The 925811-nt window shown below is 40.5% G+C and overlaps 3 protein-coding genes across 8 annotated transcripts; all 3 read right to left on the bottom strand.

Moving 5' to 3' along the window:
- Positions 1-19614: 19614 nt before the first annotated feature.
- C1H3orf14 (chromosome 1 C3orf14 homolog) lies at positions 19615-34921 on the bottom strand. 4 transcript variants are annotated; one of them, XM_010357828.1, is made up of 6 exons: positions 34839-34921; positions 34067-34178; positions 33375-33439; positions 31851-31974; positions 21862-21936; positions 19615-20006 (listed from the first exon to the last, which is right to left on the bottom strand). In XM_010357828.1, exons 3-6 carry the CDS (start codon positions 33425-33427, stop codon positions 19872-19874), a joined length of 387 nt encoding a protein of 128 aa, XP_010356130.1. In that variant the 5' UTR covers positions 33428-33439; positions 34067-34178; positions 34839-34921; the 3' UTR covers positions 19615-19871. The 4 variants fall into 4 exon arrangements, with proteins under 4 accessions (XP_010356130.1, XP_010356131.1, XP_010356132.1 ...); XM_010357829.2 differs by having other exon boundaries at positions 34664-34872; XM_010357830.2 differs by lacking the exon at positions 34067-34178 and having other exon boundaries at positions 34839-34872.
- A 5611-nt stretch (positions 34922-40532) lies between these two features.
- On the bottom strand, positions 40533-40941 carry LOC104657958 (60S ribosomal protein L36a). The gene has a single exon (XM_010357827.2). It carries the CDS (start codon positions 40909-40911, stop codon positions 40591-40593), a length of 321 nt encoding a protein of 106 aa, XP_010356129.1. The 5' UTR covers positions 40912-40941; the 3' UTR covers positions 40533-40590.
- A 15525-nt stretch (positions 40942-56466) lies between these two features.
- On the bottom strand, positions 56467-800752 carry PTPRG (protein tyrosine phosphatase receptor type G). 3 transcript variants are annotated; one of them, XM_010357825.2, is made up of 30 exons: positions 799948-800752; positions 612811-612915; positions 364169-364348; positions 349821-349969; positions 272517-272612; positions 219118-219184; positions 194648-194805; positions 183782-183974; positions 161913-162097; positions 158705-158813; positions 152644-152693; positions 150285-151062; positions 135330-135462; positions 123039-123125; positions 110490-110581; positions 99019-99110; positions 91319-91415; positions 86699-86781; positions 86373-86507; positions 85080-85214; positions 82703-82875; positions 81177-81312; positions 80415-80561; positions 77984-78077; positions 76923-76999; positions 76311-76439; positions 72279-72425; positions 71150-71292; positions 61514-61649; positions 56467-60966 (listed from the first exon to the last, which is right to left on the bottom strand). In XM_010357825.2, exons 1-30 carry the CDS (start codon positions 800030-800032, stop codon positions 60820-60822), a joined length of 4338 nt encoding a protein of 1445 aa, XP_010356127.2. In that variant the 5' UTR covers positions 800033-800752; the 3' UTR covers positions 56467-60819. The 3 variants fall into 3 exon arrangements, with proteins under 3 accessions (XP_010356127.2, XP_030783021.1, XP_010356128.2); XM_030927161.1 differs by lacking the exon at positions 799948-800752 and adding an exon at positions 640645-640696; XM_010357826.2 differs by lacking the exon at positions 123039-123125 and having other exon boundaries at positions 60115-60966; positions 799948-800412.
- Between the last annotated feature and the right edge of the window lie 125059 nt (positions 800753-925811).

Genomic DNA, 925811 nt, shown 5'->3' with positions numbered 1-925811 from the left:
ATCTTTTGTTAGTCACAAATGCCCCAAAAGCCAAATAATTTCTAAATCCTGCTCCAGAATTTGCTTCTGTTCAGCAGTTAGACTGATCAATTTTCAGAAATTGTAGGAGAAAAAAATAAATTCTGCCTCCAAATGATGTTTATAATCTCATATCTAAATTAAAACATGTCGATTCCACAGCAATAGTCACTATGGAAATAGAAACATATAGGCCTCGATTCTAAATCAAGAGAGTGTTTAGCTGGGTGGTATATATTTTCCATCATGTTTTTAAAAAATCTGTTACAGTGTATGCATTTTCAAAGGTCTGGATTTGATAAGCTTTTAAGAAATAGTACATGTATGGGTCAGATTAGAATTAAATGTACTGTGTGCGGTTTCAAATGTGGTTTATAATGTCCTGCCACATTAATGAAAATCCTATTGAATTATTAAACTTTTTTATGGGATTTTTAAAAATAAAGCAAAAGCCTTTTGAAATAAATCCATGGAAGCCTCCATAAGCAGGCAGATATGCCTAAACATTATCTCCTTTCAAATTCTTCTAAAATTCAAATGTTCTATTAAGAATACTGACAAGTATAGAATGGATTTTTAAAGAGTTTAAATAGAATTGCCACTCACATCTCAATTTACACCTAATTATCAAGCTTAATTTAGTTTTAGAAACTGTTTAAAAATATATTTGCTAGTTTTAAAAATTGTCAGCTTAAAAAAAACTCAAAGGTAATAATAGAAATAATTCATTCTAAAGTTATATCATGCAAAAAAAAGACTTTAAACTTATTTAGAAGTTTTAGAAGTTAAAAAAGGCTTTTCCTCCCTATTCAGATGAATAAACAACGTATTTTTATCCTTTTAAACTTTTTTTCTGGCAATTACTTAACAAATATTCCTTCAACTAATATCTGTGTGCCTACTATGTGCCAGCCAATGTTCTAAAATTGAATGTCACTTCCCAAATCATATAAAACAAACATATGCTGTGATCATTTTGCTTTAAATATCATAAGCCAAGCATATAACTCTTTTACATAAAATATATAATTATTCTCATTTTAAAATTACATAGTTCCTTTCTTTCAAGGAGCTCAAGATGTTTCTAGAGTCAAAACACATTATCTTCACATTATCCCCCTGAAAATGGAAACCAAGTCCTACCTACCTTTTCTTCCACCAGGCATGCTTTTCTAAAAATTAGAAATGGAAAGGAGTAATTATACAGTCCTTGGTGAAGACAGAGTGATACAGCAATTCTGCTAGTTCTTTGCCCAGTAATTGCTCATCAGTTGCAGAATGAGAGTGGCCTAGTCTCTCCTTTACCATAAAAAGATCTGTTGTCAATATTCAATTTTCTTTTTATCCTGTCTCTCCAGGCATTAGAACAGCATCTCTCTCTGCTGATACTTAAGTTCAGAAATTGCCTATTTATACATACTGTGCAGTACCATGTAATGAAATATGTAGGTCAACCCATCTTGTGTATGTGTTCAGAACTTTAAGCATTTGGACATCCTTTTAAGAGTATAGCTTGTCTCATAATCGGCCAGAATGCTAAGCTCTTTCTCAGTAGTAGCTGACAATCTTATAGACATGCCTTCAAATGCACTGAGGATAATGAAGAGTGAAATTCAGATGTGTGAGGGTTTCTTTCCCTCCCCCTTGTTCTAATAGGGTTAACTTAGTCATCATTCTACTTGTCTATCTTTTTTGCTCTTTCTATTCACTTCATTTGCCAAAGTACCCCTAAACTTTTCAGAGACCTGTAGCATTATGATCTTTCCTTGATACTTTATCAACTCATACAGTTATTTGTTTGTTTTTGAGATGGAGTCTCCCTGTGTCTCCCAGGCTGGAGTGCAATGGCGCAATCTCAGCTCACTGCAACCTCCACCTCCCAGGTTCAAGCTATTCTCCTACCTCAGCCTCCCCTCTAGCTGAGACTACAGGCACGGACTACTGCACCTGGCTGATTTTTGCATTTTTAGTAGAGACAGGGTTTCACCATGTTGGTCAGGCTGGTCTCGAACTCCTGGCCTCAAGTGATCCGCCCACCTCAGCCTCCTAAAGTGCTGGGATTACAGGAGGAAGCCACCATGCCCCGCCATTTTTTGGTTTTAAATTGAAATGACCAGCTGTTTGGGAGTTACACAGATCCACTCTCTGTTTAATATCACAAATTGCTTAACAAATAATGGATTCGAAGTTTTGCCTGAAATTCTACAAAGTGAATGTATCATTTAGAACTCTTAGCTGCAAGTAACATGCAAGTGGCTTAACAATAAGGAAACTGACCGTTTCATGTTACAAGAAACCCAGAAGTAGGGCCTCAACTCTGTTTCTGTGTTCTATTAGACTGGCCATCCTCTGTGTGGGGTTTTCCTCGAGGCTGATAGAAAGACACTGCAGGAGTTCTGGCCTCGTGTATAGCTCTGAGAAAGTCCAGGTGAATAAAATATTCTTTTTTTGGAGCAAGAAAACGTTTTCCAGAAACTCTCTTTGACAACTTACTCTTCTGTTTCATTGGCCAGAATTTTATCACACGTTTAGTCCTAAATCAATCAATGGCAAGGAGAAGGGGATTAGCATGACTGGTTTACACCAGTTGGTGTGCAGCCCCTGTAACTATCAATTAGGATGGAGCAGCTTCCCTGGAGCACTCAATGTCTTGGAAAAAAGATGACATGTAAATAACATTTAGTTGCAGTTAAGTAAGGGGAAGTTGAGTAGTATGGATGTTAGATAACCAGCCAATGGTTTCTGCTACATAGGGTTTTAGGAAAGAGGGCGAGAAAGGTAGTCACAAAATCAGAGTGACATTTTAGAACCAATGGACATGTTTCCCCCATTAGCAAAAGAAAGGTAGAGGGTGATATATTTATTTTTTGAACTAGAGGGCTCTTTTTAAAATCTAAATCTCAGCACAATAAAAACACTGGGTATAGATAGATTGATTTAATGTTGGAAATTCCCACTTAGTGTAAAAATAGAATTTGCCTTTTAAAAAATTTTGGGTTATACAGTTAACTTGCTTTGTAAATTAGCAACTATAAGTAACAACAGAAATAAAGCATTTAACAACCTTTGTGTCCAAAGTTCAAAATATTATCAATGGGGAGAATTAATTAGCTGAAGTAATCTACATACATTTTGTAATTTGTTTTCCTCTAAATTTAATTTGACATTTAGATTAAACTCAGATTTTGAAAAAAAAAAAAGTCTTTGATGCTGCTTGGCATATCTTTGTACTACATTATGTGTTGCTGCAGAATTTACAAGATCAACATTTAGATGTCACCAGAGAGACATACATCCTTGTACTGTGATAGACATTATCAGGCACTCCCAAAGTAGCAGCAGCTATTTACATTGAACTTAAATAGACAACTATGGAAATGTCAAGAAGCATTACATTTTTGGAAGTTGGAAACAGAATTAGGCTTTCTGTTTTGAATTTGCATTCAAGTGACCAAAAAGTGTCTTTTGTGTTACAGTGATTTTGTATGAGCAGAGCAGAGACAGAGGTAGCTAGCATCTCAAACCTTACATCACAAGGCTTTAGTGCATCATGAAATCAACCTGGGCTCATTATTAACATTTTTTTCTTCTATTATTTAGTTTAAAAAGAAACATAAATTATCAGAGGGCATTGTACATAGAGTAGGTTCATTTCATTTGAACTTAATTTTATTTATTTATTTTTGATTTTTTGAGAAGGAGTTTTGCTCTTGTTACCCAGGCTGGAGTGCAATGGCGAGATCTTGGCTAACTGCAACCTCCACCTCCCGGGTTCAAGTGATTCTCCTGCCTCAGCCTCCTAAGTAGCTAAGATTACAGACAGGCACCACCACGCCTGGCTGATTTTGTATTTTTAACAGAGGTGCGGTTTCACCATGTTGGCCAGGCTGGTCACAAACTCCTGACCTAATGTGATTTCACCTGCCTCGGTCTCCCAAAGTGCTGGTATTACAGGCATGAGCCACCATGCCCGGCTGTGAACTTAATTTTTTTTTTTTTTTTTGAGACAGGATCTCGCTCCGTCACCCAGGCTGGAGTGCGGTGGCATGTTCTCAGCTCACTGCGAGCTCCGCCTTCCGGGTTGAAGCGATTCTCCCACCTCAGCCTCCCAAGTAGCTGGGATTACAGGCACACCCCACCACACTCGGTTAATTTTTTGTATTTTTAGTAGAGATGGGGTTTCCGCATGTTGGCCAGGCTGGTCTTGAACTCCTGGGCCTCAAGTGATCCACCTACCTAAGCCTCCCAAAGTGCTGGGATTACAAGTGTGAGCCACCAAACCCGGCCGAACTTAATTTTATATTATAAAAATTTCAAGCATATACAAAATTAGAGAGAATAGTTTAATGAACTCCCACGTATCCATTGCCCAGATCAAATAACTAAATTTTTCCCACATTAGCTTTTTCACATTAGCTTGTTATTTTTTCTTTTATGAAATATATTTTAAAGGCAATCCCAAGTATGAAATCATTTTTCACCATAGACTTTGTATGTATCTTTAAAAAGTATAAACATTTAAAAAAAAATAACCACAGTAATGATTATGATCACTAGTGAAAATAATAGACCAGGTGTGCAGTGGCTCACACCTGTAATCCCAGCACTTTGGGAGGATTGCTTGAGGCCAGGAGTCGGAGGCCACCCTGGGCAACATAGTGAGACCCTGTCTCTACAAAAAGATTTTAAAAATTCACAGGCTTGGTGCCACATGCCTGGAGTCCCGGCTCTCAGGAGGCTGAGGCAGGAGGATTGCGTGAGCCCAGGAGTTTGAGATTGCAGTGAGCCATGATCCTCCCACTGCACTCTAGCCTGGGCAACAGAGCGAGACCCCATTTTTAAAAATTAACAATTATTATTTGATTTAATGTAATATCTAATCTGTATTCCACTTTCCCAAATTGACTCTTCTTAAAAATCTTTTTACAGGTTTTTGTTTTGTTTTATTCTGTTTGTTTGTTTTTGTTTTTGAGATGGAGTCTTGATGCAGTGGTGCGATCTTGGCTTACTGAAACCTCCACCTCCCAGGTTCATGCTATTCTCCCACCTCAGCTTCCCGAGTAGTTGGGATTATAGGTGCATGCCACCATGCCCGCAAAATTTTTGTATTTTTAGTAGAGGCGAGGTTTCACCATGTAGGCCAGGATGGTCACGAAATCCTGAGCTCCGGTGATCTGCCTGCCTCAGCCTTCCAAAGTGCTAGGATTACAAAGTGCTGGGATTACAGGCGTGAGCCACCATGCCTGGCCCAGTTGTTCTATTTGAAAGACAAAACTTGTTTGATTTATTTATCTTTCTATATGTCTGTTTGTGGCAAGTCACAGTTAAAATAGATTTCTTAATGTGGGTTGCAGTCAAAAACATTTTAGGAAGTCATTGCTGAAGGCATTGACAAATTTTGGTTCAGGAGCTGGGAACAAACTTTTCCTCTTGTAGATACACAGCTTCTACTGATGTCAAAAAAGATACAATAAGGTATGAATTTCAGCAATCAACTGCTTGTTTCTTTTATGTGGGGCTAAAGAAATGCTTTGACATTTTTTTAATTAGAATTTTCTTATGTTGTGAATACACAGCTCTTCTTTCTTAGTGCCTACTAATTTGACTATTTTGGTACTTTATTAAGTGACTAAAGACTAGGCACTCTAAGAGAAGATGCAGTCTCAATTTTAAGAATGTCATCTTCAAACAGAATGGATTTAGAGATTTGTCTGCCACTAAAATAGCATTATGTGGGGCAAAATGTCAAGGTCAAGTGTTCAGGTATGTGCTCGATTTATATTCTTTCCATCTTCCTCCAGGTCAATAAATTAGAGAACAGCAAGAAATTTTAAAAAGTTTTTTTTTAGGAACTGCGTTTTGTTCTGTTTTCTGAGATGGAGTCTCACTCTATCACCTCAGTGGTGCAGTTTTGTCTCACTGCAACCTCCACCTCCCAGGCTCAAGCAATTCTCCTGCCTCAGCCTCCCAAGTAACTGGGATTACAGGCACCCACCACCACACCCAGCTAATTTTTGTGATTTTAGTAGAGACGGGGTTTCACCATGTTGGCCAGGCTAGTCTCCAACTCCTGACCTCAGGTGATTTGCTGGCTTAGGCCTCCCAAAGTGAGGGAATCACAGCCATGAGCCCTGTGCCTGGCCTAGAAACTGTGTTTTTAAGGGTCTATTAACATATCAGCATTGTGCATTTTCAGCCACAGGACCTTTGCATACGCTTTTCCACCTGTCAATAATTAACTTCCTTACCCACTGCCACTTCTCTAAGTTTTTCCTTTTCTTCCTTTAAACCTCAATCGCCCCTTCCCCAGCAAAACTTTCCCTAACCTCCCTAAGTCATATTCCTCCATTATGTGCTTCAGCCAGCATGGGCCACTCCTTCATAAAACTTATTGGTGTTGCATTTTTACATTTCTCTGTTGCAGTAATTCAACTAATATCTATTTCCCTTACATTGTAAGCTCCATGAGAGTGGGGATTGTCTTTTCTTATCATCCAGCCTCGGCACCTAACACAGTAACTCAACAAATATTTGATGAATTAATGAGGTGCTGACTAGTGGACTGAATGCTGTCACTTGTAAAGCAGTTAAATATGCAGGTTGACAATATCTTTTTCTTTTTCTTTTCTTCTTTCTTTTTCGGGACCAAGTCAGTACTCTGTCACCCAGGCTGGAGTACAGTGGCCAATCTCTGCTCACTGCAACCTCCACCTCCTGGCCTCAAACAATTCTCCTGCCTCAGCCTCCCAAGTAGCTGGGACTACAGGTGTATGCCACCACACTTGGCTACTTTTTGTATGTTTTAGTAGACAGGGTTTCACCATGTTGTTCAGGCTGGTCTTGAGCTCCTGACCTCAAGTGATCTGCCCACCTTGGCCTCCCAAAGTGCTGGGATTACAGGAGTGAGTGAGCCACCATGCCTTGCCTGACAATATTTTTATTTATTTATTTTATTTGTTTATTTATTTTGAGGCAGAGTCTTGCTCTGTCTGTTGCCCAGGCTGGAGTGCAATGGCAAAATTTCTGCTCACTGCAAGCTCCACCTCCCAGGCTCAAACAATTCCCCTGCCTCAGCCTCCTGAGGAGCTGGATTACAGGCTCCCACCACCACGCCCAGCTAATTTTTGTATTTTTAGTAGAGATATGGTTTCACCATGTTGGCCAGGCTGGTCCCAAACTCCTGACCTCAAATGATCCGCCCACCTTGGCCTCCCAAAGTGCTGGGATTACAGGCGTGAGCCACTGATCCCGGTGACAGTATCTTTATAATTAACCATCAGTCTTTCTTTCCACTTAATTTTTTAATCCCAAGATTCCAAAGAAGTAGATCATGAGTAATTTATCACATATGATAGTCTGTTGTTTTTTATGATGTTTAAAATAATATGGCTTTAGTGGGGCAAGTTTTATAAATTGTGAATGGGACTTATAAATAATGACTGTTTTGCAAGGCTACAAGAGAACTCAATGGTTTAAGATGTATTTTAGGCCAGGAGCAGTGGCTCACACCTGTAATCCCAGCACTTTGGGTGGCTGAGGCGGTGGATCACTTGAGGCCAGGAGTTTGGGACCAGCCTGGCCAAAATGGTGAAACCTTGTCTCTACTAAAAATACAAAAAATTAGCCAGGCATGTTGGCTTGTGTCTGTAGTCCCAGCTACTTGGGAGGCTGAGGCACAAGAATCACTTGAATGTGGGAGGCAGAGGTTGCAGTGAGCTGAGATCGCACCACTGCATTCCAGCCTGGGTGACTGAGCGAGACTCTCTCAAACAAACAAAACAAACAAACAAACAAAGATGTATTTTTAAAAATGGGTAAGCTACTGAGAAACTTCTCATCATTCTCAGAGCTGTGATTTATATTAGAGACATGGACGAATGGTGTGGAATCATTGGATAAAGTCCATAAGCCTTAGGCTGGCACACAAGGCCATCCACAGTCTGGCTCAGACAGCCTCTCCAGTCTCAATTTCTGCCACTCCTTACTTCAATTTTTATGCTCCAACAATATAGACCTATTTGTTCTTTGCACATGCTGAACTATTTCGTGGTTTCTTGCTGTTAGCTCTGTTCCAAAGACCAACCCTATTCCAATTTTCTCAGTTAATTTCCTTATACTAAAAAAAAATACACACATATATTCATGTGTTACCTGTGAAAGAGTTAAGTGTTACAGAGAAAGGTGAGGTCTCCTTTGACAATCCACCTCCTTTTGTACTCTCTAACATAAAAATAGATTATCTCTTTGGAAGACAAATGGTCATACTGTGCATATATATTTTTAATAGAAATAATATATTGAATCATTCTGCAAATTGCCTGTTTTACTTAAAAGTATGTCTTGGAAAGACATATGTCTTGGTAATATGGAGGTCCATATTACCATGTATAGATGTACTTTATGCCTTATAACTACTACACACTGTTCCATTGTATGGCTAGACAATGGGTTTTCACATTTTTTAAGTTTATTCTTATTTTTTAGTTCTTTACACATTCAGAGAAACTTCTCCAGAAATGACCTATAGAAATGATCCCTTTGACTCAATAGGCCAGATTTTAAAAAAGAAATGATCAATGAAAGTATATTCTTGATAATGGGGATTTTATTCATTTCTGTGCTGAGGATATTCATTTCTAATTTTTTAAATTAGAAATTTAAATTTAAATGCTTACCGAAGCATTCTTATATATGCATCATTGTCCAACTGTGTTAATGTTTCTCTAGCATATAAATGAAAATATTGGGTTATTGGGGGTGCATTTTCAGGTTTTGTAGACACTGCAAAATCGCCCTTCAAAGTGGCTCTACCTAGTTACACTCATACCAGCATCATACGAAAGGACATTTTCTTCCATCTTTAGCAACAGTTAATACTATCAAACTTTGTTAATTTTTCCAATGTGATGAGTGAGAAATGGTATGTTGGGCAAATTCACATTTCTCCATTTACATTTGAGATTTAGCACCTTTTCTTGCCTTTATTGGCTGTTGTCATTCCTTTTCTATGAATTCTTTGCTTCTGGCCACCCTCTCTGACTGCTTCTTGTTTAGGCTATGGCTACTGTGGCTTCTCTGCTCTCACTGTTTCTGGCTCTTTGATGTTTCTTTTCCTGTTTTTAAACAGGGTTATATAGGTATTTACTTCTTTTTCTTTTAATTTATTCAAAATGTATTCATAGAGTGCCTTGTAGGTGCCAGACACTGTGATGGGGCTGATGATATGGTGGTGACAAGACAGTTTCTGTCATCATGGAGCTTACATTTCAGTAGCAGACATATACAACATATTAATAAATGGGTACATGATACAATGTCATTGTATCATTGTATTAGTTCATTCTTGCATTGTTATAAAGAACTATCTGAGACTGCGTAATTTATAAAGAAAAGAGGTTTAGTTGACTTAGAGTTCCACATGCTGTACAAGAAGCATGACTGGGGAGGCCTCCGGAAACTTACAATCATGGTGGAAGGCAAAGGGGAAGCAGTCACATCTTACATGTCCGGAGAAGGAGGAAGAGAGTGCAGGGGAAGGTGCTACACACTTTTAAACAACCAAATATCATGAGAACTCACTCAGTATCATGAGAACAGCAATAGGGAAGTCTGCACCCATGATCCAATCACCTCCCACCAGGCCTCTCCTCCAACATTGGAGATTACAATTTGACATGAGATTTGGGCAGGGACACAAATCCAAACCATATCAATCATGAAGATAAAGTAGGTCAGATGATAGAAATTTATGGGGCATGTGGAGATGGTATCTTATGTTAGAGACGGTGGTCAGGGAAGGTCTCTACCAAGAGGTGAGATTTTGAGCAGAGACCTGAATGAAATGAGAGAGAGAAGAACCTTCCAAGCAGACGCATGAGCAAGTGCAAAAGCATGGAGGTAGGGGTAAGGGATGGGCAGAAAGTCAGTATGGTTGGAGCTCAGAGGTCAGGTGTAGAATGGTAGGAAAGAATGTTGCAAACATAGTCAGGATCCAGGTCATGTAGGATTTTCTAGGCCATGATAAAGAGTGTATTTTATTTCAAGGATAACGGGAAGCCTTCGAGGTTTGTGGGCAGGACAGTGTCATTTAGATTACTCTGTGTGAAAAGAGAGGCAAGTGTGGAGAAGGGTCAGGTGGATACTGCAGTGATCCAAGCAAGGGTGTCCAGGATATTGGGGATCAGGGTGGTGAGGAATAGTCAGATTTGGGACATATTTTGAAGGTGGCACCAACACGATTTGCTGATGGATCATAAGTATGGTGGGAGGGGAAAAAGGAAGAGTTGAGGATTCCAAGCTTTTGATCTGAGCTTCTGGAGGGGTAATGACAGCATTTGCCAAGAGGGAGAAGCCTGTGGGAGGAGTAGGTTTGAGGGGAGAAATCTAGAGCTGTTTTGGACATGTTAAATCTGAGATGCTTATTAGATACCCAAGTGTCAAGTGTTGATTCAGTTCAAGGGAAAAATCAGAGCTGAAAATATTTACTTGGGAGTTGTCCCCTTAGTGGGTATATTTAACACCATAGATGGGTAAATATCACTGAGGGAATACCTAGAAAGGGGAAGAGGGTCAAAGACTGAGCTGTGAGGTATTCCAATATTTAGGAGACAGTGAATAGGGAAAGGAGCCAGTAGACTGAGGAGCTGTTAGTGCTGGGGAACACAAATAAAGAATCAATTCAAGAAGGAGGGAGTGCTGGGTGAGGTGGTTCACATCTGTCATCCCAATACTTTGGGAGGCTAAGGCAGGAGGATCACTTGAGCTCAGGATTTCCAGACCAGCCTAGGCAATATAGGGAGAACCCATGTCTACAAAAAAATAAAATAAAAAAAAAATTGGCCCGGTGTGGTGGCACACAACTGTGGTCCCAGCTACTTGGGAGGTTGAGGCAATTTGAGCCTAGAAATTTGAGGCTGCTGTTAGCTATGATTGCACCACTGCACTCAAGCTTGGGCAACAGAGAGAAACTCTGCCTTAAAAAAAAAAAAAAAGAAAAAAAGGGTGAAAAATTGTGTCAAATGCTGCCAAGGGATTTAGAAAGGTGAGTGCTTAGGACAAACACTGGATTTAGTAAGATCAAAGGTACTAAAGACCTCAAACTAGAGTAGAGTCAGTGGAGAGTTAGGGAGAAAATCAGAGGTGAGAAAGTGGACATGTCCCTCATGTATAAGGGTTGCAGAGGGGGATATGTTAGTATTGCTTACTTGCCATGTTGATGCCGGAAGTCTCTTGGCTAGTTTCTGTAGTACAGGTTTCTTCTCTTTCCCTCCCAGCTCCCTTACCTCCCCAACCCGTTCCTCTCCATTCCCCAGGCCGTGTTAGAAGCCCGACCTTGGTCTTTCTATAATACTCTACTTTTTCTGTATATCCAGCTGATTCTCCAGAGACAAAAAGTTCCGAGTAGGCACATTGTTGACTCCACTTGTAATTTCTAGTCCACTCTGGGTCTAAGTAATAAATATTTGTTCAGTTGAACTTCATTTCTGGTTCAATTTAAAAAGGGAGAATGTGGTAAAAAGAAGCTTTTCAGGGGTTCCTGAAATTGACAAACATGTAAGGAAGTCAATAAAGAAAAAGTCTGTTAGATGAGCAAGTAATCGCCTAATTGCAAAAACAGCACCATTTCTCAGGTTATTGGTGTTGCTAATGGCAGCATGTCAGGGCACTTTGAGGACCTGGTGTATCTGTGAAAACACAAAAGACAACAACAACAAAAAAAACCAAAAACGGCAATTTTGATTGAAGGTTAATACATACAAAGGTCTTTGCTCAGAGTCTTCAACTAGTTAGTGACAATGATGTTAATTCCATTTTGGACTCTCAGTCTGTTAAGTTTATAAAGTTAAAATACATGCTTTGTGAAACCAGTGTTTCCTTTCAACCTAATTTTAACTGGTAATTGCTTCTCTATGGTTCCTCTGGAGAACCTGTCAGTGTGGTAGTGGGAATAGGGGAGAAGGAAAAACTAAGAATGCTGAGACCCCAGGTATAAGAGGCGAATCCCTAGTGTGACTTTGACAGTCATTTAATGTCATACTGCTTCCATTTCACCATCTATAATTTGATGATTAATAGTATTCATCTATAATGTACTTTTCCTATAAAAGATGCTTCGTTATCACCGAGTATTAACATTACTTCCAGTGATTATCAAGGTCCTCCGAGCAAAGACAAACCTTTGCTTTCAGTATTTAACTTCTTTTTATGTTGTACCATATGAAAACCAATGCCAAATTATTTTCTCTGGCTTGCAGCCTCATGCTGTTTCATCTTTAATAAATGTTCTCATCAAATGTACTTTAATTAAGAGTCTGGTCAAAATGCAAATCCTGGTTTTAATATTCACCGAAAATACTTTTTTTTTTTTTTTGTTGAGACGGAGTCTCGCTCTGTTGCCCAGGCTGGAGTGCAGTGGCGCGATCTCGGCTCACTGCAAGCTCCGCCTCCCGGGTTCACACCATTCTTCTGCCTCAGTCTCCCGAGTAGCTGGGACTACAGGCACCCGCCACCACGCCCGGCTAATTTTTTGTATTTTCAGTAGAGACAGGATTTCACCGTGTTAGCCAGGATGGTCTCCATCTCCTGACCTCGTGATCCGCTTGCCTCGGCCTCCCAAAGTGCTGGGATTACGGGCGTGAGCCACCACGCCCGGCCAACCCAAAATACTTCTTGAGCATTTAACGTCTTCTAGGCTTTCCACTTGGACTTGGGATTCTAAAAATAAGCACACATTCGAATATAACTGAGAACAAAATGACACTCTGCTTTTTAAGTAATAATAATAATAATAATAACAGAGATGAGATTTTGCTCTATTGACCACGGTGGTATTGAACTCCTGGGCTCAAGTAATCCTCCTGCTTTGGCCTCCCAAAGTGCTGGGATTACAAGTGTGAGCCACCATGCTCGTGTTACTCTGGCTTTATAAACTTTCATTTACCTTCATTCTTCTTTTACATTCTGTTGGAAGCATACAAATATTAATTAAATATTTAACCTTAAGTTTTCCCCCAAATTCAGCAATTATGGGCTTCTAGTCAAATATTAGGATGCTTTTAAAAAAATGCTTATAAAGATATTGACTCAGGCCAGGTGCACTCATGCCTGTAATCCCAGAACTTTGGGAGGCTGAGGCAGGTGAATCACCTGAGGTCAGGAGTTCGAGACCAGCCTGGCCAACATGGTGAAACTTCATCTGTGCTAAAAATACAAAATTAGCCAGGTGTGGTGGTGCACGCCTGTAGTCCCAGCTACTCAGGAGGCTGAGGCAGGAGAATCGCTTGAACCTGGGAGGTGGAGGATGCAGTGAGCTGAGATTGTGCCATTGTACTCCAGCCTGGGTGACAGGGTGAGACTCTGTCTCAAACAAAACAAAACAAAACAACCAAAAACCAAACACACAAAAAAGATATTGACTCAGAGAATTGCAAGGACTCTTCGGAATTGTCTAGTTTAATGCTGTTCAAGAAAATATAAAATAAGTTACATACGTAAGATTCAATTTTCTAGTAGCTACTTCATAAAAAGAAACAGGTAAAATTAATTTTAATAATATGTCTTTGTTTATTGTCTGTGTTAGTCAATTCTCATGCTGCTAATAAAGATATACCCAAGACTGGGTAATTTATAAAGGAAAGTGGTTTAATTGACTCACAGTTCACCATGACTGAGAGGCCTCAGGGAACTTACAATGATGCGAAAAGGGGAAGCAAACACATCCTTCTTCACATGGCAGCAGGGAGAAGAATGAGAATCAAGTGAAGGGGGAAGCCCCTTATAAAACCATCAGATCTTGTGAGGACTTACTATCACCCGAATAGCATGGGGGAAACCGCTCCCATGATTCAGTTACCTCCCACTGGGTCCCTCCCATGACACATGGGGATTATGGGAACGACAATTCAAGATAAGATTTGGATGGAGACACAGCCAAACTGTATCACTCTTTGAAATCCAGTGTGTATTTTGCACTTACAGCATACCTCCATTTGGGATGCTAAATTTTCATTGGAAATACTTGATCTCTTTTGAGATTTTATAAAATTTAAAGTTGAAAAAGTAGATTCACATGCCCAAGTTGTTCCAAGCATACTTAAAATTTTTCCAATAATTGAAATTAAATAAAATTTAAAATTTTCAGTTGCACTGGCTCCATCTCAAGTGCTTAATAGCCACCTTTGGGTAGTGGCTGCCATATTGGACAGCACAGATATAGAACATTTCCGCCACTGCAGAAAATTCTGTTAGACAATTGAGATCCAATTCAATTCACTGAAGAAACTGAGCAGCAATTAATGGCAGAACCAGGACTAGAAGCTTGTTTGTAAGGAGTTTCATAGACAAAACAAAAACAAACCAACCAAAAACTCAGAACACCAACCTTTCTAAAGGCAGACATTCAACTGAATTTGAAAACATGGAGGACAATGTTTATAGAAGTTTTCTAGAAGGAATTAACTTTGCTTGTATGTGTGCTTATATATGATCACAAATAAGATTTAAATCAAATAGCTTACAATATGGAAGTTTTCAGGTTATGTTTAGTTTAGTGAGGGACTTCTTTATCATGGTAAAATACACAGAATATAAAAAATTTTAACCCTTTTAAAGCATATAGTTCACTGGCATTAAGGATATTCACATTGCTCTACAACCATTACCACCATCCATCTCTGGATATTTTTCATATTCCCAAACTGAAACTGTATGCCCATTAAATGCTAACTCCCTGTTCTTCCTCCCTGCCCAGCCTCTAGCAACTACCACTCTATGAATTTGATTATTCTAGGTACTTCGTATCAGTGAAATTATACAATATTTGCCCTTTGGTGTCTGGCTTATTTCACTTAGCATATGTCTTCAAAGTTCATCCATGTTGTAGCATGTGTCAGAATTCTCTTCCTTTAAAAGGATGAATAATGTCCCGTCATATATATAGGCACCACATTTTATCCATTCATCCATCAGTGGACATTTGGGTTGTTTGTACCTTTTGGCTATTGTGAATAATGCTGCTATGAACGTTTGTGTATAAATATCTGTTGGAAGTACTGAGAATTTTTTTTATCCTTTATCATAAACCTATTCATTAAGCTTGCACAACTTACAAATAAGAAGCAGTGGAAATGCTGCTTCACTGGAAAACCCCAACTCAAGATCCTTGAATAGGAAAAGAGACTCTCAGTTCTATCATATTACTGAAAAATTACAAAGTCTGCTTTATTTTCTTGTACTAAGACATTTTAGATGTTCATACTATATTAGCCCTTCTCACCATCTGATATACCACATACTACTTTTCTGTTGTTTATGTCTGCCTTTAGCCCCATCTACTTGCTGCCTCTACCAGAATGTAAATTCTATGAAGACACAGATTTTTTTTTTTTGCTTTGTTTTCTTCATTGCTGTATTCTTGGTGCTTAGAACTGTGCCTGCTACACAGAAAGCAGTCAATAAGATCTGTTAATGAATGAATGAATGAATGAATGAATGAATGAATGAATGAATGAATCGATGGTGTCCAAGTGTTCTCTACCTCTGTGTTTACTGGGTATCATTTTAAAGGGCTCTAGATTTGGCTTCTTTTGAACATCTTAGTATTGTTTTTACTAGGCCAGAGTATTCTAGTACAAGGAATGCTTGTAAGTTCTACAGACCTTAAAAATGTCTGGAACAAGGTATGAAAAACAATTAAGTGGTACTGGGAGATGAAAGAAGCTAGAGATGTTCTAGACAAAATATATGAAAGGAATTTTTTCTCCCTCTAATTTGACTGCATTGGTCCCAAAGTGGTATTGTATAAAACATCAAAAAAATTTCTACTTTGATAACCTAGATTTGGGGAGAAATAACAAAAAATCCTTTGATTTTTACAGTGAAGTCTGCATGACCAGTTACATAAAAAAGAAACTAAGTCATCACTTTCTAAAGTGAGAACATTTCATTGTTTCCTCTCAGTGCAACTATTTATTGGTTTTTACTGTAGTCAATCTAGATACTACTTTGCAGACTCTCAGTCTCTTTGTTAAGGCATGAATTTCAGTTTTTAAAATAGCAAGAACTTTAAAACATTACTATAACTTAGGGGACCAGCTCCCTTTTCTTTGTAAGCAGGGAAACTGGACTCTGTGAGGTAAAGTGATGTCTGGAAGCATTTTGAGCCTCTGGTTTTGTTGGAGTCATTTTCCTTTTCTTGGATTTTAGTAAGGATATAATCTCAGATCCAGTTAGAAAGGGAGATCACAATGCCAGGTGTCAAATCCACAAATCAATCCTCTTCTTAATTGTCAAAGTTTGACACATCCCCATGTTTGTCCCAGAAAACTCTAAATGCCCTTTTATTAACAATGGGGAATTAAATTTCCCATATAGACAAATTAACTTCTAAATTATAAGAGAAACATATGTTTAGAAACACATGGGGTAGGATGGGGATGGGAGGGACCCTTGTTCCAACTTGAAGGTTTCCCAAAGTACTCTCTTCTCTTCTCTTTCTCCTACATATTTTCCACATACTTGTTTTTTTCTGCTTCAACTCATCACCTGGTTATTACCTTCTCTGAAGAATCGGTTTTGGACAGCAACTCTTTAAAAAAGATATCTCTTTATACTAATTACAGTGGAATAGGCTTAAAAAAAATAGGTGACTATTGAAATGTATAGTGTTTAAAACCATGTAGCTATTAACTTTATGTTTGGGCGGCGCGTGAAAAGGAGGTGGGGAACTCCTTAGCGGGACTGAAAACTTTATTGTGTTTTAAATAAAAGACTAGCTTAAAAAGATGTGAATTGGCTTAGAGTAAAAAAGATAAATTAATACACTAATGAAAGGAGAGGGAAGACTATATTTTGTAGATAAGCCAAATTTATGGCCTTGTGCATTAACTTTACACACTAAAAACCTACTTCCCAGTGTGTTTAGAGCTTAATATCTTCCTCTTGAATTGGTGATAGCAATCCTTGGTTTCTCTGTCTTTCTCTCTCTCACACGCACACATGCACACACTGTGTGTCTCCAATTATCTCAGAAGTGACAAAGTAATCTCAAAATAAGTTTAATATTGATTCAAAATAAATATGCACACATATTCACTTTTTTTATGGAAAAAGGGGATAATGCAAAATAGCAAAAATTGTAAACAGAGTTAGAGATTATCTTCATCTAAACCTTAAGCTGACAATTTAAAACACCTTGTGCATAATGCAGAAAAAAACTGTCCGTTTGCTTCACTTTCATTCACACTGCTCCCTACGCATGAGAAAGACCAGATGTCTGGTTTCCAGAGTATTAGGCTTTTTCTTTAGTACTTAAATTTTATTTTTTTTCAAGCTTAAAGAAAAACTGTAGCTCCTTCTGATCTTTAGCATTTTACAGTTTAATAATTTCATATAGCAGAAGTGTTTCTGCAGAAAATGAGCTTTGAATATTTATGCATTTGCAACAGTCCACGAATGGCTTTGGAAAAAATTATTTGACTTTCACTTTGAAAACTCCATTTTTCTAAAAAAACCATAAATTCATAGTTTTCATGGAGAAGAGTGGTGGAGTACAATGGAGCATATGGAAAGAACACTGAATTTGGAGAGAAAGGTATGAGTAGATGACATTTCCTTTTCCTTGTCTGATTCCTACTAATTGTAGAAAAAATATACATTATATATGGTATTCCTCCCTTCTTAACAGAAAACAATGTTTGGAAATTCCTGTGTAAAGCTAATTTGCCATGACGAATATAAAGCCCATTAATGGGATATCCAGGTCCCTATGGGAATTTTTTTTTTTTAAACAGACACCATGTGGTGCAATCTGTTACAGTCTACAAGGTGGGGGTGGGGAGGGGAGTTCTGGAGGGGCCAGGAATAAAGTCATCTCTGGGAGTTTTTGAGGTATTAACAAAAATAGGAAAAACACTACAGCAGGAGCCTTGGAAATGCCTTTCCTTCTGCCCTCGATCGTAACCCAGGGTGTATTATGTTTATGCTTTTCAAAAATTATTTAGCAAGTCCTCAATTTTGGGGAGAAAAAAACCTGAACCTCTTTTGAGATGGTTAGATTGCCATTTGTTTTGTATTTTAATCTAACCTACTGGTGATTTAATTTACAGATCTCAAAGGAAGTGTACGCTCAAATATTTGAGGATGTTAATGTATCAACCACTGTGTAATTTTGGAATGTGCCTACTCGCTTGACACAATATTTTACCATCTAACAAATGTTTAGCCTTTTTTTCACTTGACTAAAGAGAAATAAGTTTCACATTGCTTCATTCACCTTCTTATGTGCATATGCTGGGAAAGATTGGATGTTAAAAAAAAAAAACTTCCTCATGTTCCTTTCTACTACATCTAAATCTGTTTACCAATTCAAAGCTGCTAAAAAAACCTGCATTCTCCTGCTAAATCAACTGGATGGCTAGAAACCAAACTGTAATGTAAGAGAAAAAAATTATCAATTTATTTTCATGACAGAACATTCTTGAGAAGGTATAAAATTGTTCTGGTTGCTATGCCAGTTTTCTTTTTTCTTCCTTCCTCTGTCTTCTTTTTTCAAAGGCTTTTAGCTTTTAAGCTGATACTTTTTATAGTTATATAACAGTTCTAATATTTTGTGACATTTTGTATTGTGACACTATAGATGAAATTGTCATCGGACTGACACCCTGTGCTGTTTATTCCTTAATTACAACTGTTAACACTGTAGAGAAGCGTGCTAATCTGCCAGCACATATTATGAAAACAACATTATTGTTACCCACACCAACACCCACTCAACAGGATATTTCCAAGATGGTAGTTTAAAGGAACTTATCGGCACAATGGACATTTCAATATAGTTGTTGTTGCTGCTGTGTATTTAGCTTTCCCTATTGTCTTCTTTTAAAGACACAAACCAGTTTGAAATTTAAAACAAACATTTCATTGTAATATAGCATAGGTACCCTTTACTAGCAGAGGCTGCCTCTACAGTTGGAAAGTTATAATTTTTTTTTTTTTTTTTTTGGTGATCAAGCAGTGGTGGACTGAGGAATCTCAAAGCTGTTTAGGGTTGTGACCCAACGCTTTCTGACTGACAGTTTTTTCAGGAATAATGAAAATAGAAGGAAGCGGGAAGGGAAAGTTTAAAGATGAAAAGACAAGAGTGGGGTTATGTGCATTCACAAGGTTGGCAATCCTTAAATAACCAAGTCAAAATCCAATAACCATTCCCAGCTCTAAAAGGCATCCTTTTTCAAACCAAGTCTGAGTCTTCCTGAAACTGGCTACTTATTGACTGTTTTATAGTTCAGTTCTTTCTGTCTCCAGAACTTTTAGAAGTTTGGTTATCTGTGAGGGACAAAATCCTATGAATTTATTTTCTCATACATTATTTTACTAAAGCAGTTTATTTTAGGTGTCACTGTCTTTTAATTTGTTAAAAGAAACAATAATGGTTAAAAAAAAAAAAAAAAGAACTATGTTGATCCTATACGTTGTCCCTAAAAAGTAAGGATTCTAAAAAACTTAAAACCAGAGCCAAGATACCTGCTTAGAGGAGAATGATTGTAAATTGTTTTTTTTTTTTTTTTTTTAAAACAACACACACACAACACTGACAATAATTTAATTAACAGAGTCCACTTTTTAATATTAGTGTTTAACACGTCTATGGGTTTGGAGGAAAGCAAATTCATGACCTTGAAATAGTAGTAGGTGATAACATGAGACTTGCCAGTAAATTCTCATATCTTCACTGTCACTTAGGAGATAATGGAAGAATATGAACATATTTAATTCCTAAAGTTCCTGCAATAACCTACATAGACCTTAACATTCAGCTTTATTAAACAGGCTTTTTGAAATAGCACGTGAAGAAGTCATCGCCATGCCTCATTTTGAATGGTATTTTCTGCTTCATTTTGATTTTCAACAGCAAAAGGATATGGTGCTCTTCCTAAAAGAAACTGTTCCCATTTGGGAATATATTCTTCTACTGATGCCCAGTAACGAGTCTGGAAAAAAAAATTCAAAAGTAAAAAAGCATATCAAGCAATTGAACTTGGCTCTTCATAATAGTCTAAATGTTTATTCACTTAAGTGTGTGTGTGCGTGTATACACACACACACACACACACACACACACATATACGTAGAATGCATTTCCTCTACAGAATATTTTATGTTAATTTTAGAAAAAAATCTGGCTACTTACTAGTGTTAATTTTCAAATTTCTCAGTAAAACCAGAGCCTGGCAGAATTACAGGTTTTAGAATTTTATTGTGATTTTACACGCCCTCTTGTGGCCAACTTCATGATTATTGCCAATAGTATCATTTATGGTGATATAATCATTAAATGTTTTTGTTTAGTATTCCAAATCCCATACCAAATGATTACCCCATACTGAAATTATTACAATGAAATTATTAAACATAAATTATGCTTCAGGATTAACATCAAAAGATTTGACCTGGGATGAGATCAGGAACTGAAATATAACTAGTGTGTTATAGCACAGGAATCAGATACATTGGACCCTTGTGTAGGAAATATATATCCACTATAATTTTTCCCCATTTTTATGATAACAAAATGTCAATATAATTTAATCATTTTTAATACAAATAGCTTGGAAGTTGAGATGTTGTATTATTGGTCTGACTGTAGAAGTCTATAGGCTTTAGAAGCTCATGCAACACTGCATGTTGTGTCTAGCTTTGATTTCTTGGGTGACTGCCCTAAGGAGGTCAAAGAGAACTAAACTGCCCAAAGCCCTGTGTCATAGGAGGGCAACTGATATTAGATCATCACTAGCAATCTCATTTTTGGAAATTCAGCCAATGAGTTAGCACTAGAAACACAAAAATATTCACTCCAAACATTAAATACAGCAGTTCTGCAAGTTGAAAATGGTGAGGGATTCTATATGTCTATATATCTATGCATGTGGTCTGAGAAACAGCCTGACATACTTAAAGTAAAGGTCATCCTGCTGTGCAAGACTAGTTAAGAAAAATACCATCTGAGGCCCGTCGTTGGGAGTTTCCCTGACATTCGCAGTTGGGGTAACTCCCATTGTGTGGGTCCTGTATAGGCCAGAGTAAGGTATTGGAGAATCAGACAAAGAAAAAGACATGTCCAAGATACAACTTTGTACCAGAGTTTTTTGTATCCTTGATCACTGCCTTGTTTTGTTACCCTAGATGACACAGAAAATTGAGGGGAAAATTCTCAGCCTCTAATTTTGAGTCTATTAATCCCCAGGTGTGGAGAAAGCAAAACCTGTATTTGAGAAAGGTCATTAAAAATACAAAATGAAACTATTCTATATGTAGTAAATTCCCATTCATCACAAACATATTCATATACCAAATATAGTTTATTTTTGCCAACCATCTTCCCAATCTGTTCTTGAACTGAACAAAATAAAACAGACAAAAGCCATACTATATTGTATGATAATATGCATTTAATTAGCTCTGGTTAAATTTTTGGTGAAGGGACTAAACTGCTACTTCTAACATCAGCAAGCAGCAAAAGCATTTGAGTTAGGTGTGTTGTCATCTCATGATTTAGTGCACATTGTCTGTTACGGTTTAACAGGATAGTTGTTTCTAAGTGACAAGGTGAAAAGATCCCCATCTTTATAAAATTTCCAATTGCTAAACTTTTAAAATCAAGATACTTCTCAGTTACCTCCTATGTATAAAGCACAGTACTGTGGACATAAAAAGATCAAACAGGCATATCTTCTTTAATTTACTGAATAAATATATCCGGAAAATACATATAACCATTGTTTAACTTGTAGTGTGCTACTGATAGATAGAGTCTCTCTTTTTACGTTTGTTCCTTAAGATGCTCACCTCAAGAGAAACCACCTCAGGTCGTGGAAGTGAGTGAATCCTGGTCTGTAGTGACTTTTCTGCTGCTTCTATATCCTGTAACAGGTATCGGCATTTTATATTCAAGTGGATTTACATAAAACAAATGGCACCTGTACAAACAATATCTATATCCCGAATCTCTCACCTCCACTCTTCTCTGGATATAGTTTGAATGGATGGAGGCACACCACGGTAGGAAAACTGATCATTGTTCAATTAATCCATTTCAGATAAAGAATACAGCATTTCTTATTTGGAAATAGAGGTGGGGGAGGTGGTACTTCTAAGTTCTGCCTTTTCACTTTTGAATAGCTAGTAAATGTCAGTAATTCATGCAAAAAGAGTGTCTTATAATAGTGTTCAGCACGTTAATGTAGCTCTTACATCACTAAAAGCAGCCAGAAGGATAAAATAATAAAATATTCAGATACAAAAACAGTCAGATACTCAGACCCACCCTGTACTAATCTTAAAAGTGAAGAGTTCTAGTCTCTCCAGAAGATGTAAATAGTGTATCAATGGCACACATTTCATTTGTTCAATGTTCAATTAAAACAGTTATATGTATGCAAATATTCCATATATTTAATGGAAGCTCAGTGAGGTACCTCAGTACTTAATGACAAGAACCTTTTCATTATACTATCTAGATTTTTTTAGTACTAACTTTCTAAGCTAATTTCAATGGCAAGTTTTATTGCTAGCTAGTATGTCATTCAGCTGAAAGTATTCAAGCACCATGCTTTAATGTGTAGTTTTACTTGTAGATAATGTGTATTTTTCTCTTACAGTTGTAAAAACACTAAGGTAACTAAACTTAATTCATACCCTGGTAAATATTCTTATTTTTATATATACATGAAGTAAATGCCCAGAAATGCAGGATTCCACAAATTTTTAGTGAAACACTTGAGCATTGTCTAATAAATGCTCCCAAAATCAGCACCCATGTTGTCTTGTGCCCACTTATGTCTGTCAAGTTCACAGTGGCCTTGGTCACAGGCCATATAAATTTTGTCTCTCTGTTGAGCTTAGTGAGTTGATAGAAAAGAGAAAGTTATCTGATTCCTGTACAAGCATTGGAGCAGTCTAAGTAGAGGGCTGTTGGACAGACGGAGAGAGATGGAAAAGGGCGTGGGAGTGGGGTGTGAAGAAGCCAATGCTGAACAGGAGAAAAGAGATAGCAGATGGTAGCGGCGGGAGCAAGGAATGGGTGTGAAATGTAAAAGGGAAAAACAGGAAATTCCCTAAAGGGACTCCCCAAAGTTGCACAACCATTAATGCACCTGCTGTCTGGAGGAAGGTGATTTGAAGGAAAAAAGCCATGAATTTAGGGAAAAAAGCTGATTTTTAGCATGTCTATCCCACACTAGAAATTTTTAGCTAAGATGCATGCTAAAGAGGTTTTGATGCTGATGCTGTGACAGATACAGAAGCCTAATAACTTTTGTGTGATTACATTGAGATGTTACAAGGTCCTGGAAAAATGTTTTTTACCTTTATAAATCAAATAAACACAAATAAAATAATCACAAGTCCAATTATGGTCATTACTCGAAGAAGTTATAAGATTATTGTTAGTGGCAGATCTTGGTGCCACTAGCATTGTAGACAATATTATAAACATTTTTCTTGAAGACCAGAAAATAAGGATATTTAATATCTCTTATAGGAGAGCAGATTTGTAAATGGGAAAGCAGATACAAGTAGGAGACATATGGCCTGGTAAAGCAGGCCTATGGTTAAACACTTGACTGTTATCTCTGCAGTATTCTGACTATAAATTATCAGGCCTCTGAAAAACTTATTCCTTAGCTTAAGAGATATTTGCTTTCTTAGAAGACATGCTCACCTCTGATTCCTACTTTTCTTTCCCTTTGGCCGTCTAATTTTTCTCCCCTTATTCCTAAGGGTGAGCTTTCTTAAGATCTGTGGCAGCTGTTCTCATATTTTTTTTTACCTTCTCTCTCTCAAGACTGTGTCCTATCTAGCTTCAGTAACTTTTACTGTAGAGGCATGGCTAACCTTTCTTCCTAGCCCTTATTTCTCAACCAAATGAAACTAAGCTCATCTTATTCCTACAGGATATAATGAATGAAAAATAGTAGGAATTCTCTTCCCTCACATACCTATGCTCTATACTCTATCTTTAACTCTTCTTATACCTGCCATTTAAATTTTCAAAAGTCTATAAATTGTTCTTTCAGGATATCTCTCCTAGCCTTTCCATTTCATTCCCAATGCTATGGCCTTATTATTACACTTATTCATTCAACAAATACTTGAGGAGTACTTACTGTATGATGCATGCCTACAGTATGTCTTGTTTTACTTCCATCCATACCTAAGAGGGGATCAATTCATTTTTCTAAAGAACTACTTTGCATATGTCTTTCCCTAGACTTAAAAAATCATCAGTACCGGCCGGGCGCGGTGGCTCAAGCCTGTAATCCCAGCACTTTGGGAGGCCGAGACGGGCGGATCACAAGGTCAGGAGATCAAGACCATCCTGGCTAACACGGTGAAACCCTGTCTCTACTAAAAACTACAAAAAACTAGCCGGGCGAGGTGGCAGGCGCCTGTAGTCCCAGCTACTCGGGAGGCTGAGGCAGGAGAATGGCGTGAGCCCGGGAAGCGGAGCTTGCAGTGAGCTGAGATCCGGCCACTGCACTCCAGCCTGGGCGACAGAGCGAGACTCCGTCACCAAAAAAAAAAAAAAAAAATCATCAGTACCCACTACATAGAGGATGAAGTGTACCCACTCTATGTACCCAGTACATAGAGGATGAACTACATAGAGGATGAATTCCTTAGCCTGACCGAAAACAAACAAACAACTTTGCAATTTGATCCTAGCCTTCTGTAGCCAGTTATACCCTAATACTTCCACATAAGAACCTTTCCTTTGATTATATACTACCAGAAGGTAAGGACTGTGTCCCATACAACCTTTATGCATCTGAGTATCTCACAAAGTGCAGGGCATGTGCTAGGGATTAAATATTCATTAAATGAATATATAAGATGTAAACGTTTCCTGATTATAAACCAAAACTTTTTTTAAAAAAAGGTACCTGAGGCAGGCAGAGGGAAAGGAAAAAGGGGGGTGAAAAGGGAGGCGACACTTACTTGACTATACATTGTTACCTTGTCTTATAGACTTGCCACTAGAACATTTAAAATTTTATATAGTTGTAGGACAAATAAAAAAGCAATTCCCTCCAAATTGGAAACTAAATGTGACAAATCTAACTATTATGTAGTTTGTGGTATAACCACACAGAGAAGAGCTACATCAAGTATTCTCAGAACACAGTATTGACTGGACACCCTTTGTGGGGGTATACCCTGGGGACAAAAGAAATTGTAAAAGTTATCTTACTGAAAACCATTCTCAGTAATCATATTATTGGTGATAGCCATGTCTGTATCATAGAATAATTCTTTGGAAACAGATTTTCGGTGTTAGAAAAAGAAGGCAGATGCATAAGATCAGCGATTTTAAGTTAAATCTTCAATCGTGTAATTGAATTGGAGATACTGTTATGAGCTCTTGATGTATTTTATTTTAAACAATAACAACAAAACAAGTTGCAATAAGCATTCTTAGTACCCAGATTGAGGGCTCTAAATATATTTCCTGCCAGAAGGAACCAGGGTTTCTTGGAGCAATGGCCAATTCCAGGTCTGGGCAGCAAAAGCACCTAATGAGCCTGGAATAACTCATTACATCATAAAGAAAGGAAACTATCAAAGACTGTTAGGATAATGTCAAAGACATTCAGGAATTAACTTGAAGAGGCTTCAAGTAAACTTCATAGTAAAAATGGGACACATAAGGCATAAATAAGAATAAAAATTGCAAGGGATCGAAAACATTTCAAATCCCAGATAAACTAAAAACAAAATACCACCTTATTCGTCACCATTAGAGGATGCCAGAGAACCAAACTATGATTTTGAAAGCTATAGAGAAAGTGTCCAGAAGTCATCATACCTTTTCCTACAGGAACTGTACTTCAGTGTAACCACATAAATGATGAGAGGAAGATTCTCTTCCATATAAATAACAAGCAATTGAAAGAGAAGGAATAAAAGAATTTGAATATTCTTTTTTCAACCTCTAATGAATATATCTAGGCAATGATCATCAATGACTGCCAACATTCCAAAATGAGAGACAGCCAGGAATTATGGAAATGTTCTTCCCCCAAACAATGAACCTGAATCTGATCCAGCCTCTAGAACTTCACTCCTCATATGATAGCCATTAGCCTCATGTGGCTATTGAGCACTTAAAATGTGGTAAGTCCAAATTAAGATGTGCTGTAAGTGCAAAACATATACTGAATTCGGAAGGCTTGATAAGAAAAAGAATATGGGATATTTAATTACATTTGGTAGAAACATTTGAAATAATATTTTGTATATACCTCATGAAAATGTTATTAACATTAATTTCATCTGTTTTGACTTTGTTAAAAGTGATTACTAGAAAATTTTAATTACATACGTGCTCACAGTATACTTTTTTTTTTTTTTGAGATGGAGTCTTGCTCTGTCACCCGGGCTGGAGTGCAGTGGCCGGATCTCAGCTCACCGCAAGTTCCGCCTCCCGGGTTTACGCCATTCTCCTGCCTCAGCCTCCGGAGTAGCTGGGACTACAGGCGCCCGCCACCTCGCCTGGCTAGTTTTTTTTTGGTATTTTTAGTAGAGACGGGGTTTCACCGTGTTAGCCAGGATGGTCTCGATCTCCTGACCTCGTGATCCGCCCGTCTCGGCCTCCCAACACAGTATACTTCTGTTGGACAGCACAGCTCTAGATCAATTTATAGGAATTACAGAGAATACAGGAACATGCAAAATGATACGTCAGAAATGTAAGTAGCAATATCCAAACTGAGAAACGCATAGGACAAATGACCTAATTCCTTTAACACATAAATTAAAAGTGGATGAAAAGGTCAGGGGGTACTTTTAGAGACGTATCAATCAATTACAATGTTGGATTTTATTTGGATTCTCATCCAAACAAATGTAAACATGCCTACAGATTTATCAGAGAAATGTGAACTCTGAATATTTGAGGAATTAGTGGTAATTTCTTATTGATAATAGTATTGTGATTTTGCTTAAAATAGTAAAATAGTCCTTATCATTTAATGATATACACTGAAAAAATACAGATATATTCAGAAATAGCTAAAGGTGAAACAGTATGATTTCTGGAGAATACCTTCAAAATAATCTCAGTGGTTGGGGAAGGGGATGAGGTATATAGATGAAGCAAGATTGGCCATGTTTCGATAATTATTGAATCTGGGTAATAAGTACATGTAAGTACATTCTTCCATTCCCTTTTCTATATAGGCTTGAAACTCTTTTAACAACTAAAAAACAAGTTCCCAGTGTGGATGATGGTATAAATGTTACTCTATGGCAGAACTGAGAAGGCTATGTTTAAATGAGTTGATTCATGATTAGGAAAGGTAAAATATGAGCACAGAAAGTCACATGCTGAGATCTCTTTCTCTCCCTATCCCTATACATGCCACTTCCTCCAAAACTTGAAATCTAATACCTCACTATAAATATATACAGTGAACCCAGCTATGGCCAGGCTGGTTTTAATCTTTTAAGCTGCTGGAGGGCCAATTTCTGGGATATGAAAAATAAGATACTAAAGCACGAGATACAGGGTCATTGGTACAGGAACATGCAAGCATTTATTAAACATATTCTTCAAGGAATTGGAGGTGAGAAATGTAAGAAGGAAAGAAGAGAGATAGGGTCCTGTAAGTCACCGACCATCTTGGGTGGCAGTTTGTTGAAGTCCCTGTTTAACTGCCAACTGCCCCATGAAGGCTTCCAGGGTGTTCTTCAGTGGAAGCATTCTCTCACCGGCTGCAGCACTTTCTCATTCTTTCTCACCCTGGAGTGTTTGTCCAGCTTACTCATGAGCTTACTCTTGAGATGATGTTGACTTACAGAATTGCCTTTTTTTTTTTTCTTTGAGATGGAGTCTCACTCTGTCATCAGGCTGGAGTGCAGTGGCACGATCTCGCTCACGGCAACCCCCCAGCTTCCCGGGTTCAAGCAATTCTCCTGCCTCAGCTTCCTGAGTAGCTGGGACTACAGGCATACACCACCACACCCAGCTAATTTTTTGTATTTTTAGTAGAGACGGGGTTTCACCATGTTGGCCAGGATGGTCTTGATCTCGTGATCCGCCTGCCTCAGCCTCCCAAAGTGCTGGGATTACAGGCGTGAGCCACCGCATCTGGCCCAACTTATAGAATAGCCTTTCTAGATAAAACTAAATTTTATGGTAGGTACATGGGGAGAGATGTCAGCTTACATTGTGGCAGTATTTATAGAAACACAATTTTCTCTTTCTCTTCCAAATCTATACCAATTCTGTTATGTTCTTAAAAGGCAGATAAATTCCATTTTACTAATACTAACAGGGAAAAATCACCCACCCTGTGTTTTCAAAGTTCACTATCTTTTATGATAGTTACTGACTGAAGCCTATTCTTCACTACCTACATTCATATCTATTCATTTACTAATGTGTGCAAATATTTGATGGAATTGGTTTCTTCCTCACTGCTCCTTTATAAAATACATTCTTTGATATTTTATATTCCTGCTATTTTCCAAAGGAATTTACAGACATTGAGTTCAAGGTGAATTCTGTTGGAACTTACTTAAGTCTAAAAATAATTTTGTGTTTTTTAATTTTATGTGTAATTTTTACAAAGACTCAATTCAGAGGGTATGTGTAACAGCTGACTTTAAACAAACAATAGTTTCTCTAGTCAGGATTAAGGCACATGTTTCCCTGTAAGTTTTCTTTGTAAATCTTCCATTTCAGAGTAATAACTGTCTTTACACCAATCACGCAAACCCCTTGTTAAGATCATTCCCAAGTATTTTAGAATTCTTTGCTAATGTGAATGTAATTTCTTATATTTTCCAGTTGTGTACCTAGAATTACTATTGATTTTTGTATCTTTTATCCATCAGTTTCATTTAACTCATATTATACAACTTTCAGAACAAATTTGGCTTTTTAAAGTATATAACCATATCATTCCAAAATGCTAGTGTTATACTGTCCTTTTCAAAAGTGAAAGCTCATTCCTTTTTAATGTTCATTATATTGGTCAGAAGATCTAAATAAGGTCAAGTAATGGATGTTAATAGAGGTCATCCATATTTTGTACTCTTAGTACAGAAATGCTTTCAAGTTTTATTGGAACCATTTTTAAAGTGTAGCTGTACTTCTGAAGTACCTATCCTAGATGTAACTTAACCTGTCCTGAACAAGTGGTATCAGGAGTAATTGCCCTATGGTTTCCTCATCTTTAAATTAAGGAATTAGCCCAGATCAGTGGTTTTTCACAGTTCTTTAAAGCCACAGCTGGGCAGTCAAGGAAAGACTGAACAGGTGGGGCTTTGACCCAAAGCAGGTCCACTTCTATCTATTTTAACATGAAAACAAGTTTTAATGCTAAAAAAATTAAATACCTTTAGATGAGAATCGAATCTAATATACATATTTTTAAAGTGTCTACCAACTCAAAATTCTGAAATCAAGTCTTATTTATTTATTTTTCCCCAGACAGAGTCTCACTCTGTCACTCAGGCTGCAAGTACAGTGACTACGGTGCATGGTCATAGCTCACTGTAACCTTGAATTCCTGGGCTCCAGGGAACCTCCTGCCACAGCCTCCCAAGCAGCTGGGACTACAGGCATGCACCACCATGTCCAGCTAATTTTTAAACTCTTTTTTAGAGACAGGGTCTTGCTGTGTTGCTCAGGCTGGACCTGAACTCCTGGGCTCAAGTGATCCTCCTGCCTTGGCCTCCCCAAGTATAATCCAAAGATTATAGGCATGAGCCACTGTGCCTGGCGAAGTCTCATTTATTTTACTTTCATAATGACTTCTATGGTAGAGCCACTAAAATTCTTTCAAAAGTTTAAAAACATATGAGGGAAAGTAGGATTTGAAAAATTGCATATGCAATAACTCAAGGAATGCAAAAAAAGAGAAGAGGCAGCATCTCTAGCAGCAAGCACTGTGTTTGTGATATAATAGGTACTCAACAAATGTTTACTGAAGTACTCAAAGAAAATATACAAAAATATATTAATTTTAGATCAGCGGGACGATATGGAAGGTATGCTATTTCGTCTTCTTTACCCTTTAATTTTTTTTTCTTTTACAGTGGGAATATTTCACTTTGATAATCAGGGGAAAAATATCATACCAAATTGAAGTTTCTCATAACTGTGAAACCAGGCTCATTATGTTCCTTATATATGTATGACTATGATTTCTTAGCTGCCCTTCTGAACTCTATTCTCTCCATTTTTGAAATCATCTTGCATCTAAACAGCAAATGAATCTTCCTTAAATACCCACTCATTTATTTCTTATGTAAGTCTATATTTTTCTTTTGCGTAGTCATTTTCAGTACTGAATTATGTCTATACATCAAGTCTCAACTTCTTTGGTCCGATAACACATATCCAACCTTGTTTCCTGTGAATTTCTAAGCTAGTTAGTCACACTCCCAGGATCATTAACAGGGTCATTCAGTCTTCTGGTCTTGGCTCTTTTGTAAGAATCCAACAGTATGCCTTGCCTTCTGCCTATTCAAATACAGGCTAGGCTTAGCTTCTTCTCTGAGACCTTTTTGAATATTCTAGCTCTCAAAATTTTTTTAAATTCTTATTTCTGTAGTCCTGACTCTATTCTATGTAATTTAATGTTTGATCACACAAAGTCTCTGGGTTCTTGATATCAAGAGCTCTGATATATACTTACTTTGTTGTCCCTACTTTCTGCCCAGAACTAGCTCAACAGTAAGGACCCTCTAAGCATTCATCAAATACTTGCTCATTAAAAGGAAAATGCTTGAAAACTAAATATCATATCACGTGCTGCAGGTAGGTAGCAATTAAGCCTTCTAATTTAGTTTTTCTAACTTTTCAGAGCAAATTCCAGATTATCCTATATATTTCCATTTAAAAATAAATATTGCTAACACCATTGGGCAAGTAAGACATATGGCAATATAGAATGCTTTGGTAGCACTATGGCTGTGACTTAAATTACTGTGGATCAAACTGCCAGAAGCTGAGAAGATAACTGAATTTTCCTCTTCCTTTATCCTCTAGTGAGGACAGAAGATAACTATATCATGCCTATCGATGAAAATATTTAACAATAAAAAACTGAAAACACTGCTTTATAACTTAAATAATATAGTCTTACTACCAAATGTTTTAGTCATAGGATCTCTTGGAAGCTTGAATGGAAGCAAACTTTAGGGTTTTAATTATGGATGAAGCCATACAATTCTGGAAGCAAAGTATAACAAGCAGCCAAAAATGTTACACATATGATTCTACTCCAAATGGGCACATTGGCCAAATGGTGAGGCCCCGCACAATCATACACTTTGACCACTCCTCCATATCCATCAAGAGGGAGCTGGGAAATCTGTTATCATAGATATGAATTCTGTGTGTTTGCCTAGTCAGGCAAAATCAAATTGTTCTTGTTTTTATGATGTTTGATAGTTGTGAGTTGGCTCTCAATAGCTTATAGGTACTTTACAGCCTTTCAGGATTTCCTTTCAAATAAAAGAAGATGAAAGATGGCAAGGTACATCTTCCATTTCTTACTTCTTGCAAAAGGGTGACCTTACAATTCCTTCTGTAGTCATTGATTTTCTAGTTGATTGCAAACAAAGTTAAATTTTTTTTAATTAAAAAAAATGAGGATACATATGTTACTTATCTAACTGACATGGGCTTTAAAAAAAGATGCTGCTTTAGTAATTCTACTTATTACTCAGAACCAATAAATTATATAAATCAATATTATGAAACTTACCTAAAAGATTTTTGAGAAGGTGGGATAAATCTCTGTATTCAAGTCATGGAAACTTACCTTTAAAAGACTAAGGTTCCTTTTAAAAGCAGTCTCAACTCTTTGGAGTTGAGATGCCTTTTCTGTATGTTGATCACCCAATTTATTCTCCATTTGTTGAAGTAACATTAATCTTTGTGATACTCTAGAAGAAAATGAAGATTATATAGAGTTAAAAAATTAAAAGCAAACATTTTACTACTTGACCAATATAAAAAATTCATTTCTTAATAACACCTCACTTCAACTCTAACCTATTCTGAAAGTAAATCACTATGTCAACTAATAAGACAGTGAAAAATTTGAGGTAGTTCAATAAGTCTTAAGTCAATCTGGTTAAAATCATTTTTCTTTTCATTAACATATTCTTTATATATGCCATAAGTACATACTTCTGTTTTTTTAGCCTCTCTGGTCTTTTGAAATTATTTTAGAATGTTGAAGATATGTTTTAATTTTTGGTGAAAATGCAAACTGTAATACATATCCCTTTGTACACATAGTTATATATACCTCCCGACACACATACATTGATATAACTTGCTATATGAAACCTTCTGCTTAACACTTCAGTACCCCTGAATCTCATGTTACACATTTAGAATTGTGCTAAACTTCCATATGTTTGAAGAAGCAATAAAAATATTTTTTCCCTCTTTTTCCAAGAGAAAGATGATGGTTTGATATATGAGTGAGAGGCTGTGTGTATGTATGCATACTCACAACAAGGTAAAACAGTAATTGAAGAAAGATGTAAAAAATTACAAGTAAATATCTTCAAACTACTTTGTTACATATAATATACTTTAAAAGTTTCTTGCTGGTCAAATGCTTATTTTATACATTTTTGTTCTTTTTAAGACAATATGTAAGATGATTAAAAGATACATAAGTTGGTATACACAACAGTCAAACTGTTTCCCAAATAGTTGTGGAGGTTCTCAAGAAACACTGTGTTTCATCAGGCTGTCTTAAAGGTGGAATTAAAATCCCAAGTCTATGAATAGTCAATTTTTTGGTAAGGAAAGTATCTTAGGAGCCAAGGAAAGAACGTCTGGTAATTAAAGAAAAGGAAAACCTGAAAGCTCACAGAGAGAGGAGGAAAAGAGTGAATAGTACATAACAAAGAGCAGGACTGGCTACACAATTTGAGGGTCCAGTTCAAAATGATACAAGACAATGGCACGAGAGCATTAAACAAAATGCAGGACCTGTGACTGTGTATAAGTCATATACCCATGAGGCCAGTCCTGGGTAAAAGGTTTAGAGAAGCCCATTAAATACCAATGTGGAGCCTAGAAGGGGTGGGAGGAGGGGCAAATTTATCTATATATTACTTACAAAGAGTAAAAATACATAGAACATACCTTTTAATCTTGCTTATTCATAAGAAACAAGGACATTTCCTAACACTAAAACCTCTTAAGTGTCAGAAAATTAAAATGACATGCTTTCAAATTTTTAAGTCATCCTGTACATACAATATTTCACTAACAAAGCTAGTTCAATTTCTATATCTGAATCATCCTTTTAAAAAAAACTTACATTTCTTCATGTCTTTTAGAAAGGCGAATTTCTTGAGCAAACAAGGAAGTCATCTTTAATCAAAGCTGTCATAAAGAATAAAAACATTTAAAGTTACTTCTACCACATGTCCTCAGCTTTGCAACATTTGATTATTTTAGTAGCTTAATCCATCGGTTCTCTCAGAAGAGAAAACTTAAGATGTAATAATGTATAAAATGAAAGGACGCAATTAAACACATTTTTATTCAGCATGCCAGATACATCTAAGTACACTGTGAATTAGGTAAACCCAACATATTTCGTATTGTCTCCTCTTTTCTTTCTAGACTCTAACCTTAATCAGAATTAAAAACAAACAAGCAGCTGGTACTAAGACTAGTAAACGTTTTATTGCATCAACAGAAAAAAAATCCGCTCTGTAAAATTCAACACAGGAACACCATCGCTTATGCATGTGCAAACACACATAGACAGAAAGGCAGGCAAACAAGTATGAGAACCAACTGGAAATTCAAGGTCTTTCCTTTATTGGAAGAGTGCCCAGTTCTACCATCTCTCTTCTAAATAGGAAATTACTTTTCATGCGTAACTGTGAGGAAAAGCACAATTAGATAGATACCTTCCCCTTCCCCTGGCTGCTCAGCACTCTCATTTGTGGAGTGTAGGAAAGCCCATTTTCATGGCACACTTTACACAACGAGCAAGCTCACCTTGGCTAAAGATATTGGACCGATACAGACAGAGGTCTAGTGAAATGCTTTGAAGGCCTCCAAAACTGCAGACAACTCATCTGGTTGGGCTTATAAGCTGAAAGTGCTTGCCCTAAGGGATAAAAAGAGGAATAAAATTCCTTCCTGAAATGAAGCTTTCCTAAATTTTATGAAATTAAACATCTCTGCACTCTATAAAGATTGTCTAAAGATTGACACACCGCCCGAGTGTCCAGCACCGCTAGAGATCCCACGCCTATTGAGTGTAGGGCGCTGAACCCGGCCAAGGAAAACGGAAACACCGCCCTGCCCTCATTAGGTTTCCTCCTCTAGGCGTGGCGGCCTTTCCTTCAGCACCGCGGACAGCAATCGCTCACAGGCCCGCCCTCCAGGGTCTAATTACAGATATTTTCAGCTAACATCACCGCAGGCCAATCCTCGCCGCCTTCCCCTCGGTTTCCTTTTGCAACGAGGCCAATTAACACAGCGCCAAGGGAATCCCGGAAAGTCGGTTCATGGTAACTTTTCTGTGAGGCCCGCTATCAGCACTTCAGACAAAACCAAATTAAATTCTCCCTTAGAACCGAAGATCCGCACCTTCTCTGAGTCATCTGCTCTCCGGCCGCCCCAATTCCCGCTTATACCCAAAGGACTCATGAACCTTCCTCATCAACCTGGCTCTTTACGTTAACAACATCCTCCCCAGCGGCCCTGCGCCCCTGCGCAACCGTCAGGCAGTCAGGGCACCCACCCACGGTCCGACTCCACTCACCGAGCCCGCCTCCGAGCCCTTCCGGGAAGGCACCAGCTACTGCGCCGACGCCGGGGCCTTAGCGCAGGCCAGGGCGTGGTCACGTTGCCATATTTGCGCACGCGCGGCGCGCGGTGACGTCACCGCATCTTTATAAAGGACCGCCTTGGGGCGCGAAAGGTTCGTGAGGTGTAGTCGCGGCAACCAGAAGGTGGGCGTGTGGCACGCGGCGCGCGCGAGGGTGACTTGAAAGGGTCTTTACGAACCCTAAGGAAAAGCAGTCTGGTAGTAAGTCCATTTCAAGACCTTTTAAAGTGAGACCTGCATATGTTGAAAGAGTTTTAGAGAGTGAAGCTGGGTTCTTAGAAGCTGGAATGTCCTAGCAGAATGTAGAAGTGCGAAAAATTCGGCAAAGTACTCTAAAGTGAGTGGAATTTACAGTCGGTTTATTCAGCGAGTGCATATGAAGCAGCTTCGAGGTGCTTCGTCCTGGGCGTCTCATACTGAGCAGAGCAATGAGAGCCCCTGCCCGCTCATTGTTGGTAGACCCCGCGTTGACAGTAGTATTGCTGGATTACGCCTTGAGGGGTTTCTGAGTGTCAGTCGCCATATTTACATTGGTTATCTCGTTGAGTCCCCGCAACGCCCTGTGAAATGGGCACCATTAGCTTCATTTGACAGCCAAGGAGACAAATTTGGTTGTTAATTTAGCGCTTTTTGTAATAATATCTCGTGGCTGTAAAGTGCGTTTCTTAATTTTTGTTCTTGAAGTAACTGAAGTACGTGGTAGTGTCAGTTCTCTAATATACAGAGGAAGAAAAGGTTCAAGAGAGGTGAAGTTGTTTTCTTTATAAAGGATGCTCTGCTGGTAAAAGACAAAGAGCTAAGGACTCCAAAATCCAAGGTGTATTTTTAATTTTCTCCTTCTAGAATATTTACGTAAAACGTAGCTCTTGCGTCAGGACCTCTGCACTTAATGTTTCCTTTGCTTGGAAAGCCCCTTCTTCAGACATTTATAGATTCGATTCCTTGTATCTTTCAATCTACCTCCTCACAGGACCATTCCTTTAATCTCCAATATAAGAAGATCCCCACATCCTGGCTCCCTATCTTCCACCTGCTTTATTTTTTCCATAACACAGTAACAATCCATATATTGTGTAATCACTCATTTGTTTGTTTGCCAGTGCACCCACCACTAGAATTTGAACATTCTAAGAACAAGTATTTTTGTCTCTGCTTTGCTGATGTGTATCCTCAGCAACCGGAACTGCCTGACATACAGGTGCTCAGTAAATATTTTTGAATGAATGGATGAAATAATTCCTCCCGTTAACATTCATCATAATTTCAGAGTACTCTGTCTTCACTTGATAGGAACTTTGATTTTGCTGTTCCATACCCTTACCACTTAGGAAAGATGAAAAGTAGATCCTTGAGCGGTCCTGTGTTCTAGGAATGAAATAGAGCTTTTGCATGGTTACAAGGAATTCTTGTTTATTTTTTATGTACATTTACAAATAAGGATTTTTCTTAAGTTGGTAATGGGTTGTGTGAAAATAATTACTGTAGGCTCATTATAGCATTTGTTTGTTGCTTGACAAACTGCTAACCTCCCTGCTTGTGTAAGTTTGCATAGTAACACAGTTGGAACAAATCCAGCTCTTTCAACGTTGAGCCCAGCTTTTGTAGGTCACCATCCGCCTTAGCTAAGGAATACCTTGGGAGTTTTCTTGCAGTTTTTAAGAACAGTAATCAGGAATATATCACAGACACTTGGAGGTTATCTAGATAGACTTTGATAATTTGTTTTATAGCATCCAATAAAAGTGGTTACTTTCTACTTAAAGATCTACAGTGATAGCTGCCTTTCTCATCATATTGCCCACAGCTGATCCTTTCTGTGAGTCACCAGGCTGGTGAGGAAGAATCTCTGGCAACAGTGTATCTATTAATATATAGCTTCTGTGTTTATCAGGTAAGTTTGGATACTTTCTGGAGTAATGTATTCACAGCCTGCCATGAAAATTATTGCAACCTGCTAAGTAACAACTGACCCATAATGAGATAGTCTGCAAAGGTGTTGTGAAATTATTGTTTCCTAACCCCTGGACTAGTTCTATGCACCAGCATGCTATGATTATCTCCTCAGCCTCATATAATCTTCTATAATTGCCCCCACCTTCATTATTTATAAAACATTGTATCATTTAGTCATACATTCTATAAAGATGTATGTATTAAACATTTGTAAGATGTAATCTGCCCTCAAGAGCCTAGAATCTGGCTGGGCTTTTAAAGTATACACAAAAAGCTGGAGGATGATGGCTGACAACATAAAAATGGTTTTTATTGAATGCTTATTCTGTACCAGGCACTTTCCATGAATTACCTTATCCTCATAAAAACCCTATGAGCAAGTGTGCCGCAGTCTTACTATCCTCATTTTTATAGCTGAGAAAATTGAGACTTAGAGAAATGATTTACTTAAGATCACACTGCTAGTAAATGAACTCCAAACTGTTTGATGTTAGTATTCTCAATAATTCTGTATGTTATCTTGAGATTATGTAATTAAAAAGTATGCCGATTATGAGGATAAGAAAGGAAAGAGCACCATGAGCTGGAATAGTATAGACAGCATTTTGAAGCACTGAGGTGGACCTTGAAAAATGGGCTGATTTGGAAGTCTTTTTGTGATTGGGTGTATCAGGTGGCAGGAGAGTGTGGTGTGGAGTGTTCTAAGTGAGGGAAGCAACTACATAGAAATGTGTGCATGTGAGTACATCTGGTGTGAGCCATAGTGGAAAGGAAGCATTGGGAAAAATGTTTTCTCCTCATTTTCCTTAATTTTGAAGATTTCATTTCTGATGCCAGATACTTTGAAAATGGAGGTTTGATAGTAACAAAGGAAATTATTGGAGGAGGTAAGACTGTTGAGTAGAGAATAGAAATGAAGACAGAAAAGGAAGGCTTGAGGATGGAAAAGGAAGGACAAGCTTTGAAGAGTAAGAAATAAAAAAATTGCAAAATCCTGACTGTTTCAAATACTCCAAGTTATTAACAGTAAATTCTGTTATAGTTTATATAAAGGCCATCTTTTTAGACCCCCTTTGAGTTTACTCTGGGTAGACAAGTACTAAAAAAATAAAGAGCTCATGACTGACATAGTTAGTTTTTCTTCCTATTTCAGGAAATCCTGGATAAAATTTGGTAAAGTGGGTCCAATTGCCTGTGTACTTTACTTTGAAATAAAATCATCAGAAATTTACCTTGTTCCATAATTGTAGTCTGTTCATTTTATTATGGTAAAATATTCTGTACTCAAAATATATCTGAAATGCTTTAAATTGGCCCTTGATGGATATTGAGTAGAGAGAATTTATAAGCAGATTCTTCTTTAGAGCTTTTGTTAGTGAACCAGGTATCAATTTAGGTTCAATCAGATAAAATGCTGCAATAGAGAAATCATTCTCACAGTTGATGTTTATGTTCTAGACATTCTCTGTAGAAATAACATCTTGCTGATAAAACTATGTTCAATCCTAGAGATTGCCAGTGAGAATTTGCATATGCCTCTTCCTTCCTTGGAAAAACAAAAACCTCAGTAGTTGTAAAATGCACTTGAGAAAACATTAGAAATTTTAAGTTGAAAGCACGCATGATGATTCTTAGGAAGTCATTTGTTTGTTGTATTATAGTGGGAGAGGGAAGGCTTCCCTTCTCTTTGAACCTTTGTGGAAATAACTGACAATAAACAAATTAATAAGAAAAAGGGATATGATATGGTTTGGCTCTGTGTCCCCACCCAAATCTCACCTTGCATTGTAATAATCCCTATGTGTCAAGGGTGAGACCAAGTATAGATAATTGAATCATGGGAGTGGTTCCCCCTATACTGTCCTCGTGATAGTGAGTTCTCAAGAGATCTGATGGTTTTATAAGGGGTTTCCCCCTTGGCTTGTGCACTCATCCTCTTTGCTGCTGCCCTGTCAAGAAGTGCCTTCCACCATGATTGTAAGTTTCCTGAGGCCTCCCCAGCCATGCTGAACTGTGAGTCAATTAAACCTCTTTTCTTTATAAATTACCCAGGTTTGGGTATGTCTTTATTAGCAGTGTGAGAATGGGCTAATACAGAATACAAATATACTTAATGTGCATAAACACAGGAGCCATATAAAATATGAGACTCAAAGAGGAGCCAGATGGTTGAAACTTAAATACTCCAGTGGGGAGAGGGAAATGGTGAAGGGGGTACTGTAGGCAAGTTTTAGAGAGATAATACATGACTTTAGGGAAGATGAATGGACCTGGGAGGTAGAAATACTAGCTTGTAAATGATTTTCTTTGTAATTTGAGCCCAACAGGCAGAACAAAATCCCTTCAGGTATGGTTACATGCCTTAGTCTTCTTTCCTGGTAATAAAATTTCAAGGATAGGATGGAAGGCAATTATGTTCTCTTTGGTGGGCCAGGTCTTAAGGCAGATAAAGGAATATTAGGCGTTAAATTTCACCCTGTTCTAGGGGTGGAGAGAAGGGAGTTCAGGAGAGATTAGAATATCCTTGATTCTGGGATTATAGGTGTGCTGTGGCTCACGGCTATAATCCCAGCACTTTGGGAGGCTGAGGTGGGAGATCGCTTGAGGCCAGGAGTTTGAGACCAGACTGGGTGACAAAGCGAGACTCTGATCTCAAAAGAAAAAAAATAGCAAAGTCCTTGATTCTGAGGTAATTTATAAGGCCTTCCTATTATGGTTCGAAGTGTTCAGCGTGCCAAAGCACCATTCATTTTGCCATGTTGTTTTTTAAGCCCCAATAGTATACACAGTAAATGTGTATGCACATGTTCCTTAATGTATGATGAGGTTACATCCTGATAAACTTATTGTAAGTCAGAAATGCATTTAATACCTTATAAACCCATTGTAAAGTCAAGAAATTATAACTCAAACTGTTGTTAAGTCAGGGACCATCTGTACTTTTTACTTCACAATTTTCAGTAATTTAGAGCTCACACAAATCCTTTGTCTTAAACGGACACTTTTCCAGATGTATGTAATTTATAGAAGGTTTTATTATTATTTTTTCAATCCTGTTTCCCTGATTTTCTGGTGGCTCTCAGTACATTCACTAGTCTCTCTATGACTGTTTAACCCAGGCTTTTCTTGAGGTAGGCATTTTCTCATTCATGGTCTTCAGGCTTGTTTAGTTTTTTTCTCTCTGTTTGTTCCTCTTTGATTCTTATAATCCTGTAATAACTTTATTGGTCCACAATTGAGCAAGCAAATAAGAACCTTCTTAAATGCATACTTGAGTACTGTACGTGATAAGTATTGTAGTCTGCCATTCTCATCTTTTTGTAATGCTCTACAGTTGTATTTATTGAAAACATTCAAGGCTCTTTGCACCAGCCAGTTTTTCATCATCGTTTGCTGTGTGCATCCACTTGAAAACTTGCATATAATTTCCTTTGAAAGAACAAGAGTTGCAGTTTTACTGGATTGCAACTTCTTTGTTTCAGGATCTAATGATGTGTAAAAATATTGTTAGAAAAATCTGTTGTGGTTTAATGCATTTGGGATACTTAATTTTAAAAAGACCTATACCCTTTATTTATATAAGAACAGTAATATTGTACCTAATTTTTGGAGCACTTCATGTGAATACATTTCTTCTGTGCTAGGGCATCAAGTCTTATTTTCTTTCTTTCTTTCTTTTTTTTTTTTGAACATAAACTCAAGATTTTATTGTCTTCATAATAAAAGATGACACTTAGAACTGGATCACTTGGCCCTTTCTCTTCTTATCTCCTCCCAGTTCAAAATGCTTGCATCTTTTAATAGCCAGCATTCTCTTAGATCTGCAGTTGGGCTCAACGCACTCAAGCCTTAGCACAATCTTCTTTGTAGTTTTAGCCTTTTTCCGGAAAATCGGCTTAGTTTGCCCACCATAGCCACTCTGCTTCCTGTCATAGCGCCGCTTTCCCTGGGCATACAGAGAATCCTTGCCCTTCTTGTACTGTGTCACTTTGTGGGGTTGGTGCTTGCCACACTTCTTACAGAAAGTCCGGCGGGTTTTAGGGACGTTAACCATGCTTGCAAGAGCGATATCGACACGGGAAGAAAGCTCAAGTCTTATTTTCAAATCTAATTTTATCTTTCTCTTCAGTATCCCTTTTTAAAATTGATTTTTAATAATGACTTTCTTAAATTGAAAGTTGAGTAATTGTACTGATGGCTTATTCTTACAAACTCCCTGCTGAAATTGGGATTTGAATGTCACTTTTACCATAAGAATAGTAAAAAGTTTAGTTAGTTGAATATGCACTTGGGATTTAGCTAATTTTTCATAATCATATTTTTCATATGTGAAAAAAATGAAGTAACTACTGAGTGTCTTTTTCTTTGGGTCTGCTTTTCTTGGACTCTAAAAAAAAAAAAAAAAACAAAAACAAATTGTAGGCTATGAAATAGACTGTAAATTAGCTTGAAGTTTTCAATGTATTTCCCAAGTCCAAATGTGTATTAGGTTGTTCATTGGCTTGTTTATATAGTCAAAAATAGCGTTTTAACTAGTGTAATTGTAAGTCTCAATTTTTAGCCAACTTTAAATATTTGCTGCGGGTGTAATTGCTAACAGTAGTTTGAAAAATTGGATAAAGTTATCCTTTTACAGTTTTGTTGTCTGATGAATATTTGTTTGATGTGAAATAGAAGTAAAACGTGTATGCCTGTATGCCTAAAATTTTGAAGAGAAGTAGTAGAGGGGAAAAGAAATGGATTCATTTTAACTCTAGATGGCAGTTAAACACAACTAACAAAGACCAACTTTTTTGAAGTAAAGAGAAAAATAGTAAAACAGACACACGTTCTGTTTTACTATCTAGTTAATTATATTCTCAAAATGATGTCTCAGATTGTTGTTACTAAATAGACATGTATAAGATGTAATTACATACAAGTGAAATAAATAATGAAAGCCTGTAATTGCAATAATTTTTTTTTCACCTGGTAATACGGCATACACCCAATGCAATGGTTTATATTGCTAGTATTTTATTTTGTCACTTTTGCTAACATTTAGTTCAGTGTAGTTTCATTTTATGTACAATTATTTACCAGTATCAATTCAAACCATATGCCATTAGGAAAACTATTACACATTTAATGTTTTGAAATGTTTAAGTAGAAGCAAAGCTTATTTTCATGAATTGTGTTCCATAAAAGTAGACTCCAAAATCTGCCATAGATATCCATGCATGTACCTTTGAGATCGCATTTTTCTTTCCTTTGCTGTGCAATAAAAATATATTTTACATCTATTTAATTCACAATTTTAGCTTGTTGGTTTCAGGGGTGCTAAAATTACGTTTCTGATAGTATTTATGAGGGAAAAGAAAAGCTTGTTTGATTATACTTTGTTCTCATCTCCTGGTCTCAGCTCGTTGTGTACTATCATTTCTATAGACTTGTAGAGTGCAACTGTTTCTTGTTTGTGAACACCATACATTGATGTGGTATCTAGCAAATAGTACAAAAATAACTTACAGTATATCTAAGGAGTCTCATCTGACTTGTCAGATAGCTTAAAAAAGGAAGGGATGTGATATGTTTTAAAAATGCTTTATTGTAGATTTTATATGAAATAACATAATCCTTTTGAGAGGACTAGTTGATTTGATTCTCATTTCCTATATATAGCAATTTTTGCTCTGAGTATCTATCTGATTAGTGGATTAGCTCATAGATGGCAGCTGATGCCCTGGGTGAAGGGACTTGCTTGCCACTTTTGTAAACCCTGTGAAGTTGTAAGAAATGTTGCTCTCATGCATAAAGGTGTGGAGGTGCAGGTCACCCTACTGGAAAGTAGGACGTTATTGGACACCTCAGATCTTGGAGTCTAGTGACTTATTGGACACCTCAGATCTAGATTCTAGTGAACATTTACTCCACAATCAACCCCAAAGGCAAATACTTTGGGGTTGGTTGTGGAGTAAATGTTCACTTTGGGGGTTTTTGCCTTTGGGGTTGGTTGTGGAGTAAATGTTCACTAGAATCTCCAAGAGTTCCTGTGCCTTTAGAATTATTTACCTGGACTCCAAACTCTTCATGGCAGTTATTGTTTCCTAATGGGTTCTTCATGGATGCTAGTGGAATATATTTAAGTTGGCAAAAGGATACACACTTTCTTTTCTTTTTAAAGCAACATAAAAAGTCCTGTGTTACTCAAAAAGTAACATAAAAGAATTTATTTTTAGAGAAGCTTCTAGTAGAATTTTATAAGAACAGATAGAGTTGCCCACCTCCAAGATTGTTGCCTTGCAAGAATAAAAGGTGCTGGAGTTGCTGATTTTTTTTTTTTTTTTTTTTTGAGACGGAGCCTTGCACTGTCGCTCAGGCTGGAGTGCAGTGGCGCTATCTCGGCTCACTGCAAGCTCCGCCTCCCGGGTTCACGCCATTCTCCTGCCTCAGCCTCCTGAGTAGCGGGGACTACAGGCGCCCGCCACCTTTCCCGGCTAATTTTTTGGTATTTTTAGTAGAGAGGGGATTTCACCGTGTTAGCCAGGATGGTCTCCATCTCCTGACCTCCTGATCCGCCCTCCTCGGCCTCCCAAAGTGCTGGGATTACAGGCTTGAGCCAACGCGCCCAGCCTGGAGCTGCTGATTTTTGAGGTGAAGACAGAAACCTGGATTTTCATGTGAAAGCATCTTCTCAGTGTTAGCAACTTATTCAAGTAAAAACTACAAAGCAAAAAAGTTAAAACATACCAGCAGACTGAGAGTTTGTAATCTTTAATGTATAGCACTCTCATTTTGTAGCTCATTTAAAAAATAATATATATTGTAAAATTGATTGCTTAAAATCCTTTAGTTATTGGATACAATCCGGTGATTTTTGAGGTTATACTTTAGTTATTTTAAAATCAGATTTTGGAGTCTTTCTAAAAGACTTATATTTCGTATCCACCATCAGTGTCTTGAGTAATATCTTTGGATATCTGATCCTATCCTTTACATTTTTCTTCCTAATTTCATGATCAAAGAATAACCTTAAATTAAGTTTTGAGAGTATGTTGTTATAGGTACTGTGTGCTACCTACCTGGTGTCCAAACATGCAGGTACTAAAGAAACATGATACCTTCATCTTTAGTTTTCTGTATCCTACATTTTGGCTTCTACAGTCTTCTCTATGGTCTTAGTGATTTTTTAAAAACATAAATCGTAATTTGTAACTCTCCTCCTTAAACCCTATAGTGGCTTTCCATTGTCCTTATAATAAAATACACGCATGGCCTCTAAGGCCCTGCTTGATCAGATCCTGGCTTACTTCTCTCAACTCATTGCTTACAAGGTTCCCCTTTCTTCACTCTTATCTTGTTGATGTACACCAAGCTTAGTCCCATTTCAAAGACTTTTTCACCTGATGTTCCCTTTGCCTGGAATATCTTCCACAGAGCTTTATATATTCTTTGCTAGTTACTTCCCGAGTGAGGCTTTCCTGCCTACCCTGCCAAAATTCCTTTCACCATCATTTTCTGTCTTCTTACCTTGCTTTCTTTATTTAAAGTAATACTTAACCTCTGTCTGATACATATTTGCCTACTTGTTTGTCTTTCCTCTCACTAGCATATACATATATTTCGTGAAGACAGGAACCTTGTCTATCTTGCTAATTGCTGTATCCTCAATACCTAGAAGAGAGCCTAGCCCTATTCAGCTGAACAGAAGTGTAAAATAAATGAATAAATAAAGTCTAGGTAACCACAGTGACACTGAATGATAGAAGACAGACCTCAAATTGGAAAGGGCTACAGAAGCAAAACTATGAAGATACTATAAGTATGATGCTGGTACCTCAATACTGTATGTTTGCCATAGTTACCCATCATGTAACCCATCTCACAATAGCTTTTTTCAGTTTTAGAAATTTGACTTTCTATATGATATAATTAAAACCTGGTATTTTAAACCTGCTTTCTAGAACTACATTCACATAAATGACTTACTAAATTCATAAAGTGTGATTTTTACATGTGGACTACTATAATAATGTGAAATATATTAGAAAGTTATCCTTTCTGAATCAACATAGTGTTGACATTTGAAGGTCACAGTAAATCCTAGGGATATGTTTTAAATGATACAGTCATGCACTGCATAACAAAGTTTCTGTCAATGAGATTACTTACAAGAAGATGGTCCCATAAGATTATAACACCATATTTTTACTGTACCTTTTTAATGTTTAGGTATGTTTAGATACACAAACTTACTATTGTGTTACAGTTGTCTACAGTATTCAGTATGGTAACATTTTTTACAGGTTCATAACCCAGAAGCAATAGGCTGTACCATATTGCCTAGGTATATAGTAGGCTGTGCCATCTAGGTTTGTGTAAGTAACTCTGTGATGTTCACATAGTAATGAAATTGCCTAACAATGAATTTCGCAGAACATATTCCCATCATTAATGTAATGCATGACTATACTTTGAATTGCTATCAGATAACTAAGGATTCTGAGAAATAAGATTAAATAATTATTTGTATGGTATTTGCTTTGCTTTATATATCCTTAGTATGAGTAAGTTCTTGGTAGAGAAGTAATTCACAGTAGACACAGCACAGAAAATATGTTATATAGTTAAAGTATTTTAGCATTGCTGAAATATTTTTTTGAATAGTTTTTGTTATTAGTTTGTTTTGCATGTAAACATTTTATCTATGTGTGTGAGAAAATTCTCTACAAAAAATGATTTAGGGGTATGATGATGGAACATTCACTTATTTCATGTGCCCAAACAATTATTTATCTCTCAAAACTATATAACTTTATGGTTCAGATGAATTTCTGACAGCTGTGAATGCTTTCTAATTCCTTTTAAGATCACCACTTTTTACTGATATTTTAAAATACAGTCTGTTGAGACTACTTACGTGACTTTATGGGAAGGTTTGTGGAAAAAAATGATTTATATAAATTTACTTCTCTGCCAACTTTGCTGCATGTAAATATATCCCTCTCAAATTTCTACCTTCATCGGGTAAGAGTAGTGCACCCTTAAACAAAGTATGTACGGGAAAAGAAAGAAAAAAATCGGTAAACTTCATATCCCAGGCATAATAAAAATAACCCAGTTTATGCTGTGAATAGAACTAGGGAGTTTGACTTTTACAACTGAAATGTGCTGAGGCCTTAGACTTATATTTGCTAGAGAGGCAGTGTGTCGAATAGCCATCTTATCGAATGAGAACATGTAGATTCCAGCTCTAGATTTGCTGCTGACAAAAGTGTTTCATCATTGGTAAGAAAGGCAAAAATTACCTTCTTTCTCTACGTTACAGGATACTTGTGAGGGCCAAATGAGATAATGGATATGAAAGTGCTTTTGGAATTGAAAGACACTATAAAGCGTAAGATTTTCATTTTAGAGTGTCATTAACAGTAAACTAGATCTATTTTCTTAGACCGTATCACACAGTCTTCTTACTAAGGTGGTATAAAAACCTTATACATTGTTTAACTTAGTATGTGGATCTATATTGTGGACTGGGTTTTCTTTGATAGCAGGACTGTGGTGTATTTTAGTCCTGATTTATTCTGTGAATTTCCAGCCCTTATCTTTTCAAAGATAATATTTTCTCTCATCTTTGTAATAATGTGAGCTGAAAAGACTGATAAGCTCTAAAGTTTACTTAGCAGGTGAATAAAGGTATTTGTACATTGATTTGACATGCAAATAATTTTTTTTTTACAGTAAATCTTGCAATAGTGTTCTTAACTTTTTAAGTATTTTTTATTCAGCTTTGTTAACTAATTTTCCCATGTCTTTTAGGCTCAAAATTACTGGGTATTCATTTTTCATCCTGGAACTTACACAAATGAATTCTCAAAAGTCATTGACAAGTAAATAATTTAAACTTAATTTTAAAACGTTTTAAACTCACAGAGCAAAGCTTCCCAGAAGAGTAGAATTAACAGATCTGTTGGATTTTGAGGTCTATTTTGAAAGCACAAAATTATAATACTATTTTATCTCCACATGTATGGAACAGAATTTCATTATTTTTTACCTATTGCTTAAAAGAGAGCTGTACTATTTGTATTTAAATTTCATGTTCTTAGGGACACTTTTAAGTAGAGTGACCGTATTTAAAGCTGTACAAGAAGATTCTGATCTTTGAGAAGCAGCGTTTTCAAGGAAAATGTAAAAAAACTGTACTGACTCAAATGGTCTGTTTTATAGTCTTTATTTTTTTAAAATTTTACTTTAGGTTCTGGGATACATGTGCTGAGTGTGCAGGTTTGTTACATAGGTATACGTGTGCCATGGTGGTTTGCTGCACCTGTCAACACATCATCTAGGTTTTAAGCCCTGCATGCATTAGGTATTTGTCCTAATGCTCTCCCTCCTATTTCCTCCCACCCCCCGACACCCCATTGTGTGATGTTCCCCTCCCTATGTCCATGTGTTCTCATTGTTCAGCTCCCACTTATGAATGAGAACGTACGGTGTTTGGTTTTCTGCTCCTGTGTTAGTTTGCTGAGGATGATGGTTTCCAGCTTCATCCATGTCCCTGCAAAGGACATTAACTCATTTTTTATGGCTGCATAGCATTTCATGGTGCGTATGTGCCATGTTTTCTTTATCCAGTCTATCATTGATGGGAATTTGGGTTGGTTCCAAGTCTTTGCTATTGTAAATAGTGCTGCAATAAGCATACGTGTGTATGTCTTTATAGTAGAATGATTTATAATCCTTTGGTCATATACCCAGTAATGGGATTGCTGGGTCAAATGGTATTTCTGGTTCTAGATTCTTGAGGAATCGCCACACTGTCTTCCACAATGGTTGAATTAATTTACACTCCCACCAACAGTGTAAAAGCGTTCCTGTTTCTCCGCATCCTCCAGCATCTGTTGTTTCCAGACTTCTTTTTTTTGTTTGTTTTTTTGAGACGGGGTCTTGCTCTGTCGCCCAGGCTGGAGTGCAGTGGCACGATCTTGGCTCACTGCAAGCCCCGCCTCCCGGGTTCACACCATTCTCCTGCCTCAGCCTCCTAAGTAGCTGAAACTATAGGCAATCCGCCCGTCTTGGTCTCCCAAAGTGCTGGGATTACAGGCGTGAGCCACCGCGCCCGGCGTTTCCGGTATTCTTAATGATCGCATTCTAACTGGCATGAGATGGTATCTTATTGTGGTTTTGATTTGCATTTCTTTAATGACCAGTAACGATGAGCTTTTTTTCATATGTTTGTTGGCCGCATAAATGCCGCCTTTTGAGAAGTGTCTATTCATATCCTTTGCCCAGTTTTTGATGGGGTTGTTTTTTTCTTGTAAATTTGCTTAAGTTCATTGTAGATTCTGGATAGTAAACCTTTGTCAGATGGATAGATTGCAAAAATTTTCTTTCATTCTGTAGGTTGCCTGTTCACTTTGATGATGGTTTCTTTTGCTGTGCAGAAGCTCTTGAGTTTAATTAGACCCCATTCGTCAATTGTGGCTTTTGTTGCCATTGCTTTTGGTGTTTTAGTCATGAAGTCTTTGCCCATGCCTATGTCCTAAATGGTGTTGCCTATGTTTTCTTCTAGGGTTTTTATAGTTTTAGGTTTTAAGTCTTTAATCCATCTTGAGTTGTTTTTTGTGTAAGGTGTAAGGAAGGGATCCAGTTTCTGTTTTCTGCATATGGCTAGCCAGTTTCCCAGCACCATTTATTAAATAGGGAATCCTTTCCCCATTGCTTGTTTTTGTCAGGTTTGTCAAAGATCAAACGGTTGTAGATGTGTGGTGTTATTTCTGAGGCCTCTGTTCTGTTCCATTTGTCTATATATCTGTTTTGGTACCAGTACCCTGCTGTTTTGGTTACTGTAGCCTTGTAAGTATAGTTTGAAGTCAGGTAGCACAATGCTTCCAGCTTTGTTCTTCTTTCTTAGGATTGTCTTGGCTATACAGGCTCTTTTTTGGTTCCATATGAAATTTAAAGTAGTTTCTTCTAGTTCTGTGAAGAAAGTCAGTGGTAGCTTGATGGGAATAACATTGAATCTATAAATTACTCTGGGCACTATGGCCATTTTCACAATACTGATTCTTCCTATCCATGAGCATGAAATTTTTTTTTTTCCATTTGTGTCCTCTCTTATTTCCTTGAGCAGTGGTTTCTAGTTCTCCTTGAAGAGGTCCTTCACATCCCTTGTAAGTTGTATTCCTAGGTATTTTATTTTCTTTGTAACAATTGGGAATGGGAATTCACTCATGATTTGGCTCTCTGCTTGTCTGTTATTGGTGTATAGGAATGCTTGTGATTTTTGCACATTGTGAGACTTTGCTGAAGTTATTTATAGTCTTTCTTTGACAATAACATTATTGATATATCTTCCTTCGTTGTCACCTTCAGGCAAAGTCAAGTCCAAACTCTTTAGGTTGATATTTAAGGCCTTCGATGGTATAAACTTTATCTTGCTTTTCCAACTTCATCTTATTTATTAAGACAAAAAGTTTTGTTTATGCAAGTCTTTCTCCAACATTCAAATGAATAGAATGTCCTTCATTACCTGTTTTTTCACTCAAGATTTATCTGTTTTCTAAGGTCCAGCTGAAGTATCACATCCTTCTTGAAGCTTTACCTCTGAACTCCTGTGGCACTCATCTATGTTAATAATACTAATCTATTTGTAATTTATGTAATACTAATCTATTTGGAACCTAATGATAAATTGTCATGTAGTGTTATTTAACTTTTCAGGTCTGTATATATTTTATGTTATTTATTTTTGAGACAGAGTCTCGATCTGTCACCCAGGCTGGAGTGCGGTGGTGTGATCTCTGTTCATTGCAACCTTCACCTCCTGGGTTCAAGCAAGTCTGATGCCTCAGCCTCCCAAGTAGCTGGGACTACAGGTGTGTGCCACCACACCTGGCTAATTTTTGTATTTTTAGTAGAGATGGGGTTTTGCCATGTTGGCCAGGGTGGTTTCGAATTCCTGGCCTCAAGTAATCTACTCACCTCAGCCTCCCAAAGTGCTGGGATTACAGGCATGAGCCACCACGCCCACCCCAGGTCTGTATACACTTTGTGTGTGTGTGTGTGTGTGTGTGTGTGTGTGTGTGTGTGTGTGTGTGTATGTGTGTATGTTTGTATAGAGACTACATATTATTTAACATTGTTCCTGTCTTCTACAGGGCTTGGAATATGTAGAGATAGGTATATAAAATATGTTCAATAAATGTTAACATGGTTGTAATAGTTACCTTCCCAACTATTGTAGTTCTTGGTTGGAAGACTGCTTTAACATTGAAAGATGGGGTGACCCCAATCCGTTCCTAGAAACTAAGGCATGGACTCTTAGCATAAGATTTCTGTCTCTGAAGAACAGTACTCTTATTTTAGAAAAACTTTGATAAAAGTGTTTACAAGATTATTTAGGAAAGTGAACAATATTTACTCAGAAAGTGAACAATATTTACTTATTATACATTCTCTTTATATAGGTCTCAATTATTGAAGGCCCTCACCTCACATAGTCATAATTGGGAAGTCACCTTCCTTGTCAACTTATAATGTTAAAAGAATACCACCCCATCCCAAGGCTTTTTGGGAGTGTTGGGCATTTTGTCTTTAGTAGTGGTTTCATATCTCATGTCCTTATTCACCCATCACCTTTTGTTTCTCAGAGACAACTCCTGCATAACAAGATGAAGAATAGACTTGGGATAATTTGTCATACCAGGAGTATAAATCCAAGTGGTTCATCTTACTAAAAACAGTTACAGGTTAACAAGTCAGAAATAGTTTCAAGGAGAAGGTCATCATCTGAGCATTGGAGTGAAGGGGATAGCATTTCAAGTGAGGGGTGTGACAGGTAAACACCTCAGTATAGGAATGAAACTGTATGTGAATCAACGAATAGATTGGACTTGGCTAGAAAATGAGTGTGAGTTGAAGACAGGAGGAAATGCAAAGTTGTATAAATGGTAGTAGTAAAGAGAGGAATGATGATATTAAAGAACTATTGAATGCTCTAAGCAGGATTGACACGATTAAATTAGTTTTTAAGGGAGATTAATTAACAGAACTTTATATTTGCATTTAAAAAATGTTTTTCAAATACATCCATTAAACATATTGGCTTTTATCCCTTTTGCTCGATATCTCATGTGGCTTACACATAGCCTGCATGATGCAAACTCCACAATGTACTTTAGTTTCTTCACTCTCTGCCAAAGTGTTTTTTGAAGCACACTGGTTATTCCCTAAAGTGGCTTTAGTCTTGTCTTTTTGATTTGTTTTCCTGCTTCCATAATGTAGATGTGAATCTGAGTGTTTGTTTCTGTCTTCATTTGAGCTTTATTAACAAAACAACATAAGCATTCCTTCTGCTAATTCTAGCTCAGTACATAGGGATTGTGCTGATTGCCCAAGCTTTATCCTAAATAAATACCTTAATGACAACTAATTAGGCTATCATTAAACCATATTTGTGGAACATCACCTTGAGTACAAAAGTATATCTACTCAAGTATTGACTTTCATTTGGAAAACAAAAATAGTCTGTAAGAATATGGCTGTAAATAGAAAACATTTTTACCTGTTCACACAAATCATTTGGAAGAATAACCTCCTATTCACTGGGTATAGTATTCTGAGTTGACAGAATTTAACACAAATATGTCGCTCTGTTGTCTTCTGGCATGCATGCTTTATGACAAGAAGATAAGTTCTTATTTACTTTTAGATAATGTGTTTTTTAAACTCTGGCTGCCTTCAAGATTTTTTTTGTCTTTGGTTTTTACAGTTTGAATATAATATGCCTAGATGTGATTTTTTTAGGGGGTAGGAGGGGTAGTCATCCTGCTTGGTGTTCTCTAATATCCTTGGATCTGTGGCTTGATGTCACGAATACAGGAAAACCTAAGTCATCATTTCCTCAAGTATTTCTTCTGCCTCCTTATCTCTTTCTTCTCCAGTTATACAATATGTACATCATTTGATATTATTCCACAGTGTTTGGATTCTTTACACTGTTTTCATTATTTTCCTCTCTTTTTTTATTTTGGGTTATACATATTGACCTGTCTTCAAGTTCACTGATTCTAATAAGTGTATTACATTGTGGTTTCGTTTTGCATTTACTTAATGACTAAAGATATTGAGTATATTTTTATGTGCTACCTGCCAGCTGTGTATCTTTGATGAAGTATCTGTTCAGCTATTTTTCCTGTGTTAAAAAATTGGGTTGTTTCCTCTTATTACATGGCAGGAACTAAAGATAAGTCAAGGAAGACAGCTAGATTTTTGGTTTGATTACCTGAGTAGATGTTACTACTGTTAGAAGACTAGGGGAAGAACAGGTTAGGGGCAAAATTCCAGTTCTGCTTTTGTTATGTTAAGTTTGGGATGCTGATTAGATATACAAATGGAGATGATAAATGTTCAGCTGGATATAAATCTGGAGTTCAGGGCATAGGTTTGGACAAGATATATACTTTGGGAGTCATTGGCATATAGAAAGTACATAATTCCATGGATCTGGATGGAATTACCTTAAGGTCTACTTCAACAGAAGCTTGGGGCATGCCAGCATTTAGATGTAAATCCAATAATAATGGAGATTTCTAAAGTAGCAAATATTGAGGTAGTGAAAAATCCCATCAAACTTTTTGAGTAATTTTCACTCTGCAAAAGCACCTAAGGGAGTTGCATTTTTTGGACCCCAGGTTGTTCTTAGCATGTTCCTAACCAGTAAGATAAGAGAAACATTAGAGAAACATTACAAGAAAATCTCAGAAAAGTACTGCTAACCATGTTGTAATGTTTTGACACAAAATCCAGTTCACATATTCTTAAGCAATGTGTCTTAAGCAAAAGTTATCTTAATAACAAATATTAATGATAAATTCTGTTTAAGTTCTCATGATTGTCCATCTTTCTATGGAAAATGTTTCATATCTAATAATCTATTATAAGAGCCAATCCCATATAGCTATTTTTAAGTGGTCAATTTTGAAACATTGTCAGGATTCCTGAGTCATGAAAATGTTAAATATTGGCATATATTTTTAAATCTACTGTTTAAACACCAAGTGTTATAAGAAAAATAATCATAACTTATTTAATAAGTCAATAGTGTTGACACAGGGAACAGATAATATTATTTATATAGTGAGATACTTTCACCATATAAATACCAAAACATGAAGTGCCTGTAATTTATGGCCACTTCTTCATAATACAATAATGAATGGCTAATGAGGCCAGGTAAGGCTAGGTTAAGGGATGATGATGGTTGTGATAATGACAGTGATCTACTGAAAGTAGCGAGAGAGGAGATAAAAATTGGCTGAGGAGAAAGGAATTATCATTGTTTGTATTGGCTTATAGAGTTTTGGGGCAGAGAGAGAGCACTGCTGCTAGTGAAGAAAATAGCATTCACCATTTTCATAGTATTGTGCAGTGTTCTGTGCCTGGTCCTTGACATTAACAAATATTATTAAGCCTTCTGTTGCACTTTTCTGAAATTATGGAGCTTTTTTCTTTTTTTGAAAAAAAAAAAACAAAAAAAACAAAAAAAAAACAACAACTTTCCTAGAAGGCACAGAGTGACTTAAATGGTTAGAAGAGAAATATTCAAGCTTTGGGGCATCATGTATATTTATCCATTCCCTGCTTCTGCCACTCTTGTTTCTGGACAGTAGGATGTATGTGTTGCTTTCACTACCTACCTTCAGCCCCATTCACCTCTCTTGGATCTTACTTGGCTTTGTTTTTTTTTGTTTTGAGACAGAGTCTCGCTTTGTCACCAGGGCTGGAGTGCAGTGGCATGATCTTGGCTCACTGCAAACTCCTCCTTCCAGGTTCAAGTGTCTCCTGCCTCAGCCTCCTGAGTAGCTGGGATTATAGGTGTGTGCCACCACGTCCAGCTAATTTTTGTATTTTTAGTAGAGACAGAGTTTCACCATGTTGGCCACGCTGGTCTCAAACTCCTGACCTCAAATGATCTGCCCACCTCGGCCTCCCAAAGTGCTGGGATTACAGGCGTGAGCCACCACGCCCGGCCTTTATTTGACTTTGTGAATTTCTTCATTAGTGACAGAAATTTCTCAGTATTTCTATTTAACTGGGCAAGCTTACGTAGGTTGACTCATTATTGATAAAAGGTCTGCCAAGCAATTAAATAAAGCAGGGTTATGTGATACTTAAAATGGCTAGTATTAATTGAGTACTTACTATCTACTATCCCAAGATCTTTGCATGCATCATCTCATTTACTCCTCAGAGCAGTCTATGAGGTAAACATTAGTTTCTGTATTTTAGATGAAGAAAATGGCACTTAGGAAAGTGAAGTAACTTGCCTCATAAAACCGTAAGTGGCAGAACTGACTGGCACCCTTGGCTTTTTGACCCAGTAATCCTCATCCTTGAACATTTTTTTACTGTATGGAAAAATGTTTTCTGAGTTCTAGTAACTAATATAGAATAAACAGAATTTTGTCAGCATACTATGTAATAGAGAGTGTCTGGGATTACAGGTTTTACTTGTTTGCTCACATTGGTGCACAATAGTCTTTGTTTTATTCTTTCCCTAAAAACCGTCTCTACTATAGTGCCAACTAAATATTTTGGAATAAATTGAAGAACTATTTTTTTAAGACTAAATTATCATCTTTGTCTCATCTAACTTGAAATGCCTCTGCCAACAACTTTACATTCTATATAGAGTATAACTAACATGTGGTCTGTAGTAGACATGCAGGAAATGCTTATGGAATGGATCCTAACATAGTGCTAAAGATGTCTCTGGTTTAGAATGCTCTCGTAAGCTTTGCAAGGCCCACTGGATATTGCTACAGAGCCTGCCTTTACACCCTGCGAGTGTAGGGTGTGGGAAAGGGAAAATAGTTTATAGGCCAGTAACTACAAGACAAATGATTTGAAATTACCACAAATATAGATAAAGTTAATTTCTTCAACTTTTGAGCAACATAATTGTTATATTCTGATAAACTGCTGGTGTAATTATCCTTTTCTGCCAAACTTCATAATCACAAAAGCCAATTTTAACTTGCTAGTAACCAACTTCTGGTTCCCATCTTCTAGAGCCTTTATGCGATTTTACTAACATAGGCAGGAATTTAAAGCCATTGTCTTCAATCCTGTCTCTGAATCCAGGCATGGTCAGTAGTGATTTATTTCTAAATCTCAAAGTTCCACAATTAGCTGTCTAAAAATAAGAGTTTTGGACCAGTAGCTTTTTGTACTGTGGTTTATTTCGGCCATTTATAGTAGCATAAATGAAGCTTCCTCGTCTAGGGTTATGTCCTGGGCAGTAAAAACCATGGAGTAGAAAATTGATTTTTTAAAATGATTTTGAATAGTCGTAACTGCAGCTTAATGGAATCATCTTGGGTGAACTTAGAGGTAGTTAGTAATGTGGGAACCCACTGTGCCACGTGCTGGTTGTCTAGGATTTTCATAATGAAAGACTTAGAGATAGTTCTACTACCACTCTTGGTTGGTGGTTTACTAGCCTGAGATGCAAGATGGTGTCAAAATTCTTATAGGATATCTCAGAGGCAGCTGCTCACAGGATCCAGGCAGGTTAATTAAATGACTGATGATGGCTAGACATAAAGTGATAGGGAGCAATGTAGACTTTGGTGAACTGGAGACCATATATTCCACCTAAATGCGAAAACTGCTGTTCATTTCTATCTTGTTACTGTCATGGGAGAGAGTGAGCCTGTTACAACACCCAAATTTTTTAAAGGAGCTTGAAACCTGAATCTTAATGCAAAAGTTTTCAGTTTTTAAATATTGGTAACTAATACAAATTTTAAAATTATGAGCCAAATACAGTGTATCTGTGGACTGAATGCAATCTACAGGCCATCAATTTGTGGACCTCTGGTGTATCCTATGATATAGGGTAGTAGTTTCCCTATGGGTATAATTTGAGAGAGACTAGGATTATATCCTAAGACATTTCATTCTTTTGTGCTACAGTCATTCTTCCCCATACTCTTCACACACTGTTTCTTAAATTCCTCATGACTTAGCAAGAGTGAAGTATCAGCTCTTACCTCTATGGTAAGAAAAACTGGGGCTTTGGGTAGGAAGAGTTGAGCACCCAATGTGGAGCCACTAAAAGTTAAGACAGAATGGTAGGCCAAAGCTGCCAAGTTTGGGACTTGTATACCTGTTTGGAAATGTCAAAAGTCCTTGTTAAGTAGAAGCAATTGTACTGATCCTACACATATAGATTTTCCAGAAGTCTTACCAGGATATATCCTTCATCCTACATAGTTAAGTATTAAAAGAGCTGTTACAAATCTAGTTGATACACTAGAGAAAACAGTAATTCTGTTCACAACTTAGCAGCAGTCATAAACCAAATAAAGTTTGATTCCTTAGATAAGCAGGTAAAAATGTCATTGTTTACTCTTTAAAGGAAGAACATTGATAAATCAACCTAGCAAAGACCATTCTTTTTGGTTTGCTGCCTGTGTAAAGATGACTACCAATGTTCATTTTACTATCATGAAAACTTGGACCAGAGGGTTGGTGGGTATTAATGTGATCTGTTAAGGGAGACTAGTAACCTGATTTTATTGGATAGAGACTTTTCATAGAAATGCTCAACACTACTGAATACATCAAAAACCATACTTTATTTTATGTATAGCAATACAATTTACATATTAAATAACACTATAATAGAATGATATAGTTTAAACAGAAGAAAAAGGGAAAATTTTCAGGTTACAAAACCCCTCCCCCTGAACAAATGTTTAAAAAAACAAAAAAACAAAAAAACACACTTTTTCCAAATGGGTCAATGTGACGAATGTATTCAGTGACTAATTATGTCTAATTCCTATTGCACAAATGGTCAATGGAATTAAAAAGAAAACCCAACTTTCACAATCACTGCCTCAAAGAAATAACACACGTTGGATTCTTTTGGAATGTAAAGATGGTTTTTGCTACTTCAATACACAGAAAGTTGAATTCACATATCCACCACAAAAAGGAAAAAAAAAAAAACTATGACAGAGGTGAAACTAGAAAAAAATTAGCTTTATATGAAAATATAAAATTCTATGATTATATACCATAGATACAAAGTTCCCAGAAGATGCTTACCCAAGCAACAAAATATTTACAGTTTTAATGATTTTTAGCTATTTCAAAATGAAGTGAAAGAAACATGAGTCAACATGAAGGCAGAATTCTTTAGAAACAATGGCTGCTTGCTAGTTTCAAATGTCCTAACAAAAAAGGAGTCACTACCCCAAATGTTGGAGAGTTGCGACATTTTATAAAATTGACTGTCTCCTTTTCTGGAGATGTTTATTTCTTAAAACTCAAGATATTTTTCTTGAAATTAATTATCCTCTGTAGAAAATGCTTCCCTTTGCAAATATTTAACAAAAATACTAAAAACAGTTTAACAGCTAAGACAAAGTAGAGGCCAAATATCATTATTACAATTCCTTCCTATTTGTAGCATGCCTTCTTTCAAGAGATAAGTAAAGCCAGGATTGTGTGTTAAATGGCAACTAAGGGAAAGCGCAAAGGATTAAGTGAAATTAAATCTGTTAAAAAAAAAAAAAAAAGCAGGCATTTTTCCTTCATATAAAAATTCACTGGCACCATTTGAACATAAACTTTAGAACATAGGAGTTGAAAATGCATTTCCAGTATAACCGTTAAATTCTTAAGACAAAACTACATTTTGATTCTTAAATTATGATGAGTTGGGTTTTTTTTTTTTTAAATTTTTGCTTAGAATTAGTAGTATGTATCTTTGGTAAATTGGTATCTATATTTTAATTTTAAATACAGTATATATGCATTTAAGAAAAATTCATAACAAGGCAGTTGTGCTGTGTCATTATAAAATAATTATTTACTGATTTCAATATGTCACTCTGGGCTAAAAACTCCAGCAACCAGAACTTGAACACCATAACCCTTCTTTGGCCTCGCTGGACTCTTCTACTTGAATAGACTAAAAACTCTAAAGGCATAAAAATTAGGACGACTAATTAGCTAATCTTATTCTTTTTGAAATTCAGAAATTAACTTTTTTCATATTAAAGAAGATATCTTGGCTATCGCATGTAAGAAAGTTCTCCTGATGGCAACAACATGTCTTTTCTTTGATGTCCAGCACAGCCATTTGGTCTGATCATTGCAATTTATTTTTATATGATGTGTGCATTTTGCTTACCTAGAGCTAAATTCATGTACACAAACAGCTTATTTTATAAAGTAGCACACATTAATTTGCAATAGCTATTTCCTTTCCCGAGTGCAAGTGTTAATAACCTTGTTATGTACGTAAGCAATGTGCTTATGTCTCAAAGAAAACCCTGTCTTTGAAACTCTGCCTCTGGAAAGATGCAAGCTATGTTTTTGCCAATAACACATGAATCGTAATAGTGAGGATCTTGCAGGGATGTCTGCAAGGACATCCCTGTCTCTTGCAGGGATGAGGACCTGCTAAATATAATTGTCCTCATTGAAGTGTGTGTGGACCACTTTGGCAAGATGGGCAAGTAGGAATTGCTTATAATTCAGTGGGTCAGGATATGGAGACTTTGGTTCAAGCTTGCTGGAGACACACAGATTGCTCACAGGGAACTTCTAAACTCTTTCTTTTGTTGTTTCTATCCTGTTTACTAGCTGTTTTATCGTGATTCTGAAACCACTGTAAGAGATAGCCACAAAATTGCATTGGAGGGTCTGCCTTTCCATGAATTGAGACCTCTATAAATAGCACAGGAGGGAATACTTGCTATTTGTCTTTGAACCAATGTTTACTTTTATTAAGAAAAAAATCACTGAGAAAGGGACCATGTACCCTAACTTGAACATTATTTTTGAACATCAAGTCCACTTTGCCATCTACTAAAAAGAGTTAACTCCTATCAATACTCTATACAACTAAAATAACCCACTTAATTGACTAAAAAAGAAGTCTAGCTCATTGCTTTCCTGATTCTCCTCAGCATCTGGCAGTTGTACTGTTCCTGTGTTCAAGCTTTACTTGAACTTTACAGAGCTTCCTATGTCACCTCTGGTGGGAGCGGAGGGGCTGTAAAGGTGTCTTGTCATCTATAGCACATGCAACTTAGCATGCTCTCTTGAACATCTTATCTCAAGACTAGCTTACACAGCTCTTGAAAAGCAGAATATTCCATGTTGTTGAATCTGTGTATTGAGAAGATGAGATAAACCCTGTTAAGTTATGTAGTTTACGAAAACGCCATTGACCCAGCCTTTGCATTCAAATTCTTTAACTTGGCCCATAGCTTATTTCTCCTTAGCAATTCTGGTCCTCCAGCACCATTCTGACAAACTTTATGAAAGCCAACTCAAGATAAATAGAACCTCAGTGCTGATCATCATTAATGTTTAATGCCTACCCAGATGGCATGACAGCAGCCAGCGTGGCCTTTTTGTTGAAGTTAATTGACATAAAAAGTAAACAAAACCCTATTCTTCTTAACAGGCCCAGTTCTGGTGATGATTTCACTTTTGACAGAAGCTGTCCCTCAAAAGCAAACATGCAATAGAAGAAACAGATCTCAGTAAGTAGCTTATTTTTCTAACGAACACTACTAAAATTTCTTATTAATGCTCCTAATTTTCCCATTATGCACTGCAGGGTGAATATGGCTCCAGAGGCTGCATTAAATAACTTCCTTAAGCTCTAATGATTATTGGTGTCTTTTACTGATGTGTATCTGTTCTTGACACTGAACTATACAAAAGCATACAAAGCCATCTCCCTCTTTTAAAAACTTGAAAATGTGGGTATTATCTTTAATTAAATATTTTAATTCTCTCTCCAAATCAGATTTATCTATGTGTGGGAGTTTAGACAGTCCCAAGACTTTTGCTAATACAGTATTTCCAATTTAATCTTAAGTAGAAGAATGTATGTAATTCAGAGATTTATTATAAAACAGTTGGCAAAGAAGGAAAGAAAAGAATAGTAACTATGTAGGTAGTTTTTATTAGATTGCTATACGAGTAATAGGGAATTTTTAGAGGACTAGCTTCAAAATTACACACCTGCAGTAGTTTTCATTCTTCTACCTACTGTGAGGTATGGTATTATAAACTAAGAAGCATTAATGGAGAGTAACTAAAGGGTCTCATAACTGAGTTGTATATAATATTGCCATCTTGCTATTGTTAAAGATAGCCCTGATTTTAGGCTGTAGCTATTTTAGAGAGTCAAAATGGAAATAACACACATTGTCCACATAGCTACTGTGAAAGCTGTAATACAGAGTTATCTTTTATTTTGACACATTTTTTAAAAACTGTGAATATAACTTTGTAACTAATAAGGGATGGTCACATGAAGCAGTTCTTAAGCCTTCTAACTTCTTAAGGGATATCTTTTAACCGGCATAAATGGAACTGTTTCAGGGCCATGACATTAACAGACCTTTTTAGCTCCCAATAGCCTGCTAGTCTGTAAAAGAAAACAATGCTATCCACTCCATTAAAATACAGAAGGCATACAGTATTGAACAGTGCCTAAAAAAAAAGGAGAGGAGGACTGAAGAAAAGTACAGCATTGCCTGCTAGTAGAATGCAACTGCTTTAGCAATAATAATAATAATAAAAGCAATATACACTGTCATAACAAAGACCTTCACTGTATCGGACTAAAAAAAAGTAGCATGTACGTTGTGATGGAATGTCACATTAGGGTTTGCTGTTGTGTAAGATTATAGGCAGTAACACTGATCATATAGTGCAAACTAGGTAACTTTGCGTTTCCATGTGTGAAATGAACACAGGTGCAAATGCTCAGTAGGATACCAGTAAGACATAAAATGGCAAAAAATAAATATCAAAACTTTTATCAGTGTAAAAAAGTAACTGGGTTATTGTATAACCTAGAGTCTGGCAAAAAAGGCCTCAAAAAAGTTCTCAGTCTTCAGAAGTTTACAAATTAAGTGCCCTTTCAGAATTCCAGTCACACTAGGGACTCCATGCTCTCGGCAGGGTCTGATTCATCTGCAATAAGAACAGCACCATTTTTGTCCACTGTCATGGGACCATTTCCATTTTCTTTAGTGCTGACCAAGCTGAGCATTGCTTTATAGACGAACTGGTATTGTTCCTGAAAAACAAGAGGAAGACAGTTTGAGCCAAAGAACAGCTTAGTCATTTCATGTAAGGTAGAAATACCAATTAAAATGGTAATTGTGAAAAACATACTAGAGAAACAGCAATATCATAAATGTTATAAGAAACTTTAAAAAAATCATTTGAGATCCATTATAGTCAAGACCTATACCTTCTTCGTGTTCTTTTGATCTCTGTTAGCTTGGAACCAATTCTCAATGTTGATAGTTCATTAAGATAACCAGAGAATACTATCCTCTAAAGCAGGGCTTCTCAACCTGAGCACTACTGACATTTTGGGCCAGATAATTCTATGGTGTTGAGGGCTGTCTTGTGCTCTGTGGTTTGCTTAGCAGCATCTCTGGCCTGTATCCTCTAGATGCCATCCAATTGCAGTTGTGACGAGCAGAAAAGTCTCCAGACATGGCCAAATGTCCCCTGGGTGGGGGAAAATCACCCCCAGTTGAGAACTCCTGCTCTAAACTGTGAGTCTGAGTTTCAACTGATGTAGTACAGGTTTTACAGATAAGCACACTACTTACAATGTCTGTGAATACTCCAGGCCTCATAAGATTGATCATTTTTGCAACCTGGAAAACATCCACAGCGTTTTCATTCTCTAGTTGCTGGGACAGGGTGGTAAGGGCACATAACATTCCTGCTGAAACTGCTCCATATCTGGGGGAGAAAAAAAAGAGATGTGATTTCAGATATATAAAGGGACCAAATATATTTAAATGAAATTACTGTCATGTATTTTCATAGAAACTAAGTAGACTGTTTTGATGTTTATTCTAAAGACACGAATGAATGAAATGCTGGATGGGGGAGGGATTTGGAAGCCAGCATAAAGGTGAGATTTGTTTATGAAGTGGAATATCCCAAATTGGTTCATTAGACATTTAGCCTGATATCTAATAGAAATGAGAGGTTCAAAAGTAGACTTGGGAGAGCTAAAGATGATTTGGTATTGGTGATGAGTTGGGTGGTACAATAGAAAAAACAATAAAGAGAACCTCTTAACTAGAGGTTATTGGACAAGCAGCCAGTGATGAAGGGCTCTGAATTTTTTTTTTTTTTTAACAATTCCAAATAGTTAAATTGAACTTACAGAATATGAAAAATTAAAAAAATGGAAATATATGGCTCCAAACAGACAATTTCCACAATTAATTTCATATGAAGTAATTATTTTTGGCACTGAAGTGGAACTTTCCTAATGAGAGCACTATGAAATCCTTGGAAAGATAAATATGGTTCTCTTTGCTTCACAAAAAAGTCTTAGAAAGGTAGTAAATTTCCATCAGGCCAGGTTGGTAACTCCACTTTTCACAGGAATCTGATGGAACATAGTTTCCACATTAGTGATGAGAAAACAGATGGATTAAATGAATTGTTCAAGATGCTGTTGCTGGCTGGTGGCAGAAATGAGAGTGGAGTTCAGACGCCCTGTGCCCATTGTTTTTTGAAAAACTTAAATATCATTTCTAAATTGTTACATAACATTAAAATATTACATGTTTTACATCTTTAATACAAATAAGACCAAAGTCCCCCTTAGCCACCACCCCCCAACTTTAGAGGTAGCCTCTCCAGAGGTAAAAATTATTACACATGTAGATACAGCCTTCTAGATTTAGGTATATCACTACATTTCAGTTCAACTCATTATTTCATCATTATTTTGTCTGCTACATGCATACCAGGTTTACCTTCTAGATGGACATTTAGCTTGTTTGAATTTGTGCACTTTAGCATAGGTACTGAGTAGAAGGGCTAGGGTCCCAGGTATGCCCATTTTTAGTTTTAAAGATACTGCCGTATTTCTTTCCCAAGTGGTTGTTACCTGTTCATACTATTCCCAGCATGAGCATACTTGCTTCTCCTCATCATTTTAAACTTGAAACACTTTTGCCAATCTGATGAGTGGAAGACTGTATCTTACTAGGATTTTAATTTGCATTTCCTTGATTACCAGGGAGGCTGAATGTCTTTTTATGAATATTGACCAAGTATTATTTCCTCTTCTGAAAGTGCCTAATTAACACTTTTCTACTAAGTTTGCCTCTTTCAAATTGATTTATATAGGAGTTATTTTTACAGTGTCTGTAGTACTTGTGAGTTTTTTTTTCCCCCAATCTATTTCTCTTAACATTGTTTGTGGTCATTTTGTTATACAGAAGCAGAGTTTAGATGTAATCAAGTTGATAAATCTTTTATTTTTGGCTTTTATTGGAATCTTGTTTGAGAATGCTTTCTCTAACCTTTTTTTTAAAGATACTCTCCTACATGTTCTAATTTTACTTTTTTACATTTAATTGTCTAATTCATCTGAGTCTTATTTTTGCTTTGATGTAAGGAAGGGGTCTGATTATAGTTATTTTTCCATTGGATAACCAGTTGTCCCAGCATTTCTTATTTTACATTGTGATCTTTTCTCATTGACATCAGCTTCCTTTTTAGCATGTACTACATTCTTATATATGCAAGCCTATTTCTGAACTCTATTTTGACCTTTTATTCTGTTTGTCTATTTTTTGTACCTCCCCATGTGTATCCCAGTTCCTTAATAAGTCTTGATATCTGATAAAGCAAGTTTCTGTAATAGTCTTGGCTGTCTCTACATTTACTTCATATTGTTTTTAGCGATTCAAACATATAATTTTCATGTTTTACTGGTACACTTATGTCCAAATAACTCTAACCTTCCACCCGACTCCATCCTGTTTCATAGTAATTTTGAAACCAGATTGTTAAGGAACACAAACATTTTTGTTGGGATTTTGATTAGATTTTGATCTGAGGAAATTACCATCTTTTCAATCTTGAGTGTTTCTCTTCATGAACACGATGTCTTTTCTCCATTTATTCAGGCCTTTTATAGCTTTTAACTAGGTTTTATAGTTTTCTTTATAGTCTTTGCCAATTTCATTTTTCGTAAATTTTTAGGTACTTTAGAGTTTGTTACTCCTATTAATGGCCTCCTTTTGTGACAACATTTTCTGTTTAGTTTCACTTCATACATGGGAAAGTTACTGATTTTCACATGGTGAAATTGTATCCGGTCAAACAGAAGAACCCGGCGTTAAGTTTTAATAGTTTGTGGATTCTGTAGGTAGCTGACATCTTTATCTGCCAATAATGCGAGTTTTCCCTGTGTTCAACTTTTATGCTTCTTCTATCTTCTGCTTTTACTGTGTTGGCTAGCACCTACATAGGCTTACATACTAGAACTGAAAGCAAGTATCATGTATCTTAAATGTTCAAGCTTCTAAGTTTTTAATATTAAAACGTTTGCTAATATGCATCTGGTAAATAACAATTATAAAGGTAAAGAGGATGCTTTCTATTTTTACTCTAAGTGGTTTTTTTTGGAGGGGGGTGTCATGAATGGGTGTTGTTTTATTGTACGCTTTTCAGTATCTATTGATTTTTTTTTTTAATGTCTCTAAAAATGTCCTGAATTCACTGATAAACTTTTGGTAATATATCAAAAGCTTAACACCAGCTCTACATTACTAGGGTAAGTTTTTCATGATGTGTAATTAATTCTTTTAATATACTAGGTTTTATTAGACACTTTTTATTGGCATTTTTGCATCGGAGTTCAAATAAGCAAGCTTGGCCTATACATTTCCATTCTGGTGCTAAGCCTTGTTTGTTTAAATCAACGTTGCATTAAATCTTCTGTGTGTTACTGTTCATATGTAGCCTTGGTCAGGACTTGTGGGCCCTAACAGGTGGAAAACTCATTCTTTTATTCAGTTCTTAGTGATCACTAACATGTGTTGTGCTTTATGTGCCATGTTCTCTTATAGGTATTTACATGTACCGACTTAGTCCTCACAGTAACCCTATGGTATGGGTACCAGTATTATCTCCATTTGAGGTTGAATAAATAAGGCACATTTAGGTGAAGTAACTGGCCAAGATTGCATAGTGAGACTAGAGTTTAAAATTGAACTGATACATGTAAATGACTCAGAACAGAGACTGGCACACACCACATATCATGTGTTCACTAAGTGTTATTTTACTATGCTTATTTCTAGGCTTAAACATTTATTAGTATAGAGTTATAAAATCTTAAATGCTTATTTTCTTTTAAAATATGTATTATTTTTGGCTTTTTATTATAGACAATGTTAGACACTAAAGCATAATAGTACAGTAACCTTCATGTAGTCATCATTCAGTTATAATGATCAATAGCTCATGGCCATTCTCATTTCATTTGTTTCTTCCCCAATATATTTTGTAGCAAATCTCAGATGTTTTAGTCATAATTTAGTATCAAACTCTAAAAGATAAGCACTTAAAGAAAACACACTATCGCACCTAAGCAAATTAACAACTTTCGAATGTTTTTGTGTGTGTGTGACGGAGTATCGCCCTGTCGCCCAGGCGGAGTGCAATGGCGTGATCTTGGTTCACTGCAACCTCTGCCTCCTCAGGTTCAAACTATTCTCCTGCCTCAGTCTCCCAAGTAGCTGGGATTACTGGTGCCTGCCACCATGTCCAGCTAATTTTTGTATTTTTAGTAGAGATGGGGTTTCACCATGTTGGCCAGGCTGGTCTCAAACTCCTGACCTGGTAATCTGTCCGCCTTGGCCTCCCAAAGTGCTGGGATTATAGATGTGAGTCACCGTGCCTGGCCAACTCTTGAATGTTTTTAATGTAGCTACAGATAAATGGTAGATTTTTTTCCTTCATCGTATTTCCAAAACTGTATCTCTTATTAGACTATTTATTGCTTAAATTTTACTATCTCCTTCCAGCCCCCATTTTCATTACTATTTGCTTTTAATTCCTTGTACTTTTTGTTGATTTATCTGGTGCTTTCTCTGGCTTGAGCTGAATGCTTGATTTATTTTTAACCTTTGTAATATGTAGAGTTTACACAGACTTTTTTTTTTTTTTTTTTTTTTTTTTTTTTTTTTTTTTTTTAGTACAGTTTGGCTCCATTTCACCAGGTTTTGAAACGCAGTGCCTTCATCATCATTTAGTCTTCATCATCATTTAGTCTTAAGTACTTTGCAATGTCTATTTTGGTTACATCTTCAATCCATGAATTATTTATAAGCAATCCTAGATGTGAAGATTTCAGTTTCTAGTTATAAGGATTTGGGATCTTATTTCACTGTTGGTTTCTAATATAAGTGGGTTGTAATCAATGAATGTGGCGTTGTATGGTATCTGTTGTGGGGGAATGTATTGAAATTCCATTTATGGCTAATGTATATAAATAAACCACTTGTGTTTGAAGAGACTCTAGGTTTCTCTATATAGTCTCTCTTGGGTGCAAACTTCTCTATATCACTATTAGATCAGGCTTGTTAATTGTGGTATTCAAATCTCTCTGAATGCTACCGATCAAATGTATCCTCGTCACTCACTTTAAGAACTTAATACTTTATTCTGTTTTTGGAAATCCTCAGCTGTTATTTCTTCCTCTTTAACCTGTACTTTTATTGCCCCATGGATAACTTTTTAGACATATGTTAGAACTTCTGTATGTGGCTTCCATATTCTAGTTTTATTTCAGTTCTGCACTCCACTAGTGTCCCATCTTTTAAGTTTTTAGTTTCATGAATTATTTTTCTCATTGTTACGCTTAACTTGTTCCTATTTCATAATAAATATTCTTCATTTCATAAAATCTTCCTTTAGATCTCTGAGGATGTATTTTAATACCCTATTAACTCTGATTTATTGTGGTTTTTGGTTTTTGTTCAGCATGTTGTCTTCCCTCAGATTCTAAATTATACTGAGTTGACATCATTTTAGCATGGTATTAAAAAATCATTTGTTCTGATTTTGTTTAGGAAGGAAATAATTTAACATTTGTTTAATCTGTTCTAGTGAAATGGTTACACTTAAGATCCCCCCTTTTTTCTTAGCTCTTTCAAAGCTATCTGTGGCCAGTCAGATAGAAAAGTCAGGTAACATGTATGTTTGTTATGGAGTATGCATGCCCTCCATGTGAGATTACTCTCACCTTTCCATTGGTTGCCTTTCCTGTATTTAGCCATACTTAAATAAGCAGTAAAATGAAGGAAGTATTTATACAATATGGCTTAAATATGACAAGAAACTAGCAAGTCAAATCAATCAAATATACAGATACTTTTAAATATCTTCTGCATACCAAACGTAATGACAGAAGAAAGACAAAAAGTAAGGGCCATTCTCTTTCAGAAGTTTAGGAACTAAGTGGGATTAAAAAATGTTCATCAAGTTTCACGGATTTGCATTTAAAACTACAGGGACTTGGTGCAAAAGTGATATAAGTAATCTGTAACCTAGATAAAATGAGAGTAGTATATAAATTCACTGGCTTTGATATTTTGTTTGCCACTTCCTCTAAGGGCTCCATTAAAAGTAATGCTTATTTAACTAGTGATGTTAAGAAAGAAACCCGATTTTTTTTCATCTTTCCCTGCCTTTACTTCAAAGACATTACAAAAGAAATGAAAGTACTTTAAGTTCCTGATGTACAGTAATGTTTTTTAACTGCTCTGTCTATATTCATTTTAAAACACATTGTGGTTCCTTGTATAGTCAGGATGGTACCTGTGGGCATTTAACCATTTTTCACTATTTCATATATTTACTTATAATTATTGTAGTTTTTAATACTTTGTTTTTAAAATCATAACCAAGATAGAAATCTGGAGTTACAACCCTGACACTGTGAAGACATGGAGCTTCCCTTTGAAATCAGTAGGGCAGAAAGGAAAACAAAAAAATTGAAGCTTGAATAAGTATCAATCTTACGGAAGAATGACAACACGAAAGCCTTCCATAAGGCTCTCAATAAAAGTGAAAATACTGGAATTAATTATGATTTGTGGGTGTCTTTGCAGCCTTTGCTATAGAAAACAGTCCATCTTAGCAGTCTTCAGACTCTTTTATCTCAGGGCCAAATTAAAATAAAAAATTATTGAGGACCTTCAAGGGTTTTATTTGGGCTGTATATGTCAAATATTTACTGTATTAGAAATTAAAACTGAGAAAATGTTAAAATACTGTTAGCCCTAAAAGTGATGTTATCACTTGTCATGTACCTCTGGAAAACTCTTATTTATTGTCCACTCATGACAGAATGGGTGTGAATAAGGCAGACAGTATTTTTATATTATTATGCTATCCAGTAGGGTGATACATGTATCTCCAGAGTGAGTAATTTAAGTATTTGCACAGGGAACTCTTCTTCAGTCTGTGAGTAAATGGAGTAATTTGGGTGAGGTCTGATCTACAGCTGTCTTATGTGAGAACCATGCTTATGTTCTAAACATCTTCTGTGGGAACACAGGCTGTTTTTAAAATCTGATAGTAATGATGCAGATCAGTCTCTGAGCAGAATAATCTTGAACAGTTGACTATAGAATGCTGAGAATGAAGCAGTCTGCTTTTAAGCTGTGCCTGTCCTCAAATAGAAGCAGTTTACTTTTTGGTTAGGAATTTTATTCTTAGCTCACTTATCTAGAAATGTCATCCACCTGGGACACACCTGAGACCGCCACCACCTCCACCACCATCACCCCCACCACCTGCCACCCCCAAAAGTAGGTGTTAAAAAGATCTCTATGAAGACCAAATAGATGTCACAGTGTTTGCACACTAAAAGTTCAACTCTTTGCCTCACATATCAAATGCGTGCAGGCCTTCTCTCCAAGCCTGTTCACTCCTACCTTTGACAGAGGTTAAAAACACTTTGAAAAGAAGAATTTAAGCAGCCAAAATGACTTTCAGCAATAAATGAGACAAAAAGCAAGGCTTTCTGGGGACAATTTGTATAGGGGTACATATGCTTAATAGTTTGTAAGTCATCACAATTTACAACACATACCCATTCATGCAAATACTTATCTAGCACCCACACTGTCCCAGGCATTGGGTTTCATCCTGTGGAGACTGGGATGAATAAATTACCATTGCTGGCCTCAGCAATGTGAGAGTGACAGTCATGTACACAAATAATTGTGACATGATAAGCAGGAATGACATTTAGCTGGTATGCATTGGTAAAGATGTCATGTTAATGATTTCACTTAGCACCTCTGGGATGAGTTAGAGTCTCAGAGAGTGACTTTTGAACTGTGTTGAATGAAAGGGCGCTCGGAGGAAAGAGGATTAGCAGGGGCAAGGTGGTATGCAGGAAGTACTTCAGTGGCAGATTGGGATGATAGCTGGAAATGTAAACTTACACCAGATTGTAAAAGATTTTGAAAAGTCTATTGAAAGAATGGATGGCACCAAGAAAACTTGGTGGTGGCCAATTAGACTTGGAGATGAGGGAGACTCAAAAAGAACTCTGATATGTTTCTGGTCTGTACAACTAAGTTGATTAGGGGCAGGCAGGGAAAATGAGTTTGGTTGTAGCTATGCTGAATTTGAGGTGTTTGTAGGCCATCAGGAAGTGATGTTTAGAGGTACAAAAAGTAGGTAAGGTGGAAACTGAAAAGGAACTGGTGTTCAGAGTATTTCACTAGAGCTAGCAAGTGTTTACAAATTTTGAAGTTTCTCTTCAATAATTTCAATGGAATTAACTTATTCCCTGCAGAGAGTAGATAAATGAATTAATACATTTCTACTGGTGGCTTTTAAGGGATCTCACCTATATGATATTTGCAGATCTACTGGTTTAGGATTAATTTGCTCTTTTTGTATCTAGGCCTAAGAATGAGGCCTGTATACATTTGATTAATTCCGGAGGGGATATATATTCAGCATGTGACATAAAAATCACTGAATAAGACAAAATTACTCAAAAGTTGAATATAGATAAGTGAATCAAACACTTCTGTTTAGTATTTAACTGGTGGTTATTTTTCTTTTCCTCTTTCCTTACCCTAAAATATAAGATTAGGTTCATTACTGACTTCAGGACAAAACACCTCGGAGTACTACCATAACAGCAAAATCAGTCATGTAATTGGGCAGTAACATTAGAATTTGATGACAAGAGATGATAAGAGCTGGTAAAACTCAGGAATTCTAGAAAATGCCCTAACTTTACGCTATAACTGCATACCACAAAGTTTTAGTTCAGTAGCAACTCCCCAGTTATTTTGAGGCTGTCTATGCTATTTAACCACTGTTGATGGTTGTCACATTTCCAGTGATCTTACTTAATGTTTCAACTGTAATGCTTTTCAAATCTTAAGTTTTCATCTTACTAATTAAGGGTCAGGCCAACCTTTTAAAAGACTATAACATTTTTTGGAAGCAGCTAGTACACATTACTTCAAGTAGGAGAGTACTGTGATTTGAGGTGAATGAAGGTGCTGAGCCCTTGTGTACTTCATGTTACAGCATTAGTGCAAGGAAAAAAAGCCTTCACAATAAGCTGCACTTTCAAATTTATTAATACTTTATGCTAGTTGGTAATTTAATGAACATAATGGATGCTGCCGAGAGCTACCTTGGAACTAAAATAAAAATGGGAATGTATAATATTGGCTAAAGGTCTGTGAGATCTGAAATGACCCAATTATACAACCAACTTACAGGCCATGAAGTTTGGCTCCAAATATCCATAAACAATAAGATATATCTATGACCCTTTCCTTCTTATTAAAGTAGAAAGGTGCTGGGCTGCGATACCATTCTGACACTCAGAAGCTCTGAGACCAGGTGCAAGTTATTTTTCTCTTTGAGAATTCATATTCCTTATCTTTAAATCCCAAAAGACAGTACTGTAGACTTTAAAACACATGATGAACTTAAATATTATCATTAATACTAGTAGTTTTATCTCTACTCATCAACTAAGTCATATTTTAAATGGTTATTTCCCTAACAAGTGTTTGAAATTCAGTGTAAGGATTTTAAAAAATTATTTAATTAATGTAAACAGTTATTAATTTACTCATTTGTTACTAACACATAAAACCTCTAAATGCATGCAGGTCTACTTCTGTAGGCTAAGATATAATACCTTCCCCTTTCTCGACCATATACTCTAGAAGAATCTGGGAGTCTTGAAAGAGTTTGACATATTAAAATGTAAACAGAGCAACAACACTTTGTACATGTCCACGTTAGAAATAACGGAGTTGTCACAAGCTGAGGTGATAGATAGGTTTTAAAATTCTGGCTTCCTTTTCTACTGCTTTCAACAAGAACTTAAACAAAAAAAACTGTCTACATTTTAAAATTAAACAGATACATACTCATCATGAACAATGGTGGGACCATCCCTTGTTAAGGCCTCTTCCTTGATGACGTTGATAAGTTCAAAGGTACTACTTATGGGGGCATCTGGGTTAGGCCATTTGGGACACTGAAAGTGACGAACTTCTAAGACATAGTCATCCTGTAACCAATACAACATGAGTCAAATCCCTTCCTTTATTTCACATATCTACAATCTAATGACTAGAACTTGCTCCTGAGAAAGCATGTGTTATAGGTAACTCGCAACAATGTTGTGTTGACCAAACCACAGTTGGAAAGAAGAAAAATACCAGGAAGGTTTGCTTGCTTGCTTTTTTTTTTTTTTTTTTTTTTTAAAAAAGCATGGCTAGGCATAGTGGTTCATGCCTGTAATTCAGTACTTTGGGAGGCCAAGGTGGCCAGGAGTTCAAGACCCACCTGGGCAACACAGGGAGACCTGTCTTTAAAAAGTTAAAATAAAAAAAACTAGTCATGTGACATGTGCCTTAGTCTTTGCTATTCGGGAGGCTGATGTGAAAGGATCACATAAGCCCAGGAGTTTGTGGTTACATTGAGCTTTGATGATGCCACTGAGTGAGACCCTGTCTCAAAACAACCAACCAAGTAGGTCACGCTAGTGAAACAATTTCATTTGGCTTAGTCAAAAATTTCAAGTGACAATAAGACCTTATATGCTACTCTATTTTCTTATTTATAACATTAAAGGAAAACAAGGAAGGGGCTCGTCCTTTAAATTACTAGTATAAGAGCTCCCCCAACCTTATCCCACAAGAAGGCAGCAAAATGTTTACTTAAAAAACTTAGTATTATCATCTCTGCAACACATTGCAAAGCTTACTTTTCTGATGGCAAAGAAAATATTGAGCTCTAGTATATTGTTTTTATAATTAGGTCAACAGACCTATTTGTATGCATGCTGAATCGGAGGAACTGTTACATTTCATCTAGCCAGCTGGAAAAAGCAATTATTTGAAGGAAGAAAAAAGGAAAATGTAAATATTTAAAATTAAGTCTTACTTAAATGCCTGAGCCTGGCTTCAGGGTGGTAAATTGTTTCATTATTACTTAGAATGATGATCCAGGGCCCAGGTATGGCTATTAGTGAGGAACTGAGGTTTAGGTTACCTGTGTAGCTTCAAGGATAAAGTCATGGATGATAATTTGTTCTTCATTAGAGAGGCACAGTCTGTCTTTGCTGATAAGGGTGACGGTAAAGGCCTCACAGTTCATGGATTCTTCTCGACTTGGCCAGTACACAAACTCATCTTCTGCCTTTGGGAAACAAAAACAAACAAGCCTCTGCAGTTCTGTCAAGCATTTGTTTTTTATTTCTTGCATACTGATTTTGTCATTTCCCATGCCTCTCAAGCCATCTTTTAAACTGAATTCATAGAGTTATATGTTCCCATCTAATTATACCAAGTTGAATGGCTATTCTATTGTAAAATATATTTTGATAATCATTTTCTAGCACCTCTCACCTGTTAGTGTAGCAACCTGAAACATTCCCACTATAGGGGACTTACTACAGTTGAAAAGTATTCTGTAATATTGACATAGTAAAAAAGGAAGCAGGATCTAGGTCAATTAATTTTGTTATTTCACAATTGCTTGAGCAATCAAGACATGCTAATTATTTCCTATGGATTATGTTAATAATTCTGTAGTTGAACTGCATTTTGCAAAGGACTTTCATAAACATTGTAAGTTTTCTTGTATATTTTTAGTATGATGTTGGATACATACAGATAGTAAAAAGGTTACTATAGTTAGGAGCAAATTAACATACCCATCATCTCACTTTCGTTTTTGTGGCAGGAACAGCTAAAATGTACTCAATATTGGCATGATTCCCAAATACAGTGCAGTTTTGTTACCTGTAGTCCTCATGTTGGACATGAGATCTCTAAACTTGTTCTTCTTCATCTGTTGTTTTGTATCCTCTTGATTTATTTTACATCTTCCCATTTCCTCCCTACCCCACAATTTCTTTATCCATTTATCTGTTGATGGAAACTTAGGTTGTTTCCATAGCTTGGCAATTGCTAATAAGGCTGCAGTGAACAGGGGAGTGCAAATATCTTTAGAAGGTGTTCATTTCACTTCCTTTGCGTACATGCCCACAAGAAAGACTGCTGGATCTTATGGTAGTTCTATTTTTAACTTGTTTAGAAACCTCCAGACAGTTTTCCATCATGGCTCTACCAATCTACATTCCTATCAACAGTGTGTGAGGGTTTTCTTTTCTTTGTTACCCTCACCAGCATTTGGTATCTTTTGATTTTTTAAATAACTATCCTAGTGGTTGTGAGGTATTTTGATTTGCATTTCCCTGAAAGTTAATGAGGTTGAGCACCTTTTCATATACCAGTTGGAACCATCTTTATGTCTTCTTTGGAGAAATGTCTATTCAGGTCTTTTGCCCATTTTTAAATCAGGTATTTCATGATTCTACTATTGAGTTGTATGAGTTCTGTACAAATTTTGTATATTAGCCCTGAGGAGATTTTTTATCATCTGTCTTTACAGATGAAGACACAAGGCTTTGGGGAGAGGGTCCGTAAATTATCTAAAATCACACTGCTAATAAATGGCAAGGGATAGAACTTTTTTGGAACATTGTGTGTGAGTAAGTAGGTTGGCTGTATGTACAAGGCAGTTTTAAAAGAAAAGTAAATCTGTCAATGTTATATTTCAAGAGGGGATAACACAGAAAGTCTTTCAGCCTTGAATCAGGCAAGCTTTAAATGTTCATCCATTTTAAGATTAAAAATAGATATGCATGCTTGGTACTTGAATTCTATCCCTAAAAACTATGGGTGCCTAAGAGAAAGTTAATTGTTGCATAGGTTGGAGACTGTGAGAAATATGATTATGATGTACACCACGTATCCTAATCAGCTCAAATGGCAAACTGTAGTTTTCCTGTAGTATATAGGTTCCTATGGGGCATTTTCCTGAAGATGTCTAGCTACTATCATTGAAGTCAGAAATAATTCTGAATAATGTTCAAAACAAAGAAGGCTTTGTTTAATCTTACATTGTTGCATTAGAAATGAGCCAACAGTCCAATAAGACTTATCACCCTTTCAAGTTTCAATATAGCTTATTGCCAAGTACATTTTTATTTTTAAAGCTCAGCATAAGGGGAAACAGATTAGCAACTGGGTTTAGTCTATACAAAAGAAGTCTGTAACTGTCGTGGGTTTTAACAGGTTTTGTCCAAGGACACTGATATTAAAGACATAAGGTAATGAACAGGGCATCTAAATGTAACAAATATGCACAGATTAATCACAGGATTTATTAGTGGATGTGATCCTGGGTAAATTAATCTGAACCTTAATTTCCATATCTGGAAAGTGGGAATAAAAACTACTTACCTTAAAGAAACACTATGATAATAACATGAATAGTAAATTAACTAGCCTAAAGGCTACCAAAGGGATTTTGAGTTATGGTAGAAGAAAGGTAGAAAAATGTTTCAACTTGAAAGTCTAAGAAAAATAAATGCTACTTCTTAATTTAGCAGGCACACTGGTCTCATGACTGTTTTGCTTACAACTATATTTATAGGTCAAAGATATCTGGGCATCTTTGTACTTTGTAAGTACTTTGTGAGTTGGAAAGCAGTGACTTTTGGGCTCCTTATAGAATTATGACCTGGTAAAGGTATAGCAGTAATAATACAACAAACAAAAAGAACTCAGAGAGATCAATCTTTAGGAAAAACTGTGCAATGATGAAACTCTCCATCTCAGAACTGAGAGGTCAGTTGTATATGATTCTAATCTAGCCTTCCGAGGCCTCAGAGAGACACTGAGATGGCATGTTCCTATATCCTCAGTGTCTGCAGAACATGTATCCACTTATTTGGTCCAGTCTTCTCCCAGCCTCCCCATACAAATGAGCTGCTGAGTAGATGCTTTATGGTGATTGCCCTCTGTTAAGTGACAATAACAAAATACTGATTCATCCAACAAATGAACGTTTTAACAACCCTAAGTGCCTCCAATTTCCACATGCCAAACAGAATAGACCCTATTGCCAGCTAATTTGAAAATTTACACTCCAGCTTTTAGTTTAAGATTCTCAACTTTGTTGCCATTCCATCATACAGAAGCAGTTTTGGTATCCTGAAGCTGGAGCAAAATGCGACAAAGTGAAGAAGTTCCTACTGACTGGGCACACAGTCAAATGCATGTCACCAAGACTGGGGGTTCAGTCACATGCTGTTCTTCTTTGATTAAAAAACTCATTAATCTGACTATCATAAAGGCAGATCCTCAATGTTTTCTGTTTTTACCTTATGGGTTCACACATAGTAACTTTTGTAGACCCAGCTAATTCTGAAACTTAAGTATCCACAAGATCAAAGCAGAAACATTTAAGTCTGTTTTACAAACTTGCTCACCCTTCTGTATAGTTTACAGACTGAAATAGAGAAGGACTATGGGAGGGGAAAGTGGTAGCAGCTTAGTCTTAAAGACTTTTAAGTTGGAACAAAATAGCCTATCCCTGCAGTACATCTGACTTGCCTATGGAAAGGGAAAAAAAGATACATTAGTGCTTTTGACACAATATTTTGGGGTAGGATATACAGTAAAATGATTATAACCATGGTCTCTGGAGACAGATGACTCAGGTTGAAATCCTGACTCCAGTTACTTGTGTGTGCTCTTGAGCAAGTTTGTTCCCTCAGTTTTCTCAGCTATTATGTGAGATAATAATAGTATGTATGTCTTAAAATTGTTGAGGATTAAACAAGTTAATACATGTAAACACAGTTACATACTCAGTACCTGTAAGCTACAATTATTTACTTTTAAAAGTGACATACAGCAGGTAAGAGGTTAGTGTAGTCATACATTAATGAGGTTACTAAAAACATTTTCAAAACCTTCTACCACGCTGCCACAGACAGTATAATTGAAGGGTGATATCAATAGCATCAGAGAATCAAGTAATGGGATACTGATAGGGACAGCATTGTGAGACTATGAAAGGAATCTCTATAGACTTCAAGATGAGAATTTAAAAATGTTAAATTACCTCCCTAGCATATATGGTTACTATAGCCCTATGGCAAAGTATCAGAGTAATTTATGCTTGTAGCCTCATGGGCTCATTAATATATAGCAGATGTGCTTTACTTACCAAGCTCTGGTTGTCTGGCAGCATGACAATGATCTGTGCGTTATGATCCCAAATCATTCGCCAGAAATCTTTCGTAGTATGTGGCAGAGGATGCTGAGTTATAATAAATTCATTGCTCCTATAATAGCCCTTCAGTTGGGAAGACAAAAAAAAATCAGTGAATATGAATGTTTTATTCTAACTTTGTGGTAGTAAAATATATTCGTGAAATAAGATAGCATTGTTTTGACTACACTAAAATAATTGAGAAAGGCATTCAGTACATTTGGCTAATTTTTAGATGTACTTCTGCTAGCATTGTGCAGACAATTTTCTCTCCATGTGCAGTTCACTTCTAGTTACCCCTGCTGTTTTCACTTAACAGAAATTTCAACATTTATTCAAAGACAAGATGTGTGAAATTAACAATCAAATTAATTCCTGAAGAAGCATAATGCTTAATTTAAGCATTTTTGTACCCCCAAAAAGTTTCCAGATACAGAAATCTCTCTACTTTTCATATTACACATTGAGAAATTATTTCAAAAATGACATCAGTCACACAGGTGGTATCTGCTCTTTAACACCTTTCAGTTTAATTGACTTTATTTATAATTAACTGTTGACTCTCACCATGATATAAGAAGCATTAATGTAATCTGTTCCTTTCATTCCAGGCAATGGTGCAAGACCCACTCGAGCACGCTCAGCTATCATATGGAAAAAACAAAAACACCACATTTGCCTTATTATACACACAGAACCAACAGCTCTTTCTGAGATTTGCTTGATGAATAACATATCCTCCTGGCTTCCCTTTCTAAGACTTATCTATATTTTTAAACAAGCTAAAGTGTTATCAGCTGAGGCAGAATGTAAAATGAAATTTTGCTGCACATACCCAGAAGGACCCAGGCATTGTAGGAATACAGTTTTACTGTGGGAGAGATTTTTACAGCAGATCAACAACAGAATACTTTATATGGACATGACATAGGGTTTTAGATAACTTTTGACTCTAATTTGTTATTCCTACAATTATACCAACATATACTCTGCCCTTTTACCAACCCCTTTCTCCATGTCTTTCTGCCCACGATGTTCATTAGAGATAAATCTCCCCAATGATCACCCATGTCTGTGTCTACAGCACGCAGACAGCATCCTCCGCTATGTCCTTAGTTATTTATACAAAGGTCACCACCAGTCAACAGTGCCTTGATCTCAATAGCCACAGTAACTGAATAATGTGGTTCTAGTTGTACAGATTAATCCAAGATTCTAAGTTTTAAAGGAATATTAATGCCATAGCAATTACAGCTTTATTATTTTTTATGTTATAATATTGTAGAAGTGACCCAATTCTTACATTCCAAGGTGAAATGAAGCTGTATTCTATGTCAGATAGATGCAGCAACTTGCTGACACTGATAGCCACCTCTCCCAGTTTCATTAAACTACCTTAGTTGAATAAGCATAACATTTTCCCTTTTGGTAGTACCAGGTAAGAGGCTGGTATAAAGTCATATATTAATGAGGTTACTAAAAGGACATTTTCAAAACCTTCTACCATATGGCCACGTACAGTACAATTGAAGGGTGCTATCACAATAGCATCAGAGTAGTGGCTGTCTCTGTACATAACATACAATCCAGTATAAAAGATCACTAACAAACTGATTTTAAAGGCTTACATGGCACAACTGAAGAGTTTCTGTTCTTTTCTTTGTTACACTCTTTCTGAGCACTAAAACATTCCACATATTTTGCATTACATTGTGTGACCAACTGAAAAAGAAAAAACATTTTAGTCTTCATTCAGAGATACAATTGATAGCATTTGCTTGATGCTTTGGCAAAAATCCCAATCAGATTACTGATAAAGAAGACCATTTTTGTGCCACAAAGAACCTTTTAAGACACAGGGTCTTGCTTTCTTGCCCAGGCTGGAGTGCAGTGGCATGATCGTAGCTCACTGTAACTGTGATCCTCCCACCTCAGCTTCCTGAGTAGCTAGGACCACAGGTGCATCAGCAGAACCAGCTAATTTTTAAAACTGCTTATAGAATTGGGCTCTTCCTGTGTTGCCCAGGCTGCTCTAGGAGTACAGGTGTAATCTACCATGCCCAGCCCCAGAGAACACTCTTGTGCTTTCCTAGTGGTACTTCTCTCAGTGACCTTGATTTTATCTTTCTTATTTCTACTATCAGGCCCTAAACAGGTACTGTGTGCAATACATATTTATAGAACTATGTGGATTCTTCTGTTATGTGATGTCACTGCTGCTGTGAATTTTTTTCTGTGACTCCTCACTGGCATAAAAGACCCAAGCGAGTCTACATTAAAAAAGATTGCCTAATGCTATTTATTACGAGCTAATCATGTTTCTTGAAGATAAAGAAGTACTTAACCAGTTCTCAGTGCATTTCTGTTGAACTGAACTAACATTGTTCTGAGGCTGTTATAAGTAACCAGCCCAGTAGTTTGGTTATTATTCCTGTTTATGTAGCTTGGTTGAACCATTTTGTCAATCATATTTTTTGGAGGGCTGGCATCCATCTTAATGGAGTACATGAGATCAGTGTTCTCCTCCAGATGCTTTAGTAAAACTCATGGTCCCTGGATATAATATTCATTTTCAAATTTGATTCTTTTCATCTTGAGCTCTAAAATGGTTAGTGCCTGTAAAAGAACCAACTACCTGGTCGCATTTCTTTTTTTTTTTTTTTTTAAGATGGAGTCTCGCTCTGTCGCCCAGGCTGGAGTGCAGTATCGTGATCTTGGCTCACTGCAAGCTCTGCCTACCAGGTTCACGCCATTCTCCTGCCTCAGCCCCCCGAGTAGCTGGGACTACAGGTACCTGCCACCACGCCCAGCTAATTTTTTATATTTTTAGTAGAGACGGGGTTTCACCATGTTAGTCAGGATGGTCTCAATCTCCTGACCTCGTGATCCGCCCACCTCAGCCTCCCAAAGTGCTGGGATTACAGGTGTGAGCCACCACGCCCAGCTGCATTTCTTAAATGAAGTTTTAAAGTATGTATAAAAAAAAATTGAAGAAATGAAAAAGGCAGAATTTAAGAAATGTTGGTACTTAATATTTTGTAAGAATTCATGTTAAACATTTAAAATAATACACTGTGTCCTCATTATTAATTACCTTATGGTTTTATAGTAGTTAGAATGTTAATTGGGAGCTAAAAATTTTAAATTACTTTTATGATTGAACTCAGTGAAATTAAACTATTTTTCATTTCATATCACTTGGTATAATTTGCTTGGCAGTCTCATTTCTTCAGCTGAGATTCAGATGAAAGTTTCAGAGTCTATGGAAAGTTTTACCACGAAAACTAAAACTGTAGATTCATCTCATTCTTTGAATCTTGATACAAAGGAAGAAACTATTTACATACAAAACAATGTGCAAAACAGAATTTAAAAGACAAAGATAAATAGGAAAGCACTTGGTAACTGGAGAGGCAATGTTTCAAAGTTAGAAGCAATTTTGATTTGTTATCAGATGACTGAGCCTTAATTATTTTAATAGTCCTTATAATCTCTCTTTTTCACCTTCACTTCAGTCAATTCCATATAAACCTTAACCGCTTTTAAGCTTCTTCATGTCCCTATCAAAGAAAAAGAACAACCATTTAGGAAAAGTTAACTTTTCTCTAATATTGTTTAGTAATTCTTTTGAAATTTCTAAATTATCTTCTGAAATAGTTTTTGAAATAGGCATATTTTTAGGACAATATGTCTACAAGTAATCATTCTTAATAATTAAGGTAAGATAGATTAGTTCAGAAAAAATACAGAGGATATTTTTTGGACTAAATGAGTGACTCTAAAGTACTATGTCATTATGGCCAGGGGCTGATGTTTACGTTCAGATAAAGTAATAAATTGCTCAGAAGAAAATACAACACTGTATATCTACTTGAACACCAACAATTCATACATGGTCAAAATCGTATTTTCTTTTGCATCACATTGAAGGAGTACAAGGAATACAAACAGTAATCCATTTCAGTGCATAGATTAATGCAAAGAAGACATAACCCCCAAACTCAAGGCATTTAAAACATTTTCTTGCTTTATGCCAAAGAAACTTATTCAAAGCACTACCTTGAATTGCTTTTCCAGTCGTGTCTTTCCTCCTACTCCTGGTATAAGGATGCTGTTAACATAGCTGTGCAGCTGATTTGAAGATACTTCAGTCTCCTTTCCAAGAATGGCTTCCAACAAGGCATCATGGATGAAAATGTACTGCTCCTAAGAGGTACAATACATGGTAGTCACTGAGGGAGAGTTAAGGGTTAGCCAGTCATTCATGAAGTGTACCTTTGGTTTAATTCTGCCCCTAACAGGGACCTCCCAGTGAATTCCTTCAAGCACTTATAGCTAGGTGATTTGCTCCAATACTCACTGTATCAATCCAAACTTACTTTACAGTAGAGACTGTTAAGTTTAGCTCTGTATTCTATACTGTGCCTGGATCACGGTATTCTATACTGTGTTTATTGCTTCAACTCAATAAGCAATCAAGAAATTCTGTTCAATGAAGGGTTTTAGAACCATCCTCTCCTATGTATTTCTCAGGCCAGACAACATGTTTAACTTCCCCTACCGTCTAACACAGCTCTTGAAACAACTGTATCTGTTTCGTAAGTACTTGTGTAGTTATTTAGGAATCCCAACGTTAAGATCCATACAGAAATGGAAAACTATGATCCATAGAATAGTATCATGGTCAGAATGTCTTTTAATACAAACCTGTAAATTACTGCAAGCTCTAAAAGAATGAATCTGTCTCTTCACTAGCATTTAACAAATTTCAGTTACAGCATTTGCCAGAATCTCATGAGGACGTTGGCAGCTACTCCTTACCTCAGTCTGGACGAGGTAGTTACGCTGTGTCCTGATATGCTTCAGGAATCCCAGGACATTAACTGTGCTTTTGTCTTTTATCTGTTGCAGCATGCTGTCTATTACAATATAGGTGCCTGTTCTGCCCACACCAGCGCTGTAAGAAATGAAGACACTCAACTGGCACTTTTGTTTTATCATACTGTTAACTTTGGATTCAAAAAATTACCATCTAAACCCCATTTATTTTATTATTTTTTTTGAGACAGAGTCTCACTCTGTTGCCCAGGCTGGAGTGCAGTGGTGCAATCTCGGTTCACTGCAACCTCCGCCTCCCAGTTCAATTCTTGAGCAATTCTTGAGCCTCAGCCTCCCGAGTAGCTGGGATTACAGATGTGTACCACTACACCCGACTAATTTGTTATCTTTAGTAGAGGTTTCACCATGTTGGCCAGGCTGGTATCGAACGCCTAACCGCAGGTGATCCGCCCACTTTGGCCTCCCAAACTGCTGGGATTACAGGTGTGAGCTACCATGCCCAGCCTAAACTCCACTTAGATAACCTAGTATAGTTGACATGTTATTCACTTAGCATTGCAACATAAATCACGGAACAAGCGACATCTATTTGAGTACCAAAGTTTAAAACAAACAAAAAAGAGGCAAGAATGCATTTGCAAATGAAATAGAATAAAAGTATTTTTAAACAACCAACTAAAGTCATTTAGTGTAGCTGACAGAAAACAAGCTTTATACAAGGATTTCCCAGTGCTTTTTGAAAAGGTATTTTATATGGAACATATAAACTAAAAATTTAAAAATGAAATCTTTTCATATATACTATAAATATTGTTATTTAGAAGAACCTTTCAGAAAAGCCATTTACAAAAACACAATGTCTATTGTAGTGTGGAAAGTTCTTGTGCTTAAGGTAATTATTTTTATTAGGATCAGGCTACAATTTTCCTATAAACAATGGGGATTTTGTAATTTTTTTTTTTTGGGGGGGGGTCAGGGTCTTGCTCTATCACCCAGGCTGGAGTGCAGTTACATGAACACAGCTCACTGCAGCCTTGACCTACTGGGCTCAAGGGATCCTTCTGTCTCAGCCTCCCATGTAGCTGGGACCACAGGCATGTGCCACCATGCTGGCTAATTTTTTTATTTTTACTTTTTGTAAAAATGGGGTCTCACTTTGTTGCCCAGGCTGGTCTCAAATTCCTGGGCTCAAGTGATCCTCCCACCTCAGCCTCCCAAAGTGCTGGAATTACGGGTGTTGGCCTCCATGCCTGGCTGATATTATTAATAAGATGATTTTATAAAAACTAGAGATTGATCTAGTTTTTAAAAAATCACAGAAGCAGCAGATGATTTCTTAATGTTACAGGAATACAGCCTCTTTAAGACTATGGCAGGTCTTATCCATCCCAGTTTCCAGTGGAAGATTCAGCTTCTAAGTGAAAGCAGTAGCAGTCATTGTGGTCCAAGGTCAGTGAGGCCTAAGTCCCCGGCCCCATCTATTTCACATGTTGAATCCCAGGCCCTACCTGCAGTGCACCAACACAGGGCCCATTTCTGGCATCCGAGCTGCTGAGGATCTCCTCACGAAAGTCAGTACTGGAAGGGCATACTCGGGAACTCCCATGTCAGGCCACTGCGTATAGTGATACTGGATCACTACCCTTTCATTCTGACGACCCTTGGGATTTCCCTTCTGACCCTATGAGAAAAGTGAAAAAAGATGTCTTTAAGGTGAGGGGTGGACATTCTGGAAAAAAATAATGTAAGGGTGTCAGGACACATGACCACTGATCACATTCACCCTAATCACTGTTCCCAGGCTAGTTTATTCCCTCTTGTAGCCAACTTTCATGCCATTAAATGGAGACTTTACCAAGCTGGATATGAAGTGTCACTATCACTTAGAAGACTGTTTAAGATTGTACTAAGAATGAACATTTAGTATTTAGTATCAGTTTTTTTTGGATTTGGAACTATCCAAAGCACTTTTAATTTTCCTGCAAGGCCTCCATTTCCTGACTTTCTGCCCCCAAGTTCAGATCTTAGTACTTTGCTTTCATGTCTCTGTGGGCTATGATTTCGATTCCTTCTCCACTGTCCAGGCTGGACATTTAGAAGCCAGAATGCTGATTGCTACTGTAAACTATCCAGGAAGTGATGGGAAGATTTTAAGTGTCAAATACTTCTGTCTTTAGAGTCAGAGGCAATGTCTCCTTTATGTGTCACTTTCATAAATGACTTTTTCAGAGTAGTTTTCCTTTGTCTGAACTTTTTACATTTTAACTACTTTAGATGAAATATTTCCCCAAATAGATTACTTGCTATATGATTTATTATCAATACCTCTATAATTTCTAAATTTTGGATGACTCAGGGTCATTAATCCACACTGAAGCTTGAAGGGTGTCTGGTCCTGTGCTATTGTACAAAGGCCCATGATGGCTTTAATTTAATTCTTCTGTTAACTCTCATTTTTCTACTTTTTCCTGTCAGTTTGTAAAACACCTAAAGTTCCTATTTGACTTCTTCCTCTGACTTAAGCTGTTTCTAAAACAAGAGTAAGTCGGCCCTGTTTAAGTACCTGAAATATTCCCATCAGTTGGGCTTTGTAAGTTTTATGCTGTTATTGATCATCTTGAGCCAGCCAGCAGCTCTATTTCATAATAGAGAATACAGATGTATTGCTATGCTACTGATATTCATGTTATTTCTGCCATTTTGGGAAATAAACATAGAAAGGACTGTTAACCTGGGATCACAGATGGGCTTTGGAGCCACTGAAATTTTATATAAAAATGTGAGTAAGTGTGAATATAAATGGAGCAAGGAGGCTACAGTTTTATCACATTTTCCAAAATGTCCAAGATACCAAGAAAAAAAAAAATTATCCCATTGCTGCAAACAACTGCCATACCTACGTTCTGCAGAATAACTACATTTTTAATGAGCATCTATTTATAGTTCTTAATACAGTAGTTTCTCCTTAGATGCAGTTTCACATTCCTGAGGTCAACCACAGTCCAAAAATATTACAGTATTTTAAGAGAAACAGTATATATTCATATAACTTTTATTACAGAATATTATTGTTCTATTTCAGTATTATTGTTAATCTCTTGCTGTGCCTAATTTATAAATTAAATTTTATCATAGATATGTATGTATAGGAAAATACATTGTATAAATAGGCTTCAGTACTACCTGAGGTTTCAAGCATCCACTGGGGGGTCTTGAAACATACCTTCCACAATTAAGGGGAATTGCTGTACTGCTGTGATGATTGATCTAGGGTATTTGTTGTGACAGTGGATTTTGAAAAAGAAACAGATAACCTGAAAACAGTATTTCCACAAAATGTGATTCTCAGGGTATTAGTAGTTCTATAGAAAAGGGTATTATTGTTAACTCCAGTGCTCTGGTCACTTACGTTCACTGTAAATTTCTAAAATGGTGGGGAGATATATATTATGTAGCATTCATTTCCCATTCTTGAACAGCAGAATCTGCTGTTTACAAGAATCTTATAGGACAAGTATTCCTTGGAACACACTTTGGGAAACAATTCTTTATATCTGTCAGAAAATTGGAATAAAAAAGCTAAATCAAACAGATGCTGCCATATATGCTGAGTATTACCAAAACCTAAGAGGATGATTTTTTTAAAAATGAAGGCTGTTCATGTAGAGATTAAAGAGCTCAATCAGGCCAGTTAAATTCTATTATATGCTTTGCCAATACCTTTCACACCATACACTGATGTCAATCAAAAGAGTTATGAAAAAATGTTTTAAAAATACTTTTTAGAAACAAAGTTGGTTATGAGATTTGGCCTTGGTTGTACAGTAATTTTCATACAAGCATAAAAAGGAGGTGTCCTGGCAGCCTACCCAATTCATTCCATACCTTTTTCACTTTTGTATTTCTGACTGAAAAACGACGAACAGTGTAGCAGGCATGTACTTTTGTGCTCTTCAGCGTGACAATAATGTTTCCATACTCCTCACTATTCTCTGTTGGCCAATACTGATCACATTTTCGCTGCAGAAAGAAAAAAGTTGTAAAGTATAACTGCAATCTGTGTCACAATTCTGTTGATAATGTAATTTCAAATGTCAATGTTAAAACACAGGTGAGATTGCCATTTGACTGAAAAAGGAATACATGAGTTGAACTGCTTAAAGGCAGGTGTGACCTCTGACAAGGCTGATGGCTTGGGATGTGAGAAATGGGCGTAGTATTTATGATCACCTTTCAATATATAATGCATTTTTAAAAAGGACCAAGAAAGAAACCTCTATGACCTGTAAGAAATGTGGGTAGGGTTTGTTATAAAGGGAGCTTAAGTATCATTTGGAAGGCTGGGTTGGATTCATGGAAGGTTCTCTTCTGACTGTGAGACTCTTCTAGTTGTAATTTGGATCACCAAAAATAAAACAGGGACTCCACAACATGAAGCAGTGGTGATTTTGAGCAGGGAACCTGAAGCGTAGCTTCTTTTATTTATTTATTTTTTTGTTTTTAATTTTTAATTTTTAGTTTTGGGGTACATGTGCAAGATTTGCAGGTTTGTTACGTAGGTAATCATGTGCCATAGTGGTTGGCTGCACCTGTCAACCCAGTGTGGTGATTCCTTGAAGTGTAGCTTTTATTCCAGCCTAAATTAGCATCATCTAATGTAAACTCATAATCCAATAAATTCTACAGCATTAATCATTTTTTAAAAAGGTCCTCTTAATGAAGGTCAAACTGTTTAGGCAATTTTTGCTTCTGCCAATCTTAACTATTAGTAGTTCCTTGTTTACACCATGCTTCTTTCAACTTCCCTGCTTACTGTTCTGTCTGTCCCCTGTACTTAGAACACCCTTTCCTTCTCTTTTTAGCCTGTGTAATTCCTCCTAATCATTGTTGAAGTCTCATCTCAAGTATTAGCTCCTTTAAAAAATCTCTGTACAGAGGAATGTACAGAAGATACATTGATAATTTTGCAGCATTCCACTCATCTCTATCATCACATTTACTCTTATAATGCCTTAAGCTCTCTTTCCTACTGAATCATAAGCAAAGTAGAGCAGAAAGAACACTTTTAATTTCCATAGCTCTTTATACCTTGTCAAGTTCCTACCCTAAAGCAAGTATTCCACAAGTATTTTTTGAATGAAGGTGCATTATTAAGGTAGTGAGTCAAGAGGCTCTTACTCTTCCTTTTTCCACAAGGTTCGTAATCATCACAATGATTCCAGTGTTTTGTTCCCAAATCATCCTCCAGAAATCTTCAAATGTAGACTTCAAAGGTCCTTGGGTGGCAATGTAGGCTTTTGCTTTGTTGTAACCCTTCAAAATGACACAGCACAAAGTAAGATGAAAGCTGTATCACAGAGGACCAGTAAATAATTCAAATGCTTTCCATATTGAATGGGCTTTGTTTTCAGTGAAAGCTCTGTACAGTGTTAAAATACATTAAACAGTTTGTGCTGCAGTCTTCAATTTCCAGAAACAGGTTTATAATAACAGTTCTGACTTACATCAACATAGTTTGCATTAATGTAGTCGCTGTGCTTAGAGTCTTTTCCTGGTAAAGGTCTTAACTTCACCCTACTGTGATCATCTATAGAAGATAAGAAAAAAAAAAAGCAGAAATAAAATGTGTAATTCAGAAACTAGCACCATTCTAAAGCACAACACAAGGCAATCAGGAAACATGATATCTCCCAAGGTAGTCTGAGAAAACTTTTGGCAGAACCTAAATAGAGCAAACCCATCCCAAAATATAGAGCCACTCCTACATCTCCTGCTCTTAGGATGCAAACTCATGTAAAACCATTACAAATTGTGGTCCTCCAAAATTTCCTTATTCTGTATTTTAAAGCCAAGTTCAAAGGGCTTTGATTATGCCCTATGCCCGTGTTCCCTCCCCGTTAATACAAATATAAAAGGGTGACTGATCTATCAAATCCAAAACATGTATTAATAGTTTCAGGCAATTCCATTGCTAATTCACTTGGATTCCCTGCTACCGTAACAGAACCTAAGTAATTGAGGAAACCAGAGCTTTTGTTAAGAGTAATCTCATCATAGGAATCTGAAGTTAATATTCAGATTTTAGGATCCACTCAACCTCAGTTAATGAACGAAAGTTGGTAGGGAGGTGATGCATGATATGTGTATCTAGTTGCCCAACACAGTGAGCTTGCTTTTTTTAGGATAGCAAAATAAGTAGAAGGAAGCTGAGGTCATAATTTTATTTTCCCTAGGTAGAAACAGAATGGGCGAAACCCAATTTATGTTTCTGTTTATAGTCATTATCATAAAAGTCTAGTTGAAAAAGAAGTCCAATGAGTGGATCAGCATATGCATTACTGACCTCAGAATATATTAAGCAATTTTTGAGCGCCCTCTATGTTTTTGGAACTGTGAACTGCTTTTGTTGTTCTGACAAACTTTCAGTTTAGAGTTGACATGAAACAGGTATTGCTTGATATAAACAGGCCCCAAAGGAAAAATTTCTCCTAAGGCATCTGGATCCAAACTGTTATGCCTTAGTAGCCATTAACTGTATATTGTTATTTCTTAGACTGACAAATAAGACATTAATAGATCAATTTGGGAGGTGATTTGGTGATATCCACATATACCTTGAAAGTTGTGATGAATCTGAGAGAAGATTTTTCATACATCATGTTTCTGGCTCATTCACAGTCTGATTTTACTTGTTTCTATTATATTTCTATGCTATTCTTAGCTATGTAAAGGCATTAATATAGGGGTAGATGAAGCAGGCAATGTGCCCAGAATCTGAGTGGCCAAGAGAACACCAAAACCTAACAACTCCCTGAATGTTTAAAAATAAAATTACATCTAATTTGAAATTGTGAAAGTAAAATCACAAATGAAGTTGTGGAAGTACAGTTCACATTTAACCGGAGATGATGGTTTTCTAGCAAAACACCATGACCTTTGGGCACATCACACATTAGTTGCTTTGATTTTCTCCTCCTTTTCTGCCACTTTTACCAAGGCAGTAAGAATACTTTTACCAAGGCAGTAAGAATACTTTTACCAAGGCAGTAAGTAACGTTTGCCATTAGAAGTAAAGGATACTGTGGTGGAGAGAATGGTGTGTGTGTGTGTGTGTATGTGTGTGTATATGTATAAGGCACAGATGTGTATATATCCTTGCCTGATTTCTCTGGTTAGAAAGGAGGTATATCTGGATAGACAAATCCTCATAGTCACAGCAGTGGTGAGCCTTGATTGAGTTGGCCAACAAATACTGCCAAAGTCAATCCAAAGACTGGGGAGAGGTTTGACTTTCTTCCTTGTTCTCCCCCTGCCTTTTTAAACCAGTTCATTTTTTCAGAAAAGTAGAACAAACAATCCTATTCAAAAGTAAGCTGTAGTTTTTGTAACATTTTATTTAGAAGTAAAACTACCTTTGTTTATAGAGGACATCGTGTATATAGAAATTCAAGGAATCAACCAAAAATAACTACTAGAAAAGATGGATTCAGCAAGGTTGTAGGATACAACCTACAACTGTATTTATATACACTAGCAATGAGCAATCCAAAAATAAAACTAAGTAAACAATTTCATTTACATTAGCATCAAATGGAATAAAATACTTAGGAATAAATTTAACAAAAGCAGCACAATAGTACAATTCAGAAACAATTGTGGAAAGAATAGCCAAAACAATCTTGAAAAAGAGGAACAGTTTTAGAGAACTCACATTAAGAAAGTGAAAAGACAATGCACAGAATGAGAAAATAGTTGCAAACTGTATATTCAATAAATGATCTGTATCCAGAATATGTAAAGAACTCTTACAACTCAACGAAAGACAAAAGCCAGCCAGTTAAAAAATGGTACAGGATCTGATTAGACATTTCTCCAAACAAGTTATACAAATGACCAATAAGCATGAAAAGATGCTCAACACCACTAATAACTGGGGAGATGCAGATCGAAACTATAATAGGATACCACTTCATACCCGTTAGGAAGGCTATTTTTTTTTTTTTTAATAGTAAAAGTTGGTGAGGATGTGGAAACATTGGACCCTTTATATATTGTTGGTGGGAATGTAAAATGAATAGCCACTTTGGAAAAGAGTTTGATAGTTCCTCAAAATTTTAAACATAGAATTATCATATAATCTAGCAATTGTACTCCTAGGTATACACCAAAAAGAACTGAAAATATCTGTCTACATAAAGACTTGTACATGAATGTTCATAGCAGTATCATTCATACTAGCTGAGAAGTGGAAAAGAAACAAATGTCCATCAAATGATGAATAGACAAAATCCTGTATATCCACACGTTAGAGTATTATTCAGCCATAAAAGGGAATGAAGTACTGATATATGGTACAACATGGATGAATGCTGAAATCATTGTGCTAAATTAAAGAAGCCAGACACAAAAGGTCACATATAGTATGAATCTATTTATATGAAATGTCCAGAATATGCAAAACCACAGAGACAAAAAATAGATACAGGGTTTTTAAGTGCTGGAGAGAAGGAAGAACTGGGAGTGCCTGCTAACAGGTTTCTTGCTGAGGTGCAAAAAATGTTCTAAAATTAGATTGTGGTGATGATCATACAACTCTGTGAATGAATATACTAAAACCTCACTGAGTTGTATTCTTTAGGTAATTTTTTTTGGAGACAAGGTCTTGCTCTGTTCCCCAGGCTGGAGTGCAGTGGCACAGTCTTGGCTCACAGCAACCTCTACCTCCTGGGCTCAAGTGATTCTTGTGTTCTTGTGCCTCTCCAGTAGCTGGGACTACAGGCGCATGCCACCACACCGCATTAAGTTTAGTATTTTTTTTTTTCCAGAGTCTCGCTCTGTCGCCCAGGCTGGAGTGCAGTGATACGATCTTGGCTCACTGCAAGCTCCGCCTCCTGGGTTCACGTCATTCTCCTGCCTCAGCCTCCCGAGCAGCTGGGACTACAGGCGCCTGCCATCACGCCTGGCTAATTTTTTGTATTTTTAGTGGAGACAGGGTTTCACCGTGTTAGCCAGGATGGTCTCGATCTCTTGACCTCGTGATCCGCCTGCCTCGGCCTCCCAAAGTGCTGGGATTACAGGCGTGAGCCACTGTGCCCGGCCAACTTTAGTATTTTTTGTAGAGACAGGGTTTAGCCATGTTGGCCAGGCTGGTGTTGCACTCCTGGCCTCAAGTGGTCCACCTGCCTCGGTTTCCGAAAGTGTTGGGATTAAACAGGCGCGAGCCACTGTGCCCGGCCTTAAATGGGTAAATTTCATATGGTATGTGAATTATATTTCACTAAAACTTTAAGAAAATATTATACAGTAGTGTTCAAATTTTAAGAGGTCCAATTTAAATGCACTGTTATATACAATTCTATGTAATGTAGTCCTTACCATAATTTAACTATAAATATCTATGCCCCTACCCTTAGTATCAAAGCATATATTATATGCCAGTGAGCCAAGCCCCACATGTCTATGAAATGTGGTCTTCTAGCCATAGAAGTAGCTTGTGCTCCTAGGGTATTCCTTGAGGCTCTGTATGAAGAATGTCCATTTGTTTGAGTCCCTAACCTACAGAATATTCCTGACCATGGAAATGTGATAGATAGGGGTAAGCACATGGACCAACAGGCCTGGAGGCTCATCATTTAAGGTACAAACCAATTATGTAGTTTTTGAAAGAATGCTTTGAAATTCAGCTTGCTTGATTCAATTCCCAATATTTTCATTCATATTAAAATATTTGGCCCCTTACTATCACACTGGTCTTTTAAGTGTGTGTGTGTGTGTGGGAAATTTGGCCCTTACAGGTTAAAAACAATGTCAGTATAACCAAGTGACATTCAAATTTTGGCTCCCAACATCTGATATGGCATCACTTCATGTGAAAATAGTGAACCTCCAAACATTTTCTTTCAGTCACCTTATTAAGCTCTCTGAGCTCTGACAGCCTAATGAAAGGCTAAGGGGGAAGAAAATGTCCCTACTTCTACACTGTTGAAGATGGGCTAATGAGAGGTTAGCTTGCAAGTATCATTCTTTCTTGGCATCCTGCTTCTGATTGCTTGGCTTTCCGCTTATACCCAGCATGAAAATTTAATTTCCTCACAGTTGAAGATAGTTTAAAGTTTATTACTCACATGCTAAAATGTTGATGTATCTGTTTTTGTGCTTGTTTTCTGGATGATTGGAATGTTCTGCAGTGATGTTCATATCAGCAGTACAGCGCTGGACCTCCTAGTGAAGAAAACAGCATGATTATAGACACAGGTTAGAAGCAAAGGAACACCATATACATTTAAAGGCATAAAGTGTTTACTTACTCCCTAGCCACAGCCACCATTACCTCCCCAATCCCAACTTTGGATATAATTATTGATATAACAAGTTTATGAAGAATGTGAAGGTATAAAGATTTCATTCTTTACCATTTCATCAATCATCTACTTTATTCTCAATTTTGACCTAGTCCCTGGGATGTTAAACAATATCTCTTTTTGAATACATCACAGTCTGTGGTGAGAAAAATATTCAAAAAAATAGTCAACCATGATGAACAGAAAAGAGGTCTGATAAAGCTCTGATGGGAGCACAGAACAGAGGAAGGCTTTAGATGGGTGAAAAAACTTACCGGAGTCTTAAAAAGGCTTTAGACAGGTGAAAAAATTTACCGGAGTCTTAAAGGAAGAAAGGGAATTTCTAAGAAGTATAATCTCTACCATGATTTGCAATATGCTTAGAGGCCTTACAGCCTCATTTTATCATTGTGAGGGTGCACTGACTTTAAAGACTCAGTGCTGAAATAACCCTAATAATAGCCCAACTAATGGTTATATCTCATATATACAGTTTTGACAAATTATTTGTGAACTCTAATATTTTAAAAGTTATCCTTCTTTGGAAAAATAGCAGTAGCAGAAATAATGCTGTTATCCTACCTTGGCCGTGGATATAAACATCATCTCTTAGCCTAATACAACGTTGCTGAAAAGCCAAATTTTTCTATACTATATGCTTCAAACCCAAGAAAGTACTGGAGCTAACTAGTAAGGGAAGTCATTAGCAGTGCACAGCTGCTACAAGGAGCCTGAGCAAAGTAACACAACATTATCAGGAGAAATGTTTTACACAGAACAGATGTAGCAGAGTTTAGAAGCATGCAGACTTTTTTTCACAAAGGAGTTGCCTAGCAATTCTGGATGTTTTCCATAGTATTTACATTAAACATAATGAAAACAATGAACTGGGTTGTCTTTTATTTTCACAAAGTACGGCCCAGGGAGAAGTACACTTCTTCTCTAGAAGGAGGAAGTTACTGTACTCAAAGAATTTAAGGTATAAAAGCAAAGAGTTTCTATCTGTTGAAAGAAACAGTATTCAATGACTTTCCAATTGTTTGACACTGTAAATTGAAGTTTCCATAATTATAGTCCTTCCCAGCTGTCCATTAAAAAAAAAAAAAAAGCCCACAGGCATTAATTCAATCCACCTTTTGGGGAAAGTGTGCTTCATGACAGTTTCTACCCATTCCTTACTCTTACTAAACTCCAATATTTTCTGTTCTAACATAGTTTATAACCTATGGTTTGGAAAACATTGGTTTAAGGAGCTTTAAGGCCATCCTTTGGCTCTTCCCTAAAATGAGATAATAAAGGGTGATCACAAATCAGTCTACATAAGAACATGAGCAATGCCAGCCAAACTTAGAATATTGGGGGGACCTGCCTTTTGAAACTGCCTTATAAGACCTGAGGCATGCTCTTTTGAAGAGTTTCAAGGGCAGACAACTTTTGAAAATGGATTTGAAACAAGTTATTCTTTTGTTTTCAGGTTTTGAAGGTCACACCTTTGGCATGTACTTCTTCAGGGTTGAGTTGTTCAGCTATCTTATGCTGAGAGATTGTGGCTTTTAGTACCTTAGTCTGAGATTTACTTTGTTTATTGATTTTTTTTTCCTGTTGTATAGATCTGACCACCCTAGGTGTGGACTGAAGTTGGAGCCTCTTTTCTAATATAATGCAATTGACCAAGACTGCTTGGGAGCAGCTGTCAGTATTGTTAAAGCTGCCATTCAATATGGCCAATCAAACTTTTTGTTATCTAAAACCCCTTATCTGATCTGTTGCCTCTATTTCACTTTTCCAATGATATGAATGACAGAAACAAAAAATCGTAATAAATATTGTCAAATCTAATTTTATTAGAACCCATGGGGTTTGCCTGAGGTCTTCTAATTTTGTCATGTAGATAATAATGTCATTTGTAATTCCTTGCAGTACTGCCTGGCTCATTTAGATGCTGATAATGTCATCTGATCCTGGAATGGCTTTTCTCCATCACAACTGCCATTTCAACATTAACATGATTTTAATAGGTGTTAAAAACCCTTTAAAGAGACACTGGCCAATGGAGTAGGCATTGTAAATTTACCTCTTCAGAACTCTGATAGTTTAAGCTTGTTTATATTTTACTCTCTATATAACAAAGCTAGAATTCTCAAAAAGAACAGTTTGAATCTTTACAGGCACATAAGCATAGGAGAAGGCCAACAGAAAACAGGTTTAAAATAAAGCAAAATATCAAAGACTGAACAAACCCTAAAATTTGATATACCGAGAATTTTAGGGAGGTGACGTAGGCTAAATCACTTCCTACCTAGAGTCATTGATGCAAGAGGCTGTTTAAAGAGCACTTAAAGACCTACTGTCCTACTATACTGTGGCTCAATTCAAAAAAATAATGCAATAAAACATCTAGAAATCCTTCAGATTTCTCAGTTCCAAAAAGGTAGCTGAGAATAAATTATTTGGATCTGGTTACCAAGTATTAGACCAAGTAGGGGTAACATTCTTAGTGCCTCAGTTCAGGCAGCCTACAATTGTGGTAAAGAGACTGTTCTACAGAAGACTGATGGGTTTAGGCCATGGTAGTGACCCAGTGCATGTACAGTGTCGGACACAGAACTGGCCTTTGACAGGTGCTGGTTACACTGCAACTTTCAGCCCCTACTCTCTTCTGCTCAGGGTATAAATTGCTGCCAGACTGATTTTCTTCAAACGCTGTGCTGACTTTATTATTCCCTTCCTCAGAAATGTGTGGAGCGATTCCACATTCCCTTAGCCAGGCTTTCAAGGTCCCATCTTATCTTCCCCTCCCTTCCCAATCTCAGACAATATTAACTCCATACCCTCTGAAAAGACCATTTGATTTCCTGCTCTTTGCTTTATTGCCATTTACCTCAGTAAGAATGCCTGTTCTCTTCCTCTATCCAAATCCATGTATCTTTATCTAAAATGACTGCATTTGCCCCCTAGAAAACTAACCCATCTTTCTAGAGTATAACACAGCATTATTATCCTGTAGCTGGTCTCTAACGTAAGAATTACTTTTCATGAAATCTGGCTATCTCCCTTTTATCTCCCTCTTCACCAAAATCTTAAACAAGTGTGAGATCTCATAACTGTTTAAAAATGTTTTTCTTACGATATTTAAGACCCAAACTGGCATTTTTGTCAAAAAGGCTCAGGAAACTAACTTTACAACAAGCTTATCCAACCCATGGCCCATGGGCCACATGTGGCCCAGGATGGCTTTGAAAGCAGCCCAACACAAATTTGTAAACTTTCTTAAAACATTGAGTTTTGTTTGTTGCAATTTTTTTAGCTCATCAGCTGTCATTAGTGTATTTTATGTGTGGCCCAAGACATTTTTTCTTACAATGTGGCCCAGGGAAGCCAAAAGATTGGACAGCCCTGCCTACAGGCTCATTTTCTGACCTCTTGCAGGCAGCAGTGGGTGTAGCATTACACCTCTGACCAGAGACTTCCCTATTATATTTCATCAGCAGCCCTGGACATCTCACTTCATTACCTAAAGTGATTGTGGCCACTGGTCCCTCAGAGCATGGGCTCAGGTGGACAAAGCTTTGTTCTTTTGATTTAAGATGAACCACCAGCCTAAATTTAGCACAACTGGTTAACTGTAATAGAGGCAGTCCCCCAAAGGATCTTGTCAAGAGGCTGTGGACCTTTGGCCTCATCCTGTACTCCTTTAGACTTCTGATTCTCCCGGTCCCTGCCTGTTAATTCTTCCGACTCATGGAGCTTTGGAGTGCCTTCCTTTTGAAACAGTATGCTAGCACTGGTCTTTTGGAAGCCTTCTGCATTATGTTTGTGGGGGCTGAGGAAGGGTCTGTCAATCTTTTAATACTACTCTGGGAAACAACTCCTTGGGAAGGACAGTGAGGTTAAAGTTAGCTCAGGTAGCCAAGGGAATGGTGTCATCCAGCGCTATCATGAGAAAAGGACTGACGTTGTTTCTAGTGACTGCAAATACTGTATGATGCCACTTTTCACGGTCTCTAGAATTTATCTGACAAGAACAAAAAGCTGGCTTACATTACAGCAACACTTCTAGACAAAGAGGCAAAATTACCAGTGAATTGTTTCTCTCATTCGCCAAGCAGTAAAGTTCTGAAACTACGATAGTTATTCACCAAGTTTTTACTTTTGAGATGTTTAAACATGATGGGAGAGAATTTTTGCTGAAATCTCCAATGAAAATACATAGGTGCCTTTCTCCTTTGCACTTCTTCAGAACTTTATGCCTGTACAATAGCACTTATTTTGCTTTGTCCTGTTTCTGTTTTGGTTGCGTACACTCTGGCCTCCCCCAATACCAGACTGAACTCTTTGAGGGCAAGGACTCTAATTCATATTTGTATCTTATATTATGTCCAGAGAATGGTAGATCATCATCAGTCACTGTTAGATGGGTTGTTTTAGCTCCTCTTAATGTCCAGTTGTTAACTTTTCAATTGTATTTCTCATCATTTTAAGACTAATTTTAGGCCTACATGTTGGATAAGATTTTTATAAGTCACACTCTCAGCTATCTTAGAAGGGTTGAGACCATAAAGATCATGTAACGGGCAGCTAATACTCCTGGTTGGGGGGCGGTTCGTAATTTGGCTGCTCTCCCCACCTTTTTGTATTGTTAAGGCGCTGCGGCACGATCAGTGCTAGTCACTTGCAAGCTTGCTTATTTCTCCTTCTGACCTTGGCTCATTACAGGACATTACTTTGGCTTTTTGGTGTTTTTTTTCCTGAGTCAGGGTCTTGCTTTGTCGCTCAGGCTGGGGTGCAGTGGTGCAGTCATAGCTCACTGCAGCCTCAACATCCTGGGCTCAAATGATCCTCCTGCCTCAGCCTCTGAAGAGCTAGGACCACAGTTGTGTGTCACCACACCTGGCTAATTAAAATAATTTTTTTTTTTTTGTAGAGACAGAGTCTTGCTGTGTTGTCCAGGCTGGTTGGGAACTCCTGGTCTCAAGTGATCCTCCCGCCTTGGTCTCCCAAAGTATTGGGATTACAGATGTGAGCCACTGTGGCCCAGGACACTACTTTAATGAGAGTCTGGATGGTGTCAAGGTGAACCATGTCAGTTCAAGTCGGATACCCTGGTCTTAAACCCTGCTGCTGCCATTTCAAAATGCAGCCACCCACAGCCTCAGTTTTCTCATGGGCAGTTCTGTCATCAGTAAAATGGGGACAATAAGATAGCACCTACCTCAGGAAATAGAATGATCCATGCACAGTGCTAACTAGTAAATGCTAGCTATCATTATTCCAGGTAAATGGGTCTGGAAATCTGAGACTGGGATTACCTTAACTCTCTTACCATAATAAAATTTTGTTTTTAATTACACAAAATCTTTTTCTATCCTTTCTTATAAAGCCTGTTACTATCTGATTATAAAATAGTCATAATAGCTTCTTATGTAGCCTATTACCAGTTTTCCCTTTTAGCAGTTACCCAAAAGGAATACTACTCTTAAAATACTTCAAATTTTCACCTAATTATAAGGTTACAGTAATATTGGTGAGCTTTTTCTATTTTCTTATTCTCCCCTTTACGTTGCTGCATTGCTCTTCTTTTTAGAAGAAAGCATTTTCTTCCTATTCTGAACAGCTCTGATTTTAAACCTTTCAAACCTGAACAGATTGTGAAATGACAACAGTCATTTCACCTTCCTGCCTGCCCTCCCCATTCCACTCCCAGAAGTATCAGCTAATACTATTTAAGCTATAAAGTTCAATGTAGGCGATTAAAGCTTTTAGCTGCAGTATATTTTTTTAGGACAGAAATAGGGTACAGATGCCCAGGATTTGTTAAGAAGCATGATTTTGATGCAGCAAAGCCCATTTTAAGTCAGATCAAGTTTACAGAGGTGTAGCTGATTATTTTGAATAATTAAATGGTGTCAAAACCAGCTGTGATGAATAGCACTGGGGTCTCAAATCATAAATAATTGAGAAACTGGAGTTGCATTTGATCATCCTGATCAAATTCGGCTCTCTAGAGGATAAATGTTTGTCCTGAATACCATCAACATTGTTAAATGCCTCAATATTCTTGCTCAGTCATCCAGCCAACAGTCAATTGAACTAAATCACTTTAACACCACACACATTTGCTGTCCTCATGAATACAAAATGTTTGACTTAAACCATGTTCTTTGTAGTTGAATAGGCACCCTTTTTAGTAAGCATCTAATGGCATTAAATACTTGACATGCTTTTGTTGGTTCCATAAAACATATGACTTCACAGAATAAATCAGAGGTTCTTTCTACCACCTTTGTTTTCATTCTGCTCAAAACAACAAAAACTAACGAAAAACTAAGAGAAAGACTTAATTTAAAACAAGTCATCAATATAACTGCCTTTATGATAGCCTTTTGGGATTCCAAATTTGCATAGACAGTGGCTTTTCATCCTGTTTTTATTTCTCATTGTTCATTCAAGGTAACTGCACCTTCCAGCTGTATGATTCCTAGATGATCTTAAAGTGCTTACCTTCCATTACTTCATTTTGCCCTGCAACCAATTTTGTTGAAAGAGATGGGTAGGTTAGCATCATCATTATTATTTCCATTTTAAAGTAGAAATGAGACAGAGAAAGGAACCGACTTACCCACAAAGCTAGAAGACAGCTGAGCTGCCATGAAAACTTGGCCTCTTCGACACAACTCTTGCTGCCAGAGATGTGCCTTAGTTAAGCGCCTCAGTGAAGAAAAGGGCAGTCTGTTTAATAGCTCCTCATTGACACCCTGTCACTGCTGAACTGGCACGGAACCCAGAGTTGGCAGGGTGGTACATGCCTCTCTCTACCTTGTTTCCTACACACCAGTTCTTAAAATCAGAAGGCTGTGTTAACCCAAGTCTTCTCTCCAAGGATTAATAATCATGAAAACAACAACAGTCAACCTTTGCATGGTTCTTAACAATGAATTCAGCACTTTCAAAGATGTTACTCATTTATTTTCTCCAACGACTTTACAATGTAGGTGACATTGGTGCCATTTTTTAAAAATGGGAAAACTGGGAACCCGAGATGAGGTGATTGGCCCGAGGATTATGAAGCTCACTACTGATGAATCCAGCATCCAGTTTCTCAGACACCAAACCTGCTATCGTCACTACACCATGTGCATTGCAGAAAAGACGCGGCATTAGGGAGCCTTGTATTATGATTGCTGTTCCCAGTTAGAATTAGAAGAAGCAAGAACCTGGAAAGCAATCCCTACCAGTTTGCTTTTCTATCACTAAGTTAGTTCTTTTGTAGAAGTGCATGTTCAGGACAGGTACAATCAACTCCCCTTTCACCTAAATTTTATTTGGAAAAGAATGCCTATTAAAATTATAGATGAAAAGAAAAAACTCCACTTTCCACAGTTATTGTTTTGTTATGCTTGGAATGAATTCAGTTCAAGCTTACAAAAATCTGCATAAAGTAAGAGTTAAGTTTCTGGAAGTTAACTTCTAGCTATGAAACATACCTCAAAATCCTCGGAGAACCCATGCTGGTTATTAGAATAGAGCTCACCGATGTGTTTCACAAACTGTTTGACAGGAATGGCTTCCATGTCATCTGGGGGAATAAAATAATATTCAAAATTACATAGAATACTTCCATAAAACAAATTACACTGATAAAGCATCCTTAAGACAAATAGTTGATTTCTGCAAAGCGCAAAATAATTGTATCACACAAAATAGATGTCCTGAAGAAAAGTCTCAGGATTTATTTTACATTAGGATCTCATTATGACTTTAAATGCCGACAAGCCAGGTTAAATACGGTTTTTTAAAAAAAGGTACATAGAGAATTCCCTTTACTTTTTATATTCAAGGCAATTTACATAGTTAAATTACCACAGCATACTCTTAACCAGAAGTGTGAATTTATCAAGGGTACCCATTTGCCAAGAAATTTTATCACACCAGGGGTTTTCTTTGTTTTTTGTTTGTTTGTGTTTTTTTAAATTGCTGTTCAATGGAGTCCAGCTTGAACTTTGAGCGATTAAGTTCTATTTGCAATCTTTTAACTTTTAAGCAATCATTTATACACAATTATAGATAGATGCCATTATACCAGCTGGCTCTGGGTACAATGCCATCTATCTTTAAGTGTTCAAAATTTTAGCTCAAGACAGCTGTGTCTACATGATGCCAAATAATCAGTTTGACTGAATTAACTGGATTTTTTTGGTGTTGACAGACTAGGTATAGATTCAGGAAGACTCCACATTCCCATTTATTTTGTGTTGTCACTTCAAAAGGAGACTTTCAGTTCATAAACCCAAAGTATGTTTTAAGCTTATTTATCATGATACTTGAGTACTGCTATAAAATAGCCACACCCAGCTAACTGGAGCTCCCCAACCTCCTTCTTCCCTTCTCCCTCGACCCTCCCCCACAAATATTTCCTTTTAAAAATACTCTGCTGAATTTGAGATAAACAACAGACATGACATTTACTTTATTCAGAGTGAAAGATCTTTGGCAAACGCACAAACATCTAAACTGCCACAGATGCTTTTCTTAGCAAAGGGTATGAAGATCTGTATGTGTAAATGAGGTCCTACTTTGGCAAGAATTTTATAGATCCAGGCCTGACAATCTGATTTCTCTTCATCTGGTGACAGTTAACATTGACTATGTCATTCCTTCTCTTCTTTCTTTCGAGAGAGCAAAGCTCTAGGGTGGCTTTTTGCATCTATTGACATTTTCAAACTTGAATCATTCTTAAGCAGAAAATAGCATCTCTTATATTTTGTTTTAGGAAGGTGACTTATATGTTCATAATCCAAGTTGCTTAGCATAAAAATGTTACTTATCAAATAGGTGGTGCTCTGTAAGTATAAATTCTTTCTGTGTGAACAATTAAAGTCCTAATCGTGTTAATAGGCAACCTTATGAAAAAAATTGCCAAGTTATTTACAAATATTTCAGAATTGAAGATGTTCATGAATATGCAATCATTTTGCATGCCCAACAAATCTATAGCTCTCATGATGTAACCAGCATTAACAGAGTAAGCGGAGCCAAAATGTTTCTCCAGAATATTTAGCAGAATGCACAGTTCAAGAAAAATTTCCAAAATTATCTGATCACTTCACTTAAAATGTTTAGAAGTAAGCAAATTCTACAATAATGATCAGTGGCAATGAAAATGATCTCAAGTTGACAAAAGGGTTACTATGTACAAAGCTGGAGAGTCTCTAAATGATTAGCCCAAGAATAAACTCATTTTCAAACAAGAGGCAAAATGGGTGAGATGGGACACAACCTAACCGCAGAATCACTCTAGTATATAGACTATAGGACTTTCATTTACTTAGAAATGACAGATACAACACTGTTTTCAAGGGCAGAGTGACATATTTAGTAGAGTAATAGGTAGAAGGCAACATTTATATGATAATGATAGTTTAGAATTTTAGATTCCCGAGAACTTCAGTGCTGTGATTAAGAATACGGACTCTAGTTCAACATAAGAAAAAACATGTCAGCTTTATAACTGTTTTACTCTGTAAGGTAAAAACCACAGCATTTTAAAGGCGTAGCCCACCTCAAATCATTAAAAGAAATTCTTTCAGGTTAACTGCTTATTGTTTTTTCCTGCAAAGTGCTCAACTGTAATATCCAAGCTAATGTCACACACACACATGGCCAGAAATCAGTATGCCTGCTGCCACTGTAGCTACAAGCAGCAAAAATCCAGCAGAGCTCAGTATGATAATCATGGAAATATATGACTCACTAGTCTCTCCAATTTGCATCTTTATCCAAGGATGCCTAACCACACCCTCTGGGTTTTCAGGCACCACCAGATATGTCACAAAAGTACCAGACAGGTGGATATACATACAGATGCATGCCGTACTGACCACTGTCAGCTACCCAGATAATAAAGCATTTGCCCTGCAATCAAGATAAATAGCTGAGGAGTCATAAATCTCTGTTCTTTATATTGAGATGAATATAAGGCTATGACTAATTATTCTAATCATTCTCCTGTCATAATTTTTCTATTACATTCTCTCAACATGAGCCAGACGATTATAAAATCAATGTAACTAGCAGAAGGCCAAGCAATGAGGACAGTATCAGAGGCCTAATCTGCTCAATTTTTATCTGGAAAGGCCCTGTGTGTTTTAAGAAGACATTCATCCAAAACATGTTATCTCCACCTAAATGTCTTCAGTTTCATTCAAGATTGCAGAGCATATTAGCAGCACTAACTAGGCCAGGCACTTTCTGTGTACTTTATATGTAGTAACATGTACTCCAAGAAATGGGTACTCTTTTCATATGCATCTTGCACTTGAAAAAAATTTAGAATGGCAGAAGCAGCTGGCTGCAGACCCTAGATAAAACTGTTCTGACTCAGAGAATGGGAAATCCCTGGATGAAGCCGTTTCTGAGCACCTAGTACTCAGCCAGATATTAGAGAGATGGTTTCTGCTCAAGGACATTTGTGTTGGTGAAGAGATGAACACAAGGGAGCGCAAGAACAGTGTAATTAATGTGGTAAAGACTACAAGTGCCATTAAAAGGATGGGTTTGATGACTTCAGTGAGAATAAATGTCACTAATGTAGTGGTAGTGGTAGGAGAACCATAAAGGAAAAAAGGGGCTGGAATCAAAGTGAAGATGTTTTCACTGACTAAAGATTAAATGGGAGATTATTATGGTATAACAAAAGCAGGATAATGATAAAGTTGGTAGAATGACAGGAAAACCACTATTTATTAAGCCCTTACTGGTTACCAGGGACTGTGCTAAATGTTTTTCACACATTTATCTCTGTAAGAGCCAGATGAAGGGAACATGATTATTCTCACAGTACACATAAGGAAACTGAGGCAACTTGTCCAAAGACTCAGTTAAGTGGCAGAGCTGAGATTTGAACCCAGGTCCACTGAACCCAAAGACTGTATTCCTGTGTACTGCAATATACTGTTTGTCTTCATTCTCAAAGCACTACAAGTTCAAGGAATAACAAATTAAACTTTTTAATTCTTAGTATCTTGGTTAATCTGATAAATATCACTTGATAATTTTGTGTTAATTTTTTTTTTTTTTTTTTTAGACATGGTCTCACTCTGTCACCCAGGCTGGTTGGAGTGCAGTTGCTCAATTGTAGCTCACTGCAGCCTCAAACTCCTGAGCTCAAGTAATCCTCCCACCCCAGCCTCCTAAGTAGCTAGGTATAGTTCCATCCCACCATGCCCGGCTAATTTAAAGAGATGGAGTCTTGCTGTCTTGTCCAGGCTGGTCTTGAACTCCTAGCCTCAAGCAATCCTTCCACCTCAACCTCCTGAGTAGCTAAGACTACAGGCCCATGCTGCCACACCTGGCTTATATTTTTTGTAGAGATGAGGTCTCGCTATGTTCCCCAGGCTAGTCTCAAACTCTGGGCTCGAATGATCCTTCTGCCTCTGCCTCCCAAAGCACTGAGATTATAGGCATGAGCCACTGTACTCAGCTGCTATTTGTACTTACAAAATTTTAAGATACCAAAGGTTTAAACTAGGCAAAAGTGGGACCACTACCATTATCACTAAATCACCCAATTATAAAATGACTGACATAGAGAATCAGTACCTGAAGAGGTGGGCTTATTGTTATTAAATATTATTTACCCTTAAGTTCCCAGATTTTAGCTTTTGGTGGTTAGAATTAAATTATATACATAAGTGGTCTTTTATTTTGTTAAATTCACAACAAAACCTTCTTATGTACTTTTGATGAAGCTTGAAATTAGGTTTGTAGATACCAAAAGCAGAACCTCAGAAGAGAGTGAACTGATGACAGCAACTTCTACTGAGAAGAAAACACGAAAGCTGAGGTAACGCTGACCTCAAATGCAGCACTGTAGGCAATAAAGAACAATGCATTCGAACATACAGCTGTTTCCAAAATCTACGGTTATGTATCTGCTGTACTTGCATCTTCAGAACTGTTAGAGGGAAATCGCCAATACTTTATGCCTCTAATCTACTCATATATGCTAAATTTGCTTTCTCTTAATCTTAAGGAGTAACAGATCAATAAAAAGAGAAACAGCTTTCTTGCCCATAGTTTTTTTTAATTTGATATTAGAAAGGAAAAAGCAGCAGCCAAAGCTGTCCCTGAACATACACCATAGGGAGGAGCTGCACGGAGGGCCCAGCCTGAGTACACTGCTCCTGGTAAGACCATTAGCATGTAACTCAGTAAAACTGAGTATTTGTGATTCTTATCAGCCACCAGTGATGGGATGCTTCCTGTCAATCAGGAAACCAGAGGCAATGGTATCAGTGGAAAAGCCAGAGCCAGACTGCATGACTCCATTTCTCTGATTCCCTTTCCTCATCTGTAAAATGGGAATAACAGTACTTAATTCATAGATTGTTATGAAAAGTAAACAAGATAACACAAGTACTTATAAGAGTGCCTGGCATTTAGTAAACATTTCATAAATCTATGATTTATTGTTAGGTGTTACTTGCTTTACATGCACAACCGTATGTTCTAGGGGCTGTGATTACTCTAATTTTCTTTTCTTTTTTTTTTTTTTGAGACGGAGTCTAGCTCTGTCGCCCAGGCTGGAGTGCAGTGGTGTGATCTTGGCTCATTGCAAGCTCTGCCTCCCGGGTTCACGCCATTCTCCTGCCTCAGCCTCCCGAGTAGCTGGGACTATAGGCACCCGCCACCGCGCCCGGCTAATTTTTTTTTTGTAGTTTTAGTAGAGACGGGGTTTCACTATGGCCTCGTGATCTGCCCACCTCCGCCTCCCAAAGTGTTTGTTGGGATTACAGGCGTGAGCCACTGCGCCTGGCCGATTACTCTAATTTTCTAGGTGAGGAAACCGGCTAAAAGAGACCAAGGAACTTGCCCAAGGCTACTGTCATTATCAAGTAATAGGGCCAGGCTGACTCCAAAGCCTGGGTTCTTCCTTATTATATTACCTCCCTAGAGCTTACATTTAAAAGAAACTTTTCAACAAAAAGGATTGAAATGATATTCTTTGGCTTTGAGGGTAAGCTTCAGTTACCTGGAAAATTCACACTGGTAGACTGGTCACCTTGATGATGACAGGTAGATAAAGTGTTATGGCATTTACCTTCCTGACAAGATAGATGCTTAGCTGCTGCAGTTGATTGACTTAAGGTCTATTCAATATAATATCCCTTCTTGCTTACTCTGGAAGTGTGTGGGTATTTATATAAATACCATTAAGATTCCAGAGGTCCGTAAGTCACCCACTCTATGAGCAATCCCTGTAAAGTTCATTTAACCCTTGGCAGATCTCTCAACCCTATCCCGAATTGCAACCAAATCTCCATGGGCAGAGAAAACATACAGAGCCCTAGCATAGTACTTGGCTCAAATAAGTGCAGCTCAGACCTTACCCACCCCCTTCCCTTCACCCTGCTCCAACAACTGGCCTGTTATCAGGTAGTGTTAACCACACCTCTAGTGGATAGACCTCATTTTCAGGAATTCAGCCCCCTGCCCCTCCTGTATGCCCTCTGTCTCTCAGAGGCCAAGTTCAGGCCTTTCACGGTGTTTGGTAATACCTTTGTGTCAACTTAGGAAGATAAAGCAAATATGAAATAAAAGGACATTATCAAGATTTCCTGAGTTAGGACACAACAAAAAGATTTTTGTCTAAATCACACTCTTAGGATGCATAGAGTGTTGTGGAGGTTGGAACATTTTATTTCCTGCCATAAAAAGAAATCTCTTTTCATTTATGACACAATGCAGTCAATAAAGAAAGGGCTTCATTATAGTCAAAAGACCAATGAATCTCCTTTGGAGATAATCTCTGTATAAATAAAATATGCCAACAAGGTTGGTTTAATCCCAAGGGTTTTAAACATGCAGTTTAAAACCCCTTTATATTCTGGCACCCTGCTGAAGCCAGTGACCTTCAAATTATTAAGATGTATTTTAACTGCTGGAAAGGCATGAATCATTTCTGAATTTCTAAGCTACTGGTTAGCAGCAACATTTTGTTTTGTAATGCTCTTATTAGAAAGTTAGATTTTCTAATTTCCAGAGAAAAGCATTTGTAAGGACATTTGTGTCTGACAGTGCGCGTATTTAGAAAAGCCCTTTCAATATGCTGTATAACAAGTTAATTTCATGAGCTAAGTTCTGATTTTTTAAAGTTTATATATAATGAAAGTCTAAAAGAATAATATAATGTAGTGAATGCTTCATTAATAACTGCAATATTATTCGTTTGTTTTTTTCAAAAGAATATTCCTGAGTCACTAGATTTTTATAAGTACTTGTCAGTGTTAAGAATATTATGGATCTTAAAGACAGCATTTTGTGACCACTTCAGTATTTTAGAAGATGGAAAGCATATGAGGGGACTGACAGCTGGGTTACTGCATTCAATTATGCTTTATCCTCACACCAAAGCAATGGGAAACCAGTAACCAGGGAACATTTTCTTTTGAAAAACACTTAGTGAAATATATTGAGTCTGAGCCCCTTTCATTCTCCTGCAGAAGTCACAGTTTAACTTCTCTCTCCTGCTCCTACTTTTCCCATATGTCATGCATGGAACAGGCACTAACCATTCAAAATCTATCTGATGAAAGAATTGATACTACCTTTATAGTGATTGGAAGCCAACCTCAAAAGCACTTCTTTCAAGCTGGATAAATACTCTTGCATTTTGAGTTCTTTCTAACATGGCTAATTAACCTCAGCCACCATATATATTCAAGTCTCTGTCTAGCATTTCCACATTTTGTGTGTTAGGTGAGACTGGGGGGAAAAAAGTCCTCATTCTTAAAAGACTGTCTTTGCTATACTAAATCAGAAGAATACACTGAATATCCTAAATTCCTGTTAGAATTAGTAAAATTGATCATTCAAAATTCTTCAAAAATTCCTGTTAACTGCTCTCTCAAAGGGACGAGTATCAAAGTGTTAGCAAAGCTTTCCTTAATCATTTACCTATTTTATAATAGTTTCCAAAAGTTAGTATAACTTAATGATTCCATGTATGCTTTGGGATTTAAAGATACAAGCTATTTATTTATGAATTTTAGCCACAGCAGAATCAACCAAAGTTGCTGAGTTAGTGTCTAAATTTGTTCAACATTCAACATGGCTGTGACTTGTTTCCTAAGTCATTTAAATCATACAGACCTGTTTTTGTGCAGGGAATGGATGTTTTGCTGAGTTGAGTCTTTCTCTCAGGAAGGAAAAGAATAAAAATAAGTAGAGAACAGAGATGAGAGGGGAGATTTTTTAATATGGGGAAAATGTCAACCCAAGAATTATGAATTTCTCTCCAGGAGGATAAAAGAGAATCTAATGGAAAACCAAATGGTCAGTGCTAGTGAGAGAAGTTAATGATCAAGAACTCAGAAAAAACTAAAGAGAATATTCACATATATTTGAAAATGCCTGGATTTAATGACACAATATCCAAATGAGGAGTCTGAAGTCTTGAGATACCAAAACTGTCACAGTCATATGCCAAGAGGTGGCAGAGCCATTTATAAGCATCTGTGCTTTGAAGTCACAGAGATAATTCCAGCGTTAGCTCCACTGCTTAGCTCTGTAACCTTGGACAATTAAAAAAAAGTCTCTGAACCTCAGTTTCTTCATCCAGAAAATGGGGCTATCAACCTGTACCTGTCTCTATAGGACCGTAGTGAAAATAAACATAATATACTTTGTTGGTAAATGCTCAATAATTATTAGATAACGATTTTTTAAGAGGCTAACTGTAAAATAAGCTCTGGGAACACAGTGTATTGCATATTCCACAGTGATGACCCTGGGGCTCTATTTTTACAACAGCTTGGTACTTTAATTTTCAGCTTCACCCTGTTGCACATATTTTTAGCTAGTATAATGATTCAGTTTACTAGTTATGTCTGTTGTCTGCAAATATCTTTAAAAAAAATCAATTCTAGATTGTGAAGAGCCCAAGTGGTAAAATAATTTGACAAATCTGGAGCCCAGTATTATTGTTATTTAGGTTTTGAGCAGGGATAAAATACAACTGAGATTGACTGGGTAGAATAAATACTTCATAGGAGCTCTATAAGTCTCATATTATTTTTAGAAATAAGAACAATTAGATAATTTCTAAGATAAATCATTTAAAATGATTCCATGGAGGTTTCCATTAAAGAAAAGTTGTGGTAAAAGCTTTAGTAGGGTGAAAGTAACTCACAAGTTTGTTAAAAATTGAATTGTGTTTTTCTTATATGAGACACAGTTGTACTGCTGTAACTAGAAGAAATCCTAAAGAATAGAACAATGAGTTGTTTAAAAAGTGCTTTGTGAATTAAAATATTTTCCAAATGTAACTATTAAATAGGACTGTGGGGTTTTATTTACCAAGCTAAGAGATTGTGATCAAGCTGAAAGCTCTTTAAGGAAAGGTCATTTAGGGTAACTCTCACTTAAGGGTGAAGTAAGTTCATTTGTTTAGGCATGCTCCTAGTAAGGCTATGTTAGCTATGAAGACCTGAGAAAGCAGAAGATTAGCCTCACTCATCATTTCACTAGGTAAGCCCTTTAACATCACACTGCCTTCCATTTAAAATAATTCATTTTTACAAACGTGTTACAGCTTGTCAAGAATGCCTCGCCTATGCCAAGTGAGGTACAACTGAATACATGGGCTTCTCAGTCAGTGGAGAATGTGAAGCAATCTTCTTTTGATACAGTTATATTTCTAGTGAGTATGAATTAGGAGAAACTCATATTTAAAAGGGAAAAAGACACATTTAAAGAAATGCCCTGGGTTTTGTGTATTTAACTTCTTAATTAAATAGGTAATGGGAATGAAACAGAAAACATTCAAAAGCAATTTCTGGTTTAAGACACCTACTCAAAGGTGTGGCAAGGCATATTCAGAGGATCCTAGTGAATTAAAAGTTCTAAAGCCTATATCAAAGAAGAGTGATTCAAGGTAGAGCACACCTAGTGGATGTAGTTCAGTGTTAGGGACACAATTTTAACGTAAGAGTCATGCAAATGCTCTCTCTCCATGACTGCTGGGATTACCAGTAACATGATTTGGGAAGGAAAGTTGCAACAGCTTACACTTCTGGCTTAATGTATGGTTTCCAAAGTGCTTTTACACATATCATCTACTGTGGTCTTAACAGTTACCTCAAAAGGCAAGGAGAACAGGCATCCTATTTAATTTACGGATTCTGGAAACTAAGGCTCAGAGAGGTTAAGGCACTGAACAAAGATTTCAGGGTGGACCTAGGTTTTCTGGTTCCTAATCCAGTGGTAAAAGAAAATAGAAATGGAAAACCGGCCCAGTAAGTATTTCACCATTTAACTCATTAAAAATGGGTTTCAATTACACAGCTATGAAACAACTGAGTCTGTCAGACAAATCAGGTCAGAGGGGAGAAAGACTGCCAGGAATTTTCCAGTGGTCAACACATACTGTAGGTAAAGCAAGAGGAAAAAGTATATGCACACTATTGTGCAAATCCAGTAGATTCAATGAAACTATTTCATGCTGATGAAGACTGATGATTGCTGTCTGCCTTCTCTACTCTCAAAGGAAAAGTAGTTTCCTTCAGCAAGGATAAAGGGGCAGGGTTAGTGGAGAACACACAGTTAACACAAAACTTATCCCATCTTTATGGGAATTAGTTTAGCAGCCACAAAAGGATCCAACAGGAACTTAATCAGAGACCTTCTGTTAATCTTGTTTCTGTGTGACAAGTTTTAGTGAGAAAACTGACTAGAATGTACAGAACACGGACAATCCCAATAATATCTAATAACTAAGCAATATACAGACACATAACAGGGCAATTCAGTCTACAACCATAACCACACGTAGTGACAATCTGCAAACAATAAAGTATTTCTCCATGGTACCCAAAGAATGACTGTACCTCTGAGTTTCACAGCCAAGACCTTTTAAGAACTTTAAGGAAATTTTTCCAACGTTCATTCATTTCAGTACTTAAAGAATACCTACTGTGTGCCAAGAATTATTTTAGCACTGAGAATATAGCCACGTGCCCTTACAAAGCTCTCATTGTAGTGGGAAGAGAGCAAACAAAAAAGTAAAATAAATATAAATAGCACATTAGTTGGTGGAAAGCGTTATGGAGAATAGGGCAGATCAGCAGGATGGGGGAGCTTCAGGTGTGGAGAATGGGTGGCATTATAATCAAAGTGATGCTTCTGTTTGCAAAAGAGTAATGTCAAGAGGATAGATGTATCTAAAATATCTGAAGATACGTATTTGGAGGCACATAATGAAACCAGGATATAGAAAGTTAAAATCTGGCAAACGAGAAGGGATGCCAAATAGAAATGGTGGGTGAGATCTTCAAATCCCACATCCTATTACACCTAACCCACTGCTGAACTTCTAAATGTCTAAGGCATTTGCTAGGATTCACTACAGTGTACACTCCACCATTCCCTACCCCAATACTAACCAAGTGTTTTATCTTTTTACCAGAGGAAAAGTGAAATATTCACCAGACTAGTAATGTATCCCTCTATTTCCACACAACCACCATAAGAACCAAAACTTTTAACATTAAGATACATGATTTTCAGAGGAGAGAACCTTAGAAAAATATCACCTTTAAAAAAATGTGTCACAAATTGTGATTTTAAAATATAAGCACAAATTGCCTATGCAAATGAAATTTAGTCCAAGTAGATACTAAGAATGTTTTTGTATGGTTTTTCCCTTTTTTCTATTGTACTTCCCTTTCCTGCATATAACTGTATACTACATTAACTCAGTTATTTGTTCCTCTAAAGAGAGTTTTATTACTTTGCAGATATGTAAAGGAGTATTCATTAAATTACTCTTAGTTAAGGATATCTTATACTGGGCAAGCTTTAGAAGGCTGTAAAATAATATTTTGTTGTTTTATCACATAAAACTGAGAAAAGAGAAAAACAATTAGCCCATTGGAAATAAGAGCAGTGTCTTACTTACCGGGAATAGGAATAATAGGAATACTTTCATTAGGGACCACTCGAGGTGAATTGCTGTCTTCCACATAGAAATGAGCAGTCTGAAAACATTTTCTGTGTAGAAAAGAGAAAAACCATGTCAATAATAGGATATGCTTTATCTGAGTTCATCATCTTTTAATTCTTATTTTACACATGTTCCCAGCTTTAAACATCACACAGCACTGAGGGTGAACTCATGTAAAAGTAACAAGATACAAGGACAACATTCAGCCTGTTGGAGGGGCCCCAAATTGCTAAAGAATATCCATTTTTTTTATCAGCACCGCATCCAACCTGATAGTTCAAAGGGAAAGGCTTACTATTTAACTACTCAAATAGGTGAAAACATGGTAGAGAGTAAACCTACCACACAGACTGCTAGGGTTATCTCACAGTATTTCTAAATTTGATATGTTACAGAGGAATAATTTGCTATTCTAAATCCCCAACACCAAGTTCAAAACCACACCTTGTATCCCCTTCCAACATCGTCATCAAACAGCCCAAGTACACAATAGCATCACATTGTTCCTGCTTAGCAGAGACCCCCAAAGCCTCAGACAGTTCTTTAAAGGGGTCAGAGGGCTTCAGGAAGGCAAGCACTCAGAATCAGAGGCCCTTGCCAGATAATATCTGAGACAAGGTCTTGAAGCCCTTAAGTGTCATCTGCTTATTTTTTTTTTTTTTTTTTTTTACCTGTATTTCAAGCAAAGCAGAGAGCACACACTGGTCATCATAGGACAGGCAATGAAGAGAAAAGCCATCAGCAGCTCACTCAGCCTCTGCCTCCGATGCTGGCTGGCCCTCAGCTTTCCTGCATCCACGTCACTGCTCATTGCGGCCCTAATGAGCTGCCGGAAGCACAGGCTGAATATTTAATGAAGCTTCTCAGCGTGAATGGCTATTGTGACCAGAGAAGGGTCCCTGTTCATTTGGCGGAGGGGCTTTACAATAGCTGGCCCTACTGCTGGGTCTTTTAGCCAACCAGGCGGCATCCTTCTGGTGCACAGTGTCACTGGGATCTGTCCTCCTCCTCTGGCGTCGCACACCAAACAACATTTACACACATTAAAACTTTGCTTTTTCTGGGACCCGTATTCCAACTACCAGATAAGTCAACTTCACAGTTGTCTTTGCTCATCTAATCAAAAATATCCTGGGATGATTCCATTGGGCGTACCCTGTTTCTGTGAGGCCGAAGAAGGGGCTAGGGTTGGGAAGGTTAGAGAAAAATCAAGAAACTATAAAAAATAAGATCTCCGTGGGAGTGACGAGACCACATAGTTACAAAGATGTTTCCATCTCAGCTTTTATACAAGCTATTATAACTACACGCAATCAGAAATGTTCACATGTCATAGTATGAAGTGCTGTTCTTTAAGCAGTGCCTATTTTCAAATGGACAGTAGCTAAGCAGTTTCCATTTGGATAGTGCTCTAGAATCAATGTAGTCTGCTGCACCATTCCATTAGGAGATTTTGAACGTCAGTTACTACAACTCTTGATACATGCCTCCCAGGACTACTCTAACAGAGCACTGAAGAAAAATGAGTTTTTTTTTTTTTTTTCCTATGAATTGCTCAGCATTTGTAATATAAATAATAAAACAAGTTTTTCTCACTCTTTGCTTAGCTGCCTTTACCTAAATTTGTGAAGAACATAAGTTAGTCAGACTTAAGCTACGTGGATATGAAATGCACATAATATTACAGGGCTCTAGTGCTAACCAAATCTTCTCAATGTAAAGCAATGGAAATCTAAGTGAAAAAAATTATTTTGATGTTTGAAATAACTTCTCTCTCTCTCTCTAAATTAGTTATTACATTTTCTACTCTTGGATTCCCTCCTTTCCTCCCCGACCTTCCCCAATTTGCACAGATTTCCAGAATGTAACATTAAAGTTAAAACACAGGTTATGGACTTCACAAATGAATGAAAGCCTTAACCATCCAGTATCATAGCTAAGGAAAACCTGCTTTTGTTGAGTTAGAAGACAGCTATTCCACTACTTAATAGCCCAAATAAGTACTCTAAGTCACTAAGATGAATGGGATGCAATTTACTGGGTTAGCCTTTAACTTGAAAAACACAAATACATGCAAGAAATAACTGGTTTTAAGACCATAATTATTATTGTTATTGGACTTCTAAAATGTAAAGCTATTAGTAAATAGAATTGTTACTGGCCAAGTTACTGTTAAAGTGACTTGGAAAAAAGGATATATATACTATATTGTAGATTTTTTTTTTTCCCACAAGACAGGCAGACAGTTCAGCCAGTCTCTCAGTTATATGTGGAACTACAGGTTCCACATTATCGTTGAAAAAAGCAGTGTGTACTGAAGCAAATCACACTCTAGTGCCCCATGTGCTGCTGTTTATAATGGATTTTCCCTGGAGCAAAATAACTCCATGATTGCCAGAGAAAAGCACACGACTGGGGATAAGGATCAGAAACCTGGGAGACAGAGCTCCGCATCTGTATCTTGCTGCACATCACGCACTTGCCTCCCACACAAATATATGGGTGGGCAACTAACTACAGAACTTTGTGGGGGATGTCTTCCCATAGAATAAAGATTTCAATGGATTTGGCAAATGTTTATTCAGCACCCACTGCACAGCATCAAGTATGCAGACAACGCATTCTCTGCCGCTGTCTGCAATCCTTAAAACTACTTCCTTAAGCCTGGCTAAGCACTGGAGTAACCGATAAAGTTTTATATAAGCAACAGATGATTTTTTGCAGAAAAATTAGGCAATAAAAATGAACAAAAAGAAAAGAAATTAAAAACACCCAAAATCTTCCTCCTAGTGATGATCACTATTAATATTTTGAGGTCTATCCCTGTATACTTTTCCTCATTTATTGACTAATTCCTTGATCATCTGCAGTGAGGAGCTGGGAGCACAATGATAAACAAGACACACAAGGTACCTACCCTCTTAGTATTTATGTCTTCATGGGGAAAATCCACAACAAGCAAATGAATTGCTTCAAATAGTCAAGAGCAATGAAGAAAATAAGAATGATGTGGTGGTAAATGAAGTCAGCTGAAGGAAGGGACCTCACTGAGGTGGTGGCATTTGAGCTAAGGCCTGATTAAGGTCTAACCCTGTGAAACGCAGGATGAAGACCATTTTAGGCAGGTCAAGCAGCTAGTTGAGCCTTAGAGCAGAGGGAGCTTGGCGCATTTTAGGAAACTGGAAGGAAGCCAGAGGCAAGGGAAAGGCTGTGGAAAGCAAGGTTGGAGAGGCGGGCCAGAGCCAGATCATGCAGGATCCAGCAGATCACAAAGAACCTTCGTTGGTGTCTAGGAGCAGGGGAAAGTCAATGAAAGGCTTTAATCCATGGAGAGGCACCGTCTGATTTGCTTCTTTCAGAAAGCTCATTTTGGCTGCTACATGATGAATGGATTAGAGGGCAGCAGAAATGGAACAAGGAAATCAATCTGTGGGCTATTATTATAATCTCACCCAAATATAGAAGATGGGCTGTTTTCTGTTATTTATTTATTTATTTATTTATTTATTTATTTTTATTATTATTCTGGGTATAGGGGGAGTATGTATCTTATTTTGAGACGGAGTCTTGCTCTGTCGTCCAGGCTGGAGTGCAGTGGCGCGATCTCAGCTCACTGCAATCTCTGCCTCCCAGGTTTGGGTGATTCTTATGCCTCTCGTGCCTCAGCCTCCTGAGTAGCTGGGACTACATGGGGGGTTTTATTTTTTAAAAATGAAATGAGATCATTCTATATGCATTTCTCCTTGATAACAAATATAGACTGGCATCCTCTTTATTAATGTTTACCTAATCTTCCATTTCATGGAGGCATTACGATGCTGATATTTAATTTATTCCTTTAATAACTATCTATTGGGGGGTCTACTCTGGGCCAGGGACTGATGAAGGTGGTCAGTCTGTTGTCAACTTTTTATGATCCTTAACAATCTGAAGATGGTCCCTCTGCATGTACAAATTCTACACTGTGTTTAATACCAAAGAAAAGCAGCTGCATATCACAAGACATTGTATTTTAACTTGTTCATTTCAGTGAATTCCCATGAAAAAATTGTGCTTCTTGACCTTCAGAGGTATCCAGGAATAAAAAAGCAAAAGCAGGGATTTTGGAGAAAAGGAAAGAAAAACACAAGTTTTAATGCCTCTAAACCTCTGAACTGTGATCTACTTAAGGAGGCAGTATTGTCTCTAATTTTGAGCTCAGGGGAATGGAGATAGAATTTCTCAAAGTGCTGGCCAGGCACAGTGACTCACGCCTGCAATCCCAGCACTTTGGAGGCCGAGGTGGGTGGATCACAAGATCAGGAGTTTGAGACCAGCCTGGCCAAGATGGTGAAACCCCATCTCTACTAAAAATACAAAAAATTAGCTGGGCGTGGTGGGGTGCGCCTGTAGTTCCAGCTACTTGGGAGGCTGAGGCAGAAGAAACGCTGGAACCTGGGAGGTGGAGGTTGCGGTGAGCTGAAATCACACCACTGCACTCCAGCCTGGGCAACAGAGTGAGACTTGGTCTCAAAAAAAAAAAAAAAAAAAATTTCTCAAAGTGCTTACATGTGTCACTGAGCGTGCAATTTCAATTTTCTATCTAGGTCTAATTGTCTTTCGACTAACTTACCCTTACAGACCCTCCCTGAATGAATCAGATTTCTAGGATCACAAAGAGCCATTTTCCAAAATCCTAATTTCTCTATAGTGAACATCTGTATATGAAAGTACCCTAAAAAGGGAAATCAATGAAATAGATCATGTTTGTAATGAAAAAATATATGACCAATTTAACTACAAAATATAATCCAATGATTCCCTGCCATATATTTCATGTTTCTACCTCTGCCCTTTTACTTCCCATCCCCTCCCCAACCCCTGGGTGCTGTCTGTCCCCTTTAAGAAACTGAGGCCAGGTAACATTATTTTCACTGACCCTGACAGGCCTAGTAATGACCCAAATAAGTTATCTCATACTTCCCCCTATTGTACATTTGCAGCATTTATCTTTCTGACACTTTAAGTTCTCTGATTTAGGTATGCCTTGATTTTGGAGGGCCAGGCCTGAACAGTCAGCCAGTCTCTCAGTCTCTCTCTCTCTCTTATCAGTAAAGTATCGTCAAATGGTGGTTATTAATAAGCAGTGCATAGCTCTTTGGCTTAGGGAGCTTTTAGAATACCCAGGCAGGGTGAGCCCCATTCATGATGATTCTAACAGAACAAGTGCAGGGTAGGGTATAGCTCTGTGTATTGTGAAGACTCCCTCTAGGGATTCTGGTATGTACTGTGTCCAATTATGAACCACTCTGAGGAAGGGAAAATGGTTCCTGAGAGTCCACCCTTGTGGACTGCTATACTTGTCTGGTAGGAAAATTAATTTCAGTTTCTATGAAGGCATTGAAATTGTGACTATTTACTTCAATATTAGTAATAAATAATAATGATGCTCTGACATCCTGAATTCCAGGTTTCCTGCCACTTAAACAAACTGGAAAACGACTGTTTTAGATGGCTTTCTAAAGCCCACCCCCATCAACAAGGTACCCAAGATAGAGGGACTTACATGAAACATTCACTGAATGCTCCCAGATGGGTACAAGAAAGAGCTCAGTTTGCACAAGATATTTCCTCAATTTGAACTCAGTGGGTATGTGAGACAGAATGAAAGTGAAATGGGAGATGTAAATCTGTTGGTCCCTAAGTTGGTCCCATTTCTCACATGCCTCTCACAGAGTAAGCATTTTGCCACACCGAATGAGAGTCCCTGTTCAAAAGAATGCACTTTTCTTACAGCATAGCCCTAAATGCTACCTAAGCGCTTCTGGTGCTTGACCAAAGATGATTAACATATTAGATCTATGCATATCTCTATAGAAAGTTCCAAGTAGCAGAGTGGAAGCAAGCTTCCTCTGTTACTCTCCATTCATTCATCCCTTTTTAGAAAACCAAACATGGGGTCATATGTCTTCAAAAGATTTCTAAGAAAGGTTTGATTGGAAGTCCAGAGGGTAATGTGTGATAGTAGCTGATCAAATCTGTATGGAGTCTGGTTAGCAGTTTTCTGGGTCTCAAGCCCACAACCCACACCTGTGGTCCAGATCTGTACAGTGTTTGAAGCCCTGATGGTAGGAGTGTGCGAGTATGCACAGCTTCTTAAAAGCCCACATGGGACACATGAAGCTTATGTTTAGGAATATTTTCTCTTGGACTGAAATTTTTAAAAATAACCTGCCATGCTTTCAAATAAGGGACATATTTTAAGGATAAAGACCTCTTTAAAAATAAAGTCTACTCTTGGGAAAGCAGAGCACACACACCTGCGGAGTACATCTTTTAGTCAGGATGTGAAACACATCGGCCAGTATCAGCTGTCAACGTCAAGTCCCTGAGCTCCCTGCTGAAAAATATACACTGTCAGCACATGACAGGTTCCAGTATGTTTAATTGGCCTTCTTGACTAATGAAACACGCACACACCCAGCTGCTCTGACAGTCCTTTGTACGTATTAATAAAATTCCAGTTATAGAGACTTACTATCCAAACAAAATGTAGCAAAATAACCAAAACAAACAAACAAAAAAACCCTCTAGACTTCTGACCCCCATTTTTACCCAGGAATTTGATACATTCTTGAGGAAGAATACCCAGAATGACCAAATTTCTGCATAAAGGCCTTTTTTTCTGTGGCTTCTGTTCTTCCAGCTACCTGTTTAGATAACCTCTGATATGAGCTAACAATTTTCTTGTCTCTTTCTGCCCTTCTGACAAGAACCTGGAAATAATTTAGTGACCAATATTTTTCAGAAGCAAAGTGCTGAACTTGAGTGCAGAAAGACTGAACATTAGAAATGTCTAGAATTCCACACAATACTGCTGTATTAAAAAACAAACAAACAAAAAACCTTCTTAAAAGGCAGGTCTCCAAATCTGCTTACAGGAAAAAGGGCTTCCTGCCATCTACAGACATCTGGGTCAACATGTGCGCCCACTTTGACAAGCTTGGGATGTCACATTATTCTCATCCAGGGTCCTCCGTTCATTACAACACTGCCCTGAACAACACCATGACTGCTGGACGTGGGCAGGGTGGAGGACCACAATATGGCCTCCAGACTCGTATGAAAACCCAGAATCATGAACTAACCGAATGTCGGTATATAGGAATTAGAAAGCAAGTCACTGTCTTCAAATTAAACTCAATGGTTCTATAATCACATCAGGGTGACAAAGAGATTATTAGCAGTGCGTAGCTCAAAATTCTAATTGCAGACTAGAGAGGGCAGTTAGCTGAGCTGCTGCTGAATATTAATTATATAATCTTAACTGATTTACACACTGCCCTCATTTAAATTTACAGTGGCATACCCGCTAATAATCCCATTTATTTTCATGCTGTCAAGAAAATAAATCACATTAATATTTACTTTTGTAAATGGATCTGTTGTAGTAAACCCTGCATGAATAAAAGCCACTTACAAATAGAAAGTTGAAAATATTCACATGCCTTCAAGGAAGATGATTGAGGGCTGTATTAAAAAGGCATGGATTGATTTATTAGGGCAAAATGTTTCAATAAATTGAAGTGACAAATACAACAATAAAAGAAAAAGGCTGTAGGCGTTGTTGGGCTTTTCCTCAAAGAGATGTGTCTGAAATAACTCTGGGATTCCACTTGGAAAGGAGCCCAATGTAAGTTCTAAGTTGAGATTTTTCATATACAACAACTCACTTGCTGTTAAGTTTCCTTTATGGCATGTTAAGTGATTCAGTTTATAAAACTCAGTTTACACTTGTAGTATCTCTTCCGGAAGAGATCTTCTCAAAAGAAAAACTCAAACCAAAATATGTTTCTGGTGGCCATATTTTCCAAATCATAAAAGGGGGCGTGAGATTTGACAAATGTCAATGTGCTTTGGGGGATAATCAAATGGCAAGTTTCACATGAGGGCTGTGGAAGTCCCAGGGCATATGGCTGTCATACCTTAGATAAGCAGGGCTTAACAGATATGAGGAGAGAGAAAGGGAAAAGGGAAGAGAAAAGAGAACAAAATCATGCAATGATGGATGGGGTGTGAAAGAGCAGACAGACACTAAAACGAGAGAATGTTTCAAAAATATTTTGGATTTCACATGAATAGGAGAGATGGCCTAGTCGACTTTTGGTACAGTTAGAAGTGACAAAAATCTGATTCCCATAGTGAGAATTTTATTGGATGATTCAAACTGCCTGCAATTAATATCTTTAGGAAGGTGGGAGAAAATGATAAATTATAGGCACAAAAGTGGTCTCAAAACTATATTCTCTTAGCTAGGCATTAAGTTTGCCAAGAAATCCTTGCAGATGCCTAGGTCTGACTGAAGTACTGATAATACTTTACAGAAGGTAAGAGAGAAAAGGTCTTTTCAGAAACCACATTTTGATGAGGCCGTGACAGTTCCTATATTATAGCTGGCTTTGAGAAGGTGAGCCCTGGACAGTACTTCCCAAGGCTTCCAGCTATTACCTAGAAAAGAAGGCTTGAAGTCAGGGGCTTTAAGGTGGCTGTCTCACCCTTCAGACCCTAGACTGGAATATTCTGAATATCTGGACTGAGGTTTGAGGGGCTCTCCACCTCATTTGCCACACTTTTAAGGCACTGACACAATATCCCACTGATTTGGGAAGGTCAATGGTGATGTGATAGTCCAACTTACTTTGGGGAGGAGGTAAGAAATGAAATTCACATTTTATTTACTGCACATATTTTTCAGTATTTACAATCTAAAATGTCTGGGTAAAAGCCTTTTGGCAACTCCTTATTTTGTTAATGTACTGATTGACTGTATTTTGCTGTGAGTGATAGTTTAAGGATCTAAGAAGGTATTATATGCCTGTTCACTAAGCCCCAGATTGCAGTATATTTTTTAAATACTTGAGACCATATGGGGAAAAAAGAAGTAGATTCAGACATCACACGATCAACCAGGTTAAATTCCAAATGAATTTACTATTAAAATTTGAAACCATAAAAGTAACTTTAAAAAAGAGTAACCTCAGAATGGAGAGACTTTTAAAAGAAAACTCAAAATCTAGAAAACAAAGCAGAAAATATAGATAAATGTGATTATATAAACATCAAAGAAGAACCATAAATACAATTAAGAAGTAAACTACGAATTGGGAAAAAATATTTGCAACTCGTATTGCTACCAAGGGATGTCTCTCTTCACTAGAAAAAGATCAATAACTGAAAGAAAAAATAAGCAAAAGATAAAAACAGTTTACAGAAACACAGATGGTTCAATCCCACTTATAGTAAGAGACAACACATTAAAACTACACTGAGACACCGTTTCTTTTTCACCTATGAGGTTAGTAAAAAAGCCAAAGTTTGACAATGCAGTGTGCTGGGTTGGCCATAGGGAAACAGGCATGCTCATAGACTGCCGAGAGAAACCCACCTTGGTACCCCATTATGGAGGGCAATTTGGCGCCATACATGCACAATAGCATGTACCCTGAGATACAGCCAATAAATTTTCCTCTGAAAATTTTCCTACAGACATGCTTATCCACTTGCAAAGTGACACATAAACTTATTAATCACACAATTGTTTGTACTAACAAAAGATGGAGAACAATCAAAATGACAGCCACAGGGGACTGGTTAAATCATGACACATCTATACAAAGGAATACCATGCTTCTGTGTAAAAGAATGAGGAAATTATATAGGCATAGGGAAAACCTGTGTTAAGTGAGAATAGCAAGACACATGATCGCATATGTTGTATTCCATCGTGTACAAGGGGATAAAAGGATATTCATTATTTGCTTATATATGTGTAACAATCCCTGGAAGAACAGAAAACGAACTAGCAATAGGGGCTACCTATTTGTGAGGAGGTAGAGAACAGAGTGGGTGAGTGATGGGATGGTAGTTTAGGGGTACATATAATTTTAAACTTTCTGATTTTGAATCATGTCAAGTATTAACTACTCAAAACTTAAATCAGCTTTATTAAGAAATTAAATATACTTGGGTCTGATTTTCAAAGTTTTTTTCCTCTCCTTTCTGGGAGGATAATCACCTCTCACAGCCATTGTCCTGCTTTTAGCAATTCTCTGTGCAACGTGTCTTAGTGGCACAGTCCCCCTTCCTTCCTGCTGTGGGACTGGGAGACGACAGGGGCAGAAGAATAATGCCACATGAAATTAATGTGTAGGGACTCTGTAACAGCTCTTGTAGCTGTTTGGAGGGTTGCAATTTAGGCATCACTGAGGGCTCTTCTCCTGATTCCTGGCCACATTTTGGGTGGAGATACAAGCCAGCAGAGAAAATGAGAGTGGACTGAAAAAGGCAAAGGTGAGAGAGAGCCTGATTCTAGCCTCCTGCAGAACCCTGGCAGAGGAAGGGGGCACCCTGTCTTTCAAAGCCCTTTTATAGAGCAGCAGCAGGATGGACACAGATCAGGAAAGGAGGTGGCAAAAGTGCCTGGGGAGAGAGCATGGGGAAGGAGAGGGGACAGTGGGCCAGAATGAGGAATTGTACAGTATGACAGGGCTGCTAGCATAAGGAAGAGCACAGACATGGCACCCCTTGAGGACAGGATCTATATCTGGCCCATATCGTTTTCATGGAGTACTTAGCATAGCACATGTAGCTGTGAGAAGGGGTACTCCTCAGGAGCACCACACCGCTGCAGTGGATTCCCAAGGCAGCCACTAAGCAGGGTGACCTAGCCAAGTGACAACCTCTCAGAGCCTCAATTTCCTCATCTTCTTGATGGGTTAATATATTTCACACACTAAGCATTTTACATATACTACCCCCATTTAAACTTCACAACAACCTCATGAAAAGTTGTTATCATCAGACTTATTTTCTAGATAAGTAAATGGAGGCCCTATGGGCCCTTCCTAGTCGCAGGGCCAGGAAGTGGCAGAGTTGCAGTTAGAACACATATCTCCCTGAGCCAAAGTTTGTCTTTTAAGCAGCTACACTATTTTAAAAAGTGAATATGATTCACAATCAGACGGATTCTATAAATACCTGTAGTTTCACAAGATGGTTCCCAACTCCTAGACCTGGATGACACTGATTGTGCTTCCCTCACTGAGCAGCAGAGAAGATACCAGAGAGACTGGGGCATCTCTGTTAGGATCTAAAATATATCTATAATGGGCCCACTGACATGTGGGGGTCCAGGTACATAAAAGAAATAGTCTGGCAGGCTACAGCATCACTTCTGGGGAGGACTTGAAATTGGATGTACATTTATCTTTATGATGTTCATAAGGTGATGCTGGCTCTTTAAAGTGTTATAGTCAAAAAAACATTATATTTATAATGGACTGGGTATGACGGCATTTAAGTAACGTCCAGCGTCTTCCTCTCTTAAGATTAATCTTTGACTCCAAAACTATAGAGAAGTTTCTATTTCAGTTTCTATCCTTAACTTTGAAAATGTATTAAAGACATTAATAAGCAAAAAGAGATCACAGAATAATTTAGTTACCAGTGTTAGCAGTTATTGCTTTCCCTATAAGGCCAAAATTGCACAGTACAGTGTAAAAGAAAATAGATCATATACTTCCTCATTAATCTGTCACAACTCCTAGACTATACCATCTCAGATTTCATAGGTTTATCTGATTAAAATAGTTGGATATCTAAAATTTCATCTCAGTAATCTGATTTACCCACAACCAATGGAGATGAATCATTCCATGTAAAAATTCTAACATAAATCCTATAAATTGGTTCATTGAAAGTAAAAAGAGACGGCTCCTGACATAATATGGATTAGTGAATTAGTCTAATTAGCAATTTAATATTAAAAGATCTTAATATTAAATAGAGTTTGCCTAAGACAGGCCTTACAGAAATATTATCAAGAGACTCAAGTGTGGTGATTAAAACTGCACAATCATGAGTTCCAAACATTTATTATAAATCTTTCCAGGACAATAATTTTTCCAAGTATTCAAACTATCCAGAACTCATATGCGTTTCCTTTTAAAAAAAAAAAAAATTCACCATTCTTAAGGAAAAACACATAGTATATCCACATTTGCTCACTTCTGTCTCCCCTTCCTACTCTTCATCCCTAACTTATCTACAAATTTAGGTTTCTAAGAGGTGTTTTTCACATAAAGCTAAATGCATGCATTATATGTTTTTTTAAAAGCTCAAAACCATGCAAATATCTGAAAATTTGTAAAGAAAACGGATGCAACACACATACAGACACACAAACATAGAGCACCCCCAGTACATACAAACCCAGAAACAAGTAACACCCCCAAAACTGCAAAATAAAGCAAAGCAAGCACACACAGGACATACTTTAATTGGTACCAGCTATCCACAAGCTGAATTGACATTTGCAAGTCTTACTTTTGGGAATTCAGGTAAAGCAGGTGAGTTTCAGCACTGTGCCATCTACAAGACTTTAATCCCCATGGCAACAAAACAAAAATTTGGCAAGCCAGTCCCGGCCATCAAGACACCCCCCACTTAAGCTTGACCGCCCCTCACCTGCTCCCCTTCTCTCCTCTCTCCCCAGAAGAAGGCACTTCACGGAAACGTCTGGGAAAGCCCTTGGACTTTATTTTGTTACACCCTCTAAATGGACAAAAAACAAAAGAGAACAGGTGTAGAATACAGTATTTTCAATTGGCCACTAAGAGTTCCACACAAATGCCCTCCCCTCCCGTCTAACACAGACAGACCCCGTCATCAGGCCTCATCTGTGACATTTTCAAAAGAGGATGCTGATGCACAAAGGTGTCTGGACTTTATGAGGAGCTTTTATGCTGAGGTAAGAAATACCCAGTGGGAACTTTACTCTTGTAAGTCATCTTTACATAGTCGCAGCCTCTATTACCCTGGTGTTAATGGAAGGTTAGGATATCACACAGTGATGACCCTTGTCATTCATATACCCACTCTTCCACCTTTGACACACTGCCCTGGCAAACAGAATGGGTTAAAATATCATTGGAGTAAAGTTAACTTGGAGATCATTTGGTCCTCCCTTCTGTGACAAATGTCTCTGAATTTGGTGCCATTAGACACATTTGGGGTTTTGTCTTTTACCCCATGCTTTCATCTCAGAACAAACATTTTCTTAATTCACAATACAGATTGGAGAATAAATAGGAGAGGCACCTCAGCGAGATGGGAACAGCAGTTGGCAAGTTATTACTATATATTAAGTCCTATATTTAGTTTCCCCTTAAAACTTAAATAACTGTAGCATCTGAGACTTGGCTACAGAATTTGAAAGATGCACTTCTGTCACACATGAACACTTGAAAGTATTTATTTAATTATATTTAGTCTCCCAAACCAGCTGGGCTATAAGATTTCACACTGAAATGATTCCTATTCTTTTTCCAAACTCTGTCGATAAAATAGCAATGACAAACTCTGATATATGGAAGTTCTCTTTTTTGGAAGCTCTATTGAGTCCCACAAAGAATTCTGAAGCCAGGTATGTAATTCCAAAGGAATTAACATCTTAACTATTGAGTCCGCTGGTGGTTTTTTACTTCTAGGAATGAACATCCTCTAATTCTTGAGTGTTACATTTTCTTCACCCTTAATACAGGCTTTCAATTATTGTGTTAATTATTAGACTTCATATTAGGTAAAAGTGCTTGGCACAGGAACCAAAACTTGGAGAAGTCAAACTTGGAAATATGATGACAAGGGGGGAGGGACGGCTGTAACACAGAACTTCTTGTCTCCCTCTATTGAGTACATCCTGGAACTACAACAACTGTCCTCCAAACATCATGGATATACTCAGTGTGGCTACGAACATTAATCTGAAGAAATCATGAGTGTGTTGGAATGTTTTTACAAATTCTCATAAAAACTTGAAATTTTCAGCTTCCTAAAATATTTAGACTTTTTCTCAACCCTTAGCCCTACTCTGAATTCTGCCAGATTCACTCTTTCAGGAATTTTGGAGCAGAGCCGGCTATCTCCGCAGTTTTTCCTCACACACAATCACAGGCGCTTAAAACTACCACCCGTAAACTGACAACACTTTTGCTGAGAAGCAAATGCCACACAATCAATAACTAATATCTTGAATAATTGAGATATTTGAGGCTACCTGAGCAAACCAGCAAAACAGACATAATCAACCCTGGGGGGAAAGAGAAGACAGTTAATTCTGAGAAATCCAAAGAAAGATGGTTGTTACCTAGAATAGACTGAACATACAAGGAGTTTCCCTTTCCTGAAAAGTGAGCTTGGTTTAAAAATTTACCCACCCACCGCTTCCCTTACAGAATCAGTCCAGCTTTTTAAGTATCATGGAGCATGTTTAACTGGCAACCTTTAGCAGTGAATCTCTTTCTGCTTTTGTCTAATGACTATGTGTTAGCTTGTTCCAAGAGCTTCCACTGGCATCTCAGGGCCAACTCGACAGCAGGGGGCCGGTTACTATAACAACTGACAGCTCTCGTGAATTCTGAAAGGCCCCTGAGTAGCCATTTGGGAAACAGTTATTGAGCAAAAAGTTGCCTGGGATCGGCAGCATTAGCTGCCATGTGACCCAGATCTCCCAGCACAGGCACATGGAGAAAGAAAAGAGGTGACCACCTCCAGGAACAGTTAGGGACCTCAAAAGACTCCCTTCCCCCATCCCTTTCAGCATCTCAGAGCAAGATAGTTTAACACCACGGTGTCATCAAAAACTCAAACCCTCTGAGGCAAGCCATATTTTGGCACCACAAAATGTGCTTGAGCTCTCCCCAATGGCTTGACACATTGTCAGGCTTTGAAAAGCTGAATTGTAAAAATTATTCCTAATGATTAAAAAGTCTTGAAATATGGCCATAGATATGGTTCCAAAAAGAAAAGAATGGCACACTCACCACTTAAAAAAAAAAAAAAAAAGATGCCAGAATACCTGTGGTCCAGTAAATGGTCTGTTGGTAGAAAAGATGGTGATCACTCAAACCCACCAAAAATAATGACTTGGAAGCTCAGAGTTTTCCAGACTAGACAAAGCTTTATATAAACCTACCTTTTGATTCTCACTCTGTCCCTCAGCATAAGAGGACACTGAGCAACTAGGACTGACCCAGTGCCTTTGTACATGTAGAATCTTTCAGAAAAGAATCTGATTCTACCCATAACAGTGGACTTTGCTTTGCATAAAGGAAGGGCAGTTTAGCAGAGTTTGCCCTAAGAAACAATGAATGTGCCATGATCCAGTGCTTCTGGGTCATCTGCTACACAGTGACCTCTGCCTGGAGCACTTCTCCTTTTACTTTACTTTACTTTTTTTTTTTTTTTTTTTTTTTTGAGATGCAGTTTTGCTCTATTGCCCAGGCTGGAGTGCAGTGGCGTGATCTTGGCTCACTGCATCCTCCGATTTTAAGCAATTCTCTGCTCAGCCTCCCGAGTAGCTGGGATTACAGGTACCCACCACCATGCCCGGCTAATTGTTTTTGTATTTTTAGTAGAGACAGGGTTTCACCATTTTGGCCAGGCTGATCTTGAACTCCTGACCTTGTGATCCACCCGCTTTGGCCTCCCAAAGTGCTGGGATTACCGGCATGAGCCACTGTGACTAGCCTCCTTTTTCTTTGTTTTGTTAAAAATACAGCCCAAACATTCTCTCCTCCGAGAAATCCTTCTTGGCTCCCTCTCCTTCTCACTTAACCCTGGCTGTGGTCAGAATCCCTCCCAGATCAAGTTTCCTTGATCACTATTGCAACCCAGGGGAATGCAAATTTAACCACCCACAGGGGCCAAATAGGCAGGGAACAGTGGGGAGGGCAGAGACTGGCAAACTGGCAAGGGAGAGCCTCTCAAAAATGGCCACCATGGCGCCATCCAGCCACCAACGACACAAAGGAATCTGAGAACAATGTTGCTAAATTGTCCAGTTTATCACAAGAAGCCAGACAACTCGGGTTTTTTGTCACATCCTTCTATTTTCTAAATAATTCAAGATTTTATAAAAACATGTCAGCTAAATAAAACTGGTCTGGAGACCACCAGTTTTCGACTCTATTTGGGATTACCTTAGTTTACCTGCTTCTCTCTTCCTCTAAGGTATGAGTCCCTTAAATGCAGGAACTCTGTTCCCTCAATTGCTTTCCAGTGCCTGGAACTAACTAGATGCTTAAGAAATGTTGAATGAACTAACAAAGGAGTAACTAGGCCAGCCATAAAGGGTCTTAGGTCAACAAAAAACCCAAAATGCTAAGTCTGAGAAATTCAAAAACTTACAAGCTGTATGATCCTGGACAAGTCATTCCCCCTTCTGGAAACTGTTTCCTCTCTTGGGACAAGGATGATGTAATCCCTGATGCCTTGCCTACCACACATGGCTGCTGGAGGATTAAATAACATAAGGTGTTCTTTGTATTCAGCCATTATTGCTGGTTAACAGGGGTGTTTCCCCTTTCCTACGTCTTCACAGTTACCTGCATGGGAGGAGTCATTCTTATGACACCTGTCTCCTTTGTGACTTTGTTGGGGTGAAAAAGGGACAAATACCTATACCAAAATACAGTCATCATCAAGTAGACCTGGAAGTGTTGGCTGCTAGAGCAGATGGGTGAAGAGCACGTGCCTGGGCTCACAGCAGCTCTGGTGTCATTGTTGCTTCTGTGGCAGTACAGGAGGGATCTGCGTTCCAGTGAGGCACATGTGGTCAGTCATCCCTCAAGCAAGAGAGGGGTGTTACCACATGCCACTCTCGACTCTCGCATGCATCTGTTTGTTTGCCTGAGCCTCCATTATGCCAACACAAATCCCCCACACATTTGCGGTTTGCATCCCTTCATATTTATTACACTCTGTCTCCCACTGAACATCCAGGGAAGAAAAAAAATTGCAATGTCAACAAAACTCACTTGTTTTCATGAACAGCATTCTTAATGAGGAGGCACCAACACATGGCAAAATTTCTGAAAATCTAAAGATGGGACTTACAGTAAAAGAGAGACCTTTTCGTATTTGCATATGTGGCTAAATTGGTGTTGACCGATTTACCACAGAATTTATAGATGGCTCGGTCATGTGCTGAAGTGAATCTACCAGATCAGAGTGTGAAATCCTTCTCATACCAAATTTTAACAAACCTGGGTCAGATGTTACAATTCCCACTTAGAGAGTATCCAGTTTTCTGTTCCAGAATCAGAAGTTAGCTCTGCCCTATCTGAATTTGAGAAGTAAAGCTGCTCTATACTTTTGGAAAGTCTTTTTCGAGGCTAGAATTATGGTCAATAAGATATTAAACATTTCATATCAAGAAAACTAGCAATGATCAGCTTGGACTGAGACAGACCAAATAGGTTATATTATTCAACATCAAAATCTTCTCAAATGATGGAGATGTAACTGAGTGAATACCACTAGTCAGCTTCCAGAACACCTGAAAATATAATTGGTTTCTGAAGTTTTCTTCCACATGATTTTGGCAAATCAAAAACAAAGAATGATTTCTGTCTAGCCTTACAAACCCGTTTGCTCCCACCATGTCCAGCAGTGGAGACATCCCCCTTTTTGTGTGTCTTTTTGACACACAAACATGCACTATAACAGTAGGCTGTGGAGGGCAATATATGCCACCAGGCATGCTACTCCTCCTCTGGACAAGATAACGTACTGGTTAACACAGTGGGCTATGAAATCACATTGTCACGGTTCAAATCCATGATCCACCAAAAATTAACACTGTGACTTGGGTATGTCACATGATCTTACTAAGCCTCTGTTTTCTGATCTGCAAAATGAACATAACAATACTAATTATTTCCCAGGATTCGTATACTAATTAGGTGGGGGTGTAATCTGCTGAGCACATGTTTAGTATGGTACATAGTCATAAAAGGTTCTTTGCTTGGCCAGGCGTGGTGGCTCACGCCTGTAATCCCAGCACTTTGGGAGACGGAGGCAGGTGGATCACCTGAGGTCAGGAGTTTGAGACCAGCCTGGCCAACATGGCAAAATCCATCTCTACTAAAAATACAAAAATTGGCTGGGCGTGGTGGTGGGTACCTGTAATCCCAGCTATGCGAGAGGCTGAGGCAGGAGAATCGCTTGAACCCAGGAGGCAGAGGTGCAGTGAGCTGAGATCATGCCATTGCACTACAGCCTGGGTGACAAAAGTGAAACTCCATCTCAAAAAGAAAAAAAGGTTTTTTGCTTAAGAACCTTTAGATATACAAAACCTTTTCAGATACACAAAGCTATTTCAGGGGTGAGATATTGCTCATCAGAGCAATCAGAACTACCTTCTACGCAACACCCCTCGGGATTACAGAAAAAAAAAACCCAAAAATATCTTTGTAATACTCACAATTCTAAGCAGACAGAAATGTCTAGCTTGTAATAGCTATGCCATTCTATAGCACAACTAATAAATAGGTTGTACCCCCAGCACACTGACTGGACACTGGGCACATAGCTCCTCTCCCAGCATTAACCTCAAATTATGTAAATCAAAAAGAAACCTTCCAAAAATTTTCCTCTTCTCTCTGAGTGGCAGCAGCTGTGCTGCTCCAAGTCTTTTCAGGAATGTCAGCACATTAGTGCCATATAAACAGCTTGTCTTGGTAAGGCCAGGGATGCGGAGCTCTTGGAATGCAATATCTGACTGTTGCAATTCAAAAGGTATGTTTTACTACCATCTTAAAGTAGTAAGACCAAAATGGTACACTTCGAAAACTTTTGAATTGATTTCTTTTCCCTTATTTCCAATAGCTCTGAACCACTGCATGGTTGATATGGATTGCAATATTTATAAGGCACACAATAGGGTCCCATTAAAGCTGTAACTGTTAGTTGATTTTATTTTTATTACCCGCCTCACAACCCTGCCCCTTGTCCAAAATCACTTTGCGTACATTTCTTCCTAGTTTTATAGCAACTTCTGTGTTATTACAGATTCTGGTTCCTGCCACTCTTCAAAGCAGACCTTTGCAAGGGACATTCAAGGGAGAACTATAGCATCCTACCTGAAACATCTCAGCTAAAAACATCTTAGAATAAATGTCTCCCCACTGACCCTTGTTGCTGCCTATAAAAACACTGCTCAAATAGTCCCTGATGAGACTGATGTCTGAGGTCTCTCAGACATACAGGTATCTGAGGTTTCTGCTCGTGGTTTTTAGTTTCAGCCAAATTTTAAGTACAGTCTAATGGCTGCTCTCCAAAGTTCTCCCTTTCAGGAAACATACCTAGCTCAATGATGCCAATGGGTTTAAATATTTAAGAATACTGTGGCAGTATTCTTAACAAATACCCATGTGTTCCCCCTACCTCATCTGTGTCCTTGGGGCTGTGTGACCATCTGTGGCCAGTGGTGAATGAAGGAGTGAAGGGTTACACTTCTAGGCCAAGCCGTTGAGAGCTCGGTGCCTCTCAACTTCTATATCCCTGCTACACCAATTTGGGAGATATGTGTTCCAGAAAGAGAAACCACTAGTGGAGGAAGGCTGCTCAACCCTGTCAGACTCATGTGGGTGAGAAATAAACCTTAGTGTGTTATTAAGCCTCTGGGGTGCTGGGGTATGTCTGCTGCAACAGCAATGAAGCTTACTCTAATACAGCCAACCTGGAATTAATGAGGCTGGCCACTGGGCTTCAGAGTCGTTTCCTGGGGTTGGGGGTGGGCATGGGGTCATGTCTTTAACCCAGTTATTTAGGAATGTCCTCCTCTGGAATTGCCTTTAAGGCCTATTAGGAGCATCACCCAAACCAATTTCATTAACATTATAGTCACCCCTTTCCTTTTTTGGCCCAAAGTGGTTCTGCTCAGTTGGTTAACCTACATTTATGCTATATTTAGCTCCAAACAGATGAGTTTTATCTATTTCTAGGATAAATACTTTGCACAACTGAGATCCTTCAAAAGAATGAACTCTAGAAAGAAATTCCAAAAGTTATTTTCAAGCATGTTGTATGCAATGGACATATTGGAAACTGTGTACAGCTATACAATGTGATGACATTTAAAGGACAAAATTCATTTAGATCTGTACATTTGATTTTCTTTATTAAAAAAAAAACAACTTCATTTGGGGCATACCAGGACCCAAGTTATATTTTCCATTTTTCCCTAAAGTCAGATCTGGTATAACACTACAACTAATGCCTGCACATGCACCACGTGCCAGGCACTAGGACAAGCATGTTCCACAGCTTGCACTGAATCCTCACGTGAACTTGTGGCCCATTTCTTAACTACATGTTGCAGATGAGGAAACTGAAGTTGGTGGAGAAGCCTTTGTCTAAGGCAGTGTGTCTCGACCTGTTTTTCATTGGCACCTCCTCTAAGGGGCCCTTTTAGACTCTTTTCCCCCCTAATTGCCCAGTGCCAATTTTAATACCATGAATGCACAATGCTATTTTTATATATGTAAATCTGTGCTTTATACACAAAATAAGTTTATAAAAATCTCCCCAAAACAAATTCACACCTTGAGAGATGATAGCACTGCTGGTATGAACACACGTTCCACAGCTGCACAGATAAGACAGTGTGGTGGAGTGTGGCTCCAAATCCAGGCTACATGACTATAGGCCCATGTTACAGTCTCTAGACACAGTAGTGTTTCTTTATGATCTTGCCCTCCTGCAGTTTTGGCTCCTTAAATACCTTCCCATCATCCTCGGGATATGGCACATCTCCCTTCGATGAGGCCCTCATGGTCTGGCCCTTGCTGTCCCCACACTCTGCTCCAACAACACTGAGCCACATGTATCTGCTTGCAGTAGGCCAGGCTTTTCCTCCCCAGCCTCATTCTTTCACCCTCTTCACCTGGCTGACAGCTGCTTGTGCTTCAAGCTTGGCCCAGGTCCTCCAGGGAGCTTTCCCTGACCTCAACCTCCATTCCAAGTTGGGTTGAAGCCCTTCCTATATGCTGTTATAGCAACTTGGATTTACCCTTCTCCAAATACTCCCCATACTCTATTATATTTATTCGTCTGCCTCTTCCAATAGACTGTGAGGGCCAAGGGACCTCATCTCTAACTCTCTAGGCCCACCAGGATGCATGGCAGGAACTCTGTAAGCATTGCATAAATAACAGGAAGCTGAAAATGGCTCCAGTGCACATGCAATAGAAACAGCTTTATAATTTTTTAAGTAACAGAATACCTAGCTGAACCTTCTACTCACTTTTTTAGGTCTTGATGGTCCTTTGGATAACCATCCCTTGTTCGGCTTCAGTCCAAGGTTTTGATGGCAGTGACACTGATCCTACTTCTAGGCTCCAGCGTTAAATATAAGACCTAGGCCTGACAAGAGTGTTCCATCCTTTTGACCACCAAATGACTCCAGGGTAAGGATAAATGATATAAGTCAATAATAAGAGATGCCATGTTGGGACTTAAGTGGAACTATTAGAGGAGAAATATTCCCTTTCCACTGGGGTGGAGGCATATCAGTCTAACATGGCCAGAGGCTGCTCTGTGGAAACAGGCAGAGGGCCTGCCTAAGCGAGAAGACCACACAGAGAGCAGATCCCAGAGACTGAGGGCAAGGGAAACACACAGACCAAACCAGCCAAGTCCTCATGTTCCATCTTACAAATCCAGCCAGGCCCAATGCTCCTGAACTTCTCAATTCCATGAATCAAACTTTTTTTTTTTTTCTTGAGCTTAAGGCATTTTGAAATGGATTTTTGTCAACTGCAACAGAAAAGGGTTCTGAGCAACACAGTGGGTGATGATATTGTCAACTATTTGGCCCACAGCAGGCTTTCAACAAATGTGAGTTCTCATTCTCTTCCTTGGTCAAAGAATGTGGGTCAAAAAGAAAGGACAGTGATAGTACCTACCATACAGCTCTGTTGTGAGAATCACATGAGATGGTGCCACCCAAGTGCTTGGCACAGTGCCTGGCACTCAAAAAGGACTCACTGAACATTAGCACTAACACCACTGTACAGTGGGAGACTTGGAAGAGACAGAATTCAGAGACCTTGAGTGTAGTTTTCCACTATTTCATGAACCTATTACGTTGTAGTATCAACAACTCGGAGAAAACACACTCAAAAATCAGAATAACTACAAAGGACCAGTCCTTGGTTGTGGTAGAAAATGCTGCCACAGTGAGCAGGTTTGAACCTCCCGGTGCCAGGCCTGCCTCCTGAAGAAATGATCCAGGTGGTTTTGATCTGCCTCAATGCTCTACTTATGACAAGTCTGTTTGCCAATCATCCAGTCTTACTGTGCCTCAAAAGGCAGAAGAGAAGCACTGTTGTTCTAGCTAAAAAGTGCATTGCCAAAGGGAAACAAACGTCTCCTCTGTATTTACCAGTTTTCTATGTGAGCCCCCCAATGCTTCCTTCTTTCGCATTAATAATTTTTAAAAAGTTGGACAGAAAAAAGGTCCTTGTCCCCTCTAGGCTGTATGCTTAGCCAACTCATTCCTCCTAATAATTTAATTTTACTTTCCTTGCTCTGTAAGAATTTTCTTCTTCACACTCATTTTTTGTGCTACTGGGATTAGGAATCTGGTAAAAGCTCAAGTCCAGACTCTGTTGGATGAAGTTTAAAGCTCTGGTTACTTTAAATGAAGCTTTTGAAGAAATATATGCATACATGTATAATAAACATCATAAAAACATTTCAGACAGGAAATATTAAGATATTATTCAATTCATATTTTCCATTTGGACTCACTGAGTTTTTCAGAAGTATAAACAGTTGTCATTCTCTAAAGGGAAAATACATCTTGAATGGAAGGATTTTAAAGCTGTTACTTTAACCCTTCCCTATAAGAAACCTGAAGTAAATACTCATGTTTTGGCCGGCTGGGTATTGATGCCTGTTTGGCCCCATGGCCCTTCTTGGTCGCAGTGATCCATTTAGGGGTGGGTAGAGGATCCAAGGTGGGCCAGTCAGAAACAATCCGGAGGGTTTTGCTAGAATTGCTGGGTACAAGGTGTTTGTTTATGCTGTGGCAGCTGTGGGACTTCTCTGCTCCCCTATGGTGACAGCCTGAGGCTAAAACCAAACAGTGCTGACTGAGCAGAGCCATGAGACAGGCATGCTGACCTTGTTAACCTCACCTGATTAGTTAAACTCACACTAGGAGGCCTCCAATTTACCAATGGGCTTCAAACATATTTGCACAACACTTTTTCCTGGAGAAGGGATGACATGGAGGTGAGTCTGGTGTTCCTATGCTCACCCCAAAATACAACATACTTCATAATCTTGCTGGTCTGCAACACTAAAGGGCTTATGGTTACCGTCAGACGCCTGAGGAAACCTGAGATGACCTCCTTCCTTATTCTTCTGTTCCAGCCAATTAGGAACAGACCCAATCTGCCAGCAGTGTTGCTCCCACCTTCAAATAGATGTCTACACAATGAATTATCACCACCTACACCGCTACCCTCATCTGAGACACAATCGTGTCCTTCTTGAACTAGTCCAGTGGTCTCCCCAATGGTCTCTGTTTCTGCCCCCGCTCCTCTTCAGTCTGTATTCAACACAGCAGCCAAGTAGTCTTGAAGTTAAATCACAACATTCTTCTGTACCAAACCCTACTCATCTTCGAGTGAAAGGCAGTGCATTAACAATGGCCCACAAGACTGTGCAGCATGACCCGATCCTGCTCTACCCTGTTTCTTTCTGATACCCTTTTCTGCCACCTTACCCCTGTACTCGTGTCTCAGCCCCACTGACCTCTGGCTGTTCCTGGTACACACCAGGCATGCCCTTGCCTCAGGGCCTTTGCATGTGCTGTTTCCTCTACTTGGAACTTGCCCCAGGTGGAGCCCATTTGGTTCCCTCCTCCTTTAGGTCCTTGCTCAGGTATCATCTCCTTGACCACTCTAAACACTCCTGCTAGGCCCCCATGGGCCCCTCCCCTTTCCAGATTTAGTTTTCTCCATTATCCAGTTACCACCATCTTAGAAATTCATGTTTTAGTTATTTGCATTGTTTATTGCCTGCCTCCTCCACTAAAATGTAAGCTCCATGATAGTAAGGATTCTTATCTGTTTTGCTCACTTTTTCAGAAATCACTTGTGCCTACAAGACTGGCACACATTATGGGCTCAAAATTGAGTGAATGGAAAGAAGGGAGGGAGAGATGAAAATATGACACTTGTTTCTCACTGGTGAAGCCTGTCAGATAAAGGGCAGAAGCCTTCTACATCAGTCTGAGAGGTGAAGGCACCCAGGCCAACTGAGTGGGCTTGACGGAGTTGCTCAGCTGAACTGGCTGAGATGGTCCGGCTGAAAAAACACAACTTCTAAAGAGAGGCTGCAACCTGGCTTCCCATGGGAAGCAGTGAGAATCCGGTTAGCTTACAATCTGCCATTTTAATCTTAACATGTATTAAATACCACATAATATGCTAAATTTTTCTTATAGCCCAATTTAATTTTCAGTGAAAGACCATGAAAAAAAATTCTAAGGTAAAGAGGAGTTGTGTGACTACAACAAAGTAAAGCATCATCTCAGAAAAACTGCAAATGCTATGACTTGTTAACTCATTTTGCTGGTTCTGAAACTAACATTCAAAGTGGACATGGGATTTGGATCTATCTAGCAAGTAGCAGGCCTGGGATTTGAACTTGGATCTCCTTGGTTCTCAAACAAAAACCTCTTTGGTACTAAATCCCAGAAGCTCACCATAAGTGCCTTGACCTCCAAAGTGGATCTGGCCCTGCCATCGTCTAACAGAGACAAAAGGGTCTCCCAGGTGGCAAGACCAGAAACACTTAAGCTACCTCACCTTCCTGAATGTAGAGGCCGTGGGATTCCCCTCCCATGAGCAAAACCTGGCCAGCATCTGGCCCCCACTATGCTGTAGGTGCTGCCTGGCTTACCTCCAGTAAACGAGCACAGCAATGAGAAGGATGAGGCACACGAAGGTCAAGGCTGATACCACAATCAGAGGGATGATCCACTCCATTCTCCCTGGAGCAGGGCGGCTTATCATTCCAGAGGTGTTTTTTTCCGCTGCCAAGAGAAATCATCCCAGTTAGAGGACAGAGGTTAGTGGATGTGGGAGCCAGAATGTGATGCAGGCTTCTGTTCCAGTTTTGTGTGGTTTCTGGAGAAATGGGCCACTTGCTCTGGGCTGCCCCATGACAGGAGGGGCAATCTGCAGCCCTCACCATCTCCTGCCCCATCCCAACCCACACAGGGCCTCTTCTGTGGGCTGCATTCTGTAATTGGCAGTTATATGGACTTACAGATAGAGTTGAAGGTGTTTTTAGACAGCCGTACAGAAGACACAGACATTCCAGCCTTACCCCAAGAACATGACCGACCCAGAAGAGCCTTTGAATGTGCTGAGGACATGTGCTCAAGTCTCAAAGAAGCAAGGGTGGAATGGCTGTCCAAGAGTCTCTCAGGTTCTCTAGTACAAGGGCAGGAGGGCTGGCATGAGGGGTTTCACTAGGATAACTAGAACTGGCTGTGACTATGACGACCATCTATTCTTTGCTGCTCAGCATCCCTTACTCCTTCCTGTAGGAACAACTACATCCCGATTCTGCTTTGGGAAACCACCTTTCCCTAACAGATATAGTCATGGTGGGACAATCATTGGAGTGTGCGGCTCCCTGCTCTGGTCAACGATGTAGCACTCAAGCCAGGACAATTATGTCTTGCCCTAGAATCTCACCACTGACTCTAAGACTGAACAACAGCACATCCCAGCAGGAGCACCTAGGTGCTTTTGTCCGCGGGCTCCTACCATCCAGATCCCCAGAGATCCTGTTTTTCCTAAAATGCTTCTCTAGTTTGTCCTTTGATCCTGTCATCTACCCCAGATCCTTCCAAAAGCTCCTATTTTCTTTCCTGAAGACAGGAAGCCATACCACACCCTATTCCCAGAGCACGTCTGTAACTAGCAGCCACAATCTAGAGGTTAGCAGGAAAAGCTTGCCAAATAGTTCAGGATTCTCGCTGGTCCGCCAATACCTGTTAACCAGGCAGCTCCTTCCTCCACCTCTCCAGGCCCTGAATATCTTCAGAAGTCCCCGGGAGCCTCAGCAGAAGATCCTATCTTCCCTTCCACTGTGGAGAAGATGCCTGGAACATGCCAGGTGGCCCAAATGAAGCCCCGGTTGGGATGCTGGGGCTGGGAAGAGCACAGGTACACAGAGGCAAGCAGCGAAAAAGCAAAGGTCGTCTGTGACCACAGGGAGAAGCCCCTTAAAAAAATCTAATACTGGCTGCAGGCTGACTCGAGCCAGCAAGGATTTCTCCTGCACTGCAAAAACGAGGCCAGCGTTCAGCCAGCCCGGAGTGTCCCTCTGCAGGATGGACTAAATGCAGAGCTAATCAGGTTGAGTTTCCAGGTGAGAGAAGGTAGGCTGAGTAGGGAAGAAAGAATTGGCTGTGGGAGCAGATTTTTACAGGCGAGACTCCCGAGTCAGGAAGAAGTGTGTTATGATGCGTTTCACTGGATTTCCTCTAATGCATTTTGTGTTGACTACCTCCTTTGTTTCAGGCACAGGCCTGTGACGCAGGTAGGACCTGATGTATCCCCAGCTCACAGGTAGAAGAAGACAGAGTCAAGTAGGTGCAGCACACTCTGATTAAAAACCACCACAGAGCACTTTGCCATTTATAAAGTGCCTTCCTAGCTGTGCCTGTCCATTTTCTTAACCCTCTGCTCCATTTTTTCATTAGATAGGATAGATTCTTACCAAGCCCCTACTATGCACAGGCCTGGTGCAAGAGGATGGGGACACAGCAGTACATCAGACAGTAGCACTGCTGTGCCCATGGGGAAGAATCTTAAATGGGGAGACACGGGCACAACCACAAGTAATAATACAATGAATGTGGCACCAGGGGATGCACAGGGGGCCATAGAGGAATAGCTCTCCAAGCCCAGGTCTCCATGAGTTCCCCAACGAAGGCAAGTGTTGAAGGATGAAGGGGAGTTAGTTAGGCAGAGAGTTGGGGAAGAAGGGTGTTCTGGACGGAGACCATCAAATCAGTGGGAGTACAAGAATGAGAGGGAAGGGGACCTAGATGGGGAATTGGAAGGCAGATGAAGCCAGGGCCTTTTAGGCTAAAATAAAGAAACTGATTTTAGTCCTAAGGGCAGTAGATACTACTGCAGGGTTTTAAGCTGAAGCAGACAAAGATCAGGCATGCCTTCTCTCCATCAACATAATGCTTTTATTGCAAAGCTCTGGTGGCTGGCCAGAGAAACCAGAGTTGCAAATAAGAATTTTGTTGGGCCCCCAGAAGGGGGCAGCCCAGCCAGGTAATTATCTGGCTGGTGGTGGGGGGATCTCAAAGACTTGGAAGTCCTGTTAATGGAAAACAATGTTGGGAGGGTTGACGCTATAGGCCACATGTTCAGTTAAAATCAGTATCCACTCTGGGAAGCCTTTGGGTACACGAGGGACTCTCAGAGTCTTATTCTTCTCCTCGCTCCTTACAGAACAGGATTCTTGCCTATGCTGCTACAAAGAATGAAAACTCCATGTCCTATTCATCCCAAACCACAGAAAGGAACTCTTGGCCAAAATAGTCCCTCACACTTATATCCCTCAACAATCACTGGCAATACCACCTCTGTGGTATTTCTATCATTTTTTTTTTTTTTTCTTTTTTGAAACAGGGTCTCACTCTGTCACCCAGGCTGGAGTGCATGATCTCGGCTCACTGCAACCTCCGCCTCCCAGGCTCAAGCGATCCTCCCACTGTAGCCCTCCAAGTACCTGGAACTACAGGCATGCGCCACCACACCCAGCCAATTTTTGTATTTTTAGTAGAGACAAGGTTTCACCATGTTGCCCAGGCTGCCCTCGAACTCCTGACCTCAAGTGATCCTTCCACCTCAGCCTCCCAAAGTGCTGGGATTATAGGCGTGAGCCACCACGCCTGGCATATTTCAGCCATTCTAAAACCAGTGAAAAGTGACCACTCCAGAATTTCTTGGCCTTGGGAAGGGGTTAGGGAGTGACCATCTGGTTGTGTGGATCAGTGGCATGTTATATAGTCCCTGAAGCCACAGGGGCATCTCTCTCTTGGTGATGTCTGTCCCCCTCTCCTCCTCTACAGGGTGAGTGTTCAGTTTTCACTGGATTCTGAGAGGGGTCCAGGACCCAGAAAAAGTGAGAACCAACAGCATAGAGAATAAAGGTCCAGAAGACAAGGCTCTTGAGTCACAGCCCAGGTCAGAACTGGTCTCAAACTTGATTTCCACAATGGGGTCATTTCTCCCTCTAACATTTCGTGAAAGTGTGTAATAATTGGCCGGGGGACAGGGTTGGAGGGGGGATTCCGGTAGGGGGTTGGAGCCTATCTGAAATCCCACTGTGGACAGTCTCCAAATGGCAGTTTCTATGGAGGAGCTCTCAGGTTGGCAATAACTTGTAGTGTCAGTGAGAGACTTGAGGAAGTTTTTCTGACAAGTTTCACTCTGACCTTGACTAATGGCAAGCAGTTTCATTGGATTGGGTCTTTTACATAAAAACCAAGCAAAAATAAGAGTGTGACTGAATTTCCATGTGGGGCATGATAAAGTTGATTTCATTTTCAAATTCACAGTACTGCTTTGTCTTCCTGGTGCCAGGAACCTAGAATTGGATTCCGTCTCCAGGTGATGAAGTGAAATCTGCTCCTGTCACTTTCCTAAGTAGCCCCTCATGGCCCCCAGGATACCCCTGAGTGGGGAAAGCTAGGCTCTTTAGGAGCAGGGCCTTCCATCCCCAAACCAGCATCATCTCCTGCTGTTCCAGCTACACTCACCCAGTCAGTGACCATGCTGGGCCATGGTCCCACCTCTCTGTCTTTGCCCCTCCCATTCCTACTGTAGGGAGTACCTTTCCTTTCCTGATGCCAGAATTCATCTTATTGATCCTTCGGATCCTGGTTCAAATGCTGCCTTCTCTGTGAGGCTTCCAGAAGCTGCCAGTTTGCACTATCTCTTAAGGGCAGAGCAGAGACTATAGGTTCAAATCCTGGTTCTGCCATTTTCTGTGTAACTTTTAACCAATAACTTAAACCAGTTTGGGCATGGAGTTCTTCATCTATAAAATGGGATAAAAAGAGCCTACTTCATAGGACTGTTGGGGAATTCAATGAGAAGGTACATGTAAGCACCTAGAGGTGTGCCTGGCATCAAGCAAATGCCAAGTACCACCACCACCATCATCATCTTGTGTTACTCTTACTGCACACATCACACTCAATTATAATTGCTCTTTTGTGACTCTAGGTCTCCAAAGGCAGGGCTGATTTCCATCTATGTATGGAAGAACAGTTACAAAGCTCTGCCTCCTACTAGCTTTGCAACTTTGGGCAACTGACCTAACCTCGCTGTGCCTCAGTCTCCTCCTCTGTAAATGGAAGTAATAATGTTGCATACGGCATTGTGGTGGGATGAAGATTGAGTTTTGCATACAAAACACTTAGAATGTTGCCTGGCACCTGTTTAATGTTAACTATTGTGATAATTGTCATCACCACCACCCCAACTTTGGCAACACCATCACCAGCCACCATCCTAGCAGCAGCATCATTATCATCACCACCACTCTCTTCCTCAGCACCCTCACACCATAGCAGGAGATGGTGAATGCACACTGGTGTTTGCTGAATCTGACTCCTGTCTGTAACATCTGAGTGTATAAGTGGCAGTCATACAGAACTTCAGATGTGCTGGGTATCAGCACAAAGGGCTGCCTATGATGAGATTGCTGATAAAGAGCTAGAATCTCAGTTTGCCCTGAGACTAGACTGTATCATACTTCTTTTCTTCCCTTTTTTTTTTGGTAGAGACACTTTCTTGATATGTTGCCCAGGCTGGTCTCAAACTTCTGGGCTCAAGGGATTCTCCTGCCTCAACCCCCACTGAAAGTGCTGGGATTATTGGTATGAGCCACTGTGCATGGCCCCTGTACTTCTTGCTGTGTCCTTCAGAAGAAATACCTGTCCTGCTCCCTGACTCAATTTGTGGCCCTAATAAAACAGCAAGCTGCTAGGACTACTAGAACACATAAAGTGTGGCACTGAGTATACACCCATCTCATAATATGCCCTCAGACACCGACAATCCATGAGGCTAAAATTCCCCAAGCCTAGGCCTCCAGAGACCAGAACATGCCGTAGGCCTTTCAGTACAACCACAGCAGCATGCCGCAAGGTGGCAATTCTGCACCCCAGACTCAGGCAGACCTCAGTACAAATTCTGACTTAGGCCTTTCCAGCTATGTGGCTTTGGGTAAATGACTGCCCATCTCTGAGTGTCTGTTCACTCCTGTATCAAAGGGAGACAAATGATAACACTCACCTCTTGGGAGTCCTGAGGATGAAAAAAGATCGTCTGTGTGAAAACACACTGTGTAAGTTATGGCTACATAACGTATAGGACCAAATGCAAAATGAAATCATGGGGCCCATTCAAAAGTTATTAAAGAGTTTTGAGAAGGTGACAGTAGAGTATGAGAGAGTATGAAGGCAAGCATAGGCCCTTCTGAGCACAGGCTGCCTGCTTATGAAGGTGCTCTGGATCAGTCAGGCACCAAGCACAGTGCCTGACACAGAGGGGGTGCCCAAGAAATGTTCATTCTTTTCTTTCCTTCAATGGAGCCAAGCAACAATGCTGACAGTATAGTAACACTAGACACTCCCATCTGTCAGGAGCAGCACACTTTTATGCAGAGCTTTGCTGGTGATCTAGCTGCCTCCTGAAGGGTCCAGCGGAACTGAGCTGCCCAGCTACTGGGGGTTTGCTTCCCTCCATGATGCCTAAATTGTGACACCAAGATAAGGACAGGACCTCTGGGTTAACAGAGCTCCTCCTCACCTCCATCTCTCGTTCATCCAGATGATGTAGTTTTCCCAGAAGGACTAGCCCTTCGATTCCTACCTGACATGGGTTATGAACTGGCTACTCTGGTTTGACACCCCTTCCCAGTAATTATTTTTTAATTGGAAGGTAGCTACCAACATTTAATAAGCAAAGAAATTCAGATAAAAATCAGCAATGGTAGCTTCCACTGGAAATGTTCAAGGTTGGCAACAAAAGCCTGAATTCCTACATGGCAAACGTCAGTTGGAATCAAGCAGCACACTCCCTTTAGACAGGGTATGTCTCACTGGTTTGCCACAGTTGTCACTACTCCTTAATGTCACACCAGACCAGCTTTCCTCACCCCCAGCTCCCATTGTCAGCTCACTCTGGCCAGCCTAGTTTCAGTTTGCAAGATGGCACTCTGACCCAGTGAGTCTGCAGAACAACACTAACTCAGGTCTTTTTTAAAAAGGCCTCAAAATCAAAAGTAAAAATCATGGTTTAATAAACTTACCACGATCCTGATACCACTAACCTGGCTCAAGAGAAGAGGCTCTTTCTGTACAAAGCAGCTTTTTCCAATTCTGTTTATTTTTGAAGAGATTTTATTTTTAGGCCAATTAGAAACTAACCATGCTGTTGCTCTGCCCATATAACATAGTCCATTCTCAGTGCATTTGGATCTGTGTAGAAGATGACAATGGGGAAAGGAGTATCAACTGATGTCCAGTACTCCCCCAGTGGATGTGATGTGCAGGTGAACAGCTACTCAGAGGGTGATGTGAGGCCAGCTAGAGCCCAGACTCAAAGAATGAGCCTGCTCCCGAAATGTCTTCCCCGTGAAACTTGGAGCAAAATGCTAATGAACCCTCTCTGAGCATATGCAGGAGGAAGGTAAGGTTAACAACCTCCCCACAGCCTTTCTTTCTCTCGGTCTTTATTTCAGCACCCAGCAGAATCTGAGTAAAGTGCCTCCATTCTGCTTTTTAAAAAAAATAAAAAAAAAAAAAAAAAAGAAAAGAAAAACAGTTTTCAGTGGCATATGTCATCACTGAATTAATGCTGTTTGCCTTTTACTGGCTTGGCTCTCATCCCAGTAGAAGCAAATAAAAACGGAGTACAATGTACTATAAATGCTACCGGCAGCAATACATCAGATGGACCCATCTGAAATGCCTCCTACCCTCCAGTAAGGGCTCAACTTCTGCTACAGGACAAGAACCCCTCTGGTGTCAAGACTAAAACTAGCTTGGATCCAAGAGGCCTCTATCAGGAGTAGGGAAGAGCAAGATTCTTTAATTTGCAAGGAAGATAAAGAGAAGGACGATCTGCATACTCATAAATTTATAGCCTGTTTCCATTGTGGGGAATTTCACCATATTTGTTCTGAACCATACCACTCATTAAAAACCTCCCAATATCTGTGAATTAAGGTGGCTGCTTAAAAAAAAAAAGTGGTAAAAAACACATAACACAAAATTTACCATTTATAAGTGTCCCATTCAGTGATGTTGAGTATATTTACACTGTTGTGCAACTGATCTCCAGAACTTTTTCCTCTTGCAAAACAGAAACTCAATATCCATTAAACAACTCCCCATTTCTCCTTTCATCAGCCTCTGGCAACCACCATTCTATTTTGTTTCTTTGAGTTTGACTATGCTAGGTATCTTAGATAGGTGGAATTCGTCTTTTTGTGACTGGCTCATTGCACTTAGCATAATGTCCTCAAGGTTCATCCATGTTGTAGCATGTGACAGGATTTCGTTCCTTTTAAAGGCTGAGTAGTGATTTCACTGTATGTACTCTATGCCACATTTTGTTTCTCCATTCACCCATTGATGAACACTTGGGCTGCTTCCACCTCTTGGCTATTGTCGATGATGTTGCCATGGACATGGGTCTACAAATATCTCTTTGAGATCCTGCTTTCAATCCTTTGGCCACAGAGTTAACCCATCAACAACATAGGTGTTAGGGGTGCTAATCCCTGAATAGTCAGAAATTCATGTATAACTTTTGAGTCTCCAAAAACTTTCCTGCTAATAGCCTACTGTTGACTGGAAGCCTCACTAATAACATAAATAGTCAATTAACACATATTTGTACATTATTTGTATTATATGCTATATTCTTACAATAAAGTAAGCTAGAAAAAAGAAAATGCTATAAAGAAAATTGTAAGGAAGAGAAAATATTTATATTTACTATTCATTAAGTGGAAGTGGGTCATCATAAAGGTCTTCATTCCCATCATCTTCACTTTGAGTAGGCTGATGAGGGGAGAATGAGGAGGGGTTGGTCTTGCTCTCTCAGGAGTGGCAGAGACAGATGAAAACTCATGTATAAGTGGATACAAGCAGTTCAAGACTGTTTTTCAAGGATCAACTGTATATCCAGAAGCAGAATTGCTAAATCATATGATAATTCTGTTTTTACTTTTTTAAGGAACTATCATACTATTTTCCACAGTGGCTGCACATTTTACATTCCCACCAACAGTGCACAAAGGGTTCCCTTCTTTCCACATTTCTGCCAACACTTATTTTCTATATTTTTGATAGAAACCATTCTAACAGGTGTGAAATGATAAGGTGGCTGCTGTTTTTACAGGGCCACAAAATTGGCCTTTTATTTTTCTGGAGCCCTGACGTTACCCAAACCACTGCTGCAGAGAAATGATTGTTCATCAGTTACAAATAAATATGTTCTCCTGCAACAGGACACTGGCTCTGTGTTAACACGTGTGGGCAGGATTAGAGCATCATTCGTTTCCATTTATATCACTGCCAAGAGTTCCTGTGAATAAGTGCTCCCTTACCATTTCACGCAGAGCTTAATTCACCAGACTCAAACAATCAAAATGATGGTCTGTCATCTCTATTTCAATTAGGTGTTGGGAAAGTGGGGAGGCATTTGATAAATCCTAATTTAATTCCAAGCCCCTAAAAGATGGCAAGTCCTATCCTACCAGACCGCCACCACTGACAGTTGGTTGCAAAAGTACGTGGTTTTGAAATCAGTCACAGACAGAAGCTGTACACCAATCTTACACCAACTATGCCACCTGCTGCAACCTGAATTCTTGACTCCAACCTCTCTGGAAATCTAACTGTTCTTGGTGGGGTCTGGTTTTCCATAGCATGAGATTTACCATCTGTCTTAATTCAAAGATTGTTCAGTAGGCAATAGAAACTCCAAGGACCCAGATACTTTCTGAGAAGAAACTAAACCGTACTGGCAGCTGAGTAGCCCCTTCAGCCTACCCTGAGCTCATTCCCGTGGACATGCCAGGAAGATGACAGATCAGGACGGGGGTGGGCAGAATTATAAAGAAAACACTTCTCTAGAAAGAAACCTGATCAGCAAAACTAGCCCTGGCTGAAAACTACTTCTGATAGTCCGTACAAGTGCCGGATACAACTAATTTTAAATAAACCATGCTGTACTGCTCCCAATCCCTAGACAGCTGGGTACTGCAGTCATGGTTTCTGCCCAATCTGCATGAACCTGTACTGGTACTTTGTCTTTAAATTACTACTCTATTTGTCCTCAAATAAACTTCTTCAAAAAGGAAACTTTACATGAATACTATAAATCAGGGGTTCTCGGCCTTGGCATTAATGACATTTTTGACCAGATGGTTCCTTGTTGTGGAGCTGTCCTGTGCACCATATGACGTTTAGCAACAGCCCTGGCCTCTACCCACGAGACACCAAGTAGCACCCCAGTGCCAGTTATGACAACTACAAATGTCTCCAGATGCTCCCAAATATTCCTAGGGAGAAGGACAGAATTGCCTCCGGTTGAGAACCACTGTCACAAATGGAAAGTTGGTCTCTTTTTAAAGGCACACATTAAAATATTCACTTAACAATTAATACTGCATCTGAAATCATCTGGCATTGCTAATTCTGGGAACCGGTGCCAAAGCCAGCACCACGTGGGGAGGATCCCCCAGGATTACAGAGTTAGAGCCCATGTTTGGGCTTTGTCTTGCCACGGGCCGTGTGGTTCTGGGCACGTTCCTTCATCTGAGCCTCCTTCCCTCACCGGCATGACGGCAACAAAGCATGACATTCATGGGAGTACTCTAGGATCAGTGACATACTCAGCTGGCCTTCTGCACAGGCAGAGCTAGCACAAATGTTCACTGGTGATGCTGTTATTATTTCTGTAATTAAAGGTTTTCACATTGGGTTCCTTAGTGCTTGAGAGTTCCAAAGAGGTGCCTCATGGTTTGCCCAAAGGAGCAGAGTGGCTGCAGCTTTGCACCCTCCACTCTGTCTCAAAGCAGAACAGTAGCCCAGAGCCACTGCCCAGCTGTGTCCACTCTTAGCTCATGGGCCATGCAAATGCAGGCCAGGGGATGGATGTGGCCTGCTGGCTGTGGTATGCCGACCCCTGAAGTGGACTGTCCCCTTGGCACCTGACTCAGGGTTGAGCCAGAAGAGGCAGTTAGTAAACCTTCAGCACTGAGTGTTCACACACTGGGGTTCTGAGCAAGATTCAATCTGAAAAAAGGGTTTCCCTAATTTAAGGAAACAAAAATGGAGAATCCCAGCACCAAATGATGAATTTGTAGATGATGCCCACTCTGAAATGTGTTTGTAGGGTATGCTGTACTGCACAGTGCCCCCAAGAACATTTCATTGCATTAACTGGCTTCTGGGTTCAGGCTGCGGCTCCTGAGGGTGGGACCACATGCTGGATTTCCATGTAGCAGACATCCAGCTGAGGGTTTTGCACTAAAGAAACGCTAGGAAAAAGCCTGGTGAGAGGGAGGGAGTACACATAGGCCTTCAAGCCTTCTGAAAGGCTTCCAGGGAAGTTGAAACTCTAGCAATCAACACTCTAGTAGAGGTTGAGCACCAGCGGTTCCTACTTGGCCCAGGGATGGGTTTAGTTTGGCCTACATTTTTAAAAAGGAGAAACTGTTTTAAAAATGTGAGCTTACTTGAAAGTTGGGTGGTTCTGCACAAAAACCTGGATTTCTGGCTCATCAGGCAGTCTCACTGGCAGCAATCTGTGGGAGCTGAGTGAGTTGGCCCTCTTTAGAAAGGTCATGTGCTCTTTAATTTGCTGTAGTCCTTACCACTCCCTAATGTCTAACACCTGGTCCTTGTTTCTCATCAACCAGTATTAACTGGTTTCTGTAGGTGTCTGGGTTTGCCACTTCTTCTATAGAAGGATTCCTTTCTTCTTCCCTGCGAGATAATATATTAAAGCCAGTACTCACAGGACTTAAAAAGATGTTATGAAACACCAAAGGAATTTAAACAAGCCTTTTGGAGACACTCATAAAAATATAACAGTGTGTAACTTTACACATTATCACTCTTTTCAGAGACCAGGTATTGATTAAAGTAATTGTTTTTTCTTAATATGAAGAAAAAATAAATGTGGAACAGATTTAAAGCAAATGTACACACAAAGTCCTTAAAATAAATCACTAACATTGAAATGATGGTGATTTCATTAAAAAATAAATACCATACTGGAGAAGGCAGACAGAACAAAGGACAGGGTGAATGGAAGTGAAGCAAGACCTTAAGGATCATTGACTGACGTGGGGTTTGCTTGTTTTACCCTCAGGTCACTCACATCCTTTACTAATCGACAGGCACATGCATATTTCTGCGTAAACCAGGGATTGGCAAATGACAGATTGTGCACCATATCAGACCAACTGCCTGTTTCTGCAAACAAAGTTTTAATTGAAATACTATCACATCCTCTCAGCTGTGTATTGTCTATGGTGGCTTTTGTGCTACAAGGCAGAATTAAGTAGCCGCAACAGAGACCTGTGGCCTGCAAAACTGAAAAATATTTACTCTCTGGCCCCTAGCTGAAAAAGTTTGCTTATCTCTGCCTTAAACAATCATCACCACCATTTTTAGATTTGAATTGCTTGAAATTCTGAAGGAAGTTTTTTTAGCTTTCAGAAGAAGTGGACCTTCTTACTGAGCTGAAGGTGATAAGGGAAAGCTCTGATTTACCAGTGTTGAGTTTCAGGAGGAGGTCTTTTTTTTTTTTTTTTTTTTTTTTGGAGACAGTCTTGCTCTGTCATACAGGCTGCAGTGCAGTGGCGTGATCCTCTCACTGCATCCTCTGCCTTCCAGGTGGAAGTGATCTCCCACCTCAGCCTCCTAAGTGGCTGGACTACAGGCATAAGCCACTATGCCCTACTAATTGTTGTATTTTTTCTAGAGACGCAGTTTCACCATGTTGCCCAGGCTGATCATGAACTTCTGGACTTAAGCGATCCACCCTCCTTGGCCTCCCAAAGTCCTGGGACTACAGGAGTGAGCCACGGCACCTGGCCATCTGGAGGTCATTTTTAATGGCAGCTACTTGGGGACCAATAGCTTTAATGTCCACAGACGAGAGCAAAGGAAAAGGCTATGGGGGGCCTCCTCACAGTCACCATCATTGTGTGGCAACTGGCCTGCTGACAGCTCCTATTTGTCAGTGACAGCGAGGGGGTCTCCACAGCCACACCACCTTCGGCATTAAGCATGATCATTAGCTCCACTTGGCAAATGAGTACACGGGACTAAGACTCACCTGAGGACCCCGAGTGGATAAGGGACAGAGCCGACTGGGTTGATCTGACTCCCAAAGCCACTCTGCCAAGATTGTAGATGTTCTCAGATTTCTGTAGGGTGGAAGCTGAGGACCAACACACCTCATACCTGGAGTAGGGAGCCCCCAAAGTTTACCATCCGTTTCTTCTCCCCTGTCTCTGGAATCTGGAACCTGACTCCAATGGCAAGAACTCATTTCTACTTACCTGGGGTGGTCCCAGTCCCTGCCTCTCTCCCATCTCTCAAACTGTAAATACTCCCAGCCTAAACTCTCAGCAGCCATATTTTTCAGGAATGTGGTCAAACAAATGTCTAAGAGGAGCAGGCTGAGAATGCTACTTTGCCAGAGTCCATAGTCCAGAGGCTGAACACTCAAGCTTGAAAATCAATTCCAAGTCCACCACCTGTCTTTGTAGAAAACACACTGGTCCAAGCCACCATTACTACTGCCTCCTAAATGGTCTTCTATCATCCATTACTGCCTTCCTATATCATCATGCAGAGGCCTGAGTGGTCTTTCAAAAAATCAATCAAGTAATGCTGCAGCTGAAATCTACCAGTGGTGGCTCATTTCTAGTAGAACGAAATCCTCAGCGTGGTCAATGAGTACCTTTCCAGAGCACCTCCATCAATCTCTAAATCCATCCCCCTTCTCTCCCCCTCTCTCTGGTCTAACCACACTGGCCTGATAGCTCCTCAACTAATCCAAATTAATTCCCCACTGTAAGGTCCCTGGACCTGCTGTTCCTGCAGCTCAGAATTCCCCTCCCTGGATCTTTGCATGGCTAGCTCCTTCCTACCACTTGGATCTCTGCTCAGAGGTCATCCTTGACCACTCAAAGCTACTGTCCCTCCACTCCCCAACCGCAGCAATTAAGGTTACTTAAGGGTATGTATTTGTTTACTGGCATATTCTCAAGCTCCCCTACCAGAACGCAAACCCCAAGAGAAGAAAAGTCTGTGTTGACCTATGTTCTACTCCCAAAGCCTAGCTTGGTGCCTCTTATACAGTGGGCATTCCATACATGTTTCTTCAGTATCTTCAAATGCAAGAAATTCAACTTTTTCAAAGTAATTTCTAGAGGGAATGTCACTGTTCATACAGAAACAGCTTCCCAAGTGGCCCCATATTTCCTTCACTCAGTTCCACAAAAGGCTACTCTGCACCTTTCCCCAAATCACAGCAAAAGGGAGCAATACCCACAGGAGACCTCCACTTCAAAAAATTAGTTCATACTAGCTTTAAGAGGAAAGTAATTCAAAACATGAAAATTTATTCTAAGTTGTATCTTAACATACGAGATCTCAGCTTTAGATGAATTTTAATGTTTACAAGTGCAAAAGCAAATAAATATTTACCAGTTGCTTTTTTTTTTTTGCACTCTTATAACTCCACAACAGCTTAGACGCAAAAAAAATTGTTGCTAAACATCTTGTAGTCTGGCAAAATGAAGAATTTCTTATTAAGAAAAGCCCTCACAACAATAACAACTCCTCATGCTTATGGCTCCCTTGCAGAAACTATCAGGATGGTTCATTAAGATTTGAGCATATGATAGAGCAACAGAATTGCCACCAGGAGGGGTAAGATGAGGATCTCATGCCTTGGCCTCACTGTCTATACACTGGCTCATTCCCACAGCAATGGGAGCTCTGGGGAGAGAGGGCCGTATTTCTTGGGCAAGGACCATGGGCTCTCCCCAAGCTGAAGCCTTTCATTCTGTAGATTTCCATGAACATGTCACTTATCCAGAGTGGCCTTTCTTAGTTAAGGTAGGCCCCTATCCTCTCCGTAATTCTCTTGGACAGCATCCTGTTTATTTCTTCTATTACCATTTCACAGTTGAAAACTTCAGTTAGCTAGCTTTTCCAGGTTGCCAGTTAACCATCTAGCTTGCCGATTAACCACCATCTAGCTTGCTGGCTTTCTAATGTTCCTGTTACCTCACTTCAGGCACGCGCTCCAGCTAGCTGCTGTCATCTGTCTGCCTTCCCCTTTAAACTTTCTAGTCAGGGACCAGGCTCCCCTGGGACAGCACCCTGCCCAGTCCCTGGCAGCAAACTAGCCATTTATAGATACATTATATAATGAATATGGAATGAAATCTTAATAAATAAACGTCTTAAGATCGATGGCTTTTTTAATTCATTTATATCATTGCCTGGTTGAAGTCCCTTGAGTTATTCTGAGGCAAGAAAACAAACATCAAAGAAAGACTTTCTCCAGCATAAGAGAGTAGGCTTTTGGAGTAAATAGGGACACACATTCACACATTCACACATGCGCACCTTTCCTATGATGGACATACATAGTTCTAAGCATATGAAGTACTTTCTGAAGCTTCACCTTCTACTCTCAATTTTGTGAAAAAGGGTATGACTGTTCACAGCAGCAGAAACCCTCAAAGAGGACCTGCGCCACTTACCTGGATTAACAGTGATAAATCTGGTGTCTTCAGAAAATCGGTCCCCGTGGGACACAGGCTTTTTAGATGGCATTTCGGGCCTCTTGGAATCACTCCCTGCATACTGCTCCTCTGTGGCGGTGGGGGGCACTTTGGTGGAGGTGACCGCATCGGGGTCCGGGCCTTGGCCGGCATCCCTCCTTCCGCCTGTCTGGTCTGTGGGGATGGCAGTGTGGTCCTGCTCATGCCCAGGTATAGTATGATGTCTCCCCTCGGCAGTCCTGTTGGGAGACGAGGGTGTGGGGCTGGGCTCCGTCTGGTTCCGCTCCTCGGCAGCGTGGGTCACCCCACTCTTCTCCTTCTTTTCGGAGTCCTTCTCTCCATCCTCCTCGTGCTCCCGCTCCCCATCCTCACTCTCACTTTTCTCATCCTTCTCTCCTTCCTCCGTGCCCTCGCTGTCCTTGGTTGGTGATGAATCACCATCTGGCCCTGGAGAAGCCAAGGCCTCTGTGGTGGCGAGGACTGGCCTAGCCGCCTGCTTGCTGGCTGAGGCGGCTGTCGGGAGGCGTGTGGGCCACACGGTGCTGGGGAAAGAGGAGATGCCACCACCGCTGAACCCCAGGCCGGCGAGGAGCGTGCTGGTGACCACCGAGGCCACTGTGGCCTGGCTGCCACTGGAGGAGGGGCCCATCCCAGTTGCCATGGAAACAAATGAGAATGGGATGCCAGAGGACGTCCAGGTAGAAGACCCCGAGCTGATGGGGGCCATGTCGGCTGAAGAGGCAGGAGACGCGGTAGGCTGGGAAGGATTACCCGGCAAGGGTGGAAAAGAGGCAAAAGAAGAAAAAGCAGAGAAGCATTAGTAATTAACATTGGGAATGAGGCCCTAGTTGTCATCCTCTGAGGATTTTACTCATCTATGCTATGGAGTTTTCCAGTGTATGGCATAAAGTTGACATTAGGTGGTCCATGGGTAATCAACTTTTATTTTAATGGTTTTACAATAATTGTGAACATGTGAAAAAACATAACTAGTGAATCAGACTCAGCTTTTCACTGATACTACCCAAGATGAGGCTGAGTGCCAAAAAAAGTGAGTAGTGTTAAAGCTGACTTACACAACAAAGAAGTCATGAATTGGAAAAATCAGATGGCCATCTGTTCTTGGGGTGACGAGAGGCAGAAGACCTTTGATTTTATGTATATCACCAACACTTGAGGAGATACTCAGCTCTAGGTCTGGAAAAATACTGGGTGATCTAGTCCAACCCCACTGTCTCCCAGTGAGGAAGTGGGTGGACAAGGAGGGAAAGCAGCCTGCCCAGGTCTGCAATGACAGGGTCAGAGGCAGGAGCCATGCTCTGCACTGTATGCTCTGGGCACTGGTTGACATCTCTGCATCTCCATGTTGGGCACTGCAGAGTCACTGTACCTTTCAGCTTCTAAGTTTATCCATGGGAAAATCTGAGCCCATACAGATGACAACATCTACAACAATAACAAGAATTCCAATTAACAAATGCCAACTGTGTGCCAGGGCTTCCCATGCTACTCTGGAGGCAGGCATGATCATCACCTCATTTTGCAGGTTAGGAAACGGAGACACAGAGATGTTAAGAAGGCACAAATGCAGGGTTGCCTGGGTCCAAGACTCGGCTCGTTCTTAGCACCATACTAAATTGGGGCTCAAATCTGGGGGTTTTACTCACATAAGGTATCTCAGGAAAACAAGAAGTGCTGCTCTGAGCTATTAGTCTAATTTTAGCTTGCCCTCTGGGTGATGCTGGACACATTACTTTAACTCACTGAGCCTCGGTTTCCTAATCTGTAAAACAGGAATAACAGTAACACTGACCGTGTGGGCTGCCTGGAGAAGTAAATAAAATAATCCGTGCCTGAAACCCAGGAAGAGTTTAGTGAATTTTAGGCTATTATTATTATCACCACGGCTGTGATTAGTATTTTAATCATTCATTATACGAACCAGAGTTGGGGAAACTAAGATATTAATTCTGGTTCCAGAAATTTTCAGATCCATATAACTTTAGGCAAATGACAACCTCTGAATATGAGTATATGTCAAATGAAAGGGTTGGAACAGATTTAACCCCTTTGTGGTCCTGCATCGTCTGATCCCACAAATCGTAACTAAAAATATGAAAAATTTTTACCTTCACAAAATTATACAATATAACCACCTAACACTGTTGCACAGCTTGTAAGGTATTGAATTATAAAAAGTGAATAATGTAATTTTTTCTCTACCATAACCGCTTTACATCGAGCAGTTTAACAACATTATACTGCCACCTCGTGGTGACAGTTTTAACTGCAAGCAAATTAACAGCCCCGACAAAGCAACTTCCCATTCTCTACTTACCACTCCTGTTTTCACTATTCTGGTCCCTTGGAATATTCGAGTGGTATTAGCTGAGAAATAAAGAAATCACATTTAAGCAATAAAACTTTTTTTTGTGGCTCTAACAAGACATTCCTCATGAACACAAATCTGAATTACATATAATTTTCACATGTAAAATATTATTCTGTAGATTTTTTCCAACCATTTAAAAATGTAAAACCCTTCTTGGCCTATGAGTCATACAAAACCATGCAGAGAGCTAGATTTGGTTTGTGGATAGTAGCATGCTGACTCCTGTCTTAAGCTATTAGTTAAAAAATTATTTTTCAATTTCTATTGTTTTCTGTTTTATTGAGGTAAAAATTTAGTAAAATGCATAAGATAGACGTGTATACTTAAATGAATTTTACATATGTAAACACCTGTGTAACCACTCCCCATAGTAAGATAAAGACATTTGCCAGTGCTTTGCTGGAGAAAAGGTGTACCTGTGTTGGCATCTAGTCAATATCCACCTCTGCCCCCAAAGCTAGCCACTATTTGGACTCTGTCAGTTTTACCTGTATCTGAACTTGATTTAAATTATCGTATTACACCATTGTTCCTCCTCTACTATCTTTCTGGTCATGATTTCTTATCTTTTTTGTGATTCTAATTATCCATCCTTAACTTATTACTGTTTACCTTAAATTGGTACTTTCACCACTTGTTAAAAATGTAAGAACTCTATGATAATTTAATTCTATTTGCCCACCTTACCTTTTGTGTACTGTTATATTTCTATTCCTACTTATATTTTAAAATCCTGTAAGCTATTGCCAATTGTTTTAAATGGTTCAATGATTTTATATTAACCATACATTACCCTTTTTGGTGTTTATTTCTTCCTGTAGTTCTGTTCTCCTACATGTTATTAAACAATATAACTTAGAAAACAATTTTTTAAGATTATGGTAAAATACATGACAGAATTTATCATCTTAAAATTTTTTAAAAATGGCCAGGCACAGTGGCTCAAGAGCCTGTAACCCCAGCACTTTGGGAGGCCGAGGTGGGCAGATCACGAGGTCAGGAGATCGAGACCATCCTGGCCAACATGGTGAAACCTCGTCTCTACTAAAATACAAAAAATTAGCCAGGCGTGGTAGCGCGCACCTATAGTCCCAGCTACTTGGGAGGCTGAGGCAATCGCTTGAACCTGGGAGGCGGAGGTTGCAGTGAGCCAAGATAGCGACACTGCACTCCAGCCTGGCTACAGAGCAAGACTTCATCTCAAAAATAAATAAATGAATAAATAAAAATTAAATTTAAAAAATTACTATCTTAACCATGTTTAAGTGTATGGTTGAGTGGTGTTAAGGTTGTTCGCACAGTTTTACAATCATTACTTCTATCCATCTCCAGAACTTTGTCATCTTGCAAAATAGAAACTCTATCTGCATTAAAGAACCCGTTTCTTCCTTCCCCCAATCCTGGCAACCACCACGGTACTTTCTCTATGAATCTGACTGCTCTGGATACTTCATATAAGTGGAATCATACATATTTGTCTTTTTGTGCCTCACTTATTTTACTCAGCGTAACGTCCTCAAGCTTGATCCACCTTGCAGCATGTGTCAGAATGCCCTTCGTTTTTGAGGGTGAATAATATTCCATTGTATGTATATAGCACGTTTTGTTTATGCCTTCATCAGTCAACGCACACTTGGGTTGCTTTCACCTTTTGGCTACTGCAAATAATGCTAAACAACATGACTTTTAAAAAACCCCGTCAAACTGCTTCTATGTGGTTCTTTCAAAAACCAAAAGTGCTATGTAAACTGAAAAGCTGCTTCCTATATACACTGAGAGATTAGCGAAAATGCTAATTACCAAAATAATAACACTTGTACCTGCATGATATTTACCAAAACCAGAAATGGCAAGTGACCCACATACATTTTTGTTTGGCCTGCAAACTTTTATAAAGACAAAACAAAATAATTTGCCACCAAAATTGTAGATGGTAGCTTTCTCTAAAGCTCTCAATCTCTTGCTTATCTGAAAACTCACAATAATGGCAAAACTAGGCTCATCTTCCAGCAGGGCACCTTTCAGCTGGGACTGAGTGTCTATCACCCCCTTTAGCTGGCCACATGGTCTCTGATTTCCCACTGATGGCACTCCCCTCATGTGTACATGCCCCCTGCCTGGCCCCATGGGCGCTGGAGTTTGCAACCTTGACCTGATGATACATCCATTTTGCATAGTTGGAAAGTTAAATGTGTGTAGAGACAAATGTGAGGAACAGACCCATCTAAATAAAATAACCCTTTAGGTCCCAGGTCAAATAAGGCAGCAAAGAAAGCAAATAACGAGGGTCTCACCCAGCCTAAATATAGACTTCCACGATCACTGAGCTGCTCAAAGATCAATACTGTATGCTTCAGACAGGCGTGCATGCCTCCCCTAGTTGAGACAGGAAAAAAGGTTCCCAGGAGGAACTACTTTACCTGCCCTTTTAAAGGGGCTCTACTTAAGGCCAACAAACTGAACAGCCACTCCATCAGCATGTGGCTTTCCACCGGTCTTGAACAATCTCCACTGGGGTCAATATCCACTGGGGTCAGTGATAGCCCTGGTGACTAGAAGCTTCTACAGGACCTTTCATATCAGGAGTTTAGTTTAACCTAGGGTCCATGGGCCTAACAGGATTTTTCTAAGCTCTCACTGCTAATGGTGCCCTTTTTTCCACTATGCATGTAGGCAGCCAATATCAACTGCATTCACAGGACCTGCAGCTTTGTCTCTGACTGAAATCTCAGATATTTTCATACTACCTTACAGTTGTTGTAGCTATTTTGGAATATCATTGATGTTCATCACTACTCAGAAATCACTGGAGCTAACAGACCAACCACTTGTCATTTAATACCTTATTTTTAAAAAGCACACATATTATTATATCCCGAATGTGTTTAAAATATTTTGACAACTGTATTGAATATAATTGATTCCTTTCCTATGTATTGCACTTATTTATTTAAAACCATTCTGAGAGAGAATCCATGGGCTTTGCCACGGATGGGTCTGTGGCTCAAAGCAGCAGCTTCTAAATCCCCATTTTCCATGACTGTTGAGAACTGCAAAAAGGCTTTGAATATCTAATCAATATTTTCATCCTTTTGTTGAAGACTGTGGGTGTTTGGTAATTTTTACTCTTTGGGGTAGGCCATTGCTGTGTGTTAGTGATTGGGCTTTGCGATAAGAAAACCCAACTCAACTTAGCAGCAGAGATTTTCTGAAGTCACCTGCACCCAAGCCATCATTTTCCTGTTTGTAAAATAACCCCTACTGCACCAGCTGCCATAAAGTGAGGTTCAGATGAAATAACTTATGTAAAAATGCTCTGTCGCTGTGAGCCATTCTACAAATATTGCTTGCTATTATTATTGCTATATCTTCCACAGTAAGGTAAACATATTTATTGTAATGTTACATATAACCTAAATAGTGTTATATTTACTATAATATGGTAAATATTCCATGTGGCTTCCTAATGTTCCCAAGCCAGATTAAATTTATTATTGAGAAACCTAATCTTTCTGAAAAAGGAGGTATCTTTTTTCTTTCCATTTTAAAACTTGCCCCCTTATCAACATAGAGGGATAAACACAAATATATGTAATGAGTAAACTCATGTCCACCTCTGAGCCAAGAAAGACTGTAGACAAGGAGACACTGGCCATTTTCAGCAAGTCATTGTGATCAGACATTTAAACTATTCCATGCTTTGAACTTACTAGCTGACAGGGCCTTTTTGAATTACATTATATTATAAACATTGAATTTTTCAAAGTCCAGGCAGAAGCCAGGGGGCTCTGGGGCCTATTAATCAGGTAGGGCAGTTCTACAGATTCTAGGCTCTTGGAAGGAGCACATGGGAGGCCTAATCATGATTTATGTGTCCAAAGTTCCAGGGCCCCGGCCTCAGCAAGCTCCCGGTCTGGCTTCTTTCTTTCTCCCCTAGGCCAGCACAGACCTGGCCGTAGCCTGCAGTCCTTCCTCAACACAGGGAAAGAGACCAATATGTTCATGGGAAAGGTGGACACAGGGAGCATGATTTATTTATGAAAAAAATGCAGCTATGCTCATTGCCATTAGTTTAAATGGAAGGATGAGATCAATGTGAACATTAGCAAAGAATATTTAAATACTAAATGGAAAATGTTCAAGCCAGAAGGGACCCTTGGAGGAAATCTAGGCTGGAGGGCTTCTAATCCTAGGTTTATTGTTTATTATTTTTATATACTAATACTAAGGGGGAGATTTATACATGGTGCCAGTAACTAGCACTATGTGAATGAGTTAACATACATTACCCCGCATCATTCTACAAAGACCCTGTGAGGTAGGTACTACAGATACTGCCACTTTTTGGATTGAGAAACTATAGGTTCAAGCAGTTAAGAAACATTCTCAAAGTTGCGCAGCTTCTAAGAGGCAGCCAGGACTCAGACCAGAGGTCCTTACTCCAGAACCCCTTACAGTGCCTGCCAGTTCCCAGGGCCATCAGGGCCAACTTGTGAAAGCTCAGATTCCTGGATAATGGCCCCCGCCCCCAGGTAAGATTCTGATGCAGTTGGTCTGGGAGGGGCCCATGAATGTGCACTTCTCAAATGAGGCTTCCAGGAGATCTTGCTGCTGCTGCTCCTGGTCCACAACTCACATGCCTTACTGGGCCCCCACAGTTGTATGCAAAATTCTGGCACTTTGTAGGGAAAATGTCCAAACCTTCATCAGATCCATAACTCAAAAAGGGTTCACCACTGGCCTGGTTAACCTGCTGTGGGTTTCTTATTTGACAGATACCCGAGAAGTCAAGGACATGATTCAAGAGGACCTCAGGCTGGCAGAGCAGAGTCCAGCACCCCGGTCCCTACTTCCATGCTGGTCTTAAGGCCGGTCATCAAACCAAATCAGCAAACTACGGCCCATGGCTATAGCCTGTAGCTGCCTAAATAATACTGGAACCAGGACTGGGATTAGGTTGGGGCAAGTAGGACATAGTGTATCCTATTTATCTCTACTTAAAATTCAGATATTTTATTCATGAGATTTTTACATTAATTTTGCTTTTATTTTTATTTTTGTATTTATTTTATTTTATTTTCATTTTTTTGAGATGGAGTTTTACGCTTGTTGCCCAGCCTGGAGTACAGTGGTGCAATCTTGGCTCACTGCAATCTCCGCCTTCCAGGTTCAAGAGATTCTCCTGCCTCAGTCATCCGAGTAGCTGGGATTATAGGTGCCCACCATCACGTCCAGCTAATTTTTGTTTTTTTAGTAGAGACAGGGTTTTCACCATGTTGGCCAGGCTGGTCTCGAACTCCTGACGTCGTGATCCACCCGCCTCAGCCTCCCAAAGTGCTGGGATAACAGGCATGAGCCACCGCACCTGGCCTATTTTCTTTTAAAAAACATCCCATTAAAATGTTATGTCTCTTGATCACTCAATTTTTTTGGTGCCCCTTAAAATTTTGAGCAAAGGCAAATGTCCCACTTGCTTTACCCTAGTTCTGGCCCTGGACCTTTCTATTAGTCCCTAAATCATCAGGACCATCTATCTAGATCCAGGAATCTCAAGGATCCTGCATGCAGGGGCTTGTTTGTGTGGCTTGCAAGTCAGAAGAGTGAGGCGTAGCTGTTTTGGGCTGCAGTTTTTGAGAGACCAGCTAACTGAATCACGTTAGAAAGACAAAGAGGATATTCAACGGTACAACTTGGAGGTGATTTTGTGATCTGTCACAGCGCTGGACAGTGACTGAGAGAAAGGCCCAAGTACTTGGTTCTCAACAGTTGGAAAATAACAATAAAACAAACAATCAAAAATGCTTTGTTTTTTCTCCCCTCTTCTGCCTATAAAACCTCCAGCCTAAAAGCCTAAATTACTAGGGCTTCCCGCATAGACTTTAAAACCCTACACTGATTCTTTGGCTACACATGTATTCTTCCCCAGCACCTGAGCAGGAAGAAGCAGAAAGCATCGGGAGAGAGTCTCAGGAGCGCCCCAGGCCACAGGAGGGGAAGCCAGCCTTACCTTGAAACAGCATTGTCTGGCTGAAGTCGCTGCGCATGTCGTTCCGACACACGGCCTGGACTCGGAACAGGTAAAGGCTATCGGGTGAGACATGGCTAATAGTGGCTTTCTGTAGGTAAAGAAGGAAAAGGCAGTGAGTTAGTCTGGAAGTCCAGGCATACTTTGCATTCTAAAGCCAAACCTGAGTGCCCTGGCAAAGCCTGACAGACTTGATGCTTCCCTGCTGACCAAAGGCTCACTTTGGAAGGAAAGACCATTTGGACCCTGCCTGGGAATCTTTTTATGAACTTCCTTGGGAACTGTTTTCCACACCGAAATGTGCAGGACACAGGAAAGAGTAACATTATTCTTTTTTTTTTTTTTTTTTGAGATGAAGTCTCGCTCTGTCACCTAGGCTGGAGTTCAATGGTGAAATTTCAGCTCAATGCAACTTCCGCCTCCCAGGTTCAAGTGATTCTCCTGCCTCAGCCTCCCGAGTAGCTGGGATTATAGGAGCCTGCCACCAAGCCCAGCTAATTTTTGTATTTTTAGTAGAGACAGTGTTTCACCATGTTGGCCAGGCTGGTCTCGAACTCCTGACCTCAGATCATCTGCCCGCCTCAGCCTCCCAAAGTGCTGGGATTACAGGCATGAGCCACCCTGCCCGCCCACGTCTGTTTCTTCACAGTATAAAGGCCTCACTGTCTTTGTATTACGCAGAGTACGGGGCATGATGCAAGGAAGAACACCAGGCTAGAAGGCAGAGGACATGGCCTCCTCATACCACTCACAAGCTGTGGGGTTCTGAGCCAGTTCTTTCAGCCTCTGCTATCTTCTATAAAATGGGGAGAGGAAGAGCTACTTCATAGGTGCTTGTGAGAAGTATGGAACATAGGCCCAGCAAACCTTGCTCAGAGGTAGAACACACCAAGCAACAGAAAGAATGCCACCTGGCTAACACAGGGGTGTTGGCAAGCTGTGGCCCACTGTCTGTTTTTATAAATAAAATTTTATTGGCAAACAGCCATGGCCATTTGTTTATGTAGGTCTATGGCTGCCTCCACTCTACAGTGGCAGAGTTGAGTAGTTATGCCAGAGACTGCATGACCTATAAAGCCTCAGATATTTACAATCTGGTCCTTTCCAGAAAAAAAGTTTGCCAACCTCTGGTCAAACATCAGCCAAATCCAGGTCCCTCTTCCTCCCAGTTTCATTCTGGCAACCTTTAAAAATCAGAAAATGTAAACTACCCAAAAAGCGGGCAGTACTTGCTTCCTAAAGAAACAAGAAAAGCAACTGATGTTCAAAGACTCTTCCTAATAGATGAGTTGTTTTATCATCAAAGCATGTATTCTGAGCCAAGTATAGAAGCAGATCTGTGAGCTTAACCACCGAGTGGGAGTGGGTTTTCCCGACGCAGCTACTGAAAACCTCTGAACTGGTATTAACATGTTATTGTGGCCATACCTGCTGATGTTGCCTTGAAAGCAGCTTCCTAGTGAGAGGGGTAGGCTAGGGCCGTGGTATTTAACTTGAAGCCTCATTTATCTCGTTTGGAAAAGGTAGGCAATAACACCTGCCCACAGGTTTGTGGTGAAGACGTGGCAGGCGGATGCCCACTAGAAAATGCTGCTCAAATGATATGCATTACTTTCAGGTTTCTGGGTCACAATAACCATGAGTTGGAGAATAGATTTGTTGCCACTAAGTCAGCACTCTTCACTCGTTGAGGAATTAGAAAAATTAATTTTGTGTATCCCTAAAGAAAATAACCAGCCCTAGAAATTCTTATAAGAAAGAAGTTGCTGTCAATGCATGTTTTTCTCTACATCTCTCTCTTTCTCTGAAACTAATTTATGTTTCATTCTCTAAACCTCTGACCCCATCTTCTGTTCAGAGCGAAATCTTCACTCCATCTATGCAGGGATTTATTAGAATTCACTCCAAGATGGTATCTATTCATCTTTGCATGTTTAATTATTTTCCACTTAGAACAAGAAACTGCATAAGCGCCTAGATGGTTTCTGCTGATTAATGCAAGCCATCCTCACTTCAGAAAGAGAAAAATCCCTTATGGACTTCCAGTTGTGACAAGAGAAAGGTTAAAATACATCATAACCTTGGGTGCCTTTCAATAGATTCCTCTCTGATTTCACGAAGCTCATCATTCCCTAATGTGACCCAGATAACAATGTCTAGTGGGGAAATTGAAAATATAAATGGAAATGAAGTAAAAGAATCTTCATCTAAAGAACTATGAAAAGTATTATTCTATAACTGATTGAGTGGGCCCGGAGGACTCTGTATTGGGAGGAAAAAAGTGATAACAGTCATTAAGAATCCCACTTGGTGCTATTGCATTTTTCATGTGCATGTACAATTACGGGTTTCATTATTCCACAGCCTTCCTTTGGTTAACAATAAACACAAGGCTTTCAAACCAAATATGTCACCCTGAGTTTTTAGGCAAAGACTTAAAGACAGTAGTTGTGGAGAGTCTGCTTTTATAGGGAAGGAGATGGCTTCTGCAAACATCTGTTCTGAAGGGCCTTGTGTGTTGGACACTAAACATTTATGTAAATTTTAAGAGGAGACGTTGAATTAGGCACGTGTAGCTCAAAGTGAGGTCGGATAGTATAGTATTTGAGTATCTGAGAAAAGAGAGAAAATATTACACAGCTGCAGGGGTTTGGCAGGTATTGCAAATGTGTAAGGCAGAACAACTGTGACAAAGGGAAGCGGCAGCAACTGTGGACAGTGGTGGTGGTGACGTGAGGAGCAGTAGCTTTAGTAGGGGAAGAGGAAGAGGAGAATGATTGTAATAAATAATAGCTAATATTGATATAGTTATATAGGACCTGTTGAATACTTGTATAGCTCATTTAGTATTATGATAATCCCATTGATAATCCCATCAGGTGAAATTGAGGCTGTTTGTTAACAATGAAAGGAAAAGCAGTCAAGTTTTAAAGGACCCAATCTAAAGAAATGAACCGGCTCTCCGGGTTGCATAGCTGTTAAGTGTAAGGTCGGGATGGCACCCAGGCAGGCTCCGTCTGCTGTCCTCCCTGGCACTCTCAAGCAGCGCAGCAATGGCAGTGCCCATGTTCACCAGACGGTGTAAGGACAGATGACACAGAGCTGGCACACTGTGCAGTGACTGGCAGGGAGATGCAGCAGGAGTTTCTCTCTGCAGCATGTACCCCAAATCAGAGCAGGGGCTTCATACCAAGTCTTTGTCGCTGTCCTTTGTAAACGTCTTCTCCTTCTCGTCCTCATTCTTGGTCCAGCTGTAGGAGATCATGTAGTTCATGATGGGTGGGTGGTAGATGGTCTCTGGCTGGCTCCAGGACACCTGCAGTGCCGTCTGGTTCAGAGGCTGCACCTTCATGTGGATTGGTGGAGAGCTGCAAACTAAAGATACACAGGGCCCAGCTCAGGGAGCTTTCAGAACAATGTGCCATTCAATCTGTGCCCCTAAGGACTACAGCCTCAAAAAGTTGAAAGAGTAATACAGGAAGCACCCATGCTCCCTTCTCCTGGGTCCTCTTAACACTGTGTGTGTAGAAAGAGGGCAGAACATTGTACACACACACGCACGCATGGGACACAGATGCACACACGTGCACGGAATACAGATGCACGCACGCACACACATGCACGGGACACAGATGCACACACACACGTGCACGGGACACAGATGCACATGCGCACACACACACAGAGCTGTTTTTCTGCTATGTCAGTAAACACTGCAACATTCTGACGCTTGTACCCTAGATACTCTGTCCTGCATTTCCCAAGATTGAGGACACTTTCCTATGTAACCATAATACCAGTTTCATATCAAAGAAACTAAACATGAATTCAATACTATTATCTCGTATATAGTCCATATTCAAATTTCCCCAGCTGTCTCCAAAAGATCCTTAATCAGTGTGTCCCCTTCAGCCTCATGGTCATCAGCCTTTTTTTTCATGATGGCCGTTTTGAAGAAGCCAGGCCGTTGGACTAGTGGAGTGTGCTAACTAAAACTGTAGAAAAAATCTTACTGTAAACAGGTCCGAGTGTAAATAAATAAATTTATAATGAGACTTTAAGTAATTTTAAAGCAAAGTCACATAACACGAGGATGACTTTCTCTGGAACAGCAGAACCCCGTGTAATTATCCTGACGTGGGGTGTAAGGAAAAGTCAGGCTGATTCATCTTATTCCTTGGGGCTGAGAGGTTTAAGGGACACGGTGGATCTAAATCTATTTACAGACAAACCTATGAAAGTGCTGAGACCTTAACAGGTCTAAATGAGTTATACAAATGCTCAACAGGTCCGATCTAGTCAGCTGGAAATGTGTGCTTTCTCAGAGCTGTCCAGGCCCCTGTGGCCGTGTTCCCTGCCTTGATGGAGCTGATGGTCCAGGGCAGGAGTTCTCACCCTCAGCACCCATGACCTCTTGAGCCAGACAATGCCTTACTCGTGGTGGCTGTCCTGTACCCTGTGTAGCAGTATATCTGGCCTCCACCTGCTAGATGCCAGTAGCCCTGCTCCCCATCCTCAACTTGTGACAACCAAAAATGTCTCCAGGTATTGCCAAAGGTTGCTTGCGGGGGCCAATCACCTTCAACTGAGAACCTGCACTGTAAGAGATGGAGGCTCACCAAAAAATCCCACGCGCAGAGCCAATACTGCACTCCAGGAAAAGATGGAGGGAGAGGAGGAAGAGGAAGAGGTGGCTCAGGCTTTGGCACCCAGGGAAGATGTCCTTGCGGAAGGTTCATGTAACTGAGAGCTGAGAGCTTATGGAGGTGAAGGGGGTGGGAGCTGTAAAGGGACCTGGCACGAAGGTCTGAGGGGCTGGAGCAAGGCACAGAGAAGAGAGGCAGGCAGGGCACAGGTGTCGCTGTAGTGAGAAGCCTCGGAGCCAGATTCGAGCTCTGGCCTTTCTCCCACGAGTCCTTGGACACCCCTGGAAAGAACTGAGCCCCAGAATGACGCAATCAGGTTGATGCTTCACAAAGATCCCCTGAGCTTCGGCTGAGTAGAGAAGGCCCCAGAGAAGCCAAGTGTGGAGGAGGGGGCCTGTGAGGGAGGGGCTGCAATGGCCAATTGCTGGAAGACCAGGGAGGAATGGCCGGTTCTAGAGCTTACAGTTAGGAGGTAAAATGCAGAGGCCTAGTGATGTGCCGGGTAAGGAGGGCAGGGGAGAGGGAGAGGTAGTAAGGAGGACCTTCTGGTTTGGGTGCAGGAACCGGGTAAGAAGTAGGTGGGTGTGCTGGCAGAGACAGGCCAGGGGACCGCAGCTTGGTTCTGACCCGCTGGCATCTTCCAAAGACCACCCACGCACATGCCCTGTAGCCCACCAGGAGCCAGAATTTTCTACCCAAGAGCCCCAATCCCAAGGTAGCCCTGGGGAACAGGATGGCTTTCCTGCCAGAGACGCACGGCCCAGCTTTGAGGACCTGGCTGGTGGAGAAAAGTAGATTGGTTTTGACAAGGAGGCCACCTTTTGCTCTTCAACTGCCAAAGGTGAGGTTTGCTTTGTGCAACAGAGACAGGAGGGAGGCAATAAATTAGTGAGGCACTCCCACTGCCCCGCAGAACCCCTGGGAGGCATCAGGCTGTCCGCTGCGCAAATGCCACCAAAGCAGGGACATCAAACAAAGAATCTGAAGGGAGGCTTCCACGGAGACGTGAGGGCGGAGTGACAGAACGTGGGCACTAGGTGGCGCCAACCTACTGTTCTTAAATACTCCAGCTTCTAAGTGGCTTCATAGTTTTTCAAGACAGAACATGGAGGCGGCGGGGGAAAGATCAGGAAATAGCTACACCCCCAGTGTTCCAAATACTAATAACGAACCGAGATGTACATATTGGGAAACTTCTATATCCCATAATGATGACCATGTCAGATTTCCTAACTTCTCTATCTTTTCTCACCTCCCACCATGTTCTTATTTATCTTCCTTATTCTGCAACCATTCATTCCCCTGCTCCAAATAGCAATGAATGCTGTACGGGGAAGCATCCCTCTCTGGCAGTTACATCATACCCCCATAAATAATTCTGTCACCCACATACAGATGCAACCATTCTTCTTATTTTTTGAAATTAAAATAGATGGGTTTTTCTGTGTGCATTAAGATGATTCATGTTAATATTTTTTAAAAAGGAACCCAAGTAGTACAAAAAAGTAAAAAGAAAGTTAAAAGAAAAAAATTCACCCCAAATCTCAGTGCCCAAAGAAAACGACTGTGAACATTCTAGGGCTGCAACATGCAGTTATCGCTTTATATACATGTGAAAGTACATACGCACAATTTGATGGAAATAGAATAGGATGTGGATGGCACTAGAATGGAATGATTGGTTTTGAGCTGGTGTCTCACTCTGTCACCCAGGCTGAAGTGCAGTGGCTGGATCATGGCTCACTGCAGCTTCAACCTCATGAGCTCAAGTGATCCTCCCACCTCAGCCTCCTAAGTAGCTAGGACTACAGGTGCGTACCCCCACACTTGGCTAATTTTAAATTTTTAAAATAGAGACAGGGTCTCACTATGTTGCCCATGCTGGTCTTGAACTTCTGGGCTCAAGTGATCCTCCCACTTTGGCCTCCCAAAGTACTCGAATTACAGACATGAGCCACCATGCCTGGCCCTGGAATTTTTTCTTGTTGTGTTTTACTCAACAACTCATGGATATATTTCCTCATCAATAAGTAGAGCTTAGTGTCATTGTCTTGAATGATGGTACAGAATCTCACTGTCTCAATGTATTAAAAAAATACTGAGTTAAGCTCTCAAAGGAGGTAGATCTGGCCTCACTCTAATGGGATCACCCACCAGGAAGGGAATTCTGTAACTTAACGGCCTCCAAAGATCCATGCTTATCCCTGATCCCACATCAGAGGAGGAGCATGAGGCCAGGGCTTTGCAGGCTGAGGAGCTATAGGAAGAGCAGTCTGATAAGAGGTGTCTCTTCTGCTCTCTACTCCCCATCCTGGGTAGCGGCTTTTTCTAGGTATACTGGGCCAAATTTGGAGGAGGCATTTGCAGAGTACTAGAAGGGCCTAGAATAGAGGATGGCAAACTTTTTTCTGTAAAGGGCCAGATAGTAAATATTTTCGGCTTTGCAGGTCACATGGTCTCTCATAGCCACTACTTATTCTGCCTCTGAAGCACAAAGCAGCACAGGTAATACGTAAACATGAATGAGTGTGGCTGTGCTCCAACAAAACTTTATCTATGGACACAAGTTCAACTTCATAGGATTTTCATGTGTTGCAAAATATTCTTTTGATTTTTTTCCAACTATTTAAAAATGCAGAAACCATTCTTAGCTTATGGCTACACAAAAGATGGTGGGGAGTAAGTTTAGGCCTGTGGATCAGTGCTGATCCTGGACTGAGATGGTAAGGAGAGGTCAAGCCCTTTTTTGAAACACAATTATCATCTGCACTGTATTCTTGGCACTGAATTCTGTCCCTCAGCACAGGCTGACAGGCCTGCTCCTTCACAGAGCTTAGATTCTTCCCAGCACTTACTAGTATGTGGAGTTGTATTATTGACTTCATCGACGATCTGTAATTATCTATCTCCCCCACTAGATGGAAACTCCACAAGGCTGGTGCCTTTTCTGTCTTGTCTGGTTAATTACCTTGCATCTAAGACAGTGCCTGGTACGTAGAGGGCTCTCCATCAATATTTGCTGAATGAACAAAAAGTTGATTGTACATGGAATAACATCCTTAGTCCTTCCCCTGGTCCATAGGTCCTGTGTGACATGATCCCTTCCACATCGTCAACCTCATGGCTTGCCCTCTTCTTCCTCATGGACTCATCTCTGGCCAGCCCCCACCCCAGTCCCCTTAAAGATCCGGCTTCAAGGCCGGGCGTGGTGGCTCACGCCTGTAATCCTAACATTTTGGGAGGCCATGGTGGGTGCATCGCTTGAGGCCAGGAGTTCGAGAGCAACCTGGATAACATGGCGAAACCCCGGCTCTACAAAAAGTAGAAAAATTAGCCAGGTCTGGTGGTGCACACCTATAGTCCCAGCTACTCAGGAGGCTAAGGTGGGAAGATCACTTCAACCCAGGAAGTGGAGGTTGCCGTGAGCTTTGATCATGCCACTCTGCTTCCAGCCTGGGTGACCGAGTAAGACCCTATTTCAAAAAAAAAAAAAAAAGGGAAAAGAAAAAATTCCAGCTTCAACACCCTGCTTCCCCTCTGAGGCTGATGGGCCACCCGTGTCCTCCGGTACTCTCACTGCTTCCCTCCTCACGGTGCCCATCACCCTATGCCCTCACCACCTGCCCGCCTCTGTGTCCCTCTGACTGAGCTGCAAGCATCTCCCGGGCAGGGAACAAGCTCCCTATCACTGGTACCCTTGGCAGGGGCTCGCATTTCTCTGACAGAATGAGGGACGCTGTTTTGAGCGTCCTCCAGTGAAGAGGATTCCATGTACAAAATCAGTGCCACACAATTCATTCCTGAGGTCACTGCCAGAAGCCTCAAATTTGTTGAGGATCTTGTCTCTGGTCTTTAACTCATGCCTTCTGCTAATAAGAAAAGCATTCAGTCTACAGAGGGAACAAAAACCACCGATGCTTGGCGGCTGGAGCAACGATAGAACCAGACACCCATAAAGAACTCAGGCAAGCGAACAGGCAGACACCACTGTGCCTTGTGCTTCCAAAGTTCTGCTTGCTCTTTAGGTGATGGAAACCCTTCTTTCAAACAACACCTCCCTCAAAAGTCCAAATAGGAAACAGGCAAACACAGCCAAAGAGAATTTGACAGATCAGTTTGGAAGAGCTGGTATAATAGAAAGTGTGGGCTTTGGAGCCAGACCTGTACAAATCCTGTGCCCTCATCTGTAAAATGGGTGACTAGGGTCTAGCAATTCTCTTCCTCACAAGGTTGCGGTGAGGATTACAAGGGAACGCTGTGGGTAAACCCAAAGTTGTGGGCCTCAGGCCTAATGGTGAGTATATGGACACACTGTATGTCCCACACAGTGTTAAAAAAATGGTATATTTTACATATAAATATGGGCTTTAAAATTAGGCCTGCATCCATACATGGCAGTGGTGAGCTAGAGCAGGAAAGCAACAATTTCCTTTAGAGGGGGGTGTATACTCAATTTTTTTTTGCCATAGTCCCCAACACTCCCCATTGCCTCTGCTCAGCCCACTTCCCCGGCAGCTCTCTGGCCCGCAAGGTGAGGTGAGTTTTCTACCGGTCTGAAATGAACACCAGGAGCACTCTCGAGGGCACACCACAAATGCCCAACACTTGTACTTTTCTATCTCTTCTCTATGGTCCTTGTAAACTGCACCTAACAAAGGGAGTCTGACAGACTTCTTGATATGTCCTTTTGTACCAAATTGAAGCCTTTTAGTCATGCAGGAGGTGCCACACCCGGATCTCTAAACAAATATCCCCTGTGAGGCCTCCTGACACCAGCCTTTCCCCTCTCAGGGGTCTGATTATGTTCCCACTGGGGTCTGATTGTTTCTCACAGGCATCTATGTGCTGCTCGTCACTAGCTCTGAGAATTTCTGCCTTCACTCTGAACCACCTTTAATTATGATCCCAGGCTTTGTTAAGTAATGAAGAGGCTTCTAGCAGAGCACCCAAGGTCCTCTGATTCTAAATCAATATCAAGGATATTTTCTCAGTGGTTCCACAAGTAAATAGTAGGCTCTCCTCCCCGACCCCATCCTCTTCATTTGGGCCTTTAGATAACCTAATGTGATATGCTCTGTCTGAAAGTCAGCGTCATTTCCAAGTGCCTTAAACTATCTGGAGTTAAAGGTTCCTCCAGGGGCCTTCTCCCAGCACCTGCCCCCTCGGAGTTTCACACCCGAGGCAACTAGCCAAATATTGATCAGGAGTCAAAGAGACAGCACTACTCACAAACAAAGCAATTTGGTGCAGATTCACTATTTCACAGTGCCTGTTAACACAGATGAAACTGCCGCTTCCTGGGTGGGAGGTGTTGCGACATCATATGACACACAGAGGCGGTGTCAGAGGGAACAGCTTGGCTTAAGCCAGCAGAGGACCGTGGGGGAGATGCCTCTTCCTAGGGGACTGCCTGGCCCTGGCGGGGAGAAAGATCAGGAGGCGTTTCCTCTTAACAGCAGGAGGGAACTGGTCAGGTTGAACAGAGCCCAAGCCTTGCCTTAGACTGCTTCAATGCCTGTCATTTCTTTATCACCTTCAAATATGGAATCCTTTAGGGGAAATTTCCAGAGAAATGGCCTCAGGGAGTAACTCTGTTTTTGAAGGGCTGTATCAAAGAGGTCTAGGTAAACACAGAATCCTCCTCGGCAGCCCTCACAGGATGTCAAACCTGGAATCTTGGTGCCTGGGGTTTTGCCTCCCCCATCCCTGCCCAAGAGCTCAAGACGGACAAACCACATGGAGGAAGGAACTGGGAACGACGGAGTCAAAGCAGGACCCCAGCTCCAGTGTAATGTGCATTTCCGTCTGCATCACTTCTAGCTAGAGCTGCGGCTGCCACGCCCATGCCCTGGGACTGGCTCTGTGCATTCATCTCGGATCATCCCCCCGCACATAATGCGTAACTGAATCCAAGAGCTGGGCTCCATTCTCCCCATGAAAGACGAGGACATTGGGCTTCAGAGACACCAAGCTACTGGGCTGGGCCAAGGAACCAGAGTGAGAAGAGAATGGACGACTGAAACCCAATCTGCCCGAATCTGAACCAGAGTTGGCAGGGGACTCCATGGAGCAGTCATGTATGTACTTGCCCCATACCCGTCCCATAACTGTTTTCCTATCTTCAAGATGCTAATAAAGATGTCAGGAGCATTACTCCAAGAGCTTAAAAGGGGAAAGCTGTCCCAGCAGGTAAAAAACTTCCTTCCCGTTTTAACTTGAGTGTCCTTAGGAGATCTGGATAGAATTCACCGAAGTCTGTGAACTTAGGTAGCAAAAAAGTCCACTTTTATTTTCACTAATCTCTAACTAAAATGTAGCATTTCCTTACATTTTAAATGTTGGCAACAAACCACAGTAGTGTTACAAGACTTGTGTGATAATCACCAAAAGAAATCACAAAGCGATTCCTGTCAGATTACAGTGATTACCAATACAGGTGACCCTTGAATAACACAGGTTTGAACCGCATGGGTCAATTTATAAGTGAATTTCCACCCCTGAGACAAGGCAACTAACTCTTCCTCTCCTTTCTCCTCCTCAGTCTACTCAACATGAAGATGACGAGGATGAAGACCTTTGTGATGATCCACTCCCACTTAATGAACAGTAAACACATTTTCTCTTCCTTATAATATTCTTAATAACATTTTCTTTCCTCTAGCCTACTTTATTGTGAGAATATAGCATATAATACATATTACATACAAAATATGTGTTACTCGACTGTGTATGTTACTGGTAAGGCTTTAGTATTAACTTTTCGGAGACTCGAAATTTATACTGGATATTTGATTGTGTGGACACCCCAATCTCCATGGTGTTCAGGACTCAGTTGTATTTCAAAATTTCCTTCATGTTCATCATTATTTCAACATTATGATTTTTAGATCTGCGGCTGGATCTTGTAATTTAATGCCTTCATCAAGAAGCAGATAAATTAGTACAATTTTAAAGATATTTCGAAAATATCTGAGCATAATTGGCTTCCTCTGTAATCTATTATATTTTAAGCATCTAAAACCATCAATATGAGAAGATAAGCTAAAGGAGTCCATGGCACCAAAATGGTTAAACCCATCCAGCACTAAGGAATATATAATTACATGCTTTTTAAGGAAAACGTTTTAGTAGTTACGTATAAAGGTTTAATAAGGAACCCTGACCTAAACTTGGGGAGTTGCTTAGAAAACTTACTGAGCATAGTTTGAACTGAAATCTGAACAATGAGTAGGTGTTTATAGAGGAAAGAGGAAAAAAGGAGGCTTGGGTGTGTCAGAGAGAAAAAAAACCGAGTGTACAAAGGCCCTGTGATGAGAAAACTGGGAAGGAAACTAGTGTGGCTGGTGAGCAGGGAATGAGGAGGATAGTGGCCCAAGACTAGTTCTCAAAGCTAGGAAGCACTGGAGCTGGGGTTCATCCCGGGGTGGATCTGGCTGCCAAGGTCAGAATTTGCTGGCTAGCCCGTCACCTTCTTCTGATGTGGGACCCTGGTGCAGAGTTGTCCCCAGATTCTCCTAAGTGCTAGGACAACTGCGTTCAAGTTTTAAATCCATGGTGTCTCCACTGATGCCACCTGTTACCTGCGGACTTTTCTTCTACACAATACAATGACATCTCCCTTTCCATGAACAAGCCCTGAATTACAATTCAGTTTCTCAGCAAGCAAATGAGTATTAGATGCTCTGTGTTGCAATTACCATGGAAGAAAGCAAATTTGAAAACTTGTTCTTATCCTGTTGGCTGTCTCTGCTGTGCATGTAACACAGCTACATGCTCAGAAAACAGAAACAGGCAGTATCTGGGAAAGCAGAGGCAGAAATTCAATTCTCCAGTTCAAGCATTGGTTTCGACTTCCCACATTATGTTCTCACTGACCTCTCGTACCTCCTTGGATTCTTTTTTCTACATGATATCCCTCTTCCTCTGACAGCTAAAGGCCAAGGGAGGTGTCCACGTCCTGTGCAGGAAAGAGCATTGTTCAGCTCAGCGCTAAGGGAGGTGACAAAGTTCAGGATGATGCATCTTCCCAGCCTCACTTGATAACAGCTGCGTGCATCTTGGACGCTGGGTGGAAGGCTGGATTCCATGTACCCTGCGGTCCTTCCCTCCCTTTCAACCTCATGATGCTGTGATTTCCTACTAAGAGAGCAAAGTGGACCTATCCCATTTTAACTGAGCACAGCATCCTTCCCATGTGGTGCTTCTGACCTTTTACCTTCTCCCCACGTCTTGCCGTAGCCCTAGTGAAGGGTTCCAACTGTGGAGCTAGGATGGTAAATGCCCAGTGTCCTTCCTTTATAACGATGTTTTTCTCCTGTTTCCCACTGCTGAGATAATGTTGTAGTCCCCTTTACTATGAAGAAATGGCTGGATCACCTAAACTAGAGCTCTCAAAGTGCCTTAGCAATGCAAGACTGGTATCCAAACACCATCCAAGATCTAAGATCCCATGAGCCGTTTTTATTAGTGATTCCAACAGCCATGTCAGGAAATCAACCAGTGACCCATACAGATGGCTTTAGCTGGGATTTTATGGAAATAATTGATTCTACATTATTATGATGCAAATGGTTAAGGTGCCCTCATTTGTTTTCCATCTGAGCCTTACAATAATTTCTCTTGGAAACAGGTAATCTGCTAGGCTTGGTACCTACTATGCTTAAAAGTCGTGTCCTGGCTCATGCACGGCATTCACCTGTTAACTCTGGATCTCCGCTACTTCCTGGCCACTTGCTACTCTTACTTGTTCTCTGTTCCGGCTGAGTGTGGGTGGAGTGGTAGGATGAACTCCAATGTTTGGATTCCAACCTCATTTCAATCCCCAGATGTGGCATCTGAACCAACTGGTCATTTGGTAAGGATGGCCCTATCTGGTATGGTTTCAGGGTCTCCCACACCTGGGTACTGCCCTCAGGCCAAGACTTGGTCAAGGGGACCCAAGAAACCAGGGAGCCTGTCAGTTGCATGGAGAGACCAGGTTATGGGCAGGCACTGCCCGAGAGTGGGCCCAAGTGGAATCATCGATTCAGCACATGGCAGGGACTGAGCCACCTGAGTCTCTTGGCTGCCCCTGGCAAATGGGTCCATACGCTCTGAAGAGCTTAGGCTTCGCAGCTGGTGGCTGAAAACCAAGTTTTAAACAGTCAGCACACTCCTCACCAAGAAGGCTCTTCTCTTCTGGCAAGCCTTTCCTGGTGCCAGCCTGGAAGCAAAGAATTGAATAGCTCTGTGCACTTGATAATACCTGACAGCATTTAGTCTCAGACATATAGGCAGTGCCTTCTCAGCACAGGCAGAGATTTGAAATGTGACAGCCAAGATACTCATTTCGGTCCAAGCCAGTGCTTAGGAATCACAAAACCAGTCAAGAGAGCTGCCCAGGAGTGAAGCCAGCAACCGTAACAACTACTGGCTGTGCTGAGAAGGAGTAAGAAAAGCCTGACTCAAGAGGACACCATGCGGGGCTCCCACTTCTGGGTCTTAACAGTTGTTCTTTGATTTTCAGGCTTCAGGGGCAGGGAGATGAGACTGTTTCTTATGCCCTAGGAAAGCAAGGATTCTGTCCATATTCCTGGACAGATACCTGAGGAAAAACAGCTTCAACCAACCCGTGTTTGTTTGAGGAATAATGAGTGGGATGAATGGGGAAGATAAATAGTCTGTCTCCCAGCTAGATACCTCCTATGGCTCCAACGAGAGGCACACCAATGTCTCACAGCCTCATGTTTCACAGGCTGTAAATGCTAGTTAGTGAAGAAGGGGAAGTGTGTTGTTCTGGGAGTAAGGAAGCTGTTGGCCTTTATTAATTTCCAGATTGCTGTTCAGAAGCACCATGGTGCCCACACAAGTAAACCCCACATCAGAGAAGATTTTTCTAGTGAGCAAAGAAAGGCAGAAGACAGAGGAGGTTGCTAAGTTGGACTTGAAGATCAAACTCTGTCTACCTGCCTAGAGATGGAGAGGATTAAGTAATTAGGTAATATTTATAAAGTGTGAAAACACTAGATGGCCCCTGGAGTCTGCTACCAATATCAGCTCAACCGCTCCCAAGCCATAACAGACGATTCTGCCTGAGAACATCCTGACACCAGTGCCTGACACTTTAAGTGGCTCCATTCTCTGCTTTTAGGCTGTTCCTTGAGGCAGACAGAAAAGCCCTCGCTCCATGTTTTGTTGAAATGTATGCTTCCATCCAAGGTGGCTTTTGGTTAGAGTAAAAGGTGGCTTCCCCAATCCCAGGAGCCTCTCTGATTTCAGGAAGTAGCACTGGCATGATATCCTGCTTCAGATGCCTGGCAATGCTCCCCAATAGGAGCACCCAGCCTGGGCTACATCATACATGTCCCAATTGTGCCAACTCTTTTGGTAAGAATTTTTTATTCCTGGCCACCTGGTATGTATGCGTTAGCTTAATCCATCCATGGATCCATCCATCCATCCCTCTATCTTCCCATCCATCCATGGATCCATGCATTTATCCATGCATCCATCCATCCTCCTATCCATCCATGGATCCACATTTCCATCCATCCATCCATCCATCCATCCATCCATCCATCCATCCATCCATCCATCCATCTATCCATCCATCCATCCACCCACCCAACAACATATCCAATCCAGTATTTACTGAGGAGTCAATGGTGACCATAATAAAAACAGAGAAAAGGAAAACAGTCTCAACCCTCATGGAGCTTATGGGGTAGTGAGAGAGCTGGATATTAGGGAAAAAAATCACATATCACATAATCAGATGTAAAATCCAACTGTAGTAAGTACTATAAGGAAAGGTACTGGTGCCCTAAAACAAGTGGCTGGGTCAAGGCAGTCAGGAAACTTCCTTGGGGAAGGGACCCTTGAGCTGTGTTGTGAAGGCTGAGGAGGGGTCAGTTAGGCACTGAGGTGGGACAAGGGCCTTCCAGGTAGAGGGAACAGCCTGCTGGGACTACAGAATGGCTGCTGGACTGAAGTGTAGGATGCCAAGGGAAGGAAAGTACAAGATGGGGCTGGGGAGGGGGACAGGACTTGGTGTGTGGACCACCTTAAGGATTATACATTTCATTAGAAAGGTTTCAACAAATTCAAACAGCCTGGCTTCACATTTCTAACAGGAAGAGGGCATGGCACCCTTATTCCGAAATACATTCTCCAATGATTATGTCACATATAACAGGTTGTCCTGGGCATACAAAGAAGCTACTGCTGACCTACAGATAAGAAGATACAATTATTTGCCGAGTAATTTCCATGTCCAAGATCCCGCACTATCAGTCTCATTTAAAAGGCCACTGGCTGAGGAAGAGAGTGTGTGATTATTGTATTTTATTACTATTATTTTTTGAGACAGGGTCTCACTGTGTCACCCAGGCTGGAGTGCAGTGGGCATGATCACGGCTCACTACAGCCTCAAACCCCCTGGGCTGAAGCGATCTTTCTGCCTTAGCCTCTTGAGTAGCTTAGGGACTACAGGTGTGTGCTACCAAGCCCAGCTAAAAAAAAAAATTAAAAAAAAAAAATTTTTTTTTTTTGTTTTTTTCTTGGTAGAGATGGGGTCTCACTGTTGCCCAAGCTGGTCAGGAACTGCTGGTCTCAAGTGATCCTCCCGCCTTGGCCTCCCAAAGTGTTGGGATTACAGGTGTGAGCCACTGGGCTCTGCCTTATTATCTCTATTTTAGAGGCAAGGAAATAGAAGCTTAGATATTAGCTTGAACAAGGTCACAAACGAGTGAATGGTTTCTAGGATTTGAGTCTAGGTTTGCTTGAATCCCAAGTCTGTATTCTAACACTGCCTTATCCTATCTTATTATTTATTCATTCATTCACTTAGCAATGACTGTGCACCTACTATGTACCAGGTACTATGTTAGGCCCTTCTGATCCAAGAATGCACAAGATCTTTTGCCTATATGGCCCCACGGTGCAGATCAAGTGGGTGCAGGACTCTCAGGACTAACCCTGTGACCAGTAACCTATGCGCTGAGCACCCAAGATAACCTGACAAAATAGATAAAAGCCAAGCAGATAAAGACTGAGCCCAGTGATTACTTTCAGGAAAGTAAGAGCACCCGATTCCCACAAGTATGTTTAGTTTTAAAGTTCCTTCATTCAGGGAAGGAGTAATAAGCTGTGTTGTTCAAGTCACCTGATGACATCCAGAACACAGAGGCACCACTTGCAGGTTCTTGTGGAAGATGGCAGTCCTTGGACGATGGAAAGAACACTGTATGTGGACATAAGAGGATCTTGGCTCACATCTCAGGTCTGCCACTTCCTGGCTGAGAGGCTTTGAATGATTCACTTACCCTCTCTGAACGTTAGACCCCTCACTTGTTAAAGAGAAACAATACTACTACATTTCTCTCTTTGTTCACCCTACCCATCCCTCCATCCAAACTGTTAGTAAATCCCCAAAGTTCTCCTCCAAAGTCCATCCCTAATGATCACTTATACCTTTACTATGATCATCCTCATCCAACCTGTGATATTTCCATCAGTCTCTTGCAGGTCCTGCAGACTCCAGTGCAAGTCCTCTGCAAGCATTATTCACACAACAGCCAGAGTGATAAGTTTATAGACTGTTGTGATTATTCCAGAGTCCTGTTTAAAACCCCGCAGAGGCTTCCCATTGCTGTAAGATCTTAACTCCTAACAATTTAACTCTACCAAAAGAAGTCTTTGTCAGAGTTGCTCTTGCCTACTTCTCCAGCCTCTTCTCTCTGATCTTGCTTCCCCTTTGTTTACCTTGCTCTGGGTTGGATCCCATGCTTCAGGGCCCTTGCAAATGACCTGCTTCTCCAGATCTCTACAGGGCTGGCTCTCTGTCCTCACCTGCCTTATCCCAAGACAGGCTCCTCCCCACGACCTCACCACACGCCACCACTCTTAGCACATGACTTGATTTGATTCCCTTTGGGACAACATTGAAGCCTATCATCAGTGGACGTGTTTATTTATTTCTCCCTTCTAGAATGTACACTCCATGATGAGGGACCAACGCTTGTTCAACTTTACTTCTAGTGCCTAGAACTTGTTTATAGTAGATGGTCAATAAATATTTAATGGATGAAAAGCGAATCCTGGCAGAGGTTGTTTTGAGGATTAAATAAAACAACTATGAATAGAAAACGATAGCACAGCATCTAGCGCACAAAAACCTCTTCCCAGACTTTCTGTTTCTTTTATTTTTAAGAGATGTAGGCTTACTATGTTGCCCAGGCTGGCCTCAAACTCCTGGGCTCAAGTGATCCGCTTGCCTCTACCTCCCAAGAAGCTGGGACTACTGGCGTGTGCCACAGCACCCGGCTCTCTTGCTTGCCTTTCTAACCACGGGTGTTTCAGGCACCACTCTTAGAGTCAATGAGCTTTTCAAAGCTGGACAAAAATGTCTGACATATGAAAAGACATTTACTAGCTATAACAATTGAAACAAAATATTTAATGCTACATTAAAAGTCTATAAAATATCAACATTATGTCAACCAATCAAATGCAACTTAACACCAACTCACATATTTACATAAACTTAAGAGTAATCATGAAATGTCTGAGCATTTAAAAACGTTGGATATAACATGGCAGGACCTTCAAAATATGAGAGTCTAGGATGTTCCAAGGGTCTTGAAACAGACCTGCTTTTTTGGTCTTCTTTCTTAAACACTCAAGGTTAAAAAAGAATGACAATTGAAAATTATTTTTGAAAGAAGGGGGTTAAAAACTCTCCACAGGAGCTGCATGAAAAATGTGTTTTTCTTAACACTTTCCTATGCTAAAAGTTTCTGGCTGTAACAAGATAACTTTCTGGAAGAGTTTCTGGGAGGGCAGCTGCTTGCAAGGGCATTAAGTGTTCATATCGGAGCTTCTTTTAATAAGATAAGTAATTTAAGCTCATTAATCTGGTGAGTAGAAATGATTAACCTGAAAATAGAACAACATTAATATTTTCTCCCAAAATAGCAGAAAACCGTGATTTCACTGTCAAACTCTTTTTTAAAGCAATCATGGATTTACTTCTTTGTTTGCTAATTTGGATAGAAAATGTGACCCTCTTTCTCAATGTACTGATTTTAAATAGGCTAGTTACTCAGGCTTCCTTGCGCCGTGGTGTATGTCCTTTAAAACTGCTTTTAACCAAAACAGGAAGCAATGTTTGCATTGAAAACATAGCTAAAAAAGAGATCCCTCCATCAGCAGAGGCAAAAAAACATTCACCAAAAAAACACGACATTGGCTTAGGAGCCCAGAGGTTAAGTACGCAGTCCGGTGTCCTCTCCATTTCCTTTGCTTTTATTACATTATACAGTGTCATTTTAATTAAGCCATCAAATCAAATTATCAGATCAAGTGGTTTTGATTCCACTGTGGTTTGAACAGGTTTGGTTAAATTAATAAACCATATGTTTCATGTTGTTGGAAGGAAAGTTATTTTTCTCTGTTCACTGTTCCAAAAGTCTTCACAATAGACAGTATTCAGCACTTAATCACTGAATGCTCTCCCATGTGCCCAGGACGTGTTGCAGAATAACTGAAATGACAGCCCATTAAATCCTAAAGTCTGTCCAAGTTATTTACTGACAAAGGGCAGAGAGGCAAATCGCATGTCCCTTGAAGAATCCACCTAGCCTAAATATTGTTTCCATTTACTGGAACTAAAGCTTTATTATTTTTTATCGACGACATCCATATAGCAGTCTTTCTTCAGCAACAATACAATATTAAGATGACTTTCCCCCCATTCCTTTCTTAAGGGGCCCTGCCTCTTGTGCTTGGCACTGAAAGGCTGGATTCTGTATTCTCTATTCCAGGATGTCCAATCATCCTGACAAAATATGAGTGCATGAACACAGGCCCCCACCACTGGCTGCCTCAAGTTCAAAATCATAGCCAGGGGAACAGGGGAGGAGGAGAGCTATATTCAGTCAATTGAGGCTCTGGTTATCCCTCTGATGTGAAAGGTGACCGGGTGTTAAAGTGAATTGGTAAGTGGGCGGTTACCAAGTTAATAAATCTCTGGTTGGTCCTAGGGTCTTTCAGTGGAATGGAAACACAGATCCAACACATTCACAGTATCTTGAAGACAGAAAATATGTATCTTACAACAAGTCTATGATTAACCAGTTTAGGTTTCTCCAACTCAGTTTAAGCTACTCCCTAAAGTGGGGGTTAGTAAACTACAGTCCCAAGGCCAGCTCTGGTCTGCCATCTTTTTTTGTAAATAAAGGTTTACTGCAAGACATTTTCTACACTCATTTACATATCATCTGCAGGTGTCTTCCTGCTATACTGGTAGAATTGAGTACACTCGGCACTTATATCCACGGGTTCTGCATGCGTGGGTTCAACCAACCACAGATCAAAAATATTTGGAAGGAAAAAAAAAACAATAAAAACCAGCAATATAACAATAAAAAACAGTACAAATAAAAACCAGCAAACAACTATTTAAATGGCATTTACATTGCATTAATATTATAAGTACTCTAGAAATATTTTAAAGTATACTGGAGGATGTGTTTAGGTTATGTGCAAATACAACACCATTTTATATAAGGGAGTTGAGCATCCAAGGATATTGGTGTCCGTAGGGGTCCTGGAACCAATGTCCCACAAATACCCAGGATTTAACAGAGACCATATGGCCCACAAAGCCAAAAACATTTACTATCTGGCCCTCAACCAAAAAAGGTAAATGACTCCTGCCTTATGTAATTAATTTATTTTTCCTTCTTCCATGACAACAGCCTGATAAATGCATAAAACATCATAGCTTTCCTGGGCATTGAAAGCTTCCAATAATTATCAGATAGAGAATACCAATTAGGCAGGCTTTGTTGTTTTTGAATTACCTGACGATTACAGAATACCACTCCTTCTCTTTTTAAAACTGTTTTTCACAGAAGAGTAGAGGAAGGAAAAGGACTTGTTCCGTCCTTTGGCTCTTTCCTGCTAACATCTCTAAGGTCAATAATCTAAGTCTTCCAGGCTGTCTGATGATGTGTAGGCCATCTTTTGGCCTATAGTGCTGCTGAGTTACCTGAGTCTTGTTAGGGAAAAAAAAGGAGGAACATTTGGTCATGTGGGCTCTGGTTCCATGACATGTGCATTTAAAAACAAACAGGGACATCATCAGTCATTAGGGAGATGGAAATCAGAACTATAAAGAGATACAACCTCATATTCACTAGGTTGGCGAAAATAAAAGAGATGCACAATAACAAGTGCTGGAGAGGGCATGGAGAAATTGAAACGCTCATACACTGTTGAAGGGAATGTAAACTGATGCCACCACTTTGGAAAATAGTTTGATAGTTCCTCAAAACCGTAAACAGAAAGTTACCATATGACCCAACAATGCTATTCCTAGGTTTACACCTAAAAGACTTGAAAATGTATATTTACACAAAAACTTGGATACGGATGTTCACAAAAGCATTATTCATAACAGCCAACAGGGGGAAGAAACTCAATGTCCATTAATTGATAAATGGATAAACAAAATATGGCACCTCCACATATTATGTGCTATATTACTTGGCCATAAAATAGAATTAAATTCTGATATGTACCCCCCCCCAATACAGATGAACCTTGAAAGTATTAGGCTAAGTGAAAAAAGTCATATATGATCCATTTACATAAAATGTCCAGAATAGACAAATTCATAGAGACAAAAGGTACGTTAGTGGTTGCCTAGCCCTAGAGAGAGGGAGATACAGAGCAGAAGAAGAGAAGGAGAATGGGAGTGGTTGCTATAGATGGAGTTTCTTTTTGGGGTGATGAAAATGTTCCAGAAATAAATGGTAGAAATGGTTGCATGACTTTGTGACTACAGTAAAAACTACTGATGTGTACGCTTTAAAGAATGAATTTCATGGTATGTGAATTCAATCTCAATAAAGCTGTTATTTAAAAAAATAGGGACACTATTCAGCAATACAAAAAAATGACCTACTGATACATGTCAAACCTGGATAAATGTTAAAATCATTACCACCAAGTGAAAGACAAAACCAGACCTGAGGTTGCCTGGGGTTGAGGGCAGGAGAAATAATTGACTGCAAATGGGCAGGAAGGAACTTTCTGTGGTGATGAAAATGTTCTAAAACTGGACTGCAGTGATGGCTGCACAAGTATAAATTTACTAAAATTATCAAATTATACATTTACCATAGCTGTATATTATGGTATGTAAATTATGCCTTTAAAAAATGCTGTAAAAATAGGAAAATTTCCTAAACTGCTGGCAGAAGTGTAAAGTGGTATATACAATCACTTTGGGAAGCCATTTGGCAGTCTCTAACCAAACCTGAAAATATGTGTACTCTAGGATGCTGCCATTTTACTCCTGGGTGTATGCCCAATAGAGATATGTCCACATATTCATTAAAAGGCAGGTTCAAGAATTTTCATAATCACCCAGACTTGAACATAATCTACATATTCATGTATACTGAAATGGATAAATATATTCAGGTATAATCACACAATAGGATTTAGCAATACAGAAGAACAAACTACAAGTACAGGCAACAACAGAGAGGATGCTTAAAATTACTGTAGAGCAACAGAAGCAAGACACAAAAGAGGACATACTGAATGATTCTATCTTTATGAAATTTATTACACAGGCAAAGTGAATTTCTGGAAGAGGTTACCCTTGGGAACAGAGAGTGATTAGGAAGGGGAATGAGCAGGGAGTCCTGAGATCCTAGATGGGAGTGTCTTGATCTGGGTGCTTGTTACTCAGGTGTGCTCAGGTTGTGGAAATTCATCAAGCTGTGCACGTGTTACAGGTACTGCACTTTTCTGTATATGTAGCTCTCCAATAATACGTTAAACACACAAATAGGACTGCAGCTAGATCCCGCTCTCTCTTTGGCTCTAAAAATATCAGAAAACCTTTTAATACTCCCATGTCTTAAAGAGTCAGCGATGAGCATATGATAATTCAAATAAACCTAGTAGAATGACGAATGAATTTGCCATATTTAAGGACGGTTCTGTCGTTGTGGTCAAATTCAGAGAAGGCCTGTTCAGTGGAAGATCCTGCCCACTTCGACAATTTAACACAATGGAAACCATTATCTTCCCTAGCTTTCTTGGATAATAAAGGCCATGCATTTGCTCTGTACAGCTGATATATCATATGCTCCGCCCATTTTTCAGGAAAGAGCTTATCTGTCACCATCTCAGTAGTTCTGAGCTACCAGATCGTGCACTCACTTGTGATATGAATTCCTCACCCCCACAATCCATGTCCTCTGCATATAACTCTCACAAAATCCCCAGGAGACCTGCTTTTCTCAGTCAAGTTCTCTTGGGAGAAAGCTTTCTAGTTGGGTTATTTTCTTTATTTTTTTTAGCTAGGTTAAAAAAAAAAAAAAATTAGTTCATGTGAGGTTTTCCATGGCAGCCCAACCTAAGATATTTCACAGGTTTGTCAGCTTCTTAATTCTCCCATTGTTCCCAGAGAATGATGCCCTCGACAATCTATTGTCCCCAAATTACTTGAATCTCAAGCCTTTCTCAGGGAACCTGGTCTGACTCACTTCTCCTCACTAACCTCAAACAAAATCACACAGACAGGAAGGAAATGCTCCCATTCTTAAACTCCCTCTCCTCTTCTTTTAGCTCCTTTTCAGAAACATAAGCCTAGAAAATGGGCTCATTATTATCATCAAAGTGCATGTCACTGCAGTTACCTGTGGAATAGAATCCCACTCCCCCTGTTCCTACAAAGTCCATATGCCAATAAACTGTTCCCTTTTGTTAGGGGTGGGGGCACTCTTGAAAGAAAACCTTTCCACATAACGTACGACACTAACAATAGCCCAGTCTACTTCCAGTGTTGATAAATGACACAAGCTCTCCCTTTATTGCCCAAGCTCATAATCTTGAAGAAGGATAGCAATGGGTTGGGAAATATCCCTTTTTGCACCAGAAGAAAATTCCTTCTTTTTCCTTCCTCCCTTCCAAGTAATAGGGCTTTGATCAGCCTTGCTCCCCTCAGCATTTCCGGAGCTCTGTAACACAATTATGTGTTACACCTGAGAGGAGAGGTGTGCGGGTAGAACCAGACATTCTAATTTCCTGGGAGAGTAATTCATATTCACTTCACATGAGGAAGTAGAGATGGAAAAGACTGAGATGCCTGAAAATGATAAACTTATGCGTATCAGATATGGGGGTTAAACTGTTGAATAAAGGTTAGAAAAATTTGCAAGTGATTTCCAGTAGGGGGTGAGGCTGGCGTGGGAGTTCTTGCCTGGGGTGGATGGTAGTAAGACTGCTATATACTAGGGTGTTGGGAGCAATTCAAAGGTCCTGATGATATGGACAGGAGACAGAGAAATACTCACCAGAAGAGGGCAGTTCCCCAGCAACAGTCCCACCCTCAAGCCTAGAGACCCTTGGCCCTAAGTGAAAACAGACATTCCTGTTTTCATGACCAAAAGTTGCCTTTTGGCCCACCATACCCCGCTATCCTGTACCCATATAAACCCCAGACCCCAGGCTCCAGAAGCAGACAAGGGGAATGAACAGAAGAGAGAAGAACAGCAGAACGGCATGGTAGGGAGAAGAGAAGGAGCATCTGAATGTCAAGGGACAATCAGAGAGGAGATTGGCCACTAAATGGCCAAACTCCATCATCTTCTCACTCAATACCCCTTCTAGCTCCTGATACATCCTGCTGAGAGCCACCTCCACCACTCAATAAAACCCCCACATTCATTCTTCAAGTCCATGTGCGACCTGATTCTTCCTGGACGCTGGACAAGGACCTGCGTACCAAGAGGTCACTGAGCTGGTTAACACTTAAGCTGTCCACAGACAGCAAGGCTGCAAGAGCCCGCTGTAACACATGCCCACTTGGGCTTCAGGAGTCACAGACAACAACCCTAGTGCCACAGCCCCAAGGAACTCGCCCTGGCTCCTGTACCTGCCCGTCTGTGTGCTCCCCCTCCCATAAGGTGTCTGAGAAGCGAATGGTGACCGAACAGATGAGCCACGTTCCTGTTGCATGTCCTTCAAAGGCCGGGGGGACGGTCAGGGAACTCTCCCGTTTCACTGATATCTGAACTCAGAGATAAACTCCTGATCAACAGGGAAACACGTAAAAAGTAAGACACTTTCAAAAAGCTTTCTCTAGACATTGCTATAAGTTTTGAAGCTACCAGGCAGAAATGCAGACAGAATTATCTATTATTGGTCAAAAGGGCAATTTCTATCATACCTATTTAACAGAAGTTATTCCCACACCTGCTCCTATTTTTCAGCCAGACAAGCTCCCTTTAGCAGAGAAACATATGCACTTAACACCAAGTCTCAATTCCTGCCTGGCTTTGAATTCCTTTTAATTTAAAGTAATTTATGATAAGGAATCTTCCTCTGGGTAAGGCACTTAATCCAAATATACCTTTAGAGGCTTCTGTCCCCAGTGGGTTTTCTAAGAAGTCTGTCATGTCGTGGTTCCAGGCATCACGGACGGCGGACTTGGACACCACCCTGTCATGCAGACGCTGCTGTGGTCGAAAGTTATTTCTCAGATACTCCACCGACTTGACATGGTCTTGCTGCTCCGTGGTGAAGATGGAATAAAAAGCCTCAAGCTGAATGGAGAACCAGAGAGGGGAGGAAAAAACAAAACAAAACAAAACAAAAACCATCAATTAGAAAACCGATTTGGTCCAAAGCAGGTGGAGGTGATAAGAGCACGAAATGGTAGGAAGTGCCCGATACCAGGGTTGCTAAACCCAGCAGGACTTGGGTTGCATTCTGGAAACACTGCCAACAGGCTCATCTGGCTGTGGTTTCTGTCCTGCCAACTAACCAGGAAAACACTTCATTTGAGGGCTGTACCACACTCTGAGTTTGTGCCTCCCATGAGAGAGTCTCAGTCTTCCTGCAGTGCCCTGCTGGAAAGGCCTTTAGCATTCTAGGAAGAAGCATAGGGTCACGGTGATACTGTTATGTCCCGGAGCCAGACGGCCTGGGTATGAATACTAACTCCATCGCCTACCCACTCTGTGACCTGAACAAGCTGCTTAACCTGAGCCACCATTTTTCCTCAATAAAATGGTGATAATCATAACAATATTTACCCAAAAGGATTTTTGTCAACATTAAGTGCTGACAAAATATTTAATCCAAGTACAGTGCTTAAACCAGTTCCTAGCATATCATAAGAGCTTCATAAATATTAGGGATTTAATTCTTGGCATCTTCCGACATACTAGTGATCAAGTTTGGCAAAGTCACCAAGTCACTAAATGTGTGACTTGCAAGTCAAACTGCCTACGTTCAACATTTACCAGATGGGTAATCAGAGACAAACTATTCAAGTTTTCTGTAACTCAAGTATCCACAACTGTAAAACACGTAATAATACTTACCTTATAAAGTTGTTAGAAGTATTAAAATATATGTAAAGTGCTTAGTACACAGTTAAGTCCTCAATTAAGGTTAGCTGCTATCATTATTATTAATATTATTAAGAAACATTACTTACAAGACTGCCAATCTAACTTTTATGGAAAGTAAAAGAAAAATATCAGGGTGCCCAAATCATATTTCTATTATCAAAAGAGATTCTTTGGGCCAAGTGTGGTGACTGATGCCTATAGTTCCAACACTTTGGGAGGCTGAGGTGGAAGATCGCTTGAACCCAGGAGTTCAAGAGTAGCTGGGACAATGAGACCCTGCCTATACAAAAAATACAAGAATCAGCTGGGCATGGTGGTGCATGCCTGCAGTCACAGTTTCTTGGGAGGCTGAGGTGAGAGGGTTGCTTGAGGCTGGGAGTTGCAGGCTGCAGTGCGCTATGATTGCCCCACTGCACTCCAGCCTGGGTGACAGAGTAACACTCTGTCTCAAAAACAGAAAAAACAAAAAAGGGATTTTTGTGTGTGTGTGTGGCCTTCAACATTGTGATCATCAAAAACAGCAATTCTGGCCAGGCCCAGTGGTTCATGCCTGAAATCCCAGCCCTTTGGGAGGCCAAGGTGGATGGATCACTTGAGGTCAGGAGTTCAACACCAGCCTGGCCAACATGGTGAAACCCTGTCTCTACTAAAAATACAAAAATTAGCCAGGCATAATTGTGCATGCCTGTAATTCCAGCTACTCGGGAGGCTGAGGCACAAGAATTGCTTGAACCTGGGAGGTGGAGGCTGCAGTGAGCTGAGATTGTGCCACTGCACTCCAGCCTAGGTGATGGAATGAGACTCTGTCTCAAAAAAATAATAACATTTTTTTAAAAACTAAAAAAGGTAATTCTATTACATATGAGGAATGGAATAGCGACTGAGTGACAAAGACTTGTCCTCAACAGGACACAAAGTTATTCTTGTCACCGAAAAACAAAAACAAAAAACTGTAATTTGAAATATGCAGCCACCAAAAATACTAATAGGAGAAGAAAATAGAATGAAGAGAAAAGCTGAATGAACTGTTTCTGGCCCATCTGGATCCTCCGGTGCCAAATAAGACTGCTTTCTGCAGGAGACATGGCCGAATGGTGCTAGAAAGATGCTCTCCATGCACTGTCTAGGCTTCAGGGAACCAGAAGGCAGTTAACACTAATGTGGAAAATAAGAAAGGGAAATCACTATCTGGGTTTCGGCAAATTCTAGGTGGTCATCCTGAAGCCTGGAACTAACCCCCACTATTTCTCAAACAGCCTCAGAGAATGACACAGAAAATGACCTGCTTCCAGTCTGCCCTCTCTTTGCATGAGAAAGCGATGAACTGAGGTAGTGATATTAGCCATGCAAAAATCATTTAAGTATATGAATTCACCTATCATTCTACCTCCCCTCCAATCCCACAGCTTATGTAAAATGATAGTAAACTATGGAATTTTTTCTGCCTTTTACATAGAACCAGGATGGATTCACGACCAGCCTAAAAGCCAAAGCAGCCTATTACTCTTGTATTACTTCAATTCTCTGTGAGTTACTTTACCTTCTCATAAAAACTCATAGTGTCTCTAGGTAGAATCTGCCTGCCTTCCCATTCTTTCTGCTACTCCTTCTTTATTTACAGCAAAGGAAAGGCAAGACATGACAGAAAAATTAGGAAAATTGGATTGATTACTTTGTCCAAATGTGAGTCACTCAAATGAAGACAACTAAAGATGTTGAAAAATCACCTCCACCTCGTGACATGAACTCTCTTGATAGGACTACCAAAGTCTGAACTGAATGCATCAAATGTGAGAGCAGGTTTCTGATTTTCTCAGAGAAAATAACTTCTTAAAATTATATGAGAAGGTATTAACAAAGACCCTCTGGAGACAGCCCAGAAAAAGACCAATCAAAATGATTAAAAAGATGGAGAATAAATCCTGTGAGGAAAGGTTAAAGGAAGTGGAACTGTTTAGCCTGAAGAAAAGGTGAGTAAGGAGTAATTTCATAAAGCCCCTCATATGTGGAAGAAGTTGACCAGCTCTTCTCCGTGTCCAGAGAAGTCCAAATAAAAGGAAATTGGCTTAAATTAAAGGCTTAGAGACGTGAGTTTAATAGAGAGAGACATTCCTTAACTTTCAGGATGACTTTTTAGAGAAACGGACTGGGCTGCCATACATCGTGAATTAGACCGGAAATTTTCCGGAAGAGACAGCCATCTGTCCCAAAATAGTTTAATCTCTGAGATGCCAGAAAAGAATGGCCTGGAAAACTGTCTCAGCAATACGACTCTGAAGTTTGTTTATTCTATAGAATACTTGCTTCTTTCATAGCCAGCATTAAATTCTCCTAAAAAGTTTATTTCTGAAGCCTCCGGAAAGAACAAGCCACATAACTCTAAAAATGAGGCAGGTTCTGAATTTAACACAAAAATGCTTTCACTTAAATTGCTCTTACAGCTTAATGACATGCTATGGTTTAAAAGCATGGCGGCTTCCTTGTTATTAACTTAACTTGCCCCAAGATTTTGAAGAAAGGATGTGATGGTTCTGGGAGTGAACTGATGACCTGAACGATATTATATTGTCAACTGGATCACAGTTGCTCTTGACAGTCATACAAAAGAGGGAAAGCAGCACAAGCTTAGCACACTGATCAAATGTCCTTCCGTGGGTTGGCGGCATTCACTAAAACCCTGTCATTTTTCTAAGTTAAATGAAATTCGCCAGTGGCCTGTCTCTTTGGTAACTGGCATGCTTGGCCAATGAGTTAAAAACCTCCAGGAGTCTTGGATTGGTGAGAGGAGTCTACATTTCTCACTTTGGCAAGTGGGCTGTGATGAAATCTACTGATACCTCATTACATGGCAACTTCAGTCTGTCTCTGGACCCCAACCCTTGCCTTGGACCTCCACTTTGTTTGATTCCAAAAGGTGCCATAAGCCCACCATGAGAAAGTGTCCCCTAGAGTTGTGCAACATGGAAGTCATGCTGGAGCCATAGAACAAATCATACAGACAATGTTGTGTCTTTCTGGGCCTTTGACTGGTCCATATGTTTGGTGCGTAATTTGTTCTACTTTTCTAGATCTGGTTAACAGCTAAACAGTGATCCTTGAAAAATATATATGAGATCACGTCATGCCTCTGTTCAATACTTTTTGACAGCCTCCCATCCTTAATGGTGGGGCCCTTTTGATCTGGCCTATGCCTAATTCTCCAAATTCAAAACCCTTACCCCTGCTAACCTGGGTACAAAATCCTGTTTTTAAACCCTACTTGCTAAATGTGTGACCTTGGTCAAATTATTTAATCTTTCTGTGCCTCAGTGTCTTTATTTGTACAATGGAGGTAACAGCACTACTTCCTTCTTGTGGTTTTTGTAACTATTCAATGAATTGTGATATCTGAAGTATTTGGAATAATTCGTGGCACACAGCAAGTGCTCGGTAAGTACTATCACTACTATGATTATTATTTTATGAGGACTGTGGTAACTACAACTGTACTCTAAGCTTATGACAACTGTAAAATGCTCTATCAACCTTCCCTTCCTTATCCCCCTTGTATTTATCAAACCTACTACATGCCAGGTACTTCTTTAAGTACTTTACAGACATTATTTTGGTTTCCAACTTCTTTTTAGCTTAAAGTAACGACATTAAAGTAGCATTACAAGAACACTCTTATATCATGAACACTAGCAGGCAATATTTACTGGGTGCTTATTACACGCAAGGCATTGTGCTGAGACTGGTATGTGCTTTCTCTCACTTAATCCACAGAAATCCCATGAGGCTGCTGGTAGTATAACGATTAATAGCAGTATTAGTATTAATGTTACTGACTAGTAAGGAAATTGGGCTTAGAGGCATTGAGTAACTTGCCCAAGGTCACTGATATGGTTTGGATCTGTGTCCCCACCTAAATCTCATGTGGAATTGTAATCCTCAATGCTGGAGGAGGGGCCTGGCGGGAGGTGACTGGATCATGGGGGCGGAATTCCCCCTTGCTGTTCCCGTGACAGTGAGTTAGTTCTCACAAGATCTGGTTATTTAAAATTGTGTAGCACCTCCCCTTTCTCTCTGTTCCTCCTTCTCTAGCCATGTAATGCACGCCTGCTTCCCGTCTGCCACAACTGTAAGTTTCCTGAGGCCTTCCCAGTCATGACTCCTGTACAGCCAATTAAACCTCTTTTCTAATAAATTACCCAGTCTCAGGTAGTTCTTTACAGCAATGTGAAAATGGACTAATGCAGGCACGGGAACCAAGAGGTGAAATGAGGCTTAGAATAGCAGGTCTGTTTGACTCTATTTTGTATGCTCTCAGCTACTTCATGCCACAGGCATAAGAGGCCTTAACATTATCCACTGAGTCACACTGCAGTGGAGAAATGGATGCAGTTTTAGAAGTCCTGAAACAATTCCCTTTAGCTAACCCCAAAGCCAGTTCCACACAGGGCACCCTGCATCAGCAACATAAATCTATCTATCTTCACCCTTTTGCACTCTGAATAGAAACTGCCAATGGCCCAACACAGAAAGAACGGGGAGGCATGAACAAGATAGCAGGCCCAAGGAGAAAATCCTGTCCACCTCCCAAAGCCCTCACTTTTCTTGGCTGATCCTGCCACAGTAGGGTAATAAACACACTTGGAATTATCTCGACTTTAATACAACTAATGAAGTCTTTATCATTTAGTAAAAATAAATGAAAGTTTTTATTTCTATAATATTAAATTGACTCTTAAACTTTTGAAGTGAATGTGTAAAACATTTCTTTCTTTTATCCCTGCTTGGGGATTTGTAATTGCAGTTTAACTGGTGCCGTTTCAAGAACAATTTTAACCTTGAATTGCAAATGTGTTGGCTGGAAGTGTATATAAATCATTTCAACTTAGTTTTTATTATAAAAGTATTACAGAGAATAATTAGTTTTTAATCTGTCGGTTTGAATCAAAGGCAAGTTGAAATCTATTCATGCCATTCTTGTGTAGCAAGAGCTCCTGTCCACAAGACTTGGGCAGGGCATCATTGTGGATGAAAGGGAGAAGTGAGAGAAAACCAAAAGTAATATAATTATGAGCCATTAAAAGGCTGATATGCACAACAGTTTAAGGGATGGGCATATAATGGTAATTAAACAAAACCAGAATTCATTATTAGCACAGTAAGGAAACCAAGGATACTAACTAGGAACTGGAAAAATCTCACCTAAGGTCATGGAGATTATTTTAGCTTCACCATACATTTGAGGTATGACAGGGCAGGTCCTATTTGTTGCCTCGTTATTAAACAAGACAATGATAATGGAATATTAAATTCCCGGTAGCCTGGAGCATCCAAAATTTTACTTACTGAACCACAGCTGCAAACATAAAATCTAAGAACAGCTAGCTAAATGCAGGGCCATGCCCCTCCTGCGGCTACAGTCAGTTTTGCATGAAGGTGATTATAGAAAGGGCTTTATAGAAAGAAAAGGACTTAACCATAATTAACAAAGAAAGCCATCTCTTTTGGATTAATGATGGCATCTTCACCCCATCATTTAAAAACCTCCTTCATTCACATGCACTGCATGTCATGTGTTGAAATAGAAACGTTCTGAATTAAGTGACTCACCAGTTGTCGTGGCCTTAAGATAAACCTTACAGCTGTGACAGCCAGTAGCCACATGTGGCTATTCCATTAGAAATATGGCTAGCCCTACATTTGCAGTGATAATATTTTGGATACATATTCGATTAAATAAACTATACTATTAAAATTAATTTCACTTGTTTCTCTTTACATTTTTTAACATGATCACTACAACATTTTAAATGATGTGGTTTTCCTTCTACCAGACAGTCCTGCTTTAGAGGTTTGGTGATCATTTAATACCGCAACAACAACAACAACAAAGACGCCTAATATCTCCCAAGCACTTCCTGTGATGCCAGGTCCTAGTCTAAGCATTTTATACATATTCCATCATTTAATCTTTATTGTGACTCCATGAGGTGGGGGTTATTATCATCATGTTACAGATGAGAAAACCGAGGCACCAAATAGTAGAGTACTTGAGTAATCTGGCCGAAGAACAAAGTCATAAATGGAACCCAGGCAGTTCGCCTCCAAAGCACACAGTCTTAACTTCAAAGAGCTGCTCTACTCTTTCTGACAGATACCTTTGGTTAAAAAAGGGTCATGCAATTAAACCTTTTCTGTCTATTCCAGTTTACCATCAGGAAAAAAAAAAATCACACATCTAAAGGTAAACAAAGTAGACGCAGTCACACTTACTTATTGCCTTTTTGATAGCACCCCCTACAAGCACTTAAGTAAAATTCATGCTGGGGAAAATCATAGGCAATGCCTTATTTTAACCAACAAGATGCAAATAGTCCTGGAAAGGAAAGGTTGGGCTAGTTGCCTATGGGCAAAGAACCATCATCTGAGAAGCACTATTCTAGAAGAAAACAAATCCTAGTTAACTGCACTGAAAGCTAATCATCTTCTATGACTGATCATGGACACGTTGCCTGCAGCCATCTCCATGTGTTGTCTGGCTCCTCTGACATCCCACACAAGGGCCAAGAGTGCTGCCATTTTGTTGGGGTGACCCATTTTGTTTGGGTGGCATGATTTCGGCCTGATATTTTCAGAAGATGTTTAGAGGGGCCACGTAAGCCATGCTGACTACGTGGGGAATCCCAAGTCAAGGTAAGGTTTGGTTAGCAATGCTGTATTTTAATCTGGATTATTACACAAGCCAGAGGTACAAGTGCGCTGGCTGGCAAGGCTGATTTGAATGCCCAACTAGAATCACAAAAGGGAACAAAAGAGGAAAGATTAGTGTTTGCCTGCATGTGCTCTGAAAGGCTTCAAAGAAATCCACATCATACAAGTCAACACTTTGTGCTAACCATTATATTTTATGGTGAATATCCTCAAATTTTACTCGAGTGCAGGCACCCATGCTGGATGAGAGGGAAGAAAAGAGAGAATACAGAGACTGTAGAGAAGTAGAAGAATGAGGGACTAGGAATGTTTTCTTTCTGTCAGAGGCAGACATGGAATTCCTGACTACTTGGCTTTTCCGAATTGGCTGTTCGCCTTTCTGAAATGAACATTCTGTGCTAACTTCAGAAAGAATGTTGGCAGGGTCAGGGTGGGAAGGTCTGAAGCGATAATACTTGGATGGTGAATGCTTTCTTTTCCAAGGGCTGACACAGCTGTGACCTCCACAAAGCCAGCCAGCAAGGATCCAGTTTGGCCACATGAATATGAGCTGTTTTCCTCCCTTGGGAGAGAGAGAGGGACACATGAAGCAGTGTCTGATAAAAGTAAAGTATTATCTTAAGATGGTTTGTAGTAAAGAACCTGGAAAGCAAATATGATTAATTTCTTTTCTGTTTCCCTGAAACACAATACCTACAGAGAAGTTATATATTGGAAGGCAAACACAGATCTTACATTATTTCTTCTCTTTGAGCGTATGGGTGGCAGAGAGTGGAATAGTGAGCAGATATTTAAAAAGCACTTTCTCAGAGCCCCAGTTACAAAAACGATCAAAATGCTTCTAAAAGACAAATACTTGGCAAAACATCCAAGCCCCAAACTCTGTCTTTTGTTTCAAATCTGGAGCTGTAATGAAACCCAGCATATGTTAATGGTCTTATTTCTCTCCAGCTAATCAGCGACTCTCTGCCTCTCCTTACATGGAATTCTACATGAAAAGTAGCCAAATCAGTATTTCTTAACTTCATTATCTCAAACCTTTCTCTCTCTCTTTTTTTTTTTCTGAGACAGAGTCTCACTCTGTCATCCACACTGGCGCGCAGTGGTGCGATCACAGTTCACTGCAGCCTTGACCTCCTAGACTCAAGTGATCCTCCCACCTCAGCCTCCCAAGCAGCTGGGATCACCAGACATGTGCCACCATGCCTGGATAATTTTTAATTTTTTTTTTTTTGTAGAGATGGGGGTCTTGCCACGTTGCCCAGGCTGGTCTTGAACTGCTGGGCTCAAGGGTTCTTCCTGCTTCACCCTCCCAAAGTGCTGAGATTATAGGCACGAGCCACTGAGCCCAGCTGCAAATCTTTCAATCTTTCAAGACAAAAGTATTTATTAATTGACAAAAAAGGAGCTTGAAAAAAAAGTCCCTTCCGTCAATCCTGCATATATAAATATTTGGGCTGTAACTTTATTATTTTTTTTTAATGAAACAATGTTGGCATCACCATTAGGAAGAAAACTCATTTCTTATTTCATTATCTCCTTAAGGCTGGCAGATCCTGTTCTGAAATCAAATCACCAGTCCTTTCTTTATTGTCAGGGTCAGATTAAAAGGAAAAAATATCTGAAAGTAAAATGATTGCCAAAACAGCAGTGAGGCCAAATAAATTTGTTCAGCCTGGCCTTACACGACCTAACTTGGTTAGGGGAGTAGTGTCTCTATTGCCCTTATCTTCTTCCAGGGAACCTGCCCCATTTACCCACTGAGAGGTAACACTGGATGTTTCAGGATGCTATCTGGCACCTCTGGTGGCTCATTCAAAGATGGACATGTGCCCCAAGGCCAGCCAAGTAGTTGGTTGGTCAACGTCTATTCAGATCCACCTAATGGAATACTTGACCTAAGCCCCAGAAGGTCAACTGGTACTAGAACAATCAGACTGGTGGAGGTGGTCATTTCTATGAAAGACATCCTAAGTACCTTTCAATTTTGGAAAGTCCTGGTTAATGGCTCAAATCCACTTTCTTACAAATCCTATCCATTTTTCCGGGCTCTGTTTTCGGGAATAATACAGAAGAAATTTGACACTTGTGTTAATTCAATCCATGCTGAATTTTGCACAACTAACATGTCCCTTCTAAGAATCATCCTCAACCATACATTCAGACCTCATGAGGTGATTTAAAGACCTCTCATTCCCCGGATGGTTCCCCTACCTCTGACATTGCCTCAATCCTATCTCCAATTCATCAGTTCCTACCCACATTTACTGCTCAGCCTAAATCATGCCTTCCCATGAAATGTGCCCAGGCCACACTCAGAAGGAAGCAATACAGTATAGTGGTCAGAAACATGGGTTTTGGAATCAGGCAAACTCAGGCTTAGTTTTTGGTTTCATCATTCATTAACCATGAATCTTTGGGCATGTTACCCAATCTCTCCATGCCACGATGTTCTATGTGAATACCCATCTCTCTATATTTGTGTTGCCACTGATTAAGTTGACATGTGTAAAGTGCTGAGTAAAGCGCATAGCACACAGAAAGAACTCACTCAATGGTATGTTTTATTTCATTTCTCCATGTCCACAAATCTCTTTCTTTTCAGAACTGTGGGTAGGCTTAGTGGTCAGAGCATGATCTTTGGAATCAGACACCACGGCATGGTTACCAGTTGTGTGATTGTGGGCAAGTAACCTTCTGTGTGGCTCGATCTCCTCTATAAAATGGGGTGTGCACAGCACATTCCTCGTTAAGACTGTAGAATGGGGGTATCAATAGCATCTACCTCACAAGTGTGTTGTTCATGAAGATGAAATTGGTCAACATTTATAAAGAGCTTAGAAGAGTTTCTGGCACAAAAGGTCATCATCAGCGAGGATAGCTATTATTACCTCCTCAAGATTGAATACTTAAACAATACTCAGATTTCCTGCCTGCAATTCTCTTTAGTGAGTTAATTTCATTTGCGGCTAAGAAACCACGTTCCATAGCTTACAGTTCTTGGGTTCAGAAACATGTTTGTGGGAAAGACTGCAGGAATCAATGACGTGCACAAGATCAAGAACAAATTCCTTACTGGTATACTCTAGCCATGCTGGATTGTTAAGTCAATACAAAGCAAGTAAACACAGAAGCCCCACTTGAGGCAGAATATCTACCTGATGGTAAGAGATGGGGACGGGTCTCCGGAAGACTATCCACTCCACTATTTCGCTACACGGTGGTGTGGTCAAGGAACCTGTGTACCGATAATAGCTGCCCAGGGATGCAGGCAGGAGGTCCCGGAGGACGAAAGGATCCAGAAAGGTCTCCTTCTCTGTTAGGGGAAAAAGGGAAAAGAAAAGCACAATGGTAAGTCATGCCATTCCACGCCGCAGACAGTCAACACCCTCGGCATGCTGGTGCCACATCACAAGCCTTATGTTTGTTTATATCCTGAGAAGCACTAGCATTTGGTGGTGGGAGGGCCTCAGTAAACAAAGCAGCATTTCCCAGGGTGTTCTGAGGACACCAGCACCACAGTATATTTCAGTAAAAAACAGGTTCCATGATGAACATGTTTGGGCCACATTAAAGTCCCTCCCCCTTCCCCAGGAAATAGACAAAACACTCTAGCATACTAAAATCTCTGAGAAGTGTTGCAGAAAAGAAATGGGCTTGACTTTGTTTAACCCACCCCTTCCCAATCTTGTTTCATCATAGAACTGTTCTCCAATTATCTATGAACAGATAGATAATCAGTGCAACAAACTTTGGGACACATAGAGAGACTCATTATGAAAAGAAAACTGTAAGCCACCAGTAACGTGCAGTTCCAAAGCTGGCTACATTTCATTACGGTTTCACCCAAGTCCTTTCCAAATCAAAGTGAAGTCCAACCAAGGCACAACGAGAAACTTAAAAAGAATGGCCCCAGGAGCCAGCATTCTTTTTACAAACATGGAGGTGTCTTCCCTTAAACAGAAGAAATGACATTTCAGTTCAGACCCAATAATGAAAATATGATTAATCTATGAGGAAAGCAAGGCATGTAATGGGTTAGTGTCTGCTCAAGGTCACACAGCTCCTAAGAAGCAAAGCCAGGATGTGAATCCAGATGTCTTGACACCAGAGACGCCAAACAACTCTGACTCAGCGAAAGAAGGCACTGAGGTTAGCAATGTGAAAATGCAAGGGTAGGGGCAAACAAGGTGAAGAAAAACATTGTAAGCAGTAGAAACAGCATGAGCAAAGGCTCCGGGACAGGAAGGAACAGTGTCGCAGAGAAGATGAGGAAAATGTCTTGTAATTCTCCCAAGCACACCCAGGAAACTATGTAGCTTCTTTCATGAGTCAGAGAAGGTCCTAGTCTCTACATACATCTCCAGACATGTAGTCTTGAATTTACATCTGGGATTCTTTCCTCTTCCCTGTTAGAGATGCAATAAGACTACTGGAGTTCTGCTCATGAGGTCCCTTAGCTCCTTCATGGCTTCCACCATGGGCCCTGGGAACAGGGTTCCAGGTGACGTCATAGACACACCTGTACCTACAGGAATATTATTCCCAAGCCTCATACCTCCCCTCCTTCCTTCCTCTTCTCAATTTTATGCAGAACAACTAGTGCAGGCATTTGGGCAACCGTGCATCCCCAGACGCGAGAAGTCTGTGTAACTAGGGCATAATGCAAAAACCCAACAGAAATCAGCTATATTATAATTAAAATTGCAACTGCCTTTTGGAAAAGATTAGTTGACAAAGACTTAACATTGATTTAGCTTCACCTATATGCCAGGCACTATTCTGAGTATTTACATGTTGCAAACACTTAAACAGCACTTACTATATGCAACAGGCCCAGTTCTAACAGCTTTATAAGGATACATTTATTTAATGCTTAAAATAACTCCAAGAAGTTAGTCCTATTATCATCCCCAGTTTGCAGAGCTGGGATGCAGAAACAGGTAGCTGGGTTTAGAATCCAGGATTTTATTATTCACATCACTATGCTCTCTCAGTTCACAACTCTATGAAGTATGTGCTTTCTAATACTCGTTTTACAGGTGTGGAAATCAAGGCACAGAGAAGTTAAATAACCAAGCCCAAGCACTAGTGCACAGCGAAGTAACAGCAGTTATTCGTGAGGCTCAGAAACCTTGACTGATTCTCAGAGAGGTGTTCAATTCATGTTTTTCTAAAAGAAAAATTTAGTATTAACCAATAAATGCAAAACTCTTCAAATCATAGGGCTCTATAATCAAAATTACAAAAACAATTTCTGTTGTACAAAAGGCTAGAAATTAACAGAATTGCCCCTCTGCCCACTGGCAAGTCTGGGCTTTAATTTAAACCTGGTTACCAGCAGCCTAATGACAGGGGAAATCTCTGCAAGCATGCTTGGCGGGGACTGGTTTGGCCAGGAGAAGAAAATATTTTGGCCTTTGCTTGCTGCCTCTGAGCTTCCTGGGCTGTGTAAATAGTCAACACAAAGCCCCAAGTGATAGAGGGGTGGGTAGGGCTTGGCACCACCAACTGCAAAACTGCCACCTTCATGTCTCCCTCATGTTGTAGGTGAACCTGGGGTCACACCACAGCACACCAACCTGCCTTAGGATCAAGGGATCCAGGCCGAATAGCTAGAGAATCAGAAGAGTTTTCCCCTCGGGGCCCAATCCAACATTAGGGTTGCAGTTAAGCATGCGGAATGCTGACAGGAAGTGACAAGACAACCCCGGCAAACCCCTGGCAGCCAGGTCCCCATCTAAACACACTCTAGGGAGAGGCCACGGCTTTAAAGAGCATCAAAAGATAAAGCAAAAGCACCTGCCACAGCAACAGGAGGAGATTAGATTTCAAAGAGGGAACACTGGACAGGGCCGAGCTCTTACGTAAGTTCTCTAATGGGCTTATGGATTGAGCAGGCATGATGGAAAGTGCGTGTGACCCCTGCTGCAAACTCAGAAAGGCCTCTCTGTTCTTGACCAACACCAGGGCTTCAGAGGCAAGTTCTGGCTTTTGTTGATCAGCACGTGCAGTCAGATCAGTGGCGAGGTGGGTAGACCCAGTACAAGGGACAGGGGAGGAGGGCCTGGCTTCACTGCTTATTCATTCCACCACGATTGCTGCCATTGAATCTTAGGGCTGTGTGATCTGGAAGGGACTTGGACAGTTCAGCGGCTTAGTTCAGTGGCTTTGGAGGCCAAAGAATGGTCTCTTCAAACAAAATCTTGCCCAAGAGCCCAGCAACTCAAATAGTTAAGTCAGCCCTGGTGGCTGAAGCTGAGTAGGGGACCTAGGGACACTTTGAAAACCATCGATGTAGTCCAATTCTTTGACTTTAGGGCTGGGTAAGTAGAAGACCAGGGTGATGTAACAGACACAAGGTCAAAAACGTGAAGAATACAGAGACTCCCATGGGACTCTTGATTCAGGGAATCTGAAACAGTATGCCTGGAGAGCAGGACACATCATTCAGTGCTGACAACTGAGATCTAACCACTGCCTGCATCAGCACCCCCAGCACTGGTGCATTTCTTCAAGGGTGGCTGAGGAGAGCAGATTTTCAGCCTGCCCAGGTTCAAATCCCAACTCTGCTGTCAGCTGTGTGAGCTTAGGCAAGTTATGAAACCTTCCTAGGCTATAGTAGTGAAGATTATAAATAAGTCAATACAAGAAAGGGGTTCAGAGAGCTCAGAACACAGTAAACATCGCATACGTGATACATATTATTCTTACTCTAATTGTTATTACTTTTACTACTATTATTCCTCTAAGCTACCAATGTTTTGTCATTTACTTTCTTTAATGCTTTGTGCATATCTTTTTTTTTTTTTTTTTTTAACTGGATTACTGCTCGTGCCCTTAAAGGCATACCATGTTAGATATATTGTCCATCAGCATGAGCAGTCTAGCGTGGGCTTTGAATTAACTGACATTTGATGGCTGTGTGACCTTAGGCGAAGGCCTTAACCTCTCTGAGCTATTTCCATCATCTGAAAAATGGGAATAATGAGAATATTTACTCTCAGGGTTGTTGTGACAATTAAGCAAGTTAACAGACAAAAGGGGCTTCGCATAGTTCCTGGCCCACTGTAAGCCCAGATTTAACAAGGCAAGCATGTGGCTGAGCATAAGCCCAGCAGAGGTACAGGCTGGCTCATTTTGGGTTTTAAGCTAGGAATGAGCAACAGTTTTCAGTAAAGTACTAAAGGTAAATATTTTAGGTTTCGCAGGCCAAGAGGTGAATTTGAAGATGTTATGTAGGTACTTAAATAATAAGCAAACTTTCACAACCTTATTAACTGTATTTGAAATGCCATTAATAACTGAGAACAATTTTCAAAATATATGTCTACCTAATGAGAATAATACGATTCCTTTTTAGGGTAATAACATTTCACTTAAGTAGGGATTGAATGTAAAAACCATTCTTAGCTCAGGGGCCATACAAAAACAGAGAGTAGAATGGATTTGGCCTTCGGTCGTATTCTGCCTCCCCCTATTTTAACACAAGCGTTGGGGGTGGGAAAAGATTCCCAAATATTAGAAAGTCATCTTGATACCCATAGCCTGACTTGTGAGGTGGGGGGAATTATGCTATATGTTCAGGTGCCCCCATTACTAAATGACAATGCATTACAGAATTAACACGAACAATACATTACAGAATTCACTCTTTTCTCCCCGTCTCAGTTCAAGTTGAACATCAGTTTGCAGCGATCTTTCTGAAAATTTCATTGCCTGCTCAGTCCCACAGATAGTGCTCTACTGATAAATGGGGTGCTCGCAATGCTTAATTACAAATTAGAATCAATTTTAGAAATGGTAGCTCTGTATTTCTAGTACTGTCCACTGATGCCAGCTTAAGTCATGGGGGCTCAACTGGCCAGACTCAAGACTGGTGGTTCCTGAGTATAGCCACTGGGAAGAAGAAATAAAGCACTTTTCAGCTGAAAACGTAAACTCTTCTATTTATAAAATCTCTTTTTTTCTTTGTATAAATCAGAGACAGATTCTCACTCTGTTGACTAGGCTGTGGTGGTACTGCAGCCTTGAACTCCTGAGCTCAAGCAGTCCTCCCCTCTCAGCTTCCTGAGTAGCTAGGACTACAGGCTTGTACCACCATACCTGCCTAATTAAAAAAACAAAAAACAAAAAACAAAAAACTAGTAGACATGAGGTTCTTGGGCTGTGTTGCCCAAGCTGGTCTCAAACTTCTGGGCTCAAGCAATCTTCCTGCCCCAGCCTCCCAAAGTGCTGAAATTACAGCTGTGAGCCCATACGCCTGGCTAATAAAATCTTAATACATGTAGATATCATAAAATGGGGAGAAGTGCTAGAGCTAGGTCCCCTGGATATGAATCCTAACCAGTCTACTTAAAGGTTTGACTTTAGAAGAGTTATTTAACCTTTGTGTAACTGTTTCCTCATCTGTAAAATGGGATAATAACACGGACATTATAAGGAGGTTCTCAGTATGAATCAAATGAGTTAACATCAGGTGAGGGCTTAGGGGAGCGCTCGACACAGTAAGCATGCATAAGTGCCTGTTAAATAAGTCTTGCTATAAAAGGGCAGTGTGACTCTATGCCCATCCTGATCAGTGCATTCTGCCTTCAACTTTTATCAGAATTAGTCATTTGAATTCAAAACATTCCTGTCCCAGCCACTTACTAGTTGAGAAAAATATTTGAAAAACTATTTATACCACCATTCATTCCATTATACCCTAATAGGCAGGTACTGTGCATTACTAGATAAAAGAATTGAAAAGAAATGAATCTTGTAGTCCACTTTCAAGGATCCCGGGTGCTATATGCAGACAATATTATATTTTAATAATTAATTGTTCATCAAAGAAAAAGATGAGGAACAGAGATGCTAAATTCAAAGTTATTCAAATTGCAAAAATGAATAATGTATGACTTTTATATTAAATACACACTGTATTAAGTAGTCTACATTTCACCCAACCCTTTCTTTCACTTTTAAGTACTCTGAATGACAATATGAATAATCAGTTAGGGGAGGTTTATTTGGAAAAAGAAATAGCTTATTTGAATGCAAAAGGTTTATAGCTGAAGATGATTAAATTTTTCTTATCAATTAGGAAATTCTGTATGAGGGCTTTAAAGTCATGGTCAACCATTAAGCCCAGTGCGGCCCAGTTATCCTTGCAGTTTCCTTTCAACGTTAAATTATATCTGGCTGATTCTGTTCAATTTCTTATTTCTGATAGCAGTGCCAGGAGGCAATTTTTAATTAAAGAAAATCTGAAAGATTCAAACATGTATAATTGGATTAAAAATGTGATCATTAAAACATTAGATGATAATCAGCTGATTGATTGCATTTCTTGGTGTGTTAATAGCCTAATAGTTTCAATGCTTTGGTTATATAGGAAAAAAAGAAAGCTCTTTATAAAATATGATGAACAATCAATGTATAGAAGAGACCTGTGCAGTCATCGGGAACTGTGGAAGTGCACTGAATACCCACTCACACACACCCCAATAAAAATGTATTACACTGGAAGACTGGAAGGTATCTGGACAGGATGTGGTAGTTTCTAGGGGAAGAAAACCTGAAGCATTCCCTAAACAAAGGACCAATTAATTTTAGGAAAGTATATGAAAGCCCAAGCTTCTGTTTTTAGCCCAATGATTATTTGGTTTCTTCAGGGTTTCCCACAACATTTTTTTTTTTGTTTTGTTTTTAGAGGAAAAGCAATTAACTTTTCCTTAAATGCCTAAGATCACTGGGGCAGTGCTAGCCTCTGCTTGGTGTTATGTAAGCAGGGAAGGAAGGAGTGGATAGTGGAAAGAACTGGGCATTAAGTCATTAGAAATGAAAGATGATTTATGACAGTGCCACTCAAACTTCAATGTGCATGCAAATCATCTGGGAAGCTTGTTAAAATGCAGATTCTGATCCAGTAGATCTGGGGTGAGAGCTGAGATTCTATATTTTTAATAAAACAGATGCTGCTGGTCTCAGGACCACACCTGACTAGCCACTTTCTACAAGGACTGTATCAAAGGGTTCCTACATCCTGTGCAGCCTTGTTCACTTCTACTTTCTGATTTTTAGGTATAGCCACACTGGCCTCCTTGCTGTCCCATGAGCGCACTGCCTCGGGGCCTTTGCATGGGCTTTTCACTCTGTCCAGAACATTTCTTCATTACTCCATTCATGGCTGGTTTTGGACCAAATATTCTGCAGCTGTTAGTAACTTGGTCATATTTGAATCACCATTTCTAAATGAGGTCTACCCTGACCACTGTTTTGCAGATAGCAATTTCAAGGGCAGGATCATTGAGAAGGAAACATTTGATTGAAAGCCTGAAGGCAGTGAGGAAGTGAGCGACGTGGCTACATGGGGAGAAGAACACTCCGGGAAGGGAGAAAAGTCAGTGCAGAGGGACTCTGCCTGGTTTATAGAGAAATGGTTGGAGTGAAGTAAGCAGGAGGGAAAACAGAAGGAAAAGATCAACAGTCCAAAACTTCCCAGGTTTGAGGGGGAAAAAAAATCAGCTGTTGGGTAAGTGCAATTGATAATTACACTCAGAACTGTGAAGAGGTGACACAACTGAGTAAAACACTAGACATGGAATCAGCAGCTCTGGGTTAAGTCTAGACCGGCCATGAATGTAGTGTGTAACCTGGGAGGAGTCTTAGGTATGACAGGAGGGCCTGCCAAACACAGGGGTGAGAAATGGCAAGTTGGGAGGAAAAAAAGAGGCTGAGGGTGAGAATCCAGAAGGCAGCAGGGAGGTGAGAAGGTATTAGATTAGAACAAAGACGGCCGGGCGCAGTGGCTCATGCCTGCATTCCCAGTACTTTGCGGGAGGCCAAGGTAGGTGGGTCACCTGAGGTCAGGAGTTTGAGACCACCCTGGCCAACATGGCAAACTCCATCTAAAGATACAAAAATTAGCCAGGTATGGTGGCGTGCTCCTGTAGTCCCAGCTAGTCGGGAGGCTGGGGCAGGAAAATCGCTTGAACCGGGTAGGCGGAGGTTGCAGTGAGCCAAGATCGCACCATTGCACTCCAGCTTGGGTGACAGAGTGTGACTCTGCCTCCAAAAAAAAAAAAAAAAAAAAAAAAAAAAAAAAAAAGATGATAGCAGAGGCCTCCCTAGGGGGAGCCCAGAGGGAGTTAATTTTATGATCCAAATACAAGCAAAAATACTTGCTCTCTATAGCAGGGATTATGGGGCTGTCCTGTTAGCAAAGTAGGGCCATCTGCAAGGCTTCACAGTAAATGATTTTAAGGAATAGGCACAAGACTGAAGTTATGATTGGGTGATGGGGAAATCGAGGTCTCAAAGACACTAGTTTTTCATCTTATACATGAGAGGAAAACAAGGTTTACAAGGAAAGAGGCTGGACCACAGCCGCACCGTGTGTGACATGGGAAGGGTATCTGGATCTCCCCACGCCCATTTTCTACCACCCTCATTCTGGATCCCTGGGCTCTGGGGTCCTCATCTGCAGGATCCAGTGAGGAAATCTCACTGAAGACTAGGCAACTCTTTTAGCTTTTTATTTTACTTTTTGCGGAGACGGAGTCTTGCTCTGTCCCCCAGGCTGGAGCGCAGTGGCATGACCTCAGCTCACTGCCACCTCCACATTCTGAGTTCAAGTGATTGTGTGTCTCAGCCTCCTGAGTAGCTGGGACTACAGGCGAGCCACCACGCCTGGCTAATTTTTTTGTATTTTTAGCAGAGACAGGGTTTCACCATGTTGCCCAGGCTGGTCTCAAACTCCTGAGTCAGCTCAGGCAATCTGTCTGCCTCGGCCTCCCAAAGTGCTAGGATTACAGGCGTGGGTCCCCACACCCAGCCTCTTTTACGTTTTTAAATGTAAAACTAATCCTGACACTGCCCAGCTTAAACTTTTCCAGTGGCTTCTTGCTTCATTTAGAATAAAATCCAAACTCCTCATGGTGGCCATGGGGCCCTACATGACCTGTCTACCTCTGCAGCCTGTATTTTCCTCTCTCTCCCTTGCTGACCACCTACCTGCCTCCTCACCTTGCTGTTCCCTCTGCCTGGAATGCTTCCCCTCCCACCACCCTCCATAGAGATGATTCCTTTTCATCCTTCATGTCTGGGCTCAAATGCCACTGCCTGAGCCCCTCATCTCAGTATGTTTCCTCTGTTATTTATTTATTTATTTTATTTATTTTTGAGACGGAGTCTCGTTCTGTCACCCAGGCTGGAGTGCAGTGGCATGATCTCGGCTCACTGCAACCTCTGCCTCCCGAGTTGAAGCGATTCTCCCGCCTCAGCCTCCCGAGTAGCTGGGACTACAGGTGTGCGCCACCACGCCTGGCTAATTTTTTTGTGCTTTTAGTAGAGACTGGGTTTCACCATGTTAGTCAGGCTGGTCTTGAACTCCTTACCGCAGGCAATCTGCCCGCCTCAGCCTCCCAAAGTGTTAGGATTACAGGTATGAGCCACCACGCCCAGCCTGCTATTAACCTTCTGCATCACACCTTCATTTCCTTTCCAGCATTCCTTTGTTTACTGTCTCCTGCAACAGCTTGATTATTCCACAAGAGCAAAGACCTTGCCTGTACATATATCCAACAGCTAAAACACTTCCCCAGAACACAGTAGGTGCCTAATAATTATGTGAAAAGAGAATGAAGAAACAAATAAGCAAGCACAGTAGCAGTTGATATATTTTAAAAAACCAATAAGTCCTAGATACTGTCTTCCTCATCTCTAAGTCATCTTCAATCGTAAGATGCATCATTATTCCAATACCACTAGTAAAGGTTACATGTTGCTAATTAAACAATGATTTGATATGAACTCAAAGATCCATCCCAATTTTAGAGTTGTTAAAATATGAAGACATGAGAGTCGCAGAATTGATTAACTAAGATACTGACATTATTCCGTAGGACTCACAACAAAGGGCTCCGTCAACTTTCTGAGTCTAGTAGAAGCCAGGTCCAGAGCTTGTTGTTTTATGTGACCACAGTAAAGGTGCGCATAGGGCCAGGTAGCAGCAGCATTGACTCTCATCTGTTTACACTAACTGGGTTCTCTAGCCTCAGTTTACCCTTCACTGGCCTGCAACCCAAGACTCCATTCCACACTGTGGAATTTGCCTCAGTTTGCCTCCTTTTCCCAGTTCACACTTATGGTTCAGAAACTGGGTGCCAGGCCCTGGTGTAGCCTTTCTCTAAGTGAAGCTTCATAACCCTGTGAAGTAGGAATCAACATCCTAGTGAGGGCTGAGAACTTACCCAAGGTCACAGGTTGTTAAGACCTGGGTCTCAGTCTGTGTAATTGGCTAACATAGTCTCTTTGACAGGTTGTAGGCTCTGTTACAGCAAGACCATGCCTCCTGGCCTTATCCCCAGCAGCCAATGCAGCACTTTATAAAGTAGGTCCTTTATACATGGCGAAAAGAAATTGACCAAACTAAGTCACGACGTATCTCCAAGTCAAAAGTGGGCAAACTATGGTACATGGGCCAAATCTGGCCTAGTGTCTACTTTTGTAAATGAAGTTCTGTTGGTACATAGCCATGCTCATTTGTTTATGCATTGTCTATGGCTGCTTTCAGGCTACCACTGCAGAGCTGAGTAGTTACAACAGAGAATATATGGCTGACGAAGCTTAAAATACTTGCTATCAGTCCCCTTACAGAGAAATTTTGCCAACCCCTGCACTCCTATATGAGGGCAGGGTATTTTTTTTAAAAAGCAACAGGCAATACATGTGAGCATGAACAGGGTCAACTCCATGCAGTGGTGGAGGTGTGGAATTTACTTTTGCCTATAAAACACTCTGTATCAGCAGGCAGAGGATTAAATGCATGCCTCATGGTCTTCCCTACAGGCACAGTCCAGAGAAAATCCCAGGGGCCTATACTATGGCATGAATAATTAGTGCTGTGGGGTCTGAACCAGGTGGCCTGGGAGGGAGAGAGCCCACCTTATTAATCAGATCCCTATCTTCAAGCACCCGGAGAAGAGCAATCCAAGGTCATGAAACAGCCACCTCACTGGGTTCAAAGACATCTAGCCTCCTCCAACTTTATTAGAGGTTTCAGTTGACCAAGGGCAGCATTTTGATTTAAGGGTTGATGTTTAAATGAAATGTATGTTGACATTAATATTTCCAAAGAGAAAGCACATAAAGATTGCAGTCTTGTCAACAATTAAGGAAATGAACATGACATTTAAATTATATAGAGTCATACAGTGACAAAAACCCAATATTATCATTGAACAGTTTCATTGATTGCCTTTCTCCCCTACAGGGTTCTGGTGGCCATAACTGACACGACGTGTACATTCTTTTAGTTTCCTTTTGATGCTCAGTCAATGACCTAATTCACAAAGGAAAACCAAGATATACAAGAGTTAAGTGCTTTTGACAATAATCAGAAAGTTAGTCAATGCTTGGACTTAGAAGCTGGCCCAGCAGAGCAGAAAGAAATGTGATTCAGAGTTTAACACAACTGGATTCAAATCACCATTCCATTGCATGGCCAGGATACATTCGCTCGTCTCTCTAAAACCTTACTTTACCTATTTATAAAATGGGATTAAGAATTCTTACCTCACTGTGGTGCCACTGGGATTCAGTAAGATTGTATTTATAGAACGTCCAGGTAGGGTTAGGTACACAGACAGAGGTTAACAGTTACAGAAGCAGAGAGGCTGCTGCTTCTTCCTTTCACCCACTTCCTGGTTCTTTGTCCATTACCTTTTCCCCTGACCCCAAAAGAAACTGGCTACTCCAATCATCATCGTCATCATCATCATCTTCATCATTTTTATTTTGTGTGGCCCAACTAAACTGAGCAATATGCATCCTATTTTACTAGCTGGGTAGTGATGGTGGCAGAACCCAGAACTCTGCAGTCATTTCCTGTCATCACGTGGTTTCCATATTCAAGTCCACAAGTGACAACAATAATAACGATGATGGGCAGGGGGGAGTTGGTGGCAGTGGTGACAGCTATCACTGAGTGCTTACCATATGCCAGGCATAGTTATGTACAGTAAGTCACTGAATCCTCAGGATAAACCAGTAAGACTGGTATTAGTATTACCTCATGATGCAGTTGAGAAAACTGAGCCACAAAGAGGTGAAGTGATTTGTTCAGGTTGTAACACAACTGGATTTCAAACCCACTATGCAATAGTGTCTGTCTCTCCTACACCGAGGTAGCATACATAGAGCATGTGAGCAGGGTAAGAAAATCACACACGGTAGTCGCAAGCACTTTAGCAGGCACTTTTGCAGTAGGCAAATGGAGGTATCTTTTTAAGAGCTCTCTTTGCTCTTCACATCCCACTGAAACAAGCAGGAAAAGGGCATTTCCCTGGATTTCCATAATCCTGTTCAAATGATAAAATATTGACAAACAAGGCAGGCTGAATGAGAACTGGCCTCAAATTCAAACCTAATCTAAAAGGAATCACTTTTGAAGTCTTTTTACATCTTAACATTATCGTTAACAATACTATTAGTGATAAAACAGAAGTCGCACAGCATCCCATTTCCTGGCTAAGAAAAGAAGTGGAAATAGCTTACATCTATGGTGGTGGTTTTGATGCACTGAAATCCAGGAAGTGGTGGAAATGGCTTAAGTGTGCCTGTTTCTAGAAGATTTTGAGATCAAACATGTTCTGATAAGCATCAGTCCTTTCTAGATCCTTAATAGACATGAGCCAATTAGCGAAGATCAGGGCGCTGCATATTTATAGCACATTTCAGGAAAGTTCCATGTAATTAAATGCTGGAAACACAAACTTCAAAGGGGAAACTTTGTCGCATGTTAAGATGTTCAAAATGATCAGTGAGCTATAGATTAAAATACAGCATTCGTTTTCCCATTCAAAAAGAAGAAAATAATTTGGAGGATTTAAGTTAAACATTAAAACAGAACCCTCATTAATTCAGTTGAAATGTGATGATATCAGCAAAATGAAAACTGAAATCTCTGTAAAGCCTAGCAAGTGGTAAGTAATGACCTGAGTGGGTATTTACATTGTCCCAACATAAACAAATTACTGGGTGAAGGCAACACTATTAGTAGAGCTGCTGTAATAGTTACCGTTTAGATGAGGTAGGACTGACAAACATTTTCTTTAAAGGGCCAGAGATTAAATACATAAGGCGGTGCAGGCCAGTGTGTCTGTCATGACTACTCAAGTTTGTCATTGTTGTGCAAAAGTAGCCATAGATGATATGTAAACAAATGAGTGCAGCTGTGTTCCAATGAAACTTTACAGAAACAAGCAGTGGGCTGGATTTGGTCTCCAGATTAGAGCTTGCTGATCACTGATTTAGAGGGCGCTGAACACATACCAGGCATGCCTTCTTCCCCATGTTGTCCCTGTCTGAACGCATTTAGCGATAATACTCATGAGATAAGCACTTTCATTATCCTCACTTTACAAGGCAGAAACTCGGGGACAGAGAGGTTCAGTAATTTGTTCTGGGGTCACACAGCTCCCAAGTTGGAGAGCCAGAATTCAAACCCAGGCCAGCCTGAATTCTGAAGTACTGCTCTAGAAATCTCGTTCAGTTGTGTTCCTAAGAGTCCAACTTCAAGTGAAAAACAACAAAATTCCATTTCTTTAAAAGTATTCCATAATGGAGACTTTTAATAAAGTTCTTTCCAAAGGTTCAACGTGAGATTACTCTGCACACAAGTAACATTAAAAAAAATTCTTCATGAGACTAAAATTTTTCCAAGGACAAGGGAAATCTTGTTCATTTTACCCTCAGCACGTTAGGCAGTCAGTTGATGGAAGGATGGGTGGATGCTATGATTCAGGGAGCTTGGCGGTTCACAAACACAAAAACAGGCAAGAACCCCTCACAGCAACTCAGTTCTGCTCCATTTTCTTGCTACTGGATTATAATGACGTTTCTGCCTCAGGATTCATTTTTCCCAAAAGTCTCTTGTTCTAGCATTTGTCCTCTTCTTCCAAAGTCCACAAAAGATATTTTCAGCAACTTCAGCCACTTGGCCTCAGATGGCTTATTTCGAGCTTTTGGGCCACAGAGATAGTCACAATGGTGTCAGAGTGACAGTGACAGATTATGGTCCTGTTCAGTATGTCTTCACTTGCCCCTTCAACAAAACCCATATGATGAGTTTCAATCAAGATGGAAAAAGGTAGGTGGGGAGCCTCATAGGGATCTGAGCGGGAGAAGACCTGGAGTTAGGAGAGCCAGTCTGAAGTCAGGAAGACCTTGGTTAGACTCTGGGCTGGGTCACTTCTCCTGATGTGACCCTGGGGCAAGTCGCCCAGCCTCTGACACTTTGCTTGCCTTTCTATATGATGGGGACCGCGGTGGTTGTATCTCAGAGGGTTTCTGGAGTATGTAGTGATGCCTGCTGGGCTAAGCAGACAGAGCAAGCATGCCCCGGCACAGCAGCAGTGAGGCACCCTTTGTGTTTAAACTTGTCACTTGACACCCCATCCCCTTTGTTTCTGATTTCCTGTTTCTAATCTCCACAAGGAGATATTTGTTTTCAGAGTCACCTCTTAATGATATAATTCCAAGCAGGCACAGTTCTTTCACTGGCCTGTAATCAATTTGTGGAGAGAACACACAGCCTGTCAGGGGTAGTTATGGTAAAAAGTTTTTTTAAAAAGTGCTGTCACTCTCCTTTGCTTGTTGCGAGGCCGCTTGGAATTCGATGTGTCCCAGAGGAAAGCAATGTCTGAATCTCTTCCTTTCTAATGTTAATCATTGTCTTCTTTGATTGTGAAATATAACACCCATGCAGAAAGGTGTGCAAAACCTCAATGTACTGTTGAAAAATGATCCTGAAGTGAGCCCTGGTGTGTGGGTGTGTGATCAACACTCAGAACACGAGAAGACTTTGCCTCCCCCTACCCGGCCAGCCCCTTGTCACTCTCTCATCCACCCCCAGGAAGTCACCACCATCCTCATTTTGAAATAATCACTTGAGTTTCCTATTAGTTTTAACACCTACACATGCACTCCGAAGCAATAAAGGTTAGGTTTTCTCATGTTTTGAAGTTTATCTTTGGGAACGCACAATGTTTTCTTCAGAATCTTGCTTCCCTTGCTTAACTTTACCAATCTCCGATGCACCCATATTGTTGAGTGGGCCATTCCTTCCCATCGTGGTGAAATGTTCTATTCTATGACCGCACCAGGTCATCTTTACTCAGCCTGCTAATGATGGGCACCTGAGGCATTACCAGGTTTGGGTAATTAGGAGAAACACCACCACACACATTCTTGCCCACATGTCTTCTTCTTTTATTTTTCAGACAGAGTCTTGCTCTGTCACCCAGGCTGGAGTGCAGTGGTGCAAACTTGACTCACTGCAGCCTCGACCTCCAGGGATCAAGCGATTCTCATGCATCAGGCCTCCCAAGTAGCTGGGATTATAGGCCCATACCACCAGACTCAGCTAATTTTTGTATTTTTTTTAGTAGAGGTGGGGTTTCGCCATGTTAGCCAGGCTGGTCTCAAACTCCTGACCTGAAGCAATCCACCCACCTTGCCTGCCCACAGTGTTGGAGTTACAGGCATGAGCCACTGCGGCCAGCCACATGTCTTCTTTTTTTGAAGACCAGGTTTCGCTCTGTCACCCAGACTAGAGTGCAGTGGCACAATCTTGGCTGACTGAACCTCTGCTTCCTGGGCTCAAGTGATCCACCCACCTCAGTCCCCAAAATAGCTGGGACTACAGGTGGGTGCCACCATGCCTGGCTAATTTTGTTTACTTTTTGTAGAGACAAGGTTTCACCATGTTGCCATGGCTGGTCTCAAACTCCTGAGCTCAAGTGATCTGCCTGCCTTGGCTTCCAAAGTGCTGGGATCACAGCTGTGAGACACTGCGCCTGGTCTATACATCTCTTGGGACACATATATGAGTTTCTCTAGGGGACATACATAGAAATGGAATCTCTTAGATTCGTTTTACTAGATACTGCCAAACTATTTTCTGAAGAGTGATCATACTAGTTATCCTCTTATCAACAACATGAGGGTTCCTGCATTCACATCCTTGCCAACACTTGACACTGTCAAGATTTTTAATATTTGACTATTTGGTACATGCTGCTAATTTTTTTAAGCTTTGTGGATGCAATATATTTGGGAAATTAATGTGTAATACATATGGACTATTCTTTAATTTTCAAACAGTCAAATGAAGAAATCTAAGGGGACAGCATGGCAAATTTTTATATTATACCTGTGCAATCATCCTCTAGATAAAGATAGAGAAATATTTCTATCACCCAAGAAAATTTCCTCAGGTTCCTTTTTTTTCAATATATTCCTCCACTCCACTGTTCTTTGAGACTGAGTCTCATTCTTTCACCCAAGCTGGAGTGCAGTGGCGCAATCTTGGCTCACTGCAACCCCCACCTGCGGGGTTCAAGTGATTCTCCTGCCTCAGTCTCCCACTGCAGGTACGTAACACCACACCTGGTTAATTTTTGTATTTTTAGTAGAGACGGGGTTTCACCATGTTGGTCAGGCTGGTCTTGAACTCCTGACCTCAGGCGATCTGCCCGCCTTGGCCTCCCAAAAGTGCTGGGATTACAGGCATGAACCATCGCACCTGGCCCTTCCACCCCACTATTCTGACTTTCATCACCATGGATTAATTTTGTGGATGGACCTGTTCTCACACTTTACATAAATGGAATCATGCATTATGCACTGTTTTGCTTTTGAGTGAATCCATAGTTCATTACCTGTAAGTGCTGCATAATATTCCGTTGTATGAATAGTCTACAACTTCTATATCTGTGTTCCCACTGATAGACATTTAGGCTGTTTCCATTTTGTGGCTATTATGAATAAGGCTTATATGCACAAGTCTTTTGTTGGTATTTTTCTTGGGGATATACTTAAGTGTGGCATTTCTGGCTCAGAGGGCGGGGTGCATGTGTAACATCAGCAGAAACAGGCACACGGTTTTCTGAAGGGGTGGAACCAAGTGCATACCCAGCAGGGGAACAGTGCAGGCAGCACCATACCCTGGGGCTGGTTTCTTTTAAAACAGTGAATGTGCGGCTGGTGATGCAACAGCAATTGTATAAGATAAAGCCGACCCACTGTTCTAGAAGGAATTCAGAGGACTGGTCTGAAGATGACGCTCTGTTACTCTTCATTGCAGAAACCTCAGTCCCAGCAGGTGGAATATGGAAAGATGAACGATGTAGAGTTTCTCAGACAGCTTTCACCACTCTCTGGAAATGCTTGGCAGGGCAGTCAATGCATATTTTCAAATTCACTGTTATTTCTTCCCTTTTTGCTAGAGGCCGGGAATGACAATAGCTATTCCAGGACTTTGTCCTCAGATTTGGTGAGGAGATGATGAGTATCCCAGGGCAGGGACAAAAAGGTGGAAGGAGACCCCCAAAGGTGAGTCGAGTGAACAAACTAGTGACATGAGAAAGCTGGTCTGCAAGGAAAGTTTTAATCTTGTCATAGTCACAACTGCCAGTGCCGTGTTTTGACAGGAAAAGCTTGCAAGAGCCTCATTTTGTGATACTAATAGAAGCGAGTTCTCAGGTGATAATTTATTTGTCCTTTCACTGATAGCTTTCTTGGAAGAGCCAGGGAAGGGAAGACAGAGAGAGAGCAGCTGTCTAGCTCTGACCAGCAGAAGATTTCGTTGTGTCTGTGGCAATTTCTTCTTCTTCTTTTTTTTTTTTTTTTTGGCGGGGGGTTTGGGGTAGGGTGGGGATGGAATCTCCCTCTGTTGCCCAGGCTGGAGTGCAGTGGTGCGATCTCAGTTCACTGGAACCTTCGCCTCCCAGGTTCAAGTGATTCTCCTGCCTCAGACTCCCGAGTAGCTAAGATTATAGGTGCTCGCCACCATGCCTGGCTAATTTTTGTAGTTTTAGTAGAGATGGGGTTTCAACATGTTGACCAGGCTAGTTTTGAACTCCTGACCTCAGGTGATCCCAAAGTTCTTCCTTTGAAAGAAAACGAAGCCTAGGCCGGGTGCAGTGGCTCACGCCTGTAATCCCAGCACTGTGGGAGGCTGAGGTGGGCGGATCACGAGGGCAGGAGATCGAGACCATCCTGGCTAACACAGTGAAATCCCGTCTCTACTAAAAGTACGAAAAATTAGCCAGGCGTGGTGGTGTGCACCTGTAGTCCCAGCTGCTGGGGAGGCTGAGGCAGGAGAATGGCGTGAATCCAGGAGGCGGAGCTTGCAGTGAGCAGAGATCCTGCCACTGCACTCCAGCCTAGGCGACAGAGTGAATCCGTCTCAAACAACAACAAAAAAAAAGAAAACGAAGCCTATTACACCTCACTAAGATGATACATTCTCCAGGAGAGGAAAGTGACAGTGGGGGAGGGGTGGGAAAAGAGGACAAGCAGACAAGGATAAAATACCAAGCAATCACCAGAGGCAAGTTTCCTATTAGGAATACAAAAGTGGTCCGTTTCAGAGGACTGACACAAGAGGATGGTGTTTTGAGGCCTTTTGACAGTATATGCGTATGTACACAAACAGCCTGCTGGATTTTCCTGGGGTGAGTACTATAAAAAGGAAGAGAAATTATGTATTCCAACAACATGAAAAGAAAAAACAGATGTCTTTTAACTGACACAGGACATAATGCACATACACTCGATCTTAGCCGAAAGGACGAGAAGCGACGTATAATGCGCATACTTTTTTTTTTTTTCTGAGACAGTGTTTTGCTCTTGTCACCCAGGCTGGAGTACAATGGCATGGCCTCAGCTAACTGCAACCTCTGCCTCCCGGGTTCAAACGATTCTCCTGCCTCAGCCTCCCAAGTAGCTGGGATTACAGATGCGTGCCACCATGTCTGGCTAAGTTTTGTATTTTTAGTAGAGACGGAATTTCACCATGTTGGCCAGCCTATTCTCAAACTCCTGACCTCAGGTGATCCACCTGCCTCGGCCTCCCAAACTGCTGAGATTATAGGCATGAGCCACCGTGCCGGCCCCACACATATTTCTTAACATGGATCAGTTAGGTAAAACTGTTGATGCAAATAAGTTGATGCAAAAGGAATTGCAGTTTTGTACTGTTCAAATTTGCAACAATGATACTGGAATGCATTCTTCAATAAATATGGTTATGTTATACATCATTTTAATGCACCCATTTCTTGCTTTTTGTTTTTGCTAATGACTTAGTACTTGCTGTTTATTTTATATTTATTTTAGACTATGGAAATGATGTTAGACAAAAAGCAAATTTGAGCAATTTTCTTATTCGAGTTCAAAATGGGCCGTAAAACGGTGGAGATAATTCACAACATCAACAACGCATTTGGCCCAGGAACTGCTAATGAACATACAGTGCAGTAGTAGTCCAAGAAGTTCTGCAGAAGAGACAAGAGCCTTGAAGATGAGAAGCATAAGTTGACAACAACCGATTGAGAGCAATTCATTGAAGCTGATCCTCTCACAACTATAAAGGAAGTTACCAAAGAACTCAGTGTTAACCATTCTATAGTAGTCTGACATTTGAAGCAAATTGGAACAGTAAAAATGCTCGATAAGTGGGTGCCTCATGAGTTGAGCAAAAATTAAAAAAAAAAAAATGTCATTTTGAAGTGTTGTCTTCTCTTATTCTACATAACAACAATGAATCATTTCTCGATCAGACTGTGACATGCGACAAAGAGTGGATTTTATATGACAATGGGCGATGACCAGCTCTGTGGCTGGACTGAGAAGAAGCTCCAAAGCGCTTCCCAAAGCCAAACATGTGCCAAAAAAAAGATCATGGTCACTGTTTGGTGGTCTCCTGCTGGTCTGATCCACTACAGCTTTCTGAATCCTGGCGAAACCACGACAACTGAGAAGTATGCTTAGCAATTTGATGAGATGCGTTGAAAACTGCAGCCAGCTTTGGTCAACAGAAAGGGCCCAATTCTTCTCTACGACCACGCCTGACCACACGTTGCACAACCTAAGGCTTCAAAAGTTGAACAAATTGGGCTGCAAAGTTTTGCCTCATGTGCCATATTCACCTGACCTCATGCCTCGCACTTAGAAGGAAAGACTATATTTTTACATTGATTCACAAACAGGGTTTTTTTGAAAAATGGATTTTAAACCATCAGAACTAGACTAAGTTCTTAGCAACCAGTATTTTTATCTGCAACTGCTGGTTCTTATATACAAAAAGTGCTGCTAATGACTGAACCAATACAGTGAATAGGATTTACAATCTTCCCCTAAGTCTTTCTTCTCCAGTGGATGTTGATAATAGGGCAAATAAAATACTTGATTTAGATACATTTTAGTGCTTCCATCTATCATTCCATGAGTAGATAGATGGGACCAGAATCAATGGCAAATCACCTCACTCCATTCTCTTTATATTTCCTCATGGCTCTTGAGTTTGTAAAAATCAAAATTTGCCTAGAAAAATGAACACATAAGACACAGCACTTCATGTGGTCAAGAGGTTTCTAGGCTGTCTCTCCCTAGAAAAGCATTAGAGAAGCAATGTTACTGTATTAGTCCATTTTCACGCTGCAGATAAAGACATACCCACGACTGGGCAATTTACAAAAAAAAGAGATTTAATGGACTCACAGTTCCACGTGACTGGGGAGGCCTCACAATCATGGTGGAAGGTGAAAGGCACGTCTCACATGGCGGCAGACAAGGGAAGACAGCTTGTGCAGGGAAACTCCCCTTTTTAAAACTATCAGATCTTGTGAGACTTAGTCACTATCACAAGAACAGTGGAGGACAGACCTGCCCCCATGATTCAATTACCTCCCACTGGGTCCCTCCTACAACACGTGGGAATTCAGGATGAGATTTAGGTGGGACACAGTCAAACCATATCAGTCACCATTCTCCAAGCCTCAAAGATACTACATCCTCTCTTACCAACAGACACCTTCATCTATACTGGTCCTGCTTGCATCACCGCTCTGCCTGGACAATCTCCATGCACTCTTTAGGTCTTAATGTTCAGTTGATTTGAGACACTTCCAATAACCAAAGTTTGAGTTTAGCGTGCTGCTTCCCACACTTTAACGTCATTGCATACTTAATTGTACATCTCTACCAAGCATATGCAAATGTGGTGAGGGTAGTAGGTCCATGTCTCAATGCCTAGCTTCATGGTGTACTGAGATTATGTACTCAGTAACTATGGACAAAATGAGCCAGGACTGTTTGTAAGACTCTCTGAGGAAGCACTATGGGAGTGTGATTAGGAAGGTGCCTCTGGAAGGAGATGTGAAGCTCTGTGCCACTCCTAAGCATGCACCCCTGAGATGCCCCTTCCAGAGACAAGCTGTTGTGAGGAGCTTGTTGAGCTGACAGCCTGCAGCAGCTGCACCTCCAGGATCTGCCCAGCGTCTACAATCAGGCTATTCTTGCTGGGAGGCTCCAGCCAATGACAACACATGGTAGGGAATAAGAGCTGGGCCATTCCTGCCAACACGGGACTCCTTTCAGGGGCAGTCTTTGCTCTGGGGCTCTCTGATAGCTTGGCAAAGACTTCCTTAGAGCTGCCTTCAGCCAGTCCTCCTAGCTCACCTCTCTCCTTGCAGAGGTGTCAGACGTGCACCATGCATGGCCCAAATGCTCTCCCCACCAACCCCTGGTCCTTCTCCCTTTGATCCTTCCCAGGCAGTCCTTCCCTGCTAAAAATCTTTCCTGCACTTCAAATTCCACCATGGTGTCTGCTTAACAGAGGACCCTAATGACCAACTGTCAAATACAGTTGGCTGATACGATCAGATTATTCCTTCACATTTCAGCTGAAGAAACACTTAAGATGCTTCTTGTTTAAAAAAATTAATGAGAAATTAACATTCTAATATATGACTCCCAGAGCTGAAGAAATAAAAGTCATTTCTGAACAGCAACAGAAATCCATATTGATTTTTCTCTTTACATATCTCTATCATTGTTCCCAAGCCAGAGACTGTGAAGGACATGATTATTTATGTTCCTTCAAATTAATAGATCATTCAAATCCCTCACAGGACCTTCAAATGAAATGCTTCTAGCTCCAACAAAAGCTTTTTTTGGGGGGAGGGGGAGAGAGTCTCACTCTGTCACCCAGGCTGGAGGCTGGCATGATCAAGGCTCACTACAGCCTCAATCTCCTGGACTCAGGTGATCCTCCCCTCTCAGCCTCCCAAGTAGCTGGGACTACAGGCATGTACCATCATGCCTGGTTAAATTTTGTATTTTTTTTCAGAGAGAAGGTTTTGCCATGTTGCCCAGACTGGTCTTGAACTCCTGGGCTCAAGCAATTCACCCACCTCAGCCTCCCAAAGTGCTGGGTCTACAGGCATGAGCCACTGCACCTGGCCTCCAACAAACGTTATTTTTGTTTTTTTAAAACTATTTCTAATGTCCTCCATTCCCTTTTGGAAGAATGACATACTCCTCTCCTTTTTCTTCCCAATCAAGGCACAACCCACATGGGCTTTAGTTCTTCCTTCCCTTCATCCCATTTTACATTTTGAAATTTTCACTTATTTATTTGTATGCTTACTTGATTCAGTCATTTGGCTAAGATACTGAGTACCTACTATTTGCCAGACACAGCGTGCCACACTAACATGGTTTTCTGCCCTCAGGAAATTGATACCCAAGTATCTGATATATGAGTAAATACACAAACAGTTATTTCAGATACATGTAAGTGCTTTAAAGAAAGAAACCTGGGATGGTGTAATAGAGTGATGGGAGTGGGGTGGGATGAATAATTTGATAGGATACTTAAGAAACAACTTTCTAAGGAGGCAATATGGGAGCTGAGACCTGAAGGCATAAGAAGGAGACACCCTTGGCACAAGCAAAGGAAGAAGTCTCCTGACAGAGGAAACAGCAAATGCATAAGCTGGGAGGGGCTGCATACCAGGCAGGCTGGTGGGAGAGGAAGGCAGCACTTCCCTTCTAGGTCCATGAGAGCTGGCCTGTGTCTGTCTTAATCAGTGTTCCAAATCTGGGTTTGCACAGCGTGGGCATGCAATGTATTTCTGCTGAATGAATAAGTGAACTTCCTTTGTAGGTCAGTGTATTTTGCAGGTCTCGTCTGACTTCCCAGTTAGAGGGTAGGGTTGAAACCACACCCTGGGCATCCTGGCAACCTTCCCAGAGCCAGATATCTTTTTTCCATATGTAACAGCCTCTGCTGTCGCCTGAAGGTTTATGTCCCCTAACCAAATTCCTATGTTGAAATCCTAATCCCCAAGGTTATGAGGTGGAGTCTTTGGGAGGTAAGAGCCCTCAAGAATGGAGGATGGGATTAGTGCCCTTCCAGAAACTGAGAACTGGGAAGAAGCAATGGAAATACATATCTTTTTTTTTTTTTTTTTTTGAGAGCGTCTCTCTCTGTCATCCAGGCGGAAGTGCAATGGCACAATTTTGGCTCACTGCAACCTCCGCCTCGTGGGTTCAAGTGATTCTCCTGCCTCAGCCTCCCGAGTAACTGGGATTACAGGTGCCTCCCACCATGCTCAGCTAATTTTTGTATTTAGTAGAGACAGGGTTTCACCATGTTGACCAGGCTGGTCTCAAACCCCTGACTTCAGGTGATCCACCCACCTCAGCCTCCCAAAGTGCTGGGATTACAGGCATGAGCCACCGCGCCTGGCCCAGAACTATCTTAAAATGAAAGCCTCTATGTGGTATTTTTAGTAACTCTATTTTTCTATATTGAGTAGGTTTATTATTGTTACCTGCTGCATGACTGACCAATTTTGAGAGCAGAACAATTAATCCAAAATCCTACTTGCTCCAATTGACCAGACAACTGGTTTTAGTTTCACGGAAAGAGAGGGGGAACATGTTTGTTAAGCTCTATGGAGTTGGCTAATGTCTAAAGACAATCCTCCCAAAAAGGTGTGAAGATGTTTTATCACAGCTGTGGAGATGAAGGGGAGATTTATTATGGTTACTAATGCTATTTCTGTCAACGTCTCTGGAATTCTAATTAGATTATTAAAACTTTGCAAATCATTACATTACATCTAGACTGCACACCTCACTGTGACAAGGGTACTTTTGAAATTAGAGGATCTTGATGTCATAGGTAATGATGCAGTGCTGATAATAAAGTTGCAGGGAAATTCTTCCAATAAAAACCAGTTGGAAAAGACAGAACCCATTTATCTTACTTTCTCTCCTGGTTTTATGCCTGAGGATAAGAGGTCTGCAGCACAGAACAGTAGCCTGGCCTTTTCCATTCCAGTAGCGGCATGACGCTTGCTCACATGCTGCAAAGTTTAATAACTTGTCTGGCTACTTAAAATGCTTCCCTAGATCTGAGACGCAAACCAAACATTTATAGGTGAAAAGACAACTGAAAGAATATTTTTAGGAGAGATATGAAACAAATGGCAAGTTCAACACATAAGAACAGTACATCTTAGGGTGTTTTGCTTTATAACCTATGCATTCAAACTGGTACCAATTTGTTCAAAAGAAACAAATTGCTTACTGTTAACCCAGACCCATTTGCAGGTAATAAATGGGCGTGCTCTTTACCCATCAAATAATGGCTCTAATGCCCTTCAACATCAGGGGATGAGGAATGGGTGTCACCCTCTGTCCTCTGCAAGATAACCTGGTTCCTTTAGGTAGAGATCTGAGCCCTTCACATCCCAGCAAAAGGAAGTGTATGTGGCATACTTACCATGATGTACAACACCCTTCAACCCATGGATAATAGGATCCAGTGCAGAATTGTCCCTCGGACTGACCTACATGTAAAGGAAACATGATTGGTTAAATCTATTCTGGCATCAGGCACAACAGTCTCAGTTTAATCTTCTAAAGAGAAGGGAGGTGGGAGTAGATGTTATCTAGCAAGCTGCTTAGTTCTCACATACAACATGGCTCTCACCAAATTCAGGAGATTTATGACATCATAAAATCAAGTGAGGAAGTCTAAATCAAAAGAAACTTATCAGAATACATTATAACAGGAGACAAATACTATAGTCCAAGGAAACTCTTAAAAAGCAACTGCAAGATTTTCTTCTTGCCTTGTTTTATTAAAAGTAGGCCCAATCGGCTAAAAGGTCATTGAAAGTCATAAGAGAGCAATCCATCATTGAGGGAAGATTTCAACATTTTCTGGTGATTATGTTTTTCCCTTCTTTTTAGAAAATGAATCTGTTTCCTGCCAGCCTATTCTCCTTCGTAAGGATCCCAGTCCCTTGTGAAAAATCACATATTCTAAAATTTATGGAAAGCAAAAGAAGAGGGGAGAGAAGCTTGAAGAAACAGTGTCTCCCACCCTCATTTCCTCCTGGGGTTTTTAATCCCCCTCAAAAGTCAAGCCTCTTCAGTCTTCCTCCCATCTCTTCTTTCCCTTAACTTTCTAATACTACTCAGCAGAACTCCTCATTCTTGCCCATTCTAGAAGATTAAAATTCTAGCAGCATATCACAATTTTGGCTTTCAAATACTTTCTTTTAGACATATAGAGATTTTTACAAATGAAATGAAATGAAGTCTTGAATTTGTTTCAAGATAATCCAAGAGTGAACAGCAGGGGGAGTGAGTGGGGTATACATGCCACAGGATTGACCTGAATCAATCATTTATGACCTTGGGTGGTAGGTATAGGATGGGTCATTATACAATTTTCTTCACTTTTATGTATATTTAAGTCTTTCCAAAATAAATAGTTTTTCAAAAATCTATTATCTATGGCCAGCATAGCTCCCCCCATCCCTCATTGATAGTATTTATATATAATCCACTTCTCACATAATGAAGTTGAGATATTGATGAAACTTTCACTCTGTAGCACAATCCAATTTGATGCTTTCAGGTCAATTCAGAGGAATCAAGGGCCACCCCTAGAATGAATTTTAAGGTGACCGAAAATTTTCCACATTCCTTTCTACTCTTACAATTTTTCCCTGTTGGGTTGCTGTTCCTCGTGTGTCCTCTCTGACAATAACACACACTCCACACACTTCCAGCTCTCCTAAGCCTCAGCGTCTCCAGAAGAGAGCAGTGGTTCTCAAACGGGGGAGATATTGCCCTACCAGGGGGACATGTGACCATGTCTGGGGACAATTTTGGTTGTCACATAGCAGTGGGAAGGGAATGACAAGGGGAGGGGCTACTGACATCAAGGTAGAGGCCAGGGCTGCTGCTAAACATCCTATAATGCTCAGAATAGCTCTCTACAACATCTTATCTGGCTAAGATGTCAATGGTGCAGAGGGTGACGGTTAGAAGCCCTCATTAGATGCTCTATGAGTTAATAGTGACTACATCTTCATGTCTAGAGCCTAACTTCAGAATACAGGTGCTATTAAATACAGGATTGTGTTTATAGACTAATACAATATGTGGAGTTTGCTACTGCTTTGTAAACACTACAGATACAAAAAAAAAAAAAATTCAGTGAATAGGAACTCAGTGTATCAGATCATAAAGGTGGAATTCTGGGAGTTGGCATAAGTGTGCCTCCAAATTGCCCAAGAAGCTGCTCAAGCCAGGGACTGAAGCATGAAACATTCTTGAAAGGCAACCATGCACAGAATACACCAAATCAAAACTGCATTAGAAGAAACATCGTATTTGTACCATAGCAAGTAATTGATCAAAATTTTAAAACCTGGTCAAAAATGGAATTACAGCTCAGGAATACAAGAGAGGAGAACCTAACCAGTAAATGTGGCCAAGTTTCAAGAGGCCAGAATAGAATAAAATAAGGATCCCAGAGAATGATTCCATATCAAATTCAAGCTATAGACAAAAAGATGGTCCCTTTGATTCAGTATGGAGATGCCAGCTTAACTACCTGTAGTTACTCTAATATCTGTGAGAAATGACAAAATAGCCACAATTTCCCTCTATCCCTGTTACACGCACCTTTATAACTTGACTTTGCCCTCCTCTATGAAAAGTGTACACCAATTACTCCATTATTTGAAATCGGGCTTGTCCATATGTCTTGCTCTAGTGAATGGAAAATTAGTGAACATGATGCAGACACAAGCTCATAAAACACTTGGATTGTTTGGAATCCTGAGATCAACTGAAGAATTCCAAGTTAGCCTATTAAAGGATGAGCGATTACAAGGAGTAGACATAGGTAGTTCTAGCTAACGTTCTTCTAGACTCACCAGCCTACCACCACCAGATAGGTGAGTGAGTCCATTTGAGACCATCCACCCTCGGTGGAACCATCTGCAGTCCACAGAGATGAGCTGAACTGGCCATACCCAGAAGAACTGACCAGCCAACCTACTGACCCATAAAACGATTTGTTTTAACTAACTGGAATCATTTGGTACAGAGCAAAATTTAGCCATTAGAGTTCCTATGAGTTGTATGCAATAATAAAAAATGGGAAATAGGCTATGATATCAACAATTTTTTAAAACAATGTATCTTGCTTATGGTATGTCTTAAAAGTTTCCCAGTAATATTCCACATCACAAGATAAAGCATTTGCTGGCCACCTGATCAACTCATGTGCTCCTCCAAAAAGGTGTTATCCCTTCTCTACCATGGCAACATTCATCAGATACTCTGATCTTGGATCCTGAACGAGAGGGCATATTTTACACTCAGGGGGACCACTATGGTTTGAACGCATCCCCAGCATTTCATGTGCTGGAAACTTAATTCCCAATGCAATAGCGTTGAGAAGCAGAACCTTTAAGAGGTGACCAGGTCATGAGGGTTCTGCCCTCATGAATAGATTATCATCATTACTGCCAGAGGGAATTTGTTATAAAAGTGAGTTTGGCCCCCTTGCAACCCCCTCTTGCTCTCTCACATTCTCTCTCTTGTTCATGTGATACGTGTTGCCATGGTTATGATGTGGCAAGAAAGCCTTGCCAGATGTCAGGGCCATTCTCTTGGACTTCTCAGCCTCCAGAACCATTAACCAAATAAATTTCTGTCCATTATAAATTACCCAGTGTGGTATTCTGTGATAGCAGCACAAAAAAGACTAGGTCAGGAACTTTTTAATGCATTTAGTCTCATCTGATAATATGAAGGCTCAAAGAAAGTGTTTCTAATCTTCCTTGACTGACACACACCAATAATATTTGTAGGCTATGCAAAAGGAAAACAACCAGTCAACCTAGTCCACGTTCAATTTTTGGTCACTTCTGATTACAGCTTCTCTGTGTCTGATACTCAGACCTCACCTCATCTGAGCTCAGGAACCTGACCCCAGATTCTAAACAACTGCATAAATGCCAAGCCTTCGACAACAACCATTCGGCTCCCATTGTCTTCATTGGTGGTTAATATGGCTGGCGTTGAGAAGATGAACGAGGAGAAAAGGAGAGAAAATGAAGATTATTGGCTGGTCAAAGTAACTTACTAACAATACTGAGCTCATCCTCTGATCTATGTCTTGGTTCCAAAACTCAGGGTGGGGAATCCAAAGAGCATGCTAATAAGTGAATTTGTTCCAGTAAGGCATAACCCTAACTGAAATAATCCCTTTCACTCACTGTTTCAATCAATTTCCCAGTTTAAAAAAATTCATGAGCATAAGCTAAGCAATTTTGGCAGTTTTTAAATATGACAACAGTGAAGAGGGCTGTATTAGCAACCTGTGTTTACAATTTATTCTCCGTCTAGGATGGAGGAGGCCAGGCATGGGGAAAATATGGAATTCTGAGTCAGGTATGGATGATTTGAGCTTTAGTGTCCTTGTCTGTGAAATGGGGATACAGTCTTATAATGTTGTCATGAGGATTAAACGTTTAAAGCTTACAGTATAATGCTGGGTACAAATGCCACATCCAATAAAGGACGAATAACACTGGGCAACAAGTTGACCTAAACACTCGAATTTAAATGAATGACAAACAAATGAAATTTATCCCTGAGTTTGTCAATGTGCTTGGCTCTGAAAGTAATACCTCTCTGAGTTCAAATTTCAAAAGATCCAAATTTATGTTTTATTTGACATCCACTCAATTTTGTAATATGCTGTTCCTTTTAAAGCCACATGAGAAGAGATCCTGGCTCTTGAAATTTGCTTCCTTCCACTTTAAGATCAAAGGAGTTATGCAGTAATATGGAGAAGGCAGCAATTGCACAAATGAGCTTAAAATGGACTAGAAGAAACAGACACCCACCCCCTTTCCCTGCAGAGTTCATACTCTGATAGCAAAACTTCGCTCCTGGCACTTCCACTTCAGAGCAGCTTTCGTGGCATTAGTCATCTTCAAAAGGATGGCACACAAACTCGACAAAGGGCTCTGAATTAAAGCTTTTCAGTGTCTTTAGATAGAACCAAAGTATATAGAGACACTGACAATACAGAAAACCATGAAACGTAGGTTTGGGCTAAAGGCCAAATTCATATAAATGCTCATGAAATCTAAACTTCGTAACATTTTCTTTCCAATTAATAGCCCACCATAAGGATCCACGTAATTTTCAAATTAGTAGCCACGCTATCAATAATCTCTAGAGATATGTTTATCTGGAGGCTCTACAGGAGGGCCTGTGTTTACTCTTGCTTGAAGTAAAATGAAAAGGAAGCAGAGAGACCCCATCAGATGACATGTGCCTGCGTTCAGATATGTGCTGCCATTTACTTCTACTGCCCCCATGCCATTTGGCCCTTGACTTGGATCCTAATAATTTTCTCTCTGTCAAGTCCTAGCCATCTGCTAAATAGGATGGTCAAGACAACCTACTTGCCTTGAATCCGATACCACCAGCTGCTCCTTCAGTCCCATAAAAATCACATCCAGACAATATCCTCTTGTGGGAAAAAGGATTTATGCATGCTGAGGGTGAATGGCTACACCATTAACCATGGCGTCAGAGAAAAGTGACAAATGGCAGGACCAGAGACTCCACATGGCCTTCCTAAATTGCAGAGAAGAGGACTCACCCACCCCAGCAGTTAGCAGGTAACTGTGTCTTCAGAAGCTAATTTGCTGTATTAGGACAAGGGCAAGCACTTCTCAGGATGTTTGGTTTCACATCTGAATCTCCCCTCCTTCCGTGGCTCTTACCTAAAAAGCCATGTGGCAAGGATGCTGTAGTTTCTTTCATTCTGACTTCAACATCCTAGTGACCACTAACCAGATTTTTGTTCACGTTGCTGTCACAAAGTATTTATAACTTCGTTATTTTGCATCCCTGCATTTTTGGTTAGCTCTTAACCAGAGAGAGATCACTGCCCGGCTTCCTTTATTAGTAAGTTAAACACTTGGCAATAATTTAGGAAATGTGGCTATGTTCAAGAAGACAATTTTAGCATGAAACCACTAACCACTGAGCTATATTGAAAACACTTTTCTTTTCCTGACTTTTCTTTTTAGTCTTTACAAATACTACTTTCCTTCTTGTATAGCCAATGGTCTTAGTTTCTGATATAGAAATGTAGTTTTTCCCTTTTGACATTCCAACATCATTTTCTAGTGTCTCCTAACTATCGCTGCTGCAATGGGATATTACAAAAAGCAGAATCAGAGGTGTTGGCACATGTGGCATCCCAAACTGCCATGAAATAAGTCGGAGAGGAATACAGAGACACAATTCAGAGTGATGCATGGCAAGGGAAAAAAGAGCTCTGTAAACCTTTAGGACTTTTCATGAAATTCCGATAAAGATAAGTAAACAAGTGTGGATTCCTGGTCTAGAGAATTGCTTTAAATGCAACTACTAAATTCCAGGATCATACATTAAGCCTAATCTAACAGATATGCAAAATATAACCGAGGCTTCTCACAGAAGTGCCCCTGTCCGAAGCGAAAGGTATGGCCCTGTATCATCATCTATTTTCCAGGATTTGACAGGGACAGACTCCTGGGACTGGTTTCCACTGGCAGATGAGAAAACTCCTAATTCCTCAGGCTTGGGAAGGGATTAATATGAAAAGGAAACACAATTATAAATGCTAATAGGATTCACCCTCCCCCCTTCAAATGCAGCTTGAGCACGGCCACGGTTTACTTACTGTTAATTCATAATATTAATGAAAACTAGTTAGTTCACAGGTTATTCATCTCCAGAGAATTGAGATTCGCAGTCAGAGAAGGCCACTTGAGGAAATGAATTTTGTGCTTTTGATCTACTTAAACTGACCATTCTCTGGCCCCCTGACCCTGCCTCCAAAACCCACCAGAGTGTTTACCATCTCATTGTCAGACTTGGCTTGGAAGAGTGCATTACTGGAAAAACCAACCCCCGCAGGGCGACAGCAAGGCTGGTAGCAAATCCGTACAAAATGGCAGATCTTGCCAGGCGCAGTCTTGCAGATTGTCAATACAGGAGATTTCTCATTTTCATGAGGATCAAACTGTCCTGGGGTGGGCATACAATTCCATTTCCTCTAGCTTTGGATTCACCCAACATGCCATTTCAAAGCCAGAGCAGAAAGAGAGGGAGGAAGTGGGATGGCTGGGGTGCCTGGCAAAAGGTACTCCCATAGGGGCTGCATGGTGATTTCTGTCCTTCTGTCTTTTTAATGCATTGTGTTTCAGAGTCAAGAAGGTGTTGGGAAAGGCTTTACAACATTCCAAGCCGGGGTCCCAGAACCTGTCTGTCCTACCCTTTCCAGTCTTCTCAAAGTGCAGGCTGCCCCTGAACTGGAGAGAAGCAAAACAGAAATTCCAGCTTTGCAAAGCATGACCTAGAGTCTTAAGCTACAACGCACACTATTTCACACAGATATTGTCATGACCTTTGAATTTAAAAAAATAAAATAAAATAAAATTTAAAAAAGGTATGAGATCTGGGGAAGCCTGGGACAAAAGCAGCTTATTTCATGTTCAGTGACTTGCCTGCAAGTTTCTCCTGATTCTGTGTGGCAGTGCTGGACAACTTTGACTTTCCCTTGTTAATAATCTCGCCATGCACTGAAAAGCCCCAACAATATCAAAGGCTTAGTGGAGAAGGCAGAGCCGACTGTTTTCACATGTAGCAAGTTACTTCAACCAAAACACATTAGATGTGAACTCTTAACCCTTGTTTTTTCATTCCCTGGAAGCAAAAAGCTGCTCAGGGGTACTCCATTTACAAAAGGCTCGAAATCCAGAAAACATTGAGTGGGGATGCCTTTAATTTCCCATCATGTATGCAGCATGAAAAATATAAGAGACAAGGCACATTGGATTAAAGAGGTTGCCAGGTTGATCCTTCTGTTGAAAAAATGTCCCTCCATAGGAGTAGGAGTAGGTAAGATTATCATTTTGCATTATTAGGAATGGGGGAAGACCATGTAAATATCATGTAGGTATCATATGTAGAATGTTAAAATGACCTAAATGACCTTAAATACTCCTTTATAGTTATGAAAAAGGTGATGGGGGAGACAATGTTATGGGCCCTCAGGCCAAATTATAAGCACTGGCACCTTAAGCGCATTGATTCAACCAATATGTACTGACTGTCTACTGCAGGCTGTGATGGGCTCACTCTAAGATGATCCTCCAAAGACCCCTGACTCCAGGTATTCAGACCCTTATGTAATCACCTTCCCTTGAGGGTGGGCTAGATCCAGTGGCTTAGTTTTATTCGGTAGAATAAGGCAAAAGCAATGTTATGAAAGATTCTGGCCATGTGAAGTGGCTCATGCCTGTAATTCCAGCACTTTGGGAGGCTGAGGCAGGAGGATCATTTGAGGCCAGGAGTTTGAGACCAGCTGGGCAAAACAACATCTCTAGAAAAGAATTTTAAAAATTAGCCAGTGTTTGGTGGTGCACACCTGTAGTTCTAGCTACCCCAGAGGCTGAGATGGGAGGATCGCTTGAGCCCAGGAGTTAGTGGTTACAATGAGCTATGATAATGCCAAATGGAACTGATGGTGGCCTTTGGCCAACAGCGAAGAAGCTCCTCAGTCAAACAGCCCTTGAGGAACTGGGTTCTGCCAACAATCTAAGTAAAATTAGAAGTGAATCATTCGCCAGTTGAACTTTCGGATGAGATCATAGTCCCAGTTGACACCTTGATTGCAGCTTTGTGAGAAACCTTGAATCTGAGGATACACAGAAACCGTGAGATGGTAAATGTGTGTTGTTCTAAGCTGCTGAGTTTGTAGTAATTTGCTCCATCGCAGTAGATAACCATATGCCAAGAACTGAGTAGCAGAATAGAGTATGCCATTGAACAAATCCCAGTGCTCTGCCCTCACAGAGCTGATGATCTAGTTCTAGCTCCCACAGAGGGGTTGGGGGCCCTGGCTTCTGTAAGGAACCCACACATCACCATTTTCCTTACACTGCTGCATCAGCTATCAAAAGGCAGTTTCCCTTCTTCTAGATGAGTTCTTGCCCCTCATGGACCTCAGCTGCTATGTCACTGTTTCTAGAGTTTGAAAAGAAGCAGTTTGTTTAGAATCCAAGTTCCAACCAAGAAAACTTGGCAAAAAGAATGAGCAAACCCCAAATGGAGCAAATAAACATCGATAATCAATTCTGGGATATAGATATAGAATTTTCGGTAGCTTTTATGTTTAAACAAATATAGAAAACCAATTAATTGCAGCACAGAAGCTAAGTGAAAGGTGCCACTGAACAAGGCACAGGGTGTAATGCAGTGGCATGGACAGCTGCTGTTTCATATCCACAGCAATTAAGTGCAAACTAATTACATACCCCAGTGTTTTTTTTTCTTTTAAGACGCGGTAGTTTTACTCTGTGCTTCCTTAGAAGCACTGAATGATTGCTGTCATAATGTAGTCTCTGAAGACTGATTAAGTATCAATTCACTCTCCTAAGCAATACCTCACAGGTCTTTCCCTATTCCAAACCATGGGCTCACGGAAGGGGTTTGCTGCCTGATACTACAAGAGAAACTTAAGCTCCTTGTCATCATCCTCTAGGAAATAAACCTGCTAACTCATCTAAACATTGTACTTAATTCATAGACAAACCAGTGAAAATTGTGTTTAGGGGGCTACTATTAAAGCCGTCAGAGCACGATTTAAGGGTCTCAGTTAAGCTACGTTTTTTCTGGGTGTGGGGTTACAGAGTTTAAGTGGACAAACATCTCAAAATCCACAAATTAGGGAAATTCCTTTCTAGTAATAGGCAGTCTAAACAAAATCCAGCCCCATCTCGAGGTGGACATAGATTAATGCTAACTGAAGAGTTTGGCTTTGTATTTAACATGCACCTGAGTTCAATGGAGGATAAAATTAAACTGCAACAAGGAAAGACAAAATCTTTCCCAGCAGGCCTTGATTGATAGAACGTGCCATTTGTAGCAGAACAAAATGGAAAACCAGAAAGTTTGTTCCCAGCAATCATTGCCTCACTGGGCCAACTCTTTCTCCTCTGAGAAAATAATATGATTTCTTCATAGAGCATGTAGTCTACTTATTTAAGCAACTGTGCTCAGGATCTTTCAATTCTTCCAGCAGTTCGGTTGGAAAAAAATGGTCCCAGTAGGGGAGAGGGTGGTGTAGGTAACATTTAGCCAGGAAGAGGCTTATCTTATGACAACTGCCATTGACAGTAACCTGGGAATAAGTAACTCCATAGAAAACGCGCAGATGGATCCCCTGTAGGTGAACACGATGAGCTCATTTTAAACTGCAAGCTGGGTACGTAAGACAAGTGTAGTGGTTAAGTACAGGGTTTCTGAAACCCAATTCACAGCCCAGCTCTTCTACTTAAGCAGTTGTTTGGGCACAGCAAAGTGAATTACAATCTAGTTGTGCCTCAACTTCCTCATATGTAATGTTGAGATCACCCCCCTAAAAAACCTCATAGGGTTGTTAAGAGGATTAAATGAGTATTTAGCACAGTTCCTAACACATCCAAGATCCTTAAAAACTGTAGCTATAAGCCATTCTTCCCCCCCAAAGAGGCAGGCATGCCCTGCTGGTACCCAACCAGGAACACACAAAGTTCCAAAAATACTCCCACTTCTGGTTACAGACAGATCAATTATTTTGGAGTCCTGAACTAAATTCAGCCAATCACAATCCTCTACCCACACCCCAATCTTTCATCTTCCAATCTTTTGAGACAGAGTCTTGCTGTCACCCAGGCTAGAGTGCAGTGGCACGATCTTGGCTCACTACAACCTCCGCCTGTGGGTTCAAGCAATTCTCCTGCCTCAGCCTCCCCAGTAGCTGGGATTACAGGTGCATGCCACCACACTTGGCTAATTTTTGTATTTTTAGTAGGGACGGGGTTTCGCCATGTTGGCCAGGCGAGTCTCGAACTCCTGACCTCAAGTGATCCACCCGCCTTGGCCTCCCAAAGCACTGGGATTATAGGTGTGAGCCACTGCACCTGGCCTTCAATCTTTTATTTTAATACAATTTTAACATTTTTCCATCCAGCAGACTAAATCCCCAAACCTAGGAATTATTTTGATTCCACTCCTTTCTTGACCCACTCACTTCCTTTCTTGCCATCCAGAGTCTGGAAGATTCTACCTCCTAAACGCATCTTGAATCTGACCACCACTTCTCTGCAGTTCCTCTGGTCTAACCGCATCCTGGATCAACACCATCTTGTACCTAAACCACTTCCAGAAGCCTGACCTAACTGGGTTGCCTGCTTTCTCTGCTGTACCCTCCAATTCTTTCTCTGCCTAATAGACCAGTACTTGTTTTACCCTGGCTGCCCACTGGAATCATCTTCAATCAGTTAAAAAAAAAAAAAAAAAAAAAAAAAAAAAACCCAAAAAACTAAAAACAAAAGTAGACTACAACAATGATGAAACACTATTCTGATTGACCTAAGGGTGTGGCCTGGGCATCTGGATGTTGAAAAGCTCCCTGGATGATTCTGATGTGCAGGTAGGGATGAGAATCACTGAGTCAGAATGAGCTTTTAACAATAAATCTGGCTGGGCACAGTGGCTCACAACTGTAATCCCAGCACTTTGGGAGGCCAAGGTGGGCAGATCACAAGGTCAGGAGATTGAGACCATCCTGGCCAACACGGTGAAACCCCGCCTCTACTAAAATACAAAAAAAAAAAAAAAAAAAAAAATTAGTCGGGCGTGGTGGTGCATGCCTGTAGTCCTAGCTACTCCGGAGGCTGAGGCAGGAGAATTGCTTGAATCGGGAGGCGGAGTTTGCAGTAAGCCAAGATTGTACCACTGCACTGCAGCCTGGGTGACAGCAAGACTCTGTCTCAAAAATAAATAAATAAATAAATAAATAAATAAATAAATAAATAAATAAATAAATTTAAAAAATACACAAAAAATGAAAACAAATAAATCTAATCATAACCCACGATAGCGTAAAAGCTCTCCCAGATCTGGGCCCAGCAGACCTCTAGATTCTTCCAGGATTTCCATGGTTCCCTACAGGACTCCTGGGCTTCCTTCCTCTTCCTCAAAGACTCTGAGCATTTCACTGCCTCCAGGCCTTTGCCCCTGTTGTTCCCACTGGCTACGCTGCTCATTCCTTAGCTCTTTGCAGGGCAACTTCTCAGTCGTCAGAGCTCAGCTCAATGTAGCTCCTACAGGAGGCCTTCCCTAGCTCATTCCAAATGTTTGTTAACTCAGTACTCCGGTTAGTTCCTTCCTGGCACCAGTCTCAGTTTGTCAATTCCTGAAGCTCAGGGTATGGCCCAACTGGTTGCGTCAGCTGAGGAAATCCAGGCTGGAGAGTCCTTGAAGTTTAAGCAGGTCAGAAATCCTCACACCCTCTGGGTATCATGGGAATAACATATCCTTTCTCCAGCATTTCCTACCCTTCATTGTAATTACCTGTTTAGACATCTGCTCCCTTGACTGGACTAGAAGCTCCCTGAGGGCAGGGCTTGCACTTTATTTAGTTTGTTTCATATTCCCAGCTCTATCTTAGTGCCAACAGAGAGCTGATGCTAACAAGATGTTTGCTTCCTAGGAGAATAGGAGGTAGCTATTAAAGAGGTGAAGCAGGGAAAAGACGTAAGGGGGACGAAGCTAAAAGAAGACTTTAACCAGGTATCTAGAGAGTTCAAAGAGTTCTGGGATTTATGTCCAAAAGTTGTGATCCAAGTCTTGGTTGTGTGACCTGAGATAAGTGACTTTAATCAATATGGGCAAGTAGACAATGACGCACACTTCCTGGGTGGTTCTGCAGGGGTAAAATGAAAAGATGCCTGTGACACAGGCATTATTTTTCCACTGTATACAGACCAGGGGATTATCACATTGTGGTGGGATTTGTTTTTATTTTCTTTTAATCCATGACTGAAAAGTGGTATGGAATTAGGAGGAAAAGGCAAAAGCAAGAAACATAAAATTAAAAAAATAATAGTTATCATTATTAACAAGGACTTCTAACGCAGGTTTCTAGCCTTTTTCCTTTTTCTAGATCAGAATTTGCTCGTATCAGTTCTCGGCCTTTTGGCTAAGATCAAGTGCAGAATTTGCTCCTAACTGGTTAAACACACGGTCTTCCAAGTCAGGTTGCCTTGGTTCAAATTACACTTCTGCCACGGATGAGGTATGACAAGGGCCAGCATGCCATGACCAGCAAGGCAAATCCCACCCATAGACTGCATCTGTAAATAAACATTTATTGGAACACAGCCAGGTTCACTCATTTATGTATCATTGGTGGCTGTTTTTGTGTTACAAAACCACAATCAAGCAGTTGGAACAGAGATCTCGTGGCCTGCAAAGCCGAAAATATTACGATCTGGCCCTTTGGCCCTTTATAGAAAAAGTTTGCCAATTCCAGTTTTACACAAACAAATTACTTAACTGTCCTAAGCCTCAGATTCTTCAGTCTGGAACATGGAGATATTAACAATACTTCCCTCTTAGGGCTGTACTTTACTCAGAGGGCTGAGAGAGGTCAATGGGACAATCCACATAAAATAATTCACACAATGCCAGGCACATGGGAAGAATTCAATGATGAAATTACTGAACAGTAAACATTACTGTTAAAATGATCAGTGCTAAACTCCATCCATCCACCTATTCATTAATTCAATCACTAATTCATACATTCAACAAATATTTACTAAGCACCTAATAAGTGCCAACAATTATACTAGGGATGTATTGTCCTGCAAATGTATCTATTAGACAAACAAAAGCACAGACAAAAGAAAATGAATTTTTTCTGCCAATCAGGTGCTCAAACCCTGTGAATTGTGTAATTTTAATATTAGTAGACACAGTACTAATACTATATCAACCAGACTATGAGTTTTGTTTTGTTTGAAGACATACTGCAATAGGAAACCCGATGCCTCTTCCTCAGTAAGCCTTCAAAATATCTTTGCAGAATGACTGATAAATTGATAGTTGTTACCAACCAGAGAGGCTTCCAATGATGAAAAACTGCACAAGTTTTATGGCATAGTAAATGAACCACACCTGTAAACGTCACACGAAAATCTCCTAAAATTTAGAAACAGCTTTTTACAGGTATTGTGTTAATCAGATCTTGGTATCCCTGCAAATGTAATTTAAAAGACTAAGCATGCTCTGAGAAACGTGAGAGTTATTTTAGAATGTTAAATACGCAAAGTTCAACATTTATATAAGGCACAGTGCACTGATTCTGTTGGTAGAGCAAAATACAGATTTAAAGCAGTTTGTGAGCTAACTGGGAAAAGTCCCCTTTAAATTCTCAAACTTTATTCATACATTTTCAGGTGAAACCTTTGTGAAATATATTGCATGCTTCATTGCCTCCTTAAACATAATTTAAGCCTCTATAATGACTAAAGATGGTCCTTCTGAATAACAATTGGGTGACCAGGTTCTAATAAAGCAGAAGTCTCAGGGTACATGTTCTCATGCAAGTGTCACGGAAAGTAAAGACACACAGAACCCTGAAGAGCTCTCTAGTGAATGTAGTATGTGTGTTTTAGTGTATGGATATGGTGACATATAAATTGGTGCCTGTGAACCTTTAAAATTATTTTTAAATTATTGCCTGTGCATTAGCTCCTCAAGACTGTGAGTTAACTGACCCACTTGTAAGCTGCGTGACGTATAAGAAGTCTCATTAGGAAACAATTCTAAAACTCATAGGTCCTTAGTTTAAAATGGTCTTCCCATTAGACATTGAGGTCCCAGATGAAATGCATGTTGTGATTTGCTTATTATCTTAATTTTTCACTGAGGTGTAACGTAAACCAGTAAGCTACACAAATGTTAAGTATATAGTTAGAAGCATTTTCACATCTGTATACACCCATGCAACCTCAGCCAGATGAAGACAAAAATTTCCAGAACTCTAGAAGGCTTCCTTAAGACCCTCCAGTTGATAGCCCCATATTCCATATGTATTAATGGAAACACACACCAGAATCTTGTCTCACCTTCTTTCACTTGTCATTGTATCTGTGAGATTCACCCATGTTTGTCCAAGTAGTAGGAGTTCATTTTTATTACTGTAGAGAATACCATTATGTGAAAATATCCAGATTCATTTATCCAATGATTTGCTGTGTTTATGGTAAATTATTTCTCTTTCTGTTGCATAAAGCATCACCAACTTGATGCAGTTTATGGAAAGAAGATTTTCAGCCAATAAAGCACATCAGAGTAGGGTGTAACATTTCAGGAAAGGAGGCACCACAGCAATCGTGTTGAATTTTAACTTTTTCCAAAGGATACTAAAAGGCCTACCTGATACTAGATGGATTTTCAATCTGTCCTATGACAATGGGAGTCAGCAGAACCTCATCGACAAGTGCAAGGACTTTAAGAGTTGGGCAGACCTTCCGGTTTGGGTTCTTGGCTCTGGCTACCTGGCTGACACTGGGCAAGTAACTTAACCTCCTTGAGACTCAATTCCCCCAACTCTGAAATCAAGACAACACTGACAGTAAACCTCTTACAGCTGTCATGAGAGTTGCTACAATAATTCACTTATCAAATAAACATCCCCAAATCCTGGTTATTACTGTAATTGAAAAAGTTGCTTTCAATATACTGAAACCTTGACTGGCAAATTAAAAACATCATAGTAAACTTATTTTTTGAGCAACCCTTGTAGTTATATTCTTTCCCACTATTAGAATGTGCTTTGGGGCCAGGAGTGGTGGCTCACACCTGTGGCTCACACCTGTAATCCTAGCACTTTGGGAGGCCAAGGCAGGTGGATCCCTTGAGCCCAGGAGTTCAAGACCTGCCTGGGCAAAATGGCAAACCTTTGTCTCTGCAAAAAATACAAAAATTAGTGCCACTGTACTCCCAGCTTAGATGAGAGGGTGAGACCCTGTCTCCAAAAAAAAAAAAAAAAAAAAAAAAAGAATGTGCCTTGGATCAATCTATATGGTGCCTGGCACAGTTATACTCTATAAGTTGAAATTCTGAGATAACAGAAATTAATAATACTAACTTCAAGCAGATATAGAAGTGACATATTAATTTTCTTTGGGTTTGGCTGTCAGTAAAGAGCAAACATGAGTTTCACAGTCTTTTCTCCATTACCAATCACTTTTCACAGAGTGGTAACCTACCTGCTTATATTCCCTAACCCTTGAAAACCTCTTGATATATGTTACGAAAAAAAATTTTAGTTGAGAGTCTGCACCAAAGATAAACACTGTTTAAATAACCCAAGGGAAAGGGATTTTTTCATGTGTGATTTCTAGTCATCTGCATTAATGTTGAGAAGATAAACCAATAGGAAGGTTATCTATGAATTTTAGATACTCTGTACACCACCTTCCATGAAACCTGAGGGAGATGAAAACTCTCTCTGGTTGGTAGTCAGGTCACTCGGGTATGGATCAAGAGGTAGGAAGATAAGAGATGAGAAAAACGTGATGAGGCCCTGAAAATCTCTATTTTTCTGATGACCTGAAAATCTTTAAGCTTTAACTGTGCCTCTGTACAACTGCAACAGTCAGTTGAAGCCCAGTTTAGCAAAACTATGTCAGTAAATACTAGCCCAAGAATGTAAATTACCATATTTGTTTGGGGCTTTAAAAAACAGTTATTAATATTTTTACGGCTGGGTGTGGTGGCTTCTGCCTGTAATCCCAGCACATTGGGAGGCTGAGGTGGGAGGATTGCTTGAGGCCAGGAGTTCAAGACCAGCCTGGACAACATAGTGAGACCCTGTCTCTATAACAAATTACAAATTAGTAGGGCAAGGTGGCATGTACCTGTCCTAGCTGCTCAGGAGGTTGAGATGGGAGGATTGCCTCAGCTCAGAAGTTCGAGGCTGCAGTGACTTATGATTGCACTAATGCACTCCAGCCACAGAGACAGAGCAAGATCCTGTATCAAATAAATAAGTAAACACATTTTAAAAATTATCTTAGTATGTTTAGAGGTTAACATTCTTTACTCTGCTTTTCACTGACTCTGTTACAGAACTCAAACAGCTGAAGTATATGAAGTACTTTGCCTACTACATGTAGGAAAGAGAAAGAATATCATAAAAGCACAAGAAACTTGTGAGTTAAAATAATGACTCCTAAACAACAACAACAAAATGCCCTGTGTTAATGAGAATATGGTCAACTGATTACCTGTATACTTGGTTAAGGGAGTTACATGAACAACAGCCTTTCAAAATTAAAACTGAGTATACTTGTTAAGCAACCAAATCTATGCTTTTTTTTTTTTTTTTTTTTTTTTTTTTTTCCTCTTTTGAGACAAAGTCTCACTCGGTTGCCCAGGCTGGAGTGCAGTGGTGCGATCTCAGCTCACTGCAACCTCTGCCTCGCAAGTTCAAGTGATTCTCCTGCGTCAGCCTCCCAAGTAGCTGATATTATGGGCACATGCCACTACATCCAAGTATTTTTAGTAGAGATGGAGTTTCACCATGTTGGCCAGGCTGGTCTCGAACTCCTGACCTCAGGTGATCTGCCCACCTCGGCCTCCCAAAGTGCTGGCATTATGGGTGTGAGCCACCACACCCAGTCAGAAATCTACTTCTAAGACTTTTAAACAATAATGTGAACAAGTGGATATGGGCATAAACGTATCAATACAACATATCAGTATTGTTTATCAGAGGATGACCATCTGAAGTTATTCTAATAAATCTATGAATAGTTACCTACTTAAAATATGGCATCACCATTTAGTGTCACACTATGAAGTAGTTAAAAAGGTTAAGGAAAATCTATATCTTCTAACATCAAGATATGATTATTACATATGACTAGGGTCAAAATCACTTTATAGTAGTTTCGTTTTATTCAGGTAACATATTTATACGTGTTTTTAAAACTTCTGACAGCAGAAAGGCAAACTTTAGTGGTTCCCTCCACACGGTCGGATCCGTGTTGCTTGACATTTGTACAAGCATGATTATTTTTAGAACCAGAAAAAGTGATCTGCATTTTGAAAACACATTGTATTCAAATGTTGATATATTGCATATCTCAATTCTGATATATTTATATATAATTTGGTATGTGTATTTTATGATTTGGATCTGTGTATATATCAAATTTGGCATATTTTTATCAGATATGTAAATGATTAAATTATAAATAAGGATTTATATATATCACAGTAAGCATTTCAGCAAAGAGCGACCCAGGGTGAGTGGCAGGAACTAGATTCGTGCTGATCAGTTTCCAGCTGGCTGCTGTGTTTCTGACACAGTGTCAGATGCTGTCAGACCACAGCTGGACTCCTCTGTGGCGGGTAACAGGAACAGACCATATTCCCACACAGCTAATCTTTAATCTACTTCTCCTCCCATGTGGAGCTGGATGGGGTCAGGAGATGCCAATATGGAATTTCTCAGCAAACTTCTGGGAGCCTGGTCTCATCCTGACCTGGGTAAGGAGCACAAGAAGATGTTGCACTAAACCTAAGAAGCTGGTTTCCCAAATAGGCCCAAAGTTAAATCAACTCTCAGACGTGAATCATTTTTCCCCCATGAATTGTGATACATACGATTCTCTACAATCAATAGAACTTCAGGTGACACTGTCTGCTCTGAAAGGTGAAAGAGACCTAAAGACATACGCCCCAAAGTGACCTCCAAAGAAAGAGTCACAGAAGAATCAAGCATGGACATCTGACACCAAACTGGAGAAGTCACCTCAGGTTTGAGTTGCTGTTTTTCTTTCCCATTTCTTCAGGACCACTACTCACAGGCATGAATGCACATACATCTCATCTTAGGGACATGGTAATGTTTCCAGGTGTTACCCTAATATCAGTTGTGATCTCTTTCATTTCACCAACAGAACCTCTCAAAACTTAGCAAAAGTGACCGCAGTCCCTGCCTCTAATGCCCAGGTAGGACTCGCAAAGGTCTACCTCAAATGCTAGAAGCAATCTGTTCCTCAAATAATAACAGTTAATACCTACTGGGAGCTTATAAAGGAGCATTCACTATACTAGTGCTTTACATTCATTATTTCTCCTTATCTACAACAACCTTAAGAGTTAGAGCAAACACTCATTCTCATGTAACAGCTCTGGCAATTAAGACTTTGAGAGAACAAATGTTTGCCTAAAGGCATAGCTAGAAAGTGGTAGTAACTGGCAGGGCGGGGTGGCTCAAGCCTGTAATCCCAGCACTTTGGGAGGCTGATGTGGGTGGATTGCTTGAGGTCAGGAGTTTAAGACCAGCCTGGACAACACAGTGAAACCCGCCTCTACTAAAAATACAAAAATTAGCTGGGCATGGTGGTGCACACCTGCAATCCCAGCTACTCAGGAGGCTGAGGCAGGAGAATCACTTGAATCCAGGAGGCAGAGGTTGCAGCAGTCGGTGAGCCAAGATCACACCACTGCACTCTAGCCTGGGTGACACAGTGATACTCCATCTCAAAAAAAAAAAAAAAAAAAAAAAAAAAAAAAGAAGAAGAAGAAAAAAAAAGAAAGTGGTAGTGACTGGGCTTAAACCTGGGGCCATGGTGTTTCTTGGGTACAACCCAAGCCACTGCCTACTTATCATAATTCCTATAACTCACATGCATGGTTTCCTCTTTAGGCCTCACTTATTGAATCCTTCAAATCCTTAAGAATGGCAAGGAACACCAAAACAAAATTTTTTAAGTCCTACAGATTCATACATACATACACGTAGATGAGGGCTTTGAGGACAGATATGCAAAATCAACATCCTCAATTTGCATATAGAAAACAATGTTTCTGTGGGACAACTGACATTTAAAGGAAAAAAGAATCCAGGGTGACAATGATATTTCCGGAATACTATGTTAGAAAATGGGCCAGGCAGTGGCTCATGCCTATAATCCCAGCCTCTGGGAGGCCAAGGCCAGAGGGTCACCTGAGGCCAGGAGTTTAAGACCAGCCCGAACAACATAGTGACACCCTGTCCCTACTAAAAATTTGAAAATGAGCCAGGCATGGTGATGCGTGCCTGTAGTCCCAGCTACTTGGAGGCTAAGATGAGAGAATTCCTTGAGCCTGGGAGGTTCCAGGCTGCAGTGAGCTATGATCATGACACCACACTCCAGCCTGGGTGACAGAGAAAGACCTTGTCTCTAAAAAGAAAAGAAAAGAAAACCACAGATTCTTTTCACTTCAGTCCTTATCAGAGAGCCTTTATTATGTTAAAGCACACTGTCAGTCTCTAAGAGGAAGCTCTGCTAGACGAGACAGCACTTTCCAGGACTGGATCCAGGTCAAGCATCTTCCAGGAGTAGTGCTCCTCAAAGGATGTTCTGGGAAAGGCTGGCCTCGGGGATTCCAGAGTACCACCTTCAGCATCAGTTTCCGAGCTCCGCAGACACTGCCTGTTGATTTGACTTAACTTCTCCACAAGAGCTACACAGAGAAGGGGACACAGTTCCACTCAAGGAACTGACTAGAACAATTCTGACATAATAACATCTTAAATATTATTCCACATAGTGTACATGTATGAAGAGAAACCAGACTCCCTACATCTGACTCCAAGAATCTTGGCTGTGTAAAGCTTCCAAAGCTAGAATCACTTCACACAGAGCCCAACAATCTCTAAAACAATGACATTCCACAAGCTCTCCTGCTTCATCCCACACAGCTTGCTTTCAGGAATTTATACAGCCAAAGAGATGGTTTCTAAAGCCCCAAAGTGTGCATATTCAGACACCATTTCAAAGATCTAGTGTCAGAAACTATTTTCATTGATTACAGAGAACCTACCAACTTACAGCCCTCGCAATTTCCACCAGCAAGTATTGTGTATGCAGAGAAAATGAGAAACAATTGAAAAGACAAATGAACGCCCATGCTCTTAGAAATGTGAACGGATTGTATAGAACAGAATACTAGTGTTCTGCAACATTACTTAGCCTAGAAATATGAAGCAATACAAATGCTCACGGGAATGTATGTTGCCTCGCAAACTCTATTGCATTGTTGGTTAACTTTTCACACACACAACTCCTGTCTCTCTGAAAAACCTGCAAGGTAGAGCATGAGAACCGTTTTTCTTCTTCTTTTTTTTTTTAAGCATCTACTCCAATGCCAAACCTGCAGATGTTACTGAATAAATCTCTGCTGAGTGGATAAATGCCTTCATATTATGGAAGCATAAGAGGGCATTTACTTATTTTGTAGTCAATAAAGTCATGCTGGGGAAAATATTCAGCACCTGATTATGGAACGTCTGATGTAATCAGACTAAAATCAATTACTGAGCATGCTGAACAAAATAGCTGTTGGTCACAAGTTGGTAGTTTGGTGGCAATTCTTTTTGCCGGTGGCTTCTCTCTTAGCACATCTCTTTCAGTTAGGTTCCTGTCAGGAGACAGAAACCATGTCAGTAATTTGAGCAGGGAAAATTTAATATATAAAGAATTGCTGACAAGTAAAAGATAGTTAACTACCAAAAATGGGGAGGGAGATCTCTAAGGGGTACCGGAAAAGCTACTGCAAAAAGAAAAAAGCCATTATTTCTAGAATAGAGAGCTACTGAACAAGGAAGAAACTAAGCACTCAGAAGAGGGCCCTCTGTGCAAAGGCTGATATTTAGACCTTGAGAGGGCATGAATGTCACAGGAACATGGAATTTGTGGCAAAGAAACTGCCAGAGGGTGTGCTGGTGATGTTTTATAGGAATGGCCCACTAGGTGATGAAGAAACTCTCTGGAGTGAGAGCTGACCAGAGTATACCCAGAAGAGTGGCTCACTGGGTTGTGGAAAAATTTACCAACAAGTATAGGTCAGAAGGAGCAGCCCAGAAAGACATCTGCTGGGGGGTGTGGGCTGCAGCTGTTTTGAAAGCTGCTGAGATGAGTGGCACTGGCTGGGCCTCCCTCTTGCTGATCAGCTGCCTACAGGGCCCTTAAGCAGCAAAGAGAGCAGGAGGGAAAGTCCCACCTCTGCTTCCCTCTGCAGTGCCCCCAGTGTCATCCATAGACACAACCCACTGCTGCACCAGCTATTAAAGGAAGAATGTGGAAAAAAACTACTTTAAACTTCATATGGAACCAAAAAAGAGCCTGCATAGCCAAGACAATCCTGGGCAAGAAGAACAAAGCTGGAGACATCACGCTACCTGACTTCAAACTATACTACAAGGCTACAGTAATCAAAACAGCATGGTACTGGTACCAAAACAGATAATAGTCCAATAGAACTGAATGGAGCCTTCATAAATAACACCACACAGCTACAATCATCTGATCTTTGACAAACCTAACATACACAAGCAATGGGGAAAAGATTCCCTATTTAATACACGGTGTTGGGAAAACTGGCTAGCCATATGCAGAGAACTGAAACTGGACTGCTTCCTTACACCTTACACAAAAATCAACTCAAGATGGATCAAAGACTTCAATGTAAAAGCTAGGACCATAAAAATCCGAGAAGAAAACTTTGGCAATACCATTCAGGACATAGGCATGGGCAAAGACTTCATGTATAAAACATCAAAAGCAATGGCAACAAAAGCCAAAATTGACAGATGGGATCTAATTAAAGAGCTTCTGCACAGCAGAAGAAACTATCATCAGTGTGAACAGGCAACCTACAGAATGGGAGAAAATTTCTGCAATCTATCCATCTGACAAAGGGCTAATATCCAGAATCTACAAAGAAATTAAATTCACAAGAAAAAAACAACCCCATCAAAAAAATGGGCAAAGGATATGAACAGACACTTCTCAAAAGAAGACATTTATGCAGCCAAGAGACATATGAAAAAAAGCTCATCATCACTGGTCATTAGAGAAATGCAAATCAAAACCATCATGAGATATTATCTCATGCCAGTTAGAATGGTGATCATTACAAAGTCAGGAAACAACAGATGCTGGAGAGGATGTGCAGAAATAGGAACACTTTTACACTGCTGGTGGGAGTGCAAATTAGTTCAACCATTGTGGAAGACAGTGTGGCAATTCCTCAAGGATCTAGAACTAGAAATACTATTTAACCCAGCAATCCCATTACTGGGCACATACTCAAAGGATTATAAATCATTCTACAATAAAGACACATGCACACATAGTTTATTGAGGCACTATTCACAATGGCAAGGACTTGGAACCAACCCAAATGTCCATCAATGATAGACTAGATTTAGAAAATGTGGCACATATACACCATGGAATACTATGCAGCCATTAAAAAGGATGAGTTCATGTCCTTTGCAGGGACATGGATGAAGCTGGAAACCATCATTCTCAGCAAACTGAGACACAAGGACAGAAAACCAAACACTGCATGTTCTCATTCATAAGTAGGAGCTGAACAATGAGGACACATGGACACAGCGAGGGAATATCACACACAGGGGCCTGTCGGGGGGTGGGGGCCTGGGGGAGGGATAACATTAGGAGAAATATCTAACGTAGGTGATGGATTGATTGGTGTAGCAAACCACCAGGGCACGTGTATACCTATGTAACAAACCTGCATATTCTGCATATGTAACCCAGAACTTAAAGTATAATAAAAAAAAAAAAAAAAAAAAAAAAGAAGAGAGAGAGATAGAAATGTTTCCAGGGTTCTACACCAGGATTACAAAGCTGGGCAAGAAAGCGCAAACTTGTAACTGAGGGTTAATAAATGATTAACTGGCATACTTTCCATTAGAGAGTCTGAGTGATAGCGCAGAGATTTCCATGGATTTATCATCAGCAGACGCTAAAAAGTCTGTAAGGCATTGATTAAAACCTTTTTCTCTCAGTAACAGAAGAATGGGAATTTAGTAAGAAGTTAGTACACTGGCTAGCACAAGTAGGTGCTCAATAAATATATAATGAATGAATGGATGAACAAACAAATACGAGTTTTTACTGTTTTATCTTTGACCGTGACTCTAGTTAGTTTTCCAGTTTCAGAAAAGAGTATCAGTATTCAGACACCAAAATATGTATCTTGTACATTTTCTTTGTTACAAGATCAGTTAAGAAACTTTCACTATAGTGTGTAACATATATTATTCAAAACTCAATTCACATGGAAAAAAATCTCCAGAGAGGTCTTAATCCATTTTATACACTGGTATTTATAGCAGAAATAAACATGTCTTCAAGTTAGCAGGTTATTGCCTGGGACTTAAAAACATTTTGTTTGAGTTATAAAAAGCTATCTTCTTTGTGTTATCTGTTATAGCAGTATTTCATGTACATTTATTATGCTATACGCATATCAATGGATCTTTAATAACCCAGAAGCTTCCTTTTAAAGAAAACTTGGGGACACAAAAATCTCAAATTAGGAGGTGACTAATCATATTATAGAAGTATGCTTCATGGTATGAGTATTTGCCATATAGATCACTGGAACAGTTGGCTCCCATGATGTAACTATGAATCTGATTCTATTGACAAGATTTGGATGGAAACATAATTCTTAACAGGGATGCCAACTGTGAAAAGTGAGATATAACCAACCATATGACTGTCATTTCTATTTCTATAACTGTTTCACATTTCTCTTAATTGGAACACTTCTAACTTACAGGTGAGAGAGATCCTCGTTCAAAATAGGAAATCAAGTTCTTAATGCTGAGAGGAGCCTGACACAGATATTGCCAGTAAAGGTAATCCAGAAAAGGCAGTTATCATTTTCCTCTTCAATAAGGCTCCTGTATCAATATCAAACATTATATTCTTCCTACGGAAACCATATGATTCCTTAGAAAAGAGACTGGATTTAAGTTATACATCCAAAGATAGTGCTACAGAAACAGATACAATTAAAATACTCTTAGGTATATGACTTCCATCAGAGGAAGCCAGGCCAGACGAAACACACGACTATTTCTATTCCTAGAGGTGTGCACAGTTTCACCAAAGATATCAAGAGGACTTAGTGAAACCCCATCTCTACAACATATACAAAAGTTAGCAAGGTGTGGTGGCACACGCCTGTAGTCCCAGCTACTGGGGAGGCTGGGGTGGGAGGATTGCTAGAGCCTGGAGGAGGTCAAGGCTACGGTGAACCGTGATTGCGCCACTGCACCCCAGCCTGGGCAACAGAATGAGATCCTGCCAAAGAAAAAAAAAAAAAAAAAAGAAAAAGAAAAAGAAAGCAAGCCTTTACGAGTTTGCAGGGGACCAAAGAAATTCAGGACTACGACTATAAGACAATTATCTATTAATGCCCCAGGACAGACACTTAGCTGTTGGGCTGCTGGATATCTGACAAGAGATCCCTCACTCTATCTCACTTTCCTGAGTTACGACTTTCAGCAATGCCCTGCTTAGTGTATGGTGTCTGCTGAGATATTCCACAAATGTGCTACCCAACTCTGATGTTAGAGTCCAGTAACAAAGAAAAATCACTCACTGTGAATTGGTGATGCCCTCCCCAACCTTCTGTAAGTTCTACCTCTGTTTCCATGATGGCAAAACTATAGATTTAGAAAACCTGCCCATATCACCTTCTTTTCATTTTTGCTATAGATAAAAGTTTTATCTGGGAGACACACATATATAGATTAGTAAGGTCACCATGAAAATAAAATTTAGGAACTTCATTTTTAGATGATGACTATAATGATCAGTTACTATGATCCAGTCTTGATATTTATAAGAAAGGTAGAAAAAATCCCTCAATGTGTTAATGTTTCTACAAAAATAATTCTACCAGACATCCTTACAGCATAGATTGCATCTGTCATATTCATTGTTGTTCCCTAGCCGCACAGTATAATGTTCATTAAACATTTATTTAATCACCTTGAGAAGACACCAAGAGATCCAGGTTGATACATGAATGCTGGGCAACTGACTAGCTCCTGATTCCCAAATTATGCCTCAGAGACTCCATGTTATCTCTAAAAATGGAAGAATCTGTGATTTGTAGAACCTCAACTGCCCAAACTGAATAATACCAAATCCACCCATATTGAGGCTCTAGCATATGTTCCCTTTAAGCTAATTTCTTATGCACCCAGAGGCAATTCCATCAGCCTCTCCTCCAGAAAGTCTTCAGGAAACCTTCTATTCTTAAATGTCTCTCTGGACAAGTAAACTAATCTCATCTGAAAGGAGGTGAAAATCAAAATGAGGTTTTCTATGCTATGTCTATACTAGGAGATCTTCACTCTCCCATTGACAGTATGGCTTTACAGTTGTTGATTTTAGTTGTCTACATTAGAAATTCATTTGCAGCAACATAATTAACACCAATCTTGAATTTTCTCAAGTTTTATTTGCTGGAAAAGAAATCATGTCAACGTCTAACAAAACTATGGCAGTAATTAACTCAAATCACACACCAGAACATTAATACAGCTATTTGGCTACTGCTGCTAATACAGATGCCCTGGAAATACAATGAATTTTCCCAGTGACAACGACTAAAACATGTTATTTGTCTTTGTGTAGCTCCATCCATACATATCTGTGAACAATTATTCCATTCCCCCAACATCACGCTATAGCAATGAAGTTTCCAGATCCATTAATAAAAAATACAGCAATTCACCATTCCAAAATGACCACAGTTCTTTAACTGAGGTGTTTCTCCCCTGAACTATATTGTTTAAGTAATGATGATTTCTTTATTGTATAATAAACTGCAAGAAATTAGGAAAGATGAATAGGCAAACTAAAAATAAAAATGTTTCCTATTACCTAGATATAAGCAATGTTATTGTTTTGATTACCAGACTTCTAGTCTTTTTTCAGTGCAATAGTCCTAGAACAATGCAATAATCCCAGCATAATGCAAGGTTAAAAAAATCTGCAAAGCTCTGAAGTTTTTGACATATGATGACATATGACCTTGCAGACCATCAATTCCAGCTTTTGTTCCTGCTAGTAGGAATGTACATGGGAAGGTCTTTTCCCAGTGAAATGTGTAAGTGAATTCTGTTCCTCATCAAAAGCAAGTCTAATGAAGAAGCAGAGAGTTAAGCTCGAGTCCACTATTTAAAAAGGTCCTTAACTGGCGTAAACACAAATACTAGTCTACATGTCTCCACTGGACATTGAAATTGCTATGAAATAGCCTATTAGTGCCTGTTGCATACAAGGTACTTCATCATAATTTACTAAGTGGATGACTGAATGAACAAGTAAATAAAGCCAAGATAATTATCCAGAGAAGGACAATTTCCAGATAACAAGGCAGAGGGCTGAAAGCCCTTTAGGTTGGATGTCTCAGTATTAGGAAGAATTGTACTGACTTTCAGGGATTAAAAAAGTATTCTGGAATTTCTAAAACTGTAGGATTTCATGCCCAAATCTCATATTTGGCTGACAAAACAAAGCAAAAGAAGACAATAACCACAAATCATGGAAGGAGTACAAGATGGAAGGCCAGCAGGGCTATATACAATCATTTCACCATGACACTGTGCCTGAGTCCATGAGTTGTATGAAATAGTACCATAACAGTGTCCTTCTGCCATTGGCAATTAAAACAAAAAAATCCCTAGAAGGTTCCAAATCAGTATTGCCATAAATGCATCTTGTGTTTTGGCAGGAAGTAAAGCAAGTAGAGCTCCCTCCCACGTAGCAGCAAGCTTAGGCTCCATAAAGTAACAAAAATATACCTGATACTCTAGACCCTGAGTTAACAACATTGGTTAATCAGAGGGATGCCGCAGTGTTGACTGTGCTTTTATCTCATTTATGATTTTATTGCAACAGGATTCTGCACCTGATGGTGAGAATGTGAGTGAGAGGTTGAAATGATGAGCAACTCTTGGTAAAAGGCAGGTTGCTTAAAGGTTTGGCTCTACCTGCAAAATTACACCAACACTCTATAAGCTGTTGACACCACAAAACAACTCCTCAGCTGGTGGGGTTTCTAGGCTACCCACCTCCTCTGCCTCGTCCATGGATGGTGCCCCAGTCTGTGTGCCTAGATTCTCTGATGACAGGTGTCATCAAAATGCAGACACAGATACTCTGCCACCTGGCCTGGGCTTGCTGCTTTTATTCACCATCTGTCACAAAACGATATCAGAATGAAAAGAGGATCTATCTGTAGGAGAAGGCATCGTGGGCTTGAAATTTCTTCATGGGAACCAAGGAGATGGAGCAAATTAGAAGATAATTATGCATTCTTTTCTAGGCACACCTCAGACAATGGAAACAGGAAAAAGTTTTAAAAACCGTGAGACCGGAATCCCAGGCACTGTAGATGGATAACTTTTATTTTGCTCCTAGTTTATTCTTTCAGAAGAATTCTAGTTAGACATGTGGGAAGAGAAGGCAAAACCTTGCTTAGCACTGGTGGGGAGCTGGTGAGGGTTGAAAGTATTTCATTAAGACCTTCAATATTTTATTAAGACCTTCACTTAATGGACTTTTTCCTAGAACAGTGCAAAAGACAGGCTTGCGCATGCTATGAGTCCAAAAGCATGCCACAGAAAGATCATAATCTTGAGGCTGAATGTTCCAATAGCTAGAAACACAAAATAAAAAAAAAAAAACTTGATGAGGAACAGCTGAGGGTTAGGAAAAAATGTCTATTTTAAAAAGTGATTTTATAGGTTCAAAAATCGTCTTTCACAGGAAGAAAAGAAGAGAAGCAGGATGCCATAAAAGATGGGCTGGTAGGATATAACAAAAAGACTTGTGATTTAGCTCCTGATTTTTAGTACCAGTAGGGGAAAATGCCACTAAATAATCTAGAGGAACAAGCTAAAAAATGCCTTTTCAAAACTTGTTAACAATACTAAGTCTTCAATTTAGATGATGGCATGAAGGCAAGAGAAATTACTGGTAGGTGCCCTGTAATATGAGCAACTTTTAAATTTCAGCATAATACACTTCTTTTTCCTAACCAATGCTCCTGATATGGGGAACAAAGCTTACAAATCAGAAGGACAATTATTCCTGTGTTGTAGCCACTGACCTCTCAGACCTCTCCAGAGGTCACCGGCAGAGTAGTGATGATTTATTCTGCAGGGTGGCGGGGCGGGCGGGGGGAACCACAGATTTCCTAGCAACCAGTATTATAGAAATTCCCACTCAAAATGGACACCACTCTATTCATTTTCATTTTTCAAAGAGAGGTGTGCATGCTGGACGCGTTGGCTCATGCCTGTAATCCCAGCACTCGGGGAGGCTGAGATGCGCAGATCATGAGGTCAGGAGTTCGAGACCAGCCTGGCCAATACAGTGAAACCCCATCTCTACTAAAAATACAAAAATTAGCCGGGCATGGAGGCATGCACCTATACTGTAGTCCCAGCTACTTGGGAGGCTGAGGCAGAAGAATCGCTTGAACCCAGGAGGCGGAGGTTGCAGTGAGCTGAGATTGCACCACCACACTCCAGCCTAGGCGACAGATGAGACTCCATCTCAAAAAAAAGACGTCCAAACACGTCAACAGTTACCTTAAATATCCACATGGCACTAAGCTCTAGACCAGGCACTAAGGATGCAAAAATGGGTAAGAAACAAGACCCCCTCAGGAAGCTTACATGTGAGAACACACAATGAGCCTCTATCCTGCTACCAAAATATTACTAAAGAATACGATAATGATAGCGGAAGATATGAGCAAATACATTTTAAATAGGAAAGAGGAATGCCAATCAAAGCAGAAAAAAAAGTCCATTCTCACCGGTAACTTAAAAAAAAGTGATACCTTTTCTTTGGCTTATATCAGGAGAGATTTTTTGAAAGATAACAATGCCTGCTGTTTATTTGTGTTCGGCAAAATGGGCAGAGTTACATACTTGATGAGAGTGCAAATTGGTACAATTGTTTTTGAAGACTTTTGAAGTAAGTATCAAGAGTTTTTAAATAGTTCATTATTTTTGCTCTATGTGGTTCCATTCCCAGGAAGTGGTTCACAGGAGAAGAAATCAATCAGTAGGGGTAGGTTTGAGCCAAACTAAAACATCTGGATTTTATTCACAGGCCACTGGAGGCCACTGCCAAGTTCTACATGAGGATAACGATGAAAGAAAAGTGCTCCTAGTTAGCATCAAGGGAGCCTGCAGGATGGCCTGGAAGGCTGAGAGTCTGCATTTCAGATACTTGTGTAGTAGTAAAGGGTAAGACAGTGAAGTGTTTACAAAGGGCTTAAAGCTCAAAAGTCATAATTAAGCATATTAAAACTGATCAATAATATTATCATAAAGTTAGTTAAGTTGAAATGAAGAATCACTTATTCTTTGCCATGGTACAGATCCTGTATGCACATAATGTGATTGCCTGTTGGAATTTTCCACATTTCAATTGTTTGTTTTGGTTTTTACAGACAAAGCTCTATGTTGCTTTCCTGAAAATTACCCTTCCAAACTAAATTTGCTGCATCTCATGATGCAATAGTTAAGTGACTGCTTCATTTTTTTAATGATGATAACTGTTCAACATAAACAAAAGTAGAAAGAACAAGTGTAATGAACTCCTAGGTACCCATCACTCAGCTTCATGACCAGTCTTCTTCCACCTACATCCTCACACTCCTCCAATTATGCTGAAGCAAACTCTCAATCATTTTTTATTAACAAATATTTTCATACATATTTCTAGAAGAAAGAGATTCTTCAAATGCTTTAACATGTTCCTTTAGCGTTTTGGATGCCACTTTATCATTGCAAGTTATACTTTACAGAATATTACATATGAAAGAAGATTTAGCAGAGAGGTAGAGAAAGAACAAAAGAAGCGTGGTTCTACTTCTCACCAGCAAAAGACCAAAACAAAATAAAATGAAACAAAACAAAAAAGGAGGCTGGATATGAAACAGCCTATAAACAACCCATCTGTCCACAGCTCAGCGGAAAGAGTGCACCGTTTAAAAATGCTTCCCGCTACTTATTCCATAAAGTCTTTACTAGTATTTATTCCATGGCTAAAATGCCCGAACATTTAGCCAAACAACGAAAAAATTGAGAGATGGGAACTGAGAGATCCAGAATTTGAATCATACATTCCTGTGTGCTTCTTGTTTTTGTGTTTTGTTCTTTTGGCTTATGATTGGAAAGCAGAAAAACATCCAGGCAAATCTGGCATGTGTCCAGATCCACTCTCTAACTGAAGGGATGCCAAATCCATTGTGAAGAAAGCCCCTCTCTGTGGTCTGACTGCACAGAAACCGAAAGACACAAATGACAGTGTAGGATGGGTTTTCACTCGGCAACAAGGAAATCCCAGGAGGTGTAAAGACGGTTCCTGCTTATTTATGTAAAAATGCATTATGCTGTAATAACCAAAGTGTTGGTTTCCTGTTTGAGATATAGAAAAGACTAGAACAGGAATAAGTCACCCAAATTCCCACCACACAGGTCACCAGTGATGGGAATTGGGTCAAAGACCCTTCCACATTTTTCATACACAAAAACGCATTTTGTGTCATGATTTGTGGACCTTATTAGGGCAAAACAGCAGTCATGGCTGAGTTCAGGGGTTCAAATTCCTGATCCTCCACTTACTAGGTATGTGGACTACTAGCTAGATTCCAGTTTCTTCATCTAAAAATTACATTATTAAAAGATTTATCCATTTTGGGAGGCCAAGGCAAGAAGATCACGAGATCAGGAGATCAACACCATCCTGGCCAACATGGTGAAACCACGTCTCTACTAAAAATACAAAAATTAGCCGGGCATGGTGGTGCGCGCCTGTAGTCCCAGCTACTCTGGAGGCTGAGGCAGGAGAATCTCTTGAACCTGGGAGGCGAAGGCTATGGTGAGTCGAGATCACGCCACTGCACTCCAGCCTGGGCAACAGAGTGAGACTCTGCCTCACAAAAAAAAAAAAAAAAAAAAAAAAAAGATTTATCACTTAAATAGTATGACTACTTACCTCAAAGTCACTTGATATATACATTAAATGTTTTGATGAGTGCCTTGTAATAAGAACCATATACGTGTTTGCTATTCTTAATTGCAGTGTTTGCTTATGGTATTAACATTTTATCAGTAACAGTATTAATTAATAACATGGCTCATGTCATTAAAAGTCTCTAAAAAACGTAATTTTTTCTTTTTTTTCCCATCCACCTTTCTGTGTAAGAACATAAAGTGTAATTTTTAATGGTCATATAATGCCAGCTTCAGGATGGACCTAATTTATTTAATAATTTCCAAAATGTTGGACATTTGTGTTTTTTTCTAACAATTTTCACTATCATATTAGTGGAATCAACACTTTTTGGCCACAACTTTTCTAATATTTAAATTATTTTCTTAGAATTAATTTTCAGGCCTAAAATACCATTTTGAAAGACTAGGAAGTAGTGATGGTTAGTAAGGAATCAAAAAATGACATTCCACAGTAAGGGCTTGCTTACACCAGAATTAATGGTGAAGCAGAAATAGATGATTATGAGAATCTTCAACTACTGGACCGCTGGATTTTAGTGCTTTACTCTGAGTCACAAATCCAGGCAAATTTTCCTCATACCATCAAATCCCAGACAAGGGCCCCAGTTTTAGTGCCAATGGTGAAAATTCCTAAACGTGGGAATTTCAAGAGCAAATAAGAAATGCAGCTATATGTGTAGGCAGGTGGGCATCAGGGACACATCCTGTTTCAAACAACTCTAAATTCTAAATTATAACAAAAATGCATCATCTCACAATGTGTCTGTCTAGTGGCACTAGGATATGCCTTTTGTTTCTAAGACATCCTACACTTCACACCCCTATCTCGGGAGTCAGAACATATTCTGTGGCCACAACCCTTCAAGTTTATGGATTCTCTTCAGTTCTACCATCTGTTAACAAGGAGACATAAGTAAGTATGAAAGGTTGGAAGATACCAGATTCTGCTAGCTTTCTAAGAGAAAATATAAACATACTTAGCATGTCTTCTAGAATATTCACAGAACCTGTACACTCAAAAAAACTAAGAAAAGGCCAATTACTACAGAAAAACCAGGCTTCCTGGAAGGCAGTAAAGAATACAGGAATAAAAGCTACAGGGTCTGGGTGCTAGTTCCAGCCATGAGACCTTGGGCAAGTTACCTAACCTCTCATCTTTTCCCCCAACTCTATTTTTTTTTTTTTCTTGAGACGGAGTCTCGCTCTGTTGCCCAGGCTGGAGTGCAGTGGGCAATCTCTGCTCACTGCAAGCTCTGCCTCCTGGGTTCACGCCATTCTCCTGCCTCAGCCTCCCGAGTAGCTGGGACTACAGGCGCCCGCCACCACGCCCTGCTAATTTTTTTGTATTTTTAGTAGAGACAGGGTTTCACCATGCTGGCCAGGATGGTCTCGATCTCCTGACCTCATGATCCGCCCGCCTCGGCCTCCCAAAGTGCTGGGATTACAGGCGTGAGCCACCGCGCCCGGCAGTATTTTTTTTTAATGGCCAGAATAAAAGCTGGAGCCAAGGTGGAGGGTGGGATAAAATTGACAATGCCTTATTTGCCTACAGTTATCCTCAGTATCCACAGGGGATTGGTTCCAGGAACCCCACAGATACCCAAATCTACAGATGCGTAAGTCCCTTACATAAAATGGTGTAGTATTTCCATACAGCCTATACTCATCTTCTTGCTTACTTTAACTCATCTCTAGATCACTTAAAATACCTAATACAATATAAATGATATGCAGTGTGTTATTTTTTTATTTGTACGATTTCATTTTTTAAAAATTTTTTTTCAAATAATTGCAATTCCCAGACTGAATTTATAAATGTAGGACCCAAGGATATGGAGGGCTTGTATTTGTCTTACGGATCAAATCATATAATATAGGTAAAGGCACTAGATAAATTGTCAAGCCCTATAGGAAAATAAATTGATATTAAACTATTTTTTCTAATTCTTTTATTAGTCATGCAATCATTCAAAAGGTTAGTATTCATAATGCAGATAACCTCAAATTAGAATTATTAAATCTCTGTGATAGCAGCTATTCAAACCTGGGAAAGTATGATGGTAGTAGTTATTACTCTAACATACTTGCCGCTTTAATAATTGAAGTTAATTTCTTGACATTACATTGTGCATTTAAAAACATTTCACTGAAAGTGCTTTTGAGAATCTCAAATGCTTCCTCTTCTAAAAAGTGCTTCACGAGATAATGTTTGGCCATGCTTGTTGTCCCACTAAAATGTTCCTAAAAACAAATAATATACTTTGTGTACCTTATGTAATAATAGTAAAGAAAAAGAGGACCGCATAGGTGGGAATTGAACAATGAGATCACCTGGACACAGGAAGGGGAGCATCACACACCAGGTCCTATTGTGGGGAGGGGGGAGGGGGAGGGATAGCATTAGGAGATATACCTAATGTAAATGATGAGTCAATGGGTGCAGCACACCAACATGACACATGTATATATACGTAATAAACCTGCATGTTGTGCACATGTACCCTAGAACTTAAAGTATAATTAAAAAAAAAAAAGAAAAAGAGGACTGAAGAAGAAAATCAATACCATGCCTCTTTATTAAAAATGCATACTTTGTTGTATTTTATAAGTATGCTAGATACAGATGGTACAAAAGACTGAGTGAAGTTTATTTCATATGCAGGATATCATCTAGAAATTTGTTTTTTGAACAGATTCCCATTATGCTATGGCATTTTGTAACTCGGGGAAGGGTGAATGAGGAGTCCTCTCTTGCCCCCAAAAATATGTCCCCCACCACCAATCGTGTTCATATACCTGTCACATGATCATGTTGAAAATGCACCATTACTTATGAGTGTTAGTTTATTTTACGTGAAAATGTCAGCCCACAGTCCTTTAGAGAACACTCAGTGCTGCTGTGGGGCTTATTTAGGTTTGCATTTGCTGGAACGGACACAGGTCTGGAGTAATATCACCCTTGGCAGAACATCCTGAACTGCACTTAATAGGAGTCATATTCTCACTTCTCAGCTGGAAGATTACATGAGCAAGATCTGAAAGAACTGAAAAGGCCGTCCTTTACCAAGCCTATCTTATACCATTAGGTTTTACAGCCAATATCTCCCTTTATGATACTAAGTGGAACAAAGGCAATCGGTTCCAAAGAGACTCTGAGTTTGCCCTTTGCTTAAGCGCGTGATAATAGTAATGGCTGGCTGGGGGCGTCTTTGTGTTTCTGACAGTGGGTTGCTAACGTTGTCAACTTAAGCCAGCTTAGCCCATCATTTCACTTTTAAGATGGGTGGATTTTTGCTTTGTGTTTCTAAGATGGGCTAGTAAAACTGTGTACATGTAAAAATCCTTCTGTACTACAAATGAAACCTAAATGGGAGGTCTTTGGAACTGCAAATTATAACTGAGTATAAAATGTGATTGACATTAAAGCCCAATGCAGCTAGGAACCATCCACCTAATTTGTTCTTTTATTTGGATAATTATAATCAGGTTTCAGCCTGGTCATCAATCTGTCCTGAAACTCTGAGGGTGGAGAGAATCATATGATACTATATGAATGCTGACTGTCATTTTTATATATTAGACATCTATGAACTATTTGCAGAAATACACTAACGAGATTCCCTAAGAAGTGCAATCTATGGATTTCCAGGTTTTGCAATATGGCTGCAACATTAACATTGACGATGGAAAGCAGTTAGTTGTATTTGCAGAGATAACACACGGCAAAACATACACACAAGCTGATCATCATAATCACGCCCTTGTCCAGCTCTCCAAAATTAAAATAGAACCAGAAGAAAGCAGAAAGCCGATTCAATACACTCACATAACACACATAAAATAAGAAAGACAACAGGAGAAAATATCAAATGAGAAAAGCAGCAAAAAGTGAGCTCAGAAAAATTGCCAGTATCAAAACAACAGTAAGAATGTTTCTATAAACCTGATCGTGAGGAGCATTTCTAAAGCCCCCTCTGACCTGCTTTCATCCTCCAGAAGTGTTCTTTTCATAAGTAACCAAGTTGGTTCAAACGCATGTTCTCAGAGCCTGAAACTAATTTCCTTCCTCCTACATAAGAACATAAAATCCTTACAATCTTGGTAATAGAAAGATATCATTTTTCCCGAGGCCTAAGCCACCACCATCTCTCCTTTTTTTGACAAAGGGGTGCCCATGTGTCCTCCCCTGCTCCTCTCCAGCTCAGCTTTCTCAGTAGTGCTCCTGATCTGCTCAAAATGCCAACCAAGTTAGTCCCCTTGCTCTGCCAGTTTTTCATTGGCTTCCCAAGGAAAGTCCAGGGCTGATGGCCTTCAAGACTCTTTGTGGTCTAGTGAAGTCAATGCTCTAGCTTGAGCCCTGGGGGCTTTCTCTCTGGTCCTTGAGCACTCAGTTCTCCTGCGTGGGGCCATTGCTCATGCTACTGGTCGCAGCTGAGAGTCTCCTCTGCTCAGCCTCTAATTCCCACTCTAGTTAACTTCAGCTGAATCCTGTCTTCTCCCAGAGAGCCTTTCTTGATCCCCAAACCTGGACCTGATCCTCATCACAAGCTCTCAAAGCAATCAATGTCTTTTTCCTTCACTAGACTTCACACATATTGAATCACATGTCCATTGGCACATTTACATGATAAACTTCTATTCCCCCAACAGCCTGTGATATCCACAAAGATCAAGACTACACAGGTATTTTCTAATCAGGGCAGCCTCAGTGCCTAGCACAGTGCCTAGCATGCAGTTGTCTACAAGAAATATTTGATGAATGAATACTGAAGGAGGCCAGGTTATACTATATATGTATAAGCTAGACAGGCTGAGACAGTAACACTCTTCTTTCATTGAGAACGCAGGATGGTACGTGATCTCCTGTACTGGTGTAACCTCTAACTGCTGTCATTTATATCCCAGAGAGCCTCCTGAGTCCACAGAGAGGCTGCAACCATACCAAGTCACAAAAATCTCCTTGTAGACATTCTTCCTTTGCCTCACTGAAGGTCACACAGGGGATGCAGCTTTGACATTCTCCATAACTGATAGCATCACTGCGTACACGAGTCCCCTCCGACATCAAGACTGTCTGCTTAACAACTGGTGATGGTACACCATGCTCTCTCTTCGCTTTATGATCCAAGAATTTTTAAATGAAGCTTTCATAACAAGGATGTAATGGAAGGCATGGTACTTTGCTGGGTATCCAGGCTGATTTTACATGTTTGCCTGACAGAAAGCCCTGTGCAACATTTCATCATTTATAAAGCCAGAGAGAAGATTATGATGTTGCTGCCCTGGAAGATAAAGGCACAGAAGGTAGATTACCATTCTGCATGGCACAGTCGGCCCACAGATACAACGGCTCCTTTGCGGCAGGTTGCAGCCTTCCTGATGTGGGAAAGTCTGAAAGCGCCTCTTGGCAGAACACAGCCAGGCATGAGCAGAACTGCTTTGGGGCTTCCAAAGTTTCAGCAGCAGCTGAGGGGTCCATCAGCCTCCCCAGCCTCCCCAGTCTCATAAGACGAGCATCTTTCCTGGTCCAGTGCAGAAATAAATTCTCAGCACAGGCCCTGGATAGCCTCAGTGGGGATGTTGGACTGGAAGAGACCCGGCTCTGGGTAATGAGCAACTCAGCAGGTGCTGCCAGTGCCTGGAACATCCTAGCACAGAACATCCAAAATATTTTACTGAAGCAATGGGACCAGGGGAGCTGCATGGCAATAACCGTCAAAAACCAATTTGTATGAGCTTGAAGTGAGATTCCATAGGTACTCACTGGAATGTCTGGAGGCAGACTAGTGGAAAACGCAAAGCTCTCAAACCATAGCACCATCCAAATTTCAGGAGAGAGCAACCTGCAGAAGAAGTGGTTCCAAAAGACAAGATCTCTGCTGAAAAAAAGACTTTTCCTCAAGGTCCTAATTGTCTTAGGTCCTAAGTATTGTCACAAGGGCACCTGCACCAAGGGATGACCAGACACATACTGGAGTGGTTGACCCTACCCTAGATCTACACTCCTTGGAAGGAAAAGGTGGGTAGGGAGTTTCCAGGAGGGTAGGAGGCAGCCTAATGTTGAGGTTGAGAAGAGGGAAAGAGCCTCCAGAGTAAGAAAGACATGGCTTCAAATCCTACCATTTTCTAGTTGAGTGGCCTTGGGGAAATCATTGAATATCTCTTTCCTTGGTTTCATTTGTCAGTTGGGGATAGAAGTTCCTACTTTAAAGGTTTGAGGTGTCAAAGCAGATAATGCATATGAACTGGCACACAGAAACAAAGTTTTCTTCCTGAATATTACTGGTAATAGGAGAAGCAGGAGGAAAAGGAAGAGAGAAGGTAAGAACTTGCCCTTCCACTCTCACCAGAAGTGGGAATTTGTAGCAAAACTAATTTATTCCAAAGTGCTTGGAAAAAAGCTGTCTCTTTTCCCTCCAACTCTCTACCCCCAGCTACCTCTCCCCAAGGTAAGCATAGGTCCATCTTAATGCAGGGCCACTCAAAGGAAAAGCAAGCTCAGCCCTTTTCTGTGGAGCTGTCTTCCCAGGCACCAGCCAGAGAGGATGATCTTACTTCCAGTCACCAATATATGCAGGTCCGTGGGCCACCATGCCCCTGCTCCTGATCCCTTATACCTGAGTCAATAGGCCAGGCAGGCCTTGTTCCACACGCTCACCTCCAAGGGAGGAAGCATGAAGATGTATACCGTCCTCTGGTGCCAATCATATCCTCCAATCCACCTTATCATGAGCAAATCTCATACCTGGGTTTCTTTTGGCTTCAATGAGGTGGGACAAATGACCATGCCCCCCTCCACCTGTTCTCACAGGTTCAGTACTACTTTTTATAATAAACCAAGGGGGGAAACCAACAGACAACGGCATGTCTGATCACTTGGCTTCCACCGTTCACTATGAAATGAGGAGAGAATTCAAGTCGGACTGGTGTGACTCTGAGAAGTGGAGGGCGGGAGGATCATGAATCTCAGGAGTTGAGAACGTGCTCTTTAAGAAGACTAGAGTCCCAGAGTATGGCCTAGATGAATCATCAACTGCCTAGGCGGCAAGCTGGCATGACAGGAGCCGGAGTGGAGGGCAATTAAGGGAACCCAAGGGATCTCTGATGAGCTCTGCTAGTTCTCAACCTGTGTGCACTATTTAGAATCACGCAAGCAGCTATTAAAAATACTGATGTTCAGGCCATCTCCTGGACCAATTACATCTAAATCCCAGGGGTGGAACCCGAGCATCGGCATTATTTAAAGCTTGCTCAGTAATTCCAGCGTGCAGCCACGATGGAGGAAAGCTGTTTTACACTTTCTTAGCCCACTGAGTTTGGAGAGGAAGAAACAGAAAATAGTAACACATCACAAATCTGTTAGGTGAGAATGCCTTTCCTCTCTCACACATGCAGGTTAATGACCCTTCCCACTGCACAACTGTTGTACATGGTAACTTGTGTTTATCACTACACATATGACAGGCACATGCTATTGTTTAAATTATGATGAGAGCTAGTATTTACTGAGGACTTACTATGTACCAGTCACATGTCGATTTCACCTGTATTAACTAATACAAACCTCACAATGACCCTCCAAGGTAGGTCTCTTATTACTGGTCCTATTTTCCGTATGAGGAAACTGAGACACAGAAAGGTTAAGTGGACTTGACTGAATTTTACTCCTACTAATGGGCAGAACTGAGATTTAATTGAGTAATGTGGATTTAGAGTTCATTTTCTTCATCAAGCTAACTCTCAAGTAATGTCTTATTTTCATTCATTATCTCTCTGTGATAGGCATTGAGGATATTAACCCCAAACAAGCGAAGGTCCCTGTCTTTTTCTTTATCTTTTTTTTTTCAGATGGAATCTTGCTCTGTTGCCCAGGCTGGAGTGCAGTGGCAAAATCTCGGCTCACTGAAACCTCTGCCTCCTGGGTTCAAGCAATTCTGCTGCCTCAGCCTCCCGAGTAGCGGGGATTACAGGCGCCCACCACCACGCCCAGCTAAATTTTGTATGTTTAGTAGAGATGAGGTTTCACCATATTGGCCGGGCTGGTCACGAACTCATGACCTCAGATGATCCACCTGCCTCGGCCTCCCAAACTGCTGGGATTACAGGCATGAGCCGCTGTGCCCAGCCGGTTCTTGTCTTAAGGAATTTACAGATTGTGTGTGTGTGTGTGTGTGTGTGTGTGTGTGTGTGTGTGTGTGTGTTACCCCATGTATAAGGGGTAACCTCCCTAATGATAGGGACCACGTTTTATTCAGTTCTCTGAATAGCAGCTGAACCACCATATATGGGACACCATAGTGATTCCATAACATTGCATAGGAAATGAACAAAGGCGGCAAGAGAAGGGACACAAGAGGGAAGGTAGGTGGGATGCTGTATGGGGGTGATCTCGTCCCTTTAGACCATGGGGTACTCAAGAGTTAAAACTGCCCCATAAAGAAGAGAATGGCATCTCCCACTCAACTCCCACCTCCCCTCCAGGGCAAACACTGGGACTAATGAAATAAATTGCCAAAACAGGTAATAATTCACATGCCCTAGTATTCTAAAATATCCAACAATCACATCCTTATTGCTGGCATTGTCTCTAACCAAATAGACACTAATAAGGAAGCTCACAGGAAAAGATACATTTCCAGCACAGATAGGGCCACATAAAGGATCGCCGTTTTATGACTTTGACCCTGGAGTGGAAATCACTGCTGGGAATTAAGCAGTTCCTTGGGGTCCAGGGGAAAATCTTATGGGGCCCTTTCACCTTCTAATAGCCTCACCACCATCTGGAGGCATCTGGCTCCATATCAATGTATGACTTGTCTCTCTCTCTCAGCCAACGTGGCTGCTCCAATTAAATATCTATTTCTTTTACCATCCAAGGTGTTAAGACTAATTACTTTAGCTCCTCTTTAAAGTAGTAAGAGAGACATGCAGATGCTCCTTGAGGAAATTTGAATTTGGTTACCTCCTCCTGAATTACTGAGTTACAGCACCAATAACAACTACTTAAGACTTTGTCTCACAGCCAACTGCAATCAGATCTGAAGCACCCTCCACGAATAGGCAAGTAGGCTAGGAGGATGTGTATATTTGACATACTGAAGCAATATATGTCCTGGGACAGACTACAGCATATGGCGAAGTAATGGTTCAAAGTATTTCCTTCTATTTTGGCATTTTTAACCCTAGTCATTGCTAATTATCATCATCAGCTTATTTTCACTATTTTTATCATCAAAATTTTTTTGGGTCAAAGACCTCTCCACAATACTTTCATAGACATTATCTCATTTGAAGTTCACAGCAAATCAATCAGATACTGGTTATTTTCATTTTATGGACAAAGGGATTGAAGTGGCAAGGGATTAAATAGATTTGTCCAAAGGAACAAGCCAGTGAGTGGCAAGTTGGAATTTATACATAGACGCCTCACTCCAAAACCTTAGACATGGATTTCAGAATCAAAGGGACTCTTAGCATCTGGGGAAGGTTCTAGAATCAGAATCTCCTTCTCAGAGGGCTGTTATGAGCATGAAATGGGATAATGCACGTAGAATGCTTGGCAGAAATATAAGAAGCGCTGACACATGAGCAGAGTCCATAAATATCACCTACTGTTATTTTTACTATTGTTAATATTCAGAGAATCAGACACTGTAAGTCTCTTTTCAGAAGACTTGGGATTTTACCTGTCTGACCTGTTTTAGTGGGATAAGGACATTTTTCACTTACAAAATTCAAAATAGAGAGAAACCACAAAACTATGGTCTGACAGCCATAAAAAAGAGTGGCAGGGGAGTAGCTGAGCTACTAAGTTCAGATATGACCCTAAACATTAATCTCTTTCCCTAAAAGATTTAGGATTTGGCTTTATGTTAGTTAGCTGCTTGCATTTCTGAAGCATCTGGCACTAAACCCTGTAATCGGTTCAGTTAAAAAAAAAAAAAAAAAAAAAAAAAAAAAAAAAAAACTAGAACTAGTGTCTGGCAGCCACCTTTGAAGAGTGCCTAAAAATAGAAATAATTCACTGAAACCTTATTAGAATGGTGTTCAGGGATGCCAAGCTACCAGGGAATATGCTGTACAGTGTTGAATAAGACCTCAATAATATGGATGGAGAAGTCCCTGGAAGTGAATTTTCACAGTCAGAATTGAGTATTGTTTCATATACAGAACATTTTATTATATGTGGTGCAAACAAATTACCGATACTGTAATTTTAGAAGTATTTCTCACCAAATCCATTTGTGTGAACACGTAAGAGTCCTCTGTTATAACCAAAGGGCTATATTAAATGAATATACCCACATAAAATGGGTTGACAATGGCCAGTTGATATATGGAGTAAGCAACTCCTCCCATTGCAATTTTATTTATAGTCCTGATGTGTCTAATAAAATGCCTTCTTAAAAATGCATAATTCTTGGCTTATTTGGACAAATCCAAATTCTAAATAAGCAACACCTAAATTAGCTCTCTTCTATCATTTTTATACAGCTACCTAGGAATTTGCACAGACACAAAAAAATCATATAACTTAATACATACTCAGAGAACACAATGAGCTAAGAAAAATAGAATTTGCTGTAGCAGTGTGTCGAGGTGAGTCAATGCATAGGTGTGCTCATGGCTCCTAACAGACCCCAAACGGGGGTTTGATGCTAAAAATTTTCTCAAATGACACCCGTGCAATCATAATAAAGAGATGATATGAGCACCAACTACTGTGTCTTTTACTATATCACATTGAGACTGTGACCTATGGCAAGTTAAAAGGCAGGAAGGATAAAATATTTCTATAATGGACGTTCTTGCAATAGACCGTCGCCTAATCCTTTACAAACCACTGGAGTTGCATTCTTGAAAAATATCACAATCAGCAAAACAGTGTTACCAAGATCAAGATGTTAACAGAAAAAGGAACATGGGGAAAATCATAAAAAGTCTCACATGGATAAATAAAATTCAGTTTCTTCCAAGTTTGCCATCACATCATGTAAAAATGGTTGAATGTATTTCCATAAAATTAGAAAGATCTGTGCAAACTGGTCTGTCTTAAAATATAATCTATGTGATGTACATGACATCTGCTTTGGGAATGTGGGTCACAGGGACACTCAAGAGACAGGCAGGGATTATCCAGAAAAGACAAAGAACAAAAGTTCTGGGCTTCGGATGGGTTCAGACATATCATAAATGTTAAGATGCTGTAGATAGAGAAAAGAGTAGCTTCAGTGTAAACCCTGAACAACAAAATCAAAAGAGAAATGCAAGGTTCTTCTCAAATGGGCACAGGTGAGTAGCATCTGGATGCATACAGTTAAAGATGGTTAATAATCCTAGCCCTCAATGCCTAGATGGCCATATAGTAAAAAGATTTCACAGGAGACAATAGTAACCCTCTAAAATAAGCCAGCGTTAATCATTTTAAAACCCTGTCCTGGGAAAATCCTTCTATAATGCTAAGGAAACTGTGTAGTGCTGTAATTTACAGAAGCAGGTTCTCCTACAACCTCTGCAAGGGAGTTTCATTGATCTTCCTATGAGATTTTTAAACTAGTTCTCGCTGATTTCAAGTTCAAAAGCATTTGTACATGCTCTTACCTTCTTACCTCTGTTTACTTTTCTATATCTAAGTCAATGTTCTATTAAATTGGTGCTTGTTTCGAAAATCACTGCAGTGTCTGGATACAAATATACCCATGTGGGTGCTTTAATTTAACAGGGCAGAGATAAACCTAGGATATGTAGGAATAGGGCAGATTTAAATATTTTGGCATGCAAGTTTTGCACCTTATGTTGGAATCCCAGTTGTCCAAGTCTCGGGTAGCCAGGGACTATTGGAATTCTTGGGACTGGGATTATTAGTTATTCGTATGGACTTTGGCCTGCAGAAAATAACCCAAACAGCCCTAACTGACCCCTTCTACCAAGATGAAGACATTCTGGTATCTTCAGTCACTTAGTTAATTGATGACCATAAATCTGAGTTTCTTGACCTCAGCTAGCACAGACATTTTGGGCTGCTAACTGTTGGTTGTGGAGGACTCTCCTGTGCATTGCAGGATATTCAGCAGCATTCCCGGGCACTATCCGTGAGATGCCAGTAGTGCCTCTGCCCTGACACACCTAAAGTATTTCCAGACATGGCTACATTGCCCATGGGACAACAGCCCCATTCCCTCCCTCCCCACTTCAGAACTGCTGTCATTAAAAAATTAATACATTCAATTCAAAGTTCAAATCTTTACCCCATTCACTCACGCTATGCTTACACATAACCACAGCATTTATTCTATACTCTTTGTAGCCTTTTTATAAAAGGGAGGAAACTAATGAAAAAAGTTGGCATCAAATCTATAAAATAATTATAGACACAGAGCCTAAGATAATTTAGGATCAAAGGTTTTAACCACGGACAAAAAGAAGAACATAATTTTAAGTTACAAGAAAATACCTCTTCAGCTATCAGCAAAACTGAGAGGCCTGAAAGCAATTATATGCACATGACAATAACTGGGACCAATAGTATATACTTCTCCCTCTACCACCCTCTTCAACAGAAAACCCAACTTTTCCCATTCAGTTCTTCACTGAGAGCACAGACCCTGGAGATACACGGTTGCTGTTGAAATGCTGGCTCCAACACTTATTGGCTTGTGTAATTTTGAGTAACTTATCCTGAAAAAAGCTCCTTGTCTCAGCTTCCACATCTATAAAATGGAGGTAATAATACCTTGAGGGGTGCCAGTGAAGATTACATGAGATATTGTACAGTAGTTGTCATTAGCATTTTACATGAGTGAAGTCCTCAGCAAATGTTAACTTTTATTAGTGGTGTTTGTATTCTATTTAGAAACATCTTGCAACTAATTTATCTGGGGGAGAAGAGAGAGGTAAGAACGGTTGTGAATATAATGTGCTTTATGTCGGGAGTTCTCTCGATAAATCTAATCAGCTAAAGCCTCCTACTAGGTCATATTCCAGGAAGACCAAATCTAGGAAAGAACAAAGTGGCTGCATTGGGAGTCACACAACTCAAATTCTCGGCTTGGCAGACTGCAAAGAGCTAGGGGACCATGGTCAATCACTTAACCTTTCAAAGGGCCAGGCCTGTCATCCGTCATAGTAAGGTTACTACAGAGTGCCTAAGATCTTCTCTGAGTTTATGAAAATCAGATTCTGTGACTTATATTACAACTAATGGCCAAAACAATTTTAAACTATCATTCAATGATATACAAAAGCAAAGTACTTGGTAACGTCCTTGAAGTGCAATGATTTAATTAAAATAGATTTTCACATGGTCACATTCAAAGGATTCAAAGTCTCTTAATTATGTAATGCTTTGCCAATAATTAAATAGTCCTCTGTAATGTCCACTAAGAGGAAATTTGAATTACAGGCCATTTGCAGACAAGAGATGTGCTGAAAACACCTGATAGGCTATAAATTCAATGTTGTACATCCACAAATCTTTTCCAAAATTGCAACTGAACATTAAGAATGACTCTGGCCTTCACTTAATGGTAAGTCCTATGAAATCAATTAGCTGTTAAAATAGTTTAATTGGAACATATGTATTTTAATTTTTGTGTGTGTATTAAAAAAAGTCTTCTTAATCAACCCAAAACATTCTGAAATTGCACTTCCAGGTAATGTAGTGAAAGAATGGAACTTATATCTGGATAAAACCAAGGATCTGGAAAATGTCAGAAGGACAATATTCAAACAGCAGCAACTGGAAAGGAATAAATTAGGAATCATATTAGTTTACTGCCATTATCCTGTAAAGCAGTCTAAGAAGGAAGTTCTAAATAATCTACCACCATTCTCCAACACAAACTCAATTTTGTCAGACCCAAAAATAGTTATTTTTTTTTTTTGGGAGGGGTCGGGAGTGAGGGTGGGAATTTGGCAGATGGGTAAAATTACTAATTTCTCCCTTTTCTCTCTCTGTCTCTCTGCCCAGAGTTAAAGGCCCTTGTGTCACTCTGCCATCAGAACCATGAAAAGAAAAAAAAAATTAAAACTAAAACACGATAGAAAATTTATTCTTCGTCAAAAAAAAGAAAAAGACTCTTTGGGGATAGTTAAAAAGAATAAAAAGATCAATTTAGGTCACCATAAATAAAACGAATGAATTATACTTTAATAGTGGTGTTCTGCTTTATACCAGAATAGAAGAAAAATGGAGAAAAAAGAGTCCAATTCTAAAATTTACAACTAGAAACTTCATACTCTCAAAATGAAATATTTATCATTTTAAAAATATACCCAAGATATAATTCTTGTATTATCCTCTTGAGATTTTATCTGCCTGACTTGATCTGTCCTCTCCTAGCTCCCAATGATAGAATGAAGCTACTTGTGAAGAAAGAATTCTAAGGCCCTTCTGAAAACTTACTGTCCGTCCCTCAATTACTTTGAGGGCAGGACACAATTCTAAGGATACCTCATGATTTCCATGGAGCATGGCACAGAGAAGGTGCTTAACAAATATTGCAGCGTGAACAAATGAGTTAGCAAATGAATGCAAGAACGAATACATAAGCAAGAAAATCTTACATTCTGTTTGCTTAGAAAATCTGAAGGAGAAGGGGGGAAAGAGGCAGAAAAACATAGACGTGTAAAGAATAGCAAGAGCAAGAAAAAGTAAATAGTTGCACTGAAACGCACAGAAACTAACTCATCAACTATCACAGACTAACTCAAGTAAAGAAAAATGCGGCCGGGCGCGGTGGCTCAAGCCTGTAATCCCAGCACTTTGAGAGGCCGAGATGGGCGGATCACGAGGTCAGGAGATTGAGACCATCCTGGCTAACATGGTGAAACCCCGTCTCTACTAAAAAATACAAAAAACTAGCCGGGCGAGGTGACGGGCGCCTGTAGTCCCAGCTACTCGGGAGGCTGAGGCAGGAGAATGGCGTGAACCCAGGAGGCGGAGCTTGCAGTGAGCTGAGATCTGGCCACTGCACTCCAGCCCGGGTGACAGAGCGAGACTCCATCTCTAAAAAAAAAAAAAAAAAAAAAAAAGAAAAATGCAAGAAAGAGGCAGAGACAACGGGAAAGAAAATTAGCAAAATAATCCAAAAAAAACCCTCTTCACTCATCACCTACTGAGATAAATGCATTTTGGTGGGAAACCTTATAAAAGATACATCCAGAAACTCTTTACAGTAAAACACTCCTTTAAGGTCTCTGAACGCACTATGGAATGGAGATGCATCCTTTTAACATGTTTGACCCAGTGGAGCCCAGGTAAGACAGTTACCATCCTCAGTGAATCGTCACAGTCTTCATGTTCAATGTCCTTGACCAGCTCAAGAATCTTACACTTCTGACATAAACAACATCATTTTTGGGTGAAGCTTACACAGCCATCTAGACATATGCTTTTCAAAAACCCAAATAATTTATAATGTGATAAAACACAAATGTTTCCTTTAACTCAGTTTTACTTAGTATATATTTCCTGAGCAATAATTGAGGTCAAGGCACTGCTATGAGGGCTAGGGAAAGGTGGGTGGGTGGTATACAAAAAAAAGAGGAACAAGACACAGACTTCAACTTCAAAGAGTTTATACTCTAGTAGTCTCAGGTTCTACACCCCCTAACACCTATTTTTTATAATTGGTAGCTAATAAGCTATTAGGCTTTCCCTTTCCAATCTAGACAATGGAGCCTCAATGTGTTTCCATGAAATTCAGCTAAGTATTTATACACAGTCAAGCCACAGTATTAGCCTTGTGCAAGAGACATAATGATGAATAAAGACTCTCAGGCCTCAATGATCTCACAGTAATAAGGCAGAAGAAAGCAAGTAAAATAACAGCTTTAATACAAGATGGAATGCTACGAGTCACAGCGGGTCAAAGGAAGGACAGATCATATCTACCCATGGTGGGGAAGGAGGGGGAAGGTGAAACTCAGGGAAGTGGAGAGAAAGGCTTCCTCGCCAGCCCTGGATGGATGAGTCATCAAGAACTCCTCCTGCCTTCTCAACGTCTATAAATAATCCCAGGTGCTGCATTTCATTTAATTACTAAGCCTCTCCAGATGGAGAAAAATAATTAAGCAGTCTGTAACACCGACATGATATAAAGAATGGGTTAGCAACTTGCAAAGTATTTGAGTTCTGAAGTTTCCTTTCAACTATGAAAGAAGGGCAGAAATGAAAAGGGGGCAAATGACTCTACAGAGCTTAGGGAAAAACCAAAGGACTACAGTCATATTCTGGGTAGAATTTAAATAAAAATGAAAAAAATACTGGTACAAAGGCAGGCAACTCAACTCTTCCAGTAGAAGCAGAACATTAAATGAGGAAACTGCAGTAGAGTTGGTGACGATAGTTTGTCAAAAAGAAATACTTTAAGAATGATGAATAAAGCAGATGTAATTCACTTATTTCTTAAATGTATACCTATTTCCTAGATCTCTGGATACAGACATGACAATAATTTTATATCTTTGTTTCTGATGCAAAGTTTCAGAACTGACCACAGCCATAAAAGAGGCTGGAAACAGTGTCACATAAGAAACATTTCTAAATGCTGACACTCTTGAAGAATCATGTGTTTGTGATTCCAAAGTTCAATGGAATTAATGAAATATAAATGAAATTCCAAGCATTCATATGACAACCGCAACTGGGTAATGAAATGAATGATACGTTCCCCTCAAGATAATAAATTCAGTAACAATATACTTCATGAAAAAACACAATTAATCAAAGCTAAAGAACAGGAATACCAAACTTCTATGGGCATCTGACTGAAATCTATTAAGAAGGTTGCATGGTTAAAAGACAAGTTGGTCCTAGTGAGAAGGTAGATGAAAGCATTTAATGGTGAAGAAACACATGGAAGCCAAGGGAAAAACACCAGAACCCAATTCTGAGGGTGACGATAAAAGATTCTTGGTCTCAAAAAAATAGGACTACTTAAAGATAACGTCATTCTGAGTATTGGGTACTCTCTCTTCTATCAACTTAAAAAGAAACCAATGAAATCGTTCTGTGAATTACAGTTTTTTAAAAGCAAAGTATCCTTCCACAAATTGCCTAATCATTCCACTGATTTTATTTCATGTAAACCTGGGTTTTTATATTTATTTGTTTCACCAGATAAACTATGTAGGGTGTTATCATAATAATATAATATTTTGAAAGAGCATTTTAGGTTGTTGCAAAAGTAATTGCGGTTTTTGCTTTTAAAAGTAACGGCAAAGCCAGGCATGGTGGCTCATGCCTGTAACCAAAGCTCTTAGGGAGGCAGAGGCAGGAGGATAGCTTGAGCCCAGGAGTTCAAGACCTGCCTGGGCAATATAGTGAGACCCCATTCTCCACAAAAAGGAAAAAAAAAAAAAAAGTAATGGCAAAAACCACAATTACTATTGCACCAACGAAATAATAACTTCTGATATTTTATATTTTCACAGGCATTAAAATTAGGTTAACAGTAGAGAAGTTTTACTTTAACAAATAAAAAATAATTATTTTAGTTTTTGTACTTACATAAATTAACTAAACAAGTATTTATTCTCTTGAGTGTTTTAACAACAAATACCTCTATCCCTTGACAATTTTTTAAATTTTAAATTTATGTTTTAAATCCTTTCAAAGCGAATTTCACTCTTGCGTGTTCCCCTATGCTTTCAATAGGGAACAAGCCCAAAGGTGATCCGCGTGATCTAGAAAAAGGTGATCCTTCCTCCAGACACATTACTACCACGTGCTGGAAAGTTACAATATTCCACTTACCAGTGGCTACAAAGGGAGCACACCTTCTAGAGCTGTCTGGGCCAAGATGCGGCTGCCCTGATTCACCGTCTTCCACATATGGAGGTGGTTCTTCCTTCCCTCACTCGTGGCTCAAGGGCAGACCTGGCTCACCATCTTTCAGCACTGAGACTGACCTTCAACTCTTATCTGTTACCAAAATGTATCAGCTGCCATTCAGAGTTACTGGGATCCAGGCCAGGCATCATGATCTTAAGATCATGTTGATGTGAACACATGAATAAGACCGCTTGATGATTTTGTTGTAATGGGAATGCGCACTCCCTCCAAGGTAGCCACTAGACAGATCTCGATTACTGTGACATCATCAAGACATTTTGTGTAAAACCTTCCATACTTAACTGAATAAAAGAATCATAAACACTGTGTAGATTCAACAAACCATGCCTGTAAGCCACAATAGGGCAAAGTGCAATTAACCGCCAGTGTAGGCCAATGTAAGGGTTCATTGGACAACCAGATGTCTGCTAGGTTTGTGCCTATTTGGGTGCCTTTTAGAGGGCAACATTATGAACTTCATCATATCTAAGCACAGCAAAGGCAGAGAGAAAGCCAAAATTACCAGGAATAATGGGCACATGTTGAGAACAAAAAAAAGCAGCACAGATAGTGAAAAATTGAAATGGTAAAAAAAAAAAAAAATATTCTAGTATATGAAGTAAATCAGCATCCGAACTACTGGTATTTCTGCAGAACTTGGTCTTGCCTAGGCCTGGGCTTTTGGGTCATTTTCTTTGTGTCACTCTGAATAATGAATATGTGGGTTCATAAGCACTAAGTCAGAGTATAGCTTTTTTACAAGTAGAGGAGTTCAACTCTTTTTGGCTGTTATTTGTGGGACCATGACACTGAGGTTCTAGTGCACAGGAGAAGACTGTGTTTATTATGTTTAACATAGCAACTAGTACCACTCCTGGCATCAAATAGATGTTGAATAGATAGATGACAAACCCTTCTTCAATACCAAAATGTAAGATGCTAGGTTTGAATTTGGAAATATATACCAAGATTTCGCTATTTTGGGAAGAAATATCAAACTCTCAAATTTATCATTCTTATAGACAGCAAAAAAATAAAAAAATGAGATCTAACTAGAATGCCAAATTCAAATAACAATTTTTTTTATTTGCATTGCATGACATAGTGAGAATTCAAGCATATAAGCACATGCGTGCTTACAAGAATGACAAAGGGGCTGGGCGCAGTGGCTGACGCCTATAATCCTAGAAGGCTGAGGCAGGAGGATCACTTGAGCCCAGGAGTTCCAGACGAGCCTGGGCCACAAAGCAAGACCTCGTCTCCACAAAAAAATAAGAAAATTAGCCAGACGTGGTGGTATGCACCTGTAGTCCCAGCTACTTGAGAGGCTCTTGCAGGAGGATCCCCTTGAGCCCAGGAGTTGGAGGCTGTAGCGAGCCATAACTGTACCACTATACTTCCGCCTCGCCAACAGGGAGACTTGTCTCTAAATAAACAAGAAAGACAAAGGAAGCACCTTAATACAGCTGCTATCTATGTAAAATTATGTTCTGTTTTTTATCATCTGACCTCCAATTTGTGTCTATAGGATAGCAAGCCAAATGTAGAAAAGGACCTAAGAAATGAAGCGCACATTAGATATCTTTATATGCAAACTAGTCGTGTCCTCGAAATACTTTAAAAATTCAAAACCTAGATTTCACAGTGAGGTATTTTGTTGATTTGTCTTGCCTGCCTAAAATTCTAATTGGTCTTATATTTAACAAGAGTTTATAGAGCTGAAAAAAATAGAAAGTGTTTGGGTAGAGCATGCTGTAAACTGTCCATACAGTACTCATAAAAACGTTAAAAAGTGTTTTTTTAAATTTTCTTTTAAGAAAGGTTCCCGATGAAGTAGAATCTTGTAGGTCTGGGCATAGGTGGGCGCAACACAGAAGGAAGTGAGGATGGATCTGATGGCAGGGCCACAGGAGCAGAGATCCAGCTGCATGAAAAGCAGAATACCAAGGGAACAATGACAGAAAACCAGGTGTTAGCCAGGCAAGTGGAAATTGTTTAAGAGCAGTTTGTGTGGTCCCAGTGCTACCAAATGCAAACCAATCACAGTTTAAAAACAGAAGGGGGCTGGGCACCGTACGGTGGCTCACACCTGTAATTCCAGCACTTTGGGAGGCCGAGGCAGGCAGATCACATGAGGTTGGGAGTTTAAGACCAGCCTGACCAACATGGAGGAACCCTGCCTCTACTAAAAATACAAAAAAAAAAAAAAAAAAAAAAAAAAAAAATTAGCCGGGCATGGTAGCACATACCTGTAATCCCAGCTACTCGGGAGGCTGAGGCAGGAGAAATGCTTGAACCCGGGAGGCAGAGGTTGTGGTGAGCTGAGATCGCGCCATTGCACTTCAGCCTGGGCACAACAAGAGCAAAACTCTATCTCAAAAAAAAAAAAAAAAAAGGAACAGAAGAGGTCCAGACAGAACTCAAGTCATCTGCCAACAGGGCAGTGTCCAGAACATATGTCTGTTCATAAAAAGATAGTATGTATACCGGGGTCTCCATCCCACAGAAACATGGAGGGCTATAGATGCATATTATTTGGCAATTTCCAAGTGTCCACTACGTTCCAGGAGCATACTAGGAACTCCTCTAATCACCACTACAATCTACATGATGTATTAGCTGTTCGCTCTGCTTCACAGATAAGGATACTGAGATTGAAAAGTTTAAATAACTACATTACCATTATGCAGTAGAAATCATGGAATTAAAAAGCAAGTATCTTGACTCTGAATAAGCTCTTAAAACATTGTGCTCTATTGTGTTCATGAAAAGTAATCAGGAAAAAGAGATGTGCTGGAGAACAATGGTCAAATTAGGCCAATACATAGCACAGACAACTTCCAAAATACTTGACCACGATGCACAGTAAGCAATACACATTATATCATGATCCAGCACACACCCAATATGCTTACTGTGCATAAACAAATTCTATAAATATATTTACCTGTACTATATTTTACTGATATTTTCTGACTTATTTCCTATTCTATATAATTCTATGTCATTGTTTTTAAAATGCTGATCAGAACTTACTGAAATCATTTCATGGCACAACAGTAAGATAGAACCCACTGTTTGAAAAGCAGTGCCATAATCAACAATGACAACCATTGTTCTTATTCTAGGTAGAATATCAAGCTTTCCAAATGTTCATATCTGATCTCTCACTTGAGCCTTTACCTCTCTTGAGAAAAGGGAGAAAGGTAGTTAAAAGGGAGAAAACTGTCACTCATGTGTCACCCATTGAAAAGGGCGGTGAAATTAACATACTCCAAACAAGAATGGCTCCACCTCATTGACAAACTTGCTCAAAAAGGCAGATGTTAAAGACGCATTGGAGAAGGCTCTTATGTCTTTAACATTCCTTTAGTTGTCAAAAAGACATCCAACAACCAGCAGAGACTCATTGGTGAAATGAACACCTTTATGTAGTCGCTAGGTCAACTTTAAGATTGAAAGACAACTCAGATGCCTACTACTCAGACGACCTTCCACACCAAAAAGCACCAAGGTCTCCTGCAGGCAAGTTGGTCAAGGCACTCACTGATCAACACTACTTTGATTTGACTTATTAAAAAGTCTGAACAGCATTATTTTATCGAAGGATGCAACGCTGGGATTCTAGGTGCAGAGTCAACACTGAGTTATGAGCATTCATTAACACAGTCATATTAAAAGAGAGGACGGAAGGATAAGAGTTCATAAATGTACCAACACAGAGATGGTTGCAACAAACACTTTAGTTACTATGGGGATTTCTGAGAGGGAAAGAGAGGGGGTCTCTTTAGAAAAGTGACTGATGCTATTCATTAACCTACTTGCAAGTAATGTCAAATTTTAAAGTTGCTCAAAAAAAAACCACCTTTTTTTTATATCAGTCTCTTAATATGCTGAAAGAACCTGTTCAAAATGCTTCAGCGGCAAAGTAACTTAGATGATAAATGTGTTCTTCAATCTGTGCACCAGTCAAGTAGCAATAAAATCAGAGTAATTCATGCAAAAATTTTCATTATGTTTCTAAACATACTTATTTACATTTTAAATCACACATTAGACAATATGAAATATCTTTCATTTGGACAGGTGTGAACTAGAAAACAGATGCATTCATTAAACATGGAACAATTCGGTGAATTAAAACAAATACTCAAAGAATTCTTTGGTTGAAATACTTCAGCCACTGTTAACTTACTTGAAAAAATATGGCCATGGCTCCGATTATTCTGTTCTCAGAAATTGCAGTTTGAAAGCTGTCAAAGTCATCTGGATTGTAAAAGAAAATCTGCATCTGTAAGAACAATTAAAAAATGTATTAGGAAAATTTTCAAACATAAATAAAAAGTTGAGAGAATAGTACCATAAAAGTATATTCCCCAGTTGCTAAGATTTTGCCAAATATATTCACCTATCCATATTTTTCCTTTGCTAACTTTTTTTTTTTTTTTTTTTTTTTTTTTAAGATAAAGTATCGCTCTGTTGCCCAGGCTGGACTGCAGTGATGCGATCTCAGCTCACAACAACCTCCGCCTCCCAGATTCAAGCAATTCTCCTCCCTCAGCTGAGTAGCTGGGATTACAGGCACCTGCCATCATGCTCAGCTAATTTTTGTATTTTTGTAGAGATAGGCTTTCACCATGTTGGCCAGGCTAGTCTTGAACTCTTGACCTAAAGTGATCTGCCCGCTTTGGCCTCCCAAAGTGCTGGGATTACAGGCACGAGCCACCACACCCGGCCCTTTGCTAACATATTTTAGAATGAACCTAGACATCATGTCATTTTACCCCTAGATACTTCAGAATGTATCCCATCTTTTCACATAACTACAATGCATTCATGCCACCCAAAATAAGTAAAACCAATGCCTTCTAATTTTCTAATACCCAGGTCATGGTGTAATTTCCCTATTAAGAAGCAAAATTTTAATGGAGTTAACCACCTGTTTGTAAAAAGCTAACCCACACATTATTTTGCTTAATCCTCTCATCAAGCCCTGTAAAAAAATTAGGGCAGTGGCCAGGTGCAGTGGCTCACGCCTGTAATCCCAGCACTTTGGGAGGCCGAGGCGGGCGGATCACAAGGTCAGGAGATCGAGACCATCCCGGCTCACACAGTGAAACCCCATCTCTACTAAAAATACAAAAAATTAGCCGGGCGTGGTGGCAGGTGCCTGTAGTCCCAGCTACTTGGGAGGCTGAGGCAGGAGAATAGTGTGAGCCCGGGAGGCGGAGCTTGCAGTGAGCCGAGATCGCGCCAATGCACTCCAGCCTGGGCGACAGAGAGAGACTGTCTCAAAAAAAAAAAAAAAAAAAAAAAAAAAAAAAAAAAAAAAAAAAAAAAAAATTAGGGCAGAAATTACTATACTCAGCTATAGATGAGAAAATAGTGCTTCAGAAATTTGATGTTAATTTACCTAGTATTATACATCAGAGAGAATCCAAAATCCATGTGCTTTCATCCCAACCATCAATATCTTCTCTTACATTTGGCTAGCATTATGTTTTGTTTTTTTTATTTGAGACAAACAAAAAAACTCACTCTCACTCTGTGGCCGAGGCAGGAATGGAGTGGCCGCCATCACGGCTTACTGCGGCCTCCATCTCCTAGGCTCAATAGATCCTCCCACCTCAGACCCCTGAGTAGCTGGGACTACAGGTGCATGCCACAATACCCAGCTAATTTGTGTATTTTCTGTAAGGACAGGGTTTTGCGTTGGTGTCCAGGCTGGTTTCAAACTCCTGGCCTCAAGCAGTCTGCATGCCTCAGCCTCTCAAAGCACTGGGATTACAAGTGTGAGCCACTGGGCCTGACTAGAATTTCTTATTCGAAAAGCAGAACACAGGTAAGTCAACTCAGGATCATTATACAACTTTAATGCTTGCACACACTTTGACATTTAACAAGATGCAGAGAACAGTTGGGCGCAGTGGCTCACGCCTGTAATCCCAGCACTATGGGAGGCCGAGGCGGGCGGATCACCTGAGGTCGGGAGTTTGAGACCAGCCTGACCAACATGGAGAAACTCTGTCTCAACTAAAAATACAAAATTAGCCGGGCATGGTGGTGCATGCCTGCAGTCCCAGCTACTCATGAGGCTGAGGCAGGAGAATCACTTGAACCTGTGAGGCGGAGGTTGCGGTGAGACGAGATCGTGCCGTTGAACTCCAGCCTGAGCAACAAGAGCGAAACTCTGTCTCAAAAAAAAAAAAAAAAAAGATATAGACAACAAAAATGAACCATTGGGTATCCCCCAAAAGCCTCCATACTGATAAGAAAAAAAAAAAAAAAAAGACCTGGGTTCCGATTCCAGCTTCCTCATTTACTTGCAAGCACCAGTTTTCTTAGGCATAAAGTCAAGTATTTCCACTTACTGGGGTAACTCTGAGGCTCAAATAAGTTAACGTAGTGTGTAACATGAAGCAGCATGGTTAGACCTTATCAATGCTCAACAAATCACCATCATCATCACCATATATGCATATATTTTTTTTTCTGAGATAGGGTCTCATTTTGTCACCCAGGCTGGAGTGCAGTGGCATGATCATGGCTCACTGCAGCCTTGACCTCAAGGGCTCAAACGATCCTCCCACCTCAGCCTCCTAAGCAGCTAGGACTACGGGTGTACACTACCATATCGGGCTAATTTTTATACATATTTTTATAGGTGGGGTCTCACTATGCTGCCCAGGCTGGTCTAGAACAACTGAGCTCAAGCAATCTGCCCACCTTGGCCTCCCAAAGTGTTGAGATTACAGGCATGAACCACTGCACCTGGTCATCATCATATCATCATCATCATATGTTAAGATTAACATTTGGCAAACATCTTAAAATTTCTAGTAAGAGTATGATTCCACTGAATCATCTAGAATGATGCTACTCCTTACAGAAAATTCTATCTTCTATATAATTAGTTCTTTCGTAACCTCTATTTCCCCACTTTTCCAAAAGGCATGATGCTATTTTCTGCAATAGACTGAACAACCACACCCCAGAGAGATTGAGAGATTTGACATTGAACAATAAAGTCCCAGCAGGAAAAGCTAAGTATAGGTCAAAGGTAAACAGAGTTCTGACGACTGAATTAACTCAAATGCTAAGAATACAAATGGCATTTCTTTTGTGAAGAGCGAAATCAGGTAGCCCAAATCAGGACACTTCCTAGAAAAATTCTGATACCTATGTACACGGGACAAGGATGGATAGTTTCTTTTGGAGAATTTTCTTTCTTAAAGATAATTCTTTTTAAGACTGTGAATTTGCACCAATTCTGGCAGTTTCTTACAAATGTGTTGTCTTACGGTTTGGACAGCTTTAGACATCATGAATTTTTAGAGAAAAATCCATTCAATAAGGTGCAGATTAGAATGGTTTAACAGTAGGTGAATTGCTTTGGGTACAATACTACTAACCCAAGAAAGAAACTTCACACAGGTGTATTCAGAAAATTACACTTCACTTTCTTTTTAAAACTCAGGCTCTCAAATTAAGTAGGTTCACAGAAGGCTTTCTTATACTTCAGCCCACGTGCAGGGGCAGCATTGTTTAATGCATCACCTGAATAGTGTGTGATACAAAATACTTTAAGACCTCTTCAAGGGCATTTTCATTTACAAGTGGGTAAAAAAAAAATGCAATTTTAGAAAATGTGTTTGAGTCCTGGCTCCACCCATCTGGATAATAAAATGTCTCATAAAAAGGACAGTAGCACAGGTCTGAAATATCTATTTTTCTCAAGTTGTAGCCTACTGAATTATGGTAATATCTGAAGCTGTCTAAAATATAAGAGTAAGTAGATGAGGTTTTGCTGAATGAATTGGACTTGCGTGAACTGAAACATATTTTGTCAGCGGTGGTGATGGCTAAGTTTGGACAGAGGCTGGAAACATCTTGGAAGGTATTTGGGGTAGTTAACATCAATTTTATCCTCAAAATGAGCTGTGGCCAGAGCCCTTCCTTCAACATTCTGGGCTCTAGATCCCAGAGCGCTCCCTTCAATATTCCCCCAAGTGTGTTCTTTCTAGTAATGTTAATCTAAATGATGCTCACTATACAGCAATCCTTCTATGAAGAAACGTGGTGTACATAAGCTGAAGAAAAGATCTGGGGCTAGGCACAATGTGGCTCATGCATGTAACCCCAGAACTTTGGGAGGTCCAAGTGGGAGGACTGCTTGAGAACAGGAGTCTGAGGCCAGCCTGGGCAACAAAGTGAGACCTCATCTCTACAAAAAGTTAGCCAGGAGTGGTAACTGTAGTCCCAGCTATTCAGGAGACTGAGGTGAGAGGATTGCTAGAGCCCAGGAGGCTGAGGCTACTGAGGCTACTGATGGCTCCACTGAACTCCAGCCTGAGCAACATAGCAAGATCCTGTCTCAAAAAAAAAAAAAAAAAAAAAAAAGAAAAAAGCAACAAGAAAAAAAAAATCTGGAAAATCCAGTAATAAAGGGATTAACTGTTCCCTATCTCCTTTACCCAGTATCACCAATTATTTATACTATACCTCATTTGCTCTCTTTCTGTATACACACACACACACACACACACACACTTTTTTTCCTCAATCATTTGGGAGCAAATGGGAGATAATAGCCCCCTTTACCACTAAATACTTAAGTGTGTGATTTCTAAGAATAAGGACATTCTCTTACATAATCACAGAATAATCATTAGAATTAGCAAACTTCACATTAATACAATACTATTATCTAATTCACAGACCATTTTCAAGTTTTGGCAAGTGCCCAAATAAAGTCCATTACAGATCATTTTCTGGTTCTCAGTCCAGAATTCAATCTAGGATCAAACTCTGTATTTAGTTGTCATGTCTTTTTTACACTGACCTCTTCCAACCCCATCTTCATCTGGAACAGTTACTCAGCCTCTTTCTTTACTCTGACAATTTGAAGTGTACAGAGCAGAAAATTCATAGAATTGAGGTCTCTTGGCTGGGTGCGGTGGCTCACGCCTGTAATCCCAGCACTTTGTGGGACCAAGGCGGGTGGATCACTTGAGGTCAGGAGTTTGAGACCAGCCTGGCCAACATGGTGAAACCCCATCTCTACAAAAATACAAAAATTAGCTGGGTGTGGTGGCAGGTGCCTGTAATCCCAGCTACTTGGGAGGCTGAGGCAGGAGAATCACTTGAACCCAGAAGGCGGAAGTTGCAATGAACCGAGATTGTGCCACTGCACTCCAGTCTGGGCAACAGAGTGAGACTCCCGTCTCAAAAAAAAAAAAAATTATATCTTCTCAGTGCATTATATCAGCAGCACATTTATATGGGTTTATCCCACTATTGGAGGTATTTATCTTGATCATGTAGCTCAGGTGCTATCTATTGAGTTTGTCCACTATAAAGTTATTAATTTTCCTTTCATAATTAAAAAGTACTTTAGAGAGAGATACTTTAACATGAGATAAAAATCCTGCTCCTCATTTAATGTTGACTCACTAGCTTGGGATCCTTTGTGACATTCTAACTCCACCATTCCTTCTATATTCATTAATGGCATTCTAGAGTAAGGAATCGCTTTCCCCGCACTGCGGTTTATTCACTTATTCATGCATTCATTTACACCCATATGGACTTGTTTATTTTTGTTTCTATTTATTCAATCCATTATCAGATTCCATTACTAACGTTATGTATTTTGATGCTCAGATTGTCCCAGATTTGCCCAGTAGGAGACCCTTCAAAAGAATGTCCCTGTCAGTCTGCCACGTTCTCCTAATTTTTTATTTTTTAGCACTTCCTATCAGGCACAGATGTTTTGGGCTCATCCTGTATTTTCCCTACCCTAGCCCTAGAATTGGCCATTTAAGTCCCGGTTCAAAGGTTATTTGAAGACTTAATAACTTTAACTCAATATTTTCCAAACACAGTTGAAATAGAATACTTTTGGCATGATTCTTTAAGAAAACTATATAGCTTAAAGGTCGATGAATCTATTCCAATCAGGCCTCTCTTTTGCAAGGGAAGGAAAGTTGAATCAACCCTCTATAAGCAGATATTCCTTCATCATGTAGAGTTCCATGAGATAGGAGATAATATATATTATATATGTAATACACACACACACACACACACACACATATATATATATCCTCAAGCACAGAAACAAACTATATGAAACTCAATTAAAAAGACACTGATGGACTGCTTGCACCAGGGCACAATCATGGGACCAGTTCTGCTAAATTTTTCAAAGTCGTAAGTGAGAGTCATTAGCCCAAATGGATCATTCAAGTCTACCTGTGGAATGGCTTGACTGCAAAACCCTCCAGACGTTTTTCTAGCCCGATCAAGGTGATGGATAACCTAGAGTATCATATAGCATAACTTGACATTTGGAAAATGGAATTTTACAGGGGCAAAACAAATCACATTAAAAGCATCATCATCCACCAGGAAGCATGTTCTAAAATACATATATGGCAAATGCCTCCATGAATCCCAATACTACCAAGTCATGGGAGGGAGGTGAAAAGGACATTGTGAGTACAGGATTGACAACAGTCAATGCTCCACTGTTGTAGGGTACTAGTGTAATACATACAAAGTCACAACAAAATGCCCACCTAGCTTACCTTTTTGCCTGCCTTGTGCAACTTTCCCCTTACATTTAAAATAACTCCAGTTGCAATTTGACTTTACAAATGTGTATATGTCTGGTTTCCAATATGTATCACTGTCCATGTTAAGTTGAATGAACAGAAAGCAACAAATCTGAAATCCTGAGCCTTTGATACTATTATTGTTGTTTAAATATTAATTTTAATCATAGTAAAACATTATTAATGTTTTTCAAACTTTCAGTAAGTGCTTACTATCTGCCAGGTACTGTACTATGTATGATTCATTGACACTCAGTGAGGTATGTACTAGTACGATTCTCATTTTATAGGCAAGGAAACCAAGGATTTACAAAATTCATAATTTCAAATTTACAAAGTTCCTAAGGAAGGAAAGTGGGGTTGGGACAGAAAAATTATCTTTCAAAATTGTCTTTCCAATCTCAGAGTTCAAGGTCTTAATCACTGTGCTTCCTTCCAACTGGCAGGAGTATTGCTTAATGCCTGTTCTCTGTACGGCACCATGACAGATGAAGATACAGTCTGTACTTAGGAAGACTAAAATATCATTAATGAGACAAGGTTAACTTTATTTCTGAGTGCCAAAGTTGAGGGAGTGTATCACGAAATAAAAGCATAAGGCAATGAATGGTTCATGGTCAAGTGAGGCATCTATTAAACAAATCCTACATTTATACAGGAAATGGGCAGGAGGGGGCATTTTCCAGAAGGTGAACTTTTTATTGTCTAATGTTATAGTTGTGAGCCTAAGTTAGCTCCCTGGTTGCTGTGATCATGGAAGCAAAAGGAAATGATCCCAACATAAGAGTAGAAAACCCAACAGTAACTTCCATTCAGATTTGAAAGCTCTACATTTTATTTCCTCTCAAAAAGCTATTTCTCCCACATGCCCCCTACACATGGCCCAAGAAAAAAAAATCATGATGGAGTAAGAAAGGAAACAGCACGCAGATAGCTCAGGGGGAAGGCAATCTACTGAAAGACTCAGTAGAAATTTCCAGGCTACTGCTGGGGATTTTTATTAAAGTGGAAGAACACACAGGCAAAAGCTACAGAAAAGGACAGATGGAGATGAGACATAAACAGGACGATAAGGACGGTAACCAAAAAGGCAAGAGCAGAATTAAAAATCACATAGGAGGCAGCAGACAACAGAACTGAAGAGGTGGAAATGTATTTTTCTAATCAAGCTTGGTGTTAACCTGCCAGTTGGGAACGTGGTAGTGGACAAGAAACAGCTGCCTAAGAATAAAGATGTGAAGTGAAGGTAAAGTAAACATCCAAACACAGTGAATCTGCCAGTTCTGCCTTTTTGACAATATGCATAGTATGATGACAGAATTAAGGTTTTTGTAAAATAAGCTCTTAATCTAACATGATTTTTAAATTATTTCGTAACGGCTAGTATTAAGGAGGCCAGGATGCACACACTCAACCCACTACACTCTAACTCTAATTCTGCCATTGCCTGTAGACAGAAAGATGTATGCATGCAGGACATAAGTCTGTGCAGTGCAAGGCTGTGTCCCTAGCACAGTGCTGCCCATTGTAAATACTAGTAATTTATTTCTGGAATGAATAAGATAAGTGGGAGCTCTAAGTGGCTTGAAGCAAGGACAGCCAAATGATAAAGCCACAAACACTAACAAAGTCCATGCCATATCTTGGAATAAATAACAAGATCAGTGGCAAGGAGGCTCAAGATATTGAAAGAATGAAGGAACTTAAACTGCTGGAGTAAACGCTCAGAAAGGTGCAAATACAAGCCAAAATCACTGTGAAATGGCCAAGGGACTCCAGGTATGGTTCTACTAAATACAGATTATATTACTTTCTCTTTAATCTACAAGAAAGTCAAACCATTGTCTAAGTAACTCTGGCCTAAAATTTTAATACTCCAACAAAAGAAGATCTATTCATTTAAATTATGGAGAAAAATGATAAATATACATTATATATATTACATTAAAATATATAACACAAACATTCTGGGTATTTTGTTTTCTCCTATTGAACAAAGTTTTTATTCCTAGTTACTTTTTAAAAGGATCATTGTTATTTTTTGTGAAAGTATGTTTTACATGTGATTAACATTTAAATCAGTAGCCCTTAGAACTAAAGCTGATTACCCTCTATAATGTGGGTGGGTCTCATGCAATCAGCTGAAGACCTGAGGTCTTTTTAAGAGGAAGGAATTCTGCCTCTACACTGCAACACAGATTGGGCTCAGGTTTCTAGCCTTTGAACTCAACACTGCAATATCAACTCAGCTAGAGTAACTTAGCTAAAATTAATGAATTATAGGCCAGAGTTTGTGTGTGTGTGTGTTTGTGTGTGTGTGTGTGAGAGAGAGAGAGAGAAAGAGAGAGACATCGATCCTATGGGGTCTCTTTCTCTGGAGAACCCTGACTAATATACCCCCTAAAATCATTACTGGTTTTAAGCAAACACACACAGGTATGTGTGTCTGTGTATCACATTATAAAACCATTTTGCAGCTTAATTACTTTTTGGGCTTCTTTGAGCTCTGAACTCTATCATCTTTTCTCACTTCTTCCTAACAAGCTTCTACCCTGGAGAATGTAGCCCATGTCACAAACCAGTTCACACTCTTACAGCATACGGAAAAATATCCATAAAGTTGGCAGTATTAGATGAAGATCTCAGAGTATTTGCTACAGAATAAGAACGGATTTGTATATTGAAGAGCCTGGAGATCTCTAAGGCCCAGTGTCCCCTTCTGTGAAACAGAGGTAATACTCACACCTCACAGGGCTGTTGTAATACATTTTCACTAAGCGCTTGCTTTGGAAAAGTAAAAACTGATGAAACAGCTCTCATTTTTCTCTGACAGTATATCCTGAGGACTTTCTTTATGACCAGAAGGGATACTTAAAGTAAGGTTCAAATAAACCATTTCCACAGGCCAGCCAACATCCCAGTAAGTCATGCCACAGGGTGTGGCAAAGAAACCAGTGTGTGGCATTCATTGGAAGAATATTTTTAGAAGAACTAAGCTCTGAAGAAGAACAGGTAGTGGGTATCTTTGCAGGCAAGGTGGCATTTAAATAAACATTCTGAAACATTTCCTTTATACAATATCATTAATCACAGAGTACACAAATCCTTAATTATTTCCTGTTTTCATTTGCCCTGTAACAGGGAATTATCTTCAACTACTTTACAGCAGGAATCCCAAGATTTGGAGCAGAAGAAACTAAGGTGCACACTAGGGCTATGAGGCATACACTCGGGTGCCAGGATGTTTTTGAGATCTCTCTTAAAAGTCTCTGTGTGTAACTTGTTTGTTCTGTTATATGTCTATTTATTAGCTGATTTTCAGGATTTCTGGTTCAGTGATGCATCTGATTAATCAAATAAATATTCAGTGTTTGCACTTTCCCCTTGATAGGGAAGAGCTCAGGCTCTTGGTTGCAGTAGTAAGCTAAGTTTTTCAGTGATTTACTATGCATGATTCATGAGTTATTTCTTACAGCTCAGCATAAGTTTGGGCACAAATGAAGTAGGCTGAGTCTGGCTATAGCTTGTCCGGATACCTTTGTCGTGTACTCAGGAAGGAAGGCAGTAAGCTATAGCTTTCTTATTTAATAGTTATGTGATTTGATTGAAGTCAGTTACCCCCTCACTGAGCCTTAACATCTCCATGAGTAAACTGAATTAAAAATATGTTACTGGGTTACATTGAGGATTAAATAAAATAACTTGAGTAAAGCACCTTCCACTATGTCTGGCATGGTCAGAATCACTGATTTACTTACATGTCTAAATATTAAAGGGGGAAAACAAGAAAGAAAAAAACACCACCACATAAATTAGTGAAAGGGCTATTTGCAATATCCCCAAATTGGAACCTGCCTAAACACTAATCAATAATGGAATGGATAGGCAAACTGTGACACACAAAATGAAATACCTAGTGGAATGCACTACAACCACAGATAACAATATAGGCAAATCTCACAAACAAAGCTGAACCAGGTAAACCAGATTCAAACAAACAACAACAAAAAAAAACAGTGCGATTCCATTGCAATGAAGTACAAAAACAGGAAAAACTAAAGCACTTAGAAGCCAACACAGTGGTTACCCAGAGGCGGCAGTAACTGGACAAGGACATCTGCAGGTGCTAATACGTTATCTTGCAGATGTGGGCACTGGTTACAAGCATATGAAATTCGTCAGCTGTACACTTATTTTTTGTGTGATTTTTCTCCTTTACATACGGTACTTCAACAATGAACAAACAGAAATAGCAAAATACCTGTGCTGTTGAAACCAAGAGGAACAAAAGTGTAACCTCACATAGTAACAGGGCTGACGCAGGAGGATTCCTGGAACCAAGGAGTTTGAGACCAGCCTGAGAAACATGGCGAGACCTTATCTCAAAAAATAAAAAAATAAAAAATTAGCTGGGCATGATGGCATATACCAGTAGTTCTGGCTACTCGGGAGGCTGAGGCAGGAGGATCGCTTGAGCCCAGGAGTTCAAGGCTGCAGTGAGCTATGATTGCATCACTGCACTCCAACCTGGGTGACATAGTGAGACTCTGCTTCAATTAAAAACAAACAAGCCAAAACAGAGCAAGGCCGAGTTTACTGCCTTGTTTTGCGCTCATTCCATTGAATATAAGCTACTTTAAACCTGACATTATGGTCAGATTGAACTTATCTGCTTGATGGAGCAAGTTGCAGTGACTGGCCTTAATATAGAGAATCCCTACAGCCTAAGTAAGACCCAATAACCATTACAAGACCCAAGCACTGCCCCTGCCTACCCTTTCACAAGGCAGCCGCAAGCATAAAGCACTCAGGAGGGTTGCTTAAATGTACCTGATTCTGAACACTTTACATCAATTAATTCCTTAAATCAATACTACTATTTTCTAGGGGCGATACTCTTATTTCTCCTATTTTATACAAAAGGAAATTAAGGCTGAGATAGTAGGTCTTGTCTAAGAAGTAGTTAACTCTGGAACTCAAATCTAGGCATTTGCTTGTGGAGCCCACATACTTACAACTGTTCTACCATACAACATCCTGACCAGAATTCCCATCAGCAATGAACTCTACCTGTTGGTTCTCTCTAGGGTCCTAGTACAAAGCTTCCAGAGCAGTGTTCTTAAGCTGGGGTGATTCTGTACCCTAGTGGAAATATGGCCACGTCCAGAGACATGTTTGGTTGTCACTCTTTGAGGGGTGATAGGCATCTAGTGCAGAGGTCCCCAACCCCCTCATCTGTATTTACAGCTGCTCCTCATAGCTCACATTATTGACTGAGCTCTGCCTCCTGTCAGATCAGTGGCGCCATTAGATTCTCATAGGAGCATAAACCCTATTATGAACTGCGCATGCGAGGAATCCAGGTTGCACACTCCTAATGAGAATCTAATGCCTGATGATCTGTCACTGTCTCCCATCACCCCTGGCTGGGACCATCTAGTTGCAAGAAAACACACTCAGGGCTCCCACTGATTCTACATTATACAACTATACATTGTAAAATTATTTCATTATATATTACAATGTAATAATAATAGAAATAAAGTGCACAATAAATGTAATGCAACTGACTCATCCTGAAATCATCGCCACCCCCGACATGGTCCGTGGAAAAACTGTCTTCCACAAAACCGGTCCCTCGTGCCAAAAAGGTTGGGGACCACTGATCTAGCAGGGAGAGGCCAGGGGTGCGCCTAAACACCTCAGAATGCATAGAAAAGTGCCCCACATCATGGGAGTTTCTCTGCGCCTACTCAGGCTCTGGAGGTTGACAGAAAAAAAAAAAAAAAAAAAAGAATTATCCGCCCAAAATGTCCATAGTGCTGAGATGCAGAAACCCTGTCCCACACTCACTGTCAACATGAAACATTATCAGTTGGCATGGTAAAGCACTTTGTTTTTCTTTCCCTTTCACACTACTACTGAACTTTGAGGGGGAGGATCAAGTCTGCTGTGAGGGAGATTGAAACTGGAAGAGCAGTTGATTTTCTTTTTTTTTTTTTTTTGAGCCGGAGTCTCGCTCTGTCACCAAGCTGGAGTGCAGCAGCCCGATCTCAGCTCACTGCAACCTCCGCCTCCTGACTCCAAATGATTCTCCTGCCTCTGCCTCCTGAGTAGCTGGGATTACAGGAATGCGCCATCATGCCCAGCTAATTATAGTAATTTTTAGTAGAGATGGGGTTTCACCATGTGGAGCAGGATGGTCTCGATCTCCTGACCTCATGAACTGCCCACCTCAGCCTCCCAAAGTGCTGGGATTACAGGCGTGAGCCACTGCGCCCAGCCGGGAGAGCACTTTTGTCCCTGTGCATAAACCAGTAACTTCAACTACTCTTGAGGTGACTGAAATGGCTTTTTTTTTTTTTTTTTCTCTAATGAAACAACGTTTCCTTGCTTGCATGGCTATTTTATATACAAAGCTGGTTCTGAAATGCAGTGGAGCTTAATGCCTTGGACACAGTGGAGGGGGAGGGGTCCCTAGGTGCATCTGGAACTCATTTGTATTTCAAAAACACAAAAATCACTACCACGGTGTTTGTGCTCTTTGTAATATGAAACTTTTTAGAAATTGCTTTGTACTTGGGAGTAACAGCCACATGATTCACCATGAAATGAAGTCTGGAAAATCATTTGGGATAAATGGACCTATAAATTCAATAGAATTTCCATGACAACATAGACTGCAACACTCAGCCACAAATAAAAGGTTATAAATCATTCAAAACCAACTAGGAATCAGCAATATGTCTCCCACTTCAAAATACAAGAAACCTGAAATATAGTTTGTTACTTACTCAACCAAAGTTCACATTAGAGTTCTTTCCTCGTTTCTGATATTGTCATAAGTTTTGGGGGGAAATGATGATGTCATGAATTTGCAATTAAGCTAAACAAGTGTAGAGTTGGTTGTATTCCCTCCGCTTCTCCCAGCCAGAGACCTCCAAGAAAGCTTGTCACAAAAACAAGTTATGCTCTTTTATCTGGAAAACTGCAGTTTGCACTATACAGCTGAATGTTGCCACATCACGTTTCTCCATAAGAAAAAGGTTGGTGCAAAACATTTCTGAGAACACACATCCAAGACAACTGGAGGCTTCCAAATGCTTCTGAGTTCTATAAATCCAAACCACACCCTTTAGTGTCCCTGGGAGAACCTCCGCAGTAAAGTATTTTTAAGGTTAGTTGGATGAACTGGTCTAGAACATCTGTTCTTTGAAACAGCTCTTCTGTTCCTGAGGTCATCTTATCATTTCTGATGGAGATCCCCTTACAAGAGGTTCTTCTGGATATTGTATCATGACCTCTCCCACTGGGAGGGTCCTTACAGAGCTAAGCACATAGTAGGCACTTATTAAATGACTGTGGAATGAATGAATGAGTCATTTCTCACACAGAAGAAAAGATGTCGCATTGCTCCATTGGGATTTTTCTTTTTCTTATTATTCAGTATCCCTTAAAATAATCAACAGCTTTGGTCAGATGACTGATGAAAGGGGAAAAACAAATTTATGGAACTATGAATCTGGCTTCCAGCAGGGCTGCAAGCCCCCTGAAAGACTGCCGAGGGTGGTACATGTATTCACTGAACAGTGTCCATCACTTTTCAACAGTTCATAGATCAGACAGACTTCTATGGTTCCATCTACAATCACATGCCGAAAGACCCATTTTCAGCCCTGGTCTCATGCGGTACGCAACCACAGACTTCACTGGAATCTTCGAGGGCTCCACAAGCCAGAAAGGTTAAAAATCACTACCTCTAAAAAAATACTAAACATGCCTCAATGAGCAAAAAGTCCCTTCTCTAAGACAGGTATCTAGAAGCAGTCCAAGCCAAACCATCCCCTGAAAAGATTACACACATTTTTTTACTCTAATCAACAGTGCAGGAGAACACCAATTTTCCTATACTATTCGTAACAGTGGATTTATGGATCCTTCTTATTTTTTACCATTGGATGGATACTTCTGTTCTCATTTAAAAATTTTCAAACAAGGCTGGGTGTGGTGGCTCACACCTATAATCCCAGCACTTTGGGAGGCCAAGTTGGGAGGATCAGGAGGTCAGGAAATCAAGGCCACCCTGGCTAACACGGTGAAAGCCCATCTTTACTAAAAAATACAAAAAATTAGTGGGGGCAGTGGCACGCGCCTGTAATCTCACTACTTGGGAGGCTGAGGCAGGAGAATCGCTTGAACAGGGGAGCCGGATGTTGCAGTGAACCGAGATCGCACCATTACACTCCAGCCTGGGCAAGAAGAGTGAAACTCCGTCTCAAAAAAAAAAAAAAAAAAAAAAAAAAAAAAAAAAAATCCAAATAACCAATAAGAATAAGAATCTTTACCTAGTTTTTTTCTAATGATTTCCTGTTTTATTATTTAGGAGCTCTTTATTCAGAATATTAATACTTTGCCACAAGTGCTGCAAATACAAAGACAAATACACAAGTATCTTTGCCCCACCATTGACGGTATCAGGGGAAGAAAAACTTGATATGCGTAATACATAGAATGGTAAAAGAACCTATGGAGGGGGAAGGAAGAAATTAGGCATTAATTTGGGAGGCTGAGGCAGTAGGATTGCTTCAGGCCAGGAATTCAAGACCAGCCTTGAAAATTGTCAGATATATTGTTAGAGGAGAAAATCAAGTCGCAAAACAAATACACTGTGATCACATTTGACTTTAAAAATGTCATACAACTCAGTAGTGTATGTGTCCTGTGTGTATATGCACAAATATATAGATCTAAGGCAAAGGAAAACTCATGTCTAGAAAAATAACACAAACAAATTGTAGTTTTCTCTGGGGAGAAGATTTGTATTGATTTGGGGCCAATAAAGGTGGTTTATCACAACTGTTTAAAACACTTGCTGGCTCTAAAAATATAGCTCATCTGGAAAAACGTCTTCCTTGAAATGGGCAGAAAAAGAAAAATCAAGAAAGAAAAGAACAAAACCCAAACCCCACCGCTGCTATAAGAAGAGGGTGAATCTAACAGATCCATTCAGGGACCCAACTCAGAAGACAGCCTCATCAGCAAAGTGCTCGAAAGGAATGCATCCATCAGTCCCCAGCAACAGACAGCTCCACATCACGCAGGGTGTAATCTTCCTTTATTCCTGATCCCACTGTAACACAATTCACTCTTCATGCATTTTTTACCACAATGAAACGCACAACTACTCAAGCTTACATTCCAAAGGCAACAAAGAAATTAAGAAAAGATTGAGGCCAGGTGAGGTGACTCACACCTAGAATCCCAGCATTTTGGGAGGATGAGGCAGGAGGATTGCTCGAGGCCAGCAGTTCAAGACCAGCCTGGGCAACATAGTGATACTAGTTCTCTACAAAAAATATAAATAAATAAAAACGAAAATCGAGGTACTGTTTCAGATTTATGCAGAATTTAATTTACTTAACACAGCTGGTCTACTAAAAAGTGTATTTGTTTAGACTAATAATTTCCCACCTACCTAGCCATAAAATTACAGTGCGCACTATAATTTTACTTTATATAAACACAAAGTATTAACATTAATTCTCTCAGACCGTATCTTTGGTCAGAAGGACACCAGAGAATCAGAGAGCAAAACAAGGCTGCCCAAAGCTCAGCAAAGCACCGTCTTCCTGATATATTGGTTAAAACCCAACAGGAATGATTTAGAGAGAGGCATTTTAGGAATTGGTTAAAGGCTTTAGCAGTAAAAAAGAATGGTGGGCTGCTACCATTGTAGCTTTGATCATAGTTCAAAATCCTTCGCTTAATGATCTTTCTGTCAATTCTCTGGAAAATGTGCGTTTCAGAATCTCATAATCAGATAAAACATATGATGGAGTGGAAAAGATAATAATTAGAAAATGAACGTTCAAGTTCAAGCTCTGCCTCATCTGGTGCTAAGATCAGGGGTAAATCATTTAATTATTCTGGGTCCCCATTTCCAAATATGCAAAATTGAGATGATGCTTTTAAATATATTTGAATGGTGATGACTTAAAATGAAGTTTGATGATTGAATATAACCTTATACTGGTTTGGGATTAGTATTCTACACCACAGAGCAAATAAGAATGCCACAAAATTGGTTGGGCTGGGTGGCTCATGCCTGTAATCCCAGGACTTTGGGAGGCTGAGGCAGGCGGACAGCTTGAGTTCAGAAGTTCGAGACCAGCCTGAGCAACATGGTGAAACCTTATTTCTACAAAAATTAACTGGGCATGGTGGCACATGCCTGTGGTCCATGCTACTTGGGAAGCTGAAGTAGGCGGATCAGTTGGGCCCAGCAGGAAGTCAGGCTGCAGTGAGCCATGATTGCACACCAACCTAAGTAACACAATGAGATCCTGTCTTTAAAAAAAAAATGCCATAAAATCTATGAGATGAGATCAACATTAGCTTCTTACTATTAGTATAATTATAATTTCTATAAAACTTCTTTTCAAAAAATAGATGTCTCTGTTGAATTGTTTACTTGATAGGGAATTCATTTACTGTATGACTCAGATCAAGTCCCTTGTTAATTAGATTTTCCCATTTTCTTATTCCGTTTCATATGTTTCCCCCCCAACATTTTATTATGAAAAAGTATTAAACATATGCACAAAGCTGAAAGAATTTTGCTGTGAACACCTGTATACAACCCACCTAGATACCTCCCTTAACATTTAAATGTACCTGCTTTATCAAACAACAGCTCATCCTGCTATCCATTCATTTAATCCCATACTAAATTTTCTTTTCTTTTCTTTTTTTTTGAGACGGAGTTTCACTGTTGTTGCCTGGGCTGGAGTGCAATGGCACAATCTCGGCTCACAGCAACCTTTGCCTCCCAGGTTCAAGCAATTCTCCTGCCTCAGCCTCCTGAGTAGCTGGGATTACAGGCACGCACCACCACGCGTGGCTACTTTTGTATTTTTTGTAGAGACAGGGTTTCTCCATGTTGGTGAGGCTGGTCTCGAACACCTGACCTCAGGTTATTCACCTGCCTCGGCCTCCCAAAGTGCTGGGATTACAGGTGTGAGCCAACACGTCTAGCCTCCATCCTAAATTTTAACAAAAAATGCCATCAGCACTCTCCAACAGCCAGCCATTGTAAAAGCAGTTAACTTTGGCATCAAGAGAAAGCCAGGTAGCTGGGCACAATGGCTCATGCCTGTAATCCTAACACTTTGGGAGGCCGAGGTGGGCACATCACCTGAGGTCATGAGTTCCAGACCAGCCTGGCCAACATGGTGAAACCCCATCTCTACTAAAAATACAAAAATTAACTGGGTGTGGTAGCGTGCACCTATAATCCCAGCTACCCAGGAGGCTGAGGCAGGAGAATCGCTGAAACCTGGAGGCAGAGGTTGCAGTGAGCTGAGATGGCTCCACTACCTCTGGCCTGGGCAATAGAGAGAGACTCCATCGAAAGAGGAAGAGAGAGAGAAAGAGAAAGAGAAGAAAAAAGAAAGCCAAGCAATGTTTTCCAGGCTTTGAGTCCTGCTGGTTTGCAAAGGGGTTAATAACTTTATTAATGAGAGCATCTTGAGATTCTGATAGATAAATCTCAGCAGGGAACTGTTAGTAATTTGGGATAAAAATAGAGTTTAAAGGAGGGGATAAAAACAGCAAAATATCAAAACCATGACTTTATAAAGCCAAGAGTCTATCGGAGATAGTGTCAACCAATAATCAGGTTACAGAGTGGCTCTGTTCATGACCTATCTTGTTAGTAGATATAGAAAACATCCAGAGAGACTATTCTTTAAATACAATCCTGCTGAAACATTTGTTTTTCTTATTTGTCTTGAATGTATAATACATAACAGTGAACACACTCAGAAGTCTGCCCAGGAAGTCTGGTTTGTAATTCCCAAATTTGAGATTTCAGCCACAATAGAGAGCTGTGCCCATTAAAAACTCCAGGACAAAAGCTTAATTTCAGAGAAGGTATTTTAAATCAAAGGATGCTAAAACAGGCTACCTTAGTTGGGATTTGATCAGTGTCACAAATGCCACAAGGGAGATTCAGGGAGTTCAAGAGGCATTATTTATAATAGCAGAAGGATACAGACACATTCATTGACAATTTAGGAGAATAACAAAATAAATTAGGGTGCATCCATACTATGAAATATTATGCAGGTATTAGAAAGAACTATGTTGATTCTGTATCTGATATGCAAAAAAGCCAATGATAAGGCAAGTTATGGAACTCCATATATAATCATCCCATATTTCAGATAAAGGAATGATAAGGCAAGTTATGGAACTCCGATATATAATCATCCCATATTTCAAGTAAAGGAAAAAGCAGAGAAACACATACAGAGGGGGAAAACCTTAAACAATCTGTAAAACAGTTAACTTTGGTTACCTCTGAGAACTGAAAATGCAGGCAAGAATAGAGATAAAACAATGATTTCCATTTCTACTCAATGTCTTCAGTATTGTTTAAAGATTTATCAGGGAGAAGAATTTCTTTTGTAAATATTTGAAACAAGTACAAGACAACAACAACAAAGACTAAAACAAGAACTAAACAGCACAGGATGACAAGATTTCCTTTCAAACTTTACTAAATACTGATATATAGACAAAACAGTGCATAGCTGTTAAGTGCAGTTGTGAGTGATCTCAATGAAGTCTCAGAGTGAGCACATCCATGTAACTGGCATCCCGATGAGGAAACAGAACACTTCTTGCTCCTCCAGAAGCCCTGTGCAATCTCATCTGGTCATTACCCTCCAACCAAGAGTAACCATCTACTGACTTTCTATTTACCTATTACTGCTTGCAGGAAGTGTAACAGTAGCCAGTAGCCATCATATTATAGTTCTTCAGTTTCCTTCTTAGGCTACAGCCACTAAGGGTGCAACTCATTCTCATCAAGATCCAGGAAATCAGCAGGAAGCATTTTCTTTCCTTTTTTTTTTTCTTTCTTTTGTTTTGAGACAGGGTCTTACTCTGTTGCCCAGGCTGGAGTGTCATGGTGTGACCATGGCTCACTGCAGCCTCGACCTCCTGGGCTCAAACGATCCTTCTGCCTGGGGAACAGCTGGGACTACAGGCTTGTGCCATCACGCCCAGCTAATTTTTCTATTCTTTGTAGAGATGGTGTGTATTAATCTGTCCTCATGCTGCTAATAAAGACATACCCAAAGACTGGTAATTTATTTATTTATTTATTTATTTATTTATTTCTTTATTTTTTTTTTGAGAAGGAGTCTCGCTCTGTCACCCAGGCTGGAGTGCAGTGGCCAGATCTCAGCTCACTGCAAACTCCGCCTCCCGGGTTCACGCCATTCTCCTGCCTCAGCCTCCCGAGTAGCTGGGACTACAGGCGCCCGCCACCTCGCCCGGCTAGTTTTTTGTATTTTTTTAGTAGAGACGGGGTTTCACCGTGTTAGCCAGGATGGTCTCGATCTCCTGACCTCGTGATCCACCCGCCTCGGCCTCCCAAAGTGCTGGGATTACAGGCTTGAGCCACCGCGCCCGGCCGCAGACTGGTAATTTATAAAGGAAAGAGGTTTAATTGACTCACAGTTCAGCATGGCTGGGGAGGCCTCAGGAAACTTACAATCATGGTGGAGTGGGAAGCAAACACATCCTTCTTCACATGGCAGCAGCAAGAAGTGCCAAGCAAAAGTGGGAAAAGCCCCTTATGAAACCAGATCTCGTGAAAACTCATTCACTATCACGAGAACAGCAGCATGGGGGTAACCGCCCCCATAATTCAACTACCTCCTACCACTACAATTCAAGATGAGATTTGGGTGGGGATACAGTAAAACCATATCATGGGGTTTTGCCATGTTGCCCAGGCCGGTCTTGAACTCCTGGGCTCATGCAATCTGTCCATCTTGGCCTCCCAGAGAGCTGGGATTACAGGTGTGAGCCACTGCGCCCCGCCAACTCCTGACTTTCAACAGCAGAGATCTGTTTTCCTGACTAGACAGTTTTTAAGGTTATTCTAAACATGAGATTCTATGATGCTTTAAAACAAATCTCTTTCATACCAAGCGTTGGTCCACATTTCTTACAAGGTAAGATCAAAAGCTGAATTCTCATTCCTGATCTGTTTTATGCACAATGAGGGTTTGTGGTAATGAGATCAGCCTTCAGAGGGCAAGCTTTAGAGCTGTTTTCAAGTTGACTGCTAGTAGGGGAATGGAATGGGGTTCTGAGGAACCAGAATTGGAGAGCGTCCAAGTCTAAGAATCATCTATAATTTTGTGAGTTCCACTTATGAAGGAGTCCCCTGGGACACATGCTTTGTAAAAATTAGGAAATTTTATCTTCATGACAATTCTACATAGCGGGTGTTACTATTATCCCCATTTTAAAGACTGGGAAAGGGAATTTTAGGAAGGTTAAGAAACTGCTTCAAGAACATAGCTGGTGTGCAGTTATAGACCCAGTGACTCTACAATCTGTGCCCCTTCACAGCAGACTGGACACCTGGGGCTGGCGCTCCATCAGGCCAGACACTGGAGGATCATTCCCTTCTGCCTACCAAAAGCAGAGTTCTGTGGTAGAGTCCCCATTGCCTTCTGGTGTGACAATTGCTCATAAGCAAAGGGCAAGACACAACAGTGATCGTAATGCAGTTTAGGGAAGAAAAGAGCCCTTCCCTTGGGATTAGAGCTCAATTTCAGTGGGTTCAGATCACTGGGGCTCTGTTTTCTTTCTTCTTGGACCTAGTTTGACTCAACAACTGCCATGATAAGAATTTAAGCCTAGTCCTATCTGCCAGATGCTGTTATCAACACTGAATTCAACCCGGTCCTTACTGCCTACTCGGGTTATGCTAACAATAGCACCTATACATGCACTGCTTCCCGGGACAGACCAACGGCCTACATACTCAGGACATAAACTCCCCAGACTCATAAACACAAGGCAAGAATGAAGGTTGGCAGAATCCATAGGCGACTTTCTGTAGATACTGACAAAAAGATGTGTATGGGGGGCAGGCGGATGACAAGCTTTAGCATAAAAGGACTGACGCACTTAAAATGAACATCCACCTGGGCGCAGTGGCTCACGCCTGTAATCCCAACACTTACAGAGACTGAGGTGGGAAGATCACTTGAGGTTAGGAGTTTCAGACAACCCTGGTCAACATAGCAAAACCCAGTCTCTAAATAAATAAATAAATAAATAAATAAATAAATAAATAAGCATCCAAACGTCATCACACCAGCAAGTTTCTTTCCCACCATAAGGCAATTTATGCTCCCTTATAAGATTATTGAGGCGAAGTTAGGAATTAGGTTGTATTAGACACCACACAATAAAGATAGCTTGGGCTAGGTACACACAATTTTCTATCCTGCTTTCTGAATTGTACAGAGAAACGCAGTAAGGCTGGATCCATAGGCAATTGCATGCTAGGGGAAACACATCCATACATGCATTGCTGTGTTTTCAAAGAGGTCTCTGGTAGGGGTTATAGTTTTATTCAAAGCATTGTATTCCATCTGTAGCCCCAAGTTCTTGTCTAAGGATTAGAGTATTGGGCTTTATTATTTCTTGAAATGCCTACACCTGAAGTATTTTTAACATGCTAGCCCAATAATTCCTACCCACTGATTCCTCCATACAATCATCTATTTGTACTTCACGGAAATACCCTGTTTTTGTTCCCAGTCTGGGAGTAGAGTGGTGTAGAACTTAGAGCTCTCTGAGATTTCTGAGTCTTAAACAGCGCATTAGGACCCATTTGGAGTTCTTGGGCATTACCTTTTTGGAATGTTAACGGCACAGCAGATGGATTTTTTTCTATTTTTTTCTTTCTTTTTAAGCATTCTACTAGACTCCCAGACATCAGCACTGTAGCTCTCAGAGCTGCAAACCTGTCCAGGGCACTGCTTTGGCAGAGTTATTTTTGTTAGCTGGCATTCTTTGCAGTAAAGCTCAGAGTTCATTTTTCAGTTTTTTGAGCTGTGACCAGTGTACACAACCACATTACTGGCCTGGGGCCAAGAGAAAATGAACTGACTGATGTGTGGACATGATAACACCACCGTCTTAAGATGCAGATACTTGACGTGGCTCGGGAAACGGCATCTTTTGGGAGTCCCACGAGGCAGCTTACAGAAAAGCACTTCTTTAGAAATAAAAAAAAAAGATGTACTTCTCCATCTTTGTGGAGAAAAGAGTGTAAACTGGAAGATGAAGAATGCATGTGCGTAAGTCTTACGTCAGAATTTCCAGACAATGTTCAATGGTTGGCTGAGATTGGCTGTGGCTTCTCACCATAAGCACCAGGGTTAAAAACCCAAAGGTGTAGCCAGGGTTAACTATCCCTGCCTTTCCTTCTCAGGTAAGTCCCATTAAAACTCTGATTTCAATTGCAAGTACCTCCCAAAATAGTTAAGTCAAAACACTGACTTTCAGTCTGCCATCAGAATCATTTGCCTTTCTCTGGAAACACGGATAATCCTTGTTGTTCAGACGAAAGATCTTTACTTTTATCTCATGTTTATTCCAAAGCCACTATCTTGCTTTGTAAAAGTCAAGTTACGCAGACGGCATGCATAATGCACTCAGTCTTCAACTCTCCATTCCATCTGTGGACCTCCTTCTTGTGTCCATGAATGACACAGAGCCTCAAGGGAAGTTCAACAAAAACAGTCTGTCTTCCTCACACTTTGCCAGCAACCATCCTAAATAGACACAAAGTCTAGGCAAAGCACAGCAAGTGCCAGGCTGGCACAGTTTAGCCACATGCCATTCCTCCCTTTCTACACCAGTGGTTCTCAAACTGCAGTGATCGTAATTACCCCAGGGGACATGTGGTAATGTTGGGGAATATTTCTGGTTGTCACAACTGTGTCAGGGGTGCCACTGGCATCTATTACATCTTAGATATTTTAGGCCAAGAATACTATTTTACATCCTACAATGCACATGGCATAACAAAGGCTTAATAAGCCCAAAATGCTGAGGTTGAGATACAATGTTTTGTATTTAGACCAGAGGTGTCCAATCTTTTGGCTTCCCTAGGCCATAATGTTCAAAGAACTGTCTTGGGCCAGTGCTAATGATGTGCTAAAAAATCACAAAAAAATCTCGTAATGTGTTAAGAAAGTTTACGAATTTGTGTTGGGCCACATTCAAAGACCTCATGGGCTGCATGTGGTCCGTGGGCCACAGACTGGACAAACTTGATTTAGACTAAATAGAAGACCACTCCTGTACCCTTTGTACACAGAATGAGGTACATAACACATATCTCAGTGGACAGCAAACACCTACAATTCCATGACAACTGGACTAACGCTTCTTACCAGGGCATATTCGAAGTCAATCCTGTCTGGATGAGATGTTCATATCCTGATATTTGCCTACTCACTGCTGAATTTAAAAACGTACAATATTCTTGGACATGAACGCATTTCCCTAATGTATAATGGCACAGTTGTCAGAGCCTTGGGTTATAGAGTCACATGTACTTGGATTTGAATTCTCTCTACTGCTTACTAGCTGAGTGAGCTTGGGCAATGTTATGGTTTGAAATGTATCTTCCCAAAAGATTTTGAAGTCCTTATCCTCTGTATACCTATGACTGTCACCTTATTTGGAAAATTTAGAAACAGGGTCTTGATACAGATGATCAAATTAAGATGAGGCCATTAGAATGAATCCCAATCCAACATGACTATATTCTTTAAAAATGAGGAAATGTGGATGCAGAGAAAGACAGGGAGAATGCCACACAAAGATGAAGGCAAATGATGCATCTACAAGCCAAGAAATGTCCAAGATTGCCTGCAAACCACCAGAAACTAAGAGCAAAAGCCCAAAAGACATTCCTTCCCACAGCCCTCAGAAGGAACTAACCCTATCGACACCTTGATCTCAGACTTGTAGCCTCCAGAACTATAAGACAACAAATATCTGCTGTTCTAAGCCACTCAGCTTGTGATAATTTGTCAAGGCAACCCTAGGAAACGAATACAGGGAACTTCACCTATGTCTCGGTTTTTTATAACTGAAACACAGGATTAGATCTAACAAGCACCTAGTTATTGAGATTGCTATGAAAAGCAATTTTGACAAAATAAAGCAGAGTGACTAGTCTGTGTTACAAGCTCAACAAACAGTAGCTGTTCTCTCATTAGCATGCCCAGCCTCAATGATTTAAGCCTTATTAGCAATATTTCTGTGTTGCCTTTACCTTTTTTTCTAACACATTTTGCAACTTTAATCCAAAACGTAGAAAACTAAGTATGGTATCATCTTTAAAATGATGGTATAATAATTATAATGGTATAATAACAGTCCTATATTAATTACTGCTTTAAATTTTGCAATGCAGTGAAAGCGTGGACTCAATTCCACTGATACTTGAAACGTAATTGGACCTTAATTACAATATTAACTACAATAGCAATTTATGATGTGAGTGTATCAATTCAAAACAACCAGAAGCAAGAAAGCTTGAGATATAATTCTACCTGAAAAACTCCTACTCATCATCTTTCAAGATTCAAATTAAGTGCTACCTGCTACATGAATTATTTCCTGATTCCAATGAGCAATCACTCCCCTGACCCATTTCCCCATGGAACCCTGAAAGTGGTGTCTACTTTTTGCTCCCAATAGAGCCTATATTTTCATCTTTATACTTCATCCACAAACTCATTCAGCAGAATACATGCCTCTCACATAAGTACTGTATAGTGTGAAACCACATCTTTGAATTCCCTGTCACACACTACCATACACTTCATAAATGAAGGAACAGTGCAGTTCTTTGAAGACTGCAAAACATAACTCAAAAAAGGTACAAAAACAAACATTTCCACTTCTGCTTCCATACCCAAATACCTGGAAGAATTCAAATGTCCCAAAGAGACACATGATTGGGCAGCTGCCTCAACCTCTATTGCTAACTTGCCTCTTGTTCCTTACAGCCTACTCTGGCAACCAGGTGAAGTCAGGTGACACTCAGAAGAACCACTGACTTTCCTGATTGTTTCCCTCTCTATCAAATTACCTGGCCCATGTTTCTCTCCCTGGAGGCTCCATCCAGTGTTAGAAAATAGCAAGCTACTCAGACCAATGGAGCCTTACAAATGGATCTGTAGACACTAAAATAACCAGTTATTCCAAACAGGTGACATACACATTAAAGACCAACTGGAGAGAAGACCAAATAGAAGAAAAAAACCATTATTCAAAATAGTAGCTAACAAATAATGAACACCTTGTATATTACGTAAGGCCTACCAGGAGATTCTGAAGGCAGACAGCCCTTTTCCTCCTATTGAGGCTATAGAAAGTTTAGAATTGTCCTGTAAGAGTCCCGAGAATAACTCTGAGTCTAACAATCAGGACTACAATAGCAGCAGCGATCATTGTTGGTCACAAATAGACAAAAAGGGACAGAAGAGGCCTAAAGTCAGCACGGTCATAGATGTGCAGTGAGGGTGAGGTTAAGACTGAGAAGGTCCACTAGGAAGCCTTTCAGAGTGATGGGCATGCTCCATATCCTGACCCAGACAGAGGCTACAGAGTGTATACACATGTACAGTCCATCATGCAGCACCCTTAATATCTGAACATTTCATTGTATGTAGGCTATACCTCAATAGAAAGTTTAAAACATTTTGCACTGCATAAACAGCTGGGCTTGGCAGAGCTAGGAAGTCAAATTATCTAACCAACAGTTTGAGTCTCGTAACTCTAAAAGCTCTCATGGGGAGAGGAAATCTATATTTCAGTTTACATTTAGATGAGAAAAAATCCCAGAACTGAGGCCATTCCCTGAAGATCCTGCAGCAGTTCCTCAATATAACTTACTGCATACCCTTTATCCCCAACATCACAGGTGTGAAGCAGATGCCATGCTTATCTTTCTTACAGCAAACAAATTCATCCCTTCAGAATATTTAGCACTAACTAGAGAAGTTTCAAATGTATTAACAGCAAGGCCGGACATGGTGGCTCATGCCTGTAATCCCAGAACTTTGGGAGGCCGAGGCAGGTGGATTATCTGAGGTCAGGAGTTCAAGACCAGTCTGGCCAATGTGGAGAAACCCCGTCTCTACTAAAAATACAAAAATTAGTCAGGTGTGATGGCAGATGCCTGTAATCCCAGCTATTCGGGAGGCTGAGGCAGGAGAATCGCTTGAGCCTGGGAGGTGGAGGTTGCAGTGAGCTGAGATAGCGCCACTGCACTCCAGCCTGGGCAACAGAAAGAGACTCCGTCTCAAAAAAAAAAAAAAAAAAAAAAAAAAAAAAGGCAAGGCAGTGAAGTTCAAAATACAGATAATTGCTTGCAAATTACCAATTTCCTTTGGAGAGCAATTGCATTTATAAATATAAATACAGTCTATATTAAACCATAAAAAATGAAACTCAAATATCTGTCAAGAGTTTGATGTATCCTTAGGGAAAAAAAAAAAATCAAAGCCAGAGGAATGCACACGAACACATTTCTTTTGTCAAACACTATTGAAACTGGAAAAGCGAATGGATTCAAGAGACTCTGTGATCTAACGAATGGTTTAAAAATTAATGCGTGGTGTGGGCTGTGCTTCCTGGCTATTCTGGGTATCTCCCTCTTTTCTATCAACAAAGTGATATGCATATGTATCTCATGGAAAGAAGGCAATTATCAACATGTAAATAAATACAGATAAGGTGTTTTTCTTATGGTTGAAATCTAACAATAAATGGCAGTTTATTTTTTTCTTCTTCTCTTTTGTCTTTTTAAAGTCAAGTAACAAGGAAATGAAAGGCTAACCAAATGTACCAGAATGTGAGCAAGAGAGCTCCAAGGACTGGCCATTTCTTTTTTCTTTTTCTTTTTCTTTTTTTAAGATACAGGGTCTCATTGTCACCCAGGCTGGAGTGCAGTGGTATAATCACAGCTCACTGAGCCTGGAACTCCCGGGCTCAGTTGATCTTCTTGCCTCAACCTCCTGAGTAGCTGGGACCGCAGGTGTATGTCACCATGCCTAGTTACGTTTTAAAATTTTTTGTAGAGATGCAAACTCGGCTATCTTGCCCAGGCTGGTTTCGAACTCCTGGCCTCCTGATCCTCCTGCCTTGGCTTCCCAAAGCACTGGGATTATAGGCATCAGCCACTATGCCTGGCCCCATTTTTGACACAGCAGTGGTCACTGCATTTTTTAGATCATGTACTACCCAACTGGTATAACTTCTGTGTATGTGGATAAGTTCCCACTATTTTGTTTACCCGTAAACTATATACCCGGATTATTGTACTAACACAATATATTCATCCTAAAACAATCACAAAAGAAAAAAAAATCAATGTGGTGAAAATGAAAGAAACATTATTTTAAAATATCATGCTAATCTTTAACATTTGGAAATAATTCACAAAATTATTGCAAATGAGGCTTACAGTTAATGAGAGAAGACATATATAAAAGCATATATCAAAAAAGCATATACCAAATTGTCTTGATAATTTATAATTTCCATGCCCAGCTCCATGTCAGATCTGATTAGATCCTTTTTTAACTCAGAAGATGGGTGACAGAGAACATGCTGATTAAGCCATTTGTCTATTCTGGGAGAGGTGGTTTAGTTACAAAGGTATATTAACACGTAAAATGCAATTGATTGCAATATGTTGAAAGCAATTGAATTCTCATGTACACTGGTATTCCCATTCTTTCCACTGGATACCTGCCAAATAAGACATGTAACCACCTGGCACACAGACCACATGAGGGTGCCAGCTGCAACATATATATCAAATATTAATAAAGCTTTCTTTTAATTGACAAAACATAAAACTAGTATTCTAACACCTTCCTCTGAGCCACCATGATTCAACATTTTATATCCCACTTTGGAGAATAATGTATCATGTATCAGAATTCACCTGGATAGATTAAAGAAAATGTAGATGCCTAGGAACAAGATTAGAAATCTGAATAGGTCTCAAGGGGGTCCTGGAATCTGAATTTAACATAATTATTCCAAATCAGGAACTTCATGCCTCCTAAGATTTGAGAAACTCCAACTATGAGAGAAATAAGCTGCAAATGGCTTTTATAAAGACATTTATACATGTTCAAAGCACTCTTTTCTTGCACAGTAGCTCCTCAACCTTGCTGCACAACTGTGTCACTGGGAGGCTTGTTGAAAGAGCAGATTTCTGGGTTTCCATGCCAGGAATGCTGATCCAGTGGGTCCAAGGCAGTTGTGCCAAATGATGCTCATAGCAGCTGCCTTTGAAATTAGTAACCAGAGCAATCCAAATTGAAATCAATTTGACAGCGAGACTCTTATTACTTTCTATATTTTGCTCATGGATGACACTCAATATCTGTTTGTTGGATTGATGGTCCCAGTGGGAAGAATGGCAGCCTGATGAGGTAGACCAGGAAACCTGGAGATACGCCTCACCTATGCCTCAAAGTGGCTTTCTGCACTCTGTAAGAGACATCTGTTGACTTGACCCCCACCTAGTAACCAACTTCTGATTTCCTTTGGATAACAATTCTTTCCCCTCCCTTAGAAGAAAAGCTTCCTGTAGAGCCTTGGAGTACAGGGATGGAAATGGGATCCATTTAGACAAAGTCGGAGTATTAAAATAAGAACTTTCCGGAAATATTTAGAGAGGTATTCTCTTTTCCACTGAATTTGAACCTACGGGGATGTAAGATGGAGCTGTTTTACGTAACCCTAAGAAGACAGCTTGCTTGGGAATGAAGGTCATCCAGGAAAACAGGAGCCCGCTAGAAAAACAGATTCCTGATACCTTGTCTTTATGGCCAGAAACCAATGATACCTCCGGACTTTTCAGTTATGTGGGTCATTAAATTCTCACATTTTTCTTCAGCTAGATTGGGATAGATTAGATAGTTTACAACCAAAACCATACAATGAACAAAACCGTACCAGGCACTTGATATCTCTGTTTCTCAACTTCCTTATTTACAAAACATGGCCACTAGGCCATCTCTCAAGCCCCTTTCAAATCTAGACAGTCAAGTGTCACTTAACAACAGGGATATGTTCTGAGAAGTGCACCGTTAGGCGATTTCATTGTTGCTGAATACATCAGAGTGTACTTACATAAACCTAGACACTATAGCCCACTATCCACCTAAGCTATGTGGGATAGCCTACTGCTCCTAGGTTACAAATCTGTAAAACTATATGACCATATTGAATACTGTAGGCAACTGTAACATGATGGTAAGTATTTCGGTAACTAAACATATCTAGACATAACAGGTATAGTAAAAACACAGTAATATAATCTTCTGAAACCACTGTAATATATGTGATCCACTGTTGACCAAAACATTGTTATGTGGTGTAGAAATGTATTTCTATTATTCTCCACACCAGTCAAGAGTCTCTATATCCTATTTTCTTTCATATAATGGATTAACAGTATTCTGTTTTACCTACTGCACCTCTTTTAACAATTTCTCTACTTAGAGACACTATCCTTTTTCTGATACTCCTAACATCCACTGAAATACTCAACAAGCTTAATTTTCCAATCCATGGGTAGCTTTTAAGAACTTCCTTGGCATCGCTTTAATCATACGTTCAATTATTTCTAATATTTCTCCAATTTAACACCATTTTTTCATGTTTTTCAAAGTCTAGCAAAAAAACGAAGTATGAGAAAGTCTATAGAAAGCCACGTGAAAATTACTTCCTAACACTGCTTTATTTCAACCAAGTAGTTTTAGTGTCCTCCAGAATGTAGCTCAACAGCTCAGTAATATCTTCCTTCCCTACTCTGAATTCCCTTCGACCTACCACGCAGGGTGAGTACTGCAGAACTCGTAAGATGCATATGTAAGTTTCCCCAGAAATGTTCTCATCAACATATTCTGGTATTTGGACCTATGCAAGTTCAAAAACAAATTACCTCCCAGCATCTTTTGTGACTTATCTAGCCATTCCACTCCAGTTGATGATTTCACTGGGTGCAAGATAATGAAAATCCTACCCACCACTTGGAAAGTTACTGAGTAAAAGATGCATTTGATTACGTGAAACAGTGAGCATCACTCAGAGCAAACTTTCATTATATGCACAATGCGACTGAAATGTTTCCAATGGGAAAGACACTTTGAGACTGAGATTTTCAAAATTACTTCTGAATAAACCCTTCTCTACTCAGTACACCAAGTGGCTAAACATCTCATTAACTTATTAGAAAATGGAGATTCCTACAAACTAAAACCCATTTTCCCAGTGAAAAGTGGCAGGCATCATCTGTGGTGCAACCTTCAAACAGTGAACATGCTGCTCGCATTACACAGATCTCACGTGGACAGGGAACAGCTTGAGTACTAAGTCAGCCGAAGGATACGAAAGAGGGACCATGAGATATGTTTCTCCCCTGGCTTCTGTTTGTTTTTTCTTTCTTTTACTTTTTAGGATCTTCACCTTCTTACTCCATTCCAAGGTTATCAACTTCAAATCTGTGTCAAAGTCGTTTCTTCTATTTTATATTTCCTCATTCCATTCACAAAATATTCAGTTATATATTGTATCCCTTTTGAAAAGGCCAGAGAAACATGCAGCAGTCTACTTGTTCAAGCTTATCTCAAACTCCCTTTACTCAGCACCTTTAATTAAATGAAAGTTATGTGCCTCCACTGGACCAATTTTTGAATTATACATATTCTCCAGCTTTGTTCCTCACAGGAGGGGAAAAAGAACATGTTCACCTTTTCAGATCAAATGAAATGTGATGACACAGCAATTATGTCATGCAGGAAACTTGTATGATTCTAGATGGAGAATAAAGGACCACTAGGATTTTCTGAAGACAGTAATAGTTTGCTAATAGCACTGTTTACTCCAATCTCCGTATACAAGTGTTCATGGGGACTCCCAGTCACTGAAAACAACTGGGAGATATATTAAAAAGGTAGTAAGAAGACATAAGTTTATATAAAAAAGGTTGCCCTTCCAGGGGATAACCCTACAACGTTTTCCTACATCCTGATTTTATAAGAGGTAAAGGTATTTCACATAGCGATTGCAGTTTTCCACTGCCCAGACAGAAGGATTTACTTTCTACCCATTTTTGTCTATACTTAGAGGTCACAAAATACCTATCTTGGGAGAAATAAAGATATACTCTAAACTGTTTTGTTTTTTCTTCCACCCCAAAGACTCAACAGCAAGTAGGAGGAAAGTTATAAACCGCCAAGCAAGCAGGTTACAATACCCATTACCCACCTGGACCTGTTTTTGGCTTGTGTAGACACTGCCTCATGTGGATATATTTTCTCTAATTCTAGGAAAGAGCAACATTCATTACCTCCTTGTTTTCTTTCTTTTTTTTTAAGTGGGCTTTTTATGATCAGTACACAATTCATCCTCTTTTCTCCATAAAACAGCATTATTATGTTAACATGTTATATTAAATATGAAACACTCAGAGGTAGCTTGCAGAGGTAATTGTCTGACTTTCAGCAGGTTTCCAAGAAAAGCAAGTTTAGCTTCCCAATATGAAATATTGTAATTAATGGAGTGCCATGTTACTAATGCACATTAAAAAAATATGAGTGAAATTAGCTAAGCATCCCACTGTTTTAACTGCAGACTGGAGCTAAATAACTGTGCTGGCTTTTTTGCCATCCTGTAAATCTAAACCTGAAATCCATTTTTAAAAGGCTGGGGGAGGGAATGGTAAGCAAAGAAAGGGAAAAGCTTATTGCATTTATGAACTCAAAGGCCCCTGCTGGAATGATTTATGTCTAGGACAAAGGGGTCCTACCATCCTGAGGCATGTACTATCTCTGAGAAGCTCAGCATTGACATCCAGCATTAAATGAGAGGGGAAAATGCATATTACATAAGGTGACAGCTGAATGGGTTACAGAACTCTTATATAAAATTTGAACTTCATGCAAGTCTGGAACTGTGAGCAAGGCATTCAAGGATACTATTTAATAGGAAGCTGGTGCTGGGCATGGTGGCTCACGCCTGTAATCCTAGCACTTTGGGAGGCTGGGGAAGACAGATCACCTGAGGTCAGGAGTTCAAAACTAGCCTGGCCAACATGGAGAAACCCCATCTCTACTAAAAATACAAAAAAACTAGCCAGGCGTGGTGGCACACGCTTGTAGTCTCAGCTACTTGGGAGGCTGAAGCACAAGAATTGCTTGAACCCAGGCAGCAGAGGTTGCAGCGAGCTGAGATCATGCCACTGCACTCCGGCCTGGGCGACAGAGCAAGACTCTGGCTCAATATAAACAAACAAACAAATAAATAAATGGAAGCTTGGCATGTAAACCAAAGAATCCAAAGAATCCCTGCATTCTAGAAGCTACTTTCAAATACAGCATAATGAAAGAATATTGAAATAAATGGGGTTATGTCACACAGCATGTTTTAACCAGAAAGACTATGATTGAAATTTGAAATGAAGCTTGCAAACTTAGAAAATGTGGGTTCTAATTCTGGGTTCCACTTACTGCTCTGCACTAAGACCCATGGGCAAATTACCCTCTCTAAGCCCCACTTACATCATCCATAATTTGGGATGATAATATTACCTACTTAGCACATTGAGAGAATGGCATAATGTTCATAATTAGCTCAGCACACAATCTTGCATCCTATAAGTGCCCCATAAGTGGTAGTAGTTCTTACTAGCATGCTTTTCTCCACGCATACTGCAGGTCTAAAACATCTTTCCACATAAGGAAGAGTCGAAACAATCCAGATAAATAACAAACATCTACCTTTAAACTTAAGGATGTCTTCCCAAAGGCTTTTTCATACAAAAATCTTCGTTTGGGACTAGTTCAGATAGTACGTAATACATGAATTCTGAAAGTTTGATTTAAAAAAAAAAAATCAGCACCTAATGATAAGAGAAAGAAAGTCCCCCAGAGTAAATGCAGGAAAGAAAGACTCTGACTTAAAATGAAGGCAGCAAATAGGTTTAACGTAGCATGCTAATGTTGCCTAACTGGTGGTGGCTGCTTGGCTCCCTTCTTTGAGAAGGATTAAGAAGTTCTATCACACTTGGGAAAAAAATTCTATGATCAGTTAGTGAGGTTTGGCACAGGCTCAGGAAATATAAACATAACGTACTCGTCATACCTCCATTATGCACTGCTATTATCGTCTCTAAAGAAAGAAAAGGTCAATGAAAGGTAGAAAGTCACACAGAAGGGAGAAAAACAGAAGAAATCCTGGAGGGTCCATCCCCACATACATAACTTCAAAGTATGGATGGATGGAGTGGATGAGAGAATGCAAGGATATGCTTTGGGGGAAATGAACTGGTATCACCAATCAAATCATCAACATCATGCCATTTCAGTGTTTCTCCAATTCCATTCTTGCCTAACAGGTTATAACTGGCCTTCTGTGGAAGATGTATAGAGGGGAGAGGGTGCCCTGGTAAGGTACCTAGAGCATCCCAAAGTTTGACAGTCACAGCCCTCACCTAACAACCAAGAGAGGGGAATGCTGCTTTATCTGACTACCTCACATGGGGAAGAGAAGGGACAGAGCACATCTTAGAGAGATCAACCACCTCATATTGATGAATCGAGACCATGGTGCCCCAGCTGGAGCACTGTCATTGAGACATCCTGGCTGAATGGTCACTGGGTTCTGTCTGGCCCTATCACTTTGCCTCACTTTTGCCTATGCAAAGATACCTAGTCTCATTTCAAATATGGTGTTTATGAATTAATGCAAAACTTTACCTTTTGTAATGCATTACAAAAGGTAAAGTTTGAGTGCCATTTTCAATTAGTGGGAAGGAGATGCTCAGAACCTTGTGTTCAGGTCATGACCTGTTAAGAGAAGACCTAACACATTTTATTCAAGGTACTGACTGGCACTGGTGACTGTCACCATTCTATGTATATTCAACTATTTTAACAAATTACTAAAGGCGTTTGACAGGTACAGAGAACAGCAGCTTTGAGGGCAAGAAAATCTACTTCCTTGTGCCATTTATAAGCTTCTGATTTGCAGAGATTTAAATCTAAGAGGTGGACACAATGAGGTTTGACTCTACATAATTCAAGTCTGTTAAAGAATTAAAAGGGAAAAAAGAATGTACAGCGAGGAGAAAACTGCATTGGTTTCCTTCTCTGTTTCTTGGCTAAGGGCAGTACAGCTAACTCGACACCAGCTTTGTAGCCTCCAAGTGGGTAAATTTAAATTTCCTTCAGATAAATGTTTTCCCAAATGAGAAAATGCTATTTTTAATGAAACCAAATAGCCTTAATTGGTTGTGATGGGAAGTAAACTCAGAGATAAACACTGCATAAATAATTCAAGGCTTTCCATCTGGGGAAACTTCTTCCTGAATTGAAGAGCGAATATTCAACCTAAGACAGTGTTTGCATCATCTGAAAAGCAACAATTGACATCTAAGCTACCTTCCAGTTGCAAAGCTAAAACAAGGTAGCATTCTGAGACAACTATTGAGAATTTCATGAAATGGCTGCCCTCACCCCACACCAACAACCCTTCCCCATTCTTACAATGAATGCAAATTAAAACATTCAGCCAGGTCACACTCTTTTGTCCTGTCCTCTACCACAACGCTGTTTAATTTAAAACAATTACTATGCTCAGTCTTGATTAAAAGGATAAGTAAGGAATGCTCCCAAGTTTCCAGGACATACATAATAAAATCCATCAACTATTAAGGGCTATAATAAACATCCTGGACAAAGTAAATAAGAATACAGAAGGGTAATTAATTCCAATGGGTAAGAAGGGAAAGCTTAATGGAAGAGTTGGCATTTGGGCTGAGCAATGACATATCTGAGATTAGAAGGATATTAATAATAATGACAATATGGCTGTACAATATATGTTATTGATTATTTTTATTTTTATTAATAGCCACAGCTCAGATTTCAGGAGCAGTTAGTGTGTATTAAATGCTTTAAATACAATAGCTCATTTAATCCTACAATAATCTCATGAGGTAAACATTCCTAAGACATTTTCCTTTCTTTTTTTTTTTGAGACAGAGTCTGGCTCTATCACCCAGGCTAGAGTGCAGTGACGTGGTATCAGCTCACTGCAACCTCCGCCTTCCGGATTCTCCTGCCTCAGCCTCCTGAGTAGCTGGGATTACAGGCATGTGCCACCATGCCCGGCTAATTTTTGTATTTTTAGTAGAGATAGGGTTTCACCATATTGGTCAGGCTGGTCTTGAACTTCTGACCTCAGGTGATCCGTCTGCCTCAGCCTCCCAAAGTGCTGGGATTACAGGCATGAGCCATCACACCCGGCCAAAAGCCACTTTCAAGATAGAGAACCTGAGCAGAGACAGGTTAAATGACATGTTCAGTAGTGTTCAGCTAGTAAAGGCCAAAGCTGAGAAGCTGCACTCTTAATCAGATTCCTGCACTCCAGCCTCTGGCCAATGCCAAACATTTGATTGCAGCAGTACAGAGGAAAGGTTCTGAAGAGAAAGGAAGGAGAAAAGAAGTTAAGAGAGTGCTCATGGCTCCAAAGAGGGTGCTGACGCCATTATCACCGAGAGCAAAAATTATCCTCCAAATACCCTACTGAGAAAATTGAAAATTTTCACCAGAGTCTTTCATGTTGCTTCTAGCTCCCTGTACATACTAACTATCTGCACTAGGCCCCTATGATATTGATAACCTGTCCTGTTTTCTAATGGCCTCTGATGAAGATTTCAAAACTTTCTTCCATTGACAACTCTGCTTCTTCATTGATGTATTTTCTTCCTAACTGACTAGATCATACCACCCCTTAGACAAGGGTTGAGTTGTCTACTATTTAGGAACTCAAGAGTCTATCCTTTAACAATCATAAACCTGGCAGAACTAAAAACAAACAAACAAACAAACCTTAAATTCATGACCGAAGCTTGTTCTTCTACATCTAAAACCAAGATGACCTAACTTCGAAGTATATGATCTACTTCCCTGAATTGCCGGATGTTCAACAGAGAGCCAAAAAAGGCCTTTTGCAACAGAGGATATTTTATCTGCCCTTTTAAAATAAAAATATGCCCTTCTTATTGTCTTTGCTTATTCTCTTATGAGAAGGGCTCTACAGCGATCGCATAAAGGTAAAAAAAAAAATTCTAATTGCATTGTCCCAAGGGAAATATAAAAATTCTTTAATAAAATAAACATGACCGCATTAAAATCATTCTGAAATAGGCAGAAAAGTCATTTAGTGATAATTGAATGTTGATTTAAAAAGTCTTGATGTGTGCAGCTGGAGAGAGAAAATAGGATATGAAAACAAAATTACGTTTTTGAGAACAAAGCACTAAAGGTGTTATCTATAGAGTTGATTCTACAAGATAAATATAGAAACCTAATGGAAAAACATATTGGGCTTCTTTGTATTTGTTGAGATAATTTTATATGATCAAATTAAACAGCATAGGAAAACGAGTTTTGACTTTCTTATGCCTTCTGTCTGTTAAAAATGCAAATTTTAAACTGATGAACTTACCCCAACTTAGCCCAATAATCTTAACACATGTCACTTAATAAAAAAAATTGTACCCTAAACAGTATCTTCCAGTTGGAAATTTATTTTTACTATGTGTGCTTAATTGTACGTAAGTAAAAGATTTGACCCTTTTTAAGATGTGGGTCAAAGGATAAAGGTCACAACCCTAATTCCTATCCTGTGCTCCTTGATGTGTTTCTGGGACACAAACATGACATGAATTCAATGAATTCATTCAAGCAGGGAATTAATTTTTACCGAACACCCAATGCTAAGCACACAGTGATTCGTAGGGCCTAAAGAGTTAGCACCTCAAAGTCTCACAAGAAAGACAACCGAGAAAGCAAGCACTAACAGCACAGAATTATAGAAGCTATATGAAAAGAGACGCTGCCACAGGAACACCTAGTAGAGGAACTGGAGTGGAGGTTGGAGGAGACCCTGAAGCCTTCTAAGATGAAGCAGCTAAGCTGAGACCCAAAGGAAAAGAGACAATAACAAATGGTCATGCAGGGTGGGGGTCGAGAAGAAGAAAGTTTCAGGCAAAAGAACATCATGCTTAAAAATACATGATACAGAAAGAAAAGGTAAGGCCTGGATTCAGAGAAGAGTAATAAATACCTGAAATAAGACTGTCAGAATATCAGAAAATCTAAATTCAGAAGGGGCATAATGAAGACACGTTGTAGAAATCTCTGGTCTTTAAAATATGGACAATGGGCCACCCAGGGACTTACTCCAATGGCACAGGGTCACTTGGATCCTACCAGTGAAACCCAGGCTTATTCCATACCTGTCGCTGGGCACAGCTTTATGACAGGCCAGGGCAAGACTGGAAATACTACTGTTCATATCTCTAACTCCATAACTGGTGTGGAAGCTCCAGGTTATACTTGTGCATCTCTGAGCTTGCCCCACATCCTAGAGCTCCAGAAGCAACTCACATGCCAACAGTGCAAGATTTTCTGTGACCCTCTGAAAGGCAACATGCAAAGCAGTTAAGAGGTGAGGCAGGTCTGGGTTCTGACCTCATTTCACCATTCCCTGGGTATAACCCTGGGTAAACTAAATCCTGGGTGTTTAATGGATGCTTAGTCATCCATTAAATGAGATAATGCAGGCACAGCACTCAGTACTGTGTTAGTCACACGGTCACAGTCAATACAAGGAAGCCACCAGCATTAAAGTCACTGTAATCACCACAACCACCCCCACCACCATCATCAAAGTCCATATCAGCACCATCATCACTATGACTGTCATCTCCATCACCACCACCACAATCATCATTACCACCGTCATATCTGAGTATATGACATCTAATAGAAGATTTTGCAGGTGGAAATGAGAAGTTCCTTTTAGTCACCACTTTAATCCTGTATAATCTCCCACAATGTCAGATGTGAAAGGGGGCAGGGGTCGTGGAGAGGCCAAAAGGTGATTTCTAAGCACAATGGGAGAAATCTAACATTCAGAATTAGGAGTGGCAGGTTGTATGTGAAGGCAGAGGTTTGGCAGAATCTCCTCACATTACAAAAAAGGAGACATTCAAGGACATGCTCAATCCTTGGTTAATTTCAGACTAAAAGTCTTGTCCTGTGTGTTTCTAGAATTCCTAGATGGTATCATCTCAACCTTTTGACAACAATCTGCTCACCCATGAAAAAGGATGCCAGTATTCTTCAAGTACTATGAGGGAAGAAACAACGTTCTGTCTCCTGGATTTATTAAATTTGGCATTCGAAGAGGTTTCTAAGTCTCCAAGTCAATCCTTCTCTAAAGCGTGGGCTGCAAGGAATTTACTCTGCTAGTCAATTACATACACACACACACACACACACACACACACACACACACACACACACACACACAATAGAGTAACTGTAAATGTTCAATAAACACTGAATATATTGTAAGTGCTGAGAATAGAAAACGAGTATGTATCAACTCCTTTAATTCTCACAACCACCACAAACATCAGATATTACTACCCACATTTTACAGAGGAAGAGACTGAGACACTGAACGGCGAAGTCTTGACTCAGATTCACAGAGAAAAGTGGGCAGAGCCAGGACTCAAAGTTTGGTCTGTTCAACTGCATCCCAGAGGCCGGACCTCTATGTCCGTCTCCCGCGTTGCCTCTCCAGTGCATAGCCTAAGTCAGTCACCCAGAGATGGCAAAACTGCTGAAACTCTTCTATATATGCAGAGGCCATACCCAGGCTCAAAACAGAAATCAAAGTGTGTTCGCAGCTAGCCCCGACATCCCTGACCAGGCTCTGATAAGTGCCTATACTCCAGTGCTCTATTTTCTACTTAAAAGCTGGACTCAGCTGGGCACAGTGGCTCACACCAGTAATCCCAGCCCTTAGGGGCCAAGGCGGGCAGATCACGAGGTCAAGAGATGGAGACCATCCTGGTCAACATGGTGAAACTCCATCTCTACTAAAAATACAAAAAAAAGTAGCTGGGCATGGTGGTGCACGCCTGTAGTCCCAGCTACTTGGGAGGCTGAGGCAGGAGAATCACTTGAACCCTGGAGGCAGAGGCTGCAGTGAGCTGAGATCGCACCAATGCACTCCAGTCTGGTGACAGTGCGAGACTCTGTCTAAAAAAAGAAAAGAAAAGAAAAAAAATAAAAAAGCTGGACTCGTGCAACTTCGAATAAATTCTGTGAAGACAGTCGAAATTTTCTGTACTGTCTTAGAGAACTTCAGTGGAAAACAACATTACATGTCTTCATCATTACCCACAGCACATTTTCCTGTAGGTGCTCAATGCCAGATAAGTACATTTCAAGTGTGCCTTTGTTTCTGCCATCTTACAAGATGTTAAAACTGGTATTTGGGCGGAAATTGTCTCCAATTTGTGAAACTTGGAAGGTACTTTGGTATGTGAAATATAAATATGCTTAGAAAATGAAAATGCTTTCTTCTTATGTTCATTAGAAGGAGTCTTTCAAAATTTAGAGGCAACCCTCATGCTATATTTTATACACAGATGCACCAGGCAGCTATAAAAGCAACTTTTTAAATATTAAAGACTTAGAGCTGGTTGTCGGCTGGAAAAGTAACTACCTATAAAAAATACTTAACACTGAAAACCATCGGAAACTAACAATTTCTTATTAAATCTATTTAATGTCAAGAGTGTCTCACTGAGTGGGATAAGTTTTTAAAATATTTAACACATAGAGTCACTTGGAGGCTGAGAAGATATTTTTTATTAAACATACTTAATGATTAGCACTGCTTTACGTCTGGGGGGGAGAAAGGCAAGTGCTGTAACTGTTACAAAGCAAAGGCGCCAAGTGTTTACAGCTGTGCTGGCAGCGGACAGGAATCTTTATAAAGCATATTTAAGGCTCACCAGCTGCAGGAGTCGCTACATCGCTAATCACCCCAAATGCATTCTTAAATCAAATTTAAAACACGGTCACATTTGTTTAAATGATCTATCTATGAAATTAACTTCTCGGGATGGCAAACAATAGTTCTGTACATAAACTCTCTTCAGATCTACCAAAAATTGAGACCTGAAGTTCATATTTTTGTACAAGCCTAAGATTGGCCTTGAGAGAAGGAAAATGTGGAATAAACACCCATCAGAGTATTTGGAAAACATTCTGTGCTTTCGTGTAGTAATTACTTATCTTGTTTCCACAGTTTCATTAGAAAAAAAGATATTTTCTCCCTGTTGCATGAAAACACTTAATTCTTACCAGAGATGGTAAGGAACTTCCCAGAAATTTCTTACTAGCTTAAAAAAAATTTTTTTTAAACTTAAATTGTACATATGTGTTAGAAGAGTAGATATACAACACTTCTCTTTAAAAAATTAAATTAAATTAAAAATGAAAAAAACCTCTCTCTTGGCTAGGTGCGGTGGCTCACGTCTGTAACCCTAGCACTTTGGGAGGCCAAGGCAGGCAAATCACTTAACATCAGGAGTTCAAGAGCAGCCTGGCCAACATAGTGAAATCCCACCTCTACTAAAAATACAAAAATTAGTCAGTGGTGGTGGCACGTGCCTGTAGTTCTGTGAAGCAAGAGAATTGCTTGAACCTGGGAGGCAGAAGTTGCAGTGAACCGAGATCATGCCACTGTACTTCAGCCTGGGTGACAGAGCAATACTCTGTCTCAAAAAATAAATCTCTCTCCGATCAGGAAAAATAATTAATGGGTACTAGGCTTAATATCTGAGTGACTAAATAATCTATACAACAAACTACCATGATCCAAGTTTAGCTATATAACAAACCTGCACATGAACCCCTGAAGTTAAAATAAATTTAAAAATAGAGGAAGTTGGAAAAAATCTCTCTCTATGTATCTCTATACATGTACGTAGGCTCATTTGGGTGGGCTGTAACAACTGTGGTCATTAAGAAACAAAGCATGGCCGGGCACGGTGGCTCACACCTGTAATGCCAGCACTTTGGAAGGCCAAGTCAGGAAGATTACTTGAATCCAGGAGTCAAGACCAGCCTAGCCAACATGGCAAAACCCTCTCTACAAAAATATAAAAACTAGCTGAGTTTGGTAGCATGGGCCTGTGGTCCCAGCTACTGGAGAGTCTGATGTGGGAGGTTGCTTGAGCCTGGGAGGTTGAGGCGGCAGTGAGCTGAGACTGCACCACTGCACTCCAGCCTGGGTGACAGAGGAAGACCCTGTCTCCAAAAAAAAAAGAAAGAAAGAAAGAAAAAAGCATAACTATTCATTAGATAAACAACAATACGCTTAATCAAATGCTCTGCAAAGACCACACCAGGAGCTACAAACTCTGATTTACTATGATTTTTCAACTTTGAAGGTGGGCCTGCATTACCAACTTAGGGTACATGTGGAGAGATTGTGCGAACAAAAAGAACAAAAATGAGTTTCCTGATAAAAATTACACATCTTGGGATCAATCATTTCATTTAATTTCCAAAACCCCAGACCAAATTAGTTTTATCCCCCTTTTAGTAGGTCAGAAAATAGGTGAAGAAAGGTTAAGTAACTTGCCCAAATAATAGAGCTGGGACATGAACCAGCTCTGGCCTATTTGACTTGACGCTCCTTCTGTATGTCCTTCTAACATATCAAGGTTCAGTGTTAAGGACTAAATGTTTGCCCACTCCTACTCCCCTGAAATTTGTAGACTGAAGCCCTACATCTCAGTGTAATGATATTTGAAGATGAGACCTTCAGGAAGTAATTAGGGTTAGATGAGGTCATGACAGTGGGGCCCTCATGATGGGATTAGCGCCTTTATAAGAAAAGGCACCAAAGAACTTGCTCTCTCCCCAGGAATGCACAAAGAAGAGGTGAGGCCTAATGAAACCTTGCCTGCATTTTGACCTTGGCCTTTTCAGCCTTCAGAACTGAGAAATTAACTTCCTATTTAAGCCAGCTAGTCTATAGTATGTTGTCATGGCAGTAGGAGCAGATTAATACACTCGGCCACAGTCAAAGGGTTCCTAGATGGATTCGAAATTTGACTATTGATGAAGAGTTTGATTTGGCACACAAGAGCAGGTCTATGTAACCTGAACATTTGAACCAGAAGTCCTCAAATGGAGACGATTTTGCTCCCCCAGGGGATATTTGCTAATGCCTGCAGACATTCCAATTGTCACAACTTATAGGGGGCTGCTACCTGTTACTGGCCATCTGTCGGAGAGAGGCCAGGGATGCTGCTAAACATCCTATAATGCAAAGAACACAGGGGCAGGGAGAGGTAGATTAAAGGTAAGAAATGAGGATTGGAGATATCAATTGAGCCAATCAGGAAGTATGACATCAAGAGACAAATTCCACCAACCCGGTGATCTGGCACCATGTCAATAAAAATGACTTGTTTCCATATGAGCAAATGTATCCTTATATGACCTATGTGGCCAGAATGCCTGGGCTGCCACCTAATCCTATCACTGAACTAGCTGTGTGTGCTGGGCATCAGTAATTTAACCACTCCTAGCTCCAGGTTCCATATCTGTAAACTAGGGATAAAATAAGTACTTCTCTGATAAAGTCATTGGGAGATGAGATAATGCACGCAAAGATTATTATCATTAAATAATTACTATTACTGACTTTTGTACATCAGGGAACACTGTGTGTGTGTGTGTGTGTGTGTGTGTGTGTTGTGTGCACGTGCAGCACTGAGGGAGATGGGGAAGTGGTGGCAATCGAGCCTGAGTTATCTGAGTGCAGAGCTGTGCACAGATGTGTCATCCCACAGCCACAACAAAGAGGAATGGAGTGTGCCCCGGAGGCCCCAATGATTTGCTCATGGCCATTTAATCAGAGGATGGTACAAATTCCCTAGCATTTGTCTTCTAGCTTGTTTTGAAGCACATTACCTTAGCTATGGCTTTTCTTCCTGTTTATTTACACTATTTCCTTTTGGACCAAAATCTCAGTAAAATTGCTCTAGGGACATTTTTATCTTTTTCCTTCCCAAGGAGTTGCATATCTAAGTGTACCATTAGAACTGATTCAGGTCAGTGAATCATACTGAACACCAATAAAAGTGAGGTAAAAGCATGCCTAAAGCCAACACCCTTGACTTGTTTAACTCTTGAGTGGATTTCACGACAAACCGTAAGCATCACACACAAATGTCACATTCTGCATTCTCTCATCCAATTCTCTGAGAGTGTGGAGTGGCAGGAGAGTTTGCCACTGCTCCCAAATAATGCCAGGACTTGGACAGAAGAAAAGAGGATTCAGAAGCTGGAAGAAAAAGAGGAATGCATTTTCAGTGTGCAATAACCCAGGACTTCTTATTCTCCAATATGGATTTCTTTTTCATCACATCATCTGGAATTCCTTGTGGAGTTCTGAGATATTCCAAACCAGATTCACCTCCTTCAAGGCTTTCCTTAAAAGTCACCTTCTTAATAAGGCCTATTAAGCTGTAACCCGCAACCCCCAACAATCTCTGGCCTGGCCGATTTCCCCTCACCTATGCTATATTTTTCCAAAGTACTTCTCACCTTCTAACATATGCAATTATTTATGATGTTTTTGCATCTGTCTACCCCTTGCTAGAAGAGAAGCTCCACGGTGGCAGGGTTTTTTTCTTTTTTTTGGTCACTGACACATTCCAAGTGCATAGAGCACTGTCTAGCACATAGAAAGCACTTGGTAATATGTTGAATACATCCGTGAATTAATGCGACATCAATTCTTCATCCATAAAACCTACAGTTAAAATTAACAGTGCTCCCACCGATTGCTGGACATAGGCCTACAACCATTTAAGGCTTAGGTATTATCCAGCATCCGGGAGAACAGCTCCTCGCAGCAAGGCCTGCATTTAAAACAAGGCAATTGTGCATTGGATGTATTCGCCAACTTTCCACCTAGAAGCTACAGCTCCTCCATTAGAGAATGATAAATGTCACTGTCATAATCAGAAATTTTCTGTGGTTTCCAATGTGCTCACTTTTATGCTGAAAGCCAAAGCATTAATAAAGCAATTGAAGGAGTAGGATTATAAGTCTATGAATGTCAGTGGCAAGGTTTCACATATGTCACTTTGCAATAATAAAGGACTTCAGAGACAGTGCTAGGAACTGGGCCGAACAGGACTACTTGTGTTTCTTAAATAGGAGATAGTGACGACAGGACCAAAAGCAAATAAATGAGAAAAATGAAGGCAAATTCAATTAATCATTTCACCTACTGACACTTTAATGCATTATTGTTAGAACTACTCTGAAATGTTCTGGAAGATTATTTACACCTTCTCACCCCACCCCACCCCATCCATTTTTCAGAGCAAGAAAGTTGAACTGCAACCTTTCTGATTGGCTTTTACATTTGACAGTGCTATTCCCGTTTCCAGGTGATGCTGAGGTGTTTGAAATATCAGTCTTGCCTGATGACCATGAATTCATGTTACTTTCATCTAGCTCTGGCTTTTACTCGGGGAAGAGAAAATGGTCTCCAAATTCAGAGTATGAAAACAGTGCCATTTTCAAGCCCCACACAGAGCCTTGGTGTTCAGATTTTAACTTTAAATTTACTGGAGGGTTTTGCCATTCCCTGACCTAGCAGAGCTAACTTGCTCAGAGGCCTGGGGGTCCGCCTCGGTGGAGCCCCCAGCATAGGACTCCTGTCCCGCCTCGGAACATTTAATATTCTCATCCATCACCTGAATCAATACGGTGCAGTCCTGCTCCCCAGGAAGGAGCCATGGACATGGACGGCCACATGGACTAAGTTAATTTAAAAGTAACAGAGTGAGATTGCTCCCATTACATTTATTGAACCAGCACCTCCAGCAGCTGGCTGCGGGGGTGGCCAAGTCTACTGTGGAGAAAGATACAGAAAACTCATCAAAGCCATGGCTTTGATTTTATTTATTTTTTAATCATTCATCCTTGTCTGCTGCCAGCATGGACATTTAAAAAATTTCTTTTGAGTAGAGGGATGCCGACTTAGTACTGTTGTAATGCCTTTATCACCTGACTATACAAGTTACCAACAGAACAGAGAAATGTATACCAGCTGTTAAGAATTTTAATGGATATCTATCTCTAAGTGTAACTGATGAACTAGGAAGACTACAAGAGAGAAGAGTTTAAAAGACAAGTGTAACTGATGAACTAGGAAGACTACAAGAGAGAAGAGTTTAAAAGACATTCTACCAACAGACTCACACATGGCTCTGAGCAGCTTGCTGCTTTTCCAAAAGACCCCACAATCAGACCTCATCCAAGTTCTGAACTGCATCAACACCACTCACTGGACTTACTAGCTAAGTGACCCAAGGCTGGCAGCTTTATCTCTTTGTACTTTAGTTTCCTGATATGATGTGTATGAAAATAATACCAACACCACGGGTTTCCAGTGAGAATTAAAATACAGTTGACCCTTTAATAACATGGGTTTGAACTGCCAAGGTTTGTTTTTTTCAAACAAATGCAGATTGAAAATATTCTCAGGATGCAAAACACATATATATATGAAGGACTGACTTTTTGTGTACTTGGGTTCCACAGGGCTGACTTTGAATTTGAGTATGTGAGCATTTTGGTATATGCAGAGGTTGCAGAACCAATCCCCTGTATTAGCTTGTATTGTCATTTTCTCCATAAGAATCATCAGTTGGCTGAGCACAGTGGCTCATGCCTGTAATCCCAGCAATTTGGGAGGCCGAGGCAGGAGGATTACCTGAGGTCGGGTGTTCGAGACCAGGCTGGCCAACATGGTGAAATCCTGTCTCTAACAAAAATACAAAAATTAGCTGGGCATGGTGGCGGGTGCCTGTCCCAGCTACTGGGGAGGCTGAGACAGGAGAATCGCTTGAACCTGGGAGGCAGAGGTTGCAGTGAGCTGAGATCATGCCACTGCACTCCAGCCCGGGGGACAGAGTGAGACTCCGTCTCAAAAAAGAAGAAGCATCAGTCAACAATGAGGGTCGCTGGAAACCTCAAAAGAGTAGTCAAGACAGTTGTTACTAAACTGTCTCCCTCTTTAATTTGCATCCACTCCAAAACGTACAGGGGAGCCAGGCATGGTGGCTGATACCTGTCATCACAACACTTTGGGAGGCCGAGGCAGGAGGACTGCTTGGGCCTAGGAACTCAAAACCAGCTTGGAACACAGGGAGACCCTATCTCTGGAAAAAAAGAATGAAAGAAAGAAGATAGGCATGGTGTGTGTGCACCTGTGGTCCTACCTACATGGGAGGATCATTTGGGCCCGGGAAGTTAAGGCTGCAGTGAGCCATGAGGGCACTACTGTACTCTAGCCTGGGCAACAGAGTGAGACCCTGTCTCAAAAAAAAAAAAAAAAAAAAACAGAAGTATAGGGAGCAGTTGAGAGTAGATACCAGGGATACCAAATCTCTGCAAGGAAGCAAGAGAAGACTTCCTCCGAAAGCGACATTTGAACTGAAGCTTTAATAAGAAGAGTCTGGAAAGACTCTTCTCAGAGGTAGGACAAAGCAGGAAAGTAGGTTCATAGGTCATGAGGTGGGAAGAGGCAAGGCCTTTTGAAGAAGGTCATTAAAGCTGGAGCAGAGAGAAAAGGGGAAAGAGTATTTCCAGATGCACCTGGGCTGGGAGGAAAAAGCTGGGTCATGCACGTACAATACTTTTATAGGGCATCTATACCAGCATGTCACAGGCAAATTGAACATCCAATGTGAGATTAAAACAAGATGAACTCATCGTGTCACTATCTTAGAACTAGGTCGGTCATCCAACCATTTCAATATTATCTTGCGGGCGCGCATTTATAGATAAGCCTGTGCAAATTCTGCCATCTGATTCCCCTTAGCATTAACAGTTCTGCCTGACAAAACCGTCTGCACCGGCCTCACACTCCACTCTTTAAGTCTCTTACACATGAAGAGGCGTCATGATTTTTCACTGATCTGAAATTAAAATTTCCAACCATAAAAAATATATTTAGATCCAAGGCTACATGTCACTCCTGAAATCTTGTCATTTAAATCACGTTAGGCGTTGAATGAGATATAGGTGAAATTTAACTTTCACTGCATTTTAGTCTCGATCATGGCAAATTTATAACTCAGGAGTAAATCCTGCTGTCAAGGAAAATGTCTTCACTAAATCAGATTTGTTGCTTCCCTCTTTCCTTCAATACTTTTGTAAAAAAAAAAAAAAAAAAAAAAAAAAAGGGAATGCTTTTCCATAAAATCCAGTTGTTTTGTCTCATCCTAGCCGCAAAGGCGCTATTGAGTTGCCAGTTTAACCACTGGAAACTCCAGAATTTCCTATAATAGTATATTCGGTATTCAATTTGCTCAGCAAATGGTGTGTTAGATATTTTTACTCAAATCCATATTGACTAAATCTAAAGCAATTGCTTGGGGAAAGGTCACTAAAAAGCTTTCTTGTAGCTGAATTCCATTTCAGTCCCTATCCCCACATGACTTTCAGGGAATATGTGGTACTATTGACTAATCCTACATTTCTCAAAGCATATGTGCCCACTGGCTCCCATGAACATGGGTTTTCCTTGTACTTCTCTGGCTAGTCCACCTCTGTGTGCTCTGCAGGCCCACCTACCTTCCCCGAGATGTCTTCTGAAGGCTGGTGTAACTCACAGCTCAGTACACACTCAATCCATCTGTCCCAGGCATTCTCATCAGCCCTAAGGCATTAATTTCCATGTGCATACTAATACCTCTCAAATCTTTATTTCCAGTTCTGACTTGTGTCCTGAGTGGCAGACCCATCTAACCAATTGGTTTCTTAGACATTTCCAGTTGGATATATCTACATATATTTAAAACAGAATTCATCCTCTTCCTCCTACACCCGCCACTTCTACAGAGTTCACTGTCTCAGTGGAGCACTGCCTTTAGACCTAGTTGCACAAACCAAAATCCTTGAAATAATATTTCTATCTTCTCTCCATAACTAACACCAAGAATTGTCAACCTCATTTGCCAAACATCCCTTAAATCAGTCCACTTCTTAACCCGGCCCCTGCCTCCAATCAGATCTAGATCAGTAACTACCGTCACTTAGCTGTATTACTTTAAGAGCATCCCAAGGTGATTTTACACTGCAGGTCATTCCATCCCACCATCCATTCCCCATTCCCGGTCATCTACCAGGATAAGGTAGCTCACTACGCTACTTCCTTCTTCAGAATGCTTAGAAGGATTCTCATCTCCCTTAAAATAAAATCCAAACTCATTACTGTCATATCCTCTGTCTACCTCTCCATATCATGGTAATCTTACTTTCACTCTGTCCATAACAATCTGAGACTTCTGCAAATGTGCCACTCTCTTCCTAAACACTGGGGCTTGCTGCAGTTTTCCCTGGACACACCTTTACCCAGATTCTCCTATCCAACTCCTCTACATTCTTTCTGTTTCAGAGAATATACCACTCTTCTCTGGAAGTAAACCCATTGCTTCTAGGCTAGGTAAGCTACTCATCTTATTTTCTTCCTATGTAGCCTGCAGGTCACCTGTTGTATTATAATTGTAATTAGAATATTAGTTCTATCTTATTCACCTGACACATGGGCTGGTATACAATGAGTGCTAAACACCTATTTGTTGATTAGGTATTTGTTCATCCTTCCTTCAATACTTTTGTTAAAAAAGTGAAATGCTTTTCAATAAAATCCAGTTGTTTCATCTTTTCCCAGCCAAAAAGGCTCGATTACAGTTGACAGTTTAGCCAGTAGAAATTTCAGAATTTCTTACAATATTGCAATTGGTTTACACCAACAAATGGTATCTTGGATATTTTTATTCAAATCCATATTGACTAAATCTAAAGCATCTCCTTTAGATTTACCCAGGCAGTGGGGGTCAGTCTAAGTTCTTGCCCCATTCCAGAGGCAAATCAGTCTTCATTCCAAATGACAATTCCAAATTCAATGACAATTTCAATTCCAAATTCAATGACAATTCCTTGTCCTGTTCAGTTTTTTGAACAATTAATTCCATTACAGAGACTCACGTATACTTGACTTGTCTGCAACTCAGCATTCCTCATTTCATACTGTTTGCTGTTTGTTAACTGTTCATGAGTGCATCTCACCTCCCAAACTGGATTTTGTGATTGATGACTCTCCCACCACTCCAAGATCCATGCCTCCTCCAGTGCTCACTTGCTGGTCAACTGATTGATCAATGATGACATCTCCAGTAAAAGTGTAATTCCCTTTACCCATAATCATGAAACATGCCCAAGCTGACATTTACCCATTTAACCACATGCTACAATAAATCCATAGGCTGAAACTTTCAATTTATGGAAATGTAGCATCCATTAAAAAATACTAATTAGTTTTATGTACATATTTTTCTTCCTCCCTACCTCTAAAAGTTCCTTAAAGCAATATTTCAATTAGACTGTTTACATAAGCAATGAATTCATGAGGAATCTGGCAGGTGGATTTTAGGATGCCCGATAAATATCAGTTTGAAAAACGAATTAAGCTTTGGGTGAGTCGGGGAGTAATGTGTCAACATGGCCTTAGCTCAAAAAATGGAGGAAGTAACTTAAGTTAAAAAAAAAAAAAAAAAAAGCAGGGAAAATTTTTCCATCATTTTAGAACTGTGTGTATATGTAAAACACCTATCTCCATAAAGTTCAACCTGTGTTTGGATATACAAGATTTCACTAAAAGCCTCATGCAATTTAAAACTTGAGTAACTCAGGATACACAAATGATACAGGCAAATTGCAAACAATATATTTATTCATCAAACCCCTATCCTTTAACAGAATGTAAAGATAATCATGAAAGCAATTTATAAAGTCATTCAACCAGAGCCAGAAAATGCAAGTTAGAAAATCAGATTGGACAATGTCTTGTGACAGGTGGAAGGTGGCCAGGCAATATGAAATGCACTGCGTTATTTTAGGAATATTACTCTTGCACGTTATTCATAATTCACATTTTATCATCACTTATAATATAAAGTTTAAAATAAATGCAAGGTCTTATGGAGGAAGACCTGATTTTACTGAAGAAAAGATGCAGTTGTGTTAATGTGTGTGAATGTTTTCCCTTCATCTTCCCTCCTTTTAGCACAATCAGAATGGGAAATTACTGACTGGAATAAAAGAGGTTTGAAGGTCACCCATGTTGTAGTCAATTTGCCTTGGATTTTAATTTATGTGTTTTTAAAATGTGGACAGCATCCAGATGGTAAGTTTTCCAATGGAGATGGATAAATTAATAAATAAATAACCCAAGCATCCTTTCAGAGGACATGCTGATATTCTGACTTGTTCATAAATAATATCTAGTGTTTTAGCGTTTTTAAGGGCGTGCTCGGAATGTGAATTGTAAGCAGATACCTCCGGTCACCTTTTGATAATGAGCCCATCTTTAAATAATAGACAGCTTTCTCTTCCTTTCTGGGAGGCATATCTGATGCTTGGGACAGTGAGAAATGTAGTGTGAGTAGAAGACATTTTAAGGAGTCTGCTAAGTGCCCCATTTTCTGGAAACAGGATAACAGGTATAGGCCCATGTCTGCCATGTATGTTCTACATTCCATGGCCATAGCCAATTGGACCAGACCAGGTAATGACCACCTGACCCAAGATGGATCAATGAGGTTGTCGTTCCTAGGTTTTTGGCATTAGGCCAAAGAACTCTAAGTGAATATCAACTCATAATCTGCAAATTCAGACAAGCATTTGGAACCAGACTACATGACACCAACTAAGAGAAGCTGTCTACAGCAGAAGGAGGAGGAAACGTCCAAGACACAAACAGAAGCTAAAGATGCAATAAAAGACTTCTGTCTCCTTTCTAGCCCCTGTCTAGCCACATTTGTACCACTGAGTTTCATGAGACACTCCTATATTTTAAAAATAAACATTCTTTTTATGTTTAAGCTGACTTGAGTGTTTCTGTTATGTGCAACCCAGGAATGCTAACAAAGCCTTGGTATACAACAATGTTCTTTCAAATTGTGACCCGACCTCCTTGATGGCCAACATGCAACAAAACATAATATGGTGGTGAGGCTTGACTATGAATGGAAAGGTTTGTGGATATTCGGAAATGAAATCATAATACCTCAGCATTCTTGTTCCTCATATGAACTAAACAATTTTCTTCTGACTGAATTAACAACAGGATTTAATGAAACCACGTATTTCATAATGTGTTTGGTCATGCATTTCAGTTTTGTTTGGAATCAGAATCACTCCTCTCCTAGAATATGACAGATTCAACTCTCAAAAATGTATAGGCAGTAATTAGTGTATCATTGCCAGAAACGTAAGAATATTTTCCAGAGTAATGTAGATGTCACCACAAAAAGATCATTCTGAAGAACTCTTTATGATAAAAAATACATACCTTTCAAAAATATATTAAAAGGGCATCTTTAAAAGTGGCTCTCCTTTCTACCGAAGACATCTTTTCTCCTCTTTAGAACAAAGAACATGCAGATTCTGGCTTCCAGTAAACCACTGTCTTATCCTTTCAGTAATTAATGGATGCTTTGATACCAAGGAATCCTAAAGAACATTTTTCAAGCCTTAAATGCAGGCTGGGCTGATTCACACATAGCACATCTAAAAAGATCTGGGGAATAAATAATCACGAGTTGCAAACACTTGCCCGGAGCAGTTGGGCACCAACCAGATTTCCAACAAGTGATGTGATTTTTTATTATAACCAGGAAAATTACTTACTGAAACACACAAAAAGGGCCTCTCTTCCTAACCCCCGGCCTTGTCCTATAGATGAACACACACATTTCCTGGGTGATCACTTAGCAAATCCTTTTTTAAAAAAAATCACACTGGTTCTAGGGCATATTTTTCGATGGATTTAAAAATCTGTGCTCACAAAGGAAGTTTATTTCCTTGGCTAGGCTTCTGACTAGGTTAAAATCTGATTAAGTTAGCCTACAGGTAAATGTCTGTCAGCTGCTTGGCTTAAAATATGAGTCGGCATTTGAAAATATTTGGAAAAATTAGATTTTGCAGGGTGTAGAGGCTTTTTCAGGTAAGTGACAAATTATCTGTAAGCAGACACTTGCTTTCAGCCAGGATCTCGAACACTGAAGACAGGGGCTGCTGAATGGAGTATCTGAGGAGCTGATTTACACTGACACAGCCCACTGCATTTTTCAGGGGATGGAGGGGTGGCAGGAGGAATGCAATAGAAACGAAGCTGCCAGTCACCTTCTAAGACCAGGATCAGAATAAAGTATAGGGACTGGAGGTCAGTTGAAGGGACACAGCTCTAGAGACATGGCACTGGGTGGGACAAAAATCTCCTTGCCCTCATGATGTTCCTTGGAGCTAGATCAGCCTGGAAGGTAGGTCTTCTTCACGCTATCAGTTAGTGATTTTTAAATCATTTGCAGAAAAATCATTTTAGATTAATATAATAAGTGTCATCCCCAGTTTGTTCTACTAACTAGCCATGGAGAAGGGGGATCTATGATTTAAAAAAAGGGGGGGAGCGGGGAGAGAATTTAAACAGAGAATACCTATACTGACTCTAAATGATTTGACTCAGTAGTAGTTAAAATAATGGGAATAGCAGACAGTAATAATTGCTCCTCATTATTTGCCCACATGTCTAGCATCTTGCCAAGTACAATCAATACACTATTTGTTTTGTTTTACACAACAATCTAAGAAGAATTTGCTTATGTCTTTTTTTTTTTTAGTCTCGCTCTGTTGCTCAGGCTGGAGTGCAGCGGTACAATCTCGGCTCACTGCAACCTCTGCCTCCCGGGTTCAAGAGATTCTCCTGCCTCAGACTTCTGAGTAGCTGGGACTGCAGGCACGTGCCGCCACAGCTGGCTGATTTTTTGCATTTTTAGTAGAGACGGGGTTTCACCGTGTTAGCCAGGACGGTCTTGATCTCCTGATCTCGTGATCTGCCCACCTCGGCCTCCCAAAGTGCTGAGATTACAGGCGTGAGCCACTGTGTCTGGCCTCTAATACGTATTTTTAAGGTGAGAAAACTGAGGCTTGCATAAGTAAAGTTACATGTCTAGGTCATGCAGGCAGCAGTAAAGGGCCCGGCGTTCAAACCTGGGCACACATGTCTGGATTCAAATCTCATGCTCTAACTCACTGTGTTATTCTTTGTGCCTCTCAGGTGATCACAAGGGAGGTGCCCATGGTAGCCATAAAACTTTACTGAGATACAGAATAGTCAAGATACATGGAACATAAGAGCTTGTCTAGGAAGTAAAAAATAAGAACAAGTAGTTAATATAAAAAACACTTGAATGTCAAGAACACTGCATTTTCAATCTTTAAGCATGAAGCTTCTAAGACCCCTGTAACTAAGAAAGACTAAGGCTAATCAAAGGCCAACATTTAATACAGTCATCATCAAACCCTTGTATGTGATAAAAGCTGCTTCAGCCTAAGAAATCAATTCCATTATGGCTATTTATGCAGTGATGCTAGTAAATCTATGAGAAATAAACTGGCCTCACTTACACCATTGATTACCCAGGCTTAAGACAGATGGCATTGCATACTTTAATGCATGGGTTGCAAAATCATTTTTCTCTTTAATAACATACTCTTTATTGAAAAAGAAATCATTTAAGCATCATGACAATAAAGCATTGCAATTTCCATTAACCTTTTCAAAAATTTGTGATTAGAAATGTATCAGTAAAATATGGGAAAGAATATAAAAATGGTTTTGCCTTCTAAAAGCCAGTATGTAAGGAAGCCACTGCTAGAGGTTTTCTCTTCCAACTCTAGTAAAAATTAGTTAGATCATCACTGAAGACTATACAGAGCCTACTTAAACAACTTTTTCAAACTAGATAATTTTTTATTGTGCCTTCATGTGAAAACATTTACAGTTTTTACATTAGTTCATAAAAGAATTGTTCTGAAACTTGGCAATTTTTAAGGATAGATAGATACCTGAGGGAAAAAAACATTTGAAAATTTGAGGTCACATGAAATGACTTAAAAGGGAAAAAAAATATTCCATAATGGTTACATTTTACAGCTGTCAACAAAACAAAACCTTAGAACCCTTTGAGATCCTAATCAAGCAATTCAAAAAATAATAATAGATGAAACTTTGGTTACTGTAACATAAGAAAAGTAGTCATCAAAAAAAACTGAAAAAAAATGGTTTTCCTATTATATTGAATTGAAAATTCCAAATAAATAATTGGAGATAAAGGAACACAAACACTAAGCTTTCTCAGAGTCCTTCCCAGTCCTTTTGCCAAGGTCACAAAACCTATTTCTCCAACACCAAAGCAAAATGTAAAGCAAAATTCCCCATAGTAACATTAACACATCTGCATCAAAAATATGTGTTGCTATATATATACATGCATTCAGACCTATAATTTTCTTTTTTTAACAATTAGTTCATTTCTTAAGCACTGAGGTGGGTAGTGACAGCTAAGACACCACATATTAAAAATTTTTAGTGTTTCATCCCACTCCCTGTTACAGTGTCTAACTCTGACTTCACTGCCCACATATGAAAACTGGTCCAGTTCCCAGCCTATTACATAAAGAGCTCCCTTCTAACTGGGGTCACAAGCATGACTTTCATACTCCTGGAAGATAACTATTATGCTAACAAACAAGAAATTGCTAGGGTTAGGTCGATACAACAGAGGCAGCAACCTGCTTTGAAAGATAGATAATTACTGAAAATGTGGTAAATAATTTCCCATTATCTAATACTGAGGAATTGGAAAATCTCACGTCGAAATTCACAAAACAAAGCCCTATTTATGTCCCTAAACCCAAGTACTATGAAGTCAAGTCTAAAGCATTTATCAGATCTACTGAGTTTAAGTAAATTCATTAATCAATCAATCCTTATCTATCAGATAACACATTAGGGGTTGGAGAAGGAAAACCTGCATCCAATAATTTTTACTTTCTTTAAAAACCCACTTGGTAGAAAGGGTAACAAATGAAGAAATGGCCAAAAAGATCCGATGGAGAAGGGAATAAACTGGAAAGTTTACCCATAGCTAGTGAAACTCAGATCAACTCTGACTTGACTTAACTTCCATTCCATCTCTGCTTAAATACCGGAAGTGCAGGCTGCCTAAGCTTGATGGAGTAGAAAATTAAAATCGCTTAATCACAGTAACAGTGTCAAATATTCTTTTGAAGTTACTTGGCATTAAAAAGCAGATTCTCTATTCCTTTTTCTCTAACAAAAATCTCACAAAGTAGTGACTTTTCATTATCAGTATTGCCAAAATAATTATATCATGGACAAGTGGGGAGATTGGGGTTCCATAACAGTATCTTGATAAAAAGAGAAATTCATTCCTTTCTATTACCAGGTTGGGTTAAACCAAAGCACTGAATTAACACAAAAAAGACTTGGAAGTGAATGTCTAGAAAATAGTTGGCAATGTATATGTTAATTGCCTTGATTTAGATATTCCACAGTGTACACACATATCAAAACATCACGTAGTATATACCATAAACATAGTTGTCAGTTAAAAAAATATTTAAAATTTAAAAAAGAAAACTACACTAAACACTCTCAAAACAGCCTTATTTCACTTCTCTTTCCAGTAATGACAGAAAGCTAGACCCCCTTTCTTGTTTTTGAACCTTTTCTTGTCTAAGAAAGGAATGAGGATATGTCCTAAAATAAGCTTTGCATTGAGGATTCAAGTATCCCCCAACAATAATGTGGACAGTTAACACCATTATTGAAGGATGACTGCACAACATCTCATGTTTTCATGAGTATTTTTGAAAAACTTTACATTTACTGAGGGTTTACTATGTTCCAAAACACGGCTGCAACTAGTACCTTCTTTAATGGTTACCACAAAACAGTAGAGTAGGCTTTAATCTCTTCGCATCTAAGACTTGGTTTTGCCAGAGTTAGCCTTGGAATCTCAGAACAGTCTCCCTAGGTTTCCATATCCGTAATAAAGGCAGATGTTGGATACATCTAAATTTAGCCATTTTTGGTAACTGTGCATGAAAAAGGTTTTTGTCTGTCTAGGAGTAAACAAGGATGATGGCTCGAGAGGAAAGTAATGCATACTCAACAATATACTTGGAGCAGTGCATAGCAATGAGAAAGGTTCCAAACCAGAGGGAGCACTTACAACTTCAGAAGAAAAATGACTGGAGAAATCCCAACAAGAAGGTAAAAAGAGGAGTGAAAAAAACAGGGTCTTTGGCTGAAATTTGCAAATATACACGGAAAGATATATATTCATAGTAATACTGCTAATGAAGAGTTGAGGTAAATTTCATCATTAGTCTGTTTTTGATTAATTCCATCTTCGGTCAAGGAAAAGTTCTAGTTTCCTGATGTTTTCATTAGTGTCATGTGGGAGAGAACCACAATCTCTGTTCATTAATACATTTATATCTGAGGTTGATTCAAGGTTGTGTTTAAATATAATACAAACGTATAATTTACTCATAAGATAATACCCATTGTTAGCATTATTATTGTTTTTTCTTTCATGACATTATTTAGAACAAGTAATTTAATCATAACATACATAGCTGTAAAGGTAAGCTACAGCCTTTTGAGGTTAGATTTAATTAACTCGTGATATATTTTCTTAATTTTGTTTTGAAGGTATTAATTATACTGTTTTAATAAACATGCAATAAGACAATTGAAGAACAAATTTTAAAATAAGAACAGAAAAGAAACATAAAAGGCTTCAGATGAACAATACATCACTAAGAAATCAATTACCCTCACACCAGTTAGAATGGCAATCATTAAGAAGTCAGGAAACAACAGGTGTTGGAGAGGATGTGGAGAAATAGGAACACTTTTACACTGTTGGTGGGATTGTAAACTAGTTCAACCATTATGGAAAACAGTATGGCAATTCCTCAAGGATCTAGAACTAGATGTACCATATGACCCAGCCATCCCACTACTGGGTATATACCCAAAGGATTATAAATTATTCTACTACAAAGACACATGCACACGTATGTTTATTGCGGCACTATTCACAATAGCAAAGACTTGGAATCAACCCAAATGTCCATCTGTGACAGACTGGATTAAGAAAATGTGGCACATATACACCATGGAATACTATGCAGCCATAAAAAAGGATGAGTTTGCGTCCTTTGTAGGGACATGGATGCAGCTGGAAACCGTCATTCTTAGCAAACTATCACAAGAAGAGAAAACCAAACACCGCATGTTCTCACTCATAGGTGGGAACTGAACAATGAGATCACTTGGACTCGGGAAGGGGAACATCACGCACTGGGGCCTATTATGGGGAGGGGGGAGGAGTGAGGGAGTGCATTGGGGAGTTATACACGATATAAATGATGAATTGATGGGTGCTGACGAGTTGATGGGTGCAGCACACCAACATGGCATAAGTTTACATATGTAACAAACCTGCACGTTATGCACATGTACCCTAGAACTTAAAATATAATTAAAAAAAAAAAAAGTAAAAAAAAAAAAAAAAAGAAATCAATTACCAATTTTTATTTAGTAAAATAATAGCTTTTATTTTTGTAGAAATAATAGTTCTACAGAAAAGCCACTTATAGCTTCTATACAAAATACTTTTGAAATGCAAGGGGCAGTAGGTTTGTTATCTTAAGCTGTTGCTAGGTAAATTTCAGACCCAAAAGGTATATAATTCCAGCTCTTAACAAATCAATTTAATCCACCCGAGACTCTATCAATCCTGGAGCCAGTCTTTCCACCTATCACCAAAAACCAGGGTTCCATCACCATTCATAAGAACATTAGACACGTCAAATAAATTGAAGGCCCTATTCAAATCCCAGTTCCCTGCCAGTTCTGATCTCTACCTCCATCGTTCACACTATAATCTACTTAAATTGAAAAATGCCTGTTGGGTAAGACCTGTTGAACTTTCCACCCTCTCCTGAGCCAAGAGAAGGTGACAAGCATTATGTCTGTCAGTCAGTTATGTCAAAACAAAATGCCCATCGATAGTGGTATTGTTCTGCCAAGTCCTAGCACCAAAAGCAGATTTAATTAAAAGATCAGACATTTTATGATCTAGTTCTTACAAACATAAGCTGGAAGACTCCTCATATGTTGAAATTAGTTAAGACAATAATAGTGGATTCATTCTTTTATTCCACAAAAAATGTAAATAGGTCACCTATAACATACATAGTACTACACTAAGCACCGAGGTTACAGAAATTAATGAGACAGCAATGGTACCTGTCCATAGGATGCTGGCAGAATAGTCACGTACAGCAGCTTTAGCTGTGAGTTTTCAGACCTCTAGAAATTCATGAGACCAGTAATGAGGTTATGAATAAAATGTAATGTGAATTGTATACATATATATGTATTCTCTACATTGGAAAGCAAAAAACTAATTAGTTCTACAGAAAAAAAAATCTGTTCCTCTCTCTCCAGATACTTTCTTTTTTCAGGGGGGAGGAAGAAAGGAAATCAGAAAACAATACAAAGTCTAAACAAAACATGAAATGCAAAAAAAAAAATATGAAAAGAGAAGGAAAAAGACCTATATGGCCAAAATTTTACATATAATTTCAAGAAATGTATTAGCCCTTTATTAGGAACCCATATATTGCATCCTGGTGAGAGAAAATAACTATTATTATAGACAGTTTCAGAGCTGACATATAAAGCCACATCACACAATATCAAATGAATTAACTTTTAGCAGAGCAACCCAAACATCTCAATTCAAAAAGGTAAAGGTGGACACAGTGCACTGTAACACAAAGAACTTCCACTCTGAGATTAAACATTTTGGATTTAAAACCCTTACTGATCACTAATTCTAGCCCATGAGTACATCATGAAGGCCGAGACAATGTATTATATATTTTAACAAAAAGGGTACAGTATACACACAAACATGTATTTTGGGCTTTTTCAAACAAGATATTAGCTTCTTTTGAAAATGTCAGATGTTCTGACTAATGTTGGCTTATATTCTCAAATGTCAACAAGTCAGATAACATGTGAGACATCTCTCCTACCTTTCATCTTCATGTCATATACACCTGGCTCCTATTAAACCTAAGTTTATCCCAGATACATGATCTATGTAGCTGTGATGTTTATAAGACAGACCAACAGAAAGAGCCAAGAAGTCCAACAATGCATTGCATCCACACCATGGAGAAAAGCAAAAATTTATCAATCACCTACTATGTGACACTAAACTAGACGTCTGTAAGTATTACAATTTAATTTGCACAAAAACTCTTATCAGGCAGATATTCATATTAAATGTCATTTTACTGATGAGGGAACAAGTTAAACAGATGACCAGAGTCATACTCACACAGTGGCAGTGATGAAATATGAACCCCAGGTATCTGGCTCAAGGGCCTCAGCTATGCAGCATTAAAAAACAGAGATGAGGCCAGCTGCTGTGGCTCACACATATAATCCCAGCACTTTGGGAGGCCAAGTGGAAGGATTGCTTGAGCCCAGGAGCTGAAGACCAACCTGGGCAATATAGCAAGACCCTATATCTACAAAAAAAAAAAAAAAAAAAAAGGCTGTGCATGGTGACACATTCCTTTAGTCCCAGCTACTCAGGAGGCTGAGGTGGGAGGACTGTTTGAGCCCAGGAGTTCGAGGCTGCAGTGAGCTATGATGTGCCACTGTATTCCAGCCTGGGAGACAGAGCAAGACTGTGTCTCAGAACACAAACAAACAAACAAACAAACAATGACAACAACAAAACCAGAAATAAGCTCCAGCTAAGCACTTGCTGCTGGCCTAGGTGCTGCTCTCTGAGTCACAGGTGTAGATAGCTATTTACTGACAATGAAAAGACTCCCAGTATCTATTAAGCGGATATGAGTTTATAAAATCATACTGGCATTTCTAAAGAGTGTTACTTGTCTGCAAGAGAAACACACACTTTCTTTAACTCACATATTGTGTGAATTATTTTGAAATGAACATATATTACTTTGATAATCAAAAGACCATAAACAATTTGCATTTTGAGAAAAAATTGTTTTTTACATTCTGCCTCTATACTTGTTCTAGCTTACAAAAATAAGGTCTTAGAAATGACATTAAATGAGACTCATTGTTCTAGTTTTTTTCTTGAATTTAAAGTAAAATGTGTTAATTATGACAAATCTGTAGAATGCAGCAAGGTACAAGTAGGAAAATTAGATTTCATTTTTGAAGAACTGTGAGATATTAGAAAATATAGAATATATTCACAATATGCAAAGTGATAAAGCAGACTGTAAACATATTCGTTTTGATATTGATTATGCTTTTATCCCCCCCACCCTCTGCCAAATACTGGAAAGAAATGAGTCAAAATGACAACAGATCAGTCTGTTATCAACAAAAAATGGTACCTAAACTCAGACTACTACACTCCTAAAATTACTTCTATCAAGAAGATGTTAGACTCCACTGAGATTTCTATAAGGATGATCTCTCTTCCCTCAGTTTTATCTGAAAAATAGACAGAGGTTTTTGTGGAAAAATGTTTTTAATAAGTGATGATTAAATGACACAATGCATGCAAGTACTCTATACACAGGAAGTAGTTTTCAAAAAGTTAACTATCATTATTCTCAGAGTTTTTCTTTGTTTTTAATTTTTTTAAGTTGGCAAATAAAAATTGTACACATTCACAGCATACAACATGATATTTTAAAATATACTGTGGTATGACTCAATCAAGCTAATTAACACAACCTTCACCTCCCATACTTACCAATTTTGTGTGTGTGTGTGTGTGTGTGTGTGTGTGGCAGAAATATTTTAAAACCTATTCTCTTAGCAATTTTCAAGTATACAATACATTGTCATTCATTATAATCACCCTGTTATGTTACACAACAGATCTCCTGAACTTATTCTTACTCCAAGGACTTTTTATTTATTTATTTTTATTGAGACGGGGTCTCACTCTGTCACCCAGGCTGCAGTAGAGTGGCACAATCTTAGCTCACTGGAACCTCCACCCCCTGAACTCAAGCAGTCCTCCCTTCTCAGCCTCCCAAGTAGCTGGGACCACCATATCCAATTAAGTGCCACCATATCCAATTAAGTTTTTGTATTTTTGGTAGAGATGCGTGCCACCATATCCAATTAAGTTTTTGTATTTTTGGTAGAGATGGGGTTTCCCCATGTTGCCCAGGGTGGTCTCAAACTCCTGAGCTCAAGCAATTCACCTTCCTTGGCCTCTCAAAGTGCTGGATTACAACTGTGAGCTACTACACCCGGCCCGAGGAACTGTTTTTGATAGAAGTATGGGGAATATCTCTTATCGTTCAACATCTGATTCAGGAGGTTGCAGAGGGACCTCAGGAATTTGATTTTGGAAAATCTACCCTGAATTACGTGAAACAAACAAGCACCTGATTAGCTCCTGCTGTTAGCCTGGGTGCCGTGCCCCAAGCTGTAACCAGTTTCTTCAGTAAGGTCAGCTTCTGCAGGTTCTGATTCCATTCTGGGACCCCAAAGAAGTTGATTCCTTCTTCTAAGAGCATCCCGTCAAAAACATCTTCGAGACCCAGTCTTGGGCTCACAGCACTGTCCATTCCAATCATTCCCTCTAGAACTGGGACAGGCTCACTTACTGTCTTTCATAAATCCAGCATGCCTTCTATGCCTAATGCTTCCACTCCCAATTCATACACTGATCCATACCATATCTGTGGGTGGGTCCGCCTGCTTCCCTGCGATGTGGCTCATGTAGGCCCGCCCACATTTTGTCCTATCAGAGCTGACCTCCTATGCATCCTATTCTAAGGGATGCCTTGAGCTTTGTAATGCTACTGCTGGGGCATTACCTGATGAGTTTTATTAACATATTCAATGCAGCTTAAGTGCTCACATTTTGTTCTTTCCTTAGACTACCATTTGAAGAGGTGGTAATACCTTAACTCAAATAATGAAATTTCAGGCATTTTTGAGACTAACTTGGAGAGTCTGAATCATTTAGAAGATTGGCCAACTGGAAAGAGAGGGGTGTTACCCCTGAAGCCTACAAATCATCTATTATTTGACTCCAGTTGCTGCTGACATTGTGAGATTCTAGCAAACTTTGGAAGGGAAATGGTGAGATCGAGCACATGGAGAGGCATCATATCCACATTAAAGATGCACGGCTTTTTACTTGAACGTGGAAAAGCAGACTGTCAGACGAGGGTTTTTATTTTTCTTTTCATTTACCAGTAATAAGGAATGAACAAAAATGACTCAAATTTGGCTTTGAAAAATGTAAAAGTGCCCACTTAATTCTGATGTACATTTGGGTTAAGATTCACTCTGCTGGTCTCTCAGGTTCTATGAGGTCAAGGAGCTTGCTTGTCTTGTTCACTAGGAAATTCCCAAACGTTCAGCATATTGCCTGGTTCCCAACGAATACAAAGGAAGGCACTGTTCTGAGATGGTATGAGGATGGGACCAAGGAAAGGAATCTGGCAACTTCATAACCTTTGCTGTGTGGGCACTGGAGAGGCTTCTAGCGAACAAACCTGCAGAGAAATGCAGCATCCAATTCTCATGGCTTCTGTCTTGGCTCATGAATGAAACTGATAATCTCAATCTAAAATTCCCAAAGGCACACCTTTTAACTCAGCTACAGTAATTGCTCATGTACATATTAACAGCTCTCAAAAACGTGGACCTCATTGACTAATTGAAACAATCTGTCTTGATATGTGGATGTAATGGTTGTTAATATAAGAGCTACACTCTGGAAGAACAGATCTTAAAAAGATCATTTCCTGAGCTGAACGATTAACCCTTAGCCTCACAGCAGGAGGCAAGAGGATGAATGTGTTTATTTGGGAGTAACTATTTACTGGGCTCTTTCACATTCTTAATATAGGACATACTTTTGGGGTAGGATTTGCTTTCTTAAATGTTCTTTTTATGAATGAATTAAAAGTTTTCATTCTCAGGAATTAGAGTTACTTACCCTTTAAACCAGCAGGCCCAGAAGATAAGGATACAATACAAGAATGCTGGTTTCCTAATGAGTAATACTGCTTATGCTGTTATGGGACTATGTTCATTAGCAGCCAAGATTCAACAGCAGACAGAGAGACAGATCCCCTCCTCTAAAAGCTCACATGCAGTGTATGGGGGTGAGAGAAGGGAAGGGAGTTAATAAATAAGTAAAGAAATCAGTAAGTAAATTAACTTCAAAAAAGTGATGAGTGCTATGAAGAAAATAAAACTGGGTAATAGAAAAAAAAGTGACTTACTTCGGAAGAGGATAGAGCATGAAATGATATGATGGCTTGGGAAAGGAGTGAGGGATAATCAGGGAGAAGAACAAAGCCATTGAAAAGAGGGTGGAGAGAAGTATGGGGGGTGTGAGTGGGAGTGAACGAGGGAGAGTAGAAGCCAGGTCAACTAGGGCCTCATAGGCCAAGGTAAGATCTTTGGACCTACTCAACATGTGATTGGAAACCACTGGAAAATATTAAGTGAGGGAAAAATGTAATGTGATTCAAGTGTTTAAAAGAAAGCTTCGGTTACTAGATAAAGAGTGGATTATGAAGGGCAAGAGAGACCTTTTTAAGAATCTATAGCAACAGTTGAAGTCAGAAATGGTGTTGGCTTGAACCATGGTAGAAATAGTGGAAAAGAAACAAAATAGATGGATTGAGGATCTGCTGCTTGTCAGGCCTCTGAGCCCAAGCCAAGCCATCGCATCCCCTGTGACTTGCACTTATAGGTCCAGATGGCCTGAAGTAACTGAAGAATCACAAAAGAAGTGAAAATGCCCTGCCCCGCCTTAACTGATGACATTCCACCACAAAAGAAGTGAAAATGGCTGGTCCTTGCCTTAAGCGATGACATTATCTTGTGCCTGACTCATCCTGGCTCAAAAAGCTCCCCCACTGAGCACCTTGTGACTCCCACTCCTGCCCGCCAGACAACAACTCCCCTTTGACTGTAATTTTCCTTTACCTACCCAAATGCTATAAAACAGCCCCACCTTTATCTCCCTTTGCTGACTCTCTTTTAGGACTCAGTCCACCTGTACCCAGGTGATTAAAAAGCTTTATTGCTCACACAAAGTCTGTTTGGTGGTCTCTTCACACGGACATACATGACACTGCTTCATGCGACAAGAAGACTACTGAGTTCATATTAACAGTTAATATAGGCCGGGCAGGGTGGCTCACACCTGTAATCCCAGCACTTTGGGAGGCTGAGGCAGGCGAATCACGAGGACAGGAGATCGAGACCAGCCTGGCCAACAGGGTGAAACCCTGTCTCTACTAAAAATACAAAAAATTAGCTGGGTGTAGTAGAAGCACCTGTAATCCCAGCTACTCAGGAGGCAGAGGCAGGAGATTTGCTTGAACCCGAGAGGCGGAGGTTGCAGTGAGCCAAGATCGTGCCACTGCACTCCAATCTGGGTGACAGAATGAGACTAGGTCTTAAAAAAAAATAGTTAATATAAATAATCTCTAAGAATGCCAAGTCCTGCTCAAAGCACTCTATTAACTCAAAATTACTCTACAGGGAGGGGGTCTGTGCTTAATAATCACTTCTCTGTTACATTCTTCTTTAGTATATAACATATTATGCAGTGAAAACTGATCTATAATAAGTATTACACAAAATTTGAATACTGGATAGTCAAAGCTTTAAAAGATTTTTAAAAAAACTAAACGAAATGTTTCAAAATATTACTGACTGGTCAGTTATCCATGATTTTCTCTCCTCAAATTATTCTTTCTTTAAACCAAGAAGTATAAACAGCATGCCCTGAGATAACATCACCATCATATCCCCTTGACGAGCATCTTCTGCCTTAAAAACAAATTGCAATCAGATGTTTTTCTCAAAACACTCATCTGTGCCCCACCCAACATCATCTCTCCCGAAATGTTATGATCATCTTCTAGCCTTGCTCTCAGCACCCAGAGGTCTTCCCCACTCTCAAGTGTAGCCAGAGGGATCCTTCTTAAAACATAAACTAGATAGACCTGTGTGATGGTGTGTGCCTGTAGTCCCAGCTATTCAGGAGGCTGGGGTGGAACTCCTGCGTTAGTCCAGGAGTTTGAGGGCAGACTGGGCAACATAGCAAGACCTTGTGCTGTTAAAAAAAAAATTGTTTAAAATAAAATATTAAAAAATATAAGTTAGGAAACAGATTGAGAACGTTCTCTGCTGAAAACATTCTAACAATTTCCCATCTTGCCTGCAGTAAAAGCCACAGAGCTTCCCACGGTCTCCAAGACCTCACACCATCACACTGCCTATCTGCTGACCACACCTCCTATCACTCTGCTCCTTTCTCCCGCTGCTCCAGCAGCCCTGGGTTCCTGTCTCTGCCTCAAACAGGCCAGGCAGGCTCCTGCCTCAGGGCCTCAGTGCCTGCTGAAGAAAAAAGTTTCTTGAGGCCAGGACACTCTGCCCTCCACAGAGAAGGCTCTGTTAATCAACCAAATGAATAAACACTGTGGATCATTTAGAACTGTCTCTAGAGAAGCCGGTAAGGAAGTAATTTAAACATTCTACATACTGTATTATCATGGCTGAGAGAAAAGCTCTCCACTGAACTATTTGGGGTTTCCCTACTGGAATATGTCTCAGCACTATGTTAGCCCATTAGCAAGCTCTAAGAGGAAGACTTGTTATGCAGCATTTCCTAAATCACTTTTTATGCAGAGAATTTAGATAGAATAACATGAATCCAGAAAATATGCTGGGGGCATCTTTTTCGATGGGTGTTGATTATATATGCCTAGGTACTTCAGTATCCGCTTATACCCTTCCAATAAATGACACAAAGAATGATGATGAAAGAGATAGAGACAGGAAATCAGAGACAATGACAAATTCAAAGAAGCAAACACAGAGGCAGGCAAAGAAATAGCAAGGGGCAGTGGGTGAGGTTTCTCTCACTCCAAGTCTTCCCTAATCAGGGAATGCTGAACACAGAGGCATGAACTCAGAACATTCCCTGAAATACTACATTTTAGAAATGAACAGAGTGAAGGTTTTAATAAGGAGATTCAGGAGTTGAAGCTCTATCTGTATGGTAATAGCTGGGATTTAGAAGTTATTTTACTATTAACCCAAATATCTTCCACATATTAACCTGAGTTTTAAAGTACCCTGTCTTGCTAAGACATCCGCAAACACTCAAGAGATGAATTTCGTATTTTTAAATAAGATAGAGTTTTGGTGAATTTGCCCAGCTGGTCTCCGTCCATCACAGTAAATGTATCCAGAGCAGTATCTGGTGCTCAATACAGCACCAGGCCAAACAATCCGGACTGAGAAGCTTTTGAAACTTTCTTCCCATTCCATTAAAGGGCGGTGAAATGAAATTCTATGCCAGGGATTTAAAGGGAAGAGAGGAAATAGACTTTCTTTCAAACTTGACTCCTTTCTATTTCTTATAAATCTTTCTGACTGTCCCTTCTGAGTGACGGTGGCACTAAAGAACTTGCTAAAGGCTTTAGATTTAAGATGTCTTGAAACCTTCCCGCTCAAATTTTGACAGGACAAGAAAAAAAGGCAGTTGGTGGTGTTGCTGATACACAGGCCCATAAATCCTCTTGACCTGAACTTACAATACAACTGATCCGGCGGCCTGAAGTCTCTAACTTCAGTGCACAAAGGTCTCCCCAGCCAGCTTTATTTGAGTTCCTGAGCTTGGAAGTGGATTCTGAGAAGAATAGTGTTCAAAGCTCCAGGAACAAATGTTGCAAAAAAGAATAAGAGGAAAAAACTTGAAGCTTATAAAGAAGAAGAAGAAGAAGAAAAAACCTGTACAGCATCTAAGTGAAGCCTTTTCAACAAGTCAGACCTCAATATAAAACTGAACTACGAAGTGTATATTTTTAAAACAGATTTTAAGGTATTTAACATTATAAGATACATACATCTAGATAGTAAAATGATTACTATAGTGAAACATATTAATATATCTATCATTTCCCATAGCTACCCATGCCCTGCTGTAAGAGCAGAGATAATCTACACATTTAGCAAAAATCCTGAATACTGCATACAACGCGTTTTTATTAACTATAGTCCCTCTGCTGTACATTAGTTCTTCAGACTTGTTCACTGTACATACCTGCTACTTTCTATCCTTTCACCTTTTTTGTTGTCCTCGTTGGAAGAGAAGAAGTCAAAAATACCAAAAATTCAACATAAAAACACCTCCTAAAGAATCTGTTAGTCTCTCATGTAGTTTATTATCAAAATTCCATTATTGTGGTCTGGAATAAAAAAGTTCACAAGTTTTAGTACAGCAGTAACTGTAAAATACAAACTGGATTTCAAGGACATAGTATAAAAATAGAATGTACTATGTCTCAGTGATACCTTTTTATATTGACTTTATGTTAAAACAGTATTTTGGAATATATCAGGGGAAATGTAGATTATTAAAATCAACTGAAAATGAATTTCTTTGATAATAAATATTCTTGTATAATATAAATTGTATTATTCTATAATATAAAAACATTTGTTAAAATAATATCTTCCTTTTTACCTCTTTTAAGGGGGCTTCTGAAAATTTAAAATGACAATGTGTGGTTCACATTACATTTTTACCAGACAGTATTGCTCTCAGTGATTAAAAATAGACTGAAGTGGTCAATCCAGATAAAAAGCCTACTATTTTGCACAGATAGCTCTAGGCATAGTGCTGACTATATTTTCTATTCCCTTCATATCTCTCTGTATGTTTTACTATAGGTTCAGCCATCTCTGAACATTTGAAGCTCTTTCATTTTCTTTCCTATGATACAGGTTGAGCATCCCAAATCTTAAAAATCCAAAATCTTCAATGCTCTAAAATCTGACACTTTTTGAGCTCTGACATGATGCCACAACTGGAAAATTCCACACCTGACCTCATGTGATGGGTTGCAATGAAAATGCACTCACAACTTTGTTTCATCCATAAAATTATTCTAAAATTACATAAAATTACCTTCAGGCTATGTATTTAAGGGGCATATGAAACATAAATGAATTTTGTGTTTAGATTTGAATCCCATCCCCAAGAAAATTCGTTATATATAAATAAATATTCTCAAATAAAACAAATTAAAAAACTGAACATTTCTGGTCCCAAACATTTCAGATGAGGAACACTCAACCTGTACAATAAACAATAGTTAAGATTCTTAAAAAATGACTTCTATCTACTGTGTCAGTGGTTCTGAAAACAACCTAAAACAATGAAACGAAAAACAGCAAAATTACCTAATAAAACGAATTATGGTTAAGGTGTCGGAGATACTGGAGCCCAGATTCTGGAGTACTAACGGTAAGTCTCAGCCAAGCCACTTACCATTGCAGAAACTCAGTCTTTCCATCTTTAAGATGGGTATAAGAAGAGTCCCTCTTTATAAGGCTGACATGAAGAAACATCTAGAAAGTGCCTGACATAGGTCATGTCTATTAAATTGCATCTACAATATCATCGCTATTACCACTACCAACACCAGTATCAGTGACTTCAACCACAACCACCACTACCGTAAGTCTTCTATCTGGTTGTGAGGGTCACCACGGTCACTAAGTTTCTACACTGAGAATATCTCCAACTTAACCAGGTTTTCTTTTCAGAGCATGCCATCTCCTTAACTGTAATTCTCAGTATGATTCAAATAGCTATCAGCACACCACATATCGGTGACACACCATCAAACAGCCCTGAGCCAAGTTCATGTCTAAGGATGACTGTGATGAGGAATGCCAGACATCATGGAGATTTACCAAGCCAGGGACCAAAGCTCTTTTACCTCACAAAACCTGCACGCTTGCTTTGCACAACCAAGCATTAACTTCTCCACTGAGTATTCTCTAAGTACTAGGGCATCTTCAAATGTTCCTCTTAATTAACACAGGACATTCACATAAAAGATCAGCCAGATGGAAATTAAACATTTCACTAGCAAAGGATGAAACATTCTGCTCTAAAATGGAATCTTTATTTCAATAAAGTCATTAACTAAATTTCAACCAATTCCTTTCTCATTTGATGGAAGTCACTACAAGGCAAAACATAATTGGCTACACCACAGAATAGCAAACACCAGATAACCACAGGATGATCTCTCTAACACGTCCACGCTCCATGAAGAGGCAGGACAGGGAAAACAGGTATTATCTTAAGCTTCATGACAAAGGACTCTGAGAAAAAAAGAAACATTTCAGAGAACCTATGAAAGGTGTTAGCCAGCTTACTATAGGCGGAGAGTAAGGGAAGGGTTCCCGTAGAACCTCCGACCCGCCTCATGTGTTTACACCAGATATTTTGTGCAGATAAGGGTACCTGCACAGGGAGCCTGCCTAAATATGCCAGCGGTGGAAAATTCAATTCCTTAACACATGCACAGGAGAGAAATAAATCAATATGAAGCAGCTCAGTCTAACGGCCCACATGCACACTGGAAGGATGGGGTGGAGCCACCAGGAATTCATGCCATATACAAACGAGGAACCCAGCCTCATCAGTTTTTTAGACAGGAGTCGGGGTATTCAACTGGGAAGGGGGCAACTGGAAACCTTTCTCCAGGACCCTTCTTTTTGGTGAAGGCTTTCCCTTCACTTAATAACTTCTACTACACTCACTCTCTGGTGTCCGCGTGCCTAATTTTTCCTGGTCATGAGATAAGAACCTGGACCTCACTTAGCTTAGCTAAAGGAGCAAAAATCCTGCATCACCTGTAACAATTCCAGGAACTGACAGAAAGTACACAACACGGGGGAAAAACTGTCATATTGGAAATGTTATTTTTAATAGAAATTATCTCAGACCCCCTCTGATGACGATTCTCTCTAATGGTAAGATAGCATCAAGTTCATAAAGATGCTAAAAAATTGTTTCTTGAACAAGCCAAGATGTCTTTATAGTTTTATTTTTTATATTATTTTATTAGAGATAAGAGTCTCATTATGTTGCCCAAGCTGGTCTTGAACTCCTGGGCTAATGAGATGCTGCTGAGTAGCCAGCACTACCAGCCTGGGCAACACAGCAAAACTTCATCTCAAAAACAAAACAGAAAAGAAAAAAGAAACCAAAACAACAATTTATTTGAACAGGACCCTATTTCTTAAAAGGAATATGGACTAAAGGTTGAGAGGAGAAAAGTATAAACTTACATTTCCAAAACAGTGATATTATGAACTTACACACACACACACACACACACACACACACACACACACACACACACACACAAAAGAGAGGGACAGAGGCCATATAAGTTTGGGGAAACATTGTGTTAAACAAAGGTAAACAGATTCTTCAGTGGAGGACTCGTCAAAGCCCTTAATACACCAATGTACAAATAAATCTTCAAGAAAGTATTTCATCCATCATACTGATTTCCAGGCCAAGCATGGTGGCTCATGCCTGAAATCCCAGGCTTTGGGAGGGTGAAGAGGGAGGATTGCTTGAGATCAGTTCAAGACCAGCGTGGGCAACATAGCAAGACCTTGTCTCTACAAAAAATAAAAAACATTAGCTGGGCATGGTGGTGTGTGGTTGCAGCCCCAGCTACTCAGGAGGTTGAGGCAAGAGAACTGCTTGAGCCCAGGAGGTTGAGGCTACAGTGAGCTGTGATCACGCCCTCCAGCCTGGGTGACACAGTAAGACCTTGTCATTCATACATACATACAAACATGTATACATAAACTTATTCCAGCAGTGAAGGAGGGATTATTTAAGGGGTGCTATCCAACCTGACATGTAGTCTAGGCTTTAGAATATCATGCTGCCAAAGCTCTGGATCCATGTGGGCCTCAAATCCTAGATGGGCTGGTCCACATCTGAGGAAGGCAGGAAACTGAGTGCCTGCATCACTGTGGTGAGGGTGGCGCTGTGCAAGGCCTTTGTGTATGACACAACTGGACGTGCTTACCAGAGAGAAGGAACGCATTCTCTCACCTGAGCCATAACCTAGGGGTCATTACAAGACAACTCTTCAACCAAAATATGACAGAAGTACTCCAGGGAAGAACCCCGATCGACTTCATAAAATGCATGGCAAATCATTAGGAAGGCTCTCAGGAGGAAGGCAGGATTTGAGCAGACAGGAGGGAGTGCAGTAGGAGGTCAAGGTAACACACCTGAAGACATGGATATTGAAGACAATTGCAGGCCCAAACAGAATGTTCAAATGAGAATCGATCACAGAACAAGGTCAGCCTAAAACTAGCAACTTCTGGCTGGACAATCCTGAACTGTGTCCAAGTATGCTGTACAATATGAAGACAAAGACGGGAGGAGGAAGAGAGAAGTACCGGGACACATCCACCCCACAGGGAGACACATGATTTTACCTGCTTGTGTCATGGTTGTAACTACCCAGTAGTGCTCTTTAGACATAAGCCATTGAGGTCACTCAATAGACACAAGACCCATACAATGGCCCTGGATATTTTTTCAAGACCAAATGGTGTTTTGTTGTTGTTATTTATGAATTTGCTACCAAAACTAATTTAGTGGTAAAACCAGATATGAAGAAATGTGAAGCTATGTAGAGTACTGGTATTTCCACTTAGTGTGACTGTTCATTTGCTTGTTATAGGAATATTAATGAATGTAAGGATGTAGTTCCCGACCTTACTGGTTGCCTTCTGAAATATACATGGCACATGGGCTCTAACAGGGCCAGTACTAGTCCGTGGCCTGTTAGGAAACGGGCCGCACAGCAGGAGGTGAGTGGTGGGCAAGGAGCATTACCGCCTAAGCTCTGCCTCCTGTCACATCAGCGGCATCAGATTCTCATAGGAGCACAAATCCTATTGTGAACTGCACATGCAGGGGATCTAGGTTGCATGCTCCTTTTGAGAATCCAACTAATGCCTGATGATCTCAGGTGGAACAGTTTCATTCTGAACCCCCGACCCCGCCCAGTCCATGGAAAAACTGTCTTCCACAAAACCAGTCCCCATGTCAAAAACGTTGGGGACCGCTGGGCTATAATACCTTTCTAAGAAAGATTCTGAATTCTAAAACATCTGGCCTCAAGAGTTTCAGACAAGGGATTGCAGTCCTGTACCATATGGTAATGTGTACATGGTATACATTAGGAAAAATGCCTTTGCTTCTATTCACTCACTAAAATGCTCTGAACAGAGCTGAAATGAACCAGCTGTGACTTTTACCAGAAGGGGCACATACAATCAATTTGGATCATTTAAGCTTATTGAAGACTTCAACTCATAAAGCACCAGTAAGTCTGAATCAACAACTCCCGTGATCTTTTATTGTCATAAATAAGATTTTAATTACCTCAAACAACAAGCATGCAATGAACTCCCCACTTTAATGGAGTTCTCAAAGGTTTTACCTGGAGGTTTCTCTTTGTATTAACTGCAACTTTGGTTATTAGTGGAAATGCAGCATGATTAAATTTCTATTAGTGTTATATGAACCTTTATTTAAGTTACCAACCACAGAACAGGAATGAGTGTGGAATAGGAAAAAAGTTTAGGATACGATAGAAGCTGTCACAGATAACTGTGGCTGGACTGACAACAGAAAGCTGACTAGCCACAGAAGAACTGGAACAGGTCATCCTGTTTTAATGACTGGAATATTCTGATTTTTTTTACTTTAAGGACACTTAATCACATCTACAAAGTCTGTTGTGCCACATAAAGTAACATATTTGCAGCAGACATTTGGAAGAAGAGACATTATCTTGCCTACCAAAATCTCTACTGGCCTCTTTATTCCTTAAACTTAACAAATACCACCTGCCCCACGGCTTTTGCATATCCTTATTCTACTAGGAAGCTCCAATTCGTCTTTTCCATCTAATAAGTATCAATGTCTCCATTGAAAGCTTCCATCCCCTATCAAAATATCCCTCTACTTCAGAGACTATAATACAAATGAAATTACATAGATAGTTACATGACCAATGTTTAATTTCTGTGTCACCACTGGAGTGTAAACACCTTGAAGGCAGGAACTGTGACTTTCTGACTTATCTTTGTGTACCAGCCCACGTACAACAGAAGATACTCAAGAAAAATGTGCTGCTAGGCAAGGAATAATGCTCAGTAACAGGAGGTGAGGGCATCTGAGGATCCAAATTGGGTTCAGTCTCTAAGGCATGGCATTGTAATGTGACTTCAACTTTCTTTTCTAACTTTAACTGAGCTGTAAAGAACACTGGTTACTGAAGAGCTTTCATCTTGTTTTGTTTGTACAAGGGCTTTCTTTGTTAACTATTAGACTGGATGTTTTTAAGTGCAGGAACTACAAGACTGAGTCCAGGATTCCAGCCAGAAAAATTCAGAGAGCTTTAATTTCTGGATGCCTACAAAGTTGTCTCAGATGACCTCAAAGAATTCCTGGGAAGCAACAAAACCTACAAAGTTGAGTTTGCTGCCATTTACCCTCAGGGAGCAGATCCAGCTTCCTGTGGGGCATATGTTTAAAATTCAGCCTGCAGAGCCGCAGCACAGAGGGAGCTGTTAAAATTCCCAAGGTCGTGACTGCATCTCAAGCAGATACTAAAGAAACCAGGAACAGCAATGCCGTTACACATGAGGCAAGGTACATTTACTCTCTAAAACCCAAAGAGGATGGAATGACTTCCCAAGAAACAAGTCCTCTTTATTCAAATGTATTTTAAATGATGCTACTTAGATAAAGAAATGCTCAATTCCACTAAACACACTGCTTTCTCCACTCCAGAATCTCACCACAGTGACACTAGTGACATTTTGGGGTTGGATGATTCCTTTTAGTGGGGGCTGTCCTCTACATTGGGATGTATAGCAGTATCCCTGGCCTCTACCAACCAGAAAGTAATGCCATAACACTTCCAACAATGGCAATAACCAGAAATGTCTCCAGACATGACCTAATGCCCCAGGGTGCAGGGGGGAGATGCTGTCCCCAGCTGAGAACCACAGCCATATTCTACCAATCCTAGTACAATCTTCAACAATGATTCTTCTGTAGCCCTCATACATACTGCATGCAAAACAAATAATTAATGTCCCCAATGTTGATAAATTACTCCATGATAAATTAAATTTTCTTATTTCCATTCTAGTTTTTGGGAAAACAATTGTAGTTATGTCAAAAGAAATAAACCAAGTGTAAGATGCTCAAATAGTATAAAAATTGTAAGGAGAGATGGGTATTAATGAAGAACTCGAATAAAGCAACTTAACATGAAATATCACAGACATACTTCGGGCAAAAGCAAGCAACTTTCTTGTGCATATTTTAAAGGTAAATGTAATGCAGTTACTTAATCTCTGAAATTCAAGTTCCTCCAAATATGCCGTTAATATGTTTATCACATTTTCAGAAAACAAGCTACGAATCAGATGGACTTCAATGAGGAACCCAATTGATATAGGCAGCCATATCATCTGACATTATTTAAAAGAAAAATATCCAAACAACCTGGTTAAACAATAAGCCTGGGCATGGTGGCTGCCATTTCTAATTAGCTTCTGAATTCAATGGCTCCCTCTGAGAAATGGAAAACTGAAATAGTCACCAAAAGTCACGTGTTTCAAAAGAATATTAATCTGTGGCCGGGCGCCGTGGCTCACGCCTGTACTCCCAACACTTTGGGAGGCCGAGAAAGGTGGATCATTTGAGGTCAGGAATTCAAGACCAGCCTGGCCAACATGGTGAAACCTCGTCTCTACTAAAAATACAAAAATTAGCCAGGCGTGGTGGCACACGCCTGTAATCCCAGCTACTTGGGAGGCTGGGGCAGGAGAATTGCTTGAACCCAGGAGGCAGAGATTGCAGTGAGCTGAGATCATGTGCCTGGGCAACAGTGAGACTCCATTTCAAAAAAAGAAAGGAAAAAAAGGGTATTAATGTCTTTGATACATTATTCCCAGAATCAAATGTAAAGAGGAGACTGGTCATTCTGGGCATGAGGAAGTGTAATTACACAGAGGCAAGGTTCCCAGTTCCCAGCTCTAGAGGTCTTCTTTTCCAAGGTAGCCATCTGATTGAGTTTTTAAGCTTTCAGGACAGGTCTTTTGTCCAAAACAACAGGAAATGAACAAACCGCAACCCAATTCTAAGACAAAGAGGCTTCAGAGCAAAGCTGGCTGGACACAAAGCTGCCCCTTCAACTCATATTGCCAATGGGAACCTGTCAGCAAGTCCAGAAGGAAAATCCTACACTTAAGAACATGATGTAATTTTGCTTCTAGGAATCAAGTTTTCCAAGTACAAATAAAGCTAAGACTTCTAAGAAATGATTCATTCCATTTTAAGGGTGGAAGAGAACCCATTAAGTAGAAACCCAACTCATGAAAGATATCATTATTGTGACTAGGATAGGAAGTTCCACAGATAGAGGAGTCCTAATGCAGGAAGAATTCTGCTACTGACAATTCCTCAGCTTAACAAGAAAAAACACGAAGCATTTTCTCAGAGTAGTTATCTCTGGTTTCTCCAGGAACAGTGGATAAGAAACAAATCTGCGTGGCCATATAAGCATCTATAGAAAAATAAAAATTATTTTCTTATCGTGTAGGGGTTCTTCACCAGAGCTTCACGGATACTTACAGGGTTCAAAAATGGGCCTGAGGAGCTAGGGAGAATGATGAAATCCTATCAGTTACATGTAAATCTATGTGTAGATACACACATGTGTCTTCTTTGTGAAGGGGGTCTCAAGAATTCATCAGATTATCAAAGCAGGACAAGACTTAGAAGCTATGAAATTCTAACAGCTGAAAACCTTCTTGGCCATGTGGCTCCTTTGATTAACGTATGTTACCAGTGAAAAGTCACTCCACGTTTGAGTACAGCCATAGGCTAGAACTGTTACTGAAACACCCGGGGTTCAGACTAGGTCCGGTTGCTTGCTGCACAGAAAGCCAATCACTGAGATGACAAGCATTGCCAAGGAAGGCTTTAATTGGGTGCTGCAGCCGAGAGAGGAGATGTGAGCTCAGTCTCAAATCCAGCTCCCTGATTGACTAAAACTAGAGATTTATATAACATGGAAGAAACGTAACAATGTGTAAGAAAACAAGAACTAAGGAGGGGTAAAAAGGCATTTGGTGCAATGGTCTGGTGCACTTCAGTCCTCTGATACTTTTTTGAGAGGCCTGAAGGTCCTTTCCTGAGGAAGGAACTCAAATAAAACAAATACAAGTGTGAAGCTTTAATAGCAGAAGGGCCAATTTCTATGTTTATCCAAAACAACTGTCTATGGGACTCTTGGGCAGGTTTCAGAACCACATTCATTTTGTTCTTCCATACACTTCTAAGGCTTACCACATGGGGGACCTACCAAGAAACAAACATGTTCATCACAACAAAAGAACAGTCACACAACAATCATGATTAAAGGAAATACATAAGGTTGGCATTGGAAGAGATGTGCTCTCCCTACCCAACATTAATAAAGGAGTTGGAGACGTGCTCCCTCCCTCACCCTGGCTCTAAAGCAGATACACAGCAGCATCTGACCTAGTGCACCCACACCCTTCTACTGTCCAGCAGGATGGATCACTGAGAAGACTGACACAGCAGAAGCAAAATGTCACCATCAATCCTAACAAAATTAACAGTGACTCATACCACCACAGCCTCTTTTTCAACAGCCACTGGGAGCAAAAAAAACCTTACAACTTTGCTACCAAGAGAAGGTTCTGAGACTCCTCTACATGTTGCCAACTTTTCTATTTTCTTAAGGGTGAAAATGAAGTCAACCCAGTTTCATACATAATGTCATCTTTCAAAAATGGGAACAGACAGTGAAAAGAAACTGTGTCAAATGAAACACATGATGAACATCATCAACCAGCAGTGAGTCTACTCAAACCACGATGCCTGTGACTTCTGTGTTTCTCCAGTTAAACAAACGCAAGAAACAAGGATGGATACCCACCTGCCATACTACGGATAAAGGGTTTCCAGAGAGATGAAGTTAGGTACTGTACAGGTGTGATTTGCAAAATGACTGAGGGTAAGGGCATAGCATCTGATTAACATAAAGACCGAAGCACAGCTACACGTTGAGATCTTGACTTTCTCTCACCTCAACAGGAAACCTCCTGCCATCGATGCTGTGTTCAGAGCCCACTGAGCCATTGCTGTGGCCCCAATGAAATTCCACCTTCTCGGCTTTGAATCTGCCAGGCAGACCAGCTCCACTGACAAAATAGTCGTCTTTCAGAAGGATGGCAACTGTGTGAAACGAATGAGAAGAGAGGAAAACAAACTGAGTTTCAAAATCAAACCGAATTTTCCTGTTACTTCTAATAAAGTTCATGACTACCATGATGTGAATTATGTCCTCATGCACCTGTGAAAAAATACATTGAACACACCCGCCTGAATAAATTAGTTCATTCTAGCTGCAGAATGCTCTCAGAGCATCAGTTGGCCCTAAATCATGACACTTTCCAGAGAATGATCTCAGAATTACTTATCCATTTAACAGATTTTTAAAAAATGGAGACAATGACAGAATAAGTCACTCTGAATCAGTGTCTCCTAAAACTGCTTGATGGTCAAAATCGTCTAGAGAGCAAGATTCTTCTTTTTAAGCACTGATTCATGGGGCTACCCCAAGATTCAAGGTCTGGAACCAGATAGGAAATATATAATCAGCCAGATGCAATAGGCATGTTTCTTTGGTCAGAAAATGCAGGCAAGATATCAGGAAACAAAAATTTGTGGGTGCTTCCAATATTAAGGCAACAGTAAGTGGGAAGAGAGCTGGGAGTCTGTTATTTAATAACAGTACCCAGGGAAGTGTAATGCAAAATCTACTCTTGAAGTCACTCAAATACTGGCAGATAACTAGTTTTCTCTATTTTTTCTTTTAGTTCCAAGCAAAAAATAATTTCCCTTAACCCATCCAAAGAACACATGAGAAGCATCCACAACATAGGGAACCTCAATTAAATTCCAACCCTAAATTTCAAAAATATACTGCTCTTTCTTGAAATACAGGAAGGAGAAATTGAGAATAACTTGGATTTACACTAACAAAAAAATATTTTTCCAAAAGGAATATAATGTCTAAATAAAAAACAAATTCTTTTCAAGTGATATATTCCCTTTTTTTGTTTCTCTAGAAGTGAATTCATTCATTCACTCATTCATTCAATAAATACTTATTGGCTGCTAAATACATGTAAGGTGCCAAACAATATACCGAATGGTTTGTGATCGAAAGCCAAGCTTGCGTAAGCCATGGGAAATTGCTTATCCTCATTGTCTCCTCTTCCTAAAGGGATCCTAGTTAGAGCTTTAGTGAGAAATCCTGCATGAAAATTAGGTCTCCATAAAAGATAGGGACTAGGCTAATGACCCATTTCTAGAATACTGCAATTAGTTTCAGTACTTCTCTATGTAAAGGAAGCATTAAAAGCAAGTGAAGGAACTTTCTCATATAAATCCCTTTTTATTGTATTCAAAAGGCAGTTTTTCTCCAACTTTTGAAAAAATATACAAGGAATGCCCAATTAGAAGAACAGCAAATTACAGGATAAAATGAAGTAAAAGCAAGTGTTTCTTGTGCCAATTAAATATGCCACAGCACTGTGCCACCTTCACCCTGTGTTGGGCATCTTTTAGAACAGGGGTCATAAACTTTTCCTGTAAAGGGCCAGTTGGTAAATATTTTAGGCTTTGCAGGCCAACTGGTCTCTAGTGTAACTACTCACTCTTTATAGCACAGAAGCAGCCAAAGATAATACTTAAATGAATGGGTGAGGCTATGTTCCAATAAACCTTTATTTAACCACACCGATATTTAAATTTGACAAAATTTTCAATGTGTCATGAAATATTACACCTTTTGATTTTCATTTAATTATTTAAACCTGTAAAAATGAGAGACTTATCATTGTGTGACATAAATATAGTATCTTAGAAGATAATATCTAAAATCTTATATAAAATACATCTATGTATACAGACATTAGAAAATATCTTCTAAAATATTATATTATACTAACCACATACCTTTAGTTTGATGTCAAAACATTTAGGCATTAGCTCGGTAGTGTTTCAAACACTGTTGATCCTTCTCAGCCAGTTGTAAGTTCCAAAGGACGAAGGCAAAACATTTTGATTCCATCTGTTACAATATACCCAGGGAATCAGCAGCATCTTATAAATATTTGATTTTACCTAAATCATTTATATCTCTGTCAGGGGTCATTTTACTTGTTTTATATGAATAATTAAAAGCATAATTAGAGAACTGTACAATCTGAAACATTAATCTCATTTTTCATTTTACAGTGTTTCTCACCAGAGCACACAGCATGTTACATGTCCACCCACCCCTTCCAAAAATGTCATATATTTTTGTTTACACATGAAACTGGAATGAGAGAACTTTCCCAGCTAACACATTTTCTGATGACAGGTGTAACACTGAACTGTTTGAAACAGAATATACCAAAGGTAGTCACTGCAGAGCACAAGATGTCATGCATACGAGCTCAAGACACATTGGGACTCCATTCTGCCACTTAACAGTGGTGTGACCTCAGGCATGTTACCCAACTTCTCTGTGCCTCAGTTTCCGCCACTGTTCAAATGGGATAATTACTGCAGTGCCTACCTGGCTGGGCTATTTTGACACCTGGAGAAAAATCACACTGGGAAAGCAGATGATCCAGGGCCAGGAAGCCAGCAAGCACATATTCAGTGGCAGTTTTTTCAAACTCATTTCTAGAATCAAGGCTGGAGCTCCTGGACAGCACAAAAGACTGGCCACATAGGTGTAACTCTCTGTTTTCAGAGAAAGTTATACTTTAAAGCAATACTGTCTTTCCCACACAAGTGTCATTAGAGGCAGGGACAATAGCAAGAGCAGGGATGGCTCAAATACTATTTGGGAGGAGATCTTTTATTTTATTTTATTTTTTGAGATGGCGTCTACCTCTGTCAGTTCTGAACAGCAGGGAAGTGAGAAGCCTTCTCAAGAGAATGTTCAAAACCTAAAGCAATATGGAAACATCTGCATGCCAAAAAGGATGTGACACTGGTCTCCTTTTTCTCTGGATGCTTCTCTCTGGATGTCTTTTCCCACATGTCTTCCTCTTTTCTGTTACTTAGGTGTACACCATTCTTTCTACATTCTAAGTTCTCTGTAATTTGGCACTCAAGTCTGCCCTGGGTAAGAATATACGGGCAGAAACAGCAATAAGATACCATTTGGAGTCTATCAAATTGGTAAGGACTTTTTTTTTTTTTTTTTTTTTTTTTTTTTTGAGACAGAGTCTCGCTCTGTCACCCAGGCTGGAGTGTAATGGCATGATCACTGCTCACTGCAGCCTCAGCCTCCCGGGTTCAAGTGATTCTCCTGCCTCAGTGTTCTGAGTAGCTGGGATTATAGGCATAAGCCACCATGCCTGGCTAATTTTTGTATTTTTAGTAGAGACAGGGTTTCACCATGTTAGCCAGGCTGGTCTCTAACTCCTGACCTCAAGAGATTCACCCACCTTGGCCTCCCAGTGCCTGGATTACACAGGTGTGAGTCAGTGTGCCCAGACTGGGCCTGGGGGAGAGATCTTAAGTACTGGGTAGATGCTTTTAGTACACTAAAACCCAGAATAAAAAAGATACTGCCTTTTCTGAATTATTTCTATCTTTTTGATCAAAGAAAATAAAATCATAGTTGGGTGCTAATATAACCCGTATAGTTCCCTGATACTCACTTATTTCCCAATTTTACTCGAGTAAGCATAACGCTAAAATTTAATAACATGAGCAAGGTTGATTTATTTTTGTAGATTATGGATATATTTCTAGCAGTAAGTTTCTACCAGTCAATCAGAACTGGTTTTTCCAACAATGGTGTTGATAAAGAGTTTTCTTTTAAAATCAATTCATTTAATCAAAATGAAGTAAGTAAATTAGAAGAAAATAGCACTATAAAAATAATAAATACAGCCGGGCGCGGTGGCTCACTCCTGTAATCCCAGCACTTTGGGAGGCCAAGGCAGGCGGATCACGAGGTAAGGAGACCGAGACCATCCTGGCTAACATGGTGAAACCCCGTCTCTACTAAAAATACAAAAAATTAGCCGGGCGTGGTGGTGGGTGCCTGTAGTCCCAGCAACTCGGGAGGCTGAGGCAGGAGAAGGGTGTGAACCTGGGAGGTGGAGCTTGCAGTGAGCTGAGATTGCGTCACTGCACTCCAGCCTGGGCGACAGAGCGAGACTCTGTCTCAAAATAATAATAATAATAATAATAATAATAATAATAATAATAATAATAAATACAAATAAAATTTAATCTAAAAATTAAAACAACGGCAGGAAAAGCTGAATCTGGATAAGGCACAAACTGGAAGGTGCCAAGCTAACAGCTAAAGACAGGAGAAGAATGAATGGTGTTATAGACCGAATGTTTATCTCCCTGGAAACTCACAAATTGAAACCCCAATCCCCCATGTAATGGTATGATGAGTCAGGGCCTTTGGGAGGTGATTAGGCCATGAGGGTGGAACCCTCATGAATGGGATTAGTGCACTTAAAAAAGAGATCCCCAGGCCAGGCACAGTGGCTCACACTTGTAATCCCAGTGCTTTGGGAGGCCGGGGGTGGAGGATCACCTGAGGTCAGGAGTTTGAGACCAGCCTGGCCAACATAGTGAAACTCCGTCTCTACTAAAAGTACAAAAAGTTAGCCGAGTGTGGTGGCAGGCACCTGTAATCCCAGCTACTCAACAGGCTGAGGCAGGAAAATTGCTTGAACCCGGGAGGCAGAGGCTGCGGTGACCGAGATCATGCCACTGCACTCCAGCCTAGGTGACAGAATGAGACTCTCAAAAAAAAAAAAAAAAAAAAGAGGCCCCCAGTTAGCTGCCTTTCCTTCTACCATGGAATGTGAGAAGTTATCATCTATGAAAGAAGCAGGACCTCACCAGACACTGAATCTGCTGGTGCCTTAATCTTGGACCTCCATCCTCCAGAACGCTGAGAAATTTCTATTGTTTAGGCCACCCAGTTTATGTTATTTTGTTATAGCAGCCTGAACTAACTAAGACAGTTGGGCTAAGACAGAAAGACAGGAAAGGTCTATGTGGCAAACAAAGTTTCTAGAACTATCCTGATTGTGATGAATGTAGATTGTGATGAAATAAAAGCAGAATGATGGAGAGAACAGAAGAAGCTGGAAACTTCACAAGAAGAGTCCAAAAGTCCACAGCTGTGGCTACGTATGGGCTCTGGAGGTCTATATCTTCCTGATACAAGAAGTAAATTTCTGAGCACGGTGCACACATGGAGCTTAGGAGCTGGCCTGTGTAGCCAGTAAGTCCAAACTTGAATCCTAGTTCTGCCACTGTCCACTTACGAGAAAGTTAATGCACTTCTTGGTGGCTTCGTTCCTATTCCGTAAAATTGGAATAAGATAGCAGCTACTTCACAGGTAAGTTAAGAGGTTCACGAGGGCTGATATGCGAAGAACGCTCACAGCAGCAATTCATACACATCACAGAATAGCATTGGTGTTATGCAACCTTAAGGAAGGTTATTATCCTAGGGAAGGATCCACAGCTTTCACCAGATTCTCCTTATGTCTGGGGCTCCCCATGATGTAAAGACCTCCAGGCTATGCAAAGGGCCAGGACAAAGTACAGGTCAGTTCACATCTTAAATGAGGAATTAGTTTTCTCCTGAACTGGAAGGGTTGACTAAGTGCCTGGCATTCATAAGCATTCTTTGCAGGACATCCCCCAACTGTTTATAAATTAAATTCAACATGTGTGTATAACACAGGCTAAAGCAAATGTTCACACTAAAATCTGAGTAAACAGCAGCAGGTGCCAAAAGAAAAATGGAAGAGAGGAAAACTAGCAGTTTACTATCATATCCTCCTACCCTGATGCACCGTTGCCAAGACTATAAGGTAGAAAAAAAAGCCTACCATTATGGACCCTAATGATGGGATCCCCAGACCACTTTCCACAATACCTGTGACATCAGAGGGATGCCCTGGGGCTCCCAGTAAAAGGGAAACGCTCTTCTCTGAAGGTCAGAATGCACTGGCTGTCGTTACAGCCTTCCACTAATTTCCCTGTAGACACTGACATGTATGTTTTTCAAATACTCAACAAATATTTACTGAGTAATCACTGGCGGAAAAAGTTGGGTAAATCAGACACAACTCTTGCCCTTCTGGAACTTATGGCTAATGGGAAAGACAGGTCTCAAGAACTAAACAGACAACAGATGCAAACCTGCAAGTGGGACAAGGGGTAGCACCTGAGCATCCAAGCCTCGATGAGAGAAGGGGAGGGTGTCATGGTCTGAGCTGAGAGTGAAAGGAGCTACCCCAGGGAAGTGCCAACAAGATGGGAGAACATCAAGAAAGAATCAATGGCCCCATGGTAGTGGTAATGAGTAAGAGAAAGCCAAGGTGACAGGTACCCAGAGAGCAGGATGGGACATGAGGACAGAGCACGAGGCAGGGACAGTGAGCAGTCTGTTTGTTCCAAGAGAAATGGGAAGTCCTTGATATGATTGGGAGAGAGAACAACAAAGAAAAAGGGAGAGACAGGCAAGATCAGATTAAGGAACTAAGTAGATTACTCTGGCTACTCTGTGGAGAAGGCCTGGGAGGAAAGCAATGCTGGTCAGTAGAAATAAGTGAGGAGCTGATAGCAGTAATCCAGTAAAGAGTCCCTGGACATGCTGAATCAGAGCAACCTCAGATATCCAAGAGATGATAAACCACAGGAATATCCTGGGTCTCAGTTAACTCACTGCTAAACTAGGTGAGATGAACAAGGTGGATTAGTTAACACTTTATTTTTTTTTTTTTTTTTTTTTTTTTTTTTTTTTTTTTTTTTTGAGGCGAAGTCTCGCTCTGTCGCCCGGACTGGAGTGCAGTGGCCGGATCTCAGCTCACTGCAAGCTCCGCCTCCCGGGTTTGCGCCATTCTCCCGCCTCAGCCTCCCGAGTAGCTGGGACTACAGGCGCCCGCCACCTCGCCCGGCTAGTTTTTTTTTTTGTATTTTTAGTAGAGACGGGGTTTCACTGTGTTAGTCAGGATGGTCTCGATCTCCTGACCTCGTGATCCGCCCGTCTCGGCCTCCCAAAGTGCTGGGATTACAGGCTTGAGCCACCGCGCCCGGCCTAGTTAACACTTTAACCATATAAGACATGAAAGATGGAGGAGTCTAGCAGAGAACGCTGTACCCTAAAAAAGAAACAGTTCTTCAAAAAATGGCCTGTAACATTCAGGGTAATTGGTTAATCAGGCTTCTGTCTACACAAAAACTAGCTCCTACCACCTGAACTTGGGGACTGAGGCTGTGGGCATAACAAAGAAAATGGAGCTTAGCAGACAGGAAACACAGCTTGCAGAGTACCTAGCCAAAGACTGACCCAGTGAAATAGCTCCAAGCTCAATTCCAGGATTCAGGTAAAGCTGGATAGTATTAGAATGAAAGAACCCAAGAACGTGGGCCTTTGAAACAGGAAAATGTATAAAGCAGAGCAAAAGCACACCTAGCATTCCCCAAATAAATAATGGATTTTAAAAATTAAACTTTCATTTTCTTTTTTTGGGCAACCTTAGGCTAATCGGAGATGCCCCAGGGTACTACAAAGACACTGTTTATATTAGGCACGCCCAATATAAACAATGCCAAGGGCCCAGATGTTTCCAAACATCTGTCTACTTGGCTGATGTTCTGCTCTTAATCAGAAGCTTGGCAGCCTCTTTGTAAGTGAAATGACCTATTTATTAGTGACACAAACAAAACTCAGAATAAAAAAACAACTGTTGATCAAGGAATGATGACTCCACAATGGTCTACCATCATCGGCCCATATTTACACCTATTAAGGATCATTACATTGAGGAGGCTATGGAAGTGTTATAATAAAAATAAAAGTAATGATTGGCACCAGGTGAGTTTGAGACCCTCCTAAAAATACATTTGGGGAATCATTCATGTATTTCACTTATCCAGGCCCTCCTCATCCAATATTATTAGGGATAAGAGAGGTTTTATTGAAATAATAACACATTTAGGTTATTACTGTCAATATCAAAATCTACTCCATAGATACAATAAATGAAAACATTTTTTAAACTTCAGTTCTCTTCTATGGCCAGCTCTAAGGAAGGAAGACAGGAAGGAGAGAAGGGGGACAACGCTAGGAGCAGGCAGTGAAAACAGGCACAATAAGGCAGAGAGACAGAGACATGCCCCAGGGGAGGCAAATGCAAGGAGAAGACACAGGAGGAAATGTGGGAGAGAATGAAACCACAAAAAAGGTAAAACCTCATGGAGAGATCCATAGAGAAAGACATGTGAGTCCAACAGAATACAAAGAATAGGCAGAGGTTGCAGTGAGCCAAGATTGCACCACTGCCCTCCAGTCTAGCAATACAGTGAGTGAGACTCCAAAAAAGAAAGAAAAGAAGGAAAGAAAGAAAAAAACAGAAAGCCCAAACTATCAGAAATATATGAAGACACACACATACACACACCCATACCCACAACCCCCTCACACACACAAAAACACACTTTTCCCAGAAACTTCCTAACCAATCTTTTGATTACTAAAGGCATCCGTGTTACACTTGAGCAACCATGCCACTGTGGGATCACATCTTGCATGGGGGCTAGGCACAAAAGTCCATCAGTTTTGGAGGGAAATCAGACATCATGAAGACTGCTATTGAAAACCTTGTAATGAGCCGGGCGTGGTGGCTCATGCCTGTAATCCCAGCACTTTGGGAGGCCGAGATGGGGCAGACTGCTTGAGGCTGGGAGTTTAAGACCAGCCTGGCCAACATGGAGAAACCTCGTTTCTACTAAAAATATAAAAATTAGCTTGGCGTGGTGGCATGCACCTGTAACTCCAGCTACTTGGGAGGCTGGGACATAAGAATCGCCTGAACCTGGGAGACAGAGGTTGCAGTGAACCAAGATGGTGACACTGCACTCCAGCCTGGGCCACATAGCAAGACTCTGTCTCAAAAAAAAAAAGAAAAAAGAAAAGAAAAGGCCCTGTAAGGTGCCCATCTAAAGTGGTAGCCTGGTGCTGACTCTCAGTAAGGCTCACACATCCTTGTCTCCACTGACCTTGGAAGAGACAAGTGGCTCTTCAGGGCTGTAGAGAGGCAGCAGTTAGCTTGAGTGGGGTTCTACAATGAACAATAGGGCAAAGAGTATCTTTCAACTCCAGACACTTGCTTGACCTTGGGGAGGGGTGGCTACCCCTGGCCTGTGTCTGAGCAGAGCCACATCCTCCTCCAACACTTAGCTTGGATCACAAGCGCAGTTAGGGAAATAGCATGTGGAAATGACCAAGGTTGTTAAGATTTTATTTTTCTCTTTTTACCAGCTAGCAATTAGTTTGTTCATTACTTAGCTTGCCTCTGTGTGCTCTTAAGTTGCTGCTCTACTGAAAACTTCTAAGAGCCAGGTAAAATAAACTCAATGGAACAGTGTCCTAAAATACTTGCCTTAGTTTTATGGGCACAGTAACATACTAGAAAATCACTCTTGACTTTCCCATCTATAGTTTCCCTCCCAATGATTCTTGTGTGAACTGAATAACCATATTTTGAATCCATCTGTGTCAGGCACTATGGCATATGCAGACAAATAGGAAAGAATGTCGGCAAAGAAAAAATACAATAAACCAATATAATGAGAGAAGATGAAAATAGCACGTCTTGTGGTAAACACATTTACTATTTGTCCCCAGTGTGGGATGTAAGAAAAAGTAGTTTAAAAAGAAAAAAACTCCTCCCAATAGTTAAAATTCATAGAAGACCATGTCTTATTAACATACATCAGAAGCAACATCTAAGTATTAAATTCTGATCTTTTTGCTGGAAGCTAATGCTAGGAACAGCAAGATTGTCTTGAAATGTTCTTGATGAATGCATTATCTTTTCATTCTACAAAAATGAAAGAAAGGGAAATAACTTTAGATGAAATCAAATGGGAACTGGCACAATAGATAGTTACGGCTCCTCAGGAAGAAACAGAGAGATGCTATCTGTCTTGTGAAGATATTTTAGACAACTTTCGAGAAGCGGGTTAGGTACAACCAAGTTGCTCTATTGATTATGCTGGATAGGATATATAGCACTCTCAGGGGGTTAAGACAGATCTGAACATCTAAGCTGTTTTATGGGAGAGTTACTGTCTGTATGTAATAGGCCGCTTTAAATATTAACTTTCTATATTCATATTTTAATATACAAAAGACAGAGTCTATTTTACAGATAAGTGACCTGTAAATTTCCATCAGAAAAAAATAAATACTCCCTCTTGAATTTATTTCCCGGAATATAAAGTTCCAGAAAATACTCTAAAATAATTTTAGAGAAGAAAAATATGTGTTGCTTAAAAATTAATGATTTACGGAAGTTCATCTAGGTATGCAAGATAGATATAAAATGGATGGCACAAAGGCAGGCCATGTGGCTCATGATACACGAATTTTTTTAAATTTAAACTTTTAATTTTTCTCAGAATAGCAGATTCACATGCAGTTGTAAGAAATAATGCAGATCCCATGACCCCTTTAACCCATTTCTCTTAATTGTACCATCTTTCAAAACTAGTACAGTGGGCTGGGCATGGAGGCTCATGCCTGTAATCCCAGAACTTTGGGAGGCTGAGGTGGGTGGATCACCTGCTGAGGTCGGGAGTTCAAGACCAGCCTGACCAACATGGAGAAACCCTGTCTCTACTAAAAATACAAAAAACTAGCCGGGCATGGTGGCACATGCCTGTAATCCCAGCTACTTGGGAGGCTGAAGCAGGAGAATTGCTTGAACCCAGGAAGCGGAGGTTGTGGTGAGCCGAGATCACTCCATTGTACTCCAGCCTGGGCAATAAGATCGAAACTCTGTCTCAAAAATATATATAAATAAACCAACCAACCAACCAAACAAAAAAACTGTCGTACAGTGATAGGTGGTTTCTTTAAAAAAAAGAATTAGACAGGTTGCCTATCAATACTATTCAATGTGGAAATTATAAACCCCACCCTAATTTAGCCTGCACTAATACGTACTGTTCAGTTGAATTTATATGATCCAGACAAAATAGATCAAATGAATACTCATTTCTCCAAATTCTAAAAAATTTATGAACTCATGGTGTGTTAAGATCTACAGAATAGCCAAGCATGGTGGCTCATGCTTATAATCCTAGCATTTTGAGAGGCTGAGGCAGGCAGATCACTTGAAGCCAGGAGTTCAAGACCAGTATGGCCAACATGGCAAAACCCTGTCTCTACTAAAAATATAAAAATTAGCCGGGCCTGGCAGGGCACAGTGGCTCACGCCTATAATCCCAGCACTTTGGGAGGTTGAGATGGGAAAATCACTTGAGGTCAGGAGTTCCAGAGCAGTCTGGCCAACGTGGTGAAACCCCGTCTCTACTAAAAATACAAAAATTAGCCGGGGTTGGTAGTGCATTCCTGTAGTCCCAGCTACTCAGGTTGCTGAGGTGGAAGAATTGCTTCAACCCGGGAGGTGGAGGTTGCAGTGAGCCGAGATTGTCCCATTGCACTCCAGCCTCAAAAAAAAAAAAAAAAAAAAAAAAAAAAAAAAAAAAAAAAAAATTAGCCGGGCATGGAGGTGGGTGTCTGCAATCCCAGTTACTCAGGTGGATGAGGCACAAAAACTACTTGAACCTGGGAGGCAGAGGTTGCAATGAGTTGAGATCACACCGCTGAACTCCAGCCGGGGCAACAGTGAGACCATCTCAAAAAAAAGACCTACCAAATGAAGGAAGTTTATATTAGTGTTAAAACAAAACAACACAAGTTGATTTCTGCACCCAAGTTTCTAAACCACCATAAGTTAAAACTCTTTCAAGAGATTAAAAAAAAAAAAAAAATTGCATGTTCTTTGTTTCAAATTGCGTATAGCTGGTTGTCACTTTTTTTTTTTTTTTTTTTTTTTGAGATGGAGTCTTGCTCTGTCGCCCAGGCTGGAGTGCAGTGGCCGGATCTCAGCTCACTGCAAGCTCCGCCTCCCGGGTTCACGCCATTCTCCTGCCTCAGCCTCCCGAGTAGCTGGGACTACAGGCGCCCGCCACCACGCCTGGCTAGTTTTTTGTATTTTTTAGTAGAGACGGGGTTTCACCGTGTTAGCCAGGATGTCTCGATCTCCTGACCTCATGATCCGCCCGTCTCGGCCTCCCAAAGTGTGGTTGTCACTTTTTAAAAACCCTTCCTACAGCAGATTCATCTTAGAGTATTTATGATATATTGGCCTATCTAATATTATGTCGTGAATTTTATAGTAATTAGTTGTATGAGAGTAATAAAGATTTATTTCTGCTTCTCAGAACACTGTGCTTCTGAAATTTCTGAGACCGACGGGTTTGTATTTGGATAGCTTTGCTCTAAAATCAAGTGCATGCACTCAAGAGATATGCAACAGGTTGTGGATCACTCTAGGAAGCTAGGAGAGTGACAAAGATTGATAATCAGCTTCTGGAAGACCAAGGTCATGAATCAACTTGAACTGAGTGAACCCTACATACGTCTAAACCCTGTCATTGGTGATACCAAGCTGAAAGCTGTCACTGAAACGTGTTATCTTTGCTGAAGGCTGTCAAGCGTTGCAAGTCAAGTAGAAAACCGTATCAGAGAGTGCAGTGATTGTCTCTGACAGCCTTCCAGAATGTGGTGCTGAGGTGGTACTCAGTTCCAATCTCTGATTGCACCCAGGGTGGCAAAGCTCTCGTCCACTACATTTAGATGTTCTGAAGAGAAATAATCTCATTGCAGTTATCCTAAGAACACCGTATTTAAAACATAAAGTAGGGCAACTGATAAATTCTGAATTGCAACAATAAGCACACAATCTGTGCTGGGGTGGTAGAGAGGTGAGGATGAAAAGGTACGTACAGGCCAGGTGCAGTGGCTCATGCCTGTAATCCCAGCACTTTGGGAGGTCGAGGTGGGGAGATCACCTGAGGTCAGGAGTTGGAGACCAGTCAGGCCAACATGGCGAAACTCCATCTCTACTAAAAACACAAAAACTAGCCACGGGTGGTGGCACATGCCTGTAATCCCAGCTACTTGGGAGGCTGAGGCAGGAGAATCACTTGAACCTAGGAGGCGGAGGTTGCAGTGAACCAAGATCGTGCCACTGAACTCCAGCCTGGGCAACAGAGCGAGACTCTATCTCAAAAAAAAAAAAAAAAAGAAAGAAAGAAAAAAAAAATACATACAAATAACATTATTGGATCACCTGTTTTTTTTCTGGTGATCCCTAAAGCTGCCCATTTAGCCAGTTAGGTTATTTAAAAAAAAGAAAAAAAGAAAAAAAAAGGCAATTTTGTGACCTACAACATGAATAGGACCAAAGGGCTAGGAGTGAAGTCATTTTAGCCCAGCATGAGGGCTCTGGCAGCCAAGGTTCCTGAAAGGGATTACTAACAGTGGTGCGCAGTGACATCCTTGGTTACAAAGGGTTCACTTTAAAAAGAGAGAGAAAAAGACTTGCTTTAATGGGCCAAAGTTATAAGTAGTTAAGTAATAAGAGTGAAAAATATCTTTAGGCATCAACAGAACCCCAGGTAGCACTAAGCAGAGATGTAGTATAATATCCCAGAGCTTATTTTCAGATCATACAGCAAAGCACAGCAAGGCATTCTCGGGTACTTATAAGGACAATCTATAAACTGATATTTGCACAACAGTAATTGAGAGGGAGGCAGCTCTTCGCATTAGCAATGGTAAAAAGACGATGCTGCATATTCACAAATCCCAAAATGACAAGTGAAAGAATCAAATTGCTGGTGTGATACACAAAGGGATGAGACAGTTCATCTGTACTCGGAAGTAATAAAAAATATTAATAAACCAAATCTCAAGAAAGATACGAATTCTGATTTCATTTGCATATTTGGCACAATGTTACCTGACAGAACTTTCTGCAATGATAGAATGTCCTCTGTCTGAGCTGCCCAATAGGGTAGTTACTAGCCGTATGTGGCTGACAAGCACTGGAAATGTACCTAGTACAACTGAGGGACTGAATTTTAATATTATTCAATTTTTAATTAAAACTTAAATGGAAATAGCCATATGTGGCTAGTGGCTACCAGACTGGGTAGCTTTCTGAAAGTCCTTCTACATACCTTACATCTGTTAACTCATTTAATCACTACAACCTTAGGTCTAGATGTATAATATTTTATTATCTACAGTTTATATTTTTCAAAAAAATGAAGTCATAGGGTGATTAGCCACAAAGTGATGTATCCAGTCACACAGCTTGTTCTGAAACTAAGGACTGATTTAGGCTCCCTACAGCAATGTACACTATTTAAGGAGCAAGTCATGGTTAAGGTAAACACCAAAGACATCCAAAAATAGTCCCTGTTGCTCTGTGGACAAATAAAGAAGACATCGTCTACCTGTTTTCCCTGTGTTTTTCATCCAGGTTTTGTTAGAAGACTCATTGTCGAAGCCATCAAGCTGCAGTTCCTGGTATTCTTCCCCAACACGCGCATGCTGGTCTAAAATGTCAACAGGAGACTGGTGATGGCCCCCACAGCTGACACTAGATGTGACCCAGTGCTCAGGACCATAGGCACCTGTTGAAAGAAGACAACACTTCAATCCTCACGGTTCAAGGGTCAGGGATGAAATGAATAAATCTTAGGAAGCTGAGCACTGCATCTCTCAACATGTCCCCAATCCAAAGAGGTAAATGTACTGAAAACTATGAATCGAAGCCATTTGCCTGATGTGGCAAGAAGATTTCAGAAAAGATGTTACCTGAGTTAGTTTTGCTTCTTGATTTACAACCAAACATTTGCTAACTTTACCTTTAACCAGATTAAGAGAGTTGTGTAGAAGGGCTGTCAGGGTTGTTCATATTTCTGAAAATTTTTAAATATTTCCTAAAATAAGCAGAGCATTTATTCACAAAAAAAGCACCTTGATCAAGTTAGCATGTTTTGCTATTGTGAGCAACATCCTAAATACAACTGTCTTCTTAGTCCATGAAAGTTTGTAAACATGAAAGAGGAAAAAAAATAAAAGCAACAGAAAACTAGATGAGAGGCATTACAAATGATGGGGGCAATAAAGGCAGGTTTTTCCTTTGGCTAATTGTGAAAGATTTTTCAGTTTGGCCTTCATTTGTACACTTGAGTGTTAAGGTGCTCATCTCTCCTTTTCGATCCTTCTCTCTCACAGAAAAATGCAGTCATAAAGTTACCTTCAGATTGGACTCTGCACTCATATAAATAAAGACTTTGGGGGTACATATGCCACAGAAATAAAGGAAGAAAGCACAACAATAAAGCATAATTCTAATAGGTACCAATCAGGCATAAATACAGAAAACACACTGCATTTGCCTCCTTGCCTTATTTGGACATGAAATTTTATGGGAGCAGTTTCTATTACATTGACTATGTACGTGCTCTTAGACTTTTCCGCATCCTACTTTTAACCTTGTTGACACAACATAGCGGGCGTAGCCTGCTGAAACAACTTTTGCTGGAAAGATTAAGATTGAATCCTTTATGGATAATCAGGTAAGAATAAACTTTACGATTTTTAGCAGGTAAAACACAGGCTTCCCAATAAGAAAGCTTAGTGTGTATATACACACTTAGTGTATATACATTCATATACAGAAATACTAGTTGATGGGTGGGAATTTTTATGCCTCCTGTATACCTAGCCTCGTACAATGGAAGACACAAAGAAATCTTATTTAGTTTATTAGTAGGTAAGTCCAACTTGTTAGTTTAGTAGTGTAGGTAAATCTCCCTACCACTAAATAAGAGCCCACATGAGTGACCATCCTGCATCATTTGTCATAGCTTTCCCCATTCCCTGAAAACTGGTAACAGCTCACAGTAGATATAAACAAGGGTACAAGAAAAATGGGACAATCACAGAAAGTATTTTCCGTCATGGAAAGAGCATGCAAGAGCAATGGATATAGCTCCTTAAAAATGATGCAAATTTTTGCTATCTGGAAAATACTCAGCCTCACTCTAATGCTTAAGTCATTCTCCCTAATCCCTATCCCAAAGAGTAAGATAAAAACAGACTATCCTAAAGAACATGTTCGCTGACTGGCAAAGGTCTAGCAAACTTGGGGCACTCTTAAGTCATTTCTAAGTGTCACGCTACTATCTGGAAAAAGTTAACATCACCATTCTCTTCACTGCATGATTCCAACTAAATTGTCATAGGCTTTTCACTCATGTCTTTTTTTACCTCTTTGTCAAATTCCCTATGTCTGTGATGAATCACAAAGGGATAGTATGTATTTGCCATATATTTAGCCAACTTTTATTTTGGCCAAACTTTATTTTCATCTTGCATCTATATATTTGAAGAAAAAAAAAAGAGGGGAAGGAGACATAAGGAATGGTTCCAATCATCCTGTCTACAGCTTAAATTTTCTTCCAGATGCCAAAAGAATTCATTGAAAAACCAAATAAAGTGATGGTTGATTTATCAGATGGCTGACCAAAATAGGAATTTTACTTAGCCACAACTGAGCTTATAAATCCAAATTATGGAAACTAATGTTTTAATATCATAATATCATATGTGTATGTATGCATGCCTTCTAAAAACTTACAATAAAATTACACTCAACAGGGAAAAATGATACAGGACACAGTAAAATAAATCCAAATACCTATGACTCAAATAATAGATGCAAGCCATCATTTGTAAAAACAGATACCTGATAATTATCCTTCTACTACTAACAATTTAAAAAATACTCTGCAATGTCAGAAAAGTACTTGCCATTCATATTATTTCTCATAACCTTCCAGACATGGGTTAAATATAATTTATCACTCTATAAAAATATAATCAGGGTTCATACCAGTGGGATTCATTTATTCACTGGTAACAATCTGAAGATTTAAGCTGACTATATGCTTGCTTTCACACTTCCATCCAATATACGTTCAAGTGCAATTTTAATTGAAACTGATCTTCCACTTCAGATTTCAAATTAATTCTTCTTTGGAGTACTTCATGCTTCAGACACTCTTGCCTTGCAAAAACCCCTATGTCATTAGCAGAGGAAATAGAACACTTTTTCTAAGCTTGCAGGTATTGATTATCTATTCTCACATCGAAGCACCATTGCCATTCCACACTGTATAAATCTCTTTGGTGTTAAGACTCTTTACAAAAGACTGAGAATTATACCATTAATCATTTGCAGTTCCACAAGACTCACAGTATTGAATGCTTTGTTTTTCACAAATTTGAATAAATGTTTTTATGTTAAAAAAAATACTAAATAAAGACTATGGTTAACTTAAAGCTAGTTGGGAAGAGATGAACACTTGAGAAGAAGCCTTCCTCTCTCAGACATGGTATTACCCATCTATAATAAGAATAAGAGTCACTTGTACTTTAGTTTCCTCTTACTGACTCTTTTTTAGAAGTAACAAGACATCTGCATTTTGGCACAAGACCCTTCTGAATGGCTCACCAACTCCAACACGTCAATCTAGTACACAAGTCTGTGTTCTTAAAAGGGGAGAGGTAAGGGCAGGGGTAAAAACCACAGGGCAGTTTGAGTTGCCAAAAGTAACTTCCTGTTCACCTGCTGAAAGTCTTAAAGAAATGAGATTTTGATTGAGACATACTGCCAACCTCTAAGTTCCAAGGCAATGTAATAGCGTTTCTCATTCAACATGAGATGATAACTATATTCTTTTTAATGAATTCAATAAACACACCTGAAACCCCTGGCTAAAAGTTTGATCTCAGGGTAAACGTCCCTTTGTGAGGGACACACGGGGGTTCTTGGTTTCCTTTGGACCCCATTATCACTACTGTATAATTTACCATTTATACCTAAATGTCTGTCTTCCCCACTAGTGGTAAACTCTGAGAACTGGTTCCTTCTATATCTTGTACAACTTCATTCCAATGCCTATCACAGGGGCTCACATATAGTAAGCCCTTAAAATGTATTTTTAGGTACAAATAAATGAATTGAAAGAAGAGAGAACTGAAAGAAGAGATTAAAGAGTGGCAGAGTTCCACTTTCTAATGACACTACTATATGTTTTCTCCACATTATTTTAGTTTTAGTTTACACATCTATCTACTGACTTCTTGCTAAGTATTCCTCACTCCCTTGGTCTCCAGAGCCAGGATGTCAACTTCAGGAGTAAATACTTCTTTTTGTTCTTCAATAATATATTAAATTAGTTTGAACTGTTACAAGGTAAAATAAGCTGCAAATATGCGATGTCTATGAAAGAATCCATGTGCACATTTAACAAGCCCAGCAAAGGTGACTATGGCTTTTTAAAGAAAGGGTGCACTTTCGAAAGCAAGAGTGGGCCACTCTTGCTTTCAACGCCTTCTGTGAAGCATCATCATTTTTAAAACCGCTCTTATTTTTTCTATGTTTTACCAGACCTCTGTAATCAAAGAAGGTCAATCAAACAGGAAATTGAGTCTTAATGATCAATCCATCCCTGTATCAATTTAAACACAGAATCAACACTTGCTCAGTCCTAGACACAGTGCTGAGAAACGCGAACTAAGGAGCAGGGCTGCCCCAGTTCCCTTGGACAATTTAAGCTGCCTGTGGCTCACAGCCCCTCCCCTGTACAATGAAGTGCCCAGACACCAAAGGGTGGCTGAAAGGATTACATTAGATAATCCATGTGTTTAGAGCATTATCAAACACTAAAAGTTCAGTAAGTGCTGCCTGCAATAATTACTGCCTTTATTACTGGCTTGTAAATGTACAGCAGACTGTCAAGAAACTGACTAGGCAATGGATGGAACAGACGTGTAGCTAAGGAAGATGGGTGCAAGCATTTCATGGCATGCAAAGGGAGAGGAGGGGCCCCACCTCCCCAGGACAGAACTGAATGACGCTTGAGTGAAGTCACTTCCTGCAGTGCAGAGAAGTTTACTAGCCTGTGGTCATCTTATATGCATTTTCCATTTGGGCAGAGGCCAACAGTCAAAAGTAGAGTTTGCCCCTCTTGGAAGAAGAGCTTGATCCCATCTTTGGCTAGATGTAGTAAGTTCTCAGTGGAGAGGCCTAGCAAACATCAACTGAGTCAAGCGATGAAGGTTAACATCCCCACTGAGACCACATGGCTACCTTGGACATCTGACAGGAAGTGGTAAGAAGGGCAAATCACCTCCATGGTATCCTTTCCAAAAATTCACAACCCTGGTATAATGATGGGGAATACATCAGAATCAGACAAACTCAAAATGGGGAACATTCTATATAATTGACAAACACTCCTCAAAAGTGTCAAGGTCATGAGAAAGACTAAAACACTGTCAGAGACCAGAGAAGATTAAGGAGACACAGATAATAAATACAGCATGGTGTTCTAGATTGAATGGTGGAATCAAAAACAAAAATAAATGGAAAAACTCATGAGCTCTGAGTAAAGTCTAGCATTCAGTTAATAGTAAACACAACCATGTTGGGTTCCTAGTAGGTCCTTGTCAAAAGGCCATTCTTTTGTGGCTACTCTGCCAAAGAATTGAAGAAATTATGGAGGAAACTACATAGAAGACAAGTAAAATGTAAGTTGTGCTAAATGAGTTAAATTTTACTATACAGGTTTTACTGGATTTACTAGTATGCATTTAGGCCGTGTCTGTGGCATGATATATGAGGAAGATGGGCACTGATTTATGGGTAATTCTGGGATGATTATCACATCCTTTTTGGATAAAGGGAGCCTGCACACACAAAAGACGAAGGAAACAAGAGACTAGCGTAAAGAAAATAATCAAGTTCGTGGGCGATATTATTTAAGCTTATACAGAAACCTTATATAAAGTTGGAGAAATTCAGTTTTTAAAGTTGTCATTAAGAAAAACATCATCAGCTTAATCTGTAGCTCATTTGTGCAATAAAATAACCCACTTCTACCTCCTTAGTGTGCCACTCACAAGTCACTGTATGTTTCTCACTTTGAGACATTACAATTTATTAGACTAGCGTCAGGAAGACATATTTCTACAGTAGGGAGAATAAATCACACGACTGGAGATTAATTCCAACTGGCCTGTTTAAGGCAGACAGAATTCCTCACGTGAAAATAATGGCAAATACCGTAAATCTGGGCTTGAGTCTGAGACCTCACTTCATGCTCAGTTTCTTTAAGGCAGATTTAGCCCAAAGGACTTGGCTCACACATATACATTTTAAATCAGTGCTTGTTAATTCTATTCAAACAAATTATCAAATAAAAATCTGAGAGAAATACCTTAATGTGGCCCTACCATCACCCCCAGCCATACTACTTGAAAAGTTCAAATAAGGACAAATAAAACTGGTCAGCAACAAGAATTTTCTACAATTTAAGCAAACTGTCTCACTTCAGTATAGTTCTCTGTTAATAACTGACCTAAGATAAAAGTTGTATGAGCATAGAAATCATACTTTTGTCTGAAAGCAAGGAATTTCACATACCTATCTATGATTCATGTCCCAAACAGTGGTTTCTTCAAATACGTAAGAGGTTCTTTGCTGAAAATAAGCATGTACCTTGAATTTATTTTACCACAATAGATCCAAATAATGGTTTCTATTCACTAATGAAAAGCCATTAAAAATAATGCATTCTGTCTAAATCTAATTAAAAACAAAACTAATATACATGTATGTGCTGTTTCTAGTCAAATATGCTTATTAATGCCTCCCTCAATAAACTTATATTAAAAATATTACCTGAATCCGGACTTATTACTCTGCATCTTGTTGTCTACTTTTAACCAACAGCAACAATCCAAAATTATGTGTATCATTTATTACCTACTATTATAATTAATGCTTTTTATCCCAAATCTAATACACATGTTTAAATTATTCCATGTTTAATTAAAATCTTTATGGGATTCTGCTTACAATTCTTTTGCATTCTCTAGTACTGGTAGCTTAATTACTTCTTGTGCATTTCTTGTTTGTGTGTACATGAAAAACGGAAAAAGTCTTAAAAGGCATGCATATTGCTGCTTGCCACTATTTTTACCTTATTCATACTCATTATAAAGCTGTTCAACTTTGTTGATAGAAATATTCTAAATTTTAAGCCAGTTAAGAAAATATAAAGTTACTTTGCAGACAATGAAATACACTTACACATTTTTTGGTTTTAAATTTTAGGTGTAAAAACTGCAGTGCTCCATTTCATATCAAGGTGTGCTTTAAGAAAACTATCAACAACTAACCATAATAACAGAAGTAATAGCAGACAATAACATCAGAAATAGAAACTACTTTGTTCATTTTTTAATACCATTATCTGTCTAATTTCCCAGGGTGTCTATTTCAGGACTGGATGTTAAAACTGTTTCAGGTAAAATTTCATTCAGTACCAAAGTCTAAACCGGAGGTCCCAGACTCTAATCCTGATGGTAAAAGCTTCTCTGGAGCCTATTTTACTGTTCTGGAAAAGGAGGGTATTAAAAAGCATGAAGATGGCGATAATGGCTACCTTTTAGTTCTGAGTCACAGACTTCTAGGCTGAGTAAAGGCTCAAAAGGAGTTGACTGATTTAGTGATGCCTGCATGGGTGCATAATATGACATTACTAGGGTACAAACCACGAACATGCATGCCATCCACACACTGCAAGATTCTGAAGGTCCTTCAAAGACTTAAAAGTCTTTGACCTATGCATGCTTAGGTGTATCTGGGATTTAAAAGTTATATCTTTCAAGTTGAATCTACCCCACATCCAAACATTCAATAAAAATTTCTACCAACAATTGGGATCATTTATTCACCCCCAACCTAACTAGTCTGACTTCAAGTTGTACCAACTTTATTCCTGCTTCTTGTAGATACAACATGGAACTGGTTTCAACAAGTATCTGAGATACTAACAAAGTTATCACAATTCTTACTGGCCAATGCCAAACATCTTAAGTGTTTATAAAATGGAGATGAGTTGGTTCCAGACCCAAAGGTTTCAACCTTAAAGTTAGGTACACCCTCAAATAGTCAACATTTTGACACTAATGTGTTCTTTTAGAATCCTGACTTTCTATCAAGACATAATGGAAACAATCATCCAAGGATTCAAAAGGTCACATGGCAGAGTACAAAGAGCACCGGGCAAGGTGACTGGCAACTTGAGTTCTAGTTCAAGGATAACAAGTAAGCTTTACCTTGCATGTTGGCTCCAAATAACTCACAAATTGTATGATTAGTTACTCACAAAGACAAGATTAATGAGCAATATCTTTCAAGGGGCACAGTCATGTCACATATTTGCTCTTTCCATTCTAGTTTCATCTCTAGAGAGTGGACACGAATATGGCAATCGAATATAAAAATTCGATTTTGTTACATGTAAATTACAGGGTTACATTAGATCACCTCTAAAGCTCCTAAGAGTTTTAAATTCAATCAGAGCACATCCTGTAATACCTGGAAGAATCAAATAGACACCAAGTATTTGTTGATAGTCCAGATGACCTCCAAACCCCACCAAGTACCTTACTAAAAGTAACCACGAGGATGTGATAAGGGTTTAATAAATGATTTACACTAAGAGCACGTCCAACAGTACTTGGCACATACCAAGTACTCACTGGACACGATTATCCATACTTTCCTCTAGGAACACACATCCAAATACTAATATCTAAATGGCATGACCCTGACCCAGCTTCAGAAATGGCACCTGACTAGTATATGGCAATGAGTGGCATCTCGTCCTCCTTGACAAGAGACTGAATCAGGAAAGGGTGTTAACCCAGGCCTAAGCCAATTAGTGCCTGGAAGATCTCTCAGTTCAGCGGGTGATATGGTTTGGCTATGTCCCCATGAATTGTAGTTCCCGTAATCCCCATGTGTCATGGAAGCCACCAGGTGGAGAAAAGTGAGTCATATGGGCAGTTTCCCCCATCCTGTTCCAGTGATACTCAGTGAGTTCTCACGAGATCTGATGGTTTTCTAAGAGGTTTCCCCCTTTTCTGGGCACTCATTCTCTGTCCTGTCGCCCAGTGAAGAGGTGCCTTCTGCCATGACTGTAAGTTTCCGGAGGCCTCCCCAGCCATGTGGAACTATGAGTCAATTGAACCTCTTTTCTTTATAAATTACCCAGTCTCAAGTATTTCTTCATAGCAGCATGAGAACGGACTAACACAGAGGGACTGGTTTAGGTTGGTACTACTCACAAGGCAAGGCCCAAAATTTTGTTCAGTGTCTGTGGGGGAGAAGAGGCCCTCCTCCCTTGAAAGTGAATGAAGAAGGAAGGGAGCAGAATGACCTGCAATCAGGAGGCAAGCAGCTGAAGGCCAAAGCTGAAAAGTAAAAAGACAGTAACAAGAGAAAGGGGGAAAAATAGAGAGGAAGATCTGACTAAACCATGTCTAATATTTAAATTTTATCTCTAGACTTTTCAGTTTTAACTGCCTTTGTATTTTAACCCATCTGAGTAGGCTTCCTGCTATTTGTAATTAATAAATATAGGATATAACCAAAATGCTGGTTTAAGAAGACCAACACTTAAATTATTCAATGTTTTCACTGAGACGAAAATGTCAAATTATAAAGATAAAAATCAGGAATGCATTTTGGATGGAATATATAAAAATAACAACCCTAAATTCCCTCCTCCTCCTCCCTATTTCTTCCTATCTTCTTTCCCTATAAGAGAAAGATGAACTTGGCTAAGGTTTTAAAGATCTCATTTAGAAAAAAGAAGAAGAAACAAGCTCTGAAGTCTATTGCTGTAAATTTTTGCTCTGTTAACACAGTGGTCATGGGATAAGAATCCATGAAGCACTTAATGGGAACAGTTGCCTCTTGCTGAAGTTTGCTGCCTCGGAGACATGCCACCACTCAAGTTATCATGTGGGAAAGACTTGCTGAGGTGGGCATGCCTTATTCTGAAAAGTCATAGATGCAACCCAGAGAGCAAAACAAAACTGCCAGTTAAGGTCTGGTTTAAACATGGCCAGGATTTCCTGTCTTGGTATGGAAGGGCTTTTCACGCCATTACTCAGTATCATGCTCCACAAGGTTTTGTTTAAAATTAAAAAAGATGCTCAAGTTCATGAGAAATTTCAATCACAAGTAGGAAAAGGGAAAAATTCCCAGAGACAGAATTGGGAGTCTGGTGTTTAAGAGGGCTGAGGGTCTGTACCCTAACCCACTGACATAAAGACTGACAGGATAAAAGAAATTAAAAAGTTTTACAAGGCACTCACTCAACAGCACAGGGGCCTGGTGTGGATGGGATGTGGGATTAGGAAACACTTCAGAGGGTGCAGACAGGATGACTAACTTACTTCCTGTGACAACCATAAAAGGAGGAATGTTTCCTCTAAAATATATTAACTACTAAATGCTATCTGGGGAAATGCCTAGACATAAAACACCATATTTATGAGGTAAAGCCAAAACAACATGATGAATTCTGTGTCCCGCTGTCACACTGTGAATAGTTGACTTTAATTTGTACTTCTCTCTATTTTGATAAATTTGTAGTGTAAGTAACTTCCAGTAAATGGGACCTAGGAAAAAAACTAGGGAGATTTTAGCAGAAATAATAGTCATAAAAATCACCTAATCAGAGAGGCCTTCTGACCTAATTATCTAAAATAGCACCCCTAGCCACTCTCTATTTTGTTAGCTTTGTTAATTTCTCTTCCCAGTACAAGGTTGATGAGAAAATAAGCTCCATGATGTCAGAGACTTGTCTATCTTTATATCTGTTCAATAGGGATAGGACTAGGGTAAGGCAAACAAGGCACTCACCAAAAACTCAGTTATCAAAATAAATAATATTTCAATAGTGTCGTAAAATTTGAAATGAGCTCAAAAAATCTATGATGAGCAGACAAAGAAAGATATTATCAGTAACAGTGCTGTGCAAAGACTAATGGACTCTGAACCAAAAGGAAAAATCAATAATCAACCATATTGCATCAAAATCTAAATTATCTTGATAGCTGAGTTTTTATGTTTTATGTTTAAAAACCAAGTCCCACCTCTGCTATCAAATGAGTAACATCAACAATTCATCATCCATTTGGAAAATATTCACGATATTCATTGTAATGAAAACTTTCTACATTTTATCTTCTTTGATCCTTTCAACAATTTGTGTTAAATATGCCCTAGCTTCCCCATGTTACAGATAATGAAACTGAGGCTCAGAAGCTAGAAAACTTGCTCTCGTGTAGTATGTGTAAGATCAAACAGTCCATTCCAGATCTATGGGACTAAACCATGCTTCAAAACAGGCGTTTGCAAACTACGGCCGGTGAGTCAAATCCAGCCCACCACCTGTTTTTATAAACAGTTTTATTGGAACTTGGCCATATCCATTCATTCATATATTGTCTAATGAGCAGATTTGAGTAGCTTTAAAAGAGACAGCAAAGTCTAAAATATTTATCATCTGCCCTTACAGAAACTGTTTGTTAACCTTGGCTCTCAATCATAAAATATTGCTTCCCTGGCAGAAATACAGCATATAGGTAATATGTACATCTGCATACCTTATGTACTAGTAACTTAATACATATGTTTACAAGAAAGCAGATTAAATTTCAGCAATGTTTATAATATGAATAACTGGCAATAATGCAAATATCCACCACTAGAAACTTGCTAAGCAAACTTAAATATTTTATTACATAATACTATGCAATGGTCCAAAAGTAGATGACTTTACTCTAGGACAAACCTCAAATGAATCCAAGATTTAAATGTTTAAAATAAATATATAAATGTATAAGAAGCAGTTGTTGGAAGAATTAGAGTAGGGAAAGCATTTCTACATATTAACTAGAAGTCAAAAAAGACTGATAAAATCAAATACAATAAAGAATACTTAATGTTCTGCATTGGAAGAACTACGGTAAAAAAACATCAAAAAACAAATGACCAGCAAAACACATTTGCAATCCACACTGCAAAAGGAAAAGTTCTCTAGTACACAGAGATTCTAGAAATCAATCAGCTCTAAATGACAGCCAGGTGTTGTGGCTTACACTTGTAATCCCAGCACTTTGGGAGGCCGAGGCAGGCGGATCACCTGAGGTCAGGAGTTTGAGAACAGCTTAGCCAACACGGCGAAACCTCCTCTCTACTAAAAATACAAAAATTAGTTGAGTGTGGTGGCAGGTGCCTGTAATCCCAGCTACTCAGGTGCATGAGGCATGAGAATCATTTGCTGCAAATAAGCCTAGATCACATCTCTAGACTCCAGCCTGGACAACAGAGCGAGACTCCGTCTCCACAAAAAAAAAAAAAAAAAAAAAAGGAAATACAAATGGCTCCTTACTGTAGAAAAAGCTGCTGCTACTCAAAAATAATGGGAAACACAAATGAAAACTCTATAGGTGAGATTTTCACCTACTAACTTTGCAAACATTCAAGACTTTTGATTACACACAGTTAGCAAGGATTTATTTAAATCAACACTTTATTTTATCACTACTGGGAAAGTGATATAATTGTTATGGAAGAAAATTTGGCAATCACTATTAAAATTATAAATGTGCACTGCTTTGAACCGAGCACTAATCCTACAGATACACTTTGCATTTTTACAAGGTTAGTCATGGCAGCGCTGCTAGTAACATCCAACACTGGAAACAAAATAAACATCCATCACTCAAGGGCTAGTTAACTAAACTATGGCAAATCAATACAATGAAATAGTTTGGAATTCATTGGGGGATAAAATAAACCTCTTGAAACTCAAATGAGAAGACCTCCAAGTTACATTTTTTAATTAAAAAACCCAACATGCATTATGTTACACCATTTGTGTTTCCAATATAAGAAATAAAGTGGCCATATAGGTTCATTTTTACTTCCATACAGTATCTCTGTAAACATATTTAAGACACTATAACACTAACAGAGGAAGAGGAAATAGGAGCAATTTTTTACTACTTATTATTTTATACCCTTTGAACACTGAATCATATAAATATCTTACCAATTTAAAAGTTACATTTTTAACAAACCATAGAAATTCCAAATGGAGGTAGAAGTATCTGAAGCCATTCTGTGAAAAAAAAAGCTAGTTGCAGAACTATTATTACACAAATACATCACATCATGTAAAGAAAAAATAAATACAAATCAAAACTAGCAATGGTATGTACACAAAAATTACGAGGAAACTTCCTAAACCATTAATGATGATGACGACTTCTGGAATGCAAGTCAAAACAAACATGCGTAATCCAGGGAGATACTTATTTTGGATAAACATGTAGTACTTCTATAATTAACCAAAAACATGTTAAGAAAATTAGACACACCAACTCATGAGACCTTGATCTTAGAACATTCTCGATGAACTCTGAAACCCCTGAGGTCTTACCACTTCATAGCATGCATTCTCAACGGGAGTGACGCTACCTCTAGTGGGGTGGTCTTGCCCCGCTGAGGTAAAAGTTTGTTCTTGGAATTTGGGGGGTGGGGGAGGGCAGAAATATCTTACTCTCTTTACCTTCAAGGCACAAATATACAGAGCACATAATCAGATATACAATCTCTCTGTGGTATTAAAATCTCAGGGACTAGGGGATGATTAAAGGGAAAACGTCTGAAAAGACTCCTAGGGGGACGGGCAATAATAAACAAGGTTGAGAAACAACGCATTATGGCATTATGTGGGAGAAAAAGACCCCTACAAGCCCAGCGCGGTGGCTCACGCCTGTAATTGCAGCACTTTGGGAGGCGGAGGCAGGCAGATCACCTGAGGTCAGGAGTTGAAGACTTCCTGGCCAACAGTTTGAAGCCTCGTCTATATAAAAATAGAAAAATTAGCCGGGCATGATGGTGGGAGCCTGTAATCCCAGCTACTCGGGAGGTGAGGCAGGGAGAACTGCTTGAACCCAGGAGGCAGAGGTTGCTGTGAGCCGAGATCGCGCCATTGGACTCCAGCCTGGGCGAGATAGCGAGACTCCCTCTCAAAAAAACATTTTTTTTAAAGACCCTACAGTCTTTTCCATGTGATGTTAAATCAGATCCATATTAAAACAAATACTTTATTTGAAACTAAAAATGAGACAATTATTAAAAAGGAAATCAATACTGTATTTTATGTTAACCGCATATGAGAACACTGTAAGTTGCTAATATACCCATCAGTACAAGTAAACAATTAAGCTGACGCTGTGATTTAGACACAAGTTTATACAACTCTTCCATTACACTGCACTACCTGTTGCTTCTCTATTGCATTATATTTAAATTTCACCCATCAGTCTGACCTTCTGGGAACTAGGGAAATCCTGACTGTCACCCAGTTTCTGACCTATGCCTCCTGGCAACATTCACAAATTTAATAAATCCATCTCCTTTGTCAAGCTGTTTGATAAAAATGCTCAAAAGGCCAGGGCTAAAGATAGAACTCTCCATCATTACAGTAGTGCATTATCTAGAATTCCCTGGGAAGGGTTTTTCAATCTATTATGAATCCTCATTTCTCCAGGTCAGCTCTGAGAATATCAAGAGATATTCTGTCAAGGATCTTGCTGAAATGCATCCATGTCGGTTGCACTTGAAAATGCAGTAAAGCTTTCCAGCACACTGCAGGGTTCCTCAACAGTGGGTAACAAGGGACCTCCCTTGGGGAATATTAGAACATGGTTCTTCAAGGGTAAGACATAGAACTTCACCTTTGTGACCCAACATATGACAGCGGGGGCATTTGGCAAATAAAATTGCATCAAATAAATATGGGTATATGAGGAGAATATATATATAAAAGAGCAAATCAGTGAAAACAGAAAAATGGCCGGCTTTGTTTTTCATTCAGTCTAAATTTGTGATCAACATAAAATGTTTGATTAAAATCTTTACGGACCATAGGAATTATTATAATTTTAGGGGCTAAACAGATCATTGATGGAAGAGAAACACATGCAACTGTGAGAGTTACAGAAAGGATATATTTACATTGACAGCAAACAAAGTGGCCACCATAAAAAAAAAAAAAAAAAGTATCCTTCAGAAAAATACCTAGAATTCTATTTTTAAGTGAAACACAGTTTCATTTTAGGACTCACATGGTGAGATGTGGCAGCTCACTGACAATGGTCATGGATGATGAAGACAATGTTTCTCAAATGCTAAACCAAAGACTAGTGCTGGGAGTTTTGCAGTGAAGAACCACATTAGAAATAAAACATATTTCTGAGGCCCCATATAGCATCTCCAAGAGTGAGGTCAAGGAAACTGTTTTGAGAATGAGGAAAATAGCCAAGAACAATATTACGGGCTGATACAGAGTACTAGCTGTCACCAGACATTTGTGCTAACTGCTTTCTAAGAGTCACCTCACATAATTCTCAAAATCACTGTAGGTCATAAACTTCCCTATTATTCCCATTTTATAGATGAGGCATGTGAGGGTCAGAGGGTTAAATAACCTGTCCAAGATCATTCCCCTAGTAAACGGCTTTTAACTCTTTATACCTATTCTTTATTAACAGTTAACATTTATAGGCCACTGACAATGGACCAATGTCCACAGATAACCTTATTTGCTCCTGACAATACTACCCTCATTTTATGAATGAAGAAACTGCAGCCAAGAAAGGTTATGCTATTTGGTATTTAGATCACACCATCAAGCAAGTAGTGAAAGCAAGATTCAAACTCAGATACACTCATTAAACTTCTTGCTATAGCAATATTTAAATAGTTGGTACTGGTAGGCAGTTAGGATGTTAGGCAAATTTGAAGGACAATTTCAACTCAGACTTCAGGTCTGTGTCCAAGAGCTGAGTTCAGCTGCTCCACTAAGGACAGCATCTCTCAGCTAAGGACATGCACTGGTGAGAACAGACTACTAGTACTGGGATCTTTGACCTTGTCTCTTCATAATCTGCAAAGAAAATAGTTATCATTATCAATGTATTAACAAAAGTACCAACATTTCCAATAGAATCATATGTTTTTAGGTGGGGCACAAAGCTAAGTAGGTGGATAAAAGGAAATGAAGTGAGTAAGCAATTGCTTTTGTTGCCTAAAGACAGTCAGTCACGAAAATGCACAGTGTTCCACAAAAGACATACTAAAAAAATATTTTTTTCAGATGGAGTCTTGCTCTGTTGCCCAGGCTGGAGTGCAATGGCATGATCTTGGCTCACTGCAACCTCCACCTTCTGGGTTCAAGTGATTCTCCTGCCTCAGCCTCCTGAGTAGCTGGGATTACAGGCACCGGCCATCATGTCCGGCTGATTTTTATATTTTTGTAGAGATGGGGTTTCACCCTGTTGCCCAGGCTGGTCTTGAACTACTGACCTCAGGTGATCTGCCCACCTCAGCCTCCCAGAGGACACACTAAATTTGAGAAGATTAATGACATAAACATTGCAAGATTAAGATAGAAATAAAAACTGGTAAAAAAAAAAAAAAAAAAAGAAGTTCCACGTACAACTCATTAAAACCATAGGGCTTTGTGTACTAAGACAGTCTGCCCTATTTAAGGTATCAAAAGATTAAAAAATAGTTTAAAACAATGCCAATACACTCTACACAGTCATGAGGCACCACAGTAAGTAACTGTGGTAAACACTTGTTTACTGGAAATGAAAAGAGAAAACTTTGGCTTAGAGTATGGCTGTGTGGTGTTGGTTTCACAGTTCTTCAACTACCTGTTTAAATATCACTAATATCATGGGGGGAAAAAAAATCTCTGACAGTAGTCTATGTACGTTATCAAAAAGGCAAAGCAAAGCATGATCTGACAGCTTTGTGGTGGGCTCCTATATGTCTGAGAGTTTTTTTTTTTTTTTTTAAAGAAGAAACAAATCTTTTTTTTTTTTTTTTTTGAAATGGAGTCTCGCTCTGTCACTCAGGCTGGAGTGCAGTGGATCCATCTTGGCTCACTGCAACCTCCATCTCCTGGGTTCAAGAAATTCTCCCTGCCTCAGCCTCCCGCGTAGCTGGGATTACAGGCGCCTGCCACCATGCCCAGCTAATTTTCATATTTTTAGTAAAGATGGCGTTTCACCATGTTGGCCAGGCTGTTCTCAAACTCCCGACCTCAAGTGATCCACCCCCTCAGACTCCGAAAGTGCTGTGATTACAGGTATGAGCCACCACATCCGAACCCAAATCATTTTCTTAAACACAATGAAGAGCTATTTGGCAAGATGCATAAAAAATACGATTAATAGGAAATTGAAGTTAAGATCCACAGCTTGCTTACACAGTAAGCAGGAGACAGGACATACATTTTTCCTTTTAGATTCTAGAACTAAACCTGAATGATGCAAGCATATGTCAATTCCCATCTACCATATTGATGAACTTAGCTGCAATACTTTAGTTCAGGAGCTCCCATTCCAGAAAAAATGCTTAGTGATTTCCAAAACAGTTGGATCCTGGTTGTGAAAAACTAGTGCTCTAATTAGCAATTTAGAAGTCCTTTCCTTGCAGATAAAACTGCTAATGCAGACAAAGCTTCAATATAAAATAACCACTTTCAGAAGATGCTGGACAAAGAGGATGAAGCACGCTATAATCAGCTTTCATTCTCTTTGTATCCTCAGTTCTCAACTGCAGGACTACTTTTTAAGGGGAGATTTAGACCTTTCGAGTGTCTAGGCAGGAGAGCTTGTTTTCATTTATTAGCATTAATTTTTCTCCCTAACTCCCTCCCAGATAGCACAGCAAATTCTTGGTTGTACATTCACAGAAATCCCAGGCCAGGCACAGAGATGCATGCCTATAAGCCCAACACTTAAGGAGGCTGGGGTGGGAGGATCATTTGAGCCCAGAAGTTTAAGACCAGCTTGACGAACATAGCAGGACCCTGTCTCTACAAAAAAAAATTAAAAATTAGCTGGGCATGGTAGTACACGCAAGCGGTCGCAGCTACTCAGGAGGCTAACGTGGGAGGATCACTTGAGCCCGGGAGATCGAGGCTGCAGTAAGCCATGGTCCCGCGACTGCACCCCACCCTGGGAAACAGAGTGAGACCGTGTCTCAAAAAAAAAAAAAGAAAAAGAAAAGAAGAAGAAAAAAAGACGAGGGGAGGGGAGGGGAGAAAGAGATCCAGAAGCTACTCATTCTTGCCCTTTCTAACTACTAACACTCAGAGGCCCATGCTGCCATCACCTCTCCTAGACATTACTGCAATTGTCTCCTAAGCTGACTCCCTGACCCACCCTCCCCTCCGCTTCAGTCTGTTATCAACACAGCAGCCAGGGATCCTGTTAAAACTTAAGTCAGATCATGTCACTAACCTGCATGAAACCCCCCAACAGCACCCTACATCATTCAGAGTGAAAGACAAAGACCTGAAAAATCATCTACAGGGCCCTACACATCTGGCCTCTGCCCCCAATTTACCTCCCAGATCACAGCTTCTACTTCTCGCCCCATGGATCCCTCTACAGAAGCCCAGCAGGCCACCCTGCTGTCCCTTGAACATGACCAGCATTTTTCTGCTGTCCTCAGCCTACCTAGACTAACAGGCAACTCAGTCACCTTCTGGAGGTCCTTATATGTCACTTTATCAATAAGACCTCCTCTGCCACACAAACGTAAAACCCCTTCCATTGTGCTTTCTTCCTCTTTTTATTTTTTCCTCTGTAGCATTCACCTTCTAATATACAGTACCCATTTATTTGTTTTGTATATTATCTATTGTTCACTCACTGCCCCAAGGGAAATTTTAAAAGGACAGGGATGGGCCCATTATATGCATTGCTGCATATACAAGGGTCAACAAGTATTCTAAAAAACACAAGTAACAATGCAGTTTCACTTTATTTTTATTATTTTGTTTTTTCTTCCTTCTAGTTTAACTTTAAAATAGTGGGTTTTAAACAACTCTATTGAGGTATAATTTATATATGCTTAAATTCAACCGGATTAAGTGTACAATTCAATGACCTTTAGTAAACTTACAGAGTTGTACAACCATCACTACAATCCAATTTCAGAACACTTCCATCACACCAAATGATCCGAAGAGGGATTTTTAACTGAAAATATACCTATGTGACATCTCCTCTCTTGTTATAAAATGTAGTCAAATTTCTAGGAACAGTTTTGAAGCAACTTGCTCATGGACTAGTCACTCATCAACCTCTAATTTCCTTTAGTTACAAGATAATGAGTTTTAGTTCAAATATGGTACCCAGCGCTGTAAGAGCAATGGAAATAAATAGAATTGGATTCCTGCCCTTTAACCAAAAATATGGACTATCCATACAAATAGTGATTTCCTAGTATTGCTTCGACAAAATGAGAAAAGGATTTTCTTCATGGAATATCTTAATATGGTCCCAATGAGACCAAGTACTTCAATTGTCCTTCACTCAGATAAGGCCAGGTAAGTACCTCCAAGATGATGAGTCTACATCTATTCCCTTCAGAGTTCGAAACCAGTCTGGCCAACATGGTGGTACCCCATCACTACTAAAAATACAAAAAAAAATTAGCTAGGCATAGTTGGCAGATGCTTCTAATCTCAGCTACTTAGAAGGCTGAGGTAGGAGAATCACTTGAACCCAGGAGGCAGAGGTTGCAGTTGGCTGAGATTGCACCACTGCACTCCTGCCTGGGTGACAGCGACATTCCGTCTCAAAACAAAACAAAATAAAACAAGAAAAAAGACATCAAGTGCTCCCTGAAACTACTACCATTCACTAATATCCAAACCACACTGAGGCATCAATGAAATAATGACAGAACAGAGAATAAATAAGCAATATTACGCTCTTAAATTCAGGATTTTAGACAGTTTCAGAAATAAGTGGCAGGTATAATTTTCCATATATGAACTCACTTGGTTCATAAACTCAGGATTTTAGATGGTGTCAGGAGTAAGTGACAGGTATAAGTTTCCATGTATGAACTCATTTGGTTCAAATTCCTTTGTTGGATGATTCTCTCCTAATCTACCATTGCAGATACACTAAGTTCAAAGTTAAGAATTAAATATGACTTTAAGATGCAGATCTAGATCCTAGAACTTTTTTGAGAGTTCAAATAAATTCTGAACATCCACTTAAAAACAAAAAATCACAGTTAAGCCATGACTACTAACCTACCTTTACTATTAATTATTCCAAACAACTCCTTCTAATCCCAAAGACTTTCTTCCCTTTGCATATTTATAGATAATGTGTTGCACATTAACAACTAAAATCTCAAAGCAAAACACGTATTGAAAATTTGTCCTTTCAAGTACTACTTATAACTTGCAGATGAAGCTATTAAATTCGCTTCTAAAACTAGCAAACATTTACACCAAATTTGAAAATAAGGCAACTCTGTTTTCCTCAGCCCTCCTTACATGTTTCCCTCTGTTTTCTGCATTTCTTTGACGGTGATTTTTCTAAATAAAGAAGAAAGGAAAATTCCTTAAGTATGGTCTTTATCCTGATACTAAAACATAGAAGTCAGAACATGACCAAAAAAAATTAAAAGCCTTCTTTCCTTCTCCTCATGAGTTTCTCAATGCTATCCAAAAGGCTACCCAGGTATCCTACTCTGGGTAAATCATATTAACTTGAGTTGACATTGGAAACACAATCAGAAGATATATCTCACGTGGTTCAAAAAAGTGGCATTTCATTACCTTGCTTAAGAATATTTATGACTGATGTCAAATGAACAATTATTTGTGCTAAAAAGGAGTGATAAGAATCTATCTATGGTTGAAGATTGATCCACCTCACAGTTACCTCAAAATCATTTTGAAACGTATTAATCTAAAAAACAGCCTCACTGGTTTCATATTAAATTGCACTTCCATATAAATTAATCTATTCTACCAATGTGATTGAGAAAGGACATGGGTGTATACCATCTACCCAATGCAGCTTTCTAAGGAGAAAATCATTATCCCTGTATCTCTCCTCCCCTATCATGTCTTGAGGGATGCCGGGCTGGGGGATTCGCTCCCCGGGCTGGACATATGCAGCTGATAGATGCCAAATGTTTTAGTCCCACTGACCAGATGTGCACACCAGGGTCCATGCAAGATGCAGGGACTGAGGGTGACCGAGTCTGCAGGTTATTTGTGGAAAAAACTTTCTAAAAGGCGCCAGTTCCAACTCCCAGACCCACCTCACCTCCTCACTTTACTCCTGGCTCACCATCTACTAACCATCTTGCCCTTGAAGAAGACTTCCTCTTCTCCAACTTCTTTAATACTTTTTGCTGAGAAGGGTAATGTGTATCATACAATTCTGTACTGGACTACTGTGTACCCAAAACATTTTATTATTTCATGTGTTTAATTAAAATTCCCCAAGAAGAAAAATTAATTCATTCACAAATTATTTGTTATACTACTCCTATTATACATTCATTGATGCAAATATTCACTCAAGGTTCTTTCTACCCCAGGCTTTACATTTACTGAGCTCTGCATCCAGGGTACCTTGGAACATGGTTGAGGGACAAGGTTCTCTGCTCCAGTGGAGAGCACATTGTAATGTGCACACCTGTTGCCACTCTTGCTGTCACCATTGCTAACTATCATTAATGAACCATTCGTTGAGCCAGGCAGTTGGCCTGTAGTGTTTCATTTTACTCCTCACCCCATTCTGTGTCAAATATATTACTACGTTCCCACGATAAGGATGTGAAAACTGATGTATGCAGGACTTAACTCACGTGGAGTGGGAGCACAAATTCTGGTAAATCTGAGACTCAAGTTTGTGCTCTTAGTTTTAATCATACATGACACCATCTTTTCAGTAAAATGTACAGAGGACAGACAACACCATGTCTCAGGTTTAAATAAAGGTGAACTATGAGAATCATTACCCTACAAATGTTCTTTGAAGTTGACCAACTGCCATAGCATAGATTTTCTTTGCATAGTCCCATGAAGTATCACTATCGATACTGGTGATATCATCATGATCATCCTCATATACCATTCCCTCCCCTCCTCCATCTCCCATTTAACAGATGAAGAAAGCAAAGTTGAGAGGGCTTAAATGAATACCCAAAGCCAACCCCAAATGGTAGCACCTTGATTTTACCTGGAATTTTAGTTTGAAATCTGTATCAAATAGATCTATAAAAAGCTACCAGTGCAAGCTACCAATGACTTTCTTCACAGAATTGGAAAAAACTGCTTTAAAGTTCATATGGAACCAAAAAAGTCTCTGCATTGCCAAGACAATCCTAAGTCAAAAGAACAAAGCTGGAGGCATCACGCTACCTGACTTCAAACTATACTACAAGGCTACAGTAACCAAAACAGCATGGTACTAGTACCAAAACAGAGATATAGACCAATGGAACAGAACAGAGTCCTCAGAAATAATACCACACATCTACAGCCATCTGATCTTTGACAAACCTGACAAAAACAAGAAATGGGGAAAGGATTCCCTATTTAATAAATGGTGCTAGGAAAACTGGCTAGCCATAAGTAGAAAGCTGAAACTGGATCCTTTCCTTACTCCTTATATGAAAATTAATTCAACATGGATTAGAGACTTAAATGTTAGACCTAATACCATAAAAACCCTAGAAGAAAACCTAGGTAATACCATTCAGGACATAGGCATGGGCAAGGACTTCAGGTCTAAAACACCAAAAGCAATGGCAACAAAAGCTAAAATTGACAAATGGGATCTAATTAAACTAAAGAGCTTCTGCATAGCAAAAGAAACTACCATCAGAGTGAACAGGCAACCTACAGATTGGGAGAAAATTTTTGCAATCTACTCATCTGACAAAGGGCTAATATCCAGAACCTACAAAGAACTCAAACAAATTCACAAGAAAAAAACAAACAACCCCATCAAAAAGTGGGCAAAGGATATGAACAGACATTTCTCAAAAGAAGACATTCATACAGCCAACAGACACATGAAAAAATGCTCATCATCACTGGCCATCAGAGAAATGCAAATCAAAACCACAATGAGATACCATCTCACACCAGTTAGAATGGCAATCATTAAAGAGCCAGGAAACAACAGGTGTTGGAGAGGATGTGGAGAAATAGGAACACTTTTACACTGCTGGTGGGATTGTAAACTAGTTCAACCATTATGGAAAACAGTATGGCGATTCTTCAAGGATCTAGAACTAGAAATACCATATGACCCAGCCATCCCATTACTGGGCATATACCCAAAGGAATATAAATCATGCTGCTATAAAGACACATGCACACGTATGTTTACTGTGGCACTAGTCACAATAGCGAAGACTTGGAATCAACCCAAATGTCCATCAGTGACAGACTGGATTAAGAAAATGTGGCACATATACACCATGGAATATTATGCAGCCATAAAAAAGGATGAGTTTGTGTCCTTTGTAGGGACATGGATGCAGCTGGAAACCATCATTCTCAGCAAACTATCACAAGAACAGAAAACCGAACACCGCATGTTCTCACTCATAGGTGGGAATTGAACAATGAGATCAGTTGGACTCAGGAAGGTGAGCATCACACACCAGGGCCTATTATGGGGAGGGGGGAGGAGGGAGGGATGGCATTGGGAGTTATACCTGATGTAAATGACGAGTTGATGGGTGCTGACGAGTTGATGGGTGCAGCACACCAACATAGCACAGGTATACATATGTAACAAACCTGCATGTTGTGAACATGTACCCTAGAACTTAAAGTATAATAATAATAATAATTAAAAAAAAAAAAAGCTACCAGTGGCAAGAATACAATGGCAGAAGCACTCTCAGATAATGCTAAAGGCACTAAAATGTACCACAAATATTTTGGGGGAAAATTCTCACAATATATATTAAAGCTTTATCAATTTTCACACTTAAACCCAATGGGTAATGAGTCTACATGTGGGAATCTAAGAACCTAAGAAAATCCAACTCAGCAAAGGAACAGTGATGCACAGATGGGCTTCGTACCCATATTCTTAGTGTCAAAAAGGGATGAACAAACTGCCTGTCCAACAGTGCAAGTCTATACTCTCTGATGGAATATGACTGCTCTGAAATAGAAGACATTTAGTAAGTGAAAGGATTATGAACAAAGCAAAAAAAGCAGAATATGAAATCATATATCCATGATTGCATAAATCATCACACCACAAACACTTGACAAAATAAAAATCTTTACATTTAATGGTTCAGACCATTGTATTAGCCAAATTTAGTACTTGTTTATGGCCTAAATGACATCATCCATCTAGCTTAATGTCAGAAGCATTATTTCATGGAAGAGTAACATGTCACTATAAGGAATTTCTCCTCTTCTTTCTCAACTTCCAATAAGACATGCTTGATATATTTTAACATCCATATTCCCCTCCTTTATCTCCCCCACAGAGGACCAAAATTTTTTACCTGAACTTACTCATATACTGTTATTATTATTAAAAATACTTAGTTTACATGTTTACTAGAGAAAATCTAGAAGTCATTTGTGTATACACAAACACACAGATATTCACAAACACACACACAAGCTTTTGTTTATATATACATCTTTAAAAATATCCATTCACTTTGACCCAGAAATTCCACTTAAAATGTTTAGTGCAACAACAGTAAAGATAGACATAGCTATCTTAACCAATAAGGAAAGCCTTTGTTCAAATTAGGCAAATTTATAATCAGTGTTCAGTGGCAGTTACATGCACTAAATTTGGAAGAATGTCACTCATTTCTAATCAGAACACCATGATTATAAATTATTATGCCATTAGCCCTTTTCTGCTTTTAACTATATACCTTTCCTTCCCAGTAAGGGAATGAATTTAGATATCTAAAATGCAGCTAATATAAGTCTTAGGGTTTTGATGTATTACTAAGATTTGAAATGAGGCGTGAGACCATTCCTATGGTGGGTTAATATTTCTTACTACTTCTGACAAGTAGAACGGAGATTAAGGAGTTGAAAAAGCTGAGATGAACTGAAGGTCTTGCTGATAAAATGAGTAATAATAAAATGTTTCTAATGGAGGTTTTTAACATTCGACTCTGCCTAGTTTATTAAAAAGCCTTAATAGTTCAATCCAAGAGATCAAATCACAATCAGAAGCCCCCCTTGACAGACCCATCTCCCAACCAGGAATGCGGACAAAGGTAAGGCCTGTGATAACTGCAATAGGCCCTATGTGTGATCTCATAATGGTCCAGGTCAGGCCTAGACTTTGTGTACCATTTTCAAATTTGAGCAGAAATGTCACTTCTTCAAGAAGTTTTCCTTGAGCCCACCATTCCAGATTAGTTTACTTTGTCATACACTTCAGAAAACCAGGTTTTCTCTGGGAACACCAATCTGAGTTTCACTGATCCACTAGAAAGAAATTGAGCTAATGTTGTTTGTGACAAGTCCTACTTCTCACCAGCCCAACTTTAAGTTTCATGGCAGAAATGGCTAGGAGAGAACTTTGGCCAAAGTGGCCTTAATAAACATACAAACTAAGCAAAAACAAAGTGCTTGCTATGCCAGTGTTGCTTCCAGACAAATCCAACTAGATCCGCTTCTACCCACTCTATAGTGGCAAAATCTTATATAGAAATTTTAGAGCCACCTGTCCATTTGGCTTTCCATTGTTCCCACAGAGTGTAGCAAAAAGTGTTGGCATACAATAAACACCCAGTAATTCATTCTTGAATAAGAAAAATGAGAAAAAAAAAAACCACAAATGAATGAATGAAAACTAAGTCAGTGGGTCCTAGTCATCTTTACATGTTTTGCATGTTATTGAAGAGGAATTAAAAATCCTGAATCCCTATCACATAATTCCACTTGGGTCACCAGAAGGCAACCTCCTATTTGCACACCCCAGCATACAACAATGGTTTGGCTCACAATCTATCAACATTCCATCTGAACCAACATTCCATCAGGACAGAGCCATACTTGGCCTTCTTGACATTCCCCATTCCTGGCTCATCAGGATGACTCACTCACAGCCACATCTCAGGTGTCTCAAGTAATGTCTCACCTTTGTATTGCTAGAGGTCACCTGTTTGAGTGTCGCTCACTGTGCACACAGGTAAATAGCTTATAATGCCCCACTGGCTCTGACACATTCCATGGCATCAAACATTTCACCAGCAGATAGTTAAGCATGCAAGGTAGATTCCTTAAACTCGATAATCAAATATCACATGTAAATGTCAGTCAATATGGAAGACGTTGTTGACATACAAGTCACATGTTGAGGGCGGAGGTATAGTAGCTATGGTTAAATCTCCTTCCTTTGAAATCTACTAATCTGGATTCTGTGGTAATGCAGATGGAGCTAGAATAGACTTGTTTTTGCCATGGAAGAAAAGTTTGCTTTGAGAGTCCTGAAAACAAAACTGCATGGGTCAGATCTGACTAGATGACAAGTTCAATAAAGAAAGAAATCATGCATAGCACAGTGATAAAGACCATGAATTCTAGAACTGGACCACAAAATCCCACTTTTGCCACTTGGTGTGTAAGTGGTCCTGGGCAAGTTACCTAAACTCTCCATCTGTTTCCTTGTTTGCAAAATGAGAATAATTGCAGTACCTAACTCTTAGAACTACATGAAGTGAAGTGCTTGAATAGTGTCTTGCAAATAGTGAGCATGTTACGTGGTAAGTATTAGCCATTATTATTACCCAAGGCTAAACACACAGTTGGACCACAATAAATACTTGCAGAAGAATGAATGAATGACTGAGCACACCTAAAGCTATTTTTGCAGGTGCTTTAGAAGAACACTCTTGAACAACTCACACATTCTCTGCTCATTAAAATAAGGTCACCCTAAAGGCTTTGGCTTAACATTTTTTCTCTTTTTTTTTTTTTTTTTTTTTTTTTTTTTTGAGATGGAGTGCAATGGCGTCACCCAGGCTGGAGTGCAATGGCGTAATCTTGGCTCACTGCAACCTCTACCTCCTGGGTTCAAGCCATTCTCCTGCCTCAGGCTCCCCAGTAGCTGGGATTATAGGCACGCACCAGCACACCCAGCTAATTTTTGTATTTTTAGTAGAGATAGGGTTTTACCATGTTGGCCAGGCTGGTCTCGAACTCCTGACCTTGTGATTCCCCAACCTGGGCCTCCCAAAGTGCTGGGATTACAGGTGTGAGCCACCATAGCTTAACATTGTAGTCATCCTGGATTAATTAATTTTTGGGGGGTGGGGAGGAGATAGAGTTTCGCTCTTACTACCCAAGCTGGAGTGCAATGGCACGATCTCAGCTCACTGCAACCTCCGTCTCCCGGGTTCAAGCAATTCTCCTGCCTCAGACTCCTAATTTGCTGAGATTACAGGTACGCGCCACCACGCCTGGCTAATTTTTTGTATTTTTAGTAGAAACAGGGTTTCACCATGTTAGTCAGGCTGCTCTCGAACTCCTGACCTCAGGTGATCCACCCACCTTGGCCTCCCAAAGTGCTGGAATTACAGGTGTTGAGAGACTGCGCCCAGCCCTGGATTCTTTACTAACTACAAAATTATTTCATTTTGATTGGATTTTTTTAAAGGCTAAACAATTCAAAGAGATACTAATCTAGACTGCGTTTCCTTCTAAAATTCTAGGTCAATGAGACAGTATGCGACCAAATGACAATAGTGTGGGCTGGAACTACCCAGTGACTCATCAAAAAGGCCATAAAAAAGCAAAGAGAACAAAGCCTGAAGCTCAGGCTGAGCCACGCGTGTAAAACCACGACACAAGGACGGATAAAGGAACTATAATAAAGAGTGGAAAAAAAGTGGTTAAGGCAATAAAGACAAGAGGAGCTTCACATGAATGGAGAATTATTGGCTTTATAGGTGCCTGGAGAAAGGCAGAACAGGTCACATCACTTTCCCTTCTAGTGAAGGGCAGTTCAGCGATTTGGAATTCAGCAATGTTTGATGGAGAGTTTTGATCTCAAACTAACATTTTGCTCTGACAGCGGCAATAGAGGTGGGTCATTAACTCAGAACCCCATAATAAATAAATGCATGTGACAATGCCTCCCAGGAGTGGACAGTGCTGAGGGAACCATCCGAGAAAGTCCCCCAGTCCACAAGAAAAGATCTCCTTTCCCATGATGTTTCCCACCTCATTCACACCTTATACTTCAGTGAAGATTACTGGTTAATTTTATCCTCTCCAAGTCATGGTTTATGTTATAAAGTCATCCTGTCAATATCTTTGGGAAAGTCTCCAAACCACTTTAGTGATTATAGAATAAAATTGTCCTCTCTTTCCCATCAACTTAGTTCTATGTTTTTGAAAAGGTAATACATTAACCATTGTGTTCTATACCTTCTGAAGCAAATTCCACATGATACAATTCTACTTACACTAATAAAAGTTTGTTTTCCAGCTACTAATGTGTTCCCTGCATGTATTAAATGAGCAACTGCTGCTAAGGTACAGCATAGAACACTATCTGAAAGAATACTGTTCAATTACATTCACTTAAACATAACACCTGTACACTGAAACCACATGTTTAGAATACACATACCAAAATTTCTACCAAATTCTAAATACACCCTTGCCTTCTGAGGTCTTTTTTTGTTTGTTTGTTTTTAATATTGCACATATTTTCAACAAGCATTCCTTTAGTATTTCCATTGTTTAGGGTAAGAGTCAATTTTCTCCCAAGGGACAAGTCCAGATCAAGCCTTCAACTTGTCATGAAAATGTTCATTTAAGTAAAATAAACGAACAAAAAAACCATCCTCTACAAAGTACATTCTACAGCTCAAATTATCCACTTACACAAGTTATAACAACTATTAACAATTTCGTCATTTATACTTGATACAACAGACCTATGAAAATAAAATACTGCCTTTAAATTCTAATGTGGATTAACATGTATATCATTTGGTATCTTGTAAGTACTTAACTGGTAGTTTCCTAATGAATTAATCACAAATATTTTCTTTTTCTAGCATTCCCAACTATAAAAGCATAAAATTACATTTAATTCATTAAATGCATATTAATTCAGATGCATTTTTCTATATATGGCATCTTTTTCTGATTTTTTTCTAGATGCCATATACATCTTTTACCAGTTCATGGTTTGTTACAAATCCAGGTATTTGGTAATCTGCAAACTCTGATGAAATAATGATTTTTTACCCTTTGTGGGGGTCATAGATGACTTTGAAAATCTGATGAAAGTTATGACAGATACATATAAAATGGTACTTAAAATTTTGAGGGAATATGTTCAATAACCCCTTAAAGTCTTATGCTGGTTAAGAGCGCCTACTTTAAAAGTGCGGAACAGCATGTACAGTATGTTACCTTTTATTAAGGAAAGGCAGACATTATGAACATATATAGTTTAATTACATTTGCATAAAGAAACCCTGGAAGGATAAACGAAAACAAGTAAATATGGTTACCTGTGGGGAGATAGGGTGGGGACAGAATATAGAATTCACCAACATGGTAGAAATAAGACTTCTCTGAATATACATTTTTAGATTATTTTGACTTTCAAATGCTGTACATGCATTATCTATTTTTAAACATTGAGTTACAAAAACCAAATGATAAACATTAAATTACAAAAACTAAATGAAAGCATTAAGTTACAAAAACTAAATGACTAAACAAAAAAATAAACATAACACTTGTTTATTTTTTCTCCCTTTCCATCTCCAAAGAGGAATAGCAGCACTGTAAAAACACAGATCTTGTCTAAACAGCTCTCTTTGGTGTCCCAGCTTCTAGCACAGTGCCTGACACATTCTTAAGCATTCAAAAAATGCTGACTGAAAGTGTGATTCATGTGTGAGGTATTATAAATAATGCATATATAATTCATATATGACAACATATACAGCTTATTGATTACTCAATAAATACATTCCCACTTTTGACTAGACTTCCCAAAGGGTGTGTTTGTTCTTCAGAAAAGCTTCATAAATTTGACTGTGGATACAAAAAAATAAGCCTTAATAGCAAAGGAACAGTTTCCTGTACATGCCACACTTAACTCTCCCTATTTCACTTTGCCATAGGTTATCTAATTCCCATTTCACAGATGAGGACATTGTGCTCAAGAGGTTAAACATGTTCCCTCAAGCCATGCAACTACAGGAGCAAAGGAAAGAGTTCACAACTAGGTGCACCTGACTTAAAACACCACCATTTCTAGCATACTTAAGAAAAATTGATATATTTATACCTTAAGCAATAAAATTAACATATTCCTTTTAGGCAGTCTATTATCCTGATCTTGTCTTGAGAGTCAACACAGCTGTCAAAAGTCTTCCACAATGTTAAACATACTCTTCAAGACACATCCCTCTCACCATGTATTTCTTAGGCTTAGAGGAGCTTAAGGGACTTAAGTGAGCTTAAGGTGTCAGATGTATTGAGGTAGAAGAGAAATCAACACACTTACAACCCGACCCTAAAATCCTTAGCAGTCCCTGGACAAAAAAATACTTCATGGCATCAGGGAGGCGATTTTACTCAGTGTAGGGAGCTGGGTGTAAGACAGTAAAGAAGGGCAGAGACTGGGGAGGTCTGAAATAATGCTTCTCAAACTTGAGCCACATGGGCATCACCTGAAAGGCCTGATAAAGACAGTGGCACCCACCCCCGAACTTCTCATTTAAAAGCCTTGGGATGGGTTGTAGAAATGGGCGTTTCCTACAAGCCCCCTGGGTTGATGCTGATGCTGTTAGTCCAAGGGACCACAATTTGAGAATGACAGGTCTAAAGAAAGCAGCTTCCACTCAGTTCTAGTCTCTGGTTGAGACTGAGCAATGTAGATCCATGGAAACCTTAAGATTTTTCAAGCATGGCTGGATTTTCTCAGTCTGTTTCTATTTTTAAAACACTCTGAAGATCAAATAAACAAGACTTCAAGACAAGGAATATCCAATCTTTGAGGAATGATGTGCCTAAACTTTCTTATTTAGGGGACCAAACAGAGCATCAAGCCACAATTACCCTAAGAAAACAGACATCAATCTGACCTGAGCGGAAAAATGAAGTGAAATAGTTTATTTTTCCTTTATTTAATTAAGTCTGAATTTTAAGATGCCTGTGTGTCCTGCAACCACATGTTTATCCCCACTGCTGAGAAAAAACTGAACACACACCCGTCCCTAACACTTCAACCCTAAAAGTATTATTTGGAAACAACAAGAAAAGCTAAATTGAAACCAATGAATAATAAATGAATCCGTGTTTCTGGAAACTTATGCTGCCCAAGATAATGTTTGTGGGTATTAGTTCCACCCTTTCCCCTTCCTGGCCCCTCCTTCCAGGTAACATCAGTATCACTTCTGAAGGGCCTCTTGGAAAGATGGAGATAATGATGATGATGGGAATTATGTTCATGCCAAAGTTTTTTAACACTTTACTGCCTGTTTGGCCTTGTGCAAAGAACACATATCATCGTAACGAAGTCTTATGAGATTCCTGCTAAGACAATATATTCTTATCCCTATTTTACAAATGAAGAATGCAGGCTAATGGATTGAGTAACTGGCCCAGGTTAATACAGCTGATCAGTGAAGGGTCTAGGATTTGAGCCCAGTCTCTATTATGCAAGCTTTTGTACATACCACTCACTGCCTTAATTTTAGGAAATTCAAAAGCTGAGCTGCAGGGGAGTACAAGGGACAGTGGTCAGAACACAGGAATGCAGGATACCCCCCAAGACCCATCATAAAGCTATAATTACTTAATGACAAAAGCGACCAGCCTAAAACCATCGTGTCTTCTGATCCAGAAGCGAGGGGGACAAAATTGCCTAAACTTACTCATCAAAAAAATCCCACCCTTGTCACATCCGGATGATTAGATCTGCATTTAGGAGGGAAAAACAATGACTCCAGTCGGCTGTCAAGCAGAGTCTATTAAATTTCTTGTTCCCGAGACAGATCCCATTGATCAGTTTTACTTAGGCTCAGTCTCCAGAGTAGACTTCATAACTTAGGTTTATGACTTGATCAAATGATGCAGAAAAACAACCCCAAAAGCTAAATGATTATATTATGCACATTACAGAGTGCCATGTTCATGGCAGGGCAGCTGACTACACAAACAGGGAATTTATCACCCTGATACAGATGGCCTAACAAAGGGTTCCATTTCAGTCATTCAAGAAGAAGAGGCCATGTCACCACTCCAAGAGATGCATGACAGTCAGACAGTTGCACGTTAAAGAGACATTTACGAGGCTCCTACTAGATACCAAGCACCGAGATTCAAGGTGCACAAGGCAGAACAGCCTTCAGGGGTTTGCATTCCAGTGGGGGAGAAAGGCATGAAGCAAACAAACTAGCACAAACTTGTGTAAAAGCAGCTTGTGAAAAAAGAACAGAAGATAATCGAATGTGAAATAAAAATACCAAGGAGACCCTACAAAATACAGTGACTCCTGAGAAGGTGGCACATAAGCTGAGCCCTGATGGATATACAAAGATGAGGGGAGGGGCATTCCAGGCACATGGAACAGCATGAACAAAAGCTGCAGAGGAGAAGACAATGATGAGAACAGCACAGAACGTTAGGCAGCAGGACAGAGCTCAGCCCAAGCAGATGTGAAATGAATGGAATGTACCATTCTCTTAAAGGGCAAAGAAGAACAAAATGACACTGGGCTTTAGTGGTCCAAGAGGGTTTCTCACACAGGCAGAGACACTGATCAAGCATTAGGGTGTAGGGGGTAAATTTCAGAAGAGAAAGCACAAGTGTTGTGAGCCTAAGAAATCTTGCAAAGAAAACCACAACCAATATGGCTACTATTTTCCTCCATCCAAATTACTCAGTCTCCAGCACCTTTGAGTGGCACAGTTGCACTGCAGATAGCAATCACTTGCTTCCAACAATCATTTCTGCTCCTCCAAACCCCTCCCTTCGTGTTAGGAACCAAGCCACTCGGCAGGATTCAGCATTACTGCTTGAGCTCCGCCTCCTGTTAGGTCAGCGGCAGTATTACATTCTCATAGGAGCGCGGACCCTATTGTGAACTGCGCATGCAAGGGATCCAGGTTGCACGTGCCTGATGATCTGGGGTGTAACAGTTTCATCCCAAAACCATCCGCCCCAACCCCCATGGAAAAATTGTTTACCATGAAACCAGTCCCTGGTGCCAAAAAGGTTGGGGACCGCTGGCTTAGGGAACCTGCCTGCTTGAGGACAGGATAGTTCTCCAAATCAGGTGAGCCTCTCTTAGATGTCCTCCTTTCTTCAGGGCCTTGGCTAAGCTAACACAGGTAGACTATTGACCCAGAGAAGGCCATGATAATCTCTCTGCAGGGAATCCGAAATTGGAACACATAACTAGTTATATTGAGGCCTTGGATTTGCAGGGACTGGAGGGAGCAGCATTCCTGATAAGTCATTACTTAATGAAAGAAAACAAAAAGCTTGATAATCAGACTGACAGATGCTGGTACCATGGTACAGCAGTACCATCAGTCCAAGAGACAGAAAGATAGTGAGTAGGGCAGAGGAGTGGGGCTCCTAGGACTTTCCCAAAAGTGGCCCCTTTCCCCACCGAGTCCTGGCCAGATGTACTGCCTAGCCTTGAGTGTGAGAGACATCCTCGTATTCTCCAAAGAACCTCCTGCCTTTGCCTAAAGTAAGTTCACATGGATTTCCATTCTTGTCACTAAATGATCCTTGAACGACACAATGAGAGTTCTTTTAGAGGGCACTAGGCTAGGAAAATGTGACTATCTCCAATTCAACAAGCAGTTAATTATCGAGTGTATATTCTGTGTTCAGCAGGAGAAAGCAAAGATGGATAAGATTCAATTTCTACCTTGAAGACTTTGCCATTCAGCAGGCAAGATGATCATAAAGAGAACTTATGTAGGGCAGATTCATGAAACAGAACAACAAAAGAAAAAACCTGTAACTACGCAGGCATACAAAATACGAGAGGGCAATTAATTTAAGAGAATCAGGGATGGCTTCACAGGAGAGGGAGCATTAAGAACCCTTGACCTTCACATGTCTTCAAATTACAGGGAGCATTACTAGGTTGCTATGATTTTACCTGATTCAAGAAAATTCCAGCCAGGCTTGGTGGCTCAGGCCTACAATCCTTGCACTTTGGGAGGCCGAAGTGGATGGATAACTTGATGTCAGGAGTTTGAGACCAGCCTGGCCTGGCCAACATGCGGAAGCTCCATGTCTATTAAAAATACAAAAAAGGCTGGGCACGGTGGCTCAAGCCTGTAATCCCAGCACTTTGGGAGGCCGAGGCGGGCGGATCACGAGGTTAGGAGATCGAGACCATCCTGGCTAACAAGGTGAAACCCCGTCTCTACTAAAAAATACAAAAAACTAGCAGGGCGAGGTGGCGGGCGCCTGTAGTCCCGGCTACTCGGGAGACTGGGGCAGGAGAATGGCATAAACCCGGGAGGCGGAGCTTGCAGTGAGCTGAGATCTGGCCACTGCACTCCAGCCTGGGCAACAGAGCGAGACTCCGTCTCAAAAAAAAAAAAATACAAAAAAAAAAAAATCAGCCAAGTGTAGTGGCACGTGGCTATAGTCCCAGCTACTCGGAAGACTGAAGCAGGAGAATCGTTTGAACTTGGGAGGCAGAGGTAGCAGTGAGCTGAGATGGCACCGCTGCACTTCAGCCTGGGCAACACAGTGAGAGTCTGTCAAAAAAGGAAGGAAGGATGGAAGGAAGGAAGGAAGGAAGGAAGGAAGGAAGGAAGGAAGGAAGGAAGGAAGGAAGGAAGGAAGGAAAATTCCTTGAATATTTGTAACCAGCCCTGAAACAGGCAGAAATTAAAGTAATAATAATAATAAAGTCTAACATGGCTTACTTGGAAGAATAAAAAGGATAACTAACAAACCAGAAAAATACATAAACCTCATTAAGGCAAATGCTCCAAGTCAGGTAACAAAAGGAACATTTTACAAGAGTCACAAGTTATTAACTGGATACAGACATCTGCTTTCAGACTAAGAAAGGGGTGGTCATTATGACCACCAAAGTGTCATTATTTCAGCCCAAAAGCCCCTCTCTGAGGCTTTCAAGTGGGGTGATTCCACAGTGCAAAACTGGATGCTGCAACTCAACTAAAATGGAATCACAGGAAAATAGGGGCTCTTCACCAATTGCCTGTAAGACACAAGATGAAATCCTTTCAGGACCACGTGGAATAGACTTCTTCCACCTTCTCCTGCAGAAGCTACTGAATGACATCAGCACTAAGACAGGAGAGGAGGGCATCCCCTTGGAAGCCATTTAATGATCACCTAATTGTTCCCGTGGTTAGGAAAGAGCTAGCAATTACAACAGCAGAAGACTTGTGTTTAGTGATTACATGTTTGCATGCTCTCCATAAAAATGCTGCATCCAAGTCAATAAATTTGTGGAGTACATTATACAGCATAGTGCATCATTCACCTAGAACTGCACAGGCAAAGAAGTGGAGCAGATGGCAAGTGAGAAAGAAATATTGATCACCATGAATAATTTTTACTAAAAAGCACATAAAATCTGATTTTAAAATATTTCAAAATAATTTATTCACTGTGGTCTCACTGTTTTACATTTCTGTTTATAAATATTTACAACGCACTACCTTCTTCAAATAATTATTATTCAGTGTTCACAGTAAAGAGAAAGGCATCAGAGACTGACTGTTCGTGTGTATGCCTCTCCTAATCTGTGTGACACTATTTTAATTTAGCATTAATTCTCAACTCTTCTCAGTTAAACATACATGGCTTTATTTGCTCTCTGTTTCAGGTGATATTTATAGACAAGCAGCATGCATTCACAGTACCAGTTTTTATTTGTAGTGATTTAGTGATACAAGGGAGAGACTTCAAGTTTATATTAATGTGGAATACTAACATGTTTTCAATCTAATTTCCTATGTACCCTAAACAAGTCAGTGGAATAAAAGAGGCAAAGTACAGAGATGGGCATGACTCAAAGCAATTTCATTAAAGAATGTTTTAAACGAGTGAAAAACACACTGTGGTACTATTCCAGGATAAAGAGGGAAACAGCTAAATAGCCAATAACTAAGACCCCTCCCTGCATGTCACATAACCTTTCCAATCAGAAATGTTGCTACAAAAGGTATGTAATTGTACTTGATCATTGCCGGCAGGAAAAATCTCAATATAGGCATATGAGAAGTCTTAGTATAGTATTTCATTTTAACATATCAGTAACAGTCCTATCTGCCCTGCTTCATTTTCCTTATTTCCTTTCAATTTGACTGCATTTAACCTCCAGATATGGTGACTGGCATATCTATTAATTGTTGAGAAGGTTTTTTAGAATACAGATAAGTAAATGATTGGTCAGTCTTCCTGGATCTCTTTAAACTAACCAACCTAGAACTTACTAGATCCACATTAAATATTTTTTCAATGAGTAGTGAGGCTGAGGGGCAAGAATAGTAAGTCTGATGGGAAGTTCTGGGAAGAAGGTTGTGAAATGATTCTGCTGCAGACAGCTGGAATATTAGTGTCTCCAAGTGCCTCTTCTTCCCTGTAGAATAAATATATGAATATGTAGTGAGCATGTGCGTTTGTGTGTGCATGTGTGTATGTGTGAGAGAGCGAGAGCAAGCGAGCGAGCACTGGGTGTTATGGGGACATACATATGTTACATAAATAATTAATGGAATGAAAATTAAAAATAAATTCTCATGGTCCTCTTTGGAGGGCAATCACATACCTGTTGGAGATAAAGACATACAACTAAAAGAACAGTCAATTTTTCTTTTATATATATATAAAACTTTATTCTGTTCTGCTTCAGTCCACAGGCTCTTTCATTTTCAGGTTAAACTAAGGGGTTAATATTTGTTCCTTTCTCCAGAAATAATGAACTTGGCAATTTTATCTCTGAAACTGAAATTCTGTTCTTTAGTGAGCATAACATATTATGTTGTGTTACGCTCCTATTTTAAGAGTAAAGAAAAAAATTAGAATTCTGTGGACACTCCACAGTGATATGAAACAAAGTATTTTTTATTTCAGATAATATTAAAATCAGCTGTTGTCAAAGGAGAACTTTCTCAAGTATATCAGTATACACATAGAGATACGTGTGTGCCTACAAATGCTATTATTTCAGTGGAGCTGAAACATAATATAAATCTTTAACTCCCTAGAGTAACACAGTATGATAATCACCAAGAACATTCCCATGCCAAAGTAAATTTAAGACAAGGGTATTTTTAATAATGGCTAACTGTGAGGAATTTGACATTCAGCTATAATGGAGCAGCCACGTTTCCAGCCAAATATCTATATTGCTCAGGATCCAAGCATACATATAAATAGATTTAAGCCACAGTTGTACTTTAATGCAATTGTATTCTGGGAGCCTAATTCACATACATTTATGTAGATGCTCATACATTTTCGCTAAGTCCAAAATGAGATAGCATAGCATTGCAGGTTACAAATATTATTTTAAAATTAAAAACAATTTAAACATTACCATTGTCATTAGCTAATGGTTTTTATCTTCCTGTGGGACAATAAAAGCATTAAAAATCAATTTACATAACATTAACTTCTCATAAGAGAAAAAAAAAGTGACCGTTAACATTTTCCAGTTAAACACATCTAACATGATATTGGGTCACAAATAGTAAAGACTCGGGTTTGTAGATGAAGGTCTGAAAAAGACTGAAGCAGAACAGAATAAAGTTCAAGGCTATGACATACCATACACAGATCCAAAGCAGTTAGTAATTCTTATCCATCATGTTTTCAGCTTAAACCATAGTATATATTCAGTAACTAAGGTGGAGGTTAATGTTAGATTAATTGCTGGGAGATGCCATTATATATGGCCATTAAATTGAAATAATACTATGATGATAATTTATCACAACTTGATTCCATCAGATGATTATTAGGAAAGTTTCCCATCTTCCTCAGGACATGTTGGTGCTGTTCAATCAAGCTCACATGCATGCAATTGCTTTTACCTAAACTGATTTGTCCTTTCCCATCTGATGTGTTAAGTCCTCCAATTCCACATCTCATTGAGATGTTCTCCTCTGTTCATCCTTATGCTGCAGAATCCCCATAATATGACCACAAAACATTGCCGGTGGACCACTGCTATAACTGAACTCAAGGAAAAATAATGGATGTGGTATGGGATTTTGTAAGGGAAGTATCTTACAAGTGTCAGTGTCTGACAAATCTTCATCTGAAATTCTCACCCTGGCTTCGCTTGAGTCTAGCCTCCTCTCTCCAATCCTGCCAGCTCATACTGTGCCATTTTTTCAGGGCTAGAATAAATGTCACCACTAATACCACTAATACATTTCCCAACATAACACCAAGGGTTATTAACAAATGAACCTCAAACAAGGGAAGTTTAACAGGGAACCATGCATACATTCAAACCTCAGTAATGAACCAGTATATTTGGTGGGGGTGGGAAGTTTGGCAGGGAAGGGATTTAGGTGCTGAAGTCAGCAAGAAACATGAAACCAAGCAGGACATCGTCAAAATTACTCTCAAGAAATCTCTAGGAAAACAAACTGGAAGACCAATGAGTCTGTCCTCTCCCCAGATTTCCAATCCAACACTCTTCATCCAAAGGAGTACTACATATTAGCAGCTGGTTTGCAACTTCGTCTTAATGTAGGAAGTAGATGTATCCTTAAACTCAGAATCATGTGACAAAGTCACTATAGGAACAGGTTGAAGCATCTGAGAGAATAGCAGATTACATCACTCCCTTGTATTTTCTCTGGGGCATCTGTGCTTTAGAGTAGTCGAATTTCTTACCCTACATACACGGAAGCGTTTTTGTTTCCTTCCCTTGGCCCTCACAGAGTGTTGTTTACTATGACGTGCTGAAAGAATGGAAGGTACATCTCCATCACCCTTCTAAGATGGAAGAGAAAATGCAGGAGTGAGCCTTGGGGCTAGATATTATGATAATTAGACAAGCAGCAGAAAAGGAGCCCAGTCTGTGGGAAGAGTCCCCCCTCCCCACAGAACCACCACAACAATCACATTTATTACATTGCTTAATTGTCATTGCAATATCCAACCTTAATTTACTAGGGAGACCGTAGGTAACCTTTAGAAGTGCTGCCTGGCATCTCTGCAGAAGTGTGCATGTTCCTAGAGAGGCGCTACTACTAAGGGACCTGCCTAGGTTTTTCAATACCAAGGGACAAAGCCAATAATGGCGAAGTTGACCCGCAATTCCTTTTTTCTAACCATTCCTTTTGCCTGCGTGCCTGTGTCAGTAACTACTTTCTCTCTATTTTTGCTCCTTTCAAGCAATCTTTCATTGTCAGTAGCAGAGCAAGGGTGGATGGGAGAAGAGTAAGGCTCTGACTTAGCTGGGGGCAAGAGAAGCCTCCTGAAGGAAGTGATCAAAGCTAAGCCTCTGAAACTGCAGCTAGAATTTAACCAGGTGAAGCATGTTGGGAGGAGGGAAAGGGTTTCTGAGCAGAGACAGCAGTAGGTGTAGGGGAAATCGTGGGCTTGACCTGTGGCAGGATAAGTAGAAAGGGTGAGAAATTAAGAAAAGCCATTGCTGGATCCTAGAATGTATCCTGAGACCTATGGGAAGCCACAGAAATAGTCCCAGAAGAGTTACCTGACACAGGAGTGATACATTCATATTCCCATTTTTAAAGGTTCCTCCAGATTTTCTTGCAGACAACAGTAGGTCACAAGAGGGTACGCTTGAAGAGATGTTCTACGGTTTCCACAAAAGGCAAGAGATTATTATTGAGTGGTGGCAGTGAGTAGGACAGAAAATATGGATTCAAGTGACACTGACAGGAACTGGCTAATGATTAATTGTAGACAGAGGAAGAGAGACATCCCAGGTTTGAGGCTAGGGCAAATGGATTATGTTTCTGCCACTCGTGGGACAGAAAGGACTGAATGAGATACTGAACTTGGTTTTAAGGTGTCCTGAGAACCCCGATGTCAAGGAGGAAGTAGGTTATATGGGCTTTAATCTCAAAAGGTAGATTTCGGCCAGAAATATCAATGTGAGCGTGCTCTTGGAATAGATGATAATTTTAGCCATTATGAGGTTGCCTGGGGAGACGGTGTACAGAGTGAGAAAAGATGGGGCCTGCAGATAGATCCTTAGAGGAATTCCAACAGTTAATGAATTTAATGAATGACAGTGGTTCAATCCCTTTATCATTCAAAGCTTTGATGTGGATAAAACAATGCCTTATCACTCCCAGATCACAAACCTGTAAAGAGTTCCCTAACACTGCTTAAAGCAAAATTGCCCCCAAGAACTTCAAAATCCTGGCTTACAGCCCAGACACTAAAGTGGTCTTAATGGTCAGTGGTGGCTCCCGGGGCCCCAGGTTTGCTAAACATGCACTGCCTCCATACAAGAGGTCTGAGGAAGACTGGGATTCTGACACTATCTTTTTTTTTTTTTTTTAGGCGGAGTCTCGCTCTGTTGCCAGGCTGCAGTGCAGTGGTGTGATCTTGGCTCACTGCAACCTCCGACTCCCTGGTTCAAGTGATTCTCCTGCCTCAGCCTCCCAAGTAGTTGGGATTACAGGCGTGCACCACCATGCCCAGCTAATTTTTGTATTTTTAGTAGAGACGAGGTTTCACCACGTTGGCCAGGATAGTCTTGATCTCCTGACCTTGTGATCTGCCCGCCTTGGCCTCCCAAAGTGCTGGGATTACAGGCGTCAGTCACCACACCTTGCCGATTCTATCATTTTTAAAATTTGAGTTCGCGTTACTTGTTAATACCAGCCAGAAAAGAGTACTTCACAGAATCAAATAACCCCATCAGTAACAGAGCACGCCTCTCTGTACTTTGTAAAACAGTAATAGTCAACTGTTACCAAGAAGAAACCCTTGCACATTCCCCAAAAAGCACTTTGTGTAGACGATCTCAGAACCAGACACTGAAACAGGCACTGGAAATACACAGGAAATTAGGGGAGTCCTCTGCCCTCAGGGAGACTAGCGAGAGCAGAGTGGGAGCCATCCTCCCACGAAATAATCCAGAACTAAATGTGTAAAGAATTCTTAGAACCATACAAAGAAGAATGTTTCCTTAAAAGGTTGCCCAAACTATCTACAATATTGAGTCAAAGAAAATATTTTTACAAAGAGCACCAAAGTATAGTCTACCACAGGTCAAAGAAACACAAATTTCAAGCAAATTTTGAAAGGATGAGACTATTACAAAACCAAGAACATTAAAAGCTACAGTTCAAGAAGTTAGCCAGGTCCAATTAGGACATCATACTTTCTAAATCGTTTCAGCAGAAAACACTGGACAGGCTGGAATAGAAGTGATTGCCACTTCCAATTCTAATAACTAGGAAAAAGAGTTGAACTGGGAAGGGAGATGACTTTTCTAATACGAAAACTGTTACACTCTACTGAAACACTCCTAAAATCTGTATAGGTATGCAATATCACTGCTAACAATGAATGACTTTCTGCCTTTAAGAACTAGGGGGCAATTTGCAGCTTCATGTACTACTTAGGAAAACGATATTTTAACCAGTTCCATGTTCCTGCAATGAAAATTCCACAGAGCCAGTGGGCTGAAAGGGAGAGACGGCATGTCTTAGAGACAGCTGGGTTGAAATACTTGTCCACACGACAGGACATAGGATTACTGCAAAGCCTCCATGAGTTTTCCCAGAAATTTCGTTCTTCAAATAGGATAATATTTATGAATATAATATGCCATGCAGCAACTGAGCTCTCTTCCCAGTTTTGACTTTACCTTAATAATTTAAACATAAAGATCGAAAAACACCCACTTTCACATTTCCTGTGGCAGGCATAAGCATGGTAAAATTAAGGGAGTCAAATCAGCCAGTTCAAATATGAAGCAAGATTTCTTAGGTGAACAAAGAGTTTTTTTATCCAGTTACCAGAGGTGCAAGAAAGTAAATGTAATCTGTCTCTAACACAACTGTACAGAAAGAACCTATAACCAATGCCTTAAAAAAAATGTATAAATAAAAACCATTTAAGGCATGGTTGCTGCTCCTAAAGTTCTTCTGGGCTTCTGTCTGAAAGAAATATCAAGAACAATTAACCCTCTGAAACGTACCATTTATAGCTTTCTTTCAGCATTTACTTCATTGAACACCTACTATGTCTAAAATCATGGGAGGCAAAAAACGTTAAGATACAACTTCCGCAAGACTGGAACTCCCAGAAGCTCTCACAGTCAAGCGTTCAGAAAAAGATAATTTGGAGGTATAGCTGTCATAGCACAGGTAAAAGCAAAACTGCAGGGGCTTAAGAAGAAGTAAGATGGCAGAAAGTCCGATGGGAGAGAGCTGGGGGAAAAGAATGTCAGGAAAGACAAAAGAATTCAGCACAGGCCTGGAAATTATCTCCCAGAGAAGGCTAAAAAGGACCTTGTAAGCCACACAAAGTATTTTAAGACTTTATATCACTAGCAACGCAAGGCCATTCAGGGATTTATTTTGGAGGAGGGGTCTTGAAGGTAGTGATTAAAAACCAAAGGCTTGGCCCGGGCTCGGTGGCTCACACCTATAGTCCCAGAACTTGGGGAGGCCGAGGCAGGCACATCAAGAGATTGAAACCATCTTGGCCAACATGGTGAAACCCAGTCTCTACTAAAAATACAAAAATTAGCTGGGCGTGGTGGCGGATGCCTGTAGTCCCAGCTACTCAGGAGGCTGAGGCAGGAGAATTGCTTCAACCCAGGAGGCGGAAGTTGCAGTAAGCTGAGATCACGCCACTGCACTCCAGCCTGGGTGACAGAGTGAGACTCCTTCTTCAAAAAAAACAAACAAACGAACAAACAAAAAAAAACCCAAAGGCTTTAAAAACAAAACAGAAACCCAAAGGCTTACTTAAGAAGGGGAAAAAATGTCCTAGGCTTTAGTACCTGAGCTGGCATTTGATAGTCGTGGAAACCTGGTTGCTTAACCCCCCTCTCTGTTACAAACTCCTCCCACGTGAAATTAGGACAATACTGTTTTTCAGGCAAGGTGAGTCGCATAAAAGGTAAAATATTCTAGACCCTCACTGCGGCATGTGGCACATAGTAAATGCTACCCAAGGCCTCACCTCAATTATGGTTCTTCCACCAGCAATGCTCAGACCCTGATTCTCCTCTACATACTTAATTTTTGTTGCTTCTTTCCGTAATCAGACAGCCTGTATCAGAGCCTCTCCTTCATATTGCACCCCTCAAAACATAAAAGGCTACATTTTTATTTAATCCTCATTATGCTACCATCAACAAGAAAAACTGCATTATTTTTATTTTTCCATCTGTTCATTTAAATCCATTTTCCTTCCATTATAAATACGCCATCACACCTGGTTTTTTTGTTTGGTTGGCTGATTTGGTTTTTTGAGTTTTTTTTTTAAGCCATCAGGTCATACTCTACTAATCCCTTGGTGGGGAAAACCAGGCCATTGGCAAGACCATCTAAGCATTCCCATTAAAAGCCATCACATGCTAAGGTCCCATGGCTTTTTTTTTTTTTTTTTTTTTTTGCTTGTCTTTTTTGTTAAGTGCCTTCTCTCTTTTCCTTGGAGTGTTAGCAGGTTGAGCTCTATTACTGAAAGTGAAGAAGAAATGCCTTTCTCTTTCCCTGACAGCTATATTCCCACTGTGACAAAGATAATCATAGACATTAACAGTGGTAACAAGCTATTAGATCATCAACTCAGTGCTTCTTCCAGGGCAGGCAAAGCATCTAAAATAACACGGTATCATGACTGCATTCTCAAAGGTAAATACATTAACTCTCACTCCCAATTAACAAAAACGCTCTTTACACACCTACGCTAAATCCCTCTGTGTTTGATACAATACTCCAGGTACCCAAAGTCAGACTCCACTTTGGAGGTATTCAAACCTCTCTCCATCCCTCCCCTCTTTTTCTCTAATAGAATCTCCTGTTCCCTTGATTACTTTTCCCACTACAGAATCTGTCAGCCCCTCTGCCTTTTATTGTAGCTATAGCAACCAATCACTCCACATCTGGAGGACATAACCCACCCTTGACCGCCCCCCACAACACTAGCATGAAAAATGTTATCAGCTTCATGAAGAAAGGAATTTAAGGTGTTTTGTGCACTACTGAACTCCCAGCACCTAGAACAATGCCTGGCCAGAGTAGGTGCTCAGTAATTCTTGGTAGGAAGGATGAGGTAAGGAATGACTGAATTAATGAGCAGCCAACAGTTTCCTTCTTTTTTTTTTTTTTTTTTTTTTTAAGACAGAGTTTCCCTCTCGTTGCCCAGACTGGAGTACAATGCAGCGATCTTGGCTCACTGCAAACTCTACCTCCCAGGTTCAAGCAATTCTCCTGCCTCAGCCTCCCAAGTAGCTGGGATTACAGGCATGGGCGAACACGCCCGGCTAATTTTCTGTATTTTTAGTAGAGATGGGGTTTCTCTATGTTGGTTAGGCTGGTCTTGAACCCCCGACCTCAGGTGATCCACCCGCCAAAGTGCTGGGATTACAGCCGTGAGCCACCGTGCCCAGCCTTAGAGTTTCCTTCTTGATTTCCTATGGGACAGGTGTTTTCCTTGCTTGGCAAGCATCAATTCTTCTCATTCTGAGGACACACTCAGACTTCCTTTTAAGAAACTATTCCCTCAATCCATATTCAGTCTTTTTGAAAGGCAAGCAGGGTCTGGTCAGGGCTTCCTCTTAAAAAGGAGGCAGGCAGACATTCAGACTTGGCAATTAGACAAGTTTTTCCCTCTAGATGCAGTGACTAGTCCAAGGATAAGACTTTTGCAAGAAATTTTAGGGAGAGAAGATTTTGTTCCTTTAGCATTGCAACTATAAGATGATTTCAGCCCAGTAATGCCAGCGACCACCACGAAGAAAGGGCCTGTCTAGAAAGGAAGCCAACCCAGGCAGACGCACGTAGAGGCAGGAAGCCGAAGGCCAGAACCAGCCCCAGACTTTTCAGTTACTTCAGTCAATCAATTCCAATTTTTTGCTTCTACCCTACTTGTCCTGGCTTTTCTGTTACACGTGCCTGAATAAATCCTAACGAATAGAAGTCACCTTCATCTGGGCAACCTCCAAAGCTTCAGATTTCCTATACATCACTGACATTCCTTCACTGCGTACTCTGTGCACTTTGTCTCAATTTATCATTCCCATATTGCCCTGGCACCGGTCGGAACCATTGCTGCTGAAATGAACCCTTCCTTGAGTCACATATTTTGTACGTATAATTCCTCAGGTATAAATTAAGTACCATCCTTTACATTGTAACTGGTTTCGTAAATTGTTGTGAATTTTTAAATAAGTCTTTTATATACTTTGAACAGATGCTCATTACACAGGCCAACCACAAAACTGACCTTTAGTCCACTTGGTTTATCTCCTTCTGCAGGCCCACAAATTAGCATGGGATCAAAAGCTCAAATGCCCACATGATTAAGCTGGACTAATTATCATTGTTAATAAAAACGCTGTCACCCTGGTCGGTCCACTTTGGTGACTGTTAAAAGAATCATGGGCCTTTTCTATAAAGGATTAAATCACTGCTGGAAACCTTTGAAACTCTTCCTTACTTAACCCCAAACATACATCCCCCAAGAAGAGATTTTAGCAGAACACTCTTCCTTTTAATAAGAGCTGTCATTTCTCATCATACCATGTCTAAATTTGTTCAAATGTTTTCACTAATTTTCAATAATTTTGTTAAAAAGTTCTAGAAGAGGGAAGATACCGCAAGGAGCTCTAACATAAGAACAAGCTCATGCTCTACAAATTTAGTGTGCTTAAAAAGGTCTCTGAGAGTTGAAAGTAAACAGATGTCTTCAAATTTCTGCAACAGAAGAGAGCAATGCCAAAATAGCACACTGATGCAGTAAGCGACACTAATTACTGAGCCCAGGTATTTTTGGCATCTCATTTACAAAATCAAGATGGAGCTAAATCCACTGGAATAGAATATCATACCTGTACTTGGTTTACCTGTAGATAAGCATCCCATGTAAATTAAACCATGCACAGCACAATTCATGTAGTACAGAGGGCACTTCTGAAGGCAGGAGAGCTCACTATCAAACAGGCCCACAGAAAAATGTAGGGCTGTGGGGTCTGGTGTTCTTCCTTCAATCTTCTTAATTAGAACCTAAGTCTTTATGAAGTCATTTCTAAATTAAATCCTTCTCTGTTCCCTAAATTAAATCCTTCTCTGTTCCCAGTTCCAAACCTCACAGGCATGGCAGGAATTAACATTTTTATTTATTACTTTAAAAAATATATTTTGTTTCTCAGCTTCTGCCAATTGTAGAGTTGCTGTCAGAGCACAGACTTTATCACACATTTGATAGACAGAAAATTTTAAAATTATCCAGTGTGATTTTATTTATTGCTAGGGAAGGTGGAGTTGACTTTAGGATTGTATGAGGAAGACACAAAATATTAATCGCCAGCTGTGTGTTAATAATATTGTAGCCAAGTTTTTAACTTTGTGCTGTTTAAATAATTAGTAACTGTATAAATAAGTTAAGTACTGTAACAATCTGTAGTCTGATACAAAAAGAGAGATGATAGAAAAAAAAAAAAGAATGAATGAATGAATCAATCAATCAAGAAAGTTGGCTGAGCAGAGGAAAGCTCATTTCACCAGTGATGTTTAATGAGCATATAGCTTGGGCAAGCCACGTCATGTCTCTGTGTTTCGTTTTTCTCACCTAATGGGACAAAAATAGCAATCATGTCTGCTGCCATGCCTCCCCTCACAGTCACTGCCAGTATTCACTTTATATTCAGAGTTCTCAGGACGGTGCCTAGTTATGCAATGTGTTCTATAAATGGTAGCCATTGTTGATCTTATTAATTTAGCAAAATTACTTAAGTAGAGATGACAAATTTATGTTTGCAGCCTGCCATTATACCCTTCCAGAAAAATTTGTAGATGTATCCTTTTTGGCTCAGATGAGTTCACACAATCTTCCAGCTACACCTCCATTTACGTTTTTATCTTTTTTTTTTTTTTTTTTTTTTTTTGAGACAGAATTTCATTCCTATCACCCAGGCTGGAGTGCAGTGGTACCATCTCAGTTCACTGCAACCTCCACTTCCCGAGTTCAAGCAATTCTCCTCCTCAGCCTCCCGAGTAGCTGGGATTACAGGCACATACCATCATGCCCAGCCAATTTTGTATTTTTAGTAGAGAAAGGGTTTCGCCATGTTGGCCAGGCACGTCTCAAACTCCTGACCTCAGGTGATCTGCCTGCCTTGGCCTCCCGAAGTGCTGGGATTACAGGCGTGAGCCATAGCACCTGGCATCAAGTTTTTCCTTTTAAGGACTTTCAGTGTCAAGAGGATCATATGGTTTGTCAAAAGCATACAAAATTTCCTACTAGATTAGGAAGTTTCTGGTATTTTGCTTACAATTTGTTGGCCGAGACTATCTACCTTACAACACATACTGATATTCTGTGCAATGACCACTAGTCACCTCTGCCCCTGTGCTGTCCACTGCTGGTACATTTCACAGAAGAATAGAGCGGAGAAAAGAAGAAAAAGAAACACACCCACTGTGCAGAGCCCTTCCTGACACACGCGACTCGCACAGAATTCCGTTCTTTTTCAGCAGAGCCACTGCAATCTGTAGGACAGACAGCAGGGAGTACCTTACGAAACACCTCTAATGCCAAGGGGAATTTCAGTCCAGGTGCAGGTGGGAGGAAGCCAGCTGTCCAATGGTCTCATCCTGTCGGGGTCCCAAAAGATTTTAATTCAATAACTAAAATTATACAGATAAATGCTACAGCATAAAAGTAATTTCTTTAAAAAGAACCAGAGCCAGTTTATTGCCAGTGACAGTACAATCCAGTGGGAAAGACTAAATTAAAATTGAAAAAAAATTTTTTTTTCAACATTATACTTTGGCAAAGCGGAGGCTGACAACTATCCTCACCATTCCCTGATGAATCCAACGATCTTGAACTCACAAACAGATTGACGAGCATGTAGCACAAGGCTGTCTGGCCCTGTGAAAAGGGGAGTTTCAGACTATGATAAAGTCAGAGAGCTTCAAACTGAGAGAGACTTACATTCACCTTCATCTAATCCCAGATGTCCACTGCAGCCAGGTGACGGTCAGCTCTGAGAAGGGGCTAGGGGAAATGAGGAAGACAATGGAAGCACGGTGTCTACCTGCTGCACAATGCCACAAGCCAAGAACCCCTCTGCCAATCCTAAGAACAGGAAGGCATCAGTTGTAAGATGTGCCCCGATCACAGGGACATCAATATGTGAAAACTGCACATCCAAAAACTCAGTGGCTCTCAGCCAGGGTGATTCTGCGCACCAATGAACCTTTGGGCAATGTTTAGGGAGGCTTCGTTGTCACAAATGGGAGGTGTCACAGCAGTATCTAGTGGGTAGAGATCCAGGATGCTATAGAACTCCCTTAAAAGGCACAAGACTGCCCCCAGAACAACAACAACAACAAATTAGCTCAAAATGTCAATAGTGTTGAGGTTGAGAAACCCTGAGGTAACTGACGAAATGTGGTACTTTGCTGCTGGAACCAAGGCATATAGCAGCTTCTCAATATATATTAAATGAAAAAAAAAGTTAAATGACTTTTAGTGTAAGTGAACTGAAGGAAGTATAAGGAGATAACCCAGATTTGAAACTGCTACCTAAACTCTGGCTTCTCTGTTTTCTCTGATCTTCAGACTAGGGAGGGTGATGATCTCTATCCAATCCTCCAGGAGCATAAGCCCCGCCATTTCATTCATGCTTTGTTCAAAGGGACCCACACTAAGCGACTTGTACAAGAAATTTCAAGGTACCCCAAGAAGAGAGTAATATTTTAGGGCATGATGATGATGACAGTAAATCAATAACATGATGCAAGTAAATCAATAACATGATGAAAGCTCCCCTGTATTAAGAACTTTTTCACTGCCATGTGTTCTTCAGTATTGCACAGGCAATGTAAACTTACAAGGTAAAAATTATTATTATCATTATTTTGAGACAGAGTCTCACTCTGTTGCCTGGGCTGGAGTGCCATGGCGCAACCTTGGCTCACTGAAATCTCTGCCTCCAGGGTTCAAGCGATTCTCCTGCCTCAGCCTCTTGGGTAGCTGGGATTAAAGGCCTGGCTACTTTTGATATTTTTTAGTAGAGACGGAGTTGCACCACGTTAGCCAGGCTGATCTTGAACCCCTGACCTCAGGTGATCCACCTGGCCTCCCAAAGTGCTAGGATTACAGGCGTAAGCCACCACGTCCAGCCTATTACACGTATTTTTGTTAGCACTTTTAGAAAACAGGTTCACAACTGATATGGCAAAATTCCCAAGACAGGATGTGGTTAGACCAAGAACTCCAAAACTCCAACCCCTAATGCAATTCCCTTCCTACAACAAGAATCTGTATCTGTTTTTCACATAAATATTTTTCTGTGTCTGGTACCTGAACATCAGGAAAAAAAAGTTGTCATGGAAACACAAAGACTTATACACAATTCACTTGAACTTTATAACAACCAACAAGCATACCTGGCGTAAAGTCCTCATTCTGCACCTGGCAAGGAGATCTGCATCCAGATATGAGACAAATCTGTAAACACTGTCTCAACATCCCAGGGAGAATACTACCCTTCTTCCCACTGGCATACAATACTTAGAAAGACTGAGATGTCTATTTAAAGGAGATTTCACTCGTTTCTTCCTATCATGTTTGGGAAGGAAGTTTGCTCTGAGTCATATAAAAATTACATTTTTTATTCTCTGGGACAATTTTTAAAAAGACATTTAATACAGAAGCAATACTTTTGAGATTTGGGGCAAAGTTTCTATGTCACAGTAAACATAAATGTAACAGAATTATCCAGGTCAGAGTTTAAGACTTAGCTCTTCTGGCTAATAGCTGTGTAACAGCTATGTTCACAAACCTCTCTGAGTCTCTGTTTCCTCATCTCTTAAAAAAACTGAATTCGGCCGGGCGCGGTGGCTCAAGCCTGTAATCCCAGCACTTTGGGAGGCCGAGACGGGCGGATCACGAGGTCAGGAGATCGAGACCATCCTGGCTAACACGGTGAAACCCCGTCTCTACTAAAAATACAAAAAACTAGCCGGGCGAGGTGGCGGGCGCCTGTAGTCCCAGCTACTCAGGAGGCTGAGGCAGGAGAACGGCGTAAACCCGGGAGGCGGAGCTTGCAGTGAGCTGAGATCCGGCCACTGCACTCCAGCCTGGGCGACAGAGCGAGACTCTGCCTCAAAAAAAAAAAAAAAAAAAAAAAAAAACTGAATTCATGGTCATCATCATTATCTATCTCAAATAATGGTTGGGAGAAATAAATAAGATATGTAAATGTGCCTAACACAATTCTCCTTATGAAGTGAACAATAAATATTTGTTGAGCCTAAATTTGACTCAATAATATAGACAAAATGAAAAAAGGGTCATGGGGTATACTCACATGAGTGAATGGGGCTTGGTCTAATTTTTGTTTTCTCTTATTTAATAGGTATATGAAGAAAATAGGCATTTCACTTACTCTTAACTCTGTCTGCTGTTTGGAAAATGACAGCAGATGTGGTGACAAATAGAAACTGCCTCTGAGTTAGAAGGTAGTACAGATGGTTGAGGACCATGCCTCCTGGGAGAGCACCTAGGTAAAGGGAACAGCCCCAGCATGGCCATGGCCATGGCCAATTTCTGTTCATGATGCAAAACTAACTAACTTCCTTTTTTTTTTGAGACAGAGTCTCGCTCTGTCGCCCAGGCTGGAGTGCAGTGGCACGATCTCCGCACGCTGCAACCTCCACCACCAGTGTTCAAGCAACTCTCCTGCCTCAGCCTCCCAAGTACCTAGGATTATGGCGCCCGCCGCCACACCCTGCTAATTTTTTGTATTTTTAGTAAAGACAGGGTTTCACCACGATGGCCAGACTGGTCTCCAACTCCTGACCTTGGTGATCCACCCGCCTCGACCTTCCAAAGTATTGAGATTACAGGCATGAGCCACCGCACCCGACCAGCATTCTGACTTTCTAAAGGAAAAAAAAAAAATCTGTTTTTTTTACATGCTAGTTAGCACATGAAATATTTCTTTTCTTTTCTTTTTTTTTTTTTTTTGAGGCGGAGTCTCACTCTGTCGCCCAGGCTGGAGTGCAGTGGCTCTATCTCAGCTCACTGGAACCTCCGCCTCCCGGGTTCAAGAGATTCCCCTGCCTCAGCCTCCTGAGTAGCTGGGACTACAGGCGCCTGCTACCTCGCCCGGCTAATTTTTTGTATTTTTAGTAGAGATGGTGTTTCACCGTGTTAGCCAGGATGGTCTCGACCTCCTGACCTCATGATCCACCCGCCTCGGCCTCCCAAAGTGCTGGGATTATAGGCGTGAGCCACCACCATGCCTGGCCTAAATCACTGACCTCTTAACTGATCATCTGACTCTCTGAGATTATCCCTGATAGAGAATCATAATAATGAGAGTCATATATTTCAGGCACTGGGCGAAGCCCTTTACATGGATGAAGCATGTTGGACGACTGCAGGACAACGGTTCCTGCGTTATTATGTCAAATATGGCAATTATCGCACTCATGAATGATTATCACCTTGGATCCACACAACAACTTTGTGAGATGGCACTACTCTTTCTATTTAATACAAGAAGAAGAGTGCACAGAGCTGTAAATTAATTTGCCTAAGAAGAGTCAATAAGAAACGGCTGCTGTTGGGATCAGAATGTCAGTCTGGCTGACCCCAACTACAGAACTTCTTCCACCAGACCACATTGGTTTGACCACCATATAAGAAGCATCTGTCCCAGCACTTTGGGAGGCCAAGGCAGGCGGATCATGAGGTCAGGAGATCAAGACCATCCTGGCTAACACGGTGAAACCCCATCTCTATTAAAAATACAAAAAAATTCGCCAGGCATGGTGGTGGGTGCCTGTAGTCCCAGCTACTCGGGAGGAAGAGGCAGGAGAATGGCATGAACCTGGGAGGTGGAGCTTGCAGTGAGCTGAGATCACGCCACTGCACTCCAGCCTGGGTGACAGAGCGAGACTGCGTCTCAAAAAAAAAAAAAAAAAAAAAAAAAAAAAAAAAAAAAGCATCTATTGAATCCATAGAAATCAATAAAAACTGGAATAAAATCCCCTTGAGAAATGAGTAATTCTACCAAGAGAACAAAACTAGAAATCATCACAAGATACACAGAGCACATGCCAAATCAGATGCAAAAACAACCAGGGCAGAAAGGAGGAAGCGGTGAAGCAGAAAAAAAATCTTGGCACTTCCTTCAGAGTATCCTCACTGCTATGAGATTAAGTGTTCTGAAGTCCAGCATTTTTCAAGTTTCATTCATTCATGCATGACTTTTGCTATCTCACCTTATCTACTGACTGATTACTTACTCAGTATTTTCCTAGGAAAAGTTACTTTTCATTTAAAGTTAGAGAAGGTGCAGAAAAAGAAAAGTAATGCAACCACATTAAAAACAAGTCAGTGCCTGGGCACTGTAATCCCAGCACTTGATCCACCCAGTGAGGCGGGTAGATCACCTGAGGTCAGGAATTCGAGATAAGCATGGCCAACGTGGTGAAACCCTGTCTCTACTAAAAATACAAAAATCAGCCAGGCGTGGCGGTAGGTACCTGTAATCCCAGCTACTTGGGAGGCTGAGGCAGAATTGCTTGAACCTGGGAGGCGGAGGTTGCAGTGAGCTGAGATCATGCCACTGCACTCCAGCCTGAGCCACAGAGCAAGACTGTCTCTAAATAAATAAATAAATAAATAAATAAATAAATAAATAAATAAATAAATAAATAAATAAAAGACAAGTCAGTAAGGAAGCCAAGACATGGACTCTGCTAATGCTTCTTTCCATTCAATTCAAAAGTTCTCCAAAATGTTACTCTCTGTCTCCATCAAACATGGGTGGACACTGCAAAGGCACTGTGGGCAGGGGCAGCCCATGGAGCTTGCACATGGTGCTCCAGCTGCAAAAACTCCATCTCTTCATGAAAGGGCAACATAGAGTTCCCTATGTAGCTTTGCAAAGTAGATGATTACTTCTTAACTAATAAAATCTAACATTTTATTGGACCCGTTGGATCAATGCAGGAGAATAAAGTTAAATATAACTCTCAAATCACTTCATGTACTATTATTGAAAACTAGAAGCCCATCATTTCAGAAATAGAGTATGGATTATCTTCTCCCAAAATGCGGCACGTTACTTCTTTTACATGGCTAAACCTTAAACAACCTTATAAAATCTTCAGCAGTTTCTGTGTATTTGCCTGGCATTTTCCTAGGACGATAGATTTAGCAATCTATCTTCACACTGTGATTTTATTAAGCATTGGCTTTTTCTTTAGGTTCCATCACTTCTGACTTTTTATGAGCCCTGTGCATATTTACTCAGTTTTGCTATGTAAGCATCCTCTTTCTAAGCTTATGGGAGGCAAGGAGCTTGTTTGAGGTCTGCTTAGAGGCACTTCATGTCAAATTATTCCACTGAGCTTTGCAATCCTCATGTGAGTAAATATAGAGCTGCTTTCTATCAGAAAACAGTGTTTTATTTTTAAATGCTTCCTTAATTTGTGCAAAAACTGCTCCTAAACACACTGCAAGTGTGACTGCCAGTTTGAATGGGATCCAAACAACTGTCAAAATGGTGAGTGTGGACATCGTGCCTGTACCCAGTTCCGGTTTTGCCAGTTGCTGCAGTAATTTAAACGTATTATAATGGAAATGACACATTTATGCTGAACTGCAGGAGGTGAGCCCAAGCAAATATGATTGATGTCTGAATCCACTTTTCCATTCATAAAGCTCAGTTTTTATATTAGTTATTATGGAAATTAATGGTCACTTATGAAATATTTCACCCCCAAAGCAAAAATCTGGAAACCAATTATACCTGGACATTGAATGGTGAAAATGTTAAGCAATGCTACTACTTCTTCTCATTCCAGAAGATCTACCTGTTAATTTCTCCTAGAAAAAGAGATGACTATAATGAAAATTTTCATTTTCCATTTAGACTCAGTTTATAATGTAGTGTAAGCATTAGACTCTGCATAAAATATAGAGCAACAGCAAATATTTCAATTGACCGCACCTTAAATGAAAAAAAAACAGGTACAACTTTCATTAGCAGACACTTCTGAAAGGTTATTAGGAAAAATAACTAATATAAGTAGAACACTTATACATGTCAAACACAGAGACATTCATCATAGACTGCTGAACGCAAAATCAATTTCCCTTCTCAACTGGCATTTACAGATTCCTCAAGAACACCTAAAATTGAATTTGATTCATAATAAATTTCAATTTACATCAAACTCCAGGGAAATATATGAGGCATACCCAAAGTCCTTTTCCAGATCAGATAGTTTCTAATTTGCAGGATAAGATGGTGCAAATGCTTTCTTAAAACCCATTTTCAAAGTTTATGGTCATACAAAAAAGTTTATACACCCCGTATCATGTGGCTATCCAACTAAATAGAAAAAAAAACTTCTAAAGTGAAAAACCGAAAAGGACAAAGAAAAAGGGGTGACAAACCACCCAGAAAAAAAAATACTTATCAAAGCTTTGATAAAATGACTCATTCAGATTTAGTTAACTACAGAGAAAAGAAATTTAAATGCAAAGGAAGAGTATTTTTTAAACCTTCCCTAAGATATGATAGATAACTTCAAATGCAGTCTTAGAACAGTGGGAAACCTTAAGTCCAGACAGAAGGAAAAGGCGGTATTATAGTTTTAAATTCCAATAAAAGCACTCATGGCAAAATTCTATTCTAGGATAATTCACTGAAGGAAAAAAAAAAACCAAGATCAAATGCAGGATTGTTTTTCCTTTTCATTTACAGCTTAAAAGCTTCTTGGCAGCAACAGTGATCTGTCAGAAAGGGTGAAAAATTGTGCTTAATAGATAATTTTAAGACTTTAGTCAAAAGATGTTAATAAATATACTGGAGCTGGGAGGTGGAAGTGGCACAGTAGTTCGATGAGCACAATGTTCTCCTTTTGCCGTCACCTGTTATAAATCTGAAACTGTGATCACTCTGACTGCATGTTTCTTGCCTCTAAAATAAGCAAGAAGCTGTGAAAATGTTTCCAAGTTTCCAGGCCTCAAAGAAAAGAAGAGAGAACTTATGAAGTATGATGGCTTCAGCTGCCTTCATCAGAGGCAAGTTGGTTTTACATCATTTTTAAGCATTTGTTCTGAATAGTGAAAATACGATCAGCCTTAAATCCTCAATGAAGGGTATTTCAACTGGCTTCTAAGACTGGGGATCTGATAATATCTAGAGACAGCCTTGCCCAGAAACGGGGGTTTTACAAGAGAACTCCATGTCTGGGATGTGAAAAAGCACGAGGAACCTTGCACAAGCTACCACGGGATTCAAAAGGACACTTTGCGACAGCAGTGAAACCAGGGTCAAAATGACCAGCAGTTCTCACATTAAAAGGAAGGCCAGGGATGCCAAATCTGGTGGGCATATTCATGTACTTTGCTTGCCTAGGTTGACTCTCCAGAAAGCAATCTCTCACACAGGTTAGGTCTCCTTGAAGGCTTGCATCTTTCAAGGAAAGACTTTAGCAACTGAATATCCCCAGTAATTTCCTCTGATGCTACATCTCATCTAAATGACAGGGCGACGGTGCACTACGTTTAGAGAAGACGATTCCCATTTTAGTTCACAGCATCCCCGAGGGATGTCTCAAAAGAAAGCCTCCTCTGCCTGGTCATTTGATTCACAAGATACCTGTGGGGATTAAAGGCATTTCTTCTGTACACATCACTTGTGTGAACTTCTTCAAGGATCAAGTTTTGCTTCTAAGCCAAACATCCTATTCCCTCATATGGCTTTTACAAGGGGATGTTTTCGCAGTGGTTGCTTTTGATAAAGTAAAATCACAGAAGGTATTCCTCCTCCATTATCACTTCTGGTAATTCTCTTCATGTGTCAGCTATAAATAACACACAATTTCCACATCCAGAATGGAAGGATTTGAAATGCCATAACCTAAAGCCCTCACAGTGTTAGGAAGAACTAAAATGCGATTATTCCCTTTCATAGTAGACATGTTAAGGAAAAACTGGAGCTACATAGCTACGATGAAAATTAGCCCATCTCAACACAGCTCTTGCTCTGGACCTCATCTGTACCTCCAGCAGACCAAGCACAGCTCTGTTTTGACCAGTAGGGGGCGGGTAGGAGGTTGAATGTGACTACTTTCTGGCTTATATTTATTTGATGCACAGTGATGATGCTCATGGTCCACCTGGTCAAAGCCGAGCTTCAAAGTCACAAATAAATACAGTAGAGCTTAATGATCACTCAAGAGCATGAGTTCTGGATTCAAGTCACCTGGTACTGAATTTCCTCTCTGAAAAGAATTCATGGGCAAGTTACTCACCTCACTTGAAGAGGATAGAACTAGCACCTACCCTACAGGGTAATTTTGTCTTAGTCCATCTGTGCTGCTATAAGAAAATTCCTGAAAATGAGTAATTGACAAAGAACAGAAATCTATGTATCATGGTTCTGGAAGATGGGAAGTCCAAAGTCAAGGCACCAGCAGGACTGATGTCTGATGAGGGCTGTTCTCTGCTTTCAAGATGGCGCCTTGTATCGCATTCTCCAGAGAAGAGGAACATTGTTTCCTCATGTGGCAGAGGGAATAGAAGGGCAAGACAGCATTTCATTCAACTTTAATCCCTTTTATAAGGGTAGTAATACCATTCATGAGGGCAAAGTCCTCATGACCTCATCACCACCCAAGGCCACACTTTAATACTTTTGCACTGGGGATTAAGTTTCAACACGCATTTTGAAGGAAACACCATCATTTAAACCACAGCAGTTATTAAATTAAATATTCCATATGAAGTGCTCAGAACAATGCCCAGGACAAATAGGATTAGGTGAGGTTCGCTAATATTAATATAATTCTAAGATATACATACTTTATATATATGATGACTTCTTGGATTTGGGACATCTTGCAAATATACAGGAATTACAATATTAAAAAAAAAAGTAAAGGCCTCTGAGAATGAGAATAAGATTAAAAAAAGAGATCAGCAGCAAAGTCAGTGGTCAAAAACCCTACATGGCACAAGTATACTAAGAGTGGTATACAATGTACCACTGACCAGCTGCCCTTATGCCAAAACTGTCTACACTGCTTCTGGTAGTGTTTCTTTTTGTATCTGGAGAAAAATCAGGAAAGTTCATTTCTCCCTGTCATGAAGTTTGTTTAATGCGTATTTTTGGTGGGATGGGGTCTGTGAGTGGGTATGTGTGCACGTGCATATTTTTGCCACGTTCTGTGCCACACAGAAAGAAGTTGTAGTCAAGAGTGTGGAGAAGACAGGGTGTCCATCAAAAGCACATGAAGCAGGACGCATTCTGTCCATCTGTTACTTGCAAAACTGAGAAGTTGTGCTCCATTATGTAGATCACACTTTTAAAGAAGAAATGAGCAAACTGGAATGTGTTTTGAGGTGAGAGACAAGGATGGGGGAAGGACCTCAGCTTATGAAAATGCACAACAGTTAAAGGGAATGTGGGTGCTGGGCCTGGTGTAGGGAGAGGTAGAGATGGGGGCTACACGTGGCAGCTCTCTTCAGAGCCAGTAAAGGCACATGTGTGGGAAGGAGAGGAGGATGTCTGTAAACCAGTAGAATGGAAAGAAGAGCTGTGAAAGGGAGGTGGAAGGGACTTGTTGGGAACTCCACACTCAGGAACTTCCAAAGAAGAGATGAACTCCATTTCATTCATTCATTTAAGCAATACATCCCATGCATCATGATATGCCAGCCACTGATTTGAGCACCAGGGCCATGAGACACAATGGGACAAATAGGCTCCCTATGGTTATAAGACGTAAATTTATTTCAACAAAATAAGAAACAGAACACCCAAGTTTTATACGGGCTACTGGCCACCCAAGTTTAAGACTGTGTGTCCCAGCTTCCCTTGCAGCTAGGTATGTACATGCGAATAAATTCTGACCAATGGGACAAGAGTGGGAGCAGCGCATACTCTTAAAAGAGAATGAGACATACTCTATACTTTGTGCCTTCCAGCTGGCCACAGTGCCAATATGATGGCAGGAACTGGGGTCTCCACCTGTGATCATGAGACAGGTGGTGGACAATAGAGGAACAAGATAGGAGTAGTCAGGATCAGCTCAACGTAGTCACCCGATCAGCCCTAAATTGCTGGAGGGCAGACTATTAGATGAGAACAACATTCAGCATATTGTTGAAGTCACTGTTACTTGGACTATTGCTACAGCAGAAAATGCATATGCATATGCCTAGAAAAGATATTTAAATTTTGGGAATAGCAGAGTCAGTATTAGAAAATCCAAGTTTTAGAGCAAATGCAAGGATGTAATCCACTCTGCAGATTACTTAAGTATCCATCTCCTGGGGCATTCTGACATATATCAGAATATGCAGTGTCAGTGATTCTAATTAATACATTAAAAAATATATACACATATCTTTATATATGCATATATAAAACTTAATGTGATGAGAGCTATGCTTAAGACTGGCACCTTTCTTTTGTTCTTGTCAGAATACACGTCCCTACACAACTCAAAGTCTAAACACCCTGTAGAACAAGCTAAATGTCCCCACAAAGTGAGGAAATTGTAGCTGCATCTTTAAGCCCATAAAATATTCAGGCGTGAAAACACAGGTGCAGGAGCGAAAGCCTGAGCCTGCCTGACCCACATGTGGCTCACTTGCAGAGAGAAAATTTGCTTTCCCTGGGCTTGATGGCACAGATATCTAATGGGGTGAATTTCTGCAGTGGAGACTATTTTCAAACTAGCTGATCTACTGATTATATGTTTGATATAAATGACAAAGAAAGAAAAAACTGGTATCATTGAGGAGAAAAGGCGGAAATCTGTTTGATTATCTCATCATTTCCTATGGCTACTGGTGACACACAGTGTCTAAAAAACACTCTAGAAAATGGAGAGGAAACCATGGAACTGGAGAGCAGTGGAAGGGGGCATCAGTGGCCACGGTCAATGTGAGTCACACTCTAATGGTCGTAGTTGATCCTTTGCCAAAGGTCATTGTTACCAGGTAAAGCATGGAGGAGTGACATGGTAATAATCAATTCATCAATTAGTGGAAATTGTTATTAATAGTCAACACTTCCATTATCACTTACACTCACCAGCCACCAAAAACAAAGTGTGCTTGGTGGGGAATCTCATTTTATCCCCTGAACTGTGAACTCTCATCATGACTATTTTATAGACGAGGAAACTGAGGCTTACAGTGAGTTGTTCATTCGTTCATAGCATATTTAATGAGTGCCCTTCAGGTACCCAGTACAATTAATAGTTGAGAGCAAAAAAGAATAAAAAAGATCTTTGCCATCACAGATCAGCACTCTCACTGCAAAGGGGACAAAATCATATCTCAGCATCATTTTGATTCACCACCAGGTTTTAAGGGTTTTGTTACTACTTTTTAACCTGAAGCTGAAGAGAGAATGTACCTTTCCACGAAGACCCAGGCTCTACTATTTCCTACTGTCTTTTACCTCTCTGTTTTGAATATTTATACTTTCTGACCAACTCCAGCAGAGATTTGCTTTGGGGACCCCAATCATAGGATTGCAGCAGAGGCTGTGCTCAGTGTTGCTTGTCTGACCACAAATTCTCAGCCATATGGGTTTTCTAATTGGCAGTCCTTCTCCAGATGGCCAATTTGACCATTTTCGACTTTTTAGCTAAAAGTGAAGTAGGAAGTGGGGGGGTTCATTCATTTATTCTAGCCCTAGTCTTGGTCCAGATTAGTCTTCCTGAAGGCTCTGCGGCACTGCCTGCCTCCCATGAGATACTGAGACGAGGAGAACCTGAGAATGCTGTGCCTGAAAAACCTGCAAGGGAAAACCAGTCAAGATCAAAGAAATTGTGAGAGAACCATGAGAGAAACTGAATTTTTTCTGACCAAGATTTTGCTGGTGGTGGTTACAAGTTTTGAGTCAAAAGACATGGGTTCAAAATCCACCTTTTGCCCTTACTGTGCAATTCTGCCAAGTCTCATGATCTCTCTGGGTTTCCATACCCTCAGCTGTAAAGTGAGACTATAAGGCACTACAATGCTAGCTTGAAGACTAGCTGCGATAATGCAAATGAAAGCATGAAAACAGCGCCTTGCACACAGTAAGAACTCAGCAAGTGACCGTATTAGATGTTTTTATATTTGACCCTTTTAAAGGCTAGTGCCAAAGGTACTTGGTCAGCTCATGTGGAAAAGCTTATTTAAGTATTTATAGTCTCCTACATCTTCTTCCTGGCTAAGACGCCTGAGGCTGCCAGAAATAATCACACTATTTGTGATCCTATGTTTATGCAACAGAAATGAAATGGAATTTTATGGTCTGTTGTGTTCAACACCGATGCCCACATTGGGATGATTCCATGCAGTGCTACGTTACAAGAATCTATGTAATATCCGGTCCAAAGATGCAGCTCTCAGGTCACAAAGCTTTACCAAACCATCAGCTTCAGAAAGGACCTAGTTGGTCCCACACCTGCAGACCCCATCTGACACACACTTAGCAGTAGACATATAATAGACCTGGAGAGTAAAACTAAGCTTATTCATTTTTAAAAAGCAAACAGATTTTGGCGGGGGAAAATATTGTTATCAAAAGACATGTTTTAAATAGTAAAAAAAAAAAAAAGTAAAAAATGAAAACACAAATGATGAATGTCATGAGTACAATAAAGGTTGACCGTCCATAAGAAAGGAAGACAACATAGAAGAGCAATGTTTCAACCAGAAGCTTAAAAATCTTCAGTACCAAAGGTCTGGCTTTGGAGCTAAGAACAGAAACACCATTTTGTTATTAAATATGAGAGTTTGTTATAAAATCCACCCAACAAATAACATGGATCAGATAATGAAAAATGATAATATGGTCATCATCCTTGAACAAATCTGTTTTTTTTTTTTCTTTTTTTGAGGGGAAGAGAGTTGGTTGGATATTCTTTCTTTGAAGCCACCAGAAAGTATACAACATTGACTCAGTTGTGAGTTTGATTGTGTTAGATCATAAACTTAAATTAGTAAAGTCAAGGTTACAGGAGGGTGGGAAGGCAGCTCTAAGAGGACACGGGGGGCTTGACCAGTGTTAAGAGCAATAACCTAGTTGGGCCTAGGGACACACAGTGCCTCACCAGAGGATCCAATGAGGTTGGCTAAGCTCTGGAAGTAGCACGGGTAACGTGGCCACGACTTAGTAAGAGAAGAATCAAAAAAGACTGTGGATATACCACCACCACACATGAAATGGAAGAGCAGTGTGTCTGTGCCAACATTATTCTATTTATCAAATATCATCAAGCAGGATTCCAGAAAAACAGCAGCAAAGTAACTTGGAGTTAGCCACAACAAGTAATAAACCTTTAAGCAGAAATGTTGAGGGTGAAAATGAGCTCAACATTACAAAACCTTACAGAGCCTTCCAGGCACAGGGAGCACAGAACAAGAATGCAAATCAAAACAGAGCAAAGTGGCCCAGCAGTGAGTGCTGCAGAGCATAATGAGCAAAAGCAAGTAGAGAAGATCAGGCTGGGGAGGCTGCAGGAACCACAACACATGGCCCATGGGCAGGAAAGGGCTTTGTGCCCTTCTAAGCAATGCATTAGGGGCTGTACTCTGTCGCCCAGGCTGGAGTGCAGTGGCACAATCTCGGCTCACTGCAACCTCCACCTCCCAGGTTCAAGCGATTCTTCTGTTTCAGCCTCCCGAGTAGCTGGGACTACAGGTGCGCCACCATGCCCGGCTAATTTTTCTATTTTGTATTTTTTAGTAGAGATGGGGTTTCACCATATCGGCCAGGCTGCTCTCGAACTCCTGACCTCATGATGAGCCACCGGACTCGGCCTCCCAAAGTGGAAGGATTACAGACATGAGACAACTGCACCTGGCCACACTGCCTTCTTTTACATGCTCTCCTTTACAGTGGTTCGACAGCATAATTACCTATATTATTTCTCTAAATATAATTGTAATTTTGGAACACCCATAGATGATGCCACAATGAAGCTTGGCTCCACAAAGAAGAACAAGTGTACATCCAGAGCTTTAAGGTCTTGTGCTTTCACACTCTTTTCCTGTATTTTCCATCCTTTCCTCTGTGTAACTTGTCTTTAACTGGCAGATGAAGAAAACAGTTGTTCACAGTAACTCAAAAGTAAGAGGCAACACGTACGATGCAGGTCTACATCCCAAAGGGAATGGAAGTGATCATCCGTGTGCTGGGAGCCCTTCATTACACGGCCCAGAAGACAGGGGGAGATGGAACTCTGACCTCCAGGGAATCACTGACATTCTTCCACGTGGAATTGTTGGAATAAACTCTTTGTTGTCCCCGGGTCAAGATGTCTTTCAAAGTCACCCTTGAGTATATGAAGCCACATAAAATATTTAAAAATTTATATAAATACAAATATTTTATATTCAAATCTTCATAAAAACATGCACAGCTGATACAGGCAAGATGGCTGTCACCATCAAATTTTATATGTACAGCTGTATTTATAGATACAGTGTAGGTAGCTCCATCTTTATCTTTCTCTATAAATACACTGGCAATTGTCAACCAGATCTTAGAGAATTTAAAAGCAATTTGTAGGAGTAAAAAAAAAAATACTGCATTCTCTATTATTCTACCATTAAGTATGTCAATATCCAAGTATACAGGACAGGAAAGAGCATTACTAATAATTTTAATTAAAATAAGCTATTTCATTGCTGACAATTCAATGTCCTTTATTTAGTCTAAACTGTTATCCACGACTCTCTATGCATATGGTACAAATGAAATAAAGGAAGAAAATAAAAATCTTTATCAACTGCGCATGTGAAAGCCTTAATGCAGCTCAAGGTCAAAAGGTTGTCATTTAAAAAGAACCCACTGCTCGCTCTTGCTCCTGAATCACTGCTGTCCATAAGGCTAGAGCGGTAGATATCTACACTGACTCTGAAATGTGAGGCCGACATGACGGCTCATAAACAACCTGTGCTTCATTTTTCAAGTGCACTCTATTCATCTCAGGTCACATCTAAAATGAGTTTAACAATTTAATCCATCACTTTTTTGGGCAGTAATCCACAATGAAAAACTCCCATCCAAAGGACAGTTAGGTACAATGCATGGGCTTTTCTCAAAGGAAGCCCATGATAAAAAGCATATGGAACCAGGATGGGCTACTCATTTTACAACTAAATGTTGAGTTTAGTCGAGAAAAGGAACTTTAGGATTAAATACAGGGTCACTTGAAAATCACAGGATTAAAAGAGAATGCCACTAAAGAAACGCTCGATCTGGTAAAAAGCAAAGTATTTCTTTTTCAAATTTAAACATAATTCTTCAGTAGCTGAAAATTTTATAATGTGAAATAGCACCTCGGTATTCATTCTCAGAGAGAGAACAACCTCTAGGAAAAATGTGGCTCAGAAATCTCACATCTGTTATTTTAAAAAAGAAGGCTTTATGCATGTGTTCAATGGCTGATACATTTTTGACATGTTTTTGGTGATGTTAAATGTCACTTTAAATACCAAAACCTTAGGGCTGGGTATTTATTAAAGCATCTGGTTTTGGTTATGCCACTCCAGGTTTTCTCATTTGGGGCCAAAGACTCCTTTGCGGTGGGGGCTGTCCTTGTGCATTGTAGGATGTTCAGTGGCATCCCTGGCCTCTACCCGCTAGACGGCCAATAGCAACATCCTTCCCGTTGTGACAACCACACATGTCTCCATTCACTGCCAAATGTCCCCAGGAGTAGGAGAAAAGAAAAATCACCTTTAGTTGAGAACCACTGTACTACTCCAATCAACTGTTGTATAGTGAAATATTTTATTACATCTATAGACTGTCACAATACATCTGATACCTTTCTATAAATATATATCAAGCCTGAAAAGAGATAAGACATTTTCATCCCCCTTCTCTCCAACATCTCTAGAAAATATATTTAAACTTTTCAAACAGAAGTAAAAACTAAAATGAAAAAAAAAAATTCAAACCAGTGCCTTTGTCATCTTAGAAGCACAGTATCACACTATAAAAGCTTTTGTTTTAGGGAGAATCCCAAATAGCATCCTATAATTTAAACGCTCATAAACTTGAGCATCATGTTCCAGAAAATACTGGCCCTATCCATGAAATCTGAATAAATACCCTCCTCATGTAGTCTGACAATTGCTATCTATGATTTTTCTTTCAGTAAATTCAAGCAATTTCATTTTTCAAATAGAAAGTAGGGGATTAAAAAAATGGACTCAGGCAAAGTAAGTTTGGTTTGGAAAATGTGATAGGGTTTCATTCCAATTCACTTAAGGTAGAAAACTGTCACATTCTACGGTCTGTATGGTTAACAAATATGGGGTCGCATTATTCTGCGGGAGAGACTAGGCATGCTGTATTTCACACTTACAAGATTTCTTGGGCATGTTCCCAACTCAGAAGCAGCAGAAAGAAACAAGGTATGAGCAACCAGAGGGAGCTTGAAGGCCACTCAACTCTCAGTTTCATCCTCCGTCTGACAGACATGACTGCATGTGAGTCTCCTAACCTCTGGCCTCATACCCCTTATAGCAGAAGAGAAATAATGCATAATCCATCATCATGCTAATTTATCTTCTACCACAACTTCACAAAAAACTCTCATTCAGATTCCGCTAGGTGACTGGTGCAGGAAAAACACCTGAGTTGCAGATGGCTTTCTGACCACCATCAACCACTTTCCTGCCCTATCCCTCTTTGAACACATGTATACCTCACCTGGAGAGGGGAAAAATGTCCACCTTTACCAATCAAACAAGTATGAAATCTTTATAGAGGAACTGTATCTTCAGCTTCTATTAAACATCAAATGACTGTTGCAAGAAGATAATCCGATTTATAAAGCATAGAAATGACACAACTTTTAAGGAGGCCTCAATTTTATAAAGCAGCAAAATCCTATAGTGAGCTTTTAACCCTTGCAGACAAACCACACCAGATATAGCTCCAGGGTTATTCTGTCCTGGTTCTGCTTAAAAAGGATCATTTTACAGACTCACATGGTTAGCAGCAAACCACAGCCCAAATGAAATCATGCACTTCTCAAAACTCAGCCAGCAAGTCCATATAAATGGGATAAAGACTTCTGGCCCACACTCATGGCCAAGTTCATCCTGTTTCCATAGTACAGGATATAACAATTCTCAAAACAGCCAAGTGGGAGACCTGCCCAACCGGCAGGGACCATCTCCAGTAGGCCTCTCTCCACAGTTAACTCAAAACAGCACACCAGTTAATGAAATTCAAGGGACATTTGAGAGCTTAGCCTCCGAATGTCACACAAAGAAGACTGCAAGCACAGAGCCATTGTCCAAGACCTGAGGATACACCATGAGACCAACCACATTTCCCGTTAGCCAGGGATCTATTTCCCAGGGAAGCCCTTAGTGTTTGGTGGAGAATATATAGCTGGGAGAAAAAAAGTTCTTTATGCTTAGTAAGCTAATGTGCCTACCGATGGAAAAGATCAAATGAACAGAACAAAAATAGAAGCGGATTCTGAAATGGAATTTGGTTGCTTAACTCTGGAGTTTCCTGTATTCAGAAATAGAATCCAGACACTTGACAGTCATATGTACTCATGCAGTTGCACATCATGAACGATGGCAAATGACTTTCAAAATAAAGACAAGAAATGCCCTGTCTTCTGCATGTACTACATTACAAGTGGAAAAGGACAACACGTACAGATTTTTGTTTTCTTCCCCACTGAACTGTTTTTCTGTTTTGTTTTGTTTTTTAAATATTCAGCTTCCTAACACTATGAACACTGCCAGGACTTGCTGGAGGCAAAAGGGAATAAGGAGGATCCTCTAAATAACCGTGGTCCACTGTGCGCACTAAACACCATACAATGTACTAAGATGTGGATTAAATCTGAGATATCATTACAAAATAGAATTACAATGGCATTTATATAAATGGGAGTCAAGGCTGGGCTACCATATTAGTCTGTTCTTGCATTGATATAAAAAAAAATTATGATGTTAGAGGAAGGGAGGGACGGAGGTAGGGAGGGAAAGGGGAGGGGAAGAGGAGGAGGAGGGGAGCAGGGGAGGGGGAAGGGAATAAAGAAAGCCTGAGACTGGGTAATTTATAAAGAAAAGAGGTTTAATTGGCTCACAGTTTTGCAGGCTGTACAGGATGTATGGTGTTGCCATCTACTTGGCTTCTGGGAAGGCCTCAGGAAACTTACAATGATGGAGGAAGGTGAAGGGGAGGCACACATATCACATGGCTGGAGTAGGAGCAAGAGAGAGAAGCGGGAGGTGCTACACACTTTTGGACAATTGGATCTCACTATCACAAGAACAGCACCAAGGGGATGATGCTAAACCATTCACAAAAAGCCGCCCCCATGAACCAATCACCTCTCACCAGGACCCAACTCCAACACTGAGTACTACAGCTGAATGTGAGATTTTGGTGGGGAGACACAGATCCAAACCATATCAGCTACCAACCACTCAAGCTACTCTTTCTCCAAGTTTATTTCCATGGATTTCCTTAAAATAGCCCTCCGTTACCTCTCTAGACCAGCATGTCTAAAACTTTACTGTGTCTATGAATGACCTGCGATCTTGTTAAAATGCAGATTCTATTCTGATGTAGTACTTCTGGGAAGGGTCTGAGGTTCTGCCATTCTAACAAGCTGGCAGGTGACGCTGGTGCTGCTGGTCAGAGGACCAGGCTAGGAGTAGCCAGGAGCTCGAGTTCCTATGGAAACACTGCTGGTTACCTCATCAACAGGGATTTTGTTGGAACAGTAATGTATTCATCCCAAGGGATAAGTCATGATCCGGACAAGCCAGTTATTCTGTCTCAGAAAAAAAAAAAAAAAAAAAGAATACTAATCCTCTCTGGTGAACACTAATGTATAGGTTGGCAGGTGCTGCAACTCTGACCAATGATTTTGTTTGTTTCTTTGTTTGTTTGAGACAGAGTCTCACTCTGTCGCCCAGGCTGGAATGCAGTGGCACAATCTTGGCTCACTGCAACCTCCGCCTCCCAGGTTCATGCAATTCTCCTGCCTCAGCCTCCTGAGTAGCTGGGATTACAGGCACATGCCAGCACACCCAACTAATTTTTCTATTTTTAGTAGAGATGAGGTTTCATCATGTTGGCCAGGCTGGTCTCGAATTCCTGACCTCAGGTGATCTGCCCGTCTCGGCCTCCCAAAGTGCTGGGATTACAAGTGTGAGCCACCGCAACCAGCCCCGACCAGTGAGTTTTAAAGAGAAGTTGGCTGGGCTTCCTGTGATGAAGAAATTGTTTTTCCTCTTCTCTCAGCTCCTGCATTGGACTCTGCCACGTGAGGCCAGGCTCCATGAGGCTAGGGGAACCATTCTGGACACACAAGGTGACAGGAAGAGGACAAAGGAATACACACAGAGGACAACAGAGAAAAAGAAGGAAAAGCACCAAGATGATGGGTCAGCTGACTGCAGCCCATGGGCCAAATCCAGACTGCCATCTATTTTTATAAATAAAGTTTTACTGAGGGAAGCCATGCCTGTTTCTGTACTACTTATGATTCTGTCTTAAGTCACTTTGAGCCACTGTGACAAAATACCACAATCTAGGTGGCTTAACCAACAGAAATTTATTTCTCACAGTTCTGGAGGCTGGGAAGTCCAAAATCGGGGACCAGTGTGTTCTGTGGGGTTCTTACAAAGGTTTCAATATAACCTTCCTGACTTGAAGATATCATCTCTCTTCTGACTCTTCATACAAAGGCAATAATCCCATTTATAAGAGCTCCACGCTTATGACCTAATTACTTCCCAAAGGCCCCACCTCCAAATACTATCACACTGGGAAGGAAGGCTTCAGTATATGAATTTCAGAGCAACATAAACATTCAGTCCACAACAATTGCTTTTGCACTACAGTGACAAAGACAAGTAGTTGCAGCAGAGACCACATGACCCTCAAAGTCTAAAACATTTGCTATCTGGCCCTTTTCAGAAAAACGTTACTGACTCCTGGACCAGAGGATTAAATCACCTACTCAAACACTTCATCCCATCTTCTGTGTCACTGCCACAGTATTTTCATCAAGAGCAATTATTTCTTCCATAGCTGTCTTATTCACTACTACATGTGAGTGCTTAGCGCAGTGCCAGGCACGTGGGAGATGCTGAACAATTTGTGCCAATTGTAATTAAGCTCATACTTTTTAATCAAGGTGCTTCAAAATTTCCGTTTCCCTCTCTGGCTCTTCAATATAAGGCATTTATTTAGAATGTGCTAAAAATGACAGTGCTTAATATACCCTCCTGTTAATAACAATACCCGGTTTTCTTCCGCCACAAACTCCATTTCCTTCCTCCTGGGCTGCTGGTAGGCGGGACGGAATCCAGTTTCCAAATTAGGACTTGCCATATCCAGAAGCAGCTGACCCTGTGACCTGCAAGTGCAGGTCAGGATCTGCATGGTCACAGGACCATTCTGGCAGACAGAAGAGCAGGCCGCCTGACTGCCAGCCAACTGGAGCCATGGCACAGAGAGAACACGCTACAGCAGTTCACCTTTGAAGAAACGAAAGTGACCCCAAGAGGAAACATAAATTTTGAGTAGCAGAAAAGAAGGAAAATCCAGTAGGAAATCCAACGATGGGAAAAGCCCTAGCTTTCTATAGCATAAGAGCTAATACAGGATATCTTAAAGAAGCCTCTAAATATGTCTATGAAATTGTCTTATAGCAAATAGTATAATGGAAATGGATGTTTCTCCTGGTTATTCTCAAAGATGAATCATTTACTTGATAAAGTTAATAGTTAATACATCCCCTTTAACTATATTTTACAGCATAATAGCATAGTGACAGAAAAACAACAAGGCCCCTCACGCCTACAGTCCCAGTGTTTTGGGAGGCTGAGGTGGGCCTCCCAAAATGCTTGAGCCCAACAGTTCAAGACAAGCCTGTGCAACATGGCAAGACCCTATCTCTACAAAAAAAAGAAAAAAAATACAAAAAATAAGCTGGTCATGGTGGTGCACACCTGTAGTTCCAACTACTCGGCAGGCTGGGGTAGGAGAATGGCTGAGTCCAGGAGGCTGAGGCTGCAGTGAGCCATGATTGAGCCACCGCATTCCAGCCCAGGGGACGAAGTGAGACCCTGTCTCGAAACAACAACAACAGAGGCTGGAGAGTCAGAACTTGGCTGGAGTTCTTGCTTGGGTGCCTGAGTAAATTATTTAGCTTTTCAGAGCCTTGGTTTTCTAATCCATAAAATAGGCATAATGACGATCTCTCCATTTCTGAGATAAATGCTTTACTAGATGGTAGCAAGATGTTACTGTTATTTCCAAAATGGAAGGGAAATTCTATTCCCTCTTCCCATTCTCTTCCTTATCTCATGCCCTCCCTCCTGCCCCTCCCTTTCTTTCTCCACTTCCACCTCCTATTATTTATCTATCCCTGAAAAGATATTACAAGTAACATATAAGCTGGCCAATTAACAATCTATTGCAGACTGTCTCTGCATATTTCTCCTCAAGGAATCATGAATAAGAAACAGACACTTTCATTTTCAGTGTCTGCTTTCGGGAAAACACTGGCGGTTTCACTGAGCAAGTAAAGATATGCACAGGAACAGCAAATACGCTGTATGGTTAAATCAATTCTTAGCACTTTTCTAAAGCCATCACTTATTTTCACACAGCTCAGGGTCTCCACCTACACATATGCAAAATAATGATTAATTTTGTGAAGTTTGGGGAAGACACAAATAGTTAATGGGCTCAAATTATGGAAAAGTCAGAGCTGGTATGTCACAGCATTAACTTAATACATTTTAATCAGTACCTACGAAGCTCAGACAGTGGGAAAACATGGTAAAATGAGTTAAATTCTACTGGAGAGTGTGAGACAACAAAGATACAATACTTAGTGAGAATAATCTTTATGAAGAAAATTCAAGGCGTAGTGGGGCATAAGGGAATAGAGCAGGATAGACATAATGTTTTAAAGAGGTTAATTTGGGTGGGGTATGGGGGCTCACGCTTGTAACCCCAACACTTTGGGAGGCCTCAGTCCAGGAGCTCAAGACCAGCTTTGGCAGCATGGCGAAACTCTGTCTCTACAAAATATACAAAAATTAGCCAGGTGTGGTGGCACGCACCTGTAATTCCAGCTATTCAGGAGGCTGAAGCAGGGGGATCACCTGAGCCCAGGAAGTCAAGGCTACAGTGAGCCATGATCACACCAATGTACTCCAGCCTGGGCCACAGAGTAAGAGCCTATCTCAAAAAATAAAAGACCTGAACTGAGCTAAGGAGCAAGTTATATGACAGCTGAGGGAGAGGGAGAGCATGCTCCAGACAAGAAATAGTTAAATGCAGGCTCCTGAGTCTGCACCAAAGAAGGGTTCCCCTTAGGTCCTGCAGTAATAACAACACATACAAGCACACACACACATGCACACACTCACACAGACATATTCCTACACAAGTGTATGCACCTCCATGCTCCTGTCGCTCCTTGTGCATCTCTGCTACTATTGCCAACTTTCCTGTCCATCTCCCCATCCAGATCGCACATCTTTTGAAGGCAGGAAGCCTGCATGCCAAGCATTTAGCACAAACATTCATGAAATGTGTGTTGAATGACTGAACAATCTTTCTAAGTGAACATGCAGGGCAGATATCCAGAAGAGTGCTTGCCAGAATTACTTGTGAATTATATTTTACCTATGAATCAAGTTCCTTAAGGTGATTTTAGTACCTTCTGGCTGAGAAATAGCAAGCTGCTGGGGAAAAGGAATCCTAAGGGCAGATCACATTCACTTAAAAGTACTGGGCTTACAAGCAGGATATGCCTGCAGAAGGGAACTCAACAGTCTGCAAAACGTTGACTAATTGAGTAAAATTTACATTTCTGGAAGAGCTTCCTTTACACTAAATCTGGGGTCATGCCTGATACATTAAAGACAGATCTGGATGCTTAACTTATTGTGTTAAACAAACGGAGTTTGTAGAATCTCAAGTAAAGTGACATGTAGAAATGTTAAGGTATGGTTTGATAAAGCTCAATATGCATCACCTCTGTCTGCGGCTGGCTTCACATGAAGATGTTACAGAAAGAAACCAATTTCCTAACCTCTAAATACAGAATCCAGTACAGGTTGAGTAACCTTTTCCAAAAAATCCAAAATTTCAGATTTTGGATTTTTTCAAATTTTGGAATATTTTCAAATGAATAAGGAGATATCTTAGAAATCTTGAGTCTAAATGTGAGAGCCAAGTCTAAACATGAAATTCATTTAAGTTTCATATATACCTTATATACACACATAGTATGAAGGTAATTTTAAACAATATTTTTAATAAGTTTGTGCCTGAAACAAAATTGTGACTACATTTTAACTGCAACTCGTCACATGAAGTCATGTGTGCATTTTCCACTTTGATGTCATGCTGGCACCCAAAAAGCTGTACATTTTGAAGTGATTTGTTGGAGCTCCAATTTTCCGATTAGGGACACTCAACCTGTAATGTTGAGCTCTCACCAAGAGATAAAGATCCATCTCATTACCTACTAGATTTTAGCATACTATTTTCCGTCTCAGCTTTCTGTCATCATCTTACTTCGATATGTTCTAATTCTCTCATCATTTTGTTTTCAACAGTTAGCTCTTCATCAAGATTTATCTTTACCAGTATCTTAAAGATTAAATGAAAACAAAAGAAAATAAGACTTTCCCAAAGCTAAATAGTAATCTGTCCAATCGTTTTCCCTACGCTGTAGATAGATAGATAGGTAGGTAGGTAGGCAGGCAGGCAGGCAGGCAGGAAGGAAGGAAAGAAGGAGATGGATGGAAGACAAGAAGAAAGGAGAAAAGAAATGAATTAATTGTTAATTTTATTATAACGAGACCCTCCCAGTTTGCTGTGACACAAAGTACCTATTATAAGCCAAGATCTCTGGTATCCAGTGAAAGAAAACTTACCATTTAATAGGAGACACTAAAGAAAAACATCATATTTCACCAAATCTAAGATACCATCAATTCAAAATTCACCTTTATTAAATGTCCCATTAAGTTTTTTTTAAGTATTTCTAATTCATTAAACAGTACATCAGTGTTTAAAAATTACATACATTTTAAAATGCTAAAATATGAAAATATGCGTATTTCAGGGGACATAAGGAATATCTCTGTACCTTCCTCTCAGTTTTGCTGTGGACCTAAAATTGCTCTAAAAAACTAAAGTCTTGGCCAGGTGCAGTGGCTCACGCCTGTAATCCCAGCACTGTGGGAGGCCAAGGCAGGCGGATCACGACCTCAGGAGAGAGAGACTATCCTGGCCAACATGGTGAAATCCCGTGTAAACTAAAAATACAAAAATGAGCTGGGGGTGGTGGTGCGCGCCTATGGTCCCAGCTACTGGCAAGGCTGAGGCAGGAGAATTACTTGAACCTGGGAGGTAGAGGTTGCAGTGAGCCAAGATTGTGCCACTGCACTCTAGCCTGGCGACAGAGCAAGACTCCGTCTCACCAAAAAAAAAAAAAAAAAAAAAAACTCTTAAAAAAATCTACTTCAAAATGGAGAATTACAACTATCCTAACACTCAGCAGAAGCTCATTCATGTAAAAACTATGGCATTTTGGGAGGAGCCTGAGAGTGATGAGCATTTCTAGACATGGCCTCCAGGAGGCACAGAGTTGGAAAGACTCTGGACTGTATTGAGGTTGGAGATACAGACATGGTTGGTATTAAGTAGGGGAGTGTTTTGGGTCTTTAACAAGTGAGGGAGAGTTTGTTCTAGAACTGAGATGTGGGGACGAGTGCAGGCATGTACGATCTCCCCATGGAGAAAAACATCTCATCCAGGGATCATCTTCCTCTTCCACAATAGTATGTCTCAAGCACTTCTGTAGCTGGTTACGGGTAAGAAATCAAGAAAATTTCCTAATTAGTACCTGAAATCCTGGGTACCATCACATAATGATTTTTCTTCTTCTCTTGGGTAACCAATAGGATTAGAAGACAGCAGCTACTAGTGACTGCTTTTACATAAACCTGCCCACAACTGGACCCATCACCTTTTGTAAGGACAGGCTTCATAGCTGCAGAGGTAAGGGTGAGGGAAAGCACATGTAACAACTTTTTATGTAATTCCAGAAGCTTTTTCATTTAAAAACCCTATGGCTAGGTAGAACAGTAGATAAGTAGGTCCACAGATAAATCAATCAGAGAAAAACTCTTCCTTTAGAAGAGGCACATGAAACAGAAAACCCTTCCCATGACTAGATGCAACCATGATTCCCTAGGGAGCTGAATAGCACTGCTCAGGACCATTCCCATTTGTCCATCTTCACTCCCCAAATGGACCAGTTACCCCTACTGTCTTGTGACGGCTGTGGGCAAAACCCTCTTCCAATTCATGCTCATCATTAAGTAGGAAACTCCATCCTGGAGGGAGGGACAAAGCTGTTTAGACCCTGGAATTTCACCTAAGGCACAGAGGTGCACACATCGCTGACGACTACATGGATATTGTCTGCATTTTAATTTGCTTTCTATTTGTTACATAATAAACAGACTCACCATTTGATCATTCTCGAGATGTATTGCTATTTCTGCCACATCCTTACTTTGCAGAGACCCAAAATACTCCCCTGTTTAACTGTGCATGACCAACCACATCTGTAACTCCAACCTCAATGCAGCACCTGAAATGAAGCAGGAGATGAGCCAGTATCTGATGGCTAGACTCCATATAAAAACCAGTACTCCTTGGCAGTTCAAAAGCAATGCTTACCAAGGATGCTAGTTCAGGTCTCTGACTTGAAATGCAGGAACACAGGAATTACAAGCATCAATGCCCCGACTTTTGGGAACATTTTAGGCACAGGGAACCAAGTACAAAACCAACTCCCTTACTACAGTCTCGGAAGGGACTACAGAGATTGCCTAGTCCACTCTCACAACCACAGAATTCTCCTCAAGAAGGCTTTAACAGCATTTACACAAGGATAAAAGAGTATTTACAGAACCACCATTTCCCACCAGGAAATGAGGTAGTCTTTTGATTCACAGTGTAAAATAAATCAATGAGGATAAGTTGGCTGGCAATATAAAATGTATGTCAGACAAAAACAAAGGAGAGAGGTAGAGAGAAATGGTTTAAGTCCCTGCTATATTCAGTGGATGGTAAGGACATGTCCCATTACCACTCCCCTGTCCATCTGTGGTATCTAATTCAAATACAGCCCTATCAAAACCTTAAAGGAGTAAAGGAAGCCATTCTTGCCACCTTTCTTGTCCATGTGATTTCTGAGCTTAAAGTTACAATAATTAGACAACATTTATGGGTTTTACTAAATATAAGGAGCTTTTTTATATTATTTCCTATCCTCAGTACTATTTGTACAGGGGGATATTATTCTTATCTTTACATGTGGCTCTGAAAGAATAACTGGCATCTCAAACACCCAACAGTATTTTCAGAGTACCACAACGCATCATAGGAAAATTAAATACACACACATACATATATTCAATGTATGTATATATACTCTCTCTGTGTGTGTATATATATATTTCCCATTCAATAACTGATTTCCTTTCACATTTATAAGCCTGATGAGTATAAACGTATCTGTGTTAGGAACAACTTGTACTTAATTCTTGTTTCTTTCTGAGTTAGTCCCCTGAGAATGCCTCACTTTCACCCTGACATCAAACATTTCCATCATTCTATCCTGGTCTCATCCAAGGATTTTTTTCATTAGTGTCTTCCTTGGAACTTCTCTCCACCATGCTGCCCTTGCCTTATTCTCCTTCTCATCTCATTTATCACTGACCAAGTTATAGAGGAAAAACTTCAGGAGTCTATAAACTGTTTCTTCTAACTTCTGTTTTACTGATCTCTAAGCTACATGATTCATGAGTTGCAGGATGCTGCCTCGTCCTTTGTCAATGCTTGCTTGGATTCTTCTTCATTTTTTTTTTTTTCTTTTGAGACGGAGTTTCATTCTTGTTGCCCAGGCTGGAGTGCAGTGGTATGATCTCGGCTCACTGTAACCTCCACCTCTTGGCTTCAAGTGATTCTCCTGCTGCAGCCTCCTGAGTAGCTGGGATTACAGGTGTCTGCCACCACACTTGGCTAATGTATTCTTAGCAGAGAGACAGGGTTTCACCATGTCGGCCAGGCTGGTCTCGAACTCCTGACCTCAGGTGACCTGCCTGCCTTGGTCTCCCAAAGTGCTGGGATTACAGGTGTGAGTCACCACACCCCACCTTTGCTTGGATTCTTCTGAAAAGCAACCTTAATTAAATGTCCATTGTTAGCAGGACACGTAACCAAGATTTTAAGACTGTTTCTCTAGCTCTCAGGACCCTCCAAACACTGACATATTAAAATAAAGCCTGTGTGAGAGGTATGTCACTGAGCTTCATACCTGGCTCATATTAAGGTAGGGTGTGATTCTAGCAACACGCAAAGAACCTGCAAGACGAATATGAGTTAGACGTGGAGCAACTGCCAGGCAAGGTGGCATGTTCACCGCTTAAACACTCCATTTCATTCCAAGGTACCAAAACGATAATAGACTTTATTCTAATTGGATTGTCTGCAATGAGCCAATTTAAGTGCTAAATGCTGCAAATTATTCAGCCTGACATAGCAATGCACTGATGTGAGCCACTGCAGGGCAGGGGGTTTGTGGAACGTGTGAGTTCCCGAAACATAATGAGGAGCATCTAACTTGGCAGTCCTCCACCGTACAGATTCATATTGTCTCAACAGCTGCAGGGGACCCAAAAAGCACTGGCAGCCGCCTTGACCCAAAACGCATCTGCCAGCAGACAGCAGAGCTGATTCCGTAGCATTCCAGCACCTACATCGCTGGGATGAAAAAAGGTCGAAGGCTTCAGAAGAAAACAGCTCACAGTGCAAGGAAAAATCATCCATAAGTATAGGCATCATTCACCATCAATTTCGTCTTATTATTTTCACATTTTCAGAATGTCATAATGTTTAAACTTAAAAAGGCACTGGGTAGGATTTTTATAAAGAGTGATTAAAAGCTTGAGATCTGTAATGGAAATGGAGCCAGCACATACCAGTTTGCTTACCCCAAGGCAAATTATTTAATATTTCTATACTTCAGTGTCTTCATTCGAAAAATGGACATCGTAATAGTTCCTATATGCTACATGACTGTTATGAGGATAAAATAGATTTTGAACATGTATGAAGCCTAACACATGCTAGCAAATAAAAATATATAAAGATTAAAAGACAAATATAATAATAACAATAACAGATTTAAAGAGAAACAATTCACTAGGCATTTATGAAACTCCATTTTCCATCTAAATTATCGTGATCTCATGTTACCGCACACACAGAAAGGTGCCTAATTTGACAGTGAGATTTTTATTCTCAGCACAGTTTTGTCACAGCTTAACCTCTAGAAATCATTTATTTTAAAACACACAAGGTGGGGAGTAGGAGGTTAAAATGGTCCCTTTGGTGCCATCTAACACTAAAATTAGAATTTTCAAAATCAATTTATAACTATGGTAATTTCATTACTAAAATAATTTTCAACAACACCGCCCTATGTCTGAATCAAACTGTATTTTCATTAAATAGTGCGGCTCTATACACACAGCCAAAAATAAGTCTAGAATCCTGTGAAAAACTCAATTTACAAATGCCAACAAAGAAAAACATGCAGCCAACTTTTAATGGCTCTAGAGGAGACTGTTTCCTCAGCTTCCTGACTAAAGTTTAAATTAAAATGTCTTACACGGCAAATGTAACTGACTGCATTTGGGCTAAGGGATTTAAGTGCTGTAATATTCATATCTAATTTAACAGCACTCTGTATATTTTTATGCATAAGAATTAACAGCAGTTGAATAGTTTACTTGACTACTTTTCCCTCATCTGTGCAAAGTGACCCACACCCAGACACATTAATTCAGGAATGGGCTGCAATCGTTTGTGCTGTTCAGCCAGGAGTTATAAAACGCAACTCAAGCTGTCTTAAACTCAATGTCACTATTTGGGATTTCCTGTATTATTCAGGTTCAGGTATTTGACTTTAAATCAAGTGATAATATGATGCTTTGCAAACACCAATCTTACCCTCTATGATTTCATCTTCTTGCTGAAAAATTAATTTCCACTTACATAGAGCATCTGAAACATAATCAGACACTTCCTGGACTTCTCAAAAAAACATAAAATAAAAAAAAAGAAAGAAAAAATATGTTCCTAAAAGGCCTCATTCAGCAAAGACTCAAACTACAGCTTCTGAACAAGGATTTACAAACTTTATTGTGCTGATCTCTAGAAACAGGCCAAGGATGCAGCACACAAACATGGCACATGCATACATATGTAACAAACCTGCACATTGTGCACATGTACCCTAGAACTTAATAATAAAGAAACAGGCCAATGAATAATAAGATAATGACAAATAAGATACATTTCACGGCTCTAATTAGAGAACAACAATGCCTTCCTCTAACTTGATGCCATCTCTTGCTAAAAAGAGTAAGGAAACATGAACACTTCCACATTAATCAGGATTTCAGCTCACCTCCCCTGCCACTGCCATATTGAAGTCAACAGAAAAGAAGTGAGAGAGATGTTCTGAAAAATTCAGAAAACACACAATAGAAAAACAGGATGAGAAACACTGCCCTGCTTGCAAACACACAAAGTAAAGGAAATGGAGAACCGACAGAGCTATTTATCTTAAGGTAATTTTCAAAATCTTGCCCACTTAATTTTTATTTATTCATTTATTTATTTTTGAGATGGAGTCTCGCTCTGTCACCCAGGCTGGAGTGCAATGGCATGATCTCAGCTCACTGCAACCTCTGCCACCCGGGTTCAAGCGATTCTCCTGCCTCAGCCTCCTGAGTAGCTGGGACTACAGGCGCACGCCACCATGCCCAGCTAAATTTTTGTATTTTCAGTAGAGACAGGGTTTCACCATGTTGGTCAGGCTGGCCTGGAACTCCTGACCACCCACCTTGGCCTCCCAAAGTGCTGGAATTACATGCGTGAGTCACCACACCTAGCCCACTTAATTATTACGTATGTAATAGATGTACTTTAAAAAGACTCAAACAATAGGGTAACATTTGAAGAAAAATAAAATGCATCCCATATAAAGCCCACATATTCCTCCCTGCCTATGTCCATCCTCCTCATCAAAAGAGAGTTAATGACAATTTATTTGTTTAGTGTGTATCTTTCCTAACCTGTTTCTACATGTTAAAATTACTTACATTTTGAGGTAATTATACTTCGATATGGGTCAACATTGTAATTCCCTGGAAATAAGCTAGGAAGAAGATTGAATTAATGAAACCAGGAAGGTACTTGACTCTAAAGGGGGAAAACTAGTATCATTTCAGAACAGCATGTTTATTCATAAAGGCCAAGACCGTTCTGACTAATTTACGAAGAATACTTTCAGATGCTTAAACTTGGAACATGAAAACAAGGAGATGGGCAAGTATCTGCCTCCTACACTGCTGTATTCATAGCAGGAAAGAGACGTAGTCAATGATGACTAGCAGATGGCAAGAAGCTACCAAATATTGCCGGGAGTCACATTTCTCTGGAACATTTCTCTAGAAAAGAGCAGAGAGCAGAAATTCAAAGTCCCCACGGGGAACGCAGATTTGAACTGGGTCTTAAAGTAGAAGACCCAGCTCCAAGACTATTAATCAACTTTCTACCTTATTCCAGCACCCCACATGGAATCACAAAAAGAAACATTTAAGTCAAGTGTAATTAAACCCTTTCCAACACAGGAAACGTAGGTCAAAGAAGTCAAAAAGCCAGAGATCAGTGGAATCTTTAATGTTGACCTAATCATGACATCAATTCTAGGACCACTGAACTGCAGATGAGAAGAAAAGTAACTCCATGAACCAAGGTTTCCACTCAGATGGGACATAAACCAGAGCCTTTGTGATCCTACTGTGAAATATACTCAATTAGGCTGGAAAGGGGGGCAGGTTTTCCTTTTTTGTAACACAGAAACAAAATAGGATTCTTTAGCAAATTTGGATTGATCTCTGAGAGCTGAGCTCTTCCTTAAGACCATGCCTCTGAGTTTACACAGCTTTAAAAACCCAGACATTCACACTGGTGAGAAGAAAGCAGCATACAGAACTAAAAGCTGGAGAGTTTTCCCTTAGAGATTAGTCACATAATCAAGTATGTTCACTTCAGGTGTAATGAACGAGGTAATGCTCATCCAGCCATGGGTGCTGATTTAGTAAGGAATATGCTTTCAATGGAATAAAAGGCACAGACCACTGGATATCTCTTTGTGAAGACCACAAAAGCAAGGTTACAAAAAGACGTAAGGAAACTCACATAGAAATGTAAGATTTAGAAAACTGAGCAACTACTGAAGTCACACATCCATATGAGGGCTACCAGCTCGTAGAGTGCATTTGCATGAATTAGAAAAAGGTGCCCCTCGTCCGGTGCAGTGGCTCATGCCTGTAATCCCAGCACTTTGGGAGGCCAAGGTAGACTGATCACGAGGTCAGGAGATCGAGACCATCCTGGCTAACATAGTGAAACCCTGTCAATACTAAAAATACAAAAAATTAGCCGGATGTGGTGGGGGGCACCTGCAATCCCAGCTACTTCGGAGGCTGAGGCAGGAGAATGGTGTGGAGGCAGGAGAATGGTGCGAACCCAGGAGACGGAGCTTGCAGTGAGCCAAGATCGCGCCACTGCACTCCAGCCTGGGCAACAGAGCAAGACTCCATCAAAGAAAGACAGAAAGAAAGACAGAAAGACAGAAGGAAGGAGGGAAGGAAGGGAGGGAAGGAAGGGAGGGAAGGGAAGGGAGGGGAAGGGGAAGGGGAAGGGGAAGGGGAAGGGGAAGGGGAAGGGGAAGGGGAAGGGGAAGGGGAAGGGGAAGGAAGGGGAAGGGGAAGGGGAAGGGGAAGGGGAAGGGGAAGGAAGGGGAAGGGGAAGGAAGGGGAAGGGGAAGGAAGGGGAAGGGGAAGGGGAAGGGGAAGGGGAAGGGGAAGGGGAAGGGGAAGGGAAGGAAAGGAAAAGAAAGGAAGAAAGAAAGAAAAAGGTGTCCTTCAAGGGTTGAAAAAGTACCTGTTGGGGACTATGTTCACTATTTGGGTGATGGGTTCAACAGAAGCCCAAACTCCAACATGATGCAATATATCCATATAACATAATTGCACATGTATCCCCTGAATCTAAAATTTAAATAAAAAGAAAAGAAAAAGGTGTCCCTTGCTCTGATATGCAGCTACCATTGGTCTCCTTGGCTGGTGCTCTCACACAGTGAGCAGGCTGCCCAGCTGTCCCCTGCAGTCCTTCACATGCACGTGTTCATGTTATTTTCAGCATGAGAAAAACCAGTAAAGCAAAAAGAAATTGGAAGAAAAATACTAAAAAATGGTGAAAAAAAAAAATAAAACCTTAACATCAATGACTTGTTTCCACAGTCTGTTTCTTCCCAGTAAACTAAAATACCCATATCAAACCACTCTTAAAATGATTCCAGGCTCTGCATAATTCAAATGCTTTAGAAAAAACTCATAACTGCATGGAGAATAAAGAAATGCCAACCTCCCAAATTTTGGTCCCGATTGACAAGAGTAAGGGGAATTAAATATCAAAACCATGCAGATTATTCAAGAATATCAAACAAAAAGGCAAAAGATCAAAAAACAGCTATAAAACTTTTAGAAAAGACTGTCGGTCTTCTGAGCACAAAAATCAATCATGATGACCAATTCCAAAGGATTTTTTTTCTTTACTTTTTCCTCTTTTTAACATTAAAGGGTAATTAAGTCATACATAAGTGAAACTTTGCAGTTTTACTTCAGTAAGCAAAGCCTAATTCTAAATGATGCTGAGACACTACAGAATGCAAATCCATGAGTAACTTTTTTTTTTTTTTTTTTTTGAGACGGAGTCTCGCTCTAGCCCGGGCTGGAGTGCAGTGGCCGGATCTCAGCTCACTGCAAGCTCCGCCTCCCGGGTTCACGCCATTCTCCTGCCTCAGCCTCCGGAGTAGCTGGGACTACAAGCGCCCGCCACCTCGCCCGGCTAGTTTTTGTATTTTTTAGTAGAGACGGGGTTTCACCGTGTTAGCCAGGATGGTCTCGATCTCCTGACCTCGTGATCCGCCCGTCTCGGCCTCCCAAAGTGCTGGGATTACAGGCTTGAGCCACCGCGCCCGGCCCATGAGTAACTTTTAAATTTAAAAGGGAACCAAGAAAACACACTCTTCATTATGCAAATTCCTCCTACCTTCTCAGTGGGCTATTTCTCACCCAATAAAGAGAGGAGTTATTGTTTGGTTGTTGACTGTTTTGGTCTTAATAGTGGTAAGGGGCCATAACTACATTCCCATGGAAATTATATATAAAGAAGAGGTATTTCTAAAGCTGACTCTATACTGTTGCATATTTTCTAAGAGTACCAAGGAATACTCTTAAAAGCAAATCCTATGAGGCTACAAACATACTTCAAAAAAATAGAAGGCAGCTAGATAAGATCCTGAAGACTTGCACTTTATACCACTCACAAAAAGAAAAGATTTGATTACATTCGAAGGACATCAAAGGATGCACACTGACAATTTAAATAGAAGAAATTGGGGCGTAAATCATCCTGGTGAAAAATACAAAGATTTACCAGGAGTGAAAGAAACGCAAATTGAAACAACTTTAAAGTTACACTTCAGAGCTATTAAAATACAATGAAATTATAAAATCCAATTTTTGGTAGAGCTCTAGATAAACAGGTACACACAGCTAGCAATGAAACCAACTTCAATCTTTCTAAATGATCTAGCAGCCTTTAATAAGAACTGTTCAAATGCAGTAAGTTCAAAGAAATAACTCGGGGAAAAAAGAAATTAATTTATACCAAGAAATATTACATTTCATTATAAAATAATGAAATTGAAAACAACTTAATGCTTCAAACTAGGGAAACAATTATACAAACCATGACACAGCAGCATGGTATATAATGACATTTAAGGTAATGATATGTACAATACATCACCTATTAAAAATACACTTGTAGACAATATTAACAGAAAGATATATATTTAAGTATATTTATTCAATCAACAAGAAAAATGCAATTAAATATATTTTAATAGTGAATATGAAAAGCAGAATCAAAAGTGGTCCCAAATAGAAAAATAGGTTCAAATGTTTAGTAAAAATAAAACAGGAAGACAAAGTGATAGAATTAGCATTTAATGAGCCTGCAGTTTTATCCCACTCTCAACAAATATTAATTGTACTTCTATGTCTCTGGTGCTTGGCCACACACTTAAAATACAGTAAGGAGAAACAAAGGCACAGGTACTGAGCTCATGATTATGAAGTTCACAAGGGAAATGCCTCTGCCCCCTTCCCTTCTTGTCTTGAAACCAAAAATCTATTAAATATCAGATTATAAGTATAGAAAGAGTTTCCAAGAAGGAAATGGAGGTTGTCATGGGAGAGGGGAACACAGGGACACCAAATATAGCATGAAGGTCAAGGGGGGGCTTTCCTAAAGACACTATGAGAAACCGGAAGAGTAGACGTTATCCAGGTGAAAGAGGACAGAGGGAGGACAGCAGGAGGAGCAGAGGGAACAAGAGGTGCTGGGCCCAGAGAAGGTGCTGGAAAAATAAGGCAGAGGTCTTCTGTGGCCAGAACATAAAGAACGGGGAACAACAGGAGTCAAGAATTGAATCATGGGAGGTGGGGTTGAGACCCGGCAAAGATTTAGGTCTTCCACCTAAGTGCCAAGGGAAGCCCCTGACAGTTTTAATCAAAGCAGGGACCCTCTGGGGCTTGCTCAGGTTTCCTCCTGGCTGTACCCAAGGGAGGAAAGGGGTTTTGTGGGGAAAGCAGGTGAGAATCAACAGCGCAGGGAAAAGCACAGCTTTGGGTTGTTAAAAGACAAAAGGAAATTTTAGGAGTAACCTCAGGAGGTATCTCACAGACACAAAGCCTGCACCAGGTACTACAAGGATGTCTTCACTCTCAATTTCTTAAACACAGTTAAGAAAACATAGTAACTACCAGCATAGAAAGGAAAGGAACAGGAACAAATATGAACAGGCAATATCCAGTAGAGGAAAATCCAGTGATTAAAGGCATAAAATGATACTCAACGTCACCAGCAACAAGAGAAAGGCAAGGTAAAACAGTGAGTTACCACATTTCATACCCACTGGGTTGGACGACATTAGCATATGAGGCAATGCAAATCATTGGTAAGCTCACGTGACTCTTTATGTTCAAACCGAGATGGTGCAGAACAACAGTAAAGTCATCCTAGGAAGTGATGGAGCACATTTTGGTGACATTCAGCAACAAACAAATTCACTACATTTGCGAAATTCATCAGGACAACCAAAGTGTCTCTCTGTAGGGAATGGGTAAGAATGGGATAGATGAATACATGAAATAGGACACAGCGATCAAAAGCAATGAAGAAGTACATAAGGCATATGAATAGACTTTGAAAAATGGCATTGATTTAAAATGCATAATAGCATAATGAGATATATCACACAAAAATAAATAAGTGAATTAAAAATACTACTAATCAGCATCTTTGGGGGAAAAAGAATGGAATATGAGTGAAGGAGAAAAATGATGAAGTAAAGCCAAACAAACCACAACCAGCCCCTTCACAAACCAAGGAGGACAGTATACGTGAAGAGTATGATCAGAAAACTCTCTGAACCTGATGTCCAAATTCTGAAAAATGTTTAAATGATTTTGGAGCAGACTTTAATATTTATCAGCAATAAAAATCTCACTTGGTATATTATTGTACACAAATACCACGGCAGCAATATTAGCAATTCTATTTCTCTAACAAACCTCATATACTGTAGTTTTTATATGATTACTTTGTTACCCTTGATATTTAAACTGTAGAGTCCCAAAGATTTTAAAACCTCAGTTGAGGTCAGATGCCATGGCTCACCACTGTAATCCCAGCATTTTGGGAGGCTGAGGCAAGAGAACTGCTTGAGCCCAGGAGTTCAAGATCAGCCTGGGACACAGTGAGACTATATTGCTACAAAAAATTTTTTAAAAATTAAGTCAGGTGGGGTGGTGCACCTGTGGTCTCGGTTAACTGGGGGACTGACGTGGGAGGACTGCTCAGCCCCAAGAAGTTGAGGCTGCAGTGAGCCATGTACCATTGCACTCTAACCTGGGCAACAGAGTGAGACCCTATCTCAAAAAATCAATACATAAAAATTAAGAAATTAAAACCTGTGTTGACACAGATTCATATTAGGTAGCTGAAAATGGTACACCTATCCAGAGAAAACAGCTTCTTTATCATCCAAGAAACACTTATGTAACTTGTACCATTTGTTTGACCTCTTGCAGCAGGAAATCTAAAATTCTCAGTAGCTGATCTTTGAATTTTCTGCTGAAGAACCACCACTGAGCATGTGGGCTCCAATGTGCTTAAAAAATTATCTCAAAATTGGCCAAGGAATGAAACCAAGAATAGCCTTGCCATTAGAGGTACCCAGTTATCAAAAGGGGTAGAAAAACCCCATTTCATTCCTACTCTTTGCAAACACAAAAATCCTTTTTAGTGTTTCTGAGAAAAGATAACATTATTTAGTGAAAGGGCAAGTCAGTGAAAGGAACAGTAGGAAATCTCACTCAGAATAGGGGGCAATATTTCAGACCCCTCTGTCATATCTCAGCTTCCATGTAAGGCCCAACAAATTTGGGAACTGGAGACTCTTATGTGTAAGCCTAAGCCCTAACATGATTTAAATCTGCCATCACCGCAACATAATTGATGTTCTTTCTTTTAACGTCAGTATTATTCATTTTTATGTAGATTGGTGGTAACTTCTACCTCACCAACAGATTCTCATTATGTCTCCTTAAGCACATAAAATCAAATTAATTCATGTTTCCTTTCTTTCTATCTGCCCTTAATTCCTGCAGAAGAGAAACACAGAAGCAGAAGGTTTCAGGGTTTATTGCTGCACTGTCACTAAATTATATAGGACTGAACCGTTGATCCTAAATTACTCAAACTCTAACCATGTCCTCCAAATCTTACATGTGGAACTGTGGCCAAATGCAGTCAATGACCTCCCAACATATATTTCACAACTAGATTTCCATCTAAAATGCTGACTTTTTTTTTTTTGCTCTGTGGCTCAGGCTGGAGTGCAGTGTGGCACGATCTCTGCTCACTGCAACCTCCGCCTCCCAGGTTCAAGCAATTCTTCCACCTCAGCCTCCCGAGTAGCTGGGACTTCAGGCATGCGCCACCATGCTTGACTAATTTTTGTATTTTTAGTAGAGACGGGGTTTCACCATGTTGGTCAGGCTGGTCTCAGACTCCTGATCTCAGGTGATCCACCTGCCAAAGGCCTCCCAAAGTGCTGGGATTACAGGTGTGAGCCACTATGCCCGGATGATTTTTTTTTTTTTTTAAGAGAGGGGGTCTTGTTCTGTTGCCCAGGCTGGAGGAGCGGCACAATCATAACTCACTACAGCTTTGAACTCCTGGGCTCAAAAGCCATCCTCTTGCCTCAGCCTCCAGAGTAGCTGAGACTACAGGCACACACCACTACACCCAGCTAATTGTTTTACTTTCCACAGAGACGGGGGTCTCGCTATGTTGCCCAGGCTGGCACCAAACTCCTGGCCTGAAGTGATTTTCCCGCCATGGCCTCCAAACTGCTGGGATTACAGGCATGAGCCACCGCATCCGGTCCCAAAATACTGACTTTAAAAGTTCCTTCAGACCTGTATGTTGGTCTCTGCTCAGCAGTTAGAAAGGAAATCGACTCTTTAGCTTTACCACAATTGAGAAAGAAGTCCCACTGACAGTCTGATTTCAGATAAGATCAAAGCAACCAAGAATTCTTCCAGGCCAATAGTGATCATCGTTGTTCCCTTAATTACAGGAACTTTTATCTGCATTTTGCTTATGGTTCTACCCGGTGCTGCAATAACCTTCCTTACTAGACTTATACATTCCCAGAAGAAAGGATTTTCTGTACTCCCCTTCAGCACAGGGTTTTGCTCATAAAAGGACCTTCCATAAAAACACACTCTCATTCAAGGATGACAAAGAGATTTCATCGTGAGCACCAATTCGACATGACTGATGGAGGCAGCTTGCAGACCAATGCTGAGAAGAATCAGGAGGGCACATCTGGGCTCTGCTGGGAAGACGGCCTGATCAATTACTGATGTCTTCCTTGATCATGGAGGCAGGGGAGAGAGACTATGTGCCTTTGGATCCAGAAAGAAGGCTTCTCCACTGTTGGTTTTAGAATTAGCCTGAGATTTGAGAGTCACCCTTGAGCTTTTCTTAGCAAGAGTATAAACCACGCATTAAGAACCAGGCCAGTAGTTATTATATTCTATAACAAATATTTACTATTTATATAAAAGAAAGGGGTGGGGGAAGTTGAGGAAGAGAAGGAATAAGTAGCCTACTATGACAGAATATGTTACCCCAAATAACAACTTCTTGCAAAAATGCTTTATAATTTCCAACACTGTGTGTTTTAACTTGTTCAACTCAAATGTGCAATAACTTCATTTATTGGTTTAACTAATTCTGTTTTCTATGAAAAAAATTAAAATATTGCTCTTTCCCAAAAAGAAAACCTGGACACGTTTTTTAATGTTGAAGCCAGGAGCAACAGTAGTCAGATAGCGTTTTAACAACCTAACTCAGATATATTAGATTTCTACAATATGAATACAATTCTTTCTACCTAGCTACCTACCTACCTACCTACCTACCTACAGGGTCTCACTCTGTCTCCCAGCCCAGCTAGAATGGAGTGGTATGACTGCAACACATTGCAGACTTGACCTCCCGGACCCAAGTGAACTTCCTACCTCAACATCTAGAGTGGCTGGGACTACAGGCCTGTGCTACCAACCTTGGTTAGGTTTTTATTTTTTACTTTGTAGAAATGGGGTCTCCCTATGTTGCCCAGGCTGCTCTTGAATTCCTGGGCTAAAGTGATCCTCCCACCTCGACCTCCCAAAGTGCTGAGATTACAGGTGTAAGCCACCACATCAAATCCATATATATACACACATATATGTATATATACATATATTCACACACATATATGTATATATACATATACACACACACACATACACATGTATATATACATATACATATATACATGTATATACACATACACATGTATATACATAGCTGGGATTACAGGTGCACACCATCACATCCAGCTCATTTTTTTTATTTTTAGTAGAGACAAGGTTTCATTATGCTGGTCAGACTGGTCTTGAACTCCTGACCTCGTGATCCACCTGCCTCGGCCTCTCAAAGTGCTGTGATTACAGGCGTGAGCCACCATGCCCGGCCCTAAGTCCCTATAATTTTTAAATCCAAGGTCTTAAAATGTTTTCTTCAAATAGGACTTCACTTTCTCCACAGCAAAAAAAGGAAGCATTCCAACTTTAATAATATCTCATGTAGTTTTAGAGCTAAATGACAACCTAAAAAATAAAACTCAATGTATTCATGTCTCTCTGAAATAAAATGCACTAATGAAAAAATTAATACTTACATGATTCTTTCATAAGAGAATATTTTCTCCTAAGTACAAGGAATCTTACTCCTGGAGACATAATACATGTAAAATTAGTGTTGAAATATTGAATGGTCTATTTCATCCAGAGAAGAAGTATTTGGGAAGTTAAATGGACACAGATAAAGGGTGAGGAAGCTTTGGCCCTTGCTTTTATTTTTGACTCAGTTTAAAGTTTTCTAATAACACCTCCCAGCTCTCCCTGTTTATCCCACCATAGAAAGAGTGAAAATCAACAAAGTAGGGAAGATATCTGTACCTGCTTGGTTTGATTTCGAAGTTCTCTCTTGATTTTGTAGATCTTTCACTGAAATACAGAGCAAAACACAGAATGCTCTGGAGATGCTTTTAAGATACTCCTGGGGATTGAATTTGCGTTACATGTCTAACAAAGAAATGGAAGAACAAGCAAGTAAAAGATCACCTTTAATCTCAGAAAACGAAAAGTTCAATACAGCACATGAAGTTGTGAAAGACAAAGAATCCTGAGGATTGGATAAACAGTATCAAAAGATGGAAGGGGAAGTGATCCATTAAAAAACGGCCCAGCCACTAGATACGGTTTTAGAGAGCAGATTCTAATGTGACTCCTGAAAATGGCATGACAAGACCATTTAGAGGATAAAAGAATCTTGGGGGTTGTGGGTTCACCACATACTTGGAATCACGGTCAAGCTTCCTATGTCCCTAACCTCAGTTTACCCACTGAAGTATGTATGTCCTGCCCAGCCCTTATGTGGTAACATACTATGTGAGAGAGCAGTCGGACTATCAGAAATAGCTTTCTGATTACCGAATCTGATTTTCAAATATCTGTAGTGTGGCAATCTTTCAAGCAGGGAGAATGAAGCGTTTTCCTTCAAAAAGCAGCTCCTTTGAGGTCTTCTAGGGGCTGGGGGAAAAAAAGCCTTTCCTTCATCAAAGCGCAGGAAAAGACAGACAGCAGGAACCAAATGGACAATTTTCTACCCATTTACGTTACTTTTGAGCACCCCAAAAAAAAAAAAGTCCGATTAAAATCAAAGATCACTTTATACTTTGGTAATATTTAACAATTTTCTTTACTAGGATTAAAACCCAGGGTAAAATTACTGGGCTGATTGTTGTCAACTGGAAAAATATGTATATATGTGAAATGTAAATACCAGCTATACTCATATGCAAGGCCTTTCTTGGCTTTTACAGATGGATTTACACCTTTGTTAAGCCACCTAGGGGACAGCGTTTTCGAAAGACTACATTAAATTCTGAGTAACACTTTAAATATAGTGAAAAACCCCAGCTGTTATGTAAGAGTTAGAAAGCCGCCCACGAAACTAGGTAGACATGAGCCAGAGGCCTGTGGGCATCTGCCAGGAAGGTTTTAAATCCTGTAAATCGGCAGTCTATAGGCACCCTACAAACAGTGAAATACTGTACCACCGTCACTCTCTAAGAGTCCTGGGAAGCAGGCTTGATCAGCACTGCCCACATTTGCTTGGGTCTGCAGGGAGACGGTTAGTCAAATGACATAAAAACACAGCACTGGAAACCACTGACCCTGCTTTAGAGACAGAAAACAGAAGATGTTTGCACTTCTTTCTCTTGGCACAAAGTTTTTTCAGACTTTCACAGTCTCCTGAGTCCTGAGAAAAAAACCCAGCTCCTTCTGGATGGAGACTGACAATTACAGCAGGGCCCAGTTTCAAGTGGTGGGTACTGGCAAGTCTGAGGCGGATGAAGGCCTCTGCAGCTGCACTTGGGTGTTAAAAATGAGGAAGGACAGGATGAGGTTATGCCAGAGCGGAGGCACAGAGCAGCACAGGCTGGATCAGTCCCGGCTATGGAAAGAAATACCCAAAGCTCATCAGATTCTCTCAGCCTCAGCAGGAAAACTGAACACCCAGATGTGAAAGAGACTGTTTACAGAAGCATCTCTTCCAGCCAATACCTGAATGACATCCATCTTTCTGGCTGACAAGTTTAAGTCAGTCCAGAAATGTGAGAAGACAGAACAGACATGTATAAAAAGGAAAGGGGTGGGAAGAGCCATCCGTGCTTAATTATACACTTCCTGTTAATAAAATATAGAAATAATTAAGTACAGACCACCATATGACCTGACTGTAAGGTCATGACTTAATTTGTTTAATATACAGACTATACATTTATATAATTCAGTATCACATGCTGATTTGCATTAATAAAAAGATGTATATTTGGTCTGTAATTATTAAGTGGGCTTCCTCAAGAAGCCAATAATAGCCGGGCGCGGTGGCTCACGCCTGTAATCCCAGCACTTTGGGAGGCTGAGGCGGGCAGATCACAAGGTCAGGAGATCAAGATCATCCTGGTCTACACGGTGAAACCCCGTCTCTACTAAAAAATACAAAACATTAGCCGGGCACGATGGCGGGCGCCTGTTGTCCCAGCTGCTCCGGAGGCTGAGGCACGAGAATGGTGTGAACCCGGGAGGCGGAGCTTGCAGTGAGCCGAGATCGCACCACTGCACTCCAGCCTGGGTGACATAGTCAGACTTCGTCTCAAAAAAAAAAAAAAAGAAGCCAATAATAGCCAAGGCCGGGCGCGGTGGCTCACGCATGTAACCCCAGCACTTTGGGAGGCCAAAGTGGGTTGATCACCTGAGGTCAGGAGCTCCAGACCAGCCTGGCCAACATGGTGAAACCCTATCTCTACTAAAACTAAAAAAATTAGCTAGGCTGAGTGGTAGGTACCTGTAATCCCAGCTACTTGGGAGGCTGAGACATGAGAATTACCTGAACCCGAGAGGCAGAGGTTGCAGTGAGCCGAGATTATGCCACTGCACTACAACCTGGGCGACAGAACAAGACTCCTTCTCAAAAAATAAAAATAAAAAAAAGAACCCAATAGCCACGTGACTATAGTATCAGTATTGCATTCAGTGAGTACCACTGGAGGAGCAGATGTAAAGCGGTGTCATGCGGAAAGCCTAAGGTGGTAAATTACATTCAGATGAAAGGACGAGGAAAGGCATCAGGAAAGAAGTAGCTCATGGGATTCGCTGGGGAATCTGCATGTTCATGGCGGGGGACACAAAATGCCAGATGGAGAGAACAGCACGGGACAGGTAAAGGGAGAGGGGACAGAGCATGGTTTGTTTGAGGCAAGGTGTGCCATCAGCTTAGACAGAGTGTAAGGGACACAGAAAACACTGGAAGGCAACGAGACTGGAAGCAGTTTGGCAGGTCTTACGTGTGCCTATGCTACTGGCACACACATTGAGCCCCAAAGGCAAGGCCAAGTAAAGCAGCCCCTGGTGGGAAAGGAAAGCTGAGTTGAGGGACAATTCTCCTACTTACCAAGATGGCAGGTCCGTAAGTCCACATTATATCCCTGATATCAAAAATAAGCAACAAAGCTAGGATCTATGTCCTATTTTGTTCATTGATACATGCCAGATACACAAAACAATGATGGATACATATTATGTGCTCAAGAAAGATTTACCAGGTAGATTTACCAGAGCAACTATTCTATACTGCCACCACAATTTTTTTTTAAACTACAGTGCACACATATAGTGACAAGGGCCTCAAATAATGTGTAGTATTTACCAATACTACAAGGAGAGAGGGCTGAGGGAAGACATTTAATGATTACTGAGTGCTCACTATATGTTAAGACATTGCAGATATTTTACAGGTATACTATCTAATGTGGTCCTTAGAAATTTATGATGCAATTGCTTTTATATTTTACAACTTACATCTTTTATCTCTGAAATCAGGACAGATCCTATTATTGATGGTATCTTAGCAATACAGCACAGTTTAATTGGTAGTGAGTTTTCTTCCTTAGTGATATATAAAGACAGCAGGTCTTACATTCAATGGCATCTTTCATTTGATGAATCTTAATATACAGGTGATGGAAACTAAGGCTCAATGAATTACATTTGTTCCCTTGGGCCTAGATGCACCTGTCTACCAAGCACCTGCTTCTCCCTCCAATGCTATAATCAGCCCTGAGCTATTAAGAACCATACAAAGGAAAGTAGCTCTCAGCATCTTCTCCCACCTCTTTCCAAATAAGCAGGCAGAAAGACTACCTTAGGCCACCCTAACATTCATGCCTAACCCTTTCAGTTCCAATCAGCCTGGAAACAGAAGAACGTGGCATCTCTCCAGGTCCCCAGAGCAGGCTAACAGTCTGCATATGGTACACCCCATGGTGAGAAGGACAATCCATACTGGGTGATAACCAACAATTCAGTGGATACCTAACATTTTATTTTCTCTGTACGAAGCTGGTAGGACAATAGAGTACCTTCCCATCCAATATGCTCTTTATTTTCATGTTTCATTACAAGACAAAAACCTTCATCAAGGAAAAATGGGGGAAGAGGTATAAAAATAGGCAAGCATAATTATCAGGTAGTATCATTTTGAAACATCATTTTTATTAAAGAGGTTTCTTTTACTTTTTTAAAAGTCCGGATATCTAACAGTGATATCAATGTTACAAAGTAAAGGAAAAAGAAAAGGCATTCTACAAATTGTGGAGCCTGAATTTATCTAAAATCAGATGGTTCAGACCCCAGGAGCAGGTGGTCACCCTAGGAAAGCAGTTGGCAAATTGGCTTATCTCAGAAGCAGTGTGAAAAGGCTCTAAAGCTTGCTGGATTGAAGAATCAGGGATGCTATTAACGCTTAGCCCAGTCTTAACAGACAGGGCAAAACAAGAACATTTCTCTGTGGATTGAGAGAACTGCAATTGAAATTAGGGAGCATATACATCTTATACATAGCCTGCAAATTCACCTTTGGATTTATAGTTTCCAAGGGAGCTTAAACATTACACCCAAGGTTGTTCTTATCTACCCCATCTCAGTGTATACTACCCAGAGGGAACAAGTGATAACACCTTCTTAGCATCAGCAGTCAATAGAGACATTAATTAAGAGTTGAAAGCCGTCCAGTAGCTTTTTTACATCACAGAACTCAAATATAGAGGCAGTTCTTTGCTTACCAACCCAACCTTCATAGTCCTTGTTTCCAAGAATACACTGTTAAAGGATGCACAAAGCATCACTACTCGTGTTGTTTTATCTGTATGAAAACCACAGCTATATACAGACATAGTAGCAGAATATAACTTAAGAGAAAACCCAGCAAAACATAAGCCATAAGTTTATTGGTAGCTGAGCTTAAAAATATTTAAATGCAGACTACTACAACATCTGAAATCCACATTAGTCCATATGGTTTGCCATCTATTCCCACAAGGGCACCACTGCCTTTGTCAGCAGATTAAGAGCGCTCAACTATGTTGAACACTTAGTATGTTCCAGGCGCTGAACTAAGAAGATTCTATGGTTATTTCCACTGACCTTCACCGTGTTGTTATGAGATTATTACTGTTAGCATCCCCAGGTTAAAGATGAGGTAATGGAAGCTTGGTGAGGTTAGATCCCTTGCCTAAAACCACAACAGGACCAGGATTTTTACCTGGCCAGTGACACTCCAGAGCAACTATTCTATATTGCCACCATAATTTTTTTTTGTTTTTAAACTACAGTGCACACATGTAGTGACAAGTGCCTAAAATAATGTGTTCTGAATGCACACGGACTCTCTCTTCTAACTTGTCTGATATTTGTTAGCACCTCAACCATCCTGCCACCAAATCTGGAGGTGGAAAATAAGCTTATAATCCAGAAAACCCAAACCCAACTCATGGACCTGGGCATTAATGGGCCTCCAGTTGTCTTAGCCTTGGAGACAGGGCGGTTTGGGAGCTATACTGCAGCAGATTTGAAGAGGAGGTGTTTGGGGTGCTCCTGCAGGGATGGATGAATGACAGGAGAACACACCTTACATCAGAGGACGGGGACTTACAGAGTCTTCGCCAACTCTGCAGGTGTGCATCCATTTACAGACTTCTAACAGATCCACAAATGTGTCTGTGACAGGAGGAGCAGGCCCTTAACTGAGAGACTGGGAGTGGGGGGGAGAATTAACAGCACAGCAGCAATGGTAGAAGTCATTTATTTTTCTAATTAAATTCTCAAATTCGTGGGAGTAGCCTATTAAAAATACAAAACAAAACAAACCGGAAATGTGGATGCGAGAGGTTAGCGTCAGCATTATTTTTTAACGATGATGCAGATAAACGGAGACATTACAACCTTGTGTTGTTTCCTTATTGCCTCTAACTTTGGATATTTAAAGAAAAAAAAAAAAACACTAATTCTAGCCACCATACTATGTCATTTGATACTTGTAATTTGAGCTGATGCACTCAACAAGACTATTTGTGTTTAAAACTGTGTTAGAAAATTACATTTTTAAAAAAACAGACATTTATAGAGCAATTTCTATTTGCAAAGTGCTTTGCAGTCATTTTTTAAAGTAATTCTTAACAACCATGTAAAGTAGGTCAGAGTTATTATCCCTTATGCCTCCTCTTTCAGAAGGCAAGTCAAGGAAGGTACAAAAAGGTTAAGTGATTTTCCTGGGGTTACGCACAAAGTTGGTAGCAGAACCAAAGATGCTACTACAGCTGCTAAATCCCACGACATCCCAATGAATCCCACTGACACATTGGCCCCATTTCAGAATTTCCTAGGATCTCTGTTTCAAACTATATACAGATGCCTGTCCCCCTGCCCACAAATCTACTGAACTGGAATTCACAAACAGGTGCTGAAAATCCAGCAGCAGGTGTTCCCCGATGAGTCTCCAGGGAAGTGTGGTTTGGGACCCCTTACTGGTGAGTGAGTCTTCTGGAGGTTCACCCTTTTTTCCATAGACAGCACTACAACAGACAGCAATGTTCCAAGCAGACTGAAATGACACCAAAGCAGAAACTGACAGCTCTCTCTCCTGAAGGGGCCTTTTAAAAGGCCACATGAAATCACTTTCTATTCATCATGTTCACCCTCAAACACAACTGTTTCCGGCATTTTGGACTTTTTCCTGAAAAGATTTCCCTTACGTTCCTTTTACCTAAAAATATTAGCAATGCTGTCTCAGCAATCATTTCCAAAACCACCTCCTATTTTTCATTCCTCTTCGCTGACAGAATTATTCACCCATTCCATGTGTAGCTAACACACCATTATCAGAACTAACCACCATTTATGGAGGGCACACAAGGAACCTAGGCACTGGGCAGAGTAGGTAACTTGTATTACTCCATTTAATCCACCCAGAGAGATGTCTCCATTTCACAAATTTAAAAAATTTACAGGCGGAGTAACAGAGCGATACTCCATCTCTACAAAAAATAAAATAAAGTAAAAATTAGCCAGGCATGGTGGAATGTGCCTATAGTCCCAGAAACTTGGGAGGCTGAGGTGGGAGGATTGCTTGAGTCTAAGAAGTCAAGGCTGCAGTGACCCATGATGGTGCCACTGTACTCCAGCCTGGGCCACAGAGGGAAACCCTGTCTGTAAACAAACAGACAGACAGACAAATAAATAACAAGGATTTAAGCAAGTTGTCCAGAGATACAATATTACTTATTCCCAGAACCAAGATTCCAGTCAGATTAATCTTATTCCAGAAACAACAGAATCATTTTGTTTCTTTTTGAATTCCTCTTTTGGCTCTTCATTCTTCTTTATTTATTCACTTCAACAGTAAGTAGACCATCAAAAGAAGACTGTTTCCATTTAAAGACCTTTGCCATATGCTTTGGTCAATAAGAAAAGAGACTCCATTCCAAAATCATACAATGAGGAGAGTTAATGCCTGGGGAAAACAATGCAATGTAACCTATCATGCCTATTTCAACTGCCAAAGCAGAAAAGCTGGGTTTAAATATGAACTCAGATGATTCTGATGTATCATCTAACAGAACCTGCTTCAACTTTTCTTTCCCAAATTATCTAAAGCACAACCTCTAGAGATACAATAAGAGAAACAAGGATAAAGTCAGAACAAGAGGAAGACAGAAAAAAAGGTAGCAGCCTAAGGGCAAACGATGAGGCCAGAGCAACTCTGTGCAATGTTTAAAAAGATGTATACAGCCAGGTGTGCTGGCTCACACCTATAACCCCAGCACTTTGGAAGGCTGAGGTGGGAGGATTTCTTGGGCCCCAGAGTTCGAGACCAGCCTGGGCAATATAGTGAGACCTTTTCTCTATCCAAAAAAAAAAAAAAAAAGTGGAACATAAAATCCTCCATAATCCTCCATATCAACAAAGTAAATAAAAAGTATCATTATGATCCTATCGATTGACACAGAAAAAGCATTTGACAAAATCTAACATTCGTTCCTGAGAAAAGAGAGGAACTACCTAAGAATCATAAGGAGCACCTACAGAAAGATTTGTAGCTAGCATACTTAATGATGAAAGACCGAATGTGTTCTTTCTAAGATTGGGAACCAGGCAAGAATGTGTGCTCTCACCACTCTTACTCAACACAGCACTGAAAGTACTAGCCACTAAAATAAGTCATAAAACAGAAGTAAAGTCAAATAGAAAGAAAAAACGAAGAAATAAAACTATCTCTGTTTGCAGATGACAAGCTTGTCTATATGGAAAATTCCAAGGAATCCATTTAAAAAACCTCCTGAAACTAGTGAGTTCAGTAAGGTTACAGAATAAAAGATCAACCTCAAAAGTCAATCACATTTCTATATACTAAAAAAGGAATAAATGGAAGAAAAATATCATTTATGACTGTACTCTAGAGAAAATATTAGGTATACACAAAACATGTACAGTATCTGTATGCTAAAAATTACAATGTGATATCAAAAAGAAATCAAAAACCTAAATCAATGGAGAGATACACTGTGTTCCTAGACTCAAAGTAGTAAAAATGCCAGTTCTCCCCAAACTGATCTATACTATTAATACAATTCCTATTAAAATTCCAGGAAAGTTTTTGTAGACATCCACAAGATTATAAAACTTCTATAGAATAGCAGAAGCCCTAGAATGCCTACAAAAATCTTGACAGAAGAATCAATAGAGAAGAATCTTTCTACCTGATATTGACTTACTATACAGCTATAGAAATCAAGACAGTGTGATATTGTTGGAGAGACAGGCACATAAATCAATGGAACAGAAGACAGAACCCAGAAATAGACTCACACAAATATGCTCAACTCATTTTTGATGAAGATATACAATTAATGGAAGAATACCCTTTTCAACAGATGGTGGTAAAGTAACTGGAAAACCTTGGGCAAAAAAAAAAAAAAAAAGAGAACATCAGCCTAAACATCACACCTCATATAAACATTAACTCAAAATGTATCATCTTTTTAAATTTCAGTTGTAAAACTATAAAATTTTCAGAAAAACATAGGAGAGAATCTTGATAATGTAGGGCTAAGCCAAGAGTTCTTAGACCTGAACACTAAGAGCATGATCTAAGAGCATGATCTATAAAAGGAAATTGTGATAAATTGAGCCTAATAAAAACTAAAAACTTTTCCGCTGAGAAACCTCATAAAGACAAAATAACAAGAGGATAAACACACAAGTTAAAGACTGGGAAAAATACTCGCACACCACAAATCCAACAAAGGACTAGTATTCAGAATACATAAAGAAAATGCTCAAAATTTAATAGTAAGAAGGAAAAAAATACAATTAGAAAAGAGAATCAGTAGACAACATGAATAATTCACCAAAGAGGCTATACAGATGGCAAATAAGCATGGGAAAAGTTGTTCAACATCATTACCCCTCAGGTAAATGCAGATTCAAATGACAATGAGATAATATCACTACATTGGTGATCCAAAAGGCTAAAATAAAAAATCAAAAATCGGTATCAATATCAATATCAAATTGTAATATTCAAAATTGCCAAGGCTGCAGAGATATGTTGCTGCAGGAATGTAAAATGGTACAGCCACTCTGGAAAACCATTTGCCAATTTCTTACAAAACTACACATGGGCCGGGCGCGGTGGCTCAACCCTGTAATCCCAGCACTTTGGGAGGTCGAGACGGGCGGATCACGAGGTCAGGAGATCGAGACCATCCTGGCTACCACGGTGAAATCCCGTCTCTACTAAAAGTACAAGGAAATTAGCCGGGCGAGGTGGCGGGCACCTGTAGTCCCAGCTACTCGGGAGGCTGAGGCAGGAGAATGGCGTGAACCCGGGAGGCGGAGCTTGCAGTGAGCTGAGATTCGGCCACTGCACTCCAGCCCGGGCGACAGAGCGAGACTCTGTCTCAAAAACAAACAAACGAACAAACAAACAAAAACTACACATGTATCCCAGCACTTTGGCCTGGGAGGCCGAGGAGGGTGGATCACAAGGTCAGGAGATCGAGACCATCCTGGCTAACACGGTGAAACCCCGTCTCTACTAAAAATACAAAAAACTAGCGACGTGGCAGGCGCCTGTAGTCCCAGCTGCTCGGGAGGCTGAGGCAGGAGAATGGCGTGAACCCGGGAGGCGGAGCTTGCAGTGAGCCGCGATCGCACCACTGCACTCCAGCCTGGGCGACAGAGCGAGACTCCGTCTCAAAAACAAACAAACAAAAAACTACACATGTAACTATACCATACAACCCAGCAACTGGACTCGTGGGTATTAATTCCAGAGAAATAGAAATATAGCTTTATAGGAAAACCTATATGCACATGTTCCCAGCAACTTTATCTGTAATAGCTAAAAACTGGAATCAGTCCAGATATCCTTCAATAAGTAAAAGGTTAAACTGTGGCACATCTACACCTTGGCATATCACCCAGCAATAAAAAAGAACAAACACTGATATACGCAATATGGATGAGTTCCCGAGAATTGTTCTGAGTGAAAGAAAACCAATCTGGAAATACTAAATATTGTATGATTCCACTAATATAACATTTTTGAAGTGACAAAAGCTTTAGAAATGAAGACAGATTAGAGGTTTCTAGGAGTTAGAGATGGGAGGAGGGAGGAGGTGGGCGTGGTTATAAAAGGGAAACATGAGGGATCCTTATGGTGTTGGAACTGTTCAGTATCCTGACTAGGATAGTGGATACAAGAACCTATGCAAATGATAAAATGATATAGAATTTATACACACATGCACACACCTACATAATGCACATAATAAGTATAAATTAAAATCAGGAAATCTGAATAAGATCAGTGGACTGTATCCATATCAATATCCTGTGATATGCCATAGTTTTACCTGAATGCTACCTTCGGGGAAACTAGGCAAAGTATACAAGCGATCTCACTGTATTATTTTTTACAACTGTATATGAATCTACAATAAAAATAAAAATTTAAATTTAAAACATGCAGGTTGATAACCAGAAGAGAGAAATTACATGGTGAGAATCCTGAAATATAAATGCTATTGCCTTCAAATTTTTAAACCAACTCTCATCTGCAGCAACAGGTGACATCACATCACTAAATAGGAAACTTCATTTTTTATCACTTGTTTCAGCCCCTAATCACAATAAAGCTTTGTCTTAAACTGTTACCAAGAAACCCAACAAACATATTTTGAAACACAAAACTTGACTTCCGAAAAGAAAATGCCCTGCTGGTGATACTGTCAAAGTCAAAACGTGGCCTACTCTCTCTTAAGACATGTGGATAATTGCCCCTCAGTTTATTAGGTAAAAATCCTATACATTTATATGAACAGCATGCGATTTTACAAGCTGGGAAACCTGGAGCAAATCATTAGCTGAACTGTAAACTTAATCACTAGCAAGATAGGCCAGCAGATCTAAGAAAAAATAAAAGGACAAGGAGAAAAGCATTTTAATAACCATGAAGGTAGTCTACTCTGCTGCTAAGCAGGAAGCTTACATGAAAGGATGTGAGGTTCAGCTCTTTGCAGCTACCTCCCCTAAAAGTATGGTCCAAGAACCACCCTGCATCAATCATTTTCTAGATCGCTTGGCTCCCAGCCAGACCAAGTCAGAGTAATGCTTGAAAAAACCACTATGACAAGCTATCAAGTGATTCATACAGTTGAGTTTCAGAAGCCCTGTTAGAACACTTACCTGTTTATCATTTACTGCTATCTTCTTCCTGTAGAAGAGTGATTCTCCTCAGGGATCCATTCTGCCCCTGGGGGACATTTAGCAGTGTCCATCTGGAGACACTGTGGTTGTCACAGCTATGGGGGCAGAGGGCCCAGGGATACTGCTAACCATTCCACAATGTATAAGATACCCCTACTACAACAAAGACTTATGGGGCCCCAAATATCAATGGTGCTGAGGTTCAAACTCCTGACAGAGAGGGATACTAGCACTGGGTTTAACATAAGGATCACTAACATACAATAAAAAAAAATGAGAGCAAGATTAATAACTTAGAGCTACTACGTGGATCTGATCTCCAAGGGCAAAGGTAGCTGTTACTCCCTTGATCTTCTCAAATCTGATTCATCCCAAGGAAGGTTTTCTTTGTGACCATGTTTTAAGAGTCTCATTTCTGCAGCCATAAAGCCCAAGTTGAAATCTCAGTTTTGACACTTAATATCTAATATCTGGGTGACATTAAGTTAGGCAATTACCTTTAGTAAGTCTCTATTATCTGTAAAGGGGAATTAATGACCGTTCTTCACCCTAAGAGCTGTTAGAAAAATGAAAATAAGAGATGACTGTCAAAAACCATAGCATGGATCCCAAAAATAAATGTTTCGTTATTACAAATAAACTATTTCCAATTTTGACTCCAGTCTTTTTATTTCTCAGCTGCCAACAGAGTAAACCATCTTTTTCAGATTAAATTTGGTTACTCCTTTAAATAATTTCCACCCCTCCAGCATCCGATAAATTTGAGCATTTCTTTCTTTCTTTCTTTCTTTCTTTTTTTTTGCTCTATCGCCTATACTGGAATACAGTGAGTGGCACAATCTTGGCTCACTGCAGCCTCCACTTTCCAGGTTCAAATAATTCTTTCGCCTCAGCCTCCCCAGTAGCTGGGATTACAGGCGTGCACAACTACACCTAGCTGATTTTTGCATTTTTAGTAGAGACGAGGTTTTGCCATGTTGGCCAGGCTGCTCTCGAACTCCTGACCTCAAGTGATCCACCCACCTCAGCCTCCCACAGCGCTGGGATTACAGGCGTTACCATTTCTAATTAGCCTGTAAACTTAGTGCCCCTGGTTTCTCTGCAAATAACACTCCCACCACCAGCTTCTCTATCAGTCCCAAATACTCTCAGGTAACAGATAACTTTAACAAGGAGGAAACCACCACTCCTATTATCCCAGCAGTAAGGGACCTGACCAGCACCAAAGAAATGTCTGAAAGACACATCCTTTAAGAGTTGTTTGCCAACCCCATCAAAAAGTGGGCAAAGGATATGAACAGACATTTCTCAAAAGAAGACATTCATACAGCCAACAGACACATGAAAAAATGCTCATCATCACTGGCCACCAGAGAGATGCAAATCAAAACCACAATGAGATACCATCTCACACCAGTTAGAATGGCAATCATTAAAAAGTCAGGAAACAACAGGTGCTAGAGAGGATGTGGAGAAATAGGAACACTTTTAATTTACACTGTTGGTGGGATTGTAAACTAGTTCAACCATTATGGAAAACAGTATGGCGATTCCTCAAGGATCTAGAACTAGATGTACCATATGACCCAGCCATCCCACTACTGGGTATATACCCAAAGGATTATAAATCATGCTGCTATAAAGACACATGCACACGTATGTTTATTGCGGCACTATTCACAATAGCAAAGACTTGGAATCAACCCAAATGTCCATCTGTGACAGACTGGATTAAGAAAATGTGGCACATATACACCATGGAATATTATGCAGCCATAAAAAAGGATGAGTTTGCGTCCTTTGTAGGGACATGGATGCAGCTGGAAACCATCATTCTTAGCAAACTATCACAAGAACAGAAAACCAAACACCGCATGTTCTCACTCATAGGTGGGAACTGAACAATGACATCACTTGGACTCAGAAAGGGGAACATCACACATCGGGGCCTATCATGGGGAGGGGGAGGGGGGAGGGATTGCATCGGGAGTTATACCTGATATAAATGACGAATTAATGGGTGCTGACGAGTTGATGGGTGCAGCACACCAACATGGCACAAGTATACATATGTAACAAACCTGCACGTTATGCACATGTACCCTAGAACTTAAAGTATAAAAAAAAAAAAAAAGAGTTGTTTGCATAAACAAAATGTTTCTCTTAGAAGTCCCCTAACCATACCAACTGGATGCCCCTGCTTAAGAATCCAAGTCCAATCAACAAATATTTATTATACACCACTGAAGGCCTGATGACAAAATGGTGAATACACAGACAGAGCTCTTGCCCTTAATAAAGTCATGGTTTAGAAGAAAATGTTTCTACATAAAGACTCCAAAACGTACCTCATTAGATGAAAGAAAACCTGTCTTACCAAAAAAAGTATCACCCAGTCCTCAAGTGGATTTTTGTATGAGCCATCAAAACTGCAGAGGCAGCTGCGCCATAATCTACAGACAACACAAATGGTAGATTATGGGCTCTTCCGCCTACAGTCAATAATCAATCACTCTGGGTAATCACTCTGGATCTACTTTGCTCAAAATGCTAAAAAGAGATACTGACATTAACTACCTTATGGGGCTCTTATGAGGATTCAGTTAGTTTAACAGTACCTGGGGCTCAATTAATAGTGGCTGTTTTTATACTTATTACCAAAGAAACTGGTATTTCAAAAACTGGCATCCTGCAATTCATCATTCTTCAACAAGTCTACCAGAACATCTTTCAGCAGCTTGCAGACACACTCACTTTCCCAAAATATGCTACCTCCTAAAACATTGATAAATTCTTAAATTCTGTACTCAGAGCACTGCAATTAGAACTTCCTCCACTATCACACATGGCTCCCAGCAGCATTCATCTGCACCTCATCAGCAGTCGACGATAATGACGTGCCACCTATCAAGATAACAGTCTGAATGTAAGAACATCTGTTACATCCCTGCATTAGAAACTGGGAATGAAGGTTTTGAATCGAGTTTGATTCTTATGCTGTGTTATATCTACTCTTTGGTTATTAACCAGCCTAAACCCTTAAGATAGTCTTATTAAAAACTGAACAAAGTGAGCTCCAATTTTTATTTCATTCATTAATACACATACATACATATCAATAATCAATTAAAGGGACCCAGGTACTTTTTCTTCTCTTTTTTTTTTTTTTTGAGACGGAGTTTTGCTCTTGTTGCCCAGGCTGGAGTGCAATGGTGCGATCTTAGCTCACTGCAACCTCCACCTCCCAGGTTCAAGCAATTCTCCTGCCTTAGCCTCCCGAGTAGCTGGGATTACAGGTATGTGCCACCATGCCCGACTAATTTTGTATTTTTAGTAGAGAAGGGGTTTCTCCATGTTGGTCCGGCTGGTCTCGAACTCCCGACCTCAGGTGATCCGCTTGCCTCAGCCTCCCAAAGTGCTGGAATTACAAGCATGAGCCACCACACCTGACCCAGGTACCTATTTCAGCATTGAAATCACACGGTGGCTCATGCCTTGTAATCCCAGCACTCTGGGAGGCTGAAGCGAGAGGATTACTTGAGCCGAGGAGTTTGAGATGTGCCTGGGCAACAAAGCAAGACCTTATCCCTAGAAAAAAATCAAAAGGTTAGCTTGGCATGGTGGTGTGCAGCTACCCAGGACACTGAGGCAAGAAGATCACTTGAGCCCAGGATGCTGAGGCTACAGTTGGCCATGATCATGCCACTGCACTCCAGCCTGGGCAACAAAGCAAGACTCTGTCTCAAAAAAAAAAAAAAAAAAAAAATCACATGGTATGGGCTGGAAACCTGGTTTCTACTACTTGAACTAGTTGAATGGATTGGAAAATGTTCCGTAAGCTCTCTCTCTGAGATATACTTTGTCATCTGTAAAATGGAGATTACAATATTAACTACTTCACAGAGCCATTGAAGACTGAATGAAAATCTTTCTTCAAAATAGTCCAGTGCCTAGCACATTACCAGCAGTTAGTAAACTTGCACTATTATTTTCATAAAGGCAGCTATAAAATTATTTTAAAGATTAGCTAAATTTATTTACACTGAAAATGAATATCAGTTTGTATTAATTTACTGAAGAAAAAAAGGAAAAAAAACCTTAGTGAAATCACACAAACATTTTTCGCATAATGCTAACTTCCACAAGGAACAAAACAAAAGTGGGTGAACATCTTACACAGACTATCTTCATTTAAGTAAGAAACTGAGTCTTCCTATGATAGAGAATCAAAACTATTTCAGGAAGTGCTTTGTGTATAATGGTTTACAAAACACTCTGCCTCTCTTTAGATTAAAATGTGTTTTCTAATTCAAAACTAGCCTCTGATGATCTCCACTGCTCTCGGCTACCTCATGTGCTTTCCAGAGGGTAAGCATCTGTAAGAACATTCTTGACTTTAAAGTTCATTCTTTGAATTCTGTCTCCAGTCACCATCATTAGGTGATTCTCAGGTTGATTAATCAAAAAATGGCTATGAATGAAACAATTCTTTTAAATCTGTAGAGCTGTGTTTCCATGAACAGACTAAAATTAAATGGTTTACACATAGAAAATCTCCACATTGTTTTTCGGGGGATTCAGAAAATTGGTCTTTTGAGGGATAGAGTCAAGCCAGCTGGGATCAAATGCAGGGTAGGATGGAGGATGAGAAAGGTCACTCAGATTAAGTTTAATTCTTTTTTTTTTTTTTTGAGATGGAGTCTCACTCTGTCACCCAGACTGGAGTGCAATGGCACGATCTCAGCTCACTGCAACCTCCACCTCCCTGGTGCAAGTGATTCTCCTGCCTCGGCCTCCTGAGTAGCTGGGATTAGGGGCACATGCCACCATGCCTGGCTAACTTTTGTATTTTTAGTAGAGATGGGGTTTCGCTATGTTGGCCAGGCTGGTCTCGAACTCCTGACCTTGTGATAAATCCACCTTGGCCTCCCAAAGTGCTGGGATTACAGGCGTGAGCCACCACACCTAGCCTTAAAAATTTTTAAACATAGAATATAGATAACTGAAAAACAACAGTTGCTATCTGTAAAAACATCAAATTTTCAAGAATAAAATGTAATATTAAACTTATCAAAGTTGGCAAAAGTACTTACTAATTATAAAACAAAAAGCTATCTTTTCATATGGATGTAAATTAACAATTAAAATACTATTTGTAGAATGCTTCACATTCTATCACACTTATGTAAGCAATGTCTTCTTTGAAAAATTGAATGGCAGGTAGAAAGCACTCGTGCTCTCAAAGGACAAGCACTGAGATGGATTTCAAACCTGAAGGCTGGAGCAGGACTCAAGTTGGGTTTAGACCTTTTTTAAAAGTCAATTTTTATACTGAAAACTCTTTCTCAAATTCAGCAGTTAGAGTTGGAAATGATTTCAAGTCACCGCATGTTTAGAACAAAAATGGATAGAAGGTAGTAAAATACCTGTAACAATATTAACATTAATATAAAAATAGCTGCTTCAAGGAATGTTTGTTATTTTGTTGTTGGCAAAGCTTCCAGGCATCTCTGTTCAAAGACTATGGAGTTATTGAGTTAGGACCTGAAAGGAAGATTGACAAAACCTGACCCTAAAAGAAAAAAAAACAAAAACAAAGAAACAAGAAACCTGCCCAAAATCCATAAATACTTCCACTGCCCATCGCCTTGCACAGCAAAATGCTGTGCTTGGTTAATCAAACACAGTAAGATATTTTCACAGAAAAGGCAGACAAGGAGAACCAAAGAATGAATGACAACATCCTTCACTAAATTGTTCCTTTAGTTAAAACTGGCCATTCACTTAACCTTAAATACTAAGTTATGGATAATTTTCCATCTAATAAATACCTTAAGGATAATAATTGAGTTTCAAGTCTGACCTTCAGACTGCAAAATGAATCATACTCTGTTACTAAAAAGAATGCAACAGCTGTCCCCATATACTCTGCAGAAAAGCTTAAGTGGGAAAAACTGAAAATATCTTCGTACAAAAAGTATGAGAATAGTTATGTGCAAAATCTCATGATTTGGCGGCCCCTTAACAGAATACTTGCTAAAATAATTCCATGTGTTTCAGAGAGAATCCCCCCCATCATCCGTTTCTCTGACATTCTTGTTTGCAGGTATGTCTCTGTATTATAAGTTGGTGTTTTTAATTAAATCCAGATTATGAATATTGGCCTTCTCCAGAACTGGCAAGGGAAATAAACTAAATATCAAAATAACAAGAAGAAAATACACACTAAATCACATCTGCAGTTTATTATGGAAATCATTTAAAAAGGCATGATTGATTTCTGGGGAAGAGTGTGATGCCATCCCTCCTTAAAAACCATCAACCTACAGGAAGATTCCATTTTAAGACAATATAAATTAGCTTTAAGTAGACCATAATGTTCACACCAGTTAACAACTCAAGCATACAAACCAGAAATAATAACAACAGCTTTTCATATGGGCAGCGTAAAAATACTGACAGAGATAACATGGCAACACTTTAATGGTCAAGTTTTCACGTTACTGAGTATATAAACATGTCGCTATCATGTTAAAATTTAACTTTGCTAATCAAGTTAGACATGTACAAGTTAGGGTCATGGATATATAACACAAGGATCAGCTTGAAAAGAGCCCACTCGCCAAATCTGGGACAATCAATTTGAACAACAAAATAACAATAGTAGTAGATTATAACTCACTGAATAAGGCAAGAATACATGAGCCCCAATGATAAAGTCAACGAATAAATAAATAAATAAATAACTAGAGGAGGAAATAAAGTGCTTCTTTCCAGTAGAATGACAACAAAGGTAAATAAATAAATGTATAGAAATCACAGAGTTAGAAAACTACCACTTGGCAACCATCATAGTAACAGCAACAATTATCAAAGTATATTCAAGTTAATGGGTAAAGGTTTGATGAAAAATAGGGTATTTACACAGATTCAAATTATCATCTTACAAATCACTTTAACTTGGGAAAACATTATTAGCTTTACAGTTGAGAAATTTTACAAACTGGCATCCACTGCCTCCTGATATGCACTGAGAAAAACACAATATCACCAATAATTATTCCTGCATGACCCAAATCAAATCACAAAGAAGTATCAGGGAAACCTAATTTGAGAGACATCTGCAAAATAACTGCCATACACTCTTCAAAATGTCAATTTCGTAAGATTCAAAGACAGACTCAGGAACGGTTCCAGATTAAGGGAGACTAAAAAGACATGACAACAAAATGCAATGTATGATCTGGCTTGGGAAGAAATCTCCTGTAAAGGACATAATAGGAACAAAGAGAGAAAGGCTGGGATTGAAACTTAGAATAAGGATTGAGAGAATAAAACCATACCAACACTGAACTTCTCAATTCAGGTAAGTATACTTTTGTTATGTAAGAAAATACCCTTTTTCCTAGAGCAGAAATAGAAAATTATTTAAAAGTAAAGGGGCATAATATATCTAAAACTTCAGTAATAAATATACACACAGAGACAGAGAGAGAGAGAGATTTAAAAATTGGTGAATCTAGATCAAAAGAGCACAGATGGTTTTTGTACTTTTCTTTCAACTTTTCTCTAAGTTTGAAATTATAAAATAATACAAAGGTACTCCAAAACCTCTTCACAGTGTAGAGGAAGACATGAATAATTCACCATCACGTAATACCCATCTTAGCGCCTTCTGTATCTTTGACTTTGGCTCTATGTTTGTTGGTGTTTTGGTTTTTTTACTTGAACTTACTTTAATCCATTTTGGTATTCTCCAGGGCTCTCTGATTGAATCTATAATGTTGTCCCTATGAAAAATTAGATTTTAAGTAATGTTCCTCTAATATCTTTGCATTTCCAGGAATGTGACCTCAGCAATATAGATGAATGATGTATTAATTTTGGTTTAAGAATAAAGAATATATGCAAAGATACTCTAAGGTCTTCATTTTTGCCCTAAATAAATATGGATGATGTAACTGTCAACTTTTTTTTTTTTTTTTTTTAAACTTGCTGAAAGCCATCATCCATAATCAAGTTCTGGTAATATATGGCATAGAATCTACAAAACAACAGTAGTCTAACCACATAATGTGATACTGTCCAAAACTACCACACAGCAATCAAAAGGTTAAATAGCGGCTCACATAAAAAGTTCCCAGAATTTCATGAATTGGTAAAGGAACTTCCTTTCTGGTGTGTGTCTGTATTTGGTTTGGTTTTTTGTTTTGTTTTCCTAGCCTAAAGAAATCTGAATATACTTCAAGACTGGGGACATGTTTGTAAACAGTGCACTGGGAAATCTCTAAGTGAGAAAATCTTCAGAGTTTTGCTGGACTCTTTATTCTTAGCATGTGTTTTTCACTATGTCTAGAGCTCTTGTTAAAACTGGTTTAATGGCTCTTAGTTAGGGCAAAGAAATGATTGCCAGGGGCTTAGAAATCACAGCAGAGTATCGTCCTGTGAATTTTCTTTTTAAACTTTCCTTCCTCTCCTCACCAAGGGCTGAAATTGTCTTACCAGGCTGAAATGAGTCTTTGATGATGGCATTAAAAAAAAAAACAAGGTGCTATGGTTATACTTTAAAAACAGTTTTCAGAGATTATGCTTACGTGGAAAACAATCAGAAAATAAGAGATGTTTCCCCTGACTAGTGGCACACACGAGATATGAGTAGCGCACACAAGATGCTTCACTGGTTTGCTTGATCATCCATGAACACTGTGCACTGTTTGGCTTCATCCCTAATCAAAGCTTCACTTAAAAAAAAAAAGTCCAGTCCTCTTCTGATCACTTCTCCAACAGCAGAAAAATTCCAGGATACACAGAGTCTATGAAGCAAACATGCAATCAATTGTTTACACCCAATTAAGCAGAAAATAAAACCCTTCTATTTGGAAGAAGATCTATAAAACACAAATTTGAAAAGAAACAGAAAATGGAAAGGCTAGTTAATGTAGTTCAAAATAGTTTGGGGGTGGCCAGGCGCGGTGGCTCAAGGCTGTAATCCCAGCACTTTGGAAGGCCGAGACAGGCGGATCACGAGGTCAGAAGATCGAGACCATCCTGGCTAACACGGTGAAATCCCGTCTCTACTAAAAAAAAAAATACAAAACACTAGCTGGGCGAGGTGGCGGGCGCCTGTAGTCCCAGCTACACGGGAGGCTGAGGCAGGAGAATTGCATAAACCTGGGAGGCAGAGCTTGCAGTGAGCTGAGATCTGGCCACTGCACTCCAGCCCGGGCGACAGAGCAAGACTCCGTCTCAAAAAAAAAAAAAAAAAAAAAAAAAAATAGTTTGGGGCCATGGCTAGCTAGGAAGTACATACCCAGCAACATGTCTTGCGTCAGACAGCCCTATCTGTTAACTCCCCATCTTCCTGATTCAAGCTTTCTGTCTTTCCACCTGTGACCTCTGCAGATCCTAACAGCAGTGGAGGTGGCAAGGGGCAGGGCGGGGAAGGCATACAGGACAAATTGTAGACCATCCAACATCAGACATCAATATCCTTGAACAGTATCCTACTGACTCCTAGTCACGGATCATTGCAATGACTTCCCCACGATCTCAAACCAAGATACTCAATAAACAAAACTACTCTCTATAAGAAAAAGGCATATACAAATATAGATAGGTAAATGAACTAGTAGGTAGTCATTGAGACTTGAAAACTCAATGCAGAAAGGTTTACTTTTGTGTGTCTCCTCAAACAGCCATAAAAAGTAATAGTTTTATCCTCCATCTCCTGTAAGAGGAGTGTTATAATTTCTCCATCTGAATCCACTTACCCACTTTTCTTCCTCAGAAGGAAGACAGTTCTTCTGATTTGAAATTGGAAGGAAGGATCGAGCAGGAATAGTGAAGTTATCTTCCAAGTTCTCTAAACTGTGGGATAACTTTTCCATGATAGGTTCTCCTCTCTTTCTCCAAGTAGTACGTGACACGTCACTGTAGGGTGGTGCTCGAGTTGTCTGGGTCAGTGTGCAGGGTTTCCCTCTCTCCCTGTGTGTGCATGTGGTGTCTTCCATCTACCTGTGGCCCACTCTGAAGGCACCACAAGCGTGAGAAAATGACTATCAGTGTAGCTGGCTCAGTAAGAATCTATCCTACCTACTCCAGCTCTGTATAAACAGGTCCCAAGATTTAGACTCAGCAAAAAGGTGGTGAAAGGTGTGGTGACACATGCCTATAGTCCCAGCTACTCAGGCTGAGGTGGGAACATCACTTGAGTCCAGGAGTTCAAGGCCTCAGGGAGCTATGATAGTGCCACTGCACTGCAGTCTGGGTGACAGAGCAAGACCCTGTCGGAAGGGAAGAGAAAAGGGAAGGGGAAGAGGAAGGGGAAGGGGAAGGGGAAAGGGAGAGGGGGAGAAGGGGAGGAAAGGAGGAAAGGAGGAAAGGAGGAAAAGAGTGAGTCTACAAATGCTCCACTGTATTGGTAAATCCAAACTGTGTTGTCCAACGTAGCATTACCACTGATAAAATGGATAGTTTGATCTTTAGCATCTGGCTTTTACTGCATGTGGTGTAGACATATTGGGGTTAAATGTGAGAGGATAACAATGAAGTAGAATACACGAGTCCTCATGTGAATTAATGTGCATAGGAACATACAGAAAAAGATATTAAAAAAGTAAACACCAACAGTGGCTAGCTCTTGGGGGCAGAAGTATGGATAATCATTTTTGCCTCTGTCATCTTCAGCATATTTTCCAAATATTCTGTAGTAAAAAAGAAATCCACACAGGTGGTTTTTTGAAACAAACAGCAGAATAGAAATCTGCAGTCAACATTCAGAATACATTTTGCCCAGTGTCTGCTTCTAAGCAAACTGTCATAGTTTACCCTGTTATATGATCTATGAAATTTACAAATTGAGTGAAAAGACAGCAAAAACCTCACCTCTACACCTCATCTACTTGTATTTTCATAAAAGAGCATGATTTTCAAATTGGCAGAGTGAAATAAATGACATTTTACTACAGTCAACAATGAAAGCAAACACCACATGTCAAGATTATTTACTGAATGCACACGCAGGACAGAACTGTAAGTGGCTCTGGGCAGGAGAACAGGTACTCTGATTAAACTTGAGGCATCCCACTTTCCTTAGCTTTAACCATGTTTTTCCCCTGGGGTTTTCTTTTGCTAGAGGAATTTTAAATCTGTCAGGAATCCAATTTGAAGATCACTCCCCTTAGAGTTTAGCAGTAATGGCAAGTGGAAAACTTGAACCACAATGTAGGCTTGTACCTGCTTTTTCACATCAAAAAGAGACGAGGCCCTTGTAAATACACTTCATACCCTTAAAGAGAATTTCAACTTTTCCAAAGAAAAAAAGTTAAAATACGATTCCAATTATGTGGACATTCTTCACCTTTCTAAACCCATCAAACCATTGCCAGCCCGGAAGTCTCTGTGTAAACTGCTCCTTCACCAGGGACAACATCCTACCAAAACAAGCAAAAAACTTGTATCTTCCCACTTTTCTTGATTTACCTCAAATGCAATCTTGAAAGGAACTTCCACAGTCTTTCTTCTAGGCAGATCAACTCTATCAAAACTCTCCTCCACGTGACTTGACACAATTTCTAATCATTTAATGCATTTGTTTGTTTATATAAGTTTTGCTATCCTCCCCACCAGACTCAATTCCCTGAGGGCTGACCCAACATATGCTCAGATAACCTTATAATCTTAATATTCATTTCACCGAGCTGGTATACCATGTGTCTTCATATTAAGTGAATGACACTAACTTTAACCCAATTACTAAATCACTATTCTGCTACTTACAGCATTTGATTGCAGTAACATAATTATCAATTTAGCAACCATACAGCTAGGTTTCAAAAGGGGGATAAAGAAACAGCTCAGGAGAAAAAATGTAAAACTCCCTAAACAATTTAGCAGAGTCAAGAAGAAAGAGGTGACTATAAATGTCCTAAGTATGTCATGGATTTTCAAATGTCTTCCGCCATTTTAAACCAGCAAAAGCTTATAAGCAAAGAAAACAAGCAAACAACTAAGAATGTTGTACACCTGTAATCCCAACACTTCGGAAGTCCAAGTGGCAGGATTGCTTGAGGCCAAGAGTTCAAGAACAGCCTGAGAAACATGGTAAGACCCTATCTCTACAAAAAACAAAAACAAAAATTAGCTAGGTATGCTGGCACATGCCTATAGTCTCAACTACTTGGAAGGCTGAGGTGGGAGGATTGCTTAAGCCTGAGAGGTAGAGGCTACAGTGAGCTGTGATTGTGCCACTGCACTACCAGCCTGGGTGACAGAGTGAGGCCTGGCCCCACTCCACTCTGCCTTCCAAAAACAGAGCGACTATGACAAGGTAACTATTTCAACGCATAAAAGGTATCTCAAACTTTATGACACTTATTTTTAAATTAATCTCATTTCTGGCACTGTTTTATACCCTAACACACAGATACTATTTTTTTGTCCCCATGGAATTCTTATTGACACTTACATATTCCTGTAGGCTATTTTAATTCCTTTCCTGGAACGAGAGGGGTTTTGAATTACTAAATGAGGACTCTTACTTTACAGGTATTTTTAAAGGACATCCTAGCAGGTGAGGTTATTCCGCCTGGAACAATCCAGGAAAGGTTTCCGGAGGGCATGACTTTTGCACTGGTAGGCCCCAGGTGGAGAACCACAGGGAAGGGTACACAGAAACAAGGAACATCAGGAGCCTCACCAGTACACAGGTGACAAACGGCCTGATATATTAATAAGATCATAAGTGGAGAGGTGGTTTGGTCAGAAGACAGGGCATGATGTTCAGCAAATAATGTTTTCATCCTTATTCTATGCTTTTTCAAGGTTTATGTTGTAAAGTTTTACCTTTACAATGATAATTAAAGTTAAAAGGAAAAAATCCCCAAGGACAGACACCCCGGAGGCCCAGCCTTGAACACCTCACCTGTGTGAACTGCCACAGTACTGAGCAGTTGGTGACCACCTGTGCATGTCACCAGCCATAATGAGAAGTTCTGCTAAAACAGGGGTTGAAGGTTGCAAAGTGAGCTCTGTCTGCTAAGGAGAAGAGTGGCACTGGGGTAACCATTAATCATCTACTAGAATCCCCAGGCAAGATGGCAGAGGCCTGAGATGGCAGCAGATGAAATGGAAAATGAAGGCTGAATACTGAAGGACATTTTAGAAGAAAAACAGAGGAGACTGCGACATCCATCTAATCAGCAAATACCTCCTGTAGGTCTAGTCTTTTTAGAAACATGTATGATACAGAAACAAAAGAAAACATGTACTCTGGACTACTCAATCCAATGGGAAAGGCAGACAGGTGAACAAGCAGTGGCAACACAGTCACAGGGATTCGAATCCAGAGACGAATACTCTGAATTAAGAGGCCAACTAGCATGGTGTGCAAGGTCTTTAGATATGTAATTCTAAGACATCACTTTTGACATTCATGGAAGTATGCAGGACTTTTGTAGAAAAACACAAATAAGTGAAATGGCACACAGCTTAAATAAAAGTCCTTAGTACCTCATACTAACTCTGCCACCAAGACAGGACTAAGACAAATCATCATCTCCAAGATCAATGACTCATCTTTCAAATTTAATTAAGAGCAACTCCATAGTAAATGCTTTCACCTAATTTCAAAATACGTCATCTCAGAACAGTATAGTTTCCGGGACATTTTGGCTTCCCAAAACAGAGTACAAATCTATTTAACAAACCTAGCCTTTTAGAAAGCAATTCCAGCCAAGCAAGTGCCTTTTCAGAGGAAACAACTTCCCAGCTAGTCCCTGGAATTGTGCAAACACACGCAGTTGACTGACCCACCATTTATAAGTTACCCAAATACTCTTTAACTATATTTCAACATGCCCAGTGATTTTTCCATTCAGAAAGTTGTTCCCAGCTTTTGTTCTCAGAAGATGAAAGATCTGACATGTACTTTCTTAAAAAGGGGGTACACTGTCAGTTGTAATGGCATGTAACTAGGAGTCAATCAAATGTAGAACTCCCTTCCCACAAGCTCTTACCCCCAGCATGAAGCTCCATGAGGAAAAGCAGAAGCTCCTTTATACATGGGTGTAGTTACATACATGATGCGTGGAACTGAAAGAGTTGGGCAGGACTGTCAAGGGAACCAAAATGTCAATAGCACTGAGGTTGGGAAACACTATTAGGGAGGAATACAGATCTCCAAAGTATGTCAGAGCCTGTGATTTTCCAGCTGTGTCCCATGGTTCTGAAGAGGCTCATCAGGCGCCATCTAAGACAATGAAAAGGAAGCCAAGAGGACAGGTATCTGGGCTAAGGTTCTCTCTTTATTTCTATATGTAGGAGAAAGAGGAGAGGAAGGGTGTTGTGTAAATGCATTTGAGGAAAGTGTTCTGTACCTAAAATAAATTTAGTCAACTCCATAGAAGCTTTTATCACATTCACTATATTACTAACTTTATCATGGAAAACCCAAATGGCTAGAAAAACCTCCTTGTGGAATGATAAGGACAGAGCCAATAATGTTATAAGAATGCCAGGAGGGTAACAAATGAGTGGAATGAAGACCAATAGGGACTATAACAGAAATTAAAATTGAAAAAAATAAAAAGACAGCATAGCATGGCCTCTCTAAAAGGTCAGTAGAAACTGACGCCATTGGAAATCTCCTGGATGGAGAGACCCAAATCTCTATCACTCCAACTCCCACTACTGGTCACTACTCTGAATGCTAATCCACATTATCATGTCCATAGGACAAATATTTACAACCAAATCAATCAAGTCTCCCCCCTCTTATCCTATATCCCAAGATTTCTGGCTAAACATTTCATGCAATCACTTCTCATTCTTTTAGCTCTTCTTTGCATGAAATGGCTTCATACCTCATCATCTGGCCATAGGTCTCTCTCTCCCTTTTTTTTTTTTTTCTTTTTTTTTTTTGAGACAGGGTTCGCTTTGTTGCCCAGGCTGAAGTGCAGTGGCGCAAACACAGCTGACTGCAGTTTTGACTTTCCAGGCTCAAGCAATCTTCCTTCCTCAGTGCCCCCAACAAGTAGCTGGGACCACAGGCCTACATCAACATGTCCAGCTAATTTTTGTATTTTTTGTAGAGATGGAGTTTCACCATGTTGCCCAGGCTGATCTCAAACTCCTGAGCTCAAGCAATCCCCTTGCCTTGGTCTCCCAAAGTTCTGGGATGAGCCATTGTGCATGGCATGAGTGCATGAGCCATTGTGCACGGCTGGTCCATTGCTAAACGTATTTTAAAATAGAAATTCTAGAAAACGTAGTGGTGGGGAGATAGTCTAAAAATTTTACTTTTGTCAATTTCTTAATTTGTCGGCCTCTAGCAATAAGACTCTAAGTTTCTTATTAACTATTATTTCCCCAGAACATCAATTGTGCCTATTTGATAAGCACTCAATAAATATGTGATGAACAGATGAATTTGAAAATCTGTGCTAGTTTGCCAGACGTGACAATTGTATTACTGGGGCCAAAAACGAGTGGTGTTGTCTCATGCGACAATGCAGCAAAGCTGCATCCAAAGGGAACTGTCCAAGGAACCATCACTAGGTCATTTCTGAAGTGACTATTTCATGTGAAAAACCATAGGCGGTAGTGGAGACAATCCTTGGTTCAGTTTTCTCATTCTCAGTTGTAAAAGGAATTTTGATTTGTTTCATTATAATGTAAAGGGTTATAAAAAGCACCATATTAAGATTGTATATACAGACTGAGCTGAGCTATGATAAAAACATACACACAGATAGTAGAAGACCATAAACCCTAAAATACATTAGGAAGGCAAGAATGTCCACTCTCACTATTCTATTCAACACTGCACTGGAGGTTCTAGTTACAGCAATCAGGCAAGAAAAAATAAAAGGCATATAGATTGCAAAGGAAGAATTAAAACCACCTCTGCTCACAGATGACATGCTCTTGTATATAGAAAATTATTGAAAATCTACAAAACAACTATTAGACTCAATAAACTAATCGAGCAAAGTTTCAGAATACAGAGTCAACACACAGTCATGTGCCGTCTAATAATGCCTTGGTCAATAATAAACTGCATATACAACGGTGTAGCATAACATTATGATATTGGTTTTGTTTGTTTGTTTGTTTGTTTGTTTGTTTTTGAAAAGGAGTTTCACTCTTGTCGCTTAGGCTGGAGTGCAATGGCACGATCTCGGCTGACTGCAACCTCCACCTCCCGGGTTCAACTGATTCTCCTGCCTCAGCCTCCCAAGTAGCTGAAATTACAGGCACCTGCCACCACGCCCAGCTAATTTTGTATTTTTAGTAGAGACAGAGTTTAACCATGTTGGTCAGGCTGGTCTCAAACTCCTGACCTCAGGTGATATGCCCACCTTGACCTCCCAAGGTGCTGAGATTACAGGCGTGAGCCACTGCAACTGGCTGATATTGTATTTTTAATGTACCTTTTCTGTGTTTAGATGTGTCTAGATACACAAATACCACTGCCTTACAACGGCCTACAGTATTCAGTATAGTAACTTGCTGTAAAAGTTTACAGGTTATAGCCTGGGAGCAATAGTCGATACCATGTAGCCTAGGTGTATAGTAGGCTATACAATCTAGGTTCATATAAGTTCACTCTGATATATAAAATAAGGAACTCACCTAACGATGCATTTCTCAGAACATATCCCTGTCATTAAGTAACATATGACTCAATAAAATTCAGTTGTTGGATTAATCTCATTTAACCCAAAAATGAGATTAAGAAAACAATTTCGCTTAAAAAACATCCAAAAGAAAAAAATATTTAGGAATAAGTTTATCCCCCAAAACACAAGAATTATACACCGAAAACTACGGAAAACCATGGAAAGAAAGAAGACCTCGATAACATGGGAAAAGACTCCCATGCTCCTATATCAGAAGATTTAAAACTGCTCTAATGTTGCAGTCTGAGCTGATCGTGAGGATGCAGAGAAAAACACAGCCTGGAAGCATAGCAAGAAATCTGTCTCTCTAGGTTTTTATTGTCTTAGTCATCAACACTCAAGGTGTCTGATCACCATGTAAAGTGAACAGCATTATAGTCCTGCAGCTCACACTGCCCAATGACATTTGTGAGGAATTTTTACAACTCTGGTTCATTACTTATCAAAAAAAGGATATGGGGTTAATGTCATAGGATTTGTTCCTGGTGAATTTATATTGGTTCTTAATAATCATTACTGTTCAGTTGTTTATACTCTTCATTAGATTTCCTTCTTGTTAATACATAGAAGTACTTACAAAGACCAAGGAATTCTAGTATGCATAGGTTAGTGATCTTATAAAATAAGACACCTTACTAGTTAAACCATGTCAGTTGATGCATGTAACAAACTATCAAAGCATATTAAAATATCTTGTACTCTAATTACAAAAAAAAGGATGGTTCCATTGTGTTTTATACACCTGGGGGCCAGGCACAGTGGCTTATGCCTAAACTCCAAGCACTTTGGGAGGTAGAAGTAGGATGGCTTGAGCCCAGGAGTTCGAGACCAGCCTGGGCAACATAGTAAGACCTCTCATCTCTACTAAAAATGAAAAAATAAAGTAAGATTAGCCAGGCATGGTAGCACACGCCTGTAGTCCCAGTTACTTGGGAGACAGAAGCAAGAGGATGGCTTGACCTCGTCCTGGAAGGTCGAGGCTACAGTGAGCCCTGATCGTGCCACTACACTGCAACCTGGGTGACAGAGCGATACCCTATCTGTCTTAATGAAAAACAAAAACAAACCAAAAACAACATGAGGAGATGTCAAGTCACAACCAAAACAGAAATGCAAACTAAAAACAAACAACAACAACAAAAACTGGTGTTCACATTTTTGTATTGCTTATCCTGACTCAGAAATCAATAATCAAACAGAATCCAAAACAAGAGATAAAAGAATTTAATCCTAGCAGCTCATATAAATCCTACCAGCTCACATTTACTATCGCTATTGTGTGGGGAAGGCACTGCAGGGCAAATGGGCCTATCATTCAGAAGGCTTGTCAAGACTTCTGAAATTAATTTCTTTCCATGTGACATAGCAAATTCCCCAATATGCATAAAAGGCTCCATCAATAAAACAGAAAATGTTAAGTGTTTCAGCGAGTTTGGGTGATAAATGTCAGAATATGAACAACAATTCTGATACCCTAACACTTCTTGAGAAAATTATCTCATACAAAAAATCCCAAATTTAACAACAGTGATCTCAGGAAATACTTCTCTCGCTTAATGAGCCTTGGCAGCATTTCAAATTAAACACTCTATTGTGCAAGGAGTTAATTATGTTAAGATTAAACTCAAAGAATGATAGGGACATTTACTGTACTCTGAGTAATTATGCTGGCCTTCTATATTCAAAAATACAACTTGTTCTTCTTAATACTAAAAGGTCGCTAACCCAATATATCCCACAACACAAACAGTTTGTTCACAGTTTTAAAACTTTGGAAGCAAAGAGACTTTTTTCTCGTACCAAATAGTATGCATTTAAAATTTTTCCTTTTTACTGTCATCATTTCCATTATTTCAGTCTCACTGCAGCATAAGCTTCTGTATGCAAACATGTTAACATTCCATGAGCATGTTTCTGTTGTGCAAGTAAGCAGTTACTACTTTTTCTACCAAGGCATACACAAAAACTACTGAGATTTAATCTGTTTAGTATGCTTACATTAACCACTCAATTATGATAAATTTCTGTGAATTGGTTGGTCAGCTGTTTCCCCCGCTTTCTGGTCTAATGATAAACTACACAACAACCACATATAGGCACCTTCGTGGCTTCTCTGTGGTTTACTTACTAACCCCCTGCCGGTAACCTAAGCATTTGCACCAGAGTTTAAAAACCCTAAATTAACTTCTGAGGGCCAGGCCAGGCCAGCATTCTCAAACATCTCTCCACTGCCGCAGAACATTCACGTTCTTAATACCTAGAAAATAATAAATCTCCAAATGCTAAGGCATGCTTCTGTGCTCCCTGCATAACCAAAGTAGTCCAAAATATGTAAATAAAAGCTAGAAACTGTGGAATTTAAAATACAATTTTTCTTCTCTACAAATTAAAATGTAAAATATTCTTATATTTAGACCCAGACATTTAATGTCTGCAGTGCTACACTTTAGAAACAAAAGAATTAAAAAGGAATGCAAAGATTGCACAAGGCAAAGACCTCAAATCCTCCTGACACAAAAATGTAAGCCTGAATTACAAGCGGTATGTCTTAATATCAAAAAAAAAAAAAAAAAAAACAAAAAAAAGGAATAAAGGGAGAAGTACAAGAACAAGAATGTTCAACACTTCATGACCTCACTCTTATAGACTATTGAAGTTAAGTAAATACATTATGACAAATTCAAAAAATTTAATATGTTAGACAGATAAATGATAAGAGGTAGAAGTATGTATATTGGGGGAAAAAATCATGAATTACTATTAAGTGGTAGTGGGGGAGGAGGAGGAAGTTAGTTACGTTAATAGAAGGGTTTATACCTTATACAATATGATCCCATTGTGTTATATATAACATAGTCTCGTTTGTGAAATAAAAACTCTGGAAACTTTTGTACCCAACTTAACACTGGGAGGTGGTCCAGTGATAATGTGAGGGGGAGTAAAGATAGAAATTGAGCAGGATAATCTCATTTCTACTTTACATTATTAAAATTTTCACAATGTCTATTACTTGAATTCTTAAAAATGCCACGTACTAATAACCTCAAAAGAGTTTACTAATGCATCCTCTCAATTTTAAAAATTAATTTATTGGCCAGGTGCAGTGGCTCACGCCTGTAATCCCAGCACTTTGGGAGGCCAAGGCGGGCGGATCACAAGGTCAGGAGACTGAGACCATCCTGGCCAACACGGTGAAACACCATCTCTACTAAAAATACAAAAAATTAACTGGGCGTGGTGGCACGTGCCTGTAGTCCCAGCTACTCGGGAGGCTGAGGCAAGAGAATGGCATGAATCCGGGAGGCGGAGCTTGCAGTGAGCGGAGATCATGACACTGCACTCCAGCCTGGGCAAGAGAGCGAGACTCTATCTCAAAAAAAATAAAAATAAAAAAAAATTAATTTATCATTAATATTTGGAACCAACACTTTTCTGATTTTGTACCTCATAAAACTAACACACTTGTGAACTATTTATGTGAAATGCTATTTAAATTGCTATCTGGATGAGAAGGGAAAAGAAATTTTTTGTTTGTTTGTTTGTTTTTTCTGAGATGGAGTTTCATTCTTCTTGCCTAGGCTGGACTGTAATGGTGCGGTCCCGGCTCACTGCAACCTCCACCTCCCAGGTTCAAGTAGTTCCCCCACCTCACCCTCCCGAGTAGCTGGGATTACAGGCATGCGCTATCATGCCCAGTTAATTTTTTTGTATTTTTAGTAGAGACAGGGTTTCACCATGTTGGCCAGGCTGGTCTCGAACTCCAGAACTCAGAGGATCCTCCCGCCTCGGCCTCCCAAAGTGCTGGGATTACAGATGTGAGCCACCACGCCTGGCCCGGAAAACAAATTGTTTAACCTCGTTTTGTTATGCATACTATTACTTTAAAAAAAATGTTTGTATTGAGCAAAGTTTAGATTTATAGAGAAGTTGCTGCTAAAACAATACAAAGAATTTCCATATATCCCTGACCCAGCTTCCCCAAATGTTGACTGTGGCCCACAACCACAGTACAAAGATCAAAACCAGGACATTGACACTGGTTTGACACCCTAAACTGAATGAAAAATCTTATCTGAATTGCACTAGATTTTCCCTTAATGTCCTTTTTCAATTCCAGCATTTTTTCCAGGATCCCACACTACATTTAGCTGTTATTTCTCCTTAGCCCTCCCAATCTATAAGAAGTTCTTCAGTCTCCTGTCTCTCATGATCTTGACAAAGGAGTCCAGATCACTTACTGTAGAATATCCCTCAATCTGAAGGTATATGACGTCATCCCAGGATTGGAGTACAGTTATGCATTTTTGTCAAGAATACCACAGAAGTCATGTCCCTTCTAATCACTATTTTTAATTGTAAACATTTCTTTCATTGACTGACATTGGGCTACCAAATACTCAAATCTTGAAGGCTTTATTTGTAACACACATTTATTTATTTATTTATTTATTTATTGAAAGACTGCCTTTAGTCAATTATGATTAAGATTTTCAAAAGCAGAGACTGGATTTCAGTTATAAGGTTTCCCCAATGGGGAAACCAGTGAGGCTCAGTTGGGTCCCACACCTTGGGTTCTTATCAAAGTGGGTCAAAAATGAAATGGAGTGCAGCCTATACCTCATCTTCATTCCAGGCAGAAGGTGGGAGTAAAAAGAATATATATCCAACCGCCTCCGCAAACTTTGTTCTCCAGTTATATCTCTGCGAGAAATGATGGCACTCTTAAAAGAAGGAACAGAAAGACCTTGGCAAAGGCATGAAGATGGCCTATAAAGTGTGTGCCGTGTGTGTGTGTGTGTGTGTGTGTGTGTGTGCATGTGTGTGTATAGCTGAGGCATGACTCCAAGCAGACAGCCCTCCATCTGATAGATGTCTGAATCGTCAGCTACCCCAGTCCCTATAAATACAGAGCCAACATCTCTTTCAAGCCGCTAGGTACTCTTCATTTTGAAACACTTCCCAGTTTCCCTTATGTATAAAGATGGCACTTAACTGATTAATCGAGTAGCCTGTATAATTAACATTAAAAACATTATGATTCCTTTAAAAGAGAATCCTCTCTCTCTCAAAACGTTTTGCCTTGCAGATGGAATCAAGTACTTAGAACACCAACCCCAGGCAGCACCAGGGCCCTCCTGAAACAGCTCTTTGAATGGTATCAACAGGAAATACCTCCTCAAGTGTCAGTTGCAGAACCAGAATGTGGCCTAAAAGAAGGCTGAAGCCTCTATTAACTCTCTTGATATTCTAAACAGGTCTGTGCTTTGACACACGACTTCTACACACTGAAAACAGAAGAAACTGAGAAGAGGGATCAAAAGCTACAGCAAAAGATTTCCTGAGATCTTTATCCACTCTGAATCTCCCTTCTTTAGATAAGAGCTCATGACAGAGGAAAGAGAAGAGGGAGACTTTCTAAAGAAAACAGCTTTCTGTTCCTGCTCATCCCATATACTTGATGGAATCCTCGACTACGTGGGACTTAACAGGTTTGCTTCTCTTCTTCCCTGTTTGTCTCCAGCTCTACATAAGACTAATTTTGTGATGCCAGATTTACTCAACACTGGAGCAATGCCATGGTGAAGAAGTCTTGGGATTTCAGTTATGGGTATGGACTTATATCTCTCTTGTTACAATTAGGGCAGGGCTTCTCAACCGCAGCTCTGTTAATATTTTGGGCTAGATCTTTCTTTGTTGTAGAGGACTGTCCTGTGCTTTACGTTTATGGCGTCGCTGGACTCCTCCCACTAAATGTTAACAGCACACTCCCCCATCCCAAAGTCTAACAATCCAAACTGCCTTCAAACATTGCCAAATGTTTCCAGGGAGAAGGAGACCCATTCCTGGTTGGGAATCAAGCACCTCTGTCCTAGACCAATTTCTACAAATTTAAAGTGGTTCAGTATCTGTGTTTATGTGTAGGGGGAAAAAAAAAAAAAAAAAAAAAAAAAAGGAGGAGGAGGAGGAGGAGGAGGAGAAAGAGAGGGAAGAAAAGAAAAAGGAATGGTGGGTATGTCAGTGAAAAGAAAGACATTTACCTCTCTGCTTTAAAATGCACCCCATTCTAGCAGAAGTCACAAATTTGAAATTATCCTGGTGCCTTTAAATACCCAATTTATCAGCTCCACGGAAAAGACATTTGCAATGGCAAAATTGTGGGGATAAACATATTGAGTAAGACATGGTCAACCATGAGAGCGTGAGCTTCCCAAAGGAGGTTGAGGGGATCCAGCAAATGCTTTTAGGCTGCCACCCCAAAGTCTCAAGGTAAAAAAGAGAAAGAAAACAGGGGCAGTGCCTGCTGATTATACTGTCTGGGGAGGGCTCAACTTGGAAAGACAAAGTGAGGATCGAGGAAATGGTGCAGGCTCATTGGGAGGCACTCTGGATTCTTGTGGCCCTAAGAATCTGATTTGAGCATCTTTTACCAGGATCCTGTAACTAACTGCATTTTACAGTTCCTTCTTCCATATCAAATTATAATAATACAAAACAGCTAACATTTATTCTGTGTCAAACACTGTCCAGTACTTGAATCAATAGGAATAATCCAATTCAATCCTCACTACTCTACAGAACAACTGTACAGGGGAAGCAGCAGGGCAGAAGGAGGTTGAGTCTCTTTCTTCCTATCTCACAGCCAGTAAGAATGAGAGCTGGGACATAAACCCAGAAAGGCAGCCTCAGCGCGCTGATCACTTAGCAACTCATTTATACTGCGTCAAGTGAATTGAACCATCATTCAGTTTTTCTTATATTAGAGAGCTAATGGCAAAAAATAAATGCAAAACAAGCAGAGAATACAGTGGGAAAAAACTACCCCTCCCCCAATTAACCCAATTCCACACATTACCAATTTATTTTCCTCAAAAATACAATATTGTATAACATTAAAAATAAATGTCAAATGCAACCCATAACCCATCCTACGTTTCTTTTCCAACAGCTATCTAAAAGTAAGAAATGCTGCAAATGCCCAGAAACAATAGAACCAACAGCCAAACAGTCACTACTATAGCTAAAATAAGATTCCATATTTTGCGATTTCTGTGTTTTTTGCTACTATATATTTAAAATAAGGTTTCATATTTTTCTATTTCTGTATCAGATGTTTTAATATTTAAGATATGACATCTTATAAGCAAAACTAAAATGTATCCACATTGATCTGCTGGTCCTATTCATTCATTTTAGCTGTCGCATGGTCTGCCAAGGTATGAATAAACAACATCACATTCACCTATTGCCTGGTGAATGTCATTGAGGTTGTAGCCAGTTTTCCCCTTACAAACCTGCTGTTGCAAATATTCTTGTACATGTCACCCAGGTTATATGTATCAAAATTTCTCTAAGTTACAAATGAAATTACCTGATCCTAATGTATAGAAATCTTCAACTATACTGAATATATATAGCTCCCCAAAATGGTTGTACCAATTTACGCCTGCCCAATGGCTCTTCAAAAGAAAGAAAAAGAATCCCATTTTTTACAGTTCTCATTCATTCTTTCACTCTGATGGGCCTGAGCCACAATCAATTCTTTAGATGGTTTTCTAGATGGATCTCAAAGGTAGAATGTAATTTCAAGGAGAGCATCTTCCTACCCATCTTCCTACCCAAATGCAGTAGTTTTTACTTCGATGGCCGTGACTTCTGGACTCTTCTGGGAATATATGGACTGGACATGTAAAAGATTCATATCCAAACTGACCCACAGATTGCTCACCTTTCAAGAAGAGCACACTAACACAGCTCACTAAGGCAGATAGCTTCAAAAGCTCGGTAAGAGAAATTGCTGGAGATTTCTACAAGAAATCCCTAAGAGAGAACTGAAACCTTTTCCATATACATGATAATACACTGCACGAATGGTTCATGGAAAAAAATAATTGTGGTTCATACTGAGTGAGCACTTACTCAGGGCCAGGCAACACAAGCACTACCTATATCATCTTATTGCATCGGCAAGTCATTCTCAGAGTCATGATTCCCACTTTACAGATGGAGAAGTTGGGGTTCAGACAGACAAAATAAGTAACTTGTCCAAGACCACAAGTTACTGAGCCTAAGAGCCAAACACTAGAACTAATTCATTCTGACTCCAGAACCAACGTTCTTTCTTTTTCATTTGTGAAGAGGCTGGGTCTCACTATGTTGCCCAGACTGGAGTGAAGTGACCAACCACAGGTGTGATCATAGCACACTCAAGTGATCCCCTGCCTCAGCCTCCTGAGTTGCCAGAACTACAGGTGCCCAATGTTGCACCTGGCCAGAACCAACATTCTTGTCTTTCAAACAGTAGCTATAGTAGAGAAGCTATCCTTCAGTGCAAGCACACATTACTTTCAACATTATTTGGCCCAATCCTTTCCATAACAAGACATTTTGAAAAGTGTTTCCCTTACTGAGATTTCAAGAATCAATGGAATACATGAGAAGAGCTCTGTTATCCTAGAAGCAAGCATTGCTGCACTGGTTAGAAAGAATAGAGCAAGCTGGTATTTCAGCTGTTGAGAGCTTTGGCTCTGAAAGGTTTGGCTCTGAGCTTGGCTACTGAAATGTTGGAGAAGAACACTCAGCTCTAAAACACAGATCCCTGGATCCTTAATGTCTATGGCCTTTAAAGTTAAATAGTCTTGCTGAGAAACGCTAAGAAAGAGAGAGGAGGGGAGCAACTGATCTCCTTCAAAAGGGAAGGCAAGCAGGCGATGTTGCTTGAGAGCTGCAATTCTGAAAGGCCTTGTGATTTCCAGGTCCTGCTTCCCTGACTACCAAAGCTACAACCCCCAAATCAATGGGAAGTGGAACCCAAGATGAGTTCTAAAATATAAAACTAAAGAGAAACAAATCTTCACATCAAAAAAACTTTCTTTTTTCCATGGAAGCTACTATAGATTCTGTCAAACTACATCAACCATGATCCAATAGGGCCCAAAGGATGAACTTTTTCCTATTAGAATCAAACACTCAGGGAGAATCAGCAGTTTCATGTTTTTCAACAGTAAAAGGGGCCGTGTGCAGTAGCTCATGCCTATAATCCCAGCATGTTAAGAAGCCAAGGTGGGAGGATTGCTTGAGCCCAGTAAGACTCCATCCCTACAAAAAAATTTTTTTCTTTAATTAACAAGATGTGGTGGCTTGCACCTATGGTCCCAGATACTTGGGAGGCTGAGGTGGGAAGATCAGTTAAGCCCAGGAGGTTGAGGCTGCAGTAAGCCATGAACGCACCACTGCACTCCCGCCTGGGTGACAAAGTAAGACTCTGTCAGACCACATGAAAAAATGTTCATCATCACTGGCCATCAGAGAAATGCAAATCAAAACCACAATGAGATACCATGTCACACCAGTTAGAATGGCGATCATTAAAAAGTCAGGAAACAACAGGAGATTGAGAGGATGTGGAGAAAACTTTTTGTGGAATACTTTTACACTGTTGGTGGGACTGTAACCTAGTTCAACCATTGTGGAAGACAGTGTGGCGATTCCTCAAGGATCTAGAACTAGAAATACCATTTGACCCAGCCTTCCCATTACTGGGTATATACCCAAAGGATTATAAATCATGCTGCTATAAACACACATGCACACGTAATGTTTATTGCAGCACTATTCACAATAGCAAAGACCTGGAACCAACCCAAATGTCCATCAATGACAGACTGGATCAAGAAAATGTGGCACATATACACCATGGAATACTATGCAGCCATAAAAAAGGATGAGTTCATGTCCTTTGTAGGGACATGGATGAAGCTGGAAACCATCATTCTCAGCAAACTATCACAAGGACAAGGACAGAAAACCAAACACCGCATGTTCTCACTCATAGGTGGGAACTGAACAATGAGAACACTTGGACACAGGAAGGGGAACATCACACACCAGGTGCTGTTGTGGCATGGGGGGAGGGGGAGGGATAGCATTAGGAGATATACATTATGTAAATGGTGAGTTAATAGGTGCAGCACATCAACATGGCACATGTATACATATGTAACAAACCTGCACATTGTGCACATGTACCCTAGAACTTAAAGTAAAAAAAAAAAAAAAAAAAAAAAAACAAAGGCTGTCAGAGAAGGAGGGAGGGGAAGCGAGGGTTAAAGAATGGTATCCAGGGATTCTGGACGTAGCATAGACAACTTTGGGATGTTTGCAGGGTAAACACATTTAGGAAGCCACTGGAGCCATCTTGAAACATGTGCAACCACCTGACTGAAAAGCAGTATTCATTCTGGGTCATGACTTTTTTTAGTCATGTAGCCAAAATAATGAAACGTGACTTTACTTCTCACAAAGATCTGCACACAGTTTGCAGGCAAGATGGTCCTTCATTCTATGCTTCTTACAAAAGAGAGCCACACCCAAGGATTTGTACCAAGATGCTCTTGTGCCAAAATAGAAATTAAATTCTGAATTTCATGGAAATGCTTCAGAGAAGTTGGCAATCTCTATGGAGAGAGAACTGGGTGCTGCTCCCTGTCTAAATCCAGTCCCTCCAGGTCAGCCTCATTGATGGAGATGCAACTGATGGTAAAGCTGGACCAATACTAGATCTCTCAAAGTTAAAATAAAATCAGCAGGAGGTTAGGCCATGGAGACCAGCAAGTGAAATGCTGTCCTCCTAATGCTTTATGAAGCAGGGAAGCTATGGAGAAGAACAGACTCACTCACAAAAAAAAAGGTTCTTAGAAGTGACCAGTTCAAAGACCAGAAAATCATACAATTCTACCAAAATCTTAAAAAAAAAAAAAAAAAAAAACCCTTCTGTACAAGTCATCAAATCAGACCTTGTTATAAATGTGCACGCTGAATTAAATATGAGACTACTTTAGATACAAAGACCGATGCCCAAAGGAGCTCCAAATAACATGAGAACTAGAGAGCCTGGCCTTAGAAACCTTGAGAACTGTAAGAAACATTTGACCACAACCCTGGACAGTTTGCTTTATTTGTGCTTACTCGAACAAAAAAACTGTCCCATTACACAGAATTTTCTGTAACAAATTAGCCTCAGGGTGATTCCATAAGCCAAGTGTGTTCACTTTGCCCAAGAAAACCTTCAAAATCAAACTCACACAAGGAAAATTTAAAAGGAGGAAGAAAAGAGATTGGAAGGGGGAAGGTGAATAAGGAAAGGCAGAGGGAGACAAGGCAGAGCGTTGAATGTTCCGGCCCTAGGCAGGTTGGATGCAGTGCATCAGGCAGCAGAGAGGCCAGGGAGCTGGGGGCAGATGGCAGGAAAATGAACTCAATGAGATAACCAGGGGCAAGATGGTATGATGCCTTTCTTCTAGCACTCAGGAATTTTGGAATCAATTCTGAGAGAAGCAAGAAATTGTGAGAAGACTGTAAGCAGAGGTGAAACAGAAAAGATACCTGAAACTCTGATCTTGGAGCTTTTTCTCCATGAAATAAGATCTAACAGGGTCCACTGCATCGAGTTGTTGGGAAGATGACAAGAGATCACTAACACTGTAAACTCTCAATTCACATCCTTGCACATAACTGGTTCTCAAGACATGCCCTCTCCCTTCTCCTCTGCACTTATTCACGTGTGTAAGGGAGAATGTGGAGACAGGCTTATGTAAAAGAGGGGACCACAGGTATCAGACTGAACCAATCTTACTTGTTGAACTGTATCTACTGGATGGCCAAGGTTGTAGGGAACACCCCCAGCTTCTCATGCCCTGGGTGCCCTAGAGAAAGGTACACAGATCAAGGTCTCAGACTCCCTGTGGAAGAAAGACCACTGTACCCAAGCTTTACAAACACATCCCTGGGCCCCACACACCACATGCACCTCTAGGCTTCCCTCCCCTTATGAAGGTTAAGGTTGTCCCTGCAAACTCCATTTTGAGTTCTGTAAGGGAAGTCCTATGTCATCTATCTCTGAAACTGCATTGCCAACTGGATGCAAGATAGATGCTCAGAGTATCTATAAAGAAGAGAGGGAGAGAGGGCTGCAGAGATGGAAAAGAGATACAGGTTGAAGAGCTCAGACTGTCAAGAGACAGGAACCATGCCCAAAGATTCCATTTTTTGCCACTCACTAAAATGTGTGACTTTGGGTACTTCATTTTACCTCTCTGGGCCCTCAACTCCCCCATTCTTAATATGAACATAACAGTTATGAAAGGATCAAGTTAAGTTAGTAAATGTCCAAGACTTAATGCATGCCTCAAAAAAACCAATGAATCAATAAAGTTATTATTACTGTTAAATAAAAAGTGGGGAGAGAGGGGAAAAGACTCGCCTTGGAATGGTGATCAGCTTCAGCTATACACGCACAGCCTCTTACACTAACCAGTTACCCAGCAGGTACCTCCTTCCCTTGGCTTTTTGCTTCCATCAATTACCCATTTAACCATTCTCACTTCAGGCAACCAAGTCAGCTCAACGGGGGCTGCTGCTATGGCTCCACATGCAATTGCTCCTTGGCCATGGAGGAGGGCCGCAGGTTCCAGGAGGCAGGGGGTATGAGGCCATGCCAGGCACCCAGTGGGGCTGCCATCAATGCCTGCTGTTGCTGAATCATAGCGACAAGAAAACCCTGTTCAGCTCCAGAAGGAACTTCTGGGGCCAGGAGGCCATCTGGTACTGATCCCTTTCCAATCCCGGGCAATCTGATGAAGAGCTACTCCTGGCTGGAAGGATGATGCTCTACCCAGTCAACAAAAAGCCTTGAAACTCCTGTCAAACCCTTCCCTGAACTCAGGCTCTAGCACTCCTGTGGTCTCTCTTCCGTTGCAAACACAGATTTTGTTAGAATAAAAGAGCAACCAGTTTGGCCGGGCGTGGTGGCTCATGCCTGTAATCTCAGCACTTTGGGAGGCCGAGGCAGGTGGATCACGAGTTCAAGAGATGGAGACCATTCTGGCCAACATGGTGAAATGCCATCTCTACTAAAAATACAAAAATTAGCCAGGCATGGTGGCACAGGCCTGTAGTCCCAGCTACTCAGGAGGCTGAGGCAGGAGAATCGCTTGAACTCAGGAGGCAAAGTTGCAGTGAGTTGATACCGTACCACTGCACTCCAGCCTGGCGACAGACCAAGACTCTGCCTCAAAAAAAAAAAAAAAGAGCAAACAGTTCCAAAGGCAGGGAAGCTCTGTGTAAGTATGATTTTTACAGAAAGGAGCTATGCTCACCTCTCTCCCCCAAATCCTAGCCAGGTATTCTAGAATGGGGACTTGCCGCTGCTTTCTCCTGGTTCTCAGCCACAGCCTCAACCCAACTCCAGCCTGCACAGTGGGGTCAGAAGTTTCCAGTTCCTGATTAGCATCACCTCTGACTCATCTGTAAGGCTAGAGGTAGAGAAAATGATCATGGTCACATGCAAATGGAAGCATGTGTTACTGCAGGCAAAATGAAATCATCTGTATCAGGATGGGGAAAATGGAAGTGCAGGTGTTTAATAAGCAGTGTAATCTGATAAAATTATACCTGTGGCAAGTAGTTGGAGACAGCATCCCTGAAGAGTGAACAGATCAATGTCAGCCCATTCCTGCATGCAGAAGGACTGGTGCTGCATGACTTATCCACACCACATATGAGCAGGCACAGAGTTCCCTGGTTCAATTATAAAACTATCCCACAGGAGCCTTCCCAGTATCCTCACGCTGGCCCTTCAAAGGAGTTAAAGATTCTATCTGTAAACAAGCCAGAGCCCCTCTGACTGGCAAAGGAAGCCTGTCTCAGCATTGACTTCACTATGCAGACTTGCGGCAACAGCCTATAGGATGATAATTAGATGTCAGTGCCTTTTGAGCAACTGCTGAATCTTAGCATTTTCTAGAAGAGTACAGATGCAGCTGGCAGAAAACAAAGAGCAGCACAACACCACAGGCCTTCTGGGGCTGCTCCGGCTGTGTGGCCATCAGAGGAAATACATTTTCTAGAGCAGTGGGCTAGGAAATCTGAAGGTGTATATGAAGAGAGGAAGAAGAACTTGGCCAGTGAGAAGGCAGAGAGGCTCTGTCAGGCTCATGTGGTGTAAACAGCTTTGCTGCCACCTGCCCTGTCAGCAGGTGGGGAGACCAAGGCCAAGAAAGAATGATTTTATTATGACCAGGTATCAGGCCATCCATATGAGGGTAGTACCCCTAATTCCACCTACTCCCTACCTTAGGATGATAGGGAATGATGTGCAGTCAGTACAAACTTGGGTACTAGGTCAAGGTTACCTGAGTTCAAATCTTAGCTTCACCATTTACAAGACACACACTTTGGACTCAGAACTCTAATATCCGGTTTCCTCAGCTAGAACAAGTAAAAAATAACAATACATTCCTTGTGATATTTTTGGAGAATTAAACGAGATGCTCAAACAAGGCTTCACATGTAGCTCTCTAACTGGTAGCTGCTATTATTATTGCTGTTGCTGTCACTATTGTTGTGGGGGTGTGGCATGCATGGCTAGAGTTGAGAGCAAGGAGTGACTGACAGCATTCTAATAAGCCTAGTATTAACCCCACAAATATCCAAGGCATTTCTCTCCTGGCCACATACCTAAAGCAACTCCTCAGTTTGCCCCTGGACAAAAACCCCATCATCCCCATTAATCAGCAAAAATGACTTCCAGTCTCCAGAAACCCAAACACAGCCAAATGCTTGAACATGCAGCCCAGGAAGGGGCAAAACATAAAATGGTCTCCGAGCATGTGAGCAAGGGAATGAATGACTGAATGTGACCCCGTGACAGTGGCATGCTGGCATGGCGGGTCTTCCTAAGACATTGAAATATGCTTCCCCTGGACCATTTAAATAGAAGTGTGGAGAGGAACATGTGGAGCAATCTGGGAAGAATAAGATAACAGATACTACGCATTACGAGGATATGGAACCCCTGGTCTTCCATGCCTCCTTCTCAGCATATTCCTAAATTGTGGTCTCTTCTCAATTTCCAAAGCACAGATGTTGACGTGAAAAACCTTAAAATGCCTGGGTTATTGGAACGCTCCGGGTGGCTGGTGAACCGGATTTAAAGACAGCAACAGCAGCCAGAGAATTATAGCTACAAGGTAAAAAATTAAGAGCTGAAACAAATTCAGTTCACCATGCAAAGCTGAACTTGATCGTTTATTAAAGAAAGATCAAGGGACAAGCAAACGACGCTGGTTTCCTAATCCCCCTGGGATTTGCCTTAATTCTCCCAAAATCCTTGAATGCTCAGCTCCATTACTTTGCCTGCAGTTACAGAGAATTCGAAGCCCAGGATCCTCCTTACCCAGCGATCGGGGGACAGCAGGAAGCATTATCCCCTTATCCATCTATCATACATGGGCATCTTTAGAGATCAGTGCCACAAGACAAAGTCTTGACATTTCTGTGAGATATTAGGATATCTGTGTCTCCTGGGGTACAAATAGAAATCCTGGGTAAATAAGGGGTAAAATGATACAAAAGGTTCTACTTATGCAGCAGGGAGAATTCTTATTACCCTAGGTGACATTTAATGAGAATTATCCATGACAGGTTCAAAGAGAGGATTTTGAAGGGACTGTTTGATTGTTTTCTCCTAATAACCCAGGAGGTAGGTATTTTTACCCTCCCCATTGTACAAATGTGAAGAACTGTGGATTCAGAAGTTAAGTGACTTGCCTAAAATTCCCTAACTTAGGAGAGGATAAGATCCAGGGCTGGGACTCAAAGCTATCTGGCTTCAGCACTATTCTCCTCAACCAGCATGAACTTAACCTTGGGTAACTTGTTCAGAATTGATGTTGTTAAAAGAGTTCTGCTAAATACATAAGACAACACTGAGGTTCATACAAGGTCATTCCCTCAACCTGCTGAACTGTCTCTTTTCTACGGAAAGTGGGAAAAGGTTGAACTGTACATTCAAAGGTGGCCTTTCCTTTGACCAGCTTAAATGGTATGTTCAGAATGCTATGACAACCTGGAAAACACACTGAAGTCACCTAAGGCTTGCAAGGAGCAGCAGGGAGCAGAGCCCTGTCTTAGGAACTCAGAGTCATATCGCCCACGGTAACACAGGGGCTCCTGAGGCCCACACTGAAAATCTGGAATAATTGCTTTGCATAGCAAATAAGCAGATAAGGCAAGGGGAAAATGAAGGCATCCTTCACCCATTACAAATTCCTGTCCTGTCGACACTTGACATCTGAGAGAAGGCCAGGAATTAAGTCTAGGCTACTTGGATCTGCAGCTAAGCACACATTCTAATTGATTTGCTCCCAAAGTTTAAGCAATTAAATTTCCACTATTTTTTCCCCTATCTGATACTATGAAAATGCTCAAACATAAAACAAAGTTGAAATAATTTTAGAGTCAATGCCTATATACCTACCCACCACCTAAATGCTCTCATGAACATCTCCAAGGAAGGCATAAAGGTGAGGCAGATGACACTGATCCTCCTTAAAGAAGAGGAGTGAAGAAAGGAGATTTCACTGTCTCAGTCCATGACGATTCATTGCTGAAAGAGGGGGAAGCCCCGTCTGGGTCAGGCCCTAAGCACTGGCAGCCCAGTGAGACATTCAGCTGGTTCCTCTCATTAGACAGGCAGTTCCTGGGTCTGCACATCCTTGTGCAGTGCATTCAAGACAAATGCACTGCACAATCAATCTCTCTTCAGAAAAAGGTGCCATGTCCTACAGTTTGCCCTCATAGATTTTATTGACTGTTAAACCTAGATGAGAGTTTAGGCGTCATCTAGTGAAATCTGATCATTTGCTTTTATACTTGAGGCAACTAACACCCCACAAACTTAAATGTCATGCCCAATGTCACATAGTAGGAGGGACTTGGAACCTTCCAATAAACCACTCTGAGTCTTTGCAGATATACTAAGTAGGTTGAGATCAGACAGACACTAAGAAAACAGGAGAGAACTCCCTGAAATAGATTTTTACAAGCAGGTCTGGAAAACAAAGTCCAGATGAGTGAAACGCAACTATATGCAGCTACTCTTTAAGTCTGAGTAACATCAGGCCGGGCGCGGTGGTTCACGCCTATAATGCCAGCACTTTGGGAAGCTGAAGAGGGCAGATCACCTGAGGTCAGGAGTTCCAGACCAGCCTGACCAACAAGGAGAAACTCTGCCTCTATTAAAAATACAAAATTAGCCGGGCATGGTGGCACATGCCTGTAATCCCAGCTACTCGGGAGGCTGAGGCAGGAGAATCGCTTGAACCCAGGAGGCGGAGGTTGCGGTGAGCCAAGATCGCGCCATTGCATTCCAGCCTGGGCAACAACAGAACTCCATCTCAAAAAAATAAAAATAAAAAGTTTGAGTAACACTAGAAATAATCTTTAATATTAGTTATGGTTCCTTGGCCAAAGGAGGCCACTATACTATGTGACAGTTTCCAAAAGTTTCAATATATGTATTACACCAGCGGTGCCCCACCTTTTTGGCACCAGGGCCTGGTTTTCTGGAAGACACATTTTCCAGTAGGCATTGGCATCTCATAAGGAGCAAGCAACCTAGATCCCTGGCATGAGCAGTTCACAATAGGGTTTGCGCTCCTATCAGAATCTAATGCCACCACTAATACGACAGGAGGAGGAGCTCAGTCACAGCTGCTCACCTCCAACTGTGCAGCCCAGTTCCTAACAGGCCACGGACCAGTACCAGTCCGTGGAGTTGGGGACCCCTGTATTACATGATGATACAACTTTAAAAGTACAAAAATGTTTATCCCTTTTGCCTCTGCTTGTGTCGTATCTTAATTCTGCCCCCATAAGGTTCCTTCAATCTAATTTCACAACTCATAATGCATCTCTAAAACAGCAGTATGTTCCTACCATCGGGATGCATGGCAGAAAATTTAAATAGTGCAATACAACCCACGGGCATCGGCATGCATGAAGTGCCCTACTGTAGCAGTGACTGCTCTGGGGTGCCCTCATGCCACTTAAGAAACTCTGCATTGATTGAGTATGCTAACACATGTCTTCCTGCTCCGATCTCTGACTAATTAACACCACTCTAGGCCTTCCAGATCAGGCTTGCAAAAACCACTGTGACTGATCTGGGCTCACCTAGAGCTGAAAATTACTTTGCCAATAGCAGAGAACAATATTTTCTGCATAAACAACAACAAAGACAAGCCTCTTAGGTGGCCCCTCCTTCATTTTCTTTTATGTGAAGCATTTCTCCAAAGCTTTGAAGACAAAGGACAGGACTCTACTAACAGGGAACTGTGGCAAGACGGTAAAAGGAAGACAGCACTTTCTGCCCTCTAGGACTTCCTCCTACAATGATATCTTTGATCAGTGCCTTCATGGGATTTTGTTTTTGGCCCCCAGCTTGACAAAAGCTTTGAGGAGCAGTGACTGTGCCACTTTTTTTTTTAGAAAAAGCTTCACAGTGGAGACTCTGGAGAACAACAATCATAGCAAACGACCTCCCTTTACACCTTGTGTGACTGAAACTGTCATTAATACAGGCTTAGTTTTCTAAAGGATCTTCTTAAAGTAACATTCTATATTTTTAAAAATTGGCAATAAAAGGAAATCAATGATTGATATCTTCAACAATCTGGATGATTGTCCAGAAAACCAGATAATTAAAAAAGCCAATCCTAAAAAGTGACTTACTATATGATTCCTTTTATATAACATCTTGAAATGATAGTTTTAGAAATGCAGGATAAATCAGTGGTTGCCTGGGTTGGGGACAGAGATGGGGACGGGAAGGGGGGGGGGTGGCTGTGGCAACACTGCCTGTGGTGCTGGAATTACTCAGAATCTTGACTGTGGTGATGGATACATGAATCTACACCACTGATAAAACTGTGTAGAAGTTATTACACACGGCCGGGCGCGGTGGCTCAAGCCTGTAATCCCAGCACTTTGGGAGGCCGAGGCGGGCGGATCACAAGGTCAGGAGGTCGAGACCATCCTGGCTAACACAGTGAAACTCCGTCTCCACTTAAAAAATACAAAAAATTAGCCGGGGGAGATGGCGGGTGCCTGTAGTCCCAGCTACTCGGGAGGCTGAGGCAGGAGAATGGCGTGGACCCGGGAAGCGGAGCTTGCAGTGAGCTGAGATCAGGCCACTGCACTCCAGCCTGGGCGACAGAGCGAGACTCCGTCTCAAAAAAAAAAAAAAAAAAAAAAAAAGAAGTTATTACACACACATATCCTGGGAAAAGTATACAAGGGACCTCTCTGTATTATTTTATATAACTGCATGTGAAACAACAGTTACCTGAAAAGCTTTAATTTTAAAAAATGGGCCAGGCACGGTGGCTCACACCTATAATCCCAGCACTTTGGGAGGCTGAGGTGGGTGGATCACTTGAGGTCAGGAGTTCCGAGACCAGTCTGGCCAACCTGCCGAAACCCTGTCTCTACTAAAAATACAAAAAAAAAAAGTTAGCCAGCATGGTGGTGTGCGCCTGTAATCCCACCTACTCTGGAGGCTGAGGCAGGATAATCATTTGAACCCGGGAGGCAGAGGTTGCAGTGAGCCGAGATCGTGCCACTGCACTTCAGCCTGGGCTACAAAGAGAGACTTTGTCTCAAAAAAAAAAAAAAAGAAAAAAAAAAAAAAGAAAAAAAGGCTCTCCTTCTATGCCTGGGGAGAAAAGTCATTTATTTTTTTCTCATCAAACAACGGCTTTCAAGGGCTGGGAAGGAATCATGCAAGGGTCTGTGACAGGTGAAAGGACAAAATCTCAACTCTCAATAAGGTGGAATAGCATGACTAGGGGACATATTAAAGTTTAGGGGAAGGATTCCCTTCTCTTCCTACCAACTGTTTCAATTTCACATCCTACCCCGAGGAATTACTTTTCACTCTGAAATGTACATAGAATATTTCCTCCTCTGTGTCTCAACATCTTTAGTAACAGGACTAAGCAATCACACATGATTTTATGGATTGGTGTACAAACAGGAATCCCTCAGTGTTTCCTAGAGTTTACTAAATTATAAAGGAAATATAATTAATAAATGATACATTCTATTGATCAAAATCAAGGATGTCACAAGAGCAGTTGCTTATGAAAGAATAATGCAACACTGGTTTACTGAGCATCTATGTGCCACGGATTATATTAGGTGCTATAAACGTACAGTAGATGGAAGAGTTTATATTGTAATGCAGAAAAAAAAAAACAGGAAAAGAGACAATAATTAACACACAGTTTACATGTTGTGGGTAGCAGTATTTTATTACTTAAAATTAGGCCAACAGAAAGGTAATTTTGAAAGAGTCTCTCCTAAGACTTGGGTTCAAGTCATAAGTTCTCCAGCAGTTCAATATGGGGATCATTCGCTTGCCTTTCCATAACTCAAGTTCCTTGCTCATAAATAACAAACAAACAACAATGACAAACAAAGAAAAAAACTATGAACTATCAAACCAAGATCTCAAATAAGAAACTCTCCTTGTGTCAATTACCTTGGAAGCTTTCATAGAATTTTGCTTAAACAAATTTTTCCCAAGCTAAAGGATGGAACAAAAAAGGGACAAAGGAAGAAAATTCATGACGGCTCTGATTTTCCCTTGTGGTGATACTCCATGATTTTAGATAAAGGGTAATTCAAAATCAGACCTGGGTTTGACTCTCAGCTCTGTGACTTAGTAACACTGTGACATTAACTATGTAATAATCCTCCTTGGGATATAATGTCCCAATTCCCACAAATCATTTTATGCATTAAAGAAAGAAAGCATCCTAAGGTCTTTCATATCTAGCACATAATAGATTTGTAACAAATGACCAATGGTATTCCCATTATGAAGAACCCCAGCATTAATAAAAGCTTTGAAACATTACTATATAGTTAAAGCACACATATTTTGAAAAGGTGTGACACATCACACCTTTTGAGAGTCTCCACTAGATTAAGCTTTATTTTACTTAAAGTCTTAAAAAAAAATCAATGCCTAAACAAGTCAGAGACACAGCCACAAAAATAAAAATATTCACTCAGCAACTTTTTGTCTCCAGCTCTTCATTCTTTTATCATGTTCTGCATACTTAAAACACTGGAAGTCCTATTTACTGAAACAGGAAGAAAAGGGAGAGCATTGATTTTTTAAATTTATGGGCAGAGAGTATATTAAAAGGAGTTTGTAATAAACTAGTCTCTCATGCCAGCTCGGAGCACCATGGTTATCATCTTTAAATCTCAATTTATAGACTTCTCCAAATACACACTGAGGCATCATAATTGAAAGTTTAAGAGATTTTAAAAGAAAAGAAGGCACTGGGCTGCCCTGTTTTCTGCTCCCCCCAAATGATATCTCATGATCTGTTTTCAACAGAAGTCATATATTATAATAGTGTTTCTTAAGTACTAAGAGACAAAACATCCATTTACTTGTTTTAAAAAATACATACAGAACACCTAATATTCCAGAAAAGCTTAAAAAAGTCTTTTTTTTTTTTTTTTTTTTTTCTTTTGAGATGGAGTCTCGCTCTGTCACCCAGGCTGGAGTGCAGTGGGCAATCTTGGCTCACTGCAAGCTCTGCCTCCCGAGGTCACACCATTCTCCTGCCTCAGCTTCCCGAGTAGCTGGGACTACAGGTGCTTGCCACCACGCCTGGCTATTTTTTGTATTTTTAGTAGAGACGAGGGTTCACTGTTTTAGCCAGGATGGTCTCGATCTCCTGACCTCGTGATCCGCCTGCCTCCATCTCCCAAAGTGCTGGGATTACAGGCGTGGGCCACCGCACCCAGCCAAAAATGCCTTTTTCTATAAAGCATTGAAAAAAAATTGACATCAAAGTTAATCTGGTTTAATCCCACAATTATATGACATCTCTATTATAAACACTATATTGATTATAGGTTTGTTTTGCAAAGCAAATGGCAAATTTGTGCTCATTTTAAAAGCTAAAATTGGCTTTAGAAGGACTGTTAAAGCAGAATATGCTTTTTTAAGAGAAATAAAATGAAGAAGCTGGGAATACTGTTAATAAAAAACAATTGAAATACATTCACTTACAAAACTGTCTCCATCTACTTTCTGAACTAGGCTTCCAGTAGTAGTGTGCCACCTATTGTTGTAAAATGTACTTCTGTATTTGTGGCTTTCCTATTCAGTACTATAGAGAAGAAAAGCTTCCCACTGCCTTACAAAAGATAATAAACTTTTGTTTTCTTTCATGCTTTTCTGTCACTATTCCAACACCCACAATACAAATGGGCCATAGAGAAAATTACCTTTTAAAAAACTTATTACAACCCATTGAAAACATGTATCAGTTTAAGCCAGTGGTTCTCATACAGGGGGACTCTGCAATGTCTACAGAAATTTCCTGTTGTCACGATTAAAGACCTGGTGTTACGAGGGAGGTGTCAGTGGCTTCCAGTGGATAGAGGCAGGGATGTTGCTAAAGATCAGAGGACAGCTCCCCACAACAAATAATTACCTATCCCCAATGTCCATAATGCTGAGACTGTGATAGCCCAATTTCACTCACCTTATGTTATTTCTTCCAAAGGAGAAAGCCATATTTGATTGCAGAAAAAAATGAAGAAGCCAACAACACACACCCAACATTCAACATCAGCATACTAACAAAACGTGGATAAAACGTTAGGAACTATATTAGTCTTTGCAGGATTAGTAATTAAAGCCACTGTTGGTCAGGTAGTCTCAAAGTCTTGTGATATATAGATATATAGGATCTCAACCCTGACTTTGTGATTGGTCCCCAGGCTGACCTTTTAAACCCTTGAAATAAAATAATTATTGACTCACACTCAAGAATCATCACTGTCAATGCGCTGTCCTGGGGCAAAGGCAACCCATGGCACATGTACCACCACTTAATTATCTCTCTAGTCTACTCCCTGGCCCATCCCATTCATGGCAGACATCATTAATCAATCAAAGTCTCAGATGTATTCACACATCGTGCTGTAGAGAGCCACTACCAGTTGTCGAATGTTGCTGTGGGAGCTGTTGTCTATCTGTCATCTATGATGGGATATGAATTCATAGAAGTGGGTTCAAGTCTTGCCTTGGCCACTGGAGGGCTGTATGAACTTGAGCAAAGTCACTGAAACTCTCTTGTATTTTCTTCAGTTGTATAAGGATTTTTTAATTCTCATTTTAAACAAGACTTTACAATATTAGATTTCTGGAGTAATGAGGCATTGGTACCTCAACTGCAAAACTGTCAAATACTAAATGAGACTATGTGGAAAGAGGTGGAAAAAAAAAAAAAAAAACACACACTAGACACAGAAATAGGAAAATAGGGTGGGGAAATGATCAGAAAAAGAAATGGCCAACATAAAGGGCTTTTTTTTTTTTCTTTAAAAATAAAGGAGCCTCATGTAGAGAAAATGCAGTGGAAGACTTGAAAGTCATCAGCTTAAGTGACAGCAGTCAAGACATCATATAGCAGTACTGTTTCTGTGACTTAAATGGTTTACCCTGTGAGGTTCAGTGCCCCAACATACAAAAGGTGCTAATTCTACCTGTCCAGTCCTCCTCATAGGACTTTCTATGCACTAATTACTAATTCTTCAAAGGACCTCCAGGAGCCGCATAATGAGTAATTTGTGGAATAGCCACCTTATGAAATATTACATGGCTACAGAGTGAGTAAGTTAGAGTTGTTTGTAATGACCTGGAGACATGTTAACAAAACCTGTTCAGAAAAAGCTAGTTGCAGAGGGGTGTGTACACTATAGTTCCATATTTATAAACAATCCAGAAAATGAATCAAAAATATAGGAATACACTTGTATGCATGCAATGAGAAAAAAAGTATGGAAGGATATATTTCAAAATGTTCTGGAACCAAGGTTGGGGTGGTAAATCAGAAATGATAAAAAGAAGAATGAAATCATGGTGCAAACTGTGGGCTTTGTTTCCATGGAACTGTTTCTTTTGGCTTGTTCTTATGCTATAGCTTAAAAGATAATTTTGTAATTTCTAAAATACGTTGTAAAATTCTTGGTCTTAGAAAGTAGATCTAAGGGGCGGTGGGAAATGGGGAGTGACTGCGGAATGGGTATGAGGCTTCCACTTGGGGTGATTAAAACATTCTGGAACTAGGATAATGGTGATGGATGCATCACACTGGGAATATACTAAGTGCCACTGAGAGGTAGATTTTGGTTAAAATGGTAAATTTTTATGATATGTGTATTTTACAGTTTAAAAGACCCTTGGTCTTAATATTCTAAGTAAGTACAAGAGACTGAGGTCATCACGCTTGACTGTCACTAGCATCCACCCATTAATATTAGGACAACAAGGAAAACATGATGGGAGGAGGGGAAAGCTCTTCTGGGAATAGGAAGAAGTAAACTTTAAGTTATGTGACCAGAGGGATATAGAGATATCTGTTTCTCCTAACTCAAGGGAAACCTACTCCCCGATTCCTCAACACCTTGACATCCAGTGGCTGTTGCTCCACGTTTCCTTGGTTTAATGCCAACCTCCAAGGTCCCAGAGCCCCCCAGCAAGACAGCGATCAAACTACCCGAGGCTTACACCTCAGCAAGCTTCCTAATGTGAGGCCCGAAGCACCAGTAAACCAAGAGTATGAGAAGTACTAAGAGAGAAATAAAAGTAAGAAATTACTATAATTACATCAGTGCTTTGCTTAAAAAAAAAAAAAAAAAAAAAAAAAAAAAGGCCTACCCTTTATTTTATACCCCTAAGTAAAACATTACAACAGGACTATAAAGTCTACTTTAACATGAACATTTTAAAACTATTTTAGAAGTCTTTCTTGAAACTGAGTTTTGAAGTTTTACATGGAAGACCAAAATATAGAAAGTAAAATTTCATAAGACTCCAAGGAACCACAGAATTCCAGAACACACTTTGAAAACCACCAGACTTGGACAAGAATCCTGCTGTTTCGGAAGGGGTGTGAGAACATCTTTACACCACGAAAGTGTAGAGGAGATTTAATTACAAAACACTGAAGGTACATTCTGCAATGACATGACTACAAAACCCATGGTTCTGAGAGAACTGCTTGAGGAAGAATCCCTACAAGAAAAGGAAAGGCGGCTAAACTAGGACAAGAGCCCAGTTATGAAAGCTTTCTGTAACTTTTACCTTACAGGTGGCTCATGCCGTAAGGTCAGCAGCTGCAATCCCAGACAGCTTAGGAACACTTTTAGGGACATAAGCATAGGGCTGGGAACAAAACAGGCAAGGGAAAGGCTTGTTGTCAAACAAGAGAACCACACAGTAACTACATTCACCTTCTGATGCAGTGAAAATAAGAAATTAAATCACAGCCATCTCCAAAAATACTTCATACCACTATAAACCAGTGGCATTCCCTTTACTAGAAAAATGGATGCAAATGTGTGATTTAGGCAGCAAAGAAAAAAAGATGCTAAAACATATGGAATTTGGCATCTTAAATTCAAAATTGTAATATGCAGTTTCATTAATAAGCCAGTGATATAAACAAACCTTCTCTATCACACCGTCAGCATTATCCTTCTCCAGAACCCTCCTCGTATTATAGGTTTTTAGGATACATGGATCTTCAAATAGCTATAATCTTACCTGATACCTAGTTTAAACCTCAGGTAAGTATTGCCCACTCACATGAGACTGCTCTTATTACAGGAAAAGACCTTTCTATGTCTCATCTATGTCTAGTCCACTAGCACAGTGCTTGAGAAGCCAGTAGATTGACAATGCTGCATGTATATTACAGTGCACCAGTACGGTTTCCCTAATAGGGCACATTTTTAAAAGCATGTATTCATATGTCCATGAATATGTGTACACACTGAACAGGAAGAGACCTTAGGAGAACAAACAAAATGGAGTAGACAGTTGCAGGAAGGAGAAACAGAGTAAATAGAGAAGACAGAGGAATCAACTTTTTGCCAGGTACTTTACTTGTCTTCCCTTATTAATTTCTCACAGTCTATTGATGAGAATAGGTGAAATCAGACCTATTTTACAGATAAGAAACTGAGGCTCAATGTTTTTATAATTACGGTAAAAACTCAGGGCACTGGGTTTAAACTGAAACCATCCCACCTCAAAGTGGCCTAAACAAAACAAAACCAAACCAAAGGGCAAGGAGGTTATTGTCTCACATAACTATTCAGGGGGTACATTTGGTGTGCATATGTGTAGTACTGCTAAACTCTAGCAGCACAGGGCTGCTGTTCTCTCATGAGATCTCATTCTCTTGCTGTTAACTCAGTTCTGCATTCCAGTGCTGGCTGCACTCTCAAACAGACCTTTGTCTTGAATGGCAACCGGTTCCTCTGAGCTTATGTTCTGAAAAGCACAGAAACCTCAGCACAGAAAGGACTTTGATGTGGCCGTTTGAAGTGAAGCACAGGAGACTTTCATTAGATGGCCATGGCCACATGTTCGTTTCTGATCCAATCAAAACAATCCTAACTACCTAAATGACCAGTCCTGGATCATGTGTCCATTCCTAGAGCCCAGGGAAGGAAAAGAGCTCACCCCAGAACACATCGACATGGAGGAGAAAACGAAGGAGTCACAGTGAATTCCCCAAAAGGAATCTTTTATGTGAACGCTTTCCTGGCACGCTAAATCTTAGTTGTCATATGCTGTGTAACCAAACTCCCCAAAACTCACTAAGTTAGAAAATCAATAAACGTTTATTATCTGTCACCATCTCTATAGGCCAGGAATGTAGCAATGGCTTAGCTGTGCAGTTCTGGATCAAGTTTTCTAAACGAGATTGCAGTCAAGATATCAGCTGGGTCAGCAGTTATCTGAGGCTTAACTTCGACTGGAGGATCCATTTCCTAAGTGGTTCAATCACATGGCCAGCAAAATGGTACCAGCTGTTGGTGAAGCCTCAGTTCTACCCCAGTGCTCTAATGATACTGGAGTGAGCTTGTTCTAAAGGAAGTAATCAATAGTAAGCCCAAGGCAGAAGCCGCAATTCCTTTATGGCCTGGTCTAAGAAGTCACACACTGTCACCTCTGCCGTCATCAACTGATCACACAAACCAGCACTCTTTGTTTAACAAGACTAAAAATGGGTGTTAATACCGGGAAGTGGGGATTATGGGGGCCATTCTGAACCTAGCACACACCTTCTCTAAAATTTCCATTTTCTCAAACCCCTCTTCCTTGCTTTAATGTTTTCTATTTAGAACTTATCATCATACAACATACTTTACCCTTTGTCTGTTTCCCACAGGAGAATGTAAGCTTCCCAAGGGCAAGCATGTTTGTATGTTTTGGTCACTATCCCATCCCCTGCCTGTAACACAACAGCTGTTAAAAAGAAATCATTCAATAAATGGAGTTTAGATGAACAGATGCAAAGAGGAAGGGACGTGGATGTCAGGTAGGAAGTAGCAATCATGTCTACTATACTCATAAAGGTGAGGTCTTTGAGCAAATTCCAGCTTTTAGGACCTCTGCAAGTCTATGCATGTATGTCCATATGCTTTACTGAGAGAACATTTCTAAAATAGGCCCCGGGAAACAAGAAGAAATCAGGCAATTTTCATAAGGCAAAGTGTTGCACAGTGCTTTCACACATGGCCCTCAAAGCTCAGGATCTTCATAGCCACCGTGAACTTGACAAAGACATAGGCACAATAATACAAAGAGCTCAAAGTAACCTGGAAATACAGGGTCTCCAATTCTATCTTGATTCCGCCTCTAAACCAAAGACTCATCAATTCAGTGCTCTGGGACTCAGCTTCCATGTTCATAAGAAACACAGTATTTATCAGTAAGACCTCATCCCAATTATAACATCACTGAAGCTGGATGCTAACAGTATATGTCCATGGTTTTTAAAAAAACTGTTCAGGTAAGAAAATCAGAATTATGCAAGTAGCTTTGTCTAATCATAGATCTGTGTCTTACTGTAAAATTCCATTTTTGAATCATTATCCCAAGTACTGGACTCACCTTATAATCACTGTATAACATGCTTGAAATATAATTGCCATGACAGATTCTCCAGAAAGGTCAAAATAATCCTTATTACAACTTTATAACTGACCATAAAAAGAGAAAGTCAGACCCCATCCTTCTTGGAAAGCAAAGCAAACAAGCAAAAAGGCCTCCTTTTCAAAGATTATGTTTAGTGAAGGACAGAGGCAAAGAGAGAGAAAAGTAGTATCAGGTAGTACTGTATTCAAACACCTTAAAAAGAAATTAACAAAAATGGCTGGGCGCGGTGGCTCAAGCCTGTAATCCCAGCACTTTGGGAGGCCGAGACGGGCGGATCACGAGGTCAGGAGATCGAGACCATCCTGGCTAACACGGTGAAACCCCGTCTCTACTAAAAACTACAAAAAACTAGCCGGGAGAGGTAGTGGCGCCTGTAGTCCCAGCTACCCGGGAAGCTGAGGCAGGAGAATGGCGTGAACCCGGGAGGCGGAGCTTGCAGTGAGCTGAGATCCGGCCACAGCACTCCAGCCCGGGTGACAGAGCAAGACTCCGTCTCAAAAAAAAAAAAAAAAAAAAAAAAAAAAAAGAAATTAACAAAAATGGGTTTATTAAACTCCCTAAAATCTAGTTCCAACAGAACTCGAATATTTTACCATCAACCAAAAAATACTATTGCTGCATAAGAGATTACCTCAAATTCTAGTGGCCTAAAACCACTAACACTAACCTTATCACAGTTTCTGAGGGTCAGTCAATCTAGATAGCTATAATCATAAGGTACCGGAAAATTACGTGGCTCCAATTTAAAATGGTTATTTAACATGAAGACTACTTTTTGAACTACCCCTTCTGATTTTTCACCTCCACAATTATGCTACTGAAGGCAAAGAGAAGAAACTGATTGTAGCAGCTGTACTAGAACCTCAATCAGAACATGTCTCTCTCATTACCAATAAGTAACAACAAACCCATCAAGAAAAGTCTAATATTATAATTCCAAGACTCCCAATGACAATTCTCAGGCATTTTAAAATGTAAATGTGCTTTAAATGTTAAGTATACTTCACCCTAATCTAATTCTATAAAAATAGATACCTAATTCAAACAACCCATTCCTCCACCATGCAAATAAAGTAATATAAGATGTGAAAAGTACATTTGGAAAGTGTTAGGTATGTTTATACAGCTAAAGCATGCCATGAGATATACTGGTCAGTCTATTTGATGGCAGCAGGTATTGTGTATTTTCTGGTCACCAAGCATCTGTATTCCTAAAAGCAGCTGGGTTTTCTTTTGTGTTAATGTTTTCCAAACTAGATCCTCTCTTGAGGAACCATTCAAGCAGGGTATTCACCTTCCTATAAAATAGACCCATCCTGCAATGAAGAGGCTTTGAAATACATACAGTGAAAAAGTTCCAATTAGATTCTTCCCTGAATCTAATCCTTTCTGAGCTGGGGTTTTCAGCTCTGCTAGAGATTTCCCCAGCTCCCCTTTCTCCAACAAAGTCCATTTATGCTTAAACTTAGCCACAGCAGCCTTCAGTTGTTTGCAACACTGACTGATAGCATGGGTTACTTTGTATCATTTGTGGGCTCAGTCTTAGTACCATATAGCATCCGTTCATCTACCAAGGGCATTCTGCTATAGATGAACAGGCAAAAAGAGGAAGAGTTACTGTTAACATTCTGAGAATCCTACCTAACCTGACACCTATGGATAGTGCTGGAGCCTCTCAGAAACCTAGTTGCAGGTGCCCACGCAAGCTTCCTCTTGCCAGATACATCACAGGAAAGCAAAATTGAGATGTACCTTTAAATATATCCTATTTCGTACAAAGGCATGTTCTGCTTTGCAAAAAGGATCTCTAAGATTTGCTTAAAGATGGTGCTCTCATTTTTGCATGTCTATTAAAATTTTAAATGGGTCTATCATAAACTGTAGCATATGTGTACAAGGATGCATGAAGACAGATGTTAGTAAACTACCATCTTAATGTCAATAAAAATATAAACAATCTAAACACCTAGTAATGGAGAAGCAAACAACTATAAAATAGTCACAATGTGAAAATACTGTGCAACAGTTTAAAACAGGAAGTATATACAAATTGAAGATTAACATATACAAGGTACAAATAGGACACAGTCGTTTTTTAAATGTATAAAATTCATATACACACACATACACACAAAAACATATATACCATACCTTCTTTGTTTAGAAATAAAAGAACAAGGGTTGGACGCAATGGCTCACCCCTGTAATCTGACCACTTTGGGAGGCTGAGGCGGGCAGATCACCGGAGGTCAGGAGTTCATGACCAGCCTGGCCAACATGCCGAAACCCCGTCTCTACTAAAAAATTCAAAAATTAGCCGGGTGTGATGGCAGGTGCCTGTAATCCCAGCTACCCGGGAGGCTAAGGCAGACAGAATCGCTTGAACCCAGGAGGTGGGGGTTGCACTGAGCCAAGATTGCACCATTGCACTCCAGCATGGGTGACGGAACAAGACTCGGTTTCAAAAATAAAAAATAAAAATAAATAAATAAAAGAACAAGGATATTAAATATTTCCTAAGAAAATATAGACATACATACATGTTAAAAGCAAACTAGTAGCCTATGCACAAAACCAGTGCCAACTTTTATTTGAGAAGAAGGGGAGAAAGGTCTGGGGTTAGGAAACAAGGAAATGAGGTTTGTATGAAACATTTCAACTTTTTGCCCAGAGAAAATAACTACATATTGCTTACAATAATTAAAAATCAATCATAAAAATAGAGTAGCCTTAAAAGTTTAGTTAAACCTCTGCTTAAGTCAAGTCAGCTATCAGGACTTTGCAGAAACAGACCTAAAATAAAAGGAGTTTCAGCAGTTATGGAACGATGGCTCCTAGCAAAGTCTGGGGTTAAGAAGTTAAGCACCCCAGTCCTTTTGGACCTGCCATGGGTATACGCAGGATTTGCTCTACGTGTAGTTGTAGCTACTGCTCTGTAGCAAAAAAAAGAAAAATACAATGTCTCAGTGCATTTATCTTCTGATGACTGTGTTGGCTTCCCTCACACTGCATCATCACCTATTTCATTAAGTTCATCACATTCTCTCACTAATTAACCTTCAGCAGCACCTGGGCTTCAGTCAGCCAGCGTCAATCTCATTCCTGTAACTTAGGGTGCGAGACTCTGTTTTCTTTCAAATCCATTTTTCAGGGAGAGCTACTTTGAATCCTATGGCACTCTTTTTCATCACCTACACATATCTTTTCACTGCATTTCCAGTTTATAAAATAAAACCCTGTAAAATTATTCATGAAATTTCCCATGCTGCAGGTTCCCATACTCTATTCAGGTAAGAAATGCAAAAAAACAAACCATCCACCATTATGTTGATTTGAAAGCATTAATTGTGGCCCTGCTTTTATGAAGAATGTTATCTATTTCCATCCTGTGCAAATTTAGGAGAAACTGTGGTTTCCTGTTCCAGGGTGTTGGCCAAAAATGACTCCACAGAAGTCTGCAAAAATAATCCTTGATGTTTTGTTTCAAGAGGACTACTTGGAGTGTTTCCCACTGAGAGAGGAAATGGGTTTGTCCCGACTGCAAAAGGCCCAGTGTACTCCAAAGACTGCAAGAACAAACACAATTTAGGTCTGAACAATGTTTAATGAAATCATTATTTCACAAACACTCTGGGAGGGAACCTTTGCTGTGATATCAAACTGTTCTCCAGCCTTGTGGCCTGACTTCCCTGAACCTCAGTTTCCTCAAATACAATGTGGAGATGAACTGAATTACCTGCCTCTTTAGATGTATCGTAAGGAATAAAACAAGTGCATTGTGCTTGGCAGAGTGCCTGACACATAGTAGGAGCACAGTACAGGTATTTTACACATGTATACATGTGTGTGTATGCTGTGTCTTCTCCTCTAATAAAGCATTAGACTGAGCATAAAGACGACTCAAGATATAGTATACTGAGCAATTTAGAGAAGAGCAATTCTTTATGTTCCATGTTCATTATAGGAACGACTTGGTTTAACAAAACGCATAATGAATAAAAACAGTCTGAAATAATTCTAATATGAAAAGATAAAATACATTTGCAAGACCTGATGAGTTGCTATAAAAGATATATTAAGATACTCTAAAGTATAACTCCACTTTGAAAAAGAACAGCCTTAACTTGGAAAAGACAAAAAATGCAAATGTTCCTTCAGCATTTTCCTTTAATTCTGACTCACTGAATGTGTAGTTTGCCAACAGAGGATTTCAGGGCCAAAAGGGGCTGCTCAGAGGTCAGGCACACAAAGTACTTTCCCTTAACCAAAGATCATACACAGCCTGCCTAGGGCAAAGACTGCAGCAGGGCTGTGACTTCAGCCCCACCCAGCAGTCACAACCACGAGTGAAGGTGGGGGCGTCGGGGGAGAGAGCACAAACATGCAGGGAGGTTTTCACCTCTACCCCAAGCCTAAGAGGCTTTTCACTGCCAGCCCTGTGGCATGAGGCACTCCAGGACGTGCACTTCAGCCAATGCAAAGGGTGCGTGAGAATTGCCTACATCCTCAGCCACAGCTCGAAACCAGGAAAGGCTCCAGGTTCCCTAGCACTCATCAGCTAGAGTAACAAACCCTTCATCTGCATAAGTATTTACAGCTCATGGCAGGGGACAAGGAGTCTTCTGCAAATACTTTCATAAAGTCTGAAGAAGAAGACAAGGGGAAAAGCAAGCTGGATCCAAAAGGAAGCTCTCTATATAGAATGCAATTATGTAAGAGTTTAACAGTGGAAGCAGAATCAGAAATTCATCTGTCACAGGGGAGAAGGCTGTCTTAAGCCTCTGTCTCCATCTCTTCCAGAACAGGAAGTCTCTGTGAATATCTGGACATGCTGACAAGCCCAGTTTTAAGGCAGAGGTTTTGTTTTTGTTTTTCCCAAAGGTCATTTGTTTGGTTCTAGACTTCCAGATAAAGAACATGCTTCATACAACTCATGTGAACCTCTTCTATCTTTCTGGTTTGAGTTTTTGGAGCAATGAGCAATCTGGAATCCCGAAAGAGTGAGCTCTATTAGAATTTTCTGCAGTGATGGCCATGTTCAGTTTCCTCACTGTCCAAGATGGTAGCCACATTGGCTCCTGAGTCCTCAAAATACGGCCGGAGAGACTGAGTGCATGAGTGTCCTGGGGTGCTAATAACAACATGCAACGAACTGGGTGGCTAAAACAACAGACAGCTGTTGTCTCACAGTTCTGGAGGGCAGAAGTCCAAGATCAAGATGTCAGCAGCACTGGGCCCTTCTGAGAGCCATGAGGGGAAGATCTACTCCATGCACCTCTTGAAGTTTCCCGTGGGCTGATGGCCATCTTTGGGGGGTTCCTTGGCTGTGAGATGCCTTGCCCTGATCCATGCCTTAACATTCGTTTGGTGTTCTCCCCATGTGTGCTTGTATCTCCATCCAAATTTCCCATTTACATAAGGCCACCTGTTATACTGGATTAGGGGCCCATCCTACGCCTGTATGGTGTCAACTCACTTTATATCTGCAGAAGGTCACTTTCTGAAGTACTACAGGTTAGGACTTCAACATATGACTGGTGGAAAGGAGGAACAATTCCACTCAAAACACCAAAGAAATGAATTTTTAATTTTATTTTTTCATTCTATTTGAATCTGAATAGCCACATGTGGCTAGTGGTTACTGTACTAGACAGCACAGTTCCAAAATATTGTCCCTCTCTCTCTCTCTTTTTATTTTTTGAGACAGGTTCTAGCTCTGATACTCAGACTGGAGTGCCATCTCAGCTCAAAGCAACCTCCACCTCCTGGACTCAAGCAATCCTCCAACCTCAGCCTCCTAAGTAGCTGGGACTATAGGCATGTGCCACCATACCTGGCTAATTTTCTGGCTAAGTTTTCTATTTTTATTAGAGACGGGGTTTTGCCATGTTACCCAGGTTGGTCTTGAGCTCCTGGGCTCAAGTGATCTGTCCACCTCAACCTCCCGCAGTGCTGGGATTACAAGCATGAGCCACCCTGCTCAATCAAAATATTGTCTCTCTTTTCACTGTGCTTACCAAGAGCTTGCTGTGTTCTAGGTACTGTGGCAAGCTCTATGCATAGAAGGCCCTGGTGCCATTAGTTACCCAAGGAGGAAGCCCAAGTTCAGAGAGGGTAAATAATGTACTTCATTCAAGATCAATGAGCCTCAGAGTCAGGAAGGGAATCCAGATAGGTATTTTTTGACTCCAAAGCCTGTTCCTTGAGCTGCCCCAGTGGCTGTTTCCTTTACAATTTAAATAAGAAACCACCCTGGGACCTGCAACTGTCACATGGATGATTACATTCCTAGCTGCTTCTTACAGGAAGACAATTCATCACTCGGATATTAATTGCTATTGTACAAATTAATTACTTGCTATTGTAGCTTTGAGCCTTAACAATGTAACAATAATTGTCTCTTTTAAATTAAATAAAATATAGCAAATCAAATACTTAGAGCATTTATCAGAGATTAGACACTGTAGTGAGTGCTTTAGGCAGATCTTCTTTAATCTTCACAATAATTACTATTATTAGCCCTATTTAATGGATGAGCAAGCTGAGGCTTTCAAAGGTTAAGCACTTTGCTCCAGGTGACAGCGCAAATGAATGTTACATCTGGAACCCAAATTCACATCCCAAACTGGGACCCTCCCTCAGTTTTCGGCACCCACTAAAAACCCTTGACAGCTCATTTCACCAAGCACCTATCGGGTATTTGGCAGGTGCCTTTTAAATTACTAATACTTTAAAAACACAAAGAAGAATATGAAACAACCTCTACTCACGAAATGCTGGGATTTCAAAACTTTCTCCCTGAACCTCTGACATTTGATTTCATACAACTTATTAATATATATGCTTATGAACCAAAAATAATGGAAAATACATTATAAGATACGAAACATTTCACAGTCTCCAAAGCGATTCACCTTGCAAAGCAGCCTCCCTGTATAACAGAGAACCGAAGAGCGCTTTCTTCTTTCATCTTCCACAACATACACCTTTACACAGAGAATGCTCCTTGAAGACATTTCTGGTGAGAGAGGTTTAACTCAAGTAATAGCTTTGCAATGAGAGTTTAAGGATGAAGTATGTGATTTTAAAAACAGCATCATGGGTTTTCAAGGGGAAAATGGAAATGTTATTTCAAGTCCCAGGATAATAGGATCAATAGACATCTTCCCAGTGGGGACATTTGCCTTTGGCTGCCTAAAGCAACAGTCTCTTGCTGTTTGCCTCAAGAGGCCACCCCACGGTTTAATCGTCCTCACTGTTAAGTTATTTGTCCTCATCTATAACCTACAATTATTTCTGTTAAATTTCAACATGGTAACCACATGCTGCTCTCCCATCACCTCCCTCAGTTTTCTGCACCCATTAAAAACCTTCACAGTTCATTCACCAAGCACCTACCAGGTATCTGGCAGGTGCCTTTTAAATCACTAATACTTTAAAAACACAAAAGAAGAATATGAAACAACCTCCACCCAGAAAACGCTTAAGACAGGTTGCTGGGGAAAGTGTGACAAACCCAAAAGAAAGAGAATGACAAAATGAATGAATCAAAGTTTCCCTTTATTGATAAACAGCCATGTAAGAAATGAATATTTAGCGCCTATGTGCCAAGCACTGTAATAAGATTAGGAATATCAAATAAGGCTCAGATACAGCCTTGCCCTAGTTTATACAGTTAAAACACCTTTCAACTACTGCCAATTATTTGATGTAGGTATCCCTATTACTATCCAACCATTCAATATCCCTTTAAAGTCTGATGAAATTGTTCCAGAAAGTAGGGGTTGCCAGATTTAGCAAATAATATACAGATGCTGGTCAGGTGTCGTGGCTCATGCCTGTAATCCCAGCCCTTTGGGAGACCAAGGCAGGAGGATTGCTTGAGGCCAGGAGTTAGAGACCTCCCTGTTCAATATAGCAAGATACCCATCTCTACCAAATACAAAAAAAAAAAGGCAGACGTGGCAGCGTATACCTATAGTCCCAGCGACTTGGGAGGCTGAATTGGGAGGACTGCTTGAGCCTAGGAGTTCAAGGCTGCAGTAAGCTATGATCACATGACTGTGCTCCAGCCTGAGTGACAGGGCGAGACTATGAGTCTTAAAAACACAGTAACAACAGCAAGAAAAACAGATGCCCACTTAAATTTGATTTTCTGATACAGGACAAATAACTTCTAGGATAAGTATTTGACAAATATTGAATAGGATTTACTTATTCTAAAAAATTATCTGTCATTTATCTCAAATTCAGATCAAATTCAAATTTAAGTGGGCATCCTGTATTTTATCGAGGAAGGCTAATATGCCATTTCATCAGTAATGTCAACCTGCAAAACAAATATAAAAACAGACTTCTTTTTCAGCTGGGCGCAGTGGCTCACGCCTATAATCCCAGCACTTTGGGAGGCAAAGGCAGACAGATCACCTGAGGTCAGGAGTTCGAGGCCAGCCTGGACAACATGGCGAAATCTCATCTCTACTAAAAAACACAAATATTAGCTGGGCCTGGCGGCGCATGCCTGTAATCCCAGCTACTTGGGAGGCTGAGGCACAAGAATCGCTTGAACCCGGGAGGCAGAGGTTGCAGTGAGCCGAGATCGCACCACTGCACTCCAGCCTGGGTGACAGAACAAGACTCCATCTCAAAAAAAAAAAGAGAGTTGTAAAATGTGAATTTTCAAAGCTATCGACGACATGAACATAAACTATAATGTAATTTTACTTCACGTGAAATTTGCAGCATTTTAAGTGCATGGAATTGGTAACTTGGAGAACTGTTTTGTTTTGTTTTAAAGAAATGTCTGGTTTTAAGAGATTTTCTGCTGGTGTTGACATCAACTAATAATGTGTATGTGTGTGTTTTACTTTCACTCTGTTAGAAAAGGATTTAAGCTAAGATTTCAGAGTTGTAAAGAAGGAAATTTTTCCAGTCAATGGAAACCTGCCGATAGAATTTTGGTAGTAAAAAAGAGAAGAAAATTGCCTCAGGGATAAAATTCTTAGATTTGAGAAAGACTGCAGAATCTAGGAACTGCCAACATTATTAAAATATCTGACATACAACCCTAGTCATCATTTTAACTTCTTCTTCACCAAAACTTTTCAATTAATGTTTCATTTTGCCCACCTTGAATTGTCTCAGGATACTCCCTGAAGATAGGCACTATCTTACATTGTATTCATTTATAGCTCTCTTATTTTTTATTTGTACATGGGTCTGTTTCTATGATCCGTGTGTGTATGTGTGTGATATATGTGTGTGTATATATATGTTATATAATAATATATTGGCAGTACCACACTGTTTTAAATACCAGCTTTATCATATGCTTTTTCTTACAATATAAACCCTTGATTTTGTTTAGTTTTGTTTTTTCAAGCTCTTTCTGATGGTTCTTGCTTCAGATGGACTACAGATTAACTTGGCCATTTTCAAATATTGGTGGGATTGTGGCTCATCAACATTTAAACTGACCTGCAGTAAAACTGGATTTTCTTTGCAGAATTAATCAATATGAAACTGAGAGACACGAAACTTTTTCTATAAAGTGGGAATAGCATGAATCAGGCTAGAGCGACAGAGTTGTAAGAGAGACACCAGACACTTCATGAAATATAATTTGGATTTCCATTTGATTTGCAGTGGCTTGGGCATATATTAATAATGATGATGGCTGTAATAGGCTCTCAAATCTCAGTGGTTCAACAGAATAAAAGTTTGTTTTTAACTTATGCAAAGTTAGTAGTGCAGGTATGGTGAGTCAGGAGGCTGCCCTCCAGGTTGTCATTCAGGGACCAAGGCTCCTTCTGTCTTGTAGGTCTGCCAACCCCATCTAGCTGGGAACATTTTATGGGTCAGGCCTAGAAGTAGTAAATATTACTCTGCCACATTCCATTGGTTTTTTTTTTTTTTTGCCACATGTCCACTGCCCTGAGTGTTTGAGAAACGACCTTTATCTGTGTCATCCAGAAGAAAAAGGAAACAAGTTTTGTTGTAGCAGTAGAAATCTGTTTTACAGCATAATTTGAATGTGTCCTGCACATATTAAATGTAAGCTGGGTTAATTTAATGTGGGCCTTCAATATCTTTTCTGCCTATTATCCTTCTTCTCTTGCCCTGGAATACAAGATACATGCAGTGAAGGTAAATCTGGACCATCTTCCTACGGGGACATTTCTGGTACTTTCCAAGGTGCAGACTGAAGACTTGAGTCAAGGACTGCTGCTCACCAAACTGGCGAGAGCGCATATAAGTGCGTTTGTGTGTAGTGTGCATGTATGTGTTGCAGTGAAATTACAGCTTTCCAAGTGTATGGTATTGCCTTTAGAAGCAATAAGAAACGTTATTGCTGCTGAGTGATGGATACACATAGAATTGCCAGATGTTTGAAAGAGCAGGTTGCTAACCTGGGCTGTTCTGAACTAAATGTGGTATAGGGTGTGATGCGTACTCAGAGACAGGCTCATTTATCTCTTGTAATGTTCAGTGCTGCACTGGTTCTTATAACCGTGTTGATTAAACAAAACTAGAAATTGCAATCCCATAAAGAAACATTTAGTTAAGGCTTTCATTTCTTGTTTACTTCTCAGGGTTGCTGTGTCACAACAACCCCTGTGCATACCATCGACGATGACTGCCATGGAGTTGTGTGGTGACCCAGGTTCTCTTGTTCTACCCTTCCACCATCAGGATTTTTATGGGTAATTTGCCTGAAATTATTAACTCTTAGAGCTCTGGTACAAAAAGTCTGTTTTGTTTTGTATTTGTTTTTGTTTTTGAGATGCAGTCTCGCTCTGTTGCCCTGGCACAGTCCTTTATCGTCCTGTATTTACACATTTTTCTCAAGAAGCTTTACTATTCCCCAGTAGTACTCTCTTTTTCTCTTACTTTTAGCTTATTTCACTTAGTAAATTGCCAGTGGACAAAAGCACATGATTGTTCTTTTGTGGTGCCATTTCCTAAGCATGAAAACATTTCTTAAGGGTAGAGGGGTAAGGTGGGGGTGGGGGTGGATGAGGGCTAAGTTTAATCACATCTTGTTTGACCTGACAGTAAAAAGGATTCAATAAAAAGGTTTGAAAAGAGTCCGCCTTGTACCTCCGGTTAGTTCAATGCCCCATTAGTCTGGATAATGACTTTATACCTACAGGACAAAGATATTTTTTTTTCTCTTTCCTTTAAAAGAAAGAACAAACCTCACAAAACTAAAATCACTGTAAAGACAGCAACAGGCTTTTCATTTTTCCACCTACAGAGTACACCTGGCCTCCTCACTTTAACTCATGGCTTTTCAGCAAACACATGAGTTGGGAGAACAAATATTAAATAGGTGCTTTCCTGCTCACTATAATATGACTGTGACAAGTATAAATAAAACATATCTTTAAACTTTTTGGCTGAAACTTCTGTAACAGTCCCAATATATAAGTCGATGCGTTTTTGATTGTTAAAGTTGGTAAGAGAATCAGCGGATGGAAAAGGGCATTATTAAGATAGCTACCTATGGGCCAGGTGTGGTGGCTCACATCTGTAATCCCAGCACTTTGGGAGGCCGAGGCCAGTGAATCACTTAAGGTCAGGAGTTCAAGACCAGCCTGGCCAACAGGGTGAAACCACACCTCTACTAAAATACAAAAATTAGCCAGGCATGGTGGCAGGCACCTGTAGTCCTAGCTACTCGGGAGGCTGAGGCACAAGAATCGCTTGAACCCAGGAGGTGGAGGTTGCAGTGAGTAGAGATCTTGCCACTGTACTCCAGCCTGGGTGACAGAGCAAGACCTCATTTCAAAAACAAAAAACAAAAAAAAAACACTCTATCTGAAATTATATCCTGTATATTTGTTTGCTGGTGTATTGTTTGTCTCCACATGAACTGTCCCTCCCCCAATATAAACTCCAAAGGTAAAATACATTCTCTGTCCCATGTACCCACACACAGAGTGCCCAGTCATTCAATGATTTTTTGATGCAAGAATATTTATTCCTAGAGCTTAAATTAGCATGAACAATCATTACACAATTCACACTGACATCATTTGTAATAAAACCCAAATCATCCTCATTACACACTTACAAAGTGCTTATTAAATCACTTTAATAGATGAAAGCTTAATTTTTTTGCCCTAAAACAATAAGATGCATTTGCCCAAATCATAATTCAACACATAAAACATTTACTGCTTGAATTATATGGGTTTAAAACCCTAATATTTTAAATTTTAAAGATTTAGTAACTAAAGAATACAGATCAAAATGAGTCCTGGATATTTGGACAGAAAACTAGCAAAAAATATTCTTAAGAATGTTAACTATACTTAGTCAAAAAACTAAAAGCAACCTAAGTGACTAAAGCAAAATCGTATCAATTAAGTCATAATCACATAAAGTAATATGATTTAGACATTACAAGTGCCTAGACACTAATACTACCAGGAAATGTTTATGATGTAATATCAAGGGGAAAATGCAGGCACACATCTAAATATATATGTGCATATAAACTACAAGTGTATACATAAATATATATGTGCTATATTCCCTCAATTCCAAGACTCCATGAATTCTGAAATACGTAGTCATTTTAATAGCAGCTTTTTTGGAGGAAAAAGAAATAGTACCACATAAAATACACACAACTTTAAGATGCATTAGGATTACAAAATAAATACCAAATGCATTGAGGGGTGTGAGCTTTGTAACAACAAAAAACGCTGTGTAGGCAAGGCAGGTGGAAGGGGGTGAGAGTTGAGGGGTGAGGGAAGCAGGTACAGTACAGAAAGAAAATTCAGAAAATGTCAAAAGCAATTCTTTTTCCCTAATGTAATTAATTGCCATTTTATTTCTCTAAATGTTTATTTTCCAAATTCTCTATATGGAACATGTGTTAACTCTATAACCTTAAAATAGACTTCATCAAAAACATTTTAAAGGCATTTTTTTTCAAATACCGAAGTACTGTTGCTATATAGTTCTATGTTAAAGCAAATTCTTATCTTTTCAGTTCAAGTCCCAACTCTGACAAGCTTAGTTTAAAATGTGTTAGGCTGTGGCTCTTGGAGCTGGTCCTTCCTAGAAATTCCAGCCTTCTAGCAGCTGAAGAATATTTACTATTTTACTGTAGTTTGGTTTTGCATTTATCTTCCTTGTTGATCGGGGGCTTCCAGAAGCAGCTGGACATATTGTTAAAGAAACAGAACAGTATCACAGAACAGTCTCTTGTGTCTAAAATAAGATTTTATTTTCTGTGCATCTAAAGTAAGATTCATTCTACAGAGGCCAAACTCTAATCTACCAAACAGTAAATATTTTTCAGGTGTAATCAACTTAAGAGCTATTTAAATATATTTAACACATTAAATAAGCTTTTCCTGCCTCCAATAAAAGTAATTTTCTGTGAAATTTCTTTTCTCAGTGATGTTACCTTCTTTAAAGCCCATAATTGAAAGTTTATCTATTATCTTAAAGGATATATCGCCTTGTTGCTTTTAGATTTGCTTACAATTTTAAAATTTTTCTGGTAGGAACACATAAATCAGAAACCTGCAAACTCCTCTCAATCTTTATTGAATTCATAAAGCTTTGGTTTTGCAGACATTTTAATTAATATGTGCTAACTTCACACTATTGTTCACTTAAAGACTAGCCTATTAAGCATGAAAAGCTTAGATTTTATATAGCTCCTTTTAAAATGCAAACTCTCAGAATTCTGGAAACAAAGACACTAATAACATGCTATCAATTTTATTTACAGAAACATAAGAAAAGAACTAATTCCAAATGACAGTTTTAGCAAGAGAAAGAAAATGAAGAAGAAAAAGCTCAGGGAGAGTGGTAAGAATACCCAATTTCTCACACTTTGACCAGTCATTTGATATGGAACATCACAGTGTTATTGAAATAAAACTTCGTCAACTCTTTTTTAAAAATCATTCTGGTATTTGGTTCAAAAGGTCCAAATACAAGCAGATTTATGCCATCACTTAATTACCAGATTGTTTTATTTAAGGGATGCCCAGGCATAAACTGTTAAGAGTTTTAAAGGAAAAGCCTGATTTTAATCACCATGTGGGGCCAGAATATCACATTGTAGGCACTCTGTCCATTCACGCACATGAAAAACTTGAAGGTATGGCTGAAACTTTAAGGGGGTTAAATTTGGCAATCTTATTTTGAAAGTAAATCCAAAATGGACCTTTCAAAGGGAAAAGAAACTATATAAACCTGTCTAGTTTGGGTTACTTTATCCCACATTTTAGGAGATATGACTGGGTAACTGTCAAAAGGTCAAGATCTAAAGATAAAAAAGCTGGATTCAGGCGGGGTGCGGTGTCTCACACCTGTAATCCCAGCATTTTGGGTGGCTGAGGCAGGCGGATCACTTGAGGTCAGGAGTTCGAGACCAGCCTGGCCAACGTGGCAAAACCCTGTCTCTACTAAAAATACAAAAATTAACCAGGTCCAGTGGCTCACGCCTATAATCCCAGCACTTTGGGAGGCCAAGGCAGGCGGATCACCTGAGGTCAGGAGTACAAGACCAGAGTGGCCAATGTAAAACCCCATCTTTACAAAAATACAAAAACTGGTCGGGCATGATGGTGGGTGCCTGCCTATAATCCCAGCTACTCTGGGGGCTGAGACAGGAGACTTGCTTGAACCCAGGAGGCGAAGGCTGTGGTGAACCGAGATTATGCCATTGCACTCCAGCCTAGGCGACTGAGCAAGACTCCATCTCAAAAGAAAAAAAAATTAGCTGGGCATGGTGGCGTGTGCCTGTAGTCCCAGATACTAGTGAGGCTGAGGCAGGAGAATTGCTTGAACCGGGGAGGCAGAGGTTGCAGTGAGCCGAGATTGCACCATTGCACTCCAGCCTGGGTGACAGAGAGAGACTCAGTCTCAAAAAAAAAAAAAAAACCAAAACCAACAACAACAACAACAACAACAACAACAAAAACAAAAAAACACTGGTTTCAAATAGTAACCATTTACAAACTGCATCATCTTGAGCAAGTTATTAAAACTCACTGCACTTCCATTTCCTCAACTACAAAGTGATGGCAATAGATATTATTATCTGATACGCCTAGTTCAGGCCTTGATGTCAATAATGTCTGAGAGGCATTATGCAAAGTATCTGGAAGATAGTAAGAGCATAGTAAATAGTAGCTGCTATATTTTATTATCACTATCCCTAAATAAAGCTGGCCTCCAGGAGACATGAAAGGCTAGTGTCTTGTTTGGAACTGAGCCTACCATCTTTGTACATCAACACCAGGCTTCAAAATGTTACAACCTTAAACTGCATTACTACAACTACTTTCAAGCACTTACTGTGTACTACACACTTGGAAAACAAGGAAGAAGGAGAGGGGTACATGAATCAAAGATGTCAGAGAGTAGTGGATGAACAGACAACAGCTATGTTCTATAACAAAGGTCTAAACAAAGACCAATGGTTTGGAAAGAGGAGAAGAGACAGGGAAGGTAAAGACTTACCAGTGGTTCCTAAACACAGCTGTAAGAACAAAGATCAGGCCTACAAATATTCAATGCCCACAAATATCCAAAGAGCCATTAATGTGCAGTGGGGTTCAGGGGTGTGTGTGTGTGTGTGTGTGTGTGTGTGTGTGTGTGTGTGTGTGTGTATATATATATATATATTTTTTTTTTTTTTTAATGAGACGGAGATTTACTCTTGTTGCCCAGGCTGGAGTGCAATGGTGCGATCTCAGCTCACCATATCCTCCACCTCCCAGGTTCAAACGATTCTCCTGCCTCAACCTCCCAAGTAGCTGAAATTACAGGTGTGTGCCACCACACCTGGCTAATTTTGTATTTTCAGTACAGACGGGGTTTCAACGTGTTGCCCAGGCCAATCTCGAACTCCTGACCTCAGGTGATCTGCCCACCTCGGCCTCCCAAAGTGCTGAGATTACAGGCGTGAGCCACTGCGCCCGGTCCAGGTACGTACATTTTTAACTTATGTCCAAAGTAATCCTGATAAAAAGGTTGGTTTGAGAACCACTGATGTGACACTTCAGACTACCAACAAGGCCAGGCCATTAAGGACTTAAATCATAGGAATGGGCCAGGTGCGGTGGCTCAGGCCTATAATCCCAACACTTTGGGAGGCTGAGGTGGCCGGATCACAAGGTCAAGAGTTCGAGACCAGCCTGGCCAATATGGTGAACTCCTGTCTCTACTAGGAATACAAAAATTAGCCGGGTGTGGTGGCGGGTGCCTGTAATCCCAGCTACTTGGGAGGATGAGGCAGGAGAATTGCTTGAATCCAGGAGGCAGAGGTTGCAGTGAGCTGAGACCATGCCACTGTACTCCAGCCTGGGGTGGGGGAGAGTAGGAATGACATGATCCCACTAAATAGGAAACTGACCTCCACATTTATGAAGGAGGCTGGAGGAGAAGAAAGTAACAGGAAGGGTTGACCAGAGGCTAACGGAATAACCTAAGCTCTTTTCTCTCAAGAGAATATTGAGGTAGAGGCACACTAATGACCAAAGGAAGGCAGCCTGCCTCTCCCGCAATGAGACACCTGGAAACTACCAAATTTGACAGTGTAATTCTGAATACAAATATAAATAATCCTTTGATGAACCTGACATTTATGATGCTGAATCTTAGGTGTATTTGGACTTTATTTCTATATCTAGCTGAATTTAAGATAGAAAATACAACCGAAAGGACTGTAAATATTAAACACAACCAAAATCAAAACCCAAGCTTTCACTGGCTTGGGTGTGCAACCTGGCTGAAATATAATTCAATTATCTAATTTCTGAGCCCTGGATTCCCAATATGTTCACCTTATAAAACTCCCAGGATGAGAAAAAATTAGCAGCTCACATCAAAACCAAAATGTTCACGTTTTCTTTTCTTTTTTTTTTTTTTTTTGAGACAGAGTCTCACTCCAGCCCAGGCTGGAGTGAAGTGGCGTGATCTCAGCTCACTGCAAACTCCACCTCCTGGGTTCAAGCAATTCTCCTGCCTCAGCCTCCTGAGTAGCTGGGACTACAGGCACATGCCACCACACCCAGCTAATTTTTGTATTTTTAGTAGAGACAGTGTTTCATCATGTTGGCCAGGATGGTCTTGATCTCCTGATCTTTTGATCCGCCCGCCTCAGCCTCCCAAAGTGTTGGGATTATAGGCATGAGTCACCATGGCTGGCCTCATGTTTCAAAGAAAAAGGATCTCACTAGGCTAGTCTTGATCTCCTGGGCTCAAGTGATCCTCCTACCTCAGCCTCCTGAGCAGCTGGGACTACAGGTACATGCCACTGTACCTGGCTAGAAGCACATTTTTAAATCAACTAGGCTCATCAGCAAACAAAGTTCTGTACTGTAAACTGACCCCTTGCCAGGATAGTATCTTTGAGAAAAAAACAATCTTAAGGCCATAAAAGAATGTATATGAAAAAATTTGACAACATAAATATTCTAGATGATTCTTAGACCAATTTTTATCGAAGCTCTATCTAACAATTGTAACCACAAGAGACTTTTTTGTGACGAAATGACTCAAGAGAGGCAACATGTCAAACAAAAGAAGAAGATGCTATAACAAATAATATCCAAGGCAAATGTGTTTTTTGACAAATAACCTAAAAGAATATATAAGCAATTCATTATGTTTACTTCCCAAGAAAAGCATCTTCTGAAATCCTAAAGCTGACCTCCATTTTATTAATCATTTTAAGTTACTGTGCTGTGACTAACTGAAGCAATAAAGTAGATGAGAAATACAGAAGACCCATAACCTTGTGGATGAGAATACTTAACATTTACACAGAGCTCTTCTTTCAAAGATGAGCTTGCATAGAAAACACTTCAACACGGCTGGGCATGATGGCTCACGCCTGTAATCCTAGCACTTTGGGACGCCAAGGCGGGTGAATTGCCTGAGCTCAGGAGTTCGAAACCAGCCTGGGCAACACGGTGAAACCCTGTCTCTATTAAAAACACAAAAAAAATTAGCCCAGCTACTCAGGAGGCTGAGGCAGGAGAACTGCTTGAACCGGGGAGGCAGAGGTTGCAGTGAGCCAAGATCACGCCACTGCACCCCAGCCTGGGCGACAGAGCGAGACTCTGTCTCCAAAAAAAGGAAAAAACAAAAAGAAAAGAAAGGAAAACACTTTGCCGGAATGAGGAAAGCGGGTCAAGTGCCTGGGGATAAAGGATTCACCAGAGCAGCGGCACACATGTTCACTACGTCCTTGCAGGGTCTCTTGGTTAGGTCTGGAATTGTCACAAACACCATGATCTGACATTCTGAAATAAACTAGATTAAGCCAGTAAAAGCCCTAGAGATTTCTTCTGCACATTTTTAAGCAGATTTGCTATATCAAGCACATGCACACTGAATTTTGACAGAATGGCCCTGCAAAATTGTAGGCATTATAGTAAAAGTCCTATAGTATATATTCAGGGTCATATGTAGAATTCAATTTATAACTTTCAGTCAAGAGACTCTACCTGCACCTCAGGCTAACTCTACTCCACTGTTCAAATAAAAAGAAGGAGGTAATGCCCATAAATCAACAAGTGTATAAAGAAAATGTACATACATATATACACACACACAATGGAATACTACTCAGACATCAAAAGGGATGAACTAATGGCATTCACAGCAACCTGTATGTAATTGGAGACTATTATTCTAAGTGATATAACTCAGGAATGGAAAACCAAACATCATATGTTTTCACCATAAGTGGGAGCCAAGCTATGAGGATGCAAAGACATGAATGATACGACGGACTTTGGGGACTCAGTGGGGAAAGGGTGGGAAGAGCACGAGGGACAAAAGGCTACAAATTGGGTTCACTGTATACTGCTGAAGTGATGGGTGCACCAAAATCTCACAAATCACCACTAAAGAACTTACTCATGTAACCAAATACTCTGTTCCCCAAAAACCTACTGAAATACAAACTAAAAATAAATATTTTTTTTTAAAAAAAAAAAAAGAAGGGGCCGGGCGCGGTGGCTCAAGCCTGTAATCCCAGCACTTTGGGAGGCCGAGACGGGCGGATCACGAGGTCAGGAGATCAAGACCATCCTGGCTAATATGGTGAAATCCCGTCTCTACTAAAAAATACAAAAAACTAGCCGGGTGAGGTGGCGGGCGCCTGTAGTCCCAGCTACTCGGGAGGCTGAGGCAGGAGAATGACGTAAACCCGGGAGGCGGAGCTTGCAGTGAGCTGAGATCCGGCCACAGCGCTCCAGCCTGGGCGACAGAGCCAGACTCCGTCTCAAAAAAAAAAAAAAAAAGAAGGAAGGAAAAACCAAAGATCAGAGCAGCATATTCTGCATCTCAGTTTTCTCAGCTATGAAATGAAGATAATGATACGTACCCTACAAGATCCACTGGGGGAACAGGGTGAGATAATGTCAGATAAGGACCTGCTACCCTGAAGGTAGTACACACAGCAGTTAACAGAGCTAGTTCCAAAGCCAGAAAGCCTGGGTTCAAGTCCAGGCCAGTTTCTTCCCAGCTGCATGACCCTGGCCCATATGCGTATCCCCTCTCTATGCTCCAAAATTCTCTTCTGAAGATGATCACAGTACCTCTCTCATAGGGTTATGAGAATGAAATCAGTTAGCCCAGGGAAGGGGTTCTGAGCACATAATAATGTTTTTAAAAAGAGATAGTTATTATTTTAGGCAGCAAATTCAATATTCTAACTCCATTTCCAAATCCAATAATTTTGAAAGTGGAGCTTCTATCCCCATGTCACAACCAAAAGCACAGCTGTGGGGAGAATGTGCCCATTACAGCTAAATGGAAATGTGAATTCATTTGCATGGAATTGTGCATGCAAAGCACCCCCTTCTTGTTAGGCTGAACAACATGATTACACTTATTTTGGCAGATATAATTTTTTGATTGACTCTTTCTGGGATATTTATAAGATACAAATGTATAAATCAATGTATAAATGAAATCCTTCATCTAGAAACATTTTTAAAATATTACATTATTTTTAGAAAAACAAACCACCTAGAATAGTTATAGACATTTAAGATGTTGTTTATTCTCTTTTCTTTTAAGTAATTTTTAAATCTTCTCATCTGAACCAATTAGAAAACTTTTACCACCCATCAATATATCTATCCTATGTGTGTATTTATCTATACACACAGTTTGAACCAGCAATTCTTACGAAAATCTTTTTTTCTTTTTTTCATTGGAGAAAAAGGCACAAAAATATCATTTCCCCATAAAAGAGAAAACTCAAAATGCACCCAACATTTGGTACAACTTTTTCTCCATTTCCATGGCCATTGGCATTTTCCTAACTCATCCATTCCTGAAATTCCTAAGTCATTAATGTGAGAAACAATTGTAGATAGAGTAACTGAATTAACAAAGTAAGAAGACAGCAGATGGATGCCGTCTTCAACAGAATGAATGAATGGTGGCTTGAGTCTGCTTTCACTTTAAGCTGGGTTGAACATCAGGCAAGGGAAGTAATACGAGGTGGAAAAAAAAAAAAGAAACAAAAACAAAAAACAGATGTCACCTGCAATTTTTAAAATGGAACAAAAGGTCCTTTCTGTGTGTGGTATATTTACAAGTAAAAATTATCCCAACGATTTTATGCAAGTCAAATGACAAAAGTATTCACTTAACTGCTTCCTTTCTTAACTGCTTATTCCTTCCATTCACAAGTGGGTATTATGTTCTTTCACAAAAGTTGTGAGACAGATGTTTATACACATATTTCTATATTTCAGTGAAAAATTCTGCAACAGCAGCTAGGAGTATCCTAGGGTATGCCCGAATGCCTCCATGAAAATAGGAAAGATATTCATGGCCTCACATGAGTGAGATTAAATAGATGGATCACTGAAGGAATATATTTTGCAGCTAAATGTCCATCACTGACCCGATATTCCTCAAAAACTTGAGAATATCAGACTGTACAAATTAAGGCTTCAAATGTTGAACCAGGATGTTTGTTATCTAAACATTCTCATTAGGTCTTTAAAAAAAGAAAGGAAGCCACCAAGTAAAAACAAAGCACAAATTTCACTTTAGCTCCACAAATTATGATACGTTTATACCTCCTAACAAAGAGATCCATCAGCTGGCCGCAGTGGCCCATGCCTGTGATTCCAGCACTCTGGAAAGCCAAGGCAGGTGGATCACCTGAGGTCAGAAGTTCAAGACCAACCTGACCAACATGGAGAAACTCCATCTCTACTAAAAATACAAAATTAGCCAGGCGTGGTGGTACGTGCCTGTAATCCCAGCTACTAGGGAGGCTGAGGCAGGAGAATTGCTTGAACCCGGGAGGGGGGTGTTGCAGTGAGCCGAGATCGTGCCGCTGCACTCCAGCCTGGGCAACAAGAGCGAAATTTCATCTCCAAAAAAAAAAAAAAAAAAAAAGAACCATCACCAGTTTTAAGTAAGCCGAAGATGAGAACATTGTGGGACAAATCTGTTAAGAATCAGCAAACCTGGAGAAGCTCCTACAGTTTTCTATTTAAAAGATATCTATAGACAGACAGTTGGATAGATTGATAGATTTCTGGGTTTTATGGTTGAAATACAATTACACAACTAAATTAAACATTATCAACCTAAAAGATGATAGTATTCTTCCATGACAACAGAGTAAGACAGTTCACACTGTATGATTCCAAAGCATAGCAGTCTTGAAATTCACACAGTGAAGTTTCCAAAAATATGGCAATTCTGATTTGCTACACAGGTTTTCAGAACTGGCAGTATTCCCAGGGTTATGCCAGATGACATCACAGCATTTCTCAGAGCTGGCTGGCTTTTAAATGCATTTTTAAGTGAATAAATTTGACCAGCGTTTGATGTAAATCTAACTTTTAAGGACAACTACTGTGTATAACAAAGATGCTGTCTTCACACTGCAGTATTTAAATCACCACATGCAAAGGTTTCTCTTCTTCTTTTCTGTGAGCTATCCACCATGTGGAAGATACAAGAACCTCACGGCATTATAAAAACTAAAATGAAGTGGTCTTCTTTAGTTCCATGCCAAATCAACGGCCCCAACCAGATCACAAGCAAGACAACCTCTTCCTCCAGAATACACAAGCGCTCTATCTCTTTTCATTCCAAGTTCAGGACCACGTTACACCAGCTAAATTACTCTACAGGGTGATTTTCTGGACTGTATGCCTCTCACTTGAAGGATGACAGAAATTTTCAATGAAAAAAACCAGAAGGAAGCTGTGTCATACAACAACAAAACAACAACAACAAAATCCTGCAAGAGTCATCAATGTTGGAAATACACTTTTCCTGTGGATTAATACACTCTCCCTGACAACCGGTCATGTGATTTCATCCAAACTGTAGTAGCATCAAATCCAAGAGAAAGAGACAGCAGGAAGGGTTGGACGGTATTTGCTTTTGGAGTAGTTAACCCATGAAGGCTTTCTTTGGGCCTGAACCTTTAAGCCCAAGTATGTCCCTGGTGGTGTCGTTTAAGGCAGTGATCGGGCTAAGTGAGGCATGATAAATGGCCACCAGCCTGCACCCGCCTCGACAGAGGCCTGTTTGGCCCTGGCCACGGAAACAGAAAGGTCATTCATTACCGAATGTGAACAAACAGAGTGCATGTTTGTGATAAATAACGGTCATTATTGAACTACAACGCTCTCTGGGAATTCCTCAACACTTCCTTGACATTAATATACTATTTGTGGAGGGCTCAGCGAGGCTCTCTCAATATTATTTAGTGCTTCATGTTTTATGTGGGACACCACAGAGACATTTACTTCGCCTTTGTTGGGATGCATGAGTCACAACAAATACTGAGTATCTTCCTTCATATCCCCTGCCAAGTAAGTTCCTTCTCTCTCACTCACAGGCACGTACTTGGATGCTCATGCACACACATATGCACCACGTGCTAAGGGTATGTATCTATATAACATGAGCAGATGCTGACAAAATGTACACTTTAAATACTGGAGAAATCATTCGTTCTAGGCTTTGACCTCTTCTAGGTACAGAGTCAGTCACATAGGTAAATATCTTATACCCATGACCAAGGGAAAAAAAGGAAAATATAGAAGTTATTGGCCCAAATCAACAGATCCTTCAGGGAAATGAAAACCACAGCTCACCTCTTTTCACATAATCCCTGTCACTGTGCCTTCACACAAGCTGCTGTCACTGCAGGCAAGGCTTGTCACCCTGTCCCCTGGAGGTCTTCACCAAGCCAATTCCCATTGGCTCAAGTCCAATACTATCCTATCTGAAGCCTTTCCAATGCATCCCACGCCAACCATGTGTGTCACCCCTCCTCTGGGTTCACACAGCACTTCCCTGAAAGGTCAGATGAGACACATGTCAGTTACAAGTCCATGCATTCACTTTCTACCTACTTGGTGTTAAGCATGGGCCAGGCACTGTGAAAATGAAAAGCTATGTGCAAAACACACCTTGTCTACTTTGTTCTAGGCTAGAGGCATCTTCTCCATGGAATAGCTAGAACTTAGATTTTTCACTTGAATATTCCCAGATGCTACTGACTATGTCTGGTATGTTATAGTTGTGCAACATATGTGCTGCTATATGAAAGAATAAACAGATGTATGGACAGATACTAAACATCTTCCATACTGTGTCACCCAGGTTTGACTGCATATAGGAAAATAACTTACTCCTTTGCTAGCCTAGGGATTTAAACCTTTAAAATGTGAGTGACAATTATTGTATTTCATAGAAATGCTTAGAATAAAGAAACTATGTAATGTACCTTGATAGACTGAGAAAAAAGGGCATGTAGAAGACTAAAATCATATGCCAGAGAAATATAGCAATGACTCAGTATGACTAGCAAAACAAAAACTAATTATTGTACATGGAATTTAAGTCCATAATACAATAACTGACTTGATCTAACAATCAGCAGTTAATTTAAGGAAAAATATTTTAATGTAAGAAATCACCTAAAATTTCCAAATAAATACAGTAAGATTAAGTGACTCTGTTTAGGTAGTATATATGAGCTAATGCACTATTTTATTATCTGTTACAGACATTTTTAAGGTACTATATAATAAGAAAATATAGTATCTTATCTCTTTAGATCTCTAAAGTAACTGTATCAGGATAGGGTCACCAGTGATGACCTATAGCTTAGAATAGAAAAGCCTGTATTTTATCTACTTGATATTAAAATGTATATCATGCTGTTTATCATGCATGTATAACCTAATGAGGCAAAATATTCGGCCTTCCCAGTATTTGAAAGATATATATATATATATACCCTTCCAGTCAGATAAATATGAAAATACAAATAGATACATGGGTATATAGACAGAGAAATATAACTACAGCCAGGGGCATTTCCACGGACTGGAGGACAGATCAGGGATGTCACAAAATATCACGAGGTCACAAGAAGGACATTCACTGGTAGAAAGAAATGAGAAGATTTCTGACCTTGGGTCCATGAGTGAGGCTGGGATCCCAATTTCTGTCCACCTTCCACCTTTCCTATAGTATGACGGGGTGTGATTAGGAACAAGGTATACAAAGGTGGGAACTGAGATTGAAACCCTTCTCCAAAAGTGCATTCAATTACATGAAATACTAAATATCAAAGCCCTATATTTACCCCATACGTCTCTGGGTGAACCACGCTATGCTGCAAACCAGTCCTCCAAAATAGAATCTTACAACAGCAAGGTGTTTTCTTGCTCATGCTGCAAATACAATGCACCACTTAGGGGACTAGGCCCAACATCTCCCTTACTGGGGTAGCCAGGCTGAGAGGGCAGCTCCACCTTCACACTTTTCGACTATAGAGGATAGAAAATCACAACAAAGCATGCCCTTACTCTGAGAGATTCCACCTAAAGGTAACAAACGTCTATATCCTCATTCACATCGATATTCTCATCCCAGTTGCCTGATTGAGTTTGAGAGTTATGCTCAACTTAGAGGAAGGCAGGATATGTAAGGCTACTATATGCCTAGAGATGGAAAGCTAAAAGTATTTCTAGAAGCATAGTAATTACTACTTCAATTACCAAATGATTTCTGGACAGGTTAGGTTTTGCCACCACATAATCAAAAAAAATAATAATAATAACCTTTCCATTTTTACAACGTTTTATATTTGGCTATCATGTCTAATGGACTCTAGACTTATGATACTTCACAGATGAGAAACAGAAGAGTCAGGCATCTTTGCTTACAAAAAAGGCTATAAAGAGAGGTGTAAAAAGCAAGAAGCAGAATAAGAAGTAAGTATTTCACCTCACTGTAAAAAATCATACTTAGCTTCAGGCTGCCACTAACACAAACACCAAACATCTGGCCATTCTTACATTTTTAACAAATTGGCAGTCACCAAAAGTAGGGAAGGGGGAAATTATACAAACATTAGATTTTTTGTTAAGTTCTGGAAGATGTGGAAGAAAGGACTGGGTGACTGCAAGATTACTGTAGATCATTCTTGTGAGGTTGGGAGGGTCAGGTGAAAGGACAAATGCATTTCCCAGTGATTCTCCAGTGACCTGGATTAATCAACAATAACCTGCATGTCATTATCTTGTCAGTTCCACTTAGCTTCACTGCAGGTTGGTTCCCTGATGCCTCCACAGTTTAAATGTATCTGCACTGATACTAACTATACACTCATCGTAAGGGAAAGAGTCCCTTTGACAGAAGAAGGGATAAACATTTTTTAGCAAATACAAATCAAACCTCCATGAGAGAAACAAATCAGGAGGCTTCTCCCTACTATTCCATGCAAAACCACACAACCAAATAAAAAAAAATTTTAACTTAAGAATGTATTTTACCCTCCTAAAACAATAGGATAGCTGGTAATGACAATGCGAGTTAAGGATATTTGAGCACTTTATATGTGCCATGCAGACTCTGAAGTAATTCATATGCATTACTGCTGTCAATCTTACAAAATTGTTACTATTATCATCATTTATTAACAAGATTGGCCGGGCGTGGTGGCTCATGCCTGTAATCCCAGCACTTTGGGAGGCTGAGGCAAGAAAATTACTTGAGTTTAGAAGTTTGAGACCAGCCTGGACAACATGGCAAAACCTCATTTCTACCAAACAACAACAACAACAACAAAAAGTAGCTGGATGTGGTAGTGCACAGCTCTAGTCTCAACTACTTAGGAGGATAAGAAGGGAGAGTGGCATGAGCCCAGGAGATTCAGGCTGCAGTGAGCTGTGATCGTACCTCTACACTCCAGCCTGGGTGACAGCGAGACCCTGTCTCAAAAAAAAAACCTAAGATAATGGAATAAGCCAAGTGGTAGAACTGAGACCATATCTTGGTCTTATTCCAAATTTGTGAAATTTACTTAACTACCATGCAACAATGTCTCCCATTTCATACCTAGAATTTAGTAACTGCTAGTTCAGCTTTTAAAATCTATGATACGCTTTGTAAAACCATCAAAACAATAGGTATGAAACTCTTATATTTCCACTTTTCCCTCTTTGTATTATGTTCTGGTGTTTATAATTTCTATGGATCATGACCAGAAGCAACCTCAACCACTTATTTGTGTTTTTCTGTAGTTTTTCTGTTTAATCTGTGTTCAGTATGACCAGTCTTACACTTGAAGCATTTAACTTACTGGTCTTTAAAATAAAACATGGGAGAATGGTAAGCCCAATGGGTTTCCCTTAATTAGTAATCCCTAAAAGTGTTGAGACACAAGAATATGCAGAATTACTGAATTCTGACCAATAACCCGAAAACTTTCTTCAGCCTTTGTGACTTCCGGAGTACATCTACTGATGCATCTCGAATATTTTTACCCTTTTCAAAAATCACCTCTAGAGCAGACAGGAGTCAGGGTTAAAAGACAATCCCTTACCTCTACTCTGGAATGTCACCTTTTGCTTCCCATTCCGCACTGCCCACATCTGATGGCAGCTTCAAGACCACACTTAGTTAAATTAACTGAATGTCAAGGAACACATATCCACAAGGGTTCTCTGTCTTAAGTGGGTTGTTAAATCTAAGGAAGCCAGTTGGACTTTGTAGGACTTATCAACATGGCCAGCAAGTAGTCGAAGGATTAGAGTTTATGTCATACACAATTTTCATGACTGTGAAGAAATCACAATTTGTTTTGAGATGAGGTCTTGCTCTGTTGCCCAGGCTGGAGCACAATGGCAAGGTCACAGCTCACTGCAGCCTTGACTTTCTGGGCTCGACTGATCCTCCTGCCTCAGCCTCTTGAGCATCTAGGACCACAGACATGTGCCACCACACCTAGTTAATTTTTGTTTGCCCAAGCTGGTCTCAAACTCCTGGGCTCAGGCAATCCTCCTGCTTTGGCTTTTCAAAGTGCTGGGATTATAAGCGTGAGCCACCACACTTGCTGAGAAATCAGTTTCACTTAAGGATTCCATTGAGATTGAAAATCCTCAAAGCAGAATTAACTTGCAGCTACGGTTTTCTCTGCTGCCAGGGGAGGCCTCTTAGATGTAAAGTTTGGTTTTCTTCTGTCCACCTATCCTACGTGAGTAACCTGGTGGCAGAAGACTGTGCGGGGTTTGGGAGGGAAGGTTGCCTACATTCTTATGAAGCACCTAAGGAAACAAACAAATACAAATTTAAGCTGGCTTCTCAAATTAACATACTCATCTACAAATATGACAAGTCATTTCTGCAGGAAAGCCCAGAAAATATTTTGAACTAACTCAATAGGAATAGTCTAGTCTGGTTTGGAAAACTGTTCAAAATCTCTCACTCAAATCTCACAACTGTCAACTCATTTTTCATCATCATTTATAACACTGATATTGATCATCAATACATTTGCTGGACAGACATAACCAAGAATGAAGGCATTTCTCCATTGTCCTACATTATTAATTTCTACTTGTACTATAAATCCAAGTAAACTTAAACTCCATGAAGAATAAGTTGTTAAGAGCTAGTTTACAAAACAAAAAAATATATACATTACCATAATAATCTTTAAGTTTTTCATCACTTCTGTTACATTAATATCTATTCTAAATGCATAAATTTCTTACACCCCAAATGCATAACACATTTAAGTTCTACTTGCTCCTCTGCAATGAGCAATATGATTCCACTAAATAATAACCCCTGTGCGGCCAGGTGCAGTGGCTCATGTCTGTAATCCAGTACTTTGGGAGGCCGAGGTGGTGGATCACGAGATCAGGAGATTGAGACCATCCTGGTCAACATGGTGAAACCCCGTCTCCACTAAAAATACAAAAATTAGCCGGTTGTGGTGGTGTGCATCTGTAGTCTCAATTACTTAGGAGGCTGAGGCAGGAGAATTACTCGAATCCGGGAGGCGGAGGTTGCAGTGAGCTGAGATGGTGCCACTGCACTCTAGCCTGGGCGACAGAGCAAGACTCCGTCTCAAAAAAACAAACAAACAAAAAAACAATCAAACCTGTGCAACTCACTCATCAATTTCAACTCCATCAATCTCCCAAAGTAACCAAACTTCAAGTGTAAACTACACACGATGGGATGGAGTAGATGGTAAAAAATATTCAGCCCAGGGTAATTAAATGCCGAAAGAACTCCTAACTAGGAAAGGCAGCACGATGAATATCCAAGGGATGTTGGCCCCCAATCAGAGCAGAGAATGAACACTCACTTGTTCCTCTCTTTCCCTGCAAACACACACAGAGAGGTGTTTTCAAGTCACCATCGGCTGTGTAACGAATCAGTCTCAAAACAAATATTGCCTTTTCCCATGTCTCCTTTTTTGGAGAAGGTATGAGGACGACTGTTAGAGAAGAAATTCTCCTACTGTGTGTAGTTGGAAGAATAAAACATTTGACTAAAAGGGTAAAGGTTGCTACACTAAGGACCAGAAACTATTTTTGCACCAAAAATACCCCATTAATGGCCCTGTAAAAATAGCTTCACATTGGAAAATTCCTCCTTGCTTAAATTGGAAAGAACATCTCTAGGCTATGAGAATTTTCACAAATATAACACTCTAAAGGATGTAGCTCCTTTCCTTCAAGTGCTTGATTTATTTTTCTTGTCCATTTGGTTTTTCCAAACAGGAAAGATCCCTCTGAGGACAGAAAGGATTTTTTTTCTTTCCTTTTCTACAGAAGGTCGCTGTTCTACATTCATTACCAGAGTTGGCTATGAAAGCTTCCATTAGTGAATTACTGCAAATAAAGTTCAGGGACAACATTAACATGTTAGTCCTCATTAAAGAAAAAGTTAAATCTAAAGTCAGGGACACGAGAGAAATTCTCAAAACATCAAGCCAACATTCCCAACAGGTCGGAATTATTTTCAGGCTGGCTTTTACCTTTTCCAATTACAACCTGACACCCAACAGCTACTCACTGCATATTTGGGGATGTGGGTGGAAAGAGAATAGCTGAACAATTAAAAACAGACACAGAAGTCAAAGAAACAGTACTGAAGAGGCAAGAATGTTGCCACAGAGGAGCATTTCCAAAAACAAACTCACTGAGCAAACTCATAACACTTCCAGGTCAGAAAAGAGAGATTCTCCACTTGGCTGTGCCAGTGACTGAAACTAATTGCTTAGGCAAGTTACTTAGCTTGACTGTGGTACAGTTACTTAATCCCTGAAGATGAAGGAGGAAGATAGATTACCATGATGCATTTGAAAGGCAGTTAAATTGCTAGATCACGCTTCTGCACTGACTTGGCGAGCCTGTCCAGTGCACATTACATAATATTCTAACAGCTCTGTTTACTCGTCTGTAAAATGGAGAAAATAATTGTGACTACCACATAAAGGCGCTGTGAAATCCAGTGATATAATACTAGTAACGCGCTTAGCACGCATCTTGGGCGGATATTCTCAGTCATTATCACATTCAGTATCGTCATCGCTCATACTGCTATTCATACACTCACCTCACGACCCCTTACCCTCTACTGTTTATATCTTTTTTTTTTTTTTTTTTTTTTTTAGACGGAGTCTTGCTATGCCACCCAGGCTGGAGTGCAGTGGCCGGATCTCAGCTCACTGCAAGCTCCGCCTCCCGGGTTCACGCCATTCTCCTGCCTCAGCCTCCCGAGTAGCTGGGACTACAGGCGCCCGCCTCGTCGCCCGGCTAGTTTTTTGTACTTTTTTAAGTAGAGACAGGGTTTCATCGTATTAGCCAGGATGGTCTCGATCTCCTGACCTCGTGATCCGCCCATCTCGGCCTCCCAAAGTGCTGGGATTACAGGCTTGAGCCACCGCGCCCGGCCGTTTATATCTCTTTAGCCTTCATATTTCCCCTCTTCATTTGCCTCTATCTTCTATGCTTAGGGTCATCCTAGCCTTCTCTCATTAGCTTTATAACTCATAGCACATTACTTATCATTTAAACCTCAGTTCTCTGGCATGCAAAATGAAAGAAATACTATTTCCCATAAAAGATTAAGAAATGTAAGAACTGTAAAACTACTTTTCTGTCAAGATGAGCAGACAAATGAGAACTGATCATAACTAGTAAGATTAATAGGATTTTGTGCTGTTGTTGTTGTCATCAATTATTACTGAAAAAGTTAAACTCGTAAAGCTGAAGAAGTAGCCATTATAGGGGAAATCTATGGTGAGGAGGATACTGCAAAATATAGACAAAGTCCATAAGAAACACAGCATTTCACAATCCTGGATAAGGAAAGGAATATTTGAAATGCTTGGTGTAATGAAAAAAAAAAAAAAAAAAGAAACCCATAAATGTTCACAGTGAACCAAAAAAACACCATGTCCATTAAAGGTGTTAGAGGTAACAAGTAATCAAGTTCTCCAGTGTGGCCAAAGAACCCGAGGAAGTCTCACTCCTATACAATTTCCCACTGCGGTAACAGAGGAAGTGCAAAACAGGAATCCCTGAAGATGAATGCTATAGCTAGCTAGCTGTTACTCGAACAATCCCCAGCAGCCAGGAGCCTCTATTTACCAAACAGCAAAATCAGCTTTCTCCATTTTAACGACCACAGTGATTCAACACCAGTAAATTACTGTTTGATCCCTACAGCTGCAGGAAGAAAAAAAAGAGAGAGAGAGAGAGAGACAGGAACAAGAAATTAAAAAGGGGAGTGTTTCTATGACGATGGATATTTCTGTGTGTCAACTTGACTGGGCCGTGGGGTGCCCAGATATTTGGTTAAACATTATCTCTTAGTGGGTCTGTGAAGGTGTTTAGCAACTGATTCAATAGACTGTTTAAAGCAGATGGCCTTCCTCAGTGTGGGTGGGCACCACTCAATATGAGTGGGTACCTCAATGTGGGCGGGTACCCATTCAGGGCACCCTGAGTACCTGAATAGAACAAAAAGGCAGAGGAAGAGAAAACATCCCTTTCTCTTCCTTAGTTTAAGCTTAATAAGCAGGGCCATCAGTTTCTTCAGGCCTCTGAGACAGATGGGAATTTACACCACTGGCTCTCCCGGGTCTCTAGCTTACAGATGGCAGACTGGGACTTCTCAGCCTCCACAGCCACACCAATTCCTTATAATAAATGTCTTTTAAAAACATACCTCCTTTTTCCAGTTCCTCTGAAGAACCCTAAACTCATATATCTACTAAAATTTCAAATGAGTGATTCAGCGTCCTATGTTTGCTTATTGATGACTCAACCCCGTTTTCTTCGATGTATTCTTTTTTATTATTGTTAACAACCAAAATGTCAGGAAACACTTAAAAATATGAATGATGTATTCCTAAAAATCCAATATGCACATACATTTTCTCAAGTAGTTATAATGTTTTCCATTTTACAATGTGTTTGCTTCAATGAGGATCCAAATAAGGTCCGTATGCATTAAGATAAATCAACATACTCCTTAATCTCATTTAATCTATAGGTTCCCCTTTTAGCTCCATTTACCCCTTTTTGTGCTAAAAATATTTTGTACCCTCTGCTGTATAAAGATTCCCATGTTATGAATTCTGTCAGTTTTGCTGATTGCATTCCCATGATGTCATTTAACATGTTACTCAGTTTAATTTCTGTAAATTGATAGATCTAGAAGCTTGATCAGACTAAAGTTCCATATTTTGTTGGCAGAACTACTTAATAGTACTGTATACTCCTATTGAGAATTATATAAAGTCTAGGTGTCTCCCTCTTTTGTGATGCTAGTGGCCGTTGTAATTATTGCCTAGATACACAAATTTATTCAGGGCCACAAAACTGTGTCACCTCCAGTGCTATCTTCCCCAAATTCACTGGAAACTCCAATTATGATTATCTGAAACACTACATGGTATCCTTAGTAGATGAAATACTTCTGTAAAGAGAAAGAATCATTAGCAATCACTTGGTTACCGACCTCTACTTTTGTCATCAATGCTTCCTCAGGCTTTGAGGTTATCTGAAGCTTGTTCTCTACTAGTTCCTGTAAAAAGAGCTGATGGGAGTTATTTTGCCTGATTTCAGGCACACTCACAAATCATTTGATCTTCATAGTTGAAGACCAGTTTGGAGAGTTACAAAATACATGGTTCACATTTTCTATCCCTGAATATCTTAAATATGATACTCCATTGTCTTTTTGGCATATAACACTACTGTCCAAAAAAAAAAGTTTCCCAAGAATCCAGTTTTCCTTCCCTTATAGTGACAGAGTCTTTTTGCTGGGATGCTCAAAGGATTTTTGTTTTTCATGAAATTCCTTTTCATGAATGACCCATACTTTCTCTATATTATTTCTCTGAGGTGATTTGAGATTTTCTAAGGAACATAGTGGCCCTTTAAAAAACGTCGCTTTAAGGACCCCTATTTCAATAAATTTTTCTTCTGATTTTTAATATTTTTCTCTTTACTTTCAATTGCTTCTTACAGGACTCCTATCACACATATTTTGGTTCTCCTTTAGGCAGCCTCTATACAACTTTTTCTTTTCTCCCTTTTTTCTTTTTGGAGGCAGGGTCTTGCTCTATTGCCTAGGCTGGAGCACAGTGGCACGATCATGACTCACTGCAACCCCAAACTCTCAGGCTCAAGTGATCTTCCCACTTCAGCCTCTCAAAGTGCTGGGATTACAGGCATGAGCCACAGCGCCCATCCTATACATCTTTTTTTTTTTTTTTTTGAGACAGAGTCTCGCTCTGTCACCCAGGCTGGAGTGCAGTGGCCGGATCTCAGCTCACTGCAAGCTCCGCCTCACCGGTTTATGCAATTCTCCTGCCTCAGCCTCCCGAGTAGCTGGGACTACAGGCGCCCGCCACCTCGCCCGGCTAGTTTTTTGTATTTTTCAGTAGAGATGGGGTTTCACCGGGTTAGCCAGGATGGTCTCGATCTCCTGACCTTGTGATCCGCCCGTCTCGGCCTCCCTAAGTGCTGGGATTATAGGCTTGAGCCACCGTGCCCGGCACAACTTTTTCTATAAAACTTTTTCATTATACATTTTATATGACTTTTCCATTATTATATTTCTCTTTGATTATTAATATGTTCCATCTTCTCCTCCTCTACTTGCTCTTGCATTCTTTCTAATTCACTCTTAATTTCTGAAACATTGTTTTATTTCTACTTCTTCCCCAAATCTCGCCATCTTTCTTTTCAAATCTGGCATTTCTGAATTTCTCTAAAATTAATGTATAACATTCTTTCATACCATCTATCACCTTCTCATATTTTAGTCTTATTTTAAAATATCAGGTAGTGTTCGACTCTTTTATGAGTGCTGTTCCATATTTTCTTTTTTTGGAATAACTTTATATAGAGTTCAAGTGCAATCCTTTTCTTTTGCTCATTTTTTAATGTAAAATAAATATTCCCAAACATCATGGGGTTAGGGTGGGAGTAGGGTGGAGCTTTTCTAGTTGTAAACATGTAGATCTCCCGCTGTTACTATCTTCACAAAGTGATTCCGAACACTGTGACCTTCTGCTTTCACAGACCTGTCTTCTCAACTTCCACGCTGTTATCTGAACCTTGTCTTTACTTGAGTCTCACTGCCCAGTCTTGTCCATTCTAACTTCTACCCCCAGCAGTTCTTCGTCTTGCAAGCTTTACCTTAGAAGGGAGATTCAGATGATTAGTTTGGAAAACGACAGAGTCCCAGAATCACCACATCTTGCTCCACTGCAGTCTCCTTGCCCTCATCCAGGAACTAGGTATCCTATGAAAGCATGCCTACTCTTCAATGCACATCCCAAGTAGGCCCAGCACACTTTCCCAGAGGTATCTGCAACAGGCAGCCGATTTGAGGCTTCAGGTCCTCTGTCTCTTCCCTCTGGGGCCAATTCCACGCAGGTCTCATAGCTGTAGGTGGTTTGTCCCAACCACACATACTCTGAGACTGATTGAGATACCTCATAACCTAGGTTCATTACAGATATTGTTTGTGAGTTTATAGTTTAGCTTTCCTAGTTGCTTTATTTTTCCATGGAAGAATTTGGGATTTAAAAACTGCCATAATTGGTTGTTTTCTTCTCAGAATTCACTGACAACTCAAACTACAATGATTCTAAAGCCAAAAACAATCAACTAAATATTTTATTTTTCTTAGAAGTATTAAAAGGTACATTAAATTACCGACTCCCACAAAATAAAAATCTCCCCCACCAAAGTTTTCCATAAAATTGTTCAACCATTTAAAAAAATAAAATTCAGTGATTTAAAAGGTTTAGCACTTACTTTTGATAGAGATTACCAATAGCTCTCTATAGATATATCACAAAAAAATAAATATATATATAAAAGAAGTAATTACTGAAACTCTCAGGTACTACCAACAAGCTTCATAGCATTACATTTCATTTCATTTTACCAGTAAATTATCCCTACCAAAAAGCTGCACGTCAATACAAATTTCCAGCTGAAACTTTTCTCATCAGCACAGTGAGACATCACTTTTATCTCACCAAGGTCTTCAAAGCTGATCACTTCCCCATTATCTCCCTCGCGATCATTCTCAACCAAACTTTCATCCTCAATCAAACAAACACCTGATGATCAAACTTTCATCATATCTCATCAAGACTGCTGCAAAAACAGCCATCCATGTGCCTCCCCAATCCATTTTCCAAAATTGCATGAATAAGTTGAATACATGTAGCCATGGGGATTTTTCTGTGGGAGAAGATGTCCAAGGAATCTAGGCCCTCAAAACCTTAAGAACCAGTAGAGCTACAACCGTATGATAGCTGGATGGGATAGAGTTAACATTCCAGCATTTTTTTCTGTTTTTTTTTTTTTGTTGTTGTTGTTTTCTTTTTGAGATGACATGTCGCTGTGTCACCCAAGCTGGAGTGCAATGGTGCAATCCTGGCTCACTGCACCTCCGCCTCCAGGGTTCAAGCGATTCCCCTGCCTCAGCCTCTCAAGTAGCTGTGATTACAGGCACCCACCACCATGCCCAGCAATTTTTTTGTATTTTTAGTAGAGACGGAGTTTCACTATGTTGGCCAGGATGGTCTCAAACTCCTGACCTCAAGTGATCTGCCCACCTCATCTTCCCAAAGTGCTGGGATTACGGGTGTGAGCCACCACACCCAGCCTTTTTCTGGGTTTTTGAAATTCTGTTCAAGAATGCCAAGACACAAAACAACAGCATGTCACAATTCCTACTTTGAATGGAGGTGCCATGCTATTTGAACTTCATCCCTGGATCTCAATTTCCTCACCAGGTAAATGTAGGAGCTTGACTAGATGATACTGAAGTCATGTTACAGATTTCATAACAAACTTAAAAGAATTATTCAACAGCAGGCACGGAACACCTAAAGTCATCAGTTTTGCTATCAAGAGATCTTCACTTGCAGTAAGATTTTCGTTAAAGATGTCCAGTCACCAGTGATTCCAGGAAATAAAATAGCCTAAAATGAAAATAATGAGAGGTCCATTCTAGAACTTCCAAATACTGGTTATGTTTGTAGGGCAAATCAGGAAACTGTTCTGCTGTATTCATTCCTATATCCCCAGTGCCTGTAACAGTGTATAGCATGTAACAGGTGCTTTATAGATATTTATTGGATAGACGTGTGGGCTTCCCTTAACCTAATAAACAGCCACTATATCTTTCACCTTGCTTAGTAATGATTAAGAGCACAGAGCAATGAGGCTGTCAAAAAGCACTCACAATAAAAAATGGATAAACTACTTTGGCACAGTAAAACAATGCAGCCCCCTCATCTGGGTCCCTACAATCTTGACAATATATAAACTCATATTCTCTGATTAGATCAAATGAGAGATAACATTGAGACATGGTTATCCCCATTATAATGTATTCCATCTCTAAGACTGCATTGGAAACAGGGTTAAAGCCAATCAAGACAGTAAAATGAAACAATAAGATTTACTTTATTTTTATTTTTAATTTTAATTTTTTGCGACAGTCTCGCTCTGTTGCCCAGTCTGGAGTGTGACAGTCGGGTCACTGCAACCTCCACCTCCCAGATTGAAGCGATTCTCCTTCCTCAGCCTCCCAAGTAGCTGGGATTACAGGTGCACATCACCACGCCCAACTAATTTTTTTGTATTTTTAGTAGACACAGGGTTTCACCATGTTGCCCAGACTGGTCTCAAACTCATAAGCTCAAGAGAACCACCCACCTTGGCCTCTCAAAGTGTTGCGATTACAGGTGTGAACCACTGCACCCAGCCAGATTTCTTTTAATAATAAACAAAACTAAACATGAGAAAGAAGCAGCCACTAACGACCTAATTAATTAGCTGGCAGGTAACAAAAAAACCTGAGTCTGAGGCAGCCCTGCAGAGGAGAAAATGTACTAGATAGGACGCTAGGCAGATGGGAGTTTAAATCCTGTCTCTACCACTGGCCACTCTAAGCCTCAGCATCTTTCTTTATGAAGTAGCAATATAAACTGCTAGTTTCCTGATAGAGTTGCTGCCAGGGATAAATGATATCAGGTATGCAAATCACTTAACAATATGCTTGGCACAAAGCAGGCATGCAATGACATTTATTTCCCTGAGCCCCTCCCAGTCATCCCAGATGAATACAAAGAAGAAAAAAGTGAGACAAAGATAGAAAGCAAGAGCAATATCCTATCAGGGCACACAAGTTTTTATACAGGTTATTTCTCCTTTTGCTTATGCATGAAATAAAGAAGCAGGACCCCAGGTAGCTACTACTGACATTTTAGAATTATAGGCAGCCTCCCATGTAACTCAGTTTTCTGAGGTCTGAGAAAATCTTAAGAGCAGATCTTCAAGTATAAACAAACAAAAAACAAGCAGAAAACATATGGGGCTACTAGACAGAAGCTGAACTACAGTAAGTCAGATATCAACAAAGCAAGTTACCACTAGACACAGGTCTGCAGGTGGATTTCAGATTTTACACTCTTAAAAAACTAGCGAAGTCTGTCCTTGCATCTGTTCTTGTATACAAGAAGTGGAATACTCCCATGGTTACAAACTATAAGCTCTTTAGTAAGATGGTGCAAGAGCAAGAAGGTCTGGCACAAATCTTGCTCACCCGCTTGTTAGGGATATGAGTTTGGAAAGGTGCCTTAGCTTTCTCCCCATCAATATCTTCACTGTAAAAATAGTATCTCTCTCCAGCCTGGGCGACAGAGCGAGACTCCGTCTCAAAAAAAAAAAAAAAAAAAAAAAAAGTAGTATCTCGGCTGGGCACGGTGGCTCACACCTGTAATCCCAGAAGTTTGGGAGGCTGAGACAGGCAGACTGCCTGAGGTCAGGAGTTCGAGACCAGCCTGGTTAACACAGTGAAACCTCATCTCTACTAAAAATACAAAAATTAGCCAGGCCTGGTGGCACACGCCTGTAGTCCCAGCTACTCGGGAGGCTGAGGCAGGAAAATGGCTTAAAACCAGGAGACTGAGGTTGCAGCGAGCCAAGATCGCACCACTGCACTCCAGTCTGGGTGACAGAGCAAGAGTCCATCTCAGAAAAAAAAAAAAAAAAAAAAAAAAAAAACCAGTATCTCATAAGATGTAAGAATTAATGTAATATGTGAAAAGCACACATTATAGCACTACACAAATGTCTGGAACATAAACAAACCACTTCGAGACCTTGCTTCTTTTGTCACATGAGAATATTAACAGCCCCTTCATCATAGGCTTGTTAGATAAATCAAACAAGATGTTCCATGGAAGAGCCAAGAACATAGTATGCATTCAATAAATTATTATGACTACAACTACAACTACTGTTATTAAAAGCATCTACAACTCTTCATGGCTGAAAAATAAGCCACTACAACCACATACACACACACATACACACAGATTTTCTTTTTTTTTTTTTTTTTTTTTTGAGAGGGAGTCTTGCTCTGTCACCCAGGCTGGAGTGCAGTGGTGTGATCTCAGCTCAATGCAACCTCCGCCTCCCTGGTTCAAGTGGTTCTCATGCCTCAGCCTCCCAAGTAGCTGGGATTACAGGCGCAAGCACACACCCAACTAATTTTTTGGGTTTTTTTAGTAGTGATGGGGTTTCACCATGTTAACCAGGCTGGTCTCCTGACCACAGGTGACCCACCCACCTAAGCCTCCCAGAGTGCTGAGATTACAGGCGTGAGCCACTGTGCTCAGCCATACCCACAAAGATTTTCATTCTAAAATACCTTACTCTTTCTACAGCCTCAGACCCCATGCTCGACCATTCAGTTGAGCCCCACATAACCTCATGCTAGACAGAATCTGTACTATATTCTGCCTCACTCACCTGTTCCAGTATTTCAATACACCAGTCTTTCCCAAACAACAATTGGTAGGAAACAGTTTCAGGTGATCTACACAGTATTCACTGCATGTAACAAAACTGTTTACAGGACTTAAAATTTTATATGTCTCCATAAAGCAAGAGGGCATTTAAGACCCTAAAGGTAGTTATGCACATTTAGATGAACCTAGCATCCTAAACCAGTAGGAGCACATTAAATATTCATCAAACCAGCAAAACAGTTGTTCACAGTGTTTTTTTTCTGTCTCAATGCCTTCCATCACTTCCCATGCTCTTAACTGCATCAGAGAATTTATCTCAGAGCTGGACCAACACAGGCAGGGAGACTGAGGGGAGACTGAGGGTGAACACCTGAGGAGCCCTCAGGGCACACATTCTTCTTAAAGACTCAGAGACATTTTGCTGGTCTTGTTGTCCCTTAAGAATCTCTACTGTGGGCCGGGCGCGGTGGCTCAAGCCTGTAATCCCAGCACTTTGGGAGGCCGAGACGGGTGGATCACGAGGTCAGGAGATCGAGACTATCCTGGCTAACACGGTGAAACCCCGTCTCTACTAAAAAAAAAATACAAAAAACTAGCCGGGCATGGTGGCGGGCGCCTGTAGTCCCAGCTACTCGGGAGGCTGAGGCAGGAGAATGGCGTGAACCCGGGAGGCAGAGCTTGCAGTGAGCTGAGATCCGGCCACTGCACTCCAGCCCGGGCGGCAGAGCGAGACTCGGTCTCAAAAAAAAAAAAGAATCTCTCCTGTGGAAAGCAGCTAATGAGGAGTTATCTGGAAACCTAGATAGGATGAATCTGACTTTAAGTTGGTGAGCAAAGGCGTACATTTCTGTTTCAAATAATCTTCAACCTCTATTACAAAACAGGAACAAATAGAGGCAGTATGTAGAAACTTAGGAAGTTTAATGAAAAATCTGGGCTTAAATTGGTGGGTTTTCGTCGTACCACAAAAATGTACACATCCATTTTGAATGATCTTCAAAGTGTGAAAGATAATTATGTACAGAAGAAAAAGTGATCACATCCTGAAAAGAAGGTGGAAAATAAATATTTGTTGAATGGCTCACAGACGGATTGACAAAACGAATGAATGAATGAATGGTCAGGACTATTGCTAAATCACTCACAAGACAGTAAATCTAAAAATCATGGTTTACACACACACACACACACACACACACACACACATACAATCGACTATGGATACCAGGAAGAAGTTGCCAGAAAAACTGTTAATTGCAGCAACGATGCGCTATATTGGCGTACAAGCATCTCTTCATCCTACAAAACCACACATTTATATCTCAGCAGTTCTACCTCCTGGAAAACTAAGGCTTAACTCATGGTGCTCTCCGCTATGTCCTCAAGCACATTTTGAAATAAAACCCTTTTTTGAAGACAGGCCTACTAATAAATTAAATTATTTCTGTTATGACACAACTAATGGAGAGAAAGCGCAGAGCTCAAGATGAACAATAATCTAAACCGTTAGATCTGATTTGTAACCTAATGATATTCTGGTACTGGCAGAGGAACAAAACAAAACTCGAGCTGTAATAACAGGCAAGGTATGCTGTCAGCACTCTTGAGGGAATTTTTATATTTTAAGCCTGTGGGAATTTGGAAAAGGTCCACGGTACTATTTTTTCCCTTATCTGACTCACATGGCTGATTACACCTTTAAATTAAGTCTAATAATGCATACTGTCTTTGTCCATCAGGATAGGAAAGCTAAAGTTGTGTTCTGTGAAAAAGCAGATCATTTTCCAATACTGAACTCAGGCGTGATAGAATGGACACTTCACTGAAATTCAGCTTTGATCAAATGGAGGGCAAGTTACATGGTCCTAGATGCAACTAATTCATTTCCCACATCACTGTCCATTCCGGCTCTTGTTGGTTTCTGGCCAAAGAGCAGATATATTAGTCAACTTGTCTGCTGTATTGGGCAGATTTCTACTGCAACAATACTGTGGGACCAAAAGGAAGAGGGGAAAACAGAATTTTGGCAATGAACAACAGTAGGCATTGGTTTCTTGCTCACTGGTGTTTGGGTACACTGGGTGACCGAGAGTTAAGCAACAGGTTGGGGCCAGGAATCTAGGACAGGCTTTTCTCATGGTACGTAGCAGAACAGAGAGGCCAAGTAAAGTCATGCAAGCACGTTCAAGCACTCTATTCATGGGCCTTCCATGACATTCCACTGACCAAAGAGCATCATAAAACCAAGCCCAAAGTTCAGCCAGAAGTGAGATGTCCACAGCAGGCCTAATTGGGAAGCACAGCAGAGTCACAAACTAAAGGGGCTGCTGGGCTATGACAGGGAGAAAGTGTCACATTCGAACAATCATCAGGTCTACCTCACCTGGGCTGCCCCATTCACCCTAACCTGCCCTCCTGGTGACAGCCTTGCACTCCCCACCACAGGTAGGCAAAAGGGAACCCTCACTGGCTGGCAGGTAGCCAATCAGATACTCGTTCTGACATCATATGATGTCACCTTGATAGTGGAACACTAAATTAAAGCCCACAAAAGCAAATTCAGCTACCCTCATTACAACCGTTCTTGAGGACTAGATTCTCCATTTGTCCTGAATTACTTATAACAAATGCCTACTCATTCTAATTAGTTTCTTTGGATCTCCATGACTTCTGTGTCAAAGGCCATTGTAGGGACAACTGCATTACACAGACAGAGCTGAGAAATCTGTCCAAAAGAGGCAGGAGTTGGGTGGCCATGAGTAGGGGTGGGTAGCCAGACCTGGGAACTTGTCTTCTAGCTGGGTCTGCATCATAAACACATTGCTGCCTTTATTGAGGTCATATGCCTATGGAGCAGATAAAGAGGTTTAAACAATGCTAAATAAGGTATCCCTTGGCACTGCCATTGCTTATACTGGGCACCTAAAAAGAAATCATTCCTTTAGGCTTGTTATCTGGCTCTTGTCCATTCCTCTCTCATCTTTCCTTACCTCAGATTCTTAGGGTTTTATTGTCATCTTCCAAATCAATGATTCACTGATCAATACTTTCAGTCCTCCACTCTAATCCTAAATTACTCCTGCCTATGCATCACTTCTTCCTGGATATCCTACCTGCACCCTAAACTCATTTTTGGTCTAGAACTGAATTTGCCAGCTTTCATACAAACCTCTACCCCTTCCTCTATTCTCTTGTACCAGTAGTATTGTTCTTATTTTCTCCTGCACTCCCTGTAGAGTACACTTTGGCTTCCAACATGTTATTATGCTCATAGTTGCAAGTATCACCGGCTGCCTGGCCACAAACCAAAAGCCATTTAGGCTGTGCAGGCACAGCCCACTTCCAGCTACAGAGGCTCAACAGGCTAAACACTTTCCCACCCTCTCTCTGAAGCTATAAGGTGGGCCTGGCCACAATTCCAAGCACACACCTGAGGTGAAGCATGCAATGGGGCTTCTGGGAAAGCTCTGCCTCCTTGATACAGTAGTTGGGGGGTAACTATTCTTCCTCGAGGAATCACCTTGAAATCAAGAGAGCACAGAGCTTCAATAGCTGTGCACCTGCTCAAAAAGCTTCCGTGGCGCTCAACTGTCAAGTGAATAAAATCTAAACTCCTTAGTTAAGGATTCAAATGCCTTCATTATCTGGTCCACATTTATGTTTCAGTTTATGTCTTTCTATTCCCCTTCATATGAATAGAGACTAACTATATTATTTTCTTTTCAAGCTTACAATGTGCCAGATAACCTGCTAGGCACATGACATATAGTATTCACTGTCTGCACTGGCCCCTGTGTCGTCAGTGTTATAATACTTAGTTTATAGAAATGAGCAGGACCAGAACTCAAATATAAGTTTCTCTCCACAAAGCCTCAGGCTTTTCAACCCTTATTTCTTGAGTATCTTCTGTGTGCCAGACACTAGTACACCATATCACTTCCTCTTCCAGTTGGATTTTCTGTGTATCCCACTCCTTTAGGTTATTCTTCCGGGATCAGCTCAGAAATCTGTTTCATGGGCAGTGTCCCCCTCAGGATGCAGCAAAAAGTCATCAGCGATCACATTTTTCTCTGAAAAAAAGTGCATCTTTTTTTCTTATTTTAATCCTTCCTACTTCTAGTATGGTAATATAATTATATCTTACTCCAAATTTGAGGATGCAAGCTCTTGACTAAGGCGAAGTCTGCTGCTTATTCATTTTATAACTTCTCCCCACTAACCTCCCCCACCGTGATAATAATAAGAGACAACAATTATTGGGCCTTCACTATGTGGAAGGCAGTGAACTAACACTTTACACATTCTTTTTACTTATTCTTATGATAACTCTATGGATTATATTACCCCCATTTTACAAGAAAAGAAAAAAATGTGGCAAAGTTGAGTCATCTGCTCAAGGTCACAAGCCTACTAGATAGCATAAACAGATTCAAATCCAACAGGTCCAGGAGAAATAATTTTTAAAAAATTTTTAATGGTATACTACATCTCAGTTTTCATCAACAAAGATACAAAAGGTCTAAACTTTAAAGCACTTGGATCAAAAGGCTCCATTAGGAGTGGACCCAAGTTTTAAAGCCTCTTTTACTGCCAGATTTGAACAACAGGACAACGGGGATGGGTGTAAGAATAATCTTCACTGAGCTTCTCTGGCCAAATTCTATGTGGGAGGGCAGGAAAGGGAGGAGTTTAATTCAGTACTATCTAGGCCAAGGGATCAGTGCCCAATGCAATGTATGTGCCAAAGATTTTAGGCCTAAGTTGAAATCTTTGTGTGATTTTGCGAAAAGGATGGTCTGTCCTACATAATTAAATGTGCCTTTAGAGCCAGTATCATACTATGGAAGTTGAATGGCTTACACTCAAAGAAATTCATTCCTGCCTGGCAAGGTTATAATGAGGTTGATAACCTATTTTAGGACCAAGAGCCCACCTACATATGATTTATCTGGGGTGGATAAAAAAAACATATATATAGATTTCACAGTTAAGGAATGGGGTGAGTGCCACTTACAAAGCTCACCAGAGATTTCTGATGAGCTACAAGATTTGAGAGCCACCAGAATCCAGTTCACTCCACATCTTAACAGCTAACACCTCTGTAACTTCTCCACTTTAAAATAACCAAACAAAAAATCAGAGGGTTTTCTCCTAGTTTCTGGCTTTAGTTTCCAATAACTGCAGTTTCAAAAAGTTCCAGATGATGATTCTTAGGTCTCCTTCATGTTTGGTTACACACACAAAAGGCCCGATCCTAAAGAATCCACTCTCTGGACTTCGGTAGTGCCTGTTGAGTTTTGTTTGTATAACAGTATCAGCTCCGTGCCTGGATAGGATTACAGAGTCAGGGAGGCAAGCACATTCTGAGGAAAGCAGCTTGCCCTTCGATAATCTGATACACAGGCGTTAACAGAAGCACCACAAGTACTGGATGCCCCGATCTTCGAGCCTTTGTTGAATCGTATGTCAGAGTGCTCCTAGCTCTGCACAAGATCAAAAATACGGTCACCCAGACAAAGTCATTCTCTGAGCTTCTTTGCAGGAAGAAGAGGGAAAGAAAGGGCTTTGCTTATAATAATGGAATAAATAGTCTCCAAATTGGCATTGAAAGGGTAAAAAATCATCCCAATACGATTCAATAATACATATTTACGTACACACACACCTATATATGAACACATTTGTGATTCTGTTATCACGCTGGCATTTAAACACATGTACATATGTGTTTGAGGTTTACACGCATTCATATGTGTATATATATGTTAATTCCTAGCAGTCTTAGATGATTCCAACAACTTGAATCATTATCAGCTAAAAAACAAAGAAAAATTTAAAAATTCAGCTAACTACTGGAACTTGCACTGATCAAGACCTGTGTCACTGAATTGATCACAATGTTAAAATACACATCAGCTTCTACATGATGAAAGAAGAATCAAGAGGGAATAAAAGAACAACACACAGCTCTCAGGGTCAAATCTAAGTTCTGACAATGTCACTGGCATACCATACACTCTGGCCCAGAGACAGACTGGATTGTAAACTTGAGTAATGACAAGTAACTTTAATTAAACTCTCCAACTGCTTCTAAGTCTGATGAACTTCAAAATGTACTTGCTCACCAAGTTAGGGTCTCTCCGAGTGGTAATCCTTTCTTATTAATCTTTGACAAACTATTAAATTTCCCATTTTTCCCCTGACCAATGGTAGAATGTCCTCTCTCCTTGTGATTTACAAGTCGTCTCAGAAATTAGAAAATGATGTACAGCTAGTGCAATTCATTTTAATAGGAATTTGAATGGCTTCTCTTTCCCTTTTTCAAAATACAATATCCTGAATTGTCCTCTTCGTCCATGTGATAAATAACTTGGGTGCAGAAAATGAAGAATTTTTAAATGGCAAGATAAAAGGCATGATTCTGTATTCTCTTATTTATGAAAGGGCTGTTCTTTGAAGTGAGAAAAGCTGTGGTCCTGCTGTGTTTCCACCTGCAAAACTCCTATAAAATCTAATAGAACTTAGAGGGGTACATAAGCCAGACTATGAAACCTAATTTCCATCCCAGTTCATTTGATTTCCTAAAATTACATCAACAGCAAAATCAGATAGATGGTAGACACTGGTTTTATGAGGTTTCTAATAGGCAAAACTCTTATTTCAGTATTTAAAGAAAAATTACCACCCTGTAATTCAGTCACGGGTCTATCGGGGCCTATTTCTGTCAACTCCCTTCATTTGCCAATAGGCATAACCAGCACAACCTGCTAACTACCCTATCACATATTTTAGATAATTTAAGAAGAAAAAAATGATATTCATTAAGATGCAATATAAATCCAGAAGTACAAAAATCACAAGAAAATCCACATATCAGAAACCAAAATAACTTAATCATTAAATTCAATTTTCCACTCATTGCATCTAAGATGAGCCATAGAGCAGACAGGGCATGTGTGTTTAGAACCTGGATAAGGATGATGGTGAAATGAAGTCTTTAACCCATCCATTACAACAACCCTTTGAATCATTCCAGGGAGGCTCTACCTACATGCACTTGTGCTAACACATCTACAGATTCTGAACTTTAGAAACTCAACTTTGTTTCTCGCCAACACATTAGTTCCCACGAAGTTCATTCTAAGATCATTCAATCAAGTTAGGCTTGCTATAATTGGATTCTCCGTCTCCCCCTCCCTCCACTCTAAAAGACCAAAATGATAACGCTGAGTTCAGGCTAAAAATGGTATGCAAGTTTTGGAAGAGACCTAGGCACAAAAAATTATATTTAGTATATTTGATGCTTGTCGATTCAACAAAAACCAGCTACAAAGGGCCCGTTCCAGAACTTTAGCAATCATCCCACCAAATTATGTCACCATATACTAAAATCTGAAAAGAAGTTTGTGTTGTTTTTTTCTTAAATGGCAAACAGAGAATATGATTGACAGCTTAATAGAAAACACAGCCCACAACATAAAAATAAAAGGTCAAGTCGTATTTTGCAAACTCCAAGATTTGTAAATCCATCCCCCTGCCCCACTTCACTAACACCTACCCTTCTCAAGAAATCACATTAAACTAAAAAACATGAGTTTTGCTCGAGGTAAGAATGACTAAAGGGAAATCTCCCTTCTGTCCTTCCAATCACACAGTAAATACAGCACAAGATATAATTGCAGTTTATACCATCATACATCCCAGTGGGGTGGCTGAATCAGTGACGTCCTTTAACTTAGACTCCATGACCTTCTGGGTTGTGTTAATTACCCTAACCCAGAAAACAGTCCTCAGAGGGAAATGTCATCAGTGGATAACTTGTGCCATGGGGCCACTTTGATTTTTTTTTTTTTTTTTTTTTTGTCTTTCCCATTTTCGGGAAGAGTAGGCCTGGGATTTCTTTTAAAAGGTAATTTATTATGAATATACAGCATGGCTTTTGCTTTGGCAGCATATTTCTTTTTTTGAAATAAAATAAAGAGAAAGAAACACACAGGCCACAGTTTAAGCCTAGAAAACATCCCTTATAGGAGGGTTTCTTAACCTTGGCACTATCAACAATTCAGGACAGATCATTCTTTGTTGTGGGGACAGTCCAATGCATTGCAGAATGTTTAGCAGCATCGTTGGTCTCTACCTACTAGAGGCTGGTAGCTCCAAGTCCTGCTGTAACAACCAAAAATGTCTCTAGATATTGCCAAATGCCCCTTCTGGAGTAAAATCACCCCAAGTTGAGAACCACTGCTTAGGGAGGGGAAAAAAAGAAAAAAAGTTCCCTTAGAATGATGAAGGTCAGCCCTGGCAAGGTCAGAGAAGTGGTACAGATCCACCCTGCCTCTGGGGTTTCAGGAGCCTGTGTCCTCATCACCAGTGAAGCTGGGAGCCACCATAAACAGGAAGCACATCAACAGATCTTTATCTTAAAGGATCTGCGAAACTCTTTGTAACGTGCTATCTTAAAACTAAAACTCAAAAGAGGAAAATGCCTGTGTCTGCCAAGGGGGGAAGAGAGTTGGCATTTATACATTGGGAAGAGGAAAAATCCTATGCTTCAAAACTGCTGCACTGGCAAATGCCTGATGCTGTGAGGCCTATTTTTCAAAGGGGGACCGGGGGCACAAAGAAACAGAAATGTCAAAGTATGTTTAATGTTTATAACATCTTTTTCATCTCTTTGACATATCAATGAAGATTTTTTTTTTTTTTTTTTTTTTTTGAGAGAGAGAAAGAGACAGGAAAAGAAAAAGTCAGTAAATCCTGCAGTAAAAATAAAGAATGAGCATAGGATAAAGTTAACCATCAGCACTTTTATGCTATCCTTAAACAAAAAGACACTGATGAAACAAATCTATTTTAACCCTTTCACAGAGAAGGTTGCCGAATACAGTCTACCACAATGTACCATTGGAATAAAGAAGGTTCCAGTTCCATTTGGGGATATAAAAGCAAACCAAGCCTGGCAGCTTGAAAGCTAAGACCTGAGATTACATCCCTTCACGAAGAAATTGGTTACTCAGGTGACAGAGCTCACATCCCAGGAAAGACGATATCTAGTTCTGACTATTAACCCCAGATTTCCCCTCCAAGTCAACATCTTTCCTGTAAGAGAATAAAGGTAGCTCTGACGGTCACATCTTCATCCATCAATCTTAAACAACAGAGGAGACCTGAGATTGATCCTGACTTGGCTCAGGGTAATTAACACTACTCTGCTCCACTGCTTTTGTGTGGAATATGCTAGAAAACCAATAGAGAGGATGGCAGACGTTTACTTACAGAAAGCCCAAGGGCATTTAAGTGACCAAAGCTTTTTTCCCAGGAGCCCTGGAATTTATTTTTCTTTACTTTGAACCAGCATTCCACGCTTTCTCCATGAATGAACGTGGTCTTGTTTGCTCTAAGCATTTTCCAGAATAACCCTCTGAACCATAAATCAACTCGAAGGGAAAGGTAGTGATTAATACAACAAATGGATCTTGCCATGGTAAATTTTTCATACTTGACAACTATGTCCTAGAGGAAGTATAAAAGACTCTGGCATTGCAACTTTTAACTATCCAAATGCTTGGTGATTATTCTAACAGACCCAGAAGACCCATGACAAATAGGTATTTTTCAATCTCTTGGGGAAGAAATTACTTCTGAGCACCTGAAAGCTAGTATACGGTGGTGTGTCACCCACTGAGAGAGCCCAGTCGACCACCAGACATTCACATTTCAACACTGTTTTACTGTAAAAGAGCAACATTCAGGAAGCAACAACAACAAAAATCCTTTGGGGGGAAAAATAACTCATCAAGTATGCAATAAAACATGAACATAAGTTGAAATAGTACTGTGGGTTTCAGTGTGCTTAGCGGAACGTTTGAGGTATTACCTTCCAAGAACCATGTTGTCCAAAAACAATGGATACCAAGCACATGTGGCCAATTAAGCAACTGAAATGTCCCTTAGTAAGAACTGGGATGGGCTTACAGAGTATAATACACATTGGATTTCAAAGACTTCGCAGGAAAAAAAGAATGTAAAATATTTCACTAATAATTTTTTATCGATTGCAGGTTGAAATGATGCTATTGAGGAGATAATGGGTTGAATAAAATAAACTATTAAATTTAATTTCACCTTTCTCTTTTTACTTTTTTAGTATGACCACTAGAAAATTTTAAATTACATGTGTGACTGACATTGATGGCTCACAGATTTCTATTCACAGCAAATTTTCTGTAAGTGCCTGACAGGAAATATTTTAGGCTCTGGCTCTGTCTATGGTGCTAAAGCAGCCATGGATAATATGTAAACAAATGAATGTGGCTATGTTCCAATATCAGTTCATCAGACAGCTGAATTTGGCCTGTGTGCCCTGGTTTGCCTACCAAGGGTCTAGAACATTAACAGTTCCCTATAAAGAGGAAGATGAACCTACCAGGTGCCTGTGATCTGAATTTGGCCAGCAAATGTGTTTTTGCATCCAGCGTGGGTTTTGCACAAATCTGAACTTGAATTCCCTTTATACAGGGCATGGGTATTCCAGGTCCTCACAGTCCCCATGACTCCTGAAATCTAACTGGCCTTATAATGGCCATGTGCACGAGCACTCCTGCTGCAGAGCTGCTGTCATACAAAGAGGCTCTCCAGAGAGACAGACAGTCAGAAAGTCAGAAAATGTGCGTTTCTACCCAGGAATGATAAATGGTCCAAATCAAATCAATTTTGAGAATGAAACTATGGACATAATTAACAGTTATATCTGGATAACAGGCTCCAATGAGAATGCATAGTTATCTTACTGATGAAGCAGCTAGGCCTGCAAGAAGAATACTGGCCAACTTTCCCTAAGAAACCAACATAAACAACTAAGTGTTTGACAACACTTCCCCTGTAGCACATTGTATTAATGTTAAACAAACCTTTCCTCTAACATATCTAACAGGGCCAGAATCCCTTGATGTCTACATACTGAACACTGTGCAACCAGCATTCATTTCATCTTCCCTTTGGTCGGCTTCACAAGCTCTATTTTGCCATCTCTGGAAAATAATGCTGGTTTTTGTCTCAGTGTTCACACCTTCCCTATTCAAATCATGGATTGGTGATTTTTAAAAGTTCCACCCAAGCTGGCAATGAGTACACCAGGGATCATTCTCCTACTCCTCCTACTTTTGTATATTACTGATAATTTCCATTTTTAAAAATTGATTTAAGGTCCTATACAGATTGTAGGGACTGTAGGGTAGGGTGCAGCATGTATCTTGGTGCTAAGATAACCTGCTACACAAATAATGGAGCTAGTTAGGATGCAACTGACACGACCTGAAACTCTGAGTCTTTTTTTTTTTTTTTTGAGATGGAGTCTTGCTCTGTTGCCCAGGCTGGAGTGAAATGGTGCAATCTCAGCTCACTGCAACCTCCACATCCCGGGTTCAAGTGATTCTCCTGCCTCAGCCTCCATAGTAGCTGGGATTACAGGCGCGTGCCACCACAGCCAGTTAACTTTTTGTGTGTGTATTTTTAGTAGAGCCGGGGTTTCACCATGTTGGCCAGGCTGCTCTCAGACTCCTGGCCTCAGGTGATCTGCCCACCTCAGCCTCCTAAAGTGCTGGGATTAAGGGCATGAGCCACCGCGCCCAGCCCTCTGGGCCTTCTGAGAAAGTTCTTTCAAATATTCCCAGCTGTGGACAGTGAAGAGTCCACCATAATGCAGAGGCAGAATTAGGATAATGCTAACAACATGAATAGCAGAGCCCAGAAACAGACAGAAACAGTCCCTGACAGTCTTGAGAAGCGGAAACCGACCTCACTGAGGTCAACACAAACGTTATCCTTTTGCATTTTTTTCCATTATGATACAAGCGGACTTGAGTTTCTGTTGTTACACTTGACATATGTTACTGATGTAGACATCACCCTATCATCCTCCCCTTTCCTCCCGCCTCCAACCCTCTTCTGTGTATGTGTGTAAAAAAATTATATTTATGTAGTCCCAGCTACTTGGGGGCTGAAGTGGGAGGATTACCTGAGCCCTAGAGTTTGAGGCTGCAGTGAGCCATGATCGCACCACTGCCCTCCAGCTTGACTGACAGAGTAAGACTATCTCAAAAAAAAAAAAAAAAAAAAAAAAAAAAAAATTACACACACACATACACATGTGCACACACCCCCTCCCCAGTGGTCTGTACCTGGAGAGCACCTGAGGGGGTCTGTGTGCATAGACCACTGTGGGAAAATCATGAAAATATGTGTGTTTTTGAAGCTAAATTAAGCAGTCAGAAGCCATTTCCCACCTCTCAAGCACTCCCCTGGGCTGCCACTGCATCTGTTTCACAGAAGCAGCTGGTGACACACTTTTTACCTCACCAGGAAGTCACTTCCCAGAGGGAAGCTAAAGCAGGCAGTGCCAGGGCAGGGACTTCACCAGAGATCACTGCAAAGCTTCAGCAGATTTTTGCTTCCTTCCACCTTTCTTCTTCCTTAAAGTTCTGGCCGGACACGGTGGCTCACACCTGTAATCCCAGCACTTTGAGAGGCTGAGACAGGTGGATCACCTGAAGTCAAGAGTTCGAGACCAGCCTGGCCAACATGGCGAAACCCCGTCTCTACTAAAAGTACAAAAATTAGTCGGGCGCGGTGGCGGGCGCCTGTAATTCCAACTACTCGGGAGGCTGAAGCAGGAGAATCACTTGAACCCGGGAGGCAGAGTTTGCAGCGAGCCGAGCTCGCGCCATTGCACTCCAGCCTGGGCGACAAGAGCATGACTCTGTCTCAAAAAAAAAAAATAAAGGTACTGTGCACAGTTCTGTCCCCACCACAGAACACCTTTCTTTCTCCACTCCTCAGGAAACATGACTTTCTTCACTCAACTTGAAACACTAATCCTGAGAAATCAGACTAGCGATTGTGCCAACCTCACAGGGAAGTCTCTGGCATGGAGGCAACTTGGATGCCATCAAGAACTAGCACCAACCTCTAACCCAGCCAAGGCACTGAGAAGTATCCTTGGGAAACTCCCCAAGTTCTTGTACCTAGTAACCTTCAAATAAAAATTCCCTATCCTCTACTCAGGGTATTTTTGACCCACAGAATTTTGTTTTTTGTTTTTTGTCTTTATCTTTGAAATTGGAGCTGCAATAACATGTCACCTGTCTTCAACTCACCTGGAAAACCTACCACCTTCTAGAAAACTGGCTCTACGAAAAAACATACCAAATCAGCTTAAAATCAGTAATACATCTGTCACCGTCCTACCCTCCCACCCCACAACGAGCCGATGGACACAGTCACAACAATATTTATTCAGCAATTAGAATTTTCCAGGCACTGGTCTAAGCATTGTACCACAGAGTCGTTATTTTTCACTATATTTCCATTATTAGATCCGTAAGATAGATGAGGAAACTGAGGCACAGAGTTTAAATTACCTTCCAGGTACACAGCTAGGAAGTTAGCAGGGTTGGAATTCATACCCACCCCAGTCTGGCTTTAGTGTCCATCCTCTTAACTGTGATAGCGCAGCATCTCCCAAATTCAGAATTCAACCCCTTGAACAATAAAATAAATACGCTTACGGTTCTGGGGGAAGATGTTATGTCCGCACTCTCAAGGGGGTAGTGAATAACTCCCAACTCCTAAAGTGTGAGCTGCACATAGTGACTTTCCTACAAGGACTACAGTATGGTGGGGGGCAAACTTACAGTGGAAAAATCTAACAAACATTAACTCAGTCCAGGAGATCAAGGTCATCAATTGTGTTGAAAGCAAGTACCCTTGATAGGATGTGATCAAAATGGCACTTTACCTGTGTTATCTTCTACCTCAAAACCTATAAGCCCCGGGTAATTATGAGGAAAACATTAGGTAAATCCAAATTGAAGGACATTCTATGAAATATCTGACCAGTACTCAACATTGTCAAGGTCATTAAGAACAAGGAAAGTCTGAGAAACTGTCATAGTCCAGCAGAACCAAAGGAGACATGATGACTAGATGCAATGTGGCATCTTGTACGGGATCTTGGAACAGAAAGGACATTAGGTAGAACTAAGGCTATCTGAATAGCCAAGGTTTCGGGTTCTAGCAATGACGAGAACTCTGCTCAGGAACAGAAGGCTGGCTTTGTACTGTGCAGATTATGAACTTTAATCAAAATGTATCAATTTTGGTTCTTTACTGGTGATAAATGTACCAACCTGATGTAAATGGTTAACAATAGAAAAAACTGGATTTGGGGTATATGGGAACTCTTTATTTTCATAATAGAATTTCACAATACCACTGGAAAGACAGTTTATTCCTGTAAGAGATAATTCATGCAATTATCATAATAGTATTTCACAATACTATTATGAAAATAGTAGAGTTCTGTAAATCAAAAACTATTTCAAAATAAAAATTTTTTAAAAATGTTTATGTCCCTAACATGTGGAGAGAAGGTGAAAAAGGCCAAGAAACCCTCAAGGTTTCAGGTTCTAGTAAAGACGAGAACTCTGCTCAGGAACGGAAGGCTGGCTCTGTACTGCACAGCTCTACCCCATTAACAGGAGCCCAAAGACTCACCATGCCTCTGGTCTGTTCTCTCTCCTTCCTTTTCTACTTGCTGCTCATCCACAAAAGCAAAACATTTCATTCATTAGTCAAGCCCTTGTCTCCAACTCTTGAGTTATCAGATTGGCTGTTTTTGAGCCAACTTTTATTGGAAGATGACACAGATGAAAAGACAGGACCTTCACTAACGGTCTCTTCCAAAGGCAAAGGTGGAAAGATTCAAAATGACTCAAAGGGTTTAAAAAAAAAAAAGAAGAAGCAACAACAACAGCACTTTGAATGCCTGACGAGGGTGGTAAAGAACAGGCTCTTTAAAATGCAAAGTGACCGTGAAAAAATTCTTATTTCTTTCAGGGAAATGTTTTGGATATGAGTCTCAGAGGAAGCATAGTGAGTTGGCAAGTGATTTTGATTTGATACGCATTACACTGATAATTTCATGCCTGATATTACTGTCCATACCCTAAAAGCCCTTCTTAACCTACCAAAAGCATTAACTAGTTGTCATTTACTGTCACATATGGCATTTTGGTAGGAACCTATATAGCGGTGAAGTGTGTAGGGGGGAAGGGATCCTAACATGTTGAGTGGATATTTTAGCATTTATAGCTACAGTTGTATCTATTTTCTTTCTACAATCATCTGAAGTGTCTCTTTCCTACATCATAGCTAATAAACTCTTTAAAAGCTCCCCATGATACTGGGCAGGGTTAATCTTTGTAGGAAGACAGTTTAATCCTATAAGAGATAATTTATGCAATTGTCTGTATTAAAATGCAGACAAGCATTTTAAGAATGAAGAAAAAATTATTCAACCATAACTGTCTCAACAGTATTACTATATGCTTGGATTCAGTAGACAGACTCAAATATCTCTCTGCCTTCTTTAATTTTATGCCAGGAAGAATGGTCCATTAATCTGGTTTTTCAAAAATTTCATCCTCATCCATCTTTTTTTCATTTTTTTCTCCCTCTCTCCCACTCTTCTCATCCCTCCTTCATCTTTCCTTCTTTTTGACATTAAAAATGAGAGTTGAGGATCAGGTAACCCAGGAGGGGAAACTGAGGGTGCTGTCAAGCCTCCTTCCCCACACCACACTCTGGGCAGTCAGCACTATCTAACACCAACATACAACCTCAGGACTCGGCTTTACAACTTGACTTAAGCACAGAGGTCTAATGAGGTACTTGTAATCAATGGCACTAGATGGAAAACCTAGTTCCATACCTGAAAAACCAAAAACCTTGATTTACAAAGGAAGGCAGGGGTGGGGGGATAAATGACTCCAGGCTTGTGACAACACAAAAACTGAAAGAACCCAGCCTCCCTGTTCTTCTCACACCCGTGCCTCTCCACAGAAAGGAGCCTTTCTTTCACAGAGTGATGTTTTTATCAACATTTTTTTCTGTGTTATTAAAGAAAAAGGTTACTAACATTTAGTATACACCTAAGACCAATGTGCCTTCCATAATTACCTTATTTCATGAAGTCAGACACCAGTGATTTTAAGACTCAGCCCAAACTCAGCAGTGTTCAAATATGGGGGGAAAAAACCCCGACAATTTTCAAACATTACTCAATGAAAAGTATATTCCGATTTCAGAGGTATTAAAATGTGAAGAAGAAATTTCTGCATCAATGAGACCTGTTAAATGGTTTAATCCTTAAGGGGAGCTACAACACAGTAAGCATCATTTCTGTATTTCACAGATCATGGAAACCTGGCTCAAAGAGCTCACGATAAACATCTCAGCTCCTGGGAGGAATATGAACATTTCTGTGCTTGTTGGCCTCTAACAACCTCGCAGAACCGGGAGCGGCTCGACCTTTTCCTACAGTCCCTCATTTGATTTCTTATTTCCAAATACATAGAGCTGAATCCAACAACTAACCCTTGAAAACCATGAAAACATACGGAGTAACCCAATAACTGCCATTCAGCCTCTACAGATTTTGGGGTGTCTAGTATGTGCCACCAGCAGGCCTTGGGTTAAGCCAGAAAAGACAGTGAAGAGAGAAACAATATTTTGCCTTGTGTCTGGTAAGACAGACAAAAACAATAAAGTTAACAGCAACAATATAAACACATTAAGGCAAGCAACCTCTGGAGAGGCCACACTAAAGAATCGACACGAAATCTATGACCTAAAAAGACAGAAGGATTCATCCACAAAAGGAAGCAAAGAGAATCCTGCACACAAGGGTAAAGGTGCGGGCAACAAACACAAAGGGGCAATCCCCTCCCCGCCATGCTGTCCTATAACCCTTGCCACAATGGTCAACTTGCACAGGGCGCGACACAGCATCATGCAGACTTTGTCCTTCCTAGGCAGCTACTGTCTCGAGGAACCAAGTGCTGCCCACTCAGGCTCTGGAGCTGGCAGCTCTCCGCTCTCCTGGCTCCTGAGTGCTCCTTAATCACCCCAGGAGTCACAGCTGTTATTTATTACATTCCTCTTTGTTTTTGAGTCATATAAGAGGAAAACATATCAATAATCTTTGCTGCAGGGCAAGTTTCTACAATCTCTTTTTCTATCTCTGCAGCCAAGATTAAGGGGGATGCTGAGGAAACCTAACGAGTTATCTGAGTCTGGACTACTGGATTAACAGCACCTACCATCAGCCTCCCGGGTCATCTGTCTCTTTAATCTTGCTCAATAGATAACATTTGGGAAAAGCTCCCTTGACTCCTAGAGACATTATTTTCCATTAGAAGCTATGAGGACGTCCCCTCTGGTCATCAAATTTAATGGGATGATTATTAAAGGGAATTTGCTAATATTAATGCCCACTTTCAACTTGAGGGCCTGAGCTACAAATTTCTCCCCATTTTGGCTGGTGGGGAACGGGCCAAGGACAAAATCTTAATAAAGTTAAAGAAGTATCTGCTGCTGTTCAATTATTTAATATATCATGTACGGCAAAGGTAGTGATGCATTATCTACCCAAAGATATGATTACACTCAAAGCCATACGAACTTTTCCTATGCAGAGGCCACTTCATAATGGGAGTGGGGAGACACCGTATATACAAAGTTCTAAATTACAATAGTAATCAATAACCTTAAAAATTTTTGTTTTTTTGTTTTGTTATTAAAATAAAATAAAAGTTTTGTTATTAAAAATAACAAAAACAGCTGGTATATACTAAGCACTTATGCCAACCAGGCGCATCTGGATTTTGTCATTTAATCTCTCAACATGTGAAGGAAGATACTATTCCCACTTACTTTTTTTTTTTTGAGATGGAGTCTCGCTCTGTCACCCAGGCTGGAGTACAGTGGCGCCATCTCGGCTCACTGCAACCTCCACCTCCCTGGTTCAAGCGATTCTCCTGCCTCAGCCTTCTGAGCAGCTGGGATTACAGGTACCTGCCACCATGCTCAGCTAATTTTTGTATTTGTAGTAGAGATGGGGTTTCACCATGTTTATCAGGCTGGTCTTGAACTCCTGACCTCAGATGATCCGCCCGCCTCGGCCTCTGAAAGTGCTGGGATTACAGGTGTGAGCCATCACGCCCGGACTATTCCTGCCTACTTTTTACAGAAAAAAAAAGTAAGATTTAGTGAGGTTACTAATTCTTGACCTTCACAGCCTGTGCTCTTAAGCCCTATACCACAACAAAGAAATGCAGCACAGTGTTCAAGTCCATGAGCAACAGACTCAGATGACCATGACCAAAACCCCAGCCCCACTACTTATTAGTTGCATGACCTTTGAAAAGCTATTTATTCTAAGCCTCGGTTCCTTCATCTGTAAAATGGGATACTAAAAGAGATTAACAGATAAGGTTAGCAGGAGGATTAAATGAAACACTTGGCACCGTGTCAGGAATATATTAGGTATGCAATGAATGCTGATCACTGATACTACTGCTTCTGCTGCTACTTACTAGTAACAGTGAGGTCACTTTCCTAGTTGATTCTACACCACCAGCAACTTAGTATTCATTTATTTTAACCACTCATATTATGACTAAGTAAGCCCAAATACCATCATTAATATAATATGAACCAGAAGTTATAGAGTATAAAATACACCTAATTCCTTTCTTATTCTCAGGCGGGAGACTGACTCAATCCACAGATAAGTTCCCACAGTTGAAGACCAATTCAGGGAACAAAAACACCAGCTTTTAAATGAACATCTTCACTACAACCTGATGAATTTACTCATTTTTCAGAGTACACAACCTGTAGATTATGGTTAAAATGCATAAGGGAATGTTCCATGTTTTAAAGATGTTTGCATATTCAACTTGTAAGCAGCAATCTGCTCTGGTGTAAGCAAAGCATGCTATCACTGACGTCTTATATTTCAATTTTCTTTACACCAAAACAACAAAATATTTAAACAGTTAACATCTGCTCAAAGACCTAAGAGATGAAAGACTTCGGAAGGCATGGGCGGTATGTTGACTACTGAAAAAGTCAAATTACATAGGGGCCAGATTTTTGAAAGCCTGACCTATTGTGTCAGAAAAGGAGAGCCAAATGCCAGAAAATATATGGAGGGAAAACCAAAACCATAAACAATCTGAGAATATTTAAATGAACAGATGGCAACAGAAAAATAAAGACAAGAAGATTTTTTAAAATAATAGTAATTCTAACACACCCTTAAGAAAGAAAGAGACCCTGCCCCACACACAAGTCCATAATAATTAATCATACAAATTCTATTCTGATTTTTTTTTTTAAGCAAAATGGAGATGGGGATGGGAACCCATGAAAGTAATGGGAAAGAGAGAATTTAAATAAAAGCATTCATGCAAAATGGCCTTCTGTGCTCAAGTCAAGGCAGTTGGGCAAACGAAACAGAAAAGTTAGCCTTTCTCCAACACTAAACAGATATGCCAAAATCTGTGACATTAACTTCCAGGGATGTCACTTCCTCTACAGAAAAACCACTTTGCTCCAACAAGATATTTGGTGGAAACAACTTCAATATGCCTTGGAAAAACTTCAGGCTAGTTCTAATTGAATAATCAAAAAGATGTTTATTTCTGTACGGCAGGGAGAAACAGAGAACAGATGATCCTCACAGCGTCTTTTTCACCACCTAGCCAAACTTAGAATTAATTTTGTTCCTTTTAGTTTAAGGACACTGGCAAGGGGTGGAGGCAGTGGCCAGAAAAAAAACAACAAGTAGACAGCATCCAGAAAGCTGTACTGGACAGGACTTCTGTCAATTTGCAGGTTAAGGCTTTGGTTGGTAAGAATAGCTTATTATTATTACTTTTTTTTATCAATAGCTTTTTGTGTCCCTTTCCCCAGTGCATTGAGTATTTTTTGATAGAAAGGAACATAAATATAAGTCAAATAAATACAATAAGGAATTGACTCAAATAATTCAAAAGTTTAAGGTACAAAGCTTGAGATACAGCTGGTTCAGTTATCGTCACAGCTCTGGTTCTCTTTCTACCTTCCAGGCCAACAAGTTGCCTTCGCAAAGCCAAAACTGCAGCATACTCTTCTTTGGATGAGAAACGCATGCAAAAGAAGATAAATTCTGTTTGGGAGGGGACTAGCAAACTCAGAAAAGATGCTCATTAGCCTTGCTTGAGACACATAACCAGTCTTGAAACCACCACTTTGGCTAAGTACACCACAAACCCAGGTGACATATCCATTCAAGTGAAAGAGACCGGGCTGGGTAAGTGGTCCACTCCCATTCTGGTCACAGTGACAGACAGCCGCACTAGCACTGCCAGAAGCAGGGACGATAGGAACCGATGGGCTGGACCAATAAAGAGACAAATACTGACATGCATCCAATATTCACAATCATTCACTGAACCTTAGAGACCTTTCCTCCACATGTTTTTATTTCCTATCTTATATTTCTTGTGCTACTCTCAAAGCCTTTCTATTTAAGAATGATAGTTTTCTATTGATTTAGTTTTCTATTTAAGAATGAATGCCAAGCTGTGGTCTGGAAGATTACAGGCCCACGCCTGTAATCCCAGCACTATGGGAGGCCAAAGTGAGCAGATCATGAGGTCAGGAGATCAAGACCATCCTGGCCAACCTCCTGGCCAACATGGTGAAACCCCGTCTCCACTGGAATACAAAAAATTAGCTGGGCATTGCAGCACACGCCTGTAGTCCTAGTTACTTGGGAGGCTGAGGCAAGGGAATCGCTTGAACCCAGGAGGCGGAGGTTGCAATGAGGAGATCACGCCACTGCACTCCAGCCTGGCAACCAAGCGAGACTCCATCTCAAAGAAAGACAAAAAAAAAAAAAAGCCGGGTGCAGTGGCTCAAGCCTGTAATCCCAGCACTTTGGGAGGCCGAGATGGGTGGATCACAAGGTCAGGAGATCGAGACCATCCTGGCTAACACAGTGAAACCCCGTCTCTACTAAAAAATACAAAAAACTAGCCAGGCGAGGTGGCGGGCTCCTGTAGTCCCAGCTACTAGGGAAGCTGAGGCAGGAGAATGGCATAAACCCAGGAGGCGGAGCTTGCAGTGAGCTGAGATCCAGCCACTGCACTCCAGCCTGGGCGACAGAGCAAGACTACAGATCTCTCATCTTCCGTGCTCCCCTAAAAACTTCTGTACTCTGAGGTCACAGCAACCCAAGCAAAAAGGGGAGCTCTAACAAGTGAGGCATTCCAGTGTCTAGAACTAAAGATCCTACTTATTATACAGGAAGACGCATTCAACATGTACCTTTCTACCTTCCATTTCTCTTAAAACTCTGCAAATCATTAACAAAATCTAAAATAAATTCACTAATAAATGATACCTCTGAAAGCAAAAGAGGACCTTAAACAACATCCGAACTAACACAGACACTTGTAGTTTATAGATGTCATTGAATAAATATTGTAAGTTTATTAGAAATAGGCTGGGCCCGATGGCTCATGCCTATAATCCCAGCACTTTGGGAATCCGAGCTGGGTGGATCACCTGAGGTCAGGAGTTTGAGACCAGTCTGGCCAATACGGTGAAACCCCGTGTCTACTGAAAAGATAAACATTAGCCAGGCGTGGTGACACATGTCTGTAACGCCAGCTACTCAGGAGGCTGAGGCAGGAGAATCACTTGAAACCGGGAGGCAGAGGTTGCAGTTACCCGAGATCCCGAGATCCCGCCACTGCGCTCCAGCCTGGGCAACAGAGCAAGATTCCGTCTCAAAGAAAGTAAGTAAATAAAGTTAATATAGAAATATAGCATCTGAAACAGTTACAAATACGTACCTAACTACCCTTGCCTCAAACAGGTTATCTAAGTAAAAGAATCATTTTGGTTCCTAAAGTCACTTGGTAAGTTTGACTCAAAGGCTAGGACAACAGGCCACAAGAAACGTACCTTTGCAACAGAAAATTATTTCCCAGACTCTGTGGAAGCAAGTCTAAATGACAAATCCAAGAAACAATACATTGTAAATACCTGAGATAAATGCTGACTTTGTTTTTCCAGCCCACTGAGAAAGGACAGTTTCTTGCTTCCCAAAACTATTCTCAAAGCTTCAGCTCTAATAGCTTAGGATCAATTATATATAAATACATGTGCAGAAGTCAAGTCAAATAATAAAAATCATACCATACTTTTTCCCCGTTTCATTAATGATTTGGCAACACGGCAACCATTGATTAGACTATTGTTTTAAACCGTTAACCAACACCTTTAATCTTAACCACAGTAAAAAGAAAAAGGAAGTGCTGACTGATAATTCATTTTAACTATGAATATCCTTGCTAACATACAACAGATCAAAAACTCAGATTTCATATACACTTTAATCTTATCAATATTCAAAAAAGCATCAACAAATCAATCCTTATACCTACCTATGTCAGAGATGAATGACTTGTTCAGACATATTTTCCTAGGTGAAATAATTAAATCACAATGTGAATAACTGAATTTCAGGAAAAAAAATTACCAAACCAAAAAAAAAAATCACAGGAGCCAAAGAATTTAAGATGAAAGGGATTCTGAGACTGAAAAGTTATCTTGTAATGCTTCAGTGAAGCTATTTGTGGAACCAAGGGTAAAGTAAATAGCTATAAAGTTCTCCTTCAGTACTTCCTCATGTGTATACGTAGGGAAAGTATACATCTATAACCTTATACACGAACTTAGCCAAGAAGCAAAACACATCAGCAGCAACTCTGCTTTCCATGGTTCTTCTAACTCCAAAAGCTCTAATAAACTCACAATTGATGTTTTCAGTAAAACAGTACATGGTCTGAGTTTTGTCATGAACTTTGATTTTAATCCAAACCACTGGACTATAACACTTTTGTTCAATTCCAAGTTTGTAATAAATAGGTGCCCACCATAGTGATGAAGGCAAGATGGCGTTCCTAAAGTACCCTGTGCTTAAGGAAGGGACAGACGGAGAAGAGAAGGCAACAACTTGAATGGTTCACCACCCCAGCAAGTCCAGCAACATTAGGGGACAAAGACTTTCTAAATTAACAGAAAATCCATCTAGCCTTAGGGTTCCTCCAGTACAAGTGTGAGATGGGGAGAGGGCAGTCACCCTCTGTACTCCACTGCCCACGACAGACACGGCTAAGTGATCACACCAGTCTACCCCACCGAGATAGGTACAGCCTGTGAACTCCGCAAAGCAGGGAGAAACCAGCCACTAGAATAAGCAGATCAGCTGAAGCCCACGGCCATGCTGACCCCGATGGTACCACGAAACAGCTGCTGAAAATGAAGCACTAAATCATGTGATGTACAAGATCTCAACCAGGACAGGATATGCCAGTTGTGGAAATTCACTCCATGCACAAAATTGACTGTCCCCAGATTAGAGGACTAGATTTCAGCGATTATTCTCATCTCACCTCACTCAAAACAGAAGCCTCAAATGACAATCAACTCGTGAAACAAAGCACCTCCAAAGCAAGAAGTTGTCATTACCTGTGAGTAAATTTCCATTACCATATACAAACACTTAGAGTTTCAGAACTCTTCATCCTTTTCAAATAAAATACTTACTTAAATACAGATACACTGATCTATAGATATATCAGACCACGGAAAGAAAGACAGACTATCCATATAAAGCACTGAATGCAAAGCACTGAAGGGTCCAATGAAGGAAGAATGTTATTTTTGTCCTCACTGTTCCAGTAACACTTTATGCTGCACTACTGTAGCAATTATAACACTATATTTATACTTACCCATTTGTGTGTTGGTCTATTCAACTAGTATGAATTTCTGTAAGGGCAAGAAGTACGTCTTAATCATCTCTGTATTATGAGAAACTAGAGGCTAGGCACACTCGCTCATGCCTGTAATCCTAACACTTTGAGAGGCTGAGGCTGGAGGATCACTCGAGAACAGGACCAGGAGTTTCAGACCAGCCTGGGCAACATAGGGAGACCCTGTCTGTACAAAAAAATTTAAAAATTAGCCGGGCATTGTGGCATGCATTCATGGTTCCTGCTACTCAAGAGGCTGAGGTGGGAGGATCACCTGAGCCCGAGATGTCAAGACTACAGTGAGCTGAGATCTTGCTACTGCACTCCAGTGTGGGTGACAGATTGAAAGCCTTCAAATAAAGAAAATAAAAGAGAAGAAAAGAAAAGGAGAACAGAAACTAGACATACCAGTGCTCAATAATGACTGCTAAATGTAAGAAAAAAGTATTAAGAAACAGCACCTAAACATAAGGAAAGACATGCAAAATAACACAGAACAGCAACAATGACTAAGTCCCAAAGTGAGAATTTGTCAGCCAGGGTAGGGAACAAGTCTTGGTAAGAGGAGTCTTCATCTAGAAAAGGGTTCAGCAAACTAGAGCCAAATCCACCCCTCTGTTATTTCTAATCAAAAGTGACCAATTGTTTAGTTATTGTCTATGGATGCTTTCATGTGGCAGAGCTGAACAGCTACAACAAAAACTACATGACTCACAAAGTAAAAAAAAAAAAAAACATTAACCATGTGTCTCTTTTTTTTTTTTTTTTTTTGAGATGGAGTCTCGCTCTGTCGCCCGGGCTGGAGTGCAGTGGCCGGATCTCAGCTCACTGCAAGCTCCGCCTCCCGGGTTCACGCCATTCTCCTGGCTCAGCCTCCCGAGTAGCTGGGACTACAGGCGCCCGCCACCTCGCCCGGCTAGTTTTTTGTATTTTTTAGTCGAGACGGGGTTTCACCGTGTTAGCCAGGATGGTCTTGATCTCCTGACCTTGTGATCCGCCCGTCTCGGCCTCCCAAAGTGCTGGGATTACAGGCTTGAGCCACCACGCCAGCCAACCATGTGTTTCTTTATAATAAGGACAAAAACATTTGCAACCTCTGGTCTAGAACAAACAGTAGCTAGAACTACAGTGATCTGTAAACTTGCATTGAAAAAGAAATAATCTTTATTTTCAACAATATCAAACTGGTTGTTAAATTCAGCATTTAGCAATTCCTTCAATGTACCAATGTAGGAAAACCCACAGTACTATTAGCAATACTTGAGAATTTGTCATCATGAGAAATCACTCACATTACAGTTGCTGCAGGTATCTCAAAATGTCACAGGCACTCATGACAACTTTAATATTATGATAGTTGTTATACCTGCTACTAGATCTTGTAATGTGTTAATAAAATGTTCATGCATTGCCAATCACAAATTTTAATATTTTGATAACTCAATAAAATTATTTCCCTCTGTAACCCTGTGTACTCTGGTTGAGAAGTGAAACATATTTATTACGTATCTAATAGTCCTAGACACCTGATCATCTTCCAAATATACAGGAATGAAAAGTGAATCTCTGCTTCGACACTTAGAAGACACCATGAAGCACCCGTTGATGCTGAAAACAAGTCTCAACCATGGGAATAAATCACTGTTAAACTGGGAAAAAGAAAGAAGTTGGCCGTTTGTCCTTTGAGGACAGGAAGACACTAGCAAAAGGAGGCTCTCAAACTGGGAGCTACTGTCAAACTGGAAACACTATGAATACTGCTACAAATCCTTTATTTTCCTTAGACAAACTCACAAGTTTGTCCGAGACAGCAGGAGCCATCTTCAAGAAAAAAAAAAGGACACCAGTGGAGACGATATCCTTGAGGGAACAAATGGCCTAATTTCAAGAATTTTAACAGGTCTCCACTGGGTAACGAGGGGTATCACTAAAGCCATTGTGATCACAAATGCCTACCTAAGAAGGTAATTCTCATATAAACGGAAACTGTTTTACAGTCCATCAAGTCAATAAATCGGCCTTTTAAGAAGTTTTTAAGAACAAATTGACTTTAACAACTCCATAGGAACCATTGTGAGATAACTGTGTCCATCATACTAAAATTAAAGGCTTCCAATAAGGTATGAACATTAAGGTCTGGGGTCAATGATCAAGCATTTATGGGCTTCCCAGAAGGACCTAATAAAGCGGACTATGGTGATTCAGTAACTGTCTGTACTGTCCCGCATTACTTAGGGGCTCTTTACTTCACAGATCACTGAAAAGCGAAACTAATGATACCACTCGGAATCTTTACCATTTCAAACGCCAATGAGATCACCCATCCACTAAAACTAAGCACAGCAAAGTTTTTCAGACACAGGCAACGTGATGCTACCAAAGTTGCCTTAGATTCACTCAGGGAAAAGGCAGGAAAGGAAGTAACCACATAAATTAAATAATTCCTGCTATGGAGTTTTTCTTGTTTCTGGATTCTTTCCAGAGTAATTATCCTTAATCATTTACAGGAAATACAAATGAACATTAAAAGGCCATCAGGAATTATTCATCCCCATAATTCCTTCTTTATCAATCACTTTATTTGGGGTTGGGGTGGAGAGAAGAAAAGACACATTTTTCAACTCAACATTAAGTATTAATATTTGCTTCTTAGGTTAAATAACTATTTTTCTGCACACAAAGGATTCAGCTTTGGAGAAATATAAGCGATTCTTTTAGCCTATGTTATGAAGAGCTTTTGATGGAGGACACCAGATCACTAACTATTTCCCCTTTTGGGATAAATGTTAAAAGCCAAAACTGTGTTTTGCTTAGAAAAACTGGCACTGAGACATGGGAGGTCATGGTGATAATTCAGAAAGAATTCAGAAGACATCTGTTTTCTCTTTGTCTTTAAGCAGTTACGGTGCGTAAGGCTTCTATCCCCAGTGGGACATTTCAAAGACACAATGCTAATATTCCTCAACTTTAGCATATTCTAAATCTACACGATGTAATCAGAGAATGATCATTTAAAGATACATTAGTTTCAAAACTTGATAGGCATATGTCATTTCTGGTGTCTTAAAAAAAATCATGAGACATAAGTATAAAAATGGAACCACAAAGGTAAAATTAGGTCTTTTCTCCAAAAATAATACTCCTACCTGTTTCTGACACTATCAGTGATACAAACCCAGTCTGGGGGTGGATTTCTTTCCTCTTTTCTAACTCTTCACTTTGTTGACTCTCCAACCACCCTTGAATTCCTATAAATAGTTACGATAACCAGCCTGGCTGTTTAAACATTTTTCTTAAGGCCCTCTGAAGATAAAGAGCCATAACTGGTGACCAACTGATGAAATAACTCATGAGGCTCAAGGTATCAAGTCAAGCCATGGCCAAATACAGTACTAAATCAAGTTTATTCATATCATGTGCTTGCCATGCCATGAAGTAAGCCCAAGCCACAATCTATGTTCTTTTCTCAGATTAAAAACTAGGAACAATCCAGGAAGAAAAATAAAATGAATTTTTTAGAAGCTAAAGTGTCCACTGGCCAATGCAAATCGACCTCTTTTAATTTCTGAACAACCACCATAACAGGCACATCTGACATTACCTATTCTATCCTCCAAAGATTATGGGGGAAAATATGTTTGTTTTTATTTCCATAGTAAATGATTAGAAAAAAGCCAGAGGCACGTGTATAACTTGGAAAACCTACATATGATGTTCATTTAAGGTGGCTTTTATTTATAAGTCTAATTAGTAGTTGTCACTTCCTGTTTAGAGAGGGGACTACAGAAAAAGTGTGACTGGGGAGAAAGGGTGGTTACTGACAGGCCCGGGGAAGTACAGGAATCCAGGGAAAGGAACAAACAGGAGAGAAGTGGCCCTACTTCCCTTAGCTGAGTGTGTATGTGTCTGTGTGTTGGAGGCATGTGTGTGAGGCAGGCTATTCATTAGTGTATTATCATCATGACCCTACCTAAGTGTTCAACCCGTCCTCAGGTAACTACTGATGAGTTCTCTATTGTTGTCAATGTGTATCTGCATTTAAAGATTTTACACTGTATTCTAAGAAGATTTATCAACATGAGTACCCTTATGCTTTTAACTCGACACAGAATATTTTATATTTCCTATTTTACTTTCTCCCTGAACAACATCTGTTTATCAAGTGAGCACTATCATTTGAAGCCAGGTCTACAACAGCAAAATAGAGCAAGACTGATTCAAAATATAAAGCTAATTTGACCCCCCAAAAATCTGCTTTTACCAGAACATGCAACTAATGAAGATCTAAGGATTTGGGAAGGTCTTTCATTAGCCTGAATTATCTAGATAATTACATTGATTTTTGCTAAAGTCAATTCATTCTTAATTGGTGATGCTAATTATATAAATATATCTCTTCTACAATGTTCTAGATTTTTTCAAACCAAACAGTTTTCGGTTACTAGATAGGTGCTAAATTGCACGTTTCATTTTACATTTGTATAAACAAACCCCTGGTGTGGACATGACCTAAAAAAGTATGTATATCTCCTGAATTGTCCTCCCTCTAAGAGCATCATTCTAAAACCCAGATACGGCAGAGGTTAATGTGCAGAACCTATACTTAATTCACAAACGTGGCTTGGAAAAATGGTTAGCAGTTGCCTGTTAGAAGCACAAGCATGGAAATTTCTGTAGCATTTCTGCATGTAATTAGCCTCTTTTTTCCCTCAGCTATTTATAAATGCATAAATATACCTGTGCTCTACGTAATGATGACAGACAGTGACAACATATTGATATACAGTGCCACTTCGTACTTGGAAATGAATATTTCATTAGCTGAGTTATCACTGCTGGGTTACGACCTTCAACTCTCTAATTTTAAATTCATCCGTTTTCAGACTATTAAGCTGTTCTTGAGCACACCACAGAAATTACAGACGGAGAGGTAAATTTTCAAGGTAATTTTTAATTTCAAAAAAGGTCAAGGATATGCATACTAAATTCTTTAAAAGAATTGTAACTCATTATGAGAGCAAATGGGTCATTTTGGTTGTTAATGATATTTGCTTCTACATGTAAAAATGGAAAGGCAGAAGAAACAGATCACGATCACTGAACGAAATTATCAAGCTCCTAATTTACCAGTGCTATGCATATGAAACTTAAAGAACAACTATGCAGATGATCAACTAACTAGATCTGGATTAAGTCTTGTGGAGGCTTAAAGTGAAACACAGATGTCGGCTTCTAACTCAGCCTCAGCATCCTCAACCACAGTACATACCCCTCCCAGGAATAAACTCTATGATTCATTTGACTCACTCACACAAACTCTCTCCCCCACTCACTTAGGTTAAGACTATGTCTTTATAGAATCAAAAATATTTACATATTATGGTGTGCATTAAGAAATAAGTATCTGAGAAAAATGAAGGAAGGGAAAATCATTAGTTGAATGACGGCTGCTTCTCGCTCAATCCAACATCACCTAACCCCATCCCCCAACCCCACCACCACTCAGCATGTAGCCCTGCCCTTCAGATAAGCTGCTAGGAATAGGATGGCAGGCTCCTGGAAGTGTGGCCCCGCTGACATCACCAATTATTCACCTCCTTCCAAATTCTGCAGCAGTTTCTGGCTCACCCACTGCTCTTAGGTCCACAGTGTACTTTTCACCATTCCTAGCCTTCTCTATGCAGGTTCCTCTTGCCTTTTCAGCTTCTTTAATATTGGTGTTTCTCAAGGGATATTGCTCTATAATTTTCCTTCAGTCATCTCAGCTAATCCCAAACCTCCGACCCCATCCCATGCTCAGGTTCAAATGGCCAATGGCCAGATGGACTTTTCCAACAGTACATCCAGCTAGCACCTCCAATTAACTCAGTCAATCACTGTACAGATCCCTGTCATGCCTCCACTTTAGAGTTCAAAACTTGGCATGAAGGCTCTCCACAACAAGGCCCCGATATGCAACCCAAGTTCATCTGTCTCCAGTGCCTACCTTCACATTCTTCCAGGGCTCAGGACCTCGCTGTGGACCCCCACCCATCATGAGCTATGCTAGTCCTGGCCTCCACCCCTTGCTCACACTTTGTCTACTGCACCAAACATGCTGCTGCCAGCTCCCCACTCCCAACCCAACTCAATGTCAATCTCAACCCTCAGCACACACCATCTGAACCCTCCTCACCCACAGCACACACATCAGCCCAGACACACAGAAATCTTCCCTGTCCACCAAGCCACACCCTAGGACACATTGTAGCTGGTTTCTATAGCAACCAATGCATTTCTGCATTATTGTAGTTATCACATGGTGATACTGTGTGAACTGGCATCTGTATCTACTCTACCCTAAATACACTGAACACTCTTTAAGAATTTTAGTTCCTAGGAATGCTTGGCATGAAGCAGATAATCAGTAAATACACTTTTTTCTTTTGACACAGGGTCTGTGTCACCCAGGATGGAGTGCAGTGGTGCAAACACAGCTCATTGCTGCCTCAACTTCCTGAGCTCAAGCTGTCCTCCCACCTCAGCCTTCCAATTAGCTAGGACTATAGGCACACGCTACCATGTCCAACTAATTTTTATTTTTAGATGAGACAGGGTCTTGCCATGTTGAAATATATTTTTAAAAGTGAAATACAAATGGAATAATCAACCAAACTGAGCTGGGTGTGGTGGCTCATGTCTGTAATTCCACTACTTTAGGAGGCTGAAGCAGGAGGATTGCTTGAGGCAAGGAGTTTTAGACGAGCCTGGACAACATAGTGAGTCCCCATCTCTTAAAAAAAATGTTTTTAATTAGCCAGGCATGGTTGTGCACACCTGTAGTCCCAATTACTTAGGAAGCTAAGGCAGGAGGATCACTTGAGCCCAGGAGTTTGACCCTTCAGTAAGCTATGACTGTACCACTGCACTCCAACCTGGGCAACAGAATGAGACCCTATCTCTATTTAAAAAAAAAAAAAAAAAAAAAAAAAAAAAAAAAACACGATACTTATCCAGACTCATGCAATTATTACCATGAATGAAAGAGCATACCGTAACCTTCAGCTTAAAATGAAGGATTCTAGAATGCCCCAGGTCAACTAGGTTAAATATTCCTCTTCAGTTTTCTCTTTCAGCCCTTGTTTTATCAGAGCACTCTGCCTCAATTAACAACATCAATTACTCTTGTCCTTAAAACTTCGGTTTCTGGCTCACCTAGCACTTCTGTTTAGCTGTACACCAAACGTCTTTACACACATCACATTTTAAAATCAAAGATGAGTGAAATTATATGTCCAATGTCCGTCTTTCATACCAAGTTTTGTGAAGGCAGGGTTCATCAGCCTGGCTGATGGTTCACACTCAATTTACTGACTGATTTAACACACGACTAAATTGATGTATAAAAGCATTGTCTTCATCTATTATTAAATTAGCACTGATTGGTTTGTCAAATTAGCCAAGCGATACCTTGGAAAATAAACAACATCTGACACTGAGGAGACGGTAGAAGAGATAAGTACACTCAAGTAAGCTCATCTTTAAACAAGTTTAATGCAAGCCAAAGGAAGATGGAAATATAAAGTACCTTGCCCCTGGGCCTTCAAGGTCTCAAAGTCACAGTGCAGCTCTACAGTGGTGTTTCCCAACAGTTTAAAGTAGCTACACAAAACAACAACCCACAAAGTATCTCCGCTTAGACCTGGGGATTACACACATTCAGTGAGGTTGCAATGGTCATGTCCCGCTGAGCTGAAGCTATGACAGATTTAAATCATGTTTATTAACAAAAATGGGTGGAACACTGAGCCAAGATAATTGCTTGAGCCTAGGAGTTCAAGACCAGCCTAGGAAACATAGTAGTATCCCATCTCTACCATTTAAAAAAAAAAAAAAAAAGAACTGGGCATGGTGGTACATGCCTGTGGTTCCAGCTACTCGGGAGGCTGAGGCAGGAGGATCACTTGAGCCTTGGAGGCTGAGGCTACAGTGAGCTATGATCTTGCCACTGCACTCCAGCCTGCATGAGAGAGTAAGACCCTATCTCCAAAAAAATAAAAAGGAGAGAAATTAATAAATTCTGTTAATTCAGTAATCAACATCTCATAATAAGTCAATTGAAAAATCAACTGTTTTTCTACATTCAGAGCTGAATAGTATCATCATACTGATAAAAACAAAATATTTGTCGACAAAATCAGAGAATCAGAGACAAATCTGGTTTGCCTGTGATTTCTGCCTCTTGTAGGAAACTCATGATAGATTCATCAAGCATTCTCTAATTTTTATTCAGTGGAAAGGTCAGGATGTAGGAAGTGATGACATGTATCCCAAATTCACTGATCCACACAACACAGAGTATTCCTCATTCGTTTCAAAAAATATAAATTATAAATAATAATCAAAGGACAGTTGTCAAACTGAAGTTATGTTTTTTCTCTATCATTTATTTCTAGAAAAACAGACTAAATGCTCACATACCCAGTCATCCCTCAACGTTTTATCTGAAAAGCACACACAACCAAACCTATTTTATGTGAAACACTCGGCAAATTCTATTTCATTGGCTCTTCTACTCCTAAAGGTTTACGAACTTTTTTAATGCAGGTGGAAAGATGGGAATCAATACTAAATTTCCCAATAGATTCAGCCCCAACGCATCCCTCCTCCTACAGAGGCCATCACTGAGCCTTTCCTATCCAAATCCTTTTAATATATCCATGTGTTCCCTCAATTTTTGGCAGATACTCTCAAGTCATGTGAAATTAGCTAAGAAAACTAAAGAGACCCAAGTCAAATACTCTAAGAGCTACATAATTACAAAAATTCCTCCCCATTACCACTAGAGGCCTGTTGTAGGAGAGCTCTAAGCTAATCATGTTTTTGTTAGCAAAATCCCATTAACTTATAATATCACACCATCAAGTACATCACCCTCAAAAACAAAGAATATGGACATAGGCACACATTTTAATTTCATGGACATTTTATCTTCCTATTTAAAGCTCATTGGCAGGAGTGCCTGAGAATTAAGTTTTTCAAATGGTTAATGAACTGAAAACAAATTCTTAGATCATGGATGCAAATTCAACTGTCTCATGGGGTGAGGCAGATCATATATACATGGCTGAGTTCACAATATTATTCATCAGCAGGGACTGACTAGGAAGAGACACTGCTGTCAGGAAGGAATGCAGGCTCCCTGTTGCCCCACTCCTGATTTTACTGTTTCAATTCAGAATCTGTGCACTGTGATTTAAGGAAGATATTAATATTGACCTTTTAAATTAAAATCCCGAACTTTTAAATATTGGGAATGAATCCGAGGATGTTAAAAACACTGGGTGAACAAATACAATATTTGTAGACTAAATGCAGCCCAAATCAGAGACGAATCCAGTTCGCCTGTGATTTAGTCACAAGCAGGAAATTCATGATGCTTCATTAAGCATTCTTGTAATTTCTTCCTGGGGGCCTAAGTGGCTGCCTGCCCTCCCCCGCCAAGTTTCTGGTATTTTCCAGCTTCATAAAGAGATCCCTCCCACAAAACAACAAAACAAAGTCTGATTGTCATTACCCAGAGCTGCTGATTAAATGACTAATTTCAAGTAACTTGTCATCACTTGATTAAACTTTATATAGTAACGCTGACTTTGTCTTATTCAGAAAAACACATTTGGGTTTCATATGTGACTTCCACGTCTGGCAATGAAGCTTTTTGGCCATTAACTTCTCACATCAACTTTTCTTAAGGTAGAGTGTCTTAGTCTGGCTTTTCCAGGAAACAGGACCCAAGACAAAGATTGAGGTACCAGTACTTTCTTTGGGAAGTGACCCAGGAAACAATAGAGGAGTAGGAAACAAGATAAGGAAGGTCATATGTAACTCTGATCAATTATCGGCTCAAGCTGCTCACTATGCATATGAAACTTAAAGAACAACTATACAGATGACTATCCTCCTGAAATGATTATTTTTCATCACCCATAGGATTTTACTGGACATAGATTCCCCCAGCCCTTCTGGATGGCGACATGCAGGTACCTGTGGCCCCAGAGAGCCTTTACGGAAAGAGTTGGAAGTGCCAGCAGGCGGACAGCAAGTCAACATGCAAAAAATAAAAATGTAAGTGCTTGAAAATAAGAAAATGTGGGTGGGATATTAACAGCATCTATGCAATATCAACTTCTTGGAATACTCTACTGATACTAAACGAGAGCTAAAACAAGAAAATTTGAGAAGCTAATCTTCCTAAAGCTAAAATGTTAGGATATCTACCCTCTGAGGTGGAGCATGCCTACCTAAAATGCCTAAAGGACCATTTACATAACCTACATCCCTGCATCTTCACTGGCTGGAGGGCTGCCAAAAAAAGGCTCACCTTAGGGAGATATTTTAGCCCTATCTCCCTGGGGTCAAGTCATCTGTGATGTACAGTGCAAGGCACCAAGCCTGCAGCTCCCAATACTGCCACGTGTCATTAGGAAGGCAATTAGGAGCAATCAAACTCTTCCAGCCAATTACTGCCTCTCACAGGGGGGCTCACTCTTAAAATTAGACTTGGAGTCAAAACCTACTTGTATAGCATTATATCTCCCACTTTTGTCTCCCCGAGGATTCATCTGATGTTTACCCAGTTTGCTCAGCTTCAAGCACTCAGGAGAATGTACAACTCTGTGCAGCTTCTTAATGCATTTTAATCTATGGCCAAAATGAGGTATCTCAAAAGAGCAATATGACTGACCATGAGAAGTGTTCAATATCTTCGAAGGTAAACTACAATTTTGCAAATTTCCCTCCCTTAGAACGTGTGTGTGTATGTGTGTGTGTGTAAATCCGCCTGAGATAATTATTTTTCATCACCCTTAGGATTTTATTGTCTTTAATGCATCCTACATGACGCTGCAGGATCCAGCTCCTTCCTTCCTCCTTCCCTCCCTCTCAGACCTCACTGTCACACTATTCCTCTCTCACTTTGCTCTGCCTGCAGGGTCTTCACTCAGATGCTAGAACAAACCATGTGCTTTTCCCACCACGTGGTCCTGATACTTGTTGGTCCCTCTGCCTGGAATTCTTTCCCTGACTCATCACATGACTGGGAGACCTTCCCCTCACCATTGCCTAAAATCAGTCCTGCTGCTGTTATCTATCTGAGATCCATTCACTTCCCTCAAGGCTACAGTAGATCAGTTCTATCTATTGATGTGTTCACTAGTTCCTCACCTAACAGGCCCACTAAGATGGGTCTCAGGGCAGTAGCAGGGACCAATTTGAGGCAGGAGAATAGGGTCTGGGGGCAGGGAACCTAAGGCTGATTCACACTGACTTCCTAGAACGAAATCAAAAGTAAAACCCCAAGGTTCCAGGCCTAAGTAACAAAAGGACCAGAAGCTACTCCCTTTGCAAACCCGCCACCACCCCGAGTTTTCTGCATGGCAGACGGAAAATTGAAAGTATCTCTGATTAGTTGTTTTCCCCACCCAATCAGACATTTGCACAGGAGTGCAGCTTTGTAACTTCAGTTCAGCCTCTGATTGGGGGCCACTACTTCATTTACATGGCGTGAACACCAGGTGGCCGATGGGAAACCTCTAGGGGGCATTTGGATCCCAGAAGATTCTATAACAGGGACCCCTGAGCTGATGCTCAGGCCGCTCCCACCCTGTGAAGTATACTTTCATTTTTAAAACATCTCAGCTTTTGTTGTTTCATTCTTTTCCTCGCTTTGCTGAGCATTGTGTCCAATTCTTTGATCAAAACATGACAATCTGCAGTTGAGACCCTCTACCAGTAACAAAATGGGTTATAATCTCCAGTGGAGCCACAGTGCTTGGCATGGAGCAGGCCTCCAAGTATCTTGTTATATGAATGAATGAATGAATGAATGAATGAATGAATGAATGAATGACAAGTATTGTACTAGGCACTGAAGAACCAACTGTAAGCTAAATACACTTGGTATCTGAAATTCTGGAAATTTAACAGTGTCAGGGTTTAGAGTCAAATAAATGGACAAAGTAACAGAACATCACTCTGTCTTTCATTATGGGAGACTTTCTTCAGAATAAAAATATGGTGAACAGATCATGTGATGACCCTCTGCCATGTTTCACGTTATCTAGAAACAGATCAACCCTGAGTGGCCTCCCCACTCAGGGCCCATAAAATATGTTCATGTCACATAATCCTCCTGTGTGATACCCTCCTTGACTTCTTTAAAAGTCTTCCCAGGTTTCCACGGTTTGGGCTGCAAATGATCCCTGGCTTTACACTACTCTTTTCTAAAATGTCTCCGATTCCCTGCTAACCCTAATAGCACTGTATTTACTGTCCTGTGTTAATGAATGATAGGATTCTGTTGATCTCTCTGCAGTACCGTGACAGTTGTCTCAGTCCTGGAATTAACCAATGCTTCTTGATATTCCCAGGGCCTAGAAAACGTATTGCCACCTAATAGGTGCTTAATAAAGATTGCTGAAATGAAAGAGGAAAAGATCAAGATTGAAAGCTTATTTCTCTGCCTGTGCTGCACAATATGGTAGCCACTAGCCACATGTGGCTATTTAAATTTATATTTAATTTCATTCAAAATTCAGTTTCTCAGCCACACTGGCAATATTTCAAGTGCTCCATGGTCACATGTGGCAAGTAGCTGCTGTGTTAAGACAGCACAGAATAGAACACTTTCATCATTGTAGAAACTTCTATTGGACAGCACTTGTATGGATCTCTAAAAAATAAAGCTACCGAGGAAACATTTTATTATGTATTGACTAAGAGAAACGTCATTTCCGATATTCCAGAGACACACAATTCAGTGAAATGCTTCAAATATTTATTTGAGAACTTCATATGCAGTACTGAGCTAGGCCCAGCAAGGATTCAAAGAGGAATGAGACTTGCACCTCAACCCCAGCAAATTTCTCAAACCAGTATGCAAAGCAAAACATACCAGTCAATAGTTAGCTACAATTCAGTGCAGAAATAGTAAACAAAGTTATACATGCATGCAATAATTAATTCAAATTAAGGGGTGTAGCAAAATAAAAAATCTGGCAACATTTAGGCAAAGAAGTGGTTTTTAAGCTACTCTTAAAGATAGGGAAGACTTTAACAGACAACAAGAAGCATAATTACACCCAATTACAGAACGTGTGCAAATTAGCATTCAGATGGAGAATGTTCAAGAATGACAAATATTCTTGGTGCTGAAGTACAAGAGAGACCATGGCAAAATATAAGGCTACAGATAATCTCAAGCAGAGAGCATTAAGAACTTAGACGCTCCAGTTAAAAGGACAGAATTTTTTGTGTAGTAAACTGGGTGCTCCCTAGTAAAGTCTAGGATAGAGAAAGTACTTTCCCAGTTCACTATGGATGTAGTTTCTCCTCTGAAATTTTCTGAGGCTGGGGAACTGGTCTGACCAAGGAAAAATACTTAACAACAGATACAAACGGGTTCTTACCATAAGCATAAAATGACACCCGGGATTTCAAAGAGTGTTTGGCACAGAAGGGGAAAGCGTCTGTGTTGATTTTAATCTATGCGATACAACTAATTTTTTTATTCCAATAATAAGAACCTGGGGTCAAAAAAATCATCTAACCTTTGAGGAAGTAAGACAAGCTCATGGGTTTCACTCCCCCGAAGAAAAAAAAAAACTGACAAAAGACTTTTGGATTGGCCAGCAGTTCCATTCCCTTAGCAAATAGTACTCTTTACACTCCAACTCACTCTTGATGCTAACATTCTGGATGAAAACTTGGGAGATGTGGAGTGGTCAGACCAACCTGGCCAATGCAATGACTTATACCAGAATCTTGAATTCTTAGCCAAGACCTTTGGTGTTTGTTTTACATGGAAACAAACTATTTACATGAAGCTATTTCTAGAACTGTTCAGCATTTCCTAAGACTCAGTTTGTCTTTTAATATCAACTAAATTATCAAAAAGATGATTTCCATTATTTTAATACGATTAAAAACATCTGCCAATATTCAGGAAATAAAGCAGGCCATGTTGCATTGCAAGCTTTGCTACATAGAGTCTTGCAAGCTTAAAATTATTGAAAGGATTTTATTTAAGGGAACTTGTGCAGTGCTTCATGCCTGTAATCCCAGCACTTCTGGAGGCCAAGGTTGGCAGATGACTTGAGGTCAGGAGTTTGAGACCAGCCTGGTCACCATGGTGAAACCCCATCTCTACTAAAAATACAAAAATTATCCGGGTGTGGTGGCAAACACCTGTAATACCAGCTACTCAGGAGACTGAGGCAGGAGAATCAATTGAAGCTGGGAGGCAGAGGTTGCAGTGAGCCAAGATTGTGCCGCTGCACTCCAGTCTAGGAGACAGAGTAAGACTGTCTCAACAACAACAACAACAACAACGTTCTTTAAGGGATAAAATGTCACACACCATCACACACAGGTACAAAAAATTAATTGGGGTTGGGCAGGAGGTCACCTGTTGGGAATGTAGAAGTATGGAAAGCACAGAAAAAGGGTGCAACTTGAAGTGGAAAGAGTGGGCATTACAAAAGTATACATTCTCCACTTTGGGAAAAGGTCAAACACAGTGCAATCTCTGGGTCACTCAGTTGTCCATTCCCATCTTGTTTTAACTAATAACCTTTTTAAGGCTGTGTTTTCTTAACAACCCAAGAAGCTGCTCAATAGCCATATGTGGATGGGGAATGAAGCAGACACCGGTAAGCAAGCATCCTTCATTCCCTGCTGCCTGCATGCACTAATCCATGCAACATTCCTCTCGTGTCGATTATATTGATGCTAATTATAAAACAATGATTTTAACTTTGAAATCTCCCAAGAGAGTGTGCAGGACACATCCAGCCTTTTAAACAGAAAACAAACTGGAACAGACTTGAAATTTGCATCCAACTGAAGTTGCCAGAGTCTGTGTGGACTTCTTGTCCTCTGAGATACTCTGGAGGCCGCAATTGATCTCACTGCATTTGCAAACTATTTGGACTCTTATGCAACAGCTCCAGTACCATCTCTCACATTTCATATATATAATACAGCCAAATTTTCAAGTGCCAGCAAGCAAACTCCAAATGGGGTATTTATATGCATGCAATCATCTGCAAAAACGATTAGCTGAATGCATATAAATGAATAACTACTCCTCCTGGTCCCAGGCACACATTCTCGGTGTTCTGGCCAGACTAGCATGAATGTCTCACATTCTGGGAACCCCTCAGTCATCAAACTCATCTGCACTTTGTACTTGAGAATTAACTTGATTTTTGACAAAATCTTCCTTCAATGTCATGCTTTGCTGTGTTCTATGCGGTCAACTTTGGGAAAGGATTGTAATCTCTTAGATACTCTCTAAGCCTGGAATGAATGAAAAAGTCTGGCCAGGCACGGTAGGTCACACCTGTAATCCTAGCACTTTGGGAGGCCGAGGCGGTTGGATCACCCGAGGTCAGGAGTTCGAGACTAACCTGCCCAACGTGGTGAAACGCCATCTCTATTAAAAATACAAAAATTAGCCAGGCCTGGTGATGCACGCCTGTAATCCCAGCTACTAGGGAGGCTAAGGCAGGAGAATTGCTTGAACCTGGGGGACGGAGGTTGCAGTGAGCGGAGATCACACCACTGCACTCCAGCCTGGTGACAGAGTGAGACTCCGTCTCAAAAAAAAAAAAAAAAAAGTCAGTAGGGAGAAAGTTTTAACTTTTTTTATTTAAGTGACAATTTTTTCCCCTAAGCATAAACAGCATGCTAGGCTCTTTTTTGGGATCTCAGGATACAGCAGTGAGTTTTGGACAAGTTCTTTATGAACCTCAATTTTCACACCTATATGATAACAGCAATAATCAGACTCTCCTCTTAGGACTGACAGGAGAAATTAAAAGACATTACTCACCTAAAACACTTTTACACAAAAGAAGTGCTCAATACATTATAATTTATCCAATAACCATGTTCAATCCCAAAAGTCTTTTATTTTGGCTACATGTATCAATCTTCCAAATCCACAGCATCCCTGAAACTTTCCACCATCTCTTTCTATCAAATTGGAATCTTTTATTATTATTACATTGCTATCAATGGTCTGTAGTTAGGTGTTTATCTTTCCTGGTCCTCTTCAGCTCAAGCAACAGATCATTTTTATTTCTCAAATATTTTACATGGTAAAATTTCATCTTCTAAGTTTCTAATTAGTAATTAACTATCATTGTATGGTCTTTGTCACTTTTTTTCTGAACAATTTCCACCGATTGCATCAATCACACACTCTTCCAAATAATTTATTGCATACATTCAACCCCTCTGCAAACCTACCACCACCTTACCCTTCACCAGCCGATAACACATATACTTTCTAAGATAGGCACCTGCATGTTTTGTTTTAAGTTCGGCAAACCAACATCTAATGTTTCAAATGTTATCTTGTCTTTCTTGCCTTTCAAATGTTGTCTCTAAAAGCAATTCCTTCATGGTTGATCAATTCACTTATTTTCAGTCTGTATTATTATGGAGTTCCAACTCATCTCTCCCATTCGTTGTGATAGAAATAACCAAATCTGAAAATCCCCGTACTGAAGGACACAGGAAGAAGTTACAGCATATTCTTTGATCTAGCAACCCTATTTTTGACCATCTCTCCTACAAAAATAAACACCAGCACATGAGGATGGATACTGCAGTGCTTTGGTAGTGTGAAAAAGCTGGATACAAAGTGAATGTCCATCATGAAGAAAATGTTTGAATAACATATGGTCTATCTACACAGCAGAACAGATGTAGTTATTTTTAAAAACATGGATTTTTATGTATTGACTCAGATGGATATCTACTCTACATTGTGAAGAGAATGATGTCACCAAAGGCAAAAGCTTAAAAAAAGAAGAGTGTATGTACAAAGATTACAATCATGATCTCAGGGAAGTAGTCTTGGGGGAAAGGAATAGCAGGTTACATTATTCCTTTTTCCACTGATTGATCAGCTATAATAAGAAAATCAATATAAATATTTTATACTTTATAAAATATAAAAATATTAATGACACAAAAAGTAGACATTACAGAAAAGAAGTAATGTGAATGAGCAGGTTGATTTGTAACACGTTTTGATAATCCTACACACACATCACCATGATTGGCAGCAACAAGGCCAATCATTCCTCATTCAACACTAAACAGGTGATTCACAGATTCTGGTAGACAAAGTAGTCTCCAAGAACATATTTTATGCCTTCCTGCTTAACGCCCTCCCTCAACTGTATAATTTCCCAGGAAGTCCTGAGTTTGTCCCTGGTTGGCCCCAGTGGGAATCGGCAAAGAAGGAACATGAAGATGATTCAGAGATCATCACAATATTCTTTTTTTTTTTCTTTCTTTCTTTCTTTTTGAAATAGAGTGTTATTCTGTCACCCAGGCTGGAGTGCAGTGGCATGACCTCGGCTCACTGCACCCTCTGCCCCTTGGGTTCAAGTGATTCTCCTACCTCAGCCTCCTGAGTAGCTGGGATTACACGTGCCTACCAACACGCCTGGCTAATTTTTGTATTTTTAGTAGAGAAACGTTTTCACCATGTTGGCCAGGCTGGTCTCGAACTCCTGACCTCAGGTGATCCGCCACCTCGGCTCCCAAAGTGGTGGGATTACAGGCATGAGTCACTGTGCCCGGCCTGGTCATCACAATTTTCGTATCTGCTCACCAAAGGCTACTATGGTTCAGGAAAGAAAAAGAATGAGAGGAGATATATTTTTAAATTGCTCCAAACAAACACAGTTCACATAGGAACACATTAAGCCAAGGTAGGAAACATGAGTTGCATAGTTACAATAATTATTTTTGGTTCCGATTTCTATCTCATCTCCAAAGTAATTTAACTGCAAAACACAAGTTAGAAGGGATGCCAAAGAATTCAAATAAAAAGTCTAAGCATTTGATGATCTTAAATGTGACTAAACACATAGAAGTCATATGTCATGGTCAGCTTGTATGGTCTAAATGAAACTCGAAGAAACACTGAAATATAGAATTAGTATGCCTTTTCACTTCCATAGAAAGTTTTTTTTTTTTTTTTTTTTTTTTTTTAAGATGAAAGTAAAGGACAAAAAGATAAAGCTCTCACTTTTCTGCAACCCCCCGTTTCTCTCCTCTTTGGTGCCAGAGCAAACCTGAGCTGAACATAGAGTAAGAATAGAGTAAGAAACTTGGCAGATTTTCTGACCTACACACAACTCTATGGGAACTGAAAGCTTCATTACCAAAAGTGTAAAAGATCCATTAGAATGCATCTTATTTTTTTCTGTTCTGATTTTTTGAAGACATTGTTCTGCATAAAAAAGGCAAAAGTCTACCTTCTTTTCATTGAACTCAACTCTCCTCACCTTGCAGACCACTCCAAGTACAAAAGATGAATAGAAGGAGAAATAAAGGAGGCCAAGGCAAACGGTGAAATGTAGCTGTCTTGGGAGGGAAACAAGAGCCAGAAGAAGGGATAAGTCTATCTTCTAGTGAAAGGTAAAGAAGGAAGGGAGAAAAATCCCACCAGAAAGAATTAAGAAGCCCAAGACACAGGAGAGCTAGAACAGAAAAAGAAAGAGCACCCTTTTCCATGTCACGGAAGAAAACATTCCTTGGCAGGCAAAAATAAAACAGCTTGCTATATGTTCCCAAATTAAAAAAAAAAAACAAAAAACTTTTACTGGTATTAAAATATGAATTTGAAAATAAGAGCTATTTAATTAAAATCCTAGATAAAATTCTAACCCATATAAATGCAATTTCCATTTTTAAGAGTCAATCTCAAATCAAAGATCATTTAAATTCTTTATGAAGCCATTTCCACAGAAAACTAGACATAATCTGAATGAAACGAGATTAAATGCAGGAAGAAAAAAGTATATGCAAAGTTGAAAAAAATTATTTAAGTAATTAGTCCCACCCCATATAAAGATATATACACGTTATATATATTAAGTTGGTGCAAAAGACTGCAATTACTTTTGCACCAACCTGTGTATATTCAGTAGTTTAACATATCAAATAATTAACATTATGACCTTGTCTAATGTTTTGACTTAACCTGGGCAACAACTTTAGTTCTTCATGTGAGGAAATATAACATGAAGCTCTGTCAACTATCATCCTGTTAAGGTAGCCAATGTCTAAAAATGAACCCAAATCATCCATCCCTAAATATTCATTCACCTTAAACAATGAATTGCACAAATTGAGGACCAACATATACCCCATTAACTAAGCAACTCCTGGCTGTCATTTTCAATCTGAGCTACAATCAACACCACCCATGCTTTCCACGGCTGATATAGCACGAATCAAGGGGAAATAAAATCCATCTCACCACATTTAACAAATGGTAGGGAACACTTAAAATCCGCCCACTTTGCAATAAGGCAACTTCTGGAAATGCCTAAATAAGTTTATCAGGTCAAAAATCATGGCCACATTTACCATGTAATAATTCTACACTCTTCCATACTATTACTATTTACTATTATTTCTTCCATGTTCTACAGCAGAGGGTTCTCTACCAAAAAGGAGTCTGCCCCTGCCTCCCCTGGGGGATACGTGGGAACATCTGAAAACACTTTGGATTGTCTAATTGGAGAATGTTCTACTCTTTACAGTCAGAAAAAAACAAAAGGACAGTTCAAGAATCTCATCACCCTATTCACCATATTTTATTCTCTCCCCATACTCTCTACACCCAGTTTTTCCCTCCTCCCTCTTAAAATTTCATTCCAAACGTAATGTTCCTTGGTACCCTCACTGCTGAAGTCCAATCATGTGTGTTCTGGCTTGACTAAAATCTTCAACTCCTTATTACTGAAAATTCAGTTCGTAGGGGGTTTAGTCCTTTCACCAAACCATTGGTGGGCAGCTAAGTGTGCTGCCACACATTTATAATCCCACCACTTTGCAAGGCTAAGGTGGGAGGATCACTTAAGGCCAGGAGTTTGAGGCCAGCCTGGGCAACATAGTGAGACTCCATCTCTATGAAAAAGAACAAATTAGCCAGGCATGGTGGCACACACCTGTAGTCCCAGCTACTCCGGAAGCTGAGGTGAAACAATCAGGAGCCCAGGAGGTCGAGGCTTTAGCGGGCTATGACTGGGCCAAAGTATACCGCACTCCAGCCTCAGCAACAGAGTCAAACCCTATATAGAAATAAAAACAAAAAAACAAACATTTGTGGGTGACAATTCTATTATTCCCAAATTCAGTGAAAGAAAACCATCCCACACTCCCATACATTATCACCCTCTTAAGGAAGGTATTATGCAAAATTCATGTCCATAAATTTAAATGTCATTGTTTCTAGTAAACGTTTTCATATGGTGACTTGAATACATATTGTCATTACATTAAACTAAATGGCATTTTATCCCCCAAGGAATTCTTGCATACGCAAATGCTCCATTTCCAATAAATAAAGAAGAAAGGAAAATATTCCTAACGTAAACTGGCATAGTTTTTCCTTTTACTACTTCATAGGAGGTGTGTGAATCATGTGGAACTCATCTTTTCAGACTGAAATTTCTCTGTGACCACACCTCACAACAGCAGCACAGCCCTCATAAAGCTGTGGGGAAATCATTATGATAGCAGACACTGAGCCAACTCAGGAGAATCAACCTTTCTCCTCCCCCACACCCCTCTCCCCTGTGCAAACACACCCTCCCCCACACAACCATTTTCCTCTTGCCCTCACTTTCTAATGGGACGTCTAAGTACTCAGTGAAGGAGAAGTTTCCAATTCTATTGAGAGTGAACTATGAAAGGATCTGAGAAGTCCTGCAGCAAAGAAACCTGCATTACTATCTTTACTATGGCCTTTCCCAATCTTCCATGGTCACAGAACCCTCCTGCCATAAAAAGCCTGCGAACAGCCTCCTCGACACAGATTTTGAGAAAATGCTCTCTGAGCAACCACCTGTACTTACCTACTTGCCAGGGACTTCCTATACAGACTCAGTACTGAGGCTGGCAAAGAGAGACTCCAACAATTCTGTAATGATGACATTCTTTTTGTGCAGAGAAACTCTACTCCCAGAGTCTAACACAGAGAAACCAGTAAAAGTATTTAAATCTCTAGGTAGCTAACAGTTAAATGACTATAAAAGCTTCCCAATGTCTGAAATTAATTCCTGTAGTAAATATCCCCACCAAAAACAGACATACATCATACCTGTGAGTTACAGAGATATAAATTCACGATTAGTTGTGATAAATGGTAGGTCTAGTGGCTTTTTGATGAATAACTCTCCGTCTTGATCAAATTCAAAGACCATAAACATGGATTCTAGTAACTGCATTTATGACTAGTATTTTATAGACAAAAATCTTAAATCAATTAATATATCTCTAATTATTAGATTTCCCATCCTCCCAATGCATAAATCTATTCTGTTCTGTAGTGAGAGCTCAAAATTAAATACCACAATTTTTTTTTTTTTTTTTTTGGATACAGGGTCTTGGTTTTTGTCACCCAGGCTGGAGTGCACTGGTGCAATCACAGCTCATGGAGTGCACTGGTGCAATCACAGCTCACTGTAGCCTCAACCTCCCAGGCTCAAGCAATCCTCCTGTCTAAGCCTCCACAGTAGCTCGAACTACAGGCGTCTGCCACCATATCTAGCTAATTCTTTTTTCCTTTGGTAGAAACGGGATCCCACTACGTTGCTTGGGCTGGTCTTGAACTCCTGGGCTCAAGCGATCCTCCACCTCGGCTTCCTAAAGTGCTAAGATTATACGCATGAGCCACGATGCCCAGCCAACTATAAAATATTCATCTTAACTTGCACTTCAAGCATTGTATAGTCCACCAAAGTGACTTGGAACACTGAAAATGTATATATTTTCCACCTTTTATATTGTAGCTTTCCCTAATTTATTAAAACGACTTAAAACATCTAAATGCCAACCAAGTAATGTGAAAGAATATTTTAAACACATATTCTGCCAAGGGCAGCGCTCAGCTGAGGTTACCACTAGACAAATTATTTAAATGAGAATGTATACATTTTGGAGTTGTCTACATGAGGAAAATTAGAAAAAAACTATTTACTACAAGGAAATCATCATGTATTAGAATAAGCCAAAACAAAATAAGAGTAAAAGAAAATGGTATGCCTTTCTTACCATAAAAAATTATTTAGTTAAAAAAATGGAGTTTGGTAATTCTTCAACTCTTTTTTTTTTGTTTTGGAGACAGAATCTAGCCGTCACAAGGCTGGAGTGCAGTGGCGCTATCTCGACTCACTGCAACCTTGGCCTCCCGGGGTTCAAGGGAGTGTCCTGCCTCAGCCTCCCAAGTAGCTGGGACTACAGGCGTGCACCACCACTCCCAGCTAATTTTTGTATTTTTAGTAGAGACGGGGTTTCACCATGTTGGGCGGGATGGTCTCAAACTCCTGACCTCAAGTCATCAGACTGCCTTGGCCTCCCAAAGTGCTGGGATTGCAGGCCTGAGCCAGTGCGCCCATCCTAATTCTTCTACTTTCTAACTAACATGTTTTAATCATCAATGGCTGGGCTGGGCATGATGGCTCATGCCTATGATCCCAGCACTTTGGGAGGCTGAGGTGTGCAGACCATTTGAGGTCAGGAGTTTGAGACCAGCCTGGCCAACATGGTGAAAACCGATCTCTACAAAAATACAAAAAAATTACCTGGGTGTGGTGGCAAATGCCTGCAATCCCAGCTACTAGGGAGGCTGAGACAAGAGAATTCATTAAACTCAGGAGATGGAGGTTGCAGTGACCAGAGATCATGACACTGCACTCCAGCCTGGGCGAGAGGGTGAGACTCTGTCTCAAACCAAAAAAAAAAAAAAAACAGAAAACATTTTCACATAATAATGGTGTTAAATAATACATGTGTGATAGGAACAAAGTTTCCTTTCTATAATGCAGTCTACTAAAGAGAGCTGAAATTCCAGATCTACTCCTTTAATATATAGATGGAAATCTGGAAAATATAATTATCAATGAGATGTCAGAATCAAAATCTAAGAAAGAAAACTTAAAAAAAATAAATCTCCAAAAATAAAGTCTCTTGTCAACAGCAGTGACTGAAGAAACTCTTTTGGAATTACTCTGGGATGTGAGAAAGAATCTAGGGTAGGAAAAAGATGTTAAAATAATGCCAACATTTCTTTGGGGAGAAAAGTGGTTCTCACATGACCTTCTCCAATTTGAGCTCGAAACTGTATAGGAATGAAGGAAGCTGAAATAACATTCACAGCTCACAATTTAAATGGATGTATCAATACTTTTGATAAGATATTATCATTCCAATTTAAAGAAAAAGTATTTCTGAGCCACCCTGATGTATAAATAATCTTACACCTTTTCAAACTCCTCATAGACCTGCAATAGGAATATTGAGATAAATATATTAGATGTTGGTATGCTTAACCTACAACGTCAGTGGCCATCAATGCTAATAAAAATTGGGTTTCAATAGAGAAAAGAGAAAGCCTGTGAGTTCCATAGAAGCGGTGACCACATAAATCTATCTTTATATTCAAATATCTACAAGAGGGTTTGAGAACAAATGAGCACAAACAGCCATCTGCTCTGTGGAAAATTCAGGCCACCATAACACGTGTAGATAAATATACATGCATTTATACCCTGTCACAAGGTAGCTTTTGCTTAATTTATACAAAAAAGTGAGAAATCTATTCTGGAAGATATCTGTGGCCATTATTACAACATTTATATAACCCTTATCAAATATTAAGGCGCTGACACTCGACAAAAAGCTGGATCATGGTAGCCTGTCAATCACCATTCATAGCTCTGGTTTCCTTTCCACTCCTTTAGTGAAAAGTGATCATTTAAGAAACTGCTATTCCCTGCCAGCCCTGAAGTGGCATGTCAAGGTTCACAACTGGGTAACTATAAATTTTCTGAGGGTGCTGCAGTGGCTTGGCCAGCTGATCCTTTAGGGTCCTTCATGGTTAGCAATACTAAGATGAATATTATTTCCTAACAGCCTCTTAGATCAAAGAGTTGACACATGGCATAGTCACAGGAGACCTCAAAAATAAAACAATAATAATAAAAGCAATCTCTACACCTCTTTACTGCAGCACAATCAACATTGATAACCTCCATGTGACATTACGAGGTAGGCTTTCACCACCACCAGAAGTGTGATTCATTCCTTTATGATTTCATGCATAGATTTCTGAAACGGTCAACTTGCCAAGCTTTCCATTTCTACTCTTTAATCTCCAAAGAGGACTGCACACCATGACACTCACTTAATTCTCTAATACCTTAGCCATTGTGCACAACACACCTTGCTGTGTTTGTGCCACCCAGTACTCATTCAATTAAGGACTGGCTAGAAAGGTAGAACCTCACAGCAGCATGGAGACCAACTGTGTAAAAACGATGGAGTCTGGTGAGCCTTCAGTTTAGGGTTTGTCAATCTTCGCACTATTGGCATTTGGGGCCAGATAATTCTTTTTTTGTGGAGGTTGTTCTGTACATTGTAGGATGTTCAACAGCATCTTGTTCCTCTACCCACTAAATGCCAGTTGGCCACCCAACCATCTCCAAATGTGACAACCAAAAAAATGTCTCCAGACCGTGTCAAATATTCCACAAAAAGGAAAGAGTCCCTAGTTGAGAACTACTTCTCTAGAACAATGGAAAATTTATCCTAAGCAAGAATACAGGGCCAGAAGGTTCTAGAAGGAGGCCTAATTAAAATTCACATAGTAGTTTTAGGTATAACATTGAACCTTTCCGAGTGTTATTATCTCCCCCGCTTCCCTCTACCTGTAAAGATTACCTCACATAGCCACAAGGCTCAGTCCCTCTATGTTCAGATGTCTGCTCAAATATATCACCTTATCAGAGAGGTCTTCCCAGGCTAAAACAACACCTCCCTCTCCTACATCCCTCTCTAGGCACCACCTCACTTTACACTTTATTTCACAGAATGATGTGATGATATTACATGTTACTTTGTATATGCTGCACTGTCCACCCCCACCAGGTAGGAATAAAACTGTACGTGTTTTGTTGTCTGTTATAGTTAGCTCTAGTCTCAAACTGAGCTTGCCACCTGGCCTGTGCTTGCTAAACACTCTTCTACTGAATGACTTAATGAATGAAGACTGGTATGAGGATACCCTCGCCTCCTCACCTCTACATTCCACTCACTGTAAGTCCCTGATTTATTTCTCCAAAGATTCAGAACCTTGGTAAAAACAAGGCTCAGAAAATATACCCTTGGTCAACTTCTCAAGACCACCAAAAGGAAGAGGGAGGTCTACCTGAATTTAGAAGCTTGTTCAATTGGGGCATTATGCAAGCCTTTCAGAAAGGCCTTATACCCACATCATCAGTACTCAATAATATGTTGCCTGCTGGTTCCTCTATAATGCCTACATCCTCTGAACACCACTGTCCCATAGAGCTTCCTACAAGGATAGAAATGTTCTTTATCTGTGCAATACAAAAGGGTAGTCACTAGCTATGTGTGGCTCCTGACAACCTGAAATCTGGCTAGTGTGACTGAGAAACTGAACCTTAAATTTTATTTCATTTTAATTAATTTAAATTTAAATAGCCACATGTAACTAGTAACTACAGAAGGGTACAGGGAAGCTAGGAATACCATAAAGGACTCCAAATTCATGGAGCTTTATTATTTTATTTGCAATGATGTCAGGCTTTTGAAATCAAATTTTCACTTCAAAAGTAAATACGTTTCTTTCCTAGAACGTTTTCCTTTATGAAGTGCCACGGGGTTGCTTGGCCTTTAAAATCTGAAAATGAGCCAGGCATAGTGACTCACGCCTGTAATCCCAGCACTTTGAGAGGCCGAGGAAGGCGATCACCTGAGGTCAGGAATTCAAGAGCAGCCTGGCCAACACAATGAAACCCTGTCTCTAATAAAAAAAAATTATACAAAAATTAGCTGGGTGTGGTGGCAGGAGCCTGTAATCCCAGCTACTCGGGAGGCTGAGGCAAGAAAATCGCTTGAACCTGAGAGGTGGAGGTTGCAGTGAGCCAAGATCACGCCACTGCACTCCAGCCTGGGCAACAGAGTGAGACTCTGACTCAAAATAAATAAATAAATAAACAAACAAACACACACACACACACACACACACACCTGAAAATAATGACAAGGGTAGGCAGCAGCCACACGCGCTATATTTCCAAGACCCCTTCCCTCTGCTATTTCTGGGGTAGATCCTGATCAGTCTAAGGCAGCAGTGCTAATCCCATTCCTGTTGCCAATAATTGGTATAAGCATGAGCACATAATCCAAGTCTGTATAACAAAATATGAAGGCTGATTCACCAGGGTTGGGATACTTCAAAGAACATGTTACATGTTCTTCAAGAGACATAAGAAAGGGACACTTTCCCTTTCTCCTCTGAACTTTGTACTCACTATTTGACATCGAGAATTCTGGAAGCCATGTTAAAGACCACAAGGAAAGTGATTCTAAGGACCAAGCCTACCCACTAAGGATGGCAAAGTCTAAACAACATGGGGTGTACCTTAAAGATGGCAGGGTACAAAGGTGCTGCCCAGAGGTCTCCTACCCTAGGTGTGCTATGTAAGGCAATAAATTGTCCTTACACTTAGGCTAGGAGAGTAAGGGGTCTTTTCTAGTGGCTAAAATTGATCCAAAAACAAATCCTTGGCCAGGCACAGTGGCTCAAGCCTGTAATCCCAGCACTTTGGGGGGCCAAGGCGGGCGGATCATGAGGTCAGGAGATCAAGACCATCCTAGGTAACACAGTGAAACCCTGTCTCTACTAAAAATTACAAAAAAAACAGCCAGGCGCAGTGGCTCATGCCTGTAATCCCAGCACTTTGGGAGGCCGAGACGGGCAGATCACCTGAGGTAGGAAGTTTGAGACCAGCTTGGCCAACACGGGGAAACCCCGTCTCTACCAAAAATACAAAAATAAGCCAGGCGTGGTGGTGCATGCCTGTAATCCCAGCTACTTGGGAGGCTGAGGCATGAGAATCACTTAAACCCGGAAGTCGAAGGTTGCAGTGATCGTGCCACTGTACTCCAGCTGTACTCCAGCCTGGATAACAGAGCAAGACTCTGTCTCAAAAATGAAAAAAAAAAAAAAAAAAAAAAAAAAAAAAAAAAAAAAAATTAGCCGGGCATGGTGGCAAGCGCCTGTAGTCCCAGCTACTCAGGAGGCTGAGGCAGGAAAATAGCATGAACCCAAGAGGTGGGGCTTGCAGTGAGCCAAGATCACGCCACTACACTAGAGCCTGGGTGACAGAACAAGACTCTGTTTCAAAAAAAAAAGAAAAAAAATCCTTATACTCAGTTATATTCTCGGAAATGACTTCCACGGGAATTTAGGAGAAAAATCCTAGTAATATTGCTAGCTATGGTGTACTCATATTGATAAAGAGAAGCAACAGAGTGTTGTTCTGCTGCCCAGGCTGGAGTGCAGCGGCACGATGTCGGCTCACTTCAACCTCCATCTCCTGGATTCAAGCATCCCCCAGTCTCCCAAGTAGCTAGGATTACAGGCACGCACCACTACACCCGGCTAATTTTTGTATTTTTAGTAGAGACGGGTTTCACCTTGTTAGCCAGGCTGGTCTTGAACTCTTGACCTCAGGTGATCCACCCGCCTTAGCCTCCCAAAGTGCTGGGATTATAGGCATGAGCCACCACACCCAGCCAGAAGCAGATCTTAAGTAGTTCTTTCTGGCACAGCAGGTATGCAGCTCAAATGGCCTTGAGTGTTGAAACTTCCTTTTCACACCCTAGTAGATGGTGAGAGAAAAGATAACTCATTAGGAAATAGTGTAAGAATGTAAAAGCCACAGGACCATCAAAAAGTGTCAAAATCACTCCCCAAGAGGAGAGTGTGGACCATGTACTTATCAACAGTGAGAAGAAAATACCTCCCATTATCACAGTGAGCCCCAGAACCACAAACACACTAAAAATGCCTTCGCTCATCTTTGCAGATGCTAGTCAAACAGGCAAGAGCTTCACATTTCATTTTCCTGCTAAAATCTCTCAATGACCCATCAATACCCAGCGTACTCATGGCATGCACACCCTGCTAAAAAGAAGAACATCATCCTAACACTTGGAGCTAGGGGGAAGGGTGGGACAGAGAAAAACAGTTTCCAGGAGGAAAAGTGGCCAATAATTGGGGCAGAGCTACTAAACGATGCCTTTGGGAGCAGCAAAATTTCATGCAGCTTTCAGAAGAGGCTTGTTTTCCTCCCCCAGAAAAAGGCCTTCAAGCTGGAAGAATGTAGATCAACATAAACAGGAAATCTGGATTAAGCAGTTTCCCAAGTCCAAGGAAACTCTCAAGATCAACTCAATTCAAGAAATGGGTTATAGAAATCAAAACTACAGTCAGATACCATGTCATGCCAGTCAGAATGATGATTTTTTTTTTTTTTTTTTTTTAAGCAGAGTCTCGCTCTGTTGCCCACGCTGGAGTGCAATGGCACAATCTCAGCTCACTGCAACCTCCACCTCCGGGGTTCAAGTGATTCTCCTGCCTCAGCCACCCAAGTAGCTGGGTTACAGGTGTCCACCACCATGCCTGGCTAATTTTTTTGTATTTTTAGTAAAGATGGGATTTCACCATGTTGGCCAGGCTTGTTTTGAACTCCTGACTTCAAGTAATCTGCCCACCTCAGCCTCTCCAAGTGCTGGGATTACAGGCGTGAGCCACCATGCCCAGCCAGAATGATGATTATTAGAAAGTCAAGAAACAATAGATACTGGAGAGGCTGCAGAGAAACAAATGTTTTTACACTGTTGGTGGGAATGTAAATTAGTTCAATCATTGTGGAAGATGGTGTGACGATTCCTCAAAGACCTAGAACCAGAAATACCATTTGACCCAGCAATCCCGTTACTGGGTATATACCCAAAGGAACGTAAATCATTCTGTTATAAAGATACATGCATGCCTATGTTCATCGCAGCACTATTCACAATAGCAAAGACATGGAATCAACCCAAATGGCTATCAATGATAGATTAGATAAAGAAAATGTGGTACATATACACCACGGAGTACTATGCAGCCATACAAAAGAATGAGATCCTTCATTCATGTCCTTTGCAGAGACTTGAATGAAGCTGGAAGCCATCATCCAAAGCAAACTAATGCAGGAACAGAAAACCAAACACTGCATGTTCTCACTTATAAGTGGGAGCTGAACAAAGAGAACACATGGACACAGGGCAAAGAACAACACACACTAGAGCCTGAGGAGCAGGGAGGGTTGAGGGAGAGCATCAGGAAGAGTAGCTAATGCATGCTGGACTTAATACCTAGGTGATGGGTTGATAGGTGCAGCAAATCAACAGGCACACATTTACCCATGTAACAAACCTGCACATCCTGTACAAGTACCCCTGAACTTAAAATAAAATTAAAAAAAAGAAAGGAATGGGCTGCAGAGTATAATACATATCCCAAAACCCTACCAAGTCAGGCCTATCACTCTGAAATTCCAAGTCATGATAAGCAGAAATCATACTGAAATCATTTAACAAATCAGAGATAATAATCAGTCACAGCGGATGGTACACAGTGGGTATACAGGTCTAAGGTAGGATTTTTACAAGGTCCCAAAATAAGAGAAGGAGTTTCCAGGGCAGTGAGAAAGGGGGAACAAAAAGGGTTGGGCCAACTATGTATTTAAGGATTTTAAACAATCTGTATGGCTATACCAGACCAGCACTTACAATGAGCCATAACTTTTGAACTAGGATACTATTTTCCTTCATTTTAAAACCAGTTCTAGGAAATATTATACCCTTTGTCATTTTTCAAATCACAGATATATAGTTTGATTATATAGCACAAAACAAGAGGCTTTTCAATCCTGCCAAAATAGTGATATCTCCTACAGAAAAAAGACTTATTTTGCTCTATTGGAAAGCCAGCTGTACTGCTGCTTAGATAAAATTTTTCTTTAAACTCACTTTTTATAAAATCTCAAATATAATTTAATAGGAAATGTAACACATCAAAATAGAAAACTAGCATGGCTTGCCAGACATGAAGGGTACCAGGGTATAATGAAATCCACAAGATCAAATTCTAAGATACTCTCCCAGCAGACTGAGGCCAGTCCTATCTCTTCTTGATAAAAAGAGATATGAGTAAGTGACAGAGAGATGTCAAAGACCTATTAGTACAAAACTCACTTTCTCGATTAAAAAAAAAAAAAAGAATAAAGAAAAAAAAAAACCTCAAGAAGAAATGACTTTATTATGTGAAAGTCAAATATCTGTATCACAGTAGAGTCACAGAGTCATTTTTCACATGACATAAAAATCCCAATGAATACTAAACCCAAGGAATACGTTGTTAGTATTCTTATTATTATTTTTTGAGACAGGGTCTCACTCTGTCACCCAGGCTGGGAATGCAGTGGTGTGATCAGGGTTCACTGCAGCCTTGACTGGGCTCAGGTGATCCTCCCACCTCAGCCTTCCGAGTAGCTGGGACTTACAGGTGTGAGCTACCATGCCCAGCTAATTTTTTTTTTTTTTTTTTTTTTTTTGTAGAGACAGGGCCTCACTTTGTTGCCTAGGCTGGTCTCAAGTGATCCTCCCACCTCAGCCTCCCAAAGCGTTGAGATTACAGGTGTGAGCCACTACACCCAGTGGAAAACATTATTATATACTATAGTGACATGAATGAAAAGTAAGAATTCCTGAAGTTATTAGAAAACATTTCTCAAGGAGGCAAAGTTCTATGTTATATACATACCACTGATATGTTTTTCATCTACACAAGTTCTCAGTTACATAACAGAAAATGGGCCTTAAAGTAAATGAAACATAGGACAGTTAAGTTTTAACAGCAAGAAAGACAACCAAGAAGATAACCACCCTTAATACAGTTGACCTCAAACAGGGTCATAGGAGATTACCAACTGAGAGAAAGAAGTGATGGTCATTTCAAGGTCAGACAGCACTGAAACTACCACCACCACTTCACATTCAAAGAACATGCCAGGTGGACTGAGCACAACAGGATCATATAAGACTATTGCATAGGGAGAAGATTACACTTATGCTTGTGACCAAGTTACTTTCTTCACTTAAATGAACAGCGAGAAAATTCACTTTTTTTTTTTCTTTTTTTTTTTGAGGCGGAGTCTCGCTCTATCGCCCGGACTGGACTGCAGTGGCCCGATCTCAGCTCACTGCAAGCTCCGCCTCCCGGGTTTACCCCATTCTCCTGCCTCAGCCTCCCGAGTAGCTGGGACTACAGGCGCCCACCACCTCGCCCAGCTAGTTTTTGTATTTTTAGTAGAGACGGGGTTTCACCGTGTTAGCCAGGATGGTCTCGATCTCCTGACCTCGTGATCCGCCCGTCTCGGCCTCCCAAAGTGCTGGGATTACAGGCTTGAGCCACCGAGCCCGGCCTTTTTTTTCTTTTTTTGAGACGGAGTCTCACTCTGTCACCCAGGCTGGAGTGCAGTGGCCAGATCTCAGCTCACTGCAAGCTCCGTCTCTCGGGTTTACGCCATTCTCCTGCCTCAGCCTCCCGAGTAGCTAGGACTACAGGCGCCCGCCACCTCGCCTGGCTAGTTTTTTTTTTTTGGTTTTTTTTTTTTTTTTTTTTTTGTATTTTTTAGTAGAGACGGGGTTTCACCGTGTTAGCCAGGATGGTCTTGATCTCCTGACCTCGTGATCCGCCCGTCTCGGCCTCCCAAAGTGCTGGGATTACAGGCTTGAGCCACCGTGCCCGGCCTATGAAAATTCAGTCTTTAAGCATATATTAGACACTTATTCCAACTACATACTGGCAATTTTGAAAGTTCACAATCCAGTGAAACAGGTCCTCCTTACATTCTTCTTACTGCTACCAAGCCCACCCCACCAAGAGAAGGCACAAGACAAGGAATGAGAGTTCAGTTCAACTTGATAATTTCAAAATGAAGCCGAGTGTGGTGGCACTTTGGGAGGCTGAGGCAGGCAGTTCACTTGAGGTCGGGAGTTCGAGACCAGCCTGGCCAACATGGTGAAACCCCGTCTCCACTAAAATATACAAAAATTAGCTGGACGTGGTGGCACATGCCTGTAGTCCCAGCTACTCAGGAGGCTGAGGCAAGAGAATTGCTTGAACCCAGGAGGCAGAGGTTGCAGTGATCCAAGATTGTGCCATTTCACTCTAGCCTGGGCAACAGAGTGAAACTGTCTCAAAAATTATAACAATAAAATAAGATAATTTCAACATGGGAAATTTCAGCCAATAAAGTATTATCAAGTATGATATACACCAACAATATATTTACCAAACAAAATTCTAAGTAAGTAGCTTAACAGCATCCAGAGGGAAAGACAGAAAGTTCCCCTGTTTTATATCATCAGAAGGTGGGTTTTAGCTGGGTGCCCTGACTCATGCCTGTAATCCCAGCACTTTGAGAGGCTAAATCGGGAATACTGCTTGAGCCCAGGAGTTTGAGATCCGCCTGGCCAACATGGTGAAACCCCAATTCTACAAAAATTAGCCAGGTGTGGTGGTGCGCGCCTATAGTCCCAGGCACTTCAGCCTGGGTGACAGAGTGAGACCTTGTTTCAAAAAAAAGTGGGTGGGCTTTATGAATCAGATCAGATGTAACGAAAGAGAACAGTTAGGTTAGAAAGGAAAATGGGTAGCCCTTACGTAAATCACACAGCACATGAGAATCACTGTGCTCCAATTATAATACATGTATTCAGCTAGGTGTATTTTTTCCTTTGAACCTTTAAATTAATCATGTCCTTCCACCCATGCGCACACCCCTCTCCCCAAAGAAGGTAGTTTCAAAGGAAAGAATATCGTCCTTTCAAATTTATAACCAGGAAAAAAGACGTTTGACTTTGATCCATCACAGATATGAAAAAAATATATTTATATACAACTCTCTGTATGCCTTGTGTTGACGCAATAAATTTATAGATTAATGAATATTAGAATTTATGTTATGTCAAAGTAAATATTGACCTTATCTTTTGGCTGGGTCAATATTTACTGCTTTGCTCAATAAATCTTGATGTTCATTTCAAACTAAGTCAATATCAGTTCATTAATTTCTGCATGGTTCATATCAGCATTTTATAAAAATCTGAAATGCCACTGAAAACGTTTCACCTAAAAAATTTAGATACAGCCAATTAAAGAGACAAATAGGTTTTTGCTTTCCTTCTGGTTTCCCTTTAAGGTTTTTCTTTTTTTCTCTCCCCCTCAACATTGTTACAAAGAAAACAGCCTGAATTTGATACCATTTAGCCATCTATTCTAAAATAAAAAGGTTATTTAAAAAATATTATGAATCTACTTGTATTAAGAAATTGAAATATTCTTGATATGCTTCTATAAAATGTTTAAATATTATAGAAATACACATATTAAAAGGCAATCGCTCTCATTTCTCAATAATAACTGCAATTAACTTTTGGGTGTAGTCTCTGGATTCTTCAGCTTTATTCATTAATGGGACCACATTATCCATATTATTTTAATACATCTTGTAGTTCAACCTCCTTCATTTTGGTGGATGTTCAAGTATGCATTTCATTGTAAGCATGTATTATAATTACCCAATGCCCTATTTTGGTCACTTAGGCTGTTAAACACAATGCTACTTTGGAGACATGCACACGTGTTTCAGAAAGACAAATTCCGAGAAGCAGAAGTGCTGGATGAAAGACTAAGCAATATTTAACATTTTCACAGATATTGTGCAAGAGCCCTCCTCTAAAAAGGCTCCATCACCCCACTACCTTCAGAGTCACTTTAAAACCCAAACCCTCAGCATTCCATTTACCCATGTTTTAAATGCCCCATCATAGCAACAATTGAAATTGTTACCACTGATATGTACCACTTGATACCAACACAGTACTGAACAGTGTTTCATCTTACTGCTAGACTTTTCCAAGGGTCACAGGGCCCCTAGGGAATGTATTAATGTCCTCTGATAATATATTAATACATTAGCATCCATTAACTTTACAAACATTTGTGAAACTACCTCCAGAGAGAAAATGCCAAGAAACTTTAGAACTCCGGTGCCAAGGATTCAAGTTTAAAAAAAAAACATAAGAAAAGAACTCTAGGCCGGGCACGGTGGCTCACGCCTGTAATCCCAGCACTTTGGGAGGCTGAGACGGGGGGATCATGAGGTCAGGAGATCGAGACCATCTTGGCTAACACGGTGAAACCCCGTCTCTACTAAAAAATACAAAAAACTAGCCGGGCGAGGTGGTGGGCACCTGTAGTCACAGCTACTTTGGGAGGCTGAGGCAGGAGAACGGTGTGAACCCGGGAGGTGGAGCTTGCAGTGAGCTGAGATCCGGCCACTGCACTCCAGCCTGGGCGACAGAGCAAGACTCCGTCTCAAAAAAAAAGAAAAGAACTCTAAGCAGAGATAACAATGTCTTTGAAACAATGGAGAGAAAATCGCCAAATTTGGCCAAGTACTGAAAAATTCTCAAGGTACCTTAAGCATATGGCAACACATTTTTCTCTTTCGTACATAAAGTTCTGATTAGTGTGTGACCACATGTGTTTTTTCTTACACGCATCTATCCTTGGAATCACATATCAACTACCAAAGAAAAAGAGTACCTGTAGGAAGAAACAGTTTATTCTATAATTTGTTCCCTACCTTGAGGCCCTCCCATCCAAAAACATTTAGGTAAAAACAGAGAAATACAATGACTAATTACAAAGGTTCTTTTCAAAGAGCATGAACTCTAAAGGGCATAAGAAATGCAGACAAAACACTGTAACACATCTTAATAGGTTCTAGTTAAAAATCTTTATCTTTCCAACCAACCCACCACTCCTCATTTACTCACTTCAAAACAAATACAATGCCATCTTCAATCATCTTGGGGATAGTCCTACACAATTCATTTTGCCTTCTCCTCCTTGTACAAACGATAATGAATTCCCATGAGCTCTTTTCTTTTCCCTCTCAAATCCCCAGTGATAGAGCCCGATCATTTTTCATCCTGCCCTCTTCCTCCCACTGCCCAGTCCTTAACCCTACAAACAGTGGTCTTAAACGTAAAACCAACTGTATTCCAATTCCAGGTGAAGCTCTTTAATTACTCCCTATCGCCCTTAGAAGGAAGTTCTACTTCACTAGTAGAATAATATCATTAAGGCTCTCCATAATCTAACTCAAATCCTGTTCATTATGCCCTTAACTTTGTCCATCCCACCACACGCTCTAGAGCTTCTGAGCTGCTTCTGGTTCTCTAGTCACTGCCAGAGTCCTCCATGCTCAAGGCCTATGTGTGTCCTGGCAAACACCTGCCCATCTTTGAAGACTGGAATCTGGCAACAGCAATTCTATGGGCAGTTTCTCTGGCGCTTCGCATTTAGCACAACATCTGGCACACAGTAGACAATTAGTAAGTGCGGTAAACAAATAGTAAAGAATTTCTACTCTAAAATTGTTAGATTAATCGGGATATGTAGAAAAGGTAGAAATTAATTGTAAAAATAAATAAATACAGGGGAGACTGAGGAGTTTAGGCAGAAATGGCTCAGGCTAAGCACCAAGGCAGAGGGAGCCTCTGAGCTGAGATGAGGAGGAAGACTCTCAAGACTGATTCCTCCTCAGTGTTGTGGTTCCCTCCGATCAGAAGGTCTCTGTTGGGGCTGGGCACGGTGGCTCACGCCTGTAATCCCAGCACTATAGGAGGCCAAGACGGGTGGATCACTTGAGGTCAGGAGTTCAAGACCAGTCTGGCTAACATGGCAAAACCCCAACTCTACTAAAAGTACAAAAATTAGTTGTGCGTGGTGGCACACGCCTGTAATCCCAGACACTCAGGAGGTGGAGGCAGGAGAATAGCTTGAACCCAGGAGGCGGAGGTTGCAGTGAGCTGAGATCTGGGCAACAGGGCGAGACTCCGTCTCAAAACCAAAAAAGAGAAGAAGAAAGAAGAAGAAAGAAGAAAGAAGAAAGAAGAAAGAGGAGGAAGAGGAGAAGAAGAAGAAGAAATAGAAGAAGAGGAGGAAGAAGAGGAGAAAGAGGAAGAGGAGGAGGAGGAGGAGGAGGAGGAGGAGGAGGAGGAGGAGGTCTCTATTAGGAAGAGAATGTCTCTAAGGAAATGATTCCCTTAAGAGATTTTGGAGGCGGCTTTAGGAGAGAGGCAAATAACACGACAATATTAACATTCAACTTTGAGGTCCTACAGAGCCTTCCATTCTTCTAATGACAAAAGCTGACTTCTGCAGGCACGTATATTTTGCTTTATCCTGTACAGACATTCTTAAAAATAGGCATGAAAATGTAATTTTAGGAATTTAATTATATCTTAAGTTCACCAGGGGAGCTTGTTATTTAAAGGGATCCAACAGTGAAACCTTTTGCAAATCACCCACTAATTTATCTGAATTTCATGGCAGGGCTCCCCTTAGTAAATTCCCAAGGACAGACTCTGGCTTGAGTTAATTTATCCTTTATCCATCTATCCACTTGCCCATTTGAAAAACATGCACCAAATGTGCACACAACAAGATAAACTGGCATGCTGCAGGAGAAACAAGGAATTACAAGCAGTAATCCTTGTCTTCAAGGATTCTACATTGAGCCGGGGAAATGAGACACAAGCCCAGACACACACATGTGTGTTATAAAACAAGATGTTTATATGAACAGTATAGTGAGATGGCATATAACGAAGAGCCACACAGGTAATACCTACTCTACTCCAGGGTGGAGGCCAAAAAGTACATACTGCAGGTGCCAATATATATTACCTTTAATCCTCAAAGTCATCCTGCCAGGTATGCACACTTATATCTCCATTTTACAGCTGAGCAAATCATCAAATCCCAAGACAGTCAGAGAGGACCATGGATGCCCCTCGCTATGGCAGGAATACCTCTTAGAATAATCCTACCTGACCTTCAGCCAGCCCTATGCCAGAAATGTCTTATGGGGAATTTTGGTCACTGACTATTTAAATTTTAGATTTCTCTAACAATGAGAAATGGTCCCCTTGTACTGATTCTGAGAAGGTATTTCTACACAGGGGAAAATGAGATAGAGATTATTAAAAATGTGAAAAACCAAACAGAATTAAGTTAAAAAAAAAAGTAGAGGAAGGGAAGAAACTGTCACCTGTTTTCCTCCAGTCTTTGAGGGGCAAGAGAGAAAATAACTTTATATATAAAAATGCCTCTGGTCAGGTGTGATGGCTCACGCTTGTAATCCCAGCGCTTTCGGAGGCCGAGGCAGGTAGATCACCTGAGGTCAGGAGTTCAAGACCAGCCTGGCCAACATGGTGAAACCCCATCTCTACTAAAAATACACAAATTAGCTGGGAGTGGTGGTGAACACCTATAATCTCAGCCACTTGAGAGGCTGAGGTGTGAGAATTGCTTGAACTCAGGAAGTGGGGGTTGGGGGGGTTGCAGTGAGCCGAGATTGCGCCACTGCACTCCAGCCTGGGTGACAGAGCAAGATCCTACCTGAAAGAAAGAAAAGAAAAAGAAAAAGAAGAAAAAGAAAAGAAAAGAAAAGAAAAGAAAGGAAAGCCTCAAATTTCTACTTGAACTTACTCTAGTTTTATGATTTATTTTTCATTTCTCTTTCCTGCATTGACGACCTGCCTAGCATGTGTTACTCTTTGTGCAACAATTATAGAACTCCAAAATTCATGAGCTACCATCACCCCAAGAAAGACAGAAATATACTTTAGTTGAGTAAAATTAATAGAAAAGAAATTGTTTTATTATTTCCAATAAGATACTATTAAACTACTGCATTTTTTCAGTACAATTCTATATGAAACATAACTCATTCCCATTTTTGCCTACTATGTTGGTACAAGGAAAAAGAAATCCAAAGATATAAAGCAATCATCAAATTACACTGCTATTATTATGTCAACAATAACTTATATTTGTGTTCCATTTCATACCTTCTATGATGTTTTCATGTCAAAATCAGAGATTATGTCCCCCTTTTTTACTAGCAGATGAAATTAAGATCCAGAGAAAAATGCATCTTCCAATGACCACAAGAGAATGCTAATACATACCTCCAGGTTCCTCAATAAATAGTTCTCTATGCTAAAATTACAGGTATTCACAAAGGTATTGTTTGATAGGCCTATAAAGGTAACGTTTAAGATTTCAAACATAAATAAGGTGTTTGCATTTTCCAAGGTGATGCAGTGAAATGGAAATAAAGTAGGCCAGTCTTAAAGTGAGAAGTGAAAAGTTATACTAATATTAATGAACTACTATCATGACAATATCCTAAAGAAAAAAAAGGTCATGACAAATATTCTAAAAGCAAGCTATCCACAGTTGAAAAGTTCATGTCTCTCCTTAGTGACCAAAAGGGAATGTAATGAGAATGACAGGATCAGCACTGTTCACCAGACCCACTCACACAAGAGCAACCTAAGGAACAGGACGCAGTCACCCCAGAACATCCAACACCCACTCATCTCCCTGATGCACTTCCTGCAGCACTGACCTCTAAACTCATCTTTGGCTGGTTGCAGTGGCTCACACCTGTAATCCTAGCACTTTGGGAGGCTGAGGTGGGCGGATCACCTAAGATCAGGAGTTCGAGACCAGCCTGGCCAACATGGTGAAACCCCATCTCTACTAAAAACACAAAAATTAGCTGGGCATGGTGGGGAATGTCTGTAGTCCCAGCTGCTTGTGAGGCTGAGATGGGAGAATCACTTGAACCCTGCAGGCAGAGGTTGCATTGAGCCGAAATGGCACCACTGCACTCCAGCCTAAGCGACAGAGCAAAACCCTGTCTCAGAAACAACCAACACCACGAAAATAAACTCATCTTTGCCCCTCCCAAGTCCTTTCCAAAAGGAAGATCTCAGAAAAACTAAGATGCTACCTAGAAGACATGCTGAGGATATTCCAGCTCAAGGGAAATGCAAGGCAAAAAAAAAAAAACCACTTCCAAATTTCTGAAACAGTTCTGCATGTAAGTCAGACTAACATCTGCTAAAACCCCAAGCTATATTACTGTAAGCAGGAGTTGACAAACATTTTCCTTGTTTGTTTCATTTGTTTGCTTTGAGACAGAGTCTTGCCCTGTCACCCAGGCTAGAACACCGTGGCACCACCTTGGCCCACTGCAACCTCCACCTCCCGGGTTCAAGCAATTCTCTTGCCTCAGCCTCCCAAGTAGATGGGATTATAGGTGCCTGCCACCACACTCAGCTAATTTTTGTATTTTTAGTAAAGATGGGGTTTCACCATGTTGGCTAGGCTGGTCTCGAACTCCTGACCTTGTGATTCGCCCACCTCAGCCTCCCAAAGTGCTGGGATTACAGGCGTTAGCCACCGCACCCGGCCAGCAAACTTTTTCTGTAAGAGGCCAGATACAGTAATATTCTAGGCTTTTCACCATTACTAGATATTTAATATTCAGTATTACTAGATCTTCAGTATTACTGGAATAGTAATATTCTAGGTCTCTTTCACAACCACTCAGTTCTGCAACTGTAGCACAAAAGCAGCCATAAATAATATGCAACATGATGGGTGTGCTTGTGTTCCAATAGAATTTATTTTATAAAACACAGCTGCAGTTTGTAGTTTGCCGACCGCTGAACTTGAGGATAGTCTGCTTAACCCTCATTCTCAAATGCCAAATAGGCACCCCTTGAGAATTATGGCTGAGAGAATCTAAGTTGTTCAGCTCTCAGAACTATCCAGTCATCACCCACTGTCAACTGCAACACTTGTGAATTCCAAAAACAACATTAATTGCAGCAAAAGTAATAATAACAGTCTCAAAAATAAGCAAGAAGTAATATTAACTACTTACTTCATGCCAGAGACTATGTTAACGTTTTCACAAACATCATCTCACTGAATCCCTGTAACAATCCTATGTGGGAAGTGCTATTAATCATTCCCACGTCACAGTTTTCCAGTATCATCAAGATATTAACAAACCTTCGCTTTGAACTATGGTTTGTCTATATGACTTCAAAATTCATACACTCACACACTGCACCCCTAAAGCACTCACGGCATTATTTTAGGAGGAAAGAAGACAAATCAGAGAATTTGAGGCCTGAGATTAAAATCTAGAGTATCAAAGCAATCTTTCAGGAACTGCTTGCTTCATTTTGCTAAATTTAGTAACATTTCCCTCATAAAAAATGAGCCCTTTTTTTTTGTCAGTCCCACTTTTCAAGCAGCATTTTTATCTAGAGGACTATGCCTGCAGCTAATAGTCCCACCTCTCATTTACTGTGGTTTTAAGGTGCTGGTCTGATGCACCCAAAGTAACAGGTCCCAACTCTTACTCCGTCCTGGCCTTTTTTACACATTGGTCAAATGCTAAGGAATGTCTGTGATGAACTCCAAGCATTCTTGACATGAGAACCAATACTGCATCACGTCAGCATGAGCCAACCATAGATACTGTCGAATTGTCAGGAAGAACTGTTGCAAGCATAAGAACTGTATACCATCAGTTGGTATCTATCCCATTGTATTCTTCTTTTACTCTTATTTTGTCCTTTATGCCTAACAAATGACTTCATTCATTCTTCCAAACCAGTCCACATCCTTCCAAGCGATTCCTCAAATGACTCTCCTAATCTGATTTCTAGGAAAAAAATCAACTAGAACAAGGGTTCACAAACTATAACCTGTGGACTCTATCCAACCAGCCACCTTTTTTTGCACAGCCTGCAAAGCAAGAATGGTTTGTATATTTTTTAATGAATGAAAAAAAATCAAAAGAAGAATATTTCCGGACACATGAAAATTATAAAATTCAAATTCCCGTCTTCATAAGTAAATTTTTATCAGAGCACAGCCAGTCTGTCTAGAACTGTCAGTGGGTACTTTTAAACTACAATGGCAGAGTTGGGTAGTTGCAACAAACACGGTAAGGCTTTTGATGTTTATTACCTGGATCTTTGCAGAAAAAGTGTGCCAACTCTTGAATTTGAACTAATAAGCCCTTCCTACTTCTGGAGGCAATACCCAAATTCAGACACAATGCATTCCAGAAATACAAAATGGAGACTTCTGAAGTTTACCAAAGTTAAAGACATCAACAGTCACTCCATCACAAAGATGGCACCACTTATGGTCATTCTTAACTACATAATGGGAAAAGTTTAAGGGCTTTCATCTCTTCACTGCCATTTGCAATTGGACATGCTAATGGGATATAACTTTCAATTTCCTGACTAACAGCATTATTATTCTAAATTGATGAACTGTAAATAGCAGGCCACTTTGTGCCTCCTCCTGACTGATGTCAGAGTCACAGAGTACAAAATGATAAATTTTCTTTGGGTTTCTTGGCAAGATGCTATATATATGTAATTCTGGCTTTCATCTCCCAATTTCCTTCATTTATCAGAAATGGTGACAAAAAGCCTCTAATTAGATAATTTTAATCACAAGGTACTGTGTGTGATGGAAGACTTCAGAATCACTATCTGTTCACTGCAAAACAAAACAGATAGGCTATTCTCCCTGCAGGGGCAGGAGATTTATCAATAGACAGAAGGATGCAAAAAGCCAACAGATAAGGTGTAATTAAAGATCAGACCTATAAATTTTACACTGACATAAATTTAACAGGATTTGCTGAGAGAAATTGAGGATTTAAACCCGAGCATCATTATGAAAAGAATACTTTCAGTTCTATATGCAACAACACTGCATAATACATAGATTTATTATTAAGACTAATACTCCATGCCTCCAAGCTCTTTCACACAAAGAGTTTGAATTATTCAGTGCCAAAGTAATTTCCAAAGTGGTCTATCTTACTCAAGCATTCCTCCTTAATTAGCTGTAATACATTTTCCATATATTTTTGAGCATCAAAAATCTCTTCTAGAATTAACAATCCACCTCTCATATTTTGGGACTTGTGGGAAGCCTAATCCAGAAAAGTGTGTACCTAGTTTTAGGTCTTCATCTTTGTTCCATTAAAATGTAAGAAAATTATTTCCAATGTAACATTCAACATAGTTAGAACAATGCTCTTTCCCTTCACTAGCTCAAAGGGTAAAAGTAAAAATAAAAATGAAAAGGACTGCAGATTACCATCAAGTAGACAGCTAAAACGTATTCAAAGAACAAGATGTGATTTAAAAATAAAGTTGCATTTCTTGGCTTAGAGCCTAATAGAGCATTCTGATATCTGATGTTTGTAATGTTTAGCAGACGTTTAGCAGCTCAAGACTAGCCATATATTTTCTGCTCTCTGAAATCACAGCCCCTGAAAAAACAGAAAAGACAAGACTACGTCTTTTAGAAAATTATAAGTTTGGTACAATAACTCATTAACAGTAAAGTTCAGAAATAAATGCAAATTGAGGGGAAAACAGGTTGAGGAAACAGGTGGTAGAAATAAATTAAGGTACTTATAACCTTGAGGGAAAACAGGCTCGAATATTTCAACTTTTAGTGAGCTACGAAAGATTTGAGCCAACAGAACTCAGGCGTAAAAGTGATTCAAAGTGTGCTTTCAAGTGAGTTGAATGGGATGTTAACTGGCCTGTGTGACCTCCATCAGAGCAACTGGACTTACCAGAGTAGGCCCAGTACGGGTCGCCTGAAGCCTTGCGTCTGCGGATCTGCACCGCGCTGCCGTGTCTATTCTCGTGCAGGGCCCCAACGTAGCCTTCTGTCAACGCTGGAAGAGAGGGAGACCAGCAATGAGACAAAGGCAGCATCCCAGTGGACACAGGAAGGGGGTCAAATGAACACCATTGGGTGACTGAGTACAATCATAGTCCTTAGGATGACTGACTAGAACCAACTTATTTTACAAAAAAACAAAACTATAGGAAAATCCAGACAAATTATTATTATAAATATTAGGAATCGTTGACGAGGAACCTTTACTTTGTGCCAAGAAATGCAGTACACTAAACACTTTATATACATTATCTTCTTTGATCTGCAAAACACCACGAAGCAGTACAAACAGTGGTCCCAATAATGGGGCCCTTTTATGGATAAGCAAACTGAAGCTTCAACAACTGAAAGAACTTGAACTTGACGAAGGTCACACATACATGGCAGACTTCGGTTCCAACTGCATGTGTATGTCTATGACCTGTATGTAAAGACCCTCTGGCCCCATTTGATCTTTACAGAGATCCGGGGTCATTCTACCTCTTTTACAGATGGAGGAACTAAGGAGCAGAGACACGAATTAAGTGGCCCCAGGTCACACAGTAGGCATGCAGCAGATGAGAAAACCAGACTCAAGCATCCCTGCATCAAAGCCAGGGCTTCTACCACCCAAACACAGCACAATCTGAAACCTAGGTGACTCCTTGTGATTAGTACCAGTCTTCCACATCCTTCTGGCCACTAACAGTCACCTGTGGTGCCAGAAGATACGAAACAAGAAAGCCTCCAAAGCCCACAACGCCCAGAAAAGAAACACTGATTAGTGACGTATATTTGAAATCTCAAAATCAGTTCAATCCACCAAGCAACAGCAAAACTACTACTCTCACCCATTATGGAGAGCTTCCATCTGCCTGCTACAGCGTTCGTCAAAGCCCTCTCTTCCCAGCTACCTCATGGATGCAGATTTCTTTTATTGTGAGCCCACACCTGAAAACACCGATGGGTAGGAAGACAAATATATCACAGGTGCCCAAAATCCAAAATGAAATGGAATTATACGCAAACAATACCCCAGCTGACAATGATAACATTTAAATGCACCTAAACAAAAGCAAGCATGCTCTCAAAGAGAAAAAAAAATTTTAAGAAAGTTTTCGGAAGCTGTATATTCAACTGAAGACAATGATGGGACCAGGAAAACACAACACATTCTGTATTCCAAATTAGCCAATGGAATAATATCGCCAAGATAGCATTAGCCTTTCTGACAATGTGAAAGTCATGAAGAAAAACTAAGAAACCTGTAAAGTACTTTATGCTTACACTTCAATTAAAAAGACTAGCATTAAAAGATGTAATGCTTGAACAAAGGTATTCCAGAAATGAGCTCTTTAGAGGGAAATAAGAATCCTACAAATTCTCAATACACACCTAAAAAGCAAACCTGATGTCATTTATGTCTGCTCATTGCTCCTCAAAGAATTCGTGTCAAATTCTAAGCTTCCACTCATTTTTCAAGTCCAAGGAAGGTTTAGATGCCTTCCATCCAAACCATTCTACAAATAACTATTCCCCATTAATCCTTCCTCTGTCCATCAAAACCGTGAGTAAAACATGTCTTGACTATGTTAGTAATAAATGTGGCTTCCATTAGGGTAAGTGGTTGAGCCTCAATTTCCTTGACTGTAAAATGAACCTAAAAATACCAGCCTTCTAAGACTGTTATAAAGATAACACAAGTTATGGTGAGCAGAGCACCTAACTCAGCATTGGGCATATACTGCTTTTGTTTTTGTTTTTTTTTTTTTTTTGAAACAGGGTCTTGCTCTGTCAAACAGGCTGGAGTGCAGTAGCAAGATCATGGTTGACTGCAGTCTTAACTCCCGGGCTTAAGCAATCTTCCCAACGTAGGCTCTTGACTGGCTGGGACCATAGGCGCACACCACCATGCTCAGCTGTTTTTTTATTTTTGTAGAGACAGGGTCTCCCTGTGTTGGCTAGGCTGAGCTCAAACTCCTGGGCTCATGCAACCTTCTCATCTGGTCCTCCCAAAGTGTTGGGATGGCAGGCATGAGCCGCTGCACCCAGCCCTAGTGCTTTTTAGTGCCTGACAACATAGTGGAAATTTGCTGTAGATGATGTTTTGTAGTAATCATATCCCCCACTCTAGCTAGCTGTGTGTCACGCATTGGACAGCTAATCCCTGTCACCACCAATGTTAGCTCTAGGGGTGAGCCTTGTTCGCTTTAGGCCAGTCAATCACTTTCAACCATTCTCGTGGCCCCAGTGATGCATTCAGGTATGGGCACACTGGCCAATGACAGAGATTCTTCTTTCTTCCTGAAGGTATCAGACAAGGTGGAAGCCTCAGCGGGGGTGGTTGACGACCAAGTAAGGGATTAACAGAGAACCTTAAAAATAGAACCAAGCCAGGGCGACCAAAAAATCAATTCTGTTGACAAAATTTAAACCCTGCCAGCCTGGGCAACAAGGCAAAACCCTGTCACTACAAAAAATAAAAAAAATTAGCATGTGTGGTGGCACACGTCTGTAGTTCCAGCTACTTGGCTGGTTAAGGTGGGACAACAGCGTGAGCCAGGGAGGCTCAAGTGAGCCGTGACTGTGCCACTGCACTCCAGCCTGGGCAACAGAGTGAGACCTTGTCTCAAAAACAAAACAAAACAAACAAAACAAAACAAAAAAAGTTAAATAAAATAACTAAAATAAAATATTTAAACCCTAGACAAAGCTGATTTGAAGCTAGCCCTCTCTTAGGGTCTATAGTTACAGGGACCAGTTTTACCTGCTAAAGCACATTTTCCTGTCTTTTGTACAAAGAAAGATCCTCAAATGACCCCAATGATGTGCTTTAAACCATCACTTGAACTCCTGGTCATCAATTTCTCTACCCATAAAAGGCCATTGTTGTACTAGAGCTCTGACTCTTAACCCTGCACTACTTTAAAACCAACCAACCAACCCTATGCTTTGGACTTCACCCCAGACACACATATACATCACACTGTGGTATAAGGAATTGGACTTGAGCAGCAGGACTGCCCGTCTAAACATAATTCACTTAAGACAGAAGTAAAAGGTACGGTTCTGCTACATACGACAAGAGGTAACAGAAGGGACAGAGCCATCCCAAGGAAGGTAAGTTAATATTGTCTTCCTCACACTACCCAAAGTATTGAGGTACAATGTGAGTTTTTCACAGCAAGGTCAGAATGGGCAGGAAAACTGGCTTCTCAAGGGCATGCGGCATGGCATATGAAGGGCTCTAAGCTCCCTGGAAATAGGGCACAGGCATATTCCTGAACTATTACTGTCAACCTACTACTCACAATGGAACTCAGCGCATGGTATGTGTTCATCCACAGCGAGGGAATGGCAGCCAGGCGCAAGGCTCATGCCTGTAATCCCAACACTTTGGGAGGCCGAGGTGGGCGGATCACGAGGTCAAGAGATCGAGACCATCCTGGCCAACATGGTGAAACCTCGTCTCTACTAAAAATACAAAAATTAGCTGGACATGGTGACATGCCTGTAGTCCCAGCTACTCGGGAGGCTGAGGCAGGAGAATCGCTTGAACCTGGGAGGCAGAAGTTGCAGTGAGCCGACATCGTGCCACTGCACTCAAGCCTGGCGACAGAGCAAGACTCCATCTCAAAAAAAAAAAAAAAAAAAGAGTGAGGGATTGAATGAACACATAAAAGATAAAACAGCTGATGGTTTCTGTGTTCTAGAGGGTAGTGATAAGAAAATGTGTTATCTATGTATGTTATGTGCGTGTTTACATAAGCCACAGGCAAAAACACCACCCAGAACCTCACTGGCTCTCCAGCCACTGCCCACCTATCAGAAACAGCACTTAACACATGAAGCAAAAAGGAGATGGCCCTGAGTGACAAATAAGCAATTCTTTAGGGAGGCAACTGTTCAGAAATGAAAAGGGCAGGACTTTTAACCCTCGCACCATATTTTATTTTTTAACTACTCACTAAAGGTGACTATATTTTTTTTCCTTTTTATTCCATCTATGTCAATAATGTGTGACTTCTCCCTCTCCCCTATCTGTAAGAGCATAATCAAGTAAAGTCATGTCCCACATGATAAAATTTCAGTCAAAGAAAAACTGCATATATGACGCTGATCCCATAAGACTATAAAGGTGTTTTTTACTGTACTTATTTTTTTTTTTCAGACAGAGTCTCACTTTGTCATCCAGGCTGGAATGCAGTAGCAGGATCTCAGCTTACCACAACCTCCGCCTCCCAGGTTCAGGCCAGAAAATTCTCCTGCCTCAGCCTCCCGAGTAGCTGGGATCACAGCTGCGCACCACCATGCCCAGCTAATTTTTTTATTTTTAGTAGAGACAGGGTTTCACTATGTTGGCCAGGCTGATCTTGAACTCCTGACCTTGTGATCCGCCCACCTCGGCCTCACAAAGTGCTGGGATTACAGGCGTGAGCCACCACGCCTGGTCTACGGTACCTTTTATGTGTTCCGATATGTTTGTTTACATACACAGATACTTACCATTGTGCTACAATTACCTACAGTATCCAGGACAGTAACATGTTGTACAGGTTTGTAACCTAGCAGCATTAGGCTACACCATATGGTCTAGGTGTGTAGTGGGCTGGCTATTCCATCTAGGTTTGTTAAGTACACTCTATGATGTTCACACAACAAAAATGTCTGAGGACTAATTATCTTTCTTACTGGCACTCACATAATTTAAACTAAGACAACATTTTAAGTCCTCTCCTCAAATGTATTTTAATCGATGATGAGGTGATCGTTTTTAAAAACCAAGTTTTAAAACTATTATTTGAACAGCAGTCAAAAAGTATATATAGAGTATATTAAACAACTTAATATTTTATTGGCAAGGAGCAGTGATTTGCAAATAGAAACAGTCTGTGGTTCCCAAGTAAAGATACAGAGTCAGCACACCAAAATTTAATCAATTTTAATACTCTTTGTACTCTTCTAAGCTCAAACAGACAACCAAAGGCGGCGTGGCAACGATATGGTATGCCTATGAATCATGCTATTGATTTTCAATATCTTCTGTGCAGAAAATTAAATTATGCAAATGAATGCCTTTACAGATCCTCACCTTAATGTGAAATTGCATACTTGCTTATGTCAGCAACTTAATTACACAATTAAAAATGGAGCATGCTTATGAAAATATGTAGTTTCACTCTTCAGAACAGACAATAAGTGTAAATCTGCCTATGGTTATCATGTGAATAACAAGAGGGAAGACATGGTGTTATGCAAACATATATTCTACCAAGTGCTACAGCACCAAGCCCACTATGGTTTATGGAGGGGAAGTCATTTTTCAGTGAAAAGCTTAGGAGGACTTTTAGTCATGTTACAGCACAGCAAAAAATTGGAATATTAGTTATGTAAGACACAGGGAAGCCCAGCAGTATATGCTATATATTGCTGCATTCTCCTCCTCAAAGAGGTCATCTCTAGTGACATTTTAACCCACACACACACACACACACAGACCCCCCTATGGGCTGACAGACCTGGGCATCAGGAATATCAAATTTAAGTAGTCTGAATAGTGTAATAATGAAATGGGTTTAGAAAGGAAGAATACAGTGACTCCCATCACACAGGAAAACTTGAGTCTCTCAATTTTGACAAGATAAAAGTGGAAATTTCAAAACCAATAGTATTAACTAGCCAATGATGCTTATGTCTCACTCAGCAGGAGGAATCTTAAGTCAAGTTGGTTGCTAGGCAGAGAGCTAAATGAGTGACAGGTATTTTCATCAGGGAGTTTCCTTAAACTCTATCTCTTCTCAGAACTTCTGCTGAGCCTACTTCATTTCCAGCCTGAAGCAAAAAAAGATAAAAATGTTTCCAGACCCAAAGGCCCAATTTCTTCCTATAAAAATATCCTAAGAGTCGCCTACTACTGAAGCTATCAACGCAACTGTTTCCTATGTGCCTTATTTAATTTCCCACAGCCACCGGACATAGTTTATAAGAATAAATGTTTTTATTCTAGAATAAAAAAGCAGATGTGTATCCCATCTGCCTTAACTGTGTCTTCAGGAGGATTCTGTGTAATCCTTACTCTCAGTGTTTCACAGAAATATTGACTTGCGGGGAAAAAAAGACTTGCAAGCTATGTTAACTCTTCTGTGTTAATTTGCAGGCTCAACATTTTTCATACAAACAGCCCGGCTCCTCTGAATACCACATACAACAGCATTCTTAACATAGATGTTTTTTTCTTAAGTTTTACTCTCAGAGAGATGAAAGGGTCACTGAGTCTATACTGACTATGAATAAATGTTGTTACATAATATATCCATAGAGAATATTTTTCCTACAAGATTGCAAATGCATGATTGAAATTAGAGTACAACGAATGTCTTACTGTTTTTGACAAAGGTGGTCCATTTACACATGCATTTGTATATATGAATGTGAATGAAAGTCTGAGGTGTCCACCAAGAAAAGGAAGATACATGGCCACAAAGGATTCCAAAATAACCCCGGCATTCGTCCACAACACTGGTTCACCTTACTGTATTGAACCAGCCATGGTCCACTTGACTTCTGCTATGACATTATCTCCTACAGGGAAAAGTGATTATATGACAAAGGTTACACAAAGGTGAAAGCAGAGTGAGTCTGTGATGAGAACATCCCCAAGTTCCATCTGCAATACGGCTGCACATCCTGTAATCAAAGCAAAACAGTGTAGTAACATATAAGGGTATTTCTCCTTAACTGTATGTCCAATTCTAGGTCATTCCAAAGGACTGAGAAGTCTGGGAGAATAGGTCAGCTTCCATCTAAAATTGAGAACATCAGAATAAAGAAATTCTGGTTCTCCAGCGCCAAAATGAAAACTACTCAGGGTGATGGGTGGATCGCTCTCATATGCGGAGTCCTAGTTCTTCTCCCAGAGATACTGTCAAAAAATAAGCCCACTAAAAATAAGCAACGGGCACTCACATTTTCCAATCTAGAAAGAAGATATCCAGAATGGCAGATAAGTAGTTAAGCAGGCTCTTTATATCTATTTTAATGGCACATACAACAAACAAATTAAAGATCCCTCAAGGATGGTGAACTCTCCATCAAGTGCAATTTTCTCTAAATTCTAAAGAGCATTTAAGAACATTAAATCCCACACAATAGTCTAAAATGAATAAATCTTTATCTTTTTTGTACCTACAATGGGCAAAAGTATCAAATTATAGTTAAAAGTAATTAAATATTCTGATCAGTTTCTGATTTCCTTTGTGCCTGTATATCAATCAGTTGTAGTAAAATGTGCTCAGTGAGTGTCCCAAAAAGTAGAATCAAAAAGTATGTTCCTTTGTAAGTACTGCATTACAAATGGTCCTTCTAGTTGTTTGTGATACTGAGCTAACCTCAAATACAATAGATTATATTACAGTAGATTACCTATTTTATCATATTCAAATATACTTACTGTTTCAACTATAAAAAGTTTTTTTCATCATCTTATGGGAATAAAAAGACCTAATATAGAGCCATGATTTTTTTAAGCAAAATAAATTACTAAAACTCAGAGGCAATTCAAGGGAAAGAGGAATCACACAGCAATGCTCTATCCTAGAGGGAAAAAGAAACAGAAAACAGCGTTGTAAAAATGAGCTAAGCCAGGCAGAGAGCAAAATACTGAAGTCCTCTATTATTTTACTCTTAAATAATGTCAGTTACAAAAGGCAGAATCTATTTAAAAAATAAATAAATAAGGGCTAAAAGGGACAAAACATTGGAGTCATTCCTCTGCCATTAACTCTCACAGTTTTAAAACTTCAGAAATTAAAAAATACACACCTTCCAACAGATCTCAGAAAAGATACACTTATAAAACTGATTTATAATGGAACTCATTATACATTTGTGATGAAAATTGGAAAAATACCACGGTTCACTCTTTCTCAGAGGCACCTTCCTAAAAAAAATTGGGCTCGTAGCATCAAATATCAGACAGAAATAAAAAGACCCTTCTTTCAGATCATTTTACTACTGTTTGATTCTGAAGGAATCAAGTCTCCTGATTCTATAGTATTATCAGGAAAATGAAGATTAGTGACAGACAGTGCTGGGGTAATATCAAATGCCACAAACCTATACTTTCCATTTTACAGCTGGGGCATCTCTTTAAATCTTTAATGGCCAACAGAAATGGCAAACAGCAGAGAGATTGCATGCTGGTGGCCACCATGCTGAACGCGGCCACCCATCTGAACTTTTGTTTCACCCACTGTACACGTATGCATGGGTATATGTGTATTTCATTAGTTGCCAGTGTGGAAAACTCCAGGAGAGAACACCAATATCTGTATTTTCATTTTTTTTTTAAATGGGAGAGCTGGGTCATATTCCCAAATGGCAACAATATGCTATGTGAATAGCAGGTAGCTCTTTAGAGAAGAGTCATGAATATCCAGCTAGGTGCCTTCTCCACCCAGTCCCACTTGTTCATTTATATTTCTTAAAGAGTCCCTAGGGCCATCTGAGTTTGCACCCATGGCCTGGCCCAATAAGTTATTTACTAAGTCAAGTCAATTATTGCCTATGAGGAAGGCATCATTAAAATTACCATCAATACACAAGCTCATGTAATTCTCCCAATAGTCCTGTAGCTTAGATACAATTATTCAGAAAAGGGATGCTACTTACACAAGACCACACAGGTCTGAACCAGATATTACTCTCAATCCTCTATAACTGACACTATACCACAACTGTTCTTCACAAAATTAAATTTTAGGCATCATAAAAATATCTGTGAGTTAATATGAACAGCTACTCCACTTGCTCAAAAGTAAATAAACATCACAAGTGAAAAATTTCTACATGAGCCTCTTAAAACTAAAAATGTAACAATTCCAAAAGAAAGAAGTTGTCTAGGTTAGTCTTTCCACCACTATTGGCAATTGTCTAAGATAAAATCATGTTCCCAATATTATTAACAGTAAAATATGGAGTGATCTTTCTAACCTCCAATCACAACTACACAAACTTTGGTTATTGTCTATAAATAAGAAAGTCACTTCCAAGCCAACCAGAAATATGTATCAAATTGATCACAACCAGTAACAGATTTCTTTGTTCTTTCTCCATTCCCACTGCTTCACTTGACTAGCCTTAAAAACAACAACAACAACAACATACTTTTTTTTAAAATAGGCCAAGTCCCATTACTTGGGAAGGCCAAGCAGGGAGGATAGCTTGATCCCAGGAGTTTGTGACCAGTCTAGGCAACAAAGCAAGACCCCATCGCTACAAAAAAAAAAAAAAAAAAAAAAAGCAAGACCCCATTGCTACAAAAAAAAAAAAAAAAAAAAGAAAAAGAAAAAAAAATGCAACAAAGCAAGACCCCATCTCTACAAAAATAAAAATAAAAAATAGCCAGGCAAGGTGGTTCCAGCTATTCAGGAGGCTGAGGTGGGAGGATCACTTGTGCCCAGGAGTCTGAGGTTGCCACGAGCCGTGATAGCACCACTGCACTCCAGCCTGGGCCACAGGCCCTTGTCTCAAAAATAAAATAAAAATGAAGAAGCAAGCATTAAGTTACAACTTGAGTTAAGGAAGCAAATAAGAAAGTGCATCGTGAGAAATAAGCTTTATAACATAGGCCTTTTATACAGTTGAGTCATTTTTACATACATATTCCATGTGAAACGTAGAAATAAGTTTTGTTTTTTTTCTTTTTTTATAGAAATGGACAAAAGCCCTATTTAAATGTGGTTGGGTACCCATTTTAAAACCTCAGCATATCTACCACCTCTAGTAAAATGTGCCAGCAGCAAGCAGGTGATTAATAAATCCAGAACTTGGAAATGAGTAAGCTTCACAATAACAAAAATATCCACCAAGATAATCCCCAAACCTGGTAGATGGTAGTAAATACCTTGAATGCACAAGCCCTAGGGCCTGCATCTGTGGATCAAATACAGGGGACACTCCAACCATGACACCCCTTTGCTTAAAACATTGTATCATGACAGGGGTAGACCTGATTCCAAAACTTTCCCCCGAGTAAACCCAAAGACCTCCAACTTCCAGATCCAGGTTGAAGAAACCACCTGAACACTGGCTGGTCAGCCACTCAATAGCCCATTGTCATCTATTCCCCGAGCTTTGTGCTTCTGGTCAGCAAATTATCTACTCCACCTCCAACACTCACCATCTGCTTAAGTAGCTCCTAACTCCTTCTTATCAAAAAGATAATTTCTAGGGAGTTTGGTAAGATTTAGGCAAGTTTTCATGACAGAATGCTGCCATGGCATTCAACAGTGTTTATAGGCAAGTTTTCATGACAGGATGCTGCCATGGCATTCAACAGTGTATACTCTACACCGTTCCTGCCCTCTAGGAGCTTCCAGTCCATGAGGAAGGCAATCAATAAGGCAATCAATAAACACATAAAGCAAAAGTTGTATACATGGTTGAACAACATGAAAATGAGGTGAAACACACATGATACAGCCACAGAGAATACAAGGGGGGAAAGAATGTACTTAAGAAAGAGAGACGAGGCGGAGAAAGAAACATCATTTGGAGAAAAGAGACATCATTTTAGTTGAAGGCATTGACAGGGAGAGATGATACGGTTCGAAGACGGGAACAGCACACACAAGGATGTTGAGGCAGTAAAAAGGGTGGCATGCGGAGGCCTCCCTGGTAAATCTTGATGACGTGATGTTGGGGAGAAGTGGGAGGCTGAAGATGCACCAAGTCAGGATCCTTCAGGACCCTAAAGGAACTTGGGAAGGCAATGAAGGACCAACGTGGCAGTCAATATGGTCAGATATATGCCTTCCTTTAAAGCAGTGTTATTGAGATATAACGGTTTTTAGTATAATTACAGACTTGCATAACATTTACTGTAATCTAATTTTAGAACATTTTTACTAATATATGCTTTGTAAAAATGACTCTGCTGGGCAGGGAACAGATTGGAGGCAGGTGGGCAAGAGCAGTGGCTCCTCACCCCGATCCCCAGGGTGAGTCAAGACGAATCATCGTTGAGTGTGTACTTGCACCTGTGCACAGGGGACTGGGGTGGGACTGCTCCTGGAAGAAAAGGTTTAGAAAGCAAAACAAATATTCAGCTCATATATTTATAATTACTTCGCCAAATGTCTAATAAAAGTGCTTTTAGATTTCTTTTGATATTATTTTTACAAACTTCACCTTTGCCCTTCTTCATCTGAATTAGGACTGATCACAAAATGAACTGCTTAGACAGAACAATGGGAACAAAAGAAAAGAGATAAGTTAATGAGAATCAAGCCAAATACAAGTATTCACAAAGAAAATAAGGAAGGAAAGAATACACATTATTACTAAATTTTCCCTTAGCTATATAGTACATAAAACTACACCCTTGATATCATACAAGAAAAAAAACTTCCTGCCTGTGTGATACTTGTAGAGGTACAGAAGGCTCTACTATTGATTTCTGAGGAACCTTACATTAGTGATGATTAAAAATTTTTTTTAAAAAATGGCTGGGCACAGTGGCTCACGCCTGAGGCTGGCGGATTGCCTGAGCTCAGGAGTTTGAGACCAGCCTGGGCAACACGGTGAAACCCCTTCTCTACTAAAATTGGCGTGCGCCTGTAGTCCCAGCTACTCGGGAGGCTGAGGCAGGAGAATCACTTGAGCCCGGGAGGCGGAGCTTGCAGTGAGTCAAGATAGCGCCACTGCACTCCAGCCTGGATAACAGAGCGAGACACTGTCTCCAAAAAAAAAAATCATTGTTTTAACACGGATGTGAGCATGGACTCAATCTCAACTCTGCCTCCCAAAACAATCCTTAAAAGAACTCTTCCATAAGTCAGTGTGAGCACACCTAAGCAAAGGCTAATTCATAAATTAAATCTATCGTTAAGTTGTCTCTGCACAATGAGAAAGATTTTGTCTTTAGCACCTGTTCAGGATGGCTCTGTAATCAAGCATGTGTATTCAGAGACAAATATGCTTTTGGGCTAACAGGTAGAAAAAACACCAAATATACTGCTCTCTTCCTCACTCCAAGTCTGTAGGACCATTTCTTCCCCCTCAAACACAGGCCTCTCATCGGCTTTGTTTGATTCAATCAATGCAGGCCTGTCCCTGGCATTTCAAAGGAAAAAAAAAAAAAAAAACTCAAGGAATTGGAGTTAGTATTGCCCAGGCAACCACTTTAATGTTGCTAGTCAGAATATCCCAGGGCTACAGGTTCATTTTTGTTATCTCCATTTTTATTAGGTGTTAGATTTGCTTCTTTTCCAGCAAGAATGAGGCTGGCTTTGTTCTCTTCAATTGCAGGAAGAAATCATCAGAAGAAGTATCTTGCATTTTGCTTTGCTTGAAGAGGAGTTATTAACTTGAAATAACACAATACGAGTTTCAAGGAAAATAATTTAAAAGGGCTATTACAATCTTAAATAAAGTGATTTAATTAAAAAAATTCTAACCACATAAAAATTTTCGCTAGAGCACATCAAGATGGCTAAAGCACTTATCTCTAGGTCTGTTTAAATAGCTCTAAAAGCAATTTCTTAAATTAATTATATAGGGGGAAATGTTTTGCCTTTTTGGGAAGAAGAGCTATTTAACCGAAGTCCTTTCCTGATGAAGAAACTGCAGCTATTAAAAAAGGGGGGTTTGTTTCCTTTCTCTTTTTTGGCTATGCTTTTTCAAAAACCTCCTCTGGCTCTGACCAATTATGCCGTAAGATCAATCTGAAGAGTCAGAGAGAAAAGCAGTTTGATGACTTTGGAAAGCTCACATCCAAAATTGAAAGTTTCAGTTCAGTATTCCCCCGCCCCCCTCAACATCTATTTGTATACAAGAAGCTGAGTGAAATCAATTTCAAGAACACTTTTCAACTCTGAATTTAAATCCTTTTATGACTCTGCAATACAGTCAATCAAACTTCGGACAGGAAGGAGAATAAAAAGACAGTTTCCTTTTTTTTTTTAAATAAATACACTAATGTTGAAGAGGAATTTTGTATCTTCGGGGGCTTCCCTGACAGGCAAAACTGAACGAAACAAACTGTTCCCTTGATTTATAGACAACAAACGAGAAAGATATAGCGTATGCAGTAAAATACTCGGGAACAAATTGGGACAACCAGGTGCCAAAGCCAAAGAACCGCAGATCACAGAAATCCTGGGTGAAATCTGAAAAATAAACACTCCTTTAAATATTACTTACAAAGGTTTATTAAACGGATTTGCTCTTAAATATCACCTCTGCATAATCAGTGAGTGAGTATTAAGTGAAAAGGTGAGAGAAATAGATGGTATAAGAAGCAAGTGGAAACCTCGAGTTTTTCTTGCATGCCTGTCCATTCATATTCTAGTTAATCTATTCTTTGATATTTAACATAATGGAACCAAACACTAGAGGAGAAAAAAGTCTGCAGATTTAAGTATTTCAGAAATCAGACATGATATCTGAGGTTTATTCAAGAACCAGTGTTTCAGTAAAAGCAAGAAAGAGAAAAAGCACTTTGTAAAATACACTTAAGAAGTTTCTCTTTAATAGTCATGCTCTAACCAGAGAGTTCTTATTAAAATAATTTACCCAAAGTGAACAGATGTTGGCGGGGCCTGGTGGCTCATGCCTGTAATCGCAGTATTTTGGGAGGCCAAGGCAGGCAGATCGCTTGAGCTCAGCTTAGGAAACAACGGTAAGACCCATCTCTACAAAAAATACAAAAATTAGCCAGGTACAGTGATGTGCACCTGTAATCCTAGCTACTTGGGAGGCTGAGGTGGGAGAATCACTTGAGCCTAGGAGGCAGAGGTTGCAGTGAGCCGATATTTTGCCACTGTATTCCAGCCTGGGTACAGAGCAAGACTTTGTCTTGTAAAATAAAACAAAACAAAATAAAATAAAATAAAACAAAGTGAAGAGATGATCAATCTCAGGATGAAATAGTGGAGGGAATAGGGAAATGAGACTAAAGATACTGTGGCAAAAACAAAGATTTTTAATTTATGTTTTGGGAAGAAGTCAGGAATGTTTTTTAAAGCTCCATCTCAATGTCAAAGAAATAAATCCATTCCTAAAATGTCTCCTGCTTTGCTTTAGTTGCCAAAATTCACAAAGAAAATGAGTAATGGTGCTGGTGATAGGTAATGCTTCTTTAGCACTTACCATGTACCAGGAGGCACTGTGCTGATTTATTCAACTGAAATATCTCATTTAATCCTCACCAGAGCTTTCTGGGATAAATGCTCTCATTATTCCCATTTTAAAAGCCAGGCAACCTAGGCACAGAATGGTTAAGGACCTTGCCAAAGTCACATTGCACATGACAGAGAAAGGAATACACACCCAGACACTCTAAACAGATAGAGAAAGGGAAAGGAAGCTCCACTGGACCCCCTCATCAAGTGTGAGGGGCTACAACATAGAAATGAATGGTGTGGAGTTAGTTATTTCACAAAATACAGAAAGTATAAAGACCCAAACATGAAATACCAATATAGAAAATGTTTGAACTAATACAAAGTGACCTTTGACCGGGGTTTCTCCTGGACAATTCAAATTTCATAGAATTTATCTCGAGAACACTACTAGGTACTTAAATGCCCAACCCTGTGTCCCACAAGAAACACAGTATGTTTTTTACTGTCCTTTTAAGAGATTTCACACTGTAAAAACCCTCTAGTTGCACTAAAAATACTATAATAAAAGTGATCATTCCTGAAAATTATTACGAGGCTTGCAAAGAGAATTCTAACACTACAGCCTACACAGGAAGGCATTATGCTAACACCAACTAACTGCTGCGAAAACAATTCACTTTCTTTAAAACAGAAAAAGGGAACGTTCCACGCAGGCATATGTTCACGTTTTAACTGAGCAGTGGGGATAAGAAACAGCCTTCCAAATTGTGCTGTCCGGCACAGTCGCCCCTAGCTAATACAGGATTTCAAATGCTCAGCAAGAAACAAAAAGGCAAAATATCTCATCAACATTTTTAAAATTCTGATTACATGTCAAAATGACATTTTAGATATACTGGGTTATATAAATTATTCTCATTAATTTCACCTGTTTCTTTTTACTTTTTATGTTTGCTGCTATAAAACTTAAAAGGACCTATGTGGGCCAGGCACAGTGGCTCACCACTGTAATCCCAGCACTTTGGAAGGCCAAGGCAGGTGGATCACTTGGGGTCAGGAGTTCAAGACCAGCCTGGCCAACATGGTGAAATCCCCCGTCTCTATTGAAAATACAAAAAATTAGCCAGACATGGTAGTGGATGCCTGTAATCCCAGCTATTCAGGTGGCTGAAGCAGGAGAATCACTTGAACTTGGGAGGTAAAGGTTGCAGTGAGCCAAGATTACACCACTGCACTATAGGCTGGGTGACAGGGCCATACTGTCAAAAAAGAAAGGAAAGGAAAGGAAAAGGAAAAGAAAGGTGGGGCGGGGGAGAGAGAGAGAGAGAAGAAAAAGGAAAACAAAGTACCTATGCAGTTCATGTTCCTTTCCTACTGGACAGTGGAGAACTAAAGAAAAAGCTGGAAAAATAAGTGGGAAAAAGAAATCTCCATCTACAATGTCTGGCATGTGTGGCTTTAAAGCCCTGCATAGCACTATGAAAGGGAGCTTCTGACCAAGCACAGTGGCTCATGCCTGTAATGCCAGCACTTTGGGAGGCCGAGGTGGGCGGATCACGAGGTCAGGAGATTGAGACCATCCTGACCAACATGGTGAAACCCCGTCTCTACTAAAATACAAAAAATTAGCTGGGCGTGGTGGTACATGCCTGTACTCCCAGCTACTTGGGAGGCTGAGGCAGGGGAATCGCTTGAACCCGGGAGGTGGAGGTTGCAGTGAGCCAAGACCGTGCCACTGCACTCCAGCCTAGCAACAGATCAAGACTCTGTCTCAAAAAAAACTAAGTGAGCTTCTGTGTCTCCTTCATGGCACACGTCCTACTAATGCTCCTGCCCCTAAGCACAAAACTAGTCAAACCCTCTGTCTTTCAATTCTCTACCTATCCCATTCCCACAATTTAGGGGAACTCTACTTCTTCTCTTTTCCTTTTCTCTATTCAAGAGAGTGCTAACTCAATGGGGGTAAAAAGTATTTTTATGGAGCCAAATCCTTCCTTGGTCTATTCATTGCTTTAGCAATGGAAATGTGAGGCTCATAAATCCATCAGGAAGCCTAACACCTTGGCTTGGCATTGAATAATGCAGAAACAGTAGAACAGTGTTCAGCAGGTTTTCAGAGGGAACTAAGTTAAAGGGGCCCACAGCAAATACAGAAAATAGGACAATTTCATTATAGTCATTACTATTTCTGAAAAGCAGAACCAAGTGAATCAATGTTGTAACCTAGAAATCCAGTTCCCAAACTTTCAATGGCCACAAACACTCTGCAAGTAGCACGGCTTTGGAACCCCCTTCCCTGAAGTTAACTCTCCCTTTTTCAATAATGTGATAAGTGAACAAAAGCAAACTTTCTTATAAGTCTAGGCACTCCCGGGGGTGCCCAAGTCACCACATGACCATTGGTCTTAGAGTCACCTTTCTAACTTCATGCCTACCTCTCTAAAAGACAGTGTCCCTTAGGGCACATAGTCCTAAATGCCCAAATCACTGGTTTAAAATGTGGATGGAAACACACCCCTCAGATCATGATTCCACTGGACTATTGTGAGGCTTGAGAAGAATATTTTTAACAAACTCCTGTGATCAAATGCAAGTGGTCAACAAACCACTTTCTGGGCAACACTAATTTGCTCAAATCATTAACAATGAAACTCCACTGTCAATGGAAGACAAGAAAAATGAAAATATTTCATAAAATAAGTTTAGAAAAACATTCTTAAATAAGCCCTCTACAATGATGTGTTTGCAGAAAGCCTGGAGATAAAAATGTTTTGCATTTCTTCCTGGTGTGGGTTTTGAAGGTCACAGGACTCACAACAGATGTGGCCTGGTTTGAGCCATAAAGGTCTGTATGGCTAATGACAGTTAGTGTAAAAGCACGACAGCTGAGGCACTGTAGCTGCAACAGTTGGTGGGCTCCAGCCCAGCAGGACAAGCCCCTGGTTCTGCCAACACAGACGGTATCCCTTACAGGCAAGCTGCCCAGGAGTGGCACCAGCCACTTACGTGCCCCGTGGTGGTCACAAACCCCTTCAGTCAAAGAAATCGCAGCAGACCTAAGGAAGACCCATCTCAACATATCTCAGGTGCAAAATAAGACACACTATCATTTTCATGGAGCAAATGAAATGAACCACCACGTTACGGGCAACAATCTTGGGAGCCATGAAACTAATCAATCATTATATTATCACAGATCAAGGCATTTCCATGATAAATTCTTCTTTTAATAGCATTTATTGCTTTTTCTGATAATAAAAGCAATAAATATTCACTATAGAAGCACATTAGGCAAAGTACATTAATGAGCAGAGTACATTAAACAGGCAAGAGAGTACCTAAAAAGCATAAACAAGAAAATAAAAATAACCATAACCACTGTTCCAATTTCAGTGTACTTTCCTCCTTTGTTCTAAAAATCACTAGGCTCATGTTTTAAACGCATGGTGAATTGTTAAAAAACGAGCATGTTAAACCATATAACTCCCCAAATGAAAGAATGTGTAAAAGTAAAGCTCGTTTCCATAAAAATTAAAAGTACTGCCACTAACAGGCCGTGTAACTTTGCCCAAACCTACTCCCTTGTCTGTGGAAGCAGAGGACTGGGAAAATGATTGCTATGGTCACAAGATCTTACAAGGTCTAAATTAACTATTTACCTTTATCGTTGAGTAATCTAAATCGACCCAGAGCAAACACGGCAAACTGATAGCCTACTCTATGAAACCCAAAAATATAGCAGTTTGTAAATGTCAATCAGTTGCCAACCTTTACAAACGGGAAAGGACACAGGACAATCAGACTTTACTCCTTCCTTTAAAAATGTTGGTATCAAGCCATCCTGAAACATATGACAACAACTGGCCCAGATGCACAGTTGTGGGCCATCTTCACTTAGTACATATGTTCTCCCCTTCACCACTGCCCCTACTAATCACTATTCTCCCCTCAGCTGGGATGCCAGGTATCAGCTGCCAGTTACCCTTGCTCCTGTACTTAATTCTGTAAGCCCCTTTAGTGACTTACAGGGAGCCTCTCTGGTTTTTTTTTTTTTTTTTTTTTTTTTGAGACAGGGTCTCTCTCTGCATCCCAGACTGGAGTGCAATGGTGCAATCTCATCCCACTGCAGCCTCAACCTCCCAAGCTCAAGTGATTCTCCCATCTCAGACTCTCAAGTAACCAGGACAACAGGTACATGCCACCATTTCCAGCTTTTTGTGTGTGTGTGTGGGGGGGGGGGGGTACAGATTAGGTCTCACTATGATGCCCAGACTGGGCTCAAACTCCCGGGCTCAAGCAAGCCTTCCATCTCAGCTTCACAAAGTGTTGGAATTATAGGCATGCACCACCAGGCCTGCTCCCTAGTCCTTTTAAGCATATGGGTTTTCAAATATGTTAGAGCACCTAAGATATAAAATAATAAGATACAAAAAATACATAGCTCTTAGCTAGATCATCTTAATTGAAAACTTACTGTGTGCGTGCTAGATACCTTTTTTTTTTTTAACTTGTTTTCTTGAGAGAGGGTCTTGCTCTGTCTTCCAGGCTGGAGGGCAGTGGTGCAATCAGAGATCACTGCAGCCTCTAACTCCTAGGCTGAAATGATCCTCTTGCCTCAACCTCCCGAGTAGCTGGGACTACAGGCACACGCGACCACACCCAGCTAATTTTTTAATTTTTTTGTAGCGATGGTCTCATGCTATGTTGACCAGGCTGGTCTTGAGCTCCTAGTCTCAAGTGATTCTCCTGCCTCAGCCTCCCTCCCAAAGTGTTGGGATCACAAATGTGCACCACCATACATAGCTTTCAATCCTTTATTTTAACCCTTTACTCCTCACAGTATCCTTTTAAAGTAAGCACCAGACTTGCTCAAGGTCGCACAGGTGTGTGCTGAGGCATATCCACCTAACTCCAAGTTCAAGACAGCGAAGAAAGTAAATCATTCGGGACTCTGTAATTCACTCCTCTCCAATAGCCTGTTCCACTTTGCCAGCATGCTAGGCAAATTTGAGAGGCATAAATGCACTCTAACAAGATGAAAGAAAGACATGGAGATGGAAATGGGGCTGAAAGTGGCAAACGTCAACAGAGAAGAAGAAATACAATGAAAATATCACAAATGCTTCAGCTACCAGCTGGTAAAGTGCTTCACCTGACAAACAGGTAGACCAGCCTTCCACACCACACCAAAGCAACACTGTAAAGTGATAAAACCCAGGCATTACCAGTAGCCAAGAAGCTTCGCAAACTGCTGAGGAGAAAAATTCTCCAAAATTGGAAATAATGAGAAGACATCATGACCTTTCAATGTCATGGTAGGTGAAGAATTTAACAAGCTCACCTCAAATTATTTAGTTACCTAGAACATATCATTGTTTGACTTGATATTACTGTGATTAAAGGTAAGACTTGGTGACCTTACACATTAACCTGTAGATTTATACGCAGTTTAAAGAAAGAAAAACAGTGAGCAGTTGTATTACCCTGTAGGACATTAACCAGTGTTGGCTGTAACCCTAGTAGTCATATTCTGGCATGCTTTTGTAACTTATTAATACACAGTTCCTCAAAATGTCCTTTAAACCAACTTTACTTGATTATTGTTTGCCTTATTAATGATTTGCATTTGACATGTATTCATTTTGTTTGTATAAAAGCCATGGTTTTAACTTTTTGATATGGGCCGGGAACAGTGGCTCATGCCCATAATCCCAGCACTTTGGGAGGCCGAGCCAGGCAGATCACCCGAGGTCAGGAGTTTAAGACCAGCCTGGCCAACAGTCCAAAACCCTGTTTCTACTAAAAATACAAAAAAAATTAGCTGGGTGTGGTGGCAAGCATCTGTAATCCCAGCTACTTGGGAGGCTGAGGCACAAGACTCTCTTCAACCTGGGAGGCAGAGGTTGCAGTGAGATGAGATCACACTACTGCACTACTCCATCTCAAAAAAAAAAAAAGAAGGAGAAGAAAATTATGATTTTACACTGCAACGACTTAAACCACTTTCCCAAACAACTTGGGCTCCAGGCCTATCCCTCTCCCCTCCTGCATTCAAAACTACAGCACTCAGAAAAATGCCACAGAAAATCAACAGCTCAATCTGAGTAAGTTGGAACAGCTAAACAAATCATAAATTCAAGGGAACTGTCAATCTAACAAAGAAGATTTCTGGGGATGCAAAAATACAACAATAATAATCCTTAATGGCAAAACTTCAGGCATCAAAACAGGCAATTTAGGGGACATGCACTGGAGAAGATACAATTCTATCAGCAGTGTTTAACGGATTATTAAATGGCTTTGTGGGTATCTTATATGTCCTAGGTAGGAAAGCACCTACTTACAATTGTATTTAGCAGTTTTTTTGTGTTATCCATTTAATGGCAGTATATTTCCATTATACAAATTCTGAGTACAAGTGAGATTTATTTCCCTCAAATTAGCTCAATTTCTCTAGATACACTCTAACAACCAAATCCTATGTATTTTCAACCATTAACCCATACATAGCTCTATCAATGCTGAAAAGGATCCCAGCAAGTCATAAATCAAAAGACCCTTTCACTTGAGAGAGATGGTAAAGCAGACAGCAGGACAAGCGGAAGCCCCAAAGCAAAGCCACTACACATAAACCACAGTAATGAAACTTGACTGAAGTCTGAAGATAAGAACTGCCGCTCTGTGCAGATTGATGTCACAAGGTCATAGAGTATGATGATTCATTGGAAATATTTAAACTAGAGAGGTTAGATTAAATGTGTGAGGAAGGCCTGTTCTCTACCACTCATCCCAGCCAGTCATAGGCTTCTGGCTCTTCTCCAACTAACACTCAACAGTGCCTTATTTGATACCAGTGAGGCAAAAACCCAGCTTTGTTGATACCACATACCTATCATACCCAAGTCAGACAGGACTGAAGGATCAGAGAACTCTCCTGCTGGGCCAGGCCTCGTTCTCTCCATCTGACTCAAAATTGGATTCCAGAAAAGGAATAAAACAGATGATAAGACATTACCAATCCGTTAGAACTGGCCCTCAGGATTAAACGTGCCACATGAAAGGGAAGATTTCTCAAGGAGTGCTGTGGTCATTTGCAGTGAACACAGTAGCCATTCCAAGCCAAAAAAAAAAAAAAATGGTAGGGGAAGTGCTGGAGGTAGGCAGGGAATCAAGTCTTCAAAAAAACAGAAGAATAGAGTGGGTAGAATCACTCTATCCAAATTCAAGACTTGTTCTATATCTGAAGTTATCAAGATGATGTGGCATAGGCAGAGATTCAGGCATAAAGATCAATGGAACAGAATAGAGAACCCAGAAGGAGACCCACAGAGTACGGCCAACTGATTTCTGAAAAAGGTGCAAAGGCAATTCAATGGAGGAAAGACAGTCTTTTCAACAAATGGCGCTGGAGTAATCGGATATCCATAGACGAAAAAAAAAAGTGTACCTATATACCTCGGCCTTTAGGCGGCCGAGGTGGGTGGACCACTTGAGGTCAGGAGTTCCAGATCAGCCTGGCCAATGTGGTGAAACCCTGTCTCTATTAAAAATACAAAAATTAGCCAGAAATCACTTGAACTCAGGAGGTGGAGGTTGCAATGATCCCAGACCACGCCACTGCACTCCAGCTTGGACAACACAGCAAGACTCCATCAAAAAAAAAAAAAAAAGTGTATCTCAACCTAAATCTCACAGCTTACACAAAAATTAACTCAAAATGGATTGTACATTTAAAGTATGAAACTTATAAGTGGTAAAAAAGGAGAAGAGAAAATTTTCTGTAACTGGTGCTTGGTGAAGAGTTTTCAGATATGACAACAAAAGCATTAGCCAGAGGGAAGAAATTAATCAATTAGATGATTTCATTCAAAGTAAGAATGTTTGCGCTATAAAGAGCCTTGGTGAGAGAAAGTGGGAACAGGCTCTATATTGATAAAAATATTTGCAAACCACATATCTGATGGGGGACTACTATCTAGAATGTGTGAAGAACTCTCAAAACTCAACAGTAAAAAGAAATCCAGTAAGAAAGTGGGCAAAAGACACAAAGAGAGGACAGCAAATGAGCACATGAAAGGATATTCAGTATCATTAGCCATCAGGAAAATGCAAATTGGGACCACACTGAGATATCACTGCATACCTATCAGAATCGCTAAAATAAAAAAATAATGGTAATACCAAAAGCTGCAAGGAGTGGATGCACAAAAACTGGATCTCTCATGCATTGCTGGTGGGAGTGTGGAGTGGGAAAGGTACTCTGGAAGAGCTTGGCAGTAAAAAAAAACCTAAATATACATTTACCATACACCCCAGCAACTGTATTCTGGGGTGTTTATCCCAGGGAAGTGAAAACTTATGATCATCCAAAAACGTGTACACACTGTTAATATTTGACTTTGTAACAGCTAGGAAGTGAAAACAACCAAAATCTCCCTCAAAAGGTGAAAGGTTAAACCAACTGTGGTGCATCCACGACATAGAATACTACTTAACAATAAGGCCAAGCAAAACTATTGGCACACCATGACTTGGATGGAGATCAGGGGCACTATGAAAGTCACATACTATATACATATTATATGAATCTATGTATATAACTTTTTTTTTTTTTTTTTTTTTTTTGGAGATGGGAGTCTCACTCTGTCACCCAGGGTGGAGTACAGTGGCATTAATTCAGCTTACTGCAACCTCTGCCTCCCGTGCCTTGGCCTCCCAAGTAGGTGGGGTTACAGATGTCAACCGCCATGCCCAAGCTAATTTTCATATTTTTAGTAGAGACAGGGTTTCACCATATTGGTCAGACTGGTCTCAAACTCTTGACCTCAAGTGATCCACCCGCCTCAGCCTCCCAAAGTGCTGGCATTATAGGGATGAGCCACAGGACCCAGCCCAATATTCTCAAAATGACAAAATGAGAGATGTAAGGCACATTAGTGGATGCCATGATTTGGAGATAATAGAGGGAAGGATGTATGTGATTATAAAGGGGTAGAATGAGGGAAATCTTTGTGACATGGGCATCATCCAGTATGCTGACTTCAGCAGTGGTTACACAACACATGAGATAAAATGTCCACGAACTACAAACATATATTGTGCCAATATCAAACTCCTGGTTTTGATATTGCACTGTAATCCTATAAGATGGAACCACTAGAGAAAACAAAAAAAAGGGGTATATGGGACTGCTCTGTACTATCTTGGCACCTTCCTGTGAATCTATAATTATTTCAAAATTAAAAGTTAATGATATTTTTAATATGTATCTCTTCTAAAGATAACATAACAGCCATCATTTTTACTTTCTATCCAACCTTTTTTGATAAAAACAAGGACCTCATAACATAAGAAAATATATATTTAAAGACAATGAGACCATGGGAATTTCCCTTTTCTTGTTTCACCAAAAATGTGCACATGTATCCTACTTATAATGGTAATACCAAGGGCAAGGGAAGGAGGAAGATGAGGGCAGATAAAACTTACCAACTTCTTAGAAAGATATCTCCACAGATAATCAGGCCATGAAAATTAATGCTGTTGTGACAGTAAAAAGGAAAAAAAAAAAGTAGAAAAGTCACCGTGCCTTTAAATCTGTTAACTTCCTGTCGATCATCCAATAAAATACTGGGAAATAAAACAAAAGTTTATTACTACAGATTACCAGGCCTTTGAACAATGTACCAATTAAAGGATGGATTATATAAATTCTGTAACCAAGACATTTCCTGAAAATAAAGGAGACAGGAAATCAGAATAGTCCTAAATATTTGACTTAGGCTGAATACTGCATAGTTCTAACCTAGGGTTGGGTCACAAAACCAACTCCTCTAAATTTATCATCAACCTCTGCTCACCCTGACAAACCCACTTCCCAAATAATTTTTTAAGTTCCACTTGTATCTTTCAAATCATTCAAAGTAAAACATTACTTTCAGAACTCCAACATGAGCTGGCACCTTTATACCGTTCTTAAGAACAGAAAATACATTTCCATGATTGAATAACTATGTATTAGGCATCCTGTGTGCCAGATAGTACACCCCATATTAAGGAAAATTTTAAAAGCAGTTTAAAAATTTAACCAAAATAAACAGACATAACATAAAATTCACCGTTACTCATTTCCTAACAAAAATTACAATTTCACTTTGAAGTTATAGTACTGAAATTAAAGGAAAACAGGACTAGAAATTTGATAGTGACTTTCATATTTTATATAGTTGCTTTAAATATAAGCCTTACAGGGAGACTTATGCATAAACAGAGTTCCAAAACCCCAATTCTAATTCTAGCAAGTGGGCTGGATGCCCTATCCTGTATCTGATCCCCTCCCTTATCCCGACTGCTTCCTTTGCTACATCAAAAACAATTTAGTGTCCAAATTTCCCTTCAGCTCAACTGCAAACTTTGCTATGGTTTGAATGCATCCCCCAAAGTTCAGGTGTTAGAAACTTGACCCCCAGTGCAGCGGTGTTGAGAGGTAGAGCCTAAAGAATGTATTTGGCCCACGGGGGCACTGGCCTCATGAATGGATTATGAAGGGAAGGAGTTCATTATAGAAAGACTAGTTTGGGCCGTGTGTGTGTGTGTGTGTGTGTGTGTGTGTGTGTTGTCTCTCTTTGCCCTTCCACCGTTTGCTATGGAAGGACACAGCAAGAAAGCCCTCACCAGATTCCAGCTCCTCAATCTTTGACTTCCCAGCCTCCAAAACCATAAACCAATAAATTTCTGTGCCTTATAAATTACTCAGTCTGTAGTAATCTGTTATAGCAGCACAACATAGATTAAGACAAGCTAAAGGGCCCGAATTGGTCTACTCCTTTTTCTGCTGGTCTCGACACAACACTTCATGTTGCCACATCTTGTCATACTAAAGAGAACCACTCTAAAGCTAAATCTGATCCACAGATGACAGAGCAGAAACTCAGAAACAATCTGAGGTTCCAGTGAAGTTCACTGTTCACTGATTGCCTGGAAATACACTACCTCTGGATCTCCAGTATGTATACTAACTTATTTCTTTATTTTCTCATTGTTCTGAGTTGGGTCTTTCCTTACTTGAACCGAGAGCATCCCAGGTGACACATGGATTGTGCTTACATGGCAGCCCTAGCCAGGGGGTGACCTCTATAGATTTTAAGGAAAAACAAAGTTCTCCAGGAATTTCTTGACTTAGGAAAATATGCAGGACATGGGTGATAAATATGAAAAACAGGACACAAAGTTATCCAAAAATATAATGTTCTTCTTGATTGTTAAATTATTATATAATATTCCATCTTATAGATGGTCAAACCTCAGTCGGCTGATGTGACTTTGTGCGAGTTAGAAAAGGTACCGCCTTGTCTAGACAAATCTCTACCATCTTCCAGGATAAAGGCCCAAAAACTGCACTCAATTGCATAGTGTCTCTGTAGTGAATGATACCTCCAACTAGAGGCACCTCTAACCCAAACTTCTAGGAAGCCACTGTATCCTTGAACTTATCACCAAATATTAAATGGTTAGCAACACAAAACTGATGACACGATATTATTTAAAGCCCTAAAATAGTTCAGGGTGCAATTCTAATGTAGGCACCCATCTGAAACAGTAATCAATTCTCAAGTAGTATCAGAGAGTGGCCAGTGACCAGAAACAGAAATGTACAATAATTCCAGCTAGGGAAGAATCAACACTGAAGGGTAAAATTTGGTGCAAATTTATTATGCTTGGTTAAATTTACAATGCAGTTGAAAGGCAAGAAGAAGTTAAATAATCCTGTAAGACAATCACCAGAGAGATGTCTGATTAAGTGCCAGCAAACAGAATAGACAATAAATTAAAATTACAAGCAAGAAGAGTGGACTTAAAGACATCACAGCTAAAATACTTAAATAATCAAGGCCATCGTAGCAGAAACAAGTGACAAATCTAATCGTCTAAGTTATAATGGCCAGTGTCTTGCCACCGGATAATATTTCTAAAGCCTCTAACTGCATTTTCCATTGATGGGGATTAATCCATCAATGGACGTCAGCTTTAGAAATCTAGCTACATCAGAAATACAGGTCTCTCTTCCGGCATTATTTTAATACACTCAATCATTGTGTACTTTGCACCAACCACGTCCTGGACATACAGCAGTGAAAGAAACTGAAGAAAATTCTTGCCATCCAAACCTCATCTATGATGTCAGAAGTCAGGACAGTAGCAGCCCTTGAAGTAGGAAGAGGGGAGCCTGGGGAGGCCTTGGGGAGTATTAATGATACTGTTTTTTCATATGGGAGTTGGTTACATGGCTGTGTTCAAATATTGTGATTATTCATTGAGCGGTTCACTATAATGTGTGCATTTTTCCACATGCATGTTACAATTCGAGTTTAAAAATTCCCCTGTTGGCCGAGTGTGGTGGCTCACACCTGGAATCCCAGCACTTTGGGAGGCTGAGGCAGGTGTATCACTTGAGGTCAGGAGGTCAAAACCAGCCTGGTCAACATGGTGAAACCCTACCTCTCCCAAAAATACAAAAATTAGCTGGACATGGTGGTGCGTGCTATAATCCCAGCTACTTGGGAGGCTGAGGCAGGAGAATTGCTTGAACCCGGGAGGTGGAAGCTACAGTGAGCCAAGATCCTACCACTGCACTCCAGCTCCAACCTGGGGGACAGTGCAAGAATCTGTCCTAAAAATAAAAAAATCCCTTGTCATCATGGTGTTTACCTCCTAAAGCAGGACAGAGGAGGGATAAACAATGAACAAGACAAAGTAAAACATATAGAATGACAAATGGTGCCCAGGAGAAAAAAAGCAGGGAGAGGAGACAGGACAAGTCAGGACTGCGCTATAAAGTGAGCAAGAGCAGCCAGCGAAGGCCTTAGGAAAATGTGACATTTGAACGAAGACTCACAGAAGCAGTCAAGAGTACGTTCAGTCTCAGAAAAGAACGTTCCAGGAAAGGGGAGAGCAATTACAAAACAGTGAGGCACAAGGGTGTCTGGGAAGTGTGAAGAACAGGAGGAAGGCCAGGGTTGCTGGAGCAGAGTGAGTGAGTGAGTGATGATCAGACTCAACCTATCTGTAAACCCTGCTTTTCCAAACCCCAAACACACATGGCCTCAATTTAGAGAGAAGACTTCAGAATTGGTTAACTGCTGGGAGGAAGAAACAGGATGAAGGATTAAGAAAAGGGAAAAGGGAGGGTAAGGGAGGGTAAGTAACCACGACAGGAAAGGGCCAGTGACCAGTCGGGTTTATTTCACCTCCCTGTTCCCTTTCTCTGCGACTGCCAAGCCTGCTGACAAGCACACCACCGAAGGCTGTATCATAGAGGAAAACTGGCAGTGTGGAGACCCGGGAGAGCCAAGAGTCACTACAAAGGACAGAGAAGAGGGGCACGTACCGTGAGTATGCACTCCCCACACACTTTAGCAAGAAAAGGCCTCGACACCAGTCATCCCCACAACTCCCAGCTAGAGGCCCAAGTCTGCAGGGGCTTGATAAATACTTGAGAACACTTGCAGTATTCTCTTTTAATTTAAGAAATTAAGTCCAGGACCTTTCCTCGATTACATCTTCATAGAAAACATAAGTCAACGAACAAATTCCTTCTCCCAAATTTCTACAATTCATACCCAATTGCCATTCTTCTCTCTCCATTTTAAGATTGTATAGTTCCGTAGCAGGCAAAGCAACACAATGTCTCGTGTCTGGAATCCTTGCTGTTTGGGAAAGCTTTTGCAAGAGGAGAAGTGGAAATCCTTGCCTAAAATGAAGTTTGGGAATTTCTATTGGATTTTAGTGAGTCAGATGATGGCTGGTATCTGTACCATTCTTGATGGATTGCTGGGGACAATCCATTAAGTCAAAGCTATAACAGGTACGAATTCAATGTCGATTGTTTATCCCCTTTCAACTTAAGAACCCAAAATCCAAATTCACTGTGTGTGTTGCAATTCAATGACTGCTGGGAAGTCAATAGCATTGAATTCCATGCTTCTATTACAAATGGGAAAAGACTAGATGAGGGCAGGGCACCAGGCCAAAAAGGTTATCAAAACCTTTCTGCAAAGTCCATTTCTATCCAGCGAAATTATCAGCCTGTCTTACGAGTCTCTGGGCCACTTCAATGCCCATTGCCTTCGCAAGTCCCTGGTTTCTAATTGCTTTAAAAAAGTTACTAAGTTACAGTAGCACAGAAGACAGAATACAAGCTGCTTTTGGAGACACCCTTTTCCTGATTTTGTTTCAAAGCAACAGAGACACAGGCGAAAATTCCACCTTCTGTGCTTTCTGCTTACTCCCATAACTACTATAAAACAGTCTCAGATTTTAAAACTAAAGGAAGGTCACACCACAATGTCACAAGATTGTGTACTTTTTTAACCCGCTAAAGCTAGATATGTGTTAAAGTGGATCCACACCTTCTCCAGCATACAGTTTCAATCAACCTGGCATTTTTCCATTCATTTCTATGGACGACTACAGCTTGCTAAAATGAAAAGTAGCTAAGAATATAAAATGAATTTTTAAAACTAAAGCAATGTCAATGATCTAACAAATTATTCCCTGAATGAAGTTTCCAAATCTGTCTTGGTTTTCTGAGTCTTAGTTTTTTGGTTTTTGTTTTGCTTTTTTTTTGAGACAGAGTCTCTCTCAGTCACCCAGGCTACAGTGCAGTGGCATGATCTTGGTTCCCTGCAACCTCTGCCTCCCAGTCAAGCAACTCTCCTGCCTCAGCCTCCCAGGTAGCTGGGACTACAGGTGCCCATGCCACCATGGCCGGCTAATTTTTTTTATTTTTAGTAGAGACAGGGTTTCACCATGTTGGCCAGGCTGGTCTCAATCTCCTGACCTCAAGTGATCCACCCACCTTGGCCTCCAAAGTGTTGGGATTACAGGCGTAAGTCACCACACCCAGCCGAGTCTATTTACAAAGCTATATGTCTGGGTCAAACAGTAGCTTAATATGTTCTAATACCTACAATAAAACACAATTTTTTTTTTTTTTTTTTTTTAATTTTTTTGAGACAGGGTCTGGCTCTGTCACCAGGCTGGAGTGCAGTGGCTCGATCTCGGCTCACTGCACCTCCACCTCCCAGGTTCAAACGATTCTCCTGCCTCAGCCTCCCAAGTAGCTGGGATTACAGGCACACACCACCACGCCCAGCTAACTTTTTTTGTATTTTTGGTAGAGATGGGATTTCACCATGTTGACCAGGATGGTCTCGATCTCTTGACCTCATGATCCGCCTGCCTCAGCCTTCCAAAGTGCTGGGATTACAGGCATAAGCCACCACACCTGGCCCACAAATCATTCTTTATAGTAACACCTACTAGTTCTCCTTCAAGTAAAAAAAGTGTATGTATATCAGTTTACTCATTGTGGGAAAACACAAGAGTGATTTTGAGGCAGAGACCTCTCAAGTTCTGGGCCTATTGCCTTTGGCCATGAAAACTCAGTCCTTAGTTTCCTCATCTGTAAAATGGGAATAATAACAATATGTACCTCAAAGGGTTATGGTCAGGATGATGCATTCATTGAATATAGGAAGCATGAATAAATTGTAACCATTACTATTATTGCTACTATTTTTCTTTCCTGTGGGCATTCAGAGACTAAGCACAAAAGGCAGACAAAAATGGCTTGTATGGACTATTTGACTTTAAAAACATAAAAATCTTACAGGCCGGGTGCGATGGCTCAAGCCTGTAATCCCAGCACTTTGGGAGGCCGAGGTGGGCTGATCACTAGGTCAGGAGATCAAGACCATCCTGGCTAACACGGTGAAACCCCGTCTCTACTAAAAATATACACACAAAAAAATTTAGCCGAGCGTGGTGGCGGGCGCCTGTAGTCCCAGCTACTCGGGAGGCTGAGGCAGGAGAATGGAGTGAACCCGGGAGGTGGAGCTTGCAGTGAGCCGAGATCGAGCCACTGCACTCCAGCTTGGGCGAGAAAGTAAGACTCCGTCTCAAAAAAAAAAAAAAAAAAAAAAAAAAACCTTTACAACATGTGAATCCAAGAAACAGTTATATAAAAATTAAATAAGAGCATCAGTATATTTTTGCAATAAAAGTTTAAGACAAAGAAACAAGTCACCATAACAGGTTATGAAGCCCATGTCCCTGGGAATTTTTATTTTTTATTTATTTTTTGCTGAGATGGAATCTCACTGTGTTGTGGAGTGCAGTGGCACGATCTCCGCTCACTGTAACCTCTGCCGCCTGGGTTCAAGTGATTCTCCTGCCTCAGTCTCCCGAGTAGCTGGGATTACAGGTGCCTGCCACTGCGCCCAGCTAATTTTTGTAGTTTTTGGTAGAGATGGGGTTTCACCATCTTGGCCAGGCTGGTCTTGAACTCCTGAGCTCGTGATCCACCCACCTTGGCCTCCCAGAGTGCTGGGATTACAGGCGTGAGTCAACACGCCCAGCTGGGAGTTTTTATTTAAAAAGTAAGCAAGTATTTTTACCAGGTAGTTTACTAGAGTTTGTCTTTTAGCCCTAAAATGCTGTGAATTCAGGACACTTCATAACCCAACAATAAGAACAGATAATGAGAGAAAAAAGAGTATGCATCGGGGACACATAAGATGAGTAATAAATATACCACTTTCTTTATGAAAAGGGACAATAATTTCTTTATCCATGTGTTCTTGACTTAAATAATAATAATACACAATGCTTCTAAAACAGACTGTTATCCCACAGGGTAGACGATCTTTTGTTTTGTCTTTTTGCTTTGTAATAAGAAATTGATTTCTCTCTCCTAGTTGAGAGACATCTTTGATAAACAACAAAATTCACTGTCTTAACAAGATATTAGGACTCTATGGGTAAATTATTCATGAAAAAGAAAAAACATTAAATTACCACAAAATAGCACTTCAGAGGCAGAAACATACTTCTGCAGAGTTCAAGATGACGTTAGAGGAACCTCAGGGTTGAGATGTGATCCCCAATTCTGGGAAAAGAGCAAACAAACCATTCCCTAAAGAGTTATAAAGGAAAAGGGAGTGGCGGTGGCAGACAGCTGAGAACTTACAGCCATTTCTGAAGCTTCCCTGTGATTCTGGATGCCGTCACACTGGATGCATTTCAGTGCTGTCAGCACCCTCACCACGGGAGACCCTCTCCATCCAGTATGTCATTATGCTCCTCTTATGTCTAGGAGTATACCCTACACAAAGTAGTGGGTACTGACTCTGCTTAACTATCCGGGGACTAATAAATACAGAGTAAGCACTAGCTTCTTGGATAGCAGAGATTTAAAGATCAAAAAGAAGAAAAAAAAAAAAAAAAAGGCGGTTGGTGGGAAACCAGCATACACCCTATTCCATTTCTAATCTGGAGAGCACAGAGGCGTGTGATCATGTGTCATCATCATTGTCTTCTTTTACTTCTTTCCTGTTTTCTCTATTTTGGTTGCTCAGAATTCATCCCTCATCCTACCAGCAGCTTCATTTCCTTTTTGGAAACCTGTGCTCCCTCCACTGCAGGCAGTTCGGCCGTCAACCCAGCTGCACTCACTCCTGCTCCAGCAACCACTGGCCAAGAACCAGGGCCTTCCTCCACCCAACCCAGTAAAGTGAGGGGGCAAGACGTATGATCTGGGCCTCACCAACTGGACAGACACCTTCCTGAAGACCAGTCGCGGTGGCTCATGCCAGTAATCCCAGCGCTTTGGGAGGTCAAGGTAGGTGGATGTCTTAAGCCCAGGAGTTTGAGACCAGCCTGGGCAACATGGCAAAACCTGGTCTCTACAGAAAAAATACAAAAATTAGCCAGATGTGGTGGCTCATACCTGTAGTCCCAGCTACTAGGGAGGCTGAAGTGGGAGGATGGCTTAAGTCTGGGAGGTGGAGGTTACAGGGAGCCATGATCATGCCACTACATTCCAGCCTGGAAAAAGGGCAACCCTGACTCAAAAACAAACACATAAGCAAACAAAAAAGAATGAGCTCCTTCAGGGAAAAAAAAAAACAAAAACAAAAACAAGCAGGAGATGATTCTCTCTGTAGCAGAAGCTGTACCTATGACCAGACCTTCCCGGCTTTAAGTATGCTGTCCTCTAGCACTGGCTTCCCAGACTCTGGAATTCCTTGCCCATGACCAGCAATGTTTCTTCAGTTTGTCTCTCTATTCTAGGAGCTTCTTGTAACCTTCCAAAACACTTCAACTGAGTTACTCAGATTTGATTTCTCTTTGTGAACAAAAAATCCAAAGTCACCCTTACAAAGAAAAAGACAGTGATCTATTTGTCAAGATTAGACTCAAGTACCAGTGATGGAAAATATCAAAACAGGAGTAGCTAAAACAAGATACTTCTTGTAACTTGTAAATTCTCTCTACCACTAATACAGTTCAGAGGTAGGGAAGTCTGGGATGGTGGGACATATCACCGTATCAAGGTTCACATGGCGCCTCTGAACAAAGGACAGAAAGGTAGCCCTCCTGGTGGAAGGAGCCCTGCAAGTGTATGGTTTAGCAAACATATGATCCTTTTGTGGAAAGTAAAAAGCCCAACCTTTCTCTAAGAACACAACTTGAGAAACAGAGCCTGGATTGAATCTCACCCCGTAACTCCTTCCCCCAGTAGCAGACCTCTCTGCAAGAAATATTCTGCACAACTGAGTATCTACAGCTGCCAGGCTGCTTCTATCTTGTGGTTCTCCCATCTTCGGTACATAGTACCAATCTTGTGGTCCCAACATGGATGCTTAAGACCCAGCCATTGTATTCACATTCCAGCTATCAAGGAGTAAGAAGAGACTAAGGACATGACCGTCTTCCACTGAGGAAACATCCTAGAGGTTGCACACTTAAACCACCACTAACTACAAGGGACGATGAAGGTTTGTCGTTATTCCTTGCAGCTATGGGTCCACCTAGAAAAACATGGTTTCTGTTATGAAGAAATAATAGAAGACAATCAGCAACCTCTGGTCCACTATCCAAGGTTCAGTTAATATACTGGCATAAGACTAAAGATAGGCTGTGGCCTCTGCTTGAGGTTTGCAGAAACGTGGCACAGTTGACATCTCACAAAATATATTAATAGTCATAGAGCTCATATTTTAGAAAGCCAGGAAAGACATATTAGAAGGGATTTTGGAGATCATTCAGTTCAAATATCTCATTTGGATATTAATGTTTCATAACATATATCACTTTCCACAGATATGTAATGCTGTATTTTTAAAATACGGCATTATCATTCATTTGTAACCTAGCAATCTCTTTGTTAATTATTACAACAAATGCTTTAATGCCTTTTTAACATTTAAATCACCCGTGCAATTAGCACAATGTCTAATAACAAATGGAAATGGCCACATAACTTTTGTAGGCCATTTAATAAGAGTGTGGATGCCTCATTGCCACATAATAGATAAGGTGACCACCTTCTACATACCGAAAATGGGACACGCTGCCTGCCGTACACAGGATGATGGTAACTGCTGAATGCTGCGGCCAGCATGTAAAATCTGGGACCCTATTTAACAAGTATTACCTTTAGAAAAATCGTATTATATTACATTTGAGGGAGGGCTAATAAAAATTGGAATAACCTGAATTTAAGGTCCATGGAGAAGGGGAAGGGTATTTTTCTGCCTCATTCTCTACTATAATCCTCTTGCCTAACAAAGCAGGTTACAATACATATAGAGGCTTAAAAATATTCGATGTTTCAGGTCGGGCGCGGCAGCTCATGCCCATAATCCCAGCACTTTGGGAAGCCAAGGCGGGTGGATCACAAAGTCAGGAGTTTGAGACCATCCTGGCCAACATGGTGAAACCCTGTCTCTACTAAAAATACAAAAAAAAAAAAAATTAGCTGGGTGTGGTGGCATGTGTCTGTAATTCCAGCTATGCGGGACACTGAGGCAGGAAAATCACTTGAACCAGGGAGTTGGAGGCTGCAGTGAGCCGAGATTGCGCCATTGCACTCCAGTCTGGCGACACAGTGAGACTTCGTCTAAAAAAAAAAAAGAATATAATAACATCACTAACTTTGTATCTGATGGGCCGTATCTTTCTCCAGAGTAAAACTTTTCTAATGTTTTAGAGACAGACAAATGTCAACTCATGCGGTAGCAATGGGGGAAGGTGAAAGGTGAGTGATAAGAAACTAAAGAGAAAACTTGTAAATTTGTTCCTTCTAGATTCTAGTTACCAGCCCTTTGTCAGATGTACATATTGCAAAAATTTTCTCCCATTCTGTATGTTGCCCACTCATTCTGATGATAGTTTCTTTTGCTGTGCAGAAGCTCTTTAAAAAAGTGGGTGAAGGATATGAACAGATACTTCTCAAAAGAAGACATTTATGCAGCCAACAAACATAAGAAAGTAAGTCCATCATCACTGGTCATTAGAGAAATGCAAATCAAAACCACAATGAGATACCATCTCACACCAGTTAGAATGGTGATCATTAAAAAATCAGGAAACAACAGATGCTGGAGAGGATGTGGAGAAATAGGAATGCTTTTACACTGTTGTGGGAGTGTAAATTAGTTCAACCATTGTGGAATATAGTGTGGCTATGCCTCAAGGATCTAGAACCAGAAATACCATTTGACCCAGCAATCCTATTACTGGGTATATACCCAAAGGATTATAAATCATCCTACTACAAAGACACATGCACACATATGTCTCTTGCAGCACTATTCACAATGGCCAAGACTTGGAACCAACCCAAATGTCCATCAATGACAGACTGGATCAAGAAAATGTGGCATATATACATCATGGAATACTATGCAGCCATAAAAAAGGATGAGTTCACGTCCTTTGCAGGGACATGGATGAAGCTGGCAACCATCATTCTCAGCAAATTAACACAGGAAGAGAAAACCAAACACCGCAAGTTCTGAGTCATAAGTGGGAGCTGAACAACGAGAAGACATGGACACAGGGAGGGGAACAACACACACTAGGGCCTCTCCAGGGGTGGGGGGTTAGGGGAGGGATAGCATTAGGATAAAATGTAGATGATGGGTTGATGGGTACAGCAAACCACCATGGCACGTGTATACCTATGTTAATAAACTTGCATGTTCTGCACATGTATCCCAGAACTTAAAGTACAATAATAATAATAAAAAGGAAAGAGAAAACTATGTGAACAAGGATCTAAAAGAGAGGTGTCCAATCTTCTAGCTTCCCTGGGCCACACTGGAAGAAGAAGGACTGTCTTGGGCCACACATAAAATACACTAACGCTAACTATAGCTGATGAGCTTAAAAAATGCAAAACAATCTCACAATGTTTTAAGAAAGTTTACGAATTTGTGTTGGGCCTCATTCAAAGCCGTCCTAGGGTACATGCTGCCCTGGGCCACAGGTTGGACAAGCTTGGAATGACCTGGGGCCACTTATTAGTCAAGAGACTAACAGAAGTTTCTTCTTACATCTAAGCCTTCGTTTACTTACTTTTAAAATGGGGCTACTATTATCTAACCTCATAGGACTATTGTATGTACTACATGAGATTCAACGTGGAAAGGGTCTAGCACAAAGCCTGGCACATAGTGAAATATCAATAATTGATGCTAATTATCATTTAAATAAGGAAGAGATTTAAATATAGATCTAACCACACTTAAAACATAAAAGTAGAAAAGGCTGAAGTTCTTTCATACTAGCTGTTTCCATTTTCAGACAGCCATTTCCAACATATTTGAAATTTCTTCATTATCAAAACAAAAGCTTTCTGTGCTTAGTGCATGATTTTGTCATGCAACAAACCTATGGCTCAAACTCGAAGGGGATGCTACTACTACCATTATCTGGAGTGAGACACTATCACAGTTCCTTCGCAAACACCCACAAGTCCTGGCTCATCCTTCCAGCTCAATGTTACTTCTAGCGTGGTTCCAGGAACAGCAGCATCAGCAGCACCCAGAAATGACAATTCTCAGGCCCCAACCCAGACCTTGGGAATAAGGCCCCGCAATCTACGTTGCATTCAGCCCTCCAGGTGATTCAGGGCCCTGCTCAAGTTTGAGAACCACTGGCCTAGCTAACTTGCACAGTGAAAAGACTTCTTTTCAGCCTTAGGAAATGAAGGAGTAATAGTCAAGAGGAGGCACTGCAAAATTTTTCCTTACAGGGATAGATAGTAAGTATCTTAGGCAAGAAGTCAAGATTAGGTAGGAGTTTATGGAACCATTTAAAATGCAACCATTTAAGGCCGGGTGTGGTGGCTCACGCCTGTAATCCTAACACTTTGGGAGGCCAAAGTGGGCAGATCACGTGAGGTCAGGAGTTCGGGACCAGCCTGGCCAACATGGCGAAACACCCTCTCTACTAAAAATAGAAAAATTAGCGGGGTGTGGTGGTGCGTGCCTGTAATCCCAACTATTTGGAAGGGTGAGGCAGGAGAATCACTTGAACCCAGGAGGTGGAGGTTACAGTGAATTGAGATTGCACCACTGCACTCTAGCCTGGGCGACAGAGCAAGACCCCATCTCAAAAAAATAAATAAATAAATAATAAATAAAATTAAAAATAAAATGCAACCATTTAAAAATATGAAACTCATTCAAAGCCAATGAGCCATATGGTCAAGAGTTTTGGATCAGACTGACATGTCACCTGCATTATCTGGCTTATACTGCTATCAGCTATATCCCCAGGAGGCAAGCTCTACCTCGGTGGCCTCATCTGCAAAATGGAGACAATAGCTCTGACTCAGTGGAACTGTGGGAAGGATGAAAACACTAAATGAACTTGAAGCACAAAATGCTGCAGCACAGACATGCATAGTGCTGAAATTAACATGCCTGCAGCTGGTTGCATTGTTTTTACTGTAATCTTACTACCAGTGTTTGCTTCCTTCCGACAGATGTAGAATCAAAACTGTCTAAACCTTGTGACATTTTAAAAATTAACCTGTTTGGGGCCGGGAGCGGTGGCTCAAGCCTGTAATCCCAGCACTTTGGGAGGCCGAGACGGGCGGATCATGAGGTCAGGAGATCGAGACCATCCTGGCTAATACAGTGAAACCCCGTCTCTACTAAAAAATACAAAAAACTAGCCGGGCGACAAGGCAGGCACCTGTAGTCCCAGCTACTCGGGAGGCTGAGGCAGGAGAATGGCGTGAACCCAGGAGGCGGAGCTTGCAGTGAGCTGAGATCCGGCCACTGCACTCCAGCCTGGGCGGCAGAGCAAGACTCCGTCTCAAAAAAAAAAAAAAGAAAAAAATTAACCTGTTTGATTTTGGTTTAGGGCAAGTCCCCTTGAAAGGCTCTAAACCACCTTCCCAGTCACATGAAAAATAAGTTTCCAAAATATTTTTCAGAAATCCAGACTAGTATCGTCCATTCAGAAATAAAAGTTTATGCATTGCTCAATTTAACCTTTGCAGAGAGCCCAGTTCATTAGGGAAGAACTAAGAAAGTCAAAGCTTTGGTGAGCTAATGATACCCGAGTTGGGCTGTGAAAGATGCCCAGTGTCCTGAGGCTCCTGAGACACTCCTGGAGGCAGGTCACTGCTTCCATCATGACTCTAAGACATCATGCTCTCTTCACCAGTACAGAAGACTAACTATTCTAAGTCGCCCTGACATAGTGACTGAATGTTATTTAATGAACTTAGATCATTGCTGGGATGTGCAGAAAGAAGGATAGTCCTTTCATACTTTGTTAGTAGGAGCAGCACAAAGTGACACAGCATTCTGGGGAGGCAAAGTATCCATAAAAAATAAAAATAACCACTGGGCACAGTGGCTCACACCTGTAATCCCAGCACTTTGGGAGGCCAAGGTGAGTGGATCCCTTCAGCTCGAGTTCAGGACCAGCCTGAACAACATGGCAAAACCCCATCTCTACAAAAAATACAAAACTAATCTGGTCATGGTGGTGTGCACCTGTAGTCCCAGGTACTCAGGAGGCTGAGGTAGAAGGAACCAGGGAGGTCAAGGCTGCAGTGAACCACGTTCACACCACTGCACTCCAGCCTAGGCAACAAAGTGAGACCCTGTCTCAAACATAATAAAATAGGCATTAAAAATGAAAGTATCTGGCCAGGCACAGTGGCTCACGCTGGAAAATAGGAATATGCTTGTGTATTGCTACAATCTTGCCAGCCACTTCAGGAAGGTCAAAAGCAAAAGATAAAAAAGAGGAGAGCAGGAAAAATGGAAGCTGAATGCATTGAAGAGAGCACCCCATGGCTTCTGCTCAAGCATCAGTCCTCCCCAAGAATGATGAACACGGGGTACCACTGTTCATTTATTCAGTCACCCTAGCAATAATAAACATTTAATCCCTACTATGTGCAGTGAAACAAATGGAGCAGCCTATGATGACATCGTGCCCGGGTCCTGGTCAAATTACCAAGAATAAGGCCCATTACACCTGATTCATTTAACATAAACAACTCTTCTTTATTCCACGGTTATGCTCCTCCTACTCCTTTGATGACAGAAACAACAGTAAATAGTATGTTTTATTTTCTTTAAACATCTCTATTGGACAAACTTAAAAGTTATTTAACTTTACAGTAGGCCTCCAGTTTTATTTTAAACTGGTCCACAAAATCCAAAGCCTGAAACCCCCGACAAAATAGCAACCTTGAGCAAATAATGGAGAATAAAAGAAGAATCAGAATCTACCCATTCTCCCACCCTCCAACTTCCTCTCCCAACAAACAAAATCCATCAGATACTGCTGTTCTGCTCCCTGCTTTCCAAGTGCCTTTTCAGAACTGTAATTTCCACCTGTTTTTCACACCCAGTGCAGGCATCTTCACTAACTTAACTTCAACTGTCAGGTGCCCCAAGGGCCCCTTCTTAGCAGATGCCTATGGGCTTTGTGGTCATTAATAGGTGATGAGCAAATACCTGGGGCTCAGCCACCGAAAGCTCTTCAATGCATGTGTTTTTTTTTTTTTTTTCCATCTCAGGCAGCTAAGGTCACTGTCCAGCACCTGTGCTCATACCTCCAGCAGACTGGGGTTCTCCCAGGAGCTGCCTGGCTTTAACATGATTTAACAGGTCTGCTCTCAGCAAGGATCTATTTGCAGGAAGCCAGGGAAGCTGAGCTGCAAATGAGCAGGTAGCCAAAACTGTCAAATTGCAAGGGCCAGGGGCGGGGGCCAGGCAGAAGCTACTGTTGTTCAAGAAGGTGGTGGCTATTCATCCTACCTAAATAAATGCAGTTCATCTCAGAAAGTGTATCAATAATTCAGTAAGCAGGGGAATGGGAACAAACAGACCTTTGCTAACGGGGCTTTGTTAGCTTTCTATTTTTGTTTCCATCAATGGGGCACCAGGTAGGGAATTATGGCTTTCTCAGAGGAGTTTTTCTTTTTTCTTTTTTTTTTTCTGAGATGGAGTCTCCCTCTGTCTCCCAGGATGGAGTGCAGTGGCGCAATCTTGGCTCACTGCAAGCTTCGCCTGCTGAGTTCACACCATTCTCCTGCCTCAGCCTCCCGAGTAGCTGGGACTACAGCCGCCTGCCCCCGCGCCCAGTTAATTTTTTGTATTTTTAGTAGAGATGGGGTTTCACCGTGTTAGCCAGGATGGTCTTGATCTCCTGACCTCGTGATCCGCCCACCTCAGCCTCCCAAAGTGCTGGGATTACAGGCGTGAGCCACCGCGCCTGGCCAGGAGTTTTTCTTTCAAGTCAACAGCCACCAGGTTTTTCTCACTGTAGCATTTAGAAGAGAATTTTACATAACACTAGTGGTTCTCAAAGTCAAAGTGGGTGGGGATAGGGGGTGGTGATTTTGCCACTCCAGGGGACATTTGGCAATACCTGGAGACATTTTTTGTTGCCACACTGGAGCTATCTAGTGAACAGAGGCCAAATTGACACAAACTTGTATTTGTTTTTCAAAGAAGAGGGTCATCCAACAGATTACCAAGAAAAGGTGAAAAATCCTTGATGTAATCCTATGCCCCCCATTTTACAAATGCTTAACACCTTACAATGCACAGCAATTATCTGGCCCAAAGTGTCCAATAGTGCCCAAGCCAAGAAACCCTGTATGGACTCATTTAAAGCCCCCACAATCCTAAATGGTAGGTACAGTCACTATACCCTTTTTACAACAGGACAAACTGAAGTACAGTTTTTAGTAACTGGCCCACAAAAACCTGGCCGTCTACCTCCCGAACCTGGCTTCCCAGACAACCAATTTGTGTCTCTCCTTATACACTACCTGGCCTTGCAGACAACCAATTTGTACCTCTCCTCTCCATAGCAAGTCACCAAATCAGATCCTATCCCTACTGGAAATCCTATGGGGGAAGAGCTGGAATATGACTTGTTTACCTCTCCACCCTCACAGCACAAGCCTTCCTCAGAGACGAAGTCCACAAAGATAAGTTATTTAAAGTGTAATCAATAGTATATCCAGCTCTCTTATGTTGCAGGTAGACCATGGAGTGTCATTTTCATTTTAACTATAACGCTATATATTGCTGTCCAGAACAATAAACTTGGTGTAATAAAAGACTTCTCCAAAATGCAGAGAGCTGAACTTTCATTAATAATAGAATTGGGAATATCCTTTATAATTAAGAAATCCCGAGCTAATAAGGTATCAACAAGCCCATATGAAATGGGTTTGAAATTTACACAGATTTGTATTTGTTTTTCAAAGGAGAGGGTCATCCATCAGATTACCAAGAAAAGGTGAAGCTTCACTGATACAATCCTATGCCCCCCACTTTACAAATGAGCGAGGCAGGAGAAACTAAGCGGCCTTCCCAAGGCTATACAGCCAATTAGCACCAAGGGAGCATGAAAAGAGATAGCATCAAGTCCCTCAGCCCTGTGGAATGCCTTAGAAATACCGTTTTTGGTTTCCAAATCTGGATCACTCCACCATTAATGCCAATACTACGAAATAAAGCCAAAAGAGAAAAAGTGTCAGTCTGGTTAACACAGCTACTCTCTCAACACCAATCTTGAGGAATTTGACATTACTATAACTGATTTCTTCACAACCCTTTCGGCTAAAGCAATACTGATAAGATGCATTCTTCTGGTGTCCTTTATCTATTTTCCAGAACGGCATCAGTCTGAAAATGATAGGCAGTTTAATGGTGTGGCACCTATGTAAGTGGGGCAAACATAAGCTGCTAAGAACCATCTTAAAGTGCCAGTCCACTGAACTTTCATATGGGGAAAAAAATAAAAAAAGATTCAACTTCCTTACCTGGGGAGAAATACAGGTTTTTAAATTACAGGCAGCAGCAGAGGGTAGTAGTAAAGAGCCAAGGTTCTGCCTATAGAGAATCAAGGTTCAAATGCAAGTTCAGCACCCACCATATGAATTACACTTAACCTTATCCCTCATGGTAGGCACCAGAGGGAACTGCGTACAAATGTGCACCAACAGGCATTTACAAGATCGCTCTGTACAGCTTTATTCATGAAAGCCTAAAACTGGAAAGAACTCAAAAGGTCTAACAAGAAGAAAACTGGCAAACTGTTGTATAGTTGTATAATCAGTAACTAAAGAGTAAGTACCTCACAACATCACGTGTGAATTTCATAGACATTATGTTGAGCAAAAGCAGATAGACCCAAAAGAGTTCCGTAAGTTATATGGGCAAATCTATCTACATGGTGAATGGAAATACAATAGTAGTTACCTGGTGGGGAGCCTGGTGGGGGGTTGGGGAAAATGACAGATGTGCCTGGAATGCTGGAAAGTATTCCATCTTGATCTGCAAGGCAGTCACTCAGGTGAAAGCAGTAATACACCTATAGAAACACACTGAGCCACGAACTTAAGATTTGTACAATTTACTGTGTGTGTGTGTGTGTGTGTGTGTGTGTGTGTGTGTATAAACGTTTTAACTCAAATTAAATTTTTTAAATTGTTTAATGAAAAGTTTTGTAAAAATGTGACTCTCCATAAGAGGGACTTAAAGCCAGTTACTTTATTTCCTGGGCCTCAAATTCCTCTTCTCTAAAATGAAGAAAGTAACAGTTCCTATTCTCAGCATGTTAGGGTCAATATTAAAAAAGGTAAGGATGGGTGAAGTCTTAGCAGGATGTACCAAAGCACACAGACTACTATTCATGGCCAGGCACGGTGGCTCACACTTGTAATCCCAGCACTTTGGGAGGCTGAGATAGGCAGATCACTTGAGGCCAGTAGCTCAAGACCAGCCTGGCCAACATGGGGAAACCCTGTCTCTACTAAAAATACAAAAATTATCCAGGTGTGGTGACACTTGCCTGTACTCCTAGCTACTCTGTAGATTGAGGCAGGAGAATCACTTGAACCCAGGCGGCTGAGGTTGCAGTGAGCCGAGATCCCGCCACTACACTGCAGCCTGGGTAACAGAGTGAGACCCTGTCTCGAAAAATAAATAAATAAATAAATAAAGCACATAGGCTACTTTTTTCTTTCCTTCCTTCCTCCTTCCTCCCTCCCCTTCCTCTCTGTCTTCTCTTTCTCTCTCTCTCTTTTAGACAGGGTTTGGCTCTGTTGCCCAGACTGGAGTACAGTGGCACTTACTTCAGCCTCGACCTCCTGGGAGCTCCGTTGATCCTCCCACCTCAGCCTCCTGAGTAGCTCAGACAATAGTCACATGCCACCACACCTGCATAATTTTTATATTTTTAGTAGAGGTGAGGTTTCGCCACGTTGCCAAGGCTGGTCTTGAACTCCTGGGCTTGAGGGATCCACTCACCTTGACCTCCCAAAGTATTGGGATCACAGGTGTGAGCCACTGTGCCCAGCCTTCAATTATTTCTATCACCATCATTATTATGATAACAATTATTTTCATTATTGTACTGTAGAATTAGCCACTAAAGACGGGGTTTTTCCTCTTCTGCCTTTATGCAAAAAGTTTTCAAATATTACTATTATAATCATATGAAAGCAGAGATGGAACATAAATAAGAAAATGTGACCTGAGTCTCCTCAAACTCATAGCTACCAGAGATCTGAAAATTAAACAGCACTAGCCCAGCAGTATCCTGTGCCTTGCATCCAACGTGATATTGAGGAGTTGTCAGATACCTTGTTAGCAGTGGGTGCAAATGTGAGAAGTATCACACTGCTATTCTGCATGTTCTGACAAGACCATGAGGAAACACAGTCCCCAAAGAATCAGAGAGCTCAGCGTGCAACCTGATTAATCACCAGAGGAAAAAGCCCATATGGTGTGATGGTGGACTGCTCCGTGAAAACACAAGAAGAAATACGCAGCCAGCCTTAAACAGAACAAAGGAGCAAGCAAGGAGGGCAGGGAGATTGAGGGTAAAGCTCCCACTGCATAGCTTTCCAGAAAACCAGGAGTCTTTCCCTCCTAGACCGTCTTCACTTCCTTGCTAATTGCTGGGATTCCTTATATGGCAGGGCCTTTTGACCTGGATAGGGGCAAAGCTTACAGCTGTAGCTTTAATGACAAGGATGCACATTTGTCTCTATCAGAGTGGGTAGGATGTTTTACATGTATTTCCTGTGGAGTATAAAAGTAACAGATGTAATAAATGGGAAAGGGATGTATACCCAGAATGAAAATGACGCAGCTGAACACGAGTGTGAAAAAAATAGGGGGATTTTTTCTTCTGCATTCAGAAGAGAAAACCCAAAATGTGAACATTCTGGAACGAGGCTAAAATTGTTTCCTTGACATGGTTGTTGTTGTTTTTGAGAAGCCCTGGAGTTGAGCCTCCCAAAACAGTAAAGTTCACTTCACCATCTTCCAAATACATACTCATATCCTCACTGAAGTGTCACGGCTGGAAGAGGTAAATTAAACACAAGTACGTTATAATGGGTAATAAAAGTAGGCAACCAGGGAATTCATTGAGCCCAATTTAGTTATAAATTTCCTTTAAAGTTAAGCTAAATATAAAGAAAAGGCAATTAGGTACAAGCTTTTAGTACCGTGCTGAATTACTTTAATATTCATTTCTATCTAGTCAGGACTGTGAGAAATCTTGCTGTGGAACATTCTCAGCTTATTTGCAGCTTTATCCCCCTATCTATTTACCTGCAGGTATCCAAGAAGAAAATGGATCTGGATGAAATAATTTTGCCTTTATGAGAAAAATCTCACATATATAGGTTCATATGAGGATCCCACAGCATCGTTCTAGCAATGTGAGAGTTGACTTATTTCTTGGTTGAAAAGCCAAGTTTTAGCAGCATATGGAAATCCTTGGGGGGTAGAGAGAAGAATAAGGAGACTTTGGGTATGAAAACTCCTCCGATTTTCAGAGCCACCCATTCACTATATAAAGATCAATTCCGAGAGGACCACACAGACCCCCTCACCACTGCCAAGAACCCAGAATCCCAGATATCACTGACGTAAAGTTCAAGGGCCCTCAAAATTTAAGTATGAAATATCCGTTCTTGAAAACCCTCTAGAAAAGTTATTTCAAAAGCAGCCCCTCTAAGGTTGAGTCTCCTTTTGTATTTAACCTTATTTTCTGGGAGCTTTTCAAGTGTTTCAGTTTTATGCAAATCATTCTTTTAGGCTTCTTTGTCATCACAGGCATTTTCCTGTTCTGAAGCTAGCTTCTTTTGTTCCCTTTTACTCCAATGAATTCAGACTATCTCCTGGCTATTGTTTCTCCACAGTAGTAAAACTCTATTGTGATGCAGCAGCAGACAATTTAAGCCAAGGTGACAATCATTTCAGAAAATAAAGCAAACCTGCTTTCATAAACACCTACCACATGACTAAATATGCCTTCTACAGCAGGGGGAAGCAACAGACACTGAAATGTTCACTTTTAGCTCAGAAAAAAAGATGACAAAGAAACTCTGAAATAGTAGGTAAAAGCAGCTGCCATTCACAAGGTAATACCTAACTTAATTTCCCTTAATGATGTCTATAGGACATAGGTTCTTAAACTGTGGTCCAAAGACCCCTGTGGGTCCCCAAGATGCTTTCAGGAGGTGCAAGGGAATTTTCATGAGACAATATGACTTATAATATCACAACAGATTGAATGTAAAAGCAGTTAGGAGAATCCAGCTGTCTTCTGCTGAGGCAGACATTAAAAAGACTTGCAAAAATGTAAATCATTACCACTCTTCCAACTGCAATTTGCTGTTTTGAAAAATAATTCTGTTTTATAAAAATGTGTTATTTATGTTAATATGCTATGGTTCTATTAGTTATTTTAAATGAATTAACAATTTTTTAATTTGTCAGTTAAATTTTTTAGAACAGTAAATATCCACAGATAGGACTCACATAAACAAAAGCTCTTTCAAGTCCTATTCAATAATTCTTAAAGAGTATAAAAAGAGTATAAAGGAGATTTGAAATTAAAAGGTTTCAGAACCACTACTACGTAAGGATTAGCCAACTATGTCCCATGGGCCAAATCTATCCTGCCTGGTTTTGTAAGAAAGGTTGTATTGACAGACACAGCTACAGTGGTTCACATACTGTTTTCAGGCCAAATCCAGCCTGCCTGTTTATGTAAATAAAGTATTACTGGAACAAAGCCATATCAATTCATTTACATATTATCTATGTCTGCTTTCCTGCTACATGGGCAGTGTTGAACAGTTTTAACAGAAAAGGTATGACCTGAAAAGTCTAGAACATTTTCTATCTGGTCCTTTACGGAAAAAGATGATGATGATGATAAACAACATTAACTATCTTTTATGAGACAAGTACTGTGCCATGGAGACTTTACATCAAATTGTAGGGAAAAAAATTTCTTTCCTTCCCATCCTAAGTTCATGGTTGAGGCCCCTATAACAAAAGGCAGATTAACAAGAGAAAAGCATAGATATTTATTTAATACAAGTTTTATGTGACAAGGGAACCTTCATATGGAAATGAAGACTCTAAGATAAATAGGTAAACTTATGCATTTTTATGCCAGTGTTTGATGAGTGAAGAGTCACGGAGAAAACGATTAGAGAATAAAAGAATATGGTCTAATGGGAATAAACGCAAGGGAAATTACAAGGCCTGTTTGTTCAAATTCTTCTTGGTGTTGTAGGGGTGAAAAGAATTTTCCCTCTCCCTCTGAAGGTTTAAGTGTGCTCAAACTGACAACAGACAGAATAACAGGCCTAAGTACAGGAGTCACGCAAAAGATGAAACTCAAAGAAGGACCAAATGGATGAGACGTAACTACCCTTTTTCATAGGGGAGAGGAAAGTGGGGGGCTGTGGGCAACTCTGAAGGAGCAATAAATGATTTTTAGGGGGGAATGAATGAGCTCAAAGGACAGACAATAGCTTGTGATTCTTTGGAAACTGAATGGGACTGAATACTGGAAGGTGAGGAGCAGAACTGCACTATTACCAAAGGTGAGGAGCAGAACTGCACCATTACCAAAGGTGAGGAGCAGAACTGCACTGTTAACAAAGGTGAGGAGCAGAACTGCACTATTACCAAAGGTGAGGAGCAGAACTGCACTGTTACCAAAGGTTATCTTATTATGCAGATAAAGTCTTCCAGGTAATCCCTCAAAGCTGCCCTCAGAAGAAGAGATGAAAAACATGTCTGGTCATAGTGACTACTTTTAGTCTTTTCTCTTCTCTGATGGTTAATCTTGCCTGGTTATTTAAGGAGACTTCTAAGGAGGGGGTTTTAAGACCATTGCATTTATTTTTTAAGAAGCTTTCTAAGTCAGATATGGAGGAATTCCAGAGAGACCATGGGGGAGGAAGGGAGTACAAGACAGAGTTCCAAAATCCTTGCGTCTGGGGCAGTTTTGAAGCCCTTCCAATTTCCTTTAATTCAAAAGTACTCAGCATGCCAAAGCATGAGACTTCGGAGTATTGTTCTCTGAACCCCAACAGTATCTCTCTGTCCTCAGTGATAAGGATGCCCTTTTCCTCTGGGTAGAGGGAGGCACCTCTGGAATGGAGGTCTTAAGACCTACTTCAGTGAAGAAAAGCAGGGGAAAGCCAGAGAGTGGCCTTCCTAGGTTTTATAACTGACCTCATGGGAGAAGGGTGAGGGAAGGTAAAAGTGACCTTTCTGCTTCTGCTGTTTTCTCAAATTCCAAGGTGCCATATTTTGTAGTAGTATGTCCTGAATCCCATCAAAATCAATCTTCCCAATAACTAACTCCAGGAGACAGACTCTGTCATCATCCCCACTGAATAGAGGTGAAATTTAAAGCTCAGAAAGTTTAAAAGACTTTCAGGTCACAAGACCGTATCAGTGGAGAAGGCAATATTCAAACCCCAGTCGGACACCAAGATCAACCATTTACCAGATTGAAGCATGAAAAACACATATGGTACGTTTTCATAGCACCTTCTCGCAGTCTACTCTACACTGGCCAAAGCCAGAAAAGGGATTTCTCCATTGAAGAAAGCTAGGGCTCTAGTCGCTTCCCTGGCAAAGACTAATTCTCACATCCGGTTATCTGCTCCTCCATGCACCTACCCACCTAAGTATGAAAATAAAAGAAAGTGTATTCATGTAGTCTATTAGTCCAGTGAGAAAGATTATAAAACCAAATGTGGGCTCACATTGCAAATAAGCACGTGGCTAGAATTTGTTTTTTTTTTTTGAGACAGAGTCCCGCTCTTGTCACCTAGGATGGAATGCAATGGTGCGATCTCGGCTCACGACAACCTCCGTCTCCTGGGTTCAAGCAACTCTCTTGCCTCAGCCTCCCAAGTAGGTGGGATTAGAGGTGCCTGCCACCATACCTGGTTAATTTTTGTATTTTTAGTAGAAATGTGTTTTCAGCATGTTGGTCAGACTGGTCTAGAACTCCTGACTTCAGGCGATCCGCCCGCCTTGGCCTCTCAGAGTGCTAGGATTACAGGTATGAGTCACCGTGCCCGGCCTAGCTAGAATTTTTTTTTTTTAGAATTTTTTTTTTTCACTCTTGTCACCCAGAATGGAATGCAATGGCACGATCCTGGCTCACTGCAACCACTGACTCCCAGGTTCAAGTGATTCTCCTGCCTCAGCCACCTAAGTAGCTGGGACTACAGGCATGCGCCACCACGCTCGGCCAGTGTTTTTTGTATTTTTAGTAGAGACGGGGTTTCACCATCTTGGCCAGGCTGGTCTCGAACTCCTGACCTCATGATCCACCTGCCTCAGCCTCCCAAAATGCTGGGATTACAGGCATGAACCACTGCACCCGGCCTAGAATTTTTTAATAGATATGTACTCAAGTCAATTTACAACAACAACAAAATAGCACAATCATATAAGCATTAGGGGAAACTTTGGTGCACTGCAAGTGCATGGAAGAACCCCATTTCTGGTTTGTTCTCATAGCAACACCCTCAGAGTCTTCATCTTAAGAACATGTAGTTATATCCCAATCAGCTCAACCCCATGTTGACTGTGCCACAGAACGTTCTCAAAATGCATCCTTAAATCCCTGTCTCACTCCATCCCTCTTGCCAACATACTCACTCACTCATTCTAACATTTTTGAAATAGGGATGTATTTATTAACATTAATGTATATTTAGTATATAATACACAGTAGTGTTTTAATCTCAAAAGTGATTGATTCTGTACATCATATAATTAGCATCTTTGATTTGAATTATTGTTCACTTGGCAAAAACAATAAAATTAAAACAAAACAACTATAAAACTTGAATCACACCACTGCAACCTGGAACATGTCATAGCAGCTGTAGAACTCATCATATCTTCAATGGAAATGCATGACATTTTTAAAAATCTTGTGAATAGTCAAAAATCAAAAAACAACAAAACAAAATCAAATCAAGCCAAACTGTAAAATCTCGAATTAATGCCTAAAATGCAGAGGTGTATAAAGTGGGACCCCGCAAGGGACTGGATATCAGAGGTAGAAAGGGGACAGAAATCCTTCAGTCAAAGGAACTTGTTCTCAGAGAGAGAAAATTGAGACCTAGAAACTACTAAATTAAGTCTTTCACGACCCTACCCATAACCCTAACCAATGGTGGTCCACCCATTTCAATGCTCTTAAGACATCAGGAGCCTCAAGCCAATGCAGGAACTCTTATTTCTAAATTTTGAAACAATGGAGGACCTTGTAACAAAAAGTCAAACAGACGCCAGGCGTGGTGGCTCACGCCTGTAATCCTAGCACTTTGGGAGGCCAACTTGGGTGGATCACCTAAGGTCAGGAGTTCAAGACCAGCCTGGCCAACATGGTGAAACCCCATCTCTACTAAAAACACAAAAATCAGCTGGGTGTGGTAGTGGGCGCCTGTAATCCTATCTACTCAGGAGGCTGAGGCAGGAGAATCGCTTGAACCCGGGGGGCGGAGCTTGCAGCGAGCCAAGATCTCACCATTGCACTCCAGCCTGGATGACAAGAGCAAAACTCTGTCTCAAAAAAGAAAAAGAAAAAGAAAAAAAGCCAAGCAGTTCAAAAGAGTATGAAGTGAAAAGTAGGTCTCCTCTCCAGAAGCTACTTTTGGTAACAGTTCTTCCATATCCTTCCAAAGACAGTATGTGTGAGTGAATGAGAGAGCGTGAGGATGACAGTGAGAGACAGAGAGAGTGACAGAGAGAGAGAATGAGAATGAATAGCATGTTCCTCACTCCCACAATTTTAAACAGAATACCGTACAAATTCTGCACATAGCCTCTTTTCACTTAGTATATAGATGGAAAATCATTCTAAATCAATACATGCGGAGTCTCCTTTCTTATAAATAGCTACATACTGCCCCACTGCGCAAATATATCACAATTTGAAATTCCCTAATTATGACTATCTAGGATATTTTAAGTTTCGTGCTATTCCAATAGTTGCTGCAATAACTATCTTAGTACATAAACCTTGGTAGGGATATGCAGTTTTTCCATGGGATAATTTCTCAGAAGTGGGATCACTGAGTCAGAAAGTATGCTTATTTTTACTTTCTGTGGAAACCAACAGATTCTCAACCAGATGTATGTTCGTACTGACACAGTTGTAGTCTAGGAGTAGGTAGGTAATAGAGTACTTTTATTCATATCCTTACCAATTTGGTGTTTTATCAAACATTTTGATCTTCGCCAATCAACATGAGATAGTGTTACCTCACTGTGGTTTTACTATTACAATGTAAGGGACTTTTTAAAAACCTTTTTCTTAATGTCTTTAAAAGACTCCCAAGGTCCTTCATGAACTGGTCGTGTGCCTGTCTACCTTATTCCAGTTTCGTCTCTGAGTTAGTCAGTCATTTCCTGAAGAATTGGCATTTTTGTGCCCACGTCTTAGCATGCATTCCTCCCTCTATTCAAAATGCTGTTCCCTATCTCTGAAATGGCATGGTAGATCCTCAAGCCCAGCTGGTTCATCCCCTACTCAACTCATTAACATCGCCTACTTTTTAAAGGCTTGCTTCACTACTTTTTTTTTTTTTTTTTTTTTTTTAGAGACAGAGTCTCGCTCTGTCGCCCAGGCTGGAGTGCAGTGTGGCGATCTCGGCTCACTGCAACCTCCGCCTCCTGGGTTCAAGTGATTCTCCTGCCTCAGCCTCCCGAGTAGCTGGGACTACAAGCACCTACCACCATGCCCGGCTAATTTTTTTGTATTTTTAGTAGAGATGGGGCATCACCGTGTTGCCCAGGCTGGTCTCGAACTCCTGAGCTCAGGCTTCCGCCCACCTCAGCCTCCCAACATGCTGGGATTACAGGTGTGAGCTGCTGCACCCGGCCTAAAGTCTTGCGTCTCTTAATTCCTCTCCACACACAAGCCTGGAGTCAGATTTCAATGTCTTCATCTTCTCCCTCCCCACCCCTGAACACACACACCTTTTGCACCTTTATTCTGTAGCAGATTATGCTTGCCTCTTAATGGAGTATCTGAGCACACCTTTCTAGGGCAAGAACTTAACCCTCCCTGAGTACTCCTCAGCAGCAAGTCCAGCCCCCTAATAGGCAGAAAATTTCTGCTGAATCTACTGGAAACTGGATGACAGACACTATTGTTATGAACATGTATTCAATTATGACACATTACCTACACATTTAACCATGAGAGTTCAGAATATATTAGAAAAAAGGAATATCGTGCCAAGTTCACGGACACCTCATGGGTAATAAGCAGAAGCATTTGAATTTTCTCTTACATAAAATATATTATTTCCCATCACAAAACCTAATGGGAACATAAAAATCATTTATTCTAACAAGTTTTGGACGGGTATTAAATTCATAATTTCTCACATATTAATCATTTATACATCTCGCTAAATAGCTGGACCTTAATATGATGCCTACCTCGCCATAAAACCGAGACATCTAACGTAATGAATGGGCAAACTGTACTTTTAATATTCTTCCATTGTTAATCTTTTTTTCATTTTATTCCAAGGAATAGCAACCAATTAATAATAAAGTTCTTAGTTTCATATCATATCCAATTGCTATAAAAACAACCGTCACTACCAGAGCTGGGAAGACCTTGAAGAAGAAAATGTACAACATACCAAAAAAAGCTTAATACGTGCTTGCACAGAAGTAGCCAACTTTTGTCATGAATCTTTCAATTCTGCTCATTTTCAAACTCTAAAATGTAGTAATGGCAGCTAATATCTACCAAACGACATGTGCCACAACCTGTAACTTACATCAATTTTGTAGACTATTTCATTTAAGACTTCAGCTCTATGGACTTAAGTAATTTTATTATTCCCATTTTATAGATGAAAAACCCTAGCTGGAAGTTGAATGCAAGGATGTATTGCTACTAAGTTGTGCCACGGAGACTTGAACACTGGTTTGTCCAATTCTACTGGGCATCCAAATAAAAGGAATGCTATTTGCAACTTATGTGTAACATAAAACTAAATCAAACCATTAACACCACACCTATTGAAGGGTAGCTGAATCCTTAAGGAGAAAACTCTGCATAGGAGCAGAAGAAAATTCATTATGTATCATATATTATTCACTGCTTAGCCCTGGAATGTACGCAAAAATTAATAAAAGTAAAAAAATATATCATGAAATACTCATTCTTCATTCTACTTACCTTATGTATCCTCTGCAACCTAAAATGTATTGGTCTTCGATCTGTGTATTACGTAAAAATCCCCTTTTTATCCTCCCAGAAATAAACTGTTAATGAATCAAAGGTTTAAACATAAGTCTTCTTTATTTAACATGACTATATTGTACCTATCAGACCTTAGGAAATCCCCATATGCTTTTTACAGTATTAAAATTTTACTGAAATACTTGATGCTACCATCTGTTCTTGGTGAAAACCAAAATGGTGGCTCCAGGGAAAGCACTGTTGCATTACTAACGTTGTTGGGATGTTTTCCAGAATTTGCTTATCTGTAGTGCATAAATATTTCTCATTGTATGAGATTAGGACGACACACAGATGTAAAGAAAACTCTATGGTCACCCTTTGTCCACTTCTACCCAGTGTTGCCTAAAGGAACACAGCTTGATTCATATTTTTCTAAGCAATTACACAGACACACACAGAGATATACATTAGCTATTTAGGATGGTCCCGGTCCTCATATATATGAAGCACAAATAGGATCACACTCCATTTTGCACATTGTTCTGCAACTTGTTCGTTCGTTCGTTTGAGACAGGGTCTCCCTCTGTCTCCCAGCCTGGAGTGCAGTGGTGTGATCATGACTCACTGTAGCCTTGATCTCCTGGCCTTAAGTGATCCTCTTGTATCAGCCTCCAGAGTAGCTGGGACTACAGGTATGTGCCGCCACACTCAACTAATTATTTTTGTAGAGGTGGGGTCTCTCTGTGTTGCCCAGGCTGGTCTCAAACCCCTGGGTTCAAGCAACCCTCCCACTTCAGTCTCTCAAAGTGCTGGGATTACAGGCATGAGCCACTCTGCCCAAACTTCAACTGGTTTTTACGTCTCCCAACCACATCTTAAACATTTTTCCATGTCATATATACATAGACTTACAACATTTGAGGGTGCCTAATATTCCACATTGATGGCCTGCCATATTTTATTTCCTCTATTGACAGATTCTGTGGTTTTATTTTGTCTATGTAAAAACATAGCAATTCACCCCCAAAAATCAATCATTCTCTGAGCAGTTTCATCTGACAGATGTAAAGAAACAGTAATGTACCTTTCAAGGAAAACAGCTCTGAGATCTAAAACTGTCTAGCATTGAGTGTATCATCTATTAATTTCCTTGAAAAAAATCACTCTCTAGCAAAAGACTGACACAAGCTCAAAAACCAAAAAGCTTTGTTTCTGGCTAAATACTTTGAAGGGCATTTCAAAGAGAAGAGGAGTCACTACCAGAAACCATCTGAGTGAATAGTTTTCTCTTAGCAAGTGGAATCTATAAATGGCACAATCCTGGCCTTGATGTGTGATGACGGGGAAGGAGGATAGACAAATCTATCCCTTCATGGGCCTTCAGAGCAAAAACACAATGAGTGTTTTCATGACTCAAGCTTTAACTTTGTTGCATGTGTGTTTAACCTGTCTTCCACTCTTTGCAAATACTTCCTCCACTTTGCATGTATCCCATGTCCAGGAGATGGAAAAACAAGGCAGACAGGGTCCTGAGACAACTGTTGTATTTCGTATGTCCCTATCAAGCACTAAGCAATTGCCGTTTGTCCTGGAGAAAAGCAGCAAAAGAGTCACCCTGCAACTAACACTCAGGAAGGGATCTGAGCTGTTCCTTAAGGGGTATTTGCCATCTCACACTCAATCTCTTCTTAGGTTTAGTGGCCTTGAAGAACCAGAAGGCCCTTGCATTTCCAAGAAGTGATAGTGACAAACCGCATTCCATGCCATCTGCTGCATGCAATGAGAGCTGATGATATCGTCACAAGTAAAGTCCATTGCCGGCTGCGGATAATGCCAGAAGGAAGTCTGGCATCACCAAACCCAGGAGAGGGTTGAGACAGTGTCCAAAGAAAAAGGAAGCTGAACAATAGCATGGGAAAACCAATGAGACTTTCTAGAACGTATGGCCTTTGCTGATGGTCCTTCCAATGGATATGTTTTCATTCAGAGGCAATTGAGAGGAACACTATTTCTAACCCCACTAAAGCTTTCTAGCTAGAAAATCTTCAGAACACAAACTGATTATTTCCAAAATGCGTCTAGTAGGAAATAAATGGAATCTGGTTAAAATCTCAATTTATCTGATCAACTAATTTTAATGATGGGATAAGAGCACTGTAAAATGAGATAGATTTCTTCTATTTTGTCATCATTTGCATACTAGTTTCTCCCCCTCCGTTTTTGGGGAGAATTCTTCACCACCAATAAATATAAAGACTAGAACTCCAAATGCTACTTTACCTGGGCTACAAAGAACTGGCCCTGAGAGAAAAAGATCTGATGCAATTCACACTCGCCCTCGCCACTTCAGTCTCAGTGCCTCAATTTCCAAGGTCCTCAGCATCCTATAACAGAAATTAAATCTTCCCACATAAGCAGCCACATAGCCCTCTCACTATTTCTCAGTTTCAGCTGCCCTAGTAGAGACTGATTGCATATATATTTATTTGAGGTGCTTGCTCAAGACTCTGTTCCCTCCAGAGTGAATTTCTTACATGCCACACAGTCTACATTTGAAGTCAGACAATCATAAATATGCATCCAGTTTTATTGAAAATCCTTCTAGACTTTTTGCTAAGACCCAGTAAAGAAATTATCTTGTTTGTGCATAAACGTGCAAACGTATACACATAGCCTCAACCATTACAGATGATGATAGGGAAGCAGTTATAGGAATCACTCTCCAAAATAGGTAATTCCAATAGCCAAATCACTTCTGGCTGGTGTTAGGGATCTTTGTTAAAGCAGCCTCAAATATGAATTGCAAAATGTTTTTCTTAGGCCAACAGTAAATACAATTTTCATTCCTAGGGCATAAAGTCCAGGGTGATGGATTACTACAGTAAAAACAGTCCCCAAATGGCAGTCAGAATGCCCGGGCTAAGTAAGGCCTGTTTCACCAGCACTGGCTTCTTAACCAAATGCAGGTGCACCGCCAAACTTCCTCAGCCTCTGCCCTCTCTGTCAAGTTAAAGGGCAAGCCAGACATGTTAGGATATTTTCCCTGAAGAAACGAGAAGAGGGGCAGGACAGTTCAAGAATATGGCAAGTCAGCCAAGGTCAAGCCGCCCTATCTAAGCTTCTGCTACTGACAAGGCTCACACAAGACAACCGAGAAAAAGGAATCTGGGATATGGCAATGTTTACCATTTACTAGGCAATGACCCAGAAACAGGCAAAGGACACAGAATTTAAAGTAGCAGCTGACAAGGGCACTGACAATTGAATTTCGCAAACATAAGCGTTAAGTCCTTTGGTATGGAAAACACAAGCGGGTGGTGGGGATCCTGGCTCCTTTCTTTCACTCTGACTTGCCTGCATCCTGCTCAGTGAGGAGCCCGATTAGCCTGCTCCAATCCACCAGAGAGCCCCAGAACAGAGGAAAATGCGAAGAGCCTTCCCCGCCGTGCAGCTAATCACCAACAAAGCTTGAGACCTGCTGCCACAGCTGGTAGCCTCTGAGTCTCTGGAAAGATGGAAGCGACTGAGAAAAGAGAGCCTCTGATGAGCTCCTGCTTTATCTAGCTCCGATTCCTCAAAAAAACTCCAGCTGGGATGACAAATGCCAGGATACAGAGTCTAGGCTGCCCCGTGGGGAGCTGTTTCCTTGGCTAGTCAGCATGCAGCCTTTTTTTGACTTGAGGTCCAATATAATTTTCCAGGGCAACACCTGGCTAAATCGTGCTCCCTGCCTAATACCCTGTAAATAACATAAATCTGGCTGGAAACATGGACTACTCCAGGAAAGGTCTCTCTGTCTCTTTCTGTCGAAGAGAGACATGACAGTTCTGGCAACACACCTTCCCTGACAACCACCTCAATAGAGCCAAGATCATGAAAGTGACGTCAGCCACACTCGGGAAGGCAAGATGCCCTCAGAAGAAGGGGCTGAATGGGGACATCTCTGAATCAAGTAATTATCTAATTTTGCTAAGAAGCTTGGAAAAGCTGGGTACTGGATTCCTCTTCTAGAAACATATCTGAGCTTCCCACACCCCTATGAGCATAATGGCATGTGATTAAATTGTCTTATCCTGTTAGCCTTTTTAGCAGACATGGAAACAAAAAAAGTCATAATCCTACCATAAAACTGTCATATTCTGAGGGCTATTTAACAAATGGATTTACCGAAAAGGAGCAGGTATTGCTGCACATTTTACACACCACCCCCACAAATGTTTCTTTAAGTGAATGCAAATTGGCATGTAAAGAATTTGTCTAATGTGTTAATAAAAAGATTTCCATGATCAACAAAGCTGCAAAGTCTTACTTAAAAAATAATTCACGCTTTCCTAACTTCTCATTCTTTTTCATACTTTTGTATAAATTTTAAAACTCCTTCTTTTTCATAGTTTTACAAACATATAATAGTTAACAGTTTTCTTTTCACTGCAGTGATTTGGTTTGAAAAGAATAAAAAATATCAACTAGAAACTTCCAAGAGGGTCCCAAAGCCATGTTTAGTCAGATCAAGCCAGGCCAGGTCTCTTCATGTACAGCCCCAAAGTCCATCTACAGCCTTGATAAAGGTGAAGTCCCTAGTAGGACTGCCTGGAAGAATCATTAACCAGTGTTATATGAATACACGCTGGCTGTTACCCTGAACGCGGCTAGGGCAGCACACATGCTCTCCACTGCTTATGTGAGCCTATGGGCACCCACCAGGATGGATGGCTAAAGACCAACTTGAGGTGCCGCTGAAGGCCCCCTAAAGCAAATTCCAAAGAAGCCAGATAATAAGACGGTTAAGTCAAACCATTCCCAACATTTCCTCCAAATCTGGTGAAGATTTCCTAGGTGTTTTCCTGTCAACTGGAAATAAACAGATACTTGGTTTCATTTCAGGGTAGGTATTGTCTAACTGGTAAGCTCTACCTGATCTCTTTGCTAGTCCCACTGGCCAATGCTTGATGCATTTTTGGTTGGCTGGTTTTGGGGATTTCTTTATTAAATATAATTTTCTGAACTGATAATGTATGTATATATTCTTTTTTTTTTAGACTGAGTCTTGCTCTTTTGGCAGGCTGCAGTACAGTGGCACGTTCTCCACTCACTGCAACCTCCGCCTCCCGGGTTCCAGCAATTCTCCTGCCTCAGCCTCCCGAGCAGCTGGGACTACAGGTGTGCACCACCACGCCCAGCTAATTTTTGTATTTTTAGTAGAAATGGGATTTCACCATGCTGGCCAGGATGGTCTCGATCTCTTGACCTCGTGATCCACCCATCTCGGCGTCCCAAAGTGCTGAGATTACAGGCGTGAGCCACCGTGACCGGCATGTATGTATATATTCTATAAATCAAAGTCAAATGTACAAAACCATGGACTCCTTATCTCACCTCTTCTCCATACCTCTCAAGACAACACCAACTATTAATACCATGATGCTAAAGATAATCCTGTATGTGTCCCATAAAAAAAATAACTTCAAGTAAATACTGTTGTATGCCCTGCTTTTCCCCCACCTGATTAACAGGCTATCTAGGGAAATAGAGATTTAGATATATAGACAAACATATGTATCTGTTCATAGGGCGATGCTTCTCTGATTGTAACAGCTGCACATATGCCATTATTTAGCATAGCATAATTTATTAAAACAGCCCCTATTAATGGGCTGTCAGGTTATTTCCAATCCTTTCAAAATCCAAACACTGATGCAAGGAATAACCTTGACATGAGTCATTTTGCACTGCGGCCAAGTACATCTGTGGGGCACACACCTGGGGGCAGAGTTTCCAGATCCAAGGGCATAGGCAAATCTAATTGTGATGGACATGGCCCAGTCACCTTCATAGAAGCTGTGCTCATTTGAAGTCCCCAATAGTGATGTCTAAGACCACTCATTTCCCCCACAGTCTCACCAACTACTCAAGGCACAGGCCAATTCCAACATGACCCCTGGCACAGAGAACAATGGTAAGTATCAGAGGGCTAGTGTGGGCCAAATTCTCCTTTCATTCATTCCCTAGCTCCCAGCTCTATCTGCCACATGACAGCAGAGCCATTAAGTGGACAGGCTTGGTGGGCAGAAAGAGCTGAGGTCCCATCTCTGCCACTCCTGAGATGAGTAGCCCTGGAGAACCTTAACATTTAAGTTCTCTAAAACTCAGTTTCCTTACCCATCAGGTAGACATCCATGCATCTCCGTATTAAAATAAATGTAAACAAGTCCCTCCCCACGCAAGACCACGGGAATGAGGTAACAAGCACCAAGTGCTCCCCACAGTGCACGGTCCTGGCAGATGCTTTACAAATGTTCAGAAGCACGGCGCTCCCGCTCATACCCCAACAAGCGGTAACTAATCTTTCCAAGCTCAAAAGAGGACATGGCAATAAGAAACCTGACACCATTATATGCCAGGCTGCCAGGAAATGCCCTCTCCTGTGCCCCTCAATGTGCCAGCAGTCAATTACACTGACAAAGGCCACACTCTAGGGGCAGAGACTAACAGGATACATTTTTATTACCTTTTTATTACAGTTGATGATAAAATGCTGTGTAGGAAATAAACTAGATGTGAACAAAATAAGACAGAATAGGGACCCGAACAGAGATAGTGGAGTTATCTCTAGCGAGCCCTAGCGGGGGCACAACTTGAAACTCCTTTCAGCAAAGAACTTGCTACTCAGCGGCAAAGAGCCTTCAGGATCCAAGCAGCTTTTGTGTCAAGGCAAAGCTCTTCCCCAGCCAAGGGCTGCAGGGAGTCCGGGGTACTCCCAGGGTCTGCCTGTTTCTGCCCACTATGGCAGATCTGCAGTATATTCTGAGATTCTCCCTGTCCAATCCTGCTTCTGCCCTTTACTTTTGCTACAGGCACTAACCCCCAATGAATTCCTTGCAGTGCTAACTCAGTGTCTGTATCCCTGAGGTAATCAGATCCCACTGGGACCATCAAGGACACTCTTAATTTTAACCAGTCCTCTTCTCCCTGGTCAGACCTTCCTTTCTAACCAAACTAACCTGCCCTCCACAATAAGGTCCTTGATGTCTTCCTTCTCCATCAGTGCGCCTGTTTGCACACGCCAGTTTCCGTCTTGAACTCTTCCTGCCTCCACTGTTAATTCCAAATTCTCAACATAGTTAGTGCACGCATATTGCCCCATTTTTTTAATGCACTATCTCGTTTAATCCTCACAACCACCAGATGAGGGAGGTAGGCAGTCTTGTATTTAAGAAAGAGAATGAGAGAGACAGAGGAGCGGGTAAAGAAAGGAGAGAGGGAGGAAGAGTAACAGAGAGAGGTAGGGAGATGGGGAGAGAGAGACAAAGACTCATCTCAGGAGACTAGACTTGGGTTAAATAATTTGTCCCAAGGTCAATGGCAGGGAAGGGATTCACACAGAGGTGTCTCTGGTGACAGATATTACGATCATCTTCACCACCCTATATTGGTTCATTTAAAACCCGGTTCCCAAACTCAACTACTCCAGGAAGCCTTTCCCACTCAACCGTAAAACTCAGATTTCTAAGTCCCTTGGAATCTTACAGGCAAGTTTTAATCTACATTAATCCACATTTGCTAATTCTTGGTTCTGCAATTGTTCTAAGCTGTTTCACATGGTCCAGTTTTGGCTCCCAAACTAAGCTGTAAATGCCCCAGGATCAGAGGCCTCCGCTTTTATGACCTGTGTTTCCCACAGGCCTGGGTAATGGACTTCCCACAGTAACAACCACACTGGGCTTGGAAGTTCCTGTCACATGTTAAGACAGGGCCCCTCTGGGCTTGGACATGTTCCCTTTGTTTCTCCCAATATCACTGGAATGTGGCAAATAATGGCTCCGAGAAAACCCACACAGAAATGACTGCAGTTTTAAAAAGGGCTGTAAATGTTCCAAACCAAAAGATGCCAAAAGAAAAATCAAAATGTATGCTCACCTCGAAAGAAGAACAGGCAACCACTCCCTAACGGGCCACATACAGGCACACAGATATGTCCAGACAGCACAGCCTGGAGAAGAGCTGGCAGTAGCATGCTGACGTGGAAACAGGGGTAAGATCCCCGACCACCACCAGCAGCATACACACTCCCATAGGGGAAACAGGACAAGTCATGACCACCTTACTACTCAGAAGGCAAAACTTCTGTCTGAGCTATTCTTAAAGGTCCAGGAAACATGTCTGATCGCCTATAGGAGACAAAGGAGACAACAGTGGCAAACAGAGGCATGACTCTCTCATAGCTGTTTAGTCTCCAGGGAATCTCAAACTAGTGCACAACTGCAAGGCCATGTTTATGTCATGCTTGCCCTATAGTACCATGGAGCTGGGAAGAAGTTACACATTTCTAAATGTTACCAACATATAGCAACACATTCTAATCACAGTCCCAAGAAAATAATCACATAATTTCTACTTTGTGCATAAAGGCTATTATTAAATGCCTAGACTTGAATGGGAAGTCTCCTTTATAAGTAAATTTACCAAGTTTTTAAAATGTGGTTTGATTTGCTCTGCTGCTGATGCCAAACTGTAGCCTCAAGTCTTTCACCAATGTTTTTCAAGAAGGCTTCCAATATTCAAGTGAGGGTGAAGTCATAAGTCGAGAGAGAGCTCAAGCACGACAGAGAACTAAATATATCAAATGGAAGAAAGGAACACTATGTCCCAAGAAAAGGAAAACAATTCAAAGGGATTTCCAGTTTAGTTTGGCTACTGCAACCATGGTTTTAGAAAAGGCCACAGACTCAAAACTGTTCCTGAGACAGCCAAGTAACCCCAAGGATGAGGGAGCTGTTAAGTGTAGAGAGGGATTTGGCTGCTTGGTTAACTGAATAGTATGGGAACCACATATTTCCTAAAAGAGAAAAATAACACATCCTTGACTTAGAATTGAAAATTGACGCTCCACAGAGAATTGACTACTATTTCTAGGCCAATCCACAGCAACAGCTGTTACCACTGCCTCATTTACATGTAACCCATTCAGAAAAGTGTCCTGAGTGACTGATGCCATTAGGCTCTGCTGGCCTTACCCAGGGTTTCCAGGTTGGGACCGCTGTCAATTATCAGCCCAGCTGTCTTCAGCCATCCTGCTGATCTTTATAGCCTGACTTTTGCAATGCTGACTGCAAAGAGCAATTCAACTTTATGGAAAATAAAAACACCTCAAAAGGTTCCATAATGACTCACTTTTTCAGCCCAGGTGTGACATCCCTGTAATTAGTCAGTAAGACACCTTGAGCTTTGTTAGGCCTAAAAACAAATCCATTTATCTACCATAGAGGAGCTATTCATACCACGTGGAAAATTAAGGAAGGAAGAAAGAGAGAGAGAAAAGCTTTCCACTTAAAGACAATTTAGCTAATAGATCACATATGTTCAGCTTTGTCTTCCTCTTGCCTTTTTCTGGTTTAAAATTTTATTACCCTGGGGCATTTGCACAAAACAGAATCTTCTTCGTTGCTTAGGAATTAATCCGCCCCTGCTGTTTATTCCTCATTCGAGTCATAATCCTCCGTTTGTGACATCACAATTAGCCACTTGTGGTGATGATTATAATGTCATGAACAAAGGATTATGACTGGGAGTTGGAAACAAAACAGCAGGGTCACTGAAAGCTGGGCAATGAAGTTCTTTTCAAATAACCATCCCCCGGAATCAAGAATTGAAGGGTGGGAAAGAAGAACAGGATGGAGAAACTAATTGGGAAAAATCCACCTTTGGACAGAAATGATAAATGAACCAGTAGTTTTGACCTAGTGAAAAAACACAGAATGAAGTTACCAGCTACCGTTTTCCTCATTGGCCCACTTTATTAAAAACTTCTTGATGTTTAACTTTACAACAAATGCTTATGTCCCTATCACCCAAACCCATTACTGTCAACATTTAGCAGCATCTGCTGTATAAGTCTCTATGCACATATTCATTCCTCAACCATTGGAGAATAGCTTGAAGATATCATGTCCCTTCAACCCCAAATACTTGAGTGAATTTCTTAAGACAAAGACACTCTCGTATATAATCATGGTAGAATTACCAAATTCAGGTAATTTAACACTGATATAATAGGGTCTAATTTATAGTGCATGTTTGCAATTCACCATTATTCCCAAAATTCACTTCTCATTACTAGTTCACTTTTTTTTTTTTGGGAGACAGAGTCTCGGTCTATGGCCCAGGCCTGAGTGCAGTCACACAATCTCGGCTCACTGCAACCTCTGCCTCCCAGGTTCAGTGATTCTCCTGCCTCAGCCTCTAAAACAGTTGGGATTACAGGTGTATACCACCATGTCTGGCTAATTTTTGTATTTTTAGTAGCAACAGGGTTTCGGTATGTTGGCCAGGCTGGTCGCGAACTCTTGACCTTAAGTGATCCCACCAGCTTCGGTCTCCCAAAGTGCTGGGATTACAGGAGTGAGCCACTGCGCCCGGCCACTAGTTCACTTTTCAATCATCAAGAAAATGAAGCCAACATCTTTTTTCAATTTTCCCCCATAGTCAACATTACTAATCCAAAATTCAGGATCTTAAAAAATTTAAATCCAGGACAAGAAAAATCACAATGGCTACCTACATGCCCATATCAAACACTTTACATGTATTATCTCATCTAAACCCTGTAGAAATTACATGAGGCATGAGTCCTTATAATCCACATTTTATAGAAGAGGAATAAAAACTATCCCAGAGAATGAAGCATGTATCGGGAAATAGATCAAGGTGAAACAAACAGTCGAGTCCTCTCTGTATGACAATGCTTCCTCTGAAGAGCTGAATTCATGCTGGTCCTAGCAGGCAGTCTGACATGAATAGATTACGGAGATCCAGTCAACCTTCAGGACAAACTGAAAGCGGATCAATACCCCACTGTAAATGAAGGCTGCAATTAAGAATGCAGATTGCAGGGTCAAGGCTGATTGTAATGTTTCAGCATTGGATCATTACAGAATATTCCAATAGACATCCTGCTCTCTGAGCAAGTTTTATGGTTGAGTGTGCAGTGGGTAGTTTCTGTGGCATTATTAACTGCCTATTTAACAGATACAGGAATGCCATTTATTCTAAACACAGAGTGAAGGTTTTAAAAGCAAGAAAAGAAGCTTTTCACAAGCTAAAAGCTTCTAGGATAGGATGGACCTTAAATTGCCTATTTCACAGAGACAGAAATGGCTCCAGGGAAACTTGGACATTGTTACTTTCTTTTTCTTTTTCTTTCTTTTTTTTTTCTAAGAACATAAAGATGTAAGATTAACTCAATCTCACTCAAAACCAAAGCTGCTCATCTAAACCGGTTTTGGAAACGAACAAAAATTCACCACCTAAAAGCCATGACCACATTTGAAAATAATGATTTCCATACAGCTCCTGTCTCCCACATTTTAAACACATCCCACTGTGCACATGGCATATGCCATATACAGATTCCCAACGCCCAGCAAGTTACACAGCAGGCACCAAACACCAACTGGGTGCCAATAACTATTTTATTACCTGCTGTGCCCCTAGTCATCCCCATCCCCACCTCCCTGCAACCTGTACCACACCTGATAATCAGAAACAGGTCTAGGAGAAGTTTGTTCACCAATGTACCCTGAAAGGCTGTATCAGAGGCTGGTTTTTCCATGCCCTCTTTTTTTTTCCCCCTTGATCTTGATCTCCTTTTTTTTTTTTTTTGTATGATTTTTTTTTTTTTTTTTTTTTTTTTTTTGAAGGACAGAATTGAGAACTTCATTCAAAAGCAGCCAAGGGTCACCCACATATTTCTGGATTTGGATTTTTATCCAGATTTCTTGCTTCTCTTGATACTCAGCCTGGGCAAGACTAGGAGCATATTCATGCAGGACAATGCTGGTGCAAGTTCAGCCACCCAGAGATGAGGCCCTCTGCCATTCACACCTCCACCTATCCTGCTTCCCTCACCCTACTTCCCTTACTGCCAGTCATGTGAAGGCGACTTCACCATTAACTGTCTGGACAGGGACTCTTTGGAGAGTGAAAGGGGGCACTGTTAATAATTACACTTGGACAAGCTGGCATTAATGGGGCAGATGGTCACCCTATTGGGTTGCCCGTTTTGGGTCTGGCTTAAATTCCCTGCATCAGGTATGTCTTTGTTCTGTTCTGGCCCAACTGCTCTGGTTTGCTCTGTTCATCAGTTTTGCTTTGGGATTGAGAGAATAGGAAGTTTTAATGTCTAATTAGTAAAATTGCTTAAGGGGACAATCAAAATTGAGAAAGAGAAAATGTTCCAGTGGCAGGGCAGTTGAGGAAAAATGGGACAAGCTGAAGGGGGTAAGGTGTCAAGAATTTTACTTCTCCTTGGGAATCACCCTTCACTTCCCACCGCATTCCATTTAAACCCTATGAACCTCTGACCAGCAGAAGTCTTACTCTCTGGATTCTTTTTTTTTCTTTTTTTTTTGAGATGGAATTTCACTCTTGTCACCCAGGCTGGAGTGCAATGGCGTGATCTCAGCTCACTGCAACCTCCACCTCCCGGGTTCAAGAGATTCTTGTGCCTCAGCTTCCTGAGTAGTTGGGATTACAGGTGTGCACCACCACACCCAGCTAAGTTTTTGCATTTTTAGTAGAAACAGGGTTTCACTGTGGTGGCCATTCTCAAACTCCCAGACTCAAGTGATCCACCTGCCTTGACCTCCCAAAGCACTGGAATTACAGGCGTGAGCCACTGCACCTGGCCTTATTCACTGAAATCTAATGAGATATCTTAAGATCATACTGTTAAAGTTCTGCGTGTACTGACCAGGGTCATTCTGTGAGTTACAAGCCTGGCTCTTGGTCGGGCTGCTCAATTTCTGGTACCTTTCAATGAAAAACAGCACCAAGTCCTCTGAAACTGAGCAACTTCTCAAAACCCTAGCATGCATTCTGTCCTCCTGATGGGCTGTCAAGATCTCCTTTTATAATGAACCCAATGCGCAGTTGGGCTCCTTGCCAAATGCAATGGCCATTAGTTTGAAAACAGTTTGAAATGTTCAAGCTTTGGAGTCATACAATCAAAATCAATTAACGTACCATTTGGGAGTTTGTATGTACAGCCATCTCTGAGGCAGCAAGCTTTCCAGACTCTTTGATTTGACTGAGGCCCAATCTTGCCATGTTTCTATCAGTATCTCAACCACATATTGAAAGACCAGTGCCCCTTCTGAATATTCTTCCCTCTCCTAGTCAAATAAACTTAAATTAGGATGACTGTCGTCACTTGAGAGAAAAAAAAAAAAAGCCATTACTGTATCTAATACAGAGATCTTAATGAGGGGTGAGCATTGGGAGGCATCCCAAAACTTAGGTATGGGGGATGCAAATTCAAAGAGCCTATTGGGTATTACAATGGGCATTTACTTCTGGAGAACACAAAGTTTTAGACAAACAATCAATAGAAAGAGTACACGTGTTTGGGGTTATTTTTAAAAAGTATCAAAATGGGACATGGTTATGACAGGTCTGGGAAGTAGCTTGGGTACTCTTTTTCTAGAAAGTGGGATGCCAAGCAGAGACACCTGGAAGCCAGGACGGGAAATTCACATTGAGATCTCAGCTAGGGAACTTTCTGCCAGGGATGAGGCCATCTTGTCTGGGGATGCTCCCAGCTGGAGAAATCAAAGATGCAAAGACAGAGGGTAAAGCTACAATGAACTGCACTTCTTTCCAAATAAGAAGGGTAAGTGGGGAGGTACCATCAGGTTGTTCCCGTCAATTCCAATCCCACCCAACTCCTCCGAATTCTTGACTCCCCCGCTGTGTATTCAGACAACCCTACCTGTAAAAACTAGACAACTACGCCAGACATTGTAAAACCCATGGTTGACTATTTCTTCCCTGGACAACACATTCCTTCATTTTATTAAACCCATCAGGCCACCCCTTCAAGTATTCAGAACAGCTTTCCCAGCTGTTGGTTTTCAAGTGTCTTTTAGAATGCCAGTTATTTTCCATTCATCTTCTATCTTCCTTTGGGTTGCGGGAGGGCAGCCACATGCATGCCTTTGGTTTGCTTATGAGACTGGAAACAGCACGAGCTGAGCTGGATGATCCCAGCCACAGCCCCTCATTCACGGCACTGTTTGTCTAATGATGATAAAGCATCCTAATCTGCCCAACATCAGGACTCTGCTCCGGCTCCGCACACAGCATGTTGTGTTACCAAATGCAGTGTCTGTACCTCTGGGTATCGAATTTCCCAAACAGCTTTCATAAATTGTAATTCATGAGGAAGGGCTGTACACAAGCTACCTTTTGAAACTCTACCAGTCATTTCCCGTCCCCTCCCATCCATGGCCCAGCATTCGTAAGGACTCTTTATAACTGACTAATGGTCTAGGTATGCCACATCAAGAGGGGCTGCCGATTTCCAGAAATCACTAGCTCAAGAAATATATCAAATAAGCAAGCCACTCTACCACGCTGGAACCCTATGCATTTGGAGCTTGGTTTGTTCCAAATCAAATTAAGAACAGAAAATAGAAAATTGGCAAAATGAAGATACTGCGGCACAGACAGAAAAGAAACTTTTAGACACATAAGCAACAGGCAGATTTTAATCACAGGTCTGGGTCTATGACTTTTATATGCATACATTACAATTAATAAGTAAATACACATCCACCAAAAATTCATCACTGATTTATTAGGATCTTGATCCCAGCCACTGAAAGGGTTAATTGTCCAAAAAGTCTGTATCTAGCTGTGCAACCTTAACTGAGCAAGTTAGTTTCTCTCACTATCTAGGCCTCGTTTCTTCACATGTAAAGTGGGAAGAGTAAGAGAGACTGTCTTTGATGGCTGTCATAAAGATTCAGTTCTTTAAGGCAGGTGCCAGGTATAACATAGCACTTGCCCCACACTAAATACGCATAAGAAGAGGTATCGATTTTTTTTTTTTTTTTTTTTTTTTTTTTTGAGAAGGAGTCTTGCTCTGTCGTCAAGCTGGAGTGCAGTAGCGATCTGGACTCATTGCAACCTCTGCCTCCCGGGTTCAAACGATTCTCCTGCCTCAGCCTCTCGAGTAGCTGGGACTACAGGCACCCGCCACTGTGCCCGACTAATTTTTGCATTTTTAGTAGAGACGGGTTTCACCATATTGGCCAGGCTGGTCTCGAACTCCTAACTTTGTGATCCACCACCCGCCTCGGCCTCCCAAAGTGCTGGGATTACAAGCCTGAGCCACTATGCCTGGCTAAGAAGAGGTAGTGATACTTGATGTATTATTTTTACCCAGGCTAACTGGAGGCTCACAGGACAGATAATACTCCTCACTCAGGTCAGGATTCTCCATCTAACTAGCTGTGGAAGCCAATGTGAAAGAAATTGGTGGTCCACGTTCCAAGAGTTGCCCAATGTCTATCCTATCTGGCTCCAACTGTCCCTGATGAGAAGGCCTATAATAGCTCTCAGCTAAGAAATGGGAATTAGTAACTTATAGTAAATAAACAACAGAGATACAGACCATGCATTAACTATCCATTTCCCAACCGATGTCTTTGGAAGTCACATGCATCCGCAACATGTTAAAATCAAGCAAGGCACCAAGACATCCAGTAATAAAAATTACTTGATACACTGAATGTGTGTGTGTGTGTGTGTGTGTGTGAAAGTAAAATATTCACTTGAATTACAATGAAGTATTCAGAAAATGTACTAATTTCACAGACTTTAGTAACTTTATCTAAATGAAGATTTTTCGTGATTGTTTTGCAAAATACTAGCCAGTCTCTTCTGTTACTGTAACACCAGATTCCTTGTTGGGTAGTGAAAAATAAATAAAAATTTAACTTACAAATGTCTTCTTAAATAAATGACTGAAAAAAATCTCCTCTATTTGCAAGAATGGTCGAAAAAACTGAGAACAGACGTACGTAACAATAGGGTACTGGTTAAATTACTAATATGATCCATGCTACTACGGAATGACATGTGGCTCTTAAGAGTGGCATTGATGTCAATGTGCAGATCTGGGGAGATGTTTATCGCTTACTGAGCACTTAAAACAATTTATGAAAGATAATTCAAAATGTGTGCAAAAGCAACAGTCTAATAAACCCTCATTACTCAGCTACAAAAACTATTCTAAACTTAGGGCTAACCTTGTTTCAGCTGAAACATTAGCCATAAGCCTCACCTCTCCCCTTGGTTATTTGAAAGCCAATACCAAATACCGTATCGGTTATGATATTCTATTAAACGGCAAAAAAAAAAAAAAAAAAAAAAAAAAAAAGACATAAAACTGCCTAGAAAGCATAATCCTGTTTTTAAAAGATAGCCAGAAGTACATACATACTACGGGGGAAAAAGACTATTTACCTACAAATGCTAACAATGATACCTGTGGGTGAGAAAAATACAGGACTCAGTTTCTGGCAGATACTTTTGTTTGTTTGTTTGTTTTTTTAAACCGAGTCTCACTCTGTCGCCCAGGCTGGAGTGCAGTGGCCAGATCTCAGCTCACTGCAAACTCCGCCTCCCGGGTTTATGCCATTCTCTTGCCTCAGCCTCCCAAGCAGCTGGGACTACAGGCTCCCACTACCTCGCCCAGCTAGTATTTGTATTTTTTAGTAGAGACGGGGTTTCACCGTGTTAGCCAGGATGGTCTCGATCTCCTGACCTCGTGGTCCGCCCGTCTCGGCTTCCTAAAGTGCTGGGATTACAGGTTTGAGCCACCGCATCCAGCGGCAGATACGTTTTCAACCAACTTTTTCTATCATGAACCGTATATTACTTGCATTATAAAGACAAATTAAACTTAACATGTCTTTAAGAATAATTTAGTACCATAAATGAAACACTCTCAACCATGATTTGCACTGAAAATACCCAAATTTACTGCTAAATCTTATTTTTCTATATTTTCCTAAACTTTACCACTCTACCTGAACCCATCTCACATCCTCCATCCTCCAGAAAAGTTATCCAAGCCACCAATGTAAGTGTATCATTAAGGGGAAAAATTTAGACAGAGAGAGATATATGAAGAATATTGCTTGCTATACATCACATGCCAATTTTTACTAGAAAAGAAACTGTTATTCAAAAAATGTTAAAAGTTGATGTAAATTTATAGGGCTACAGCGCTGAGTGACAGACATCTGTGGTAGGGTAATGCTAGGCTGTTTCTTGCTTTGTTGATTCAACAATCAGCACTGAATGTCTCCTGTTCTAATTTATTTTAACTTCTGCTTAATTAAATGCATAAAAGAACTAATGTGTTGGATTTGGGGATTTAAAATGACTTTCACCCAGCTGTTTTTAAATGCACTAGGAAATTTCTTGAATATAATTGCTCTTTTAGAGGCAAAAAAGCAGACTGTAACCATGACACTCACACAGAGGGGAATTATCACCTAGTGACACTGGCTGACAACCTGTAAACAGTAATTCCCACCGAGAGTCTGAAAGACATTCCAGGACTTTTCCAGCTACCTCATGAGGTGATGTTAAAGTTACAAAGAGAAGGGTCAAGATAAAATTATTTTTAATTCATTTTCAACCAATTCAACAAACAGCTGCTCAACAAACATTTGCTAAACCAAACAGAAGTCAGCAGCACATCGATCAAATTTTTTGGACAACTGGGAAATCGTCTCCTACCTCCTATCTTTTTTTAATGTAGTATTTATAGAGTATTAATATGGTTTTTTTCTTTTTTTTTTTTTTTTTCCTTTTTGAGATGGAGTCTCACTCTATCCCCCAGGCTGGAGGGCAGTGGGGCGATCTCAGCTGACTGCAGCCTCCACCTCCTGGGCTCAAGCACTCCTCCCACCTCAGCCTCCTGAGTAGCTGGGATTACAGGCTCCTGTCATCACTCCCAGCTAAGCAATATGGCTTTAAACACATAGGCAACAGTAAAATCCAAAACGGAGAGAGCAGAGAGCTGGAGATCAGTATCCAGATCTTTCTACTCAAGCCAACATTAACGTGTCCGTCTCTGAGACATTCAATAGGCTTTTCTCATGCAAAGCCATGTTACTTTTTTTTTTTTTTTAATTCTACTTTAAGTTCTGGGATACATGTGCAGAAAGTGCAGGTTTGTTACATAGGTATACATGTGCCATGATGGTTTGCTGCACCCATCAACCCATCGTCTACAGTAGGTATTTCTCCTAATGCTCTCCCTCCCCTAGACGCTGGTGTGTGATGTTCCCCTCCCTGTGTCCATGTGTTCTCTTTGTTCAGCTCCCACTTATGACAACATGCGGTGTTTGGTTTTCTGTTCCTGAGTTAGTTTGCTGAGAATGATAGTTTCCAGCTTCATCCATGTTCCTGAAAAGGACATGAACTCATCCGTTTTTATGGACAAAGCCACGTTTCTATTTCCTACCACATCTTAACATAAGGAATATACATTCTTCTTACTCCAATCCTCCCAATCCAATCAAGTGTTGCTCAGAGTTCGATATTTAGAATGGGGGTTAGATGATAAGAAATCACTTACTGGGTGTATAAAGTACATTATTTGGGTGGTGGATACCCTAAAAGCCCCAACTTGATCACTCCATAATCTATGCATGTCACAAAATTGCACTTGTACTTGCATAGATTTATACAAACAGTAATAATAAACTAGCACAAACAATAATAAAAGAATTCCATATTTTAAAAGAAGAACACATATTTATATTTTCTACTCAGTCTGATGCCTAATGCCAGATTGGCTCTCAATAATAACAGCATTGAAATATACCATGTAGGGTGTGTCATCTTCATTTTGCAGACTGAGAACTACCTCAATGGGAGCCCCACTTTGTAAAGTCTTGAGCTGGTGTTTTATCCCATGGGACCATTCGGGCTCTTTGTTATTTACCAAAAATCTCTAACTCAGAGTTTTAGAAATAACCTTTGCCAAGGGGCCCATCCACAGAAATTTCTATTACTTTCCAGAAAGCACAAAGACCGTGATTATAATGCAGGGACAATTTTTGTTTTACATGCAGGGACAACTTATAACTTGTTATTTATTTGTTTTATCTTTTTTTTTTTCTCATTTTATTTTGAGACAAAGTCTCATTCTGTTGCCTAGGTTGGACTGCAGGTACCACGATCGCGGCTTACTACAGCCTCGACTTCCCACACTTAAGTGATATCCTCCACCTCAGTCTCTGAGTAGCTAGAACTACAGCCACGCACCACCACACCCAGCTAATTTTTTATGTTTTGCAGAGACAGAGTCTCGCCATGTTACACAGGCTGGTCCCAAACTCCTGAGCCAATCAAGAATCCTCCTGCCTTGGCCTCCCAAAGTGCTGGGATTGCAGGTGGGACCACACCTGGTCCCAACTTATAACTTTTTAGACTCTAAAACATGATGGACCCTTAAGAAAGTTTTCTCTGCAATACATTCACACAGTATCAGGAGAACTCCTAAGACCTCAAACAAAATAATGAAGCCATGGAAAAATCTTCCCCAATAGATGCCTAAGATTTTTTATTCCCCATCTCCTCGACTCCGTGACAGCTTGGAAATGGGCACCACCGTGTTCTCAAATTGAATCATGTTTTCAACTGAATCCAACTTAAGCATGGCCTCAACGTAACCTGATCGCTCCAGTTTCCCGGCGTCTCTACCTCACACACTCCCCACCCCAAGTCAGGGCAAGCCTCCAGAGAGCAGGGATTTGAATAGCCACAACACAAACAAAAGATGCCAACGAAGGTCTCTTTTCTGTGATTCTACTTAATTATATCTCAAAGAACTAAGCAGTAATTTTCAAACGACAGCAGACTCAACCACGACAAATTCCCCCGTGTTGTGAAAACTCGCGCCTAGTCTAAAACCTACAACCGGAGGCCCAGGAAAATGCAGTGGGCTGCAAGAGATTTTAAACACTCTGCCTCCCATAGCTGGTCCCCTTCTAGAAGGTTTCTGTTTCGTGTCAGAGAGGTTAATGAGTTAGTGGGTCTGCTCGAGGTCTAGCTTTGGAATATGACCATATGGAAAGCAGAGACAAGCAAGTAAAAGATGTGGCGCTGATCAATATGGGGGTAGATAATACCATTTTGAAAACAGATTACAAGTCTGCAATGCGCTTTAACATAATTTAAACAAATATCACAAAATGGATTCCTACTAGGCAAGGTGCTCTTAAGAGTAACTCAAGTATGTCTGAAAACTACAATGACCTTTTTAAGACCCCCTGAGAACTCGTTAATTCGTAGACATTCTTAGATGACACCTTGCTGGCCTGAAAGAATTAGCACATTTTCAAAAAGAACCTGATTTTTCAGGATAAGTCAACCCCCTCCTGGGTCTTCCCAAGTTTTTGAACATAAGCCACTGACTACAAACTGAGTCCCAATGCAATTCAATCAGTTCAAATTTAGCTAAAGGAAAGCTAACACTCAGCATTTATTTGTCCCCAACATACCCAGAGTTGGGCTTTTCACATCTTCCCACAAGGCTATGTGTAAAGCAGATATTTATCCCCATCAAATAGACAAGGAGACTAATGTTCAAAGGGTTTGAACCAAGGTGTCCAATGTCAAACAGCCAGTGAGCCAGGATGGGGACAGAAGTCTAGATCTGCCGACTCCAGTACTGAAACTCAACCACCCTACCAAGTTATCTCTTTCACGAAGAGTAGCCCTACATGACTACGTGCACTGATCACCACCTGCATTCAAAGGCAGCACATGTCTGGTCTTTGAGTCCTTCCCTCCTACCTATCACCACATCAACGCCCAACCAGTTGTCCACAGCGCCAAGATATGTCACATTCCCCTCTCAATCAGTGCCAAACTGTCTCAAGTACAACTGATTTTGCAGCAATAAAAGACACATAGTAGAAAAAGTAATGTGTGTCCTGCAGAACGTTAAGAAAAACCTGTGCAGCATAGTTCCAAGCAGTAAATTCCTTGCTTCAAAGGAGAAGAAAAAAATCAAAACATCGGCCGGGCGCGGTGGCTCAAGCCTGTAATCCCAGCACTTTGGGAGGCCGAGATGGGCGGATCACGAGGTCAGGAGATTGAGAACATCCTGGCTAACACTGTGAAACCCCATGTCTACTAAAAAATACAAAAAAAAAAAAAAAAAAAACTAGCCGGGAGAGGTGGCGGGCACCTGTAGTCCCAGCTTCTCGGGAGGCTGAGGCAGGAGAATGGCGTGAACCCGGGAGGCAGAGCTTGCAGTGAGCTGAGATCCGGCCACTGCACTCCAGCCCGGGCGACAGAGTGAGACTCCGTCTCAAGAAAAAAAAAAAAAAAAAATCAAAACATCCCTTCATTCAACAATATACTGTAGGCACTGGGGTCCAATAATAAACTTAAATCAATTAACTATCTGAAACGGAACTGTAATTAACAGAGATGGTAAAGTCTAGGAAGAGAAGTAAGAAAGAGTAAGAGGGATGGGAATGGATGCCCCTGCAGACACTGTAAGCCACAGGCCAGCTGTGACTGTGCTGTCATTACTAGGGATACATCCAATGTTCCTCTGAGCCTCTTGATACCGGTACCAGCATCCAAGCACATTACAGTATTTGGAGTCAGTCCTCTGACCTGATTCTGGGTCTCAGTGAACAACTCATAATGCCTCAAGCTCTAAGCCACAAAAATCATCCATCAACCCCACTGGAAATGAGGTCCTGAAAAAATCTTGCCTGAAATAAACACTCACTTCTGCTCATACTTTTTATTTAACTACACTAGCTTAGTCTACTCTCAAGCAAGAACCAAAGTTTAAAATAACCAATCCTAGAGAGCAGCAGCTCAGCATCCTTCAACTCAAGGGCCTGGAAGGTAATGTCAATAATACAAATGCAATGCACAGTGTTAGCTTTACCAGGGGACAAAACTGTAATTAGAAAGCATTTCTATATTATCTAAAGTTCAGGGTAATAAATTAGTTTTAAAAAGTAGGCCACCACTGATTTAGCAAATACTAACTAAGTATTCTTTGAATTTGGTATAAGCAAAAAGTTCTATGTTAGGGCTTACCATAATTTCAGACAGAGGAGCTTGTGTGGTAGAGTAAATCCTCCTAAGAAATGACAGCCTTAGTGTAACATGCTTTCAGCCCTAGATAATACCATCTCTTGAAAATATCTGAGAGTCACATTTGTTGTGATTCTACTCTGAGATCTCATTAAACTTCAGGAAGTGTCTACATGTTCAGCAGAGGGTAATGTTCACAAAGTAACCTTTTTAAAAAAAGCAATAAACTCATAAAACCAATTAAAGCCTTACACATTTCCTCTAATACTTTTTGTAAAATTTGCATAATTTCTGATTTAACAAAAGAAACTCAATTCTGGGTCTCCCCCCACCTAACCTTGAGTGGCTGTGTTATAAGGCGCCACCCACACACTGCCATTTGCTTTCTATAAAAATGGGCCTGTCAGTTTCTATTCTGAAGCTGTTGCAGAAAAGCAGCGAGAAAAACGGAAAGTTTAAGTGCTATTTTCAAATTTTGCAGAGTTAAAGCCCGGCTTTCTAGAGTACGAGAGAGAGTTCACACACTCTCCCATTTTTCACATGTGTATCTGTTCCTTTCTCTTCTCCCAAATTCCTGATAAAGGGGGGTATCCTGTAAATGATTTAACATTCATCTTAACACTGGAGAATGGCACCAAATACTTGGACCTTCAATGTATGAGAGTTTTAACTCAATCTTATTTGAAATTATATGGAATTAAGATTTTTAAAAATTTGTTCCTACCTTTCTGGACTATACATATGGATGAGAATGGTCTTGTGTATGGGTAGGCAGACTCTTTCTGTAAAGAGCCAGACAGTAAATATTTTAGGCTTGGCAAGCCATATGGTCTCTGTTGCAACCACTCAATTCCACTGTTGTAGCAAGAAAACAGCCAGAGACAATAAGTCAACAAATAGTAGGGGCTCTATTCCAATAAAACTTTTTTCCCACCCCTACACCTTTACCAATAAAACTATTTACAAAAAAATAGGCAGTGGGACAGACGTTTGCCCATGGGCCGTGGTTTGCCAATCCCTCGTCTTGTGGATCAAGTCTTAGAATCAGCAGAATGAAGTTAAAGACTAGCAGCCAGACTGACTTTTTTTTTTAATGAAAAAAAATTTTTTTAAGAGAGAAAAATCTCGCTATGTTTCCCAGGTTAGATTCAAACTCCTGGGCTCAACAGATCCTCCCACCTCAGCCTCCTAAGTACCTGGGACTGCAGGTGTGCAGCACCACACCAGGTAAGACTGGACATTTATTAACTGGTAATTCTAGACAATCGACTTTGCCTTGCTTTAGTTTCCTTGTGTACAAAATGCCAAGGGTGAGGCAGGCCTAATAGAGCCTCCCTCACAGAACTATTCTGAGAAGCAAGTAAATTAAAATGGGAAAAGTGCTTAGAGTCGTAGCTGGAACATATTACGTTGTACATATGCTTGTTATAAGCATCATTTTAAATCTAATTAATGTCATTATCTAGAACCAGTACCAAATACATATATATTTTTTTTTTTCTGTTATAGCTATGTTAAAGATGCCAGACTTTCTAGGGAAAGTCAGAAGGAAGTTTTTTCTCCATCTCTATGTTAATGCCTTTGCATCTTAGAAGCAGAAAATGTTAAAGATACATAGAAGTTAGAATGTCACATCAAATCCATAAGCTATGCGATTCAAATTTAAATTGTTGAGGAGGCATTTAAGTTTTGAGCTTATTCATAAGCCACTTGTAGTTCTTCTTAGGATTTAAGTTCTACTATGATTTGGGGTCACTGGAGATCATTTCAGCTCTTGTTTCCAAGCCCATCCTAAAGCAATTACTGCTGTTGTAAAGCAACAGGAAGGAACAGATGGCTGGGTCTAGGTTTTAAAAGTACTTTTTAAATTATTAATTCAAATAAATTGGGGGGGTAAGGAAGGGGAGAAACTACCATTACACAATTTATTTACTACATATAAAAGCAATTATTAAATTGAAATCACTCATTCATTCTAAGTACTGTTCTACACCATTTTTGAACAAAAAAAAAAAAAAAAACACCTGACATCAGCTGTCAGCTTTTCTTAAGTAGACTTCTGTCAGTGGTCAGAAACAAATTAGTCTTAAGACATCTCTGGTATCACAAAGAGGACAAGTGTGCTACTGGCATCTAGGATAGATGTTACTAAACACCCTACAATGAACAGGATGGTCCTCCCAGATCCTGGATAATAACCTTTGGATAATAACAAATAATTATCCAGCCCCAAATGTCAATAGTGCTGAGTTTCAGAAACCCTGCCTTAGGTTTTGAGAAAACCAGCGACAGTAAAATCACCTGCCAGGTACTTGGTGTTTATCATCTCATTTCACCTTCATCACAACCCTGCAAAGGCTGGTTTTCCTTTCTTCCATTGCTAGATGCAAGAAAAGATGGCAGAGAGAGGCTAGGCTGCATGCTCCAAGTCCTCTTGCCTCAAAGTAACAGCAGATAACTGAACATAAGCTTGTCAGATTTGCCACACACCCTTCCCAGAAGTGGAAATTATTTGGCAAATGAAGACTGGTAAGTTTAACTTCAGGGAAATAAGATACCCAAAGTCTGTGAACGGCTATCAAATGAGAGTTCCCATCTCTGTCAAGCCCAGAAGTAATTCAGACAGATAGCAGAAGAGAAATCTCATCACCTTCACACCAGTAAGGAGCCTTCAGCAGCTATGCAGCGGTGCCCTTGATCTTCACCAGCCGGCATAAGAGAAACAGAGGTTTTTATCAAGCATCTGGGAGTTTATTACACTCTGCACCTCTTTCTCCTTTATAGGATTTTCTGGCCAAATTCAATAGTCACCAGCATTCTGGAGAGGTTAACATCATTCTTTATTTACTGAGTAAGATACACAGCCACCTGTTTCTAGTTCCCAGTATAATTAGCCATTTTACTTGGCCAAAAAAAAAAAAAAAAGGAAAGTAAATAAAAAGTAAGACGTTAAGAGCTAGAATTCTAATCCTTTCCAATATATGTCTAATTTTATTTCATTTTCTGGACCTCTCAAATTCATATAGAAAATTCCAACTAAAAGAGTTGCATATCCATAATTCACTTTTTGAAAAAAACAAAATCTTTTCTTTTTAAGAGATGGGGTATAATTCTGTTGCCCAGACTGGAGTATAGTGGCATGACCATAGTTCACTGCAACCTCAAACTCCTGGGCTCAAGCGATCCTCCCCCCTCAGCATCCCCTGTGGCTGGGACTACAGGTGCATGCCACCACACCCAGTTAATTTTCTTTTCTTTTTGAAATACAGACAAGGTCTCACTAGGTTGCCTAAGCTGGTCTTGAACTCCAGGAATCTAATGATCTTCCCGCCTCAGCCTCCCAAACTGCAGGAATTACAAGCATAAACCCTTGTACCTGAACCCAGCCTAGAAAAACAAAGTCTTTAATATATATTTGTGTGTGTATGTATTTAAAATTCACTATCTTAGCTTTGGGTTTTCAAGTTACAACTTGGCCCAGTCTTGCAAGATAACTGTGAGCCTCCATAAAACACAGACATTATCTCTATAAAAGAATCATTGACTCAAACAAACCTATTTGTCTGACTTTGTGCAATGGATTTAAAACCATACTTCCAGGAAGAAGACAGTGAAAATACTGATAGGCGAGAACTGCAGAAGGCCAGCGATGTATTTCTTAGCTCCCCATTTCTTCTCTCTTCTAGGTCTCTAGTTCTGAATGGCAGAAAGGCAAAAGCTTGTGTGGTGAAGATTAGCCCCTGCCTACTACACAAGGTTTCCTTTCCTAAGAATTTCACCTTGGATCACAGCCCAGCAACACAAAATGGGACAGAATAAAATCTGACATAAACATGGATCCTCTTGTGAGAGTTACTATTCAAACAGGGGTGACACTGACAGAGACACTAAGATTTATCAGAAAACTCCACCTGCCAGTGGTTCCAAAAAAAAAAATTCTGAACAAAAACAGGGGATGTCCAGTTCCTTAAATTTCACATAACCCTTCAGACAAAAACTTCCTGTTACTCAATATCTTCCTAAATGCTTGTGGTTTTTTTTGTTTGTTTTTTGTTTTTTTTTGTTTTTTTTTTTGTTATTTTTTTGTTTTTTGTTTTTTTTTGAGACAAGATCTGGCTCTGTCGCCCAGGTTGGATGGAGTGCAGTGGTGCGATCTCAGCTCACCACAACCTCCGTCTCCTGGGCTCAAGGGATCCTCCCACCCCAGCCTTCCTAGTAGCTGGGATTATAGGCACGTACAACCACACCTGACTGATTTTTGTATTTTCTGTACAGAGGGCGTTTTTACCATGTTGCCCGAGCTGATCTGGAACTCCTGGGCTCAAAGTGAGCCACCAGCCTTGGCCTCCCAAAGTGCTGGGATTACATGTGTGAGCCACCGCGCCAGGCCTCTATAATGCATTTTTAAATGCCAAAAGTAATGCTCATAATTATTTACAGCACAAAGGTAGAAGTGAATTGTTTTTACAGAATATCCAGATTTATACTAGGTCACTTGACTGCAACAATCTGACAGAAATAATTTTGCCACGCTCTTGGACTGAGGATTATAAGACAAGGAGTGACGGCCCATTTGACCAAGAGCTCTGGGCTCGGTCACCCCATCAGTGAGTCCCAGGAATGTGGCTTCCTTCTGGATAACTATGACTCACAACTGTAATGTTACCTTCTTAAAAATGCGAGGGGCGTGACACTAGCTTGACTACAAGAAGCATGTAGAGTGGGAACTTGGCAATAATCCACTTAATACAATCCAGATGTGGAGCTAAATCCAACAGTTCACTTTCTGAATTCATCACTCACAACTTAAGGAACTGAATTACCAAGGCTAATTCTGTCAAAACAGAAAGTACAACATGATCAAAACTTCACATTTGTTCTCTGACCATCGTAACAAGAATTCATTCTGAGGATTCTGAGAAATACATGCCCGCCTACTGTAGTTAGTGCTTTAAATCAGGGGTCCTCAACCCCCAGGACACACACCACAACCAGTCCATGCCTTGCCAGGAACCGAGCTGCACAGCAGGAGGTGAGTGGAGGGCAAGAGAGCATTACTGCCTGAGCTCTGCCTCCTGTCAGATCAGTGGTGGCATTAGATTCTCATAGGAGCAAAAATTACATTGTGAGCTGTGCATGTGAGGGATTTAGGTTGCCCGCTCCTTATGAGACTCTAATGCCTAATGATCTGTCACTGTCTCCCATTAACCTCAGAGGGGACCGTTTAGTTGCAGGAAAGCAAGCTCAGGGCTCCCACTGATTCCACGGTTTGATGACTTGTATAATTATTTCATTATATATTACAATATAATAATAATAGAAATAAATTGCACAATAAATGAAATGCACTTGACTCATCCCAAAACCATCCCCCCCCATCCCCATGGAAAAATTGTCTTCCACAAAACTGGTCCCTGATGCCAAAAAGGCTGGGGACTACTGCTTTGAATACACTATCTCCAAGCCTTACAATAACATTATAAGGTAGGGGTTATTTATCCCCATTGCACAGAGCAGGATATTGAGACTTAAAAAGATTATATCATCTGCTCAAAACTATACAATGATATTCATTTATTCTTTCAACAAATACCTACTGAGAACCTTCCATGTTCTGTGACTGGTACCAGGCATTTGGGAGTAAACAATATACATATGTCCCTACCTTCATGGAGATTACAATCTTCTAAGTGGCAAAGCCAGATTCCATACCCAAACATTGAGTAGAATGCCAACGACCTTGCTCTTTTTTATTTTTAATTTTAATTTTATTTATTATTTATTTTGAGACCGGGTTATGAGACTGGCTAATTTTTGTATTTTTGGTAGAGACAGTTTCATCACGTTGCCCAGGCTGGTCTCAAACCCTTGTGCGCAAGTGATCTGCCCACCTCAGCCTTCCAAAGTGCTGAGATTACAGGTGTGAGCCACCACACCTGACCTGCTCTTTTCAATGGCTGTGAAAACTAATGAGTCATATCAGAAGTTACTCGACTTGAACCTGCATCAGAAGCCTATGTGTGTACTCTGAATCTCCCTTGCTCACCTGCATTTCTGCGGACTGGCAGACATATGCACCATCACCATCAATAAGTCTTGGTTGGGAGGCCTTTTTAAATGCTACTGGAACAGATCTTCCTTGTTCATGCTAAGTACCAAATCTGACCCCAAAACATTCCCTTTTCTGCCCCTAGAAAGGCCTTACCCAGGTCTCCAACATCACTGGACCCCATTCCAAGGGCATGTCAAGGACAGTAATCTTCTTATGGATTCAGTGATGATTGTTCCTGTGTATCTGACCCCCGCCATTACCTTGCATTAGTGATCTATTACTGTGTAACAAATTATCCCACAAGGTAATGGCTTCTAACAACAAACATTTATCATCTCATAGACTCTGTGGGGCAGGGATGTAAGAGTAGTTTACTTGGCTTGGTTCTGGCTCAGGTCCTCTCATGAGGTTACAAGTCAAGTGTTGGCTGCACTGCAGTCAGGTGAATATTTAATCTGGGATAGAGGATCCACTTTCAGGCTTCCTCATATGGCTATCAGTAGGAGGCCTCCATTCCTCACAACACAGGCCTCTCCACAGGGCTGCTTGAGTGTCCTCACAACATGGCAGGTGGCTTTCCTCAAAGTGAGTGATCCAAGAGAGCAAATCTCTTTAGAGATCTCGTCTCTAAAGTCACTATCACTTCAACCTTATTATGTTCATCAGGAGACACTAAGTATAGCTCATAGTCAATGGGAGGAGAATTAAACCTCAGTTTCTGAAAAAAGATTTTGTAGGCATATGTTTAAATGGTTATTACCTTCTAACCCCTTCCAAGATAAGAAGAAATCTGGTCTTTGGGAGAACTTGGGTTAATTAACTATAAACCTAGAGGAGTATAGTGTTGGTTTCTATTTGTTAGTGTGCTAACCAGAACTAGTCAACAGGCTAGCTACACCAACGTGTATAATAAGGAAAGAAAATAATATTTGATGAAGCATTAAGCCTGGTGCTTATTAAAATTTAAATTATTAATATCTGAAAAGAAACAGTAAGTGATTGAGTGGTGATGTTTTTTCTTGACAGGTAAGTATTTGCAAACCAAAATCATTATTCTCTTTGTCACAATTACATTTCAACACCAGCTAGTAGGTGCTGGCAGTTTATGTGTCTAGGGCTGAGTCTGTTACATAAGAATGCTAGTATCTATGTACAAATTGATATCTCCTCTTTACTCACTACAAAGAAAAGAGAAATGATTAAGAAACAAACAAAGCTCTTTATCCAAGGTAAAAATAAAAGGAATAGGATTTATATACAAAAATGAAATAAACTTGTTCTTTAATTTCTAGTGTTTTTTGGTATTTATAGCATGATAAAATGGCTCAGCATAGGTACAGTCATTCACTAAAGATGCTATAATTCTAAGAAACATTCAGTTGCATAAATGCTTTACATATTCTAAACTGCCTAGGAAGCCAGATAAATAAGATTAAAACAGGCATATAGACACTAAAGGAGAAATAAGATATTCACCACAGTCAAGGTTTGCTATTCCTCTACTCAGAAATCAATTCTCTCTTAAAAATAAAAAAAAAAATTTTTTTTAAAGGAAATTTTTATAAAAATAGTAAGATGACACAGTAATCTCAGCAATTTGGAAGGCCAACCACCCATTTTTTTAAGTGAGGGGAGCCTGGCCTAGCGGCATGCACTTGCAGTCCTAGCTACTCGGGAGGCTGAGGTTAAAGGATAACTTGAGTCCAGGAGTTTGAGGCTGCAGTGGTCTAGGATCATGCCACTGCACTCAGCCTGGACAACTGAGCAAGACTCTGTCTCTTTAAGAAAAAAAAATTTTTTTCATTGGGGAAAAAAGTGTCCAAACCTGTTTAATGCATTAAATTGTATAAGGTTTTGTTTTTTGAGATGGGGTCTCACTCTATGGCCCACGCTGGAGTGCAAGTGGCACAATCCGGGTCCACTGCAACCTCTGCCTCCAAGGTTCAAGCGATTCTCATGCTGCAGCCTCCCGAGTAGCTGGGATTACAAGGTGTGCACCACCACGCTCAGCTAATTTTTGTATTCTTAGTAGAGATGGGGTTTCATCATGTTGGCCAGGCTGGTCTTGAACTCCTGACCTCAGGTGATCAGCCCACCTTGGCCTCCCAAAGCGCTGGGATTACAGGCATGAGCCACCATACCCGGTCAGGTTTTTTGAATATCCAGTCACCATTATCATTGTCAACACGTGGACACTATGTGATATTGAACCACGTGCTGCTCTAGAAGCATACTCTGAAATGGCCCTTTAATCCTGATACCAACACCATGAGGTATTACCTTTATTTTAACAAATGAGAAACTGAGGCTCAGGGAAGTTAAATCCATGTATCACTCACTAATTATGTGAACAAGAGGCAAGAGGGGGCTCAAACCCAGACAGTCCAGCCTCAGTATCCAAACTCTTGACCACTATTCTGTTCTCTTGTTCAGAGAGGACTTTGGGAGACTTGCAGTTCAGGGTTTACCTCCTGGTCAAAAAAAGAAGTTTAACCACAAGGTGATACTTCTGCAATGCCTTCAGAAGTCACAGCAAGCTGCCACCTGCATTAAAACCCCCAAAACAATTCTGTCAGGTAAGTGAACATTCATCTCCTTAGTGTTTCCAGAATTTCATTCTGCGTGTGTGTGTGTGTGTGTGATGGAGTCTCAATGTGTCACCAGGCCGGAGTGCAGTGGCACAATCTCAGCTCACTACAACCTCTACCTCCCAAGTTCAAGCGATTCTCCTGCCTCAGCCTCCCAAGTAGCTGGGATTACAGGCACAAACCACCACGCCCAGCTAATTTTTGTATTTTTAGTAGAGACAGGGTTTCATCATGTTGGCCAGGATGGTCTTGATCTCCTGACTTCATTATCCGCCCACCTTGGCCTCCCAAAGTACTGGGATTACAGGCGTGAGCCAACACGCCCAGCCAAAATTTCATTCTTCCTCATACTATGTTCAAAGTTTCCACCATAGCCACATGCCCCCTGAAAAACTCTAGTTTTCCTTATTAAAAAAAAAAAAAAAAATCCATTCATTTCTTCTAATTAAATAAATTTATTTTTAAAGAAAACTGTGTATCACATCCAGGAACTTAAAAACTAATATTATTTGGTTTAGGTAAATTGGTTACCAAAAGTAATAATCAATGTATCAAGACACTCTCCCATTGTGCCCATACATGACTTCAGAATCCTTCTCCATACAGTGTTCTAAGCAGTCTCTACCCATTAATCATCAATGACACTCAAAATGCAATCTACTGGGTATACTACATGGAATCTAATACACTCTTCAGACAAAGAAGGAACATGACACTCAAAGGTTAACAAGAAAGTATTTATCTTCCTAAGATTTGTTGGGAAATGAACACTCAAAATCAGGATCCAGACCCCTACCTTCTCTTCTGACTCTCCTTCCTGCTCATCCCACTGTCTGGACAAACGTGCAAAGGCTTTTTCACTTTTAAGAGGTGTACACAGCCTCATCAAACTATCTTCTTCTCCAGTGAAGCAGAATGCAGTCAGTCAAGAGCTCCCGAAAATTGAGCAAGAAAATCCTCAATTGAGCAACCCTGTTTGGACTTGCACTATCAGTGCCTTTGTCGACAAAAGAAAACATCCATTGTATAGGCCTATATGAAGACCTGAGAACATCTATTCAGGCTGTCGGCTTTGGAGCTACAAGAATAAAACTGTCAGCATCCTATCTGACGTTCATCAGGCCATGACAAAGGGCCCTTAAAAACAGGGATTACCAAAGGCTTTCAGGCTGGAGCGGCCCCAAGGTGTGTCTGCTAGGTCTTGGGCACTGTGCAAAAAGGGGAACAGGGGGCAGGGGCAGGGGCAGGAGAAAACACAGCACAGCTCATGCTCCTAGGTAGAAGGCTATCAGCAAAACTTTCCAAAGACTTCCTCCGAAGCAAGCCATGAGAACCAGTGCTACACTCCTAGTCTGAACACATATCCAGAAGTGAAGTTCCAAGGGCATGGTGGCCAGAATCTATAATGTGTCCAATTTTTACAGACATATACTATGTTTCTACTTGAAGATGGTCTTTTTCTGGCTTTGGCCAAAAAATATGGACGTGGGAGCACTCGATCATGGCCATGAGTGTCTAACAAACTCATCCTTTCATTTTATAAATACTTCACCTAGTAGGTGCTGGGTGCTGAGACAGAGCAGTGAACATGTCTAATCAAATCCCTAACTCGCAAAGACCTTGTATCCTAGCTGGGAAAATAAACAACAAAACAAACATACATTTATCTCAGGAATAAATGACAGAAAGAAAACAAGACTTGAAAATAAAAGTGTGATGTGGATGAGATGGGGAGAATAAAAACCAGGGAGCCAAGTTAGACATTAGATCCCTATTTTAAAGATAGAAAAAGGAGCTCAAATTGTTCTCTAACTTTCCCAAGGTCACAAATAATAGTTGAAGGCAGAGCTGGTATTTGAACCTGTAGCTACCTGGCTGTAGGACCAACCAAGCTCTCCATTGTGACTCCACGTTGCCTTCTCTAACCTTGTACCTGAGATCCTGAGACCTCACCTAGCCACTGTCCTAGGACGCTGTCTCATCAGGGACATCTGAATTCATAATGTCCAGCTGCAGTGTGACCAGTCCTGAATCCACAGGCACTGGGTGCCTGCTTGCATCAGGCCAGAACATTCCTGTTCTGGCAACTTTCACAGCCCCCGAGCTTGAAGCCGACCAAACCGCCAAATACACGCCAGAACAGTGATGTGGTTCGAGATGAACAGTGCATGCAGATTCAATTCCAAACCTAGAAATCAGTTAGGTCCTTCTCATCTCATCCCATGGCCTGGAGCTCGTATACTTCCCAAACATTTTCATGGAGTGTGTCTGTCCATAGGGTGGGTGCCCAGTGTGTAGGAAAGCACCATAACCACTGTCCACATGCACACTCATGTCACCCACAGCAGCACAACCAGGGTCCTACTGCCACAGCTGCTTAGCAGCCCTCTGTTTAACAAGCAAAGTACAAAGCATCTTCCCCGCTGATGCCTGCTATCGATCAACTTAAGGACAAAGAGAACCAGCTTCCGCAGCACTCTCAGCAGCCATGGGAACAGCACTTTTTAAGGGTGGGAACTCTAAATGCTCAGTTGTAAATAACTGCTTTAAAGCCTCCTGATCCTTTCATTTATAACCAATTGGTTTCATTTTGAGCAAAGAAAGTTGGAGGCATGAGGGACGGGACATACAGGAGACACTAGGACACAATGAATCCCAAGAAAACAAATCAAAGGCATCGTCAATAATTTAGCCAGAGTTGAGAACACCTTCTGAGTTCAACTGATCCTCCCTCCTCAGCCTCCTGAGTAGTGGGACTACAGGAGCTCGCCATCATGCCCAGCTTATTTTTTTTATTTTATTTTGTGTAGAGATGGGGGCTCTTGCTATGTTGCCCAAGCTGGTATCAAACTCCTGGCCTCAAAATGGGGCACCTTGCCTTTGGGAGAACATCAAAAGCAGGAATATCTCTCTGGTCCTCTCTCATCCCTTCTCCCCCTGAAACTGGTTATAAAACTTAACTGACCTTCCCTTGAAAGTAGGTCACAGTCTCATCCTCATTCTAGAGGGGTCCTCCATATGCCCAGAGGAAAGGAACATCCTTATCTCTGTGAGACACCAAGAAGAAATTGAACAAAACAAGCCTTGCTGGGTCCCCTCCACTCCCACCTCCACAGTTTATTACCAGTAGACAATAATACCCCTTTGTCCTCCAATCACACTTCGGCACCACTCTCCATAAAAATACAGTTTTCCCCGTTGCTTTGGGTCTTCATTTCTGAAAGCTCCTGTGTCACATAAAAATTATATTCAATAAATGTGTTTGCTTTTCTCTTGTTAATCTGTTATGGGGGCCTCAGCCATGAACTTTTCCATGTGTAAGGGAAAGGAATCTTCTCTCCCCTGCACAGGTTCTAGAATGTAAGCTCTGTGCGGCCAGGGGTTTGTTCACCACTCTATCCTGAGTGCCTGAAACAAAGGGGCGCGGCATATAACTGGAAGTAAATATCTGAGGAATAAGTGAAAACATTTTTCATAGTAGCCCCAAATTAAAAACAACTAAAGGATATGAGTCCAGAAAGCAAAGAACAAGAAACTAAGGAAAATATCTTCAATCTCCAAGAATGTTGGACACGGCCCAGACAACCAACCTATCTCCTAAAAAGTAAAATTGACATTCCAGAATCCCAGCAGGCCCCTCAAATGCAAGCAGTAAATGAACTGTTAGAAGGCCGAACCAAGAATACACTTGGAGAAGAAATTCCTAAAAGGTAATTTAAAAAATAATGTTGCCGAAAGGGAATGATTTGCAGTGGTACCAAGTAATTGGCACGGGTAACTCAGACTGTGTCTCTTCTTTACTCTGGAAATCCACTCATCATAAGCGTATTCCCTTAAAATGCATTCCTGGTTATGGCTTATTTTATGAAATGGTCCATTTTTAACTATTCACATGTAAATTGGGGGCTATAGAAGCATTTCCCTTCTAAATTTGCTAATCCCTGACACAAAGACCACTTCTGTGTCACCTCACCTTCTGCATCAAATGAGTGATGCTCACACACTGAGAAGGAAAGAAGCCCTTTCTTGTTTATCGTATTTATTTATGTATTTTTTTAAGAGACAGGGTCAGGCTCTGTTGCCCAGGCTGGAGTATAGTGGGGCAATCATAGCTCACTGCAGCCTCAAACTCCTGGGTTCAACTGATCCTCCCTCCTCAGCCTCCTGAGAAGTGGGACTACAGGAGCTTACCACTATGCCCAGCTTATTTTTTCATTTTATTTTCTTTAGAGATGGGGGGGTCTTGCTATGTTGCCCACATTGGTATCAAACTCAGGGCCTCAAGCAATCCTCCCACTATCTCAGCTTCCCACAAAGGGCTAGGATTACAGGTACGAGCCACTGACTCTTTCATGAAATAAATTATATCTACACTTAAGAGTTAAACAGGCCAGACACAGTTTCGCAATTGGTTGGCCAAGACGGGAGAATGGCTTGAGACCAGGAGTTCAAGATCACTCTGGGCAACACTGGGAGATCCTGTATCTACAAAAAATTTTAAAAATTAGCCAGGCATGATGGCACATGCCTGTTGTCCTGGCTACAGGGAAGGCTGCGGCAGGAGGCTCACCTGAGCCCAGAAGTGAGGCAGGAGTGAGCTGTGGTGAGCCGTGATCGTGCTATCACACTCCAACCTGGGTGACAAAGTAAGATCCTGTTTCTAAAAAATTACGAAGTAAAAGAGCCAAAATGTGTAACCATCCATCAGTACAAGTAACTTGAAGATACATATCTTCAAGAAAAAGTTACAACTGAGTATAACTGCCACTCCTTGACTGAGATGTGTCAATTATAATACTCATTTAGTCCATATTTCTGAACACCTACTATGTGCCAGGCACTATCCTAGGACCATATGATACAAGAATAAATAAAACTGGTAACAATCCCCGAAGATCTTAATCTACAGGATTAATGAATATCACGAACAGGTCAACAAATAAGTGAAAAACATAGCTTGCAAATACGGTTAAATGCTGGGAAGACAATAATCAGTGATGAAATAAGGACAAAGAATAGAGAGGAGATCATATCTATTTCCTGTCATTGAGAGGCAGCACTGTGCCCTTGTACACCTCTGGATGATCTGGCAGGGGACTCAGCAACTCAACCATTCCACCCGCAGGATGACTCACTAGGCAACCAGGACTCCTGCCACACACCTCAATAAGCTGATAAGAAGTGCAGGTGGCCAGGCACGGTGGCTCACGCCTGTAATCCCAACACTTTCAGAGGCCAAGGTGGGTAGATCACCTGAGGTCAGGCGTTTGAGACCAGCCTGGCCAACATGGTGAAACCCCACCTCTACTTAAAAAAAAAATACAAAAATTAGCTGGGTGTGGTGGCAGGCGCCTATAATCCTAGCTACTCGGGAGGCTGAGGCACAAGAATCTCTTGAACCCGGGAGGCGGAGCTTGCAGTGAGCCAAGACAACATCACTACACTCCAGCCTGGGCCACAGAGTGAGACTTTGTCTTAGGAAAAAAAAAAAAAAGGAAGTGCAGGTAGCCTTCCTTTGTCAGCAGCATAGAAGGTCAACCCATTAAGCCTTGGGCTGCATACAAGAACGCAGGATAGAATGATATCATAGGCCAGGCATGGTGGCTCATGCCTGTAATCCCAGCACGTTGGGAGGCTGAGGCGGGCGGACTGCCTGACCTCAGGAGTTCGAGACCAGACTGGACAATATGGTAAAACCTCATCTCTACTAAAAATACAAAAAATTGGCTGAGCGTGGTGGCACACGCCTGTAGTCCCAGCTACTCGGGAGGCTGAGGCACGAGAATTGCTTGGCCCTGGGAGGTGGAGGTTGCAGTCAGCTGAGACTACACCACTGCACTCTGCCCTGGGAGACAGAGTAAGACCCTGTCTCAAAAAAAAAAAAAAAAAAAAGAATGGCATTATAAATATATATTCACCTAACAATAGAGCCTCAAAGCATATGAAGCAAAAACTAACAAAATTTCACCTGTATCTCCTAAATGTGCTATGAAGACTTGAGAACATATGTCAATTATCTAGCATATGGGTGCGGGGGGTAGGGGGCGGGTGTTGGTTAAAGAGCAAGAGCAGCCCCATTCTCTTGAATGACTCCCACATCCCAGACTCTATGGTAAATGCTATTCACACATATGATTCATTTCTCACCACAACACTATAAGGCACAAGAGTAAACTGAGGTCCGAAGAGATTAGGTAATTTGTCAAAGTCAAAGTGCCCCGGAAGGGCATGTACCTCATGTTTCCTCTATGCATCTCAGGTGTGGCACTGGGCTTCCCCTGGAGCCATCCATGAAAAACAGGACAAGAAAGACATCTAACAGATTATGTACTCTAATTAGCCTTACAGGTTCCCTTACAGTTCCCCCTGCTTAACAACCCGCACACATGCTGCTTCTCGTAGATTCTGACTCATGCTGATTTCACTAGATAACTGGGAACAGTGTGGGCCAAGGTGAATTCTAATCTCACAGGCAAGCAGATTCTAGAGCTTCCCTTTCATAGAGGCTGGGCCCTTATACAGGAAGAGGATGCCCTGATGAGCAAAGAAGGTTGAAAGGGTAGGGGACAACACATCTGAGAAAATGGCACGACGAATCCTAACACAACAAAGACATATGCACTAGTTTAGCTACACATATACGGCTGGACTGTAAGATCCATGAGGACAGGGATCGGCCTTGTTCACTGTTCTATCTGAGGTACCTGAAACAAGGGTGCCTGACACATAGTCGCATGTACATATATACGCAAGGACTAAAAGCATTATTTAGAACCAAAAAAAAATGAAAATAAATAAAATGTCCAACATTAAAATGACAGAAAAGTAGACACTGACCCATTTATTGAGGATCACAATTGCAGCTACTAAAAATGACAAGGAACAGGGGACAAATATGCCACCATTATGAACCATGCTGGAAAAAAAGGGGGGAGAATTTAAAGAAATGGGGAAATGTTCACAATATAAAATGAAAAAGTAGACTGCAAAACCTCAGTCACAGACAGGATGTCTTGACTATCCCTATATGTACAACACATCTTTCCTATGCGTAATATGCATAGAAAGAAAAAAAAACTATCAGGATATAGTGACATTAAGTCACATTCATCTCTATATTGTAAGATGATTTTTTAAATTGTCTCTTCTTTTGGCTTATACGAACTTTTAAAAAAAATTACCTTTCCCTTATCTTATATGTACTTATAAAATGTTCTGCAATGAATAAAAATCTGTTGTTTGGCATAATTTCTACCCCCATGATATCTGGTGGTTGTAGTATAAATCTCCACTCCATAGCACTTTGATAGGAAGATTCTGCAGCTGCCAAACAGGCTTCTGACCCTTCACCCAGTGACAAATAGCTGGCAGTTACATTAGAAGAATGGTTCTCTATTAGGGAGAATCCTGCACCTGGCAGAAGGCATGTAACAACCCCTGGGATGTTCCAACTTAGGAGGATGCCAGTGGAATCTAGTGAGTAGAGGCCAGGAATTACGACTATACATCCTGCAATGCACAGAAGAGCTCCAGCAACATAGAATTATCAGGCCCAAAGATGCCACCAGTGGTAAGGTTGAGAATTCCTGTTTAAAAGGAAGAGCCTAAGGATGCTTCTTAAATATAAATAAGAGAACATTATTATTAACAATACTTAAAATAATATAACTAGAGGAACAAGGTTCTAGAAGGGTAGAGAAGGGGAACATTTGTTCCACTGAATATCCCTTAACCCTAGCACAGTCCATGACCCAAAGTAAGAGCTCAGCAAGTGTCCTGTCCATCAGGGAACACAGATTGCACCACAGAGGAACTTCTAATTTCATTGTCAGGTAGAGATAGACTTGAAGATCAGCCCTGCCAACGGCTAACACACTGCACATCTGCAGAATGAGGAATACAGTGCTATTTATTTGATTCTTCATTTTATTTTTTATTTATTTTGAGACAGAGTCTCGCTGTCCCCCAGGTTGGAATGCAGTGGTGAGCTGGGCTCAGCGCAACTTCCGCCTCCCGGGTTCAAGCAACTCTGTGCCTCACCTTCTCAAGTAGTTGGGATTATAGGTATCCGCCACCATGCCTCGCTAATTTTCTCATTTTTAGTAGAGACAGGGTTTCACCATCTTGGCCAGGCTGGTCCTGAACTCCTGACCTCATGATCAACCTGCCTCAGCCTCCCAAAGTGCTGGGATTACAGGTGTGAGCCACCGTGCCTGGCCTACATATATATATATATATATATAGAGAGAGAGAGAGAGAGAGAGAGAGAGAAAGAAAGAGAGAGAGAGAGAGAGAGAGAGAGAGAGAGAGAGAGAGAGAGAGAGAGAGAGAGAGAGAGAGAGATGAAGTCTCACTCTGTAGCCCAGGCTGGAGTGCAGTGGTGCTATCTCTGCTCATTACCTCAGCCTCCCAGGTTCAAGTGATTCTCCTGCCTCAGGCTCCCAAATAACTGGTACTACAGGTGTGTGTCACCACGCCCAGCTAAGTTTTGTATTTTTAGTAGAGATGGGGTTTTGCCAGGTTGGCTAGGCTGGTCTTAAAACTCTGACCTCAAGTGATCCACCTGCCTCGGCCTCCCAAAGTGCTGGGATTCCAGGCATGAGCCACCACACCTGGTTGTTTGATTCTTATATGACACAGATCAATATATATAAAGCATGTGACACTCCCCAAGGTACATCAGAGGTGCAGTATTCACTGGTGGCCTACAAAGTAACACCCAGAAAACTTCCAACATGGTGCATGGAAATTGCTGAGCTTCAAGCTCAATGCCAATGAATCCAGGCTAATTCCCACATGGACCCATTATCATCTTCTAAAGAAATCTGTGTCTCATGAACTAAGTCTAGTCCTCTGGCTTCATCAGGCCTGTTCAGGATAAACGACCACTAGTCATGAGCAACTGTGTGAGCATATAAATCAGTGGCTGCTATCATCTATCATCAGTATTTTCTTGTGAAACTTCTAAAAAAAAAAAAGATTTTTTGGGGGGACAAAATGTAAACGACAACTTTTTTAAGTAGAGATGCAAAGGGGGTAAGATTACCTCTGCTGAGACTGAAATCAATACACAAGAACTTAATCAACTAAACCCTACCAAGATACCAGATGGTCTCTTAAGTATTTTGGGATTTTTATCTTACAGCCAACACACCCATCTGGTAGTATACAGAAATTATGTTTTTCCTTTAAAAAAAAAAAAAAAGAAAGAGTGTCCAAATACACCATGTAATTGAGGTTGATGAATAGGGTTCTAAAAGTGTAGGCAATGAGGAAAGAAATATAAACATACACACAGATAAATGTGTAATTTATCGGAGCCATTAGAGTCAGCAGAGTCATATAAACTTTTGACTAGACAACTCCACAGCAAAAAATACAGGTTCAAATTGCTGAATCATTGTTCAGATGTAAATAGGATTCCTAAAACTTTTATTGGTAGTAAAAATTAGTTTACAACATAAAGTAAACAAGAAAAGCAAGCTATAAAGCCAAACGGTGGTAAAAGACCCTCAAATGGCACATTTCGCCAAAAAACTCATTTTGCAAATCAAGAGTTAAACAATTAAGTGTTTGAAAATGATTACATTTGAAAATGAAAACGAACACATTAATAAATTTTGAGATAAAAGCTTAAATTTTGATGCGTTTGATAAGGAAATGTGTATTTGATTAAATCCTCACACGGATGTTAGGAAACATTTATTCCATGGAAAAGAGTACTCTGGTTAGAAACACATGGGCTCAAACACAAAACTTCTTTCTTACTCAGTTATCACCCCGAGGTCTACCATCTTCCCTGTGAAAACCGCAGGCACATTCAATGGTTGGATAACTATTGCATCCTAATAAAATCAGATGCCAAGTTTCCCTTCTCCTGGCCAGGGCTCAATCTCTTATGAGCTCTTTTTTGGCTGCTTCTCAACAGTTTTGTGCGGAACTTGCCACTGTGTTCTTCGAACATGAGTCTCATTCCACAAAAATTTTGTATTACACATTCCCACTGGTGTCCCTGGGTGAGCGGCAGTGGTCGATTCTGTAATACTTTGCTGGCATTCAACGTTTTTAGGATTATGGTACATGGAGCCCCCACCCTTGGCTTCCTTGATTCGGTGTTGTAACCCTTATGTATTAAAAGATCTTTTCTCAGCAGCCGTGTACAGCTCTGGTTTTCACACATGCAATATGTATCACTGCATTTGTACAGGGGGGAAAAAGTACCAGGCGTTTTAATCCCTGGTACTTATGGGTTTTATTTTTCCTTTTGGGAAGAAAAGGTGGAAGAATTAAGCACAAGGAGAAATTGAGAAAAACCAGAGACTCCCCTTATTAAGTTTAGCAGTAAAACTCAGTGCTGTGTTTATTAGGACCTTCAGGCTACCATCTGTAAAAGGTGTTCCTGATGGTATGCTTTTGATGAGCAGATCATAGCAAGTCTGTTGAAATAATGAGCTTAGGGACATAAAGCAAGATTCAAACCCCAAACCAAGGCTTTACTAATTTCAAGACCTGTCATCAGCCACATGATCTTGAGCAAATAACTAAAACTTAAAAGTGTCAGTCTGTGCATCTCTACGACAACCTATTTCTAAGAGGAGCCAATGTAATATAAGCAAAGTGCCTTGCATTATACTCATCACAATAAATCCAAGTTGTCGTATTATGCGGATTGAGCCCTGCTGTGATTTGAACCCTACATGTCTCCTCCGAAACGTAGGTGTTGTCAATGTGATAGTATTAAGAAGCGGGATCTTTACGAGGCAATTAGGCCATGAGGGCTCTTCCCTTGTTAATGAGATTAAGACCCGTATAAAAGAGTCTTCAGAAAGTGTTTGGTTCACTTGTCCTTCCACTTCTGCATGAAAGGTCACAGTGTGAGGATGCACCAATAAGGTGCCATTTTGGAAGCAGAGAAAAACCCTCACCAGCTAGCCGAACCTGCTGGCACCTAAATCTTAGACTTCCCAGCCTCCAGAACTGTGAGAAATACATCTCTATTGTTTATAAATTACCAAAGTCAGGCACAGGGTCTCGTGCCTGTAATCCTAGTACTTTAAGAGGCTGAGGTGGGAGGATCACTTAAGCCCAGGAGTTCAGGACCAGCCTAGCCAACATTGTAAGACCTCGTCTCTTAAAAGAAAATAGAAAAGGAAGGAAGGAAGGAGGGAAAAAAGGGGGGAGGGAAGGAAAAAGGGAAAAAGGGAGGGAAGGAGGAAGTAAAATAAATTACCCAGTCTCACGCATACTCTTATAACAATAAAAAACAAACTTAGACAAGCCCAAAGTTAACACTAGGTTTTTTGACCTTGGTAATAAACTCACATATGACTGTTCTTTGATGATGCTATACTATATGAAACGTCTATTTGCTTCTTCACTTTTGAATTACCTGAGACAGCTTAAGGAAAAGGCATTCTTTACTTTTTCATGTAAACAATTGCTTCAACAAAGATCAGAATCTTTAAACTGGAGATTCCCTCACCAGCACCCCCAACCATCATTACTTTTCTTATTTGGAGTTTGAAATATACACGGAGCACACAAAAACATACTCTTGGGAAACATTCAAGCAATATGCCATTATTCTTCCAATACAAGGTAATAGAACCTAATAGAAAAATGTCTGCCCCCCCCTCTTTGACTGTATTACAGATGGCAGCCAAATGAGTGTGTGTTCTGCAGCAGAAAGCCTGGGAGGTGCAGGCATTAGACGTTCCCTTGGTGCATCAGCCTGGGGTCACCCCACTCAAACACCTTGCATTTAGCTGCCAACAACAAATGAAATGGCTTTGTCTCAGGACGGAGGAACTGAGGTATTTCAAGATGTGTAATTCCAGAAGAAAACCTCTCTTTTGCTGCCCAGTTTTCATTCCCCTCGGGTGAAAATGCGTAGCCTGAGAGGGGCAAGCTAGGTGTCTTCCACCTGGATCCTTGGCGCCTATGTGTGAAACACAGGAAGGCATTCAAGGCAGGAAAGAATGGGGTCCTGGGGGGATGCCAGGGAATCCGCAGAAGTTAGGTGCTGCTAAGTCCAGCTAAGATGCAGTCAGGAGACCTTATGAATGAAACAAGGATTGCCTGGGTAACGAATGGACAACTATGTTAATGAATCTCCAAATAGGCTATTTTAACCTCAGAGTGCCTTCATCGCCAGGGGGGTCCACAACACCCTGCAGTAGTCTCCTTTACTAAGTTCACTGTTAGGATATTCTCAGGTGACAATGCATAGGACTGGTTTAATCAAACATGAAGCCTCCACTTATCATGAAGTTGCAGCAAGTCTTGGGTTTCAGGCACATCAAAAGCAAGATAGAAAAATAAAACCCAAGATGGCAGAGGATTCATGGATGGGTACAAGGGAGTGTCAGTAGATGGGCAAGCCATAATGGACCTCACAGGCCACAATCACAATCAGGACGCTTTGTAAGGGAACATCTCAAGGCATCGAGGGTGCCAAACATTCAGTGGTTTCAGAAAAGCAGCCCCAGGTCCAAAGTCAGAGTCTGAATTGCTAACTCTTTATGAGTTGGATGAACCTGAACAATTATAGAATCATGTAGCTCATTAACTGCACACACCATGTGGCTCAGTTTCCTTCTTTAGAGAAACAATGGTATTGACCCTCCTTTGAGGAGTTGTTAAGAGGCTTAAATTAGATAGTATGTGTATGGTGCTTAGTATAATATCTGGCATGTAAGAAAACTGCAATTCCTGTTTTGTTTAAAAATTAATCCAGATAATGGTGTGAAAGACGGTAAAACGAAAGACAGGAAGATCAGTTCAAACACTGCCAATTCCAGCTGTCATGTGCTTAGTAAAGGAGAACAGTCTGGCATTTTCCCATAAAACTAAATATGTACGTACTATATGACCCAGCAATGCCACCCTTGAGCATTTATCTCAGAGAAATAAAAACTTAGGTTCACTCAAAAACCATGTACACAAATGCTCATAAGCAGCTTTATTTGTAATAGCCCCAAACTAGGAAAGGCCCAGATGTCCTTCAACAGATGAACGGATAAACAAACCGCCACATCCCTACCATGGAATACTGCTCAGCAATAAAAATGAACAAACAACTTGGATGGGGGTCTGGGGAGCCACACTGAGTAAAGCAAGCCAGCACCAAAAGGTTATGTACTGTATGATTTCCTTTATATAATGACATTCTCGAAGTAACAATGGGTTAGTAATTGCAAGAGGTTAGGGATGTGGGGGCGGCTATCAAGGGGTAGCATATGAGATCTTTGCAGTGATGGAACTGTCCTGTATCTAGATTGTGATTGTGGTCACACAAATCTACACATATGACAAAAATGCATAAAACTATACATAGACAAACACACCACAAACACCACTGAGTAAATACAAATGAATGCATGTAAAACTGGTGAAATCTGAATAAAGTCTGTGAATTGATAATGTCAATTTCTTGGTTTTGATATTACACTATAGTTATGTAGAATGCATCATTGGGGGAGGCTGGGGAAGGGGTACAAAGAACTGCTCTAGGGGAAGAAAGCTTTGAATGGAAGCATTTTTGGATGTGTAATTCCAGAAGAGTTTTGGACAAAGAAGGTAGTTCCATTAATAATTAGGTGATCTGGTTGGGAGCGGTGGCTCATGCCTTTAATCCCAGTACTTTGGGAGGCCAAGGCAGGCGTATCACTTGAGCTCAAGAGTTCGAGACCAACCTAGACAACATGGCAAAACCCCATCTCTACCAAAAATACAGAAAATTAGCTGAGTGTGGTGGCGTGGCGGGACCTGTGTTCCCAGCTACTCGGGAGGCTGAGGTGGGAGGACTGCTTGAGTTCAGGAGGTGGAGGTTGCAGTGACCCGAGATTGTGCCACTGCACTCCAGCCTGGGTGACAGAGTGAGACCCCATCTCAAAAAAAATTTTTTAAAAGATGATCTACTGCAGAGAATCAAAAATGAACCGTATTTTATCCAAAAGAGCTACTCTTTCTGAATGGAGCAGTCCTTATTTGTGTCTGTATAAAGCAGGTAAGATTTTATGGCTTCTGCACATAGTAAGTTAGACTATGAAGTCTGGAAATAGGAATGAATACCCTAGTGGCAAGGAACATAAACCAAGTCTTACAATGATGTAAGAAACAACATTTACTGAAAGTATTGGGTAGCTCAGCTCCCAGGATCACTGGTTACGCTAGATCAGGTATTGGCAAACTACAGTCAAAACAGGCAACTGTCTGTTTTTGTACATAAAGTTTTGCTGGAACATAGCCATGCTCATTTGCTCACATATTGTCTATGGCTGCTTTCACAATACCACAGCAAAGATGAGTCATTCCAACAAAGATTATATGATCCATAGGACCTAAAGCATCTACTATCAGGCCAAATATTTTACAGAAAATATTTGCCAACCCTTGGGCTAGATAATGGAGCTCAGGAACCAGCCCCATTAAGGCAACGAGGCTTCTCCACCACCGCTATTCTTGTCAGCAAGATGTTGTAGCAACCGCCAAAATGTCTTTTCTTCTGTCTGTGTTGGCAAAACTAGCAGCAAACCCAAAGTCTGGGACAGATGCATGTGATTGGTGGAGCCCAGGTCACATCCCCACACACTAGCTGCAAGGGAGGCTGGAAACCTGAACCTCAGACAGACTCTGGATCCCACCAGGACTCACGTATCAGTTAAGGCCAAAACCTAGAAAGGGGTTTCAAACAGCAGGTGGGCAAACACACAGCATAGAAAAGGAATGCGGGGAGTGGGCAAAGCTATTAACCACAATACAATTGGGAAACCTTTTACTTTTGTGGCTAAATGTAAACACTGGGTTTTTGGCCAGCTTGACCAGTAACAAACAGGTGTTAATCACTGTCAATATTTGCTAACCCTGGGATTCTATTTGTTTACTTTCATCTTTAGTTTTCCCTTCTACCTTTTATATTACATTTTTATCCCCGGGTTGGAAATATTGAGATTTTTTAAATGTTCTTAGTGTGGGAGACGGAAAAGTGGTATCTGAGATCAGGAGCCTCTTCAATTGTTTGCATTATGAAGCTAATTTTAAAAGACAAAGCAAATCAGGCAGCTCTAATGTCCTAACAACTTTCCAGCAGCAAATGGCTTAAGTGGACCATAAAGCAACACCTTCTTTTCTTGTTGGATTTGACTTTAAGACAAATGAGTACGTTGCCTGTTCAGGGTAGGAGGCACAAATTTCCAGCAATCTAAAGCTTACAAGCAACTAGAGACAGACAGGGGAGAGTGTAGTCTTTCAATGATTATCTCACCTTTCTTTTAAATTTAACAGGATTCTATAAATCTTAGATACTATGGATCACATTCCTAGCATCCTAACCTGGTATCCAGGATTTCTAACTCAGTGATTTCTTCCACTTAACAAAAGCCAAACTAGTCCTATTTAGGATAGAGATGAAATAAAACGGGCACAGCAGGGGCGTGTGTGCACAAATATGAGATGCATATCCTTAGTGATGGAGCTAAGTCTTGCAAGATCCAAGTTCAAAGCTCTTCCAAACCAGTTATCTCCCAAAATATACCAAAAACCCACTGGGCTTCAGAATAACTTCTGAATTCCCTTGAGCAGCTTTAAATTCTCCCCTGGGATTAATCTTAGTTCTTCCATCTCCCCAGAGATGAAACACTATGATCACATACAGGCCACCCCCTCTTTGGAAAACGGTACGTGCAATTTTTACTTATGAGAAGTCACATCAGTTTCACAGTAAGTTTTCACAAGGCATAAAAAAAATAAGACTTGTGAGAAATGATATTCAAAACCTAAAGCTCCAAAGTTAACTTTGGCACATCTGCCAAAAATGATTTTCCAAAGCTGAAAAGACAGAGGCCTGACACAGAAGGTGACACTTCTTTATCAGCTCCAAGAACTCCAGGGCACATAATTAGCACCCAATTAGTTATTAATAACTTAATATTCACACATCTGCTGAAACTCTGTAGGTGCACTGTAGAATTTAAATGTGATTGTGATTGTCTCTGTTAGGGTAGGTGCTGTGTACATAATGGATTTGGTTCCACAGAGTAGGAAGAAGGAAAAACTTGGAAGCCTCACCTGTTGTTCCTTCCTACAGGATACAAATAGTCAACTCAGAATGAAAAGGGTATCCTAGTTCATCTACAAGAACACAATTAAACTTAAATATTATAATATATCATCAAACTGGCCATTTAATAAGCATTTGCTGACTGTCTTCTATATGCATTTACTGTGTTAGAGTGGGTGCTTTTTGCTTTTTTTTTTTTTTTTTTTAAGATGGAGTTTCATTCTGTTACCCAGGCTGGAGTGCACTGACGCAATTTCAGCTCACCTGCAACCTCTGCCTCCCTGGTTCAAGCAATTCTCCTGTGTCAGCCTCCTGAGTAGCCGGGATTACAGGCGTGTGCCACCATGCCCAGCAAATTTTTGTATTTTTAGTAGAGATGGGGGTTTCATCATGTTGACCAGGCTGGTCTCGAACTCCTGACCTCAAGTGATTCACCACCTCAGCGTCCCAAAGTGCTGGGATTACAGGCGTGAGCCACCGTGCCCAGCCTAGAGTGGATGTTTTAACATACTTCTAATAAAGCCAAGACAGCAATAATAATTTATAAAGCCACTGTTACATGCCCTGTGCTGTTCCAATCATTTAAAAAAATATGTATGAGCTCATTTATGATTTTATTTACTCCTCACACACACCCTGTAAGGTAGATCCTATTATTATCCACCATTTTACAAATGGGGAAACTGAGGCACAAGTTCATCTAATTTGCCAAAAACAAACCTAGGTATGGCATAGCCAGGACTCAAACCCAGTTCTGTCTATACTACAGCCTTTGCTTTTAAACACACAGCTAAAGTTAACCTCTTTCCTCTCAGGCTTTTTATAAAACTCCGCCTGAGTGGGTTTACGCAAGGCTAGGGAAGGGTCCTGACTATGTCAGGCAAGGCTTGGTTGTGATCTTCCTTTCAACATGAACACTGTGATTCTAGATGTGCTATTTCATCTCTGTGTCATATTATTTATCGTTTTTTAAATGGAACTACTACTTCCCGTTTTCCACAGGCACAAAACCACCTACCCAACCAGAAAACCAAACAACTCACTCTGTAATTACTAAATTTCCCTTATCCATACAGATAGGAAATGGATGGACTCTCATGTGGAATTTGGAAACACAAGGCACCCAGTCCACATCGATCTTTCACGGACGGTTCAGTCTTACAATGCCAGGATGAGGAAAAGAGTAACAGCACAGGAATATGGGAGGAGCAGAGTCCACCCTCTGATCACAAAATACATGTTTCTTTCTTTCCTTCTTTCTTTCTTTCTTTTTTATACTTTATGTTCTAGGGTACATGTGCACAATGTGCAGGTTTGTTACCATGTTTCTATGAGGTACCCAAATAGCCCTAGTACCTGGCCACACCCAAGCCACCCAAACCAAAGCATTTAAAACAATGGTGAGGGTACTTTATAAAAAGGTCTTTTTCCAAACTTCCACGGAATATTAAGCACTGCAGAACCATCTCTTTGCTAGTTTATTTTCAGTGTTCTTTTTTGTTTTTGGAGACAGGGTCTCATTCTGTTACCCAGGCTAGAGTACAGTGGTGAGATCTCGGCTCACTGCAACCTCCACCTCCCAGGTTTAAGTGATTCTCCTGCCTCAGCCTCCTGAGTAGCTAGGCGTGCACTGCCACGCCTGGCTTTTTTTTATTTTATTTTATTTTATTTTATTTTATTTTATTTTATTTTATTTTATTTTATTTTATTTTTATTTTTTTTTAGTAGAGACAAGGTTTTGCCATGTTGGCCAGGCTGGTCTTGAACTCCTAACCTCAAGTGATCCACCTGCCCAAAGTGCTGGGATTATAGGCATGAGCCACCGCACCCAGCTATATTTTCAGTGTTCTATACTTACAAGGAAATTTTACCTTTATACAAAAAAAAGTCAGAGCATAGGGTGGGGCTCTTTTTTTCTTAGCTTTAAAAAAACGTTGACTATTCACTTTAATTTACAGATGCTACCTAGCCCCACCCAAGGCATAAACACAGCATCTTAATGTCAATCTCCAGTAAGAATAATGTTTCTTCTGAAGATGAAGTAAAGAAGCAGCAGCCATACGAACGTCTGTGAACATCTAGACAAGTTCATGAAGCACAAAGAATACTGAAAATATGAGGCCTGGCTTCAAGAAGCTTACAGTTCTGGAAGGAAAGAGAAATCCTCTCGAAAGAAAGTTCAGAACATTTCCTAAGCAAAGCACACAAGCAAAAGCTACTCAAAATGCTGGTGGGTAAATAGTGCCTCAGCATCTCCAAGGAATTTCTTTTTATTTTTTGTAGAGGCTCTTGCTATGTTGCTGAGGCTCGTCTCCAAGTCCTAGCCTTACACAATCCTCCTGCCTTTGCCTCCCAAAGCACTGGGATTACAGGCGTTAGCCATAGCACCCGGCCAGGAATTTATTTTAAGGCAAGAAGGATATGTGAGAGATTTAGTTAGGAGGATTTTCATCACAGCACTCATAATATCCAAATTAGTAAGCACCAATTATTGTTACAATAAGGAAATAGATAAAATCAGGGTATATACATATGTATTAAACATTTTTATACAGTTGATTCCAAAGGTTTTAGAAGAGTATTTAATGGCTTAGGACAACACTCCAACAGTTCAATGAGAAAGAAAGGCGCATTACAAGAGTGCACAATAGTATTCATCTTCAGTTTTTAAAAACTGATGTGCATATGTACACTAATATATTAAGGTATTCAAAGTAACTCAGATTTATTTTACTTATATTTATTACAGTGAACACATGTGGCTTTTATATTAGGAAAACAATAAAAGCTTTTCTGGCAATACCTTACTATATCTCCTTTTTCATTTTCAATTATGGAAAATGTCCAAAAACATTAAGATAAACAGAATAAAAGAATAAACAGAATAAAGAAGTCGACTCCCATGGACTGGCCACCCAGCCTCACAGATTATGAGCACACGGCCAACCCTGTTTTATGGCCACCCACATTCTTCCATATTATTTGAAACAAATCGGAGGTATGTCTTTCTGTCCATAAATACTTAAGGTAGGTGCTTTTTTTTTTGGAGACGGAGTCTCGCTCTGTCGCCCAGGCTGGAGTGCAGTGGTGTATGATCTCGACTCACTGCAAGCTCCACCTCCTGGGTTCACGCCATTCTCCTGCCTCAGCCTCCCGAGTAGATGGGACTACAGGCACCTGTCACCAAGCCCAGATAATTTTTTTTGTATTTTTAGTAGAGATGGGGTTTCACCGTATTAGCCAGGATGGTCTTCATCTCCTGACCTCATGATCCGCCCACCTTGGCCTCCCAAAGTGCTGGGATCACAGGCATGAGCCACAGCACCCGGCCAATAGGTGCTTTTAAAATAAAAACAAAAAGTTATTATTACACCTACAAAAGTTTAACAACTCTCCCCTAATTTTGCCCCATTTCCAATCAGGGTTCACATCTCCAAATGCCCAGTTTTTACTAGTTAATTTATTTGAATTAGGATCTAAATAAGGTACATATGGAGATCAGTTGGTATGTCTGTCTCTGTGTCTGTCTGTCTGTCTGTCTGTCTCTCTCTCTCTGGAGTCTTGCTATGTTTCCCAGGCCAGAATTGAACTTCTGGGGTCAACTGAACTTCCCTTTTCAGCCTCCCAGGCAGCTGAGACTACAGACTTTCGTGGATACGTCTCAAATTCTTTAATCTGTAGGTTTTCCATTCCATCACTTTTTGCTTTCTTGTAATTTGTTTGTTAAAGAAAGCAGATCTTTGGTCAGTCTAGAATACGCCTATGGTATACCTAACAACATTGTTTACCATGTTTTCCTGTCCTCTGTAGTTACTGCAAATTGTTACTTGAACAGATCAGGTATATTTGCTTTTGTAAGACTACTTCCTTGGAGATAAAGTATTCTACTGCCAGGGGCAAACAACAGCTCATTGTCTCTGGAGGATATTACCAAGTGTTGATGTCTCATGCCCAGAATCCATCAATTCATTGATGAGCTGCAAAACAGCAATCCTCTATTTCCATCACTCCATCAACTTCCCCTCATCTATGACTGAGTTACCAGGTATTAAAAGCTAGTCTGAATTTTAAAAATACAGACATACTGCACATCTAAGCTGCTACTACATATAGTATGATCAGAAGCCATAACCAAAAGCCTCATTTCCAAGTCAAATCTGGGTTTCAAGGGGTTCCCCAAAGAGTGTAGACAGATAAACTTGAGTCAATGTCCATTCACTACAAAGGGCAGTAAGGAGAACAGGTGGAGTCTGCAGAGAACTCTGGCCTTCCTTTGACTCTGTGGTGCCAGGGGCACAATGCAGAGCTCTTCTGGGTATTGTGGGTCCAGTCGCCAGCTCATAGAACCAGATCACTCTTCGGTTGCTTTCCCAGAACCATCTGAGGACACTGAGCTGCTCTCTAAACCCGAAGCAAGCATCTATCACCAGAACAGAAGATCTCTAGAGGCTGGCCAAGAAAGGTCCTTGCATATGGGCAGCAAAGCAGAGCAAAATGACAAACTGTACTTGAGAAAAATAGAACAGCCTGAACTCAACTGAATGATGGCTTTACACATTGCAAGGCTGACAGCCCCAAGCAGAGAGAGGCACACGCCACAGCCCGGGGTCAGGGCCCGTGGCTAGTGGGCAGCTCTGTGGCTGAGAAAAATGGCCAGAGGAGCCGATTTAATAACTCGGGGTCGGCATCAGGGTTTCTGCCTTGGTCCTTTAATTTTTACAAACTAACAATCCAGGCGAGTGCGCAACACAAAAGCAACTCTGCAGGTGAGCCCTGCAGTGGCATCGGCACCAGGTTTCTCTCTGGGCTTCCAGATGAGGAGGCTGGGTGTGCCCTATATATAACCAACAAGGTCTCCTCAGAAGGCATTCATTAGCTAAATGTGCACCAGCCCACAGGAAAAGCACCCAGGCCATTAAATATAAATGCAAAACAAAATTAGACCCATCCATCCTAAACCTCAGTAAGCAAGGTTTACTTCCTGCTTTGCAATTTTTCTAAAGGGCACTGAAATGATAGCCCATGACTGTGCTTCTAGATTTGGGCCCACTCCTCCCAAATCAACCAAAGAAATTGATTTTTTAAAATCAGATTTCATGAAGACAATCTGTTGACACTCCTAAACCTGGATTAAGTTTCTCTATATGTAATGATGACCCATCTTTTAAACAGAACCGCAAGCCCATCTGGAGTGGGACAAAACACAAAAGCCGATAAGCCTTAAATGAATTGGAAACATTCACCTAAATGAGAGTCAGAATTAACTCGGTGATACTTCCTTAAAAACACATCAGTAAACTGGGTGGCACAGAGAGAAGGCACGGAGCGAAGGCACGGAGAAATAAACATGTGAAAATGTTCTCTCCTCCAAGTGAATAAAAATAATTATTGCTTAACAAGCTCTTCACTATTGCTGCAGTCCACAGGATAACCATGTGCTGGGCGTCTTGCCCTCGAGGTTTCCACTTTGTTCCCCAATAGAAACATCCCATAAGGACAGGGGCTTTCATCTGTTTCCATTCACTGCTGTATCCCCAGAGCCAAGAACAATGCTTGATGGTGGGTATTCTATATATATTTCAGGGAGGGAGGAGGAGGAAATCTGGAGAGAGGAGGAGGAAGGAATGGTGGAGGGGGATGTAGGAATTTTATTTGTTTCACTAGAACTGAGAGTATTTAAGAGCTAACAGGCTACTCCAAGGAGATGATGATCAAAGAGTCAAGCTTCAGATTATTCTCTGTAAATATGCCTCTAGTTACATGTAATTAGAAAATAATCTGCCTGGACATCCTCTAGCCGAAACTCGAAGAATCTTCCCCTGATCTCCTCCTATCTCCACAGCAAGTTCCTCAGAGGCACCTCAAACAGCAAGGGGCACCATGTAATCCAACAGTTTTTCTGATGGGCAAACACCTTCCCACTTAAAACACTGAGGGAAAAGAAACTGTAAAGGCTATGGCCCTGTACTCCAGATCCATTATATTCAGAAAGTGATCCAAGAAGAAACCAGAAGTAGAAACCTGAAATATCCAAAAACAAGTGGATCTTGATTAAATCACTACATTGCCTTTTAAATAACTGCAGTTTGTGTTAGACTTTGTTTCCTTACAACCTGAAAGCCCATTTTGCATCATGAAAAGGGTGAAGATTGCTTAATGGCAACTATTAGGCTCTGATCAGACAGCTCATACCCTTGCTAGCCACAAGACTTTTAAAACAGCTAACATCTTTCCTTTAAGACATTTGCTTCATCTGTTAAATGGGTAAGAGTAGCTCCCTTTTGGGGTCTTACGAGGATTAAATATGGTAATGTGCAAAAAGCACCTGGTATAGAGCCTGATCCTTCATGTATGTTCTACAAGTTGTGTTCATCAGGAGAAAGAGGAGGAGGAGGAGGAGGATCAACACATATAAACTAGAGAGAAAGCCCATTTTAGTTTGGAAATGGCCCCAAATGTATACCCCAGGTCCTAAGCTGATCGCTCCAGAGGGCGGCTTTCGTTTTGGGAAAAGACTGTCGTCTGCTCTTTGCCCACCAACTGCAGATTCCTTTCTCCCTTAAGGATGCTATGAATTTTCATGTTCACATAAAGCACTCAATCAGGAAACTGGGCTGTCAATCATGGACAATGGGCAGGACTCTTAAGAGGGTAGATCAAGCACAGAAAACAACTGGCTGGTAAGAGTTCAAAGCAAGAGGCAAAGCAGTGAAGGTCTCCAGTGGAATGCAAACCCAGTTGAAGAGAAAAGTAGTATCTGTCATGCTTCCAAGGGTATACACCACTCCCACTCCATGCTTAGTATGTGCTGAGTTTTTACTGAATGAAAAACAGAATGGGAAAAAGACAAGGACACCCACTTTCACCACTCCTATTCAATATAGTACTGAAAGTCCTAGCCAGAACAAGAGAAAGAAAGAAAAGGCATCCAAATAGGAAAAGAAGAAGTCAAACTATCTCTCTTCACTGGTATGACTCTATACCTAGAAAACCCTAAAGACTCCACCAAAACGCTCCTGGAACTGATCAACAACTTCAGTAAAGTTTCAAGATATAAAATTAATTTACACAAACCAGTAGCATTTCTATACAACAATAATGTTCAAGCTGAGAGCCAAATCAAGAACACAATCACATTTACAATAGCCACAAAAAATAAAATACCTAGGAATACATCTAATCAAGCAGGTGAAAGATTGCTACAAGAAGTACACAATACTGCTGAAAAAAAATCACAAATGACACAAACAAATGGAAAAACCTCCCATGCTCAGGGACTGGAAGAATCAAGATCATTACAATATCCATACTGCCCAAAACAATGTAAAGATTCAACACTATTCCTATCAAACTACCAATGTCATTTTTTGCAAATTAAAAAAAAAAAAAAATTCACATGGAACCAAGAAAGAGCCCGAATAGCCAAAGCAATCTTAAGCAAAAAGAACACAGTTGGATGCATCACATTACTTAATTTTAAACTATACTATAAGGCAACAGTGACGAAAACAGCATGGTACTATTACAAAAACCAACACATACACCAATAGAACAGAATAGAGAACCCAGAAATAAAGCCATACATTGACAGTCATCTGATCTTCAACAAAGTCCACAAAAATAAGCAATGGAGAAAGGATTCCCTATTCAATTAATGATACTGGGATAACTGGCTAGCCATATGCAGAGGAATGAAAGTGAACCCCTACCTTTTACCGCATATAAAAAGATGGACTAAAGAGTTAAATGTAAGATCACAAACTGTAAGCATCCTAGAAGAAAACCTAGGAAACACCATTATAAACGTCAGCCTTGGAAAAGAATTTATGACTAAGTCCTCAAAAACAATTGCAATAAAAACAAATACAGGCATCTGGACCTAATTAAAATAAAGAGCTCTGCACAGCAAAAGAAAATATCAACAGAGTAAACAGACAACCTTCAGAATGGGAGACAATATTTGCAAATATGCATCTGACCAAGATCTAATATCCAGAATCTATAAGGAACTTAAACAACTGAACAAGCAAGAAACAACCTTATTAAAAACTAGGCAGGGCAAAGCCGGGCACAGTGGCTCACGCCTGTAATCCCAGCACTTTGGGAGGTCAAGGCAGGCAGATCACTTGAGGCTAGGAGTTCAAGACTAGCCTGTTTAACATGGGGAAATCCCTCTACCAAAAAAAAAAAAAAAAAAAACACTCGCCAGGCATGGTGGCTGGCGTGTGCCTGTAGTCCCAGCTACCTGGGAGGCTGAGGTGGGAAGATGGGAAGATGGCTTGAACCCAGGAGGCAGAGGCTGCAGTGAGCCGAGATCATGCCACTGCACTCCAGCTCCAACCTCGGTGATAGACTGAGACTCTGTCTTAAAAAAACAAACAAACAAAAAAGCCAGGCCCGGTGGCTCACACCTGTAATCCTAACACTTTGGGAGGCTGAGGCAGGTGGACTGCCGGAGCTCAGGAGGTCAAGACCAGCCTTGGCTACACAGTGAAACCCCATCTCTACTAAAATACAAAACAAGTAGCTGGGCGTGGTAGCTTGCACCTGTAATCCCAGTTACTTGGGAGGCTGAAGCAGGAGAACTGCTTGAACCTCAGAGATGCAGGTTGCAGTGAGCTGAGATCCTGCCACTGCACTCTAGCCTGGGTGAGAGTGAGACTCCATCTCAAAAAAATAAAATAAAATAAAATAAAATAAAAGTGGGCAAAACACATGAACAGACATATGAGCAGTTAACATACATATGAAAAAATGCTCCACATCACTGATCAACAGAGGAATGCAAATCAAAACCACAATAAGATACCATCTCACACCAGTCACAATGGCTATTATTAAAAAGTCAAAAAATGAAAGATGTTGGCAAAGAAAAGGGAATGTTTATATACTGTTGGTGAGAAGGTACTTCGGCCACTGCAGAAAGCAATTTGGAGATGTCACAAAGAACTTAAAACAGAACTACCACTCAATCCAGCAATCCCATTACTAGGTATATATCCAATTGTTCTACCAAAAAGACTCATGCACTCGTATGTTCATCACAGTACTATTCACAGTAGCGAAGACATGGAATCAATCTAGGTGCTCATGAGTGGCGATTTACAGAAAATGTGATGCACATACACCATAGAATACTATGCAGCCATAAAAAAAAAGTAACAAAATCATGTCCTTTTGCAGCAACACAGATGCAGCTAGAGGACATGATCCTAAGCAAATTAACACAGGAACAGACTACCACATACTGTGTGTTCTCACTTATAAGTGGGAGCTAAACATTGAGTACTCATGGACGTAAAAATGGCAACGACTGATACTGGCAACTACTGGAGTAGAGAGAGAGGGACAGGGACAAGGGCTGAAAAGTTGTGGGGTACTATGCTCACTAGCTAGGTGATGGGATCATTCATATCCCAAACCTCAGCATAATGTAATATATCCAGTTAAGAAATTTGCACACGTACTCCATAAATCTAAAATAAAAGTTGAAATTATTTTTAAAATAAATAATGAGGGTAATCAACAAAAATAAAGACAAAAAATAGACCAATGCAAACAAGCCCAACATATCACCCACTTCCCTAGAAAGAAAAGTGGCAGTTCTTGCAAGTGAAAAATATTCTTCTGCTCCAGAAGTGTCCAGCATTCTATATTTATGCTTTTGCCAACTAGCAGCAATCTAACGGTTTAGGTTACAGAAATGGGCTAAATAGTAACCCCTTCACTCCCCCACAAAAAAGATAAATCTCACACAGAATAAAACACCTAGGAATCTGTGGGTATCACCTTATATGGTAAAAGAGTAAACACAGTTGTCCTTCTGTGAGAGACATTTGAACCAGAGCAATTCTATCTTGAATAGGAGCTGGTAAAATAAGGCTGAACCTACTGGGGCTGCATTCCCAGACAGGCATTCTAAGTCACAGGATGAGTTAGGAGGTCAGCACGAGACACAGGTCATAAAGACCTTGCTCATAAAACAGATTGCAGTAAAGAAGCTGGCCAAAACCCAGCAAAACCAAGATGGTAATGAGAGTGTCCTCTGGTCGTCCTCACTGCTACACTCCCACCAGCACCATGACAGTTTACAAATGCCATGGCAACATCAGGAAGTTAACCCTATATGGTCTAAAAGGGGGAGGCAGGGAGGCATGAATAACGCCCCCTTTGTTTAGCATATCATCAAGAAATAACCATAAAAATGGGCAACCAGCAGTCCTCGGGCCTGGTCTATGGAGTAGACATTCTTTTATTCCTTCACTTTCCTAATAAACTTGCTTTCACTTTACTCTATGGACTTGCCCTGAATTCTTTCTTGCATGAGATCCAAGAACCCTCCTCTTGGGGTCTGGATCTGGACCCTTTTCCAGTAATACTTCAGTCTGAATTGATTCCAGGAACCCTACAGATTACCTAAATCCCCAGATGTTCAAGCCCCTGATATAAAATGGCATAGTATTTGCATATAAGCTATGCATATCCTCCTGTATACTTTAAATCATCTCTAGATTACTTATAATTCCTAATACAATGTAAATGTATGTAAATTGTTATACTACTTTTTTTCATCTTTATTGCTATATTGTATTTTTTTATTGTTTTTACTCATGGCATTTTTTATTTATTTATTTATTTTTTTTTTTTTAAGACAAGTCTCACTCTGTCTCCCAGGCTGGAGTGCAGTGGTGCGATCTCAGCTCACTGCAAGCTCTGCCTCTGGGGTTCACGCCATTCTCCTGCCTCAGCCTCCTGAGTAGCTAGGACTACAGGTGCCCGCCATCACGCCCAGCTAATTTTTTTTTTTTTTTTTTTTTTTTTTTTTTTAGTAGAGACGGGGTTTCACCATGTTAGCCAGTATCGTCTCGATCTCTTGACCTTGTGATCCGCCTGCCTTGGCCTCCCAAAGTGCTGGGATTACAGGTGTGAGCCATACTTCTGGCATATTTTCAGTCCAAAGCTGGTTGAATCCACGAATGTAGAACCCACAGATACAGAGGGCCAACTCTATTACCTTATATGAGAAGAGATGTGATTAAGTTAAGGGTTTTGAGAGGAGTTTATCCTGGATTATCCAGGTAAGCCCTAAATCCAATGACAAGTATCCTTACAAGAGAGTATAGCCAAGGGACATCTGACAGGCAGAAGAGGAAGAGGTCGTGGGACCATGGAGAAAGAGATGGAGCCACAAGTCAAGGAATGCCGAGAGCCACCAGAAGCTGGAAGGGACAATTAACAGATTCAGCTTTAGAGCCACCAGAGGGCAAGGCCCTGCCTACAATGTGATTCCTAGCTTCAGGTCTCCATCACTGGGCGAGAATAAATTTCCACAGTCTGAAGCTAGTCTGTTTGTAGTAATGTGTTGTGCACCCCAGGAAGTGAATACAGTTACCTCACCTCACATGCAAGACCTTGTGCATGTAACAAAGTTCAGGGGTCACCGCCTCCTCCAGGAGTCACAAATTAAACCAGGCAGGTACCCACCTTTGTCATAAAGTAACAAAGCAACTGTGTACAGCTCAAGGCAGATGAGGCAAGACAAGAATGCAGGGAAGGCAGAACACAATTATCAGGTGCTAAAGGAACAGAGGACCTCAGCTGCGTATCAGCACACCTGGTATTTGCAGTTGATGAATCAAATATATATTTGAATTACATGCACACAGACACACACACACACACACACACGCAATTTTCTTAAAATTACCCTGCAATTTTGCAACCTCCTCTACTTTACAAAATCCAAGAAGAAAAAAATCACGATCTGTAGTCTGATCCCAAGTTTCATGAATGTACAGCCTCCTACCTCCTGGAAACCATCAGAGCCTTCATTTTCTACTGGGGTTCATCTCTGGGCAAGGGTTTCTTAAAATGGTGTTAGAAGTCTACCAGGGTATTCCCAGGAGTCAAAAAATTCACATTTTTTTTTAATTCTATGATAATCTAAAAATATTTCCATTTATGAACAAGCCAGGCAAGAACCCGGATAACTGGCAATCAAAAGAGACTTGCATGTAAAACCTTAGGTTCACTTTATGTTTGTTGGGTTTGGAACAATTCACAGGGTTCTTGCAAGGTGCTTTCCCCTTTGATAAGGGGTCTACATATTACTTAAATGGAGAGATACTGCTCTACAGCAAAGTCTGGAAATTCTGCTTAATATAACAGAAAAAAAAATAACTATATACAAATATTAAATATCCTTCTAGTGGGTGCTCTTAAATACCAAAACAAAAAAAATCAGTGTCATTTCAATATCAGCATCTGAAGAGAATTAGCAATAAGACTTTTGGTTTTTATAAGACCCTTGTGAATACCTGCAAATAATAACTTTGTACCACGACTTGGAAAACAGGGGTTGAAGCGTTAACAAATCTAAGGACAACAAACTCCTTTTTAAAAGGTAACAAAGAATTTTTTTTGTAATGACGTCCTTAAAATTCCAAGACTGAGTCACAGTTCCAAGTGACAAGTGGAATCCGATTATCATGCTAAGATTACACACAGTTCTCTTAACGAGATTATTCCAGTCTGAATAAATAATAATTCACAGACGTGAATGGTAAGATGCCTATCCTCATCTCTCAACATATCACTCACTTGGTCGGTGAGGTTCTCAAATGGCTGGGCTGGGTTTGTAGGCAGGCGTTTCCTGGGCAGCAGGGTTTAAATGTGACTGGTATCTCTGTTTGTGGTGCATGGCCAACAGCGATAAACACACACACACAAATCCACAGTTGGCAACACTGGTGAGGACGGAGGCGTGGAAGCAATGAGAAGCAACCCCAGTCGACTCCTAAGAAGTCTAAAGTTCCGCAGGTGTGTGCTCCGCCGGCATCACAAACAACTTCGCTTCCTTCTGAAACTGAAACCTGAAGGGAACACGGCTTGGAAGGAACAGAAAGTGTTCTGCTTGATCTGCACAGTCTCAGTTTTGACATTCAGAAAGCCACAGAAAGTTCTCTGGCCTCTGTTTTCATCCTTGAAATCCAGCCCTTACCAACGTGCCCAGCACATGATGAATGCGTTATGTGGACTACTTCACTTAGTCCTCTCAAAAACTTTGTGAGGTTAAGTCCTTCTACTATCCGCACTATCCAGATAAGAAAATTACCCAAGTTAACCTTCAAGTCACTTGTCCAAGGTCATTCTGATAATAAGTAGGACAAGAGCCAGAGTTCAAATTCTGGTCTGAGCTGCTGGTTGAAACAACTACCTGACCAGAGATAAGCAAGTGACATGAATAATCCCATAATGCCAGGACATCTTAGTTCCGGTACAAACATAAGGATGTTTAGAATTGAAAATATTGCATATGAATATAAAAATGTGTTAGTCCGCCAATTCCACACAGAACAATGGCTAAGAGAAGCCTCTTCTTCCTCCACAGTAATAAGCTATGTGGCAGAGAGGCCACCCCACTCAGCAATCAGTATATTGATCACTGATATGGATGAGGACGGAGAATGGAGATTTAACCAACTGGCATAATACCCAAGGTTGAAATGAACAAATCATATGATCAATCAAAGAATCAAAATTTCAAACTTCCAGCAAGGCGGAACCAGACTAATAGCAACAGTATGAGATTTTACAAAGTAAAATACTACACTCAGATTAACCAAAACATCACTACAGTGCAGGAGCAGAAAGAGCAGCGTTTGATACCAAAAAAAAGCATTTTGGTTTTTATAAGACCAAATGTTTAGACCAGCACTACTCATAATAGTCAAAAGTGGAAACTACCCAAATACCCATAAAGAAATGAGTATATAAACAAAATGTGGTGTATCCATACAGTGGACTTTTATTTGTCCGTAAAAGAAATGAAGTACTGATACAACAAGGCTGGGCGCAGTAGCTCACGCCTGTAATCCCAGCACTTTGGAAGGCCAAGGCAGGCAGATCACTTGAGGCCAGGAGTTTGAGATCAGCCTGACCAACATGGCGAAACTTGGTCTCTACTAAAAATACAACAAAAAAAGTACTGATACGCTGGGCGCAGTGGCTCACACCTGTAATCCCAGCACTTTGGGAGTCCGAGGCGGGTGGATCAAAAGGTCAGGAGTTTGAGACCAGCCTGACCAACATGGTGAAATCCCCTCTCTACTAAAATACAAAAATTAGCCGGGCGTGGTGGCGCATGCCTATAATCCCAGCTACTCAGGAGGCTAAGGCAGGAGAATTGCTTGAATCCGGGAGGCAGAGGTTGCAGTTAGCCAAGATTGCGCCACTGCACTCCAGCCTAAGCAACAGAATGAGACTATCTCAAAAAAAAAAAAAAACTAATACAACAAGATAGATGAACCTCGAAAATATTTTGCCAAGTGAAAGAAGTCAGACACAAAAGACCACCTATTAAATGAAATGTCCAGAATAGGCAAATTTATAAAATCAGATAGTAATTAGTAGATGCTTACGGTTCGAGGTGTTCAACGAAAATAGGTAACTGCCAATGGGTATAAGGTTTCTTTGGGGTATAATAAAAATGTTCTAAAATAAGATCGTTATACAACTCTTTGAAAATATGCAGAATACTTTAAATGAGTGAATTGTATACTATATGAATTCTATCTCAATAAAGCTGTTACCAAAAAGGAAAAAAAGCAACTGGAGCATTTAGTTGTCTGTGTGTTTTCAGACAGGAATATACAGTACTTTAGATGATAGGAACGCTAAACTGACCTTCAGGATGGCTCAAAGTTAGGAAGCATTTATGTAAGAATCAAAAACGTTGTCACCATGAAGTAGTGAGCTCTCAAGTATTAGAAGCATTCAAGCAGAGGCTATCTAACTGTTGGTCAAGAACACTACTAATTTCACAGATTCTTGGGATTTGGAAAATAAAGTAAAATATACTATCAAAAAGATGTATTTCCATTTAGGGCTGAGAGCTCTAAGGAACCATCTCTGAGATACCAAAACTCTAACATTTGTCATGGATGACATTTAAGTGACTGAGGAATTAGTAAATAAATTAGATATGTTCAAGAGTACAAAATGTGGAGATAGGCTACCTGGAATCAAATCCATAGGCCACCTTAGCCTTAGGGAAGCAATCAGCTTAAGACTCAAGTTTTCTGTTTTGTAAAATGAAGTCAATAATAATAATAGTAGTATTAATAATATAGGCTAAGTGCAGTGGTTCACATGTGTAATCCCAGCACTTTGGGAGGCCAAAGAGGGCAGATTGCTTGAGCTCAAGAGTTTGAAACCAGCCTAGGTAACATGGTGAAAACCCATCTCTACAAAAAAACACAAAAATTAGCTGGGTGTGGTGGCGCATGCCTGTAGTACCAGCTACTCAGGAGGCTGAGGGAGGCTAAACCTGGGAGGCCAAGGTTGCAGTGAGCTGAGATCATGCCACTGCACTCCAACCTGGGTGATAGAGTGAGACTCTGTCTCTAATAATAATCATTTATACATATAATATATATATAAATTAATACTTTATAGGGTAATTGGTAAAAACTAAACAACATAATTATAAGCCCTTCTCATAGCATTTCATTGGAACAAGATTTTTAGCATCCATGACAGCTTGATTTTTGCCAACTCATTTTATTGGATTTTATTTTAATGTTAAGAATAGAAGTCCCATGCAACCAAATCATGCCTGTAATATGGCTGTCTGACAGGCTCCATCAAGCAGAAGTTAAGTCTTTATTGCATGCTCAGGAAGTCCGTATGTGAATTTTACAAGGTCTCAGCTCTCCTTCAAACCTTGTCTATTACAAATACAGACTTTAGATATATTCTCACTTTGAGATCACTTACACTGTCGACTATTTGCAGGGCAAACGAATGCAATCAAACACTAAAGTGTCAAGGAGATTAGAGAACTGCCAAGGTCTGAACTATATCAACAGCTTGAAATCAGCTCACTCAACAGTGTTGTGACAGTATTACACTGGCAAAACAAACACAGCATATCAGATATGGCATCACATTCCAGCAGTTTATCTCTCTGACTTATAGAGAAACATCCCATCATTACAGTTGTTCCCAGAGGATAAGCACAGGCATTCTCCTCAGTTAACTCTGCAACAAATGCTTAGTGACCTCACAGGAGAAGAGGGGAAACTTTCAAACCTCTGCTGAGTAGTGGTCAAGAAGTTTTGTCCTGCTATCTGCTTTAAAAAGAACTCTAGCCTAAAAGTTTAGATTTCCACAGAAAAAGAATTTATAAAATCCAACACAACTTCATGGTTTAAAAAACAAAAAACACAGTGCTGGGCACGGTGGCTTATGCCTGTAATCCCAACACTTTGGGAGGTCAAAGCGGCAGATCACAAGGTCAGGAGTTCAAGACCAGCCTGGCTAACATAGTGAAACCCCGTCTCTACTAAAAATACAAAAAAATTAGCCGGGGGTGGTGGTGGGTACCTGTAATCCCAGCTACCTGGGAGGTTAAGGCAAGAAGAATCACTTGAACCTGGGAGGTGGAGGCTGCAGTGAGCTGAGATCGCACTACTGCACTCCAGCCGGGTGACAGTACGAGACTATTTCAAAAAAAAAAAAAAACACGCAGAGGTATGGTGGCTCACACCTGTAATACTGGCACTTTAGGTATTTTTGCTTCAGTAAGAAATTTATGTATATAGATCATATGGTGCACGTGGTGGCACACGACTGTAATTCCAGCTACTTGGGAGGCTGAGGCATAAGAATTGCTTGAACCCAGGACGTGGAGGTAGCAGTGAGCTGAGATCACACCACTGCACTCCAGCCTGGGTGACAGAGTGAGACCCTTTCTTAAAAACACCATCACCAAAAAAAAAAAAAAAAAAAAAAAAAAACTACTTAACTAGGAATAACAGAGAACTTCCTCAACCCGAAAAAGGGCATCTATTAAAAACTCACAGCTAACATCATACTCAATAGTAAAAGATTATTTATTTTTCCTCCTAAGATAATGTACAAGATAAGGATGTCAGATCTCACCACTTCTATTCTGGAGGCCACCTCACTTCTACACTGAGGTTCTAGCCAGAGCAATTAGGCAAGAAAAGAAATAAAAGGCATCCCGATTGGAAAAGAAGAAGTAAAACTATCTCTATTTTCAAATGACATAATCTTGTATACAGAAAATCTTAAGGAATCCACAAAAAATACTATCAGAGATCATAAAGGAGTTCATCCATGTTGTAAGATACAAGATAAATATACAAAAAAAACCCGTATTTTTATACATTAGCAATGAACAATCCAAAAATGAAACTAAAAGCTGTGTTTCACATAATTTAGTCCCAAATAAATTCCAAATTTCCAATCTATAAGCTGCATCTATAACTCATCCCAATGACTTTCATTTCTGGCTCTTGGAAAACTACTTGTCATTGTACCCCAAGCCACTACAGACGCATTTATTTGATTAACAAATGCTTACCAAGTACTTCCTATATTTCAAGTACTGGGGGAAACAGCAGTGAACAAAGAATCCCTGCCACTCCCATCATGAAACTCACACTCCAGTTGGGAATACAAGACAACACACAAATGAACAATAAGGACAACTTCTGATAGTGCTAAGTGCCATAACAAACATAAAACAGAGAAGTGAGATGCAAACTCATGGAAGGATGGGATGTGCTTTAGATACAAAGATCAGGGAAGTCTCCCTGAGGAGGTGACATTCTAACAATGTGCCCAATCAAGAAGGATGGTGGGGATGACTCTTTCTATGTAACTGGAACAGCATGTGTAAGAACCCTGGGGTAGAAACAAGTTTCATAAATTCTGGCAACAGCTGGTACGCAAGGTAAGCAAGAGGGCTAGTCCTGGAGGAAAGCAGAAACTGGATCATGTGGAATCTTGCAGAACATTGTCCAGAGTGAAAGCTTTACCCTACATGTAATGTGATGCCACGGGCAGGGAGGGGAGGGGGATGAAGAGGATGAAGGGGATGAAGGAAAGTGATGTAATGACTCTAGTTTTTTGTGAAATAATTGGTCAGAAATGCTCAACTTAACCACATGCTTACATCATGACTTGCTGGGTGGCCCTTGGTATGTTGCCCTACCTCTCTGGGTCCTTATCTAAATTATCACAACTGCCTCCTAGGGTTTCCAAATAACTAGCAGATGATGTACTTGAAAGCTCTTTGCAAACTGACAATGGCTGCTGTGTCTATGGCCATGCCACCCTGAACGTGCCTGATCTCATCTGCAAATGACTGCTGAACATATAGCAAAATTATCATCCTCCTCACTGACGCCTTCCCTAATATCCTAGAACAAACAGAAGTGATTTATTTCTCTAGAAACAAAGAGCACTTTATCTGTCATCCTCCTTTCATATTCATCACTTCCTATCAATTATAAGCATTAACTATGTGCCTTATACCTTCCTCTAGACTACAGATTCGTGTGTGTGTGTGTGTGTGTGTGTAACAGGGTCTCACTCTGTCGCCCAGACTGGAGTGCAATGGCACAATCATGGTTCACTGCAGCCTTGACCTACTCAGGCTCAGGTGATCCTCCTGCCTCAGCCTGCAAAGTAGCTAGGACTAGAGACGCACGCCACCATGCCCAGCTAATTCTTTTGGTATTTTTGTACAGATGAAGTTTAGCTATGTTGCCCAGGCTGGTCTTGAACTCCCGGGCTCCAGCAATCTGCCCAACTCAGCCTCCCAAAGTGTTAGGATTATAGGGGTGAGCCATGGCACCCAGCTGACTATAGATTCTTGACCCAAATCTCATCTTTGCGGAACTGATCACTCCCTATGTGTGGTTCCCACTGCCTCCAATCCAGGCTACAATCAGAGCATCTGCATCATTTTACTGCAATTGATTATTTACGTTTCCCTCTTTGTCACTGGATTATAAATTCCTTGAAGGGAGGTTCCACATCTTGTTCATATCTGTACCTCCAGTGCCTACATCACAAAAAAAAAAAAAAAAAAAACAAGGGGAAACGTTTCATGTACTTGCAATTTGCCTTTTCTCTTACTGATCCAGAAATAGTCTCCCTAACAATTGAGTAGAATAAGCACTTTTATAGTATTTAAACTACTTTTGAAAATGCAGAGCTTAAAAACTTTGGCAACATGGACTTGTATATAACAAATGCAGTTTTTAGAAAATAATATATAGCAGACCCACTCCTTATCCGAGGGGGATACATTCTGAGACCCCTAGTGGATGCCTGAAACCCTGGATGGAACTGAGTTCTATATACACCGTGGTTTTTCTATACAACTATATCCATGATAAAGTTTCATTTATAAAGTAGGCACAGTAAGAGACTAACAGTAACTACTAAGATGGAACAGGTATAGCAGCGAACAGTAATAAAAGTTATGTGAATATAGTCTTGGTGTCTCTCTCTCAAAATATACTATCATACTATATTCACCTATTTTCAGAATGCAGTCAACTGCAGATAACTGAAACCACAGAAAGCAAAACTGCAGATAAGGGCAGACTACCATACTAATTTAACAAATCTGGTAGAAATTTTTACACCTGGCCAAAGGTTGCTACCCATTTTTTTTTTTTATCTTACCATACAATTTCAAGATAGTAGTAAAAAACTTTAATGGTCAGCCCTGCTTCCTCACTTACAATAACAATTACCTGCTTCCAATAGTCTGAAGATTTGAATTTTCATTTATCTTAAAAATATATATATATATTTTTGAGACAGAGTCTTGCTCTGTCGCCCAGGCTGGATTGCAGTCACCCGATCTTGGCTCACTGCAACCTCTGCCTCCCAGGTTCAAGCAATTCTTCTGTCTCAGTCTCCCGAGCAGCTGGGACTACAGGCGCGTGCCACCACATCCGGCTAATTTTTGTATTTTATTACAGATGGGGTTTCACCACATTGGCCAGGCTGGTCTCGAACTCCTGACCTCATGAACCGCCCACTTTGGCCTCCCAAAGTGTTGGCATTACAGGCATGAGCCACCGCACCTGGCTAAAAATACATTTTTTAAGTAGCTGACAATCACTATAGCACTTTGGGGCAAGTGTGCGAATATTTATTTCTTTTGTGGTAAAAGAGACTTGAGATGATAAATACTTTGAACCATGCTAAACCACAAACACGTTGCAATGAATGTCAGTTCAACTGAAAAATTCCTTAAGTTGAGTCAATCTTTAAAGATCCCCTAAAGAGCTCTCCAAAGAAACAGAAACTGTTTTCTTTTCCCTGATCAGGGAGGATGACAGGAAAAAACATCTTTTACTTGGGAAAAAGCCATATTAATAGGAAAGCACACAACACTAAAGTATTAACAGATATGTTACAGTTTAGTGCTTAAAACACTAAGAAAACTTAAATGTTTTATTTCTATGTAACTTCCATATTCATACAGGAAGGTGGAAAGCCAGAATAGTGGAATTTGTTAACATTATGCAAGTTAGCTCAAGTCAATTCCATGAGAAGGAATTTCATGACAATATCTCTTAATGAATACCTATCTCAAAATCTGCTCTATCTACAACTCCATAAAAAGACTCAGAATATGGTCTAGGAGGCATTTACAGTTCGTACCCCATCATTTTATTTTGAACCAATAATATCTATTTAAAGCACACATCCAGCCAACCAATTCCTAGCATCCTAAGGCCAAGAAACACCACTTAAATGCATGTCTCAGTCATAAGGCCATGTCCAGGGTCTTTGGGCACATTATCAAAATTTGAGTAACTTCTCCAATTCTATGGTTTATTGTCCATTACTTGAAAATGCTGCTCTCCATCCACCTTCTGTTGAACAAACATTTTTAACATCAGACTTCATTTCTGGCATGGTGGCCCATCAGTTTGACAGACAGGCCCTTGAAAAAGAGCCTAAAGCTGAAGACATGTTACCCTTACAACACTGGTTAACATAGACAGCCTGATAACATAGACTTGGAATCAACCCAAATGTCCATCTGTGACAGACTGGATTAAGAAAATGTGGCACATATACACCATGGAATACTATGCAGCCATAAAAAAGGATGAGTTTGCGTCCTTTGTAGGGACATGGATGCAGCTGGAAACCATCATTCTTAGCAAACTATCACAAGAACAGAAAACCAAACACCGCATGTTCTCACTCATAGGTGGGAACTGAACAATGAGATCACTTGGACTCGGGAAGGGGAACATCACACACTGGGGCCTATCATGGGGAGGGGGGAGGAGGGAGGGATTGCACTGGGGAGTTATACATGATATAAATGATGAATTGATGGGTACTGACAAGTTGATGGGTGCAGCACACCAACATGGCATAAGTATACATATGTAACAAACCTGCACGTTATGCACATGTACCCTAGAACGTAAAGTATAATAAAAAAAAAAAAAACATAGACAGCCTGTAGGAGATCCACTGGATCTATCTTTTATTATGACTTCACAAATGCCACATGCCTTCTAAAGAATCTACAGTAAACATTTACCCCTTTTTTCTCCTTCTTACCTGAGACCGTAAAAGCAGTATCAGCTATAAGGTTTAGGAAGAGAGTGCCTTCCTGTCAATGCCCACAGCTAGCAAGGAGCTTTCTTCTCAAAGATCTCTCTCTACTACACCATGGAGACTTTCTCAACTTTGATGTTAAAACAAAGCAGCAGTGCAGATAAAGAGCTAGGAAAGTAATTTCACAGCAATTAAACCTAACAGTGTCTGTCTGTCTGTCCTTCCTAGGACCCTCTTTTACCCAGAAAATATTTGAGGTATAAATCTAACTTAGGGGCCGGGTGCAGTGGTTTACACCTGTAATCTCAGCACTTTAGGAAGCCAAGGCAGGCAGATCACAAGGTCAGGAGTTTCAAGACCAGCCTGGCCAACACGGTGAAATCTCATCTCTACTAAAAACACGAAAATTAGCCAGGCATGGTGTTGTGCGCCAGCTACTCAGGAGGCTGAGGCAGGAGAATCACTTGAACCCAGGAGGCAGAGGTTGCAGTGAGCCGAAATCACGCCATTGCACTCCAGCCTGGATGACAGAGCGAAGACTCCGTCTCAAAATAAATAAATAAATAAATAAATCTAACTTAGGACATCTGGAAGTTCATGCAGGTGCCTTGAGTGAACTGCTTGAGGGCACAAATGCCTCTATTTCCTAAAAGTCCCTCCTACCGGCCCCTAAACTTCCCAAATGAAATCAATAAAAAGCAACATCATGGTGAAAATGCATGGCAGACGTTTCATTGAAAAACAGCCCACATTACCTACCGTCTTGGAGAACATATGCGGCATGTTTTTTACAATCACAGCTTTAAACAGACCTGGGTGTTTACCAACAAAGATGCTTATGAGCCGTGAGACTGTGATCAAGTTACTCAAGCTCAGTTTCCTTTCCTTCCTTGTAGAAGAGGGGGTGATTCTTCCCTTGCAGGGTGTGGGGATGAATAAATGAGCAGTATGGCACAGGGTCAGAGCTGGATGAGTGGCAGCTGTTCACCTCCCCCTACTTTACCCCACCTCTAAACTGCTTCACGTTAACCACACCTTTTCCCCAAATCCAAATAATTTACCATCATTATCAACATTATATCATTAGAATTTGACAGGGCCGGGTGCAGTGGCTCACGCCTGTAATCCCAGTACTTTGGGAGGCCGAGGCAGGCAGATCACCTGAAGTCAGGAGTTCAAGACTAGCCTGGCCAACATAGTGAAACCCTGTCTCTACAAAAAAAAAAAAAAAAAATTAGCTGGGTGTGGTGGTGCACGCCTGTAGTCCCAGCTACCTGGGAGGCTGAGGCAGGAGAATCACTTGAACCAGGAGAAAGAGGCTGCAGTGAGCCGAGACCACACCACTGCACTCCAGCCCGGGCGACAGAGTGAGATTCCATCTCAAAAAAAATAATTAAAAAAGAAAAAATAAATAAATAGGTAAGAAGTTGACAGGGCAATGTTGCTAGAAAAAGAGAAAAATAACAAGTAAAGGGAAGGATAAGAGGGAAAACATTTATGTTAAAGTTAAACAAAAGAGCCACATATATCTAATTCTTGTTTGTCTTATTCCCCAGTGCCTAGCACACAGCTAAATCCACAGTCAGCACGCCAACATATACTTACAGTATGAAAGAAAATGCAGTATGGAAATAATGGCTTAATGTTGAGACTAGGGATATATCTGTCTGTCCATAAATCCTGGCTTATCTCAATTATCTAAACTTAAGGTCTAAGGTATGACCCAAAAGCCTTGGCATTCCTCCATGTCAGCCAGTGCTGTCTTCACTCAGGAATGTTTGACCAAAGGGCAGAAAGATTTTCCTTTGGCTTGGTTTACAATGAAGCTGCAAAACATTAAACCACACCTCACTTGACCTTAACAAACCTAGGACACAAGAGAATAGATTTATTCATTTCCCCCCCAAGTTCTCTCACTACTCGATTCTTTCATATTTTAAACTTAATGACTTTCTACTGCATTCAGCAAATAAAGAATCCTCCCATTGATAATTAAACACCTGCTAATTCCTACAAAATGTAAAAAAGTGAACAGTCTGATGAATAAAACATTCCCTTTATTCCACGGGGCTGAGTTCAAATAAAGGAAAATGGGTCATTAAATAAAACCTGTCAATTCTGCGAGACTTGGTTGTGCAGTTAGTGACCATATTTATACTTAGATTACTTTGAAGTAAAAAGGTTATATATTTAAATATTCATTACCCCACGAATACTTAAAAAGAAGTAGGCCTGATAAAGCCAGCAGCCATCATAAAGAATAAAACACAGGTAAGTCATCATGTTTTAACTTTCTACTATGAGTATTTACAACATTCAGAGATAGAAGAGTCCCCACATAACCATTCCCTTACCCTCAGCAATTATTATATCAGGCAAATTTTATATTTTTTTACCCCAAACCACACCCTACTCCAACAGAATTATCCTAAAGCAAGTTCCAGACATCATAATTTCCTTTATAAGTAATTCAGCATCTGTCACTAAAAGATAAGGACTCTTTCAAAAAGTTGTCAATCTTAAAAGTAACAATAATTCCATAAATCAGGTAACATCCAGTACTCAAATTTCCCTACTTAAAAAAAAAAATGTGTTTTTAACATTGATTTTCTTCAAATTCAAAGTCCACACACTGCATTTGGGTGATAGGTCTCTCAAGTCTCTTTTAATCCAAAGGTTTTTCTCTGCCTCTTTAAGCCGTTCAATACTAAATTGGATATAACAGGATCATTTGTAGTGTAGAATTCCCCTCATTGTGGGTTTTGCTGATTGCATCCAGGTGTCCCATTTTACATCAGGCTGTATCCCCAGCATTTGATCAGAAGCTTGATCTTGATTTGAGTTACTATTCCTTTTCTAAGAAAAAGGATTTTTAAGTTTCTATTCCTTCTCCCTCACCAGCCTTTACTCCTGACATTGTTGGGAAGTTGAGCATCTGCCCCATTTTGGCATCTAGCAGCAGGATGTGTTCAACAATAGTGGCGACGCTCTTACTTCCCTGGCTGGGACGATGACTCTGAGAAGGTTCACGATTCGGTGGATACAGACAGTGCTAACCGCAATGTCATCTTTCTGTCTCACATTTGAATATTCCAATTCCTCGGTGTACGTGGGTTTTGAAGGGTAATACAAAGTGGAAAAGACGAAATTCAAGTCACCTACCCATTCCACATTCTGCCAATATGGAAAATGCAACCCCTTATGTTTTGCATTAAAGAAAAAATGGAATTCAGCTACTAAATCCCTTTTTTAATGGCATACCAGCAGGCAAATACAGATTTTCCAGCAATAAGCAACTTCTACTATCATTGCTAAGGGAGGGAAAAGAAACAAAAAGCAAAACACAGCCTTTCTTTTTTGCTGCTGTCAGGATGGACAATTAGCGACTAGAATAATGCATTTTTAGTTTTTAAAAAAGCTTTATCGGGAAAAAGCTGCCATAACGTAATTCATCTATGAAGCAATAAGAGATGCCATCAATTTTACCTTACACTTGAATCACACTCTTGATTCCTATTCAGCTGCATTTCAATTATGCCTTTTATTTGAAGACAAGCCCCTACAAACACATAATGTCACCTAAAAGTGATCTCCCAAAAAAAGAAACCTGTTGGGACAGGAAAGTTATTTATTTAATGCATAAATGACTCTGCTTTGCTCAGGAGGTAATGGTCTCAATGCCTGAAATATTTGCATAGAAAAGGAAAGCAGCTGTAGGAACACTGGATTTCAAGTTTAAATGGAGTAAGTTCTGCAACAGTAGTCTTCAGCATTTTAAAATTTTTATACACGGAATATGACTTAAGCAAGGTCCGCCTTAGTGAGCTTATGTTGGAGGCTGAAATGCTTAAGAGCGTTCTTGGACACATTAAATTTCCCCAGGCAGCCTATCTTGCACTTTAGGGCACCAATGGCCAGTAAATGCATCAAGAGCACCAAACATCCCATGACATGTATGACTATGACCATGTCGATACTACTCCAAAGAGTATGGAATAATAAACACAAGACCCTTATATTTCCCAGTCATGGGCTTGAAACACACCCAAGTGAATACTCAAATCCAAGAGCGTCCTAAGAGCTGATCATTACCACCCTAAAACTAACTGGAAATATAAATGGTCCCTTTACAAGCCCTTAGATTCTAGAAGTTGGGTTTGGTTGATGGGATTAAAATATAAGAGACGTAAGTTAAAAGTCATTTACACAACAGGACAATTTTGGGGGGGGAGGCAAGCAATTTTTCATTAAGAAGTATTTGTTTTTTTATAAAGAGTTTCTGTAATCAGAAAAAGGGTGAGAAACTAAAGTTTGACTGATAATGTTACGTATGTACTGTTACGGGTCGGACCGTATACTCCCGCTAAAAAAGGTATGTTGAAGTCCTACTCCCCATCCAGTACCTCAGAATGTGATCTTACTTAGATATAGGGTCCTTACAGAGGTAATTAAGTTAAAATGAGGTATTAGGTTGGACCCTAATCGAATATGGCTGATGTTCTTGAAAAGAGAAAATATGAACACAGGGACATGAGTAGAGGGAAGATGACACAAAGTGACGCAGGGAGAAGACGGCCATCCACAAGCCAAAGAAAAGAAACTTGGACAGATCCATCCCTTCCAGTTTCAGAAGGAATTAACCCTGCTGACACCTTGACCTCAGACTTCCAGCCTCCAGAACTCTGAGACAGTAAATGTCCGTGATCTGAGCCTCCCAGTTTGTGGTACTTTGTTATGACAACCCTAGCTAATTAATACACATCCCTATATCTGATAATGGTAACAGTCATTTAAAAAGAAAAGTAGCAGCTGCCAGTCACAATGGTAAGTACTGTGTACGCACTATCACTGAATCCTTAGAATGACCCTAGAAGGTGAGTACTATGATGCTCATTTTGCAGATGCAGAATCTGAGGTTGAGTACCAGGAACGAGCAGAAAACATATAAGGGTTAATTTTCTTTCATATAACAAGAAGTCTGCAGGTATTAATAGAACTCAGCACTCCAAAAAAGCCCATGTCTTTGCAATGCCCTTGGGCTTTCCCTCATGGTCCCAAAATGGATGCTGTAGCTCAATCCACCACATCTACATTTCGTATCTAAAATGCAAAATGGGAGAAATCAAAAAGAGCATATTTCCCACCTTCCAGTGTTCCTGGAAGCCCAAAGCAACTTCTACTTGGAACTCATTGACCATCCCTACTGGCATGGGAAGTTGGGAAATGTAGTTTTTTAATTGGGTTCATTGCCATGCCGAATAATACAAGGACTCAGAAGGAAGAAGGAGGGGGTAGATTTTGATTCAGCGTATCTAGAGAGGCCCAGGGAAGTTAAAAGCTTGCCCCAGTTCACAGCTATGAAGTGGGAGAGTCGGGATTTCAATTCATGGGATTATCTTAATCCCCAACCCATATTGGGACAGGGGACCACCATGAGATACTGTACTCTCAGCAAACCCAAAACCTTTACCAAGGGGTGGGTTCCAAGTGTGAAGGAATTAGAGAGGGTTCTGATCTGCTCCTGAGTTCAGTGGCTGCTCTTTAGGGATTTCAAGGTAAACTGAGCACCTGAATGTAAGGAGGCAGTGAGGCTAGCAGAACTTTGGATATGCCTCCAAACAGTAGCATTCCCAAATAAACACCAGAGGCTTCATTTGGTGCTTGGCAATAAAATTTAGGAACAGACTCATCCTGTCTGCTCTTGTCTCCTCAGATGTTTTGTTTCTTCAAGTGTTATTTATAATCCTCAAACAGGTGAAGCCTTTCACAGGTAGCCCTGTATGTGACTTCTACAAACAGCAATCGAAGGTTTTGTGTCTTCTTTAATTGCTCCTTTTCCATTATAGAAGGCCTATTTATAGGCATCCCCTCTACAGCATTGTCAATATTTTACCTCCACTAAGTGAAAGAGATTTCCTTTCCTAATTTTAGATAATATCACTTAAGAACCAAATTCTCTAGTCTGTTGCAAAGGTAAAGAAAACTAGGTGTAGCCCCAAGCTATACCTACCTCCTGAACAAGTCACTCACTCCCCAGGGCTTTGGTGAGAGCTGGGAGCCTCTTCTTGCTCCAATGTTTGAAAATCCACTCTATGATCAAAGCCCTGCACTGGATAACCTTAAAGAAAGCAAGGCCTAGTTGTAATTAACCTCAAGGTCCTTTCCCCCAGACTTGTCCATGTTCTAGTCCCTCAACTTTCCTCTGCCTCAACCATGCAGTTGTTCTGTCCTCCCTAGCCATGCAGATCAGAACCTCGTCCAGGAGGGATCTGAGTCTTGGAAATGCCATCTCTAAAAACAAAACATGGTAGGGCCAATGTATTCCACCACCAATTTGCCATTAGCTCCTCGTGTCCTAATTCCTGCCCCTTCCAAGGTTTGGTATCTCACGATTCTTACACCCTCAGCATAAAATCTATCATACCCTTCCAAATCCAAGTGTTGGCTCATGTCAGTCATAATCCATTCTATTGTTTACAATCAAGGAAACGCTGTGATACCAGCTTGATGTGCCTGTGAGATACTTCCCTGATTAAGATACCCAGTGGAATACCAGGCTCCCCATCAGCTCCAGGAGGTGATGCCTGAAATTCCAGAACAGGAAAAATATGACATCATTACTTTTACTAAAAGCAGCAAAATAATACTGTCCCTTTTTTATACTTAGGGTGCAAATGTATCTTTCTTTTTTTTTTTTTTTGAGACGGAGTCTCGCTGTCTCCCAGGCTGGAGTGCAGTAGCATGATCTCGGTTCACTGCAAGCTCCGCCTCCCGGATTCACTCCATTCTCCTGCCTCAGCCTCCTGAGTAGCTGGGACCACAGGCGCCCGCCACCACGCCTGGCTAAATTTTTGTATTTTTAGTAGAGACGGGTTTTCACCATGTTAGCCAGGATGATCTTGATCTCCTGACCTCGTGATCTGCCCGCCTCGGCCTCTCAAAGTGCTGGGATTACAGGTGTGAGCCACTGCACCCAGTCACAACTGTACCTTCTTAAAGACAATTTGGGAGAAAAAGAAGTGACTATGGCCCTTAATGTGATGCATTAAGAGGCGGTTACTAACTGGAAATAACCAAAATATATTTCCCTTCACCTTTGCTTAGTAATTTACACAATTTATACATCTTGCCTACTAAGGTAAGACTATTACTGAAGGCAAAAACCCAGAAAACAGATTCCAAAAGACACGAAAAGCTTTACCTTGTTCAGTTATAGGGATCTGCAATTATTTGTATAATAAATCAGAGAAAAGCACTTTCCACTGCAAGATGAAAGTAATTTACAAGATTCGTAAGTCCCTGCTATTTAGTAAAATTAGATCTTTACCTGCAGTGTCTGAAATTCCGACAACATAATCTTTCAAATCAAAATGGGTGGCAGGTCCTAAAATACGTACTGCAATCTGTCACTTAAAAATAATAGCAAAAAAAAATTATCATCCAAAGTGACTGACAACGGAAAACTACAGAAATGTACCAACTTCTGTTAGGCACTAATTACAAATAGCAAACTCTCCTTCCTGAAATTCTTCCAGCTCCCCATTCTTTACCTTCTGTAATTTCAAAGCAAGTCTTCAGATTCAACCAAAAGCTAAAGTTTGAGGAACTTAAAACACAAAAATGTCTTTTTATCTGACAACTAAAAATTAGTTATTTGATTACCTGTTGAGCAAGGTGTTGGGCAGGGAGGCAAGAAAAGTCAACCACAAAATAAAGCGAAGATTTGGTTTCCTCCCTCAAGAAAGTTAACGTACTCAGGAAAAGGAAAGTAAAAGAACACCTAAGTGAAAGATGTATGCCCAGTAAATACTGTACCATCTGTCATTTAGGTATCTAAGATGCTCTGAAGTTGAGTGAAGACTTTCAAGAAATACTTTCAGGACTTCCAAGAAGGACAGGGACTGCGGAGAGAATAATTACGCCAAAATTAAACGGGTGTGTACACAATGCCCGACCATGTGCTGGTTATTTCCCATGTTCTCTATTTAATTCCACAGAGAACCACATACATTAGTAACGATCTCCACTTCACAAATAAGAAAACAGAATCAGAGGAACTTGCCAGCTTGCCCACCAATCACCTAACCAGCATAGTTTGGATGAAGGGATACATCCATTGATTCATTCATTCACTCATCCAAATACTATAATTATCCTAACTTCCAATCTCATACTCTTAGCCCACAAACTCCAATTGACCTCAGAGGATAAATATATTTGGAAAATAACTGTGTCCCAATCTCCCCTGGCATGAAGAAAGGAAGAAGAGAAAGAGTGAAGCAGTTAAGGAAGACAGAGAAGGGGGGAGGAAGGGAAAAAAACAAAATTGCTGAGATGAATCGGAAACTAAACTTCTAAAGCACAGTATCCAGGTAAAACATAAGAGGTGAGCTTCAGTTGACTTAATCTTTTTCATGCCTACACCCCACACCTGGGGAGAAGAACTGCTGCTGAAATGTTTAGTATTAATCCAATCCCATCTACAGCACATACCATGTAATCAGTAAAGGTTCAAGGTTAAATCACTTATTTAGCAAAATCCCTGCAGGATGGAAGGAAGGACGGCCCAACATTCTCCAGTGCCAGCCTCATCACCTAAGGCAAGATTCCTGCCAGTCATTTCCAGCACTGAGTATCCAGGGGTGCATAAGACAATTCAAAGGAGATGAGGGGAAAAAATATTTAACCTTCTATATCCAGAATAGTTTTGATCTCATGTTTTACATTTCTAAGGTTTTATAATTTACATAAGATTTTAGTATAAGAACAGAACAGATAAATAAATACGCACACACACACACATATATATATATATATAGGGGGCATGGGTCCAAATTTTTTTTTTTTTATAAGACAATGGGATCAGTGAAGACCAATGATCCACACTACACTTATTAAAAGAGTAACTGTAAGCCTGGCCGCAGTGGCTCACACCTGTAATCCCAGCACTTTGGGAGGCTGAGGTGAGAGGATCACCTGAGGTCAGGAGTTCAAGACCTGCCTGGCCAATATAGTGAAACCCCCGTCTCTAGTAAAAACACAAAAATTAGCTGGGCATGATGGCACACACCTGTAATCCCATATACTCGGGAGGCTGAGGCAGGAGAACTGCTTGAACCTGGGAGGCAGAGGGTGCAGTGAGCCAAAATCGCACCATTGCACTCCAGCCTGGGCGACAAGAGCGTAACTCCATTTCAAAAAAGAAAAAAAAAAAAAAAGTAACTGCTAACTTCAAGCATCTTCAATTGATAAACCAAATGACATTACTTTAGAACCACTCCATTCACTGGACAGGGAACAAAAAAACCCACAAGTTTCATTTCAGTCTCTCCTTTAAAGGTATTTGATTCCTGGCAGATTCTGGGTGCAAATAATGGCTGACCATTACAAATCTGTGAGGCCACCTCATTATGAGTTAATATGGCGACCAAATCCCATTTTCCCTCTGCAAATTCAATCTGCATCAATAGCCCCATATATCACTGGCTACTGCTGTTGGCTGCCTGATTTTGAAACAAAATTTTTTTTTGAAAGATTACTGCCAACACATAATAGGCAAACTGCAATTTCCTACGCATGTGCTTGAAGGAGGGGGGATACACGAGCTACAAAATGTAAATGAAGCCTGTTGTTATCAGCTGCTTATCTTCCTCCCTTATTTGTCCAATCACGTAGGGCAGGAAAAACAAAAAAAAAAAATCAAAAGTGCCACCATTCAAGAAAGTCCTTTTATTATTCTACTCAATAACTAGTTCCCTGGTCTCTTAATTTTCTGAACTATGTATACAAAATGCAACAAAATGAAGCAGTAGTGGCTCTACACAGCCAATCTTCATTAGGCAGAGCTCAGCGTGAAGGAGTAACAATTGTGTGATGTGTTTTATTAAGATGCTTTCATCAGCACCTGTTTAAGAATCCATCACTTAGAAGAGTTAACATTTAAGGGGTGACATTTACCCTAAAGAAGCTAGACTTTCTAGGGGTCAAAGCAGTCCATTTCCCCAAAGCCCATAAACAAATCCACTACCAGGTCTGTTGTAAACTTCTGGCTCTGTCCACAACACCACTGACCTGCTATACCCCTAATTCATAGCTCACCTTCCTTGTTGACTTCTTCCAGAAAACACCATTTCCTATTAACTGATGTTTAATACACCCACCAGTACTATATGGGAAGATTAAATATAGGAAGTCCACGTTGAATCCAAGCCCATTTTTTGCGGTGAGACAAAAGGAGGCACTAGAGGCTCATTGTTCAGTGCTGAGTTTCTCGAAGGTTGCACTGCTGACATTTTGGACTGGATAATTCTTCCCTGTGGTGGCTGTCCTGTGCATTATTGGATGCCCATCGGCATTCCTGGCCTCTACCTACCAAATGCTAGTAGCATCATCCTCCCAGTCCTGACAGTCGAAAATGCTTCCAGGAATTGCCAAACGTCCCCTTGGAAGAGAGCAAAACTATTAACCCTCCCTCAGTTACAAACCACTGGTCTCGTGGGTATACATACTCATCAATAGGCAGAAATTGTATGAATATAGAACTTCATACAGAAATTCATTAAAAACCCAGACTGTCATGCCCATCCTTTCTGGAACACAGAACAAAGCCATGTTTGCCTACCAAACAGAAGAAGGCTCTGTATGCTAAGGTACCTATTTTTTTTTTCTTTTTGAGACAGGGTCTTACTGTGCTGCCCAGGCTGGAATGCAGTGGCATCATCACAGTTCACTGTAGCCTTGATCTCCCAGGCTCAGGCAATCCTCCCACCTCAGCCTCCCAAGCACTGGGACCACAGGTGCACACCACACACCAGGGTAATTTTTAACTTTTTTTTTTTTTTTTTTTTTTTTAAGGGACAGGGTCTCACTATACTGCCCAGGCTGGTCTCAAACTCCTAGGCTCAAATGATCCTCCTGCCTCGGGCTCCCAAAGTGCAGGGATTACAGGCGTGAGCCACCGAGCCCAGCCTAAGGTACTAATTATGATCACTAAAAATCTGATGGTCAAAAGTACTCTTTGTAATAAAAATGAATACTGTCATTTTTTACTGCATTGACTCTCATCAACAGAAAGCCTCCAGAAAATTCAGCTCTATGAGCCAAAATTTTTTATCTGATCAATTGTTTAAAAAGGCCTTAAGAAAAATGTCTTCAGAGCCAAACCCCTTTAACAGAACATGGATATGCTGTGACATTTAGTTTCAAGGAAATAAAGAGGTGACCGTTTTTTTTTCCCTCAACAACCACTGCTGAACTTCTGCAAACCAATACTAAAAAAGACAATTTTTATTTAACAGTTAAAGAAACCAGCTTCCAAAAGCTCAACTGCCATCTGCAATTATAATCAGGCCCAATTTAGAATACCCCACCATGCTTTAGTCTTAATTAAAAATGGCACATCCTTGCAAGGGAATGCAATGTGAATTCACAATTCAAATGTTAGCAGGACACACACACAAGCACACACCCCCCGCTTCTCATGCTGGAGTTTAAGCTTGTGAGATTTAACTAATTTACCGGTTTCTTAATGGATATAACTTCAGTATAAACTTTAACTTTTTATATTTTAAATTAGAAAGGCATGTGGATTATGTTAAGACAATTTGCCAGAAATACAAATGGAATTTTTTAAGCCTGCCATCTTTCACATAGCACATGGCTGATCCTGTATTACACGGCTTCAGTGTAGTATTTCCACTGATGAAAGAATAGTTCTTCCACCACTCTAAATAATAAGATTTTCCAAGTACCACCTGGCCTCTTTGTCAGCTTAATAATTAGTTATATAGTGTCTCTGCACATTTATAATTCAGCAAAATTTTTAGATTTCAATTCCTTAAAATGGTCTCCAGCATTATCAGACGTTTTCCTACAGGACATTAATGCAGATATTATCTGAAAAATACGATACAAGCGCTGTCAGTCAATGTCATTTGCCGTTTAAAATATGAGACAACAAAGAAGACATAGAAGGCAGGCTCTAAGAACAACACAGGCACACCTTTAACTCATAGAACTAAAGAGACTTTTCACATCTATCCACTGTGTGAGAACTCCTTGTAAAAATCCAACTTCTTCCAAAATTCTTTGTGTTAGATTCAGGTTCCCTTGCTGGAGCCAAGCCTCTGGCAAGGAAGGCAAGAGGAAGGTTGAAAGCTGTAAACAATAAGCTTGCCTCTCCGGTAAGCCAGTAAATTAAGCCTTTCTCAGTTGGACAATTAGTTCTATAAAGCTAATCAGGAAGAAAGAAATGAAGGCCATCTGGTTCTTGGAAGTTCTGTATCTGATTAACACTATTTTCTTGAAAGTATACTTTCTACGTACAAGGAGGCAAGAGAAAGCAAAAAGAAAGGAACACCCTTGTAAATGGCCTGTATACCCTGAGCAACCCACATCCCGAACAAGTCCCTGACTATTTTATCCAGAAGCAATAGAAGAGCCATTAAATGCCGACACACCCTGGCTGGACAGACCTCGTTTAAATTCTACCACTTATTAACGAGTTAGCCTTTGGCAAACAAGTTTACTTCTCTATAGCAGACTGGGTAATTGGCCCTGTCTGTATCCGGGTCTTTCTACAGGCAACTTTGCAGTTCCTCCCACATAGTGTAATTCTCTTGTCCCTTGACTTGGAGCTTGACCATGTGACTTGTTTCAGTTGGTAGCTTAACTTCAAGAGTGAAATATTTTATAACAGTGTCCCTCAAATACCAAGGGCAGGGATGCAGCTAACCTCGGACACAAACCAGGATCAGGCATACAATCCTTTTATGAAAACTCCGGCAGTCCTCTTTCGCTATCTTCTCTACCTACTTTATTCCCCTCTTACTGAGTTTTATGTTATCTTCCGGCATCGACGGTGGAAGGTCAACTACCAACCACACCCTTTCTATTCCTAGATTTAACAGAGCAGCACCCCTGCACTATAGCAGTAGTGCCTCCATCCCAAGGTGGGTGCAGAGCTGGGGTGGGACAGAGTCCTCAGGGTTGCCACATAAAGTTGCATACTAACACAAAGGTGTCCGGTCAATTGAGAGAATGAAGTCTAGCCAACACACCCTGCTTGCCAAGTACTTTGCCTTGGGGCTGCCCTCCACCAGGAGGAAGACATGCCTTATTCTGCAGAAGAGTACCATCTGTCCAAAAGGGGTAACCAAGTGGGACGAGGAGAGTGTCTATATGGCAGGGAGAAGCGCTTGGCGTGGAGGCTGGTGTTTGAGAGAGTTGAGAAAAGCATCTACACGGAAGAGTATTCCAACATGCAGTGGGATGGGCTGAATAAATAAACATACTCAACACAGTCGGAGCCCAGTTTCATCCCGCCACAGAAGGAGTCAAAAATCTATGAAAGAGAAAACTAAAAATGAAGCATGTGCTGTCAAACTTGTGAATTTAACACATAAAAACACAGAAATACAGATGTAAATGTGTATGGACATGCATATACATATTTAACCCATAGATTTGTCCACTAAAAGGGTCTGGGGGCTGCAATATCCCAAGACATGCTCAGGTGTTGGTTTCTAAATACCAGTCTCAGCTACGGGCGGTGGCTCACGCCTGTAATCCCAACACTTTGGGAGGCCAAGGCGGGCAGATGACCTGAGGTCGGGAATTCAAGACCAACGTAGCCAACGTGGTGAAACCCTCATCTCTAGTAAAAATACAAAAATTAGCCGGGCATGGTGACACAGGACTGTAATTCCAGCTACTTGGGAGGCTGAGGCGGGAGAATTGCTTGAACCCAGAAGGCGGAGGCTGCAGTGAGCCGAGATTGTGCCACTGCACTCCAGCCAGGGGACAGAGAGACTCCATCTCAAACAAATGAATAAATACCACTCTCCTTTAAAAGAAATAAGAGCTCTTTGGCTCCTCAGCTTCTTGGCCAAATCCAGAGCCGGGACCAGCAGAGTACAAGACGAACCTGGAACTTATTGTTCTAGACAGTCAGGAATTACTCAAATAATGATGGGGACATGTCAAAAGGATACAGGAACCAGCCGGCAAGAACTCCCACTATCTAAATGTGGAGAGATCTGAGCATCAAAATAATGATGGTAACAGACTATAACCCAAATGAAATAAAAACCCATCGTCCAAACTGATGAGGATTTATGGATTAAGTCAAATAAAGAGTAAGCTGAAAGTTTATGGAAAGCATGCTCAAAACACACTTATTACAAAGGGAAAAAGAATAATAAGTTTAATTGGGGAAGCCTGGCAGATGCTGCCTTTATCAGGTGATCAAGGTTAACACCACCAGCAATGGGACAAATCAAATCACCTGATAGGACTGAAAGGAACAGAGCACCGCTCCACTGGTGTTTCTGTCCCAGCGCATAACCTGAACGTAATCACGAGGAAACCTCAGACAAACCAAGTGACAGTCTAACTAAATAACTAGTGTGTTATCTTCAAAAGTATTGAGGTCATAGAGGTCAAGGAAATTCCGAGAAACTGTTCCAGACCTGAAAGAGACTAACAACTGACACATGATTCTAAATGGTTCCTGCTGTCTTTGGGACAATCAGGGCATATTTGAATGGGGTCTGAGGATTAGACAGTAGTGTGGTATCAAGTTAATTTCCCAATATTGATGTATGTATTGTGATACAGGACTGTTCTTGTCTGTAGGAAATACACAAGCGTCCAGAGGGGACAGGATGCCAGGTTGGCAATGAATCCAGGTAGTTCAGTGGGGAAAAGTTCTTTTATGTTGTTGTTACAATTTTTTCCATCTTTTTAAAACTCTAATGGGTGAAGCACATGTTGTGTTTGGAAGCGGTAGGTTCTTTCGGAAGCTAGGTGGGAAAGTCACTCTGAAAGAGGACACTCGAGCTGAGATGTAGGAAGAACTGCCACATACAAATCCAAAGGGCAGAGATAATAATGATGATGCTAATTTTATATAACTAAACAGTGCCACCCTCTATAGAGTGCTACTGAGCTCAAAGCAATGGTCTGCAATTCCTTCCGTATTTTAATTCATGTATTCCTCAACACAAACCTAATTATAATTATAAAGTATTATTAAAGTAGGCTGGTCACAGTGGCTCACACCTCCAATCTCAGCACTTTGGGAGGCCAAATGGGTGGATTGCTTGAATCCAGGAGTTGAAGACCAGCCTGACCAACATGGTAAAACCTCATCTCACAAAATATACCAAAAAAATGAGCTGGGCATGGTGGTGCACACCTGTGGTCCCAGCTACTTGGGAAGCTGAGGTGGGAGGATCACTTGAGCCACGCAGGCAGAGGGTGCAGTGAGCCGAGATCATGCCACTGCACTCCAGAGCCTGGGCAAGATCCTCTCTAACAAAAAAAAAAAAAAAGTATAATTGAAGTCAAATTATTATTACACCCAACTTAAAGATGAGGAAACTGGCACACAGTAAGGTTTTAGTGAATCACCCAAGGTCATGGGGTTGGTTTGTAGCACAGCCAGGATTGGAATCTACCAGTTTGACTCCAGAGTCTATACTTAATTACTCTGCCATTGTGGCAACCCCAAGCAACTAACAGAAGGATGGGGAGGCACGATGGAGCCAGGCCTGTTGAACCATCCCAGCCATGAAGGCTGGACCTAGTGAGTGAGGAACAACAGGGGAAGAGGTGAGAGGTGGAGGCAGACCCATGGGTGAGAGTTTGGATTTTTTTCATGTGTACTAGGAAGATGTTTCTAAAAGGAGGAAGATCAGTTAAAGGGCTATCACCATATTTTAACCCAGGCAGGATGGTAGCTCACCAAGTCAATAGCAGTGAAGTTAGAGAGCACTGATCAGGGAGATTCAAGATTTGGGAGGTAAAGCCAACAGGATGTGGGGATCATTCCATAAAGCCATGCACTGAGTTGACTTAAGTAAAACTATATGCACCCCCTAAATTCCTTGGATTAGTCTCCCCACACACAGAGGTCACAGTATATTGCTCATGGTTTTGTGTTGTGGTCACCTCACAATTCTTTCAACAAAATACAAAAGCACAACAGCAATAAACCACCTCTACCCTCTTCTGTTAGGAGGCCCTCAATGACCTAACAATGGATCATGGTTTTTGAGACTATACCATCTTCAATTTGTGTAACCATTTCCCCCCATAATAAACAATGCCCAGTTCATCCTGATTTCATAGCTTGCCTTCATACAAAGAGAATCTCTCCCACACAGATTAATTTGTTTTCCCTGAATCTCATCAAAGATTGTACCTGGCACTGTAATTGGGTGGGTTTTAAATAGATAATTTAACCTTGAGAGAATGTTCATTTGACTCAACACATCCTTCCAATCTAAGAAACACACAAATTCCCTTTCACCCCAGCATGTCTTTCTTTAATTGTGACAGCAGTGCTGAGAAATTCATATTCAAAGAGCTGATTGAGCCACAAGGGAATATTAATACCTAAATATTGAAGCAATCCTGATGCTTTGCTTAAAGGAACGCTGGCTTTACTAGATGAAAAGCTTCCAAAATATCTCTGGTCTATGCCTTTAAAAAAAACATGATTTTAGCATATTTTCATCTCTCTGCATTAAGTCAGAAAGTAAAAGGCACAGTTTATTCCTCTTAAAAACAGAAAAAGCCTTTTGCTTACTATTGCCAGCAAATGCATTTGCTAGGATTCTGCTAGGCTTTTGAGTGTCTTAGTCTAAAGGGTGTGATTTCCCTCGAATATGGAGAAATAAATGTTCGTTTGACTCCGACAGTCTAAGTGTAAGCCACTCTGCTGCGCTATTGGTGGCTTTATGGAAAGCATTTCCCGTCAAAGGTGAGCAGAGAGAGTAAGGAATGGAGGGAGAGACTGAGACAAAGCTGACCTGTCCTTTGTCATCCTCTAGTTCACAGCAAAGGCTGTTCTACCAAATGATTACAAGCATGCACGCGCACGCGCACACACACACACACACACACACACACACACACACAAATTAATTCCAGGAACCAGAGAATTCAGAAAGAGTAATAGGATCCCATTCCCCCGAAGCTGATATCATCAAATTCTCTCACATGATTTACAACCTGGCAATCTATCTCTTCCCATTGATTATCCTGCTATTATGGGATATAACTGCTCTCTGCCCATTCCAAGAACTCTAAAGTGTTGCACTGAGAATACACTAATGCACCTTTAATGTAGAGAAGACGGGAAAAAAAAAGACCAGAGGAACAAAACAGGCTGGAGAATGCATAAAGCTGAAGATCCTTTCAAAAGCAGTGGAGAAGTTAACAGCTTTTCAGGGAGTCAATCAAGCAATTCGTGCCCAGCAGCTACCTGGGCTCACAGTGTTGACATTTCTAACTGGAAATAGGCCACATGCGGTACTGCTGAGAACCACCTGCAACTGAATTGGAGGCACGTGTGCATCTCACTTTAGGCAAAGGCCATCCAAGAGAACAGTTTCTCAACTGGATGGAATTGCAGAATCATGACAAAGGTTACAGAAAGATGCTTCACATTCCAAGATGCTCACCAGACAAGCTCTTTAAATGAGAGCCTTCTCAACTGCACAGATTTTAACAGAGCTTATCAAAACCCTTACTGTGGCCAGGCATGGTGGCTCACACCTATAATCCCAGTACTTTGGGATTAGGCCAAGGTGGGTGGATCACCTGAGGTCAGGAGTTCAAGATCAGCCTGACCAACAAGGTGAAACCCCGTCTCTACCAAAAATACAAAAATTAGCCAGGCATGGTGGCAGGAGCCTGTTGTCCCAGCCACTCGGGAGGCTGAGACAGGAGAATTCCTTGAACCTGGGAGGCGGAGGTTGCAGTGAGTCGAGATAGTGCCACTGCACTCCAGCCTGGGTGATGGAGCAGGACTCCGTCTCAAAAAAAAAAAGAAAACCAAAAACAAAAAACCCTTACAGCAGGGGTTAAACTCTAACCTGCTGCTTACTTTTGAATAGTCTTCATGTAAAGAATGATTTTTGTATTTTAAAAGTCAAAAGAATAATGTTTCCTGACACATGAAAAGGATATGAAATTCAACGTCAGAGTCTATAAATAAAGTTTTATTGGAACACTACCATGCCCATTCGCTGATGTACTGTCTGTGGCTACTTCTGCACTACAATGCAGTGAGCATGTCCAACTGAGGTATATGGCCTGCAAAACTGAAAATGTCTACCAGGCTCTTTACAGAAAATGTTCACCAACCCCTGCCTTAATTGACCCACAAATTTTGGGAAAACAGCTCCAGATAAACTGAAGTCCCACTAGAAAAACGTACCTACTAGTGCAAGAAAAATCGCTCTTTTCCTTCTAAAGAGGCTCCCTTCTCAAAAAAGTCTACTAGAAAAATTAGTGAATGGCACAACATACATAAAGTCCCCAAAAAAGCATTCAAGTTTTTTTTACTTACTAGTCAAGATGGTAGTTAACACTGAGTGGGAAAAAAATGAAAATTAAAATGATGAGAAAGGCACTGTGTTTGTCACTTTCTGTACATCTTTCCATTTGATCCGCACAGCAAAGTTCTGAGGGATGGTTATCCATCTTATTCCAGGTAAGGAGACTGAGCCCAAAAGTTGCTGAGTAACGTCCTGATAAAGTCACAGTGGTATACACCTTCAGAGCTCAAGCCCAGGTTTTACTGGCTCTAAGTCTCATACTTTCAACTATTACAGGATGATTAGGAAACCTGTTCGAAAACTTGTTTTTGCCATTTAGAAAAGGAGAGAATACACAGGGCTCAGGGGCTCATGCCTGTAATCGCAGCACTTTGGAAGGCCAAGGCAGGAGGATCACTTGAGTTCAAGAGTTCAGGACCAGCCTGGCCAATATGGTGAAGCCCCATCTCTACTAAAAATAGTTTTAAAATGAGCTGGGTATGGTGGCACACGCCTGTAGTGCCAGCTAGTTGGGAGGCTGAGGTAGGAGAATCACTGGAACCCAGAAGGCGGAGACTGCAGTGAGTCGAGATTGTGCCATTGCACTCCCAGCCTGGGCAACAGGAAACCCCATCTCAAAAAAGAAATAAAAGAAAGAAAGAAAGAATACAATGAAAGAATAAATAATATTCAAGTGAGTGACAATAACCACCTACCTGTGAAAGGAATGGTCATTTAACAGAGAAATATTTGTCTTATTAAATGCTGCATATGCGTTAGTGTTGAGCTGTTAAGTAACATTCAGTTCCTGTTCTTACTATCACCCTGAGTACAGCCAAATCCATGTAGGCAAACATACGATATAATCTCTTTATCCATCTGCTAGGGAAGACTGCTGGCTATAGACCAGCATCCTTGCCCCATGGAGGCTCCTTTTCCCAAGCTTACCTCCCTGGGCAATTTTTTTTATAATCAGCAGTAAATCACTTGTAATCTAAGAGACAGTGACAATACATCTACCGAATGATTCGGGTCTTCCAAAATCTCTTAGCAAAGACTGATGATAGCGCCGTAGTACTGCAGATTTTATTACTGTTATTTTTGACTATGCATAGAAGTGAACACACAGCACTTAGAGTGTGCCAGGTACTATTCCAACCACATCAAATGTATTAAATTGTTAATCCTCAAATCCCTACAAAATTGTACTATAATTGCTGTCATTTTACAGATTAGGAAACTGAGGCACAACAAGATTAAGTGATTTACAAAAGTCTCATATGCACTAGGTAGCCATGCTGGAATTGAAACCCAGGCAGTGTGGTATCGGAGTTCACACTCCTTACATCACATGCCTCGCTGCTTCTCCATACTAGATACAAATAAAAATATTTTAAAGTGTGAAAATAAATTGTGTATAATCAAAACTTATCTGCATTATTAATAGAAGGGCTGTCTTTAATTGTTAACTTGTTGGAAAAAAGTTGGAAAGAATAATCTGTGTAAATTGATAGAAATAAGAAAACAAAATGCAATGCTATTTCTTATTTTATTTATTCTGAGATAGGGTCTCACTCTGTTGCCCAGGCTAGAGTGCAGTCACCGCAACCTACGCTTCCTAGACTCAAGCAATCCTCCCACCTCGGCCTCCTGAGTAGCTAGGAATAGAGGTGCACGCCACCATGCCCAGCTAATTTTTTTGGTATTTTGTGTAGGGGGAGGGGGGGTTTGCCACATTGTCCAGGCTAGTCTCAAACTCCTGGGCTCAAGCAATCCACCCAACTCAGCCTCACAAAGTGCAAGGATTACAGGCATGAGCCACCACACTCAGTCTTATCTTTTAATTTTAAAAAAGAAAGAAACATCTGGAATGCTAAGAGATATAGGGTGCTTCCAGTTATTGGTGAACAACCCTTTTCTGTTTGTACCCCTCTAAGAACCTGAAACTGTGGATGATACCACATACAACTCAGCTTTTCCTTGAAAGGCAAAGCTCCCTTCTCAGAAAACTCCACCAGAAAAATCAGCAAACAGCACAACATATATAAAGTTCCCCAAAAAGCTTTCAAGGTTTCTGACTTGGTAGCCAAGATGGTGGTTAGAAATGGAATGGGAAAAGATAAAAATTAAAATGATGAGAAAGGCGCTGTGTTCAACACTTTACATACATAACTTCCTTTGACCCACACAGCAAGGGACAGAGGGATGGTTAGCCCCATTTTACACATAAAGAGACAGAGACCAAGGGAAGTTCAATAACTTCCTATACCTTGATGAAGGTATATCATCCTGAAGAATAATTTTCATAAATGGAAAAGGTCATAGTTTATTATCAATCCATACCTAACCCTCTCCAGAGAGGAAAGCCTTCCGTATCATGTTCAGGCTGACCCAACCCCAAACCATCGACGGCAAACACTGGTCCTCCTGCCACTGCTCATGCTGAGACCCCATAGCAGATGTAAGTGATCATGCTCTTCCCCACCGAGCCCAGACCTCAGATGGAGTATTATCTTGGATAAACCCCTAAATGGCCAATAGCAAGGGCTCAGCATAAAGATGACGAAATCCTTCCATCATCTGTCCCTGAATTAGTGGCAGCTCAGCCTGGCATCAGGGAAGGCATCCTTTATCACCAATAGTTCATGAAGTCTAGAAATGGACTGAGGTCTCTTTCCGAGTCTGCTTCCAGGCCGACTCATGCTGCCTTAAACAATAAAGCATTTATCGTTTCACATAAATGTGAGTCCAGAGGAAAGGCAGGCTTCCAGAGTCAGCTGATTCAGCAGCTCAAAAAAGTGAGACAAGAATCCAGGTGCTTCCCTTCCCTTCCACGTCGGCTCTCCTCAACCTTGTACCCTCAGGCTGGCAGCAGGATGGCTGCCACATGTAGTTGTGGGTGGCACATCCTGGCAGCACTCACAGCAGACAGAACACAACTTCCCAGGCTTCAAGGAAAGATGTAGCTCTCCACGGAAGGGCCCAGCACACACATCCTCCTATTCCACTGGACACGTGGTGAGATCACACAGTTGGTCCGGAACCAATCATTAATGATGGCTGTGAATCAAATATAGCCAACCTGGAGCTAGGGTCTGGCTTCTACCCAGCTGTTGGGCTTCTCCCTAGTTGCTCAGCTTCTCCCTGGCTGCTCGGCTTCTCCCTGGCTGCTCGACTTTATGGAGGAGGACAGACACCTATACAAAACTGAGGCTCTGAGGAAGAAGATAGAAATGGAGGCTGACAAGGTATGGAACAGCATCCCCAATAAGCCCTCTGCCCTGGCAAGATGCAGACCAGAGATCAAAACAGGACAAGTCTAGCCAAAAGACAATTATTTCAACCCTCATGCAGTAATAAAAGCTGAATTAACAAAATATAAAAATTGGAAGTAATTAGGTGAAGTTTAAGATGCCTATTTTCTCTGGAAATATTAGAATGATCTAACAACGCTGGTTCAAATTCCAAGAGGGAAATCCTCAACCCAAGCCCAATCCCGCCAGGCCTGGAGAAGAGGCAAGTCGCATCCAGTTCTCCACAGTCCAGGCCCTCGCTGTGGCTCTGCACCTCACTCTTTCACTTTAGCTTCCTGAGCCCACATGCCATTTATTTGTTTGCAACCCATTTCAGCCATCACAGAGACCCACTGAAGAAAGTGAGCCCTCAAACTGATAATGCCAGAACTTCCTCCTCCCAGTCTCTCCACAGAGAATGTCACTTCTAAAGAGAAGCAGGAGGGAAGAGTCAGGTTAATAATCAAATTTGTAGCCATTCTGTTATCTTTGCTCAGACCTTCCCTCTACCACTGTGAAAACCAAAAGAGAGTAAGGTTTAAAGAGTTTGTGGAACTGCCTTTCTGTGGGAAAGAAAACTCCTATGAAATGAGAGCGGTAGTGATGTGCTCAGCACAGTCTCAGACTGATGGTAGTGTCTGATGCATCCGGTAAGTGTTTCAGCCCCAAGCATTTCAGTTTTAATGGATCCCGAACGAACACAGTTTGATCCGATTTCCAAATTCATGTGGCATTTTCTCGGGACAGTATTCTAAGTATTTAAAGGATACACATGTCAAAGAGACAGAAGAGCCACACCAAAATGAAAACCTAACAGGGACTGCTCTGTACCCACAGCTTGTATTTCACAGGTGGCTGTCCATCCCACTACCGTGTCAAGGAAGGAGGTACACAGAACACCAATTCTGGACCCCTAGAAATGATAACCAAGTTGATCCGTATAGGATGTGCTGGTCACTCTAAGTTCCAAAGTGGGCATGTATTATCCTTACCTGCCCAAAGCTCCTTATCTCACCTCTTGGCAGAGATTCCTCTTTCCTAAGAGAATGCTATTCCGTGAGGCTGAAATGGGGGCTTTCATACTCACTTCAATCACGTAGGTGGGGACAACATCTGAGCCTGTTTGGTTATTGGTCCAGCTGAATGTGATCCAAATCTCAATCATTAAGAGTAAGGCACAATATCTGGTGGTATGGTTAGAGTGTCCACCCTCCAAAATCCAGGTGTTGCCAATGTGATAATAATAATAGTTAGGGCCCTTAAGAGGTGATGAGGCCCTGAGGGCTCCTCCCTGGTGAATAAAACTAAGGCCCTTACGAAAGAGGACCCACAGCGGTTCCAGGGAAGCTGCCCTTCTTCCTTCCACCCTGTGAGGACAGTGTTCCTCCCCGCTGGAGGATGTAGCCCTTGCCAGACAAGAAATGCTTCCAGTGCCTTGATCCTGGGCTTCCCAGCCTCCAGAAGGGTAAGAAAATTAATTTCTCTTCTTTATAAGTTACCTGGTTGCAGATATTTTGTTCTAACAACATACATGGACTAAGATATTGGGATGCTGGAAGAACTTCTCTCCTTAGAAATAAGGAGCTCTGTATATAGCTCCGCAGGAGGTAGGGATATTGCAGATGTAATTCAATGGCCCTAATCAGCTGACTTTAATTTAATAAATAGAGAATTTATTCTGCGTGGGCCTGACCTCATCAGGTGAGTCTTTTAAAAGAGACTACAAATAGCAGAGACACCCTGACACCCACCCCCACGTGTTGGCCTTGGAGAAACAAACGTCCACATTGTGGAGATAGCCACGTGGCAGGCAAAGGCAGGCATCCTTCAGGAGCTGAGGCCTCAGTCCTACAAATACAAAGCACTATGTTCTGCCAACAACCAGCGAGCCTAGGAGAGAATAAGCCTCCGATGAGATCACAGCCCTTGGCTGACACCCTAATTTCAGAGCCTGAGCAGAGCACCCAGCTAATTCCCAGACTCATGACCCATGGAAACTGCAAGATGATAAACGTGTGTTGTTTTAGATTGTTGAGTTTATGGTAATACAGCAATAGAAAATGGATATACCAGATGGAGTGAGGGGTGTCACCAACCAGGAAAACGGAAAAGACCGAGGTGGGACCTCATGCCCTTTTAAGGAAGCATGGTATTGGGAGATGCCAAAGCCTTCTAGTTCTGGCAGCCAAGCTGTTCATATTTATTTACAAGTCAGACTGCGTGTGGTGACTCACATTTGTAGTCCCAGTGCTTTGAGAGGCAAGGCAGGAAGATTGCTTGAGGTCAGAAGTTTAAGACCAGCCTGGGCAATGTAGCAAGACACCATCTCTACAAATACAAAACTAGAAAACTTAGCCAAGCATGGTGGTGTGTGTCTGTAGTCCCAGCTACTTGGGAGGCTGAGGTGGGAGGATCACTTGAGCCCAGGAGTTCAAGGCAGCAGTAAGCTATGATCACTGCACTGCATTCCAGTCTGGGTGACAGAGCAAGACTCTTTCTCAAAACAAAAAAAATTGGCTGGGTGTGGTGGCTCACACCTGTAATCCCAGCACTTTGGGAGGCTGAGGCGGGCAGATCACCTGAGGTCAGGAATTGAAGACCAGCCCAGTCAACATGGCAAAACCCTGTCTCTACTAAAAACACAAAAATTAGCTGGGTGTGGTGGCGGGCACCTGTAATTCTGGCTACTCAGGAGGCTGAGGCAGGAGAATCACTTGAACCTGCGAGGCAGAGGTTGCAGTGAGTCGAGATCATGCCATTGCACTCCAGCCTGGGTGACAGAACAAGACTCCGTCTCAAAAGAAAAAAATTAATTAAAATAAATGTTTATTTACAAGTCACAACCCACCCCTAACACAGCCCTCAGCACATCATTAGGGTTCTCTCAGTACTTACTAACTGAATGAGAAAATAAACAGATGCATGACTAAATCCTCCAACAAAGAGAAGGATAGCGAATGGGAGATGCCAGCTTATCAGATGTTGGATTTGCGAGAGAGTGTGGCACGATCCAACAAGAAAGGCCTTTGGGTCCAGAGAGACCTGGGCTACCATGTCAGTTGTCCCCTTTACCAGCTCTGTGATCCAGGCCAGTGAACAAAGTTCATTTTATTCCCCTCCAGTTCCATTTTCTCACCTAGCAGACCGAGTGACTTATAAAGTTGTTGTGAAGATCAAATTAGGTAATATATATCAGGGCATCCTGCCTGGACCCTGAATCTACAAGGAGTTTTATTGAAAAACAGATCCTCCTTCTCTCCTACTTTGCCACAATGAACGCTGCATGTGGCCGTGGCACAGCTAATGGGGTTCTAGGGGAAAAAAACTCATGGCAAGTAAGCTGATGAATGGCAGTGTTACAATACAGGGGTCACAGGCCTGCACTCGACTACCAAATATGCCACTTGTTAGCCTGGACAGTTATTCCAGCTTACTCAGTTTACCAAACTCCTAATTTGGTAAATGGAAATAATGGTACTTACATTACAGGCTGGTTAAGAGGGTTAAAGGAGAACTGATGTGACAAAGAAATAATACCTGATGCACAGTAACCCACTGAAGTTCTTAGATGTATGGGCGCAATTTGAAACCACAGTCAGAAATTAAAAGTTGAATTATTACAACCTCCCGCCACCATCAAAGAACAAGATATGTTAAAGTTCTATTTTTTATTTTATTTTTTTTTAGATGGAGTCTCACCCTGTCACCCAGGCTGGAGTGCAGTGGTGCAATCTCTGCTCACTGCAACCTCCGCCTCCCAGGTCCAAGCAATTATCCTGCCTTAGCCTCCCAAGTACCTGGGAATACAGATGCCCACCATTATGCCCAGCTAATTTTTGTATTTTTAGTAGAGACAAGGTTTTGCCATGTTGGCCAGACAGGTCTCGTACTCCTGGCCTCAAGCAATCTGCCACCTGAGCCTGCCAAAGTTCTGGAATGACAGGCATGAGCTGGGATTACAGGCATATATTGACAATTATATGTCAGTAAAACCGTGCCCAGCCATGTTAAAGTTGTAATGCCCAGTACCTCAGAATGTGACCTGATTTGGAAACAGGGTCACTGTGGATATAATTGGTTAAGGTGAAGTCATATTAGAGTAAAATGGGCCCTTAATCCAATATGACTGGTGTCCTTATAGTAAGGGGAGAGAGACACTGATGGAGGATGACCGTGTGAACACATAGACACAGGTAGAGTGCCAGGCAAAGATAGAGGCAGAGATTGGAGCTGCATCTGCAAGCCAAGGAATGCCAAGGATTGCCAGCAAGGACCAGCAGTTACAAACTGGCAAGGGACAGATTCTCCCTCAGAGCCTCCAAAATGAAAGCAACCTTACCAACACCTTGATTTTGGACCACCTGGACGACAGAACTGTGAGGCAATAAATTTCCTTTTTTTAACTCACCAGTTTGTAGCATTTTGTAATGGTAGCTATATTAGGCCATTATTGCATTGCTATAAATACCTGAGATTGGGTAATTTATAAAGAAAAGAGTTTTAATTGGCTCACAGTTTTTCAGGCTATACAGGAAGAACGGTGCGGGCATCTACTTGGCTTCTGGTGAAGCCTCAAGGAGCTTTCAATCAAGGAAGAAGGCAAAGCAGAAGCAAGTGGGTAGGTGGGGGATGCCACACAATTATAAATGACCAGATCTCATAGGAACTCACTATGGCATAGATAGCACCAAGCCACAAGGGCTCCACCCCTATTATCCAAACTCCTCCTGCCAGGCCCCACCTCCAGCATGTTGAATTGATTCAGTAGCCCTAGGAAACTCAAAACAGAGGATGCCCCAAGTCAGTGGTAGTTTGGTAAACACTTACCATCCAGTTCCAGGAGGGTGGCTGATTTATAGTGTTGGCTGATTTCCACGGTGTAAATATTCCCACGATGACCAATTTCAAAGCGCCAAAGTGAAGTAACATCACTAAATGTGAAGGAGGAAAGATGTGCAGTAGCAAACCATTATACAGTAATACTACCACACACACCACAGATACAACCTCCAGAGCACAGATCAGAGTAAAATGTAGGGAAATCATTAGGAAGTGATGAGCTTGAGGTAATTGTCACTTCTTAAATGTAATTTAATTATAAGTTTACACTAGTCTTTTTTTTTTTTTTTTTTTTTTTTTTTTTAGAGAGGAGTCTCGCTCTGTCCCCCAGGCTGGAGTGCAGTGGCCGGATCTCAGCTCACTGCAAGCTCTGCCTCCTGGGTTCACGCCATTCTCCTGCCTCAGCCTCCCGAGTAGCTGGGACTACAGGCGGCCGCCACCTCGCCCGGCTAGTTTTTTGTATTTTTTAGTAGAGACGGGGTTTCACCACGTTAGCCAGGATGGTCTCGATCTCCTGACCTCGTGATCCGCCCGTCTCGGCCTCCCAAAGTGCTGGGATTACAGGCTTGAGCCACCGCGCCCGGCATAAGTTTACACTAGTCTATGTTTTGAAAGACTGTGTTTAATAATCGGCTCCCAAAATTCCTGAAAGTGTAACCATCAGTTCTCATGAGCTGGCCCAAGCAGTGACCCAGAGAAGGAAGTAGACACCAGATGAGAAGCCCAAACCCTCTACCCTCATAGGTGTGAACTATGCCTGGCCCTGCGAGCATGGGCTGCAAAACCAAGCCCCTGTGCCGAAGAGGGGTCCTGCTGACTGTCAGATGGTAATAGACAGTGTCTGGTTAATAAAGCAGGTTTTACTGCAGCTAAAACCCTGGGCCTATCTTCTCCTTGATCCCATAAAGCATTCATGGCAGTTCAGTTTTTAACCAATACAGGAGTAATTTGAAATCAATTTCCTCTCTCCCTGATGAACAATGGACTCTTTAGTGTGATCCACAGAGAAAATTAGAAGCCCATGTGTGAGGCAGCTACCTGGAGCCCCAGCTGCAGCGTAGTTGGATGCTTGACTGGTCTCACCGTGAGGACGCTGGTCTCATTTCCCCTCTGGATTGTGTACACTGGGTTACATGTTTGAACTTCTCTTTTAATTACAAGGGGTCAGGGGGCATATTTTATCCTTCTTGTTCAATAAACACATGTAAGCTATGAACGAGACACTCTGGAAACCCAAGTGAGCAAGACAGGTACAGTCTCAACCCTAATGACTAAGACAGCCAGCCAAAAGGCTAGAAGGTACCCATAGAAATTATTTTTTTTTAAAAAAAAAGGGCTAGAAAGGCCTGAAACAGAGGCCCAAGAAGACTTCCATTAACACAGTCACACAGATACATTTGTCCAATTAGCCAGCTGTGTCTTGCCTAAAGCCACCCACAGGCTGGGAATTCCAGCACTGTTTCCTAACCACTTCATCCTGGACAACTTCAGCATTGGCTGAAGGCTGATAGCAACGCTCTCACAGCGTTGTTGTAAGGTTCAAATGAGACCATGCATGAGAGTGAGTAGTCTGTTCCCTCTGCTCCTTAACTTTCAACTTTACCTCCTTCACATTTCTGTCAGGAGTTCAAGGTCTATTTAAATAGGTGGCAATCCACCCAACTCCCAACTCTACCAATTCCTGATTTCCATGATTCTTCTTTCCTTTTTACTGACACTTGTCACCTTCTATCATGTTAGTCTGCTTCCCCCCCCACTAAAATACAAGCTCCATAAAGGCTGATATTGTTTGTCGGTTTTGTCACTTTTCCAAATACCTAAAATAAGGCATGACACATAGGAGGTACTCAATAGATATGAGAGATGGATGGATAAAGAGAAACCAAGAACCCTTATGGAAGAGACTCACTGATCCTTCGACCTCCAACATTGTTTTTGTTGAGTAAGTAAACAAAAGAATACACCATGAACACTGATTTGAGCCCATAAATACTGGAGACTACCCAAAGTATATGTTGCAATTTTCCTCTAGTTAATAAAACTCACATCAAATAGCAGAGGCCAACATGCCCGCATTCTACAGTGTTTCAGTGTCTTCCCAAAGTGTGTTCTGGATGAGTTAACTCAGAAAGGTGGGAGGGAGGCATTAAACAGAAGCCGATACCTTAATTCAGAAAAGCTCTTTTTGTTTTGTTTTGTTTTGCTTTTTGAGACAGAGTCCCCCTCTGTCACCCAGGCTGGAATGCCGTGGTACAATCTCAGTTCACTGCAACCTCCGCCTCCAGGGTTCAAGTGATTTTCCCACCTCAGCCTCCCGAGTAGATGGGACTACAGGTGTGTGCCATCACATCTGGCTAATTTTTCTATTTTTGGGTAGAGACAGGGTTATGCCATGTAGGCCAGGCTAGTCTCGAACTCCTGAGCTCAAGTGATCTGCCCACTTCGACCTCCCAGAGTGCTGGGGTCACAGGCGTGAGCCACCACATGCGGCCCAAAAAAGCTCTTTTAAAAATCTGTTTTATACGCTGAGATTTGAAGTAAGATTTTATTTGCAAAACAGGTTCCACTGCTAAAAGCAGGCTTGAAAATACCCAACTTATAGACATGTTAAAAAAACAAAAACAGGCCTGGTGCAGTGGCTCAAGCCTGTAATCCCAGCACTCTGGGACACCAAGGTAGGAGGATGGCTTGAGCTTTGGAGTTTGAGACCAGCCTCGGCAACACCGGGAAAACCCCATCTCCACTAAAAATAAAAAATGAGCCAGGCATGGTAGTGCACACCTATGGTACCAGCTACTTAGGAGGCTGAGGTGGGAGAATCGCTTGAGCCTGAGAGATTAAGGTTGCAGTGGGCTGTCACTGTGCCGCTGCACTCCAGCCTGGGTGACAGAACAAGACCCTGTCTCAAAAAAAAAACAAAAATAAAAAACAAAAGAACCAAAACCACATCATCATCAAACTTTAATAAGAAGTTCAAAAGACAAAGTAAAATGTTTCATCCAGTCAAAATTACCCTTGACAAATCTCGTGAATCACTCAAAAAGTACAGTTCATGTCTTATGTAATGATATAGTACATGTTTTGTGTAATGTCAACATTTGCCGCCCACTGAGCTTGACTGAAATCAAAGTCTTCATGCAGGTGACTGCGAATTAGAATCACTATGCTTTTCAGTACCCAGAAACGAAGAAAAGATCAGTAGAAGATTCTAAAGTGTACCTGCTTGTCTATGAATTTCATTCTATTTTACACACACACACACACACACACACACACACACACACACACATATTTGAGACAAGGTCTCACTCTGTCACCCAGGCTGGAGTACAGTGGCTTGCTCTCGGCTCACTGCAACCTCTACCCCCTGGGCTCAAGTGACTCTCCTGTCTCAGCCTCTTGAGTAGCTGGGACTACAGGTGTACACCACCACACCCAGGTAATTGTTGTTATTTTTTGGTAGAAGTGGGGTTTTGCCAAGTTGGCCAGGCTGGTCTCAAACTCCTGGCCTCAAGTGATCAGCCTGCCTCAGCTTCCCAAAGTGCTGAGATTACAGGCGTGGGCCGCCCTGCCCAGCTGTGCTGTGCTGTGCTGTGCTGTGCTGTGCTGTGCTGTGCTGTGCTGTGCTGTGCTGTGCTGTGCTATTCTATTCCCTTTATAACTTTCAGAGACATGAATGCATTTGTTTGCTGTGGTGAAGAATGCAGGATCAGCCAGGTGTGGTGATTTACGCCTATTCTCCTAGCGCTTTGGGCAGCCAAGGCATGCAGATCGCTTGAGTACAGGAGTTCAAGACCAGCCTGGGTGACATGGCAAAACCCCGTCTCCACAAAAAAAAAAAAAAAAAATTAGCTGGGCATGGTGGCATGCACCTGTAGTCTCAGCCACTTGGGAGCCTAACTTGGGAGGACTGCTTGAGCCCAGGAAATGGAGATTGCAGTGAACCAAGATCATGCCTCTGCACTGCAGCCTGGACGACAGAGCTAGATCTTGTCTCAAAAAAAAAAAAAAAAAAAAATGCAGGATATGTGAAAGCACCTAGAAAAAAGTTTCAGTGGCCAAGCACAATGGGTCATGCCTGTAATCTCAACACTTAGGGAAGCCAAGGCAGGCAAATCACTTGATGTCAGGAGTTCAAGACCAGTCTTGGCCAACATTGTGAAATCCTGTCTCTACTAAACATACAAAAATTAGCCAGGCGTGGTGATGTACCTGTAGTCCCAGCTACTTGGGAGGCTGAGGCAGGAGAATCGCTTGAACCTGGGAGGCAGAGGGTACAGTGAGCTAAGATCGAGTCACTGCACTGCACTCCAGCCTGGGTGACAGGACAAGATTATAATTAATTAATTAATTAATTAATTAATGGTTTAATGCACAGTAGGTGCTCACTAATTCCAAATCTGTAGGTTGCTTGATGGCAGCCACTCTTAACTAAGATTTTAGAGACACAAAACTAGTTATCTTCCTATCCATCTGTATGTGTTGAATTGAAATCAGGTCACTGCAGATATCATTAATTAAGATGAGGTCATTAGGGTGGGCCTTCTTCCAATACAACTGGTATCCTTACAGCAAGGAGAAACTTGGACATAGACACACACATCCAGGGAGAACACCATGTGACCATGAAGGCATTACGTCCGTGTGGTGCTTCTGTGGGCCAAAGAATGTCAAAAGACCACCAGAAGCAAGCCACCAGAAGCTAGGAGAGAGGCACAGAACAGATTCTCCCTCATGGCCCTCAGAAGGAACCAACTCCGCCTACACTCTCAGATTTCTGCCCTCCAAAACTATGAAACAATACATTGCTGTTGTTAAAGCCATCCAGACTGTTGTATTTCTATTGTACTTTGTTACAGGGGCCCTAGCAACGAATATACCATCCAAGCTCACATCTTCTCCCGTGGCCCCACTCAACGGCATCACATCTGAGTTCTTGGGCACTGGTCCCCGACTCTAAGCGGAGTCACACCTTAACTAATGGCCGAGATTAATGAGCTGTAAGACCTGTCTTACAGCTCTTCACTCTATCATCAAATAATAAACCCCCAAAATAACAGACAGGATGGGGACAGCACAGGACGCTCAACCTCACATCCTAGTTCAGAGATAAGAAAAGGAATCTCCAGGGTAAAAGGACAGACACTAGCTGCGCTGCCTCACTGAAGCAAGAAAAGCCATTCTTCTAAATTTTTCTACTTTGTTGGCCTACTCCTTTTCTTCCCATGGTGAATAAAAACACCCAAGGGGAAATGCGGACCCATTCATCAACATTCCTAGCCAGACAGTGAGTTACTTAATGGCTTTATCGATTCCTTGTTTTGCTCTACATTATGTGTTACATTGGCTCAAGCAGTCCATACAAGAAGAATCAAGATGGTGCTGGCAAAAAGGCATTATTTCATTTTAAGCTTGTTACCACTGAGACCAGTCAACCCTGAACAGAAGTAGCTGAGTTTCAAAACAAGCATGTTCAAAATTTCTATTCATTCAGTGCCAATGGCTCCTTCTCATAGCCAGTGCCCCTCAGTTTCAAAGCCGTATCTTGGTTGGTAAAGAAAAACAAACTGTGGCAACCACTGTACCCTTTAAGTGGATTTTTCATGCTAGAATAATGTTTCGCTTTGTCTTATACTCCATGACAATAGCTCCAAAATGCTTTAAGAGGATAAATTTCTTATTAGTAAAATGTCCCTAATGACAACTAACACAAATAACTCTATCCATTTTCACATAAATATCAATACTTAGCAAAAATAAAGTTATTAAATGGCTCACAGAAATCTGTTAAAGAAATACAGGGTCTTCAACATCCTTGCAGATTTATCCATTTTAATAAATTAAAGATGACATAAGCCCACAGCACACAGGAAATTCAAACCAATGTATTCAGTTCAGGACAATGACCTAACACCAAATCCTACATGGTAAAAAGATTAAATCAGACCCTTTAATAAATGGACTTAGATGCCCTAGACAATGTGGGCAGCTGGTGGTATTCTAAGCTAACAGACCAGGGAAAGTAAAACTCAACATTAAATGTTCTATACCATTTATTTCAATCAAATATGCAGTCAGGCCTCCATAACAGCAGGTTCCACATCCTTGAATTCAATCAACAGCCGATCAAAATCCAAGGATCTAGAGGGTCAACGATAAGAGACTTGAGCATCTGCAAATTTTGGTATCCACAGGAGTCCTAGAATCAATACTCAGCAGATACGGAGGGTGGATAATACAGTGTGGTCTGAATCTGTCGCCCAAAGGTCATGGGCTGGAAACCTGCTCCCCGATTCAGCAGTGTTGGGTGGAGCATAACGGGAGGTGTTTGGTTCATGGGAGCACTACCCTCAAGAATGGATTAATGTCATTAAGGAGGCAGTGGGTTTGTTACTGGGAGAGTAAGTTCCTTACGAAAGGACTAGTTTGCCCCTTCCCTACCTCGCCTTCTCTTTGCCTTTCCACAATGGGATGACACAGCGAGAAGACCCTCACCACATGCTGGCCCCTTAATGTTGGACTTCCCAGCCTCCAAAAGCCTGCACTAATAAATTTCTCTTCACTATAAATACCTAGTGTTAGGTATTCTGTTTTAACAGCACAAAAACGGACTAAGACATATGCTACTAAAATGTAGGTTAAGCTGCATAAAAATCTTGAGAAAATTATTCACTTCTAAAAAGTAATTGTGTCTCACTAGGGAATAAGAGTAAAAATAATAATAATAATAATAAATAAAAACTGAGACTCTAAACTCATATTCATGCAATTGTTATTTTTGTGCATTGTCTTTTCTACTTGTCAAAAAGGAAACCATTACAAACTAGCAAAGAGGAGACTTGGATTCAAACTCACTTCTGCCACCAACTCACAGTGACTGTGAATGGGCCTCAGACATTCTGAATCTCAGTTTCCTCATCAGGAATGAGAGAAGTGTTACACTAGATAAAAAACAAATAGCTCGCTTTAAAGCCTCAGAGAGCAAGTGTCTTGCCCTACACTGCCCAGTTATTTGTCAGATAGAGGTCATGCTACATGTTTCATACACTCTGCTTCAACAACAACAACCACAACAAATCCATCCGAGTTGAAACAGATTCTGTGTTTTGAAAACCACTAGTGAAATCTGTTTTTTTTTCTCTTGCAAAAAATTCCTGTTTATATAAATGAATGTGTATGTTGTCTCATATACAGTAAAAGCAATGTGAAACTACTGTACAATTCCACTTAATTTAAGCTAAATGTACATATCCACTGTCTTCTTACAATGGAAAACAAGTTGAGACTGCGGGGTTCAAGAATGAGGGGGTGACCACAGATAAAATTTCTACATTAACCTAAGCATTTCACAGATAAGCAACTTTTCAAGAATACTCTGTCCTAAAATATCCTTTGGCCAAAAGTTACTAAAAACTGACTAAGAAGAATACATTTTCCATTTCTAAAACCAAATACAAATTGAGATTGTGCAAATTTGTTTTCAAGATGAATTGTCCTTCTGCCTAAATGGATTTTTGCCTTGAACGTAGGCTATGTATAAATTACACGAGGTGGTGGTGCTTTCTTTTCAAAAATACCTTCAATTTTTCCAAGTCTCGCTAAAAAACACAATGGTACTAACACTTCAGGATATGCTATAGCTTATTCTTTAAACACTTTGTTTACTGCGAGAAACAGAAGTATAAAAAGAAATACAATACATAAATTATCTAATCTTTCCCCTTGGAGTGAACACGAGATAAGATTTCTTGGCTATTATATGCATCAGTTACCTAAACCTATACAACCAATAAAGACTCCAAGACCCCAATCCAGTTTTACGTGTAAATATTAGACAGTCCCACTGAGCTTGACAGATGCTGTGTCTAAATGATATTCCAGCCACTAGCCTATGAATATAATGTCTTTTCAATTAGGAGAAGGGTCAAGACCTAGGGCCAAACTACTAAAGTTACCAAAATGAAATTCTCTACCACCTTCTCTCAAGCAGTCACAGGAAATGCCTCCTTTGCCCAAGTTCTGACATGTAGTCCCTTTGTTGGAATTGCAACACTGTTGACCCATCTTGGAGAATATACAAACTTCGAGGACACATTCCCAGCTGTAAGAAGAGACATCTTGGAGTTCCCACAATCTTATTTCAGTCAATTTCAATTAACTTTGAGCAGCTAAGTAACACTATATAATCAGATTTTTCCCCCTTCTGCAAAAGAAATACACGTTAGCACCTAGCATAGAAATAAACGGTTCACCAGCAAACACAGACAATGAAGTTCCAACATTCAGAGTACAAAGGGAAAAAAAAACACATCTTACTCGGTTTTGTCCAGGGAAGTGAGAGATTACTGCTGCTCTCATTATACAGACACATGCAGCATGTCCAGACAGAAACCAAAAAACGTAGACTGTCATCTGTGTGTTTTGACAAAATGACTAACATCTATAAATAAACAGACCAGTTTTCTCGCTTTTCATCCAGAGAGGAAAAACTTTCATTTTCCCACAACAGACAAGGAATGGTTAAAAGAAAAAAAAAAAAAAAATCAGTGTACTAATTGTAACAATTCCCTGTTGATTTCAGAGCTTAGCTATGCTTAGATCAGGCCAATTTTATTGTAACATCATGTTTCTTCCTGTAAACTATTTCCCCAAACACACAGTGCACATTTCTCAGTCACGCTTTATTGATAAGAGTCAGGCTTGAAAGCAGAGCTGCCAGATTATTAGTGTAGTATATAAATTACCAACATGCAAAGTGGTGATGGATGTCGGTGCCACTGGCACAACCAACCCAAGGCAGGTTTGAGGCTCAAACCAAGGACCTTGCACAAAATAGACACCTAATAAATATGTGCCAAATGAGTAACACTGTACCTAACAAACACAAAACAACATCAGTCCTGGGTGTGCTACAGCAGAAATAACTGATTGCCTGGAGGAGGTGGTATGCAGAGGGGGTGCTCCTCCAACCTTCTGAAGTTGCTCTTGTCCTCTAAATAGGCAGCATTTGTAATCACCATCACTCTTCTGCTTGCACTCCCAACATCTAACAGCCACAATTAAGGCCTGACCTACTTTCCTCGAGCCTATCTGCACCTCAGGCACCAAGTCAATTCACACTTGGTCCACTCAGAATGGAAGAAATGCCCATGTAACTAACAACCCACAGCTGCACCCTACACAGGCAGAGATGCAGGGCTCTGCATTGTAATCCACCCAGCACCCTCCTCCCAGACGAGTATTTTCATCCCCTCTTTGTGTTTAAATCCATTTTGGCCCACAGCATTCTGATTAGTCCGTGCTGGGCAGAGGACAGGCTTCCAAATACTTACTCACTCAATCCAAACATTCAGGAACAGGTAGGCTATTCTGTTAAGAATCATGCCTAATATATAGTTTAGATTCTGCTTTCAAAATTGTATTTTTTTTTCAAAAAGTAATTCTAAAAATCAATACACATTCATTACGAGCCACAGTGAACATCCTGAGATGCGTTTTATTTTTTAAACACAGCTGTCCGTCTGCTGCCTACATTGCTTTACCAAGCTCTAAGTGATTAAGGAAAAAAGAGAATTCGTTTGCTGTGATAATACACAGATCTGTGTATCTTTCCAATTGCCTTCAAGGTTGAAAGAAATGAGGTCTTGATGAGTACCAGCTAGCTATTAATTAGATTTAGTAGCAACAAAATATTACTTTTCAAGTACTTTAAAGAACTGAGAACAGCTACAGAGCTCAGCAGAATTTTTCTGGTTTTTCTTTCCTTTTTTTTTTTTTTTTTTCCAGTCTTCCTGACCCCCTTTCCTAACTTCTCTCCTCATTAAAAATGCCTCAATCTGAAAGGAAAAGGAGAGAACAGGAACAAGAACTGATGAGTAAATGCAAGTGATTATTATAAGAACCTCATTCATCTCCAATTTTTGAAACCCAGTTCATTTTGTTTAGCTAAGAAAAGGAGAATTGTATACACAGCTTGTTTTTAAGGAATAGATTTAAGCCTTTAAGCAGCAATTCCCACCCATGTAACCACAGTTATTTTGACTGTGCGGAAAATCTGGACTATCTTTTGTGGTTTTTGTTTTTTGTTTTTTTTTTTTATCTCATTATTTTTACCTCACTAACAAAGGAAATGCTGATTCCTGGACTTAAAGGAAACTATAGGAACACCTAAAAGCAATTCATCATGGTGGGGCCTCTCTTGACACACACTGCTTTAGGGTTTCAAAGGTGTGTGCCCTGATGGGGGATGGGAGTGCCCAGTACACACTGTATACAATACACGGATACACATGAACAAGAGATGGATGTGGGCCAGGGTTCCCTGATTTGCTCCAGCCCTGCACACATCTCAAATTCCAACGTGCATAGGAATTGCTTCAAGAATCTTGTTAATAACAGATTCTGACCCATGAGATCCCACAGTGGGGCCTAAGAGTCTATGAGTCTGCATTTCCAACAAGCTTCCAGGTAATGGTGATGCTGTTGACCAGAGCATGATACCTGGAGTGGTAAGACACAGAATCTCCTAGAATACCCTAGGCCCAGTCAGGACCTATATTGTTTTTGCCTGTCCAGTATTTATTCTCCCTAAGGAACCACCTTCAGCACAGCCTCCTGTGGCATACTTAGGTCAAGGATGGGACAATGCCCCAAGTGGAGGCCAGAAAGAGTCAGCCCCATGGCTTTTGCGGGAACTTGTTCGGGGAAATGCATGTCTTCCTAACAGGGCTATTCAACCTGTGGAACACAAACTTGTGGGACTGCCTTCACCAGAATTCAAGGAGGTGGGAGGGTGATTTTCAGAGACAGGGTGAATATTGAGAGAGTCCACAAGCTAGACAGATCACCCCCTTTCTTAAAAAAAAAAGAAAGAAAGAAAGAGAGAGAGAAAAGAACAAAAAATTGGTGTTTCCTACAATGACTACTAAGAAAATAATATGCAACTATTTTGATTAGGCTAAACTTTATATAAAAACAAAAATTGCATGTTGCAATATCCATTTACCCTGGTACAGTTTAAGCTTCAGAGAAAGGGAAAATTCAGTCATCTTTTCTTCCCCCAGTGCCTCTTCCTGAGAGAAACTCCAAGCAATTTGGGCTCATCCAACATTGTATTCATGCTGATTGGCTTACACAGCAGTTTCTAGGCCATGCTTCCTCTGAAGGCGGGAACACGTCTTAGTTATCCTTTCCAGTCTCCGCACAAAACTCAGGAACTGACATATGGCAGAGAATTAACAATTAGCACTCCACGTGTGGAGGAGCGTCATATCTGTTATCTTCTGGAACATTCCCTGCTACCCCTTTGAGGAACAATTCTTAAGGATCCTTGGGGAAATCAAGTTTCGAGCAGGTTGACTAACTTAGCTGATTATGCCTAGAAACAGGAATCGAACCAAATCTATCTACCAGTTCCAAAGCCCTTGTCACCGTTTACCCAGTTCCAAAGCCCATGTCCCCAACCCCAACCACTATATATGGTGCTTCAGTGAATATTTTTAAGCCAGAGCATACCATGCTTCCACCACCAAGTTCAAAACCTGAGGTCCACAGGATTCTCTCTAGTTCCTCTACACGGTACCTCACTGCCCTCTCCTCTTCCTACTCCTTCTCCATCTCCTTTCCATGCCACTGGCCTAGAGAAGGAGAAGCCACTGGTCCCTTTCCCCTCCTGCTGAAAGGCAATTCAGCATTAAGACAAAGACATCTTATCTGTCCCTCAACAACTGAGGGAAGAAAACCCACTGCAGGCCCAGTGACACAGCAGATAGGATGCCCTGGATTCATATAAACTTGGCCTGCAATTATCACATCGAGCTCATCCCTGTGCCCTCTCAACCTCCAAAAACAAGAAAGAAAAACAAATAGTATCCACAAGAAGGAAAGCTAAGAGGACCAACTAGTGGAGACTGAATCTTGCCCTTGGGTATCCAGTACCACAGGAAGGGGAGGGCTAGCCAAGATCCTTGTTTCTATTACCCTAATCAAACAGTTCCAAATCTCTATATTGACCCTAAACAAATACTGGCAAATGTGCACAAGGAGGTACATATAAAGGCTGTTTCCTGTGAAGTGGCCTTAATGGCCATTAGCAGGAGAATTACATTTGTAGCATTTCTTTTTTTTGGGACAGGATCTTGCTTTGTTGCCCAGACTGCAACGCTGTGGCATAAACATGGCTCACTGAAACCTCCACTTCCCACAGGCTCAAGTGATTCTCTCACCTCAGCCTCTCAAGTAGCTGGGATTACAGGCATGCACCACCACACCTGGCTAATTTTTATATTTGTAGTAGACACAGTGTTTCACCATGTTGGCCAGGCTGGTCTTGAACTCCTGACCTCGAGTGATCTGCCTGCCTTGGCCTCCCAAAGTGCTGGGATTACAGGCATGAGCCACTGCACCTGGCACCTCTGCAACGTATTTTTAACAATAGAATACTATACTGTAACTAAAAAGACTATGTTAAATATATTAGGGATCAACAATGAAGTATTTTTTAAACTATTACCAAATGAAAAAAGCAAGCAATCGAATGATAAATACAGCATACTATTCATGTAAAAATAATCTATGTATTTCTATAAATACACTTTTGTAAGTCTATTCATACTCAAGGGCAGCAGGACGAGAGGAAGTAGTCAACAGATGTAAGCCTTAGTTTAAATGTTCTAAGAAAAAAACATATTTATGTATTATATATATACTTTTTTTTTTCTTTGAGATGGAGTCTTGCTCTGTTGCCCAGGCTGGAGTGCAGTGGTGTGATCCTGGCTCACCACAATCTCCACCTCCCAGGTTCAAGCAATTCTCCTGCCTCAGCCTCCCAAGTAGCTGGGCTCACAGGTACACGCCACTGTGCCCAGCTAATTTTTGTATTTTTTTTAAACAGAGACGGCATTTGGCCATGTTGGCCAGCTGGTCTTGAACTCCTGACCTCAGGTGATCCGCCCACCTCAGCCTCCCAAAGTGCTGAAATTACAGGCGTGAGTCACCGCACCCAGCCTGTTTTGTTGTTGTTGTTGTTGCTGTTGTTCTGTTCGTTTGTTTTTATTAAAGAAAAAATAAATGCCAACAATGTCTACTCCAGGAGTAGATGCTGCCATGCTCCCGGCCCATCCATCTCAATCTGAAATAGAAGATGATGCCATCCTGAGAAGGATTTTGCCCAATGGTACATGGACACAAGGTCTAGGCCACATGTGTCTCGAAAAGCATCAGTCTGAAACCCTCTGGCTCCTAGCATCATCTGTGGCCTAAGTCCTCAACTTCTCACCACAGATTCCCTACAACTGTGGGTTTCTTGCTCTAGCCAACTGGAAGCTGCTATTTTCTATAAATCTAGTCTAGTAAGTGACCCTGACTACACACCCACATTCTACTTTCATTTTCCATGGTGAGGATAGATGACGCCATCTATCCATCCATCCACCCGTCCACCCATCCATCCACCCTACAACTCTTCACTAAGCAGCTGCCACATGCCCCATGTGCTAAGCACATAGCAATGGACAAGGCCATCCTGACACTCAGACCAGTCTAGTGGCCTGAGCTATGCACACTGACAGCCCCACCCCACCCCATCAGCCACCTGAATTCTGAAAGTTCAGAATGACTTTGAGTCACCAACAACCAAAATGCAAAAGAACTGCTCTCAAATCCTAGCCCTGCCACTGGCCAGTTGTGGAACTGGGGGAAATTTTTTCTGTGAGCATCGAAGTTTTCTCATTTCTATGGCAGAGACAGTATCTTAGAAGCAGATATCTGAGAAGACCCTTGTATCTCATGGGTTTGGTGTGAAGATTAAATTAATATATGCAAAGTGCTAAGTTCAGGACCTGGAACATATCATTCAACAAGTGATAGTTTCCTTAATGAGATGGTATTAGAGTAAGAGTTGGCAGGTTTTTCTGTAACAGGCCATATAATAAATACTTTAGGCATGCAGGCCACACAGCACACTCTACCACTGTGGTGCTGTTTACAAAAAACAGACATGGCTATTTCAATAAAATATGGGCAAGGGTATTTCAAGAAAACTTTACTTATGGACCTGAAATTTGAATGTTATAAAATTATGTCTGTCTCAAAATAATATTATTTTTAATTATTTTCAACAATTAAAAATGTAGCAAAATATTCTTAGCTTGCTAGCTGTACAAAATAAGCAGTGGGCCAGACTGGGTGGTCCCAGGCTATGGTTTGCTGACCCCTGTTTTACAGGAAATCCTATAAGCTACGGAGAGATCAAGAAATCCCAACTTAGCATGCTATGAATTTTTCCTCCCTGTAGAGAGCTTACTACAACTGCTGTTTGTTGCAGAAGTCTCCAGCACTGTGCTACTTGAAGAAAACAACAGAACATCTATGCATACATATGCATGGATGCATATATGAGTATGTATTTTTTTCATATATATGAATGTTAATAAACATTTATCTCTCCTAGGTCTAGGCGCAGTGGCTCATACCTGTAATCCTAGCACTTTGGGAGGCCAAGTCTGAGACCAGCCTGGACAACATGGTGAAACTTTGTGTCTACTAAAATACAAAAAACTAGCAGGGAGTGGTGGTATGAGTCTCTAGTCCCAGCTGCTCCAGAGGCTGAGGCATGAGAATTGCCTGAATTCAGGAGGTGGAGGTTGCAGTGAGCCAACATCACACCACTGTACTCCAGCCTGGGCAACAGAGCAAGACTCTGTCTCAAAAAAAAAAAAAAAAATCCCTGAATTTTGTATTTCTGGAATGTTTTATGATAGACATAACATCAGTGTAAGAGTACAACTATAATTTAGGAAAGCATGTATAATAGGGGTATTATATAAAGCATGTATAATAGAGGTATATGTTCAAAATTTTCTCCCTGCAGTAAGAGCACCAGATCAAAAAGAGTTGAAACGAGCTCTCCATGCCTCCTTTCAGAAACAGGACACATAATTGTAATAAAAAGCAAATAATAACCTGAATCGAACCTCAGGAAGCATCACACAAATCCAAAGTGAGGGAGATTCCACAAAATTAAGTGGCCTGTACTCCTGAAGGGGCAGGGCCATGAAAGAGAAAGTGCCTGATTTAAGAAGACTTTTTAAAGCGACAAGACAACCCAATGTAATGTGTGATCATGGATTTGGATCCTGGACCAGAAAAAAAGTTTAAAAAAAAAAAAAAAAAGACCAGCTGCAGTGGCTCATGCCTGGAATCCCAACACTTTGTGAGGCCATGGTGGGAGGATCACTTAAGCCCAGGAGTCTGAGATCAGCCTGGGCAACAGAGCAAGGCCGTCTCTACAAATATAAATTTTAAAAACTAGTTGGGCATGGTGGTGTGCACCTGTAGTCCTAACTACTCAAGAGGCTGAGGTGGGAGGATTGCTTGAGCCACGGTGGTTGAGGCTGCAGTGAGCTATGATTGTGCCACTATACTCCAGCCTCGATGACAAAGTAAGACCCTGTCTCCAAAAAGAACATAAAATAAAAAACTTTATTGTTTCCTATAAAAGAATAAAAAACATTAGTGGGATAATTAACTAAATTTGAATAAGGTCTGTAATTACATAACGGAATGTATCTGAGTTGGTTTTCTGATGTTGATGACTGTATTATACTTAAGCAAGAGAAAGTCCCTGTTTTGAGGAAACACATCTTGAAGTATTTAAAGGTAAAGAAACATCGCATCTGCAACTTAAACTGCTCAGAAAAAAAAAAAAAAAAGTGTGTGTTTGAGAGAAAATGAGTCTGAGAGAGGGAGTGTTTGTGTGTACAGAAAAAACAAATGCAATCAACTTAACATTTGGAGAACCTGAGAAGGGCACACAGAAATCCTCTGTACAATTTTGCAACTTTTCTAGAAATCTGAAATTATTTCAAAATTTTAAAATGTAAGGACAAGGAATAAATGATAGCTACAAGTTCTGTTAAAAGCCCTTTATATACAGCATGCCTGTTTGCTTTCTACGTTTCTATTTTACACAATAATGTAGGGAGATACTTGCCATCAGTGCTACAAATAAGCTAACATCAAGACTGTGTATACTGTCACCACCATAGGCCCTTAATTTCTGCTGTGAGTAACATAAAAAGGAGTCAGAAAACTGCCCCCATCCCCCATAACAGTGACCCCTGCAATGGGCCATCACAGACCCCTCTGTTCTTGGCATCCACCAGGTGAGTCACACCTGCTCTGTGTCCTACATGTGGGCAGACAGCTGGGAGCAGACACATATATCTAAGCACAGAAATACCTGGGTAACACAAAGTCTACAAATGATAAGGAATAAACAGGGAGAGAACACGGTAGCCCAGTCTGTCTAATGATACTCGAGCATTTCCACATCAAGGTTAGTCAAAGAAGCCAAGTAGACTCTTTCTGGGAGGCAGCACCAAGACAAATGAGACATCCAGACCAAAGGGATGTGTCAGTGCCCTCCTGGTCCCACTGCCTTTCCCATCCCTATGTTTCCAGTTTGCTATTGGTCTCATCACTATGACCAGTTCCTTCCCAGGAAGCCAGGCTCTCAAAAGTAGCAACTTTTCAGTAATGTTGGCCCTGCAGACAAGATAACTTTAGAAACCGGTGGTGCAAACGAACAGAAGGAACAGTCAAGCTTTAGTTTCCTATCAGTGACCTGTGGAGATCCAAGGCAACAAGATCTAAAACCACCTCCAATTCCCCTGCACTGGGAAGGTGCTCACTGGTTGCCATATCATCTTCATACATCAGAGTCCAATCACAAAACTCTTACATGAAAATGACCTGCTAATTGGGTCCCCAGTGCCTCCATCATAAATAGATACTACAACTGGCAATGTAATTAGCAAGCTTCCGCTGCCAAGACAACCACCCTTTTTTAATCCCGCCCCCCCACCCCCGCTCCACTGAAGAACTTGTCCTTCCTGACCTTAAGTTTCAAATCCTAGATATTCTGGGATGGAAAAGGTCTACTCAATCACAGGAATCTATCACCTAATGAAACCAATTAAAGTAGCAATTAAATCAAAATCCATACTAGCAAAACAAGGCAAAAAATAAAAAGAAGAAAAAGTAAGCAGAAAGCAAACTACGTTAAATAATTTCCTTTGTCTCAACTGTCCAGAGGCTTCACTAAAAAATTAATGTTATAATCCAATAGCCCAATCAGTGTCCTTTCATTTTCCACTGTGATTACCAGCTAGATGGTTCCACAAGGAAGGCAGCAGCATCTGGCACACAGTAGGTCCCCAGCAAATGAAACAGGTTTGAGAGAAAAGAAGGCTTCTTCAAGAATTTTGTGCCACTGATCAAAACAGAACTGTATCTTCATCATTCATCTCCTAAGAATCAAACTGCATGCTGAATAAAAGATGTTTTAATATTCGCAATAGTGTCCTAATATTGTTTTCTCTTTTTCTGAGACAGAGTCTGGCTCTGTTCCCCAGGCTGGAGTGCGGTAGCACAATCTCAGCTGCCTGCAACCTTTGCCTCCTGGGCTCAAGTCATCTTCCCACCTCAGCCTCCCAAGTAGCTGGGACTATAGGCACATGGAACCACACCTGGCTAATTTTTGTACTTTTTTTGTCGAGACAGGGTTTTGCCACGTTGCCCAAGCTGGTCTCCCAACACTCGAGCTCAAGTGATCTGCCCTCCTCGGCCTCCCAAAGTGCTGGGATTTAGGTGGGAGCCACCACACCAGCCTCTAATATTGTTTTTAAAATGCATCAACAACCCACCTAATGGCTATAGACCAAATGGCAAGTCATAAGGTAAGACTGGGTGTTGAGGTTACAGATGATTTGCAGAAGATTTCCATTTTCCTCCATGTACCTATATGAATTATTCCCCTATTTTCTTTTCTTTCTCTTTTTTTTTTAGACACGGTCTCCCTCTGTTGTCCAGGCTGGAGTACAGTGGTGTAATCTTGGCTCACTGACACCTCTGCATCCCAGATTCAAATAATCCTCCTGCCTCAGCCTCCCAAGTAGCTGGGACTACAGGTGCCAGACACCATGCCTAATTTTTGTATTTTTAGTAGAGATGTGGTTTTGTCATGTTGGCCAGCCTGGTCTGGAACTCCTGAGCTCAAGTGATCTGCCCACCTCAGCCTCCCAAAGTGCTGGGATTACAGGCGTGAACCACCACATTCACCTGAATTCCCCTATTTTCTATAATGAACATTTGTTACACTTCAATAATTAATGAAAAAATTGTGAAAAATTGTGGAGACTAGAATGACATTCCCATTCAAATAGAGAGTAGTCTTCAAACTCCAACATGTACCAAGTCACCTGGCGATCTTGCTGGAACACAAATTCTGATTCCATTGGTCTGGGGCGGGTGGAGATGCTGCATTTTTTATAAGATTCTGCATGAGGGCTGGACAAACCCAATGAAGCTGTGATGAATTACTAAGGACCTATAAAACACAAAAATGATTCAGATGCCAACAATCCCAGTTTTAAAGAGATGATGATGGTAACAAGGCCTTAGATCAAAGCAGGGTAACATAAGCAAACTCGTACAACAAAAAATTAATGCATTTTGGGCACCAACCAGAAAAAGTGGAAAAAAAAAAACTGAACTTTACTTGAAAGTACAGTGCTCTGCTGGAAGCACTCGTCTTCATAGTTAAAAACAAATGAAATTTCTTCACATTGGTTTTAAGTTAGAACACTTGCTGTCCAATAATGCCAGAAAAGGAAACTGAGCGACAGACAAGATATGATAAGAGAGAGGAACTCTGGAGGTAATCAGACACTCTGCTGACCTCCACTCTAAGCAGTAGTTAAAACATGACAGAAAGGATTTGGTGTGCACAAAATACACACCCAGACACACAGCTCTGCATTCATCGCATCCTCAAGGGCCTCTTACCATTATAGACTCTTTTTATTATTATTTTTAATTCAGGCTCTAAATGTTGTTCAATTAAGTTTTACTCATTTCCTTACAGATCCTTAGGATTCTAATTTACAAATAAAATCAAGAGAAGCAGTTAAGGCTAAGTGTTATCAGCATGTCTCCTCCAGAGAGGCTGTCCCTAGCACCAAAATAAAAGTCCTCAGATTCCCAAAGATAAAAAGCTCAAAATGAATGAACTCGAAAAACCAAGCAGAGAAATGAAACCACCTTTAATAGGATTATTTTTGGCAGGCAGGGGAGAAGGTTCCTGTCCTTCTCAACACATCTAGTTATCTATCCTTTTGTGTACCTCCAGCTGATATTTGTGCCCTTTGATTGAAAATGACCCATATCAACCCTTGTAATGTAAGCATTAAAAGAATGTATTGAAAGAACCTTGGACATCTCAAAGACACCAATCAAGAGCCAAACAATCCAGCTTTAGAAAGGGCAAGGATCGGAGTGGCTCTGAGCTTCAGGGGACAGGAATTGAGAAAGACGAGAATGTCTTCATGTCACATGGCTCAAGCCGCCAATTCTAGGGAGAAAAGGCGTATCGAGCCTAGCCTGAGTTTTGTACCACCCTCAAAAAGGTGTGGACAGAGCTCCTCAATCAGCAGATGATCCCATGAAGAACACAGAGAAGAGAAAAGATCAATACCCAAAGAGTAGCAAAGGAGCTATTAGAAAAAAATGTTAAAGAGATGCTAGGCAGGCAAAAATAATAGCAGTACACTAAGAACAACAATAATCATGTGTTTGCTAGGGACCAGTGCTTTGCTTACATCCTCATCTAACTCTTCCATCAGCTCTATGAGACAGGGACCATTATCCCATCTTACAGATGTACTAGGGCCTAACAAAGCTAGTCCATGACCAAGAACAGAGACACTACATTTTACAAGACCACTGTAAGGAAGCCACTGAGCCCTTCCCGGTGCTCAGTCTCCATGGACAACAAAACCAAGTCTGAATGCCTCAGCCTTGCATTTAGCGGCCAGTCAATGCATCCAGCATTGGCTCCCATGCCTCTCAACATTGGTTCCCAAGCCTCTCAAATCTCTGCAGGGCCAGCTGGCAGTCACTAATGGCTTGATACCATGAGGAAGCACCTAAGATACAAGGCAGATATGGGTCCAAGTCCCAGAAATGCATGATTCAGCTCTAGGAATAAGCCTATTTGCCTCCTGGTCAACCACCTTATGCTCATTATTGCCTCTGTTCACTTTATTGTGTTCACTTCACTGCGTACATAAAATACCAGCCAGGATACCCACAGGAAGGTGTCGTCCCTCATTACTCTATTGCTCCTGAACACTTGGGATCTGAATCAGTATTTCAGCATGTTATTAGTTTCAGCCTTATACTGCAACACACATTGCTTGAGGGACATTTTGCACACATTTTTCAACCCCCAAAACCCCAAGCAAAGTGCTAATACATGGAATTTCCACTAACAGTTGTCTTGAATCCATTACCTTCCTTGCAATAACGTACAAGAGGAAACTCCCGAATAGTTAAAAATCGTAACGTCCCACTGGACATCTCAGGCATTCGTTTCTGTATCTACAGCCTGGAAACAGGAAGGTCCAGAAGTTAATAGCTGGACCCAAGAATGAGCCTGGTCATCCTTCCCTTCACAGCATCCCAACAAACACAGAATACATGGTTAAATTTAACATGAATCCCACTCTTATTAAACATAGGCAAAGGCTCCTGGGTTCATATCAGGCTACGTCCTGGCTGCGCTCGCCACTTCGGATAGATTATTCTATCTCATGCTGTCCCCATTCCCTCCTACAGAGACAGCATCAATCTCAGAGTTGTGCCAGGACCACAAAGAATGTACTGGATAGCTTCCCATTTTGGCTACATGTGGTTGCTACTCTTGCAATTTTTATCATTTATATATAATGATGTGTATGAATATATGATATATTCAGCATTCCCAGCACAAAAAATTAATAAATAAAACAAAGCAAGGGCCAGGTGCAGTGGCTCACACTTGAAATCCCAGCACTTTGGGAGGCCAACGCGGGTGGATCACTTAAGACCAGCAGTTTGAGACCAGCCTGGGCAACATGGCAAAACCCTGTCTCTACAAAAAAATACAGAAATCAGCCTGTCATGGTGGTACATGTCTGTAGTCCCAGCTATGCGGGAGGCTGAGATGGGAGGATGACTTGAGCCCAGTAGCAGGAGGTTGCAATGAGGCGAGATCATGCCACTGCACTCCAGCCTGGGCATTAGAGCAAGACCCCGTCTCAAAAAAATAAAAATAAAATAAAATAAGAGTACAGTACGTGCCAAGATAAACAAGCAACCATAGACCAGGTGCGGTGGCTCACACCTGTAATCCCAGCATTTTGGGAGGATGAGGCGGGCAGATCACTTGAGGTCAGGAGTTCGAGACCAGCCTGGCCAACATGGTGAAATCCTGTCTCTACTAAAAATATAAAAATTAGCTGGGCGTGGTGGCGCGTGCCTCTAATTCCAGCTACTTGGGAGACTGAGGCATGAGAATCGCTTGAACCTGGGAAGCAGAGGTTGCAGGGAGCTGAGATCACGTCACTGCACTCCAGCCTCGGGGACAGAGTGAGACTCTGTCTCACAAAAAGAAAAAAAGAAGCAACTATGGGTTCTCTCATTTACTCTGCCCTGCTCCCCGTCTCACATTCTCATGGCCACATGCTCTAAAGCTGATGAACACAAACCTAACACCACATGAGACAAGAAGCCCCATGGCTACGCACAGCCTGCACTCAGAAATGAATCAAATGCAGAGTCAGGGAACTAAGGTGGGGAAAAGGATGCCATGAAACCTTGCTACTAAAACCAGGGCTTCTGTTGTGTGTGGAGAAAGACAGCTGATTTGACCTTCCTTCTCACCCCAGAGCTTTTACACTTGAGTCTGATTAGCTAGTGTCTGGAACTAATTAACAGGTGTGGCAGGAAAGAAAGACAAAAACAAACTTCGGCAACTTTCTCTCCGGGAATTAACGACTAGATTTACAACGCCTCCTCCAGGCTAGAACTAACTGAGAGCACAATGAGATGGGATTCATTATTCAAAGAGTATCCACCTCCAGAAAAGTTTAAAATTCATCCCAGGCTATACGACTGCTTCCTTGGCTATATAGATGGGTACCAAAAATACCATTGAGAAAAACCCCCAGAATGGATCAAGCCCAGGCTTTGAAAAGTCAGAAAGCAAGAACGCATGTCTGCTATGCTCGAGGACTAATATGCCAGTGAGGGAAACAGAAATATTTTCTCTCCATCAAAAGATACTACTTCCCTGTAACTACTCGGAAACCTCCAGAAACCAGTACAAATCACACAGTACCTTGCTAACATGCCCTCTGCAGACCAAGGGTATAATTATATCCTGTTACCCAAGGTAACTTAAGAAGATCTACTTAAGGGTTTCTGCAGCCAAAAGAAAATAATAATCATTAAGTCCTTTTACTTTATTCTTAGCCACAGGAATAAAACACACTTACCCAGTTAGGTTTTTTTCCCTTACTTTTATTAACATATGTAACACTTACTAAGTTTAAAATATATTCTAGTATTATATCCACCATAAATCAGATGGCCGGGTGCGGTGGTTCACGCCTATAGTCCCAGCACTTTGGGAGGCCCAGGAGGGCAGATCACAAGGTCAAGAGATCGACATCATCCTGGCCGACATGGTGAAACGCCATCTCTACTAAAAATACAAAAATTAGCTGAGGCAGGAGATGCTTGAACCCGGGAGGCAGAGGCTACAGTGAGCTGAGATCGATCGCGCCACTGCATTCCAGTCTGGCGACAGAGTGAGACTTGGTCTCAAAAAACAGCAACAAAAAAAATCAGAATAGAGTTGAACCTTAAACAACTCAAGGGTTATTAAGGGTACTGACTCCTGCACTGTTGAAAATCCGAGTATAACTTTTGTTTGTCTTTGTTGTTTTGTTTGTTTGAGATTGGGTCTCGCTATGTTGCCCAGACTGGCCACAAACTCCTGGGCTCCAGCAATCCTCCTGCCTCAGCCTCCAGAGTAGCTGGGATTACAAGTACCACCATGCCTGGCTCAGAGTACAACTTTGGACTCCCCAGAAGCTCTACTAATAGCCTACTGTTGACCAGAAGCCTTACTGATAACAGAAACCATCAGTTAACACATTAATAGACTAGTATGTACATGTATTTTATGCACTTATGACATATTTTTATTTTTTTCAATATTTCTCAGCTACATGGTTGATCTGAGATTTTTTAAAAAATTGTCACAAATCTCCACAATATCTTCTAAGACATTTATTGAAAAAAAAAAACAAAAACACATATAAGTGGACCTACACAGTTCAAACCCATGTTGTTCGAGGATCAACTGTACATACAAAGACTTCACCCTACTCCATGTATCCCTACAGTGGCCAAGTGCCAAAAAATGAAGACATCAGTCTAAGTTACCCTTCTGTCCTCGCTCACGTGGCCTTTCTCCTTTTCAGAACTCAGCTCTTAAGTACCCAAAATTCAATCCAGTAAGTGCAATTCACAAGCTGCGCATAGATGGTTATCCATGTATGAACAGAAGCATCATACTGTTAGAAAGAAGAGCACTGGCTTTGGAGTCAGAACGCTGGCTTTCGCTGCTTTCAACGTTACATGATACAGGGCAAATCCCTTAACTTAGCAAAACCTCTACTTGCACACCTCAGAAATGCAAGGATGAATTACGGATAAAGTGTGTCCACCCTCTAAGATGAAGTTATTTTATTTCACCAGCTCATGTTCACAATAGGTGCTCAACAAATGGTTTGTGTTAGCCACATTGTAAAAAACACCTGTCGGAGTAACAGCAGAAATTCAGGGCCCTCCCTCACCCCCGGTGAGGGAGATGTTCTTCCCTTGGGGCTTACAGTGGAAAATACTACACAAGAGTAAAACTCCGAGACCCCATGAAGGGACACCGGGAGAGGAAGCTGTCACTAGAGGCAATTGCAGGTGATCACAGCACTCCCTAGAAAGGGTATGCCTTGATAATGTGGCAAGAGATAACTCAGCCAAAGTTCTGTGTGGACAGAAAAGTCTGGAGGACTAGTCTCTTTCAGAGTCACTGTGAAGTCTGGCTCTGCTGGAGAGTATTAGGTAGTCCTCAGAACTCCTTTTGTTCCCATTCCCATGTGGGGGCTCACAGGCTGCTCTCAGAAGCCCTCCCCTGAGTTTCCAAGGCTCCAGATGGGGCCTGAGGATCCTCCAACGCCCCTTCAACACCCTAACTGCAAGACTTTAACATCTTTGTTTATCCCTCGTAAAAGAACTTACCACTGAAACCCAGATTCTTATCACCTGCACCAAACAAAGGGCATGTGTCCACCCCGCCAAACACTCCCTGGGAAGGAAGCATTTCCATCGGGAACCTAACAAAACAATTAAACAGGGATGGAGTTTTCCCAGCTGTCCCTCTGCTTCCCTCCCTAGCCATTAGCCACCACTGCCCACGTCCTTGGCCTGTGGATGCACATGGACACAATGGGATCCAAGCTAGAAGCCCTTCTAGGCAGACCTGTTTTCTCATATGGGTATGTCCTGTCTCTCACATTCTCCACATTTTAATTTCCAAATTAAGTAGCAGGCTAGAGAGTACAGAATATTTACCTTACTTGGAAAAGCCACCCATTTTAACATTCTGTTGGAGAAAGGAACCAAACATCCCAAGAGGGGATTTTGGATGTCTCTGCACTACTCAGATGCAGAGACCACCATCCGATCCAACTGGTCAAATAAATCTACAGCTGTATTAAAGCTTGAACCACTGGTAATACCCTCGAGTCCAGAGCTTGGATCCTAGATGAGCTTGGCTATTCATGAAATACCCAGGAAAGCAAACACAAGGGTCCAGGATTATAAAGCCCCTTTCACCAGGCACCAGGGGCTGATTGCTGCAATGGATTATACCAGTCTGTCGAGGAGCTTCCGCAGGCCATGTGCAATCTCTGAACATCTCCAAGTACCCTTCTACCTTTCAAATTGCCGAGCAGGAGCTCAAGCAAGATGCTGTCCCTGGATTTCCTAGGTAGCAGGGAACAGTCTGCAACCCACACATGTCCCACGATGCAGCACCAACAGGAACCAGGAGAGGGAGAAATCAATGCCAGGAACTCTGCTACATGTCTACTCATGAGCTGATAAAATAATAATAACAGCTTTCATTTTCAAGTGCTCCCTAGATGCCAACGCCTGTGCCAAATGCCTTACATGGTTTACCTCATTTACTCCTCAAACAACCTCATGGAGCAGGGAATGTTACCCCATTTCACAGATGGGTAAACAAGCACGCAAAGCTAAATGACCCTAACTTGCTATCCTGACATACCCGGAATATCCCAGAGGCAATATCTTCCAGGAGACAACCTTCTCCATCAATTACAAGAGTTTCTCTTAACCCTACATTTTGAAGGGGCAGGGAAGAGAAACCAAGTAATCAATGTCACACAGGGGTTTATAGCTGTGAAATGCTCTTCTGGAAGGTGAGAAAATGTTGGAAAGAGCTCTCTAGACCAGCGCTGTCCGATAAAAATACAATGCGAGCCACAAATGAGAGGCACATGTGTAATTTAAAATTTTATGGCAGTCACATGAAACAGTAAAAGGAAGCAAGTGACAGTAATTTCAATGGCATTTTCTACTTAATATATCTAAAATATCATTTTAATAGGCAGTCAATGAAAAGTTTTAATGAGATATTTCACATTCTTTTTTCACTTGTCTTTGATATTTTACACTTAAAGCATATCTCAATTTAGACATGCCACACTTGAAGTGTTTACTAGCCACATGTGGCTGGTGGCTACCATATTGAACAGAGAGCTCTACAGACATTTCACAGTAACTAAGCAAAGGCTCAACATCAAAAAGAATCTTGAGGTGGAAAAACTCATATACAGGAAACAAATACAGGATTACCTGATGTCATCCGAGTACTTGGTATGTTACCAAGCACCCAAAATTTATCTGATGTCACCTTCGCAAATGAATTCCTTTCACCTTTCATCCCTACTCTTCAATTTCCTTATCAAAAATAACACTGATCAGAGGACCACTCAAATTTTGAGAAACAAGCTACCCTAAAGGTAACAATAAACTTATTCAGAGCAAACATAAGACACTTTGTCAGGTATAAACAAGAGGGGGAAAGGATCCAATAAGTCAATGACAGTTTTAAATCTGCTGTCATCAAGCCCATTCTTAACACTCACTTAAATAGCTAAGAATTCAGAAAGGTGTCACTTTGGAATACAAACAGTCCTACAAGCACCATAATCTGATGCAAAACCTCTGGGCTTTGAAGAAAGGAAAAATAAGCAAGTGAATTTAGATCCCTAAACCTCCATTAGTGGACCTCACCAATTAAAATATGATGTAACCACCATCAAGAGACTGGATTTTTTTTTTCTGAATAAACAAACGTGAGTCAAATATACGTTCAAATCAATTTCATGGACCAGCAAACCTTAAAAATTACCCATGTAGCAGCACACCTATTTGCAAGAATACAGTAGCCACTTGGATACACCTCTCTTTCTCATGCTATTTTCGAAGGTTGGTTAATCTGCACAGAGATGGCACAAAAGTCTCTCCCAGACCAACTACTGAAAATGATTCTAAGACCTAGTTCAGGCTTCAGTAGCAAAGAGCTATGTGATCAATTAACAACATCTGCCACAGCTATGGGACTGGGGACCATCAGCTCAAATGCCAATCTCCAATTCCTCTGTAGAAAAACTGCAAAATAACACACAGGGACAGGAAAAAGACATATGCTGTTCACTTTCATTCAATGTCCCTATCTGTATGCACCTAGGGGGTGTGACTGGCCCCATATTAACACAAAGATATATAGCAAGGTATGTGTACCTTACTCGTGCTGATAATTTCAGCAATGAGAATATGAAGAGTAGCATAAACCTTTTTCTTCAAGGTGGGGGATATAGGACAAATTAAACCCTAAAAGCCATCTTTGCTAAACCTCTGTCAATGAAAAAAAAAATTCTTCCTGGTAGCCATGTGAGCCTTAAATTCATCGAACTCCAGCTCTGCACAGAAGAAAGCATGACAGCAGCCAAAAGCCAGTTCAGATTCTGGTTCTGCCACTTTATTTGCTGTGGGATCTCTGCTGTCGTAGCTCCACCTCTCTCCCATGTCTTCACAAGAGTTGCACAGCATTCATTGAGAGCATGTTTACGCACACTTTTGTTTCACGAATCTTAAGCACTGGCTTTTAAAAACAGTTACCATTGATAAAATTTTGTGTGCCAGCCGGGCACAGGGGCTCATGTCTGTAATATCAACTCCAACTCCAGGGAGGCCGAGGCAGGCACATCACCTGAGTTCAGGAATTCAAGACCAGCCTGCCCAACATGGCGAAACCTCATCTCTATGTAATACAAAACTTTGCCGGGCGTGGTGGCAGGTGCCTGTAATTCCAGCTACTCAGGAGGCTTAAGCAGGGAGAATTGCTTGAACACAAGAGGCAGAGGTTTCAGCGAGCTGAAATCGTGCCACTGAACAGCCTGGGTGACAAAGCGAGACTCCATCTCAAAAAAAAAAAAAAAAAAAAGTTTTGTGTGCCTAATGCTTTTCTGGTGCTTTGTACACACATCTCATTTAATATTCACAAGGACTCAACAAGGTTGAAATTCTCATTGTCCCCATTTTAAAGATAAGAAAACCAATAAAGTAACTGGCCAAAGTTAGCCAAGGACAAAGCTGGGATTCACTCTAGTACCTGCAAAAAAATGCATATTTTTTTAAATACACATTTGCCACTGGCCTCTTTCATCAGAATCCACTTGTCTTCAACTCTCATTCCCTCAACCCCACTTAAAGGTTCCAAGGCATATAAGGTTTATTTTCACAAAATCCTCTGTTTATGTGGTCAGAGTGCTTACATTTCCCCTAGACTCCCCAGAAATCAATTTTACCCCCACTTCGCATCATAAGGAGCAACAGAAATTTCAAGAACCAGCAACTCCCTCATTTCAGTTAAGAAACTTCACTAGCAACTGAGTTGTTCTTCGAAAAACCACATCCTAAAATATGTTCAGAAAGATCTCTAATGCTAGAGTTATGCACTGCTATGGTTTCAGTCTGTCCTCACCAAATCTTGTTGAAATTTGATCCTCAACATGGTGGTGCTGCGAAGTGGAACCTAGTAGAAGTTGTCTGAGTCATGAGGGTGGATCCCTCATGAATGGCTTGGTGCCAGTCTCAAGGCAGTGACTGAGTTCTCATTCTGGCAAGCCCGAGTCATTTCTCATGAGAATGGATTAGTTCCCTTGAGCGAGGCTGTTATGAAGTCAGGATGTCACTTGGGTTTTGCCTCTCTTTGCACATGTCCACTTCCCCTTCCACCTTCTCCACCATGTTATGATGCAGCACAAAAGCCCTCACCAGACACCAGGGTCATGCCCTTGAACTTCCCAGCCTGTAAAACTGTAAGCTAAATAAACCTCTTTTCTTTATAAACCACCCAGTCTCAGGTAATGTTACAGCAACCCACAATGAACTAAGACCTCTAGCATGCAAACCTCTATCACATGAAATAATTTCAGCAGCTTCTGACCAAACTGACTGGGAAAATGAGAAGCTAGTGCCTAAAACTGTCAAGAGATTTTCTGCACCCTCCACTCATAACCTTTACACACATGTAAATAAGAGAAAATGACTAGCTGTAGAAGAGAAAACAACTGGTGGGAAGAGGGATAAAACAGGGCAGGCACTGACTAGCAATGTGTTCTAGAAAACTTAGCTTCTGCCTACACACATCTGGAATCACCATGATGTACCAGCCAACATCTGTCTCATCAAGGGCAGGAGATCTGGTGATCAACTAGTACTTGTCAACCAAGCAAAAATGATCAGCTCAGGCAAGCCCTTCTCCCAGTGCAACCTGCACAAAGCCATTACTGGGCAACAGATCAGCATTCATTTTCACGCTCTACTGTCAGCTGAGGCATGCTCTGCTGCTCTCTGCATACCTCATTCACTGTTTCTGGAACAAACAAAGCAGAAATAAGAAGGCTACCTTCTCCTGAATCAACCCTAAGATCCAAGGCCACTTTTCAAACACTGAGCACCGTATTCACAGAATTTAGCTTAAATTATTCCACAAGAGAGAGAGAGAAAAAAAAAAAAAAGGTTTACTACCATTGCAACCATCAAAACATAACCCTGCGGTCCCAGACACATTTGTCCTCTAATTAGAACAGAATCCTGTTTTCAGCAATTGATACCGTAGTGGCCAACAGAAGGTATGAATTTAGCTTTTCTCTTTTTAAAGATAAACTTCAACCACCATGACAATAAATATACTCAGAATTATCTTGAGGAAGATATTAACCTTGGATAGCATATCTCTTAAGAAGACACAATATACAAACATGAGATATATTGAAACTACATGCAATGACATCAGTGTCTTGTAAAACATTCTATAACCATTTGAAGAGCATTATCTACTCATTCTGTCAGCCCTCAAACATGACTACCAAAGATACAACACACCAAAGATACAGCACAAGGAGGAATGTGGTCCTGCCCTCAAAGAACATAGTCTAATTTTGCTCTGAATCATACGTAGGGAATTCATGAAAATGTATTACATATTACAGTGACCACTTAATGAACATGTACTAAAACAAGGGTGAAGGAATCATCCCCTCAAATCTTACATCTGTAAGAGTCAAAAGCTAGCCACTCTATTGTGTACAAAGTTCAAGCTTTCACATGCTGTTATTGTAAAAATTAAAATGTGCACTATTTCTATCATTTATTGGAAATCCATGTGCAAAAATTAGGAGGGCAGCAATATTGTGTAAAAAAACTAAGCAGCAAGGGACCCACCAATAAGGCATCTCCAATATTAATGTACTCAGATCCTACTCCATTAGTCACTGGCTTTCCCCCCTTGTCCCCCTACATCATACCCCTTATTGGGCCATTTGATAACAAGAAAGTGATCAAGAGAACCAGCTCTTCAATGAGCAATTTTTCAAAACACACTTTTGTTTTAATTGAACAAGCTAACAGAAATTCTAAACAAGCTAAAGATCAACCAGGGAAGTCAACACATGACTGTGCAACATCCAAGCAGCAGGCCATTTGTAAAGCCAGAAAAGGACACAGCCAGGAGAGCTGAGCTTCAGCTTCATAAGCGAGATTGATAGGAAAGAAGTCAAGTCATCAGCCAGCAATGCACCTGTGCGCACTAGTGCATGTGCGCACACACATGGTTACACATGACCAATCCAGGCAATACAAAACCCCAAACAAGTCCAAAGAAAAAAATCTGTCCCTCAGGAAAATCCACCTATGCTTGGGTGGCAAACACCTCCAGGGACCAGCCGAGTATTGTAAATAACCACTACGGGCCAGGTGTGTGCCCCATCCCAAGGGCTAATGTTGTTGCCTAGCAAGAACATAGGCCCTAGGCTGTTAGACCTTCCTATTTTTCAAGAATAACCCAGACTTTCATGGGAAGCTCTCATGAGGGCCGGGGCTTCCATCTGTTTTGGTCATCACAGTCTCCCCAGTGCCTAGAACAGTGCCTGGCATGCTCTAGGCACACAGAAACTTGTTGATGGCATGAATGCCAAATGACTGATTTTTAACCCATTCTTAATTTTTAATTTATTTTTTTCTTTTAAACGTAGTATGGCCAAAAGAACATCTGTAGAATTCCAGATAACCCAAATGCCTGTCCTTTCTCCATTTCTCCTTTCCAGACACAAGATCCGGAAGTAGCTTTGTTTCTCATTTTAGACAAAGACGTCTGCCCCCACCACTCCAATCATAAATCACATTAGATAGTTTTAAAGGCTACACATAATTTTGTTGGCATGAGCAAATCTCTGTATTTTTTTTTACTTGGGTCTCCAGGAGAAACAACGTTTCATGTTTAAAAAACAACAACAACAACAACAAAAAATAGCTTGTAGGCATTCCATTAACCAAGTTCCACTCACCACCTTGTCTATTACTCCCTCAGGATAATCTGTAGCAAGGTTAGCAAGATAATGGAAGGGTTCTCAATGCCTTAGGAAGCAAACCCTCACAGGAAAAAGTCAACAAGTGCACCTCACAGATCACAGTGTGTCCCGGGCATCTGACTTGCATATTGCAAAAAGACCATAACCCTTCCAAACTGCCTAGCCTAGAATCAACAATCTCTAAAATTCCAGAAAAAAAATTTAGAAGCCATTTAGTGAAAGGTGAGGAAAACAACCCCAAAGAAATTGAGGGTCTTGCCCAAGATCCCACAGCTGGTTTGGCTGGCTCCCATGGCTAGTTCCAAACTCCAGAGGAAAAATGCAGAATCCAAGCCATCTCTTGCCAAACACAACACCCTCAGACCTTTCCTGAAGTTATGATTCACAGCCTGCTGCCCACACTTAGATGATATGCACGGGACAGTAAAAATACCGCATTATTACAAAGTAACCATATTCAAAGCCCCAAACAAAAGTTCTCAAATTACAAAGCAAATCAATTTAGGTAATTTGGAAGAGGAGTAGTGTCAAAAAAACTCACCACCAACAAATTCAGACTCTATCCACAGTTATTATCAGCTTATTCAGAAGCTAAAGTAATTTGCTGAAAGGTCATCTCTTCAATGCAACCAAATAAAATCCTATACTAATTGTATTACGTACTTATTTAATTGTAGCAAGTACAGTATTTCACCCAGTGTTTATGGCACTTGCTTATATGGGAAAAGTAATAGGGTGAAATACATAAAAAGCTAGATCTTTCAATTGGCCCTCCTGTGCAATTAGGAAAATTAGTTTCCATACTCTCTTCAAAAAAAAAAAACTTTTTTCTGTCTAAAAAAAAAAAAAAAAATCCTGAGCAATGATTAGAGAAACATATTACAATCACCGCCACGCCCCCCCCACCCCCCACCGCCCCCCGCCAACACCCCTGCGCCTTTCTAGCCCGGTGACCTTGGACCTACCTTCTTCAACTTTAGTTTCTTCACCCTACAGTGGAAATAATCACGGTTTCCACTTCCAGGGATGATTAAAAGCATATAAAATACTCAAGCATGGGGCATAGATCACATGTGCCTGGTAAGCGTAGGCTATCATAATTATTATTCCCATTTTATAGATTAAAAGGGTGAGGCCCATTTGCCCAAGGTAAATGCTGTTATGAACTAAGAATTTCAACCCAGGTCTCTGGGGTTTTGGTGTGGATTCTGAATAAGAGATATGTATATCTGAAACTCCCAGATCCCCAGCGCCACCCAATCCCACGTCAACAAGATGTTAGGTAACCACCCAAGGGTAACCACCCTTAGCTACCCACGGACAGAGCTAATAAGCCTCCACCCTTACTAGAGAGAAACACTTCTGGAAAAGTGCCATTTTTAAAAACAGGTAGAACTCATAAATAACCACTGCTTTGTAAATAAATCCTTTTCACAATTCTTAAAAAGTTCTCGAGACAACCTTAAAAAGTCAGTAATATTTCCTCACTAATTTAGACTATGCTTGTATGCTTGGTCAATAGTTTATGGCTGTGTCCCCTACCCAAATCATTCCCAATTAATGAGCGGATCTAAGCGCACTGCAGGATTCATGAGGCAGTAATGGTATGATAACTCAAATACCTCTTAGATGTATAGTGTAACTAGCATGAATTCCTCAAAAGTATATCCACTGCATTATACAACACCCTGCTTCACTCACTTAGAAAGATAGTATCACAGACCCAAAAATAAGACCAGTTGTCCTATTTTCTTACATGGAAGTGTTACATATTCCATGAACTATGCTTTCATTTTTTTCTTTTTTAGTTGCTAGAATTCAGCAGCCAACTGTGTCACTTTGCTACTCCCCAAAAATAGCTAAACTGAGTAGTTTAAAATCACATTTTGTTGTTTGGCCAGAAAAATATCATGCTGATTTCAGTCTGCAAAAAGAAAAAAGAAAAGATTAGAGGGCACGAGGTGTGCATGAGTGTTTGGTTCTCTCTCATATGCTCTGTAGCTCTGAATCCATGAAAATACAGAGACAGGACATGAATGTGTTCAAGTGTTACACAAGTGTAAAACAAAAGCAAACACCCAACTACTGTTTGCTTCCCATCAGTGGAGCCAAAGTGAATCCCAGTAACGAGTAACCTATTTTCCTCCATTACCACACCGTCCATAAGGCCTGAGAAGAGGAATTAACATCTCAGGATGCAGGACCAGGCGATTCTTTCTACACAGAGATTTGGAAGATTCATCAGACACATTTTAAGCCCGCAGAAAGCATTTTTCCCACTTTAAGCTGAGAAAGCAGAGACCTCCTTTGCAATGTGGGCAAGACTCAGACTTCTTGAGGGCTTTCTCATTTCTTTAAATCTCGAAATGTAACCTGTTAGTAATCTTACATAGGATGTCCTCATGCTGATCCCCATTCCTCCTCGCCCTCAACAGCAAAGACAGATACAAAAACCCATCACATATGTTTACACCATTTTTTTTAAAAAGTCTATACATAGTTGTCCTTTTCAATTCCACTGTCCTCCTTCCATACACTCCTATCCAAATCTCTTAAGAACACATAAAATAAAAACGGTGGCCACGAGCAATGGCTCAGGCCTGTAATCCTAGCACTTTCGGAAGTTGAGGTAGGAGGATCACTCGAGGTCAGGAGGTGGTGGGCGCCTGTAGTCCCAGCTACTCGGGAGGCTGAGGCAGGAGAATGGCGTAAACCCAGGAGGCGGAGCTTGCAGTGAGCTGAGATCCGGCCACTGCACTCCAGCCTGGGTGACAGAGCGAGACTCCGTCTCAAAAAAAAAAAAAACAAAAAGACCAGCCTGGGCAACACAGGGAGAGACCCTGTCTCTATAAAAATAAACCTATAAAACTTTTGATTTAAAAAAATGGTTATTGAGCACTTACTATTTACCATGCACTAAGTCCTTATATGCATTCTCATTCCAGCCTCACAAAGACTTTAGGAGTCAGGCTTCTATCACCACCCCATTTCACAGAGGAAGAAAAAAAATTAGGCACAGAGAGGGTATGTAACTTTTCTAAGGTAGCACAGCTAGCAATGGCAGAGGCAGGCTGGCTCCAGAGGCCATATTCTTACCTACTTTGCTATATTCTGTATAACTCTCAATAGCCACCTAGTTTAGAAAACAAATAAAAAAGCATTAACAAGTTCCAGGCTCCTAAAAGATTTCTTCCAGCTACATGCTGACAAAACAGTATGGTTAACTGTCATCAACTGGCTGACACACATCAAAGTTTTCATTCAATATGTAAGTTACCTCCCTCCCCACATCCACCCCAAGTACAAGTGAAACACAACCCAATTCCATTTGGGAGGTTTCCAAAAGAGAAACCAGGCACATATAGAAACCTCATCACCTGTCATTCCTCTTCCTATCCCTGGAAGCACTTAAAACAAATCTTTTTTTTTTTTTTTTTTGAGACGGAGTCTTGCTCTGTCACCCAGGCTGCAGTGCAGTAGTGCCATCTCAACTCACTGCAACCTCCACCTCCTGGGTTCAAGCGATTCTCCCGCCTCAGCCTCCCAAGTAGCTGGGACTACAGGTACGCACCACCACGCCCAGCTAATTTTTGTATTTGTAGTAGAGACAGGGTTTCACTATGTTGGCCAGGATGGTCTTGATCTCTTGACCTCGTGTTCTGCCCGCCTCAGCCTCCCAAAGTGCTGGGATTACAGGCATGAGCCACTGCACCTGACCAAAAACAAAAATTCTTTAATAGTTGTATTAAGGGCTGCAATCATGAAAACCTTGGGCCTGCATAGATCCAGCAAGCTATCTCACACAGAATATATTTTTCTGTCAAAACACCAAATATCTTGCTACAAATGATACCAGGTAAAATGGTCCCTCCAATTATAGTTGTCCCAATGGGAGGGGACAATCACTCAAGAAGCCCTCTAGCTACTTAAAGCAATCTTGCACAGCCATCACTTATGCCTAACAATCCTTTTCGTACTGAGTAAACCACAAATTTATGTGTTCTACATCTCAATCATCACAGACTTTCCTGAAAGTGAAATTTACCTATATTACTTTAAGACATTTTTTAAAGAGTCATTAACAATCCTGAGTTCTTAGAAATTTGCAACAGGCAAATTGTAGGGAAAAGCAACAGGAAGTAAATACAGGTTTCTGGAATATACTTATCCTTTTTATTGATTTTGCTGGTTACAACTCCACATAAACACAATACCAAAAATAAGTCAAAGCAAAGTCCGTATCAGATAACTCTTTTTTATACAAGTACAGTTGATTTTTTAAGTGCACAGAACGTTGCCCTAGTACTGGATATAGTTCATTTCCAAGCAAGATGGTTGGTCCCATTTCTCAGACTGGCAAATGTGGACTTTGTGGGGTTTTGTTTTTTTTTTTTGGAGACAGGGTCTCACTGTGTCTCACTCAAGCTAGAGTGCAGTGGCATGATCACAGTACACTGCGGCCTCAACCTCATGGGCTCAAGCAGTCCTCCCACCTTAGTCTCCCAAGTAGTGGGGACTAAAGAGTGCATCCAGTGTTTTATTATTTGTAAAGGCAGGGTCTCCCTACGTTGCCCTGGCTGGTCTCAAACTCCCGGGCTCAAGCGACCCTACTGCCTCCCAAAGCACTGTGATTATAGGAGTGAGCCACAGTGCCCAGCCTTATCTTTTAATCATTTGCACAGGCAACCTCATTCTGGGACAAATTCAGTGACTATTGCCAAATCCCACAAGAAGCCCTCACAGAGCAGGCTCTTCTCAGCCCCTCCTGAGCCACCCCCTCTACCTCATCAGTGGCTGCTTAACCTAGATCAAGCTCAGGTGGAGAATTAAAGGTGGGGAGCAGTGTACTTCTTGGCTTCCATAATATTAATAAAACAGCCCATTTTATTCTCTAAACAGGATATAGCCAAAAACAATTTCAGGGACCACTACCCAACATCTAACAGAGGTCAACTTTGAACCAAAGCAAACGAAGGGCTAATTTCAGGGCATCCAGTGCTTTAGAGGCAACTTCAGATGCCCTAAATTTTTCTCATAAACTCCGGGTTCTGGAATGTGACCACATGAAATGTAACCCAGGATGACAGTATTAATTACAATTGTTTAAATCTCTTAATTCAGAATGTACACATATTGTAATCTTCATCCTGCCTAGAAATGGCATTTCATTGTCCCACATGCTGAATGGAAATCCAGATTTAAAAAGAACAAACAACGTTTCACTGTAAAAGCAAAGTGTTAAAGCAACAGCCCAGTAGAAATGTAATCCCAGCACTCTGGGAGGCCAAGGTAGGCAGAGCACCTGAGGTCAGGAGTTCAAGACCACCCCGGACAACATGGCGAAACCCTGTCTCTACAAAAATACAAAAATTAGCTGGGCATAGTGGCACACGCCTGTAGATCCAGCTACTTAGGAGGCTGAGGCAGGAGAATCGCTTGAACCGGGGGAGCAGAGGTTGCAATGAGCTAGGATCTCACTACTACATTCCAGCCTGGGTGATAGAGTGAGACTCTACCTTAAAAAAAGAAAAGAAGTCTCCAGGAAAAGGAAGGGAAGCAAGGGAGTAGGAGAGGCTCCCGAATAACTACTCTAGGGCATTTTAAGTGATCTCAGGTGAATGCCAAGAAAATTACTTTCAATCGGCACACAGGTATAACTGATTCTACTCTGCTAACTTGGGAGCAGTTTAGAATAGAAAGGCAAATCTGAAACGGCTGTTTGTTTTGCTGCATTAAATCCTCAGCATGCCCTGGATTGCTTCATGTAAACAACAACATAATCTTTTATTCAGTGAAAACAGACCCATAATTAAGGGGAAATGCTCAAAGCTTCACTATAGAGTAGTGACTTTTCCCACATCAGCCAATCTTTCCTATGACCTTTCTTCTTCCAGCAACAGCAGCAACTTCCCCTATTTCCAAAAGGCCCTGTTTATGCCTATCTTTATTAGTGTTGTAACTCCATCAACCCTCAAATGTGAACACTGTTTAGAAGGAAACATCAAAGGTTTTATTCCATAATTGTGTCAAAGGAACCCAGTTTAGAGACTGGGTAAAGATTCTTCATTTTCAAATATGATACATGAGGGAGAGGGAAAAAAACCCTGTACAATCTCACACCCTGTAAAGAGAAAGATTGCTGACTTCCAAATATTACTTTTGCCTTTTCCTAAGTCCATAAGGGATGCCCATCAGAACTAAAGCCCGCACATGCAAATAAAAAAAGAGACAGCTTAAAAGGGAGATTCACGATTCACCCGACGTTAATCATGGAACCTCCAATTCTGACACATCCAAGGTACACAGCTGAGCTTATCCATCTGAAGTGTTTCCAATGACAGCATCCTAGATGTAATGTAATTACAATACAAAACATATCAAAACCAGAGTTTCACTCTGAGGGCCGAAAGACAAAAATCAATTTTAAAAAATCTGCTGAATAGCTTGAGAACGTAAAATAGATAAAAGGTTAACCCTCTCTAGTAACATATTTTATATTGTGTCAGAGGCAATTAAATTCCCAGTGACTGGAGATATATATCAGAGTTTGAATGAACTATGTGTAGGATTTGCTTTAAAATAATAAGATGTTGGGGAGGAAGACATGAAAGATTGAGTTGTGAGTGCTGAAGTTGAGTGGGGGATCCATTATATTTCGCTATTTTTGTAAATAGTTCTGCAGTGCTTTATAAAGATGTATAGGAACGTAATATGCCTAATATCATGTTTGGTAACACTCTTGGCTTTGCACTTGGAAAGGATCACTTGAAGCATTATTAACGCTGAATGGATCCCAAACCTGCCACACTGCTGTTCAAAGACAAAAATCCACTGTTTCCCATCCACTGGGAAAAAGCTCATGCCAGGGCTGTGTTTCCAAAACCCTGCCCAAACTACAGCTAACCCGTACATCCTAAACAAGAGCTGAAAACTCAAATGCAACTGAAGAGTTATGCTGAGTTATGATTCTGAGAGGAAACAAACAAAAATACTAAGTAACAAAGGATTTTGGCTAAGACCTCATAAGGAGGACCCTACTCCAAAACAGAAGCATTTTTATCCCTCGTGTCAAACAGATAAGGGCTTTCGAGGTTATAGCAAGCAAGAAGTGGGGATCCCAAGGCGAACTCCAGCCCCCACCGGGTTTCGAGAAAGACCGGAGCAGCAACGCCAGGCCGAGGCCGCCTCCTCGCGCCAAGGCGCGTCAGCAGCCCCAGAGCCTCGGAACCCGGGCACGCGCTCCCCATCCCTGCGGCGTGGAAGTGGCCGAGGCCGACCAGTGTGGAGGTGGCAGGAGCCCCACCAGTGGCTCGGGGGCGCCCCCTGAGGTCCAGCGGCGCCGCGGCAACCTCGGAAAACGGAAAGCCAGCGTCTCCCCAAGCTCTGATATTTTTTAACTTTGCAGTGCTCCAAAGCCTGCTGCTCCCTCTCTCGGGCTGCACTTTTCCAAACCAAACCGCCCTCTTCCCTGCGCCTCCCACCACTGTCCTTTTCCTTTCCGACACCCCTCGGCTCCCGGACCAGGGAAGGGGCTATTTACCTCGCAGCATGGGCGCGAAAAGAAAATGAGAAGACGAAAATGGTCCAAGCCCCACGAAGGCATGCTCCCTGGCAGTCTCATTTTGGATCTCAAGCTTCCTCAAACACCAGGGAAAAGAAAACCACGGTCAGCCCACTGACTGCATCCCCGAGCGCAAGGACAGAAGTGGAATTGTAAATTCCTCTAATTTGCAAGTCTGTCCTCCACGGCCTCCCACTGCACCCATTAAAGAGTGGCCCTCACAAAGCTCAACCCCTGTGTGCACCTGAGCCCGCTCAGCCGGCAAGTCCGTGGTAAAGCAGGGGAGACTAGAAGGGGGAGATAATTAACCCAAATAGTGAGCAGTAGTCTTTAAGTGAATGAAGGCAGTTGTTTGTAAGGGGAGATGTCCCCATGGCCTACACTACCGTAGAGGGAGGACTCCAGTGGGCAAACCCCAGGCCCCAGGGTGAGTGTGGACGCATGTCCTCGCTCGGCCTCCGAGCTGCGTTTCTGGGCTGAAGCTCCGTGCCGCTCCGCAGGCAGGAGGATGCGCAAGAGAGAAAAGAGGGTGCAGAAGACAAGACGGTGCTTTGCCTTTCTGCCCCTCGAGGCCATCCCCGAATCTGCAAAGGGGGCATTCGCTGCCAGTCCCCCGAGAGGGATCCCCGAGTGACGAGGGCTCCCGAGCCCTGCTCCACGGCGCACGACGGGACTAAGGGACCCGCTGCACCAAAAACGGGCGCTCCAGCCGCCCGGGGACAGGCGGCTGTAACCGAGCAGAGCGGAGACCTCGAGGCACGTTCCTCTTTTTCTTGATTCAGATAACCTCCACCTCCGGGTATCCAGGAGCTGACGAATGAGAGGACAGAAAAACGGGGAATTCTCTGTCTTGAGGGGAGCGAGGGATAAAAAGCGAATCGCCCCCTTTCTTCCAGACCTTCCCCGGGCTAGGGCAGGACTTGGCCTCCACCCCCAGGGAGGGAGCAGGACAGCTACGAGGGAGTTCGGGGCTGCTGCCCAGGGGACCTGCCAGAGAGGAGAAGGAGGCAGCTGGCCTCTGCCCTCTCCAGAGGAGAGAAGAGGGGGGCTTGCCAGCTGAGGGCTGGAAGTGGAGGGTCGCCGAGCCTCACACCGTTACGTGCGGTGATTTATTCTCGTTATCAATGGGCAATATTGTTCCTGTCTTAACCTGGCCAGAAAGGGGCGGCTCTGGGTCTGCCAGCCGCGAACAGCCTGCAAAAGGGCAAAGATGAAGGTAGGCAAGACGCGCGAGACAGGAAAAAATCCGCCCAGGCGCGAACGGCAACCCGGCCGCCGACCCGCCCCCGCCCCCTCCCCGCGTCCAGACCCCGGCAATCCAATAGAGCAGAGCAGTGGAGGGAAGGGGCCACGGTCGGGGCTAAGGGAGATACGGATCTCCCCTAGCCGCCTGCGCCCTGCCCTCTCACTGCACCCAAGGAGGCTGGCTCACGCCGGCACCGAAGGACTGCCCGCGCCCCAGCCCCCAGAACGGTGGAGGGCGTCCCCGACCCCAGAACGCAGGCTGCTCCCCACATCCTCAGTCCTCCGCGGCCAGCCTCCGACTTCCATTCTCCGAAACCTAGCCTTCCTAAAGGGGTGGAGAGCAGCGAAGCAAACCCCCACCTTCTGAGCTCCTTCCAATACCCGCCGGAGCGAGGGGGCTCATCCCGGGCTCCCCAAACCCACAGAGGCATCCTTTCCATGGCTTCAGTCTCCCCAACCGCCCCACAACTCTAATTCTCCCGATCGGCGACAAGTCAGCAAAGCAAGTACCCCTTTCTCCCGATTCCAGCTCCCCAGGCCCCCCGAAACGGAACGGGAGCAGATCCCCGCGTCCCCCAGCCCCTCCCCGGCCGGCCCCTGCCTCCACCTTCCTCGACCACCAGCCAGCCTCCCTAAACAGCGCCCAAGCCAGCGGAGCAGATCCTTCTCTACTCCCCGGGCGCCGGGCCACCCTCCACCCTCTCCAGGGTCTCCCGGACGGGCGCCGGAGCTCCGCGCCCGGACGACAACTCTGCATCCCCAACGCGCGCCGGCCGGGGCCGCGTCCCCTCGGCGGCCGGCACTCACCGGGGAAGCACACGACATAATGGAGCACGGAACTGGTGATTTTCAGGAACAAAATCCACCAACACGGTTCCAGTAACCTCCGCATGTCCGAAAACGCACATCGAAAAGAGGAAAGCAGGGGGATAAACTTGTTGAATAAGTTCTTGCCTCCGTGCGAGCCTCCGCTAAGCCGGGGCGCTTCCCCGGCTCGCCCGCTCCACGGGCCCCCCGCGCTCGGCGGCCCGAGTCCCCTTGGAATCCGGGAAGCCGCCGAGCGCCCCCCGGAAAATCTCAAAAAGTGACCGGGAACGCAGAGCCACGCTGGGGACGATCCTCTCGGCGGAGAAGGGCTGCTTTCCGTTCAAAAAGGAGAGAGCCGAGCGGACAGGGCGCGGAGTCGGCGGCCGGCGGCAATGCCCCGGGCCCTGGGCAGGCAGGGACCGCAGGCGGCGGCTGCGGCGAGCAGCCGAGGATCCCCAACTTGAGTCGGCAGCGCAGCACAGCCCGAAAGCCGGCGGGCGGCGGCGGGGCTGAGCGCGGCGCGGCGTCTCCGGGCTTCAGGCAGGCAGCTCCTTCCAGGGCCCCGGGAAGGAAGGAGGCATGTTTGCGAGAGGGGAAGGGGAGGGGAGAGGCGGGGGGAGCGGAGAGCCCCCCAAAATAGAAACGGCCAGAGGAAACGGAGAAAAACACAAAGGATCTCAGAGGGGCGCTGGGGCGAGGGCGCCTTCAGTCCATGCTCCTGAAAGTTGTGGCTCCGGCGCAGGCTGGGGAGGAACGAAGAGCGCGGGGCTGGAAACTGGCCATGCCTCCATACAGGAAGTAACATGTGAGCATGGATCCTGGCAGAGACTTTAAAGCCGGCGAGCGAACGAGCGAGCGAGCAGGGGGCGCGCGGTGGTGGCGGGGGCGCGCAGCCCGGGCCAGCTGGCGGCGGGCGCGCGCTCTCCGCGATCTTAAAGCAGCCACGCTTGGCTCCCGCCTTGCACGGGGTGCCTCGGCTCCGCTCTGTCCGCGCGACACCGGTGGCTGCGGCCTCTACTGGGACAGTTTGGGGACTGGGGGCGATTGTAGCCCGTGCTCAGAGAGAGGAGGGAGGCTGCCTTCTGGAGCCGGCGTGTCTTTTGCCGGATTCCCGTTGTTCGAGCTCTTAAAAGACGCCGCACGTTGCTCGGGTTTGGCGAGATCCCCCGTCCGCGTAGCTCGCGGATCCCGGACTTGAGGGGCCCCTGGCCCGGGCGCGGGGAAAGGCGGAGGGCGGACAGCTGCCTTTTTAAAGCGATGGGGTTTCCTGTTCGGCTTCACCTCCTGGCAGTTGCCGCGGTGGGGCTCACCGTCCGCGGCCCTTGTTCGCGCCTCCAACATAGCGCATTCCCCCGCCGGGAAACAAAGCCGAGCGGCCTTTGCACTCCTGCTAGGTTGAGATTCAATTTTTTTTTTTTTTTTTTCCTTTTCGGGCTTTCATTGGCCCAGTCCAAGGCTGGGGAAAGTGGGGGAGGGGAGGAATATCGAACCCAGGATTGCGAAATCTAGCCCTTCCGAGCCCCACATCCCCTGTCTCAGCGTCACGGTGGATCGGTGGCGGAGTTTCCCCAACTCGCAGCTTCTCTGGAGAAGGTTCCCGCACCCCGGCTTGGCCGCGGGGAGAGCGCAGGAAGTGCGCCTCTTACCCCCTGCAGGGTGAAAGCATTGCCGCGGGGCCGTACTGATTTCCTGGCAGCCACCCGGGGAGCGGCTGCTGCTTTAGCAATCGGGGAGAGGCGTCCGGGGGAAATGGGAGGACTAGGCTTATCTGTAATGAGTTTTGTCCCTTCGCTCTAGGTAAGATCTTTGTCGCTTAGACTTCTAAGCGCCCTATTTTACACTCTTACTCTGGGGCTAAAAGTGGGGGAGGCGGGCTTTTGATTAAATGTGTAACTGAGCCAAGGTAATTAGCCGTTTGAAAATTTTTGCCTAATTTTTCTGCCCGTGTTTCAAAGCGGTCTTGACGTGGGATTGTTTTGTTTTCTGACGGAGTCTCGCTCCGTCGCCCAGGTTGGAGTCCAGTGGCTCGATCTCGGCTCACTGCTACCTTCGCCTCCCGGGTTCAGGCGACTCTCCTGCCTCAGCCTCCCGAGTAGCTGGGACTACAGGCGCCCGCCACCACGCCCGGCTAATGTTTTTTGTTTGTGTGTTTTGTTTGTTTTGGTAGAGACGGGGTTTCACCATATTGGCCAGGCTGGTCTCGAACTCCTGACCTTGTGATCCGCCTGTCTCAGCCTCCCAAAGTGCTGAGATTACAGCCGTGAGCCACCGCGCATGGCTCTTGATGTGTTTTAAACGTATCCCTGCTGTTTTATCCCAACACGTCAGGGTCCTCCACCCACCCAAACATCCCAACCGGATGCTAGGTTTTCAAATAATGTACAGATGGTCGGAGATCCTCCCGCTCGATGTGATTAGGGAAGCAGTTTCACACCCACACTTCCAAAAGAAAAACCTTTGAAAAGTTACGTTTGGGATTACAAACTAATAAAAGCCAGGAAGTTCCTGGGGAGGGCCCTAGCTCTATCTTTAGCAGAACGAGGGTGAACACCCTCCCCCAGGGTGGGGAATGAGGCGAGTTTGTTTGTTTTGGAATGTAGTCCTTCCTGGTTTTATTGGAATCCTGACTTCTTTATAAAAGATGGCGAGGTCCATTTTTCTTGGAAGTGTTGTATTGAGGGATATTCGTTCCTTAAGTTAGATTACCCCAGCATCCCTGACTACCTTCTTAATGTCGAGTGATAAAATGGGAAAAACTCGTGGAACACTTGTGTCAGCGTTCTCAGGTGAGTTTCCTCCTCTGTGAAATGGACAGTAAAAGCTGTCCTTTGTGGAATGCTTATTGTCTACCAGGCATTGTGCTGAATTCATGCCATAAACTGCTTACTCATTCAACAAATGTATTGAGCACCTACTGTTTGAGGGACACACTGGGAACACAGCCTCCAACAAAAAGGGCAAGCCCCCAGGCCTTACGGGAGCATACCTTCCTAAGTCCATGCTCCATTCTGTCATGGAGCCTTACAATACTGCCAGCTGTGAGAATTATTTTCCCCATTTAATAGACAAGGAAACATGCTCAGAAGAGTACAATGATGGATCCTCAGCTAGTGGGCAGCAGAGCTGAGATTCTCAACCCAGACGTGTTTGCCTCCACAGCTGTGAAAAGGCAACAGAATTATACCTTCAGAAGGCACCAAAATGTGGAATGTAAAGAAAGCTACAGAGTCGGGGAAAACCTCACATGTGTTTGAAAAGTGAATTACCACTACCTTAGTAGTGTAGGAGGCCCCATGCTAAAACTTCACATCAAATTCGGTATGGACTGGTGACTGTCTTAGGACCCCAGGCTGAAGTTTACCCCCAAACTACCCTTGGAAGCACAACCCAGGCCCCACCAGTTCCTACAAAAGATAAAATTTTGCAAACATACCTCACAGATGCATTTTCATTTATTCTGCAACCAGTTACAGAGCAATTCATACACATTAGACACTTTCAAGTGCTAGTCACATAATAATGACCTAGCAGTAGCCCTGCCATGCTCCAGCCTGCTAATTACAATGCTAACCCAGGTGATACGGGGGCTCTATGATACAGTGAGCAAGTTGGTGTGAAAACCCTGGGAGTGCCAAAGGAGAGAGAGCCTAGCTACCCTGATGGAAGATAAAAAGGCTACAAAGAGAAGATGCTGACATTAGTAATAAATGACCCTCAAATTTAGCAGCTTAAAAAAATACATACTTATTGCCTGTCACTTTTAGAGGTGAGAAGCTGGGGCACGGCATGGCTGGGTCCTCTGCTCAAGGTCTCATCAGGCTGAAATCAAGGGGTGGGCCAGGCTTCCTCATCTGGAGCTCGGGCTCCTTCAAGCACATTCAGATTATTGACAGAATTCAGATCCTTGTGGTTGTAGGACTAAGATTACTATTTTCTTGTTGGCTGTTGGCCAAGGGCTGCTTTCAACTAGTGGTCTAAGCCCATGGCCCCCTCACAACATGGCAGCTTACTCCTTGAAAGTCAGCAGGAGAATCCTCCTACATGATTCTAGAGAGTGACTGTTTCATCACTTTTGCTGTATAATGTAACCTAGTCAAGGGAGTGGCTATCCTGTCATGTTCACAGGTCCCACCCACTTTCAAGAAGAAGGAATTATATACCAAGCATTGGTGATCTTGGGGACCATGTTAGAATCCTGCCTACCATACTGCTGGTGACCTGTTTTGAATATAGACTGCAGGTTAAAGGCAGTAGCTTTCAAGCCAGTCTAGTTAGATTCTGATGCTACTCATATATGCATGACCATAGGCAACTGAATCACTTTATGCCTTGGCTTCCTCATTTGTAAAGTAGGAATACTATAATAACCGTACTTCTTCCTAAATAGAGAAGAATAAGAGGAATTAATATACATAAACTATTCAGAGCAGTGCTAGGCACCTAATAGGCATTTAATAAATGTAAGCTATTACTGTTATCTGTTTACCTAGCCTATGTAATAAGAAGTGAACATCTGTTTTTTCTACCTGCTCAGCATCCATTTCTTTTCTTCTAGTAATAGTGGCCCAGTTTTCCTTCGTGCCAGTCTCCCCAGATGGTCTTGTTGAACCTAACCCTTTCTTCCCCTACCCCTACCTCCACCTCTCCACCTCACTGGCTCAGATGGACACGTGCCCTAGTCCTGACCAAATGGAGCATTTCATCCCTCTGGCCTGACTGGTCCAGGGATGGGAACGTGTTTCTAGTAGGTCCAATGAAAGTCAAACTTCCTTTTAGGTTTGCCAGGCCAGATGAACTTAAACCTGAAACTGCAAGGAGGGCCCTCACTTGGGGCGAGCCCACCTGAGAATGTGACACAAGAAGAAAGGAGAGTAGAGAGGTGGGGGCCAGCAAATCCCTGATATCTTCATTTGAGTTCTTGAATCAAATCATACCTGAAGCCAAACCAACTCCTTGACTTGTCAGTTACTTGAGCTAGTAATTTCCTCTTATTCCTATCCCTTACGTTTTCATTCATTTAAACTGAAAACCTGAAACCAATGGTGACAGATGAGTGAAATCTACATTTTACAAAAAAGGAAACAGGGGCTGTTGGAATTGTTATTTAGTTGAGGCAATTCAGATTGTAAACAACAGAAGACTCAAGCTTTTAACATTCTTCTGTATCAATCTTATTGTTGTGTAACAAATCATTTCAAAACGTAGTAGCTGAAAACAGTAGGACAGAAGTTTGGGGTGGGCTCAGCTGAGTGGTGGTTCTGCTGGTTCTGTGTGAGGTCACTCATGCAGCTATAGCACCAGAATCCTGATGCTTGGCTGGGGCTGCATAGTCTAAGACACCCTGACTCAAATGCCTGGCAATTCGTACTAGCTGTTGGTTGGAGCACCTCAGACTTCACCCATTAATCTCTATGGCAGCCTGTCTCAGACTTATTTACAAAAAGATCTCAGGTAGGAGAGTGAGAGTGAAAACTGCAAGGCACCTGGAGACCTAGACTTAGTAGTTGTATGAAATTACTTCTATTTCATTTGATTGGTCAAAGCAAGACAAGGCCAGGGCAGATTCATGAGGAGGTGGACATAGACTCCAGTTTTTGATGGGAGAAACAGCAAAGTCAGGAAGCAAAATGACATGAATAGAAAGGTAGGAATTTTGTGGCCTTCTTTACAAATAATCTACTTCATCTACTATTAAAAGTGAGTAGTGCCTGTTACGGGCTGAATTGTTGTGAAGCTATGTTGAAAGACGATATCTAACCCTTAGAAGCTCAGAATGTGACTTTATTTGGAAATATGCCCATTCCAGAGGTAATCTAGTTAAAATGAGGTCCTTAGTGTGGGTCCTAATGGAATACGACTGGTGTCTTTATAGAAAAGGGAAATTTGGACACAGACACAGACAAGCACACAGGGAAGATAGGGCAAGACACATGAAGAAGACAGTCGTGTGATTGGAGTGATGCATTTACAAGCCAAGGAACACCAAGTATTGCTAGCAAACACCAAAAGCTAGGAAGAGGCAAAAACTTTCCCTACAGGTTTCAGAGGGAGCATAACCCTGATGACACCTTGATTTTAGATCGAGCCACTGCACTCCAGCCTGGGCAGTAGAGTGAGACATTGTCTCAAAAAAAAAAAAAAAAAAAAAGTACAATTCAGGCTGGGCAAGGTGGCTCATGCCTGTAATCCCAGACTTTGGCAAGCCAAGCAATTTGAGATCAGCTGGGACAACATGGCAAAATCCTGTCTCTACAAAAAAATAAATAAAAATAAAAACTAGCCAGGCATGATGGTGCACATCTGTAGTCCCAGCTACTAGGGCGACTGAGGTAGGAGGATGGATTAAGCCCAGGAGGTTGAGCCTCCAGTGAGCTGTGATTGCACCACTACAAAGCAGCCTGGGTGACAGAGTGAGACTCTGTCTCCAAAAAAAAAAAAAAAAAAAAAAAAACAAGGCTGCATGAGCTCACACCTGTAATCCTAGCACTTTGGGAGGCTGAGGCAGGCAGATCACAAGGTCAGGAGATTGAGACCATCCTGGCTAACATGGTGAAACACCGTCTCTACTAAAAATACAAACAATTAGCCAGGCATGGGGGCGGCTGCCTGTAATCCCAGCTACTCAGGAGGCTGAGGTAGGAGAATGGCGTGAACCCAGGAGGTGGAGCTTGCAGTGAGCCGATATCACATCACTGCACTCCAGCCTGGGCAACAGTGAGACTCCATCTCAAAAAAAGAAAAAAAAAAAAAAGTACAATTCAGTGGCTTTTAGTATATTCACAGAATTGTGCATCCCTCAGCAGTATTTAATTTCAGAAGATTTTCATCACCCTCAGAAGAAACTCTGTACCCATTAATCATTCACTCCTCTTTGTCCCCTTCCCTAACCCTGGGCAACCCTCATTCTGCTTTCTGTCCTATAGATTTGCCAACTCTGGATATTTTCTGTAAATGAAATTATACAATATGTGATATCTGTGTATTTGTGGGTTTCACATACTATATATGCAATCTCAAAAAACAAAGCTCTTTCAATTTAACAAAACAATTTACTGTTGTGATGTAAGTCTAGGAATAAGTACTGGAACAATTAACAGGAACCTCTGTGATAATATAATTATATAATTTATATTTTTACTACTTGTGAAATAAAAGAGATCTTACATATTTATTCTGTGCAATCTTCCCTCATTATAACATTGAGAAATTATTGTACTTTCTTCTAAACTGTCACACTACTTGCTTGGACCTATAAATACTAGTTAGTATTCTTATAGTCTTAAGTGACAGAAATACAACTCAAATTGGCTTAAACAGGAAATGGGACTTTAAAATCATCAACAAAGCATGGGCAAATTGAGTCCATGATGTATAACAAGAGCAGTACACCATGACAAAGTATGGTTGACCCCAGCAATATAAAATAAATCAGTCAATATATTCCATCATAATAACAGACTAAAGAAAACTACATGATCATATCAATTAAAGCAGAAAAGGTATGTGGCAAAATTCAACATTCATTCTGATAAAAACTCTCAGTTAACTAGGAAGAGAGGAGTTTCCTTAACATAGTAAAGGACATCTATTAAAAAAAAAAAACTCGTAGCTGAACTCATACAAGTCTGAATTGTTTGCTTTCAAAACTGGAAACAAGACAAGGATACTCATTTTCACCACTCTTTTCTTTTTTTCCCCCTCACTCCAGGTAAATAATACATTCTCAGCACTCTTATTCAACATTATTCTGGAAATCCTAGCCAGTACAATAAGACAGCAAAACAAACAAAAAAACTATATATGTTAGAAAGCAAGAAATAAAACTGCCCCTATACAGATGACATGATTGTCTACATGGTTCCCAGTGAGTTCAGCAAGGTTGTAGAATGCAAGGTCAACCTACAAAAATTACTTTTGTGTCTATGAGCAGGAAAATATTGAAAACTGAAATTCAAAAAAACTCCCCAAAATGAAATACTTTAGTATAAACCTAGCACCATATGTGTAGGATTAGTATATAGAAAACTATAAGCTGCTCATGAAATAAGTCAAATAAAAACTAATTAAATGAGAGATATACCATGTTCATGGATTGGATGACATTATAGTCAAGTATACATTTTCAGTAAATTTATACATTTGTGCACTTCCAATCAAAATTTCATCAGGAATTTTTGTAGATATAGACAAGCTGATACTAAATTTATATAGAAAAGCAAAGGAACTAGACTAGCCAAGCAATTATGAAAAAGAAGAAAGTTAGAAGCCTCACATTACTTGATTGTAAGACTTACTATAAAGCTTCATTAATTAAGCCAATATGGCATTGATGGAGTTATAGATACATGAAATAATGAAATAAAATAGAGAACCCACAAATAGGACCACATAATATTGCCAATTGATTTTTACAAAGATGCAAAGGCAATTTAATATAGTAAGGATAGTTTTTTTCAACAACACGTATTAGAACAATTGGACATCCATATGCAAAAAAAAAAAAAAAAAAAAAAAAATTCCTCAGCCTATACCTCATATATTATGGCAAAATTAACAAAAATAGAATATAAGTTTAAATGTAAAACATAAAACTACAAAAAATTTAGAAGTCATAGGAGAAAATCGTTATGTCCTTGAGTTAGCAAAGAGTTCTCAATAAGACACCAAAAGCACAATCCATAAAAGAAAAAAAATGATAAATATGACTTTGTCAAAATAGGCTGAGTGTGGGGGCTCTCACACCTGTAATCCCAGCACTTTGGGAGGCAGAGGGAGGTGGACCACTTGAGCTCAGAAGTTTGAGACCAGCCTGACCAACGTGGTGAAATCCCACCGTCTCTACTAAAAATACAAAATTCAGCTGGATGTGGTGGCATACACCTGTAATCTCAGCTACTCAAGAGGTTAAGGCACAAGAATCACTTGAACCTGGGAGGCAGAGGTTGCAGTGAGCTGAGATGGTGTCACTGACCTCCAGGCTGGGTGACAGAGTGAGACTTTGTCTCAAAAAGAGAGAAAAAAAAAAAACTTTAAAAGAGCACAAATTGACAAACAAATGTCACAACTCAAGGAACTAGAGAAAAAAGAACAAACCAAATCCAAAGCCAGCAGAAAAGAAATAACAAACATCAGAGCAGAACTCAATGAAATTGGAGCAAACAAAAATACAAAAGATAAATAAAAAGCTGGTTCTTTGAAAAGATAAACAAAAATGATAGACCATTAGCAAGATTAACTTAAAAAACAAGAGAGAAGATCCAAATAAGCTCAATTAGAAATGAAACTGGAGGCCAGGCGTGGTGGCTCACGCCTGTAATTCCAGCACTTTGGGAAGCCGAGGTGGGTGGACCACCTGAGGTCAGCAGTTCAAGACCAGCCTGGCCAACATGGTGAAACACTGTCTCTATTAAAAATGCAAAAATTAGCTGGACTCACTGCAACCTCTGCCTCCCAGGTTCAAGTGGTGGCTCATGGCTGTAATCCCAGCTAGTTGGGAGGCTGAGAGAGGAGAATCGCTTGAACCTGGGAGGCGGAAGTGGCAGTGAGCCAAGATCACGCCATTGCACTCCAGCCTGGGCAACAAGAGCGAAACTCCATCTTAAATAAATAAGTAAATAAATGAAACTGGAGATATTGCCAACAATACCACAGAAATACAAAAGATCATTCAAGGATACTATGTCCACCTTTACATGCACAAACTAGAAAATCTAGAGAAGGATAAATTCCTGGTAACATACAACCCTCCTAGATTAAATCAAGAGGAAATAGAAACTTTGAACAGAGCAATAACAAGCAATGAAATTGAATCAGTAATAAACAAATTGCCAACAAAAGAAGTCCAGGAACAGATGGATTCATAGCTGAATTCCTTCAGATATTCAAAGAAGATTTGGTACCAATCATACTGAAACTATTTCAAAGGTAGAGAAAGAGGAAATTCTCCCTAAATCATTCTGTGAAGCCACTCATCACCCTAATACCAAGATGAGGAAAGGACATTTAAAAAAAAAAAAAGAAAAGAAAACTTCTGACCCATGTCCCTGATGAACATAGATGCAAAAATCCTCAACAAAAGTCTAGCTAACTGAATCCAACAGTACATCAGAAAAATAATACATTATGATTGAGCAGGTTTCATCCCAGAGATGCAGGGGTTGTTTAATGTATGCAAATCAACAAACATGATATATCACATAAACAGAATTAAAAACAAAAACCATATGATCATCTCAATAGACAACAGAAAAAGCATTTGATAAAATCCAGCATCCCTTTATGATAAAAACACTCAACAAAATAGGCATAGAAGGGACTTACCTCAAAGTAATAAAAGCCATATTTGACAAACCCATAGCCAACATACTGAATGGGGAAAAGTTGAAAGCATTCCCCATGAGAACCGGGACAAGACAAGAATGCCAACTTTCACCACTTCTATTCAACATAGTACTGGATGTCTTAGCCAGAGCAATCAGGCCAAAGAAAGAAATAAAGGGAATCCAAATTGGAAAAGAGGAAGTCAAACTGTCACTGTTCACTGATGATATGATCACATACCTAGAAAACTCTAAAGACTCATCCAAAAGGTTCCTAAAGTCGGCCGGGCGCGGTGGCTCAAGCCTGTAATCCCAGCACTTTGGGAGGCCGAGACGGGCGGATCACGAGGTCAGGAGATCGAGACCATCCTGGCTAACACGGTGAAACCCCGTCTCTACTAAAAATACAAAAAAAAAAAAAAACTAGCCGGGCGAGGTGGCGGCGCCTGTAGTCCCAGCTACTCGGGAGGCTGAGGCAGGAGAATGGCGTGAACCCGGGAGGCGGAGCTTGCAGTGAGCTGAGATCTGGCCACTGCACTCCAGCCTGGGTGACAGAGCGAGACTCCGTCTCAAAAAAAAAAAAAAAAAAAAAAAAAAAAAAAAAAAAAAAAAAAAAAAGGTTCCTAAAGTCAAGTCTCAGGGTACAAAATCAATGTACATACATCAGTAGCACTGCTACACACCAACAATGACCAACTTGAGAATCAACTTGAGAACTCAATCCCTTTTATAACAGCTGCAGAAAAGTAAAAATAAAATACCTAGGAATATATTTAACCAAGGAGGTGAAAGTTCTCTAGAAGGGAAACTACAAAACACTGCTGAAAGAAATCACAGATGACACAAACAAATGGAAATAGAGTCCATGCTCATGGATGGGAAGAATCAATATTGTGAAAATGACCATACTGCTCAAAGCAGTCTACAGATTCAATGCAATTCCCATGAAAATACCATCATCATTTTTCACAGAACTAGAAAAGAAAATCCTAAAATTAATACGAAACCAAAAAAGAGCCCACATAGCCAAAGCAATACTAAGCAAAAAGAACAAATCTGGAGGTATGACGTTATTGGACCTCAAATTATACTACAAGGCTATAGTTACCAAAACAGCATGGTACTGGTATAAAAATAGGCACTTACACCAATCGAACAGAATAGGGAATGCAGAAATAAAACCAAATACTTACAGCCAACTGATCTTCCACAAAGCATACAAAAACATAAATTGGTGAAAGGACACCCTATTCAATAAATGGTACAAGAAAACTGATAAGCCACATGTAGAAGAATGAAACTGGATCCTCATCTCTCACCTTATACAAAAATCAACTTAAGATGGATTAAAGACTTGAATCTAAGACCTGAAACCATAAAAATTCTAGAATATAACATTGGAAAAACTCTTCTGGACATTGACTTAGGCAAAGACTTTATGACTAAGAACCCAAAAAACAGGCCAGGCACGGTGGCTCTCACCTGTAATCTCAACACTTTGGAACCGAGGCAGGCAGATCAGGAGGTCAGGAGTTCGAGACCAGCCTAGCCAACATGGTGAAACCCCGTCTCTACTAAAAATACAAAAATTAGCTGGGCGTAATGGCACACGTCTGTAACCTCAGCTACTCGGGAGGCTGAGGCAGGAGAATCGCTTGAACCCAGAAGGCAGAGGTTGCAGTCAGCCAAGATCACACCATTGCACTCCAGCCTGGGCAACAAAGCAAGACTCCACCTCAAAAAAACAAAACAAAACAAAAACAAATGCAACACAACCAAAAATAAATGAATGAGACCTAATTAAACTAACTAAAAAGTTTCTGTATAACAAAATAAAGAATCAGCAGAGTAAACAGACAACCCATTAGAGTGGAAGAAAATATTGGCAAACTATGCTTCTGACAAAGGACTAGTGTCTAGAATCACAAGGAACCTAAACAAATCAGCAAGAAAAATAAATAAATAAATAAATAATCCCATCAAAAAGTGGGCAAAGGACATGAAAAGACATTTCTCAAAAGATATACAAACAGCCAACAAACGTGAAAAAATGTTCAACTAATCATCAGGGTAAAACCACAATGAGATACCACCCTACTCTTGCAAGAATGGCCATAATTATTAATTTTAAAAAATTTACTTTTTTTTTTTGGAGACAGAGTCTCACTCTATCCCCCAGGCTGGAGTGCAGTGCAGTGGCGCGATCTCAGCTCACTGCAACCTCTGCCCCCCAGGTTCAAGCAATTCTTCTCTCTCAGCCTCCCAAGTAGCTGGGACTACAGGTACATGCCCCCATGTCCAGCTAATTTTTTGTATTTTTAGTACAGACGGGGTTTCGCCATGTTGGCCAGGCTGGTCTCACACTCAACCCGCCCGCCTTGGCCTCCCAAAGTGCTAGAATTACAGGCATGAGCCACCGCGCCCGGCCAAGAATAGCCTTAATTAAAAAGTCAAAAAATCATAAATGATGGCATGGATATGGTGAAAAGGGAACACATTTACACTGCTGGTGGGAATGTAAATTAGTACAACCACTATGGAAAACACTATGGAGATTCCTTTAAAAACTAAAGGTAAATCTATCATTTGATCCAGCAATCCCATTACTGGGTATCTACCCAAAGGAAAATAAGTCAGTATGTGAAAAAGACACATGCACACGCATGTTTGTAGCAGCACAATTTGCCATTGCAAGGATATGGAACCAACCTAAGTGCCCACTGACCAACACGTAGAAAAAGAACATATGGTATATATACACCATAGAATACTACCCAGCCATAAAAATGAACGAAATAACATCTTTTGCAGCAACTTAGATAGAACTGTAGGCCGTTATTCCAAGTGAAGTAACTCAGAAATGGAAAACCAAATATCGTATGTTCTCACTTATAAGTGGGAGCTAAGCTATGAGGACACAAAAACATACAAAGCAATATAATGAAATGTGGGGACTCGGAGGGAGGTTAGGAGGTGGGTGAGGGATAAAAGAAAATGTATGGAGTGCAGTGTACACTGCCCAGGTGATAGCTGCACTAAAATCTCAGAATTCACCATTAAAGAACTCATCCTTGTAACAAAAAAACACCTGTACCTCAAAAATTATTGGAAGAAAAAAATAATTGGCCAGAAGTTTAAAAAAAAAACAAAAAGGAAAAAGAAAATATCGGCCATGCACAGTGGCTCACATTTGTAACTGCCTCATTTTGTGAGGCCAAAGTGGGAGGGTTCCTTGAAGCTAGGAGTTCAGGACTAGCCTGGTCAACAGAGCAAGACCCTGTCTCTACAAAATAAAAAATAAAAAAAATTAGCCAGGCATGGTGGCATGTGGCTATAGTCCTAGCTACTCAGGAGGCTGAGGTGAGAGGATCACTTGAGCTCAGTAGTTCGAGGATGTGGTGAGCTGTGATCGCTCACTACACTCCAACCTGGGTGACAGAGTGAGACCCCATCTCTAAAAATAATAATAAAGAACTCTCAGAAATCCACAGTAAGGAAACAATCAAAATGGGCAAAATATAGGAACAGATACTTTACCAAAGAGAATATATGGATGACAAATATGCACATAAAACGTTGCTCAATATTGGCCAGGCGCAATGGCTCACACCTGTAATCCCAGCACTTTGGGAGGCCAAGGCAGGCAGATCATGCGGTCAGGAGACGGAGATCATCCTGGCTAACACAGTGAAACCCTGTCTCTATTAAAAATACAAAAAATTAGCCGGGCGTGGTGGCAGGCGTCTGTAGGCCCAGCTACTTGGGAGGCTGAGGCAGGAGAATGGCGTAAGTAAACCCAGGAGGCCCAGCTTGCAGTGAGCTGAGATCACGCCACTGCACTTCAGTCTGGGCAACAGAGTGAGACTCTGTCTCAAAAAAAAAAAAAAAAAAAAAAAAAAAGTTGCTCAGTATCATAATCCATTATGGAAATGTAAGTTAAAATCAGTAAGATATCACTATACAGCCATTAAAATAGATTAAGAAAAGAATGGCAATACCAAGTCTTGGCTGGAATGCACAGCAAAGAGAAATCTTATTAATTGCTGGTGGGAATATGATATGGTGTAGCCATTCTAGTAAACATTTTGGCAGGTTCCTATAAAGTCAAACATATACTTACCATATGACTTAGCAATCCCGTTTTTAGGTATTTACTCAAGAGAAATGAAAATCTATGTTCACACAAAACCTTATGCAAATATTTACAGCAGCTCTCTTTGTAATCACCCCAAACTGGAAACAACCCAAATGCCCTTCAAAGAGAGAATGGATAAACTGTGGTACATTTAAACAATGAACTATTAATCAACAATACAAAGGTACAAATGGGATGGGTGCAGTGGCTCATGCATGTAATCCTAGCACTTTGGGAGGCCAAGGCAAGTGGATTGCTTGAGCTCAGAAGTTCAAGACCAGCCTGTGCAACATTACGATACCCCGACTCTACAAAAAATACAAAAATTATCAAGGCATGGTGGTGGGCACCTGTGGCCCCAGCTACTCAGGAGGCTGAAATGGGAAGATCACCTGAGCCAGGGAGGTCAAGGCTGCAGTGAGCCACGACCTCCCATGCAGCCTTGACCTCCCAGGCTCAGGAGGTCTTATTCTGTCACTCCAGCCTGGGTGACACAGTGAGACCTTGTCTCAGTAAAAAGGTTAAAAAAAAAAAAAAAAAAAAAAAAAAAGCATAAATGACTCATACATGCAACAACTTGGATGAATTTCAAAGGTATTATCCTAAGTGAAAGAAGCCAGTCTCAAAAAATTACATTCATATGCTTCCATTTGTGTAACATTGTGGAAAAGATAGAATTATAGAGATAGAGAACAGATCAGTAGTTGCTAGTGGTTAGGAGTATAGAAAGAGTTTGATCATAAAGAGTCATCATGATGAAGGGCGTTTGTTTATTTTTGTTTTTTAAGAGACAGAATCTTGCTCTGTCACCTAGGCTGGAGTGCAGTGGCACGATCATAACTCATTGCAACCCCAAGTTCGGGGGCTCAAGCAATCATCTTGCCTCAGTCTCCCAAGTAGCTAGGACCAAAGGTGTGCAACACCATGCCTGACTTGTATGTGGTATGTGGTGTGTGTGTGTGTGTGTGTGTGCAGAAGAGAAAGGTCTCACTATGTTGCCTAGTCTGGTCTCCAAGTCCTGGGCTCAAGGAATCCTCCTATCTAGACCTCCCAAAGCACTGGGATTACAAGAGTGAGCAACTGCCCTTGATAGGAGGGAGATTTTTGAGGCGATAGAATTGTTCTTTATCTTAGTTATAGTGGTAAATACACCACTATAATCAAATATATGTATGTACTACAACTCATGGAATTGTGCACCAAGAAATGTCAGTTTTACTGTATGTAAGCTTAAAAATAATTTTTTTTCAATAGGACACTGCTGTCAGGAATGGTTAAATCCAGGGCTTAAACAATGTCAGCAAGAGTTATCCTCTCTGCAATTCTTGTCTCTCTTACTCTAGGCTGGATTTATTCTCAGATAGGCCTTCTTTCTCTTTGATGGGGCTGACTGTTGTTGGATCCACATGGGTCATGTGTCCATCCTGGAATCCTGAAATACACCAGCCTGTGGCCAGAGGAATGGAATAAGTTGGTTAGCTGGGCCTGGATATATGCCTGGGCCTGGATATATGCCCAATCCTGGTGGCATGAGGATAAGTGAGGGTCAAACTGATCCAATCCACCTAGACTGAGAATGCAGGAGAGTGGTTCCCACAAAAAAAATCAAGTTGCTGTTACTACAATAAAGAGAAGACATACTAGACAGGCAGAAACTATAGATGTCTCTGGCTTCCACTTGGTATTTCTTTAATTCTGGATTATATTATACTATGTTGACTGTGTGACATCTTACCTATAGACTACAAACTCTTTGAAACTGAGGATTCTGCCTTCTTTTTCCTTTTAGCTTCCAATACCATACACGTTTCCTTCTACAAAGTAGGTGCACAAGAGTACCATGCATGATAGATAACTAAATATTTACTGGTATGTTTATAAAACTATACATTTGTAGTACATCAAAAACCTCTGAAGCTACATTATTTCATGTTTCTCCACAATCACATTAATAGCCACGTTTCCATTCAATCTTGCTTCTTTCTACTGAGGTTTTAACATGTACAGCTCCATTTTCCAACAATGGCAAATCAATCATTACATCATCATCCATCATGTCTGAGTTCTTAGTAATGAAGGTGTCTTTCTTTCCACATTAGCAATTTGGGTGGGCGAAAGAGCCATAAAGATGTATAACAGAAGGCTGAAGAATTGGATTAAACAAGATTAAATAAGATTCCATTTCCTGGGTCCCTCTTGGCTGCAGGAATTTTTGTTGATCCATAGGATGAAGGGGGCAATTGTATAGAAGTTCTTTCCTTCAAGCTCTCCAAAGAAAATTGTACTGAAATCATTTTTTGGTCTGCTATTGGAATTGCAGAGAGAACTGGGAATAGCAACCATAAATGGATTTATTTTAAAGTCTTCAAAGGAAATAACTTATCCATCTAAAATTATAAATTGTAGCAGCTCTAGGAGCCAGGTTAATAGCTCTAAAGTAACACAATTAGGTGGACTCATTGCCACACCCAACATGGCCTCAAGTGATTCAGTCGGCACCTCTAACGCCCTCATCACCTTCTACTCCTCCCAGAACTCAGAATGTTCCCTCCACATCAGCCTGCCTGCTGTTTTTCAGACTTAACAACTATCATAACTCCCATTTCAGGGTCTCTGCAGTTGTCCATTTCCCTTGCTCAGGGTTTTACCTTTGGCACTATTGACATTTGGGACCAGATAACTTTTTGTTGTGGAGGGGCTGGCCTGTGCACTGTAATACCTTGAGCAGCATCACTGGCCTCTACCCACTAGATGCCAGTAGCAACCCCTCCCCTAAGATGTGACAACCCAAAATATCTTCTACACATTGCCAAATTCCCAGCTGCGACCATTTTAGCTGGAGTTATTTTCCTTAACGTTTGGCTGTGCCATTTTCCTCATTTCTCAGCTTGACTTCACAGAGGCTGTCCCTGACCACTCTATCCAACTGGTCATTTTTTAAAAATTAATTAATTAATTTGTTGATATATGGTCTCACTCTGTTGCCCAGACTGGAGTGCAGTGGCACGATGTCCACAGTCTCTGCTCACTGCAACCTCCGCCTCCCCTGTTCAAGCGATTTTCCTGCCTCAGCCTCCTGAGTAGCTGGGTTTACAGGCGCAAGCCACCATGCCCAGCTAATTTTTGTATTTTTTAGTAGAGACAGTGTTTTGCCATGTTGGCCAGGCTGGTCTCAAACTCTTGACCTCAAGTGATCTGCTCGCCTCCCAAAGTGCTGGGATTACAGTGGGCACCATGCCCAGCCTTTTTCCTCCCTCCCTCCCTCCCTCCCTCCCTCCCTCTCTCTCTCTCTCTCTCTCTCTTTCTTTCTTTCTTTCTTTCTTTCTTTCTTATTTTTTCTTGAAATGGAGTTTAATTCTGTCACCCAGGCTGGAGTGCCATGGCACGATATCGTCTCACTGCAACCTCCACCTTGACACCTGGGTTCAAGTGGTTCTCCCACCTCAGCCTCCCAAGTAGCTGGGATTACAGGCGCCCACCACCACGACCGGCTAATTTATTGTATTTTTAGTAGAGATGAGGGTTTTACTCTATTGGCCAAGCTGGTCTCAAACTCCTGACCTCAAGTGATCCATCCGCCTCGGCCTCCCAAAGTACTCGGATTACAGATGTGAGCCACCACACCTGGCCCCAGCTGGTCACTTTTTGTTTGTTTGTTTTTTGAGAGGGAGTCTCGCTCAGTCGCCCAGGCTGGAGTGCAGTGGCGCAATCTCCGCTCACTGCAAGCTCCACCTCCCGGGTTCACGCCATTGTCCTGCCTCAGCCTCCCGAGTAGCTGGGACTACAGGGGCCCGCCACCCTACCTGGCTAATTTTTTGTATTTTTAGCAGAGACGGGGTTTCACCATGTTAGCCAGATGGTCTCAATCTCCTGACCTCGTGATCCGCCCGCCTCGGCCTCCCAAAGTGCTGGGATTACAGGCGTGAGCCACCGCGCCAGGCCGAGACTGAGGTTTTTTGTGTGTGTCTTTTTTTTTAAGGTGGTGTCTCACTCTGTCACCCAGGCTGGCGTGCAGGGGCGCGATTTCAGTTCGCTGCAATATCCGCCTCTTGGGTTCAAGCGATTCTCCTGCCTCAGCCTCTGGAGTAGCTGGGATTACAGGTACACACCACCATGCCTGGCTAATTTTTGTAATTTTAGTAGAGACGGGGTTTCACCACGTTGGTCAGTCTGGTCTTGAACTCCTGACCTCAAGTGATCCGCCCACCTCAGCCTCCCAAAGTGTTGGGATTGCAGGTGTGAGCCACCCCGCCTGGCTCAACTGGTCACTTTCTATCACAGCACCCTCTTCCCTTCCCAATCAATTGTAACATAGGGTATGTGGATGATCTTCCTGGTTTACTTAATTATTGCCTTTCCCCACAGGAGTAGGACGCTCATATATCCTCATTCTTCTGGCCCTCAGAACCTGGAACAGAGCCTCCACAAAATTAGGGCTCAGTACATACAATTAAATATGTTGACTTAGTGAACAAGAGAAGATGGCTTTGCCACCAGGACTTTCACCAGCTTAGTTACTGGCATTTCTACTGCAGAGTGTTTCTGCTTCTTAAGCTCTCTCTCAAAATTTCTCAGTGTTTTTATCCTGGACTAGGTAGGAGCTGCAAATACACGAATTATTTCTCGGATTAGTCCTGCCATACCTGCCTCCACTCTGCTCCTCGTAGCATCTCTTGAGCCTGAATGTCTTCTACTTCGTTTTTACTCGACAGAAGTCTTACCAGGTTTGAAGACTTTAATTTCGCTTCTCTCAACAGGCTCTGAATGCCTGGAGCAGAGGCACCATTTTTTTTTTACTTCTTCTTATTTTTTTTGTAGAGATAGGAGTCTCGCTTTATGCTCAGGCTGGTCTCAAGCTCCTGGCCTCAAGCAATCCTCCTGCCTTGACCTCCCAAAGTACTGAGATTACAAGTGTGAGCCACCAGGCCCCGCCTATTTTGTAGCTCTAAGATCAACTCACTCCCAAGTTAGCCTCTCTTTCTCTCTCTCTTTCTCCTCCCTCCCTTCCTTTCATTTATTCATCAAACACCTTCGTATACCAGGCTCTGCTTAGACCATAGAGACATGAGAAAAGGTTTCTGACCTCAGAGTTGTTATAGCCCTCCCAAGGAGACAAACAGTAGGCAACCAATGATAACACAATGGAAAGTGTTTACATTTTGAACAGAGTGTACAAGGACAATTGGACCTGGGAAGGCTTTGAGAAACATCATTTTTTTCTTTTTTTTTGAGATGGGGTCTTGCTCTGCTGCCCAGGCTGGAGTGCAGTGGTGCAACCAAGGCTCACTGCAGTCTCAACCTCCCAGGTTCAAGTGATCCTCCCACCTCAGCCTCTTGAATAGCTGGGACCACAGGTGCATCCCTCCACACTTGGCTAATTTTTGTACTTTTTGTAGAGATGGGGTCTCACTGTGTTGCCAGGGCTGGTTGTAAACTCCTGGGCTCAAGTGATCTGTCAAGTGCTGGTATTACAGGCGTGAGCCACAGGGCCCAGCTAGACATTTTCACATGTGCTTATGTTATAGGTGCTCATATATGTAGATTTGTCTCTCTTTCTAGGTTTTCAGGTCTTTGGAGACAAAGATTCTTTATTCTCATTACTTTCATCTCTGTTGGTTCCTTCCCTAACACTCAGCATGGCGTTTTTCACAAACCAAACACCCAATAATTGCTTATTGAATCAGTTAATACATAGCTTACTTTAAAAATACTGTTATGGAGGCCGGGCGCGGTGGCTCAAGCCTGTAATCCCAGCACTTTGGGAGGCCGAGATGGGCGGATCACGAGGTCAGGAGATCGAGACCATCCTGGCTAACACTGTGAAACCCCGTCTCTACTAAAAAATACAAAAAACTAGCCGGGCGAGGTGGCGGGCGCCTGTAGTCCCAGCTACTCGGGAGGCTGAGGCAGAATGGCATGAACCCGGGAGGCGGAGCTTGCAGTGAGCTGAGATCCGGCCACTGCACTCCAGCCCTGGCGACAGAGTGAGACTCCGTCTCAAAAAATATATATAAAATAAAAATAAAAAAATAAAAATACTGTTATGGAGAAGCTGTATCTTTTATCCTTCTCTAATTTGAATAGAAAACACATTTTCAGTCACTTTACTTAGCATAAAGGCATCTCTACAGGGAAACAAAGAGTCTTTTAATTTATTTGATCCCTCGAAACACACAATGGGAACTTGAAATTGAGAGGGAGTCAGGTGCCTGAATGAGGAGTGCATGGAAGAAACAAATATTAAAAGTAATTCAGATAGGAGAGGGCTGTTGAACTGGAAAACTATTAATGGTGTTAATCAGTTTCCACTGTGAACTGTTAACACTCAGAACAATGCTGAAAGCACCCAGAAGGCACATCTGTGAAGTCAAGAAGCCACGGCAAACTTTTTTGTCTGTCAACCTTAGAAAACAGAAAAAATATAAAGTTCTTTTTAATGTGAAAAGGAGGTAGTTTTGGTTTGGTTTACACAGTCATGTGATTTATAGCCTTCCAAATTATTCCATATGGCTAAAAATAGAGGATCTGAACTTGTAGTTCATAAGTTATGTTAACAGGAGAGTTTCTTTTCTCAACCTCACAATAGATGAACTCCTCTTGGTATTTGTTCTGAGCACTGAAAGGGCATCAAGAACCTGCTGAGATTCAGACATGAGGGTAAGCTAGGCAGATGGTGAGAAAAGAGGGGTTTTATTTCAACATAGTCATAGAAACACACGGTGCCGGCTGTGATTTACGACATAAAGACAATTAATCCAGAGCACCAGGAGAAGCAAAGTGGGTGGGAAAGGGATCAGAGGTAATGAGGACGAGAGGCAAGGAGACAGAGCATGTCATGAATCACCTCAAATTCTGCTTTGCAAACCAAAAAGTCTGGCACCATGCAGAGGAGTAGTGATGCTGGCCTCAGAATACTTATTTAAATGCTTTGATCTGGCTGGGCGCGGTGGCTCATGCTTGTAATCTCAGCACTTTGGGAGGCTGAGGTGGGCATTTCACTTGAAGTCAGAAGTTTGAGACCAGCCTGGCCAACATGGTGAAACCCTGTTTCTACAAAAATACAAATATTAGCCAGGTGTGGTGGCGGGTGCCTGTAATTCCAGTTACCAGGGAGGCTGAGGCAGGAGAATTGCTCGAACCCGGGAGGCGGAGGTTGCAGTGAGCCATGATTACGCCATTGCACTTCAGCCTGGGCAACAAGAGCGAGAGTTCATCTCAAAAAACAAACAAACTCTTGATCTGTCCTTTTTAACAAAGCGTCTGCTAGAAAGCCAAACAAACTTCTTGGAAATGATCTAGCATCAATGGGTGAAGGTCTTAGAGAAACTCCACATCCAACTAGCCTCCCTATGCTATTCACATCAGGCAATGAACGGGTGGTGTTTACTGAACACCTGGCATGGGATGGGGTAAAGGTAGGCATTTTTTTTTTTTTTTTTTTTTTTTTTTTTTTTTTTTGAGATGGAGTATCGCTCTGCCACCCAGCCTGGAGTGCAGTGGCACAATCTCGGCTCACTGCAAGCTCCGCTTCCCGGGTTCACTCCATTCTCCTGCCTCAGCCTCCTGAGTAGCTGGGACTACAGGTGCCCACCACCATGCCCAGCTAATTTTTGTATTTTTAGTAGAGATGGGGGTTTCACCGTGTTAGCCACGATGGGCTTGATCTCCTGACCTTGTGATCTGCCTGCTTCGGCCTCCCAAAGTGCTGGGATTACAGGCGTGAGCCACCGCACCCCGCCAGGGTAAGGTAGTCATTCTTATTTTGACTAGTTTGTGGGTAAGGAAAAAGGCTCCAAGGAGTGAAGTGACTTGCTGAAAGCCATACAAGCCAGTAAATTGCAAAAGCAGAATTAAAAGGCAGTTCTTTCTAGCGCTGTAGTGCGTATTATCCGTCGATACCCTTGATGCTCAAATTGTTGTCCCAGCAACACCAGTGTTACCTGAAAGTGCAACACAATGATGAACCTGGGACTTAACCCAGACCTGCAGAATCAGAATCTGCATTTTAACAAGATGCCCAGATGATTTATTTAAATTCAAGAAGTACTGTCCTAGATGTCAATTCCTGCTATACCTTAAAATCACCAGGGAGTCTTTAAAACCGAACACTGGGGCCCACTCCAGAACAATTCTATCAGATTCTCTGGGGAAAACTGTGGGTGTTGGTATTTTTTTAAGCTCCCCAGGTGACTCTTGATTCTTAGCATGACACTATCTCTGAGGCTCCTCTGCAAGGTTAATTCTAAAATGAAAAATATTTTTTTTTCTACAAGTAAGACTTGCAAGTGTGTTCTAGGCTTTGCTCTGGGAGCATTTGAGTGACTTCTCTTCCTGTTGGAATAAGTGGGAGGAGGAGAACTTCAAGACAGGAGATGGAATAGTCAGAGTGATAAGAAGGTGGAGAAGACCTGCTTTGAAGACTTTAGGGAAAATGTACCTTGTTTCAAGCCACAGTTTGTCTAATTCAGTGGTTCTCCACCCTCATTGCACACCAGAAACACCCAGAAGATTTTAAAAATCCTGTTGTACACAACATACTCCATACCAATTACATCAGAAGCTCTGGGGGAGGAACCCAGGCATCCGTAATTTCTTTTCTTTCTTTTTTTTTTTTTTTAAACACAAAGCCTTGCTCTGTTGCCCAAGTTGTGGCGCAGTGGCACCATCATGGCTCACAGTGGCCTTGGCTTCCAGGGTCAAGCAATCCTCTCACTTCAGCCTCCCGAGTAGCTGGGACTCAGGTGTGTGCCACCATGCTTGGCTATTTTTATTTATCTGTAGAGATGGAGGGCTCCTTATGTTTCCCAGGCTGCTCTCGAACTCCTGGCCTTAAGCCATCCTCCTGCCTCGGCCTCCCAGAGGGCCAGGATTATAGGAATGAGCCACAATGCATGGCCCATCAATAATTTGTAAAGCTCCCAAGTGTTTCCCGTGGGGATCCAGGGTTTAAACCCCTACTTTAATCAGGATATCTGTGACTCTGAATCTCATCAATTCTCCAGTAATAAATGCCAATTTGCAGGAAATACGGGGAATATAAGAACAAGTGAAACAACACTACAGGGAAGCAATCAACTAAATCAAGAAGGAGGGACAAAATAACCGTTTCTTTAACAACCATATCAATGGCATGAAAGGAAGTGAAGAGGTCTCATGTCCTATTTTCTCTACTCTGTGTACAGATATTCGCATTTTTAATAATAAAAAGTTTTGGGGCAGGTGCATTGGCTCACACCTGTAATCCCCATACTTTGGGATGCCAAGGCAGGCAGATCACTTGAGGCCAGGAGTTTGAGACCAGCCTGGCCAACATAGCAAAACCCCATTTCTGCTAAAAATACAAAAAAATTAGCTGAGGATGGTGGTGGGCAACTGTAATCTCAGCTACTTGGGAGGCTGAGGCACAACAATCACTTGAACCAGGAGATTGAGGTTGCAGCAAGCTGAGATTGTGCCATTGGACTCCAGCCTAGGTGAGGCTCTGTCTCAAAAAACAAACAAAACAAAACAAAACAAAACAAAACAAAACAAAACAAACCAACCAACAAAAACAAGGCTGGGTGCGGTGGCTCATGCCTGTAATCCCAGCACTTTGGGAGGTCAAGGCTGGTGGATCAAGAGGTCAGGAGTTCAAGACCACCCTGGCCAAAATGGTGAAACCCCATGTCTACTAAAAAAAATACAGAAATTAGCCAGGCATGGTGGCAGGCACCTGTAATCCCAGCTACTCGGGAGGCTGAGGCAGATAATTGCTTGAACCCAGGAGGTGGAGGTTGCAGTGAGCCGAGATCACGCCACTGCACTCCAGCCTGAGCAACAGAGCGAGAAAAAGTTTGGGATTAAAAAATATGTATCTGGGGGTAAAGCCCAGGAATCTACAATTTAACCCTGTCCTCAGGGAATCCTGGTGAAGAATTAAACATTGAGGACTCTGGCTCAGTGGCACAGAATTCATTACGGCCCTGGGTTTTCTTGGATCTCACCCAAGTGGGTTTTGGTTCTAAAAGCACAGTTATTCTTAGCTTGCCAATGGCATTTGGACGATGCTAAATTTTTGTAAAGGTTGTCTAGACCAGCACATCCAGTGCGGAAGCCACCAGCAACATGTGGCTATTGAAATGTGTCTAGTTCAAATTGAGATCTTTTGTGAGTGTAAAATACACACGTACACACTGGATTTTAAGACTTAGTATGGAAAAAAGACTTAGTATGGAAAATATTTTTATATTGATTATATGGTAAATATATAGCATTTTGGATTTTAATATAGTATTTTAGATATAGTGCATTACATAAAATATATTTACTTTTCCTCGTTTCTTTTTTGTGAGGTAGTTGCTAGAAAATTTTTCATTATATATGTGGCTCACATAATATTTCTATTTAACAGCATAGTCCTGAGCCTTGCTAATCAAAATGTGGTTCACTGACCAGCACCAACACCATCCTGTAGGACCTTGTTAGAAATGCAGATTCCTGCCCCCTTGTTAGAACTGGAATCTGCTTTCTACCAAGATCTCTGTGCTTCTGCCCATTTCTCAGGCTCTAAATCTAAAATCCAGAGACTCACGAGGCCCAACAGACTCATTGAGTCCTTTCTCCTGCCCTAGACAGCATTGCATTCCAACTTCCTAAGCACATTATCATCATCATCAAGTTATCCACCTTTCTGCTCAGAGCCAGGAAACAGAAAATTTCCTCCTCTTTTCACTTCTTTCCTACAATTTAAATCTTTGGTTTTCAGCTCTGTTCTCACTACGCCAGCGCCAATGACTATTTTTCCTTTCCTTAATATTTCCTTTTCCAGGCCATCTTTAGATTCTGTTTTTTCTTTTCTAAGTTAAAAGGCTCCATCCTCGTTGCATAGGTCTCATTTCCCATCCCATCTAATCATGGTTTATCCCTTTTCAAAGGCATGCTGTCCCGCTCAAACAAATTCACTAAACGCTGCGGTGTCACCAGCCTGTTCTTTATGTAAAATCTGAAAATGACTCGTGCTTGGGCAGAGCACTTAGAGGACTTTGATAAATATTCCTGCCTTTGGAAGGTCAGACCAAAGAAAAAGGAATAGGGAGGAGCTGAACTCCCTCGGAGAGCAAACAGGAAATGGTAAAGTGAAGGGCTTCTGCTTGGAATGAACTGGGTTCAGTGGAGCAAGGAGAGTGGGAGGAACTTAGGGATTCTACTTTTGGCTCGTTCATTAGCTTCCATTACAAACTCAGGAAAAGTCAGTCACCAAGCCCGACTGTCCTGATTTCCTTCAGTGAATGGAGATAATGTCACTCTTCTACCCCATGGGAGATTTTTTAAAGTTATGATAAAGAAATAAATAAATTTTAACACTTAAAAAATAAAGACAAGCACGTATCCTTATTACTTCAACATGAGCCATGACAGTTTATCCCCCATTGGGGATTTCTCTTCTTCTTCTTTTTTTTCTTTTTCAGACAGGGTCTCGCCCTGTCGCCAAGACTGGAGTGAAATGGAGAGATAATAGCTCACTGTAGCCTCAACCTCCCGGGCTTAAGTGATCCTCCCACCTCCTGAATACCTGGGATTACAGGCACACCACCACACCCAGCTAATTTTTGTATTGTTTGTAGAGACAGGGTTTTGCCATGTTGCCCAGGCTAGTCTTGAACTCCTGAGCTCAAGCGATCCTCCCTCGTCAGCCTCCCAAAGTGTGGGGATTATAGGTGTCAGCCACCATGCCCAGCTACTGCTGGGGATTTCTATGTGAACTTTCCCGGTTAAATGGATAATCCTTCCATTTTGAAAAGTCAAATAGTTCTTTAAGCAAGTCATTACTCTAGAACACCTCACTGATATAAACCAGCTCATAACATTTATTACATTGATTTGGTGACTTAGGGACCCTCACTTCCACAAGTGAAATGAGCAATTTAACACTCAACAGAGAGCCCCTTAGTGACAGAGACAAAACTTGAGTGCTATTATGACCATATTTAAACTAGAGATATTCAATAGTCGAAATGTTGGGGAACTGGAAACAAATTCATTTTACTAAAGGGATTTCAGAGAAAAAGCAGTCTTATAAAAGTCCTGTGTGTGTGTGTGTGTGTGTGTGTGTGTGTGTGTACTCCAATTTTTAAAAACTTGTCTCCTCTCCCAAGGCTCTTCTTAGATCTACTCAAAATGAACCCAGGTCTCTGAAAGATAATCATCACCACTACCCAGGTTGGAGTGCAGCAGCGTGATCTCAGCTTACTGCAACCTCCACCTCCTGGGCTCAAGTGATTCTCCTGCCTCAGACTCCCAAGTAGTTGGGATTACAGGCGTGCGCCACCACGTCCAGCTAATTTTTGTATTTTTAGTAGAGACGTAGAGACGGGGCTTCACTATGTTGGCCAGGCTGGTCTTGAACTCCTGACCTCAAGTGATCTGCCCACCTCTGCCTCCCAAAGTGCTAGGATTATGGGCATGAGCCACTGCGCCCGACTGTATTGTAAGACATACTGACACCTTCACCTAACTGTGTTTGGATCAGTCACTCTGGGAGAAAGCCAGTTTCAATATCCTGAAGATACTCAAGCAGTCCTATGGAGAGATTTGTGGCAAGGAACTAAAGCTCCTGTCACTAGCCAGCACCATCTTGCAGAGCACGTAAGTGATGCACCTGGGGAGCTGATCCACCGGCCCCAGTCAAGCCTTCAGATGGCTGCAGCCCAGACCCACATCTTGACTACAACCTCATGAAAGACCCTGAGCCAGACCAACCAGCTAAGCCATGTCTGAATTCCTGATCCATGGAAACCGTGAGATAATAAATGCTTATTGTTTCAAGCCATTACGTTTTGGGGTTATTACAAAGCAATAGATAACTAATACATGCCTCAAATTAACCTAAGTAAATTTGGTTGATCATAATTCATGTGTTCTTTTTGATGGATATTAGTACCCTCTAAGAGTTAGGGTAGGTGAGGGCTCTAGTTCTTCTTCCTGACAATATCACCGAATGAAAACAATGAGGCAAGTTTCAGATTTAATTCTGGTAGGCAAACAAGCAGACACAAAGCGATCACAGAGCTTGTCTTGTAAACTCCCAAAAGTCGCTATTCTCTGTCATTTTAGGCACTTTGATAACATTTTGCGTGAGTGGTTTGTTCTGAGACAAATGCGATCATGTGGTGATGGCAGGATCCCCCACTTTCGAGTCATCTTGACTACACCTTCAGATGAAGGTAACTTCACCTGAAGTGACTTCGCCTTCAGGTGAAGGATTCTCCAGTAAGTAAGTTGAGATGACACAGAAGTGAACTGAGTTATAAACTTTAGGCAACACTCAGGAGGCATTAGGCTTCTGGGCTAACCAGATAATTAGACCTTATCCATGTCAGAGTGAGGATGCCTGTACAAATTTTCCTGCCAGCTTCACATTTCATACATGAAAACTTATTTTTAACATCTCTTATGCTAATTATTAAAACTTCTCATGCTGATTGAATAGGGATATTTGAAGCTCTTGGGGGAGGGGGCTTCTCTGGTGTATGGATTCCTGATTAGGATCCTTCAGATGCTGACCGAGTGTGGATTCTTGATCAGGGCACTTTGAAAGTTAATTCACTATACTTAGGGTGCTAGAGTAATGTTAACTTGCACATCTATTACATGTGTCTACTTATATATTTTAGAACATGTTATAGACAAGAATAAGAGATGTTGTATGGCAAATTTCCCTGGTGGAATGATAGCTCCAAACACACTACCAGGCAAGATAACTAAGAGGTCAGTTAACTGAAAGGCTCACAAACCAAATTAAGATGTTCAAATTGTATGGTTCATTGAAGCAATTTAAAACTCCCAGTGTGAAGCAACAGGAAAGAGATGGGATAGGTTAACACACTGAATATAGGATGTCAATGGGGTGAAAAGTTCACACTGAGTTCAGGGGATGTTTACATTCCCTCTCTCCCTCCTCCCCTTTCTTTCCCTCTTCTTCTCCTCCCCTTCTCCTCCCTCCTCAATATCTCTTTTCTGGCATCAGTCTTCACAGTGATGGTCTGGTATCTTTAGGAGGACCAGAGGTGAGGTTTGAGCAAGGCACCCAACAAACAAAAGGTATCTGCGACCATAATACATACTTGCTGTATCAGAAACACACTTGCAAGTATTCCTGGCTGACATCTGCAGCCTGCCCAAAAGCTGTTAAGAAGCCATAGGTGTTTCTTGGGCAGATACTTTGGGTATCAGGATGGATGTCATCAATAGGAGACAATTTAAGACCTCATAGATTGAATATTAAATGCTTCATGCACTTGCAGGCAACCATTGCCTTAATGTGATTTTCTGCACAACCTGACTTTAAAAAATCTTGTCTCTAACTTGTGCAGCATGGCTATTTGGAGTTTCTTGGTCCTTCCATCTCTTTCTATGTTTAGTACATGCATTGCTCTGCTTACCTTATCTATGTCTAATGTGTCTCATAAGCTACTTACTTCTTCTATGTTAGTTTCATCTCTTTTCCTTATTTGCTTCTCTTATTCTCCATTGCAGAATTGAACAATCTTAAATAATACAGCAAACACATATTACAAGAGCTTATTCCAGAATTAAGAGATTAAATTTTTTTTTTTTTTTTTTTTTTTTTAGAAATGATGATGGAACCTATTATACAAAATTCATTTAGTTTATCTATCTTTGGAAATAGCCAAGGGAAAAGTCCTTTTGTTGGTGGTTTGTTTATCTAGGGATTTTACCTGTAAAAAGAGAGGGCTGTGAGGAAAGCAGACACTGCAAAATTAAACTCTAAGTTGGTTTGTGCAAATGAAAATTGGAGACAGGCTAATTCAATTAATTTCTATTAATGACATCAGTAAGACAGGAATTCAGAACATCAGTTCAGATGCAGGAAATAGAGTGTAGTAGGATGCATGAAACCAAATGTCTTTCCCAGAATTTCAGCTCCAACAACCACAAGAATACTCTTGGTTGTCTGTGTTGATCAGCTCAGTACCAAGACCTGTGTGGTTCATTTAAGAGGCCCATACCTGCCATAGAAGACATTCCACAAGGGGGAGCCGATTTGCCTAAATGAATGAGTTATTTCACTTCACGTATCACTTTGCTGGAAATTTACCTGTTTTTCTGGAAATTCAGAGCTCTTCCAGCTTTTTGTGACAATTCTGTATTGAATACAAAAACAGGCTCTCTTGGTGTGGAAGATACAGTAAAAGGAGAAAGCAGTCACATATAAGTTTTATTAGTGCAGAGTCTGATAAATGAATCCCCATTAGGAGATGCAACTGAGCTGTTTTTTATTAGGTTGGTGCCAAAGTAATTGCGGATTTGTCATTAAAAGTAATGGCAAAAGCTGCCATTACTTTTGCATCAACCTAATAAAATGCACATTTCTGGGCCTCACCTCAGACCTAATCTCATGTCCAGGAATCTGCATTTTAAACAAGCTGTCAAGAGAGTTCTTCTGCATACTGAAGTTTAATCAACAGATCTAAGGAATTATTTTACTAACATAAAGATGGAGTAATTTTGTTTGGATTTGTGTAGAAGGTAAAGGCCTTTCTTGTACAGTTGACCCTTTACACTTGGCACCACAAATGGGTGCAGCTGAAACACAATGAATATTTTTCTATCTTTATTAATAAGACATTGGACCAATTAAAAAAACCTCATCAGATGACAGCTGTGATATGTTTGGGTTCTGGTAACTCTTTTTGGTTAAGTTTAAATGACAGAAGAAAGGCCAGGTGTGGTGGCTCACCCTTGTAATCCCAGCACTTTGGGAGGCCAAGGCGGGGCAGATCGCTTGAGGTCAGAAGTTTCACCAACATGGTGAAACCCAGTCTCTAGTAAAACTACAAAAATTAGCTGGGTGTGGTGATGCATGCCTGTAATCCCAGTTACTTGAGAGGCTGAGGCAGGAGAATTACTTGAACCCGGGAGGCAGAGGTTGCAGTGAACCGAGATCACACCACTGAACTCCAGCCTGGGTGACAGAGCGAGACTCCGTCTCAAAATTAAATAAATAAATAAATAATAAATACATAAATAAATAAATAAAATTACAGAAGAAGCTGGAACGTAAACAGGCACCACCATGCTTGGCTAATTTATTTACTTTTTTTAGAGAGGGAGTCTCCCTATGCTACCCAGGCTGGTCTTGGACTCCTGAGCTCAAGCAGTTCTCCTGCCTTGGTTTCCCTAAGTGCTGAGATTACAGGCCTAAGCCACACTGGGCCAGATTTTTTTTTTTTTTTTTTTTTTTTTTTTTTTTTTTTTTTTTTTTTTTTTGAGACGGAGTCTCGCTCTGTCGCCCAGGCTGGAGTGCAGTGGCCAGATCTCAGCTCACTGCAAGCTCCGCCTCCCGGGTTTACACCATTCTCCTGCCTCAGCCTCCCGAGTAGCTGGGACTACAGGCGCCCGCCACCTCGCCCGGCTAGTTTTTTGTATTTTTTAGTAGAGACGGGGTTTCACCGTGTTAGCCAGGATGGTCTCGATCTCCTGACCTCGTGATCCACCCGTCTCGGCCTCCCAAAGTGCTGGGATTACAGGCTTGAGCCACCGCGCCCGGCCCAGATTTTTTTTTTTTTTAAGATAAAATAATAAATAAGAACCAGGACCCTTTCAATTATCCATTTGTTTCAAGAAGTTAATTTGCACTCCAGCAATTTGCCCATCCAGGTGACAACTACTTTAGTGGCTGTCCATTAAAACAAGAACTGTGGCCGGGGGCAGTGGCTCACACCTGTAATCCCAGCACTGTGGGAAGCCAAGGCGGGCAGATCACGAGGTCAAGAGATCAAGACCATCCTGGCCAACATGGTGAAACCACGACTCTACTAAAAATACAACAATTGGCCGGGCCTGGTGGCTCAGGCTTGTAATCCCAGCACTTTGGGAGGCAGAGGTGGGTGGATCACAAGGTCAGGAGTTCAAGACCAGTCTGGCCAACACAGTGAAACCCCATCTCTACTAAAAATACAAAAATTAGCTGGATGTGGTGGTGGGCACCTGTAATCCCATGCTACTCGGGAAGCTGAGGCAGGAGAATCACTTGAACCCGGGAGGTGGAGGTGGCAGTGAGCCAAGATCGTACCACTGCACTCCAGCCTGGGTGACAGAGCTAGACTCCACCTCAAAACAAACAAACAAACAAACAAACAAAAACAATTAGCTGAGCATGGTGGCGTGCACCTGTAGTCCCAGCTACTCGGAAGGCTGAGGCAGGAGAATCACTTGAACCCAGGAGATGGAGGTTGCAGTGAGCCAAGATTGCACCACTGCACTCCAGCCTGGCAACAGAGTGAGACTCTGTCTCAAAAAAAACAAAAACAAAAACAAACAAAAAAACAGGAACTGCTTGCAGGGTAGGGTTTTCCAAACTTCCTGGATTAGAAGAATCACCTAAAGCACTTTTAAAACAGTAAAAACGCTAGATGATTTGGGTATGGAGGAAGAGGGTGCAGGTATCCATATTTTTAATGCAATTCCTCAGGTGAGTCCTAAGACATGTCCATTGACAGTGTTGCCAGAGGACATCGCTGTCCCTCACTAATCAAAAATTATTTTTCCTCGTAAAAACATCCAGCTGTTTTCTTCTGAGACAAACTGGCTTGGATGGAACGGGGCAGCTAGGGGACTGACTTTTTTATTTGACTGTGACCCTTTTCATAAGAAAGGGTCCTGCTGGGGTCCATTTCCTGAGCACAGGCATTTAATGATAGAAGTGCATATGATTATAACAAGTGTTTTTTGAGCATTCATTGGAGGTTTCTCAGAGAAGGTGCTCAAGAGGTGCTCTTCTGGTTCAGATTTGACCAGCTAGCCTTGGCCTGTGGATTCTCCTAGATCCCAGAATTACACCACAATCTGTAAAGTTGGGGTTGGCTGAGGGAGTCGTCTCCACCCACTGTGCTTGCTGTCACCTCCAGTATCTCAGCTCACTACTTGAGATTAATAATGGCCTGTTGGTAAACCACATGCCAGAGCTTGTCTGGAATTTTTCTCATGTTCTTTGATATTAGATGACCTTGGTGAAACTATTCATGGAGCCAGACATGTCTTCTGCGCCACATCCCAGGTTTGTTTGGCAGGTGGCAGCACTGGGCACCCTTCCCACCGACACTCCCTCTCCGACTCAGCCTCAGTGACTCCACATTGCCCACTGGGCATTCCAAAGAACACACTGACCGTTCCCAAACCTATGTGGGGGGGGGGAGGGGCGGGGGGGAGACAGAGAGAGCACTTGGGCGTGGATGGTCAGATCTGGATTCCAGGAACACTTCTGTGATCTTGCGTGTCTGGCACAGGTGTTTCTAGGCCTCTGTGTCCTCATTTGTGAAAGAGAGAGAGTCATGCCTCCCTCATAAGTTCTTAAGATTGAATAAGATAAGGTGTTCAAAGCACCTGGAAGACTGTCCAGTAGGTAGCAGACAATAACATTTTAGTTGTTCTTACTATTACCAATTTTATCAATTTCAACACACCTATCTTTGCATGTGTTAGTCTCTTCCAAAATGAGAGTGCATCTTACAAATGGTGGCATGGCACAGTTTAATTGGCAGCACTTTTTCTTAGGAGTACATTAAAAGTGGCATGTTTCACAAATGATGTTGTCTTAGGTTGGGTGAGAAATGGCAGCAGCCATAACTGTCATAATAGAACTTAGAACTGTGGGTTCATGTGTATTTTCTGATGGAACCATTTAGCTCTGAGTAGGTAATTTTTTCATTTTCTGGAATGCTGACTTACCAAGTAACTTGGTGTCTTTTTGACTTACCTGATCAATCTGCAGAATGACTTGGGATTCCAAATTCTGGGTGCCTTTTTCCAGAGAATGCGATCCACATACTGGAGTTCTTCTGTTCCTCTCCAAAGGAAGCAGACTGCTCTCTGTGGCTGCAGGGACCTTTCTTCTGGCTCAGGACTGAAGTATGACACCTGATCCCTTGTTGTTCCCTCCAGCCAAAGGCATAAAATCAGTGAATAAAACAGGAGTGGTTACAGACCCCTGTGGCAGAAGGAGGAAATAGGTAATTGGTTGTGGCATGCACTGCCCGCTGTTGTGCTCACCTGGAAAACCAATGTGCCCCTGAGGCCTAGGAGCTGCTCATGTCAATCCTGCCGAGAGCCTCCTTGTAGCTGAGTTACACATCTTGACATTCTTAGTCCTGCAGTTAGCAAGAGTCTACCTTTATTAAGTACCTGCTTATCACATCTACATCTACAGGCTCACATTAAGCATCTACATTTTCTCACTTATTTGTTCAAAAGGAGTTCATCTGGTTCTGATTTGGACAGCCAGCCTCGTCTCCCTACAGCCATGAAAGGCAGGCGGCTGTAACATGTAATGAGCATTATACAGAACAGTCATAAAGACTTGGGTTCAAATCCCAGCGTCCACTTGGGTTCAAATCCCAGCGTCCACCCTTACTAGCTGTGTAACTTTCACCTTTCTAGGTCTCAGATTGCTATCTTTAAAACAGAGGTAGGCTGGGCTTGTTGGCTCACACCTGTAATCTCAGTGCTTTGGAAGGGTGAGGTGGGAGGATCTCTTGAGCCCAGGACTTTGAGACCAGCCTGACAACACAGTGAGACCCCATCTCTACAAAAAATTAAAAAATTAGCCAGGCGTTTTGGCACAGCCTGTAGTCCCAGGTACTCAAGAGGCAGAGGCAGAAGGATTGCTTGAGCCCAGGAGTTGGAGGCTGCAGTGAGCTGTGACAGTACCACTGCACTTCAGCCTCGGTGACAGAGCAAGACCATGTGTCTGAAACAAAACAAACAAAAAAACAGATATAAAAGATAATACTTGTCTCTGAGTCTTGATGCAAGGGTTGAACATCGTTATCCCTGTGGGCTACTAGGCATAGTCTGGGTGCATTGTCAACACTCAATAGCGGTTTCCCAAAAATGATTACTGCTTTTTCCACCCCTCATGCTGCTTGGCACACAGTAGGTACTCAATAAAAATCTCTTTAGAGAGAGACAGAGAACTAAGAACTAAGCTCAGTAGCTGATCAGTAAGAAGTATCTTCTCTAAGCTTAACCCTGTCCTGGGAACGGCAGAGGTCCAGATGAACAATAATAACAAGTTGTACTTATGTAGATTTTACAGTTTACAAAGCACTTTAATGTTTTTCACTTAAAACTCCCAACAAATATGAGACAGAAAGGGTATTCTTCTTAGTATCTCTTGATGTATCTGAGGCCCAGAGAGGTTAGGGAGCAGTAGGGCCCTGTATGTGCCTCTGACAAATGGAGGAGAATGAGGACAGAGCAGAGGTCAAGGGGTTTAGCAATAAAGAGACCCCTGGTGACCTTCCAGAATACATGTTTGTTAGAGTGCTGGGGAGGGATGCCAGAACTCAGGGAAATGAGGAAGGTGTGGGCGGGGAGGAAATAAGAATCAACCTCTTGGCAGCAAAGCAAACGATAGAAATGGGACTGGAGCAGAACCAAATGATGGCTTTTTCAAAATCAGGATGACCTGTGCATGGTTATCCACTGGAAATTATGTTTTGGCTGATTCGTGATAACCCAAACTTAGAAAGGGATAAATCATGGCAGCTGAAGGATCACGTTGAGAAATGAGTCTCTGCTTTGCAAAAGAATTCTCAATAGAACCCAAGTGGCCAGTAAACAGGAAACTATACCCAGCCTCCACAAAAAATAAATACCAGTTAAAATAAGAATGAGATGCATTTTCCCTTTTTTTTCTTTTTTCTTTTTTTTTTTTTTGCGACAGGGTCTCACTCTGTCACCTAGGATGGAGTGCAGTGGTGTAATCATGGCCCACTGCAGCCCCGACTCACCTGGCTCAAGCAATCCTCCCACCTTAGCCTCCCAAGTGGCCTGGACCACAGGCATGCACCACCACACCTGACTAATATTTTTAAAATTTTTATAGAAACAGGAGTCTTGCCGGGCGCGGTGGCTCACGCCTGTAATCCCAGCACTTTGGGAGGTTGAGGCCGGCGGATCAACTGAGGTTGGGAGTTCGAGACCAGCCTGATCAACATGGAGAAACCCTGTCTCTACTAAAAATACAAAATTAGCCGGGCGTGGTGGTGCATGCCTGTAATCCCAGCTACTTGGGAGGCTGAGGCAGGAGACTCGCTTGAACCTGGGAGGTGGAGGTTGCGGTGAGTCAAGATTGCACCACTGCACTCCAGCGTGGGTGACAAGAGTGAAACTCTGTCTCAAAAAAAAAAAAAAAAAGAAAGAAACAGGAGCCTCCCTGTGTTGCCCAGGCTGGTCTCAAAATCCTGGCCTTAAGTGATCCTCCCACCTTGGCCTCCCAAAGTACTGGGATTGCAGACGTGAGCTACCATGCTCAGCTGAGATACCATTTTCATTGATAAGACTGACCAAGATGAAACATGTGATGATATAGAGAGGGGATGAAGAAGTAGGAATATAGGGAATGTCATACACTGTTGCTGGGATTGGAAGTTGGTATAGTTTTTTGGAGAATATGCTTTGAGAATGCCTGCCAAATTTGACATGCACATACTCTTACCCAGCAATTTTACTCCTGGGAAATTATTCTATAGGTATTCTATATATTATCCTATGGATATATATATTCACACATATATTTATTTATATATGTTATTGTATATTATTTATATATGATATATACATATAATAACATAATTATATAAATATATATTTCTAAGGATATATATTTACCAGGATGGGATGTGTGTGTGTGTGTGTGTGTGTGTGTGACAGAGAGAGAGAGAGAGAGAGAGAGAGACAGAGAAGAAGTCACCTAAATTTCTGTAAGTAGAGGAATAGTTATATAGACCATAGATATTACATATCATGGTACATCCATTCTGCAGTTGCAAGAATGAGGGGGCTCTCTATTTCCTAATGGGTAGTGTCTGTAATGCTTTGATAGGAAAAAAAAATAACAAACAGGTTTTATAAAATCATCAAGGAATATGCAACGAAAATGGCTGGGAAACAAGTAAGGGTTAAGTTGATTACGTGGGAGGAGTTGGAAGGAGGAGAAGTGACAATTACATCTCATTGCTTTTTTCTCTATTATGTGTGAATTATTTTTTTAATCCCGAGCATGTATTACATTTAAAATAAAGCACTGGTTAGAAAAATGCCCCTCAAGAACACTTTAAATCTCTAAGGCTGTTCGTATACTTAAAAAAATTCCATTTATAAAAATTTGATTTATTCACTCTTTTTTCTGGAACACATCTACTGCATTAAGGTACACCAATATGGTTAAATGACCCATCACCAATGGGTTTCTATAAGGACTTTCTTCTCCACTGGCCATTTCCTCTGTTATGGAGACTAACAAATTGCCAGGGAGTTAAAGAGTCTTACAACCTATCATTAGAAACCTTTCAACAGTCTCCATGCAGTCAGGCTCATTTGATATGAATTTTATGATTACAAAAGATTGTTTGAGGACTCTGTCCCATTCTGGATGAGCAGATGAAATCTCCCAGATCTGTTTGATCAGTATAAATAATCCCAGAGGTTTTTTTTTTTTTTTTTTAAGATGACTCCTTTATCACCCATCCCTCTTTTTGACTTGGTAAGTCAAGGTCAGAATCTTTTTTTTTTCTCTCTTTTAAGTTCTCAAGGCGATTCTAATACAGAGCCAGGTAAGGGAACTCCTGTCTTGCACCGATTGAAATTTCTCTCTTTTATTTCTTAGAAATTACTATGCAATGGTGCAAGTCATTCTCTCTAGAAAAGGAGTTCCTATTTATTGGCTCAGCAACAGAAACATGTTTACAGTTGCCAGAAATCCATTGACATGGAGAGGGAATGCACTAGTGAGGACAGTGTTTCTTAAGGTTCTCCCGTAGTGTTTCAGCCATAGAGAAAGCCTTCTAAAAGCTCACATCAAAAAAGCTATGACATCAGCTGCACTATGATTGCAGGAGGCAGGGCTGATGAGTGTTTTAAAAAGCAGCACTTCCCAGTGATCTAATGACCTTCAGAGCTTGTCAAGGCAGTTTAGGGGGAAGTAGGCATTCTTGCTAAAATAATTTCCCCTAATATCTACCTTTGTCAGAGCCTTGCTTATGGTTCACTTGATAGAGATGGACATCAGTCTTGGAGAATATTCAGTCTGGTCTTCGATGTGGATACCTTCCCCCTCCTCCACAGTGTGTCATTAACACATTATCCAGCGGTTGGACCAAACTAGGCTTAGCAACAAGAGAACTGCCTTTTATTGTTTTTTTTATTTATTTATTTTGGGGCTCCTGGTAGAGACTTAATCTGCTTTTCTTTGCTTCACACTAATTTAAGACGAAACTTGTGCTTTCATACTGAAAGAAAGCATATTTGCTGGCCCTGCCTGTCTCTCCACATTAATCTCCCACCGTCCCCACTGTTTTTGTCCCCTTAGCTCTGACCCTTCTGAACTGCTTACAGTTCGCTGAACGCTCCAAGCTGCCTCTACCCTGTGCCTCTTGGTCTTTCTAGCTTGGCTAACACCTACCCTTCAACTCTACAGTCAGCCCACAGGGGAGGCCTTTTCTAGCTGTCGCACCAAGGTAGGTCTCCTCCTCTGACTTCATCTCAGTAATTATCATTTTACTCTGTAAAAATTCCATTTATTTACTTATATTTGCATAGAATACTTCTAGACAGAAATATTAGAAATAACAACTGTCTGTGTGGTTGGCTAGAAAATGTGGGAGATGTTTTGTTGTACGTATACTTTCTGCTTCTTTTGAACTTTTGTACTTCATATACTTATTCCAATAAATATAATTGAAATATAAAAACAATAAGAAATCTCAGCTGTAGAAGCAATTCTATTTTATACTATTCTCAGATTAACATATTTTAGGCAGATTTCCATATATACTTTAAAAAAAATCTTTACTTTTAATTTCACAATATGTAAATTTTCTCTATTATAAATGCCAGTGCAAATTAGTCTTTCTGCTACCAGACTTTTCTGACATAATACTCATGTAATTTCCATTCTGGTCTTAAATGTGTTTTAAATTGAGCATATTAAAAAAATTTTTTCTGGAGTGTATTACAAATCTGAAGAGAGACAACTATTTACAAAATGTGGACTTGCGGTGTTTTTAAACTAGTAACATAGAGTTTTGTTGGAAGAGGTAATTGTCTCACTTTTCTTGAAACTAAAAGGGGAGGCTAGACTTTCAGTGCTAAAACTGGGGAAGTCCCATGCAAACAGGGATACGGTTGTCACCCCAGACATTCAGCCAATCAGAACAAGGGGCCTGACCAGTCAGAATGAACCCTGGCCCAAAGAGAAGAAATATTTGATGTAAAACCCCACACTGGATACTGGTGCATAGCAACTGATTACAAGTCCTGGTTTCACAGCTCTTTCTTCATCTTTCTAGAGTTGATTGCTCATCAACTCTATGACATTTAAAAAAAAAAATCTTAATTCTACGTTAAACTTCATTATAAAATACATGGCATAAAAAAGGAATTTCCCTGACATTTGATGCTGTTATGTTCTTAACTGAAGCTTGAAGATTTATCACCTTTAATGGTGCATGCAAAGTAAATCTTATTTTTAACTTTAGACTCCTCTAAAAAAAAGCCATTCTGACAGTTTTTTTTTTTTTTCTTTCTGAAATAGTCCAAGGTTTACTGAGAACCACTGAATACTATTGGGGCAGTATGGCAGAGATAAATAATTAAAAAGTAAATTAGCAGCTGAAAATAATGAGTTTGTGAGTGGGAGGAGCAGAAAGGCCCATAAAAAGTATTCAAGCTGAGAAGAAAGTGAAGATGATTAATTTCAGTTAGAAGTTGATAGAGAAAATTTATTGCATTTTCAGCCTAATACTGAAATGCACGCTGAATATGGCTGTTCTAGACTTCATTAACCAGTAATCCATGTACGTAAGAGTGACACTAAGCAAATAAATGTGGCAGACCAAAATAAATAAGTTTTCCAAAATGAATGTCTTTTAACAGTGGTTGGCTAATTAGTTAAAACAACGGAAGTCCAAAAAGCAGCTCTGTGAAGAATTTTTCTTCTTTGATGTTTTCTTCTCTGTTCACAATTTGATTTCCTCATTTCAGGAACCTACCAAGAAAGGGAGCAATTTTATATATTCTATGGTTCTTTTCAAAAAGATAAAAACTAGAGACTTTGTCTACACATGGGTTAGTCAGATCCCATGGAACATTTTAAAACTGTTTACTCTGGCCATTTCTACTAATTTTGGGGGACACAGAATAGGAATTCTTTACCTGGAAACCTTTTTGGAGGCACAAAATCATTAGAAATTATCTGCAACATTTTGTGTTTATGTATCTATGTGTTTTCCTGCAGAAGACGTCTTCAGCTTTCTTTAAACTCTCAAAGGGTTCTGTTCCCCCAAAATATTTAGTAAAAATTGAAGTGCTAGCCGGGTGTAGATATGGGGTTTCACCATGTTGGCCGGGCTGGTCTCAATTGCAGTGGTGCAATCATGACCCACTGCAGCCCTGACCTCCCAATCCTCTCACCTTAGCCTCCTGAGGCTCATGATTGTGAGGAAGGCTCACGCCTGTAATCCCAGCACTTTGGGAGGCTGAGGTGGGCGGATCACGAGATCAGGAGATCGAGACCATCCTGGCTAACATGGTGAAACCATGTCTCTACGAAAAATACAAAAAAAATTAGCCGGGTGTGGTGGCACAGGCCTGTAATTACAGCTACTGAGGAAGCCGAAGCAGGAGAATTGCTTCCATCTGTGAGGCAGAAGTTGCAGTCAGCTAAGATCGTGCCACTGCACTACAGCCTGGGAGACAGAGCAAGACTGGGTCGCAAAAAAGAAAAAAAAAAAAAAAATGAAGTGCTACACAAAAGTGCTCCAGGGTCTGCTTGCTCTCATGAGTTCTCCGTCTCTCTCTCTCTCCTTTTTTTTTTTTTTTTTGGTGTGTGTGTGTGACAGAGTCTTACTCTGTCGCCCAGGCTGGAGTGCAGTGGCATGATCTCGGCTCACTACAACCTCTACCTCCTGGGTTCAAGTGATTCTCCTGCCTCAGCCTCCCGAGTAGCTGGGATTAAGGGTGGGCACCACCACATCTGGTCAATTTTTGTATTTTTAGTAGAGACAGGGTTTCACCATGTTGGCCAGGCTGGTCTTGAACTCCTGACCTCAGGTAATCCACCCGCCTTGGCCTCCCAAAATGCTGGGATTACAGGCGTGAGCCATTGCGCCTGGCCTCTCTCTTTCTTTACACCCTCCTTCCCCAATCTTTTGGTGAAATCGTTTTATAGGACTTTCTGTTTGCTTTACTTGTAAAGGGCTGAGAATCCAGCTCTGCAGGCAGAGTGAATGATACTTATTTCTTACCCATTGTTGCATACAAAAATACATGCTTGATATGGTTTGGCTCTGTGTCCCCACCCAAATCTCGTCTTGTAGCTCCCATAATTCCTACATGTGGGAGGGACCCGGTAGGAGATAACTGAATCTTGGGAGTGGGTCTTTCCCGTGCTGTTCTCATGTTGGTGAATAAGTCTCACGAGATCTGATGGTTTTTGAAAAATGGGAGTTTCCGTGTATAAGCTCTCTCTCTTTGCCTGCCGCCATCCGTATAAGATGTGACTTGCTCCTCATTGGCTTCCAGCATGATTGTGAGACTTCCCCAGCCATGTGGAACTGTAAGTCCATTAAACCCTTTTTTCCTGTATAAATTACCCAATCTCAGGTATGTCTTTATCAGCAATGTGAGAACAGACTAATGCAATGCTATAGATAAGTAGATAGATCCACACACAGAAGGCTTGTTGATTGCCGGGAAAAGGTGGGAAAATTTGCATATAGTCCCAGAAATCTTCAGGGAATAAAGAAATCTAGATCCCAATACTTTCCCTTTCTAGTTTAAGTACGTTTCTAGTGGACTGGGATAGCCCTGAATAAGACCAACTGACTTTAAAAACAAAAACAAAAGGGAGCCCACTTCAGTGGTGAAAGTAACCCTCACTAAGAGTGAAATCTGTATTGGTAATTCGGACTCTATATCATGTCACAAAAAATACCTAAAACTTGGAAATAGAGAAGAGATTACTGGGTGTTCTTTTAATACAGTGCTGGGTTAACTTTATTTTGTCTAGGGCTGTTTCACAACTCATAGGGGCAAAGGTAAACTTGTAGATTTTTTTGTCTGATAGGGTTTAGCCAGATGAAATTAGTTTCTATCAGGTGGAACAGATAACCCTAAGGGTTACAATTTATGGCCTTGCTGGACATTAACCAGTTCTTTTAAAAAAACGGAGTAAAATTAATATAACATAAATTAATCATTAACTATTTCACTTGAAAATTTAATTTATTAATTAATTTAGAGATAGGGTCTTGCTCTGTCCCCCAGGCTGGGGTGCAGTGGTGCAATCATGACTCACTGCAGCCCTGACCTCCCAATCCTCTCACCTTAGCCTCCTACTGGGACCACAGGTGCTCACCACCATGCCTGGTTAATTAAAAAAATTTTTTTTTTGGCTGGGCGCGATGGCTGACGCCTGTAATCCCAGCACTTTGGGAGGCCGAGGCGGGCGGATCATGAGGTCAGGAGATCAATACTATCCTGACTAACACGGTGAAACCCAGTCTCTACTAAAAATACAAAAAAATTAGCCAGCCGTGGTGGCGGGTACCTGTAGTCCCAGCTACTTGGGAGGCTGAGGCAGGAGAATGGTGTGAACCTAGGAGGTGGAGCTTGCAGTGAGCCAAGAGATCTCGCTGTTGCATTCTAACCTGGGCAACAGAGTAAGACCCCATCTGGAAAAAAAAATTTTTTTGTTTTGTAGATTCAGGGGCTTCCTATGTTGTGCAGGCGGGTCTCGAACTCCTAGGCCCAAGCAATCCTCCCACCTCTGCCTCTCAGAGTGCTAGGATTATAGGTGTGACCCACTGTGTCTGGCCTCATGAACGATTTTAAAGCATGCAATTTAGTGGCATTTCATATTTTCGTGATGTTGTTTGACCACCACCTATATCTAGTTCTAAAACATTTTCATCATTTTTGCAATGTTGTATGACCACCACCTGTATCTAGTTCTAAAACATTTTCATCACTCCAAAAGGAAATCCTGAAATCCTGTACCCATTAACCAGTCACTCCCCATCCCACCATCCACTTAATCCTTGGAAACCACTAATCTGATTTCTGTCTCTATGGATTTGCTTATTCTAGATGGTCTATATAAATAGAATCATATAATATGTGACCTTTTGTATCTGGCTTCTTTCATCTAGCATAATGTTTTCAAGGCTCCTCTGTGTTGGCTGTAGTATGTATCAGTACTTTATTCATTTTTTGGGCTGAATAATATTCCACTGTGTGTGTATACTACATTGCGTTTATGCATTCATCTGTTGATGGACATTTAGGTTATTTCTACCTTTTGGCTATTGTGAACAGTGATACTATGAACATTCAAGTATGTGTTTGAATACCTGTTTCCAGTTCTTTTAGGTATTTACCTAGGAGTGAAATTGCTGGGTCATGTAGTTAATGCTTAATTTTTTGAGGATGCACCAAACAGTTTTCCATAGCAACTATACCATTGTACATTCCAACCAGCAATGTACGTATGGAGATTTCAATTTCTTTACATCTTTGTCAATACTTACTCTCTCACCCCCCCTTTTTTTGGTTATGACCAACTTTGTGGGTGTGCAGTATTATCTCATTGTGGTTGTAATTTGCTTTTCTCTAATGACTAACGACATTGAACATCTTTTTATGTGCTTGTTGGCCATTTGTATGTCTTTGTTGGAGAAATGTTTATTTAAGTCCTTTGTCATTTTAAAATTGGGTTGTTTGTCTTTTTGTTTTTGAATTGTAGGAATTCTTTTTATATTCTGGATATTAAACCACTATCAGATATATGAACCACAAATATTTTCTCCCATTCTGTTGGTTGTCTTCTCACACTTGATTAAGTCAAATTTATCTATTTTTTATTTTGTTGCTTTTGCTTTTGGTGTTTTATCTAAGAAACCACTGCCAAATCCAAAATCATGAAATTTTACTCCTATAATTTCTTCTAAGTTTTATAGTTTTAGCTTTTACATTTAGATCTTTGATCCATGTTGAGGTGTTTTTATATGGTATGTGGTAAGAAGGGTTCAACTTCATTCTTTTGCATGTGGATAATCAATTGTCCCAGCACCATTTGTTGAAAAGACTGTTCTTACCTCATTAAACAGCCTTGGCACACTTGTAAAACAATCAATTGACTGTGGATGAATGGGTTTATTTCTGGACTCTCTATTCAATTCTCTTGATATGTATGTCTACACTTATGCCAGTCCCATACTGTTCTGATTACTATAGCTTTATAGTAAGATTTTAAATCAGCAAGTTTGAGTCCTGCAACTTTGTTCTGCTTTTTAAGATTATTTAGCCTATTCAGAGCCCCTTGTAATTCCATATGAATCACAGTTCAGGATCCACTGCAATCCCATTGACCTTTTTCATTTCTTCAAAAACTACCATTGGGATTTTGATAGGAATTGGACTGAATCTGTGACTTGCTTTGGAGAGTGACATTAACTAGTTTTATATCTAAAACAACCACCTTAAGCTAACATTGCATATATATATACACATATATATTGCATATATATATATTGCATATATATATATTGTGTTTATGCATTCATCTGTTGATGGACATTTAGGTTATTTCTACCTTTTGGCTATTGTGAACAGTGATACTATGAACATTCAAGTATGTGTTTGAATACCTGTTTCCAATTCTTTTGGGTATTTACCTAGGACTGGAATTGCTGGGTTATGTAGTTAATGCTTAATTTTTTGAGGATGCACCAAACAGTTTTCCATAGCAACTATACCATTGTACATTCCAACCAGCATATATCTATCTATCTATATATATTTTTTTGTTTTGTTTTTGTTTTTGTTTTTGTTTTTGAGATGGAGTCTCGTTCTGTTGCCCAGGCTGGAGTGCAGTGGCGCAATCTTGGCTCATTGCAAGCTCTGCCTCCCATGTTCACGCCATTCTCCTGCCTCAATCTCCCAAGTAGCTGGGACTACAGGCGCCTGTCACCACGCCCAGCTAATTTTTTGTATTTTTAGTAGAGATGGGTTTTCGTCGTGTTAGCCAGGATGTTCTTGATCTCCTGACCTCGTGATCTGTCCACTTCGGCCTCCCAAAGTGCTGGGATTACAGGTGTGAGCCACCACACCCGGCCCATTGCTTATAAGTATTTAGCTCCTGAAATGCTCGTTGAGGGGTTTTTTGCCATACCACTGGCTCACTTATTGTGAGCTGAATAAATTTGGCATATATATTTTATATTTGCATAACAGTCATGATTTTACTTTTTGAAAGTGATATTTTAACAATTAGGTCACACATTATTTAGGAAAGTGGTTCTCAACCAATTTAGAATCAGTAGGAGAGCTTTAAACCATACTATTGCTTAGGTCGCAACTCCAGAAATTCTGCTACAATTGGTCAGGGGCATAATGTAGGCTTTGGGGTTTTTTCTTAAAGCTCCCTAGGTGATTCTAATTGCACCTAGAGGTGAGAATTGCTGTCTTAGAGGAAGTTCTAATGAAGCTGCTTCTGATCCAGTCTCATGGGGGCTATGTGATTCTCACTGGGAAAAATGGCTTTGAGTAGGTGTCACTGAAGAGATGTAATGTTGGGAGCCCAGTCTAATATTGGCTGTAAGCATTCATAGGTGAGTGGAACACTAGGGACAGGGGATATTTGTCTTGTGTATCTTACCAACCCTGTGACTCCTTTCTGTTTAAGAAAGCTGAAACTGAGTCCTTTCATCAAAAGGGTAACAGTCTTTTGTCAGTCTTTTGGTCTTTTGTCTTCAAGAAAAACAGCAACTTAAAGCTCAAGTCTAGCAGGGGGAAAATACATTATTAAACAAACCAAAAGTAATGAAGGAATGGATAGAGCAAAAGTAGATGCCTTGGAAGAAAAGGTTAGTAACTGTATTAGTCTGCTCTCACACTACTATGAAGAAATACCTGGGACTGGGTAATTTAAAAAGAGAAGAGGTTTAATTGGCTCACATTTCTATAGGCTGTACAGGAAGCATAGTGGCCTCTGCTTCTGGGGAGGCCTCAGGAAACTTACAATCATGGCTGAAGCCAAAGAAGGGAAGCAGGCATGTCACATGACTGAAGAAGGAGCAAGAGGGTGGTGGGTGGTGGGAGGTTTTACACACTTTTAAACAAGCAGATCTCATGAGACCCTCTATCACAAAACAGCACCAAGGGGATAGTGTTAAATCATCCATGAAGGATCCACCCCCATGATCCAATCACCTCCTACCAGGGCCCATCTCCAACACTGGGGATTACAATTGAACAAGAGATTTGGGTGGGGACATAGATCCAAACCTTATCAGTAACCTTGGCAAGTTCGTGGAGATAGCTTGACTACAGTGATGCCCTCTCTACTTTTGCAGAAAGAAGAAAGAAATACACGGGATTAGACTTGGAATGACTTGGTGACACAGGGAAAGTCACTCAGTCATATTGGAATCATTTGTCCACTTGTGGTCTCCCTCTTTCCCTGCATTGTCCCTCCACAAATCTGTTCTTCAGGTTAATTCCTTTCTTCTGGGTCTCCCTTTAGATTCTAGTGGAAGCTTATTTCTAAGAAGTTTTGTGTAGAAGCTGGGCACACAGTCTTTAAAGCCAAGCTGCCAGGGATTGTAGCCCAGCTCTGCTACCTACTAGATGCGAGATGCTGAGTAAATTACTTTATGCCTTAGTGTTCTCATCTGTAAAATGGGAGGGATCGATAGTGTCTTCTTTATAGAATTATTGTGAATTAGTTCATGAAAACACTTAAACTAGTACATGGCAAAGAATGAGAGCTGAATAAATGTTACGTATTTCATAATTATGTTATTGTTATTATTGCCCAGGAGTTACAGCCCTCAGCCGGAGTATTATTATTATTAATTTTCTTTTTAAGACATAGTCTCAGTCTGTCACCCAGACTGGAGTGCAGTGGTGCAATCTCAGTTCACTGCAACCTCTGCCTCCTGGGTTCAAGCAATTCTTCTGCCTCAGCCTCCTCAGTAGTTCGGATTACACTTGCATGCCACCACACCCAGATAATTTTTTATATTTTTAGTAGAGACAGGGTTTCACTGTGTTAGCCAGGATGGTCTCGAACTCCTGACTTCGTGATCCACCCGTCTCGGCCTCCCAAAGTGCTGGGATTACAGGCGTGAGCCACCACGCCTGGCCTGGAGTATTATTTAGGTACAGAAGTTTTCAGGGGCTCTGAGGACAAAGTGTCTGAAGAAGGGTTATCCATAGAGGACACGTGGCCTTGATGCTAGCAATGAGCAATTCTGCATAAAAAGTGACTTGCACAGGAAGTAGATTGGATGGATTCGGTAACTGCTTTGAAAAGCCTGGTAGTTTCTGTCACTGCTGATTGGCCTGGAAGTTGCAGGTTCTTTGTGGGAAATGTGGCTCTGTCTAGGGGAGGGGCAAGAGGCCTCCCAAGGGGGATTTTACCCTCTATTTCCTGCTGCAGTGGCTCTAGAACCTTCCTAGACCACAGAGAGTAACTCAAAATCTTTCATAGTTTTTTGTTTGTTTTTCTTTGAGATGGAGTCTCACTGCCACCCAGACTGGAGTGCAGTGGCACAATCTCGGCTCACTGCATCCTCTACCTCCAAGGTTCAAGCAATTCTTGTACCTCAGCCTCCTGAGTAGCTGGGACTACAGGCATGTGCCACCAAGCTCGGCTAATTTTTGTATTTTTAGTAGGTATGGAGTTTCGCCATGTTGGCCAGGCTGGTCTCAAACTCCTGACCTTAAGTGATCTGCCCACCTCGGCCACCTAAAGCACTGGAATTACAGGCATGAGCTGCCATGCCCAGCCAAAACCTTTCATTGTTCACATGTCTAATACTTCTGCTATAACACTGTGGTTGTCCTCTTAACTATGATGAGAATATGGACAACACTTGACCCTTCCTCTTTGCTCACAATTTCTGCTCTACCCATGAGCAGACCAAAGACCCCTCCTCATCCCAGGGCAGAGCAAATAGAAGTATAGAGGTAGGTGAATCCAAAGTACGGTTCCCAGCTGACTGATGAGTCCAGATTGTTTCTTGCTGCTCTATCATCTTCAGTGTATCAGTGACCTGTGTTTCTTCATAGCTGCAAGATGCAGCTGCAAAAAAAAGAAAAAGAAAAAGAAAAAATCTCTCTCCAGTAATGTCCAAAAGTAGGAGGGGTGTGAGAGACTATTTCTGTTGTTTATTTCTCTCTTTATTTCACAAAATGTTATCTTGCAGTACCATTGGACAGTACTTCATCACATGTCTAAGCACTGACTCAAAGACGTGCAGAAATTGAGTATTTGGATGTTCAGCTTCTTGGAATATGAGGAGAGCTCTACTGGCAAAAAAAAAAAAAAAAAAGAAAAAAAGAAAAAAGCAGGGTAGGAAAATGGCTGCTAGAAGCTGGGTGCATGGCATATGTTTGTAGTCCCAGCTACTTGGGAGGCTGAGGCAGGAGGATCACTTGCGTCCAGGAGTTCGAGTCTAGACTGGGAAACATAGTGAGACCCCTGTCTCTTAAAAAAAGAAAGACAAGAAAATGACTGTTGGTTGGCAATTGAAAGTGTCTGCCACACAATGATAATACCACTTTCTGTTATATGATTGTTTTACATTCTAAATGACCACCCTTCAGCAGGCTAACAAATCTTGTTGGGACTAAATAGATCTGCTTAAAGATGTTACTGTCTGCAAGCAAATCCTTCTGTCTTTCCATTGACCACCCCATCAGACCGCGTCCCGATTCAATATTGTGGTGGCTAGGGAGCCCTATGTGTCTTTTTCCTTTAGGCTTCTGTAGAATTTGTGATCCCCTAAGAACCAATTTAATTTAATTAATCTAATAAAGGACAGCACGGGAGAAGGCTGCTATTGTGCTGCAATGCTCAGGAGGTAGCTTTGTGTTTGCTTATTTTTTTAAAGTTTGATTAAAAATCCAATAGCACAAACAGGTTACAATGCATAATTATCATTAATCTCAGCACAGATTATCTTCATGAATTTATAAAAAAAAAAAAACTCCAGTAATCTTATCTAGTCTTGCATTATAGAGGTAAATTTGCTGGGGAGTTCTCTTTTATCTTTCTCCCAGGTTCTGTTCTGTCCCAATGTTAAGAACTTTAATTATTTTTCAGTGCATATTTTCTATTTTATTATTATTGTTATTATTTTTAAAACTACTTATCATTTTTCAAATCCAGTCACATTTAGCAGTGGAGAGTTATTTCCCACCCTTTTTGCTTAAACTTAAAAAAAAAAAAAAAAGCTGTTGTTTAACAATGCATGTTGGTTATAAAAGAAAATACAAATAATATAAAACAATAGTAAAAAGTAAAATTCCCTCCACTCTCCATCCATGCCTCCCTCTCCATCCCAACTCCCCAAGGGCCCTGCCATCTAATTCCCTATCCTGAAGTCCCCCTCCCAGAGCTGTCCACAGTTAACAGTTTCATTCTTGATCTAGGCCTGTACAAATATGCATATATACATATGCAGTTAGAGAGTTGTATGCTTTTTAAAAAACCACATTATACATTATTCTGTAATTTTCTTTTTAATTTGATAATGTATCTTGCTCAACTTTTCATATGTGTACCTTTTCATGATATTATATTTCATATAATGTATCCTTTGCACTTTTCAAAATATTTTTATCTCCTGCTTGCCTCTCTTCTTCATAGAAAACAGCTCCCCTTTATTATAATTACTTTAAGGAGTTTTAAAAACAGCTCTAATGAACTTTTTTAGTACTAAAATCTTGATAAAACACAATCTTGGAACTGGGTAGAAGAAGACTCCAGTTCTGATACCTCCTACTTGTGTTTATACATTTTAAGACAATTTTCCATAAAGGATCTCATTTAAACTCCATCTAATAATATTTTCTTCTGGTAGTACCTGCAGATTATCCTGATAACTATTTTTATTATAATAAAGTCTTACCATATAAACCTTGAACAGCAAGACAATATTATTATTACATAATCATTATTTAATAAAGATGAAAATTAATAGCTCTAACATTACTGCATGCCCAGCATTACCCAAATTTGAATGTACGTTTCCTGAGTACATCTTGTTTCTTACTTTGAAGCTTCAAATTATGTGAAAAACAAAATCAACAGAATTAAAGGGAAGAAGACAATTCCACAACTGTAGTACTGAATTTTAATACTGTATCACCACAATTTATAGAAAAACTAGACCAAAAAAATCAGTAAAGACTTGGAAAATGTGAATAACACTATCAACCTTCTTGATGTGATTGATATTTATACACCAGGAGCTGCTGAATATACCTTTTCAAGGGCTTAGGATACACTGATAAAAATAGACCATAAGCTAGGCCATAAAACAAGTCTCAATAAATTCAAAGAAATTAAATTATATAAGCTATTTTTCTGACTGCAGAGCAATTAAATTAGAAATTAATAACAATACAATATTCAGAAAACTCTTAAATATTTTGAAATAAACATACTTCTAAATAACTCATGGGTCAAAGAAGAAATCATAGAAGAAATCAGAAGATATTTTGAACTATATGATAAAGAACTTATAACTTGGTGAAATTTGTGGGATAAAGCTAGAACAGTATTTAGAATGAAAGATAAAAGTTTACATTTTTATATCAATGACTAAAGGTTGTACATTTACAAGAAGATAGAATAAGAAGAACAGAGTAAACCCAAATAAGGAGGAGGAAGAAAATAATAAAGAGCAGATCAATGAAAAAAATCTCAGATGAACAATAAGGAAAATTAACCAGTCAAAAAGTTGATTCTTTGAAACAATCAACAAAATTGACAAACCCCTAGCTAGAATGATCAAGGGAAAAATTAAATACAAATCACCAATACCAAGGATTAAATGTTCTTGTTACAGATCTTATAGGCTTTAAAGAATAATATACTATTATGAACAATTCTATGCCAATAGATTCAACAAGCTAGATGAGACCAACACATTTTCTGAAAAACACAACTTATTTAAACTGAGCAGGATGAAACAGAAAATCTCAATAGCCATATAGCTATTAGAGAAATTAAATACATTATCGAAAACCTTTCTACAAATAAAACATCCTCCAGGTCCAGGTGGTTTTACTGGTGAATTCTATCAAACATCCAAGGAAGATGTAAAACCTCTATTATACAATCTTTAATAGGAAAAAGAGGAGAGAATACTTCCCCACTCATTTTATGAGGCAAGCATAACCTTAACCCTCAAACCCAAGAAAGACATTACAAAAGAGAAGGTCACAGATAAGTATCACTCAGGAACATTGATGCCAAATCCTTAGCATAAAATTAGCAAATCAAATCCAGCTTCTATGAATACAAGATTGATTTAAGATTCAAAACTCAATCTGTGAGGTGAGCAGATCACCTGAGGTCAGGAGTTCAAGACCAGTCTGGCCAACATGGTGAAACCCTGTCTATATTAAAAACACAAAAATGAGCTGGGCATGGTGGTGGGCGCCTGTAGTCGAAGCTACTTGGGAGGCTGAGGCAGGAGAATTGCTTGAACCCGGGAGGTGGAGGTTGCAGTGAGCCAAGATCATACCACTGCACTCCAGCCTGGGTAACAAGTACGAAACTCCATCAAAAACAAAACAAAACAAACAAACAAACCCCACAAACTCAATCTGGATGTCTCTTTTTTCCTGCCAGGCCTGAGACTATTTATTTCTGCCAAGAGATACCAAGGTAGGCATATGGAACTTGCAAGAGAGCCCCAACTATATCATATTGTCTGGTCTAGGAAGCTTCTTCATTCCCACGAGCTCAAAACTCTCGTCCCTCATCCAGAGACACCACGGCAGCTGGGGACAACAGTAGGTAAATTGCACCTCATCCCTGTCTCACCAAGAGACATCTAGTGGCCTGGTCTGAATAAAACCCATCTGTCCCTTCAGCAGCACCAGAGGCATCAGATAAACCAAATACATCAAAATGACACCCCAAGCTCTGGAAATTATACTCCCATTGAAACCACACTCCACAAAAGTAGGCCAAGACTTACATACTAAACTTAAAACACAGTGACTCCCAAAATAAAAGATTAACATAGGACCCAGAGTTTCCTAATTAAATAGAAAAATGTACAGAATGCAGTTAAAAATCACTCCAAAAACCAAGAGCCAAGAAAATCACAATTTAATAAGAAACAATCGGCCGGGCGCGGTGGCTCAAGCCTGTAATCCCAGCACTTTGGGAGGCCGAGACGGGCGGATCACGAGGTCAGGAGATCGAGACCATCCTGGCTAACCCGCTGAAACCCCGTCTCTACTAAAAAAATACAAAAAACTAGCTGGGCAAAGTGGCGGGCGCCTGTAGTCCCAGCTACTCGGGAGGCTGAGGCAGGAGAATGGCGTAAACCTGGGAGGCGGAGCTTGCAGTGAGCTGAGATCCGGCCACTGCACTCCAGCCTGGGCAAAAGAGTGAGACTCCATCTCAAAAAAAAAAAAAAAAAAAAAAAAAAAAAAAGAAAGAAACAATCAACTGACATGAACATTGAGATAAATAAGATTCTAAAGCATCCATCATAAAAATTTTTCAATAATCAATTACAAATTCTCTTGAAACAAATGAAAGTGAAAAAATAGGAAATATCAAAAAGGAGTAGATTAAAAAAGAAGAAAATGGGAATCATAGAACTGAAAAATATAATAAAAATTTTTAAAACTTGCTTGATGGGGTCTATAGTAGTATGGAGATGAGAGAAGATAGAACCAGTGAACTTGAGGCCAGGTGTGGTGGCTCACACCTGCAATCTCAGTGCTTTGGGAGGCTTAGATAGGAGGATCACTTGAGGCCAGGAGTTCAAGACCAGCATGGGCAATATAGTGAGACTTCGTATCTATGAAAAAAAAAGAATCAGTGAACTTGAGAACAGAACAATAGAATTCACTCAATCTGAACAACAGAGAGCACATAGAAGAAAAAGGCACTTCAGGGGCCTAAAGAAAGTAGTATGACAATCCAGCATTTGTATCATCAGAGTCTCAGAAGTAGAGAAGAAAGAGAGTGGGGCTGAAAGAATATTTGAAGAGATTTGATTGCAAACTCCCCAAATATGGCAGAAGACACAATCTTACACATCCAAGAAGCTGAGCAAATCCCAAGCTTGAGAAACCCAAGGAAATTCATGCCAAGACACATTATAATTAAACTTGCAAACTAAAGATACAGAAGAAAAATCTCAAAAGCAGCCAAAGACGGCCGGGCGTGGTGGCTCAAGCCTGTAATCCCAGCACTTTGGGAGGCCGAGACGGGCGGATCACGAGGTCAGTAGATCAAGACCATCCTGGCTAACACGGTGAAACCCCGTCTCTACTAAAAAATACAAAAAACTAGCCGGGCCAGGTGGCAGGCGCCTGTAGTCCCAGCTACTCAGGAGGCTGAGGCAGGAGAATGGCGTGAACCCAGGAGGCGGAGCTTGCAGTGAGCTGAGATCTGGCCACTGCACTCCAGCCTGGGTGACAGAGCGAGGCTCCATCTCAAAAAAAAAAAAAAAAAAAAAAGCAGCCAGAGAGACACAGTGCATTATGTATAGGGGACACCAATTCGAACAACAGCAGATTTTTCATCTGAAACCAAAGGGGCCAAAGGAAGTATCACATTATTTCTAAAGTGTTGAAAGAAAACAGCTGTCAACCATATAAATTCTATATCTGGTGGAACTATTGTTCAGGAATAAAGAGAAAAAAGAAAACAGTGGCAGATAAGAAAAAATAAAAAACTTTGTGGCTGGTAGAGCTACTATTAAAGATTGGCTAAAGGAATTTCTTAAAACAGAAAGGAAATAATAAAAAATAAATCTTGGAGCATCAGGAATGAAAAGGAAAGAACAGAAAAAGCAGAAACATAAGTATATACTGTAGGCTTTTTCCTCAGCAGTTTAATAAATCATATTCAATGATTGAAATACAATTATAACACCATTTGATGCTGCAGGCAATGATATTTAAAAGCAAGGAAAGTAAAGGGACCTAAATGGAACTGGGATTCTATACTTAAAAAGGTAAAATGGGCCAGGCACGGTGGCTCACGCCTGTAATTCCAGCACTTTGGGAGGCCGAGGCGGGTGGATTACCTGAGGTCAGGAGTTTGAGACCAGCCTGGCCAGCATGGTGAAACCCCATCTCTACTAAAAATAACAAAAATTAGCTGGGCGTGGTGCCAGGAGCCAGTAATCCTAGCGACTCAGGAGGCCGAGGCAGGAGAATCGCTTGAACCCAGGAGGTGGAGGTTGCCGTGAGCCGATATCGCACCATTGTGCTTCAGCCTGGGCAACAAGAGCGAAACTCCATCTCAAAAAATAAATAAGTAAATAAATAAATAAATAAATAAATAAAGTAAAATGATACTGGTAGGTGTTATGACACATGTGTATGTTAAAATACCCAGAGTAACACTATACAAAGATATGTAAACAACATGGGGTTAGAGGCACCAATCCCCTGGCAGTCAAAAATCCATGTAAAACTTTTGACTTGCCCAGAGCTTAACTACTAATAGCCTCCTGTTGACTGGAAGCATTACTGATAACATAAAGAGTTGATTAACATATATTTTGTATATTATATGTATTGTATACTGTATTCTTATAATCAAGCTAGAAAAATGAAAATGTTAAAAATCATAAGGAAGATAAAATATATCTACTATTTATTAAGTGAAAGTGAATCATCATAAAGGTCTTCATCCTTATCATCTTCACATTAAGCAGGTTGTGGAGGAAGAAGAGTTAGTCTTGCTGTCTCAGGGATGGCAGAGGCAGAAGAAAATCTACTGTCTTGGTCTCTTTATTGTTGTTGCAAAGGAATACCTGAGGCTGGGGGTAACTTATATAGAAAAAAAAGGTTTATTGGGCTCACAATTCTGATGGCTGTAATGTTTAAGACTGTTCATCTGCATCTGGTGAGGGCTTCAGGCTACTTCCACTCATGATAGAAGGTGAAAGGGAATTGGCTGTGCAGAGATCACATAGTGAGGTAGGAAGCAAGAAAGAGTGGAGAGGTGCCAGGCTCTTTTAAACAACCAGCTCTCAGAGGAACTAACAGAGTGAGAACTCATTACCCCTAAAGGAGGGCATTAATCTATTCATGAAGGACCTGTCCCCACTACCCAAGCAGCTCCCACTAGTCCCACCTCCAACACTGGAAATCAAATTTCAACATGAGGTTTAGAATAGACAAACATCACAACCATAGCATCTGCATATAAGTAGACCCACACGGTTCAAACCTGTGTTTAATACAGTTGTCAACTATATTTTTGAAAAATGCTATAAATAAGTCAGGATGGAATTCTAAAAAATGTTCAAGTAATGCACAGGAAGTCAAAACAGAGAAACAGTGAAGTGAGATCTAGAAGAAAAAATTAAAAAACAAAACAACCCAAGATGGCCAACTAGAGGCAGTTACAGTGTGTGGCTCTCAGGAAGAGGAACAAAAGGGGTTAGGAAACACAGCACCTTCCACTGAAACATCCAGGTACTCTCACTGGGACTAATCAAGGAAACAACTCAACCCAGGAGAATGAAGAAAAGCAAGACAGGACAATGGCTCACTTACGAGCAGCAACACGGAGCCAGGGGAACCTCCCCAACCCAGGGAAGCGGTCAGTGAACGTGCGACCCTGGGAAATCATGCTTCTCCCAGGGATCTTTGCAACCCTCATCAGGAGATCCCCTCATGAACCCACTCCACTAGGGCCTTCAGTGTGACACCCACAGCTGCATGGAGTCTCAGCTCAGCAGCCGCTCAGGCACATGTGGAGGCCCAGGAGCTTTACATACTCTGGCTCCCGGCTTCCCAGCAAAAGTGACTGCAACTCCAGCAAGGTGGGAGGTTGGACCTCTGTACATACTCCTAGGAAGGGGGCTGAATCCAGGGGTCCAAGCGGCAACGGTCTGTGGGCACCACTTCCATGGTGCCTCACGGGATAAGACCCAATGGCTTGGAATTCCAGCCAACCACCAGCAACAGTGTTGCCCCTGCCTGGAATGGAGTTCCCGTGGGGAAGGGTGGGCTACCATCTTTGCTGTTTGGAGGACTCAGCTGTTCCAGCCTGAGGGCTTTGGAGAGTCTAAATTGACTGGGGGCATACAGAATGCCCCAGCACAGCACAGCTGCCCTACCAAAGCATAGCCAGACTGCTTCCTTAAGCTGGTTCCTGATCCATTCCTCCTCACTGGGCGGGGCTTCCCAACCAGGGCCTCTGGCTACCCCTGCTGGTGTTCTCCAGCAGACAGCGATTTGAATTCTCTCTGGGACAGAATTCTTGGTGGGAGGGGCGGGCTGCCATTTTGCTGTTTGGGTGATTTAGCTGTTCCAGCTTCCATGCTTTCTTTAGAGAGCCTAAGCTAACCAGGGGCAGAGGCGGTACCACCGCACCGCACCGCACCGCACCGCACCGCACCGCACCGCACCGCACCGCACCGCACCGCACCGCCCCTCTACAAAAGCATGGCCAGACTGCTTCTATAAGCAGATCTCCTGTCTCATTTCTCCTGACTGGTTGAGACCTCCCAAATGGGGCCCTTCAGCACCTCCTACAGCTGCGTTTTTGCTGGCAATGGGTCCATACCTCCCTGGGACAGAGCTCCCAGAAGAAGGGGGCAAGTTGCCATCTTTGCTGTATTGCCGTCTTCACTGGTGATACGTCTAGGTACTGGAAAATCTGAGGTGATTGGGGACTGGAACAGAACCCCGCCAAACTGCAGCAGCCTTACAGAAAAGTGGCCAGACTATTAAAAGGAAAAAGAAAACACCCATTCAGAGGTCAGCAACTTCAAAGATTAAAGGTAGGTACATCCACAAAGATGAGAAAGAATCAGAGTAAGAATGCTGAACACTAAAAAAGCCAGAGTGCCCTCTTTCCTCCAAATGACTGCATCACCTCTCCAGCAAGGGATCGGAATTGGGCTGACGCTGAGATGGCTGAAATGACAGAAATAGAATTCAGAATATGGATAAAAATGAACCTCACTGAGCTAGAAGAATATGTTGTAACCAATGCAAGGAAGCTAAAAATCACGATAAAACATTGCAGGAGCTGACAGACAAAATAGTCAATACAGAGAAGAACATAATGAACCCAATAGAGTTGAAAAACACAATACAAGAATTTCATATTGCAATCACAAGTATTAATCGAAGAATAAACCAAACAGAGGAAAAAATATCAGAGCTTAAAGACTTTCTTGGCTAGGTGTGGTGGCTCATGCCTGTAATCCCAGCACTTTGGGAGGCCAAGGCGGGCAGATCACTTGAGGTCAGGAGTTTGCGACCAGCCTGGCCAACATGGTGAAACCTCATCTCTACAAAAAAATACAAAAACTAGCCAAACATGATAGTGGGTGCCTGTAATCCCAGCTACTTGGGAGGCTGAAGAAGGAGAATCGCTTGAACCCGAGAGATGGAGGTTTCAGTGAGCCGAGACTGCGCCACTGTACTCCAGCCTGGGCGACAGAGTGAGGCTCAGTCTCAGGAAAAAAAAAAAAAAAAAAAAGGTAGTTTTTCTGAAATAAGACAGGCAAACAAGAATAGAGAAAAAAGAATGAAAAAGAATGAATAAAACCTCCAAGAAATATGGGATTATGTAAAGAGACCAAATCCATGACTAATTGGTATACCTGAAAGAGATGGGGAGAATGGAACTAATTTGGCAAATGTATTTCAGGATATCATTCATGAGAACATCCCCAACCTCACTAGAATGGCCAACATTCAAGTTCAGGAAATGCAGAAAACCCCAGTAAGGTATTCTGTGAGAAGATCAGCTGTGAGACACATAATCATCAGGTTCTCCAAGGTTGAAATGAAAGAAAAAACGTCAAGAGGAGCAAGAGAGAAAGGCCTGGTCACCTACAAAGGAAAGCCCAACAGACTAACAGTGGGCTTCTCAGTGGAATCTCTATGAGTCAAAAGAGATTGAGGGCCAGTATTAAACATTCTTTATTTTATTTTTTATTTATTTATTCTTTTTTTTATTATACATTAAGTTCTATGGTACATGTGCACAGCGTGCAGGTTTGTTACCTATGTATACATGTGCCATGTTGATGTGCTGCCCCCGTTAACTCGTCATTTACATTAGGTATATCTCCTAATGCTATCCCTCCTCCCTCCCCCCACCCCACGACAGGCTCCGGTATGTGATGTTCCACACCCTGTGTCCAAGTGTTCACATTGTTCAATTCCCACCTATGAGTGAGAACATGTGGTGTTTGGTTTTCTGTCCTTGCGATAGTTTGCTCAGAATGATGGTTTTCATCTTCATTCATGTCCCAAAAAGGACATGAACTCATTCTTTTTTATGGTTGCATAGTATTCCATGGTGTATATGTGCCACATTTTCTTAATCCAGTCTATCATTGATGGACATTTGGGTTGGTTCCAAGTCTTTGCTATTGTGAATAGTGCCACAATAAACATACGTGTGCATGAGTCTTTATGGCAGCATGATTTATAATCCTTCGGGTATGTACCCAGTAATGGGATGACTGGGTCAAATGATATTTCTAGTTCTAGATCCTTGAGGAATCCCCACACTGTCTTCCACAATGGTTGAACTAGTTTACAGTCCCACCAACAGTGTAAAAGCATTCCTATTTCTCCAGATCTCTCCAGCACCTGTTGTTTCCTGACTTTTTAATGATCACTATTCTAACTGGTGTGAGATAGTATCTCATTGTGGTTTTGATTTGCATTTCTCTGATGGCCAGTAATGATGAGCATTTTTTCATGTGTCTGTTGGCTGTATGAATGTCTTCTTTTGAGAAGTGTCTGTTCATATCCTTTGCCCACTTTTTGATGGGGTTGTTTGATTTTTTCTTGTGAATTGGTTTAAGTTCTTTGTAGATTCTGGATATTAGCCCTTTGTCAGATGGCTTGCAAAAATTTTCTCCCATTCTGTAGGTTGCCTGTTCACTCTGATGGTAGTTTCTTTTGCTGTGCAGAAGCTCTTTAGTTTAATTAGATCCCATTTGTCAATTTTGGCTTTTGTTGCCATTGCTATTGGTGCTTTTAGTCATGAAGTCCTCGCCCATGCCTAAGGCCTGAATGGTATTGCTTAGGTTTTCTTCTAGGGTTTTTATGGTTTTAGGTCTAACATTTAAGTCTTTAATCCATCTTGAATTAATTTTGTATAAGCTATAAGGAAAGGATCCAGTTTCAGCTTTCTACATATGGCTAGCCAGTTTTCCCAGCATCATTTATTAAATAGGGAATCCTTTCCCCATTTCTTGTTTTTGTCAGGTTTGTCAAAGATCAGACAGTTGTAGATGTGTGGTATTATTTCCAGGGGCTCTATTCTGTTCCATTGGTCTATATCTCTGTTTTGGTACCAGTACCATGCTGTTTTGGTTACTGTAGCCTTGTAGTATAGTTTGAAGTCAGGTAGCATGACGCCCCCAGCTTTGTTCTTTTGGCTTAGGATTGTCTTGGCAATGCAAGCTCTTTTTTGGTTCCATATGAGCTATAAAGTAGTTTTTTCTAATTCTGTGAAGAAAGTCATTGATAGCTTGATAGGGATGGCATTGAATCTATAAATTACCTTGGGCAGTATGGCCTTTTCATGATATTGATTCTTCCTATCCATGAGCATGGAATGTTCTTCCATATGTTTGTGTCCTCTTTCATTTCACTGAGCAGTGGTTTGTAGTTCTCCTTGAAGAGGTCCTTCACATCCCTTGTTAGTTGGATTCCTAGGTATTTTATTCTCTTTGGAGCAATTGTGAATGGGAGTTCACTCATGATTTGGCTCTCTGTTTCTCTGTTATTGGTGTATAGGAATGTTTGAGATTTTTGCACATTGATTTTGTATCCCGATACTTTGCTGAAGTTGCTTATCAGTTTAAGGAGATTTTGGACTGAGATGATGGGGTTTTCTAAATATACAATCATGTCATCCGCAAACAGGGACATTGGACTTCCTCTTTTCCTAATTGAATACCCTTTATTTCTTTCTCTTGCCTGATTGCCTTGGCCAGAACTTCCAACACTATGTTGAATATGAGTGGTGAGAGAGAGCACCCCTGTCTTGTGCCAATTTTCAAAGGGAATGCTTCCAGTTTTTGCCCATTCAGTATGATATTAGCTGTGGGTTTGTCATAAATAGCTCTTAATATTTTGAGATACGTCCCATCAATACCTCGTTTATGGAGAGTTTTTAGCATGAAGGGCTGTTGAATTTTGTCAAAGGCTTTTTCTACTTCTATTGAGATAATCATGTGGTTTTTGTCTTTTGTTCTGTTTATATGCTGGATTACGTTTATTGATTTGCATATGTTGAACCAGCCTTGCATCCCAGGGATGAAGCCAACTTGATCGTGGCAGGTAAGCTTTTTGATGTACTGCTGGATTCGGTTTGTCAGTATTTTATTGAGGATTTTAGCATCGATGTTCATCAGGGATATTGGTCTAAAATTCTCTTTTGTGTGTGTGTGTCTCTGCCAGGCTTTGGTATCAGGATGATGCTGGCCTCATAAAATGAGTTAGGGAGGATTCCCTCTTTCTCTGTTGATTGGGATAGTTTCAGAAGGAATGGTACCAGCTCCTCCTTGTACCTCTGGTAGAATTTGGCTGTTAATCCGTCTGGTCCTGGACTTTTTTTGGCTGGTAGGCTGTTAATAATTGCCTCAATTTCAGAGCCTGTTATTGGTCTATTCAGGGATTCAACTTCTTCCTGGTTTAGTCTTGGGAGAGTGTAAGTGTCCAGGAAATTATCCATTTCTTCTAGATTTTCTAGTTGATTTGCAGAGAGGTGTTTCTAGTATTCTCTGATGGTAGTTTGTATTTCTGTGGGGTCGGTGATGATATCTTCTTTATCATTTTTTATTGCATCTATTTGATTCTTCTCTCTTTTCTTCTTTATTAGTCTTGCTAGCGGTCTGTCAATTTTGTTGATCTTTTCAAAAAACCAGCTCCTGGATTCATTGATTTTTTTGGAGGGTTTTTTGTGTCTCTATTTCCTTCAGTTCTGCTCTGATCTTAGTTATTTCTTGCCTTCTGCTAGCTTTTGAATGTGTTTGCTCTTGCCTCTCTAGTTCTTTTAATTGTGATGTTAGAGTGTCAATTTTAGATCTTTCCTGCTTTCTCTTGTGGGCATTTAGTGCTATAAATTTCCCTCTACACACTGCTTTAAATGTGTCCCAGAGATTCTGGTATGTTGTGTCTTTGTTCTCATTGGTTTCAAAGAACATCTTTATATCTGCCTTCATTTTGTTATGTACCCAGTAGTCATTCAGGAGCAGGTTGTTCAGCTTCCATGTAATTGTGCAGTTTTGAGTGAGTTTCTTAATCCTGAGTTCTAGTTTGATTGCACAGTGGTCTGAGAGACAGTTTGTTATAATTTCTATTCTCTTACATTTGCTGAGGAGTGCTTTACTTCCAATTATGTCATCAGTGTTGGAATAAGTGTGATGTGGTGCTGAGAAGAATGTATATTCTGTTGATTTGGGGTGGAGAGTTCTATAGATGTCTATTAGGTCCGCTTGGTGCGGAGCTGAGTTCAATTCCTGGAAATCCTTGTTAACTTTCTGTCTCATTGTTCTGTCTAATGTTGACAATGGGATGTTAAAGTCTCTCATTGTTATTGTGTGGGAGTCTAAGTCTATTTGTAGGTCTTAAGGACTTGCTTTATGAATCTGGGTGCTCCTGTATTGGGTGCATATATATTTTGGATAATTAGCTCTTCTTGTTGAATTGATCCCTTTACCATTATGTAATGGCCTTCTTTGTCTCTTTTGATCTTTGTTGGTTTAAAGTCTGTTTTATCAGAGACTAGGATTGCAACCCCTGCTTTTTTTTTTTTTTTTTTTTCCATTTGCTTGGTAGATCTTCCTCCATCTCTTTATTTTGAGCCTATGTGTGTCTCTGCACATGAGATGGATCTCCTGAATACAGCACACTGATGGGTCTTGACTGTATCCAATTTGCCAGTCTGTGTCTTTTAATTGGAGTATTTAGCCCATTTACATTTAAGGTTAATATTGTTATGTGTGAATTTGATCCTGTCATTATGATGTTAGCTGGTTATTTTGCTCATTGGTTAATGCAGTTTCTTCCTAGCATTGATGGTCTTTACAATTTTGCTTGTTTTTGCAGTGATTGGTACCAGTTGGTCCTTTCCATGTTTAGTGCTTCCTTCAGTAGCTCCTGTAAGGCAGACCTGGTGGTGACAAAATCTCTCAGCATTTGTTTGTCTGTAAAGAATTTTATTTCTCCTTAACTTATGAAGCTTAGTTTGGCTGGATATGAAATTCTGGGTTGAAAATTCTTTTCTTTAAGAGTGTTGAATATTGGCCCCCACTCTCTTCTGGCTTGTAGAGTTTCTGCTGAGAGATCTGCTGTTAGTCTGATGGGCTTTCCTTCGTGGGTAACCCGACCTTTCTCTCTGGCTGCCCTTAACATTTTTCCTTCATTTCAACTTTGGTGAATCTGACAATTTTGTGTCTTGGAGTTGCTCTTCTCAAGGATTATCTTTGTGGCATTCTCTGTATTTCCTGAATTTGAATGTTGGCCTGCCTCCCTAGGTTGCGGAAGTTCTCCTGGATAGTATTCTGAAGAGTGTTTTCCAACTTGGTTCCATTCTCCGTGTCACTTTCAGTTACACCAATCAGACATAGTTTGGTCTTTTCAGATAGTTGCATATTTCTTGGAGGCTTTGTTCGTTTCTTTTTACTCTTCTTTCTCTACACTTCTCTTCTCACTTCATTTCATTCATTGGATCATTAATCACTGATACCCTTTCTTCCACTTGATCGAATTGGCTGCTGAAGCTTGTGCATGTGTCACGTAGTTCTCGTGCCATGGTTTTCAGCTCATTCAGGTCATTTAAAGACTTCTCTACACTGTTTATTCTCGTTAGCCATTCATCTACTCTTTTTTCAAGGTTTTATAGCTTCTTTGAGATGGGTTCAAACATCTTCCTTTAGCTTGGAGAAGTTTGTCCGAAGTTAGCCTTCTTCTGTCAACTCGTCAAAGTCATTCTCCGTCCAGCTTTGTTCTGTTGCTGGTGAGGAGCTCCATTCTTTGGAGGAGAAGAGGCATGCTGAGTTTTAGAATTTTCAGCTTTTCTGCTCTGTTTTCTCCCCAACTTTGTGGTTTTATCTACCTTTGGTCTTTGATGATGGTGATGTGCAGATGGGATTTTGGTGTGGATGTCCTTTCTGTTTGTTAGTTTTCCTTCTAACAGTGAGGACCCTCAGCTGCAGGTCTATTGGAGTTTGGTGGATGTCCACTCCACACCCTGTTTGCCTGGGTATCACCAGTGGAGGCTGCAGAACAGCAAATATTGCAGAATGGCAAATGTTGCTGTCTGATCCTTCTTCAGGAAGCTTTGTCTCAGAAGGGTACCCAGCTGTATGAGGTGTCAGTCGGCCCCTACTGGGAGGTGTCTCCCAGTTAGTCTACTCGGGGTTCAGGGACCAACTTGAGGAGGCAGTCTGTCCGTTCTCAGATCTCAAACTCCGTGCTGGGAGAAGCACTACTCTTTTCAAAGGTGTCAGATGGGGACGTTTCAGTCTGCAGAAGTTTCTGCTGCCTTTTGTTCAGCTATGCCCTGCCCCCAGAGGTGGAGTCTACAGAGGCAGTCAGGCCTCATTGAGCTGCGGTGGGCTCCACCCAGTTTGAGCTTCCCAGCTGCTTTGTTTACCTACTCAAGCCTCAGCAATGGTGGACACCCCATCCCCAGCCTCACTGCCGCCATGCAGTTCGATCTCAGACTGCTGTGCTAGCAGTGAGCAAGGCTCCATGGGCATGGGACCCTCCAAGCCAGGTGCAGGATATAATCTCCTGGTGTGCCATTTGCTAAGGCCATTGGAAAAGCTCAGTATTAGAGTGGGAGTGTCCCGATTTTCCAGGGATCATCTGTCACAGCTTCCCTTTGTTAGGAAAGGGAATTTCCCAACCCCTTGTGTTTCCCAGGTGAGGCGATGCTCCGCCCTGCTCCATGGGCTGCACCCTCTGTCTGACAAGCCCCAGTGAAATGAAACTGGTACCTCAGTAGGAAATGCAGAAATCACCCATCTTTTGCATCACTCACACTGGGAGCTGCAGACTGGAAGTGTTCCTATTTGGCCATCTGGGAACCTCCCCTCAACATTCTTAAAGAAAAGAAATTCCAACCCAGAATTTCATATCTGGTCAAATTAAGCTTCATAGACAAAGGAGAAATAAGATCCTTTTTGACAAGTAAATGTTGAGAAAATTCAGTACCACCAGACCTGACTTACAAGACTTCTGAAGGCAATTATGGAAATTATGCCTAATTATGGAATTATGGAAAGGAAAGATTGTTACCATCTACTAATTATGGAAAGGAAAGATTGTTACCATCTACTACAAAAACACATTGAGTACACAGAGCAGTGACACTATAAAGCAACCACATAAACAAGTCTGCAACATAACCAGCTAACATCATGATGGCAGGATCAAATCCACAAATATCAATACTAACTTTAAATGTGAATGGGCCAAATGCCCCAATTAAATGACACAGAATGGCGAGCTGGATAAAGAACCAGGACCTGGCTAGGCACAGTGGTTCATGCCTGTAATCCCAGCATTTTGAGAGGTCGAGGCGTGCTGATCACCTGAGGTCAGGAATTTGAGACCAGCCTGGCCAACAGGGTGAAATCCTGTCTCTACTAAAAATACAAAAAATTAGCTGGCCATGGTGGCATATGTCTGTAGTCCCAGCTACTCAGGAGGCTGAGGCAAGAGAATTGCTTAAAGCTTGGAGGCAGAGATTGCAGTGAGCTGAGATTGTGCCACTGCACTCCAGCCTGGGGGATAGAGCGAGACTCCATCTCAAAAAAAAAAAAGACCCATTGGTATGCTGACTTCAAGAGACCCATGTCACATGCAATGACACACATAGGCTCAAAATAAAGAGATGGAGGAAAATTTACCAGGCAAATGGAAAACAGAAAAAAGCAGAGGTTGCAATCTTAGTTTCTTTTGGACCACTGTGCAATCAAATTAGAAATCAAGATAAAGAAATTCATCCAAAGCCATACAATTACATGGAAATTGCATAACCTGCTCCTGAATGACTTTTGAACAAATAACAAAATTAAGGGAGAAACTGAAAGGCTCTTTGAAACTAACGAGAACAAAGATACAGCATACCAGAATCTCTGGGACACAGCTAAGGCAGTGTTAATAGGAAAATTTATAGCATTAAATGTCCACATCAAAATGTTAGAAAGATCTCAAGTTAATAATCTAACATGACAACTAAAAGAACTAGAGAAACAAGAGCAAAGAAATCCCAAAGCTAGCAGAAGACAAGAAATAACCAAAATCAGAGCTGAACTGAAGTGGGTTGAGACGTTAAAAAAAGCCATTCAAAAGATGAATGAATCCAGGAGCTCATTTTTTGAAAAAATTAATAAAATAGATAGACCACTAGCTAGTCTAATAAAGAAGAAAAGGGAGAAGATTCAAATAAACACAATCAGAAATCATAAGGGGTATATTACCACTGATGCCACAGAAATATAAACCCATCAGAGAATATTATAAACACCTCTATGCACATGGACTAGAAAATCTAGGGAAATTGATAAATTGTGGACAAGTACACCTGCCCAAGAATGAACCAGGAAGAAATTAAATCCCTGAACAGACCCATAATGAGTTCTGACATTGAGGCAGTAATAAATACCCTACCAACCAAAAAAGCCCAGGACTAGGTGGATTTACAACTGAATTCTACCAGATGTACAAAAATAAGCTAGTACCATTCCTACTGAAACTATTCCAAAAAATTGAAAAGGAGAGATTTGTCCCTAACTCATTCTATGATGCCAGCATTATCCTGATACCAAAACCTGGCAGAGCTACAAAAAAAAAAAAAAAAAAAAAAAAAAAAAAAAAAAAAAAAAAAAGAAAAGAAAAGAAAACTTCAGGTCAACATCCTTGATGAATATCAATGCAAAAATCCTCAACAAAATACTGGCAAACCAAATCCAACAGCACAACCAAAAGCTTATCCACCAAGTAAGCTTCATCCCTGGGATGAAAAGTTGGTTCAACATATGCAAACCAATAAATGTGATTCATCACATAAACAGAACTAAAGACAGAAACCATATGATTATCTCAATAGATGGAGAAAAGGACTTCAATAAAATTCAGCATTGCTTCATGTTAAAAACTCTCAATCAACTAGGTATTGAGGTACCATACCTCAAAATAGTAACATCCATCTATGACAGACTCACAACCAACATCATACTGAATGGGTAAAACCTGGAAGCATTCCCCCTTGAAAACCAGCACAAGATAAGGATGCCCTCTTTCACACTTCTATTCAACATATTATTGGAAGTTCCGGCCAGGGCAATCAGACAAGAGAAAGAAAGAAATGGTATTCAAATAGGAAGAGAGGAAGTCAAACTATCCCTGTTTGCAGACAACATGATCCTATACCTAGAAAACCCATTGTCTCAACCCAAAAACCTCTTAAGCTGATGAGCAACTTCAGCAAAGTCTTAGGATACAAAATAAATGTGCAAAAATCGCTGGCATTCCTATACACCAACAACAGTCAAGCTGAAAGCAAAATCATGAATGAACTCCCATTTACAATTGCCACAAAACAAATAAAATAACTAGAAGTACACCCAACCAGGGAGGTGAAAGTTTTCTACAGGGAGAACTACAAACCACTGCTCAAAGAAATCGGAGATGATACCAACAAATAGAAAAACATTCCATGTTCATGGATAGGAAAACTCAATATTGTTAAAATGGCCATACTGCCCAAAGCAATTTATAGGTCACATTAATGTATTCCCATTAAACTACCCTTGACATTCTTCACAGAACTAGAAATAAACTATTTTAAAATTCATATGGAACCAAAAAAGAGCCTGAATAGCCAAGAAAATCTTAAGCAAAAAGAACAAAGCTGGAGGCATCATACTACCTGACTTCAAACTATACTACAAGGCTACTGTAACCAAAACACATGGTACTGGTACAAGAATAGACACATAGACCAATGGAACAGAATAGAGAACCCTGAAATAAGATCACACACCTACAACTATCTGATCTTCAACAATCCTGAGGAAAATAAGCAATGGAGAAAGTATTCCCTTTTCAATAAATGGTACTGGGATAACTGACTAGCCACATGCAGGGGACTGAAATTGGACTCCTTCCTTACACCATATATAAAAATATATTTGAGATGGATTAAAGATATAAATATAAGACCCTGAACTATAAAAACCTGGAGACAACCTAGGCAATTCCATTCAAGACATAGGCATAGGCAAAGGTTTCATGATGAAGATGCCAAAAGCAATTGCAACAAAAGCAAAAATTGACAAATGGGATTTAATTAAACTAAAGAGCTTCTGCACAGCAAAATAAACTACCAAGAGAATAAACAGGCAATCTACAGAATGGGAGAAAATTTTTGCAAACTATGCATTTGACAAAGGTCTAATCTCCAGCATCTAAAGAAACTTTAATTTATAAGAAACAAATGACCCCATTAAAAAGTGGGCAAGGAACATGAAGAGACACTTCCCAAAAGAAGACATATATGCAGCTAAGAAGCATGTGAAAAAAAGCTTAACATTACTGATCATTAGAGAAATGCAAATCAAAACCACAGTGAGAGATTATCTAACACTGGTCAGAATGGGTACTATTAAAAAGTCAAAAAAACAAAATACCAGATGCTGGCAAGGTTGTGGAGAAAAAGAAACGCTTACACACTGTTAGTGGGAATGTAAATTACTTCGGCCATTGTGGAAGACAGTGTGGTGATTCCTCCAAGACCTGAAGACAAAAATGCCATTCAACCCAGCAATTCCATTACTGGGTATATACCCAAAGGAGCAGAAATCATTTTAATATAAAGACACATTCATGTGTACGTTCACTGCAGCAATATTTACAATAGCACAGATATGGAATCAACCTAAGTGCCCATCAATAACAGGCTAGATAAAGAAAATGTGGTACATATACCATGGAATACTATGTAGTCTTAAAAAAGAATAAGATCATGTATTTTGCAGGGACATAGATGCGGCTGGAGGCCACTATCCTTAGCAAACTAACACAGGAACAGAAAACCAAATACTGCATGTTCTCACTTATAAGATGAGAACACATGGACACATAGGGGGAAATAACACACATTGGGGTCTTTAGAGGGTGGAGGGTGGGAGGACAGAGAGGATCAGGAAAAGTGACTAATGGATACTAGGCTTAATTCCTGGGTGATGAAATAATCTGCACAATACTCCCCCATGACATACGTTTACCTATATAACAAATCTGCATATGTATTCCTGAACTTTAAATTGACTTTAAATAATTAAAAAAATAAAATGACAGATATATGTGAGAACATAACAATTGCCTTAAATATAAATGGTCTAAATACACTAATAAAAAGACAGATTGGTAGAGTATATAAGAAAATGTGACCCAACTGTATGCTGCATATAAGAAACTCAGTTTAGTCTAGGTGTGGTGGCTTGGGCTTGTAATCACAGCACTTTAGGAGGCCAAGGTCGGAGGATTGCTTGAACCCAGGAGGTCAAGATCAGCCTGAGCAACATAGCAAGACCCAGCCTCAAAAAAAGTTAATTAAATTAAAAAAAAAAAACTCAGTTCAAATCAACAACATAGGTAAACTGAAAGTAAAAGGATGGGAAAAGCTATACCATACAAACAATCAGTAATAGTAGAAGTGTCTATATTAATATCTGATAAAGTAGGTTTCAGATAAGGAAAATTACTAGAGACAAATAGAGACATTATAGTGTGAAAAGAGAATGAATTCATCAGGAAGACATAATGGTCCTAAATGTGTATGAATCTAACAAAGAGCCTCAAAACACATGAAATAAAAATTGATGGAGCTGAAAGGAGAAATAGACAAATCCATGATTATGTCCCCTCCTGGCACATACATACTATACATGCTATTTAAACAACACAATCACTAACAAGGCCTAATTGACATACATAGTAAACAACAACCATACATGGGACATTGATCAAGATAGGCCATATCCTGGCTGTAAAGCAAACCTCAACAAATGTAAAATAACTGAAATTATACAAAGTGTATTCTCTGATCTTAATTTAATGGAATCAAACTAGAAATCAATTATAGTAAAACAATAGGAAAATCTCTAAAATGTGGGAATTAACAGACTTCTAAATAATCCATCAATCAAAAAGAAAGTCTCAAAGGAAATTTAAAAATAAACTCAATGAAAATGAAATCACAACTTACCAAATTTTGTGGAATGCAGCTTAAAGCAGGGCTGAGAGGGAAATTTATAGCACTAATGCTTATATTATAAATGAGGAAAGATCAAAACAGAGAAAAAGTGAAGTGAAATCTAGAGGAAACACATTTTAAAAACCCAATAAAATGGCCAATTTATGTGACCACAATTATCTTAAATGTAAGTGGTCTAAGCACACTAATAAAAAGACAGACTGGTAGAGTGTATAAGAAAATGTGACCCAATTGTACGCCGCATATAAGAAACTCAGTTCAAGATGGGTGCGTTTAAAATCAATGAACTTAATCCAGTCTGTCACAGATGGACATTTGTGTTGATTCCAAGTCTTTGCTATTGTGAATAGTGCCGCAATAAACATACGTGTGCATGTGTCTTTGTAGTAGAATAATTTATAATCCTTTGGGTATATACCCAGTAGTGGGATGGCTGGGTCATATATCTGTGACAGACTGGATTAAGAAAATGTGGCACATATACACCATGGAATACTATGCAGCCATAAAAAAGGATGAGTTTGCGTCCTTTGTAGGGACATGGATGCAGCTGGAAACCATCATTCTTAGCAAACTATCACAAGAAGAGAAAACAAAACACCGCATGTTCTCACTCATAGGTGGGAACTGAACAATGAGATCACTTGGACTCGGGAAGGGGAACATCACACACTGGGGCCTCTCATGGGGAGGGGGGAGGGGGGATGGATTGCATTGGGGAGTTATACATGATATAAATGATGAATTGATGGGTGCTGACGAGTTGATGGGTGCAGCACACCAACATGGCACAAGTATACATATGTAACAAACCTGCACGTTATGCACATGTACCCTAGAACTTGAAGTATAATAAAAATAAATAAATAAATAAATACAAGAAAAAAAACAAATAAAAAATAAAAAAGTTTGTAAAAGTTAAAAAAAAAAAAATCAATGAACTACAGGCCAGGTGCAGTGGCTTACGCCTTGTAATCCGAGCACTCTGGGAGACCGAGGCAGGCAGATCACTTGAGGTTGGGAGTTGGAGACCAGCCTGGCCAACATAGTGAAACCCCGCCTCTATTAAAAATTCAAAAATTAGCTGGTCGTGGTGGTGGGTGCCTGTAATCTCAGCTACTTGGGAGGCTGAGACAGGAGAATCACTTTAACCTGAGAGGTACAGATTACAGTGAGCTGAGATCGCGCTACTGCACTCTAACCTGGGCAACAGAGCAATACTCCATCTCAAAAAAAAAAAAAAAAAAAAAAAGGAAAAAAGAAAAAGAAAAAGAAAATTAATAAACTACATTCCTACTTCAAGAAATTAGAAAACCAGGAGCAAAATAAACTCAAAGCAAGCAGAAGAAATAAAATAACAAAGAAAAGAGCAGACATCAATGAAATAGAAAATAATAGAGAAAAATCAGTGAAAAGAAAACCTAATCCTTAAGAAAAAAAATCAACAAAATGGACAAACCTCTGGTAAAACTTACTAAAATAAAAACAGATGAGAAAGCAATCTCCAGTGTCAGAAATGGAAAAGCTATCACTATAGACCTTGTAGCCATTAAAAACACAGTCAGAGAATACTATTAACAACTTTATCATTATACATTCAACAACTCAGAGGAAATGAACCAAATCCTCAGAAGCCACAAACTACCAAAACTCAACCAATATGAAACAGACAATCTGAATAACCCTATAATTATTAAAGAAATTGAGTTCATAATTGAAAATGTCTTGTAAAATAAATCTTCAGGCCAAGATGGCTTCATTGGAGAATTCTGTGAAACACTTGAAGAAAAATTAACCCCAATTTTATATAATGTATCCCAGAAAACAGAAAAGGAAATACTTCTCAACCTATTTTCTGAGGTTAATATTACCCTGATACCAAACTAGATGAAGATAATACAAAAAGAGACAACTGCACATCAATGTCTTGAACCCGGGAGGCAGAGCTTGCAGTGAGCCGAGATTGTGCCACTGCACTCCAGCCTGGATGACAGAATGAGACTCCATCTCAAAAAAAACCAAAAAAAAAATTAAATTAAATTAAAAATATTGAGTTTTTATTGACAAAACAGTTTCTTTTAACTTTTAAGTCCAGGAGTACATGTGCTGGTTTGTTACATCGGTAAACTTGTGTCATGGGGTTTGTTGTCCAGATTATTTCATCACCCAAGAATTAAGCCTAGTATCCGTTAGTTATTTTCCCTGATCCTCTCCTTCCTCCCACCCTCCGCTCTCTGAGAGGCCCCAGTGTGTGTTGTTCCTCTTTCTGTGTCCCTGTGATCTCATCATTTAGTTCCCACTTATAAGTGAGAACGTGGGGTGTTTGATTTTCTGTTCCTGTGTTAGTTTGCTAAGGAGAGTGGCCTCCAGCTGCATCCATGTCCCTGCAAAAAAGATGATCTCATTCTTCTTTATGGCATGGTGCATATTTTCTTTAGTCTATCGTTGATAGGCACTTAGGTTGATTCTATGTCTTTGCTATTGTGAATAGTGCTGCAATAAACACACATGTGCATGTGTCTTTTTAATAAAATGATTTATATTCCTTTGGGTATATACCCTGAAATGGGATTGCTGGGTTGAATAGCATTTCTGTCTTTAGGTCTTGGAGGAATCACCACACTGTCTTCCACGATGGCTAAAGTAATTTAGATTCCCAACAACAGTGTATAAGTGTTTCTTTCTCCACAACCGTGCCAGCATCTGTTATGTTTTGACTTTTTAATAGTAGCCATTCTGACTGGTTTTAGATGATATCTCATTGTGGTTTTGATTTGCATTTCTCTAATGATCAGTGGTGATGTTGAGCTTTTTTCTTCATATGCTTGTTGGCTGCATGTATTTCTTCTTTTGAAATGTGTCGACAAAACAGATTTTAAAATTACATGTAGATGCAAATAAACTAGAATTGCCAAAACAAAGAAGAATGAAGTTGGAGGCCTCAGTGTACATTGGATTGGAGCACATCTATTCTCTTTCTATTATTGTATTCATCATGCTTTACTGTAATTATTACTAAAGTAAGGGACCTCTCTTTAAACCATCTCTGTGTCCCTTAATACAATCACAAATGTTTTCAGTAAAATGTGTTGCATTAGTTTAAAAGTAAATACAATTTTGTATTCATATGATTTTTATTTGAGAAAAAAAGGAAAGACTGGGCATCCCAATCACTGAGCAAGTGGGCGGTACTCTCTGGCAATCACTTCAGAAATACAGCCATCTTCTTCTTTTTCCAAGATCAAGATCCAGAATCTTGGGACTGTGGTTTCCATTTAACACATGGGGAACATCCCTTGAGGTTATTCAGTGAGTTTGGTTTTACATCAGGGAATTACTTGGAGTCTGGCTTCAGCCAATCCTGGATTTAATTATTCATGTCAATTATTGCTTACCTATTAACATCTTTGTTTATATTGACTCTGATGATTCTAGTCTTTGATTGCATGTGGCTTCTCTACCTTTAACATCATGCATCACTCAGTTCTCCAAGGTGAGCCGAGGGCTTTCCCCTTTCAACATTTAAAGTAAGCTCCTTAGTTCCAGACAACACCAGCCCATGGATTTTACATCTTGCCAATTCTTTAATACTTTATTCTTAATCCATAGCCTTGTGAACTTTAAAAGACAGCTCTGATAATTCCAAAAGACCATCCACTTTATCTTAACAGAAGTTGCAAATTGGTATTGGTCCATGTTTATGTATTTCCAACCATTATTCCTACCCAAAGTTGTTTATTTGTGACGAGATTTGGTCCAGTTTAGTGCCCGTTGAGATTATCCATCATGGCTTTTGAAATCATCTGTTTTTTGACTGTTTATCTCCTGGAAACTTCACAGCAAGCTGAAGCTGGTTTTCCCTTCCATTAGGTCATTAAGGACAGCGTCAAATCAAGTTTACAAAGAAGCTTTTTCCATACAGAACAAATTAAAGTGCTCCAATTCCGTTTTCTGGGTTTCTCATTCTCACATTTTCTGACCAAGAAGATTTAGATAGTGTCAAGGTGAGGCAAAACAAATAATCTGTTTAGATAAATATATTCGACACTGTCTTCTCTGAGGGTTGGTATGGGTGACACAAACAAGGCATTGAATTATCAGACTTAATCTCACAGGTGTCATCTACAGGTAGATGCTGGAGTCTACATCCAACCAATCAGTGTTTGTTGGGCATCTAGAGCATGCCACATTAACACTCTGAGGATTCCAAACATGAAAGAGATAAGGCTTCTAGACATAGGTATGCAAATCAGGCAAAGAAGTATTTAATAAAGATCAATGAAGAAGCATAAAGTAATGCTGTTGGAACTGAAGAGGGAAAAACCTTCCAATTGGCCAGACCCTAGGAGATTTCATGGCAGAACATGGTATTTGAGCTGAGCCTTGAAGTATGGATAACATTTCCCATAGGAAGGGAGGATGTGCCACATGGATAAAATGGCACATGCAAAAACCTAGAAGTTGCAAAGTCGTAGGCTATGTGCATGGTCTTCTGGTCAGCAAAACTTCAGTATTCCAGCTCCTTCTTTCCTAAGAGTGAAGATATAGAAAGCAGTTGATAGGTTTGATCAAGAGCTAACTCTGAGCCAGGTGCAGTGGCTCATGCCTATAATTCCAATAATTTGGGAGGCCAAGGCAGGCAGGTCACTTTAGGGTCAGGAGTGCAAGGCCAGCCTGGCCAACATGGTGAAACCCTATGTCTACTAAAAATAGAAAAATTAGCCAGGCATGGTGGCACATGCCTGTAATCTCAGCTATTCGGAGGCTGAGGCACGAGAATCACTTGAACCCAACAGGCAGAGGTTGCAGTGAGCCAAGATCTTGCCCCCGCACTCCAGCCTGGGTGACAGAGCGAGACTCTGTCTGGGGAATGGGAGGATTAAAAAAAAGAAAAAGAGTTAACCCTGGACAGAAGCCTTCTAGGGATTGCTCGTTTGCTGGAGTAGATACTCTTTCTCAAATAGTAGCTTACTCACTCAGGAGACTCCAATCCATATGTAAAGATATGAGTCCTATGCCCTTGCTCTGTTCAGGAGAAAAATGAGCCTCAGAGTAGTAATGTGACTTGTCCAAGTCAACCTCCAAGGTTGATGAAGACCTTGATCTCAAACTGAAGTCCCTCAAATTTCAGTTCAGTCATTATCCATACTAGGAAAAATAACTGGATGGTAACATCAAATCATTTTACTCAAACTTGGAATGTGATTTTTATGTAGCCATTATACTATTTTTATATAATTCAGAAAGTTAAGGTGACTTAAGACATTTTGTTTGGTTTAAGCTGATAATAACGTTAGTTTGCAAATTCTGATTTTTCTCTTCAGATATAACTATTAGGGATGGGGAAGAAATGTATCAGGATTGCACTGAGTGAAAAGTAGATGCAAACATCCATATGCAATATTTATGAATACTAAGTACATGTGGGGTCCTAAGAGTTCACATACATCATCTCACTTAATGCTTGTAACAGCACTCAGAAGTTGATACTATCATTTCTATTTTACACTTGAGGAAATTAATACACAGTTAATTAACTTGACTAAGGTCCCATAGCTATTAAGTGGAAGAGCTAGGCAATCTGGCTCAACTACCTACCCTCAACTGCTAGGCTAAGGACAATGGGGATGAAAATGGTATGTCTCTCATAGAGTTGCTATGAGCATTTCATGAGTTAATACATATGAAGTGCCTACTTCCACATCTGGTGCATCGTACATACTCATAAATAATAAAAACTATGGTTGGAAGATGAAGTGCCTTGCCTAGAGTTGTACGTTGCTAGGCTGACTAAAGAGCACCATGCTGTTAACCCTTAGAGTAATAATTATCATAATAATGTAATTTGTTGTTGTTTAATTTTGTTTCAGAAATCTTGTATATTTTCATAGGCCAGTAAAAGTAAAATTTGAGTTCCATGTTATGCATGTACAAAACTAAAGTAAATATGGACGAGTTCATATTTTGACATCGTGACTTGAGCATTTAAAAATGGTATATGCTCTACCCATGTTCATAGCAGCATTATTATTCACAATAGCCAAAAGGTAGAAGCAACCCAAATGTCCATTGACAAGGGAAAAACAAAATGTGCTATATCCATACAATAGAATGTTATTCAGTGTTGAAAAGGAAATAAATCCTGACGCAGGCTACAAAATGAGTGAACCCTGAAGACATCATAATAAGTGAAATCTGCCAGTCACAAAAGGACAAATGGTTTATAATTCCCTTTATATTAGATACCTAGAGTAGTCAAATTCACAGAAACAGAAAGTAGAATGGTGGTTACCAGGGACTGGGGAAAGGGAGAAATGGGGAAATATTGTGGTTGGCAGGTACAGAGTTCCAGATTTGCAAGATGAAAAAGGTTCTGGAGATTGACGATGGTGACAGTTGTACAACAACGTGAATGTATGTAATGCCACCAAATTGTACACCTAAAAATGGTCAAAATGGTAAATGTTGTTATTTATATTATACTACAATTTAAAAGACATATGTGCTGAGAAATTGAAATTTTATATATTCAACCAAAATGCAAAGGGCCTCACAATCATCACAGTAAAAATGAGGCATGTTTGAAAACAGGTAGAAGTCATTTCGTTGCTTACTCATTGTGAATGCTACTTGACAAAAGTTTTTTTGTTTTGAGTATCAAAACATATTAATTGAGGCCTTCGGTATTCAGCAGTCAAACACTGGGTTTCGATAATCCTTTTTGCTGTTTCTGTGATGTTCTTATTTCCAGAATCTAATTCTCCTGGGGAATGTACTACTCCCTTACAGCAGGTGAACGGTTTTTATAATTTAAATATTCAAAACTTTGAGGCAGCTATGGGGTGGGAGGTGACATTAGGGAGAGATGTGATTATCTTAGGGACACTGTATTAAGATTAAATTGGATTCTTCATTCCCTTCTAGAAAAAGGAATGAGAGCTAGTATTTTTTGAGCACCCTTCAGCACCCATGGTTTGAGCAACCATGCTGGGCACTTGGTGTATGTTATTGTATTTAATTCTGATGGCACAGGAATAAAAGAAAATTTGTCAAATCATAAGAGATTGCAAGTGTTTTCCCTCTTCTCATTTTTTTTTTTTTTTCTTTTTTTGAGACAGAGTCTCTCTCTGTTGCCCAGGCTGGAGTGCAGTGGCGCCATCTCAGCTCATTGCAAGCTCTGCCTCCCGGGTTCACACCATTCTCCTGCCTCAGTCTCCCAAGTAGCTGGGACTACAGGTGCCCGCCACCATGCCTGGCTAATTTTTTGTATTTTTAGTAGAGACGGGGTTTCACTGTGTTAGCCAGGATGGTCTCGATCTGCTGACCTTGTGATCCGCCCGCCTCGGCCTCCCAAAGTGCTGGGATTACAGGCGTGAGCCACCGCACCCAGCCCCCTCCTCTCATTTTTAAGGGTGGAGTCTTGTTGACTCCTTACTCAGGAAACTACCTTTGTTGTAAACAAAATCAAGAGACGGAGAACTTCAGTTGAACCACATTTCAATAGTTTGACATTTTGTACAAACAGTACGTTGGCTTGGGGCTGGCCTGTGTATTATTGGATGTTTAGCAGCATTCCCGGCCCCTACTTGGGAATCGTGTATCTATATGTTAAAGGATCAGGGCTTGGAGGGGACAGGGAGTGAGACTAGAGAGGTGATAGAGCTGGATGTTTAGGACCATTTTTGGGAGAGAAAGAAAGGGGAATTTTGGGGGGAGCTGCTGCAACAATTCAGAAAGACAGAAGTCCCAAAATACTTTTCAAGAAGTTGTCTATCAAGAGTGAATATTCCCCCTTACAATTTTGTTGAATATTTACATCAAGAGTTGAATTGTTCTCAACTGTGCTTTTCTATTGGTTTGCTGTTTCTTTGAATGTGATGTTGTGTCCAAACTGGACCACATGGTAGAGTTGTGTGTAGATTTTTTGTGGGTTATACTTAGAACAGTTCTTTGTAAAATCTTTAGGCTTAAGTGACGTTTAATTTTCCTGTTAGAAAGGTGGTAAGAATTAATGAAATGATAATCACTGATGGAGTAGTGATAGGGTTTTTAGTGAAAGCTCAAGTTCCTCTTTAACCTCATTCCTTAGTATCATTCACATTTTCTAGAAGTTGTCCTGACCTTTTAGAAAGGTCAAATTGGGGCCGGGCACGGTGGCTCAAGCCTGTAATCCCAGCACTTTGGGAGGCCGAGACGGGCGGATCACAAGGTCAGGAGATCGAGACCATCCTGGCTAACACGGTGAAACCCCGTCTCTACTAAAAAATACAAAAAAACTAGCCGGGCGAGGTGGCGGGCGCCTGTAGTCCCAGCTACTTGGGAGGCTGAGGCAGGAGAATGGCATGAACCCAGGAGGCGGAGCTTGCAGTGAGCTGAGATCCGGCCACTGCACTCCAGCCTGGGCGACAGAGTGAGACTCCGACTCAAAAAAAAAAAAAAAAAAAAAAAGAAAGGTCAAATTGCATATTGTACCATTCTGTCATTGCTTTTTTAAAAATATACTTTCACAAGAGCCAAAATATGTTTAGCTTTCTTTTCTTTCTTTTTTTTTTTTTTTTTTTTTTTCTTTTTGAGACAGGGTCTCACTCCATTGCCCAGGCTGGAGTGCAGTGTTACAGTCACAGATCACTGCAGCCTCGACTTCCTGGGCTCAAGCAATTCTCTCACCTCAGCCTCCTGAGTAGCTGGGTCTACAGGCATGAGCCTCCACAACCAGCTAATTTTTAATTTTTGTGTAGGGACAGGATCTCTGTATGTTGCCCAGGCTGGTCTCAAATTCTTGAACTCAAGTGATCCTCCTGCACTGGCTTCCCAAAGTGTTGGGACTGCAGGTGTAAGCCACCGCACCAGGCCAGTTTAGCTTTCTTGAGCTTGTAAAAAGACTAGCAAGAAAAGACGCCCCTGGCCCCACCCCCTACCCCTGACCCCCGGCCCCCTCATTGTTAAAATGATTAAGTTCAAAGGAAATTTAACATCTGACCATCAGGTCTGTCTGTACATTTCTTATTGCTGTGGTAATAAATTATCACAAATTTAATGGCTTAAAAAACATAAACATTATCTCACAGTTCTGGAGGTCCAAAACCAGCCTTAGTAAGCTAGAATCAAGGTGTGGTGAGGCTGCACTCTTTCTGGAGGCTTTAGAGAGGAGGTTGTATTACTTTTTCTAGCTTCTAGAGGCTGCCTGCATTCCTTAGCGTATGGCTTTGCATCGCTTCAACGTCTGTTTCTCTCATCACATCTCCCTCTCCCTTTCACCTGCCTGCCTCTTTCTTAATAAGGACACTTGTGATTACATTGGGCCTACCTGGATAACCCAGGATCATCTCTCATCTTAAGATCTTAAGATCCTTAATCACATCTGCAAAGTCCCTTTTGCCATGTAAGGTAACATGTTCATATGTTCCAGGGATTAGGATTTTGATACCTTTGGGGGCCATTATTCTAACTACCACAGTAAGGGTGTAAGAATGTGCAATGTGACTGGGTACAGTAGCTCATGCCTGTAATCCCAGCACTTTGGGAGGCCAAGGCGGGCAGAACACCTGAGGTCAGGAGTTCGAGACCAGCCTGGCCAACATGGTGAAATGCTGTCTGTAATTAAAAAAAAAAAAAAAAATTAGCCAGGTGTGGTGGCAGGTGCCTGCAATCCCAGCTACCTGGGAGGCTGAGGCAGGAAAATCGCTTGAGCCCAGGAGGCAGAGGTTGCAGTGAGCTGAGACAGCACCACTGCACTCCAGCCTGGGTGACAGAGTGAGACTCCATAAAAAAAAAAAAAATGTGCACTGTGTGTGGTCTCATTCTCATAATATGCTTGAATTGTTCCATGGACTTGATTATTTTTTTAAATTTGTAAGCTTAAATAACATGTAATTTTTACATTAGAAAAGTGACAAGAATTTATCAAATGATAATAATATTGATGGAGTTCTGATAGAGTTTTTAATAAAAACTCAAGCTCAAGCTCCTCTTTAACCTCATTCCTAGAGCCTAATTACCAGGTCCATCCAGAAGAGCAGAGTGATGTCCACAGCAAGTTCAATGGTTCTCCTGAAACATATGACACATCTGACAGTTATATCTATGGAATAAATCCTCTTCCAACAAATTCAAAAGGATCACACCCCAAGCACAGGCATGGCACACGGTAGTGGCCCATGATTATTGGTTAAATAACTTAAAGACTATACAGTCACACCAGGTTTTATTAATGTTGAAATACATTGGCAGGAGATGGGCCCAAAAGCTGTTAAGTCATTTGCTATATATTTAGGGATAATGTGATTTGATCCGCACCACATAACTTCTGGTGATGCTCATGATTTCAGTGTATTAGAGTTTATGGCATTTCATTCCACTTCTTCCTTATGAAGCTTATGCTGAAGTTGTTTTCTCTGAAACTTCTCCTCTTTACTCAGTTTTGTATCATCCTTGATGAGGCAAAATCCTGAATGCTTCAAAACAGCTCCTTCTGGAAGTTCAGTTGTGGGCTGAAGAGAGTATAGTATAGGAGTTAAGAGCATGGACTCAGCAGTCAGGCAGGCGGTGGGCTCAAATTCCATCTCGGCCTTGGCCTCTTGCAAGAAGCCACAGGGCCAACTCTCACCCTCAGTTTTCTCACAGGAAATGGAGGAGAATAGTATATCTCGACTCAGGGTTGTGGTGAGGATTCAAGGGGAACCATGTGAAATGTAATCAGTGCCTGCCATTCAGTGCCCACTTAGAACATGGGAACTAATATTTGTCCAGTGGAATTATTACCTATCAATCCACTGGGATGTAAAACAGACCTTCTAGCATTTTTTTCTGCGTCCATGACTATTTTGAGGAGGCTTTTTTTTGGGAAAAGCCTATCTACACAAGGGGATATTTATGTCTCATCAACTTTTTGGAAAGTGGCGGGTGTAAATAGGTAAGAAAATGAATATGTCATATGCACAAAATACTAACAAATACAAGAAAAGAACCAGGCTCTGCCTGGTTCTCACCCTTTGCCCAAGGCTTATGGGTAAGTGTGGAATGAACACAGCAATCTGCTGATATTGTCTGAGCTCCTGTTTAGACACTATCTGAATGTGTTCAGCTTTTGTCAGTGATGCATGAGAGATATAAGAGATGTGAAAATGCAGACTGTGTTGCTCTGCATCTTTGCAATTAACCAGTGACCTCCTATGAGCTTTGTAGGTTTCATCTCTCATGATCATAACCTGCAATGTCAGAATTTTCCCCCATATCATAGGAAAGGAATGGAGACAGCCCTGGGAGGCAAAGCAGCTGGCCTGTCTCGTGGCTAAATGGAGTATGAACTCAGGCCTGCTTCTGACTCATATGGCCCAGCTCCTGCTCACTCTGCCCTCCTGCCTCCCACTCACTAAACTCAAGAAGAATATGAGTTGTGGAAAGAATATCTATATTGCAGGAACAAAACCTATAACACTAAGAGATACGAAATGGGCACAAACTGGGGTAGAGACAATATGGTGGCTCTGGGAGTTCCTATTAAGAGGACTGGAGTACCCATGAAATGGTGAAGTCTGATCTGGGTCTTAAAGGCAACAGCCATCAGAAACTCCAAGGAAATTGATAGGGTTGTCCAAGTAAGCAGGGTGAGCTGAACAAAACGGGGATGAGAGGAGGTGCACGCAAGGAGGACAAAAGATTCAATTTCTTTTTTTGAGATGGAGTTTCATTCTTGTCACCCAGGCTGGAGTGCAGTGGCGCCATCTCCGCTCGCTGCAACCTCTGCCTCCCGGGTTCAAGCCATTCTCCTGACTCAGCCTCCCGAGTAGCTGTGATTACAGGAACCCACCCCCACGCCTGGCAATTTTTTTTTGTATTTTTAGTAGAGACGGGGTTTCGCCATGTTGACCAGGCTGGTCTCAAACGCTTGACCTCAGGCAATCCACCCTCCCCCGCCTCCCAAAGTGCTGAGATTAAGGCGTGAGCCACCACGTCCGGCCAAAAGGTTCATTTTTTATGTTTGCTCTTGGATTGATTGGTAGTGTACTAAGTTGGAAATTGTGAAACTGTTTCTGGGTCAGAGAGAAGGCTGATCAATTGGCAATGTGTGCCTCAGGCAGGCTGTTAAGTAGAGAGTCATGTGTTTGATTAAGAATTGCCTACATGACTATGACTACACCCATTTAAGTAAAATACAGAGCAATGGGCAGAATATGGTTATAAGGGTAATAGAATTGACTTAGAGTTTTTAACCTCTTTCAGAAGAAGGCCCTTGACGGTGTAGAATGAGTAATGAAAATCAAAATGAGGTATAAAATTGTGCTGCTGCTATAGAAAACAAGTTAAACACAGAATTACCATAATACCTTGCAATTCCACTCTGAGGTATATACATGCATACCTTGGGTTTTTTTTTTTTTTTTTTTTTTTTTTTTTTTTTTTTTTTTTTGCCCTTCCCTTTATCATTCCTCACAGATACTGTTTTTTGCAGATTGAGAGTTTGTGGCAACCCTATGTTGAGCAAGTCTGTCAGCACCATTTTTTTCAACAGCCTGTGCTCACTTTGTGTCTCTGTGTCACATTTTGGTAATTCTAGCAATATTTTGAACTTTTTCATTATTATTATATCTGTTATGGTGCTCAGTGACAATTCATCTTTGATGTTACTATTGTAATTGTTGTGGGGTTCCACAAGCTGCCCACATCAGGCAGCAAACTTAATAAATGTGTGTGTTCTGACTACTCCACTAACAGGCCGTTCCTCCGTCTCTCTCTCCCTCTCTCTCTCTTTGAATATCCCTATTCACTGAGATGCAACAATATTGAAATTAGGTCAGTTAATAACCCGATAATGGCCTCTAAGTGTCGAAGTGAAAGGGAGAGTTGTGTGTCTCCTACTTTGAATTAAAAGCTAGAAATGATTAAGCTTAGTGAAGAAGACATGTCAAAAGCTGAGACAGGCCAAGCACAGTGGCTTATGCCTGTAATCCTAGTGCTTTGGAAAGACGAAGTGTGGGGGAATCACTTGCGGCCAAGAGTTTGAGACCAGCCTGGGCAACATAGTGAGATCCCAACTCTACAAAAAATTTAAAAATTAACTGGATATGGTGGCATGTGCCTGCAGTCCTAGCTACTAGAGTCCAAGGCAGGAGGGTCACTTGAGCCCATGAGTTCAGGACAGCAGTGAACTATGATCATACCTCTGCACTCTAGGCTGGGTGACAGAGTGAGACCCTGTCTCAAGGAAAAACAAAACAAAACAAACAAACAAACAAAAAAAAACAAAGAAAAAGCTGAGATAGGTTAAAAGCTAGGCCTCTTGTGCCAAACAGTTTGCCAAGGTGAGACTGCAAAGGAAAAATTCTTGAAGGAAATTAAAAGTGCTACTGCAGTGAACAGTGCTGACAGGGAGAGAGTTTGGTCTGGATAGAAGGTCAAAAAGTCACGACATTCCCTTAAGACAAAGCCTAATCCAGAGCAAGGCCCCAATCTTCTTCTTCTTCTCCTTCTCCTACTCCTTCTCTTTCTCCTTCTCCTCCTTATCCTCCTCCTCCTCCTCCTCCTCCTCCTTCTCCTTCTCCTTCTTCTCCTTCTCCTCCTTCTTCTTCTCCTCCTTCTCCTCCTCCTTCTTCTTCCTCTTCGTCCTTTTGTTTTCATTTTGAGGCACAGTTCCGCTCTGTTGCCCCAGACTGGAGTGCAGTGGCACAATCTTGGCTCACTGCAACCTCTGCCTCCTGGGTTTAAGCAATTCTCGTGCCTCAGCCACTTAAGTGGCTGGGATTACAGGCATATGCCCCCATGCCTGCCTAATTTTTTGTGTCTTTTAGTAGAGACGGGGTTCCGCTATGTTAGCCAGGCTGGTCTCAAATTCCGGGCCTCAAGTGATCCACCCGCCTTGGCCTCCCAAAGTGCTGGGATTACAAGTGTGAGCCACTGCACCGGGTCCAATTATCTTCAATTCTATGAAGGCTAAGATAGGTGAGGAAGGTGCAGAAGAAAAGTATGAAGCAAGCAGTAGTTGATTCATAAGGTTTAAGGATGGCAGATGTCTCCATAACATAAAAGTGCAAGGTGAAGCAGAAAGTGCTGATAGAGAAGATGCAGCTAGTTATCCAGAAGGTCTAGCTAAGATCATTGATGAAGGTGGCTACACTAATCCTCAGATTTTGAATGTAGTTGAAACAGCCTTCTATTGGAAGAAGATCCCAGCTAGGACTTTTCTACTTAGAGAGGGGAAGTCAAAGGCTGGTTTCCAACTTTAAAGGACAGGCTGTCTCTCTTGTTAGGAACTAATGCAGCCGATGACTGAAGTGGAAGCCAGTGCTTATTGACCATTCCTCAAACCCTAGGTCCTTCAGAATGATGTGTAATCAACTGCTTGTGCTCTAGAAATGGCACATCAAAGCCTGGATGATACACATCTCTTTACAGCATGATTTACTGAACATTTTAAGCCCACTGTTGAGACCTAAGAAAAAAAGATTTCTTACAAAATATTATTGCCCATTGACAATGAACCTGGAGCTCTGATCGAGATGTACAGGAGATGAGTGTTGTTCTCATGTCTGCTAACACAACATTCATTCTGCAGCCCATGGATCAAGAAATAATTTCAAATTTCAAGTCTTATTATTTAAGAAATACATTTGTAAGACTATAGCTTCCATAGATACCGATTCCTTTCATGCATCTAGACAGAGTAAATTGAAACCCTTCTGGAAAAGAGTAACCATACTAGATGCCATTAAGAACGTTTGTGATTTGGGGGAGGAGGTCAAAATATCAACATGAACAGGAGTTTGGGAGAAGTTGATACCAACTCTCATGAACGATTTGGAGGGGATAAAGACTTCAGTGGAGGAAGTAACTGCAGATATGGTGGAAATAGCAAGAGAATTAGAATTGGAAGTGGAGCCTCAGGATGTGATTGAATTGCTGCCATCTGATGATAAAATTTGAACGGACAAGGAGTTACTTCTTGGGTGAGCAAAGAAAGTGGTTTCTTAAGATGGAATTGACTCCTGGTAAAGATACTGTGAACACCATTGAAATGACAACAAAGGATTTTGAGTATTACATAAACATAGTTGATGAAAGTGACAGGATTTGAGAGGATTTCCTCCAAATCTGAAAGAAGTTCTGCTGTGGGTAAAATGCTATCAAACAGTGTTACATGCTACAGAGAAATCTTTCATGAGGAGTCCACTTCACTGTCGTTTTATTTTAAGACATTACCATAACCATGACAACTTTCAGCAACCACCAGCCTTATCAGTCAGCAGCCATCAGCACTGAGGCAAGACACTCCACCAACAAAAAGATTACAGCTTCCTGAAGGCTCGGATTTTTGTTAGCATTTTTTTAGAAATAATTTTTTTTTTCTTTTTTTGAGATGGAGTTTTGCTCTTGTTGCCCAGGCTGAAGTGCATTGGCACGATCTCGGCTCACTGCAACCTCCGCCTCCCGGGTTCAAGCGATTCTCCTGCCTCAGCCTCCTGAGTAGCTGGGATTACAGGCATATGCCACCACACTTGGCTGATTTTTATAAATTTAGTAGAGAAAGGGTTTCACCATGTTGGCCAGGCTGGTCTCGAACTCCTGACCTCAGGTGATCTGCCTGCCTCGGCCTCCCAAAGTGTTGGGATTACAGGCATGAGCCACCACGCCTGGCCTTTTTTTTTTTTTTTTTCTTTGAGACAGTGTCTCACTTTGTCACCCAGGCTGGAATGCAGTGGTGTGATCTCAGCTCACTGCAGCCTTGACCTCTTGGGTCTCCTCACTCCTCAGTAGCTGGGACCACAGGTGTGTGCCACCATGCCTAGCTCTTTTTTGTAGAGATGGGGTTTTGCCATGTTGCCCATGCTGGTCTCGATCTCTTGAGTTCAGGTAATCTGTCCACTTTGGCCTCCCAAAGTGCTGGGATTACAGGCGTGAGCCACCGGGCCCAGCCAAAGTATTTTTAAATTAAGGTGTGTGTATTGTTATTTTAGATACAGTGCTGTTGCACACTTAATAGAATACAGGATAGTATAAATATAACTTTTGTATATATTGGGAAACAAAAAAATGTGTATGATTCACTTTATTATGATATTCTGGAATCAAATCTGCAATATCTCTGAGATATGCCTATACCAAAAGAATTGAAAACAGGTCTTTCAACAAAATTCACAGCAACAAAATTCATTCATAGCAGCATTATTCACAATAACTAAAAGGTGGAAACAACACAAATGTCCGTCAACTGATGGATGGATCAACAAAATGTGGTAAATCCATGCAATGGAATATTATGTAGCCAAAAAAGGAATGATGTATGATACATGCTACCACATGTATGAACCTTAAAGGCATGCTAAGCAAAAGAAGCTAGACAAAAAAGGTTACATATTGTAGAATTCCATTGATATGAGATGCCCATAATAGGCAAATCCATAGAGACTGAAGGCTGATTAGTGGTTGCCAGGGACTGGAGGGAGGAGGAAGGGGGATGTGTGCTTAATGGGTATAGGATTTCCCTTTGAGGCCACGAAATGTTTTGGACCTAGAGAGGTGGTTGTTGCACAACATTTTGAGTGTACTAAATGCCACTAAATTGTACACTTTAAAATGATTAAAATGATGAATTTTATGTTATGTTTATTTTACCACCACCACCACAACAACAAAATATGGGATGATCTGAAGGGTCTCCCTTCTGAAGTATAGGAGACACTGATGTTGGGTGAGTATATGGGAATATTTGCATAAGCATCAGCTAGGACTAAAGTGAAGAAAATTAGAAGTTAAACATTTCAGAAATAATGCCCTTAGTATCTCTTCAGCTTATTTTTTAAAAATTAAAGTCAAGTAGAATTAAATTCAATATTTTTTAAAATGATCTAAAATAGATCTGATTTTAGTAAAATATTTCTATTCATCTATCTAATCTATGTATCAAAAAATTAGTTTATCTATGTAGCCAACTACCTGTATGTATATAGAAACTTTCCATACTAATGTTCGCCTAATACAAATATTAGTAATTTCTGGGTGGTAGAATTTGGGTCATTAAAATAAGCTTTCCTCTTGCTTTTCTGCATTGGTTGGATTTTTAAAAAATGTTAAATGTGTGTCATTTTTATGAACATCATTGTGTGATTTTAAAAAATATGAACCAACTAGCTTAACAAGCAAACAAGCCAAGATGGTATGATAATTAATTCTGTGCAAAACATAGTTAATTGATATTTCCTTCTTTGTACTTTCTTTCTGTTTTGTTTTTTTTCCTAGTCAAGCTCTCACCCAGGCTGGAGTACAGTGGCACAATCATAGCCTTGAACTTCTGGGCTCAAGTGGTCCTTCCACCTCAGCCTCTGGGAGTAGCTGACATTACAGGTGTGCACCATTATGCCTGACTAATTAAAAAAAAAAAAATTCTGTAGAGATGAGGGTTTCACTATGTTGCCCAGGCAGGTCTTGAACTCCCGGCTTCAAGTGATTCTTCCCCTGAGGCCTCACAAAGTGTTGGGATTACAGGTGTGAGTCCCTGCACCCATCCCTTCTTTGTATTTTCTTGAGGTGCTTTAAAAATTCCCAAAGTAGTATCCTATTTTATTATTATTTTTTTGAGACAGAGTTTCGCTCTGTCACCCAGGCTGGAGTGCAGTGTCGTGATCTTGGCTCACTGCAATCTCTGCCTCCTGGGTTCAAGCGATTCTCCGACCTCAGCCTCCCGAGTAGCTGGGATTACAGACGTGCACTACCACGCCCGGCTAATTTTTGTATTTTTAGTAGAGATGGGGTTTCACCATGTTGGCCAGGATGGTCTCGGTCTCCTGACTTCATGATCTGCCCACCTTGGCCTCCCAAAGTGCTGGGATTACAGGCATGAGCCACCGCGCCTGGCCTTTATTTTATTTTATTTTTAATTTTCATGGATACATAATAGCTTTACATATTTATGGGTCTATGTGATATTTTGATACAAACAAACAATATGTAATAATCAAATCTGGGGAATTGGGGTATACATCACTTCAAATATATAAATATTCATTTCTTTGTGTTGAGAACATTACAAATCTACTTCCTTATTTCAAAATATACAATTGTTAGCTATAGTGTTAGCTGTTGTGCTTCTGAACATTATATCTTATTCTTTCTATTTCACTCTATTTTTTGTACCCAATTACCAACTCCTCTTTATAATTCCTTCCCCGCTACCCTTCACAGCCTCTGGTAACCACCATTCTAATGGTGGAGGTGGCTAGTGTTCAAATTCAGATTTGGTTGACTTCGAAATGGCGATTCTCAGCCTTGAGTTAATCTTTCCGTAAGTAATATAGCTTTGTTTTTCAAAAATTCAATCTCAATGCAATTTCCCCCTGGATTCTAATTACTGACTGAGTCCTACATCTGTCCTTCAAAATGCCAAGACTGCAGAGGAGGGCATTGTTTGCTCTTCCTCTCAAGAACATGTTCCAGTTCCAGGAAATTATCCACCTACTACAAAAATGCCCGGGAACGGAGCATCTGCTGCATACAGGACACAAATAAGATGCATTGCTCAGCGACTCTGAGTCTGAGGTTGTTGTGAATTAAGATGCCCAGTAGCCCACTGTAGAGGGGACTTGGTGGTGTTCATTTATCTATTTACTCACTGTTTATGGAGTACCTGGGATCTATAAATGTTGATTCCTAGTTGTCAGTAATGTGCTCCTTAAGACAATTTGCTTTCAAGAAACAGAAACCAACTTATTAAAGCTAAAAGGAAAATTTTATTATAGAAATACTGGATGGTTTTATAGGATTCAAAGAGAGAGATACATCTGAATCTTGGGCACAGAATGGCAACAGGGATGAGGGTTGGTGGTTTAGAGCAAATGGGCTGAAGTCAGATAGTCTAGATTTGAATCTTTGCTCTCACGCTTACTAGTCCTCTGACATTGGATAATTTGCTTAACCACTCAGGATACTCAACGCTAAAATGAGTTTAACAACAGTGCTTCCTCATAGGTGGTTCTGAGCATTAAGCAGTTACTGCATATGAAGGACTTATCCCCGTCCTTACTAAGCCTGCTATTCAGTAAGCCCTCAATAACCTCAATAATTAAGAAATAAGAAGACTTTATTTCTTAAATTTCCAACCTACATGGTTAAGAATGACCACTAAATCCTACTGATTTTTAATGTCCCTGGTCCAGTCACAGGGGACAAATGAACTTGACACTCTCTTGGTTCCAAATCCAGATTTCTAGAAAAGAGATTGTTTGCCTTAATGGAATAGGCATTCATTCATGGTCCAATAAACTGAAGCCAGTAAGCAGGGATCTGTTAATTAGCTGCCAAGACCCCAGTGTTATAATCACATGGATGGAGGAAAGGAGGACAGGTAGTAGATTCATTGGCTAGACACACTGAGAACCGAACCATACACCAAAAAGCTTCTTCTTCTTTTCTTTTTCTTTCTTTCTTTTTTTTTTTAGACTGGGTCTTGCTGTGTAGCACAGGCTGGAGTGCAGTGGTGTGATCATGGCTTACCTTGAACTCCTGGGCTCAAGTGATCCTCCCACCTCACCCTTCTGAGTAGCGGGGATTACAGGTGTGTGCCACCATGCCCAGCTGATTTTTAATTTTTTCTGTAGAGATAGGGTCTCGCTATGTTGCCCAGGCTGGTCTTGAATTCCTGGCCTCAAGCCATCCTCCCACCTTGGCCTCCCAGTGCACAGGTAAGCCACCATACCTGGCCACAAAGCCTGTTAATATATATATATATTTTTGGTGGCATTCAGTAGGAAAACGGATAACTGAAAAAACGTTATTTATTTTATCTTGGATGTCCAAAGATTGTCTCTGTGATTTCCCATCTGTCTCCTTAAAACAAGCAAGCAAACAAACAAGGTTCTTGGATTAAACATTTCATGATGGAGACTAAAAATTGCCATGGAGATGATGGAGGAAATTATACACTTGTTCTTTTTTGCTTTTTCTTCACAGCCTATGCATAAGAATGAACTGAGGTATTAGCCTTAGCTCTCTTTTCATGGTAAAGTGTTTTAAAATTTGCCACTGTGCTAGCAATAATAGATTTTTCTACATGTTAGTGTTAAAAATCTTTTTATTGTAACAGATTCAACTTTACTAAATAGTCAGGCCACAGTTGCTTGTTGAGTAAGATACTTTACACTGTGTAAGCTGAGAATCTCTGAGAAATCTGGATACTTTTAATCAAGTCTGTTTTTTTAAAAGGATGCCTATCTTTTTATATGGTTCCAGCCCCAATTATTAATTAACTAGTAGCAGAAAAATCAACTTAGGCTAGCTTAAACAATAAGAGGGACTTTCCTGCTTGCTTAACTGAAAAGTTAAGTGGTAGGGCTGACTTCAGGTATAGATTGATCTAGTGGCTCAACCACATCACTAGAGGCCCAGTTTCTTTTTGTTGCTCCATAATGTTTTTCCCATTATCAATTTCATTTAAAGATTGGCATCTATCATGGTCACACAAAGCTGGTGGCAGCAACAGGGGCCCCACTTTTGTTTTAGCAGAGAGGAGAAAGTATTCTCTTGGTAGCTTCCATGGTCCAAAGAGAACACTCCTTTCTCAGAATTCCTCCAAAAAGCCATTCACTCTGGTTGGGAGAAAGATATACTGGTTGACATTAGCCAGTTAGGGCCTACCCTTAAATTTTTGGGAAGGTTCAATTTCAGCCAAACTTCATGACTAAGAACTTTGATGTCCTGTTAAGAAGGCAGAAAGCTAAAAGGCTAGAAGTCAGACAACAAATGTTCTCTCCAAAATGCTTCTTTTTCTATTCCAAGGAACACTCTTTTTATATTCTTCTCTAAATTTCAGTGAAGTATAATCTTTTTGCAAATTTTTTGGTGAGTGTGGCTAGGTGTCTGATTTTAGTTAGAGAGCAATCATCCTGCTTTTTATAGACTGCCTTAGAAGTAAATTAAGACAGTGGGCTCTAGCTTTTCCTATTGAAGACATTCATCAGAAAAATGAGATTAGTTTTGGTTTACCAAATAAGAGCCTTTATGTTTAATGAAATACTATGCAGACCTGTTAAAGTTTTAAGGGAATCATGCTGAGACATTTTGATTTTGGATTTATGATAGTTCTAGCCTGACTCCCAAGCCCTGTTCCCATCATACAGCCACTAATTATTTAGGCTTTGGTGAGCATCGCCCTCATCTCCTCTGTCAATAGCTTCATTTGTGGTGATGCATGAATTACTTGATATTATGTATAGGAGAATCATCCACAGAAAAGGAATGTTGAAAGGCAGGCAAATAGTGGAATAGAGGGAAAAGATCAATTTGGATGAAATTTGGAGCCCAGCTATTTAAATGATGTGCTGTGTGACTTTCACTGGTTCTCTTTGAATAAATAAAGCAAATTTGAACATCTAGAAGACTGAAGTTGATTGCCAGAGGGAAACATGGATATGTCAAGATAATCGTTCCCTTTATACTATTTTTCCCTGGTAACCTAAATACTTAACAGGATCTAACTTCTTTTTCTCTTGCCTATTGGCTATTTATCTTTTTTTTTTTTTCTTCTGAAACAGAGTCTCACTCTGTCATCCAGGCTGGAGTGCAGTGGTATGATCATGGCTCACTGCTGCAGCCTCAATCTCCCAGGCTCAAGAGAGCCTTCCTCCTCAGCCTCCTGAGTAGCTGGGACCACAGGTGTATGCACGTGGCTAATTTTTAAATCTTTTTGTTGTTGTTGTTGTTTTGTAGAGACAGGGTCTGTCTATATTGCCAGGTTGGTCTCAAAGTCCTGGGTTGAAGCAATCCTCCCACCTTGACTTCTCAAAGTCCTGGAATTACAGGTGTTAACCACTGCATCTGGACTTGCCTATTTATCTTGTAAAGGCTTATGAGATCTTCCCCATGTTAAATACTTGACTTAGGCCCATGGCATCCAGGGGAAGTCTAATATCATTCCTGACCAGTTTCCATATTAATATTAATATAGAAAGTCACTGATTGCCATTAACTTAGCAAATTAACAAGGAACATCATATCACCTTGTTCCAACATAGCCCTAAAAGCTTTATCTCATTTTTCTTATGTGAAAGCCAAACTAAAGTAAAAGAGTTAAGCAAATAGTCAAAACAAGCCATTTTTAATATTTTCCTTCCTTTAACATTTTGCTATCATAGCTATCCTTGGTTGGCTGTCCTTAAAACTGTGTATGATTTCTTATTAATTCAGATGAATATGTAGAATTCATTGATAATTGTCCATATGTCTTTTCTTTTATATATATATTTTCATATATGATAGCTAAGTGTACCTGTGTAATACAGAAACAAATGGTTTTAAAAAGTTGTAGTATCATGTATGAAGAAACACAACTTTAAATTATCCTGATCTACTTTATATTAAATTTTATTCTGGAAGTATTTTGGGATCATACAAGTAGAATTCGGACTGCAAACCAGGCAGGTGAAGTCTAGTTTGTGGTTACAAATTCTCCAGGGAGGTTTTTTTTTTTTTTTTTTCCTGCCTTTGTCCGGAGCTGTTTTCTTCTAGTTCCTGTCAGTACATTAGATTTATTTCTTCTTGCTCCTTGCATGGAGGATATAGCCTGTTTGAGTTTCAATGTTACGTGGGAATATGAAATTAGCACCCCTCTGCACCCCCAACCCTCTGGCATGCACTCTGAGCAGCTGTGTGTGCCAAGGTTCAAGGTCTCTAGTCTCAGAAAAATGTTTCCCAGGAACCTTGATTTTCTATTCTTGGCCTCTGGAGAGTCCTTCTTTCTGCTGTAACCCAGCAAAGCACTTAAACAGACATTTTTATGTCTTTAATCCAGCTTTTTACTTGTTTCATTCAGTAGTGTTGTTTATCTAGTGTCTGCTCTGCTGACATGAAAGTTCTGAATTGCTTTCTAAAATGGTCTTTCAAAGCTTTGTTTACAAATAATCTGACTCTTGGATTTGTGAGGTTATATACCCAGTAATAGTTTCTAAATCTGTCTTAAATCTTTTTCACTTTTTATTTTTTAAAAAATTAGGTGACCCTTATAATTATCCTAAACCAGCATTGTTGAAGTTAGTCTGGTTCAGCAATTCACTCTTCAAATTAAAAAATTTGAGTGCATGTCCTGTGATGAGAGACTTGGTAAGAACTAAAGTATAAGGCAAATCCCTTATTTCTGTAATAATTTTTGAGAAAATATAAACTTACCTTATATTCATACATATATAGTATTCTTACACAATCACTCTTAGAATACTCTTTATTATTATTATTATATTTTTTAGAGACAGAGTCTCACTCCGTTACTCAGGCTGGAGTGGAGTGGTGCGATCACGGCTCACTGCAGCCTTGATCTCCTGGGCTCAAGTGATCCTCAGTCTTCCAAGCAGTTGGGACTACAGGTGTATGCCACCATGTCTGGCTAATTTTTGCATATTTTTTGTAGAGATGAAGTCTTGTTATATTGTCTGGGCTCAAGCAATCCTCCCACTTTGGTCTCCCAAAGTACTGGGATTACAGGCGTGAGCCACGACACCCAGCCAGAATACTCTATGTTCTATATCACTAGTCTGTACAGGTCTTAGTCTTTGCTCACAGACCTTTAGTTGTTGAGGCTAAGGTCTACTTTAATTATTTCTGTGTCTCTTACCCGCAGCATCATAGCTGGGCTTTGCATCCAGCTGCTCAGGAAATTACTGAATAAAATAACTGGTTTCTTTAAAGTGTTTCTGTCTCTTCATTGTGTTTTGTATATTCTTGACTACTTTCATGTTGCTGCTCATTGGTTTTGGCCATAGTTGGAGTCTGAATTTCCATCCACTCAGAGAGCTATGCATTTCCATCATCATAAGCATGAGAGAAAACTGATAGAAATAGTAAAAGATGCACCTTCTGGGCTGACTGCAACTTTTCCCTTTCTGCCAATAAAATAATAAAATGCTCTGTCTCGTCCTTTCCATTCCTTACCAGGACCCCTGTTTCAGGGATAAACAGCTACATATTGACAATATCACCTGGTGGGCAGGGCAGTAAATCTCACCTTCACTTTTGTGTTCAGTTGACAACAATTAAAATGCTCTTGCAAGGCTGGGTGTATTCTCATTCCTAGCATTTAGCTCAGAGCCTGGCTCATAGTTGTCGCTCACAATATAAAATTAATGCAAGAATCTACATTCGCCCCTAGAAAAAACCAGAGAGAAGATTAGGTTTAAAAGTCCTGGAAACTCCATTTAAAAGTAATAATCTCAACACAATTGTAGAAAACATTGAAAACAGGCATGCAAGTTTTGCTCTTGTCATCAGGAGGCCCATTAATAATAATAATAATAGTAATACTGACTAATTTTTTTGAATGCTTAAGATCCATGTGCTGCACTGAGCAGTTGGCGTATGTTCCAGGTTGGGTTCTTCAGAAGCAGATGGTGAAATGGGGTTTGGGGTGCAAGATGTTTATTAGGGATTAACGAAGTGAAAGGAAGGAGGAGGAAGCAGTAATGGGCAGAGGAAGAAAAACTGTGTTTCAGGCTCGAAAAATTCTCAGCCAACTTGCTGGGGAGTTGTGAGCTGAGTATTGATTACCAGGAGGTCCTGTGTGAAACTGGAATAGCCACACTCTTGTACTCTGCCTCGCTCAGCCATGGGGTATAGGCTGCCCCAGGAAGGACCTGACCTTAAGGGAGGCTCTCTATATCTGAGGCTAACTCAGAGAGAATTATCAGCTATGGCAGCTGCTGCCTGCCCTCCTGCAGCTGGTCAGCAAGTTCTTCCTTGAAGGTGATGTGGTGTATTCATATTCACCATAGTGTAGACTTAATTGGCACCACAGCTCTGTGAGCTGGATGTTGTTAATCTCTCCATTTTTCAGATGAAGAAATTGTGGCTTAGAAGGGTTAGGTAAATTGTCCAAGTAATGGAGACAGAATACACACACACACACACACACACACACACACACAGCCATTGATTGTCATATATATATATATATATATTATTTGTCTGACTGACTTCCCAGACTTGGGAACTCATTATACTAGATTAAGTCAAAGGACTGATTATCTGTCAGATTCTTTCTTTTTTTTTTTTTTTTTTTTGAGACGGAGTCTCGCTCTGCCGCCCGGGCTGGAGTGCAGTGGCCGGATCTCAGCTCACTTCAGCTCACTGCAAGCTCCGCCTCCCGGGTTCACGCCATTCTCCTGCCTCAGCCTCCCGAGTAGCTGGGACTACAGGCGCCCGCCACCACGCCCGGCTAGTTTTTTGTATTTTTTTAGTAGAGACGGGGTTTCACCGTGTTAGCCAGGATAGTCTCGATCTCCTGACCTCGTGATCCACCCGTCTCGGCCTCCCAAAGTGCTGGGATTACAGGCTTAAGCCACCGCGCCAGGCCATCTGTCAGATTCTTAAAACCTCATAATGGAAAGGTATCGTATTTGTCTTTACTGAAGTCAAATTCCAAGACAAACTTCCACGAAGACCTCTTCTTATCCCGACACCATCCATCTTTTATAGCCTTTGCCCATAGAGGCACAAGATGGCATCTTCAAGGTGAGAAAAAGATGTTAAAAATAAATATGCAAAAATGAACTTTTAAGAGAGGGAATATGTGTCCAAAATTCCAACCACAATGGCACAAATCCTAAAAGAGTTATTTCTGCTTGTTCTCCATCATTCTCAAAACTCTGAGCACCAATCCTGTGCCATTTGCTATTCTGGGTGTTGACAATAACCTGGAGAACAAAAGGAAAAAAGCCCATGCAAAAACCACAATTACTTCTGCACCAACATAATATTAATAATTAGGAGGTCAGAGAAATACTGGACATGTCATATGTACATGACCTTTTTCTTCAAGTAAAATATAAACTGAAGGAGAGGAAGCTGCCTTTACATTTCTCTGAATCCTTTTCTGCCAGCCCATAACACTTGTGTTTTCAGTACTGAAGGTGCTCACTAAACTAAAGCAACTCAGCATTCAGAATCTGAAACAGAGGTTCTGTAGCTTTTGGGCCCTTCTATGGTTGAGCTTGGCATACTTTATCTCAATTTTTAGTTGCATATCTATGTCCTCCCTTTGTCAGTGAACTTTTCAGAATCTTATTCTGGTGTGTATTTCAGAGCCTAGCAGAGTGAATGAAGAAACGAATGCTTTCTACTACATTTTCCCAGCTTTTCTTTGCCAAGGAAGTCAGTCATCATTGTACCAACTACATAGTGTACAGCTCCTAGGAGATACTTAATAAATAGTTATTGAAAGAATGAACTCTGCAGCCTGGTGCAGCCTGGGGAACAAGTATGATGCATCTACAATGCATGGCTCACACTGCATTTTTCAGACAGATGAGGAATCCTGGGTTTCTGGTTTGGTTCTGTTCCCAAGTTGTTAGGTGAGTGTGCATACCCTCTTAACTGTCTGCATCTCTGTTTCCTCATCTGTAAAATTATGTGTGTAAACTGAGGGCTGATATGTCAGGGCATCTGGAATCTGACCTTATTCCATCATTACTGGCACCTGTAAACTGTGGGCAAATGCAACTATTCTGACCCTCTGTTTCTTTACCTCAAAAGGGAGAAAAATAATAGTCCCAACTGCAGGAGGCTGTTACTTGAAATAGGGCACAACATTGAGGGAGGTGTCGCGAAAACCAGGAATTTAGGTAAATAATATTTTAATGCCACATTTTAAAAATACCCAAATTAATGCAAAAGAAACTCATGATGAAAAAACTATCAACATTTTCAATAAACACATGATCAGTAACAGTGCTGTGCCAAGCCATATTGGAAGCTAAGGCAAAAAGAATAAAGGATTAAATGAGATCATGCTTGTAAGGTACTTAGCACAAAGCCTTGCACATACTAAGTATATGAACATTTTAACCATATTATTAAACAATCTCTGAGGTTTCTTGTAGTTATAAAATTTACTTAGCTGCCAATTTTCCCCATAATCGAGAGTCTTTTTTAAAAAATGGCAACTACTAACTTTATTTTATGCAAAAATTCTGTAGAGTTGGTGCAATACCCACCATCCTTCTGTAAAAAAGTAGAATCTGTACTAGAGAAAAATAAAATAAACCACGCTCTAAACTTCTTTTATGGCATTCAGGACACAATAAACAGAGGCATACCTCATTTTATTGTACTTCACAGATTTGTTTTTTACAAATTGAAGATTTGTGACAACCCTGAGTTGAGCAAGTCTGTCGACACCATTTTTTTTCCAACAGCATTTAACAACAATTCATTTCATTTCTCTATGTTACATTTTGGTAATTCTTGCAATATTTTAAACTTTTTCATTATTATTTCTATGATGGTGATCTATAATCAGTGATCCTCGATATTACTATCGTAATTGTTTTGGGGTGCCACAAATCATGCCCATATAAGGTAGCAAACTTAATCAGTAAATGGTGTATGTGTTTTGAAGTCTCCACTGACTGGCCATTCTCATCTTTCTCCTTCTCCTCCGCTCTATCTATTTCTTGAGACACAACAATATTGAAATCAGGCCAATTATTAACCCTACAATGACCTCTGTTTAAGTAAAAGGAAAAGTGACATTTCTCTCACTTTAAATCAAAAGCTAGAAATGGTTAATTTAGTGAGGAAGGCAAATTAAAAGCGAAGATAGGCCAAAAGTTAGATCCCTTGTGCAAAACAGTTTTCCAAGTTGGGAATGCAAAGGAAAAGTTCTTGAAGGAAATTAAAAGTGCTACTGCAGTGAACACACAAATGATAAGAAAGCAAAGCAGCCTTATCGCTGATAAGAAGATTTGAATGGCCTGGATAAAAGATAAAACCAGCCACAACACTACCTTAAGCCAAAGCCTAATTCAGGGCAAGGCCCTTAACTCTCTTTAATTCTATGAAGGCTGAGAGAGGTAAGGAAGCTGCAGAAGAAAAGTTCAAAGTTAGCAGAGGTTGGTTCATGAGGTTTAAGGACAAAAGCTGCTTCCATAGCATAAAAATGTAAGGTGAAGTAGCAAGTGCTGATAGAGAAGCTGCAACAAATTATTCAGAAGTGCTGGCTAAGATCATTGATGAAGGTAGGTACACTAAACCCCAGATTTTCAATGTAGATGAAACAGCCTTCTATTGGAAGAAGATGTCATCTAGGACTTTTCAAACTAGAGAGAAGTCAAGGCCTGTTTCAAAACTTGAAAGGATAGGCTAACTCTCTTATTAGGGGCTAATGTGACTTTCTTTTTTTTTTTTTTTTTTTTTTTTTGAGACGGAGTCTCGCTCTGCCACCCAGGCTGGAGTGCTGTGGCCAGATCTCAGCTCACTGCAAGCTCCGCCTCTTGGGTTCACGCCATTCTCCTGCCTCAGCCTCCCGAGTAGCTGGGACTACAGGCGCCCGCCACCTCGCCTGGCTAATTTTTTTGTATTTTTTAGTAGAGACGGGGTTTCACCGTGTTAGCCAGGATGGTCTCAATCTCCTGACCTCGTGATCCGCCCGTCTCGGCCTCCCAAAGTGCTGGGATTACAGGCTTGAGCCACCGCGCCCGGCCTAATGTGACTTTCAAGTTGACATCAATGCTCATCGACCATTCCAACAACCCTAGGCCCTTAAAAATTATGCCTAATTGACTGTGCCTTTGCTCTAGAAATGGAACAACAAAACCTGCATGACAGCACATCTGTTATCCTGTCTGTAAAGCATGATTTACTGAATATTTTAAGCCCACTGTTGAGACCTACTGCTCAGAAAAAAAGATTTCTTTCAAAATATTACTGCTCATTGACCATGCACCTGGTCACCAAAGAGCTCTGACAAAGATGTATATGGAGATGAATGTTGTTTTCATACTTGCTAACACAACATCATTCTGCAGCCCACAGATCTAAGAGCAATTTCAACTTTCTTTTTTTTGGGTGGGGGATAGGTTCTCACTCTGTCGCCCAGGCTGGAGTGCACTGGCACAATCTCAGCTCATTATAACCTCCATCTCCCAGGTTCAGGCAATTCTCCCACCTCAGTCTCCTGAGTAGCTGGGACTACAGGTGCCCACCACCATGCCCAGCTAATTTTTGTATTTTTAGTATAGACTGGGTTTTACCATGTTGGCCAGATTGGTATCAAACTCCTGACCTCAGGTGATCTACCTGCCTTGGTCTCCCAAAGTGTTGAGATTACAGGCATGAGCCACTGCATCCGACCATAATTTCAGTTTTCAAGCCTTATTATTTAATACATTTCAGGCCAGACGCAGTGGCTCATGCCTGTAATCCCAGCAGTTTGGGAGGGCAAGGCGGTGGATCACCTTGAGGTCAGGAGTTCAAGACCAGCCCGGCCAACATGGTGAAACCCCATCTCTACTAAAAATAAAAAATTAGCCGGGCTTGGTGGTGTGCACCTATAATCCCAGGTACTGAGGAGCCTGAGGTGGGAGAATTGCTTGAGCCTGGGGGGCGGACGTTGCAGTGAGCCAGGATCACACCAGTGCACTCCAGCCTGGGTGACAGAATGAGACACCGTCTCAAAAAAAAAAAAAAAAAAAAAAGAAGTACATTTCATAAAACTATAGCCGCCACAGATAGTGATGGATATGGGCAAAGTAAATTGAACATCTTCTGGAAATGATTAACCATACTAGAGGCCATTAAGAACATTTGTGATTCATAGGAGAGGGTCAAAATATCAACATGAAGAGTTATTTGAAAGAAGTTGATTTCAAATCTCATGGATGACTTTAAGGGGTTCAGTACTTCAGTGGAGTAGGTAACTGTAGCTGTGATAGAAATAAAAAGAGAATTTGAAGTGGAGCCTAAAGATGTGATAAAACTTTACATTTGAGGGGTTGCTTCTTAAGAATGAGCAAAGTAGTTCCTCTTTCTAAAGATCTTTTTATAACAGAGATGGTGTCTCACTGTGTTACCCAGACTGGTCTCAAACTTCTGGGCTCAAGCAATCCTCCTGCCTCGGCCTCCAGAGTTGCTGGGATTACAGGTGTGAGCCACCACACCCACGTAGATATAAGTTTTACATGCAATGAGAAACAAAAAATTTTGTGTGACTCACTTTATTGCAGTAGTCCAGAACCTAACTCACAATTTCTCCAAGGTATTGCCTGTACACTGAAATGTTAACATAATTTCATAAGAAAGACAAATCTAAATATGGTGAGAATCACAGTCAAATGAAGCACAAATAGCTGTCAGTTACCTGTGACACCTACTCAATAAATACATTTTAAAGTCCTATTACGTTCCATTGCACTGAGCTAGATGCTGGACTGGCAGACATTGAAGAGGCACAGACCTGTGTTTGGACTCTCCAGGAGGGAGATAAGATATGCTTGTACATATATCTTACACAGGGTCCATATTGCATGTCAAAGCTATATCTCAGGAAAAATGCAACTTACATTTCAAAGACTTATGATGGGAAATTCTTTCCATGAGAATTATTTTTAAAAATGTAGCTACATACTCAGAGCCATACCATTCAACACTTTTGATCCATTAACACTGACCCAAAACACATTTCAAAAACACTTAAATGCATTATGTAAATACCAAAGAAATAATAAAAGGCCATATGCAATCATTTGTACCTTCAAATGTTGACCCTTGGCTTGGTAGAGGAATTATGGGGACACAGTAAGATGTTGTACAAAATACCATGGCCATAAAAAGTCTATTCTTCAGTGAGAGGAGTGATAATGAAGAGGAGGTGGGGAGAGTAAGGATTGTCCAGAGCCACCTCGTTCAACTCGGCATCTATATCAACTCCACGTGGGTACTGAGGGGGTGAGAGGCAGATTGGGTGTGAGAAGGAGAAATTTAATGAGGCTCTATGAGAAGATTTTTCTTTCTTTATATCCATCTTAAGACAAAAGAAGGAACACAGTATGTGAGCCTGAAAAGGCCATATACTATATGATTCCAACTACATGACATCCTTGAAAAGGTGACTATGGAAACAGTAACAAGGTCAGTGGTTGCTAGGGGATGGGGGAAGGGAGAGATAAACAGGCAGAACACAGAGGATTTCTAGGGCAGTGAAACTATGCCGTGTGATACTATAATGATGGACACATGTCACTATAAATTTGTCTAAACCCATAGAACGTACAACACCAAGAATAAACCCTAATGTAAACTACAGGCTTTGGAGGATAACGATGTGTCCATGTAGGTTCATCAGTTGCAACAGATGTAGCACTCTGGTGCAGGATGTTGATAATCGGGGAGGCATACAACACCAAGAGTAAACCCTAATGTAAACTATGGGCTTTGGAGGATAATGATATGTCCATGTACGTTCATCAATTGCAGCAGATGTACCACTCTAGTGCAGGATGTTGATAATTGGGGAGGCTGTGCCTGTGTGAGGGCAAGGGATATTGGGACATCTCGGTACATTCTACTCAATTTTGCTGTGAACCTAAAACTACTCTAAAAAATAAAGTCTTAAAAAAAGAAGGAATAAAGCATCTACTATTTCTTTTTTCCAATCTTAGAGTTGTGTGTTAGATGTCTTTCAAAGCTTGTGCTGAGGTGTTGGGTAGGGGTGGCGGGTGAGGCATGTGGGGTAGTCTCCCTGACAAATTTGGAGAGTGAGGGTCACCTGGCAACTGCTCCCACTCTACACAGGCAGTTTACCAGAAGAAATGTCCCTTTGGTGAATCAAATTCTCCTTTTTATTCCACTGTCACAAAAGTTAATGTGACTGGAGATACACAGAGAGGTGCCTACTGCACCTATTCTTCACCACCACTCCAGATTTCCAGAGCTGGGTTAAACCCCCTAATTTTTGTTCTTTAGAATCTTACGTGAGTGACCCCTTGTGTTTTGATGTCTGTAATTGATTTTAAATTATGCCAGCAGAGAAAGCGTGATCTAAATAAGTGGTTGATTAGTTTTAAGCTACACCCTAGGAACCAACAATCTCTCTGATTGGAAATATCCTTCGGAGATGGTCAGTTTGCATTTATTCATAAGGCCATACTCTAGATAAATTTAACCACGATCGTTTCAACTTCTTTATATTTATCTGTGACTAGTACCAAAAGTTTTGTTAGTTAGCATGATAAATATTAGAAGTGAGGTTTCATGCTAAAATGACTAGTGTTCAAGATATGTAGATTGGCTAAAATATTTTACAGATAACTTCCCAATATTGAACGGATAGCACATAAAACTCCAGTGAGCTTTTCACCCTTTGACTTTCAAAGTGGTGCCTCAGACTCGATTCTAAAATGGTCCTACCTCCATCTACTAACTTAGATGATCTGGTTGCCTGATTCTGACTAAGATGTTAACTGAATTCTGCTTCAGGAATGTCTTTGTGTCTGTCTCAAGAGAATGTTTCATGCAAAGAATGGTTGGAGCACATAGAGGGATAGAGTGCTGGGATTTCACTGGGCTTGGAGGTTATATGACTGTTTTTGTGCCTGCTTGCTAATAAATGCTTATTTAATAAATTTTTGTGTGACAGAATTTGGTACTAGACTCACTTTTATTGCAGCAAGTTTAGGGGAGGTAGTTTACAGTGGCCTACCTCTAACTATGTATTCAACAATTATTTAGCAACTACTTTGTGCCTTCTTGCAATCTATATTCTACAAGAGAAGCAACCTAGTAGTTGTACTTAACCAAACCGGCCTGAGTCACTCAGTTCACATTGTCCCACTACAACTTTCCAAGCTGGAGACAAACAAATACATCCCAGTGGAGAGTTTGTACATCTACCAGTGGTTATCATCAAATATGTGCTGTTTCCCTTCTTCCTGGATTTCATCAGTAGAAGAATCATTAGGCTTGTAGGAAAAAAATACAGGAATGCACTTGGGGTTTGAAGAGTTTGAACATTCATGTTTTAAGGGTTTTGGGTTTTTCCCAAATCTTCATGGGAAGGTCTTGTTTTCACACTGGTGCTCTGATCACATGCCTTCCCGAGCTCTCAGTGAGAGCTGCTACCTCATGATATAACTTCATAATGCAGTGATAGCAGAATATGCTCCATATAAATGAACAATGTTGACTACAAAGGGAACACAGGAAGCATGAGTTCACAAAGTAGGCCCCTTGAACTGCAATTCAACAAAGCAAGTGTTGTGAAAAAGGTATAGAAAAGCACACGGGAATTTAGACAACAATTACCTTAAGCAGAGGGTGATGAGGTGACATTTGAGATGCTCCTTAAAGAGTGGCTAGAGTTTGGACGCACATCTACACTTATTTCCCTTTGTACTTACAAATAAAGGTAAGAGATATGCAGAAGTATTGATGTGAGGTTTTCAAAAGGGCCATTCAATATAGTAACATATAAAATACAATGACTGCTCATTTCTGTATGAGGGGGGAAGATCTTTTGTGAATACCAAGATGGTGAAGAGAGACATGGATGGGATTATAGTATACTTGTTAAGGTTCTTGGACATAAAATGAGGGAGCAAAAAGGGAATTAGGTAATGCTAAGGAAAAAGCAATTAAAGAGCATGAGAAGGCCTTTTACTTGCATATTAGCACAGTAACACATATTTGAGAAAATGGGATTTGCTAATAAATAAGACAGTGTGTGAAATTAATAAAGCCTTGGTAAGTGGTTGAGGCATTACACACCTTTTTTTCTGATCATGTCTAATAAGACTAATGGAAAGGAGAAATCTATAAAATGAGGAAACACAGCAGAAGGGCTGTAGTAAAACAGCTCTTTCACTTACTTTTGGTAGGATTGTGAATTGATAGAAACTTTTTTGGAGAGCAGTTTCACAGTGCATCAATCAGGTTATGCCATAGTAACCAGCAACCCCCAAATGACAGTGGCTTAAAACAACAAATGTTTATTGCTCATTCATGCGTTGTGGTTGTGGCGGGTCAGCTGAAGCTCTCTTTCACAAGGAACTCGCTACAGAGCTCAGGCTGGTGGAGCAGCCACTGTCTGTCTGAAATATAGCTGATTACCATGGCAGAAGATAAAGAAGCTCCTGGAAGGTTTCAAATTGGCAGTAAAATGGTGATGACGTATGTCCCCTGCACTCAACAACTTATTGACCAGGTCTCATGGCCTTTCTACTGGCAAGAGGACTACGGGGTTGCAGCCCCGTGAGACTCTGGAAGGCAAAGAGCTGGAAGTATTCTGGGAGCTATTAAAATTTTTAAAAAAGTCTATATCCATTGACACAGCAATTCCATTTTGGAGAATTCGTCCCAAGAAAATACTGGCATAAATACTCAAATACGTATATTCAAGGATCTTCCCTCCAGCCAATGCTGAATTGAGGCTGGGCTTTATGGCTCACGTCTATATTCCCAGCACTTTGGGAGGCTGAGGTGGGAGGATCTTGTGAGGCCAGAAGTTTGAGACCGCTGGGAAACATAGTGAGACCCCATCTCTACAAAAAAGACTTAAAAAAAGTAGCTGGGTGTGGTGGTGCTTGCCTGTAGTCCTAGCTACTTTGGAGGCTGAGGTAGGAGGATTGCTTGAGCCCAGAAGGTTGAGGCTGCTATGAATGAACCACTGCACTCCAGCATGGGCAACAGAGGGAGACCCTGTTTCTAAAAAAAAGAAAAATAAAGAAAGATAATTTGAATTGAAAACCTAAATAACCATCAACAGTGGAATGATTAAACAAATAATGGGACACCAATGCATTGAGATTCTATAAAGTCATTAAAAGGATCAAGATAGTTATTCCAGATAAACTGAAAATTATCAAAGCTTAGGCATAAAATGAAACCATTTATGTTAAAAATTATACATTATGTTAAAAAATTATGACTACACTTGCACAGAGGAAGGATAATACAAATCTCTTAATATTTCTAACGCAGCTATTGTTCATTGAGCGGTTAGTATGGTCAGGCACTGCAGTAAGTGTTAAATGCTTCATAAGCATAATTTCCATCTGAAAGTAATAAGAATGATCATTCTCCTTTTACAGATGAAGAACCTAAGGCTCCAGTTAAGTGACTTGTCCAGTGTCACACAGATCCACAGTTCTGCATCTGAAGTCCCAGTCTGCCTGAGAATAATGGCAACATCTAGGGTGGGGTAGGATTACTGGTGGGTCAGAGAAGGGAGGACCTTCACAGTCTATTTTATGGTGTTTAGTGATCTTGTATTTGTTTTTCTTGCAGTAAGTAAGTATTGCTTTTGCAAAAATAATTTTTAAATAAACCTGTTCTTTCAAATTTCTCAGCGATGCAAACAAAGAGAAAAAATAGAAATTGTGTAGACAGGATGGAGATAGCTGTGTATAAATAGAAGTTGAAGATCCTTGGGAAAAATTCTACAAATGTACGAAACACCCATCCAAGTATGTGAGTTACAGCGGCGGTAGGAAGGAAATCTTATATCAAACTGACTGAATATCTAAAACAAAGATAGGGCAGGGAGCCTGGTGAGAAACGCTGGGAGAGGGCGGCCTGGCAAATGGTTGTAAAGTGTTTCTAACAGCCTCCTGGTGAAAACCATGAAGGCCATCTTGAGAACCTTTCAGTAAACATTGAGAACAATGAATCACTGAAAACAAGCAGCAGGGTTCATAAGGAATAACTCATGTCAGGCAATTTGACAGCCTTTTAAAAATAGAATTGTTAAGTTAATGAGTAAAAGAGCCATCGTGATCCTCTGCATTTGCCGTTCAGTGGGACTGTCCCCATAACCCCTCCCATATTGTTTTCAAATGAGCTGGTGCTGGTGACATCAGTGTGGATTCAGAGACAGGTGGAAGGTACTCATTTACATACTCAGGATGCAAAGATACACACACAAGGATGCTCATCACAGCATTGTGTGGAATAGGAAGAAGCTGGAAACAATCTAAATATCACCAGTGGGGAATTATTTAAAAGTATTTTGGAATATCCACGAAATGGGCTATTATGTAGCTGTTTAAATCAGGGGTTGGCAATCTATGACCCAAGGGCCAAACCCATCTCAAGAGTTAAGAATGATTTTTATAGTTTTAAATGGTTTAAAAAATTCAAAGAGGAATACTTTACAACATATGAAAATTATAGGAAATTCAAAATCCTGCCTTCATAAATACAGGTGTTTTTTTTTTTTTTTTTTTTTTTTTTTTTTTTTTTTTTTTAACACAGCCTGGCTATTAATCAGCATCTTATCTCAGGCTGCTTTCATGCTGCAATGGCAGAGTTGAATAGCTGTGATGAAGACCCAATGGCTTGCAAAGCCTAATATATTTACTATTGGACCCTTTTCAGAAAAAGTTTGCTGACCCTGTTAGTCCTTGCCACTAGAATGGAAACTTGCTGAGGGCAGGGACCATATTTTCATTGTATCTCCTGGCATTTAGCATAGGACCTGGCATATAGTAGGCCCTCAATAAATACTTTTATATTAATTATTGTATGAGTGTATGAACTATAGTTTATTTGTATATGTGTATAAATACATGTATATTATATGTATTACATATATACGGTATTTTTGGCAACATACTGTTCTGCAGTGTGCCTTTTCCTATGAGTGATATATAGAGTATATCAATGCATGTAGATTATATTGGATGTGTGATGAGAGAGTGTTTTCCTTCTTTCTTGGCAACTGGAAACACATCCCTCTGCATAGTAGCCAAGGCCCTTCTAGTAACTTGCCTTCTGTATGGCTCATATGTGGCCTTAGGCCAGCAGAGTGGATCACAGTAGGGAAACATTTTGTTAATCCGTTTTGGGGGCAACGCATAGGCAGGGACACTGAAAACTGGCATGGAGCATTTCCTTCTTACTTAGGAGGGTAATTGTGTTTTTGTACCAAGAGCACAAACCTCTCTCTCCTCCCTGCCACCCTCCCTTCTTGTCTCTTTTTGGCTTTTTGAGATGGAATCTCACTCTGTCACCCAGGCTGGAGTGCAGTGGTGTGATCTTGGCTCACTGCAAGCTCTGCCTCCCGGGTTCAAGGGATTCTCCTGCCTCAGCCTCCCGAGTAGCTGGGACTATAGGTACCCGCCATCACGCCCGGCTACTTTTTTTTTTTTCTTTTGTATTTTTAGTAGAGATGGAGTTTCACCGTGTTAGCCAGGATGGTCTGGATCTCCTGACCTTGTGATCCGCCTGCCTCGGCCTCCCAAAGTGCTGGGATTACAGGCGTGAGCCACCGCGCCCGGCCTCTTGTCTCTGTTTTTTGTTTTGCTGCTCTGCCTTCCCTTTCTATCCCATGCCTTTTCCAAAGATGCTGTGCATACAGGTGTGTCAATAACACTATGCTCCAAGTGAATAAGTGAATGGCACTGTGCCTCGTGTCTTTTCTTTTTGTCTGTAGAGATGGCGTCTCACTATGTTGCTCACAGTTTTCTTGAATTCCTGGCCTTCAGCGATCCTGCTGCCTTGGACTCCCAAAATGCTGGGATTATATGTGTTAGTTACGGTGCATGGCCCATGGTATCTTTTGAACTACTGATTTATGGATTATGCCGATTAAATTTGATGACCCCTATTTTTACAAGTAAGAAAAATTGGGGCACACAGAAGTTAAATAATTTGCCCAAGGCAGAGGTCTGGCCCTGGAAGCATTGCTCTAAAGCACTTTACAAGGTTGGTTGCCCACTAGCATGCACACCTCCTGCCCCCTACTCCAGTGCTATTCTTCTCTTCTAGATCAACAGGGCCTTAGTGGCCTCTACATCCTCAGAGGCCAAGAGCCTACACCCGGGAGGGAACACTCTGCCTGACTGTTGAAAAGGTGTATTAGAAACATAATTTATGATGCTTCCCCAGTGTTTCACGTGTAGCTATTTTCTAAGTCCTTTCATACAATAGGTGGGGGTGGGATAAGGTGTTCTTGGTTACAATTTTCCTGGAGGGCAATTTGGCAACATGCAGCACAATATCCTTAGCGTTGGGGAATAGCCATTTTACTTCTAGTAATTTGTCTTCAGGAAATAATCATAGATATGTGTGCAAGAATACATAATGATGCTCATCACACTGTTATTTATAATAATGAAACATTTGAAATAGTCTACTTGCCCAAAAATAAGGAATTGGTTAAATAGATTATGCTACATTTCTATAATGGAACATTATGCAACCAGGAAAAATCATTTTTAGTGGGCAAATGGTTACTGCTGGGGAAAAGAGGAATGCTACTACAGAAGGCTATACATAAAGCTTCAACTGTGTTTGTAATGATTTCTTTTTCAAACTGGGTGTTCATTATATTATTCTTTATACCTGTATGTATGTCTGAAATATTGAACAATGAACTGAAAAAATAAATTTGAAAAAGTCATTTAGAATTTTTAGTAATGTGGAAGAATGATCATAAAGTATTCCATTTAAATGAATAGGTTAAACTTAATTGTGCTTATACTTGGGCAGTGTGATTTTGGGTAATTTCTATCTTTACAATGAATCAGTATTATTTGTGTTAAAAAAAAAGCAATACTTTTAAAATTTATCAGCTCTTATCCATGGCTATTGTATTTTCTACTTTATGTCTAACTTCCTAAGCCAGAAACTCTAGCATGATTTCCAACTTGTCTTTTCCTTTGTAGTCACACGACAAGTGGTTTTACTATTTTTTCCCTTACATTTTCTCAATCTTCTTTGTGTACAGCCATTCTCCTCAAGATTTTGGACTTTATTTTTCTATTATATATCTAAAGCAGATGATCTTGGAGTTATCCACACCCGGGGCCAATGGTGTTGAAAACCCCTGTGTGTTTTCTTTTAACCAATCTGAATTTCATTTTTAAGCTCATTGAGGACAGAGATCACAGCGTTTGGCAATACATTGCTCAGGATAGTGATAAGCTGCAAATTGACTTTATAATATGATCCTAGTGAGGCTCGTTGAGATGCTCAGTAGCTCTATCCTATCACCTGGGAAAGGCTATTCAATATTAACAGACTAGAGTTATTAACAGACTAGAGCGTGAATGCAGTAAGGAGCAGAGTGGGAACACCAGGATGAGTTTGAGGAAGCAACCCTGACCTGCCTTCCCTCTGATCCATTCTGATGGAGAACTTGCTTAAGGTATTACATGGTGGTGCTAAAGCTAATGACCTTGGCATGATAGGATTTCTTGAAGAAATCACAACTGGAGAAAGGCATCAAGATGAGAGGGGAGGCCAACCAGACCACAAAAAATGAGGTGGTTTCCCAAAGAAAGAGAAGCAACAGAAGTCAAGTTCATTTGGAGTGTTTCAGCATATGTTCCGAATTTGAAAACATTGTGCAGAAGGAAGGCAAGAAAACAAGATTTTACCACATAGCTTGGGAAATGTGTGGGAAAGTGTTTGTAGCAGGAGGAATCAATTATAAAAGCTTCCTGTCCTTTTCTTATGCCTGTATCACTTTCCCTCATAGATCAGAAAGAGTAGTTCAGGAAGTTCCAGATTAATGGATTAACGATCTCATCAAATAACCTTTGTGGAAGTCAATCTATTGCTTCCCATGTGTATTAGTCAAATGTTTTGTGGTTGCAAGTGACAGAAACCCAATTCAAAAACAACGGAAGCAAAACCAAAAAGGACTTTATTGGCTGATGTAACTGAAAAGCCCAGTAGGTAGTGCTACCTCAGTCATAGCGGCATTCAAGGGCTTGCATAGGGACATCAGGAATCTGTCTTCCTCAGTTTCTTGGCTTGACTGTCCTCTGAGTTGACTTGATTATTAAATGGACTCTCACTCAATGGTGGTAAACATAGCCTGGCTCGAACTAACTCAACAAACTCAGCAGAAAGCAGCTTCTTCTCAATGTAGCAAAAGACCAGCTGAGTCTCACTGATTTGGCTTGTGTCATATGTTCATCTTGACTCCATCAGTGTGGCCAGGGAAGCTGCGTGCGCTAACTAGGCCTAAATTCTGTGGCCACCCCTCGACCTAAGGAGGTGGTATCAACCCCACCTAAATTACATAGAATACAATGGGGGAATGGAGGTCTCCCAGGGGCATATTGAGATCCCATCCTCTGAGAAAGAAATAATGAATGCTGGCCTCTGAAGTCCACTGACCACTGGACGTCCATTCACCCCAAGATCAACCAAACTGCTGCATCTAGAACTAGCTTGTTAACAACGCTATATAATACCAAAGCACATAAGATTGCTTTATCTGGGAAAAGAGGGTTACAGTCCTTATTCTGTTCTGCTATAATTTGTTCTGCAATGACTAACTCTTTAGCCAGAAATCTGTGACCAAGGGCTTATTACCATAGAAACTTCCTTTGAGGGGACAATTAGCATCTATTGTTATCATTGGAATGTCATCATTTCATCAGGAGTTGCTAAAAATGGTGCTCTTTTGGTTTTCTATGCTTTCCTAGGGATCTTCACATTGTAATCAGTTCCCTGAGGTCATGGCCCACATCAACACACTACCAGGCAGCTAATTAGTGGTTTGTCAGATGTCCACTTGGTTCTACCAACTCTTCCTCTACTTTTAGACTAACGGAGGCTCCTGATGTGCACAATAAAGAAAAGCTAGTGAGGGTAATTCTGGGTTTGCCAGCGCAAGAACAGCATTTTGGAGCTCTAACTTAATAGTAAACAAGACCAAAAAAAAAAAAAAAAAAAATCCATATTATATGCAGAGATTGTAAGCATTAAATATAATACAAATGGGATCTCCCCATGCTTTTGAAAATATTTAACAGATTTACTTATGTGAAAATGATGGCTGGAGATAACTAGTCAAGAGGAATAACACGCTTTTTCTCCAAATGATCAAGTAGGGAAGGACTGCAAATTAAGGGTAGTGTTTCTCAGAAACTGCCTCTGCATCACTGGCAACGGAATCATCTGAGGTATCCTGGAGTATTGCTTTGGTTGCAAGCATCAAAAAGCAACCAGGGTAACTTGAGCAAAAAGTCACTTATTGAAAAGATATTTGGACAAGTAGGATAGAGGTTCATAGAACTGAGGGGAGTCTGAGATACCAGGGAGGTGCTAAGGAAACTCAAGAAACAGAAAACACCAAATTGTCTCATGATTGGAACAGGACACCACTGCTGAGCTGCTGCATCATCTCTGCTTGTTCTTCTATTCAAAATTCAAAGTCTTGAGAGAGGGAATATGATTGGCTAGTGAAAGTCACATGCCAAATCCTTGGTTAAAACAATGCATGGAAAAGGGGATTTGGCTTCTATGGGGGTGAGTGCCTGGAATATCCCTCCCACCAGGACCAAGCCAAGCCAGGGAGAAGCAATTTCTTCAAATAAAATTGGGTTGATTTTAGATCAGGGAATGAATGATGGGCAACTATATAACTATATAACAATTGTATGCTTTGTCTATCATGCATGTTGAAGATACAGCTGCCAGGCTGAAAATCAATGTTACTGTGTCAGAATCTCAGAGGGTGGGGCCTTGGCATTTTTGCTTTTATTTATTTATGTGTTCATTTATTGAGATGGAATCTTGCTCTGTTGCCCAGGCTAGAGTGCAGTGGCACAATCTTGGCTCACTGCAACCTCTGCCTTCGGGTACAAGTGATTCTCATGCCTCAGCCTCCCGAGTAGCTGGGATTACAGGCGCCTACCACCACCCCCAGCTAATTTTTGTGTCTTTAGTAGAGACGAGGTTTCACCATGTTGGCCAGGCTGGTTTTGAACTCCTGACCTCAGGTGATTCAACCGCCTCGGCCTCCCAAAGTGCTGGGATTACAGGCGTGAGCCACTGTGCCCAGCAGCATTTCTGCTTTTAATAAGCTCTCCAAGTAAGACTTATGCACACCAAAGGTGGGGAATCGCTGCACATTGTGGGAGGAGTACATGCACATACATACATCTGAACAACTGTAGTACAGTCAGCCCTTTTGTATCTGGATTCAACCAACTGTGAATCAAAAATATTTGGGAAAAAATATGGATGGCTGCATCTGTATTGAGCATGTATAGACTTTTTTCTTGTTATTTTCTAACAATACGGTATAATAACAATAATAACAATTTACATTATATATAAGTATCTAGAGATGATTTAAAGTATACAGGAGGCTGTGTTGTAGGTTATGTGAAAAACACAACCCCATTTTATATAAGGGACTTGAGCATCCGTGGATTTTGGTATTTGAGGGAGGTCCTGCAATCAACACCCAGCAAATATACAGGGACAATTGTAATTGCTGAAACATGAGCTTGAACAGGTTGGCAAAAAATAAGACTGGTGCAATTAGTAACCAAAGTTCTAAATATGGATTATCTCTTCCCTCCAGAATTTGCTGGGGGGCATGGAGGATCTACTCTTGGCAAACATTTAAAGACTGCAGGAATTCCTTGAATAATTGGCATGCAATGCCTGTAATCAATCCATGATATTACAAAATAGACTCATTGAAGGGTTAGATTTGGAAGGAGTTTCATACTAATTTGCTATTCACACACATTCACAGCATTCATATTCAGTCATTTAAAAGGTAGTGGAGTTCAGTGGCTAATTACTTGGATTTTAAAATCAGACTGAACTGTGTTCAAATTGGGCTCTGCCAGTTAGTTTGGTGACCATGAACAAGTTACTTAACATCGCTATGTCTCACTTTCCTCATCTGTAAAATGGGACTAGTCATTCCACCCTCACATGGTTGTCCTGAGAATTAAAATAAAGTAATAGATATAAAATTCTTAGCACAATTCCTGACACATGGTCTGTGCTAATTAAATAGTATCTATTATGACAATATAACTAATAGATACATATGGATTGTCCTATAGGCCTTCTAAGACCAATAGAAGGTGTCCAGTCTCAAACTCTGGGAAAGAAAGGGAAAGTCACCTTGCGGCCCCTGAAAAGCCCTCAGAATAGATGACAGGACAGCTTTCTCATTGGTCTCCTTCCTTTTTCTCTCCCTTCATTGGTGCCCCCAGGGTCCTGGTATCAGGTCCTTCAGCTTCTGAGTGCTCCTTCCAACCCTGGTTTGGTGGTAATAGCACATTCTTCTTGTGCTTTGAGTGAGGGAGCTTCCTCTTCCTTCCTATTCACCAAAGCGGAGCACCTCCAAGAAAGCCAGCCCTTTCTGTCATTCACGTTGACTTCTCCTCTAAAAATGCCTACTGTCTTTACTGTGTTTTCCCAAAGGTGATATTCCACCAAAGCTATTGAGTGGAGTAAATAAAAGCGTGAAGCGTAAGAAAGTCATGTTAGGCTGCCGGGCGCGGTGGCTCACGCTTGTAATCCCAGCACTTTGGGAGGCCGAGGTGGGCGGATCACGAAGTCAGGAGATGGAGAACATCCTGGCTAACATGGTGAAACCTCATCTCTACTAAAAATACAAAAAAATTAGCCGGGCATGGTGGCGGGCGCCTGTGTTCCCAACTACGCAGGAGGCTGAGGCAGGAGAATGGCGTGAACCCGGGAGGCGGAGCTTGCAGTGAGCAGAGATGGCGCCACTGCACTCCAGCCCGGGCGACAGAGGGACACTCCGACTCCAAAAAAAAAAAAAAAAGAAAGTCATGTTAGGCCTCAGACACTTGATAGACATTCCTCTACCAGTGCAGCATTAAAGAATTTACTAGTTGCAATGGGGATTGTTACTAGCTAATAAAAATAATAGTGAAATAAAAGTTGGTATTAAATGTTGAAGAGGATGTGGAGCAACTAGAACCCACATACACAGCTGATGGGAATAAAATGGTACAACAACTTTGGAAAACAGGTTGGCAGTTTATTCTAAGGATAAACATACACCTACCACATATCCAGCTAGTCTACACCTAAATATTTACTCAAGAGAAATAGAAGCATACACCCACACAAACACTTGAACAGGAATGTTTATTATGGGCTTGTTTATAATAGCTCAAACTTGGAAACAATTCAAGTGTCCATTAATGGATGAATGGCAAAACAAATTGTGTTATATCCATACAATGGACTACTACTCAGCAATAAAAAGAAATGAACTATCGATACACACACCACAAACAGATCTCAAGATAATTTATGTGAGTGAAAGAAGCAAGGCAAAAAGAATACATACTATATTATTCCATTTATATAAAATTGTCAAAATGCAAATTTAGAGTGATCAAAGCAGATCACTGGTTGCCAGGAATGGAAGCAGAAGGAGGAATAAAAAGACATAAGGAAACTTTTTGAGGCTATGGAAATATCTATCTTTACTGTGATAGTTTCACAGGTGAATACACATGTCAAAACAGATCCAACTGTACACTTCAAACATATGAGATTTAATGTATTTTAATTTGCCTCGATAAAGGTGTTTTCTTTTACTTTATTTTATTTTATTTATTTATTTTTTCGAGACAAGGTTTCATTCTGTCACTCAGGCTGGAGTGCAGTGGCATGATCACAGCTCACTGCAGCCTTAAACTCCTGGGCTCAAGAGATCCTCCTGCCTCAGCTTCCTGAGGACTATAGGCATGAGATATCACACCTGGCTAATTTTTTTTACTATTTGTAGAGACAGGGTCTCGCTGTGTTACCCAGGGTGGTCTCAAATTCCTGGGCTCAAGCCATCCTCCAACCTCAGACTCCTAAAGTGCTGGAATTACAGGCAAGTTGTTTTCTTAAATATTAATAAAAAGAACATTGGACTAGGAATTGGAAGATAAGGGTGCCAAGATAAGGGTGTACCCTTGGACAAGTCTTTTTACCTCTATGTACCTTCATTCTTTCATTTGTAAGTTGAAAGTGATAGATCAGTTTATGTCTAAGGTCTCATCCATTTGAAAACTTCTGATTGTATAAGGGCCTTTGGGCAAAAAGGTAAATTCGTCAAGGTATCCATTTCTTCAATTGATCTTTTAACTCTGTGGCAATTCGCTCCTTGGGTTTAATTGATTTACTGAATTTTCAGATCTCAAACACAACAGACCAATAGAATAAACTTTATCAAGCTTTGAAGAGAGATCAATATAAGCCTAAGGTCTTCATGTTAAGTCTGTTATCAGTGCCTGCAGATGCATAAGCAACTCTCAGATGAGTGATGTGGGTTAACAATGATTCGTGAGGGTGAGACTCACAAAAGAAGTATGCTCACATTTCCTTAACACCAGCTGAGTAGATTGTACAGTAACTGGATGAGCTCATACACTGTCTCTACTCCAAAACCTTCCTGGCATCCCTCTGTGGGACTAACATCTCTCTCCTGGAATCCAGAAGCATTTTATCTCCATTCTTACTGTACTACTGCGATCTTGGGACTACATAACTTATTCATGGTCCTTATCTGTAAAATGGGTATAATAACAGAGCTCCTGCAAGGATTAGATAGAAGAGATATTCCACAAAAAGTATTGAGAACAGTCCCTGGCATGATATCAGTCCTCAAATACATGTTAATTGCAATTGTTCTAATTAATAATATTACTGGGTAATATAGTTATTTAGATACATGTATCGTCCTTTGGGGAGCAGGGACTGCTTTGGATTCATGTTTGTGTCTGCTGGGGCTGAACAGAGTAGGTATTCGGTGAATATTTTTTGTATAAAGGCATAAATGATGACTAATAGCAAATACGGGGACTCAGGATGTTAATTTCTTCATTGGACACACAGCCTCTGTATGAATCTCGCTGACTGCAAAGGAAATGTCACCAACTGTCAGAGATATAGCAACACATTGCTCAAACATATGTGCCAGGAAAGCCAGAAACTTGTTATTGTATGTGTGAGAAATCCATAACCAACACAGTCAAAGAAACTCTTGGATTCTTTGCTGGACTCCAGCAATGTATTTATACCCATTTCATTCCCTTGTGGATTTATAAGGAAAATTTATCGCTGTGCTCCTTTGTGGGAAGGTCATAGGGCACAATGAGAACTCCAGCTGGATGGTGTCCCTCCCTCTGTGCTTTCTAACTTGTTCTCTTGAGGCCTTTTTCTTCCCCCAGGATTGAGTCATTCACTTTGGAAGTGACAACAGAGACTTTAAACTCAGGGAAAGAGGCTTCTGGCCCAAAGATTTTAGATGTATGCTTGCAGGGTGAGTGATTCTACTCTCCAGAACTAGATAAGCCTCTGCCTAGGGAAGAGGGGAGAAGAGATGGGGGCATTATTCAAACTGGAAGCTGACTCAGTACCAAGGTCATCTGGGGGCACTACCCTGGGAAAACCATTAATTTCCAGTGGCCAGCTTATCTGCCACTGTGTGTCCAGCTTGAACTGATAGTTGTAGGTGACCAGAGACTGGCTGGTTCTGTGCACAAACCTCTACCAACCCTTGTAGCCAACTCTCATGTTTCTGCTTGGGGAAATCCTTTAAATAATGAGTGGGAAGCGTGGACACGTTTTGGTCTGAGGGTGACATATTAGTAAAGCCTTGATCAAAGTGGGACAGCACAGAAACTGCTGGAATTCGCCCTATGAGCCATGGTACTCACAGGCATGTCACAACCTTTTTCAGCAGTGAGGAGAGCTCTAGAGTCAGACTGCATGGGTTCTAATCCCACTACCATTTTCTAGCTGTTCATGACCCTGTTTCTCAACCTGTCTTGTGATCTTTTCAGTGACTATTAGTTTTGAGTTGTAAGCAACAGAAATTGCCTTAGTAGCAAAAACAGCTTATTGGAAGGATATCCAGGACTCACAGATTTGAAGGCAGCATGGGATGTTAAGAAGGAAGTCTCAAATGGTTGCCTAGCCAGAAGAGTGTGGTCTGAATGCAGTCCCAAAGATGGAATGGAGCATCAACCATTTTCAGTCTCATTGGATCTCTGCCCAATAATATTTAATTGCTGAACCTATACTCTTAAGAGAAATTATTTGTATCAATCATTCATTCATTCTTTCATTTATCCAAAAATGTTTATTGAGTGTCCACTTTGTGCCAGGGACAGTGCTAGGGGCCAAGGAGTCACATGGTGAATACAAGTAAACATAGCTCAGGTCCACATGAAACTAAGCATTCGGAGGTACAGACAGACATGTATCAAATACTCACAAATATATGTAAAACCATCCCTGATGAGTGTTAGGAAGAGGCACATGTTGTTTATAAAAGGAGGATCTTGCCTTGTCCAGATTTCAGGAATGTCTTCCCCCATCAAGTGATGCCTGAGGTGAGCGCTGAAGGATGAGTTGGCATGAACTACGCAAAGAACAAGAAAAAGAGTAAGAGTTCCAGGGAGCATGAGCTGAAAGTGCACGTGCTCTGAGGCCAGAAGGAACTTGGTGGACACCATGAGGACCGGAGGAAAGGCCAGTGTGGCTGGAGCAGGGAGTGTGGTCCTAGATGGGACTGGAGAGTTGGGTTGGATGTCAGATCATTCAGGGTCCTGTAGGCCATGTTAAGGAGTTTGGTCAGCAATGGATTTGGACATGACCCAACATCATTGGCATTTGAAAAGAGAATGAAGCAGTAATTTGGAAAGGTGTTGGAGGAGGCTACAGGGACAGCAACACCCAGTGTAATAATTGTGACTCAGGAGTCTGCAGAAACATGTCCTGTGTTGTTGCATGTAGCAGATGACACACAGAACTGTTCCACCAGGTATGTTGTCTCCCATCTATTACCAACATTTGCTAACTGACAGCTCAAATACTGTCTTTAATGCTGCCCTCTACAGAGGTGTCATTAGCAATTAGAATTCTGTAGCATCTCTCAAATAGATCACAGAGATTTCCATAAAAAGAAATGTGAAAGAAAAAGACTGTACATTTATCTACGCCCCAGCTAGATTTTACCCTTCCCATGCTAATTTAATAAAAATAGTTGTATCCTTTCTAGCAGTCCTCCATTGTTATTTTTAATTCACTTATTTATCCAACAATTGGATAACTGCTATATGCACTTTTGCTCTAGGTGTTGGTGAATCAAAGATGAATGAAAGAGTCCCTTCTCTCCTTCTGAGAGAGCACATTCTAACAGGAGGGGAGATCAACATGTAAGTAGTGAACTAATATGCTGCGACTGATTCTATGAGTGATAAATTAAAAAAATTATGTCTTAGAAAAGTAATGATTCATCAGTCACTGTGGCTCACGCCTGTAATCCCAGCACTTTTGGAGGCTGAAGTGGGCCAATCACTTGAGGTCAGGAATTCGAGACCAGCCTGGGCAACACAGTGAAATCCCGTCTCTACTAAAAACACAAAAAATTACGCTGGTGTGGTGGTGAGTGTCTGTAACCCCAGCTACTCGAAAGGCTGAGGCAGGAGAATCACTTGAACCCAGGAAGCAGAGGTTGCAGGGAGACGAGATTGTACCACTGCACTCCAGCCTAGGTGAGAGAGTGAGATTGTGTCTCAAAAGAAAAAAAAAAAAAAGAAAAGAAGTAATGACTGCTTCTATAGAGACGACAGGGAAAGCTTTGCTGAGGGAGTAATTTTTGACTTGGTTATAATAACTGAGGCTATAGTTTAAGAAGAGGGAAATCTGCACTGGAGGAAGGAAAATATTTTAGGTTAAGTAGTAAGTATCTAAGATGAATTTGGTTAGTGGGTATACAAATATATCATATATGCTTGGAAAGTATGTTTGGAAATAATCTGTATGCTACACTGATTTAAATAGAATGTTCTAATTCTGTCATTATTTAGCATATAGCCACCAGCCCCATTAGGCAATATACATTTACATTTAAATTAAATAAAATTTCGCTTCCTCAGTAACACTAACCACATTTTAAGGACTCAATAGCCACACGTGGCTAATGGATACCATATTGGACAGTGCAGATATATGATATTTCATTACTGCAGAAAGTTCCATTTGAAAGTGCTGTACTAGCCTAACTGGCTTTAGGAGAATATGAATTGATCTGTAGATATAGAAAGACCTTGGTAAGGGTCAGTAAGGGAAGAGACGGCAGGGTGTTTGGATTCTTGAGAACACAAGAGTAAGATGAGCCAGTTGGAAATAAACCAAGTGAACCCGAGGATTAGCTGAGGCACTTCCGACTGTCTTGGGTAGAGGGATTTTTCAATTCATACTAATGACATGATAATGAGAAAAGCCACGTGCAAATCAGATAAATGAGAATTGTGAGTGACCTGGCTAGTTTCATTGCGCAGGAAAGTTGGGGAGAAATTAAGGAAGGTTGTGTGCCAGAGGAAAAATAATGGAATGCTAAGTGGCTGGTGGGCTGTCAACAGAATGGTTGAACCAAGTCTCTGAGCTTGAGAACTTACAGGTGTGACTATGCCAGTGAAAATCAAGTATGTGATTGTAAAACCATGCTGTCAGGCATGTTGAACCAGGTAGCCTCTCTGTCTAGAGGAAAACCAGACTGGGAGAGACAATAGTGCTCTTTCTCTGGCAATTAGCTTGGGTAACTAAATTTTGTCACCTTGATCCTCAATATTTCTCACCTTTTGCTACCTAAAAAGAGGGTTCCAGTCTACTCAAAGGTGTTAAGTTGGGTGGAATATAAAGTCAACTTGGGAAGAGAGAAGGTGGCTTGGAAGTGCATTGGAGCAGCAGGAGAAATGTGTTCAAAACCATGAAGGAGGAAAAAGCATGACATGTATGAGAACTAATCTTGTGATTGAAACAAAAAGAGTATGAGGTAATGGTAAATGAGGCTGGTAATTTAGGGTGGGGCCAGACCATCAAGAGTGGGCTGGAATGTTGCTATAAGGAGAAGCAGAGTGGAAAGATCATGCTCTTTGAAGCCAGGGCTCCCCCACTTATTGTCTCTGTGACCTTGGGTGAGATAAGTTACTTTTCTGTGCTTCAGTTGTCTCATAATTACACTCTGTAAGTAGGGGTTTCCTACTGAAATGAGCACCAACACTTTAAACGTTATGATTTAGATGTGCAAAAAACTATAGCTTCTTTGTTTCCCATAACTTACCTCAACTTCATGAGTGTCGATTCCCTTAACTTTGCTCACACATTTGAATAGACCTTTAGTTCTGCTTCTCTCAGAGGGTTGCCCTTCCTCCTCTTCCTCATAAGTTGGTGCCTGTGTACATGTATCATTAATACATGTTTTGTCACAGACTGGGGCCTGGCCCACTGGGCCACAAGGCTCATCTCTCCAATCTTTGCTGACCTCATGAAGATGTGCTTGGTCCCACTTGGCAACTGCTGCTGAATTTCAGAGACAGTAGAACTTTTATTTTTTTGGGTGTGTTTTCCTCTCTTCCTGTGTTGATGTGGGCCCTGTGACTGCAGATCCCCTGAATCTCAGCTACATCTTCCCTCTGAACTCAAGGTGTGGTTGCCAACCCAGCCTCACTATAAAGTCAACTCTCACTGGACTCCTGACCCTCAACCTAATCTTCTGAATTCCTTGCTGTGTACATGTAGAAACATCTGGACTCCTTCAGGCCATCTCCTTTCCAAAAATATTCCATGTTTCCTTTTCCTTCACTGATGCACATTTGTTGAAGACACTGTGAAGAGTGTCCTCCTTCCAGGAGTACAAATGGGAAGTTGGTCTGAAATTCCTGAGGCTTCCAGTTGCCCTGTCAAGCTCTCTGGCATCTTTACTGTCTCTCATGCAGCCCCACCCAGGCTTCTGTGCCTATAGAAGTCAGTATCTTTGAGCCTGACCTCCTTTCCTCTTCCTCCACATTGTCCCCAGACTCCCCACCATGCAAATACACCCCATTTCCTGTCTGGGCAGTTGAAAAATTTCCTTATGTCATATCCTGCTCTCCAGGTTATGAAAATTCAGGTTATCCTCTGGTTTGTGGTTAAGAAAAAAATACATTCAGATCTTAAAGTTTTACTTTCAATGTGTGAAAGGCAGATTTTAGAATTCCTTTTTCTTGCTCAGCTCACTCTGGCTCCCAAGATCATTGTTTCACTGGTGTGTCTTTGTCCTAAAGGGATGATGATTAATGGAAACACCAACGGATGAAGTTGGAGGATACAGGAATCTGTATGGCTAAGGATATAGAAGCAGACTGTTAGCTCAAGCAGAATTTGAGCAAGGCTGCTCTCAGAAGGAGGGCTTCTCAGGTCCCCCAAGTTTTTCACAGGAACTTACAGCAATGAATGATATTACCTGGGCTGACTGAGGAGTCTGTTAGGCATGACAAGCTCCTCTACCATTCTAATTTTTATTAACACCTCCTGACCCCTTTCTCTGCCTGACTGGCCTACCAGGTGTGCTATATATATATAGGCACAATATAGTACCATCTCGTTTTTTAGTGTTCACTGTAATCCTAAACAAAGTGAAGTTCTCACAACCACCCATCTATCAGCCTTTGAGGGCCACTCCTGCAGTATAAGACTCTACACCCCAATTTCATGGTTATAGCTGAGCAATATTTTTTATTGTTTTATGGCTGGGTTTCTCAACCTCGCACTACTCACATTTTGGGCTTTGTTGTGATATTTCCTTGTTGTGAGGGGCTGTCCTGTGCCACTGTAGGATGTTTAGTACCTCCCTGGCCTCCACCCACTAGATGCCAGTCATCTCTTCCCAGTGTGATCATCAGAAATATGTCCAGACATTGCCAAATATCTCCTAGAGGACAAATTGTCCCTGGTTGAAAACCACTGCTTTAATGTGTATCTGCTCTACTCGGGAAAAATGGAAACTGTTTACTCAATAGAAGAAAAGCCACAAGGTACATGATTTAAGGGAAATTTGAAAAACAACCTTGTTTAATAATTTAAAAATATTATAATTGTTATATTACTAAATAAAAGATTTACATAATGCCCAGCATATACTTTTTTAAAAATATGGTTATTGTAAGGATTTTGGACTTAAACCAGGAGGAAGAGGTTTGCCACTGTTGATTTTTAAAACAGTATACTGGGCCGGGCACAGTGGCTCAAGCCTGTAATCCCAGCACTTTGGGAGGCGAAGGTGGGCAGATCACGAGGTCAAGAGATAGAGACCATCCTGGCCAACATGGTGAAACCCCGTCTCTACTAAAAATACAAAATTAGCTGTGCCTGGTGGTGCACACCTGTAGTCCCAGTTGAGACAGGAGAATCACTTGAACCTGGGAGGTGGAGGTTGCAGGGAGCTGACATGGTGCCATTGCACTCCAGCCTGGCAACAGAGAGAGACTCAGTCTCCAAAAAAAAAATAAATAAAATAAAAAAAAAATAAAAAAATAAAAAAAGAGAAAAACACAAACAAACAACTGTATACTGACAATATCAGATTTATGTTTTAGAAAGGTATCTCTGATGGCACTGTGAAGGATTGGTTGAAGGAGGTGAGGTTGATGATAGCAAGATCAGTCTGTGTTTAGCAAGAGAATTCCAGCACTGATGAGAGAGTCTGGGTTAGATACGTATACATATACTGGTGGGAATGGAGGTAATTACCTGCAATCAAGACATCATTCAGACATTCTCTCTAGAATGACTGGAAGGCCAATGGTGGGATCTCCTGGCAAACAGCTAGGACACTGTAGCATAAAATATTGTAATGTACAGAAGCTGTCTCTTTTTAACCCTGCAGGTGGACTAGACTCCAATCACACACATTTAATGTGTGTTAATATTATAACAATCCATTTCTTGAAGATGGCCTTCTGCAGATATAACAACATCATTTACAATGCCCAGAGGTCTCCTCTTTGTTAGCTTGGAGTAACTCATTGGCAAAATCATTTTGAAAGTTTCCAGAGAGAAATGATGGCTTGTTTGTGTTCAGTTTTAGCACTGGTATTCTCTTCTATTTCATAATTTACCTGCTTTAACAGAAGACTTGGCTCCTAAACATAACTCCTTTTTGCCACTTTGTACATTTTGTGTAGGTTGCTTTCTAGTGGATGAGAAATGGCTATTGTTGTTGCTAAAATGAACATAGGACTTGGACAGCATGAGGATTAGTAATCTGTCTGAGAGAGAGACAGCAGCAAGCAGCTGAGTTCTGGAAGCAGTATGCAGTCTTTCTGACCAACTACAGATGAAAACTTGTGCATGCTTTCATTTCCATTTTGAACTGGTAACGTTTATAAGACTAGCTGCTTATCAACCATCGGTAGTTGACAGACACAGTGAGGCCATGCTCTCATTAACTTTTGTAGATGTGATTTTCAACTAAGGACAGTTTTTGCATTCTCCCTTTCCTTTCGTGTTAGGAAATTGGAGATAATTTTTTTTTTTTTTCTGGGCTCTGCCATGTCTCTTTCCAACTTGCAATTTTTAACTCTCCCCTCGATAATTAGAAAAATGAGCGTTTATGATGAATTTGTTCTTAAATTATCTCAGAGAATATTCCCATTCAGATTGCAATGTTAAATATCTTCCTAAAAATCAATTAAGTCCATGAAAAGCTTCAGTGCACTGAAATGGTAGAAAGAAAACCTCCCAGCATTTTTCTCCAGAGTTTGATGTTTACAGAACCCACTCTTCCTTTACACTGTACAAAACAAATCTCTTAGGTTTTTCTTATTCTGTACTGGTTTGCCATTTTGATTTTTTAGTTAAGCTCAAACTAGCTACTGATGTCCTGCTGCTCAAACCATATAGTTCCTCTGATTCTATGCCAGACAGTCCCTCTCACTATAAAAGTCATGTCTATAATCCACTGGCAGGCCACCCAAAGTGATCTTTTGATATTTCAAAGTTTTTTTATTGTACAGTTCCAGCCTCTGGCTTCATAAAACACAAGTTTCATAACAACTGTAATTGCTAAGTCCATTTTTCTCATACACTAGGCCAAGGTTTTCTGGAACATCTTGCTTTTTCCAAATTAACAGGTTCCCTCTCTCCCTCAGCTCTCCCTCCCTGACCCCCTTCCACATGGTACCCTCGGGTGGGGAATATATTGCAAACTCAACTATAGTAAAATAATTTTCTCCTCAAGGAGAAAATAAGGCTCATGCCTGCTTAAAAAGAGAACAAGCCAGATGGTATTTGCATTCAAGGATGATGATGATGATAATGATGATGATAATGCTGGTGGTAATGCTGTTGCTGCTGATGACAATGATGATGAGGATGGTGATGATTATGCTATTGTTAATGGTAATAGCTGATATTTGTTGAGGGGTTATCAAATGCCATGCTTGGTGTTAGGTGCTTTCCATACACTACATTACTGAATCTTCACAATGATTCAGTAATGAGGCACTATTACTACTCCCATTTTACAGATAAGGGAACCAAGAGAAGTTATGAATCAGTGGAGATTATAAAGAGAAGTAAAAGTTGTCCTGGATGTTAACAGTAAAGGCAATACCTGGTGGTATTGATCATTTATTTATTTATTAATACAATTTTTATTATAAACTATATTCTAGGCCTTTAGTTGAGTGCTAAGCTGTAACACTCTCCAAGGTAATATTTAATATGCCTAAAATGATGATTATTTTAGATATTCATAGAAAATATCTACATGGAAAAAGTGATGATTATTTTAGGCATTCATAGAAAATATCTCTGCTGACACCTACATGAACATTTACCATGTTGGAAGCTTGGTACTGAAAAGTCTGAAAGACACAAGTCCTTTGTAGATATCGTAGAACCAAGTAGGGAAGAAATTTAGCCCTCTTATTATTAGTAGTATTTAATCTATTTTTTAAAATGAAAATTACCTGCCAGTTATAATAAAATATTTTAGATGTATTTAACATAAAAATGAAAAAGCGTTAGTCCCATTTATTAATTTTTATTGAGTTTGGATTGAATCTTTGTTTCTAAAGGTATTAAATTTTTTAAAAAAGAACAGTAGCAAACTCTGTTTTGCATACAAATATATTCCTATTAGTTTGTAAGTATTATGTCTACTTTGAGTTGTTTAAGATGGATTTATCCTGAAATATTAAGATAAGGGGGACAGTTAGATATAAGTGGGATAAAGAGATAAGTCTATTTTTTTTCACATTGGTACTAAACTAATGGAATATTGTACCATCCCATATTCTAAAAGACGGTACAACACAAATATTTACATTTCTTTAAAAAGGCTGTGTTGAGGTTTATAAATGACAACCAAAGAAAATTGCCATTTGAATCTGATGTCAGGGAGGCTCCGCTTTCTTGGAGCTGTTAATAGCCATCATTTGTTGAGAATACTCTGTCAGCACTATGTTACGCAACTGTTTGAAGTTATATATATACTTTTATCCGAGTTCCTTCACCAATAGTGTTACGGAAATAAGAAATTGTGTAATCACAGAGATTAAAGATTGTTTCTCTTAGCCTTTAATGTAAAATGAAAGAAAGAAACACAGATGTACATATCAATATAGCTATAAGGATGTTCATTTTAGTATTGTTTTGAATGACAGGAAATGAGAAACAACTCAAGTGTCCACCAATAGGGAATTTTAAAAATAAATTATATAGCATGTAGTCATTAAAATGACAATGCAGAAAACTAATGAAGATGTGGGGAAATGCTCACAAGAAAACTCCTCACAATATTCAACAAGATTCCATATTTTTAAGTTTTAGATGTGCACAGAAAATTGATTAGAAAAGATATATTCTAAATGTTAGCAATGACAAAACTTAATGTTAACCATGCTTATCACTGGGTGGTGAAACGATGGGTAATTTTATGTTCTTATTTTTCCCTACCTTTACTTAAAAAATAGCCTACACTAAAGATGGGTTACTTTAGTAATTTATAAAAATAGCAAAAGTCACAAAAAAAGAGAGGGAAAGAAAGCAGGGAAGGAAGGAAAGAAAGCAGGGTGGAGGGAGAGAAGAAGGGAAGGAGGGAGGGAAGAACAGAAGGGAGAAGGAAAGCCAGTTAAAGGGCTTTACGACAAATGAAGAGCCCAGGAAACATAAAAATCTAACATAACTTGAATAAGTTAATGTTTCAAAAAATGGAGAACAATATTATCCCTGGTGATTTAACTTTTCCTCCTTCTTGCATTTCTTATGTTCATTTTTTGCAGACTGAATTGTTTTGGACAGAGAGATTTAGATTTGACTAGGCAACTAGACCTTGTGGTTTGCCCTGTGTTATAAATTACTTGACCCAAACATTGCTGTGCTATGGGGATATCTAATGAGCACTTTATAAATGTTTTCATTTCAATTATCACCATAGCCAGATGCTTCAATAACAGGAACCATTTTTGAAATCCTGTTCACAATTTATGAATGTGTAGAATTACTGAATCCATTCCCTGTGCCACACCACTCCCAGAGTACAAGTGAAATACAAAATAAATACAGAACAATCATGGTGATGAGGATTATTAAACACATAAAAAATAAAATCATAGCTATTTTACTTGAATCTTGGAGAAATGTAGTTCTGTTATAAAGTGGGGAAAGTGTGTACTTTTGACTATAAATTATGTTGGAATTAAAACATAGAAGTTGCTATAATATCAATTTCTCTAATATTAATGTGCTAGGGTGGTTGGAAATTACAATGCTGAAGTGGAATGTGATTAGAAAACGGTAAAGTTTGTAGAATTGGGGAGGCTGAGTGGGTGGTACCAAGACCAGCTATCTAACTGCAGAGTCCAGTGAAGAATGAAAATTCAGGCCCCCTTGTGCAAAACTTATTAAGAATCTCAAGATTGTGATAACCGAGCAGTAAACCAAGTGCAGAGCCCGTCTAAGTGTGGGGCCTTGTGTGGCTGCTCACACAAGGTTGCACAGCCATGAAGCCAGGCTGTCTGGTGATGCCAGGGTTCTGGTCCCATGGTGTCATCAACTACGTGACCAAGCCAGTTGTGCATTTTCCCTAAACTCTATGTTCCTCATCCTTAAAGCCAAGAGGATATTTTTCAGGAAACACTTTGTTGTGAGAGAGACCCAACTCCCACTAGTGCAAGCCATCAAAGGGCGATTTCTGGGCTCATGTAACAGTTCAGGCATGGTATTGGCTTTACTTTAGAGTAGAGATTGGTGAACTTTTTTGTCCATAGCCAGATAGTAAATATTTTCAACCTTGTGGGCCTTATGGCCTCTGTTGCAACTATTCAGCTCTGCTGTTGTAGCATAAAAACACCCACAAATAAGATGTAAATGAATAAGCATGATTATGTTCTAGTAAAACTTTCTTTACGGACACTACAGAGGAGTTTCATATTATTTTTACATGTCATGAAATGTTATTCTTCGTTTGATTTTTTTTCCCAACCATATAAAAATGTGAAAACCTAAGTAGCTGTCTGGTCATACAAAAACAGGCAAAGGGCTGGATTGGACCTGTAGATGTTGGTTTGATGACTCATATTCTAGAGACAGAAGCCATCCGTATTCGTCTGTTTTCACACTGCTGATAAAGACATACCTAAGACTGGGAAGAAAAAGAGGTTTACTTGGACTTACAGTTCCACATGGCTGGGGAGGCCTCAGAGTCATGGTGGGAGGCGAAAGACACTTCTTACATGGTGGCGGCAAGAGAAAATGAGGAAGA

Source organism: Rhinopithecus roxellana, chromosome 1 (genome assembly GCF_007565055.1).
Source record: "Rhinopithecus roxellana isolate Shanxi Qingling chromosome 1, ASM756505v1, whole genome shotgun sequence".
Lineage (NCBI taxonomy): Eukaryota > Metazoa > Chordata > Mammalia > Primates > Cercopithecidae > Rhinopithecus > Rhinopithecus roxellana.
This window is presented reverse-complemented; position numbering and strand designations above follow the sequence as displayed.

What these genes read in the sequence shown, in the direction of transcription:
- C1H3orf14 (XM_010357828.1), bottom strand. Translation starts at nt 33,427, where the DNA reads ATGACTTCCTTGTTTGCTCAAGAAATTCGCCTTTCTAAAAGACATGAA. An exon ending in GGAACCTTAGTCTTTTAAAG is followed by an intron (nt 21,937 to 31,850) that starts GTAAGTTTCCAT and finishes TACCTGTTACAG; the next exon opens with GATATAGAAGCAGCAGAAAA. An exon ending in CTGAGGTGGTTTCTCTTGAG is followed by an intron (nt 20,007 to 21,861) that starts GTGAGCATCTTA and finishes TTTTTTTTCCAG; the next exon opens with ACTCGTTACTGGGCATCAGT.
- LOC104657958 (XM_010357827.2), bottom strand. Translation starts at nt 40,911, where the DNA reads ATGGTTAACGTCCCTAAAACCCGCCGGACTTTCTGTAAGAAGTGTGGC.
- PTPRG (XM_010357825.2), bottom strand. Translation starts at nt 800,032, where the DNA reads ATGCGGAGGTTACTGGAACCGTGTTGGTGGATTTTGTTCCTGAAAATC. An exon ending in GAAGGGTGTTGTACATCATG is followed by an intron (nt 194,806 to 219,117) that starts GTAAGTATGCCA and finishes TTCCCCTAACAG; the next exon opens with AGAAGGAGACCTTTCTGGAT. An exon ending in CCAGACAATGCTGTTTCAAG is followed by an intron (nt 152,694 to 158,704) that starts GTAAGGCTGGCT and finishes TTTATTTCTCAG; the next exon opens with CTAATACCACTCGAATATTC.